The 1,153,433-nt window shown below is 35.7% G+C and overlaps 5 protein-coding genes and 1 non-coding gene across 11 annotated transcripts; 4 read left to right on the top strand and 2 right to left on the bottom strand.

Annotated features, from left to right (window-relative positions):
• Positions 1–105,830: 105,830 nt before the first annotated feature.
• Positions 105,831–105,903, top strand: TRNAT-CGU (transfer RNA threonine (anticodon CGU)). Its single transcript has one exon. It is a non-coding gene; the product is annotated as a tRNA-Thr (tRNA).
• Positions 105,904–216,294: 110,391 nt separating this feature from the next.
• Positions 216,295–833,498, top strand: LOC138705861 (adhesion G protein-coupled receptor L4-like). The gene is made up of 5 exons (XM_069834548.1): positions 216,295–216,372; positions 348,279–348,477; positions 787,738–787,843; positions 819,102–819,205; positions 828,249–833,498. The coding sequence occupies exons 2-5, from the start codon at positions 348,299–348,301 to the stop codon at positions 828,886–828,888; spliced, it is 1,029 nt and encodes a 342-aa protein (XP_069690649.1). The 5' UTR covers positions 216,295–216,372; positions 348,279–348,298; the 3' UTR covers positions 828,889–833,498.
• Positions 833,499–949,917: 116,419 nt separating this feature from the next.
• LOC138705858 (glycosyltransferase 8 domain-containing protein 1-like) lies at positions 949,918–1,004,273 on the top strand. 3 transcript variants are annotated; one of them, XM_069834541.1, is made up of 6 exons: positions 949,918–950,329; positions 962,647–962,838; positions 978,496–978,652; positions 994,450–994,881; positions 995,289–995,401; positions 995,530–1,004,273. In XM_069834541.1, the coding sequence occupies exons 1-6, from the start codon at positions 950,305–950,307 to the stop codon at positions 995,700–995,702; spliced, it is 1,092 nt and encodes a 363-aa protein (XP_069690642.1). In that variant the 5' UTR covers positions 949,918–950,304; the 3' UTR covers positions 995,703–1,004,273. The 3 variants fall into 3 exon arrangements, with proteins under 3 accessions (XP_069690642.1, XP_069690643.1, XP_069690644.1); XM_069834542.1 differs by having other exon boundaries at positions 995,289–995,405; positions 995,530–995,710; XM_069834543.1 differs by lacking the exon at positions 962,647–962,838.
• A 12,392-nt stretch (positions 1,004,274–1,016,665) lies between these two features.
• Positions 1,016,666–1,030,723, bottom strand: LOC138705860 (brain acid soluble protein 1). Of its 3 annotated transcripts, none has more exons than XM_069834545.1 (7): positions 1,030,562–1,030,723; positions 1,029,990–1,030,091; positions 1,029,751–1,029,889; positions 1,028,536–1,028,642; positions 1,025,919–1,026,131; positions 1,024,839–1,025,235; positions 1,016,666–1,017,971 (listed from the first exon to the last, which is right to left on the bottom strand). In XM_069834545.1, exons 1-6 carry the CDS (start codon positions 1,030,616–1,030,618, stop codon positions 1,024,879–1,024,881), a joined length of 975 nt encoding a protein of 324 aa, XP_069690646.1. In that variant the 5' UTR covers positions 1,030,619–1,030,723; the 3' UTR covers positions 1,016,666–1,017,971; positions 1,024,839–1,024,878. The 3 variants fall into 3 exon arrangements, with proteins under 3 accessions (XP_069690646.1, XP_069690645.1, XP_069690647.1); XM_069834544.1 differs by lacking the exon at positions 1,016,666–1,017,971 and adding an exon at positions 1,021,915–1,024,757; XM_069834546.1 differs by lacking the exon at positions 1,016,666–1,017,971 and adding an exon at positions 1,021,915–1,024,757 and having other exon boundaries at positions 1,029,757–1,029,889.
• Positions 1,030,724–1,058,009: 27,286 nt separating this feature from the next.
• Positions 1,058,010–1,091,409, bottom strand: CstF50 (cleavage stimulation factor subunit 1 Cst50). Its single transcript, XM_069834540.1, has 9 exons — positions 1,091,089–1,091,409; positions 1,074,095–1,074,294; positions 1,072,384–1,072,538; positions 1,069,410–1,069,640; positions 1,065,461–1,065,621; positions 1,064,065–1,064,215; positions 1,063,249–1,063,342; positions 1,062,576–1,062,707; positions 1,058,010–1,058,264 (listed from the first exon to the last, which is right to left on the bottom strand). The coding sequence occupies exons 1-9, from the start codon at positions 1,091,256–1,091,258 to the stop codon at positions 1,058,152–1,058,154; spliced, it is 1,407 nt and encodes a 468-aa protein (XP_069690641.1). The 5' UTR covers positions 1,091,259–1,091,409; the 3' UTR covers positions 1,058,010–1,058,151.
• Positions 1,091,410–1,100,382: 8,973 nt separating this feature from the next.
• LOC138705856 (uncharacterized) lies at positions 1,100,383–1,146,464 on the top strand. Of its 2 annotated transcripts, XM_069834538.1 has the most exons (13): positions 1,100,383–1,102,815; positions 1,105,875–1,106,151; positions 1,111,802–1,111,910; positions 1,118,333–1,118,434; positions 1,120,968–1,121,060; positions 1,125,493–1,125,609; positions 1,125,696–1,125,846; positions 1,126,332–1,126,517; positions 1,129,554–1,129,838; positions 1,131,100–1,131,342; positions 1,134,118–1,134,350; positions 1,135,727–1,135,957; positions 1,137,470–1,146,464. In XM_069834538.1, the coding sequence occupies exons 1-13, from the start codon at positions 1,102,764–1,102,766 to the stop codon at positions 1,137,680–1,137,682; spliced, it is 2,292 nt and encodes a 763-aa protein (XP_069690639.1). In that variant the 5' UTR covers positions 1,100,383–1,102,763; the 3' UTR covers positions 1,137,683–1,146,464. The 2 variants fall into 2 exon arrangements, with proteins under 2 accessions (XP_069690639.1, XP_069690640.1); XM_069834539.1 differs by lacking the exon at positions 1,120,968–1,121,060 and having other exon boundaries at positions 1,102,374–1,102,815.
• The last annotated feature ends 6,969 nt before the right edge of the window (positions 1,146,465–1,153,433 follow it).

Raw genomic sequence — 1,153,433 nt, 5'->3', positions numbered from 1 at the left:
TTGTTATTTGATACATTAAATTACGTTAAGAAAATGAGTAATCAATTATCTTGTTTCTCAGCGTTTAGAATATTTGTTATTGTATGATTATTAAGTCCTGAATACAGGTTTATTTATGTGAATGAAGAGGTGTGTAATGTTTGCTTTTAGTAGGTACTTTGCATTTAATTCGCCAAATTGTTTTTTTTTACTTAATTTCTTCTATTATTTTGCATAATTAATTATGTAAATTTACAAATCTTCAGTAATATATCACCATCAGCATAATCATAATTATCAGACCTCCTATTACACCGTCCTGATTCCAACAATCAAAATTTAGGATGATGAGTTTAATATCACTTCACATTCCTACATAAACAAAAGAAAATTATATTACTAAGAATATAAATCTTTTACACTTCACCTTTCTTTTCTTCATGCCTTCTTGAATTCTTATACTATGTTACATTCAATTTTTCTTAACTTTTTCTTCTATTATCTCCTGACTCCTTTCTCCTATCTCTTTGTCATACAGTCTTTTCTCTCTTTCTTATGAGAGACTAGTATATCTATTTCTTTTTCTTTCTTTTACTTTCTATTTTAAGCTTTTCAAGAGATTCAAACCTAATAATGGAGTGAAAAAGTTCTATCGTAAGCATTACATACACCACAATAAATAAAATGAGGGGTTCGGAAGTAAAACATGACAAGTGATGTTTTAGTGTTTTGAAGTTATTAGGTAGGTAAATATTAAATACATGCAACAGTTTGTATAGTTACCAAGAAAGTAAAACCTGTATACTTCTGCCATCTGTTGAGATGTTGGAAAACTAACTACTACATTAGACACAGAATGTAAGATACCATATCATACGCTACACATCTCATTTTTAACCAAACTATCAGTTACCATTTTTTACGCCCGAGCCCCTCAAATGTTATACTTTCCACAATATTATGAGAATGGAATGTTAATAAAGTGGCAATGTACCGTAATTTATTACAGAATTATTGTTATGGATTTTAATGTCATCCAGTGTTTGAAAATGCAGTCGATATCGAGTCAAACATATTTAATTATAAATAAGTTGAGATATATTTCTTCGTAAAATTCTGTATATCTAAGGAATACTTTAGTATGTTTCGTAACGCATCTGATGTTGCAATAACTCAATCGTTATTCATACGTCTCTAAGTTTCTCACTGAGCTTGGCACGACTAAGTACACAGTATTCTGCTCACCACATATAGGCAGACCATTTGCTATATAAAAAAGTATTTGTTGTGCCCAAGAGTTTTTTTACCTCACAGCTGGTGACCATAATTTGTTTTCTAGTAGGCCTATAATACATTATTGTAATATTGTGATTAATTGATTAATTTGATCCAGAAAATTCATTTTGCAAAGCTGCTTACTTATCCAATCTTTGTTCAGGTATGATGTTTTCTCCGTAATGGATGACTTTTTTTAAGTGTCAGAACATGATCTTGTGATATTTAAAAATTTCTTTTTATCACATCGTAATTTTTTTGTAAAAATGCTGTGTAGTATTTTCCTTGCACCTTTTTTCGTTAATCTGGTTTCATCCAAGATGCTTGTTTTCTGCATCGGTGTAAGATTTTTTCAAAGAAAAAAAAAACCTCAACAACACCGCTTCAACTATATCTACGACTGAGGTTCAACAAATTAAAATAGTTTAGTTTTTAGGAAAATGTCTTGGAATTATTTTCGGTACAAGCAAGAAACCTTTCTCTCTGAGCATATGTTCTTTGGGCAAAAGCAGCTTACCAATAATGGCCTGTGTCTTTCAATATAACCACTAAAACATCAAGCGCTATTTATTTTTCTTTCTCTGACTTTTCGATCTAGCTGTATTGCGTGTAAGTGGTAAGATTTTACAGTGATGTTGCCAGTGATATTACCAAACAGGTGTGTTTGAAGGTATAAGAACGCAAAAATAAACAACTTATTAATCGGCAAATATTTTTCTACTGGCTTTTTCACTTGAAAGGTAAACCCCAAATAAACTTGGAAACATCACCGTAATAATTATTCTAATTAATGGTAAAGAGTACAGGGTCGCCAAAGTTCATCCTAGTTGACGAATTCATCTTTTGTTGCGGTAGATTGCATATACTTTTAAACTTCATCGTTCTCACTTCTTATAAACACGACTTCTCTCCTGCCAGGAAATTTTAAGATAATATCATGAATAGGATATGAAGGCACAATATTTTGGGCTGTAAAAAGGTGATAATTTGAAGATAAAAACACAAGACCAACATTTATTTCTTCACGATAGCTTACAATACGAACCCGTTCAGAATAATTCAGGGACAAGCACTGCCAACATGAAAAACTTGAGCTCGTCTGTATGCAAGCAAGACTGATCTATAGAGAGAGACATATACACACAAAGGGGATCGAACTGGGGGCTTCATATCATTAGTGAGAGAGACTACAGATGTCCCGAGGGGAAACTGTTACAACAATGTTGTTGGCTGACCTGACCCCCAAGTGCCTGTGTGGACGTCTGTACGTCACGTGACTCCAGTTCGAAGTCCCTGGAGCCCGATGTTTCGGTTCATTTAGTACTTAAATAGAGGGAGGGTTAATTCCCCCCAGTTGCTGTTGATACTGATAAATCAGTTGATTCTGTCCCTTCCACATCTGTATGTATGTGTAGCGTTTACAATTCTTCAAATCAACTGACTATTATGATTCTATTGCTATGTGTTCATTTTTATTACGGATAATCTCTTTTCTCTCTGATGATGACGATGTTGTGACGTAATAGACTTTAGGTGACGTGTCTGTACATGTTGAACAGTTGAGATTCGAAACAAATAATATTGTTGAATGCTTTAAAATAATAACAATGGAGAATGTTTTTTTCTCTCAAAACGTTTAAAAACCAAAGTTACAAGAGTATATTGTTGAGTTTTTTTATTGTTGCATGACGATGGGTTCGTGGGAAGCTGCTGTATTATAATATATAGATGGAAATAAACTGAAACAAGCAAATGAAATGTTTTTTTCTCTCCTTCTAACCATCCTGATGAGCTACAAGACATCTCTTTGAAATGAAACTGAGGTAGTAATATTATATTATTTTGCAATAGAAAATTGTAAATAGAAAAATAAGCAATAAAACAAAACCTTAGATATTTTAAATGATAGTAAGGAACCTGAAGGTAATATGGCCACCTTAATTTGAATTAAATTTTTCATGACTGTGGTATTTTCTAAATAAAAAGTTCGTGTTTCTGCATGAATTTTGATTCTTTATGCATACATATAAAAATAAACCAAGACTTTTCTTTAAACCAGAGTGCTTTGTTCTTTTTAACATTATGAAAAATCTTACATTGTGCAGGTAATATGCCGATATGAAGGTAATACGGTCAGAAGAAAAAAAATTCATTATTTTGGAAAGAAAAAACGTTTATTGGTGATTAATGAAGTTTGGATTGAAAATAATGGTTCTTGGCTTCAAAAAATATTCCCACAAATAATTTGTGTCTAGGTCTATAAAACATTGTAATTAAAACAATAATGACAAAAGTTAACAAACACAAAAATGAAAAAAGTATCACTAACTAGTCGGTAATGTATGCAATGGAAGGGAAAAGGAACTTGCCACCCTACCTCATTATCTCCTGGCCTAGTTGCCTCGCACGTGGTGCCTCTTGGTATCACTTCTGAGGTTCAGACCTGTCTTCAGACAGTTGACTAAACAACAACAATGGGTACATGGGTGACAAATAAATAAGTCTTTTGTGAGTTCAACACATTCCTCATGCATGTATCACGTACACATCACAAATTACACACACTAGCATATTCATGTGGTCATATTACCTGCATCCAGCATTTTTCAGTTCAACTATGAATGCATTTTAAATAGACCTAATCATTGGATATCTGTAACGAGCACTGAACATGTTATAAAATGTTATATAGAAACTATAATTACCAATTGCTTGAAAGGAAATACAAGATAAATTTACCAACAGCAATATTATAACACCGTCTTAATCCGTTGCTACAAATAAAATAAAGAAGACTTGTGGAAGCAGTTTTGCTATTATTCACTAATGTCGCTAATTATGTACACTTCCTAACACGTGGTTCGACATACTAACTTTTGGTTATCACATATCAATTAGCTATATCTGCATTGGTCATATTTGCATCACATACTTTACTTCTTCAAATAATTGAGTGGAGATATTCCAAATCTAACATGTGTAATATTTTAATACAATCAAATTTGTTTTTACATTAAATGCTGTATAACATTCATTTTATATTGCAATATATCATGCCGGTTAATACTGGAATTGTATCCGAAATGTGAATTTTACTGTTAACTGCTATATAGGTTTTGCTGCAATGTGATTGCGGTGAAAATGGTAATTCAGTTCCTAGCTTAAATGAAATAGGTACATATCAGTGTTCAATTGAGTTTATAAAGTAAAAATACATATCAGATATAATTTACAATGAAAACTACGTGGAATTTACCATTTTAAGCTTTTTGTAATCTAAGAAAGCAGCCGTGTTCATTGGCATTGAAAATTCTAACAACAATGTACAGTCTGATCCGTTTGGGTATGGATAATATTAATAAAGCTATTATGATACTTACTTACTTACAAATGGCTTTTAAGGAGTCCGGAGATTCATTGCCGTCCTCACATAAGCCCGCCATTGGTCCCTATTCTGAGCAAGATAGTAGGAAAATTTTCTTGCTGGTTATATTATGATTAAAAGATGGGAGTTTCCGTATATGACAATCAACAATGCATAATCTGAAAGGAGAAATGAAAATCGTAGATGAATGAATTCAATGGCTACTACAAATGAACAGCGGGCACAATGTGTTCTTTGGTATGCTAAATTTGAGCGTGTCAAAAGAGTTAAAAGGGAATTTCGACGTGAGTATGGTATGCGTAATGTACCTAAATACGATTCCATAATGTTGTGGTATCGAACATTTGTAGAAACAGGTTCTGTGTTAAAAAACATGCAGGAGGCCGCAGGCGAAACTCAGTACGAGAAGCAGCTATCTCTTGGCTTGGTCCCCGAACTCTCTAGATCTAACCTCTTCTGATTTCTTGGTGTAGGATTTTGTTAAAGACATTGTCTATTGACAGAAACCCAGGAACATTAATGATCTGAGAGTAAAAATTACTCAAGTTTTCACCAAATCATCCCTCTTATGTTACAATGGACATGGGATGAATTGCATCACCGTTACGAGTTGTGTAGGATGCGCAATGAGGGTCATGTTGAGCTCTGAGGAATCTCCCATCTTTCAGTGTTGTATGCACAAAGTTTCAACGGATAAAATTCAGTAGTAAATGTTTTACGGTGTTTTTATTTTATCCATAACCAAACGGATCACCCTGTAGTTCCACTAAATGATAATGGTGTTTGCGAAGTGCTTTTCATTTGTGAAGTTTTCCCATATTCTCGGTGTAGAATTCCTGGAGATAAATTATGGAATGCTTGGGAAAAGTGGCATAAGTCAGTTTCCACCAAAAAAATTTATTAGTTTATTGATAACTTACAAAACATCTGTTCACTTGTGAAAAGATACATAAGTATTTCTCTCATTAGAATAATTCATACAGAAGAAAATCAAATCGACATAAACCAGTGTGAAGACAGTTTTTTCCTTCTCCTGTAAAATTAACATTTTTGACTTGTGCCACTTTTCCCCAGCACTACAGAATTATTCTTTCAGTTCTTCATTAACATAAATTAATATAACCATGATTTGGACATGCTATCATAATATGATACCTACGTAAGTTCAATGGAGCTACAAGGTACGATTCTATGGGCATTGGTCGTTATGGGGAGGTAAAAGCTTTTCTATAGGCTTCAAAGATTATGTATACTTATGGTTCACGAAATAATGCTAAGTGACATTTAATTTTTTTGCGAACATAACTTACTTCAACTTTATTATATAACAAACCTAAGTTTAATAAACCTTCAAATCCAATATTTTGGGGTATGGAAAGGCGCCTTATCCTTCACCAATAACAAATATAAAATATTAAATAATCTGGAGGCTTCCATTAATAAAATATGATTGAAGATTAAAATAGATTTATAATTTCAGATTTTAGAATACACATATATAAGCAACAATGAATAATTTTGCTATTGCTATTAGAATATTGCTAGATGTTACAGAAAGACAACCTGCAATCAAAGTGCAAACTTAATTTTGGAGGAGACATTTTATTTAAGTCATTCGTTATTGATCTTCTAACATCTATGCATATTATGGATTTTTATGTATTATAATTCCTGTAATGGAATTAAAAAAAAATACCACTATAATATTATAAACATAAATTATTACATATAAAACACAATTTGTTATATTACTATCACAATCTACAAACAACTATAAGTATTGCAAATTGTCAGCTAAGTGATAATGCAAAAATAATAAAATTCCGTGCTTAAATGAATGTTACCTTTGAAGAACTTACATGCACACCAAGGCTCACTATGAAGATCTAATGCTTCTATTTTATCCTCGCCTTTCCTCTCCATTTCGGCCGATGAAATGGAGAGTTAGAGAAATTTCGGAAATAGTGGATAAAAAGTTTTGAGATGACTTTTGCTCTTGTTGGGGCGACCGTACAAGTTCTTAACACAGCGCAGTGTGTCCTACTCACAGGGATTAGACAGACAATCCGAAGGGAACCATAAAATTGCATAACTTGGTTGGTTTAATCCCTTTGTAAATTCCTAGTAGCCACAGAGCAGTTCTCAACTGTGCTTGCACCTAGCTTAACTTAATGCAGAGTAATAAAGGGGTATGTACAAGAAAGTTTTTCCCTTTCATCGCCTAAATATAGGATCATTAGCGAAGTTCAGTATTGTCAGTAGTTTCTTCAAACGAAAGTGACATGTCAGTATTCCTGTGATCATGTTTGCATATACTGATATAAAAATAATTTTTGAAGCGATGAGTCGAGAATTAAATATTGAGTAGGCTACATTAATATTATTAATGTTATTAAAAAGTATAGGAAAAATTCATATCATCATATAATGAGAATGTCCAATGATAGGATACCTCGCAGAATAACGCTTCATAAACCTGCAGAAAAAGACCGAAGAAGTGATCGAAATTACCAGTTAAACATTTAACATTTTCTAAAGACGGCACAAGCTAATGGCATAATCTTTGCTGATATTTATGATGATAATGTTGGTGACAGTGATGATGACGATGAAATAGTTTACTAAAGCCAGGAGCTTGATTGTCAAAGTGACCCATAGCCCATTTACAGGATGATTCAAAAGTAAAGGGCCATACGTTGAAGGGTGATACCCTGGGCGTCTCTTACATACTTACTTACAAATGGCTTTTAAGGAACCCGTAGGTTCATTGCCGCCCTCACATAAGTCCGCCTTTGATTCCTATCCTGTGCAAGATTAATCCAGTCTCTATCATCATATCCCACCTCCATCAGATCCATTTTAATAACTTATTATCCTTCCATCTACGTCTCGGACTCCCCAAAGGTATTTTTCCTTCCGGTCTCCCAACTAACACTCTATATGCATTTCTGGATTCGCCCATATGTGCTACATGTCCTGCCCATCTCAAACGTCTGGATTTAATGTTCCTCATTATGTCAGGTGAAGAATACAATGCGTGCAGTTCTGTCTTGAGTAACTTTCTCCATTCTCCTGTACCTTCATCCCGCTTAGCCCCAAATATTTTCCTAAGCACCTTATTCTCAAACACCCTTAATCTCTGTTCCTCTCTCAAAGTGAGAGTCCAAGTTTCACAACCATATAGAACAACAAGTAATATAACTGTTTTATAAATTCTAACTCTCAGATATTTTGACAGCAGACTAGATGACAAAAGCTTGTCAACCGAATAATAACACGCATTTCCCATATTTATTCTGCGTTTAATTTCCTCCCGAGTGTCATTTATATTTGTTACCGTTGTTCCAAGATATTTGAATTTTTCCACCTCTTCGAAGGATAAATCTCCAATTTTTATGTTTCCATTTCGTACAATATTCTGGTCACGAGACATAATCATATGGTCGTTCTTGCAATAACTCCTATGTGCAAAATATAAAAGCTTTCAGTAGGAAGAAAAAAACAGTTATTCATCCTATGGCAGCAGTACATAGGAGACTCTGAATTTTTACATTTTCGGAACAAAGAAATATAATTACATATAGGATATTTTGTTATTTGCTGTATCACTATTTAAGTTATTTAATAGAGCAAAAAGCTGAAAATCGATAAGTATATCACATAGGAGTTATTGCAGGAACAACGACGATATACTTTGTCTCTTCGGGATTTACTTCCAAACCTATCGCTTTACTTGCTTCAAGTAAAATTTCCGTGTTTTCCCTAATCGTGTGTGGATTTTCTCCTAACATATTCACATCATCTGCATAGACAAGCAGCTGATGTAACTCGTTCAATTCCAAACCTTCTCTGTTATCCTGAACTTTTCTAATGGCATATTCTAGAGCGAAGTTAAAAAGTAAAGGTGATAGTGCATCTCCTTACTTTAGCCCGCAGCGAATTGGAAAATCGTCAGATATAAACTGACCTATACGGACTCTGCTGTAAGTTTCACTGAGACACATTTTAATTAATCGAACTAGTTTCTTGGGAATATCAAACTCAATAAGAATATAATATAAAATTTCTCTCTTAACCGAGTCATATGTCGTTTTGAAATCTATGAATAACTGATGTACTGTACCCTTATACTTACATTTTTCTCCAATATCTGTCGAATATAAAATATCTGATCAATATTCGATCTATTACGCCTAAAACCGTACTGATAATCGCCAATAATTGCACCTACGTACGGAGTTAATCTTCTAAAAAGAATATTGGACAAGATTTTGTACGAGGTCAAGAAAAGTAATATTCCTCGAAAGTTACCACAGTTAGTCTTGTCCCCCTTCTTAGAACTAGGTACAATTATGGAGTCCTCCCATTGTTCTGGTACAATTTCCTTTTCCCAAATAGCAAGTACAAATTTAGAAATTTCGCTAGATAATTCGCTTCCACCCTCTTATATTAATTCTGCTGGAATTTGATCGATATCTGAAGACTTGTACTTTTTCAGATTTTCTATCGAATTTTCGACTTCTGAAAGTGTGGGTTCGGGTATAAATGGCTCAGTAGTTTGTATTTCAATTCCGTCGAAATCATTTCTATTTGGCCTATGTACATTTAGTAGTTGCCCAAAATATTTTTTTCCATCTGTTCGGAATAGAATGAGAGTTTGCAAACAAGTCACCGTTCTCATCCTGGATCACGTTTACCCTTGCCTCATATTCGGTCTTAAATCCCTTTATACCCTTATATAAATCTCGAATGTTTTTATTCTTACTATTTGTTTCTACCTCATTCAATTTTTCCTTCAAGTAACCTCTCTTTTTATTCCTGAGTATACGACTTGCTTCCCGTCTTTTATTGAAATAATTATCTCTATTCTCCTCAACTGGATCCTGTAAGAATTTCAATTTCAATTTTGTCTGTTTCGTCAAACCACGATTTCTTTTTCTTAGTTTCATATTTGATTGCATATTACCGAATGCATTTTGAGAATGAATAGCCTGCCATGTAATTTTGGCTGCGGCATGTTGAAACGTAGTTTTATGTAGTCCGTGATCTTTTTGGCGTACATTTTATACCGTTTGAAGAAGATCACATCTAGGGGTTGAATATATTTTGTAGTTTTCGGTGAAATAAGCACTAAAGGAACTTGTTTTCCCCCGAAGACTCCTGAAGATAGCGTTCATCTTTGTGTCCAGCCCAGGAATCACACCTCTATATGACTTGTGACTTGTCTTTGTCAGACGATATCTATTTAAACGGACGCAAAAAAGTTCCACAGGTGTTTTGCGTCATCTTTCCGCTCACACTGGTGTCCACAACATCATCTGCAGGGAAATTTTCTTCAATTTCTCGTGCCACACGGGGTCCAAACTTTCCCATTCTGTTCCTTGAAGCATATATACGTAGTTTGCTTGCTAAACGACCATCTATTGATATTTCAACGTCTATCGTGTGTTGCGTTGTGAAGTGCTTCTCACCGTTTGTAGACAAAGTTCTTTCGCATGCAATCTCATAGTTGAATTCATTCTGGTCACAGTTCCAAACCTACTCCAGTTATATATGTTCACTTGCAAAAAGATGTCAGTAAGGAATGTTTTTGCATGTTGGATTATTTCTTCTGTGTTGTGATTCGCGTTTTCTGTTTGGAGCATAGATAAGTGGCGCGACGGTATTTCAAAATCAGTTTTCAAATTTTCAATGAAATGTACTGAAGCTTTGAAGTTCAAAAGTCCAATATTTTTGGCTGCTTCATTTACCGAATGTTGTAAGTTCCAATAATGTACAGTAGTGGCAAAAAAACCGGACCGACCCTTGTAGCTGATTTCAGAGCCTTGTTCACTCAGAGCACGATTGACTGGTACCCAAGACTTTCGTGGTTCGAATCCTGCCTTGGAAAAAAAACTTTTTTTTGTTTCTCATTCAAATTTATTCCCAATACTTTTCGATTGCAGCGATATTTTATTACTTAATTAACTTATTATTCCCAGAACATGAATTTTTACCAGCAATCGAAAAGTATTGGGAATAAATTTGAATAAGGAACAAAAAATGTTTCCTTCCCAGGCAGGATTCGAACCACGAAAGTCTTGGTTACCGTCTATCGTGCTCTGAGTGAACAAGGCTCTGAAATCAGCTACAAGGATCGGCAGTTTTTTTTTGCCACTACTGTACACTTCTTCTCTTCTGCTCCTGCCTCATCAAATTTGGCTATTGTTTCTTGTTAGATGACGTGTTAGTTGTCGTGTGCGGTTTCCCTTGACCAAGCTTACAGCTTTTCGTTTCCCTGCTACATATTCCAACACCACCTTAATATTATTTTCGTTCTGAGTTTGGAATACCCCTTCAGTAGCTTCTTATGTGTGTTGTATCCTCGGCTATGATAATCGTGAAACATTTTTTCTCATGTTTTCTCATCAAATATTGTGACAACACTAGACACTTTGCTCTTTTTGGGAGGTGAAGTTCATATTCACTCCGTCTGTCACCAATTTCCCCTCTGCATTCAATGCACTGCTTATTGTTATTATAACTGCGATCTAACGTTAACGATAGTTTCACTCTCTAAGAGGCTTTCATGTTTGTTCATAATCAAGGACGGAATAAAACATGCTAATGACTAATTTTCCACACCACCACCATTTTTATTGTGCACCTTACATCTCATTTTCAGTTCAACCAATCGCAAAACATTAAATGGATTGATTGCTACTCGCCGAACTATTGTGTTTCGTCTCACTGCACAGTGGGACGGATTGCGATTCTAGCCGGAACAAAATCTAATATTGATAAATTCCTTTGGAATCGTTGAAAATAGCAAAATGAAGGTAAATTATTATGACATTTGATGAAATATTTGTATGAGAATTATTATTTTAGTATAGAATGCCTATTTATTAAAAAAGAATCGTACAGTAATAGAAATTGCATACCGGTACAATTGATGCAAATAGAAAATTAAAGTAAACAGAAATTATTTTCCAGACTACTATGAAGAGAAAAGTAATATATGTAGGAAATTTTATGACTCATGTTTAGAAATCTGAAGCGTCTGTTGTATATCAGAAGTGTCGGATCCGCTAGCGCTACTGTCGTCCTCATCTTGGGGTTGCTGTTGTTTGCACTCGCAGCTGGTACTTGTAGCAGTTTAATTACCTCAACTTACAGTTTTGATTTTCTTGTACTTGGATGTCGATTGATCTGGGATATGATGGGATCAGAAGATACTAACAACATGTGTAGGACATCTAAGTTTCTCTCACGAGGACACTTCCTAGCGTGGTCTAACCTGTACTTTTGTAAATGTTTGTGTCTTGCCTCTTGAGCATCTTCAGATAACATCCCAATAGGAAGTATCGCAGTTTCTGCAATTTTCCCTACATGTATAATTATTTTATGCACGCTGGATGGCATGTAGTACCATGGATATATCTATTGTACATATAAATGGGCTGTATCATTGATGTACTTCTCAAACGCCTCAATATACTGTATATTGAATATCCACATGAAATGGTGCATAAAATTACAGAAAATCTGTGAATGAGATCTTACTAATGCCCATAATATTGGCTGTAATTTGTGGGTTTTCAAAAAAACCAACGTGCTATATTGCCATCATTTGATGTCCCAGGGCCACCAGATTTCGGTTTGTCAATAAGAAGACCTAATTGAGAGCGAAATCTAGAAATAATCCCCTGTTTTCTAGCTTCAGAAATATCTTTGTTGTTGCCTCTGACCTGCCAAGAATAATGTTTTTTTAGAAAATAATCCTTTTTACGGTGACACTGCATCCAACGTCTGTTAAAATTATTTCGAATATTTTTCAAAATATTATGAATGCACTTCTCACCATTAGAATCACATGTTTCAATACATAATTTGTTCAAAACATATCTATAGAGTTCATCCAAGCCGCCACTTTTATTGACAAGTATTGGAAATAGATCACGGCGCGAAATCACCGGTAGCGGTCCCGAGTCTGAAAAAAATTAACCACATGCAGAGCGGTCAGTAGGAGCAAATGAAACTAGGTTAGTCTTAAAGTGCATACTTAAACCTACATTCCGACATAAAAATAAATGTGACTCTGTGTGACTCTCCTATTATAAGTCAACTTTTACTTTGAGAAATAGTTTTAAAAAATCGCATTTCCCGCCGTTAAGTTAACATGCCGTTTCTAAAAATTCAAAGTTATTATGAACATAAAATTTATATAATAATTATCTACTAACCTTGTTCTTCATTTTCCATTTCAGAATCACAAAATGTTTCACTCCCAGATCACAGAAAACAAGCTTGCTTCTTACACTATTTCAGCGTGGCTGAGCAATAAAACTGGTTAAGGAGGAGAATCCTCGTCAACATCATTGTGTAACGTCCGTATGTTTAGTGTCAAAGCTTCTTTCTCATAGATAAGCATTCTGTGATTCATTAGCAACAACTTGAGATAGGACACGCATAAAAATGAGAACATGTGAAAATTGATTTTGTTCCGGCTAGAATCGCAATCCGTCCCAATGTGCACTGCACACACCGACAACAAGACGTGCGATAACACCACCGGCACAATCTGGTCTGCGCACAAAGCCTGATACAACGGAGCCATCTAGTCTGCAGTCGCGCTCAAACCTCCTGACGTTTCGCGAGCGCCAGTAACATGCGAGCGCGACGTTGTTACAACTACCCTCTCCGAGTGTCTCTCAGCGGCAGTAGTTTTAAAACTGTGGAGCGCGACCCTTTACCTGAGATTGGGTTGATAGGGAGATGCAGAAGACTTCTTAATAACAATAATAATAATAATAATAATAATAACAATAATAATAATAACAATAATAATAATGATTATATATATATATTATCATCAGATTGCATCGAATGAAAATAAAAGTCACAAAATGTAGAAAAATTAGTTGAGTCAGACGTAAATAATCATAATCGCTGAGTTCATATCAGTTTTTGCAATAGTTTTACTTTTACTACGGTTAATAGGTCTAAAGTTGTCGAATAACACAAAGGCGCAGTGTGATGAAATAAATTGAAAGAGAGGCTCAATTTGAAATAGCCCCACCGTATCATATTGAAAGAGATAGAGAATGTTCTCCACTCCGCCGTTTCTCTCTCTGCCCCTTAAGGTTTTTCTTGCTTCTTTCCCCGGCTGTTTTTACTCAAATACACGAGAGAGTTTTCTTCTGGCAGAAGCGAAGTGCGAATCATGTACTTCAATAAAGAAAAATGTTACTAGCTACTGTTTACAAGTCAAAATTAGTATCCCGCCTAATACGCGGTTTACACGCGGTCTCTTCAATAACGTCTTATCGGGGTTTTGCTGTATTAACCCATAAAATTGGAACCACTGGCGGTAAAAATATGATTTTTGTTCCTGTGTGTTCAGAAAACATTCCACATAATATATACATGCAGGGTCCCTACAACACACCACTTTTCCGAGCGCACTTGTTATTTGATTTTGAGAATTTCTAAGCTGCGAATATGCGGCGAGTCTGCTTGCCCATATGTTGCAACGCAGCACTGCCGCTAATACCTATCGCGGAGAAGCGGACACACCTGCAAACGTCAGGAGGTTTGAGCGCCAATCTAGTGCGTAATTGCGGAGTTTTACAGACAAATGACTGTCACCACTGAAAGCAGAGGCACTTACGTGATCTTCAACTGCATACTGATGCGATTCTGTTTGTTCGAACCAAGGATTGTTCGTTGTAAGAAGTTTAATACTACATTTCATCATTTGAAAGCTAGAAGCCACTTTTCCCTAAACTAGCAATTTTGTCTTGGTACACTGATGCAGTGAGGGTGCGATTTGTATCACACGGTCACAAAATAAGCTCGGGAAATATCTCCATCCTCCAAGTACATATAATTATATACTGCAAAGTATATCACAATAGTTTCTTCATACTTAATTAAACAGTTTGATAAGCCTTAAAACTTAGTTCTTTTTATGGTTGGATTATTTTACGCTTGTCATTGATCATCAAATCCGGGAACACGCCATGGTTTTTTTTTATATTTTAGTTGGTTATTTAACGACGCTGTATCAACTACTAGGTTATTTAGCGTCGATGAGATTGGTGATCGCGAGATGATATTTGGCGAGATGAGGTCGAGGATTCGCCATAGATTATCTTGCATTCACATTACGGTTGGGGAAAACCTCGGAAAAAACCCAACCAGATAATCAGCCCAAGCGGGGATCGAACCCGCGCCCGAACGCAACTTCAGACCGGTAGCCGACTGAGCCACGCCGGTGGCTAACACACCATGGTGATAGTATGAGCTTGTTCGTATGTTTGACCACTCCTTACGTGAGATACAGAAGCCAGCTATAGTCGCCATGTCTCAAGGTACACAGTTTTGTTCTATGCCCTCACTATCATGAACTTTTCCCGGTACCCTGCCTGATAACAGATATTTACCGGGAATTAACATTCTGACAGCTGAATACAGAACTTTTACGAGGTGTGCTCCTTTATTTCCTCTCTTTTCTAATAAGCTTGTAATCGTGTTTTGTGGGAATTCTCATCAGCTATTTCAATATTTTTCTACCACAACTATTTTTAACAAAATAATCTGCCCTCAGTGAGGGTGACCATAAAGATCCAGAATAAAGCACTACAGAATAATTTAGAAAGACAAAAAGTTTAAATACAGGAATTGTTTAGTAAAACATCCAGAGAAATGCAAACCAAGAGGACCAGTCCTCTTGATGCAAACCCAATAGAATCATCAATGGCCAAAATATAAATGGTAATGTACGAGTAATATTTGGATTGGGGAAACCAGATTATATTAATAAAATTTATCCCTTAGCTAGGCAAAGCTTCATATCTCACACTAGTGTCGGACCGTAAAGAAAACAACTATCGCAATGTCCATATTTTTATATGTTGTATAATATTATAGTACTGTGAAATTTTAATTTTCCTACCAATTTGTTTCTATTGTTCTATTAAAATTATGGCATATAGCCTATTAACCTGTTGTATCCTATAGGATACATTGTCAATTTAAGGGTTATATAGGAAGACGAAGCAAACAACCTAGAGTTTCAAAACAGAACATTTCGTTAATGGCAAAAAGCTTCCAACATTTTAAAAGCGGCACATTGAAGTGTTAATGCAACACATATCATACTGCATAAATAGATCAACAACGAACCATGTGACACCGTAAAAATTAAAGAAAGCATTCTTTAAATTAGAATTCAGGGACAAGCAATACATACACACATATGACTTATTCACTCATACAAATATAAATGATTATTGTAGAGCTTAGTCTCTTCCGGATATAGAAGATTAATATTTTTCTTCTCCAAATTGGCGCTTAAACGTTTTCGCATCGCAGAGCGCCGGGTTTAAGCAATATCGATCTGCTATCAGCTTCTCACTTCTCTCCATAGATGGAGATTAACGCAACAAATAGAAAGTTATTTGCGGAAGTCTGTGTATGTGTGAAATTTGTAATTGGAGGTAAAGGATGAAAACGTTACAGTGAAAGCTGATAAGCGCAATCCTTGTATACAAATATCCCATATGAGTTCATTTCGAGACACTATGCAAGTTTAACCTGTCTGTGCATTTCACTCATTTGAGACACAACAAGAATAAGCACGAGAAATGAATATAGTAAAAAAATCTGAATTACAAGTTAAAGAGGGTTCATTTAATGTACACCGAGTTACTGATTATACGGCATAAAACTATGTGGAGTTTGTTAATTTTTAATTTGAGAAAAGCTCATTCATTCCATATTGTTACGAATTACATAGATAAAATAGTGATGTTTCTAAATATTCCTGAAAGTAGATGATTTTCTGCAAGCCGTCCTGCAGTCGGTGTAAAGGCGCTACTGTTGGTTGAGCTATTTTGTTCATGTACAGCGTTAATGCATAATGTTATTTAAATAGCGTATATACGAAATTCGAATTCTTATTAGAAAGAAAGTTTGTGTTATGAAACAAACTTTCTTATTTTATACAGGGACATCATTTTATTTTTACTTAAATTTTTATTGTACCTGAGTTTTTTAATGTACTTCACTCCCACCCCTTCTACTAAGGAAGTTCCAACTCCACACAGAACCAAGACCGCAGATAGTAAGCAGTACTGAGTTACTGAGTATAGTACGTTCCAGAAATATGTTCGCGTTTTCCAGTGACGAAAGAGCTTTCAATATTGAATCATATTTTCGCACAGGTACTGTCCGTTTGCCTACGTCGCATCCCGATTTCCCCCACCTGCTTCTGCTCGCCCCTCTGTAATAGCTGGGCTGTCTTAACTCTTTTCTGAAAACATTAATTTCTCTTAGGAATTGGAAGTTTACGTAATATTATACAGCTGTTTAATTTAACTTAAATAAAAGGGCCTCGTTAAGTAATTAACTGTCACGTGATTTTCTCCCTTTCTACAATCCTGCGGCATAACCACTTGGACGGACAGTAGATAGAATGTCTGAGTAATTTTATATTTTGGGGTCGGGCAGAAGTGAAGATTGAATTCACAGTACGTAGAGTAGGTACAGAATTATTTCAACATGAGTTACTAGTACGAAGGACGAAACTGGCAATTGGAATTAGATGCAATAGTCTATAGTGCGATAATATGCACAAAAGAACTGAAGCCTGTATCGAAATGAACGGCCACCATTTTCAAAATTGTGTTTAAATATTCATATTATGATTATTTTTCAATTTAACTTCTTTCTCTATATTGTACGCTAATGTGCTGTAGACAGTATAATATACACTGCATAATGAATACGTTCGCATGGATAACTCACTTCGTGAGTAAAAACACTTATTCTTAATACAGTACTGTACTTTGATTAAAGAAAAGCCTAATGAAAATTATCAAACTCAAAATCGCGATATTTCCTACTTTACGTAAATGGATGAACTACTTTTCTTCCTTCCTATACCTAGTAGAGTGATTTGTTTTACGCCAGTATCATCGAACTCAAGTCTTGGAGGGGGGAGCAAGCGGTGTTTCCGGTTCTCTAAAGGTATAGACAGGTTAATATTAAAAATGTTAGTAAAAATAAAATGATGTCCCTGTATTTTGTTTCTTTACCAAAAATAGGTCTTTACTGTGTTACCATTAATAATAATAATAATAATAATAATAATAATAATAATAATAATAATAATAATCACCATCATCATCATCATCATCGTCCTTGCAGGTATTAGGCTTAGTGGCCTGTTACGGCCTCCGTCCATCTTTACAGGGGGCGTCCCAAAGATCGTCTTGCATGTGGTATATAGCGGAGAATTTGTCTTGGGAGTCTGGAACGGTCCATTCTATTGACATGGTTAAGGCATTTTTGTCTAGTGGTTGAGATGTTCATAAATAGGTGTAATTTTCAATCATTCTATGGTCAAGCAAGCTGTAGCCGGCAGTCCTCCTTAGAAATCTCATTTCCGCAGTAGTTAGGCGTTGAACATCTGAGTTTCGGACAGTCCAGGTCTCACTACCATACATGAGGACAGGTCTTGCTAGAACTTTATATGCTTTTAGCCTGGTATGTTTTTGGGTTTTCGTGGTTGTGAAAACCTGGTTGATGGTTCTTAAGGCTCCATTAAAATGTTGAATATTTTCAGATATATCAGTAACAGGTAAATATGTCAAATTATAACCTAAATATTTAAATGAGTTTACATGTTCTAATGTATGGGTTCCAATGCAAATTTTACTCCTAACTGGCTGCTTACCTTGGAACGCCATAATTTTTGTTTTGTTTGGGGAAATTTTCATATTGAAATTTTGTGCTATTATATTCAGGTACTGAGTATTGCAGCTCGTCTTCATTTGTAGCAAAAAGAATCTGATCGTCTGCATATAATTAATAATGTATCTAGAGTACAATTTCGGAAGAGCGGGATGTTTCCATGAATTGTTAGTCGCCAATGTCTGATGATGGAGTTGACTTATATATTGAATAAAAGTGATGAGAGGGGGCATCCTTGACGAACTCTACAGTTTATCGGTCTCCATTCGGTATGTAATAATAATAATAATAATAATAATAATAATAATAATAATAATAATAATAATAATAATAATAATAATAATAACAATAATAATAATAATAGAGAATTTACCTGTACACTTAAGCATTACATGCAATATCCCACCCTTTTATTCGACTCTTTACCTGCGCGCTTAAGCCTACATATTCTAAAAATTGTTTGTACTTAATTTGATTTCTTTGGTGTATTGAAGTATCAGTGACTGTGATTCTCAACACAATAACTATTAAACGGAAAGCTTTTCTTCTGATGATATGTCATTCAGTGTAAATCCATATTTAAATCGTCTTGGAAATGTGATTATTCGTTGTAATGGTTCACCCTACCAGGATAACAAATTATTATTATTATTATTATTATTATTATTATTATTATTATTATTATTATTATTTTACGACTGCAATCTTGACTGAAAAAGCATTAAGGCCCATTCACAATGAAAATTAAACATAACCGTAACATAAACACAGAAGTTTGCGCCCAGGCTACCAAATGAGATCATTCACAATGATTCACATAAGCATTGACATAAACATTACCGTAAGACGTTAACATGAACAGACAAAAATGCCTTAACCATGTCAATAGGATGGACCGTTCCAGACTCCCAAGACAAATTCTCCGCTATATACCACATGCAAGACGATCTTTGGGACGCCCCCTGAAAAGATGGACGGAGACCGTAACAGACCACTAGGCCTAATACCTGCAAGGACGATGTTGATGATGGTGATTATTATTATTATTATTATTATTATTATTATTATTATTATTATTATTATTATTTTAAGACTGCAATCTTGACTGAAAAAAGCATTAAGGCCCATTCACAATGAAAATTAAACATAACCGTAACATAAACACAGAAGTTTGCGCCCAGGCTACCAAATGAGATCATTCACAATGATTCACATAAGCATTGACATAAACATTACCGTAAGACGTTAACATGAAAGTTTGCAAGCTCCAAACTTTCATGCTTATGCTTAAGTGATTTGCAAACAGAACACAATCGTGGAGCGCTGGACAGAATATGAGGAAATGGCGTCGTTGTTATGTTTCCATGGTTACCAAGTATGTTTGCTGTTATGTTTATGTTCCCATCGTGAATGATGGTATGACTTCTTAATTTTACTGTAACGTTAAGTTAACGCTTACGTTATGTTTAATTTTCATTGTGAATTAGCCTTAAGAGTCCACTATTTTACACATGCACACAACACAACACAATACATCACCTAAAGGCGACTGCTGAAGTGCTGAGGGGTCATTATGAGTTTGTCTATTTATAGTAACACCGCACCACTGATAACGCGCCTTTCGTAGCCTCCTCATCACTCCCTTTTTTCTCCGGCAATAATTTTGATCATGGCGAGAACAATGATGGACCTGATATTTGAAAATGATGATTTCTCACCAAGACGGGTGAGGATAATTTCCGAGAGAGAAGATTATTTTAATACAATGAATGGAAAAGATTTGCAAATACAGTTTAGGCTAAGCAAAATATAAGCACTGTATATTTTGAATAGCACAGAATGTGATACAGACTTTCCAAATGATAGTTAAGTACTTCATAATACTATTCATTCATTCATTCATAGTGTTCTGCCCAAGGGAGGTCTTTCACTGAAAACACAGAATTTTCCAGTCTTTCCTATTTTCCGCCTTCCTCTTAGTATTCGCATATGATCCATATAACGTCTGTCATCTGATATCTTCTTCTGCCTCGAACTCACATTTCCTTCCAGTGCATCCTTCAGAAGACAGTTTCTTCTCAACCAGTGACCCAGTCAATTCCTTTTCCTCTTCCTGATCAGTTTCATCATCATTCTATCTTCACCCACTGTTTCCAACACAGCTTCGTTTCTTATTCTGTCTTCCACTTCATACGCTCCATCCTTCTAATGATACATTTATTGAAGAAACATTTAATTAATTTTCGGTTGCCTAAAATACGGCAACTAAAATAATATGAATATGAAATTTATTATGTAGGACTGTAGACCTAATGTTATATATTTTGAAGGTATTAGAATAGCGCAAATCCATGAAGTCTTTCCATTTTGCTTGTTGCATGATATTTTCTTGCATCTACTTTACTTTAATATTATCCCATTCTTCTTCAATATTGCTGAAGGCATTGGGATGAGGTTTTCTTGCATTGAAATTTCTTTTTATTTATTTCAAACCTTTCTTATTTTCTTTTAAAGGCTAATCGTCTGTCGTTTACGATGATTTTAATATATTTTGAAGTTACCTCTGTTTATGATGACGTAATATAACAAATGAACTCACCATGAAGATCGGTGCTTACATTAACAACGCACATGACCTTCATAATGACTATTTTACTATGATTCTGAAGGCAGTGACGACATAATTGAGAATTAAATTAATTTACTTTATTTTAAATAAGTATGAGTTTGCAAACGAGTTACATATGATTTAACTTCCGTATTTAAGTTAAATCACAATTAGTTAATTGTGGATTAGTAACATGTTGGTGAAATCGGCTCTTAAAACCATGAACGTAATTTTTATTCACACCCTTTCGTTTAATTTGTTTATAAAACATGCGCCTCGGGGGCTTATTGCTGCAGTGTCGACCGGTGTGACATTTATAGGAGTAGGTTGACAAGATCAGAGAAGGAGTATGTGCCTCAAGGTGCTCGCTTTGCCTTAATGTTACTACCTTCATTCCATCAAGAACACATCATATGGGAAAGAACACAGAGCATTCCTAAGCATTTCAGCCCAAATAGGATCTTTGTGAACCCATTGTGGAATGAATTGTGTCCCGATTGTGTTGCCCAGCAGTGGCGGACCCAGGATTCTCTATAAAAAAGAGACTAACTTTTTCCTATTATTGTCGCCACTTGCCAAACCCGGCCACTGCTAGGACGAGTCCACTAGTTACTATTCAAGGGATGTAAGCTCATTTCTTGCGACCACTTTGGTGGCATACGTTTGAAAGTCAGAAATAGGATAAAACTGTTGGTTTTAATTTCATATAAGTAAAATATCTCCGTAAAGTGAAATATAACTGTTGTCATATAGGCGCAGCCCCCCTTATCCCCTCCCTGGATCCGCCTATGTTACCCAGCACCATGCGCCATACCATACACCAGCCATCAAATCCATGTACCGATCGCTTCAATGTTATTGGCCCTTGTCCTTGGTTGTTTGGCTAGTGAGTGAGCTGTGTGTTGCGTCATAAGAAAGAAATTTAATTACAAATGTGCATAGGAGGGGAAGAGAAAGAATGAATATATATCTATGCTCGTAACTGAGGGACACTCATGCCAAGAAAATAAAGATCATCATGACATTGTTTAGTCAACAGACGTAGTGGTTAGTAATGGGACGTGTGGAAGAATATTGTGTTTTAAGACGGAGTGTACAGTGACATGAAAAGATAGAAGTGTTAAGTATGGATGGGCATCGTGCCTCACTTGAGAAATAATGCCTCACTGACCTTCACAGAGCTTATCGCTCTGAGTGACATCATCTTCACAGTCCCCGTCCCTCCCTCACGCAGCTCCTATACGTGGGCAGGTTCTATATCAGTTTCATAAGCAATATCAGTGGTGGCATAATGGCATTATCAAAGCAGTGTGTACGCGTTAGAAAACGATTATTTCATGAGAAATGGGAGGAAGAGTTGTTTTGCTGTTTAGAAGGGGAGAACATACGATGTATGTTATGCTCGAAAATCCTATTAGGCATTAATCAATTTAATATACAACGATATTACTCCTTATATCATAAAGAACATGATGAATTAGAAGGTAAGACAAATTAAATGTTATTTTTCGTACTATTCCGAAGAAAATTTATGATCTTACCATTTGCATAGTATACTAAATACGACATTATACCTTAAACACGCTGCATTAAAAGCCTAGATCATGTATGTAGCAGATATGTAGGGGTTATAGGCTTTGAGGTTAACAACTTTTGTCAGGTTTACTACGCTGCCATCTAGTTGTTACATAAGGAGTCACGTCATAATACCCATTTGAATTGCATTAGCGACTGTGCTGCCATCTCGTGTTCGTTTACGGCGGACGGGTGGCGATCCTGGCGGTTGTTCTCTTCAAAGTGCTGCCGATTTTAACGTAGCGAGGAGTTATCTGTTACATATATGATCTAGGATTAAAAGGTACGAGGAATTACATGTTGTTTGTACGTATTATTACCAAAAGAAATTTATAAAAAATATTAAATGTGCGTAGAAAACGAAATACGACTTTCTGAAATTACTTTAGGTCGAGAACGTGCAAATCTATTACGTAATCTTGATAAACGCCAGAATATTCAAGAAAATAAACGTAGACAACGTGATGAAATATTATTGGCTAGTTACGCAATTTCTCGCCTGTGATTTAAATCAATTCAATAATGGAGAAATAGTAAAAAGGTTTATGATTAAAGCTGTCTAATTAATTTGCCAAATTGAAAAAAAGTTTTCGAGTCTCTCACGTTAACCAAGCTCTTTCCTAATAATTCGCCACTGACCGCCTGAGCGATTACGATAAGGTGACGCAGGTCACAGCAGTTTATATTTCTCATCCTACTCTGCAGTCTCCTCTCCTACAAAACAAACTATTTCAAATCGAGTGCCTCACGTAAACGAAAATTGTGCCCATGTATAAGTTAGGTGGTATGACCTGACTTTTGTGACCCAGCCCGCCAGTAGTGATGACGTCATGAATAACTCGCTCTTAGTTTATCTACTTACTTTTTGCAGGGGTCAAAATCCCTGAATCAAGTGTACTGTACATCTGGTGGTGGTCCGCCGTATCTCATAAACTACTTTGAGTCGTCATATCCCCAGCAGGAGAAGGGACAGATGTGAAGGGCTTTAGCTTTTTTGGAGATCTATGAGTCATCTAAAATCCAACACCACTGCTAACTATCAAACTTCGGACGAACCTCAAAGAAGATGTACCATGGTAGAACAGGACGATTCGGCGTCTTACAAACACAAGTGGCGGTCTATTTTTCTAAACTGAGATAATGAGAGGAAAAATTTAATGTGAGGGAGAAATGAGGAGAGGGAAACGGGAGAATTCCGAAAAGCATCGAAACTTTAGTTTTGTCTACCACAAATAGGCTAATTCAACGCTGATAAGCCGGAATTTCAATTCGGTTTCACGGTTGTCGTAGGCCAGCGCTCTGTCAATGAATACCGAGGCGGTTTCGTTTCATATACTGTAATTTAATTTCACAAATAATATAAAACAGAATGGCTTGAGAGCTTAGGTAATACCAGGTGGAGAGACCCAATAACAGTATAACTTTATCTCTGTGCAACATTTAAGACATTGCATTGTACCGGTATGTGTTGCGGGACTTGCTAGCGTACGACGACGCTGTCTTTCAGTTTGATTAAAATTAGGGCCTGCCTCTCTCCGAGCTGTAATCCCAACTTTAAGATTCTCTCATAGCATCTCACTTTTCTATCCTTCCGGTCTGTCATTTCCGCAGTTTAATTTAAAAAATGCGTCAAGTTCTACAGTCGTAGTTCGATAACTAAAACACGATTCACATGTTTCAGTTACACGGCACTAGCAGATCAAGCAGACGAGATTCTGTAAGTTTCGTGGTGAAATAATGAGCGAACACATGTCAGTTCTACCTGTTTGGTGTGGGTACTCTGCCGAACTCATTTCAAAATGGCCTCTGCATCAAATTAAACTAAGATAAAACTGGAGCATTTAATCAGGTGGCTGTGCAGTACGAGGCAGATAATCACATTAAAAGCCAGCTGTGCAGTACACAAATCCCTGCACATTATCGTCCACATACATTTCGTGTGGAAACCGCAAGACGCGAGTCATGGAGGGGCCATATATCACCGCCATATTGCGAAGAAGCTCTCACGACTTCAAGAGTGGACTAACCACCAGACAAATTTCGAGATTCCAGAGATTCTCACGCTTTAGCTATACATCAATAACTACGTGCAATATTTAACATTGGCTAGTCGTGCAATGTGTGTCATATGTTGGCTCTTGTGGCAGAGAATGGCCCTTCATGTTTTTTATGATCCGTCAAGATAAGTGCTGTGAAAATATTTTGCATAAACAATTACGATTCATCGTCATACCACAGTCTAGTATATATAATCACTAAGCTCAATACATAGGAAATATGCATCCATAGATAGTTGCTAGCCACTAAGATCGCTATTATCGCCTCATCACAGACAATGCGAAATAGTACCGGCACATTCTATTGTTCCTAGTACCCTCAACAACTTAAGCTTCGTGACTGTATATAGGCTACTAGACTGTGATCATACGTAACTTCAAGCCTTACAACCGTTTCGAGTTTCCAGTTTGAAAATTTAAATTTAAATTTATATATCTTCTCACTATTCGTGAACTGCCACAAGGGACAAAGAGTACTTAACCATAGAAATTTTTACAAGTTCATGAAAAACCATTAATTTTGTTTTAACAATGAAATTCTTACAAGTACATAGCTGCAAATAATTTCTTTTTTGAGATTAGTGGAAATATACCTATTTTTAGAAAGATAAGTGTTACAAAAATGTAAAGAATGCTACTGAACTTAGTTTGATTTCTAATATAGGTGATTCTTCAGGAGAGCAATTGATCCTTTCAATGCAGCTAAAGTTACAATCGGAATAATGGATGTAGGTATTCCAAGCCTTTTAAACACATCTTTCATGAAGAGAGTAGCGGTACCTCTTGCTCCAACCAGAAGTCCGATTACTTCAAGCTCTTTTAGCTGGTATTTTTTGAGGTAATAGGGAATGGTAGGATTGTAGATATTCTTTTTTTCATTATCCACTTCTGCTGGCTGTTCCTCATCCGTTTCGAAACGCACAGTGGGATCAATTATGTATCCAGATCTTGTAGATTCCTTGAAAGCGATTATATCTATGCGCCGTGTACTGCCAGTGACGGAGAGACAATGTACTTCTTCAAAGATGTTGTAATCGGCATCTTTAAGGGCAGTGACTATAATTGATCGTACTTGGTGGTGTCTAGCGTTTCGCAGAGCTTCACCGTGCGGACAGGATCCCAGGACGTGTGCAAGAGTTTCAACCTCGTTGTGGCAATGCCTACAACGGTTGTCCTGAGATCTTCCCGGCACAGCACGTACTGCAGCAACATTTCCAACCATTTGAATGCCATCGCTCCATTCGCTGTTGGAGAGTCCTTCGTGTTTACAAATCCATTTGTTGGCACCAGGATATTGTTTAAATAAAACTACGCCTTTCCCTTTCTGTGGATGACGACACCAAATATCAAATTCTCTGTTCCTCAGAAGGTTACGAATCTTTGTAACATTTAAGAAATGTTCATCCTAATGAAATAAGGCATCTTCTGGAACAATGTTCAGAGATTGGGCACATCTAATGCTCTCCTCATGAACCTGACGTGTTTGTATGATGTATGGGTTTTGAGATTTGTGTAAACAACGAAGGGCATTAATTTATTGTAGTAGTGCTTCCCATTTTGTTCGACCCTTAAGGGGACACTCATCTATATTTTGGAACTTTTTTCCTATTTGACCAATCTTTTTCAAATTTGGAGAAAAGTTTAATATACACATGGAAAGTAACATGCAAAATCTCAGCTCATTAGATCCAATACTTTTCAAAATAAAAAATATTTCAATTTTTAATCAATCATTAATTGAAATAACACTTTTAATTATCATTTTTTTTATTTTTTGGCTTTGTGCATTTTATTGTGACTTCTCAATGAATAGAGGAATAATTCTGCGTATTGATTTAGTTCTATCACGTAAATTAGTGTAGAAATTTAATTTTTCATTTCTATGACACTTTTTCTGCAATTTTTAAGTTGAGTGTCCCCTTAATTGGCAAAACTTCATTTCTCACCCTAGTTTATTAAACCGTGTCGGACTGTAAAGAAAACTATCTCAATGTCCATATTTTGTATGTTGTAAAATATTATAGTATTGTAAAATATTTGTTAAGGGGACACTCAACTATATTTTGGAACTTTTTTCCTATTTGACCAATCTTTTTCAAATTTGGAGAAAAAGTTTAATATACACATGGAAAGCAACATGCAAAATCTCAGCTCATTAGATCCAATACTTTTCAAAATAAAAAATATTTCAATTTTCAATCAATCATTAATTGAAATAATACTTTTAATTATCATTTTTTATTTTTTGGCTTTGTGAATTTGACTGTGACTTCTCAATGAATAGGGGAAGAATTCTGCGTATTGATTTAGTTCTGTCACGTAAGTTAGTGTAGAAATTTAATTTTTCATTTCTGTGACACTTTTTCTCCAATTTTTAAGTTGAGTGTCTCCTTAAGTTTAATTTTCCTACCATTTTTTTTTCTATTGTTCTATTAAAATGATAGCATATAGCCTATTAATTTGTTGTATCCTATAGGATACATAATGAATTTAAGGGTTAAAACTTTTTTCACTATCATGCGGTGGGTCTGGTTTTCCACTCTTTCGTTTTCTGTTGGTATTATAATAGCAGGCTATCTGTGGTCATTTTGCTCAATGAATTGAAGGGTCCACAGAAAGAACAAGCTAACTTACTTTTTGTTTATTGTTTTTTCCTCCATCTTCTAGCTCATAAAGTGAACTATCTTTCTAGTAAATTAGAATGGCAAAAAGTCTGCATTATAACATGGTAACTTAAACTATATAAGATGTAAACTAACGATGTCATGCCAGTGTTTTAAAGTTAAGGAAAGTAACTTTAACTGGTATACTGTAAAATTTAAGAAAAATGTCTTAACATGTTTTTTCCGTGTACTCTATATATTAGAGAGTGTAGACCTATCATGACGAATGTGCAATATTTGAGCAAAATGTGTCGGTTAAACTACATCGACTTAACCTAGTGTGCCTATGCAAATGTATTATCAGAAGAAATATTTTGCTGGAGATCAACACGTATAGGCACCGTGCAAGCTCCTCTGGTGGCGACTGTTGTTACTAACTGCGGGACAGCAGCGAAAGAGTTGTGCTTGAAGCGTATGAATATATTTAACATCTCAGGTTAAATGATTAGAAATATGGATGATCCTAAAAAGCGGAAAGGTAATGCAAATTGTTGTGTTCTTGAGTGTAGTAATGCTTATAGGAACACCAACCGATATTGTTTTTATTCATTCCCAAAACAGAAAACTGAAGCGCAACGACGCTAATTGTGGATCCATGCAGTACGCAGACGAAAGTAAATAAGGCTACACTGCTTGTAATCATAGTATTATTATATACTAGGCCTGATATAAAAATAGAATGTATATAGTATTATGTTTATAAATAACCATTAAGTTAACAACGACAGGAATTTATCACTTAAATTTAAAAAAGTACATAATTACTGAGTTCTTTACATATATTATGTATAATATTAGCAACAATAAATAATAATATACTTATTTTTAAATGTATTCATATCTATATTTAATTCTTGATTTCAAGTGCTGATGGTTCACCTTTGAAACCAACACCCGCAGCAAGAATTTGCGGTATTCATTTAATTGGGAACGAGATCAGAACACCCCCAAAACTAGCATGCCGTTCCCAGTATTTTTTATAAAAGATTACAAGAAAAAGACTGCTCATCTCAACTAGCTCCAGAAATGTACGAAAGAGACGCATAAAAAAGAAGAAAAGATTAAAATTTAAAATTTAAGTTTTATGGAAGGCGAATGCTCAACAAGTGTTACTTCGAAAAATAAATAGCCATACAGGCAGAAGTAAATGAAACCATTCTTAGTGATTTTGTTTTTTCTTTCACAATTGAATTGTGTGAATTGTCTACTCAAGTTTCTATTCCATTACATGCCGAACTGAAGTCACATAAGAAATGTTACGACAAGCGTTCAGGAACAGATGATATGTTTAATGGAATGCAAGGTTTCCAAAATTATTCTACAATAAAATATGAGACCGAACTACCAGACTTAATGGGAGTGACATTTGTGGTTTCGAATATATTGTTAAAATTGCTGCCAATTGAAACACAATCATATCCGTAGAATCATAATAAGAAATAGTTCCAATTCTATCATTTAACCCAAAAATTGCTACCATAGATAGTCGAAATGCCCAAAGATGTAAACCATACATATTATTTTTGCCATTTTTAGTGAATTTCACATCGAAAGCTTTCGAAAAAAAATTCTGTCCAAGAGTAAGATTAGTAAAGAAAGTCGTCTGCTCATGTTTTCCAATTAAAATGAAAACTGGATTGTCGTATTCTGCTATGAGGGTGATGTTCGGAGTTAATCGTATAATTATAATTATAATGTATTTTTACCGCCACTTTAATGTTGTTGACATCCACAATGGTTACTGTAATTTTGGGTTTTGGCCTAACAGAGAAAATATTCAGGAAACAATGCCTACAATATTGAAAAATGTAGAGTGACAATTAATTGTTCAGAAGTGGAACAGCCACCCAATGTGAATCAGATGATGGCCTTCAAATCTAAATGCTACCGAGGCAGATCGAGTGACACATTCATAACAACTGATTGCGGATTATTGACTTTATTAGAAGGTGGTGATGAAGTCAGGTTTTCCGGAATAATAACAAACTTCTCCGATAAAGGGATCATTGTTGTTACTCCACCGTATCTGGATGATGGTAAATTAACAGCTGAAGAAGTCGAAACTACTTACAGCGTTGCCAGTCTTCGAATTCATGTTGAAAGGTGCATTCAGCGAATTAAAAATATACAGTATATCATTTTACACAAACTATCAATTGAACTGCTTCCGCATGTTGATCTTGTTGTTTATTCAACTGTCCAAAGAGAAGTCTGAACCTCACAAGTGATATCAACATGGCACCACTTATGAGGCAACTAGGCCAGAATATCATGGGGTAGAGTGGCCAGTTCTTTTTCCCTTCCATTGCATATATCGCCGACTAGCTACAAATTACACTAGTCAAACTTCATATGCATACAAACAATATTGTTCTTCCTCTGACACATACCGTCAAGTGAAATGTACAGCCTGATAACAGATGTACATATCAGCCAGAACCTCAATCTGAGGTAGTATGTTGATGATATTGTTCATTATGTGTTGTGTTTTAGAGAATTTGCAGTCGCCCATTATTCAGAAAGTGTAATTAAGACTACTTTTAAAATTAAATCACATTAAAATACGTAATTTATAAGAGACATTATACACACAAATATTACGCACGTCATGACATCAAATATAAGTATATCAATGTTTTCGTAATATGACTGTTCACCCTCATTCAATGGTCTGAAATCTGATTTAAATGCCAAACAATTTCACTGATCTTTCAGGAACTTTGTAGTTACATTTTTACACTCCTCTAGCAGTACTGAACTTTCCACTGAGTCTATAAAATAATTAAAGACTAGAGAATGCTGGGATTGCAGTGAAAGACCTGCCCTTGGACAGAACACTATGAATCAATGAACCCATTCTTACTAATATTACAACTTTTTATCGGCAGAAAGCCGCATGTAATTTCTATATCGCACATGACTAGTGAATGACTGCGAGCCTGTAGTTAATTAGGAATCGAGACACTGCGCGGCGCCACCAGTACGATTTTGAGACCCATACACGGTGCCTATACATATATATACTCTACTTATACAAGGTGGGTAAAATATTAACTATTTTTGAGCCACAGATAATTAACAATTAATTAGTATACTGTATATAAGCACACACGACTACGCTCTAAATATTATTACTGTTATTTATCCATCTGTATGTGAGTAATGCCAAGCTTGTATTAACTTCCTATAGTTAGGCATGTATTGTGCACGCGTCTGTTTCGCGTCCGTGCCAAAGCACAACTGAATAGCTTTATTTCCCACGGATTATAACAAACTCTTCCAAGCAGGTTATGTATCTGAGAATTCCACTTTGTGTATAGGAATAGAGACATTGTTGTTTATTGAATACTAGCTGTACCCGTGCGCTCCGCTGCACCCGTTAGAAATAAATATAAAGTAATTATATAATTAAAATAGGACATTTAATCCAGGGAACATTCGTGTTTGATAGAAGGATAAATCGTTTATTATGTTACTTGATTTAAATTGAATTAAAAAATTAAAATGCGATCATTTTGATCCAGAGACCACTCATTTGGTCATAAAAATTAGTTTAGGAAATACAGGAAACGAATATACAGAATAGCCTATCAAGTTTTCTGTGCATAAGAATCTATTTTAATCTTACCTGTCCTCGATTCACTCAGAAGTTACTGTGATAACATTATAGCATTATGTCCACCTAGAGAAACTACACTTTCCAATGGTGAATTAATAATTAATTATACAAATTGGTTAATTTAGCTTCCGATATTACTTCATAGAAACGCAGAAACATTATCTTTAAGCTATCTTTCATGGCTTTCGATTGTTGCTGTCCAAGGCCCCTCATAGACGAAGTCGTTTGTTTTTTAATTCATTACACGGCCTTAGATGGCAGTTATTTTAATTTTAAAACTCATTTATCTCATTAAATATCAGTCCTATCAAACTTTTTCAAGGAATAAAACTTATCGATAATTATTTGTAAAGAAACTTTTGTTATGTAACATTTTTCACAAAAATTAATAATAAGCGAGATATTTCGATTTATTTAATTCAGGCCCCCTTATAACTCCCCTTTTAAATAATGTATTTTGAATGCCATATAGCATAAAATCTAAGTTACAGCGAACTTAATTTATATTCTAATTTTCATCGAAATCCGGTCAGCCATTATCGCGTGAAAAGGTAACAAACATACAGACAGACAGACATACAAACAAAAATTTCAAAAAAGCTATTTTCGGTTTCAGGGTGGTTAATTATATATGTTAGGACCAATTATTTTTGGAAAATCGAAAATTACCAGAAAAATTTCGGCTACAGATTTATTATTAGTATAGATGACGGAAACATTTCCATGACATCTGTGTATTCCGTTCCATGCAATCCTTTCATTTTTTCTAGGCTTATTAATTTATGTCGAATATAGACGTTGTATGTAAAAAATTAATACTAATAATAATAATAATAATAATAATAATAATAATAATACAATATAATAATAATGATAATAATAATAATACAATATAATAATGACAATACAATATAATAATAATGATAATACAATATAATAATAATGATAATACAATATAATAATAATAATAATCATCATAATAATAATATACCTTCTACGAGTATACTTCAAGTCGTTGGATCTGTTATAATTTCAGTATCTTCCCTTTCCTTGCTGAAATGATATTTTTAGTGTTATAGACCAACAATCTATAGGTAGAAAACTAATAAAGGTATTCTTCTTATACACTACTTTCACTATAACTCACAAACTTTAACCTTCCGTCTTCATTCTTTGAACAGAATGTGGATCCTTCATTTCTTCATATTTATTTTTCATTCTGAGAGAATAATCTAGGTATTCATTTTTATTATCATAAAATTTTCACATGGTAGAAAGAATAGAGAGAAGAGTCTTAAGTGGTTTAACCGTGTCTTAGACATAAGCGAAGATCGCTGGCCGAGAGCAGAGGTCTCCAAAAAGCGTATCGTCATTCGTGCTCTCGATGCTGCCCGCCGAACACAGTGTGCTGTAGAACTAGAGAAGGGGAAGAGACATACCTCAACAGATGGGAGCGGTCAGTGGAGGATCGCGGCAACGGTCCGCTTATGTTTATAAATAATAGCATCAAAAGAATAAGAAATATCATACGTTTGTATGACATACTATGAAGCTGGAGCCTCTTCTGTTGCTATAGACACAAGCCATTGCAAATTCAACCTCTTCTGTTCTATGGTGCCTTTCAGTGCATGGAAAAGATCTTCTCCAATCGTATTTTGTAATTACATCTAGAAGACATTCAGACACAGTAAAATGTTCATTAACTCCTCGGATGAAAATGGCTAGGTGAGCTTTTGTGATTTCTATCTGTGCTTTCGTCCAATGCGAGTGAGTAAGCTACAAACTGATTAATTGTGGTTTCGACTTCAGATTCAATTACATTTACAATATTGAAATTCCTTCTCTGAACTGTAATTAGAAATAATTTAATTTTCTTAAACTTTGACTTTGTTCTGGACACAGTATTTTAGTAGCGTTCTGTATGCACGATTTTACAAATGATGCTTCTGTAAAGGGCTTCATTGATTTTACACTATTCCAAGCTAGAACATAGCTAGCAAGAAGCTTTTTTTGTTTAAGACTGAGAACGTGTGTATGATTTGTGTTTGTATTTCTTGTTTTATATTTATCAAAATATTTGTAGGCCTAAGCATTTCACCTAAAATTAAACAAAAAACTATAAGTATGGCATGCGGAACTGAGTGTAACGTAGTGTAATATACTGATTATTATATATAACCAACAGTTATACAGATAGCCCCGAAATAAATTATTTTCACATGTGCAACATGCCTGTAATTATATGGTAGGCCTATTCTTTGTGAAGAGTCGAGTATTGTCGTCGCATGTTGAATTTTAACACACCGTTAAGAATTTTCGAACAAATTAAGCATTTCACATTCTCCCCACTAACACAAAAAATTTCTCTTCCTCTTCATCCTTGAATGTACTACCCCCATGATTAGAAGATATTATGAAACGGTGGAACACGCCGACCAATACAGTGATAATGGAAGTCCGCCACTGCTCTTCGTTTGCGCATAAACATTGAATACAGTACAGGTGAGGATGGGTGAGGCGGAGCGCGCTCATTACGTACTGGCTTCGGTTCCGTTCAGGGGCTTACTCGCGAGTACGGTTTTGGAGACGTCTGGCCGAGAGCATACCTGCACAAACAGCGCTCAACAAGCGCGCGCGCTCCTTCGGAGCGGGAGAGCCATGTTTACCGCTCGCCGAAACGGAGAGAAAGATAGGACGTCAGAATGACATAGACTTGCTACAGGTACAGGAGAGGGAAACGACCACTCAGTTATCTAGTGGAGTGCAGTGTGTAGGCCTATTCTCAGTATATAACTGTTTCACGTTGCTTACCTACTGCTACAGTACAGTATGGAGGAATCATAGACATTTCGCTAGCCCGGGCTACGAGCGTGCTAAATAGGATTCATATCATATCATATCATATTGCTAACACTGGTTTATGAATACGAAAAACGTTAGTTCGCTGATCATCCACCGAAAGCCCGCGCTAAGCATGTCTATGAATACGGCCCTTAAAGACGGAACATAACATTTAACATTTAACTATTTACAGCTCGAACTTATTGATCTTCAATGTGACCTAAGGGCTAAAGATCGTTTGAATAATACTACTAGCTTGGTTGAGTTTTACAAGACTAAACATTAGCAATAATAACCACGACTACACAGGCTGGCTGTAAAAATGATTGCTAAGTTTGGCTCAACATTTATATTTGTGAGCAACTGTTTTCTATAATCAACTTTAAAAAAAGACAGACATCGAACATCTGTAACTGATGTTTCATTATGATTAGTAGGCTACTGTTCCTTTCAGCTGCCAACAGCATAAAACCTCGTTTTGATGTACTGATAAATAAAAATATGACAAAATGATATTGTACATTTAAGTAGCTATAGAATTTATATTTTTTTGTAAAATAAATATTTCTTTATTAATTAATAATAGTCCAAGGTAGTTTTGCAAACACTGAACGGGAATTCATTTCGTAAACACTCGTAATAGTACTTCTTTTTGTGTATATTTTGTACGAGATCACCCCTTCTTCCAGTCCACCCTTATACAGAGCGCAGCTAATATCTGCATTCCGCTCATGAGCTGTGAGCAGACTCGGAGAGCGCAAACCTTGTACAGGCCTGGCCTAGAGCCTAGAGTCATCTACGAATGGACACCTCCAGGGAAGGTGACGGAGGATGGAATATGTCCAAGACCGTAAAGTTTTGTGATTGGGAATATCGAGGTGACTTTGAGTCGTATGAGGCCTACAAGAAGAAGAGAATATTCCATTATTTAAGCTTTCAGAAACTTCATCCTTTGTTGGTCTGCTGGCGCTTATTATCGTAGCTATTCGGATCACCTCTTAACACTGGCGGAGTTCTACATACGCCATTAAGAGCATTTTAGATGGGTTAAATTTATTGTGAGAAGATGCTACACAGGGCTGGACTACTTCAGAACTACATTATTAATTAGCAATTATATTGCATGAAGTAACTCGCAGATTCTGGAGCATGCCTTAATATTTGATACCCATAAATAAGACTTGCAAGAGAACCGTCCCAGGTCGTGGAGCTTAAATTTAATGAAAATGCATATTTAAGCTAATTTTCGTTCGTTAAGAAACGTGGTGATAGTCGTTCATCAGGTAATCTACGGCGAATCCTCTGCCTCATCTCGTTAAATTCTCTGTTACTAGCACCAATCCCAACGACGCTAAATAACCTAATAGTTGATAATAGTAAGTAAATCCATGGCGCTACAGCCCTGAAGGGCCAAGTCCGACCAGCCGGCTGCTGGCCTCACGTTCACATGCCGAAGCAGAGGTGGACGATCATCCAACCAGAATGGAGGTATCGTGTGGTTAGCACGATGATCCCCCCAGCCGTTATAGCTGGTTTGCTAAACCGGATTTTCGCTACCTATCGTAGCTTCCCAAGTGCATCACGATGCTGGGTGGGCACCGGCCCCATACACTGGCCGAAATTTCATGAGAAAATTTCTTCCCCTATGAGGGCTCGAACCAGCGCGCATTCCGTAACGAGAGTCCTAGGCAGGATGCCTTAGACCGCGACGCCACGGCGCGGGACAATAGTTGATATAGCGTCATGAAATAATCAACTAAAAAAGGATATCACTAAGAGTTTTAGGTCTATAGATGGTTAGATAAGAAAAGACACAATTTCAAACATTAGTATAGTGAAGCGATTTGTGTTTAACAAATATTACTACTGTTCATTAGTGCAAAACTACTTCGCGATAGCCTACAGTTTGCGACGTGGTGCAGTTTTACTATTGAAACGAAGCAGCGATTTCTGTGACGGTGTAATCAATAAGAATTGATAGTGATAATATTTTTAGGCCTACAAATTATAAAATGGGAGAAGAGTATAGCTGAAGTACTGCAACCAGAGCACGTTGTTCCTATATATATATATATATATATATATATATATATTTTCAGAGCTTCTGAATCTCAAAACGCATCATGTTCCTTCCCAAACTGTTCCAAAATTTGTAAGTTGAAATATTCATAAATTTGGACGGTCGGAGATGCAAGACATTAGTAACATATCATTAAGTCCTAATGAAGAAAAGTCTTAGAAAGTTCAAAATTTATTACAGATTATAGGCCTCTACCTAGTGGAGAAACATAATAAAAAAAGAGCGCCACAAAAATTGCACTAGTTACTCTTGGCCACTATTATTTCGACGCTCTGCCTACAGTACTGAGTAAGATACTTTTGAAACCATCTAATTCAAGGGTTAGGCTACCCTTCCGATGCAATAATCTCAATTACAGGCTATTTCTTTCTCCAATGATAGTTTCTGAGGGACATAAATATTGTAATCTCTTCTTTCGAGACAAGGATAAAACCAGAAGTATCATGTAGAAGATTTACGAAGTAATATTGTCTTGTCCCTGTATGAAATAATATACACAACATCCTTTCTCTCTTAATTCAAGATTTGCACGTTTATTCATTTTCAATGTACGATCCAACATCGCAGAGTACCATGTTTCCGTCTAGCGTATTAATCGAATGAAATGTGAAAACTTTGACATTACATGGTAGAAGAGGACAGACAATAGGCTTTAGTAGAACCAATAATAAAATTAAAAAAGCGTAAACAATCCCAGAAACCACACTATGGTTTATGGTTTTGTAGAGTAGAGCACATTATAAATCATAGTGCTCGTCTGTGGTATTGGCAATGGGTAAAGATCAATTTTGACTATGTTTGGAAGCCACGATATAAAACGAATTTAGTGTGGAACATGGATGTTTGTCCTTTGTCAATGTGATGTCATGTGTCATCTTTCATGATTGGGGATTCAAACCGCGACTCTTCTGAACCTGGTCCAGCCACTATGATACATTTTTTTTCAATTGGCAATTTTACGACGCTTTATTAATTGCTCTGGTATCTAGCATCTGAGTGAGATGAAGGTGATAATTAGAGACCGGATTTTAAAGGGAATCCTTCTTTTTTTTTATTTCAACACGAAACATGAAATAATTAATTACGATGTTCAAAACTATCTTCCAACGACCAAATTATGTGGTTTTGACTTCCCTTTTTTATTTTATTTTTTTGTTCATATTCCCTTTTTCTCCCTTTTTAAAAACATCCCTTATTTTGGCCCTTTTTTGACAGAACATCGCAAACATTTAGATAATTTTCCTATATTTTTTCGATGGGCCTATAACTTCCTGAGCATGCGAAAATAAATATCTTTCTTCACCTGATTACAGACATTGAAAAACGAAAAAAATGTGCTGATTTAGAGTTCAGGATGAAAAGAAAATTTTCACCTCTGGTTCCAGTTGATGTTGAGCGGTCATTTTCTGTTTATAAAGACATTCTGCATTCAAAGAGGCAGAATCATACTGAAACAAATTGAAATGTTGAATGTGATCAAATACAACACTTTCCTTGTGTTATGAAGCGATAGATATAAGCTTGTGTGTGCTATGTGTATCCGTGAATGTGGTAAAGTGCGTTTTCAATTAAAATAGCACCCTTTTGAGCGAGTAATATAGTCCTTTTTTTAACATATCAAATACAACATTTTTCTTATGTTGTGAGAAAATAAATGTAAGACTGTGTATGCCATGTATTTCCATGAATGTGCTGAAGTGTGTTTTGGGGAGTAATATAGTCCTTTTTCAAGTCCTTTTTTTTGGCTATAACTTTCCCTTTTTGTCTTTTTTTAATGAAAAATTTTCCCTTTAAAATCCTGTTTCTAGTGATAATGCTAGCAAGATGAGTCCAGGATCCAGCGCCGAAAGTTACCCAGCTTTTACTCTCAAAAAACCTCAACCAGGTAACTTGTCCCAACCAGGATTTGAACCCGGGCTCGCTCGTTTCACAGTCAGGCAGACTAACCGTAACTCTACAGCAGTGGACCCGATAACTTAAATATCGTGTTCAAACGTTCGCTGCTATGTAGAAAGATTATACTGCGCAGCTACGCTTATCAATGGGCTTTTTCCTCTCTTTTCGAAGCTTTAGGCCTATCTCCAAAATAATCTAAATCCTTTTATTGTCATATCGCGGTCTGAGACAAGTGGTCAATAAGGTTGGAGCTCACATAGATATTTTGTTTTTAACTCTGTTATTTATTGACGCTGTATCAACTGTGAGGTTATCTAGCATCAGTAGAATTAGTGATAGTTTTGCTATCTATGCGCGCTCAAGAAACGTTTTTCACAGTCATCATCATTTCTAGCCTAATGCATATGTTAGATCTAAGTATGTCAGTTCAAAAATATTTATTGTGCTTTCTTTTGGTAGTAGTATTTTATTTTACGACGCTTTACCAACGTCTTAGGTTATTTAGCGTCTGAATGAGATGAAGGTGATAATGCCAGCGAAATGAGTCCGGGGTCCAGCACCGAAAGATGCCCAGCATTTGTCATATTGGGTTGAGGGAAGACCCCGGAAAAAACCTCAACCAGGTAACTTTCCCCGACCGGGATTCGAACCCGGGCCACCTGGTTTCGCGGCCAGAAGCGTTGACCGTTACTCCACAAGTGTGGACACTACTACAGTTTAAGTTAGACTGTTACTGGAATGGTTTCTGAGTTCTTTATTGCCTATAATAATCCACCTATTTTAATTAGATTCGAATTTTCATTAGTACCTTCAATAAAGCAAGTTAATTGTTATATAGTGACACGTAATTATGGTTTATAACACTAATTCCACTGTTCGTTCTTGATGGAGTATGTTGCAATCTGTCTTTCTCAGTATCAACTGTCTCATTACATGTTTTTTGTTGTCTCCCATATACATCACCGTCGTATTTCATTTACATATTTGTTTCAGCTTTTTGTCTTTAAACCATTCACTTCTTGTTTTAAAATTATCTACTGTTTACTTTATTTATTGATTAAATTTGTTGCATTCTGTAACATCTGGTTATTTTATCACACATATTTCGTTCATTCTTACACAGTTACTTCACTCCAAAGCTTCTATGGCTATTATTTTTATTAAAATTTCATTCTGTGTTATGATTTAGCCAACAGAGTTTTCACCTGTGCACTGGTAGTCTGGAGTGATGAATGGTATCTTTGCCATCGGCGTGACCTAGGAGTAGCAAGCGACACAGATGATCTGATGCTGCTCTAGGGCTTGAGTCCATTACTTAATGTAAGGCCAATGTCACGTAATCCCGTAGAAAACTCGGACTCATCTCTTAAAATATCTTGATATCGTTTCCATTCACGCTATATAAATACACAGTTGATTCAGCGTCGTTAAATAACCGACAAATGTGTCATCTTTCACATCATAACAGGTGGATTTTTTAAGTTACTATGGTACCATACTACGAGACGACTATTAGCCACCGACATAGCTCAGACGGTAGCAAGATTGCCTGCGATCAGGCGTGTGCTCAATTCCCGCTTAGATTGAAAACTTGGTTGATTTTTTTTCGAGGTTATTCGAATGTCAGGCAATTCATAGCGAATCCTCGGTACCATCTCGTGATCACCAATTAAATCGACGCAAAATACCTGGTAGTTGATACTGTTACGAAGTCGTTAAGAACCAACTTAACACACAAAAATAAAATAAATTAACTATTTTGATATAAACAAGAAACGAAAAGTCCCATTATCCGTTGCGAAAACAACTCTGACCATTTAGGCCAAGTTCATGATTATTCTCCACGTGCGATAATTTATAGATCGTTTGGTCACCATGTGAAGCGATTCAACTCATTTTATGGATGACAGTAAAGAGGTAACTTGAGATATCTCTGAAAGAGCGACCGTATCTTATAAACAAGCGTCAGAGCCATTTTGTTTACTGTCACTTTCACTTGACCTCGATCTGAAAACGTGTCACCAACGTGGCAAGATCGATACACTAACCATTTGGGAAACAGTGCATCTTAGAACAGAAGTTTATTTGCTACAACATATAACGAGAATTCGAAAATTAATTAAGGAGATAGGTAATAAAAATAAATCTTGGTGAGAAGACACGTAGCATCTCTCAAAAGAAGATTATCGGAAAACGAATTACTACTACCGGTATTGAATTGTGTACGGTTACAATGGAGATATATAAATTGGGCATCCCTGCGTCACTGTTCCCACCGGACATGAAATACAGACCCGGGGCTGAGTTACCTCTCTCTCTCTCTCTCTCTCTCGCCCCAGTTCACATTCACTCCACCTGGCGCGCTGCTAACGGCGTGTAAATAATTTGCATAAACTTGCGAAATACCTTAATACAGATATTAAGCCGATGCATGGGACACATCAGTGTCATCCCCGTGCCAGGTGATATAACATGTCGTTCATTTTCCTAATTGGACGTGTAATTAGAGGAGGGATATGGACGAGCAGGGAAACATTTATAACGACATCGCGACACATAAAATTCATAGGTTTCAGGTTCTTATAGAGTAAACGGTAGAGTTGGCAATGATCATGCAAATCATATAATCCAGATTTCAATTACACACCAGCACATCGAGGTCAGATCTTTAATAATGGAACAACACATTACAAAATACACCCTAAGCTACACTATACATCAAAAATCGAAAGCAACAAATCCATAAACTTCCTAGACATCACAATAACAAAAGTTGAAAACAAACACATTCAAAATCTGCAGAAAACCGACAACAAAACAACAACAACGTACATGCACAACACATCCAGTCATCCAACACAGCACAAACAAGTTGCATTTCAAGCAAAGGTACAGACTACTCAACATACCAATGAGCCAACAAGACTACAAAGAAGAGTTAAACACAAACAAATACATAGCACAAGAAAACGGATACAACCCTAACATAATAGATAACATAATAAAAAAGACTAAACAGAATTACAAAAAACAGGAATACAACACAAACACAAGAACACAAAAAACATCACACTAACATTCGAAAACAAAAACACATACAAGATTGCATCCTCATTCAAGAAATTAAAATTCAACGTCGCATACAGAACACAAAACATGTTACAAAAGCATCTCACCACACAAACAAATACAAGGACATAATTTTATTTTTACTAACATTTCTAATATAACCTGCTATGCCTTTGGATTAACGGTTGAGAACCGGAAACACCGTTTGCTACCCCTTCCACGACTGGAGTTCGATGATACTGACGTAAAATACAAACAAATCACTTTACTAGATATAGCGGGAAGAAAAGTAGTTCATCCATTTACGTAAACTAGGAAATATCGCGAATTTGAGTTTGATAATTTTCATTAGGTTTTTTTTTAATCAAAATACAGTACTGTATTAACAATACGTGTTTTATTCACGAACTGAGCTATCCATTCGGACGTATTCATTATGCAGTGTGTATTATACTGTTTACATCACATTAGCGTACAATATAGAGAATAAAGTTAAATTGAAAAATAATCATAATATGGATATTTAAACACATTTGTGAAAATGGTGGCCGCTCACTTCGATATAGTTCGTTTGTGCATATTATCGCACTATAGACTTTTGTTTCGTCCTTCGTACTAGTAAGTCATGTTGAAATAATTCTATACCTATTCTATAAAAGAATACCTTATGTATTGTAAATTAAATCTTCACTTTTGCCCGATCCGAAAAGATAAAATTACTCAGACATGCTATCTACTGTCCGTTCAAGTGGTTTTATCGCTGGGTCGTAGAAAGGGCGGAAATCACGTGGCAATTACTTAACGAGGCCCTTTTATTTAAGTTATTTTAAATAGTTGTATAATATTTCGTAGATGTCCACTTCCTAACAGAAATTAATGTTTTCAGAAAAGGGCTAAGACAGCCCAACCACTAGTCTTTACAGAGGGGCAAGCAGAAGCGAGTGGGGGAAACCGGGATGCGACGTAGGCAAACGGACGACAGTACCTATGCGAAAATATGATTCGATATTGAAAGCTCTTTCGTGACTGGAAAACGCCAACATATTTCTGGAACGTACTATACTCACTAACTCAATGTTTATTATGACCGTAAGGCGACTTTGACTGCATACGCGGCCTTGGTTTTGTGTGGTGGACGGTTGAAAGTTTACTAGTAGAGGGAGTGGGAGTGAAGTACATTCATAAACTCAGGTACAATAAAAATTGAAGTAAAAATAAAATTATGTCTCTCTACAACCAGACAGGTGTACACAAACTCAAGTGCAATAGCTGCAGCAACTTCTACATAGGGCAGACAGGCAGATCATTTCAAACACATTACAAAGAATACATCACAGTCATAATCAAATCACAAAACACTTCCACATACGCAGAACACATCACAAACGCCAACCACACCTACAGCAACATAAACACAGACATGGAATTCCTACATCTCCAACCGAAAAACCGAAAATAAAGACACTAGATAGAAGAATACGAAATATACATTCACACAAAAACACATCCGCATCAAATCCTCAACACACAACTCAGTTTCAGAACACACACACTTTTTGATTCCATATTATACTACACAAACACACCCCCACAGAAAACTCAATCAGAAAGCGCGAAGACCACCCAGTTCTGATGATGGCCCACCGGCCGAAACTAGTCAAAAAGGTAACTTAGTTAATTAACATGTGAAAGCATAATTCGAAAGTACAGAGTCGCACATTTCAGGACTCAGGAACAATGTTGTACTCAACCTTACTGTTCAATGTTCAAGAATAACACAGACCAGTGTCTTAATATTTAAGACTCAGAAAAAATATAGCACATTACCTCATTCATAATTTTTATAAACAATGTAAAACACTTTATAAGCACTATAAAATTAATGAACTATTGGTTTAATACAAATAAACTAGACTGATTGTTGATAAGACCAGCGTTATTTAATTTAGTACATATAATAGTGCTCAGTGTTTCTAAGATATCAGATTAAGTGGAACTGGTTCCGGCATTATATGAGCACAAAGTTTCTTGGTTTGAAATTGGATAATTACTTGGACTGGACACACACACACGGAATATATTACTCATAATTTGAGCTCTGCCTGTTATACATTAAGATCCTTATTCTCTATTGGCGATATAAGCACCCTTAGAATAGCATAAGTCTACTTACGTTCTATAATGAAATATGAGAGAATATTCTGTATTAATTCATCTAAACTAAACATATTTTTAATTTACTGAAGAAAGTTCTAAGTACAATGACAAGTGTGCATAGAAGGAAATCCTTTACAAACATTTTCCAAAAATTCAGAACTCCTTCACCTTATCTTGTAAGCATATTATTCTTTCCTTGATGATACTTTACGTTAAAAACTGAGACACATTCAGTACTATCAAATCGTTCATCGCCTTCATACAAGACACAAATCTGATTTCCACCTACTCTCTGTTAGTCTTGGTTGCTAAGAAGAAGTTCACTATTCATGTATTGTAGTTTTCAATGCACTGCCTAAATATCTTATCTTTGAATGGACAAGGAAAAGGATTAGTACAGAATCAATTAACAAACATACTCGTATCTTCTATTCAAATGGCGAACAATTAATGCTTCTAAATTAAATTGTCTACTTATATTAATACACGTATTATTTACTTCTGTACGAATTTTACTTCACATATTTCAGTTAAAATGCTGATATAAGATCTATGGAATGTAATAAGCTAAAGTGGCTCCATATAGCAGCACAAAACTTTATTTTTCCAGCACTCAAAAACTCATTTAATACTCATTTAATAATTAACAACGAAAAAACAGCGTCACTTTTAGTACAGCTTTGTCAGAGCATAGATTATATATATATCTTTTTTCAGTAGGAAACAATGCAGCACAGAACTCCATACCACAAAGTTTTTTCATAGTCTACTTAGCATAATATCTAATTTTCCAATATTTAGAAGCTAATTTTGACGTGTGACATCTATATTCGACCAGCAATAATATACAAGGTGGTTCAAAAGGTAAGGTCAACCGGTGAGGAGATAATTCAGGGCTTCATTTAGAGCAGGAAAGTCCTTTGTCAGTTTTATTTATTTGTAACCGTTGCAGAGTTACAACAGGTCAAACATTCACTCACAACTAAGGTGACTTACAATAATTACTAATTTACTATACTTTATTCAAGCAGCTGCTCAAAATGTCTCCGTTTGCACGCATACATGCTTAGGCGCGTTCTCTTACTCATACAAGATCTAATAGCCCGTTTCGTAGTCTGATGTCTGTTGCAGCTGCATTAATTCGCTGGAGCGGATGATCTCTGTCTGTAATCTCCATAGTGTACATTTTTTCTTTCATTAAACCGCATACAAAGAAGTTCAGAAGCATTAAGTCAGGGGACCGTGGTGGCAAATCACAATATTTCACAGCGTCTATTCCATTGGCATTCCATCAATGGTGGAAATCATGCTGACTGTAAATTAGTATTTATTATAAGTATAATGTAAATTGAGGGGTTGGGTGCAAGAAAGGCACTTCTCTGAAATGCAAGTTTTGAGAAAATTGATGTTGGAAATTCAAACCGTAATGACGTTACCTATGCACGCCTTTACATTTTGGTTACTCCTAACCTCTATGATCACAGTATTGAACTACAACTTGGTGATCGTATGCATAACAGATCAGAGAACACAATAAAGCGTTTTACTCAAAAAGGGCACATCCTCTAAAATGCCCTTCTTGCACCCGGCCCCTCAATTAACTGTTTGACCTGTTGTAACTCTGAAACGTTTGCAAATAAATGTGACTGACAAAGAAATTTGCTGCTCTAAATGTCGCAGTGAAACAACTCCTCACCAGTTGATCTTACACTTTCAATCACCTGTAGAAATAAAAGGATTTTGTGGAACAGAAATTATATTGGGGATGTCTTGGAAATGCTTACGTCATATCCGAATGCCAATGTGAACGAGTCCATTGTTATAGGTAGACAATGGGAGTCCGCATATACTGTATACTGTACATAACCTAGTTGGAAGAGTCTTTTTTTCTTGTTTTTTTTTTTTTGTAGTCCACGAGGACGTTGCTCGATTGTGCTTTAACATCGACGCGTAAAGAGACGCGTGCAATAGATGCGTATGACTGAAACGGTATTAAAGGCGACAGTTGTGATGAAAAGAAATTGCCAGCAACATACTATAATTAAACTTAGACCATTGGACAACAATGTTATTGGCGCGAAAGAACTTACGACCTCCCGATCTTCTTTGTGCTAACATGCAATATTTAAACTGGCAACCCTGGAAAAACAATGTGATTGAAGCGGGAAAAATTTAAATTAAAGGCCTGCCTGTCTTCTATACGCTGCTGTCGGCCTCCTTTGCACAACTCAAAGCTCGCCGTCTGTCGCCGATGATAGCAATGGGATAGTAAATACGGAAAATTAATAGTATACCCACAGTCTAGTATATATAGTCACGAAGCTCAATACTTACTAAATATGCAAACATAGACAGTTGAAATATGCATCCATGGATAGTTGCTAACCACCAGGATCGCTACTATTGTCTCATCACAGACCCTTTCCCCAGCAGACGATAAAATGTATTGTACTTTCGATATCGTATTCTTTTGAAAAAATTAACACATTCCTTCCATTATTGAAATGTGAAATATATAAGGTTTATATAGGCCTATTATTTTCATAAAGTATATATCATATTTTATAAACTCAACTTTCTGGATTTTTCGGAAGAAGGATAAATCTGACCTCTTTTTCTTATAATATTTATAGTACCACAAATGTCGCCTTGTCCCATATTATTATTATTCAAATTATTGTATTTTAGCCATTTACAGTTATTACAACCGATAACGAACATTTCACAGTTTATACAACTTTTCACAACAAAGCGAAATACGGCACAGTCAATGCCTTTTCGATCTAGACCAGGCCGTAATGTAGCCTATGTTCGGGTTTTCTATTTCAGTGTATGTAGCTCAGTGAAATATTATATTATAATTTTATTGCGTATCATTGCTAAGCTTTATTTAGTGTAATGTGTCCATAAGTTCCGTTTACTTCTTGTTGCATAATATGTTGCAGAAATAATTACAAAACTATGTTATTTTAATGTGAAGAGAATTTTACGTGTTAACATAATCTGTTCGCATCAACATTTTGAGTTTAGAATGAAAGCTATTTTGAGTTTCAATAAAAACGAACTTATATTGTGATTTTAATTTAGCACATCTACCTTCCTTAATTGTAGACAGAAAATTTACCACACCACTCCTACGAAATTAGTGTACGTACGATTGTGTTACTTCGTCTCTTAGGTAGCAGATAAATACAATAATTCAGTACTCAAATGTAGTATTAAAATACAGACAAATACAATGTGACGGGTGTCATACATAACATTATGCTTAATTATAATGTATAATTGCGAATATAGGAATATAAGTTAAATATAGTAAATATAACCTATACCTTCCATATTACATAACATATATATGTAGTGGCAGGGCACTGGAGACCATTAAAATTAGACAGAAATGGGCAACTGGTACAGTAAACATAACCTATAATTTCAACATATCTAAATATTCGTGCGGTGCAACTGAAAATTATTGAATCGTGCATAAATTAATGTACAAGAATTTCGCAATATTTAATCGAAATAAAGGCAGGCCATTACACATATGAACAACGTAATTTTCACACCAAAAACAATATTACAACTTAACTCGCAAGGAATTATGTCTGAAGTGTCTCCTAAACATTGTTTTAAATTTTATTAATGCAATTACACAACATTTTAGAGAACTATATGTTACTCTTTATGCATTCCAATTAATTTATATGGTTGAAACGGCGCCCTTCGTGATCGGGTTAAGCGAGTCACATGGTCTGCCTAACGGCCTGTATTAGATCACGATGGCAGTGACACAGTCTATTGTTCCTAGTACTCATAGCGCTCCAAGCGGCTAGCAACTATCGTGAGAAATGCAAAAAATCACGCCAAGTTTCGTGACTGTATATAGTAGACTGTGGTATACCCCTTTGTGTGTGGCTCAAAAACAGTTCTTTACTTGTCCTTCTAATAACAGACTTGCATCCTGTTTTAATGATTTATTACTATAACAATAATAATAATAATGATAATAATAACAATAATAATAATAATAATAATAATAATAATAATAATCCCTCCGTTCCAAAATATAGTATAATAACAAACGAAACAAGTTTGATTATTGCACATGTGCGCACGAAATGTTTCACGAAGGTATATTCTGTTCAATACTGAAGGGACTATCAGACAGTGCAGTTGTGAATGTTTCTAATCTTCTGTAGTGCATCAAACTATAATATTTAAATAGTTCATTATGAACAGAAATCAAATGGGTACCTGCTGTGCTGTTCCTGTTGCAGAAAATGTAATACCAACCCAGTCATTTTTGAATAGGACATTTAAGGCTCAACAGTCGTGCAAAAAAGGGCTATAATTTATTGCAGTTATTATGTTAATTTGCCTCTCAAAATAATGATTGTTTTTGTCTTTTATTAATTTGACATCGCACAGAATGAAATGTACCTAGTTTTTACGTTTTCCTTATGTTAATTTATTAAACAAATAACTGTCTAGAAAATGTATTAAAGTTACATTATATTACTGAGTACTTAAACAAGTCTATATCATATTTTGGAACAGAATTAATTACATCTTTCTATACCATATTTTCAAGCAGTGGAAGTAATTATTATTATTATTATTATTATTATTATTATTATTATTATTATTATTATTATTGAGAATATAGTGTTGTTTATAGCTCATTTCATTCCATTCATTAGATACATTTAAATCGTACAGAAAATTGTATTTATTCACCCTAATTCCATTACTACGAGTTTGGCTTCAGAAATGGAAAAGGTATGAGATGCAATTGGACTGCTACGAAGAATCGGTGAAAGATACCTAGAGGAGAAGAAAGATGTGTATGTAGCATTTGTGGATCCAGAAAAAAACTTTTGACATAGTGGATTGGAATAAATTTATGAGGATCCTAACGAAAATAAGTGTGGACTGGAAAGAGAGGAAGCTGTTATATGAAACGAGTCAAAGTTAGGACAGGAGAAGAAATGTCAGAAGGAAGTGAATTTGGAAGAGGAGTACGTCAAGGATATTATTCATTACCTATACTATTCAACATCTACTTGGAGAATTTAGCAAAGAACTGTTTTCAGAACATGAGAGAAGTGATAGTAGGAGGAAGAAGAATAAAATGCATAAGATTTGCTGATGATATGGCGTTGTTAGCAGAAAATGAGATTATACTAAAGGATATGCTACTGGAGCTAAATGAAAGTTGTGAGCAGTATAGGATGACGATAAATGCAAATAAGACGAACACAATGGTCATAGAAAGAAAAAAAAAAAGAACGTAAATTTCCGAATTCTAAATGAGGCAGTAGAGCAAGTGGACAGCTTAAGATACTTGGGGTGGACTATAAGCAGCAATATGAGCTGCTGCCAGGAAGTCGAAAGGAGAATAATGGCCAAGGAAGCTTTTAATAGAAGCTTCTATTCAAGAAAGAGAATCCTTACCAATATGAATGTAAGGAGTCATTCAGGATAGAACATTTTAGGCTTGTAGGAAAGCGGCCTTGCGCAGGCTTTCAGCGAATATCCTGCTACCGAGGTATCCAAAGGCCATTCAATTATGGACTGAAAAAAACAAAGACATCTGTTTGTTCTCCATAAGTTTTATGCTTTGTATGATAAATAAAATAAAAGCTCAACTAAAATGTTAACAGTCAAAATGTCGTTCTGTTGTCACATTCAACAAAAAACTGTCTCTTATTTTACTTTTACCTAGTGACATTACTGATTATTAAAGTTCGGATAAAGTAGCTGTATCATGATATGAATCCTTGATCCGTGCATTTTGTTTACAAACATTAACTAGTTGTCGCTTGTACCCCATTGTCCATTCACTGATGTTTTAGCTAGCGGGTGGGGAGAGCTCTTCCCAGCAGGTAGAGTTTTAGCTAATGTAAGGAGGTAGTGTTTTATCTAGTCTAAAGCAAGTCAAGGCCCTATCACAGTCTACTATATACAGTCGCGAAGCTCAATATGTAGTAAAATTGCAAACATGGGTAGTTGCCCACCACTAGGATCGCTACTATCGCCTCATCATCGCAGATCTCTCTCCTAGCAGATAAAATATGTTACACTTTCGTTGTCGTGTTCTTTTTAAAAAATTAACACCTTCCTTCCATTATTGAAATATTAAATGCATGAAGTTAATTTATTATTTTAATGAAGTGTATTAAATTCCACATAAACTCGAAGATACCTGCAAGAAATAAGTAATATAATTTTTGTTTGTGCAAAACGAACTGAAATTTACTATAATCGCTTCACTCATTCAAGATTATAGCGATAATTAACTATGAAACCAATAAATATTAATTTGCATTTCCCTTTATAACAATAATAATGGAAATATGAATTAATGGAGTAACTTAAGCGTACCGGTACTTGTAGTGTAGGCTTACGTAGTTAACAAAGTGGGATGAGGTTAAGCAATAATAATCACACCAGAATTGGAAATAAAATGTGATCAATAAATTTTATTGTAACAGACTTTTTCTACGTCTCTAGCAAAGCAACAAATAAAAATAACAACAAAATTAACAGCTATAATTAAAAACATATCCTTTGAAAAAAATAGGCCTAAGCAATAATAATCCCACCAGAATTGAAAATAAAACGTGATCAATAAATTTAATTAAAACAAACTTAAATTTTCTACGTCTTTAGTAAAATAACACATAAAAATAATAACAAAATTAATAGCTACAATTAAAAAATATCCTCTGAAAAAAAAAAAAGTAGACCTAACCTTTATTTCTCTGGAAATTTAGCAGCCTAAGTGACGGAACTTTAACCGGTATCTAATGTCCTTTCGGTTAGACTGAAACATTTCATTGTGAAATTTAAGGATATAATGTATTCTAACAGTCACAAAGAACTTCAAAATTAGGAGTTTTGTTTTTGCACAGCATTCCTGTGGAAACCCAGGAACCTTTCTGAATCTTTCGGAAATCGGACAAAGGATAACTCTGGCCTCTTTCTCTTACTGTTGCTACAATTTATAGCACTACAAACGTCTCCTCCTTGTCCCATATTATTATTCCAATTATTGTATTTTAGCCATTAACATTTTCATTACAACCAATAACGAACATTTCACAAGCATCAATGTGAAATATGCAACGAGCTAGCACTCGATAGAAATACGACACAGTCCAAAGTCGACCATGGACAGTCTATTGTTTCTAGTTGCTAACCGCTTGGAGCGCTTTATCACGAGATTTGCAAAAAAAACACCTCAAGCTTCGCGACTGTATATAATAGACTGTGGCCCTATCCTATACAGCTACTTTATCCGAACCTTAGTGATTATTGTTCCAAGAAATTTTTGAGAGCTCTATGTATGTAAAAGTCTCGTACATTATATTCTCTCAATTTAAATGCATTTTCACTTTCTTATTTTCTCTCGTAAAAGTTTGAACGCGTTATAGTCTTTCTTCTAATGATTCGATATTTGGGCCTTGATGAAACACTGCCCTGATGTCTACACGTAGGACGCTACGATCATAATTCAGAGACAGCACCGCCTGTTGTCAGGAATCCACGTGTGAAAGTTTTCTCTTTATTTTGGAACACAACAAAGAAGTATAAAGGAAAAAATAAAAGAAAATGACAGACGCTAAGGAATAACATGAATACAAAAGAATAAGGAAACAGAAAAAGAAAAACTGTAGAAACGAAACGTAAAATTATAGATGAAAGAAGTGAGGAAAAGGCGAGCACTCCAGAAATACTGATGAATAATGCATTACACGGAGAAAGATTAAAAACAAGAAAGAAAGGAGAAATGAGGGAGACGGAAGAAACACAACATAAGATAGTAGGTATATAAACAAAGGCATTATTCCAGTCTCACACTACCCTCATTGCATTTTATCACAGCAATAAGCACAAACGAAACTAGTGCCACTTTTCTCCACAGATGGCAGTCAACACGCGGACTCGGAAATATTTAATTATGAAATAGTCGGCGCATCAGACTCTTCAATAACCGAAGGAATTCCCATCGCGCGGGCCACCGCAGAAGCCACAGGGTGTACTGCAGCACAGTAACCTACTCGGAGTCAACTTTGTAACTTGGTATATTAAACATAATGCCCGCTACGTAAATAACAATTAATTAGAAGTTATTGGAAAAAGAAATATTATCTGAAATTCCTATAGGTTATCGGAAAATATTGATTTTCATATGCCATCTGAACTACTGGCATGATTTGCAGTAGAGTTAGAAAGCTGGAACTGTAGACCTACTCCGAGATTGCACACGATATGGGTTGGAATCCCGTCTGAGCTGATTACTAGATTCAGTTTTATCCCCAATTACATGACGGATAACAGGAAATCCCATGGTGATTTCTCGGACTCATCTCGCCAAAATATCTAGCCATCACCGTTTTCTTTGATGCTAGTCACAGCGTCGTTTAATAATCGATTAAAAAGTAATTCAGTCTGTACACCCGCATGCCTAAACATTTACTTCAATACAGTGATTTCTTATAAACTTTTGAACTTTCGTTCATATATAGTTAATTTACTCAACAGTTCACAAAATAAGCTCGATTTGTACAGCCTGCGACACACGGCATACATCAAAGCAGTAGTCGAATTCTTGCCAAACGTGTAGTAACATATGTACAGTAGAGGAGGCAAGACCTGTCCTGTGACCTTATCATGTGCCGTGGCTATATCACCAATGAGTATGGAGGGGAGAGATAGACTTTAGTTTGAGATGAACTTCCGTGTCGGTGATTCGTATAAAGGTACGGTCACACGACGCTACTTTTGCTGCGCAACCTTTGTACTGCAGCTGCAAAAGTTGCGTGTCGTGTTCACACGTAAGCCAAAAGTAGCGTGCTGCACGCTACTTTTCGCGCTGCGCAACCCGAGTGCAGCAAAAGTTGCAACTGGAGGTTGCGAGTCTGTTCACACACAAGGCGCTACTTTTGCAGCCGCAGTCATGCTGCAGATTTCCATCTCCGTGTTGACTTCTCAATATACATTTTGTGGTTATGTTCGCATTATTAAGAAACTCTTGCGAAAGTTACTTATCTATTATTTGCTTTTCTGTCCTAACTAGTATTCAGAAATTGGCATTATTTTTACTGTAAAGCTTTTAAAAACGCCTATATACTTAAGTGATAACTAACAGCATATTCATGTATTCAATGTTGGCAACCCTCCTGTTTGAAATTACGCTACGGAAAAAAAAATAATTATATCGTCAACAAATATGCTCAGACTGTGTTGTGCATTTAATAACTGTTACAAATAATTTATTTTCATCACATCTAACATTAAAGTATATCCAAACAATAAAAGTATCATTGGCACATTTGGATGGCAACACTGGTCACAACCGCAGTAAAAGTTTCAACAAAACCGATATCAAAAATGCTGCTGCTACAACCCTGAGAACCCTGTTCACATGTCGCTACTTTTAAGCTGCGCGCAGCATGAAAAAATAGCGGGCAGCAGGTTCGGCAGCCGCTACTTTTTGGGTTACACCGTTGTTCACACGTCGCAGTACGAGAGTTGCACAGTTTTTTGTATTGCAGCACTGCAAAAGTAGCGACGTGTGACCGTAGCTTAATATTAACCACCATGAAACAAACTCTCTTTCTAAATAGCTCGTTCTTTCCTTCTTCGCACAACTCGCATGTCAGAATTCGCCTCCTCACCTATATGGGTATATTGAATGAGTGCTCTGATACGGTTTTTCATGTTCTCTACATTAGTAGGAAAAGGAGTAGGCTGTTAGATAGGGGCTTCTTGGCTACCATAGGATGAGTGAATCACTTTCAACCGTTGCACGACCAATCCAGCGTTGTGGAAGAGTTCTATCGAGATGATTTCTATGGTAATGCCCTATCCTGTTGTAAAATGAAATTTTCACTCTTTTCATGCAACTGTAACATCAACTAATTAATGACCACGTCGATGTAAGAAGGTCTTGTAAGAGTCTTCTCTACGAAAAAAGCAGAGACTATACATCTTTCTTCAGAATTAGCACAAAACACATTAACTTTTGAGAGTCCTGTACATACACCACTGCTGCTATAGGTTTTCAGTCTCTCACATTCGAAAATTCTGTTTATTTACCTTCCTACTGATGTGGAATGTCAACAGAATTCGTTTTGGTTAAATAAAGCAAGCAGAATGCCTTTTCAATGGCAGTAACGGCAGCGGAGGATATCTTACACTTACAGGTTCTGTGACGTGACATAATCGGTATATTTCGATACAAACTTCCATTGTTGCTAGACGGATATCTACAAATAGGTTTTCTATATATTCAAAAGTAATTTTATAAAATGTTAAGTTGTCTATTTCTTTTGTAATCACGTATGCACACTGTATCTATGCATATAATAAAAACAAATAAATAAACAAACAATTAAAAAATAGGTAAATATTAAGTGATATGTAAATAAATAAATATATAATAAATTAATAACAAATAAGTAATGTATAAATAAACAAATAATATAAAGATGTATCACAATTCTAATTTAACAGCTAAGCTAGCCTACATGATGTGAGATCAATATAGAAAATATACATGGTGTTCCGTTTGGAAAAACATAAAATGAAAATGCTGTAACATGAGAACAGTTGGTATTTATTTTCAAGTAATCTGTATACATAGTGAACCGTAAGTAATGTCATTAGTTACAGGGGTTGCTCTTTGAGATATTTGAAACAAAAAAGTTTAAGACAATTTTGCTCGTGTTTGCTTCCTTTTCGAGATAAAAATTGTTTTATATGAACCATTTCATAGCGTGTTTTGGGAAAGCCATTGATTTTATTCCCAACTAACTGAAAGCACCCGGCGTTGCCCGAGTTGTTCTTTTTGCTTATTTTTTTTTTAATTAAACTGGTTGTTAGACTTTTCGGTCGTACCAAAGAATCAATATATACATATATCATTTAATTTATATTGGAAGATTTTTTACCCCTTCACTGCTGCATGCTTATTTTTTTAATATGACTTGAGAAACTATATCTCACAAATTCAGAACATATTAGGCCTACATTAATTCTTATTTCATATACAGAATACAGATATAATATAAACTCGCAATAAGTCATTTTTAACATAGAGACTAATATTCTGAGAGACGTATACCAGATTTTTTTTTAGAAATTAAGAGATTATTTCCACAACGCATAACATACTACATTGGCAAAGTGATTATACAGTTAAAATTTCGCAGTAACACATTTTCGGACATCAAGAACAATACTTTGAGAGACGTATGATATTATTTTTATTTTTACTATGTGACCTGACAGTGTTATTTTCAGACGGCTTACGTACATTCACATACTACATTAGCAATATGACAAAAGTGTCATTGGATTTCTTTTTGATGTGTGTAAAATATTTTTTTTTCCTACTTCTGTGTATAAAATATATTTGAGAATGTGAACAACACGGAGTTTTTAAATTAATGTCTGCAACTTTGAGCGACTGTCCTTGAGCTTAATTTTAATATGGCCATATCAAATGATGGTCGCAGTGAAATTGCTGTTACTTAAAATCGAAAGGCTTGTTAGTGAGTATCATAGGAATGCGTGGGGTAAAAACATCTTCTCCTTTCGTTTTGCCAGTTAATATTGCCACTTCTATTACTACGTTTTGGATGAGTTTTTTCACGCCAATTCTTGTTCCACTGCATAATTCTGGTGGGTCAATATTTCGCAATAGTACAAATTGGTGATTGAATATTAAGTATTAAATTATATGGTAGCAATCCTTGTCGTTTCAAAGAATTCAAGAATTAATTTGGATAAAACACAGTCTGGTCACTACAACTGCATCGAGAAATTCATAATATTATAATGGTCCTTGACTGCGCAAAGATACTTATTGCATGAATTATCTAGATTTTGGCCTTCATGATATGTATCAACAATGTTATTTAATTTCGTGTTATAATTTCCATGAATGTCGATATCGAATACAACAGACAATAATAAAAAACAATTGACTATAGAAGATTGCATTTGAATATTATACATGAATGTTTAATCGTATTTGTTTCTATTTTTTATTTTTAATTAATTTATGGTCCATATGCACAATTTTAATGTAGCCTATGTTCTTCTCCTGGTTATGAAGATTATATGTGCAAACTTTGGCACATATTGGTTAAAGCGTATGTATGTATACATATATACATACATACCCACATTCAATTTTATATATTAAGATATGTACAGTCAATTTAAGACAGCAGTGTATTATGATAGCGATTGAACGAATTTTAGGTTTTCCCTTTAAATATGCAGACAATTGATCCGAACAAATGTAACTTTTCGATCTGAAAAAATTTAGAATGTTACATTTTTTTGGATCAAATTTCTGCACATTTAAAGGACAAAACTCACCTCGGGCGTTAAACTTTCCATTGGTGGATAAAAATCTTATTTTACACCCGTATACTATAAATTACTATTATTTTTCAATTTCTTAGTAAATAATTTTTTTTATTATCTTAAGTCATAAATAGGTCAAGTTGCCCCACTTCACTATAACTTTCCAGTTTCCACACATAGGCGTAGTTTTAATTTATTATTCCACTTTTTCGATACGTAATTTGCATGCACTTGCAGTTAATATGACGTAGTTGAGAACAAATGAAAACAATGTTAATGATAAAGAAAAGAATAATGTACTTTTATTTACAATTAAGTGACAATTACAAATGTAGCAAAATGTAACACTTTGATTTCATTTGAGTAAAGTAATTACCAAGGTCGTCTGTTATTTCTTAAGCGTTTATGAAGGTGAAAAATGTTAATATTAAAAATACAGTTTGCACATTCTATTTTATTCTTTACCTATCATTATCACTACCAGCACTATACTACCACTACACTACTGCCACTATCACCACCACTACTTTAATATTACAATACTACTACCACAATACTAGCACTACAATAATACTACTACCACTACCACTACGACCACCACCACCACCACCACCACCACCGTTTACTACTCGATTATTAAAATTTATTTATCTGAAGCTTAGGGGAAATAATTGACCCTCTGCTCCTCTAATTGAGGCTCTGTGTTCATCTCATGACCGGATACTCTCTCTCCCTCTCTCTCGTTACATTAGTGTTGCTAGTATCTGGAAACTCACAATATTTGTAGAAGTTTTATTGCTAAGTATTTCAAGGATTATGTGTTTGTAGTCTGTTTTCGGTTACAATATTGTAGGCCTACTTAATTCGTTCCTCCAACGTTTAGTAGGTATTCCTTGCTGCTGTTTATTTTAAATGCCATATTCGCTTTGAGAATCTTGTTAGTAGCATTCTTTGTACCTGGTCAATCCATTTTTCTCTGTATCTTTGAATTAATTAGTTAATTTATTCCTGTTAGTTCTAATTATTTCCTAATATCGTTATCCAGGTTGCCGTTTGGTTATCTATATCCCGCTAGCTACATAAAAAATCGAATATTATTCACCTCCAATCCTCTCTCTTCTCCTTCAGTTAACAACCTCCAGCATACTGATCCATACAAAAGAATCGGTACGGCCATTGCTCACTGTTCCGTAAAACTTCAGCGTTGTTTCTCTCTAGCATTTCCCTTTGAATGCATATTTTATCGTTTCGCAGAACTGTTGAAATTTAATTTTTTTGGTTCACATCTGAATATATATATATATCTCTCTCTCCCTCTCTCTTTTCCGACATTACAGTTTAAGTAATTAAAGTTATTCGTCCGTTCTATAATTAAGAAGTTACCAAGCTATTTTCAGTCTGTTAAAAGTAATCAGAAATACAATAGAATAAACAGGGTGTCTATTAACTGCTTCCCCAAGCTTGGTAGAGCTGTAGAGAACTTGAAACTAAACAAGTTTTGAAAGTACTGTATAAGTGTGAAGAGCGTTCTTACGAAGTTACAGAATAAAAAGAAAGCACGTGTCGAAAATCATATTTATTACTTGCGTTTCAATTTACACAGTTACATTAAATGTTCAAAATTACGATCACCAATTTCAACGCAAAGACGAAGGCGTCGCAAGAGAGTTTGTCGTGTGTGCTCGAAGGCGCCGACATTGCACCTAATATACGGGGCTGCTGCAATCAATTTTGCAGATGAAAAACCTTTCAGTCTCAATAGATGTTTCAACAACGAGAGTTTTCATGCAGTCCCATAAGAAGAAGTCTACCAGTGTGAGATCCGACGATCTAGGAGACCATAGTACAGGACCACCTCGTCCAATCTAATAATAATAATAATAATAATAATAATAATAATAATAATAATAATAATAATACAGGTAATGTCAGATTATTTCCATCATGAAGAAACCATAACATTTCTGATTGCAAAGGGCATATCTTCCAGTAGTTCTGATAACAAGTCCCAAGATATGATTATAGCTCGACCAACTACAAAAAGACCTTCGACTTTTTCAATACTCACGTGGTCATGGAGAGGGAGACGTCATCACTATACGAGCAGCTCGCTAGGCCGGGTTACCCTAATCGGAATCCAACTATGGTAAACAATGACACTGCCCCTTCCTTCAAAATGTTTTTTATCAAGCTTGCCGAAACTCCCGTACCTTCATTGTTGATGTGACAACATTATATTACAACTTAAATTCATTTTTTTTTCATCTTAAGGGGTTAGGTACATCTTACAGCAGTAAAATTTTGGAAATATTCAACATTTTTTCCTCCATTACTGTATATTGTACAATAATGAAAATTGGTATGTTCTTCTGCTATATGAAAAAAAGTATTTTTACGATTTAAATAAATTATTTCTATTTTTTTTTTTTCAAAATTCATTTCACTGTGCAGTGATGAAGCATTTCCCAAAAATTATCCAACATTCTGTGATCAAATATTTTGTTTATTTATGTATGTTATATCTACAATATGATGCAAGATCACTTCTCTACCTTTGATAGATTGTCTGATAAAAAATAAATTTATTTTAAAAATGGTCAAGTATTAGTACTTTCTTCTAAAACAAAACAAAAATAAATATTATTTATTAAGGAATGTAGTTGAAAGAGCATGATATTGTAAACATGACTTTCAGTAATAAAATAAAAGAGAGACCACATAAAAAAGTTAACAAGTGTATGAATTATGAGGGAAACGCTTCATCACTGCACTGTGAACTCCCATCATTTTGAATTCGTAAAAAAATTATTTATAATTATTTTAAATCGTAAAAATATTTTTTAATATAGCAGAAGGACAGTGCTTTACATACCAATTTTCATTATTCTATAAGATACAGTAATGGAGGAAAAAAATGTTGAATATTTCTAAAAATTTTACTGCAGTAAGCTGTACCTAACCCCTTAAATACTTCCCAACGTTATAAATAATTTTACGAGCGTCACATTTCAAAATCCTGCCGTGCACATTTGTTTTTCCTTCCATTATTACAAATTACAATCTGTTTTAACTATACACAATACGTCGAAATGGAACATTATAAATTGATTGAAAAGTGAAAGATTGTACGAGGACACGAGTGCTGTTTCGAATAGTTTAGACCGTACTCGCTGAGAGAATTCGATCAGGGAGCGCATCTACAACACAACAGATCTCCCACTACGACAACATGCGTACGAACGAACACTGGTTTGTGGCGCAGGTTTTAATGTCAGTGGTCGGGCTATAGTACTCTGGTGCGTTGAGTCATGTCTTATGATCCGGACACGCACGGTCAGGATGAAGTTCACGATAAATCCTTCAAGCTTCCCTACTGTTCCCCAAGCAGTCAAGAGAATTTTCGTTATTCAGCTGTCATTCTACCGTCTGAACACAAATGACACACAAAGCTTGGTATGATACGCTAAACACTGTGACGTAGGAATCAGCAACGATTGTCACTGTTTTTCTAATGCAATACAATAAACCACATTAACAGCTGAGTGCGCTGCTTTATCTACTTTGAACTTAATTCTGTAACTTTGAAGTAAGCACTGTCGATTTATACAACATTTTCAAAACATGTTTAATTTGAAGTCTTCTTTAACTCCACAAAGTTTGGGGAGGTAGTTCACACACACTCTATATAGCTTTTATAACATCCAAAGACACAAAATATGAAGAAAATGAGTGGGGTTGGTGGCAGTCTAAGAAATTCAGGTCTCATAGTCGCCTCAGTCTCATGAAGTAAGCGCTTTTGATCTTACACAATGTTACAATCGATTATACTACGTTGAGTTAAAAGAAAAACACATTCAGTTAGACAATGCAACTATTGAATTACATATTACTCTTCGGCCAGGAACGATTTGTAAGACATTATGATGCCATCAAGTTTAAATTGAAGATAAAGAACACTGACAAAAATCGGCCTGCGTGACGCAGTCGGTAAAGTGCTGGCCTTCTATGTCCGAGAATGCGGGTTCGATCCCGGCACGGGTCTATGGTGATTAAATACGACAGGCTCATGTCAGTAGATTTATTGGCATGTAAAAGAACTTCTGCGGGACAAAATACTAGTACACCGGCGACGCTGATATAACCTTGACAGTTGCGAGCGTCATTCAATAAAACATCATTTACAAATTTTCACTGGCAAAAGTGAGTTTGCTAAAGAAAACAGTTGGCTATAGTCTATTACAGTGGTCGTCAGCACTCGCTGACATCTGCAAAGGGTAAGCGGTGCCGCCCCTTGTGCACTGTCCTGCAGCGCAGCAGGAAGAGGTAGAGAGCATACCCGCTAGCAGCTACGAGTGCACCAAGGTGCACTGTGTTCTCCGCGGGTAACAGATGCTAGCCCCAGGGTGCTGACGACCCCTGGTCTATTAGATCAGAGAGAGGACGTAATAACCAAATGACTGAAATTAAAACCGATGATAGCTACGTATATGCAGGGACGTAAAGAGAATGGAACGTTGCAGGCAGATTACGAAGACAAGTAATTCGCTATATACACTTGAGTAAGGAGATTTCCGAGTCGGTCATAAAAAGGATGGAGGACGTAACAAGTGTTTCCTAAGTCCCTCTAGGAGAACGCTGGGATAGTACCAATTTCAAGGGCCACGACCCGATTCCTTCCCAATCTTCATTTCCCCTTCAGTACCTATTACTTCTCAACTACCATCTTATCATCTCCCCGCTCGCTCTGTAGGCCTGCCAACTGTCCGACGGAGTAGTGCACTGGACAAAACTGTGCCCGGCGGGAACAACGGAAAATCACTGCAATGTGGAAAAGCACCGGCTAAAAGAAATAATGATAATAAAATATAGGCCTATTTCGGTTTACTAATGTCGATTACTACATGTAGCCACTTTTTCTATCGATCCCGTCTTCTTCTAGAAACTGTCTTTCCGCCCATGAGCACGAGTTCTACTCTTTCAGGGGCGAGCTAAAGTTTTTCTGTATATATTCTATTTTATGTTACAATTATTAGCAAAATAATAAATAAATAAATAAATAAATAAAAATCATGGGAGCTCACGTCCCTTGTCTCCAAAATATCGCAAGACTTCCTCTGAGCATCCGTTTCTCTGGTTTCCAATATCAATTTTCTGGATATGTTCGTATCATCTAAGTTATCTATTTGGTTTTAATATGCAATGGTATCATGCACTCTCATCTCTAATAATTAGATTTTTTTTAAATATTTTTGTCTTATTGAAACTCTTGTCGATCGTCATAAAAATATAGTATTTCTGTTGCCAGAAAGTAGGCGTACTGCTTAGTTTTAATTCTTAGAGGCCATGTTTATGTTCCATAATTTATGCAATGATATTTAACAATTGTGTAATATATTATATGAATCTTTGTCTTCCTTTTAGTTTTATTCCATAATAATCAATTAAAAAACAGTAATTATTGCATAATTTTCTTTATTATTTTCATTTTTAATTTCTCTCTCATAATTTCCAATGTTATGAATTTTAAGTCATATATGTTTTATATCAACACAATAATTCATTATATTTTCAAATATTAATCCTGTTCTGGTTCAACAATTAGTAAATACTTTATTTCTTGCAAATTAATTCGCACTTACTTTAATGATATCGATAATCCTTAACAATGTCCTTTTTCCAAGCTTAATAAAATTCTTTTACAAGCCTATTTAATCCATCTGGTTTACTTTGTCTACTGGGTTTTCTAGAATTTTTTTTCTTTTTCCCAGTGAGAGGGAGCTGGCCTACTCCATCAACCATCAACCATCAACTCTCCAGATTACTTTTATTCAAGGTTATCTTTCTCTAGCCTTTGGCGAGTCAACGTCATACTTCCAGGCAGGAGTGCCTGTTGGTCCTCGGGAGGTAATTCACTTTCCTCTTCTCCTTCTCCTTCTTCTTCTTCTTCTTTCTCTTTCTTGGCTTCGGGTTCAATTTACTGTTCTCAATTCTTTAACATAAAATTATTTTCTGTAGAATAACTGAATAAGTAGTACCGAAGTACCGCACTCACAGGCGACTAACTATTTAAAAAAACGTAAATTAATAATGAACGATAAGAGATGATAATGAACACGTCTGCACTTCGGCCGATGAATTCAATTCATTTATCTCCTACCACTCATATCTGCAAAACATTCCCCGAATCGCCAACTGTGACGCGCTGTATAATAATAATAATAATAATAATAATAATAATAATAATAATAATAATAATAATAATAATAATAAAATCAGAGGGAACATTGAAAATTTTCAACTTTAAAAGAACCATTACAGGCAGTCTGGGCTGATACTGCTCTTTATATACTGTATAATGTTGTATGTAATTAGCTCTCTTTGATATACAATTTCACAGCATTGTGCGGTAGCGGTGTGAGTTGAAAGGAAAACAAATAAACACAAATACAGGGTTACATTGCACATTTACTTTTCCAATAAACTCTACAAACAAAGAATTATGGTTAGTAGATCATTTATTTATCAGCATTACGTTATGTGTAAAATTCAGCGCAATTTTGTGGATACTTGTATGGATTTTGGAATAGTTAATATGGCAACATTGTTCACAACCCTCCCAAGCGTAATGACGGAATATTTTAAGGGGTCAAATCTTCGGAGTATAATAAGAATATGATCTCTACAATTCGTAAAACTAATTCACTGTTCCTTCTTGAAATAAACAATGAGCTGCTGATGATGGCGATGAAGGAAATTGCGGTGTTTATGACAATGCTATTTATGAATATGATCTCTAATCTCTATTCTCTGTTGTCTTCAACGATGCCTTTCGCACACTGGCCGCATGACCAGATAGATCATGGTGTAATAGGCTAGTAGTAGTAGTAGTAGTAGTAGTAGTAGTAGTAGTAGTAGTAGTAGTAGTAGTAGTAGTAGTAGTAGTAGCAGCAGCAGCAGTAGCAGTAGTAGTAATAGTAATAATAATAATAATAATAAATAACAATAATAATAATAATAATAATAATAATAATAATAATAATCTTCACGACTTGGTCATATGGCCGCGTACGGAAGCTATTTTTAAGGCAATAGAGCTCAAACAAAAGATAAGAATACATCTCTATTTTCTGCAGGAGGATGATAATTGTTGTTGTTTAGTCTTCTGTCCGAGGACAGGTCTGAAACTCACAAGTATCACCAATAAGGCATCACTCATGAAGCTACTAAGCTAGGAGATCATGGGGTAAAGTGACCAGTTTCTTTCCCCCTCCATTGCATACATATTACACTAATAAGATTTCAGATGGGTGATAATTATATTTCGTAATTCAGCTACCTATAAGCTGGAATGAAGTTGCTTGATTGGAAGTATATGTGACGTCATAGCGCAGATATAGGTACGTTTGTATACAAAATAGTTATGCATCCTATATCCTCTCGCTCTAGTAAGTCGAAGCAGAGACGCGGTAATAGTCAATACTGTTAGTAATCTGTGCTGTTGTGTTACTAGTCTTATTATTTAAATAACTACATCTTTGTGGCTGATTGTAGATTTATTGCATGTTTTAGGTAAGACCCTGAAGTCTATAATGTTGCAGGGCATAATTGAGGAATATGGAACTGATAACTTCACTGTTAATATAGACAACATTAGATTTGTGTAAAACGAACATAAAAGAGACAAAAACAGTGCATTGAAAGGCATTGGAATAACATCTGGTACTATTATAATTTTAATAGTTGTATCATACATAATAAGTGCAATAGTTTTTAATAAATACATTAATCGATTTTTATTGGATGGAAGAGAAGGCCTTATGGTCTTAATCCTGTCAGATTAAATAAATAAATAAAAAGTAAAAATGAAAATGTAATGCACAGAAAATGTGTTGAACCTAATCCAAAAGAACCAGTACCATCACAATCTGAAAAGTATGAAGACATTAACTCGACTTTTAGCACGGATTTATGTACCACAACGGTCAGTGCCAACATCTCAATCGCTAAATTAAATAATCGACATCTTAGGGAATTTCTAGAAGAGTACACAGAAAAATAATGGGTTTTCAGTGGCGACTGGCATACGTAATAGCCCGATGAAACACGAAGAAATGTCGGACAATAGGAATATCTTGTATTATTCTCTCGCACCAATAACGTCACGTGATACTGAAAGAAGATTCTCGCGATATAAAATCATATTAAGTGATACCGGTATCTGCAGAAAGTTGAAGTTCCGTAACTTGTGAATGCACATTATTATTCACTGCAACGATCATGACGGAAATGGAGATCACGGCTCTAGCATGCCTTTATATGTAATATACTTGTCAGGCCTATATAGCTCCATATTGGTCACGCCTCATTTCAGTAGTTTGTCAGAACTTGTTCAACAGTGCTCCACTATGTTGGGACTTGACTGCACTGCACGAATACGAATACGAAATGAAGACCTATTTGTTTACATCTTTATCTGTTGCTTTACCTATGTTCGGCGTACTCTATACCTAATGTGTCTTTAATTTCAGTCCCTACCTAGCTGGAATACTAAGCCTAGTGATAAACTCTACTTGGCAACTAGAAATAAATCACACATCCTTTTGATTGGTAATGAAAAAGGAATCTTAAAAATGCAACTGTGCAATTCTCATTGCTGTGTTAATTTTAGGACTGAACATGTCATGTTTCTGAATTAAGACGCTGAACAGCACGACTGATATTGATATTGAGGAACAAAATACGGCACGGAATGCTGTATAGGAACGAAAATAATTCCTTGTCAAATCACCACCACCACCACCATCGTTTAGAGCTTTAGTCTAAAGTCTGTTCCGGTCTCACATTTTCTTTCCATCATTTTCTCGGTCTTCCAACATTGCGGTATCCTCTAGGTCAGCGGTGACCAAAGCAGGTATCGTGATTCCATCGTGTAATCAGACAGGTAAGGGAGATTGCTGTACAACTCCCCCTGTCTCATTCACGTATTGCAGGCAAGCAGTGGTGGTATCATCACAGTCTAGTATATACAGTCGCGATGCTCAATACGTAGTAAATATGCAAACATTAGATAGCTGCTCACCACTAGGATCGCTAATATCGCCTCATTACAGGCAATGCAAAATAGTACCGTCACAGTCTACTGTTTCTATCACCCTCAAAACTCAAGCTTCGTAACTGTATATAGTAGACTGTGGTATCATGTTGCTCTCTAAACCCTCTGTGTCTGCAAGCAGGAAGAGAAGGTTTTGTACAGAACGGGAAGACGAATTTTTGTTGTTGTTCTGTCAGAGGAAATGTAACATTATGTTTGTTTTGCTCAACGGTTCAATTAGAAGTATACAGAAGCAACATCAAAAGGCATTACAATAATTATCACGCCGATTATACAGACGTAACAGATATAAGAAGACAAATAATATAATAATTTATCAGTAAGTGTTATTCTATTGTGCGTGCATCAATATTACTATTCTTTTAGGTCTATTCCCTTAAAGTGAAATCTGTGAGAATTGAATTACAAATTAAATAATTGATTTACAAACGGATATAAATTTCAAAACAACATGCAGAAACTTAGATTTAAAAGGGACTGAGATATTTAAAATAATGTGTAAAACAAAGTATCCCTTCCTTAAAACTTCTACAGCTAAGATATTAGCGTTTTTTTCTTCTACTTATGAATGTGAACAGTTCTTTTCACAAGTTACACTTATCAGACACAAAAACAGGTCTCGCCTTATAGACGAAAATCTTAAAACACAGTTGAGAATTGCCGTGTCTAACATTCAGCCAAACTTTGTTTCGTTTTCAGAAAGATGTACAGGAAATGACTGAGGGAAAAGGGTTTTGTGTTTGTTTAACTTATCTTACAAATGAGGTCTGCTAGTTTTCTTATTAAATTATTAATGATTTAATACGAAACTATTTGCTTCTTTGCAACAAAGCTATTGAGATTAATGAATATTGAGTATGAAAAAAAAGACACATTCTACCTAGATATACATAGATAGACAGACAGACTGACCAGTTCAGCATTTGCACGAACTACCACTGGTTGTAGTTTTCATGCCAACTACCTCTCCCCCATCTCCTTACTTCATATCCTGTGTCTCGCGTGTGATCACTGCTGTTCGAGTTTTGGTCACCGCTACCCTGGGTTGATAATCTAATATTAATTAGAATATCTTCCTTCATGGATTCTGTCAATATGATTTATCCAGTTGTCTGTGCAACATGTTAATTTATTATGCACCTCCTTCAATATTTAGTTCGTCTCTTATGTAATCGTTTGAGATCTTGTCTATTTTATTTTCGCAGCTCTTAGGAATCTCATTTAGCTGTTTCAATTCTCTTCAGATCTCTTCGATTAACTACACATGATTCACTTCCGTAGAGTAAAGTTGGTAAAGTCATAACATAACATTTCAGTTGGATTTGTTTTCTTTTTTGGTTTTTTAGACTTCTCCTCATACTCCTCGTAGTTCCGCATAAATTTCGATATTTACTTAACTTCATTTCTATACCCATCTCTTTATCATATTATATTAATGCACAAAAATAGTTGAAAGCCGAGACTTGATCTTCAATTATGGTTTTACTTTTAAAGGGATATTTGCCTCTAAAAAGCATCATTTTAATTTCCTTGCCTGAGATCTTTATATTACAATATAAATATAAAATTTAATGTAGAGGATAAATTTAACGAAATAAAATTGTCTGCATACCGTAAAGTGGGGTGACTTTGAACAGTAATGTAGCGCCTTTCTAAATTAAATGCTGTACCCAATTGCGAAAAGACTGAACCAATTTATTGACAACTTAAACAGTTTTTTCGCAATTGGGTACAGCATTTAATTTAGAAAGGCGCTACATTACTGTTCAAAGTCACCTCAGCGTTCAAAGTCACCCCACTTTACGGTACATAAAATCAGGTAATGGATATATCTATAAATAAAAATAGATACAGTATTTCGAGCAACTATCAGTGATTAATTATTGTGCATGGTGACCGACAACGCTTGAAAAGAAACAAGACAGACTGAGATGAAGATCATTCCATTTCAGTGTTTATAGCTCCTTCTCCTGCATTAATATCCAGTTCTGAAAGCTCTCGTTCGTCTTTCGATCGAGTTCGAACCATTCACACCGTGGTTTCTCCTAATATCACACACATTTTGACTACGACGTGAGAGTTCCTCGCTGTGACATTCGGAGCAAGGACTTAACTATGTAGGTCGTTTGAGACATGAGGTGACGTCATAAGTCGACGACTACAAAGGCAGAACGAAAACATTTAACGTGGGATTTACATAAGAAAGCATCTGCACAGAGCGTCGAAGACTCAGACTGCGCTCCTCTATATACGAGAGGTAGACCTAATAACACCCACAACGCATCGTCGAGTTCCATGGCAACCGCAATGACGTTCTAGATCACGACAATAATATCATGCCAATATCTATGTTGTAACGGAAGGCGCCTTTCTATTTCTTTCCAGCTCCCTTTTCAGTTTTCATTTCATTTATTTTATTCCGTAGATCTTGCATCAATACTGTAACTTTGAAATGCAGAGAAAGTAAAAAATTATACAAAAATATACACACTCACGCACAGTCAGAAGATTAATTTAAACAGTTCATCATTTCAGTAGAAGGTATGAATATGGAGTAAGCAGGTTAATTCTGTTCCATACGTTTCTTTTTATTCTTTGAAGCTTTAAGAAAATTGTGCAATGCAATGAAAACCGTAATATATTAATAGTGAATCTTCTTTTACAACACTGAGAAGCAAATATTCTGATGGGGGAGATAAAAAAAGTTACATTTTTTTCTTCCGCCATGTTAATAATGCCAAAAAAAAGTGCTTATACAAATTTTGGCTACTCGACCGCAATTACGAGGGCGTCTAGAAAGTGATTTTCCCTGGGGCCGTTTACAGAAAAAAAATTGCGTGGAAAGATTTATTTAAACATATACAGCAATTGTTGCGCTATTTTTCAACATATCCCCTACTGGAATTGAGACATTTGATATACAAAGGGATCAATTTTTGTATCCTTGTGACGTAGAAGTCAGCCGCCCAGCGTTTGACAGCCGTCTGCACCTCTCTGTCGATCCCATGAAATGACAAATGTCTCAGTTCTGGCAGAGAATTTGTTGAAAAATAGCTAGACAATTGCTGTGTTTGTTCCAATAAATTTTTCCAATGAAATTGTGTTTTCTTTCTGTTAACGGTCCCTGGCGAACTTATTTTTTTACGGTCCTCGTAATTGCGGTCGAGTGGGCAAAATTTGTATAAGCACTACTTTTGACATTATTAACATGGTGAAAGAAAAAATTATTTTTTTTTTATCTATCCCCATGTGAATGTTTGCTTGTAAGACTAACAGAGGGTAGCTGGAGATCTGATATATCTCTCGTATTCCTTACTATAGGACGTGCGGCGTTATTTCGACTGATCGGAGATGTTAAGTGGGAAGCAGGCAGACAGGTATGTAACTACTGCAATAAAACCCATTAAAAATGTTAATGTTAAATATTTTCTTTGCTTAGTGTATAAGTAACTTGCATTTAGTTTGAGTTCCCTTAAAGTACAGAGAGCAGGCAAAAAGAAAAACCTTTTGGACATATTCTTCGCAACCAAAGTTTTATAAAACTATGACGGTACCAATGCTGACACATGCATGTGGAAATTTCACTGTTCAGAGAGTCAATATAAGGATGCTCGAAACTGCAGAAATGAAATTCCTGCGTTCATTGGCGGACTACATTTTACTGGACAAGAAACATAAAGTGCAAATTAAAATTAAGGTGACATTTAACATTTAATTTTTAAAGGTGACATATATTTATCTAGCCTGACGAGTTACTTCCTTGATTTGAATTGTAAATTATTTAAAAATAGCGTGTAAGAGGGCCTTAGACTAGAAATGTTTAGTTTAAATGTAGTTCTGTTTATAAGTATGCATAAGGGTGTAATTATTTGACTTATTTGAACTGTTGTATCAGTGAAGCGAGGTGAGTCAGTGAAGTTATGGTTTTACAGTGCAGTGAACAGTTCCGATCAGTGATAATTTATAGCGTCAATGAAATGTGTCCTATAGTGTCAATGAAATGTGTTATAGAGTGTCAGTGAAATGTGTTACAGAGTGTCAGTGAAATGTGTGCTAAAGTGTCAGTGAAATGTGTCATAGTGCCACTACAGGGAGTGAGATGATAGTAAAGTGAAAGACTACTGAAACTTATATACGGCCTATACATAATTATGTAGGTTGTATTGTAAAATTAGGTATTTTATTTATGTTTTATTATTATTGTGTTAAATTGTATTGTGTATTCTTATTGTATTGTGTATAAAATTGTATATGTATTGTAAAATTGTATATGTATTGTAAAATTGTATTGTGTACTGTAAATTTTATTGTATATTGCTTATCATTTTATTGTGTATTGTTTATATTGTGTATACCACTGCCACCTGGTGCTTGCCCACTTGCAGTGTAAATACATACATACATACATACATACATACATACATACATAATCAGGACATAAGAGATGAATTGAAAATATTTAACCTAAAGGTTAAGATGCAGAAACTAAAAATGAATTGGTGTCAATATAATCATACAAATAATGTCACCTGATAGAATACCATACATTTTACTAAACTACATAACTGAACGCAGAAGGAGGGCATTAACAAGATAGAAGAAGTCAGTCTCTTGAAGTAGAAACAGGTTTATGATCTAATTCTAGGAAGCGAAAGAAGAACATAGGACATATGTAGTTCCTATGTACCAATGAAATGTGGAATTTCGGTATTCGGAGGAGAAATTGAACAATAATAATGCAGAAAATGCAACGCCTTGTTAGAAGTAATAGACTACACAAAGTCTGAATGTTGAACACTTGTCAATATGTCCGAGTATTACACTAAAAAATATAAAAATGAAGCTGAAGTCCTACACCAAAAATTTGTTCTAATATACAAGCTCGTTAATGAATAGGCCTACATACATTACTACGAGATCATCTTAAAGCTACTGGGAAACGAATAATATGAGATCTCGATGACATCAATGTTTTGACTGATGTTAAGTTATGGTAAGACAAAACAATTCAATATGTTCAGATAATAAATTGATGGTAAGACAAAACAAATATGTCAAAATATTAGATATGGTTATTAAACAGAACTATAAACGCCGCATACAGTATGCACGCATGTTAGTATAGAATTTACTCAAGACATAAAGATGTGAAAACTGCGACCTATATGATTCCTTATATCGTAACCTCTACAAAGCAGTCATTCCACACAGTATTACTGAACAGCTGTAATAGTTGTCAGTAGGCTACTTCACAAAAAATGTCAAGTCTCGGAATTTTTTTACACCTTTCGCATATTTCGGAGATATCTCTCTCTTCCCCCCCCCCTCTCTCTCTCTCTCTCTATGAGCAGAAAATTGAAATACTGTAACACACTTGATGGAGCCCCGTGCATATGCTACACTTCCAGATGTAATCAGAAAATAAATCAATAGGTCTATAACAAAAAAAATGTGGAAAGACAAAACAGTAGTGCATGATTCATATGGTACGATGTATGCAACACGACGAAGTGAGGAAGACTTCACTCAACTTGTCTGTTTCTTAGGCGATATCATCGACGAACAATGCTCATGGGACGCATCACGTACTTCAGTATGTTGTCTTACGTGTATTTATTTATTTATCACACCTTCCTCTTCCAGCTCGTGTCTGCGAGGTGTCCTAAATAATACCACGTGACGAGAACAATAGGCGCTGTGTAGCGTCCTCACTTGGGTCTTGGAGTTATTCCAAAAACACGACAAGACGGAAAGTACCGAAAGGAAAAATTCTGAAATATATGATTTTTTTGTTCTTGCAGTAGTCAATTGAAAAATCTATGTGAGCATTAAGCCTCTTGGCTACTTGATTAATTCCAAAGTTCGTCATCTCACTCAAGGAAACTGAGACAATTTTGGAGAATAAAAAATTGAGAAGAGGACATAACTTGTCAGAAAACGTGACAGGAAGTTTATTATTAAGCACTGATTCCCAAAACAAAATGACCGCATGTTATCTCAATCGTCTGTGAGAATCACGTATCTTAACTTACTGGGTTAGAACTAGAGATTTAGTTAATCCCACCCTTTACAAATCAAAATTTGAAATAGTCATTCGAATTCTACAGCTGAATTAAGTAAAGAGAGAGTTATGAATTTCTTTTTCGGTAGGTTATATAACGACGCTGTACCACATCATCACCACCACCACCACCACCACCACCACCAATACTACTACCAAGCAGCCTCAGTAGACTTGGCGATAACCAGATGGTATTTGGCGAGGTTTCACCATGTGATTACCTAGTTATAATATAGAGTTGGGGAAATCTTGGAAAAAAAATAAAACAACCAGGTAATCACCCCCAAGCGGCGCACGCACGCACACATAAAAACGCAGTTCCGGATAATTTGGAAAAGCAAAGTATTTTGGAAATGCAACTAGGCCCATGATACATTTTTTGTTGGGCTCATTCCAACATTGTCTTTACGCCTTTGTGAATGCAGAAAAATCATAGGCATCACGGGAGTGGATAATTAGTTATTTTTATGAATGCTAGAATAGTTAACTTTGAAACCCTGAGGACTATTGCTAACGCAAAATGGGAATTGAAGGGTTCAGAGCCAATGTGAGCTAAGCGCCATTTATTAAAAACAGAGAAAGCAAGGGTTAAAGTTAAGTGAATACCACAGTTTAATGAAGATTGACATATAATTTAGTTTTAATGTGTAATACTTTATATTACTTGCTATATGTTTCCATTGAATTATGGTAATAACTTCATTTTAACCCTTGTTTTTACGGTTTTAGTAAATAGCGCTTAGCCCAGTATGGTTCTGAACCCTTCAATTACTTGTCAGAGAGATGACAGTGGTTATATTTTAAGAAAGACTGAAAAAGAGTAACTTTCCTACCTAAGTACTTCTGAGATGGAATATGATTTATAATTTTGAACTATACAGAAATTTTCCTGAATAATTGGAAGTAAATTTCAGTAGTTCATAATCGACCATAAAACTTATTCCTATTCTCTGATACAGCATTAACTCATTATCAATATCGATGATAAATCAATTTAAAATGTCATTTTAAATGCCACATTTCATGTACTAGAATAATTAGGCTCTTTCATCGTCATTCCCAGTGGACATTGTACATTAACACCAATCAAAAACTGTGGGAAGGGTATCAGAATGGCCATTCCCATGTTATGAAATGGCAATATAAAATTAGAACAATCACCACAGCCTCTACAGCACTTTTTGGTAACGACCGCTAGATAGAAGTACAGTTGCTCCATGCAATTCCATAAAGGTTATAACGTGACTTCTTTTGCAGTCGCTAGATGGTAGCATAGTAGAACTGATAAAAGTAGTTGCCTTGAATTGAAAGCCCATTAGGCTGATCATTCTGTTATAGGCTATGTGATTAGGAATGATACTAACAATAAATCTGCCTTATAATTATTATTTATACAACTGCGCCAATTTTCTGCAGCTCATAGCATGATTTTAAAAGATCTGAAGGCTGTACAATACTTTGAAAGTGCTTACAGCAGAGGGACAACATATTCAGGGTGAGCGGAAACACTTTAGTTCCAGCGCTGTAGCGCTCTCGTGCAACTTCAAATACTTCTGAAGAATTTGTTTCTTTTCCTTGTCTCCTTACTATTATCCTCTTCTTGTTAATCTTTGTGTCGTCTTGGAAATTATGCTTTGTCCAGATATACTTCAAAGATGTTTAAAGTTTCATATTCTAAAAACCCATGATATAGTAACAGGATTCAAGGATTTTCTGTTGCTGAACGCAAATAACAGCACAGAATAGGCGAAAAATCCGTTTATTTTTTCTGCAAAACAAATCTGAGCATGAAACGTCATTTGTCGGTGATACTCGTATGATATTTGGTGGATGTATTTCGAGATGTAAATATGGCGGGAGACATTTAACGGACCTGAAGGATACTATAACGCATGGAAATTTCCCGCCATTAAAAGAGAGCAAGATATCGAGGCAAATACGAGAATTTTGAGTGTGAAGGAAAGATTTGTGGCTTCCGTGTGGGTCAAAGAGCGGCCACATAACCAAAAACTCATGAGTAAAATTATACATTCACATGTCACGCACCTATCCAAATTGATGTCTTTTAATTCATTGACAGTCACAAGGCAAAAAGATCTAATTTCCAAGATTTTCTTCATGTGATCGCGTATTGTTGATCCCGTTACTTGCAACTCGGCGGCATGTTTTCTTGTTGATTTCATCAGCGATTGATCTATTGAGGGATCCTCTCGCCGAGTGGAGAGTCTCCCACTTCGCTTCGCGTCTTTAACACACCCCGTGCTGAAAGCTTCCCTTTCCCACTTCAACAAGTTATTTCTGCTCGGTGGTGCCTTACCAAAACCAGACTTATGATGTTGCGGACTGAAAAAAAAATGTTTCAAAACCGTCTGCATCTAAAATTATTTCGAATTCTACACTGCAAGAATTTGTGAAAATTAACAATTAGTAATTTTAATAACGTTAAATTCTGCACTGCCAATTTTTGTGGAAAACCAACAAATTAGTAATTTTAATAACATTAATTTCGCCTCTTCCTATCGTCGAGAAATCATTAGAGTTAATCCTTTATTATGTATTCTTGTGTGTTTTACATGAAAGGTCTCTTAAAAATTGAATCTTCGTCAAACCTGACACGTTAGTAAAACATGGACAAATATACACAAACTTAAATTAAAATATCAGTTTGTTTCCAAATTAATTAATTGATTTCATTAATTAAATAATTAAGTATAATAGCAAATATATTACTTTAAACATATACGCAAATGACTGCAAATATATTACCTTGCTTCTCAATACTCTACAAAGATCAGATTCTACGGTACCATTTCGAGCGGGACAGAGTTGAAGATGTCTATTTCTTATTCCATAATAAAGAGCATGCAGACATGAGCTGTTGCCAAATTAGAGACTGTGGAATCTTCACAAGTGCACACCCTGTGAGGTCACGGCCTCCTGACACACTGCTGTGGTCAATGTGCGCGGGATGGCTGTTGGATAATTAAATTGCTATCGAGTTTGATGGAAACTGCCCGTGTGTCCGACAGATCTCACCACAGTCTTGCGGTCATCGTATTCTGGGTCAACTCCCTGTGGAGCAAACAGGTGTACCAACATGGGCACACAAATTCGGAAAGTATTCCCAAGAGAGAAAACCGTCTGTCAGCCCTTTAACCCACCAAGAAGAGAGGACTGAAGAAGCAGACAGGATGGCGGTCTCTCAGGAGAACAAACTTCACAGAGTTTCCTCACTGACGCTGTAGTGTCCTGCTGACCTGGACTATTTGCTTTCAATATTAGATCGCAATTCTTTACTTCTTTTTGGAATAAACTCTTGTTAGTTTCCCAAGAAAATTTACTCGTATAATACTTTACGTTCATTTTCTGCCAACTCAACAATATTGAAAATAGATTGTTCAATAAAGCTGTATTACAAACAAGTGGACGGTATGCTGAAAGCCACTATACCACAACTACCAACCACCACCGCCATCATAGTCATCATCGTCGTCGTCGTCAATATTGAGAACGTATACTTCCGTGAAAATGTCGAGCATACGAAGCATGCAATGATTTCTTAATTGGCACATTACATTCATAAGCCATGATCATGTTCAATAATTAGGTTGAATAGTCTGCTTCAACTCAAAAATGATCAATATCATATGATAAGAAGTCCAATATGATTTATATTCAAGTCCATTACAAGTTTGATAGTGAGGTTATGTCCATTATTTATTCGGTGAATTATAAGTACTTCGGATGTGCACGTCAACTATTTTCTTCTTATGCATAGCTTTTACCCACCTCGTCAGAGCTGTTATAAATGTATGTATGTATGTATGTATGTATGTATGTATGTATGTATGTATGTATGTATGTATATATGTATGTATGTATGTATGTATGTTGAATCTAATTCGCTCGCCCTCCAGCTAGGTGCATTGCCAACCTAATCCAGCTCGCTACAATAGGTTTTCTGAGTATTCAAATTTCGAGAAGCATTTCCACTACTCGTTCCTAGACCAGCGTTGCCAGCAGGCAATCGGGAATGCTATACTGCGTGTTCAGTTCAAAGTGTGTCATGGCTCGCTGCATGTCGTCATGTGGCTAGCCGATGAACCTAGAGAATTCAATCTTCCTACATTTCCGCAGAGGCGTATTACCTATGTGCCAGAGAAGTTGCCTGGCAAGTACGGTGTTCATTCTGAAGAGTACTTACCGATACGTACCGTAACGCCGGTAGTGGCAGGCATGTGAACTGTTTGGAAACACGTAGTGTCGGGATATGTGGAGAGGGTTAAGACGATTACTTACGTACAGTATTTGTTGACATTAACTTCGACGGTCAACATGGACACGGAGCATTTGATTTGTGTTGTGGAATGTTGCCGTATGCAACCGATGATAACAAATACCCTGCGTACGATTTGCCCGCACAAAATATAGTTCGAAAGAGGTTATGGTAGCATACAGACTGTACAGATCGCCATCTGTTGCTACGACGTTCAATCTGTTGCTACGACGTTCAAGTTATACCGTACATGTTCTCAAGTTCAGATTGAACGCCTTCATTAATAGGCAACTTCTCTGACATAAAAGCTGAAACTCGCTTCAAATCGCTGACTCACCAATAGTGACGTCATGACACACTTTGAAATAAACACCCAGTACAGTGATCGGACAGAATGATGCATAACTTAGGGAAAAGGGTGAACCCCAAGAAAAACCTCACATGCCATCTTACCTTCTAGAAGTGTTACCATGGATTTTTTTTTCAATGAAAAATTCCAGATATAACTGGGACTAGATCCTGTACTGCTTGCCTGACAGGCCGAAGTCTGACAGCTGCATACCAGTGCTGAATTTGTCATAATGTTATACTTCGTAATTCTTATGTCTCGTTCCGTTAGCAGGACTGGTGTTAACGTGACATAAAATGTATACATATAATTTATATATTTTGACGCAGACGCCCATTGTATCTGTTGTCCGTGGGATGTTGAGTCCAGTGTACAGTGCAATATCTAGAAACCATTCTAGAATTTATTTTCGATCCCTTATATCAACATTTTTTAACCTTCTTCAACGTGACACATTAAAGGTATAATTTAAAATCCTGGGTACACTCATACAATCAAAATCGTCTGCATCTAAAACTAGGGGAAATTTTTGAGGGTTTTACGAGGGAATGAGGACTATGAAATAAGAGAAATGCCTGTTTATATGTTGTATTTTGTTTGTAACATTTTCATATTAATGTAGGCCCTACTGAAGCATTAAAATTTCCCTTTGTTCAGCACACATACATTGTCATAAAAAGAGGTAATTTTTACAAAACAATAGTTTATAAATGACAAAAAATGATTTTGTACGCACTGAGACCTGAAAAATACAAAAATGGAGAAATAAGTAGGCCTACATGATGCTATTTAAAAAAACAAACTTATTGGCGCGCACCCTTTATAAATGAAAAGCATAGTATTTGAAAACATGTTCAAAATATTCCTTCTTTGATACCCTACAACTTTTATATGAATAGTTTCTTCATAAAATTAGAAATAAGAAAGTTAGAAGCATTGTTCCATACTTTTTACTCACCTTATATAACAGCTTTTTAATGTATCTTTGTTTCTGTTATATTTAATATGTATTTTTGTAGTTTCCTAATTGTAATAAATGTGTATTTAAATTTGAAAAAAAAAAAAAAAGAGAAAAAAACTGCGACTGATGAAACGGTATTTTGGTGAAATGACTCTAAGGACTGACCATGACCGTTGTGGAAAACTTCGTAAAATTTGCAATCAAGTAAACGTTTAGTCATGTCTGCAGCAGAATTTTCCCCTAACATAATGAAAATATCCTCTGACTGAGGTTCTGGCTGATATGTACCTCTATTATCAGGCAGTACATCTTTACTTGACGATATGTGTCAGAGGAAGAACAATTGTTTGTATACATCTGAAGTCTGATTAGTGTAATATATAGCTAGTCGGCGATGTATGTAATGGAGGAGGAAAGGAACTGGCAAGAGCACGCTCGTAAGGGCAAAGCATGTACAGGTCTGCCCTAGACCACGTCGATGGCTAGCAAGTACATGTCGAATTGGACATTATGTAACACTAGACACAATAGTTTTCCATCTTTTATTTACTTACTTACTCACTGGCTTTTAAGGAACCCGGAGGTTCATTGCCGCCCTCACATAAGCCCGCCATCGGTCCCTATCCTGAGCAAGATTAATCCAGTCTCTATCATCATATCCCACCTCCCTCAAATCCATTTTAATATTATCTTCGTCTCGGCCTCCCTAGAGATCTTTTTCCCTCCGGCCTCCCAATTAACACTCTATATGCATTTCTGGATTCGCCCATACGTGCTACATGCCCTGCCCATCTCAGACGTCTGGATTTAATGTTCCTAATTATGTCAGGTGAAGAATACAATGCGTGCAGTTCTGTGTTGTGTAACTTTCTCCATTCTCCTGTAACTTCATCCCTCTTAGCCCCAAATATTTTCCTAAGAATCTTATTCTCAAACACCCTTAACCTATGTTCCTCTCTCAAAGTGAGAGTCCAAGTTTCACAACCATAAAGAACAACCGGTAATATAACTGTTTTATAAATTCTAACTTTCACATTTTTTGACAGCAGACTGGATGATAAAAGCTTCTCAACCGAATAATAACAGGCATTTCCCATATTTATTCTGCATTTAATTTCCTCCCTAGTGTCATTTATATTTGTTACTGTTGCTCCAAGATATTTGAACTTCTCCACCTCTTCGAAAGATAAATTTCCAATTTTTATATATCCATTTCGTACAATATTCTCGTCACGAGACATAATCATATACTTTGTCTTTACCTTTTATTTATTACTTCAATTTATTAATTGTGTTTTGAGAAATGTTGAAATTTGAGAATTAAAATATCCAGATAATTCGGCGATGTATCAATATGTCAGCGCATTGGAATGTACCCATATATGCTTCAAATTCCAAAATATATATAGCCTAATCCTTTTTAACAATGATTTAATTAAAACAATGTGATCTCTGCCTCAACTTCATGCTCACTTTCTGAAAGCACAACGTTCGAGTGAGGATTAAACATACTCTACAGTCTTAGAAAAAGGTTTTTTTTTTTCGCACAGTATCTTTATAAGTTCCAGAAAGGAGGCAGTACGCATGATCAGAGAACGAGCGACCTGGTTCACAAGACAACGACTAGTTGATGTAATAAAATTAATTTTGTTTCGTTGTATGTCTGATCAAGCGCACTGCCTTCTTTCTGGGTCTTATAAAGGTATCTGTGGAACAAAACTTTTTTCCAAGACTGTGCACAATTTTCAATTCTATTGCAGTTACTGTTATTTTCTATTTAACTACCGCACTCAATACATGAAAGCCCAAGCTGTAGGTATTGGAGTTGCGATTGTCGCACTATTTCCTGACAATAAATTGGTTAACACGCGTGTCGCTGGAAGTAATTTTCATGTGTATCAACCGGTACAAGACAATAAACTAGTTATTACAGATTTCAGTAGGCCTATTCTGGTTGGCTGGCTTTTTCGAGGACCGGACCACAGAGGGATCCATGTATGTACTTAGACTGATATTGACCCATTGTTTGCTCTATGTACGACGAGTGTTCCAGTCCGGCAGATAGCCCGAGTGGCTTGGCTTGGCTTTTAGAGAGCGAGACGCACTTACATTGGCGCCGTATATATTCGATGATTGTTCAAGTCCAACAGCATTTGGCATTTGTGGCATTTGTGAATCCTGACAGGTAGGCCATCCCGCCTTAGCCCTGACGGAGCCAGGTTCCATTCTCAGACGAATACCTGGTAAGTCCCAAGACCCAAAGTCCTTCCTATGTCAGCATCGAAAACCCGTACACTCCCGAGACGTAATCTCCAGCCTATTTTTAACTTACTTACTGCCGTTTAAGGAACCCGGAAGTTCATTGCCGCCCTCACATAAGCCCGCCATTGGTCTCTATCCTGAGCAAGATTAATCCAGTCTCTATCATCATATCCCACCTCCCTCAAATCCATTTTAATATTATCTTCCCATCTACTTCTCGGCCTCCCCAAAGGTCTTTTTTCCTCCGGCCTCCCAACTAACACTCTATATGCATTTCTGGATTTGCCCATACGTGCTACATTCCCTGCCCATCTCAAACGTCTGGATATAAAGTTCCTAATTATGTCAGGTGAAGAAAACAATGCGTGGAGTTCTGTATTATATTCTCCCTGTAACATAGTCCTAGTAAGCTTATATTAAATTAATTTTCATCATTTTACTAGCTATCTCAAATATTAAATTAATTATAATTCATTGAATTAAATTAGCTCATAAATTAAGTTACTACTTTACCTTATAGATTTATCTAAATTTAAATAAATGTGTAGTGAAGATTATTGCTGGAGAACCTTTTAAGTGTAGTGAAAATATTTGTAATTTAAATTTATGTATTGTATTGATTAAGGCTGGTTGAGTGGAAGAGAAGGCCTTATGGCCTTAACTCTGCCAGCGAAAATAAAACATTATTATTATTATTATTATTATTATTATTATTATTATTATTATTATTGTGTAACTTTCTCCATTCTCTTGTAACTTCATACCTCTTAGCCCCAAATATTTTACTAAGCACCTTATTCTCAAACACCCTTAACCTATGTTCCTCTCTCAAAGTGAGAGTCCAAGTCTCAGAACCATAAAGAACAACCGGTAATATAACTGTTTTATAAATTATAACTTTCAGATTTTTTGACAAGACTACTGAGGATAATAGATAAAGTGAGGTGAAATTATAGAAAAAAAACAGAAGTATCCCTAGAAAAATCATCTGTAACGCCTAATTTATCCACTACTACTTCCACCACGACCATACTGGAGATCGAACCCGGGCCGCCTGGATGGAACCGCCAGTGCTGAGCCACAGACGGGCCATATCAGTACCATTACAAGAGTCGAAGCTCGCCCTAGCAGCCAAACATGTTAATAAAATTTCCGTAAATTAACAATGATTATACGTAGGTTCGAAATTTTCCAGTTCGTTGATAGCTTCAGCTTGATGAAAAGAAATCCTTCTTTTCTGTTATATCCTTGTTGGTTTTTTTGTCGTTAGAAAAAGGAGAAAGAACCTTCTCTCTTGATGAAGATAACTCCATTCTTCAGACGCCAAATTTTTCACACTACTTACAGCAATTGGTTGTAATACAAAGAAAAATCTTTCCAAAGGCGAAGTCTCCGTTGCTTCCTTCCTTACGCTATACGGTGTCTAGATTTCTGGTCATCGACAATGTCACAAGAAAACGAACAATAGAAAACAGAAGGGTAACGATTTGACGGCTCAACATAGAAACTACAAACGAAGGTACAGAACGTGAATTTTTAAATAAATGTTCAGAAGCACAGAAAGCCGTCTGACTAAGCTGTAACAAAATTTGAAAGAGAATACGATGATTAAAAAATTAAAGTCTTACAAGCAAAATTGACGTATCTCTGAAATGGATACTCAAAATATTCACATCTGTGTGACGTAATTGAGAGCCAGAGGGAAAATAAAATAATTACTGTATTTAAAAACAGATTATTTCGAATTACCACTTATCACTTACCATCAACGATTTTGGCGAAACGTTTATCATGGTTAAGAGTAGCCATTATAACTTAGAGAGAGAGAGAGAGTCACTCGACTGCGATAGTAATTACTCACACTACTCATATCACAGTCTCGATGTCTTTATGTTTCAGGATGTTATTAAAGTCTGGCAAGCAGTATTTCTATTTGCAGTTTCTGTGTTTCACATTTATTTAAATATAATTCACTTTTTGAGTTCGCTTCTTACTTCTTCACTTTCATTCATCACCAGAAAATATAGTACATACATAGCAACAGAACGTATCGTAAACTGGGGTAAAGAGGATCACATGTGGTAAAGTGGATCATATGTGTATTCTTAGATAAGTCAGCGCCACATGGATCACACATGCAAAGAAAACTATTTTTAGTGGCACTTATAGAAGAAAGGTTTTCTTTTCATGTGTGATCCATGTGGCGCTGCCTTATCTAGGCAATACACATATGATCCACTTTACCACATGTGATCCTCTTTACCCCAGTTTACGGTAGCAGCTGTATCGGTAGTAGAAGGACCTATATGGGTATATCAGCAATTAGCACCCTTCAAATAAAGTTGTTACAACAAATAGATATACTCTATCCGCAATATGCGGAACCCGAATCGCGTAAAGTGAAGTGGGTAGGCATTTGGATATATACATACAAATAGATGTATACAACTAGAAATGTAAAATATGAACACTGATTGTAGAGGCACAGTAAAATAAGGTGAATCATATTTAAAATCATTAAAAATTATAAAGTTAACAAAAATGATATACATACATACATACATACATGCATACATGCATACATGCGTACATACATACATACTGTACATGCATACATACATGCATACATACATACAGTACATACATACATACATACATGTGTTCTGCCTCAGGCAGGTCTTTCACTGCAAACCCATTCCGCCTTCCTCTTAGTCTCCGCATATGATCTATATATTATCTTAATGTCGTCTGTCATATGATATATTTTTCTGCCCTGAAATATTCTCCCGTTCACCAATCTTTCCAGTGCATTCTTCAGTAACCAATTTCTTCTCAGCCAGTGACCCAGCCAATTCCTTTTCCGCTTCCTGATCAGTTTCAGCATCATTCCTTCTTCACCCACTCCTTTCAACACAGCTTCATTTCTTATTCTTTCTGTCCATTTCACACGCTCCATTTTCTCCATATCCACATTTCAAATGCTTCTAGTCGTTTCTCTTCACTTCGTCGTAACGTCCATGTTTCTGCCCCATACAATGTCTCACTCCACAAAAATCACTTCACCTATGGATCGATCAATCGGCAGATGGACAGATCGATAAATCGATGAATCTATCGATGAAAGGATCAATTGGTGAGTGGCTCGATCAATCGATGTATTGATCGATCAATCAGCAAATGTATAGATCGATCAATCGGTAGATGGATGGATCGATCAATCGATAGATGAATGGATTGATCAATAGATAAACGGTTAGATCGATCACTCGATAATCGGATGGATTAATCAATATATAGACCGATGGTGTTTCACCTTGTTTTAAAATAGTCTGGTGTTTTTATAATTAAATTGAACTTAAACTAAATGAGATTAATTTTGTTACCTTTAACGATTAACAGGTTTCCTTTACGAGACAAGAAGTTGACGAAAAGATAAGTGTTAAGCATGAAAGTTCCAACTGCTGAAATTTATTTCTGCTCAACCCATTTTGAGGAGAAAGACTAATGATCAGAGACGACTTTTGTCGGAGACAATCCCAACTATATTTTCTTTTCCATCACAATTACGAAGGAATGATAGAGCCCCACGACAAGCATCGTGAAAACGTGTTTCGGAAAAAGGTTGTGTTACTTCTGATAACACATCTGTAGTACATGGTAAGTCCATAATATAAGTTCATAGACGCACTGCTTTGATATAAAATAACACCAACTTTCTAATTTAAAACATAATAATTGTGTAAGTTCGTGAAGTATTGAGTGTTTCCGTGATTGAGAAGAGATTAGCCTACTGGTCTTAAGATTTAAAAGTAACTTGTGATTAAATCATATGCGGAGACTAATGTAAGAAAAGGCGGCAAATAGGTGGAGAATCCTGGGTGTGCAGTGAAAGATCTGACCTTGGGTAGAACACTGAATGAATGAGTGAATGAATGAATGAATTAATTAATTAATGAAATTAAATTCATTATCTGTAACATGATTGATTATTTTCTGTGACAATATATACGTGTATAATTTAAATTTGTTAAATTTATACCATATAGTACATTATGCAACGAGCCTATAATGAAGGTAATTAAGAAGCGAGTATGGATATTTATGAAACGAGCGCAAGCGAGTTTCATAATTTTCATACGAGCTTCTTAATTACCATTATAGGCGAGTTTCATACGACTTTTTATGCTCGACCATATTTCTAACTTGATATTATTAATTTTCTTTGTATCTGACCTTGACCAATGTCCCATATGTTGTGAGATGTGCGCAGACGCGAAAGTATTGATTTTTTCCGAGGAACAGATGTTCACATTGACCTTGCTAGGCCATAAGAACCTACAGAGATAACATTGAAATTAAGTTAGACATTGAAAAATGAGATGACAAATTGATTTTATTTGAATATTATTTACAATTAACGCTAATTATTATAGTAACAGAACATAACCTTCTGCGACAGTATTGGATTTCCAGCCTCCGTGACTTTTCGCTAATTCTCTTTCGATTGCACATCCGAGAATAATCGATACTTGCGGTTTTATAACGGCAGAAAGCTGACCTTTCATTGGCTGAACAGTTGTAACCTGAGTCGTCATTGGCTGAAAGACCTGACCTTTAATGAGTAGGTTTACTTTAATGACATGCATTAAAGGTCTGCTACCAGATGTATAATTACTACATTTCGGCATGGTCGAGCATAAAAATAATAATCTTTCAGTTGCTTGTAATGACCATAATTTGAAAAGTCAAAGAAGCTTTAGTTATGCAAGATCGGGTACTTGCAGAGAACATAGAATTGAAGAATCAGCGCAGCGTATGAAACATAAAGAAAGTGTTAAACTTAGACAATTTAGTGACTGATTTGTACAGAAGATTGTGTCATTGTGTCATTATGTCATTCAGTCTCTGATCATTTTTGAAGAGTGATGTGCTGACAGAGCTTTTGAAAATGCAGATTTATGGTAAGGTTCCCAGTATTCACAGCAGATAAGGAAGTTTGCCCTAACTCTGCATTTTTATTCTGTTCAAGCGTAGGCCTACAGATACTTATGAAAATGTGTGAAGCTACTCCATGAAAGAACTCTTCGTCAGTGGGCAACGTTAGTGGGTAGCCAACCAGCTTTTATCGAGGAAAGTTTCATCAAAATTGCCAGTGAGATAAAGACTAACGCAAATCAATGCTAATAACAATAAGATCTATGAAATACAATAAAAAAAATAAAATAAAAGGAAGTGGAGAAACGAAAAAATCTGCTCCGAAAGAAATGAAAGGTACAGGGGGGAAATGATGACTGTCACATTTCTTTTAAGAGGAAGATAATGATCTATATATTACTGCAAAATTTATTGATGTTCCTGTTGAAAATGTAGACAGAGTAACTGTCTCCTTTTTATCAATTTTGATAACAAGAAGGCTAAAGTCTATAGCAATCTATTGAATTGGATAATGACATCACCCTTAACAAAATTTGTATGTCTATATTTATCGTTTTCCCCATGAATTCTTCAAATGTAAACGATTTATAATACATCATTATTAAACATAAATATGGTATGACTTAACAATTCCTTTATTTGATATGTGATGTACATATTAACAGATCTGCCACGCCCCTTCCATTCCCTTGAATATAAAAAACGTGACGGACGGATGTTCAAATGTCTTCAAAAATGGCGGCTGCAAAGCCACTCTATGAAACTCTAGCTCGTTGGGATAGCCAGACAAACAGACAGATCACGTAGCGTGCATGTAATGTACGGTGACGCCAAGCGCCGTCATATTTAAATCAGTCTAATTAAAGCAAGTGTACGGTACGAAAGAATCCGCATTTTTTACAGTCCTCATGTCGTCAACTTTATCATTATTTCATACCAAGAATGAAATCGTTAATTCATAATTATATTTCATTGTTTTATCTTTTCGACAAGTGAGCGTACAAAGTGAAGAGAAACTAAACACGTTCATTTGAAGTGACTACTGTTATCATTCCGAAGAGCAAAGTACCGATAATAACTTCATTAGCAATTCTACTTCCATTTAAATAACAGCTAATTGTTACAACTGCAGTGACGAAGCAGTTTAGTGGCTACTGTCGCAGTAAAAGCAATCCTTGAAAACGTAACTTCGCCTCTCGTCCTCCAGGAGATGCTACGGTATAACAGTTGATGTTTCAGGTCTGACAAAATTTGTCTGTGGTGGCAAGCACGCCGCTGCGCCGTTCATGTCTGTAGGGTAGGTTTGTACGTGATTTAATTATGCTCAAGTAGTTTAACTCATGCAAAGTGGTTAAGAGAATGACTTATTCAAGTTTTTCTACCATAATTGAATCCTATAATTATAATTTCTAAAATCTTATTCCTTTTGGAGCACCGTTCGTCGAATGATAAAATCCCTACAAGTATCTGCTATTTAACGACGTTCTATCAACTGCAAGGTTATCTAGAACAATGAATTTTGCTGATAGCTAATGACATTTGATGAGACGAGTCCGGGGATTAGCCGTGGCATTACGTGACATTCGTCTCACGATTTGGGAAACCTCAGCAAAAAAGCGCAATCTCGGGTCCTGAATCCAGCTCATTAATATTACTCCACTCCGATTGAACCAAACGATCCAGAGATTTATGTAAAAGGTTACGTACCTTAGTATTCGGGATGTCTGAGTTCGATTCTCGATAAGATTTATAAATTGTGAATACTCATTCTTAGTAAATAGTAAAATTCTACATTAAGAAAGCCCTCGATACATAACATCAAATACACTTTTATTAGTATTAGTTCGCATTCACTTTTTCCTTGAATCAATTCTAAATAATCTCAGCCTTGTAAGTGTAGTTATTTGTTCTTGACGTATAACTATATCATTGTCCTCACTAAGTAAGGGAAGTATCTTAGGAACTGACCGCCACGTAAAAATGCAAACCCCTCCCTTATTTTCCTCGTCTTATCCGCGTTCTCTTCGACTTCCTTTCGTTCTCCTTGTATTTCCCCTGTTCTCTTTGCATTCCCCCGTTTTTCTTGTATTGATCCATTTTCCTTGAATTTTCTTTGTTTTCCTTATATTCTCTTGTTTCCTTTCTATTCCCATTTTTCTCCCTGCATCCCCGCCTTCCCTTTTTTATTCCGCTTGTTCTCCTTCTCTTCCCATTATTAGTATTAGCATTTATTTAACATGGTAGAGACGAAGCCGTTAGGCCTTCTCTGCCCCTCTACCAGGGAATTACAACTGCAATATGAAGAATAAAATTACAATTAATATGAAATTTACAATTCCAATTACAATAAAATCAATGTACGAAACGATTACCTGATTAACGAAAGCTAGACAATTTATTATAGCAGTTATGAACAAAGAATATATAATATATATTATTATTATTATTATTATTATTATTATCCTCGTCTCCGCCTTGTTTTCATGTACTTCCCCTATTTTTCTTCTGTTCTTCTTGCCTTCCCCTTATTCTCCTTGTTTTCCCCTTATTCTCCTTGTCCTCACTTTATTCTCCTTCTCTTTCCTTTATTCTCCTTCTCTCCTCCTTATTCTCCTTATCTTTCCCTTATTCTCCTTATCTTCAGTTTGTTTTCATGTACTCCCCTTATTCTTCTTGTTTTCATCTTGCATTCTCCATCCTCTCCTTGCATTCCCCTTTTCTCCTTGCATTCCCTTTTCTCCTTGCATTCCCCTTTTCTCCTTGCATTTCCCTTTTTTCCTTGTATTCCCTTTGTTCACCTTGTATCCCTTGTCTTGTATACCCCTCATTGTCCTTATATGCCCCTTGTTCTCCGTATAATCCCCTTGGTTTTCTTCTGTCACCCTTGTTCTCTTTGTCTTACCTTTGTTATCTTTGTATTTTCCTTGTTCTCTTTGTCGTCCCTTTCTTTTCCTTATCATCCTCTTCTTCACCTTGTTTCTTTCCTGTTCAGCACCCACACTTAGTTCTAAGCAAAGATATGCAGAATAGACTACTATAGCTGTGCATATATCGATTTCTTTCTTTTTTTTTCCGTTTTCATGCAATTACTAATAGCTCTTACACATACAAGTCGCGAACTATCATAACGCAAGAGCTGTATGACTAAGACAACTGAGGATGTCACAATTAATTGGCATTTATGCTCGAGGCGGGATGAGCCTTCAGATAATGTTATATTTATGCATTAAGTGCCGCATATTATACTTTCATTTTCTAAATTCCTGTGCTCATCTACAGAAATACATTATGACATCAATGGTTGAGGTGAGTAGTACTGGACTGAATGAACGTACGTACACTTACCGGAAAAAAAGAATGGGCCGCCGACAATTTCTAAGTTCCAGAGACATAACATTGCAATATGCTCGTCTCGTCAAAGCCGTAGTTCACCAGGTAACACATAATTAAACCATTTAAATTTGCTGTATTTTGTTTAAGAATCTAAAATATGTTATAAAATCGAATGGAGAGTTAATTCTTGATACATCAGGGCCTCCGAAGAGTGAAATAATAATAAAATTTACACATGCAAAATCAACCGAAGCGAATATGAACAGGAAAACCATGTATTAAGTCGAAACAATATTAACAGTCTCAGTAGCGTAAGTCGTTGTGGCAATGGTCTATTGAACGAGTTAATAGTATTAGCTCAAGATTCGAATCTCCCACAATCTTCTTTTTTAATTACAAATTTGCCGTCATATATGTCTCGCAAAGCTATATTTAAGTGGCGACATCTCTTAGAATATGCCCAAACTCTAATAAATAATAAACCTCCCTCTCTCTTCCAAGCAATATTCCTGTCTGTTAATAAAACGTTCTGTTTCATCATTACGCTTGAAAGTAGCAGAGAGACAACAACTCCGTCAATAAGTCATTGCCCTGGTTCGCGTAGGTTATTCTGCGTCGATGGAGGCCAGAGATTTGGAGTCCCATTGTCAGCTGCTAAGCGGTGTGCTAAATTTTTTTTATCGAGAATGCTGAAGTTGTGAATCGTCCATTCCTGGTCGGCCGCGCATCTCTACAAGAGAAGAGGACGCCATGTTATTGAGAGAAGTTGAGAACTATCCCTTTAGAACTACCTCTCAACTCAAGATGGCGTCCAACTTTCCAGGTTCCCCACACACAGTAAGGAGACGTTTTAGAGAGCGTGGCATACGGTGTCGTCGAGTTGTGAGGATAGAACATTTGACGATGGAGCATGCCGTGGACGTCCAGTGTATGCTACTCTCCGACAGGACTTCGACTGGAGAAATGTAATTTTCTCCGACGAGGTAATTGTCTCCAGTAGCAACGATGGTCCTGCCCTAGTTTATTGTATGGATGGCCACCGATGAGATGAACGCTTCGTGAGACAACTTAACAGGTCGGATCGCATGAGTGTCACGTGTTGGGGGTGGATGTCATACGATGGGGCAGGACTTATGGAACGCATCCAAGGTCAGTTTACGGCAGAAGACTACAAACACATTTTGACAAATGTAATGATCCATTCCGCCCGAGAACGATATCCAGAAGGAATATTTTTCTTCCAGCAAGATAATCACCCGGTAAACACCGTCAACCGAATTAAATGGTTTACGAAGATGCCTGATGTTGACTTCGTCGACTTATCTCCAAAATCACCAGATATAAATCCGATTGAAAATTTGTGGGCTACAGTCAAACTGACCCTTCGCTCTATTTGAGCAGAACAACCACTCGTTCGGACAGCTGACGAATTGTGGGACAGATTTCTAGATGCGTGGGAGGAGGTGGCCGTAATCATGTGGATTCCATGCCGCACAGAATGAGGGCAGATGTTGATGCAGGTGGTTTGTGGACGAGATACTAGTCCCCACCACAGGCCTTTCCTTGTTAATATATTAACAAATTGTTTGTATTTTTGTTGCATATTTAATTACTGATTTATGTTTGATATGCGTCCGGTTTTTTAGAATGTGAAACAAGTACTTTTGTTTATAGAGGCCAGGTCTCCCCTATTAATAGCCCACAGGTGAGGGCAATAATATTTTTACAACGCAGGCATAACGAAGTTTATGAACAAATGCCATTTCACATTTTAACTAATAAATTAATTAAAAACTAAAATTAAAAAGAAATAATTTTACCGCACTGGGAGGAGAACTCACAACCTCTGGTACGGATGTTAGACATTTACCACTGGGCCATACACAGCTCGTAAGGTTGGCTACATTGTAGACGGACGACTTTCAATGGAGAAACACCACAGAAATGCCTTGAAGTACAGTGCGTTTACACGAGTGAACCGCGCGATAGAACTTAGCATTTCTATCGACCAAGAGTCGGCCGTCGACCTGGTTGGTGAGTTGGTATAGCGCTGGCCTTCTATGCCTAAGGTTGCGGGTTCGATCCCGGGCCAGGTCGATCGCATTTAAGTGTGCTTAAATGCGACAGGCTCATGTCAGTAGATTTACTGGCATGTAAAAGAACTCCTGCGGGACAAAATTCCGGCATATCCGGCGACGCTGATATAACCTCTGCAGTTGCGAGCGTCGTTAAATAAACAAAACATATAACATTTAAGAGTCGGCCCATTCTTTTTGCCGTTAAGTGTGCATATTTGATAGATAGATAAGTGCATTTATTGATGCATAATAAATTATACAAACTCATGTACACAAGATCCTTCGCACGAGCTCATACGGCCATTCGTGCTGTAACTATGCACAGTTTGAATCTTCAAAACGAAAATAATGCCTACTAATAATAAAATAGTGAAACAACAGTTATTATTATTACTACCGTTATCATTGATTACCACTATTATAACTAATCTAACTTTATACCAAACTTCACAAAAATAATACAAATAAAATAAAAGGGAGATATGAAAAACAGACACGCACAGTGTCACACACACACACACACACACAGACACACACACACACACACACACATATATATATACAGTATAAACAATTCAATTTCTAAAAAAAAAAAAAAAAAAAAAAAAAAACATTATCTCCTAATTCTATCATTCGCTCAATGTTAATATTACTCATTGCATCACTAATAAATCTTTCTCTTATCCATCGGCTCCCTCCCCCTCGGCCAATTCCACCCTCAACTGTCGAACTTTTGCCAAAAATTTTCCCACACTGTCATAGGATTTAACGTTATTTAATACAGCGTATGTCGCCAAGTGCCCCCTGCTAGATGTAATGAAGGACTCTGGCAGGAATCGTTTCCTCAGAGCTTCTGTGGCTTCACACTCCGACAAAATGTGGTGTGATGTCTCGCCTCTACCGCAAAGAGGACATATTCTCGCCCCCTCTTCGTTGACGATTTTAAGTGCCCTCCAGGCTCCTAGACGGAACCAGATTAAACCCAGTCTACCATCTTTACTACCTCCATAGAGATATAGTTCGGCCCCCCAATTTGTTTTGATCATCGATTGGATCTCCAGAGCAACCTTATCCCTACATTCCCCTTCTGTTATTTGCCTGTCTATATCCTTCAGGCGTTTCTTGACTTTCCGCCAGACATTTCGCTTGTTCCTGCAATCTTCCGCGATTATAAATCCCATGCCTATTTCTTCCAACCCTCTGCGTAATCTACCTGCCCAGGTTACTTGGTCTCAATTACGCTTCAATCACATGCTGATATATGTAAGAACAATAGAGCCAACAGTAACTTCCTTTTCTGAAACGGCATTCACATAGTAAGCATACAGATAAATAAACATTAGTTATATTTTAATACTGACCGACTACTAACCGGGCACTGAAATAAAATTCTATTAAAAGAATTGCATAAAATCCATTCATTTTCCTTTTTATCCTGTAAATCCAGGAGTTCAGTAGCCCAGAAATTATTTTTACGGGAAAAAGGAGAAAACCATGTTAGACCTCTTTTATATCAAAGTCCGCGGTTACAGAGCTTGACATGTACAAGTGAAGGCTGGGTTTCCATGGACACGACACTCGCTTCGGGACGGCTGTTTTCCAGTTCTTTCTGTGAATAAACCGACATGCACAGGTATAAAAATTTAACAACGCGGTTACGCTGCAATACGGTGGTGTAACGAGTTTAATAACGATCCAATGAATGGCTAAAACATTTGCGCATTAGAAGAGAATTGCTGCCAACGCAGGATGAAAACGGGACGCATTTCTGCAGCTGCTGTTCTAATGAATGGAAGGAATGCGTGTTTTCTGTTCAGTCCATGAGCAAGAATCTTCTCTGTACTCGAGAGTGATAAAAACGACATGTGAAATAACGACTTAGCAGTAACCGTGTCCTGCTCCTCATTAGAGAAACTGAATCAGTTGTGTGGTGGAAAAACTGCTGTAGGGTACCAGTACGTTCCTCTGACCGTTTTGGCTTCCTCACTGTTTGTATTCGCTCCATTGTCGCATTATCTTCATCTCGTTAACTCGTCGCTTGGTTCAGTTGGTAGAGACTGGCTTACGACGACCATGAACCCGAGTTGAAATCTCGGCAAAGACGAAGTTGTATGTGTATTAGATAAAGCCAAGATTGTGAATTTCCTTCCTGGAGTTCTCCTTTTTTTCTCCTCTTGTTATTCCATAAACACCCTCCACAATTCCCCTTTCATCACCTCCGTTAAAAAAAAAATAAAGTAAAAATAAAAGCGCATTCCTTGTATTTGCGTGACGCCGAGTCGATACTTGCCATGCTGGATGTCCCTGGATGTTTGTCCAAAGATTGATAGATGTCAGTTGTGGTGGATTCTAGACAACCACATAAGCATAAGAGGCACCGAAGCCTGCCAAGTTCTCGGTTGCCTAATGGGGACACGACGACAAATCACATAGACGTTTGAGGTATGTCAGACCACCATCACAGGCATGATATATTGATTTTATTGCTAAGGAGGAATGAATGGTGTGGCAGATGGCGTAACCGGCTTAGTCGGGCAGCACAGTAAGCATGGAAGTCATTCCATAATGGGTGCACATAAAGCTTACTTGGGTTTAAGTGCTTAGGGATGCTCCATGTATAGCTCGATAAGCGCGTCTATACCTCTATACTAGCCATTTCCAATTGCTCAACCTATGTCGAAGCGGATGTCCTCTCTCGGAGCAGAGCTGGAAGAGTCGTGAGGGAGGATAATGTAGTGTCTTAGCTGTTTAAACATCTCCATATCTTTCACTGTCACCTCCTCTACATCACCCTTTTACATATGCTTCCCCTCAAGGAGCTCGAGAGCAGAGACGTGACGTCACAGAGCCAGCAGTTAGAAATGCCTGATCTATACTCCTCTCTCGTCGATTCCTGAAATCTTTTGTAAAAAAGTACAGTATAGTATAGAGTGAACAAAAACTACATTGTTGCTTCTACCGTCTCCGGTTGTGTAGTGGTTAACGTACTGGCTTCTGTATTCTAGTATCTCTGGTTATATCCTGGGAAAAATTATGTTAAGTTTAGCAATTATTTCTCTGAAAGAGAAGTAAGAGTTGGGAGTATCTAACGTAAATTTGTGAGGGACAGAAATCTAATGAAGTTATGACATTCAACAGATTAACACTGAAAGAAAGATTCTCAAGACGAACTTCATTTTTATAGTCATATTTCTCTATACTGAGATCCAAATATGCTGTTGGATAACTTATTAGTCGTATCTTCTGACATTTGAAAAGTGAGTAGGATGGAAAAATCTCTCTTTTAATCATCTCCGGCTACCATCATAAAGAAAAGGGTTAAACTCTACGGGTGCTATGCATAGACATTTCACTAGCCCGCGCTACGAGCGTGTTAAACTAGCCCCGGCTATCGAGTGATTACTTGTACAGGATTCATATCATATACCATACCATATATCATATCATATATCATATATCATATCATACCATATATCATATATCATACCATATATCATATATCATATCATATACCATATCATATGTCATACCATATCATATGTCATACCATATCATATATCATATCATATCATATAATATATCATATATCATATCATATATCATGTCATATCATGTATCATATCATATCATATCATATCATATCATATCATATCATATCATATATCATATCATATATCATATCATATCATATATCATATCGCTAACACTGGTTTATGAATATGAAAAACGTTAATTCGATGATCATCCATCGGAAGCCCGCGCTAAGAAAGTCTATGAATTCAACAAAAGCCACATTTGGATGTAATTAAAATCAAACATTCTGTTTTTCTTTCTGTTTTTTTTTTCCTATTTATGTCGATTTTTTTTATCTAGATATTTAAGAAAGTACAGTTTGTTTCGTTACATCAGAAGAGTAGGCAGGCAATCTAAAATTCGTACTCAAAGGTAGAATATGAATTACTTTAAGAAAGTCTTGATCATTTGCTTATTTAACGACGCTACATGAGCTACTACGTTATTGATCATAGCGAGATGGTATTTTGCGAGATGAGGCCGAGGATTCACTATAGATTATCTTACCTGACTTTCGCCTTACGGTTGGGGAAAACCAACCCACGCCCGGGCGAGTAAAGTCGTGTCTTGTAATAAAAAGTAATTGAAAGAGAGCAAGGTGTTCAAATCGACAGCCTGCATTTAATGTGTAAAATATCATTATCATCGTCATCGTCTACCTTTAAGGACGAGGTTCTCTGAGCTTCCGAACTAATTTTTGTTGATATTAAAAACAAGTTGCAGAACTCAAAAATTTCTTTCCTTGTGGTCAGCGCAAAGCTAGAGCATGACATAGAACAGCAAAAGCAAGATATAAGACACATACCCAGACAAATGAAAGGAAACTAAATTTCCACCACTCTACAGAAAATCGGATCCAGGACCCCACAAGCTTGAGTCACATCATGTTGAAATATATTTTGTGATTTTCAGTGATATTGTACATTATCTTTGTAATAACTAGCATACCTGCTCAGCAGTAGCCTACACTCAAATGAAGTGAAGAAATTAGAAATGTTCAATGTTATGTGTTATTTAACGACGCTCGCAACTGCAGAGGTTATATCAGCATCGCCGGATGTGCCGGAATTTTGTCCCGTAGGAGATCTTTTACATGCCAGTAAATCTACTGACATGAGCCTAACTTGCCATCGATCGAACCCGCAACCTTGGGCATAGAAGGCCAGTCAGAAATTAGAATGATCAGTAGATTTTCGCGTTGCCACAGTCATTAACCTATACAGGACTCTTAAATTATATAATACTACTCCACTTCAGTCTCTCTTCAGTAGAGAGTATAGCATTGGACGCCATTTTTATGCATTCAGAAATATTTTTCATACACGAATGAACATAAAAATAGTATATAGGGTGGCCAATGTATCTTGTGCACCTATTATAACTTTCTTTTTTGTATGGATAGGTATTGGAATTTTCGTTTTTGAGAGTTATGTTGGAACGAGGGGTGTATTATGGTAAAAGATACACGTGACTCCATCAATTTTTCAAATAGCACTACATACTTTAATCGTGTTACATTGATTACACACATTAAGACGAGTTCAAAAATGTATCACAATGTCACTTTCCCAATCAATAACAACAACAAAATGCAAAATGAATGCCATCAGAATGTGCCGTTTATTGCGGTGCCCCATTCATCTTGTGCATTAACTTACACAAAACGAAAGACGACTGACGTCCGTACACGTCATGTGTTGTGTGTCTGCTGTCTTAACATGTAAACAAACCACAACAACAGTCGACGCCACAATCCACGTACAGTGGCCTGCACGTTCTCCGGACCTTTCGCCACTCGACTTCTTCGTGTGGGGAACTGTAAAGGACAGTGTATACCAGAACATTCCGACAACACCAGACGACATGCAGCAACGCATTCGACAGGCTTGTGTGTCCATTCAGCCAGTAACATGCCGGGCAGTCATATGGTCTTTCGGGGAACGCCTTCGAATGTGCTTTAATATGAATGGTTACCATTTGTAACATCTTCTGTGACTCTCAAAGCATAACATATCACATTGGAAGTATGTTTTTGTTTCGTGTTATTGTTGTTATTGATTGGGAAGGCGACATTTTGATATATTTTTGAACTCGTCTTAATGTGTGTAATCAATATAACATGATTAAAGTATGTAGTGCTATTTTAAAAATTGATGTCGTCACGTGTATCTTGTATCATAATGTAGTTACATGCACCACACTCATGTTAATCCCTCGTTCTAACATAACGCTCAAAAACAAAAATTCCAGTACCTATTCTAACAAAAAAGTTATAATAGGTACACAAGATAATTGGGACACCCTGTATAAATTAGAGTACAGACCTATGCAATTGGACTCGGAAAAGCAAAAGACAAGAGCTGGAAACTTTTTAAATAATACAAAGCAATATTTTGTCAAGAGGGATATTATCTTCTTTTTCGATTCTATAATAACACAGGCAACAGTTTCGAGACAGAAGCGCCATGAGAAACACTTCACCAAACAGAATGGCTGCAGCTGGTACACTACCCCGACTCAATCGAGCGGAAGAGCACAGGGATAGCGGGACGAAGTAATTTTAACATTACTGGCGAGGTCCTCGACGATACCCACTCAACTCATCTAGCCAGACGAACTAACAGTACCTAACTAGATAGAGCCGGGCTCCCATCATGATAATCAGAACCCACCAACAACTTTCTCCATAAATGCCCAAAGTTTGATGACTCCCTTAACTGGCTACTGGGCTATATAAATGCAATGAAAGTGGAATATGTTAACATCGATGTAGAATTTCTCGTATATTAATTTTAACACCCAAGTGAAAGTTCAAAACACTTTGATTTTACAATACAATGCGTTTCTTTGTAGGAAATATAATATTTAAGAGTCTTCGCCCCTGTTAGAGCATGTAAAAATTTTGATTTTTTTCAATCTACAGTACACAGAAGGGAAATATTTATTTATTCTGGTAGAGTTAAGGCCATGAGGCCTTCTCTTCCATACTACCAGAAGTAAAATATATAATAAAACAATGACAAAAATAGGAAAGTCATAATTAAATATAAACATAATTTCCATGCACATTAACAAGCTTACATGGGCTATAATGAAATATTAACTAAACATGATACATAGTTAAGTTATTTACAATTCATATCCTAATGCTACTGTATGATAGGCCTAAATGACAATTTATGTACACACAGAATAACCTATAAAAATCGGCTAACATTCACAATTCAATTTCATGTAAACTGTATGGACAGAATATGAGACTTCGTGATGTGAAATCAATACAACAGGCCTTCGCCCACAATACCAGAATCTCTCAATACGAAACATATCTGACATATATTTGAGATATTGACGGTACATACAATACACTGCACGCTTTCAGAATACAGTCAGAGAAAATGAAAGTTTTTACAGGTAGGCTATACACTATTTCATGAAATAATATGAAAACCATAGACATAGAAGAACAGAATGAAACCCTGCAGACATAAAAGAAATTAGAGACAAAACTCATACGTAGGAAAATTTCTAGGTGAAAAAATCGAATGCGCTCATCAATACTTAAGAAGAGGTCATAGATAATACGTCTTTGGCCAAGAAATTTTTGTTACAAATTTGTTCACACCTGTCATTATACTTCATTTCAAAATCAAATGTCGATTTTTATATATTGCCTTACTAACAGCGTAACTTGAGGTTAAACAAAAGAATATGGAACTAAATTCTCCCCTGAGCTAGCGGTCTTTATAGACGCCATGACAGGTAACTTGCGAGAACAGAGCACAGACGTGAGAATTCGCTCGTACGTCTTATTTTAACTCACACTTTCTAAATTCAGAACCCACGCTCTCACACACTTCTGTGACTCAAGGAATCAAATTGCCGAAATGGGACAGTCAATAGACAGAATCTATGCTAGACTCGTCACGCACACTTCCCTGCTTCACAAGTTGTGACATTTTCCCATTACACAATATTCGTAAAATGTATCTGTGAAGTAACAGGACACAAGGATTTAATGCATTGCACTTTACATACAGACATAGGCAACATGTATGTATGTACAGTGTATGTATGTATGTATGTATGTATGTACGTATGTATGTATGTATGCATGCATGTAGATAGATAGATAGATAGATTTATTGAGTAATATTATACATACAGATTTTCTATTATCATAATTTTCTCTAAAATCCAATGCACGGGTCATCTGACCGTACGTGCTTTGTACCCAAAACAAGTCTTCGTTTGTAGGTTCCCCCCTCCCCACATATGACTACATCCAATTACTCTCTAAAAGAACACACATATTAAAATGGAAATGGCACAATAAAATACATTATATAATATATCCTAACCTAAAAGACATAAAACTATCCAGTTGGGTGGATACTATTATCCCTTAATCATTTCGCGTCGCAAACTTCAACAGCTGAAGTTCTAATGTTTCTCGCCTTCAAGAGGAACAATCCAGTCTTTTGTTCGTATTCTCTATTCCCCATGAGGTCAAGACATGCAAGCGAACTCCTATTCTGACTTAGCATCGAGGGTGGTAGATATTTTCTCCGTACATGTTCCAATTCGACACACTGTAATAAAATATGTTTATAGGAGTCCTTTTCTTTGCAAAGCGGAATGTATGTATGTATGTATGTATGTATGTATGTATGTATGTATGTATGTATGTATGTATGTATGCGCCATGCATACATAATTGTGTGTATGTGTGAGCTATACATACATATTTGTGTGTATGTATGTCCTATGCACATGTATTTGTGTGTATAGCCTACATGTCCTATGCAGACGTATTTGTGTGTACTCAAATGTACTATGCGTATGTTTTTGTGTATAAGTGTGTGCTACACCTACATACCTGTGTTCTCGTGTATGCTATACTTACATACATGCTTGTGTGCATATCTGTGCTATGCATACATGTCTGTGTGTTCTATACATACATGCTTGTGTGCATATCTGTGCTATGCATACATGTCTGTGTGTTCTATACATACATGCTTGTGTGCATATCTGTGCTATGCATACATGTCTGTGTGTTCTATACATACATGCTTGTGTGCATATCTGTGCTATGCATACATGTCTGTGTGTTCTATACATACATGCTTGTGTGCCTGTAGGACCAAAACATTAATCTTTACGTAGATACACAGATAAGGTTGAGTTACATGCCACAAGTTTACATAAACGGAATCGGAGAACAACATTTCAAGAATTATCCTTTGATCCACAATACACATCGCATTTTCTGGCCGCAGGACATCCGGGACCACAGCACGACCGCTATCAATCTCATAACTGTAGCGATATGCATACGTATGAAATTTACACAGATGGATCAAGAATTAATGAATGCGTTGGCTGTGCATTTATCATCTATTGTGAAGGCATAGAGGTGCATACAAAACTCATCAGTCTATTTCCCCCAACAAAGTTTTTCAGGCAGAACTTTAAGCTGTCAGGGAAGCGGTGAAATGGTGCGCAGAACATGATCACAATGCTCGCATCTACAGTGACTCTCAGGTAGCAGTCCATGCAGTAGACAAATATATCTTGGATCCTCTCACAATTGAAATAAGAAATAACGTCAGAAATACAACGCATGTCTGCATATGTTGGATTCGTGGACAATCTGGAATAACTGGAAACGAGCGTGCTGATGTGTTGGCGAAACAGGCTGCAGCTTCGGATCTGGAATATATGTACACAAAATGCCCTGCTGTATGTCTTATGTGAAGAAGCGTTTAAAAGAACGGGTAATTAATGAATGGAACGGTTATTGGGTTCCCAGCACAAAAGGAGCTTTAACTAGGGAATTACCTGTATACTTCCCTACGATTTACGATAGAGTAAATTCTAAATTAATGTAACCAAACTTTGTTCTTACTCAGATCTTATCTGGACATGGCAAGTTTGGTAGCTATTTCCACAGGTTCAAGATAGAAACAGAAAGTGGAAATATTTGTGCATGTGATGACTCCCTGCAAACAGTCCAACATTTGTTATTTCAGTGTCACGAATTTGAACTACGTCGTCTTGAACTAGTTTGTCGGTTAGATAGGTGTGACACCAAGTACTTCCGAAATAAGTGCTGTTATCAAGATTTTATTTATTTTAGTTGGTTATTTAACGACACTGTATCAACTACGAGGTTATTTAGCGTCGGTGAGATTGATGATAGCGAGATGGTACTTGGCGAGATGAGGCCGAGGATTCGCCATAGATTACCTGGCATTCACCTTATGGTTGGGAAAAACCTCAGAAAAAACCAACCAGGTAATCAGCCCAAGCGGGGATCGAACCCGCGCCCGAACGAAACTTCAGACCGGCAGGCAAGCGCCTTAACCGACTGAGCCACGCCGGTGGCAATTTTATAAGATATATGAATTATGTTCACAGAAGTTGTAATCTGAACACATTATGTAATTTGTATATATTCACTGAATTTTTATTTTCTGTAGTTTTTTTACATTTGTTATAAATATTTAATTTAACAGTTGCTAGAAATTAATTAGGCCTACGATGATAATTTACAATAAATGTGTTGAATAGAATTTAGAAACTGCTTGTAATAACGCTGTTTTACGGAAAACTGTATAACAGCTTCAGAAATTTCAACCCACAGAAATGTAAATTACATTCTAGTGAGTATTTGGATTAGTTACTTGCTTAGTAATAATTTTGTACTGTTCTCCAACCAGGAGATAAACCGTGAAAGGAATGTGCTTATTATTGCGTCACCTATTGGAGCGAAGTAGATAGATAATACTAGACTTATAACGTCAGTTTAAAAATCATGCGCTCTCCTGCATATGTTATTTCCTGTATGGAGGGATTAAAAGACGAGGAGATTAACAGTGATATAATTTTGTATCTAGGGTAGTATAAAAATGTGTATATCAGTGTTATGGTTTGTGCTTTGAGAGATAGCCAATAGAGATACGAGTACCTACGTGTGTGATCTTATGACATCTTATGACATCAACATTCATTCACAGCATCACCCCGCTCCCTCTCATTCTCTGGAGACTTTCTCGTGGTTGGAGTACAGTATATATTTCATGAAACTTGTTAATTGAAATATAAGATTGTATTTTAGTCTTTAATTTCATCTCATTTCATTTCATTCATTCATGTATATAAATTATGTAATGCTTTATAGATTTGCTGAATCTAGGATATTTGTAAAATGTTATTAATGTCATAATTAAAACATAAGATTTTTTTTCTCATTTTATTTCACCTCATCCATCCATGTAATATAAATTATGTCAGATTGTACTTAAAATGCAATATGAGATTTAATTTATCACTATAATATAAATATTATTATGATGTACAGTATTTATAACCCTAACATACCTATCTCAGGTAAAATAGGGTTCTGTGTAAAATTGAAGTACAGTATAATAAATAGTGGAAAGAAGAATTCTTTTGCTGTTTAGAAGGGGAGAACATACTGTACTGTACATTTTATGTTATGCTCAAAAGTCCTATTACACACTAATAAATGTAATACACATTACTCCTTATGACATAAAGAACATTCTAAATTCAAATGTGCGAAAAATTTAAATGTTGTTTGTACGCAGCCTAATACTTTCGAAGGAAATTTATCAACATGAAATTTGTGCAGAATACTAAATATGATTATTTGAAATTATTTCTGTGTCCAGAACGTGCTAATATATAAAATTACCTGAAAAACGCAAGAATACTCAAGAGAACAAATGTAGACAATATGATGGAATATTATTATTAGCTAAGATGCTATTTCTTCTGAACACGCCCGAAATATAAAATAGTTCAGTGACGGAAAAACAATGAAAATGTGCATGATTAAAGCTGTCAAATTAATTTGTCGAAGTGACAGAAAACTTCGAGAGTAGGCCTATTACGTTATCCAGGCGCATTCATAACAATCCGTCACCGATCGCCTTAGCTATTACGATATGGTGACACAGGTCACGGTTCATATTTCCCATAATGCCCATGGTTGTTATGTATGTTCACAATAACTGGCTGTTCTCCTCCCTGAACTCTTTTCAACGAATCTCTCTCTATCTCTCTCTCTCTCTCTCTCTCTCTCTCTCTCTCTCTCTCTCTCTCCACTTGCCATATATATCGTCCTTGCTTCTTCAGACGAGTTTTATATTCACGTTGTCTTTCTGCCGCGGATTTCCTTATATTGCACCAATTAACACAGTTCACGTGAATGTTTACTAAGGCCTTCCAAGCAACTATGTACGCGGTGAGAATGAACAGCATAACCGAGAGCGCGACAAGTCAGTCAGTCACGAAGCTGGAGCGGAAAATGAAATCACGCTAGAAAAAAATTGTAATAATGTTTTGCTAGCGTGATAGTGATAACGTGGAATCTCAAAGGAAATTTTAATCTGTTAGTTATTGTGCTATATGGAAGAGTTTTTGTTTTTTATCATGATTGACTGACCGTAACTTACAGTACAAATAATAGGGTTTTTAATTAATTATTTAGACATTTAGGATACTCCAACTATTTTCGTATTTTCTTCAAGAAAACTCCAAAGTATACTATACAAAAAAAAAGGGCTTGAAATAATACAAATTTAAATGTCCAAATTTTGAAACGAAACATACGTTTCCTTACACTACTTTTTAAGTGTTTGGAATATGACAAGTTCTGCAGCAAGTTGCAGACTGCAACAAAGTTTGAAACATTATTTAGTGCATAGGCGGAGAGAGAACTGTTTCCTGGGGGGGGGCAAAGCAAAACCATTGAATCTGGATATAATGAGATTATGGGGGACATAATTTACCTCCTCCCCCGTTATAGCTTGACTGTGGTACAGTATATCGAAATATGATCATTTAATAAAGGTATTGTAAAATAAAGTAAACTTGTAACAAAACATACAGACAATTTCACTTTTTCTCCTCTTGTAGGGTCCCAAAGGCTTGCAAAACAGCCTGAGGCTTATTGTGCTTACCACTCCTATTCTGTGAATGATTGGGTAGCCGAACGGTCGCGCTCTTGTACAAGTATAGCACGCAGCACCGTGAACTTAACCCGGGCTATTGTATGGATGATGAAGGTCCAATCAGGATTTGAACCTGGGCCCGCTCGTTTCATAGCCCACAGCGGTGGAGCAATTTTACATTTACTTTATATGTTTATTTAAAAAGCAAGATATCGTATGAAATGTGAATTCTAATTATTTTATTTAATCTCGTCTTTAAGTTTACACATTATACCGGAATCACATTTCTTTTTTCTGCACTGTTGTGCAATATGTTATTCATATTTCTTCAAGTGGCTGATTGAACGCCTGCAGACTTGTAACACATCGGTACAGGCAAAAAAAACATGACAATGTTTCCGTTCCTCAAATGAGGTAGGCTATATAAATTCTTATAAGTTACATTCAGAAATTTAAAATAAATATTATAGTTCAGACACATGGTCTGAAGACATTAATTTGTCAATTCACGCATAGAAAATCATAAATAAAAGCAAGAAAAATCTTTAGAATTCAATGTTTCCTAACGTTAATAGAAAAAAAAGAGTTCAGCCAAGTTTGGGTGGGGCAGTCTATCATTTAGTGGAATAAGGAACATATTTCTTCAACAAAAACATTTCCACGTTAATAATTAAAAAAAAATATGACCTACGTATGACATTTTCATGGAATCGCGCTTCATATATATATATATATATATATATATATATATATATATATATATATATATATATATATATATATTAATTTACTCGCTCTTTTCATCCATCAGTTTATTAAATCACTCGTTCCATTTTTCCGTCCATTACTTTTTCGTTCGCCGAAACATTAATCACTCCGTTCATCCCATAATTCACTCCCTCTATCAATTCATCCATCCAAGCATCCATCCATCCACTCTGGTAGTCCAGTAATTCACTACATAATTCCATTTATTCACTGATTCATTTCGACCTCACACCATTGTGACACTGCAGCTGCTCGATGTAAATATCCCGCACCAAGTTCTACGTACTAAATCAAAGCACGCGGAAGAGATTTGCCCAAGCAATCCCAGCAGGCACTGCGTAACTGGCTGCATGCAATAAAACAAGTCGCATACAAAATTCTATCCATTCTGTAGTAGAACTGCAATCGTTCGCTCAGCGAAACTCGTGCAATTTCCGAGGGTTGCCATAGCGACAAAATCGGAGATGTTCTACGTTCATGAAGCACGGCTTGCTTGTCTGTCTGCCCCATTCAAGTTGAAGATAACGTCAGCCTCGTAACAGAACCCACGGACGCACCACCTCCAAGTTTCAATATGCAGCTGAAAATTAAATTACTGAAAACATATGGAACTGGAACTTTATATGAGTACATATGACTAGAAACACTGCAGGATGAAGATAATTTAACTGATTTAGTCGACTATTTCAGAAGAGTTATAAAGATCTCAATCATTTTGTCATTTCTATAATTTGTGCTTAAAACTCAATTAATGTATTAATTCAAAAGTTTTTCCAACTAGTACCGGTATTGGTTTCATGCTTTTCAAAAATTATCCGGTAGATATTGTCTTGTCGAAGAACATGCGAAAACGATGAGAGACTTATTCTGACGTGGTAAGAAAATGTTTCCTGGATTACTCTGATTTTCGGAGAGAATACTTTTATTTGCCCGTAAGTCTCTATTTCGCTTCTGAAGGTAGTATTGCAGTCTCACACGTTAGTATTAAGCACAACAATGGATTTTGTTATTATATGAGAATTCAGGTTTTTATGTCGATTATGTTCAAGAATACATTCTGTTCTTTTGTATTAAGCTTATTGTTGTATAAAGATTATCATCGTATTAAGATTATTATTGTATTAAAGTTATTATTGCGTTCATATTAACTTTATTTCAAGATTTATATTTACTTCATTTTGACATTGCTATATATATAATTTTTGTATTTAATAATTGATATCTTAGTTATAAGCGAACATTGTAATTGGTTAGCCTGTTATGTTCACATCTTAAAATAAAATAATTTCGGCTTTCCAATCTACCTTAAAATGTATTATATCCCAAGTTTCGGAAATATACTGTATATTCAAACTTCAGGGTCGTATTGCCTAAGATCTAGTAGTTGGGTCTATTATAGGCCTATTTAGCTAGTGCAAACTATTTAGAAAGAATACCAGGAACTTTTAAGAGTATATCAAATTGAAAAGAGATATATTTTAATAACTTAAACTGGCTCCAAAGAACACTAGGAACTCGTAATATTCTATCAAATTTAATTTGACTAATCCAAATTAGCTCTAAAGAAAACTAGAAACTAGTAATATTACGTTAAATTGAAAAAGGATATACTTGTCTAGCCCAAATTAGCTCAAAAAAACACTAAGTACACTAGGAACTCGTAAGATTATATGACAATGAAAAGGGATATACTTGTCTAACCCAAGCTATCCCTAAAGAACATTAGGCACTCAGAAGATTCCATAAAATTGAAAAGGAATATACTTGTCTAGTCCAAACTATTTCTAAAAGCAATAGTAACTCATAAATTTATATGAAATTGAAAAGCAATATAACTTGTCTAGTCCAAACAGCTCTAAAGAATACTAGAAACTCATAAGCAGGCTTAGGATCCGAGACAACTTAAGAATGAAGTGAAATTACATTGCAACAAAGTACAGATGGAGTGAGGTGGCGCAATGAGTTTTGTTTACCTGTGCGTCAGTGTACAATCCGGTTCATGATCAGAGATACAGTATTCTTCCATCTCTCCCTACGAAACGAACTCAGGCGATCACAGTGCATTTTCAATTCATAGTGAACAGTTTTCTTCGAAATAGTTGCAAGTATATACCAGGCTAACACTAACGCCTTCAACGTCGCCGAGGGACATGAAAACTTGAAGTATGTATCCTACTTCATTTTCCACCATCTCTAGATTGTACTATTAACAGCAGAAAATAACGAAACACATTGACGTCGTTTACATTCACAGCAAAGAGCAGAACAATCGGCGAGTTTGAGCATCCAACCGAATATCCGACCTTCAAACGGTTGCGCCCGATGTCTTGCTGGCTGGACAGAACCACAGCTATATAGGACAGAGCACCAAGCGCACTTAACGATATAGGAACTCTGATGACATTTTCTAACTACACAAATGGAGTAACAATTGAAGGAAATTTACTTTTCCTTTGAAAAAAGTGTTAGCCCGAAATAGGATTGTAATTGATTGGATATTTTGGTACATTTACCTCCATGACTAATATAAGTTATAAATCAACTAATGGACACCGGTAACAACAAGGGAAATAAGCGTAATACATAGATGAAATCTGAAATGTAAACAAATACAAGAATAAAATAAATTACAATTACTTACAAAATAGAAAAGCAAATAAGTACACACTACTACTGTAACGTTCATACTTTAAACTCAAAATGCACAGGCTAACCCTGAAAGAGTAATTTTTAATATTGCCTATGTCTTTTAATTATTCTAAGTGAATGTATTATTATTATTTCAGTAATAAATCATTTTTAAGAAGATAAAAAGTTATTAACAAAAATAAAAGCACTCTCAAGCACTAAAGATTGTAGTTTCATTATGCATACTGTTGCAATACATGAATGAATGAATGAATGAATGAATGAATGAATGAATGAATGAATGAATGAATATTCGTTAAACCGAACACTGGACCACTCCGCGACACGGAAGAGCTTCGCATACTGTCTATAGCGCCAGGCGTTCAGTAGCAATATATAATTTCTATTTTTCGTAACCGATTGTGCACGACTCTAATTCACAGTAGGCCTATGTCTGTTTACTATGTTCAAGGAACTCTACAGTCAAATTGTGCGTACATTGGTTGCTAAAGTGTTCCGGATCCTAACCCTGCTCATAAGGTTATATACAATTGAAAAGGGATAGCATTGTCTTGCCCAAACTAGCTAGAAAAAACACTAGGAACTTATAAGATCATATGAAAGTGAATCTGACGTACAGGTTTGTTACAGAGGAGATGTGAAGTAGTCAACGGCAGGTAAAGTTATTAAGTTTTTAATTAATATTTAATATTCGAGGAGAAAAATTCGCTACGGCGCCGGGGATCGAACCCGGGTCCTTGGTTCTACGTACCAAGCGCTCTGACCACTGAGCTACGCCGAATTCAATCCACAGCACCGGACCGAATCCTCCTCCTTCAATGTTTCCCTTTGTGGCCTGACTCCAAGTTAGGACCCGGGTTCGATCCCCGGCGCCGTAGCGAATTTTTCTTCTCAAATATGAATTGTCAATATTACAGATATTATTCTGTAGGACAAATTAATAAATCTATAATATTCTCATAGCTGCAGTGCATATGTCTGTACAGATTACTGTGCACTTAACTGCGGAATCCCGGCCAAACAAGTCGCTCAACTGAGTGCGCTCCTACTATAATGGCAGTTGACATTGGACATATACGTCAACATATATGCCTAACTTGGAGTCCGGCCACAAAGGGAAACATTGAAGGAGGGGGATTCGGTCCGGTTCTGTGGATTGAATTCGGCGTAGCTCAGTGGTCAGAGCGCTTGGTACGTAGAACCAAGAACCCGGGTTCGATCCCCGGCGCCGTAGCGAATTTTTCTCCTCAAATTTTAATTGTCAATATTACAGATATTATTCTGTAGGATTAATTTTTTCCTGAATTTTCAAGAAAAACGGATACTAACAGTCAGTTTAGTCGACATTCCGCATGATCTTGTTTGGACATCCTGTAGTGCTCTTCACTGTTGCGTGTTTCCAGACTCCGGTCGTCCATTTCCTGCCCTTTAAAACAACTTTAATCAAATTTCACTTGGTTGTGCATCTGAAATTCTTTCTCGGTAAAGTAAGGTTGACTTGCTCCTATAAATATGCAGCAAGAACATAAGTCTAGACTTTAATACAACGTTATTATTCCTGAATTTTCTAATTGAGGACCGTTTTTGCAAAACTTGCAAAATTGAGATTTTGTTGGATTCGATAACATAAGACAGGCCTCTACATGATGCTAAAAAGTAAAATTGAATTATTTCTCAAAGTGTGATCGTTTTTTCAAAACGAGTTACAGCAAAACTTGCTTACTATTTCAATTAATTTAATTTCTACATTTATTGGAATCATTTTGCGACTCAACAATTATTTGTAAAAAAAAAAATGAAAGTATGATACGTGTGTGTGTGTGTGTGTGTGTGGGTGTGGGTGTGTGTGTGTGTGTGTGTGTCTGTGTACGTGCCTGTGAGGAGAGAGAGAGAGAGAGAGATCTTCCTTGAAAATAACAAATGTGTCCCTATTAAATTTGCTCTTATTGCAATGCACTTTTTTAATACCGGTTCATCACTTAGAGAAAAGAAGGGAGAATCTCGACAAACCCTTGGATAAGAACAAGCCACAGATGATATTATGAAAACATATTCAGAAGTGCAAAATGTAGGGAAATGTATTACAATAAGAATAAATGCACACGATCATATTTGCAACCTGAACTGAGTATGAGTGTTATGCATCCTTGCTTCTATAGAGGGCAAGAGCAAGAATGAAGATATAAGTCCTCTCTTTCTAATTTCAAAACAATATTTTATAGTAAATTCAATTTAGGTTTCGGAAATCCTCATTCTGACACCTGCTCAACCTGTAAGTTACTTCAGTTGACATCAAAATATGCAAGTAATGTGGAAAAAAAAAAAAATATATATATTTTTTTTCCTTGAATACCGTTTGCACAAAGCAAGAGCTAACATTTTTTTTTTTTTTTTTTTTTTTTTCAGATTATGAAGGATAGTAATGAATCGTATATAGATGTAATGTTCGACATGCAAAAGAATCAGCCACTGCCGAAAGTTTTTATTGGTGAAGCTTTCTATTCCAGGCAAGCATGGCTCTACAATATTTGAAGCGTCGGCTGGAACAACGTTGTAAGTTACAAAATTTTCATTCGGCGTATTTACGTGTAATAATGTTGCATGTCATGTTACCTTGAATGGTTGGACGAGGAATATACTGTTTCTTATTATTTTTATTGAATTTAATTTTTAAGTTAAAAAGCTTAGGGGAACTAGGCCTAAAATGACATACCTTAAGGAAACCTTGAAAAAAATATGTATTCTTACCATATTTGTTTTGGTATAACTGATACTACAACATTAATACATATATTAAGATCAATATAAAGTGGAAAATACTGAAAATCTTTAACTGAAAGGTATGTTTGAAAACAGACAAACTATGTCATTTTACCCAAGTTACTAGGATAAAATGACACATTAAGTTAATTTTTACAAAGTTCACAAAAAAAATATTGATTCTCTTAGATACACCTGCACATTCATTATGTGCCCATGAGAAACATTTCTTGCACTGTAGCCATGTTACTCTTGGTTTATATCGGCTGTAAAGGTCATTGCAGTAGAGACAAGGTGCATCGTCCTCATCCTCACCATCGAAGTCACTCCCTTCATCTTGGTCCCCGTTGCTTAGATCAAACTGAAGCTGTGTTTTTCCTCTGTTTGCTGAACGCCTTTCTTCTACAGCTCTTCTTTCAGCTTCCTTTAATTTAAATTTGTTAATAAAAGAGTTGCTAGATTTGGGATCCTTCATGTGTTCTCTTTCTTCTCGCCACAGATCTAGTGTCAGAGGGAATCGAGGAGATCTCTTGCTGTGTCACATGAGGTGAAGTCCTCGTTTGTGACGCTTCCGCTGCTGGTGCATTTGATAGTGATGGCTCTATCATATGTTTTTGAATTTCTTGTTGTTGAGTTGCTCTTCTGTATTGCACCTTTTGGTCCGTCTGTAGGGACTGTATGCTTCAGAAGTCCATTTTAATTTCTCGTTGTTGAAGTATTATTGACTGTTCATCTTCTGGTCTGTCTGTGGGCGCTGTAGGATAAATAAGTGATCAGGAAATATGTCCGAATTGAGTGGACAAATTCCTCTTGAAGAAAATGCACTCAATGCATTGCTGATGGTTGCAGCTTTTCCATAGACTGCAGAAAATAAGTCCGCAATTTGAAATTGCGTGATCACCCTTCCAGGATGGTTCTTCAGCCACTTTGTAACGGCCTGATCAATGTTTTCAAAGGCCCGAAAAAAGAGACATTCAGTGGCTGGAGTCGGTGGGTGCAGTGAGGAGGGAAGGCTAACATGACATGTAATCACTGTTGCAAACTTCTGTGCACTTTAGAGGTGTAAATTCAAACTCATCTTACAGTGTTTTCACAAAAGCGCTTTTTGGTGAAGCAGGCGCAAGTAAACTTCAGACTCGCCAAGCCTAGCTCATTCATCACAGGATAAATCACAGTAACAAAATTCAATATATGTAAATATTGAAAATATATTTATTTTAGAAAATTTAGGGTTTTATTTATTTTAAAGAAATCCCCATCTCACCTATTCTAAAAAATAATCGATCAATGAGAGAGATGCCAGTATATATTACATAATTTCACAGAAGTAATCACTAATCAGCCATTGTAAACAAATTTGACACCAATTTTGCAATTCGCTAACGCCCATAACACATGGCTTCTCATTTCCAGTCAGAAACATATACTTGGGTACAATGACATAGTAGGCCTATGTCATTTTAGCCAAGTAGTTGGTATGTCATTTTACCCGGAATGAAGAAGAATAAAAAGTAGTGTTAGTATGACCTAATCTCTTTATGAATTTGGATGTTGTAATGCTTTTTATAGAGAGAAATATTTCTGTTTCCAGGCATGAAATTTATATCACTAATATCTGAAGATTAAAAGGCCAAAATATACATAACATACCTCAACAATATTATGTCATCTTGCACTCTTTTCCTTTAGTTGCACCTGCTTCACCAAAAAGCACCTTCGCTTGCTAAAACTTGGATGTAATCACTGTTTCCAGCTTCTGTGCATTATAGAGCTGTAAATTCAAACTCATCTTACAATGAATAATTTCGAGGGAAAAATTGTTCCGGAGCCGGGTATCGAACCCGGGACCTTTGGTTTAACGTACCAACGCTCTACCACTGAGCTACCCGGGAACTCTAACCGACACCGATCCAATTTTTCCCTCTATATCCACAGACCTCAAAGTGGGCTGACAACCGTCAAGCAACCAACTTCGAGTGCACACTAACTCCGTGTGACTTAAATTGTGGTTTTCTGTTAACGAACAGTGACATGTATTATGCAAATCAAGATTTCAGGTATAACTCTTACAATGTTTTCACAAAACGCATAGTATGTCATTTTACCCAAGTATGTCATTTTAGGCCTAACTCCCCTAAATTTACTTATGGGACGCGAAGACCCTATATAGTTTATATATAAACATATTATTTGCTTGCTTTGTTTGATTATTTCATTTAGTATTTAATGTATTTTGTATACTCTTTGGCTTGCAACTGTCCATCAATGCAGTACGTGAAATTTGTCCACTCAAAAGTTTGCTACCCTCATAAGAACAACGTTGTACGCGTACACATTTTTGCCGCTCCTGTAAATTTTACCAAATGTAACTTATAACGTTGTTCCAGCCGACGCTTCATTTGTATAATGATAAATAGAAAGCCGATGGTAAAGCTCATATAAACTTTTATGCCTCGTTAGAGATTCAGTCTGCAAGAGTAGCAAATGAAATGAGTCCTGCTGTAAAGAGACTATCTCCAACAACTTGAAACAAATTTAAAGAAGGAGGGGAAAAATCATTGACTCTTCGTTATAGTATAATGTTAGCAACTGTAACAAGATTTTTAGGGAAATCCAGTGTTCTTTCAGAAGTCCGTTTTCCCCATAGTTTTATGCCACCAGACAGGGTGTTGGGAAATGTTGAAAAGAAGTAGGCTACAGACAGAAAGAAGATATAATATCTCCAACAAACTATTATAACATTTTGAGGAATCATGGTGTTGTGAAATTATTAGAAGGAGAATGGTATGTGCAATATCTGAAAGAAAAATCACCTGCAATTTTTTAAATAAAATTCCCCTTCAAAAGTTCAAAGACACGAGTGATAAAGTATGCTAAAAACATGGCAGAGGGATTGTAACTATTTCAGTAAAGAATACTTTTACCAGACTGTCAACAGACATGGAAATTCTCAGACTTACAAAAAATTCTTCAGGGCTATAAGTGATGCGGTTATACTGAAACATCAAAATCATATCAGCAAAAAGAAGAGTGAAAATATTAAGAAAATTATGTCTTATTTGGAGTTTTTTGTGTCTCCTGTAAAATTTAGTTTTTTCAGTTACCAATTATATTCTGCTCAAAGGTTTAACAAAATAGAGCTGAGGACGTAAACGTACTGCAGGGAATACAGGCAGAACTCTGTAGCTTTCGAAATCTGAGAATAAACAGAAAGTAAATGATTATAGATACACTGTCTCCGACGCTATTTTAATATTTGCGATAGGCAACATCGGAGGAAGATAATTTTTTATCCCATTTCTCTCAACATGACATCAACATCATCATCATCATCATGAAGAGCAGGATGAACGTATAAAGCTTCATTCATCCCAGTGAATTATTACGCTAATTTCCGGGTAGGCATATTCTCATTCACACCAGTTCACTGTATTAAAATTAGTAGCAAATCAAAGTTTCATGCATATTCCTAGACGAGCTCTCTCCATATATCGCACAAATACTCTGAATGGAATAGAGATCGGCAGTTCATGTCTATCATGTGGAAACAGGAGAATCCTGAGAAAAACAAAACTACGACTTTGCCCGCCAGAAGTGTCATTATGTAATTTTTAATGAAAAAAACCAAACCTAACTGGGACTTGAACCCGAACCGCCTGTCTGACAGACCGACGGTCTAGACCAGGAATTCACCGCAGTGACTTTTTTCAACTCTCCAAATGCCATTCCATCAACGCTTTCCTTTTCATCTTACTCTGGTCTCCTTTTCATATCATGAAAGTCTGTAACTTCAAGAGCTTAGGTAATGACGAAGGGAAAATCGCCAGTCTGCTGTTTTTTCTTTGAAAACTTTATGATTGTGTCCTGGTACCAGACAACACACTCAATGGTTGGTGTTCGCTGTTATTTGAATGTAACATTACCAACGTTGGAAGGACTCCTTGCGGCGGACCTTGATGTTCGGGGTATTGATTATGTCACCTAGTGACCGTTAGGGACCTGTTTGAGTTATCTCTTCTGTATCTTCGGAACTGAAAAGTCATCCACATTGTTTTCAATTTCTGGGCATTGTGTGCACAATGCATTTACCTAATCGACCTACATTCAGAAGAAATGTTGTCCTCCCCTGTGTACAGATACTCTACTAGATCGAGTAGGCCTACACAAGAAATTGAACTTTGACGGTATATAGTCGTTCTGGAAGTTATGGAAATTAGACCAGCGCCAGCGCCTCGAATCCGATAGAGCCATATTACCTTCCCGAAACTGCTCGTTATGAAGCCATGTCAAACGATTATGTGCAAATATTAATTGAAATTCAAAATGAATTTAAATATACGTTCCAAGATCTTGTCTTAATTGGAAAGAAGTTTAAAGTTATCTTAATAAATTCCTTCAACACCAGTGTCATACGATTTACAGCTTGAATTCATTGATCTTCAATGTGACCTAAGGGCTAAAGACCGTTTGAATAATACTACTAGCCTGGTTGAGTTTTCCAAGACTAAACCTCAGCAATAATATCCACGACTACACAGGTTGGCTGTGAAAATGATTGCTATGTTTGGCTCAATATTTATAAGATTTGTGAGCTACTATTTTCTAAAATCAACTTTAATAAGGCAGGCATCGAACATCTGTAACGGATGTTCCATTTCAATCAGTACTGTTCCTTTCAGCTGCCAACAGCATAAAAACCAGTTTTGATGTACTGATAAATGAAAATACTGTATAATAAAATTATATTCATATTTAAGTAGTTATAGAATTTCTATTATTTCTGTAAAATAAATATTTCTTTATGCAAATCTAGTCTTTCAGGTAAAGCTCCCTGTAAAGTAGATTTGAATAATTTCAAGGGAAAAATTGTTCCGGTGGCCGGGTATCGATCCCGGGACCTCTGGTTGAACGTACCAGCGCTCTGCCAACTGAGCTACCCGGGAACTCCTCCCGACACCGTCTCAACTTTTCCCTTTATATCCATACAACTCGCGTGGGCTGACGAAACGCCAGAGACCCACATCGAGTGCACACAATCTCTGTGTGACTTGGAATTGTGGTTTTCTGTTAACGTACACAGTGACGTATATATTATGCAAATCTAGTCTTTCAGGTAAATCTCCCTGTAAAGCAGATTTGAATAATTTCAAGGGAAAAATTGTTCCGGGGCCGGGTATCGATCCCCGGACCTCTGGTTGAACGTACCAGCGGTCTACCAATGAGCTACCCGGGAACTCCACCCGACACCGTCTCAACTTTTCCCTTTATATCCACACAACTCGCATGGGCTGACGAAACGCCAGAGACTCACATCGAGTGCACACAATCCCTGTGTGACTTGGAATTGTGGTTTTCTGTTAACGTACACAGTGGCTATTATGCAAATCTAGTTTTTCAGATAAAGCTCCCTGTAAAGTAGATTTGAATAATTTCAAGGGAAAAATTGTTCCGGGGCCGGGTATCGATCCCGGGACCTCTGGTTGAACGTACCAGCGCTCTGCCAACTGAGCTACCCGGGAACTTCACCCGACACCGTCTCAACTTTTCCCTTTTAATCTGCTTTACAGGGAGCTTTACCTGAAAGACTAGATTTGCATAATATATACATACTAGGTTCAAAAAGTTCCCGGAATTTGCTAGTATCATAGAAACAACGTACCTTAAACACTATTCTACAGCATTCCCTTCAAAATAGTTGCCTTCCGCAACAACACACTTCTGCCAACGCGTGTAGAGTTCCTGGAAGCCATTTTGTGAAACCCGTCTTAGTGCTCTCGTCGCGTTTGCGATAACCTCTTCAGCATTGAATCTCCGTCCTTTCAGATGACTTTTCAGACGGGGAAACAGAAAGTAATCAGGTGGTGAGAGATCAGGAGAGTATGGTGGGTGATCCAAAGCAGTTATGTTGTGCCTGGCAAGAAAATTCTTTACAATAATTGCGCGATGAGCAGGTGCATTGTCATGCATAAGGAACCAGTTGTTTTCTACCCACTTTTCTGGACGTTTCCTTCTCACTGCGTCCCGGAGGCGACGGAGGATTTTTACTTACAATTCTTTCGTTACAGTACGACCTTCTGGAATGAACTCATGGTGGATGAGACCCTGAGAGTCGAAGAAAACTTCCAACATAACTTTGCCTTTGGAAGTGTCCATAGGAAATTTTTGCTTCCGAGGAGATGTTTTCGATTTCCACTCAGATGACTGTCGTTTAGGGACTGGGTCGTACAAGTAGCACCAAGTTTCATCACCAGCAATAATTTTGTTTAAGAAGTCACCATCTTCATCGGCCATACTGATCATGTCCCCAGCAAGAGTCATTCTTGTTTCTTTCTGTTCTGCCGACAACATTTTCGGAACTAACTTCTGAGACACGTAATGCATGTTGAGATGCTTGTGAAGAACATTGTGTACACTTCCGACTGATATTCCGACCTCTTCTGCTATCTCTTTTATGGTTTTACGTCGGTCGTCCCTCACAACATTACGCACACACTGAGCGATTGCTTCATTTGTTGCAGTTGTTGGTCGGCCGCTGCGTACGTCATCTTTGATGCTATCGCGGCCACCAGAAAAGCGTTTATGCCAGGCATACACTTGAGTTTTTTTCATTGCTGCTTCGTCATATGCTTCTTCCAACAATCTTAATGTCTCTGCAGGAGTTTTGTGTAACAAAACACAGAACTTGATGTTTGTACGTTGCTCTATGGACATCATTACAAAATACGACGAACAAACAAAACACTATGATAAACAATTGCCTACAACTCAAAACCAACAATCGCCATTATCGACAAACTTTAAGGAAATGACGTCATGAATGTTACCAACAAAACAAATATATAATATCCCTTGTTATATATTAATACGAAAAATGGTAGTAAAATTCCGGGAACTTTTTGAACCCAGTAGTATGTCACTGTGTACGTTAACAGAAAACCACAATTCCAAGACACAGAGATTGTGTGCACTCGATGTGGGTCTCTGGCGTTTCGTCAGCCCACGCGAGTTGTGTGGCTATAAAGGGAAAAGTTGAGACAGTGTCGGGTGGAGTTCCCGGGTAGCTCAGTTGGCAGAGCGCTGGTACGTTCAACCAGAGGTCCCGGGATCGATATCCGGCCCCGGAAAAATTTTTCCCTTGAAATTATTCAAATATTTCTTTATTAATTAATAATAGTCCAAGATAGTTTTGTAACAACTGAACGGGAATTCATTTCATGAACTCTCGTACAAGTACTTCCTTTTGTGTACATTTTGTATGAGATCACCCCTTCTTCCAGTCCACCCTTATACAGAACGCAGTCAATAACTGCATTCCGCTCGCGAGCTGTGAGCCGACTCGGAGAGCGCAAACCTTGTGCAGGCCTGATCTAACACATACTTTAAGTAAAGCACAAATATATCTGTTTTGTTCTGTATGATATGGTTTAATCGTTTATTTAATCTTTTTCTTGCCCATATTTGGTATCCTGAACGGAGATATCTTTCTTTATTTTTATACATTGCTCTTACATTCCTTTTTGAGTTTTAAAGTGCATTTACAAAAAGCTATTTTGAACAGATGGCAGTAAATCGCCTCGGATATAATTATTAATCTCATTTCAGTAATTATATCAACAAGAAAATCACTCGTATTAAAAACAATATGTGAGAACTGGTCTAATTCCTATAAGCTTGCATGCACTGTTAATGCAGTCTGCAGCCAAAGGTAGACCTATTCTTTTCTCAATTTGCAGACAAATGAACATCACTACACACGAACATTGTATGATAGATGGCTACTTAGACTATATTTGAAAACTACTATTCTCGCAATGATTTTTTCCAAGTTACATTTTTGAAACAGCCTGTGTTTACCGTCCACGACGCTTGAGTGGAGTTTTGCGGAAAGGTAAATTGGAAAAGTTTCCCCATATTCTATAAATTCGGGACAAGAGTGACCTATAGATAATTTTTAACGCATATACTTACATCCTCCTTTCATAAAGAATCCGATTCAAGAAGCAATACAACAATAAGATGAACATCTGCCTGTCAATAGTGGGGCAACATCTCTGCGAAGTTGGTACTTCTAAGCTCCATTCAATCCGAAGTCCATGACGAGTTGCGAATTAACAAACCATAATACCTTACATAGGAGACGAGAGCTAGAAAATCCCTCCACATCTAGTTTCTCACTGCGAGACGCTCCTGATAAAAGAATATAAGAACCTTCCACACCGCGCCAATCGGAAGCGCTGCTAAGTGGTTCAACACTTCGAAAGAATAGCGCTGTTCATCTGATTGACATTTCTCTTTCGAATGCTGTGACAAGGAAAGAGTGAATGAATATGCTAGTGCTTCTACAATAAATTTTCTTACATAAAAAATCGTAAGAATAAAAAAAATATATAACTTACTTGCTTTTATATGTACAAGAATGAATCCCGTTTCCAAATACAGTAAAAACTCTCCTTAGGGACACCCCCAAGATACGGATACTCCTCGTATACGGACAGATTTTTATGTCCCAACTGAAATAATATAGAAATAATGATAAATTTAATTCTGGTTTACGGACACTCTCAGACACGGACACGCACAGTTGTTTCACAGACCTAAAGCTTGCTTTACCTCCTGACTGCGGACATAACTTGGATTTCTAGACCTAATGTGTTACAAACATGGAAAATTAATTTTGGGAACTGTACAGAAATTTCTTAACATGAAAGAAAACAATAAGGGTCTTGTAGGCTACCACTAGACCAGCCGGCTACCCCTTCTTAGCTGGAAGCGGGTGGATAAACAAGTCATAAAATTTAACCTGTCTGATGAGTCCAATGTTTCCGCGATCGTGAACTTGTATTCAACACATGATAGAGTTAGTAGGATTATTCTCTTTACTTCAATCAGTTGTTCTGTTTCGAGATACATGACACCTGAACGTAAGCGTTAAGTTGAAAATTGTAAATTACAGTACTGCTTAACTGTAAACCTAGAATAAAATTGCATAGCAAAGTACTGTATTTTCCTTTTTCGGTCTTATCTACTGTAGTTCAAAGTTGCAAAGAATTTACTGTAGTATACTATATTTAGAATTAAACTACAGTAATACATTTCATTTAAAGCGTGAAGGGATACAAAACGCATATTACAAATTTACTGTGAGATTAGGGAGCCTCTCTCCCAATAAAGGACACCTCCCAGTTGCGGACAGATTGTTACGTCCCTTCGATGTCCGTAAATGAGAGGTTTCACTGTATACGTATACCCGTACATAATAGCATTAATAATGTATATACTTTAATAGAAAAGAGATACACTTAAATTTTTATTAAAGCATTAAAATTCATTTATTGATTTTCATCTGGCACATTGTTGTTTTTTAAGTTGCAAACCATGGCTCCTCACGACATAAATATGAAACGTTTATCAGAATATTGTTCACCCTCGTTATTCATAACGGGATGAAACTTCTCAACTTCTGAATTAAAATTTTCCATAACAATTTCCGCATTCTCTTTCTGCGAATAGAGAAGATGGCCTCCAGATATGGAGGGTTGATACGAATACATATATATTTAATAAGCAGTCACGGACAGCCGAAAAGGGGTGGTCCTCCAGCTTGGGGTATTGGGTGAAGAGCTAACAATCCATCACCGTAAAAAACAGTTTGTTACGAAACCCCAACATAAGCCTCGGAATGGGTGCATATAGAGTGTTAGTTGGGAGGCCGGGGGGAAAAAGACCTTAAAATGTTAAAACGGATTTGAGGGAGGCGGGATATGATGTTAGGGACTGGATTAATATTGCTCAGGATAGGGAACGATGGCGGGCTTATGTGAGGGCGGCAATGAACCTCCGGGTTCTCTAAAAGCCATTTGTAAGATGTTAAGTATTCTCTTTCTATACACTGCGACTACTGTTTATAAACTGCGTCAGAGTGAATACTACCACCAATACTGTAACATTTCCAAACAACTTGACAAAGGATTTTTTTTTTCTTTTTTACTTTCATCCTTCTCAGTGAGACCGAGAATAGATTAATTTACTGATTATTATTTCCCGCATAGAGAATTAACTATATTTCGCTTTATTTTTATTTTATTTTTTATTAATTTATTTATACTGGCGAAGTTAAGGACGTCCATCCACTCCACATCGACAATGAAAATATAACTTACTGAAAAATATACAGATAAATAAAGCATTTTCGACATCTGAGTGAAAATGAAAATCGTAGGTGTTCGGGTAAAGGAGGTTAATTCAATGTTTGTGTAAATGGAGTTTTGTTCCCCAGTGGAAAACGCAAGTTAAATTCTACAAATGGGTGTGCAGAAAACAAAAGAATACTAGCATTTGATGTGTTTTATTTGTGTAGAAAACTATTTGCAGTAAGGATCCTATGTTTAATTTTCATTTAACTCTATTTTTATGACTTATCTCTCTTTACTCAAACACTATCGAAATAAACATCCTTCACACAGCTCAGTAACCATGGTGTCTATTGTGACGAAAAGTTACAATACTGACAATGATAAAACATCTACAAAGTAAATAACAACTGAATTTCTTTGATGTCCACCGCTGTGGAGTAACGGTTATTATGCCTGACCGTACAACGAGATGGCGGGATTAAAATCCTAGTTGAGGTTTATTCCAGGGTATTCCCTTAAGCTATTAAATAGTAAATGCTGGATAACTATCGCCGCTAGACTCTGAACTCATTTCGTTGGTAGGCCTATTATCATCTTTATCTCATTCAGACGATAGATGACCATACCAGTTGATAAAGCAAATTTAAAAATGTTCTTTGATGGGATACTCGCAGAAATTTTCAGTCTCTTGGTTATGGTATTTTGAAGGTAATTGAATTGTAGTATAGAACATAGAGGTTTACTCTGCGTTCACCGATGCTTCAGCCAGTGTGAAGGGTAGTAAAATTTTAAAGGTAAGACACGAGTAGAGAACGGGTTTATACATGGTATAAAGTGGTGCTGCTACTTCGTATATATATACAGGGACGTCATTTTCTTTTTACTAACATTTCCGATATTAACCTGACTATACCTTTGGATTAAACATTGAGAACCGGAAACACTGTTTGCTACCCCCTTCCACAACCCAAATTTGACGACACTAGTGTAAAATACAATACAAATAACTTTACTTGGTATAGGAGGGCAGAAAAGTAGTGCATCCATTTGCATAAATTACGAAATCTTACGATTTTGAGTTTCATTATTTTCGTTGGGTTTTTATTTAATCAAAATACAGTACAGTATTAACAATAAGTGTTTACTAAATAACTGAACTATCCAATCGGACGAATGTATTATGCAATGTATAGTATACTGTCTACGCCACATTAGCATACAATATTTACTGTGAATTTGAATTTTAAATATAATCAAAATATGGATGTTTAAAGAAATTATTGAAAATGGTGGTCGTTAATTTAGATACAGGCTTCAGTTCTTTTGTGAATATTATCAAAAACGTTTTCAAGCATATCTTCTGAAATTGAATGCATGGTTTCTTGAATGTAATTATTTAACTCTTCTATTGTTGTAGGATGTTCAGCAGAGACAACTGTTTCACAGTAATCCCAAATAAATAATGATAAGCATTCAATCAGGCGACATGGGGGAGCCATAATCCTACGCGTGTTGAAATAATTCTGTACCTACTCTATAACAGTGTATCTTACGAACTGAAAATTCAATCTTCACTTCTGCCCGATCCATATAGATAAATTGACTGAGTATGCTATCTACTGCTCGTCCATGTGGTTATGTAGGAGGGTCTTAGAAAGGGGGGAAATCACGTGCTAAATTAGATCCTTTTATTTAAATTATTATAAATAGTTGTATAATATTACGTAGAAGTCGAATTCCTAAAAACAAATGTTTTCAGAAAAGAGCTAAGACAGCCCACCCATTAGCCTTTTACAGAGGAGCCAGCAGAAATGGGTGGGGGAAAACCGGGATGCAACGTAACTAAACGGACGCACAGTACCTGTGCGAAAATATTTATTTATTTTTATTATTTAATTAATTTATTTCATACTTTACACTTGAGCTACATTAGGCATTGCAGCCCGAAAGAGCAGAAGCTCGTGCTCGGGCGCAGTTCAGATCTGTTATACAAAATATATAACAAAATTAAGAGAGTTCACCGAGCACAATAACATTAATAAATGGTAAAATACATACAGCATGTAATAATAGGGTCTTTATACAAATAGAAAATACAAAAGTACATAAATATTAGAGTATAAATGTTTAACTCAATTAGCTTAAACAATTAAATAATTAATCTGATTTGTTTCTTAAATCTATGTGTGTTAAGTTTACTTAGCTCAGGGTAAGCTCTAATTAATGCATTATATATTTTGGGTCCAAAATTTCTGCTGATTCAATAGTGAATGAATACTCTTTCTTCACTGAAAAATAGCGATCATATTTCTGGAACATACTGTACTCACTCTGTGTTGTTTACCATTACCGTAAAACGACTTTAACTGCATTAAATACAGTATTGCGGCTTTGGTTGTGTGTGGAGGTTTGCTACTAGGAGGAGTGGAAGTGAAGTATATTCAAAAACTCAGTTACAATAAAAACTGAAGTACAAATAAAATGATGTCACGCCCCCATACACGTCTAAAATCAGATATTTTTCGATAGCCTACTTCGACTTGGTATGGAAAGCAATGGATTTTATGTCCAATCATAGAAGACGAAACAAATGTAAGCTCAGAGTCTCTTGATATCTGTTGTAATGATAACTTGCACGTGTAATATGCTCGGTGCGCTGTTCAAAAGATGATTACTGACCTTTTGATACTATTAGATAAAGACTGGAAGATTTAAACTTCGTAACGCTGTGAACCACGCTTTCTGAACTGTAATATACACTACGTCTACCTAAGTACAGAAGATGCCATTTTTAGCTTATAGCGCATATACTCGTAAATCCGCGTTCTTGACAAGTCAAACACTGGTATGCGACATAGACTACTGTATATCGTGCGCAGTAGACCATGATAACCATCTCCTCTGTACCGGCTGGCGGTAGGAAGAGACTTCATCTCTGCGCGTGTTTGGCTAATTTTTTATCTTCCCAGTAATACCTGCAAAGGTTGGAGTCAGGGAAGTGTATCATTGTAGGACAGAGATAAGGAAGCAGGCGCGGTTGCATAATGTTATCTGAAGAAGAGACTACTGTCCGTCCGAGTGGTTATGTCGCAGGGTCGTTGAAACGTAGGCAATCACGTGACAGGTACTTATTTAACGAAGTCCTTTCCTTTAAATCATTTTAAACAGTTTTATAATATTACGTAACGTCCAATTGCGCAGAGCAAATGTTTTCAGGAAATAGCTAAGACTTGCTAGTCACAAGCCTTTAAAGAGAGCGCAACAGAAACCAGTCGAGTGGGGCAAACAGGGATGAGACATAATCACTCGAACGGACAGTAGTTAGTATTCTTTGCTTACGAGCTAAAACTAATTTGTGTGTTGAGATTAGTAAAGTATAAACCATTAGTTCTCATGTGGCGTTCTTGGAAATCTACTAGTATTTCTCGGAATATTGATAGAATTGGATGAAATTGAAATTAATATACCTTTAATATCTGTTTCTGTTTTATATATACACTAGTTTCTTAACGTATTTTTAATGTAAATAAATTGTTCTTGTTTAATTAGCGTTATTAATAAAAGGACTTTTCTTGAAATGCTTTCTTCTAACTCGTGTGCCGATATGCTTCACAGGAGCCAATCTACTACGTGTCATTACTGACTAAAACTTCAGTGAACGTAATAACATGAAGTACGCTCCAACAGAAGAATAGGTCTCAGTACGTATCCAAAGGGCGAGTAAGTTACCCAAAGAGAATTATTTATTATTTATCATTTTATCTACCATCGATAAAATTGGTGTTAACGAGATGGCATTTTGGTGACATGAATCCAAAGGTTTGCCATGGACAATCGTTTCATAGCTTGGGAAAATCTCTTAATAATCAACTAATCAATCCAAGTAATATTCATATCCATGCCCTCCGAGAGAAATCTCAGACAACGATTCCCGTTCGCCTTCTCGAGACCAATGGAGCGTTTTAATAACGAGGTTAAAATCAAATGTTGTGCTTAGATATCACAGTAGACAACGCTCGAACAGAGACTGGAGTGAAGAGAGCCTTTCCGCGTAGAGATTCTTGCAGATCAGCTTCAAGCACTAGAATAGTAAATGGAATCTTTCTTTTAAATAAAATGCAATCACAGATTATAACTCAAAAACACATCATATATGGTTCAACTATTAATGATGGTCTATTAATTCTATGGTACTCCTAAGTCCTGAAGGATATTTCGTAATTTACGTAATACTTTGGTGTTGGTGGTTAACACGTTCACCTTATATTCGGGAGGTCAGGACTTCGATCCCAGGCCGGTCATGTTGACTTGGTTTTTCGTGGTCTTTCAATTCTCTTTAAACGAATATTGGAACAGTATTAATTATTACGGCCATGACCTGCTTCCTTCCCAAGCCTACAAACTTTCATAACATAATTTAATACGGTATGTAACCTCATCTTTCGCGACAGGTCGACCATCTGTTTGAAAAATATCGCAAAATGGCTGAGTGTGCTTCCATGTATCAAGAGGGGAGTGAATTAGGATCAAGAGCTGAAAAACTGAAATGCCGAACAAAGCAAATTTTTCGTAATTTACAAGAAGAATTTGACTTTATTTCGAATAGATATCTAAGTACATTTAACAGACAGACATTCAAATCGTACTTACTTCCTTTAATGGTAATTGTTCATAATTTATCATTGTCTCGGCTTGGCTTCTCGAGTGCCGAACCCTTAAGTTTACATTGGCCATAAAATGGTTGTCCAAGTCCGACAGATGGCAAATATAGAATTTATCTGTGATAAAAATAAGAATAATTTCCAAGAAATATAAAAATTATGTTGAAAATAAAACCAATAATATTCATGAGGTCATGTAATTGCTGCGACGACAATGGATATTTCTCCCTAGTATATAAGGTAGAGCGCATCATCAATGTCTACCACCAGCACATCCGAGATCAACCAGGAGTGTTTCAAAGAGTGCGTGATTCCCTTAGACGTAGGGCAGAAGGATGCATTACTATTAACGGACATTACATTGAGCACCTCCTATAGCGATGGTGAACAAGTGCTCATAGCTCTTAAGGTATGTATGAGTTTTAGGACCCATGTTTATTAGACTTTTTTATTGTTTCTACTATATTGTTTACTTATTGTTTTGTTACACAGTACCTTCGCTCAAAATATGGAATACTTTTTAACACCCTGTGTAAGCTCGATACTATTTAGGTTCAACTTCAGTAAAATAAAATCCAAGCTAGCTACTGTAATTAAGTTCCCGATATTTTTATAGAATGAGCCAAACTTTCTGAGTTTAATTACTTAAGAGTTTAGGTATACAAGATTGGAGTCGTCTTTCAAGGAAAAAGGTTAATTCATTATAATAAAAATACTTATACATCAATTTCGCATGTCTCGTTTCACAAATAGTTTTCGGTACTTCATTCCTTTTATGATCTATTTCGGACTCTGATGTAAATATAGCTCTTGTCCTTTAAAAAATCCGTACTGGCAGAGAGAAGGTAAAAAACTATGTAAATATAAGGTGTAAACGATATAGACTGACAAATGATATAGGCAGTACAGAACCAGAAACAAAATTTGGGCCACCTAATTTTACTAAGTTCCAGATAAAAAGCAATGCGCATGTGGAGTAAACAAAAGCGCCTAAATGTGTGCTACTTGTGAATAGTCTTGCGAAGTTTGTTGCCTATATAGAGGAGGACTGCTACCAAGACTCGGTCCATTTTGTAATTCCGTACCTGTACATATCGGTCTACTGAACAAAATATCTAGTAAAATTTAATATACTTTTTATAATTTTATTTTTAATTTGTAAAATATCATGTTTTTAAGATTGATAGTAATTGAATTATTTGTTTACGTTCGACTGAACATAGGCCTAAATGACCTTGCACCTAATTCATACCAAAACCAGAGTGACGAACGACTGCTTCAGCGTACATACCGGGCAAAGTAGCCTAAATAATGACTGTTTATTCCCTTTTCCGAGAAAAGTTAGACTCACAAAACACATTTTTTCTTGGAAAACCTTGACAGTTAACAGAAAAACAACATTAGACTTTTTTCTTCAGTTATTTATGCTCTACCACTAGTAGCCTATTCTTTTTTGGCAGTTTATATCATTTACACTCTGTATTTCCGTAGTTGCGCCGCTTCAAGTGTGCAAAATATAACTTTTGAATAAAAAACTGACTTAAAATAATATTAGTGGACATCATTGCTTTTAGTCTACATAGCAGAGCTCGAGGTGTGATTGTAAATTGAGGATATCTTTATTTTTAAGCGCTTTTGCACTTTATATTTACTTATTATTTCAGAGTGACTGGAAAATTCAGAAACACATTAAATTTGGTTATAGAAGCGTTATAAAATTATTCATACATTGTTATTGTCGTCACATTTTTTGTCTGCAAAAGCTTTTCATTGTTTCATTGCAAGTTTGGGACTTTTCAATGACTATTATAGTCCTGTCGCTCTAATTTCGGGCAGCCAATCACGTTACAGGTCGGCTAAATTTAAACATGTGCGTCTTCTGATTCGCTGATGAAGACGTCATGCATTTCCTAAGGCTCGATAAATACTTAATGTAATCTTTCGCTGGCGTTCGCAGAAAGCACACGAGGACGTTATTTGCCGCTCAATTATTTGCTTAATTACAGTGTGTATGATTTATTATCATAGGAGCTACGACATGATAATGTTTAACGGTGTGGCAAATAGATTCCTCGTCTGTTAGCTCGGCAACGAAAGAACAAAAATGGCGAACGATACTACCTACCTGGACTTTATAGAGCCTTCACTTCCTAAGATGTAAGCAAAAAGGAAGAGTCACGCCGGGAATAACAACGTCGCGTCTATACATATAAATATTTTACAATTATTTTAATGCAATAATGTAAAATGGCATGAAACTCAAGAGAGATGCCCAATATGCAACATCTTTTGTTACTCCTTTCACGTCCAACATTACACCGAATGAAGTGACGAGTTTATGGAAGTTGTGTGGGCCCTAAACGGGCTCCATTTGCATGGCAGGCGACTGTACGGCGCGCGCCCCTTGTAACAATGACAACAGAAACTCTGAATTGAGTTGTCGAGTTTATGAAGCGGTGATTAAAAGCACTGATTGCGCCTTCCTCTCCCGAGAGAACTGTGAGGTAATCTAATATCAAACCTGCCCTGTCGACATAATTGCGACGCCTCACAGCGCGGTCAGTTTCGCACAAACACTGTCCCTTCACCTTGTCACTACCGTGCCTCATCTTGATAGGTTATTCTGATTTGGGTAGGCACAACTTAAATAACGCTTGTGAATTTCGACAGCAAGCTACCTCCAGTCCCGCTTCTTCATATACTATAATACGTTTTTAAATAAATAACATGCCAAATAAATAAGTTACGAATATACTGACACAAAATATTTAATTAAAAATTAATTTAATTAATTATGCTATGACTTTTGGCTACCAATCTACTTAACACGGGTTCGATTTCCGTGAAGTAATAATAATAATAATAATAATAATAATAATAATGATAATAATAATGATTTATTTTAGCTGGCAGAATTAAGGCCGTAAGGCCTTCTCTTCCACTCAACCAGCAAAAAGTGTATATACATATGCATGAACTTACAAAGAATTCAACAATTTGATTTAGTTGAGAGTTATATGTATATAAGAGTTATTTGCGAATTAAACAACAAAATACTATGAACTATTAATTAAACACTGAAGTAGGTGCCTATTCCACACGGATTACAGTGTATAATGTTTGGTGACGGAATTGCACCAAATAAACATGACAAAAACATATTGCTACTCGTTTGGACTATTAATCCAAAATAACTAGGCCTAAATGGACGCTGGATAACCTCACCAGTTTATTATTATTATTATTATTATTATTATTATTATTATTATTATTATTATTATCCAAATATTGAAACCCTATTTTACCTTTGGTATATTAGGGTTGTAGTTTGTTACATATGAAATACATTATGTAGTGATAATACACAATTTTAAAGAATTAATAGTAGGTCTGAGTCATAGTTACAATATAAATACACTAATTAAGAGACAGTAAACAATACTAAATACGTTATGCGATAATTACTTTCAGTTAAAACAAAATGAAATAAAATTAGAAATTATAATCGAAGGTGTAGAGAAATTGCAAGATTATTACATTAATTTGTGATTTTATACATAATTTTAAGCAATAGTAATGAGATAATGCACAGAATTGGCTGTTACAAATAAAACACCTATTATATAGTTGGTTTACGATAGTAAAAAAAATAAAAACAAAATTACTTATGGTTACAAACTATATATCTGTCATCAAATACTGAACAATAGTAAAATCTATAATACAAACATAGTTATTGCTGTTATTACTATTATTATGTCCCAAAGATAGACACCTTGTTTTGCATAGTGCATTAGGATTTTATAACATCATTAATTTACATACAATTAATAGCTACAGTCTTGCGTGGATGTGGTGTATAAACTCTGTGAATTGTTTGTAACAACATTTTTTTCTAAGAAAATTGTAAAGGGGTGTGCAGTAATTTAAATTGCAGTCCGAGATATAATATCTTAAAAAGTGTCTTTTCCTTTCGAACACTGGACAGTGAAAAATCAAATGTTCAACAGTCTGATTCTCTTTGCATATGCACAGAGATTCTTCTGCACTTTTGATCCTAAATCTTTCAAAGTAGGAACCGAATTTTCCATGGCCGGTCATAAATTGAGTGTAAAAGAAGTCGGGAAAGAATAATTTCTTGATCACAGAGCCTTTAACACTAGAGTTCCAGTATGTATTCCACTCGAGTGTAGTTGTGTGCTTGATCTTCTGCTTAATGTACGAAATAGGACAGGTGGAATATTTATAGTCTGAGTTGGTTGAGGCTGCTTGCTTCGCTAATGTATCCGCTCTTTCGTTTCCTTCAGTACCTGTGTGGCCGCGCACCCACATTAAGCAAATACGACCTTCAAATTTAAGTATTAGGGATCTAATTTCGACGGCTATGGAATGCAAGTTGTATTTATCGTCAATGGTTTGTAAGGCAGATTGAGTGTCGCTGTGAATACATGAGTCAATCCCGTTGGTAATGCTCCATTTCACTGCTTGCAAGATGGCACCAGTTTAAACAGTTTTAAAACAACTGCCATCCCCACCGCTCCTTTGAACTGGATGTTCAGCAGCAAAAAGTATCGATGGTAAGTAGAAATACTCATTAACACCATTATTATCTTCTTCTTCTTTTTTCTTTCAAGTAATAGGCCTAGTTGTTTGTGAGGTCTTCCAACGGATGTTTTTCTTCGTGACATGCAGCAAAGAATCTGCAGAACGCTTAATAAAAAAATCAATAATAATAATAACTAATAATAACATCAATAAACAGACTTGTTTCAGTCAGTTTATTTGTAGACAGGACATTAGGTCTCCGTAGCCTATATATTCAAGTTTTGGTAAGTATTAGACGTACTTCATACACACATTTTATTCAGGTAAGGAGAGTTCATTATAAAATTTTGTATGCGTGTATAAGATTTAGAGAAAATGTCGTACTTGTATAGTTTTATGAATTTCATTTTTCATGATACGTAACTATTATTATTATTATTATTATTATTATTATTATTATGATTATTATGATTATGATTATGATTATTATTATTATTATTATTATTATTATTCCTATTCAACAAGTACTTGGAAAATTTGGTGAAGAACTGCTTTAAGGACTTAGGAGAGGCGATAGTAGGAGGAGGAAGATTAATAAAGAGCGTAATATTTGATGATCTGACATTGTTAGCAGAAGAGGAAATGATACTAAGGGCTATGCTACTGGAGCTAAATGACAGCTGTGAACAGTATGGGATGAAGAAAAATGCATACAAGACGAAGACCATGGTTTTCGGAAGAAAAAGAAGGTAAACGTGCGAATTACAAATGAAGTAGTAGAACAAGTGGACAGCTTCAAATACTTGGAGTGCACTCTACGTAATAACATGAGCTGTTGCCAGAAGTCAGAAGGAGGATACGAACAATGAGAAAGGAAGCTTTTACTAGCAAAAGGAACATCTTCTGCGGACTTATGGAAAAAGAACTAAGAAAGAGACTAGTGAAGTGCTTTGTGTGGAGTGTGGCATTGTATGGGCCAGAAATATGAATAATACAATGAAGAGGATCTAACGACTAGAAACATTTGAAATGTGGATATGGAACGTGTGAAAGGGACAGACAGAATAAAAAATGAAGCTGTGCTAGGAAGAGTGTGTGAAGAGAGAATAATCCTGAAATTAATCAGGGAGAGAAAAAAATTAACTGGGTCACTGGCTAAAAGGAGAGAATGCCTAACGAACGATGAAATGGAAGGAATGGTGAACGGGGCAAGAATTCCGGACAGAAGAAGATATCAAATCTATATGATGGTTTCCCAACCTATCCGATAGCCCGCGAAACCACCGTAGAGAACCAGTGTCGATAAAGCCTCAAATCATACAAAGATATAAAAAAATAAACAACATTAAGATATATGGATCGTATGCGGAGACTCAGAGAATGCAATGGGGACAAACAGGGAATATTGGAGAATGGTGGGTTTTGAAATGAAAAACCTGTCCTTTGGCAGAAAACTATAAATGTATTATTATTATTATTTTAATTATTATTACGATTAATAATACGATTATCATTATTATGATTAGTATGATTATTATTATCATTATGATTAGTATGATTATTATTATTATTATTATTATGATTAGCATGATTATGATGATGATGATGATTATTATTATTATTATTATTATTATTATTATTATTATTATTATTATTATTATTATTATTATTATAGTCCAGTAGTTGCCTTTAGTGCGTTTTCCTTTCAATAGAGAGAAGCAATATTTAACGGACAAGTGATCGGCGTGTCACAGAAAGTGAGGTGATATATGAATTTATGTTATGAAAGTGTTGTAGGATTGGGGAGGAAGTGGTTCTTATTCCTTGTAATTGATATTACTCCACAACTCGCCTTAAATATTTGAAAAACTACAAATAAATCCAAGTCAGGAAAGCCGCCACTTAGAATCTAATTCTGGTGGACTTCTCAAATGTTGTAAGTAGCAGAAGTGAGAATGTATGCATGGTCGTGAAAGGGAAACGCTTAACTCTTTCCTATGCTGTTACTGTTTTTAAGTTTTGGGACAAAATATGTACGCCTATATTCTAATGATCTATTACCAATGAAATTTCTTAATAAAATTATATATTACAACATTAAAACACTAGGTCTGTCATTTCAAAGGAAATAGTTAATGAATTTATGTAGAGTTTCGTACAAACAAAAATAATAATTAAAACATTTTGTAGATAATGTAAACTTTATCCACCTAGTCGGAGTCGACTGCACTTTTTTACAGAAGGATAGACGTGACAAAGAGATATTGCGAATGAAGTAGGAAAACAAAGAAACCAAACTTTGATCACTACAATCTAAATATATTAGGCCTGCTGATAAATGAAGCATAAATGCTTCACATGTGTTAATACATTTTAAGCCCGAAAATTTGTATGCTTAAAACCTCATAGATTCTTGAAAAAGACTCGATAAGTACACTTTAAAATAAAACCTCTTAAGTTTCAACCTTCCATTAAAGGGAACGATAGCATAAATTTAAGGCAATAAATTAAAGAAATGTTGATTTTGTTGGAACAATTGATTTAATACCTTTAATCACGGTGAACAAATGCTACCATTGAATTAAATGACAAAATCCACAACAGTTCTAGTTTACTTACGTACGAATAAGATACTGACAGCTCACTAACGTATTTTCCATTGTGGATTTTACTTCTTGTTTGTCCTAGATGAAGATCCAACGTCGTAAGGATTCTACTTCACGAAATCTCGAGAATTCATCACTTTGAGGAAAAAGCTCAGATATGGACTTAAAATATAGGTATTCAAATTCTGTTCATGCATAATTAATAAATAGTAGATCAATAGCAACAGTAATAGCAAACTAACAGCAATAGTGATAATGTTGATAATAGTATATCATCAGCAATACTAGTAGCATAAAACAGCAATAGTAGTAATGATGCTGGTTGTAACAGATTAACAGTAACAATAAAACTAATGACAGTAGATCAACAGACATAATAGTAGTGGTAGTAGTAGAACAACAGCAATAGTAGTAGTCTTGATAGTAGTAGAGCAATAAGCAACAGTAGCAGTAGTAGTAGTAGTAGTAGTAGTAGTAGTAGCAGTACATCAATAATAGTAGTGGTGGTAGTAGATCAACAGCAGCAGTAGTAGTAGTAGTAGTAGTATTAGCAGCAGCAGCAGTAGATCAACAGCAATAGTAGTAGTGATAGTGGTAGATCTACAGCACTGTAGTAATAGTAGTAGTAGTAGTAGTAGTAGATCAATAGCAACAATAGTAGTGGTAGTAATAGCAGATCAACAGCAACAGTAGTAGTGGATCAACGGCAACAGTAGTAGTAAATCAACAGCAACAGTAGTAGTGGTAGTAGATCAACATAAATTGTAGGAGTTGTAGTAGTAGTAGATCAACAGCAACAGTAGTAGTAATAGTAGTGGTGGTGGTGGTGGTATTGGATCAAAAGCAACAGTGGTAGTAGTAGTAGATTATCAGCAATAGTATTAGTGATAGTAGTAGATCTACAGCAACAGTAGTAGTAGTAGTAGTAGTAGCAGCAGCAGTAGATCAACAGCAATAGTAGTAGTAGTAGTAGTAGTAGTAGTAGTAGTAGTAGCAGTAGTAGTAGTAGATCAACAGCAATAGTAGTAGCGATAGTAATAGATCTGTAGCAACTGTAGTAGTACTAGTAGTAGTAGTAGTAGTAGTAGTAGCAGCAGCAGCAGTAGAAGTAGTAGTAGTAGTAGTAGTAGTAAATTATCAATAGCAACAATAGTAGTGGCGGTAGATAACCACCAATAGTAATGGTGGTAGTAACAGATTAACAGCAGCAGTAGTAGTGGATGAACAGCAACAGTAGTAGTAAATCAACAGCAATAGTAGTAGTGGTAGTAGATCAACATCAATTGTAGTAGTAGTAGTAGTAGTAGTAGTAGTAGTAGTAGTAGTAATACATATACAGCAACAGTAGTAGTAGTAGTATTAGCAGCAGCGGTAGTAGATCAACAGCAATAGTAGTAGCGATAGTAGTAGATCTCCAGCAACTCTAGTAGTAGTAGTAGTAGTAGTAGTAGTAGTAGTAGTAGTAGTAGTAGTAGTAGTAGTAGTAGTAATATATGATCAATAGCAACAATAGTAGTGACGGTAGATAACCACCAATAGTAATGGTGATAGTAGCAGATTAACAGCACAAGTAGTATTGAATCAACCGCAACAGTAGTAGTAGATCAACAGCAATAGTAGTAGTGGTAGTAGATCAACATCAATTGTAGTAGTAGTAGTAACAGATCTACAGCAACAGTAGTAGTAGTAGTATTAGCAGCAGCAGTAGATCAACAGCAATAGTAGTAGCGATAGTAGTAGATCTGCAGCAACTGTCGTAGTAATATATGATCAATAGCAACAATAGTAGTGCTGGTAGATCAACACCAATAGTAATGGTGGTATTAGCAGATCAACAGCAACAGTAATAGTGGATCAACCGCAACAGTAGTAGTAGATCAACAGCAATAATAGTAGTGGTAGTAGATCAACATCAATTGTAGTAGTAGATCAACAGCAACAGTAGTAGTAGTCGAGCAAGAGCAATAGTAGCGGTGGTAGTAGATCAACAGCAACAATAGTAGTAGTGGTCGAATTTGAACTCATGAATCTCGAATGCAGAGGCCAGAATTATTACAGAAACACCATCGTGGACGGCAACTACAAAAATAATGGAAGAAAATTAATTTTATTGAAGTAAGTCGTCAGCTTTTCAAAGTATCATTGAAGAATTAATGTCGAAATGGGAGAGCCAATTAAAATTCTATCCGAAATCGGAATATAATTTCAGAAGACTGAAATGCAAATTCAGTACTGTACCCCTGGATGACGGTATGATATGCTCATAAATTTACATTTCTAATATGAAACGTTTGACATTCGAGAAATCTTGTCACACTTTCTGTTCTGTTAATACGGTGACATCATCCAAGCGCAACGTCAAGCAAGTACTAAGAATCACCTTCCGCTCAGGCTGGGATATGTACACTGAATTAACGAAATATTCAACTGCAATTTAATTTCATAAAATATCATTATTCGTACAAAATGGAGTGATTATTATTAATTAACGCGGGAAGTATAATGAGATAAATAGTTAATAGGCTACTTAACTGCTGTGGTATGAATTTCCATATTGATCCAATTCCCTGTAATGACTTTTTAATTAATTTATTACAATTTCAAACAACTCATTGGCGTCGTATCGACATGTAAATCATTGCATTGTTGTTACGAGAGTATGTCTCATGGAATGAGGAACTAATTATGAAGTAATTAACGAGAAGGCTCCGACGAGGAGTACAAAGGCAGAAATCAAGAGAGATATCAAAATGTTATTTCAAATGACAAACATTCTTACAATTTCAACCATGCTTATAATAACAGTCACGAAGAGCATAAAACGTTTTACGCAATTAGAGAGATCCCATGAAAAATTTTATGTTTTATTTAACGACGTTCGCAACTGCCGAGGTTATATCAGTGTTGCCGGTGCGCCGGCCATGAGCCTGTCGCACTTAAGTACACTTAAATGCCATCGACCTGACCCGGGATCAAACCCGCAACTTCGGGAATAGAAAGCTAGCGCTATTCCAACTGCGCCAACTAGGCCGATGGTTTCCATGGATCATATGCAACTTTTAAGGGCGATTCCACTTATCAGTGGTTGCCGCCAAGACTCCCATGGCATTACGCCCTCTCTTATAATTGTGATAATTAACGATAACTGTAGTAATAATAACAATTTACCGTTTTTTTACTATTTTATTATTAGCAGTATTATTTTTGTTTTCTTTGAAGATTCAAACTATGCATAGTTATAGCACAAATGGTCGAATGGGCTTGTGCGAAGGATCTTGTGTACATACATGAATTTGAATAATTGTGTATCAATAAATGTACTTCATTCATTCATTCATTCATTCATTCATTCATTCATTCATTCATTCATTCATCCATTCATCCATTCATCCTTGCATCTCAAAAGAGGGAAGCAAACTCAGCTATTTGCGTTATTTTCCGGAGAAGTAGCTGATTGAAATATTCTGTAGCACATGATTTGTTAACGAATAAGTAAATTCAATAATTTTTCATTTCTTTTATTTTATGTACGTATGTGCTGAGTTAGTTAAACGTCTCTTCATCAACTGTCTCTCATTTACTGAAATGGTTTCAATTCTTTGCGTACCTAAGGGAAATGAATTTGAGTATTTGTCTTTGATGCAGATTTTTCCAAAGAAATTCAGTTTGGGCTGTCATCGCCATTCCGCCAATGCTACATTATCAGTAAACAACACCTCATAGAGGTTAAAATGAGATTTATAACTAATATTTAAAATATACCGTAGGCTAATTAAAGGAGACAATCTGTACTGGGTATTCTTAATGTAGCACTGCACAAGACTCTAGCATCCCTACCCCTTTAAATAACGAGCGTTGAATATGGGTAAAGTCGCGAAAAGCTACTGCATAAATAATGTTGTAGTCCTTGTGTAGTTAACAAATTGTACGCCATATATCTCTCGGATGATTAGCGGCCTGCGACGCCATTCATATAGAGTGTCATCATGATACGAGAGGTTATCGCTATCACAATCACACCATGGTGTACGTAATGGAATGAACGAATATGCAAGTGACGATGCTTTCCACTATTAACATGTACAAGCCCTTCTTACTGAAACTTTACCTCCTCAGTGAACTAAAATGAAAGTTCAAATTATATTCGAAAGTTAATTAAACTATCTGAATACTTTCCAAAGACAACAGAACCCTTCACTTACAAATATTTAGACTGTTATCTTATGTAAAACAATATTTAATGGGAAAAGCTGAATAAATTCATAATTTTGTTACAACAATTTATAAAATGAATGTAAAAACAATTTATTTTATGAACCTGTATGTTGTGGTGTAATTAAAGGCTAAAATTATAACATTAGAAGATTCTAAGAGAGAGAACTGAGATTTTTCTGTAGATATAAAAACTGTTATACGGAATTACATTACCGTCGGCGATATCAGCAAATTTTTTATATGTTAGAAATAACAGGAAAGATCGTATTCTGCTGAACGAAATATGAAATACGGCAACCCTCAGTAGTAGGATTTTTTTGTATGATTCGATATCGCTCTAGTAAATTATCTCGAAACAATACATGTAGTACATAACGATGGCCCAGAACCAGACTGTTCCAAGTCCATTTTAATGTATATATATATATATATATATATATATATATATATATATATATATATATATATATATTCCAGGAGATGTATTTTAAGCTCCTGACATTCAACACTTCATGAAATAATTTGGAATAGCTTCATAGCAACCTTATGGAGAGGAATATTTATAATATTGTTCGATTCATATATGCAGATAAGCACTGGAACACAATGAAATACAGATTTAATTCTTATAAAAAGTTGGACTTAGAACACTCTGGTTCTCAGCCATCGATAACTTATACACTTAAGTAAAGTTTAAGGGTGCTATTCATAGACATTTCGCACCACGCGCTACGAGCGTACTAAGCTAGCCCCGGCTATCCACTGGTTACTTGTACAGAATTCAAATCATATCCTATCGCTAACACTGGTTTATGAATACGAAAAACGCTGATCATCCACCGGAAACCCGCGCTAAAAATATCTATGAATATGGCCCTCAAATGACACAAAATAAAAGTAGGCTACTGAGGGTTTAAAGACTTAAAAAGGAAAGAAAAACTCATCGGTCATAGATGTTTCCGTCTCACTTTGATAGCAGCGAACTCAAATATCATATTTTGGTATCTGATACGGCCATCAGTCAAAATGATTGACTTCAATGTGAGGACTGGACAGTTTGCTCAATCTGTTGTTACGGCGAAGATGAGATTTCAGCCTTTTAAGAGCCGGAAACGAGCGTTGAGCTGAACAGTTCATCAGAGCGGTATCCAAAAATATTCTACAAGTAATGTTAAGATATCTTTGTTGATTATTTAAGAACGCTGTATTAACTATTAGGTTACTGAACGCCAATGGAATTGGTGACATCCAAATGGGATTTGTCGATTCGCCATGTGATTACTCGATATTTGGCTTACAGTCGGAGGAAACATCGGGATAAAAACCAATGAAGTAATCACTCGAAGCTGATATGGAACCCATACTCGAACTCAGACCCAATTCAGCAGGTAAACGCGACTACAGCCTGAGATAAGCCGGTGGAAAAACAGACTAACTGTTCCTTTCGTGGTCATTTTGATTGTTGAACCAATGATGCCGTTGGCCTTTAGAATGTCCGTAAAATTTACACATTCGCTTGGAAAGAATTATTCGAAATCAGTTTGATACGCGTGGAGTTTTGGTGTGTGTTCAAAAATAACCTCTGAATAACTTTCCACAAATTGATTGTAAGCCTTGAATTGTCTGACATTAATTTATAACTTCCTTCTCCACACACTAAATCAATGCATATCTTATCAAGAACAAAAAGCACTTCAATCTTAAAAGTTTCTTTCCTGTAACAATACGTTTCTTGCTCCTTTCTTTATCTGCCTGAAGTTTGCATATACTTGACCTGTTATAAGTACAATAAAATTATAGAAAATATCAGATTTATGTATGGTTTTCTGTTCGTAATAGGCGAATATGTCACGAATAGAACGTATCAACTGCAGAAGTGATTCATGAACTATTGCAATATCTATGGAAACATTTTGCAATTTCACATCTACACTATGAAATCCCTGCAGTATGTTCTTCCAAACTGTAATTAGTACACAGAGGAAAAAAGTCATTCGGATGTGAAGGTAACTACAACGCGAGTAGTTGGTCTCGTCAGAGGGTTGTTTACGTAAGGACAGTAGGCATACTAGAGGCGCGTCCAGGTAAGAACTGTTTTCGAATCGATGATTCAGAAGGTGCCTGATATTTTGTGTACTTTTCTATAAACCCTTTAAAGTGAGGATTGTCCAACGTTTTGAATGGAATATTGCAGCTTATCATCATTCGACACAAATCCTGGCAAAATCAAATTTCATATTTGAAGCGGAATTTGAACTTCAACCCTTACTTTCTTATAACATAAAGCAACATTTTTCATGTTTTTCTGTGTATTACATTGATGTTCTAACGATTGTTTTGTTATCTTTTTTAATGCAAACATACATAACCCACATTTAATTGTTTCACCAGTATCACTACTAAAAATGTGGACACCATATTCTTATATTAAAGAATACACCCTATGTTTTTAACATCTATCTTCGGCATTACGATCACTTCACCGAACACAAATGAATATGTTTACGTATCTCAATGTTCTCTGTTCACGTACGGACGAGGACTGACTGAGAACCCAGAGTGGCAGTTGTTCTCGGTGTTCGCGTGGTGCTCTCTGCGGACGGTACCGTGTTGTACTTACTTGGGATGTCTGCACACTTCATGCCATAGTCTATGCGTACAATACTTGTAAACCGTAAACATGACTTTTAATTCACTTTTTCCGCTGTCTAGTAATTAGGAAAGTCGTTATAAACTCACTAAGCTGATTCAACAAGCATTAGACCTCACTTCGTACTAGTGTTCTTTATAAAGGGGACATTGCTAAAATGGGTGAGAGTCTTCTTGACACAATCCCAATTTTCTCTGTTGCTGACCAACGTGTCTGTAGTAAGGATTTTAGTGTTCTGTTCCTTTGTTCCATGTTTGTTGTTTAGTTAACTATCCGAAAACAGGTTTGAACCTCATAAGTAACACCAATAAGGCATCACTCATGAGGCAACTAGGCCTTGAGAATTATAAAAGACTGAATTCGTCTTCCTTTAGAATGGAATTAAATTCAGAAAACCTGTGTTGTAGATTTACAGCACGTAAAGAGGGTGTCTGGATAAATTTACAGGCCCTTGCCAAATTTAACTGTAAAGTTATCATTTTTACCCATCATCCTATAACAGTGAGTAACTTCTGTAGTTTTAGCTTATAGAGCTTTTTACCTAAGTAATTAAATTTTTCCTATTGGTACTAGGCTAATAATACGGTATACCTTAATTAAGTAACGAATAAAATTGTGCAACAGTTTATACGAAACTCATAGCAAGGTTGGCTGGATCCTTCATGTTGGAATCTGGGTTGAAATTTCTGAAAAATAAAAATCGACATAATCATGAAAACTGCAGTTATGGAACTTCTTATCTCTAGGTTTTCGCGAATCTTCTGCTGACATTTACAAATTCTTCACAATCGCCTAATTATACAGTAGTTCCGAAACTACGTGTTAGGCGTCTACAGCCAGGAATAAAATATCCTAGTACATCTTTCGGCACAAAATGGGTTCACAATTAAAAAGTTACTTGACTTGAATTTAAAAACTCCACACATATATATAAGATAGAAACATAGAGTGAAATAAAATGCGAATGTATCAATAAGCATGAACAAAATGTAATGATGAGGACTGGTCCTTAATAAGAGACTTACAATTAGTGTAGTACCGCAAAGCGGTAGTGCTCCGAAGACAAAAAAGAAAAGAAAAATAAATAAGAAAAATAAAGAAAGATTTTAAATTTAAAGCAAGGAATACAACCCTTATTCTGATTTCAAACAAAGCTCAGAAGTTTACTACGACTAAACTCGAAATATTATAGCTCGTTTTCATTTTCAATTTGGCTCGAACTTCGAAGCTAGATTTTCTTGAAACAATATTCATTTTTTAATCATTTCAAGAGAAAAATTGTTCCGGGGCCGGGTATCGATCCCGAGACCTTTCGCTTAGCGCACAAATGGTCTATCGACTGAGTTACCCCAGGAACCACACACGACAATATCACAATTCTTCCATTTATATCCACACAATTCAAATGGGTTGACAATTTTTCCCTTGAAATTATTCAAGCCTGCTTCGCAGGGAGCTTCTACCTGAAAGCCAGATTTGCATAATATTCATTTTTGTCAATATTTATACAAGACGACGATGTTTTGAAGGTTTAACTCTCGTCATTTGTCAAGAAAATGATACTTCGTCGTTGGACATTCAGTTGTAATGGAGGTTCTCCCCTCTATCTTGCTAGATCAGGAAGAATCTTGTTTTCCACGAAAAATTATAGGAATGGATGTAGTCCACAGAAAATTGCAAGTAACATCTTAAGCGATAGCAGCATACCAGTTGAACAAATATCACGTTAAAACGCACATGCTTCTAAGCAGAGATTGTAGTGCAAGGGAAAGAACGATGTAAAGTTTAAGATAAAAGATAGAATTAGTAAATAGGCATTTACATTGTAAGTCAATTTTGTTTTAAGCAACCAAAATATTGTGTCTATTAATGAAAAAACAAAACTTAAGAATACAGATATTTTACAAAATCATTGCCTTCTACTTTATTTGACAAAACATACACAATTTTCGGGCAATGCATGAAACACACGTAACATGGAACTACAGAAAGGTGTCACTTTGGTTCTGTAAGCTTGTAACTTGTACTTTCATTAAACATGCCACAGATCGATGACATGTCAGTGTCACATATTGTTAAACACCGTATGGCGTGGCTGACTGACTGCACCCGAGGGGTGGCTTTTAGATTTCGAATATACGTGTAGTCGGCTTAGGGAGAAGAGATGTGCTGTCAGGGCTGCCAAAATGCGTACTGGCCGCATTTAGCACAACTTCTATCATTTCAACAGATCTTTCATACTTCATTTATAAAAATTGTAATCAAGGATTGAAGAAAAAGTGTAATTTCCTGATACTTGATACTTACGTAAACTTTTAGGGTGCAGTATTCGATATCAGGTACGTTTCACCTTCTCAGCTAGAGAAAGAAATTAATTTTATTATCCGGTAATACGAATTTACATCTTGTTTCATATCTTATTCTCGAAAACATCTTCGAAACAATAATTATGTAATTTTGACAATAGCTCAATACATAAGTTGTTCTTTTTCTAAATATCTCAATGATTATGTGTGTCAAAATAAAGAAAATAACACAATGTTCGACCCATTTTGAATCTTGCGTACACTACTTTTAACACTTGAATATAATTAATTGATTAACTAGCGGACTTACTCGTGTTAATTTTGTAAGATTTGTGTGGCTTACAGCTGTTTCAGTGCTTCACGCACCATCCTCAGAGCCTACTACTGTTCTCCAACCAGGAGATCAACAGTGAGCGAATGTGCTTACTATTGCGTCATATATTGGAGCGAAGTAGATATATAATATTATCGTTATAACGTCAGTTTAAAAACCATTCGCTCTCCTGCATTTGTTATTTCCTGTATGGAGAGATTAAAAGACCAGGAGATTAACAGTGATCTAATTTTGTAACTAGGGTAGTATAAACATGTGTGTATATAAATGTTATTGTTTGTGCTGTGACAGCGAGCCAATAGAGATCCGAGTACCCACGTATGTGATCTTATGACATCTTATGACATCAACATTCATTCACAGCATTACTCCCCTTCGTCTCATCCGGCAGACACTTTCTCGTGGTTGGAGCACAGTAGCATAGGCTCTGAGGATGGTGCGTGAAGCACTGAAACAGCTGTAAGCCACATAAATCTTACAAAATTAACACGAGTAAGTCCGCTAATTAATCAATTAATTACAGTGTTCGAGTTTTGATGAATGTTAAGTGAAAATAAACAGTTGACGTCTCTTGTCAACTACAATGACTAGTATTAAAGCATATGCTTTACATAATATCATGTCTATCAGAATTGGACATTGAGGAGATGAGGTGAAAAAAGGTTCGAGACTCCAGAAATGAATTCCTTGAGATTTGTGGCGAGATATACTTTGATATATACATAATATCATTTTACAAGTATAAAATAATCATTAAAGATTATATTTGTTTATCACTAATGCACATGTAATAATGCATACAAAAATAAAACTTAAATAATCTTACCATACAATCAGTTATTATTATTAAACACAGAAAGAAAACTTTTTTTTTTCCAGATATTGACTCGCAGTCTATTTTCTCTTGTGGAATAAATTGAGGAATAAATGATCATCTATTAAAATAGTTAAGTACAGTAATTTGTTCTATATATTTACCCATGGTTACAATTCATAATATTAACACAAATTATTCAATCATTTGCAATTTATCTTAAATTACGCATCAATTCGTTCACTATCTGCTCATTCTCCTATCGTTCCACTTGAATGATTAATCTACCATATTTAGTCACTCTGTCAGTATATTCAATAATTAATTAACTGATTACTTTGCCATTCACAAACAGATTCCCCACACTGTCACTCGCAGACAGGCTCTCCATACTCGTCACTTGCAAACAGAGAGGCTCCTAGCAGCAGGCACTCGCAAAGTGACTTCCCGAAAAATCGTTACTCGCAAACAGACTACCATCAGTAGACACCCACAAACAGACTCCCTGAAAACTTGTCGCTCGTAGACATAATCACCGCAGTAGTCGCTCGCAAACAGATTCCCCGAAAAGTCGTCACTCGCAAACAGACTCCCGGAAAAGTTGTCGCTCGCAAACAGAATCACCGCAGTAGTCGCTCGCAAACAGATTCCCCGAAAAGTCGTCATTTGCAAACAGACTTCCGGAAAAGGTGTCGCTCGCAAACAGATTCCCTCAAAAGTCGTCGCTCGCAAACAGACTCCCGGAAAAGTTTTCGCTCGCAAACAGAATCACCGCAGTAGTCGCTCGCAAACATATTCCCCGAAAAGTCGTCATTTGCAAACAGACTTCCGGAAAAGGTGTCGCTCGCAAACATATTCCCCGAAAAGTCGTCGCTCGCAAACAGACTCCCGGAAAAGTTTTCGCTCGCAAACAGAATCACCGCAGTAATCGCTCGCAAACAGATTTCCTCAAAAGTCGTCGCTCGCAGACAGACTCCCGGAAAAGTTGCCGCTCGCGAACAGAATCACCGCAGTAATCGCTAGCAAACAGATTCCCTGAAAAGTCGTTGCTCGTAAACAGACTCCCAGAAAAGTTGTCGCTCGCAAACAGAATTACCGCAGTAGATGCTCACAAAGACTTAGAGCAGTCTTCGTTCGCAGACTTACTTACCACACTCGTAGTATGAATTGTATGAATATGTTCCTAATCCTCAACCTGACTCACTATGTTCGCCTTCTTAAACTGACTCACTTCACTCATAATTCGCATACTGACTTGCTACAGCCCAAAATCGTTTACGGATTCGTTACATACATCACTGGAAAACTGACTCGATAGACTATATTAATCATTCTCAAGCTCATTCGCTACATTCGTCATTAGTAAAATAATGCTCTATATTTGGCATTCGCAAACCCACTCGTTGCTGCAGTGAGAATTCGCAAAATCTCTCTTCAAATCCATTATTCATAAGCTCACTATATTCATCATTAGAAAGCTCACTACATTTATCATTCTCTACATCTCTGTTTACATTTATCATTCGCAATAAGTAATTTAGAAACTCAAATAGTTTTGTCCATACATTATCTGTTGAGCATGTAAACTATGTTGGTTTTTCCACGACGTTGCTTGATATAGGCTATACTATGCAAAAATTATATTTATTAAATGAAAACTGTAGGATTTAGGAGAAGAAATATCTTATAGTGTATAATTTGTTTATTTTTCTGGATGTAGTTTGATTTATAATATTTAGGCCTAATATTATTGAGCAATTTGTGTGCATAAGAGCTGTAAAAATTTTATTGCATGAACTTGTGCACTCAACTAATGGACAATGAATAATGGAGATCTGCGAATGGAGTTACATCAAAATCCACTGAGCCTGTAGTATGTGAATGATTGAATTTGTCTCTCACAGACCTACATTGATCATAAGCAGCCTCGTTTATGTGGTGATCGTGGTTAAAGGTGACGATCGATCCTGCAGCACCTGAGCAATTAACCCGTTCTGAATTTGTTTTTAATTATTTTGTGAAGAGCGCGCAATTACAAGGGCGGACGATAAGATTAGCAATACGTCATGTGACGTCAATGCTGCTGCGTACTTTTCAATAACACCGCCGGGAGCGCCCTCATCCGAAAGCGAGTCTTTTCCGTTTGCAGCAAGAAGGATACAAGGGACTGCAAATTATATCCATTCATCCTTTCTAGAAAGGCAGGCAACATAATGGAGACAGGACAGCTATTTTCTAAGGCAACCTTTCGAATGTATCGGACGTTATTAATAACTAAATTACTTTGAAGTTAAAATACATAAATCGTAAGCATTAATTAAAACAAACAAGAATTATTGTACAAATCATGTTTAAATATTTGACAAGGTAACGAACATATTTGTTACACAAAATGTTATTCGATGTAAGTGCTATTGGTAGTTAAAAGTTGATACATTCTCTTTCCATATAAACTGATGTATCCTTTTGTTCTGTTTCACTCATACGAAAAGAAATAAATAAACTGAATGTTGAAGATAATTGTTATCAATTTTATTGTCATTATTATTACAGTTGTAATCCTAATTATAAGTTTATCGACTATGTTAGTAACATTACATTATTCACCGCCATCACTGTCAATAATAATAATAATAATAATAATAATAATAATAATAATAATAATAATAATAATAGAAGCTATTTGTTTTGAAAGGGCATCACTCACTAATTTACATCATTTGAAAATTAAGAAAAATTCCTGAAAAATAAATCATTAATACATAATAAGTTCTCAAAATATCACCAAATTAATAAGAAATAGAGAAAAATACATTTTTTAACCATAACATATAATTAAACCCCTTAAAAAAGGAGATTCAATTATTATTATTATTATTATTATTATCATTATTATTATTATTATTATTATTATTATTATTAGTCTTCCTCAGGATAGGGACCAATGGTGGGCTTATGTGAGAGCGACAATGAACCTCCGGGTTCCTTAAAAGCCAGTTAATATGTTAGTATTCTGTTCTGTAACTTTTTTGTTAAATTTTAACTACTTGAATACTTTGTGACCTGGTAGAGTGTAAGAGAAGGCCCTATGACCTTAACTCTGCCAGTATAAATAAAGAATTATTATTATTATTATTATTATTATTATTATTATTATTATTATTATTATTATTATTGTACATTTTTTTTAATGTAGCCGTATAGCTAAACATTTAGCAGGTTTGGATTCGATTATCTATATTGAAGTGAGAATTCATTTATCTGTTTTTCATACTGCACGTATCTTAATGTCTTCGTGCTACTTGACTTCAAGCGGTGGCTTTGCAGACAGCAAAATCCGGCATCTTGTAAATATCTAAATATGAATTCATAATAGGATACAGCAGACTGGTGGCCAAATAAGAAAGGTAAACAACAACAAAACAACAATAATAATAATAATAATAAATAATAATAATAATATGTTACTACGCCTATTGCTAAATTTATCAACTTCCCCACTATTACCATCAATTAAAGGCGGAACCTAGTAAGGAGTGGCATTCCTGTGGTAAACCAGGATAGAAACGTGATGCTGATCACTCTCCTCTTGTTATCCTAATTAGTTTCAATTCAACAAAATATTACAGTGTCCTGCTGGCATAATATATTTTTGAGAAATGGATCATTTTCACCACCACCACCACCACCACATTTAGTGTATCCTAATTATAAACTGTAATGTATAATTATAGGCCTATATTTGTCATATATAAACATACGTACATGAAGGTATGTATTACGTTCATATATTAATATTGCAGTTTTAAGAATGGTGTAAGGCAGCGGTTCCTAAACATTTTGAAGGCGCGATCCATTCTTTTGTAACAATTTTGTTTGCTACTCCCACTGCGGTACGTACTCCATTCGAAAAACAGAAATTTCTTTAAAATCGAAAACGATCATTTTACTCAAAAGCAGCGGATACCACCAACATTCTAATCTATCGGCACCTGCAAGACGAGAAATCGAAATATGCAAACTTTTTTTTTTTCAATTCCCTTTTGTTTCTTAAATTGGCCTTACTAGCTAATATATTTTTTCGGACACAAACACTCTGAATAGTAGTTTTCAAGACCAAAATATTATCATAATAGGCAGAAAATAAAATCCACAGATTTATAAGGAAACTTGGTTTCTGGTTGAAATTTCCCAGCGAGAAGAAATTTTATTCATTCCAGTGTATTAATGAGCTCATAGAAAGCTATAAATTTTGAGAATTTTTCGGAAGAAACTCAAAAGAATGATGACAGTAACAGTAGGATGCTAAATCCGTTTTTTAGACAGTTGTGTTCAACAGGCTGAAAACCCTCGTTATTTATTATTTTATAACTTCTGAAACAACTTTTATTTATATTCTTATGTTTAACGTTGTTGATGTTTATATTTCTAACTACAACATACTGTTTCCAAGGCGTTTCTTGTATTATTTTGTAAATCATCTCGCAACCCTCCTCAACTCCTTACAAGACCCCCACATTGGGAAACAGCAGTCTCAGGTACTTAGGTGATCACTATGGTGATGATGAAGAAATATCGCCTTACATCTCAAGAAGTTGCGTGTATATATGTACGTAAAATGTTAATACAATTTTGCTCATTTTTGCTTATTTTTCGAAACAAAAATTCTATTATATGAAACATTTCATAGCGTGTTCTGGAAAAACCATTCATGTAATTCTCATTATGCCCCGTCAATTTAAGAGAGCAGTGTATTATGACAAGTAATTGAAATAATTAGTTCTATTCTTTAAATAAGCAGAAATTTGATCCGAACAAATGTAACATCTTAAAATTCCTTTCCATAAGGAAAAGTTACATTTGCTCGCATCAAATTTCGACACATTTAAAGGCAAAAACTAAAATTCTTTCAATCATGCTTACAATAATACACTGCTTTCTTAAATTGACTGAGCATATTGGGAATTAAATCAATGGCTTTTCCAAAATAGGCTATGAAATATCTCATATAAATAAATTTTTATCTCCGAAAGGAAGCAAAAACTAACAAAATCGCATTAAACTTTTTTGTTTGAAATATCTCAAATAATAACCCTCTGAAATTTATGATATTATTACGGTTCACTCTATAAGCCTATATATGTGAAAGACTGCAAATACATTTAAATTGATGCACGCATATGTACGCATTTACTCCCATACATACATACATACATACATACATACATACATACATACATACATACATACATACATACATACATACATACATACCTACATACATACATACATACATTCATACATACGTACGTACGTACGTCGACCTGGTTGGCGAGTTGGTAGCGCTGGCCTTTAAGTGTGCTTAAATGCGACAGGCTCATGTCAGTAGATTTACTGGCATGTAAAAGAACTCCTGCGTGACAAAATTCCGGCACATTCGGCGAAGCTGATATAATCTCTGCAGTTGCGAGCGTCGTTAAATAAACCATAACATTAACATTACATACATACATACATACATATACATACATACATAATCTTGTGTTAAAATATTTTTTTCATACATTACACAAGTGCATAACGCACTTAATGTGCAATACATAATGTAAACAGATATTTCCTACAAATAAGCATGCATGCATATTCACTAGCAAAACATCTTAACAGACATTAATTATTTGTTAATTATTGTTATGTTTGAAATGAAAACTTTTTTCTCCCCTACATTGTGTATTTTGAAGGATAGCTTCCTCATTCAAATTTATTCCAGACCAATGGGGCAAACAGACAAGTGATCCACAGACTCTTCCTAGTGATGAATGTAGAGGAATGCAATATAGGCTTATGTCGCAAATTAGTTTTCTATATATACTGTATTTCAGTAATGAGGAAAGAGAAAGACGATCAGACACACTGGAAACACTTTCCTCTATGCAGGCTTCCATTAAGCCCTTCAAAACTACAACAAAAATAACATAAGCAAGAGAATGTAAAGTTATTTGTAAAAACGTTTCATGTTTTTAAGCACAACGAATGATAATGGCAAACTGATGGACGGTGTAAGAAACTAATTTCAGAATATTACTTTCTTGGGACGAATGATGTTTAACGTGAAGCATGTCAGACTGTGGTAAAGCAACAGATGCACAGATGAGATCTTTTCCTCTTGAAACCTTTCTGCGCTGCGATATAACAATGGTCATTCACGTAACAATGGCTTATTGTAAAAGCCGAAATGAAGCCAAGCAGTTCCATTTCCAGAACGTGAGATCGGATATGAACGGAGTCTGTGGTTCTGACAGGAATATGGCAGCCGCGTCCACCCTTCAGCGCTCACAGGTCAGTGTAAGATGTGATCGAGACGAAAAAGTCGACAATAGCTTTCGAGTCCCAGGTTAGAAGTTTCCTGGCGATTAGCCTTCTATATCGTGGCATAGTATGACTTCAAAGACATGATTTCATATAGATCTACTAGAAGAAAGACTAAATTTCAGACTCATTATAAACTTATATGTCTCATTGTATAATTGAATATACGTATTTTATAATATTATGTTATATATATATATACATATAATAATATTTATATTGCAAATTACAGCAATATCTATAAGAAATGTGAGGTTAAGTAGATAGAATTGAAAATCGAACAGGAATGTAGGTTAAGAAGTTAAATAGATGTTTTAAATCTGTAATTTAATAACGCTATAACAACTATTTGGTTATCAAGCATCAATAGAATTGGTTATGGCAAGATGGTATTTTAGCGAGACGAGTCCGAAAATTCATGATCGGATTATCTAACTTTTTTTTACAGCTTGTAAAAAAATATCCAAACAGGTAATCAGTCCAATCCACGCCCAAGAGCAGCCTCTGAGAACGAGACCGCTCACAGACTACCGACAGACCACAGCAGCGATCCTGGATAGATGTGGGTAGATTTGTAAAAACGGACATACATAAGTACAGTGGCTATATTATACAATACACATACAGTATTCATTCATCCACAGTTTTTCGCCCAAAAGCAGATCTTTCACTGCAAACCCCGAATATACTGTATGTACAGCTGTCAAAAGAAAAAGTGGCCACTCTCTAGAACAGGGCTGGACATCGAGAGCGGATCCAGACTCTAAACGGGGACGTTCGGCGGGGAAGAAAGGGGATGAAGAGAAATCATATGGCTCCCAGTGAGAGGGTAGAATCCGCTTTTGCTGCCCACCCCTGCTCTAGAAGCCAAGTTCCCTTCGGGTATCTTCGCTACAATTCGGAGACAGACCACATTGTCTGGCATCTACATTTATAATTAAAGTGTTCTGCATGTTACTGTTGTAGCGTATATGGTAGCGTTCCGGGCTGGTATTCGTGGTCGTGCTTTCGAACAAAACCTAGTGCTTTTTGTTTTTGTTTTTTTTTAAGAGAGAGAGAAAATTAATGGTTCCTATCTCTTTTATGACTGTTTAGAAATTGATATCAGGTTAATGAATGTATTATGCCATGACTTTATCGTTATTTATTATGACATTATGGCTGCAAATGAAAAGAAAGAAAAATTTTATTCTCAACAAAGATATCTTTCGTGGCATAAACAAAACAAACGTACTGGAGTCTGCCTTAGAAAATTCAAACATTTAAAAATTGGGAAAAGAAAAACAAAAAGCCATGATTAGGTATTTAGTCCATCTTCCTCTCATCCCGATCACATCTTGCAGTAGAGTCTTTTCAAATAGCACTGTTCTCAGCCACGGCATCCAAGGCATTCTGGACGGGCTTCCACAAATCATCAGGACGTCTTGGAGGCGGATTTGACCAATTTTCCCGCATAAGCTTCTTTACTTGTGCCCCCGTAGCTCAGTTGGAAGAACGTCTGTATTTAAATGTCGATGTCTCAAGTTCAAATACTCGTCACTCCTTTTCATTTTATTGTGTTTCAGGACAGTATAATGTAACAATATTATAAGAAGAAACAACTAATCAATTTTTCCGCATAAGCTTCTTTACTTGTGCCCTCGTAGCTCAGTTGGAAGAACGTCTGTATTTAAATGTCAATGTCTCAAGTTCAAATACTCGACACTCCTTTTCATTTTATTGTGTTTCAGGACAGTATAATGTAATAATATTATAAGAAGAAAGAACTAACCCTAGTATTATGCAACAGTATTGTTGCAAATCTAACATTAAATTTATATTATTTATATCGCTGAAGAACGATAACAGAATATAAATAACTTGAATATTATTTATATCGCTAAAGAACAACAACAGAATATAAATGATAACTTGAATACCGGTATTATTTATATCGCTAAAGAACGATAAGAGAATACTAATGATAATTTGAATATTATTTATATCGCTAAACAAAGATAACAAAATAAAATAACTAATATTATTTACAACGCTAAAGAACGATAACAGAATATAAACGATAACTTGAATATTATTTATATCGCTAAAGAACTGTACTTACTTACTTAGAGACTTTTAAGGAACCCGGAGGTTCATTGCCACCCTCACATAAGCCCGCCATTGGTCCCTATCCTGAGAAGATTAATCCAGTCTCTATCATCATATCCCACCTCCCTCAAATCCATTTTAATATTATCTTCCCATATACGTCTCGGCCTCCCCAAAGGTCTTATTCCCTCCGGCCTCCCAACTAACACTCTATATGCATTTCTGGATTCGCCCATACGTGCTACATGCCCTGCCCACCTCAAACGTCTGTATTTAATGTTTCTAATAAAGAACTATAACAAAATAAAATGATAACTTCAACAAAGCTCGAACTCATAACCTTCGAATCATTAAGCGAGCAGTCTACCGCTGCTCTACGAGACGCAGATATCGAATGACTCCATAGGTCTGAAACTGCTTCTACAAGCGCAAGCATGTGTAACATCATCGTGATCCGAAGAAGACGTAGAAAATGTTCGTTGTTCACGAGTGCGGCCACTTTTTTTGACAGCTGTATATACAGGTGTAGCCTATAAGTAACCACTGGAGTAGCTCAGAAAGCAGTCGTGTTTGTCTCCTCATTCGTAGTTGTGGTCAGGCGTAGGTTCCATCCTGTCGGTTTGAGCTAATTACCTGGTTGAGGTTTCCAGAGATTTTCCCCAACTGTAAGATGAAATTCAGATAATCACATGGCGAAAATTCTGCCTTATCTTGCCAAATATCTCGCTATCACCAATTCTATCGACGCTAAATAACCTAGTAGTTGATACAGCATCGTTAAAGTAACTAAAAGCAATAGATTAAATTAGTTTGTATTTACGTTAGACATTAGATTACATTATTACGTAGTTTATATTTAGACTAGATTAGATTAGATATTAGATTAGTTTATATTTAGGTTAGATTATACATTACAGACAGACAGAAAGGCGGGTAGATGTGAAACGTCCAAAAATTTCTGATCTTGAAGCTTCACACCCCTTGTTTAGGAGAATTTGGAGCATAAGTAATTTGCTCTTGTTAAGTTTCTGTTGCATTTCAATTAGATTAACTAACTCGTGGGAACCTACAGATCCGAATGTGTGCAAAGTAGCGGAACACAGTTGTCAGGTTAGCTGATGTCTTGTCGCGTCCCCGTTTGGACTGTGTTGCCAGGACATTAGCAGGATATCTATGCTCCGCTCACTCTTAGAATGGGCTCCAATGTAAACGAAACAAATTCTATCCATCCAACAAAAATCAGATCTGTACATACCAGAGCAAAAATAAGTTAATAATATATTATTTCACACATGGTTATGGTTATATTTCTCTGTGAGTAGAATATCTTGCGGTCACTGGCACGTGGTTAATGTTTTCTACTTTAGCACCAAAATTAAGAGCGGGCAGACTTGAGATATTTTTGTAACTGCGACTTCTAGTTATATCTAATGGGTGAACCGTAAAGTCACGGAAATTACCATAAAAGTAAGGGCCTACCAATGTCAAATACAGTAAATCCAGCTGTCAGTATCTCATCATTGGTATCAGAACTTTAATACCGGATGAATCTGTGGCAGTTCGGCCTATGTGGAATGAGGCAAAAATAGGACAGATCTTATTGAAAACTTTACTTTTCTCTGATGTTCTCGCTCAGCTGTTGCATAGACCTATCATCACTAAGTTACAGCAACCACCTGTCGTTTGAGTTATGTTATATGTTAAAACTTGTTTAATAGAAAGTATAATTAGGAATAAGGCGTTCAAGTATATCGCAATGTACAGTAGTGGCAAAAAAAAAAACCGGACCGACCCTTGTAGCTGATTTCAGAGCCTTGTTCACTCCAGAGCACGATAGACTGGTAACTAAGACTTTCGTGATTCGAATCCTGCCAGGGAAGGAAACTACTTTTTGTTCCTTATTCAAATTTATTCCCAATACTTTTCGATTGCAGCGATATTTTACTACTTAATTAACTTATTATTCCCAGAACATGTATTTTACCAGCAATCGAAAAGTATTGGGAATAAATTTGAGTAAGGAACAAAAAAAGAAAAAAGAAAAAAGCTTCCTTCCCAGGCAGGATTCGAACCACGAAAGTCTTAGTTACCAGTCTATCGTGCTCTGGAGTGAACAAGGCTCTGAAATCAGCTACAAGGGTCTGTTTTTTGCCACTACTGTACATGACTAACGTCTTCTTTTTCTTTAAGGATGAAGCTCAGCCAATTGCGGCTCCAAATATTGATCATGCAATATTTTGTATGAACGAACCACATTCCTACGTCCTTTGGTTTGTCAAACGGCATTTTTTTGGTATTCTATCATCTTCCAGACGATGTATGTCTACATGGTTCAGCCATCTTTGTCTATATTCTTCTTTTCTAGCACGTGCATTGTTAACGTGCAGATTTTTCTTATTATTTCATTTCTTATTCTATCTTTGCCCGTAATTCCCTCTACAGATCTCAAGAATCTCACCTCCGCTGCCTATAGTGTACTTTCATGCCTATTTTTCAATATCCAAGTTCCGCTACATATAGATATCGAAGAATATCCATTGCTTTGAATATCCATTGCTTTTATAAACTTTTATCATTGTGTCTTTTCTTATTTTATTCTTTTCTGGGTTATTTTTACAGCTCAACAAATTGATTAAATATATTTATTTTATATTCTATAGGCCAGTGGTCGTCAGCACTCGCTGAAATGTGCAATGGGTACGCGGTGCCGTCCCGTGCGCACCGTCGTGCAACAGGGAGAGATAGAGAGCATAACCGCCAGCAGCTACGACAGCACTATAGTGCACAGCGTTTTCCGCGGGTAAGAGAGGCTAGCCCCAGCGTGCTCTGTGCTGACGACCCCTGCTATAGGCTGTCTGTTTCTAGAGCTCTGATTGAAGTTCTGGTTGATGTGCACTCTTATCATCAGACAGGACATCTCACTTGACGGTATGTGTCAGAGGAAGAACAATTGTTTGTATACAACTGAAGTTTGATTGATAGATAGATGGATTTATTGAGTAATATTATACATACAAATTTTATTAGTGTAATATGTAACTAGTCAGCGATGTATGCAATATAGGGGAAAAAGAACTAGCCACCCTACCCCTTATCTCCTGGCCTAGTTGCCTCATGGGTGGTACCTTATTGTTGGCACTAGTAAGGTTAAGACCTGTCTTCAGATAGTTCACTAAACAACAATCTGTTTCTAATAAATGAGAGATTTTGCAACCTAAAATGTTAAATGTATTCACTTGTTCTACTGTTCTGTTTTCAAGTACTTATAATATTTGTTCTAATGGATTAATTCCGTTTAAAGGCCATTCATTTCATTTTTGTAAATTACATTTCTAAATTACGTAACTTTTAAATTTTCTGTAGTTCAGAAAAGCTCTTTGCAGAATATTTTCTTTGATATTACTCCTGATCATCAGCAAACATAAATGTTAAGATAAAATTACATTTATTAACATTTTCTATAAATAAAATTTGTAAATGTTTCTACCATTGGTTGTTAGCATTGTACAAGAATAAATATTTAACAACAGAGGTAATAATAATCCACATCTCTGTCTGGCACATATATTTTTAATTTCTGCAAGTACCTAATTCTGCTGAGGAAGTACGTACAATGCTAAATTATTTTTGTATCACTAGTTTATGATTTTATATTTTGAAGAAGTGACAGTAAAATGGCGTCCCAAAAGCAACCTTTTCAACATTACGGATATTGGGAATTGTAATAGAGTCAAAATTACGTAATGCAAATTTCAGAATTGAAACACTACTCTTATATTTCGAACACAAAGAAAGAAAAAAGTGAGTATTTCGGTAAGATTGTAATACTATCTGCTGTGTTACAGTAATAATGGCGCCTCCCACATTCTTCAGGCGAAGACTCATGTGACGATTTTTAATAAGAGAAGCCGGAAATCGATCTGAATAAATCATGTGATATTTGAAGCGGATAAAATAATTTTGGGAAAAATATTCAAATGGTATGTATGTTTTTACACCATCATTGACTTTTCTTTTCTTGTTATCAACTCATCGAATTTGAATGGTATTTTAGTTAATAACGTAATAAGATTTAACTACGTTAAATAGACCTATATCTATGCACACATGTAACAAATATTCATTGTCGCAGAACAAATTTGTTTTATTGCCATTTAATGCATACATGAGCAATCCACAATATAAAATTATTTCCACTACGTTTTGAAATGCTAATGGGAATGCTTTTTGCCCATTCCCATATAGATTTAATTAGAGCATGAGTTCGCTTCCATTAATATAAAAGATGCATTAGTAATTACATTTCATAAATAATATAAAATAATCTGAACAATTTAAATTATAGATATAATGAATTGAATAAAGTAATAATATTGTCAAGACTGCACAAATAAATAAAGAAAGTCTAAAATATACTCATATACTGTGTGATTTAGAAATCTGGAGCTACAGAAAAACTCCGTTATCAGTGCAGGTTGCGAAAAAATGGGAAGAGAGAAAGTTGTTGGAAATATGTAGTTTTAATTAGAAGTGTTGCAAATACAAATTCAACAAACAACGAGACTCCTCTCAGTTCCTATTCTATCACTGTAAATATGTTTCTTTGCTCTTGTGAGAAGTTAAAAGAAACCACTGAACCCTACAGTACCAACAGTATAAAATTCATCATTTTTCTCCGCTAAAGCATCTAAAATCCCCTAGATCTAACGGAAAAACCACTAAATTGCCAATACCAAATTACTTAGATCTCTGGGCATTTTCCGTTGTCATTGAGGTTCGTACCAGTGTACAGTCTCGACGGTGCATTCTACTTTGAAAATTCAAACACATAAGACTGAAAAACTTATGATTTGAACAAGTTTCCCCTCTCTTTCCATCCTTCGCTACCTGCATTAATAACGGAATTTATTTATGGCGTCGGATTTTGTAATCATTATACGCGTAAAAGAAAGAGACTAGTGAAATGCTTTGTCTGGAGTGTGGCATTGTATGGGACAGAAAAGTCGACATTATGACAAGTAAAGAAATACGATTAGAAGCATTTGAAATGTGGATATGGAGAGAATGGAAAGTGTGCAATGGACAGACAGAATAAAGAGAATGTTGAAACTGATCAGGAAGAGAAAAAGGAACTGAGTCCCTAGCTGAGAAGAAACTGCCTATTGAAGAATGCATTGGAAGGAATGGTGAACGAGAAAAAAGTTCGGGGCAGAAAAAGATATCAGATGATTGACGACATTAAGAAATACAGAGTGATTAAAAAAATGTTAACACTTATACTTTCTTTTTACTTGGTTATTTAACGACGCTGTATCAACTACAAGGTTATTTAGCGTCGATAGGATTGCTGATAGTGAGATGAGGCCGAGGATTCGCCATAGATTGCATGACATTTGCCTTACGGTTGAGGAAAACCTCGGAAAAAACCCAACAAGGTAATTGGCCCGAGCGGGAATCGAACCCGCGCCCGAACGCAACTCCGGATCGGTAGGCAAGCGCCTTAGCCGACAGAGCTACGCCGATGGCTTTAACGCTTATATGGAAAATGTAAATATCCAGTTACTTTGATTCGAACATGGCTATGTAATACATAATTGCCTTCAATGAGTCTCTACTTGTTTTCCATCGTAGTCAGCACATTTCTGGAATCTTTTCCATGTAGTCCGCAGAGCCCGGTTGCTCATTTCGGGAAGAATTGTTGCAATGCCCTCCATGTCATTCTCTCTTACAGATCTTGCACATTAAGTGGCTTAGTTGCATAGACTATCTTTCAGTATACCTCACAGCCAGAAGTCGCAGGGCATAAGATCTGGCGAACGTGCTGGTCATTGTAGGAGTCTCATTCTACCAATCCATTGTTGTTGAAATGTCGTGTGATGATACGTAAGGACAACCCGAGCAAAGTGCAGTGGATCACCATCCATCTGAATGTATCCATTCTGCAGAAATTGTAATGATAGGTGGTCCTCTAACCATAATGTCAGCACTAGTAATGGTGTCATTTGGGAAGAAGTATGCCCTATCACCTTTGCTGCTGTGATCACACACCAGACATTGATCTTACGACTGGCCCTTTCGTATTCACGCAAAACTCGGGGATTCTCCGTTCATCAGATGATACAATTATGTCTGTTCACGTGTCCACTGACATGGAAGCTTGCCTCGTCGCTGAATGCTACTTGTCAATAAAAGAAAATAAGTCATAATTATAAATTAATCACCCATATAAGTATTAACATTTATTTCAATAACCCTGCATGAATCGTACGCGGATATATAAGTAACTACGCTATTTATGTCTACGCTAATAAATACCATTGGAATTCCATAAAATAAAAATAAGATAAAACTTCAGTGAATTCAATACCGGTTATATAGAAAGGAAAGATGGGAACAAAGTAATACTTACCCTGGAAATGAGCAGACGAAAAAGCAAACAAATGTTTAGCGCCGTTCTTTGTACGACCAAGAAGGATAAAAGATTTATATAAAAGGGAAGGCGAATCACGTCAGGTGAAGAAATTTATGAATTCAGTGGGTAAGATTGCGTGAGCACGCAGAGAACATGATCTATAGTGTCTAAGTTATAGGTTTCCATATGTAAACCTGAGTTTCTTTGCTAGTTTTAAATATACAATGATGGTATTGACATGACCTGAGATCGCCAAGACAGAGGGCGCTTTCGTTTGAAATATATATCAGACAACTATTTCTTACCTATTATTATAACTATTTCTTACCAATGTTTATTATTGTCACACTAACATTACTCATCCAACTTTCATTATTTACTTTCACGTTGTTTTATGGTCTAGATATTAATGTAATAACTATGTAACCAATTGTATTCAATTAGAATTAGAGTCTGGCTGGGCGGAAGAGAAGGCCTACTGGCCTTAGCTCTGCCAGATTAAATAAATAAATTATTATTATTATTATTATTATTATCATATTGACAACAAAAACACCACACTCAGAAAAAAAATCATATTCCAGAATCCTGATTTTCGCATATCGTTAAATCTGAGTTCAGACCATTCCTCTAATCCGGCAGCAATGTTTTCCCTTGACGGAGTTTAAAATGCTGTTAGTTTAGTCGAAAATAATCTAGATTACTTACTTTCCTATGGCCGACAATTAATAGTTCAATTATGTTTGATCGTAATTAAATTCGTTCTAACTACGAATACTTGGTTTGCTTGTTTAAGGAACATTCAACAATCACGTGATGGTTACATGAGGGGGAAGTAGACTTTATACATACAAACAAGTGGCAGAAATTAGTTTCACATGCAATCGTCCCAAATTAACCTTACTACGGAGACTTCTAGAGAGAAATGATTCTGTAGCCTCATCGATCTCTAGCCGCTAGTGGCCTTGGTTTCAACGGTCAGGTACTGTCGTATAATGAATTGTTTTATAGTAGGCGTAATGCGAATGCGCTAGTTTGCGTAAATATTATTCGTTTCAAAATTATGGTTGAAAATAAGTATTTAGTATAAAATGAATGTGTTTGCCTGCTCGCAATAGCGTTATGAATGTTCTCCGGTAATTTCTGATTTGTGTGCGGGTCCGTCTCATAAACTTGAGTCCAAGTGTTCCGCAATCGGTGTGCCACCGAGTTAATGACTCGAAGACATTATGAAGAAGAACATAAAGAGCAGTCAGAAGTTTTATTTCATTTCTGATCGACGAGTCCACCAATATTAGCTGTCACGCACAACTTCTTTCCTACATCCGGTATATTGGTGTGGATGTAATTGCAAGCAATTTCTTTTCTTTCAAAGAACTGCCCGAGCGAGCAACCGGTGAAGAAATATTCCATACAACTAATGAATATGTGGTCCGTAATGAATTAACATGGAAGGATTGCGTTAAGGCCCATTCACAATGAAGATTAAACATAACCGTAACATAAACACAGAAGTTTGCGTCCAGGCTACCAAATGGGAACATTCACAATGATTCACATAAGCATTGACATAAACATTACCGTAAGGCGTTAACATGAAAGTTTGCAAACTCCAAACTTTCATGCTTATGCTTACGTGATTTGCAAACAGAACACAATCGTGGAGCGCTGAAGTATACGACAGAATATGAGGAAAAGGGCGTCGTTGTTATGTTTCCATGGTTACCAAGTATGTTTGCTGTTATGTTCATGTTCCCATCGTGAATGATGGTATGACTTCTTGATTTTACCGTAACGTTTATATGCTTAAGTTAACGCTTACGTTATGTTTAATTTTCATTGTGAATGCGCCTTTAGTGTTTGCACAGACGGAGCCGCTTCTATGGCAGGCCGAGTGAAAGGATTCGTGGCTAAAGTGTGTGTTGTAAAATCTAACATACGGAGCGACCACTGTCTCATTCACTGCAAAGCATTTTTGCTAAGTCTTGTCCATCTCATATGAAAAATTGTGATGGACAAAGTAGTAAAAGTCGTGAACTTCATCAGATCTCGACCCCTAAATACGCAGTTTTTTTTTTCTTTTTTGTGTCCGGATATGGGATCAGAGCACACTACACTCCTGCTACATACAGAAGTGCGATGGTTTTTTTAATAGGTTATTTTACGACGCTTTATGGACATCTTAGGTTATTTAGCGTCTGAATGAGATGAAGGTGATAATACCGGTAAAATGAGTCCGGGGTCCGACACCGAAAGTTACCCAGTATTTGTTCATATTGGGTTGAGAGAAAACACCGAAAAAAACCTCAACCAGGTAACTTTCCCCAACCGGAAATCGAACCCAGGCCATCTCGTTTCGCGGCCGACGCGCTAGCCGAGTGCGGTGTATTAGCGCGAATGCTTAAACTTAAAGTGAAAGTACTTGCACTTTTGACTGTTGAGCGGGATGCTTACGCTGATTTATTTGCAGATGATGAAGTTGGCATATCTTTCCGATTTTTTCGCACATTTGAATGAGCTTAACAGAAAAGTGCCATGTAGGAACGAAAATATTCTGGTTAGTATGGATAAGATTCAAGGATTTGTAAATATGCTGAATTAGTGGATATAGATTATTGAAAATGGGTCGTTTAGACGTTCCCAATTGTATGGTCCTTTGCTGATGGTGATAAAGTGTTAATGGACTTAATTTAAGAGCATTTAGTAATCTTGCAGCATACGTTCAAGAATTATTTTGAAGACAGTGTTCAAGATTTCAACTGGGTTCGTGATTAATTCATTGCGAATTCAAAACATCTTCCGAATAATATACTCACACAAAAGAAACTGGCAGATTTAAAAGCAAACAGAACATTTAAATTAAAACTTCTTGAAGTGCCTTTGGAAGAATTTTTGTTGTCAATAAGGAGTGAATAACCGGCTATCTCCGAGATGGCAGTTAATATGTTATTGCTACTCGTATTTTCATCTACATTTATGTGTGAACTGGGCTTCTCGAAGTAAGGCCTAACTAAAATTAAAACATCAAAGAGAAAGAGACTCAAATCCATCGATGAAGAAATGAGGCTTGCACTGTCAACGATTCCGCCACCTGTGTGCAGCTAAGTAGGCCCAAGTATTACATTGAAGGTACGTGTTAGAAATGTGTATTTTCTTTAATGAATTAAAGTTCATAAATTGTTAATAAATATGAAAGTCGATTTCTGTTTTATAATAACGATAATTACAATGATGGTGATAATAGTAGTAATAATAATAATAATAATAATAATAATAATAATAATAATAATAATAATAATAATAATAAATTCTTTATTAGATTTCCTATCGATATGGACAAAAATCACGATCCTACTCGCAACAATTACCGAATAAGAGTTTGTTAAACGAAAAAACATTTGTTACATACAACATGAGCTATTCGTTCTGGAAATCTACAACGCTATTTCACTTCCTTTCTGAATATAGAATATAAATTATTAAGAAATTATAACATGTATCAATTCAAATTAAAGAAATATTTAGAATACGTAATTAAAATTAATGTTAATATATATTTGACTCATATTTTAAATAAATATCTTGTCATTTGGCAATGCTTTATTATAATTTATTTGATTCTTATTTTACTCTATTTTATTATCAAGTTAACCTACAAAACTTTCACTTTGACTTTTTACTGAATACAATACAATTCTTACTAAATAAAATAATTGAGTCGTTTTCATTTTAAATATAATCACTGATTAACTTTACAATTTCTTTGCTGTATTAACTTTCTAGGAAATTACCTGCCTGACTAGTTTCGGAGTGGTATCCTTCATTGTCTAAATATATTAAATTATATTAACTATATTATTTTTCTCTCCTCGTAATAATTTACTAACCTATGTATACTGTATGTGCTCAATTTTCCCTCCGAACACGAGTTTCACTCCTACGGAAGTTAGATTCATAGCAAACAGAACATTGTTTTCTAAATGCGTATCAAAATTTTGAGTGTTTTATACTAATATTATTTCAAGATAAGTTTACTTCTGTGATTTATACTTTAGAATTTCTTTATTTACTTTGTTTCTTTTAATTACAAATGTTTATGTTCTGATGATGATGATGATAATAATAATAATAATAATAATAATAATAATAATAATAATAATAATAGTAATAATAATAATAATAATAATAATAATAATTGTTAAAATTACCTTTTAAACAGTATCGTTCTGTACAACTCTTTATAGGTGTAAGAAAATGTTATGTTTCTACACCTGAGAGACGATATACATTGCATTCTGACCAACTACTATTTACGTTTGTCCTTGAGATGAAAGTTTATTTATTAATGTATTTACTCGGCATATATTACGAAATCTCCAATTAATATAGTGTATGATGGGAGAGAACTAACTCACCAGCTATTTTATCTTGCGTGTACGTAACTTCAGAGTTTATGGGCCTCTACTTCGAAGTATATTAATAAGTAAACACGACAGACCCAGTGGCGGACTGTAGGAAAGGAACTAGTCTTTACGTATTCCCTCCTTTGTAAGATACTACAATTGAAACCACACAAAAAAAATTAATTAATTAAATTGAACGACGTGGAGTAATCAGTGCAGTGGCGGATACACATTTAGAGTCAACTCTTCAGCAATATTAAGTATGTTAATTTTAAAATGACTCCAAAATCTCTTATCAATTAACAGAGGACGCATTACGGATTGTTATTGTTGTTGTTTATCAACTGTCCGAAGACAGGTCTAAACTTAACAAGTGATACCAAGAAGGCACCACTTATGATGCAACTAAGCCAGGAGATAATGGAGTAGAGTGGTCAGTTCCTTTTTCCTTCCATTGCATACATCACCGACTAGCTACATATTACACTAGTCAGACTTCAGATAGATACAAACAATTGTTCTTCCTCTGACAAATATCGTCAAGTGAGATGTACTACCTCATAATAGATGTACATATCAGCCAGAACCTCAATTAGAGGATGACATTACGGATATTTGGGAGTTTTATATACTTCCTTAAAAAATAAATAGCTTTGCGCATACCCTGCGAGCTTGAAGCCAAATTTCGATGGATTAACGCATGACAAGAACAAGGCGAGGATTGACTGAAAGACTACAAGAAACAGAATATCAAACCAAAAATTACGACTCCTCAACAAGATACCATATTCTTGAAACTCTGACCAGCAATCCTTTCCGTGCTTTGAACAGTGTGGTTCCAAAACTAGAAGTAGGTATAAGCAGACAGACGGCACGGCTCAATGCAAACTTTATGCTGCCGGCATACATTATCGTCGGGCTGTAAGTAAAGATATAATATTATTGACAATTCATAGAAAGCTTAGAGTATTTGCACAGTAATGGAAATAAACCATTTTGTTAAATGAGAAGTGTTTGTCCTTCGATTGTGGGAGACGCACTCATCAAGGCGCTTTACTTGCAGTTTGCTTAGTTGTGTTTGTGGTTCTGGGCCGGGAGAATTGATTGAGACCATTTCAAAGATGAACCTTGTGAAGTACGAGGAAATTCTGCACGATATTGCTCTTCGAAGTGCAAGAATGATTGTTCCGAGAGAAGATGTGCCTTTGACCAGTGCATGACAATAGTCCTGTGCATACTTCAAGACGCATTCAGACGTTTCTAGATTCACAACCAGACCTCATTGTGCTTGACTGGTCGCCGATGTCACTTGACTTAAATATCACAGAGAATGTGTGGGCCCACATAGTGAATTAGTGGATTCCAGGATAAAGAGGAATAAGGGCTGCTCTCCAGCACCATTGTGAAAACTCATGGGAGAATGCTTCGACGTCATCTTAACTTCTTCTAACATGTAATTAACTCAGTGCCACTTGACATCTGTGATAGTCTGCAATGGTGACAGGATTAATAATTATTAAATAATATATGTATGGGGAGATTGAGGAATTTAATGGTTGTTTCGTATCAAGTTAAATTGAAATGTGAGGAATAAAATATCTACTGTGCTCACTTCATTCCTGATCTGTAACTTCACACAATATGCGTTTGTTCACATCTAACATGTTTATAACATTAATAGTACTTGCATAAATACAGTATGTCTATATATTTTGAAACTTAAATTTCATTAATTTGTTTTTTGTATGGCTATAGTTGTATGGTCTTACAGAAGGGATAGGTAATACGCAAAGACTTGCTCCTTTCCAATAGTTCGCCACTGGGTCTGTCGTGTTTACTATCATTTTATTGTGAGACCTATACGCTTTCACAACACAGGAAACTACCTGTGAGAGGTACAGACATCCTTGTTAGAACATATGAAAGCCTGTAACTTGGAAACCAAGCATTTCCGGATGTATGTACAGTACACATTATATACTATTTTCATTAGCCATTACCTTACGAGAAATACGAGTATTATTTTTCTGCAGTTATGCCTATTTTGTCACATCCTCTATAATAACAATGGAAATAACTCTCTCTCTCTCTCTCTCTCTCTCTATATATATATATATATATATATATATATATATATATATATAAACGGTACGTGTTCACTAAACAACTAGCCTATATTTATTATTCTATTACAAAGAGAGACAAAGAGTACCATTCTCTCATCACTTCGTTAATTATTAGATATGAATTCAGATTTGCCTCATTCTAATAGGCAGTTGTGAATACAAGCACACATTAAGTTGGTATCCTGAATGTTCAGATATTAATATATATTTTTTAAATCGTGTCTTCTATTTACTGTAGGCCTATTATATTGTAGAATACCTTTACATTAGGATTTTGACATGTAACGTACATATTCGACCTACACTAAAAGAAAAAATGGAAAGATTTTTTCGAACAGAAATCCGACTTCATCTGTAATGGAAATGCTTATGTTATATCCGATAAACCCAACAATGTGAACGAGTCCATTCTTACACAAAAGGATGGTCCGCTTATATAGTATAAAATCCATTTGGAAGAGCTTAGTTTAATCCATAAGAAGGGGGTTTGTGATATATTTAAAAAAACAGTTTTGCCTTACCATGGACGCAAAACAGACGCATGCACAATACATTCGTCAATACATAAAGTTAATACAAGTTAGGAATTACTCACATATAGATGAATTATAACCAAAGCCATCGTTTCTGGCGTGTGAAATAAGTAATGGGAACGATTGAGAGCGAGTATCTTATCTCTGCTAGCGTCTGTGGGCTTGAAAGCTGACAACTACTGTGATTGGCGAATTTTTGACGTCATATGTGTGTAGGAGGTGGTACTACTCTCAGCCGAAGTAGCAACATGCCACTGACTGGACAGTGAACTCAAGGACACACCCCAGAAACGAAAGTGCGAGTGTCTTGCCTTTGACGCAGTCAGTGTTGGGTGGTACCGTTCTCAGCTGCACTAGAACAAGTGCTCACCAACTCGCTTTTTACTCAAGGACACGCGCCAGAAACGGTAGCACTGGCTGTAAGAACAATGATAACATTTACAGGACATTCCTATGTCCTTTGTGCAGTATACCAGTTAATTTTTACTTGTCCGTGGCTCAAAAACAGTTATTTACTTGTCCTCTTAATACTATATTGTGCTGCAATGCATTATTATTATTATTATTATTATTATTATTATTATTGACTTATTTTATTCCGTTCACTCGACATACAGTACTTGAACCTTACAGGAAATTATATATTTTATTTATTCCAATTCAATAACCCTAATTCCTATAGACGTTATACGCAATCATAGGGATTTCAACAGACCACACGCGCAAAATCTGTACATAAAATAATGAAAGGAAAAACAAAAAATATTTTTATATATTATTATTTATTATTCTTTATTATATTATTATAGTATTATTTATTTGTTATATTATTATATAGGCCTATTATTATATATTATTTATTATTACGATATACTGAAGTACATATGATATTTACGTACAGAGGATTCAATCTGACATCGGGATGGGAATCCGGTGTGGCTTAATGGATAGAGCATCAGCATGTAGAGCTGAAAACCCGGGTTCAAATCCCAGTGCCGGAGAGAATTTTTCTCTGTTCCACTCATCCATCATCAAAAAATATTTTGTTTAAACTGTCTAATAGGTATATTCCTGCTTTGGGTTTCTACTGAACATTTTAGTAGCTACAAGACTTGTGTCCTTTTTGCAGATGATCGAGGAATAGTCCCCTGGGTCTCTTATAAATTAAAATCTGGCTTTTTCAGCTTGTGTGTTTTTCCATGACTAAATTTTAGCGAAATACTTCCGGGATTGAGTGGTTAAATTCGACACAGAGATAGAAACTGTACCACAACATTTAAAAATCGTGCTCAATTGTTAAGCCGGGTTTCCATGCCAATGAGAAGGACAAAAAAGAGCACCGCGTGCAGTTATCTATCGAGCAGCGGCGAGGAACAACTAATTCATTGTCAGGACAAAATGAATTACACACTGTGCGATAGTGCCGCTCCTGCCACAGAGATGGCTCTCCTAATGCAATGTTCCGAGTGAGCGAGATCTCATCTCGTCATTACGCTCTTTTAGTCTGAATTCCGGCCCGCCGCGCCGGAGGGAGAATAAACGATACAGAGAGGCAAATAAAACCACGAAATAGAAGCTTCGATATAAATGTTGAATGCAAAACAGTTAAAAAAAGCTTTAGATAATTTATTTTTTTATAAACCGGGAACAAAAGTAGTTCAAAATAGCGAAAGTAAATGACAGAAACAGGCGGTGGCATTGTACACCGCCAGATGGCTACCCGGAGCTGCGAATTGCTTTTGTCCACGACTTAAAAGGGTGGCCATAACGGAAGAGTTAATTATGCGGGGCAAATATGCAGCGACTATACAAGTCCGCTGAATCCTACGATCACGACTGTATCTATACCCAAGCAGTATGAATGGAATTGTAACAATATAGTTGAAGTAAAATGCGCTGTTTCTTTTACATTTGCATTTATACTTCTCATGAGCACTATCAGAACAAACAAGCCCCGTTATTTAGTAATTTGAGATCTCTTTAATATAATTTCAGAGTTTCGCATATGTAGATCGTGTGTTTCATGCTATAGCAAAGTTGAAACGAAAAACAATTTAATATAAACTGATATCTACTCTTAAAAAAAAATTCAAAATGTCAGTTATTGTCTGGGAAAGTTATGGCGAATTCAAAATACACTGAGAGGCAAAAAGACCATTCATTACAAAAATATATAAAAATAATAGCAGTTAATATCTATGGTGGAAATCACATGGCGCATAACCCTCTTCAGATCGCCTCCAGACTCCCTTCCTGCCATCTGGTGATGTCTGGGAGAACCTGCACTCATCGGAGAACTGTACTTTGTTGCTTCACTCCTCCATTAGTCCATTCCGCATGTTCATGAGCAAATCGACGACGGACTGCTGGATGATCTGGCAGTCAATGCTGGAGCTGTTGCATGTCTGCATGATTTTAGGGCTACTTCTCCTAGACGTCTCCGAACTGTCCTCACGCTTATGTTGACGCTCAAGTCAACAGACTCACCACATTCTGCAGTCGATTTCGGGTTTCCATCGAAGTTTTTTGAAGATTTATTAAAATCTGCTGCACTAAAAATCGGTCATCACGAGCTGTAGTTTCCCGTTTTCGCCCAGATCCAGACTGCCAAGAGTAAATTTGCGTATCTCTGAACCTTTTACTGAACTTTAACTATTGAGTACGGTGCAGCTATGGCAGAAGCAGCATAGTGCAAACTGCGACGGTAGTTAATGGCTTCTGAAACTACTTCTGCTCTCAGTGGCATTCTTGAGAACGAATTTAATTTTGAAATAACAAAATTAACATTCATCAACGTTTCTCACAACAAAAACAGAAGAGAACAACACAACAATGAGAAACATGGAAAAGATTATGATCATAAAACTCAAGCGTTTTGAGCATAAATGGAAAAAAATTGATTTTGATCCATGATTTTGAAAGAAATACAGATAAGAAAGGAATTATCCAGCCACTAGTTATAACAGCGTTTTTTTTTTAATTTTTCAACATCTAGCACAATAACGATGTAATTTAGGAGGGAATGAGGACTATGAAATACAAATAAATGAAATAAATGTAGCTATACGGTATGCTTTAATGTATAAAATGAAATATTTTTAATTTTATATGCATTTTTTTAGTAAATATAGGGGAGAATGACAGTATGATGAAAGATGAAAGTGCGCAAAAAAGGTTGAGAAGCGTCGAAACAAAATACACATTATTCACAATTGGAACTAACACACTTTTTTATATTTTTATTTGAAGTTCATGACAGAAACGTAAATTTAATTACAGAAAATTATTACAATACAATACAATTGCTGCCGATTCGGAGCTGCGTTCGGGCTTGGGTTGGATCCCCCTTTGGTCTTTGGTTTCTTCCGAGGTTTTCCACAGCAGTGGGACTGAAGCCGGATGGTCTATGGCGAGTCTACGGCGAGTCCTTGGCATCACCCCCTTTGATTTGATTACCTGGTTGGGTTTTTCCGAGGTTTTCCCCAACCAAAAGGCAAATGCCGGGTAATATTTTGGCGAATCCTCGGACCTCACCTCATCACACTACATCTCGCCAAAATATTGTAAAAAATTGCACAAAATTGTAAAAATTGTAGAAAATTACTAAATTGTAAAACTATAAAAAATTGTAAAAATTGTAATTGTAATATTGTAAAATTCCGACTTATTCCACATCTTAAAGCTTCATTGCTCATGCAAGATCTATGGAATAAAATATATGAATGAAATGAATAAATGAATTAGTGTAATAATTATAGTATTATGCATGTCTTATTAATTTTTATTCGGGAAACATGAAAATATTAATACTGTTACATGTTTTACCGAGGTAATTAATGTACGATATATTTTTTCCTCTAAAACAAGTTAAATATGGTATTTTTAAGGTTGGTACGATAGTCTAACTTTACTGACTTGGTAACCTTCGCTACGCGTCAGTCATTCTCTTCTATGCCGCTCGCACACCTGCACTGTGTTTACTGAATGTTGACTTTGCCGCGTTCGTTGAAAGCCAACTCTTGTGAACTCACTTTCTTTACTACTTTTTCAATTTTTATTTTTCCAATTTTTGCTATGACAACCTTTACTATCTTAATTTTCTCACGGCACACCAGCGGAACATTCGCGCCATACTGATTGAAAATGGCTGAGTTAGAAAAAAAAAAACACTTCATCACTCATAACTGTGCCTACAAAATTCCAAGGATAGTGTATTTACATAGAAAATCTATCAATTTTGAAGTAAGTTTCTTTTGCCCCTCAGTCTAGGATATTTGATTCCCTATTGGCAACATTTCTTCAACCCTCTCCCCCTTTCTCTATGGATTGGATGTATGTGTCTGTATTGTGTGTGTCTTGTGTTGTTTCAATAGAGAGCTTCCGTCAGACTGACCACATTATCATACAATATCGATTAGTGAGAATATTAGTGCACAAACCCTAAAGAAGCGGAGTAAACCAAGTGGTGAAATCCTTGAAGAAAGAGAGGAGGGATGTCGAAAAGAAAAATTGTGAATATTATAACTATAATCCAGTTTTGTACGTAAAATATACCTACCTGTAGACTACCTATATGCTAGATATGATGTCTGATAACACGCAAGAGTGTTTGTTTAGTGATGCAGAGTTGCGCTCGGGCATGAGTTCAGTTCCCGATTGGGTTGGTATTTTTTGATGTTTTCCCCCCAACTGTAGGGCGAATACCAGGTAATCACAAGGTGAATCCTTATCTCGCCAAACACTTTTTATTATTATTAGGTTATTTTACGACGCTTTATCAACATCTTAGTTTATTTAGCGTCTGAATGAGATGGTGATAATGACGGTGAAATAAGTCCGGGGTTCAGCACCGAAAGTTACCCAGCATTTGCTCATATTGGATTGAGAGAAAACTTCAAAAAAACCTGAACCAGGTAACTTGTCCCGACCGGGAATTGAACCCGGGCCACCTGGTTTCACGGCCAGACATGCTAACCGTTACTCCACAGGTGTGGACTCTCGCCAAATACAGTCTCACAATCACCAACCTCATCGACGCTAATTAACCTAGTAGTTGAAATTACTTTAAATAACCTACTAAAACATCCAAAAGTAGTAGCAATAATTTAATATTACTCTAAGACTTCGCTGAATATTCCACATGCATTTGATTGTATACAATGCATATTTTACATGCATGTTTTTCATTTATGCAAGGATATGGCTAAAATTCACAAAAGCGGACAAAAGGAGGTACGTTTCACAGATATTTTTATTTAGTTTATTTTTTTATGTACATTATTATTAATGTGTACATCAGTGTTATGTAACTGGCCACCATTATTTAAAAGTAAATTTTATTTTATTCTACAATTTATATAATAATGTCCACAAAAATATCAGTTCTGTAAAGTCTCAGAACTAACAGTCACAGAACTGACAAAAACCAATTTTCAATTTGTTATTCCTTAAATCTCATGTTGATTATTCGGTTCAAGATTGTGTTGAACATGCACATCCTCATATCTCGCTGTTAACATAAACCTACATTACAAATGGTACATATTTTATCAATTTAACTCTCAGAACTAACTGGTAATAATTTTTTCGTTTTATTTTAGTAGGTTATTTTACGACGCTGTATCAACATCTCAGGTTATTTAGCCCTGAATGAAATGAAGGTGATAATGCCGGTGAAATGAGTTCGGAGTCCAGCACCGAAAGTTACCCAGCATTTGCTCATGTTGGGTTGAGGGAAAACCCCGGAAAAAAACCTCGACTAGGTAACTTGTCCCGACCGGGATTCGAACCCGGGTCACCTGGTTTCACGGCCAGACGCGCTAACCGTTACTCCACAGGTGTGGACAACTGATAATAAAGGAACTCACCGGAAAACAGTTACATAATTATGTTTTTCTTTCTCTAATATAAAAACTACAAATCACCCTTTCACTGCATACTCCTGCACTGTGGCACATACCAAACAACTGAAGAGCTGTTCTGAACTCTTGCAGTCATCCAGTGGATACTTATATCGCTTGTAGTATGTGTCACAGAACTGATGTTAACTATTAGGGACTGATTTAAATTATATTTTGAGCATTAAAGAAACAATTCAATGACTATCTTCTTAATAAACTAATAAATGACAGGGGTGTGCTAACATTTAATCCTGTCAAATATTGTTTCACTCTTTTAATTGCTGCAAGACAATAAAAATGCTTTTGAAGATGTAGTCAGCGACACGTCACAGAACTGAATTTAAACACTTAGAGTTGCTGCTCAGGCACAATATGGTTTAATTACAATTGTCAAAATAATAATTAAATTACAAGATGATGGTTGTTTTAGTAGGTAAAATTCTATAATTTCCAATCACTTGGACAATAAATTTCAAGAACATGTTTTCGCCAATTTCGTAATTTCTAGTCATATGCATTGCATTTTTCTACCGATGTCTGTCCTTTCCAAGATGAGATTAGTTAACAAATCATGACATCTTATTTATGTTAGGCCTATTATGCTTAATGCAAAAATGCTCAATCTTTTCTACCACGTAAGATTTCCATAAAATCTACAGCAGTGGTTTCAAGATTGATTAGTAAATCGTCGTTCCTGCAATAACTCCTATGTGCAAAATATAAAATTGTTCAGTAGGAAGGAAAACACACTTATTCATTCTATGATAGCGGTACCTAAGAGATTGTGAATTCTTACATTTTCGGAAGAAAGAAATATAATTACATATAGAAGATTTTATTATTTGCTCTATCGCTATTTAAGTTATTTAACAGAGCAAAAATCTGAAAATCGATAAATATGTCTCATAGGCGTTATTGCAGGAACAACAGTGAAATAATGTGTAGAATACTCCATTGTGAAGAATGTGGCGTTAAATGTGTCCTTAAAGTAGGTATAAAAACAGACTTGGTTACAAAAAAATTCTGAGTCGTATAATGAATCTTCACTAGCCCCGCCACTCGAGTTAACCATCCTTCCGCTGCGGAAAAAGCAAGGGAGTTTAGCCACAAAAGAAAAAGCAGAGCTCTTCTAAAGTGCTGTTAGTAAGGAAGACACTGACAGACCCTTTTAGGGTAGGAAAAGAGAGTTTCAGAATTTTACCTACCTATCCCTTACTAAGTTCTGTTTATGTTGCTATAGTTACTCCCCAGAATTTGTCTCATTCCTACAGAACAGAAGCCCGTGCGCTTATGGTTAAGTCTGAGCTGGAAGAGAATACACAAAGGACTCCTGCGTGTCGTCTGCGTCTCTTGAATATTTTAATTGTGTAGTGTAGACCAGTTGCTACAAGTGAACCTTGGAGTTAACAGTGGAACGGTAGGCCTACAGCATAGCAGAACTATATAAAAATCTTAAGTTGTAATATTAACATAGCGTAACTGGTGTGTGGTGCGAAGATGTGAAAAATGACCACGTGTTTTTCAGAGAACGGTGCCACTCTTAAAGACAAGCTTGCGAACTCGTGCAGGAAGAAGCAAGAAAGAACGGAGTACAAATTATTCCAATTTCCGAAGTAGTGGAGAGGGTTACAGCCGCTCTTAAGTTTGGACAGACTACTTTTAAAATAAACTAGAAAAAGGCTTGTTTGCTCTCAAGTTAAAGGCCACGTACCTGAAAAATATTTACATCAAAGAATATATAAATGTTACTGCGCAAGGCTGTAGAAAAAGTAGACTTAACACCTTTTGAACGAAACGAGGAAATACGAAGGTAGACGAGCTGAAAATTTCATTGCGAAATGGAGACACTAGTAACGGTGACGAGAAAGAGAGAGGTTCGTCTGTGATGAAGGAGTAGCTCATCTAGCTCATCCCCTCCAGCGAAGCAATGCAGATTGTTGTCCATAGAGCTGCTTATCGGGCAGGATATGGAACATCCCTAAACAGCTCAAGGAGCCATTTTGTGCTCAAGAACCGTGATAGTTACTTGTCGATTATGCTGCCTGTTAAGCCGGCTCCACCATCCGCCACACAACATGTCAGCCATCAAATCCACAAATAATTCCTCTGGTAGTAGTCTGTCGTACCTCAAGATTAATATAAGCCGTCGTGTCTCCTTAAGACAAGCAAAACCTGGAGAGGAGCCACATGTGTGGCCCTTAGAACTCATCAGAACGTCCATCTACCACATCTACCAATCTTTTGACAAACCGCGAGAACAGAATTTACGGCAGACGATTGATTCGGCGTCACACAAACAAAAGTGGTGCCTTATTTTTCTAGAAGGAGACGATAACGGCAACAAATGACTTAGAAATTTGTTTTACTGAAATTTATTGAAGTTAAATGACATTTCTATAAAAATTAACAACATAGAATCGGTTAAACTTTTATCTCCATACATGCAGTAACTATTATTTTATTGTCAAAGAACATAAACCTACTCTTCTATGTGATACTTGACAATTTTTGCTTTTGAAAGGCTAATTATACGCATAATGTTCTATATATCATACTTCTTAGCATTATATAGGATTTAAACAGCAAACAATAATGGTAATATTGATTGGATCATTAATTGATCATTGGATCAGCAAATAAGTTGTATTTCTTCAGCATCCCAAGACTGGTTGGAACCTCGTGACACCAATAACACATCACTCATGAGGCAACTCAGCCAGTATATAATGCTGTAGGTTGGCCAGTTCCTTTCCCGCTCTATTGCATATATCGCTGATAAGCAACATAGTTTACTAATCAGACTCCTAGATCATATATGTAACAGATAGCTCATTCCTATGTTAAAATCGGCAGCACTTTGAAGAGAACAACCGCCAGGATCGCCACCCGTCCGCGTAAACGAACACGAGATGGCAGTACAGTCCCTAATGCAATTCAAATGGGAATTATGACGTGACTCCTTATGTAACAACTAGATGGTAGCATAGTAAACATGACAAAAGTTGCTACCGTCAAAACCTATAAGGCCGAGCTATCTGGGTATATATGATCTAGGCGAGACTTCAAATGTTCTTCCTCTGACACACATTGTTAAGTGAGATGTAGATCCTACTGTATGAAAATAGATATATCGACCAGAACCTCAATCAGAAATGAGTAGCTATATCTGAAGAATTAATTTATATTTCTTCCTCGACCTATCTGCGTATATATGATCTAGGACAGTGGTCGTCAGCACTCGCTGAAATGTGCAACGGGTAAGCAGTGCTGTCCCACGTGCACCGTCGTGCAGCAGCAAGAGATAGAGAGCATACCCGCTAGCAGCTACGAGCGCACCGTGGTACATTGCGTTTTCCGCGGGTAAGGGAGGCTAGCCCCAGGGTGCTCTGCGCTGATGACCCCTGATCTAGGATATCAGTTACGTTAGAAATTTCAATTGCATTTTATGTTACTGGTAAAATTGAAGTAAATGTAAAGAAATCATCGTCTTTGATCAAAACGCAATATGGAAATAAAGTATCCTTGCTAAATTCTTTCCCACGATTTTGTTCCCTATAATGTCCGTACATTAACACAATATGGTCAACATACTGGTCTAATTGAGGCTCTTTGCTGTGAAGTTCTTAAGATGTCACTCAGCAGTATTGCCACAGTATGAAATTTATGAAAAAAGTTGTCAATAGTCCTAATAGATGGGAAAAGGGAAAAGTTACTTAACCTATCCACTTAAAAAACTAAACTATCTTACTGGTGCGAGTGGATACAGTAAGTTATTTTCCACTCTGTAATAAGTTAATATTCAATGGAGTTTATTTTCACGAGACTTGTTTTAATTGCTTCACTATTGTTGCTATGGCAAATGAAGTGAATGAACAGCAATTCAAGCTATTTTGGGATGAATTGGTCACATTCCGTGTTACTATGAACGTAATAGAGACTGTTTCAGTGCACTGAGAAGATTCAAAACTCTAATTGGGTAGAGGTATGGATCCTGCAGTTTGTCGTCATAATGGAAGCTTGTAAAACAAAAGTCAAGAGACCGGTTGCATGGCGGATGATAAACGTTGTGGTACACCGAAGTTCGTAGTGAAAGATCTGAATTCTGCGATATGGTGCAAAAGAAGTCCAGGAAATAACACGAAATTCACAATATGGAGCAAGCAGTTTTGAATCAATTGCAAGATAACAGGAGATGAGCTACTTAACAGTGTGGCGTACTCTCAGACACTGGTTTACATGATCCAATCTTTTATGAGCAAAACTGTTATTTTTTATAAACTTGCTTCTTAATTAAAAAAAATTCTAATCTTTCGTGACTTTGGAATAACTATATATTTCGATTTTTTCTAGTTTTCTCTTTTTTACAATTGCTCCGTTACCATTATGTCACCATTTCAACAACTGTAAATAGCCTCCAGAGTGTATTATAGCCCTTAATGTGCGGGTAAAACTGGAAACCCCCCCCCCCACCAGAAAAACAATACCTAAGAGCTTCAAAATTCAAACAATGAAAGCTACAGTCACGTGTCAAACATAAGACGACATAATACACCGTGAAAAACGAAGGAATAGAGGAAAATGGTGTCACTGGTCCGGAACGTTGCGCCATCCAGAAACTTAGCGCTTCGTATAAATTCATCAAACGCATTACATTCCCCGCAGTCACCTAACATATGTAAATCGAATTATAGAAATACTTTCAGCCTTTGCATATTCATGTAGTGACGTACACAGCGGTTAAAGTGCAGATTTAACTCCGTGTGAAACCCAGTCTTATGTTCGAATCCCATCTACGCAACAGCTGTCGCTCTACGTCTGATCAAATTTTATAATGAAATAAATCATCTCGAAATGTTCGGAAATTTAAACAAAATTGTTTACATTCTTTCTTTAAAATTTCCGGGATATAGCCTATATATATATATATATTAGCATAGTTAGGGAGGAAATTCATAAATCAGTGAACCAATTTAAAATTCCAAATAAATTAATATGCATATGTAGATTATTGCAAGATAAAAATTGATACTGATTTTAGTTATAGCTTCAATAACGATATCGAAGTGAGAGAGGGGGAATCTAGGCTTATCTCCAGTCTTTTAATATGGTACTGGAAAAATCTCTGCGAAAAGTTAAATGTTTCGATGTTAGCATCAAATTAGGTGTCAAATTTAACATCACTACTTACGAGTGTTCTGGTGACATAGCATTAATGGCTGATAGCAAAGATGATCTTATAACACTAGCTGACAAATTTCTTAAAGAATTAAAACATAAAACTTATGCGCATTACCTAGAATTGCACAACACAATATAACACACTTGAAATAAAATACTTGTCACTTTAAAAAAATCATACTTCAAATATTTAGGAGTTAAAATTATTGAATTAAAATTAGAATAAGATAGAGAAATAAAATTAGAATTACAAATGCAAACATGTTACTTTATGATTAATAAATAGGTTATTACACTGCTTCATCGATTTAGCAGGAGCTACTTCCCAGGAGTACGCGAAGGTGTCTCAAGGGATACGAATCCCACTGATTACGTATGTAAAAATGTTGACACATTTATTTTATTATACTTGTTGATAATTATTGCATTGTATTATAGTTTCTTTTGCAATGTCAACTCTTGTTTTTCCTTGTTTGAATACTATTTTACGTAAATCATTACTATTATTGTTGCATTAATAACTATTGTATAACAATAATAATAATAATAATAATAATAATAATAATAACAATAATAATGTATTTTTAGTACAGCATCAATCATAGTCTTTTGTTAATTAATTAATTGGGGGTATGCTAGCAAAAAAAGATTAAGTACCACTGAGGTAGAACGAGAAATTCAAGAAATATTATGGACAGTAAAAAATGGATTATACGGAAATGGGTATTTAAGAGTTATGTTAATTCGTTATAAAAAGCGTATCTGATTAAACGTTATTACAAATTAATTTAGTTCCTATATATATACATATATATCAGGAAACGCCAATAATAAATGAGTGAATGAATGAATAAATAAATAAATAAATAAATAAATACATAAATAAATAAATAATACTACATTACTCTCTCCACAATACCCTTAACATTTGTACCATTTTCAAGGCGTTGAATAATATTTACTTTTGTCAGAACAACTCAGACTTGAAAGTATTTGTGACACGATCCCTTACCGGTATGCGAAGACTTGAATTCTCGTCACAACAGACCACGTTGTACAGTTTTCTGCTTTCTTTAGACTCAGACGCATTCTACTATATCGACGGAGCAGTGTAAGTTACAAAATGCTACCTAGAAACACAGCATTCAGAATTCACAGAAATGCCTACGTTTATCCGTAGTGCAGAGAATTGGGTACTAAGTAAGAAGAGCTGCAGTATACTCCTACTAATCACATTTGGAAATAAAAAGCTGCGAACATTTTTAGATTCAATTAATGAAAATAATACATGGAAAATCCGAAGCAATAAAGATATCAGAAAAATTGTAATAACGCTGATTAATGGTAATAATCCGAAGTAGACACTTAAGAAAGTTGGGAGAAATTCTTCGTAAGAAATGCATACCACAGTACTACTTGGATTTGCGCGACACACACGCACACACACACACGCACACACACACACACACAACGTTGAATAGACCAGCCTTGTTACAGACCAAGTACTAAGGGACTCTCAGTAAGTCAGAAGAAGAGAAGATATAACACTAGATAGACAAGCACGGGAAACACTTGTTTATTGTGACGTTTGCTAGATCTAACACATTTTTATGTCCAGAATTTCACATTCACGTGCCATGACATCAGCACAACCCCAAGATTCTAGCTAAGGCAACACATTATACAAATATTACATACAAAGAACATTCCTGTCACAGGAGGGATTTGAGTCTGCGATTGTGGTTTGCGTCTAGGCCATTGTGTACACGCTCTGATGACTGAACACCACTTTAAAGAGAGCGTTCGGCAAAAGTTCAATGTGAGTGAAAAAGGGAAATCCATTTCTTGTATTGACACTGACCCACACAGATTAAAAGGAACATTGGAGCTAAATTCGGAAGAAGTAGGAGTAAAAAAAAAAATGTGGTAGTATTAGCTGAAGTAGCAGTAGCAGTTGTGTTATCGGAAGTAGTAGGTCCTAATGTTAACGAAGTAGTCGTGGAAATATGAAAGGTATGTTGTGCAGTGTCCGTTCGGTCTCTTGAATTCTACAACAAAGGATAGCACACACCAAGAGAAACATTTTCCACCTGAGATGAGATGCCGTACATCCCGTGATTGCGATTAAGGCTGCTTCAAGTCTACGTGCGTCTATTTGCTCGTATACATTTTGTGTTTAATCAGATAAAACACCGTAATGACGATGATGAAATTCAACGTGTAGGCTACACGACTTGAAGGCGTGCAGTAGCAGAGAAGTACAGCTCCGTGATTTCATAACCTCAGTATGAGGTAATCATAAGTTGCTCGAAGTCATAATCTGGTGGACGGAGAAAACAACGACGCTCATACAATAAAATAATAGGTACAATATAATTTTTGTATTCATGGAGAAAAGAATAATCTGTTTATAACTAATTGAATGCTATATGCGGCAGTTTCTTACTGATAGTGAAGATGAAAAGGGATAAGAAGGTTAAGACCAAATACCTTACTATAAGGTGGCCCGGGTTCGATTCCCAGTCGGGGCAAGTTACCTGGTTGAAGTTTTTTCCGGAGTTTTCCCTCAAGCCAATATGAGCAAATGCTGGGTAACTTTCGGTGTTGGACCCCGGACTCATTTCACCGGAATTATCACCTTAATCTCATTCAGATGTTAAATAACCTGAGCTGTTGATAAAGCGTCGTAAAATAACATACTAAAATAAAAAAAATAAACCTTACTATAATAATACCCGACAGCTAGCAGTTCTGCGCGCGAACGACGCTGGTGCTGCTACCTAGGCGGCCGGTGTGGTGATACTCGCGAAACAAGCTGTAATCAACTGCAATGTAAATTGTTGCTGGGTTAGTTAATAGTTTTATTAATTATTGCTGTGTTAAAATGTCAGGGTGTATATGTGCTGTTTATAATTGCTACAATTACAGCAATACAAATTGCTCCAAATCGTACTTTCGATTTCAAAGGGATCATAAAACGTGAGTCGACAACATTCTTTAGTAGGCCTAATTCCTTCATCTTTGTGTTGATAGAAAAATACAAATTAGCTTTTTTTATTTAGACCTAATAAATGAATAGAATTTAATATGTATTGGAAATTTTAGAGTTTTATCAAATTAAGTTTTATTGTTGTCCACATGCCTTTACTAATATGGTAAACTAGGGTCTGTTGGACAGTCGGGCATGTTGGACACTCTGTACTTTAACGTGTTACCACGCCACTTGTGGGCACCACATTCAGCTAGAAGTCAATGAAGGAAGTAGCCACGAGTGGGCACCACATTCTGCTAGAAGTCAATGACGGAAGTAGCCCCACTCGTGGCTACTTCCTTCATTGACTTCTAGCTGAATGTGGTGCCCACAAGTGGCGTGGTAACACGTTAAAGTACGGAGTGTTCAACATGCCCAACTGTCCAACAGGCCCTACTTTACCTTATTATTACAAGCATCAGATTACTATCAATTTTATCTTTGCAGTATTGTAAATTCATTCTTAATGTCAGAATTGATTTTGTCTCACTAAACCAAAGAAAATATATGTAACAATTAATTACGGAAAGTAATATCAAGTATGCAATATTTCTTATAATATGCAGCTTTGATATAAGATAATAATTTTTACATTAAATATTAATCAACATTTCTTAAGTGTTTTATAGTAACTCACGTTTTAAACAATAGTCCGAATCTCGCTATGTTAATATTTGTATTTGTGGACGTAATTCCACGCCGCTCCACTAGATGTCAGGTCCGCGATATTTCGCACTCACGTCAATGCTGCTAGCATAGAGCTGTCCGGTATTATTATAATAAGGTATTTGTTAAGACCTAGAGATTTATTTGCTCCGATTTTGTTTTTCTTTTTTCTTGGTGAATAATATTCTGTTGTTAATGAGTATTAAAGGTATAGGACAGTGGTTTGATTAGATATTATTTGAAAGAATGTGTTACGTTTCAAAAGTTTTCTTAGTGGATTAGTTTTATTGATATTAATATGAGTTTTTCTTTCTACTAAGACTAGTTGTAAAGGAGCACGTCACAGAGGCACAGATGGAGTGCCTGAACAGTCAGGCGCGACGGAAGTAGCCGAGAGACGTACGACTTGGCAGAGGAACCTAAAATTGAGGTGTGCACTAGAACTTAACTGCAACATCTTGAATTTGAAATACAGAGCACCAAACATTTTACATCTCATGTAACAGCATTGCTCAGAATGACATTAAGATTTTTCTAGAGGGGACTGTGTAGGTTGAAGGAAATTAATGTTTTATCACAAGGAAGATTTGTTATGAAGGATTCAATGTATGATGTCGGAAACGGAAAAATGACATTATATTTATGTTAAATTGTTACTTTAAAGAACCCCTCAATTGTATAGTAAGGCAGATCAGGGGAAATATAATTGCAACAGGTCTGTCTTAAAGAAATAAAGTTGATTAAATAAAAATTCCATTCTCTTCTATAAATAGCAATTAAATTGAGTCAATCATTACCTACAAAATTAGCTCAGCTAAAATTTGTTGTAATACGTTCTTCGTCATTACATTTTCATATACGATGATTCAGGCAGCGGCTGTAAGAAATCTATTGACATTTTCCACCTAGTTAGATCTCTCTGAAATGTCTGGTGGTAGTGGTGGTGGTGGTGGTGGTGGTGGTGGTGGTGGTGGTGGTGGTGGTGGTGGTGGTAGCAGTAATATTGAACTATATGAAACAATGAAACATATAGGTTCACAAATATCTCCGCAATTATTTGAAAATTATTGGCCCAGATGTTTCTGTATGGTTGTGAAACTTGGACTCTCACTTTGAGAGAGGAGCAGAGATTAAGGGTGTTTGAGAATAAAGTTCTTAGGAAAATATTTAAGGCTAAGAGGGATGAAGTTACAGGAGAATAGAGAAAGTTACACAACGCAGAACTGCACACATTGTTTTCTTCACCTGACATAATTAGGAATATTAAATCCAGACGTTTGAGATGTGGAGGGCATGTAGCACGTATGGGCGAATCCAGAAATGCATATAGAGTGTTAATTGGGAGACCGGAGGGAAAAAGACCTTTGGGGAGGCCCAGACGTAGATGGGAGGATAATATTAAAAAGGATTTGAGGGAGGTGGGATATGATGATAAACTGGATTAATCTTGCACTGGATAGGACCGATGGCGGGCTTATGTGAGGGCGGCAATGAACCTGCGGGTTCCTTAAAAGCCATTTGTAAGTTAATAAGTAAGGCCCAGATGTAGCCTAATGTCTTTCCCCAACTCATTTTGGGATCTCATCTGAGGACGCCCTAGCGGTTTCCCCCCCCCCTTACCATTTCTTCAAAACATTGTCTAATTTTCCTTCCTTCGGGTGCTCTGATGACGTGTCAATCCATCGGAGTCTTCTTTGTTTGTTTTCTGTTTTGCTACAAAGGCTGATTCTTCATACAGCTGAAAAATTGAATCATTTCTTAATATTCTCCATTCTTCCGTTACGAGGGTCTATTATTCCTCCAAAAAATCTTTCTTAATATCTGTATTTCTAATATTCTAAGCCTTTGTTCTTCCTTTCTGATTGGAGTTCACATCTCATAAGCATAATTTAGGGTTAGAATGTTTACTAGATATATAGATGGATTTATTGAGTAATATTATACATACAGATGTTATATTATAATTTTTTCTAAAAATCCAATGCACGAGTCTTCTGACCGTACGTGCTTTGTACCTAAAACAAATCCTACTTTGTAGGTTTCACACCTTTCACCTATGATTATAACCAACCACTCTCTAAAAGAACACGCATATTAAAATGAAAATGACAAAACAAAACACATATAATATATCCTAACCTAAAACAGACATAAAATTGTATAATTAGGTAGATACCATTATCCCTTCGTCATTTCGTATCACAAACTTCAACAGCTGAAGTTCAAATCTGTCTCGCCTTCAAGAGGAACAATCCCAGTCTTTTGTTCGTATTCTCTGTTCCCCATGAGGTTAAGACATGCAAGCGAACTCCTATTCTGACTGAGCCACAGTCATAATGTCCAAATAAAAATGCCGAAGCAAAAAAGTCCGAAAACAAAAATGTCCAATATAAATATGTCCAAACCAAAAATGTCCAAACACAAAAATGTCCGAAGCTAAAATGTCCAAACACAAAAATGTCCAAACACAAAAATGTCCAAAATTAATATGTCCAAATACAAAAATGTCCTAATCAAAAATGTCCAAACACAAAAATGCCCAAATGAAAGTGTCCGAAGCAAAAATGTCCAGTACAAATATGTCCAAACTGAAAAATGTCCAAACACAAATATGTCCAAACCAAAAATGTCCAATTGAAAATGTTCGAAGCAAAAATGTCCAAAGGGTATAATGTCCAAACACAAAAAGGTCCAATACAAATATATCCAAACCAAAAATGTTCCAAAGCATAAACGTCCAAAGTGTAAAATGTCAAAATCAAAAACGTCCAAACGAAAATGGTCAAAATAAACAAACTTGAGAAGTAACTCATGTTTCATACTCGGGTGAGCCATTCACGAATGATTAAGTAGCCTATCATTAAATGGGGTCATAATAATAAGTACAAAACAAAAATGTCCAAATATAATAAATCTATTTCCAAAGCAAAAATGTTCGAAACGAAAATTTACGGTATACTACCTAAATACCACCAACAAAAATTTAACACAGGCTGTGAATGAAATTTCTGAGGCAATTGTTCAACAGTAGAACAAATTAATTTTTAATTCTCGGAAAACAGTTGCAGTTACACATTTTAAATTTTTAACAGTATTTGTTGACTCTTGACTCTTAACAGAGTATGGTTAGCAGTGTTGGTTCAAATAATTGTCTCAAAAAGTTCAATCATTACCGTAGATATTTATATCACAAGTATTCTCATTATAACAACAATATTTACTGGTGTAGTAAACAAGGGAATGAATACAATGCGCGCTACACAATTGATAATTTTGAGCTAATAACTATTTTATACGATGGGACTGAGGCATATTTGCATGAAGGGAATACTGTAGATGCAGCTAGAACAGAAACCCCTCGCAGCTTTTTACACATTGGACATTTTAAACTTTGGACGTTTTTGTATTGGACATTATTGCTTTGGACATTTTACTCATTGGACATTTTGCTTAAAGAATAATATATTTTTCTTCGGAGAGTATTGTGATTAACACCATGAACACTATTGCTTTGGACAGTTTGCACTTTGGACATTTTTGTATTGGACATTTTACACATTGGACATTTTGCACTTTGGACATTTTTAAATTGGACATTATTGTTTTGGACATTTTACACATTACATATTTCGCTTAAAGAATAATACATTTTTCTTCAGAGAGTTTTGTGTTGGACACTACTGCTTTGGACATTTTGCACTTTGGACATTTTGCACTTTGGACATTTTAAACTTTGGATATTATTGTTTTGGACATTTTACACATTGGACATTTTGCACTTTGAACATTTTTGTATTGAACGTTATTACTTTTGACATTTTACACATTGGACATTTTGCTTAAGAATAATATATTCTTCTTCGGAGAGTTTTGTGGTCAACACTATTGCTTTGGATATTTTGCACTTTTTTTGTATTGGACATTATTGCTTTTGACATTTTACACATTGGACATCTTGCTTAAAGAATAATATATTTTTCTTCGGAGAGTTTTGTGGTCAACACTATTGCTTTCGACATTTTGCACTTTGGACATTATTGTATTGGACATTTTACACTTTGGACATTTTTGTATTGGACATTATTGCTTTTGACATTTTACACATTGCGCATTTTGCTTAAAGAATAACATATTTTTCTTCGGAGAGTTTTGTGGTGAACACTATTGCTTTGGACATTTTTTGTATTCAACATTTTACACATTGGGCATTTGAACTTTGGACATTTTACATATTGGACATTTTGCACTTTAGACGTTTTAAACTTTGAACATTATTGTTTTTGGACATTTTATATTGGACATTTTGCACTTTGGACATTTTTGTATTGGACATTTTACACTTTGGACATTTTTGTATTGGTCATTATTGCTTTGGACATTTTACACATTGGACATTTTGCTTAAAGAATAATATAATTTTCTTCGGAGAGTTTTGTGATGAACACTATTCCTTTGGACATTTTGCACTTTGGACATTTTTGTATTGAACATTTTGTACTTTGGACATTTTACACATTGGACATTTTGCACTTTGGACATTATTGTTTTGGACATTTTTTATTGGACATTTTGCACTTTCGACATTTTCGTATTGGACATTTTGCACTTTGGAAATTTTTGTGTTGGACATTTTGCACTTTGGACTTTTTGTACTTTGGACATTTTTGTATTGGACATTTTGTACTTTGGACATTTTGCACTTTGGACATTTTTGTATTGGACATTTTTGTTTTGGAAATTTTGCTTCGGACATAATGACCTGGAACGTTCTGACTTAGCATCGAGGATGTTTACTAATTTATGTGCAAGTTGTATTTTCTAGATAATAGGCTTCCTTACATTTTAGAAGATTCATAGGAGCACAGTAACATTTATTGACATTTTCGATTCTTGCAATAATCTCACCCTTGACTTCTTATTGCCAGTAAGCAATGTACCCAAATATTTTAAATACCATACTTCATCAAAGATATGTGACTCAACTTGTAGATGATGAAGTGGGATAATTTGTGGAGCTACTTTTAAATATTTAGTTTTATCAATGTTTAGATGCAGACCAATGCGTTTCACGGATTTGCATACAATACGGGTATAATAATAATAATGATAATAATAATAATATTATTATTATTACTATTATTATTATTATTATTACTATTATTTAACTATGCTTTCAACTAGAGACCTTACTGAGCGTCAAATTTAATGAAATAAATGACAGTTTCTCTCTATTATAAATTAATATTATTATTATTATTATTATTATTATTATTATTATTATTATTATTATTATTATTTAACTATGCTTTCAATTAGAGACCTTACTGAGCGTCAAATTCAATGAAATAAATGAGTTTCTTTCCATTACAATTATTATTATTATTATTATTATTATTATTATTATGATTACCATCATGAATAACATTAATTTATGGGCCGCAAATCTACAACACACAAGATGCTTTACTGTCCTCCCGCAGAGAGCCATTCTAAGAATTCTATCTCACCTTAAAATATATCATCCTTGGCCGGGTTTGAATCCGCGGACCTCATATCCAAAAGCCACCTTGACAACCACGATACCACCGCGAACGACATCTAAATAACCAGAAGCATTCTGATATTGAAATATATATGAAATTAAGTAACATTAACGACAGAATGGCCTTGGAGTTTCAAATCAGAACTCAATAGCTAGAATATCATGAATTTTTAATGTTTATAGAGCAGAACCAGAAACAATGTAATCAGGAATAATTTTAAAAGGCAAAAAATGGATATTCAAAGTTCCCTTGATTTTAAAATACAAACATTAAAAATAGTATGGTCAAATAGAAGGAACGACATATGACAGCCTTCCTAAGGAGGTAATTAAATGGATTCCGCCTGGAAGGAAAGATTTAAAATCATTGGATGCGGGATTAGTAGGCGCGATGAGAAAGACAGGGATTACGAAGAGATAGAAAAGCTGAGGAAAGCAATAAAAGTATGATTTGAACGCAGAAAAATGTGTAAGTCATTATAAATCTGCCAAGTAGCTAAAATGAGAAATGCTGGGTCTTGTAGAGAGAGCGATGCCAGACATCCAGAGCGAATAACATCTGGGTAATTAAATCGTACTGCATGTTGAAAAAGTACTCCCATTAAAATAGAAGTTATCATTTCGAAAGGCATAATTGACATATTTTGACACTGAAACATACATAACCCACATACACACTAAAAGCAAGACCTGATACAATAACATAAAACAAAACTCTCCAGCTCCACCACCTTCTTCATTTGAAATTTTGGGCTTTAACTGTAACTGTATTCAGAATAAGAATCTAACTTAACTTCACCGAACTTTTAAAACTATTTGTCCATCCAATTCTTTGAACCAGCCAGGCGGACACAAAATAACAGGAAAATTTCCTACTTTGGGGCGTTAAGAAACTGAAAATGCTTCATAGATTAAAGCAGGGATGTTAAATAGCCTGTATTACGTGTTCATACTACAAGAAATACAAATCCAACAAGGTTCACTTTTCAGCAAGATAAAGTGCAGTAATCGCTCTTAAGGAAATGTGCGGGTTCTTGACAGCACGAAGTGCAGGCGCTTTGACATGCCTGGATTAAAGTAATGAATTCTTACTAAATTTGGGTCGCTGATCACGATTATGACATCAGTTTTTGTCAACTGATTCTGGTTTTGGTTCTAGGCCTATACGATATGATCGAATGTGCTCCGTCCTTTATAAAATTACTCGAAATCAAGGTTTGTAATAGTTTTACCACTCCTAAATGAGAAGGGGTTCGTTTCGAGACTTTCAGCTTGACTTACCACTGACAAAGTGAGATTCACAACAATACTAGGCAGTTGCTATTGAAGATCTTGCTAGTGAAAATGTGTTTTCTTTATAGTGTTCCCTTATGTTTTGTTCAATTTTGTACACTCGGTCGTGGTGAGTTCGTAAGTGATTTTCTGTGAGCGATATTTGTCTGCTGTTCTTAAATATGATGTGTAAATGTGTAAACAGTGCGGTCGATTTTTATTACGTTAATGAAGAAATCCCTTAAAGGTATGAACCACGTCCTATAGATTTCTAACGTAACACTAACATTTAATTATTTAAATCTGATACATTTATATGTTTTCTATGTAATCAAGTTTCACTCCTTGTTGAGTGTAAGAGAAGGCCATATGGTCTTAACTCTGCCAGATTAAATAAACCCTCATCATTGTTACATTATTATTATTATTATTACTATTACTATTACTATTACTATTATTATTATTATTATTATTATTATTATTATTATTATTATTATTATTCTACACGTTATTAAATCACACAAATTCCACTGATATAGCTTTGCGTATATTGTAATCACTTCCAACATTACTTTTATATTTACGAAAAATTTTAACTCATGGTTAATTTAATGACGCTCGCAATTGCCGAGGTTATATTACGTCGCCTGTGTGCCGGAATTTTGTCCCGCAGGAGTTCTTTTACATGCCAGTAAATCTACTGACACGAGCCTTTCGTATTTAAACACACTTAAATGCCATCGACCTAGGCCGGGATCGAACCCGCAACCTCGAGTATAGAAGGCCAGCGCTATATCAACTACGCTACTGAGACCGACTATTTACGAAAATAAATTAAATTTGACAGGAATGTGGAAATATAATAGTTTAATAACATTATTCCTAATGAAATTCTATATAGTCATTTCTAGCAACAGTCATAAGGAAAGTCAATCAAATAAAAACAATTTATGAACAGTCAATCAGTCAGTAATGCAAAAGTAATATTTACTAATTATTGTGAATAGGAGGAAAATACTTCACTGTTTTAAATCTGGCAGTGTAAATAAAACATCACCATCAATATCACCATGACCATCATCATCACCACTACCTTTTTCATCATTATTGTCATTATTATTATTATTATTACTATTATTATTATTATTATTATTATTATTATTAATATTATACAATATTGTACATATTCCACTTATATGGTTTTAGATTGTAATCACTTTCAACATTACTTTTCTATCTACGAGAAGAAGTAATTAAATTTGATAGCAACGTGAAAATATATTATTGCAAAGCGTGTCTTTTATTACTTAGCAGACCACTTTTCTATTTCTTGCACAGTAAATTATTTGTGACCAAGACCGAGAAATCAGCTTCCTGTTGTTAAAAAGAGGGAATCTGAACTTAAGTAATATCTTAATGAAAAGTAGAAACAATCATTCTTGAGATATGAAAATCTCTTAAGAGAGCATCTTTTAACCGACATGAACTTCGTTTCATATGTCAGTTTATTGTATAAAATAAAATGTATCGTGAATTAATTTACTTTGTTGTGGACTGAATCGGAATTATGTGATTTTTATATCAAATAAATATCCACTCATGTTTTACTAAAATTATTATAAATAATGCGCAATACTACCCGTTAAATTAACTTTCAGACATTCAATATGTATCATATCCTACAATCAGATTAAGATAAATCGCTATACATAGATCAATTGAAATAAGACATGTCCAAAACCACTTTTACAGTAGCAAGATTATTGGTAATGTGGATTTCCACAAAATCTTCAAATCTATATTTTGTAATATCCCAAGCTAATAATTTTTATTTGAACGCTGTGCAATGATCAAGTAAAAATTAATATTTTACATATTTTAAGGTTTAGAGAGCAAGATTTTGATAATTGGAGATTGACTTATTAACGGAAAAATAGAGATCACAAAATTATAAAATAACTCTTTCTTTGCAGTGCGACATAGTTTGAAGAATTTAAAAAAAAATGATAAAGTTTAATATGTAGACGTAGTAGAAGCGAAATAATAATTACAAGAGCAAAAGTACTTGTTACCTGAAATGTTCCCCGAGCGAATATCAGGAGTTAGTGTGAGTAGAAAAGTCCCCGGCATTCCAATAGAGGAAAATTCACTTTGTGGTTTGAAGTACTTTGACGATAGAGTCGCTATTATCGGTAGCAACACCCGGTGTAGTTAAAAGACATAGGGTCACTGGTGCTGCAGCGCACTGATGGCTGTTGGTCGCACAGCTGTGACTGTAGGTGGGATGGCTAACAACGTGGCTGTGGCCATTGAAATATTCGGTTTAACAGCCCACTATCAGTGCGTCTTCAAAAGCTGATATTTTGTGTTATGAAAAGAGAACTATGCGCATTGACATAGGCCTAACAATATGCTTTGATCTACAAACTAATGTGGAATTTGTGTATAACTTATTGTTCTTCTATCATAATTTTCTTTCGTTACTGTATTGAGCTTAGTCAGTGTAACCAAGATAGAAGCTTGTAAGTTGGATAACAACTTGAGCCCTTGTTGCTCGCAAGGGAATTTCATGAGTACAGTGCTTATGGGTATGATACACGTAATGAAAATGCTGGTCAACAGACGATTTTGTACGCAAACCATCATTGTCTTTCTTCTCCCTTTGTCCCATCCTCTCTCTCTCTCTCTTTCTCTCTGTCTTTTTTTAACTGCAATTCTGTCACCGTCACATTGTTGACATTTATAACATTAGTAAAAATATAACGTATATTTTTTTTAAAGAATAAGAAAAGAAATAGTTCTAAAATTTTATGAAGCAATCATCATCCAGATATACTTCTTAGAAAAAACAATTGGAAATGTAGAATATAAACTGCCGAAATGAAAATGTTAAACTAACATCATAACAGAAATACAGATATTCGATTACAACTGAAAATGCAGACTTTACTAGATGTTTATTAAATTTGTACACAAAACAATGGTATTGAATTTTTTGTTGAGAATAAATCTAATCGTATATTTCTACAAATGCACAATTGATTATAATCCTGCGGATTGAAGAAATTTTGATTGACCCAAAAAGCGATGGTAGGACGAGACGAAGATCTAACAAGCCGAATGCCCTAATTCGAATATGATGATGATGATGATGATGATGATGACGACGACGATGACGAAGACGATATATTAGTAACTTGTAGGTTAGGCTACTTACTGTAGAAGCGGCTGGATTTAAACCTGAGACAGTATGTTTGCTGCAAATGAGTTGCAGCAATCTTGCATTTAGACCATTAGGCTTCAAACGTAGTTACAGGAATGTGATGTATATATAGGCTAGGCCTTACAATATGTACTTAATGACGTCATATAGCATAAGGAGAAATATGTAATATGTGTGAAGTTGTGATTTGGTAATATATGGAAGGAAGGCAAATTAAACAGGACAGTTTGAGTCGCAGAATTGAAACTGAAACCAATCTGAAATAAGTAAATCCAGAGAATTAAATTCATTGAAACTAGTTGAAACTAACTTTAGACATCAAGAATTAACCAAAAAAAAAAATAAAATTAGCCTGAGAAAACTAAACAAATCATAATTGCCTAAATTATAGTCCAGCTCTGGTCATAAGAGGGGAAGTGAGAGGGACGGAGAAGCCCCCCCCCCATGTCCTTTTCGCTTACACAGCCATATAAACAAGCGTACAGTAAGGCTCTGTGCATCAGTGGCGGATTTTAGGCGACCAGTGAGAGCCGAAAATTCGTAAAAGCCTGATACAATCCGTCACTGACCTTCCTGTCCGCTAGTACCGCAACAAAACATAACTGTCTCAGCCTGGGAAGGTGAAGTGAGGAGTTAAGGGGTGGGCTGCAATGACTCAATCGAGTTAATATCGCCCAGGCCTACCTAGTCTACCTAGCTTAGGGTAATCAAACCTAACCTAGAATAACCTAAAGAAACTGAAATTAACGCAACAAAATTAAAAATATCCAAAATAAACTTAAACTAACCTAAACGAACTATCAATATATATGTTGGCACCTCTGCGGAGGATACGTGTGCACGCATGCGTAACTGCAGGTGAGTACGAGAAACTGCGTAAATCGTTATCCGGATTTTAGACTTTACCTTATAATCAATGTAACTGTTTGATGAAAGGAAAGTGAGATAATATATATATATTAGATTCATAGATTACTGCATAGAATTGAGGTTATTTTTGTCTTATTAGACATATTTTGGAAGTGAATGACAGCTGCTTAACGTCATGAGGTACTTCTTCTCGAAGTATGCACCCCGGCTGCTGTATCATAATAAAATATGTCTATCTTACTTTTCTATAATATTATAACATAGCTCTAAGGCGCATAAAGATTAGATTAGGGGAAATAACATATGAAAATTTAGAATCATATGAAGTCACGAACTGGTTACATAAATCACAATCGTTATGTAGGCCTACTCAATTACCATGACAGCCTGTAGGGATTCTGGTGAAGTGTGCTCGAGTCCGACCGCCGAAATGTCTATCTTGATTAGTTGGTGCATTTTCACTCGAGATTCATTCTCACTGGATATAAAGCAACAACATTGGCGCAGAATTTTTCTGCACTGGTGATAAGAAAGATTGAAAATGGAGAAAGAGTGAATTGATGGAGCGAAATTGGGAAGACCCAGAGAAAACCTTCCGAATACCAAGTTTATCTACCACAACTTAAATTGTTCTCCGCGATTTGGACTTCATTCTGAGGTCTGGAAAAACTGATGTAACATTATAATTTAATATTAAGAAAGAGCCGATACTGTCAATGACGGCGGTCATTATTAAGTAAGATGAACGCAATATTGTGTAAATCTGACTTTGTTATGTTAATTATGACAACACCCAACTAGCGACTTACATGCCTCGGGCGGTAAATTTATGGACTACTTTAAAACACTTTGAGAACATCACACAAGTTCTTGGAAGTTAGACAACACAACGCCGTATGGGAGGAGAATCACCGCGAAACACGGCGACAAAGAAATAAACAGGACAGAGAGAGAGAGAGAGCTATGAAGGCACAAGGTAAATGAAATGGGATCGATAAGTAAATATGCATGAAGGAGGATGTTACAGCAGGAACTTAGTGGATGTCTGTCATGATTCCCCATGAACTAGGAATGTACTTATCTGCCTCTAGGTATAAAGCTGGATTCAATGAAGTATAAATACTAGAGCAAAAATAGTAGTGTCGTGAAGGTGACGTGTACTTTATGCGTTTTTTATTTTCTTAGCTACTGGAATTATTCAAAAGGCACACCTAAAGAGAATAATTAGTAGTCTATAAACCCAAATAAGATGTAGGCCTACTTTCGTTTTCTGAAATAAAAAAGCGTTACCTGTAATCCCAAAATTAAGATATAATGACATAATTAGATATATGTATAGTATGTAATTTTTCATCAATTCACGTAAAGTAACTGTATGTATGATTACATTGTAATAATCAGGGAAAGGATTTATATGTAAATACATATTTACTTATAAAGCTAATATAATTTATATTTTGCATTATCTTTATGTTTCACAATGTGTAGGGTTGAAAAATCCTACTTTTATTTTCCATATTTTTCCATATTTTAGAGTTTAGTACATATTTTCGTTAATTTCCATATATTTTCCATATTTCATATAAAACAGTCCATATTATATTAGGTTTAACAATAAAACAAAACAAAATTCCATTAACTTTTAAAAATACATTTCAACAATAGAGATTTAAACACATGTTCAGTAATCCCTTTAACATCAGAGTTATTTGAAAATTAGCAGTCCTATCAACAATGGGAAAGTAAGTTACAAAACTGTATTAATTTAATTTAAAATTTTTAACAGACTTCAGTTGTGCAGCTCAACAGTTAAATGCCAGTCAGAGTACACATAGGTTCAGTTTTGTAAATCATACTATAAAGACGGTAAATATGCCAAAAGTACGTCATTCAGTCAATTTAAAATCAAAACTAACAAGTTACATTTCAGAATTTAAAGAAGATGGTTTATCAACTGACAATAAAATATTATTTTGTAATTTGTGTCAGTGTGCAGTATCATCTACACAAAAGTTCCTGGTGCAACAACACATTACAACTAGTAAACATCAGGCCAACAAACAACTAAATTCCAAGCAGAGACAATTGTTTTTAACACAACCAACAACATCGAATGTAAGATCTGAGTTTAACATCGACCTGTGCCGTTCTCTCATCTCTGCTGATATTCCTCTCTACAAACTAAAGAATAAGGTCTTCAGGGAATTCCTTGAAAAATATACTCAACATACAATCCCGGATGAGTCAACACTTAGGAAGACGTATGCTCCATCCATCTACGATGAGACAATACAGAAGATAAGAGATGAAATTAAAGATAGTTCAATTTGGGTTTCCATTGATGAGACTCCCGACAAAGAAGGTAGACTTGTTGGTAATGTAGTTATCGGTTTGTTAAGTGAACAATATTCTGAACGAATTCTTTTACATTGTGATGTTCTAGAAAAGTGCAATAACAAAACTATAGTTAAACTGTTCAACGAAGCTATGGGTATCCTGTGGCCAAAGGGTATTATGTACGATAATGTGTTATTCTTTATTAGCGATGCTGCCCCTTATATGGTCAAAGCTGGACAAGCATTATCTGTTGTATATCCTAAATTGACTCATTTTACTTGTGTGGCGCATGCATTTCATCGTGTGGCAGAAGTGGTCAGAGACAATTTCCCTAAAGTAGATTTGTTGATTTCATCAGTGAAAAAAGTATTTCTCAAAGCTCCCAGTAGAGTTAACGTGTTGAAAGAAATGTACCCTGAAATTCCATTGCCACCAAAGCCAATTTTAACTAGATGGGGTACATGGCTAGAAGCAGTTGAATATTATGCCGAACATATAGACTCTATTAACAATGTTCTCCTTGCATTGGACTCTGAAGATGCAGTCTCAATTGATACTGCGAAAACAGTTACCTGTGACATAAGTGTGAAGAATGACTTAGCTCACATTCAGCATACATTTTCATGCATCATAAAAACGCTCAAAAGTCTCCAAAATAGGCACCTTTCACTATCTGAAAGTTTTGAAATTATAAATAGTACTGTGGAACAACTGAATCGTGGTAGAGGTAAAGTTGCAGATGCAGTAAGAGCTAAGGTGGACACTGTACTTTCAAAAAACCCTGGATATGAAGAACTACAAAAGGTTGTTGCTGTGATGAAGATTAACTTGGACTTATCCCCAGCAGACATTGTGAAATTGAATTATGTACCAGTTACTTCTTGTGACGTCGAACGCTCTTTTAGTCAGTATAAATCTATCCTCAGAGACAATAGAAGAAGATTCACTTTTCAGCACTTGAAAGAAATGTTTGTAACCTATTGTTATGGTAACAGACAATAAAAATTGTGTTTTGTTGAAACTACATTGGAAGATAAGGTACGTCCATTATATTTTTTGTTTAGTTTGATTAAAATGTACCAATATTTAACGTACATAGTCATTTTTTTATAATTTTAAGTCCATATTTAATTCCATATTTTGGTAAAAATCCATATTTAATTCCATATTTTGGTAAAAATAACTACATATATATTTACATATTTCATATATTTTTAGTCCATATAAATCCGTTCCCTGGTAATAATATTTTATATTATTTTCTTTCTACTTACAATAACACTGGTCAACAATGATTTTGTTTGCTATTTCTTATATAATTTCATCTGCTGATTCCGAAAATAAAGTCAGAATTTTACTACCACCCACCATTATTTTTTGTAATTTTAGAAAAACTGATTTATTTTTATTGACATGCTAATGGAAAGAAAGTATTTCAAATATATCATTTTATCGCTCTAACAATTGATCTGTAACATTGAATTATTGTTGCCTGTGAAGTCAGAATCCATAACAATGAATTTTATTCCTCATAAGACTGCGAGTAATATTCTCAGTTGAGTTGGAACTTACATTCATGAAACAAGTTTCATAACCTGTTTTCTTTGTCCTAATTTTAAATGTGATAAAAGTATCTTATAAAGTGAAACATACCTCGAAATATTGTGTAAATCACATAAACAACTTTTGTTACGTTTGTGGTTAACTTTGAAAGCACACAGGCGAATTTTACTACACTAGTTAAAAAGAGCTTACGAGTGTTGGGCTGTACTTTAATTACAAAATAGATGAGAAGAAGAAAGAACTGGGTCCCTGAAATCTGTTATGCTCGATGTAATTCTATTAACTGATTGGCTAAAAGGATCCCGTCATATGCCTTTTCCAGTTCCAGTGATATGCCTGGAACTTAAGAATCATTCATCAGACTTACTTTCTAAGAACCACAAATCAGAAGATTATGGGGAACTTCTCAGCGAGCTGATTCAGAACTATAGCGTGATGGGGTGTAACATGTCTGTCAAAATAACTTCTTTCCTCAAAACCTTCTGGTAGTGAACGACGAACGTGGGAAGCGTTTTCATCAGCATTTTTCTGAAATGGAAAGGCGATACCAGAAATAATGACTACTGCTGAACAGTCAAAAAAGATGTTTCTCAAGACAATTATAGCCTAAAATCTATTTCACACATATTTTATGTAAAAAATATGATTTTAGGCAAAATGTTACAAGGTATCAATACTAGAAAAGTTTGAAATATATTTCATATAATTACTCAAACACCATGGGTGATAGAAACATTTTGAAAACAGATTTGAAATCGGCACGGAAAATACTATAAGAATCACCCATTACTTATATTTTAACAAAATATGTTTAATTTTGTTGACAAGTGTAATCGGCATTTAAAAGCAAAATGAATCTTAAAATATTACTCATAATTTTTTTCAATTTCAAATCTTACTCAGAGCGTTGCTTCAGTGATTCACTTATAAGTAACGAACATATTTACAAGGCGCTGAAAGTCCTAGCACAATTAACTCGCATTATCTATTCTCTGCCGTACCTGAACAGTTGTGCAGCCTCAGGCTTTCAAAAGTCTGAATATGACGATTAACTTCTCTTAGCTAAACGTTTTTCCTCCAGTAATAAGTGCTGAGCCTCATTTGTGAATTTGTTCCCCGCAATAATATAATGTAGATACACATATATAACGAAGAAAATAACCTGAATATGGTATTCTTGAAGTGGAACACCATTGTGCCGCTCTAATTTCATACAAATATTTATTAATCTTCTTATAACAAATTATTATATTTCATAAGCATCAGTCCATAAAATTGCTTGGTACATAGGTACTGAATATAAATAAAATCCACCTAATACTTCATGAGAACTCGCTGTAAAAATCTCGAAATCGATTTTTGCAGCACATGAATTATTAGTGTACCGGTAATGACAATTGCGTATCAATGGTTTTTGCTTCAATGTAAGAAAACGCAAAATATTTACTTTTTAAGTAAACCTGACAAAGAATGTTTTGATTCTTAGGTGAAACTTTTAGGAATAATTTTGGATTCTAAAATGATATGACCTCCACATAATTATTACTTCTGTGTGTATAAAACTGCCAAGAGTAATATATATATTTTAAAGCGAAAATCTAGCTTTCAGGTAAAGCTCCCTGCGAAGCAGACTTGAATAATTTGGCTGAGCGCGCCAACGCTCTACCGACTGAGCTACCCATAAACTTCACCCGACATCGTCTCATATTTTAAAGTGTTAGAAAAATTTCATACCAAATCTGTATCTGAAAAATGTCAATAATTTTACTCTTTTCCATAGTATATTGTCTCATGGTATATGTATGTGGGGTAATAGTAGTGCTCGCCCAAGAATTTTGATTTTACAAGAAAAAAATGCTTTACAAATTTTGACCAATTATCCTTGTAATGCTCATTGCAGAACATTATTTAACAGTGAAAAAAATCAATATGTTTACAATAATACTCTTAACATTAAAAAAAAGAGTTAGAGGTTTCAAGACTACTTCGATGTTCATAAATATTGCATTAGACTAAATTATCATTTGGTTGAACCTTAAGTTAGACTAATCAAGTCAAAAAGTTGTCTAAATTCTATGGCTATTTTACTATTTAATAAATTGCCTTAGATATCCACACTTTAAATTTTAATGTATTTCAGAATTTGTTGTATAAATGGCTTGTTGATAATCCCATTTATAATACTGGGTCATCCAATTTATCTTCTGACCAGAATTGCGGCGGGAACTGCCTCAGTCGACATGGCAACGCCTACGGCCGGACGAGGAAGTGAGCGGGCGGGTTTAACTGTTTTTGACCTGACTCCCATGCGACACAGCTAGTGTTGTTTGAACAGTGCAAGCAACTACACGTGTACAGTCTGTTAAGAATAAATTAAATATAATAGACCTAATTTTTTTATTCCAAATTAGGTATTTATTTGAGATTCGTATGTTCGTACAGACTACGCTCTTGCTGTCAGGAGATTATTTCAAGAGAAACTCCCAGGCGATCGAGTTCCAAATCGTGATACGATTCATAAATCAGTTAATAAATCTCGGGAAACGGGAAGTGTTCAAGATAAGAAGCGAAGAAGACGACGTACAGGGCTCACAGAAGAAATTCTTGACGACATTGAAGAACGTCTGAAAAATTCCCAAGAATTATCCTAAGTAGATACCAGAACTATGTGGAAAATGTAGGTAGACAGTTCCAGCATTTCCTTGCGTGATATGGGCGAGTACATAACTTTTATAGTCCATTAGAATTTATTAGACAGTGACTCTAGCATTAAAAGTAATTCCTGAATCACGGACTCGTGTATTGCCCGACCGGCGGGAAGCGATAGTTTAACCGGCACAATCCCAGCCGCAACTCTGGTCAGACAATAACTGGATGACCCGGTATTAGGGAATGTATCGATAGTAGTGTAAATATTATTTTGAATTAAGTGTATTTCATATAATTATGGTTACGTTATCAGGTTTCTTCATCTACGAATATTTTATTTGTTATTTTATTATCCAAATCTGGCTTTTAAGTAGAAGCTCCCTGTGAAGCAGGCTTGAATAATTTCAAGGGAAAAAATTGTTCCGAGGCCGGTTATCGATGCCGGGACCCTTCGCTTAGCGCACGAATGCTCTACCGATTGAGTTACCTCAGGAACCATACACGACACCGTCACAATTCTTCCCTTTATATCCACACAACTCAAATGGGCTGACAAGACGCCAGAAACCCAACTTTGAGTGCACACAATTCTGCTTGATTTAAATTGTGACTTTCTGTTAACGTACCTACAGTAACGAATATTATTATGCAAATCTGGCTTTCAGGTAGAAGCTCCCTGTGAAGCAGGCTTCAATAATTTCAAGGGAAAAATTATTCCGGGGCCAATTATCGATGCCGGGATCCTTCGCTTAGCGTACGAATGCTCTACTGACTGAGCTACCCCAGAAACCATACATGACAATTCTTCCCTTTATATCCTTGACTTTTTGGCAGTAGCTCATGTTAATGCTTATAGTACACCCCAAGTATCTGAAGCTGTCCACTTACTCTACTGCCTCATTTAGAATTCGCAAGTTTACCTTCAACAGGCAGAAATTTGGACAGGTGCATGACATATGAGATATGACTGTATAGGCTATTGTTACTCAGTTTTTTTCGATACATGGCCGCTCGTCAAACCACACGGAAGCCAAAAGTTTCTCGTCCACACTAAAAACTCTCGTATTCACAGCGCCATCTTGCACACGGAATGGCTCGGAATTTCCGTGTGTTATGGTTTCTCTCAGGTCCGCCAGCTGTCTCCTACAACGATGACACCTCGAAATACGTCCGCCAACGTCATACGAGTATCACCGACATAATGTTCATGCACAGATTTGTTAGAATAAACAAATTTACTGGGACTCTCCGCCCTCTCTGTATAATTATTAATTATATTCTCAGAATAAACTATTTATATTTGAACATAATTTTGTAATTGAGTACGAGTTGTAAATTTCTCTTCTCTCTTTTCTACTAACAATTTATTTTAATTTTGTGATAAAGTTGATCGTTTATTGAAAAGAATTGGATTCAAAATGCTACTGGAGGACAAACATTATCTAAAAATGTTAGTTTATTTTGATATCATAATCCTTTCACAGCTCTACTGTCAGATGAAGAATGCTGGAATCTTCAACACTTAAAAGGATCGTATAATTATTATCCTAATTACTTCCTTTCATGGCGCGTCTAAATCTCGTATAGCCATGTATTGAGTGTATACTACGTCGACTTTTGCTACATCTGACACGTCTAAATGCACAAATTCCACGAATTACGTAGCATGCCATTAGTACAACCACAGGCTTCCACTTAAAACAACACATTATATCACATCAAAAACGGGCTGACACTCATGTCGCAGGAGGGAATTGAAACTGCGACCGTGACATCCATAAAGCGATCAGACTGCTTGTCTTAGCCATTGCGTACACACCATCATAAAATTCACTTTACCAGAGTAGAGCACAATATTCAATTGAAAGAAACTAATATAACACAGTATTTAAGTCTAAATCACTTATATCATGTCATAGGATTTTTAATTCTTAAACATTTATTTAAGACATTTGATGAAGCTTATAACAGGTTATAGGCCTATGTACTACAATGGAATCAAAGTCCATGTCTTGTTAAGAGTGTCATGGAGCTTGTGTATGGTGCTTTCAGATCTCGAAATTAGGAAGTGCGTTACGCTACAGGCATTGTTTATTGTCAAGAACAAAATTGTATAGCAATTTCTGTATGTAGAAATAACCTGGGTAGTCTGTTTCCCCTGAGACATTCCAAAAATTCATCATCATCATCATCATCATCATCATCATCATCATCTTTCACTAGTGTCTGTGGTGCACTTATAGTCTGACGAATTAAGTGGCCTACGCTTCTCGGCAATAGCGACATCTGTGAATCACGCTTAGGGGACACCCGGCCAAAACGAATAACCCGGGCAAAGAGAATAATGCCTATTTCTTAGAAACACCAACAGGTAGCACTTTCTGCTATGTTGGGGAAGAATCCCTACCATATTTTGCTGCTGGAACTGACTTGTCGTCACTCTAGCTAGTTTAGTAGGTTATTTTACGACGCTTTATCAACAGCTTAGGTTATTCAGCGTCTGAATGAGATGAAGGTGATATTGCCGGTGAAATGAGTCCGGGGGCCAGCACCGAAAGTTACCCAGCATTTGCTCATATTGGGTTGAGGGAAAACCCCGGAAAAAACCTCAACCAAGTAACTTGCCCCGACCGGGAATCGAACCCGGGCCACCTGGTTTCGCAGCCAGACGCGCTGATCGTTACTCCACAGGTGTGGACCTCTAGCTAGTAAGAGAAGAAGTCAACGTGTGTGTTTGAAGAAAATTGACTGTTTTCTTAAAATATTTCAAGACAAGAGAAACATATGTACAACATACAGTACTGCAGAAACTCTTTGTTGTGTGATAGTAATATATAGGCGATAGAATTAGTTCTAAAATGCCGTACTTACGAAGAAGATTATTGACGTTTATGTTTGTATAACCTTAAATGAAAAAGGAAGTGGCGTCTGCGGGGAAAGTGAATAGGGCAAAGTGGATAACTTATTCACTATATAAGTGTCAGCTGTATTTTTGTATATATTTGTCTATTGTAATAAAGCGTGTTAGATCATTTTACGGTAATTTCCTAGAAGACGGGCAAAATCCAACATGGCTGACGAAAACTACCAAAAACGTTCTGCCAACTATGAAGTCCAAATGTCACCAAACATCGCAAAATCAAAGATGAAAAATCAAGTATATATTCATATTTTTAAAAAAGAACAAACCCTCCAAAAAAATGAAAATATATTTAATTTTTCGCCTTCGATTTTTTTTGGCGTTTCGTGGCATTCGAACTTCATAGTTGGTAGTACTTTTCTGGCAGTTTTCGTACGCACTTTACCCCCAAAAATCACTCAAACACAAAACAAAACATAATAATTTATCATCTTATCAAATCAAATTCAATTCTCATCGACGTCTTCAACGACAACCTCTTCACTTCCAGTATAAATGACACAGGCTTTAAGGCAATCTAAACTTAAACCATGCAGGCAACAAAGAACTAAACCAACACTTTGTCGTACAGTCAACTTTGCATAAATAAACCACGTGTTTACACTAAATGAAATTCTCTTCGAACACTTATTACATCTTAACTTCTACAGAAAATTCAGTAAATAATTTCTTTAAACCACAGAAAAACAGTTTTCTTCTCAACATTCAACACAATCCTTCTTCACCAGCGAAAGAACTAAACCAAAATCGACACAAAATTTAATAGATAAATTTCAGAACACGGTTTCCTTCCTTTCCCTCTTACTTCAAAATTCCAACCTTGTGCACACAAAATAAATTACTTGCACTGAAAAGTGGCTTTTCGTAAGCATGATGATGCGCATTCGACAAATGCAGACAAATCTACAATGTAACATCACTCACGTCAAACAACCAAGAACAACAGGACAACGTCATTATCTATGAAAAATTAATGAAAATTCTAGAATAAATGATAACTATAACCAATCAAATCGAAAGAAAATCACAAAAATCATAAACTGAGAAACTTTCAATAGCTTTAGCCATCAGACACAACATAACACCACTCACGTCAAACAACCTAGAACTGATAACGTCATTATCCATTCAAAATTAACGAAAATTCTAGAACAAATGACAACTATAACCAATAAAATTAAAAGAAAATCACGGCGACACCTACTACAAAAACCTAGAACTAACACGTAAAAGTCACTAAAAGATCACTAACATTTAACTCTGAAATAAAGAAGTTGGTAATACTTACTACATTCAACCAAGTGCCCGTCTTCTATGAAATTTCCCATTTTACATAGTGGAGGCATTAAGTCACAGTAATTAAATTATAAATCAGTAACACTGATCTTAATTTTTACTTAACAATGACGTAATGTGTTTTCATATGGTTTAATTTTTCAAGAGGAAGAACAATTCATATTACAAAAAATATAAGAAAGAACTTTAAATTATTATATTGCCATCACTGATTAATTTTACCCATATATATATAAATAGTAAATATATACCCTGACCTCCAAAATATTCTCTCCGGAGGAAGCCAAATGGTCGGAAGAAGACATGAAGAAAGCACTTGAAGAAATAAAATCTTCCAATCATTGGTTCTGATATCTGGCCATACAACCATAATGTGTTTGTTGACGAAGAGTTTGCTCCAGATGAACTTACAGATCGCCCACTTGAGACAGAAATCAGCGGAACGACAGTTGGCTCAGATTTAACAAATTCTGCGGTGCCAGCTTCTTCAGCGGCTGAAGAAACAGTTAATGCTCACTCAGAATCAACCACATCCTTGATGTCGGCATCTTCAGAGATTTACGAAATATGTTGTTGTTGTTTTCTAATGCCAGGCGTTTGACAATAAAGTCATTTGACCTCTTGCACTCGAATATTTTTCAAAGATATTATCATGACCCGCCACTGAAGCACAGATTTTGAGGTGTTCCGAATCCATTTCTTGGTTTGAGTTGCACAATGGGCAGTTAGGGGACTGATATATTCCAATTCTATGCAGGTGTTGGCCAAACAATCATGGGCTGTTGCCAATCTAAATGCAGCTACAGACGATTTTCGTGGTAAATCGGGAATTAACTGTGTATTTTGATGCAGAGAGTTCCATTTTTTCCCTTGGGATTGAGTTATCAAATTTTGTTTGTTGAAGTCTAAGTATGTAGATTTAATAAATCTCTTCACAGAGTAATACGTAGATTTAGTAACAGGTCTGTAAGTAGCAGTGCTGCCCTTCTTTGCTAAAGCATCCGCATTCTCGTTTCCCAGGATTCCACAATGGGATGGTATCCATTGGAATACAATTCTTTTATTGAGTGATATTAATTGAGAGAGCATTTTAGTTATTTCTGCTGTTTGAGATGAAGGTGTGTGTCTAGAGACGATTGATAGAATAGCTGCTTTGGAGTCTGACAATATAACTGCATTCCTAAATTTATTGATATGGCATAGAAGATTCCTGAGACATTCACTTATTGCAATGATTTCATCATCAAAACTTGTTGTTCCATATTCCAAGAGATCTATAAAGTGAGAAGAGACAGCACGTAACACCTGCACCGGCACCTTGTTCTCTGGAGATCAAGGATCCGTCGGTGTATAAATGAAGCCAGTTTTGTGGAGGATATCTAATATTAATTGTCTCTAAAGACAATTGTTTCAGTATTTCAGTGTTTACTTCTGATTTCAGTATTTCTTCTGTTAAATTTAGATTATATTCTATATTTAATAGAGCTAAGGGGTTTGGTTTAATTTGTAAGTTTTCTTTTAAATTCGGCATATTGATTTTCTGTTTTAATTCTTGAACAATAGATATGAAACTTTTTTGAGTTTTCAATCTACAGAGAGGACTGTATGAATGCCAATTGTTTCCTGGTAATCTGATAAGTTTTTCACATTGAATCAGTGCTTTTTCTTCTATTGTCATTTTGATGCTGTTAATATTAGTGAGGAATCTCATAGAATCTATTGGCGTTGTTTTGATTCCACCGGTAATGAGTCTGAGAGCTTGGTTTTGAACACATTCTATGTCGTTTATGAAAGGTGAAGTAATTAAAATTTCTCCGCAGTATGTCAGCACTGGCTGTATAAACATTTTGTATGTAGTGTTCAAAGTATTCCTAGAGCATCCCCATTTCTTTCTTGCTAGTCTTTTTAGAAGGGAGAATCTTTTATGAGCTTTTTCAGAAATGTATTTCAAATTGTTGCTCCATGTTAACTTACTATCGAAAATAACTCCAAGATATTTGGATTCATAAGTCCTAGGAAGGTGTTGGCCATTGTATTGGATATTGAATTCTCTTTCTTTTTTACCGAGTGAAAATATTTGGTAGTTACTTTTGCTTAAATTGGGTGTCATCAAATTTGATGTATTCCATTCATGTAGTTGATTTAGAGCTTTAAGAGCAGAATTTTGTATTTTGTCTCTATGTCTGTAAAATCCGGAAGTCCACAAAACTATATCATTTGCAAATAGTGCTGTTTTCATTTTTGATTCCTCTAATAGGGAGGGTAAGTCATTTATATAAATATTGAATAAAGTTGTGCTGAGGACAGCGCCCTGAGGTAGACCTCGATATGTTTGTCTGTAACTAGAAAGTGAGTTTTTGAATTTAGTGACAATGAATTTTTGACTAAGGAATTCTGATATCCATCTGAACATATTGCTGGAGATACCTAATTTCTGGAGTTTTAGTAATAATTTATTTCTCCAAACAGAGTCATATGCTAACTGAAAGTCAATAAATATTGCCAAGGTATCTTCTTTCTTGTTAAAACTGTCTTTTATTTCTTGGCTGAGGCGTATGACTTGTTCATTGGTAGAGTGTAGTTGTCGAAAACCGGCTTGTCTTGACGATAAAAGATTTTGGGATTCTAAATACCAAGTTAATCCGTTTGAGATCATGGACTCCATGGTTTTTGCTATCATGCTTAATAGTGCTATTGGTCGATAACTATTAACATCATGAGCAGGTTTCCCTTTTTTGTGAATTGGTACAATGATTGCTTTTTTCCAAGCTGCAGGAATTGAGGTGTTCCATGATAAATTGAAAATGGATAAAAGTACAGACTTGGCTTTTTCCCCCAGATGTTAAAAAAATTCGGAATGAATGTTGTCGGGGCCAGGAGATTTCTTGGTTTTTAAATTTTGTATAGCTAGAGTTAATTCTTTGGAAGTAAAATTTTGATGAAATATTTCAGGTTTTATACTAGTAATATTGTTTTTATTATTTTTATGTAATTCTCTTTTGATAAATTTGTCAGTTTTTTTGATATTGGGATGTAATCTGTGAGAGTTTGAGTAGTGTTTATTAAATGCGTTTGCTATATCTCTGCTATCTGTTAGTGTTTTGCTAGTATTTTCCTGTGTATTGGAAATATTCTTCAGAAATTTATGTGTTTTAGCGCTATCGGTTCTGTAATTAATATTTTCAATAAATTTATTGAAACTGTTCTTTTTTGCTGTTATGATTGCTTTTTTAAGAATGGCAGTCTTCTTCCTCCAATCTTGAGTATCTTCTGGTGTTTTGCTATGTTCTGCTTTGGTTCTTGCTTTATCTCTATCTTGTTTCAATAAATTCAGGTTTTCTGTCCAGAATGGGGTGTATTTCTTTTTATTTTTACACTCATTAACATCGTGTTTATGTGTTGATTTATTTTTATTATCAGTGAATAGAAATTAAATAGAAAGGTGAAACTGTTATAGAGATATTCACTTTGCCCGGGTTAATTATTCGCTTTGCCCGTGTACCCGGGCAAAGCGAATAATTAACTATATTTTCTTTCTCAAATCATATCATTCTCCGTAGGTACGAGAAACGAATTGCTGTTTTGTAGATATGTGGACAACATGTGTCACAACCAAAGTCTTTAAGTTTTTATTTCGGGAGCACCAAAATATAGCCTGTGGCATTGTTTATTCTTAGCTTATCCGCTTTGCCCGGGTTTCCACTATAGAGTTTGAGCGAATAATGCCAAGTTAAAGGCCTTGCTATTCCATAAAATATGTAGAAATCATTGTAAATATTTTTGGAAATTTAATGAAGCAAAGAGAGAGATTTTTATTACATGTTTCCTGCTAGATAAGGACTACCGGTTTCCGATAAAACAGAACAGCATATTTAACTTAACTGATCATGTATAAAAACATGAAAAGATAGTATGTAAGATTAAAGACTAAAATATAGGATAACTTTACTTAAAATGTAGAACTAAAAAATAAAATTTTACAAGAATACAAGTCACCAAGTAGAAGAAATACAAGAAAGGTATCTTATTATGATAGGGAAGGTTATTTTCTTGATCACATGAGAACTTATTACAGGTCAACCAGGTTTTTAACGATAGTGAGGGTCGTTTTGATTACTCATGAGGAAACGTATTATGAAAATAAAAAATGAGAAAGAACTTCTGTATATAGACCTACTCAAGTTTTGGGTGGAAATTGTAAGTTTGGGTAAGATTACCTTCCGTTCTGACTTACTTCGTATTAAAATTAGGATGCCAAAAGATTATACCCAAACTTCTTGAGGGCGCTGTTTCTATTTTCACTTAGTCTTTAATAACTGTCTTCTGTGACAGTTCGAGTCATGTTTTTACAGAGGATACATTAATTTCCTGCAATGTCTACTTTACACTACCAAGCGTTAATTTTAATTATACGACTTTGCATGAGAACCTCGTTGTATAGTAAAATAAAATCAGGCCTAAATGTTTCAATTTTTGGTCAGAATGAGGGCGGAATTTGAAGTCTAAAAGGTGTATCTGAAAACGAGAACAAGTCAACGTTTTCAGGGGAAATCTGAAAGCTTTTTTTGTTTTACTACAAAAGTCTTACAGTAAGTAGGCCCTATACGTACAAGTATCTATAGATTGTAATTTTTCCACTGCTGGTGATCAAAAAGAAAATCACAATGTTGGAAGAGTGGTTATATCTTTGTCTTCAGGAGAATAAAAATTGAGATCAGAAGGCATTTTTACTCGTAGGGGTAATTACAAACAGCTGACTATCAGTCAAGCAGATTTACGGTAGCCGTTTATAAGGACCACAACGAGTATGAAGCCTTTATCATCTCAATTTTTGTTTTCTTTAAGACGAAAATACAGCCAATCTCCACAAAGTTGTTACTTAGTTTTCCATTAAAAGTACAATCTACATTTCTTGTAAACAGATACGTGATTACTCTAAAATATCGTTCAAAATACGATTTCTTTTGGATCCGCAGAAACTATTACTTGTAACATCGATCAATAAATCAACTGGGTTCCTGCCCCTTTTGTTATCACTCTATTGTGATGATTTTGAACTGAAAACGAATAGTGACAAATAGCAGAACTATCTAGACATTGTTTGTATGGTGAAGGACTAGTGCTTAAAAACATACGAGAAATACAAAACAAAGGACACAGACGCAGTTCCAATGGAACAGAGATAAATTTCCACTTCCGTGCTAGGAATCGATCTGCCTGTCCAAAATTTATAGCTAGTAACTCTACTAACTGCACCGCTTGACCTTATTTCCTATATTCCTTTCTTCTGTTAAACATTTCGGTACAGTACGTGTATTATTTCACTTTTACATTTAAACAGCAACATTCAATGCAGTAAAATCAAATATCATTTATGAAATGAAATCCTGTCCACAACACATTTTATTCAGATTTCAACATTTTAGCAGATTCAAAAACACCTTCAAAGTCGGCAAATAGGCTATACATCATGACAAACAAAATGAAAGAAATTCATAGAGGAAAAGTTAATTTCATTTAATTTTGTTTCCATTCGGTGATCTTCGTTCGTAATGCCTATTAGGGAATGTTTAACGATACCTATGTAAGATGCAAAACGATGCAGTGAAATATACCATATTTATTATAGAATAAGCAACAATAGTAAACAAAATTTAACTTAGAACTACAATAGCGTGGTGGTGGTGGTGGTGGTGGTGGTGGTGGTGGTGGTGGTGGTGGTGATGGTGGCTGTAGTAAAAGCAACAGCAGAAGTAGCAGAGCACTTTATTTAAGAATGTTTTCACTTGCAGTAATTACTGAGTGTCTAAATTAAAGGCGTGCGAGAAATAGCAAACAAATTTATTTTGGACACCTCTATCAGGGAAAGGTTGTGCCGTTAATCTACGACAAATTTACTCTCCTCAAACGAAATCGGGATTATGTCGTTCTATATAATTCATCACCCTCGACGGAGTTTGAATCCGTGAACCTCAAATCAAACGGTGATCACTAACAGTCGAGGACTACAGATCCTTCACAAATGTTCGAATTTACACACAGTTGTTCTCAGGGTCTTATGAGAGAAATTTCTCTTCTAATATTATTTACAGTTCTTATGAGGTACTCAGGTATAAATCACACGACGTGAGATCGGGAGAAGGATTTCCAATTTCAGCTAACTTGTTTTTTGTCAGCACCCGACGTCTAAGTTTCCGTTTTCTTGTCTGAAACAGACTTGCTACTTCCCGTTTTAATTAGAACATTGTTTATCGCTATCCTGTTCGAAATGGCAATATCATGGAATTTTGTGAAATATTATTCTACGGAACCTTAATGGGTCAATTTTTACATAATTATTGTACATAAATAATTGTTACTTTAAACCGTACTCTGTGCATGACCATTGATTTTCAGCAAATCCTTAACTTGTTTTTAAGCACCGAATATAGCCTACTCAAATCATCTCGAAGCGCTTGCGACTACATTTTTTTTATTTTATTTTTTTATTTATTTATTTTTTTTTTTTTTTTTAGAAATACGATTCAAATAAGTTTATTTACAGAAAGGTGTGCCGCATATTTCCTGGACAGAGAGAGAATTTCCATTACCGTTTATAGGCTACTTCCTTACAAATGGCTTTTAAGGGACCCGGAGGTTCATTGCCGCCTCCACACATGCCCGCTATCGGTCCCTGTCTTCAGCAAGATTAATCCAGTCCCTAGCATCATATCCCACATCCCTCAAATCCATTTTAATATTGTCTTCCCATCTAAGTCTCGGTCTCCCAAAAGGTCTTTTTCCCCTCAGGTCTTCCAACTAACACTATATGCCAGGGATCGTCAGCGTAGAGCACCCTGGGGCTAGCCTCTCTTACCCGCCGAAAACGCAGTGCAACATGGTGCGCTCGTAGCTGCTAGCAGGTATGCTCTCTATCTCTTGCTGCTGCACGACGGTGCAAGCGGGACAGCACCGCTTACCCGTTGCACATTTCAGCGAGTGCTGACGACCACTGCTATATGCATTTCTGGATTCACCCATATGTGCTACATGCCCTGCCCAGTTTATAGGCTACTCACTACTGCGTAGCTTAAAAGTAATACTGTATATTTCCATAAGAGAAATCTGTATTTGAAGGGTTTAGAACCGTAGTAGGCCAAGCGCCATTTATTAAAAACGGAGAAAGTAAGGCTTAAAGTTAAGTGAATACCATAGTTTAATGAAGATTGACATATCATTTAGTTTGAATGTGTATACTTTACTTTACTTGCTATATGTTTACAATGAATTATGGTAATAACTTCATTTTAACCCTTGTTTTCTACGGTTTTAGTAAATGGCGCTTGGCCCACTATGGTTCTGAACCCTTCATTTAAATGTATACAAAATAAACGCTAAAACACAAGGTGTGTATACAGGCCTATGTTGAAAACACAAATTCGAACACTAGTACTCTGTAGGTGGAGTTTGAAATGGTCTTATTAACTCAGTTTCTTACAACTATGCCATACCAAGTTTTCCATATTGACAGGATCAAAATGATATAAATGATAAAGGGGTTCAATATGAGCTTTCTTAGATAGAGAACCAATGGTCGAAGATGACATCTTAAGAGGGAGACGGATGAAATTTTAGTTACTTTCTATCAAAAATCGCATTTCCGTGTTTTTGTGAAAAATGAATCAGTTTACCATTTCTTCCAGTGGATGCTTCCAAAGGCAGTTTCTTCTCAGTCAGTGACTCAACCAATTCCTTTTCCTCTTCCTGATGAGCTTCAGCATCATTCTTCCTTCACCCGCTCTTTGCAACATTACTTCATTTCTTATTCTGTCTGTCCATTTTAGACGCTCCATTCTTCTCCATTTCCACATTTCAAATGCTTCCAGTAGTTTCTTTTCACTTAGTCGTTATGTCCACATTTCTCCTCAAACAATTCACATTCCACACAAAGCACTTAACTAGCCTTGCAGATATAAATTTTAAATTCTGGATATTTTTTCTCTTCTAGTCATATCAGGATATCATAAAAAGAGTCATACATAAAATTTAAATTTTGTAAGAAGGGTGAATTTTGAAAATATGCTATTTTCTTCTTAAATCTGAATAACTCAAAAACCATTCATCTCATGGCAATGAATATTATATTATACAAAAATACTTATAGAAAGAGAATGAAGTGTACAAAATGTGAAGCCCCTATCTTAAAAATTGTAAAAAATAGAAATTTTACCCATCCTCCCTCTTAAGATATTAAATGAACACTAAACGTGTGGGATAGCTCCCGAAAAATCTGGAAGCTTGCTGCCAACTATGCAGTGTTGAAGTTTGAATACAGACTTTTGGTGGCACTAGCTTCTTTTTTTACTTTGGTATTTAACGACGCTGTATCAACTACGAAGTTATTTAGCGTCGATGGGATTGGTGATCGTGAGATGGTATTTGGCAAATGAGAAGAGGATTCGCCATATATTACGTGACATTTGCCTTACGGTTGGAGAATACCTCGGAAAAAACTCAACTAGGTAATCAGCCCAAGCTGGAATCGAACCCGCACGCGAACGCAACTCCGAATCGGCAGACAAGCGCCTTTGCCGACAGAGCTACGCCGCCGGTGGCTGATACCAGCTTTCAAAACAACACAAAATCGCCTATTATGTTTCCTCGGTAATACATAGTCTACTAAATTTTCAATAAATTACGAAATCCCAGTGGAAACTGACGAGGAATGGTACGACAGTATTTCTTGCGCCTTGCCGCGCCGTTGTACTGCATGTGTCGAGGTCGATGGGCATCACTTCGAACAGTTTCTGTGTGTTGTGTAATATTTTGAAAATAAAGCAGCTTAAGTAAATCTTCTGTACACTTCTTACAATATTCACCTGAGAGTTAAAGGACTCGTGGAGCATCAATATGGCATCTCCGACCATTCATTCCCTATTTAAAAATACTCATGTTGGAGCCTTTAATATCTGTTTCATTTTCACCCTCTTAATCTGGAACATCTGTTATATAATACTTCATACTACATACAAAATAATTGTATCCAAGGAACAACTAAAAAAAAATAGAAATATTAAGAAAACCGACCAAGTTACAAAACTGAACGCAACTGAATATTAAAGTACTAGTCATTTGTCATTCTGCTAGGTTGCCATAGTAACCAACGTTATTTTGTATTGCTACATTATAAAGAATTAAATTAATGTGTTTTAACAGGGGACATAGGGTAAAATCGTAATACAGTTAAGAATAGTTTTAATGATGGAAGAATGTCGTCATTTAAACCATGTTGAAATGTTTAAGGCAATTGGCATAATTGAAAGTGGCGGAACACAAGCTGATGCTGCAAGGGCTCTAAATACGGGAAAAGCAGTGGCGATTTCTCGGGGGAGGGAAGGGAGGAATGTTCTCCTAACATTTTTCTTCTTTTGAAAGTAAATACCAAATGAAATATATGTCTTGAAATTCGAGGAAGATTCGATAATTTTTAAGTTCACAGCTATAAGAAAACCTTGGTCGATCGAGTTTTAAATTATGCATACTCATGTGCTGCTAGAAAACTGTGAGAAAGATGCGAGATTGTTTGTGTGGAGGAAAGCCAATCCATTCCTCCTTTACTGCAGTTAACACACATAGACAACAGCGCTCTAGCGGCGTGAGACAGAAGCAGAGTTTTAAAGCAAGTAAACGAACGGAGAGGGAGGAGATCCTCCTCTGAATCAGTGCATGAGCGGGAAATATAGAAACCGACTGGTCTTGCAGCAAGCTCGCTACCGCTGCCATCTAACGATGCTGCATTCAACCAGACTATAACACATCTAGGAGGAGGCACAATAAGAACAGTTTTAATGCAAAGCTATGAAAGACACCATATAAACTTTTTTTTTAAATTATAAAACAAAATATATTATTCATTGCACTTTATATAAACTACTACTCATGGTTTGAAAATTTCGAGGATATCTAAAAGTTGAAGTTAGATTTATATAAAACAAAGAGGAAGTAGTTCTGCGTTAGTATCGCAGATCGTTTTGGGTCCTGAAATTCACTTCGATTCATTGTCTACTAGACAGGACAACAGCCAATTTGTCAGTTTTGTACAAATATATTTGAAATTGAAACTACTCCAAACTACATTATTTTAACATAAAAAAATTAATCGGCCACCGGCAGCTTTGAACAATAATGGTAATATGACTTTACAAGAACTGACATTCTTCAAAAGCATGTGATACTGAACTTGTAAAATGTACATGTGGCAACACAGACCACGTGGGTGGGTGCAGTGTTCTTGCTTTCCTAACAGATTATTTCCCATTCCCACTTCCGTAAAACGGTTCTGGTTATGTGTTAGTAAGTAGTCTCTTCCAACACGTGTGATGCCGTAGTGTGCGCGAAAAATGCTGCGAGTTTGTGAATTTCCTTGTAATTGTTAATTTGTGCAATTATCCAACAATGAATGGAAGTAAAAACACATTTTGGACAATTTAGGAAACTCAGTTTACAAGAACAGATTATTTCCATACAAAGAGAAGGCCAACCCTAACACTATCTGGTCTTACATGTAGGCTAATTTGTAGCATGTTTCTCTCAAGAATGTGTCATTTTGCTCTGTTAACTTCTTTCCTCCTCTTAAGAAATATGCAGGAGCCGCCACTGGAGAAAAGGTGTAATTTCAAGAATGTGGAGTCGTTATGAACAATATGGCAGTCCAGAAGGAAGGCACCAAGGAAAACCAAGGGTTACCACTGCAGGACAAGACAGATTTCTGTACCTTAGAGCCCTGAGAGAAAGAACTTCAACTGCCACAATGTTAAGAAGTGCCCTGCAAAATGTAAGTAAAGTAATTGTTTCAACTCAAACTATCAGAAATAGACTGCATCAAAGAGGCCTTCATGCCCGTCGACCTTCAAGGTGTCCATGGAAATCGAGCACGTCGTGTTTTGTGGTGTCAACAACATCAAGATTGGACAGTGGATTATTGGGGACAGGTCCTCTTTACAGATGAATCACGCTTCGGTTTGCACCAGACTCAAGAAGAGTGCTCATATGGAGGCCACCATGTGACGCAGAAAGTTTTAGGAACGTACAGGAGATTCACAAATTTCATGGACCTTCTATCATGGTCTGGGGAGGAATAATGACCAATAGAAAGACTTACCTGGTTCTTTTAAGAGCACACAGCGAAAAAAATGTTTATATTTAAAACATTTTGCAATATTTGGTGCTTCCGATCGCTGAAGAGCATGGATCTGATGTCCTCTACATGCATGATAATGCCAGAGCACATGTTGCCGAAGTCGTGTGTCAATGGTTTCAAACACACAATATTCAAGTGCTACAGTGGTCTGCACAATCTTGATTTAAACTCCATAGAGCACCTTTGGGTTAAGCTTCAAAGAAAAGTTTCGGAGGATCTAGACAACATTCAGTGTCTGGATCAACTGTACGCTCGGCTTAGACATCACTGGGAGAACATTCCTCAAGATGAGATTTCCCATCTTATTTCGTCAATGCCAAGGCGATGCCGAGCTGTACTTAACACAAGAGGAGGTGCTACCACTTACTGATGCCAGAAAAGTATTGACAATTGAAAGTGATAAGGTTTTATGAACTTCAAAATTCTATGACTGTTTCTTTACAATTCCTCATTCTGCGTTATTTATTCTGAAAAAATGTTCAATATTGTTACTGAGTTATGTAATGATACGTGGATGGTTAGTTACATGTATAGTTACATATATACCAAATAGACCTCCTATGATTTTTAATTGAGAGAAAAATACTATGTTCCTTAGACAATTTTAATGTGTGTATTAAAATGCAAAAAGGGGAGGTTGGAAGAAAGAAAAATTTAAAGTGAAAGCGCGATATCGAGTCCTTGTAAATCTATTGGGACAGAAGGAAAATACTTCTTGTCATTCGAAAACTATTGGCAACAATACTGTAAATCAGTGTTATTCGTCAGAAGCTTGTAGTTGGTGGTGGAACAATCGCTGTTGTACACTAAACCCACATTTAAAATGTCACAAATTGTTGAAAGTGATTTCGTCGCCTTTCCTTTCAGCATGCTGTTTTAAAAGGATACATTAAGTAATGCTGTTTTAAAAGGATACATTGAGTTTGAACAACGTTGCTTCATGGAAATGCAAGCTGCTCGGGAAAAAAACTTAGTGCACTAGGGAATTACAAGAAGCTCGCGGGAGGAAGTTCGTGCCATATTAAACCGTTGTCAGTTGAATGGAAGCCTTTTGGAAAGAAAGTGGATCTAGATAACACAAACAGCTCTGCAAGTAACGACGTTCAGGTACCATTGGGATGGCATAATTGAAAATCGTCCAACATCCACCAAATTCAACAAGTAAATGCCAATTCGTGATTATAACCAGTTTTCGAAAAATCTTCATGGCATCCGCTTTCAAAGAAGAGAATCCATAAAGCTTTGAGAGCTGTCTATGAGAGAACTGTGCAAAAAGATGGGGACAGAAGAAGTAAGCTGTATTCCACGTGTTTAAAAACGTGTTTCATATGACAGGGAACAACATTTAAAACCGGGAACGTTAAAATGTTTCTGAATTAATCTAATATATACTGTACGTATGTTCATTCGAAAACTAATGGCTACACGGACCTATTTGTCGATAAAAAGATTCTACATTCGTTTAAAATTTCATTCTAGCTGGCCTTTCGAACACCGGGCCCGAGATGAATTCATGCACATAGGCTCACATAGGCACATTTTTTGCCCTATATAGATGAAATATGGAATGCTTGGCATTCGAGAATTAGATGCTGAGTGGCGAACGATAGTTCCCCAGTCCTGATAGAGCCAAGTCCCATCCTATTGAGAAGACCCAAGTCCCTAAATCTTACATTAACATCGGAGGTCCTTTTACCACCACAACCTATTTTGAACTGTTAGAGATGATAGATGAAATGAAGGGTACACGGATAATATTAGTGGAATGAAAGACGGGAAAGGGCGTACCCGAAAGAAGCATTCTGTATTACCTACTCTGTTCACTAAAAATTCCATCACGACTAGATCTGGGATCTAACTCGGCTTGCCGGAATGAAAAACCAACGCCATCAGCAAACGAGGGTAAAATTAGATTCAGAAAGTGTTCACTTTTCCAATCTATAATGTCTTTGGCCTTGTTGGCATAATGTACTCGAGAGACTCAAGAATCGTATTCCAACTTGTTAAAAATGGAATTCACTCTTCTTGGGTACCAGTATCAATTAATGTAAGAGATGGTGCTACCCTCTCACGGACGAGTATGTAACTCCTCGTCCTTGTGGCTAGTCGCTTTAATGTAAGAGATGGTGCTACCCTCTCACGGACGAGTACGTAACTCCTCGTCCTTGTGGCTAGTCGCAAGCGAGTATTTAGCAGAAAAAACTCTAACATTTTGTTCCAGTAAGTTACGTCATATTTTCATCACTTTTACTTTCAAATTATTTAAGTTTCTTTTTTTTAGTGGGTTTTTACGACGCTTTATCAACTGCTGTGTAGCGTCTGAATAAAATGGTGATAATGCTGGCGAAATGAGTTCAGGGTCCAGCGCTTAAAGTTACCCAGCATTCGCTCTTAATTGGTTGAGGGAAAACCTCAACCAGGTAACTTGTCCAAACCAGGATTTGAACACGAGCCCGCTCGTTTCACGGTCAGGCATACTAACTGTTACTCCACAGCGGTGGACTTTCAAGTTTCTTCAGTGACACGCCTTACCTCGGAGTAAGCCAAGTGGTCCAAGGATTTGAAGAACACATAGAGTAGGTTTAATTTTTACTTAATCAATAAGAGAAATCCTTCTCTCTTCTTAACTTTTACAATAAGCTGTCTAGCTTTTATTAATCAGTTAATCTTTTAGTACTTTGATTATTATTGTATTTGTAAATTTAATATTAATTGCAATTATAATTGTAATTATAATAATAATGATAATAATAATAATAATAATAATAATAATAATAGTTTTATTTTCCCTGGCAGAGTTAAGGCCATCAGGCCTTCTCTTCCACTCAACCAGGATCAAATCACATACAAAAAAATACATACCGGTATACAAATATTAACTTAAAAATAATAATAAACATAATTAAGTAAAAAAAGAGAGATTGAATACATATACACAATCAGTATTAACTTTAAAATAACAATAATAAAAAAATATATATATAATAAAAAAGGAGACTGAATACATAATCACAAACAGAAAAATACATTCTAATATACAGTATTAACTTAAAAAAATTAATACATATGAATATAATCTCACAACTGAAGGAATAGTAGAATTAGTATGATCAGCACACTAATTCTACTATTCTTAATATTGTAGTTGTAATCCCCTGGTAGAGGGGAAGAGAAGGCCTGATGGTCTTATCTCTACCAGGTTAAATAAATAAATAAATAAATAAATAAATAAATAAATAAATAAATAAATAAATAAATAAATAAATAGTTAATCAGTTCCGAAATAAATGGCGTAGGATCAAAATCATGCGCAACTTTTTCAATTATTTTCTTCTCAAATTTCTCTTTTATTTAGGGTCTAGTTTGTGCCACGGTATACCTAGGCGCAACCCTGGTAGTTTTTCTTACCGCTTGGGAACGCCCTGACTCTCTGTTTTCATTTTTTTAAATAATAGTTTTACCGAGGACTTCTTGAACTTACTAGTGATGCATAAATGAATCCGCGGTCTCATTTCGTCAAATACCATCTCGTTATTACCAATTCCATCGGCGCTAAATAACCTAATAGTTGATACAGGGTCATTAAATAATCAACTAAAAATAAAATAATTACTACATATTCAATTATTAATATTTGTAAAGTGTGCTACCCAACAGCGACTTATTAATAAGGCGGCACAAGAGTTAAAAATTTAAATTATGTTTTATTTAACGACGTTCGCAACTGTCGGGGTTATATTATATTATATTATATTATATTATATTATATTATATTATATTATATTATACTATACTATATTATATTATAAGCGTCATTGGTGTACTGGAATTTTGTCCCGCAGGAGTTCTTTTACATGCCGGTCAATCTACTGACATGAGCCTCTCGCATTACACACAAATGCCATCGACCTGGGCCCGGATCGAACCCGCAACCTCGGGCAAACAATGCCAGCACTGTACCGACTGCGCCACCCAGGTTGACAACTGTCTTACAGTAATAATTAAATAATATTAATGAAAATGACAAATAATAATTATTACAGTAATATCAATGGTTAAGAAGAGATACCTCGTATCTGTAAATCTGTAGGTGAATCAGAAAACTGTTTTGAAAATTAATTTCTCTCAAAATAGACAACCTTTATATAAAGTTTCTCCTTTTCAAGATCTTCCACTCGAGGATAACGTATTAGTTAATTGCTCAATTTTGCAAATATAATAATGTAGTTAAACTAAATTACCATTTTTGTAGATACGAGGAATCACTTCTTAGTCATATTAAATTTTACAATTATGTAAATTCTGAGTTTATAAATTAAGCGGATCAAATTCAATGCTGTACAAGGTAGCATTTTTAATGCATCTAGAGACAGAGGAAAGATTTAGAGATCTTGTAGGTTGTAGTAGAAAAGATTGCGAATTCTCTCTCTTACCTTTCAAAGGAACACGATAGTTAACGTTGTTTATGAAAGATTCGAAGGTTATATGATCTTTAAGGACCTTGAATAAGAATAGGGAATCAGATTTTGGCGTCTGGATTATAAAACATGACATCCGAAATAATTACAATTTTTGTCATAAATTTTCTTGGAATCAATGATCTTACATCTACTGTATACATACATAATATCTATTTTTGTTGGATACTTTCTAATATAGCCTTGTCATAAATTTTCTTGGAATCAATGATCTTAAATGTTATGTTTTATTTAACGACGCTCGCAACTGCAGAGGTTATATCAGCCTCGCCGGATGTGCCGGAATTTTGTGCCGCAGGAGTTCTTTTACATGCCAGTAAATCTACTGACATGAGCCTGTCGCATTTAAGCACACTTAAATGCCATCGACCTGGCCCGGGATCGAACCCGCAACCTTGGGCATAGAAGGCCAGCGCTATACCAACGTGCCAACCAGGTCGACCCAATGATCTTACATCTACTGTATACATACATAATATCTATTTTTGTTGGATACTTTCTAATATAGCTTTGTCATAAATTTTCTTGGAATCAATGATCTTACATCTACTGTATACATACATAATATCTATTATTGTTGGATACTTTCTAATATGGCCTTGTCATAAATTTTCTTGGAATCAATGATCTTACATCTACTGTATACATACATAATATCTAATTTTGTTGGATACTTTCTAATATAGCCTTGTTACGGTGATAATAATAATAATAATAATAATAATAATAATAATAATAATAATAATAATAATCGTCCATGTATTGTGGGTCCCTATCACCACGACATGGCGCGTCGTCAGGTTGCGGATCGAGGAGACGGCCTCCAGATGTGGAGGGTAGCTGTGAATACATTGAATAAGCAGTCTCGGACAGCCGATGAGGGGTGGTCCTCCAGCTTGGGGATTGGGCGAATGGCTAACAACCCTTCACCGTAAAAAAAACAGCTTGTTACGAATCCTTCAAATAAGCCTCGGAATGGGACTGATTCTCTGGCACGACCACAGTATAAAACAGTTATATTACCGGTTGTTCTGTATGGTTGTGAAACTTGGACTCTCACTTTGAGAGAGGGACAGAGACTACGGATGTTTGAGAATAAGATTCTTAGGAAAATATTTGGGGCTAAGAGGGATGAAGTTACAGGAGAATGGAGAAAGTTACACAACACAGAACTGCACGCATTGTATTCTTCACCTGACATAATTAGGAACATTAAATCCAGACGTTTGAGATGGGCAGGGCATGTAGCACGTATGGGCGAATCCAGAAATGCATATAGAGTTAGTTGGGAGGCCGGAGGGAAAAAGATCTTTAGGGAGGCCGAGACGTAGATGGGAAGATAATAATAAAATGGATTTGAGGGAGGTGGGATATGATGATAGAGAATGGATTGATTTTGCTCAGGATAGGGACCAATGGCGGGCTTATGTGAGGGCGGCAATGAACCTCCGGGTTCCTTAAAAGCCAGTAAGTAAGTAATAATAATCGTAGGTATAATAATAATAATAATAATAATAATAATAATAATAGAAATAATAATAACAATAATAATAATAAATTCACAAAAAGCACGCTGGCACTATATTTGCGAAAACACCACTGCTAAGTCTATCGCAAAGTCCACGACACACAGCGTCCTTATGTATAATGACCCTGCAGCATCCTAATCGAGACTCGAACCTGATACGCTAAATTAGACTTACTGGTCAAAATAGAAATCACAAACTTTTGGAGTCATTGTTCCTATAAGCGTGCTCAAAAGATACCATATTAAGCAAAAGAAGTGAACTCTGAATTAGGAAAAGTACCTCTGCCACGAAAAACTTTGGCAGTATAGCATAGCCGCTTTCGATTATAAAGGGTTTACATGGTGTATGGAATGGAATGGAATTTACGGAAGGGTGGGAACTATGACCCAGCACTATGACAGGTTACGATCTATTGCGCTAACCCTCAAAGCTACGCGCGCATTCACAAACCCATACCAGTTGACTACACTAAGGCGCTGCGTACCCAGGTTTCGAGCAGGCAACCCCACTCGTTCGTAGGCCAGCCCCCTCCGGGCGTCGCCATCCGACGATCAGGGAATGCTATGGAATGATGACGAAATGGAGAAATGGTGACGGAATGATGTAGATGCCTAATATGGGGAAAAACAGGAGAACTCCGAGAAAAAAACCCCAACTACGACCTTGTCCGTCACAAGTGTCACTATGGATGACGGAGACTCAAGCCGGAAATCTGACCACTCAGCCACCACAGGGGTTTTATATGGTGTTACTATTATATGGATTATCGAACAACCTTTTTTGTATGTTATGTATTCCGTAGAACGGAGCTGAACATTCTGAAGACGAGGCTGCTATTAGTAACAAAGCAAACAAAAGTCGACTTATTCCTCCAGTGTTAACTATTGACACTAACGAATAAGCTTGGTCATTATTGCCGACACCAACAAAGGACCGCGTCACAATGAAACAGCGAACTAATGTTGCGATGTCGATACGGCGCATCCCGCGCAAGCGTCGCGACGCTTATATATCGCCGTCCGCGGTCGACTCGCGTCCAGTCCACGCGTCGCAGCCGTCGCTCTTCCACGCCGTTCCGGGCCTCGCACCATGGCAACGCAACAATACAACCTCCTGTGAGTACGCCTTCCATTATTCCTGCTTTCCGATCGCTTACCGCGAGTGTATCTGCTACGAAGGCCATGCAGTATGACAGAAGACGTTTCGACACTTTCCATTGTCTTTAATTGAACTTTCGAAACATTCAAAACAACTTCCGGGGGGTCGATGTAGGGACCTCCGAAATAGCCTACAATGATCCAGAAAATCTCCAATTCTACCGATAGCACAAATTCAGTTGCTACACTAACCTTATACGTACCTAGATATTTTGTTTTCAAGTTATTTATCGACTCTACATCAAATCCTGAAATCCTTCGACGTTTTCATTTTTCAATATAATCGGTATTAGCGATACGAAATAACTTAATATTATCAATTGGCGTCCTCCTATGTGACTCAAGTGGTAGCACTTCCGGCTACAAATCAAATGGAATTGGGTTCGATTCCATGTGGATGTGCAGATTTATCTCTTCTCACAAGAATTCAATTTATATTCCTTGTTTCGTATTTTTCCTGTGTTGTCTTAAGCAATAGTTTTGTGTCATGCTAATATCTTGACTAGAAAGTGTAAGCACTTGCGTATATCTAATTTTGTCAATGATAAGCTAGTCAGACCGAAGCTGGTCAAATAGTGTATACTAGATGATGATAATGATCATGATGAATTGGTAAAAAGAAAGATATCTGAAAAAAAAAGACAGAAAAGAAAAAGATATTTCAAGTATTGCACCGGAATTCTTACAGAGATTACAGAAAAGTATGATAAAACTGTGGCAGAAAAATTTATTTACAAATTCAGAAACTTTTAAACTCTCCATGTAGGAATACAGCGCATGAACATATATTGAGACACTTCATTGAATAATGACTCACAAATCACTCAAAATGAAAACTAGCGCCTTTCAGCAGACTCTTTGAAATTACACATGTCGAAAAGTAGTAGAAGTTATGTAGCCTACAATACATCAATTATCACTAATTCAAGTTATTGCGTATGATACTCAATATATATATATATATATATATATATATATATATATATATATATATATATATATATACTTTTTCAGATAACTATTAAGAATTGCTGCCTGAAAAAGTGATAATAATAATAATGTGAAGGGTTGACCAGGGTAGTCATGTGGTGGCTCAAACTTTACTGATACTCATTCGATAACGGTTTGAATTTCTTTTAGTGGCTTTCCTCATCTCTACCGAAGGCTCAGATATATTACTTCACAACAAACCAAGACTAGCTCCATCCAAAGTGAATTATTTTCAGATATAAATAAATAACGACGAACAATATCTTTCATAACTCAAAGCGACAATAAACAAGAAAGTAACAACACATTTTCGAAAGAAACTATCAGATACAGTTCGAATATTTTAATAGCTTGTCGAATATTTCCGAAGTTGCATTCACTATGTTACAATAGCATATTCAAGTCTATAAAAGTAGACTTATTGTTGGGCCTCCATCAATCTATGATCCGAAAAAAACACACATTACATACATACATATCGTATTACTCGACCAAGGCCAGTGGAGTCCTGCAGCCCGGAGCCTGGCGCTACTGCTCCTGCGTTCATAATACCGCATCGCGATAGTTCACATTACTCCCGCGGCTCCACTCGCCTCGGTCGAGTAATACATAGACTACATAACATACAAAGTGGAAGTGATATAACTCTGCGGATTGAAAGGGACACTAGAATACATTAAAATGAATTACTAGTCTGCGTTTTGTAATTAACTGCATGGTTATTTACAAAATTAGGCTGCAAGTCTACATAGTTTGGCAACAGCGCGTCGCCGGCTCACGTACAAAAACACACACGCATTCGATTAGAACGGCTGAGTTCCGTCCCTTATTCACTGCGGTAGAGTTGCCAGATTTACTAATGGCAGGAAATAACGATTCGTGTTAATCATTTCATTTCATTTACAAGAAAACCGTCCATTTTATTTAAAAACTGCAAAGGGATAAATCATTCCTTACCAGTTTATATAATGGTAGGAGTAAAAATCAAAATAGTACGAATAGTACTTATCGAGTAAAACAGTGTTAACAGTTAGAGGAAAATTATTTTTTTTCTGAGACAAGTATTAATTTGGAGCTAATGTGGTATTAGAATTGTGTTGTATTCTATCCAAGGAAAGAGCTGTTAAAATCTGAACAGTTACATTACTTCCACTCTGTATATGACAGTAAATAGTAGAACATTTTGTGAAATTACGGGAGGAGAAAATAATATCACGAGAAAAGCTAATATTGTCACAAACTTTGTCCACCTTAAATTCCATTCGTCGGGATTTGAACCCCGCTTTCGTCGCTCAAATAGCGGTGCGCTACGCAATGAATATTCATCAGGTGATTTAACTTCTTCGAAGAACAGAGATTTTGGAATTTTGAGTAGAGGGAAGACTATGGCATCTTCGGAAACTTTCAGGTTCGAACTTGGACACAGAGAAAACTATCGACAAAATGCAAGTCAGTATCTCCCTTGGGGTGGAAGTAAGAAGCCGTACGGAAAGCGCAAGTTAGGCAACACACATACAGTGAGAACATCACAATTTACGACATGAAACTCATTCTCCAGTGTATTGTACACTGGTTGTAAACTATAACAATGAAGGGTGCTTTTATCCTTTCTGCAGGTCATAGAACTTCAGGCAGTATGGTCGTAATATTTTATAAGAGTCTGACGATTATAGCGTCAGCCTTTCGTGATACAAAAATTTCCTTGAACGAAGACTGAGAAAGTATTCAATGGAAACGCATAATCTGGCGAAAAAAGTAACTTAAAACATCAAAATGAATTGCTCGAAACTAGCTTATACAGGAGAGACAAAGTGAAAGCGCATATGCACGCTAACACACAGGAACATATACACGGCTTCTGCAAGATAGATGAAGGCATAACGTTGTTCTTCCTCTATTTAAGGTAACGTATGGCTTTAAACTGGAGGCATTATTACCATGTGGCGAGCGAATACAGAAGGAAACCAACAGTTTACATCTTTCTCTACAGCATGTAGTCTTATAAAATTATGCTATAAAATTCAATATGCTATTTGATCTACATTTTGCGATGGATGTTTGTTCGTTGCATATCAAACCCGACAAAGAAGGTTCAGTTGTAGCTAACAAAGTTATCAGACAAGTTTCTGAACAAACAAGACCCATATTCCATTTCGAAGAGATTATCTCGAATTTTCGGTGAATAAAAATGCTATCAGACACGTTTTGAGAGCGTTTTGTTTTCCCTGCAGTTCCAGTTCACCACTATGGCCTCGTCACTTAATTCTCATCCCTTCTCTTCTAATTCATTCATTCATTCATTCATTCATTCATTCATTCATTTATTCATTTATTCATTCATTCATAATGTTATGTCCAAGGGTACTCCAATCTTTCCTATTTTTCGCCTTCATCTTAGTCCTGCATATGATCCGTGTATCCTAATGTTTTCTGTCATCTGGAATCTTCTGTCCCGAACCATTCTTCCGTTCACCTTTCATTCCAGTGCTTCCTTCGGTAAGCAGTTTCTTCTTAGCTAGTGGCCCAGACAATTTCTTTTTCTCTTCCTGATCAGTTACAGCATTATTCTTCCGTCACCCACTCTTTCCAACACAGCTTCATTTCTTATTCTGTTTGTCCACTTCACACGCTCCGTTCTCCTCCATATCTACATTTCAAATACTTCTAGTCGTTTATCTTCACTTCGAATGGGGATGGTTTACGTCCAGAATCTTTTATCGTGGAATGACTCATCATACCATGTTTGGGGTTTTTCTTGGGAGAGATAACTGCGGTGGCTTCCCGTTGCTTTCACACCACTCTCTCTTTCGCGTATAAAAAATTCCAGTGTGTCCTAACGTGGAAAAGAAGAGAGTGGATTTGACTGATTAGACCCTCCGGACTTCATCGAAATTCACCATACTGGTTAATAAATGTCAGTTGTCAGAATTTTTGACCCGATGAGAGAACGGGAAATCCCAATTAGCTACATAATTAATAACTAATGTTAAACGGAAATTTAGCATTTATCCGGCATTTTCTCGTTTGAAAAATCAACGTAACTACTCTTAGTTACATTCTGTATAATTTCAGATATTCACGATGATCAATATGGTGCGAGATTTTTTTAATACTTGCACGTTGTCCAAGATGTAGAGGCATCCAGCGTTTTGAAGCTATATTCCGGTTAGATTGGACAATACGTCTTGGTAACGGATCCAACAGAAAGGCTTCTCCGTTCCTCTTCCTCTACTTCCCTTATGATTGAACAGACATGTAGCTCCGAAACCTTAGATTGTGTACATCTAAAACACGGTGTAAATACGCAAAAAAATTCTGGCACTAGTATCAGTATGCACTGCTTCAGGATGTGGGTTATATATCACTCTATCAAGTCATTTCACAGATATTGTTTGTGCGAGATCGTGCGTATTTGCTTGTTTTCCGCACATACCACATTCAGTATTCCCAACGTAACGCACATAACAATTTCCCTCTTCTTACCGCTTAAGCGCGACATTCATTTTACTGCTTTAGGCTTTTAACATATTATTTTTAGAGACGTTTAACATAGTAATAATTATAAATTGGAAACTTACCACTGCAATTTCACCTAAATTGCAATGTTAATTATTGTTTTTAAATATTTACAAAAATTAAGTAAAGTCTACTACTCCACGAAACTTATTGCATTCCTGATACAAGTAACATTAAGGAAGCCATGAAAAAATCAACGAGATTCCAGATGCCAATGTTATTACTGCAATATGTTATATACATAATATTGTTAAAATATTAAAATGAAAAATAATTCATTACATAACCTTACCGTTTGTTTTAAGTTCGCATTTATAGACTGGGGGAAAAAAAAGACAGACGTATATCACGGCCTGCTGGAGTATAGTAAACACAGAAAACATTTTACAGCAACAATGTTGAAGAAAGATATTTTGGTGTTCCGAAGTTGGCGTCATTAAACAGAAACCAACATGGAGATTTCATTGCAACTAATTAGAAATTCGTCTTTCAGGTATGTAATAAACGATATTCGCACAAAATAATGTACGATACACGAGCGGTATGTTTGTTTTCATGTTCTCGGAAATTAAAAAAGCTCAGCTACGTTTCGCTTTTTCAATCTTTTCCTCGACCATGAAAACGTCAACATACCGCTGTTGTAACGTATATTACTATTACTTAATCTATCAGAGAGTTGTGCCTCTATCGGATACCAATTTAGGATTTTCTAGACCATTTGAACTGAAGACTAGGCGGATATACGTCTGGATTATCACGGCGCAGGGTATGCATAAGATGACACAGAAAATCTTATTGATAAGATTATTCAAGCTCTAGGCGAGACTCAATTCATGTCCGTGACTCCCACGTAGTGTCGAGCGTGCCACTTGACCGTCATTTACAACAGGGACGGTAGTCTTGCTCTATTTGTTAGTTATTGTCTTGAATTTACCAGTATTTTGTGAAGCGGTATGCATCCTGCCATTCACACCACATGGCCGGCAAATTCTATTCCCCGGAACTGCCCAGTGTTAGTGCAATATCCGACAACAATGAGGTCAACCCTTGAATAGAGAATATGATGCTTTCAAGGCGGAAATTTGTACTCAGTTTCCATTAACCTAGACCATAAAGACACACGAAAATAGGAAGGCAGAGTATTCATATTTTCTTAACTGTGATGCTAGGAGATAAGTTGTTAATATCGCGCTGTGATCGCCTGTGCACACGGTCGATGAGCATGCCCGTCTCGTCCCATAATCGACCGACTCGTCCCGACGTAATTTTCTGTACATTAATGCAATAGTCCAACTCGTCCCCATCTAATTCTCTGCGCGTATATCATATAACCCAACTCGTTTCGGGTGTGTAAGAAGAGGTGAAATCAGGTAAAGACAAAATATTCGCTCTCGCTTCGTGCAGACTTGGAACTGTGCAACAATGTTGCAGGTTGATGTGGTTAAAAATTCTGTCTTTCGTGAGTATAATAGTGTCTATTTGATAAAAAATGCCATGAAATGAATGGCTGCCTAGAATAACGTTGTAAGTCCGTTTTTGGCCAAACTGTGTTTTAGGCTGAAAAATGTTGTATCGCACATCTTGCATCATGTGCTGTCATCGTCTTGCTGATACTTACATTACTTCGAGAACTGTAGTGTTTTGATTGTGTTGCTGAGCTGAATAATGTTGTAACGCAAATAAAATGGCGGGCAATCATACTTATAGCGTGTCACATGGTCTCATAAAAAACGTAAATAGAAAAAGAAAGCGTAAGATTAATATCATGCAATGGAAGGATAATGTACGTAAGACACTAAAGGATCAGAGGAAAAAATATACTTCGAAGAAAGGGGACATTAAACCAGATGTGAAACTACGTGGTCCGGTGAGTAGAATAAGGTTGTAAGTTAATGTATGCCTATAGAGTGCTAAAGGAGAATAGTTAAAGGTAATAAGGTCATGGTTACTCTGAATTCTACCATGGCCTAATAACAGAATAAAGAAAAAAAAAGATTCTTGTCTGTGTAATATTGATATTGTATGCCTAAACATATGATCTAAGTTGTGTAATTTGTTTCAAGTTCTTATGATATAAATTTGTCTATTATTATTATTATCATTATCATTATTATCATTATCATTATCATTATCATTATCATTATCATTATCATTATCATTATCATTATCATTATCATTATCATTATTATTATTATTATTATCATTATTATTATTATTATTATTATTATTATTATTATTATTATTTAATGTACTCAAATGTAACAACCATAAAGAATCTACCAGGAAATATGGACAGTATTTAAGTTTCTTTGCTTTAAAACGTTGTTCTTCTGGATTGACATACAACGTTTTTCTACTGTAAATGTTCAAAAAGTTGTGTTAATTGAAAGATGAAGACAATACCTATATATATATATATATATATATATATATATATATATATATATATATATATATATTTATTTATTTAGTAGGTTATTTTAAGACGCTTTATCAACAGCTTAGGTTATTTAGCGTCTGAATGAGATGAAGGTGATAATGCCGGTGAAATGAATCCGGGGTCCAACACCGAAAGTTACCCAGCATTTGCTCATATTGGGCTGAGGGAAAACCCCGGAAAAAACCTCAACCAGGTAACTTGCCCCGACCGGGAATCGAACCCGGGCCACCTGGTTTCGCGGCTAGACGCGCTAACCGTTACTCCACAGGTGTGGACGACAATACCTATATATACTTACTGAAGTATTAACACAGACCTAATACAGTCATATTTTATAATATTTAACAATATTAGAAGGAATAAACATATTTTTAATTTCCTGACAAACTTTAAAAACTGACTTACAACGTTATTCTAGGTAGCCATTCAAATAATGAAATTACTTAAAAATAAATGAAAATCACAATCTTAAAAGTAAAAAATTCTCATTTTAATTGTAATTATGCGACATTATCCGTACAAATTGTAAGCGTGAGTATTCCCTATTCTTATACTTAAACAGGTACTTTTCTGATAAATTCAACTTTTCGTGGATATCAAGCGGATGTTTAAAAGGATCAATTCTGCTGTTACACTTAACATAGGTATCTGATTGAAAGTCAAGTAGGCCTAGAGTTTTTATTAAAAGTGGCTATGGAAGGATGCGGAGAGTAGAAAGCATTGGCAAGATGAGAGTAAAAGGATTCACAAGCATTTGTAGTTTTCGTCAGTGCAGCAGAAAAATCAGCCCATATTGTCGCTGGGAATGGAGAAAACGAAAACAAGCAAGTGTTCGTCAAATACTCTTCAAATTTCGCCAATCGTTGATCATTCGGCGCGATTGGCAGCATATCGATGAAAACATTCTTCGATCTTAGATGGATCTAAGTACGCAAGGTCAAAACACCACATCAGCCATGCCCCAATTTCGTTCTTTTCTTTAGGCCTGTAGTCATTTGTCATACCAAGATTCTGAATTTTGCCCACCAAACTTTCATCAAATGAAACCTACAGTCACTTATTTTTGCATAAGGCCATACTTTGTTGATAGCATTGTGAATAGCCTTTTAAAAATCTACTACCACTGTGGCAGGCTCTAAAGACAAAAATTATGTTTACTACAAAGATCTCTGATTGCCAGAGAGCATTTCCGTGTTTATTTTTTGTAACGAGAATTGTTTTACCCTGCTGACCCAAGATTTCACGCAGTTGCGACATGTTATGTTGAGTAGGTACTGATACAAAAAATACAGAAACGCAGATATCGGTGTGTACTGTGTGATTGACGAGTAGGTACTGATACAGGCAATATAGAAACGCTGAATTACCGTAACACCACAGTCTACTATATACAGTCGCGAAGCTCAATATGTAGTAAAAATGCAAACTTGGGTAGTTGCCCACCACTAGGATCGCTACTATCGCCTCATCATCGCAGATCTCTCTCCTAGTAGACGACAAAATATGTTACACTTTCGTTGTGTTCTTTTGGAAAAATTAACACCTTCCTTCCATTATTGAAATATTAAATGCATAAAGTTAATTTATTATTTTAATGAAGTATATTAAATTCCACCATAAACTCGAAGATGCCTGCAAGAAATAGGTTAATATTATTTTTGTTTGTGCAAAACGAACTGAAATTTACTATAATCGCTTCAATCATTCAAGATTATAGCGACAATTAACTATGAAACCAATAAATATTAATTTGCATTTCCCTTTACAACAATAATAATGGAAATATGAATTAATGGAGTAACTTACGTGTACCGGTACTTGTAGTGTATGCTTACGTAGTTAACAAAGTGGATGAGGTTAAGCAATAATAATCACACCAGAATTGGAAATAAAACGTGATCAATAAATTTTATTGTAACAGACTTTTTCTACGTCTCTAGTAAAGTAACAAATAAAAATAACAACAAAATTAACAGCTATAATTAAAAACATATCCTTTGGGAAAAAAAAGTAGGCCTAAGCAATAATAATCCCACCAGAACTGAAAATAAAACGTGATCAATAAATTTCATTAAGTCAAACTTCATTTTTCTACGTCTTTAGTAAAATATTATTATTCCAATTATTGTATTTTAGCCATTAACATTTTCATTACAACCAATAACGAACATTTCACAAGCATCAATGTGAAATACGCAACGAGCTAGCACTCGATGGAAATACGACACAGTCCAAAGTCGACCGTGGACAGTCTATTGTTTCTAGTTGCTAACCGCTTGGAGCGCTTTATCACGAGATTTGCAAAAATTCACCTCAAGCTTCGCGACTGTATATAGTAGACTGTGGTAACACTAACAACCACACACCGCCAACTTTCGCAGGGTTGCCAATAGCCGATGCATGAGAATTAGTTTACCCCGTGAACATTTCACTCAGTCATGTATACAAATAGTCGATGCATGAAAATTAAAATTGGAAATATATCTAAGTCGGGAACGATACGGGTTCCTGGATTAACGAAACATATTTCAGCCGGAGACGAGACGGGTTGTTTATTTACAGATCGGGGAAGAGAGGCGCTTCGCCGCGGTCGACAAGGTGGTGGTGGTGGTGGTGGTGGTGGTGGTGGTGGTGGTGGTGGTGGTGGCAGATTCAATTTAACGACGCTTTCTACTGCATAAATTATTCAGAGTGAAAATTCAAAATGGGTGGAAAACAGAATAATTTTGCCTGAAGTCCTCTCTCTGGGGTAGGGTGCCGTATATAGTATAGGGCAGGGCCTTCCAGCTTTAATTCCCTCCCGCAGGAAGTCATGCTAAGGATTTTATCGTGTTTGAAGCCGCGAATCTCGGATCCAACAGCAAGACTACCGAGAACGAAGGACGTTAAGGTCTCCAAGTCATTTTGGAAATTATATTCTTTGCACACACTCAGGGATTGAAATCGTACCTTTCCGGCATCTCTAACAACTAGGTTTATACGGCTCTCCTGAAGTTTTAGCATAATAGACTAATATAACATAGGGTTATTTTATTACGAAGTTACTAACATAGTTGAAATTAATATAACAGCCGCAAAACAAATTGAACAATCAAGATAAACTAAGCGGCTATGGAATGTGCTAAGCAGCGTTGTCAGATTACGATGAATACTAATCCCTGATCTGCGTGTTGCATGTAGCCTTAAGTCTCCTTAATTGTAATCAGAGGGGTTCTTTTATGTTGAAAGATATGTCCAGTATTTAGGAATAAGCTACATCGTCTATAATTTTTCGGATTTGAAATTGAATGCAATGTAATTGATGATAATTATAAAACTGTCGTCATTAGTTATTAAGACTTTTAACTTATTTTTAAATTCAAGAAAATTCTTCCATGCTCTGCGATATTATTTCTCATATTTGCCGTTTTTTTCCATTATCCCATTAATATTATTATCAGTTAGCACTAGCAGTGTAATAATAATAATAATAATAATAATAATAATAATAATAATAATAATAATAATAGATTACGGCAATGACATACAACCGCAAACTATAATAAGCCTAATGTATTTTTCGGCTTTATATCACATCACAATATAATATAGGCTATTGTTGTAGTATGATGGGTGGATCGGAGAAAAATTCTCTCCGACACCGGGACTGGAACCCGGGTTTTCATCTCTAAGTGCTGACGTTTTATCCACTAAGCCACGCCGGATTCCAATTCTGATGCCGGATTGAATCCTCTCAGTTTAAGTTCCACCTCTTAGTTTCCCTGCGTCAGCACGTAGAGCTGAAAACCCAGGTTCGAGTCCCGGTGCCGGAAATAATTTTTCTCCGTTCTACCCATCCTTTATCATGTGATAACGCAGAATTCCTGCACGGAAATTACTTCGGTACATCACAATGATATTGGTTGTAGATTACAGAGATGAAAAGATTTCGAAGAATATTGCAGTAATGCTGTCAAAAATGAATAATGACTTTCGGTTTTAAAAATCACCTGAAAACCTATGAATGACACATTCCAAACATATAAAATAAAATAAATTGTAGCCTAATTTCGCCCTTTCGATTTTTGAGATAGCCTAAAGAGATACTCGGCGACTTAACTCGCCGATTGTTCCTCTTATGTAACCTACATTACAATAAGTTGCCCAATCTGACAAACATGGTGCTGAGAATGTGATTTAGTCTGTACATTTGTGAATTTGTCTGTTGTCCATAGTCCACAATTGCGAGTACTAGCTCAGCCATTCACAGAAAAGTGCGCCCCATCCGTCCGCAGTATTCGAGATAACAATTTCGGGTCAATTTTCATCTGATCTAACAGACGTAATGGAAAGTTGTATCTCTTTCCATATCAGCTCTTTCAATTCAAACATCATTTGCAGTTTATAAAGATACATTGTCAGAAGTTTGCGTACAATTTTTCAAAGAGTTTTGTATAGCACTGGCAACAGTTTGCTTCTGATAACGAGTTTCTCTAGTTAGGTGTCGGTTTTCATAAAGAACCTCTGCAACCAGAATATCACAAATTATTATTCTTGGTTTTCTAGATTTCATTTTATTATAAGCTGAACCAGTCTTTTCGAACTTACTAATTAATAAACGATAAGAAAGCATGATTCAAGCTCCGTCTCCGAGATGTATTTTGTCCGAAATCTTCTTAATTCGACAGTAAAGCCTCTATTACAGTCATAATTCAGCATTATACCAAAAAATCTCTTTGAATATTTAAAATCACTTTCTCAAACTTGGAAAATATGTGTAATAAACAAGCTAAATGCCTAAATTGCTGATCATAACAATGGAAACATTTGGTTTAGCTTGGAGTAACTTAATTAAATCCCGTTCTTTGCACATTCTCTTGTTCATGTTCGCTCAACTTGTTCAGAAATTGTATCATTTCAAGTATGTTACTTACTGTGTAATAACCCTGCATTTCCTTAGCATTTATTCATATAGGCCTATGTTCATTTTGAGTCGTATTTTTAACTTTCATAGGATATTGTTTTTAATGTCCATATTTGCATTCCAATTAATTCTAAGACAAGACGTGTTACCCCCTTCCACTTGTTTCCCCGATCATAGACCCTCCAAATTTATGTGTTGTGGAAACAGAATAATCTAGCGTGGGTTTCATAATGGTGAAGGGGTCCTTATTGTTATAAATGTTATATTTTATTTAACGACGCTCGCAACTGCATAGGTTATATCAGCGTCGCCGGATGTGCCGGAATTTTTGTCCCGCAGGAGTTCTTTTACATGCCAGTAAATCTACTGACATGAGTCTGTCGCATTTAAGCACACTTAAATGCCATCGACCTGGCCCGGGATCGAACCCGCAACATTGGGCATAGAAGGCCAGCGCTATACCAACTCGCCAACCAGGTCGACTTATTATTATATCCTTACACGCTTGAGTATAGAGTTATTTTAAAATATTCATAAATCATAATTTATACAACAGCGGTCAGACGTTGTACTTTACAATGTTGAAACATTCTTCGATCAGCGGCACGTTATAGTTAGTTCAACATCAAAAAACGCGAATCGCTTAATAGGCAGTAAAAAAAAACTAAAAGAAAAAATAGCAACTTCCTACATACGCCTATCAGCTGTTTCTGTGTCCAGGACCACAAGACGGAAATAAATTCTAATATACTGGCCGTCTACCATCAAGAAAACGTATCTTACCTCCTCAGGTCGAATTCGAGGACGTTCCGAAAATGCGTTGTTGCCTTGCAGACAGGTATTCCGCAGAGAGCACCACGTCCATACCCAGGAATGCGTCAGATGCATAAAAAATTCAGAAATGCCAAGAGCAACGTTGTGCTCTCCAGTCTTATTACATTCTCGCATTCTATTGCTTTCTTATAGTACGACCAAGTCAGTCGTATAAGCGAAATATTGAACTAAACGTCTTACGTAATTCCTGATAATCGCATAGCGCATGTAACTTCAGATCTGCCAACCAACGAGACATGAAATGCGGAAAGTAAGAATGTAGTAGTAGTTAGATGATGATGATGATGATGATGATGATGATGATGATGATGATAATAATAATAATAATAATAATAATAATAATAATAATAATAATCGGGCGGAAAACGTAACTTAATATTAAACACGAATTAAGCAATCACCTCTAAATCTCGAAGATTATCGTGTTGAGAGCGGAAGTCGAAGTTAAATGCGGGTGACTCGCGCATTATGATTGAAAGTTTGCATGTCTGTAATGTAGCTACAAACTAACGACAACAAACCTACAGTAGTGACCTCTTCCGATACGGCTCGTCTCTTGGCCGTACAGTATGCATAAATTTGTGTTATTCTCTTAATGCAAGTAGGTAGTTCACAAACTTCATTGTACAAAATTACAGAAAGTAATATATTTTTATGTCGAAATCGATGGCTTTAATAGCATAGGCCTCACAAGCAGGGAATATTGACGGAAGGAATGCGAATGAAACAGTGCGATAAGAAAGAGCGGACGACAGGAAAGGTCACGAGATAGCTTGAATGATAATCAAGAGTACAGTCGGAAGAGAAATGATATCGATAGAATCAGTCTTCATTGTGATAGATTACGATTTTAGTTTGTTCCATTGCATGTGAATACGTGTCTCGTATCGCAATATATTATAATTTTATTCGTAAACATATGTTGCGCGTTTAATTAGCTTCGAATTTTTCTCTTGTTACGTTCTTTATTTCCACAGCGATTTCCTCATTTGTTCATCTTCTTGAAAGAGACAGTACTGTCTGCGCGCCAGCTCTTAAACTGTGGCAGGAATGCAGCGTGGAAGCGATAAGCGGGTGATGACGTAAGACTGTACTATACTAGGCTAAATATATATAACGCGGCAGGAATGCGGCGTGGAGTGAAACCGATAAGCGAGAAAGTTAATGTTTGTACTACGGAGGGAACATTCATGCACACTCCTTAGCTGGCCTGGCTGAGTCATATGCCCCCTTTCCCCACTTCCTCATACCTCACGGTTTAAGAGCTGGCGCGCACACAGTACTTCCATCGGCCCGTATCTCTCGACCCCTCGGCGTGCCTACATACACACGTCAAAACAGACAGCAACGACACCATTGCTTTTCGGTAATCGTTCCTTGCGCGAGCTATATTATAGGCCTGCGGTGTAGCATAGACCTAGAAAGCTTGATCTCCTGGCCGAAAGGGATAGGGACCAATGGCGGGTTTATGTGAGGGCGGCAATGAACCTCCGGGTTCCTTAAAAGCCAGTAAGTAAGTAATAATATCAAAGAAGTGCTTATACGAATTTTGGCCACTCGACCGCAATTACGAGGGTCGTAAAAATAAGTTCGCCAGGGGCCGTTAACAGAAAGAAAATACAATTCAATTAGAAAAATTTATTTGAACAGACACAGCAATTGTTTAGCTATTTTTTAACATATTCCCCACCGGAATTGAAACATTTGTCATATTATCATGAAATCGAGAGAGAGGTGCATACGGCTGTCATACGGTGGTTCCGATCCCAGGCGGCTGAATTCTACGACATAAGGATACAAAAATTGGTTCCATGGTATTACAAATGTCTCAATTCCAGTGGGGGAAATGTTGACAAATAGCGCAAATCTTTCCATGCAATTGTGCTTTCTTTCTGTAAACGGCGCCAGGGAAAATCACTTTCTGGACGGCCTCGTAATTGCGGTCGAGTGGCCAAAATTTGTATAAGCACTTGTTTTGACATTATTAACATGGTGGAAGAAAACAAAATAACTTATCTGCCCCATCAGAATGTTTGTTTTATTTTATTGGGTTATTTTACGACGCTGTATCAACATCTAGGTTATTTGGCGTCTGAATGATATGAAGGTGAAATGAGTCCGGGGTCCAACACCGAAAGTTACGCAGCATTTGCTCGTATTGGGTTGAGGGAAAACCGCGGAAAAAACCTCAACCAGATAACTTGTCCCGACCGGGATTCGAACCCGGGCCACCTGGTTTCGCAGCCAGACGCGCTGACCGTTACTCCACAGGTGTTGACCAGAATGTTTATAAGATGTTTAGAGATGCTCCATGAACCGCCCAATAAACACTTCTACCTAGACCTATCGTTGGAGTAAACTTTAAATATCTGAGACAATCACTCTAATTTTATGTTCTGTAAACGTAGTTTACAGTAAATTTTAAGTAGGGTTATATGTCAAGAATGAGTTTAAATTGCTTCTGAAAATAGTAATTAGAGTAAATACATTTTGTTAACTTGGGATCATGATTTGATTCAGATTCCTTTATGCTTCATTAATAATCCATTGAAATTTTGCAGCTTAATGTTCTAACATAGCCTTTGTTTGTATTACAAAAGCTTTCCATATCACTGAACACAGCATTGGAATTTGAGAAGAGCATGTTTCATGCGGGCTGTTACTACAGAATACCCTGATGGAATTTCAGAAAAGTTCCCCCACATTGTATCCACTATATAAATTACAATTACCTAGAGATCCAAGTTCGATTTTAGCTCATAAGTTTACGGTAAAAATCTAGTCAACACTGTAAGAGCACCTTGTTGGGTATTGTATTGCAACCACGTGTTTTCTTTTTCTTTTCTTTTCTTTTTTTTTTTTTTCGAAGAAAATTATTGAAACTATATAATATCAGTGAAACTAGAAATATATTGTTTCTTAGAAGAGAGGAAAGAGCAAAATCCAGACATGCATAATCATATAGTTTTGTGCTTACATAGGTCTATATTGCAAAACAAGATAGAAATAAACTATTAAGTCTGAAGTCTGCCGACAGCTATATTTGAGAGAGACTAGATATGAGGTTTTATATTGAATTTGCAATCCATTTGCATAACATACATTGATAATGAATAATAATGCCGTAGAATAAAAACGGGTGTCCACCAATCACGTTGACTCGGCAGTATTTTACCGTCGGAAATGCGCTACTATGTCGGATGTTACTGTTCATTAATTGACGTACGTACTTCTTTCGATTACCTTTTAGAAGTAAGTTAATCAAAATGGTACTCAGCATTATATCAGACGATAGAAATATTCACTCTCTGCTCTTAAACTTGCGTAAATCCCGTTGAAAAGATTGCAGAAATCTGCATGAAGTTCATTTTGCTACATTGCAAAAATCGCTTGACGAATATTTTCAAGGAGAATTTTCTTAACCTGTACTTTATATTGTCACGTTTTTCCTCTGTTAGAACAGGATTGGGCCTATGTCTTGTATACTTTTCGTCTATAAGAATACCATTTCTTTCACTAACTTAAAAATTTGATTTTTTGGGATGACGTTACATATATCCCTACATAATTACGACGAAATTTTCTTTTTACAAGATTTGTAAGAATGTAAAAAATGTGTATTATTTAGTCTATTCTAAATTATAGTGAATTCTTACCATATTACACTACTACTTCATACAGAACTCCTTCTTAAATGTTTCTTAGTTATTTACAAATGGCTTTAAGGAACCCGAAGGTTCATTGCTGCCCTCACATAAGCCCACCATCGGTCCCTATCCTGTGCAAGATTAATCCACTCTCTATCATCATATCCCACCATCCTCAAATCCATTTTAATGTTATCTTCCCATCTACGTCTCGGCCTCCCCAATGGTCTTTTTCCTTCTGGCCTCCCAACTAACACTCTATATGCATTTCTGGATTCTCCCATATGTGCTACATATCCTGCCCATCTCAAACGTCTGGATTTAATATTCCTAATTATGTGAGGTGAAGAATACAATGCGTGCAGTTCTGTGTTGTGTAACTTTCTCCATACTCCTGTAACTTTATCCCTCTAAGATCCAAATATTTTCCTAAGCATCTTATTCTCAAACACCCTTAACCTATATTCCTCTCTCAAAGTGAGAGTCCAAGTTTCACAACCATAAAGAACAACCGGTAATATAACTGTTTTATAAATTCTAACTTTCAGATTTTTTGACAACAGACTGGATGATAAAAGCTTCTCAACCGAATAGTAACAGGCATCTCCCATATTTATTCTGTGTTTAATTTCCTCCGGAGTATTATTTATATTTGTTACTGTTGCTCCCAAGTATTTGAATTTTTCCACCTCTTCAAAGGATAAATTTCCAATTTTTTTATATTATTAACATGGTGAAATAAAAATATTTAAATTTTTTATCTGCCCCCATCAGAATGTTTGCTTGTTAGCCCAAGTAAGCTTTATGTGTACGGTACCAGTGATAGAATGAGCTGCCTGCCGATTATGCTGTAAAACTAAGCCAACTCCTCCATACGCCGAATCATGCGTTCCTCTCCAGCCATCAAATCTATATACTATGTTTCTAGTGATGGTCTACTGTTAACTCATAAATCTACCTTCAGTTGATACATCACAGTCAGGAGGTTAGGTGAGATCCTGGTGTTATTCGATTCCTCTTTTGTAGGTCGATGTGTCGTCTAGAATCCAACATCACTGCCAACTACCAATATTTGGACAAATCAGGAGGAACACCCACCAAGAAAGACGATGGATTCGGCGCCGTAGAAACACAAATGGTGCTCTATTATTGTTCATATGAAAATCTAACAATTTGGTGGAATGACGAGGAGAATGAGAGAACAAAAAAGGAAGAATAAAAACCTTACAGCCTTGGCTTTGTTCACTGCAAGAACATCTGCGAAATCACCGAGATTTGAATTCGGATTCATAACCGTCACCAACTGAGCTCTCGAGCTAGAATTAAAAACATAGAGAATGCGAATGTTTATAAAACACTTAGATCATTGATAGGCCTAAATTCTTACTTCTTCCGCGTTCTCATTTTTCCCTTTTTATTATGAAAATTTTACAAATTATAGTTTATTTAACGACGCTCGCAACTGCAGATGTTATAACAGTGTCGCCGGTGTGCCGGAGTTTTGTCCCGCAGGAGTTCTTTTACATGCCAGTAAATCTACTGACATGAGCCCGTCTACCTGGGCCGGCATCGAATCCGCAACCTCGAGTACAGAAAGCCAGCGCTATACCAACTACGCTACCGAGGCCGACCCTTTTGCCTATGATGTTTGTATCTCTTAATTTTTTTTTCCAGTCTTTATGTGAATAGTTTCAAGATTAGATAAATTTGTTTCTCCATAAAAATGTAGCGAGATCTGTGTAACATTGGAGGTAATATGGTGACAGGAATTACTGCAAAATACAGATGCAGCAACTGCGCTCACATTGAGGATTAAATTTTTCTTCATATAAGTAATAACGTTTTAGAAAATTAGGGTTATACATTTACGAGTACCTAATACTGAATCAAGGCCATAATAATTAAATCCAACAGTGGATGACAAGAAGAGTACGGTCGCAATTTCCTTCAGTACCTGCACTAAGAACATGCATTACAACAATATTAAGTACCTATGGAAAATCATGTGTAATCTAATACAAATTATATATATATATAGTTAATTGTTAAAGGCAAATATATAAGTGGATTAATTGAAATAGAGATGATAATGATGATTATGTAATATATATATATATATATATATATATATATATATATATATATAATAGAAACTCTAACAGAAATAAAGTAGATTCAATCAAAACTATAGATACTGAACGAAACTACCTACTAAGAGACAGGCATCAGCAAACATTAAATTTTCCTAAAATCAGAAAAACTTATTATTAATTAAATAAGGTAAGAAGACAGGTTTTGAAAATAAGATAGAATTACGTCAAGGTTAAAAAAAATTGAAAATAGAGAACTAAGGTAGTTATTAAGGTATTCCGATAGTTATATTAATTAGTAAAAGTTCAGAAGAAAATTTGAATTTATAAATTGGTTAACTAATATATTTTAATTTCAATAAGAATGCAATTATAATAAATTTATTAGATCATAATAGAAATCATAATAGAAATGAATCGATAATGAGTACATGCGACATAATGATGAAACTAAATTGAGGTTGATTATGTAAGCAATTTGTCAAGCTTGTTTTTAAGCAGGCATGCGGTAGTCTTCGTAGAAGTTACGCAAACGTTTCTGCTGACATGAAAATATTGTAAGAAAGAAAGATTAACCTACATATGGAATGTACCGATTCAGCTATTTCAGGTTCATGACTTACAGTATGTCGACATCTGATCATCTAATTGGAATAATAAATTACTATGTAAAATAAGACCTAAATGTTACAATTAGATTTTTGAAAAGGAGCAAATAATTAAGGTTTAAAGTCTTAAGGGTTATCACGATTGGTTTAAACATGCACTAAAACAAGACGTAAGTGCAAGTTTGAACCAATAAATTATTGAGATTTGCGATAGATTAATTAGTTTAGGAAATTGTATATTTATTATGTAGAACTACATTTGTATATAGATCTTTTGTTAAATTATTAAGTTTTGTACTTTTGTGAACAATATCAATAAAGCTAAAGCTATATATATATATATATATATATATATATATATATATATATATATAACATCATCTCTATTTCAATTAATCCACTTATATATTTGCCTTTAACAATTCACTTTTTTTTTCTTTAATGTTTCAAATCACATATTGTACATGTTTATTGTATTCAAAGCCCTTGTGGTCACTCAAATTCTTTGAGCTGATGTCTTTAATGAATAAATATATACGTATATACAGTATATTTATTTATTATAATGACTATTACACTTTTACTACGTCACACTACTTTCGACCAATAAAACGGCAAGAAAGGACGTCTTTCAACCAATCATGGCTGCTTATCGCACAATTTTATCGCGTCCCTAGCATTTGTTTAATTTTATCGCGTCCCTAGCATTTGTTTATTTTTATCACTACCCTGGCATTTGTTTCTTTGTTTGCCAACATTTCAAACTGCACTGGTCTGGCCGTCAAAAAAACAGAAAATTACAAACCACTCCATTCGATGCACATCACTTACAAATATGACTCGCATTTTGGCATTCAAGAACAAGAATTAATAAAGATCACTGGTCATATATGAAGAGCACCATTCGGAAATCCTGAATGAGTTGAGGGATACACCATGTACACCAACGGGTTCACTTCTTTTACGCACACGTCCAATATAACATCAACTGAACCACCAACCACCAAAACATTCAAATTTGAAAATAGTACTTTCAATAATTGTTTCTTTTAAAATTATCCATGTTTATTTTTTATTTCATCATCGTTAATTAAAACGTTTCTTGTTTATTTCATCATCCCTAATTAAAACTTTTCTAACACTTGTTTATATTATTTAGGTTATGTTTGTTATAGCTTCTGCTATATATTATGGATAGTCACGTATCAGAGATTGTTTAATACTAAGATTTATTGAAAATCATCTGTCAAGTGACGTTGATTACTGGGATCCGGATGATTGAAATGGTATGCAAATGTTTTAATAAAAATGAAACTGAATCAACAAAGCCTTCTTGACTAGTAACAGTCCACAGAATTCAATGATGATTCCATAGTTGGCACAACTGATACCAGTAACAAGAAAACATAATCATAAAACACTACTGCCATCTAGCGTAATGTTGAGATGGTACAATAATACATTTGAAGACAGTTGTATTTTCGTAAGCCAATTAATATTTTATTGTACACTTTGTTACTTCTAATCTTTATATAGCCTACTTTCTTCTAATCGTGTAATAGTCAATTAAATCCCACTCGAGTTTTGATTTTCTCTAGATAAATAAAAACCTCTAGTGAGATTACTGTTGATAAATCCCTTCCATTGCCAATGAATTTAAAATCCGAAACATTCAAAATTTTAGTAGGCGTACAGAATCATTGAGCTAGAATTCTATCAGCTAAGTCGTGTAACATTATTTCAATGTCGCCGCATTTTTGTATACCAATATCGTCATCATCATCGTGATCATCCACTCGGGTTAGACCCACTGATTTATTTGTGCTTCACAAGTTTAGATTAGTTTAAGGCTGCTCGCTCCAGCATCTTCTTGTCCCACTAATATTCCGATTTCCTCTTGATGGGATCCCATGTGATTCCATTTCCAATAGATTGTCATTTCTATTTTAATCTATATTGTGAAATTATATCTACAATGTCTGTAATGTTTAATTTATTTCCCGATTGATTGTAATATAACCAACCAATGGTCGAAGTAATTCCATTTCTGTTCCAACTGTTTGTTGTAAATATTGATAGTTGAAGTCGAAGTTTCTGAGCCGTAGGCAGGCAGTATAATATCTAAACCTTTATAGACCGTAATATTGTATATCAACGTATTTATTAATTTACTCTCAGTATCATCAATTTTCGTTTTCAAATAGCCTAATGTAGTCAGGATAAATGAAACTCGAACCTCACTTTATTATCTTTCTTTCACAATTAACAAAGTTTTCAAATATAATGAAAATTTGAAATTGAAGACCTGAAGTAAATAAGGGTCTAAGTGACATTTCCGTGAAATTTGTATTTTATGCATACTGGAATAACAATTTATGTACCTAGCACTGACTTCATATTCTTCTTCTACTTCACGGTTTGGACTATTTAATCCGTTCTGGCTTCATATTGTTCTATTCATCTCTTCCTCGGTCTTCCAGGATTTCTTCTACTTTTAGGTTGATATTTAAGAGCCATTTTAGATATTCTATTATTTTCCATTTTGTATGTTTATCGCCAGTTTTTCCTGTACTTATTATTTCATTCAATTCTTCTGTTTCTATTGTCGGATTACGGTATTCCTTTTCATTTCAGATTTTGTCATCAACAGCGCAATCTAATATTCATAGTAAATTGTTTATGATAGCTTCCTTAGTGAAGGATAATGACGGTTTTATTCGGCTAAAAATTTTATTCGTAGCACTAAAATCGCAAGATAAACCCCGGTGCAGACTCTCTCTATTATTAGAATGTGAGACTATATGAAACTTGCTTTCCCCTAATTTCATAACCATTTTAGTAAAGAAAATTATGAGAACAACGCTGTAGAACTGTAGGCTAGCCTAATATGTTCCAGCCAATCGCGAAAGTCCAAATTACATTCTGAAGTGTAAAATGTATTCTAAGAGCAAGTAGCGAGAATTATACTTTTTTTTTCACATTCCCACGAATACGCCAGGAAAAATACGGAGCGTTCAATTTGGCCCACGGCCGAGAAAACGCGCTACAAATGTGTGTGTAGGGTCGGCGTAGACTAGCTATTACCGATCCGTAACCTCCCGTATATTTTTACTCGTATAAATTTCATTAATAACAGAATGCACACAATCATATTTTTGTTTCATAATAAATATTGATTTACGTTATAGGACTTGTTCAAAGTATGTCCATCTACATTCACACATTCCGTCTATATTCACACATGAAATTGTTATTCACACCAAATGTTCAGTAATGCTTGCAATCTCGTCATACATTGTTTGTAAGTTCGTCTATAGTGTGGTGATTATTCATGTATATTATATTTTTACGGTTTTTAGGGTGTGGATAACAATTTCATCAAAAGAGGTCGGAAACATGTGACTGGAGACAGAGAGAACTTTGAACAACTCCTATTACACAGGCTAGTAGTCATTATGAAATAAAACTATAGTTGTGTGCATGCTATTATTAATCAACATTATATGAGTAAAAATATGTGGATCACGAATCGATAATAATGCAGTCTACGCAGGACATGCAAACATATCTAATGCGCGTCTTCTCAGCTGGGAGCATATTCATACGAGTATGCTCTATAGATGCCAGTAAATTTCTAGAACTGATGAGCAAACAGCTTACAAAAAGAACGGGTAAATAGAAAGAACAGAAGAGTTTCCCATATTTTCTTACTTGGTTATTTAAATACACTGTATCAACTACGAAGTTATTTACCTTCGATAGGATTGGTGATAGCGAAATTATATTTGGAAAATGAGGCCGAAGATTTTCCATAGATTACCTAACATTTGCCTTACAGTTGGGGAAAACCTCGGAAAAACTCAACCAGGTAATCAGCCCAAGCGGGAATCGAACCCGCGCCCGAACGCAACTCCGGATCGGCAGGCTAACGTCTTAGGGTGCATACACGTTGGAGCGACGATAAACGATAAAAGAAGCAGCGATGCTATATCGGAGAGAATTGAAGCATGCATTGTCATTGAGGTGTGCATATTGGAGTAACGATAAAAGCGAAGAGACACGATAAAAGCGACGAAAAAAATCCATTTTCTTCGCTCTTGTGTTTATATGATCTCTGATTAAGATAATATTAATCTGTATAATGACCGGTGGTTATCAGTATATCCGAGTATTAATCGATTTAGGATTATTTCGGCATATTAAATTAATTGTCATGGATATTGACAAATTGGTCAGTTGTAATTTATTCGTGACACGTTATGTGATCACAAGAACCAGTCACATCGCAATGAATTTATACTAGCTTTGGGATGAGAAACTAGTTCAATTTTGTACGTATTTAATTTGTATTAATCTTGAACCTAGCAGCTGATATTTTCTATCTAGGTCTATCTTCTTTCATTAAGTGGATGTATAGAATATCTTCTACTGATAAATCAAAATGTTTGCTTCCCGCGTTCTCGTTGCTACGTTATGAACACCAAAGCGTCGCTAGGACGTTTCTTTTATCGTTTATCGTTGCTCCAACCCTTAGTCAACTGAGCTACGCCGGTGGCTTCCCATCTTCTGAATGGGATACACGGTACTGGCGTTCCATGTCTCTCTTCCTGAACTGTTTCTTTACGGGGCAAGAAGCAGAGAGGGAGAGTGGAAGGTCCTACAAGTACTAACCTGCGTTCAACACACCTGCTTTTCAATATTATTTCGTTAACTATGGAGAAAGGTCAACCATCGACAAGCGAATGTATAGGCTATTCCCTCACAAAATACATTCTGTCCTTCTCATCAATTTTAAACAATAATACCAGTCAGTGATAGATTACAGTCTCTACCGACCTAATCGCGATCACGGTTATCGTGTGTACACATCCGTAAACTCTTTCCTCTTTGCTATGGCAGTGTTTCTCAAACTTTTTCCACCGCGAAATCCCTTTCAACCTTGAGTGTAAGCGCGGAACCCTTGTAATACTTTATTAGTATTTAATAATTAACAGACAAGTGAAAGCTAGTATCTCAATAATTCTGTTCAGTGGGAAGAATCTGTTTGCTTTTTAAGCCTACAATCTAGTTTTATGGCGGAAAGTTGTAGTCTCATTTCTACTTCTGCATTTTGTCTGTTTCGGTATTTTGTTTTAATGGACACATACCAGAGAATCCAGTGAAGGAAGTGGTATGTTATCCGTTTTAGATATTTAATAATAATAATAATAATAATAATAATAATAATATGCGTATTATTATTATTATTATTATTATTATTATCATCGGTGATGTTTCATGTTATTATTGATTCATATTTTCGTAACTTTTATATGTGTTTATAGTCTCCGCTAAGTATAAAATATACTCGTAATTTAGGACTCAAGGAACACCGGTAATAAACTTTAAGAAACGCTGCTCTATGGTAATTCAGCAGTTCTTCAGACAGAACAAAGAGTGACCCAGTGTATACACACATTTTTCGAAATCGCCATCAGAGATAATATCGATACCGGTAATCGCGATTAGTCTCGAGTATTATAAACAGTAAAGACGCGACGATCCGAGCAGACCTAAGAGGCGTGGCTATAAGCACTACGGAGTTCTCGGGTCAGGAAGTGAGACACACACAGTAGGCATATTCTGTGACATTACAGAAATTAAATGGTATTCTCTAACAAAGTGATTTTCTTTATTCAATTTCAGTTAAGTTTTAATTTGGAAATGCAAAATGAAGTTTGAAGCTGTCATAAAGATCTATACCGTATTTTTCTGGTTTTTCTGAGAATGGGATACAGGGTTTTAACATTACCACAAGACACCTATGTATAAAAATAATGATGAAATAATTTAATCAGTGGTCCACGCATAAAAATTAGCTGGTTTTGATCATTTATAAAAGAAGAGAACATCATTTATGGTTAATAAGTCAAAGTCTGATGTTATCTTGTTTTATAAATTGTTAAAGACTGCTAATTTCTAAACATGGGCCACTGATTAACTTATTTCTTCATTGTATTATACATGGGTTTCTAATGGCAATGTTAAATCTCTATGTCCAATATCCAGACAAACATATGGCATATACTTTTAATATATCTCCAAATAAAGGACCTACCTTCAGCGGAAAATAAAATTCATGCGTGTTCTTTGTTATGTAATAAGATTTCCAATGAAGATCCCGTGTTCTCTTGGTGTATTTACTTAATCATTACTGTCTTATCACCACACAGTCGTTATCAATGACTCTGTATAGCGTTTGTAGTTTCAAATGTCGCTAATTAAAATACGACCTACTTTAAAATACACACTAATTTGACTGTCAGCATCGTCGACGAATAAATTCTACGTGTGTCCTTTCGCAATCTTTCGCAATAATTCACTTTAAAAATTATAGACACAAAATTAACGCCTTTAATCATACAATATTTTGTAGTTTGTGGGCCTTTCCTCCACTACCTTTTGTCCACAATTTGTTTCGTCCATTACCTTTAGTCCACACTCTCTTGATTGGTCCATTCAATTTAAGTCCATCCACACATTTTGTCCACACCTTTTATGTCCAAAATCTTTCGTCCACCTTAGAATACATAATTCCTATTTACAATTACCACAGAAAGTATATCATCATTGTCGTCTGTTTCTTAGATACGTTTCATTTTCCTTTGAATATTAAAACGTATGAATATACTGTATATGTTTTCCATTTGGGATATTAAAAATTATGGCAGAGGCAACCAATGTTACATTATAAATTTATAATGGGTACTACTACCACTTACACTCAGTCAGCAAATATGGAAGAAGAAGTTATTGGACATGTGAGGACTGACAGAATTGTAATGCAAGCTGCATTTGGAAGTTTTTGGAATTCTTGCTGGATGAACAGGAATCAAATGAGCAGGTGATTACTCAATACAATTTTTGGGAGGACACACACGAGTCCGTACACATTGTCAATAATTATGAACATGAGGAAAATGGTTACACGGTATGAAGATAAGAACGACGGCCGGCTGCAAACATATCTGAGAGGAATTTCGTGTAGATTAAAAATTAACCTTGCTGAAGTTCTTCAGGAAGAAGAAAATAATGACTAATCGTAATGTAGGTAGTATGTAGGCTACATTCAGCAATACATATAAATTTAAATAAATTACATTTACACCAAATGAAATATGTTTCATGTCATCTATTTTTTTTTGCCGTAGTGGACGAAAATATGATGGACGAAGCATGAAATGAAAAATGTGTCAGTGGACAAAAAAGTGGACGAAACATAGTGGACCAAAGGCGCTATAACGTATTTTCTGTATGTTGGAGGAGCCGTGAAATGAGTTGTAAGATCACGGATTTATCAGTAGGTCGTACATTAGAATTCGTTCATAGCACGTCGCCGCCTTTTTGGACAAGATGCAAGTTGATAAAGCTTCACGATTTCTATTGTTAATTTAACTTTAGCTTCTTCAGGGAGAATTTCACCATGACGGGAAATTACTGTCCGTGCTGTAGACTGTGGGATACGTGAGCATAATATAGTAGCGGGAGAACAACCCTGCTAATCTATCTCGCTTTATGGACGATTGTGTTGAAGAAATTATGATTTAATGGCGGAGGAACTGTAGATATTACGAATACCATGACCCATCACGGTTTGTCTCTCCCACAAGTTGTACTTACTCCTAGTTCAGATTACTATATGGCAGCTTCCCGCCAAAAGGAAGGCCAATAATGAATACTTTCATTTTAAACACGGATTATTTAAAAACTTTTCCGATATTTCTTTCAATAATAATTTTTTCCCCGAGATTTTGCAAGATTTTTGTTAAAAAATTGTAACTTATTTAGCTTGTCAGAGTAGTTCCGTTTTTTCGTATCACTGGCACTCCAATAAACATCAGATTTATTGTCAAATCACACCATCATTACAATCATCGTCATAATCTAAAGAAAAATTTGATGAACTCTGTAGGTGAACGTTCATTAAATAACGAACTAATATTACTGTGTCACAAATTTCAATTAAGATTCTACTGAAATGTAACTCATACCTTCAGTCTGAGAGTCGAATCTCAATCCAAATGGCAAACGGATGTCCTAAAATTTGTATCCTCGAGAAGAGCAGGAGATCGTTTCAATTCAAGTGAAAGTGCCCTGGTTACTTATATTTCTTTGGCAGTAAGTGGTCCTACGAGGTCATGAGAAAGAAAAGAATCCTCTTGCCTCTTACTGAAATGTTAGAGAACATCAATAGAAAAACTATAAACTTTCATATGTTGTCTTCTACGAAAACTTACTTTGTGATACCTGCCCAGACTTAAAGCTATCGCTTTCGCTGAAGTCAATATAAAAGAAAGCAGAGCACACTTGCATCGTCTACTATATAAAGAAGATGTTAAAACGCTTTCAGAATCATGGCGTGTACTTAGACATGTAAGAGAGAGTGCACCTTAATGCGAAACATAAATCCTATAATATATCTTCTTTATTTGCTCTCAGCATGCGTCCTAATAATTTATGACCATGCTTGGAAAGGATTTAAGTATGCAGCGTGTATTTAGGGAAGACGAATCAACGTCAAAACAACCCAGCACAGGTGTACAAATTTCCACTGTAATTATACACGTTGAATGGATTATTTTGGAATATTAAATAGAAAACTCATTTTGAGAACTATACATAGAGAAATAATAAAAAATTACAAGTAAAGGAAATGAATAGCGTCCATCAAATAAATGCCACTATAATGGGATGATATTTTGAAACTACCGGTAACTAGTGAGCCTATTAATAAAGAAGTGTCACAAAGATGACACGTCTCTCTCGTTATAGATTTTATGCGTTTAGAAACAGTTAAATGTCTTTATCGTTTTGCGAAATAATAATATTGTTTCTCTTCTTGAACTTCAGAACATCTCAGCGAAAGTTGACATAATGGGGTTTGCATTAAAAATGTAAAGATGAAAGAAAATATCTAATAGAACGCTCTGATATAGTAGCCCGTTATTTACCTGGACGAAACATGGTTCCATGCCCATTACACTGTCCACAAACGTTGGCAAGAGGTAAACGTGTCAGGAGTTTATACAAATAGCAGTGCAGGTCAACGACTTATAGTAGCCCATGCTGGTGGTAGTGATGGTTTTATACCGGGTGCTTTCCTCATACATGACATCCGGAGTCCGGCCACTTTAAAATGCTAAGGTAACAAATGTATGTCAAATGAAATATTGCATAAAATACAGTACCTACTTCAGTTTACGTTACTTAAGATTCATGTTCCCTTCTTTAACAAAACCGATGTTGTGGTGTGTTTCCTGAATAGATTCCTATTTGTGTAAGCATATGATAAAATAAAACCAAACAATAAAGTTAACTATATATACGAATATACAACATATAAAGCGTGTTAATAATGAAACAAGAGCGCAGTTCAGCATGTGCTTCATTTTGCATCTGATGCGGACTTTACAACACGGCCTGTGTTGTGAAGCGAATCGCAGCGCCACAAAAAAAAAAAAAAAAAAAAAAAAAAAAAAAAAAACTGTTCCCGCCTTGGTCGCGTAGTAATGTTAGTGAAAATATATATCTGTGTAAACTTAGACAATAATAAACACTGATAATTCATTCATTTATTTTATTCCATTGATCTTACATGAGCAATGAAGCTTTAAGATGTGGAACATGTCAACATTTTACAATATTACAATTACAATTTTTACAAATTTTTATAGTTCTACAGTTTAGTAATTTTCTACAATTTTTACAATTTTGTACAATTTTTTTACATTTTTTTTTTACATTTTTTTTTACATTTTGGCGAGATGTAGTGAGATGAGATGAGGTCCGAGGATTCGCCAAAATATTACCCGGCATTTGCCTTTTCGGTGGGGGAAACCTCGGAAAAACCCAACCAGGTAATCAGATCAAAAGGGGTAATCAAATCAAAGGGGTTGATGCCAAGGACTCGCCATAGACCATCCGGCTTCAGTCCCACGGCTGGGGAAAACCTCCGAAGAAACCAAAGTCCAAAGGGGGATCCAACCCAAGCCCGAACGCAGCTCCGGATCAGCAGCCCAGCGAGTCTGCCGACTGAGCTACATCGATGGCTCTACTAAAAGTATACAATATATAGCCAATCAGATTATTAAATTTACAAACGCAAACGATCATTCATAAGTTGAGCTATATTATAATACAAAACTATTTAATTAAATTTAAGGCATAAACAATTCAACCAGTTGTGATATACAGAAATTGATAATACATATCATGCAAACTACTTCAAATTACAAACACAAACAATTTATCAGTAGAGCTATATAGATTACTATTCAATTTAAAGCATATACAATTCATCGGCCAAAACTATACAAATATATACAATACAAAGTAGCATACTTTCATTAAGCTATACAAATTTGTGCAATTAATATCAAGTAGATTAATTCAATTTATAATCATAAACAATTCATCAGTTCAGCTATACATATTACCATTCAATTTACAGTAGGTCTATATACAATTCATCAGTAGAGCTACACAGACTAGTAATCATTTTAAGAACATATACAATTCATCAGCCAAACTATACAAACATAAACAATCAAATTAGTTCAATTTACAAACTTATTTTCGTTAAGCTATACAATTCATATGAAGTAGATTAATTCAATTTATAAGCTTAAACAATTCATCAGTTGACCTATACAGTATACTATTCAATTTACAGTACATACAATTCATCAGTTATGCTAAACAAAAAATACAATACATAGTAAACAGATTAAGTCAATATAAAAACATATTTTAGTTGAGCTATATAAAATTGTACATGTCATTTAAGTAGAATAATTCAATTCACAAGCATAAACAATTCATCAATTGTGTAGAAGGTATGAGTATGTAGAAATTTGGTTAATTCTTTTCTGAACCTTTTCTCGTTGTTCTTCAAATCTTTAAGATTATTAGGCAGTGCATTGAAGACTGTTATACATGAATAGCGAACTCCTTTTTTAAAACAGCTTAGACTAACAGAGGGTAGATGAAGATCTGATTTATGTCTTGTATTAAAATGATGAATGTCTTGATTAGTACTGAATTTATCTTGGTTCTTAATATACAGCATCATTAGGGAAAGAATGTATTCACAAGGTAAAGTCAAGATTTCTAAGTTTCGGAAAACATTTTTACATGAGGTCCTTTTATGCACACCGGCCATTATTCTTATAGCTTTCTTTTGTAAAACAAAAACGTGTTTAGCTTCAGACGAGTTACCCCAGAATATTAATCCATATTTCATTACAGAGTGAAAATATGCAAAGTATGACATTTTAAGTAAGTTTATATCACCAATAGTAGATAAGGATCTTAATGCATAACAGGCAGAGCTCAATTTACGAGTAATACATTCTATATGCGTTTTCCAGTTCAAGTGATTATCCAATTATAAACCAAGAAACTTTGTGCTTATAGATCCTCTGAGATGAGTTCCATTTAATCGAATACTGTGGGAAACCTGAGCACTATTGTGTGTACTAAATTTGACTGCACTGGTTTTATCAACATTAAGTGCTAGTTTATTTGCATGGAACCATTCATTCATTAGATTCAGCACTGTATTAGAAGTGTTTATAAAATGATCGTATTGTTTGCTTGAAATAATTACACTTGTATCATCTGCAAATAAAATTACATGGGATGAATTGTTTATGGTCAAGGCTAAATCATTAATATAAACTAGAAACAACAATGGACCTAAAATTGACCCCTGCGGAACACCATGTTTAATATTTCTAAATTCTGAATAAGTAACTTTATGACTATTTGGTACATTTACTTCTACTTTTTCTTTTCTATTTGATAAGTGCGATGTAAACCAACCCAACATCTCATCTTTAATACCATAAAACTTCAATTTTTTACTAATATACTATGGTCTACACAATCAAATGCTTTAGCCAAGTCACAAAAAATCCCACCTACATGTAGTTTCGAATTTAATGAATTTAGTATTTCATCCACCAAACTAAAAGCAGCATTCTCTGTCGATTTCTGTTTCTAAATCCAAACTGTTCTAAAACTAGTATATTGTTGGACTCCAGGTAATGATATAATCTATTATACATAACTTTCTCAAACACTTTTGAAAATGTTGTTAATAATGATATGGGTCTGTAATTAGCAATAGTACATTTATCTCCCTTTTTGTATATTGGTTTTACTATTGAATATTTGAGTCTTTCTGGAAAAATACCACATTGCATTGACAAATTGCATAGATAGCTTAACGGAGGGGATAATATTTCAGAACAAGCTTTCAGAGCTTTACTTGGAATTTCATCATATCCAGAGGAATATTTTGTTTTTAGTTAGAAATAATAATAATAGTAATAATAATAATGAGATAATTTAAATATTTATCATGTAATGTGTATAAACATTAAACATTGAGAAACTTGAAACAATTATTATTGTTAACAATTCCTTGAAAAATATTTTCTTAGTCTATTCTTAAATTACTCGGTAGGGAATTCCATAGTCAAGGAAGAGCCACAGTGAAAGAAGAGAATAGGAGGATATTCGGTGGGAGGGAATGGATAATATTGAGGAGTGTTGTGATCGTATCTAGATTATGGTGGACGGATAAATTTTTAAAACGAGACGCGAGATACACAGGAGTGGAGAAATACAATATATGAAAAAGAAGGGAAAGATTGTGATTTTCCTACGATCTTCTAGATGGAGCCAGGACATTTCGAGGGATGGTGTTACGTGATCAACCCGGCGAATATTGCAAACGAAACGAACGCACATATTATGAACATGTTGCAGTCTCTGCGCCAAAGTAAAGCTTAGGTCAGTATTACAGTAATCTAAATGGGACATCACGAACTTTTGCACTAAAATATTTTTCAAGGAAACTAGTAGAAAGTTCTTCAATCGCCTAAACGTGTGGATTAGTGAGAATACATTTTTGCAAGTTTCTGCAGCTTGATCGTTCCAATTTAAACTTTTATCCACACACAGATATATATATATATATATATATATATATATATATATATATATGCTACCTAAGTTCTTTACTGATTCACTGGACATAATTTTGGTGTCGTTTATTTTAAGCAGAGACAGACTTGGCATAATAATCGTGCTTAACAAACGTTAATGACCAACAGTTGTTAACTATGATTTTTCTGTATTTATTTAAAGTTGGAATTTCCTTGTCAATCTCCAAATTGAGTCCAAATTGTCGTTATTGCCTCATTTATTCTGTCTGTCTGAAAATGTATGTATACTTGAAGGTCGTCTGCTTAGAGATTACGTTGGCAGTATTTTAAAGATTCTGATATGTCGTTTATACAGATTGAAATTAATAGAATGCCGAGAATTGATCCCTGTGGGACTCCTGACCTCACGGTCCGGCAAGAGTAAGAATGATTTGCAGCAAACACATTATGTTGGCGCCCGTTAAGGTAAGACGCCAACCACAGGACAACGTGTTCTTCTAGGTGTAGGCTTCTGAGTTTACAGAATAACAGGTCAATGTCTACAGAATTGAAGGCTTTGCTCAAGTCAAGTAAAGTCATTATTGTCAATTTACGTTTGTCTTGGGCCTCGCGCAGGTCTTCCGTGACTTTAAGTAATGCTGTACTTGTGTTATGTCCGGGCCTGGAACCTGATTGATAAGAGTCGAGAAGTTTGTATTTGTTTAAGTATTCTGTCAGTTGCTTGTGTACAATATGTTCCAACGCTTTGGATAGGGCAGGTAGGATGCTCATAGGTCTATAGTCATTATGAGGTGTCGGTGTTTCAGTCTTGGGAAGTTGAACAAAAGCGAGTTTCCATTGCTGCGGGTAAGTCGAAGTGATAATTGAGGCATTGAAAATGTGAGTCACAGTCGGTAGTATTACGTCCATTATTTTCTTTAATAACGAAATGTTGACGTGATAGGTGATTTAGTGGATAGGTTTAGCATAACAGATTCTGTGAATAACCGGAAAATCCAACGTATACTTCATGTGTGTACTGAAGATAAATTTGATGAAATAGAAGCAGCCTTGGGACTTGGTTCTCAAAGTCTCTGAGACGTCATGCACAAGAGGCAGAATTTCTAAAGCATCTGCAGAACTATCAACAAAATTACTCAAAATAAAGCCTATGTAATTACAGAGAAGATGGGCAATATTCTAGCATTTACTGCAAGGAGTCTGATTACTGAATTCTGTTACGGTTTAAGTTCTAATTCAGTGAAGTCGAACATTCGCGGAGGCAAACAACGGCTGTAACGTGGGATCACCGCTGCTTCGCAGACGTACATTACGTCAACGTACGCTGAGACACTATTAATTTAATGTGCACCAAAATTAGAGAAAAATTTCAGTTTTCTAGACTATACAACAAAGACATTTTCCATAATCCCAAGAATAAGGCATTTGAATATTATATATTTTACGGTTTAACTAGATTATGCGAACAGTTAGACCTGCTGTAATAGGCCTACTAATAGTTTTTCTGAAATGTATCCAAACAAAACAAAAGGAGTTAACAACTAGAAATCCTTAACCCTTCAAAAGACATGGTCCTTGTATCTACACAGTCGCCTAATGGAAGAGGGTAGAATTTAAAGTGAAACTACAAATAAAATTGGAAATAATTCAGTATCTTGTTGTTTAGTAAACTGTTCTAAGACGAGTTGAAATTTCGTAACACCAATAAGGCATCACTTATGAGGCAATTAAGCCAGGAGAAAATGAGGTAGGATGGCCAATACCTTTGTCCCTCCATTGCATATATTGCTAAGTAGTAACATATCTCACTAATCAGACTTCAGATGTATATAAGCAATTGTTCTTCCTCCGACACAAGTGCCTCATAATAGATGTACATATCAGCCAGAACCGCAATCAAAGGACATAATTCAGTATGTAATAATTAATGACTCATGAAATATTTTTTTCCGTCTATACGAACTGTATTTTTTCATTTGTCAGTTAATTCGACGTAATAAAAATTTTCTAATTTTATTTGCAATAAACATAGTTGAGCTAGCCTATCAAATAAAGATCCATTAATTTCTGATAAACATTATTACATTTCACGTACAGTATTTCGGGTTAAATAGACTCACAGATACTAAGAGTCTACGTCAATTATTGTTCCTCACATAGAAAATAGAATTATTTCTCAATATAAACACTTTCGACTCTGAAACAATTCTCCAAACTATATTCGAGTAGCCTTACACTTTTCTTTACAAAATTCTGTGCTTTGGTCTGCAAAGAAATCTCCCTCATCCATCATGACACAGTCATCATTCTCAGACTGTTCTTCTCTAAGATGTTCTCTGCGTTTTCAAAACAAATAAATGTCACTAGAATTGAGGTTACAGGAGTAGGGCGTATGTTCAATAACATCAAATACAATATTTTAGGTTCCATTCATAGCAATGAGACTTATAAGCTGGAATTTTGTCTTGAGGAAAAGAAAAACAACAAATTCCACAAGACATCTCTCCTCTTCTTTTTTGTTTGATGCAGTTGTGTAGGCGAGTGATTCATGTCGCACAGTGTTGCCCAGTAATCGCCTAAATTCTGTTCAAATAGTGTACCATTAAAATTCCTTTAGCATTCCTTTGCTTTCCTCTGCACTCGAAACTTATGAAATGGAGAAGAATCTCGATGCCGTCGCCCTAGATCAAAGTTGTGCACATATGTTTAATCTACTGTCACAACTCGGTGAAGAAAATTTTCTGGATACCGTCTGAATGAAACAAACTGCGTTCAGAGTAAAGTACTCTTGCACGTTTTTTTCCCCCGAGTTAACATTCTTGGCACCAACCTGACAGACACTATGGAGACAAAAAATTTATTATAGATCCAACTGTGCCATTTTAGAAGCCTGCTATTTCAGCTATACGTCTAGTTGTGAACCAAGATCTCCCTGATTAAGTCATTTACACAGTCAACATTTTCTTGAGTACACACTCTGTGATCGACCTGCATCCTTTACGTGTTTGCATGTTGTCCTCCCCATCTAAAATCGCGGCTCTAATTACACACAACTTGAGATGAAACGCCATCATTTGCCGCGCACCTATTATATCTTCATATCAATATGAATACATCACTACAAAGACAAACGTTACAACCAAAAGTATGTTCTAGCATCAGGAATACTGAAAGGTGATTTTTTGGCAGCATTTTCAAATCGACTTTTGCCACATCATAATATTTTGACTTTAAATATCGTATAACAATAACACTTACTCATGACTTTTAAGGAACCCAGAGGTTCACTGCCGCCCTCACGTAAGCCCGCCATCGGTCCCCATCCTGAGCAAGATTAATCCAGTCTCTACAATCATATCCCACCTCCCTCAAATCCATTTTTATATTATCCTCCTATCTACGTCTCGGCCTCCCCAAAAGTATTTTTCCTTCCGACCTCCCAACTAACACTCTATAGGCATTTCTGGATTCCCTAATACTTGCTACATGCCCTGCCCATCTCAAACGTGTGGATTTAACGTTTCTAATTATGTCAGGTGAAGAATACAATCCGTGCAGTTATGCGTTGTGTAACTTTCTTCATTCTCTTGTAACTTTATCCCTCTCAGCCCCAAATATTTTCCTAAGCACCTTATTCTCCAACACCATTAACCCTTGGTTTTTCTGAACCGACGATGCGACGTGCGAGGTGCGAGGTGCGAGGCGGGCCTCGCACGTCGCACGCGCCGGTTCAGAAAAACCAAGGTTTTAACCTCTGTTCCCTCTCAAAGTGAGAGTCCAAGTTTCACAACCATACAGAACAACCGGTAATATAACTGTTCTATAAATTCTAACTAAGATTTTTTGACAGCAGACTAGATGACAAAAGCTTCTCAATCGAATAATAAAAGGCATGTCTCATATTTCCTTTCGTTTAATTTCCTCCCGAGTTCATTTATACTTGTTACTGTTTCTCCAAGATAATTGAATTTTTCCACCTTTTCAAAGGATAAATTTATAATAATAATAATAAAAATAATAATAATAATAATAATAATAAATTATTATTATCATTATTTATATTTCAGGTATTATTAATCTTAAAAAATTAATATTTTTGGTCGGTTATTTAATGGCGTTGTATTGACTACTAGATTATTTGGTATTGATAACATTGGTGATAGCGAGATGAAGCCGAGAATTCGTTATCCGACATCAGCTTTACAGCTGGGTAAAACCTCGGGAAAAAAAAACCAACCAGGTAATCAGCCCGAACTCATGCCCGAGCGCAGTCCGGGATATTATTACATAGTAAATATAAAAAATGTAGAACTTTTCTACTGTACTACCACCAGGTGCGTCCTAGACAATATTAGCAATGCGATATGAATTGCTGGTTTGGTGTTCGGGAGAGTTTGGCTTAGGTGGCCGACGTTGCTATGTCAAGCCTGCAGGAAAATGCTGAGACAACATTTTTAAAACAGACCTCAATTGTTTTCTTTCTCCTTAATTAACATTGTGCCTCAGTGAATAAGTTACAATGTGTGTCATAAAACTATGACAGTCTCTCGCTAAAAATGCTCAAAGTGTAATTTTCTCTCAAAGAGCTCCCTTTGACCTACTGCTTTCAGGATGTATTTAAACATTAATGCTTTGAAATTACATTAAAGTGTTACGCTAGCTAACAAGTTAATATCCAAGAATTTTCCCACACACTCCTACGTACGTTGTTTCAGTGAACTCTCTCGAACATGAACTGCAAGGTTAAACTGACTGGGCATATACTCGTCATCAGAATGAAATCAACTTTCTAGAAATGAGTAGGCCTATTCTTAGGCAAAGAATCACTTAATCTGAAATAATTCAAAACAAAACTATACAATTAACATTTTGTTCATGGCGTGTACTTCACTTTAATTCACCCAAGAGTCTAATCTATGAGCGATACGCCTAATCTGTAGTTCCTTTTGTCATCATAGATATTGACCTAAGTGCAACATGGGATGCGATCTACACACCATCGTATGGTGATTAAATTAATGAAGCAACGATGGAATGCCCCGAGAAAACCTATTACCGAAACGTGTCTTCGTCTTCCACAAATTTCATTTAGATCCGCCAGGATTTGAATCCAGGTTATCAGCGTGAAAAGCTAACACTGTAGCCATTCGGCTAACGGTGTGCCTAATTTTAAAGACGTTTGATGCTCCGTTAGTCACACTACACACACCTCGAACTTTTTAAATACTTGATAAAACTTTAAAATTAAGATATCTCAAACCTTTAAACAAAATATTAATGGCGAAGAGCCACCAAGGTTTTGGCAAAAAAAAATATATATATATATATATATTGTCATACCAATTTTTAAAAAAGGAAAATCTTAAGGGCTGCTAAAATTACAGAGGGATCAGTCTTCTCAACAGCGGATATAAAATTGTTGCAAAAATTATAGCCAACAAAAGCACAAAGTCACTATAGAGATTTACTTGGTGAAGAGCAAAATGGCTTTTCAAAGGGACGATTCTACGCAGACGATATTTTACATTAAAGCTTTTGATTGGAAAATGTAAGAAATTTAACAAAGCATTACACATAGCTTTCGATTTGAAAAAGAAAAGATATTCTTATAAATTTTAGCTGATGATGATACTTCAAATCAAATTATGATGTCAAAATAATATAATATCAATAAACATTTAATCTAAATTTTCTTTCTCGAAACCAATAAATTATGGTATCAGACAAGATTGACCTCTGTCACCTCTCTCTCTCTCTCTCTCTCTCTCTATATATATATATATATATATATATATATAGATACACACACACACACCATTCAATCATTCGACGTTGGCGTTTGACTGACAATACATGAATCCATCACACTCCAAGGAAATACCGGCCTCCATACTCTGTTATATGCAGATGATCAAGTCCTTTTCGGCAATACCAAAGATGAATTGCAATACTCTATTCACCAACTGAATCCCATATATATATATATATATATATATATATATATATATAAGAAGTCTCAACAAGAGAAACAAAAATAATGGCTTTTAAGGGTAAACAGCCTGTGGGAAGTAACATTTCAATCGATAATTTCACACTGGAGTAGATAAGCCTCTTCAAATATTTAGGTTACACCCTAACACCCTTGAAGAGTAAGATATTTTTTAATAAAATCCAAAATTATAACAAAATCTGTGAGACTCATTAATCAAGTCTTTCCAGTCACAAAAGTCCAAAACCATAACAAGATTTAAATTATATAAAATTTTGGAACGACCAGTTCTCAGCTATAGCAGTGAAGTTTGGACTATTCGAATGACCCAAGATTGACAACTGCAGAAATGAGATTTTCAGGAAGAACTGCTGGCTGAAATCTTCTGGATCAAAAGAGGAACACGAATTAGGAATAACACCTATTGTTAAATGCCTACAACAATATAGACAAGACTGGCTTCAGCATGTGCAAACAATGGAGCGTACTAGACTACCTAGACAGATGCTTCGCTACACACAATGAGGGAAAAGACTTATTGCAAGACCTCACAAGAGATGATTGGAGTTTGAAACAGGTCATTAGGTCTACGACGTGAACGGATGATGATGATGATTTTATAGAAATAGATTTTTGTAAAGTTTATTAGAACAAGGCTACTGGTAATAATCTAGTTACAATGTAAGTACAGTACCTCCGTTCCCTGTATATATAGTAGGCCTATCTTAAAGTATGTAAAAATGGTACTTTACCCTAGCAGTAGGTCTTACAATACATATTTTGTACTTCTAAGTGACGATTTTACGTTGATTTGAAGTTATTTTATAAATGTTTTTGATTTATATAATTATAGCTTTAATAATCGCTTTATTTGCTACTATTGCTTGTAATCGTTATTTTCTGTACATCTCTCAAACTGTAATGTAAACAAAGTGGTTTTTCAAGCATGTGCTTTTAAACTGGACAGCGATTGTTATGTGGTAAGAGACTAGTCGAAATACCATGACGAAGTTTGCTACTACAGTCTCTGCCTGTGAAGAATTGTAACGAGGTGTCGCTTGTAGAGAATAATTATTGTAACAGGATTTGAATCGTAAAATAAATAATTGTTATAAATGCTCGCAGTAAATTTCCATATTGTACTGTTTTATATTCGCTTCACGAATAAAAATTCTGGCGCATTATTTCATGTTTTATGGGACATTTAACTTGTAAATAGTGAACAAATTCAGCGTACGAAATTTTTATATGGTTAATGAAAAAAATCTGCACGCGCACACATACGCGGGCGCATAAACAAAGAGACGAGCGATACTAACTGCGGCTATACTGCCAAAATCATACGCTGATTGGTTAGTCTCTTTCCTCTTAGTGTCTGGTTTTCAGTTGTTTTATATAATATTGGATGTCTAATCAGTGCATATTCAGTTCCTCTTTCTGGTCGTAAAAGTAGGATGCATTATATTCGATGTAAATGTTTCGTTGGAAGTCATGTTCTGTACATGTCCTTCGTTATCTAGTGAAACTATAAGCATGCTTGCGCCGTATCTCATAGTCAGAAACCTTATGGTTGGGGTTAGTTTGGTAGCTAGTTGAAAGTGGAAGAGTAGAGTGGGAGGAAAACTTCCCAGCACACTCTCTTCTTTCCCTCACGCGCCTTTAAAACTGCAGTGCAGTGGTCAATATACAGCCTAACTGTTTTGAGAATCTACCTGTAGGCCTAATACAGGGACATCATTTTATTTTAACTTTAATTTTTATTGTACCTGAGTTTTTTAATGTAGTTCACTCCCACCCCTTCTATTAATGAAGTTCAACCGCCCTCCACACACAATCAAGACCGCATATGCAATCAAAGTCGCCTTATGATCATAGTAAATAGTATTGAGTTAGTGAGTATAGTACGTTCCAGAAATATGGTTGCGTTTTCCAGTGAAGAAAGAGCATTCAATAATGAATCACATTTTCGCACAGATACTGTGCGTCCGTTTGCTTACGTCACACCCCGGTTCCCCCCCCCCAACTGCTTCTGCCCCTCTGTAAAGACTAGTGGTTGGACTGTCTTAGCTCTTTTCTGAAAACATTTTATGTTAACAATTGGACTTCTACGTAATATTGTACAACTGTTTAAAATAACTTAAATAAAAAGGCCTCGTTAATTAATTGTCACGTGATTTCCTCCCTTTCTACGATCCTGCGACATAACCACTTGGACAGACAGTAAATAGCAATCTGAGTAATTTTATCTTTTCGGATCGGGCAGATGTGAAGATTTAATTTACAGTACCTAAGGTACTCTTTTATAGAGAGGTCCAGAATTATTTCAACATGAGTTACTATTACGAAGGACGAAACTGGAAATTGGAATTAGGTACAATAATCTAAAATGAGATAATGTACACAAAAGAACTGAAGCCTGTATCGAAATGAACGGCCACAATTTTCAAAACTGTGTTTAATTATCCCTATTATTATTATTTTTCAATTTAAATTCACGCTCTATATTGTACGCTAATGTGCTGTAGACATAATATATACTGCATAATTAATACGTACGCATGGAAAGCTCGGTTCGTGAGTAAAAACACTTAATGTTAATACTGTACTGTATTTTGATTGAAGAAAAATCTAATAAAATTATCAAACTCGTGATATTTCCTAGTTTACGTAAATGGATTAACTACTTTTCTTCCCTCCTATACCTAGTAAAGAGATCTGTTTCTAATTTACGCCAGTATCGTCAAACTCCGGTCGTGGAAGGGGGTAGAAAGCAGCGTTTCCGGTTCTCAACCATTAATACAAAGGTATAGCCAGGTTAATATTAGAAGTGTTAGTAAAAATAAAATGATGTCCCGGTATTTGTCTCAGGCTTAAGGCAATGTTATTTATGTATTATGTATTACTAGCTGTACCCGTGCGCTCCGCTGCACTTGTTAGAAATAAATATAAAGTAATTACATAATTAAAATAGAACATCTGGTCCAGGGAACATTCGTGTTTGATAGAAGGATAAATCGTTTAATATGTCACTTAATTTAAATTGTATTTAAATATTTAAAATTCGATCATTTTGGTCCAGAGACCACTCATTTAGTGCAATGATAATTCCTTTAACATGTTTCTTAATTGTTATTACATGCAAATAATTAAAATATGATCATTTGGTTCAGAGAACATCCGTTTTTGGTGCAGAGAACATCCGTTTTTGGTGCAATTTGGTTCCATCAAAATTTTGCTTGGAATGAAACGTAACGGAAATCATTTTTAAAGAAACTTTTGTTATGTAACATTTTTCACAAAAATCAATAATAAGCGATATATTTCGGTTTATTTAATTCAGGCCCCCTTATAACCCCCCTTTTAAATAAAGTATTTTGAATGCCATATAGCCTAAAATCTAACTTACAACGAACTTAATTTATATTCCAATTTTCATCGAAATCCGTTCAGCCATTATCGCGTGAAAAGGTAACAAACATCCAGACATACATACATACATACATACATACATACATACATACATACATACATACATACATACATACATACATACATACATACATACAAACAAAAATTAAAAAAAAAAGCGATTTTCGGTCTCAGGATGAATAATTATACATGTTAACACCAATTGTTTTTGGGAAATCGAAAATTACCAGAAAAATTTCGGTTACAGATTTATTATTAATATATATTATATTATGCAGTGCGATCCAAAAGTCCCTCCGCAACTCCATTAGTTATAGTAATTCCGTAGAAAGCTGGAGAGTAATCCTGTAGAAAGTTGACACTTCCCCATTCATTCCGGTTTGACAACCTCACATCCTCAGTCCATCATATGCTTAGCGGCCAGTGCTGCCACTTAAATTCTCTTCCCAGTGGATTCTCGGCTACACCATGGCTAAACAAGCACTGCGGAGAAACTTTTCGCTCGCACTGTATTATATTATATTATATTATATTATATCATATTATATCATATTATATCATATATTATATTATATTATATTATATATTATATTATATATTATATTATATATTATATTATATTATATTATATTATATTATATTATATTGCATAAAAATGTGTTGATAACTGATGTACTCCGATAAGTAAGTTTTTAATTTGTTGTGGGGGCTTTGAATCTCAGGAGGAACAACTTTTACAACGTAATCTGCTTGGCTCATTATCCAATTTTTTTACATTGCATTTATTGCATATTTTATTTATTTTAACACGATTCAATTGAGCATAGTTAAAATTTGAATTATAAAATAATGGTTCGCTAAGCTAACGTACTACTACTGCATACTAAAACAATACATTCTCGTTGTTCCTTAATTCTCAGAGATGAAAATTAATGTGTTCATAAACATTATTTTAAGAAATACAGGAAACAAATATACAGAATAGCCTATCAGGTTTTCTGTGCATAAGAAGGTATTTTAATCTTACCTGTCCTCGATTCAATGAGAAGTTACTGTAATAACATTATAGCATTATGTCCATCTAGAGAAACTACACTTTCCAATGGTGAAATAATAATTAATTATACAAATCGGTTAATTTAGCTTCCGATATTACTTCATACAAACACAGAATCATTCTCTGTAGCTATGTTTAATAGCTTTCGATTGTTGTTGTCCAAAGCCCCTTATAGACGAAGTCATTTGTTTTTATTTAATTGCAGCGCCATAGATGGCGTTATTTTAATTTTAAAACTCATTTATCTCATTAAATATTAGTCCTATCAAAATTTTGCACAGAATAAAATTTATCGGAAGTCGTTTTTAAAAAAAACTTTTGTTATGTAACATTTTTCACTAAAATTAATAATAAGGGAGATATTTCGATTTATTTAATTCAATCCCCCTTATATCACCCCTTGTAAATAAAGTATTTTGAATGCCATATAGTCTAAAATCTAAGTTACAACGAACTTAATTTATATTCCAATTTTCATATAAATCGGTTCAGGCATTATCGCGTGAAAAGGTAACAAACATCCAGATAGACAGACGTACAAACAAAAATTTCAAAAAAGCGATTATCAGTTTCAGGATGATTAATTATACATGTTAACACCAATTATTTTTGGAAAATCGAAAATTACCAGAAAAATTTTGGCTACAGATTTATTATTAGTATAAATGAGCTTGGCGTATTCTGGAAAATGCGATTCTATTACAAATCCATCTATAATTTAAGTTCATGATATAAAAAGCAGAAAACAGAGCTCTTTATCAAGGAAGGCGAACATATGTATACAATTTTCCAAATCCATCATATTTGCAGTTTCACAATACTTTCTATGTACTTCGTATAAGGAAAAATACAAACAAGAATAATGGGATATTTCTGTCGCTTTGACAGCATAGCGGCAATCAGTGGACGCGTTCGATGCGTTAAAGAGTCTTCACCAGTGTGCTGGGACTCAATTTATAATTACAGTGAGATTAGTGACTGAGCCGTTTCATATTACGGCGAGCCGTGTGTTTGAGGCCACTCACTGTTTGCAGTAAGCTGCTGGAGAATGTTGAGTGCGGTGGAACCGCTATGTGATGAAATTAATTATTGCATTACCTAACAACGATTTTCCGTGTAACCTAATTCAAACAATCAACTATCAAATTTTCGCCAAAGGAATCAGTGTTTGCTTCTGGACAGATCAAAATCGAGTGCATTTTCTGAGGCAGATTTTATCGGTTCATTCCGTTTCCTGAAAATTGCTCTATTGAAATTGAATGCTACGTGTTTCATATCGGGTATGTTTTTAGTCGGTTATAGGCTATAACGAAGCTGTATTAACTACTAGGTTATTTAGCACAGATGGAATTTGCAATAACGAGGTGGTATTTAGCGAGATAAGACCGAGGATCCGTCATCAATTACCTAACATTCGCTTTATAGTTGGAAAACTCATAAAAACCTAACCAGGTAATCAGGCCAAGTGGGAATTGAACCCATGCTAGAGCGCAACTCTGAAACAACAGGCAAACGATCTACCACCTGAGTTACTCCGGTAGCCGGATGGATTAAAAGAATCTCTCCCGGATAGTTTCCAAGAAGCCACCTATAATTTCTAAGAAGCTGAAGGCGTCAAACGTAATCATGGTGATTGATCTTTCAGTGTCAAGTTTATAAAAACACGAGCGCTCTCTCTTATTATCCCCCTTGGATCTTATTAACCCTTGATTGTCACTAACAACTTATTAACCCTATTTCAAATCCAAAACAAACTTATAATCCCAACCACGCTCACAATAACAATCACGAATAGCATAAACGTATAGTGATATGATACCCTGTCATTTTTTTCGTATTCAGTAGAAATGAGTCAATTAAACCAGGAATAAAGCACATGAAACATAATTTTACACGAACATTAATGGGTTTCACTTCAATAAATAACAAAAAGTACGACTTATTAAAAACTGTAGGCCTACTATTTCTTAAATTTTTATCCTTATGTAAAATAAAGCGATTAATGTTGTGTATGAACTGTGTATAAATTACCAGAAAAATTAATTACTTACAAAATTATCAAACAACAATAATTTAAAGCTTCTATACGAGTTCCTCTTCAAAATTAACGCAACTGTAGTTGTTACAGGAGTGGAGCAAAAGACGTACTTTAATTTCCTCTAAGAAACTAATATCGACAAAACTTCACTTTGAAACTTCAGATAGTACTGTACATTTTAAAGCTCTTTGCAGGAATGGATTTCCAAAACTAACGGAACTGTAGCAGTTAGAGAAGTAGAGCAACGAGAAAGGAACTTAAATGACAAAAAATATATACTTAACATTTAAGCGAACGTAGTAACCAGGTATAGTCAGAATTTCTTCCTCGCCGTAAATATAAAAAAAAAAAAAACAGACAAGACGAACGTGAGCCATTCTTCGTAATACATAATTGTATGTTTTTTTCGCAGTAAATTATAAAAAACATCTTCATATTCGAGAGAAGAAGTTCGTAGATTATTTCCATTTTAAATTGTTTTTAACGACTAGTTGGTTTCGATATAACATAGTAGAATCTCATTATAAACGACTAATACTTTTCATGTGCGTATTATTTTTAAGTACTGATTTTCTTAAGTATGAAAATAATATCACCAGCAAAAACGATTTAAGGAGAAAAATTAATTATACATGCGTCTGCAGGCACTTAAACCGTAAGTTAATAAATTAAATCAAATCTGTTACTTTTGAAATAATGTAAAGAATGTATTTTGTTTGCATTTAAAAAGGACGAAAATGTATCTTTTTGTCCCAAAGCACAGAATACAGAATGTTTAGGTGAGTTTTATACTATACTCCAAGTATATAAACAATGGACTTTAGTATCATTCGAATTTTTTTTAACACGTAAAATAGTTTGATGTTCCAGAACCGGTGTGCTGGTGATTCACGTCCATATTGAGTTCTAAAACAGCGCTCAACAGCTACAAGAGACTAATTCGGCTCGCCACAACATAATTATATATTTAATTGTAGAAAAAGTATTAGAAGAAACTGAATTAACAGGAATAGTTTACACGACAGAAATCTGCCACCGGTATTTCATAAGCGTCAGTAATAATATGTATTCAACAGAGTACGCGAGCTCAAAAGAGCACGAATTCTCTACATTAATTCGACCGTGCAATCGACTCACGGCCAGAGGAAACAGTCTGTCGCCTTTTCTTGCAATACTGTTGGGATATCTAAATCACGTAGTCTCCAGTTCAATGACGTGTTTCTGATGTTGAAACTCCGAGATATTGCCTCATCTCCATGACAACGAGAGCGAGAGAATGCAATTTGAAACAAAAGCACAGCGACCCTACAGGTTGGAACTGTTTATAGGCCGCATAACGTCTGACGGCCGACACTTGAGATTCTAGGCAGCAACTTCGAAACAACTCTTCAACAAGTTCATACACAAGAAACGAGCGGCTCGTATTGCAGGAAACACGTCCATAAACTTGCTCTTGCTAGCAAACATGAGGCTAGGCCTTCGAAGCGTCGCGTAGATGACGCATCTTGAACTAATCATCAACATCCAATACTTATCCGTTCCGAGTTTTGTTTGTGGTGCAGTGGCAGACGTCATCTTTTTCTTATGTCTCATAGCGATGGCTTACCAGCAGTAACTGAGCGGAGTAATTTACATATGGATTGCACTATATCCTCTTCCAAATAGGTGTAATCGTACGCTACTGAAAAATATACTGGGCGAATACAATGTAGAGAAACCGCAACGAGGCAAGCTGGCTCTCTGCCGAGTCCTTTGAAGGCTTTGATTACGCAGACAGCTTGTTATCGGTGATGGACAGCGCAGTATCGGTAATTCGACACACCACAAACTATAAATGTAAAATATTACTAAATATAAACAGTTAAACAGTGTTTACTCACGCAAATTAAGGAAAGAGATGCTAAAACTTTTTTTTTTCTTGTTTAAAATATTTGTTGCGTCTCTTTAAGAAAATATGCATCACTTGCTGCAGTTACCGCTGAGAAATGGAGTTTTTTACGGATGCTACGAGTAATTTTCAGTTCTCTCAGATTATTTGGATTTCATTGTGTAGGCCTACTTTCTCTTTTACAACATCACAGATGTAAAATTCACAAGAAGTTGGATTTGATGATTAAGTTGGGGAGTCAACCCACACAATAGTATATCTATCCTTGAATATTCTGAAAGTTCCTTTAAATAATTTGCTGTCTCAGAATCCTGTTGGTAAGATTCTGGATGACCCGTTACTTTTGTTTCAAACAAAGAATTCAGAAGAGAAGTCAAAGAATTTCCTCGATTCTAAGAAAAGAAGAGTGTCTAAGCTGAGGTTAAAATGAAGCCGAAGATCATATCATCTCTTACGGTGCCGACGCGACATCCAGAAAGAATAGGAGAGAGTACTCATAACAATGTACAAAATACACTTTACTTTTATTAATAAAATATTAACATCATTAGCAGCTTTGTATTCGGCCGATTCTCTGTTGGATTCATATGACCAGCTATCCTGAATAAAGTTGTATTTAATTTTATTATAGAAAATCTCAGAGTATTTTAAAACAGGCGATGACGGTATCCCAAGAAATCTTGTATCATTTAGCATTTTCTCCGCCAAAATATCTATAGTGGATAAGATTTACATAGTTGAGCTGGTAGAAAAACGCAATCATTGATGATAATCATGATGAAGCTTATACGCCAGAGTGATTGCCTGTAATTAGCACGCTAACTAATTGAGTAGGACAGTGCACCACCCGGATGTCGAGTCTACTTCCTACTTCACCTTTCCTTCACCTGCCCCGCCCAAATTTCTGATCCAGAAATACAATTTACGTCAGCTTATAATTGCCTGTTGACTCCATTCGCGTAATTATGCACAGCGCGACAGTCTCCATAGCAACGCATCGACGATATTGAATTAAAAGTTTCATCATTACGACGAATATTGTTGTAGAAACAGAACGCAAAAACAGCGTCGTTTTCTTCAGAATACATTTCCATGGCAATTCCCTCTAATGCCGCTGCAGTCTTCTGTTTTTCTTTCCACTTTTAGAGCAATCTCCTGGCTTAGCTGAGCACCACTTTCAAATAGCCATCGCCTGGTATGCAGGAACGGCTCTACACAGAATCAGGATATTGACGTCAGTCGGAGAACTAAGCATTTAGCACATGAACCTAACAGCGTACACTGCTAATATCGACATATACCATGCAGCAGTGATAGTAACAATAATAACAACAATAATCATCATTATTTGTTAGAAGAAACATAAGAACTGACAGAATAGTCATGTCTGACACACCGGACATTTACCATAAGAGAAACAGAGCAATCAAACAACCCAAATCATAGACACAGGTGTAAGCCCGAACCATAGCTGAATCTGTTATTTGAGAAACTATAAATATCCTTAAGTATTAAGTTTTGAGAAAATTGCAAAAATGGAAAGTCTGCAGCTTATAAATAGGCCTATTAGATGTACAGGTCATTCGTTATCTCGTGAAACAAAATGAATGCGTGCCTTGTATAATGCAGGTACGTGAGCTAACTAGCTAACTAGTGGAAGCGTAGTGAGGGAGGGACGACGGACGAATCACCATCAACAATGACATAAAGCCTTCTCTTTATATGCACTGCAGACACATTTGGGATTTAACGCAGGCATATTGGTGCACAATCTAGTGATTGGGAGTTGTGCACCGCCACCTCTCCTAGTCCTGATGTAGAAATTTTAGACGAAAATCTCTGATACCGCCGGGAATCGAACCCAGGTCGGCTAGTCCGGAGGCAGACGCGCTACCACAGAGCTAACTCGGCGGACCGAAAAACGTTTAAAGACCGAGAAGTAATTCAAGTGAGTTTTCAAATGCAATAACTTAGTCAAAACCCTGTAAGCAAGATGATTATTAAGAATACATTAGTCAAGTACTAACATCTGCGTTACAGCAGTCTAGTATATACAGTCACAAAGCTCAATACGTAGTAAATATGCATCCATAGTTGCTAACCACTAGGATCGCTAATATCGCCTCATTACAAATAAAGCGAAATAGTACAGGCACAGTCTATTGTTCCTAGCACCCTCACAACTCAAGCTTCGTGACTGTGGTTACAGTTTCTAGGATCGACAGATTCGGAAATGTAATGAGGAAAAGGATGAAGGAAACTCTTGTAGACGAGTTGAAATTATATCTTTAGTGTTGAATAACTCTTCTCTGGTTCTCAGCCAGGTGAGTTGGAGATTTAATTCCAAGCTTTCGATGGCTAGCTCTGCCATCTTCTTCAGGGAATGAAGTGATGTGGGACGAAAAAATCGAAAAATCGAAAGAGAATTGGGAGGACAAATTTAAAAGGTTCGCAAAACTCGTCCTTGCAAGGGGTTGGGGCTGTACAAAACTAGATGTGGGACCATGTCTAGCCGGTATATATGCAAAAATAGGGCGCATTCTGGTTGGTGGAAGCGGTGGCCAATCAGGAGCTAGTTGCTGGTCCCGACTGCCTACCGTGTGCTGGTGGTCGAAGCCTATTGATGGCAGGTTTCCATGCTGTACTCAGCTGTAGACTACCGTCTCTATTGAAATTATTGCAATCTAGCTGGATTTCGATGGCTCCCTTGATAACCAAGTCCCAGTAACCTGATGTCTTGTCCAAGATGGTAGTGGCGCCGAAATTATCTTGTGGCCCGTTTCTAGGCTGTGTTGGGCTACTGCAGACTTATCGGGGTAATATAGTCTTATGATGCGTTGATGTTCCTTGCAGCGTTCCATAATGGTGCGTTCCGTCTGCCCGATGTAGCATTTCCCACACTCACAAGGTATTTTGTAGACACCAGGTGTCCTAAGAATGCGCCTGGCTCCTGTTTGGCCCGCAGCGGGAAGTCCTACTATTGTATATATACCGGCTAGACATAGTCCCACATCACTTCATTCCCTGAAGAAGATGCAGATCTAGCCCTCGAAAGCTTTGAAGCAAATCTCCAACTCACCTGGCTGAGAACCCGAGAAGAGCTATTCTACATCAAACACCGGGAAAGCCTCAAGTCATACATCTTTAGTGTTGATTGTCTATTTATTTTGCATAATCGAATGATAATTCCAAATGATATGTACGTACCACTGAACGGTGGGGTATACCACGATATGGAAGATTATGGAGAACTCGAACCTGGCCATAAATGACGCTCAGTATCATCTGGCTTGACAATTGAAAACCAGACCTGTGTTCAAACTTGTAAAGTTGCACATCGCTCAAATCTGTAGTTGTAAAAGTTTATTGGATGTAATCGAAGGAATTTAAAATTAAATAGTAGTACCTAGTTTATAACAAAATATTAATTAATTCTGCAGATGTTGAAAATAACAGGGGGAAACTGAATGTAGGCTGTCTTTCCCCTCTCACTCAAATCTTCGTTGCTTGTGGGTTTCAACTTACGTTATTAAGGTCAGACTACCTGCGAATAGCTAACTGTAAGAAGTGTCTCGTAAATGTTACTTTCAGCTGTAAACAGTAAAACAAAGAAGGAAAATAGCAGATGCGAGTATTCAGTTAAGATATTCATAGCAAAGAAAGTTATTTTATTACTTCCTCAAACAGATAGCGGCCAAAATGGCATACGTGACCTTTTCTTTTTCTCTTGCACTACTTCGTAGGTAACGTCCAAGCACTGCGTCACAGAGGAAAGTCAGCGTATGTGAGACAAACAAACCCATAACTCATCAAGACACTACAGACGTAGCCACGATCCCTTGGGATTGACAGAGCAGATCCACGTTACAGGGCGTAGTCCACAAAGAGTCGTTCTTTCAGCGTTATGTTCCATATTGCTCTCCCTTGAGTTTTGAATTTTTTATGCTCAAGTGTTTTCATACACACTGTAAGATTCATTCGATTACTATTATCATAATATAACCCTTTATTTCCCCAGCTTAGGAAATTAGAATAAGATATGATAGAGTCTACGAATTATATCCGAAAGTGATGCCTGCTGTTTTCTTTGCGATGTTACTATAGATTAGGATATAAAATTCACATACTGTACATCATAGTAAAGGATTTACCGACATAGGCCTACTATTATTTCTTTACACAGTCATCTCCAATTTCTTCAATGCTATAAAAAAGAACTCTATCCCTGCATGTTAGCATCTCTCTGATTGATGACAGCATCAGTGCAAACACTACTGTCGACGAATGACGACAGAGATTGTCAAGTAGATGGAAGTGAAAAGACAAATTATTTTGTTTCCTATTGTCAAGTCGATGTGTGCCAGTTTTCGTTATCATGGTAGGAAATGTCATGTTCTTTCTTCTCTTGTCGATTTCCACAATTAGAGACTCCTTCTTCAATGTATCGACGTAATGAGTTGCATTTATCGTACGGTCCTGAAACCAAACAATCGTAAGAACACTTCTTTTGATCACAGAGGGAAAGAACCATCCGATCTTGAATGTTTTTAAACTACTTCCTCTACCTTTCATAAGCCAAAACTAAAAAAAACAGTACCAATATCCATGTCTGGTTACTAAATAATTATATTATTGAAACGCTTATTAATTTCATTAGGTTCAATGTTTTCTTTATTCTGGGCCCCTGTTTTTAAGACTTCTTTACAAATCACTGTTTCCAAAAGCTTTTGAGAGAACGTCAAGTTCTGCTGCAATTATTATTCCAAGCAAAAATAAAATTTTCTGTTTTATTTATTAATACTTGTAGTTTACATACCTGCATGAGAATTTTATAGTCGTTCCTCACTTTTAGCTATATCAGACTTCCTTTTGAAAACTTATTGTGCTGTTCTTGAATGTACTGGGTTTCAAAAAGAAAGCCCACAAATATGCTGCAGAGAAGTGAAAGTTACAAAATATGGATAGAAATACGCAAATAACTACTTAGACTACATAAGCAGCCCTCTTCCACTGCCATACTTGTAAGCGAAGGAAAGGAGTCATTGCTTTCGAATAATCATCGTAACGCAAATGTGTGTCAAATGTACGAGGTCGATTCCTGTGCAATACACTATATGTTAAACATATTTTCTAGAACATGGCGCAAGAATTTCGTTTGTGTTGCCTAAAATGACGTCCTTCGTTCTATTTTAACACGTCATAAATTCTCATACTAGAAAGGGATAGAATCAAAGGAGAAATTCTCGAAAGAATAAAAGAAAACAAATAGTCTCTAGGATACCAAAGTTTAAAACGAGTTAATAATATTTTTATTTGTACTGTTCTTTTATAGCAATCAGTCATTTAGAATTTTTCTGTCTCATGCGTCACTTTATTCATTTAACATTCACTGTCATATACAGAAGATTAAAACGTGTATGCCAACTGTGAGGAATTTGTAATTATTTGTTAACAATGCTGTATCATTTACTAGGTTATTTAGCTTCGACGGAATTGATGATAGCGAAATATTGTTTTGGTGAGATAAGGGAGGATTCGCCATGGATTGCCTGACATTCGCCTTACAGTTGGGGAAAACCTTGGAAAACCAAACCAGGTAATCAGATCAAAAGGGAATCAAACTCACGCCCGAGCGCAGCCCCAGATGAGTAGGCTATGCAAATACTCTACCGTCTGAGCTGAGCTATGTCGTGGCTACGATTTGCTTACTCCGTAGAATTCTCTCAGCATAAATGTTATAATTTCATCTAGTGTGAAGATAGTATCAGCGATTTCAAAATATTTTCTGCACAAGTATGAAATATATATTTTCTTTGAAATACTATTTCACAGCAAAGAAATGAGATAGAAATACGATTTTACGGTTTATAATTCAGAATATAGTGAAAGCATGGAAACATGTTCATCTGTTTATAAGCAAACATGACGGTGCAATTATCGTTCGATTTTTTATTTCAGTAGGTAATTTTACGACGTTTTATCAACATCTTAAGTTATTTAGCGTCTGAATGAGATTAAGGTGATAATGCCGGTGAAATGAGTCCGGGGTCCAGCACCGAAAGTTATCCAGCATTTTCTCATATTGGGTTGAGGAAAAACCCCGGAAAAATCCTCAACCAGGTAACTTACCCCAACCGGGAATCGAACCCGGGCAACCTGGTTTTGCGGCCAGACGAGCTAACCGTTACTTCACAGGTGTGGGCCAATTATCATTCGATGAACGTAAGTGGATACTGAAATGTTATTGGAAAGTGGAGAATCTTGTTGAGGTTCTGGAGAATGTTACTGAGTTTCAACGACGTTGGAGGGTTGAATTTGGAACACAACCACCAACAAGGTTAACTATCACAAGAATCAGAGACAAGTTTGGAGTCGAGGGAACGGTGCAAGATGCGTTGAAAGGGCGGTGCGAAAGAAAGAGAAGTTCCGCCGATAACGAGAGTGCTGATACAGTCATGCAGGCTTTTGCACAATCCCCAAAGACGTCAATGAGGCAATGTTCTCGTGAGATTGGTATCAGTAAATCCAGTGTTCATTTTGCGAGCTCAAAATTGGAAGCCTACTTTCCAAGACTTGTCCACGCACTAAATGAGGGCAACCCAGAGATTAATAGGACGAAGAGGAAGTACTGCGGATTTCCCTCCTCGATCTCTGAATTTAATCTCTACAGACTTCTATCTATGAGTAGCTCTAAAGGACACAGTGCACGCCACAAAACCACAAACGCTGGAGTAACTGAGAGTTCAGATTGAACATGCCTGTAATTATATTCCATTAGCAACAATCCAGTTGATATTTCGCTCTGTTGTACGTCGTTGTTCGGAGTTTACTATGGCGGAAAGGGCCATTGTGAACATGTACGGGCTTAAGGAATACAAAACCGCAAAAATCGTATTTCTGTCTCATCTCGTTGCTGAGAAATAGTGTTTCAAAATGTGTATACATCAATTTGGGACACTCTGTATATAAAGTGGCATTACAGCAGCTGAAACATGAATATTCCGAGAAAATATTTTCCAACAGAGTCTTTCTTTTTGCCATAAATTGCATTTACACTTGCCAGGTTTTGGATCCATTCTCAAACTTGAAGACCATTCATTCATTAATTTATTCATAGTGTTCTGCCTATGGGCAAGTCTTTCGCCATAATCTTAGCATTCTTCAATCATTCCTCATTTCCGCCTTCACTTTAATATCTGCATATTATTCATGTAACTTAATGTAGTCTATCATCTGATATCTTCTTCTGAACCGAACTTTTCTTCCATTCACCACTTTTTCCAGTGCATCCTTCAATAGACAATAGGAACATAGTAATTTGAATTTCTATTTAGTTTTGCAATTGAAAAAAAACGACGGGATTTGTAAGGAGAATTGGAGGGATATAAAATATTTTGTCATGTATACTGATATCGTGTATTTTATTATGTATTAATTTATATAAAAAGAGAAAAGCACTGAAATTTTTTCTACGTAATAAAGCATAAAGTTTGAAAAATTTAATTGTAAATATATAGACTATGTTTCATTTCTTGGATAATAACTGAAACATTTAAATAAGCCTATATATATATATATATATATATATATATATATATATATATATATATATATATATATACCGGTATTTTAGAAATTTATTTTGAACTTATCCAAAGAAATTTATAAATTATATTAAATTGCCACTGGATTCCAAATCATCGAACAATTTTAACGTAACTAATATGTAATTTTTTGTAAGGTAAATATATTGAAATATTTATAGTTAATAAAGATAAAACCTAGCATTTTATATGCATTGCAAAGGATAGGATAAGGTGCACATATCTCGAAACACGTAAAAGTTTTAAATAACAATATACCAGTAATTAATTTATTTACTGGTAAGCTTATGCGACCTAGGTGGTCAAGTAGTTTCCTGACTAAAAGACTAGAAAAGTTCCGGGTTCAATCCCGTATGATAGATTTTTCCAGCTCCCAAAATGACACTCATATCCACTTAGCCTTCTATCAAATTTAGTATCAAATACCTAAGCTAGTGCACTTCATAACCTAGTGAACATTAGTTACTTTCGTAAATTCCGTGAAGTTCCAATTGTAAATTTTAATATGTAATGTCGTTAAAAGATGTATCAGCTTTCCACTCAATGTTTTATGTTTTAGCTTAAGCTGGATGCATTTAACTCATTTTTTGTTTACAAATGTCACTTGCACCCCTTTGCTTCTGATCCCCTGAATTAAGAGTGAATTTGTGTTTACATGCAAAACATAACAATCCGACACTGCACACAGAAGCCACGCTTTTCCCCTCCTCTCTTCTTTCTGTAATACGGATCTTGTATGTTTAGAGTGGGTTGCATCAGAACTGGTTAGGGACTCCTGACGTTTTACCCACCTCTCTCTCCTCTATTCGTTCGTCCAACGCTGTGTCTGCGTACGTATTATCTTGCAGTAATTTTGTGAATTTTGAGTCATATTTCCCGGTATCGTGCTTATTGTTTCTTGTATCAATGTTCCTTTAATTACATCCTATTACTGTAGACATTCTAAATTATTAATTCCACATCTCGTATTTCGTATGTCTCTCTCTTATAATTTTCCTTTCCTATCCTGTTTTCTGATATACAGTAGATCTGGCAGCGTAAGCTCTGAGTTTGAAGATTAATGCCTTACTCACAGCTGACATGTTTATTGTGCCAAATAACAATCCAGACATTGCTGCCTTTAAATTTCTTAGGCTGGATGTGTTTACGCTACGATAATTGGAAGTCAAGTGAACCACAAACTGATGCTCCTAACGCGTTGCAGTTGGAGTCAATAGTTTATGACTGCAGACCTAGCGCACAGATTGATAGAAGTGAATCATATTCAAGTTGTAGCTTTGATGATAAGTGGAAACCAAGGTCGCGAATTCAAACCCCGCCCACAGCATGATTATTGCTATACCTTGACTTGACAGCTTACAGAGAAGGGAAAGCAGAGTTGTCATGTTGCCCATCTTTCGTGTAAGCCGATAGAGTATAGTAATGAACGGCTGACAAACACATACATTTCTAACCAATTTGTTGAAAATTGGCATTAAAATTTGTGTACATTATTATTTTATTAATCTATAATAATAATAATAATAATAATAATAATAATAATAATAATAATAATAATAATAATAATATACTATGAACTTAAACGATGTTTTGCTTATTTACTACATCTCATCTTTATGTAGGAAGTTTTTTTCTAAATGGTTCAATAATTTGTGAAAGAGTAGGCCTATATTTTCCACGTGGACCTCTCGCACATTATGTTGGAAATTAGTAGATTAATATGATGTAATATTAAAATGTATTTTGTCTGACAACATGAAATTCATTGCTTTGACTAAACAGTTTACGATTCACGAGACCTAACCTAAAAATTTATTTTGTTTCAGCACGTGAAATGATTAGTGATGACTCCGAAAACAGAATGCCACATTAAAATGTATGCTTAAGAATACTTACTTACTCCTAATAATTTTGCTATTTTAGTTATAATTGCTGTCTCCATGCGTATTTTCTATCGATCACCCAATTGCTTGTATCACACCATATGTTATATTTATTTACATTTACCTGACTATAATCTTGAATTGTAACCACATCACATAAAATAACTATTATTATTATTATTATATTAATTAATTATTAGTATGTTCGAATTTCACTAGCTTCCAGTAATCGGCTCAGAAATCTAGAACAATTTGAATTTTCGTAATTTCCACTGCTGGCAACAGCTGTTTCTGCTGCAAACATAACAGTTAGAAAATCACTACCAGTTGTAGTATTTCTCAGTACGAAATTCGAAACGAAGTTGGCAAAAGAAAATTCAACCTTCAGACTAGAAAATCACCATAACCCACTAGCATTAGTAGTAATGAGGTAAAAATGGTTAGGTTTCACTTTTAGGGTATTAAGTAAGCTGATCCGGACTTTACATCAGAACAAGACCGAAATATGGGAAATGATGATGATGATGATGATGAAAGAGGGGAAGTGTAATTATGATAATGAAATGATTCCGAGCTCCAACGCCGAAAGTTACTCAACAATTCTGCTTCAATTAGTTGAGGGAAATCCCCGGAAAAACCTAAACCAGGTGACTTGTTCCAACAGGATTTGAACCCGAGCCAGCTCGTTGCACGGTCAGGCATGAAAACCGTTACTCCACAGCGGTGGACCAGAGTATGACTGTTCTTACAATTTTATTATATCATGCATAGGTGGTAATAAAAAAAAACAAATTTGCAAGGAGAAATGTTAGTAGGAGTAGAATGACTTGCTTATCGACTTTCTACGCCAGAAAAATCTCGAGGAAAGTAGGTGATAAACAAAGAGGAAGATTATGTGATGTCAAAAAGATTAGTATTTTTCTTTTCACTGTTTCACAATTTCTTCGCTGCTCTTCTTCATCTAAAGATTTATGCCAACTAGCTTTTTACATTTCGTGAACCTCGCCCACCTAGCATGTTACTGATTTATTAATGCTATCACTTTTAAATTAGAAAAGTCCACACCTGTGGAGTAACGGGATTAGCGCGTCTAGCCGCGAAACCAGGTGGGCCGGGTTCGATTCCCGGTCGGGGCAAGTTACCTGGTTGAGGTTTTTTCCGGGGTTTTTCCTCAACCCAATATGAGCAAATGCTGGGTAACTTTCGGTGTTGGACCCCGGACTCATTTCACTGGCATTATCACCTTCATCTCATTCAGACGCTAAATAACCTCAGCCGTTGATAAAGCGTCGTAAAATAACTTACTTAAAAAAATCTAATTTAAAAATAAGCAAGTCGGTATGAAAGGTAACATCATTCTGTCAATTTAATAAAATTGAGAAACAGGATTTATTAAATCCACTACTATTTAAAAATCTTCATCCCTTCCCCTGCCACTCCCCGTTTTGCTCCTTTACCTAAGTTTCCTCTCTCAAGGAGCTCCAGAATGTGTGACATCACAGAGCCAGCAGTTGGAAATACCTGTTCAAAGATATCAGAGTTACCTCGCCTCGGCAGAGTGATTAACCTTAGGTTCGATCTTCGTCTGGGTCATGAAGGAATTTGTGGTGGACAAAGCGGGCTAGAAGAGCTTTTCTCGGCGTTCTCCTCTTTTCCCTCACCATTATCACAATTCCACCAATACTCCACAATCATCTCTCTCTGCAAGGTCCCATGCCAGACCTCCAGAACAAATAAAAATGCCTCTAAGTTGTAGACACTGTGTTTAATAAAGGCTATTATTATCAAGATATCTGAGTGGAGGAACCTTTAAAATTGCACCACGGCTACCTATTAGCCTACGGATATGTAGCAAAGAAAACAATACTCAAAATGTCATATAGTAAACAGGAATTCAGAAGATCGAGCAAAAAGGAATGGTTTAGAACAAACACCACCGCTACCTATTAGCCTACGGATATATAGCAAAGAAAACAATACTCAAAATGTCATATAGTAAACAAGAATTCAGAAGATCGAGCAAAAAGGAATGGTTTAGAACAAACACCACCGCTACCTATTAGCCTACGGATATATAGCAAAGAAAACAATACTCAAAATGTCATATAGTAAACAAGAATTCAGAAGATCGAGCAAAAAGGAATGGTTTAGAACAAACTCCACCGCTTTAGTAACAACTAATTTAAAAGCCAGGCAAGGCACTTGTCTTAACCTAATCCTCCTTTATCCGACTTATACTCGTCTTCTGTATGGAACTTAACAATGTAAACCAAATAAAGAACGGCCAAACATGATTTTCAACAATTATCGCGAGGAGAATTATGGATTTTTAGAAATTCGTAGCAATTATTCAAATTTTTTGTTTCTTTAACAGTAGCAGAAATAGTGTGCAGTGGTACTTTAGAATACAGAGGATATCACAAAAGGTTGAAGCGGTTTCAGGTTGGGAATACCGTTTCCAGCCAAAAATAAATTTATTATTATCATTATTATCATTATTATTATTATTATTATTATTATTATATATTACTATATAATTTAACTATCATAGAGCAAGGTCACTTGTTGGGCCTGTCCCGGTCCCACATCAGGCTTTATTCCAGTATTACTATTAAAGTAAAGAATTTATCATTCTGGCTTACTTGTGAATTTTTAAAGAAAAAGTCATCTGTTACGTTGGCATTGGATACATTTTTTTGTTATTCAGTGTGTTAAATTAAATTCATGGTGAGGAAATATTACGAGGCGCATCCAGAAAGTAAGCTTCCCGATTTTTTCCCCTTGAAAGTAAACGTAATTAGCCGTGTCAATTGCGCATGCGTAACAGATCTATGACGTATCAATCATATGCCAGCCGGACAGGTCCCGCCTGGTGCCAGTAGCGTGGCAGCAGTGGTCCGAAATGGAAGCTCTTATTCCTTCTCCCGCCGCTGCATTGCGCCAATTGAAATTCATCGGCAGCTCTGTCAGGTCTATGGGCCGAACATCATGAATAAGCAGATGGCGCGTTGCTGGTGTAGGCAGTTTTCCGAAGATCGTCAAAGTGTCCATGATGAAGAGCGCAGTGAGCGACCGTCCCTCATCAATGATGATCGTGTTGAGCTGGTGCGGCAGTGCATCATGGAGAACCGTCGCTTCACGATTACGGAGCTGAGCAGCCATTTTCCGCAGATATCGCGATCCTTGTTGCATGAGATTGTCACTAAGCACCTGCTGTTCAAAAAAATGTGTGGCAGGTGGGTGCCGAAAAACCTAACACCCAAACACAAATTGCAACGTTTAGGAGCAGCACTGACATTTCTGCAACGGTATCACGATGACGGCGACGAGTTCCTCGACAGGATCGTCACGGGCGATGAGACTTGGATTTCGTACTTCACTCCGGAAACCAAGCAGCAGTCAATGCATTGGCGGCATAGTGGATCTCCGGTCAGGACGAAATTCAAACAGACGCTGTCGGTACGGAAAGTGATGTGCACGGTGTTCTGGGACAGGAAGGGCATTCTGCTCATTGACTTCCTTCCAAGAGCTGAAACAGTAAACGCTGACCGTTACTCTGAAACACTGCGAAAATTGCGACGTGCCATTCAACATAAGAGACGTGGAATGCTTACTGCAGGTGTTGTGCTCCTCCATGACAATGCTCGTCCACATACGGCTCGGCGCACAGCAGCTGTTTTGACGGAATTTGGCTGGGAGTTGTTTGATCATCCACCCTACAGTCTTGATCTTGCTCCCAGCGATTTTCACGTTTTCTTGCACCTCAAGAAATTCCTGTCCTCCGGTGAGCGTTTTGGCAACGACGAAGAGTTGAAGACGTCTGTCACACGGTGGTTCCATTCACAGGCGGCAGAGTTCTACGACAGAGGGATACAAAAGTTGATCCCACGATACGACAAGTGTCTCAATTCTGATGGTGGCTATGTTGAAAAATAGCTGAAACATTGCTGTACCTGTTGCCAATATATGTTTTGCTGAAAGTGTGTGTTCTTTTTTTTTAAATAGGAAAACTTACTTTCTGGATGCGCCTCGTATTTATATCATATAATTTATTTTATCTGCGTCCCAGAAAAGTTCAAAATTTGTAGTTATTCACAAATATTCTCATTCATCTGGTGATTTGAATAGATTTAAACCAGAAACAATTATATGAATTGCATTATTTCTCTAGATCCTACTTTTTGTTTAGCAGTTATATAAAGATAAAAACCATATTCATTGACACCTGTATCATTTCTGCATTATCAGTGATATCGTAGTCACCAAGATTATTACTGTTCGTTCACCGATGTTTTAGCCAGTGGAAAGGGGTAGTATCTGCACAGGTTGCAGCCAGTGAACCGTGTCGGCACACGGCACATAACGAGTAGCCAAACGCTTTGCAACACGTTATTTTTGTAGAACAGGCTAGCTCCTCAGAGCGACTGGCTTACTACCCCTTCTTTCCCCACCCACTTTTTCTACCAGTGCGGTCATGGCGTTCTAGTTACGCTCGGCTGGATCAACATTCATTCTCGCGGCAGCAGGTATACAATACGCTATTAAGAATTACAAATGAACAGACAATAAAACCCTTAGGCGCATACCTTTAGAAAGTAAGAGAAAAATGAATGAGGGAAATAAATAAGTTAAACGATATGTAAAATAAATTTTAAAATGTATGTGTGCATATAATGTAAGAAGGTCTACCTATGTACTCGTATATATCGTCCTATTACTAGTAAAGCCGATTAAGTCCACTTTTTGTGTAAAATAAGTTAAGTACAGTCACCGACTTGTCTTTCCTGCTCTGTATTCTACTAAAATGAAGTAAGTACGAAATATTGCATGCAGGCAACAAACCAATTACTTTATTTGAAGAATTGATTATGATTTTTCGTGCATTAATAAAGTTTTAATTCCTGTTTTTACAAAACTTGCATTACTAGTCTTAACTGGCTTTATTAATAATGGACGATAAATAAATTGTACATTGACAAGTGAATGATAGCTATATGACCAGATGTCAGTGCTGTCATTCAACATTGTAACACACTCCGGCCAAATAAATATTATATAGCCTATAAATAAATACACTATACGCGTGCTGCAGTTTAAAGAGAACTGGAGCATGGCAAAATCTAAATCTGTGAAGAAATAGTACTTCCAAAGAAAATGGGAATATGATTATTTTGTTGTTGAAGACGAAAGAATTGCTTGTTTACTGTGTCCCATCCAATTTATTTATACTCGTCATTTCGATATTAAACCACATTTCAACGAAGCCCATATTAAAATTATGGAATGCACAAACTTTCGGGTAAGTTCATTATTACGAACTGTGTAACTTACTGATTATTTATTTATATACTGTTAAATTAAGGACGTCACTCATTGTGTTCATTTTGAATTGAAATTAATAGTGACTTTCAAGGTTCATTACTTAAATGCCATAAATTTATGTTTCCGCAGGTGATGATAGGAGGAAAGTTTTCGAAAATCTAAAGTAGGTTAGGTGCAAAGAAATCTCAAAGGAACTACCGACAGGAAATCTAGCATAATTGTAAACCTTGAAACGAGATAAATCATTATAAATGCAATGAATTTATTACAATCCTTTTTGAAAATTACATGCCGACACTGATGAACCTTTGCACGGGCAGAGAATGTAAACTCTACGCGGAAGTCGATCATCCCCAATAGAAGTGGAGTTAGGCTGACGTCATATTTCCCCTACTTACGGGTTCTGCAGGCCTGGGCTAGTTAGTTCTTACGAGTTGAAACTAAGTTTCGTGTTGAGATCAATAATCAAAGTGGAAACCAGTTATCATGTGGCCATCTGTCTCTTGAAATATGAAAATGAACGTTGTGTGTCACCAATTGGAGGCGGTAAACTCGTAAATATACAGTCTGCTAAAATCACTAAAAATGTATATAAGAAATATTTCAAGGAGGAAGGAGGACAATGCTTTGTTATACTTGCAAAAACCATAGCTGCGACAGGATCAACGTAGTTCAGTGATTCTGTAGTATGTGAACTCGTAAGTACTTATTGTTCTACTGAGAACAGCGACGAAAATTTTGTGAAGAGTCAGGAAGATTTCATACACTTTCCTTCAAATTAAGACACGACTAATTTAATCGATTCTATGCTCCAACAGCGCTTGGTTTCTTGTAACTGTCGCGTACCGATACGCTTCACTGGCTGGAACCTGTACAGATACTACTCCTCCCCAATTGCAGTAATGTATCTGTTCAGCCATCTGTGTTTTTGCTGCAAAAATGGCTTTCGGGTAGAGATTATTCAGAGTTTTAAATTTCACCACCTCACAGCTATTCCATTACCATCACATCTTCTTACAGGCTCTGAATAGCCTAAATAGTCTGACAGTAACTAAATAACTATCTAACTAAATAACTAACTAAATAAATAACTAACTAAATAACTAATTAATAAATAACCAACTAAATAAATAATCAGCTAACTAAATAACAAATAAATAACTAAATAAGTAAATAAATAACTAAATAAATAACGAAATAATTAAATAACTAAATAAATAACTAAATAAACAAATAACTAAGTAAATAAGTAAATAAATAAATAGTAAATAACTAAATAAGTAATTCTAATGCTATTTATCTTCCCATTGATTACATAAGCGATTCTCCTACTTACAACGAATTGGTATGTCAGAAATGCGTTAAAGCAATAGCCACCAACTACGAAACAGATTAATACACTGATGACCCAAGTTAATGAAAATAGCTATTATGGCAGAGAAATTTGAAGGAACTTGAGAAAATCTAACTTATCATAAAATTGTTGCTATTAGTCATAATTTCCGCTTGAATGTTCTAGATCTGAGTCTCCACCGACGCACCAGTTGCTGCTAGTGAAAGGTTATAAAAGTAAATATCATAAATATACATTAGAATCCTGCAGCACAGATATGGTAATGGGCTTTGTAGTTGATTGGCTGGAGTAATACTTGTAAATATTTATGGAGTTGTAGATGATTTGTGCCCTCGCGAACACCCGGTGCAGAGTCGAGTGGGAAGCGACAGCTGCATGCGACAAGTCGTCGCGGGGTAGCAACTGAACAGCGGATTCGAAATGAAGGAATATATTTATTACAAGAACTCGGAGACATCGGCAGTGATTAATGCGACCTCCGAACTCTATCAGCGCAAGCTAACGATTTCCCTTCTTCGCAGACATTCCGTCTGCCAGTTCCACATATTGTGCGGTCAGATTAGATAGGTGCCAAGCTAGGCTGCTCTACTTTCACAGTGTCCTTGTACTCGATATACTCAAGCATTGTGCGAATATATTGATATCGATATTTACCGACATGGACAAATACTTCATGTAAATGTGGTCCTCACGTTCATCGTATAGCCTACATTCCACCAACATTGATTGCATTTTCTTGGTCACATTTCAACTCATTCTTTTTGTAAATTCCCATATTTCCTTCATACCCCCTTCTCTTATAGGAAATAAAATTGCCCCTGGTCCATCCAACATATTTCGTCATCTACCTACCCTTTTTCATCTCCCTTCATCTTATTATCCCATTCATCAGTTATTCTACTGTTCACTTATCCCCTTATTCCACTTTCTCACTTACTATTCATTTATATCCGCTACTAGAGTTGGGTCGATTCGTGAACGAATCGTTCATTTGAACGACTAATAATAAAGAATCGTAAGAATCGATTCGTGGTATCAACGAATCATCGTTCAAAAGAATCGTAACGAATCGTCGTGAATAGTAACGAATCGGCATGGTATCGTAACCCACGATTCTATTATTTCTTTGACGTAACCTGTCAGTGGACATATCCAAACTGTGCCGAATGTTACCGAGCGAGAGTGAAATCAAATACTGCAATCGTTCATTCGAACGTCGTGAATAGTAACGAATCGGTATGTTATCGTAACCCACGATTCTATTTACTTGTTTGATGTAACCTGTCAGCGGACATCCGAACCGTGCCGAATGCTGCTGAGCGAGAGTGAAATCAAATAATGCAATCGTTCATTCGAACGACTAATAATAAAGAATCGTAAGACTCGATTCGTGGTATCAACGAATCGTCGTTCAAAAGAATAGTAACGAATCGGCATGGTATCGTAACCCACGATTCTATTTACTTGTTTGATGTAACCTGTCAGCGGACATACTCGAACCTTGCCGAATGCTCCCGAGCGAGAATGAAATCAAATTACTTCATTTGTTAAGTGTGACAAATAATGAACACGAACCTGAAATGTGCATAGTTAAATAGAAGATGTAATGTAAAAAATGTACTTGATAATAATGTTCAGTTGATAAATTATACTTAAGAAACACTAACTTGAATAATTTTATAGACTAATGGAGATCATGATGAATGGTTCCAGCCAATGAGAAAGAGACAATCCAATGTCTCGTTCGTTGACGATTCAAAAGAATCGTTGGAATCACAGGCTAGGAAGAATCGTGAACTCGTTGACGATTCAAAAGAATCGTTGGAATCGCAGACTGGGAAGAATCGTGAAGTCGTTGACGATTCAAAAGAATCGTTGGAATCGCAGACTGGGAAGAATCGTGAACGAATCGTTAGAATCGATTCGTAATGTATGAATGAATCGTTGGAATCTACTTCTGAAATAGAATCGTGTTGCCTAACTCTACTGCCTACCTTCTTCTCATACTGTTTACTTCTTTATATGCTATTCGCTAAACACTAATATTCTATCCCCAATAACATCCTTCTCTATAAGTCTATATCTTTAATTTAACTTATTCTGATTTTTTTTTTTTTTTTTTTTTACTAATTCATTTCTCCTTTATTCAACTTAGTTACCCTCTCCCATATTTTTATCCCTGTCTCCTAATAGTTCTTATCCATACTGCATTGTTTCACATCAGTACTAAATTCACTTTCGTTTCATTATTCTGACCGTTTCAAGATCCACTCTTTTACTAGATTATTGTTCGATGTTTCTAACTCGTCGCTATTTGCACTTCGTTATAAATATATAAATAATTTATTTAAAGTTATTGACGAAGATACACGTTTTCAGTGTTTTTATTATCGTAAGAAAATATTCTTCACACATATCATTTTACAAATTTCCTTATCACAATACAATGTCATTGCCCAACAGAATTTGTTCATACTGAACTTCTACAATCACAAATTCTATACATTTTGTAATTCATTTTCTTTATTCTTCATTCCAATAGTACAAATGTTCACTTCCGCTTCCCTCATTTAGCACTCCTGAATCGTCCCCTCTTTCTTCTCTTCGGACAACAATTCAACGTCCTTGAATATTCGTCTCTTTCCATCCTTATTAATATTAGACGATAGATTCAAGTTTCTCGGCAGTTTAATTTATCGGCAAGACTGATGAGTTGCTTATCGTTCATTTTCTAAAAGACTCAGGCGATCTATGGAAAGAAATTTAGACACCATTTGATAAGATGAGGTGGTTATGCACTGATGTCAGACGTTAAATAAGTATTTGCTTCTGATTCCCAGTTTCTTTCTATACCCATAACAAAAATGACGACAGAAAAATTGTTCTCTTACCTTAAAACAGCAATCGTATACTGAACCCATAGCAGTCTGATTTTTATATCTGCTTTGCACAAAATTATAATACCAATTGATGAGAAATTAACGCTATGGATTAATACCTAATTACGGTTAAAGTGAGGTTATGACCTTTCACCGACTTCGAGCTTACTTGGATTAAATTTTCAGAAATTATATAAATAAAACCATTCAGTTTTAATAAAGTTTAATGGGCTACAAATTAGCGTTCACAATCATTTGGAGTTAACGCAAACAGTTTGTGTTCATCGGATCCTGACGTACACAGAAGTTCTGAGCAATCGCACTATAGATGAATATTCCGCATTCGCAACACTGCCAAAATTCTCCAACATTTCGGAAGAATATGAACCGACGCAACGCTGTAAAGAACGTATTATTGTAAAAGGCGGTCACTTTCAACATTTCCGTGATATACGGATTTGGGAATTGAAGGGTTGTAACTCTAAGTGTTTCCGAAATTAGATTCTTATGAATTTATTTAATCCTCAAGAGTCATTAAAGCATTTTCCCGAAAACTGATGAGACATTCCAGGAACACTGCATACATGGGGACATTTTGAAGTACAAAATATAGGCTAACATTTAAGTGAAGAAAGATAAACAGGATGTACAGCTATACTCAAAATATGAGAGAGATAGAGAGAGAGAGAGGCAGGGAGGGAGGGAGAGGATGTGAATAGCAGAAATAAATGGAATAAAGCCTGAAAGAAGATGGACAGCTTTCGTTAGGTAAAACAGATATACAGTATTTATAAATAGAACACGGTTAAAGATCAAAATTAAAATAAGACGAAAAATAATTTTTAAATGGCATTTAAACAAACTTGTTGAACATTGGAGAGGGAAAATTAAACTTAAAACCTAGGAAGTTAAATGTTATTCGTAACTGTTAATCTTAGACCTATACAAACTAATTTTTATGGAAGTTAATATCACTCTTATAAACTTTGTTAGAGAACAGCTTTGAAATTATCTTTTAAACATAATTGTATTGCGTTTACTTGTATTTCCTGTACTTTCTACTGTAGGAATTCATGAAACATTCTGGAGAGAAGTAGTTCTACCAGTCTTAGACTTTTAGTTTCATTTCTTTTCCAGAGAGATGATTTTAAAACTGCGATGTGGTAGTTTATATGAGAAGTAGTCATCGCCTACACAGAGGTCTATATCTTGCAAAGTAATGTTGAATTTCCAGTGATGGTTCGTTACTGTAAATGAGGGTATGAAATAATTTAAATTCACACTTCACATAAGACTTAACCAAGGCATGCTTCATATTAGGGAACAGATGTCGGGATTATGATAGTACAAAGTACAAGCATGTGCGTATGGTAGGAAAAATACCTTTGTAGCTATATATCAATATTTATGAGGGATTGCAAGTTCTGTTGATGCTGCTGGACTCAGCTGGCACATGATAAATAAATTAGGATTCGTTTCATCACAGGAACAAAGGCGAATCGCATCCATAATGTATTTCCCGCGCAGGGACACACAGTATAAATAAGTAATGAGCCGGACTATGAAGAGAACACTTGCTTTGTCTCTGTTAAGCTAGGAACGTAAGCGTGTACCTCCGTGCGATAAGATGCATTGCAAGGCAGCGGCAATGAATGTTCTTATCTTGTCAGGCGACTCGGAAAAACGTCTAACGCAAGCTGGAGAACAAGTCAGAGCTGAATAATTATGAAACCGTGCAAAAGATCCTCACGTCAAGCTCGTCATTAGTAAAGTGGTATTTAAGCTTTGATAAACCGAAGAGCACAAGCACTCTATGTTAAATTTTAAACAACTGATTCTTTGACAAAAACGAACTATTTTCTATGTCATACAGAGTTTCGTTTTTGATTTTATATAAATACTTGTATATTATATCTGAGAATTACGGGTCGTCCTTTACAGAATTGTATTGATTACAACGATAACTACTTTTTGATTGCATATTATTCCGATATTAACAATACTGATTTATGTGCAGTGAAATCTAAGTGTAAAATTATTATACTTGTCCGAAAATTCACAAAAAATACACTAAAATTAACAGTAAAGAGAAAAGCAGATGTTTCACTTAGCTTGCCGTACAATAATACTACCTAAATTGAAATTATGCAGAAAAGAACCAATTCACGTACAAAAAATTGAAGCTGAATGTATTGTAATTAAATTTATATTTAAATAAAAGTAGTAATTATTTCTTCACAGCTTTACAGCAACCGTCCTTATACAATAAAATAAAATTTGCGCTAAGTCAGTTCAAAATATTGAATTAATTTATGAAACAAAATTACTCGTAACAGAGCGAGTTCTTGAAAATTTAAGTGTTAATGAATTTTTTCTTTTAGTTTTATATATAATTACAGTTAAAAGTTTAATCGCAGTTATTTGTGAATAGTTTTTCGACATATTTCATTATTTGTCACATCCGACCTCAAGTAGCCTATCTTGCTTTTTTCGGACGTGACCCAGTTATAATTTATTAATACAACAATAATTGTAATATATATTTTGTAATATATTGTGAATATAGTTCAAATATGATTAGGAACCTTAACGTAAAGGAATGTGTATTTTCGTTCCTCATTTTGTTATATATATAATTTGAATTTCAATAAATCTAAATCTAAAAAAATATAAATATATTTTTGCAGAATGCCATCTAATTATTATTATAGCCCCAATTTATTATTTTCTCAGACGTTCAACCGCATATCGTTAAATCTTAGTCTAATTTAACTTACTGTAGATCAATCTGACAGAACGCAAAAGGCTTTCACAGACAACGATCTTCACTTCTCAATCGCTGGCATATTATTGAGGTACAAACTATTTTTGCTGACGTTAAGTGTATCTTAATATGAGAATTATAAAATTATATTAGAACATAATTACCTGTGAGAGGAACAAAGTGATAGACAGTATACATATTATGCAACTATAACGTACTATACGTATGTGCAAGTAGAATGTAATATTTATATATTTCTAGGGAGAGAACGCAAAAGGCTTTCACAGACAACGATCTACACTTTTCAATCGCTGGCATATTATTGAGGTAAAAGCTATTTTTGCTAACCTTAAGTGTATTTTAATATGAGAATTATTAGAACATAATTACCTGTGAGAGGAACACAGTGATAGACAGTATATACAGAATGTTTCAAAAATACGGGGCATAATTTCAGGTATGTATATCCCACATGTAGACAATCAAAATAGTTCATTACAACATGTGTCCGGAAATGCTTCATTTCTGAGTTATGGCCTTCACAACATTGAAATTCACCGGAACGTTTTTCTTTCCGCAGGTCGTTGTCATTACAGAAGATGTTCATAAAACATGACATATGGTGTTTTCCAGGAAGTTTGTGTACGTCTGCCCCGTAAGTCTGTTTATAAGTAAATGGGGTCCAACTAATCGATCACCAATGATACCGGCCCACATGTTGAGGGAGAAACGCACCTGGTGATGAGATGGAACAGTTGCACGTGGGTTTTCATATGCCCATACATGCTGATTGTGGAAATTTGTTATGCCATCTCGTGTGAACTGTGCTTCATCTGTAAATAATACTAAGGCAGGAAAGTTCGGATTTACACCACACTGCTGCAAGAAACACTGACAGAACCTAATTCGTGCAGGGTAATCTGCTGGTGACAGGGCCTGTACACGTTGCAAATGATAAGGATACAATTGATACGTACTCTTTCAACAGTCTCCAGACAGTCGTATGAGGAACATTGACTTGCGACGCTACCCTTCGTGTGCTGATAGGAGGAGTCATGTTCACAGCCTCCAGAATCTCCTCCTGTACTTCTGGAGTTGTAGATCTTGGTCGTCCCCTTCCCAAACCAGGAGAGTTAAATTTTCCATACTCGCACAGACTGTAATGGAGACGTACAAATGTCTTCCGATCTGGACATTGTCGCTGTGGGTACCTCTCCTGGTACAAACGACGAGCCAGCGCAGCATTGCCGTCCGCCTTACCGTACATGAAGTGTATGTCTGCCAGCTTTTGATTTGAATACATGTCGCACAGTCTAACGCCTACACAACACTGAATGTAACCTTCGCCTCGGAATGAACTGTCAGAGTGCCCTCTTAATGTCTCCTCTGACGGCAACGACCTGCGGAAAGAAAAACGTTCCGGTGAATTTCAATGTCGTGAAGGCCATAACTCGGAAATAAAACATTTCCGGACATATGTTGTAATGAACTATTTTAATTGTGTACATGTGGGAAATACATACCTGAAATTATGCCCCCTATTTTTGAAACACTCTGTATATTATACAACTATAACGTACTCTGTATGTAAGTAGAAAGGAATATACAGTAGATTTCTTGGGACAGAACGCAAAAGGCTTTCACAGATAACGATCTTCACTTCTCAACCGCTGGCATATTATTGAGGTAAACACTACTTTTGCTGAGCTTAAGTGTTTCTTAATATGAGAATTATAAAATTATATTAGAACATAATTACTTGTGAGAGGAACAAAGTGATAGACATATAAATATATAAAATGCAACTATAACGTATTCGGTATGCAAGTAGAAAGGAATATAGATTTCTTGGATAATATATCACACCATTTCGACCTCTCACGTATTGCGATATTCCAACTGTAGGCCTAGCAAGCATAGTAGTAAATGTATTATTTCCTAGCGTAACCTAATTTAATATGAGATTTCCCTACAAGATCATAAATAATTTCACTAATAAATGTGTTCACTGAGTACCTCACTTTCTCTGTCCTTTTTATCTATTATCGTTACGGCTTTACCATCGACTCTGAATAAAGTTAGGTTTTGAAAGGTTTGATAAACATAGAACTACTAATTATATATTACCTAACTTAACCCTAGTCTGCTTTTACCGAGAGCTATATTCACCATTAAACACTGCATCAGAAGTAAAAAAATTAACTACATTGGTTTACTGGAAACTTACTTCCTACAAGTCAATTTAAAAGACTAGATTTGTAATAGTAGACACTTTGATTAATCCAAAAAGTCTAAGCACCTATGGTTGTTTTAAGAACGATTATAAGTCACTAAATGTATGTGATTGAATATGTATTACATGAAGCCATGATGGGATTTTAATGTAACAAAACAAGATAGAGATGTAAAACAACCACTACATGAAATAAAAATTCTCCAGAATTTTACTGCTTATTCATTAAGGTTCGATGTGGGCTCTTGTGGCAACTTACCAGATATCTATGCGGTACTCAAATTCCTACCACAAAAAAACAAAGAAAATCAGGAGTGATTGACAATGTCATAGATTTTTAATTTGCTCTTTCAAATGGTTAATGACGTTGATGGGTTTATTTTATATCATTTGCTTGACGTATTCCAATAAGTAAAAATTCAGAGGAGTAAGGTCCGGAGAGCATTGTGGCCAAAATCTCGTTCTTCATCACTGCGGAAATATTTAATTAAGAATTTCCTAATTACGTCAGAAAAGTGCGGAGGGGAACTGTCTTGCTGAAAATTACATTGATGTTAGGAATTTAGAACACTGCAAACAATTTCAATATATCGATTAATTCTGCGAAGTGGATTCCGCGAACAAGGGACCAAACACTTTACTTCTTGCAAGAGCACATCACACATCAACTTCAGACGTATTGCGCTCATGTTTAAAAATGGCATGTGGATTTTGATGAGCTCTTATCTGACAATGTATCGATGAGCATGCCTGAATTACGAAAATTTTACCTCATTACTAAACATGTACGATCTAAAAATTGTTCGTCATTGTCAATCTCAAGAAGAATAGCCGCAGCAAAATAATTTCTTTTGTGATAATCATCTGAAACAACTGAAGTTTAGAATTAGTAAAAACAAACTTTTTTCAAGGCAGTATGGACCATCGTTTTTTTAAATATCTACTTGTTGAGCATAATTACTCACCGATTTCTCTGGACTACGCACATTAACTTGTTCGTCGTTCACAGACGGTCTGCTCCAAAATATTTTATTCAACAAGCTCCTCGGTGTTTTCGCGTGCCAGATCCACGCTAAGCATACGACGATATTCACATCGGACAAGTGTAACTCATTCAAATTTTGCAAGCCATAAAATGCACTGCACTTTCTTTTTACGTTAATCTTGTTGACTTTTATAACAACAATCGATCGCTATGTAAAACCATGGCAACCATGATAGGACAAAACGAGGAGAGTTCTTCTTTCATTTAGTAACTATTATTTCACATCTTTATTATGTTTTATTACAACTATATGCTGTGTAAACATTAAGAACCCCATCATTGCACACTTTATAGTATAACATATTTTGATATAGGTTGGTGTGAAATTTTTTCACCGTGTCGGTAGGAACTTCAAAAGTTTTGTAGACAATATTTCTTATTAATGTATTCAACAGAGTTTCCACTTTCCTTGCCTTCTCTGAGGACGAAGCCGCTATTTAGCTCTGAAGCTCTGGATTTTTTTACATGTTTTCCACTATGTAGATGTCCAAAGACTTTGCATCATGTCCAACACCGTTTAAATGTTGAATCATACTAAAGATAATGTGTACCAAGTCTAGAATTAATACAGTTTTAAAATTTCTACTTTTCGTCTTGAACTCATAATTTGATCATATACTGTCGGAAACAAAGATAAAATGCGAAGTCATAATGTTTTTATTTGCTTTTATAGACAGGACATAAAAATAAAAGAAATCATATGAAAAGTACGTAGATCCAGGCACAACAGCAATACTCCTAAGAAGCGATTCTCAGATTTCAGTGTCATGAAAATAAATTGTCTCTAATGAAGTCATATGATACATCATAAAACGGTTCTTGAACTGAATATTACAAATATCACAATTATTTACATACAGTACTATTCCATCAGGACTTAAAAATATTTGTTAATAATTCATCAGTGAATGGTACTCACTCTTACACGCCACCAAAGATGAGACGTCTTCCAACTCCAAACTCTAAAATAAAAGGAAAAGAAATGTTTTACTACTTTTTTCTTGTTTGAATAAAAAATGAACAATATACGTCCGTTCCCATTTTTTGAGCATGAGGTTCCTTGCTGTACATATCGATCGTCTGGTTCAAAAGTGCGACAACTCAAAAAAACAAGTTTTGAGATATCTTCAATTGAAAGTTTCAAATAAATCACCTGGAAAGGAACAGATTTTTGGTTCATAACCACAATTAGAAATGAGTCAGTATTCAGGACGAGTATATCACAATCTTCCAGTTCATTAATAATAGATTTCGAATTGTACTAATAATGAATTAATGAAGTCCATAGTTATAATTACTTCTAAAGGAGTTTATTTCGTTTTTTTTCTTTTTTGTTGTAAATATGACATCTCAATATTTAATCGGAAAGAGCTCCGAAAGGGGCTTTCAGTAGTATAAATAACTAAAAAATGGCAATTTCTGAGGTGTCGCAATTTTGAACTGGACGATCAATATTTATATTGTGGATATGACATCGATCATTCGTGTCTGAATTCAATCCTGGACAATGTTCAATTCCGCATTACACTAAGCATAAAAGCAGTATTCCAATACTGAAAGGTAGGCCTATGTATTTCAACATTTTCACAGAACTATAACAGAATATAAATTATAACTTGAATATTATTTACATCGCTAAAGAACGATAACAATATAAATGATAACTTGAATATTATTTGTAACGCTAAAGAGCGATAACAATATAAATGATAACTTGAATATTATTTACATCTCTAAAGAATGTTTATTATTATTACTATTATTATTATTATTATTATTATTATTATTATTATTATTATTATTATTATTATTACTACTACTACTACTATTATTATATCTACAAGGCGAGGTAGCCCTATTTTACAAATGAATGCTAGGGCTATAGTTTTACACAAAATGGATACATTGACGTAACCATAAAAACAAATGGAAAAGAAAAATAAAGTAGCCAACACAGTGTAACCAAAATACAAGCAATCCGTAATTTATACAATGCAATAGCGAAGCAAACATGAGATATACAGAAAAGCAGTTTACAACACGCATACATTACGTTTATTAAAAGCCGTCCTCTATGACACAAATATGCGGCATTCCGTACTATACATAATAGATTAAGTACTCAATAGCCACAGAACACAATCAAACCATAATTAAGACATTGCGATAACTTCAAGCATCCCATAACTACGACTCACATACATAATAAATCAAGCATCTGCTACAACACACATACCTCAACATAATAGCCACACTTTTAAAAGTTATAAATTTGACTCCCAAAAGAATAAATAGGACACTGTTACTTACATTGAAGAATGTTATTTTCTACAAGGTCTTAAACACATCAGTGATAAATTTGTGAAACTCCATTAAGCAACAATGCTTCATAAGAACTTTTGTTATAGGTGGTGTGAAAGTTATATCGCACATGCTAAGATGGGTTCCTAGCCGGTATCTCTTGCGTTCTTGTAGCGGGCACTCAAATAATAGGTGGTCGACTGTTTGTGTGGGGTGTTCACAGGGACATGAAGAGCCGTTTGAACTGCCAATTTTGAAACGTTCAAATATGAATTGAATTTTCCGTGTCCAGTCATAAATTGTGTGGATATGTATGATGGTTCATAATTCTTCACGTTTAGTCTATCTTTAACTGTAGGAAAACATAGTAGTTTTGTGATTTGGTCATTTGTACTATTTAACCACATCGCACTCCAGTCATTTAACACGTCAACCTTCATTTCCATTTTAACATAAGAGAGGGGGTGTTTAGTGTACCTGGGTACTCTGTTTCCGAATTCGCAGCCATCTTGTCTAGATGATCTGCTCTTTCGTTCCCTGCGTTCCCTACATGACCACGTACCCAATCGAAACATACATGTTGCTTATTACATAGTAGTGGTATTAGTAGTATTTATTTAACCTGGTAGAGATAAGGCCATCGGGCCTTCTCTGCCCCTCTACCAGGAGATTACAACTACAATATGAAGAATAAAATTACAATTATAATCACAATAAAAATATTACCCGATTAATGAAAGCTAGACAACTTATCATAAAAGTTAAGAACAAAGAATATTTTTTTTTTTTGTTTTTACTGAATGACAAATTAAGCCTAAAATAACAAAATTGTATAGTGTTGAAATTACCGGATATTGAAATATTTTCTGATAGATTAGGAGAACTATTTACAAGAAACCATGTCTGAACGAGTCTCAATTACTGACCAAGTGCCTAGTAAGTTTGCGTTTGAATTCAATTTTATTTTGACAGTCCCTGATGCTAGCAGGTAGCGAATTCCAGGGTCTTGGCAGGGCTATTGTGAAAGAGGATGAATATGAGGAGGTGCGATGGGATGGTATTGTTTCATGGCGAGAGAGTTGAGATTATGATGGGAAGAAAGGTAAGTGAAGCGAGAGGACAGGTACGAAGGAATAGAAAAGTTCGAGATTTCGAAGATAAAGAGAAGTAATTGTAAATTTCTTTTCTTATCTAGTTTAAGCCAACCTATTGCTTCCAGGGATGGGGTAATATGATCATATTTACGAACATTGCTTACAAAACGCACACACATATTATGGTACTGTATATCCGCCATATCATGACTATCAGACTCAGGAGGTAGCAATAGCATGACGCTCCGTGCACTGCCCCGTCTCTCGCTGTATGCCCTGGGACATGGATGAAAATATAATAGGATGCGAAACTGCGGTCAGCACCATCTGACCGAAGAGGGTTCAAATCAGATGATCAGCACCCGACGTCGTGGGTAGAACTACGTGTTGGGTAGATTACCCTGAGTTCTCTATCCATTTTTCGGGAGGAACTGACGATGCTCGAGAAGACAAGATGGCAGCCAGAAACTTGCTAACGAGTGGGGCAGACAAAAAGTGATACTAAGTGTGTGTACAAGCAGTGTATGTTAAACAGTGATGTTTATGGACGTTGTAAAATAGTGTTGTTGAACGTATTGTAAAGTAACAGTAATATAATAAATTGAACTATCTACGTAGTTTTTGCAGACTTTTCCATTGCGCTATACACTAAATACCGAAAGAATACAATCCCAATTATCTAACCTTTTGCTTTATTTTCTGGTCTGTTTGTTTATATTTAATTGGGTAGTGTAAAATAGATCGTCTCTTTTATCTTCCTGTTGGCTCCGGTAAGAATTTTCAGTGGAAGATGATGTAAGAAATTAAAATGTAAATGTTTTATTTTAAATTAGGTTAGCGGAGAATATCGATGAGGGTGGGAGGGAAGGAACATTTTCGTCACCAGGTGCGCTGCTTAATGCATGGAGTAATTAGTTTTTGTTTTCGCTACTTGGTGCGCTGCTAGGTGTAATAAATTCTCCACCGTCCAACAGATGGCAGCAAGATCAGCTTTTACATTAGCGCCTTTAGCATGTGTTACGGGAAACTCAGTAAGTTTCGCATCCTATTATACATTCATCCACGCCTGGGAGCTGATCTAAGTCAACCCTGTGGTACCTCGTGGACTTATAGTCCACAGCTAAGGCCAATATTCACTTCACTCCTCCATCCTCTACTGGTTGTGGGCATAACTGATTAACTACGGTCTGAATTCCGAAGATGTTCCGTCTGGCTCCTTTGTTTACACACTTAAAAATGGATGGTTATGGATATGATTTACGAGAAACGGAAAGAATCGGGAAATAATAATTGGTTACGTTAGTAAGCCGTCATAATCATGACTAGAGAGCGGATTTTCGGTGACGATACTGAATGTTTGATTACGTCAGCTGCAGGAAGGTCATTGAACTCATTGCCACTCTCCCTCCGTAAGTTAAGCGACGTGACGTCTTGTCGCTGTGTAAGGACCGAAAATCTGCTGTCTGATCATGACTACCCCTTTCTATTTCCAAAGACTGTAACGTTTGTTCCGTATGTTCCTCAGTACTGTGAATAATAAACTTTAGACATTCACAAGCAACGGGTTTCCATGTTATGTGGTCTGCATGGCATAGCAGATAACAAAGAGTAAACACGGGATAAACGCAATAGGAAATACATATTCACAACCTCTGTAAGGGAAAGAAATTTCCTTTAACCGGTTTCTACCGAGATTATGACTAAAATTCATTATTTAAGAGTTAAGTTTTCTTTTCTCAATCGTACGATCAGGGACTGGAATGCTTTACCTGCAGACTTAGTAGTAGTAGTAGGGTTTAAGAAGGGCGCGTCAGCTACTATGGCTATTTGCGCCCTTATCTAAAATTCTTAATATAACAAAGACATAAATAATATAATAATCAGAGTGCTAAAAGAACTAAAAAGCGTTGTCACGATACCTGCAGACTTACTAAAGGCTTTACCAATAACCAAAAATGTATTTAAAAATAGGCTTAAGGACTTTACTAATAGACGGTAGTATATTATACACACTACTTAAAGGGTGTAATTGATATCTTGTTATTTGAAGTGTTCTATCAGTGAGGAAGTGTGTTGTGTCAGTGAAGTGTGTAGTGTCAGTGAAGTCTATTGTGTAAGTGAAGTGTGTTGGTGTCAGTGAAGTGGCTGTGCAAAGTATTTGAACAGTGAAATGGTTAGAAGTGTTAGTGAAATTAGGTAAAATCAGTGCAGTGAGTGAGTTGACAGCGAAATAAGTGTAGTGCCGAAAGGTACTTGTGCAGATATGAACCTGTCAGACTCGTGGATCTCAGTTCGAGCTTAGGGTTAAGAAACAAATTAGATTTACTTTAAATGTTATTTTAATTTAGGAGGCTCCTTATTATTATTTTATTATTATTATTATTATTATTATTATTATTATTATTATTATTATTATTAATTATTGTTTTTATTAGCTGTGTTCATTATTAATCGTCATTATTGAGTGCAATTAGTTACCGCTGCCACCGGGTATATACCCATTTGCAGTGTGAATAAATACAAATTAACACTGTTTAGGGCTGTCGGTAAAATGGTCTACACAATTGACTTCATATGAGTGAATGACGAACTGTCAAGTACCCGCCATTAGTATTATATTATATTATATTATATTATATTATATTATATTATATATAAATCGGCTATGAATTAATGCGATAGTGGTTAATACCAGGCACCGATCTGCTTACTTATCATACAATAAAATAATCGCTTTATTTTGGATGTAAATCGTAATTTTGTCAGACTATTCCTTGTCTCTCTAGATTATAATTTTTAGATCATTCGAAATGAAACGTTTACATTGAAGCAACTAAGTTATTTTTAATATATTGTTTTGTATTTCATGATAAATAATGTTATGACTTAGGTCTACTCAATCACTGAAATACGGATTATGACGAATTAATTCCTATCGAGCGAATTGCCAACAAGGATAAACTTTATTTTACTCCGTATATACATGGTATACAATATGTACAGTAGTGGCAAAAAAAAAACCGAACCGAACCGACCCTTGTAGCTGATTTCAGAGCCTTGTTCACTCCAGAGCACGATAGACTGGTAACTAAGACTTCCTGCCTGGGAAGGAAACTTTTTTTTGTTCCTTATTCAAATTTATTCCCAATACTTCTCGATTGCAACGATATTTTACTACTTAATTTATTTATTATTCCCAGAACATGAATTTTACCAGATTATTTTCTAATGGCTTTCGAAATAGGCTACGTCAGCAGTCGAAACTACAACAATTTCAACAGATTACTCGCTATCTTGTGAATGCGGGCGTGGCATGCGCAGTGGCTCATTTCGGGGACTTTGATTATTCCGTTGATCCGGTTTTTTTTGCTACTACTGTACAGTGCGTTCTGGAGAAAATTTGCAAAGACAGACAAACATAAAATAACAACAAATAGTTCTTAGTCCATTACCTTGTGTTTGTTGTGTTTGCAGAGTTCGGTACTCAAAATTGCGAGTTATGAAATGTTATTAATGGCCTTACAGTTGAAACGAATTAATGTTGATTGTGATGACGATGATAATGACGATATTAATAATAATATCTGTATAATTATATCAAATCAAGAGCCAATTAACTATATGTAATCAACGTTAAACTAGTGAATTTAATCAGAATAGCTACGATCCGAACAAGTAGTAATTAAAAATGCATTCACAACATCCCAATGCAATCCTTCCAAGCCGCTTATTCCTTTCTTGTATTCGGAATGAATTTCAAATCCTGATTAAGCGATCGTAGAAGACTTAACAGCTATAGGTCTACTGCACTTGCAGTAAAAACATAGAGAACATTTATAGGCGAGTCTCGGGACTGGAGAGCAAGACGGGGACAAGAGAAGTCACGCTCCTCATGGTAAGAATAACAAAAAATCATAACCATATAAGCTTCAGAATACGTGAACATCTCGCTCTAGGCACTACTCTTGGTCAGCTGTTTCTGAATGGGGTCGCTTTCAATCACTGTTACAGAGCTCGATGGACGCTACCTAATAATGCGCAAGAATATGAGCGAAATACTACAGAAAGCTCTGTCCATTCTCAATAAAGTCACTATTTTTGCAGAATCCTCAGAACTTACGTCACATTGATTAAAAAAAAACAATTCAGTTCAAATTGAATGTATGCCTATCTATTAGAGATCTACAAAACTGCGCACACAACCGGTTTAGATTCGACCGGTCAGAGCTTAACCGGCTACGATGAACATAGGGCCGAATAACTCGGTTGTCGAGCGATTACGCCTAATGTATTGCAGAGTAGACAGAACATCAGGCGCATAGACATAAAACTAACGTTTTTCGAGTACACAACCGGAGTAACAAGGAAATTTACGTTGACTTATTGAAAAAAAAAAACCTGTTTGCAAGTATTCTTACAGTTCATTCGACACTATAACATATATATTTTCTTTATTATTCTGAACTTGCAGTAAGTTTATATTTTAAATTTTTAGAGTTTTACTAATGAAAGTTGCTTATAGATATGTTAAACAATGTTATAGTTTTTCACAGAACAAGACGTGCACAAGCCATGTATATTTTTCTTACGAATAAACGCTGTATAGCTGACGTTTTTCTATACCAGTGTTAAACAGTATACGTCATAACTTCATCATTTGATTACGTCGTAACTCTTTCTCGTCACATATTGACTGAATCTTGTTCGATTTGTATAACCCAATGATCGATATTACATACAGTAAGTTCATGTAAGATCGCGAATTATTTAGAACACAAATCTCACACAGAAAGAAATGGTAAGGAGGAAGAAAATACGATCTCCAAATAACACCTGATACATTTCATCATACAATAACTCTTTAACATTTTCTCAGTAGGCTATACAAACAGAGTAATAATATTGAAGGGTATTTATTTTGTTTAATTACAAAAATATGTTTGCTTCAAATAGGAATACAAATAATTTGACACTTTAATACATTTATTTTTGTATTTCGAACTTGCAGTAATTTGACTAGTAACAAATAAATGAACAATGGACACAGTGACATCGAAGGAAATAGACGTAATGTATAATGTGAAATATCATAATGTAAACATATTCAAAAATATAATTACAATTCATTATAAAACAAAATAGGAAATACGTACGTAAGTCCATTATGACGTTTGTACTTTAAACTAAAAAAAAATGTATAGGCCTACCTCTAAAACAATAGTTGCATGCTTTTTAATTATTCTAATCAGTTGCAATATTATTTATTAAAAAATCAATTTAAAAAGACAAACAGTAATGTTATTTTCAACAATACGATTACTTTGGCTCCCAATGGTGGTTGTTCTGTACAAAATAAGTATAATTTACACATTTCTAACCTACGAATAACAAAAGAATAGCAAGGTTTAGAAACAAATCATTCTGTATAGAAAAGATCTACTTCAGAGAAAACAAGTGTCATTCAAAGAACTATTTTATTACACACGTGCTAATATCAACTATTTGATGTTCACAATTATTATTAGGGCCTATTATCATAGACTACATGATCAGAGTTGACTTCTTGTGTTTAAGTATTAATAAATCTGTTTTACTAGTCTAAAATTACGCTCGGTGGAAACACTTATTCATGGAATGGCCAATATTCGTTTCACAAGTGTTGCCAGAGAGGCTAGAGTTGTTTGGTGATCTTTCCATCAATTTAGTATGTAGAAAATGAAATGAACATAATGTATAATGTGAGATATAATAAGTAAATAAATCCAAAATATAATTACAATTAATCACAAATCATAAAATTAAATAACTATTAACTCTAAATGCATTCCTCCAAAACAGTAGCTATTCATATACAAAGTAGAAGTGAAATAACCTTGCAGATTGTACGGGGCGATAAGGTTCACTTAAATGAATGGAAAACCTATATTACTTTTAATTGTCTAGTCATAGTAAACATACGAAAAGCATTGGTTGTAGTAGGTTTCAGAAGATATAAAGTTATTTTTGTTTTAGTTTTACTATTGATCGAGTTTACTGTTTTTAAGTGTGTCATTATTGTAATATTATAATTCAGTTTTCTAGTGTAAGCAAAAATTACAAACTTGGTAATTTGTGGATACCGAAAGTTTTTTTTCTGCAATTTACGCTTTACAGCATCTGTAGTTTCACGCTGCATGCTGTTTGTTCCTCTTGATGATCCGCAGCTATAATATCTGGATGGTTCACTGTGATCTTCATTTTATACGCCAGAGCCGTCCACCCACAGAGAGATCGGATCAACTCGAATACCCGTTAAACCGAATACTGAGGCACTAAGCAAGCAAATGTACTTCGCATACTGCCTATAAAGCCAGGCGTTCAGTAGCGCTATGTAAGCTGGTTCGGTTTTCAACCGGTTTTGCAGGACTCTACTATCTATGTTATCTATGACCAAATGGCAGCAGACAAAGGATGATTACAACATTTGGGCCTCTAGGCTACCTTCGGTTTTAAGTCTTGCTATCATCATCATCATCATACTTTCTCAGCTACTGGTGTAGCTCACGTCGTATCTCTATTGACCTTGAACCGCAATCGACAGTAATTTCGATTCCCGGTTAGGCTGATTACCTGGTTGGACTTTCTCTAAGATTTCCAGCATCTGTAAATTACATATCTGATAATTGCATCGCGAATCCTCGGCCTCACCTCGCCAAACTCCATCTCGCTATCATCAATCTTATCAACGCTAAAAAAACTAGTAGTTGATATAGTGTCATTAGATAACCGATTACAAATAAACTTCCTGACTTCTCCCTTTTAGAGTTTCCTTTTTGTGTGGTCCTACTGGACTAGATTCTCCTAGACCAGGGATACAGAACTAGAGAGGGAGAGGTGGAAAGCATGGGGAAAGCGTTGGTTCCCCGTCCATAGTCCACCGGCGTTGAATGACGTCACTGTGTCCCGTACGCAATCACATAACACAGACACTGAATACAAATCCCCTCCCCTACAAAGTCAATGACGCGAGAGTGGAAGGAAGGGATGAGTGACATATTTCGTCAGTGACGCAATGCCACATTTGGTGCCCAGTTTTGCAAGCCTGTCCTAGACTACTTTAGTCTAGAACAGTTCGCTGGTAAATGCCCCCCTTGATAACAGATGTGGTGACAATCCTACATATGTGAGGCAGTTCATACGACAATGTAGGTTCTCCTGCCAGAATTGATTTTTTTAATCGTTTTGAGCGCTTCGCTTTTCTTTTTTTGTAGCGATAATAACTTCATGGCTTTAACAGCGTGAGTTCTAGATGTCGCTATTGCCGAGAAGGATAGAGCATTTAGTTCGTCAGAGACTATACAGAGTACACCACAGGCTGTGGATCTACATTGCACGCGTAATGAATGACAAAAATTATAATAGAGTTCTTCGGATGTAATGAGAAAATCGGAATACCCGGAGAAAACCTGTGTTGGCTGGACCACGGATTTACACAACACAAGTTATAAATTCGTGGTGAAACGGGAGAAAATAAATTACACAATTACAACAATTATAAATGTACAACATTAAAAATTGGTTCCTTATCCGGATAGTATTGGTAAACGTCAAAAAAATACAACATACACTTCAAGGTTCCGTTAGCGAGTCTAGTTGTCATTGACAAGAATTGTGATTTTTAGCGTTCCACTTTTAAGGGGACACTCAACTATATTTTGGAACTTTTTTTCCTATTTGACCAATCTTTTTCAAATTTGGAGAAAAAGCCTAATATACACATGGAAAGTAACATGCAAAATCTCAGCTCATTAGATCCAATACTTTTCAAAATAAAAAATTTTCAATTTTTAATCAATCATTAATTGAAATATCACTTAATTATCATTTTTTATTTTTTGGCTTTGTGCATTTGACTGTGACTTCTCAATGAATAGGGGAAGAATTCTGCGTATTGATTTAGATCTGTCACGTAAATTAGTGTAGAAATTTAATTTTTCATTTCTATGACACTTTTCTGCAATTTTTAAGTTGAGTGCCCCCTTAACGCTGATTAGTGTATGATAATACAAAATATACCGGCACAGAACCATTGAAACTGAGATAACATTAATTCTTTTAGCTGGACATCATCCAAAACAAGAGCTAGCGAAGAATTCATACCACAGACATAGTTATTTCTCTGAATCACATGGTTTAAAAGTTTATTTTCTACGGAAATTAATAGATCCGCAGAGATTGCTGAGGAAATCGAGAATATGTGGAAATCGAAGAAAGCTGGAATTTATCTTTTAGGATTTTGGCAACAGGAATCGTCCTAGAAGCTTCTTTACGCAGTTGAGCCAAACTGAAGCAGACTTATTTCATCTTATAGAATAAACAGAAAGTAATTATTCCAAATACACTTGTTACATATTATGAAGATGACTGCAATCTCAGGACTAAGCAGTAGAATGAATACATTTAACCCTGCAATGCCCCCCGGGATGACATGTCACAACAGATGACTCAATTTTATTCTGTACTTCAGTCTAATAATAGCTTGGGCTATTCAACGACAATAAAAGTTCAATTGCCTGTAGTGGAGGGAGGGAGGAGAGAAAAGTCATGGGGTGACAACATACCCCAGATAAGCAGTAATGATGCCCAAAACAGGGTGAGCAGTCCAGGGTTATTACTAAAGTAACCATCACCACCAACCTCCTCCTCTTCATGAAGATTTAATGTATCTGTCCGTTCCGAATTCAATTATAATTATTCAAACTGTCTCCATGTTATACAAGTTCGTCCTCTATTTCTTTTGCCTTATGAAGTGTAACTTATTAATTTCTTCGGTAAGTTATTTTCCATTCTATTAACATGTGGATTGTTAAGACAACTGTTACCGCGGTAGATCTTTTAGTTCCCGGTTTCTTTCTTATCTATTCTCTTATATCCTCGGATAAAAAAAATATCATTTCAGTCAACTTTATTATATTTTTATTCCTATTTGTTAACATGAAGCATTCAGATACATAGCACAAAGAACTGTTTAACTATATTAAAATTTCTTGGGAGTGTTCGTTCATCTTGTAGTATCACAAAGAAGTATGGATTTATTTTTTCATCAGAATTTCGTTTTTTACAACCATCACCAAGACATCTTTAGGCAGGGGCAAGTAGTACAGTCGGCCCTAGTCGGGCTGCATTATCTGGTAAACCTACTGCTGATTGACGTGCTTGGTTCCTTCGATCACGATACGTAGTTAAAATTCATACTTCAGTAACAAGGACAATTACCTATCCTTTCTCAAACAAGTAACTACACTCACCTGTTTTTACCCTCCTTTGAATACTTTTTCCGTAACTTACATTAATCGAATGATTGGAATTCCTACTTGAACAGTGAACATGTCAAAAAACACGGACTACAGAGCGTTCTATGCTTACAATACGATTATTTAGTCCTGCCAGTCGCCGGCGATGTGCGCCTAGGTCAGGCGAGTCCATTTAGTTACGCCAAGGGGTGTTGGGGTTATTCACTCGCTTGTCTTCGAAGCGATCGGATGTCGTGCGTGCGGTATAGCGTTGTTTTTCTAGTACAATTAAGCTGTACTGCATTCCTTCACCGACCACTCGCCCTTATCTCTACTCCGGAACTCTCCCCACTCCTCCTATTACTTCCCTTCTTTCGCGTCGCTGAGCTGTCAGGACTAAATAATCGGTCTGTACTATATTTTAGAGGAATTTCATAATAAATATTTTTCTATGAAACAGGGAAACACCATTTTTTGTCAAATATATGTCACATGGACATAAGAGAAAATGCGTTACATTCAGAAATTAAGCCCAATAAGGCTAATCAATACATGACCTCAACTACTGCATGACATCTCAATAATCAAACTGAATCTTTGCGACTTGTGTTTAATTGATGCTACATGCCAATATTCCCTAAAGTGTCAATTCTAAGGAAATATTACTTAAGACCTTCCACTGGAGATACTCTCAATAGGCTAAGAATGACATCACAAATTGCTAGTGTCTGACACTTGGCAAATATTATAGTGGACATATTGTTGTCTAATACTAGTAATACATTTTTGTTAACATGTGAAGTGCTAAAAAAGTAAACAACATAAGCTATTAGAACATCTCTAAATAATTCATCACCCTTATGCCAAACGTTCATATGTGCATTTTTAGCCGTTTTAACTGTACTTTTTAAATTGTTAGTTGATGTTTTTATTGTATAGCGAAAGTACGAACTATTTTTTCGATTCGTAAATGCTTACATTTTTATCTAAACTTAATTCTTCCCTTTGCAATCCATTAAAAATTGGAACACGTAAAATTTTCTCCGGTCATAAATTTTCATTGTGTGTCTTTTGGCGTAAGGGCGACAATATGCTATGCGTATTTTATGGCTATATACAATAGTATCACGAGAAAGAACATTTAATTGTAACAATGCTACATCGTAAATGATGAAGGCACCTAGCAAATTTAAAGTGCATTCATTCCAACATTCGATTACACTAGGCTGTATTTCGAAATTCAGAACAATGAACGTTAAGACGCTATGCATTTATAAAGTGACACATACTTAAATTCGTAAGTTTTGTATTCTAAGTTTCCTTTTTAAACGTACATTCAAAGATGTTGTAGAACGTCACAATAGGTGTATATGTTGATTAGTCAACAGTCCGCAGACAGGTCTGAACCTCACAAGTGATACCAACAATTCACCACTTATGAGGAAACTAGACCTGGAGATAAGCTTACTGGGGTAGGGTGGCCAGTTCCTTTCTCCCTCCATTGCATACATCGCCGATTAGCTACATATTACACTAATCAGACTTCAGATGCACACAAACAATTATTTTTATTCTGAGACACATCGTCAGTGAAATATACTGCCTGATAGACCTAATAGATGAACATCAGAACCTGTCAGAGGCAAAGTTTATATGTATACAATGTAAATATATGGAAATTATATTTAATGTTGTTTAATCAACTGTCCTAAGACTGGTATGAATCTCATAAGTGACACTAGTAAGGCATCACTCATGAGACAACTAAGCCAGGAGATAATTGGTTAGGGTGGCACCCCTCCGTTGCATACATCGCTGACTAGTAACATAATATTTTATGTAATAGAAGTATGTGTAAATTTAAACAGTACATTTTTCACCCGACTGTACTTACAACCAGCACGTTTGTAGGAGGAGTACAGATACCCGCCCTCTCTTGCGACGGAGCAGAATTTCCGTGTTCACATAACATAATGAAACGGGGTACACGTAGCCGAGCTCTAATAACAAATAGATAAACAAAGCGTACAGTCGTGATTGAAATCGCTCTACCGTTACCAAGCAACATACAAAAATAAATATTTGGCTAACATTAAAAAATAATAGTAAAAGGAGAATAAAATTAATACTACGACGATATGTGGTACGAAGGGGTCATTTTAATTGCATTGACAATTTGTGTTCTTGCGACAAATTCCTAATACCTCATCACTGTATTATACAGGTTGTATGGGGTATAAGTGCCATCCGTTTCACAGTCGTCGGGTCGGTCTACAGGATCAAAAAATGTCCATACAACATAGAGTCAAAACGTGATAGTTTTCCCAGAAAAAAAATACTTCTTCTCTTATTTTATTCGCGTTATACTGCTTGTATCGTTAGTAAAATTACGAAAACAATTAGGCTACATCAGTAGATATATCTAGCAAAGAGTTAACATTGTTTAAATACATATTTGTATGTTCTATTACGTTTTCGTGAAATTAAATAAAATTGCATGCTTAAATTTGTTAATATTCTGGCGTGAGAGACGTGGCAACGTGTTCAGCAGGCAGTACCCTGCGCAGACGTAAGTATGAGTCAGCTGAGTTCAAGCTCCCTGTCCATAGGTATACTTCCGAGTGGATGACAGTTCGGTACAGGTTATTCAATAAACAACTTACAATGTCATTCACAGTTTAGGAATATCATTTGTTATTAATTTATGGAGAAAGTCGTCGTAATTCAAGTGAGGCAAGAAGATGTACTGTCAATGTTTTCCGTAATGAAGGTTACCTAATCGGCGAACTTTTGTAGCGGTTTCTCAACGATTAATAGGAACTAGGGGTGCTATTCATAGACATTTCGCTAGCCCGCGCTACGAGCGTGCTAAACTAGCCCCGGCTATCGACTGATTACTTGTACAGGATTCATATCATATCATATCGCTAACACTGGTTTATGAATACGAAAAACGTTAGTTCGCTGATCATCCACCGGAAGCCCGCGCTAAGAATGTCTATGACTATGGCCCCAAGAGTCTCGTAACCTTGTTTCTAAAATCACACAAACAGAAATATCTTTAAAAATTGTACTGCTTTATGGAAGCGGGAGAGATTAAAATAATACATTTAAAAAAAAGTTCGTGTGATTTTGTGCAGAAAACCATTATTGTTTATTTTTTAGACGTACAATAAAAATGGTCCAATATTGCTACATAAAATAGAAATTTACCATAAAGCTCTATTAATGACATTGAAAGTTTGTATTTGCTGTTCGTTTTATGTAAACAACGGTCCGCCCCTGCATTAGAACAAAGCATCTGTTTTGTACCCGTGCGTCTGTATCCGCTTGTCCTGTACTGTGTACTTCTAAACTCCCTCCTCTCCATCCAGCAATGTTGCCAAACGCCTAATATTGTAAACTTTAATAATTAGTTAAATATTGCAATTAGACAAAAATTGTAAGGACATTTTTGCTTCCTTATGACATGAACAATCATCAGTTAAAATAATGGCACTTGTATCCCTTTACAACCTGTATATGGAGAATTGCGATACTACGACATAAATTCCGAATTGAACATCAAGATACAAAAGTTGTCACAACAAGAAAAGCGGTGTTGCTAGTATTATTTTTGTCTGTAAAAATCAATAAAATCTCTTCTTTTTAATCCTTTTCCATTTCTCGCCACGCAAATGCAGCATGTCTGAATTATTTAACTTTTTTAATTTATAAAAATCGTGTGCATTGGATTTATATGTGTCATTTTTTTAAAGTGATAAGTACTTTCAGTAGTAAGACAGCACACACACACAGATATATACACAAATACACAAATATAATATGCTACTGTATTTCAAATGAAATCTCAAAGTCAAAGACTGTACTTGCAATTTGTATCAAGCTTATATGATACCATGGAAACAGCCTGCAGTCACAGTAAACAAACATGGAGTCCATGTTGACAATTTGCATTTCCCACCCAACTGACTGACCTTCATAAAAGTTGCATATCCACAGAGAACCTTCATCAAACAAATTTCAAAGCCTGGTGTTGCTCTCGCTGTCGGAAAATGAAAGTAACCCCCATAACATGACCTGCATACAGAGTTTCATTAAAGTCGTCCAATTTGTTGCAAAGGTGACACTATAAACAAGCCCCTTCCAAAAACAGCGGGTTGCCGTGGAAACCAACCGCCACTGCAATGTCTAGCAAGTTTATGAAGGAACATATAAATTAACAATGGGTGGCGAGTTTTCCCCTGCATAGATATAGAGAAAGCATATTAACGAAGTAAAAATACTTTATTCCCTCTACACATGAAATTCTCTGGCGGTCGTTATTTACTCTTTATCTTAGTTCTCCAAAACTCGGTTAATAACATTAGCTCGGATAACACTCAACTCTGTGTTCACCACATCATTTATTATCTTATTTTTCTAAAACTTACTATTAGTTTTTTTTTTCAATTAACTTTGATCCTTAAAATTCTCATCTTGAAATCAACAGCATCTGTGTGGTACGGCTAGAAAGGGGGCAGTCTTGGAAAAAACACCGATTACCGCTATACAAGCTAGTGATAATACTTATTCAATACTTCGTTTTCTATAACTAATCTTCCAGAACTTCCAAGGACATATTTATTTTCTGTCATTACGCATTGACTTCTTATTCTGTAACTTACGTATTATAATGTAAAATTTGTAAAGTTCTATAGCAATAAAAATATTATCATTTTATGAGGCTCGTACCAACTTTGTAAGCAGTCACTTTAATGCTATTCCGTGTACCAGCAAAAAAAGAATTGAATCCATAATCTAATTGATAATTTAGACTTACCAAACCAAGTATTCGTACAAATCAAAGTATTTTCCTTACACTTGTTGCACATTCATTGAAATGAAATATCAACAAAATCTTTTGTTCCTAAGACACTCAATGCTGCGTTATTTCCACATTCAATTCCCTTTCTTCAGTTTAGCAGATGGTAATAAATTATAGTAAACACAAAACTGAACAGTTTTCTCAATATTTACTGTTTTCTTAGAGACATCGAATAATGTTGAACTCTCCATATAACTGCCCTACGCCGTTACCAGAACCGACTACACACAGCACTGTAAGCAGAATGACGGAACAAAATATTACTATGCACAACTAGAGGCCTCTGTAGGGGACATCATTAAATTATATTCCAGATCAATATTATTCAAAATAATATCACTAGATTTAAAAAGATAAAATGACGTTAGGAGCAGTGAGTACATCTCTGAGGAATTCTAAAAAGGGAATAGATTCTATTGTATGAAATTACGCTTAATTATAAACCCACTATTAATAGACATGAAAAACTGAAAAATACAAAACTTTAAAGCTTTAAACTTTTAAATGTGTTAACATTTATTTGCAAAAGTACTGTACATTACCTTTTTAAATATATCCAAATACTCTACAATGAATATTTGATATATCTCAACATTTTTAAAAGTTTTAAGTTTTGAAGTTTTATATTTTATAACAATGTTATGAAGTAAACTTGAAAAGAACAAAAAGTACGTTTATTAGAATTGTGTGATATTTTAACGTAAAATTATGTACAATTTAATCTCAAATAAAAGTTAAAAATTACTACTTATAATTTTCATGTATTTACTAGACTGTTTGTGACAATCCTCCAGAGATGCTAAGACCATGTCTCGAAGCTCAAGTCTATACTACATGCTAATAAGGCCGTGTCTCAAAGCTCAAGTCCATACTACACACTAGTGACTAGCAACTAGGTGACTTGTAAACTATACACTAGGGAGCTTTGGAAATGTATGCTTGAAACATGGCCTTCTTCATAGACTATTTTTCTAAAAACCATGACATCACGGTGCAGCACTGAATTAAGAAGGCAGTGTCCTAATGCAGTTTCATAACGAGTTATGTGGAAAAGATAATGAAGAGCTTAATGTTTTACAATAATGTTTAAACCATTGTACAGAAGGTACTAATAATGTCAGTGTTCAAAGTTAACTTATTATTCTACATTATATTTACATTATTTCACTTCCAAAGCATTTTCAGATTTAATAACCCTAATTGCTGATGAGGTATCCATGTTTGTTTAGTGAACAAGTCAGCAATCAAGCAAGCATTTTCGTTTACTAGCTACTACGGACTTGATTGCTATGCACTATGTAGCTTTGGATCATAACTTCTGACGTCACATCCGGCTATTTAGTCAACAATCTAGTTCACTTCAGCTAAAAATGTAGCTTTGAGAGACGGCCTAACTAGCAACTAGCTGACTTGTAAACTACACACTAGAGAGCTTTGAACATGTATGCTGGAATCATGGCCTTCTTAGACTATTTTTCTCAAAGCTATGAAATTACGGTATAGCACTAAATTAAGAAGGCAGTGTCCTAATGCAATTTAATTACGAGTTATAAGCTGTTATTTTTTTGGAAATTCGAATTCTTTGTTTCTAAACAGTTCAAGGAACTTAATTCTCAGGTTTATGAACTGAATGGTAATTTCCTGAGACACTAGAACAGGGCTGGGCAGCAAGAGCGGATTCTACTCTCTCACAGGGAGCCAGATGATTTCTCTTCATCCCCTTCCTTCCCCGCCGAACACCGCGCAGCGATGATTCAGTCACGGATGAATATTAATCGTCCCCGTTTAGAGTCTAGTTCCGCTCCCGATGCCCAGGCCTGCACTAGAAGAAACGTAGAAAGATGTTCAAAAGACATCTATGAAAATTACGTTTGGCTACCAACAATCGAAATAAATGTGGAAAAGGTAAGAGCCTGAAATATTAAAATAGTAAAAAAATGTAACGCAGATACCAACAATGTCAATGTTCCATGTTTTAAATTTTCTCTTTGTTGGTAACTCTATAGCATCTATTAGATGCTTTATGGTTGTGCTAATAGATGGAGTTACTTGTCAACAATGTGACGCTGAAACGTGTGTTCAGGTTACTGCCCAGCGACAGTCCTGATGTATTTTTATATTTGTGATGATTGGTTAATTAATATTAACCCAGCACACATTAATTTCCGGACTCTAGACACCCAGGGAATTCCTCTTCCTCAAGAAAAATTCACCGAGAGCCGAACCCGGGACCTCCTGATCTGGAAGCCAGCATGCTGACCAACAGACCACGGAGGCAGTCCATGTTCCAGCTTAACGAGTTATTCTACATTGAACTCACATTTTATTTCCAAAGCATCGTCAGATTTCATAACCCCCAATTGTTAATGAGGTGTCCATGTTTGTTTAGCATACAAGTCAATAATCAAGCAAGCATTTTCATTTACTAGCTACTACAGACTTACAAACTTGATTGCTATTCACTACGTAGCTTTAGATCGTAACTTCTGATGTCACATCCGGCTATTTAGTCAACAATCTAGTTCACTTCAGCTGAAAAATGTAGCTTTGAGACACGGCCTAAGGTTGGAATAAGATTACGTCATGATCTTCATATTATTGAAGTTTCAAGACAATTTTTCAGAAATGTATTTCATTGCTAACACTAGACAATCTGAACGTACTTAAATATGATGGTTTTGTCAATACAAGAGATGATTTATCTCGAAATATATGCAGCTATAAAGTATTCCACCTTAAGAGAAAAGCATTGCTCTTATGGGTCTTGGCTAGTACACTGTTGCCACAAGATGCATCCATTAGTAGAACGAGTGAGGTATGGTATCTCTATCTCTATCTCACGCTCTTCCTAATATGTACAGCGTTCTAGCAAGTTTATCGCACAAGATAGGTACGTTGAGTCCACTTATTAATGCCATAATGATGCCTGCAAAAACATACATTATATTTTATGTACATTATAACCAGACTTCGGATATTTAGGTCATTAACCAACTTTTAGACACCTCAACTAGGCTCCATAGTGATCGAAAGTAGTTATTAAAATGCAGTTTTAGAGACCTAAAACGTTACTGCAATTACAAATAAAAATAATAATAATAATAATAATAATAATAATAATAATAATAATAATAATTCATATTGTTCTGCTCTAGGGCAAGTATTTCATTGCAAACCCAGCATTCTCCAGTCTTTCCTATTTTTTTCCCCTTCCTTTTCATCTCCGCATATGATCCACATATCTTAATGTCGTCTATCATCTGATATCTTCTTCTACACCGAAGTCTTCTCCCGTTCACTATACCTTCCAGTACATCCTTCAGAAGGCAGTTTCTTCTCAACCAGTGACCCAGCCAATTCCTTTTCCTCTTTCTGATCAGTTTCAGCATCATTCTTTCTTCATCCATTTTTTCCAACACAACTTCGTTTCTTACTCTGTCCATTTCACACGCCTCATCCTTCTCCATATCCACATTTCAAATGCTTCTATTCGCTTCTCTTCACTTCGTCATAATGTCCTTGTTTCTGCCCCATACAATGATACACTCCACACAAAGCACTTCACTAGTCTCTTCCTTAGTCCTTTCTCCAGAATTCCTTTTTCTATTAAAAGCTTCCTTTGCCATTGCTATTCTTCTTTTGACTTCTTGACAGCAGCTCATGTTACTGCTTATAGTACACCCCAAGTATTTGAATAATAATAATAATAATAATAATAATAATAATAATAATAATAATAATAATAATAATAATAATAATAATAATAATAATACGTTATTTTATTGGGTTAAGAAGTGCTTAATACAGACTTAAGATTATGTGCAGCACACGTTTTCCGTTATTAAATGTTACGGAGCGCTTATAATATAAAATTAAGATTATGTGCAGCTCATTTTTTCCGTTATTAAAAATGTAAAGAAGCGCTTATAATACAAATAATGTAAGATTATTTGCAGCACACGTTTTCCGTTATTAAATGCTACGGAGCGCTTATAATACAAAATTAAGATTATGCGCAGCACACTTTTTCCGTTATTAAAAATGTTAAGAAGTGTTTATAATACGAATTTAGGATTATGTACAGCACACTTTTTCCGTTATTAACTTCATAATATAATCAAACAAGAACATGAGATACATACCTTATTTCTTTGTTGTTTTGCTGACAGTTAAATTTTGTGTACTTCTTCAAATATGCGCAGACAATGTACGTGTTTTAACAATGTGAAATCTTAGCCTTAACTGTACCACCCCTACTTGTCTCTTTAAGTTTTTCAGCGGAGATGTTCGGCAAGAGAGCGGAAGTCTATTCCATCAATTTAGCTGTTACCTCGTTATTTGCAAATTAAATATATGGTAATTTTAGAGGTGTAATACAATTTTAGCACACGAAATCGATCTAGTTTTCAATGAAATTATGTTCTATGAATTAAATGAAACTAATTAATTCCCAGTTCTCTAGAAAAATACTTAAAAATAGTTGATGGAACAGCTTCCATATGTTCAATGCTATTTTCTTACAGTGAAATCCTCTATAGAAGCGTAAGAAATAAGTTCAAGTAGTAAGGAGCAAATCAAGTGAATAGTTTATCCCCATAGTCACTAGTGTTGCAAACTATTGACATATGAACTTAAAAACCAAGTGTTTCCATTTTCTCCAATTTTTCATATAGACTCCTCTAGGATAGGTTGAGCACAGGTTACCTCAACTCGAATAATGTTTTACTTTCAAAATTATACATAGCTGTTAAACTCTGTTATACAGTATAAATAAGAAATACATGCCAGTTTTACATCCAGCATCTATTGAAAGCAGCACAAATAAAGTGGTGTTTTAAGATGTCCAGAATCAACAATTACACAGAGAATCATAAAACTCATTTATCATAAAACATGTTTTTCACTTATCCAGTTAGCATAGGCCTACATATCTACCTGTACTACTACCAAAAGTTTGTAAATTTGACTTTTGCTCTCTCATACTTTCACCTCTAACGTTCTAAATGTTGAATCATAATTTCTTCAGTACATTTATCATATAGTGATGATTTGCACTTCTGATTAGATATTTTGGCAAACCAGAAAATAATGCTCGAACTACTACTTAGTTTAAGTCCGAAGTAGAATCATAATTAAAATATGATTTCTTTATAGATATTCGCTACAACTGAGCAGTCTAAGTGTTAGTAAAAGGGATCTTTTGAAACATTGCAAATTTTCGATTTAGCTCATATTCAAAGTTATTTAGTAACTTTATTTTCCAAATTATAAATTCATTAATGTGAATTATGTTGACTAATATTCTTCATCTTCTTGAGTTAGATACGTATACTGACTATAATGAAAATTAATTTACCATAGATACGTGTTAGTTTAATTTAATTTACAATATCACTTTCAAGCTTTCGATGCAAATATCAATGTATAGAGTGACCGTGAAATGTCTCAGTATTGCTTTAGCTGCACACCTTTTCCTTTTTAATCCGACGGAATCACTTACTGTATATTTTTCTCCTGGTAATTGGATTTGCGTCCTCGTACGAAGCAACATTTTGGCATTTTGAATGCTACTTGCGAAACCTCTAGAACAGTGGTCGTCAGCACTCGCTGAAATGTGCAAAGGGTAAAGCGGAGCCGTCCCGTGTGCCCCGTCGTGCAGCAGGAAGAGGTAGAGAGCATACCCGCTAGCAGCTACGAGTGCACCATGGTGCACTGTGTTCTCCGCGGGTAAGAGACGCTAGCCCCAGGGTGCTCTGTGCTGACGACCGCAACTCTAGAAGGACAATCTTAAACAAAATTATGCTATTATAACTTCAAAATATAAGAAAGTAATTAATAGTTCAAACGTTGTATGAAAATTGTAGTTGTGTCTTCAGTGTTTAGTCGTAAAACTTGTACAACAGAAATTTTATGCAGCATTTATAACAATGTTTGAGAAATAACACATTTTCAAAAGGATATTTTATCAATAACCTCATTTAATGGGGAAATAAATGTTAATTGCTTAGTGTTGTTCAGAACGTAGTTCCAATACACAGGCTTGCCTGAAACAACGAGTCATTTGCTCATTCTCTAATGGAGGCTAAGCTCCAACCTGTATGTACCATCACAAAGCTAGTACTCCAGGGCAAGTTTCATTAGTCCTTAGAGACCACAGGGGAGTATGGTAGGAAACATAGTGGAAAAATGGGACACAATATGACATTAGAGGGCATAACGTTTAACGAACTTAAAAATAATGCCACTTTCTAGATTGTAGAACTGACCTATCGACTTATAGGTTATGGTCATGCACAAGGAGGTCAAATATTAGAAGTTCGATCGAAATTCGTGCAGCGAATAGAGTCATATAAATGAAAATAATGTCCCGCAATATTTCTGGATTTAAAAGAGAGAGAAAATCCCTTCCTTATTGAGCTCTACAGTGGTAGAAGAAAACGAGTTTTCATTCCGAGAATCGTTTTAGATTTTAAACTCAAAAGAAATACCTTACATCTTTTTCTAGTATCGAATACGCAGTCTCCCACATACTAAACAACCGCACCGCCAACTAAACTGAACTCTTTATAGTATAATGCATTAGGTTCTTAAAGCTGTTTCTTGGTAAGAGAATTTTCTAAACAGAAATAGCATCCTTGAAAGAATTCAGGTAATATATATGCAGAGCAAGTCGCGATCTTTTTCCATTCTAAAGTGTTCCTTGAAAGAAATTCAAGATTATGGAAGACATGCTGAGGCAGAAGTAAATATTCCGCCCTCTTGTGAGGTGCTTCCCAGGAACCACAAGCAGCCCAAGTTGAGTAGGGGAACTACATGACTTTATAAAACATGCAGCGGCAGTTAGGGGCGTAACGAGCGCGCGTAACGGCTTTTATGTTGCTGTAAAGTTTTATTAATTTGCTGGGGTTAACCAGGGGGCTCAGTGTCGCGGACGAACGGATATAAACAAGTTGTTGGTCCTTTCCGCGTCACGAACAAGTTACCTCCAATGTTGCGCATCACTGGCAGTGTAATAAAGAAGTTCACGATAAATTATCTTTTTAACGTTGGGAAGGAAGCGTGCAACTAACGTCGAACATCTTGTCATTACTATATTTAGAAAAGAATATGACAAAAAACACACATAACATTTATTGATTATGTTAAAACATTTGTTCAAGTAGACAGAGTAAAACTCTGGACAATCTTAGAAAGAAATGGAATCCCGAGACCTTAATGAAACCATAAAAAGCTTATATAATAACATAACATTTGTAATAAAAGTTGAAAATGAAACAAGTAAAAATGAAATTTACACTAACGAAGGAGTCAAACACGGTCGCAGTCATTCTCCAGTTTTGTTTAACATATGGGCCTACATAATGAAGTAATAAAAAAATTGAACGAAGAAACAAATAAAGGAAGAATTGGGTAATACAAATATTGCTTTATTTATTTTACGACGCTTTATCAACAGCTTAGGTTATTTAGCGTCTGAATGAGATGAAGGTGATAATGTCAGTGAAATGAGTCCGGGGTCCGAAAATTACCCAGCATTTGCTCATATTGGGTTGAGGGAAAACCCTGGAAAAATCCTCAACCAGGTAACTTGTCCCGACCGGGAATCGAACCCGGGCCACCTGGTTTCGCGGCTAGACTCGCTAACCGTTACTGCACAGGTTGGACGCAATACAAATAGATTGAAGACATTACTATTTGCTGATGAACAAGTAATAGTAGCAAGTACATAAGGCGAACTGCAAAAGAATATTTCTAAATGTCAGCAATACAATTATTTTAAAATATAGATTGAAAAAATCAAGAATATGGCATTCCAAGACAAACAACAATCTAGATCTAAAATAGCAACAGAAATAAAAATACTCGAAAAAAATTAAATTTAAAATTTAAATTAATTTATTTAACGACGCTCGCAACTGCCGAAATTATATCAACATCGTTGGTGTGCCGGAATATTGTCCCGCAGGAGTTCCTTTACATGCAGTAAATCTACTGACATGAACCTGTCGTATTTAAGCACACTTACATGCCATCGACCTCCGGGATCGAACCCGCAACCTCGGGCATAGAGGGCCGGCACTCTACGGACTGCGCCACCCAGGCCGATTCACCAAAAAAATAAACCACTTTAATTACTTAGAATGTGACATCTCATTTGATTATGACAGAAATATAATTAAATTTCAAGGAATAGCTATGTGAAAAAATAAAGCAATCACAAAATAACAAATGAAGAAAAGAGACACAATTAAAATACATAAAACATTAGTAATACCAGTTTTACGCTGTGGTTCTGAATCCTGGATACATAAATAATAAGATCTAAGTCAGGTAAATGCAGTAGAAATGAAATTTTTACGTTCTGTCAAAGGCTGAACAAGGGAAGATGGCACTGAAAACATAGAAATTACACAAGACCTTGAAATACAAAGTGTTCATAAAAGAACGGTGGGGTTCAAAAGTTGAACAGTTCTATTTATTTTTGGTAATAAAATTGCATGCATGCATGCATGGATTCATCAGTCGTCTGTCCAAGTTTATTTTTATATCCTAGTGTCAGTGATCATTGTTTTTTGTGACGTGGAATTCGAAAATGGCGACTAAGCAGGCACTATCTATTGCCGTTCTTAGATTTGAGGTTTCTAAATCCGACACCACAGTGCAACGTGAGTCCCATTTAAGTTTTAAGAATGACGCACCACATAAGAACAACATTTGGAGATGGTATAGGCAGTTTGTGGAAACGGGATTCCTGTGTAAAGGCTTGTCGAATGTAGATATTGATAGAAGGAGGAAGACTTTTCAGAGAAGTCCGAAGAAGTCACTGTCCAGAGATAGTAGAGAGTTGGATATACCAAAAACGACATTGCCCCCGGTATCTCCAGAGACACATCCACAGGGCTGGATTGGATGTGCTACAGATGCGGACAACCATCTTCTCCTGCAGCCGCCACGGTCCCCGGATCTAACATCATGTGATTTATTCTTGTGGGGTTATGTAAAAGACAGAATTTACGTACATCCAAATGCCTCGTTCTCTTCTGGATCTCCAGAGACAGATCACCCGAACTGTGGAGATTATTACACAAGACATGTTCGATTGGATATTGCAGGAATTTGAGTACCGCTTCGATGTATGCCATGTGACGAGAGATGTGCACATTGAGGGAATTTGGGTGATGTACATCAAATATGGTCAGATAATTTTTCGATTGAAGCAAGTTAATAATTTATAAAGTAAGAATTTTATAAAATACAATAGTTTGAAATCCCACCATTCCTTTGTGAACACGTGTATTTGCAATAACAGATAAAATAGAAACATATAGACGAAATTGAAAAGATCATAATGAATGGAGAAAAATATCCTAAGCAAATAATGCAATATAAACCAAAAGAAAGGCGAGATGTAAGTTGGCCTACGAAGCGATTAACTGAAGTCAGAACAGGTGTAAGAATCTAATCCATGAATGAAGTTAATGATAGCGTATTTAGTAATTTATTGTTCAATAATATTCCCGTTATTGGCCTTCGTAGCAATGTTTCTGATTACAGATATATAGTACACGAAAAGATAGACAAAAACAAATGAAAATACTTAAAGAAAGGAAAGAGAAAAAAATAATGAGAAAGAGCGAGAAGGAAAGTACGAAAAATATAAAACAAAATACACAAATACAAGAAAATAAAACGTTGTAGTGTTTGGGGCACAGCAAACACAGGGTTAGAAACAAATAAATAAGGAAAACATGGAAAAGAAAGAAAGAAAGAAAGAAAGAAAGAAAGAAAGAAAAAAACTACAAAATAAGAATATTTAAAAAATGCTGTGAAAGCTTAAAATAAGTAGTGAATAAGCTAAACAACGAAATGAATAAAGCTATAAATACACTGGTCAACAAAATTAAACTTTGTTTTGTTAAAAGATAACGAATGGACGATTCTTATAGAATTTTTCGTGCTGATTTAAAATCTGTTTTCAAAACTTTTCTATCAACCAAGGTTTTTGAGTAATTATAACATTGTAACATTATACCTAAAATCATGTTTACCTATCTAAAACGTGTGTGAATTACATTTTAGGCTATACTTGACTTGAGAAACATCTCTTTTGAGTGTCCAGCAGTAGTCTGTCAGAATATTTGAACTACATTTTTCCTGGTAGCATCTTTCCTTTTCAGAAAAATCCTGACGAAAACGCTCCCAACATTCGTCGCTCACTACTCGAAGGTTTTGAGGAAAAAAAACATAGACGAGAATCGAAAACGTTATTTAGAGTATGTATTATAGGGTGTAGTATGTCTCATACTACACTCCATCACATTATAGTTCTGAATCAGTTCGCTGACAAATTCTCTGTAATCTTCTGATCTATGGTTCCTAGAAAGTAACATTAGGTTCCCGGCATATCATTTGAACTATAAAATGCATATGACTGGATCATTTAGGCAACCAATTAATATAATTTCATGGAGCACAAAAGATTTTAGGGGACCAATTCCTGTCCTCTTCAATTTTTCTATCAAAATAACACTCGTAAAAATTCGCCTGTCTTCTTTCAAAGTTAACTAACCACAAACGTAACAAAAGTTGTTTATGTGACTTACATAATATTTCGCGGTATGTTTCACTTTATAAAATACTTAAACCACTCTCAAAATTAGGACAACGGAAACACAGGTTATGAAACTTGTTTTATGTAAGTTCCAACTCAACTGAGAATTAATTCTAACTTTTACAGTCTAATGAGGAATAAAATTCGTTTTTATGAATTCTGACTTCACAGGCAACAATTATCTAGATCAATTGTTAAGCAATAAAATAAAATATTTTAAATATTTTCTTTCCATTAGTCTGTTAAGAACTGTATACCCCTAGCAATGAAAATAAACCACTCTTTCTAAAATTACAAAAAAATTGTGGGTGGTAGAAAAATTCTCACTTCATTCTTGGAATCAGCAGATGAAATTATAGAAAATACAGCAAATTTTACATTTAACAAAATCACTGTGGATCAGTGATATTAAGCTAAAGAAAAGGAATAAAGGAAGATGCTAAATCTGGATTGCATCTAACTTGGCTACAAAATGGATTTATCTGGCTCAAGATAGAGCCGAGTGCTTGGCCTTAGCGCGTTATTACATTCGTTCCTCATTAAGAGCTAAGTGCACTGCCTGCTAAGTGCTTGTGACGTGTAATTTTGCACGTCGCGAGACATTGCGCGAGTCTCCGTGACAACGACGTGCAGCGCTGCACCGTGTCTATCACAAAACTCTTTTCAACCTTTCGGAGTATGGTAAAAAGTCTTGTTTTCCTAATTATTAAAACACGCAACTACTTTCAAATGAGTTTACTCTTCCTGATATATCCAGAGCGCTATGTGGAGAAAGCAAAGTAAGAATAGTACGAGAGAGAGTCAAAAAGTAACCTTAATAATTGTTTTATTAAATGAACATGTACAATAAGACTACAAACACTTCATCACTTTTAATATAGTCCCCACTACGTTCAATGCAAATGTTCCTGTTATGCTATGTTAAAAGTGATGAAGTGTTTGTAATGTTCTCCAACCAGGAGATCAACCGTGAAAGGAATGTGCTTACTTTGCGTCATCTATTGCAGCGAAGTAGATAGATAATATTACCGTTATAACATCAGTTTAAAAACCATGCGTTCTCCTGCATGTTATTTCCTGTATGGAGGGATTAAAAGACCAGGAGATTAACCGTGATCTAATTTTGTAACTAGGGTAGTATAAATATGTTTGTATCAGTGTTGTCGTTTGTGCTGTAAGAGCTAGGCAACAGAGATACGAGTACCCACGTGTGTGACCTTATGACATCTTATGACATCAACATTCATTCACAGCATTACCCCGCTTCGTCTCATTCCCCAGAGACTTTCTCGTGGTTGGAGTGCAGTAGTCTTATTGTACATATTCAATTAATAAAACAATTATTAAGGTAATTTTTTTTTTACTCTCCCTCTTATTAGGTTTCTAGATTTGTAACATTTGTCTTTCTCACATTTTAAGCTTCTCTGCGAACGTTTAATTTTCTCCTTTAAATATCTGACTAATCGATTGCAGTATGATATGATATGATATACGATATGATACGATACGATACGATATGATATGATATGATATGATATGATATGATATGATATGATATGATATGATATGATATGATATGATATGATATGATATGATATATGATATGATATGATATATGATATGATATGATATATGATATGATATGATATGATATGATATGATATGATATGATATGATATGATATGATATATGATATGATATGATATGATATGATATGATATGATATGATATGATATGATATGATATGATATGATATGATATATGATATGATATACATTTTTCTCAACATACTCCGGTCCTGCTGACCTTCGCATTTCTGTATTCGAGCGAGTATTTCCTTACACTTTTTACAAAACTTTACACACCGACGTAACGTGACCTTATGTCTGTTCTTAACTATGTCTTTCATGTCTCTTCACTTTCACTTAACCTTCCCTAATTTATAGCACTATTCTACTTCTCTTCTCTTATTCCTCGCTACACTTAGTAACTATTCATACTAATTATTCAGATTTAACTTCATTCCCACCTTTCTCATACTAACTAAATAATTCTTTCCTTTAAATAACATAATTACATTTTAAACTTATATAATATAGAAGACTTAACCCTTGTTGACTTATTTCAGGAAACATAACACCCATTAAATTCACTGTAGAAACACTTCTAACACATAATAATTTTAACACTCGTACTCAAAGAACAATGTTTCAACTTGATTTATAACTTTGGTCTTAGAATCCACTGTTTAAACAAAAATAAACCCATAACCTTGAGAAAGTGCATCCGTTCATTTTTCTATTATAAGTTAAAATATAATTTATAAACCTACAAAATCTGAAAAAAGCATATGGTGCATATGCATATGCTGCTGTAGGCATATGTGCTACTACATTATCTTGCTATAAATAACCGTGATGTTTTTCCTCCCGGGGGTAAAAGGCGGTCAGAGCGTGGTGCCGACCACACCACCTCATTCTAGTGCCGAGGTCATGGAAAGCATGGGGCTCTACTTCCATGCCCCCAAGTGCCTTCATGGCATGTTACGGGGACACCTTTTGTTAGTTATCCGAAGAATGTTGAAGAATATATCTTACGTAAAGGTAAGATTATGTCACTACTATCATAGGCCATGGATGCCCACGACATGGTGAGAGGTTAAGGTTGCCACCTGTACAGATAATAATCGGCACTAGTTGACAGTAGGGATGTTGGTCCTATGTGACCACCGCCTTTACCTCCAAGGAAATACTCCGGGTATCTATTTCTGTCAGAGACTGAGTAAATCCCAGGGCCATAATGGGATCGGAAGGATTAGATCAATGAAGAAAAGTCATGATCTCATCGGTAATCGAACCCACGACCTTTCGCCTTATAGCGTTGCAATATATCTTACGTGCCTTTCATAATTTGCAATATCACTGTACAAATCGGATCAATTATTCTGCAGGCACTCACATTAACGACACTCCCACTTTTACATCTGCATATGACTTTAAACACAAATATATGGATTTTATGGGAATCCGTCACACTTTTTCACGGGGTAATTTTGTTACCAAATTATAACTTCTCGATGTATTTCGTCACTAGTTCATTTTGCCACCATGTATTTTTGTCACCAGTTCATGTGTTTTCGTCACTTTGTACGCATTACAACCGGACAACATAAAACATGACATAATAATCCAATTATTCTCAAGTTTACACACTCTTTCTTACTTGGTTTATAAAATTTTTGTTTCATTTCATCATTATACACTGATGTTTGTGGAAATTGAAACACCAAGAAGGATACAGAAGCTGAAGTCTTTCGTTATCTTCATGCGGTGGGTTAGAACCTTGCTGAAAATTTTGGTTGAAGACGCTATTAAAATACTACATGCACTGCAATAGATAGTTGACAACATACATAATCAGCTCCGCAGTAACCTTTGTAGTGCAGATTTGAAATTCATATTAAAGTTGTCTAATGATGTATTTATTTAGCTAACGTGTATGTGGTGACAAACTCAGCAGGGCCAAAACAGATGAATGACGAAATATGATCATCGACAAATAAACGTTTGAAACACAGACGTTAGGTCCTTTTTATAATGTCCACAATTTTAATGTCCATTTTATTATGTCCATTACATAAAAGTCCATTACACTTTGTCCATAAATATATGTCCAATGAAGTATATGTCCACTTTATTTTAGTCCAATTGCACACATTTTATATCCACATTTTTACGTCCACTTCATGACTGTACAATACATTATGTCCATCTACAAATTTACTTCAATTCCCTACTCAATCTCTTCTGCCTGTTCATCTTCATACAGCTTCAGATGATAACTAATAGTTTTGAGGTAAGTTCTGACGTGTCCTTCTTCATTGTAATGGTTGTAATTCCGAACAATCTCTTCAACTCGACTTAAATTTTGTAGGTACGATCTTTTAATAGGGTGTCGCACATTCAAATGCCCGCCGAGCAATTGGATTATTATAATTTCATTATTCCTTTGGTTTTTCTTGATAAATTCCATGAATTTCCAGACCGACGCGTGATGTGTCACGATGTGTTTCTGAAAGCGATTGTGCCAGTCCTCGACTATGTTAGTTGTTCGATGTTGTCCTGCCAGAACCTGATTATAAGTGTTCCATGTTTCAGGTGCGAATCTAGGTGGCATTGCTCTTTTTCTCCCTCGAACAGATAGATGTTCCTAGGATATAAGTTCTTTCCATGTACAATGCTAAATCCAATATATATATATATATATATATATATATATATATAACAGCTTTGAGGTAAGTTCTGATGTGTACTTCTTCGTTGCAGTGGTCAGTGGTTGTAATTCCGAACAATCTCTTCTACTCGACTTAAATTTTGTAGGTACGATCTTTTAATAGGGTGTCGCACATTCAAATGCCCCCCAAGCACAGCTCTCTTTTCACATCTCCGGTATCTCTTTTGCCCATTACTGCTGTACGAATGATGATGATTACAAAAAACTTTACAATAGCAAAGGTTTTCCTTTTTTTAGACAGGATCAATTTTGCTTCATCCGTGGTTGTGGCTCAATGTACTCTATAGAGGAAATAAGGTAGTCGTTTGCATAGTTTCGATGAACAATGAAACAGGAAGCTAAAAATACTGCTGATCCAGTATTAAATAGAAGTGAACATTAAAAAAGTGGGCATAACAGTCATGGACGCAAAAAAATGGACGTACATAAAATGTGGACATAAATGAAAGTGGACAAAAAATATTAGAGGACGTAAGTCATATGGACATGGTTTCAAACGTCTTGGAAGCAAACGTTTACGAAATGTGGCTGGTAACAAAAACAAGTGGTGACATAAGTGTGATTGGTGACAAAATCTAGTGGTGACGATAAAATGGTGACCAAAAATAACGATGAAGAAATTTCCTGTTACGAAATCCCCTATACTCGATTTTCTGTAGCCCATACACGACTGTTCTGTAGATTAATACAGCTTAACAGTGTAAGTGAAAACATACTTCATCATTCATGAGAAACAAATCTGAATGAAGTATGCCGTCGTGAACTTGTTTAATTTCTAATCATAGAATTTAATACCCGTAGTGACATCGGTGGGCAGTAAGTTATGAATCACTCGAATGCGGAACGGCCGGAAATGTAAAAATTTTTATTGCTTTCCATGCTGAAGCATACGAGAAGCCAACTTCCTGATAAAAAATTCATATATGATCTTCGAGGACTTAACTGCAATCTTGCCCGAATATCGGCTAACTTTTCTTCTGTCAATGCACTTCTTTCTCTTACCTCCTTCATCTAACATAAAACCCTTATTACGTCACTTCTGAATGAGTCATGGACATAATACTCGTATTAATACATCTTGATTACACAACTTTTAACATAAGTTATATCACTTAGGAATAGAAACATAATATTAACTTGCTTGGTACGGGGGAATCTGGATTCAGTGACGAAATTTACGAATGCATTTCTTATTACATTTTACGGAATTTTTATTCTGTAAATAACTTTTCACTAAAAAATTCTCTGAACAATACTGTACCGAACAATTCCTTACAATGACTGCACGTTTACACGCTGCTGCTTCCCCGAAAGGATGACTCATCCTTTTAATATTATCTAATAATATCTGATATTAAAATTTATTTTGTCTGGCGACATGAAATTCATTGCTTTTACTAAACAGTTTACGATTCACGAACCCTAACCTAAAAATGTAGTTTGATCACGTGAAATGATTAGTACGAATTCCGAAAACAGAACACCATTTTAAACTGTATACCTTACTTAAAATACTTTCAAGCACTTTCTTTCTTGGAGAAATCGCTACCATGCTATTTATTCTCTTGGACATTTTAATAAAAATTTAAACATAGAATTTCATTAAAATGTCAATATATTTGCATGCATGTTTCATACGAAGTAGATCTATATGTTATTTCTTATATAATTACACTTACTTGAATATAGAGTTGAACTGGAATCACAACGAAACAATTGAATTGTGTATTGATATTAATATTAATACCGGTATTACTAATTAATTATTCATTCACAAGCCTAGGTACTATCATTTTAATCAGTTTACTTTACTGCAAGCCGAAGTTATTGATGCTAACATAACAGTTAGAAAATAACTGCCAGTTGTAGTATTTGTCAGTACCCGAAATTCGAAACCAAGTTGGTAAAAGAAAATTCAACCTCAAAGCTAGAAAATCACTATAATCCACTAGCATATATAGTAATAGGGGGAAAATGGTTAGGTTTCATCCTTAGGATATTAAGTAAGCTGACCCGGACTATACCAGGAAGCCTAAAAATTAATAAAATCTAATTAAAGCGAGTTCACTATGAAACTCTGGCAAGGTGAAAACAAATTCGTACCAATAAAATACACCAGTGATAATTTGAATAAAATTAAAAGTAGAATAAACGTGGAAATCATGCATAACCATCGCGTATACAGAAGACATATCTGTTGTTTCTATGAGAAAATGAATAAAGTTTAGAATGCGTCTTTTCAATAATTTTGTATGCATGAAACTTTATCCCGCACTTCAATGAGACAAAAAGTGGTTGAGAGTATTAAAACGTGCTATAAGAAATGTGTACTTAATCTAATTGAAAGAGAGAGGAAACTACTAGAGAATCTAGGAATGTCTAAACATATTTAAAACTTTGGCATTCTGGAGATTCAGATGAGTGAACGATGTAGCTCTACTGCCTGAACTCAGCCTTCTTCCAATAATTTGCTAGGAACGCGGCAAAGGGCACTGCTGGAGGAATATTGAGCTGGGAAGTTACTTGTGAACGGGATAGACAATGAGACTGAGAATTAGATCGATTTTCTCTGAATAAGGTCCGGTGACGACAATCAATGATTGACTGTAAAAACAATACCGGAACTTCTTTGACGATTCAAAATCCCAGGGGTAATTTTAGAAAATAGGCATCGTATTTTATTTGGTTAAGTAGTTAGCTGATTAATTAGCTACGTACTTAGGCTTTAATTTTTAGTACGTTATTTTACGACGCTTTGTCAACATCTTAGGTTATTTAGCGTCTGAATGAGATGAAGGTGATAATGCCGGTGAGATGAGTCCGGATCCAGCACCGAAAGTTACCCAGCATTTGCTCATATTGGGTTGAGGGAAACCCCGGGAAAAACCTCAACCAGGTAATTTGCTCCGACCGGGAATCGAACCCAGGCCACCTGGTTTCGCGGCCGGACGCGCTAACCGTTACCCCACAGGTGCGGACGGCGTTAAATTTATCGCTCACAAGTTTAAACCTTTTGGGGCGTATTCATAGACATTCTTAGCGCGGGCTTCCAGTGGATGATCAGCGTTTTTCGTATTCATAAACCAGTGTTAGCGATAGGATATGATTTGAATTCTGTACAAGTAACCAGTGGATAGCTGGGGCTAGTTTAGCACGCTCGCAGCGCGTGCTGCGAAATGTCTATGAATATCACCCTTTAAGTATAGGTCTACCTGTTTCTCATAGACGAACGAAAGGACTTCCGAAGTAAATTCTGAATATTCACAGCAATTTCTTCATGCTTGCATTAATAGTGATCACTTATCCATAATTATATATCTTCTTTTAATTCATAATTATTAGTAACAACATCAGTCTTATAACATAGAACTTGAGCGGGCCGTCTCTAAACTTTTCTGAATTGTGCATTTTACTTGTTTGTTATGGTTCGAAACTCTTCAATTAGTAGGCCTAAAGAGGAAAAAGTTTTAATGAGCAAATCTACAAGCGAAATCTTTATTTACATCACTGATTTTAATACCGTTTTTCACGTATCGAACTGGATACTATTGTGCAGCATGAAGTATATTAAAACATTCTTTCTTATTTTCCTGACAATTTCTAGCAGGGAAAGACTAAGATAATTTTAACTGAATGCTCGGAATAACAAATTAATTTCACAATGTCATACCACTAACCAATACTCCATGTTATTACCTTGTCTCAAAATATTTCCGTATTATGTTCCATTTCAAAGTTGGAGTTTTCAATTTCCAATCTTGAACAAAGAAACGGGCTGAAAAATATTATGTTCCTGGAGCAGGTAACTTTTCGGTGCGGTCGACCTATCGCAGAAACGACGGCGTCTCTTTGTCCTGTCTTTTGGTTGCCAAGCAACGACACTGTGGTGAGGATTCAGAAGGAGCCTGACTGTCTACATCTAGCTCGACGTGTCCCTGGAGTAGTTGTTACTCTCCCAGGGCCTGGAACTTCGTCATCCCGGAAATGGTGTCTGGGATTCCAATATCTTTCCGTTTGTTTACGACTCCAACGCAATATAAAAAATATTGTTCCGCAAGCCTCCCTATTCCCCGAGATTGATGTGGCAAACTTCAGAACTAAGTCACCATAGCAACCCGATTTGCAAACTTGCCTGAAACTTTCTGACAATGCGGTCATACGAGAGCAGTAGCACAGACCATCTGCGCCGCAGCACGGGCCTCAACATTAACAATCAGTAAGTTTGCATTGCACAGCGTATTCAGATTTTATTCTAATCCAAAAGTGTGACTATACTTGGAACAAAAATTGATGAATATCTTATTTTTAAAATGATATAATACTGAAATAATCATGAACTTAAAGATAACAACGTCGGGAAGACCATGAGGATGCTGCTGAAAATTCATTCTACCGCAGACAGGGCCAAAACATCAATCTTGGAACTGACGATATTGAAGTCTATAACTACGATGATGATGATGATGATGATGATGATGATGATGATGACTACTACACTTTAAGAAAGTTTCTCTTTCCTTTAACTATTGGTATTGGTATTGTCTAAATAACCATTTGCTCAGTAACAAATACTAAACAGTCTACAAATTTTTCAGATATTTAGTATCGCAATACTTTTAATGGACTCTATAGTAACTCATTTGCTTTCTTGTACAACATTATTTGGACCAATTTCTTAAATAAGTGACAAATTCAGGCTTGAAAAGGAAGATAGTGATAAAAATGTCATTAATTAAGAACTTTCAATATAAAACTGTTAACTCAAATATTCAATATCCTTTGTAACTGATAGATATTAATCGTATATATCAAGAGAGTATAAAAAGATTCTCGATATATATTTTTTCAATAATAATAATAATAATAATAATATCATCATCATCATCATCAACAGGGCTTAAACTAAATAGGTTTCTCCCGACTTCATAGATTTTGGTCTTTCTACAGTTCTTTTTTTTCGTGGTCTCGCGTTTCTTCTTCTATACAGGGTTGTTTCCGAACTCTGATAACGAATTTAAATGTCATCATGTGCGTCAGGAGTCACACGACAGTTGAATTGCGGCGCGAGGTGACAGACCAGTAGTGAGTGATCTCATGGTCAGAGTGTACGGCGACTCACAGCAGAAATTCCTAAGAAAATCGAGCCTTTTTGGGAGGGGTACATAACAACCCTTTCCGATACCAAGTACAGTTACGTGAAAATAAAAGAAGCCTGCAATAAACGAGGTTTCGTTATTTCCAAGAAAGGCATCTTCTGAGTACTTAATAAGATTGATAAAGATCGAATGGAATTAATTTGTATCATCTCGTGGGGTGCGGCGATTTGTGACGGTGGGTGTATTTGCTTACTTTTCCACTCTCGAATTAATCCCATCTGAGCTTTGCCAGTCTTATTAGGTACACACAAGATCCCTTTCTTGGAAATAATGAAACCACGTTCTTTGCGACTTCTATGATTTTCACGTAACTGTACTTGGCATCGGAAAGAGTTGTTATGTACCCCTCCCAAAAAGGCTCGATTTTCTTGGGCATTGCTACTGTGATACACCGTGCACTCTGATTATGAAATCACTCACTACTGTTCTGTCACCTCTCGCCGCAATTCAGCTGTCGGTGTGATTCCTGACGCACATAACGTCATTCAAATTCGTTATCAGAGATCGGAAAAAACCCTGTATAAGTGTGCTACGGGATTTTAAATCACAATTAGTGCGCAACATGTTGAGAAGCTTGAAAAACGCTGCTATAAATAATAACAATATGATTCAGATAATAAATAATTAATAATATGCCTATGAAATAATGTTACACATGAAGTGGAATACATTGGTTGGTTTAATTGAAAATACCATATAACTTTCCGATTAGTATTTGTCGGTGAAAAAATAAATAAAATTCTGTGGAAGATAATTTCACTTCATATTACAATTTGTTTGCAGAAGGAAAAGAGTTATTTGCTCGTCACTTTTCTGCGTGACATGCACCACTATATCAAACGAGAAAGGTCACCAATGTATCTCGTGTAAGAAGAACATGCCATGATAAATTATTCTGTCATTTATGACTAGAGTTCCGTATTTCTTAGAGTTCTGTTTAGACACAGTAGCGCCTTCTTTTCAGACCGCTTTCCGAGAATGTAGCACCCTCTTTGGTTCGCGTCACCTCTGCTTCCACGTTGATTCCAATACTCGAAGACAGTTGTATAGGGAAAGATAGAACGACCATAAAAATTTATTGTCTGACAAGTTTGAAGACAAAAAAGGTCATTATACTGTACACATAGAAAATAAACAACGCAGAGAAAAAAAAATCATTTTTTTTAATATCTCGAAGTGAATGTGACAAGAAGAGAAGATGAGTTTATTCACTAATGTCATTTGACTTGTGTGTTGCATTAATTTTATTAATATTGATTTAATAAAATGTAGAAAGAAATTTAAATTACTGTATGGAATAGACTACTTGTCAACATTTTCTCTATATTTTCTATCACAGGTTTAACAAATAATACTTAAAGTAGGCGTCCCCGATTTCCCGGGACAGTCTCCAGTTTTAAGTTACTGACCTCGGGGAGCAAATGTCCATGTTTTTGTCCCCGAAAATAAATTTTATCCTCAAAACCTTTGATTTTGTTTCAATAACATTTTACTGGAACTGCTGTGATTCATGCACATTTCCGAACGGCTCTCAGTATGAGACAGAAGAACCAGCGACCATAGTATGAGATATTCTGCACCCTTTGATAAGAATATATATCGTAGTATCTTTGTCTTTTGTCGTCTTAGCATTCGCGTTGCGCGGAAGCGTTAGAACTGCCACAGCGATCATTTTTAAGTAATTAAAAAATTAGGAATTTTGTGAGAAACCAACATATGAAAAGAGGTATGATGTTTTTCAACATTAAAAAAAATAATTCATTACATTTGAAAATCTTCTCAAAATAGTGTCATTAATCACGTGTCTTTCATTCAGTAATTCATCAGTTGATGAAAAGGCAAGAATGAAGATTGAAACAGTTAAAGCTTTGTTACAAGTGGAAACAAACTTTCATTCCTCATTTGAAACTTAGTGTGAAGCTGTATGGCAATGAACAGATCCTTAAAAAGATTCATTGTTCAGACAAGTACTTGCAAAATGTGTGTTATAGTTCAGTGTGTACAATATTATGTGAAAGACTTCCATTCATGCGTCAGTACTGAAATTGAATTCTTAGTGGCTGTAGCTATGTAAAGGAGTTACGTGTATTTCTGCATTTAATTAACAAAAAGTTAAGATACTCTACATTCCCAAGAAACTAGTTCCATTAATTAAAATGTGTCTCAGTGAAACGTACAGCACAGTCCGTATAGGCCAGTTTCTATCAGATGCGTTTCCAATTCACTGCGGGCTAAAGCAAGGAGATGCACTATCATCTTCACTTTTTAACTTTGCTCTAGAGCAGCCGTGGTGAAAAGGCCATGGTGCGCCGAGCCACTGTGTAAGCTGCAACGTGCATAGCACCTATGCAGGGAGGCAGACAACCGAAGGGGAAGTTAATGTTTAGTACGTGTAACGAAAAAAGAAGTGAACAAGAAAACATAGGACACATTATCACAGCCTAAAATTAACTGTCTTCAAAATGTCTCTGCGACAAAGTTTAAAAATCAGGAATTATGTCACTTACTGCCAATCGTAGTTGATCACGAAGGTATTTGTCTGTCAGTCGTGATCTAAATTTGATTTTTACTATTTTCATTGCTGAAAATAATTTTTCACAAACGTAAGTTACAGCGAACATGGCTTCAACAGAGCAAGCGAAAGAACGAAGCTTCAAATATTTATTTTTTTCCAAAGATTTGAAAAGTTCAATATCTGTCAAGTCCTTACATCTAGCTTCCATTTAACGTCACATTGTAAATCTGTGAGTTTAAATTGAAAATCTAACCGCATTATTTGTACATCTGCTGTAAAAGAATCGACGTACAGAGATGATAATGATAATGATAATAATAATAATAATAATAATAATAATAATACTTAACCTTTTAATGTTTCATCAGTAACATGTAGTAACTTATAATGCCGTTTTATGTTATACAACCGTTTTCCTAGTAATATTTGTGAACAAATCATACATTTAATATTTTCATCATATTGTAAGCAAAAGAATGCATCCTCCCATCCTATTTGAAACTTTCGTTTTTTATAGAGGTACATGGTTTCGAGAGAGATATTGCGACGATACGCCACTCGCAGGTCCGAGACAAATACAAATAGAACGGAGTTTGACTCCAGTGAGTAAGAGGGTGGGGGTTGTAGGTAGGAAGCGAGAGAAAAGCACTGCGAGCCACAATGTGCTCGTGAGTCGCATTTTCGCCGCGGCTGCTCTAGAGTAAGCTATTAGGAAAGTCCAGGATAACACAGAGGGTTTGGAATTGAACGGGTTACATCAACTACTTGTCTATGCGGATGACGTGAATATGTAAGGAAAAAATCCTCAAACGATTAGGGAAAATACGAGAATTTTACTTGCAGCAAGTAAAGAGATAGATTTGGAAGTAAATCCCGAAAACACAAAGTATATGATTATATCTCGTGACGAGAATATTGTACGAAATGGAAATATAAAAATTGGAAATTTATCCTTTGAAGAGGTGGCAAAATTCAAATACCTGGGAGCAACAGTAACAGATATAAATGATACTCGGGAGGAAATTAAACAGAATAAATATGGGAAATAACCTGTTATTATTCGGTTGAGAATCTTTTATCATCCAGTCTGCTGTCAAAAAATTTGAAAGTTAGAATTTATAAAACAGTTATAGGCCTATTACCGGTTGTACTTTATGGTTGTGAAACTTGGACTCTCACTTTGAGAGAAGAACATAGGTTAGGCCTAAGGGTGTTTGAGAATAAAGTTCTTAGAGAAATATTTGGGGCTAAGAGGGATGAAGTTACAGGAGAATGGAGAAAGTTACACAACACAGAACTGCACCCATTGTATCCATCACCTGACATAATTAGGAACATTAAATCCAGACGTTTGAGATGGGCACGGCATGTAGCACGTATGGGCGAATCCGGAAATGCATATAGAGTGTTAGTTGGGAGGCCGGAGAGAGAAATACCTTTGGAGAGGCCGAGACGTAGATGCAAAGATAATATTAAAATGGATTTGAGGGAGGTGGAATATGAAGATAGAGACTGGATTAATCTTCCACAGGATGGGACAAATGGCGGGCTTATGTGAGGGCGGCAATGAACCTCCATGTTCCTTAAAAGCGAGTAAGTAAGTAGTAAGATACTCTACAAATTAATGTGCAAAGTTCTATCGTTGTTTCTATTGCTGTATGTATTTCTTGCAACATTTCAACGGAGAGTGACTAGGTAAGCATTTGTGGTTTTTCTTGAAATTGCCCATGCCCCCTGCTGGACCATAAAAAAATCTGGTCAGCCTAATTTAAAGGGATCATAAAAACGTTGTAAAGCATCTATATTACATACTTACTATTCACCATGAAAGCTTCAAATCATGGAACTCACTGTTAACATTTCTTTGAAAAATATCTAAAATTTATGTAACATTGATAGGTGAATGAACAATCATGGACAAATACTGCGAGTGGAAACTCGATATATCTTGTCTCATAAAATTTAACATGTAGTCTACTTAGACAAATTATTGAATCATGAACAGGGTAATCACAAATAATTTTGTGAGAGGAGACTTCAGAGAGCGATACATAAAGTAATAGTAGTAATTATTTTAAAATATGAAACCAATTCTAAAAATTAATTTTGAAAATACTGTGTTCTCGTAAAGCCCAGAAACGTACTTTTTTTCAACATGATACAGAGTGTCCAAAGAAAACCTCCATGATTATACACGAGTATATTGCCTATGTCGGTAGTCGGTATGAAACGGTGACACAAGAACGAGCAATTAAAAATTGTATAGTGCATAGCTCACAAACACTCAATGTGCACTCCGTGTGTCACATAGCAGACATCACGGCTATAGGCCTATTCACTCACGCCATACGCGCTCACGAATGGACTCAGTGACATCGCAGATATGATATCGCAGTTTTTGCAGTTTCTGAGGCTATGGAGGGTCACCCTTTGACACGGAAAAATTGGTCGCTGCTCAGAGACCAAGTCCCACTTCGGAATAGTTCGGGAATCATCGTGTGCGTTGTGTTTACACGCGTGCGTTTTACATTTCGGAATCCCGATATTTGTAACTAGAAGAAAGAGCTCTATAGCTAAGCCATGAAGACTTCGTAGGGAATATGTCGTTTTGTGATATAGAAATATGTCGCTGCTACGACTTCATGTCATCCTCGGACCTCGATGCTTAATATTTCCCCGTGTGAATCTCGCGTTAACCCTAACGACACTCAGAAAAATTCACATTATGGAAAAGCGACCATTTTCCGTGTCATAGTTGATATCTTTTATGTACCCGTATAAAAAGAAGTTACGGACATCCAAGTAGGGGGACTTCGTTGGCCACTTGCACAAGACGCTGTCTTGGTCTCCAGCACGCCAAATCTACCTTCCTGTCAGTTGTTTGTTAAGATGGTTACGATTCGATTCCCGCTTGGGCTAATTACTTGGCTGAATTTTTTCCGAGGTTTTCTCCAACCTTAAGGCGAATGTCAGGTAATCTATGCCGAATCCTCGACCTCATCTCGCCAAATACCATCCCGCTATCAGCAATCCCATTGACGCTAAATAACCAAGTAGTTGATACAGCGTCGTTAAATAACAACTAAAAATGGTAACGAAAATTTGCTACAATGCAATAATACAAAAATAATACAGAAGACTGGCAAATCCGAACGAACGAAATCCATAGGCTATTAACAGCTTCTGTCAGCTTCTTCAGCGATTTATAGTTTTTTCAGGCAATTAGGCTATAATACCGCAATATTCATAACAGGAATTCGTCCTTTCTTATGATGCTATAGTCGTGTCGCTGTTATTTCCGGTGTGACTCCTCCCCTTTGCTTATGTCTTAGGATGTGAAGGCTCTATAAAGTCTAGGTAGGTAGTATCGTTCGCCATTTTTGTTCTTTCGTGCCCGAGCTACCAGATGAGGACTCTATTTGCTTCACCGTTAAACATTATCATGTCGTAGCTCCTATGATAATAAATCAAACGCATTGTAATTGAGCAAATAATTGAGCGGCAAATAACGTCCTCGTATGATTTCTGCGAACGCCAACAAAGAGCCAAAATGGCGGGCGATTATATTAAGTATTTATCGAGCCACAGGAAATTCATTACATCATCAATAGCGAATGACAAGACGCACACGTTTAAATGTAGCCGACCTGCAACGTGATTGGCTGCCGGAAATAAGAGCGACGGGACTATAGTATGAAGTTCGTAATGTACACCGTTATGAAATTATACCCGTTTGTAAGCACGGAAGGTTTCTGTGGACATGCTGTATATTAGACAGTCCGAACTCCAAGCCGCATCGGAAACCTCTACTAACTCCAAGATTCCACCCTAACCGGATTTTTTAACTATTTCAGATGGAAGATGAAATCAGAGAAGAGTTAACTGAATGAAAGAGGAAAACAGGAGTACCCCGAGAAAAAAAAACATCTGCAGCGTTTAGTTTGTCCACCACAAATTCCATCATGATCTGGCCGGGGAACGAACCAGGCGCCTAAATGTAAGACCAACGAGCTAGTAATGTGACACAGACGCGGCGCCATACACAGCAATGCTAAGAAACAGAGCAGGTGGACCATCATGGTCACCTATGCGTGACATGTTATACGGAACTAACATCTTGAATAGCAATTCCTCCATGTGGAATGGATGAATGAACCCAGAAACTCACTTTAACAACCGATGTGATTCTTAAGCCTTCAATTAATGATACCGAGACCCGACGACGCGCACACGCTTCTGCCGATCTCATCCTTGTTTCGTGTGCTCACTTCGCGAAGCCTTGGCAAGTACTCAGAGACCTGTGCATAATATTCTACTTGTACTTCCGTCAGTGACGTCTGTTGATGGCATGAAAGGAGCGCTGCTCGGTGGAAGTGATCAACATGGCGACGGGGCATACATAAAAACCACAGACTCATCATATTTTTAATTTCTAAGTCGTGCTGTTCCCCTCGAATCTTTAGACGTTTAAAAAGAAAGTGCACAGGGAACCGTAAAGCGTTGTCATAGCAACGAGTAAGGCAAGAGCGACATAAGTTTCACTAAAAACACGTTATTCTTTTTTCGTGGGAATAACTTCATTTTGTTATGCTTTGTAAGGGAACGGTATAACTCAGAAAAGCAGAATCAGTCGAGTGTGAATGTGGGAGCGAACAGTTGTAGCGCTTGGTTCGAGCCTCATACGAATCTTATAGCGAAGGGCTTCATGGAAAGCTCTTTAATAAGATGGGTATACTGTAAATACATTTGTGCGAGATCGTGCGTATTTGTTTGTTTTCCGCACAGAACCAACACGCGGTAAGTGTGAAATACCACATTCAGTATTCCCAACGTAACACACATAACAATTTCCCTCTTCTTACCGCTTAAGCGCGACATTCATTTTACTGCTTTAGGATTTTTAACATATTATTTTTAGAGACGTTTAACATAGTAATAATTATAAATTGGAAACTTACCACTGCAATTTCACCTAAATTGCAATGTTAATTATTGTTTTTAAATATTTGCAAAAATTAAGTAAAGTCTACTACTCCACGAAACTTATTGCATTCCTGATACAAGTAACATTAAGGAAGCCGTGAAAAAATCAACAAGATCCGAGATGCCGATGTTATTACTGCAATATGTTATATAAATAATATATTGTTAAAATATTAAAATGAAAAATAAATCATTACATAACCTTACCGTTTGTTTTAAGTTCGCATTTATAGACTGGGGAAAAAAAAGACAGACGTATATCACGGCCTGCTGGAGTATAGTAAACACAGAAAACATTTTATAGCAACAATGTTGAAGAAAGATATTTTGGTTTTCCGAAGTTGCCGCCATTAAGCAGAAACCAACATGGAGATTTCATTGCAAATAATTAGAAATTCGTCTTTCAGGTATGTAATAAACGATCTTCGCACAAAATAATGTACGATGCACGAGCGGTATGTTTGTTTCCATGTTCTCGGAAAATAAAAAAGCTCAACTACGTTTCGCTTTTTCAATCTTTCCATCGAACATGAAAACGTCAACATACCGCTCTTGTAACGTATATTACTATTCTGAGGAAAAGATATTCTCGAAATCATGGAATAATATTTACAATTTACAAAAGAAGTTGTTTAGTCATTTTGTTTACTTTCTATAATATGAAAATATGGAAGATATGTAATAATAATAATAACAATAATAATAATAATAATAATAATAATAATAATAATAATGATAATAATCTAATATTTTTATTTTTTATTTTTTATTTAAGTAGGTTATTTTACGACGCTTTATCAACATCTTAGGTTATTTAGCGTCTGAATGAGATGAAGATGATAATGCCGGTGAAATGAGTCCGGGATCCAGTACCGAAAGTTACCCAGCATTTGCTCATATTGGGTTGAGGGAAAACCCCGGAAAATCCTGAACCATGTAACTTGCCCCGACGGGGAATCGAACCCGGACCACCTGGTTTCACGGCTAGACGCGCTAACTGTTACTCCACAGGTGTGGACCTAGCCTAATAATAATAATAATAATAATAATAATAATAATAATAATAATAATAACCTTAACTCGATAATAACTTACATCTGATATCACTGACTATACATACATTATTATTATTATTATTATTATTATTATTATTATTATTATTATGATCATCATCATAGTTCTATCACAGGAACTTACAGTCCTTGTACAGCTTTGCGTTCCTACAAGATGTGCTGCGAAGGATGAGAGTTCAACTGAATTGCCAGTGTACCGTTAAGGTGCATCTTTCAACTTCACACATTCAAGCAATGCATGCTAGATTGATATTTAATATTAATTATTAATATATAAGTATATGTAGTGAAGCTGACGTTCAAAACGGCGCACCATGCAGACACAAAATCTTCATTCTTCCTAACTGAACGCGGGTTTGAACTTGATTCTTTCAATATTTTTCCCAGATTGCATGCGTACGCGCGTGGAAAACTGAACCGTATAGTTGCAGCTTAACTGAACTGATACAGGCCTATAAAAACTAAATTAAAAACGTTGACTCATTACCCAGTATATTACAGTTGTTGTTGTAAGATAAAGAATATTATGAATTAGTCAACTTTTCGTCTATGCTTACTTAAGCTTGTCGTTATTGATCAGGGCTGTGCATTTACGTGAAAACAGAGCTTCTTGCATGTGTAATTTACGCTTAAAATACGAAATAAATACAAATCACGCAAAAAAAATTCAAAACAAAACGATAAAACACATGCATGGCTCTTGTAATTGTTATTGTGTGAAGAAAAATCAAAGAGTTTGCAGTAACCTAACAACTCCTTCAGTGCTTTCTATGATCTTCCTATAACATTGAAAACGCCACGTATTAGTAACATATATGCTATATAACATTTATGGTTTCTTTCTTTGTTTTTTATTCAATATCACACTAGAAATTATTATTATTATTATTATTATTATTATTATTATTATTATTACATAATTATTTTATTGGTATTGTGAAGACGAAAAGAATTGTCATTGTATTATATTAATTATGTATTATTTTGTCTTGTATTTGTAGTATTGTATTGCTTTGAATTGTATTGTATTGTATTGTATTGATTATGTTATATTCATAGCATTGTAGTAATTTTTTATCATACTGGTTGAGTGGTAGAGAAGGCCGAATGGCCTTAACTCTGCCAGTTAAAATAAAGCATTATTATTATTATTATTATTATTATTATTATTATTATTATTATTATTATTATTATTATTATTATAAAGACCTTATATTTACGATATTATGAGCATTACATTAAAAATATTATTTTCGGCAAAAAAAAGTCTGAAACCACTGTGAAGCTTAAAGATAAACGAGACGACGGGAACATTCAAATAAGACGTTGCCTCCCTTTAATGTTCACGTTTGGATGAAAGCTCCATACTCATAGGAACACAACACGAGATTCATTACGTTTCAACTTCCAATCAAGAGTGAAGAACTGATTCCGACGTTTTATTCTGAAAACGAACAGTGTCACTGAACACAAACTTCAACGGTTTTCCGGCGATAAAGGTAATAAATACTTTCAAATAATGCGAGTGAGGAACTAGATCCAACATTTTTCCTGGAAATGACTAATATCACTGAGCAGAAAATTGAATATTTTGTTGGAGATAAAACAGTAAAAGCAAATACATCCAATGTTGTTCTTTATGATTTCCAGGAAACAGATGAAGCATTTCTTTTGTGGTCAGTCAATAAAAATCTACCAAAAGAACAATACAATGTGAATATTCATTTTACAATAACATAAAAAGCTAGTAACGTGATTATAGGCAAAAATCATGCCTGTGTTATTTTACCTACAATTTCTCTTTCGGAAATAATCTAAATAATTAACTTCTTCAGAGAGAGACATTGTTTTCTAGTGTGAACATCGTGTTGAGGACATTCTAGAACCCTGATTGAGAAAATGAACTGACATCTAATGATAGCTCTTAGTCTTACGTTAGTAACAGTACACATTTAAGAAAAATTGATAATGATTTTAGTATCACTCGAAATATTAATATCGGTGTCCCACAGAAAACTATCCTCGGTCCAATTTTGTTTTTAATATATATTAATGATTTAGTGGAAATTAATTTAAAAAAATCAATTGTGAGATGTATTCGTATACAGATCACACAGTTGTTATTTTTGCACGTAATACTTGGTAAACCTTAACGCAAATAATGGCATCACATTAATTAAAAATTGATTTAATTCCAACCTACTTGTCTTAAATCATTCTCAAATTATGGTTGTACCATTTTTTTAATATTTGTTGGTATGAAATCTCCTAATTCGCTCTTGTATTTAAAAATTCATACATCCAATTGTTCTTCTGATAATTGTAACTGTTCTATTCTAAATGAATCTCCTCACATTTGAAAACCATGTTTGGGTCCAATAAGCTGTGTAAATTCTCAAAGTTTTATTATAAGACAGTCAGACTTATCAATTCACAAATGAGATGAACACAAAGATGCTGTTTTTTTACATAAAAGATGAACGTTTTCGGTTCAACTGGACCATCATCATATCACTATATAGAGCTACAGAGTACATTTATGTTACAAACAAACAGTGAAGATATATATAAAATGGAACGCGATACTAATGAAAAACAAGGATACATATAAAATCATAAGTTAAAAGGGGATTAAAATAGATTGAACATTAACATAAAATCTATGTATAAGAGGATAAAATTACTTATTAAAATGATTAATCATTGTAATCAATGTAAGAAAGAAATTGTGAGTAGAGCAAAGGTAGCATTTAGCAGTGTCTTGAGACATTTAGTATTAAAATACCAAATGCAATATGATTGCAAATTATGTAATAAAAGTGGCATGAAGACTGCATTTACAAAACTATCAGGTTGACATTAAACGAACGCAAGTGGATAACAGTTTATATGTTGAATAAATTGTCATCAGTTGCACAGAATGTAGATTAAAAGAGGCAAAGCCAGAATAGAAGAAGAAACTAAATAGAGAATGCCCATTATCACCTACCCTGTTCAACATCTAATTTGAGGATTTAGTGAAGAACTTTTTTCAAAATATGGGGGGAGTGATAGTAGGAGGAAGAAGAATAAAGCGCATAAGACTTGCTGATGATATGGCGTTAGGAAAAAAGCAGGGGACAATACTAAGAAATACACTGCTGGAGCTAAATGGTAGCTGTGAGCAGTAATGGATGAAGATAAATGCAAACTAAACGAAGACCATAGTTATAAGAAAAATAAAGAATGTAAACTTGCGAATTCTAAATGAGACAGTAGAACAAGTGGACAGCTTCAAATACTTTGGAGCTACTACAAGCAGTAATATGAGCTGCTGTCAGGAAGTCAAAAGAAAATAGCAATGGCTTTTACGAGTAACAGAAAAAGGAGCATCTTTTACGGATCTCTGAAAAAAGAACTAAGGAAGAGACCAGTAAAGTGCTTCATGTGGAGTGTGAAATGTTATGGGGCAGAACATGACATTACGGCAAAGTGAAGAGAAACGACTAGAAGCATTTGAAATGTAGATATGCAGAAGAATGAAGCGTGTAAAATGGGCAGACAGGATAAGAAAGAAGCTGTGCTAGCAATTGTGGGTGAAGAAAGAATAATGCTGAAACTGATCAGGAAGAGAACTACATCATTGACTATGTAGAAACTGCCTACTGAATGATGCACTGAAAGGAATTATGAACGAGAGAAAAGTTCGTGGCAGAAAAGGATCAGATGACAGATAACATTAAGATGTAGGTAATCATATGTGGATACTAAGAGGAAGGTGAAAAATAGGGAAGGTTGAAGAATGCTGGGTATGCAGGGAAAGATCTGTACTTGAACATAAAACTGTGAATGAATGTGTTATTAACACGTTAATGAAAATCAGTTGTTTTTCGTCTGCGTAAGAAATCTAGTTTTCAACGATAAGTAACTTACTAGAGAATTACGCGTACTTTATGCAAATACGTAACGAGTAAATTAGCTTCCTAACCATGTTACCGGCTAACTAACTACGTGACCCGCATTCCCGCCAGAATTTCAGACCTGGACCGGAGCCAGTGTCTACTTTCGACCATCAAGTAATCTGTTAGGTAGTTCCTATACTTTTGAATATCAAGTGATCGTATGGAACAGACTCAATTCTTGAAGCGAAATTTTATTATTTCATCCACTTTGATTATGTAATGCGAACTTTATACCACTAATAGAAATGTTGTGAACATATTCATTACGCAACTAGTTAGGTAATGACACTTCTATTACGCAACTAGTTACGTAATGATTCTGCTATTACCTAACCGATTGCGTAATATGAATTACACTTTAAATTAAATTAAATGGAAATGACTTCATATATTATAAACATTAACAAGAATATGTTCGGCATACTTTATATATTTTTCTAGGAACACCAATCTACAAGTTTTTTATATTCCACTTCATATCTTACGCGGGGTTTCGATGGTACTAAATATTCACTTGCAGAATTTGCAGAATTTTTCAATATCTGAACCCTCGTCTGAACACATTTTAATAAGGTTTGTTTATTTCTCCTAGAACTGCTGTTCTTCTGTTATTAATATAAAATTATCGCTTTCAAAATTAATAAAACAAACAAAAACGAACCGTCTCTCGCAGGAAGAAACTAATAATAATACAATCGCCTCTCCACAAAAGACATATCCAAAACTAATAAAGATAATACAATTACTTTCATTGAAGCATTATTATTTTATCCAAGTGGATAAAACGTTGTACCATTGAGAGAGTTAATTTTAAAAGGTAATAAAATAAAACCCTTGGCTTGACTTCCTTCGGGATGGAAGCCAAGCTGTCGTTGATTTAAGACATATACAAGAACTCCATTCCTCATAGAGCGTTCCATGTAAAATTGATCAACTATTTCCCGCACACTTTTAATTTCAACGCTGATTAACTTCGACAGTTGAAAGCGTCGAAAATAATTAACTACTATCGTAAGCATTATCAATAGTTCAGATATAATCAACCATAGCTTAAAGAAGAAATAACTCTATTGTGAGCCTGAAATTTGCTACACCAGATGGTGAATCACAGAACAAGTGAGGGCAGAGTGTTCTGCAAACTGCTGAAACGAGCGTAGGTCGCCTTAAGCACATTTTGCAAACAAAAGCAGCAAACAACTTTTACATATGTAATAGCTCTGAAAATTTATTTTGCGTTCTCTTACAAAAGAAAACAAAATCACCGCATCATGCCTCGAGATTATTCAACTGATGGACTGTGGGGAGAATATGGTTTGTGATGTCTGTATACACGGCCTGCCAGGAGACATGTTTGTTTACATAATGGATTTCTCTCATTTTTACTGGTTATAAATAATAAATCCTCCAGAGACGAACATAAAACCTGGCACTAGAGAAAATTTGATCATCATTAATGTAAAATATTATATGCTAGGAGGCATGCTTCATTGCGTATTAACTTAAACCATTTTTACTGGTTAAAAATAAACGGTAGATGTGGTCCTTGTCTTAAACGTAGACACATGCAACGTTTCCGAGCTGTGTGTCAACTCCATTATCTGGAAAAGTGGAGAAAGAGGAATAAAGAAACCTATCTCTTGGATCCGTTACCAAGATCTTTTTCCAGACCTGGGTCTATTTTCACAACGTTAAGAAATTACAAATTAAATCGCAAGTAAAAGTTTACAAATCTTTGTAAATTCTGCCTTACACAATTAAATCTTGTCAATTTGTGAAGTTTGACAAGATTTATAAAATGGATTAAAGAAATTTGCAAACGCTATAATGAATTAGGGATTAGGCAATGTTATTAGCAAAAGTTTACGAAAAGAACTCGAAGAGACAGAACTAAATTTGCTATGTTTTTACCACTGTCACTGAATATTTTCATTTTCATTTCATTTTATTCATTACAATCCATAGAGCTTACATTGGCATTGAAGCTTTAAGAAGTGGAACAAATCGAAAGTTGGCCTATACATTTTTTTTTTTTTGCGAGATAAGGTTATATGATTCTAAGCTCGCTAAACTATATTTGAACAATAAATAACGTAAAAAGAATCCCAATGAAACGTTTCAATTCTTTAGACTTCATTATATTAGCGATCCTACCGTTTCGTGATGTGATTCGTGGATTATATCAATGTGTTGATTGGTCATTTAGAAAACAGGAGTGGAGTAACGGTTAGAGCGTCTAGCCACGAAACCAGGTGGCCCGGGTTCGATTCCCGGTCGGGGCAAGTTACCTGGTTGAGGTTTTTTCCGGGGTTTTCCCTCAATCCAATATGAGCAAATGCTGGGTAACTTTCGGTGTTGGACCCCGGACCCATTTCACCAGCATTATCACCTTCATCTCATTCAGACGCTAAATAACCTAAGTTGTTGATAAAGCGTCGTAAAATAACCTAATAAAATAAAAATAAAAACAGGATCCGCCAAATTTAACAGATTCGGAATCATTTAGCATGACTCCATTACAAGTCGCCACGTTGACCACCGTGAAAGTTTTAAATCACAATAAACGGCAGAACCTCGAGAAATCAATATATTATAATTTGACCTTCGAGTTGGGTTGGTATACCAAGGATTTGAGTATTTTAAAAGATCGTTTATAGACAATCTATAGCTATCTTGATTGGGCAACTTATTATAAAGTTAATATTACTGATGTCAAAGCTTTATATGCTGCAGCTAAAAAGGAGTATGCATTGGCCATAAAAGAGGCGAAACGCAAATTTAATTAATCTTTTATTGATTCATCTTCGAAAAGCGTCTTGGCATGTTATAAATACTGAATGTAATAATTCTAACCGCATTTGCGACTATGCATTTAATATTGATGACTTCAATAATTTTTTCATAAATTCTTCTGAACATATTTCAGAAACGGTTAATCGCTGTAATGCCACTTCTATGAACTATCTTTATAATACTGGATTCATAATTGAAATAGATTTTAAATGGAAATTTGTTACTCAAGAAGAAGTTATAAACATAGTTTTTATCTAAAAATTCTAAATGTAACGATTTGTATGATATTAGTAGTGATTTTATTAAGTCTATTATTTACTCCATCATTGAACCATTAAATTGTTGTATTAATGGGTATTTATCAAGTGGTGTTTTCTCTGAATCCTCAAAGGTAACTAAAACCATTCCTTTTTTTTAAAAGGTGATTCCTCTAAAATGGAAAATTATAGAACCTATATCAATAGTTCCTGTTTTTCTAAGATAATTTAAATTATCATAAATAAGCAGTTGACTCGGCATTTTGAATCTAATAGTCTATTTTGCAATCCACAATATTGTTTTCGATCAGGATTATCCACCTTTGATGCACTTAATTATTTAGTGGAGTCTGTTGTTACTGGTTTTGAGAAGCATGAGAGTACTATGTCTACACTTTGTGACCTGTCCAAGGCTTTTGATTGTGTTTCTCATGAAACCATTTTTCCAAACTTTACTTTTATGGAGTCAGAGGCAAAGAATTGGACCTCATTAGATCTTATTTAAATAATCGTACTCAAATTACATGCATTAATGGTGGATTTTCTAATACTGTTAATGTTAATATTGGAGTTCCTCAAGGATCTGTTGTGGGTCCTCTACTGTTCCTTATTATGATTAACGATCTATCTTTTAATATAGAGTGTGACACAGTCCTTTTTGCTGATGACACTTCCTTTTTGAATACTACGTATGACATACAACATTTGTCTTTATTAATGGATTCCTACTTATGTGATGCTGCTGGTTGGTTTGAAGTCAATGGATTGAAACTTAATAGATCTAAAACTCAACGGAAACTATTTTCGTTAAATCATGTTCGTGATGAAATGATTTCAGAAGTTAAACTTCTTGGTATTACATTACATGCAAAACTTACTTGGACGGGTCACATTGCGATTGTGTGCAAAAGGTTATCTCGTGTACTTTATCTTTTGTGTAAATTAAAAGCTCTTGTATCTATCAGATATTTGAAACAAGCCTATTATGCATTTTTCCATAGTGTATTTCATTATGGTATTCGTTTGTGGGGTAACGGTGCTAATGTCAACTCTGCACCAACTCGCTCTGTCTCTTATGTTACATCCGATAATATGAAGAAATGAACAAGTTCATTCCTATACACAAGAGGAGTCCGCATATATAACCTTCTTAAGAGTCTACTATAATCCATGTGGAGGTTACAATATATTTAAAAAGTAATATTATTCAGTTGTGCCTTGACATAGTTGCGAAACAGACGCGTTCACACTACATGCGTAACTACAGAAAGTTAATACAAGCTGGTCATTACTCACATATATATATATATATATGGATAATAACAATAATATTTAAATATTATATATATATATATATATATATATATATTCATATATGCTGTTTAAAGTATACCAGAATTGCGACGTCATGAATCGAAGCGAATAGCAACATTTGAAATGTAGATATGGAGAAGAACGGAACTTGTGAAGTGGACAGATAGAATAAGAAATGAAGCTGTGTTAGAAAGAGGGAGTGAAGAAAGAATGATGCTGAAACTGATCACAAAGAGAAGAAGAATTGGTTGGGTCACTGGCTGAGAAGAAACTGTCTACTAAAGCATGCACTGGAAGGAATGGTGAAAGGTAGAAGAGTTCGGGGCAGAAGAAGATATCAGATGATAGACGACATTAAGATATACAGATCATATGAAGAGACAAAGAGGAAGGGGGAAAATAGGAAAGATTGGAGAAAGCAGGGTTTGCAGGGAAAGACCTGCCCTTGGGCAGAACACTATGAATGATATGACAGTATCAAAGTTAATTAGTTATTGTCTGTGGCTGAAAACAGTTCTAAACATCGCATTTTAATGCATTATTATTACTACTATTGTAATCATTCCTCCTATCATTGCTATCATCGTTACTGCCATCGCCGCTACCATCATTGCTGACATCGCCTCTATTAACATTGCTATCATCACCGTTATAATCACTGCTGTCATAGCCTCTATAATCATTGCTGCCATCATCGCCATCACCACTATCATCATTGCCGCCATCACTGCTGTCGTCATTGGTACCAACACCGCTATCATCATTACTGCCATCGCTTCTACAGGGACATCATTTTATTTTTACTTCAATTTTTATTGTACCTGAGTTTTTAATGTACTTCACTCCCACCCCTTCTACTAAGGAAGTTCCAACTCCACACAGAACCAAGACCGCAGATAGTAAGCAGTACTGAGTTACTGAGTATAGTACGTTCCAGAAATATGTTCGCGTTTTCCAGTGACGAAAGAGCTTTCAATATTGAATCATATTTTCGCACAGATACTGTCCGTTTGTCTACGTCGCATCCCGATTTCCCCCACCTGCTTCTGCTCGCCCCTCTGTAATAGCTGGACTGTCTTAGCTCTTTTCTGAAAAATTAATTTCTCTTAGGAATTGGAAGTTTACGTAATATTATACAGCTGTTTAATTTAACTTAAATAAAAGGACCTCGTTAAGTAATTAACTGTCACGTGATTTCCTCCCTTTCTACAATCCTGCGGCATAACCACTTGGACGGACAGTAGATAGCATGTCTGAGTAATTTTATCTGTGCGGGTCGGGCAGAAGTGAAGATTGAATTTACAGTGCGTAGAGTAGGTACAGAATTATTTCAACATGAGTTACTAGTGCGAAGAACGAAACTGGCAATTGGAATTAGATGCAATAGTCTATAGTGCGAAAATGTGCACAAAAGAACTGAAGCCTGTATCGAAATGAACGGCCACCATTTTCAAAATTGTGTTTAAATATTCATTATGATTATTTTTCAATTTAACTTCTTTCTCTATACTGTACGCTAATGTGCTGTAGACAGTATAATATACACTGCATAATGAATACGTTCGCATGGATAACTCACTTCGTGAGTAAAAACACTTATTCTTAATACAGTACTGTACTTTGATTAAAGAAAAAACCTAATGAAAATTATCAAACTCAAAATCGCGATATTTCCTAGTTTACGTAAATGGATGAACTACTTTTCTTCCTTCCTATACCTAGTAGAGTGATTTGTGTTTTACGCCAGTATCATCGAACTCCAGTCTTGGAGGGGGGAGCAAGCGGTGTTTCCGGTTCTCTAAAGGTATAGACAGGTTAATATTAAAAATGTTAGTAAAAATAAAATGATGTCCCTGTATTATCGTTGCACTATCGTCGCTACCGCCGCCGCTAACATCATCGCTACATCATTTGTACCATTACAGCTATCATCATTACATTATTACTATCACTATCATCATTATTATTACTGCTACAGCTACTGATATTACAATATTATTATTAGTATTATTATTATTATTATCATTATCATTATTATTATTATTATTATTATTATTATTATTATTATTAGAGTGTTATTCACAGCATATTAATTTTCATTCCCTTTATGAGACATAATGGTAATGGCCTTAATTCCAGTGTACATATTACGCGTAATCATAGAGATTTCCCGAAATTCCTTGTCACTTTTTTTTTTTTTTTTAGATGTTATTAGTTCTCTAATGAGATAAGGTAATAGCATTTTATTTTCAATTTTATTTGATTATTTTACGACGCTGCATCAAAATCTCAGGTTATTTAGCGTCTGAATGAAATTAAGGTGATATTGCCGGTAAAATGAGTCCGGGGTCCAGCACTGATAGTTACCCAGCATTTGCTCGTATTTTGTTGAGAGGAAACCCCGGTAAAACCTCAGGTAACTTGCCCCGATCGGGATTCGAATCCAGACTACCTGGTTTCGCGGTCAGAAGCGCTAACCGTTACTTCACAGGTGTAGACCCGCGTTTTAATAAAACTAAAGGAATTAAGCTACTTTCTTCTTTAGTTTTAACGAAGACAGATTTATTGACATACGAAACTGTATACATGAATATAAAAATGACTTCTTGAGATATTAGTAGACTATTATGCGCTCAGAAGATGAAGTAAGCAATGGTAAACAAGTTTAAGATGGTTGAAATATTTTCTTGGGTGAAGACGACCTATTTTATCGTCAATGTTGCAGGTTGCGCAAAGAGATTTTTGTCAGCAGTAAACAAATAAAGTTTCCCTCTCGTTTTGACAGGTGACAAATACTACGCTTGAAGGCAAGAAAAAAATTTACTTCGAAAATGATAAAGCAGCAGAATTCAGCATATCCTACTATCGAATTATTAATCTTGTACAAACTTTCTGCTCATATTTTAAAACACTCTTTTGGGAGCTAGTTTTCGTTCAGACTAGTGTTTTAACCTGCCATTAGTCATATACACAATTGAAAACATCGCTGATATTATAATCGGTGTTTAATTTTTCCAAACAATTTGGTCAATGGATCTTCTCCTACATCTTTTTTCTTATGTAACTGTCAAAAGAGAGATTTCAATCTCTTAAGTAGCACAAATTAAGCATCACTCATGAGACAACTAAGCCAGGAGATAATGGTCAATTTCATTCCCACTCCATTGCTTACATAGCTTACATTAATCAGACTTCGGATATATACAAAAAATTGTTATTCCGCTGACACATATCAAGTGAGATGTACTGCCTAATAATAGATGTACATACGGTGTGACACAGAAGTCAGTTGAGAAATGGGAAACATACTCTAATTGAAAATGCAATTATTGTATACAGTATGTTCAAAATGGGCTCCATTTACTTGAAGACAGTGCCTCATTCGATCCTGACATTCTTCTTTCACGCTTAAAAATGTTGCAGGTGGGATGTGCTGGATAACGTGGGTGATCCCTTGTTTCAAGTCATCTATATATGTAGGCTCTGTCTGAAAAACGTGCTGTTTCACAAATACCCATAGAAATAAATCAAGGTGTGTGAGGTCTGGTGACCATGGAGGTCACAACTGAGGTCCACCTCGTCCAATCCAATACACACCAAACATATCATTTAATTTCTGGAGAACTGTTAGAACATAATATGCAGTGGTCCCATAATGTTGAAACCACATTCTTATCTGTTTGTCCAGTGGCTAATCATACAGGAACTCTATTACAGTGCTGTCCATCAATTTCCCATATGTGTATTGGTTTACATTTCCATCAAAGAAATATGGTCCCACAACCATATCACCTAGTATTCCACGCCACACCATAACTTTTGGAGCACCAGGGTTGTTAGCTTGACGCATCCATCTTGGGTTTTCTTTGGACCAGTATCGTGCATTTTGTGTATATTCGTGTCCATCCAGAAAGAATAAGCAGAACAGAACATCGATCAGTAATATACAAACGCTATGTGATCCAATTGCAATATGTTACAAACCCAGTATTCTCCAATGTTTCCTATTTTTCGCCTTCTTCTTAGTATTCGTACACATATAATATCTTAATGTTGTATATCATTCCTTCCAGTGCGTTCTCCAGTAGGCAGATTTTTCTTAGCCAGTGACACAGCCAATTCCTTTTTCTCTTCGTGGTCAATTACAGCATTATTTTTTTCACCCTCTCTTTACAGCACAGCTTCATTGCTTATTCTTTCTGTGCAATTCACACGGTCCATTCTTCTCCATAAGCACATTTAAAATGTTCCTAGTCGTTGCTCCTCACATCGCCGTAATGTCCATGTTTCTATCCCATACAATGTCACATTACAAGCAAAGCACTTCACTAATCTTTTTCTTAGTTCTTTTTCCAGAGGTCCGCAGAAAATGCTCCTTTTTATATTAAAAGCTTCTTTTATCATTGCTGTCCTCCTTTTGACTTCCTGGCAGTAACTTAAGTTACTGCTTGTAATATACATCAAGTATTTGAAGCTGTTCACTTGTCTCTTCATTTACCTATTGCATAATAAAATATCACTCCAGTTACAATAGCAGATGTATTGTTTGTATTTTATTCAGATTTTGTTAGATAGCTGACATTTATTTATGAAATTTTAATTCGGTTTCATTATTAATATTCTTTATAAAATGTTGTAATTCAATACAAATTATCCTATCAAGGCGTTCTTTCTGATCTTGGTTATAAGTCTTCGTCCGAGATTGCATTCGTGATCTTCTACAGGGACATCATTTTATTTTTACTAACATTGTTAATATTAACTTGCCTATACCTCTGGATCAACGCCGTTTGCTACCCCGTTCCACGACTGGAGTTCGATGATAATGGCGTAATATATAAACAAATCGCTTTACTAGGTATAGGAGGGAAGAAAAGTAGTTCATCCATTTACGTAAACTAGGAAATATTGCGCTTTTGAGTTTGATCATTTTCATTAGGTTTTTGTTTAATCAAAATACAGTACAATATTAACATGCGTGTTTTTACTCACGAACTGAGCTGTCCATGTGGACGTATTCATTATGCAGTGTATACTATACTGTCTACAGCACATTAGCGTACAATATAGAGAATGAAGTTAAACTGAAAAATGATCATAATGTGGATATTTAAACATATTTTTGAAAATGGTGGCCATTAATTTCGAATCAGGCTTCAGTTCTAATGTGCATTTATCGCACTATAGACTATTGTACCTAATCCCAATTACTAGTTTCGTTCTTCGCACTAGTAACTCATGTTGAAATAATTCCGTACCTACTCTATAAAAGGGTACCTTAGGTACTGTAAATTCAATCTTCACTTCTGCCCGATCCGAAAAGATAAAATTATTCAGACATACTATCTACTGTCCGTCCAAGTGGTTATGTCGTAGGGTCGTAGAAAGGGAGGAAATGACGTGACAGTTAATTACTTAACAAGGCCCTTTTATTTAAGTTATTTTAAACAGTTGTATAATATTACGTAGACATCTAATTCCTAACAGAAATTAATGTTCTGAGAAAGGAGCTAAGAGAGCCCAGCCACTAACTGGCGAATAAAAGCTGTTGGGGAAACCGGAATACGACGTAGGCAAATGGACGACAGCACCTGTGCGAAAATGATTCAATATTGAAAGCTCTTTCGTCACTGGAAAACGCAAACATATTTTTGGAACGTACTGTTTACAATGACCGTAAGGCTACTATGACTGTATAGGCAGTCTTGGATCTGTGTGGAGGACGGTTGAACTTCATTAGTAGAAGGGGTGGGTGTGAAGTACATTAAAAAACTCACGTACAATAAAAATTGAAGTAAAAATAAAATGATGTCCCTGTACATTAGATCTAGACCATATGTAGTCGCCAATTCGGTCATTATTTTTCTTATGTAAACTGAATGTTATTGCAGGACGTGAGCGACACAGCCACATGATGGAGAACTTCTACACAGCGCGGGTGCACGGGTTTCCAAACCTGACTGCCCGCGGGTTGCTGACAGGCGTCGGATCCTCCGAGCAGATGACGCAGGAGGGGGTGCTGTCCCTCGTGGTGGTGCTGGGCAGCAGTGTGTCCCTCGTGGGACTTGTCTTCGCCTTCATCACGTACAGGTAAGACTATCACTGCCACAATTCACAGTGAATTCTTTTGTATCCTAATTACTGAAATTGCTGGGACAATCAGACACGAATTAGGCGTAGATATATATCAATTTACAGTTTTAAACCGGATATTGTTTATTAAATGAAGAGTGTCTTGTTGTATGAATAATGCCCTTAATCTTTAAAACTTATGAAACTTGAAATTTATAAATAATATAATAAATTATTACAAAACACATATAGTTATAATTAATTTATGAAAAAATAATTACGTCTATGCATTTAAATTGTACAATTCTGTGGTGTTTGGGTAAAGGGAGATAAATCATAAAAATGAGTTCGGAGATAAATGAAAATTAAACTTGGAACCATTATCACAAATAATTTTCTACACAAATAAAACACATCAACTGCTAGTATTCTTTGATTTTTGCACACTCACTTGTATAATTTAACTTGTATGTTCATCTGGGGAACAAAATTCCACCTGGACAAAAAAAATGACTTATATCCCTTTACCCGAACACCACAGAATTTATAATGCACTGCTTCATGCTGGCCACAAGATCACGGACGGCCGCAATTTGAGAATCTATCATTGGTCCTAAGACACCCTCTCCTACACCGCATAATACAAAGAAGACGTATGTTTCTATATTATGTTCCATTCGCGATTATTTCACACGTACACAAATGCAGATATTTAATTAATGTAAATATTGTAAAATAAAAAACACTTTTGAGAATATATAACTGAAATTGTCTAATATATTCCCAAATAATATTAGATAAATTCCTTGTAATTTATTTAAAGGACCAGTCAGGTTAAGATTGTTTTAAAGGCCTCTTTATAATGTTGCTTTTTTTATAATGCGAAGTGAACTTTTCTCAGCCAATGCTCGAGCTCTTTGACACTAGATTGACCAACGACAATCGAATTACACTGATAGTATGCTCACAGTCTAGTATATACAGTCACGAAGCTTAATACTAGGGAATATGCATTCATAGATAGTTGCTAATCGCTACTATCGCTTCTTCACAGACAATGCGAAATAGTACCGGCATAGTCTATTGTTCCTAGTACTCTCATCACCTCAAGCTTCGTGACTGTGTACAAACTTTGTAAGTGTAACGTAGAAGTAAAAATAAAACTAAAATGTTCTATACAACTTTTCCCGCAAATCCTTACTTTCAGAGTTATGATGTAAAATGTCCTACCTTCTTAGGTATCAAAAACATGAACGTGTCATACTCGCCTACATAGCGAGTGTGTTAGATGTCTGTTATTCGTGTACCCAACTACAGTTGATTCCGACCTGATAGGACTTTGTTTACTGTACGTAGGTATGAACTGATCTTGAAATTTTACAGATCCTGTCCAACTCATTCCGAACAGTTTCATAGCCATTTTTATTTCACTGCTGTAATTCTGCTACGTTCGGAATTTGAGCGCCTTCAGACGACCCCAAAAGTAAAAGTTCGGTGATCTGGCTGGCCAGGAAACTGATGTGGCATGACCTATCGTATCGAACATAACTGAAACTACTGAACTGAACACAAAATGAATGTGTACTTACGAGACGTGATGCGATAGGAACTGCAACAGCGCCATACAACCAAACATACCTACGAACAGTAAACAAAGTCCTATCAGGTCGGAATCAACTGTAGTGGAGTGTACGAATAACAAACATCTACCGCAGTCGCTATGTAGGCGAACGTGACACAGCCGAAGGCTTTACTGGCATATGTTTTTGATGCCTAGCAAGGTAGGACATTATGCATCATAACTCTGAACGTAAGGATTTGCGGGAAAAATTGTAAAGAACATTTTAGTCTCAGTTTTACCTCTACATTACACCCATAAAGTTTGTACAGGTACTTATAAATCACTCTGTAATACGTCGGATTAAAGTATGAGCCATTATAGCGTAGAGGCTTAAGCATGGTCTAAACCAGATAGCATAGGTTGTAATATGCTCGAAACTCCGTTTAAGTTTTTACATTACAATTTTTTTCCGAAGGCTTAAACTGCAGCCTGAGGCTTATTGTGCTCACCACTCCTATTCTGTGAATGATTGGGTAGCCTAACGGCCGCGCTCTTGTACAAGTACAGCACACTGCACCGTGAACTTAACCCGGGCTATTGTATGGATGATGGTATGTGAATTAATGATGGCGAAATAAGTCAGAGGTCCAACGCCTAAAGTTATCCAGCAATTCTGCTTCAGTTGGTTGAGGGAAAACCCCGAAAGAAACCCCAACCAGGTAATTTGTCCTAACCAGGATTTGAACCCGGGCCCGCTACTATAATAAGTTTTTATATACATCATTTACCCAAGTACCAAGAGGCGACATCGCCTGGAAGTCGATTGACTGTTCAGTAAATAGCACAACCCGTTCCACGGGCAACAGTACTGTCTGTTAATAAAACCGTCTGCATTTATATCTGATTTATAGCTTTTAAAAATATGTTTAACTACAACATTAAAACATGTTACCAGTATAAATATTAATTAACTTCTATTTGTTTTCACAATGACAATACTGAAGTGATACTGTTTACCATTCTTCAGTTCATATTGGAGTTTAGCTTTCTATATATTTTGTTTACCTATATTCTTGGCAACGTTTGAAATCCAATTTTCATAAATAATAAAACAATATTAGAAATAATAAAAAGTACAGCGATATGTTATAATAACATTATATTGATATTTCATATTATTCGTCAGTCATATTACCGATAGTTGCAGCCGTTTAGGTTCTTGAAGCCCCTTTTTGGACCAGTCATGATATTGCCCAAATTAATTAGGGCCTACATATCGAATTAAACCGTAACCTTTTGCGTGGGATCAAGAGAAGGATAGTTTATCTTTTTATTTCGCTACATATAAAAATTATTTCACTTTCATATGTGTTTTGAATATTAACTCCAGAAATAAATTGTATTTTCGTCCAAAAACACCAGTCACCTACGAAAGTTTCACAACTCTCATAATGTAGGATCACTTACGACTTACAAATATTTTATTAAAGGAAAGAGAATCCTATTACTATGAGACAGTCTTCACTCAGCGCAGCGATTATGTGCCTTGGTCTGGGACATTTGTCAACAAACAAGTAGAAATAATATCATCATTAATGTCATATTGTACGACACGGATTGTGCCGGTTTCAAAGCGGTTTAATATTTGTCTGGTCAGCGTTTTCTTGAGCGTCCTATGTTTCTCCTTTCAACTGGTTTTTGATGAAGCAGTTTATATGGTATTCCAGGAAGTTCTATTCATTTCACGTGTTCTCTCCATTTATTATTGCAGTCTTCTGTTTATTGAGATATTTAATTGTAATTTCCCTCGCGTAGCATGGCTATACTTATATAAATACAAACAGCAAACAATTATTAATTTCTCCCAACTATAAGGATCAGGGAAATAATAATAATAACAATAATAATAATATAATAATATTATTATTACTATTATTATTATTAAAGTGCTATGGTGAATACATAAAACTGACTATAAATTTTGTTTACTTATTTTGATGTGCTTCTAATTTTCAGGAAAGCAAATAAATTACATAATAATGTTGTATACAGGCCAGATCGTGCCTAATAATAGCCCATGAATGATGGGCTGTAATATGTTTGCAAGCTTTCATAATCAAGTTTATTAACAAATTCTACTAAAACTTGTCATTAAAAATATAAAATAACACAAGAAAAAATCAACCCTGTCGGGAAGCGAACTTTCAATCTCTGGCTCCCTAATCACAAACCTTATCCCCTACTCTTCAGCACCGCTTTGCCTTTGTTGCATTGTAGACGGATTACTATCAAAGAATCAACTGAAACAAACATCACAGCATTGCCTTCGAACGCAATGTGTTTACTCGTGTGAACCTGACTTAAAAGACTTTACATTTGAACTACCAAGAGTAGGCCCATTTTTTTTTTAACCCAATTGTACATATCAGCCAGAACCTCAATGAGAGGAAACATGGCCTACAGTATTATGTCTATAGTAAATAAAGATCCATCCCTCCATCCATCCATGTAGTAAATGATAATTATTATACTAACATGATCATTTTTGTGGATATGTTGGTTACATAATTTAATTTAGCAGCTTATCTAAGGAACAGATTACGATTAAAATTGTAAGAGTAAATTTTGACTGAATATCTATTTTCAAATATGTTTTAATTTTAAATTTCTACAGGAAGAAATCATACATTATTTTATATGCATCATTTCGAGTAGAATTGATATATTTTAGATACTAAATAAGAACACAATCCACCCAACAATTAAAAAAATTCACAAATAGAAAGAGAGAGAGAGAGAGAGACGACATATCGAAAACTATTTTTAGCCTATATATAAAAAATGACGGAACATTTTAATTCCGTGAAAACTTATAAATACAATAATTGCAAAAATATTTGCACTACGGTAATAATTTTCCTGTAATTTTCGTATAACGAGGAAGTGAAGCAGGGTAATATTTAACGTGTCTCCATATTGGCTGTAATGCGGAATATAACTATTTTTTCCACATTTTTATTCTAGGCAGCATAAACATGATAAGAAAAAATACAAAGTGTTTCGGTAAAAATGGACACTTTAAAATGCAACAATATAGGTATCTGTTTTAATTAGACAAAAGTTACAAGAGCAGGAATTGCAAGCTGAGGCTACACACTGCCATAAATGAAATGAAAATGTGCACTTTCATGTTTTCAGAATTATGTTCTACGGCGGACTACTTTGATGACGTTGGCACTCAAGACAGCCTGCGACAGAGATCAACCATTGCGCATTCCAAAATCTCAATAGCAATGGTGCTGATTTTCATATGGATGGTGTTTTGTTTTGAGCTCCTCAATGGTCTCTGGCCGACTTGCATACACATTTCTTTTCAAGTGTTTCTACAGGAAGTAATCAGAAACAGTTAAATAAGATGATCTGGGGCCAAAGCAATGCAATTATTCCTGGAGATGACGATGTTGTCGAAAATTTGGCGTAAACTTTGCACGGAAACTCTCGCAGTATGCTGAAACAAAATGACTGTAGCGAATTCGCACGCTCTGGTGCGGGAAATGTGTCCATGTCTATCATATTGGCATACATGACAGATGTTACCGTGATTCTTCGTACTTGCTCATCCTGGAAGAAGTAAGAACTGCTGTGTAGCGACCATTGATGCAGTTGAGGGAGATTTTCCTCAGACCAGTAATGACAGTTTTTTCCCTATTTTATTTTTTATTGTGTTATTTTACGACGCTGTATCAACATCTAGGTTATTTAGCGTCTGGATGATATGAAGGTGATAATGCCGGTGAAATGAGTCCGGGGTCCACCACAGAAAGTTACCCAGCATTTGCTCGTATTGGGTTGAGGGAAAACCCCGGAAAAAACCTCAACCAGGCGACTTGCCTCGACCGAAATTCGAACCCGGGCCACCTGGTTTCTTTTTCCTTGTTAATAAAACCGTTAACATGGAAGTATGCCTCCCCTGGTAGAGGGGCAGAGAAGGCCTGACGGCCTTATCTCTACCAGGTTAAATAAATAAATCTAATCTAATCTAAATCTAAGACGTTCTATTAATATAAGAAACTTAGTCTGCGTTAATTTTAGCCGAACCGTAACACTGAAATATATTCTCTGTTCAAAGTGACCCTTATTTAATTGCTGGATAATCTGCATTCTCTACAGTTGCGACTTCAAATCGTCACGTAAAATTCTATGCACACTAGCGTTTACTATCAGCACTGCTGGCAAAATTCATCTCAAAAAGTCTTTTGAACTTTGCGTAACAACATTTTTCACTTATGTACTGTGTCTTCTGGTCGAATACTCTGAGGCTTGCATGTAAGTGTTTCCTTCAAAGCACTTTCCGTAGTTTAAAAATATTTCATCTATAACCTGATTGCTTATTCGGATGGGATGCCTTTCAAGTTTAAAATTACGTCGATAATTTCTTCTAGCAGTGACCACACAATCGCCATCACCTCAACACCAATTGTACGTTGCGATCAAATTCACCGATTCAGGTTTCTGTGAATGGTCCAATTCTGTTTAAATAATGACGGTAAAATGTCAATGACAGAAAATTCTGCACAGTAAACAAAAACACTCGTTTTATTGAAGCGCCTAGTATTATGAACCCGTATGCTAGGGGAATCGGTCAAACAAAGTCGAGTGTCAACATTAATTAAAGGCATTATAGTTTATTTAACTTTCAACTACCCTACCGGTTTCATTAACTTCTTTCAAAGTCAACCAAATACATACAATAAAAGCACTAATTTCATTATACATAACAGACACAGTAAAACGTTTAGCTTGTAAGTGAAACAATGAAAAATTAAAAATAATAAACATTTAGATTAACAAATCTAGTGAAATGTAGCTGACAGAACTATGTACTTCGTAGATTTATGGTATATACAGTAATTCTGTCTATAAATTTGAGGACTCCAGACAAAATTTACTAGTTATTTGCCGCTCATGTCAAAATAATTATTAAACTCTGCAACTCCGTCCCTATATTATAAATGTAGGTTTTCATACAGCCAAAGTCTAATATTATCATCTTCGGCTATATCTGGAAGACTTAGCAGTGACCTTTAACTTATACTCTGTCAAAGTTTGAATTTCCTCCTCGTGTGTCATTGAGTATTGAAAGAAGAATGTATTTCAAGCAGTACGACATTGAGCTGCAGGTTTCAGCATTTACCATTCTTTAATTAATCGTAATTATTATAATCTCACGTATATGGTCACAAAATGCGACATGAAATCCACAGTTCAGTGAAATAGACAGGACTCAATTCGTGGAAATGTTCTATCGCTGTAATGTGATGTCACAGCTCACCGCCTGAAGCATTGCGAATACAATTAACAAATGTATATTTTCCCTGGAGCATACTTTTAAAACGGACAAACCACAAAAACAAACAAGAGATCTTTTTCATGACTGTGGTTGTCAATATGATCCTCTCCATCCTTTTGTTTGCTTAATAACATTTTCAATTCATGAGAAATCAAACACTTTTTCTGCCATTTCATGAAAATAGTAAATTTCAACGTTTGCTGCACGCAACAAAAAATGGATGCGTCACATACAGTGTAAAATATACAGAATTACTTAACTAACAAGTGGAAATACACAGTCCAATTAACAACAGCCTAGTAGCATCGGTTATGAAGGTTTTTGCAGCACAGTAATTAATCAGAAGCGTTTAGGTAAATTCTTGTTTGCTGAAAGCGAATATGAAATTGAAAACGTATTATTAATTAGGTAAATTATACAGAAAGTTTGAAAAAATTGAATAAATTTACATGAAAGTAATTATCGAAAAAATGGATTAAAATACTTCCATGCCCTGTTGACAACATTTTCCAAACTCCACATTCCTATTCTTTTACAATATATGAGAAAACAGTAAGTAAAGTGGTTCGATACGATTCAGTTTACATTAATCACTTTTAGGTACAGTAGATGCGCGTTCTCTATCTCACGTCAGATTGGCACCAGGCGATCAGAAATTACTGAAAGGGTTAAGACCGGCAGCATACTGCATCGGACGAATGTTCGATTGAGGTGGTGGTGGTGGTGGTGGTGGTGGTGGTGGTGGTGGTGGTGGTGGTGGTGGTGGTGGGCTATTTGCAGAACACGTTAGGAACTTATTTGCAACCTATATTAAAATTGTTTCACATTACAAAAAAATAATAAAATCTTTAAATATAAAGACGAAATATAATTTGGAAAGTAAAACATGCGCTGTTTCAACAAGGCCGTTGTGGGCATAAATTAAAATGACTAGGTCCATGATATAAAGTAAAACACACAAAATTAAATAAATTAAAATGCTCGCAAAAGATTAGCAGTTCAATACAGATAACAGACAAACTTAAATGATCGAAGAGAAAACATATTATGTCATGCTAAAATTGTATGTATGTATGTATGTATGTATGTATGTATGTATGTATGTATGTATGTATGTGTATGTATGTATTTTATTTAAATATGTTATTTTACGACGCTGTATCAACATCTTCGGTTATTTAGCGTCTGAATGAGGTGAAGGTGATAATGTCATGAAATGAGTCCGGGGTCCAGCACAGAAAGTTACCCAGCATTTGCTCAAGTTGGGTTGAGAGAAAACCCCGGAAAAAACCTCTACCAGGTAACTTGTCCCTACTGGGATTCGAATCCGGGTCATCTAGTTTCGCGGCCAGACGCGCTAATCGTTACTCCACTGGTGTGGACTGTATGTATGTATGTATGTATGTATGTATGTATGTATGTATGTATGTATGTATGTATGTATACGCGGTGATTCACGAAGTTTTACCGCCATTTAGGGAGGTCTTTCTGAGATCATATGGAGCGAAAAATGTAAATGGAAAAATATGGTCCGACTTATAGTTAAATCGCTATAGGTTTTCATCTACCCCCTTAAACAATGATCCAGGGGTGTCATATCTGAGGACCTGGCTGCTCAGAGATGAGGATCTCCGCGACCAATCCAACTCAGCAGTGTGGGAAATACTGTTAGATGATCTCTTACGGTGAGAATGAAATGAGCAGGCGCCCCATCAAGTTGAAAGTGCATTCTGGTAACTGTGGCAATTCGTTTTATAGAAAGTGTAGCTACATGTTGTTTTCGGGCAAAATGAATGGTCCTATCAGTTGATCATACAGGACTCCACACCATACAGTACATTAATTTACACTAAATCGATAATGAATATTGATTTTCTCCGTGGCTTTAGGGTTAATATCTCTCCAGTCATGAAAGTTATTAGATGCCATCCAGTGTGAATTGTGACTCATCAGGGAACATAATGCAGAGATAAAACTCTTTACCATTTTCGTTTAACCGGATGCAAAACTCGATACGATGGACATGATCTTGTCGCTCTAAATGTTATACTTTCTTTAAGATAATACGTATACAGTTCATATACATGGAGTTTCCTCCGTACCTTTGACTGAGTAACACTGAGTCGCCGAGCTACACTTCCTATTGAAGTTCGAGGACTGCGTGGTACACGTTAAGAATGTTTTCCTCTTCTGCTACATCATTTTGTTGACGTCTTTTCACACTAGATACGAATACTGGGCAGTAAACCAGTTTGCCTTAGTGTGTAAAATGTTCCGCTAATAGTCTTAGGATTCGGAATCCTACGATTAGGATAACGGCGGTAATATTCGATCGCAGCAGCTGTTGCATTTCCCTCACACACACCACAAATAAATACCATATCGGCATATTCCTCAGTTGTAAATTTACACGGCATCTTGAGACAATTAACAAGCTGTTAGCTCCACGATGTATGGCCGTCAACTGAACATGCGACAAATGAATCTCGATGCATTGCAAAGTAAGCGCATGCGTTGACATTTGAGAGCTCTATTCACACTCACAAGTTCAGAAAATCAATTATTGAAAATATTTTCAAAATAGTGGCGGTAAAACTTCGTGAATCACTCTGTATATTCACACTGCAAATGAGTAAACGGCCCGTGGTAGTGGTAACAAACTACTCTCATGGTGTAATTACAATTAACAATAATAATAATAATAATAATAATAATAATAATAATAATAATCGCACTGTATTCTTCATCTGACATAATTAGGAACATTAAATCCAGACGTTTCAGATGGGCAGGGCATGTAGCGAATCCAGAAATGCATATAGAGTGTTAGTTGGGGGGCCGGAGGGAAAAAGACCTTTAGGGAGGCCGAGACGTAGATGGGAAGATAATATTAAAATGGATTTGAGGGAGGTGGGATATGAGGATAGAAAATGGATTAATCTTGCTCAGGATAGGGACCAATGGCGGGCTTATGTGAGGGCGGCAATGAACCTCCGGATTCCTTCAAAGCCAGTAAGTAAGTAAGTAATAATAATAATATTCATCACCATAGCAATAATAATAATCAAATATGAAAACCTAAATTGAAAGAAGCATCCCAAATCAATGGAACATTCTAAGTAAAGAAAGCTTGATTATAATAAACATAACTAATTAACAAAATAATAAACGATGATAAAAAGAACCTTTAGTTGCTACTAACTCATGTACATTCATTATGCTTCATATGAGTCACTGTTCACGTCCTAATATTTAATGGTTTTGTATTCCTAATTAATTTTAACTTATCTCACCTGATATATCACGTTATAAGTACACAATTTTATATATTTCATCATTTTTATACAGATTTCTTAACTCAGTGTTGTTTATGCTCTTTTAATACGTTTTTATGATATTTTATGCTCGACCATGCCGAAATGTAGTAATTATACACCTGGTAGCAGTCCTTTAATGCATGTCATTAAAGTACACTTACTCATTAAAGTACAGGTGTTCAGCCAATGACAAGTCAGCTTTGTACCGTTATAAACCCTCAGCCAATGACAAGTCAGCTTTGTACCGTTATAAAACCGCAAGTATCGATTATTCTCGGATATGCAATCGAAAGAGAATTAGCGAAAAGTCACGGAGGCTGGAAATCCAATACTATCGCAGAAGGTTATGTCCTGTTACTATAATAATTAGCGTTAATTGTAAATAATATTCAAATAAATTCAATTTGTCATCTCGTTTTTCAATGTCTAATTTAATTTCAATGTTATATCAAAGTTAATATTTAGTTTACTCTGTAGGTTATTATAGGCTATCAAGGTCAATGTGGACATCTGTTCCTCGGAAAAAATCAATACTTTCGCGTCTGCGCACATCTCACAATTTACGAGGTATTGCTCAAGGTCAGTTAGATACAAATAAAATGAATAATTTCAAGTTAGAAATATGGTCGAGCATAAAAAGTCGTATGAAACTCGCGTATAATGGTAATTAAGAAGCTCATATGAAAATTATGAAACTCGCTTGCGCTCGTTTCATAAACATCCATACTCGCTTCTTAATTACTATCATTATAGGCTCGTTGCATAATGTACTATTAAGATTCCTATTTGGTGCACTTGCTATTTTATGTTCATATATATTTAATTTCTTATGTTACCTGATGATGACTGATAAGGCGAAAGTACTTGTAGCCACTACTTGTTTTACATGCTATTCCCTTATTGAATGATTCATAATAAATAGACAGTCGAATGAAGGTTCTTTTTTTTTTCATCATTTATTTGTTAGTATTGATTTGTAGATTCATTATGTTTTGTAAAATAACTAATTAAAGTAAATCTAATTTGTCGACCTAATTAAGTATACGTCCACTTGATTGCTTGCATGTGAATGGGCCCTATATGAAAGTTAAAATTTAGGGTGATTCACGAGGATTTACCATCCTTTACGGAGCTTATTTCTGAAGACATTTTGAGCAAAAAAGTCTTATAAACATAGTTAATATTCTCAATATTTTCAGAGTTACACTAATTTAAAGTTGTTTGTAAAATACGTCTTTTCTTTAGTTTGGAGGTAAAAGAATAATACAAATAGAGAATGAACCATTCAGAAGTATAATTTCTTTAATTGGGAAGTATTATGAAGCTAAAAATATGCTGTGAACTCCTTAGTTGCTCCGTACAGACATCCTACTATTTTTAACTAGAAAATTACATTATTCTTACGCACTTATCACAAAAATTATTACAAATCACACCACTTCCACCGACTTAATTACTGTATTTGCAGTTCAATTTTGCATCCTAATTTACAGTCTTGGAGAGTTTACAACACATTTTAAAAAATGTCGCCGTCCGCTTGAGTACACTTGGCCGCACGCTTGTGAACGCCACTCGTCGCTCTACGTAACTGCATACGGCTATCTTTGATTTCCGTAGCGCTCGCGCTGGCTACTGACTGCACGCTGACCAAGATCACGCGTTCACAGCAATGCGTTCCAATAACGAAATGTAACTCTGTAAATATTGAGAATAGGACCCATGTTTATATTACATTTTTTGCTCAGAATATCTTCGGAAATAAGCTCCGTAAAGGACGGTAAATCCTCGTGAATCATCCTGTATAGTGAATTTTTTCCACATTTTAAATTTACTTCTTTAAAATTTCATAATCAACTTCAAAATTTACCTATTTTTTCCAATTCTAAACCAAAATATCTTTAACCCTTTTACTCCCACTGTTCCCAAATGGGAACATGCATTATTTACGGCGTAAATGATTTGAGAGGACCAATAATAATCTTATTTTGTTTCTTATGTGTCAATAAGTAGTAATATAAGAAACACCAACATTTTTAATAAAAAATAATTAGAGCATAAATGGGTTGATATCAATTCTGAAATATTTATATTCCAATCATTGAAAGTGTCTTGGGATCAAATGGGTTAAGCAGATAGGGCTTGTTCACTATGAGAAACGCTGTGTCCCTTCGTTAATCACTTAACTGCTTGGAAAACGGAGGTTTTTCAAGTTCATCTTAAATACAAGAAAGATATGGAAGCGGCTCAGGGCCAAATTGGAGCTGTACGATAGTTAGTAAATAATAATACTGCTGATGCTTCCAGCCGCGGTCTGAGTGTCACATTGGAAGTCGCCCGGCTTTGTACAGCAGTATAGATACGTAAATTCACCGTACGCGGAAAACTGACTGAAATCTAGCATGCCAGTAAAATTTATGAAGTTGGAGGGAAGTGTTTTGTTTATTCCTTTATTGATTTTTTTATTTTAGTTGGTTATTTTACAACGCTTTATCAACATCTTAGGTTATTTAGCGTCTGAATGAGATGAAGGCGATAATGCCGATGAAATGAGTCCGGGGTCTAGCACCGAAAGTTACCCAGCATTTGCTCATATTAGGTTGAGGGAAAACCCTGGAAAAAACCGACCGGGAATCGAAACCTGGTTTCGCAGCCAGACGCGCTAACCGTTACTCCACAGGTGTGGACTCTTTATTGGACGAGGTTATAGAATGTAAATTGATGGTACTGTAAAAATTACAAATCTGAAGAAAATAGCCTTCTGCAGGATCTTTCAATGAGGTACAGTATTTCGAGAGGTCGTTCTTCTCCCTGGAAAGAGTTATTACTCGATGCGTACATAATATTTGTTGACAGTTCGAAGTTTACAGACTAATAACGTAGCTACAGGGCAAGTACTTCCCAGAAGCACAGTTTTGTTGATCGTAACTTGAACTGTTACACTGTCCCATACTTCAAGATCTAGTTATTCCAGTTCATTTAGAATTACCAGGAAGATGAACAGTTTAGAGCCCAGAAATTTTAAGCGATATCCCATTGTTGTGCCATGCTCATTAAAACGCTACAATAACTCGTGTCTCGTGCCGACTAAAATGTTGCAATTTCTCATGATGGAATGCCATACGCTTTTTTTTTTTTTTTTTTACAAACTGAAACCTGAAAATCTTGTGTTCTTTATACATCTTAATGTTTTTCTCAATGAAAGCAATCCCCTTTTGTACAACAGACCGAGCTTTATGTACCATCTTCTCAGAGATATTTATAGCTATACTTGTGTCCGTCTGAGACTCTTTAAGTACATTGAAGAAGGTAAAAGTGATGCGGAGAGTAGAATAACTGGTTGAATTGTGAATGAAAGCTTTCATGGGAGTACGTAGTAGACATAATCTTCGGTCAAGCTGTACATAAATCTCTGTAGCGCTTGCTTGCTTAAATCTACATGCTGAATTCGACGCTACCACTTTTTTTTTGCAAATAAAATCTGTACATTTTAACTGTAGCGTTAGGTTATTTAATTAATGATCACAAAGATGAATAGATTTTTCAAAATTCAGAAAAATTGTAATGGAACTGCAGCCTAGCTTTCTATTTTACACTCGTTATTTATTTTTTATTAGGTTATTTTACGACGCTGTATCAATATCTCTGGTTATTTAGCGTCTGAATGAGATGGAGGTGATAATGCCGGTGAAATGAGTCCGGGGTCCAGCACCGAAAGTTACCCAGCAATTTTACACTCGTGATTAAGGGAAAAAAATACTAACAAGTTCATATCATAATGTGTACTTCTGAATATATACTAACTCGTATATACTCGTACTAACAGAATAACATGCCCATTTGTAACTCAGTAGATCGTAACAAATTTTAAAACTTTTTTTAGGCTGCACTTCAGTAGTCCGTCTACCAACCATGTATCAAGCTCGCTTAATATTTTTAAGTTTCTCTCACATGCAAGTGTAGTATTACATTCTTATTTTTATTATTAGCCAGCATCAATAGTTTTTCATCGTGTGTCCTTGCGTCCATAAAATCGAAAACATCGTGCATCTATTATATACAATTAGGGTTTGGTGGCAGACAAGATTATCGTAGATATTAACTAGGTTTTCCGAAAAGATAAAATTTTACTTTAGTAAGATGATATCCTTACTTTCTATTTCCTTGTGAATTAACTTTCTTGGCCGTTCAGAAATATCTCCTATTATTTTCCTCTTCACGTAGTTATAAATTATTTGAATTACATTAAGAATCTTTATCTCTTTGGTGACTGAGTTCCACATTTTCTTCAACTGCAACTAATCTATTACAATCTTGTTTTGTTGTAACACCCACAATTCTTTTCAGAACACTTTCTCCCTTTTATATTGTCCTTTGTATTTCTGTGAAAAGAAAAGTTAAAACCATCTAATACAAACATTTCCTTTTCATTCCTTTTAGCTTCACTTTTAATGTACAGAAAGCGAGAAAGAGATAGACACGCAAGCACAACACATCCAACTTGACGCTCGGCTTGCCCTGATTTAATGATGGCTGACCTATTTATGGACTAACAAAAAATAATGTTTCATGTTGCCAAACAGCACAATGATACATATTACTATATGCGATTCGGTTATACTTTGCACGCAATCAAGATATACCCTAAGAGTAAGCAACTGGGCTATAAACAAGGGAAGAAACTGACCCTTATATGCAATTGGTGACCCCTGGGCATATATTATTATGTTGGTGAGTGCTTTGAGCCTGCCAGGAAGTCAAAAGGAGAATAGGAATGGCAAAGGAAGCTTTTCTTTTTTTTAAAAAAAAGGAGCATATTCTGCGGATTTTTATTTTATTTTAGTAGGTTATTTCACGACGCTTTATCAACATCTGAGGTTATTTAGCGTCTGAATGAGATGGTGATAATGCCAGTGAAATGAGTCCGGGGTCCAGCACCTAAAGTTACCCAGCATTTGCTCATTTTTGTGCGGATCTCTGGAAAAAGAAATAAGATAGACACTAGTGAAGTGCTTTATATGGAGTGTGGAAATGCTTGGGGCAGAAACATGAACATTAAAACGAAATGAAGAGAAATGACCGGGAGCATTTTAAATGTGGATGTAGAAAAAAGAGAGAGTGTGAAATGGACAATCAAAATAAGAAATGAAGCTGTGCTATAAGGAGTGGGCGAAGAAAGGATACTTACTCTGAAACTGATCAGGAAGAGAAAAATAAATTGGCTGAATCATTAGCTAAGAAGAAACTGCTTACTAGAGGACGCACTGGAATGAATGGTGAATGCAAAAAAAGTTCGGGGCAAAAGAAAATATCAAATGTTAGACAACATTAAAACTTTATGGATTTATGCGGAGACGAAGAGGAAAGCGGAAAAGATTAAACATTGGAGTATACCGGGTTTGCAGTGAAGTACTTACTCTTGGGAAAAAAACTATGAATGAATGAATGAATGAAGTTGTCTGAGGAGTGCATTAACCTCAAGAACAATGTTGTGTGTTCCGAGCTAGGGAATTTCTATTCCACGTATGTCACCTTCAATTAATTTAGAAGTCTATGCACACGCGCATACACACATATACACGTAAATAACATACATAACATAACATTTTTTGGGTTATTTGACGACGCTCTATCAACATATAGGTTATTTAGCGTCTGAATGATATGAAGGTGTTAATGCCGATGAAATGAGTCCGGGGTCCAGCACCGAAAGTTACCCAACATTTGCTCGTATTGGGTTGAGGGAAAACCCCGGAAAAAACCTCAACCAGGTAACTTGCCCCGACCAGGATTCGAACCCGGGCCACCTGGTTTCGCGGCCAGACGCGCTGACCGTTACTCCACAGGTGTGGACTAACATAACATAACATATAACATAACATAACATTACATACATACATACAATACATAACATACATACAGTACATAATATACATCATATACATAACATACATACTACATACACATAACATAACATAACATACATATACATACATACATACATACATACATACATACATACATACATACATACATACATACATACATACATACATAACATAACATAACATAAATACATACACTTACATACATACACTTACATGCATACATACATACATACATACATACATACATACATACATACATACATACATACATACATACATACATACATACATACATACATACATACATACATACATACATACATACATACATACATGACAATACGTAACGTTCTATGAATAGTAAGCAGTATAACCAAACATATCTTCTGATTGTCAAGTGAGATGTACTGCCTGATATGTGTCAGAGGAAAAACAATTTACTGTTTGAATATATCTTAGTTTGATTAGCGTAATATGTTGTCTGGGATGTATGCAATGGAGGGAGGAAAGTAATTGTCCAATCTACCCGTACCACATTATCTTTCCATTTAGTTGTCTCCTGAGTGCTGCCTTATTGGTGACACTTATAAAGTCCCAATCTGTCCTCGGACAGTTGACTAAACAACAACAACAACCACTACCATCACCAATAAATCTATGAATTATTCCACAGGAGAGGAAACGAGCCAAACTTTCATTCCTTGAAGGAAAACTTTTAGAAATATTCAGAATGAAACATTGTGTCGTTGTGACCTATTATTCAGAGAATTATTAAATTCATGATTATTTTACCCCTAAATTCCGATATTTGCAGTAAGTTTCGTTCGAACTAAGAAGATTCTGACGCGAAAAGACCAGCAGATTGTGATAAATAGAAGTACACTAGTAACAATGTCAGTTCACATTGCAAAATGATAAAGGACTAAAATCTTTCTCGAATGCATACTGCGTAATATTTCGGTAACAGAGAAACTAGCATTCTTGCTGTCGACATGAATCTCTTTATCGCACCTTATACGACATAGCGCATTACAATCTTCTTACTTCAGGGTGTAATTCCGATTCTATGAAAGTAAGCATCATAAAGAATGCACAAGACTGGAGGGGAGAGCCTGATCCAATAGAAAGGAACCTAATATGATATTCCTCGAGAGACTCTATTCTGTACGATTTCTTAACTACAGTGCTTCATCCAATCCAACTTTATCCGGATAAAAAGCGACGACTATCACCTGTCTGGTTACCATGACCACGCAGAATTCCAACTGCGTCACAACGGCGCCACTACCAAAAAGTTTCCAAGTCGAACAGACTTGTCAACAAAAACAGTTCACTTCCACGGCAGCTGTAACGTTGTTTAGAGTTCATAGTGTAACCTCGTTATTTAGTTAGCTCATTTCCTGACGTGTACCAAATACGACAACTCAAAATCAGTGAGAAAGGTGCTACGAAATAACCCCAACAACGGACAAACTAAATTATAAATAATTCTAATGATCGAATAGCATAAGTAATCAGCACTCCTCTGGTTGCCCTAGGTGAGCTAGTTGCTATGCACATAAAAGAATATACTGTATCTGTAATTAAGACAGCTCATCATATGAAGTTTTCGGCTGAAGTATCTCTGTTTTGAAAACGATGTCTCATAATAACACTAACATCTCCAACAAAATAAGAAGTTAGACAAGAGTGTCCATTATCACCCATATTATTTAATACAATATTTCGACAAAAATGATCAGTCGATCACTAAATCGAGTAAGAAAATAAAATATTTTAAAGAACTTTCTTTTCGTACATACGTTTTTTTTTTTTTTTACTGATGACCAGTTTATTCCATCAGATTCAGAAGATAATCTGCAAAGGGCTGTCTACAAATTACACAATGTTGCAAAAGAATATATTTTAGAAATAGCGTATGTACAAGTGAAAGAAAATGTTTTGGGATTTTGGGAATAGAACATTTAAAAACAAAAATGTATTAACAAAAGACTGGATTGTTCCTCTTGGAGGCGAGACTGTTTAGAACATCAGCTGTTGAAGTTCAAGATACAAACTGACGAAGAGATAATGCTAACTATTCAATTATACACTTTTATGTTGCGCCTGTTTGTGTGTTAGATTAGGATATTATGATATAATATGTTTTGTTTATACCATTTTCATATTAATCTTTGTGTTTTATGGAGATTGGTTGGATTTAATCATAGGTGAGAGGGGAGAAACCTAAAAAACACATAGGATCAAAAGACCCGTGGATTGGATTTAAGGGCAAACTCTGATAGTGTAGTGTAAGCCTATCTGTATGTATAATATTGATGAATAAATTAATCTATCTATCTAGAAAAATAAACAAGTGCTAAAACAAGTTCATAATTTTAATTATTTTGGATGCAATCTTCGACACAAAAAATCCAAATTATGAGGAAATGTTTTTTTACTTTGTTATTTAACGACGCTGTATCAACTACAAGGTTATTTAGCGTCGATGAGATTGGTGATAGTGAGATGATATTTGGCGAGATGAGGCCGAGGATTCGCCATAGATTACCTGACATTTGCCTTACGGTTGGGAAAAATCTCGGAAAAAAACCCAATCAGGTAATCAGCCCAAGCGGGAATCGAACCCGCGCCCGAGTGCAACTCCGGATCGGCAGGCAAGCGCCTTAGCCGACAGAGCTATGCCGGTGGCTGTGGAAATTAAAATAAATAAATTTCTGTACTATAGTTTATTGGTACAATTAAAAAAGTGAGAAAAGAAGCTATTCCAAATCCCTGTAAAGCATTAATCGTTTCGACATTTCTCCATGGAACAGAAAACTTCGTAATTTCAAAGGAATGTTGGGTCCGATAAGTATAATATAAAATTACAAATATGTATGGATTTATTACCGTCAGAATTACTTATCAATAATAAAAATTAAACCATTAGATTATTACATGAAATGGTACATAATGACCGACGAACGTTTTCGCCATGAATATGGCATCCTCAGGTCTCATCGAAGCAATGACACATAATGAACACTTATAATTTCTGGTTTAAATACAATCGTTAAAAATGTTTGAAAAGGTTAATATGATAGGCGGTGTAAGCATATGCAATTAAGAAATACGTAAAACATAAAATTTAAAACCATACAAAGTATAGAAAAAACAAACAATGTGCTGATGGTTAAATGCACAACGAGATAAAATAATTTGGCACTCTTCAATTGCAGGTGGTCATAAATCACAAAATAGTAGAACATGCTATGGTATATAGCTCGCTCGTGCTGCTGTTTGAGCGGTGTATGAAACCCAAGTCCTGTAAAATATAATGGGGAAGTGTAAAAATTTTGAAATTGAAAGTTAAAAAGTGGATGTAGAATTTAGAAACGTGATGAGACCTGAGGATGCCATATTCATAGCGAAAACGTTCGTCGGTCATTATGTACCATTTCATGTAATAATCTAATGGTTTAATTTTGATTATTGATAAGTAATTCTGACGGTAACAAACCCATACATATTTGTAATTTTAGAAAACTTGGTGTTAAGAACTCAATAAGACGACAAATTGACACGACAAAAGTCACGCTACTGAGACTCTTGGCAGATTACACTATATGGCCATATAGAAAGTTAAAATATTCTAATAGAATTACGAACTAGTAACATTCTGAAACCATTGATAAATTATGGAGCAAAATCGGATACTCATTTACGGAGAATGGATTAAAGCCGTAGGACTTCAAAGCTGCTTCAGTATCCACTCATAGGAACTAGGGGAGTGGGAAGACCAAAGAAACGCTGGATAAAATAACTTTATAAACCTTTGAAGACGTAAGGGACTGTAGAGTCCAATCCTTGATGTTCATGATGATGACTTTTGACAAAGCAGAAAACATGAGGGCGGATATAAAAAGAGGCTACAAGCTGTAGTGTATTCGTAGTTGACTAGTGGACCGACTACAGGAACAAAAAACAAGCACTTCACCGTATATCACCACCCACCATTGTTGCAATAATAATAATAATAATAATAATAATAATAATAATAAAATTAATATTCTACTTCTGAAATTCTCCTTCTTTTCCTATGCATTATATATATATATACACACACACACACACACACACACACACACACACACACACACACACACACACACACACACACACACACACAGGGACATCATTTTATTTTTACTTCAATTTTTATTGTACCTGAGTTTTTGAATGTACTTCACTCCCACCCCTCCTACTAATGAAGTTTCAACTATCTTCCAGACAGAATCAAGGCCGCTTATAGTAAACAGCACTGAGTTACTGAGTACGAGTATAGTACGTTCCAGAAATATGTTCGCGTTTTCCAGTGACGAAAGAACTTTTAATATTGAATCATATTTTCGCACAGGTACTGTCCGTTTGCCTACGTCGCATCCCGATTTCCCCCACCTGCTTCTGCACGGCCCTCTGTAAAAGCTGGGCTGTCTTAGCTCTTTTCTGAGAACATTAATTTCTGTTAGGAATTGGACGTTCACGTAATATTATACAACTCTTTAAAATAACTTACATAAAAGGTCCTCGTTAAGTAATTAACTGTCACGTGATTTCCCTCCTTTCTACGATCCTGCGGCATAACCACTTGGACGGACAGTAGATAACATGTCTGAGTAATTTTATCTATGCGGGTCGGGTAGAAGTGAAGATTGAATTTATATTACATAAGGTACTCTTTTATAGAGTAGGTACAGAATTATTTCAACATGAGTTACTAGTACGAAGGACGAAACTGGTAATTGGAATTAGATGCAATAGTCTATAGTGCGATAATATGCACAAAAGAACTGAAGCGTGTAGGCTATCGAAATGAAAGGCTACCATCTTCAAAAATGTGTTTAAATATCCATATTATGATTATTTTTCAATTTAACTTCATTCTCTATATTGTACGCTAATGTGCTGTAGACAGCATAATATACAGTGCATAATGAATACGTTCGCATGGATAGCTCAGTTCGTGAGTAAAAACACTTATTCTTAATACAGTACTGCATTTTGATTAAATAAAAATCCTAATGAAAATTATCGAACTCAAAATCGCGATATTTGCTAGTTTACGTAAATGGATGAAGTACTTTTCTTCCCTCCTATACCTAGTAAAGTGATTTGTTTGTGTTTTACGCCAGTATCATCGAACTCCAGTTGTGGAAGGGGGTAGCGAACGGGTTTTCCGGTTCTCTAAAGGTATGGCCAGGTTAATATTAAAAATGTGAGTAAAAATAAAATGATGTCCCTGTGTGTGTGTATATATATATATATATATATATATATATATCCCGTCCCCTTTCCTTTGCCTTCCACCTTATTTCACTCGTCCTATTCTTATCAAGCACTGGATCTTCTAGCCAGCTAGTTTTTCAACTCCCGGATATTTTCGTAGAAATATAAAACAATAATATATTTTGTACGATTTATTCGTAGTATACGCATCATAAATGAAAATTCGTCGTTCTAATATGTAGTACTGCATTGCCACGAACTAAACTAATCTGCACTGAATGGAAGTTAGCTTTATACTAATGCTTTGTGCCATCTGTCCATACTATGCAACAGAAAACCTTCCCGCACTTGATCCACGGAAATGTAAGCGCCACACTATTCTTTCGGTAGTCGTGTTCTACTATAACAGTAAAAATCCGACGACAGTTACCTCAGTGAATCCTGTTTCCTGGTGAACACTATGTATGAAGAACCCTAGAAAACAAATTTTATTATGTTATTCGAAGTAATAAACACAAAAACATTATGCGAAATCCTTTTCGATTCGTACCTTATATCCCTTTCACATTATGAACTACGCTACTCACAATATATGGCTACGTGTCTAATCCATAAACTATCGCCAAATATTACGTTTTGGGTAAATGTTATGAAGAAACACATCAATTATACGACTAACGTAATCGCTCAATATTTAAGCAAAATTTTTCATGCAAGTGCATATTAAATCATAAGTTGCATAAATTCGCCACATAAATACTTCACACACTACATTATGGTAATAACTAGGCCTGAGAATTATATGCCGTTATACTACTGGTGCGCTTCGTGCGCCTTTAACTTTGAGTACTCTCAAAATTGAGGTGAGTTGACGCAGTGTCTTTCATTCGTTTAAACTCGTGCTTATCATCACTGCAAGTTATTCTCAGCATTTGGGTGATTGAAAGCCACTCCTTTAACGTCGAAACACAACTATCTGCTAAAGAAAAATTTAAAGGCAAAACTTTCTTTGTTAAAGAAAAATTTTACTATTTTAAAGACTTTTATTTTTTCTCTGTAGAAAATACTGTACACATAATATAACATTGATAAGTATCAGTCTTTTTACTGTATGATGGTGTATTACGTTTTTGTTTTAGGTAATTTTTCATTTCACATATTGTTGCAGTGAATAACAAACCACATTTTCAAATTTTCAAAGGAGAATGATTACCTGTTGCTAGAAAACACAGCTTTACATCTAGAAGAACTTTGTTCCACTTCTGCAGAAACAATGAGGACATATTTGAAATATTTTACACAAGCATTATCTATCTCAAAATCAATATCACTATTAATAAATTTTCTCATTTCAAATTGTCACAAACTTTACATAGATCTAAATATCCATAATGTTTATCCAGTATTTTTTTCATCTTGTTTGCTACATTTTTTTTTCCAATTTCGTGTTCCAACTATTCAGTTTCGTCACAATATCATTATTGACTACATGTTATTTTCTGTCTATAGAAAATACACCTAATATAACATTGACAAGTATCAGCCTTATTATTTCACTATGTTAATTTGATGATATATTGCGTTTTGTTTTACATAATTTTTCATTTCATATACAGGGACATCACTTTATTTTTACCAACATTTTTAACATTAACCTGGCTATACTCGGAAACACTGTTGTCCCCTTCCATTACAGGAGTTTGATGTTGCTAGTGCAATATGTAAACAAATCATTTTACTAGGTATATGAGAGAAAAGTAGTGTATCCATTATGTTGTAGGGAAATACGATATTACGATTTTCAGTTTGATGATCACTTTTATGGAATTTATCAAAATACGGTAGAGTAGTAACATTTTTTTTTTCAAAAACTCAACTTTTCAGGCGGCTATGTTCGTTATGTAATGTCCACTTTATTTAGCATATTAATTATTGGTGTTAACGTACAATATAGAGAGTGCATTTAAATTGAGGGGGTCGTAAGTAAAGGGCTGTAAGTGCACTTAAGTTACTTTTGAGAAAATGGAGTTTACATATTTAAGCTTTTGTAAAATCGGTGAAATTTTTATTTAAATTTTAATGTGTGATGCGATTAAAATATCCCTTTGCCACTAAAATTTTAGATACTTTTGCTTACACTGGATGCACTTAACTCATGTTATTACAAATGTCACTAGCATTCCTTTGCTTCTAGCCACCTCAATTCAAAATAAGCTAATCTGAATTTTTAAACAATTTGCTGAAAATGGTTGCCGTTCATTACAATGCAGGCTTCAATTCTTTACGCATATTATTAAAACATTTTGAAGCATATCCTCTGAAATTGAATTTATCGTTTCTTTAATATAATTTTTAGTACGATATTATTAATATAGGTTCCTTCTTCTATAGAAAACGCAACCATATTTATGAAACACACTATACACTGCAGTGTTTACTTCACATGCAACAGCGGCCGTAAGTTTGTGTGTCTGACGGGAGCAAGGACATTAGTGAAGGGGTGGGAGTGAAGAACATTCAGAAATGCAGGTACAATAAAAATGCAAGTAAAAATAAAATGATGTCTCTGTATATTGCAGTGAATAACAAACTACATTTTCAAATTTTCAAAGGAGAATGATTGTCTGTTGCTAGAAAATACAACCTGTAGCCTATATATAGAAACTTCGTTCCATTTCTGCACGAACAATGGAAGCATATTTTAAATATTTTATACAGACATTATTTATTTCAAAATCTATACCATTATTACATTACATTATCCTAATTTTAAATTAAGTCACAAATTTCGTTCTCGGCATCTTGCTATTATTCTTCTTTACAAGACGTTGAATGTTGCCTGTTACGAATAACAGTATTCAGTCGTAATGTAACAGATCAACTAAAGTTCACTGCTGAACGAAACACACTGAAATTCCCCACCCCCACCCAATTACGTATTGGTACCTGAAATCAGAGGCGCATGAAGCGCAATGTAACGGCATACAATTCTTAGCCCTAGTAATAACACACACATAGACTGCATTATATTATACGACCTATGAAATAATATATAATTCAGATGAGCCGCTACTGTACGAGCCTCTGAGTGTCTACGTCATTTGAGTTTATCGCACCTTCCCTCTCCTCTAACCCCACCCTCAGTTTGGTTCCGCTGAATCCCGTCAGTGATGATAGTGGTTGCCTCTGAATGTCTTCCTGTCACACATACAGGTATCTGGGATATAGTGATAACATTTCGTTTATTTATTGTATTTATCCTGGGGATATTTAACTTTATTTATCACACAAAAGCGTGTAAGAAATAAACCGTACTGCTATTATACCGTATCATTTGAATAAACGTTTAAAGGCTATTTAAAGTTCAGGAATAAAAATAAAAACAGTTCAAGCAAACTAGCTGCATTCAACCGATCACTGCGACGAACGTTAAATTGTGCTACATAAATTGTACACACTTTCTCGTTAATTTTAATTGTACGGAAAGCTGAGTAGAAAAATATATTGGAAACGAACTTCAAACAGATTAACCTCTAGATGTATTTCGATTCTATAGACTCAACTGGAAAAAAATGATCGACCATAAGGTTTGAGATTGATCAATAACACACTCATTCTTACAAGCTCAAGAACCTTACAGAGACAGAACAGGTTATGAAGGCCTAATCCTAGAAACTAATAATAATGACGACAATGATAATCAACGAATTAACCTCTGAACATCTTACTTACAGATTCCTTATAATGGTCAAACACACGAAGATTCTATAATAACTGAAGGTAGGAATTTATACCACAACATGAGGATATTTGGTTAGTTGTGCTTAGACCAGTAGTGTCAGAGTTGTAAGCTCCGAAACCGGTTATGGTGCTAGAGATGTCCAGTCGGAGCGAGAACTTGCTTATGTCTGTGGAAGCACCGGAGCACGCAGCGAGTTATAGTGGAGCGCTCCGCTCCGTTTAGGCTGTGCCTGACAACGCTGGCTTAGACTATCGTTACGTCATGAACGACGTGTAGTCTGAGGTATGGCCAGGTTACAACTGAAATGTGTTTTGTAACGCATCAATTGAATGGAGATATGTTTCTCGTGGGTACAACGAACATTCTATGCATACATAACCTTGTTGTCTCTGTGGGTAAATTCCTGTCTTTAATAATAACTAGGCTTCGTATTCCAGCTACCTAAAGACTGAAGTTAAAGACACATTGGGTATATAGTACGCCGAACACAGGTAATACAACGGATAAGGATATAAACAAACACGTCGTCATTGCGTGTTCGCGGAGTACAGTCAACTCCAGACATTCTGAAGCTATACTAGTAAACACATGCTTGAGCCATGGTGTTCATTTTCGTCGTGATCTTTGCAGTGAATAATAACGTGCATTCGTAAGTTACGGAACTTGAACATATGCGGAGATCACTTGAAATGATTTACATTGCAAGAAATTCTTTCAATAGCACATGACGTTATTGGTGCATGATGTAGTTTAAGATATTACTATTGTCTGATATTTTTTCGTATTTCATTAGGATATTGCATATGTCACTCATCATTGAAAATCCACTAATTTTCTATAGCCTATACTTTTCTAGAAATTCCCTAAAATGTAGATTATTTAATTTATTAATTGGGCTGTTGGCACTGAACATCATGGTAGGCTACACAAATGCATGCTAACCGTTGAGTTATATCTTCATAATTTTCTGCTTTTGATAGTGAATTACGCTCAGTACACTTTCTGAACCTTTTGGTATTGCCGTGTCTTTCAGTGCACTATTTCTGTCAATTTACGTTTATTTTACACAATTTATATGTAATTTTGCCTATATTGACAGTGAAAATATTGGTTAAAATATCCTCAACTATGCTCTGCAATATTACACGCTCCAGCGTCTTACCTAAGGTATTTTACTTCTGCAATGAACCTTCAATCAGCCACAAAGATGTAATGAAGGATGGATAGAACAGAGAAAAATTCTCTCCGGTACCGGAATTCGAACCCGGGTTTTCAGCTCTACGTGCTGACGCTTTATCCACTAAGCCATACCGATTCCAGTTCCGATTCCGGATCGAATCCTCTCAGTTCTATCATCCTCCATCATATTGTAACGCAGAATTCCTGCACGGAAATATATGTACTTTGGTACACCACAATAATATAATAACAACACAAAGATGTAGTTATTTAAATAATACGACTTGTAAGAGCAGTGATCGATAAGACTACTCACTATGACTGCGTTTCGGTTTTGACTTTCTAGAGGAAGAGGGCAGAGGGTGCGTAACTATTTTGTATACGAACGTACCTGTACCTGCGCTATGACGTCACATATACGTCAAATCAGGCAACCTCATTCCAGTTTATAGGCAGATGAATTACGAGGCCTAATAATAACTATACGGTCCCTTCAGATGGAACAAATTAATACATTATATACAAACCTCTATATCCGTAATCATCTTTGCTACGTCATCAAGCAATATACTGTATAGGCCTATGGTGTTTGAGATTCATTCTCTAACATCTCTGTATTTTTATAATAATTTGTATCTATTTAACATAGGCCTATACGAGGACATGCTATATATTCGGAATGTTTCTCCTTTTAGAAAAAAAAACTGTAGGCATATGGCTTAATGGATAGCGAGTGAGCTTCCCAACCGAGAGGTACGGGCTTCAATTCTCTGAGTGACGGAGATTTGTCTCAATCCACGCGACTGGGTATTTGACCACTGTCTCGTATTTGTCCTGTGACATCGCGTTGGCCCTGCATTGTGCTGATCACATGGTCAGGAATGCCAGTATTGTGAGAGATTTTATTGTTGGTTCAAAAACACCCTTCACCAATACCGCATTGGATTTTAAGTAAGTAAAAAGGAAATTAGTGATATGAAAATAATAATGTTTTGTGTGTTTTACAACAGTTCGATCCCTTTAGGGCCTAATATACATTCAAATGAGAAGATTAACTTTCATTTTCTGAATATCTCACATAAGATAGTCTCCATTCATATTCATTCATTCATAACTTTCTAAGATCAGATCCTTCATTGCAAGTGCAGTATTCCCCAATGATCCGTCTTTTCCACCTTCCTCTAAGTCTTCGCATACGACACATATATCTTAATACTGTCTTTCATTTGATATCTTTTTCTGCTCCGACCTTTCTTTCCGTTCACAATAATTCTTCCAATTGCCTCCTACAGCACAATTTCATTTCTTATTTTGTCTGTCCTTTTCACATTTTCCATTTTTTACATATCCACATTTCAAATGCTTCTAGTCTTTTCTCTTCACTTCATCGTAATGCCCATGTTTCCGTCCCATACAATGCCACACTTCACATAAAGTATTTCAATAGTCTCTTCCTTAGTTCTTTTTCCGGAGTTCCGCAGAAGATAGCTACTCCTTTTTCTATTAAAAGCTTTTAAGTGTAAATTTCGTCATTTTTATTTATGGCACTGTGATCTAGTCCCATCTACTCATGCGAATTAAATTTTCAACCACAAAAAAATGTTTCTGTCACATCATTGTATACTTAAACTCAGATCATTTAAGTGGGAAAATATACCAGCTAAGTAAGCCAACAGCAACACAGAGTCATTATCTTACAAAATATTTTTCAATTAAGTTTGTTGGTTCTGGAAAAATATGATTAATTTATCTCGAAATTAAAAAAAAAAAATAACTTTTAACCCCGCGGTAACCACGTGACCTTAGCGTGGAAAAGCAACGTTTTGTTGTTGTGCTCATTTCATCCTACAGTCTAGGCAAACAGCCTCCTCTATAACGGTCGGCTTTTAATAAAATTAACTATTCTTAGCTTCATAGAGAATAATATTCTTCAGTATAATTTTTGTTATAAATGTATGTTTTTGAACGAAGCAGTGTGTCCATTCCGCACTTTGCATAAGATATTATAATTTTACTATTAATCCACTGTTCTTTACTGTTATCGCTTTTGTGCCATCGCTACACATTTCTGTACATTTTGTTGTTTTATATAGACTCATAAAAATCTAAAAAAAAAAAAAAAAATTCTGTTGCATTACAAGTTATTTATTTGTGAAACAATATTTTCTTCAATTAATCCATCACTTTGATACCTAACGAAAAATACAAACTGAGACATGTTCAACACATCCGTCTATTCATCAAACCGAATAGCAAAAAAAACTTCAATTTATTTTACTTTCTGAATTATCTGATTGCGAACATTGGCAGTCATCTCTCTGATTCGCCTTGACACTGTCTTGAAAAGCAGAATAGCTTTCAGTTTCTTTACCTCTTCCGCGCCTATTAAAAGACTGACCATAACAATAGCAACAGACAGTATGTGATTTTCCGCAATCGTATGGGGCCTACACATCTTACATAGCTACTCTTAATACTGTGCGATAGGATGCTTCAAATATTGCGTTACATGGTTATCAGATTTATCACTCTGGCTCAGATAAAGAGTTACAAAAATTGTTTCAGAATTTTCTACACATATACATAAATATACTTGGACTTCTCCAGATGGATTGACACACAACCAAATTGATCACATCTTGATAGATAAACGGAGACATACTAGTATAGTAGATATTCGAACTTTCAGGGGTGCAGACTGTAATTCTGACCATTATTTGGTGATTGGAGAATTAAGAGAAAGATTATCAGTAGCCAAGCGAGTAGAGCAACAAGTTAATATTACTAAATTCAATATTTTGAAATTAAAGGACGAGGAAGCTAAGCAAAATTATCAGGTCGAAATTTCGAATAGGTTTGCCACTTTAGAAAGTTCCGACGAAGTTGAGAAAGAATTAGATGTTAATAGCGTGTGGGAAAATATCAGAGATAGTATCAAAATTGCAGCTGAGCAGAGCATAGGTTATTATGAAACTAAGAAAAAGAAACCGTGGTTTGATGAAGATTGTTGCATGGTAGTAGAAAGAAGGAAACAGGCAAAATTGAAATTCTTACAGGATCCAGTTGAGGAGAAGAGAGATAATTATTTCAATGAAAGACGGGAAGCAAGTCGTACACTTAGGAATAAAAAGAGAGGTTACTTGAAGGAAAAACTGAATGAGGTAGAAACAAATAGTAAGAATAAAAACATTCGAGATTTATATAAGGGTATAAAGGAATTTAAGAACGGATATCAGCCAAGGGTAAACGTGATCAAGGATGAGAATGGTGACTTGCTTGCAGACTCTCCATCAATCCTAAACAGATGGAAAAACTATTTTGCGCAACTACTAAATGTACATAGGCCAAATAGAAATGATCGGGACGAAATTGAAATACAAACTGCTGAGCCATTTATACCCGAACCCACGCTTTCAGAAGTCGAAATTGCGATAGAAAATCTGAAAAAGTACAAGTCTCCAGGTATCGATCAGATTCCAGCAGAATTAATACAAGAGGGTGGAAGTGCATTATATAGCGAAATTTATAAACTTGTACTTGCTATTTGGGAAAAGGAAATTGTACCAGATCAATGGAAGGAGTCCATAATTGTACCTATTTTTAAAAAGGGGGACAAAACCAACTGTGGTAACTTTCGAGGAATATCACTTCTGTTGACGTCGTACAAAATTTTGTCCAATATTCTTTTGAGGAGATTAACTCCGTACGTAGATGAAATTATTGGGGATCATCAGTGCGGTTTTCGGCGTAATAGATCGACTATTGATCAGATTTTTTGTATTCGGCAGATAATGGAGAAAAAATGGGAGTATAAGGGTACAGTACATCAGTTATTCATAGATTTCAAAAAGGCATATGACTCGGTTAAGAGGGAAGTATTATATGATATTCTTATTGAATTTGGTATTCCCAAGAAACTAGTTCGATTAATTAAAATGTGTCTCAGTGAAACATACAGCAGAGTCCGTATAGGTCAGTTTCTATCTGATCCTTTTCCAATTCACTGCGGGCTAAAGCAGGGAGATGCACTATCACCTTTACTTTTTAACTTCGCTATAGAATATGCCATTAGGAAAGTTCAGGATAACAGGCAGGGTTTGGAATTGAACGGGCTACATCAGCTTCTTGTCTATGCGGATGACGTGAATATGTTAGGAGAAAATACACAGACGGTTAGGGAAAACACGGAAATTTTACTTGAAGCAAGTAAAGCGATCGGTTTGGAAGTAAATCCCGAAAAGACAAAGTATATGATTATGTCTCGTGACGGGAATATTGTACGAAATGGAAATATAAATATTGGAGATTTATCCTTCGAAGAGGTGGAAAAATTCAAATATCTTGGAGCAACAGTAACAAATATAAATGACACTCGGGAGGAAATTAAACGCAGAATAAATATGGGAAATGCGTGTTATTATTCGGTTGAGAAGCTCTTATCATCCAGTCTGCTCTCCAAAAATCTGAAAGTTAGAATTTATAAAACAGTTATATTACCGGTTCTTCTATATGGCTGTGAAACTTGGACTCTCACTCTGAGAGAGGAACATAGGTTAAGGGTGGTTGAGAATAAGGTGCTTAGGAAAATATTTGGGGCTAAGCGGGATGAAGTTACAGGAGAATGGAGAAAGTTACACAACACAGAACTGCACACATTGTATTCTTCACCTGACATAATTAGGAACTTGAAATCCAGACGTTTGAGATGGGCAGGGCATGTAGCACGTATGGGCGAATCCAGAAATGCATATAGAGTGTTAGTTGGGAGACCGGAGGGAAAAAGACCTTTAGGGAGGCCGAGACGTAGATGGGAGGATAATATTAAAATGGATTTGAGGGAGGTGGGATATGATGATAGAGACTGGCTTAATCTTGCACAGGATAGGGACCGATGGCGGGCTTATGTGAGGGCGGCAATGAACCTTCGGGTTCCTTAAAAGCCATTTGTAAGTAAGTAAGTAATGAGTCTTGTATCCAGAAAGCTTGACATAATTTTCAACATAAGCTTTGACAAAGGGTAAGATCAACTCAAAGTTTCAGTATTACCTCTTACCGGCGCACTATTTGTACGGGACTATAGGCCTAAATCACCGCCATTCGCCGCCGATTCGTTTTCCTCCTAAGCGAGAGAGCGATGAGGTCTCTCCACTGGACGCGCGCTACTACCGGTCACAATGCCGTCAAGTTGTACTCAGTACTGTAAATGCAGCGCACTGTACGTAACGTGTAATTACAATACAGGGTGTTAAAAAGTATCTAATATTTTAGGAGGTGATAGCATGCATCAAAATAAGAAAAAATGCCTAATAAACATGGGTCCTACTATAACACATACTTTCTGAGATCTGAACACTTGTTCATAGGAGGTGCTCAATGTGACGTCCATTTATGACAGTGCATTTTTCTGCCCTACAATACAGCAGACTACCAGATAATCATACCGTAGTTGACACCCCTGGCAAGGAATAGGCCTCCTGATAAGTAGCAAAGCATACTGAAAATAAAAGTTTGGTTGCGGAATTGAGCGGGGTTCAGCAGAGATTGTGTTGTGAATTTTCGTAATCAGCATGTGTGGGCTGATGAAAATTCCCATGCAGTTGCAGAAATAAGGCATTAACACCGATTCTCAATCAACGTATTGGCAGGCGTTCTTGGCGATAGATTAAGGGCCATACGTACTACCACAGAGATTAATTGGGGCTCGTTATCAGGAATTTCTTATTAACATATTGCCTGCCTTGCTGGAGTATGTGCCATGTCAGCAAAGACTATAGATGTGATTCATGCATGATGGCACATCAGCACAGTTTTCCGCAATGAGCATGAACACCTGACGCTGATATTTCAGGACCGCTGGATTGACTGGGGAGGCCTCACACCTTGGCCTGCTCTTTCTCAAAACCTAAATCTCCTAGACTTATGGTTATGAAGAACAACCAGGTCAATTTGAAAGAGTGTGTGATCCCTTACGCCTAAGAGTAGAGGAATGCATTGCCATTAACGGACGTCACATTGAGCACCTCCTATGAACAAGTGTACAAAGCTCAGAAAGTATGTGTTGTAGGACCCATGTTTATTATACATTATTTTCTTGTTTTGATGCATACTAGCACTTCCTAAAATATTGGATAGTTTTTTAACACCCTGTATACAGGGCTTTCATTTCAAAAATGTCTATTCTAAATAACTGAAGGGTACATGGGAAAAATGATTAATGTCACAATTTTATTAAGGGTGATGTCATTATTTAATTCCATAGATTACTGCAAACTTCAGTGTTGTTCTGGTCAAAATTGGTAATAAGAGAATTAGCACCACGGATATAATAATTCTTTCCTTCATTTTCAATAGGAACAGCAATAAATTTTGCACTTACAGTATATAGGTACTGAATTAGACCATTATCTCACTCTTAACAGGAAAAATGTGAACTTCATCGTTGTTTTTCCTTATATCCTATTTTTTTTAATTAAATTTAATTTAAACAAAAACACACTTCAACTTACATATTTAGGGATAAGTTTAAAACCGGTGTTCATTACATTTTAGGTTTAACCCCCTTATTCCCATTCCCTCTGAAATTTCAAATAGCACCATATTATAATTAAATTAGAAAGAATATTCAATTGTTTATACAGCTCGTTCATTTCTTACAACAGCTTTTGTTTTCTATCATCGTCTAGCAACCTGAATTGCTATTATTATTGATTAGAGCTGAAGGGATAAAGCCACGAAGACTATTGTTGAATACAGGTTATTTCAGGAAGTAACACAAACTAATATTAAGGAATATTATGGTTGGGTGTTATAAACCTATTCTTTAAAAAATTTAAAACAGGATATAGGATGATAAAAGCCGAAGTTTAGATTTAGTCTACGTTATTTATGAACGGTTTTGATATTATGGCAATGCTATGTAGGCAGCTCCGAAATAGGCTGTATTACTGTCTAGCCAACAGTGTAGCACATTTTGAACACTTAATGGATTACCTAAAATAAACTGTGTTTTCATCCTACAACCAACTGATATAAACGACAATACAGGTTGCCAGGCGACGATAGGAAACAAAAAATGTAAGAACAAATGAATGAGAGGTATAAAATTTTAATACTCTTTCAAATTTAAGTGTCATAATATAGAGTTGCCGTTTAAAATTTCAAAACGGAGTAGGAGAGTGAGCGGGTCAAACCTAAAATGTGGTTAACACTCGTTTGAAACTTGCTCCTCAATATTTAAATTGGCGTTTTTTTTTTTGTTTGTTTAAATTTAATTTAATTGAAATAAATAGTTATTTAGACTGGGGAGTTTTGAAATGAATGTTCGGTATAATTATTATTCATGCATCAAAGTAAATTGGTTTTGACTACAATGTATTTCTATGTTTTAAATAAGGGATATAATGCATAACACAATATTATTCGTTTATACACTAACGTTCGTAAATTACTTTTATCCATAACTGATATGTAAACTTGTCTTTATTTCATCGTCTTTAGCAACCTAAACAATAGCTTTATTCACAACACTGAATTAAAAATTTGTAATTCACAGCAGTGTAATAATAATGTTTTTCACGTCAACGAACACATTAGTAACCATAAAATCCATACATTAATTCATTTATAATTTCTTCACAAACAACACATTACAAAGAAATGGCCTACACATTAAAATTAAATGTAGATAAAAATAATGAAATTTAGATACCAATAATAGGTAAAATATTGTATAGCACACGAAAGTGAAAATTATCTACTTCCTACTCGCGCCTAAGATCTAATTTTACTCTCTTATACTATAAATTACTATTAAGAAACGATTAAACCGTGATTAAACCATATCACTTCAGAACAGCACACCATTTATTTTAATTTACCAAACGCCACTGCATAAAACATGCCGGAACTCTTCAGGGATGCTTAAAGCTGTATTTATATGAAAATCTATAAATCAACTTCTCAGTACCCCAGTACTTTCTCTATACGTCGTATAATAAGAAAGCTAAAGTAAAGATACCCTTGCGCCGTGACACGCGATACATGCAGAAGTCTCAATAATAATGAATGTCTCGTGTAGATTCATAATCCCAACAAAAATGAGCACGGAGAGATGCTGAGGACTGGATCCTTGAAAGCAGATTACAGTGAAGCCAGACGTATTTACACAGAAGAGAAGCCGAGTACAAACCTTAAGGCCGCACGTTAGAACCTCGCCTTAAACAGGAAAGTTGGTCGCTTTGTATACATTTCCTTTTGATACCCCACAATTCCTTGTTTCTGGAAATATGAGACATGGCTAGCGATACATTCTCGACTAAAACTTTATCGAAATTTGCAATATAGTAAAACTCGGTAGGTTGGAAAATGAAATGAAAAGATCAATTTTTGAAAACCATAATTTATATTTTAAATCGTGTATGAAAGTCTCTCACATTGAGACGAGCATCATTTTACGTCATAAGAATTTTACGTGCAAAAAAAAATTAAGAAAGAAAAGAAGAAAGTGGCTTAAAATTGGATATTACAGAGAAGAAACCTTAAAAAAATATATTTAACACTCAAGGTAAACAAATAAAAATCAATAATTTTTTACTCAAGATCATGCATTTCATACTCTGCTGAAAACATGAGGGGCCGTATTCATAGCGGTCTTTCGGTGTATGATCAGCGTTTTTCGTATTCATAAACCAGTGTTAGCGATAGGATATGATTTGAATTCTGTACAAGTAACCAGTGGATAGCCGGGGCTAGCTTAGTAGCGCGTGCTGCGAAATGTCTATGGATAGCACCCGAGTAGGTTTATACGTTTCTATGTAGCCTACTAAACGTAATGAACGATGCGAAGTGGTCTGGTCCAACAGTTGATTAAAGTCGAATTCACACGCGTCTTTCATCTCCATGTACTCTGATTGAAACGATAGTGGAAGAGAGTAGTGTGCAAGTCGAAGTAATTAAAAGAATTACTAAAACATAATTTAATTGATTCGGCAGATTTGTAAACATCTCTTCTACAGTGGGCGTTATTTTTACCCATGTTGTTACATTTTACAACTAAAGTTGGTTATTTTTCTGTTACTATATATATTTAATAAAGCCAGTGGGAGCAAGTGTGTAACTTGTGTTAAGTAAGCCTTTGGTCCAGGCAACACAGGGTTTTCTCCGGGTACTTCGATTAAATTGTGATTTTCAAACAGTTTTCCATTACCACTATTCATTGCGAGTATGATGTGAACCCACAGCGTGTGGTGAATTCTGGATGGTGATATGATAGGTAGTGAAATCCGATTCATAAACCAGCTATAACGGCTGGGGAAATTATCATACTGATCACATGTTACCCCCGTTCTGTCTGATAATATAGTTCTCCTCTGCTGAGGCATGTGGACATGAGACCTTGGTCCTTCATGGATAGTCGCGCCATGGATTATTATTATTATTATTATTATTATTATTATTATTATTATTATTATTATTATTATTATTATTATTAGAGGTACACAAACTTCGGGAGAATTGGATTGCCGCGTGCGATGTACAGTATGTAAAAACATCAAACAGAACTGAGCACTCGCCTATTAAAACACTGGGCATATCAATAGCATAAGGCAGTAGGCTATAAGGTTTTATACAATCGTATGAGACTTACACATCTACGCATCTTACCTGCTCTTAATGCTATGCGATAGGATGGTTTAAATATTGCGTTATCAGATTTATCACTCTGGCTTTTTCAGACATTATAGAAGTACTGAGTGAAATTATAAATAGAAGTTGCAGCAGGTGTTTCAGGTGATGTGATTCTTTCATTCAGAAAGATGGACATCACTTTTAACTTAATATGATTTGATGAAAGGTAAGCTCAACATAACGTTTTCCAGGCCTAAACCACCGCTATTCACCGCCGATTCGTCTTCCTTCCTTGAGAGAGTGCGATAGGATCTCCCCATTAAATATGCACATCTTTCTTCCTTTCTTTCTTCCTTTCTTTGTTTCTTTCCTTCTCCAGTTCTTCAAAAGTGTGTGGATTGTTCACAATCACTTTCTACTTTAAAATCTTCCAAAGATAAAAATCACAAATATTTAAATCCGGGTAAGAAAGCTGACGAATATCCGCGACTAATTACGCCATCATTCAACACTTTTTCTAATGCTTGTAACTATATAGCGGCTGTACGAGTATCTGCAGTGGCGTTATCCTGCTGGAGGTAAGCATATTGTTTTTCATCTTCAGTCAGTATTGAAAAAAAAAAGCCGCATTATTTCTTGCACATAGTGTTGTGAGTTTACCACATCGTGAAAGAAAATAGGGCTAATTACTCTGCGTACAATAATGTCATACCACACACACACCTGTCGGTCTGGGTGGCGCAGTCGGTACAGTGTTGGCCTTCAGCGTCCGAGGTTGCGGGTTTGAAAGCCCGACCCGGGTCGATGGCATTTAAGTGTGTGAAACATCCGTTCAAAAAAATTCACGCGAGTGACTGGAACCCCTTGCTGTCATCGAACCACTGTAACTCTATAAGAATGTTTGTAAGAATGAAAGTTTAGCATTTTTAATCATTTAATGCTGATCTTTGTGACGTGTCGCATTCTTTCGTAAATCGGCGTGAAAATGTTCTAGGACTTTGTTCTTACCTGAATCTCTGCAAGTTTTTTCAATGTGATCCTTGCATACAGAAAGGTGGACATAATTTTCAACAAATGCTTTGATGAAAAGTAAAATCAGCATAATGTTTTGTTATTACTTCCTTCCGGCGCATTATTTGTACGGACATATAGGTCTAAACCACCGCCATTCACTGCCGTCTCGTTTTCCTTCAGTTCGATAGAACGGTAGGATCTCCCCACTAAACACGCGCGCTACGACCGGTTTATAATGCCGGTTAAACTATATATGCCGCACACTGTAGAATAGTTTATTTCTGCAGTAATTTTGTTGGAACCAATCTTGAGATACTGCAGAATATGTCACAAGAGTTATATTGGATGGAGTAGTTTCTCCTGGTACATTAATGACGTCAGTCAAAGGCACAAGTAGGTTACAAGACCTCTATGAGTTCTGACTTATGTCAATGTAAGAATGCATGTTGTATGTCGATGAGTTCATTGTGATCCCGTTCAGTCATAGAGCAAGTGCATCAGCGGACAAATTCCGCCACCAATATCTACACTGCAGTTTGTTTATTTCAGAATTTGGAAATGATTATTTTTGTGTAAGGAATGACAGCATATTTTGTAAAGTGTGCAAAGTGGAACTGTAGGTAGAAAGACGACGAGGTATTCAAATTCATCATTGTGTTAGTAAAAATCATACAGAAAATTTGCAATTATTGTTTCCTGCTGCAAGAAATGCAGATTCTAAATTATTACTGTGACCATTCGCAGTTTTTTAGCGATTTGTGCTAAATAATGATAATTGATAATGGAAGAAGTTTCAGTTACATAATCTCAGAGTGTATATTTTTTGTCATTGTAATAGTTATTTCAATAAATAGGTGTAAACTATTTTTGTGTATATATATATATATATATATATATATATATATATATATATATATATATATATACTTACTGGCTTTTAAGGAACCCGGAGGTTCATTGCCGCCCTCACATAAGCCCGCCATTGGTCCCTATCCTGCGCAAAATTAATCCAATCTCTATCATCATATCCCACCTCCCTCAAATCCATTTTAATATTATCTTCCCATCTACGTCTCGGCCTCCCTAAAGGTCTTTTTCCCTCCGGCCTCCCAACTAACACTCTATATGCATTTCTGGATTCGCCCATACGTGCTACATGCCCTGCCCATCTCAAACGTCTGGATTTAATGTTCCTAATTATGTCAGGTGAAGAATACAATCCGTGCAGTTCTGTGGTGTGTAACTTTCTCCATTCTCCTGTAACTTCATCCCTCTTAGCCCCAAATATTTTCCTAAGCACCTTATTCTCAAACACCCTTAATCTCTGTCCCTCTCTCAAAGTGAGAGTCCAAGTTTCACAACCATAAAGAACAACCGGTAATATAACTATATATATATATATATATATATATATATATATATATATATATATATGAAACTTGTGTTGTATATTTATTATCAGATTATTAATTTTGAAATTCAATTGTAATCAATGGCGTGGCAAACATATTTATTCAAAAATTTCGATTGTGGAAACCATTACAATTAAGTTGCAGTGTTGTCATGATATGCTCCATTATATTTTACATTCACCGTAGGCCTACTGTACCGCCACTTATGCAGTGAGCGCCAGACATTTGAACTCCTTCCGTACAAGGCTACATTTCTCGATAAATTCAGTGACAAAAATGCGAAGCCTGGTGATAAGGCTCATTTCCGTTTGAATGAGTACGTCAACAAGCAGAATACGCGTAACTGGGCCGTTGAATAGTCACATACTGTATCATAACAGAGACACCATTAACATATCCTAAAATGCTCAGTATGATATGCAGTATCTTCATTGACATGTTGGATTCGATAAGTTACTAGTTACTGATAAACTTTGTAATATTAGACCGTCTATATCTTTATCATATGTGGATACATCTAATTATGTTATGAGACATATTTTGGTTCATAATGACGAATGTTTTCGAATTTAATAAGTTATCAAATGAATATACCTGAATAATAAGAATTTTTGGACTACTAGTTTTATTAGATACAGTGAATACCACTCTTTTACTACAACAAGACTATCTTCCTTTCAAAGGAATGTGTGTTAATTTTGAACTGATATATCAATCTTTTATCGAAGTGTACAAATTCAAGGGAATATAAACTACGTTATTTCCGAGAAAAATCAGGTAATTTTTCGTATCTGAAACACAATTTTGTACACGGAGCCAAGGACCGATTATTGTGTAAAACAAATAAAGAGAAAGTACATTTTCAAGCCATTTTGGATGACAGCGTTTACTTTTATATTTCATTCAAAGAACGGAGAAACATTTCTGTACAACAACGTATAAATTTTTAGATTAAAAGGAACACAGGTCCGAGCATCTCTGACACAAAAAAGAAGCACCTTGCACATTTAATGTTTGAATTTATGGCATTTTTATTCTGAGAGCAGCGAACGTGTACTCTGTAAATCTCTTTAGTATTTATGAATAAACTAGCCAAAATATACTTGAAAAATAACGGCTTTATTGAAAATCACTCCGCAAACATTCTATAAAATATCGCTCTATTATAAGTTGGCTGTATTTCCCTTTTTAGTTTCTATAATTGATGTAGCAGGATACTCCCAATGCTCTAGAAACATTTCTTTACAGCAATACGTTTCGCTTACGTAGTCTTAGTACATTTTTGCACAACTGTCTCAAAACCACAGCAGCATATCAAACTCCTGAACTGGAACTACTCGACGATTGCTTTCAATTACAGCGATCGATAGTTCCAGTGCGACTATGACTGTGAAGATGGAAGCAAAAAGTTAATTTAAAAATGATTGTGGTACAAATTTGTTTACGTAAAATAATGGCTACATCAGTCATTTATTTTGCTCTATGTATACAAGTATGATAGCAAGCTAAGTGTAATCACACATTGCTCTTTTTTATTATTGTTTATATTCTGAACTTGTTTCCAAGAATGAATGCAAATGGAAATTAAATACTTTTCAATTATGCAGGTTGTGTTAAAACAGTGGAGCAAGTACAGTGTGTTTTATATAGAACTAACACATTTCTTTCTTTCCTTGTTTCAAAACGAATGTTGCTAGCCACAATTTGTTATACCTCAAATGTACAGTATCTTCGGGAGATTACAAACCTCTATAGTAAATGTTGAAAATTCTTTATTTATTTGGATGGAAATTCACTTAATGGCCAGATTTTAACGTCAAATTAAGCAGGAGTTCTGATTCCCTGTCACGAGATCGGCAGATGTTTATTCTTTATTCCTTATTGTTGGCAGTTGTTTTCGACATTTTTTTTTTTAGTCACTGAAAATGCAGTACACATTAAATCAACGGCTCTTCCTTGTGAAGCAATACTGGATTATGAATTCAATTACAGTTACTCAAAAGGCATACCAAAGAGAATTTGGTTTTCGTAATCCTACCCAAAGAAACGCAATACTGGAACTGGTAAATAAATTGGAAACAACTGGATCTCTGGTGAGTGAAAAAGGCAAACATCGTTCATCTAGGCCATGCTGCCCACGGTTGTTGTGGCCAGTAACATGGAACGACGTGTTGAGTTATGTCTTATGCAGGATGGAGGGCATTTTCAACATTTTCTATAGAGGTTAGTAATCCCCCATAGATACACTACATTTGAGGTATAACAAATTGTGGCTAGCATCATTCGTTTTGAAATAAAGAAAGAAAGAAATGTTTTAGTTCTATACAGGATGTAGAGGGGTGAGTTGCATACAGGGTGATTTAAAATAACAGTAAAATGCTATTTTCACAACACAGGTGACATTGTCTTATACAGATATTTTTAGCCGCACTCGTAGCTGTCGGCTATCGCGTGGGACTGCCGCATCCAAGAGAGTCCGGATCCATTCCCTGGCTTTGACGAACATAATATTTCTTGTTTTAACCCATTTTAATGCATAATTCTTGCTGGAAGTGAAGGAATTTCTAAAAGAATTTCGATGGCAAAAACTTACTCTTCTAAACACAAACATTGCACACTGCACTGGCTTGCGTCCTGTCGATGTCAATATGTTTGGATATAGCCTAATCGTTATCTTCATGACAATTGCATATATATATATATATATATATATATATATATATATATATATATTATATTTACGCGTTTCGTAGCAGTTGAGTTGTATTATCGTGTTACCCATTATACCACCGTTTGTAATTTATTTTCTTGAAATAATTCAAAATACATTGGCTACATAAATGAAATAATTTACTATGACTCCCTAATCATAAGATAAAACTTTACTTTCTTCCATTGTGCACGAAAGATATTCCTTAGGCTTAAGATCCAAAAAATAATGTAGCCTAAGTCACTTCTTTTATAACCATTAGGTTAGTCATATATAATTAATTTTCCAGAGAATTTGTTATTCTTATAATTCAACCGCTTATAACGTGCTCAGGTTTAGATACAAACTCCCACAGACAGGGCAATATTTGTGAATTGAACTGGATGCCAGAAATTGGATTGTGTAGCACTTATCACCCTCTTATCACCTTCATATTTTTTTTAGATTTAAATTACAATTAATTTGTTCTGAGCTGTTTATTTTTTTAAGTAAATCAATTTTTGCATTTTCTGTAGTTTATATATTGTGCATGCATTTTCTCCATTCTATATGTAATGAGATGTTAGAAATGTAATGGATTAAATTCCAATAAAGCCATATGTAGCAACGACAACAACAACCATTTCTAACAATATTCTTTCATTTACGAAAATAGTTACCGGTATTTAAAAGTTAATTGTTCATAATGAGATTTACAGTATACAATTTATTTGAATATTCAAAAGTAATGTGAAAGCAAAGTGTTCGAAGAAGAAGTTATAATGATCACTCACTCGTCCTCGCGCAACTACGGAAATTTACAGTTTGTCAAACGGAGCTAATCCTTCCACAAAAGACTGAGCTCTCATGATCCTTCCTGGCTTTGAAATTATTTGTGACGAGACGGAAACAGACTGAGAGAGTACATTCATGACTAATCTACAAAAAAAACTATCTTCACAGAAGTAAATTATTTCTATATTACTCAGTTTCCATAACGACTGGAATAAAGTTATTTTAGAAAGAAATTCATACGGATATCCTTAAATCTAAATTTTTTGTCGCAGTAAGTTCTACAGTGGATGTATGATTTGTAAATACGAGGCGCATCCAGAAAGTAAGTTTCCCTATTTAAAAAAAAAGAACACACACTTTCAGGAAAACATTTATTGGCAACAGGTACAGCAATGTTTCAGCTATTTTTCAACATAGCCACCATCAGAATTGAGACACTTGTCGTATCGTGGGATCAACTTTTGTATCGCTCTGTCGTAGAACTCTGCCGCCTGTGAATGGAACCAGCGTGTGACAGACGTCTTCAGCTCTTCGTCGTTGCCAAAACGCTCACCGGAGGACAGGAATTTCTTAAGATGCAAGAAAACGTGAAAATCGCTGGGAGCAAGATCAGGACTGTAGGGTGGCTGATCAAACAACTCCCAGCCAAATTCCGTCAAAACAGCTGCTGTGCGCCGAGCCGTATGTGGACGAGCATTGTCTTGGAGAAGCACAACACCTGCAGTAAGCATTCCACGCCTCTTGTTTTGAATGGCACGTCGCAATTTTCGCAGTGTTTCACAGTAACGGTCAGCGTTCACTGTTTCACCTCTTGGAAGGAAGTCAATGAGCAGAATGCTCTTCCTGTCCCAGAACACTGTGCACATCACTTTCCGTACCGACAGCGTCTGTTTAAATTTCGTCCTGACCGGAGATCCACTATGCCGCCAATGCATTGACTGCTGCTTGGTTTCCGGGGTGAAGTGCGAAATACAAGTCTCATCGCCCGTGACAATCCTGTCGAGGAACTCGTCGCGACATCGTGATACCGTTGCAGAAATGTCAGTGCTGCTCCTAAACGTTGCATTTTGTGTTCGGTTGTCAGGTTTTTCGGCACCCACCTGGCACACACTTTTTTGAACAGCAGGTGCTTAGTGACAATCTCATGCAACAAGGATCGCGATGTCTGCGGAAAATGGCTGCTCAGCTCCGTAATCGTGAAGCGACGGTTCTCCATGATGCACTGCCGCACCAGCTCAACACGATCATCATTGATGAGGGACGGTCGCCCACAGCGCTTTTCATCATGGACACTTTGACGACCTTCGGAAAACTGCCTACACCAGCGACGCACCATCTGCTTACTCATGAAGTTCGGCCCATAGACCTAACAGAGCTGCCGATGAATTTCAATTGGCGCAATGCTTTGTGCATTAAAGAACTTTATCACCGACCGAACCCCGCAGGCGGCGGGAGAAGGAATAAGAGCTTCCATTTCGGACCACTGCTGCCACGCTATTGGCACCAGGCGGGACCTGTGCGGCTGGCATATGATTGATACGTCATAGACCTGTTACGCATGCGCAATTGAAACGGCTAATTACGTTTACTTTCAAGGGGAAACAATCGGAAAACTTACTTTCTGGATGCGCCTCGTAATACAGAGGGTCGTACTGAAAGTCATGAGCGACACATTGATATAATATAAATTTCAACAATGTAACAAAAACGATTATATGATCATAATCTACAGACGTTACACTATTTATTGACATAAAGTGACGTCATTAACCCTATCTTTCCACACCTGTGAAGTAACGGTTAGCGCGTCTGGCCACAAAACCAGGTGGCCCGGGTTCGATTCCCGGTCGAGGCAAGTTACCTGGTTGAGGTTTTTTTCGGAGTTTTCCCTCAATCCAATATGAGCAAATGCTGGGTAACTTTTGGTGCTAGACCCCGAACTCATTTCACCGGCATTATCACCTTCATCTCATTCAGACGCTAAATAACCTAAGATGTTGATAAAGCGTCGTAAAATAACCTACTAAAAAATTAACTTCTATCATGTGACCACAGGCAATGTTTGCAAAATGGTCGACAACGATGGTTCGTTTCGACAGCGTATTGTCATTAAATTCCTTGTTAAAGAAGAAAAATCTGCTGCTGAAATTCACCTCAGACTTCAGCGTGCATACGGAGATGTGTGCATGGGCGCTAGCAGTGTTAGGAGATGGGTGAAACATTTCGAAGATGGGAACACGAGCATCCAGGATGAACCTCGTAGCTGTCGTCCTCGAACTGCCTCCACGAAACGCAACAAAGAAAGAATTGATGAGTTCTAAGATGCATTTTGGTTGAATTTCTTGAACCTGGACAGACTATAAATGCTGTCCGCTATATTCAGACAGTTTTGAAGCTCAGTTGTGCATTGCACGAGAAACGCCTTGGAAAGAAGATCATCCTGCAGCACGATAACGCGTGTCCTCATACTGATCGTGTCACCGTGGAGAAAATCAGAATATTTGGTTGGGGAACTCTTCCACAATCTCCTTACAGTCCCGACTTGGCACCCTCCGACTACCACCTTTTCGGTTCTGTAAAGAAACAGCTGCGAGGCCAACACTACGAGAAGGTGGAGGAAAGCAGTGCGTCAGTGTCTTCGGAAAGATGAAACGGACTTCTACAGTAAGGGAATTTTCAAACTTACAGAACGGCGGGAAAAATGTGTGCAAAGAAATGTAAACTATGTTGAAAAGTGACAGAAAAGTCTGTAGATTAAGATGATGTACCTGGTTTTTCTAAAAAAAATAAAAATTAAGATTTATAATTTGGGTTGCTCATGACTTTCAGTATGAACCTCGTAGATAACATTCTCTGACTGTTTTTGAAGACGTACTATCTGTAATATTTAATTTATGATATAATCTTAAGTAGGAAAGAGGAAATATCATTGGATCAGATTTTGAATAAATAACAATTTTATAATTTCTTTATTTAACGCATTAATTGTTAATAAAATTATTAAATTTTATGTGTATTATTTCCGAATGACATACCTCTACATCATGAACGTGAATAACATCCAACCAATGGTCAAAGAAAAATCATTGCAGACACTCACCGACAGACGTCAAAAATATCTTTTTGTATTAGCCAAGCTGAAACATGTATTTTTCGTGAAAGTCTCGAAATAGATTTTTTATAGCATTACGACACTTTTTCTTCAAACTTCTACAGTAAGAAAACAATTTTAGAATATGACATTAAAAATCGTATATTTTAATATTTTGTAATATGGCGAAGAGAGACCCTATGTTGACTAGTAGACCTATAGCAATACATTTTTAGGAGAATTTTTCTTATCCGTTTTCTTCCGTTTTGTGACAAATAGATATAGTATTGTACTTGTTCTTAACAATGGAAATGGACTGGTATAAATGTAACAACCTACAATTATCTGAATAATGTCCGAATAGCTGTGTTCAAGGTTAATTTAGTTAATATTCATAAGAACAAATTTACAATATTCGTCTTAAGAAACAAGAAGATGTAGATTCATCTTCCTTGAAAGTGAAATAAATACAATATGTTCAATTGTTATGTTATCACATGTTTAGGGTCTATCCTCATGACCAGGTCTACGAGAGTTGTCACGTTTCTCGTTTTACGTAAACTATTTTTGCTTGTTTCCGTCATTCTGTACCTAATTTCTATGAACATTTTATTTTCTTCAAGAAACTATAATCTCCGCTGACTTTCTTTTCTTTCACTTCTTTATGCCTTATAAAATACTTTCCCAAAGTACTTTTATCCTGTAGAAGTAACCCATACTGTATAATCCATACTAGGCTATAGCAATATTTTCACATTGTAAACTACGAGCTGAGATGTAAGATACTGTTCTGTCAAATAACACTCCGATCCAAAAGTTGGCGGTAAATTACGACATTCTGAACGATTAGGCCTACGTCAATAATAATTGTATTTCAACAAAGGTGCTCTGCAGTGCAGTAATGGACATATTTACTCACACATTAAACCCTCTTTTCCCTCTTTTAATGCAGAAAAGTGTGGTTAGACCTTATGTGCGCAATTGTCAAAAAGCTATAAAAATATTTTGAAGTTAGGTATAACAGTAGGCCTAAATATAGAAATTAGTTTAAAATTGCTAATGTATTTTCTCTGTCAATTCAAATTAAATGACAAAGAATAATTCAATCGTTTGTTGCTAATTTTTTACATTCACACCTGACACTGATCTCGTTCTCTAAATGACAGGCTTCGGAAGTAAGGTACGCGAAAACTGATACCATCAGTAAAAGAAGAAAGGAATGTGTCTCTCTTAGACAGGAATACAGAACTTAGAGCCTTGTACTGTACATATGTCGGAAGGATCTATATGAGGGTAATTTTTTTTTTTGCTCTTAAAGTAATGGGTTCTTATCTGCCAGGGATCTATTAAGCGAGTAATATGGTAAACGAAATCTTTGCCTAAATTATTCATGTTTATCACATAAAGAGTTTTAACTATACTTCATGCAATAAATAGTTCGATCAACTTGATCAAATTAACAGTGAATGAGCCATCTCAGTAGATATTTTATTTATAGAAAACTGGTACACGAAGACTATTTGAAGTTTAGTTCCATGTATTTAACCGACTCAAGAAATAGGTGTAAAATTTAAAGCGCTAAAACAAATACACTAGTTATAAAAAAGAATTTTAATGGGAGCAGGTGATAGTGGCTTGTCGTTTCAAAGAGGCTTTATTTAGACTCTAAGCTGTAAACATGTCTCTAAAACGCTACGTTTAGGAGTCTGGATCGATCAGCGTTGTCAGAAGGAAGAGCAAAATGATGAAGAGAAGAGACAGTACCTCGTTACGGATATTAAAACAGAAAAAATTATTGATAGAATGGGCTATAGAATTATGTTTGAAGCATTATTTTTTACGTATAATTACACCAATGAAAATAGTAGAAATTTACTTCCTAACTATAAGACGATATGTGTATAATCACAATTCAGAAATCTCGGAATAAATAAATATTCACCTTCCTTCCTCTAGGCATTTAACATTTGAATGTTACGAGGGTAAGCTGAAAAGTAATGCCTCCTATTTTTTCGCTGTGAATATAGTTAAAAATATTAGTGATAGTACATTGTATCCAGTGAACTTTCTGCTTTCAGTGACGCAAGTTTCGTTTCTCTGCCAGTAGACAGCTCTGAGTTATAGCCTGAAAGATGGCGGCGTGTACCAGCACTATGTCAGTGCGTCTGGAGCAGCGTGTTGTGATCGAGTTTTTAAAAGCAGAAAATGTGCCCCCGACAGACATTCATCGGAGATTGAAGGCTGTTTATCGTGGTCAATGTGTCGACATCAGTACTGTGCGACGTTGGTCTGCTCGTGTTCGTAATGAACCTGGTGCAACTCTCGACTTGTGTGACAAAGGACGCAGTGGAAGACCACGTACTGCAACTGATGACGCTCATCGGAATCGTGTCAACGAACTCATTACAGCGAATCGTCGCATAACGCAGGAACACCTGTCAATCCAGTGTGGCATATCAAGGGAGCGTGTGCAGGCGATAATTGCAGAACTGAGATTCCGGCAAATTTGCGCACGATGAATGCCTCCAATGCTCCTTCCTCACATGTCCGGCATTAAAAAACATTTAAGAAGTTTTGTCATATCATTCCTATGGTGGAGAAGACCATGTTCTGTACATTACACACAAGCGCATATATGCACACATCATTATAGACTACATATCGACACATATGCGTTACATCTCATAGAGCGCGCGCGCGCGCACGCACACACACACACACACACACACACACACATAATACTCACAGGACGGAAGTGAAATAGCGTTGGAGATTTTCAGAGCGTACACAAAACATTTGCAACTAATAATCCGGTGAGGAAGTTAAGTGCGGAAAAGACAAATGACTGCAGACGTAACCAAAAAGATTCTTTCAATAATAATAATAATAATAATAATAATAATAATAATAATAATAATAATAATAATAATAACAACATTTTCTGGCCGCTGGTACAGTGGATCGATAATATGGGAGCCATTTAGAAAAGCAATTATGGTTTTAATTCTTGTGTATTATGTAATGTCTGAAAATTAATTACAGATCAAATTTGAACTCTACGTACACATAGCCACAGATGCACAAACATATTGACAAATATCGGATTTGAAATGCCTCTATTCTGACACGTAGTTTTCAAGTGTTCGTTTGCTTTGATAAGGAGCAAATAATATCGCTATTCTAGCATATCGGAAACTTTTTTTTTCCATTTTCTCTTTGTATTCTTGATGGATAGGATATATATTGTTAATGCTTTTCAACAGTTAATATTAATCAATTTTAATATTTCTAGTTTTTGTTCAGGTTTTTCTTTGCTCATGTATAGATCTACATTTATCATGACCTTGAACACTTTTAGTCGGTTATTTAACGACGTTGTGTCAAATAGTTGGTCCTTTAGCGTCGTTGGAATCGTTAGAGAGATCGCCATCGACTATATGACATTCGCCTTATAATTGAAGAAAACCTCGAAAAAAATCCAACCACATAATCAGCCCAAACGGGAATCGAACCCACTCCCGAATGCAGCCCGACTTTGAACATCAGCTAGCCAGAATAACATATGAATAACAGTTTTCATAAATTAAGTAGTTGCAATAATGATGTGAATGATAAAATAATACAGATGAATTTGTGTGGCAATGAAGCGCACACTAGTTAAGATATCGCAAATATGAAGAGCAACTTTAACATGATAACCATTCTAACTTCACTTCATAGTTGTGAGAACTCAGTGGCTTTTGAGGGCAGAAGCAGAATAAAAATTAACATGCAGAAGACAAAACAAGGAATGAAAGGAATAATTGCAACAATGGGAACAAGTTATAGAAACTTCGTCTTAATACTAACCCTCAACCAAAAGGACAAAGAAAACTAGTATGTCAAAACTGCAATTATTATGGAAAACTTCAACTGAAAATGAAAGATAAGAATAATTATTGTATCTGACCCCTGATTCTGATGCTAATCAATTACAATAGGAGAGCTGAATAATTGATAAACAAGGCCACTGAAGTAAATTGTTTAGGAGAACAAAACGACTACGTAAAGCGTGGGCCATAAGTCACGTTACCCCTCTAATATGTTTATTTCACACCTAACAACTAACGACTCATATACTGTACATGCACATACCTTATTTATTCAGGAAATCTGTGTGTGCACCGTCGTTATCATGACAAAACACCATGTTCGACAAGAGTTGTTGCAAAGAAAATCATCTGTTATATTCCTGAATGCTTCTACAACAGCAACCAGTAGTTCATTAATTGCATAGCTAATATTAAAATATTAAAAATATTAAAATATTACAAGGGTAACATGACTTATGGTCCTACCTGCCAGAATTTTTAACTAATTCAGGAGCATCTATATCAGCGATGTCAGACAGGGACTAAACGGAGCGGAGCGCTCCACTAGACTGGTTGCGTGCTCCGGTGTTTCCACAGACATAAGCAAGTTCAAGCCCCGATCTAGCTCCACAACCGATATTGGAGCTTACAACTCTGACACTACTGATCTATATTCATACAAAGGAATATTTATCTACATAAGAATCCGCTCCCTGGTATGTTGTATGTTGTAGATACGAAATGTAGTTGTTAGACCAGGATGAGAATTTCCTGAATGCAAATATTTTAATTTAGAAAATAAAGTAATGTACATACATAGGCATGCCATATAAAAGCATTGAAATAAATATTTGTAAGATTTAAAAACACAGGCGTAGAGTTGGAATTGGAATATTCTTTTTTGTAGGATGGTAGCCTATGAGAAACAATTTATGTCAATAAAATGTCAAATACGGTAAATTTTCGATGTTTGTCAGTTCAGGCCTTCACTGTTCTGATGATAATGTTTCATACCTCATACAGAGTTCGAGTGTCTTACTGCACAAAAGCAGAAAACTGGACTGCGTTACAAACATTGTAATGGATACGACAAAGTGTGTGCCAGGGATCAATCAAGTCCGTCACGGCCTCCTAGATACGAAGGCTGTTAGCATGCATGGCCTCCCTTGTTTGTGACGCGTGATGTTAAGTGGCTCCATTTGGAACAAAGCCCCCTGCTAACTAACCGCAGCCACTGACATGCAGCACCGCACCCGGAATGCGCACGACTACCTACAAAGAGCTCACAACGCCGTGCCTGGAGATGGGCTTTGCACGTAGATAGCAACAATAACAGTACATTCAGGGCATACTTCGTCTGCTAATCCGTATTCAGCTCAAGCCCGTGGCCAGGTAGGCTATGTCGTCATAATTATATCTGTCCGAAATATATTGCTGTATAGTGCTGTACAATATATTTAAATAATTAATACAAATTTGAGATGCAGAACTATATAAAACATTACTAAAGCCAATCAACGAAAGCAGTAACGCAGATATTTAAAAAAGAAACGGTTATTATAAGGAAACAAGTTTAGACATGATTAAAAGTCAGAATATGAATAAGGAATTCTCTACTTAAGACGAAACGAGTGAACTTTTAAGGTCCATTCCGCATCTGGAAATTTAGGTCATCTGTCCATATTCTTGAGGACAACTGACATCTCTTATCGATCGGTCTGTAGCTTATGACATTTTGAGTAGCTCTAATGTGGTCCATCCGTGAAATATGATCGTTCCATTTTGTTTTGTCATCTATCATATCGTTCACTCGAAAATGTAATCTTTTTCTGCCGAATTGTAGGTTTACTGAATTCATATTGCTCTCTATATGTATCGGAACAAATGAAATTCCACCCACTCACAAGTCTACTCACTAACTCCAGGAGTGCGTCTGAGGCCCAGAAGGAAGTTTAAGAAGTTCATATTGGTTCCATATGGTTTAGTGAAGAAGTGTCGAATGCATATGAGCATAATTGAGACAAACGTAATTCCTGAATTTTAAATGATACACCACGATCTTGCTGCGAAATTGATCGTGAGTAATTACCACCTGAATGTTTAAAAATGTGAAAACATTCAAAATAATGAGAACACAACAATTCTGTCCACATGTACAACTCAACTATCAAATTATACCCGAAACTGAATATGCGAAATATTAAATTTAGTAATGCACCTAGATCGCCGGCTAACTTGGAAGAAACATCTGGAATAAATGAAAGCGACTAAATCTTAAATTCAGCAAATTACACTGGTTAATCGGACGAAATTCACAACCATCAGTAGCAAGTATAAAGGCATTCTAAAATCTGTTTGGACATAAGCAATTCAACTTTATGAGACTGCAAGCAACTCTCAACATCGAGATACTGAAGCGATTCCAATCAAAGACAATGTGAAAAATTAGCAACATCATTTGGCACATCAACAACAGATATGTCTTTCATGATATTGGCATCCCAACAATCAAACAAGATATAACAAATTACAGTATCTTCCATTACAAGTGTTGTTTAAATAACCATCCAAATTCATTAATAGTGAATTTCCTGAACAACAGTACTCTTCGCCTGCATTCTGTTTTAGATTTAATGTACACGTTCAAACATTTTTTTTTCGTTGTTGGTAACTCTATACCATCTATTAGATGATTTATGGTTACTTGTCAACAATGTGACGCTGAAACGTGTGTTCAGGTTACTGCCCAGCGACAGTCCTGATGTATTTTATATTTTGATGATTGGTTAATTAATATTATTAACCCGGCACACTCACATTCATACAAATTTCCAGACTCTAGACACCCAGGTAATTTTTCTTCTTCAAGAAAAATTCACCGGGAGCCAAGCGCGGGACCTCCGGATCTGCAAGCCAGCATACTGACCAACAGACCACGGATTGATTTTAATATTAGAAACGATTTATACTCCCACGGGCTATATTTTGTAACGCTGTTAAGATTATATTTTTATCATTATTACTTATTGTTCACAGTGATGAACACGTTTAATTTTGCTGATAAGCTACAAACGAAACTGACAACAATAAGAAGCAGTCAGTAACTTCCATTATCAGCATCATCGCAAAACTGAAGACAATATTTAATATTCGCTATTCACAAGTTTAATCTGATAATAAGCATGACAGAAAACATATTATAAGCCATTTTGGCGTTAAATTTTCCTTTTCCTCGTCTTTAATCGTTCTTTAATTCAGTTGGTGAATATATAAACCATTAATGATCCATGTGTAAACCGAACTGAAAAAGTATCCTTTGCTTTGGATTGAAGTGCTCCTCAGAAGGACAGTTAATGTATTAATAATTACAATATACCCATCCATCAACATCGATATGAACCAACCGAATTCATTTGGCATGGGGAACAGTATTCGAGAGAATTGAGAACAAATGGAATGATGTTCGAGTGATGTTGAAGCAGTGCGCCGCATCCGAGATAAGCATGCGTTACCCAGTTTTATGCATTCGAGTTGAGCACAAACAAGTTAAATTCGCGTATTCGAATTGATCAAACAAGTTTACATAATATATTACAGTTCAGCATACACAGAGACTTATAATGAGTAATTTCCCTTCACATTTGCACAATTAAACTGATTTAAATTTAATAAAATGTAGTTTACTTGGGAAAATTAAGAAATTTGCAGTGATAGCAGCTCGTTTTACGTATTCAAATAGTGAAATAATCACTGTCTTTTATTTAGAAAATTCATCTGTCAATAGATCGAACTTTATTATCTTTCTTCCCTCTGTTTTCTTTGCGCGATGCCAGCTTCAATTGTCTTATTAACCTCTGACTGTAGTAATTTTAAAATAGGTACATAAAAAATCATTTAGCCTATATACAGAGACATCATTTTATTTTTACTAACATTTTTAATATTAACCTTGCTATACCTTTAGATAACCGGAAACATAGTTTGCTATCCCCTTCCACGACTGTAGTTCGATGATACTGGCATAAAACACAAACAAATCACCCTATTAGGTATAGGAAGGCAGAAAAGTAGTTCATCCATTTACGTAAACTAGGAAATATCGCGATTTTAAGTTCGATAATTTTCATTAGGTTTTTGTTTAATCAAAATACAGTACTGTATTAAGAATAAGTGTTTTTACTCATGAACTGAGATATCATGCGAACGTATTCATTATGCAGTGTATATTATACTGTCTACAGCACATTAGCGTACAATGTAGAGAAAGAAGTTAAATTGAAAAATAATCATAATATGAATATTTAAACACATTTTTGAAAATGGTGGCCGTTCATTTCGATATAGGCTTGTTCTTTTGTGCATATTATCGCACTATAGACTATTGAATCTAATTCCAATTGACATTTTCGTCCTCCGTACTAGTAACTCATGTTGAAATAGTTCTGTACCTACTCTATTAAAGAGTACCTTACGTACTGTAAATTGAATCTTCACTTCTGCCCGACCCGCACAGATAAAATTACTCAGACATGCTATCTACTGTCCGTCCAAGTGGTTATGTCGCAGGATCGTAGAAAGGGGGGAAATCACGTGACAGTTAATTACTTAACGAGGCCCTTTTATTTAAGTTATTTTAAACAGTTGTATAATATTACTTAAACGTCCAATTCCTAACAGAAATTAATGTTTTCAGAAAAGAGCTAAGACAGCCCAGCTTTTACAGAGGGGCGAGCAGAAGCAGGTGGGGAAAATCGGGATGCGACGTAGGCAAACGGACACTACCTATGCGAAAATATGATTCAATATTGAAAGCTCTTTCGTCACTTGAAAACGCGAACATATTTCTGGAACGTACTATACTCACTATCTCAGTGCTGTTTACCATATGCGGCCTTGGTTCTGCGTGGAGGACAGTTGGAACTTCATTAGTAGAAGGGGTGGGAGTGAAGTACATTCAAAAACTCAGATGCAATAAAAATTGAAGTAAATATAAAATGATGTCCCTGTATTAGTGTGTGCTGATAAAGTTATTAATGAATTTCGAGTCAAATGCTTTCCAAGTACTTTTTATACTCCTCGTTGTTTCCGTTACTCGCACGCATATTCCTGTGGAGAAAGGAGTGCGATGTTATTTACGTATGTACGTAGGCGTATATAGGCTACTAAATAATTACTGAATTTCCTACTAACTTTGGTAGACTAACAAGGCGTTAAATATTTACAAATAAGTATCAACCTCGATTGTACTAAGGCAATTAAGCCCGAAAAGTGTACAAAACCTAATTTCGCATTCGGATTGGCTGTCCTTGAGTGACAGCTCTAGTTCTTTTGAACTTTTCGGAAGCTGATTTAACAAGGATAAAATCGGCACCCATTAATGGCTACCAACGGCTATACAAATCACAGAACTATGAATGCTACGATTGACGTCAACGACTACAATTTTTAGAATGAAGCTGATCTTTTAGTTCAGAGCCTTATTTATAACATCTATTTACAGACTGACATACGTGTGTAATGTGATTTAATTGGCAAAGCACTAAACACTAGTGGGATGCAATGCTCGTTGTCAAAGGCACATATTGTAAAAGAAATTCTGAAGAATATGAAATCGTTCCATTCATTAAAATAGTTTATATTTCAGAGAGAAAGCACAAATTTGATTTCGTGGAAGACATTACAGTGCAGTTAACGTCATAAATTAACTGCAAATTTCACCTGAACAGCTGTCTATTTTCATGTTCATTAATATTTCATGTTCATTAATATTTCATGGGCTTTGTCTACAGTTGCGAACTTACCAACAGAGCTAGGAAGTTCGTACCAAAACTGTTAAGTTGTGTGAGCTTGGACTGTATTTCTACCGAATGAAAAGTAGTAGTGCATCTCTCAATGTCAGTGAACCAGAACGACAAACATGTACAACCTGGTGGTAACCAAACATGTGCTTCAATCGTCCACTGCCTTAGAACAATAAAATAATAAACGAATAATATAAAGAAACAATAATTTGTAATTGTAAACTTCGTAACTCCCAAACTAAAATAATTTACCCATACATATAAAAATAAGTCCGGCTTTGTTTCTCCTGAGAATGACGAGTAAGTAAAATCTCCTCAGAATGGGTTACCAACCCATCGCTGAGAAAGTTCAGTGGTGGGAATGCCACCTTAAGGCCTCTGAACCTGCCTGTTTTCTGTTTGGGTATGCTCCCATAGCCAGGGGGATCCAGTTTGTGAGCGCTGGATACTCGCTCTCACCCTCTCCCGTTTGCTATAACCTTGAGGTTACATTGCCCAGGGATCACGACAAGGACGTGGGAGTAGGATTTGCTGGTAGAGCTGTCTGATGGTTTGACAGATGGTTTAACACAGTATTTATAGAGCACACCTACCTGGCATCAGTAGCTCCCGCCCGAAGAAGCGATGGAGAGACCAGCTTTTCACCTGAGACGGAACAGGCCAAATGGCCTAACCCTGATAGCTATTGATGATGATGATGATGATGATGATGATGATGATGATGATGATATAAAAATAACATACAAGGTATACAATTATGATTCTAGCTTCATTGTAATAAATAACAATGAACATTTTCAATTTATCAAAAGAAATACTCCTTTCACACTCAGAAAAAAAAAAAAAAAAGAATTTGTACTCTGAAAATATTCGTTCTACGTCACACGACGTTACTGCAGCAAATCTGAAATATGATACAGCAAATCTTACTATCATCAGGTGAACAACTTTTTTGTGAATCTAATAGTGTATCTCATATGTGGCACATAACATTAAATCCATAATTGTTTTCATGAAAGTTTTTGATTTCCATTTTAATGGCAGCTAGGAAGTTCGCATCTTAATCCCGATGTTGAACTTGGACTGTAACGCAACCGAATACATAGCAGCACGAGGTGTCAACATTTAACGAAAAAAATAAACGTCTTACACACTCCTGTTTGCACAATTAAAATTATTTAATAACAGGTGAGTTTACTTTTTTTGGAATCATGCATAATATTAACATTACATCAATAATACAATAATAACGGAATAGCTCACTTTGTTCAGAACCTAAAATATTAATATAAATTAACAATATTCTTCAAACTATTCACGACTCTACACAGCTCCACAGAATGACAATATGCGTCGTTTATGTGAACATACAGCGTATTCTCTGCAGCAAGCGGTAGCAGGGCGAGGCGCGGGTGACATGTATACTCCTCGCTGTATTCAACTGAAAACGACTGTTTTGGTACGAACTTCCTATGCTTACCACATCTAGCGGCGTATTATTTAATCCGGAGCAAATTTTCCATGTTCAGGTCCCAGCTAACTCTTCCCGAACTACTTTATTCGGCACTTCACTTATTTCTTCACTCGTCTTTCAGTTTGCATTGCTTCAAACTATTTTCCTACTACAGGTTTCACATGCCGTATGATTATGATGATCCCCACTGTCTAATAATGTATTACTACGTTTGTTAACACATAAATATGCATTGGCCTAACAGTTTGTACCTGCACATCGCTACCTCACTTTCATGGACAATATGTTGCTTTTTATGAATTTATGTTGTCTATACACCATTTTCATCCAACATTGAAAATATGCTGACTAAAGTGACACAACAGAGGTTACAAAACATCTAAATAAGGATAATCGTGGTATACCAGTTTTTATGTTCTGAGCATTACGTCATTAAAGGACCTATTACATGCCTTGAATGCAATCAGTGGGATCCTGTACTCTACCTTCTGCAGTATTTGTGCTCAACTCGTAGGGTTATTTATGGAGGATGGAACCGGGATACTTTAGCAATCAATGTACGCAAGCATTGACTATAGCTTTTACACACTCGGTACTGGGCACACACTGCGGACATAAACAAAGGTAGTACAGTCTCGTTATGACTGAAAATAAAGTACATGAATACATACCTTATACAGGGACATCATTTTATTTTTACTTCAATTTTTATTGTACCTCAGTTTTTGAATGTACTTCACTCCCACCCCTTCTACTAAGGAAGTTCCAACTCCACACAGAACCAAGACAGCAGATAGTAAGCAGTACTGAGTTACTGAGTATAATACGTTCCAGAAATATGTTCGCGTTTTCCAGTGACGAAAGAGCTTTCAATATTGAATCATATTTTCGCACAGGTACTGTCCGTTTGCCTACGTCGCATCCCGATTTCCCCCAACTGCTTCTGCTCGCCCCTCTGTAATAGCTGGGCTGTCTTAGCTCTTTTCTGAAAACATTAATTTCTCTTAGGAATTGGAAGTTTACGTAATATTATACAGCTGTTTAATTTAACTTAAATAAAAGGGCCTCGTTAAGTAATTAACTGTCACGTGATTTCCTCCCTTTCTACAATCCTGCGACATAACCACTTGGATGGACAGTAGATAGCATGTCTGAGTAATTTTATATTTTCGGGTCGGGCAGAAGTGAAGATTGAATTTACAGTACGTAGAGTAGGTACATAATTATTTCAACATGAGTTACTAGTACGAAGGACGAAACTGGCAATTGGAATTAGATGCAGTAGTCTATAGTGCGATAACGTGCACAAAAGAACTGAAGCCTGTATCGAAATGAACGGCCACCATTTTCAAAATTGTGTTTAAATATTCATATTATGATTATTTTTCAATTTAACTTCTTTCTCTATATTGTACGCTAATGTGCTGTAGACAGTATAATATACACTGCATAATGAATACGTTTGCATGGATAACTCACTTCGTGAGTAAAAACACTTATTCTTAATACAGTACTGTATTTTGATTAAAGAAAAACCTAATGAAAATTATCAAACTCAAAATCGCGATATTTCCTAGTTTACGTAAATGGATGAACTACTTTTCTTCCTTCCTATACCTAGTAGGGTGATTTGTTTGTGTTTTACGCCAGTATCATCGAACTCCAGTCTTGGAGGGGGGAGCAAGCGGTGTTTCCGGTTCTCTAAAGGTATAGACAGGTTAATATTAAATTTGTTAGTAAAAATAAAATGATGTCCCTGTACATGCAAGGTTCCGTTTTCTTCGGTTTCGTTGCCGGCATTACAATGAACAACAAAATACATCCGAAGATTTACGAACTGAAACGTCCTGCGGCGATCACTCTATCAGTTTTTATATTTTGAGAACGACCGTTCAGCATCACAGGATGTCAATGATGAATGCAAATAATACGACTGGTGTTTCGATATTGCACTTGTACACGTTACCAAATACAGTAGAGCGTCTCGTTTAGGCACAGTGAAAACATAAAGAAAGTGCAGGTAACGTGTGGAAGAGGACGAGCCGTACGGTAAACACAAGGGATGCACAAGGTTTTAGTTACAACATTTATGACGGATCATTAATTGAAATTATATTTTCCAAAAACACACAAAACAAAAGAACAAAAATTGCATAACTTTATCGTACACACATTTTAACAAACAAGCAATTGTAATGTTGAAATAATTCAATATAACAAATCAAATTTTGCTACGTACGGCTCGACCTCCCCCACACGTTACCTGCACTTTGTTTAAGTTTTCACTGTGCCTAAACGAGACGCTCTACTGTACACGTAAACACTGTGACAAACAACCTCGACACTAACGTCAGATAACTGTTCACTATGACTGCGCACAGTACTCTGTTGGCTTAGGTTCGGTTCCTGCAGCGCACAACGGGATGGCTGACATTTTGCGTTCTTAACAAAATGTACCTACGAGAGTAACGTCACATGTATAAGCTCCGTTGTGCATCAACCTATTGCCCCCGTAAAGGTATCCCAAGCCCGTCGTCTAGTTATTTATATTTTTTATGCTCAGTTCGAATTAGGGCCTACAACCATGCGGGCGAAGAGATTGATTTCTAAACACTGTGATCAACGTGTACAGTATCTACCCAGATGTGGAATAAAATCTGTCAGTTTATTTGCATAACAATCTCAAAAAGTCAGATGGGATCAAACCCCTAAACGTTTGATAAACTGATTGATACAATTCGTGACGAAGGTGCTGAAAATTTGAGCATTCTATCTAGAAATACCCTGCAATAGGAGCGGAATTACAATACATACGGTAGGTTAAACCGCTTTTAGTGAGAGACAATTACGCACATCTGCCGTCTATTGTTTCGCGTGCATCCCTATTGTTGAGACAATGCCTTCTTAATTTACTTGTGCTTGGTGACAGCAGCTTGATTTCACACCTGCCAGTCCTTTACTATTGCAGGCATAAATTCAATTGTGCAAAGCTGTGTTACCAACAACAGCCATGGAACCATTCACGCAAATACAATAGGATGTTCTTTATGAACTTGTTTGATGTCCACTAACAGAAATTGAGAATAAAAAGACTTTACGTAGAACGGGAAGTAAAAATTTGAAATTTCAAGTTAAATGTAAATTTAGTAAGCAAAGGATCAGAAGTCTAGAAAACTTAGAGAATCTTCACAGTTAAATGATAACGTCACTGAAGACGTTTTAATCATCATTATGTATTATAATTATTCTTGATATACTTTATCGAAGTAATTGTTTTCTATTGTCATCATTAGACAGTAGAAGTCCATTCACTAAAAATCAGAAAATATGAATGCATTTATGTACTTTAAATTGACAGAATATGTACAAAAATAATATGCAGTAAAATTTACAACTTAGTCGTAGTTTTCCTTGGGTTGTTGCTTTATTTTGACCAAATATAAAATACTGCTATGGTGTAAATAACGTAATAATAACAATAGTGAAATATTAATAATATAAAGCAATCAATATTAATGGTACTAATTTACACATGGGACATGCAAAAGTACGAAAAACAATATAATAAAACACAGGGCTATGAATACATTCAAAAACGGATATAAGAAAACATGACATGGTCCTGTGACTGGAAAAAAATCAGATTATAAGTCAATTGAAGATGAAGAAGAAGAAGAAGAATAAGATGATGATGATGATGATGGTGAAGAATTACAAGGAACTAAGTCTTCAGTTTAAAAACTCAATTTTATTGTTTTCCGACACCACAACAGAAATATTTTCCTATCCAGTTTTCAATTTCAATTGTAAATAATTCTTCCTACTTCTATTTTCTTTTGGTATTTTAAAACATTCTTCACCGAAAACATTAATATCTCACTTAAAAGGTTATAATAACAAAATATGAAATAGACATCACATTTGTATCTAAGCATATCAATTCCCTCTTTATTATTATTAACTCTACGGTCAACATAAAATGAATAAAGGATTCTGGAAGCGATAATCAGGATAACTCCTTTTATAATTATATTCCGACTTATGCACATGTTACTTAAAGCGACCAGAAAATTCAACGTTTAAAATTACATTCTTCTTGACAGGAAGCTAGCAAACAAGTAGGTTAAATCGGTAATTTCTTTAAGTTTAAAACCCATTCAGCTTCCACTTAGCACTCTGTTAAATGCTAATTTTAACGAAATAACTGTTTTCTTTTTAAGTTGGTTATTTAACGACGCTGTATCAACTACTAAGTAATTTAGTTTCGATAGGATTAGTGATAGCAAGATGAGGCCGAAAATTCGCCATAGATTACCTGACACTCGCCTTAAGGTTGGGGAAACCCTCAGAAAAAACCCAACCAGATAATCAGTCCAAGCGGGAATCGAACCCGCACCCGAACGCAACCCCTGATCGGCAGACAAGTACCTTACCCGACTGAGCTAAGCCGGTGGTTGAAATAACTTTTCCTTACTAGGATTTGAAGAAGGCAGAACATTGACGTGAATGTGTGTACAGTAGTGGCAAAAAAAACCGGACAGACTCTTGTAGCTGATTTCAAAGCCTTGTTCACTCCAGAGCACGATAGATTGGTAACTAAGACTTTCGTGGTTCGAATCCTGCCTCGGAAGGAAACTTTTTTTTGTTCCTTATTCAAATTTATTCCCAATACTTTTCGATTGCTGATAAAATTCATGTTCTGGGAATAATAAGTTAATTAATTAGTAAAATATCGCTGCAATCGAAAAGTATTGGGAATAAATTTGAATAAGGAACAAAAAAAAAGTTTCCTTCCCAGGCAGGATTCAAACCACGAAAGTCTTAGTTACCAGTCTATCGTGCTCTGGAGTGAACAAGGCTCTGAAATCAGCTACAAGAGTCGGTTCGGTTTTTTTGCCACTACTGTACAGTTTACAGTAAAGAGTTTTTCTTGCGAAGAAGTATTATAGATACCGTTCCATACTAGGGTTGCCAACTCTCCCGTATTTCCCGGGATCTCTCGTATTTACCCCTAATTTTTAACAGTCTTCTGACTCCCTTATTTTTGCAATGTAAAAATCATTATTCTAAACATTTGATTTTGCCGTGAATGTTGACTGTTTATATGATCAATTTTGTTGTTCAAGAGATATATTGAAATGTGCAGTCTTTTCGGAAGGTAATGCATGCTGGAAATAGATTTCAGTGCTCTCCTGTTTAAAATTAGACAATATTAATATTACAATGTTGAAAAAACTGGCTAATTTTGATCTATGCATACCGATAGTGATGCTTATACAAAGAGGATGTTTTATGTCATGAACAGTAATTGAACAGATGTTCGCAACAGGAGTAGGACACGTCTAATGAAATTAGAGCTCCAAACTGAATCGACTTCAACTATTACGCGAGTCTGTCTCAAAATACTCTTAATTTAAGCCTAGCTGTGGAAGTGTAGAATAAAGCTGATTTTTAGTACCTGAACTGAATAATTTGCCAATTTTCTATGTGAAATTTTGTCAGTTTCTTAATCTCCCATATTTTCTTAAAAAAAAAAAAGTCGGCAACCCTATTCCATACGCAAGTATCGTCTTTTGTTTCGACATTAGTTTCCAGATGAAAACGTTCCCAACAGAACCACAATTCGTAGATTAGTGGAAAAGTGTGAAGAAACAGGCTCTCTTGTGAATAAAAGAAAATTTTGTAGGCTCGTGTTCTCACTGAAGAGAATTTAGATGGAATAGGTGCCATGTTCGAACAATCACCGCAAAAATCTTCAAAACTCTTAGCTCAGGAAACCAAATCATCTGAATCGTCAGCAGTGAGAACAACCAAGAAACTTTACTTAAATCAAATAAAACACAAGTGACCAGTAAGTGAATATGATCCAGCCTCAAGAGTAAATTGTTATAATTGGTTTCTTCAGTCTGTGTATGATGGCGAAAGGAATAAATAAGGTACAGATGAGAAGGAGAGACCTGGCATGTGAACTGTACGAGAGGGGAAAGAGAGATAGTTTTTTCATGATGGTTAATATTATACCGACACGGAAGTGCATCTCAGATTAAAACCTATCTTCCCCACCTTACACATTGGCGATATAGACACGGCACATGGTCCCAAGATAGATCTTTGCTCCTCTACTGTAATTTTGTTTCTTTCTTGTTGTGGTTACGGGACGATTTAACAGGGATGAGTGCCCGCTTCGGCCGAGACAGCGTGCGTTCTTTAGTCCTGAGCGCCCGTAGAAACTCACATTTGCATAAAATTCTGCAGTCTAGTCATCATTAATCAATTATCGACTAACTAGCATTACTTACTTACTTACTTACTGGCTTTTAAGGAACCCGGAGGTTCATTGCCGCCCTCACATAACCTGCCATTGGTCCCTATCCTGAGCAAAATTAATCCATTCTCTATCATCATATCCCACCTCCATCAAATCCATCTTAATATTATCTTCCCATCTACGTCTCGGCCTCCCCAAAGGTCTTTTTCCCTCCGGCCTCCCAACTAGCATTAAAGAACTGAATTTAATTAAAAAGAGTAATGGAGATAAAATTTCATTCTATCTCCATCAATGATAGTGAAGACAGTAATATTGAGAATTCATCTTCCTTTTATTTTTATACGTAATTCCACTGAACCAAGTTAGAAAAGAAAAATAAATGCGCTGGTTGGCGAGTTGGTATAGCGCTGGCCTTCTATGCCCAAGGTTGCGGGTTCGATCCCGGGCCAGGTCGGTGGCATTTAAGTGTGCTTAAATGCGACAGCATTTAAGGCTGGTATTCATAGTCGACACTTTATATCACCACTTTGCAAAGTGACACTTTTGACGAAAGTGGCTCTTTCATATTAGTGGTATTCATAGACGATTGAAGAAGTGCACTTCACAAAGTGTAGAGTTACAATTTGGTTGGTAATAGAAGTTCCACAATGCCTTTCAAAACAAGTGAACAAACAATAACAAATTAATGACGTATAACCTACAAATTACAATGCTTGTGATTTGAATTGGGAGCCTGTTGATTGCGCGAGGAAGAAAATATATATTTAAAGTTGTTTTATTTCAGTTTCTAGTTTTTGTTGCCGATAGTTTAGATTATTTTAGTCAGTTCAGATTTATAACATTTTATTAAATAGTTAGTGATACTGCTGGTGAAATTAGGTTAGGTTTTGTACAGTACATAACTGATCCATTAATTTATATAATTAGATTAGGTTCTGTACATATCTTTTTCATTGATTTATGTCGCTAAGTTAGATTTTGTATGTATCCGTTCCACTGATTTATACAGTTCGGTTAGATTTTGTAGCCTACATATCTTCTATCAATATATATATATATATATATATATATATATATATATATATATATATAACCTAACGATACGTATCTGCTTCATTGATATATCGTGTTATTTCCGTTATTTTCATTTTTGTCTTTTTCGTGAATAGTGAATAGAAGTAAAAAAGGAATGAGATAAACGCATTACTACTGCTATTATTATTATTATTATTATTATTATTATTATTATTATTACTACTATTTTCTCTCTCTCGTTTCCATTATTGCCTGCTCTTCAGGAATATTTAAAATGCCAAATGTTTCTACAACGCAAAACAAAATAGGTCTAATAGTATGAGATCTCTTTTCATGGTGAGGTTATGACTGCACATGAACTAGAGACAGTAGATGTATTGCTTACCGGCGTGAAAATATATATTACCGGTATCAAAACAGTAATGATTATATCAACATCAAGATAAATCTTATCTCAAAATACAGGTAGTCAACAAAAATCAAAATCATTTTAAACCCAATATAATTATGGAATCTGTTTAGAAGGAAGGCACGTGAGGTCTCTCAATGCTAATTTAAAATAATTATGCCTACATTAGATTGAAAGTAACAGATTAAGAGAAGCTATTATCTTTTAAAGTTGTATTACATATGTCGAATGTCTACATCTATAAACATGAAATAATGTTTATAAAGCTTTAAGAATAATCAGATATTCACATAACGTTACATATAGAAATAAAAACTTTAATGTCTGAAGGAAAGAGTTTATAGAAAAATCGTTCACTGACATATACAAAAGACACAATGCCATTTGATAAACCAGCCAAACAAGTGCTAAAACAAAAGAAATTAGTACTTCGAGTAACAGAGTAGCAAAGAAAGTGAAAAGCGAATATACATTAGAATATTATGAATAAGTGTTAAATCAAAGCGGTAGGACATTCGGTTTTGAAAGTCAAGATGTGAATAGAACGACATCGTCTAATGTATAATTCAAGAGACTTGTCATGAATCTAAAAATAATAAACCAAATGAAAAATTAAGTCCTGGAAAACTATAAAAACGAAGGAAGATGTCTCTATTTGCACACAGGGAGATGAAGGAGAATACATTACAGATTAGACCTATGAGGAAGAATTAGTTCTTGCCAGCCAGTACAAAACTGTACACACCTTTTGACACAAGACTTTCGTATCTGATTTCAACTTGAAACGAATATGTGGTAATGCGATAGATAAAAAGAAAAGAAATATATAAATAAAGGGGAAGGAAGAAACATGAAGAAATCTATTGAATGTATGAGTGTTTTTGCATTGTTGTTAGGCTTAATTACATGCAAGAACAAGGAACAAAAAATTGATATTGGAGTGTTTAATAGAGCGTTCATCTCTGCTGAGGCATGTAGACGTGAGGCCAGCAGCCGGCTGGTGGGCCTTGGCTATTGACGGGCTATTCACGCCATGGATTTGAGTACTGTGTTTAAGAGACGCAATGAAGAGCATAATTTTTATATTATTGCTAATAATAAGACAGAATTTGCCATAAATGTAATTAAATACAACAAAATTAATAAAATAAATCGGGTAGAGAGACGTGAAGCAAAAACCAATTCACAAAATTATGAAAGCGATCATGATGATGACAGTGGTGCTGAAAGGGAAAGGGAAAAAGAAGTACGCCTAAACGTTAAGCGAGTGCGCGTCTTTGGAATAGTATTTGAAAATTATGCGAGCTCCAAACCGGCAGGCCACTTGTCTCACTCAGTACATCGCCGTCTGACTGAAAATAAAAAACTATAAATGTCACTTTAAAATTGGAAGAAAAAAGCAAAGACTTGCAGTAATAGGGCAGGATCGCGTAAGATGTTAATAGGGTCGTAGAAAAAGATGAACATTTTAATCTCGCTATTGAAGGAAAGCGAGTCCTTAGATAAACCGTGAAGGCAGTATTTAGCTCGTTCAGAAGTCCTCGAAGGCGGCACGTTAAAGCCAAAGCTTCGATTAATAAACGCATAAATTAGTAAAATATTGAGCTATATCATGGAGGAATTACGTAGGTGTGTGGCTCATTTGCTTTGGAGCGTAGTCTTAGTGCCTTAATAAAACCAAGAAAAATCAGACAGGATGAAATAAAAGTCATATTCAGAAGGTGACTTTTGGGCATTCAAATAAGGTTTTAGACTTTTACGACGAATAAATTTAAAAGAATATTTTTGGATATTCACTAGGCTGGACATACGAGTACCATCTCCAACATTTGAGAACTAGATACAGGTTTCATCTTTAGGGCACTTTAAATAGACCTAAAGGGTCACTTACTCTCTTAAACCTGGTCCAGTTGTTTGGAGCAGCCAAGCATAAAACGTCCCACGGAATAGATGATCCTAGAAATCTACCTACATTATTCTGAATATAGAAACTTTACCTAGTTCAGAAACGTTTGAGATGTCATGTTGCAGTATTCTGAAGTCTAAAATAGCGTCAAATCAAAATCTAGAGTGGTACTTGTTAGGACTAGCTCAGGAATAGAATGATAAGTAGATAATAAAAAGATAACAGTAACGCAGATTATTAAATAAGATATTTAATTTACTAACTTAGTATTAGGGTTATATTAAAACGGTTGGTATGATCTACTACGCAGACGGTATATTCTTAATATTGCTTCCACATAGTTGCTCCGCTGTTTTTGTGTTAATCGGTATTGTCAAGTCTTTCCTCGGAAGGTTCACTGAATATTTTACAAGTTTCCGCCACTGTAAAGATACTATACTTCGTTCCATAATATCTGGCAGGCGATGTAAACATTGCCGGCAGGGGAAGAGAGAAAGATAATTGCTATTCAACCAATGACAGAAGTCATATTCCAGGCTTACCTTGAATTTGAGCGGAGGTAGATTGCTTCAGACCGTCCTGGAATGTGACCTACCCTATACCATTCGTTGATTAGCAAGTATCCCTCTCCCTTCCTCTTCCGGCAATGTTTACGTCGCCGGTCAGGCATTATAGAACGCGGAACAAATTTACGTACTGCACCCATGGTTTCTAAATTATATGCTTTGGATAAAATAATTTCCAAGCAGTAGTGATAAAACAAAATCGATAATTAAAAATAATAATATTGCAGGAATACATGGCTCTGATTACCTTCAATTTAATTGATTCTTACAAATTATTGGTGAATAGATACATATTCTTACAATTTATTGGTGAATAGATACATAAGTGACGTATTAGTTAGTTGTATGAAATGTATAATTTTATAAGCGAAAGAATTAGCCAAAATAATAACATTCTATATAATCGATAGCTACTGTCAATTTATTTTAAAATTTACAGCACACATAGATAAGAGAATGCGGCTACTTTGTCACTTGCTGTCAACACTAATCATAAACCTTCTGCTAACCAACAGAGACATTCATGCTGTACAAGTCCAAATCCCAAATGTTATATCCAGTTTGGCGCGGAGAACAAAATGTCAAGAAGGCTTAGGCCGCCGTATGGCGAAATAAAGGAAAGACATATATGTGAGACTGAAACACGTTAAGATGGCATCAAATAAAAAGAAACATGATTATAAATCCATCTCCTGAACTAATGTCAAGTACGAAGCACATAGTTGTAATATGAAGAATATCACATGTTCCATATAGGCCTACATATTATCATAGTGAACATCATTCACTCATAACGAATAGGCTTATTTCTGTTTCACAGAATTTTAAGAATTAAAATTGTTGAAGTCATACTTACGTTGCTGTTTCAATATATATATATATATATATATATATATATATATATATATATTTTTTTTTTTTTCGGAAAGGCAATATAATTGTGCAGATTTTAACTGCTGATTCTTTTAATAGAGTACAAACAGCGCAGTGGATATCTCGAGAATGTAAACAAACCGCAGTCTGTGACATTCCCCACCGGGCCAACACTCGGAGAAACAAAGAGAATGTGACCTTGCATGACTACATTCTCCGACAATCCACTGCGCCGAGTGTACAATGAAAATTCTAATACCATATTAGTCCCAAATGAATCATTTTTCCCCAAAAGAAAAAAATAATTTGTCTCTAAACATTAACATTGTTTTACTCGATAAGTACTATCCATAGGATTCTGATTTTTACTGTTATCATTAGAGGAACTGATAAGGGATGATTTATCCTTTTGCAGTTTTTCAATAAAATGGACGGTTTTCTTGCAAGTGAATAAAAAGATCACGTATCGTTACTTTCTGCCATTAGGAAGTCTGGCAAACTTGCTGGAGTGACTAAGGGAGGAGGAAACTCAGCTGTTCAGACGGAATGCGTGTGTTCATCCGTACGTGAGTCGGCGATGCGTTGGTGCCGAACTATGCAGACTTTTTGCCTAATTTTATATAATTCACCATGCATTTAATTACAAAACACATGACAGATATTTTAATTATTTTATTGTATTCTATTGCCCCTTATCCTATATCTGCACAGCAGAGAGAGTGAACATCCGACCCTCCTCAATAGTAGACTTGCTCAAGTGACGTGAGGTTGTATCAGAATGCCGAAACAAAAATCCAAAGAAGAACAGATAATAGGAGGACTGAATTCAGAACAAGGGGAAATTGTGTTTGACTTAATTGATAATGATATTTTTTGTAAATGTCATATTTGTTCCTAGCTAATTAATTTGAAACACAAGTAATCCTGTAAATGTAAATTCAATTATGAATTCATTCATACTGAGCGGACTGTACAAGTAGCCGCTACCGTAACACAGAGCTCTATGTAGGACGCAGCGTAGCTTATAACCAATACTTTTTTCAGCCCTAGTTGCATCACTTCCACCCTGTATAATTGATTACTATTTGGAATATTACACTTCAGTCATTCTTTCAGTGTAAAACCTACTCTTCCCTTTTGAAACTGAATGCCGTTATTTTGTTTATAAGTGTAAGAAATTATCAGTTGTTTACGAATGTCTTCTTCCCCTTTCTTATCTAAGAGTACGATACGTATCCTGCAATGGGTTATAATTTTAGCGTAAGTTTGTTCCTTGATATCGTTTGCAGTTATTCACTTAATGCAACTGTGCAAGTCTGGATCCAAATAATGCTATAACAACTTGCTAATTTCTTATATGAAAAGAGATATTTCATACATCATTCAGTCGACCTGGGTGGCGCAGTCGGTAGAGTGCTGACCTTGTGTGCCCGAGATTGCGGGTACGATCCCGATCCAGGTCGGTGGCATTTAAGTTTGCTTAAGTTTGAAAGGAGTACTGACATTAACAGTGAAAACTCGACTAAATTGACTTAGAATATAGCAGTTAATGGGGGCTCGATGTTAATGGATAGTAAAATATTAATTAATTTTATCGATATCACTATCGCCACCAGGGCAGTCATAAAACTATGTATTACGGGTAAGTTACTTATGTATAAAGTTGTAAGCTTATATGTTTAAGATCAGTTCTGATGGTCACAGTTCCATTTTTACACAATGTGAGGTTTATCCTGAAAAACATTTTGTAACTGTGACAACACTGCAATTTCGTTGCCTCTTTAAGCCCACATTTTCCGCTCCGCAGATCTGCATTGTGCTTTAAATTATCTTAAAATGGATTCCTTGGCTCGCCTGCTCGAAGTACATTCAGTGCCTCCTCGTAATCGCCGCTTGGAAAGTTTCGAGGATTCGTCTCGTCCTACTTTACATACTGTATGCACGTATACCGTTAACAGCTGAAAAGAGAGTAATGTGTGTATTTGGGCGTAATTTTTCCAACCTTCTCTACAACTCCCTAACCCGACTATTCAAATATTATACAAACACGGCTTACATTTTGGTTAACTTCATAAGGAAGATTTAATTATACAAAACGATATTAAAAATATATATAATAATATAATTTTCCACATCTGTCGAGTAACGGTTAGAGCGTCTGACCGCGAAACCAGGTGGCCCGGGTTCGAGTCCCGATCGGAGCAAGTTACCTGGTTGAGGTTTTTTTCGGGGTTTTCGCTCAACTCAATACGAGCAAATGCTGGGTAACTTTCACTGCTGAACCCCGGACTCATTTCACCGGCATTATCACCTTCATCTCATTCACACGATAAATAACCTAAGCCGTTGATACAGTATCGTAAAATAACCCAACAAAAAATAATAATTATGTTTGTTTTCCAGCAAACATTGTGGGATAGTGGCACTAAGATTGCTATCATTATTACCAAGTTAAGATTCACTAGTTCAAATCTATCAACCGATATTAAAACTACAGCACTGCAGTCTTGGATAGGGGCAGTAAAGCAGGAAATTTCGTGTTATAAATTAAAACAATTGTGTGAGCCCTCTCCGCGAATCACATATTTACAAGCAAACATCAATGATTCTTCGCTCATATGAAATGCATCTTCGCTCTAATATTGTAACACATGTAGTAATTGTTACATATATCAATATATTATTTTTTAAAAATCTGGGTTTTATTATTAGAAATTCAAAAACTTTACAAAACACTACGACTTTGATACTCCTTTTTTAATTGTCATGTTCGCGCTAAATTGCAATATACCTCAGTAATTTGGTTACCCACTTGCAAATCATATAGTAATCAAATTGAAAAAAAATTAAAAACGAACACTCTGTAGTAGGTATGTAGAACCTACAAAATGGGACACAGTTGTTATTGTCCAACCTACATTATAAAATAAGATGAAACGTTGATATTTTCCCACACCACACACGGGAGTAAAGACGTAGCCTACTTAAATCAATGTAAATAACCTCAAAATTATAACACACCACTCTAAAGTAAGCCCCACTTTCAGTAATTTAGAGCGCATTGCCTGGCGGATAATTTATGTTCAATCAGGTAACATTATTATGCAAGAATAATTCATCCGATTATGTCTTGTTTTCATTACAATTTCCCTGATTGGGCACAGACGGCGCTGTCAACAATCCAAAGATAAAGAACAACGGTATCGCTTCGTCTGTGAATTTCAAATAATTTCAATTTAAATGTTATAACTAGACATCGGATTTTTAGGCACTAAAAATTGCAGTTTTAGGCGCCTAAAATAAGCTCAACATTTGTAAAATTAGGCTCTATTTTAATGAAAATAGGCATTTTAGGCACATCAAGGTATCATACTTATTTCTTTCACTGAAATTTTTAGTTATACACTAAAATACGCACAAAAAAGTATGTTTAAACATTAAAAATGAATACTATATTATATTTATAAACAGAGCTGCACAAATTTAATATATTGAAACTAATGAAATAATGATTATTGATATCAAGATTACTCATTTTAAGTTATTGAAATTCAGTTCCATGCTCAGACTTTATTATAATTATCTGCACAGTACACCACCAGAATTTTTTCTAAATTCTCCACAGTTAACCTTTGCCTTTTGTCACTGAGAATCATTTTGAAAGCAGAAAAACTTCTTTCAACCGAAACTGATGTGAAAGGCGCAAATTTTAAATTAGGTACAATAGAAACATCAATACTTACTGGAACATTTACACTTTCCCCCGATATCACTCTTGATACTTTTTCCAACAATGAAAATCCTACATTCTTATTTAATACGTTGTCCCACTTATTTTTAACTTTTTTCCCAGTTTCGCCCAAAGCAGAATGTATGTTTACTTGAGCTTCCTTTACTATTGCTATTTGGCTACAAAGAGATTGTTTTTCACGTTCTAATTGTTCAATGCTTGCAGGTATGAAAGAAAAGTTTGATGTTATGTAGGCAATATCGTTTTTCACTCGTGAGTCATTCAGACAATCTTTCACTGCTTTCACATACGCTGCACTCTCAGTTTCAGGTAATTTATCAATAACTGTGACCACTTCTTTAAAATACTTAGAATAATACACCACTGACTGAATCCAGGTTCCCCATCGTGTAACAACCGGCTGAGGTGGGAGTGGGATATCTAGAAAGTTCTCTCTGAATATTGAAATCCTGGATGGGGCTTTACAAAAACATTTTTTTGTGTTAGAAATAAACGAATTGACAAGAGGAAATTCATTCCGGATTGTTTCAGAAACCCTGTGAAGGCTATGTGCTAGACAAGTTACATGCGTGAGGTTAGGATAAAATGTTTTAAGAAGTGGAGCTGCAGCAACCATGTATGAGGCAGCATCAGTACAAAACAGAACTTTAGAATCGTCTATATTACCTGAGTATAAAGACTGTAGGCCTTTATTTACAAAATAAGCAATGGCTTGGCTATTCACTTTCGAAAGTTCCTTAACACATACGAGGTGTGGAATCGAAGGTCCATCAGGACTAAGTTTTCCTACTACCATATTTGCTATATACCTATTCATAGGATCTGAGGTTTCATCCACAGAGACCCATATGTAAGAATCACCTATATCCTCCCGAATGGAAGCTAAAGTTTCATTGTATATTCTGTCTAAGTAATTTTTTCTTAGGGTCGACTCAGATGGAATATTTTGTTTGCAGTATTTTTGTAAAAACTGTTTTAAAACCGGATTTTCAATTGCATTCCAGGGAATGTTAGCAGCAACAAACGCTCTGGTTAAATCAGCATAGAAATTGCTGCTGAGATTGGATGAAGTAGGCTGTGTTAGTAAAGTTTGTTGCAGTTGATTTTTCTGCTGAGCTTTAGCCTTATGAGCCGCTCCTTGCACATGCTGCTTTAGGTGGCACTTCTTTTCTTGCGAAATCTAAAAATGTAAAGTAAACTGAATTAAAATAAAATCCTAATTGTTGTATTGCCGTATTTCTATCACAAAGTTAGTGGGTTCGAACAATCAAAATTTTAATGACCTGCAAATACTTTAACTATCGGAATTTAAAAGGTTAAAGTGTAGTGGTCTTAAAAATAATTATACCTCAGGATAACTCAGTCAGTGTATAAATATTATAGGTCTACTCATTAAAATTAATAGAATTTATATATTTCAACTATTGTTACATACCTGTTTACTACAAATCTGCAGAATATTATTTTTCCATCATAAGTGACTTCTGAATATTCTGTTAGCCAATGCCGGATCAATGTAGATTTTGCACTTATATTTTTCGGCATTATCGCGTTAAACTTCACAGGAAAACGTCCTACCGCTCAAAACTTCTCAACACAAATAAGGTGAGGGAAAGAGCAACTGTTAACGAGCATTCAAATTAACCATTGTTATAGAGATTCAATTGGACAAAAATACAAAGTTCCACTTATTGTTGCATTTCCTGGTAGTGTTAACACTAGGAGGGCCATTCTTTTAAATATTTTGTAACGGTTTACCCTACTAATTCGCAGTTTTACGACTTTTCATAAATATTTCAAAAACACTCTTTCTCCAAAAATTGTTATTTTATGACACTCTGAAGGGCAGTACAGCTAATCGGTTTCAGACCGAAAACAGTCATTTTTATAGTATAGTATATCTCTGAATCGGTAGCAGCACATGTTGTGATTGTTGCCTGCTTCAAAACTAAGGTTGGTTCTTTGTCGGCATTTATGCCTCCAAACATGTTAAATTCGGTGAAATCTATTGCGAGAGTCGTGAGATTCAAAACATTTTGTTTCCTTTATCAATGGTTTCATGGCCGGTGTGAAGCAAACTTTCCACTTTTTAAATGCCTTAAATTTCGCAGTGAATGCATGTATAAATTATAAAAAGTAAGAGTAAAATGCGAAACTTTACAGTGAGTTAGGCATTTTTAGGCGAATATTAACAAATTAGGCTCTAATAACCGTTTTAGGGCATTTTAGGGCACTATAAAACTCTTTGAATACCTTTCAATTTCCATGAAACACAAATATTAATAATTATTTTTACTTTTCTCCTAAAGAAACAAAATAGGCATTTGCCCTAAAATCCAATGTCTGGTTATAACCAATACTTACTTACAAATGGTTGTAATGAAACAAAAACTTGGGAACCTTGTGCAACATATGAGCCATCAATCATTGCCTAAGATTAAGTAGTGTTTGAATAAACAATATTAACGTAGGACTTACTTTAGAGACACGGTGTATTTAATAGGTAACAGTTACTTACAGTGCACAACACTTGATATTGAATAATTAACAAAGGAATAGCTTTAGCCACCCCAAACCCCGAACTCCAACCCTCTGAGTGCGAGATATTATATACTCGGCCAGTTATGACCTACTGTTATAAATAAAAACAATTAACAATAGGTATCTCAGTCGTAACATCATATAATACCAGATGAAATTATGAAGTAATTACACAATTAAAATACGACTATTTCGTCCAGGGAGCATTCGTTTCTGATGCAAGGATAATTCGTTTAACATGTTTCTAAATTAGTCTTGAATACATTCTTTAATAAATTACTCCAAACCAATATGAATATAGCGTGGATTGTGTAGAAAAATAATTTTTTGTGTCGGCCTCATTGTGCATCATTGTTTGCTTAAATAATATTAAATGAAAATTAACATGGTACATAAATATTAGCTTAAGAAACACAGGAAACAAATGTGGGTAAATGATAACACAAGAACCTCAATTCATGGCACTTTGTAAAATGACTCGGTTAATCTATGAAATGAACAGTTCCGGTGAACTCCTTTCTAATATTCAATTTTTACTTCATTTTTATTTTATTTTTTGGCCAGAGAAAATACTCGTCTTTTATGACAACATTCGTAAAAATTCGATTATGTAACATGGACAAAAAATAAAATGTAGTAAAAATTAATATTTTCTGTGGACCAAATAAAGTTTAAGTATACATTACTGTAGGTCACCCAAATATGTTATTAAGTAATAAAAATGTGTACCGGTATCATATTGAATATAATTAGTACTAATATGTGCCGCGCGTATATTTGTAAAATTATTCCATCTCTGACTTCCATTTGTTTATAAATAAACGCAACGCAAATCAGGCATCAAGTCTTATTACGATCAATTAGCATTAAATTTAACTACAAACTGCTCATTCATCTTTATTTTCGACAGTATTATTAAGTATTCTGTGGGTTAGGATCTGTTTTAGTCCTATCTCGTGATGCATTTGTGTCCAGTCCTCGATCCAGTCAGGAGCTTCTGTAATTACATGAAGTTTATGTCCATCTCGAGGAACTACATTTTCCAATGGTGAAAGAACTATTCAAATTGGTTACATATTTTCCTTGAGATTTCCTCATACAAAGACAACTAATCTCTCTTTATATATTAGTATATATAAACAAGTAGGCCTATAGAATACAATGATATTCGCATAAGAAAAACTTGTTCAATGAATATCTCCCGATTGTTGTGCCTTAAATAAATGCAGATCATTTGTTTTTTCTTTATTACTCTATATCTGATTAAGACGACACTAACATAAAAAGCATTGTTATTTTAAAACTCATATATCTCGTTAAATATCAGTCCTATCAAAATTTTGCACAGAACAAAACTTGTCGGAAACATTTATGAAACAACGATTGTTATGTAACATTCTCCTAGAAAATCAGTAATAAGCGAGATAGGCTATTTCGATTTATTTACTTCAGATCCCCTTATAACCTTCTTTTAAAGAAAGTATTTTGAATGCTACACAGCCTAGAATATAAATGGTAACTAACTTATTTTACATATCAATTTTTGCAGAATTCGGTCAAGTCATTGTCGAGTGAAAAGGTAACAAACATACAGACAGAGATACAAACAAAAAATTCAAAAATGAGATTTTCGGTCTCAGGATAATTAATTTGTACGTTTACGCCAATTATTTTTGTAAAAATGAAAATGACCAGAAAAATTTGGGTTACAGTTTTATTATTAATATAGATAGATGTAGAAGTTGTTATTGTTCTAAATAATTAATATATTTATTCTGTTAGATATCTTATATATTTTAACACATAGCTGCCATCTGTATAAAGCGCAATAGAGATATCGAAATTCAATCTCATGCTGTCAGCAGGTATAGATATATAGATAGATACGTACTCGTATTCCGATTGAAGCACAATATCAGAATAACAACTTTGTAAAGCCGTGAACTGACAGACATATCGACGCGCTTTTGTTTACTGGTGCTCGTCGCTTAGCAACTCGATGAAAACGGCGATGTAACGGGAAGGGGGAAGAAATTAACAACTGCTAACACACACAGGCAACCTGACTTGAATGCGGAGATAAGTTGAGGCTTATGTCTGCGTATTCAGGCAACGAGACGGAAGAGTTTTGTTGTGCTCAAAATTCGACTGCATTTCCTATCTGCGGGCTACTGAAAGGAATCGCAATGGTTGCCACAAGATCGTTAGGTGCACAATAGCCATTAAGTGTTGCTTCTTGAACATCAACTCAGCTAAGCTATTACCAGTTTAGAAATACATTTGAGACGTTCCGAGCAGTGAGGACGTTCTCAACAAAGGCATGTTTCGAGGAAAAAGGATGTTAATATCTTCGGAAATGGGCGAACTCAGGGTCTATTATTATTATTATTATTATTATTATTATTATTATTATTATTATTATTAGGAGAAAATCCACAAACGATTAGGGAAAACACGGGAATTTTACTGGAAGCAAGTAAAGAGATAGGTTTGGAAGTAAATCCCGAAAAGACAAAGTATATGATTATATCTCGTGACGAGAGTATTCTACGAAATATAAATATAAAAATTGGAAATTTATCTTTTGAAGAGGTGGAGAAGTTCAAATATCTTGGAGCAACACTAACAAATATTAATGATACTCGGGAGGAAATTAAACACAGAATAAATATGGGAAATGCCTGTTATTATTCGGTTGAGAAGCTTTTGTCATCAAGTCTGCTGTCGAAAAATCTGAAAGTGAGAATTTATAAAACTGTTATATTACCGGTTGCTCTTTATGGTTGTGAAACTTGGACTCTCACTTTGAGAGAGAAACATAAGTTAAGGGTGTTTGAGAATAAGGTGCTTAGGAAAATATTTGGCGCTAAGAGGGATGAAGTTACAGGAGAATGGAGAAAGTTACACAACACAGAACTGCACGCATTGTATTCTTCAACTGACATAATTAGGAACATTAAATCCAGACGTTTGAGATGGGCAGGGCATGTAGCACGTATGGGCGAATCCATAAATGCATATAGAGTGTTAGTTGGGAGGCCGGAGGAAAAAGACCTTTAGGGAGGCCGAGACGTACATGGGAAGATAATATTAAAATGGATTTGAGGGAGGTGGGATATGATAGAGAATGGATTAATCTTGTTCAGGAGAGGGACCAATGGCGGACTTATGTGAGGGCGGCAATGAACCTCCGGGTTCCTTAAGAGCCAGTAAGTAAGTATTATTATTATTATTATTATTATTATTATTATTATTATTATTAGTATTATTATTATTATTATTATTATTATTATTCCTTCTAAAATAATTTTATTTTGGTTTATCGACACTAGAATAGTACTGTATATGTATGAGATAGGTCTAGGGTTAAACCATTTTATCCAACTGTCGGCCTGGGCGGTACAGTCGGTAGAGTATTGGCCTTCTGTGCCCTAGATTGCGGGTTCGATCTCGGTCCAGATCGGTGAGGCTCATGTCAGTAGATTTACTGGCATGTAAAATAACTCCTAAAGTGACAAAATTTCGGTATACTGGCGACGCTGATATAACCTCAGCAATTGAGAGCGTTGTTGCCACATATTTCAAGAATATGATGTTACACCCTTCTTCTGGGGAGGTCTTCAATTGCTGATAAAATAAACAAACTCATAACATTTCGAAGATTGACTATCTCTGTCTTCAGATAAACAAAAGAGAAAGATATCCCATTCGTTGGGGACGTTGCAAATATCTGAATATATCTAACCGGTCGACAAGCGATAAAAGAAAACTATATATTACAAATAAAAATAATAACATAATATATAATGATGTACAGGCATACTATCTGATGTTGTACTGTACTTATGTAGGCCTACAATTTGATTTCCTAACCTTCGTGACCACTTCCACACGGGCTGTTATAAAATTCAAATACACTCTCACTATATGAAATTAAGATGGTATATCTGTATAAGTCCACACCTGTGGAGTAACGGTTAGCGCGTCTAGCCGCGAAACCAGATGGCCCGGGTTCGATTCCCGGTCGGGGCAAGTTACCTGGTTGAGGTTTTTTCCGGGGTTTTCCCTCAACCCAATATGAGCAAATGCTGGGTAACTTTCGGTGTTGGACCTTGGACTCACTTCACCGGCATTATCACCTTCATCTCATTCAGACGCTAAATAGCCTAAGATGTTGATAAAGCGTCGTAAAATAACCTACTAAAGTAAAAGTATCTGTATAAGTGTCCTGAAAAAACTTGCCACTGCTGCTTTTATTTACATATTTGTCGATTAATTTGTTAGGAAAATGGTTCATTATGAGGCTGTCAATGAGGAATAGAATTTAACATCCATTGCTCATTGTTACAGAGTATAATCTCTCTGTTATGACAGATGAATATGTGAGGTGGTTAAAGTCGAAGTGACGTTCCCACTTACGAGTATATAGGCTACTCATTCCTCTTTTACTTTACGGTTTGGACAATTTAATCAGTTTCGGCTCCATATTGTTCGATCCATCTCTTTCTTGTTCTGTTAGGATTTCTTCTGCCTTTAGGTTGATATTTAAGGGTCATTTTAGGGATTATATTACTCTTATTTTCCATTTTATGTGTTGTCGCCAGTTTTCTCTGTACTTATTCATTATTTCATTAAATTCTTCTGTTTTTAATATTCTTGGCGGATTGCGGTATTCCTTTTCTTATCAGATTTAGTATAACCAGCTACAGATCTAATGAATCTCATTTCTGCAGTTTGTATTATGGAAGAATGTCTTGCGGTCATTGTCCAAGTATCTGACCAATATGTAAGGCTCGGTATTGCCATGGACTTGTAAAGTGTACTACTTTAGAAGAACACACGTATACGCAACCGAAAATATTCTTCTATTTAGTGGCCTGCTGATGGCAAGATTAAATTTGAAGGTCATGGTGTTTTCTTTGATTACATATATGATTTACCATGTTAAGGTTCCGTTATGAATCGGTCCGGGAGTTGTACGTCACGATCGGTATTTTCTATGTGGTGCTCTACAACAACTTTTTTTTCTTTGCGATCTCTCCTTCATTCATCTTTCTCCTCCAATCAGAGTTGGAGGAGAGTATTATGTATTCAGTTTTATTTCGGGTTGATTTGAGGACATGGGAGGCATTGTCGAGGTTAGCGAAGCCCCTCTTACTCATGGGTTGGCGAAGCAGACCCGGCCCGGCGGAAGATCTACATTCCATAACGGGCAATCCACTTTAATGTAGATAGATTAGGTTATTTTTCCTTATTGTTTATTGCAATTTTGGTGCACATACAGATGAGTCACGAGTAAAGACAGAAAATATAATTGTCTCTGCCTCTTTTATGACTGTTTAAGTAATTATCAGGTTCATGAATGTATTGTGCAATGACTTTATCAATATTTATTATGATATTATGGCTGCAAATGGAAAGAAAGAAAGATTAAATTCTCAACAAAAATATCTTTCGTGGCATAAACGCAATAGACTTACTGTGTCTGCCTTAGAAAATTCAAACAATTGAAAGTTTAAAAATAAATAAATAAATAAATAAATAAAAAGCTACATTCAATATTTAGTCCATCTTTCTCCCATCTCGATCACATCTTGCAGTCGAGTGGGCATGGAATCGACTAATCTTTTCAGTTCTCATCCCGGCATCCCAGGAGAGTTTCCACAAATTGTCAGGACGTCTTGGAGAGGGATTGGGCCAATTTTTTTGCATATGCTTCTTTACTTGTGTCTCCGTAGCTCAGTCGGAAGAACGTTTGAATTTCGATGTCAAAGTCTCAGGTTCAAATCTTCATTACTTCTTTTCATTCTATTGTGTTACAGGATAGTAGGGCTATAATGTAATAATATATAAGAAGAAAAAACTAACACTAATATTATGTAACTATATTGTTTCAAATCTAACATTAAATTTATATTACATACATCGCTAAAGAACGATAACAGAATACAAATGATAACTTTAATATTATTTATATCATTAAAGAGCGATAACAGAATATAAAGGATAACTGGAATATTATTTATATCGCTAAAGAACGATGACAGAATGCAAATGATAACTTGAATATTATTTATATCGCTAAAGAATGATAACATAATATAAATGACAACTCGAGAATATTATTTATATCGCTAAAGAACGATAACAAAATAAAATGATTACTTCAACAAGACTCAAACTCACAACCTTCAAATCATTTAGCGAACACACTACCGCTCCTCTACGATACGCAGATGTGAAAGACTCCTGATTAAACATCTAAACATCTTAGTTCCCAAACTGCTTCTATAAGCGTATGCATCATGTAACATCACCGTTATCTGAAGTGGACTTAGAAAATATTCGTTGTTCGCAAGTGCGGCCACTTTTTTTTTTTTTTTTTTTTTGGTAGCTGTACATATGCGCGGTGAAAATAGCGTGAACCTGAAAATGTATTTGTTGTTAAATTCGTGTATTTGAAAGTATCGTGAGTTACATCATTATCTGAATTAGAAACAGATTACGGCAGAACAGGGTTAGGTTCGTTTTAAACGTAGGACGAGAATAATGAATGGAATCGTAAAGATAGTCCGGCCGGTTTTCCTTTCCATGATTGTCCTTCACTAGATCTAGCAATGGACATTGTATAATCCACTATTGTCCTCTCTTACTTAGAACGGTTCAACTGCTGTCATTCGGTTACCTACAACTAGAGGCGTGAATTTCTCGTTCTTCTATTAAGGAGTAAATTACACTGGGAACAAATGCTATACGTGAAAAGTTGCTACAAGAATGTACGATACATGTTTTCACCCGCGGATTCCTAGTTGCGTACCCGTTGCTTACTGAGGTGAAACATTACGGCGCATCGATTTCAAACTTGTTTTAGTTATTTCGCCTGGAGGCAGCGCCATGGTACGGCAAAGATGCAAACTGGATTTAATTAACGTTTTTTACAATATGAAAATGTCAGCGAAACATCTCACACGAGGTTCTGCGTTGCAATTAATAACATCCCAAACAGCGCACTACTGACAGGCAGCGGGACGCGATTCGAACCAAGAAAGAATGATTTTTTTGTTGCTATTTCAAGCATTCCTGTTGCTCTCCGCTTTAATAAATGGGTGTAAAGTATCGTTTAAGCAAAACGGTCAACTATCCTCCAATGAAAATACAACTATCGAGATAAAGTGGTTCCCTCCCTCCGAAAAGCTTGAGTTTCAATTCCTAATAAAAGGAACATTGCAAAAATCACTTATACATTTACTGTAACTATTGTCCACAGAAACTCCTTCACAGAAAGACACTATTACGAAGACTTAGGCTTAATTAATTGGACAATCTCAAGGAATAATAAATTAATTTAAATGCTCAATCATGTGATTTATCAATTTGCAAATTTTATTATTTGCTATTAATACATCTTGAAAAAGATATTCATGAACGTTTTCGCCTGTACGGCATCATCAGATATTCAAAAGGTTGACGAAATCTAAACATAAGTCCATTAAGTTGTACACAGTAATATGCATAACAGTGGTTGAATGGTTGATCATGAGTTTTATGTAATGAAGAATTTATAATGGAAAAGGGTTCAATTTTCAATAATTTGTCTAATTTGTTGATTTGCCGAAAAATGAAATGTAATTTATGATTATAAAATGTGAATATTAATACATATATAACATCAGTAATAGTTTGCATAACACCATGTGATTTGTCTTAAATAGACATAAAGTACATATTTTATATTTTATATCTCATCAATTTTAACAATTATTTTATTTTATGCTCGACCATGCCGAAATGTAGTAATTATACACCTGGTAGCAGTCCTTTAATGCATGTCATTAAAGTACACCTACTCATTAAAGTACAGGTGTTTTCAGCCAATGACAACTCAGCTTACAGGTGTTCAGCCAATGACAAGTCAGCTTTGTACCATTATAAAACCGCAAGTATCGATTATTTCGGATATGCAATCGAAAGAGAATTAGCGAAAAGTCACGGAGGTTGGAAATCCAATACTGTCGCAGAAGGTTATGTTCTGTTACTATAATAATTAGCGTTAAATTGTAAATAATATTCAAATAAATTCAATTTGTCATCTCGTTTTTCAATGTCGAATTCAATAATTAAGGTTATACCAAGTTTAACGGGATTACATCAAGGTCAATGACATTATTGTTCCTCGGAAAAAATCAATACTTTCGCGTCTGCGCAAATCTCACAATTCACGACCTAGAACAAGGTCACTTCCGATCTTGTCGGATACAAATAAAATGTATACATCTGAATAATTTCAAGTTAGAAATATGGTCGAGCATAAAAAGTCGTATGAAACTCGCCTATAACGGTAATTAAGAAACTCGTATGAAAATTATGAAACTCGCTTGCGGTCGTTTCATAAACATCCAAACTCGCTTCTTAATTAGTATCATTATAGGCTCGTTGCATAATGTACTATATACAATAAGTGACACCTAACAAGAATGTAACACAAAGCACTTCACTAATATCTTCCTTAGTTCTTTTTCTAGAGATCCGCAGAAGATGCTCCTTTTTCTATTAAAAGATTCCTTTATTATTATTATTATTATTATTATTATTATTATTATCATTATCATTAAACAAATTTTTGTACTTTGTCAAGAGAAATTAAGTATTTAAATGAAATTATCTTATAATTAGAAAAACATAATCTCAATTAATTAAATAAACTGTAAATAATTCATATCTATCAGCTAAAATTTCTCTTCAAGGATACAAAACTCTGTTTCGACACAGAAGTACTACTTTAAAATTTTAACTCTAATTCTATATTATTTCAGTGGGTTGTTCGAAGAACTAACTGCTGAATAAAAGAAAAACTGCGTTAATTTAGATAATAAATTCTGAACACCTTCAGTTCTTGTTTGAAAATTATATTTTAGGCATATTTTAACATAAAATAAGTAGACTTTAGAAATATTGAAGACAAAAGTAGGGTCTATATCTTCCTACTGCTTAAGTAGAGACAATCTTCAGGCCGGTGGTCAGTCTTCTTCAGGCCGGTGGAGAGGAAGGACGTATTTTTCGCAGCGGAGAAAAGGTTTGAGCAATGGGCTGTGAGTTGGAGCTGTACCGGGCAAGGATAGGCGGCTGGGCGGCCAGGTCAAGGATGCAGCGGAGCGTGAAAGGGACAGCTTTGGCAGGTCTGGCTGAGTCTCTCTTCTTTCACATAGTGATCGCGATACTACTAATTATTGGTGGTATCGAACTGAATCCAGGACCTGCAAGCGACAACGGAGTGTTCAGTGTCAAGTGTGGCAGCTGTAGAAAGAACCTAAGAGTAGGCGTGCTGTGCAACCAGTGCGAGAAGTGGTTCCATCTGACTTGTCAGAAGATCAAGAGGGAACAGATAGTAGAAGAAACGTGGCTGTGCAAGGACTGCGGGAACGAGGCAGGCAACAGGGAGCTCATCGGTCTACGGAACGAGGTGAAGAAGCTACGGGAGAATCTAGAGACGGCGGAGCAACGGATCAAGTTTCTGGAGGACGAAAATAAGTTGTTGCGACGGGAAAAGGAAAATGGCGAAGAGAGGGAGGAGAAGAAGAAGCATGGTGCGGCAAGTGTTATCATCGGAGACTCCATCATTCGACACGTAGGGAATCTACAACCGGAGCTGGCGACAGAGTGTTACCCTGGGATTAGAGTGAATGAAATGAAAAGCGTGATCGAAAATCAGGAACGAGGGGACCCGAAAAACATCGTCCTTCACGTAGGAACAAACGATTTGCGAAGAGGTGTTGATTATATCATGGCAGATGTATATGACTTGGTGATGGAAACGAAGAAGAAATATCCGGCAGCTGGGATTGTCATCAGTGGAATCGTCAGACGGAGGGATGTGAACTGGAGAAAAGTGGGTCGTGTGAATAAAGCTTTCGAGTGGGTAGCGGAGTGTCTTGGTGCGCGTTTCGTCGATCCAAATTCCTGGATAGACGACAGATGCTTCGGAAGAGACGGAATCCACCTAAATCGGAGGGGGGCTGCAGACATGGGATCCCTCTTCGCGCGGGTAGTTACTACAACATGGCGCGGCGGGATCGAGGATCCATCAGCTGGCAGCGGCACCGAAGGACCATCAGCCGACGGCGGGGGCGTGGGACTACCGGCGGTCAGCGGGGGTGCGGTCGAAGACCTATCCGCGGGCGGCGTAGACCTGCAGTGACGGCGAGGTGCCACGGGGATTCAGAATGTTCAAGTAAGGACAGGCCTACTAAGACTACTGCAGGTTAATTGCCGAAGTATTAGAAATAAACTTATTCCGTTTTGGAACTTGGTCGATGTTTATAATCCAGATGTAATAATTGGGACGGAATCATGGCTTAGGGAAGACATAAATGACTCTGAAATTTTTAGATCGGATTATAGAGTCTTCAGAAAGGATAGAAGTGAAAAGGGAGGGGGAGTTTTCGTTTGTACTAAGATAGAAATAAGTAGCAATCTTCTGTGGATACATGAGGAAGTTGAAATATTGAATGTTCAGATAAGAAATGGGCTGGAAACCTTAGATGTAATAGCATGTTACAGACCACCCAGTGAATTAAACAATTTAACTTTGCACAAACTAAATGAATATCTTAATACAGTATCAGAAGACCGAAACGTAGTAATTGCTGGGGATCTAAACCTCCCGAAAATTAACTGGAACGGGATTTCAGGTACAAATTCAGATGCACAGACCCTTGTTAATGAATTGATCTGGCGTAAAGATTTCACGCAGGTAGTAAATGGTCCGACGCGTGACAATGCCCTCTTAGATGTTTACCTACTAAGACCTGTCTCTCTCTTTGTCAACTCTGAAAGTCTTCATAAAATAAGTGATCACAATAGCGTCTTATTAGAAATCTTATGGGAAAACACAGTAAATCCGAGGTCAAGTCCAGTGTCTGTCTGGAATTTTAACAAAACCGATGTCCATGAATTACAAACGTTTCTACGACAAAAGCATGATGACTTTCTAAGGACTGAAGGAAATATGGAAAATGTATGGCATAAATTTAAGTGTATAATTTTCGAGGCATTAGTAAAATGTGTACCTTCTAAAATAATTAAGAAAAATCCGGACCCAGAATATTACACTAATTATATTCGCTACTTAAAGAAAAAGACAAGGCGCGCATTTAGCAAACGTAAACAGAGCCATGAGCATTGGGAAAAATATGTTGAATTAATTAAGAAACTTGAGTGTGAAAAAAGGTTAGCTCAGGAAAATTTTCTAAAAACTATTTTAAAAGAAGATGAAAGTAACAATTGGAGACAGTTTTATAATTATGTACGCAGGAGAAAAGGGAAAAATGAAGGAGTAGTGCTTTTACGAAATCAGAACGGAAAAAGTATAACTGATGACAAAGAAAAGGCCGACTTATTAAATTCCTATTTCATTTCGGTTTTCAATAATAATAATAATAATAATAATAATAATAATAATAATAATAATAATAATAATCCCGCTGATAGGAGTGGTTGTGTCACAGACCGTGAATGTGAACCAAATTCGACTTTCAAAATAACTTCCAAAGGGGTTAGAGAGAGAATAACGAAATTAAAAAATCGGAAGTCTCGAGGACCAGATAGTATTGCTACAGAGATTCTTAAATTAGGTTCCGAGGCCATAATTCCATACTTAATGCGTATATTTCATGTTTCCATAAACAATGCAGCTATTCCATGTGACTGGAAATCAGCTATAGTGGTACCCATACATAAAGGTGGAAATAAATTAGATGTCGGAAACTACAGACCGATTAGCCTTACATCTGTCGTATGTAAAGTCATGGAGCATTTGATATCGGATTATATTCGTCATGTTCTAAATGCGAAAGACTGGTTTTACAACCGCCAGCATGGTTTTAGGGAAGGCTTCTCATGTGATAGTCAAATTACGTCGCTGGTTCAGGATCTAGCTGAAGAGGTAGATAGAGGCGGAAGAATCGATGCAGTTGTGATTGACTTTTCGAAAGCATTTGATTTGGTGCCACATGACATATTAATAGATAAGTTAAGTAGGCTAGGAATAGATAAAAGAGTGGTGCTATGGATCCAAGAATTCTTAAAAGGTAGAACCCAGAGAGTTAGAGTAGGTCATGAAATATCGGAAATTGGAAATATAAGTTCAGGGGTGCCACAGGGCAGCGTTCTGGGTCCATTACTCTTTATAATATACGTAAATGACCTATGCCAGGATATTACATCAAATGTGAGGCTATTTGCAGACGACTGCATTATCTATAGAAAGATTAGAAATAATTCAGATGTAGATGCTATTCAAACAGACTTGAATAAAATTTACAACTGGGCGTTAAAGCATAGGATGAAAATAAATGGTTCTAAAAGTAAATCTATAACATTTTGTAAAACCCGAGAGGAAACTACTCTTAATTACGAATTCAGTGGTGTTGTAATTCCGCAAGAACAATGTTGTAAATACCTAGGAGTGTATTTAAACTCCAAACTTTCTTGGGGAGAGCATGTTGATAATGTTACAGGCAAAGCATGGAGGGCACTTCACTTTATTATGAGAATCTTGAGAAAGGCTAGCCCCAAATCGAGGGAAATAGCATATCTAACATTAGTGCGACCGTTAATGGAATACGGAACTACATGTTGGGATCCCTATAGAATATATCAGATAAATTCCTTAGAAAGAATCCAGTATAGGGCAGCTAAATTTGTTAAAGGTAAAAGAGAAGATGGGAACGATACGATAAAAGAACTTAAATGGGAAACTTTGGAAAACAGACGTAGGAAAACTAGAATAACATCATTGTATAGAGCACATCTAGGTCAGAAAGCATGGGTAGACATAACGGCTCGGTTAGAAAAGCCAACGTACTATGGTAGGAACGATCATGATTTTAAAATCAAATGTAGGAAACAGAAAACGGATGTAGGTAAATTCTCATTTTTAAATAGAACTATAAATGATTGGAATGACCTACCTGCAGCGGTCTTTGAGGGCTGTCCTTCCTTAAGGAGATTCAAGAATAATTTAAAGAGTTGTGTATAAAGTGAAAATTAAAATTAAGGTGACATTCAACATTTAATTTTTTTAAGGTGGCATGTATTTATCTAGCCTGACGAGTTTACTTCCTTGGTTTGAATTGTAAATTATTTAAAAATAGCGTGTAAGGGGGCCTTAGACTAGAAATGTTTAGTTTAAATGTAGTTCTGTTTATAAGTACAGTATGCATAAGAATGCAATTATTTGACTTATTTGAACTGTTGTATCAGTGAAGCGAGGTGAGTCAGTGAAGTTATGGTTTTACAGTGCAGTGAACAGTTCCGATCAGTGATAATTTATAGCGTCAATGAAATGTGTTCTATAGTGTCAGTGAAATGTGTTACAGAGTGTCAGTGAAATGTGTGCTAAAGTGTCAGTGAAATGCGTCATAGTGCCACTACAGGGAATGAGATGAGAGTAAAGTGAAAGACTATTGAAAATTATGTAGGACCTATACATAATCATGTAGGTTGTGTTGTAAAATTAGGTGTTTTATTTTATGTTTTATTATTATTGTGTTAAATTGTATTGTGTATTCTTATTGTATTGTGTATAAAATTGTATATGTGTTGTAAATTTTATTATGTATTGTAAATTTTATTGTGTATTGCTTATCATTTTAACTGTGTATTGTTAATATTGTATATACCACTGCCACCGGGTGCTTGCCCACTTGCAGTGTAAATAAATACATACATACATACATACATACATACATACATACATACATACAATCTAGAAGATAACTTCGTGAGCTGCATTAGAAAATCGTTATCGATATTCATTTTTAAGGAGTTTATGTAACGTCGATTTAACCAATTTAAAAAATAAAATATAATGAACATTTATAAATTAAATCTCTTTCTTCAATAAATTATTCCTTAATACTAAATATGAAAATATCTCGTCCGTATAAATGAAATCTTCACCATTTTGCGCAACATCATAAATATAACATTATTTTCCCCCAACGTAGTCGCATAAGGAAAAAAATAAGTGACATAACCTAACCTAACCTAACCTAACCTACCTAAGTATATTATTAAAATGCTTTAATCAATATAGGGGCTTTAAAAAACTTTTTAAATAGCAGAAAATTTGTTCAAAATTTGCATAAAATTTAAAAAAAAATATCATTCACAATGGACTTCATTGCCGCCATGCCAATTTCAATTTTTTATTTCAGTTTATTTGACGTTTGTTCGGAAGTGTATTGTCGATTATTGCGTATTTTTAATGATTTTGTATCTATAGAAGAAAGATCACTTTATTTAATATTATTGTGAATGTAAGAGAGAATTTGTGACGTTTTGAAAAAAAAAAAATAAATAATTATTTGAAATGTGAGCTCTTTAATATTTCCTCATTTCGGAAGTTTTTCTGTAAAATTGATAGATAGCACTTTCTCCTTGTAGGCTTCCTACGAATTAACCTCTCTTTCCCGTTCCCAATCGTCAAGTTTTACTGTTCTGGGAATTTTCCAGGACATCATCTCTGTCCTCCGTCGCCTCCTGTATTTCTTCTTTCAAGTCTTGAGTGGTCTACCTTTTCTGTGCTTTTCCGAAGATATCCATTGTTAGTAGGAAGCTCTAGGCCAACAATTTTCGCTCATGCTGTTCTCTCTCTATTCGTTCCACGACATCTTTCTCCACTTCCATTTTCCTCCTAACCTCTTTGTTCCTAACATGTTCTGTTCTTGATGAAAGGGCAGTGCGTCGAAGGTAATCCACTTCTACTGCCTTAAGTCAACTTAACCCTTTTTCCAGTATAAAAATGGACACTAGTTTTGTGGCAGATACGAGTAAAACAAATAATTGTATACAAAAATCTTAGAAACGAAATAAACTCATGATGGTTCTACATTATATACAGGAAATTAGTGAAAATTCCGAATTTTAAACATTCAGTAAACATCGCATTATAAATCGGCATTTCTTTAATATCTAGCTCTAACAATTGTAAATATAGACCAACCATACTGATTTACGTACATAGAAGTGCGTAAGAAAAAGTTCTTCGCCAGTTTCTTGATAGTGGAGAAATGAAGATTGATTGAAGAGTGTTTTTCCAAATCACGACATACACGAGTACAAAAACAAAATTTCTCACAAAATGCATTATATTGTTTTCACCTTTGTTATAAATATTTCATAAAAATACATATACGTATTTATTATACTCCAAGTTGTAATACGATACTTATATTTAGAATTAATTTAATATCGTTAAAGCAGTGCGTTTCTAACAAAACCAATCGTCCACAATGTAAAATAATGATGATTAATAGGTGTTAGATTTTAATAGAAAAAGAAGCATCTTCTGCGGACCTCTGGAAAAAGAACTAAGGAAGAGACTACTTAAGTGCTTTGTATGGAGTGTGGCATTGTATGGAGCAAAAATGTGGGCATTACGACGAAGTAAATAGAAGCGAATAGAAGCATTTGAAATGTGGATTTGGGGAAGAATGGAACGCGTGTAGTGGACAGACAGAATAAGAAATGTGCTGGAAAGAGTGGGTGAAGAAAGGATGATGCTGGAACTGATCAGGAAAAGAAAAAGAAATTGGTTGGATCAGTGGCTAAGAAGAACTGCCTACTAATAAATAATTTTTAAGGAGATAAAAACTTATTAACAAAAATAAAAGTACTCTCAAGCTCTAATGATTGTAGCTTCATGATACGTACTGCTGCAATACTTGGAATAAATGAATGAATGAAATGTTATGTTATATTTTATTTAACGACGCTCGCAACTGCAGAGGTTATATCAGCGACGCCTTTGTGCCGGAATTTTATCCCGCAGTCCTGAGTTCCTTTACTTTCCAGTAAATCTACTGACATGAGCATTTAAACACACTTAAATGCCATCGACCTGGGCCGGGAACGAACCCGCAACCTCGAGCATAGAAGGCCAGCACTATACCGACTATGCTACCGAGGCCGACCTGATTGGTAAAACATATGGGGTATACAAATATACAAAATCTGTTTTACTAGATGTCAATTGAATAATATTCAGTTAAAAGTTACGTAAAGTATGAGTATATAGTTACCATTAAACTGATAAGAGAACCCTGAAACATATCATGTAATTGATGTTCTGTTATCAGTTCATAAATTCGTGTGTGTGAGGTTGCCATACAAGACTCTGTTTAACCATGCTAATAGATTGATAACAGATATTAATATGCTGTTGGAACAATTTTACAATAAAAGGTTTTATGACGTGTGAGAAACATAATAATTATAGTAGATGACGAACATGTTCACACAGAGAAACAAGTGAACTCTGAGTTACATATAGCCTACATTCCTTGAAATTACAGAATCTTCGCGAAGCGAAGCAAAGTCGTAGGCGCTCGTAACTAATATGTCTTGAATAGAGAAGATGTTGAGAAGATGGATCAAACTTCTTCAGAAGACAGGCAACAAGTATAATGTTACAACTAAATGTAAGTGGCAGCACAGTTCGTAATTATTTGAAAAACAATGAATATCATAGCAGTCAGAAGGAAATATTTTGTGAATGAAATTAATAGTAAGAAAAGATTAGAATTCGCGGAAAAAAGTATATATACTGTATATGGAAAACACCCCTAATGCCTTTTGGAACAAACCGTAACATATTTCTCAGGTATGTAATGTGTAATTATGTTAAAATAATGCATTTTGTACATTGATAATGCTAGCGAGGTGAGTCCAGGGTCCAGAGCCGAAAGTTCTCTTACTGAGTTGAGGAAAAACTACGGAAAAAACCTCAACCAGGTAACTTGTCCCAACCAAGATTTGAACCCGGCCTCGCTTGTTCCACGGTCAGGCAGGCTAACCGTTACTCTAGAGCGGTGGACTAGAAGTTAGTTTGATCCTATACTATAGATCCCTAATAAAAGCACATTTTCTAAATCATAATAAATGGAGCAAGACTTAGAACTGCTTTGAAGTGCCACATTCAACAATAATTGTAATGAAAGAGGCAGTAGTAATAAAGAAAACAGATATTACATCTTTATCAAGATATTACAGCTAATGAAAGAGGCAGTAGTAATAAAGAAAACAGATATTACATCTTTATCAAGATATTACAGCTAATGAAAGAGGCAGTAGTAATAAAGAAAACAGATATTACATCTTTATCAAGATATTACAGCTAATGAAAGAGGCAGTAGTAATAAAGAAAACAGATATTACATCTTTATCAAGATATTACAGCTAATGAAAGAGGCAGTAGTAATAAAGAAAACAGATATTACATCTTTATCAAGATATTACAGCTAATGAAAGAGGCAGTAGTAATAAAGAAAACAGATATTACATCTTTATCAAGATATTACAGCTAAAATTTGAATAAAAAAGTGCAAATAAAACTGGAATAGTAAAACTATTATGACTGATCTATTCATCTACAATCAGTGGACGCTCTATAGAAGAATATAGATGGGTATGACAGAACTTTGAATTGGAGGATGAATTTTACAGAAACTCTCAATATTAGTCTACGTACCTTCTCAGTGTATGATATATTGACACTAGATAAATTCTATATAGTATAATAGGTTCATCTCCATTTGAACTATATGAAGCTATGTACATCCTATTTTTCAAAATTCTGTAGATGTTGAGTTTTGGACAAGCTCTCCTCAATTGCTCTGTAATTCAAGAAAATTTACCAGAATTTTCTTCTGTTATTCTGAGACCAAAAGGAAGGCTATGGATAAGGAATAAAATGGCTATTATATTTTAATTTTATATTAATCGCTTTTCACACAGAAAAATGCATCTGTTCGTGAATGAAATAGTGTTTTCATTCTTGTGCATTACCTCTAATAAAATGTCAGAGATTTCGAACGTGTCCTGATTCTTAACAGACACACAGACAAAAGAGTACACAAAATAAATTAAGAATTTGTAATAAATAGCAATAAATGCAGAAGTTCAGAGATTATATTGCAATATATAAAATTTGTCACAATATCACAAAAATAAAACTTCACTGAATTAAGTTAATGTAAACACACAATATTGGGACAAATCTCAAATACAATATCAGTAGTATACACCTAATAATAATGTAACATTGATACAGAGTGTTAAAAAGTGTAGAATATTACTCATAACTTCTTAAATTTTAATTTTTCAAAAACGTTTTATACAAAAGCTGTTTGAGATACAAAATGATACCAGTGTTCGAAAAAAGTTAGTTATTCAGACATACAGGGCGTGGCAGTAAACTGTATTTCTTTAAATATAAGTTTAAAATTTAAAATTATATGTATATCCTGAATCTTCATTAAATTTTACGTATTAGAAATGTTACCCGTTCACCCGTTTTGTGTCTTATTTAACTTGTTTCGTGGACTTCAAACTTCAGACAAATAAATATGTAAAATCATGTTGAGTAGGCCATAAAACTAAACAAAACATTATTACTAGCAAAACTTTACAAAAGATGCTCACAATGAGAACCATTCACAGCTAAACAATTTTCCAGTCTATCACAAAAACTGTTCATTGTCTTCCTGACAATTACATGACTGATCTGTTCCACCTCATATCACAATGGACAGTTTTCGTTATAGACTGGAACATTGTTTGGCTGTGAGTGATTCTCATTTTGAGCATCTGTGGTAAAGTTTTGTTACTTAGTATTTTGTTTAGTTTTATGGCCTCTCAAAATAATTTTACATACTCATTTGTCTCAAGTATGAAATTAACGAAATAAGTTTAATAAATAGTTAAAAGACATGAAACGGGTGAATGGGTAAAATTTCTATACATTCATACACAAAATTCAATGGAGATTCGGAATATGTAAAATTTTAATATAGGGTGCCATTTCAAAAAATTAAGTTCGATGCCACACCCTTTATGTCTGAATAACTTTCTTCGAACACTGATACCATATTGTGTGGTTTATCTCCAACAGCTTTTGTATGAAACTTGTTTTTGTAAAATTAAAATTTAAGAAGTTATAAGTAACATTCCATACATTTTAACACTCTGTATATTATTCACAATAGCATAAAACTTGACTCATAAGAAACAAAATAATGTCTCATATCATATGATTGTAATTCTGTAAGCACAAATCAAACATGTAGTATTACTTATGTAATGGTACATGTAAAAGGTAAAGGTAAAGGTATCCCCGTAACATGCCATGAAGGCACTTGGGGGGCATGGAGGTAGAGCCCCATGCTTTCCATGACCTAGGCACTAGAATGAGGTGGTGTGATCGGCACCACGCTCTGACCGCCTTTTACCCCCGGGAAAGACCCCGTACTCAATTTTATAGGAAGCTGAGTGAACCTCGGGGCCGTTCTGAAAGTTTGGCAACGAGAAAAAATCCTGTCACCACCTGGGATCGAACCCCGGACCTTTCAGTCCGTAGCCAGCTGCTCTACCAACTGAGCTACCCGGCCGCACGTAATGGTACATGTAGTTCAAATAAAGATAAAAAAACACACACACACGCAAATGGCTTTTAAAGAACATGGAGGTTCATTACCGTTCTCACATAAGTTTGCCATCAGTCCCTATCCTGAGCAAGCTTAATAACTCCACACTAAAATGTATTTATTACAGTTGCCAAATTATAAATGAACAATATAAAAAACGAACCAAAATAAATTCGTAACAAATTAGCTGTAGATTAATTGAGAAATAGAAAGGTCGTTATAGAAAATAAATTCTATCACTATAATCAGAAGGTAGATAACAGACATACATGTAAGATAATATACTGTGAGATGAAAGAAGATTTCTTGGGTACTGAAGATTCTAGTAGCAAATACCGGCCAAGAAACTACTAGAAAAGATTGAAACATAATACGTTAATAACTGATAAAAGCACACCGAAAGAAAATAAAATTCGCGAAACGACTTCACATACGACGACGAATTAATGAAAGACGGAAGAGGATTTAGCCAGTCACAGCATTTAACTCAATAGCCGCAACAATGCATGACGCAAGATGCTCGTGCTTCATGCGACCTCAGACGTCGCGACGTAAAGTAAAGAAACCCGGGGGAATTCTGTGCTTGAGTCTCAAAGACAAACAAAGAGGAAATTAATGGAAGTCTGCCGATACCACTGGGTCGTCATCGCCAGCATAGAACCCTCCATAACTTGTCCAACTCACGTTCATACAGGGTGCATCTTAAGGACCTTTGCAGAATATTTTCAGCTCGGGAGTTTACAGGACACTTAGGAGATCATGGAACATTTTACTGCTTTATTTATTAATCGGACCTTCATTAATAGTTTTCAAATATTTAAATATGGACAAATACGATACCAGCTAACACTTTTCAGAGTTCTTTTTAAGCTTGTAATTGTCCTCGATAGTGTCGAAGTTATGTTGCCAGATAGCTCCGAGATTCGGGCAAAGGGTGATGGTTTCTAAAGAGACAGAATCCCTAACATGGCTTTCTCTGTGAGGAGATTTATGGCACGTAAGTGAACACTGTTCATGATACGAGACAAAATTCCTCGGTCGTTTCTTGTTCACGTTGAATTTCAACACTGAATAACTTCTACTACTGTACGTAAGCAATTTGCTACTTTATTCTTGCCTCATTGTCCAAATTTAATTTAATATTATTTTTTACTGCAAAAACATCAGACCAATAACAATGACAGACCACAATGATCCTGAATTCTAAACACAGAAATTTCTGAGTGTTTGAAGAATAGTAAATTATATATAAATTTTGAAAAAATGATAGCAAACTTCTACCAAAACTGAACATTTTGAATCATGTCCATAAAACATTAATCAGATACACTACATATAGCCTATTACAATAATGATGCATATATATATATATATATATATATATATATATAACAAATGAAATGTATATCAAATTAAAGTATTAGAACTTAAAATAAAGGTGATAATTCAAAATGCTCAAGTAATTTTTGATGTCTATGATAATTTTTTCACGGAGTTGAACACCAAAAGGGTTTTAATATGCCCCATGTAAATTTGCATATACTACTCCAACTACCGAAAGGTAGTTCCATGACTGACCATCAGTAAAGAAACAAGTGAGGAGACAAGAAAGTTATTATTAAACTGCATAACCAGTGCAAATCGTCACGTAAAATATCAGAACTTGTTGGGAGACTTCGGTCTACCATCTAGTCAATTTATGATAGGTTCTTCGCATCGAAGACAGTGAAAAACAAGCCAAGAACTGGACGATCTAAAGTTCTAACCGAACATGATGATAAATTAAAAAATATTCAAAGATTAGTGCAGTAAAGGTTGTCGCAGATCTAGAAAGACGAGGTGTGAAAGTTTCAGCCAGCACAGCTATAGTTAACATGGTCGTATAGCCCGAAAAAAGTGTTGAATGAGTAAGAAAAATCGCATAAATGTTTAAATTTCGTGAAAGAATACGGAGATAAAAGAATGGACTATTGGAAAAAAGTAATTATTTCGGACGAAAGCAAATTTAATGTTTTTGGTTCGGATGGGAGAAGTATGGTGTGGCGACAAAAGAAAACAAAGCTGGATCCTCAACACCTTGTGCCCAAAGCAAAACATGAAGACGGGTCAATGCTAGTTCGGGCGTGGGTAGACTGCATTTTATCGATAGTGTGATGGCCCGCAAATGTATGTGAACATTTTAAAGCAGAATCTCCATGCTAGTGCTGAAAAGTTGGGTCTTCAAAGTACTTTCGTTTTTCCAGCAAAATAATGACTCAAAATATACTGCGGGAAGCACTCGATTGTGGCTGCTCTACAATACTCCAAAACAACTTCACACACCCTCTCAGCCACCTGACAGTAAAGTCATCGAGCGTCTTTGGGCTATTCTAGAGAAAAACATAAGAAAGCACCATTTCTCAAATAAAGAAGGTGTTAAGCAAACTCTTCGAAATGGACTTAATTTATTCCACAATTACAGAAAAATTAGTAGAATCAATGCCAAAAAGAATGGAGGCAATAATCGCGGCAAAGTGCAATCCTACAAGGTACTGAAATGCGGTATAGGTTTATAAAGAATTCCTGATAGCAGGTGTACGATAACTTCTTGTGTGTATGAAAATAGAAGTGATTTAATTTTGTTAAACATATTACAGAAATTATTAGATTTTTTTTTAGCTACACTCAATAAAATATTCAAAGTTTTCACTCATAATATTGTTATTTGTAAACATTTCAGACGTCTCATTTGTTCTCTGAAACTATTTTTGTGCGAGATCGTGCGTATTTGCTTGTTTTCCGCACAGAACCAATACGCGGTAAATGTGAAATATCACATTCAGTATTCCCAACGTAACACACATAACAATTTCCCTCTTCTTACCGCTTAACCGCGACATTCATTTTACTGCTTTAGGCTTTTAACATATTATTTGTAGAGACGTTTAACATACTAATAATTATAAATTGGAAACTTACCACTGCAATTTCACCTAAATTGCAATGTTAATTATTGTTTTTAAATATTTGCAAAAATTAAGTAAAGTCTACTACTCCACGAAACTTATTGCATTCCTGATACAAGTAACATTAAGGAAGCCGTGAAAAAATCAACAAGATCCCAGATGCCGATGTTATTACTGCAATATGTTATATAAATAATATTGTTAAAATATTAAAATGAAAAATAAATCATTACATAACCTTACCGTTTGTTTTAAGTTCGCATTTATAGACTGGGGGAAAAAAAAAGACAGACGTATATCACGGCCTGCTGGAGTATAGTAAACACAGAAAACATTTTATAGCAACAATGTTGAAGAAAGATATTTTGGTGTTCCGAAGTTGGCGTCATTAAACAGAAACCAAAATGGAGATTTCACTGCAACTAATTAGAAATTCGTCTTTCAGGTATGTAATAAACGATCTTCGCACAAAATAATGTACGATACACGAGCGGTATGTTTGTTTTCATGTTCTCGGAAATTAAAAAAGCTCAACTACGTTTCGCTTTTTCAATCTTTTCCTCGACCATGAAAACGTCAACATACCGCTCTTCTAGCGTATATTACTATTACTTACGTTTTGTAGATGTACGAACTTTTGTGCAGCCACCGTATAAAATTCATTATCACGAAGATGATAAAGGCTCAAGTGATAGCGCATTTTCCTGCTGATCTGAAGCTCTGTTGAGCATAACATTGATTCCTGCTTGGGCTGATTACCTGGTTGAGTTTTATTCCGAGGTTTTCCCTAATTTTAAGGCAAATATCAGATAATTCCGTAGCAAATTCTCGGCCTCATCTCGAAAAATATCATTTCACTATCAACTCCATTAATGCTAAACAACCTACTAGTTGACAAAGTGTCGTTAAATAACTGACCAAGGATGTGATAAATATGTTTTTTTTTTTTTTTTTGGTTAGATCTTATGCGTTCCATAACAATTCAGTTCTTTTATTGTGCTATGATTGATATTACTGCTCATGGTTTATTTTTTGAATTATTATTAAAAATAAATATATGTAAATGAAGTAATTTAATATAAATCCAAGTAAGAAATTGAAGTTTTCTTTTCTGAATTTCACGTGAAAAGTGTTCTTTATGACTCGGAAAGTAAAGTGTTTGTTTTATTGTATAGGTGTACGATTTAAGTAGATTACATGCAAATAATTCCGCACAACTTTACATAAAACAGCCATGCGATATGGTCATGTAAACCATTTTTATGCAAATCAGTATGTGAAAGTGATATAAATGTTGAAATATATTATATATGGCATCAGTGGTTCACTCTGAAACTATTAAGTTTATGGCTGGGACAGTAATCTTTCTTATGCTACCCGCCCTACTGTAACCTGGTAGTTCTTAAAGTTTAGAAACTTTACAACAAAAGGTAGAAAAAACTATGTAATAACTTAGTAATAACAATTCAATCGTCCTCCCGAACAAAATTGTAACTGACAAACAACTAAATTTTGCAGCAGACTAAAATATCAACCATGTTGTTTATAGCAAAAATGTTGTTTTTACAAACCGGTACTCTAGATCATAGAGAAATTATATCAACTACTGAGTGGCCAGAAAGAGAGAAGTTATTACCTTATCCTACGGTATTTGCTGAGTGTAACTTCCTTCCAGGTTTAACTCACTTCGGTTCACGAAGTGGTTGGGGTCAACAATTCAATTGGTCTCTCTGGAAGAGTTCTTTCCTCTATATTAAGCAAATCGCTCAAAATGCCTTAAATTCTATTCATACAATATTTGGAAAGAAAATTGCCTGACTAATCTCAATGTGAATCGCCGTTGCATGCTTTTTTATTTAAAATAGAGAGCCATTAGTATTTACTAAAATATATTTATTTTTTATATCGTTCCTGGATAAATTAAATTACAGACTAAACATAGGATATACAAATTCAGTCGAATAATTTAGAATAAATCGCTATGTATATAGAGAGTCGAAGAGTCGGATGGCATGTTGAAAATCAATTTTTTTCGGTGTCATTGATGATAAAAATATGTATTGCAGCGAAAATCTTGGAACACATGTTTTATCATCACAATAAAATTTCTTTAAAGTTTCTATAATGAAGAAATAATAACTTGCTGGCAGAAAAAATAAGGGAAAATTACAGAATTACATGCGCAGACTACAGAAGCCCAAGCAGACCAATAACAATAAAAAGGGAACATTATAACGAAACTAATCGCCGGGGCGATCCATGTCTAATATTTAAGTTAATTAAAAACAATAAGAGCAGAAATTATGTCTTCCTGTTACAGACATTGTAATATCTGGGGATCTACTGGTGTGGAGTAACGGTTAGCACGTCTGACCGTGAAACGAGCGGACCTGGGTTCAAATCCTGATTGGGACAAGTTACTTTATTGAGATTTTTCCGGGGTTTTCTCTCAACCCATTATGAGCAAATGCTGAATAACTTTCGGCGGCGAATCCTGGACTCATTTCGCCGGCAATATCATCTTCATCTCACTCAGTCGCTAGATAACCATAGCAGTTGATAAAAAATATCTGAGAGACTCCTCAGTTAATACTTCAAACACTAAATCATTATTTTCTTCATGTCGTATTTCTCTTCGTTTTCAAGAGTAGAAACACATAGTATGTGCAGCGAAGAAACTAAATTAACCATGATGCAATATTAATTTTATTGTTTCTTATGAAACCTGCAGGATAAAAGTAATGTATGCAGATGATAAGAAGCGAGTCATATTGCATGAACGAATCAATAAGAACGCCAACGTGTTGGCAAAATATAACATCTATGTAAATAACAGCAGAGCCATATTCTGACGTTTGTGTAGCGTTGCTAGGTTACTACATTGCGTGTTAGTTGCATATTTTCCGCCCAAAGCGCACGCAACAATCAGGAAATGCTTTGAATTTCATCAGACGTAATGGCATGGACTGCCGCTACAGTGCCGGTAGCTACGGTGTGTTTACTGGGAAGATCAAATGGAAAGAGGAGAAAGCACGAAACAGAGAGGAATTAAGGTTAAACAAAGGAAAAAAGGTAGAGCATTAAAAATAGAGGAGAAAAGAAATAATCTAGAAATGAAAGATTAAAGTAAGAGAAAATTGGCAAAAAAGGCAAATAACTATATTATTTTAACTTTAATACATTTTAATGAACTTTTTCACGATCGTGTTTCTTTTTAATATTTACAGCTATTGTTGTTAGGTCTTGAAAGTTAGTATTTCCACACAAATTTGTTACTAGTGAAACCATTCTTCATAATACAAGACTATACTGAAAAAGATCCATTACAGTGCACTTCTTGTTACTTAGTTACCATTACAGTGCAGTTTTGCGAGGGCTTTGGAATAATATTGCTTTAAATTTTCAATGCATAATATATTGTATTTGCAATTTTAAAAATATGGTCGTGCAAAAAATGTGTACAATACACATTTGTGAAGTGCATTACAATTCTCGGAAACTGAAAAACTTGCTTTATTCGATTTTGTAAAAAGCACTTCCCAACATTGTATTTTAATATACTATTTTGTAACATCTCATTACTGCTTCTGTAGAATTTATATGCTACTTCTTAAATGACCTATATAGCTCTTAAGGATACTGATACATCTTTACTTAAAACTATGCTATTGCCACTTAACTAATCTTGTTTTTGTTTAACGAATTTCTGGTCCACTGATACGAAGTAACGGTTAGCACGTCTGACCGTGAAACGAGCGGATCCGAGTTCAAATCCTGGTTGGGATAAGTTACCTGTTTTGGGTTCTTTTCGGGATTTTCTCTCAAGCAATTGAAGCAAATTGCTGGGTAACTTTCGACGTTGGACCTCGGACTCATTTCGCCATTATTAATTCACATATCATCATCATCATCATCATCATCCATACCATAGTCCGGGTTAAGGTCACGGTGCAGCGTGCTGTACTTGTACAAGAACGTGGCCGTTCGGCTACCCAATCATTCACAGAATAAGAATAGTAAGCACAATAAGCCTCAGGCTGCAATGCAAGCCTTCGGGTCCCTCTTCCGTAAAAGACAAAAAAAATCGAATTTCTGATTATGGGTTGTATGCATAGGCTACTCTTAACTAAAGAATAACTCGTATGTGCTTGAGAAGGCGATAAATGTGTAACAGTAGGGCAGTATTCAGATTTTCAAACTTCTTTTATTTCTCAAACTATGACCATTGAAAGCAGAATCGTTCAATGTTCTGATAGTTTGCAGTATCATCTGCCATTTCTCATAGATACAGTATTTCCTGCAATTTATTCTATATATATATATATATATATATATATATATATATATATATATATATATCCTATGTAGTCCATCTCGTCCAATTTTCTTGAATATATTCTCCTCGCGATTATAAATTACCCCACAAAATTTTAAAAACTATCTGGTAGTTTCAAACGATGATACATTCCTTCTCCAACAGCGTATATTGTAGAAAGAAACTAGAGCAAGAGCTCGCCCAACTTAAAAATATTTTCTTCTAATGCTCAGAATAAAGTAACAACATTAGAGCATCAGAAATATGTAAACATACTGTATATAATATAATTACAGCCATACATGCGATGATACAACCTAACGACCTTCCCTCATATCGCTCCTTTACACCCTCATCGATGATTTCACTCGCGATTTAATCGAGGTACAAAGTATAAGTGCTATAATTAGGGGATTTCGACCACAGTGCAAACGCTTACAAACATAATTCAGGGGTGAGTATTTATTACCTTCTTTCCAAGAGAGAAAGCCGTTATATTTTGCCACGAAGGTTATATGTAATTTGAATAAATAAATGAATAAAATTAGTAAGGCTATTATTTAAAGACAATTTTTCTATCACTATTACAATCAGTTTTGTCACACACCTTCTTTTACTCGAGATTTAAACGCCATTTGATATTACGAATAAATTGTAGCGCAATATTTGGTAAAATATTGTGAAAACATTCAGAAAGAAAATTTGTGCAGATCCTACTCTTACCATACTTCGCCTTAAGCATAAATAAATAAAATAAATAGATAATTAATACATTAAATGAATAAGGCGAATGACACTAGTATGATCAAATTATACTCCGATGAAGCTGTGAATAGAATGCAGTACATCGATATTATCATATTTATACAGGAATGTAAAATGTTTTGAGCGTCTGAAACGAACATGTTTGTCATATCTGCCAGATTAAATAAATAAATTATTATTATTATTATTATTATTATTATTATTATTATTATTATTATTATTATTATTATTATTATTATTTCCACCTATACTAACAAAATAATTTTAGTTTACTGCCAACCATGAAACGTTTGATTGGTGTGTGTGTGTGTGTGTGTGCGTGTACGTGTGTGTGTGTGTGTAAAACATGGATTATACTACTTTTAAAGGAATTAGGATAATCAGAATTTAAAACTTAATTAACATTTTCTTGATTTATATGATTGATATGATTTATATATTATATAGCAAAAATAACGCTTCTTTTATTGGGACTAGCCTGCAGTTTATTATTTCGATAATACGCCTTACAATGGTGTCGAAGAAGTTGCCTAGAAGCTGGCGCTTTTACATGCGTGTAGATCTCTGATTTTAGATTGTTATTCAGTCAACTGTCCAAAGACATGTCTGAACCTCACAAGTGATACCAACAAGATACCACTTATGAGGCAACTAGGCCAGGAGATAATGAGGCAGGGTGACCAGTTCTTTTCCCCCTCCATTGCATACATCGCTGACTAGCTACATATTACCCTAATCAGTCTTCAGATACATGCAAACAATTTGGTCTTTCTCCGAAACATATCGTCAAGTGAGATGTAATTACTGCCTGATAATAGATGTACATATCAGCCAGAACCTCAATCAGAAGTAGATTTCAGATTAATTGTCCAAATGTTTTCCAAAAGTAAATAAAAGTTCTCAAATTTCACTCTCATTGTATTTACTAAAATTTCTTTTTCTTATTCCGATGAAATAACGTACTATTTATCGAACTGTTAGCCACTGAGAGAAAGAAACTGAGAATCGTCGATCATCAAACAGGAGTGGGAGGTAGCCTATTTCTGCATTCCACATAGCGGAAACGCAAAATACCTTCTATGTGACGTTCTGCTTTTAAAGTTAAGAAACATTCCTTGGAACGCCACTATAATCGAAAACACAACGATACTTACGGCGCTGGTAGGCATCGATCGTGAAATTAAGCTGAGCGAACTTAAGCAGGCGTTACATTTGACAACATACATAGAGGTAGGTGGTTTTAAACTGTGTTCAATTCGAGTGTGCTGCTTGATATGCTCGTAGTGCGTTTGCTTTTGCAGGAACCTAAATGATGAGTCTTCCCGTGCGAGCCACAAAATATCCTTAAAAATCGCAAAATCAGCCAAGCCATTTTCGGAGGTGAGTTTGTGGTTGTCCCCACTACTACTCTGATAGTCGCGTGGTGGGCCTCGGCGCACTGGCGCAGCTGAGTAGAGAGCTTGGGGCTCCAAGTCTGGACAGGCCTGTTGTAGATAATGATAAGAAAAACTGAGCTTACACAAAAAATTGCATATTAGAAAATAACTCCTTAAGGATTTCTATATACTGAAAAATTGAATGGAGAAGCTGCAGGTATTCCTGAAGACATAAAGTAATCTGATGCGTCCAGTTTCAAATATGCCCACTGGTGTCAGTTTGTGTGGAAATAACGTTTTATTTGGTTATTTAACGACGCTGTATCAACTACTTGGTTATTTAACGTCGATGGAATTGGTGATAGTGAGAAGGTATTTGGTGAGATGAGACCAAAGATTCGCCATAGATTACCTGACATTCACCTTACGGTTGGGGAAAACCTCGGAAAAATCCAACCAGGTAATCAGACTAAGCGGGAATTGAACCCGTGCCCAAAAGCAACTCCGGTAGGCAAGCGTCTTAGCCGACTGAGTTACGCCGGTGGCTGAAAAGAACTTATCTGTATATAATACGAGTAAAAGTGTAACAGACAAAAGACAAATCTTTACAGTATAAAACTTAGAACAATCAATAAATCTGTAAAATTGCAAAAAAAATATACCCATATAGGCTATGAAACGAATGACTCAGTCGTAATGCCAATGAAGATAGATTAATTTTACACAAACCGTATTTTTCCTGTTCTAGTGATATGTTTTCATTTGTTAATTTCAAATACATGATCTGTTATAAATGAATGAAATGCTATTTTTAAGCAATCAGCACATCTTAATCTCAAAAACCTGGAATAATTTTTCATATTGTAGTCTCTTACTATAGATCTATTTTAAATATCTAAATTTACCTTTTTTTTAGGACCTAAAAACCTGACTTCTATTAATAACATACAAAGTCGACGCAAGACGTACGAAATTGCTCCAGTGTTCGTAAAATTCTTTAAATATCTTAAGTAGTTCTCGAACCAACAAAAGCGGTTTACAGGATATTTAACAACGTTATCAACTACTACAGTTGAATAAGCTCAAACTTGCAACATGGAAAGAAGAGATTTCAATCTATTGAAGAGAGGAAAGAGAAATTAGTAATATAAATGTAGCGGAAATACATAATGAAACCAAGACTACAAACTGAACGACAGGAAAACCGAAGAACGACTCAAGACGCAAGAAAAATAGTGATTACGAAAGAGGGAGAAGTGAAGACTTCCATTTTCTCGGCATTGATTTTAGTGACAGAGTTCCCATCCACTGAGAGAGAACAAGTGACACATGAAACATCCGAGTAGCACGATAAAAAAGGACATGACACTTTCTTTCCGGAAGTGGGGCTCTTAGGCCAATGCCAACGAAGGAGGCATTCCCGTTCGTTTTAAAGCACTTTCCTTCCTAAAAATGCTTATAACATCGCCTTCGTGTCTATTAGGCTTACTTGCGCTGTCAGCCTTTCAATCAATTGGCCTCATTTCTGGAAACATGATAGATGTACAGTCTTGGAGACAATTCTTTGCAATCATCATTAGAAATGGAAAACATGGACACTGAAATGAGTAAACACTCTTTAGGGTAATTCGCAATGAAAAGTAAACGCAAATGCGACGTGAAAGCGAAAGTTTGCGGTCAGGTTATTTAATGTAACCATTCACAATGATTTTTTATAAACGTGAAGTGAATGAAAATGTGAACACAGAAGCTTGTAAATGCCAAGCTTTTCGTTTGCGATAACGTCAGTGACTACTGATTGTTTGCAGTCATCTGCTTACGGATATACCGCATTTCATGGTCTTATGGTAACGTCGAGAAACGTTAACGTTAATTGATGATTATGATGATGATAATGATAATGATAATAATAATAATAATAATAATAATAATAATAATAATAATAATGATTTACTTTGGCTGGCAAAGTTAAGGCCGTAAAGCCTTCTCTTCCACTCAACCAGCAAAAAGTACACATGTGTACATATGTATGAACTTACAAGCTACAAAGAATACAACAATTTGATTTAGATAAAAGTTACGTGTGTACAAGAGTTAGTTATGAATTAAACCGTAAAATATTATGAATTATCAATTAAACCATGAAATACAAACTTTAACCAGAATTTAACCAAAATATATAGAATGTTAATATATTTCAAATAATGTTAGATAATAGGAAGAGATTATCGAGAGGCAATTTTGAAAATACAGCGCTATCAGGATGCAAGTTTAAAGAAAGAAGTTACCATATAGGCCTAGTCAGTGACCGTTAGGTCAGTATAATTAGAGTGAATTGCTAAGAATGTATCTCTTAAACTATTTTTTAAAATGTTTATTGTCTTGCAGCCACTAATACTTTGTGACAAGGAATTCCATTGTCGCGAGGAGGATACTGTAAAAGATGATAAATAACAAGATGTTCTATGAAGAGGTATACTTAGCGTGCCACAGATAAGTGATCTGGTATTTACATCGTGGTTAGAAAGTAGATAAGAGAAAAGAGAAAAAAGGTAATTTGGTGTTGAGGTGTGCAGAATTCGAAAGAGTAAACACTCTTACAGAGTGCAGATAACCATAAATAAATCAACACACCGTATACCTATCTAAATTAAATACCTGGATACAAATTTGACAAGAAACATGAAGTTCCATAAATTGATGGTTCCTTCATTAATACTGCTGGAGATTAGTGACGTTTCTAACCAAACATGTTGATTAAACGTGGCTCATTTTCAATTAGGCATAGATATACAGTATACAATAAAGTTCAAATGCAATGCTATGTTTATAATGATCATATATATGTGTCCGAAACTGTTTTATGATATTAACATTGGAATGAAAATACACATTATCAATGTATGTGTATATATATATATTTGTATGTTACGGCATTATATATATAATTATTATAATATAATAAACCTAACACAGTCTCAATTAATATAGGCTATGTGGATAACTGCGAAATAAATTGAACAGAGAACGAAACTACAGTTCTGTTGGTTTTAATGTTTTATTTTTGTTTCTGTTTACAAATGGAGAGTATAGGTCTATGATAAAAGAAGTAATTAATGAAGAGCGTGCAATGTATTTTCCATTCATTAAGCGATATTAGTCCCAGCCATAATAAATTCTTCATTATGGTTCACTCAGAGTCTATCTTCTTTTTTTCTTTACTTGGTTACTTAACGACGCTGTATCAACTACTGGATTATTTAGAGTCTATGGAATTGATGATAGTGAAATGGTATTCGGCAAGATGAGCCCGAGGATTCGCCATAAATTAACTAACAATCCCCTTATGATTGGGAGAAAATACGAAAAAAAAAACAAAAAAAGACAAAAAAAAAAAACAACCAGGTAATCAGCCTAAGCGAGAATCGAACCCACGCCCGAGCGCAAATCAGGATCGGCAACAAATGCGCTACCTCCTGAGCTACACCGGTGAGATATTACTGAGAGATACCTTGCGGCACAACTAATTTCATACACAACTTCGGCGCCCTCGTGCCCGTAGCGAGGGGAAGTGATGTCATTGGGCGTGACCACACAAGTTACCTAACTACTAATAAATACGTCTGACAGACGACTCTTGCACTAAATTTTCTTAATGCGCATTAATTAAGAAGTTTGAAGAAACTGCTACAGTTCGTGATAACATGAAATCGCGTGACTAAGAATTAATGATATTCGGGTTACAAATGTTCTTCATGAAAGCCTAAACGTAGCAAGAGGAAACCCGTTGTAAATCACCAGTGCTAATGTGTTACGCAAGTACTTGAAAATGCCATGACTTAATGCACACTTCTGAATACGTATTGTTATAAATTGCAAATAATTTTTTTGTTAAAAGAACTCATTATGAAAAGAGATATAAATTTTCATTGCGCATATTTTCTCAAATGGTAATTCAACTGGAATGGTTATTTCGAATACTGTGGACAGACGAGACCTCTTCACTCTCAATGGTGGAGTCAATACTCCAATCATCGAATATGGATAAAAGGCAATCCACGTGTATAGACTATCCACGTGTATAGCATATTCCATAGCGGATTATTTCATCTTGAGTGCTCAATTTATTTCACAGTTATATTAATTTAAACCACGTTAATGATTTTATAATAATAACCATGTTCACAAAAATTAATGATTTTCAGTTTAAAAATGTGTTTTGCTTGAATGTCGCTTTGGCCAAATATCTTTCGTTTCTCTCGAAGAAATTCTCCAACTTTAAAGAACCGGAAAAAAGTTGCTGTGGTTTTCGTTGTTAAAATAATACAAGTTATGAAATTTTTCATATAAAACAGCAACAAGGAAGCAAAAACGAGCAAAATTGTATTATTTTTATTGTTTGAAATATCTCAAAGAAACCTGAAAGTACGATTTACAAAACAGTTTATTACCGGTTGTTCTGTATGGCTGTAAAACTTGGACTCTCACTTTGAGAAAGGAACAGAGGTTAAGGGTGTTTGAGAATAAAGTGCTTAGAAAAATATTTGGAGCTAAGAGGAATGAAGTTACAGGAGAATGGACAAAGTTACACAACGCAGAACTGCACGCATTGTATTCTTCACCTGACATAATTAGGAGATGGGCAGGGCATGTAGCACGTATGGCCGAATCCAGAAATGCGTATAGAGTGTTAGTTAGGAGGCCGGAGAGAAAAAGGTCTTTGGGGAGGCCGAGACGTAGATGAGAGAATAAAATTAAAATAGATTTGAGAGAGATGGGATATAATGGTAGAGACTAGATTAATCTTGCACAAGATAGGGACCGATGGTGGTCTTATGTGAGGGGGGCAGTGAACCTCGGGGTTCCTTAAAAGCCATAAGTAAGTAAATAAGTTAAGTAAATATCTCAAAGAATAACACCCTGAAATTAATGACATTACTTACGGTTCATTCTGTATATTTCAACAGTTTTTTTTTCCAAATTGTGACAGACCTCGAGAATGCAGCGCATGAAAGTGAAAGGAGGCGCTAACCGCGAAGTGTACAACGAAACATTCTGGTTACGCTCATAGTTCCATGAAGCTGTGACCGCACGCTTTGTTTATAAATATCTTCCTTTTTCGATTGAAATAGAGCCGTCGCGAGATCTTCTGAGGCACGACAAAGTAGAAGTTGGTGGCTGTCTGACGTCCGTGACGAGCAAGGCTGACCTTTCTGGATTCACATAGGAATGATACAGCAGAGACATAGTAAATAGACTCAAACGCTGAAATTTTTAACTAATTACTCCCAGAATGGTTACTAAAACTGAAAGTGGGTTTTTGCGCAGCATTTACATTGAAATAAAGCGTATGGTAAACAAATGAGTGTCATGGGAATTACACGTATTCTGTCATTATAAGTTCCACGCGTTTCGTAACAAATCGATTCCTACGTCATGCTGTCAATGGAATTGCCTTTCATAGTTTATTTTCTTGAACTGTTATTCAAAAGACATATAAATGGAATCATTTAATAAGCACCAGAATAAGATGATTTTCGATTCTGGACTGCACGCAAAAGGCATTCTTTGTAATCCTTTATTACTTAAATTGTAACGAAATATGAATGTTATTTTGTGATTATAATATAGAATTTCTCTACATTACGACAGACTTTGGAATCGGCTAGATAACCTTTTCAAAACATTTTTGGTTAAGAAACAAATGGGCTGTAATATATTAGGCTCAGACTGCTATTTTGACACTTCAATTTTCCTCGTTTTATTTTTATCTGTTTTTTTTTTTTTTTTTTTGTATTTTTGAGTTAAATGAAAAATGTGAACATTAACTATTTGTTTATTAAATTCACTAGCCGTACCCGTGCGCTCCGCTGCACCCATTAGAAATAAATATAAAGTAATTACATAATTAAAATAGGACATTTGATCCAGGGAACATTCGTGTTTGATAGAAGGATAAATCGTTTATTATGTTACTTAATTTAAATTATATTTAAAAAAATTAAAATGCGATCATTTTGATCTAGAAACCACTCATTTGGTCATAAAAATTATTTTAGGAAATACTGGAAACGAATGCCTATGAAGCTTTCTGTGCATAAGAAGCTACAGTATTTTAATCTTACCTGTCCTCGATTTACTCAGAAGTTACTGTAATAACATTATAGCATTATGTCCATCTAGAGAAACTACACTTTCCATTGGTGAATTAATAATTAATTATACAAATCGGTTAATTTAGCTTCCGATATTACTTCATACAAACACAGAAACATTCTCTTGTAGGCTATGTTTCATAGCTTTCGATTGTTGTTGTCCAAGGCCCCTTACAGACGAAGTCATTTGTTTTTTAATTCATTACACGGCCTTAGATAGCAGTTATTTTAATTTTAAAACTCATTTATCTCATTAAATATCAGTTCTATCAAAATTTTTCAAGGAATAAAACGTATCGAAAATTAGTTTTAAAGAAACTTTTGTTATGTAACATTTGTCACAAAAATCAATAATAAGCGAGATATTGCGATTTATTTAATTCAGACCTCCTTATAACCCCCCTTTTAAATAATGTATTTTGAATACCATATAGCCTAAAATCTAAGTTACAACGAACTTAATTTATATTCCAATTTTCATCGAAATTCGTTCAGCCATTATCGCGTGAAAAGGTAACAAACATACAGACAGACAGACAGACATACAAACAAAATTTTCAAAAAAGCGATTTTCGGTTGCAGGATGATTAATTATACATGTTAACACCAATTATTTTTGGAAAAGCGAAAATTACCAGAAAAATTTCGCTTACAGATTTATTATTAGTATAGATTAATTAATTTTCAAATAACTAATTACCTAAATATCGTCCTGTAAGATCACCAAATTAATGACAAAGTTTTATTGCACTGAAGCGAAACGTCGCAGCCAATTTCTTTCTTAACAAAAAGTGTTTTGGAAAAGGTTATCTGTCCGATTCCAAAGTTTGTCGGCCTAATTTAGAGATACCTTATAATTAATTCCATGGCGCTAAAGACTTTGAGGACCCTTGATTTGTCAATTTTGAGTTTTCCCAACCTGGTATTAGTGAGGTAGGCGGTGGGTTCTTGTAGTCGATTCAGCAAGTTACCGGGTCCACAGACAAGATAGAACATTACACTGACAATGGGGAAACAGCCATGCTCGAGATGCGATTCAAAGCCATAGTCCCAGCTTACACGCAACGCTAAAGCGAAGCACGTGTAGGCTTATACCGCGACTAGCGTGGTTGTAGGATGCACATTTAAACAGTAACTACATGCAATTAAAACGCCTACTTTTGATGAACTCGTATCAAGTAAACAGAAGCTAAATAATACAGTACTTGTTAATTACACTACGCGTTGTACTTCATTAAACAGTCTATTTTCTTGATAATTGCTTGTTGTCCTTTAGGACAGATAATTCAAGGTTCTGAAGTAAAATATCTGAAATTTCCTTCTCCTTTCTTACAACAGTATTCACATAAGTTTCATCTCTTTTGCGCGCCTCTTGCTGCAGTTCGTATCAATTTTTAATGGACATGAACCTCAAAGTCTAGTTTCCAAAAGATTCAGAGAATTATGGAGCAATCACCGTCATACAATTAACCTTTTCTGAATTAAAACAGTTGAAAATTTCGAAATTTAGATTTTCTGTCTTTCTCATGTCGTAATCATCATTATTAACCTTATATTTTATAGTTGTAAATAGTAATATACGTTACAAGAGCGGTATGTTGACGTTTTCATGGTCGAGGAAAAGATTGAAAAACCGAAACGTAGTTGAGCTTTTTTAATTTCCGAGAACATGAAAACAAACATACCGCTCGTGTATCGTACATTATTTTGTGCGAAGATCGTTAATTACATACCTGAAAGACGAATTTCTAATTAGTTGCAATGAAATCTCCATGTTGGTTTCTGTTTAATGACGGCAACTTCGGAAAACCAAAATATCTTTCTTCAACATTATTGCTATAAAATGTTTTCTGTGTTTACTATACTCCAGCAGGCCATGATATACATCTGTCTTTTTTTTCCCCCAGTCTATAAATGCGAACTTAAAACAAACGGTAAGGCTACGTAATGAATCTTGTTGATTTTTTCACGGCTTCCTTAATGTTACTTGTATCAGGAATGCAATAAGTTTCGTGGAGTAGTAGACTTTACTTAATTTTTGCAAATATTTAAAAACAATAATTAACATTGCAATTTAGGTGAAATTGCAGTGGTAAGTTTCCAATTTATAATTATTACTATGTTAAACGTCTCTAAAAATAATATGTTAAAAGCCTTACTTACAAATGGCTTTTAAGGAACCCGAAGGTTCATTGCCGCCCTCACATAAGCCCGCCATCGGTCCCTATCCTGTGCAAGATTAAGCCAGTCTCTATCATCATACCCCACCTCCCTCAAATCCATTTTAATATTATCCTCCCATCTACGTCTCGGCCTCCCTAAAGGTCTTTTTCCCTCCGGTCTCCCAACTAACACTCTATATGCATTTCTGGATTCGCCCATACGTGCTACATGCCCTGCCCATCTCAAACGTCTGGATTTCAAGTTCCTAATTATGTCAGGTGAAGAATACAATGCGTGCAGTTCTGTGTTGTGTAACTTTCTCCATTCTCCTGTAACTTCATCCCGCTTAGCCCCAAATATTTTCCTAAGCACCTTAAAGCAGTAAAATGAATTTCGCGCTTAAGCGGTAAGAAGAGGGAAATTGTTATGTGTGTTACGTTGGGAATACTGAATGTGGTATTTCACACTTACCGCGTATTGGTTCTGTGCGGAAAACAAGCAAATACGTACGATCTCGCACAAAAGCTGTTACGGTATACAAAAGTTCCTTGCCATCTCTTCACGGGAAATGAAACTGTTCTTCATCCTCTTGGTTTGCAATTCAAGACTGCCCTAAGAATTTTTGCTCTAAATATACGGTTATCATATTGAAGCCAGTTATTTTGATGCTTCTGTATGTATTCCATTATTGGTTCTATGTCAAGTTCATGTAAAATTTCTTAATTATTTTGTGATTTCGCTTTATATACTCAGCTGTAACGCACATTAAATTTATCTCACTAGCAACAATAATACTGCTTCCATCACTTTTCCGTAAAGATTAGGTTTTTCTCACATAACAAGGGACAATTATCCCTTGTTAAGGTCTTGTAAAACGAATGAGAGTATGTTTCCGGATGAGAAAAGGTTTTTTTATAGTCAAACATTCAAAAATAATTTTGTTCTAAATGTATACTTCTGTCAAGAATGATAGTTTGAGTTTGTTAAATGTATTCTTTAAACTTTCAATGTATCGACACCAACTGACTTCGCTTAAATAAATTCTAACTTCCCTACTACTTTCATGAACAAAAGGCTCAACTAACAATGGAACCACCCATGCTTAACTGTGTTCCTTATCAATGCTGTATTCGTTTTCCGTAATAAAATTTTACGACTCCAAATCAGATTGGATTCGTCACTGAAGAGGAACGAGTTCCAAATGTCTTCAGTAGAGTTACGATGCTGTAAAGTGAATTGCACTTATTATCTTCACTGATCAAGGTTCATCCTGAAAGCTCGCCCTCTGTGAAATTTACTATGCTGTTTCATATAATACATGTCTGTCTCAGATTGAAGGAACATCTAGACGCGAAACTGGTATACAAAATCTTAGCTACAAAGAAACTCCATTCATCTCGCTCATTTACTGCTACAAGTACATTCTGCAGTACATTTCATATGATTTTTTGTTTGTAATGCCCAGGAAGATACTCTTAAATGTATTCTTATTTCAGTTTTCTTGCCTCTAAAACAACTATTATTTTAAGGTTTGTTTAAAGTTTATTTTATACAAATTTTAATTTATCCTGAAGTTGTTTAAAAGTGTTATCGGTTTCGACCCTTACTTACAGTCTTTGAGACTTGCGTGCTTACATCAATACAGACACAAATAATAGAATATTATAATTGAGATTCCTCAGATATATAACGGAATGTAGATTAAAGGACCATAGACTCAGCCAAGAAATTCAAAAACCTTTACGTTTGAATAGTATTAATTCCATTATTGAAGAACATAAAAATTGCTAAAAAGAACACTTCTTACGTATGGTATGTCCAAGATTACCACAGAGACTGTATTATTGTATAAGCCAGATGGAAAAAGTGTTGGATGTTAAAAAAACTGAATCAATTTTATAAATTAATTTTATTTTAACAAACTCTCATAGACTTAAAATTGACAACATTAAACAAGAAACAAATCTGAGCAGTAACAGGTCTCAAGCTCTAAATTGTGTTGCTGATGATGATAATGATTCTGTGATTAATTATAATTTTCATTTTATTTAATTATCCTTAATTTGGTAATTATTTTTAAATAAGAGAAATAAATGAGACAAGTATAAAAGTAATATTCAGTAAAATACACGAAAATCCAAGAAGATTAATGTTATCTTCTCTCCCTATGTCAGAACTTCACCCTAGCCTTTGATTCAAAATATCAGAGACACCACTCAAATATAATGGATGTACCCTGTCTTCGGAAGGAAGTAGACTCTACGTCTTCTAAAATCAATCTCACTATGTAATTATGGTCTATTGAGGAAGTATTAAGTCTTTCTACTCAATTTTCTATAGAATTCAACCTTTCTCATCCTTGTAAGAAATAAATTGATGGAAGATAGCAATAGAACTGTCTCTAAATATAAGTTGGACTTCATGACAGAAGAATCGAACAGTAAGTTCTGTTTCGTACCATGACATTCTATACAAATTTATAATCTAATTTTCCATACTAATTGAATTACTACTCGTAAACGAAACAACATTTCCCAGCGCCTTTTGTATGTTACAAGGATTAAATAAGCTTCAGCGAAGTTATACTGACACCAGCTAAAAGCAGCTCACCTCTTGAAATTAATCTTTAAAGGAAATTATTCCTTATTTTAATCAATTCATTATAGGTACTTATAATAGCGATGGTTTTCTTTAACTTCATCCTTCGAATCAGTACTAACATATTATAGACCTACTGCATCTTCTACAGGGACATCATTTTATTTTTACTTCAATTTTTATTGTACCTGAGTTTTGGAATGTACTTCACTCCCACCCCTTCTACTAGTAAACTTCCAACCGTTCACGACACAGAGCCGAGGGCGCGTAAGCAGTACTGAGTTACTGAGTATAGTACGTTTCAGAAATATGTTCGCGTTTTCCAGTGACGAAAGAGCTTTCAATATTGAATCATATTTTCGTACGGGTACTGTCGTCCGTTTCCCTATGTCGCATCCCGGTTTCCCCCACCTGCTTCTGTTCGCCCCTTTGTAAAGTCTAGTAGCTGGGCTATCTTAGCTCTTTTCTGAAAACATTAATTTCTGTTAGGAATTGGACGTCTACGTAATATTATTCAAGTGTTTAAAATAACTTAAATAAAAGGGCCTCGTTAAGTAATTAACTGTCACGTGATTTCCCCCCCCCTTTCTACAACCCTGCGACAAAACAACTTGAACGGACAGTAGATAGCATTTCTGAGTGATTTTATCTTTTCGGATCGGGCAGAAGTGAAGATTGAATTTACAGTACGTAAGGTACTCTTTTATAGAGTAGGTACAGAATTATTTCAACATGAGTTACTCGTACGAAGGACGAAACTGGTAATTGGAATTGGGTACAATAGTCTATAGTGCGATAATATGCACAAAAGAACTGAAGCCTGTATAGAAATGAACGGCCTCCATTTTCTAAAATGTGTTTAAATATCCACATTATAATTATTTTTCAATTTAACTTCATTCTCTATATTGTACGCTAATGTGCTGTAACAGTACAATATACACTGCATAATTAATACTTCCGAATGGATAGTTCAATTCGTGTGTAAAACAATAAGTGTTAATACAGTACTGTATTTTGATTAAACAAAAACCTAATGAAAATTATCAAACTCAAAATTGCGATATTTCCTAGTTTACATAAATGGATTAACTACTTTTCTTCCCTCCTATACCTAGTAAAGTGATTTGTATTTTACGCCAGTATCATCGAACTCCGTCGTGGAAAGGGTAGCAAACGGTGTTTCCTGTTTCAATCGTTAATAGAAAGGTATAGCCAGGTTAATATTAAAAATGTTAGTAAAAATAAAATGATGTCCCTGTACTAATAACATATCATGTAATTAATTTTATTACTTGCATAAATCTGTTTAATAAACTGTGTTACTAGTCAGAGATGTATGCAATGGAGGGGGAAAAGGAACTGGCTACCCTACCACATTATCTCCTGGCTTGTTTGCCTCACGAGTGGTGTCTTATTTGTGTTACCTTCGAGGTTCCAACCAGTCTTTCGACTGCTGGCTAAACATACAAATGCCATTATTTACCATATCTCACCTTTATGTTAAGAGATGTTTTCTAAATAGTTCAATAATTTGTGAAATAGGATATTCTCGTCCTGAGTCTCTCGCATATTATGTCGGTTATAAGTAGATTAGTATGATCTAATATTAAAACGTATTTTGTCTGGCAACATCAAATTCATTGCTTTGACTAACAATTTACGATTCATGAGATCTAACCTAAAAAGAATTTTGTTTGACCACGTGAAATGATTAATACGAACTCAAGAACCTGAATACCACTTTGAAATGCATAGCCTACTTAAAAATAATTAATTCTAATAATATTGCTACTCTCGTTATAATATTACCGTTTCTGTGCGCATCATTCCTACTTCAGTACCCTTTTTCTTGAGTAAATCATACTGAAACTCGTTCAATAATTTAATATCTTCACCACGGCATGGCGCGTCCTCAGGTTGCGGATAGAGGAGACGGCCTCCAGATATGGAGGGTAGCTGCGAATATATTGAATAAGCAGTCGTGGACAGCCGATAAGGGGTGGTCCTCCAGCTTGGGGGTTGGGCGAAGGGCTAACAACCCATCACCGTAAAAAACAGCTTGTTACGAATTCCTACAGTAAGCCTCGGAATAGGACTGATTCTCTGGCACGACCACAGCAAAGGAATAAGGTTTTGAGATTTGGCACTTGGAACGTAACTAGTCTTTATAGAACAGGAGGGGTAACATTAGTAGCAAAAGAACTAGCTAGATATAGAATAGACTTCGTAGGAGTACAAGAGGTTAGGTTAGATGGGAATGGCATATCACAAATAGAAGATTACTTGTTGTATTATGGGGAAGGAAACAATAATCACCAATTAGGAACAGGATTCTTTGTACATAAAAGAATAAAATCAGCAGTAAAAAAGGTCGAATTTATCAGTGACAGGTTATCATATTTAGTACTTAAGGGTAGATGGTGCGACATCATAGTTATAAATGCTCACGCCCCTACAGAAGAGAAAGACGACTATATAAAGGATAGCTTCTATGAGGAATTGGAACATACTTTTGATCAGTTCCCTAGATATCATATGAAAATTTTATTGGGGGATTTCAACGCTAAAGTAGGACGGGAGGATATTTTTAGACCAACTATTGGAAAAGAGAGCCTACACGCAATTAGTAGTGACAATGGAGTTAGATTAGTCAACTTTGCCACATCGAAAAATTTAATTGTCAAAAGTACAACATTCCCCCATAAGGATATACATAAATATACTTGGACTTCTCCAGATGGATTGACACACAACCAAATAGATCACATCTTGATAGATAAACGGAGACATACTAGTATAGTAGATATTCGAACTTTCAGGGGTGCAGACTGTAATTCTGACCATTATTTGGTGATTGGAGAATTAAGAGAAAGATTATCAGTAGCCAAGCGAGTAGAGCAACAAGTTAATATTACTAAATTCAATATTTTGAAATTAAAGGACGAGGAAGCTAAGCAAAATTATCAAGTCGAAATTTCGAATAGGTTTGCCACTTTAGAAAGTTCCGACGAAGTTGAGAAAGAATTAGATGTTAATAGCGTGTGGGAAAATATCAGAGATAGTATCAAAATTGCAGCTGAGCAGAGCATAGGTTATTATGAAACTAAGAAAAAGAAACCGTGGTTTGATGAAGATTGTTGCATGGTAGTAGAAAGAAGGAAACAGGCAAAATTGAAATTCTTACAGGATCCAGTTGAGGAGAAGAGAGATAATTATTTCAATGAAAGACGGGAAGCAAGTCGTACACTTAGGAATAAAAAGAGAGGTTACTTGAAGGAAAAACTGAATGAGGTAGAAACAAATAGTAAGAATAAAAACATTCGAGATTTATATAAGGGTATAAAGGAATTTAAGAACGGATATCAGCCAAGGGTAAACGTGATCAAGGATGAGAATGGTGACTTGCTTGCAGACTCTCCATCAATCCTAAACAGATGGAAAAACTATTTTGCGCAACTACTAAATGTACATAGGTCAAATAGAAATGATCGGGACGAAATTGAAATACAAACTGCTGAGCCATTTATACCCGAACCCACGCTTTCAGAAGTCGAAATTGCGATAGAAAATCTGAAAAAGTACAAGTCTCCAGGTATCGATCAAATTCCAGCAGAATTAATACAAGAGGGTGGAAGTGCATTATATAGCGAAATTTATAAACTTGTACTTGCTATTTGGGAAAAGGAAATTGTACCAGAACAATGGAAGGAGTCCATAATTGTACCTATTTTTAAAAAGGGGGACAAAACCAACTGTGGTAACTTTCGAGGAATATCACTTTTGTTGACGTCGTACAAAATTTTGTCCAATATTCTTTTGAGGAGATTAACTCCGTACGTAGATGAAATTATTGGGGATCATCAGTGCGGTTTTCGGCGTAATAGATCGACTATTGATCAGATTTTTTGTATTCGGCAGATAATGGAGAAAAAATGGGAGTATAAGGGTACAGTACATCAGTTATTCATAGATTTCAAAAAGGCTTATGACTCGGTTAAGAGGGAAGTATTATATGATATTCTTATTGAATTTGGTATTCCCAAGAAACTAGTTCGATTAATTAAAATGTGTCTCAGTGAAACATACAGCAGAGTCCGTATAGGTCAGTTTCTATCTGATGCTTTTCCAATTCACTGCGGGCTAAAGCAGGGAGATGCACTATCACCTTTACTTTTTAACTTCGCCTTAGAATATGCCATTAGGAAAGTTCAGGATAACAGGCAGGGTTTGGAATTGAACGGGCTACATCAGCTTCTTGTCTATGCAGATGACGTGAATATGTTAGGAGAAAATACATAAACGGTTAGGGAAAACACGGAAATTTTACTTGAAGCAAGTAAAGCGATCGGTTTGGAAGTAAATCCCGAAAAGACAAAGTATATGATTATGTCTCGTGACGGGAATATTGTACGAAATGGAAATATAAATATTGGAGATTTATCTTCGAAGAGGTGGAAAAATTCAAATATCTTGGAGCAACAGTAACAAATATAAATGACACTCGGGAGGAAATTAAACGCAGAATAAATATGGGAAATGCGTGTTATTATTCGGTTGAGAAGCTCTTATCATCCAGTCTGCTGTCCAAAAATCTGAAAGTTAGAATTTATAAAACAGTTATATTACCGGTTCTTCTATATGGCTGTGAAACTTGGACTCTCACTCTGAGAGAGGAACATAGGTTAAGGGTTTTTGAGAATAAGGTGCTTAGGAAAATATTTGGGGCTAAGCGGGATGAAGTTACAGGAGAATGGAGAAAGTTACACAACACAGAACTGCACGCATTGTATTCTTCACCTGACATAATTAGGAACTTGAAATCCAGACGTTTGAGATGGGCAGGGCATGTAGCACGTATGGGCGAATCCAGAAATGCATATAGAGTGTTAGTTGGGAGACCGGAGGGAAAAAGACCTTTAGGGAGGCCGAGACGTAGATGGGAGGATAATATTAAAATGGATTTGAGGGAGGTGGGGTATGATGATAGAGACTGGCTTAATCTTGCACAGGATAGGGACCGATGGCGGGCTTATGTGAGGGCGGCAATGAACCTTCGGGTTCCTTAAAAGCCATTTGTAAGTAAGTAAGTAATACAGTGCTCTCTTAGATTGACTGAGCATACTGGGAATTAAATCAATGGCTTTCCCAAAACACGCTATGAAATGTTTCATATAAAATAATTTTTATCTCGAAAAGGAAGCACAGATGAACAAAATTGTATTAAACTTTTTTGTCTTAAATATCTCAAAAAATAACTCCCTTAAAGCAGGAGTTCCCAACCGGTGTGTCGCGCAGCCCCATGGAGTGTGTCGCGAAATTTTGCATTTGAAAAATAAATTTTATGCCATCCAGAAAGTCTCTTTACAACGCATTTTTTATTTCCAACGGAGTCTTTGATATGGTACATTTTATTTTGAGACAGACTTAACCAATGAAATGTGAACACCTGCAACAATGCTCAGCTCAGGTTTTTAACCACAAGGCCACGTATACAGAAACTCTGTGCAACCCACCAAGCGCAGATTTCACATTAATTTAAATACGCGAGTTTTCAAAAACGATAATCTTTGATCGGACATCCTTTTCGACATCCAGCATAGATAGGTTGGGATTTTTGACAAATACCTTTGTATTTTTTCTAATGCCATTTGTGCTGCCTTTTTTTTTTTTTTTTTTGATTGCGTGTTAACATCGAACATCGACCTATCTACAACATTACATAGAAGTTATTAGTGCTTTTTTTTCTGGCGGAACGCCGTTCCGGCACCTTTTTCTTGCATTTTTCATCATGGAACCGAAATTTGTGTGAATAACTATGTTTTTAATATAATTTTTCTATGAATTCCGCTTAGACCTTGAAAGTCTTAGCTCGACGAAAAGAAGGTTAAAAACGACGCAGTGAACATTAATCATCTTCCCGTCCGCTTTTACAAAGAGTGTCACTACCTTTTTCTCCAGAAGAAATGTACTAGTTATTACATCATCATTATTATCATTATTATTATTATTATTATTATTATTATTATTATTATTATTATTATTAATGAAATCAAATAAGTGTGTCGCGATATCGTGGACGTTCAATAAAGTGTGTCGTCAGTCATAAAAGGTTGGGAAACACTGTCTTAAAGTAATGACATTACTTACGGTTCGTTCTGTATATTTTTCGCAGTAACAGGACTTAACTTGCCGTTATCCCAAACTCTGGTTGAGTGGAAGAGAAGGCCTTATGGCCTTAACTCTGCCAGCGAAAATAAAACATTATTATTATTATTATTATTATTATTATTATGAGCGGACCCATAGATGTTGCTAGTGCAGAGAAGCGTAGACCAATTAGTTCGTGAGAAACTATCCAGAGCGCACCACAGAAAGTAGATCTACATTACTCTCGTAATGAATAACGAAGATAATGGTGGTGGTGGTGGTGGTGGTGGTGGTGGTGGTGGTGGTGGTGAAATTCTTGACACGTGACAGGGGAACGGGATTATACGGAGAAAACTCCTGTGTTGCCTGGGCCACAGGCTTATCCAACACAAGTTATAAATATAGGGTGGAGCGGGATTTGAACCTGGAACCCCTCGCTTACATGAGTAACTCTCTATCACTGATGTATAATGTAAATTATTTAAATGGAATCATTTTAGGCATAAAATACCTACATTACATAGACAAGAAACTTCTTTATTCCGATATTAGTCCATGTCAAAATTCAGAGTAACTACCGTACCGTATGTGCAGAAGGAAGAAAATCTGACAATGAAATCAGATCAGGTTGTATCTCTTATAATTTGAATAGGGTCATGATTAAAACGAGTTAGGTGATGAAGGAAAAATTTGACTTTTTCTTCCTCCTTTCGTACATTTACTTTATTTTAGAGAATGCAGCCTACTGTTTATGGTAACATTATATCACGCCATTTCAGAATTTTGAAGGACGATCGTCAGAAGTGAACTGAAACCTAGCAGTTGTTATTTTAAGATCTGGATCTTTCCTGGTAGTTTGTTTTGACATCCCTAGATATCGAATGTATTCTTGTGTCACATGAACAACTTCAACGGTTTCCTATGCCTTGCATTAGTATTAACTAAATACCTCTACCAATGAAATTGTAGGCAAACTTTTCCTGCAGTTTTCCTTTTCTCCTACAGCGGTCTATACATGCATCATATTCTACTCATCAGTTCATGACGTTTCTCAGCTGTTTTAATGTCATCTTTCTTTGAAATACGCCATTCATTTCATCCTTTAGTGCCTTGCGTACAAAACCAGGAAGAGCATTTGGGCCACCTGAATTTTCCAAGTTCCAGTTAGGCCTATAACATACTATTCATGCTCAGTAAGGTTATGTAAGTATGCTATAAATGTAACTTGGAAAGTTCAGGTGGCCCAAATTAAGTTTCTGGGTCTGCACATTGTCCTTGCAATCAATCATATTAATTTTTCGTGATCTCTTACTATTTGCGTTACTTATAAGATCCTGTGGCACATTCAAAGTATACTTGCTCACCATTACGTTTTTAACTCAACAATAAAATAAAGGCACTACAGCTGTCAAAGCAGTGTGCATATTAACAAGAAAATAATAGTATATGATAGAAGACATGCGATAAGGTAATTTTAGCTAAAGCTCACCTTGCTCGCAAAGTGACTTACAACGTTATTCTAGGCAGGCCTCAAATTAATTGAATAATAAACTGAAACCATTATACTTCGAGCGTTGTTGTTGTTGCCACTTCATGGAGTAGGTAATGATGTCTGTACAAACATCACTCCATCTTTTTCTTGTCCCGTCTTGGTCAATTCTATTACGTAGTTTGTTTTGTGGTGCAATTTTCGTTAGTCCAGTCTCTTCCGTTACTCCTCTGAAATGAGAAGTTTCTCAATTTCTTTCTAAAACAAACCGATCGAGAGCAACCAGACTCTGCGACTTAGAGACTAAAGTAATTGTTTCATTTGCTGAAGTATGTGATCTTTCTAATTCTGTGAAATTTTAGAAAATGTGATATTTGAACATCCCTATGTGTACGAACAGCGATCTGAATATCATACATTTTCCATCCCGTTATTCTATTGCTCACATAGAATCCTGTCACTCGCAGGTTTCTACTAAATCTGAAGAGTTGATATCTCTTTTAAAATGTTAATCCAAAAAAATATTCAATCTACGAATAACATAAATTTATTTCTTTTTTCCTTCAACTATTTACTTGTAAAAAGTAAATGCCATGTGAAACTGGCATGTCGGTTGAAGTTAGATCATTTCTGAACTTCAGAGTTTGACCCATTTCCATTTCAAAAACTAGAAACTGTACACAAGGATTGCGGAAATCGAATCTGGTTCATGGGCACAAGCTTATCATTCTCAACTGGTACCTCACACGAAAACAAGCGCGATAACGTAACTCCATTGTCTCACTCTCTCGCATGACGAAAGCTAATTAACATGAAGTTCCCGGTGGCAACACTAGAATGCGCTGACGTTGGGATAACAGCTGTCGATTTGCATGACCTTTGAGAACTCTGCCACGACAACATTTCATAATAAATTTACTTCGAGTCTTTACGTCCAATTACCCCAAGGCGTGTTGAAAAAGGAAATACAAAATTCTGTGAGAATTATTATAACTTATATTAAGAGATGAATACGTGTTCAAGGGTGTTTTAATTGTTCTTCACTGTATTTATAATTATAGATCATTCGATTGAAAGGATTCGAGCCGTGGCAGAAAAGTCGAGATTTTATTATCTCATATGGGAACTGGGTGTCTGCATCTTGTCCTACGTTTGTCGTTTGCAGGCTTGAATAATGGCCCAGCGGATTAATCGGGGAATCCCGGTACTTGTCAAGGTCTAGTGATGGTTCAAGATCCTCACGCGATGATGAATGATGATGCTTCCGGTGTTGATGGTGCTTTTAATGTTGTATCCCTCAGAATTATGAATACAATTCAAATAAGAACAATTAAAATAAAGCTCTTCTGGTCAATTTCAAGACAATGGACAGGAAATATACATAGTGTCCCATTTATCTTGCTCAACCAAAATATTTTTTTCTTAAGTGCAAACTTAAAAATTGTTTCAAACAAAAGTTGTTGAAGTACAATGGGGAATTAATACTATGGGCATATATTTTTTTGTAATCTTGTTCATAAATGAGATCCGAGTAATAACTTCATTTCTTTAAATGGCAACGTGTGATTACTCAACGAATCATTTAACCTCTTGAAAGCCTGTTCAAAAATGTAGCACAGTGTACCATTGTAACACACAAAACATTGAGGGGCACAAAAGAATATGAATATGGAATTCATAGTGTACATACTTACTGCAAGTTCGAAGTAAAATAACAGTTTTCAGCACCTACTAGTAAAACAGTACATTTACATGTCCTGCTCCAAGTAGTAACTATTGAAATTAATGTATTAATACAATATTCGAATGAATGACTTCATAGATCGTTCTAGTGCTGCCTACCTAAAGGAAATTTAAAATTTAAATCGTGTTTTATTTAACGACGCTCGCAACTGCAGAGTTCTTTTACATGACAGTAAATCTACTGACATGAGCCTGTCGCATTTAAACACACTTAAATGCCATCGACCTGGGTTGGGATCGAACCCGCAACTTCGAGCATGAAATTTAACTTGTGTAATATAAGTCATTTGATGGAAACTGTTGTACCAATATGTATATTGTACAAAATAAAGACTATGTAACGCTCTAGCTGTTAGCCTATCGTTACTTCTATTCTCAATCTAGTTATATAAAGGAGTGAAACGATAAACTCATTGATATACTATTCTTCATATCCTATTTAACATACCCGTATATTAGAGATACAGGGACATCAGTTTATTTTTACTAACATTTTTAATATTAAGCTGACTATACCTTTGGATCAACGCCGTTTGCCATCCCCTTCCACGACTGGAGTTTATACAAACAAATCACTTTACTAGGTATAGGAGGGAAGAAAAGTATTTCATCCATTTACGTAAACTAGGATATATCGCGATTTTGAGTTTGATAATTTTCATTAGGTTTTTGTTTAATCAAAATACAGTACAGTATTAACAATGAGTGTTTTTACTCACGAACTGAGCTGTCCATGTGGACGTAGTCATTGTGCAGTGTATATTATACTGTCTACAGCACATTAGTAACAATATAGAGAATGAAGTTAAATTGAAAAATAATCATAATATGGATATTTAAACACATTTTTGAAAATGGTGGCCGTTCATTTCGATACAGGCTTCAGTTCTAATGTGCATATTATCGCACTATAGACTATTGTACCTAATTCCAATTACCAGTTTCGTCCTTCGTACTAGTCACTCGTGTTCAAATAATTCTCTACCTACTCTATAAAAGAATACCTTACGTACTGTAAATTCAGTATTCACTTCTGCCCGACCCGCACAGATAAAATTACTCAGACATGCTATCTACTATCGTTCCAACTGGTTATGTCGTAAGGTCGTAGAAAGGGAGGAAATCACGTGGCAGTTAATTACTTAACGAGGCCCTTTTATTTAAGTTATTTTAAACAGTTGTATAATATTACGTAGACGTCCAATTTCTAACAGAAATTAATGTTCTCAGAAAAGAACTTAAACCGGTCATCCACTAGCTGGCGAATAAAAGCTGATGGGGTAAACCGGGATACGACGTAGGCAAATGGACGACAGTACCTGTGCGAAAACGATTCAATATTGAAAGCTCTTTCGTCACGGAAAACGCGAACATATTTTTGGAACGTACTGTTTACTATGACTGTATATGGGGGTCTTGGATCTGTGTGGAGGAAGGTTGAACTTCATTAGTAGAAGGGGTGGGAGTGAAGTACATTCAAAAACTCAGGTACAATAAAAATTGAGTAAAAATAAAATGATGTCCCTGTACAAAGAAGTATGGCAGCATACAAATTGCAAGTCATATTTCCCTGCTGGAAGCAAATAAAATGTGTATACTAGGATTATCAAAACGTAGTAACTTACACTTACTGCCAGCAGGCCACGTTGTACCACTCTGATTAATGGTTGCTTTGTCTAGTAGCAACACTGTGTCAATAAGGGCAACACAAGAAACAAGCTGGCATCACTTTGATCTCGATGGAGGGCTGAGGGATGGAACGCACGAGAGAGCAGTCAACTGTTCCATCCTCGCAGCCATTCGACCGATGTAGTCTAAATTTGGTTCATATATGTACCAACGTGTTCACCTTAAAGTGCTGACTAGATAGTCGCAGATTTCTGCCAGTTCAACGCTATCCTTTTATAGTGCATTGAATAACACACCACAGAGACGTGGCACACAACTATATATTGACTTAGCGAAAACCGAAGTTCGATTCCCGAGGTCGATCATCCAAATAATTCACTTTTACCAAAAAGTTATTAAAACTTCTAAACTCAAGGTGGCGCTACAGGCAACGTAAAACTTGTTACCAACCGAGGGCAGACTTTATAAAATAAAATAGCAAGCCAATTCGAGGACAGCTAACTACTTCTTAAAATACAGGACTATTCAAAAGAATGCACTCAATAAACGAAAATAATATGATAAGTATTATAATCATGAGCCATTCAAAAATTAGTGGTAACACTTTAATTAATAACAAAAACCTATTTTTTCATAACTGAAATAGGCTACTTACATTTCTTAAAAGTAATAGGCCTATCTCTCAGTTATAATGATGACGGCATCAGGTAGACAGGGGAGAACAGCAAAAAGAGTTCAGTGAATCCAGCTGGAATAACAAATATGGGTCAGCAGTTACAAAAGCGATCGAGAGATGATGAAGAAGATACTAAGATAAGAAGTCAAGATTCTGCAAGAACTGGAAGGGATGAAGTAACATTAGTAACACCGAATAGAGGTATGTCAGTGGGAAGAAGTAAGGGACAGAAAAGTTATAACTTAAGAGGTTGGTGCATGAGTGACAAAACTTAGGAAAGTGATAAAGTGAAAATAGTGATAGTAACAGAAAAGACGGTAAGGCAAGGGAATAATAGTGAAAGAGGATAAGATACAAGTAATAACCAGAGAGTGATAATAAGTATGTACTGTAGTGATACAAATATAATAAAGTGGGAATGGAAATGTAATAAAACTGTAGTAACTTCTTCGTCTGAAAATATAAAGATTAGATTAATGGGAATAAGTGGTCAGTGAACATTAGTGACTCAAGTGAATAAATAAGTTAACAACTATGGAAGAGTTCAACAAATGTAAACAATGTTGGGAACAATTAATAAGAGATTGAGAGAAATGATTGTTTAGTTAAATAAGATTAGTGTAGATAACTAGGAAAGTGAAGAATAAATAGAAAAAAAAAAGGGAGGGAAACAGAGGTGAGTGACGTGATAGAGCAGTGATCAGGATCATTTATATGAAATAGCCAGATGTTCAAAAAATCGTAAGCGGAATATTATGTATCCAGTGTATGATGACACTGTATGCAGAAATGTGAAGTCATCGCGACCGATGTAAGCTGGTGGAATAATAGTACATTATGCAACGAGCCTATAATGAAGGTAATTTTCATACGAGCTTCTTAATTACCATTATGGACGAGTTTCATACGACTTTTTATGCTCGACCATATTTCTAACTTTATATTATTAATTTTTGAGCAATGTCCCGTATGTTGTGAGATGTGCGCAGACGCGAAAGTATTGATTTTTTCCGAGGAACAGATGTCCACATTGACCTTGCTAGGCCATAAGAACCTACAGAGATAAAATTGAAATTAAATTAGACATTGAAAAACGAGATGACAAATTGAATTTATTTGAATATTATTTACAATTAACGCTAATTATTATAGTAACAGAACATAACCTTCTGCGACAGTATTGTATTTCCAGCCTCCGTGACTTTTCGCTAATTCTCTTTGGATTGCATATCCGAGAATAATCGATACTTGCGGTTTTATAACGGTAGAAAGCTGACCTGTCATTGGCTGAACAGTTGTAACCTGAGTCGTCAGCAGACCTTTAATGCATGTCATTAAAGTACACCTACTCATTAAAGGTCTGCTACTACATTTCGGCATGGTCGAGCATAAATATATCATATCGTGTCTCTCAGTTATCACTTACCCGTCGCCACAGCTCTGAAAGACGACGAATGTCCTCCACAGCGTCACTTCGCTTTAAAAAGCAAACATTCTCATGAGGACAGATAAAAAAGTCTTTTTTTTTTCATCCACCATGTTAATAATATCAAAACAGATGCTTATACAAATGTTGGCCACTCGAACGCAATTACGAGGGCCCCCAAGAAAGTAAGTTCCTCTGGCGCCGTTTACAGAAAGGAAACATAATTTCATGGAAAAACTTATTGGAACGGATACAGATATTGTTGAACTATTTTTCAACATATTCTTCGCCGGAAATGAGACATTTGTCATACCGTGAGATCAACATTTAGTATCCCTGTGTCGTAGAAGTCTGCCACCTGGAATCGGAACCAGTGTGTGACAGTCGTCTGCACCTATCTGTGGATCCCACGGTATGGGAAATATCTCAATTCGGGTAAGGAATATGTTGAAAATTAGCTCAACAAAAAAGCTATCTGTTCGAATAAATCTTTCCATGAAATTATATTGTCTTCCTGTAATCGCCGCCAGGTAAACTTACTTTCTGGGGTGCTCTCGTAATTGCATTCGAGTGACCAAAATTTGTAAAAGCACTTGTTTTGCCACTATTAACATGGTGGAAGGAAAAAATACCCTTTTTTATTTGCCTTCATTGGAATGTTTGCTTGTAAGCTTCTAACTGAATGCTTTAAAACTGTTACAATAATCTGTCAACTTTTAAAGTGTATCTCTCTTAGCGGCTCTTTCATCTCGGGGAAAAGATCGTAATCGCAGGGACTTCTATCTGGAGAATAAGGAGGACTCTCTTAACATTGTTTAGCGTTTTTTCCTCTTGCGACCTTACATCTTTGCTAGTGCTTGCTAAATATTTCCTTAGGGCGTTGTAGATAATAGTCTTATTATTGCAATCATTACTCTATACAGTAAGCAACATTACTGTCTTTAAACTTACAGATAACGCATACAGTATCAGGCACAATCCAATCTATACTGCAAGCTTACATTAGCTACACTAGAGAGCTGAATACTAGCAGTGTTGCCACTAATTTTAGAATTATGTAGATTATATGGATTATAGGATTATATGGTTTTCAACAGATGATACAAATTCTCCAAGTTTCGCATGTTATGTAATTTGTTTTCAAACGTTGTAATAACTTAGTAACGCAACATAAATGGAAAATAATTTTTTTGCTTCTCGTCTACATCTCTCAGATGAAGCAAAATATCACTTAGCGGAAAAGTGAGTCGTCATAAAGTGCGTATTTGGCCACAAAAAAAATGACCAAAACCAATCGTAGATCACGAACGGGATTAGTCAAAGATTCCAGTCTTCTGTGACATTTCTCGTCGAAAGTTGTAAATATGTTTTTTTTTTTTTTCTTTTTTTGCAGAGGCGAGAGGAACTGGGTTCCCTATTGTTATATATTAGAATACTCTTCATTCCCACAATTAGACGATGATTCCATTTTCCACCAAGATGGTACCTCGTCCCAATTTCATTGGAAGTCAGCAGATTCTTAATGAAGTTCACTCACATCGCTAGATCGAATGCGCCCGTACTCATGAATTTGGCCCACACCGCTAGCCACTTTGTTTTACGTGCCTAACACTGTGAGATTTCTTTGTTTGGCACGTGAAAGATATAGTCTACATGCCAGTGCTAGCCACAGATTTCCAAGAACTGAAGAATACGTTAATAGTTACGGAAAGAATAACAGGGGATACAACGGATATCATGTGAGACGAATTTTCCTATCCCCTGGATGTCTACAATATGACCGGAGATAAGCGTTCTGTGAGTTGAAATTTGGAGAGTTTCTTTGTAACTAATGTAAATAGCATACTTATAATTACGAAAATTTTCTTATTATGTACGATTCAAATGAGTACATTCTTTCAACAGCTGTGTATATTCAAAGACATATTATCATAAAGTATCTATTTCAAATGTAAAATTCGACAAAGTTGAACTAGAACAAAATAAACGTAAGTTAAATGGGCCTATTTTCCTTCCTCAAAAACTGTCATCTAATTCAATTCTTTATATTATACAAAGTGAGGCACAAATATCTCCCCATTTTCAACTAGATATAAAATTGAAAATATTGAAGCCAAATATCAAATAGTAATATAAATTTATTCCTTATGATGTCATTTCATCCTTCAGTTTAGTTTCGTACACACTTTCAGATTCCTCGTCAAGGATGTGTTCCTAGCCGCAAGACCATAAAATTGTGGATTATGTCATTTCGGAAATTAGAGAATACAAATATACAGGGTGTTTAAAAAATACGGGGCATAATTTCAGGTATGTATTTCCCACATGTAGACAATCAAAATAGTTCATTACAACATGTCTCCGGAAAGGCTTTATTTCCGAGTTATGGCCTTCACAACTTTGAAATTCACCGGAACGTTTTTCTTTCCGCAGATCGTTGCCGTCAAAGGAGACATTAAGAGGGCACTCTGAAAGTTCATCCCGAGGCGGAGGTTACATTCAGTGTTGTGTAGGCGTTAGATTGTGCGACATGTATTCAAATCAAGAGCTGGCAGAGATACACTTCATGTACGGTAAGGCGGACGGCAATGCTGCGCTGGCTCGTCGTTTGTACCAGGAGAGGTACCCACAGCGACAATGTCCAGGTCGGAAGACATTTGTACGTCTCCATTACCGTCTGTGCGAGTATGGAAAATTTAACTCTCCTGGTTTGGGAAGGGGACGACCAAGATCTACAACTCCAGAAGTACAGGAGGAGATTCTGGAGGCTGTGAATATGACTCCTATCAGCACACGAAGGGTAGCGTTGCAAGTCAATGTTCCTCATACGACTGTCTGGAGACTGTTGAAAGAGTATCAATTGTATCCTTATCATTTGCAACGTGTACAGGCCCTGTCACCAGCAGATTAACCTGCACGAGTTAGGTTCTGTCAGTGGTTCTTGCAGCAGTGTGGTGTAAATCCGAACTTTCCTGCCTTAGTATTATTTACAGATGAAGCACAGTTCACACGAGATGGCATAACAAATTTCCACAATCAGCATGTATGGGCGTATGAAAACCCACGTGCAACTGTTCCATCTCATCACCAGGTGCGGTTCTCCCTCAACATGTGGGCCGGTATCATTGGTGATCGATTAGTTGGACCCCATGTACTTGTAAACAGACTTACGGGGCAGGCGTACACAAACTTCCTGGAAAACACCATACCTCATGTTTTAGAAGACACTCCACTGATCAATCGTCAACACATTCACTACTTGCATGATGGCGCTCCTGCACACTTCAGTCGTACGGCTCGCCGGTACTTGGATCGAAGGTTTCCTGATCGATGGATAGGTAGAGTTGGCCCAATTGCTTGGCCTCCACGCCCACCTGATCTGAACCCTCTCGATTTCTACTTGTGGGGCCATTTAAAATCATTGGTTTATTCGTCTCCGGTGCCTGATTTGGAATCCCTTCGGAATCGAATTGTAGCATGTTCTGAGGACATACGCAATACTCGTGGAGTTTGGGATTGTGTTCGCAGGTCAATGAGACATCGATGTGAGGTCTGTATTCAAGCAGGAGGTAGACATTTTGAACATCTTCTGTAATGACAACGACCTGCGGAAAGAAAAACGTTCCGGTGAATTTCGATGTTGTGAAGGCCATAACTCGGAAATGAAGCATTTCTGGACACATGTTGTAATGAACTATTTTGATTGTCTACATGTGGGAAATACATACCTGAAATTATGCCCCGTATTTTTGAAACACCCAATATAATACAGGCTAATTGATTTATAAGCATATAAATTTGTTTAATAAAATTGAAGTCATTCACACATTTTTAATCTTCTCGTATTTCAAAGGGTTACATATTAAAGCTTTGTTGTTTAGCTAAAGAATTATACAACTGGGACCCAAAATAATGAATGCTGTGCTTTATACCTGCAAATGTGAAATATTATTTAAGTTCTATTAATGTTCAATTATTATTATTATTATTATTATTATTATTATTATTATTATTATTATTGTCACTTTCATCATCCTCCGCAATATGATTAAAGAATCCTTTCTTCGAGATCAATCATTCTGATGCCGATTAATGTTGTAACAATCTGAAATTATTTATTTTCTCATAATCTTGCTTCCATACAACATTCTCTTTACGTTGAGTGAATGTTGATTAGACTTTTTTATGTTTATAAACGCAATGCTTTAAATGATTCTCATAACGGTTAGCAAGTTTATACACGATGTGCATATCTGGTATTTCTCAATTACATTAGCATTCCACGATCACAGAAAATCCAACAGAAATGCTTTATGATGTATTTACTAGTATGTATACACGTCTGGATAATAATCTATCCTTCAGCTCGAGATCAACAAAATTACACACAGAATAACACGTACGATACGAACAGTCACCACGGCTTTCTACGTGATACTAATGCAATTTATCTATCAATACGGTATTTGGTAGACACGTAGGCACGTATCGGAGTTGACCGCAGTTGCACGGAACCGTTCTCTGAATAGCGTGCCCATGTGGTTTTAGTTCATAGTTCACAGTTTTCAAATTATGTCATGTTTTCATTGTATTATTTCAATTTTACTGTTTCTTTTATTAGTGTTTTTTTAAATGTATTTATATGTTTTTCAATGTATTCTGACGAAGCCTAAAACTGTATGTCTAATGGCCAAATAAATTGAATTGAATTGAATTGAATTGGTTTTAATATGCACTGTTGTTCTGCAGGACCAAAAATTAACCTTTACGTAGATTCTTCGCCCAACAGTGCAGGACCCGGGTTCGATCCCGGCGCCGGAGCGAATTTTTCTCCTCTAATAATCATTGTTACCATAACAGATATATTCTGTAGGATCAAAAATTAATTTTCACGTAGATTCTTCTCCCAACAGTGCATATTACTGTCGGATCCCTGCCACCAAGTCACTCAGTTGAGTGCGCTACTTGTATAATGGCAGTTGCCTTAATATAATTTATGTCAACATACATGTCGAACTTGGAGTCAGGCCACAAAGGGAAAACACTAGAGGAGAGGGATACGACCCGGTGCTGTGGATTGTTCTTCGGCGTAGCTTAGTGGTTAGAGCACTTGGTACGTAGAACCAAGGACCCGGGCTCGATCCCAGGCGCCGGAGCGAATTTTTCTCCTCTAATAATCAGTTTCAATAGAGTTTAGTCAACCATAGGCCCGCGCGCACGCACACACACAATACGTCAGCCAAAAATGCATTAACCTTATTCACGCAATGTCCAAATCTGCTAAAATAAACTGGGGCCTAAATAGTAATGAGATGAGTATAATATATAAAGGAGCCATACTGCCGATTTTGACATAAGGGGCACCAATATAGGTTGAAGCCATCAACAAAAGACATAACAAACTCAAACTACAAAGAGCCCAGAGACTCATAAATATAAAAGTAGTGAAGGTCTTTCGAACCACGTCATCCGAAGCACTGTGCTTCCTGACAAAAAACACACCCATAGGTATAGAGATTTAGAAACTGACGATAGCACATGAAAGCACAAAAAGGATCCAGGAGGGAATTAAGATTGACTCTGCAGAGCATTACGCAAGATGGTCGCATCCAGCATATAGAATTCAGAACAACACAAAACCTAAACATCAAACCTACAAACTAGACATCTACACCGATGGTAGCAACAGAGATTCTGGAGTTGGATCAGGTATCGCCATATTCATAGACCAAGAATTTGAAGATTTAGTCCACCAGCTACAATATAAATTACACAGAAGATGTTCGAATAACCAAGCGGAACAGTACTCAATTCTCAAAGCTCTAGAACAGCTGAATTACTCCAACAACTGCAGGATATTCTAAAACCAGCAGCCGTCCATACAGACAGCAAAATCACACTAGATTCCTTACGAAACTTCAACAACCATCACCACTTGATAGAACAAATTAAAAAAGAGATAAGAAAAATGGAAACATTAAACTGGACTATTCACTTCGTTTGGGTTAAGGCACACGTTGGACTTGCGGGTTACGAGGTGGTCGACTACTTAACAAAACAGGCAGCGAGTAAAAACGAATTACCAGTGAGCTTCGACAGGATACCAGTCAGCGACATCATGCGGGAACTTCAAGAAGAAAGTTGGTTAAGTGGAAAAGTGAGTGGCAAAACACGACAGAATGATGCAGTGACAAAATCGATTTTCCCCAGTGTAAAATAGAGGTTACTTACGTCTTAACATTCCACTTAACGTGAAGGTCACAACTTTCCTAACCGGACATGGAAAAGCCGGTGCTTACTTCTACAGGTTAAAACAGAGGGACAACCCCTCGTGCACGTGTGGAGCAGAGGAACAGACCGTCGACCATCTCCTTTTCGAGAGTACGAAAATGGACAAAGAAAGACTAGTATTACAGCGGGAAACGTTAAGGAAAACTGGTATATGGACGTTCACAAAGCATAAACTAATGCAAGAACATGCACGTACATTCATAAACTATGTCAATGCGATAAATTTAGAAGAGTTAACTTAGAATAATTTAACCTAGAATGGGTAAGAATAGGCACTAGATATAGTGAAAAACTCATATTCATATCAAACTTAAATTATAAGGTAATAGTCTAAGAGAGTGGCAGAAATGATAAATAATGTATTATATTGTAAACATACAACTAGCAATGCGTGTAGTATTACTTCTATTGTAATAGGACATGTGTCAACTAATAATAACATACTGTACATACATACATACATACATACATACATACATACATACATACATACATAACTATGGAGTAACGGTTAGCGCGTTTGGTAACGAAACCAGGTGGCTCGGGTTCGATTCCCGGTAGGGACAAGTTACCTGGTTACAATTTTTCCTGAGTTTTCCCTCAACCCAATATGAGCAAATGCTAGGTAACTTTCGGTGTTGGACCCCGGACTCATTTCACCGGCATTATCACTTTCATCTCATTCAGACGCTAAATAACCTAAGATGTTGATAAAGTGCAGTAAAATAACCTACTAAAAAATCTATACATATATAACAACATAACATAGGCCTACATGTTATTCATTTTTAAATGTGTAGTTTACTGGATATAAAAAACTGAAAGTTACAATTTATAAAACAGTTATATTACCCTATAGTTGTGAAATTTGGACTCTCACTTTGAGAGAGGAACAAAGGTTAATGGTGTTCGAGAAAAGGTGCCTAGGAAAATATTTGGGGCTTAGAGGGATGAAGTTACAGAAGAATGAAGAAAGTTACACAAAGCAGAACTGCACGCATTGTTTGAGATGGGCAGAGCATGTAGCACGTATGGGCGAATCGAGAAATGCATATAGTGTGTCAGGAGGAAGATCTGAGATGAAAAAGGCCTTTTGGAGGGCCGAGACGTAGATGACAGGATAATATTAAAATTTATTTGAGGGAGGTGGGATATGATGATGGAGACTAGACTAATCTTGCTCAAGATAGAGACCGATGGCGGGCTTATGTGAAAGCGGCAATGAACCTCCGGGTTTTCAAAAGCCATTGTAAGTGTAAGTAGTTCATTGGATATAAAGTGAGATTATTGTATATCGAGTACATCATTTCTGCACTCTTCCTCTCAACTTCAGTTTTCTGTACTCTATTCTAGAAGTAATTGGGTTATAGTGTCGCAATTACTTTCCAGAACTTTAGCTCACTGTCCGTTATAAGCAGACAGCGGATTTTAAGTCCCGACACTGAACTAGGTGTACATCAGCTGCAGAGAGGTCATTGAACTCATTGCTACGCTTCATCCGTACCTATTCCAAGAGACATGGAATGTTGAAGTCTGTGTAAGGACCGAAAATCGCTGTCTGGTTATAAGTTTGTTTCCGAAAACTGGTAAAGGCACGCTTAATGGTTTCACAAATGTATAGAATACTGCTTACCTAAACTGAGCTATGTAATAGCTGTGTAAATTTGATTCTTTTAATTTTGAAGTCGTTTTTTTCCACTGGCATGGATGTTCTTCTATTTTATATACAGATAGGGCCCAAATTTCTTTTTAAAGTAGGTGACATAGGTACCCTTGTCTTTGGTCCTGATTGTTAGTCACATACACCAACTGTCTGTGGCATCTGCTAGTTGACAGTATTTATACCAAAAACTAAGCATGTGACTCCAAGCCGTCTTGTGGGGGCCATATAAAAGAAGGCTCCGCGATGACCCCGTTGCCCGGTGACAGTGTATCAACACCACATCGATTCGTTTCCTGCGAGTCCGACCCCATTTAGAGAGTGGTGGCCTCGAGATCACATCGCGTGATCATACGACGTATCGATCACGTCTCCACGGCAACGCCGTGCCTTCTCGTGATTTACACGCATGCAATACAATCTATCTCTTCTCTCCCTAGAATTATATTATATCACTGGAACAAACTCTTCAATTTAAAAGCCACAGAATTCGTTTTCTGGTTTCGGATTTAGCTCGTAATTGTTTGCGCAGCATATTAGAGATCCGAATTCAATCCCTAACAAATTCACAGACGACTTACACGCTTCAAATCAAAGTCCTGAAATATTCGCAAAAGGTAAATAAATACCTTTAAAGAAAATTTAAATACAAAACTCTACCTGGCAGTACAAACAGTAAGACACGACACTTGCTTTTAAAAATATAGTAGTATAGGAGTCAGGGGTATTGCGCATAAGATATTTCAATCATACTTAAACAAAAGAACTCAGGTAACCAAAATTGATGATAATATCAGTGAAAATGTAAATATTGATATAGGTGTCCCTCAGGGAACAATTTTAGGTCCTATTCTATTTTTAATATATATTAATGATTTATTAAACATTGATTTGAAAGTACATAATGGCTCCTGTTATTCTTACGCTGATGATACGGTGGTGATTTTCAGTGGTTTAACTTGGGAGGACACTTATAAACATGCCAATGTAGGTATGAATTTGATCAAAAACTGGCTTGATGCAAATTTGCTATCTCTAAATATAACTAAAACTACTTTGGTGCCATTTTCTTTAACAGTCTCTGGAATGAACAAATTGAAATCACTTTCTCATTTAAAATTAATAATCCACAACTCATTTTGTAAACTCTCTACAACCTGTAAATGCCCTTGCCTGAAAGAATCTGTAGATGTGAAATACCTGGGAATTATTGTTGATCAGCACTTGAAATGGGATAGACAAATCACCTTTTTATGTAACAGGATACGTAAAACAATTTACAAATTTGAAAACCTTCGTCATTACTTGCCTACTCATGTATTACGTTTGGTTTATTTGGCTATAGTTTAATCTGTTATCCAATATGGTATAACTGGATGGGGAGGCATTACAAAAACTGCTCTTTTTCCTCTAATTATGTTGCAAAAACATATAATCAAAATTTGTTTGAAAAGGCGACTGGATTATCCAACAAATTTGATCCATTCCGAATTGAATGTTTTTAGAATTGACCAAATTTATAAATACTCTTTAATGAAATTCTATCATAAAAATAGAATGAAATTTGTAGCTCAGCCACATGCTCATAATACAAGACGAAATGAAATTCTTAAATTAGTTGAACCTAAATATTTCACATCTGCTGCTTTACTACACAGTACAAATTATGATCCACGGCTATATAATTCGATAATAAAATTTCATCCAGAATTGACTACTTTAAGCAATGAAATTTTCAGATCCAGAATTAAAAAACTTATATGACAGACTTCCCTGTATATATATTATGTACCATGTATTGTAAAACAAAATTATTTCTATCCTAAGTGTATTTTTATATTTTATCTTGGTTACTATATCAACATGACCTGCACTAATTATACTACTAATAATAATTTAATATTAATCCATCAATCTCAACATCGTCTCTTTTTTCACTCAGTTATTACTAGTATTATTATTTACTAATTTTATTATCATCTTTATGTGAGCTTTTTTATTACGTATTTTGTCTACAAAGTATGTATATCTATGTAACGGAACTGTCCCCAAACACGAGCTTTGCTCTTTCGGGGTACTGTAATGTAATGTTTTTATGTATATGTTATTATTAAATAAAATCTAAATCTAATTGAATAACGTCTCTTCTTGTCATAAGCGAAGGCACCTCTTACGCTACAGTTGAAACATAATGGTATACCTTAATGACAGTAATTACCATAATGTTCTTCCATTTTGTTTCGACACTTCAAGCAGTCCAGATATGAAGTCCCTTCTATGGACAAAATGAGGATACTGTGTGCGCTGATAGGCTGTCGCACACTATAAACCAGGCCTGGGAGCTATTAACTCGATTGAGTTATGCAGACCACCTCTTAACTCCCCATTCCAGCTTCCCCGGCAGAGACAGTAATGTTTTGGTGTGATACGAGCAGACAGGAGGGTCAATGACGCATTGTACCAGGTGGACATCATAGCTTTCACAAACTTTCGGCTCTCTCTGGTCGTCTAAAGTCCACTACTGATGCACAGAGCCTTACTCTGCGTTTGTTTATAATGCCGTGTAAGCGAAAAGAACACGGGCGGGAGTTTCTACGTTTCTTTCACTTCCCCGCTTATGCCTAGGGCTGCTCTAGACCCCAGAGGACAGTGGCACATACATTGTGGTGGAATAATGGTGAAATCGATATATTGCCATAGGAAACCGAAGTACTCGAAGAAATCCTGCCTGAGAATCCCTTTGTCCTCCATACTGGCATTAGCGGGGATCGAACGCCAGTCGCCTCGGTGAAAAGCCGTTGTCTAATCGACTAGGCCATGGCTCGACTGATTTAACATACAGGACAGATGTAATTTATCTTACTAAATTAGCGTTTAAAATGAACTGTGTATTAATTTGTTTTTCCTCAAAACTGTGAGGAATTCCTTACTCTCTCTGTCGATAACAATCCAGCAATCCGGTTTCTTATGTATCAGAAGTATAATGTTCAGATGACGAGCATTATCAGGCACATTTTTCAACATAGTCTGGAAATAAGTCTATACAAATTCAAAAACTCTTTTATTTCTAATGGTATTGATATACGTATAGCAATCTTTTACCTTCATTATTAACAAAAGCGGTTACCATGGAAAACAGTAAGTATATATATATATATATATATATATATATATATATATATATATATATATATATATTAATATTTACTCCAAGTTGTGATAAGTTTAGCCGATTCTATAATCTGAACTTTTAAAGAAATTATGTCATTCTTTGATAAAACTGGGTACGGTAGCCTATCGTTCGCTGGTAAAGTACCTATTTTTTTGAAAAATATTATGCGCAAAGGAAATTATGTGGACATTTACGAATCATTATCCTTCGTACGCTACAATAAAAACTGTGTTGTGAAATTTCGGGAAGAACGGAGATATAAGATGAATACCATGTTGGAACAGATGTTTCTTGGTCACTCTAGAAAATATCAAGGTAGGCTGGGCTCAAATGTATTTCAGAAACTTTGAAAATTTCCCATGAACATGTTTATTACGATACACTGTACATCGTGTTTTGCATATGAAAAAATGATCTGCTAAATGGGTCCCTAAATGCTGAAGCAGTAATTAGGAGAGGGAGAGACCGATTTATTAGCGAAGTGATATCTCCATATTTTTATTACATGTATTCGCGGGGATGTTCTGGCGACTTCGTTAGAATTAGCTTCCTCACACAGGTGTTTCGTCACTTGTCAGCATCGGACAGATTTAGGGCCACCTTGAGCGGGGTTTCGTATAGACTCAATGAAGCATAAAAGCCGGAGTCGGACTGGACCCGTGGGAAAGATACTGCCAAGCTTGGGTTTTCCAAAGAACGGGTATTCTTGTGAGATATACAAACTAATTAGATGTTATGGGAAATCCAAAGTTTAAATTTAGAGATGACATATTTCGCGCCCAATAAGAAGAGATCTTGGTCCAGCTTATGAGGTCACTTTGGACCAATAGGGAATAGATTTTAGGCCAGTTAGTGACGTAGTTTTTAACCAATAGGATAGTTAGTTTTAGCGTAGGATAGGTTTTTATAAATAAGGGTGACGGGGAGCGGGGATCATCAAAACGACTACTATTCCGCCGCGGAGCGGAGATCATAAAAACGAGTTCGCATCGTGTCGGCGGCCCTACATACAGGGCACAATAACTACTTCGTTTGGTGTCGACGACTACTATTCCGCTTCGGAGCGGAGATCATCAAAACAACTTTACTTCGTGTCGGCGGCCCTACATACAGGGCAGAATAACTACTTCGTTTGGTGTCGACAGGACTACTATTTCGCTTCGTGTCATAGTGTACTGGACAGAGTATTGAATTTGTAGTATCGGATAGAGCTTATTCAGAGCCGCCATAGAGTCAATACAGAAGTGCGACCAACGATTGAATTATAAGTCAGCCGGAAATACATACTCTAGGGTTTACCAAGTGGATACGACAATAAACTTATCGTTTTGAAGTTTACGCTGCCTTTTATTTAAGTAGCCGGCTTGGTATTATTCCCGACATCACCCTATACCACAACAGTACCTCGGCTACCCTGAGTGAATCTCACGCAACATCGAGACGCACCCACCCTCAAATGGCGCCCAACGAGTGGTCACAATAACCACTCACCCACAAATGGCGTCCAACGTGGGAACTCAACAACGATACCACCCACAAATGGCGCCCAACGTGGGGCCTCAACAACGATACCACCCACAAATGGCGCTTTCCAACGTGGGGCTCGAAGGAAGACAGCTGTTCCAGTGACCGGCTCCGGGTGCGAACACAGCACCAAACAACGAGGAGGACCGGACGGAGCAGTTCAGCCCTGCATAGCCGAGGAACGACGCTGGAAGGCGGGAACAGAACCAAGCCATCGCGACATCACGACAACACTAGAGAAGACAACACGGGGACCACCAGAGAAGGCGACTCGGAGAGGCTGTGGCAAGTATGAATAGAAGACGTATAAATGTGTATATATGTATATGATATTTTGGGGGAATAATTATAAAGTGTATATGTTTCAATTTCTGGTGTGATATTTCGGGTGTATATATATATATATATATATGTATTTTTTTTTGTGTGTGATATTTTGGGGGAAAGAGTGAAATAAATGTATTGCGTAATTTGTTGGAAGTGAGTCGAGTGCAAATACAGGCCTAGTTAGATTATTATTGGGAAAGCAAGCGTCGGATAGATGACAGAGTAGCGTATAGATGATACTACGTAGCCATAGGAGTAAAGTAGTTAGGAAAATACGAGAAAGACGAGGAAATAGAAACAAGGGAACCATGGAGCAAAGGAAGGACGAGGAAATTATGGAAATTAGGGAGGAGGTCGAGAATAACGCAGGACAAGAAATAGAGGGAGAGCGAACGGTGGAAAAGCAACAGAGTAGAGACAGTGGCAAAGGGGAAATGACGCTAGAACAGTTATGGGAGCAGATGAGACAATTCATGGAAAATAAATTAGACAACAATTCAAGGGAAAGTAGAGAACAAATGAAACAAATGGAAACTAAATTAGAGAATAACTCAAGGGAAAGTAGAGAGCAGATTCTGAGGGAAAGTAAAGAACAAATAAAACAAATGGAAACTAAATTAGAGAATAACTCAAGGGAAAGTAGAGAGCAGATTCTGAGGGAAGGTAGAGAACAAATAAAACAAATGGAAACTAAATTAGAAAATAACTCGAGGGAAATTAGAGAACAAATAAAGCAAATGGAAAATAAATTAGACAACAATTCAAGGGAAAGTAGAGAACAAATAAAACAAATGGAAAATAGATTGGGGGAGAGTTCGAGAGAGATTAGAGATCATATTGCAAAATTAGCGGAAAGAGGAAACAAGATGGAGGACAAAATAGAGAAGCTAGAGGGGAAATTAACCGAGAATGGGATCGGAATGGAGAACCAATTGAAGATAGCTATGGATAGGATGTCGGAAAGTATGAAGGATTTAGAAGTTAGAGTTAGAGATAGCGCTACCAGAGAGAATAGCGATCTAAAATCAGCTGTGGAGGAAACGATAGTGGAAAAGGTTCGGGAAATTCAGAATTCGGTGGAAGAGAAAATAGGTGAGATGGATCAGGAAGTGGACGGTCTCAAGCGAGCCATAAAGAATAAAGAAAGGGCGGATAACGAATGTTTGGAAGAATTAAGAAGTAAACTAAACTCAATAAACGACGTACTAAATGGGGGTAGTCCCGCAAATTTAAGCGGACATAGCAGCTCGGACCGTGCAGTTTCTAGACAAGAGGGCACAAGTGAGAGCCCGGCATCAGGTAGCAACATAAATGTAAGACATGTTAACAATAGTGTTGGTGAGGAATGTCAGACCTCACGGGATGATGTGCGTAGTGAGTTGATAAATGTAAACGACAAGGCATATTTAGGCCGTCCCCAGTACCCCACTCACATTTTGAATGAGATTGGTTACCCTATTTTTGATGAGGTTGAATTTTCAAACCCGCATAACTACATAAGTGAGCTAGAAACGTACTTTAGAGTAAGAGGGGTGCCGGATGACTTAAAAATGACTGTCGTACGAAAGAGCCTAAAGAGCCGACCACTCAACTGGGCGCTAGTGGCCCTAGGGGATAATGTCACTTATGAGGAATTCAGAGAAAAATTTTCGGAGAGATACTGGGGACAAAGACAACAACAAAGAATTAGGAAGGAAATTAATCAGAGCAGGTTTGACGCGGGAAGAGGCGTCTCTATGATAGACTATTTTCTTGAAATTGTTAAGAAAGGGAAAAGCCTCAATCCGCCAATACCGGATTCAGAGCTGATCCAAACTGTGATTTCGCAGTATCCCGAGAACATAAGGTATAATCTGATCGTAGCAGGGCCCCGAGACTTCGGGGAAACAATAGATTTATTGACGGCGCTGGATGGTTCGGACGCCACGCACTATGAATGTGGTGGACAGGCAGATTATGAACATGGCAAAGGAAAGGGTTCAAGCCCCACCGACCAGAAAGCGGGGAAGGGGGCAAGTACGGCCTTTTCATCCCCAAGGACAGGAGCCCAAAATCAGAGTAACTGGGGTGGTGACAGGAGCCCCAACAATGCACATAGTCGGTACCATAATGGCCATAACGGAGGGAAAAGTCCCAACAGGGAGAGAAGGATTGACCCGCCCTTTGGGGGTCCTTACAATAATAGTAGGAATAACCAGAGTAGTCATAACAGGATGAGGAACGATCGAGGAGGTGTTGGTCCCGTGCGTAGGGTTAACCACATACGATGGTACACGGGAAGACAAGAAAATGGAAATAGTAGGCTTAGAACCCAACCACATTGGCTTCGAAACAGAAATTACCGACAGGGATTCTGGCAGCCTAATTTTAGCAGGGGACCGCAAAATCGAGGTGATTGGAGGAGACAAGAGCAAGAGAGAGGTAGGCGAGACGTCCTACAAGAAATGGCCTCACAAGGGTGCAATAGGCCCCCTACACCGTGTAACGTGGGACAAAGTAGGAATAGAGACATGAACGGGCGTCAGCAAAGTCCGGTCAGGATGAATATGGGCCGGGAGCCTACAAATAGTAGAAATAGAGACGAGATAGCAGTGGAACCGACTGCATCATACTCGGGAAACTGCTAGACAGAAGTCTCAAGGGTTCGGAGATTTCTGTAGCTAAGTGCAGCAAGCCACTATCAAAAGAATCCACCAACGCGGTAAGCGTAAAGAGACAGAGCGAGATTACTAACCCAGAGTTAGAAAATAATGGGACTTATGTATTGCCTTATATAGATGCTAAAATATTTGGGATAAAGTGTTGTGTGTTGTTGGACTCGGGCTCCACAAATAATGTATGCAGCTTGGAATTTTTTCAAAAGGTTAGGGATTCAGGAATAAAACTGCAAACGTTACCCATATGTTCACTGTACTGTGCGGGCGCCCTAAGCAAGAAGAAGGAAAAGGTAAAATATCAAGTGTGGTTCGAGTTAGAGTGCGGAGACGTGAAATTAAATGCTATTTTTCTTGTGATACAAAGGTTGACTACCGACATCATTATTGGAGTAGAAAGCTTCTATGAATGGCACGCGCTATTAGATTTCAGGGAAAACAGACTAGGGGTTACGGCAGGTAACGGCAGTGTAGGCCATGTCCCATTCAGTAGCAATAGCGCTAGATCGGAGTTAGATGAGAGAACCGCGGGAGAGATAGAATTACAGGAAGAGTTATTTTTTGTAGAGCACCTCAAAATTTGTAAGAATGTAATTATAGAGGTTAATCCGTGGGAAGGTAACGGGGTAACTAGGGGAGTGTGTCAAGTAGGCTGCGGAGAATGCGAGTTATGTATCGGCGAATTAGTCCAGGCGAGACAAATAGGACGTAATCTCATTAGCGGTAGGGCCAGCTATTGTAATGAGAGTTCGCCGGGCGATCTTAGGCAGGTAGTCGCGTCTAACAATAGGAAGACAGATACTTTCGAAATAGTAAGAGATAAAGTTAACCAGGCACACGGCCTGAGTGAGAGTGAAAGAAAACGCTTAATGGATGTTGTAGGTAGCCATTTAAATGTCTTTTCAGACGCGCCGGGTCTGTGTAGAGTGTACACACACAAAATTAAGGTGGTAGGAATGGAGGAATTTCGGCATAAATGTAGACCCATCCCCCTATCTTTAAGGGATCAGGCAGACGAAGTCATAAATGATATGTTAAAAGACGGAGTTATAGAAGTATCGGACTCGCCTTACGTAAATGCATTGTGCTGGGTTAGGAAGCCCAATGGAAGCTTAAGAGTAACGATAGATGCCCGACACGTTAACTCGTTTACAGTGAAAGATAATTTCAGGACGGAGTCAGTGGACACTTTGTTAGGCCGTATCAGTGACTGTTCTATATTCACTAGTTTGGACTTGACCAGTTCGTATTGGCAGATTCCGCTGGACGAGGACTCGAGAAAATTCACCGCGTTCCTACATAACGGGAAAGTTTATCAGTATACCCGATGCCCATTCGGCATCGCGAGTTCTGGATCTGCGCTACTAAGGGCACTTGACATAATTTTTGGTGATTCGACGAAAGGTTTTCTGGCACAGTACATTGACGATTTTCTTATATATGGCAATAATGTGGATAGGCATATTAGGGATATTGATTTTGTACTTACTAAATTGAGAGAGGCTGGTATGACAGTCAAGCTGGGGAAAACAGCATTTTTTAAAGTTGAGACAGTTTTCCTGGGTTACGTAATTTCGTCTGACGGAATTAGACCGGACCAAGAGAGAATTCAGAGCATTTCGAGGATCCCGCCGCCGCGGAACCGGAAACAGGTTCGTAGGTATCTAGGTATCCTACAATACCAGAATCGGTTTCTCGTCAATTATGCTAAGCATGTAGCCCCACTCAGAGCATTGTTGAAGAAGGATACACCCTTCAGGTGGGGGTCGGCAGAGCAGGAAGCATTCGATCGAACGAAACTGCTTTTCGCCGACTCAATTCTGTTGGAAAGGCCTAACGACAGCCTACCTTTTCAGATTTATACTGATGCGTCTTCATATGGATATGGAGCAATTCTATGTCAGACAGATGAAGATAATAAGCGACATGTGATTGCCACAGCTTCTAGGGGACTGTCGCGTACCGAAAGCAACGCATCAATTACGGAACTAGAGATTTCTGCTGTGTACTTCGCACTACAGAAGTTCCGTCAGTATATCTTTAATAGGCAGATCATCATATTTACTGACCATGTAAGCCTAGCTTTTCTGAGTAGATGCAAATTGACGAACTCTAGAATATCTAGATATGTGCACGAGATTTTGGCTCATGATGTGACGATCAGACATATTCCGGGGGCAGACAATATCTTTGGTGATTGTCTCTCTCGTTTGAATTCCAAATCGGGGCTACCGGAAACTATCACCGCCCCCGCGTACGAAATTGCCGTGATGAAAATTGATTCCACGAGGAATGGAGCTCTGACGGGAAAATTTCGGAAAATTGCAGATTTGCAGCAGGAGGATTCCACGATAAGGGCCTTAATGGACAAAGCTAGAGAAATCTCACAGGTGAAAGACGAAGTGTATGGATTGCGCTCTGGTATCTTGTATAAATTGCATGGTAGGGATATCCAGAAGTGGAAGATATACATACCTGCGAGTATGGAGAATGAACTTATAAATAACTTTCACCTATCTATGTGTCACTCTGGGAGTGATAGGATCATTTTAACTATGTCAGAATCATTTTATATTAAGCAATTGTCAAAGAAGGTTAGAAGGGTAATATCTCGTTGCGAGGTCTGCCAGAGGGCGAAACCTCTAAATGTAAGGTATGACAATGTACCACAGGTCATTATTAGGGGTAAAAAGAATGAACTTGTAGCAGTGGACGAACACGGTCCAATGCCCACATCGTCCTTCGGACACAGGTACATATTTGTTACGTACGATGTATTCACAAAATTTGTAAAGATTTACCCTTTAAGAAATATCTCTAGCAAGTTGTGTGCTGATAAGCTGGTTAGAGACTACATACCGACTTACGGCCCGGTAACAGCGGTGCTCAGTGACAATGTGTCGGTACATAAATCGAAAGTGTTTTGCAAAAGGCTGGAAGATGCGGGCGTGAAACTATACAATTGCTCCGCATACTTTCCCAGCGGTAATCCCTGCGAAAGAGCGCTTAGGGATATATCATTGTACCTCCGTATTCTGTGTCACCGAAACCATAAGGACTGGTTTAGGCAATGTGAGGTGATTGAGAGAGTCATGAACCACTCTATCAATCCAACGACCGGAATAGCTCCGATCAAACTTATGTCAGGGATCGATCCCGATCCTATGATAAAGAGTTTGCCGCAGGCAATACAGGAGGGTGAGCCTCCTAGTGCGGAACTACTGTGTAAACTAGCTTTCGACCGAATCAGGAAAAAGGCTGAGTATAGACTCGGTAAAGTTAAAAGATATCGCCACAAATGGGAGCCCTCACCCGGCGATTTGGTATTGCTAAGGGACGTGAAGTTATCTTCCGCCCTTAGAGGACGTTACTCACGCATGGAGCTACTGTACAAAGGGCCCTACGAAATTAAAAGTAAATACGGAGACCATACTTTCGAATTGGTAGAAAGGGGAAAAAGTAAACCTGTTGGAAGGTACCACAAGCAACTCTTGCGGCCTTTCAAACAGGAGAGGCTAGGAGGCAGGAATGAGAAAGAGTAGGATGGTTAGTCTCACGCGTACAGCTAGGTGAACCTGTACAGGGCGGCTGGTACAACCAAGCACGCAGAGTGTGTAATTGATCAATTAATAAATAAATGTAAATATGTGAATGAATGGTATTGTACATATGTAAATGTGAATATAAATTGTACATTGTTGTGCTTATTGTGTGAGAGTTGTGTACATAGAAAGGCTTGTGAAGATATATGTATTATTTATTGTAATTGCTTGTAGTGATATTATAATCAGATTGTATTGTAAATAATGTGTTACCGGCTGATAGCGTAGGGGAACTGTGAGGCTAGTTATAGGCAGAAAGCGGGGACATCTCATAACATTGGAAACTCTTTCGGGAATTTCCAATGGTTATGTAGATGGGCATTTGAAGCAGTAATTAGGAGAGGGAGAGACCGATTTATTAGCGAAGTGATATCTCCATATTTTTATTACATGTATTCGCGGGGATGTTCTGGCGACTTCGTTAGAATTAGCTTCCTCACACAGGTGTTTCGTCACTTGTCAGCATCGGACAGATTTAGGGCCACCTTGAGCGGGGTTTCGTATAGACTCAATGAAGCATAAAAGCCGGAGTCGGACTGGACCCGTGGGAAAGATACTGCCAAGCTTGGGTTTTCCAAAGAACGGGTATTCTTGTGAGATATACAAACTAATTAGATGTTATGGGAAATCCAAAGTTTAAATTTAGAGATGACATATTTCGCGCCCAATAAGAAGAGATCTTGGTCCAGCTTATGAGGTCACTTTGGACCAATAGGGAATAGATTTTAGGCCAGTTAGTGACGTAGTTTTTAACCAATAGGATAGTTAGTTTTAGCGTAGGATAGGTTTTTATAAATAAGGGTGACGGGGAGCGGGGATCATCAAAACGACTACTATTCCGCCGCGGAGCGGAGATCATAAAAACGAGTTCGCATCGTGTCGGCGGCCCTACATACAGGGCACAATAACTACTTCGTTTGGTGTCGACGACTACTATTCCGCTTCGGAGCGGAGATCATCAAAACAACTTTACTTCGTGTCGGCGGCCCTACATACAGGGCAGAATAACTACTTCGTTTGGTGTCGACAGGACTACTATTTCGCTTCGTGTCATAGTGTACTGGACAGAGTATTGAATTTGTAGTATCGGATAGAGCTTATTCAGAGCCGCCATAGAGTCAATACAGAAGTGCGACCAACGATTGAATTATAAGTCAGCCGGAAATACATACTCTAGGGTTTACCAAGTGGATACGACAATAAACTTATCGTTTTGAAGTTTACGCTGCCTTTTATTTAAGTAGCCGGCTTGGTATTATTCCCGACATCACCCTATACCACAACAGTACCTCGGCTACCCTGAGTGAATCTCACGCAACATCGAGACGCACCCACCCTCAAATGGCGCCCAACGAGTGGTCACAATAACCACTCACCCACAAATGGCGTCCAACGTGGGAACTCAACAACGATACCACCCACAATGCCTGAACGCTGATCACAAATAACTCAGAGTGGCAATTAACAAGTAGCTTTGCCACCGTTTAGAAGAGAATTCTTCTAACTTTTTGGATCTTATTGTAATATGGACAAAACATAAATCCAATATTACGATAAAGAAACAAACTAACAATAAAAAAAATTGAAATACTTCAGTCCCCTCCGCACAAAGATATATCGCGTTTAATCGGCAGGAAAGGTCTTCGCAATTGTATTTTGGGACAAAGATGAAAAAATTATGGCAGGATACTTGGAACAAGATAAAACTCTATTATTGTTTATTATCAACCATGTTTCGGGAAAAAATGGTGAAGAAACGTCGTAGTAATATTTCTGAAGATAATGTCAATGCACGTGTTCGCAAGCCCGATTGCAATGCAGAAAATCGATTAAGTTGGTTTACTATCGATTGACCGTCTCCAATATTCGCCAGATTTAGTCCCCTCAGACTACTGCCAATTTTGCGAAACTAAGTAAAAACACTTAAAGACGTTTTCTTCCCATGGAGCAGTAATAGGCCTAAGTACTGGAAGAGCTGTTTGCGGACCAAGACAAATACAATAATTTTTCTTGAACTTATGATTGTTTTGTCACATTTGTATTCAGTAGAGCTAAAAGGATGAATAAAAGACATATTTTGAGATACAGTAACTTTTCCATATTAGATTAAGAACTTAGCAATGCCGCCTCGTATAGTACTCACCAGTAACCAAATTTTATTTAATCTTTTCTTTAAAATACCTTCCTGTGGACGACTTCTTCGAATGGGGTTCGCCTACTGATATTGAAGGCTTCCTGGTATACATAAGCTGTGCTGATAACATTATGTGAAGATACTTCAATTTACTCTATTGTTCCAACGATGTATCAGCATCCATAAAACGAAGAGTCTCTACAGTTAGGAATTAAATTATTTTAGTTCAGTAAAGATAAATTTTCTTGTAGGACTTTTTCTCACTTATTTGACTTAGCATTGTGTGATCATGTGACCATAAACGAGCAAGTGAACTTAGTCTTCCATTAGTTACATCTCAATCTTACACTAACTTCACTAGTCTGGATACACTCTCAACGTGTCAGAGCCAATCATTTCGTGAACTACGGCTTCGTGAACACCAATGACGTAGTTGTGGTACTTAACGCACATCCATCCACCTTCCGCGTAATCTCTCACAACCGCGATGAACAAAATTGTTGTCAATGTTAGTACAATTTCCTTAACAGTCTCAAACACGATTTTCAATATCAACGGGAGAGCTTTCGTTACAGTTGGGCGTTAGGTAAAAGCAATATAACCAAACTTCCATTATCTTTCGTTAAAATAAATATTCTTGTCGCTTTACACTAAAATACAGACTATTATTCCAGTATTTTTAGTTTCTATATCCGTTCTTCAAGAAATTAAGCTATGCTAGAAAGAGCGGGTGAAGAAAGAATAATTCTCAAATTGATCAGGGGGGGAGAAAGAAACTGCCTACCGAAGGATGCACTGCAAGGAATAGTGAATGAGAGAAAAGCTTGGGACAGAAGAATATATCAGATGATAGGCAACATTAAGACTGCGAGTAAGAGGAAAGTGGGTAACAGGAAAGATTGGAGAATGCTGGGTTTGAAGTGATAGAGCTACCCTTTGGCAGAAAACTATGAATAAATGAGTGAATTCGTTCTTCTTACATGAAGATAACATCTTTTGTTCATGATATTGAAAAGCTGGTATGATGGACTTAACCGCTACAACAGTAACTCTGCTTACTAAGCTAACTTTCACACAAAGTGCGTTATCTTACTTACATGATTCAGGTTCCGCATATTGCGTATAGATAGCAGGACTGTGACCCAATTTCAAGTTGCACACCTCTTAGGCGGTCTACGCTGTACATGATGTATATCTGTGGAGAGTTATTACTTTATCGAGGCGAGTGGAGTCGCGGGCGTAATGTGAACTATCGCGATGCGGTATTACGAACGCAGGAGCAGCAGCGCCATGGCTCCGGGTTGCAGGACTCCACTGGCCTTGGTCGAATAATACTGCATATCGTGTACTAGGGTCATGTAAGTGTATTGTAGAGAATGGGTTAGAACGGTAATACTGGTGAAGATGAAGAAGGGAGAAGGGGAACCCGCCACGCAGCCTACTCGAATAGCACCAAGATAGCCACCAGGTTTAACGTTCCCTTCCGACGGACGAATCACTATAAACAGTGACATAGCCTATGCCTTCTCTTCATATGCACTGCGGAAAGATTTGCGACTTAATCCAAGCATATTATGTGCATAATCTAGACGTTCACACAATCTGCGTGGATAATAATAGCTTCTTTGGAATATCGCCAGCAAAGTATCGAGTATCGTTATCGAAAAAAACAGTGTCAATAACCATTATAGAAAGTGATTATTGAGGTGTTCTTATAGATGTACCGATATCATAAGAGCATAATATCGATGTTATCGATTTCGGCTTATGAATAAAGAAGATACACATTGATATATTATATCCGTCCATAATATTTGTAAGATACATTATGGATTTAAGAGAGACACATTGATTAAAATTTATCAAAAAGTTAGCAAAACTAAACTTTTATCAGAAAATATTTCCATCAGCTCCATAATATCAATACTGCTTATTAAATGTCTCCATTCATGTTTATTCTTATGAATGTATTGATATGTTTCGGTTTAGCTGGGAACGCTGTACAAACTGAAGTTCGCCTGCTTCAGTGAACACCATTTCGCAAGGCACCGTAGCTGTTCGAACTACAAGATGCCTACTTTAGGGCATAGTAGAATGCGGAAACGTCCACCCTATGTTTTTCACTATTTCACGGAATTATTCTTCCTTGGAATTACTGGCTAATTTAAATAGCTCTGAAATTGTGTTTTCAAACTATTACTGATAGCACTCACCGCAGTATGTTTTTAAAGCCGCAATCACTTTCTAGCTGAGATTATAAGAGGATAGTGGACAAACAAAATGTCAAATCGCATGTCGATAATATTATATAGGCATTATACTCATTATGAAAATAACGATAATTATCAATATTATATCGGCGTCCATATCGACAAGCACATATTTGTTGTAAAGTTTTAATAACATTTGATGCAAAATAATAAAATTCTGAATAATATATGGCTAAAATAATTTATTTTTATTAAAAAAAAATATGTGTTAAAATACACTGCTTATAATAAGAAGGAAAACAATACCGATATAACGATTCCCCTGGAAACGTTCACTGCTTGATAAATTTATTATGTCTATAAATGAACAAGAAGTTGAGGATATCACTATATCATTTGGAACTGTTCAGTCTGAAGTGAGCGCACAAAAAAATTCAAAGCGTGTGTATTATCAATTCGTCACTTCAAACGTCAAAAAAAGTGTCTGTATCTGACAAAGAACATCTCAGCGTGGTGTGTCTGGAGTATGACCGATGCATGTATTATATCGTAAATAAGCTTCCCGTCAGTTCCTCCGCCATCTGCACGTTCTGAAAGACAATGTCAGAGACAGGTTGATATTCCTGAAGACACGGAGAGGATCGAAAATACATTATACCTCGTCGACAAACGCAGTATGTGGTCACATTTCCCCTATAACTACGCACTGTCACTACCAGAGACCTTCAAAATGATCTGGTATGGAAATTCCTGAATAAATTTAGAAGAGAGAGCATAATATGTGATCATGCCCTACTTCCGAGTTATGCTTTTAAATCAACAAAAAGTAATTAGCCTCTGGTTCGCCCGAGACCATTTCCATTGATAGCTTCGATATTGGAACCCCGTACCCTTTTTACAGACCCGTCCCGATTTCATCTCTCATTGTGAAGGACGTCTACGTATACCGAGATGCACGAAAGGTAGCCGAGGTTAAATTATCACTTTTTTAACATTTGCTACAAATTCACAATTTAAACTCTTTTAAAGCTGAAGTTATCACTATGATAGGCTCTAGATAAATAATGTGTTAACAGCATTAGAGATAGATTCATTCATTCATTCATAATGTTCTGCCGAATGGCAGGTCTTTCACTGCAAACCCAGCATTCTTCAATCTTTCCTATTTTCTACCTTTCTCTTAGTCTCCCCATATGATCCATATATCTTAATGTCGTCTATCATCTGATTTCTTCTGTCTCGAAATTTACTCCCATTCACCATTTCTTTCAGTGCATCCTTTAGTGTGCAGTTTCTTGTCAGCCAGTGACCCAGTTAATTCCATTTTATCTTTCTGATCAGTTTCAGTATCATTCTTTCTTCACCCACTCTTTCCAACACAGCTTCATTTCTTATTCTCTCTGCCAGTTTCATTCTTTTCCATATTCTCATTTCAAATGTTTGTAGTCGCTTCACTTCACTTCGTCGTAATGTCAAAGTTTCTGCCCTATACAATTCAACACTCTTCACAAAGCACTTTACTAGTCTCTTTCTTTCTTGGTTCTTTTTCCGGAGATCCGCAGAAGATGCTTATTTTTCTATTAAAAACTTCCTTTGCCAATACTATCCTCCTTTCGACTTCCTGGTAGCAGTTCATGTTAATGCTTATAGGCCTAGTACGTCCCAGGTATATGAAGTTGTCCACTTGCTCTACTACCTCATTTAGAATTCGACGTTTGCCTTCTTTATATTTCTTGAGATAACCATGGTTTTCGTCTTGTGCATTAGAGATATCAGTCCTAAATGTTTACCGCCTTTATTTTCAAGAAAAACTCCTTGGTACTCCTTTATGTCAGAGGGTGAGTGAACCCGAGGATCATGGGGCAGAACCATGGGGCGGCAGGAAGAATTAAGTCAATGGAGAAAATCCATGAAACCACTTGGATATTCCTTCTTGCAGCGCAACGCTTTAACCGAGAATTGAGATTCTGAAGGCAATTATATAAATATTTAAAACTTTATTTTCTTCTTTTAAATAAAAGAATGTAAGTAATTTAATTTAATAATAGTCAAAAGTTAACTTAAATATAGTATACTGCTGTTCTCTAAGATGTCACACCTATACTCGCGTTACGGAATGAGCCCAGGTTCGAGTCCTCACAGGGAAAGTTTTTCTCATTAAATTTCGGTCAATTTATGGGACAGGTGCCCACTCAGCTTCGTGATGAATTTGGAAGCTACGCAAGGTAACGAAATCCGATTTCGCGAAGCAGCTATAACGGCTGGGAGATCATCATGCTAACCACACGATACACTCATACTGGCTTGATCATTCACCTCTGCTGAAGCATGTAGACATGACGTCAGCAATCAGCTGGTCGTTCTTGACCCTCTATGGGCTGTCGCGACCAGGATTATTATCTGACCTACTTAAAAGGTGATACACACCCACAAAAAAGTTCAATGAATTCTTTTAAGCAGTGTATTATTTACCCCACCTTATTAAAATTCACCTAAAATATTTGATTTCCAACCATATTATCAGAAAGCGATTCTGCTTGTCAAACATTGTTACCACCTTAGAAATCAAATGTTCCGCAGACACGAAGTTGTCATAATAGTGAGGTATTTTTGTGTTCCAAATACCATTCACGACTCCCTTGATAATGGCGGAAAACGTAAGTTGCGGCCCGTGGTAAAAAATCCCGTATGTTGCGTCCCGTGGTTGCTTTTAAGTCACGTAAGTTGCGCCCTATTGTTCACATAAAGGTTATAACCTAAAAAGATCATTACTGTCGAACATTAAAGAGAATACCAACATTTCCTTCCCATTTACAGGCTTAGGACTTGATAACACAATCAATGTTGGTGGAATGGTTATAATGTGGCTTTTTTCGCATAAAATCACTTAATAATATCATTTTGTACTAAAATGTGTTTTAAAACAATCCATCAAGTAGGCAGAAATTTATAAGCAGCAGCCTTTAAACATCGGAGCCTTATAATATCCTTGTTCTGGAAGCTAAGCATTTGTTCTTCCAGAAAATTTTATTTTTCCAATGTCGATTTCTTTCGTTTGCCTTTGCTTCTTAATGCTATGTATGCCTATGTTTTGGATTTTATGCCCAATAAAATTTGAAGTGAAATATATTGAGATGACTGTTATTGAATAGGCTGTTCAGCTTCCTGTGAAACGATTCGAAACTGTTCGTCGTTCATTTTGTTGAGTAAGGAAACTTAGCCCATCAGGTGGAAAAACAGCATTGTCACTAATGTAGTTATCGAGAATATAGACCACAAAGACATTTATTTTCTTATCATTAAATAGTAAAGGCATTAAATCGTCTGTAAAGGAGTCTCTTAATTCATCAAGATCTATAAATGGAAGTCCTAAAAACAATTTTAAAAAAAGCCCAAGTTGCTGAATAGACTTCTTAGGGTACCAACAATGAAATTTTCAAATGAATAATCAGCTGCTGCCAACACTGTAAATGTACACTACGCAACACTAATTATCTCTTGAATGCATATATAGACAATGATGGAGTAGGTCTGACTGCACAAGAGAAAAGGCTGCAAAAACTAACACAATCGGTACTGAGATTAGTGAAGCCTATTTGTTGAAATAACATAAATATTACAGTTGACAATTACTTCACTTCCAAGGAGTTAGTTTCCGAACTGAAAGAACGTAAACTAACTTATTTAGGGACGATGCGAAAAACAAGAAAAACATTCCACTGGAATTTCAGGCGAACAGGAAACGTAAAGTAGGCTCAACTGAATAAGATTTCCAAAATGACCGCACATTAATTTTTCACGTGTCTAAGAAAGGAGAGTCTGTTATTTTGCTCTCTAGCATGCATTATTCGGTAGACGCAGATCCTGAGACAGGCAAGTCCGAAATTATTTCCTTCTATAATAGTACAAAAGGGGGAGTAGATAGCCTTGACCAAAAGTGTATTACATATAGTAACAGCAGACGAACCCGAGATGGCCTATGGCTATTTTCTATGCAATTCTGAATATTACTGGTGTCAATTATTATATATTACAGACATAATTCAAGGACTATAAACCCATTTCCAGCTTTGAATTCCTGAAAACGCTAGGAAGACAAGTTACAGAGCCATACCTACATGAAAGGCTTGTAAATGACCAACTCCCAAAGGAACTCAGAATAATTATTTCCAGGATTTTCAAGGCACGTCTGCCAAAGAAAGAAGGAACACACGACAAATCGAAAAGAAAACGCTGCGTACTATGTCCTCGTTCAAAAGAGAAGAAGCCAAACCAGTACTGTGTTAGTTGTGACCGTCCAGTTTTCCAGGCCTGCCGATCAGTTACATGTAGAGAATGAAGAGAATAAAGGAAATCCAGCTTGACAGATACGTATGCAAACAGACTGACAATTTTAGTGTGATTACTACATTTTAATGTAATGGTTATATAGAATATATGATAAAATAGAACTTTCTCTTTTACAATAATTTTAAATTAGCTCAAAAAATGTCATACAGTCTTTCGAAGTTACATTATGTTATGATCTATCGGTTTTTCAATGTCTTGCACAAATTACTAATAATTATATTGTTCTCATATTAGTTATATGTCCTTAATTTATGTAAACAAACTTAATAATAATTACATTCCTATTAGACCATCATAAAATGTAAACAAAATTAATATTTTACCTCCTTTTGTAGTGGTATCGTTTTCGACACCACAACTCCATTAATGCCAAAAAACAGTCACAACTCCGTTTGAGGGTTAAGGAGATCTCGGCAACTCAACTATAGAAAACCAAAACGAATTACTGTCTTTACTAAGCTTTCCTCGTCCCTAAAGATGAATCTTTACACAGCGTCGCTTACATGAATTAATGATCTTTTAGCCAAAATGCCTGCCAAGATTAACACAATTTAAAACAGCTGAAGATCAGGCACCAAAAACAAAAGATGTCATCACGTACCTTGCTCTTTTTGTTTTAATTTTAATTTGTTGCAGTAGGCTTAACATACATACTATTGTACATTCACGATATGATAATACAGATATAATAATTTAGTAATAACATGTATTCAGACATAAACAACAACATTTTGAAAGACAGTTTAGAAATGCGAGTAATACACTGTTATTTTCAGTGAGCTTACATACTTACATTCACATAATTGTATGGTAACTTTGTTTGAGACAGCATAAATAAAATACTACGGCTGTATTATTTATGTAGCAAAACCCTCTTTATGTCGGGTTGAAATAAAATAACGTACTTAAAATAATGTAAATAAATTATCGAACTTGAATTCCCTACACCAAGGCCTTCCACCTTACCACTATGCTACTGAGAGCTATGTAGTAAAGTGGTTGAATTTACGTATTATTAAAGATTTCATGTTTGCTGCCTATTATGTTTGATTTTGAATTCTTAAATATTAAAAAAAATGTGTTTTATGCCATATTATATTGTATATTCATTCCACATGACACATTGAATCAAGAGATCGTCCCTCATTTAAGTAATTTCAATTTAATGTTGTTATATTTAATATTTCAGTAACAATATGATCGCATTTTCAAAGGAAGAAAAGATGATTGGATGACATCGATAAAAGACAATTAACTGTAAAATAGGCCATTTTAATATCATTCGGGTAAGACTAATTTTAAGTTAATGTCAATTTAAACTCTTTTTTATCATAACATTTCATATAGATAAATTTCAATTCAGAAAATTTAGAATACAAAATAATGTTCATAACGTAACTAGTCTTGTTAGTTATGGTTTTGTGCCATAAATACGAATGTACCCAACTACAGTAAGAGTAATTTTATTACTAACAAACGCACCAAAACTGAGCATGGATTCCTGTATCAATGCAAGTCGATACTATTACAATAAGGAAAAAATAGATTATTTGGAATTAATCACATTTTGAGTGCGAACTGTAAACCTAAGTGAAACAGATGAAATTATCAGACATAGCAACAATGAACAATTCAAAACAGTGAAAATTAAAATGACTATTTCGTTTATATGACGTCATTCCATTTTCGACCAATGAAGTGTAATAAAATTTTGAATTTGAACGAATCATAGTCAGACATCACGGTAATTTTTGCAGTCATGATTTATCGCTATCTATTTATCGCATGGTCATTCTTTTGTTTAGTCAGTGTCGCCAACTGTTTCCCCGTAAATCGATGAGCATGAATCCATTAATATGCATCTACACGGTTAAACTTTTCTTTCAACTTTACGGATTGGAGCAATGCATGCAATATTGATATTTAATATTAATTAATATATTTACTCGGTGAAGATGTTCAAAACGGCACACCAAGTAGACAAAATCTTCTTGATTCTTTCAATATTCTTCCCAGATTGCATGCATATGCACATGGAAAATTGAACTATGTAAATGCAGCTTTAGTTCCTTTACATACTACAGCGAGAATGCGTTTGTCGACCTATGGAAAATGCTTTCCTGTAGCACGAAGTAACGATCGAAATAAGGCATAGTTGATATTGGTCGCACTCCCACATGCAAACTAACCTAATTTTAGCCCATCAAATTTGTATTATGTGAATGAAATTAAATAATTAATAGAAAATCAGATGTTCAAATTTATGTAAGATCAGCGCATATCAAACCCAAAGACCTTGTATAGCATTATATACAAGGTCTTTGAACAAACTGCCTTCCGTATGGCGTAATAAAATTTGCGTTTTAATTATCTGTACAGAGATGGTGTAGCAACATAAGTATGTCTCGCTGTAGTGTGAATGCATAAGCATTGCTAGCTGTCTCCACACATATTGGGCTACAAATAGTAGTTCATAATTCTCGGTGTAGTGTATACTGTAACGATGAAGTACTAAATAAAGTGCGAAATCCAACTTCCACATCTACATCTTCATCTTCTAATTCCATGTCCATTGTAAGCTATCTAAAAAGATAACACTTCTTCATTCAGATTTGATAACTGCGTTTTCAACAATTCTTCATTTAATTAATGTATTAATCAGGTTACTTGTAATCATATTATAACATTTTTGAATTAAATTATGATTTCAGCAAATTATGATTATAATACGAGAAGAGCGCAGTATATTTATTAACATTGTTAAACCTGTATTTCGCTTTTCGCAATGGCATTACTCAATAACATCCAATTTCTTTATTGCAGTAATCGATATTCATCTATTTCAACTAATAACATCTGAACAGGTTAAGTGTTCATAAATATGCAATTATTAATATTTTGTGAGCGAATTTTAGGGATATATTATTTGCATTTTTATTTTATTCACGAAATAGTCCTAATAAATGTCACTCGAAGTCTGAGATTACTACAGATAAATTTTAAGAGAGACAGTAGGGTTAGAATTTTATATCAGTATTGTCCCAGTCAAAGTGAGACTTGCGGCAAGCCTAGCCAATATTCCCTGGTGGGAAATCCATTCGGCGTCTCGTAAACATAAGTGGTTCCTTATTTTTCGAGACGATGATAATGATAGAACTATATATATATATATGACAGCAAACAATGATAAATTAGAGGTTTTATAAGACAATGGCGGTTCTTACTTTATTTTGTGGATCGGAATATTGGACTCTAACAAAGATATAACGACGACATGTAGAAGTGACAGATATGCGATTTGTACGGGGAGTCACAGGACTATTAGAAACGATGCTATTAGAGAATAACTGAATATTTAGTGTTTTACATCAACATTTATGGATACTGATCAAAATGGAACGACCACATAAAAGGATGAAATAAAATAGATAGCCTAAGATATTGTACCAGTCCAGGGCCGAACGACTGAGAACAAGGGGACGAAGAGTCATGTGATGAAAGGATCAATTTGTGGACGTCTCCAAGACGAAATGGGTTTACGAAGACAAATTCTGATGATGATGTGTAAGTATGTATATATGTATGTATGTATGTATGTATGTATGTATTTACACTGCAAGTGGGCAAGCACCCGGTGGTAGTGGTATACACAATATAAACAATACACAATAAAATTACAATACACAATACAATTATACAATATACAATACAATGAGAATACACAATACAATTCAACACAATAATTACAATTAATAATAATATATAACATACCCGGTAACCTAATTAATAAGTGAACCTAATTTTACAATGCAACCTGCATATGTATAGGCCCTACGTAAGTTTCACATTGGTACTGATAATAATCGTTCACTTTACTGTTGTATCAGCGTGCCTGAGTAAAACCCAGGAAAGAGGAAAGGATCGTAACTTCAGGTATTTTTGGTTGCCTTTCACAAATAATATAAGTACCATAATAATTATAACAATTTAATATTAACAAACTGAGAGAGATAAATTAAAGTAAAAATACAAAAACCAAGAATTATAGATCTAATAACAATATAAAATAGTGAGATAATGAAAGAGAGAAAATTAATGTCTCCATCAAAATGAATGTAAGAAAGGCGATGTATAACAGAGTAAACTGAACACTCATTGAAAATACAGTCTGAATAGACTCGGCTCAAATAAGACATATAAAGTTGTAGTCTCCAACCTTTAGCTGAATCAAAGTTCAAATCCATGGAAAGCACACGGTAACCAAGTAAGCCGTTATATACGTTAATGGCGTAACGGCCCCAGAGAACTTCCCTGTGGGCTTATGGACGTCGATGATCCCTCGTAGTATAGAATATGAAAATCAGGAATGCTGAGAATGAAACAGACCATCCCTTAGTCTGTAAAGCGATGATATCCAAACGATGTTCCACCGATGAATTATACCACACAGACGATAGTCGCAGCTATCCAAATCAGCGGGGTCACCTTGACCACCGGAACCACGTAATACGATGAGTTGACTATCTCAGCAGAGACGGGAGACTACCCGTTTCTCTCTTGAAGTTTTAAGTGCGTCCAATTCTCTCACCAACTAAACATTCGCTCGGTCTCCAAGCCCAGGCCGGCGGTGCGTGTCGTTCCTCCAATCAGCGGAGGAGAAGATCAGGGTACGTTCAGGAAAATAAAGTAAACAGTACAGCCACCATAAACCACAAAATTGCCCACAGCATAAACTACATCACATTACTCTCATCTCACTCACTGTAGTGGCACTATGACGCATTTCACTGACACTTTAGGACACATTTCCCTGACACTCTATAACACATTTCACCGACACTATAGAACACATTTCATTTACATTATAAGTTATCACTGATCGGAACTATTCACTGCACTGTAAAACCATAACTTCACTGACTCACCATGCTTCACTGATGCAACAGCTCAAATAAGACACATAATAACACATTACTGTTATATTGTTAGAAATCAAACAGATCAATCTTGCAGCTACGAAGAGCCGTAGGCTTTCAGGTACCATGGCATTCTATTCCATGCACATATAGCAAGCTTATACGAATTTTTGTAGTCCTATTCCTTTTAAAACCAAAGTATCGTGCTCGTAATCTTTAAGAATTAGTCAATATTTCAGCGAGAGACTGCCTATGCGTAAACAGCATATTATTTTTATGTCATTTTCTCCCACTTTTTAGCTTCATAAACTTCAAAGACATCGTATAATTAAAGTTATAACACGCTACACTGGCTGAGTTCAACCTACTTCAAGTTACACTACAAAATAGTTTGTTAAAATAGTTTGTTAAATTATTCGAGATATTTCCTCCACAATAACTTCCAGTTTCAACACTTTAGCTTCCATAAACACAGAGGGAAACTCACCTATTACAAAATGTGACTTATGTTTATGACTCTACAAGCCTACATAATGGATTAATATAATTCCATTTCCTTTCATGTTACACACGTATATAAACAACTCATAAATTTCACTCAATATACAACCAACCTGGAAATGGGATCATGTTTTACAATAAAACAATCCATAACGACATAAGTATACTTCAAAATAAAGTGAAATGGATTACCTATATCAAATCGTAAATACACCAAGGATAATCTCACAATAATTAAAACTTACCGACTCATTTCCATACTGAAGTGTGTTGAGATAATTAAACTGACAACTAAAAGGATTTAAGTTACACACACAGGCGTACATATAAAGTACATAGTACATATTGTGAAATCATTAATAAATGTAACCGCACTGTTCATTACAACGTACAGGATTTAAGTTGCATGTATATGAAATGAACTCTTAACACTGTTTGTAATTATGTAAAATATAATTATGACAAAAGTACGCTCTACCCATATAAAAGATGAGATTGCACAACATTCTAAACTACTCTCGCTCCGTGAAGAAACTTATACCCATATAGCCTACTGTTCACAAACACAGGCCATGATCTGATTGACGATGACCGGACTGACTAGACGGTCAAAACAACTAGAATTACGAACCGAACCAACCGAACCGACCCTACAGACTTGACGGACCGAACCGACCGACAGACTTGACGGACCGAACCAACCGACCGACATGAAGGACCGAACCGACCGACCGACTTGACGGACCGAACCGACCGACCGAATTGACGGACAGAACCGACCGACCGACTTGACGGACCGAACCAACCGACCGACATGAAGGACCGAACCAACCGACTTGACGGACCGAACCGTCCGACCGACTTGACGGACCGAACCGACCGACCGACCGACATGAAGGACCGAACCAACCGACCGACTTGACGGACCGAATTAACCGACCGACTTGACGGACCGAACCAACCGACCGACATGCAGACCGAACCGACCGACCGACATGACGGACAGAACCAACCGACCGACATGCAGACCGAACCGACCGACCGACCGACTTGACGGACCGAACCAACCGACCGACATGCAGACCGAACCGACCGACTTGACGGACCGAATCAACCGACCGACATGCAGACCGAACCGACCGACCGACATGACGGACAGAACCAACCGACCGACATGCAGACCGAACCGACCGACCGACTTGACGGACCGAACCAACCGACCGACATGCAGACCGAACCGACCGACCGACTTGACGGACCGAATCAACCGACCGACATGCAGACCGAACCGACCGACCGACTTGACGGACCGAACCAACCGACCGACATGCAGACCGAACCGACCGACCGACTTGACGGACCGAACCAACCGACCGACATGCAGACCGAACCGACCGACTTGACGGACCGAATCAACCGACCGACATGCAGACCGAACCGACCGACCGACTTGACGGACCGAACCAACCGACCGACATGCAGACCGAACCGACCGACCGACTTGACGGACCGAACCAACCGACCGACATGCAGACCGAACCGACCGACCGACTTGACGGACCGAATCAACCGACCGACATGCAGACCGAACCGACCGACCGACTTGACGGACCGAACCAACCGACCGACATGCAGACCGAACCGACCGACCGACTTGACGGACCGAACCAACCGACCGACATGCAGACCGAACCGACCGACTTGACGGACCGAATCAACCGACCGACATGCAGACCGAACCGACCGACCGACTTGACGGACCGAACCAACCGACCGACATGCAGACCGAACCGACCGACCGACTTGACGGACCGAACCAACCGACCGACATGCAAACCGAACCGACCGACTTGACGGACCGAACAAACCGACCGACATGCAGACCGAACCGACCGACCGACATACAAATCGAACCAACCGACCGACCGACTTGACGGACCGAACCGACCGACATGCAAACCGAACCGACCGACCGACTTGACGGACCGAACCGACCGACTGACTTGACGGACCGAACCAACCGACCGACATGCAGACCGAACCGACCGATCGACTTGACGGACCGAACGAACCGACCGACATGCAGACCGAACCGACCGACCGACTTGACGGACCGAACCAATCGACCGACATGCAGACCGAACCGACCGATCGACTTGACGGACCGAACCAACCGACCGACATGCAGACCGAACCGACCGACCGACTTGACGGACCAAACTGACCGACCGACTTGACGGACCGAACCGACCGACCGACTTGACGTACCGAAGCGACCGACCGACTTGACGGAACGAACCGACCGACCGACCGACTTGACAGACCGAACCAACCGACCAACTTGACGGACCGAACCGATCGACCAACTTGACGGACCGAACCGACCGACCGACTTGACGGACCGAACCGACCGACTTGATGGACCAAAGCAACGGACCGACATACAGACCGAACCGACCGATCGACATGACGGACCGAACCGACTGACCGATAGACTTGACGGACCGAACCGTTCGACTTGACCGACTGGGCTGACTTTCCGGTAATTGTGCTCTATGAGTGACTGACTGATTGAATTGAATGATTGAACCGGCTAGCTAGTGGGTTAGGGACTGAATAATTTAAAATGATTGGACTGATTAGCTGACTGGCTTAATGACTGATCTGAAATGACTGGATTAACTGGTTGACTAGCTGATTGGCTAGTGGACTGACTAGCTGACCTGAAATGACTGATTGTCTAGTTGATTGACTAGCTGGGTAATGGGCTGATTGAAGGACTGAAATGGTTGGACTGATTGGTTAGCTAGTTAGCTAGTGTTCTAACTGAATGATTACCTGGCTGGACAATGGCTAGTAGACTGACTGGATTGAATGATTTGATGTACTGGTTGGCTGAATGACCGTATGACTGTCAGATCGACCGCATTCAGGTGTCAAAGCAATATTTTTTGTGGTTATTGCTCCAATGGAATAATTTGATGTATGAGTGTCATCAATTTGGATTATAATGAGATTCTGTCTTTTCCATTTCCTTTCTGTACTTGTAATAGAGACTGTACTTAATTGAATGCACCAGAGGATACGGGAGTATCACAAGAAAACATATCCTAAAGCCATCTCTATACACCACTAATTCACTTGGTCTCCTGGGTTCGAAATCGATGAAAACCAATTATACAGCCGCCCGGCTAATAGAGTAAGCAAGGCACAAACGCTCAATCGTAAATGGAGGCCAATAAATATTCACAGCTCTGCCCGATAATCGAACATAGATCCACTGGGTATGCAGCCACAAACGTCACCACTGAACCATAGCGGATGCTTCAAATACCATTTATCTATGGACTACATATATTTTTCCTCCTCTGCGGAAAGAGGATCATGAAATATGTGAAATTTAAGTAAATTATATTTTTTCAGTTCCAATGCTGACATGCTTTTATTGATGCTATGTTTCATTTTCATAATTTTCTGAAACAATTCTTAAAAATAGAAGGTGTTTTCAATAAATTTACTGAAAAGGTCGGAGTCACAGTCACTGCAAAACTTTTACTGTACTATCTAACCATTGCATACACAAAGTTTAGGTGTTCCTTCGAAGTTTTAAGTATACTTTAGAATAGACCTATTTTTTTTCTTCCTCTGTATTTTGAAAAACGGTAATGTTACTTCATTTGAAATTTAGAATTCGAATCTGTCTTACCACGTAATATTACTCAGAGTAATGAGGAATAAAAAAGAGTTGGGGCACTTTTTCTCCAAGTGTAGGGCATACAGTATCTGTTTCTCGTAAGATTCTGACCTTAGTCCATTATCGCGCGTGTTATTCCTCCCATCCAAAATCTTCTGGATCAGATTATCTACTTTGATCTCTAGATCAGAGGCTGTGTTACTCCACGAGCGCTTCTCTATTATTTATAACAGCTTCGTGTGCTAAATTACCGTGTAGAGCTCACGAGGTTGGGCACGACATGCTAAGCGCTGGGTATCGTGTCGTTCCAGGTGGTGTACTGATTACCTTGCGTGCCATTGGTTTCTAAATTCGCGGTCGTTAACATTGCATTTTTAAGGACGATAAGAATATTAACTTGGATTCCCTTCAAGAGAAGCACAGTAGAATCCTGCAGGACCGAGTACGTAAGTATATATGCGTAACAAGAGATAAACCGAGTCCAGCCTGGCTGGCTAGGCTGCATGCATCTCTTTCCAAGACTGATCGAGTCATGCTCGAATCCATAGTATGTTATGTTGATCTTTTTTTTAGTAGGTTATTTTACGACGCTGTATCAACATCTGAGGTTATTTAGCGTCTGAATGAGATGAAGGTGATAATGCCGGTGAAATGAGTCCGGGGTCCAGCACCGATGTTGATCTTTTTTTTTTAGTAGGTTATTTTACGACGCTGTATCAACATCTGAGGTTATTTAGCGTCTGAATGAGATGAAGGTGATAATGCCGGTGAAATGAGTCCGGGGTCCAGCACCGATGTTGATCTTTTTTTTAGTAGATTATTTTACGACGCTGTATCAACATCTGAGGTTATTTAGCGTCTGAATGAGATGAAGGTGATAATGCCGGTGAAATGAGTCCGGGGTCCAGCACCGATAGTTACCCAACATTTACTCATATTGGGTTGAGGGAAAACCCCAGAAAAAACCTCAACCATGTAACTTGTCCCGACCGGGATGTTGATCTTCATCAAGACCAGTTTGATGCCAATGAACAGTTCTCATATTTCAAGAGAACGCTAGCAGTATTTCCATCTTTGAGTGTTTTGTTTCATTCGATTGGCTTTAAGTTATTAGAACATTAACATTACCACTTATTCAATTGATTATTTTTTCATTCCTTTAGATTTATGAAAAAGTAGCAAATTATCTTACTTGTTTAGTAATAAGCAGACTGCGGCGCAGGGTACCGAAACCCATTAAGTTACGAACGCACTGACCTCTGTGTTGTGTAGATCGAGGAGAATGGCAGATTGAAAGTGCAGTTACTCCTTGCCTCAACATGTAAACATTAAGTCACAGTAGGACACAAAATAAATGCTCACGTTTACAAATATAATATGTAAAGCGCATTTTTAGTACAAAAAATAATTGCCTAACTTTATATATTTCAATTTACATTATACTGTAAAAATTTTAACAATATAAAATAATCATTTTTGTGTAAGCAGAAAAGGAAAAATATATAGTAGGCCCTACTTACATACAATACAGTTCTTCACAATTCAATGCACCGAAATACAAGGTACATTCGCAACGTTTCAAAAGAAAAATATCTCCTACTTTATCCTACATTCTAACTTTTTTCAAGAAACGCTTTGAAATGTTGTTGAAAGGGATGTTGGCATGTACCAACATTATACACAAATCTCGATTACATTTTTTTCATGTTTTATGTCTGATTTTGATGTTGAAGCCCAGTTTTGATTGTATGATTAAATATTTTCCATGTACCTTTTACTATTACACTGCTTTTGAAAAAATCGAGTTCTCTCTGTCTTTATACTTTTTTAACAATTCGGAAAATTCAGCGTTTTTTTTTTCCTATAATAAGAAAATATTTCTTTCCGAACTTCTCTATAAGTTCGTTCTGAAGGGAACGTTTATTGCTCTTAATTTTTGACATGTTCCTTAGTAGTGTGAATTATAAAAAAGCAAAATTAACATTAACATAAAAATGCATGTATAATTAATCAAATAAATAAATGAAAAGAAATAAAATATACATGTTTACTCACAGTACTCCAACTGTACTCTCACAGTGCCATTCCACCAATGACTCATGACGTCATGTATACTCCGTGCGTTCCAAACTTCAATCTCACGAATCGGTGACTCTAGGCCGCAGTCTGGGAATAAGTAAAAATACTGTTATTTTAGCTTCCTAACTAAGGTTGTAAAGGATGTAAACTTTTAAATACTTTTAATCAATCTGCTACATCCACTGCTTTGGAGTAGTGATCAACGTGTCTGACTGCGAAACTAGCGGGTACAGGATCCAGTCCTGGTTGGGGCAAGTTGTCTGGTTAAATTTTTTCGGGGTTTTCCCTCAACTCGTTAAGATCAAATGCTGGGAAACTTTCGGTGACCGACCCTGGTTTATTTCGCAGTCATTTTTATTACCTTCATGTTCATCCGTCCTATCTACTTCCATACTCTATCATACGGGGCTAACAGAATCAGAACTAATGGGGCCCTGACCTCAGAATAGGATTCATCATAATCGCCAAAAAGTAGGCAGAGGTGCAAATGGCTACATGTCATTATGCGGGGCGTTAGTAAAAACAAAAATGAATCTCTTACTAAATCACAAAAAAAAGGAATGTGTATCTAATTCTTCGAAAATATTTGTGAACATTGAAGTGGCGAAATAAATATTTAGGCCTAATTAAATACTTAGAAGGTCGAAATACAACAGTGTTCATAAGTTAAGATTTAAAATAATGAAGATAAATATTACAGTTGTCTGAACACTATTTATTGATAAAATAATAAAATAAATAAAATTGGTTAGAAACCATACATGTTTCGGGGGCTGTGCTCTCCCATCATCAGTGGTTGTACCACGACTACGGTGTAGATGTTCTACCGCGTGTCGTCCTCTTTAAGATACGACAAGATTTATTTATCAATAAATAGTGTTCAGACAACTGTAATAATTATCTTCATTATTTTAAATTAAAAAAAAGTTAGGCCTAATTTTTGCAAAATCACTTTCTCTTCGGTTTAGTTAATTATCTGACACAATACAGACTAGAGAGTTTGGCATAGGAGAAATGACTTAACGGTAGAAGCTGTTTGAGCAGGGTAAGCCTACATGAGCCTGCGGTAGGTAAGAGACCTAGCAGGAGAAAACGGACCCGGGTAGAGGGCTCGAATATATTCAAGAGTAAGCTAATCTTGACAGGACACAACCATCGTCTTGCACGGCTTTAATTTATGGAATGTAGAGAAACACTACTGCATAATGAGAAGGTTTCAGGAAAAAATTTACTCTTTTCTTCTCGCCTGAGATTTTTGTCCCTTCAGGCACTGAGGACTGTGACTGTGTCTGGTCGTGGAAGGAATACAGCTGGTCAGATTTTAGGTATTCTGTAAGCACATCGGCCATGAACAGCTTGGAGCTAATTTAACCCGCCAATCTACCAGCACACTGGTTATTGAAGGACCTGTTGACATAACACCCCGCAGTAAACGAAGCCACTAACACTGAGCTTCATGTGGTATAACAATGTTTCAATGGAAACTCTATGGACAAGCTCACCAACTCAACGCTTCCGGCGCTAAAGCTACGACACAAACAGTCAAACCTTCATCGAGTCCTTACAGGCAAGCAGGCAGGCTGACGGGTGGATGGGTGGGTGGAATGACGGACGGACAGACAAACACACGGTACGTGTATCGGGAAATTATCGATCTCCCGTTGTTCCTCGTTTTGTAATTTTTTCTTTGTTTGATCCTCGCTTTGTTCTCGTCCGCGTTTGTGGTCTCGCTCTTTGCTTTCATTTCAATTCCAATTTATTAAACCAGCGAGAGCAAAAATGAACCAAGTCTGCCAAGAAGGGTCTTCCCTTGAGCCTTTTTCTCACTAGATCTCACCTCAATTTAACGAATCATATCGCGTCTAATCCTTTGAGTGCTCTCTATCGGTAATTTCCGCAACTTCCGAACTCGCTGACCGCTATAGGCGGATATTCCCGTACCGTATCCCTAGACCCATTTCAAAGAACGAGTTGCTTGTGCACGGGCATATTAGTAGGGCTGAAAACTGGTCAGTTTGTCCAGCAGAGTTATAACAGAGAAAGCATTACTGCTTGTTAAATCACTCTAATCTGCTAACGTTATCAGTTTTCACGTCTAAATGAAATAATCAAGCCAGCTGAACACTAATGATACACATATTTCACTATTTCGTAGGCCTCGAGATATAGATTAATTTAAATATAAATATGTCATGTTTTAATATTTTGGTTATTTTGCTGGTAAATAGAGTATCTAAAAAGGTAACAGTTACTCTCTTATAAAAAGCGTTCTGTTCATCTGCAAGATTTGTGCTGGAAAAAATTGCAATGATCTAGGCTTATATTTTCTTCAATCATTGTGGAACCCTCATCACTCTGCATAATAGATATACATAATTTATCTATAATTCCCGTATCAAATCCTCATCGACCTAAATAATTTCTGCACTTTTTGTAAGTCGTTAACATAGAGTTACCAAACTGATAAGTGACCCTACTTAGATTATTTTCAACAACTAATATACACATCAAAACTTATTGTCTAAGGAACAGATTAAATTTTACAGAAAATTATTTTTATACCCAAAAAAAAATCATAAACTTTAGGTATACATAATTGAGTTATTCATTTATCTGCTCACTAAAAATCATGGTTTTTAAATAGGTTATTTTATGATGCTGTATCAACAACTCAGGTTATTTAGCGTCTGAATGAGATGCCGGTGAAATGAGTCCGGGATCCAGCACCAATAGTTATACAGCATTTGCTCATATTGGGTTCAGGGAAAACCCCGGAAAAAACCTCAACCAGGTAACTTGTCCCGGCCGGGATTCGAACCCGGGCCCCTGGTTTCACGGCCAAACGCTCTAACCGTTACTCCACAGGTGTGGACGAAACCATGGCAACGAGTGTTTTAATTTATTGACATTAATACATTGACATTTCTTATTTTTAGTGTTTCAGAGAGGATAATCAGTTTATTGGCAAAGTTGAAATGAATCTCAATGTCGTCATGGTTACCATGACGCTCTAGTGGAGAGACAAAGGAATAACTCAATTATGTATACACAATGTTCATGATTTTTTTGCGTATAGTCTACAAAGAATTTTCTGTAAAATGTCATCTGTTCCTTAGACAATTTTGATGTGTAGCTATTTCAGTATTTCTATAAATTGAAAACATGGATTATTGTAAACAGAAAACTTATATTTAAAGCAAAAAAGAATCATTACTTCATATGAGTTTGCAAAATTAGTTATTTTATGATACAAGTTCGTAAAGATTCTCTTTTGGCATGAGTGTAAAGTTTATGAAACGTGGCAAAGCGGAGTTTCACAAACACAAGAGGACCAAAAAGATAACTTTACGAATGTGTATCATACAATGTTTTTCTGCGATATCACAAGTCTACATTAAATAAATATTTCAAGTTGGAGAGGTTATATTATCACAATTTCATGGCCGTCTAAACTCAGAACCAGAAGTAAGTATCCATGAAATGGCAGCCCACGAGTATTTTATTCATATTCACAATTTCATGGCCGTCTTAACCGGCCATATAATCAAGAAAGCTGTTAGGAACAGCCGAATGGTAAATCTTCTTACAATGAGTACTACATGTAGCTTTAGAATAATAAGAGCTAAAATGTAGATATAAGTGTTACATTTGTTATTTATTTGTGTTACGTGCAATAAGTGATGAAAGATTGAGGTAATGTATTAATTTGTTACTGAATGAAGTTTGTACATTAAATATTACATTTCCTTTCAGTTCGTAAAATGAATAGTAGTGCCTAAAGTGATTATTTTTTACGCACGATTGCTTTAAAGGCTCACTTTACACAGTGATAACAGTGGGTAAAATGCACTTTACTCACGATCGTAGAAAAATGTCTTGTGTTAACTGTAGTAAACATAAATTTATTTTCTTACTAGAGTGCAAAGTAAATCATCAGAATCATTATCACCACCATGTAGCTTTCATGAAGTTAACTCATTTGTCCTCTTTTTTTAATTGGTTATTTTACGACGTTTTATCAACTGTTATGGTTATCTAGCGTCTGAGTGGGATGAAGGTGATAATGCCAGCGAAATGAGCCAAGGATCCAGCACCGACAGTTACCCAGCACTTGGTGTCAATGGGTTGGGGGAAAACTCAGGAAAAAACCTCAACCAGGTAACTTGTACCTTATTGCAACCAGAATTTGAACCCGGGCCCGCTCGTTCACGATCAGACATGCTAAACGTTCCTCCACTTGTCCACTTCCGGTCCCAATTTATATTAATCCAAAACAAGCGATCATTGATCATGGTTAAAATTATTAACTAAGTGAAGGAAAACAATGAATGTTAAGTGTTCAGAGACAAGCTAGTGAGCATACAGCTTCCAGGAAGGACATAATCTATACCGCTACTACATTCTACAAATCATTGTACACAAGCAAGCACCATTTGGAGCGCCTCATTAAGGAGCGAGTATGAATCATGCGAAGAAGACTTTAAACCTGTCAACATTATACTCAGCGAAATAAGAGTCGCCTTAATGAGAATAAAAACCGGAAAAGCACCTGGAGATGATCGTATAATCAACGAATGTCTAAAATGGGAAGCAGAAGATCTGATTTCACCCTTTATAATATTATTAAATGAAATACTAGAGAGCGAAGAGATACCGCACCAGTGGACAACAAGCACAATTATACTGTTCCACAAAAAGTGCCCAAAAGAAGATTTCAGCAATTACAGACCTGTAAATTTTATGCAAGTCTATACAAACTGTTCCTGAAAATAATTACAGACTAACAAAATGCTAGACGAAAATCAACTTACCGGAGCAGGCAGGATTCCGATCAGGATACAGCACAAATCATCACCTTCAAACTGTGAATCAGATTATGGGAAAAGTACGCTATTACATCCTTACAATAGACTATATACTGCTTTCGTAGACAACAAGGCATTCGACTCAGTGGAACATGGGAAGGTACTGCACAAACTGAAGAACCAAGGCATTGAAAACTAATACATTAGGATCCTCGGCAAAATTTACGAGCAAAGCTGGTCCAAAATCAGAACAGAAAAAGAAGACGACAAATTCAGACTAGAAAAAGGAGTCATGCAAGGGGATCCAATCTAGCCAAAATTATTTCCAAATCCTCTCGAAGATAATTATAATCCGTAAACTGGATTGGAACAGAGAAAATGGAATAATCATAAACGGAAAAAAGTTAACAAACCTAAGATTCGTGGACTATATCGTACTGTTTACAAAAACAGCTAAGGAGTTAGAGAAAATGCTACATGGTCTTTGCAATCTTAGTAAAGACATCGTCTGATTATGAACCCCAGTGAAACTAAGATTATATCTAACGGACTATAGTCGCGACGCTGTTATTCCCGGCGTGACTCCTCCTCTTTGCTTACGTCTTAGGAAATGATGGCTCTATAAAGTCTAGGTAGGTAGTATTGTTCGCCATTTTTGTTCTTTCGTTGCCGAGCTACCATACGAGGAATCTATTTGCCACACCGTTAAACATTATCATGTCGTAGCTCCTATGATAATAAATCAAACGCACTGTAATTCAGCAAATAACTGAGCGGCAAATAACGTCTTCGTCTGCGAATGCCAACGAAAGAGCCAAAATGGCGGGCGATTATATTAAGTAGACTTATCGAGCCTTAAGAAATAAATAACTTCTTCATCAGCGAATCACAAGACGCACACGTTTAAATGTAGCCGACCTGCAACGCGATTGGCTGCCGGAAATTAGAGCGACGGGGATATAGTAATCCCCATCATTGTCAACAACACAGTTATCGACTACAGGCAAGAAAATAAATACTTGGGTCAACTCATAACCAAGCAAGAAAGTTCAGACGAGGAGATTAAGAGAAGAATAAGAATGGGGTGGAACAAATTCTGGCCCCTAAAATTCATCCTCCTTGACAAATTCTTAAGTCGCCGGCTAAAAATCGATGTTTAGGAGAGCTGCGTCTTGCCAATCTTGCTATATAGAAGTCGACCAGATGTCTGTATACGTTACAATAAAATGACGTCACAGCGTTGTTGTTGCACATATTTTCCATGTTGGAAGTTTGCTTTTAATTAATTCGGCTTATTCGTCTTACAGTATTAATCTTGATTATTTTGACTGAATATACAATCTTTGAAAATAATACAATAAAATATAAATTTTTATTTTCTTCCAGACACTGAAGTATATCCGTGGACTTGGTGCAGTAGATATGAAGATTTCCATTTCATTTACTAGCATCGTTGTACTAGCATTTATTCTAACCGAAACTGTTCAAAAGGAATTGTTGTGCACCTGACAATGAAAAATAAGCTTTAGAATCCCGTCACATATACTTCACATGCAGTCCTAGAACATTCTTATTTTTCTTACAACTGCGCCTTACCATCTACAATGGGCCCATTCATATTCTTCCAAGTTTCTTGTTCCTCTGTACCGTCTTCCTCACCCAGGAGAATGAGAATATAAACTGCTATGCATGTTTTTAGCATTCTCTAACACCTGCTACTTCATACAATTTTAACTCAGGTTCTTCTTTAGTGCTATGAGTTATTCTCTATTTTCATAACTAGAAACCAAGTTTCACAGTAAGACACAAATATGAATGCACTATTTATACTGTACTTTTATCCTTCATGGAATAATGATTTCAATATTACATTGTGTATTTAATTATTCTTTAGACGCGAACATGCCATTTTTGTATCAATGCATCATTTTATGACCTCCCTTCCCGCTTGCGACATAGCACTTCCGCTATGTACTATCTCACATAATAACAGACAATTGTCAATAAATAAAATTTAAACATTCAGCATTTATTACTTCTGGCTGTAGTATCACCGTCAACGTGACTTCATGTTTTTCGAATGGAAGAATAAAACCCTCCACAAAGTTACAGAAATCGGGCAGAGAGGAATTAGTTGGCCGTAGCGAAGGAAACCTCTCTGCGGGAAGAGAAACATGAAATTACGATTTCTTTTTCTCTCATTTGGAGTTTGTGGCATCTTCACGTTAATTCCTATGCCAAGAATATATCTCGAATTATTCTTTGATGACTTTGACGAAGCCGGTGTAATCATTTTGTCAAAGACTGTGTATATGATGACTAGAACTCGGATTTTAGACTAAATGCCTATTTTTCTTCTATAGGGATAAACTAAAACTAGTTAAGTATCTTTACGTTTTTTCTTATAAAATATGAACGTTTGGAAGGGGTTTAATGGTGTTCAATGCGACTTTTTTAAGGTTTTAGAACCTAAAAATGTCTATTTCTATTTTGTTAATATGCGTTTTTAATTTTTTCCTGTAGCAATGAAAGAAAAATCTTTGAATATCATGGAGTGGATTTGATTCAAAGACCTTGTAATAATTTGGTTGTAGGAATGAAGAAATTCCTAGAAAGTCACTGGTTTTGTTGAGAACTTGATCAGGCAGTAGAAATGGCAGGAATGTACTTCTCCCTAAAGAAATCAGCATGACAAATGTTGCTAGATTTAAATATGCACCCATTACTTACGAATCTCTGAGAAGATCTTTTTCCGCTTATAAAAATGGTCGCCTAAGAAAAGAGAAAGTTTCACAACAGAAAATTAGAGAAAGCCCTAATTATGTGTTGCAATGTCTATTAAAAATCCGAGATATAATGATGACCTTATTGACGTTGTCAGTAACATGATGAATTCGTCGACTGTAACAATTTTATTAGCGTGATGACTTTGTCAGCATTATCGATGAGAATGATGATTGAATACGATAAAAATGAGCGTGACTACTGTCAACAGTAACAATTGGTTGTGATGAATTATAGATGTGTGATAACATCGGGAATGATTTTGATAACATCAATAACTAAGATGACTGACAATAGTATATTATTAATACTAGCCGTACCCGTGCGTCCGCTGCACCCGTTAGAAATAAATATAAAGTAATTACATAATTAAAATAGGACATTTTATCCAGGGAACATTCGTGTTTGCTAGAAGAATAAATCGTTTAATATATTACTTAATTTAAATTGCATCCAAATAATTAAAATTCGATCGTTTTGGTCCAGAGACACTCATTTGGTGCAATGACAATTCCTTTAACATGTTTCTTAATTTTTATTACATGCAATCATAGTTTAATGAAGATTCACATCATTTAGATTTAATGTGTACATTTTATTTTACTTGTTATAGGTTTCCATTGAATTATGGTAATAACTTAATTTTAACCCTTGTTTTCTACATATTCAGTAAATGGCGCTTGGCCCACTATGGTTGTGAACCCTTCAAATAACTTATATTATATTATATTATATTATATTATATATTATATTATATTATATTATATTATATTATATTATATTATATTATATTATATTATATTATATTATATTATATTATATTATATTATATTACATTACAGTATATCAGAAATTACTGTAATAACATTATAGCATTATGTCCATCTAGAGAAACGACACTTTCCAATGGTGAAATAATAATTAATTATACAAATCGGTTAATTTAGCTTCCGATATTACTTCATACAAACACAGAAACATTCTCTGTAGGCTATCTTTCATAGATTTCGATTGTTGGTGTCCAAGGCCGCTTATAGACGAAGTCGTTTGTTATTTCATTGCACCGTCTTAGATGGCGTTATTTTAATTTTAAAACTCATTTATCTCATTAAATATCAGTCCTATCAAAATTTTGTAAAGAATAAAACTTATCGGAAATCATTTTCAAAGAAACGTTTGTTATGCAACATCTTTCACAAAAATCAATAATAAGCGAGATATTTCGATTTATTTAATTCAGGTCCCCTTATAACCCCACTTTTAAATAAAGTATTTTGAATGCCATATAGCCTAAAATCTAAGATACAACGAACTTAATTTATATTTCAATTTTCATATAAATCTGTTCAGCCATTATCGCGGGAAAGGTAACAAACATAGAGACAGACAGACATACAAACAAAAATTTCAAAAAAGTTATTTTCGGGTTCAGGGTAGTTAATTAAATGTGTTAGGACCAATTATTTTTGGAAAATCGAAAATTACCAGAAAAATTTCGGCTACAGATTTATTATTAGTATAGATGATTATATTGACAATGACAATATGATTATGAGGGTTGGTAACATCATTTGCACTACGACAGAGCATAATGACATCTTAAATTAAATCAAGAACTCACATTTTCTTTTGCATACTGTTTAATGTCACAAAGATGAAAATAAAATGTTTCAATCCTTAAGGAGGCGATATTTTTACTTCTGCCATTCATTTCATAATTCTGTTTTACTTTTTTAGTAATTCCTGCATGTATCGTGTATATCAAAATGTTCATTGCTTAGTGCAATTTTTTCTAATGAAATTCAAAGAAAAATTCTACAAGCTGTAACATTTACGAAAATTATACAGGGACATCATTTTATTTTTACTTCAATTTTTATTGTACCTCAGTTTTTGAATGTACTTCACTCCCACCCCTTCTACTAAGGAAGTTCCAACTCCACACAGAACCAAGACCGCAGATAGTAAGCAGTACTCAGTTACTGAGTATAGTACATTCCAGAAATATGTTCGCGTTTTCCAGTGACGAAAGAGCTTTCAATATTGAATCATATTTTCGCACAGGTACTGTCCGTTTGCCTACGTCGCATCCCGATTTCCCCCACCTGCTTCTGCTCGCCCCTCTGTAATAGCTGGGCTGTCTTAGCTCTTTTCTGAAAACATTAATTTCTGTTAGGAATTGGAAGTTTACGTAATATTATACAGCTGTTTAATTTAACTTAAATAAAAGGGCCTCGTTAAGTAATTAACTGTCACCTGATTTCCTCCCTTTCTACAATCCTGCGGGATAACCACTTAGACGGACAGTAGATAGCATGTCTGAGTAATTTTATATTTTCGGGTCGGGCAGAAGTGAAGATTGAATTTACAGTACGTAGAGTAGGTACAGAATTATTTCAACATGAGTTACTAGTACGAAGGACGAAACTGGTAATTGGAATTAGATGCAATAGTCTATAGTGCGATAATATGAACAAAAAAACTGAAGCCTGTATTGAAATGAACGGCCACCATTTTCAAAATTGTGTTTAAATATCCATATTATGATTATTTTTCAATTTAACTTCTTTCTCTATAATGTACGCTAATGTGCTGTAGACAGTATAATATACACTGCATAATGAATACGTTCGCATGGATAACTCACTTCGTGAGTAAAAACACTTATTCTTAATACAGTACTGTACTTTGATTAAAGAAAAACCTAATGAAAATTATCAAACTCAAAATCGCGATATTTCCTAGTTTACGTAAATGGATAAACTACTTTTTTTCCTTCCTATACCCAGTAGAGTGATTTGTGTTTTACGCCAGTATCATCGAACTCCAGACTTGGAGGGGGGAGCAAGCGGTGTTTCCGGTTCTCTAAAGGTATAAACAGGTTAATATTAAAAATGTTAGTAAAAATAAAATGATGTCCCAGTACAAACTACTTCATTTTTCGTGAATGAATAAATTAATTTGTAAACATTTCTAAGCTGGACATATTGTAGAATTTCGAAGGCCATCAAAAGTTGCATTGTATGTGTATCTAATGCCTACCCACTTCACTTGCGTGATTCGAGATCCCCATATTGCGGACAGATGGCAGGACAGTGACCCATTTTCAAGTTGCACACCACTTCGGCGGACCACGTTATGCATAATGTGTATCTATGGAGAGTTATGTCGTGTGTTATATATATATATATATATATATATATATATATATATACAGTATGTTTAATTTGAACTTGGCATCAACATTTTGAGAAAACTATAAGCTAAAACCTATGAGGTTGTGTGATGTTTGAATGGAAGGCTATTAACATCGTGATTGCGAAAAAAAATATAACTTTGTTAAAATTTGGATGTTAAAAGACTGGAAATAAAGTAACTCGGTAACAATCGCTATCAGTTTACAATACATCCAACCGCTTTGCTGCTTTCATTTGTTTCGCGGGATATACATATACAGTAAGTTTGAGATTGTTTCATTTTCTTTTTTTTAGGGATAAAGGTTTGATACTGTTGTCTTCGTTTGACAGAAAATTGTAGCCTAAATGAAGTGCGATGTGAGAATATTAATGGTGGAAGAAAAAGTTTAGTGATTGTTATTGCCTTGCAAAGTGATTCTTTCATAATGAGTGCACATAAAGACAGGAAATTGTAAATGAACACGGTGTATTAAGATGTATACTAGGTCCAATAAATTATATATTTAGGCATTGTTAAATATTTCATTTTAATGGCGTGGTCGGGAATGAGCATTTTCATTCATGCTGCCACAACGGTTAAGTGTCTTTTCTTCGGTCGCGTCTATACTCCAGGTACAGAATTATCAGTATCATTATGATTCATGGTAGGTTAGTTTAGGTAACGGTGGCTGGGAGGGGTTAGGGAAGACCCTTTGCACTTGGGCCATATTGAGATCTATTGTGTACCCCGAATTTATAGGATGAATGAGGATAAGGTGTACTAGCTCACCGGCCACATATAACCCTTCAACCGTTCGCCCAATGGGGGTCCCTTACTTCCCCCTCCCTAAGTTTATACCTCCAAGGTGAACAAGCAGCACAGGATTCATTCCTTACCTTGGAAGAGTCGTTAGAATGAATCCTGTGCTTCTAACGACTCTTCCAAGGTAAGGAATGAATCCTGGTAGAGATATTGCGGAAGGCGGGAACTCAGGGACGGTTGCGGAGAGGATGTCGCCCCCACCTCCGTAAGCGGACGAAGACATGTGTCATGACCTGAATATGTCTACAGAATGAGATGAAGAAGAATGATATGACATCTAAATTCTTTTTCTGCACTGGAGGGGAAGGGAAATGGATCACGGCAATGAAAATTTCAATCTGGAATTTGCCTAAGTAACTGTGGAAAAACCACAGTCAGGTTGGTCGGTCCGGGAATCGAACCACGGACTTCCTGAATGCGAGTCCCATACGGAACGCATGAGCCACCTCACTCCGTACGATTCATGGGAAGTGAAAGCATCAACGGATGTAAAAATGAAAACTGTTCTTACATATTATCAGGGACGGTTTCACAGTTATGATGGCTATTATACTAACATGTTTTATACTGAAATATTAATGTTAATTAGAATCAGCTGGAAACTTTCCCACTGCAAAACACATCTGTTTCGTAAGAAAAACCCGCAGAAACTAAGTTATTGTGGCAAAATATTCGGTGTACATTATCGTTATTTTCTCTTTATCCTTTCGCCATCATCATCATTATCAGTATCATTATTACTGTTAAATATTGTTTATTATTATTATTATTATTATTATTATTATTATTATTATTTAGTCGATATTTCACAAGGAGCATTTGCAGCTACAGGTAACTATTATGTAATAACAAGACAGTTTAATAAATTCCCAAAATTATTGTGTAAATGACTAGTTAACTGAACAACTTACGATTTAGACACCGCTACCCTATATTGAAACAAGCCAACATAGAATAAACCATGGAATACGTTCTTAATTCCTACACAATAAAGCTCTTTGAACACTACTTATTATTAATTTATTATACACAATTACGTAATGGTAATATTACAACTGTTTTAATGTAATAATTATGACTTTGTGAATAACAAATTATATGATAATATACGTAGATTTACTTAAAGCTAATATTACGGGAATACTACATGTCATAACTTATGATATCTCGTCAAAAAATCGAACTACAGAGTTCCAGAATATTCGTTGTCATTCAATTCGGTGACACCGGCTGTTAAAGTTAGGTGTATGGACGACGTGGATTTTTTTAATAGCTGGCATTTCACGCGCGGTGCACTTTCTGCTCAAATTACGCAGCTGGTGATTTTTTTTTTTTCATAATCAGGTTCCCAGATCAAACGGTTCAAAAACATTCCTTTGGCTTTGATGAAATTTAACTCCAGTCATGCTATTTTTATATTGTAGAGAAAACTTCCTTCTGTAAAGGGAAAAACACAGAACGCTTTAAATGTTAAGCAAATGAAGATATATAGAAGAAAGTAAGTAGGAATATTTATTTCAATAAATAAACTATTTAAAATGAAGTACGAGGAGATAAGTCTACCCGTAGTTAATAAGGAAGCAAATTTAGTGTTTCATAACAAGTTGTGTTTAGTTGCATATTTAAATTTGCAATTCAAGACCTCAATTGACAAACATCCCAAGTCCAGTTAAGTAAAGTTTTCGGGAGAGCAATGGAACTGTATAGGCTTGCCATATAAGAGTACTGAAATAAATATTGGTATGACTAATAAATACGAGCTTAGAGTCGGACTCGGGATATTCGTTTTTACAGGTGGCCTATGCAAAACGCAACGTATGTCGAATAAAAAGGCAAAATTCAGTAAATATTGGACTTGGGATGTTTGTCAATTCAGGTCTTCAATTGCTTCTTCTTATAAAGGTAAAGGTATCCCCGTAACATGCCATGAAGGCACTTGGGGGGCATGGAGGTAGGGCCCCATGCTTTCCATGACCTCGGCACTAGAATGAGGTGGTGTGGTCGGCACCACGCTCTGACCGCCTTTTACCCCCGGGAAAGACCCGGTACTCAATTTTATAGGACGCTGAGTGAACCTCGGGGCCGTTCTGAAAGTTTGGCAACGAGAAAAAATCCTGTCACCACCTGGGATCGAACCCCGGACCTGCTTCTTCTTATAACAGACATAAATTCTCCATTTACAAGTATTAATGAAACTATCGTTTCTTTGCTCATTCTGGACCACTTTTTCCTCAAAGAACTATCTCATGTAAAAATTACTATTCTAGTTGATGCCATGTAGGCATTATTAGTGAGCATTACTGAACAGGGAATTGTAGACTCTAAGGAAGACAATTTATGAACCTAAATAAATTTTATATTCAATTAAGTAAAATTTAGAATATAGTCTAAGACCTTTATAGTAACTAATTTTATCTACTAAGACAATAAATTATAAGAAGAAATGATTATTTTAATCAATTAACGATTTTTCCATTGCAATGTAAAATTATGTAAATTTTATAAAACCTTTATTTAGCCAATTTAATAGCATTAGCAATGTGACTGAGTCCAAGAATTAACCATTCATTTTCTTTTTCTTCTTTTACTTCAAGCTATAGGCTCTTAAGCCTGTTGAGGCTCCTTTATTTGTTGTCGCCATCTTTTTGTTGGTCGGCCAATACTTCTATTTGCTTATTCAGCAACTATTTTGAGTAGTCTACATTGGTCCATTCGTTGTATGAGATCCCACCAATTGGACTGACATTGAACAACAGTATCTATAAGACTGCGTACCCCCAAATTTTGTCTAATAATGTATCATTTCTTATTTGATCTAATCGTATCACTCCTGAGGTACTTCGGAGAAATCTGTCTTTTCTTGTTTTATTGCGAAGTGTTCTTCTAATAGTGCTGCATATATTATTAAACATAAATATTTTATGGTTAATATCAATTTCACGTATGTATGATATTAATAATAATAATAATTTATTTAATCTGACAGGATTAAGGCCATAAGGCCTTCTCTTCCACCCTACCAGATAGCACATATAAATACAAAAAAGAAATACAAACACTGATGAAAATGATACAAATTAAGTTAAAGCCCTATAGAGGGTCAACAGGGTCAAAAGTACATTATAGTGCTCTCATCGAGGTAATACAACAAAAAGAAAGAAAACAGAGGTAGCAATGATGATATTGATAACCGACAATAATAATAATAATAATAATAATAATAATAATAATAATAATAATAATAATAGCAGTAGCAGTAGCAGTAGCAGCAGCAGCAGCAGTAGTAAATACATTACATATTAATTTTCAATTTCACAACAGCATAGTTACAATATTTACTATATGTCATGGGTTAAGGTGAAGTTGCGCAACCTGACGTGTTCAACAAGCAATTCCACGAACTAGAATGTGATTTTTTAATTTAAATTTGAATTTTGATATTGTCAGACAGTCTCTGACGTGGTCAGGGAGAGAATTCAGCATTTCAAGAAATTAAATTTATTTACTTGTGCAATAATATAATCTTCCCTTACGATCTTAGATCTTACAGGTCTTTTATCTATAATGGCCATCACTTTAGTTATTTTCTTTTGAAATTGTGACATTCGTTTCTTTCATAGTTTAATTTAATTCAATGCAATGCGTCTTTGTTGCCTGATGGATTTACATGATCACTCGCAAACATAAATTTTGTTCAAAATTGTTTTTCTCCAAAATGTTCTGATATAGAAAACTTATTCAGCTGTATTTTCATATTCTTAACAGCTTCGTTAGGGTATAAATTAAATAATTTCGGCGACAAGCTGCAGCCCTGTCTTACTCCTAAATTTATTATCTCCGTATATATTTTCCCTTTTTTGATTTATAACAAATTTTGGAGTTTTCATACTTGTCTCTCATAACTTCATTCAGGTGTTTAGGGATAATTCTTTTTGTAATTATTCCTCAAATTTTCTTTTTCCTAAGATTATCAAATGCTTTTTAATAATCGATAAAAAGTAAGTTCTTTATTAACTCCTATACATTTTCCTAATATTTGTTTTAGTACGAATATATTGTCAGTACAGGATCTTCAGGATATTCAATTTGAAAATTAAAACTGGTACTTTTTTCCTGCAATTTATACTTATAAATTCTGTGTTCTGTCCATTACCTTTCTTGCCGAAAACACATTTCCACAGGAATTGATACTAATAAGACGTAGTAAAACTTTATACTATTAGATTATTTTCCGTGTTCAGGAAGATCTGTAGCTTTTCCGTTCATAACATTGGACGAAACTATCAATGTGTAAAACCCTCAGTTCTCTTCTAATAGATACGTGCAATTGGCCTTAAAATCTTTCCTAATCCTTACTAAAGAAATATAACACTCAAATTTTGTTGTTTGTAACCACAAACTGGTCATTAATATTCATAGAGTTGTAATGTAAGAGGATAAAAATAAGAAAAATATCCACAATATTTTGTATCATCTATTCTTTCACTTTCATCACTTTCTAGCGACAACCACTATCCAGCTACGTGTATCTAGTGTAGCAAACAATATTTGCTTTAAAATAACGTGTTGTTATTGATTATGGTAGAAAAAAGCTGTATTGAAAACATGGGAGGGATAATAGTAGGAGAAAGAAGAATAAAGTGCATAAGATTTGCTGATGATATGACAGCAGAAGAGATGATACTAAGGGATATGCTACTGGAGCTAAGCGATAGCTGTTGGAAATATGAGATGAAGATAAATGCAAATAAGACGAAGACCATGGTTATCGGAAGAAAAATAAAAAAGACATACTTGCAAATTCTAAATGAGGCAGTAGAGCAAGTGGACAGTGTCAAATACTTGGGGTGTACTATAAGCAGTAACATGAGCTGCTGCCAGAAAGTCAAAAGGAGGATAACAATGGCAATGACAATTTTTAATAGAAAAAGAAGCATCTTCTGGGGACCTCTTGAAAAAGAACAAAGGCAGAGATTATTGAAGTGCTTTGTGTAAAGTGTGGCATTGTAAGAGGCAGAACGTGGACATTATGGCGAAGTGAAGAGTAGAGATTAAAAGCATTTTCAATGTGGATATACAGTAGAGAAGAATGGAGGCTGTGAAATGGACAGACAGAAGAAGAATGATGCTGAAACACATCAGGAAGAGGAAAAAGAATTGGTTGGGTCACTGGCTGAGAAGAAATTGCCTACTGAAGTATTCACTGGAAGAAATGGTGAATGTGAGAAGAGGTCGGAGCAGAAGAAGATATCAGATGGTAGACAACATTAAGATATATGGATCATAAGCGAACACAAAGAGGAAGGCAGAAAATAGTAAAGATTGAAGAATGCTGGGTTTGCAATGAAAAACCTGCCGTTGGGCATAACACTATGAATGAATGAAATGTTAAATGTTATGTTTTATTTAACGACGCTCGCAACTGCAGAGGTTATATCAGCGTCACCGGATGTGCCGGAATTTTGTCCCGCAGGAGTTATTTTACATGCCAGTAAATCTACTGACGTGAGCCTGTCGCATTTAAGCATACTTAAATGCCATCGACCTGCCCCCGGGATCGAACCCGCAACCTTGGGCATAGAAGGCCAGCGCTATACCAACTCGCCAACCAGGTCGAATGAATGAATGAATGAATGAATGAATGAATGAATGAATGAATGAATGAATGAATGAATGAATGAATGAATGTGAAGCATATACTAGGTAGGTGAAGTCACAAACATGTTAGAAAGAAGTAGGATTTTGAAATACTCTATCCTGCTGAAATGCAATGACTGCAGAACTTTGTTTAATATTTTGGTTGTAGATTATATCCAGGTATTTGTAGCACACGAAATGCGGGAAGAAGGTTGACTGGGATAAACGTTACACGCAATAAGGTTAATTAATGAGCGAATAAAAGATAACACGAAGCGGCAGATTGACTAAGAAGCTCAGGTTACGCAGCGATTGGTTCGAAAATCCTCAAACTATTAAAGTAAAATAATATAATTATAAACAAAACTTCATTTACTCAATTTTAGAAATGAGACGTGAAACTGTCTACCTTTTTTTTCAATCCCCTGTTTGAGAATTAACATATCACGTGATGCATTTCCCTTTGATAAATGAAGGCGATGTTTCCCCAGATGTTATTTTCAATTTTTACAGGTTGTGTAGATTATTATGGGTACAAAGATTTCATTTTTTAAAGTCCCCAGTGATAAAAGTCACAGGTGCGGGGATCGAAAGGGTAATAACACTGTATGGATTTTGTCCATAGAATAGTCTGTTGTAGGCATATGTATTGTCGCAAAATCCTGTTGCTGTTACTGACAAGAGCATACTCCCTCTCCAACAGGATTCCGCGACAGCACATACAGCTGACGAACTTCACGCAGCATTCGAGGAAATTATTATTATCAGTAAGAAATATGTGGCCATATCGACCCCAAGACTTAAATTTTTACTTTTATCTCTTGGGACTCTTAAAAATACGAAGTATACAACAATGATCAAGATAATCTGGAAGAAATGAAAAATAACTTTCAGGAAATCGTGTCCATTTTTAATAGGAGACTGTAGCGAGTGCTGCGTTATTTTTTAAACACATGAGATAAATATTTGGAACAAGAAAGCAGATTTATTTTTTTAATTTACGTCACTACAGATATGTCTTAATTATTTATAATTTGTAACAGTTTATATTAATGGTATGTGGTGTGTTGAATTAACGACACTGTGCCGCGTTTCGCCGACAGTAAACTGCCTGCGTAGGTCTAACCGGTGGTGTGGGAGTGGCATAGGATTCCGTATAGTGTAAAAGTAATGAACTGTTTATATTATATGAACATTAATAATAAATGAAATAAGAAAATTGTACGATTGCTTCTTAAGTTTTTGTTTTAATTTACTTACATCTCACTAGTAGCATTTCAGACCTTCAAATGGAATTTCTGTATCTACGTTACTTTCTTAGTGTATCATATGACGGTACTCTATTTATGATTTTCTTACTTGGTGTACTCTATAAAAATTTTAAAATTTATGACAACATATTATTTATAAGACTTGCTAAAATTATTATGTCAATATTTTGCCGTCTACTCTTAGTGTATCTTGTGACGGCACTCTCCTTCTTATGATTTTCTTGCTTGGTGAACTCTATAAATAATTAAAAATTTATCGCAACATATTATTTATAACACTTCCTAAATTATCATGTCAATATTTTACAGTCTACTCTTAGTGTATCTTGTGACGGTACTCTCCTTCTTATGATTTTCTTGCTTGGTGAACTCTATAAATAATTAAAAATTTATGGCAACATATTATTTATAAGACTTGCTGAAATTAGTATGTCAATATTTTGCTCTTTAAAAATTACTTTTAATAATTTCATACAAACGTACATATCGCAAGGACAAAACACAGTTAATTCTAAAAATGATTTCTTTTGTAAGTCTTTATAAAGTCTTTAGAATTCTGATAGATTTGCACGAACCTACGACTCCGAACATTGTAAAATATGTTCCGTGATTCCTTCACTCTCAAACGTCGACGACCACTCTTAACTGAGCAATGATTTATTTCCTGAAATGAATCCTTAACCACTTTAATCACAAGCAATGGAATCTTTTTGTAGTTGAGGTTTCAATAAATACAACCATAATGTATTTATCATTAATTATGTTAAGAAAAGAGAGTGGATCGAATAGACTGAATATACCTGAGACATATTAGTACATAGGAATGCGATATTATCAACGCAAATATTGATAGGCCTATAGCTGTGTAAGAACAGTTTCTTCATGACGATAGTTCGTTTTTCTGTATTATCATATAAACGAGTGACTTGACATAGGTCAATTAATCACATCTTTCTCCGTCGCTTCGTTATCCTGTACGTAGCAAGATAAATTCTTTTCATTTCAATCTTGGCTACATCTCCACAACCTGACAACTACGCTTAATCTTTCTTTTTTTTTTTTTTACTTCAGTTTTTAATTAGATATGGAACGGTAGCCTACCATAATTTGTAGAAAATCCAGTGCAAGAAATTACTTTCTCATTCACAAGCAGTAGTCATCTGTTGTATACCATGTTCACCACTGAATCCAAGGTTTCTGAGTTCAGACTCGGTAAGGGCAGTGGATTTGTAGGAGTGTTAATTCTTAACATAACTGCTTTAGGAAAGGAAACAAATTTTCTCTTATTAATGACATATAGAGATCTTGCCGCTCAATAAAGAGGACTCCATGTGTAATTGCTAATGATAATTTCTTCGCTCAAATGATGTGCTTTGTGAAAATTGATATCACCGAGAGTCGGCAGGACTACAGCGATCTCTGCTTTTTGGATCAGGAAAGTAGAAATCACAACGTATCATTGCTGTGAGAATTATATAAAACTTCTGTAACATTGGTAACATTTTCGGAAGGCACTGAAGAATGTTAGAGAAATAAAAAGAGTGCAAAAAATCTTAATAGTTGATTGTCCATACAAAATGCGTTCTAAATAAAAATTCTACCAATACATTAAAAAAAATTCTTATCATATGTGCAAAAAGGCTATTATTAAATTAATACTGAATTACGATTTTTTTTATTACTACTTACATACCTTGATGCACCAAAATTCACTTTTAAAGGGGAAAGATACACCCCACCAAATGTGTAATTTAATATTTTACAACTATTTCAATCCTAATGAAATGAAATTTAGCATACTTATAACACAGTCTAGTAAGCTTATATACAGTCACGAAGCTCAATACATAGTAAATATGCATCCACAGATATATGCATAAATATGCATCAAGCTTCGTGACTGTATATATTAGACTGTGCTTATAGTCCATTCCTTCTGTTAATTAAATTACTTTACATCTCCAATATTTGCCATAAATTATTTCTAATTAATAGTAGTTAATTTCCAAAATTTTGGATGAAAATTGTGAAATCGTGAATTTTCCTGACATGTTTTACAAATATATGATTACTGAAATGATTCTTACTTTAAATTATTTATAATAAAAACATGAACTAGATAAAATAAAATCTTAATTCCATGAAAACATATACATATACGTATATATATTTTTATTTTTATACAATGCATTATCATTTTAGCATTTTCATGATACATGATATTCTGAAAAGTAGATAACAAATGTTACAAAACATACAGGCCTGCAAAGTTTCATTAAAATACCTCAAAATGCTTGAATTGTCAAGGAAAGCAATGTAAAATTTAAAGTTTCGAAAAATTATCCACGAATAACAAATTTAAAGGGATAGCTGAACTGACAAACTCGTATGTTGAAGGGCATATCTAGGACACTATTAGAGATATCGGAGAAATACTTTCGCCACAAGAAATAAGTAAGTGTATTTTACAAACAAAAAATTAATCGAGGAATATAATTTTTATCTCCCTACTTAAATATGTCAAAATACCAACTCTAACCCTTCAAGAATCTAAACAGTTTCATGTCTTGTTGCAGGTAATACCAGAAGCGCTACAAATTCATCCTTTAAAGAATGCCGCCAATTCGCAAAGCACAAAAGCGACGCTAAAGATAAGAGGGAAACTGCCTTGAAGAATGAGGACAAAGGCTTCATCGGAAACGACAATTATCGAAAATATATCTAGAAAATGTTCGATATCCTTTCTACTCAACACCGGTAAGTATCCTTGGTGTAAAAGTAACGGAAATAACATTGTTTCATCTACAATATCAACACTGCTACACTTGTGATTGCCATTCATACACGTAATTTCACCTAAAAGAAATCAAGCGTTACATATTGATTGTATGTACAAAGAGAGACAACAACTCGATTTATTGGCTTTGCTTACGAAAGCCGTCCATCCTCTGTGCGGATCCATGAACTCTGTCAGGCTCACAGCGGTCCGTCTAGCACCCTATATGCGACCTTTTTCCAAGATCTACGGGAGGTCAATAGATGGCATTCATGCCGACGCGACGTTGACAGGCAGAACATGCTGCCTTATCCCTGAAGAGCAAGGATCCGTTCCCAGACGAAATCTTTAACCCCAGGCCCAGGAGCTCAAAACACTTACGATATCAGTACCAGAAATCCGTCTATTACTCCCACAAAATTGACCCCTGCCCACGTTTAACTATTTCAGACGATAAAGTAAGAGTGAGAAGGAAAGTTTCGGTGAAATAATTAAAGAAGTGGGTAGGAGTACAAGACAAATTCTCTATAACGTCTACTTCATCTACGACAAATTCTATCACTACCAGACCGAGGTTTGAAGCTGGACCATCTGGATGAAAGATTAGCGTTCTAGTGGTGATTTATTAGGTTAGTTCTCCAAATAAGCGAAAGATATGACAATAGTCAAATCTGACTTTTGTAATATAAGAATATGAACTATTGTAAACAAGAAGTATCACTACCACTTCGGCTTAGTTTTATAACTTAACGTTCCTAATGTACTTATGGCTTAAGTCAAAAGCTTTTAAGGGAGCGGATTCACGTAATTCAATTAATTCGGAGTTACGTAGTGAATTCCAGTTCATCAATAAAAATTCAGTTATTTTTGAAGTGCAAATTAAGATATCTATAGTGAAAGATGAAGGGTTAGCTAACCATTAATTTGATGAGAAACTAATTTGATAAAATTATTCCTTCATAAGAAATTGAGAAATAAGTGAGCGACTAAAATGTAAGTTTCATCGATGCACTAGCTTTTTCTTTATTCTTTTTCTTCTTGTATCCTCTCAGAATTAGACTATGGCGGACTGTTTCAGCTTTACTCTCTTGTCACTACAATGGAGAGGGAAGGAACTAATCACCACACCCTACTGTTCCCTGACTTCGGTACCTCATGAGTGATGCCTTTCTGGCGTCACTTATGAAATTCCAACATGTCTTCGAACAGTTGACCAAACAACAGCATTTTCTGTAGCACAGTACTTCAATACTTGTTCAAGAATTCCTTGTCGTATGCATGTCGTATTCGTTACATTTCATTTTGCGTTGTTTTATTTTCTCTGTGAGAAGTTAGATCCTTAATACTAGTTTCTTCTTTTGTGTGTTTCTTCCCTAACCTAACTGCTTTTGAACATACTTTCATAGTTCTTAGAAATGTATGTCTTGTATCTTTTTATTGCTAGCCCATACATATAAACATTTTATAAAACTTCCGAACTTCTTGCAAAACTTCTATAGTTGACTAGATTGGTTTAAAACAAATATGCAGTCCAATAATTGCATTCACACTGGGAGGCGAATTGCTTTATGAGGTCATGGTCGAAAAAAAAAAAACTCCACAACATATGGCGTTGTTCGCATTCATGTATGTAATACGCATGAACAAATCTGAAAATTAAACAGAAACAATGTTGGGCGTATATTTTATTCCCTTATTTATGTTTGAAGTTCTAACTACAACAAACGTAACAGTACACCACTACATTTATTTCCAAAAACGGCATTACTGACTAGCGGAAAATGTAGTTTGCGCAATCCCGGTTATAGAATTTTATTTATATCCATGTGGATAACTACAGACACACGACTACTCTAAACTTACAATGCTCAAGAAAAATTGATATGATACCAGTTAGTGCAGCAGAACAGAAACCAGGATATACGATATTTACCGTAATTATGGCCAACGTTCACCCCCTGCTGGATTGGGAATAGTAATTAAAAGCAGAATTTACCGCTCAGTTTCGGTCACTCCAACACTGCAACGTACACAAGACTGGTTTATACAGATGCGGGTACACGAACAGAATTTAATAATAGCAGGAGTCTCCGTCAAGCCGCTCATAACGAATTTGAATGTCATTACACAAATAGTCGAAAAAAGAACTGTTGTTATAAGCCAGATCTCTCTGACCCGAATATTCGGAAGAAGTGTGTTGGGATACTGGCAATTCCGATAGAGATTTTACTAGACAGACGCAGTGTTTGCCTGGATTTCATGGGTATACTCTCGTTTCCTCAGCCATAGTTCAGCCAATTTACGTATACATTTAATTTAATATGCATTACTTTTATGTATAGGTCGTTAAATACCGATGTTCTGACTACAAAAACGATACATAACTGAAATTATTTTATTTATTCCAATAGCGTAAGTAGTGTCCAAATCACAAGTTCAATAGCATCAACTCTCTCCTTCCAGCATATCTGGCACTCATCCACTTCACAGAGGCTGAGATCTATCCAGACGGTTTCTACTAAATTTCTCTTTTATTTGCATAGGTTCAAACCAGAGCCTTCTTCAATTACAAGTCGGAGCCATACGTCGGTAACACTGTAATTTACTGTCAAGCGGAGGCCTACGATGCAGAACATGTGTTTGTGCTAATGCACATTTTCAATGTACCTAATTTAATGTTACGTCTTATTGTATTATTGATTTTATTATATTCGGTGCAAGGAATATCTTTTATTTATTTATTTATTTATCTTTGTACTATCAACAAAAAAACATGTTTTTTTGTAATTATGTCAAGTGTAAGTCTTTGTATGTAAGTAGCCTACTTATGCCGTATTCTGAAGTATAGCTACGTAATTGATTGCAATAAAACACTATTTTCGAATCCGTAATAATTTACATCACTACTCTGAATCTTGATCTTACGTTTGTGTGTAAAGTAATATTGAAAAAATACACGTTACGTACAACAAAAGCAATGACCAAGCACAATTACATCAATATCACTTTAGAATCTCCACCTCTACTCAGCGTTGCCAAACTTACCCATGCTCCGGCTTGTAACTGAAGAAGGCTCTGGTACAAACCATAGAGTGAAAAATGGACGAGGATACTCTTTCAATATGTAAATATGTCGTTAGGTAGCCCTATACATACTTAGATATCTACAATTGCCTCCTCACTGCTTTGCCTACCAAGTATGAAAGTGTTCCGTTCTTTTTCTAATTCTGCATTGTTCGTATTTTAAAGAACTTTATCTTTAGCGGTTCTGAAAGTTCTCTGAATTGTGTTTTCCTATCTCTACAAGGATACTGGTTGCAGAATCTTTGTACTCTTCTCTGCTGAGACATCGGCATTGGCGTTTTTTTAAATACTGTAACGGACATAAATTCGTTGTAGAGTACCGTTTTGTTTTTTGCCTTTAAATGTCGGTATTCTGTTGTTTTTTTTTTTTTTTGTGAATTCTACGTTTAAGCTTACATTAGCCTATTGTGTGCCTTAATACAGAGTAATTCAAAATCTCTTACTATGTTATGCAGAACAGCAAACTGATCATTTTAATACATAGTTTGTACGGAAATACAAAGTTTTGGTGCTCTGAGACGTCGAAGTATGACAACGCTTCGGATTTGGTGATAGGCGTGTGTTCCAAATTGTTAAAAACGTTCTCCAACCCAACAAGAGCATCTCATGTATTAAATTACAAAATGTTTCGAATTTTCGACTTTCAACTCGATTGCAAATCGCACAACGGCAGTGCAGAGATTGGCACATATCGTCAAAGACGTGTGGTTGTGTGCTAAGTATTTCAGTCGCTGTTTTGATTCGTGCGATAAGTTCATCTGAGTCTCGTACACTATACCCTTTATAGTAAGCTTACTCTCCTAAAGACAGTCGAGAGGTGTAAGAACTGGTGACAGTGGTGGCCATGAAACAGTCCCCTCTCTACCATTACCATCCATTCTGATGTACGCGAACAGCATATCGGTCATTTCTGTAGTTATATATTGATAGCTATGTATTTCTACTGTCAACAACGTTTATGGAACACACTACAAACGACCCAATTAGGATGTGGAGCATGGACTGTGGAGTGATGTCGCTCATGTGCAGGAAAGCTGTCTGGCGCAATTAGTCCATCCACCTTGTGTTGATGACTAATGGGTTGTATAACTACAAGGACGCCAAAAACAATCGGATTAGATTTGACGCTTCACTGCAGTCAAACCACGCATTTCAGAACATGGGTCCCCTCTTAAAAATAATCAGTTTGTTGTCCTGTACAACATACTAAGAGTTGTCGGCGTTATTTTGAATCACCTTATATATGCAATGGTTAAGTTTTGAAAGGTAGCATTTGCGAATCTGATGCTGATAAGTGAGCCATCTTGCATCAGCCCTGAAAGAACGAAGTCTCATCCCCAGACAAACATGTAGGCCTAGTATATTGAAGATTTTAATGTAGATATTATGATGATATTCATAAACTTATTATAACAGTATTTCATATAACGTAGAACTACTGTTGACTGAATTAAAATTTAAAAAATCATTCATTCAGACAAGGATGATACTCATCATATTATCTTACTATTATTGTGATCGCGCATTGTTGGTAAAGGCGAAGTCATTCCTGTTGTAATTATTTAACGATGTCTTCAACTGCTGAGCTTGATTTCGAAATTCAACTTGAATGAGAATGACAGATAATTTTTCCATCCAGCTCTCTACAAGAATAAGGTTTGTTTCACGTGCCATAAATCTACAAAATGAAGCCGACACTTTTACTGTCCTATCGAGAAAGCAATGCTAAGTATTTTGAAAACCTATCGCAAGTATGAATAGACGAATCTCGACTTCAACAAATACACTAGATTATCAGTGATGAGTTGTAATGGTTATGATTTTCAATGGTACTGGCGGTGATTATTGGCGATGAAAATAGGGATGAATATGATAACAAAGATACACTCATTAAACAATTATAAATTTCAACATTAGCAATTGTAACCAATGTAGGTTAATAGATCTCCAGTAGTTTAATCTCTCTCTGGTTTTGGGATTGACTGTATTGCATATTTCCTTTCTCTGAAGTAGTTGTCGTACGAAATGCTGCTCACGTGGCCACAATTCCTTCAATTCGAGACAGTCCAGAGAAACAGAATTCCCAGTCAACTAGCCACAAGAGCACGATCCTTCAAAGCTAATTATGATTGTACCGAAGGTTGAACGTTTGAAACAAGCACTTATTTAGTCTTATTCTTCAGACAAACTATCAAATGATAGGTTCGGAAGTAAAAGATTGTAAGGACCATTTCGATAATTTCGAATTATGCCTACTAAGTGTTCCCACTATCACTAAAGCTTTCATTGATATGCTAAAGAATTAAGTTTAAAAGTGACGCCTACAAATGTTGTTGTCAGCCTCAAATATTGGGATTACCGCTAGTCATTTCATATATAATAGGATGGGTGCATCTATACATGAAATTGTTTATAAATTTTCTAAATGTAATAGTTGCAAAAATCTATCTTTTCATTTAACCTAGGAATGTGAAAAATATGGAGTTTCTATATTTAATTTTTGAGGTACCCCAAGGGCTTTGAAGTTTCTTAAAATTATATATATTTTTTGTCTTTTTGTATATTTGTTCTATTATTTTTCTTTTCGTTATATCGCTATGAATTTCTGTAAAATCACATATTTAAACTTTATTTGGAGGACTTTAAATTGGGGTTGCAGTAAACAGTATTGTTCTGTATTGATCATGGGAAGCACGAGTAATGTTCTTGTATGACTGACTGTCGGAATAGATGCCTTTACCCAGATTTCCTTACTTTTGATAGCAACTCTTTCTGAAATCTCTCCAACAGTAGGTTCTTTTGATTTGAAGTCAGATTTTAATTCAATTTTGATCCATAGATAATATTTAATTACGTCATGATAGTAGGTAATTGTGATGGGTTCAGCCCCTCCAGCATTCCCAATACAGGGCAGAAGGTCAGGTTTCTTGTCTTAGGCTAATTAGAGCCATTGTTCTGATTTAAACACCCTGCAATATCATAAGAATGAATTTCCATTAATTATATCATATCTAAGAGATTTGTGATTATGCCCATCTTTTTATTAATTGAGTTTTCTGTGACATTTCAACCTCAACATTTTGTGAAAATGTCAAAATATGGTGCTCTTGGGTCACGTCTAAATATTAAGTAGAGAAAAAAAAATTGCATTGTTCTTTATGATATCACCCCACAACTTTTCTCTGGTATTACATTTTGATTCCATAAACTTACCATTTTCACTCCATCCTAATATATAACTTTTGTAAGCGACAGAATCATATTACGAAATTCTGTGCGAAGAAATGTATCCGCAATGAAGAAAGAATTTACTGATGAGAATTTTGCTTATGAGTTTTTTATTAAGTCTATTAATAATGCATTTCTGCCAAGTCAAAATGAGGTGTAAATAGTCATTATTACTCCCAACGTGTGCGCAATAAATTAACAAGAGAAGGTGAATACCACGACCTGATGTAAACATGGTAATCACTTACTTTCCATTATAAAATCATGAATTTTCTAACATAGGAATTCCTAAGTGTCATGAATATTTCATATATTTTTTAAAATCTTCTACACAAGCTGGAGTCCATCTCTATTGGTAGAACTGAAATCTAGAAAGATGTCCGTTACATTCAATTATTAACTGTTGTCTTATAGAGCCTCAGTTTTAACAATTTTGTCGCTTTCCAAGCGAATGTCTTGGATACACTTGCCTGTTGAGCTAACTTCCTCAGGCGTTTCGTGGGCGAATGTTATGTCCTATAGCCTGTATCGTCGAGTTTATTTTTTCCTTTAGAATTTTATTTATGAACTCTCTTTGTATTAAAAAATAAGTCCGTTTCTCTCACTGTTTTCACTAAATTCAGGGTTGTTGTTTGAGATGATTATTGAATGCCGGTATATTTCCTGAAATATTTTTGTGGAAATATAGTACAATACTTTTTACACAATTTGTTTGTAATATATGAAGATTCATTGTTCTAATATGTAGGCCTACCGCTTTACCACGAACTAAACTGAACTGCACAGAATGGGGTCAGCTGTATACTAATGCTATTTCCACCTCGGAATAACTCGGGAATCATCGTGTGCTGTATGTTTAAACTGTGCGTTTTACATAGAGAGATTTAAAGCCTGGTCTTTGTAATGAGAAGAAAGAGCTCTATCGCTAAGTTCTAAAGGCTTCGTAGGGAATATGTCGTTTCGTGACATACAGATATGTCGCTGTTACGACTTGATTTCTTTCACGGACCTCGATGCTTAATATTTCCCCGTGTGATTCCTGCGTTAATCCGAACGACACTTAGACAAATTCACACCACAGGAGACCGACCATTTTCCGTGTCAAAGGATGTACACACTATTTCCTTTCAGTCGCGTTCGATCTGTAACAGGTAAATTTCAATTATCTGAGAGAAATCTGTTTCCTGCAGGACGCTCTGTATAATAAACATGCAGTATATTCCAGTAAAATATCTTGTGTATCTTTTATGCTACAAATACAAAGGTTTCATGGTCGATTTTCTGCAAGGAAATATCTATTTATCTGCTTCACCAAGTATCACAATGCATTCCCTTTGATGCGTATTTCTTTTGTACTGCCTTAAGCGGTAACTTTGACACATGCTGAACATATGAGAACGAAGTCGCAGTAGTTGTGGATGTAAATTAAATCGTTGGTTAAATAAGTTTATGAAAATAGGTTGTTATCTCAATCTACTACCACCACTACCACAACCACCAACACCATTATTATTATTATTATTATTATTATTATTATTATTATTATTATTATTATTATTATTATTATTAGTATGTAATGTCGAGTATAATTTAGTACTTGTTCATGAAGACTATGGTGGTAAACATTAGCATTACTGTAATTTGGGGTCAGAATAGACAAACAGACATAAAACATAATCCTTCTTAATCAAGGCTCAAAAGTTCCCTCTTGTATGACAGGTCGCAACATTATCGATTTCTATATTTCTGCCATGATGTAACTCTGAAGTGGAAGTTTCTTCATGTCTGTGTGAAGTTTTCTTGGAACAATTCCAGAAACAGAGGATATTAATGGGACCATGAATACTCCTTGATTCCAGATTCCCTTGATGTCTACTTCACATTTCGGCACTTTGTGAGAGTCTCATCTACTGTTCTTGATATGCTAGTGTTGAAAACTCCCGTATGATAAATGTTTTCTTAACTTTCGAATTGAATAGTAACTTACTATGTCATTATGTCATTTTAAACTAATATTTCTAAGAAGTAACACAGTCTATTAATATATATATATATATATATATATATACACATGTATAGGCCTACATATGCACAATGGGCCAAAAAAAAGCGGCACAAAATTAGAAATACTTTATTTTCGGAAATACACAACATTAATTTATAATGAATACGCTGTTGGAAAGAGTAGACTTTAAAGATAAGCAGGACTTTTTATTATGTTTTTTAAGACTCAATTAAACTTTTATGGAAGTCAATACACAATGATGCGAAAAATGTGGTTTTTGAAGGCAATTTATTACTTCTAAATGCAGAAACTGAATGTTGGTAAAATTAATAATAATTAATGATCTTTCAAATAATCAAAATTAAAAATGATGTTCTATGTGACTGCTATTTGCCCACAAAACCATTTGTAGGCGTCGTCTTCTCCATTGCCCAATACCACTGGATATCTTCTGTCTTTGATCAGTCCCAACATTCAAGAAAACGTTGTCTTAAATGTTAAATATTACGAATTCTTTGTTTGTAGTAAACTGCTGTTTGTAGTTGACTCCATACAAAATAGTCCATAGGATTAAGATCCCCTTTGAAACTCCAGCGGAAACCATCAGAGAATCTGAGAAATGCGATCTTTCACGAAATAATTTCTCAGGAGGGATATCATGTCCATATCTTGCTAATTAATCGTTGTACACTTGAAACAGATCATTCTCGCTGAGCGTAGTTCTTTGCAATTTGACGGGCAGATAAATTATCATATTGGTGCAAATGTTTAACGAAAATCTTGTCTTCGTTCGTTAAGCGACCCATTATTCACAAAATGAGAACTCAGAATGGAAGAAAACAAATTATGTTAGCACAACAAACGGCTTGGCCTGCTGAACTCCAAATGGAAGAAAACAAATTATGTTAGCACAACAAACGGCTTGGCCTGCTGAACTCCAAATGGAAGAAAACAAATTATGTTAGCACAACAAACGGCTTGGCCTGCTGAACTCCAAATGGAAGAAAACAAATTATGTTAGCACAACAAACGGCTTGGCCTGCTGAACTCCAAATGGAAGAAAACAAATTATGTTAGCACAACAAACGGCTTGGCCTGCTGAACTCCAAATGGAATAAAACAAATTATGTTAGCACAACAAACGGCTTGGCCTGCTGAACTCCAAATGGAAGAAAACAAATTATGTTAGCACAACAAACGGCTTGGCCTGCTGAACTCCAAATGGAAGAAAACAAATTATGTTAGCACAACAAACGGCTTGGCCTGCTGAACTCCAAATGGAAGAAAACAAATTATGTTAGCACAACAAACGGCTTGGCCTGCTGAACTCCAAATGGAAGAAAACAAATTATGTTAGCGCAACAAACGGCTTGGCCTGCTGAACTCGTAAGACCATAATGCTTAGTTCGGCATAAACGATCGATTATGCACTGCCTTACAAAAAATAAAAAATAATGTTTAATAAATGGTAAAAAATTAAATATTACAGTACTTTCCCGGTCTACAAGACTGTTAAATTTGCCTGTGAAATAAACATTCAAGTGAAATCATTAGCTACTGGAATATAACCATTTAAATTTTGTGCCTTTTTTTACCCACTGTGTATATATCACATTCATGTTTTGTAACATAGGCCTATATTTTCAAATAATAAATTGCGATACAACAGGAACATGACGAATTACTGGACTACTAGTACCATTTCCCTACTGTTTAGAGGCTAGTTATCTGATAAGAACAGGTTGTCTGAAATATTTCTGCTGTTTAAAAGAGTGATCTCTTAAGCCAAAGTGAAGGCAACTCTCTAAAGGAAGGGAACCTCAACAAAAAAATTTCCGGCCTTTCAGTTTAAATATTGCTAGGTAAATTTGTGAGACCATCAGATAGAAACATTTTATTAGCCATATTCCTCACAGATTCTCAGAAACTCTCTCAGGCGAACCGGACCATTGGGCTCATAGTGATGTTGATGATAATGATGACGATGACGATGATAATAATAATAATAATAATAATAATACTTACTTACAAATGGCTTTTAAGGAACCCGAAGGTTCATTGCCGCCCTCACATAAGCCCGCCAGCGGTCCCTATCCTGTGCAAGATTAATCCAGTCTCTATCATCATATCCCACCTCCCTCAAATCCATTTTAATATTATCCTCCCATCTACGTCTCGGCCTCCCTAAAGGTCTTTTTCCCTCCGGTCTCCCAACTAACACTCTATATGCATTTCTGGATTCGCCCATACGTGCCACATGCCCTGCCCATCTCAAACGTCTCGATTTTATGTTCCTAATTATGTCAGGTGAAGAATACAATGCGTGCAGTTCTGTGTTGTGTAACTTTCTCCATTCTCCTGTAACTTCATCCCGCTTAGCCCCAAATATTTTCCTTAGCACCTTATTCTCAAACACCCTGAACCTATGTTCCTCTCTCAGAGTGAGAGTCCAAGTTTCACAACCATACAGAACAACCGGTAATATAACTGTTTTATAAATTCTAACTTTCAGATTTTTGGACAGCAGACTGGATGATAAGAGCTTCTCAACCGAATGATAACACGCACTTCCCATATTTATTCTGCGTTTAATTTCCTCCCGAGTGTCATTTATATTTGTTACTGTTGCTCCAAGATATTTGAATTTTTCCACCTCTTCGAAGGATAAATCTCCAATTTTTATATTTCCATTTCGTACAATATTCCCGTCACGAGACATAATCATATACTTTGTCTTTTCGGGATTTACTTCCAAACCGATCGCTCTACTTGCTTCAAGTAAAATTTCCGTGTTTTCCCTAATCGTTTGTGTATTTTCTCCTAACATATTCACGTCATCCGCATAGACAAGAAGCTGATGTAACCCGTTCAATTCCAAACCCTGCCTGTTATCCTGAACTTTCCTAATGGCATATTCTAGAGCGAAGTTAAAAAGTAAAGGTGATAGTGCATCTCCCTGCTTTAGCCCGCAGTGAATTGGAAAAGCATCAGATAGAAACTGACCTATACGGACTCTGCTGTATGTTTCACTGAGACACATTTTAATTAATCGAACTAGTTTCTTGGGAATACCAAATTCAATAAGAATATCATATAATACTTCCCTCTTAACCGAGTCATAAGCCTTTTTGAAATCTATGAATAACTGATGTACTGTACCCTTATACTCCCATTTTTTCTCCATTATCTGTCGAATACAAAAATCTGATCAGTAGTCGATCTATTACGCCGAAAACCGCACTGATGATCCCCAATAATTTCATCTACGTACGGAGTTAATCTTCTCAAAAGAATATTGGACAAAATTTTGTACGACGTCAACAAAAGTGATATTCCTCGAAAGTTACCACAGTTGGTTTTGTCCCCCTTTTTAAAAATAGGTACAATTATGGACTCCTTCCATTGTTCTGGTACAATTTCCTTTTCCCAAATAGCAAGTACAAGTTTATAAATTTCGCTATATAATGCACTCCCACCCTCTTGTATTAATTCTGCTGGAATTTGATCGATACCTGGAGACTTGTACTTTTTCAGATTTTCTATCGCAATTTCGACTTCTGAAAGCGTGGGTTCGGGTATAAATGGCTCAGCAGTTTGTATTTCAATTTCGACCCGATCATTTCTATTTGGCCTATGTACATTTAGTAGTTGCGCAAAATAGTTTTTCCATCTGTTTAGGATTGATGGAGAGTCTGCAAGCAAGTCACCATTCTCATCCTTGATCACGTTTACCCTTGGCTGATATCCGTTCTTAAATTCCTTTATACCCTTATATAAATCTCGAATGTTTTTATTCTTACTATTTGTTTCTACCTCATTCAGTTTTTCCTTCAAGTAACCTCTCTTTTTATTCCTAAGTGTACGACTTGCTTCCCGTCTTTCATTGAAATAATTATCTCTCTTCTCCTCAACTGGATCCTGTAAGAATTTCAATTTTGCCTGTTTCCTTCTTTCTACTACCATGCAACAATCTTCATCAAACCACGGTTTCTTTTCCTTAGTTTCATAATAACCTATGCTCTGCTCAGCTGCAATTTTGATACTATCTCTGATATTTTCCCACACGCTATTAACATCTAATTCTTTCTCAACTTCGTCGGAACTTTCTAAAGTGGCAAACCTATTCGAAATTTCGACCTGATAATTTTGCTTAGCTTCCTCGTCCTTTAATTTCAAAATATTGAATTTAGTAATATTAACTTGTTGCTCTACTCGCTTGGCTACTGATAATCTTTCTCTTAATTCTCCAATCACCAAATAATGGTCAGAATTACAGTCTGCACCCCTGAAAGTTCGAATATCTACTATACTAGTATGTCTCCGTTTATCTATCAAGATGTGATCTATTTGGTTGTGTGTCAATCCATCTGGAGAAGTCCAAGTATATTTATGTATATCCTTATGGGGGAATGTTGTACTTTTGACAATTAAATTTTTCGATGTGGCAAAGTTGACTAATCTAACTCCATTGTCACTACTAATTGCGTGTAGGCTCTCTTTTCCAATAGTTGGTCTAAAAATATCCTCCTGTCCTACTTTAGCATTGAAATCCCCCAATAAAATTTTCATGTGATATCTAGGGAACTGATCAAAAGTATGTTCCAATTCCTCATAGAAGTTATTCTTTATATGGTCGTCTTTCTCTTCTGTAGGGGCGTGAGCATTTATAACTATGATGTCGCACCATCTACCCTTAAGTACTAAATATGATAACCTGTCACTGATAAATTCGACCTTTTTTACTGCTGATTTTATTCTTTTATGAACAAAGAATCCTGTTCCTAATTGGTGATTATTGTTTCCTTCCCCATAATAAAACAAGTAATCTCCTATTTGTGATATGCCATTCCCATCTAACCTAACCTCTTGTACTCCTACGAAGTCTATTCTATATCTAGCTAGTTCTTTTGCTACTAATGTTACCCCTCCTGTTCTATAAAGACTAGTTACGTTCCAAGTGCCAAATCTCAAATCCTTATTCCTTTGCTGTGGTCGTGCCAGAGAATCAGTCCTATTCCGAGGCTTATTATAGGGATACGTAACAAGCTGTTTTTTACGGTGATGGGTTGTTAGCCCTTGGCCCAACCCCCAAGCTGGAGGACCACCCCTTATCGGCTGTCCACGACTGCTTATTCAATATATTCGCAGCTACCCTCCATATCTGGAGGCCGTCTCCTCTATCCGCAACCTGAGGACGCGCCATGCCGTGGTGATAGGGACCCACAATACATGGAATAATAATAATAATAATAATAATAATAATAATAATAATAATAATAATAATAAAGGTAATGATGGTAAAGTTTTCATTGTCATTATAAATATTAATCTGTGTGTGCTCTCTCTCTCTCTGTCTTTTACTGTAATGTCACGTTGCGGCAATAACATCCGCTTGCAAAGATTACTGCATTCAAAAATGTTAATATGTTCATTCATTTCTTGCTCTTTACTGTAAGGATTAGGCAAATATTCTATTCTGTCTTTACAACAAATTTAATCATCTCTTTTACAGTATATACTCATCTCTGCGTACAGAAGTCGTTGATAGAATATTGTCATATACAGGATGATTCATAAATACCTGTAAAAACTTTGTGAGTGTAATGTAGAGGTAAAACTAAAACTAAAGTGTTCTATACAACTTTTCCCGCAAATCCTTACTTTCAGAGTTATGATACAAAATGTCCTATCTTGCTAGGTTTGAAAAACATGGACCAGTAAAGCCTTCGGATGTGTAATGCTCGCCTACATAGCGACTGCGTTAGATGTTTGTTATTCGTACACCCCTATTACGCACAGCTGATTTCGACCTGATAAGACTTCGTTTACTGTACGTAGGTATATACTAATCTTAGAATTTTACAGACCCCGTTCAACTCATTCCGAACTGTTTCACAACTATTTTTATGTCACTGCTGTAGTTATGCCACGTTCAGAATTTGAGTGCCATAAACGAGCGCCTTCAGACGACCCCTAAGGTAGAAATCTGGTGATCTGGCTGGCCAAGCAATTGGTGTTACACGATCTATCTTACCGTACACAACTGAAGCCTACTTAACTAACGACAAAATGAATGTGTACCTACGGGACATGGTGACTGTAGGAACTGCAACAGTGCCATACAACTAAACATACCTGCATACAGTAAACAAAGTCCTATCAGGTCGGAATCAACTGTAGTGGGGTGTACGAATAAGAAACATCTACCGCAGTCGCTATGTATGCGAACGTGACACAGCCGAAGGCTTTACTGGCCCAAGTTTTTTTTATGCCTAGCAAGATATGGCACTATGCAGCATTCATAACTCTGGAAGTAAGGATTTGCGGGGAAAGTTGCATAGAACTTTTCAATTTTATTTTTACCTCTACATTACACCCATAAAGTTTTTACAGGTATTTATGAATCTCTCTGTATAATATTTTTTTTATATTGAAAGGAGTTGCATCGAACACCCTACTCTTATAGCCTGCTCCTTTATTTATAATTACAGTTACCGTTGCAATTCCTCCACTTTTCATTATTATGGACTTGCGATACAAGTTTTTTATTCAACCAGATGACGTGGGTATCCTTCCTCATAGCTAATCTCTGTCAACGCTGTCAAAAGTATTTTCAAAATCTAAGTAAGCAGCACGTGCCTTCAGATTTAATTATTTCATTCTTCGAATACATGTTGCAATCCGAAAGCGTCATCAGTAGTTGATAAAATAAAACGGGACCCATTTTGTTTCTCTTCTAGCAGAATTTCAGAAACTGTACTTAATATTGTATCAATTATTCCGACGTATTATATTATATAGCAAACTATCCCCGTATAGTTTCTACAATCTTTTGATCACTTTTTTTTCGGAAATGAATACAACTTCTGGCATTTTCAGTTGTCTATTTATTTATTTTATTACTACTACCACAGTCTAGTGTATATATAGTCACGAAGGAACAATAAGGTGTGGCGTACTATTTCGCATTGTCTGTAATGAGGCGATAGTAGCGATCCTAGTGATTAGCAACTATCTATGGATGCTTATTCCCTACGTATTGAGCTTCGTGACTGTATATTCTAGACTGTGCTACTACTATCAATACGGCTGTATTTTTATTAATTCACGTCGTTGCTATTTTGTGTTGCTCTCCATTGACAATGGTTTCGATAAATTTAAAACTAAATTGAAAACAAACATGAAAGCAGAAACGATTTAAACAATAAATATTGTTTTAAGCAAATTTCATTTCCTATCCATTGAACAGAGATAAGCTGTATGAAACTTTCGACACAAATATTGTAGAGCAGTCCACTACAGTATTTCAGTCAAAATATATTTACTCGCAGGCGTAATACGCATGTATATTTTAAAACACTTTATAATAAAGTGAAGTCGGCATGACAATGAACATCACCTGAATGTACTTACCGAGGTAAGATGATGATAAGGGATGGAAATGTGATTCAGTTGCGAAGGTATAGAAAGCTGTAAAGTCATTGTAATAGTGAACAATATTGCAGTATCTATCAGGAATCGATACTCGGTTCGTTTGGACAGGGAAGCGAGCTAAGTAGGGAGACAAACAGAATTATATATGAACAAAACTTCACACAGATCGCTTGCTTGTATAATATCACGTCCAAATACACATACGTCGACGCCATCTTCTTAATTAGTGTGATAGCTTGCTCCGTAGAACTGTCGCAATATGAGTTAGTTAGTGAGGTTTAAAAAGGGCGCGTCAGCTACCATGAATATTTGCGCCCTTATCTAAAATCATTCACTAAACACGAACACAATACGATAACCAGAATGCTTAAAAGAACTAAAAAGCGTTGTCACGGTTAAAACGAGGCAACGCAATATGAGTCTTAATGTTTTACTGTTATGTGCAGATATAGAAAGCCCGAAATTAAGGCCCTCTACATTTAGATTTATAAAAGTAAGTGCATTAAATGAATACAAGCAAACGTAACTGTCGTTTATTATATTCGTTGTATAGTTATTATTTGACAAAATTTTCTACACAGTCATGTTCTCTCATATCTTGAGTTTATGAAACTTTTTAGATTCTCGATTCGTTCCAATCAATACTCAAATACTCATTAAACTTTGTGTCGATTGGGTTAGGCTTAAATTTCTTGTTTCTGTTGCATTGTTCGTCTACAAAATAATAGTGTATCTATGGACCTTGGGCATATTTATATTAATAAAGTCTTGAAGAACGATTTTTCTTTCCTTTGACACGGAAGAGGAGCCCAAAAGTTATAAATGCGATTTCTAGTGTGCATATTATGCCTCAAGACTCATACACTTGGAACGATTTTTCAAAACCGAACAGTCGCAATCTTGTAGATATCGTAACTCAGCTATGTGGTGTCGTATGTGGGTTCAGTCTGCAGAGTTTAAGGTTCCGATGTAGCCCCATTACAATAACCTTCCACCCTCCCAAAAGCGTACTACATCTCCTTAGACTAATGACATCACAGTATTACAGCAGGTGGCGACATAACGAATATTGAAGTAGAGAGTGGCGTGGGAATTATGGATGGAAACGGGAGAACTCTAAGAAAAACCCTCAGGAACCTTGGCTTAGTTCACTACAAATACGATCCTGCAAATCCCAGGATTTGAACCCAGGTCCGCAGCCACAGTAAGCCAGTGTTCTGACAACTGAGGTACCAGGGCTGAAGAACGCCTTAGTATCATTCTACTCGCAGGGTGAAGAGAGCCAACTGATGTTTCTATTACAAAAGAAACTATATGAGAGATTTTGAAGAGATGCGGTTTCAGGGGCAGTGACCGCCACGAGCTATCGAAAGGTCACATCTTTTCCATTATTTTAAGGAATTCTTCGCGATGAAGATAAAGAAATAGGTCGGCCGCGGCAAATGGGGGAAAAAACTGAAATTCTCCTGTACTGGGAGCCATCAGCATAGCTCAAGCGGTACCGCGTTTTCTGTGCTCGGGCGTGGATTCGACTCCCACTTGGACAGATTATATAGATGAATTTGTCTTTTCGAAGTTTTCTCTAACTGTAAGGCAAATGTCGGCCTCGTCTCACCAAATACCATCTCGCTATCACCAAATTCATCAGCGCTAAATAGTCTAGTGGTTGATACAGTAACGTTAAATAACCGACTAAAAATTCTTTGTTCTCGCCCAAAGTACGTTATAGCGTCAAGTGAAGGAGAAAGACGATATTTTTCTCTCTGCTGTAACGAGATCTCTCCACCACCTATACACGCCTACACACCTACCCTATAAAACAAAGAGATATGACTCGAGAGACTGTCCTGTTTACAATGAGCATTGTTGAAAAACTTTAACGTGGAGATAAATACTCTGTTGGTGATAATAAATCTGAATCTTGCAATGCACCGTTTTGGATTTTAGAATTTGGATCGACGAACGAGCATCCACAGGCGACTAATCGGTTCAGAAGATCTCAAAAAGCTCTCCAACTTCCTGAGTTCAACTCAACTAACTTTGGCTCTTAGTTTACCTTGACCAACTCTACGGCGTGCCTATCGCAGGCGAAGTCTCTGCTCGAAAATCGATAACAGAAATGCCCCTTAAACTTTCATCCATTCCCTCGACAGTTATCTTATACCCTTTATATTGAACCCCAAAAGAAAACAACAGGACACCTCTGCTTCCCCTATAACGTGAGCCAATATAAAATAAATAAATTGACTCAATAAATCCACATTCAAGCAACGAGATTCCCGGTTTCTTTCTTCAACCTCTCATCACCCTGAAACCTCGGTCTCCTCTGTGATCCCGTTTCCTTTTCTCCATCTCCACGTCTATATAAAAACTTTCCATTTCTCTCACAGAATAAGATGGGTTGTCTAGACTTGTGGCTTTACATCTCACCGATCACACGGTAAAATACCAGCAATTAAATTAACATTTCTTAGCTCATGATTCTTGATCCATACATCATCAAGGATTCAACTTTTAGAAGTTATGTTAGGGAATAACACAGTATAATTGCTTAGTGTGAGAATTCTTCGTAATTATTATTTACTTGCATATTTCACTTCACGTGTTGAATTATACCAGCACAGCTCATATATTTTTACGTCTGCCATTTTGAATACCTAACGACATAGAAATATAAAATATCTCATCGACCAATCTTCGTTGGCACATCTCTATATAAGATGTAAAAATGACTTCCCAAGGGACACATCCAACAAGTTTTAAAAAATAGCACATAAAAAGCTTTCACTATTGAGATGTTAAAACAGTGCCTTTCAGCCTTCAATTAGAATTAAGAAATAAATGTTATAAACTTCAAGATTAATTGTACATTTAGAAAGAAGAGTATTTAATAAAAACCTCACATAGATTAGTACGAATTACAATGTTTCTTTATTCAATGTACAGTAAGGTCCAAAAGTCTTGTCCCCCCCCCCATTTGTATGTTGATGTGCATCCATTTTGAACATGCCATGGCAGATGTGTGAAATGGTTGATACTTTACGTTCAGCTTGTTTAGTGATCCAGAACATCAGAATGGCACCATCATTGTCGCGACACAAAATGATGCGGCGCCATGACCTGTGTGAAATTTTCCGCAGCAAAGACGGTGTGATTTCCCTGAATCCCTCCCTAACAGCTTGCTTCAAATCTTCAATTGTCTGGTATCGTGTTTCGAGACATGCTGCTTAATTATTCCCCAAAAGGGAATCACACCACCTTTGCTGCGGAAAATTTCACACAGGACATGGCGCCGTATCATTTTGTGCCACGACAATGATGGTGTGTATACTGATGTTCTGGATCACTAAACAAGCTGAAACGTGAAGTATCAACCGTTGTCACACATCTGGTATGACATGTTCAAAATGGATGCGCATCAACATACAAACAAGAGGGAGTGACAAGAGTTTTGGACCTTACTGTACTTGACCTAGCGCCATTTACACAAACGTCTGATAATTCAAGAAATTTTGCTATAAACATAATGAAATTGTGAATTGTAAAAATATAAAAAAATAGATTAAAAGGAATTGTTAGATATTCCGTCATGAATACTTAATAAGATAAGAAAATGAATAACTTTCAATGTAAATTTGGCAAGTAAAAACAAGTGTGACTGGAGTAAGCTTTACTACGCAAGATAGACGCAAGAATCACTAGACTAGACGGCATTTCGGAAGGCGGTCAGCTAGTACACGCACTGTAGCATTTCTGGTATGTGACGTCACAAACTTGTACAGTAGAACCAATCAAAATCAGTTTATAACAAGTACTTCCAGAGTTAATTTGTTCACGTGTGAGTGTTTCAATACATTGAATAAGTAAAACTAACATTTACTGTATATATGTAAGCTAAATAAATGGAGAAAAATGACTGTAAAAAGACAAGTATTGCACAGGCAGGCGCGGAAAATAGTGTTTAAGGAGTATAATTATTTTTAAAACGTTGACGAGCAGAACGCTGCCGGCCATCTTGATGCTGACTGCACCGTTGCCGACGCGCAAGAACGACTGTAGAAGCATGTGGTGTGGAATTGAGAAACGTGCAAAGAATATTGTTAGTGAAGGCAAGAGGGTTTGTTTGGTGTCATGCTTACAGTAATCAACGGCTAAGGTCATTATTGTCTTTTGATAATTTAAATTCTTTCCTGCGCTATTTGTATTGCACGTGCGCGTGAAGTACGATGTGGTAATGTTGTACGCTGCCTTGCTCTCTATATCTGTCTCTCTCGACGCAAACGCTAGCAGACTACCGTCTTCCGAATTGCCGTCGACTCTAAGCAGATGTGAAAACCAGCAGGAGAATCCAGAACACAGAGACTAAAAAACCACTCTAAGGATGATATCTTGGGAGAGGGGGGTAAATGGTACTTTTGGCCCATGGTGTTGAAGAAACTTACGGAGTACAAAGAAATAAATCTGTCGCTTTATTTTTGCTTTTCAAGACAATTTTCTCATCTCTTCTGGAATGAGACCCTCGCCTTCCAGCTAAAAGCTGTTAGTAAACTGAACTGAGTCTGGGCACAATAATGTTAAAATTGAAAGCCTACATATTGAACAATTTTGCCTGTTGGAAATGATGCTGAACACGTAGAAAATTTGCTAAAAAACGTTTTAGACGAACGCTTTACGCTCTAACGAGATTATTACCTGCTCCGTATCGCTCAGCCTCGTTTATGAGGAATTGAGAAGGCTGTGGAATGGCGCGTGGCGATGGCAGTGTCATTTGGCTGTCACATTAAAAGCTTGTACAACTAATCTGTTGTCATGGTAACGCTTCGCGTGCCTTGTTTCCTGTTCAGCTTCAGATGTTCTTTTGCTTTCAGTAGACTACGTGTCTGTCTGCACATATAATTCATCACTCACAGAACTCAATGGATCAGGTACTAGTACGAGACAGTCATCGCCCTTTCATTCAAACTGTTGTCACCTCTCACCACTAGAATTAATTCTAAGTTTACGGTGACTTCGTAAAGGAAAAATCGTTCATACAAACATTAGAAGTCACTGTACATTATAACGAACTGTCGTTCTCAATTAGCTTAGGTCTTTCTATCCTCGGAACTGAAGTTCATCAATATAATATGAATGTACCCAAACGTGTCAATTTTAGGTGACAGAACAGGATTAAAATAAAAAATAAAGTTAATGAAAGAAGTTTCTGATATTATTACATGATAAATTCAGCATCATTTGGCAGAAATGACACGTGTTAAGTTGCGAAAGTACAAGAAACTCAAAAGAATTTCAAATTTAATTCTGAAAAAAAAAACATGAAAACCAATACAAAGTTTTAAGACTAGACGACCATCACTGTAAATCAGAAGTTAACGACCTGCACCCGTGCTCTGAAGCTACGATCGGGTGTAGGTTTAACTCCCACTTGAATTAGGTCCGCGACTTGCAGATCAATGCACGGTTTACTTGATGCATTCCCCAGTTCATGTAAGTCGATTCTTTCGTGTTGAATTTCGGAGTCTTGTGAACCAGGCATAAAATTCTCTCAACGGGATACCACATCTACTCTAGTATACTCGGCAACAATATTATATTTTAATACATGCAAATACGATATCTAATATTAGTGTTGGTGATGCATTAAAAATTATATTAAATTATTAGCCCTTTTAAATATTTCTCGTCCTGGAATGAAGTTACATTTGTTAAATAATAATCTAATCGTTTAAATAAATTAGAAACTTTTTCCTGTCATGTAATGTGTGTTTACGGATGTAAATACACATTCAGAAACAGAGACATCACTGCGAAAATAGCTCTACTTTACATATTTCAGCAATTGTCTTCCAACCTTAAGGAATAGATCTTCCCCGGTACAGACCGATTATTTAGTCCTGACACCTCAGCGACGCGAAAGAGGGGAAGTAATAGGAATAGTGGGGAGAGCTCCGGAGTAGAGATAAGGGCGAGCGGTCGGTAAAGCAATGCAGTACAGCTTAACTGTACTAGAAACATACCACTCTACCGCACGCATGACATCCGATCGCTCCGAAGACAAGCGAGTGACTAACCCAAACACCCTTGGAGTAACTAAATGGACTCGCCCTGGTCAAGGCGCACATTGCCGGCGACTGTCAGGACTAAATAATCGTACTGTACTTCAACTTCCCTCTACTTCACTACTACAAATTCTACGCCTGACTGACTCTGAATAGCCTCTGTGGTTTCGATTAGCCGTTAAATTAAGAGATATGCCATTATAAATAACCTTTCGCAAGTCATTAATTTAGAATATCTTCCATTTGATAGTGTTACTCCTCTTATGCCAATCTATTTCGAGCTCCATGATGGATTGCAACTGGGATGCGAATCCTTGTAGTTCTAGTGAACCTATATATGACCTGAGGGGCCGCCTATTTCATTGATTGTCAACTCTTTTAACAGAGCGCTGTTTTAAAACAAAGCATCATCATCACGCGAAAGGCTGACAGATGGCAGCAAGCTAAAGCTAATTATTGATAATTACTCTTCTCGTCCGAGAGGAGATAATACCATGTTTATGCAATAAAGCTCATCCGGATGGCAAAACGTTAATGAACTATCGACCATATCGACAATAAAAAATAAGGAATTACCTCGTCACCTTTCTGGCAGTTGTCATGATACAGTGACACGTGAAAAGCGAATCCAACATGGCAGCACGGAAGCCCGCTGCCATATTCCCAGTCAGATTAAACCAATTCCCTCCCTGGGACTCACTGGTGCCACATACAACTCTATATGTCAGATTGGAATGTAGCCTTAATCCCCACGTAGCGCTGTGGTATCGTTTAAGAAAGGAAACAGGTCTTGCTAGATAGTCAGTCCTTGGTGTATGTAAGCTCTACTTATGTCTTTAAATACCTTTTTCCAATTTCAATGTTCCATTTTCTGTAAAATTTGGTACACATAAATATGTATATTTGTTCCAGGCTATCTTCATGATATGAGCCGCGTTGGTGTACTGAATACTAATGTTCTAAACTATCAAAAAAGCAAGTCACAAACCGCATTTATCCAAATTATATTAAACATCATTCTTTAACTTGTGGTATGTCAAGCCGACAAAGCGATATGCTTGAAAGATCTGTCCTATTTGGATTTTTTATTTTTAATGACTGACTTTTCAATGTTTTCTAGCCTTACGAAGTCATGCAAGCACAATGATTAAATTCTATAACAAATTAGCTGAATTATATACTGGCTATGAATGAGTGTACACAAATGGATAAAAATAAAATAACTAATTTTGAAAATTCAGTAAGTTGTTCGTATTTTCTGTAAATAAATGGGATCAAGATAAAATCGGAAAGATAATTTGGAGACAATTTAAATGAGAATCGCTGAATTAGTGCATCGAAAACATGAGGACTTAGATTGACCAAGTAAATTATGGACTTAACATCAAAAGGATTCAAAGGGCCAAAACTCTGAAAAATCATAAAATCTGTTTGAAAGTTCAGAAAATTACTTTTGAGTATCCATTGATACCAATATCGTCAGCTATTAAATATGTTTCTTATTTATTTGATATAATAACAATCTTAATAATAAAAACTCTTTTTGTTTAGTCAACTATACGAAGACAGGTATGACCTCAGAAGTAATACCAACAAGGAATCACTTATGAGGCAACTAAGCCAGGAGGTAATGGAGTAGGATGGCCTGTTCCTTCCCTCCTCCATCGCATACATCGCCAATTAACTACATAATACACTAATCAGAATTCAGATGCATACAAACAACATATTGTTCTTCCTCTAAGCAAGGTTCAACGCGGACTATCGATTAAGGGACGGATTCCTCTAAAAAGACTAAAATACCGCCAAATTCTTTAAGTTTCAAGACCTTAACTAATACTACCTAGGTTAAAAATAACTTATATCTAAAAATAGTAGGTTATCTAATCCCGGTTTAAAATTATACATATCGTCAAGTGAGATGTACTGTCTGATAATAGATGTACAGTTTCCCCCCCAAAAAAAGAATGAGACGACTCTTGGTTGTCGAAAGTTAAAGTTCTACAGCCAGGTTCACGCGATATCGACGTAGCCAGGAAGACATCTGGTCGTGCATCCCACTCAAAAGTACACACCAGTGCAAAATATTATCAGTTGTTTATTTCTGGTGTAGGTCCCTTTTTATGTCCTTGATCATTTACCTTTTATGAAAGTTTGAAATAGCCTATAGCGACCGTGTAACACAAAAGTCATTCGCGAAAGAGGGAGAACAATATTAATTTCGAAATGACGAATGTAGACCCACGGAAAAGACAGCAAGAACCACTGTAACGACCACGACAAAGATAACAAAGGACCACTACAAGGTCAAAGATCAGGAACACGATAACATATTACAAGAAACACGACAAACACCATACAAGGATTATGATAAATACCACGACATGGACCACGATAAGGGTTACGACAAGGACCAGGACCAGGACCAGGACCACGAAAAGGATTATTAGAAAGACAGCAAGGACAACGATAAGGACTACGACAAAGATATCAACGACCATCATAAGGACAACGAAAAGGACAAAGATATGAACGACAAGGACCACAATAAGGATCACGTGAACCACGATAAGGAAAACGATAAGGATCACAACATGAGCCACGACAAGAAGCACGATAAGGACTACGACAGAGACCACGGTAAGGATAGCGACATGAAACACGACATGCTTCAAAATAAGAATCACAATAAGGATCTCAATATGGACCAGGATAAGGATTACGGCAAGAACGATGATAAGGATCACAATATGAACCACGAAAAGGATCACGACAAGGACCAGGATAAGGATCACGGCGTGAACCGCGACAAGCACCATGACAAGGATCATGATAAGGACTACGACATGGGCTACGATAAGGATCACAGATATGAATCACAATTAACATCACGACAAAGATCACGTAAGGATCGCGACATGGACAACACAAACAAAACAAGGATCACGGTAGGAACCACGACATAGACCACGACAAGGACTTCGAAATTTAACAAAATGAGGACCATGACAAAACAAGAAATACCAGTATAAAGACCATGACAAGGACAACAAGTGGAACTATAAAGAACAATACAATGGCAACAAGCATTATGATAACGACCATGGAGAAAACAACATGGATCGCTATAACGGCTGCGATAAAGACAACGATCACAGTAAGGATCATGACATGGAGGATGATAAGTATCACGATAAAGATCACGTCAAGGACCACGAAATGACTATGATAAGAGCCAAGAAAAAACCATAAAAAGGCCACGAAATAATCACAAAAGGATCGTGATAAGGACTATGTCAAAGATAACAAGGACTACGATAAGGATGGCAATATGGGCCACGAAAACCACTTTTATAGAGATCACTATAAAGCCCACAACAATTATCACAAGGAGGACTATGATAGAAATCACAAGGACCACGATTGGGATAAGAAATATGTGAATGAGTGAATGACAAGGGCCATAACAAGGACAAACACAAAGAAAACGATAAGGACAAAGACAAGAATCACGATGAGGATCATGACATTGGCCACGACGAGCGCTACGAGAATGATCATCACGACATTGGGCCACGATAAGAATCACAAGGAAAAGTATTGCGATAAGAACTATGAGATTCACAAGGAGCACTATAGGACCACGACAATAACAAAGACAGGGACCAAAATACAGATTCCAACATGGAACACGACAAGCACCACGAGAATGACCACGATAGGGGCCACGATAAGGATCACAACAAAAACCATGATAGGGACCATGACTACGATAAGGATAAAGACAAATACCTAATAAGGACTATGACAAAAGCAGCAAGGAAGAAGATAAGGACTAATACAGTGTCAACGAGACGACGATAAAGATAACAAAGATCACGATAAGAACTGTGGCAAGAAAAACAATGACCAATATCAGAAACGCGACATGGACAAAGACAAGGGCCAAGATAATAATTACGAAATGGATCATGATGAGGACAAATTTCACGATAAGGGTCACGACTTGAACCGCGATAAGGACCAAAACCACGATAAGGACCAAGACCACTATAAGAACCATAACAAAAACAATAAATACCACGATAAAGATAATGATAAAGACAACAAGAACGATAAGGGCCATTGCAGTGACAAGGATCATAAGGACAACAAAGACAACAAGGACTACGATAGGAAACATGACAAAAACAACGGTGACCACGATAAGGATCGAGACAAAGACAAGGATCATTATAAGATCTACGGCAACGATGGAGTTACACAGTGAATAACTCGTTTATAAGTCGTGTGTAAATTACTGACTTATAGCAATACAACTCTTATAGAACTACATCATAGTTATGTCATTATTTTATTACGAAAGGAACAGAATAACTGAGATTGTTTATTACGTCCGATAGTATGCACTAGTGTGCCGCACTAAGTGTCGATAGTGTAACTGGACCTGATCGATTGCCACGCAATACTCGTATTTTCATCAAAGAGTACAGCAATAGTAGTATCTTATTATTCTATGCTCTTTGATATGTTCTGTGGTTACAAGGCAACCATCATGATAAAATGGCAATCGTTACAAACAGCTGTTAGAGAGACGGCCATTTTTTCTCTGTATGCAACGCTTAAATAGGAAGTTTCGTTTGTATAACTTCAGCAAAACAAGTTACATCGCTTATGCATGGTTTATTAGTAACGTTTCGTCCCAAAACTGGAAAGGCCTAAGTCTCATACAAAAATTTATACACCGTTTATCAGTAATACCGTAAATGTTAGGGCACGAGTTAGCGTCGCGGTTGAGGTGTTGCGCTGCAAGCGGAAGGTAGAGGACCCGATGGAATCATGGATTTTCTTCATTGATCTGTAGCCCTAATGTTTACTCAATTTCCAATAGAATTGCGTACCAGGAATTGGAAGTAAACGTCCCTACTGCTACTAATGTCGATTCTTTGTAAAGGTGGAAATCTTAGCCTCCCGCTACTCTGTAGGTCTCTATGATTTGTAATAGGAATAATTTTACCTTTACCAAATGTTCTTATTTCAATCTTTTATCTTAAATATTTCAAGGCGTATCAGAATTACTTCAATTTAGAAAAGTTACGGAAGAAAATCTGAAATCCGGACTGAACATACAGTTAGCGTATTCTATGTCTCACTCGAATTTTCATCTTGGATAACAACAATTTGTTTGGTATAAAATTCAACTCTCTTGTAATATATTCGTATAATATACTTGTACTTGAAGGTAGGCTTTTTAAAGAAAATATTCAAGCAGTGAATAAGTAAATACATAAGTAAGTAAATAATTAAACAAACAAGAATTGAGCGGATTATTTTCACTATCTGTAAACTCAAGTTCAATCATATTACAGTATGTGACATGAGAATTTTCAAAGATTATTGAATTAGGTATTATCTGACTGCTTCTACGTCATCACTTTACCATTGCTTAATAAATATTTATGAATTAATAGGAAAGTAGTGCCATCATTTTACAATCCTACGAACCTGTTTCAGACTTCGGTGTAGAATCAGATAAGTATTTCACTATAGAATATCCACGTGTATCCTAGGGAAATGATAGTGATTTTGGTTATGAATTTTGGACAAATTAGAATTATGAAATAAGAAACGGTGTGAAAAAATTTTCTCTAATATCTCTTTCGTTGAACATACATTTCTATCAGTCTCAATAGCATTCAAACCTGGATTGCAAGTCGAAAATCTAAGTTTACCTAAGAGTATAGACCACGGACTCGTAATAGGGGACTACAAGCAGAAATATATTACGGCATGAAAGAGCAACGAAAGTCCTGAACTTCAGCTAGTAGATATGGAGGTACTTGAAAGAAGAGAAGCCTTTGTAATATATGTAGACATTCCGGTGGCAACTACAGCTTCTGGGTGGAGATCTGAACTATTCTCATTACGAAAGCCTCTTATCTCATGAAATTTACCCAGCCGTATTTCATAATATGTGTATTATATACTGTGGGCAGACGCTTCTATTGTTCCTCGACCATATAGAGTGATAATCTTTAGATATTTGTAGGGTGCTTTGCCAGTGAAGACCATGATTTCAAAGTCAGAATTATCCCGTCGTTTCTTGGATTTCAACAGACGGTGGAAAGGCAGGTTTCCCATATTTCTACAGTAGACAATCTTCCTATTGTTTCCAGATAAATGTTCGGTCCTTGGACGGAATTATGAAAGTAATTCATTTTTTCTTATTTTTTACTTTATATTCTATTTCTAATCTGCTTCGTATTTTTATTACAGCTTCATCCTTATTCAGTTATTTGCTTTTAAATTCTTATTCTTCTAATGCCATATTCATGAATAAATATTGGCCATCACGTCCGTTAAACATCACTCAGTTATCTGGAATAGCGTCTCTGTATGTATACCTATCCATTACCATATATTGCACAGCAGGACACTGAGTGTCCAAAGGGCCAATTTGTTAGTCTCCTACATTGAGACAATACTTCCGAACTCAAGTCATAATTCAATAGACATCTCTCTTAAAATGAGGCACCTCATCCTTCCTAAGGTATTTCGTCGTTGTTCCTGCAATAACTCCTATGTGCAAAATATGAAATTTTTCAATAGGAAGAAAAAACACATTTATTCTTCTATGGCAGTAGTACATAGGAGATTGTGAATTTTTACATTTTCGAAAGAAAGAAATATAATTACATATAGGAGATTTTATTATTTTGTGTAGGTCTATCACTATTTAAGTTTTTTTTAATAGAGGAAAAATCTGAAAATCGATAAATATGTCACATAGGAGTTATTGCCGGAACAGCGACGATTTCCTAAGACGCTGAGACAAATGTCGGGATGAGTCCTAAGAGAAATGGGACGCGGACCTGCATTCCCATCCCATGAAGTTCCCGAAATTTTTCCCAACATAAATATCCTACATAGATGCCTTGGCTCAGTTTCATACATTACCCACTTACACGAGCGAGATTACTCGACCCTATATAACCTCATAATGATCACCATTGTAATTATCATCATTACCATTAGAACCATCATAATCATCACAATTATTATTGTTTATTATCATCATTATCATTATAATTACCACAAACATCAGCATTATTATTATTATTATTATTATTATTATTATTATTATTATTAGTATTATCAATACTTTTATTATCATTATTATCAGAAGGTTTTAAAAATATTGTGCTCTTATTGTAACATGTGAAATTAGTAGTCTTTCTCGAAAGGAAACTGTTCCAATTATACAGAGTGTTTCCGAGGTGGTGCTACAAACTTTCAGGGATGATGGGGAAGGGCACCAGGAACCCTGATCCGGAAATGACCGAGTCGAAAGCTACAAGCAAAAATAATTCCTTATCTCAAATTGATACATGTGCCCTTCGCCATCATCCCTGAAAGTTTGTAACACCTCCTCAGAAACAACCTGTACATTCATTAATATTATTCAGTTTTGTTATAGTTTATTTAAAAAAAAAAGAACCGCATTTTATGTAAACATTAACGGTAGTACTCAGGGCGGAAGGGAAAACGAGTTCTTTACTTTCCACTTATTCCTCGGTATATGAATTCTAGTTTCACAATTTATATTATTACGATGTACCGAAGTACACATGATATTTCCATGCAGAAATTTACAATTTATAGCAAAGACGTGGCGTACTCTTATTCTTTCTTAATAATAATACACAATAATATCTCTGAAATTGTCTAAAGTAATCTGCATTGTTGATAAACGAAAGTCTTTTATGGGAACACGCAACAAATATTGTGACGAATAATATTCTTTTGTGCGAGATCGTGCGTATTTGCTTGTTTTCCGCACAAAACCAATACGCGGTAAGTGTGAAATACCACATTCAGTATTTCCAACGTAACACACATAACAATTTCCCTCTTCTTACCGCTTAAGCGCCATATTCATTTTAATGCTTTAGGCTTTTAACATATTATTTTTTGAGACGTTTAACATAGTAATAATTATAAATTGGAAACTTACCACTGCAATTTCACCTAAATTGCACAGTTAATTATTGTTTTTAAATATTTGCAAAAGTTAAGTAAAGTCTACTACTCCACGAAACTTATTGCATTCCTGATGCAAGTAACATTAAGGAAGCCGTGAAAAAATCAACAAGATTCCAAATGCCGATGTTATTACTGCAATATGTTATATAAATAATATTGTTAAAATATTAAAATGAAAAATAAATCATTACATAACCTTACCGTTTGTTTTAAGTTCGCATTTATAGACTGGGGGGAAAAAAGACAGACGTATATCACGGCCTGCTGGAATATAGTAAACACAGCAAACATTTTGTAGCAAAAATTTGAAGATAGATATTTTTGTTTTTAAAAGTTGCCGTCATTGAACAGAAACCAAGATGGAGATTTCATTGCAACTAATTAGAAATTCGTCTTTCAAGTATGTAATAAACGATCTTCGCACAAAATTATGTACGATACACGAGTGGTATGTTTGTTTTCATGTTCTCAGAAATTAAAAAAGCTCAACTATGTTTCGCTTTTTCAATCTTTTCCTCGAACATGAAAACATCAACATACCGCTCTTGTAACGCATATTACTATTGTATGTGTTATTCCATTTCGCGTACAAATGCATTTGAAATGAATAAGTGTAATATAACATCAGAATGGAGTAGGGTTAGCGGAACAGATGTACGGAGTAATATTTATGTTTGTTCATTTTAAGAGTGGGTCTCACGATGGACTACAGTTCTCTTTATAGTCCACCATCATATCATTAGATTTAAAGAATTCCACCGAAGATTTACACTATCTTAGAAGAAGTGTGTATGTATATACACACAATGCATAGATACGAGTACATACATGTACAAAAATAGAACAAAACACATTACAATATACAGCACAGCACAATACTATTAAACAGAGTAGAAGGGAACTGAACGTTAAAAGGAGTTTGTTACTCTTCGTGAGAGATGAAATAAGCATTTCTAACTTCATTTTTGCCTTTGAAGTACTACTTAATCCCCTAACGTGTATTTGTATCTGTAGTTCCGCTCTCTCAGACAAAATATACAGTGCGATCGGAAAGTCCTTCCGCAGCTCTATTAATTCTTGTAACCGTAGACTACAACCCTGTAGAAAGTTGGCACTCTCCCATTCATTCCGGTTTGACAACCTCACACCTCCATCCATCATATGCTAAGCGGCCAGTGCTGCCACTTGAATTCTCTACCAATACAATTGAATTCTTGCCTAGTGGATTCCCGGCCATACAAGCACTGCGGAGGGACTTCTCGATCACACTGTATTATGAATTTTTAGCTGTTTACTGAAAGATGGTCAGTAAAACAAGTATCCTCTCACCGCGTTACAAGAATTGTGCACTGCAATGTGTAAGTTTAAGTTTGTAAATGCTGTAGAAATACAGGCATACCTGGAACCAGATGGCAAGACGTATTTACACGAGAGCTGCACAGGCCAACGGCCCTACTCCTTCTGAAAAAAGTAAAAAAGTGAAAATGTTAATGCAAATTCATTATTTTCTCATGAGATTTAGCCAGATACTCGTAGTCTAATACACACAGGTAGCTTACTCAGCTCATGCTCTTGCTTAGCCATGTGAACTGGAGACTATTTACATTTTAATCAAGCATAAATAACTCCACACGAACAACGATCAACATACCTCTATTTCATTACCACAGAGATCAAGAGCTCCAACTGAAAACACCTGAGGGTGAATAATCTATTTACCAGTGGAGAGGCCTAACGAAAGAGATTTTCTGGGAGAAGAAAATTTCGTTGGCGCACTAATGTCTATGCAGTCTATAAAATATTAAGGATATAATCAAAAGAGAGAGAACATGGACAATGTCTTAATAAAAAATGTCCATACACAAAACAAAACTGTGCAGTTTGTAGACTTATATTGTATTATCCTTTTTGACCATATACCTAACCAATTACAATATTATCAAAACATAATATAAAATACTTTAGTTTAGGAATTTGTATATAACAATCGGAAAAGTAAAATATTCATTTATTCATTATGAAGTGTCCGTTGACTACTGGTCCTTCATAGAGGTAGAAAAAACGAGGGGTACGCTAAGAAAGAAAGAGCAGGATTTGACGAGATGTTTAGGATTTTCAACTAGTACTACGTAATTAATTTAACGGATATGATGAAACATGTTTTGTTCCTCTTTCTGACACTACACACAAGTTTTTCTGACGATCAAGTTATAGTAAGTAAAACAAAGGTCATTCACAAAATGATTTCTTTAAATTAAACATAATGGAAAAGTTTTTAATATTAAATTTATCGAAGATAAACAAAAACTATAATCTCTAATAATTATTTTATCTAAAATTAATTAAAATAATGTCATCACAAAACAAGTTGATTTTAAGTTTCGTGGATGCAATACTCTTATTTACAAGAAATTCAAATGTGGAATAAATCACAAAAAGTTGAGCCACGTTAACGTGCTCTCAACAGGAATTACAAAGAGTGAAAAAAAAAATAAAAATAAAGTCATTGAAATCTATAAAACAATGTTCCTCTATGCTATTTACGTAACAAAAAACACAACCCATTAAAAATAAACAAAATCATATTTGTTAGGTTTATAAAAAGAATATCGATTTAACAAACTGAATAATATTATAAGGAACAATGCATTTAACCTTACTGAATATAGGGTGGAGGGAAAATAGGAAGTTTACTTACTTACTTATGGCTTTTAAGGAACCCAGAGGTTCATTCACGCCCTCACACAAGCCCGCCATAGGTCCCTATCCTGAGCAAGATTAATCCAGTCCCTACGATCATATCCCACCTCCCTCTAATCCATTTTTATATTATCCTCCCATCTACGTCTCGGCCTTATCAAAAGGTCTTATTCCCTCCGCCCGGCCTCCCAACTAACACTCTATATGCATTTCTGGATTCTCCCATACGTGCTATATGCCCTGCCCATCTCAAACGTCTGGATTTAATGTTCCTAATAATGTCAGGTGAAGAATACAATGCGTGTAAAAATATTAAGTTTATGGAATGAAAATGTAATACCAGGGAAAGTTTGTGGGGTGATACCATAAAGAACAACGCAAAAATGTATTTTCTCTAGATTAATATAGAGGTGGCCCAAGAGCATCATATTTTGAAATTTTCACAAATTTTCACAAATTTTGAAGTTCAGACTTTTAGCGAGAGAATATTCTCCAGTGATTTAATCTGTTAAAAGAATACAATACATGTTAAAAGACTCGGCATATTTTTGGTTCCCTGTTGTTTCATCTTGAAGTGTCACAAAAACTCAATTTATAAGAAAATTGGGAATAATCACAAAGCTCTTAGGTATTGTAGTTAATATAATACAATGAATGGAAATTCATTCTTCTTATGTTGCAGGGTATTTAAATCAGAATATCTCTAATTAATACAAGAAACCTGACCTCTACCCTGTATTCGCAATGCCAGAGAGGCTGAACCCATCAAAATTATCTACCTATCATGACGTAATGAAATATTACCTATGGGTAAAAAATTAATTAAACCCCGACTTCAAATCAAAATAATCTACAGTTGAAGAGATTTCAGAAAGAGTTACTATCAAAACTAAGGAAATCCAGGTAAAGGCATAAATTCCGAAAGTCAGTCATACAAGAATATTACAACTGATTCGTGCTTACCATGATCAATACACAAACTTAATGAAGCCTTGTAAGAAACGATATAGTGACGACAACTATAATGACAGCATTGCAAAAATTCAAAGAAGAAGCAAACAAACTATCTGATATATGCAGCTGCAAAAGCAAAAAAAAAATTAATACTGTAGGCCGTGTTCCAAAACAAGAAAGAATGTTTTACTAGAGCAAAGAACTTTTATGTAAAATACTATATATTTTGTCCCTTCGGATCCCCTCATAAATACTGTATATTGCAACTCCAATTTAGAGTCTTTCAAATAAAGTTTAAAATATGTTATTTTACTGAGGTATTACTGTATTTATGTCTTATTACTTTTCATTTCAGATAGTGCTTTATACTAGTAGAAACTTGAGGTTCATTTATGTTAAGTTCTCAATAATCTATAAAACTAATTTGCATCAACTACCTTTGATAATTGTACAGTCTCTCTTCAACATCCAATTCTATCTTCATTCTTCATTAAAGTTTAAAATAAGTATTTCTATATCTTCAATATTTTACTTATTTTCTTTTATATCCTTCCGGAAGAATTTCACGTGTTTTCCTCTCCAATCGTATCTTTTAAACTTTTCAAGTGATTTAGACGTTCATAATCTACTCTCTGTATGTTGTACTTTGAATCTTCCTTCCGACATTGTATGAATGTGTTTATTTATTAACTCATCTTTCTTCAACGGTTATTCAATGGTGCTGAAGCAACTGCACGGTCATTCAGCGAAGAAAGCCCGAAGATTTGCAATGAATTACTTGACACTTACAGTTAGGGAAAACTTGGTATAAAAGCAACCAAGGTGGATTCGAACCCACGCCTCAACGCACCTGCGAAGTTAAGAGTCCCGCTCCGTAACCTTCTTAGACCACGCCGGTGGTTTTAACACATTTATAACCTTATTTTAGTTACATAAAGTGATCTGATAACATATCAAAGCGTCTGTAAAGTCTGGTGTCCAGGTTTTGTGGGAAGAGCTTTTTTATTTATTAATATGTAACTAATACATTATGGAGTTATAATTTCTGTTAGTAAAAGCCAATTTATAAATTTACACACGTATACCTCAAGTGTGTATTTATTACTTTATGATTACTGAACCATTTTAATTTTTAAAAACTTCTCCATTTATATCGATAATTCAGAAGATGTTGCATTAAATTAACATCTAAAATTGTTAATTTTTGTATGTCTAATCTTAAAACAGACAAAATTCTGAACCTAAATTCACTATCATATCTGAAGTCATAAACTTACGGGCAAAATATGAATGTCGTTTAAACAAGTTGTGTCGTACTATGTCATTAGACTTAATGAGATATTTACGCAAAATAATGTATACGAGGCGCTGGTAAAGTTAACTTTAAAACTTTCCAAACATTGCATCGACGAGACATTTTCAAGCTATCTTTGGCATACATCCAGGAAAAGTATTTTCTTCTTTCTTACAATATGAAGATGAGTTATTAAATGTTATTTCTGCAATTATATCAGAGAAAGATAATGTAATTACATGAAGTACATGGATTATTCAAATGTAATTACATGAAGTATATGTATTATTCATATTAATTTTGTTCCTCGCTTTGAAGTTAATTTCAATTTTTATTTCACTGAAACTAGATTCCTTCTACTTAATATCCTAAACACAAGTTTTAACTTCACTTTACAAATTAATTTTCCTTTATCAGACACAGTACTACAAAAGCAAATCAACAACACACTAGTTTTTGATGTTACATAATGCCGTCAGTGGTATGTGGCGTCAAAATTGTTTAGTTCGCAATTTTACCACGCCATCGCTAGCGTTTACGAATGCCGAAAGTGTACGTAGGCGTAGATAGAGTGCAGCGATGTGCTAACTTCGTTCAAAGCCATAGATAAAGTGTAGGGTCTCTGCAATTAGTCGTGATTTTTTCTGTTTACGACGGAGCCAGTTAGCGTTACTAACGCGACGTTTTAATGCTGTATAGAATGGTCCTGAAAATAATGACTGAAGCAGTGGTGGCTCGTGATGATTTTTGTTGTTGGGGTCAGGCATTTCACAAATGTTGCGGTATACATTAAATAATGCACCAAGACTTTTTATTTCATTTTAGTTAATTGTTTCTGCTTAAAAATTAGTTCAGCACAATACAATTAAAACTACCAACTACATAATAATAATTAAACTCACCAATTTGCACAATTATTTATAAAGAAGATGTGCTCATTTGCCCTTCTAGCTGGCAAACTTTTCGATGACTCTGTTCTTGAAGTTCGGAATTTGATGGAGATACTCCTTATGAATAGAACAGAAAGCCAACGAATTCAGCCTATCTTGACCCATGGTGTTTCTGAGAAATGTTTTTATCCTGTTTAATGTGCTGAAACTCCGTTCTGACTCAGCTGTTGAAACAGGTGTTGTTAGTGCGATTCGATGGGCTCTGTCCACTTCAGAGAATGAATCTTCCAAGGAGTAATCCATAAAAAACTGAACAAATCACATACAGAGGAAATGTTTTTAAATGTATCATTTCGATAGATTACTGATAATTCATTAATACATTACTCTTTTCATTAATACATTACACTTTCGAAATTAAAGGACTGTAATTTTTTACGAAAATATTAGCCAGGTCGGTGGGGAACTTATCCTTGTATGAAGCAAATTTCTTTGGATCAAGTATATTAAAGCTGCCAAATATATGTGACTGCGGGAAACATCCATTGAATTGGTTGATAATATCGCATACTTCTTTGGTATCTGCCGACAGGTTTACTTGTCTACCGAGTTTCAGCCTTTTTCTTGGAGGAAACTAACATTCTTCTTCATCATCGACATTTATTTCATACTGTATCTGTTAGTATTCTCTCTCATTTCCATTACAGCTGACTCAAAATGTTGTAATGCGTCAGATATGCTCATGCTATTTGCAGTTTGCATCTGTATTATATTGTATAATATATCAACATGTTTCATCAAATCGTAAAATAAATTCAGAAAAAACGAAAATTCATTATTATTTAACAAGTTTTTTTTAGGCAGAAAGCTTCTCTCACTGCTATATCATCCCATTTATTTGAGTCATATCCCTCTTCAATCTTTTCAATAGATCCGCTTTATTTTCCTTAATGGAGGATACATCTCGGGACTGAAAGTTCCATCGTGTTGATAAAACGGTTGGTATGCGCTTATTGTACATAGATCGCAGTAGGTCACTGCGTTTAGATGAAGTGGAGAAGATTGTTGTGAACCCAGTAACATCTGCAAAAAACAACTTCACTGATTTAATTAGTTTTGAACATGCACTTTTTGTAACTAAATTAATTTGGTGGACGTAACAGTGAACAAATTTCGCATAAGGAAATATTTTCTGCATCAAAGTCTGGAACCCAACCTGGTTTCCACTCATTACTGCAGCACCATCATATTATGCTTGATATGAGTTTATTTTCTAAATTGAAAGCTTGTTGACTGTTTTAGAACCTCGCTCAGGCTGTTAGCCGTGCAATTGTTTACCTCTTTGTATGAAAGAAATCTTTCCACGGGTTTACAAACTTTTATATACTTCAATGTAATAACAAATTGACTTTTGCAGGTTATGTCTGTTGTTTCGTGAGCCTGCACAGCAACAAAATCTGTAGAATTAATATCTTGCTTCAGATCTTCGATGTAAACCTCATACGTACTGTCAAATAATTCATTTTGTATAGTGTGTGAAGTATATTTAAAAACTGTTCAAGTATCATCCAATACAGTATCAAGACTGGCAAGTAAAGATAACAAGTCTAACAAATTTTCCGATTTGTCGATACCTGATTTTGGTTATGATCCTTCCGTGTGTTCTGTAAAATACTAAAGAATCATTTACTCTCCCTAGTATAGCCTATGCCTGTTTTTTGTGACCTGTTCGTTGTGTTTCTGGATTGAAAATTTGACCGCGAAATCAATTTGTGCTGCGATATTTACTGTTCCAAATATTTTAAACTTACAAGCATTTTCTAAGTGTACTACACTTTCTTCATGTTTCTTGATGCGCTTTACATATTTTTACATCTTTGCAATCTGTCGACGTCCATAGCCCTTCGCTACCAAACAACAAGATACATACACAAAGAAAGTATGTAAACGCAGTTAACCTGTCCGCTGGCTGGCAGCGCCGATTGCCTACGCTTGCCTGTCGACGCTGAGTAGTGGACACAGAGAACGCGTGTTAAAGCGGTAAAACCTGCCACTTGCTTCCACGTTGACTAGCTCGTCTGAAAAAGACTTTATTCTACATTTTGATAGTCTTGTGTTGTTGTATAGTCAACTGTCCAAAGACAGGTCTGAACCTCTCAAGTGATACCAAGAAGATACTACTTGAGGCAAGTAGGCCAGGAGATAATGAGGTAGAGTAGCCAGTTTCTTTCCCCCTATTGATAGTCTTATATTTATTTATTTGTCTAATGGCTAGTACATGATATTTACTATCATTGACCGAGGGAAAAACAAGAAAGTGGTGAACAAAACTACGGATTAAGTGATTAGAAACATTCGGGCTCTGGCTTCCCAGTAGCGGTCGACTTCCGTGGAGGATTTCAGAGCAGGGCATTTTGCAAGAAAATGAGAAAGCCAACAAATTGATAGTCTTATATAGTTGTATTAAAAGAGACAAGAAAAACCATTCACGTTCATCCAATAAACCGTTGTAGCTTAATGAGCTGAATACAGACGAAACTAGTATTTTCAGTATACCAGAATGGATTTGGAAACATTTTATTACATTTTAAAGTAGAACATCTTTTAACCAAAATCTGGTGTAACTGACATCTATGGTAGTAGACTTGAAAAAGTGTATGTTCGTCTCCTCATTTTCTTGACGAAGTTTTCTACTTCTTTCTTTTGTAAATATTGAAGCTTCTGCATTTTAATATGCAGCAGAGAATCATTTAATACATCTGTTGCCTACATTTTTTTTTCTGTAACAGATACACAAAAACGTTGTAATAGTATCAGGAACTCTGACGCAGTAGGCCGTGGGTCAACATTCTCTGGAAAAAAAAAATAGGACCTAAAATCACTAATATCCTCTCTATCCGGTGAAGGTGAGGATGACGTTGCACTACGAGGATCGTCGAATTCTGTCGTTGCCGAGATTGTCCCTCGTCAGATGTACCAGCTACAGACACTTTGCTCAAATTCCCTGCGCCTCACTACACGTTAAAGAACTTCATAGCTTCAAAATGTGACCACTTTACTGTGTGATCGCTGCAGTTTCCAGGATGTACACATCGAGAAGATGGAATTTCTCCAAGTTCGACGGCAAATTGTTCGTTGTTTAGTCATCTGTCCGAAGACAGTTATGAACCTCATTAAGTGACACCAATAAGGTATCACTCAAGAGACAACCAAGCCATAAGATAAGGGAGTAGAGTTCACAGTTCCTTTCCCTATCCTTCGCATATATCGCTAGCTAGAAACATATTACACTAGTCCATGGCAAACTATTCTCTTATAGTATACTTCCACCTCAATCTCAGCTTTGCTTCTAAAAAGAGTATAAGTGAGAAATTAGCTCTAATGTGGGATTTTCGTAAGCCACCAAGTCAACGACTGAAGTGTTGAAAGAAAAAAACTTAACAAATCAAACGATAAGTTTTTCGGAAAACATCGAAAAAACGTAATCCCATCTTACCCATAGAGGAAAATGTTCGTAAAATATGTTTAAAAATTCCTAATTTAGTCTGCTTAGTCTAATTTCCCCCACTTTTTAAAAATATATTTTTGTGACTTGTGATGTTTAATCTGGAAACCCCTCAATTATTTTAAAATATTTTCTATTCTTATCTTTAGATATTTTATTTACCGCCCTGCTTCATTTCTGCAGTTATTCCTTTCCAACAATTCTATTCTCCACTACATTCCTTTGGCTATATTTGTCTTTTTTTATCCTATACCGCAGATTTGTTATAAACAGCAGCACTTAATGCACCACTACCCATTTTACTTCCTCCTGTGTACCGAAATATAGATTACAGGCGTCAACAACCAGCGAGCAGGAATTAACGATTCATTCCGGTAAACTTGTAAGCGCTTGTTACACGCGTTGACGAGTACGAATCTTGATGCGTGACCGAAGGTCACAATATTTAGTGTCACACAATCTTTGATGTTTTACTGACACACATCGCGTCAAGTGCTGAAATTTACTGAAACAATTATGAATCCAGTACACTGAACTGAACAAAATTTACGCATTTTAAATGCCGAAAGAAAATCTCTGGGGGACGAAATATTGGTGGCCCCTAAGGACAGGCCGCCCTTGAACTGAGTACAGCCAAACAGGAAAGATAAAGATATACAGTAGATGTACCAAAAGCGATAGTAAAAATGGTAACACACAGTCACGCTGTCTAGGTCTGAATGAAGAATGTGAATATACCCCCCCCCCCCCCACATTAATGATGTAACACAGCTTTGTTTTGATATATTTAATTGTAATTTACCATTTGATTCTCTTTCGATAATGTGTTTGATTTTTCTCACTATTTAAGTATCATAACATGGCAAATAGGATATTTGTAGTGCCCCTTTAATCTTCACTACGTCAAATGAAGTATATTATATTTTTCACGTTTAATATTGTACATTTATTACTAATTGATCACATGTTATTAATCAATTATTTTACACCTGTATAATGGAGTGGTTCCCAACCGGTGTGTCGTGCAGCCTCATGGAATGTGTCGCGAAATTTTGGAATTGAAAAATAAATTTTATGCCATCCAGAAAGTCTCTTTTTATTTACAACGAAGTCTTTGATATGGTACGTTTTATTTTGAGGCAGACTTTACCAATGAAACGTAAACACCTGTAACAATGCTCAGTTTAATTTATCTGCCTGGCGATAATTCGAATGAAAGTGAACACCTGCAACAATGCTTAGTAATTCGTTTATTCTTCCCACTTAGTAATAAATAGAGTTTAGAATCGTCAGAACATATTGGTCAGTTTCAGTAAATACGTGTAAGCGGGTGATAGTGCTTTTAATTTCCGGATTCTTGTGGTCAACCTTCATTAAGGCCGGACGATATATTTCTCTCTCTCTTAAAAGTACTTCATTTATATTTTATCATGGACAAATTTTTAATTCCAAAAAGACAATCTGAATCAAGTTTTGGGTATAGGTGACAGCAGTGCTAATTCAAATAATGTGAGCGAAAATTCCCTTCAAGGTTCACAAAAACGCATTGCGTTTCGTAAATATAGTGATGAATACTTGCAATATGGTTTTACGTGGCGTGGAGACGAATATAAACAAAATCTCAAGTATTTTATATGCGGAAATGTTTTTTTTCAAATAATCGATGGTTCCAAATAAACTAAAAATAAATTTAGAACTGCCGTCTTCAACGTCATACTTGTGTGAATCAGCTTTTTCTACCGTAAAAATACTGTTGTGTTGGCCTCTCAACCATAAGGCCACGTATAGAGAAACTCTGTGCAATCCACAAAGCGCAGACTTCACATTAATTCAAATACGTGCGTTTCCAAAAACGATAATAAAAATCTTTTATCGCACATCCAGCATAGATGGATTGGGATTTTTGATACATACCTTTGTTTTTTTTTCTAACGCCACTCAAGTTGCTGTTTTTTTTTTTTTTTTTTTTGATTGCATGTTAACATAGAACTATCTGCAATACTGGATGTCCGACACTACATACAATCAGTGCTTTTTTCTGGCGAAAGGCGCTAGAACTATGTTTTTAATATCTTTTTTCTTTGAATTTCGATTACACTTTAAAGACTTAGTTGGACGAAAAGGAGGTTAAAAACGACCAAATTCCCGTGCAGTGAACAGTAATGATCTCCCTCTCAGCTATAAAATATTCTACACAGAGTTCCACCACGTTTTTCGCCAGAAGAAAAACACTGGTTATTATTATTATTATTAATTTATTTATTATTATTATATTATTATTATTGTAAGTGTCGCGATATCGTGGGCGTTCAGTAAAGTGTGTCGTCAGTCAAAAAAGGTTGGGAACCAATGCCCTACTGCATATACGCCTGTGTATATTATATCAGATCTTAATATTCAGAGTAGATGATAACAATGCCTTATTTATAATAATAGCAGTGTAGCTATGTATAGAGCATAGCTCGGCAACATCCAATCCTACCTACATAGTAAAGGTTCGCGCTGTTTAGTGAATATGCGAAAACAAAACAAAGCTAGGCGCTTGGAGATCATTGCTCTAATACAGCGTTTCTCAAACTTTTTTGAAGTGGGGACCACTTTTTAAAGCCAGAATAGTTCCGCGGACTACCTTACTCTTGTTCTCTTCGAAAGCAAACTTATCATTTAATGCCAGTATAATTATATTTTAAAATTTAATTAAGGTTCGGTACTTTGGTTCTCAGTTATGGATTCGGGTGGTCCCTGGCTGGGTCACAGGCGCGGCGCCAGATATGCAGGGAAAAGATGTCGAGAAACATATGTATATATATATATGGTGTATATAGTGCTTTAAATCCCTCTTTTGCTGCTGAGAGTAAAATGAGAAGTCGATAGACGGGTAGGGTAATAAATTTCATAAAATGCAGTACTGGGAGAAAAAGTGAAATTCGATTGCCATGTGTCATTTCCAAACTCTGAGATTTTAAGCTATAATGTGATACTAAATTCGTTTGAATTTTTTTTTCTTCTGTCTTTTTTGAAGGACCACAAAGGCAGACCTCGAGGACCACAGGTGGTCCGCGGACCATAGTTTGAGAAACGCCGCTCTAATAAAACAGTTTGATAGCGAGCACATCATTAGGAAAGAATAAAATTCATTTTGTCAAGAAGGAGAAATTTTCCATTTAAAACACTTAAAATGTTTACAGTCATTCATTATAATGTGTACAGACTCGTAAAACACTTAGTCAATATAATTTGTTTCATTTTAAGTCTGTACTGGCCATAGTGGCTAAAATTTGTATATGGCAACAGAATTATTTTGGAGTTCAACATGTTTAATACTTCAATTTCCTTTATGTCGCTACGACTAATACAAATTAATAAACGCAGTTACAAGAAGGAATTCGAATGTGCTTTTTAGATTAACATTGTAACCTGTCTTTAAATAAATAATTTGTTATTAATGTTACTAAATCCAAGTGATATTTTATACATTAGTATTATTTCTGTTGTTAACCGACTTTAATAGAAAGGTACACGAATGTACAGATGTAAACACACAGTACCGGAGCGTCTGGGGAATTTGAACTGCTTTGACTTGCAGTGCTCTCGTACCAAGCAAAGCTATGTAGTTTTGATCACCGTATATCTAACTTGTATTCAAAGTGACCAGACGCAGGACTTTAATAATAGCAACCGATGCTCGGAATAAAATTCTCCCTGTTAAAACTATGTGTGATGTTGTTATGGTAGCAAAATTCTTGTATCATCCACAGTTTTTGAAGGATGAATGTACTGTACACTACTTCTTATGCAACTTTAATGGAACACCATACTTAAATTATAAGTCTGAATTTACTGAAAAAGGATGCGAAAGTATATTTTATAGGTAGATACATCGCTAACTATTTTTCAGTGGATAAAAATCTAGTTTACTGCAATGGTGTCTATCGTCTGATGAGGATTTTCAAGTTGGAATATATATTCCTGAAACGTGGAGGCTCTTTATCGACTCATCTATAGTTAATCTCAGGACAATTTTACTGTATAATGGAAACAACTTTCAGTGCCCCTTGCTCTTCATACAGTTCACATTAATAACTGTATTAAAAGACTGCTGAATGAAAAGGATTCGACGAACACCAATAGAACTTACGTGCCGACCTGAAAGTTGTGGCAGTGGAGGTTACAGAAATTGTTTTCTCTGTGAATGGAAAAACTGCGAGAGGCACAAACATTATCATGTAAAGGAATTACTATTTCGAAGAGAAAATGTGGCACATCAACTTTTACTGCTTTTAATCATCACACATATGCCTTCCCTTCTCACTGAACATAAAATTAAAATTAATTAAATTGTTTTTGAGAGTAATTAATCATAAAACAAGAAAGCGAAGGATTTGCAGAAATTCCCAAACATCAATGGGACAAAAATAAAAGAAGGGGCATTTGTTGGGCCTATGATAAACCAACTTTTTTAAGATCATGATTTCAGATCCAAATTTAACGCAGTTGAAAGAAAAGCTTGGAATACCAACCAACAACATAACGCAGCAACTTCCTTAAAAATAAAAAATCACAACTATTCTTACAAGGATATCCTATCATGCGATGGGCTGCAATATCTATTTGAAGTTGCATTTTCTGCATAGCCATTTGGACTTCCTTCCTAAAAATGACAGCTGTTTCTGACGAACATGGAGAAAGATTCTATCGGAACATTTCGCGAATGGAGAAGAGATAAAGTGGCAAATATAATCAAATTTCTTGGCTCATTTCTCCTGGACGTTCATGCGAGAAATATCATACAATCAATACAAGAACAAAGAATTACAAAGTGTTTCATAATAATTTGATGGGACTCATTTTCACGCGCGTGGTAGCGTCGCGGTTAAGACGTAACGTTGTAAAGCTGTAAGGTCGCGGGTTCGATTCCCGATGTAGTCATGGATTTTCTCCATTGCTCCCATCCTTTCCACCGCACGATAGCTCTGGAGTTCACTCAGTCTGACAGAAATGAGTACCAGGGACTTTATTTGGGGATGAAGCAGCTGGTACTTAGGACTGACATTCTTACTGCAATTAATGCCGACTGTCTCTAGGGTGGGAGAGCCTTAACCTCCCGCTAACCTCTCGGCCGATTTGGCTTGTAATGGAATTAGCCTGGGCAGATATAAGTTCCTACACGGTTAAGGGATAAACCAACTTGGATTTGTAAGTTCCTACAAGGTCAAAGTTCCTATGAAAGGTACACAGCCAGAATAAAGTAGAACCTGCACGGTAAATTTTCGCTGAACAAGTTGGTAACATGGTTCCCCATTGGTCTGAGACAGGGCCGGGAAACTGCTTCTCTCAGAGAGCTTAGCCTCTCTCCTTATTTTAGTTGCAGTTATGTAGACTGCTCTATTTACAATACGAGTTTCCCGCCCCTGGTCTGAGAGAACAGATTTTAACAACAAACAATAATGAACAACAAGAAACAGTTGGTAACTCGGTTAAATAACCGTTAGTCTGAGACAACTGTTTTCCGCAACAACAAACAGTGATCTGATCATCAGAGTGTAACAAGGCAACTCAGCGGGCAGGATGGATATACGATTCATAAGTGAAAAAATATATATATAAACAATTACTTTTAGTGAACAATTTTCAATTATTTCGACATCATATATCCAAGCCTAATATATATATATATATATATATACACGTGACGCTGTGAATATAAAACATATCGAGCTAAAGTTTATACAGAAAGTGAAACACTAAAAATACGTGATTTGAAAAAGTGTGAGTTTAACCATAACCACAATGAAGAAAGCGCAATCAACCTACAAATATCTAGTAATTAAAGTAAGTAATGCATGCAAACGAAAATCTGTGGGAAATTTATGTGAACGACCTTAAAATATCTTATGTTTAGAGGTTAGGAAATACGAAAATGAAAATTAAATTACAAGGGTGGGCATTGCACGCGTTAGACGTAGTGTACAAATTGGAATTCAGCCCAGAAGAGACAAACACTCGCAAAATAAACTGAAATACATTAAAAAAAAATGTATAAGGACTACTCAGAGGGTTGAATATCCCGATTTTGTTATATAAAAGCATTTCCATATAAAACATAATTTCTCATTGAAAGGCGACGTTGACAGAAGTGAACGAATGTAAATGCATGAAATCACCTCATGACAAAATTTGTAACTACACCAAACAGATTATTTTGTTGGCAGTTCCCATTCTGCATGAAGTGGCAGAGAAAAAATTTTGTCTGCTGATTTTGTTTTTGTCGTGAAGGAACTTACACATCGCCTTTTAGGTCAATCCTGTCTTCTGTAGGAATTTACATATCCAAGAAGGGTCATACACTGACCGTGCAGGAACTTACAAACTCCTGTTAGCCTTACATTTTACCTAGGTTTTCACATTTGTACTAAAGCCATAATATGTAATTCCGAAAATATAATTCATGCAAATCCAGTCTTTCAGGTAAAGCTCCCTCTGAAGCAGATTTGAATAATTTCAAGAGAAAAATTGTTCCGGGGCCGGGTATCGATCCCGGGACCTCTGGTTGAACGTACCAGCGCTCTACCAACTGAGCTACCCGGGAACTCCACCCGACACCGTCTCAACTCTTCCCTTTATATCCACACAACTCGCGTGGGTTGACGAAACGCCAGAGACTCACATCGAGTGCACACAATCTCTGTGTGACTTGGAATTGTGGTTTTCTGTTAACGTACACAGTGACGTATATATTATGCAAATCTAGTCTTTCAGGTAAAGCTCCCTGTGAAGCAGATTTGAATAATTTCAAGGGAAAAATTGTCCCGGATCGATACCCGGCCCCGGAACAATTTTTCTCTTGAAATTATTCAATATAATTCATCTTTCTACTAAAGAAAACACTCGCAATACTTTAAATATTTTCCCCCAATAAATTGTGGGTGAATTAAGAATTTCGCTATCATATTCCAATTTAGCATATCTGAAATTATATCAATTACTGTAGCTACATTCTAACGGGGACGACATTTTTTTTTCCGGCTAGTGCATTATGTAACATAAATATGTAGGAACGGCATTCAACAGAATTATCAGTATTTCGGCAGAAAACTACAGTTACAAAATTGTACTGTGCTACTCCAATACTACGTCCACGATGCCTCAACCCTTCTTATATTAGAAAGCAAAAATATCATCAGTGACGGGTTCTGAAAATTGTGAAATATAATATAATCGAAAAATTTTCTGTCCACTTATATAGTCATATATGTTATTTTACTACATAATCGCGGGTTCTAACTCGTCAAATGGAGAAAAATTACTGTGATTATATGAGCAATATTTAAAATAAAATAGAATACGTGTTGACTTACAAAATCCCTTTGAGCGAGATGGTGAAAGGAAAGATTTTTAGTCATGTCTCCCTCTTAAAAATAACTGTTATTAACTGATCATGAAACATCGCAGTTATTATCAAGGGTAATAATGTATTCCGATTTTAGGAGTTTCTCAGTCCGGAAAATGAGAATTCATAACAGGTAAGTAAACGCAATAACAACCACGGGCTCTTTTAACAGCGAAACTTCTCTGAGATGCACATTTCGAAACCATGCTTCACAACTCAGATTGTACAAGTGTTTTCCATCTCTTCTGATCGTTGAAGAAGCACCTGGGTGGTAAGAATTCAACACCGATACGACCGTTCAGCAAGTCGTCATGACATGGCTTAAGGGACTTGACGCAGATTTTTTCCAAACCGACATCGATGCCTTGGTCTACCGTTGGATCAAGTGTTTGGACAAACATGGTGAATTTGTTGAAAAGTAATGCGTACCAGTACCCTACTACTGTTTATCAGTTTATCTGCCTGTGAAATAAATATTGTCCATGAGAGATCTTGTTATCTTGCTTCTGGAAACGCCCTTGTAAATATAATTTATGCAAAAAATAAATCTATCGCCCTAATAAACACCACATAATTGCAATTGCCTGATCCGTTGCTAAGCAAGTGACGTTAGGATAGTGTGACACAACTCAATGCCATTGCTAAGCAAGTGACATCAGATGTTTAAATTTTCGCAGCGTTATATTCATTTGACCTTCAAACAAAGTGTGTAATCTAGACCTATAATGTATTGGAATCTACAAACCTTCAAACGTGTACCAGCGACACATAGATTCTCAATGACTTAGAATACTATTTGCTTCTAAATTTTATTCTTTGCTTGTATGTATAGACGTACTTATACAGAGAATACATGTATTTCAGATTTGTTGCTGTATATTACATGTTTTATTTAGTTTTTTAGACAGTTTGTCTGCAATTTAGTCCAGAACGCAATGCCACGTATTAACTTAATGCGCCCTCCCGCGTATTTCCCACTTTGCTTCCTTCTCTACCCATTACAGATCTTCATTATTTCAAGAAACTTTATCCTACACAGTTGTCTGCAGACTCAACCCGAACGTTGGCTCTCTAAAATAATACGTCTGCGTTAACAGGGTAAGGAATAGCTAGTCTGTAAATTGTTTTACCTGGATCTCTCTCAGACACAATGTTCTTTCACATGCCACGAATCAACGACATGGATCGCCGGCTTCACTTCCATTCCGAAGGCAGCAATATTAAACTACTTAAAGTTATCGCTCTTGATCGGATTTGAACCTGCGAACGAGGCATCTGATGCTAAATATGATAACCACCAAACCACCACAACATCACAACTATATAACTTAAGATGTCGGTTATTACTACAAAATTTTTATTTTAAGTAAATATGAAAGGACACGATAAAATCTTAAATACTCTTACGTAATCATTTAGAAGTTAAACAATTTTCATAGTAGCTCTATATTCTATATATAGGCCTATATTATATTACAAAACTTTAGGCACCCTTGTTTCGGTTAGAAAGTTTAAAGAGGGCATATACATGCTACCAACTCTGTAGCCCAGATAAGCCTTGCAAATCGCACAACCATGTGACGTCAGAGCTATTTTAATTCGTTATGTTCATAGGTCACTGCCCCTATAAATTCAATCGAAATTGCCTCGTTTCTGCAGAATTTCATAGCGGAGGACATCTGCTTGTTTCTCAGATTATTTACCAACGCTTTCTGAATTTACATTACGTTTAGCATTAGCTGATGCCATTTTGTTTTGTTGTGTTCACGGACAAATTTGATTTACTATACTTGCTAGTACGACATTCATTCATCATAAATAATACTCATGGTCTTTTATTAGCTTCGCTGCCATAAATAAAATAAATGCTACTATGTAACTGGTGCAGATTTTTCAATTAAATAGTTACCGGTACTTCGTAAAATAACACAATTTTTTTATGTAAAATGGTGTGATACAGATTTGTCGCAATTACATTTTTTAGATCCCGGGTCTTTTTTTTTTCTTGCTCAACAATCTCATAATGTTAATACACAGTAGAAAAAGTTGTTCTCATTAGACTGCATTCCTTTTAATCTCTTACAGTGTACGAATTCTCTAATGATACATTAAAGACAACTTGTGTACTTCGTTACTTTTCGCTCTCTCTTAAATTGTGAAATTACACTCGTTTGTGCCAACTATTTTACATAGAAATTTTTACGTCATAAAACTTCTTTATCAAGAACATTCCTATTTGAGGCATATTTATGACTAATTACTGTTCTCATATAAAAAAATTGAGACAATGCACTTTATCTCAGATGTTTGAGTAAATTCACTGTATCATTCATTCCAGTAGACACAGTCCTAATAGCGTAAAAACACAATAAGCTGAACAGGTAATTAATTTCCAGACACTATCATTTTTTCATTAACAGTTGAAATTTAACTCCGTTATTTTCGAACAAGGATTGCATTATCTTGAGAACAAGACATTCTTTACAGACGAATGGTCAGGATACTCATTAGGGAGGCTCGCGAATTCAGACCCGGTCGAATGTGGTGCATTTTTATGGTTCATGAAAATACTTCTTATTTTCTTCGAATGAGAAGGAAAATACGAGGCCTACCAATAATTTTTTTCCTCTCATTATAGCGAACTTGAGGTATTTTTCAACGAGGCGATAGCTACTTTAAAATGATCCCATTTTTCAACCTTTCAGCACAAACTTTTAGCGAAAGAGTTCAAGTGTGAATGATGGAAATTAATTTTGAGAGACATATTGTTTTAACACAGTAATAAAGCTTAGACTCGTATGTTAAATTATTTCTATTCATCCTGTAGTAAAATCATTCTAACTCATAGTTAGACATTAAGTAGCTTAAGTTCAGACACATTTCTATAAGCTGCCTTAACTGAGGTTCGATTAAGGTATCATACACGTAAAAAAAAAGACTTCGAACGGAAAAATTTCTCATGATTACCAATTTTGTATGGAAAAGAGATAATAATATTCCTACGATCCACTAATGGAATATACCTCACTACTTACTGGGAATTGGCCGAGGGGGAGGGAGCCGATGGATAAGGGAAAGATTTATTAGTGTTGCAATGAGTAATATTAACATTGAGCGAATGATATAATTAGGGGATAATGTTCTTTTTTTTTGTATTTACTGTGTCTTTTGTATTTTACTGCGTGTGTATATTTTTATTTATATACTGTATTACCTTTATATTTATTATTTGGATTATTTGGTGCAGCTTCAACAAGAAATTGAATTGTTTATACTGTATATATGTGTGTGTGTGTGTGTGTGTGTGTGTGTGTGTGTGTGTGTGTGTGTGTGTCACTATGCGTGTGTGTTTTTCATATCTCCCTTTTATTTTATTTGTATTATTTTTGTGAAATTTGGTATAAAGTTAGATTAGTTATAATAGTGGTAATCAATGATAACGGTAGTAATAATAATAACTGTTGTTTCACTATTTTATTATTAGTAGGTATTATTTTCGTTTTGAAGACTCAAACTGTGCATACCTATAGCACGAATGGCCGTACGAGCTCGTGCGAAGGATATTGTATACAATGAGTTTGTATAATTTATTATGCATCAATAAATGCACTTATCTATCTATCTATCTATCTATCTATCTATCTATCTATCTATCTATCTATCTATCTATCTATCTATCTATCTATCTATCTATCTATCTATCTATCTATCTATCTATCTATCTATCTATCTATCTATCTATCTATCTATCTATCTACTGGCTTTTAAGGAACCCGGAGGTTCATTGCCGCCCTCACATAAGACCGCCATCGGTCCCTATCCTGAGCAAGATTAATCCAGTCTCTACCATCATATCACACCTCCCTCAAATTCATTTTAATATTATCTTTCCACCTACGTCTCGGCCTCCCCAAAGGTCTTTTTCCCTCCGGCCTCCCAACTAACACTCTATATGCATTTCTGGATTCGCCCATACGTGCTACATGTCCTGCCCATCTCAAAGTCTGGATTTTACGTTCCTAATTATGTCAGGTGAAGAATACAATGCGTGGAGTATACCTCACTACTCTTCTATTTATTGAAATTTCTCCATAATGGTTGAAGTAATTCATTTATTTAATTAAGATTATAACATATACGCTAAAATTATTTTCGAGATTATGGAATAAGGCCATCGCGTCCACAAAGTAGTGTGGCTGAAATTGACGTGTTTTCGCTGTGAAACAAAACTGTTATTAAACTAATTTTTATGCATTACAGAATAATCGCCACTTGGTATGACAGTAACATATTCCTAAATATTTCGTAAGGACATCAATATCGCTACAAAGTAGGCCTATACAATTTTCATAATAAAAACTTACATTTACAAACATACAAATGCTTTAAATTTAATTAATTTTGCATTAAATTTAATAAAAATATCACATAATTACATTTAAAACTGCATTTCCACTTTGTTAGGCAGCAGTAATTCTTAATCTGCAGTCAAGAATTAAATATTATAAAAAGGTGAAACTCATGAATAATTTTAATTATTATAGTTGCAATCTGAAAATAAAACGAAACAAAATATGTCACTATGGAATATAAAAATCTTCTTCTCTAGTGTTATCAATAGATACATGTATTCATAAAGTAGAAAATGTATTGCATTTTATCTGTCACATTGCTTTATAAACTATTCTGATTCCTTAACACAAGCAGCTTTCTCTCATATCACAGATAAGACCTGCAGTCTGACATGCATTATTTAAAGGTGTGTCATTGATTGAAACTTAATCCACATTATATTAATAACATCGTAGATACGCTTCATAAATTTTATATTTTAATTTTGAAAGAATGAGGAGAAGATTGAAGAAAAGGAATCTGACTTATTCACGTTAGAATTAAATAATGGTACATTTGCGTTTGAATAGTAGCCTATTTCAGTCAATTTCCCGATGAAAAATTCTTCTAATCCTTGGTTTAAGTCAACTATATTATTAACTCCCCAAATTTATCCTTATCTATGAACAGTATAGTATATACGAGTATAAAATCCTAGAATCATTTGTTTTATGAGGCGTTCAGAGCAGAAGTGGTGTAAGTCAAAATTGGGTAATGAGGTTTAAAGTAAAAATTCTGTAAAATACAGCGTAAAGTAGCAATAATTATGGCCTTCTTGCTATCCATTGACTACTAATAGTTTAAATAAATTGAATATTAATTGCTACTACTTTGCGCTGTATTTTACAGAATGTTTAGTTTAAACCTCATTACTCATTTTTGACTTACACCACTTCTGCTCTGAACGGCTTATATTATTAATGATGTGCTAAAGAAACCTCAATCTCAGTGTTTATATTCTCCGTTATTAGAGAAATAGTAATAATAATAATAATAATAATAATAATAATAATAACAACAACAAAATTAAAATTAATAACAATAGTAATGATAATAACAATAATAATAATAATAATAATAACAGTAGTTACAATAATAATAATAATAATAATAATAATAATAATAATAATAATAATAATAATAATAGGCTAATAATAATAAATGGGCAGTTTGGATATTGTGTTCACCCTCCAATAACAATTTTAGAACTAGGTCAATATAAGTTCATGATGAAAGCTAATTCTTACATAATCATGGTGCGAAGGTTCTTACTGATCGTTCTTCAATAAAATTATCATTATCATCATATTTTAACTTAGTAGTCTGCTTCGATTATAATAAAAATTTGATTACACTACTTTTTCCCAAATTTTCTTCATATTCAACTATTGCTATTCTGGTACCTAGTTTTGTCCATTCTAATCCTGCCACATGTTCAGTATTTTTACTTTTTTTTTCATTGCTCGTTTAACCTCCCATGTTTACACACCAATGCCTGTAGGGGAGGGGACGATTTCATGAATACATACATTACACATCGACAAATTTGTGGGCCTCCCCTAGCCTGGGGGCCTCGACTGAGAGACACACAGCACCGAATATTAACAAGGTACAGCCATCCATGCTGGAAGGGGGATTCGAACCCACGAATCTTCTGATGGCGCTGCCAAAGAATGTATTTTAAATTAAATGCATAATAATTAAGTCACATATTTTAATGTTCAGTTCATTCTTACGCAACGGTGTCGGATCTCTTTGAGACCACATTTCAATTCTATAACATTATGTTCATTTTCTAACAACGACACTTCGTAACTGTAATAACAATGACGGTATTACGATTGCCTTGTAAAACATAAAAATTGTTTTATTTTAAACTAACATAAATGAAAAATACATAATTTAAGAAAAAAGAAAAAATTCAAACAAAATGAACGAAGAGGCTATGGTATTTGAAAAGAATGGAATTTAGTTAGTCCGTGCTAAAACAAATGTAATGATTAATTATCTTTCAAAAACAAATGAAGTTAATAATAATAATAATAATAATAATAATAATAATAATGTATATTTTTGTTTACTCTGCCGAAGTTGAGGCCATCAGGCCTTCTCTTCCACTTAGCCAGGAACAAAAGAAGCTGATACAATTTGCAACCATTTGGCTTCCATATTACAATGGGAAAAAGGATTGGTTTATAAACTGCAGGAAGGGTTGCATCATATAGAAACTGGTTGGATGTGGCAAAAGGAGCAAATAATAGACGAAATGTATGGCATAATGTGAAGAACGTCTATTTGAGGCAAGAGATTTAGCTCCAATGTTCGAAAAAATTCTCACTGCTTTTACAATCAGACCTCATGTTTAATTGGGGAAGGGGCGACTATATAAATTATTATAGTAAAGACAGTAGAGCGGGTTTGGCGTGGCTAATATAGGGCGCATGGAAGGGTCATAGAATTATCACCGAAGAAGGAGACCGCATCTGTCCATTGTGTCGAAAAGAAGTAGTCACGCGAGCACACTAAAGCACATTCTGGCGGACAGAACATCTTTGAAGAAAATATCTACCACTCTCGATGCTAGCTCGGAATAGGTTCGCTTGTACGTCTTGACCTCATGGGGAATAGAGAATACGAACTAGGCTAAATATTGGATTGCTCCTCTTCAAGGCGAGACAACTTAGAAGATCAGCTATTGCAGTTTATGATATGAACTGACGAAGGTATTACACGGATGATAACTACTGAATTATACACTTTTATATATGTTAATAAGTTAGATTAGAGTATACGATATAATGTGTTTTGTATGTAGGCTACCACTTTTATGGAGAGTGGTTGGATTTTAATTTTAGGTGAGGGGGGCGCAGCCTACAAAGTAGGACCCGTTTTTGCAAAGCACGTACGGTGAAAAGACGCGTGCACCGGATTTAACTATAAAATCTGTTAGTGTAATACACTGAATAAATTCACATCTAAACTTTTCTAGTTTGAGGAAAATTTCCAATGGTTTTAAATCTTCAAACAAGAATTGGTTTGATGCAATGTTATTACGAATACGGTAAAAACTTCACTGTAGGAATAAGATTTCGGAAGAAAATCTATCGGAAAGACCAAGAATTGATGATTAATTCAGGTTACAGAAGTATTTTCTATGAGAGCAAAACTAGAAAGAGAAACCCGTTATCAGTCAGCAGTGCTAATATGTGAAGCAAACGGTTACAAATGTCATACAACACTACTCGGAAAATTTTAAGTAAACTTCTGAAAATAGGGCCTACAGTATATCCTTATAAACTGCAATAATGTTTGAATTGAAGGAAGGTGATTATGAAAAGAAATATAACTTGTCATTGCGTTTATTAGCTCAAATGGAAATTGAACCGGAATTGTTATCTTCAATATTGGGGACAGATGAGGCCCACTTTAGTCTCAATGGTGGAGACAATACTTACAATAAATTGTGGGACATGGATAACAGACAATCCCATTCTTAGCACATTTCATAATCACCTGATGTACCTTGTTTGCCCAGTTTGTTTAGTAGTTTTATTACTTTCAACTATGTTAATTAGCTTATAATAGGCTAAGTCAAGCGTAAAATGCACATTACATGAAAACTTATTTAACATATGGAAAGATGGTTTTCTTTAATTATCATGAAAATAGTAATCACTTAACACATATGTGTCAGTGCATATGATTGCATATTTTAAAATTTACGTGAGTACGTATCGACAGATCTAGGTGAGATCTTCCTTTTGGCATCCAAATCAGTGCGTTAGCCCAACGGAGTTGCGAGATCTAGGCCTACTGCCCGGAAATTTTCGCGCATGCACAATGTGAATTTAAAAAAATGTTTCCAAAATCTTCAATTAGGGCTCGCAAAAAATTCTGAGTACCATTCTGTTTGTAAGATAGTAAAATTTTTACGTGGTGAAACAGCATAATTATTAGGGGAATTGACACAAGAAGAAATATGGAGTTCATCCTATATACTTTTGACTTCTTTTGATGTGAAGAGGTCATTCTCAATCTACAAAAATCTGTTTTCTGACAAACTTCGCCATGAAAAAGATGATCATTCATCGTTCCCTGGAATTCCCAGCTCTAATTTAGGCAAAAGATAGAAATTCTATATTAAGTAATACAATGAAACTCAAGTTAGTTCTTTAACTGCACTTTATAGCAAAGTACTACAAGGTTTTTCACAACTATTCACAAATTGTGCATGCGTTGAGGTTTAAAAACTGTCATCTTTTGACTCCATTTAAAAGTAAAAACATTTACAAAGTGTTATTTTTCGAAATGTATATTACATATTAATGGTTAAAAAATGATACCTCATATCTGTGAATGTGCAGGTGAAAGTATTTTAAAAATTAATTTCTCTTAAAATAGACAACATTTTTATGCACGCTTCTGTTTTGAAAGGTCTTCTACTCGAGGACAAAAATTGATCAACTGTGCAATTTTTTAAACATAATAAAAATATACAGTAGTTGTTCTAAATAATTATGTAGTTAGACTAAATTACTATTTTTGTAGATACATCGATACAGTGCATGTTTTAAGATTTTATAGAGCATATTTTCATGCATTTTTCAAGCTTCATAAATGCGTATATATCCGGGCTCTAAAAATAAAGTACCGGTAATAATCCACTTTGAGAGAGGAACAGAGATTAAGGGTGCTTGGGAATAAGGTGCTTAGGAAAATATTTGGCGTTAAGAGGAATGACGTTACAGGAGAATGGAGAACGTTGCACAACACAGAACTGCACGCATTGTATTCTTCGCCTGACATAATTAGGAACATTAAATCCAGACGTTTGAAATTGGCAGGGTATATAGCACGTATGGGCGAATCCAGAAATGCATACAGAGTTGGGAGGCCGGAGGGAAAAAGACCTTTCGGGAAGCCGAGACGTAGATGGGAGGATAATATTAAAATGGATTTGATGGAGGTGGGATATGATGATAGAGATTGGATTAATCTTGCACAGGATAGGGACCGATGGCGGGCTTATGTGAAGGCGGCAATGAACTTGCGGGGTACTTATCCATTTGTAAGTAAGTAAGTAAGTAAGTAAGTAATAATCCTAATGTCCTAATATATCGCAGAAACACTTAAATGTATAAATTCTTTTATCTAATTATTTCTTTTGTTAATAGCCGATTTTGCATGCTAAACAGTATGTTGTATCAATCTCTAGAATTTTATATTATACTTATCGATTTGGCTTTAATATAGTATATGAATAAAATTCGCATCTTAGACAGTATGTTGCATAAAATATAGAATTTTATATTACACCACATCAATTTGGCTTTAATATAATACAAAATTTGCACCATAAAGAATTGGCTGTATCAAATAGTTAGAAGTTTTTATCGTGCCACACTGATTTAGTACAATATTAAAATGACACTTCCAACTAGCAGCAGTTTTATTGCTTTTTAAGTTCCCAAACCTTTGAATAAATGCTGTATTAAAATGTATTTATATATTTTCTATATTAGGCTACTATCGATTTACGACAGTGAGACAAATAGTTCCATGGATGACTCATCCGATGTTTGAGGAGTATGAGAATGAGAAAAATAAGATACAGTATCTCGTTGAATGTTATTGTCACTCTTGTTGTAGATTCATTTTTATGAAACTTGTGACAGAATTACTGCATACTGTGGCCGTAAAGTTACATGCATGTGTCACATGAATGCAACAGACATATTTTGTACTCTTCACATGCTCATTCACTCATTTGTGCTTACTTGCATGACACCTCGTTTGCAAATAAATTAGCCACACTGAATAGTGCTCAGCTATGTCAGCAGATTTTAACTCCGTGCCACCAGGCAACCAAATCAAATTATTGTGACAATAGAAACCACGAGCATCAACAGCATGAGAAGTTGTTATAGATTTGACTTAATGTAGTACAGCGTAGTCCCTTTGCGCTCGTGGACCTATGTTTACCCAATGTCGAGACTACAACTAACAAGAAAGTTCACCAAGTGTTAATGAATTTTTACACCGATTTTTCCCCCATACGTTCCATTTGAAATAAGAAACCTCCCAATAAATTTCTACATCCACAGAAGGCTTGGTCTTCTAGATATGTTTTAACATAATCGCTTGACACTGACATAAATCTCATATCTCCATTGCCATCGTTAAGAAGAAAATGCTTAAGGCCTCAAATAGTTTATGTATTGCCCTCAAAATCATCTTATGAAAACTCACCTCTTAAAGTTGTTTCAAGAAGAATACTTTCCATCTGTCAGTGATCATAGCATTCTCTTGGCAGACTAGTGGATCAGTTACCGAGTTAGACAGGCAATAGAAAGAATAACTCCAGAAGGTAAAACGGTGCAAGTGCTAACAATTCTAAAGCACATAGATTCGATTTTTCAGCCTCTTGAAGTTTCATTCGGAAGTTCTCTGATAGTGTGTTGTTACTTGGCACTAATATTATATTGTATCAGAGATAATGTGATCAAATTGCAGCCGTTTTCATTTTATAGATATGTAAATGTTTTTAAACATGGCTGGCACATGGGTACCTTGACAACAAACATAATAAATTCGTCATTCCTGTAGAATTTTGCTTTTACCTTGATGTACAGAACTGCTCTAAAGATGACTGTGGGAAACTTATTTTTCTGAAATGTTAGCGGTGCAAAGTTCCACTGTGTTTTGAGCATTTTTACAACTATTTCTACCACTATGATCAGTACAGCGAGTAATTTCAGGTATGCTTGCATTTTCTTATAATTTCTTCATAGACTATAGTTTACTATAGTCAATTTTATGAATATTATATATCTGATAATGTCATTTTCATAACTTATATTATTTAAGGAGATTTTGACAGTACGGTATGCAGCTAGATGAGATCTATTGCCTGATACGTCTAGCACAAAGCACCTTCTGGATTAGCTGTTATAGGTCTGGAATGAAAAATTTAACAAAATGATATCTCTAAAACTAGCCGTTTCCGAATGTAGAACTTTTTGCGAGGTTTCTTATTTCAAATGGAACGTATGGGAGAACACTCGTTGTGAAAATTCATTATCACTTGGTGAGCCTTCCTTGTAAGTAAGAATGCGGTTATAACTGTCGGAGAACCGGATATTTTATGTATGCGGATTTTTAATAAGCAAAGATCAAGAAGAAGATTCCTCCTTATTAAGTCCGCTCGTCCAAGTGACGTGCTGATGTTATGAGAGGGAAGAAAATGGTAGGACAAAGTAGGTATTAAATTATGACTAAATATAAGTCTGGTAGTCATTTAGTAGTCATTTACTTAAGCCCTTTGTCACTAAATTAGCACAAATAAAGCCAGATTACGTGCAAAAACAGCAAGAATGTTTACTGACACTGGTAATGTAGCACTTTCTTCTCTGTTCTTTTATTAAAATATACAGTCCCGTTCAGTTAATATCATGTTTCCTGCATATACTTGTATACATATATATATATATATATACTGCACAATGTATATTCTATATGCACAGTATATATTATATTTTCATGTGTTGAAATATAGCTCATTCAGTCACATACTACAGCTAAAATTGATATGCTACTTTGTTTAATGCGAAAAAAAAAATGAAACTGTTTTAATACTTTTAGGTGCTTTAAACATTTCTAGTATCTCTATGTAAATGGAATTTACCATCTAGATACAGAATAACCATCGAAGCATCAAAGACTTAATTTGTAAGCGTCTTACGTTACATTTGCAAGAAATGATCATATTAAAATTTTAAACTACAGAAAACAGCTAAACGTTTCAAATTCTTCATCTTTCTTTTGCAGCTATGGGAATCAAATGCCCGTTCTTAGCCTATAAAAATTGACGAATATATATGTGATATGGTCACCCTAAATCACTTGTTTCTTGTGGTTTATAATGTAGTAAGTAATTCTGAAGTAAACGGTTATATGGTACTCTAATAACATGTTAATACCATTTGTATTGTTAATTTCTAATGTCTTCTATCACTTCTTCTGTATTCTCTTATTCTCACTTGTAATTCTGTTTATCTACGTTACTGCAATTAAAGAATGAAAGAACCTCTTATTTGTGAACAGTTTATTTTTTTATCATTTTGGCGAAGAGTCAAACATTAATTTCCATAAAGAAGAGCTGGTTTTAAAAAAAAACGTTGTTACGACATCAAAATTGGATTTCTCTTCTCATCTGTTTACTAAATTTTCTTTCCATAATTCTATTTAATCTATTTTTACTAAATTTCTCTGAACTTTCTTTTTGTTGTTCAAACTGTGAAATATGGCTTTCCAAGTACACAAAATCTGGCACCTATTCTATAATTTTTGTTTATTAATATTTTTAATCTAAAAAGTTTTTTAACATTCTCTGCCACTGACTTAGTTTTATCTTCTACAACTTTCATATCATATTTCGTTACAATAGATTGAAGTATGAAAACGAACCGTTATAGATCCTCGGCATTTTTTGGGGCTTTATTTTTCATTATGATAGATTTATTCCATTTTAATGATATATGGGCATATGGGACAATAGAAAATGATTGGAAAACATAACTAGTGAACCTTACTCAAATTTCAACTTAGTCGTCGGGTTCAATACCTATATATAATCCTGTGAAACTTGTCAAATACCGTATAAAGCGACAGTGTTGCATAATTCTCTTAATATCCATTTCTAAAACGTATTTTTATTAGTAGTGCTTAGATTTTTATCACTGCCCTACAAGTTAATACCCGATTTTATGTGTATTCTTATAAGCATCGTCTAAAAAACTCATTATAAAATTATTTTGATGAAATTAATAATTCCTGTGCACAATAAAAGAAATTGTAAATAAATTGCTACAGCTGATATTATAGGTTTTAAATACAGTTCTTGCTATAACATTCCTATGCTATGGATAAACAAAATCATTTTATGAATGCAAGCTAACAGCGTGCATTGCTGCTTCTGAAGATTTAATAACAAAATACCTTTCACTCTTCCCTTCTCTCGCTGCACTATCAGCAACTTCGGGGTGACTGGACGCCTCTAGTGCAGACCACATGAGAGTTGTGCTGCTTTTTTCTTCTTATTTTTTTTTTTTACATCGCCGTATCGCATTACTTTTTTTGAATTGCTGATCCGACAAGGGGATCATCTGGGAGGCCGCGCCCAGATATTGGCGAGGGACGACGTGACGTGACGTGCCGGAAATGATGTCCCTAGGAGAGACAGAGCAGTACTGTCTTATGAGACGATCCAGCGAGATTTTAATCACTGACCAGTCACGTACCAGCAAAATGGAGTTGCGGAAACATCGCCACTAGAATTCAAGACGACATGACATACAGGGCGTTACTGAGTAGAATGTATGTGATTCCGCCACAAGTAGGAAATTGCTTCGATTTATACTATGCATTCAAATTAATAATATTAGATGTGCTGCAACGATAGTGCATAATAAATCTCTTTACAAGTTACACAGAGAACTTAAGGTGCATGTATAAAACTTAATGTTCCTTGAGAGAATTTGTGAGCGTTCACATTTTGTTTACAGAATTAATAAAACTGTACTTAAACGGAATCATTAATTTACGGTTATGGAAATCATTTTATTATTCGCTGTATCCGAGAAAAGCGCACTAAGTTTGGATCCATTTGTACAGTTTAAAACATCTTCAAGCAACTTCCGTAACATTTATGTTATTGCTCGAGTTTGCCTGCCGATCCGCAGCTACGCTCAGCCGTGAGTTCGATTCCCATTTGGAGTGATTTACCTGGAAATTGTTTTCAAAGGTGTTTCTGAATTACAAGTACAAGCCGAATGTAATCACCTGTGGAATCCTCGGCTTCATCTCGCTATCATCAATTCTACTGACGCTGATTAACCTAGTATTTGATACAGTGTCGTTAGGTAACTACTGAAATTTTCATTACCTTGAATTATTACTAACTGACCGATAGGATGCATTTCATTATACGAAACACATTTTTTTACAAAATACTTATTTACAAGGTAACAACCATAACTATTGTATTTGTAGTAACGAAAAATGTATTAACTGATTGTAATTTAATTATTTCTCACAGAGATACAGTAATCTACTTTAAAATATAACTCATGTTACACTTAAATATTTTCCTATGTTTAATACATATAACAGAGCGGGGTAGCGGAGTGGTAGAGGGCTGGCCTTGCATTCAGGAGGTCCGGGGTTCGATCTCAGAGGCCGGCAATCCTAACTGAAGTTTTTCATGGTTTCCTCAATTATTTCCAAGCAAATACCGGGATTGTACCTCTTGAAACTCCGGCCGTGGACTGCGATCCTTCCCTTAATCATTTCATATGTATGAGTGAATGCTGTGTAATGTCTTAAATGTTTGTGTTGTACCGGAGGTGGCCCTGGCACTGAGCTGATCCCTCATTCGGGGAGGAACTCCATGTCCTTGTGTGGCCAAAAAGGTATGTATGTGATCCAATAGAGTAATTCCTCTCCTGACAGGTACCGGCCCTGTAAGGCCCGTGTGGTGTGGTTCGTATAAATGTACCTAAAAAGGGAAAGGTTAAACTAAAGAAAGAAAGAAAGAAAGAAAGAAAGAAATACACAGATATGATGGATTACAGTAGCCTATTATGTTTCTATGTCAAAACAATTTATAGTTAGTAAGGATAAATTGTACAATTAAAGATGATGTTAAATAACAGAACATAGTCTCTGCTAAAAAATAAATTTGTTCTTCCCAGAACGTAATCCTGATATCAAGGTAAGACTCCAGTAATGACGCCCGCATGATATTTAATGATCAGAATTTATAATTGAAACAAAAGTGAAGTTCGCTAAAGTCTCAAAAACATATCTACACTTCATTTTAATAATAACAGTTTATGTGCAGTACAGTTTTTCATATGGACGGAATTCTATACGTAACATATTATTCGTAGTCAACTTATCTAGGAAAAAAACTTATATTGTTGTGAATTCAAAACTCTGTACGATAGTACGAGAATTTAAACGAACTGCGTTAGCATAAAATTCAAAGTATTCAAACCAAATACAAATAGTTGATAAATAATAGATTTATATTAATAAACATCATATATATACCTCTATCTTTCAACAATAATGCTGTATTATTTACAGATAATCTGTATTTTATATAAATTAATTATTATAATATAAATAACCCCAATTAAATTTTTAATGATACGTGTTATGAGATATGAAAACTCACCAACAAAATTACAACTATAAACTTTGTAAGTTTGCCCTGTGGTGTTCTACACCACTATTATATTTTTTCCTTCGACATCCTATCCGACATGTTAATATACACTCTTACTAGTGGACCTCTTAGTTTCTCCTTAGTTTCACTAGAGAGCGTATTTTCTGTATCCTTTGCTTTTTGTTTTTTTTTTTTTTTCTTATTTAATTATAGAGGGCAATATGTATAATCTTTTCTCCAATTAAAAATTCTCTTCCTTCTTTTCTGTTGGGTGTTTTGAATTGTAACCGATTTACCCCCGCTATCGACCCTACCCTGTGCTCGAAACTTCAGGGACTGGGAATCGTGACTGGATACGGACCTCTGCTGTGGATTTCGTACCCCGCATCATTATGTACGGCGGACGTATTGGCATCACGGAGCGGCCCGTGCTATGTGTTGGGTTTTTGGAGACGGAGCTAAACATTACATGGAAATTCTGTCCCAATGTAGGCGTGCGGCATTTTGGAGTTGGGAGTATTCAAGACGCGCCATTATTAAACAAGAAGTTATTTCGTCGAGTCATCAGTGTCTCCACTGGGGTTATTTAAAGTGGCTTATGTGCTACACTGATTAGTTCTACACATTGGTGCGTAGTCTTGGTATCATCCCTGTTAACCAAGAAGCTGTTCTCCGAGTTATCTGTGTCTACGCCTCTGTTATGCTATTGTTATTCTTGAAATCATCTGTGCCTGCGACGAGGTTATTACAGCGGCTTATGTCGCTGTATCCATTCGTCGTCCTACACATTGGGGCGTAGTTTTGGGTTTCATCTCTGAGAGCCTTGCGCCTGTTTGCCTGCTTGTCGACGTGGCATACAAGCAGTCGGCGGATGTGTCTTATTACTTTATGAAATACCAACTGGTGGAGCCGCTCCATTATTCCATCTTGTATTGCGTAAGTCCGTTCTGAAATCAACTAGGCTTACTATTATTTTTCATCATTATTCTGGTAAACTTAGTCTGAGTTGTGGAGATGTTACTTATTGGTTATATGGGGAAGGTTTCCCTTTCAGGAGTTCCAGGTTTGTCATCCCATTCAGCCGACTACTTTAGGCATTCATCATCATCATTAGTCATTATTGTATTTATTATCATGCATGATTATTAGTATCATCTAGTCCTGTGTCATCCGAGGAATTTTAGGTTGGGTTCTCTCATGTGTAAGAGTCTATATATTAGTAATATATATTATTTAATGTACCGAAGTACATATGATGTTTCCATGCAGATATTCTGCGTCATCGTACGATGAAAGAGTAGTGGAGCGGAGAGAAAATCTCTCCGGCACCGGGATTTGAACCCGGATTTTCAGCTCTACATGCTGATGCTTTATCCACTAAGCCACACCGGATTCCCATCCTGATGTCGGATCGAATCGTCTCAGTTTAAGTTTCACCTCTTGAGTTCCATCTAGTGGCCTGCCAGTCACTCATACGAGTGCACCTCCGCACATATGTGGACATTGTCCTACGTTCATAGATATCTATGACGTAACGCAGAAGGCAGGCAGAATTTTTCTCCGTTCCACTACTCTTTCATCGTACTATATTAGTAAACTGTTAATATCTTGTATTTCTACTTTGTAATACCTATGTTTAAATGCCATGTACATTAATGTTATAAGCTCCTGAAGATATTATTAAATAAATAAGTAACAGATTTGGTGTACGAGGCAATCACGATTAGGTTGAAAGGAATATAATATGTAATTACATAAAAATCCTGTCCCTACTCATGAACATTTCAGATTATGGACTTTTATGTGGACATTTTAGTTGTGGACTTTTATTTATGCACATTTGAGTTATGGAAATTCCTGTTGTGGACTTTCATTTATGGACATTTAAGTTGTGGACTTTTATTTACGTGGGCTTTTTGAAATGGACATTTTAACCATTTATGTTTCGTCTGTTACCACGTGGTGGTGGTGGTGGGGGTGGTGGTGGTGGTGGTGGTAAAACAGTTGAAGTAGTGGTAACAGCAGTAGAAGTAGTAGCAGTTGTACTGGTAGTGTTGTAGTGTTGGTAGTAGTATAGTTTTCTTTAACCACGCTTTCAACTGCAGAGGATGTTTACAATCTAAATTCACTTTGGGCCAGAAATGGCGTACAAATTTTCCATTGGAACCCTCTATTAGAAATATTAACATGTCTTCATCTAGGAAATGGGACCCACAGCTTACTTTTCGTCTTAAGGAAGCCATGCTAAGTACTTTATTACCCTTTAAAATCCATAGTCTTCAGCAGAGTATGAATCCACGAACTTCGGATCCAAAGGCCAGCATGGTGCATGAGAGACTACTGAGTATGACAACATATTTTGCTCTCACTGTCAGATTCTTACTCTTTTGCTTATAACGAGCATGTCTATGAATTGAGAGCTGGAGTACTAGAATACCGGATGAACGGATAGATTTCAAAATTCAAATTTAAGAGTGAGTGTATTTGTGTAATAAAATAAAATACTTGAAATAAAATTACAAAATACACCCGGTATTTTATACGAGTGGATAGCAATATGTTGTTTGATTTTGTTATTTTTTTATTATTTATTTATTTAACCTGGTAGAGATAAGGCCATCAGGCCTTCTCTTCCCCTCTACCAGGGGATTACAACTACAATATTAAGAATACAATTACAATTATAATTACAATTAATATTAATATTGTTTAGTCAACGATCCGAAGACAGGTCTGAACCTCACAAGTGATACCAATAAGGCACCACTTATGAAGCAACTAGGCGAGGAGATAATGGGGTAGGATGGCCAGTTCCTTTCCCTCTCCATTTTATTCATGTAAATGCACAAAACAGAATTCGTTTTCTACTGCAGTATCGATTATACTATGTTTGTTCACCGTTTGTGTCATGTTAAGTTTTTTTAATCTGGATTTCCTATTGCCTTCATATTATGATAACCTCACCATACATTATAAGTAGCATGAAATTTGGTTATGTGGTTTTTGAAAGGCCAAAGAATAAGAAGTTACTGCATTTGTAATTTGTAACTCCGATCCCATCCTATTTCAACAGAGAAAAATGTTTCCTAGACGATACGAATTGTAAAGTGCGATTTGATTTTGGATCTAGCCAAGGAATTGTACGGGTCGTGTTTAGGGGTTCGCACAGAGTCCTATTAAACGATAGCTTGTAGTCCTTTCAAACATCAATTACATACAATATCCTGAATGTTAAAATTGCCATGTGTCAAGTCAGGATCATACGCAAGAATTACATATTTTGAGCTCTTTTTATTAATAGGGTAAGAGCGCCAATTTTCATTCAACGACTCTCATATATGAGTACTAGCATATGAGTAAATAGCATTACTAACATTGGACAATAAATTATCCTATCGTCACTACAGACATCGCAAAAGTAACGAGCCTCAGATGTGACTTTAACACACATCTATCTTGTCACAAATCACAGTTGCAATCTTACGTCAATACAACATACAGAACGTAATGCTTTTAGGCACCCAGTAAAATTTATGTACGCTGTAATAATTGTGTTCTTACTAATACATTTTCAACTCAACTAAGCGTATTAAAACCTTATTTCCTTCAAGCATAACGCAAATACCTGCAATATAATCAGAACAATGCGTTGCCATAGGGACATGAGAAAACCCTCCCAACGCTCCACATTTAATTTAAGAAGCTATCTCGAGTCCTCTGCAAGAAGGCTTTAAAGACGCGATCCGGCTCTTGGGAATTTGCTTGCTTATTCATGAAGCATAATTGCTTCACTAAAGCGCAAACCGCATAATATGAGAAGGCGCGGTGCATTTCAAATCTACTTTGGTTGGACCAAGATTGCCTTTCTACTTTCTGGTGACCCATTTCTATTATCAGATGCATCTCATGTTTGTTTGGAGGTGCTGTATCAACTGAGCAGACAGACAGGAATTAGGGACGTAAAGCCACTTTCCTGGGCGAGCAGTCATGACCCATTTCAAGAAGCCTTGCAGCCACCCTCTTAGAGATAATCCCGAACACTCCGTGAGCAACACCGGCACAAGAGCAGATAGGCTACATTCTCACGTACTTAGAGGGGAAGAAAGAGGTGCATAAACAAGCCGGACGAAGTGAAAGACTAATAAAGAAGGTTTTTGGGCAGCATATACACGTACTACACATAATCGCATACAAACACAACACTGCACATAACATTAAAATACGTACACACATGCACGAATTCACGCGTAGATGCATTCTAACAATACTAATGTCTTTAAATAGAAAGGCAAGCAAATTAATAAAGGAGTAGGAAAAATAATTCAACTAAGGAAACTACCCCCTATAATAGCCATAACTAATAAACCTAATATTCCTTTAATTATATTAAATCTATATTTACCCATATTAAATACTGTATACTCATGCAAAGCCATGTCTGTAGCTCATGCTAGCGCATTGGTTTTCCATCCAGGCGATAAGGTTCGAAATCCGTCCAAGTCGTGATGGAATTTGTGGTGGACAAAGCAAGAAGAGAGTTTTCTCGGGATACTCCCGTTTCGCTCTACCATTTCACCAAAATTCTCCACTTCCCCCTCATTTCATTTACCATTTAAAATGATTTTACACGGTGTCAGTTACTGGCTAGTCAGTTTGACAGTAGCTGGATTCCCAACTGGCCAGCAACTACTGAATAGACAGTTGGACTGACCATTGCCAGCTATTGGATATACAGCAGCCAAATTGGCCTTGATATTTGTCCACTGTTTGTTACATACATTCTATAATTTTCAGAGCCTTTATATACATTAACAAACTTCATTGTTTCTTCCTCACTCCACCTGCCCAACATTTTGTTTGATAGTTACAACACTTATCAAAACACACCTAAATAAAATAATACAAAAAATGGGAACAAGAAATCCAAGGTATTAAGATAAGCCATAAATAAAAATTCAAAATACTCCTATTTGCAAATAACCAAATGATGATATCGGATAACGAATACAAATTACAAATAGCAGCACATAAACTGAATAAAGTCATTCAAGATTATGGGATGACAATTTCAACCGAAAAAAAGAAGAAGATGACATTTATAGGCCAAGAGCCAGTAAAAAGTAAAATAGTTATCAATACTAAAATCATTGAGCAAATCAACCCATTTAACTATTTAGGATGTTTACTATCTTAAGAGAATGAAAAAGATATTCAAATAAAGTCCTAAAAAATAACGGGACTCATAAATAATATTTTTAAACCTACAACATTTTCAAGGAGTACTAGAGTAAAAATTTGTAACGCTTTGGCACTTCCAATTTTAATGGATGGTAGTCATATATGGACTCTAAAAATATCTGATAAATCAAGAATTAAAGCAGCTGAAATTAAGTTCATGAGAAAACTGCACAATATATTTTGTTAGATCACAAGACTAATGAAGAAATTTTGAATTAATTAAAGTTACATTAGTACTGGATAAAATACAAAAGTAACTGGTTTGAACACGTCCAACGGATGCCAAGAGATCGTCTTCCAAGAACAATGAAAAATTACCAACCTTGGGGAACAAGACGTCATGGACGACCATTGAAACTACTACTCGGAACGGATCGACCATTTGGTACAAATACATGATAACCATTATTATTATTATTATTATTATTATTAAACATGGAAACTAGTCACTATCTCTCGAGTAGTCCGGATTTGTCGGTTCAGAAAAACCAATACTTTTCTCTGTAAAGAAATATGTATAAAATTGTCACGTATGTTGTAGGCTATAAGTAGGCCTAATATAAGTATGATTTTATTCATATTCCATACAGTATGTCCAATGCCATTTTGTGGAAAATATTCTAAACACTTATCATACACCATAGGCGCTGATAAGAAGATAGGTCGATATAGTCCTCTAATATTGTTACTTCAAGCGTGTTGTAATTATGTTAGGAATGTTGAACGTCAAACAGCCAAACGCTTTCAATGAACACTCGCAGTTCTTGTTTCCAAGACAATACCTCTTCGTATAGGAGAAACGGAAAAGTAGTGTCTTCCTTTCTGTTTCGTTTTAATCTTTCCCATTGCTTCTTCCAGCGCTCGCCTGTCTTCAATTGTGATATCGTCGATACATTGGAGATTTATTAGGTGTTTTCAGTTAGTTACACATCTCGCTGCAATCGGGCGGATAAATTAAGTCTCCGCTCACTGAACACAACAAGAACGACTGGAAGAAATAAGTCCACTGACTATGCTGTCCTGACTATAGGTTCCTGACCATTTCACAGAACATGTATTATTCCTAAATTGATTCCTAAATAAAATTTAATATTATTCACGTATTAACTAGGTTACTTTGTTGACTAGTTTCGGCCAGTGGGCCATCATCAGAACTGGGTGATCTTCGCGCTCTTCTCATTACGTTTCCTGTGGGGGTGTGTTTGTGTAGTGTAATGTGAAGTCAAAATGTGTGTGTGTTCTGAAATTGAGTTGTGTGTTGAGGATTTGATGCGGGTGTGTTTTTATGTGCCTGTATATTTCGTATTGTTCCAGTGTGTTTAGTTTCTGGTTTTTCGGTTGGAGATGTAGAATTTCCATGTCTGTGTTTATGTTGCTGTAGGTGTGGTTGGCGTTTGTGATGTGTTCTGCATATGTGGAAGAGTTTTGGTTATGGCTGTGATGTGTTCTTTGTAACGTGTATGAAATGATCTGCCTGTCTGTCCTATGTAGAAATTGATGCAGGTATTGCATTTGACTTTGCATACACCTGTGTGGCTGTATTTGTTTTTCTTTCTTTTTTTTTTTTGTTTGTGTGTTGAGATGCTTTTATAGAGTGTTCTGTATGCGATGTTGTAATGTAATTTCTTGAGTGAGGCTGCAATCCTGAGTGTTTTTGTTTTCGTATGTTAGTGTGATGCATTTTTTGTGTTCTTGTGTTTGTCTTGTATTCGTATGTTTTTTGTAATTATGTTTTGTCTTTTTTATCATGTTGTCTATTATGTTAGGGTTGTTGTTTGCAAAGAAATATTATTGTAATATGTCTCATTCTAATTGTATGAAGTTATGTTTTTCAACCAGTGTTGTGTTTGACTCAATTGTTCGCATAATATTATGCAGTATGTAAAGTTAGATTTATACAAAAAAAATTGTTTGGATCTAATTGCTGCCTTCAATGACACTGTACAAAGGTATTGTGTTCCTTATTGCTTTATTTTTTAGTCTAATTGTATTTATTTATTTATTTTTAAATAGTCATCGAATATACAAGCAGCTATTGTTGCTTCAGGCATCCTCAGTGTTTTTGTTTTCGTATGTTAGTGTGATGCATTTTTTGTGTTCTTGTGTTTGTCTTGTATTCGTATGTTTTTTGTAATTATGTTTTGTCTTTTTTATCATGTTGTCTATTATGTTAGGGTTGTTGTTTGCAAAGAAATATTATTGTAATATGTCTCATTCTAATTGTATGAAGTTATGTTTTTCAACCAGTGTTGTGTTTGACTCAATTGTTCGCATAATATTATGCAGTATGTAAAGTTAGATTTATACAAAAAAAATTGTTTGGATCTAATTGCTGCCTTCAATGACACTGTACAAAGGTATTGTGTTCCTTATTGCTTTATTTTTTAGTCTAATTGTATTTATTTATTTATTTTTAAATAGTCATCGAATATACAAGCAGCTATTGTTGCTTCAGGCATCCTCATTCAAGAAATTAAATTACAACATCGCAGAACACAAAATACCCTACGAAAGCATCTCAACACACAAACAAGACAAAGAAATAAAACCACACAAGAGTTTACAAACTTAAATGAAATACCCGCAACAACTTCTACATAGGACAGACAGGCAGATCATTTCAAACACGTTACAAAGAACACATCACAGTCATAACCAAATCACAAAACACTTCCACATACGCAGAACACATCACAAACGCCAACCACACCTACAGCAAGATAAGCACAGACATGGAAATTCCACATCTCCAACCGAAAAACCAGAAACTGTACACACTAGAACAATACGAAATATACAGGCACACAAAAACACACCCGCATCAAATCCTCAACACAGAACTCAATTTCAAGAAACACACACTTTTTGAGTCCATATTTCACTACACAAACACACTCCACAGGAAACGCAATCAGAAGGCGCGAAGACCACTCAGTTCTGATGATGGCCACCGGCCGAAAATAATCAACAAGGTAACTTAATTAACACGTGAACGCATATACATATGTTCACGTGTTAATTAAGACATATATATATGCTTCATATTCGAAATTATATTGAAATACCCGAAAAATGAAGTAGAAGCGGCGTGTAAGTTCGGTTATGGCTTATTAATGCCCCTTCATTTCTTTCATTTTACCTTTCCTGTAGTATCAATTTATATCGCGTCTGTGACTAAAGTGATAGCGCGCCGATCCCCGGCCAAGTTGTGATGGAATTTGTGTATAAAGCAGACGTTGCAGAGAGTTTTTCTCGGTTTACTCTCATTTCCCTCTGTCATTCCACCAAAACTCTGCACCTACCCTCATTTCATCTATCATCTGCTATAGTAAAAATAGGCTGGAGTGAAATCTTGATTGTAGTATGGCTTTCCGATGCCGATATAGGAAGGGCTAGGGGCTCCGGACCCCTCGGGCTTATCAGGCTACTCGTGTGCGGACGGAGCCTGGTTCCATTAGGAACTGAGGCAGGATGGCCCACCTGTCAATCGACGATGACAGGAAGGACTTGGGATTCAGGGTCCCTGGGAATTATCAGGCTATTCGTCCGCGAAACGGGACCTGGCTCTATTAGGGACTGAGACAGGATGGCGCATCTGCCAGCATCGGATTCCCTAATGAACCCGAGACGTCTGTAGGACTTGGACGATCATCACATATATAGGGCGCACAAAGGGCCAAAGGGTACCTAAGTACACGGACCTGACCCGGATCCAGCCCTCGTAAAATCACGCCACTGCGGCGTACGGGAGGGAGGGTCTTGCCTCTGAATCAAAATTAGAAAAAATTGCGGGCCTCGCTGGATGTGGGAGTGGAACATCTTGTAATCATTCAATTGAATTTCTTGTCTATGTTGGGAGTAGAATTTGTCGATTAGTTCCTATTCTTTCTCATATAATGAAAATGAATAATAAAACACTTACAAATGAAACTATGTAGATCCAACAGATCATACTACATTTGAAGCCGCGTAAGCATCAATATAATCAGAGTAACGTCGAGGTGTACCGACTAGTCCAAGAATTAAATATCTTGAAGCAACAGTAACAAATATAAATGACACGCGGGAGAAAATTGAACGCAGAATAAACATGGGAAATGCGTGTTATTATTCGACTGAGAAGCTTTTGTCTTCTAGTCTGTTGTCAAAAATGCTGAAAGTTAGAATTTATAAAACAGTTATATTACCAGTTGTTCTATATGGTTGTGAAACTTGGACTCTCACTTTGAGAGAGGAACAGAGATCAAGGGTGTTTGAGAATAAGGTTCTTAGGAAAATAGTTGGCGTTAAGAGGGATGAAGTTATAGGAGAATGGAGAAAGTTACACAAAGCAGAACTGCACGCATTGTATTCTTCACCTGACACAATTAGGAACATTAAATCCAGACGTTTGAGATGGGCAGGGCATGTGGCACGTATGGGCGAATCCAGAAATGCATATAGAGTGTTAGTTGGAAGGCCGGAGGGAATAAGACCTTTGAGGAGGCCGAGACGTAGATGGGAGGATAATATTAAAATGGATTTAAGGGAGGTGGGATAAGATGGTAGGGACTGGATTAGGCCTAATCTTGCTCAGGATAGGGACATATGGCGGGCTTATGTAAGGGCGGCAATGAACCTCCGGGTTCCTTAAAAGCCATAAGTAAGTAAATTATTATTATTATTATTATTATTATTATTATTATTATTATTATTCTCCTGTAAATTCATCCCTCTTAGCCCCAAATATTTTCCTAAGCACCTTATTCTCAAACACCCTTAACCTCTGTTCCTCTCTCGAAGTGAGAGTCAAAGTTTCACAACCACACAGAACAAGCGGTAATATAAATGTTTTATAAATTCAAACTTACAGATTTCTTGACAGCAGATTGGATGAAAAAATCTTCTCAACCGAATAATAACAGGTTTTTCTCATATTTAATCTGTGTTTGATTTCCTCTCGAGTGTCATTTGTTACTAAAGTTACACAACGCAGACTTGCACGCATTCTATTCTTCACCTGATATAATTAGGAACATTAAATCAAGACGTTTGAGATGGGCAGGATGTGGCACGCATGGGCGAATCGAAAAATGCATATAGAGTGTTAGTTGGGAGAGCGGAGGGAAAAATATCTTTGGGGAGGCCGAAACGTAGATGGGAGGATAATATTAAAATGGATTTGAGGGAGGTGGGATATGATTGTAGAGACGGATTAATCTTTCTCAGGATAGGGACCGATGGCGCGGGCTTATATGAGGGCGGAAATGAACCTCCGGGTTCCTTAAAAGCCATTATTATTATTATTATTATTATTATTATTATTATTAACAATAATATTTATTAACCAATTTAATATTAAACAATACAATAGGTTTCGTCAAAATAATAATGGATTAAAAATCGTCTTAGGATCATCACAAAACAACGGGCAACCATTCAGTCCCCGAAGACTGAAGATGCATTTTTCCACTGCTTACGCCAATAATCGAACAAGGTACCGTTTCGATGGGCAGCGCAAACTCTACCTCAGGGTCACAGCAGCGGCTCTAAAGTGCCTCAAAATTCGAAAATAATGAATAAAAAGATATTCAGTACGTTTTGGTTCACTCAGTTTTTATAAACTAGTTATATATTCATTTTTCCTGTAAATAAGTAAAGTTTGGCTTCAATTTTCATGTGGTTGCTGTGAGTTAGTTGAGAATTGGCTTTTTGTAAGCCAATTTACTTACGCACTCATAACAACAATGTTATTTCTAGAGTTTCTGCAGAGTAACCAGTCATCGTGAGATATAATCAACTTACACGACATGTCAACAACAGTAAATAAATAAAGTAACAACGTGCAAAAATAAAATTTAAGCTTCGAATTTGAGTTATTTCTCTAAAATCACATCTCTTATAAAATCTGTTGTTTTAGATTAAACCGGTCCAGCGGAATAAATTTAATACATCGTCAGAAATAACTGGGCGCCGCAAGCAGTTCAAGTGTGGAGTCAGATGCTGGTTCTCATCTGTATTCAGCTCAAATAACTAGCAGAGGAGATAATTGCATACATAGCATTAATATATTATTATTCAGTTCTCGAGGCTGATTAATGCGCGTAACGGAATGTATGATTCAACCAAGATAATTATACGCAATTATACTGATTACCCATTCACCAACTTTAAATTAAGATCAACAAAGCATTCACAAATAATTTTCATATAAAATATAAACAATAGTTATAAATTACGGTACTTATTTTATTATGGGTTGGGCTATTGAATAAAATACAAATTGCTGAGCTCAACTAAAACAATTTTCTGAAAACTGATTTTATAGGGGTACATTTTATATGTATTATTTCTTCATCATCATCATCATCATCATCATCATCATCATTATAGTCAGTCATAATCACAGCATAGTCAAGATTTTGGTCTTTTCACCCTCTCCGTTCTCATTCTCTTAGGAGTTACGGATGAACTAGGTGAAGCGCAAGACCACTATTTAAGGCAACAGAAGAAAGCAAACACCCACCCATTCCCGTAATCATATCTGGATCCACTTGAGTTGAAGACAGAAACGCTACGCTATGTCTGAGCCATAGAGAAAGGCGTTATGGCATTAGATACACGAAATATGTCACTAATTTCAGTTAAGTGAGAAGAAGAACAGCCTTCCCCATTTCTGAAAAAATTTTATTCCTGAAGTTCAAATCTCCAAAATTATTATAAGTTGCGTGACACGTTTCGCCTTCGCCTGTTTTCATATTGCTGGTTCAGGATTAGGCCTGTATGGCATTATCTCGCTTTGCACAAGTTTTAATTAGGCAGGTGAATTTTTCTCCACCTTCTAAACATAAAATGTGTTCAAATTTTTTTTTAGCTATCACTTGAAGACAGAGCTGAAACATAATGATATTTAAATATACAGACGTAGGTCTGTCCCTAAGCCACAGGCCTGTCACCTTTCCGAAGTGTAGCGCACTTGGCAAAGCTATGCCAGGTATGTAGCCTATGACGGTAAACCACTTCCGGCAAAAAATTTAAATATGGTGATTGGAATACTAATAGATTGAGGTAGCTTAGACTGCAGCGCTTTTTCCTACTAATCCGAAGTTGCGTTCGATTCCCGCTTGGGCTTTTACCTGGTTAGGTTTTTCCCTAGGTTTTCCTCAATCGTAAGGCGAATGTCAGGTAATCTATGGCCAATCCTCGGCCTCATCTCGCCAAATACAATCTCCTTAACACAAATTCCAGTGACGATAAATAACCCAGTAGTTAATACAGCGTCGTTAAATAATGAAGTAAAAAAATGCTAAGAGATCACTATCGCAGAACATCCTTCTACTCTTCATCTTTCACCGTCTCTGCAGCTCATCTCTGGAACTCTCTACCACAACATGTCAGAGACTGTAGGACATTGTCTAGTTTCAAAAATAAATTAAAATTGCACTTTTTCAATTCAGATTCCTTTCAGTTACAAGCTCTTTTCTCTGCCCTATTCATCTGGTAGATAGCAAAACTAGAAATTATTACCTACAGCCTTATTTAGGCGCTATTCATCTGGTAGACAGCAAGACTATAAATTATTACCTACAGCGTTATGTAGGCCCTATTCATCTGGTAGACAGCAAGACTATAAATTATTGCCTACAGTCTTATGTAGGCCCTATTCATCTGGTAGACAGCAAGACTATAAATTATTGCCTACAGTCTTATGTAGGCCCTGTTCATCTGGTAGATAGTAAAACTAAAAATTATTACCTACGGTATTATGTAGGCTCCATTCATCTGGTAGATAGCAAGACTAGAAATTATTGCCTACAGTACTATGTAGGCCCTATTCATCTGGTAGATAACAAGACTAGAAATTATTATCTACAGTATTATGTATTCATCTGGTAGGTCGCAAGACTAGGTACAGGGATAATGTATGTTCGATCTTCGTTTAAATAAATTTATTTGCTTTTGTCTGAAGTTCAGAACGGTTCTGAGATCAGAAGCTGCTTCTAATCACATATTTTCTAGTGTAGAGAATATGGAAGCATGGAATCGCTTGTGCAACGTGTTTTCATAACACACAAATGATAATTCACTACATTCACTTCTCAACTTCTTTTTTTGGTTTATATTTAGCTTTTATAAACGTTTGATTTTATTGGACTTAAAATCCCATAACCCTTGAAGTCCCATTACAAATTCGTCATTCCTTGAAAGATACAAGCTGAGCGGCTGAGCTTGAAGCTCATCATTCATTATGGACTAGATATCTACAGACTAAAAATTAAATACTTACCAATGTATGAGTCATGTGCCGCTTTCGTCCTGAAGATTTGCTCCTTGTCTCAAGGCTTCGAATCGGAGGGTGACAGAAAAGCTCAACTCGTACGAGACGATACTGCTTTTCTCACGCACGTCGAACGTCAGACGAGAAATTTAAACGATATTTCAGGCATATAGGCTTGATGTTTAACCACATGCCCGATTGTGCTAGCAAATTAAATAGAGTTCCACACCATCGACCCGGGTTCAAGTCTTGGTAAGTCCAATGCAAAATTTATGTTAAGAAAGAATGATGTTGAGATAAATTTTATCCTATCGCTCCTACTTTACTAGCATCTCCCAATAGACCTTCCTTAACCACCGTACTATATCGTGCTATGAGTAATAAAGAAACCAAGTGAATATCTTTAAATAAGATATAAACAGTAGAAAAGGTAAAAGAAAATACTATAGTAACGATGGTAATTGTATAAATATAATCTTTTTATGAAGATGAACCTATAAAGTGATTTCAAAACACTTTTCCTTTAAATATTCTACTCATGTCTATGAGTTCGTAGGCAGCGGACGATTTCTTTATATTTGTTGTTGGTATTGTTTTGAAACAAATTTAAAAAAAGTATTTAACTTCATATTTATTTGCGGTGTATAGTGTCTATTAGCTTCAGTTCATTATCAGAGATGTGCTATGACATAATGACAATTTCTGTGCTTTTGTTTTATTTTATTTTGGAAGAAAGTGAGTGCAAATACAACACTGATTAACTTTACAACTTCTTTACTGTGTTACTTTTTAGGAAATTACTGGCTGACTAGTTTTGAAGTGTTATCCTTCATTGTCCAAAGTCTAAAAAGCAAAATTTTTAAACCCTAAAAAGATTTCGGTATCATCATCATCATCATCATCATCATCATCATCATCATCATCAGCGCTACAGCCCTAAGTGGGCCTTGGCTTCTTCAATAATCTTCCTCCATTCATCTCTCTCCTGTACTTTTCTTCTCCAATTTCTTATACCCATTCTTGCCAAATCGTCTGCCACACCATCCGACCATCTCAATTTTGGCCGTCCAGTCGTTTATGTCCCCACGTTTCATTGAATAATATATTTTTGGGCTGTTATTCTCCGTATTCCTCATTACATGCCCCAACCATTTTATTCTCGATGATTTTATGGCGGCGATATATCGGCGGTATACATACAATAAATCTAGGCTTTCGACAACGAAGGATAACACTTACAAACTAGTCAGCCAGGTAATTTCCTAAAAAGTTAAGACAATAAAGATGTTAATTAATGATTATATAAGTGTTAAAAGTGTATGTAAAACAATGAAGACAAATATAACCGTACGCAATCACTGACACTGAATACAAGTCTCCTCCCCTACCAAGTCAATGACGCGGTGGTGGAAGGAAGGGGTGAGTGACATATTCCGATGAGTGACGTAACGCTACAATTGGTGCCCAGTTCTGCAAGCCTATATTACACAGTTGCACGGCGGGACTTCCGTAACGTAGTGAATTCAATATGATCCTACCTATATCAATATCAATGTCAATGGGAAATGGGAGTAGAAATATTTTTAAAAGTACGCGAAAACACGTCGTTGCAAGAAGGAAATTTGAAGCTGATAAAAACTGAATATGTGAGTTCTAAGCTTGTTGGTCACTTGTCTCAATCAGAGTTTCGTCGTTCCACTGAAAGAGTGGTAGAGAATTTTGAAGGGGAGAGCAGAAAACGGACGTAACCTAACAGCTACCACATGAGGAGGGGGGGAGAAGCATGACAATAGCAACAGGTCAGGATTGCCGAAGATGTTAACAGCTTCCACATCAAGTAAAGAGAAGGGTTCCGAGTCCTTGCACTGTGCGAGTGACACTCGAGTAAACTCACCCCAAGTACCGAAGGCAACAAGGATCCTAATCGAAGGCTTTAATTTGGAAAAATGCCGAAACTTGCATGGAAAGGGAGATATAAGTCCATGGCCCATTTCTTTTAAGGTTGATCCCGAAATTTGTCTTAGCGCCTTAGGAAAACCGCAAACAGGATGAGTTGTCTCAATTTAGGAGACTAGGCAACAGCACTGACAACAGACAAACATCTACATTCTAAAAGGTATTTGAATCCAAAACTGTGAAGAGGAGCATCCTAGTCCCTAAATAAAACGACAGATGAAACATTTCACTTGTATACCTGAAACTCGTTTATAAATTTTGGCTGCACCCCCTCATTCAGGGACAGTCTTTTTATGTCCTGTAAATTTACGAAACATATTTCTCAATTTTGTTTGCTTTCCGAATAAAGTCACGCCAACTGTATGATCGCCCTTAAAGACTATCGCTATGGCCGGGTTTAAATCCAGAGTTCATTGAGAATTATGGTAAGTCATTAGACTACTAAGGATGACGCTGGCTCGTAGAAAGCAGGGAACGTACGCAACGAGTCAGAAAACAGTTGTGAGCCGGTATTTCTTTTGTGGTGCTTGGCTATGCATTGCGAAACTAAATAATGCCTCCTTTCTCTTTTAAGAGATGCGCCACGATCAACAACAAAGGAAGAAGAGTAAAGTACACTATTTACGGGATATTCAAATTTAAAATATTCCGGACCGTGACGTCTCGGCGTCGCCATGGCAGCAAGACGCCCGCCGTGGTCCTAACTGCATTACAGGTTGGAACCTGCTTGTTCGCGGCGCAAGCACGCTCCCAGCTCTGGAAGCGTGTCCGTCTGTGTGCCTCTTTAATATGACAACAAAAGCACTTGCCGAGTCGTCTCGACGCTAACTTGTTGAAACATTCATAAGCCAGCTAGGGGTGTCCACGGAAATGCAAAATTCCTACACCTCAAGAACAAAACAAACTGAACATTCACATTCTTACATGGTGGTAAGTAAGAAAAATCGGCAGAATCAATAACAACCACATAATCTTATCTATGCAAAGTTTTTCATTCTCCTTTCCTACATCTGTTTCATGAAAGTCTTACTTTAATATTAAACAGACACATGGTGGTATTTCCGTGACTTTGGGTAATTAAAGAACTAGGCCTTATGTATTAAACCCAGATGCCACACAGTCAGTGAACAAATGTTCAGTCCACACCTGTGGAGTAACGGTTAGCGCGTCAGACTGCGAAACCAGGTGGTCCAGGTTCGAATCCCGGTCGGAGCAAGTTATCTAGTTGAGATTTTTCCGGGGTTTTCTCTCAACCCAATATGAGTAAATGCTGGGTAACTATCGGTGCTGTTCCCCGGACTCATTTCACCGACATTATCACCTACATTTCATTCAGACGCTAAATAACCTCGATGTTGATACAGCGTCGTAAAATAACCCACGTGCTGTAGAAGGATTTACAACCCAGGATTGCAACTTCCTATGCTTTAAATTAAGCGCATTAAACAATAATGTAGATTAGACCTATATCATGGCTGTCAATAGAGATATTGTCGATAATGATTGCAATGTGAATAACCATAATTTATCTCCAAGAATGAGCTATTTGATCCCTTCTATCCTTACTTTTATGAGAATTATAAGTAGAGACTGGAATCATAGTCACTACTCTTTGAAGTTAAGTGAGTACGGAGTTTGTGCAATGAGCCAAGTGTATTGACGAAGAGCAGTGGCTCGAGGTGTTGTACAATGAAAACAGACGATTCCCGAATCAAGTACAACAAACTCACACATAAAAGAATGATTTCAAGAATAGGGCTATATTGTGTACTACAAAATAATAAACACAATCTTTGCTGTAGAGCATTCCACGTTAAGAAAAAAGCTCTGGTTTTATGGGCCTTTCCTAATACATTGTACAAGCTATGTGGTGGGTAGGCGTTTATATGGCAACTGGTCATTCGATGGAACAGCTCCATAATGTTCAATGCTTTTTTCTCAACGTGAATTCTCTATACAAACTTTTAACTTAAAATGTTACATACTGCTTTACAGGCACTACTATTAATGAAATGTTTAAGCCTATATTACAACAATCTTCGACGTAAAATTTTAACTTAAAGTGTTATTGTATCAGAGTCATTACTCTTAACGTGTTTAATCCTATATTATAAAAATCTTTGAGGTAAAATTTTTAACCTAAAATGTTACTGTTCATAGCTACCGCTCTTACTGCAACGTTTAAGTCTATATTACAATAATTTTTACTGCAAAATTTAACTTAAAATACCGGTATTACTACAACACAGTTACTACCCTTGTGTACAAGTGTACTTTCCAACAAAAATTTTTAAAGTACTTGTCCTCAACTTTGTTGACAGAAATGTTAGCATGCACCATCATTTCATACAGATTAGTGCTAAATTCGTCCGCTGGTACTGAATTACTACTTAAAGGTAGATCGTCAAACTCACTTCTTCTTATCAATTTCAAAGGGTTTATATGTTTTTTAATTACAGTGTTGCTGTAAATACTATCTTTTAGAAGAGATTATATCAGTCGTACGTAGATTACATACAATTATATCGCCATTTACACAGACATACTGTCTTCCGATATACTCCACCCACTTCTGCACTTTCGTACACTTGTTTTAAGCATCTTTATTTCAACTAGTACTGACACATTTCTATTTATTATTACTTATTATAAATAATCAAATGGTACTCACCATCACATCAGACGATCTAAGTGTTCATCCTCTGATCTTAACATGCGTCAATCCTGTTGAAAAGATAAAGTTGTATGAAAGAAAAAATCAAATGTCAAATTATATATATATTAGTAAGGCAAATGTGGCTGCTATTGAACAAGTGAGAGTTTTGGGAGTTTAATTTTTATGCGGCAAACTCATTTAAAGGCTTCATTCCATAATGGGTATTGCAATTAGAGGATTGATAAGGCTAGAGAGTCAGTCAGTTTACCGTGTGATTTTCATTATGTTTATATTTTTTGCGTTTAATTAATTCATTTAAGATGAAATAATTTATTTCCTTTTTATTACTGGTAGTTTCTTGTAACATAAAGATCCACCTTCCATAAGCTTTCATAGCATTACACACATACATTATACTATACACACATTTTAGTCTACGCAAAAACACTGTATATTTCCTTAGAGTTGAAAACGATTGGCCAGCAGGACTGACATTCTCTAGTGCCGGCTGTCTGTACAGATAGGACCCTTAACCTCCCACCATCCTGTGGGCCTTTATGACCTGTGATGAGGATGCCTTTGAGCGTATTTCGAATCTCAGCGCTGAGCAATATGATGGCATCACGGTGTTCTGAATTTCAACGATGACGTCACTGATGCTCCACCGGTGTCGCATCGGTTCATCAGCTTGCAGAGGTGGTGGCAGTCTCCATTAACCTCCATCAGTGAATCTGATTGGTTCTTGTATAGGACGGGAATTAGCAGATGAATGGCATCGAATGTATTCCGAATCTCACCGGTGAGCAATCTGATGGCATCACGATGTTCCGAATTTCACCGATGACGTCACTGATGCTCCACCGGTGTCGCACCGGTGCCATCAGCTTGCAGAGTTGGTGGCAGTCTCCATCAACCGCCATCAGTGAATCTGATTGGTTCTTGTGTGGGACGGGAATTAGCAGACGAATGACATCGTGCACTGTTGTGTCATGGCGATGTGTTCTGCTTTGGTTCTGCTGTATTGTTTGTAATGAGCACAACGTAAAAACAGTATGTTAATGGCTTATGAGCGAACATGTCAACGGACCAGTTATTACTACTGGTTCAAGAAATAAATTGTTTGCGGTCTCTTTTCTTTGAACGAGATGACAGTAAGGAAATTTCGCAAAATCTTGCTAGCGTAGCACAGACAACAACTTTTACAGCCGCCATGATAGCCATCGAACCTTCCAGCAGTTTTGTTCCTATTTCGCTGCAGAGTGATGTCATTGTTGTCCACCGGTCCGGTGAGATTCGGAATACACTGTTTATATTTATTTTTTCCGCAAAAGTTATCTTGGCACTTGCCTCTCCTCCAGTTGTGTTGTACCTGGAGCCTATTAAGCAGTTGTACCGTACTGATTGTTACAAAGACATTATTAGGCATTTGTTACAGGCACGTTCGCACTTCATTCGGTGCTAAAAACTTCCATTACCAACGGTCTGTCATTCAGTTTGTCTATCGGCCTTTTCCAGAGTATGGCTCATTGATTACGTTGCGTTGACGGATTGTGACGTAGCGGCTATCAGAAGCTCTATCATACGAATTTTTTTACACTAATTTCTGTTACAGTGTGAGTAAACCTGGGGCTATAGTGCTGCTGGAAAGAATGGATCAATGGAGAAAATTTGTGATCCTATCAGGAATCGAATCCTCGACCTTCCGGCTTCAAGTGTTATGCGTTAACCGCGACGTTACCGCGCGCTCCTGAGCGGATAATAGAAGTACATTTTTATTCAACAACGCTTTGAATTAAAGAGGTTATTCAGCGTCAAAATTCAACGTGGGCGACAAATTTTTCCTGTCATACTCTGCTAAAGACGGATTTTTTTTTCTAATATACTGACTTCTTAACTTTACTAACCTCCCGGAAGAAATGGGCTAATTCTAAGAATTTTACCGCTCTTTCAAATTTTTCGACCTTGGCCGCATTTAAACACGTGAAATTCGAATCCAACGACCAACATGTTAACAGCACGACCACCGAAAACACCCCATTGGCTGTAGAACAGTTGTGTAACTTCTCTTTGTCGCTGAAAATGTAATCCAAAACATCTGAGTTTGAAAGCACTGATCCACAACGACAGGCCAAGAAGTAATACAGTAGAATATTATTAGGTAGAGTTGTCATACAAGAGTCGTATTGCACAAGGACTTCAAGATACAGTCTTTGTAGTCACGGTCATGGATTCGAATGCCACATTAAGACGTATTCTGTGATATCTGAGGCGGAAGTCTCTCATGCTGTAAAGCAATTTCATCGAGTAGTCTGTTGTCTTCTATGTTACACTAAAAGTCCTTCCACTTCTCTATTTAAAAAAAGGAACAGAGAGGTTAGAGTAGACTTAAGAAGAACATGCAACAGTAATTAAAGTTACCTTAGCTTTTTCGAATAGAAATTAGGTACATAATCTAACAGTTATAAAATTTAAACGTTCTTAAAATAGACCTATAGTGTAATTAATGATAATGTAATAATTTCGTTAAAGCTAAAATATCTTAATAAAATATATGCCAAATGCTATTAGAATCCAATCATTATAAATCAGTAGAAACCAAGAGTAAATAGTGCAACTAGGTCTCTGGAGACAAATCAAGATATAACACGGTGTAAACTCAAGGTGATAATAATAATTGCGATGAGAATGATTATGGTAATAATAATAATAATAATAATAATAATAATAATAATAATAGTAATAATAACAATTTTAACAAAATAAATATCTGAATAAGAAGACACTTTGGGAAACATTTCTAAACTGAGACTTGAAAAAATGAACTTCTGTAAACTAAGCCCTCAGGAATAAGGTAACATTTTTGTAACTCGAGCATCAAATTTCATTTCATCTGAAGTAGCTATAAACACAGAGTCCAACTTCACATGAAATTATAAAAAAAATAGTGTAATGAGAGAACAGAAATAAGGAGAGATAAATAGATTAATCCAGCTGTAAAGATAATTGTATCATATAATTCACTTAAAACAAAATATGTCGTAATATGATAAAATATAGGCCTACAACTTTAAATTAACACGATTTAAGACATGAAATTAAATTAGATAGGTTAAAAATTAAAGTATTAGGGCCGTATTCATAGACATTTTTAGCGCGGGCTTCCGGTGGATGATCAGCGTTTTTCGTATTCATAAACCAGTGTTAGCGATAGGATATGATTTTAATTCTGTACTAGTAACCAGTGGATAGCCGGGGCTAGCTTAGTACGCTCGTAGCGCGTGCTGCGAAATGTCTATGAATAGCACCCTTAAGTTTTAGTAACGTACATTTTGAAAAAATAATAAAAATAATATGTCTACTATGCTAAGATAGACTAAGACGACGGATTCGTAACGACAAAATATTATGCTGTACCTGTGCAAGTGAAAAATAAGTCGGTTGCCGGGATTCGTACTTTTTAGCTAGTGCCGTGCAAAATTCTGGTTCATATGATGTTTCGATCGATTATGTATTTCCGTTTTAAAATAGTTTTGACCAGAATCTTCTAGAATCACCTGGAATCGGAGTTCGAAATTGAAAAGTACGAAAGGAAGAACCACTAATCGAACTTTCTGAGGCAGTCGAAACATTCATAAGAGCCCAGCACTCTAGCTAAGAGCATGAACTACATCGAGAAATCTGCATATTGGTATGTATGGTTTCTTTACTCAAACACATATGAATCAATATACAGGATGAGTTTTAAGTTCATCGACAAACTTCAGGGAGTCATTCCTGACTGAAAATGGAGCACAGAAGTTCATATCACCTTGTGTCCGGAAATGCATAGAGCGTACCTATTCCGAATCTCAGCGCTGAGCAATCTGATGGCATCACGATGTTCCGAATTTCAACGATAACGTCACTGATGCTCCACCGGTGTCGATCGGTTCCATCAGCATGCAGAGGTGATGGCAGTCTCCATCAACCGCCATCAGTGAATCTGATTGGTTCTTGTATAGGGCGGGAATTAGCAGACGAATGACATCGTGCACTGTTGTGTCATGGCGGTGTGTTCTGCTTTGGTTCTGTTGTATTGTTTATAATGAGCACAACGTAAAAACAGTATGTTAATGGATTATGAGCGAATATGTCAACGGACCAGTTATTACTACTGCTTCAAGAAATAAATTGTTTACGGTCTCTTTTCTTTGAACGAGATGGCAGTAAGGAAATTTCGCAAAATCTTGCTAGCGTAGCACAGACAACAACTTGTACAGCCGCCATGACAGCCATTGAAACCTTCCACCATTTTTATTCCTATTTCGCTGCAGCGTGACGTCATTGTTGTCCACCGGTCTGGTGAGATTCGGAATACGCTGATCGTTTCCACGGTAGACGGCACTATGAAATTCTCTCATAACTTGTAGTGTACGATTTGTGTGTTGCAGATAGTCTGATTTAAGCAACATAGAAGCACAACGGTCTGGTATTCATTCCAGGAACAAGCCGAGATGGTGTTCGTGTATGGCCAAGCAGGTGGAAACGGTCGAAGACAGCACGGCTATACTGAGCCACGTACCCTGCGACAGCCCTGCACCTTCGTCTGTCTCAAAGGACCCATGCTCACACAAACGCAGAAAAGTGGCTCCAAATGTTGTGTGATATGGGTGGTGCTGTCTGTCAGGGTACGTGGCTCGGTACATCCCTGCTGCCTCTCGACCGTTTCCACCTGCTTGACCATACACGAACACCATCTCGCCTTGTTCCTGGAATTAATACCGGACCATTGCATTGTGCTTCTACGTTGCTTAAATCACACATCTGCAACACACAAAACGCACACTGCAAGTTATGAGAGAATGTCGTCAGTGTCATCTACCGTGGAAACTATACATTTCCGGACACAAGGTGATATGAACTTTTGTGCTCCATTTTCAGTCAGGAATCACCCCCTGAAGTTTGTCGATAGACTTTAAACTCACACTGTATAAATCAGTCCTCCCGTCTACGAGATGTCTATTTAGTATTTGAATTGTTTTCAATTGTTACTGAAACTGAAATACAAGCGCTGCGGTTTAGTAAATTTCAATGAAGAAAAGTATTCTCCCTCCACCCCTAGTCGTGTTATGCGTGATGCCTAAAACAATTTATGAACAGCTTAAGTCAAACATCCATTAGTTATTACTGGATAAGATATTACTGAAAGTTCAAATAAAAGTGATCTGTAATAGTATATTACGATACAAGGTTGGAAGTGTTTTCTATAAAATTGAGGAAAAGTTTGAAAAACGACAGAGCGAGTTTCTCAATTTCCGAGATTTTGTAATGCACTTCACAAACGTGTATTGTACACTAATTTTTGCACGATCATATTTCTAAATTGAAAATACAATATATTTTGCATTGAAAATTTAGAGCAATATTATTCCAAAGCCTTCGAAAACTATACCGTAATAGTAACTAAGTAACAAGAGGTGTACAAGTTTCTGTGCGGGAATTCTAACTTTCAAGACCTAACAACAATTGCTGTAAATACAACAAAAAAACACGATCGCGCAAAAACATGTTTTACAAAACAGGCCTTGCAAAGTATATCCTGGAAAATGAGAAACATTTCTGCATGATTTGATGCTAAGGAAAGATTTGAAATGACCGTTAAACAGCATCAAAGGTTTTCCTCTCCGTGCTGTGTGTTACGGAAATATTGAACGTTGCCCACGCAAGACACGACTTTCAGGAGCAATAAAACTTTCCAGCTCCGTTTCTTCGTAACCAGATGCCATAAAATATGCAAGACTTTTCTTTTAAATGAAACATACTTTGTTGAGTTGCAGCTATGTAACGAGACTTCAAACGACCCGTTTTAGAGAAGAATGCCATACCGATTACTTTCCTTCCCCTGTTTTTCTTTCCTTATTTTTCATGCCGAACATATAAAGATTCTCATGTAAGATTCAGTACCTCAGGAAAGCAAGTTTGTTTGCTGTCCACTAGCAATCAGAAATGAAGCATATGTCGATATGTAAGAAACAACAAAACGTACGCCTACTCATAGTGTCAAGGAAATCACATAGATAGGAAGACGTTAATATAGTTGCTGTGTATCTAATCTCTTGTTGAAGTTCTCAAATTTATCGGCCTACGTAAACTCTCTTCTGCTATTAAAAAAAAAACAGCGTATTTAGCTTAGTTTTCTAATATTTTTATTTTTCTTATTTTCTTGGGTTATTTTACGACGCTGTATCAACATCTAGGTTATTTACCGTCTGAATGATATGAAGGTGATAATGCCGGTGAAATGAGTCCGGGGTCCAGCACCAAACGTTACCCAGCATTTGCTCGTATTGGGTTGAGGGAAAACCCCGGAAAAAACCTCAACCAGATAACTTGCCCCGACCGGGATTCGAACCCGGGCCACCTGGTTTCGCGGCCAGACGCGCTGACCGTTACTCCACAGGTGTGGACTTTTTCTAATATAATGTTTGGTTTGTGATACATTTTGGAGTATGGTGCACGAAAATTATTTATGTCAAAATAATAATATAGAAGAAAAGTAGTGGTATATGCAGACAGTAACTCTACAATGGCTATTTTTAATTAAATGTATTATTAAATTAAAAAAAGCAACAACAATCGTTTTAGAGTGAACATTTTCATTACAAGTGAAATAAAGACATTAAGACATTCTAAATTTGAATATATCTTCGGTATCTCATTTTGAAGGGAAGTAGGCCAGACTCTCGCTAATCCGGTCCTCAGTAATTCGGCCTCCTCCTAGTGTACCTCCTATCACTTCTATTGTAATAATGTTCTGCGAAATTTGCACCGGTGCCATGTGTTATGCTCTATTACTTTATACAGGTATACAGGGCGATAAAAAATATCCAATATTTTAGGAGGTGATACTATGCATCAAAACAAAAAAAAGTCGAATAAACATGGTTCCTACAACACATACTTTCTGAGATCTGAGCACTTATTCATAGGAGGTGCTCAATGTGATGTTCATTTATGGCAATAGGCCTATATTTTTCTGCCCTGCAATACAGCTGGCTACCAGATAATCATACCGTAGTTGACACTCCTGGCATTGAATACTGATACGTCGCAAGGAATACTGAAAAGAAAAGTTTGGTTGCAGATATGAGCGGGGTTCAGCAGAGATGGTGGGCTGATGAAAATTCCCATGCACTTGAAGAAACAAGGCATCAGTACCGATTCTCAATCAACGTACTGCATGGGTAGGCGTTCTTGACGATAGATTAAGGGCCATACGTGCTACCACAGAGATTAACTAGGGCTCGTTATCAGGATTTTCTAATGAATATATTGCCTACCTTGCTGGAGTATGTGCCATGTCAGCAAAGACTACAGATGTGATTCATGCATGATGGCACACCAGCACATTTTTTTCGCAATGAGCGTGAACTCCTGACGCTGACATTTCAGAACTGCTGGATTGACTGGGGAGGCCCCACACTTTGGGCTGCTCGTTCCTCAAATCTAAATCCCCTAGACCTTTGGTTATCAAGAATAACCAGGTCAATTTTAAAGAGTGCGTGATTCCTTACGCCGAAGGGCAGAGGAATGCATTGCCATGAATGGACGTCACATTGAGCACCTCCTATGAACAAGTGTTCATATCTCAGAAAGTATGTGTTGTAGGACCCATGTTTATTAGACATGTTTTCTTGTTTTGATGCATACTAGCACCTCCTAAAATACTGGATATTTTTTCTTAACGCCCTGTATATTTATATGCTGTACGTATACACGCACCGGCACGTGTGTGCCGTTCTAGTTTCGATTTAGAAGTGCAAGTGGAATGCTTGGCACAGCTTATAACATTAAATTTAATGGCATTTTAAGCACTTTCAGTAATCCAGCTCTCTTATTAATCCGGCATACCTTTGTGCAGGGAATGGCAGCATTAGCAATAGTCTACTGCATTCGTCTTAAAGGCTATTGTAAGTGGTTATATTAATTTAACTGACATGTTAGTAATTTTTCACGTTCCCACAATCTCCTCCTTCCCCTTTATATCTGAATACGGAGCTAGCTTCAACCACCAAATATCTAACTTCTAAGTATAGTTCACTGGCAATAGAAATGGTCAAATCTAAGCCCCTCCTCAACATTTCTCAACTTATTTTTTCCCATTTAAAATAAGTCAAGAGATTCTGAACAGTGAAAATAGCACAGGTGCTGTAATTGAAGCAAATATTCACACTTTACTCCGTACACATATTTGCGGTACTCAAATGTGGTCAGCCGATAGAGTTCAATTACTGACAGTTACTATATCTCTTCAATACAAAATTCCTCGTAATTAATAAACTCGTATATAATGTCATAAACGGCCATTTCTTATGCCTTATACGAAACATAATTTCTTGATTCAATGTGATGTATTCTTTAGATGCAGAGATACAAAGGTATGGAGATTTCATCGGTAGGGACATTGATCATGGCTAAGCACTCCAGCGCAATTAGACAATGTGCACACGTCATGGAATGAGTTGCGTGTCAACTGTGCTCCCTGGATAAGTCGGCTCTACCATCCGCCACACTATGCATTGCTCTCCAAAGATCTCCGTATAAGATCTCCCATACCTCACGGACCTACATGAGTCGTCATGTCCCCGTTAGGAAAGAAAAAATCTGGTGGCTCCGGTGCCGTTTATGCAGATCTATAAATCGTCCATAATCCACCACCACTGCCACTTAACAGTCTATCGCGCAAATCGCGAGAAATAACCATCAAGGTGGACGGCGTTACGCAAACAAAAGTGGTGCTATATTTTTCCAGACAGAGATAATGATGAAAGGAGAATTTTGGAGAGTGCTGGTAGAATGACAAAAGAAGAACGGAAGAATCCCGATAAAAATCCTCATAGTCATGGATTTGTCTACTACAAATACAACTTCGCCATGACCAAGATCTGAACTCTGGTCCGCGTTCATCGTAGACCAGCGATCTCCCAAATGAGTTAACAAAGAGGCTACTTGTCTACAGAATACTGAAGAAATTTTCAGTACGGTATATTCTTCTATTACATTAAACTAGCTGGTAACAAAAGCAACCTGAAGATCTTACAGATAAATAAAAAAAATGGTCTTAGATTAAACAACATTAATTTATACAAAAACTGGAGACCATGCATATTCTAACATGTAACGTTATCTGATTTTTTTAGTTCTACAATAATTTAGATGGGCATATTTGTATTGAATCATCATTACATTATGTGATAAGAGGAAACTTTACATGTTCAGGTATGGAAGAATCGACCTATTGTGAAGTATTAAATTCTATTTGTACACGATTTTCTCAATCCTTTTACTTTTTAAAATAACACAGCACTCCAATAAATTCAATTCCACGCTTATGCCTGCATGATGCGTTCTGTTTACAACGCAACCTGTACAAACAGGCAACAAGGAAGAAATAAGTGACAAGCGTAGGAGAATAGAATATGTATGAAGGTAGGGAGTAAATAAATCGATAAGAAACGAATGTAACGCCATGCAAATAGCGAACTATTGGCGCTATGTAGGATCGGAGGGGTCACTAGATATGATAAATATACATTAGTTTCTTCTGCTCTTCTTCGCGATAACACGGGGAAGCTTTTAACAGAAACAGAATATTTCATGACCCACCCCGTTCTCTGCTATGCTCATACATCACAGGTCCCGCGCGGTGCTATCCTGCCTGCCGCTTTAAGAAGCAAATACGTACACTTCTGGTAACTTCTTGTATGTCGTTTCTTTCCGTACGCTGAGTAGGTAAAGACACGAAGTGTGTTCGTCAGGCGGTAGAAACCGGAATAAGCAATATGGATCACCCATAATGATATCACAACCTATAAACAGGACCTGTATAGTAATTTAATTCGAATAATTAAGAAAAACACATGCGTTTTTAGGGTTTCACATGAATGTGATCAGGAATAGACTTTTGAGTATTCTATAGTGTTCTGGAACTTAACATTTATTTTTTAACAGTTCGGATATACATACAGGTTATTGATTGTAACTTAACATTTCCTTTTTAACAGTTGGGATACACATACATGTTACTGATTTATTTTCTAATACAGAAAAATTATTCAGAAGCCAAATTTATATAAAAATGTAACCAAATCATTCATGACATAGCATATTGTTTCATTTTTTCCTGGACTAGCTCAATATTTTCTTGTTTTGGTCTTACAAATTATTATCGATTATTAAATCTCCGATGTTATATGAATACTGATTCATTGTAAGCCACATCTCTATTTCATGTTTTGATTTATTTTATTTCTATATTCCTATTTCATAACTGTCATTCATGTAAATCGTACTAATTATCCTACAAGTTAAATTGTTCATTTATATTTATGTGAAGAAGGTACTTTGATCGACATCTAGTCTGTGTAGTTTCATATAAGGTTTAATAAAATAATTTACAATTCATGTTGAGAAATAGTCAGCTAAGCCTCTTGTTAATAGCATATATCAAAATATAATTAATTATTTATTCCGTCTTATGGGTTAAGCATTGATTACATATAAAAGAAAACACTGATGTGTTACATCTTATTTAGTCTTAATACTAACGTTTTCGCCCTTTGTAGGGCATCTTCAGGTACGAGATATAACAAATATAATCTAAAATCAATTATATAAACTTTGCTTTACATTTGGAAATGACAAAACTAGAATAAAAATATGACATAGTGACAATATTAATCATCCAAAATAACATTAAAAGATCATGTCAAATATTAAAAACAAATTAAAACGACGTAAGTTTGCATAGCTATGAAATAATACTGAATATGTGATGTTGGCATACAAAGTAGATCTCAATACATTGGTGTCCTAAATATATTGTACTGTTGCCAATAACTTGTTGAAAGTGAATAGAGAAGCATACAGAGAGTAGAAATCAATGTGCTGATCATAGTAAAATCAATAAATTACTAGAAATATAAAAAACTGATAATACTAAATGTAGAGTCGTAAAAGCAAATATGAACTGGCTAATTTCGATGGAGCGAGTAAAATTCTTGTTAAGTATTCTGTGCTCTCCTATAAAATCATGCGAAAAATCTAATTCATCACCGTACACAGGATGTTGAAATGAAGGGATGTATTTGTTGTACATGTAATCAGTTTAATTGAATAAACTGCATCTCGGTGATTTTATAGGAGAGCACAGAACACTTAACAAGAATAAAATAAGTAAATAAATAAATAAATAAATCATCGGGGTAAATAGCTGAGACCGGGGAGGTCGTCTACTGTGTTGGACTCATGTTTGGCTACTTCAGGCAACTGAGCATCGATAATTCTTCGCCTTTGTTCATATAAAGAAACTAATGACTGGAGTGAAAACAAGACACTCGAATAACATGAACATATAATATTTCATAATCTATGTAAAATGGAACTACAATTTATTCGGAATTAATACAACTATCAACAGTTAATGATACTATTGTTAGCACAGAAATATAAGTCCAATCGTTTGGTCTCAAAATTATGCAGTAATATGAGCTGCGTATTGTAACCCATGATGTAATAAATAATCTTCAGCCTTCGTGCAAAACCAATATTGCGTTTGTTGAGAGGAGAATGTAAGGACTCTTCTGCAAGCAGGTAAGTTGGAAAACTTGAAAGAAGAAATGAGAAGAAACAGAGTGGATGTGATGGGAATATCAGAAGTGAGGTGGGAAAATAATGCAAATTTCACAGGCATATAACATAACTTATGCCTATGTGAGCGGATCGGAAATATGTACAATAAAACTTTGATTTTAAAAGAGATATGAGTTTGAAAAGAATAAAAATGAATACTTCATTTGTAGTACAGATTCTTAACACTAGAAGGCAAGTAAATTTATATATAAATTTATATAATAATAATAATAATAATAATAATAATAATAATAATAATACAGAACAGAACATATAATACATAATAATACATCAGACTACAGAATATAATTACAACAATAGAAATAGAAATAAAATAATACAATCAATATAAAAAGAGGATACAATAATATTAACAAAATTTCAGGACAGTATGAGCAGCGCTCGTGTTCGGTCTCAGTTCAGATATATTATTAACCTAAGCGGAATGTAGAAAATAAAATAAAATAGGAACTAAAATTAAAATTACAGCTACAGTGAAATTATATAATATAATATATTAATATAAGAGGAATATAGAAAATAAAATAAAATAAAATAGGAACTAAAATTAAAATTACAGCTACAATAAAATTATATAATATAATATTAGCATAGAGAAGAATAATATCGTATGTGAATAAAGTAGGACAATTTATGAAAAAAAAATATATATATATATATATATATATTCCTAAATTATAGAATACAAATATAATATAGGGTGATCAATTCATATATATAGACTATAAATTTATTTAATCAAATTGAAGACATTAACAAGTTTCTAAATTTTTGTTATATATTAGTGGGTTACATATTAGAAGTTCTGGGTGTAATTTAGCTAAAGAATTATACAACCGAGGGCCAAAATTAATCCTATGCTTTAGACCAGCAGATGTGAAACATTTAGGTTCTACTACTGTTGAATTATTATTTCGTCATGTGTCATGATTATGTGTCTATAATAAACTTATTACGATTTTTATGATAAAATTTTAACAGAGTATATTTATAAATTTGTTCAATATTAAATACATTAAATTCAGAATAAATTAATTTAGTTGGATAATCAAAACGTTTCTTCAATCAAATTTTAATTATTCGTTTTTGTAGTAAATTTAATGGACTAAGATCAATTTTGTACTTCCACCCCAAACAATAATGCCATATTCAATGATAGACTAAATAATGACCAAATAAACATTTCGTAGAACTCTAATGAGTAAGTAGCATCGAAGATTAACGAATTTATAAATTGTTTTATGAAGCCTCTTACAAAGATAAGTAATGTGATGAGACCATTTTTATGTGGCTTCTTTTAATGATGGGCATTTACAACTTTTGAGATCTAAACAATTTTCACTGTGTATTATTAGTCTATATTCATCGCTAATTTTTAAATGTTGAACACTGGCAGTTGTTAACGAAAAAGGAACAAGGTTGATTTAGATATATTTAAAGAAAGGAAGTTGGAATCAAGCCTTTTTAACAATATTAGCACCTACATTAGCATTTCTAAAATATTCTCCTTGTCAAGAAAAACCACTGAAAATAACTACCGTATCATCAGCATATGAATATATAGATCCATTAAATTTTTTCTAAATGTATATTTAGCAAATCATTAACATATATTATAAATAAAATAGACCCCAAAATTGTTCATTGTGGTCCACCTATATCAATATATTTATATTCACTAAATTGATATTCAATTTTGATCATTTGTCTTCTGTTACTAGAATATGATTGGAATAATTTTAAAACTATACCTCTAATTCCAATAGTATGTAGTTTGTCCAAAAATAAATTACGGTTGATAGTGTCAAAAGTTTTCCGTAGATCAATCAAAATACCCAAACATTTATTTCCGATATCTAGTTCATTGATAATTTTTCCAGTAACGTTAATAAGAGCATCATAAGTAGAACTATTATTGCTGAAACCAAAGTGATAAAGCTTAAAAAAGGCCATTTCAACGTACGAAGTTCGAAATGCAAGCTGAATAAAAAATTCTATTATTTTTATTTTATTAATACTGTTTACTGAATATTCTACTCATGAAATTGTATTAGCAAATATCATTCGTGGATTCATCTTTCATCTTTTTAGATAATACACAAGAAAGAAGATGCGGAAATTTGAAGTGAAAAAAGAACAGATGGTCCACGACATATTACAAAAGAAAAAAATAGACTAGTTTTTCGTTGAGGAAACCTACCTGTTTGGCTTAACATTTGAAAATGAAATAAAGAATTATAAGACTTTGAACCGTCATGTGAGCAAAAAAAACTTTTGTTACTTCATCAATAAGAATTAAGGTATATACTTCAAAAATTAAATTTTGTAATTTCGGCAGAGGTATCGCATTTGAGGAAGCGGGGATCTTTGGGTAATTCTGTGTGTACTGAGGTTAATTAAAACTTATTCATGCAAATATACACTGCAAGAGATTACACGTGTAGCTGTGTACAAACAAAGATAAATGTCTTATTAGCCTAAAAACATCCCCTCCATTCTGTACGTGAAATTGTCTGGTTATAATATGAAAGAACATCTGCCTCCTTCAGTCTACATCTTGTACTAACCTCATGCAATATCAAGGATGTGTAATCTGAGGAAGACACCGGAGTAGCTCAAGCGGTAGCGCGTTTGCCTATTGATCCGGAATTGCGCTTGGGTGTGGATTCGATTCCTGCTTGGGCTGATTACCTAATTGGATTTTTTCCGAGGTTTTCCCCAACCGAAAAGCGAATGTCAGGTAATTTATGGAAAATCCTCGACCTCATCTCACCGAACACAGTTTCGTTATCACCAGTATAACCCAGTAGTTCATAATCTAGTAAAAAGAAGTTATCTGAGGAACACGTTCCACAAAGTTGATCACCCCTGAACGTTACGAGGCGAAAGAGGATCTGGACGCGTGCAAATATTTAATTGTGTAATACAATTGTTCACTGGAAATCGAACTCGCACACAACCACTCTCTTTTGTTTACAGGAGATTTGACCGCAGAGTTCGTTACAAAAACAACATGGTGTCGCTCACATTGGTGTTATTCTTATGAGGAGTGCTTCTCACTGGAGGAATAATACGCATCGGGGATACAAAACCTAAACATGGAGACCTAGAGTTATCAACATTGCACTAGAAAAAACAGCATCTATCTCACTCATAAATATTTATATGACTTTTCTTTTCTTACAGGTAAAAGAAGTTGAGATGCTTCAAACTGTCACAGTGGCACAAAGGAATATTTCTCAAGAGTACTCAAAGTCTCCGTGATGCTTTAACATTCGGAAAAAAAAGTGAGTTTCGTTATTTTTAATACCTACATATACCGCCCGAAAGTAATGATTTAGTTTGTAGTCACTTATTAAAATGCATTTCACACTCCTTAAGTCAATGTCGTTTAGTCAACTGTCAGAAGACAGGTTGGAACCTCATAAATAGTCTCCAGCGTTTGGTTACGGACTCACTGGAAATAGATTAGCTATGTATAGAGTATAGCGTACAGCACGCTGCAGAGTAAGTACAGTAGTGGCAAATAAACCCGTTCACTCCAGAGCACGATAGACTGGTAACTAAGACTTTCGTGGTTCGAATCCTGCCTGGGAAGGAAACTTTTTTTTTTGTTCCTTATTCATATTTATTGCCAATACTTTTCGAACCACGAAAGTCTTAGTTACCAGTCTATCGTGCTCTGGAGTGAACAAAGCTCTGAAATCAGCTACAAGGGTCGGTCTGGTTTATTTTGCCACTACTGTACATTCATTTTCAGTTCAGTGGAATGAGAGTACCTTGATACATAAATACACCTGTTAGCGAGTCTGCATGCAAAATCAGGTGGCCCGGGTTCGAATCCGGTCGGGGCAAGTTACCTGGTTTTTTCCGAGATTTTTCCTCAACTCAATTTGAGCAAATGCTGGGTAACTTTCGATGCTAGACCCCGGACTCATTTCACCGGCATTATCACCTTCATCTCATTCAGACGCTAAATAATCTGAGATGTTGATACAGCGTCTTAAAATAACCTACATACACACACACACACACACACACACACACACACACAACGTTATTCAACTGTAACTTGGGAACCGAGATTCCTCTGCTTATTACTTGCTTTCTCTCTCTCTCTCCTTTTTCTCTGTCTTACTCTTCACATAAGTATATCTTAATCCAGCGTTTCTCAAACTTTTTTGAAGTGAGGACCACTTTTTTAAGTCAAAACAGTTCCGCGGACCACCTTACTCTTGTTCCCTTCGAAAGTAAATTAATTTTTGTAGCATATTTTAATACCAGTATACTTATATTTTAAAATAGAATTAATTAAAATTAATTTCAATTAATTTTATATTAGTATTAACTAAATAAGTTAATGTTAATAGAAGAAAATTCATTTTTTTATATAATTCAAGTCTATTAGAGTTTTTATAATCTTTAACTTATAAATTTAAAAAATTAATAAATGTTGGTACTCACATTAATACTGTAATTCGACAGGTTTACTTTTTACGCGTGTGTTTTATCTCTAAGTGCCGTTTCAATTTCACGAGTGTCATACACTCGTTTGAAAGAACTTCGTAACAAACAACGTACCTAGGTTTTGGTTCACTCTCACTGCCACACCAAGTAAATCCACCTTCAAAATAACTCTTGTCTTATTTACAAAAGTATTTTTTCTTTGAATAGCTACCACTAGGACTAGATATGTCTTTAATGGCACTAGAATCACTGAATACCTTCACACACAGCTTCTGAAGTATTAGCACTCCCTACATGAAGCGTTCCTTTCTTTACGAAGATGTATAATGGACACTATGTAACAGAGACATAGACAACGACTAGCGTGTAGCACTTAAGAAGGATTACAAAAAAGTAACTGCTAACAGGTAAGCGAGGAATCAACAATGCACAGAATTTGTTATAAGTTACTTGTGATTGACTGCAGAAAATATAATTAGAAAAGTATTGTAATTTGAATTTCTGGATCTGATTCGCCCGGATTTTAAAACAGACGGAGTCTAAAATTTCTTATATCGTTATCTGGAAAAACAGAAAAAAAATAATGGAGAAAAATACCCGATTTTCAACAAGTAAAGATGCAATTTGGCATGTTCTATTATTGGTGTACGACGTACAGTATTTGACCATTTCAATGTGCAGACTGGGTGTCGGAAAAACTATTAAGGAAAACATAAATGCATGAAAAGGTTCGGTACTTTGGCCCTCTGTTGTGAATTCGGTGGTCCCTGGCTGGGTTACAGATGCGGCACCAGACGTGCAGGGAAAAGATGGCGAGAAACACCACCCTCTTTTGTTGCTGAGAGTAGAGTGAGAATTCGGTAAACGAGTAGGGTAATAAAATTCATAAAATGTCAGTACTGGGAGAAAAAGTGAAAGGCGATTGTCATGTGGCATTTCCAAACTCTAAGATTTTCAGCTATAGTATGGTACGCAATTCGTTTGAATTTTATTTTTTCTTCTATCTTTTTTGAATGTCCACAAGGGCAGACCTCGAGGACCACAGATGGTCTGCGGACCATATTGTGAGAAACACTGGACTCTTAATCCGTTCAGGCCTTTAATAAGCATTCCATACGAAGAGACTACCAATCGTAATGTCCAACATGGAGAATCGTCGATCCAATTAACTAAATTCTATAGATCGGACTACCAAGTCTTCGAAAAACGAATAATGAATTTGTCAAATCAAAATAAATGCTTATGATATTATGAACTGACAATGTTCTTCATCATCATCATCTGTGGTCATACAGCCCTTTTAGTTTAGCCTTGACCTCCTTAAGAATTGCCGCCCAATCTTCCCTCTCTAGGGCTCTCCGTCTCCATCTCTTAATTCCTGCTTTAACTAGATCATCCTTAACGACAATGTTCTTAGTTAACATTTTATTTACGTATATTACGTTCATATTTATAATAAATCAAGCATCGTCTTGCTCTGTTAAATAAACACATGAAAACTGAAACAAAATAATGAATGAATAACAAGCATCGATGAAGTTTTCGCAGTAGCAAGACCATAAATAAATAAACTGAAATATATGCAATGTCGAAACAGCACACGTTCGCTGCAAAACGTGAACAGCACAGAGAGTTCAATTTACCCTCTCCAATTGAAAATATGAAACCGGCTCTCTTTAACATAGGCTGAAATATTAGTAGAATGTTCTTGAAAACCTCTCAAATATCACGTAAATAAAATATTGCTCAGAAACGTGGAAATGCGGCTACAACTGCAGTTCCATCTAACATGTACATGTAAAATCTTTCCAAGCAGAAAAAAAAATAAACTCTGCCATACAGCGTGCATTTTTCTTCCAATTTTATTACCTGATATTTCATATTTCATACGAGTGTAATGCACTTTCCGTAGATCCTACTTCAAATCTGAACAGAATTAAGGTATCTGATTGGGAAGATGAATGAAAAGGAATTACTTACCGAGATGTGATATAGATCGATGGTAAAAAATATCGCCAGACGCAAATACTATGTTTTACTCGGAACTGTTCTATTATAATTTCATATATCTTACGCTGTACTGTTTCTAAACTATTTTAAATAAATCTAATAAGGTAAGATAAAATGCTCGTCCTTGTCTCCATGAATAGGCAGGAAATTATTCTTGCGACATATTATATAGACTATTCGTAGTTAATTAAATAACGACAAAAAGCTTTCGGCGCAACCTCGGGGTTTTGTGATCCCTGGCTAAACTGGAGTGTTTGTAATAATTAGGGTTACCATCCGTCCGGAAAAAGGAGGACATGTCCTCTTTTTTAATCATTTTATCCTGTCCGGCAAGCATTTAAAAAAATTGAAATGTCCGGCATTTCGCATTTCAACTAGAATGAATATAAATATTGAATAATGTGCGATATTATGCATAGAATATCTAAACAAATGGTGAAAACCTATGAAAGAATTTAACTGCTTTCAATGGTTGAAGCTGGAGCACATAAAAAACATAAAATATAATGATCTATTGACATGCATTGAATTCTTGCACTCTAAAAACGTCACTATTCATGCTTCTAAGCTATTTTATCAATTTTATTCTGCAATGTACAAAGATATGCCAATCAAGTTAATTTGGACAAAGATTTAAGTTTAGATAAACAATGGTGCAAATTCTTCAATTCCAACAGTTCTGCGAGCACTGAAACTTTCTCAGAACTCTTAAAAATATGTCAATTCTATTTATTTATCCCAAGTCACAATGGAAGTGCTGAAAGAGTATTTTCCCTCATATCTGCTCAAAGGACAAAAGAACGAAATCGCATTCTAACGGAGACAATCAGAGGTATCATCATGGTGAAATATAATTTCAAGGACATATTCTGTGAACAGTTCCATAGTTATTTGTTACAAGATATAAGTTTGTCTCTTCAGGCTCTTGTGCACAAAGTGGGCTCCACCGATAAGAAGGGTACAGATGTAATACTGATCCGGCAACTAGTGAGAAAACTAAAGTGAGCCATTGTTTTTATCTTTACTTAATGGTGTTCATAGCAATTTTTAAAAAGTCCTCCTTTTTCAGCAATGTCCTCTTATTTTATTATTCCATGTTCTCCTATAGAATTTCTTCTCATGGTAACACTAGTAATAATCCCGTCTGAGATGGTTCGGTTTCTCCTCACCCCGAGATATTCCCTTACTGTAAAGCGAATGCCAGGTTATGTCATGATGAATCCTTGGACTCGTCTCGTCAAGTATAATCTCGATATCCTAATTTTCACCTGCGCTATATAACCTTCCATTGCATCGTTAAATTACTGATTAATAAAAATAAGGAAAAAGTACTAACAGAGGAAACAAGTATTCCACTTAACTTAATGATAGTACTGTATACTTTTAGTACAAAATCTGCTGGGAAACAAATTCTAAGTCTAGACCAGTGAGAAATGTTACGACTTCCAACAAAATTATGCACATATAACAAATGCATGAAAGCAACTACATTTAATTAATTCTATATTATGATAGGAATAAACTGTTCATTCATACGCGCTCTGGTAATGAAATACCGAACACTAAAACGGAATTCAAAATAGTATTGCCTGTCATCACATTCACACCTGTTCAGCTCCTCTTTCTGAATATTTAATCGAATCTATGGCCCACCTGTCAGACAAGCAAAGTCTAAGCCTATATGGTCGACCAACTCGCACGTCTTACTCAACGGAGAGAGATACGAGAAACAGATTCATTCATTCTAGTGTTCTGCCCAAGAAGTGGTATTTCACTGCAAACTCAGCAGCATTCTCCAATCTTTTCTATTTTCTGTCTTCCTCTTAGTCTCCGAATATGATCCACGTACCTTAATGTTGTCTATCATCTTATTTCTTCTACCGCGAACTTTAATTCCGTTCACCATTCCTTCCGGTGCATCCTTCAATAGGCACTTTCTTCTTAGTCATTGTCCTAGCAAATTTAGTTTTCTCTTCCTGATCAATTTCAACATTATTCTTTATTCACCCACTCTTTCTAGCACAGCTTCATTTCAAATTCTGTCTGTTCATTTCACACGCTTCATTCTTTTCCATATCCACATTTCAATGCTTCTAGTCGTTTCTCTTTACTTACTCAGAATGTCCTTGTTTCAGCCCCATACAATGCCGCACTCCACACAAAGCAATTCACTTAGTTTTTTTTTTTCCAGAGGTCCGCAGAAAATGTTCCTTTTTCTATTAAACGGTTCCTTTACCATTGCTATCCTCCTTTTAACTTCTTAGCAACAGCTCATGTTACTACTTATAGCACATCCCAATTATTTGTATCTGTTCACTTGTTCTACTGCCTCATTTAGAATTCGCATATTTACCTTTTTTATTTTCTTCAGAGAACCATGATCTTCGTCTTATTTGCATTTATCTTCATCCCATACTGCTCACAGCTGTCATTTAGCTCCAGTACCATATTCCTTAGTATCACCCCCCCTTTTTTTTTTTTTTGCTAACAATGTCACATCTTCAGCAAATTTTATGCAAATATTTTCTTCTTCCTTCTATTACCGCCCTTCCCATTTGTGAGAATAGTTCTTCGAGAGAATAATTCTTCGAAACTGCCGTAAAATTATAATATCAAAAGAAGATAAGTAACTTACAGATCTCGCAAATATTTTACAGTTTTCTTAATATCCCGCATTAATGCTAAAAAGATATCGATTTAATTTACAAAGCAACATCTCAAGTACATTCTTTTGTCCCGCCTAACACGGTGGAGTGTGTTGGCGGAATGATGAAGGAAAACTAGTTTCCCGAGAAAAACCCTAAGCAACATCTACTTTGTACACCACAAATCCCATCATGACCCGGTCGGAGGTCGAATCTGGCAGCCTGGATGGAAGACCAGCACGCTAGCACTTTAGCCATAGTCGCGGATAGGCCTTACTAATGTAGATCATTGACATATACGGAAGAATTTTTAAGGAAAGAGAGAAAAAATGTGTTATCTTCAGACATGGGGAAATGTTTCGTTTGAAAAGCTTTAACGAGTACTAAATTTAACTGCACAATTGCCAAATTGAGTATGTTTGATATATTGGGAAAAACAGTAGATAATATCTTCGATTGAGCGATTAAACCTTCAGTTCTAATTCTTTATGGTCAGTTTCTTGAAAAAAGGAACATTTATTTTTTAACCAACTGTTCCAGCAAATACTTCTGCCATCTAGAGACAAAATAAATCATATCACCTAAGTCAGTTGCAACAGGAATCCACTGATAATATAAGGTTATGAGATACATGTAATACTTTGTTATTCTTACATATTAGCTATTTTAACAGAACTTTCACTTCATTAATAAAACGATCGTCGTCATTTCGTGTGACTTCTTCACCGGCTGTCTTATGAATTATAACTCCTCGTCTTTAATTCGATGACGTCATCCTCAAGATAGGGGGTCCCACCTTTCCAAGGAGATGGACCGTTAATCCGTGGACCGAGCTGAATGATAGCATGCATTTCCGCTCGATACAGCTAATCCCACCCTTTCAGGTCGCTGTTGGCCGGACAGTTTAGTTGATGGAACGTCTCATGAGCCGGATGATTGCTACGAGCTGCCTTTCCCATTACGGAGTAATAGCGATCCCACCCACCCCCAGTGACGGGGGGGTGCAACACATCTAAAGTTTGTAGGAAAAGAAACAATCAGAGAAGAGCAGTTTGCGTGACATGAACAACTTTCAGTATAGGATGTACAGAAAGAAACATTTCAGATTTTCTTCCTGCCATCACTCTAATTAAGGTGAAATATTTAACAACACTAAAGTATTGAGGGAATCAAATGACATGTAAAAAGAAAATTGTTGGAAAGATGAATCGAAAGAATTGATATTTATTGTACCGATAAAACTTCGAATTATAGACACAGAGTAAGATCTCCTATGAATTATTACTGTCAAAATTTAATGTAATATGCATAATTTATGGTTAATAAATTGACAGTTACCTTGTTATTCAGCTGTTTAAATGTATTTAAAGATACTACTTCGTAACAGCGGCAGCGGCTCTAGAAGTTAACTCACAATCTATTGACCCTTTCGTCAAGATCACAGGACAACAACAAAGCCAACAACTCTTTATATTAAGGTACAGGAATTAGCACTCCTGCCTATGAGCAGTGAAGCGAAAAGAAGGTTGACCGAGCCGATGCTACTGTCCTACTGTTCTAGCCGCCTCAGAATACAAAAAGAGTTCAAAACAAGCTGTCACACAAGGTTTTATAACCCATATAGACTACCGAAGAACAATGCATATGGTTTGATTTGTTACTACCAGGTTTAGGATCTGGGACACTTTAGCAACAGTTGCTAATGTACACAAAACTTGACTAAAGAGTTCCTTGAACATAGTAGGCAGACATGATGTGAATGTAAACAACTACGTCAAAATTACTGCGTTATATTCTACAGTTAATAGTAGGCCTACGATCTAGTGAAGGTGGAAAATGAAGTACTAGGAAACATGTCTCACAAGTTTTCATGTCCCTCGGCGACGCTGAAGGCGTTTGCGTTACAACTAACCATGTAGGCCTACATACTTGCAACTAGTTCGAAAAAACTGTTCACTATGAATTGAAAATGAACTGTGGTAGCCTGATTCGTTTCGCAGGGAGAGATGGAAGAATACTGTACTTACCCCTGATCACGAACCGTATTGATATTAACGCACAGATAAACAAAACTCAACGCGTCACCTCACTCCATCTGTACTCCACTGCACTATAACTTCATTTCATTCTTAGCTGTCTCGGATTCTAAGCCTGGTTATTACTAGTTCCATGAAATAATGGGACATGAATCAATACATTATTTGCAGAGAGTTGGCCCATCAAACGGCACCGACGTTGAACCGAAGAAGAAAGAATATTTGATTGGAAATACTATAAGTGTGTGTGTATAAGTGTGTGTGTATAAGTGTGTGTGTATAAGTGTGTGTGTGCGTGCGTGTGTATATAAAATAATGGCAATTATCAAGAATGACCCATGACAGGTACTGACGCATAGTTCTCCAATATCATAAAAAAAAAAGACTTGCCGGACCTCTGAAACGACTGACAGACTACATCCAAGTGGAATCCGAAACATATTGTTTATATTGTTGTATTGTTTATATTGTGTGTATTGTTTATATCATTTATACCACTGCCACCGGGTGCTTGCCAACTTGCAGTGTAAATAAATACATACAACAGTAGGTCTATACTCGTGATCAATGATGATGATGATGATGATGCTGCAGTTTTGTTCATCTTGCTCAAATTTGGATCAATTTACTCTCGAATTAGACTGATTCAGACACTGAAAATAATACACAGCGAGTCAAACCCAAGAGACGGGCACTACTGCCGTCTCTCGACACTACCGTCTGATAATAAGCAGATAGCCAGGTTTCAAGGATAACATTCTTACCGTTGCACGGCACCACAGTCTGGCAAGTGACCTTTCGGGTAACTAGTGAATTATTTAAGGAAATGGAGAGAATCTTTCCGAACTTCAAACCATTTGCTCAAAAAGTTCTCTGTTCGGGAAAACCAACAGTTTACCGCGCGAGCGTCAGCCAAAACTCATATGCATGAATGCGAATGTAGATTCCTTACAATACGATGACGTAAGGTTCGAATAAATTTAAATATCTCAGAAAATTAAAATTGCGGATAGGTTATCAAGGCCAGTTGAACTAACAATTCTCTTTTGTGTTTCTAACTAACAGGTTTGGTGGCCAAGTCGTCAATAAACAAGTTTAAAATTCACTAAAAGATGAATGAATCTAGTTATTCGGATGGTTTACCAGATGAAATTCGTGACGCAACAAACTCTGCAACTCCATGTCTATTATCTGAATAGTCACAGGTTTCACGTGACAGAATATCAATGTTTCATGAATTGGGTTGAAGAAAAACAACACAAAAATATCAGAAGTAATATGTATCGCTTATTTTGTTGAGAAGTGAAAGATAATGAAGTCGTCAAGGCTTCAGTCAAGGTATTCTATGGTTAAAATCAACGTTAGCTATTACACAAATCCGTGAACTTGAAGAAGTTTACTAAACTAAAAGCTATTCTCTAAGAAAGTTGGGCAGATATAGATCTAAAAAGGTAAAGACATTTGTGCGAGATCATGCGTATTTGCATGGTTTCCGCACAAAATCAACCCGCGGTAAGTCTAAAATTCCACATTCAGTATTCCCAACCGAACACACATAACAATTTCCCTCTTCTTACCGCTTAAGTGACATATTGATTTTACTGCTTTAGGCTTTTAACATATTATTTTTAGAGACGTTCAATATAGTAATAATTACAAATTGGAAACTTACCACTGCAATTTCACCTAAATTGCACTGTTAATTATTGTTTTTAAATATTTGCAAAAATTAAGTAAACTCTACAACTCCACTAAAGTTACTGCATTTCGTGATGCATGTAACATTAAGGAAGCCGTTTGTTTTAAGTTCGCATTTATAGACTGGGGGAAAAAAGACAGACGTATATCACGGCCTGCTGGAGTATAGTAAACACAGAAAACATTTTAAAGCAACAATGTTGAAGATAGATATTTTTGTTTTCCAAAATTGCTATATGGACTTCTCCAAGATGGAGATTTCATTGCAACTAATTAGAAATTCCTTTTTCAGATATGTAAAAAACGATATTCGCACAAAATAATGTACGATACACGAGCGGTATGTTTTCTTTCAATTCTCGGAAATTAAAAAAGCTCAAGTACGTTTCGCTTTTTCAAACTTTTCCTCAAACATGAAAACTTCAACATACCGCTCTTGTAATGCATATTAGTATTACGAGGCAGGAGGTAAGCAGTTGTCGAAATCAACCAGTTTTCTGAAACTCCGAGTCTAATTTCAAAGTGTTTGGAAATACTTCATCCAGAAAATGATACAATCTATAGCTTTAAAAGATCTGCAACTTCTCTGTTGGTTGGTTTTGGGGCAGATATATCAAGACTGAAACGGCAAGGAAGCTACAAGTCGTAATGCGTGGCTGAAGATTACGTTGAAGAATGGAGTCGAAGCAGAATTTGGTAATGTTAATCAAATTCTGGTGGGGAAAAAATTAATGTCAGACTCACATTAATTATGTATTGAATGTGTCAGATTCGAATTTGTTATCGTCAATTTATTCAGGTAACAGTCACTATTACTACCATAAATATTACAGTAGGGTGTAAAATCAATAATATATGAATTTTGTGCATTTTTTTGTTGTTTCATAAAATTTTACAACAAATTCTGTAGTGATATTTGACATGAATTTTACTTCAACACAAATACTTACCGTAAGGGGTTTTGAACTGTTTTATCTACTCGTATTTAATATTGTTGAGACAAGGTATGCTTTACTCATTCTGAACGGTTTGGAAAGTCTCAATTTACGTTATTTAATGTTTAAATTATTATAATAATTTTTAATATCGCATAAAGTATACCGTCAAACTGAGTTGGTTATTATGGTTGCTTTCAGGTACGCCTAATACGTTTCCCCTGCTTTTCCACCCCTCGTTGCAGTAGTAACATGTGACTTTTGTAAGCTTTCAGCTACTCGTTTTTCCCAGCAACAGTATCATTATATAATATAAAGGATAACTCCTATGAAGTAGGAACATAACACTATTTCACTAAGTTGTGTTGGATAAATTATTTTATATTCACACTTTCACTTCAAATTAAACAAATCACTTAAACGGAAAACTCATATCAGGTTCTTTCTTAATTTTCAAGCTTTAATTAACATAGAAAAATCACAGGTATGTGCTCGCCTATTTTATTTATTCGTTTAGTTAAATTAAAGCCAATTCACTGTCAACAATATGGGAATAGCGAAGAAGTAGTGGAAGAAACCGAGATACCCTATTAGGAGAAAATCTGTTCAATCGATTTTTGGACGCGAAAAATGTCACAAGATCACAACGAATACCGCCTTCGGTGGAGAGAAGTCCGTAACTAAGATACGGCAGGGGCGTGTAATGCGATTTCAAACAAAAATATGATGAAAGGTTTTAAAGAGAGTAAACTTGAATGCTGAGGGAAGTGAAGGCATGCATTTAAGAAGACGACCAACGTTTTCAACACTTGATAATATCAAGTTATATCTATATTATAGAAAGTAATGTTAACGATATGATTCTGAAACAAATAAATACGTGTACTAGGACATACTTATAACCTAGTTCATCTTTCAATTCTTCTCTCTCACAGTTCTGCAAACATTTTGTCTTCCGTGACATTTATTGAGCGGCTTCTTTGATGAAACCACTGGCAATATTAAAGAGAAGCAAACAACATGAAAATTGCGAGAACGACAGAGCTGACAAAATGTCATTTCATGTAAACTGACTATAATAAAAATGGCCTTTTGGGACGAGCGTGTGCTGAGAATTGTCTATTAGTTTAAAACGTTCTACTCTCATTTAAATTACGTAGTTTCAATTTCAAAGACTCTGAAAATGCTGCCGACGTCGATCCAAAAGCTTTCGCGAACTGAGCATGATAAAGTAACATATTTATCCTGCCTTCATTCTAGTCCTTCTATGTAGTCTATAGGCTACGCTGAATCCGAGGAACGCAGGTTCAAAACCGGCCAAAGACGATAGATTTTAGGCCTGAAGGACAAATCCTTCGTTTTGTCCTAGAGGGAAGTACAGTACAGCTGCAGATCCCAAGTCGTAGGTTTACTGCATTTAAACGAATATATAGAAAATTCTAGGCGAAATATGTCGACAAATCCTAACACGCGTTAAATTGACTCTGAATAATTCTGTAGTCGAAACCGTCTTTAAATCAAATACTATAATTCTTCATTTTGATACCGTATGTTCCATCAACATAGTATGTTGTCATGTTTAGACAACAGTCCGAATACAGGTTTGAACCTCATAAGTGACACCAATAAAGCATCACTCACGAGGTAATTAAGCCAGAAGATAATGGGGTAGGGTGACCAGTTCCTTTCCCCCCTCAATTGCCTACATCGTTTATTATTAACTTCAAAATGTAAACGTTACAGTAAAATGAAGAATATTGACGATGGAAACATAAACATAACCGCAAAGATACAAAATTTTTTCAGAAATTTTTTAATATTTTAAATTTTGAGAGGAACAATATAAAATCAAAATAATACTCTAGAAACGGGAAAATCCATTCGAATACTTAGGATTTGGCAAACAATGTACAGTAGTTGCAAAAAAAACCGGACCGACCCTTGTAGCGGATTTCAGCGCCTTGTTCACTCCAGAGCACGATAGACTGGTAACTAAGACTTTCGTGGTTAGAAACCTGCCTGGGAAGGATATTATTTTATCCAAATTTATTCCCAATTCTTTTCGATTACTGGTAAAATTCATCGTCTGGAAATAATAAGTTAATTAAGTAGTAAAATATCGCTGCAATCGAAAAGTATTGTGAATAAATTTTAATAAGGAACAAAGAAAAAGTTTCAACGAATAGAACTTTCTACAACATGCAAAGAAAATACTAAGCATGTAGTATCGCAAATCACCAATGGAGCATGTTGTGGATAAAGAAACTTGAAAAACAAACAAACAAACCATACATACATACATACATACATACATACATACATACATACATACATACATACATACATACATACATACATACGAGTAAGTTACATACACACAGACAGACGTACATGCATACATACAGTACGTGCTTGTATGCAAGTATAGAATTGCATTCTATTATCATACAAAATATGAATATAGGACCATAATAATTTAGTAAAAGAGAAAATTTTTCCTTAATAGATTTACAATCTATCATCTATTCAATCTCAGCCATTTTACTAACCTTACAACGATAAATATTTTCAACAAATCATAATGATATTGGAACTTTATAATATGCATGCAGCTCAGTGGGCATACGTACATACGTACATACATACATACACACACACATACACACACACATACACACACATACATACATACATACATACATACATACATACATACATACATACATACATACATACATACATAGGCCTAAGCATATTACATTTAATAACTTACGTATTATATGTATTACATATGTAACTTAAAAATGTAAACGTTACGGTAAAATGAAGAATATTGACGATGGAAACATAAACATAACCGCAAAGATACTTGGTTACCATGGAAACATAACAACGACGTCATTTCCTCATATTCTATCAAAAACACTCCCAAAAATAATATACACTTCAGGGCTCCAAGATTGTGTACTGTTTGAAAATCACGTAAACGTAAGCACGAAAGTTTGGAGTTTGCAACCTTTCCTGTTAACGTCTAACGGCAATGTTAATGTCAGTATTTATGTGAATCATTGTGAATGATTCCATTTGGTAACCTGGGCGCAAACTTCTGTGTTTATGTTACGGTTATGTTTAATCTTCATTGTAAATGGGCCTTTATAGTCAATAGGCACAACGTCCGTATCTGGGGAACAGAGCTTCCACAAGAAGCAGTAGAGTACAAGCGTGACTCCCAGAAGTTTGTCTACTGTACTGTCTATGGGAAAGTATATGGATATTTAATTTTCGTTGAAGGAAGAGTCACTGCTACCATAAGAACGGTTACTCCCACAATTGAATAGTGATAATAACGACATTTTCCAACAGGATGGAGTTCTTGCCAATTTCTGAATACAACACTTTGAGGTACACGTCCCACACCAAATTTAATCTGAAATGTCCTTTGACATGCTTTAAATGAACTCTTAAAAATTCAATAATCAAATGTGAAACGACGAATCTAAGAGGAGCCAACATGGAACCAAGTGACAATTGCCTCACAAATTTGAAAAGAACACTAATAAAGAAAACAGTTCCCCGGTTATAAAACCGCGTAATTTCTGACTTTGGGGGTGAATGGAAGACAGAGTTCATGTATCCCCAGTGTCTCGTTCCCTCCTGGATCACCAGGAACGAATCACTCGTGCTGTCTGGACATGCTCGATCTGGAATGGTAGGAATTTCACTGCCGTGTTGTTGTGTGTCGGGTGACCATGTTTACCATCTTGTTAGGATTGGTTGTGGAGTTAGGGCAAGATCAGTTGCGATTTATTTGAATATCTGGCCTTTAAAGAAAATCTTCTTGGTATCGGAGATCAAACGATCAATACTGGGAAAGAAACTGCACAACTCCTCAGTAAGTCGATGAAAACAATGTGCAAGACAAATGGAACATTGTTGGAAAAAGGTTTTCAGCTTTCTAGCAGATTTTTTCATGTATAATGCGACGTCTGTGAGAAATAGAACATCATGATACCGAATTCTCTCCGGCCAAAGCATATTCAAGGCTGTAGTCAATAACTGAGAAATTGTTACGTTATTGGCGTTTTTCAGTTCCTCTGAAGTTAGGAGGAATGGGGTGCATCCCTTTTCATTGTTTTTACAGTCCTAGATTCCGATGATTACGTTGGCTATATGCCTACCAACTACACCCGTTATCTCATCGATCGAGATCCATATTTCTTTCCTCTAACCCGATATCTAATGTTTTTCATCACGTCTCCATAACAATCATGCACATAACTTTTTCTAAGTATGGATAAACCTGGTATGTCTCCAAAAATGTCTTCAGAGATTTGTTTTCTAATTTCCATAAAGAGATCCCGCCTTCATAAATACTTCATACAAATCCACTGCAAAAAACTGAAGCAAGCTAACTATAGAGTTCACACTTTCTTCTGGTTGGCCATCTTTGTTACAGCACTAACATGTTAAATGTTGCAATATGTTGTGTCACAAAATAATTCTTCTCGTAGTTTACAGACTTTACACAGAAAAATTGTGTGTGTGTGCCTATCCAATGTCTACCCACTTTCACTTGCGTAATTCGGGTTCCACAAATTGCGGATAGATGGCAGAACTGTGGCTCATTTTCAAGTTGCACATCACTTCGGCGGGTCACGCTGTGCATGCAGTGAAATTGTTCCAACGGTTGAAAAAATGTGAATTCCAAACTCTTTAACAAATGTGTTCAGTTTGGTACTTGTATATTTCTTGTACATACATATATGTTTTCAAATGTGACGTTTTGTATATTTCTAACTCATTGTAATTAATGTAAATGTCGAAGTTTTAAATGTTTGGAACTTTATTAAAGTTAACTAGATCTATTTTTCTTTGAAGATCATGTTCTGTGTCTTCGGACAATATCGTACTTAGTTATGAACTGGAATATAGTTTATGCTCGACCATGCCGAAATGTAGTAATTATACACCTGGTAGCAGTCCTTTAATGCATGTCATTAAAGTACACCTATTCATTAAAGTTCAGGTTTTCGATTATTCTCGGATATGCAATCGAAAGACAACGAGGGAAACGTCACGGAGGCTGGAAATCCAATACTGTCGCAGAAGGTTATGTTCTGTCACTATAATAATTAGCGTTAATTGTAAATAATATTCAAATAAATTCAATTTGTCATCTCGTTTTTCAATGTCTAATTTAATTTCAAGGTTATATCAAGGTTAATATTTAGTTTACTCTGTAGGTTATAGGCTATCAAGGTCAATGTGGAGATTGTTCCTCGGAAAAAATTTACTTTCGCGTCTGCGCACATCTCACAATTTATGAGGTATTGCACAAGGTCAGTTCCGCTCTTCAGTTAGATACAAATAAAATGAATAATTCTGAATAATTTCAAGTTAGAAATATGGTCGAGCATAAAAAGTCGTATGAAACTCGCCTATAATGGTAATTAAGACGCTCGTATGAAAATTATGAAACTCGCTTGCGCTCGTTTCATAAACTAACATACTTGCGCCTTAATTACTATTATTATAGACTCGTTGCATAATGTACTATATATAATCTTGCTAACAATTTTTATGATATTTATATAAAAGTTGAACAGTTCGGGTGATTTAGTATACGTCTGTCACCCTTGCTTTCTCCTCAAACTTACTGTAGTTCCTTAAGTCTGTATTGTTGGAACTCATTTCAGCCATACTTCTACGTGAAAACTTGGAATAGCTCTGGTTGTATATAGATGCTCAGACATCTGTGTTAATAATAGTACAGTCTCCTATGTTCTGTATTTTATTTCAGTCGGTACAGGGCAGTACGTAGTTTGTAAGAACCTTGTTATGTGGAAGTAACGCTGCGGCGTGCGTGTGTGAAGATAAGTGCTGTGAACATCGTGTAACAAAGGAAATTGGCGAAGATGAGTGGTCAAAATCACGCTCCGCTCGGTTCTTTTCCCAGCGGAAACGTCCTCTGTCCCACTTTAAATGGATGCTATAAGGACTTCGGAGCCGCTTGGAATCGCAGACAAGATTGTGTGCGGTACAGCCGCAGTGCGCAGATAGGAATTAACTTCAGACAGCTTCAACGTCTTCAGTACAGTTCAGTGTTTGCGTTTCTAGACAACTCGTGTGATACTGAGGAACTGTATCTTATTAGTACATTATGCAATGAGCCTATAAAGATAGTAATTAAGACGCAAGTATGGATGTTTATGAAACGAGCGCAAGCGAGTTTCATAATATTCATACGAGCGTCTTAATTACCATTATAGGCAAGTTTCATACGACTTTTTATGCTCCACCATATTTCTAACTTGAAATTATTCAGATGTATACATTTTATTTGTATCTGACAAGATCGGTAGTGACCTTGTTCTAGGTCGTGAATTGTGAGATGTGCGCAGACGCGAAAGTATTGATTTTTTCCGAGGAACAATAATGTCATTGACCTTGATGTAATCCCGTTAAACTTGATATAACCTTGATTATTGAATTCGACATTGAAAAACGAGATGACAAATTGAATTTATTTGAATATTATTTACAATTAACGCTAATTATTATAGTAACAGAACATAACCTTCTGCGATAGTATTGGATTTCCAGCCTCCGTGACTTTTCGCTAATTCTCTTTCGATTGAATATCCGAGAATAATCGATACTTGCGGTTTTATAACGGTACAAAGCTGACTTGTCATTGGCTGAATACCTGTAAGCTGAGTTGTCATTGGCTGAACACCTGTACTTTAATGAGTAGGTGTACTTTAATGACATGCATTAAAGGACTGCTACCAGGTGTATAATTACTACATTTCGGCATGGTCGAGCATAAAATATTGTAACTGACACAAAGTTGGGATTGTATCGCTTGTAAGATATTCTTCATAAGTTAATTAGAAGTACGTGTGAAATGAAACGTAAACTTTTAAGTTGATTTAAACTGGATAAAATTATTCAACTCATGGGCTTCAAAGATTACACTTATATTTTGTCTGTAATTATTGAAAATAAGTTACTTAGATGTATACGTGTGAAATGAAACTTAACTTTTAAGTTAATTTAAAGTGGACAACGTTATGTAACTCATATGTGTTTCAAAGGTTACACTTATTTTTTTTGTTTGTTATCATTGAAAATAAGTTACTTAGAAGTACGTGTGAAATGAAAAGTACTCGTATCTTTCAACTTGATTGAATCTGGATAACGTTATGTAACTCATGGGCTTCAAAGTTAATCGTTATTTTTTGTCTGTCATGATTGAAAATAAGTTACTTAGAAGTACGAGTGAAATGAAACCTAACCTTTAAGTTGATTTAAATTGGATAACGTTATGTAACCATGTGCTTCAAAGCTTATACTTATTTTTGTCCGTAATTATTGAAAATACTTGTAAGTTACTTAGATGTATACGTGTGAAATGAAACGTAACTTTTAAGTTAATTTAAACTGAACAATGTTATTGTTTTTATGGGTTCTGGCCTTCGTGTAGTTAATATTTGAAAAATGCATATAAATGAAAGACACAACTATCTTAATTATTAGTAAAGTGCATTTACCCTGCAGTAATCATTCTTCAGTGTCAGTATTGGTAGCCTATGGATTAAAATTTTTGGCCAAATTATTATTATTATTATTATTATTATTATTATTATTATTATTATTATTATTATTATTTAAGTATAAAGTAATAAATATAGGTAGCCACCGGCGTGGCTCAGTCGGTTAAGGCGCTTGCCTGCCGGTCTGAAGTTGCTCTCGGGCGCGGGTTCGATCCCCGCTTGGGCTGATCACCTGGTTGGGTTTTTTCCGAGGTTTTCCCCAACCGTAAGGTGAATCCCAGGTAATCTATGGCGAATCCTCGGCCTCATCTCGCCAAATACCATCTCGCTGTCACCAATCTCATCGACGCTAAATAACCTAGTAATTGATACTGCGTCGTTAAATAACCAACTAAAAAAAATAAATATAGGCATAACATCGGATAATATTTGGAACAGTTATGACTTGTTACAAATTACTGACCAGAGGCATTTGTCTTCTGAGCAGCAGCTGCCTCGGACATGGGTTCGATTCCAATTTGGGCTGATTACCTGTTGAGTTTTTCTAAGGTTTTTTCCAACCGTGGGACGAATGTCAAGAAATCTATGGCAAATTCTCGGTTTCATCTCGTGAAATATGATCTCGCTATCACAATTCCAGTCCTCCGCTGTGAAGTAACGGTTAGCATTGCTGACCGTCAAATGAACGGGCCCAGGTTCAAATCCTGGTTGAGGTTTTTCCCGGGCTTTTACCTCAGCCCATTGAGAGCAAATGCTGGATAACTTCCGGCGCTAGACCGTGGGTTCATTTCGCTGGCATTATCACCTTCATCTCATTCAGACGTCAGATAACCACAGCAGTTCATAAAAAGTCGTAAAATGAACAAAAAAAATCGCCAATTCCATCGACCCTAGGTAACCTAGTTGTTGATACAACGTCATTAAATAATCACCTAAAAATTACAAATCACTTTCTTTATTAATGGGAATACTGAACAAATATTTGCAATATTCTATGACAAAGTAAGAAGCGGAATCCATTTTCACTTTATTTAGCATAACTTACACTAAATTGATTTGAATTCGGTTCAGCACTCAACATTACTTTCATTTACTTTTTCATAGATATTTTCAGGGCATGTAGGCATAACTATTAGAAAACTTTCGATACAATGAATAACGTACTACTTGTTGCATATCTTTTTATTCCATAGTGACTTCTTGACTTTGCGTCATTTGCTTAAGCGTCCTCAACTAGAAGTGACGGGCCGAAATCACAGTGTTTCCTTGTTTGTTTGTTTGTTTGTTTGTTTGTTTTTTCGTTATGGGTGTTATCCCCGGTTTGCTTTGGGAGGCGAACTACTACTACACCATGTGATGATGATTAATGGAATGCCGTTATAACAGGGCTATCCCGCGAAAACCTACCAGCAAGTTCCGTCTTTGTCTACCACAAATTGCACTTGCATCTACCGGGATTTGAACCTGGATTACCAGCGTGGAAAGTTGGTGCTCTAGTTGTTCTGCTAACGATGCGCCATTTGTTAGATAAACACAAATGCTATACATTAGAGAACAATAATTTGTTCCAGCCTTTTCTGTATAGTTTCTGAAATTACAGAAATGTATAGTCTTAGACAAAAAGAGTGACCGGACGCCATATGCTAAGTCCCCTTCGAAAGACTTCAATTGATTATTTCATTACACCTGGCTGGTTTTCTTTAATTCTAAGAGCTATTAATTTTATTTCAACAACTAAAATGAAACCATCGTCATTATCATCATCATTATCATTATTATTATTATTATTATTATTATTATTATTATTATTATTATTATTATTATTATTATTATTATTATTTGAGAGCTTAGGTTTAGGGCCTACATGTTAACGAATTTCTTATAGAAGACTCCGCTCCGTTTTTCTTTTGTTTTGTTTCTTTCCTTCTCTGTCTGTTTATAGGTCAAATGTTATAAATAATCCATAACAAAAGGCTATATAGGGTGCAAAATAAATATCTTTTTCCTAGTCGTGTGAACCAGGCGCTGCCCGACAATTTCACGCTTGCAGGAGATGTCATTCTTTGTGTCTAAGGCACTTCGACATTATTGATTCCTTTTTGATCCAGGTACGTGGATGACAACATTGTGTTCTATAGATCTTCCATTGTATGCATCTGTTTTTTTTTTTCGCAATTTCTTTTGTTGCCCTTTGCCATATATTAACCATGACACCACTCAATTTCACATTTTCTGGAGTCTTCACAATTCCGACTTCGATCAAACCACAACCACCACCACGCTACAGCCTGATATCGGACCTTAGACTCCTGAATCGAGCCTCTCGAAATCTGCCTATCCAATGTCTCCCTTTTCCAATTTAAAACTTTTAGAATTTTCTTCGCATCCTCTTCCACAGCATCAATCTGTTCCTTGGTCTACTAATCGTCGGTAGAGAGGAAAATGTGTAAGCCTAAAGGCTGTCCACAAGGCTCATGCAGTGGGCCCGGTTTTTGGAACCTTCAGTATAATCCACTTTCAAATCTGAAATATACGAACACTAAAGTGACAGCGTTCGCCGATGACTTGATGGCTCTAATCAATCAAAAGGAAAACTGAAGTAGAAGTTGAAAAGTACACAAATATAGAAATACAAAAGATTGCGACGTGTGCCAGAAATAATAAAATAACATTCAATGACCAGAAATACAAAGTAATGGTAGTAACAAAGAGAAAACCGAAGGTCAAGCGCGACATCAGCATCTATCTAAACAACAGAAAATTACAACATGAAGATAAAAAAAGTATTTAGGTCTCCTCATTGACAGAATTTTCACTTTTAATGAGCACATAAAACATGTTACAGGAAAATTAACCAAGATCATTCATTCCCTATCAAAATCAGGGACTAAGGCAGGATATTCTGAGAATTATATATAAAGCCTAATAGTGCCTATTTTGGCATACGGAGCTCCAATATGGATTGAGAGCATAAACTGGAATAATAATGCAGCCAAACTTATAAGAGTACAGCGGCTAATCAACATCAAGATAGCCAAGTCCTTCCGCACCACCTCTTATGACTCCCTCAGCCTACTAACGGAAATAACGTCGATATTAATAGAATTAGAAAACCTAATTAAGTGTTATCACATCGTTCGAGGAAAGGAATAGTAAAAAATATATGACACCCCAATTAGCTGCAAAGAATGAACATATCCTGCCGAAATCATTCAAATGAATGTAAAGTGCAAAGGCAAGGATTATAACATTGAGATGTAGACCTACACAGAAGGCAGCAAAAGTGAAAACAGAGTGGGCTCCGGATTTGCAATCTACATTGACAAACGGCTAATACATCAATTGAAATACAAGTTGGCGAACAGTTGCTCCAACAACCAGGCGGAGCAGCTGGCAGTACATAAAGCCTCATAAAAGACAAAGGATCTGCGAGGCATCGAAGGGAATCAACAGGCCTTAGCAGTTCACACCGATAGCAGAGTAACGTTGAATTCAATAGCGAACCCTAATAATCACCAAAACCTGGCAGAAATGATTAGGACGGAGATCGGAAAATTAAAAGAGAACCGTCTACTTCACCAGCTCACGCTGGTAACGACGGAAACGAGCTGGCTGATCATCTAACAAAGGAAGCGGCCTGCAGCAACACAGTGTACATTTGCTACAAAAAACTTCCAAAAAGTGCAGTGATTAGTGAGTTAAATGAACGAGGTGTACGAAAGTGGCAAAGTGTGTGAGCTGCATCAACGAAAGAAGGAGTAACAAAAACAATTTTTCCTTGTATAAAATATAGAGTTAGTAGAAAAACTTAAGAGTTCAAATTTATTAACCATTGCAACAGGTCGTGGTAAATTGAAAACATATTTTCACAAGTTTAAGATCATAGACCAGACGTCTCCGACAGCTTACTCGCGAGTAAGCCCCTGAACGGAACCGAAGCCAGTACGTAATGAGCGCGCTCCGCCTCACCCTCTTCACCTGTACTGTACTCAATGTTTCTGCGCAAACGAAGAGCAGTGGCGGACTGCCATTATCATTGTGTTGGTCGACGTGTTCCACCGTTTCACAATGTCTTCTAAACATGGACGTAGTATATTCAAGGATGAATAGAAAGAGAATTTTTTTTGTGTTAGTGGGGAGAATGTGAAATGCTTAATTTGTTCGAAAATTCTTAAGGGTGTGTTAAAATTCAACATGCGCCGACAATACTAGACTCTTCACAAAGAATATCATACAATTACAGGCATGTTGGACATGTGAAAATAATTTATTTTGGGGCTATCTGTATGACTGTTGGTTATACATAATAATCAATATATTACAATACGTTTACACTCAGTGCCGCATGACAAACATATATTTTTACGTTTAATTTTAGGTGAAATGCGTAGGCCTACAAATATTTTGATAAATATAAAACAAGAAAATACAAATACAAATCACACAAGTGTCCTCAGTCTTAAACAAAAAAAGCTTCTTGCTAGCTATGTTCTAGCTTGGAATAGTGTAAAATCAATGAAGCCCTTTACAGAAGCATCATTTGTAAAATCGTGCATACAGGACGTTACTAAAATACTGTGTCCAGAACAAAGTCAAAGTTTAAGAAATTTAAATTGTTTCCAATTACAGTTCAGAGAAGATTGTAAATGTAATTGAATCTGAAGTCGAAACCACAATTAACGAACCACAATTGGACGAAAGCACAGATAGAAATGACAAAGCTCACCTAGCCATTTTCATCCGAGGAGTTAATGAACATTTTACTGTGTCTGAATGTCTTCTAGATGTAATTACAAAATACAACTGGAGAAGATCTTTTCCAGGCACTGAAAGGCACCATAGAACATAAGAGGTTGAATTTGCAATGGCTTGTGTCAACAGCAGGGCTCCAGCGTCATAGTATATCAAAATAATATACAAACGTACATTTCTTATTCTTTTGATGTTATTATTTGTAATCATAAGCAGACCGTTGCCGCGATCCTCCACTGATCGCTCCCATCTGTTGAGGTACGAGTCTCTCCCTCTTCTCTAGCCTTACAGCACACTGTGTTCGGCGGGCAGAATCGAGAGCACGAATGACGATACGCTTTTTGGAGACCTCTGTCATAGACGATCCAACATGACCCCTGTCAAATTAGTGCGCAAACAGTCAATCATATACTTTGGGAATCCGAACTATTTAGAAAACAAAGATTAGGGATGACATAAGGATAGCAGGCGGAAACTGGCCTGTAACTAATTCTGACCTGGCAAATAAGTAAACAAAACTTTTTCAGAAGTTTTTTAATATTTTAAATTTTGAGAGGAACAATATAAAATCAAAATAATACTCTAGAAACGGGAAAATCCATTCGAATACTTAGGATTTGGCAAACAATGTACAGTAGTTGCAAAAAAACCGGACCGACCCTTGTAGCTGATTTCAGCGCCTTGTTCACTCCAGAGCACGACAGACTGGTAACTAAGACTTTCGTGGTTGGAATCCTGCCTGGCAAGGATATTATTTTATCCAAATTTATTCCCAATTCTTTTCGATTACTGGTAAAATTCATTGTCTGGAAATAATAAGTTAATTAAGTAGTAAAATATCGCTGCAATCGAAAAGTATTGGGAATAAATTTGAATAAGGAACAAAAAAAAAGTTTCAACGAATAAAACTTTCTACAACATGCAAAGAAAATACTAAGCATGTAGTATCGCAAATCACCAATGGAGCATGTTGTGGATAAAGAAACTTGAAAAACAAACAAACAAACAAACCATACATACATACATACATACATACATACATACATACATACATACATACATACATACATACATACATACATACATACATACATACCTACCTACCTACCTACCTACCTACCTACCTACATACATACATACATACATACATACATACATACATACATACATATATACATACATATATACATACATACGAGTAAGTTACATGCACTCAGACAGACGTACATGCATGCATACATTACATATGTACATGCATACATACAGTACGAGCTTGCATGCATGCATAGAATTGCATTCTATTATCATACAAAATATGAATATAGGACCATAATAATTTAGTAAAAGAGAAAATTCTTCCTTAATAGATTTACAATCTATCATCTATTCAATCTCAGCCATTTTACTAACCTTACAACGATAAATATTTTCAACAAATCATAATGATATTGGAACTTTATAATATGCATGCAGCTCAGTAGACATACATACATACATACATACATACATACATACATACATGCATGCATACATGCATGCATACATGCATACATACATATATACATTACATACATACATATATACATTACATACATACATTCATACATACATACACCTCAAGGCACATGCCCATTGTGTGGAAGGAGAGAGGATGACATTCACATTGTTCTTGAGTGTCAAAATACTGAAGATATACGTAAGAAATTTATAAAAGAAAAATTCCTTCAAATAAATAAAGAAATAGCTATAAAAAAAGCTCATGAACATTAATAACATAAAATTGCAAAAGCAATTAGGTTTATATCTTTTTTTGGTTAAAAAAATTAGAATGGATAGAATAAAGGAAATAGATGTGAACGAAAGTAATTAAGAAATATATAAATAAATAGTGAAACAATTGTAGTGTATGTGTATGTGTATGTGTATATATGGTTCTTTCTTTTTCTTGTTATAGATGTAAAATTATTCATGGAAGAAAGTAACAAGTGTAGATGTATGGAGAAATACGAGGAAAGTCAACATCCCTAAATAATAAACAAATACACGGAAAATAAAATACCGGAGAAGATTGCAAAATTAAAAAATAGAAGGAAGGAAGCATTAAGGGAAAGTACAGTTACTGAGCTGACTAATAAATTCAAGTTTGGAAGGTACGCTTTGTCTAGACTCACAGATAATAACATATTTGACTTAGTTAGAAATTATTTGGCTATCTTTTTTATTTCTAAATTTAATAGTTTTGAAGGTACGTCAAAAGAATATTATGAAATAAAATTAAGGAATGAAGGCTTACCTACGAGAGAGAGCTTGTATGAACTGTATAAATACTTTTGTAAGGAAAGAGGTATGGAAGAAACTAGAATTAGAGATGATTTAGATACGCTAGCTGCACATTGCAGAGTGAAGAGGGAAGTACATCTTAGGAAGGTAAACCAATACTGATGGTACCAATATTCTAGAATGAGTTGAGTCTTGCACAATAACTGAAAGCTAGTGCAAGACAAAACAAATATGTTAATAGGTAAAACGTAGAAATTGTATTTAAATAATAATATATCTTTGTGTAAAATTGTTGTATGTAATGTGTCTGTGATCTATTATATATAATAAACCAAACCAACCATACATACATACATACATACATACATACATACATACATACATACATACATACATACATACATACATACATACATACACACACACACACACACACTTAGGCCTAAGCATATTACATTTAAGAACTTACGTATGTATTACATACACATATAGCCTATTTACGTATACCATATGAGTACTTTTACATTCATACGAAAACTACAACTTAAGATTATGTTATTATTAATCTCCTAACAACATTGCAATAAATTACAACACCCGCACACAATCAAATGTGCGTAGATGTGTTTGTCATTGCGAGGAAGGAACTATCATGGGTTGAAGCCCTTCCTATAGAGCGGATATCTTCTAAATGTTAATTCGATGTCATAATATCAAGTTGAACACAACTTGGCCAAGTGAAGTTAATTGTTTCAAGCAGACCGACAGAACTAGCGCACAACGAAAGGTGCTTTACGCATGCGCTCGAACGTTCGCAAGTAGACATTCCTAGAATATGGTTCAAAATAATGAACCTAAGTGATATGCTTTGAAATTCTGTGAAGGGAGAGAGATAGAGAGAGAGAGAGGGAGAGGGAGAGAAGAAGAGAGAGAGAGAACGGCAAGGAGACAGAGAACTTTATGACTAGGCGGCAATAAAACACATGGAGCAAGTTGTTACTTGTTTTAAACTAAATTAAGTGGTTTAGTGAGACATTAAGCTACACACGTAAATAATTTCTACTATGGCATTACGTTTAGCACAGTCGTAAGACAATAAAGCACTCTTCTTCTTTGTTTAAAAGGTAAGTTAATGTTTCTATTGTGTGTCCTGTTCTATCTCTCTCTTTGGCTTAACAGCAGTGAATTAAACATTGGTCTGTTACTCCTTCTAGCTCACTTTCCATATTATGCAATTCCGGATCGTTTATTCTTTATAAAATTTCGTTTGTTTTTGGATCCTTCCTCCAACATAGACTACTTTTATTGTAACTCCGCTCGTCTCCCTCGCAAAACACAGATTAGACATGAGATGTGACATCGTTTTGCCGTCTCAGCTCCGGGAAAAATCACTGTGACAGATAGTAGTGATTTTATCACAGTATGATTTTGGTATTCGGATGATTCTTGGCGATTATCACAGTGCGATTTTGTTTTTCGGATGATTCTTGGCGATTGTGGGGCTCCGTTTCCTGTCTGTAGATTTCCAAGTCGTCTAGAACTCAATTTCACTGCCATCTACTTATCTCTGAACAAACCACGATAGGCTCTTCTGCAAATTGAACTGATGTACCTCTGCCATGTCTTACATCTACAATAATGAATATACTGAAAACAAAACACGCTCTGACCTCTGAGCTGTGTTATCGCTATGTGTGGGCGCGTATATTCGCCTAAGAATGATTAAGTGAATCATTTGTGGAAGAATACAGCAAGTGGATAGCTTCAGTATCAAAGAGCTGCCGACATTAACCTTTTGATTGTGACGAAAATTAATTAGATCCCAGTTATGTTATCCTTCAACTTAATCTTCTGACTTGCAATTGTAGCCCTTTACCATTTCACAGAGGATCTGAGGTAAATTTTAAATCGTCATACACGATAGACAATTTTACAGGGGTTAAACTTTGCTACTTTGAAGCTACGCTATTGCCCCATTTATTCGAGTGTTTCAACATTTGTCAGATTTTCTTCACTGATGTAGTAGCCCTCGGTAGCGCAGTTGGTATAGCGCTGGCCTTCTATGCTCGAGGTTGCACGTTCAATCCCGACCGAAGTCGATGGCATTTAAGTGTGTTTAAATACGTCAGATTCATGTCAGTAGATTTACTGGCATGTAAAAGAAGTCCTGCGGGACAAAATTCCGGCACACCGGCGACGCTGATTAACTTTTGCAGTTGCGAGCGTCGTTAAATAAACCATAATTTATTTTTTTTCACTGATGTATAGCCTATATTTTTTCATTTTTAGAATTCTTTTAGATTTTTGTTGTTTAGTCAACTCTCCGAAGACAGGTCTGAACCTCACAAGTGATATCAACAAGACACCACTTATGAGGCAACTAGACCAGGAGATAATGGGGTAGGGCGGCCAGTTCCTATCCCCTCCATTTCATACATCACCTATGAGCTACATATTACACCAATCAGACTTCAGATGCATGCATACAAATGTTCTTCCTCTAACATATCGTCAAGTGAGATGTAGGCCTACTGCCTGATAATAGATACACGTATTATCAGCCAGAACCTCTCGTCAAGACTCACAGGACGTAAAAAAGGCACAGAAAAACTGGACAAATAAATTTCATTCCAAAAATACTAAAATTTAAGTCACTGAGTTCAAGTAGGTTAGAAGGCGTAATTCACGAGTGACAATAAATGGTAGCTAACTAATATGGTGGTTATCAATCAAATTTAAATAGTCATATGATCCTGAATCTAGGGTAAAAGACAAGTTCTATAACTAAGAATATTTTCATGCTTTATGTTTGAAAACAAGTAACTCTCTCAAATACATGTATATTTTGATTGTTTTCAGTAATCTTATGTTAATTATACTTGTTCGGTATTTTTTGTTTTATGTGTGAAAGAGAAAATCTGTCTTTTCTTCGACTGAAATTAAAATTTTTTCCGCTTACTTACTAACAAAGTGATGTTAGTTTGCTTCGAACAATACAACTTTTGATAGATATGTGTGTGTAGAAACATGAATTTAACATTTATTTAAGGAATTAGCAGAATCGTTTCGAATTTATAACTTTTATTAACGTTTTGATGATTCCGAATCTTGCATATTAGATAAATGCTATAACTAACAATCACAACTTCGTGAATTCCTTGTCATGGAACCAGGCAGTATGACGTGAAGCACTGCTATACACAATATAGTAAGAAGATAAAATAAGAGACATCCTTTCATAAGGAAACTGTGTGTGTATCTAATGCTCTGGATTTAACAATGAAGTCATCATCCTTCTTGCTTCCCAATATTTTGATGGAAGGTCCACAAATGTCCTAAGAGTTTCACAATTAGCCAGGTGCTCCATCTCCATGTCCTCTTCTCTGGTGCACAGTAAGCATTTAGGTGAGGTGTTTACCGAGGCAATCATGACCAATAATCAATCTAAACATGGCCACGGCAGATTTTCAAGGTAGATCAGGAATTAGTTTTGTATCTTTGAATGATTCTTTCCATTTTGAATTTTGATGTTTTGCCTGTTCGCTGTAACTTATTCTTTTTATGACTCTCTTTATTGATTCATATGGGAACTTGAAATTTGTTTTTAAGTTGATATAAGTTCGTTTCTTTGCTAACATATCTGCTTTCTCGTTACCGTTCAGTCCGCAGTGGGCCGGGATCCATTGGAAGACCACTTTTTTATTTAGCATTTGAATTTGTTTTACCATGCAAGGAAAATTATTATTATTATTACTATTACTATTACTATTACTATTACTATTATTATTATTATTATTATTATTATTATTATTATTATTATTATTATTATTATTATTATTATTATTATTGCAATAATCAGTCAAAAAGTATTCACTACTACGTCTCGAATATTCCTATGAAAATATAAATTGGTGTGAGTGCCTTAATTAGATTACACAGGACCTTGAAATGACATCATACGTCAAAAACATTAACGCTTACAATTCAATGTCAAGGTGATACGGTGGGGTGGCTACAAAGGTAACATACTAATATAATATATCGTAACAGTTGTGCTACTTGAAAACTGAAAATAAAATATTGTGAAAGTGACCAAACTTTTACGTAACTTCTTCTAAGCTTTAATCCATGTTACAACTACCGGTACTACGTATAAAGTCAGCACTGCACTGAGGAATCATCCTGTCGCTGGTCCATTGAAGACGCGAGATAAGACAATCCGCTCTACATGGCCAGTCTATCGTAGTGTTGTGGACGGTGAGCGCGGGGCTCCACACTGACAAACAATCGATCGCCCGGGCGACCACCGAGACGCTGTGGCGCCGGTACGACCCCTCCCTCGCGGCCCCCGAGGAATGCTGCCGCTTGCTTCAGTAGGCCGTGAATTAGAGCAGTAACAATAATAACAAGACCGCAAGAAACTGCGAGAACGATGCTATGCTCGGCCCGCGGGACCCAGATCGCCTGCGACGTCCATTTAATTCCGACATTCACGGCCAGCTGAGTGCCATTAGCCAGCTCTACGATTAACCACCTCTTTAAACAAGAGAGACAATGTGAGGTTTATAGGACCACGTAACGGTAATGGAACGATAGTTGTAAATGAAATACTCGAAGAAAATCTTACCAGCAGATGTTTCGTTAACCATAAATCTCGAAGATGTAATGGTGATGAATTAATGACGATGAAAACAATGTGAAGAAGGAAAAATTAACAAAATTTAAGCCAGCTTGCGTCCTTGCAAGAACATCTTGAGCTGTGGAGAAAAACTATGCGAGATCAAAGCCGGTAGGTCATTTATCTCACCTCTGAGTTGCAAGAACCTAGAAACATTTTGAAAATGAAAAGCCGAAACCTGGACGTCATTCATTTGGTACTAATTTAAGGGAACACTTAGGTGAGTTTTAAATCTTTTACAATTTTCATCCAAAATTTATGAATTTTAAACTACATAGACATGCTTACAATACTATCATCTGTACAAAATTTGGTGCCATTAGGGCTAATAGTTTTGAAATGATAATTTTAATATATATTCTATATTGACATCACTAAAAAGGCTCCTTCGTCAGAATTTTCACAATTTGTAGTTTATATTAGCTCAAAAGCTTCAAAATAGTCATGGGAACATAAATTAATTAGCTTTTTGAGCTCGGTCTAAATAGAGAATCACAATAACTTTTTAAGTGGATTTTCTTAATTTTTTACCATTATTCCACCATAGTGTCCCATTAGGGAGAAAGAAATATCCCACATCGCCAACAAAAAACAGGGCATAGTCGCATAAGGCATAGGGAAGGGTCAGCATCGCAATCCTCATTAGTCAAAAGAAGCGAATTCTTAGACCTAGTGAAGGCCGAAATAACTCTACCCTTCTCGACAGCGTGCGAAAGCCAAGGCTCCGATTCGTGAACGCTTAAATTTGGTAGAATGCAATAGTTTTGATTGGGAAATTATGTACAAACTTAGAAACAAACGATACCACTGTGGAAAAAGGTTAGATGTAACATGTTGCTCAAGTGTTACATCCAACCTTATTCCATGGAGGTACTCAATTGATGGCACGACTCTTGGTGGTGAAAAAGTTTTTATTGCAATACTTACGCTAAATTCTTTTCTCTGGTACTTGTTCTAGCTACTTAGGGACGACACACAACGAAACAGAACTAATGTTTTACATCAACTAGTGGTTCGCTTGTGAACCTGGTCGCTCGTCCTTTGATCATGCGCAGTGCCTCCTTTCTGGAACTCCGAAAATATTTGTGCGCTATCAATTATTTCTAAGACCGTAGATCCCTGGCCTATTCCTCTTAGAACTCATCCAGACATTTGTCTCAGCGTCATAGGAAAATCACAGAACTGAGATCCTTTCAGTAAGAAGTAATTTATTATTATTATTATTATTATTATTATTATTATTATTATTATTATTATTATTATTATTATTAGCCTATAGTAACAGGCAAATCGAAAGTAAAAACTCACTTTTTTGTTTTTTCTTAGTAGGTTATTTTACGACGCTTTATCAACATCTTAGGTTATTTAGCGTCTAAATGAGATGGTGATAATGCCGGTGAAATGAGTCCGAGGTCCAGCACCGATAGTTACCCAGCATTTGCTCTTATTGTGTTGAGGAAAAACCCCGAAAAAAAAAACAGGTAACTTGCCCCGACCGGGAATCGAACCCGGGTCACCTGGTTTCGCGGCCAGGCGCGCTAACCGTTACTCCACAGGTGTGGACCTCTTTTTGTTGAAAATTGCTTTGAAAACATTGGTTAATGACCATGCTGTCTACAGTACATAATAAGTATGTTGCGACAAGCTTCAGTGTCGCAAATTTAATACGCAAAATCCTACAGGGAAAGATATTCAATGGCAATTGCAACAGTATGCAACTTTTATTTTGTTTAGTTATATTGGAATTAATAAAGTTTTATTTTCGTAATTAATTTGAGAATGTATTTTAAATTTCGAAGTATTTTTTTTTAATCTTAAGCTGCAGCATTTCCATGTATAAATACGCCGAGATCTGATTCAATTTTCGGCAGGATGTTGAAATTCAACTCACTCCATTGGGACTGGGTGTGTGATCTTCGCACCGTGCTGTTCATAGGTATGACTGGCATTTTCGATCTCTCCGAATGCCTAATGTCGGTTCTTAATTCTCATAAGGTGAGGACAGAATGGTCAAATATACAATCCTTGAAGAGAAATTATGAAGCTAATGATTTGATCACCATACTCCAAATATTGGAGGTGGGCGCAGTATCGCGGCACTGTAAGCCGAAGCCGCGGATTCGATTCCTAGTGGGTCGTGGATTCTTTCCATTGACCTAATATTATAGGCTACGTAACGATCCTAGGATTCAATCATCTTCTAACAAGAATGAGTACCAGGAGTATTTCCTTGATAATCCTGCTGCTACTAATGGCGATCTTTACTTAGAGGTGTGAGCCTTAACTTTCCGTTACCCTTTGAACTTCCAAATTCTGCAATAGTTTCACGGTCGCATGCAGAGAAACAAATTTGTTAGTGTATGACTTCCAAGTGGGAAAATCGTTGTATCTCCGGCTAAAAACGAGATTTGTATAAACATTAATAAAATCTATAAATTTCAACCGCTTGTGCTAATTCTTTCAGAAAGTGTTTAATACGCGTGTCTACACAGTATTCTATCACTCGTTTCGATTTTCGACTCAAACAAAAATTACTTGTTAACTCTGCATATTATCTTCCTTTAAAGACGTGGTTCTGTGGATTATACTATCCGCGTTTGGATTATGCACCAACTTCAATTTTGTAGAACTCTTGCCAAGGCCGCTGCTAAAGATTGAACAGGCCAAATACAAACAACATACAGTACTCCCACTATCTTCCTTGAAAGAAGATAGCTTCATAATATACATGTTACATAAACTGATTCTAGTCTGTTCTCTTAACCTTTCGGATATGAAACTCTTGTAATTTCACAAATTATATGTTCTCAAAAATGTCACCTTAATGTATATCAAAATTAATAATGATGTTTTTTTTTTCATTTCCATGCTCGCCGTAATAGGCATATTCCGTGGAAATATGAATTTGTGCAGTAGTTTGCCGTTCTTTTTTCAATAATTAACAATAATTATTATGGATTGTTAAAAAATAGAGAAATTACAGCAAAAGAAATAGGAGTACACAAGAAATTCTGACGTACTGCTGTCTTTGTATGCCTCAGAACCAGGGCTCCTGAGTTAGAAACTCGAAGCTGTACACGCCTGCACTTTAACTTAAGACTTAAGATTTTACGATATTTAGTATGGTGTGAAAATGTTGTGCTTCTTTTACCGTGTCTAAGATGTAGAAATATTCTACATTTGTGAGCTACGTGAAGGCTACATCATTAGAGAAGACAAGGCGAAAAGGATCTATATGTTAGTTTAGTTGCTAGTCCTGGCTAACACCTCTAGTCTGTGGATTCAATAAACTATATCCTGTGCATTTCGAACTGGCGGCTCAAGGTCAAGCAATGGACTGCATTTGCCACGTGTTCTTATCCCAATCCTGGACTATTCTTCTCAACTAAATTCAGCTGGGACAGCCGGAATTAGCAGTGCTTCAGTTCACAGTTTTCAGTTGAGCGACTCGTGCGTGGTTTGTACTTTTGTACATTTGTACGAGTTTCCTACCAAATGAGCAGTTTCATGCATTTTTCTAATTTATCCAGCGATAGATAATCAATTTCATTAATTTCTTATATTGTTCTTGTCTTCAATTTAAACTTACTCCTTAAAATTTAACTTTGTGGATATTGGGCGTATCGGAGTCTCTCTGGCAGAGAAGCAATAATAAACAGCGATATCTTCTCTGCGAAGTAAAATTGATTTCTGCAGTTCACGGTCCAGGCGATTCAGAGCGTAAGAACGTCATTCCCCTGACAGTACACTCAAGTGGATAACCAACACGGATCGTGCTATTCGTGCTTGTGTTCAACAGCGATTTCTGTGCACTGACATGTCGTAGTGAAACCGGAGAAAGAGTGAAAATGTCCTGATTGTCGTGTTTCCAGCCGACGCGTTGTGAATGCTGTTACAAAAAATCATTATTGCTATCTCTCATTCCTCTTCACAAAATTCAAAGAAATTCTTACGAGTCGATTACAGAGAATGAAATAGGAAAGAGATGTCAGCGAAAGCCTCCTTATTCAAAAACGGTCTCCAAAATTTTTATTATAAAAATCGACAATTCAACTATTAGATCTTCTTTATACAGTACAATGACATTTAAAGCTACCTATAAAGTAACTTAAAATCAACTGCAATTCAAACTGTTTTAACTTTGGAATTATGAATTTGGTATTTTAAGCAGTTCTATGTCCATCAGATCCTAATATAGTCTAAATAATAAGTTAATATAATAATTCCCCAACGTGTTAGAAATATACGTGGTAGAAACATTCAAGTCTTGTAAAGTAACTCCCCTTTTCTTCTCTTCCCTGATAATGCAGCGATTTGTAGCTTCGAAACGTTGCGATATGGTGAAAAAAGAAAAAAAGACATTTTCGCACCTTATAAAGCATAATGAAAATCTTAAATCAGGATCTACGTAATGATTTTGATGAGAAAAATGAAAAGAAAATTTTTCCACCATATCAAATAACGTGAAAATCTTAAATCATACGGATCTATATAATGATTCTGGTAAAAGAAATTCGCGTCATATCAAACTCCGCGAAAATCTTAAATCATACGGATCTATGGTGATTCTGGTAAAAAAAAAATTGGGACATATGAAACATCGTGAAAATATCAAATAATACGGATCTATAATATAAATTTGAAGAAAAAGAGTCAAAGAAACGTTTATACGAATCTCAGATATCATGAAGAAAATCTTGAATCATACAGCCTACAATCGTCCTCGTGAAAAAAAGAGAAACGTTAAGAGGAATATCACACATCATGTAAAAAATATTAAATCATACATAATGATTCTTGTGAGACAAGAAAAGGGAAAAGAAAAATTTCGCGGCATATCAAACTTAGGAAATCTTAAAACATACGGGTCTGTATAATGATCCTGGTGAAAGAAGGAAAGGAAACATTTCGCAACATATCAAACAATTCGAAAATCTAAAATGTTACGGACATATAATATGTCACAATATGTACGATTTGGTGTTCAGGAAGAAGGATGGTTTCGCGCTATTTCGGGGAAAGGAACTACAAACATACATACGGTACATCAAACATCGTGGAAAGCTTAAACCATACGGGTCTATATAATGATTTAGTGAAAAAAAGAAAGATTTCGAGCCATATCAAACATCGTGAAAACCTTAAATCATACGGGACTATGCAATCATACTTTTAACTTATAGAATTAAATATTTCATTTCACAAAATTTTAAGCTTGTAACTTAATTTATAGTGTAAATAAACTTACTGTTCATTAATGAAATAAGTATTTCTTGGAATAATATTTTTGAAATTTTACTCGTACATATGAAATTCCTGCGTCTACGTCTGTCAGGTTCCATGAAAAAGACTGAGATAAACTTAACAAGATCCAAACAAAATAAAAGACATCAATATTAAAATCAGAGTGCGTTTTAGTTCTTAAAATACATTCATGGTGATAGAAAATCAACAGAATTGCAGTTTAACGGAAAGCAAAACATTTATCATCATCATCATCATCATCATCCATCAACACTTCAAGCTATAGGTATGTCGGCCATTTCGGTTCACAGTATTTCTAGGACGTCCCAGTGGGTAACTCTCATCATTCATTCTGTTCATATGATCAACCCATTGTTGTCTATATTATCATCTTATTGTATACAGCACTCGCTGAAATGGGTAACGGGTACGGGGTGTATCGGAATATGCACCGTCGTGCAGAAGGAAGGGGAAGAAAGCATACCGCCAGCAGCCACGCGTGCATCTCTTACTCGCGGTTAAGGGACGCTGCCCGAAGTTGCACTGTGCTGATGACCGCTTGTATAGAAGTTAATTTTTAATTTTATCCATTCGGTTAAAACCTTTTACTTATCTGAGGAACCTTCACAGTATACATAATATTTCTATTAAGAAAAAAACTTTGATTATTATCTTGGGATCATCCTGGTCTAGACCTTCTTCCAGTAGTAATAGTAGTAGCAGTAGTAGTAGTAGTAGTAGTAGTAGTAGTAGTAGTAATGGTAGTAGTAGTAGTGGTAGTAGTAGTTGTAGTAGTAGTAGTAGTAGTAGTAGTAGTAGCGGTAGTGGTAGTAGTAGTAGCAGTAGTGGTAGTAGTAGTGGTGGTAGTAGTAGTAGTAGTAGAAGTAGTAGTAGTAGCAGTAGCAGTAGTAGTAGTAGCAGTAGTAATAGTGGTAGTAGTAGTAATAGTAGTAGTAGTAGCAATACCAGTAGCTGGAGTAACCCAATACGAGCAAATGCTGGGTAACTTTCGGTGTTGGACCCCGAACTCATTTCACCGGCATTATCACCTTCATATCATTCAGACGCTAAATAACCTGAGATGTTGATACAGCGTCGTAAAATAACCCAATAAAATAAATAATAAAGTAGCTGTAGTGGTAGTAGTAGCAGCAGCAGTGGCAGTAGCTAATGGCAGCAGTAGATTTTCATTTGCAGAAGTTATTCAGCGCCGAAATTTAACGTGGTCGATAAATGATACAGCTCTTTCAAGGGCAGGATTCTTTTCAATTCCGTATATCAGCGGTCATCAGCACAGTGCATCCTCGGGCTTCTTACCCGCGGATAACACATTGCACTAGTGTGCATCCGTGGCTGCTGCCGATTATGCTTCCTCCCTCTCCTTTCTGCACGACGGTGTGTATTGCGATACACTTCTTACTCGTTACCCATTTCAGCGAGTGCTGACGATCACTGCCGTATATCTACGACATAGAGCTTTATTTATTTCACTCTCAGAGGAAACCCTGCTAAGGACTTTGTCGCCCTTCACAATTCCTTTGAACCTTCTGACTACGGATCCAGCAACCAGCATGGCAACACTAATCGCCGGAAATGACTAGTACAGTACTGCACATTAATAGAATCTGAACTAATGAACATTCATTTATAAATTCCTTGATGCAGTATAGGATTTAAGCCATTTATTGTGGGTTCCTATCACCACGGCATGGCGCGTCCTCAGGTTGCGATCGAGGAGACGGCCTCCAAATATGGAGGGTAGCTGTGAATATATTGAATAAGCAGTCGCGGACAGAATAAATATGGGAAATACCTGTTATTATTCGGTTGAAAAGCTTTTATCATCCAGCCTGCTGTCAAAAAATCTGAAAGTTAGAATTTATAGAACAATTATATTACCGGTTGTTCTGTATGGTTGTGAAACTTGGACTCTCACTTTGAGAGAGGAATAGAGGTTAAGGGTGTTTGAGAATAAGGTGCTTAGGAAAATATTTGGGGCCAAGAGGGATGAAGTTACAGGAGAATGGAGAAAGTTACACAACACAGAACTGCACGCATTGTATTCTTCACCTGACGTAATTAGGAACATTAAGTCCAGACGTTTGAGATGGGCAGGGCATGTAGCACGTATGGACGAATCCAGAAATGCATATAGAGTGTTAGTTGGGAGGCCGGAGGGAAAAAGACCTTTAGGAAGGCCGAGACGTAGATGGGAAGATAATATTAAAATGGATTTGAGGGAGGTGGGATATGATAATAGAGAATGGTTTAATCTTGCTCAGGATAGGGACCAATGGCGGGCTTATATGAGGGCGGCAATGAACCTCCGGGTTCCTTAAAAGCCAGTAAGTAAGTAAGTAAATAAGTAAGTAAGTATAGGATTTAAGACTAAGTGACAACAAATTCTTTCTTGCAACTGTGTAGGCCTATAGAGACTCAGAATCTCCGAAGTTTAGGAATTAGTTACAAATATCAACATCGGGGTCAAGTAGGCCAATGGAGCTTGTGTTCAAAAGCGCATATACATCCATGCCATAATTTTTCCAGGAAACAAGAAAAACTGAAATTGGCACTCGCATTAAGAGAAAAAATCGGGGAAAAAATATGGAACATCTAATTCATTCTTACTAATCAAATATGTTAATATTACATTTGTGAAGACAGTATTTTAGTAACAAAAAATAGGCCTATATTAATTTGGATTTGTCCACTTTTTATTTATTTTTATTAAGTTAGAATATATTTTCATTTATATTTTAATGAAATGTTCCAAAATATAACATTTATGATTTGACAAAATTATTTTTGACTTCATCAAGACTCTTTACATTTATTCGTATTAACTACCGGCACTGAAAGGAACTAGAGACTATTTTTTTTTATAAAGGCTCCTAAAGACAATCCCATGACAGGCCAAATCGGACCAGATGGTGACGAGCCTTTACAGACAGTCGGTAATTAATGCCAGTCCTACGTGTCCGCCACCTTTACCCCCAAGAAAATTCCCCTGGTACTCATTTCTGTTGTAAGTTTGTAACTTAAAAATTTTAATTCAGATGGTCCAGATTTTGTTTCTGGGTCTGTACAATTAGGTCCAAGTAAACATAAAACGATTTTTAGTTTGTCTTAAGGTACTAAGTCAGGTTATAGTCCCCCGCATAACTACAGAAGTCACAAAAATTATTGTTTCTTTCAAAACGTCAACAGAGAGGATGGCTTAATTTCAAGCTATAGATGGAAACAGATTTTGTAAGCTCTTACACAGGAAGGAGCAGACAAATATTAAGAAACGTCATGTGTTTCACTCACAATCATATTATATAATTTTTTTACTACTCGCAACACTTAGAACCACACATTCGGTTAACATTAAACTCTCTTGGCGTCTCTACAAGAATATTTTGGTGTAATTATCGCCATGTTGTTATCACTATGACGTAAATACTCATTGTGTCATGAGCATGTTTATAGTAGGTTACTCAAATGATAAGGTATTATCTCTCTACTTGAACTTCTTTCGTTTCACAACAATTGAATATGTAAATGTCAAAAATAGTTATATTACAGACCAATTGAAATACATCAGACTATTTCTAATACACCGTGTCCCACTTAAAACACCAATAAATTTAATGGCTATAATTGAAAATATATACGTCAATGAGAAATAAATTTACATAGGTTTCTTAGTGCAGATGTTGCAATTTACGTAACAAAGATTGTTATGAGGATTGAGAAATGAAATAATGAACTGTAAAATCAAAGTTCATAGCTCTAATGAAAAATTATTTCATTGAAACTTAACATTTTCTGATACATTAGATTTGAAATTTTAATCTACAATGGATTTCAACATGACTACCATTTGCAGCACGGCAGATGTCAAGTCTGTTGTCAACCTCTGTCAGGTATTCCTCAGCATATCAACAGTGATATTTTAAATCGGAAGGTGGATTCTGCGTTTCAAATCATCGAGGTCATCCACTGATATTTATATAGGCCTACATACGAATCCCCAAAAGAAAAAGTCCAAGGTTGTTTGATCTGATGACCTTGGCGGCCAAGCTATAGAGCGTATTCCAAATCTCACCGGTGAGCAATCCGATGGCATCACGGTGTTCCGAATTCCATCGATGACGTCATTGATGCTCCACCGGTGTCGCACCGGTGCCATCAACTTGCAGAGGTGGTGGCAATCTCCATCAGCCGCCATCAGTGAATCTGATTGGTTCTTGGATAGGGCGGGAATTAGCAGACGAATGACATCGTGCACTGTTGTGTCATGGCGGTTTGTTCTGCTTTAGTTCTGCTGTATTGTTTGTAATGAGCACAACGTAAAAACAATATGTTAATGGCGTATGAGCGAAATGTCAACGGACCCGTTATTACTACCGGTTCAAGAAGTAAATTGTTTATACTATCTTTTCTTTGAACGAGATGGGAGTACGAAAATTTCGCAAAATTTTGCTAGCGTAGCACAGACAACAACTTGTACAGTCGCTATGACAGCCATCGATCCTTCCAGCAGTTTTGTTCCTTATTTCGCTGCAACGTGACGTCATTGATGCCACCGGACCGGTGAGATTCGGAATACGCTGATAGTCTCGGATCCTCTACCAATACATTGCCTCGGAAAGTTGTCGTTAAGAAAACTACCTACCTGGTATGCGAAGTGTGGAGGAGCGCGGTCTTGCCGATGAATGGTTCCGGCAGGAAGTTAACAACTCAAGCATGTCTCGATAGGTTGTGGCAGTCATTGCAGTTTCAGCAAAAGGAAGGGATCTGTCACACGATATTTCATTAAGCCGCACCACGAATCACGTTCGTGTTCAAACACCACACACAGATTCCCGCTTCCCCAGGTTTTGCAGGTGTATCTGTTGACTTTTCCTGAAATGTGGAAAGTTGACTCGTAAGAGAAACAGATACTATATTAATTTTACCCAAGACACTCGCAACATAAACCAGCATTTTGTCTTTATCGTCGGGCTTGATCCGTTGTGTTATTTGAATATCGTATGCTTCACAGAATTAATAGTTTGCTATTAATTATTCGTCTCTCAATCTCCATGGCAACCATTGTTACATAAATTGCAAGATCTGCACTACCAAACCAAGGTCGTGTATTTCTCTTTGACGTATATATTTTAAGTTATAGCCATTTTTTTAATTGGTGTTTTAAGTGGGGCACGATGGCAGTCACTGCAGGTTCAGCTTAAATTAGGCGCTCCTATGATTCTTTAGGTAATTCACTTGATTTCGGTTGTATCTAGTAGCCAGGTTAATAGCTGACAGTAAGTGATATGACTTTGATAATAAGCCTAAAAATATTTCCGAAAATCGTAGGCCTACATATTGTCTGAACGCACGCTTGGAAACTCCAAATGTTCCTCCTGAATAGAGATGAACAACGGTCGAGAAAGTAAGACTAACAGCGCCCGCAAAACCGAAAACCCACACGACAATGTTGTATACGTCGCATCGTTGACGTAAAGACTGCTTGTGAGTGTTTCGAGACGTCGAGATTGATCACCGAATGTCAAGCAGCCTTGAATCGCCACAGTTGTTTATACCTGACTGAATTTTTACCTACTTTGGCAACTGTTATATATGTATAAACAATCAAGTAGCCTATTTGAAACATCATCTCTACCTTTCAGCGTATAATAATCCGTTCCCCAGTCTTTATTTAATTACTAGGTCCTTATTAAAAGACTAGGAATTTTCTTTTCATATGTTTAAATCAAGTGTGCAATCTCAAGTAAAAAGATATTAACGTTATGTTTCTTAGAAATTTTGATAACTAAGATACTGTTCTGTTTTGTCTTTTTGTCTCATTTAAACATTTATAATGTTATTTATTTCAATGATGTATATTATTCAAAGTTACGAAATCTTTCCACGCCGACAAAATTCTGTTTCGAGAATGATGGACGAGACTCATGAGAATGACGAGACGAGAATCGAAAAATAAATACAACGAATACAGCGAGCGACAGCGGCTGTTAGTTTCGTTTATCTCTACTTCTGAAGCATTTCATACCGATTTCTTAACTATTGTTCGTGATATAAATGAGATCTGCATGTAGACTGTCATGAAGGTGTAATTACTGGAATTCCAAATATGTATATACGCTTGTGAATTTTTATCTAAGCAAATTTAACAAATTGCCTTCAACTTTAAGAAATACGAAATAGAGTACTAACACTACGTGACTACTTTCTTCCCTAACCGTGTGATGTATTCTTACTCAGGAGACGCAGTCTTGAAAGAAAGTGAAAGTAATGTTCATTATGTCATAGTCTCTGAAAATGTACCAAAATATATGTAGGTGAAATAATGTTTCCCGTGCATAGGCTAACATTGAGGGAGGCACTCTGTGCTTTAACCTCGATGTGAGGTGCTGAGTGGTTCGTCCTTTATCTGCGTCTATTCATTTGAGGCGCCTGAGTGAGCATTAAAGTCATCCTGGTAGTCATTGCGAAAAAAATCGGTTTCCATTGTTCGCCATTGAACTCGAATCTTTCATTGATCCAGATGTAGGCTAGCTAAAATAGTTTACTTCTTTCACAAAGAGGTCCAGGCTCGATACCTAGAATTTCTAACAGAAAAGAATCTGTGGTATAAATTTTCCCCAAACATTGTTTTTCTTACCGTAATTTCACTGCAGAAGCTTCAAAATACTGTATAGAGAGTCCCAGGCTAAGAAAAAAAAACATTGGTTTTATGGCTCTTGCAGAAACTCTGTGTTTGGTAGGCGTTTCTATGGCAATTGGTCATTTCATGGAATAGCCCCATAAGGTCAAAGCTTTTTTATTAACCTGAAATCCTCAAATGGGTGGGTATCTGAGATGCATCAATAGTAGGCCTATAGCATAGGCATATGCATATGTATTTCGAAATTCCCCGTCGCATCACACTTGAAGGACCTCTCCACACTACGATACAATCCTAATATGTTAATTAGTCAGCTCCAGAAAAGGAGAATCGTCACAAGTGACCACGCGAGGAGCAAAGGACGAAATATGTAAATAGTGCATACAAGGTTTCCGAGAACGACTTCCAATAAAAGAAAAATAAATATCAAGTAAACTATTCATTGTAGCGAAGAACTGAATTCACAGATTAGTAAAAATAGTACCTCACTACAATAAATATTTTTCCTTTATTGCACACCATTCTCGGATATCTTGTATATTAAATAATGCTTAGAGCTCTGTAAGAAAGGCAAATTAAGAACATTAATCTCATAATGAGAGTATAAACATAATATAGCATACCGAATTAAGTGCATGACGTGTAGAGGTACGCAACAGCTACGGTCGACCATCTCTGCCCGCCTGCCTTCTCATTCCTATGTTCCTCCTATCTCCAGGAGTTCACGTGAAACTGGTTCCTAAAAAGCTAATATGGCCGTCTTTCCAGTTTTTCCAACTGTTACCAAGTATCACCAAAGCAGGTAAAACCTCGATGGTATGTACTGAAATAATAATAATAATAATAATAATAATAATAATAATAATAATAATAATAATAATAATAATCATCATCATCATCATCATCAACATCCATTGCTTATTTACTTATTTAGCATACCATACCTTTACGATGAGAGAAGTTTCCTAAATAGTTCAATAATTTGTGAGAAATAATATATTCCCCAGTAGGCCTGCTATAGGCCTACCAAAGGGAAACAGGAAGAAAGGAAATCAATCAAATGAAGTGTATTGCTGTTTTCTGTAATATTCCTTTAAGTTACGTTAGCTTTAATGGGTTGGCATTTGTCATAAATTTGAAGTAAGACTCGTTACTAACTTTCACTTCATGAACGTGGTACCTTCCTAAAGACAAGCAATTCTGTTAACATAACAATAAGTAACTGCTAGTTGTATTATTTGTCAGTACCGAAATTGGAAACAAAATTGGCAAAAGAAAATTCAACTACAAAATTTCTACAATCCATTACCATGCATGGTAAAGGTAAAAGGTAAAGGTAAAGGTATCCCCGTAACATGCCATGAAGGCACTTGGGGGGCATGGAGGTAGAGCCCCATGCTTTCCATGACCTCGGCACTAGAATGAGGTAAAGGTAAAGAAAATAAACCCCATGACAGGCCACATCCGCCCAGAGGGTGGTGGGAGATTAAGGCTCTCTTCTTTAGAGACAGTTGGCATTTAATAGTAGTAGGGGTGTCAGTCCTACATGGCCGCCGTCTTTACCCCCAACGAAATGCCCCTGGTACTCATTTCTGTTGGAGGCTGAGTAGACCCTAGTGACATAGTGTGTCTGAAAGGATTAAATCAATGAAAAATCCAGGGCCGTATCGGGAATCGAACCCGCGACCTTCCGGCTTGAATCATTACGTATCAACTGTAAAGCTACCGCGTGTCCCCACCTATAAATAGGATAAAATGGTTACGTCTCTCTCTTAGGGTATAAAGCAGCTTTTTCAATCTTTTTCAACACGTAGCATACTAAATTTGTAATTTAAAATCCTGCGGCACACACATATAATCTAAACCAATGGTTTCCAACCGGGGAGAAGGGAGGAATTTTTTCATAAAAACAAGTAAAAACGATGTTTTGTAAGGTTGGTCCATAATTAAACTTGTGGCGGAAGAGATCGCTGTTGAGGTTTTCCTCGGGGTTCTCCCGTTTCCCCATTTAGGCATTTACATCATTCCGTCAACATTTCTCCCTTCCGTCATCATTCCATAGAATTTGCCTGGATACCCAGCGAACCATAGTGTAGTCAGCCGGTGTGGGTTTGTGAATGCGCCTAGCTCGAGAGTTAGTGCAATAGATCTGATAAGGTTACAGTGGTGGGTCATAGTGCCCCCGGCCTAAATTCAAATTCAATTAAATTCAAGATTAGTACGATATTATAACATTATTGACCTGGGAACCCTGACTGCGCGTTAGTCATTCTCTTCTCTGCCGCTCGCGATCTTCACTTGTTCCGCGTTCGCTGAAAGTTGATTCTTGTTGACACTCTTTTTTACTACTCTTTTCACTTTCATTTGTACAACTATTGCTATTATCGTCGCGCTCTCATGCTTAACATTCGGTAGGTCTTTGAAATTTAATTGCATTATTGTTTTCAGTTTCTTATGTCGCCGCTCCAATCACTCGCCTCAATTTCAATATTGCAACCAATAAGCTGCTTCCATTATTAAATGACACCTACTTGTCTAATCCACGTGGACTAAAACTGAGGTTACAATGTCTTGTGCTGAGGACGAACATTAAGGTATGTGATTAAAAATTATTATTAAGAGTTAAGAATGTCAACGTACTCGTATATGAAATAATAATAATAATAATAATAATAATAATAATAATAATAATAATAATACAGACGTGGACAGATTATTAGCAAAATTGAAGATTTTTATTATATATTTTTACAAAATATGATTCTTCAATTCAGACTGCAGTTGACATTTTTGCGTATTTCCAAATTATTAGCAAAATTGAAGACTTGTATTGTATATTTTTAGAAAATTTGACTCTTCAATTTGGACTACATTTGATATTTTTGCACATTTACAAATTATTAGCAAAACTGAAGATTTTTACTATATATATTTACCAAATTCGACTCTTCAATTTGGACTACAGTTCACATTTTGGATATTTCCAAATAATTAGCAAAACTGAAGATTTTTTTCTTATATTTTGACAAAATTTGACTCTTCAATTTAGACTGCAGTTGACATTTTTGTATATTTACAAATTTTTAGCAAAATTAAAGATTCTTATTATATATTCTTACAAAATTGGCTCTTCAATTTACACTACAGTTGACATTTTTGCATTTTTCTGTCTACTATAATTATAGAAATATGAAAAATTGTCAACTGTAGTGTAAATTGAAAAGTCAAATTTTGTAAACAGAATTATCATAAAAATCGTCAATTTTGTTAATAATTTGTCCACGTCTGTAATAATAATAATAATAATAGTCATTTAACAATATAACAAACTAGTGCTTATTCTTATCGAGGAAGTAGACGTGACAACGTGACGCTTAGAGTGAAACCTACAGAGCGACAATCGGTCGGCAGAATTATGTTTTAAAAGCACACTGCACGTTATTGTATGATGCCGACATGTTAACCATGAGAGCGCGGCGATAATACCACAACGTATTTTTTCTCGCCGCACAGGTTGAAAATGGCTGGTATAAAGTAAGAAGATCCGGACTATAAATATTTTGCAGACTGCAACTACTTCAAATATACTGAATTTTGATTCTGCAGTCTGATGTAAGACACAGATAGGTAATATTGTATTTGATAGTTGATTTACTGATACACTATCGTTTCCTGCTTTATTCGTGTACAGCGGTAAGGTAAGAGTATAATCATGGCTGATAAATGGAAAAGAGTAGTAGTCTATTAGGCTATAATGTGCCACTTTGCTGGAGAGAGGGAAAAGCTACTGAACACGTAGGCCATAACAGCCGACCCTTGTATTCGATTTCCCACTCTCGAGTCGCAAGATTAGTTTCCCACTGCGAAGCGAAGTTCGACACAGAAACTAAAACACATGGCCTACTTCTTTCTGGCTTTGAATTCCCATGGAAAAATATCCTGAGAAACAAGGCATAACCCCGGCTGTTCATATAGAAAATTGAAAAATCCGTTCTCAAGAAAGCAATTCATTAGTGTAAAAAAGAGCTTAGCACGTTTGTACTCCAATACCAACACGTTGATATCAAAAGCTAAACTTGGGCTACTGTTGCTCTCTAGCTCGCTCTTTGTCATTACAAACCACAATATGACGTCAGCGGCTGAATAAATATCTTCCGAATAGATAGTGTTTCTAATGAACAGTTTAACAACAAACAAGCGTGCCGTCAGAATGCAGTTACTGAATTCGGTCAAGAAATTGTGATACTGTAACTAAGATTTCAAAGCCATGAACTATCATAACATCAATGGTTGATTAATTTTATTTACAAATTTAATTTACATTCAAACAAGGTGGTTTCCCAAAGCGCTGTAGTAAGTAAGGATTGAATCATCGTTATTGTTATTATTATTATTATTATTATTATTATTATTATTATTATTATTATTATTATTGTCCCGCCGCTACTCTGTACGTGAGGCTCTACTTCAGCGCCAAATGAGCGAAGTCATGTTAAGAATTGTGTTTTTCACTCGATTCAGCGCTCATTTCCACCCCGTATTTCTTTTGACAGACAGATTACAAACACTCGATTATTCTTAACATACCGGTATCCATCATTATTAGAAGATGCCTCAGTTTTGTATGTCACTATATTTTCGTACTATTTCTAGTTAAAACTGATCTGAAACCAAACTGGTTAAAAGAATTACAATCAGAAGTAAAAATATTAGGTCTAAATTGGTTATGGAAAGAAATAGGGACTCTAAATGTTAAGATTATAAAAGACTATAAAAAGCTACAGAAATCTCAAGATAGGAGACTTTTAGTAATATAACGAACTTGTATTCATTAAGGTATTATAGAGTAATGAAAACTTTTTGGGAACAGGAAGAGTACGTCAGATTAAACACAAGAGGAGTGATAGTAGGAATAGCCTGGTGGAGATTGGTATTTGGAGATTCAAAAATAGAGAAGCTAATGTGGGCAAGGATATTTGTCCCCTATGCGGGTGTTTGGAAGACGCAATACATTTACTATTAAAATGCATAGCGACAATATTGACCTCAGAATTAGCGGAACAGATAATAATTTTTTTAAGATAAACGTTAAACATTAACTTAGGTAAATTTCTGTTCAGAGTAAAAATTATATGGGAAAAAAAGATAAAATAACTAGTTGAAGAGAGATCATAATGTGAGAAAATCCTTCACTCTACAAAAGATATTAGTTAAGTAGTAACCAAATTAGTAACCTGCTCAACAGTTTAATAAACAAATTAAAAGATGAAATAGAATAATAATAATAGTAAAACATTTAGGAATGATAAATATAGTGAAGTGAGTTTATTATATTATTATTATTATTATTATTATTATTATTATTATTGCATTCGTGTTGTGTTGTGTTGTATAGTATAGTATAGTAGATATGAAATATTAAATAGTACTATACTGTTATTAGCAGAGTTGGAAAATTAAAAAGTAGTTCATAGACTAGTACTGGTGAAACTATTATGTTATATTTACTTTGTATTTGCCATGGGAATGACGTATTTGAACTGAAATGCATCAAATTTGCCATGTCCAGACAAGATTGATGAGAAATAAATAAATAAATAAATAAATTTTCATACTAACATCAGCCACAAATTATGATCCGTTACACTTTTAAACAGTAAAATGTTTATAAAATCCTACTAATGAAATGAATAATGTAAGGACAAATAAAATGACTAAAACTTAGAATACACAAATGTAGCATAGTGTATACATACGATAAATGAACATACATATAAACATTTAATACATCCCATATTATAAATACAAATCCACAAGAGTAACATAATTCACGAATTAAAAATTGTAATATGGCAGAGGAAAAATTAAATACACGTATTTAGACAAACTATATATTTCCGTATGATGACAGGAAAACAGATAACTGATAAGGCAGTTTTTTCTTTTACGGAGGAGGAGCTCGAAGGCTGAGGCGCATTGTGTTTACCACTCCTGTTTTGTGAATGATCCTATTTGTCTCCGAATGGCCCGCTCTTGTACGAATACAGCACGGTGCACCATGAACTTAACCCAGACTATGGTAATGATAATATGTGAATAAATTATGACCAAATTAGTCCTAGGTCCAACGCCTAAAGTTACCTAGCAATTCTGCTTCAACTGGTTGAGGGTAAACCTCGGAAAAAAACTCCAACCAGGTAACTTGTCCCAACTAGGATTTCGATCCGGTACCGCTCATTCACGGTCAGACATGCTAAACGTTACTTCACAGCTTTGGACTGATACGGCAGTTACAGTTAATAGGAATTTAAAGCCATTTTATGCTCATAAAATTAAGATATACTGTACAAGAGATGACTGAACGAAGTGAAATAGGAGTAGAGTACGAAAAGGATGCCCTTTATCACCTACTCCGTTCAACATCTACTTAGAGTAATTTGGTGAAGAACTGTTTTAAGAATATGGGAGAAGTGATAGTAGCAGGAAGAAGAATAAAGTGCATAAGATTTGCTGATGATATGGCGTTGTTAGCAGAAGAGGAGACGATACTAAGGGATATGCTAGTGGAGTTAAAAGACAGCTGTCAGAAGTATGGGATGAAGATAAATGCCAACAAGACGAAGACCATGGTTTTTGGAAGAAAAATAAGGAAGATAAACTTGCAAATATTAAATGAAGCAATAGAGCAAGTGAACAGCTTCAAATTCTTGGAGTGTACTATAAGCAGTAACACGAACTGCAGCCAGGAAGTCAAAAACAAGATACGAATGGTAAAGGAAGCTCTTAATAGAAAAAGGAGCATCTTCTGAGGACCTCTGAAAAAAGAACTAAGGAAGAGTCTAGTGAAGTGCTTTATATGAAGTGTAGCATTGTATGAGGCAGAAACATGGACATTACGGCGAAGCAAGAGAAGTGACTAGAAGCATTTGAAATGTCGATATGGAGAATGGAGCGTGTGAAATGGACAGAAAGAATAAGAAATGAAGCTATGTTGGAAAGAGTGGGTGAAGAAAGGATGATGCTGAAACTGATTCTTACTGTATATATCAGTAGCAATTTTTAATTTACAAATATTGCAATATTATAATATTAGTAATGGCAATAATAATAGTAGTAGCCATAGTTGTAGGCTCGAATGCCATGTAGAGGCTACATGTTTCGTTTCCATTATCTTATGTCAGAGGAAGTCCAAGTCCTGGTTCCCCATATCACAGGAGTCACGAAATATGAGTCTAGTAAAAATCGTTAAAAAATGAATAACAATAGCGAATAACAATAGCAATTGTCTTCTGTTTCTTCCTCAACGCTCGACAGCTGATATAGCTTATTACGTGTCCATTCGCTTCACTTCCGGGGTTTGATGACATTCTTCCATCGTAGCTGCGGTCTTCGGAACTTAGTATTTTTGCTGAAGTATCCAGCTACGTATTCTTTTCACTAAACTCTTGTTATTTTATTCATGTATTCGTTTCAATTCACCCTTCTGTTACTATTCGAAGGTTTATCTGTTCCATTTTGCATTCCTAATAATAGAACTACAAATATTATCTCGTAATGGATTCCGCATGATTGTTTCTACAACAATCATTTCTGTAGTTTCCTTATTTAAGTTTCTTTACGGAATTCACAACCATACGTTAAAGGCTCCCCCAAACAGACGCGATACGGAATGCGTTACGATAGCGTTACGATTTTGCGATAAATGTTTTCATTGCGTTTAATGATTGTGTTCACACACACGCGATTATCGCAATATGCGTTATTATCGCAGCAAGTAGAACGCGACGATTCTGCGTTCTATTCTCCCGGAGATGTAGATCGCGAGAACGCCACGCGTTTATTTTGATGCTGGGTTGAAGTGTGTCATTTATGGATCCATCTTCAAAGGAAGAGGAACTTCTCTTTCTTGGATGAGAATCGTCGCAGGCAAAGCAGGTGCAGGTAAGTCCATGGTAGTCATGTATGGTTAAGATAAACAAATATAAAAATGCATAAAGTGATGATTTAGCTTTTCTTTGCCAAGAACGTGAAATAAATAACAAGTACGCCTACCCGATTATAAACTTTATTTTTTTTTAATTTGCTCTTTTTGTTGCAGGAGGTTGTGGATTCACGAGTTAAATGCCACAAGGGAAGAAAAAGATTAATTTTATACCTTAGTTCAACAACTAACCTTAGCACTCTGTTAACCTTGAAGAGCATACTAGTAAAGAATTTCAATGTTTAGAGTGCCCATAAAATAACGAATTTTAATGTGAAGTAAATTCAGTAGTAATTTATTCTAAACATACCTACGTCTAATGATTTACTTACATAAGTGTATCTAGAGTGTGGTAAGATATTGAAAGTAATAAAACTCCGAGAAACAAATTACATAACTTTTTGTTTCCACATACTTTATTAATTTTATATTTCTGCACAATTATTTATACTATTGTACAAGCATTTTGCAATTTGCACAAATAAATGTTTTTTCATTTGTGAATTTTTGCGACAATTATTTATTTTCTAGCGTAAACCCCGCGTAAGTCTACAAGCCAGTATGACATCAAATTATAAATAAATAATTGCACTTATTGTTTACATCTAACTTTGTAGCTATCTCCTTACATTTCTTCTCCTTTTCCATGCCAAGGATTTTCCTTTACGAACTCGATAAAAAATTCCACGTTCGTTCACAAGTAATCCGAAATCGCAATCTGTGAGCACAAGTGATATACACCTGCTGAAGGTAACTGGTCTTTGCGCTGTGGCTGGAAAACTAAAATCCGCATATGTGGTCACCCATTACGATACTCTGATTGGCTGGGGACGTTAGAATATCGTATATCGCGGACGCGCCAGTTTGGGCACCTCTTCGCGATAGTGCGATATTGCGTTATCGCGAAATCGTAACGCTATCGTAACGCATTCCGTATCGCGTCTGTTTGGGGAGGCCTTAATACTGGTCTTATGAGAGATGTATATACTGTCACTGGGAATAACATTAGCCTATTAAGGGTAACTTTGGCCCAGCAGAGAATATATTTGAATTTTTATATCTACCACAAAATATGGTATATCTGTTTAGTTTCAATTGTACTGTGTTAATGGAATCTTCAGCCAGTAAAGCAGAAGAAGCCAGTAAAGAAATGGAAATATAAAAGTGAGAAATTTATCCTTTGAAGATGTGAAAAAATTCAAATATCTCGGAGCAACAGTACCAAAAATATAAATGCCACTCGGGAGGAAATTAAACGCAGAACAAATATGGGAAATACCTGCTATTCGGTTGAGAAGCTTTTGTCATCTAATCTGCTTTCAAAAAAACTGAAAGTTATAATTTATAAAACAGTTACATAACCGGTTGTTCTGTATGCGTGTGAAACTTGAACTCTCACTTTGGGAGAGGAATAGAGACAAGAGTGTTTGAGAATAAGGTGCTTAGGAAAATATTTGGAGCCAAGAGGGATGAAGTTACAGGAAAATGGAGAAAGTTACACAATGCAGAACTGCACGCATTGTACTCTTCACCTAACATAATTACGTACATTAAATCCAGACGTTTGAGGCGAGTTCTCTAAAAGTCATTTCTAAGTAAGTATCAACTGCTATGGTTATCTAGAGTCTGAATGAAATGAAAGTGATAATTCCAGCGAAATAAGACCGGAGTCCAGCGCCTAAAGTTACCTAGAATTTTTTCTTAATGGGTTGAGGGAAGATCCCGGAAAAAACCACAGCCAGGTAACTTTTCCCAACCAGAATTTGAACCCGGGCCCGCTATCACAATTTAATCAATTACTATTAATAGGAACAGCATGCGACTTAAAGAATCATACTGCCTTATTCTTTTTTTGCATAGCTATTTCTTTAAAAATAATTAATACCATTTCTGACTATCCCTTGAATAACTTTTTAAAGAATTGCAATGGTATATTTTTCTTTCCTGGTATGTTAAGTATGTCATTCAATCTAACACGGTCGAATGCCATCCCTGTATCTACAAAACAAAGGAAAAAACGGGATATCAAAAATTCTATAAATATTTTGTGTCATTGGTTTCAACATCAAAATTACTTCTGTGCAAGATCTTTCTTTCCGAAATCCTTGTTGTTCCTGTGACTCCGATACCGGTAATTTTAGTATAAATTTTAATATTGTACATAATAAATTAATAGATCTACTCCTATAATTTTCGGGTTTCTTTGCTTTTTTAGTATTAAAATTGTGATATTTTCTTCAGTCGTTTGATATTCTTCCATTACTACAAATTATATAAAAATACGAGTATATTTCTCCAAATAATTTTCACTATTATTATTCATTATATATTTTATCTATGACAGCTGATTTTCTCTTTCTCGGATTTCTTACTTGTCTTTGAATTCCAACTCTTATTTCAAATACAGTATGTCGTTACTCCTGATCTAGCCTAGATGTTGATTCTAAGTGTTTTTCTGTTGTGAATAAAGGTGTCTAAATAATTTTCACACTCTTCTGCTGATATAGGCTAGTGCATAGGTTAAGTATTCATTGTCTCTTTTCTCAGATTCCTTATGAATCTCCGTTCTTGTTTTGGTATGCCGTAGAAATCGTATTCTAATTCATGAGAATAATAGCCCAAGGATTATTTTGATTTTATAATAATTATTGATGATACTTGATTTTGGCAAGAAAAACAACAATAAAACAATAAAAATAATATAAGAAGAAGAAGAAGAAGAAGAGGAATTATGTGTCCAAAAAGTTGCAGATATTAATCTGCTCAACTGCAGAATTCAAAGTAGCCTATGTTTAGTTTTGTTACTGTTGAAACATTTAGGATAATTGCCTCATAATAAACTGCGCCAAGTGTAGCTACGCCAAGGGAGCAATTCAAACTAAATATAATTGGTTAATTTTCGTTAAACAGCCCAGTAAACAAATATAATGTAGCCGCTAATAGAAGTGAGCAGCCATGAACAGTTCTAAACAACTGTGTCTTGTTTGCATATCGCACCGCATTTAAAGCGAGTTCTAACATTCTTGAACTCGTCCTGTAGCTGTGGAGTACTAATTACATAGCCGCGAGACCGCAATCAGAGCTCCAGTGTTAATATCCTGCTGCTGGCAACAGGAAGTTCGGGCAAAGAAAAACAAACCAAGAGACCGCACAATGAGAACGAAGGAAAGAAATGAAAAAGAAAGAACGGCAACGAAGAAGATAAATTAGAAAGAAAAGAGATAAAAAGGTGAGAAAAGAGAACGAAATAAGGGTGGGCCAACCGAAATACCAACCAACCAACTGTTGAAATTTGTAGCATACACTATAGCCTATATCGGTGTTTGAAGTTGTATATATTGCCTTCCTATCGACCGAGTCCGGAAGCTTGAGGGAGAGACACGGCATTCGCACACTACGAAGTTGATCTCTAGAAAAAGATAAATATGTAACTGTATACATAACATCCGTAATATAAATTATATTCAGACTGTACTTCGATTGAACTTTAAACCATTCGTATTCCGATATCCCTATAATTAATTCGCATCTCCATCCATCATAAGAAAAAAGCAAAGTAAACAAACCTATAGGTATCCTACAAACAAAACTCAGCTCGGACTCCTCGCGGCGCGTATGCTATACCCCTCTTAATCCCCTGCAGTAGACTTGAGAGCATGCTGGAAACGGGAGCATACGTCATCTGCGCGAGACAGTCACGCCCGCTGGTTTCTGCGCACCGAGTTTTCCTTGTTGGATGCCTATAGTAAGTATCGTTCCTCGATGGTCTGTTCTGATTGGTAGATTGCTGCAGTGGTACTATTTGCGGTACAGTCAAATACAACGCCAATCTAATTATTACTTTGTACTGGACATTATGCATTCCGCTTCCGTTTGAAAAATATTACAGTACATTAAATTATAGAAAATTCAATTTGATATTTAATACCGTAACAAGAAATATTTTATTCCTATATAACAATATCTTCGCCTCACGCACTCCTGCAACCATACGTCATTGCCTGTTTTTTAATTCTTCTACTAATCAATAGAGGCCTGTAATGAAAGCTTGCCACAAAATGCATAACTTACCAATGTTCTAGACGCTACTACTTTCACGAAGAAGGATTACTCCCAAATCAGAATCACTATCGGAATCACTGAAAGAAGAGTCGTTTCCAGTGTTAATAATTAAACTATCTACCACATGGTCCACTTTTCCATCGAGTTCCCACATCCGCTACTCTTCAGAATTCACAAGTCTGATATCATGTTGCCACACCTCGGCCGTGGTAAGGCAGCGTGGACAAGCTCCCGCACCTCGCGTAATTTGAACATCCAACAACTCTTTTCCCCACTTTTTAACGATTTACCTTAAGAATGTTTGATAATATCACTCGGTCCTGCCATTGTCACTGCGAATGGATCAGCCATATTCACACAGTATTCTGGGCAAGCGACACAAGACGTGCACTACCGGTACTATTGCAAACTGTCGTGCGAACTGACTATCCGTTATAAATGCGGGAAGATGCAAATACTCAGAATTCATATTATTGGTTACAACTATATCAGTGAATCAACCATTGTGTAAAATATTTATTTCCATGTCACATACGTTTTAAATGTGTACGTGTGCGTGCGTGCGTGTGTGTGTGTCCAATGCCCACCCACTTCACTTGCATGATTCGGGTTCCGCATACTGCGAATAGATGGCAGAACTGTGACCCATTTTTTTCTAGTTGTACACCACTTCGGCGCAGGTCACATTGTACATGATGTATATCTGTGGAGAGAGTTATGTCGTGTGCTAGGGTGAATGTATGTTTTTAGTAGGTTATTTTACGACGCTTTATCAACAGTTTAGGTTATTAGGTTATTTAGCGTCTGAATGAGATGAAGGTGATAATTCCGGTGAAATGAGTCCGGGGTCCAGCACCGAAAGTTACCCAGCATTTGCTCATATTGGGTTGAGAAAAAACCCCGGAAGAAACCTCAACCAGGTAACTTGCCCCGACCGGGAATCGAACCCGGGCCACCTGGTGTGAATGTATGTGTAAGTGTAGTGTCTGGAATGAGTGCTGATGATGAAGATGAGGAAGGGAGAAGGGAAAACCCGATGCCGGCACGTTGCCTACTCCTGTAGAATAGCACCAAGGGGGCCGCCAGGCTTAACGTCCCCATTCGACGGACGAATCACTATCAACAGTAACATATTTATCTGTATGAGAACAGAGAAGACGCTAAACAAAAGGGAATTATTTTCTTCGAGAGCATTGTAGGTGATGCGGTCAAGCAGAAATCACAGTACTTCTAATCATGTGCTTCTATTTACGTTGCTTTTTTCTTATGATGAACGGAGATTAGTACTTGGCTTAGAGACGACATAAGCAAATTTAAACTTACGAACAGAGCAAATCCCTTTCACTTATCTCTCTACTTAAACAGTGTAACCACCTATGATTGTATTGCGGTGTGACAGAGATTTCTCCTTTAAGGAAGATTACCATAATAACAAGTGCCTCAAGGGGAACATTTTTTCCATTCCTCTGTCAAAATTTATGAGATAAATTCTTTCGCTGTCATTTTATAAATATTACACAACAATGTATTGTGTTACGTAATGTACAAGAAGAACTTCATAGCATTTCCAGACAGTTATGTTATATTCTGTGCTTATTTGAAAAATGTCACCTTTCTGTTTCCAATATGTCCACTAGACAAAGTGATTCACTTGACCCTTCCTTTCAGTTTTATACAAATCTGTATCTTACAGTATGCCTTTCAAATCGTTGTACATGTTTCCAAGACAATCCAACGCCGGTTTTAGTGTAAAAGTCTTATATTTCTAAGGTTAGTCTTCTGCGTCTTTCTTATTGAAAATAGGTAGTATCTCTGTAATTTATTGAGAGACGAAGGAACGTTACCACTAGTTGATGTTAGACATACCGTTTGATCTACACTGATGACCAGGGAGCGAAACTTGTTGCCCGATGAAACAGGTTAGCTATTTCTTGAGTATAGGTACAGATTTGTTTACATGTCCGTGAGTAGTAATGTTCAGCGGTATAGAGGGATAGGCAGAGACCACAGATTTCTGTATAATGACATGAAGCGTTGAATGAATATAGTGATTTTAATAATGTAAGCAAATTGATTAACCAGATCAGTTCGACTTAAAGACTGAAATATAAAAATTATTTAGGTATGTCGGTAAACTAGTGATTCAGAAAATTGAAAAATATGAATTACATTATTAATATTCTTTGTTTGTAAATTTAAATTACTTATTCGACCCAGCAAATATTGTACAGTAGTGGCAAAAAAACCGGACCGACCCTTGTAGCTGATTTCAGAGTCTTGTTTACTCCAGAGCACGATAGACTGGTAACTAAGACTTTCGTGGTTCGAATCCTGCCTGGGTATGAAACTTTTTTTTTTTTTGTTCTTTATTCAAATTTATTCCCAATACTTTTCGATTGCAGCGATATTTTACTTACTTAATTAACTTATTATTCCCAGAACATGAATTTTACCAGTAATCGAAAAGTATTGGGTGTATAATTTATGACGAAGAAATATGTTAAATATTCTGTGGATTCGACATGAAAGCAACATGCATCGTGTGAAATTCGAACCCGCAAGCTTATTTTTATTGGCTGCATATCTCAACTAATTGAGCTAGTGTGTCAGGCACAATATTGCATTTTGCATTTCAGATATGATCAGTATTGCTTTCACAGGATTGACAATGAACTTGCAGCATTGTATATTCCCTTGTAAAGAAGATGCATGTCATTCGACAGTGAATGTTGGTGACAGGCGAACGAATTACTTTTGTAGCTAAGGCAATAGAATTTCGTGATAAGTAGGTAGAGGCAATATAAATCAGATACACTGATTAGAGTCAATATTTCAGCAGCTGTCAAGCTAACCCTCTCTGTAAGTCACTTGTCGAGATGTTTCTATGTGAAACTGTACCATAAGACTTTCTCACGTCTCATTTCGTACAGTGAAAACAAACACATCACCATTACTGTCAGAGTTAAATGATGGACAAGCATCGTTTTTATGCGAGGAAGCCACTATTTGTCGTCATTCTAGTTGCATGCAGCGCCAGCGGCGAGTAACTGAAGAACATCAGAGGTAGAATCTCGTAACCTATAGTCACTTCATAACCAATTCAGTTTGTGTGATGATGACGTAGTTTATTTCGACAGATCGACGCAGAAGCTCATAAAGTGAATGGGGAAATATATTGGCATATTTAATACACCATATAATTCCGAAATCTTAGCAATAATAGGCCTAAAATGCTCAAAATAATTTATATTTATTTTAAATCAGACTTGTACGCATTTTGAGTATGAGTATATTTTCCGTTTCCATTGTACAAGTGTACAGAATTAACAGAGGAGTTTCAGTGTTCCTTACATTGAGTGTACTTACGTAGGCTATATTAACATCGAAACTTGTAAGTACTTTTGAGGTTTTCAACTATTCTTTGTTTCAGGCTGAGCTTTCTAAGCTACTTTTAAGTTTCATAAACTTTACGCGTATTTTAAACTTTTAATAACGTCGTACAGTAGTGGCAAAAAAAACCGGACCGACCCTTGTAGCTGATTTCAGAGTCACGGATTCAAATTTTGCTAGTCAAAAAACACATCCATCTTGTATAATTAATTGTAACAATGAAATTTATTGCATTTGTTCGATTCTTACCGTCTTTTGTTTCCTTCAGTGCCTCAAACTTACAGACGAGTTTTATTTTCATCGGGCGTCAATATTACATTTCTACCTCTATTCGGCAAAGATAACTGCGTATTTTTACATTAAATAGCAGTACATACCTCTGGCTTCACTATCCATATTGAAATTACCACAGTTTGACACAATATACAGCACAGGATTCTTTTGTATCAGCTACAAGGGTCGGTCCGGTTTTTTTGCCACTACTGTACATTCTTCTAAATAAACAATGACACAAAATCATATGCAAATAATATTTTATGCAGGTCTACTCTTGTATCTTATAACAAAGTTATCTATGAAAAAATAGGCTACATTTGAAGATAAGTATATGAAAAGACTGTAGTTCAAGCCTTTCTTCATCAAGTGTTTAAAACGTTAAAAAAAGGTAGAATAATACAATAACAAAAATATACATAAAACACTGAATTAATTTGGTTTTATATTTTATGTTAAGCCATACGATTGAAAGATTTAATATATTGATATATAGGAACATTAGTATTGGGCTTAGCTGACTATATCAAAATGATTGTAAATTATATTCTTCATCAGTTTTTTAATCATTTTATACTAAGTGTCTCAAATAAACGGAATTTTATAAATACAACAAAATAAATACATTGCATAATGAGACAGGAAATAAATATACAATTGCAATGTTGAACGTGTCATGATTTATCTCCATCGCAATAGGGATGGATTCGATTTCAACACGGATGTTATTCTTGAGCTCTTCAATGGTGTGTTGTCGACTAGCATACACTTTGCTTTTCAGGTGATCGCACAGGAAATAATCACATGTAGTTAAGTCGGGGGACCCGAGGGGTCAATCAATGACACCATTCCTGGAGATGACGCGGTTGTGGAAATTTGGCGCACTTCTTGCAAAGAAAGTTTTGCTGAATTCGACGTAACCCGTCTCGCTGGAACCAATATGGCCTCTGTGTAGCAAATCTAGCAAGTACTCGTACGAGGAATGTGTTTATCATGTTGGCATATCTGACAGATGTTACAGTGGTTGTTGTTCCGATATTAAAATAACGCCAATATTCCCTTTGAGCAGCTGTTGCACTATCATCATTTTCATAAAAAAAAAAAAAAACTTTAACAGTTATTGCTCGTTGAGATCCATTGCAACGATCCATGTTTCTAGTGTAGTATTGTTAAACAGATGACGATCAAACATTGTTTCTGCAAATGTCGTAGTATTGTTGAACAAATGACTGTCAAAAGTTGTTGGCAACATCTAAAGGAAAAATTTTATCAACAAATTAAAACAGCCCTTTTATTTGAAACACCTTGTATCTACGAGTGACAGCAAATATACTTGCCTACTGTAAATCTGTTAACTTTCTAGACGAAAGCGTCTTGGAGAAAACTTTAAAGTGATATAGAATCATCATGACAGACAAGACAAGACAACTAGACTAGATTTAGATAGATAAGATTAGATAGATAAGATAGATAAGATAGATAAGATAGATAAGATAGATAAGATAGATAAGATAGATAAGATAGATAGGATAGGATAGGATAGGATAGGATAGGATAGGATAGGATAGGATAAGATAAGATAAGATAAGATAAGATAAGATAAGATAAGATAAGATTAGGATAGATAGATAGATAGATAGATAGATAGATAGATAGATAGATAGATAGATAGATAGATAGATAGATAGATAGATAGATAGATAGATAGATAGATAGATAGATAGATAGATAGATAGATAGATAGATAGATAGATAGATAGATAGATAGATAGATAGATAGATAGATAGATAGATAGATAGATAGATAGATAGATAGATAGATAGATAGATAGATAGATAGATAGATAGATAGATAGATAGATAGATAGATAGATAGATAGATAGATAGATAGATAGATAGATAGATAGATAGATAGATAGATAGATAGATAGATAGATAGATAGATAGATAGATAGATAGATAGATAGATAGATAGATAGACAGACAGATACCTTTTAATATGTCTATCAATTTTAAAGTGTCGTTTTCGTAAACAGAGCAAATACAGTATTAAAACGATAGCAATATTCAGATAGTTTCCATTGTGAGGACTTGTGTAAAATTAATTACATCTATACAAATAATAAATAGCCTAGCTCTTACTTTTTGTATTAACAAGAAATTCTTCTTGCATGCAATAATTTTTGTGGCAACATCGTAAAAAATTCAGTAGTTTTTATCAACGCATGGAAACACCCTAATCCGTAGCACCTCCACTTAAGCGTAACCATGGCATCATACTCCCACCCTCTGTTTACAGCCTTCACTTCGATATGAGTAAAGACATTTATCAGCAGCGGACGTACACATGTAATGTTAGAAGCGTGTAGGGTAATAAGTTTCGACGTCTTTTCCAAAACAGAAAACATAATTTGTAAAAACTTAATTTTAAGGAGCATGTGCAGATGGCAAAAATACGAGATACTTAATTTGTTGTGAAATTTTAAATGAAATATAAAAGAACAATGTACGTTGTCATTATTCTTCTTGTCATAAAGACTACCACGCCCTTAACTATAATTTGAATATTTCATTACTAAACGAACAATAAAAGTATTGGCCAAATTTGAATATTTCATTAATAAACAAAGGATAAAAATTATCGGCTTATATGTCTTAATCGGAGTAAAATACTTAGACTTTTTTTTAAGTATGTAGTGTAATTTAGAACTTCGTAACCAGCCTGGTACGTTTTTCTAATTTCAAATATCTGCTGATGTAAAGTACACGTTCTTTTTATGGTAAATAAGAAAATTTATTTTATTTTATTAATAATACAAAAATAATGAATCGGAGGATAAAAAGTTAACACTGAAAAAAGTGTGTATAGTTAATAAGTAGAAGAATATTATATTGTTTTTTGGTCACAGTCCGCTTCTGCACTGTTATTCCCTACATTACCTGAGGGGAACCCACTCCACCTCTCTCCCTGTGATAGTGGTGTGCGGGTTGCATTTCTATTAGTTCACAATTTCGTGGTGTTTGGCAACCACTGAAGTAGGCCATTGAATAACGTAAGTATTGTATTAATTTGATAATTTTAAAAATGTTTTAAGGAATGTATTTTAATTTGTCCATAATGTTAAAGCAGATTCCCTTGGAAATAAGCCTGTCCACGGAGATTACTGTAGCCTCTGAGTTCGATTCTCATCTGTGTTCACGTGATCCTTGAGCAAACAAGCTCAATGTACCTACCAAGACAAACAGAGAGCAGGTGGCAGACACAATGATGTAGACAGAGCTGTGACGTGTCCTCTGTTTCCTTGCACTGCAAACAGTGGGTTCTCGGTTCAGTGCACGATACACAAACTGTATCTGTTTTGGTGATACTATGTTACCCAGTCCTTGAGTAAATCTTCTGGTATTCCCACTCACTGTATACAATCGATATTCAGTAATATTTTATTTACAATATTCAGCAAAAAGTTTTATCATAGAACAGTGGAAATCTATTTATTAAGTATTTATAATTTATATCAATAGTAATTGCAGCATCTCAAGAGTGTAACTTACGTTAATATTCTTCAAATAACTAAAATATCTGGCAATATAAATAATGTCATAATTAATTCTTAATATAAAGCAAATCGTTTCTATCATATTGGTGTACTCTGTCTCGTAAAATACTTGAAATAAGATGTAGTATGACAAGAAACCTAACAACTAATTACATAAAGAACTGCATTTTTCTAGCCATAATTATGTTTAAAAAAATAACAGTATCTATAAAATCCATTAATTTTAAGATACTCTTTCCAAATATAATAATAATAAACTTAAGCTTTTACACAGGGAAAAGGAGCAATACTTTGTCTACTTTACCTTAGAACGTGAACAGTTTTAACTGATTGAAAGTAAATTGTTTGCTGAGACCGAAAAGACAATAAAGGTCTAATGAAATTTTGTAAAATAAAGCATTATTACACAAAAGAGAAACTTGTCATAGCACCGACTATTTACACTAAAAATCATGACAATTTTTATCCAAATCAACTGTGTGAAATGCCAATATATTACACAATCCGATAAAGTGAGCTAATTTTCTTTCTTTTACTATTACTCTTAGCAAAGCTTCAGCCTGTCATGGGGTTGCCTTTACTTTAATTTTACTTTACCTTGGCAAAGTTATATTTGTACATACAGAATGTCTAAAAAAATACTGAACAAAATTTTAGGAATGTGTTTCGCTTACACGAAGCATGAAAAAAATTCTGTAAACTTCGGTCCGAAAATACTTGTTTTTTTATTTAAGACTTGATGCAAAACCCACAAATCTCTCACAAACTGGACATTGTTATGACTAACAAGGAAGGCTCACCAAGTGATAATGGATTTTCACAACGATTTCAATTTGAAGTAAGAAACCTCCTTATAAATTTCTACATCCGGAGAAAGCTTAGTTTTTGAGATATTACTTTTTCAAATTCTTCAATCCAGAGCTATAACAGCTAATGCAAACAGTGCTATGTGCTAGACATATCAGGTAATAAATCTCATCTAGCTGCATACCGCACTGTCAAAATGTCCTTAAATAATATAAGTTATGAAAATAACATCAGATACGGTAATATTCTTGAAAAGACTATGGGATAGTCTATGAAGAAATAAGAAAATGCAAGCATACCTGAAATTACTCACTGTACTGATCACAGTGGTGGAAATCGTTGTAAAAATGCTCAAAACAGAGTGTAACTTTGCACCACCAACATTTCAGAAAAATAAGTTTCTCATAGTCGGCTTTAGAGCAGTTTTGCACATCAGGGGGAAAACAGAATTCTACATAGGTGACGAATTTATCAGGTTTGTTGCCAAAGTACCCGGCCAGCAATTGTTAACACTTCCACTGTTTTACCTTCTGGGGCTATTCTTTCTATAGCCTATTTACCTCTGTAAATGGTCCGCAAGCCTACAAAAAGAATGCTATCATCACTAACAGATGGAAAGTATACCTCTTGCAACCACAAAGAGTTGAATTTTCATAAGCTTCCCCGATTTTGAGGGCAATCCATACACATTTGGGAACTTAAACATTTTCTTCTTCACGATAGCAATAGAGATATGAGACTTATACGAGTTTCAAGCGATTATTTTGAAAATGCATATCTCCGGATGTAGAAATTTATAGGGAGATTTCTTATTTAAAACGGAACGTGTGGGAGAACAATCGTTGTGAAAATCCATTATCACTTGGTGAACTTTTCTTGCAAGTTCATATTTTTTATGTTTAAATTTATTACTTTTCGATATTTCCCATTTTGAAATGTCATTCTCTACCAAAGATTCAAATTACGATGAAAACATACCGAGAATATGTCAAGATGTAAACGACCTACTTCTGGTGTTACAAGCCAAAAAATTCCATTACAGTATTTGAAATCTATAAGAATTTAACTGTCCACAGATGCGGAGTAACGGTTAGTATGCCTGACAGTGAAACGAACGGTCCCGGGTTCAAATCCTGGTTGGTACAACTTACCTGGTTGAGGTCTTTTCTGGGGTTTCTCCTCAACCCATTAAGAGCAAAAGGCTGGGTAACTTTCGGCGCTGGACCTCGGACTCATTTCACTGGCATTATCACTTTCATATCATTCTGATGCTAGATAACCATAGATGTTGATGAAGCGTCGTAAAATAAACTGTCCGCTTTAGTATTTCTATTTCTTATTTGTATGTATTTATACACCATAGAAGTTTTGATTGTAAGAATCAAACTTTATTTTTTAGTTCTGAAACATACTCTAACCCAAGAGGATTTAATTCTCAGAATTTCTGCAATTATTCCATTGTGCTTGCTATTGATTTGGGTGATATACTTTTTTAGTTATTTATTTAAAGACATTGTATCAACTATCAGGTTATTTAACTTCGATGAAATTGGCGATAACGAGGTAGTATTCGGCGATATGAGTCCGAGAATTGGTCATGTGACTGTCTGATATTTGAGTTACAATTGGGGAAAACCTCGGAAAAATTTCAGCCAGGTAACAGTCCTAACGGAAATCGAATCTACACCCGAGAGCAGCTCCGGATCAGTAGGCAACGCGCCAACCAACAGCCTGAATTATACCGATAATTATGACGGTCATAATTAGTAGCAAATTGTTTTCACTGCCATACAAACGTATTAAATCGTAGAATTACACGTTTTAATACACTCAGAGTGTGATGCAGTGAGAGTGAATCTAACAATCAATATCAAAGCATTTTCGTTGTTTTATAATATACGTAAAACGACCCGCCACGGTGCTCTCGCGGCTAGAGCGCTGGACGTATAATCCTGTACACCCGGGTTCGATCACTTGTGTTGTCCAGGTAACACGGGAGTTTTCTCCGGGAAGCTCTGGTTCCCTTGTGGCATCCCAATAAATCTCCATAATCATCTCATCGCGGCTGTAGTGTAGACCAGCCTCCTATGGCGCACCACGCTGCATTATACACAAGATTTCCTTTTTACATTAAATATTTGACAAGATACTAACTGGGATTCTAAAATAGTAAATTCTAAAAGAAACCATTTCGAAAAAGTATAATAATGTTGAATATTTCATACCCTAAAATCCAGCGATATAACTTCAAGGAACATAATTAATTTTAAAATTGACTAGGCCTAGTACTCGTATTTAGAATAGAGGACAAGCGGAGATAGTCTGTTCGGAAGTGAGTAGGCCTATGTATTCCTCAATTTGAATATTCGGCGTCTACTGCCGACAGCATCATCCTTAACTACTGTATGCTCTATCGGTCTACTCCAGCAAGGAAAGGAAAGGGGGAAGACTTCACACGGAGAAATGGACAGAAATATAAAACACGCTACATGGCTATAAGATCATCCAGTAAATGCGATCGATACTGGGAAGCAAGAGATCGAATGGATTAATGGCGACTACGCCAAAATCCTGCCAATGGAGAGAAAAAAAAAATATCGCTATTGTTGGATCGCAGTAGTTTATATATTTAAATTGGACTGAAAAAACGTGGATCATAAACAAAGAAGTGGATTCACCGTTGCATTACATGTGGGAATACACCGATCTCAAATGCAGGAAGAATGACAGGGAGTGCGTCGCTAACATGTTCATTATAACAGCTGATTTGAAATAACCATTCTTGGCTTATGTCGCAGTTCATTTTTCAGACAAATTAATTAATTTTATAACATGGGGAATCTCTCTTCGATTATTTGAAGGAGCGTAACCTCTCTATTAATTTTATTGGATAGACGACGCTCCTGGTTTTATATAAGTTGAAGAGGCAGAAAGTGCCTTGTTCCCTCAAAGTCAGCGCCTATGAGCTCGAGGTTATCTAGCATAGGTGGAATTGGTCCGAGAATTCGCCATGAGATTACCTGGCACCCTGATGATACCCCGATGACCAAGATGGAATTAAACGAATTTTTGTATTCTACTTCGTGAAGAAGTGGCTGTGACGATTGTGATAGAATGATGACAGTGATTGTGGTGGTGTTGGTAGTGACAGTATAGTAGTAGTAGTAGTAGTAGTAGTAGAAATAGCAGCAGTAATACAGTAGTTGTAGCAATAGTGGCAATAATAGTAGCAACAGTAATAGCATTAGTAGCAGCAGTAGTAGTACTTAGTAATGTCAATAATGATGGTGGTATTGTTGATGACAGTAGTGGTGGTGATGGTGACTACGACGATGATAATGATGACAGACAAAAAATAAGTCTAAGCTTTGAAGCACATAAGTTACATAACGTTATCCAGTTTAAATCAACTTAAAAGTTACGTTTCATTTCACACTTACTTCTAAGTAACTTATTTTCAATGATGACAGACAAAAAATAAGTATAAGTCTTGAAGCACTTGAATTACATAACGTTATCCAGTTTAAATCAACTTGAAAGTTACGTTTCATTTCACACGTACTTCTAAGTAACTTTTCTCCAATGATGACAGACAAAAAATAAGTGTAAGCTTTGAAACACATGCGTTACATAACGTTGTCCAGTTTAAATTAACTTAAAAGTTACGTTCCATTTCACACGTATACATCTAAGTAACTTATATTCAATAATGGAAGACAAAAAATAATGATAAGCTTTGAAGCACATGAGTTGCATAATGTTATCCATATTCAATAAAGTTTAAAGTTACGTTTCATTTCACACATATTTCTAAGCAACTTATTTTCAATGATGACAAACAAAAAATAAGTGTAAGCTTTGAAGCACATGACTTAGATAACGTTAGCCAGTTTCAATCAAGTTAAAAGTTACCTTTCATTTCACACATATTTCTAAGTAACTTACTTTCATTGTTCTTTCGCATAATTCTATGAAAGCAAAAAGGCCCGTCTATCAACATCGGATTCACGAATGCCAGCAACATTATCTATCGGACTGCAAAAATCCTCATATAGGACGCGCAACTAGCCATTAGATGCGTATGTGCATGGATTCATTCCGATTCCGGCCCTTGAAAAACCAGCCAGTCATACATTAATTTTAATAACATATTAACCTTAACGTCTACTTGTTTCAGGAACGAGCAACGGAACTATAAATATTGATCATGATCTACATTGATGTCAGAGTTTCTCGCGGTGACAGATTAAAATTGAAACAAGTAACAGAGAGCGCGCGTATCGATTTGAAACAAATGAAGCGCGCTGATCACGTGCTAATTAACAAATGCAGTTTGTTCTGTGGCTGACACACAGATATTCCATTAGGAACTGTTTGCAAACAACACATGCGCCTGGCGTTCGGTGCTACCTCTCAATAATTGTCCTGTTTAGGCCACTTTTACTGGATAAATAAGACAGGAAATATGCTACACTGCAACAATGCAACGGCAATGGTTGTGGTTTGTTATAAAATGAGTTAATGTCGCCTGTTTCGATGAAGTCCGCACAAGGCATCACTTGGGAATTGTCAGAATAATTATTCGAAATAGAGGAAACATTCATAGAGCAGAAAATAAGTGTTGACGTGAGCTTCCGAGGCCGGTGTACATGGTCTGTGGAGAAACTTCCGGGCTTATACCGCGTTGTCTTGGTGCTAGTGGCTGACGTTTCGACCGCTGTGTTGTGGTCATCCTCAGAGCAGTGGTCCACTGCTCTGAGGATGACCACAACACAGCGGTCGAATCCACTGCTCTGAGGATGACCACAACACACCGGTCGAAACGTCAGCCACTAGGACCACTGCTCTGAGGATGACCACAACACAGCGGTCGACACGTCAGCCACTATGACCACTGCTCTGAGGATGACCACAACACACCGGTCGACACGTCAGCCACTATGACCACTGCTCTGAGGATGACCACAACACACCGGTCGAAACGTCAGCCACTAGCACCAAGACAACGCGGTATAAGACCGAAAGTTTCTCCACAGACCAATAAAAAATAAATTTTTCCTTTGTTCCGTCCAGTTTTCCCTTTCGTTCAAACCGTTCCATATAATCACTTCAGATTCGTTGTGGGTAGTCGTTTGTGTATGTATAGGCATGTATTTGTATAAATGTATGCGCATATTGACAGTGGGGTCGCCACTGTCGATGTTTACATGAGAAATTCGATGACTGCGGGACGTGAGATGAGTTGCGTGGTCGTAAGAAATATATCGTTCGTGTTGCATGTTACAGAGTGTATGGACCAAAGATTATTAGGGCTGTTTTAGACGAAGGCGATATTATTTGTAGCAAGAATGGAACTGGTTTTATTAACTCGAACAGGATTCTTTGAAGTCCTTCGCATCCTGCAATAATATATAGTTTATTCAATTATAATGCTAATAATAATTATTATTGCTATATACTGGTAGTGCATTATGAATTACAATAACTGATTTTTCTGCTCTTCCTACACCTTTTTGTAATGGAAGAAAAAAACCTCTTCTTTCTTTATCTTTACAGAATTACATCCTGCTTTGAGAAATATAGAGTGCTATGCATAGACATTTCGCTAGCTACAAGCATGCTAAACTAGCTCCGGCTATTTATTTGTACAGGATTCATATCATATCGCTAACACTGGTTTATGAATACGAAAAACGTTAGTTCGCTGATCATCCACCGGAAGCCCTTGCTAAGAATGTCTATGAATATGGCCCATAAACTTTAGGAGATGATTCCTTCTTTGCAGCAGTTTCCATATGTTCTCACAATTCCACTCTCAGTGCCACATTATATTCTGTGTGACAATTTGACACTCATTGTAACTTATTACAAATTTGGTTGTATTAAATTAAATTAAACTTAATTGAATGCACAGTATATTTTCTGTTATAATTAAATTAATCAGTAATGAAATATAAAATGCCTGAACAAATTATAAACATCCAACACAACTGCAACCAAGGCCTTTTGATCATAGCCAGACTGACCCACAGATGACAGATCATATGTAGACTGAAAGACTGTTCTTCTACAGCGACTGTACAATGTATGACTAACAGTTCATGAAGACGTCACCGGCAACGTGAGCTGAAACGGGTAGTACGTATGTACTGTACATTATAATTATGGAATTATGTGACTCGAAAGCATGAGGTATAGGTGTGTCCTGCACGATGAAATTTTCAACTATCGCTGAACTACAGGGACATCATTTTATTTTTACTTCAATTTTTATTGTACCTGAGTTTTTGAATGTACTTCACTCCCACCCCTTCTACTAATGAAGTTCCAACTGTCCTCCAGACAGAATCAAAGCTGCATATAGTAAACAGCACTGAGTTAGTGAGTATAGTACGTTCCAGAAATATGTTCGCGTTTTCCAGTGACGAAAGAGCTTTCAATATTGAACCATATTTTTGCACAGGTACTGTTCGTTTGCCTACGTCGCATCCCGATTTCCCCCTGCTTCCGCACGCCCCTCTGTAAAAGCTGGACTGTGTTAACTCTTTTCTGAAAAGATTAATTTCTGTTAGGAATTGGACGTTTACGTAATATTATACAACTGTTTAAAATAACTTAAATAAAAGGGCCTCGTTAAGTAATTAACTGTCAGGTGTTTTCCCCCCTTTCCTCGATCCTGCGGCATAACCATTTGGACGGACAGTAGATAGCATGTCTGAGTAATTTTATCTGTGCGGGTCTGGCAGAAGTGAAGATTGAATTTACAGTACGTAAGGTACTCTTTTATAGAGAATATATAGAATTATTTCAACATGAGTTACTAGTACGAAGGACGAAACTGGCAATTAGAATTAGATGCAATAGTCTATAGTGCGATAATATGCACAAAAGAACTGAAGCCTGTATCTAAATGAACGGCCACCATTTTCAAAAATGTGTTTATCCATATTACGATTATTTTTCAATTGAACTTCATTCTCTATATTGTACGCTAATGTGCTGTAGACAGTATAATATACACTGCATAATGAATACGTTCGCATGGATAACTCAGGTCGTGAGTAAAAACACTTATTCTTAATACAGTACTGCATTTTGATTAAACAAAAACCTAATGAAAATTATCGAACTCAAAATTGCGATATTTCCTAGTTTACGTAAATGGATTGCGATATTTCCTAGTTTACGTAAATGGATTGCGATATTTCCTAGTTTACGTAAATGGACGAACTACTTTTCTTCCCTCCTATACCTAGTAAAGTGATGTGTTTGTGTTTTACGTCAGTATCATCGAACTCCAGTCGTGGAAGGGGATAGCGAACGGTGTTTCCGGTTCTCTTACGGTATAGACAGGTTAATATTAAAAATGTTAGTAAAAATAAAATGATGTCCCTGTACAACTAATGTAAATAGTACGGCATGTATAGTACAACCTAATCTAGACCACTTAGATGTGTTTTTTTTTCAATTGTGTGGCCCATAAAGGCCTATTTTATCCCAAATTTTATTTTTTCTGTTTTCTGTTTCCCTATCCATCAGCTGTGTCTCAGCAGAGAGACTCTCAATATCCATTAAGAATACAGGAGGAACCTTGGTGAGGTTCAAAACACTTGGATAGCAATTTCAACCGGATTAGGATTGTTTGCCGTTTTGCAAACAACAGAATGTGACCTTCGGCTTCATTTCTCTTCACTTACGAAGAAAGTCATGTAAATAATTTTTATCGCACCATAAATACAAATTTTCCTCGGCAGAATTTAAAAGATGTACTTTCTGATTCTTTTGAAAGACCAATAACCACCGCCTCACAGAATATGGCAGCAGTAGAATTTATGCAAATTCTAGGATTAGATACGCAAGCAAGACATTTTATTCATCTTATAAGTAGCAGAAATTAAGGGTTCAGAGCCACAATGGGCCAAGTGTCATTTATTAAAAACGGAGAAAGCAAGGTTTAAAGTTAACTGAATGCTATAGTTTAATGAAGATTGACGTATCATTTAGTTTTAATGTGCATACTTTATATTACTTGCTATACGTTTCACTGAATTATGGTAATCACTTAATTTTAACCCTTGTTTTCTTCGTTTTTAATATATGGCGCGTGGCCCACTATGGCTCTGAATCCTTCAAATTCACCTGAAACGAGTCTTAAATCGATTAATACAATTAATAATTAAGGTTTTATGCTTACGTTATTTTATCTTAACTGAATTTCTCGGTACGTCGTTTCTTCCGTGACTTAGTACTGGCATCGACCTACGCGGTTCATCTTTCCTTTTTGGTATAAACTTACTAAATTTGCCCTCGTCCCTTCCCAACATTCAACATGGGCCAAGCAATGACATACGGCATATTGTTTGGATTGAAGAAAACGGATTATGAAAAGAGATACAACTTTACATTACGTGTATTAGTTCAGACGGAAATTGAACAGGAATTATTATTTCGAATGCTGTGCACAGATGAGGCCCACTTCACTCTTAGTATTGAAGTCAATGCTGGCAATAATTGTCGCATATAGACAACAAACAATCCACGTGCTCAGATTAAATCCCATTCTTCACACCTCCATAGAGGTTTATGTAGTTCATTTTTATTGCCTAATTCGTTTGTAGTTATATTAATTAGAACCATGCGTACAATATATTACAATGCAATGCAATACAATGAAATAAAAGTCAAAACAATACAATTCAATACATAGCGTAAATGTCAAGGTATGCGCGTCCAAAAACTTTCCATTGTTTCACTGAAAACAGCGAAACTGCATTCATTACACAAAATTCTATGAACCATTATTTAAACAAGCTTCTTCGAACTAGTATCACTCGGCAGTTTAAAAACGAACTAATATTACTTGACGTTAACCACGCACACAAAGGGCGCATTACTTTCATGATCCTTCCGTAATCAGACACTTCAATATTTTAATTTTTAGTTACAAACACTTGTTCTGTGTTTCCGTAATTCAATTACATCAAATCAGTTTCATCTCCCCTCTTCAGTTTTTCACTCTACAAAGTGAACAGTGCAGGTCGAATGGAGACATTAAACCCAAGAAATAAAATCAACAAAACTGTTCGGAATAACGTTAATAACAACATAATAAATTCCTGAGTTCCAAGCTCTGATTTCCATAATGCCAGTGAAGTAGTACACTCAACACTACTCATTAGCATTTCTCTGCACCTCGGCGATTTAAATCGAGAAAGACTTTTTTAAAATTCCCTTTGGAAAGACGGTTTGCGCCAGTATTCAAGCAAAGTGTCGACCTGCCTGCTGAAACAAATGAAGAGCGAGATCCGCCATCTTTAATAATGAGACGACTCTTAATGAGTCGGGGTGAGGGAAAGGAAGGAATCGGAAAAAGAAGAAGAAGCGGTGCGAGATTTATGGCGGAAACAAGTGCAAAGCGGGCGGCAGGCTGATTCAATGCGGCCGACAAAGTTAAATTATCATAAATTAACTCTATCTAGCGACACAAGGTGGAGACGACGCTACAGGGATACCCAGAGTGCTGGAATCCCTCTCTTTGCAAACTAAATCCGGTGAGTGAGTTCTCTTCACAATCGTGAGGGACATGTTCCACGCTTACCAAATAACGTGTGTACAATACGTGAATATTACATTTACACGATAGTGGGTATTGGAACATGCCAAGAACAAGATGAAAGGAACTATTTTAGTAGCCGAAGTACATGTATACAATGTGATTATTCTATTTGGAGGATCATTTCCGTGTGAGAGAGAGTGTGTGCGTGCTCGCGTACGAGTATACATTTCTGTAAATGTGCGTATCCACCATCTGATTCAACATACGTAAGTGCGTATGAATACACTCGTGCAAGCATGTAAATTCTTGTATACTCTATCATGTGTATGCTTACGTAGTACCAATTTCGCATAAATTACTTTACTTGCATAGATATGTAATTATTTGCCTACATGTATGTAGGAGTGTATGCTCATTTAAGTACTGGTAGGCCTACTAGTGTGTGTGTGTATGTATGTATGTATGTATGTATGTATGTTTGTACGTACGTATGTATTCGTATGTACGCATCTACTCATGTAGCCTACTCACGTACAGACCGATTATTTAGTCCTGACAGCTCAGCGACGCGAAAGAGGGTAAGTAATAGGAATAGTGGAGAGAGCTCCGGAGTAGAGATAAGGGCGAGCGGTCGGTAAAGGAATGCAATACAGCTTAATTGTACTAGAAACATATTGCTCTACCGCACGCATGACATCCGATCGCTCCGACGGCAAGCGAGAGACTAAACCAAGCACCCCTTGGCGAAACTAAATGGACTCGCCTGACCCAGGCGCACATCGCCGGGGACTGTCAGGACTAAATAATCGTACTGTACTTTGTGAAACCTTCTCAAGTGCCTTTCCTGTTCTTGCTGATATTAATAATTCGTACCCCCAGAAGAAAATTCTTGTAACTAAAAATTCCAACTTTTCAGGAGAGCACTTTAAAGGTTTAAAGACAGTTTATTAAAACAGAGAATGTGACTTTACGAGATATTCTTTTTTGTTTGAAAGAATGTGAATTTCTTCATGTCATTTATAAAGAATTTTACTTGAAATTATGTTTTAAAAGTATTTAAAAACACATTTTTTGAGCTTACGACATTTTTCTACTGGAACGGAAAGCTGTAATTACCTAAATATTTCTTGGAAATATAACCCTTCTATGTTTACGACAGTTTTCTACTGAGTCTCAGTGAATTATTTTCCCTATATTACAGAGTTTTTTTTGTTAAAAAAAATTATGGTTTATTTAACGACGCTTGCAACTGCCGAGATTATATTAGCGTCGCCTGTGTGTCAGAATTTTGTCATACATGCCAGTAAATCTACTGACATGAGCCTGTCGCATTTGAGCACACTTAAATGCCATCAACCTAGGCCGGGATCGAACCCGCAACCGCGAGCAGAGAAAGTCAACGCTATATCGACTGCGCTACCCAGGCCGACTTTTTTTTTAATTTATTGAAAAAACACTCAATGCTAACAACTGAAAATGACTATAAAAACGATAATTTATACAAATTCAAGAGTTTATTAGCCTAATACAAGAACATTTGTCGTCAGTGGAAACAAAGTATAGTTAACAAATTACTCTTTTGGCTAAATTACATATACTGAAGAGTCTATAAAATAAAAAATTCCAACAGACTTAACATAAAGCAAAAACAAAGTATCCTACTTCGAATCACTACCAGTTATGTGTGCAAATGTGCTTCTGGCAATTCTTGTAATCATGGCACTGAGAAGGTATCACATTTGAAACACAAAGCTGTACCAGATCCTTTTGCCTCTCGGTGTATGCTTGTTGGAGATTTATGGAATTATCGTGTCTTGCACGATATGGACTTCTTTTTACGTATCATCATCATAACCTGTCTTGCAGAAAAAAACTCAGGGAAGTCTTTGTTCATTTTCAACATTCACTTACCTTATCTCCGTCTGAATTCACTGCAAAGTTTTTACCCAATTCTCCAGATAGCTTTTTCAGATTACAAAAATCGTTAACCACCATTTTATTTTCACTATAATGTTTTCCTGTTTTCGTACAGTGTTTCATTACTGGCACCCATTGAATAGGCGCATAAAATATTGACCCACTTTAAGGACATCCTATAAATTGTTAAACAATAATTCCCTATCCTGTTGTGTGCATAGATCAAAATACGTTGGTAGACACTTGACACCACACGAAATTTTGACCGCTATCTTTCCAGCTTTGTCGATAGCTTAACCTACGAACTTCAGTTTAATTCAGCGTGGCTGATGACGAGTCAACGTTCTCCGAATTTAGTGTTGGGGCATTCGGTATTAATTCTCTGTCATTATAATGAATAAACACTGAGAATCTACTTCAGTACTCGCTTCGAAATGTAAATAAGATTACTTGTAATTTTTCGTAAGTAAATCTTCCATTATTTATCTTATTTTTACTATACAAATGAATTTATAGAAAGATATCATAATGTAGTCTACTTTCCTACAAGAAAGCACAACGAAAGTACTAATTTCGTAACAAAAATTAGTAAGATTAAAACCGGTAGCAACAAATACGATTCCAGTGCTTCCCCGATTGAATATACAAACTCAAGTCAGAGATAATTAAAGTGAAAATGTAAAATTTAAAAGTTGAAGGAGAAATAAGAGAAAGGGGGAACTGAAGTAGGTGGTAGTAAATATAAAAGTTGTTTCTTACATTCTGGATGTTCACACTGATTTCCTCTCTGTTGAAAAAGAGATTTAAAGTGTAATTCTTTCAGCTACTAATATTGAAACTGAACGGAACTGCGCTGCTTATCAAACATTGGTGCCAGATAGTTTGTTTCTAAATTTAATAAGCGAAGAACCAGTACTCCATTAATAAACGTGCTTTTAAAGAAAAGGCCTATACACATACTGAACAACAGTTTATACCGAACACTAGCCTGAAAATGACAAGTTTCTTTCCAGTTTAATCAGCATAGATGTTATTTATGCAATAGAAATATTTTAATTAAATTTTAAAACTCACGATTAACTCGAAAATCTTAAGCAATGAAAACATTTTGAAAACAAATTTGAAATCAGAGTGATGATTTCTATGAGAATCCGCATATGGAGCACGTTGCTGATGTAACGACACTGCTCTACTGGTCGTCTTAACACGGAAACTAAGGGCCGTATTCAGAGACATTCTTAGCGCGGGCTTCCGGTGGATGATCAGCGAACTAACGTTTTTCGTATTCATAAACTAGTGTTAGCGATATGATATGATATGAATCCTGTACAAGTAATCAGTCGATAGTTTAGCACGCTCGTAGCGGGGACTAGCGAAATGTCTATGCATAGCACCCTAGATGTCTGAGATCTAGTGTCGGACATTTTACTCTTCCGTTAAGACCCAGCCAGTGCAGTGATGTGTGTCTAGACCTCTTACGCGTACAGTTCGATAGTCTATGTCTACACGTAAAAAACACGTAGACAATGTAGACTATGTAATCTATGGGCTTCTTAATTCAGTTACCTATAAGCTAAAATGAAGTTGCATAATTCGAAGTATATGTGACGTGACAGCGCATGTATAGACGTACGTTCATATACAAAACAGTTACGCATTCTTTACCATCTTGCTCTACCTAGTACTGTGGTGACCAAAACTCGAGCTGCAATGATTATATGCGACAGACAGCCTATGAGGTAAGGAGATGGAGAAAAGATACTTGGCATAAAACCTACAAACAGTGGTGGTTCCTGTACTAACATCTTGATCAATCCCCCGGATAAAAATCTCAAGCTTTGCTGTATCAGTAATGTCACTGTTATCATCAAGAGCCAGTGAATAATATACGATTTTTCTTGCTTCTTTTTTTTTTAAATCTTCCTCTTGAATATAATCAGGAATTTTCTAAATTCTTCTCTCAATACTTGATCGAGAAATTCGTAGTTTTTTCAAAATTAAAAACTTCTTATGGACAAGTTACTTAAGCTATTTTAATCATTACTCTTTTGAGAAATTCTGTTCTATTAAAAGGCTTTAGAGCACGAGATATTTCAAACCCCATTAGGTAGCTGACTTCCTTACATTTATTTATTTCACCTTTCTCTTCCTGGCTATGATTGAAGACATGTCAATTCCTGGCGTTTAACAGTTCTTTGGCACATAATATTGAATCAGATTTTCTACAATATTATTATTAAATGAATAACTAATAAATAGTTACCCTCATCTTAAGATTAAGAAGATTAAAATTGAGATAAAACATAATAATTTTATTCTTCAAGGGAGAAGATCTAAAAATATCAATATTCATGCGCATACAGAAGAATTGTTGAAACACATACTTAGTGGTCAGTAATAATGATAATAATAATAATAATAATAATAATAATAATAATAATACATTATTCAGCGTGGCAATTAATGTTTCTATATACTGCTAATTGAACCGTTGAGCAAAGTAAACATATTACATTTTGTCCGACAGAACAACAAAAACGTTTTCCTTCTCATTCTTTACGAAACCACCTCTTACTGCTTGTAGAGACAGAGTTTGTAGAGAGACATGATACCGCCACTGCTTGCCATCAATACGTAATGAAACGCACAGCAATGTACAGTAAACTCCTCGTACCCGTTTGGATGTCTGTGATTACATGATGTAATCACGACACCCGCTTTGATCACCGCTGATCTAGTAAGTCGAAGTCGGGACGCAGTCATAATGAGTACTTTTATAAATCATTGCTGTTCCACTACTTAAATAGCTACAGCTTTGTGGCCGATTGTAGGTTCATTAATGACTAAGTCGTTGTGCCCCCTCCTGAAATTCCATTACTCCATTCCATTCTAATACACAATGTTCAATGCAGAGTGTAATTCTTCATTATGAATTAGACACAATGTTTGACAACTTGTGAGATCGGATATTCGTTGAATTGGGTTAGTGATGATGACAATGTTTGGAAAGACATTCAAAGTCCTCCGTATACCTATATGAAAACAGTGTATTATAAATCCTTTGAGACTTCCAAGCTGTTCAAATTGGTGCGAGGTATTTTATATAGGCCTATTTGCATTGTGTCATAGACGCGTGACATCCACATCCAACGTGTTAGAGTTACATATTAGTTTCATCACTATGGACAAGAATTTTTTTTTTAATTTTAATAGGTTATTTTACGATGTTTTATCAACATCTTAGCTTATTTAGCGTCTGAATGAGATGAAGGTGATAATGCCGGTGAAATGAGTCCGGGGTCCAGCACCGAAAGTTACCCAGAATTTTCTCATATTGGGTTAAAGGGAAACCCCGGATAAAACCTCAACCGGTAACTTGCCCCGACCGGAAATCGAACCCGGTCCACCTGGTTTCGCGGCCAGACGCGCTAACAGTTACTCCACAAATGTGGACTATGGAGAAGAAATTGGCAAACTTATCAATAATGACTTCGTTACAAAAACTTATTTAGGTCCAGTCCTGGAAAATAACACTTGATAACAGATCCCTCTTTACAAATCAAGATTTCAGGTAAAACTCCCTGTAAAGTTGATTTGAATAATTTCGAGGGAAAAATTGTTCCGGAGCCGGGTATCGAACCCGGGACCTTTGGTTTAACGTACCAACGCTCTACCACTGAGCTACTCGGAAACTCTAACCGACACCGATCCAATTCTTCCCTCTATATCCACAGACCTCAAAGTGGGCTGACAACCGTCAAGCAACCAACTTCGAGTGCACACTAACTCCGTGTGACTTAAATTGTGGTTTTCTGTTAACGAACAGTAACGTGTATTATACAAATCAAGATTTCAGGTAAAATAGACATGACATATGCCTATTTTTTACCTGAAATCTTGATTTGTATAATACACGTTACTGTTCGTTAACAGAAAACCACAATTTAAGTCACACGGAGTTAGTGTGCACTCGAAGTTGGTTGCTTGACGGTTGTCAGCCCACTTTGAGGTCTGTGGATATAGAGGGAAGAATTGGATCGGTGTCGGTTAGAGTTCCCGAGTAGCTCAGTGGTAGAGCGTTGGTACGTTAAACCAAAGGTCCCGGGTTCGATACCCGGCTCCGGAACAATTTTTCCCTCGAAATTATTCAGATCCCTCTTTCCCTGTAGCTCCGAAACCTCTATCTGTCTACTCTATGCAAATTTAAAAAAAAATAGGATTGTGGTATATTAGAGTTCAATATGACTGGATTTATAGTGCAGAATCGATTCTCTCCTTGAGTATCTAACAAAAATGTATTTAATTTTGTCAAATCATGCGAGAACTTGCAATATCATAATATTTTTAAACTAAAATAAATATTCATTACTATCTGAAAAGATCTATTCATGCAGTAAATTTCATGTCTATACTTCCATCCCATCAATAATGAATCTGTACAAAAATATCCTTTATATAGTCCATGTGGTGTTGCTTCGCCCTCTCGTTGTCCTGTTCTATTCTCCTCTTTTCTGCCAGCAGGAAGCAATGAACGGATTTATGTGAGAGGAGATATTCATCCACATCGCGGAAATTTATCAATCAGCAGGACATATGCCTATTTAAAATCTGTTAATTACTTTCCATTTCTATAGAATATTTCACAGTGGTTAGTAAACTAGTGGATCCGATTTCGTTTTTTACTAGGAGACAGACCGTTCTTCTCCCAAAGGAAAATATGTGTATACTTTTCCTTCTTTTATTATAAGCGATGATGATCTTGCATCATGCTCATCATATGATAAGGGAATTCTCATGGTATGAAAGCTAAGGTTCGAATCTCGGTCGGGACAAGTTACCTGGTTGAGGTTTTTCCCGGGGTTTTCCTTCAACCCAATATGAGCAAATGCTGGGTAACTATCGGTGCTGGACCCCGGACTCAATTCACCGGCATTATCACCATTTCATTCAGACTCTAAATAACGTGAGATGTTGATACAGTGTCGTAAAATAACCCACTAAAATAAAAAAATGAAATGAAAGATAAATATTATTTTTCGTTTCTTCGCAAGTGTGGCATACAGTTAGTCGGATTTCTAGTGTGTCAGCTTTTCATGCTGAAAACCTGACTTAAATTCCAAACGACTTCAAGTGCAGATCTTAGCGGTAAAAGAAGCAGATTTTCTTACAATACTCCTATTTTCCCCTCTCATAATTCCTTCATTTACAATCATCCGTAACATAAAAGAGGACGGAAAGGTAGTATTATTATCTGGTGTGCCCAAGATCTCTAAATCGACGGTAGAAGTTTCTCAGTCATTAAAGATATTTATTGATCTGTTCAAATATGCCTAATTATTCATATTACACACATACACACAAAATGGGGATGAAACCAAATTAGGCTATAGTATCCTATTATTATTATTATCATTATCATCAATATTATTATTATTATTATTATTATTATTATTATTATTATTATTATTATTCCCCTTTCTGTAACTATGTCCACTGAAATTTAACGAGGTACACCGTCCTCAACTGCCAATCAGTAGTCAAGAATTTGACGATTCAGGTACACTTGGTTAAAATGAAAGTGGCCGGTCTCTTGAACAGCGAAAATGTATGAAGTCCCTTCGGCTGAGCGCGCAGTTCACTACCGTAAACCTCCGTGCGCCGCTTTAGTTAACTCCAAAATACAAGGCGCTGATTTGAGCTACCTCCACTGCATGCTTCGAATCTCCGTAGTTAATTTTTTGTTTTGTCCTTTCTTTTTTTTTTTACAACTTCACTTAGTGTAATATAATCAAACAATTTTGCTTATGTTAATTCATGTTATTTACAGATAATTACAAAATTGGTGAAAATTTGTGGTTATAATTCCAGGAAATCAGGATATATTTTGTTATCAGAATTATGGTTTTTCCTCTTGTTTACAATTACTACGTTTAGGCCCTGATGATCACGGATTTAAATTAATATAATAATCATATTTCCTGTAGTACAACTTGCAAATTAATTATTGCCAATTATTTAACCATCAACATATTTACTGAATGTTACTTAGGCAATAAAGTGCAAAGCAGCAGGGATTAATAAAATAATTAACACAGCATTTTAATATGAAAGCCCCTAATTGTCGTCTTTAGTGTTACTTCCATCTAGCTTCAAAAGTTTATATCAACACGAAAAAAATAATAAAGCGAAAAGTATTCTAAGGGTAAAAAAAATGACAAAAACCTGTTACATTTTAACTGATGCATTTAAAAGGTAACAAAAAAAAAGTTTAGTAACTCCACGAATATTTGAACTAGCAACCTCACGAACTCTTACCTATCGCTCTACATAATACGCTAAGAGTTTTACTCAAGCCAGAATGACATTGTAACAATCAATGGCCATATTCCACTCGAGAACCTGTTATACAGTATTAGTGTTTGTGCTACAATATTCACTGTTTAAACATTCTGAACGACCTGTCTGTTTTAAATCTCGTATATGAATTATTTTCTCGGAAGATTTTAGATGTGATTAATAGTTGTGTTCCCCATTATAACTACTAGAAGAATATATCCAATCTTTTAAATAAAGCTTGCCTGTCCCGAGCACTCACGGAAATACCCGATTCGAACTTAGTCTCTCAGACGCCGGTCACTTTCATTTTGACCTAGTGTACAGCTCTAACAGCGGGAAACTGCAAGACTAGTGGTTAAAATTAATTAAACATATTGTACAGCATATAACTAGAAAATAAGACATCCCAAAAATTCTGTGAAGATCATAAGTCGTAAGAAACCAAAGCAGCAATGTGAATGATGGTAGTAGTTTGGTCAACTGTCTGAAGACAGGTTTGAACCTCATAAGTGACACCAATAAAGCATCACTCATGAGGAAATTAAGCCAGGAGTTGGTGGGGTAGGATGGCTAGTTTCTTTCCCCAAAGATGATCGATCAAGGAGAAAAGTGTTGTTTATACGTTATTCAGTCAGAAAAATCATTAAAGAAGAAATTGCAATTAACCCTTTTGGATGCTAAATAATTAAAAAAAATGCGTGAAACTAATTTTACATTTCATATTTTGATTCGAGAGAGTGATTTTTTTTATTCAATATTACTGATGTCTGTTTAATTTGGTGTCCTACAACAGTTTCCAAACCTGGGTGCTAGCGCCTAGCAGATGGGGGGGGGGGATGATGTTTTTAAGGTGGGGTAAAGGAAGCGCTACAGAAGCTTTTAGGTTTTATGACTATTGCTTAATAATGTTATGATATTAGATGATAGACGACATTAAGATATATGGATCATATGAGGAGACAAAGAGGAAGGCAGAAAATAGGAGAGACTGGAAAATGCTGGGTTTGCAGTGAAAGAACTGCCTTGGGCAGGACACTATGAATAATAATAATAATAATAATAATAATAATAATAATAATAATAATAATATCCAAAAGTCTGCACTGATCTTAAGACATCCTGGGAGAGGTATTGGAAACTCAGAGACCACTACGATCGCGTCATCATAATTAAATCTTTTTACATCATATATGCATACATTGTTATATCATCTTCATTTCATTCAGACGCTAAATAACCTAGATGTTGATACAGCGTCGTAAAATAATCCAATAAAATAATCCATTGTTATATCAATTTTCTTTGCTTTCTTTGAAACGAATGATGTAAATAAAATATCCTTGCTTCAATTAATAAATAGATAAATAACATTTATTTTAATACTTGCAGTCTAAAACAGGGGTCGTCAGCACAGAGCACGCTGGGGCTAGCCTCTCTTACCACCGGATAAACCCAGTGCACTATAGTGCTCTCGTAGCTGCTAGCGGGTATGCTCTCTCTCTCTCTCTCTCTCTCCCTCTCTCTCTCTCTCTCTCTCTCTCTCTCCCTGTTGCACGACGGTGCGCACGGGACGGCACTGCGTACCCATTGCACATTTCAGCGAGTGCTGACGACCACTGGTCTAAAACTTTGACAGTACATTAATTACTTTCTATTACAACATTTATTATAAGTTATATTAATTATTAACATAACTAATGCCAAGAAAAAAGTGAAATTATATTGTTATATTTTGTTTTTAACGAGGATATATTATCCATCTGACAGCATAGCATTGTATGTCTATTTATACGCACGTTTCTGTTTTCATGAAGTAAATTTAGCACTGAACTCTGTTAAATCGGATGTATAAAACATATTTTCTAATATCCTCATTTGTTTCACCAATTTACAGACTTATGTAGACCTATACACTATTACAAAACACTTAAGTTTCAGTGTTGTAAAAAATTCTACTAATTCTACACACATAAGTCTAATACTAATTCAAGTTATTCAGATTATTTAAAATGTATTTCCACATATATATATATATATACACACACACATACACACGTATAGACACACAATACGTCCACCCTACTCCCCTTGCTTTTCTTCGTCTACATAAACCAATTTCCAAGTTGATACTTGTAGCCTATTGTTATTTGTCTCGTGGTATAGTAGAACTCTAATTATCCGGACTAATAGGGGATAGTATGATCCGGATAATTGGGTCGGAAATGAAAAGAGTCTATAAACAACAATAGTAAGCTACTGCATACATTAAAAGTGTAAAATAAGTGTAATGAGTTTATAATAAACAAAGTTACACATATTCAAACAAAATAGAATTTTAAATGGATTAAAATTGTAAGAACTCTTCATATATCATAAAGAACACAACTTTACTTATTTTTTATCTATTTTATTGGGTTATTTTACGACGCTGTATCAACATCTAGGTTATTTAGCGTCTGAATGAAATGAAGGCGATAATGCCGGTTAAATGAGTCCGGGGTCCAGCACCTAAAGTTACCCAGCATTTGCTCGTAGTGGGTTGAGGGAAAACCCCGGAAAAAACCTCAACCAGGTAACCGGGATTCGAACCCGGGCCACCTGGTTTCGCGGCCAGACGCGCTGACCGTTACTCCACCTTTACTTATGTATGGTAGTATGCAACTTTCTTTGAATAAACAGTTTCAAACTGTCCTGAAACGTGATCCGGATATTTGGAGTTCGGGTAGGCCTAATTGAAGTTTTACTGAATAATTTCGAGGGAAAAATTGTTCTGGGGCCGGGCATCGAACCCGGGATCTTTGGTTTAACGTACCAACGCTCTACCAACTGAGCTACCCAGGAACTCTACCCGACACCGATCCAATTTTTCCCTCTATATCCACAAACCTCAAAGTGGACTGACAACCGTCAAACAACCAACTTCGAGTGCACACTAACTCCGTGTGACAAAGTTTTACTGTATTTACAGTATCCTAAGAATCTCATATCGTTGGTGACTCAAGTAGGCTGCATATTCTCGGCGACAAGGAAGCAGAGAGTTATGGAGAAACGGAATTATTGTAATACAGAACGAGAAACGTTGAGCAAAACTGCTTTTAACACTGTCGTTTACTGCAAACAAATTCTAACTTCATGAACGATTTGAACCCAGGTTACTGACAAGAAAAACGCATTGTCTGTGCAGTTCCTATGTTCGAGTTTATCACGCCAATATTATCTTTAGCGTCACACATTTTTACATATGAAATTATAGGCCTAGTCTAAACATTTGAAGAAATGAATTTGCCTAATTTTAAAAAAATAAAATCTCAACGACAGTAAGATAATTTTAATCATCTTTGAATTAATTACATTTCGCATAATTCTTGGTCATCTTCTGAATACATTCATTGCAATTGATCGTCAGATCAGGTAACATAATTTAGACCGTCGTTTTTGATGACGCATGCTGAAAAGAATAATTGCAGTCATGCCCAGAAATGGCGGCTGGAAAGAGGAGATGCTGAAAATCTTCGCTTTAGAATCGTAACTGCTTTCAATTTTCACATCAGATCTCCAGTGTTTCAACCAATTCTGTCAACGTCTGAACGTAATATTATGATAAATATAGGCCTATCTAAAAATATTTAATTAAGTTTGCAACTCACTAGGACTTGGAAACGTACTATCATATGAATGCATATAAATTTATGTATCAATTCCATGTGTTCTTTGTGTTTCTGCATATCGCAAATGAAATATTTCAACTTGTCTTCCGTAGTAAGGAATACGCTCCTAACGTAATAGCTGTTTTATTGAGCCAGTTAATTCATTCGAGTGTGGGTGGTGGGGGGGTTAGCCAAGTTCTCAGTCAGTCGTCATATTAATATAACAAAACGTAAAATTCTGCAACTTTGCACGATAACAGGTCGACTTCTTTCAAAGTTATTTCTGTGAGATCAAACCGAAGTGACACAGTAGGGTCCTATGAAAACTTTTTGTGTTTGAATAAGACAGCTCTTTAACCGTGCTGAAAAGGTAATTACAGACATTTCTATAGTTCTTTCATGACGTCTTGCTTCGAGTAATTTAAATGTTTCTAAAATACAGAGGGAAAATCGACAATGCAATCATTGCTGAATTTCTCTTTTGTAAAGTAGCTCTTAAAACTGAACTCGATTCACTAAGATCTAAATAGATCTAAAGAGAGTCATATAATTTATCAAAGAAACTCCAAGTTTATTTGCTGCATTAGCCATCAATGTAAAGTGTATGTTTAAACTACTGGTGAACAGATTGTTGTGGAATAGCAACGCGTCAACCATGCTCTCGGCCGAGCCAAACATAGACTCCGGTTACGTACAGTTTGTTATTGGTGATAAACAGCGCTGTATCGATAATTTGACCCATAAAAAATATTATTGTCAAATATTAATAAAGGCAAACAGTTAAAAGTTGTTATTTTACTCTCCCTATTTAATAAAACGAGATATTGAAACTGTTTGCTTTCTTGTTCCAAACATTTGCTGCGCTTGTTTAAGAATTTGACAAAAAGAGAGCATGTTTTCCCAGATACTGTTTCTTAGCTCTTTCAGGGTATGTGGATTATTTTTGTTACTTAGAGTACCCCTGATATAATAGTCACGAATTTGGTCAGGGGATCGAGGGGGCCACACATTCCTACTGATATTTCTATCCTCTGAATACTTTATGAAGTTCGTGCATGAAATAGTTGGCTGTACGTGCTGTCGCAAAATCCTGTTTGACTGGGAGCTTGTTTTTGCCTTTTCCTTTGACTTTTATTTCTGGGGAACTTTAAAAAGTCCTTGGAAGATTAAACTTGCAGTTGAGGACTCCGTTCTCACGAAATAATGTATTTGCGTATAAAAGACTATTATGTACGTACAAAAATAATCCACATACCGTAAAGGAATTGAGGAGCAACATCTAGGAAAACATCGTTTCCATTTCTTAAAAAAGAAGTGCAGCAAATTTATGCATCTCTTCTTAAACAGATGAACAAATGTTTCGAAGAAGACAGTTTCAGCGTCTTCTTTCTTAATTTGGTGAATAAGTGACAAGTTAACTGATTATATTTAGTAATGATTTACATTAATAGTTTGTGAGTGTCGAATTACTGATACTGTCCTCCGTATCACCCTTAGCAAATTGTCTACGTAAGCGGAGTCTAGGAGCGGCTCGACCGAAAGCCGGGAAGCCAAGTTGCGGTTTCTCTATAATATTTATATTTCTATGAATAGCTATAGCTGTGTTTTGATGACGTCGCACCACGTACTCTGCATAGGGCGATAGCGATCGGTACGAAGTTCCTAGCTCTGGTCATAACTAATACCCGTTATCTCATTTTACTAAATGTACCTCACTCTTTAAGTACACGCCACTTCCTACAATATTCACTAATATTCCTTCAATTTTTATGTTATTTAGTAGTGTATACTGTAAATTCTAAAGCCATATTTAGTTAAATATTTCAACCTTAGCCAAACAGAGAAAGAAGTTATAGGGTAAGGTTGCGTATATCGCACCACTTTAGCATTTTTAATTTTTATTGAACAATGCAATTTTTATTTTCTGCATTCCTTTACAGAAATACATTCCCAGAACATTTACCTTTCATGTAAAAGAAGAATCCTTGAATTTGATTTAATATTTTTGAAGTAGAATGACATTTTCGAAACACTTGTCAATGGTGCCATTTAGGCAACTATTTTCCTAAATAGCACCTGCGGTTTCTTAAATCGCACCTCTTTAAATGCAGGGAACAGGATGAAGGAAAGCTTTTAATATTGAACATATTGAACAGTATTTAATATGAATAATGTAATAAATGCAAATTACAAGTTTATTGAAATTAATGAAAGGGAGTAACGCATCTTCAAATGAAATTGAAAAAATAGAGCATAAATTACCTAACATTTAAACTTCCTGAATGCGTTTTTTATTGTTACACATTTGCCATGTGCTTCACCAGGCAGTTCAAACTGTAAACTGGGTCACCTTTTCTCCACGATTATCTCGAAGCCACCTAAGAACTGTTTCATGATACAGCTGTCTGAAATGGTTTGAAGATAGAAACATCTAAAGGCTGGGCCTCTGAGTATTATGACGAGGAAACTGAAATAGGAGCACATCATTTTCCCGAGATAATCTAGCTTCTAAATTTTTGGAATGGGTCGTATAGATGGACATACAGAAGCAGCACTTTTTTCTATGGCAGGTTTGAGTGGCAAATAAAATGTTTGAGCTATTCGACAAATAGTTCACTGTTGATGTAACCTGAATCAGAGCAAACAAATAACGATCCTGGAAGAACACCAGCTGATAATGTAGGATGCACTGTTTGACGTTTAAAAGTTTTCATAGGTGGCACAACATATCTGGTGCGCTTGTACAACACACACTTGTTGTATTAACGCCCTTTTCACCACTTGATATTGCACTCACCTGATGCATTCCTCGTTCAGTTAAAAATTTTTGGCCTTCTTTTGTACGGCTAGAATTGCTACAGTTGCTCATATCGCACCGGTACGAATTAGGCATCTACAAAGTGGTGCGAATTAAGAAACTACGTCATAAGTTATTATTTCCTTCATTCTACCTTATAATCACCAGATGTTCGAAAATCGTACTAAGTTAAATGTTCTTTAATATTTCTTTTAACCAATAACATCTTAAGATTATGGATTCCTTTGCATACAAATTCGTTATTTAGTTACGAAATGTTAGCTAAATATACATCCACCTGAGCGATTATATTAAATACTCTATCACCACGTTGCTAGCACAAAGAAGTGGCAGAAGTCAAGTGACATGGTGGAAGTTCATATGGTAGATTGTAATAATACCACTAGATGCTACACTACTGCAGTAACTTGTTTTAAACTAGCAGTGGTGCCATTTAGGAAGCGGTGCGATTTATGCTACTCTACCCTACTTTGATAAAAAAAATTGCAATTCTTTCAATGCATACATATTTTTTCTTATGTTATGTTTGTATGATATTCATAAACCTGTAGGTCTGCTTTTAGAATATAGGCTATAGAAAACTCTGTAAAAGTTTAATGTAAATATATTCAGAGTTTCGGAGAAGCACTTAAGTTTGAAAAAATATGAAGCAACGTTTTAGACGAGACTATCTGGAAACACGAGTCTCTGCACCATCTTATAATTATAAACTTCTTCACAAGTGTATCTAAGGGTACGTACACGTTGGAGCGACGATAAACGATAAAAGAAGCAGCGATGCTATATCAGAGAGAATTGAAGCATGCATTGTTATTGAGGTGTGCCTATTGGAGTAACGATAAAAGCGAAGATACACGATAAAAGCGACGAAAAAGCAAAGTTCCATTTTCTTCGCTCTTGTCGTTCATATGATCTCTGATTAAGATAATATAAATCTGTATAAATACCGGTGATTATCAATATATCCGAATATTAACCGATTTATTATTATTTCGGCTTATTAAATTAATTATTGTAGATATTGACAAATTGATCAGTTGTGTATTTATTCGTCCTATGTTATGTGATCACAAGACCCAATCACAACACAACGAATTTATACTATCTTTGGGATGAGAAACGGGTTTAATTTTGTACGTATTTAAGTTATATTAACCTTGAATTTGGCAGCTGATACTTTCTATATATCTTCTCTCATTAAGTGGATGCATAGAATATCTTCTACTGATAAATCAGAATGTTCGCTTCCCGCGTTCTCGTTGCTCCGATATGGACACTTCATTTTTTGATAATACCGCAGCGTCGCTAGATCATTTCTCTTATCGTTTATCGTTGCTCCAACGTGCACGTACCCTTACGGATGAAAGAGTTAATGACATTAGTGTGCAGTCCTTTATCCAAAGATGCAAGAAAATGTTTGGACACTGTGGTTATTTTGAACGACACATTTAAATTTGGTAAGTAGGGTGTGATGTCATGATTAATTAATTTTTTATTAATTTCGTATATTCCTTTATTATTCATTAATTTAATTTATTATGCATTATTTTATTTATTAATTTAATGGAATATTCTATACATTATATTGGAGGAGCAGTGACAAAAAAACCGCAAGGTAGACGGCACATTCTACTTTATGTTGTTTCTTCTGTCTTTACCTTTTGTCCTGAAACTTAATTTTTGTTGATAATTGTTGATGGTTCTCTACTTGACATCCTACATATGTACTCTACATTACTGTGCACTCTGGGCTATATTCATACAATTTTCTCTTCCTGTAAAAATCTTGTTTAAAATCTTGCCTTTGAAATTCACCACACTTACACGCATTATTCATGAAAAAAAAACTTTTCAGGATAACTAACATGGTAGAGGTGTAACAAGCGGGACTCATCCTCCAAGACTGAGCTCGAGAGTGAGCTCGAATCCCACTTGGACTTATTATCTGACTGTGTATTCTTTCTGAGATTTCCCCTAACTTTAAGGGGATTACCATCAGTGGCGGCTCCTGGGTATTGAATTCAGGGGGGCTGCATACAAAAATAAACCAAGCAACTTACTTTATTTAAAGATTAGTTCCATGCGCCTCGTCTTGTAAGTTGCAAACTTTTGAATCATCCTCTTATTAAAACCCGATATGTCGTTTAACATAGTCTTTACAATGGAAAACATAGCTAATGCGATCAGTCTCTCTTCTCTCATCGTATTTCTAAGATAGGATTTTACTCTCATCAAACACGAAAACCAACGTTCTGATTCGGAAGTAGCCATTGGTATGGTGATAGCTATGCGTAGTAGTTTCAAAATTTCTGAAAATGAGACCTGCAAGTTCTCAGATAGAAGAAACTGCAAGAGCTTGACTGTGTCACTGATATTTCTGAATTCTTTTTTCTGATACAACACAGTGATTTTCGTTTTTAGTTTGTCTTTATCGAGCATTGGAAAAAGCTTCACACATACATTTAGGTCATTTTCAGGAAATGAACTTTTGTAGGATTCAAATTTTTCTTGACACAGAAGAGAAGATAATATCAGATAATCTATGAACTGGAATTGGGTGTTAGCTTGTGCGATAATGAGGTCACACACTTCCTTGGCTGCCACAACCCTTGTCTGAATCCCTTCGACCTTACGACGCTTTTTAGGGTTTTCATTTTCACAGATCTCGTTGCTCAACAGTGCATTGTTCCGTATTGTCTGTATGGCATTAACAAAGCTTGATATGCAGAGTCGGCCTCGGTAGCATAGATGGTTGCGGGTTCGATCCCGGCCCAGGTTGATGGCATTTAAGTGTGTTTAAATGAGATAGGCTCATGTCAGTAGATTTACTGGCATTTAAAAGAATCCTGCGGGACAAAATTCCGCCACACCGGCGACGCTGATATAACCTCTGCAGTTGCGAGTGTCGTTAAATAAACCATAATTTAATTTTTTATATGCAGATTTGAACCTTAGAAATATCTAACTGGCGATGTTGTAGTTTGTTATATAATATATCTACATGATACATCAATAAATGAAAAAAAACTGACCCAGAAATTGAATTCAGGATCTTCAAGAGTACGCACCAGGGCGCTTGCCTCATTTATTGTGATGTTGTTAGATGTTTCAGATTCCATTATGGTTTGAAAACATTCTAGCAATGGCTCCTTCTTCTCATGAACGACATTTACTGTTCTTATTTAAAACTCCATCTTGCTGCCCAGCTGATGGAATTGTCTTTCAAACACATTAATTTAATATAGACTGTGTGGAGATCGAGAGAAGAAAGCAGGAATACAGGATACATTAGCAAAAAATATGCGAGCTTTGTAGGCTATTTTGTTTAGCGGCTCTTTCCATTATGAGATTCAACTGATGGGCACTTAATTTCACATTTCTCCTGAATTGTTAAGGTACTGAACTGAATAGACTGTAAATATTGTACAGAATTAAACATTGTCGCACTTGTTATACTCACAACGTTAAAGAAAATGCATTTAAAACTGCACGCTACTGACAAACTGCTGCAAATTTTGCAGCGCCTGGAAACTCTGGATTCATGGCAAGGGGCTAGCAGGGCGAGGGGTAAAACTAAGGCGCAAAGCTTCCGAGACGAGACTGGCAGCTCCAGGGGAGGAAGTGGCTTCACCCTATAGTCCTTGTCTCTGGTTTCACTCTGGCAGCATTAGGGGAGGAAGTGACTTCACTAACGATTGCGTGCATGTCAATGAGAGCGAAATTTTTTTTTTTAATTCGAGCCGCTAAATAGAGACTGTATAATAAATGTATTTTACAACATAAAACGAGACAAGAACCACAAATTTCTGGGGGTGCTGCAGCTCCGCAGCCCCCCTTCGAAAGCCGCCCCTGATTGCCATGCAATTCAATGGCGAATTCTCGACCTTATCTCGCAAAAATACCATTGTGCTATTATGATTTCTACCGGAGCTAGATAAATGCATACTTTATGCAGATTCGTTATGTAAAAATAAAGAATTTGTGTAAAGATCGTAGAAGACAAGTACCGTCTCTTAAAACATAGATTGAATAACTACATTCCGAAATCCTTAATTCGGAAACTAATCAGAATTTTAAGTCTAACCGTTAAACACTAAATATGATTGTCAATACGACGATGAAATTATCCACACTTTCACCTTCTTACCACTCGGCAAACATGTTAAAACTAGGAATTACTTACCAATAATTAATCTGTGTAGAAACAAACTATTGACGCAATAATTTCTGTATTCATGTTCTGAAATTCTTCGACCTTCAAACAAACTCGTCGTCAAGGCAATATTCCCGTTTCCCAAAAAGAAAAAGCTATGGGGCATTCGTAAATGCACAGCTAGTAACGTAACTATATTTATGTACAAATATACAAATTGTACATACATATATATATATGTATATATATATACATATATGTATTGACATTGATACAATTGCTCTTTGCATATTTATATCATTTACACCAATAAAATTTAACACAGGGTGTAATATTTACAGAAATGATGCAAAACAATAGGTTTCGTAAATATCTTGAAAAGTTTACTAAGTAAAAACCAAAGAGGGAAAGAAACTGAATATCCATGCATACATAATAGTAATATGCGTTACAAGAGCGGTATGTTGACGTTTTCATGTTCGAGGAAAAGATTGAAAAAGCGAAACGTAGTTGAGCTTTTTTAATTTCCGAGAACATGAAAACAAACATACCCCTCGTGTATCGTACATTATTTTGTGCGAAGATCGTTTATTACATACCTGAAAGAGGAATTTCTAATTAGTTGCAATGAAATCTCATCTTGGTTTCTGTTTAATGACGGCAACTTTGGAATACAAAAATATCTATCTTCAACATTGTTGCTATAAAATGTTTTCTGTGTTTACTATAATCCAGCAGGCCGTGATATACGTCTGTCTTTTTTTTCCCCCAGTCTATAAATGCGAACTTAAAACAAACTGTAAGGTTATGTAATGATTTATTTTTCATTTTAATATTTTAACAATATTATTCATATAACATATTGCAGTAATAACATCGGCATCTGGAATCTTGTTGATTTTTTCACGACTTCCTTAATGTTACTTGCATCAGGAATGCAATAACTTTTGTGGAGTAGTAGACTTTACTTACTTTTTTCAAATATTTAAAAACAATAATTAACTGTGCAATTTAGGTGAAATTTCAGTGGTAAGTTTCCAATTTATAATTATTACTATGTTACACGTCTCTAAAAATAATATGTTAAAAGCCTAAAGCAGTAAAATGAATGTCGCGCTTAAGCGGTAAGAAGAGGGAAATTGTTATGTATGTTACATTGGGAATACTGAATGTGGTATTTCACACTTACCGCGTATTGGTTTTGTGCGGAAAGCAAGCAAATACGCACGATCTCGCACAAAATACATTACACAAACACACACATAAAGTGCTAGGAAACTTACTGTGTTTATACAGGGAATGAATCTCGCTCACATTTGCAGTAGAACAATACGTTGTTACTCAAACGTCTTCCATACTGCCGATGTGACCCTGTTGCATGCAGTAAGGGTTCTTAACATGAATAATATGATGCACTCCAAGGAGGCCGTTGGTCGCGCAGGTCGCTTATTTCCTGGCTGTTCGCACCCTGAATAACGAAATCAGTACGAAGTTCCTAGCTCTGATCATGACCTTCTTTTACACTTGGATAACAAATTAATTAGTTGTCCTTTATATCACTGAATTCAGAACGCTGTATCATATTGTATAAGCATGGCAATCGTTATTTCACTCTGAGCACTAAAAACCTAGAAATATTGAACTAAACTTCTGTACTGAAATTCTTTAATCTTATAGGAAGCACTATCCAGTTCCCCTAAGAAAATCACAGAGCGTGTACTTCAAACAGAGAAAAATATACGCCCTAAATAGATGAAGGGATGAGGTTGACGAAACATACAGAAATGGAATTTTGGAAGAAACTACCCGGACAACGAAATGAAGTCTGGGGCTGTCAAAGAGCTAAAACATCCGAAGTTATATATACAGAATGTCTCGTAATCGTGTACCTCAACCATGTGCTTCTCATTCTACATTTAAAAACTAACAAAAAATGCCATACAAATAGTCTGCACTACTTTGTACAGAGATATGACAGAGAGAAAATATCAGTGAAGTATGTTCATTATCATTAAATGTTTATAGTTACTGTTTACATGCCACCTTCGCACCAGGTATTCAAAATGCCCGACATTACAATCGCAATACACGCGTGTTCGTCTGTGCTGTGAATTATATTTGAGAACAAGTGGGGAGATTTTCTAATAGCCTACAGTTAAATTCGTAATTATTTCTAAACCGTTACATGTCAAACTGAACATACACAGACAAAAGATATAACTAGTACATACTAAAAATAATTTTGAAATATAAAAATAGAGATGAGGTTCCTTCGTAGAGTGAAAGGATGTACGAGAAGAGATTTAATACGTAATGATGACATCCGTGAATAATTAAATATCTACAATTTAAATGATAAAAAGTATAAGATTATAGAAAAAATGGAAGAAACCTGTCTCGAATCACTAATGAACGAATTCCAGCATAGATACAACAGTATCAACCTAAAGGCAAAGGAGATGTGGGACTCCTAGGAAGAGGTGGAGTTGAATTCAATGTGAAGACAGAACAACAGGCTTTATCCATGAAGTGGAGAAGAAGAAGATATATTTAGTCAACACTCCGAAGACTGGCTGGAACTTCGTAAGTGCCAGCAATAAGGTAGCCAGGAGATTTATTTATTTTATTTTCTTGGGTTATTTTACAACGCTGTATCAACATCTAGGTTATTTAGCGTCTGAATGATGTGAAGGTGATAATGCCGGCGAAATGAGTCCGGGGTCCAACACCGAAAGTTACCCAGCATTTTCTCGCATTGGGTTGAGGGAAAACCCCGGAAAAAACCTCAACCAGGTAACTTGCCCCGACCGGTATTCGAACCCGGGCCACCTGGTTTCGCGGCCAGACGCGCTGATCGTTACTCCACAGGTGTGAACTGCCAGGAGATAATGAGATAGGGTAACAGTTTATTTTCCTTTTCATTGAATACATCGCTGTCCATTAACATATTTCAGTTGTCAAGTGCGGGGAATAGAAGGGGAAGTAGTGAGTGTGTAAAGCGTGCCAGGAGTGAGAAAAGAGGGGGCAATAGTGGGGAAAAACCTGTCTATAATCTGAGGAAATGGTGCATCAGTGGGCTGAAATAATAGTAAGTTAGCTAGGTAATGGATAAATGGAAGTGAGCTGTTGTACTTTTTTCAGTGTTAAATAGTGTTATATTATAAATAAAGTGAAAGCAATGTTGCTAGGATACGAGCGCTAATATGTTGTGTGAGAAGAGTTTAGACAGTGAATATAATAATAGTTCAAGTTTTTAGTGAAATAGTCAACAAGGGTTAGGTCTTATATATTAAATAAGTTATATGTATTGTTATTTAAGTATTAAGTTAGTTATGAAGGTAGGAATTATTTTTAAGGGAACTGAGAATAAGGGAAGTAGAATAGTAGTGCATGAAGTAAAATGATGGTCAAGTGAAAGTGAAGGGACATGAAAGACATAGCAAGAACAGGCTTCAAGTGTCAAAATTCGTCTTGTTTAAAGTTGTAAATAGTGCAAGTAAGGGAATGCTGGCCCAAATACAGAAATGTGAAGGGCCAGCAGGACCGCAGATTTTGAGAAATATATATCATATCATATCATATCATATCATATCATATCATATCATATCATATCATATCATATATCATATCATATCATATCATATTATATCATATCATATCATATCATATTATATCATATCATATCATAAAGTATCATATCATCATGTCATATCATATATCATATCATATTTCAGTTGTCAAACTACTTCAATGAAAACAGTTTTAGGCCTATTAATTAAGGTATTTTTAGACCCAATTAAATTATTTAGAAGTACAAAGTTCAATGTCTTTCTGGAAAACAAAAACTTTTACAAAATTGTTAAAGATCAACCACCGTAAGCGTAACATAACACAATTAAAATTAAAACTAACAAAGAGATAAACTAAGCGCTGAACTTCAGGCAAATAGCAATCCATGTTATACGTTATGCCACTTTGATCCAATGCGATGTTGTCCGTTTTCCTTTCTGGATTACTATGATTTAGGTATGTACTTGAATGTAATCACTCTAAAATTATTTCCACTTTCAATAGAAAAATTACTATCATACGTTATAAATTAAATTATTCTACGACAGTTAGACGAAACTCACTAACAATTCAATTACTATGCCTGAAAATGCAATATAATAATTTACAAAATGTATTATTTTTTAAGAAGGAATAAAATGTTATTAGACTCTTCTATTCCTTAAACTTTAAGAATTCATAACTGGAAAATAAAATAATAAGTCCTGTTCCATTCAGCATAACACATTTGCATCACTGAATATGTTTTCGCCCACACATTTTTGTTTTAAGCTTTTGTCAAGTAAAGTTGATAAAGTTGTATCTGAAAACCGTAATACATAACTAAGGAAATGGAATGAAAGTAATTTAGACGAAATATATTTCAATCTGAATTAGTACTATTACACAAAAATAGAAGATGTGTAAGAATCCTTTCTGTAAATTATCATCTAAGTCTAAATAAATACAACATAATGGTCGAAGCTTGTTATTTCTGTATATCTAAGCCGTGGGTTGAATACGTAATGTAATTTCCAAGGAACAACACAGATAACATCTTAGAGATACTGAGCAAATGATTCAATTTTTTGTTCCAGGAAACGAAGTTAATTTAGGTGGGATATCTGTGAGAACGACAGAAAATAATTTAACAAAGGAAACTGGTAAACAGAATAATGACGTATTTAACGAGAGAGTAAGATGTCGTATTTTAAGAAACTCAATGTCTTACAAAGAGACAAATTACTAGTGAATGTGACTTATAGTGTGTGTGTGTGTGTGTGTGTGTGTGTGTGTGTGTGTGTGTGTGTGTGTGTGTGTGTGTGTGTGTGTGTGAAGAAGTGAATTAATCATGTGATGCGCTTACTCTGTCATCGGATCCAAACTGAAGTTTTTATCCCACAGTATGCAGGTCTTACATTTATCATCATTCGCATACATTCTTATGAATTCATGACATTTTCTGTAGTTTTTATGTAAATAAATTATATTTATGACCTCATCTCTCATTTCGAGAGAAATGCATACCGTTAAAAACAATTAACAATATGAAATTAACAGTGAATAATAAAATTATTATTTTTAAATGCAGTAAGGAAAAAAAATACATGTTATGTTGAATATCCTTTGTACTCGAGCAAATTTAATTACTATACAAGTGTGGTGAGGAGATGTGAGAAAGACTAGCAAATATCACTTTCTATTCAAGTTACTTTATTACTTTTGTTGTTTGCACGTGCCATTTAGATTAAATTCAGAGAGCTGGAAAGGATGTAGGTTTATAACCGCCTTCAAGCATCGAACTTTACTAACTGTTGTGGTAGTCTTCTCTTTCACGCTGTCAGCATTATCTTCATTTACAACAAATCTTCTGAACGAGTAGCCCTACTATCAAGTAAACAACTGATCAGAACAAATATTTACATGGGATAAAACGAAATAAATTTCAACACACCTTGTTTTTTTTATAATTTTAATTAACAATTACCCACATATTATAACTACACCAATTAAACAGTCGATTTTAATGCTGTACTACTTCTCCATAGTGTGCAAGTTTCGATGTTGAAAAGGCTAATAGTCTGTATACTTTTTAAAGATATTCATGTTTTCCCAATTTATTTATGAAGCACAAAACTGTTTTAAAATAAGGTGCCGTATGTGTATGAGAAGATTAATTGTATGGGGTAAATCTGTAATGTATTCATCACTGCAGAAAGAATTAAAAGAACTAAACGCTGAAGTGACGTGAGGATGTTGCAACAAATTATGCTCACATAATATATTAGGATTAGCCCGAAAAAATACTACCCTCATTTAATAATAGATATTAATTGCCTAAATATTTCGAAGATCGACTATTTCATATGATTATGTAAATATTAAATTATCTTTAAAATCAGTCAAAATAATTTGCCAAATTACTTACATCAGTTAACAGGAAATAAATACTTTATTTGTATTATGATCAATATTTCCTACTATATGTAATTTGGAATTTATATATCAATTTATAACATGTAACTGTCAAGATTTTCTTTACAATTCTCAGAGATTTCCTTTAATAAGTATTCTGTTTGTAGCTCAAATAACTTAGTTTCTTTCGAAAAGAGACAATTCATCATTTCTTGTACAAACAGTCCGTAGGACCTAATGTGGCTGAAATTATCTGGTACATACAGATATTAAAAGTATAAACAAACTTTTTTTGCTACTTCTATAACACTTTTCTTTCTCTCTCTGCCCAATTTATTACTTGAATGAAGTTACGTTTCCAGATGAGTGAGTTTATTAATGACTGGGCCTGCCCATTCCCCCCTCTATTGTAGCCTGCCAGTTTACCTGGAGCAAACTTAGGTCTCCCGCGTCGATAACATATTGACAGCGAATGTGTTTATTTTCCAATATATTCCTTATTTTACACAGTACGTTCAAGCCTTCTTTCGGAGCCTTGTATAAACCAATGATGTGTAACATATTTCGCGAATAATCATTCAGTATGTCTACACCCAATATTTCGAACTCCGAGTCTTTGAAATTCTCAGCGCTCTGCAAGCTCGATTTTACACATATAAAAACCCCTCCCCCTCTTCGTACACGGTCGCGTCTGTATGTTACATAATCGTTTTTAAATACTTCTGAGTCTGTTACTTCGCTGGAAAGCCATGATTCCGTTCCTATTATGAAGTCAGAATTATGCGAATCTACAAGGTTCCAGAATTCAACTAATTTATTATAAATGCTTCTACAATTGACCTGCAGAACTACTAAAGACTTACCATTACACAACATAATATTGCTGATCCCTGTTCTTTCCGCTGTGGTCGCCGCTACAGCCTCCGTCTCTCCCGTTACCGCCGCCGCCGCTTCCCTCGCCGTTATTATAGTACATAGGCTACTATTTGCCGTCGTCATTCCCGGTCGTTGCTCCTCTCCGTTGACGCCGCTCTCGAGAACAGCGCTCCTAGTTCCGTCGCTTTCTTCGATTTAGATGGACTTCGTCACGTGCCAGGTCCTCGTCACCGATCCACGGATGTTGGTCCTGTTCTATCTGCCCCCCCACCAGTCGAATGCCTTATTGAATCGCCCAATTCAAGTCCAGTGAAAATCTCTTCGCCGCTGATAATTATCTTTGCCTGGGGGTACAGCTCCATTGTCCTTACTGCCAAGTCGTACGTATCTCCCATAACATACTCACATCGTCGCCTCAGGTCATTGGTCCTCAAATATAATAATATAGTTTTTTGTCCCTTTTCTCCTGATGTTCCAATTTATGTCTCACTTCGATTCGTATCCCCGCGTAGCACACCACTTCGAGGTCCTTATTTTCCTGTCCCAGATGTCGCACCATTGAATCTCCTATCATTAATATCTGCTTCTCCTCGCCCGCCTCCTCGTGTCGTTCCTCGCGTAATCGCCTGTTCTCTGCTTCCATCTCTCTGTCATTCTTCCGTCTGCTGCAGCTTCCCTTTTAGTTCAGCCACCTCTTTCTTTAGCGATTCAGTTTCTGTATCCGTGGTCACAACTTGTCTCTCATACATTCCTTACACCTCCAGTTCTCCTCGATATGCTGGTCCCTCTTGACTTTTTGGCAGCTGAAATGAAGCCACGTCGAACAGGTGCTGCATAGAAGACCAGTTCTCAGATTGTTCCTGAATACTCCGCACTTCACAGGTCCTGAGTTCATTTCCACTCCTCCAATCACCAACAGCATGGGTAATGTCAGAACCACAAAACTGCTTTGTGTCTGTTCCGCACTCCCCTGGTTCAAAGCTGCCGGGATCCACTTCACTGCGGTCAGCGCGTCTGGCCGCGAAACCAGGTGGTCCGGGTTCGAATCCCGGTCCGGACAAGTTACCTGGTTGAGGTTTTTTCCGGGATTTTCCCTCAACCCAATGCGAGCAAATACTGGGTAACTTTCGGTGCTGGACCCCGGATTCATTTCACCGGCATTATCACCTTCATATTATTCAGACGCTAAATAACCTAGATGTTGATGCAGCGTCGTAAAATAACCCAACGAAAAAAATAAAATTCACTTCACTGACCGTGCCGCTCAGGTACCGATCCTCGACCGGTACAGCTGTCAAAAGAAAAAGTGGCCGCTCTCCTGGAACAAAGTTCCCTTCGGGTATCTTCGCTACAATTCGGAGACAGGCGATGTTACATGTTGTTGGACCACGTTGCCTGTTATCTACACTTATAATTGAAGTATTCTGTGTGTTATTGATAGCATAATGGTAGCGTTCAGGCCTCTTATTCATGAGGTCCTGCGTTCGACGTGCTTTTTATGTTCTTTTTTGTTCTGTATTTGAGAGAGACAAACTATACAAAATGGCTCCTTTCTCTTTTATGATTATTTTAGTAATTAACATCAGGTTCATTAATATATTATGCCATGACTTTATCATTATCATTATGATATTGTGGCTGCAAATGGAAACAAAAAAGATTTTATTCTCAATAAAATATCTTTCGTGGCATAAACAAAACAAATTTACTGGCGTCGGCCTTAAAACATTCGAACAATTAAGCGTTCAAAAAACAAAACAAAAAGCCACAATTCAATATTTAGTCTATATTCCTCTTATCTCGATCATCTTGCAGTCGAGTGGGCATGGAATTGACTAGTCTTTGCAAATAGCGACTGTTTTTAGACACGATATTCCAGGCATTCTGAACATACATACATAAGTGTTCTGTCCATGGGCAGGTCTTTCATTGCAAACCCAGCAATCTCCAATCTTTCCTATTTTCTGCCTTCCTCTTAGTCTCCGCATATGATCCACATATCCTAATGTCGTCTATTATTCTTTTCAACCAGAGACCCAACCAATTCCTTTTTCTCTTTCTAATCAGTTTCAGCATCATTCTTTCTTCACTCACTTTTTCAAACACAATTTTCTTTCTTATTTTGTCTGTCCACTTCACACGCACCGTTCTTCTCCACATCCACATTTCAAATGCTTCAATTCGTTTCTCATCATTTCGTCGTAATGTCCATGTTCCTTCCCCATACAATGCCACACTCCACACAAAGCACTTCACTAGTCTCTTCCTTAGTTCTTTTTCCAGAGGTCCGCAGAAGATCCTTCTTCTTCTATTTAAAGCTTCCTTTGTTCATGTTTGCAGTTTTTCTTGGGAAGGATAGGCCTAAATGCGGTAACATCCCGTTGCTTTCCGCACACCACTATCTCTTTCGCATCTTATTAAATTCCAGGGGGCCCAAGCGTGGAGATGAGGAGAGTGGATTTGACTAATTGGGCCCTCCGGACTTCACCGAAAGTCAAGGCAAGGGCTAAATATTAATTATATCAGGATGTTTGACCCTATCAGAGATCGGGAAATCTCAATTAGCCTTTGCCCCCCGCATCCTGGACTAGCTTCTACGAATCATCAGAAAATCTTAGAGTGTGATTGGGCCAATTTTTCCGAAAATGTTTCCACACTTTTGCCCTCGTAGCTCAGCGGACGAACGTCGGAATTTAGATGTCAACGTCTCAGGTTCAATTCCTCGTTACTCCTTTTCATTTTATTGTGGTTCAAGGTAGTATAATGTAATAATACAAAAAGGAAAATTAATAGCAGTATTATGCAACTGGATTTTTCCAAACCTAATATTAAATTTATGTTATTTATATCGCTAAAGAACGATTACAATATAAATAACTTGAATATTATTTATACAGTATCACTAAAGAACGATAACACAATATAAATGATAAATATCGGTTTGTTTAATTAATATAAGATATTATATAATACGTATTTAATTATCTAAATAAAATAACCTATTTTACAAAGAAAGATGGTTATTTGTGTTATAATAATTACCTACATAAAATACAGATTATTTATATTGCGAAAGAACAATAACAATATAAATAACTTGAATATTATTTTATAATGCTAATGAAGGAAAACAATATAAATGATAACTTGAATATTATGTATATCGCTAAAGAACGATAACAATATAAAAAACGTGAATATTATTCCTATCGGAATTTCACAGATTTATTACAGATGTATTTAAGAAATTGTAGAAGAATAGTAATTAGTAACAGTGTCCTATTTATTCTTCTTGGAGCCAAATTTGTAACTTTTAAAAGTGAGGTTACTATGTTGAAGTGTATGTGTTGCAACGGATGCTTGATTTGTTATGTATGTGAGTCAGTTATGGGATGCTTGATGTCGCAATGTCGTAATTATAGTTTGATTGTGTTTGTGTGACTATTGTGTATTAATTTATGATGTATGGTACGGGAAGCTGCATATTTGTGTTACAGAAGTGTTACGTATGTGTGTTGTTAATGTTTTTGTATGTTTCAAATTGATAACTGATATTTGTTTTGCAATCGCAATGCCTAATTTACAGATTGTTTATGTTTTGAGTTTATTTCCGGGGCTTTCCCTCAACCCAATACCCAATATGAGCAAATGCTGGGTAACTTTCGGTGTTGGACCCCGGACTCATTTCACCGGCATTATCACGCTAAATAACCTAAGATGTTGATAAAGCGTCGTAAAATAACCTACTAAAATAAAAAAATACATACATACATACATACACACTTAGCGGCAAAAGGAATGGGCCGGCCGACAATTTCTAAGTTCCAGAGACATACATTGCGCATGCTCGTCTCGTCAACGCTGTAGTTCACTAGGTAACACACTATAATTAAACCATTTAAATTTGCTGTATTTTGTTTAAGAGGCTACAATATGTAATAAAATCGAATGGCGGGTTGATTCTAGATACATCAGGGCCCTTGAAGAGTGAAATAATAATAAAATTGATAAATACAAAATCGAACAGGAAAACCATGTATTATGCCGAACCGATATAAGCAGTTACAGTAGCGTAAGTTGTTACGGCATTGGTATATTGAACAAGTTAGTAGTAGTAGCTCAAGGTTCGAATCTCCCCCAATCTTCATTTTTTATTACAAAATTGCCATTATATGTGTCTCGCAAAGCTATAATTATGTGGCAATATCTCTTAGAATATGCCCAAACTCTAATAAATAATAAAACCCCCTCTCTCTTCCAAGCAATACTGCTATCTGTTAATACAACGTTCTGTCTCGTCATTACGCTTGAAGATGGCACAGAAACAATAACTCATTGCCCTGGTTCGCATAGGTTATTCTGCGTATGCTACTCTCCGACAGGACTTCGATTGGAGAAATGTCATTTTTTCCGACGAGGTAATTGTCTCCAATAGCAATAATAGTACTGCCCTAGTTTATTGTATGAATCACCACCGATACGCTTCGCGTGAGGGTCGCGTGTTGGATGTGGATGTCATACGATGGGGCAGACTTCTGGAACGCATCCACGGTCTGTTAACGGCAGAAGTCTACGAACACATTTTGGCAAATGTAATGATCCCTTCCGTCCGAAAACGATATCCAGAAGGAACACTTTTCTTCCAGCAGGATAATCATCCGATACACACCGCCAACCGGATTCAAAGATGGTTTACGAGGAGGCGTGATGTCGACCCAGTCGACTGACCTCCAAATTCACCAGATATGAATCCGTTTCAAAATTTGTGGGCTGCAGTCAAAAGGATCCTGCAGAACAACCACCCGTGGAATTGTGGGACAGAGTTCTAGATGCGTGAGAGAATATGGCCAAGAATTTAGACCTGTTCCATAATCTTGTGGACTCCATTCCGCGCAGAATGAGGGCAGATGTTGACGCAGGTGGTTTGTGGACGAGATACTAGTCCCCACCACAGCCTTGTTTTGTTAATATATTAACAAATTGTTTGTTTTTGTTAATTTAATTATTTATTTGTGTTTGATATGCGTCCGTTTTTTAGGATGTGAAACAAATATTTTTGTTTACACAGACCAGGTCTCACCTATTAATAGTCCACAGGTGATGGGCAATAATATTTTTAAAAGGCAGGCATAACGAAGTTTATTAACAAATGCCATTTCACATTTAAACTAATAAATTAAGTAAAAGTTAAAATAAAAAAAAATAATTTTACCGCACCAGGAGACGAACTCACAACCTGTTGTGGCACGGATGTCAGACTTCTTACCACTTGGCCACACACTGCTCGTAAGGTTTATTACATTACAGACGGACGACTTTCAATGAAGAGACACCACAGCAATGCCTTGCAGTGGGTTACGTTTACACGAGTGAACCGCGCGATAGAACTTAGCATTTCTATCGACCAAGAGTCGGCCCATTCTTTTTGCCGCTAAGTGTACATACGTACATACATACATACATACATACATACACACATACATACACACACACATACACACACACACACACATACATACATACATACATACATACATACATACATACATACATACCTGTTCTGCTCAAGGTCAGTTCTTTCACTCCAAACTCAGCTTTCTCCAATCTTTTCTATTTTCTGTCTTCTTCTTAGTCTCTGCATATGATCCATATATCTTAATGTCGTTTATCATCTAATATATTTTTCTTCCCCGAACTTATCTCCCGTTCACCATTCCTTCAGTAGGCAGTTTCTTCTCAGCCAATTCATTTTTCTCTTTCTGATCAATTTCACCATAATTCTTTCTTCACCCACTCTTTTCAACACAGCTTCATTTCTTATTCTGTCTGTCTACTTCACACTCTCCATATAGGACTTATTACCTAAATTGTTAGCGCTCTTCCTTTATACTGGTATATTTACCACTACTTTTACCATCACAGGCATGTTTACCAAATCTTTACGGTTACCATATCTGTATTGCCATTTTAAAATCTCCTGAAAATCGCTGCAGTCGTTATTTTTTTATTTGATTAGCCTACTTAACAAAGTTGTATCAACTACCAGCTTATTTAGCGTCGATGTGATTGGTGATAACGAGATGGTATATGGCGAAATGTGGCCGAAGATTCGTCATAGATTACCTAACATTTGCCACACCACAAGTGTCACTGCGAACTTTTCATGATAGGCGGAATGTCGGATCACTCAGTAATGATATTGTTATATGACCTTTATTTTATATTGCGTCGGCCACAATGGCCTATTGGTGACCGTGCTTGTCTCTGGATCACGGTAAATCTGGCGATCATAAAAGCCAATTTTTGGGGGGAGGATAGATGACATAAGCGCCAATGAAAGGAACCGCAGACGTATTATATATGCGCCAATTACTGTATAACAAAAGCGCCAGAAATTTAACTTGCCAAAATGCCCATGACTTGGTTTTGTCTGATTTCACGTTACAAGAATATATTTGATCTGGCACTCGTCATCTTTGTCATCGTTCATGACTTGGTTTTGTCCGATTTCACGTTACAGGAATATATTCCATCTGGCACTCGTCATCTTTGTCATCGTTCATGACTTGGTTTTGTCTGATTTCACGTTACAGGAATATATTTCATCTGGCACTAGTCATCTTTGTCATCGTCCATGACTTGGTTTCGCCTGATTTCACGTTACAGGAATATATTTCATCTGGCACTCGTCATCTTCGTCATCGTCCATGACTTGGTTTCGCCTGATTTCACGTTACAGGAATATATTTCATCTGGCACTAGTCATCTTTGTCATCGTCCATGACTTGGTTTCGTCTGATTTCACGTTACAGGAATATATTTCATCTGGCACTAGTCATCTTTGTCATCGTCCATGACTTGGTTTCGTCCGATTTCACGTTACAGAAATATATTTCATTTGGCACTAGTCATCTTTGCCATCGTCCATGACTTGGTTTCGTCCGATTTCACGTTACAGGAATATATTTCATCTGGCACTAGTCATCTTTGTCATCGTCCATGACTTGGTTTCGTCCGATTTCACGTTACAGGAATATATTTCATTTGGCACTCGTCATCTTCGTCATCGCATGGTTTTCAATTGTAATAAAGTGTGTTTCTAATCTTTAGGAGTAACAGATAGTGATTTCCTCCTTTTTCTATACGTAGCCATTCGAACATTCAAAATGGCTGTCGAGTTCAATTAAGCATTTCCTATTGCACGTGACTCCCGTCGCATTATTTTGATGGGTTTCTCATGTAACTTCTCCTCTGCTGTATGCTTAGGCTTATAACTACTTCGTAAAACATAGCTGTCCAATACATACGCGGTAGATGTTTCATGTGAATAGTTTCCAGATTCACTTAAAATACAGGTACTTGTATCGTTGGTTACAATTCTACTTGAACAAGTTTTAAAAGTACACCTCCACGATATTTCTCCACAGCTCGTCACTCGTATTTTTTTATACTTAAAACCATCACATACTATACAAGGCTTACCTTAATTAGTGGTAGTCACAGTGAAGTTCATTTCCGCACAAGACTGATACACTGAGATACAACTGAGCACATTCAATAAACTGTTAATCAGTGTTACCAAAGTATGAAGGTGCACCGATGGTGGCGCGTTTGTAGCGTTGCCAATGGTGCTTTCGTTATGTGGTTATTTGGCACTTTTGTAACCAATATAAGACAATGTTTGGCGCAAATGTAATCCACCGCACGATAGTTGAGTCCGACCAGGTCGAGGACGGTGGATGTTTATGTTAAATACTCTTATCTGGCTACTATTAAAAGAGAACCCTCATAGTAGATTTTCTGCATATAAAATGACTCTTTGTTCATGAATAAAGATAAATAAAATATGCAACATTATAGTGTATTGACCATATATTACTCAGTCCTGAACTCTTTGTAACATGCCACTGTGATAATAGCTGAGGAGATCTCTGGTGGAAAGGTGGGAACACGTCACCACAGTCTAGTATATGATCCGTTCAGAGTAAAAGTGGTGTAAGTCAAAATTGGATAATGAGGTTAAAAGTAAAAATTCTGTAAAATACAGCGCAAAGTAGCAATTATTATGTAGTTCTTGCTATCCACTGACTAATAATAGTTTAAATAAATTGAATATTAATTGCTACTTTGCGCTGTATTTTACAGAATGTTTACTTCAACCCTCAGTATCCAGTCTTGTCTTACACCACTTCTGCTCTGAACGGCTCATATACAGTCACGAAGCTGAATACGTAGTAAATATGCATCCATAGATAGTTGCTAACCACTAGGATCGCTAATATCGCCTCATTACAGACAATGCGAAATAGTATCGACATAGTCTATTGTTCCTAGCACCCTCACAAATTAAGCTTCGTGACTGTATATACTAGACTGTGACGTCACTATTATATCACTTATCAGTAACCATCTAATCAGTGTGGAGCGAATTCGACTGCGTAATAGCACGAATGTAAATAATTTTATATAATTAATTCGAAGCCAATAAAGAAGTGGCAAAGATTAAGCTACGACATTAGAAAAAAACATATTTTTATTATATTATCAACTGCTGTGTTTACTCGGCGCCGACTGTAAAACATTATCATATGACTACTGGGTGTTCAGTTCAAAGTGTGTCATAGCTCGCTGTATGCCGTCATATGGCTAGCCGATGAGCCTAGAGAATTCAATCTTCCTACACTTCCGCAGAGGTGTATAACCTATGAGACAGAGAAGTTGCTTAGCAAGTACGGCGTTCATTCTGAAGAGTACGTACCGATACGTACGGTAACGCCGGTAGTGGCAGGAATGTGAACTGTTTGGAAATACGTTCTGTCGAGATATGGGGAGAGGTTAAGACGATTACTTACGTATTTGTTGACATTAACTTCGACGGTCAACATGGACACGGAGCATTTGATTTGTGTTGTGGAATGTTACCGTACGCAACCGATGATAACAAATACCCTGCGTACGACTTGCCGGCGCAAAACACAGTTCGAAAGAGGTTATGGTAGCACACAGACCGTACAGACCGCCATCTGTTGCTACGACGTTCAAGTTATTCCGTACACGTTCTCAAGTTCAGATTGAAGAAGGCCTTAAATAATAGGCAACTTCTCTAACATATAAGCTGAAACTCGCTTCAAATCGGTGACCCAACAACAGTGACGTCATAACATACTTTGAAATGAACACCCAGTATTTGAGGAAGACAAAGCGACATAATTTTGACTTGTTCCAAGATAAAAACCTACAGAGCGCTCTCCAAGAAGCAGATTTCAATCAGGTAATTGTTGTTCATGTTTTACTGTTATAGATCGAACACGACAGGAGAGAAAATAATATATTTTACCCTGAATATAGCGTGGAAGGGTTTTGTGTTACGTAGAACGGACAGATAACACAAGCTGAAGGGACATCAAGTTCAGAGCGTAAGTAAACATCTGATTTCCATTCAGTGCAGCAGTTTAATTCGCGGCAATGCAGACTACATTGGAACAGCGGATTTTTATTTATGATACCTAGTACAGAGGTATAATATGAAGAATTACTCGAAAAGCATCGTGGCATATTTCCACCAGGTGACAATTCCAGTATTTAATCTAAGCTAAGCCGATAAATTGCACTGCAATGTAATGTACCAAGTCGCAAGATTTTATTTCCGAAAGCTGACGCCTTAATCACCACTAAGCGGATTGTTACTTGCCCACGTCACTTTCCGAACGAAGTCGTACTTAGCGATACTCATTTCCAGGCGTACTGCCGTCGGCACCAACAGCTTCAGTTACGAAAACGACCGGCTTTCAGAATTCTGCGCTAATACGCCCCTTAACTTGTAACTTGTTCACTGCGGTAATTAAATGCAGCGAAAAATTATACACGAAAAATTCAGATTTCTCCGTACAATATGCTGCCTGACCAATCTGGTGGTGGTGAGGTAACGGTGTTGAAATCCAGTAACTTGCTGTTCTACAATCCACAGTACTAAATGATTGCGCTTCCAACCAAATTCACGTTTGCTTTTCTTGGCAACAGCTGAAAGGGTTTAGAATAGGAAACGTGTGTGTGAGAGAGAAAAATGCTTTCCGCTTCAGGAACATCTGTGGAATTACATGCATTATTCAATATGTGATTTTGAAAGAAAAAAAAATGAGTTTTTAAACAAGGTTTGTTATATTAAACTTAAATATGTTCAAATTGTTAATTAAAAGCTTTTTGTAAATTAAAAAAACTGACAACAACAGAATGCGAAGAGAAAACTATTATTGTTACGTATTTTTTATTTTTGTTATTTACAGCACTGAAATCCTGAATATAACGGATTATATTACAGTAAAATACCATCACAGCCACATAGAAAAGAACGAATACACATCAGCAGTCCACAAATGACGGCAGTAATCTTGGATTTACTGTCATCTTCGAGAGTTCCTTCAAGCTGGAAAATCTATTCAGAGTAATTACAATAATCATATTGAAATGAGGAATAATATGGGAAATGATAATTTCAGAGTAAATCTAAATACTGTACTTGACAGCGACTTCGGTTATCAGAAGCTCTGTTCAGGATAGAATTCCGGGAAAAGCTAATATCGGTGAGAAGCTATCAGCTAAATATCGGATCCTGTCGTTTTATATTTGATATTCATATTGTTCTAGCTTGCTTGTATAAACTTTCAAATCAATAATGAGTGTATTCTTGATCTTAATTAGTGATTTAACTTAAAGTGTGGAAATATTAAATGTATGTAATTATTTCAATTCATTCATTCATTCATTCATTCTTTCATTTAGTGTTCTGCCCAAGGACAGATCTTTCACTGCAAACCCAGCTTTCTCCAATTTTTCCTATTTTCTGTGCAATATGGCATAATATTACTACTACTACTACTAATAATAATAATAATAATAATAATAATAATAATAATAATAATAGGTAATAATAATAATACGTTCCACAAACTATTAGGGAAAACACACAAATTTTACTTGAAGCAAGTAAAGATGTAAGTTTGGAAGTAAACCCCGAAAAGAAAAAGTATATGATTATGTCTCGTAACCAGAATATTGTACGAAATGGAAACATAAAAATTGGAAACTTATCCTTTGAAGAGGTGGGAAAATGCAAATATCTCGGAGCAACAGTAAAAAATGTAAATTATACTCGGGAGGAAATTAAACGCAGAATAAATATGGGAAATGCCTCTTATTATTCGGTTGAGAAGCTTTATCATCCAGTCTGCTTTCAAAAAAGCCGAAAGTTAGAATTTATAAAACAAATTATATTACCGGTTCTTCTGTATGGTTGTGAAACTTGGACTCTCACTTTGAGAGAGAAACAGAGGCTAAGGGTGTTTAAGAATAAGATACTTAGGAAAATATGGGGGCTAAGAGGGATGAAGTTACAGGAGAATGGAGAAAGTTACACAACGCAGAACTGCATGCATTGTATTCTTCACCTGACATAATTAGGAACAATAAATCCAGACGTTTCAGATGGGCAGGGCATGTAGCATATATGGGCGAATCCATAAATCCATATAGAGTGTTAGTTGGGAGGCCAGAGGGGTATAAGAGTGGGATATAATAGTAGAAAATGGATTAATCTTGCTCAGGATAGGGACCGATGGCGGGCTTATGTGAGGGCGGCAATGAATCTGCGGGTTCCTTAAAAGCCATAATTAATGATAATACGTAACACGGTTAATAGAACATTTAAGTAGTGTTTAAGCATTCTTATTATAAATTACATAATCACGACAACTAGGTAACTGTGTTGTAGAAATTAGCATAAGATTTTCACAATGTTGTAGCATTGTGAGGATTTGGCTTCGATTCCCCCACAGGGAAGTATCTCCTTTCCATTGATATTACGTATATATTTTGTATTTTTGAATATGTAGAGTTGAAAAATTCTTCACTACCGTGAGGATGGAAGAAGATACAAAGTTCAGTCCCTGAAAGTTACCACTGCTACAATTATCATTATCATCATTGTCATCATTATTATTATTATCATCATCATCATCATTATCGTCACCATTATCATTATCTTCATTACACATTATCAGTATAATAAAAATAAACAATAGTTATTTATGCAACAAGTGGATAATCTTGATGATTATGTTATGAGTGAATGTTTGTCACAAATTTTCACGAGTGTCATAATAACATTATTCACGAGATGGATAAAACACTTTATATAAATTATAAATCATGCATAGCTGACAATGTCTTCATCTGTTCGTATCGATTAGTTGCGCCTGGCATTGGCATTGAATAAAGAGAAATTGATGATCTTGCAGGTATTACAAACTCTAGTTATAGGTTAGCTATCAAATTTTATGTTACAAACGTTCCTTTATTTTGTCAACATAGTTTCTCTGAACCACAGAACTGTTTTATGTGATATTACAAAAGTGATACAAAATTGTTCAAGGTTGGAAACAAATGATACGTTATCTTGAGCGCTGCATTTCATTTCTCGTTACACGGCGCGTAGAAGCGATAAGCAAGATAGACGAGTTGCATCCTAGATCATATATGTAACAGATAACTCCTCGCTACGCTAAAATCGGCAGCACTTTGAAGAGAACAACCGCCAGGATCGCCACCCGTCCGCCGTAAACGAACACGAGATGGCAGCACAGTCGCTAATGCAATTCAAATGAGTATTATGACGTGACTCCTTATGTAACAACTAGATGGCAGCGTAGTAAACCTGACAAAAGTTGTTAACCTCAAAGCCTATAAGCCCGACATATCTGTTACATATATGATCTAGGCACGCGTGCCATAATAAGCCGATTATGAACGATATTGGATGTAGTAGCAACCTGTTTATAATGCTAGGATGACATAAATAAAATCATCATTATTTATTGTTATTATTATTATTATTATTATTATTATTATTATTATTATTATTATTATTATTTCTAGTGATGAGACTTCCTGAAGCCCTAAAGGTCCATGTTAACAAACGCTCCATTCTGCAATAATTATATTTAATGAAAATGTGTGTAATGTATTACATACAGTAGCTAAACATCCGCTTCCGAGAGATGAATTTTTTCGCATTACAAGTTCCTATTTTTCACGCAAACTTTTACCTGGACTAACTGGCATTTTTGCAACAGCAGAACGACTAATTAATGTGTGCTTGAGAAGTGACTACACACAAAAGTTTGAAGGAAAAGTTGTGCTCATAATTTCGCTTGTTATCTCATAATTGTGGCTTCTGGTAAGAACGTCAATTTCAGCATTTCCTGATATATATAAGAGGGCAATATTTATGAAAGCGGAACTACTAAGTCAGAAGCAATTAAATTATTATAAAATGAATGCTATATTATAAATTCTTTTATAACATAAAGGTGTAGGCCTACGATGTTATCGACGTTGAAATGTATGCTTTTGTAAGCTGAAAACTTCATTAATTTTTCATTCGAGTGATCTCTTACAAAAGCCACGAAACCTCGATTGCGAACCGGATATCGATTGAACAATACCAGCTGAAGTAAACAAACGAGATAGCAAATGCAAACGGTTGCCATAACAACACTCCATGTGATGATCTTTCGTGCAACTTCGCACAGCACACTCCTGGCTATGTTTGGCAGGTGAAACACGAAGCCGGTCACCTCGTCTTTCTGCGCGTCTTGTAAATTCGTTACCTGAGAGCTACAGTTTTAATTACCGAACCGTCCAGCAGAGATAGCAGCAACAGCGTCCTTTTAATTATTCCCTGCCTCTGTATCAAACAAAGTTAATAATGTTTGGACAGTCTAAATGGCTCTGTATATAGCCTATCGACTTATGCAGCAGGGGGCCTGCGACCTCATCCTTCATTACATCGACTTTCTTCTTCGCTCTCTACACTAATGTGTGTGTCTGTCTGAGAAACATGATTAAATTTTTAACTAAACATGTATGTTCCTATCTAAAAATTCAAGCTTTGATAAATCACTGGCTTACGATGACCGCGGACCATGGTTCGAATCCTGGTAATGGCGGAATCCTATTGTGGATAAAATTAATTTTCTCGGAATTCTTCCGTTTTCTTCCATCATTTCCCCGTCACTCTCCATTTAATTATTAAAATACGATTATCATCATCATTTCAATAGTATTCACCCAAAACAGTGCGGCGCGGGCATAATGTACGAATAGTATTAAAACTAGGGACCGTATTCTGTCCCAGGACGTACGGAGATAAGGTTAGTTGTTCACAAACTATACTGGCATGACGTCATGTTTGGCGCGTGGCACAGATACTATCAGGGAACACTTGCATCGTGTTTGTGCTCCAGTTGACATTAAAATCATGATTCAAAACTAGACCTCGGAGACTAGTGAAACTGCATTCTAGTGACAAAGATTCATAATACAATTACCTTTCTTACAATTTAAATTATTCGTTCAATTACTTACTGTATGTATTTGATTTATTTTTACTGGTACTGACAGATTTAATGCCATATGGCCTTCTCTTCCATTCAATCAGTATAAAAAATATAATAGCAAATATAAATAACATCAATACAGAAAACAGTGGAATAATAATAATAATAATAATAATAATAATAATAATACCAAACTGTAGATGTGGTTAGTTACATGTATTTCCAAGTGTTAAACATTTACCGTTAGTGTTAAGTAAAACAATTTAGATCGAAAGAATGATTAACATAATGAAGGAAAATTTATATATTAAAAATAATTATTATACAAAAATAAATATTTGAAGAAAGATCATATTCTAGGGACGAAAAGCAGTCTTTATGACAATCGGCTTTTAAAGTAGTCAATGTCTGACAGCCCTTTACACTATGTACACTAAAATACGCTATTCTTACTATTACACTATCATAAAGAATGAAGGCTTACACTGATCGAATAATTTACACTGTTGTACACAATTTACAAAACACGTAAGCTATAGTATTACGTAATAAAATACCTTTCATTATAGTACACAACACTGTACATAAGCTTAATAGTGTAAATAATGTTAGATCAGTGTAGGCCTACATTCTTTATTATAGTATAAATAGTAAAAATAGCGTATTCTAGTGTACATAACGTAAATTTAATTTTAGTGTAATTGTTAAAGTGGTTCACATTTTGTTCTGCCTACTTAACGAAACAAGAGTCTCGTGAGCCGTCAATCGAGTACTTCGCTTGCTTGATGGACGTGTGTCATCTACTTGAAAACTCCAGTAATACCACAGTCTAGTATATACTGTACAGTCACGAAGCTTGAGTTGTTGAGGGTACTAGGAACAATGGACTGTGCCGATATTATTTCGCATTGTCTGTAATGGGGCGATAGTAGCGATCCTAGTGGTTAGCAACTATCTATGGATGCATATTTCCTACATATTGAGCTTCGTTACTGTATATTCTAGACTGTGGTACTACTTTAATCTTGTAGCCACCTGGGAAAAAGTACGGTTCCTAATTATGACTGGCGTAGAGATGGTATCACTCTGAGGAAGCGTAGTACAATTTCAAGGGGCGTGGGCATTCTCAGGATATGTACAAGACGGAGCCTGGCTGGTTACCGAGCTCGTCACTCGTAACCTAGCTGGTCGCTAGACAGAAAGTCGGGGTTATCAAAACGAAGCTTGTTTGCACTTGCCAGTCAGTGTAGCTGAATTTATTCTGCTTTTACAAAGTTATCTTTAAAAACAATAACAATTTGTAAAAGTGCCCATATGGACTGTATTGGTCTTAACGATCTCCTAAATGTGCCTTAGATATTTGGGCACTTTTAGTGCGGAAATTACCACGTAATTTCATTTTTCTGGAAAGTGCCTTCTGTCATAATAAAAGCCCTTTCATTAAACTCCATATAATTAATTCTGATGCAAATAGAACATTGATAAAATAATATGTAATAATTGCCAAAGGGTCAGTACCGATAATTATCTAAAGTTTATAAAATTGTCACTTACTGTAAAACATCAATTTTTAATTTAGAAATTTACTTATTATTGGTATCCATTTCACACCACCTCATTCTAGTGCCGAACTTAAGAAACCATGGGGCTCTACCTCCATGGCCCCAAGTGCCTTTATGGTATGTGAATGGACTATCTATACCTTTATTGGTATCCATTTCAACTCCTACTTCATCTCACAATTTCACAATAAGATATCGGCTTTCCTGGTCGGGTTGAGTTTGATTCCAAATATTATAAACATTGATTATTCTACTGAAAAATTGTTTTTAGAATTTAAAGTCTTGAAAATACATCAAATTTATATCAATATATTATTAAATTTTATACATAACATCGCACATATTACAGACTATATACTCACAAATACAAAACCGAAGGAATGGATGCAATACGTTTGCTTGAACCCAAATGTTTAACGACCACTGCTTTCAACTATAGTACTACTATCGGCCCTAGAATTTATAATAAATAAATAAATACGCACACCTATTTACCTGCAACACTATGAAATTTAAAAATGTATATAAGGAATTTGTTACGAGTAATTATTAATATTTAGATGTTGCTTTATTGTAATTTATGCATGTAAATTTATTATGTATCGAATCCTTCCTTGAGCACGAGAACACTCTCTTTTAGGGAGTCCTAGAATTTTTTAAATTACTATTTCTTTGTGTTGTATTTCTCTGGCAATAAACACTATTATTATTATTATTATTATTATTATTATTATTATTATTTGAAACGAATCTTTCACAATCCATTATACGCGTCGAAATGAATAGCAGTAGGCGTTTAGCACATGGGGAAGTTGTACGGACTCGCAGGACGCATGCGTAGTAAAGGCATTTAGTCGCTGGTAGCTGGAAAATTGAGGGGATCCATTCTACCAGCTGCCAACGAGCTAACAGGCTAGGTAGCAATCGACCGAACAGTGTTCGTCTTGCACGTCTCCATTGCGTAACGTTTAGGCATTCCTTCCAGCAAGGTAACCAGCCAGCTAGGCTTCGTCTTGTACGTACCCTAATGAGACTCATTGGAGCCTTAAGATGTGCAAAAATCGTGAGAGTTTGCTCTTCAGAAATTATTCTTAGTATGCGAGTGATAAAACACTAGATGCTATAGTACCAGACTTCGGGCCTCTTCTCTGTACCAATAAATAACTAAATAAATAACCAAGTAAGTAACTAAGTAAATAACTAAATAAGTAACTAAGTAAATAACAAAATAAGTAACTAAGTAAATAACAAAATAAGTAACTAAGTAAATAACTAAATATGTAAATAACTAAATAACAAAATAACTAAGTAAATAAAGAAATAAAAAATAAATAATTAAATAAATTAAATAATTAATTAATTTAATTAATTAAATAGATTAATTAATTAATTAAATAGATAGATAAATAAATAAATAAATATTCTTCTTTTTCCCTAACGAGTTTATTCCGAGTCCACATTCTGGCATGTATGACTGATGAATAATAATAATAGGCAAGTAGGATCCGTCGGGAATTCAATCCCCCATAATTCCATATCCTTGGAGAGAAACCGTCAATTGTTTGAGCTGTGGCCAGGACGCTAAATAAAAAAATACCATTAGTCTCGGGATCACACATCCTCTCAGAATCAAGGGTCTGCAGACACTGAAGGCGAAGTTCAGGTATTTATATCCCAACCAACACGCAGTTGAACTACGCAGGTATCTCACAATTGCAGTCTGCCCGGTAATGACTAATGTTCATAGGCGAAGTGAACTGGCACAGTGCCCGTCCCTCCTCTTCCCGTGCAGTAATAACTCTGGCTCCTCTGTCCTGATTCCTCTATCAGGAACCCAATTTAACCGGCACTACTTTACAGGAGGCACAAACACGTTACACAAACTTGATCATCGGCTTGTGGAATATTCCCATGAAACCCGTACCGTTAATCATCTTCCTCACAGAAACCATCCACTGTCACCTATAATATTCCAATTCCGATTCACACTTTCAAAATAAAGCTAACTCGGTAACTCTAACATACAAGGGTGGAGACCCGTAAATATGAGATTGTAATAATTCTTCTCCGAGAGCAAAATGCAACATTACAACACAGGTTTGATTTCAATGCAGCGAAATAAGACCTACAAAAGTATTCGCCAATTCAGTGTGGATTCTAAAAAATATAGCCTATAATAAAAATATCTTGCCGTTCAATTAAGTAAAATCTACTAATTTCCATAATTCATTGCTTAAATAATGACAGTCTCATATTTTCTGTCTTCAAAAATTAGATTCTTTGAAAGGTTCGTTTGTGGCGATAATGAAGAAACGTTAGGCATTCATAATCAGCGTAATTCCTTGCATATGTTGTCAGCGTGGCACAACGATATTATTTAAGATGATACAGGACAAATACGAGACTAGAAAGACATGCATATCCACTATGGGAGGGAAGATATCTGTCCATTTGTATCGTAAAGTTTTTTCTTACAATAATAAATCAACTTTTGGGTTTTTTACCAATTCCGAGATAAAACAATGTATTTTAATTATTTTCGCCTTATTTTTAAAGACCATCCTACAATCCAGTTCCTGCAGTGAAATTCTTGGACTATTATTTTGAGATTTTACGATTTCTTCCACTACATTATTCTAAATTCTCCTCTCATATCAGTATTTCTAATAAATCTCGAAATTAATCTATTATAGACACCCAAAGAGTCTAATTCCGATTGTTTCAATGTTCGTCACTTCTGGTGGCATACAGTACTTGTGTCATAGTCAAAAAATAAATCAGATTTTATATTAAATTATATACCATTAGGATGTATCAAAAATACAAATTTCCATTATCCTTGATATCGATGTAGTCGTTTCCTGCATGCCTTTTTTGTCATATGTTTGTGTACTACAATTTCTCTTAAATTTGATTGATGCGTCTTAATATTCAGTCTAGCCATATAATTTGAGAATGATGCATAGGAAATATAATTTTATGCAAAAAATACTAACAGAACTTTATTTGAAAAAAGTAACAAATTGCGATTTATTATAAAATGATTCTGAAATTTTCAAATTTTTCTTTTAAATAAATTAGTCTGTTAAATTACACAGGGTTGCGAAATTAAATTTTGGTTCAAGGCTTTTAATATCGAATGTTTATTTTGATTAATTGTTGCTTTTTGTTGAAGGATCTGAAGTCAGATTTTGAAACAAATTGTTATAATGATTTAAAGAATTCCCGTATTTATAGCTGCAGTCATGCAATATTAACAGATTTACATATATAAATCAAGTAATCTTTGAAAATGTCTATACAGTACAAACAAAATCAAACAGCACTATTTTGTTCATATGTAAAACTTGGATTCAACTCATTCTAAGTCTCATGCAGACATTTCATTTTCCAATACCGCTTTCTCTTCATCTTGAAGATTGTCTTCTATGTTGCAGCTTCACATTGCCTCTTTTTATAGATCAACAGTAGTCAGCCATCATCACTTCATCCCACCTGCCTTGATAACGCTTTTCTATTTCTCCATGTCTTCATCAACCCTTTCTCGTGTTTTTCGCTGTAACCTCCAAGACAATCAGGGAAGAAGTCAAGATGACTATGAAGGAAATGGATTTTAATACTCATATTGCATCCTAAGTTTTTCATAGCTACCAATATACTTTTTACAATTTTTTTTAATCTCGATGTTTCCTATTCCCCAAGAAATTGTCAACCACGTTCTTAAATCCTGTCCACGTCACTCGTTCTTCAAAGGTCACTGAATTGTCAAAGAATCCATCTTTCATCAAACTTATGTTGGCTCCCACAAATATTCCTTCTTTAGGTTTAGCCTCAGGGAGAAAGAAAAATTTATAATTTGTGTATTTAAAACAATCACCATCTTTGTGCAATGCTTTCACAAACTGTTTCATTATTCCCAGTTTAATGTGAATAGGCAACAAGATGATGTTCTCTCGTTTCACCAGACAATCTCTAATGACATTTCTCTCTCCAGGATTCATTGTTGTTCTCTTGTTCTCTTCTAGCTCAACACGTTACAGTCACTTGCACATGATCTTCGTGATGAAGTCACCATTATACCGATTTTAAATAACTTGATAACGTTTACACATATAAATTTCACTTCAACGTTATTATCACATGACTGTAACGCTTCTGTGTATTTTTAGAAAACTCGAAAAGTAGCAATTGTTTCACTGTACGATAGATTATATCGATTGCAATATAACATTACACGCGAAATTTAAATATAGTGCACTTAAGGAATTACATAAAAACTATGGGTGTTTGACGAAAACGGATTTCATTTTTGCAGAGAGCATGAAAAGTCATTCAAAATTACCTTCGTCATGTAAAGCGTCAAAACATGGCAACTCTATGTTAACCATGAAATTGTGCAGGCAATGTACCTCCAAAATGCTTTTTGTCTTTGAAATTAATTATCGGTACTACTTAAATAATTAGACTTCCAATCAAAAACACGTTTAAATAAAATAATAGATCTTTTAAAAATCTACATAATTTGCTCTGTAAACTTAACACAACTCTAACCTTATTTAAATAAGCAACAACAGAATACAGTTTCCTCCAAAATAATATCTACTAATATATCTTCAACTTGTTCGGACAAAAATGTTCGTAAATTCGTAAATAACTTGAGCCGTTATGAAAATATAGCGAATAGGAAAGGCTTGAAACTCACAAATAGAAATTTACATAATTTAAAAGATCGGGAATATGTAGTACTAACATTAAGTCTCAAAGTGTACACCGAGTTCAAAGATATCTGATCCTACTAATTGATAGTGATCGATAATGATTTGTTCGTTTAAGTGTGTCTTCTTTAGTTAGTACTTATCAATAGATGGCGAAGATAACCTTCCCCGATCCTACTAATAAGGACAGATGAACAGTCTCGATATCAGTTGCCATAGGTAGACCAATAAGAACACCTCGACCAAGAATACTTTGCCACTGACGATGTCTGCCACAGAAGCAGACGAAACTTTTGGTAGAAACAACACTAGAAGAATACAGCATCTCAGTCCTGAAAACCTTAATCACATAGACTTCGGTCGTGACAGCTTACATACTAAAATTAATTTGTTGTATCTTTGGTTCTGACTTATCCCCTAGTCGGAAAGATCTCTTACATGATCAGAAAATTGGAAGTCAGATATCTTTAAACGCCAATGTACAGTCTGATTCTTCCTTCGTGACAGCTCACACGCATGCTGCACAAGACATGCAAATCATCACAAAGAAAAAAACAGTACTAGGCCTATAGAGTCATAATCTGTTCCTTGCCATGTATAATATTTAAAAAATCGGAACAGATCGATGAACTAAAACGAACGCTCTTTCTACTAAAGCATTACCAATTCTGATCATCACTCTTGTATTCGAGAGTGGTTGTCCACATTTTCTTTAACACTTGCTCACTTAAAATTTGACTTATAATTTCAGTAAAAATACCACGAATTATTTCATGACATTTTACGCTAAATTAATTACAGACATAGTATGTGTAAAATAACTATATGATTATAAATTGTAACTTACGGTTGAAAAATATTTCAATCGTGAAGTTGGAGTTTATAATTGAAGTCACATAAGCAAATTTATTCATAATAATGTTCTTTTGTAATCTTACGTATTTTAATTTCTTAGGCTACTTAATTTCTTCATATATTTTAAACGATAGTGCCGTCATTGTTAGTTTCGTGTTTACAACGCTTGCCATTAGATTCGAAGGCGATGGGTTCAAACACGGCCGAGGGCGATAAATTTTTAAGGGCAATAAAATCCTTCGGAAGGGAAACTGGGGATTGTAGATTTACGACACTTAAAGAAACCTCCTGATAGAGGGTTCCACCCAAAATTTTCCGGTCATTTCTCGCTCAGATCAGTAGTCTTAAGTTACCAAGATTCTGTCCGATACTCTACTCGCAATCCATCCCTCCAAATGATATTCCAAGCAGCCAGCCTAGTCAGTGAGCGTACCTGTGAAGTGTGTGCAATGAGAGCAAGGCTTTCTTAGGTTATGATTCCCATTAAGGCAGTAGTAGCAGATTGCTTTTGCGCATTATAACACAGCCCTTGAAATAAGAACTAAGCCTATTAAAGCGGAGCACTCCGATCCAAAGTTCATTTCCCACCCTCCGTGGCCTTACTCATAGCGTTTAGTAAACATTAATTCATCAGTGGCGTACTGGTACTAACTACTGCTCAGGAACTTGTCATCAAAACTTAGTATTAAAAACCAGCGCAAACGTTCTTTTAAGTAAGAATTGGAAGAATAGTTGCCCTACTTTGTAAACACAGAATAAGTGAATGTTAAATATCTCCTAATTAGAGGTTCTAAGGTTCTAATTAGAGTTCACCTTACGAACATAAAGCGTCATTGTAGTATTTACCACTAGATCTCCAATTTTTAAGTTCGAACAGCAAAAATCATATGTAAAAATCCCTAAATATATGCAACATGAGAAACTCTTGAGCGATGAAACTAGGTGCATTAAAGAACGTATGTTTCAGCCTGCACTAAACGGGCCTAAAAATCCGAGATCTACTTACCACAAAGAACATGATCAGATCACTGGTAAGGTATTGTCCTCTGAAATAAGCAATATCTACAATTTCAGATACAGAAGAATCAGAAATTTTGCGATACTAGTAAAATATCTTGCCCTTTTCCCCCCTCTCTCCTCTCTCACGATAACTGTAGTTCAGAGTAAACCGATTAAAGAAGTCATAGAATTCATGTTTCAGTTTACAGAAACGTTTCATTCTCGTAGTTGTGTACAGTAGTGGCAAAAAAAACCGGACCGACCCTTGTAGCTGATTTCAGAGCCTTGTTCACTTCAGAGCACGATAGACTGGTAACTAAGACTTTCGTGGTTCGAATCCTGCCTGGGAAGGAAACTTCTTTTTGTTCCTTATTCAAATTTATTCCCAAGGGTCGGTCCAGTTTTTTTTGCCAGTACTGTACCTGAATCTTAATGAATAAACACAAATTTCTTTCTCTCTCTCTCTCTCTCTCTCTTTTCTTGCCTCTTTCAACGATACCTAGCTTTCAATCCAATGCAGGTAGATATATCTTTGGACCAACACTAGACAGGCACACATTGCGAGTCTCCTTAGTCGTATGTTCAGCAAGGCACAGAACTACCGCTGAGACATAACAGGACAGCACATGACGAGGGACAAATACCCATTCCCCTGAATGGGAGATAAATCTCTTAATTGTCCAAGCCGGAAATCGAACTACGGATCGCTTGGATGGGGAATCCCATAGAAGCAAGGCGACGTACAGCTACACGAAGAAAAATATACAGGGTGAACAGTAAGTAATGTCATTAATTTCAGGGGTTATTCTTTGAGATATATTTAAAACAAAAAAGTTTAATACAATTTTGCTTCCTTTTTGAGATAAAAATTTAAATATTTTATAGCGTCTTTTGGGAAAGTCATTTATTTAATTTCCAGTATGCTCAGTCAATTTAATAGAGCAGTGCATTATGATAATAAATTGAAAGGGTGAGAATGAGATAGTCCAAAGCCACACTTTTAACAAAAATTGTTTTTTGTGAGAATTATCTTCTTACACATATGATGAAGCTACTAGTAAAATATTATAAAAGTTATTCAACATATGACGTAAGTATACGCCGAAGAAATTATACCTCACCTAATAGTATTGCACTCTAAACTTTCAATAAGCTCTCTTGTAAAGTCTTGTCTGTGTGGCTTATGACTGTATCATTCTCACCACTTCAATTACTTTATTGACAAAACTAAAATTCTTTCAATTTCATAAATTTTACCCGAACAAATGTGATATTTTAAAATTTCTTTTCAGAAAAAAAAACGGAAGCGTCTAATTCTGTTCAAATAAAAACGTTTCTAACAATAAGCAGAGTGGACTTAAAGACTTCTAGACTCCGACTACTGATTTCCTGCGACAAGGAATTCCAGGAATCGGTTGTGTATATTGTAAAGGAAGCAGAGTAAAGAGATATTTGACGATATGGCAATGTTAGTACAAGGTTATGTTGCGAACTTGTAATACGATTGCAAACATGTATCACGGTATGTATATACGTATATGGAAACAAATATAACAGAGGCATATCATATTATTTTTCATCTTCAATTTGTAAACCTTCAGCCAGTTCCCATCGTTACAATAATCCTAAGCTTAACATAACATAAGCAGTCTGAGTCATAGTACGTCTCCCCTAGCACTGCAACCCACAAGATATGAACTTTCCTCGTCAACAAATACTCCATATTTGACGATTCGTAACGAATCTTAAATGGTTGATGACATGTCATTTTTCTTTCAAACTTAAAATGATGCCCTTTAATACAATAATTCATTATATGTACTTATAACAAGGCAAAATATGTCATTTATTGATTCTAGTTCACGTTAACACTTTGTTTAAAAACTAAAATTGTTTAGTCGACACGTTAAAAAGTGTTAAAATGCATTAAAAAAGTTATATACCTTGGACAGACAGCACGTTTCGACGCGGTGTTGCATCTTCCTGTGTCCCACGAACTACTGTTGATCTTGAATTCTGCCATTTGCATTCGTCAGTTGTAGGGGTGGGAGTGTGTTGCTCTTATGGTGGGGGTGGTTGTTTGTGTGTTATGTATCATGATATCGAACAATGTGTGGGTATTGAACTGTAATTGTGTATTAGATATATGTTGTGGGTATGTTATTGTATGTTTATATATTTCGTATTGTTTAACTGTGAACTTTTTGGTGTGAGCTGTAGAATTTCCATATTTGTTTCTATATTATATAGTCATGATTATTGTTGATAATATGTTCTGCGTAATTTGATGTGATGTAGTATTTGGTTATAGCTTTAATATGTTCATTATATATTGTTGAAAGAATCTTCCTGTCTGTCCTATGTAAAAATGTGGGCAACAATTGCATTTTAGTTTGTAAATGCAGTTGAATTATATTTATTTGAATGTTTGATGTGATTATTTAGATATTTCTGTGTTGTGTTATTTGTTTTATATGCTATCTTTTATTTTATTTTTCTGAATGAAGTTGCGATTTTATATATATTAGTATTGTGATATGTTAATGTTATGTTTTTATTCTCACGTGGTGTTTGTGTTGATTTGTTCTGTTTTTGTTTTGCCTTTTTTGTTAGTGTGTCTATTATGTTAGGGATATATCCGTTGTCTTGTGCTTTATATTTTATTGTATTTAGTTCTTCAGTGTAATTGTCATTGTTCATTGGTATATTAATTAATCTATGTGTCATGATACGGAAAGCTGCATGTTTATGTTATATGGGATGGTTTGATGAATTGTGTAGGCCTATGTGTCTTGTGGTTGTAGTGGGCTTCCTGTATATCTTGAATTCGTGTCTGTTATTTGTTTTGGTTATAGTGATGTCTAAGAAGTTTATAGCTTGGTTATGTTCTGTTTCTATTGTATACTTTAATTTGGGATGTATTTTGTTGAGTTGTTGATGTATATTTTCGATTTGTCTTCTGTTTCCATATAAGAAATAAAAACTGTTGTAGTTTTGTTACTTTCGTTGCTAGGTAATAAAACCTAGTTTTACTTTAGTTTAAAAATCACACCTTAAAAAGGAATTGGTTGGGTCACTGGCTGAGAAGAAACTGCTTACTGAAAGATGCACAGGAAGGAATGGTAACATGAGAAGAGTTCTGGGCAGAAGAAGATATCAAATGATTTATTTTGTTATTTTATTGGCTTATTCTACGACGCTGTATTAATATCTCAAGTTATTTAGCGTCTGAATGAAATGAAGGTGATAATGCCGGTGAAATGAGTCCAGGGTCCAGCACCGAAAGTTACTCAGCATTGCTCGTATTGGGTTGAGGGAAAACCCCGGAAAAAAACCTCAATCATCCTCGACCGGGATTCGAACCCGGGACACCTGGTTTCGCGGAAAGACGCGCTGACTGTTACTCCACAGGTGTGGACGATATCAAATGATAGATGACATGAAGATATATGGATCATATGAGGAGACGAAGAGAAAGACAGAAAATAGCAAAGATTGGAGAAAGCTGGGTTTGCAGTGAAAGATCTGTCCTTGGGCAGAACACTGAATGAATGAATCCTGAGTTGAAGTATACAACCATGGTCATCTGTGAATTTGTATTAATTAAATATTAATTTTTTAATACAAGACTGATTTTGATTTCTTTTAAAAACTATTCTCAGTTTTGTGTTTATCAGGTCATACATAGTTTCCTGCCTTTAATTTAACAATGTTGAATGTTATTTTTTAAACACTTAGGACATTTTTATGCAAATTTAAGGGCATTTTATTGGTTATTGTCCAGCTATTTTTAGATCATCAATATCCGCCTCCTAGTTATGATACAGGCGTATGACCGGTTTGGCCCACTACTAACGTGAAGACGCGCTCTTATTGTCCCCAACAAACGCTTTATCCTGCCCAGCGCGTTGTCATGACGACATCGTATTGAAATCGCGTTTCATTTTTCTCCCGTCCGTAATTATTTACGCTCGGGTAGCGGGACTTTTCGTTCCTCTCAGTTTGCAGGATGTGGAGAGGGGATTTCCTCTGAACAATCGCGTCCGTCCGTCCTTTACTCTGTGAACTTGAGAGGAGTCATTACTAGTTCGTTCATCTGGTGGCTGAAGTGTTATAAAAGTCTGTACACAAGGATGTAAAATTAGCACTGCCGCTTAGACTGGAGGCATGGAGATGAATATGTTGACAGTGGAGGAAATACATAGGATAATTAATCGGAAGCATTTAAGGCGCAAACGTGCTTTGTCTTTAACTAATAACGATATTCTCCCATTATCTATGTGATGGTCTATTTCTCTATGTGGAGGACTGGGGTCGTGCTGACTCCAAGTCACAGGATGTCTATCCTGCATTTTTATGTAGATCAGAAATTGCCCAGATTATGAGCACGAAGTCATTCTAGCTAGGTACATACAGTCCGGCAATTAAATAATGAGACAGGCGCTATGGAATGAAATATAGTGGACCTAAAAACAATTGAACTCTATATTTTATTCAAAATACACTCACCGACATCGGTACATCGAGAGGCACGATCCAACAATAAATTGGAACAATCTCTGCAAGTGTTCTTTAGGAATTTCCTTAAGAGTGGATGTTACATTCTGTTGAATACCGGCAAAAACACACCCTTTCAATGGTAACTTAGTTTTGAAAGTTCATTTGGCAAGTGTATGGGATATAAATGTTTATCATGTGCACAGATATTCAGATGGTTTTCTAAGTTCAAAAGTGGTCAGGAAATCCTTGAAAATAAGAAAAAGTCTGGTTGTCTAGTTCCTGTTCGTACCGAAGAACTCTACGACAGCAAAGGAATTATTCATCATGAATTTCCCGCTGAGGGACACACTACCACTGGAGAATATTAATTATATGAGTATTCTAGAACGCTTATAGAAAACTATTCATCACGTACGGCCTTAATACTTTACACCAGACAATTCGTTCCTTCTGCACGACAAAGCATTAGGCAGAGGGCAGTAACTGTCTATAAATGTTTCGCCTGGAAACAAATGTGTGCACTCAACAACCCACCCTACTCTCCAGATTTGTCGCCTTGCGATTATTTCTTGTTTCCAAACCTGAAGCTACCGGAAAGAGCGTATTTCTTCCGACGTTAAAGACATCCAAAGGAAAGTAAAATCCACTCTTAAGGAAATCCCTACAGAAGACTTACAGATGTCGTTTCGTTCACTGTTGGATCGTGCCACTCGTTGTATCGATGCCAGAGGATGTACTCTTAACTCCTTACCGCATTCTGGGACAGATATGCCGCATACCGGTTTTCTATTCATATAATTTATAATATAAGCATATAATATTTCAAACTGCATACTGGGACAGATATGGCACACGGTCAAGAACTGGATTTGACCATATGTCACATCAATTGAGAAAGAAAGAACTACTTAAGCTATTTGAATATTAAACCAGTGCGTGCAAGACAGTCCCATGCGGTAAGGTAAAATATTAAGTGCTGTTCAATTGTTTTTATTATATTCATTCCATGAAGTCTATCTTATTATTTCATTGTTGGGCTGTGTATAAGAAATCTTTTATGGATGTTGGCAACATCTGCTTGACTTGTACATTGCAGAATATACTGTAATAGGTCGCTCAAAGCTATTGACAATAATTTATTTACAAATTTTGTAGATTAAAGTAAGACGTTTCAATTTAAATCTAGCAAGTTCAAGGAACAGACAACTCCACTTACATACCGTACTATTGGGGTGGAAGTTACTTTGATCAAGCACTGCGACTTAGTACGGAGTATATTTAACTTCCAGTTAGACATATTCCCAAATCATACCAGCTGACTACACTAATGTTAACAGAGTATACAAATTTAGAGCAATCAACCCCACTTGGTCCTAGACCTGCCTCCTCCGTGCGTCGCCAGCCGGCGATCGGGAATGTCATAGAATGATAATAGAACGGAGGCCGGGTTTAATGATATTTTAACGGGTTTTTTACGACGCTTTATCAACTGTGATGGTTATTTAGCGTTTGAGTGAAATGAAGGTGATAATGCCAGCGAAATGAGTCCAGGATCTAGCGCGGAAAGTTACCCAGTATTTTCTCTTAATGGGTTGAGGGAAAACCAAGTAAAAATCTTCAACCACGTAACTTGTCCCAACAAGGGTTTGAACCCGATCCCGTCGCTTCACAGTCATACATGCTAACCGTTACTCCACAGCGGTAGACCGGAAAGATGTTGATGTCTAACGCGGGTAAACATGAGAATCCAGAGAAGAATCTTATGGCCACCTTTCGCTTCTCAAGATTCACTGCAGGTTTTTAAACTAAAAATCTCAGGTCTCACCGAGACTCGAACCCACCACCTCCATCACAGGCTAAAGGTCTAGACCACTTAGCCACAGCAGGAAAAGTTGACTATATTGCTTCGAAATGCAATAAAACTGAGCTTTGAAATAGATACTATTTCTACTTTCTCAATATATTGTGTACAGTGCACTCCAGTGGGATAGAGTTGTGATATTGAAAACGAGAGATTCCAAGATGTCAAACGCATCACTCAGCACCTCGATACCGAAAAAGGTGATTTTTGGCATGCTGTCTGTGTCGACCAATCCCAATATATATTTTTTTTTACAAACTACGAAAAGAATATGTTCAGATCCAATACCGATAAATTAATTCAACCATAAATAATAACTTATATAAGAAAAGGTATTTTATTTCATTTCACAACTTATTTCCATTTTATTTTATTTTTATAAAATTTTTACTAAAAATGCACAAGTACTTACTTGAAGAAATAACGCCTCACTTCTTTCTTTTTCTTCCATCCAAGGTCCATCCTCGATATTTTGACCATTCGACGCTTTTCAATCCAATATACTGATATGATGTTTTTGGTGGGCGTAAACTGTACTTGTGGACTGTGCGGATTTGGTAACACAATATTTATTTTAGTGGCCGTTTTGTACACTCTAGAAAGAGCCTTGTCCAGGGACTGGTGAGAAATTTAAATCTCGGACGCGATCATTACCATCACTTCACCACTTGAAGAAATAAAACAAATTTGATATCCACTCAAAACTGGCTCCAAGTAATTACTTTCAAAATTATTAATCAGGTTCAATAATTGAAGCAACATGCTCTCAATGATCCTTTATTGTGAAGATACATTATATTAGTAATTTTACCAGAGATTAGAATGTATAAGTTACGCGAGAAGCTACTTCCTGGGAATTTGTCTACAATAAATTACATGCAACTACTTACACCACAAAATGTAAATTTTAAGTCCGTTTTGAACTAATATTCGTCTTATGTGAAATTTAAAAAAAACGTAAATCTTATTTTATTCAAGAGCACAGCAAAAGTTTCATTTCATTATGTTTTGCAAGTAATGTCCAAAATATAAGAAATAGACGAGAACATCACTTTTAACATTATAAATATCATAATTTTTATGAAGCGGGCAAAATGTATAATAAAATATTTATAAATTTAATGACATAGATTTTTGCTTTTATTTTGGTCCGGTTCATTCGAACAAGACCATGAGTAGTTACTTTTCATAAATACATTCTGTTGGATCAGCAGTTGACTGAAATTGAGCCCGATCACAAACTCGTGGCACCAACATGCGCGAACTTGTTTCTGAGGCTTGGGAGTGGGGGGTACTGTGTGCGGGCGGCTGCTTACTCATAGAGCGTACTGTTCAAACATCCCTCCAGCAAGACTCTTGGGCGAGTCCATGTGGATGCCATGGATAAATATAATAGGATGCGAAACTTACTGAGTTTCTCGTAACACATACTAGAGGCGCTGTTGTAGAAATTGATCTTGCTGCCATCTATTTGTGGGAAGGGCGTTATTACATCTAGCAGCGCACCAAGTAGCCAAAATAGTAATTACTCCATGCATTTAGCAGCGCACCTGGTGACGAAAATGTTAAACTGTACAGAAAGTATTCCCTCCCACCCTCATCGATATTCAAAACTAACCCAATTTAAAATGAAACAGTTAGTTTTATTCTTCACAGCATATTCTACTGAAAATTCTTTCCGGAGCCAACAGGAAGATAATAGATAAAAGAGACGATGTGTTTTACACTACCCGATTAAAATATAACCAGACAGAGACAAAAAATAAAGCAAAATGTTAGATAATTGGTATTGTATTCTTTAGGTATTTATTGTACAGCACAATGGAAAAGTCTGCAAGAACTACTTAGATAGTTCAATTTATTATATTACTATTACTTTACAATACATTCAACAACACTATTTTTACAACGTCCATAAACATCACTGCTTAACATACACTGCTTATACACACACGTATCACTTTATGTTCACTTATTAGCAAGTTTCAGTCCGCCCTCTCGGGTTCTCGGCTCCTCGACTCTCCCGTGCAGCAATATCTCGAACGGATAAATAGAGAACTCTGGGTAATGTACTCAACACGTAGTTCTAATGTTCACCACCTACGACGTTGGGCGCTGATCACCTTATTTCAGACCCCCAAATCCAGATGGTGCTGACCGCAGTTTCGCATCCTATTATATATTTATCAATGTGGATGCCAATTCGTCTTTCGCGCTGGTGCCACGAGTTTGCGATCGGGCTTCTACCGATGAACACGTTGCAAAAACAGTACGACTTGTAGGTTCACATTTTCATGAAAGATAGTGCATACCTAATTGATGTAATTATAGAACGAGAAATATCGCAAAAATACCCTTCAACATGACCATTAATGCTGAATGCATCTTTCTATGTGTCTGTTAAAAGACGTTAAACTAAAATTAAGTTTTTATATCACGGTTATTATAGCATTAATTCATTAGCAGAATGAACTTTCACGGACATTTATAAATTTACGGAATATTTTTTTAGAGTTTGGATTAAAAAAGGATAAGTGAAACAAATTTAACCACAGCCATTTCGAAATCAACAATAACAACAACAACAATAATAATAATAATTATTATTATTATTATTATTATTATTATTATTATTATTATTATTATTATTATAGTAATAATAATAGATTAATAATTAAGTTTATAACAAGTTCGCAGCTTTCTTGTCAGAAGTAAAATTTAGCTCTAAGAACCTATCAGAATTCACGAAAATTGTAGTTTCGTATATTCAATGCATTACTAATCAATCATTATTGTTTCGAATACGTATTTGGTGACAAGAGAAATATAAATTTAACTTCTGACCTGAATCGGTTGGCTGCGAAGGCAATGGTTCGCGATGGCGCTGACAGCGAGGCATATTGTCCGTGTAATGAATTTGAATACACGGGATTAAAAGAATATAACGATGTTCTGCAAATTTCAATTACTTCCTCATTTTACTGTAACAAACAAAATTGCTGTTTTACATAAACTTCATCAAACGAGTTATCCGTAATCACGTAATCACATCCCTTCCTCCCCTTTGATATTGGCAAATTCACAAACATGCTAGAATTTAAAAACTATTAATGACTACTGAAGTTGATATGTTATCCTACGCACCTACACATTTCGTGGTATATCTTAAGCACTGGTCACACCAGTGGACGTTAAAGTAAAAACGGGTACTCGTATACGATAAACTACAAACACTGATTATATACTTCATCTGGTATAAGTAATGTGTTGTAGATACAGTATAAAACGGTGTAATGCAGGTACAGAAAATACAAAACATTTTCAATCTAACGGTCGCAATCGCTCAAGATATATCATGCGATGTGTACTTATCTCCTACTCACAGAGAGATAAATGCATTATACAGAGTGATTCAAAAGTCAGTGTACAAATTTTAAGAGATGGCAGAGGGAAGCACAACGAATTTTTTTGTCAGACAAACTCGGATCGGCGTCGCGTGATTAGCCTAGTTGGCGAAGGGAAATTCAGGTAACTGCCCTGCACACAACACATCACCCTGTTGTCACCCAGTTGGTTATAGCAGTTGCCTACCCATTTGATGTACAGTTACAGAAAGTGCTCGAAGTGACTACTACTGACCTTTAAATAGAACCATTAACTATCAGTACTAAAGTAACCAGAATTATCATGAATCGTGTTCGCTGTCGACACAAACCTGTTCCCCTTATTGTTCCTCTTCATTCACCGGCGTGGAATAAAACATACTTAAGTAACTCACACGAAAAGTTTAGGCTTGTGAGGTCTGGCAATCTGGATGGGGCCACCATGGCCAATGCGCCTGTGTGGGGAAAATACTGTGCAAGAACTTATGAGCAATGCACGTGAAATGAGCTGGACAACCATTAAGCGCTCTCTGACATCCCTTAAAATTTGTCATGAACTTTTGAATTACCCAGTATGTGTGTATATATAATGTGTATCAAAAGGTAAGGTATATGACCTGTTTTGCTGCAAAATATGTTAGTACAAATTTTCCGAATTCGTCCTAGTTTTCGAGTTGGACGCCGATAAACTTTCCTATGAATGACGTACTCTATTGATCCATTTAGAGTTTTATTTCGATAATTACTCTGATATTTCATTACAGATTATTGAAACAGGTGTCCGAAATGTCTCCCTATCTCACATGCATATGATTCAGCACACAGTTTAAACTCACGTTGCAAGTTTCATAATCCCTGCTGTTTTATCTCCGCTGCAGTTCGTGAATCTTTGGGACTAGAGCTTCTTTACTTTCTATCTCAGTAAAATAAAAACGTTTCTTCATGAAGCTCTATATGGGTAGATATAACAGTGGTGTCAAGTCCGGAGACCGCGCCGGCCAAGAAATTGGACCATCCATAATCACTACAAGTTGAATACAAGTTGAGGCAGCCGAATATAGGCTTTAAAAATACAGAACACTTATCACAATAACAGTACATGCATTACTTAGCGAAATGAAACAAAAAATAGGTCCATCGAGTATGACAATGTGAGGAACGTATATCATCGTCCAACTTGAAAATGAGTATTAAGAGAGAAAGTTATGGAGAGAGAGCCAGATTTTTGTAACAAAGACTAGACTTTAAAACGAATATCCATTATTTTTAGTACACGTGCATGCACCATAACAATAACTTATCAATTACTGCTCTGAAGAAATTTGTTTAATTACACTATAAATTTTAATAAAAAATTATTTAAGAAGAGTCGCTTTTTGAAATAAACTTCGCCAATGAACTCAATGTAAGCTATATTGTATACTTTAAGTCAGCAATTATAAGCGTGTAATGAGGACCTCACAATTTTACATACGGTGCCACAATTACATTTGCATAACTTACACACTTTCTCGAGGAACGTTCTATATGTAAGCTATATGTTCCGGCAGGCTAGTAGGCCTACCATTGGTTTATTGATTTACCCCATTAATTGATAAAATATACAGAGGCAGAAGTTGATTGAAACCGTGAGTTTCCTGTCTGTCAGAGTTGTACTTCCACAATCAGATTTTAAAAAAATTGAGGTTTGGATGATGTTGACAAGTTGACATGAAAAAAAATGCGTGCTGTAGTTGCGAAGTGTAGTATTTTAGAGAATACGAGTCGTATATCAAACAAATAACAATCCAAAAACCATTGCAGGATATTCTGATAATATATAGCCTGCAGGCATGAATATGTTAGGAAAAAGGCATGAAAAAGTTACATTGTGGGCTTGAGCGCTTAAGTACACACATAAATATAGACACAGAACAATATACTGTAAATCTTTTTCTAATATTTATTTTATACTTCAAGAAAATCAGTTTGAAAAAAAGGTAGCACACTTCGCGAAGTCGCTCGTGAGCGCAAAAGTCTTCGCCGTTCCTGCTCTATACTGTTCTATGATATGTATTGTTCCTCTGATATCACAATTTATTAAAAAAATTGTAAATAAATTGTAATATCAGCCAATTTTGGCTGAAGTAATTGAGTTTCCATCAGTAACTCAATTAAAGGTCTTGGAAATATGAATATAATTACTATAATTATTTTAAACTCTAACGATTATTAGCCTATTATTTAATGGTCTGATATTTTCATCATCATAATTTCACGTAAAAAGCAATGTATCACCGGCGCTTCTACTAAGTTACACAGGATATTTTACTTTGAATGCTTGCTGTCGTTATCAAGCTTGCTTTTCAGACACCGATGCCATTGAACAGTGAATTTCAACTTCACACGAAATATGTCATTTCTGATGATTTTATTAATTCAGTTTCCGCAACAAATTCAGTATTGAAGTATTAATTAAGCTTACCCTATTTGGTGCAAAAATTCGTTGTTTTGTTTCACGCTTATAAATGAAGCACGGTCTCAAAAACAAAATATCATTTCTATTAAACACCAACAAGATGGAGTCTAGTTTTCAACAGTCGTGTGCATGTGTATGTATATATGTGTTTGTGTATGTATACATCACACAGTCATATATGCATACGTATAATATTGTACATCCATCTATTTACTTTAGAAAGTAAGGTTGAGTTAAGACATCTATGGGTGAAATATAATGATCTCACGTCTCTATAAGGAGTAATTGATTGAAATGTCTTTGATCGCTACAGAATTATGACAGCTAGTTTCACTTTGAAGTTCACAGTTCCTCTAAATCGACTTCGATAATTTTGAAATAAAACAGGACATGACCCCTTGGATACGTAATAGATACTTCTCAGATCAAGAACCCCGCAGCGGCATGATCGTCTGCCAGTATCACTGTTTTTCGTAGTCATTAGGGGTGCTATTCATAGACATTTCGCTAGCCCGCGCTACGAGCGTGCTAAACAGGATCCATATCATATCATATCATATCATATCATATCATATCATATCATATCGCTGACACTGGTTTATGAATACGAAAAACGTTAGTTCGCTGTTCATCCACCGAAAGCCCGCGCTAAGAATGTCTATGAATACGGCCCTAGAAGTTTAACCTAAGACTTTCTCGTTCTCTCCCAATCTTCCTTAAATGACATCCCCAACTCGATAAATCTTCCGGAATATAGGAGTGCTAACTGTAGAAGAAGTAGGTCCACTCAGTCATTATATAATGTACCACAGTATAATTATCATTAAAATTGCACGTTATTTCTCCTAACTATTGATCTTTTTAAAATTTCGTCTATTAGAGTTCTTTCTTACCTCTGCCAGCAACTCTTGGGTACGGACATTATGAAAGAGGAATTCATTAAGCCCGATGATACCATGCTATACAAGTAAGATGACACTGAAAAACAGCAAAATATTTTTAAGGAAGTAAGATTTTCTTAGTTTTATTCTTACTTTTTTCTGAAATTCGCTTCTTCCTAGCACTGTTAGTTTATAACACAGTTTCGGTTTAATATTTACAGACATTTTCTTCTATTACATTCATTACTTTGAAACTTATGATACTAAATAAAGTAAAAGCAATTTTAATACACTTAAATCTCCTTGTAACTTCTATGCTCTTCAGAGATTCTCTGGTGTCTGTATCCCCTTTTCCTTTAAATAAATCTTCAATATCGCTCAATTTCTATATGTAATATTTCATGTCAAATTCTATGTTATTGTTATCCTACGTTATGTTATTGTAATTATGGTTAGTATTGTTAATGTATCCTGTATAATTACTCGCTTTATTTTATGATTGATGTATTACTCTAATGTGTTTATAGCTTGTTGTAGCTGTCGTAAAATTAAATTTATATGTTATTCACATCGACAGAAGAAAAATGTAAAATTGTATTTGTGTTATATTATCTCTACTTGGTTGAAAACTTATGTAAAACAGGGTTTGTATGTGGAAAATAAAAAAATATATATACGTATATCGCTCAATTTTACATTTTCGTTGTTTTTCAACCAAATAAGAGTATTTTGTTGATGAGTTTTCTCTCAGCCTTTCTATCGTATTTGCTGTCAATAATCGACTAAATCAAACAGAATGTAACTTTTATAATAAATAAATTGCATGAACTGTATTTCGTTTGAAAACTGGTTGGTCAGAATGAAAGATGAACTCACGTGTGTTGTGTTAACTGCGCTAGTGTCTAAGAGGATGATTGAAAAGCAAATATAAGCCATCAGTGTCCTCGTGTGCAGTTCGGTGACGACTTTGAAGGCCCACTTAACAAATTTATTATTTTCTGTCAAAACAGCCCTGGCCACCCTATTAACATCCTGTACAGATGTCACATTCCTAGCGACCTTCGACTGCTCAGTAACTGCTACTTCAGGGGTTATTTTTAGATGTGGCAATTCCTCTTCACGTGGAGTTGAAATGAAGGTGTCAGTTTTTATAAACGATGGTTGGTTATTAAGAGGATAAGACAAGATTCTGTCGAAGTAAAGAAAGACATTTATGACAACGGATTAGTAGGGAGCGGTAGATGGTCAGTCGGCAAAATATTTTCCGGGAAACTGCACTCGAGGAAATTGAACAGACTCTATACGCCTCTCTCATTGTGAATTCGTATGGAATAGTGTGATATAAGGAACAAATTAACTATGTCGTTGATTGAGATATTTCATGACTAACACAAGAGGGATAAAGGGAAAAAACATGAAAAAACTGGATACCCAAATATCCAATTCAAATGTCAGTCGCAGTAATGAGTTACTCATACTCGTTCCCCTTCAAACGTGAACATTAGTAACAGTTCCGCCAAGTTCCAGATCTGAATTTGGAAGCCCAGATCAAAATGTGTCTCATCGAAGTAATTCAAATTGAGTCAAATTACATAATGCAATGTATATCTTTTAAATTGCTGAAAGTGTTTTTAGAAGTCACACAAAAGAAAAGAATTCCTTTCATAAAGCTACGAAGGAATATCTGTATGTCCTATATTTCCTAAATGAGAACAGCAGCTGATTAACACTTCAACAACGATGATTCCCTTCGCTACTGTTTATAGTGACGTATCAATGGATGCTCTTTGCCAAAAGAATGGAATCTGTTCATAAATTCGTCAAAATGAATCCTGGAATATGTAGTGTTTCTTTACAATGGAGAGAGAAAGTCGTTATAACATGGGAAACAAATACCTATTAAAAGAAGCATATTATGGCAAACACGGGCACAAATTATTCATCTGTAAATATTTTAAATTCATTATTGTTCTACGTTAATATAAAATAGTGATCATTGGAACAGAGTTTCGTACGGAGGATTCAGGCTTCATACCTTCCAGGAAGTGAACGGTTTAAAATGCATCGATAAGAAATCAGTAAGACAAAAGGATAACTTATTAAGCGTTTGGTTCGATTAAAAAACAACGTCCTGTCTTAGGTTTATTTATTTCTAATAGTCAACTCTATGTTTGTGTTTGTAGTTTGTGCATTTATCTCCTTTCCAGTATGAAGCGCAGAAGTTTACCACCGTAGCATAAATAACCATTATATAATATTATACAGAAAAAAATATTTCATGTTCGTCCACCAGTCACCAAATTAATTGAATTTACACGATGCAATGCTTAACAAGTTTATTAAAGAAGATACATCGTACGTTTCAAATCCGTATCATGTGTGCATATGACGCTCTATTTACTCCATTGATATTTTAAATTATTGTACTTATTAAAAATATTGATATTGTAATATCATAGTTACATTTGTGGTTTGCACTGCCGATCGTAGGAACATTTGTTCATATTATTTTGTTTCTTTAAGTTCCATTGTTCTCAGATAAATATTACAGTGTGTAAGTTATAATTATACCTACGAACAGAATATTAAATCGTCAACGTCAATTTATTCTCCCGATTCAGCATGCAAAGACTACAAAACAATAGCAATGACATGGCAATCAGCGATAACAGTTATTTACGATATAGGTTTAAAAATTACATTTTATTTTCTGAACAGAGTTGTTTTACGAAACGAGACGACAGGCCGAGTGTAGCAAACTTACAAACAAAATAACATCATTTTTAAGGTGTATGTCATGTACTGTTTAGACAGCTGTTTGTCCTTGTTGGTTTAGACACAATTCCCCGACTTCGCCAGTGCTGTAATCCTCATCATTGTAATAGTGAAACTTTATCATGTTAAAAACAACCGATGGTAAGCTACAGGAAGTGGTAGATCATTCGACTGCACGTCAATAGATTCCCGATTCAAACCCGGGTGCCCCTAAATTTTTATAATTACTTTCAATTCTTAATTGTTTCATATAGTTATCAATAAATAGTTCTTAAAGCAATTTATTTCATTTCTGTACTTTTCTTTAAAAAAACTAATTTTTTAAAGTATGGCTGTCATTGTTTGGACAGCTTTATCGATCGCTTGCAATTTCTGCCGTCTTCAGTCTGCTGGGAAACAACTGACAATCGGCGCAAACAGTTGAAAGTTAGTGTTAAATAGTAATATGCGTTACAAGAGCGGTATTTTGAAGTTTTCATGTTCGAGGAAAAGTTTGAAAAAGCGAACCGTAGTTGAGCTTTTTTAATTTCCGAGAATTGAAAGAAAACATACCGCTCGTATATCGTACATTATTTTGTGCGAAGATCGTTCATTACATACCTAAAAGAGGAATTTCTAATTAGTTGCAATGAAATCTCCATCTTGCTTTCTGTTCAATGACGGAAAATTTGCAAAACAAAAATATCTATCTTCAATATTGTTGCTTTAAAATGTTTTCTGAGTTTACTATACTCCAGCAGGCCGTGATATACGTCTGTCTTTTTTTCCCCAGTCTATAAATGCGAACTTAAAACAAACGGTAAGATTAGGTAATGATTTATTTTTCATTTTAATATTTTAACAATATTATTTATATAATATATTGCAGTAATAACATCGGCAAGTTTAATTTTGCCGGTCAAGGAGATGTTTAGATTTCCATAACTCCTTCGTTCAAAGTAGCCGCCATGATGAGTCTGGAATCTTGTTGGTTTTTTCACGGCTTCCTTAATGTTACTTTCATCACGAATGCAGTAACTTTAGTGGAGTTGTAGAGTTTACTTAATTTTTGCAAATATTTAAAAACAATAATTAACAGTACAATTTAGGTGAATTTGCAGTGGTAAGTTTCCAATTTATAATTATTACTATATTGAACGTCTCTAAAAATATTATGTTAAAAGCCTAAAGCAGTAAAATCAATATGTCACTTAAGCGGTAAGAAGAGGGAAATTGTTATGTGTGTTAGGTTGGGAATACTGAATGTGGAATTTTAGACTTTCCGCGGATTGGTTTTGTGCGGAAACCAAGCAAATACGCACGATCTCGCACAAAATACTTTTCGCACACTACCGTATAATAGTCAATTTTTAACATTCTTTCCTAGCGTTAAAAGGTTGACTTTTATAAATGCTGCTAAAAAGGAATAGCCTATATTTCCCTGTTATTATGTTGAAAATAATTTCTATGAGTAGATATTTCCGCAGAGAGTGACAATTTTCCAGCACCTGGGAATCTTTCAAAGCGCTAAGTGCTGAATTTCATTTGACTGACTTCAAATTATGTAGACTTGGTAAACCATTTCGAGCCATAAAAACTTAGGCCGTCGCATATCTCTGAATCATTTTCAACCATCACATCTCAACTTTTCCCCCACAAATCTTGATCCTGTCATCGACAAATAAGGAAAAACACTTCCAACAGAACATTACTACAAAAGAAAAACTTACCCATAACGTTGAAATCTAACCATGAGGAAGGCTGGTTTCTCTACCGGAAAAGCTTCAATTCAACCTATAAGAAAAAAAAACAAGACATAATTCTGACAAAAAGTACAAGCTTTATACTTCATTGGAATTCCTTGCATGTCTTATAAATGTAAAACCATATTTATTTAATGATTTTAAAGGTCATTCATTATCTCGTGAAACCAAATGCTTGTGTGTACCGTAGTTTATAGTAAGAACCTTATGGTGGGGGGGGTAAGCGAGCTAGCTAGACTGCAAGTGTAAGTGTGGCGAGAGAAAGAGGCTTCGTAGTCCAATTCTCCTTTCCCCTCAAGCGCAGGTAGGTTTCACGAAATACCGAATGGCCTATAATTAATATCTTCAATAATAACCAATTTTTGTAAACGAATTGCTTATCGACATCGGTGTTATATTTACACAAAATAAGGAATATTACAAAGACCTATTGGTAACTCAGACATGTGACTTGATCAGGATATTCGGAACTTTTTTCGAATTTAGGGGCTCAAATTATATCAATCACACATCAACCTTATGGAAAAAAGCAAACTTGTTCACAGTTTTATTTTATATCCTTCATAAAAACAGGAAGGTATTTTGCACCGTGTATGGCAAACCCATGGATTAAAACGGACAAAATTACAGTTGTTCTGAAGTCTTAAGGTGAGAGAATTTAAAGCGTCTGTCAATAACTTAGTATTTGCATATTATGTTGTCTAAGTAACGTGTCCATTTCCATGACTCTATAATGCAATAACTGAAGAATAAAATGTACAGGGATATTTTGTTTCAAAAATACGTTCATGCAGAAGAATTGGTTGGGTCATTGACTGAGAACAAACTGTCTGCTGAAGGTTGCACTGGAAGGAATGGTGAACGGGAGAGGAGTTCGAGGCAGAAGATATCAGATAACGGACAACGTTAAGATACTCGTACATGGATCACATGCGGAAACTAAGAGAAAGGCAGAAAATAGAAAAGACTGACGAATGCTGGGTTTGCACTTTGGCAGGATACTATAATTCGACAATCATTCTTTGTTTTTAGTAGGTTTTTTACGACGCTGTATCAGCATCATAGGTTATTTACCGTCTGAATAAGATGGTAATGCCGGTGAAATGAGTCCAGGATCCAGCACCGATCGTTACCCAGCATTTGCTCATATGGGTTGAGGGAACACCCCAGAAAAAACATCACCAGGTAATTTGCCCCGACCGGGATTCGAACCCGGGTCACTTGGTTTCGCGGTCAGACGCGCTAACCGTTACTCCACAGGTGTGGACTCATTCTTTGTTTAACATGACTATATATGATATAAATCTCTTGTGATCATGAAAAAATTGTAAATAGTCTATTCTATAAGCTATAAATGACCGTAAATTTTTGTTATAGTACTCTCATATGGGAATACATTTCTTTCACATATCCAAATCTATGATATATATAGTAGGTTTTTAGAAGCAAACCGAGGTAAAGACTCTTATTTTTAAAAATCCATCATCTCAAGACCGCAAATTTCGCTCACTACATGACGTCAAAGACGACTTCCGAACAAATCTACAAACTCATTTTCTGTGTAAAGTTCCACTCTACATAGTAATAACCACTTTCCCGAAAGCAAATGTGATCACGAACTGAACGCATCTGTTGTAGAACTTTGCACTCGCTGCGCTCGGTCTACACTTTGGCAAACTAACTTGTCATATATAAAAGTGACGAACGCTTGACTGTCTCATGTTTCCTCCGGCAGGGGGTGACACTGGAGTGCCCACAGCGTTCTCGATGAGCCACAATCGAGAGCGGTTCCAATTTGTTTGAATGTCATTTCCTGCGGTTTTATTACAGTCAACTGGCGAATGTTACAGAATTAAAAAAATGTTCAAATGTAATCAACTTGCAAAACAAATGGCAGGCATTGTGCTCGAACAAAGGATTCCACTTCATTGTTATTTCTCGGTTTCCTGCCAGTGCCGAATCAGTTTATCGGTTCTGTATTATACAAAACAAACGAATGGTATCTGAACGTTTCATTCTTTTACTGTGAGCTTATGAAGAACAACAATTTATCTCCTCGTCGCGAGCAGACCAGATTAATTTGCTTTTCCATCTACCAAATATATATTATAAAGCCGCAAAACATCATTAAAGCTGCTTTATAAATCCACTTAAATTTCAACATACACACTTCAGAAAAAGTCTACATAGCAATTATTTGAACAATTTTACCATACAATGCACGTATGTTTTTTGTTTAGTCAACTGTCCGAAGACAGGTCTGAACATCACAAGTGATACCAACATGACACCACTTATGAAGTAACTAGGCCAGGAGATAATGGGGTAGAGTGGTCAGTTCCTTTCTCCCTCCATTTCATACATCGTCGATTAGCTACCTACTCGTATTACACTAATCGGACTTCAGATGCATACAAACAATAATTGTTCTTCCTATGACACATATCATCAAGTGAGATGTACTGTCTGATAATATATATACATATCAGTTAGAATCTCAATCAGAGGTACCGGTAATGCAAGTATAGTTCTTAGAATATTCCACTGTAAACTGGAGATAAACAATAAAATAATTGAGGAAGTGATGAACTTTGAGCAGAAATTACAAGTGATGGAAAAATAAATAAAGAAGTTGAATACCAGACTGTTAAAACATATATCATATCAGGATACTTGAATGACACAGTTTAGAGTAGTGTGGTCGACATTTCTTCGCTTGCGAGTCAACTCTTAATACAAAAGCAGGGCGAAGGTGTAAGGCATGATCTCACTCTCCTTAGCCATCACTCGTCCATTTAACGTTAAACAGTTTGGATATCCTCCTCCTCCTACCTTTCCCTTCGCCGTGTATTGCGGGCTGAATTTTATATGACGTAATCATTGCCGACAACTGGTATAGGTAGAGGAAAACTGATTTCAAGTTTGAAATCAGCGATGCAAAAATACGTAGAAATAGTTGAAAAATCTCATGCAACACAAAATGAGAAAAAAATTGTTCCCCAATGTTACATATTAACTTTTCTTGCACGTTTTTCATTGAAGTTCGGTATCGGCCTTCCTTTTCCCATTTTTTTCCAAAGTTTAGCGAATCAACATTTCGTAACTATAAAACTACACACGTCGGAAACGTCACGTTTTTCATTTGCCACTGTACTGCAGCCGGAAGATATTTTCATCTTGTTCTTCACTCATTACAAGCAGTAGAGCAAGTTTGCGGACCACTTATTCTTTCGTCTTATTTCTATTCAGCATAGCTCATTATAAAAGAGCAGAAGAACTTTTCACAGTCACACTTTTAATGCATTGATGTCACTATTGAACATACCTTATTAAGCAACTCAAATATTCAAACTTTTGTTTGAAACATACCTATTAGGTTAGGTTTAAGTTAAGTTTGGTTAGATTAGTTTAGAAAGCCTTCCAATGCAGCAAAGTTTATCCAACCGAGTTCTGTAAGTGGAAGATCCGCGTATTTAGGAACCAAACCGAATCTTGTTCCACTTTCATGAATTTAAGCGATAGAGCTGCTGGGAATAGTGGCAAAAAAAGTATGCACACTTCGGACTTCACTACGGCACGCAGGAAAATGAAACAATTCTGGCCAACGAATAACGAATGTGTTACAAGTAGAAGGCCTACAGGGAAATCTGGAACACGTATTTTAAATTATCCTTCTACAGAAGTGGTAGTTATTCTTCTTAAGGTGCGTACACACTTAGATAACGAACAACGAACGAATGATGAAGCAAAACTTCGTTGTTCGTTCGTTGTTTGGAGCAACGTACAAATCATCAGCAAATTGTCAGAAAACATTCACATTCTCTGATTATCCGTAATAAAGGCAGACGAAAATATAATTATAGCAAGTGCAGCCGTTGTTATTATAGGCAGTTTAACAAAAAGAAAGTTAAAAAACAAAAGGCGATGGTGGCAGACACCACTCTACGAAAGTCTCAATCAATATAGAGGCACTGACTTGCTTCATGAGTTACGTCGAATGGAATCGGGGCAGTTTCACAACTTCTGTCGCATTTCAGAAACAGACTTCGAAATATGTATTACTGTGCAAAATAGGGCCAAAAATTTCCAAGAAAGACACAGGCTGCCGAGAAGCAATACCTATTTAGGAAAGACTAGCATTAACACTTCGATATCTCGCTACAAGAAATTCGTATACAAGTTTAATGTATTTATTCAAAGTGTCGAAACAGTTAATTACCAGGATTGTTCCAGAAGTATATACAGCTATAATTGAGGAACTGGACGATTTTATTAAGGTACGACTGCAAGACAGGGGAAAGTTTCAGTACACGGATACCTCACTGACAATAATTATCTTAAAATACTAAAAAGAGAGATTTGTCTGTGTTTGTCGAATGCGTATCATGCTGTTTTTTTCTGGGCGTGAATTTGTCCAAAAGGAACGACATATGTTTATACGCGAACCAAGTTGACTCGTACACTTCATCACTCCCCATTAAAGATCTTTTTGTGGACTTATGTCTTTCCCTCCGGAATGATGTCAGTAGGGATTCAATTTTCAATTTTCTTTTTGACTTCTGCTCCCTAAAATAAACAAAAAACATGTATCCACTGAAAATAAATAAACAAAAATAATTTTCAAATTTTGCACGTGTTTGACTCGCCTATCTTGCAGCTGAATATCTTTCCAATTGGTTCCCAAACATCATGTTTTCTTACTTTATTGTGGTAAGTAGAGTGCTTGGGATTCCATGAAGTTCCCTGCTCCCTACATGCATTAATAAGATATATAACAGCGTCTTCCGTCCACTCCAGTTTCGACATCCTGTTAGTGAAATTGAACTAAGCGCTGCGTTCTGCTTCGAATTACAAGCTAGTGGTAAATCCCGTCCACAACGAATACCAATTTCCTTTGATGTACCGACAAGCGACGGATCACTTCCGAAGGCAAATCAAACGATCGGTTTGCCTTTGCTGCGACGTACACACGTACCGATTTCAATCAACGAATGCAATCGTTTGTCATTCGTTCGCTGTTCGTTCGCTGTGTACGCACCTTTATAGGAAGCTCACGCGACTGCTACGAACATCTACCCGCCTACGAGTATCTGCTTCTATCTATCCATGAGTATCCGCTTAACTATGACTAACCTATCTATCCACGATTATCCATCTATCAATGTATATCTTTCTTACTTATCTACTTACATATCCATAAGTATTCATTTTTCTATTAGTTATATATGAGTATGTATGTCTCTTCATCCATCCATCTATCCATTCATCCATCCATTCACCCATCCAATTCATCCATCTATCCACTCATTAAAACCTTTCACAGCTCTAATAGTCTATGGATGTTTGGAGTAGGGCCTGTTCGCCAAAATATATTCAGCTAAATACTTCACTTCAAAAATCAGATGCTTTAGTACTGACATTACTGTGTCCGGAATATTGCCACGAAAAGATTAGTGTTTTGCACACGTCTTGAAAATACAATTCAGGAAGAGAACTGAAATGTTCAAATAATATTGACATTATAAATACTTGCACGTTTATCACATAATTCTCCGGTTCTTGTAACCCTGAGGTTTGTCTGGATCCTACTCGTACATCTGTATATTCTACGAGTAATTTACAGATCTTATGGAAAGATATTCCTTACCTGCGTCCAGAATGGAACTCATATTCTTTCAGTATTAAATTCAGACATATATCAGTGAAGTGGAACTCAAGATTAATTATGTGTATGCTTACTCAATCTAAATAAACCTCCATAACGTTAATGTATATTCAAAATTTAGATTTATAAAATGCCGTTACAGTAGAAGTCAATGAATTGACTTACACAACTTTACGCCCTTTGACAAATTATTACAAACCCTAGAATTCTTCCACAATCATAATCGGAATCAAAAGCAATATCATCATTATTTCAACGAAATGAGGTGGTCCGTTTTTGAAAAGCTTCCAAAGATGTTTGTTTTCCTTCTCGTCCGGTTGTCCGATACTCTTCTTCTTCCTGTTTAGATTTAGGTCTAAAAGACCTGTTCCAAGGTTAAAATTGGCCGCTCCATCTAAGTCGATGTCGCCCCACATCTCGTGTACCAATCGGTTTGTAACATAAAGCCTGTCTTGGATACCTTGAGAGTTCATTCGTGCTACATGGTCTTTCCACTGTTTCTGATATCTTATTATATGTTCAATTATATTGTCTTCACCTAGCTGTTTCCTTATATCTATACTTCTCATCTTATCTCTTCCTGTAACTCCTTACATGGATCTTAAGAATCTCATTTGTACGGCTTCTAATGTGTTATTGTCTGCCGTTCGTAGGAACTGTGTTTCACTGGAACACCTTAGAGCAGGTTTCGATATAATTGTATGTATACACAGTTTAACATCTTTTTGCATACTTTTGTTAAAATGTCATTTAATACATCCATTGAATCTGTTGTATTTTATAATGTTATTTTCAATATCTCCATTCATTTCTCTGATATTTTTGAACCTAAGTAATTGAATTCTGACACTTTTTCAATTATTTCGTCACCAACAATTTTAATCGTTGTTTTCTTTACCTAATAAAAAATCAGTATCGGTGAAAGATTACATCCTTCTTTCAAGCCTTGATTTGTAATAGTCAATCTGTTATTTTGATCTTGATCATGTATTATATTTATTAAGAATAATCTTTATTCGACTTCCACTAACTAGTGGCTGCCAAAAGACAAAGTGTACAATATGAGAGGGAAATGTATGAACAAGACATAGCAAATATAAAATATTATAATCAAGAGGCAAAAACATGGATTACCAAATAAATTGAATAATAATGATTAACTAGAATGAGATTAACAAAGATTTAATTCAAATAAAAGTGATTTTTCAAGATGGTTAGAGAACGTTTCAGGGCTGAAATTGCTATATAGAATTATAACAAAGGTACTAAGCATTGTTCCCTTAGCACCAATCATTAAACCTATAACTTCAATGGAAGACAGATGGTATTTCTCCTTGAAGTATGGTACAAATGGTTCATAGGTAGCGCATTTCTCATTATGAACTTCGAGTCGTTGATTGGCAGTAGTCTCTGTTGTTGTTGGGGATCAATTATATATCCTGTTGATGATTTGTCAGGTGAAATAACGATCATGTCTATTCTTCTACAAGACCCACCTTGTGAAATCCCATGTACCTCTTCATATACAAGGTATTGTTCTTCTCTTAAGGCATCAGCTATTGATGTTCTTATATTGTGATGGCGGGTATTCATTATAAATTGCTTTTATGGCACTTATTAAATTATCGTGGATGTTATTACTTTCTTTTTTTATTTTAGTAGGTTTTTACGAAGCTTTATCAACATCTTAGATTATTTAGCGTCTGAATGAGATGAATGTGATAATGCTGGTGAAATGAGTCCATGGTCCAACACCGAAAGTTACCCAGCATTTTCTCATATTGGGTTGAGGGAAAACCTCGGAAAAAAACATCAACTAGGCAACTTTCTCCGACCGGGAATCGAACCTGGGCCACCTGGTTTCGCAGCCAGACGCGCTAACAGTTACTTCACAGGTGTGGATCTATAACTTTCTAAAATTTCCCATAGTTTTTTCCTCATAACTCTATCACAGGCTTTAGTATAATCTAAAAATAATAGGTAAGTTGGTAAATTAAATTCCTATTTTTTCTAAAATTTGTTTCACTGTGAAACTAGCATCGATACAGTACTCTCCCTTCCAATACTCGTTCTGTTCTTCTCCTAGTATTTTTTCTGTTATAGGCTGTAATTTCTTCCTTAGGATTACCGATACGATACATTAAATTACGCTTGTATTTATTAATTCTACTGAATGTGGGTATGATTTGCGGTCCTCGTATAATTTCGTAATTTCTTCGCGAGTAAGTACGCATGTTCTTCCGTTTTTCTGAAGAACCACATCGCTTTTGCCTTTGATTTTTCGTTGCCATAAGGTAGTGTTTGAATTTCCAAAGAGCATACATTGTCTTAGGAGTCTTTTTTCAACACAGTTGTGCTTTAAATTAAACTGCGGAGTCTCTAATATTCTTGGAATGTTATCTTCCTTTAGGAACCGTTGTCATCTTGATGTGGCAACTAAAATCCCAGGTAATTGGACACTTTTAAATCTTCTAATATTTTATTTTATTACATTCTTGCTTCTTATGAGTTGTAACAATCATTTCATTGTTTGCATTCCGAAGAAGAAATGTAGAATTTACCTTTAGTCAAATTTAGACAGTTTAACGCAATAACTGAATTAGAAAAATCAATGTTAACTGCCATTTAAGTTACAGTAATCTCAAATAAAAGTTTTGTTAGACTTCTCCACTCTTAAGCTGTTTGTCTGTAATTATAATATATGAAAAGGAAAGAAGAGAATGAGAAATGAAAGAAAGGTACAGAGTTATAAATGCAAAAAAAAAATCTATGAAGAAAAGTGCTCAAGACGCTTAAAAAAACTACTTTTCATTAAGATCTGCAAATATATTAAGTTTTTCATTACTGTATGTCTATGACTTATTACGCTGAGTTCCAGGTAGGCGCATTTCAACATCAGTTGCCTACACTAATGTTCCAGGTTTCGAGAAGGCAATCCCTATTTGTCCCTAGACCAGCCTCCTCCATGCGTAGCCAGTGGCGATAGGGGATCGCTATGGAGTGATAATGGAATGGATATCGAACGGAATTATGTCGCTGCCTAATCTAGGAAAATATGAGAACATGGACACCTTGTACGCCACAAGTACCATCATGGAATTTTTCAATTAAATGTCCTAAACTGGCCGGGACTTGAACCCGGACCGCCTACGTAACAGACTGAGGCTCTAGACCGCGCAGCTATCACAGGGACCACTATGACTGCAATTTTTGCATTTATTGATTTAGTAAAAGTAATTAATTTAAAAGAAATTATCTTCTCTTGCATAAGTACAAAATAATACTCTTTATTTGGTCAGTTAGTATCACTAAAAGAAAATTAGAAAAAATATAAATAGACCTACAATTATAGTTATTCTCCAAAGTTCTCAAACTAGCCTGCGAATCCCGATTTTTTTAATATAGGGTAAAGTTGCCTAATTCCGAGATACGTTTTTTCCACTGAATGTCACGGGATTGGATATTTTGCTAGGAAGTTAACAGATGTTTCAAAAGTAAGTGAAAAATGCACTCTTTCGTGAAAGATCTGGCGCTATGGTCAAAAGGTAATGCTTTGACTGACATTCAATTTTTAAAAAGTATCACGGGATTAAGGATATCACGGAATGAGACAACTTTACCCTACGTAGTAGTTATATTGTCAATTAAAATATTTTATTAAATCTTTTCAAGTTCTGCGATAAAGTTATTCTACATTTGAGGCATCGTACAAATAAATCAATGCATAGCCCTATAATGCTTTAAAATTCAAATATGACACACATTTATAAATCATAAGTCTCTATGGAAACATGAAGCTGGCCTCTGTGTAAATATAAAACATCAGAAGATATACCTTAACCAAAATTCAGATTTAAATGCTATATGTAGAAGGGGTTTTTAAACATTAGTCGCTGAAATTTTGACATCGGAATATAAAGAAAGAATGTTAACGTTTATTTAAAAATAACTATAACTTTAATGAGGTATTAAGTCTGTCACAGTGCTGAAATTGCAAGTTATATATATATATATATATATATATATATATATATATATATATATATAGGGGCTGCTAATGTTTTCTCTGAAATGTTACATATTATTTAGTTAACTGTTAATTACACAACCATCATAATGTATAGCAGGCATTTTCAACCGGTATGCCGCGAATGACCCGCTGGTATGCCGCGAGAAAATTAAAATAGTAAAGGTTATCGCAGCAAAAACTGAAAAAAAACAAGTGAGGCCACAAAAGAGAACATTCAGCGAACATGGAAAAAGTCGACATTCAGTAAACACATTTCTCCTAAAAACCCTCAAATTTTCTCCTGGTTGGCAACCATTAGTTTAGATCGCGGGATTTTAATTTGCGTGTGCCATATGTTGAAAAAGGTTGAAAACAACGCTGATGTAGAGAGCAATGATGTAATACAAAAAGTTTGAAAATACGCAACAGAGTTCACTATAAATTGTTCAATATTTATTTCGTTCTCTCTCAATTCACCAAGTAGGATCTGGCACATTCGACAATTTTATTGACGGAAACGAGGCAGACAATGCACTGCAGGAAAAGAGGCAGCACTCCATTTGTCGTACCAGAAGCTATCCTAGGCATATCCCAACAGACAGTGAAGTGAAATACCAACCAGTTCATTGAAAAGTGTTATTGTAACATGTCAAGCAGACGAATTAATAGAAACCTAATTTTATATCCAGAAATTGAAAATGGGTTCAATCTTTGAACTAAAAGCAAGAGAGAACTCCATTTTCTGTACAACGTATGATAAAACCTAACACAGCCATTAATGACCACTGGCATTATATTCATTCATATTGCTTTCTACTAATGGACGTAATTTAAATCACTCTTATCCTAGGATTAGATTGTTTCTTTTTTTCACAACGATATGTTCGCCTCTGGCATTAAGCTTCTTTCCTGTATATTTTATTTTTAGCAGAGTTCTTGTTGATCCCTCACATTTAAGTTTATTCACTGTAGGTCTATGCTGAACTGTAGAGTGCGCTTTGTCCATTAACTGATATACTTTTCACTAAGAATAACCTTAAAAAACAGCTAAGTTAAAAATTATCTCGTTAACAGCGGAACTCAGCTGCTTATCCTTGCCCATTTCAGACAGCTCTGACTGGACACGTGCATATTAGAGTCCTGCAAAACCGGTTGTGAATAATTTAAATTATACAACGATACTGAGCGCCTAGCAGTGTAGACAGTATGCAAAACTGTTCCACCACGCGGACTGCCTTATTATTCGGTTTACCTAAGGCTCGATTTGCTTCACTCTCTTTGTGGGAGGACGATTGCGGCTTTTGGATATAAAAGGCAAATCACGTCATTGAGCCATCCAGATATTACAATTACCTAACTTCAAGAACAATATGCAGCGTAAACCTACATCCATCAGGAACCTGAAAGTACATTTTTTGTTAAAAATTATATTCTTTCTTAAAAGTGACATTCTATCTCCTTAGAAATGACTTCTTAATGAAATAATAATGCATGTGTACTTATAGTAGTTAAAAATCATTATACAGTATATGATTAACAACTTCTTTTTAGGTATACATTTTCATTTTACTAATAAACTATGTACAGTATAAAGCAGGGATGCAAAACTGTGCTACAATTGTAACACACGTCATAAGCCGGAATACGTAACTCATCCCTTCTCTTCAATCCTCGCGTCATTGTAGGACATCACAGAAACGTAACTGAAGTCTCCGACCTTGTCGACGGGGGAACAAACTCTTTCCCCATGCTTCCACCCCTCTCTTCACCAGTTCTGCAACCCTGGTATAAAGGTTACACAGGACTTGTACACCGTTGGAACCTAAAACATAACTAATGAACAGTGTATAAGCTATTCTACATATTACAAGAGGTGTACAATTACACATGATAATCGTTACACAACCTATTACTCTATAAGCCTTGCACAGAAGGACAAGAGGCCGACTTCGTAAACAGCTGATCGTTTGTTTCCTGACTTTGTTCGAAAACTGAGCTAAATATCTCCTGTAAAGAAAGTTACACAATCGAAATGGTAGATTTAAACGATTATTTAATAAGTACAGAGGACATTGAAGACATTGCTGGTATAAATGATTGTGGCAATAGAAAAATAAAGTAGTACAAAACTCGTCTTTATCTATTTAAATTTAACTATGAGAATTTTAAAGGAAAATGTAGATTCTCCAAGCAATATTATACGAATTGTTGCTTATATAGAAAAAGAAGATTTGAAGCAAGTGGATCTGTAAATTCTGAACTTCAAATTTTAATATCATGTCGAAGTCGTCGCATATGGGGAAGAAAATGTGAAGTATTGACTAAATTTTAAGTAGGCCTAGATCTGAGAATACGTTTACTATATTATATATTCTGTGTCCGAATTCTGGAAAATAAATCAGCCATGCCTTTTTTTAAATATATCCTTCACTGTCCTGTTGGGGTAGAGAATGGATTAAAGCACGCTTGACTTTCGTTACTAAATGCACTTGCCTCTAAATTGAATAATTACAAATATTGATCATAGATACTTTGAATCAAAATTGTTAATAATTCTCTAGAAAAAGCTACACCAAAGAAGTCATAAAATGGTGTCAAGTTTTCATAAATATAAGAAAGCAGGGCTCTGGCGCGAGTGTAAATCTAAGACTTATAACTGTAAATTTAGGAGTTGAATATTATAGTGGTTAAATGGTGATGTTTTCATATAAAGGAAACAAACTTTCTATTTCCAATAAATTAATGAGAGAAAACTTGTCCCTTTCAGTAATCATTATTTAGACATCTATAACTAAAGTTTGACTAGTGTAACATTTAGCTAGTCGGCGATGTATACAATGGAGGGTAAAAAGAATTGGCCACCTTATTATCTCCTAACCTAGTTGCCTTATCTTAAGTGGTCCCCTCTTGGTATCACTTGTGAGGTTGAGACCTGTCTTCGAACAGTTGACTAAACAATAATTTACAATATCTCCTTTTTGTGCTTATATCCAGAATAAGTACCGCATATATCTCGTCCTACTTATGATCAAAACATACGTTCATGGTATTGTAAAATATTAGCTGAGTATTCTAATGGCTTATTAATATAATGCTTACCTATTATGAAAGACGTTTATTAATATACACAATGACGTATTAAATTACTCTATATGGTACTTAATTTTTCTGCATTGACCCAATGTGGAGATAGTATTTTCTTCCCCTTTCCATTTCTTTCTGTGTGAGATGGTAAGAAAAATATACATGGCTTATGCACGTATTGTTCTGTGTAAAACTATACAATTGTTTAACAAATCTATAAGCAACTTTTATTAGTAAGACTCTTAGAGGTGCTATTCATAGACATTTCGCAGCATGCGCTACGAGCGTACTACGCTAGCCCCGGCTATCCACTAGTTACTTGTACAGAATTCAAATCATATCCTATCGCTAACACTGGTTTATGAATACGAAAACGCTGATCATCCACCGGAAACCCGCGCTAAAAATGTCTATGAATACGGCCCTAGAAGTTCAAAATATAAACGATACTTATGAAGGTACTGCAAGTTCAAAATAATAAAGAAAATATATAATGTGTTATAGTGTCGAGTCAACTGTAGGAGTATACTAGCAAACACTTTTTTTTAAATAAGACAAAGTAAATTTTCTTCAATTGTTACTCCGGTTGTGTACTCGAAAAATGTCAGTTTGTGTATGATGAAGTGCGCCTAATGTTCTGTATAGTCTGCAATACATCAGGCGTAATCGGTTGAAAATCGAATATTCGGCCGGATGCTCAAACTAGCCGGTTGTATCTCAGACAGGTCGAATCTAAACCGATTCTAAACCCCAATCTGCAGCTCTCTGGTACATATACACATAGGGCGGCATTATACCTTTATTTGCGTGCAGCTATTGTTCGATTTAGTACGTACAGAGGGTCAACATCATCTGAATATACGAATATCAAAGGCTTATTAATTCCGTTGTTAAAATATTTATGAACAAAAAACGAGGATTGTTTGAAAAGTTCATAGCCTGAGATGAAAATTAAACAGGGATTATTCTGAAATAATCTTTATCTCTAAACGTAATCTTCCCTAAGATTCACACACTTGGTTCAACGTTGCTGCAATGCTGCTATACCCTCCTCCTACACAGATTCATAGGGATCTGCAAAAAAGCATTCTGCTGCTGCGATAACCTCTTCATTTTACGATCATTTCTTCACAGTCAAGTGGCTTTTGAGTTTTGAGAAAATAAAGAAGTATGGGGGTGCGAGATCTGGTGAGTACGGGGGGGGGTGGGATGCAGTTACAATTCCAACCATAGTTCGTATAGTTAGCAACCGCGACTGCAGACGTGTGAGCAGGTACATTGTCGTGATGAAGCAACACCTTCTTCTTGGCCATACCGGGCTCTTTCTCGCGAATTATCCTTTTCACTTGCTGCAAGAGATTACAATAATATTCCCCGGTTATTGTTCTTCCCTTTGCTAGATAGTCAATCATGATTATCTCCTTAGAATCTCAGAACACAGACGCCATGACTTTCCTAGCCGATTGGACAGCTTTGCTTTCTTTGGAGGTGGAAAATCACTATGCTTCCATTGTTTGACTGCGGTTTGATCTCTGGTATGTAGTAGAGCAAGGATGTCAAAGCGCCTGCACTGCGTGCTCTCAAGAACCCGCACAACATTTCCTTGATAACGATCACTATACTTTATCTTGATAAAAAAATGAACCTTGTTGGATTTGTATTACTTGCAGTATGAGCACGTAATACAGGCGCTTTGACATCCCTGTAATAGTGGATCCAGATGTCATCAGTAGCCACAAACCGCCTCAAAAAAATCGGACGTATTTTACTCAAATCTAGCCAGACAATCCTTCGAAATTTAACATCAGACGTACTTTTGTTGCGATGTTAATAAACGCGGAACACACCTTGCGGAGACCTTGGATATGCCCAAGACACTGACCAAGATGTAGCGCACTCGTTCAGTTGAGATACTCATAACCTCGCTAATTTCCCTCACTTTCAGTCGACTGTCATTCAACACCATACCGTGACTTCACGTGTTGTTGTTACAGGACGTCCACTGGGAAGGTCTCTTTCCATTCTCTCTTCATCATGTTTAAACAGTGCCGCCCAATTTTTCACAGTCGAAAACGCTGCAGCGGATTTCCTCTGTGTAGCATTCATGACTGCTTTAATTTCTGTTGGACTCATTCCCATTTTTACGAAATAATTAAATACAGCACGAAGCTCGGAATTTTCCATTTTTGTCAATCTGTTCGGCGCACTAAATTCGAAACTAAAGTACGAAATGTAGTAAACAGAAAATTATGATTTTTCGTGTTAAACTAATGTAAAATGGCCGCTAACAATGGCGGCATTGTTGACACGTTTAAATGTCATCCATGTGTCAGGCCACGAACTTTTCAAACGCATCTAGTAGAGATGTTTCAATTAAATTTGTAAATTATTTTTCTAACAAGAACCTCTGCAACATGCATATAGGTATTACCGTTATACAGACACTTCAAATGCCATACATAAAAAGTATAAACATTTCATAAAAAAATTGGGATATATGAAAAACATTTATACGTAATATTGGTACGGTCGTTAAAGAGGAACAGTGCAAGTATGCAGTGTTTACCATGATTCAGCATACAGTAGCTACAATCGTTATGAAAGAAATTTATTCTTTCTCGCAAAGAGGAAAAAAAATTATACCACGTACTTTTCTTTATACAAAAAACCGATAAAAAAGTTCTTCTAATGTATATATTAAGTCACTCCCTCAAATTAGGAGACAAAAGACAGCGGAATCTCGTTGCACCGCTAGATGCTATTTTCTCATCTAGTGCAAACGTGCGTGCTGCACGATCGGTCCTGTTGGCGCAGGGCTCGAGAGATTTACATTGAACCAAGATAAATGTAAAATAGCATTCGGAGGTGCGCAGAGCGGTGCCAGACAAAGAGAATTGCAAATTCGGTGTCATTTCCCTCAAAGCGGCTTATCGAATCGAACAAATGCGGAGCGCTCATATTAAAAACATCCCGTCGCCGTGGCAGTGGCGTGTCGCTATTCTCTTCAAGCTCCTAATATGTTGACTTAGAATTAGCATAGTTTTCCATTCTCTGAGCTGAACTCAACACAATTGCTTCTTCAATGAATATTATTACATTTAAGATGTTCTTTCATAATCTCAGACGCAATAAAAATTATTACGGTACTAATACAATGCATTGCTATTCATCACTCAAAACAAACTTTCTTTCCACATTTCTCTGTTAACAGCATCTCACAGAACAGACAGAGGTAATTCATATTTCCTCCCTATCTTCTTTACATTTGTATTTTTCAATATTATTTTTTTTTATTCTCCGATTTTACATTCTTTTAATGTGTCAGTACCATTTAAGGCTCATTCACAACGAAAATTAAACATAACGTAAACATTAACATAAGCACATAAAGATATGCCACAAAATTATGTAGCCAAGGCCCATTCACAATGAAAATTAAACATAACGTAAACATAACACGTGTGTGGAAACAAACATACCGAATCAACAAAACTACAGAATCTATTACATAAAAATGGAGAATTGCACAATGACTGACGATGTAGCTATTCAATTTATGTTTCTAATAACTACAATGGCATCAGTATATGGCTTTCAATACTTGAAATCAAAGAAACGGATATGTAAAATAATCAACTTTTCGTCATATGATTCCATGTTACGCGCCTAGCTATCATCACGGCCAATAGATCAAAATATTGCCTGTAGGCAAAGCCCATGAGATGTTAAACAAAAAGTGAAAACACGCTTTCCGCTTGTGTACTGTTTGCAAATCGCATAAACATAAGCATGAAAGTTTGGAGTTTGCAAACTTTCATGTTAACGTCTTATGATTAAGATTAAGTTTATGGTTATGTAATTCATTGTGAATGCTTTCATTAAATAACATGGACACAAGGTTTTATGCTTACGTTATGTTTATGTTTAATTTTCATTGTGAATGGGCCTTTAGTCTTTTCTTTCCATTACATCAAGAACTGTATTTTACATTTAAGTATAATAATAATAATAATAATAATAATAATAATAATATTATAATAGTTATAATAGTTCTGAGTATAATAGTAATTATAATAATGGCCATAGTAACAACAATAATAATCTGATAAATCAAGAATTAGAGCGACCGAAATGAAATTCATCAGAAAAACTGTGCAAAATATTTTCTTACATCTCTACATCAGTGAGAATTATGGAACTGTTTCTTTTTCGTGCTTAAATGTATTTAAAATTATTTAGGTTCAATGTTAGTTACTTTTAATCTCATGTCTGCCCCCATATTTACTCGGTTTTATATCAGTTTTGAAACAGTAAAGAGCAGAAAATGCCTTCTCACAAAAGAAATTCGTGAAAACTGCATTAAATGCTTCAATACTCGTTCTGAGAGCTCTCTATATTCCGCATGAACTTTCAGCTAAAAATAAAAAACTGACACTCAAACGTTTTTCCAAGTAGTGTCACACTATAACTCAATAAACTGATCTTCCTTTTTTTCTGTGAAATTACGAGTCTCTAAGTTGATAAAGGGAATTTGAACCCATATAGACCATATTGTTAGAATTAGGAACCGAAAAAGAATCAGTGAGTTCATCTTCATCCAAATTGTGATAATTGTGTTTAAGCCAAAGATCCATTACAGATTAAACTTGAAATGTTTGTAGTTATTGTGCTTAAACTTACAGTGTTACACTGTTTAATAACTTTAATAACACTTCCGACAAAAATTTAACGAATCTATTAGTTGTACCAACAATAACAAAGGCCAATGCGCTTCTAACATTATTGCCACAAAAAAAAATTAAATTCCTTCTAAAAGGAGAAAATATATATCCAGAATATTTGAGGACCTCTAGAATGAGTTTCACGGATCCCACTTTGAGAACCACTGCTGTATGGTATCTGCAAGAGTCTGCTTAATATATAAGCACTACCGATAGATTTTTTTTCTAATAGGTTCTCTTTCATGAGAAACTCTCCAACTTTTACATCACTAATTCTTGGTCTTCCCGATTTCATTTTGTGATGAATTGAACTAGTTTCTTCAAATTTCTTAGGCTAATTAATGTAGGATAAGGAATATAGCATTTAATAGGGCAGAAGCATGGATATTTCGACTACGCTAAGAGTCGCGAATAAAAGCGTTTCAAATGTGGATATGGAGAAGACTGGAACGTGTGGAGTGGACAGAGAGAATAAGAAATGAAATTGTGTTGGAAAGAGTGGGTGAAGAAAGAATGATGCTGAAACTGATCAGCAAGAGGGAAAGGAATTGGTTGGCTCACTGACTGATAAGAAACTGCCTACTGAAGGATGCAGTAGAAGGAATGGTGAATGGGAGAAGAGTTCGGAGCAGAAGAAGATCAGATCATAGACGACATTTATATGGAACATATCCGGAGACAAAGGGGAAGGCAGAAAAAATGAAAGATAGGAGAAAGCAAGACCTGCCCTTGGGCAGAATGAATGAATGAATGAATGAATGAAGCATGGTAAAGGGCTGTACATTTTTATCCAAAACCATTCTTAAACCATCAGTGAAGCATTTACCATGTTCATAACAACATTTCACAAAACCAATCCTTGTTTGAAGATTTAAAACTATATTTTTTAATTTGGAAAACGTATGTAATAAACAAGCCAATATGGCTAATAAACGTTTGCTTATTTTTCAAAGTTTAACTTTTATATGATAATAATCAAAGCAATTGTTTCTGCATGGAATAACTAAATCCTGTTCTTCACATATTCCATAGGCGCTATGTTCATCTTAATCGCTTAATTTCTTTACAAACTATAGTATATATTAATTCAAACTCTATTTAGTTATTTGATAATAACCCTATACGAATGAACTACAATTATTATTAATTTATGCTAATCGAGCAATTACGCCTACATTATTCTATTTATTTTAATCGCACAAATCATAACAGCTAACCTTAAAATTCACAATTATTGATTCTTAAGCAAAAACCTCAATAATAGACTTATACAATTAAACATTAACGAAAGAATTGTGTTAATATTGGGTAATAGGGAAAATATTGTAGAAAAAATAAACTATTTGGTAACTATAGAATTTCAAAATAATTGTATTGTAGTAAATCTTGAATTCTCTGCTATACTTTTACTTTTCGTTAGCACTCCAGTGTTCAGGCTACAAGAAAGTGATACTGAAATAGTTCTGATCAGAAACGAATATGGAAAAGCGCTTTCATTTCTATTTAATATCGTCATGGCTGACGGAACTGCTACCCAGCATCTATCGCGACAATATGTGACTCCCGTCTTTACAGAGAAATCATATTAACATCGTGATATTTCTGTCGGGGAGAATGTTGCGCCAATCTCAGAGAGTCAATTTTTCTACTTTTTATTGTGCTTCTAACAGTTCATACAGCTAAAGGTTACCACCTCATTTTACAATATCGATCCCATACACATTCTTCAGTTGAATTATACTCGTACATACTACAAAGAAGAATTACACAATATCTGTCATTAAACTTGCATAGGCATAACAAGTACAAATAACAGAGCGCTAAAAATTTATATTTTTAAACTTCAGACACTCATATTATGTAATTCATGAATATTAATTAGTACAAGAGTTTTCAATTTCTTTTAAAAAAAAGTTGCTCTCGAATTCTCTTTGTGCATTTCACAAAACTGCATTCAACTTCTTGTGAATGGAAGATTTAACTTCTATCATGTTGAAAACGGCTCATTAAACTGCACAACTCCACAGTGAACGTTAGCACGTAACGAAACTGCTTCTCTACTGAGCATATTACTGTAATATAACGACTAAAGTCATCACCTATAGTTGCGGATATACTGTGAGTTGTTTATATGAACAATATAGTATGCTAGTGCAATAGATCTATATGCCTGACTGCACTCAATCTGAAAACAATGTCTTGATACGAACTTCGTAAGACTGATGATCATACTTCAAGGACAGTAGATCACGTGAGGCCGGACATACAGGATTAATTTGATCATACTTCTTGTTATTAAGAATGTATATCGAAATTTTATGAGAGAAGCGGAGCTGAAGCAGAACCAGAAATTGTGTGTCCGAATCATAAAGTCCTGCCGATAAGTAATATATTTTTTCCTAAAGCGTTTGAAATCAATTTGTAAAAAATAACTTCATATTTTATTTTAATTATAACTTACATTAGCAGAGCATCTTATAGATGATATCAGTTATAACATACTATGAGCATTATTTAAGTTCTTGTAAAATGTAGTGCATTTGTGCATTAATGCACTAACCATAACCATCGTCTGAAATCAATCTACATAAAATTATAATGCATAACTATAGAAGCGTCCTTGCTTTCAAAGCACGATAAACTTCCACAGTGTGTCTTTTGTTACAGTCTGTTCTCGGATCTGCGAAACCTGTCGGGTACGACCCTCATGAACCTGTTGGCCGCACTTTTCATGGCGCAACTACTCTACGTCATCGGAGTGGGAGGCGTACAGGTAAAACCCATCCTATTATCTGCAAACACTTACTTAACAAAGGGCTTTGAAGTAGAGAAGATGACTCGCATGGTGACATATTTCCAGTGGGCCTATATTATTGAACAAATGCTGGATCAAGCATTTGTGAAAACTGACATCATCGTCAATATCGACCACACGTACTCCCTTCGTTATCACTCTCCATTATCCACTGTCTTCACCTATCGACAATATCAATTGTAATCGTCTATCGCCTTCCTAATAGATATGCGCGCCGAACTCCGTACCGCAACCACATCGCGAGCCAAGGCTAAACGGGGCAAGATTGCGTGGTAAACTTTTCCAATCCGCGCCGGAGTCCGTAACACGTAACCTACCAATGTTCCACTAGTTCAGGTATTGCTATTTTCAATCATGTACGTACGTAGCTGCAGTAGCCTATATTTATTTGCATTATGCGTGCAAAAAGAAACGGAAACAGAGGCGATGGCGGTAAACACAGTCATACGCGTAGAAATAGACTATAAATAGTGCAGTGGTTCAAATTTACTGGCTGGCATGAAGTTTCAAGCCGTCAGCGGACATTGTACAAACTATAACAGAATGTCACCTACAGACTTTGAATATTTAATTAATTTGGTAAGGTCTAAGGGTGGAAAGAAGGATACGGGTACCACAACCAGAGAGGCTACCTCGGTCCAAAAGGGCCTAGCAATGACGGTGAAATTTTTGGAAACCGGTGTTCTCATACTTTACTTTTCCTTTCTCCCTTCTGAGCAAAGAACACAAGAAGATCACATTTTTTTCGGCATTCCTCGGCTGCTGTACACAACACGTCCGTCAGCTCCTCCCAAGCATCGTTCCTTAAAAATTAAACATCCTTAGGATGTTTTGCATTCCACAAAATTTCTTTACCTATGTATAATTCCATAAAGTGCAACGTGTTTTGCTCAGTCCATTTCATGTTCACTGCCCACACAGACAGACGGATGGGTGTTAAATGATCGATCGATTGATTGATTGATTGATTGAGAATCCGACGCCAACACGCGGGCTATCCTTCCTTGGCCCTGCAGGTAAGGTCTCATCATCTACTGAGAAGCCCGAATAGAACCCGGAGCCCGAAGCCCTTACGGCTTACAACCTACATCAACATCAGAAACCCGTACTTCCCATAGGTATAGTGGTTGTATCATTTTGCAACGCACCATTTTTTCCCGTAAATATTGCGAGTTAAAGGGTTACACGGTTTAGATGAGGGGATAACTAAGTGACATAAGGTGGAGGAATCAAAGTTAAAGTGGGTTATATGAGGGAATAGATAATGTGACAGGAGACATATTGCATACGAACTAAAACCTCGGTCGCATTTTCTTTTGTTTTAACACGATCGAATGTCTTTATCGCTTCGCTAGTTATATTTCTAGTCGTCCATGGCCCTTATGATACTTTGTTCGTAAAATTGATAAACAATGTTATCAAAGCAGTAAATAATTTTATGCCCGCTGAGAGTTCTTTCGTAAAAGAATAGCTTTTTCTCTGAACCAAAATTACAACGCCAACGCGGTAATAACTACGTAGTTAGCGCTTTGAAGAAGATTGCCCCGAAATTTGATTTCGTCGATTTCAATTCTATTCCCTGAATCACATCATATTTCTCTTTATTTTGCTGTAATAACCTGATATAATATCTTATTAAACCTGTATTTTCTTTTAGTGCATTCAAAAGATCGTTATTCTCCGTAAATCTAGCACTTTAAACAATGCTTAAAGAATACAGTAGCGAATTTTACTAGCGAAATTTCGAGTGTTTTTTGTTTCACTTATTTCGGTACTAGTGGCGAGCATAGTCGGCGCTGCTGTGCGGTCCATCTTAACCAGTTGTTTCGAGAGATGAAATGAAAGGGAAGTGAATTGATGAAATGAAAGAGGGAAACGGGAGTATCCTAAGAAAACCCTCTCTGCAACGTATGCCTCTTCCATCACAAATTCCACACAGACCTAATCGGGGATCGAACCTGGACTGTCTGAATAGAAGACTAGTGCACTAGCACTGTAGCCACACACGCGGCACGAATGGGTGTTATGCGTCCAGGTTCTATGCATGTCCACACTCATTGCAACTTGAGCGTGCTGGATCCTTTGATGTTACGCAGAAAACCCGACAAGCGATGGAACGCAGCGCGCCACGCTTCGTAACGCTCAGGTTGCGGGCTCAGGTTAACGTCCGAAGTTAAAAGTACCGTCCAGATAGGAACTCAGCGCGGTTGCGTTTTCGGTTGCAAGTCTGAACGCGGCTTAAGCTAACCACTTTTGTATTCATGCATCTCAATCTTTTGCTACCGTTTACATACTATGTATAACTGCCAACATAGCCATCGATCAAAATAATACAACAAAGTAACGTATTATCTGAAATAAATAAGTAAAAATTTGTATATTAACTGAACATATCCATGTAACTGACAATTTGGTGCAACATACAACCCAATCTCTAGACATAATTCTATGCTAGAGACGGTTCTCATAGCGTATGGGCGTCAGTCTCTCGATGGCATCACGCGCAAGCGCTTTGTGTATATTACTATACCCTGAGGTTCATTAGTATCGCAAGTTTAATCTAGTGACGATTAATCAAATAATCGAGGATACACAATACCTTATTGATCCAAGTGCATATTACAGTAATAACAATCATCTGCCTTCAAGAACACGGACGCTAGCCATTTGTGATTCCACTGCGATGGAAATTGTACACCAACACCGTAAATTAAATGTGGTCAACATGAAGCAAGACCAACTCCGAGACTTCTCAGAGCATGACAAGACTATGTACCGACAATCGAGTTCTGGTGTGAGAACAACCCGGAGTCGCAGAATACATAAGTGGATCAGTGCTGCCACTTTTGGTATAGTTGTACCGATTTGGTACAAATTTAAATGGTCTGTACGCTGGAATATAAGTTGATTTTTTTGGTATAACCTGTACGTTTTTATCATGTGAAAGCTTGAAATGTTACTAATGTTTTATGAGCTACCAACAGCTACTTGTAGCAATAGCATGATTATTGTCAATGATCAACACTGATATTGTGCAGACTTGAAATTAAATCTAATAATTGGATGCACCCATAAAATATGGTTTGGGGAGTGACTATTTCTAATCAGTGCCACAGAGCAACATTGAGACTGTATAGCTGTATCCTTACGTGAAATGTGGACGGTTGCAATGGTTGGAGCTACCAAACAAGCTCCGAATAAAAGTTACAAAACAAAGCTTCGAACGTCATCGAAAGTTCGAGAGTTTAAAAAAAAGGATGTTCTGAAAAGTCCATTCACATACAGACCTGTCCAAAAACAAAGCTTTCAAAATCACACACTTTCCACAATAATAGATACAGATGCGTGAAGACATTAAAAAGCTTTTTTCTTTCTCTCTTCTTTTCCCCTATTTTTTGGCGGGGGGAGGAAGCTTGAGCTTTCTTAGCCCCCCGTGGGTGCGCCACTGTAATTAAAAATATAAATTAATTGTTTTTAAAATTAACTTTTTCATTTCTTTTAATGCTCTCATTTCTCGGTATCCTGAAAATAGATTTCTATTGTTGACGCAATGATATAATTAATTGAAGTCACCATGAGACAACATTAGGTATATTTAAAAATATATAAGTCGTATTGCTGTAAATATAGTAAAGGAACAACAATAAATGTTAGCTTCCTGTCATGTATTAATGCCTTTTGTCAGAATTTGTAATTTGTTAGGCCAGTGCAAGAGATTGGTAAATTTGGTACATTAAGTAAATAATAAAGGTACAGTTCGGTAATTTTCTGTAATTTCTGGTTCATTTTACTTTTGGTCAATAAAACAATAAAATTTCAGTTTGTTACAATTTTCTGTGAGATCTGGTACATTTTATTTTTGGTCAATGACAACACTGAGATGGATGCGTTATTAAATTTAAAATTAACAATAGCATTAACTGAATTAATAAATACAAATTATGGTCTTACTAGTCTAATATATAACTGTGAGGAAAATATGGTTTCCTGGAAATTGCGAACCATTTCATTTTTAACTCCCCTCATCCAGATGAAGTAAAGAACTGCATTTAAAATAATTATCAATGTAGCCATTTGAAGAGCCAGTTTATGAAAAAAATACTTTCTCCAAAACGTCTGGCCTTTCGGAGCAGATATTAAAACTAATCCTACTTGATATGAGATACTTTAGTGCACTCCTTTGTTCAGAAACAGAAAACAGATGCAAATAATTTTATTTTTATACATCTTGATTACACAACTTTTGACAGTGTATCACTTCGGAATATATAAAGTCATATAATACATATTCCGAAGTGATACACTGTTAAAAGTTGTGTAATCAAGATGTATAATCAAGACAATATGAGTCATTTAATACACAAATACAGGTCAGAGCGGATAAAAGCCATAAAAACATCACACCACATACACTTTAACCACGAACAATATTAAATACACAGACACACAAAAACACACCCTAATGAAATTCTCAACACACAACTCAATTTCAGAACCCACACACTCTGACTCCACATTACACTACACAAACACACCTCCACAGGAAACAAAACAAGAGGCGCCAAGACCAGAAACGATCAGTTCTGAAGAAGACCAATAACAGGTCGAAATATATAAACCAGGTACGATAGAATTTAACACAAGAAAGTCATAATACATATTCCGAAATTTTATTTTGTTTTTAAACATGGAATATAAAATTGGAATCGCCCTGGCCACTTAATGTATAAACGCAGTAAAAAACACCACGATTGGAAATTTATCTATGTTGACCAAAATATAATCAGACCTACAGTCCATTAATTTTTAAATATTTAGACATAATAGTTTTGTGCTCGTAATTTATAGTCACGACAACAGTGAGCAAAATTAGTAATCAAATTATTTTAATTCAGAATTCGTGACTTAGGCTACAAGGAACTGTTCGTATTCTTTATTTAATTTAGCGCCTACGTTTCAGAAGATAAGAACTTGAATATCATTTGGAAGGAAATTCCTTATATTCAGTACATGAGAGTAAAGGATTGAGAAAGTAAACACGTCTAGGCGGCTGTGTGTGTGCGTGCATGCGTGTGCACATTAACAACTTCAACATGTCATACCCTATTTTGACTATATTTGGTTCATATGTATTACGACTAGAGATCTAATCCAGAAAATATTATAGAATGGTTGTAAGATTTCTCATAAGAGGAAAATTTTAGAAGGCAGTTTATCTGCTTTAATTTAACGATTTTTGTGAATGTCTCGCCATACCAAGGGAGTAATATATACGAGTACAATTTCCATCCGATTAAATATACGTCTGTGGGACTATGCTTGAAATGAACTAATTCACTATTGTCAAACTATTAACAAATCGGGAACTTCCAGTTTCTTTAAAATAATTTCGACACCGCAGCCTGACGCTTATCGTACCTAGACTCACAACTCTACTGAACACACGCACACTGCAGGACTCCCCCGTTTACTGGGTCAGGGTACCCGGGGACCACTGCGACACACCACACACACTTGGACAATGGACAGACAACCAGTCCCCGTGAAGAGGTCTGAATTAAATCCCCCTGTCTTCACGACCGGGAATCTAACCCGGAGGAGTTTAGAATCAGGAATCCAGCAAGCTACCTCAAACTTCCAGTTACTATCAACTATTAAATTAAATAGTTTTCATTCTTTCAATAGAGTTTACCCTAAAATCACATTCTATACTGTAATACTAACGACGGAATGCGCAAATAACCAATCTCTCGGGGCAGGATTTAAATCCTGCGACATGTTAAATTTATACCGTGTGTTTTCTGAGTGTAGAATATAGAGATTTAACATTATCATAAGAAACTTATGTATGAAAACAACACAGAAATAACATCAGTGGGTCATGTTTAGAAATTATCAGGCTTTGGCATTTTGTAAAACAAGAGAATATCGGGCTTTGACTTAGGAATCATAAATAATATTCTTTTGTTTTATATTGTCACATCCTGCTAATGTCTAAACATGGCCCACAGATTAAGTTATTTATTCATTGTTTTATACATAATGTTTGTTATGTAATGTTAAATTCCTATGTCCAATACTTAAAAAAGAGTCACCACGGTGGTCCGGTGGTCTAGTGGCTAGAGCGCTGAACTTTCGATATATAACTTGTATTGGGCAAGCTCGTGGTTCAGGTAACAGAGGTTTTCTCCGGGAGATCCGGTTCCCCTGTGACATCACAACAAATATTCATCACCTTCATTATCATCATCATCATCATCTTAATTCATCTCGGGTGTAGCGTAGACCAGCCTCTTATGGCGCACCCCGGGCAACGATCATGTCAGTAATTGGTTTACATAACTGGCTTCATATGGGTGAATGATGAACAATCAAGTAGCCTACCCGCCATGAGTAAAAAAAAAGTAAAAAGCTCACGGTATATGCCTAAATTAATAATGAATTTATGCCTAATATTTGTTTAATTTTAAATAATTATGCTGAATACAAGACGAGAATAAAAAAATTGAGAGATTTATATAAAGACATAAAGGAATTTAAGAATCATTTAAGGATATCAGGCAAGGGTAACTGTCATCAAGGATAAGAATGGTTACTTGCTTGCAGACTCTCATCCCATCCTGAACAGATGGAAAACCTGTTTTGGGCAACAATTAAATGTACATAGGCCAAATGCAAATGACGTAACTCAGCCCGACCGGGATTCGAACCCGGGGCACCTGGTTTTGCGGTCAGATGCGCTAACCGTTACTCAACATGTGTGGACCCGTTCAATTAATAATTTGTTAAAATAATAGTGATAACCAAAGTTGTCTAGTCAGAAAAAATGTTAAAAATTTTCGCTAAAAGCAGAGTTAACCCATTTGTGTTATGCATGTCCACATTTGAGAACCTGAATCCAAATCGCTGCAAATCTAACTGGATTTTGTGAACAAAACCAAAGTTGGAGCAAGTTCTCTCAAATATTCCTATCTCCCATAATATCACTTCATTAGCTATTCATAATTCATTATCACTATTCTCACCGGTATAGCAGCAACGAGAAATAAGTTTTCTTCTGAGTACTTTGCTGGAGAATAAAAAGGCGCTAATCACCACGTTATGCATTGCCGATTTTTATTTGCAAACTACGAGTATTATATCAGGTCTTCTAATAAGACTGTCCTACTTTTAACATAATAATAGCTGCCGCGTTTATGAAGCTATAGCAGTCATATTTTTCTCCAGTGTTACAGTTGTTGTTGACAAATAATCATCTAACGTTACACCATTCCAAAACCCGTAGAAATCGTTAAAATTTATTACTAAGAGTTATCCGTTCGCCAAGCATTCCGTGAAGTATATGGTGTGCGTAATCGTCCCTGCCAGAGAACAGTTTGATCGAAGAATGAGGAAACTTGGTTCTAGCGCAAATCAAACAACGCTTGTATGTAAACGATGCAAACGCTCCAATGAAAGCATTGTCGCCGTTCGTGAGAGTGTAGGCGGGAATCAACGGAAATCAATTCTACAGCGAGCACATGAATTGGATCTTTTATCGACCACAACATGGGGGATTTTTAATCTAGACTTGAAGTTACACCCTCACAAAATTGTCTTAACTCAAGAAATGAAGCCAAATGGCCAAAGATTGTGCGGTATATTCTCTGACTGGACTATGGAGCAATTGGAAGTCGATCCTGCTTTTAGCAAAAATATTATCTTAAGCGACGAGGCCCATTTTTGGATGTTTAGCTTCGTTAAGAAGCAAAATTGCCGCTTTTGGATTAATGGGAATCCATTGGGGATTCAAAAGCGACCACTTCATCCCCAAAAGGTTACCGTCTAGTGTGGAGTTTGGTACGGCGGAATTATTGGTCCATATCTGTTCCAAGATGAACGAGGAGAGGCTCTGTCAATGGAGAAACATGCCGGGTTATGATAAGGGATTATTTTTGGCCTCAAATTCGAAGGAGTGTATCTCAGAAACGTCTAGTTTCAACAAGATGGCACCACGTGTCATACTGCTTACGAAACAGTTGACCTTTTGAGGGAGGAGTTCAGAGGTTTCATAATTTCGCGTGGTGGTAATGTTAACTGGCCCCCAAGATGATGTTTGTGATTTAACGCCGCTGGATTAATTCTTATGGAGTTATGTTAAATCACGGGTTTATGCCAACAAGTCAGTAACAGTTAATGATCTAAGGAACAATATCACGCGCGTTATTCGTGAAATTGATCTAGTTTATATTTGTCTGTCATTGAAAATTGGAAGACCCGTATACGAGCAACAACAACGAAGCCGCGGCGGCTATTTATTTATTTATTTAAATTCAAATATACAGAATAAAGAAATATAATTACAAAACAAACAAACAAAGAGAAATACAAATAAAATAATACAAGCAATATAAAAAGAAGATACAGTAGTATTAACAAAATTTGAGACCGAATGAGCAGCGCTCGTGCTCGGTCGCAGTTCAGATATAATATTAAAATAAAAAATAATAATAATAATAATATAAATAAATAAGTAAAATAAAATAGGAACTAAAATATAATTACAGCGGCAATGGAATTATATAATATAATATTAACACTAGAGAAGAATAATATCGCACGTGAAAAGTAGGACTGACGTTCTCTTCCACACGTAATGACATTAAGTGTGCTGCAAAATAATAATAATAATAATAATAATAATAATAATAATAATAATAATAATAATAATAATTAAACAAATAAACTTCTTTCGTTTATACAAGTTGTTTCATATTAAAAGTGGGACACTCTTATTGGACGACTCAGGTCTTAATTTCTGTATTGTCTTACACTTTCTTCTCATTTATACAATTTTCATTTAATTTACAACAAATTTTGCGAATGCCTTATACATATGCTACACTAGACTCCAGAAGATATTCAAAATTGATTTAAAGGTAACAATAATTTTAATGCATTATAATATATACCCTTAGAACTTCAGACTTAGTGTACGGTTTGCATCTCCTGCAGTCAAGTGACACTACAAAACGAAGCATACACATCTGAGGCTGTCATAAAGTGACTTGACTGTTGAACTTACTCTGAATCGGCTGGGAGTGTTTGAGTTCACGGCAGTAAAGGAAGATGAGGATCTTCGTCACATCAGATATCACTTTTAGTAGAGTTCTCTATCGTTCGTTAAGAGGAGCAAGGTATTTCTTATAAACTTGCAACTTACAAAATTCACATGAATGCCCTACGGAAGGAACTCAACATGTGGTCCGGAAGCAACGATCATGATAATGTTCTTCTCAAGAAAAAATGCAAAATTGAAATTATTTATTTAGTAAAGTTAATATTTATGAAGTGGAGTAAAAAAAATTGGAGGTATTGAAACAGAAAGTGGTAATTTGAGCAACAATAGAAATTCAAAGTTAGATATATTACTGTTTGCAGATGATGCAAAATTAGACTATTAGCAGATTTGAAGATGGTCTCCGATGTTCTGTTTTCCAACTACAATTCATTTCTGAGGAATGCGGGATGGAAATTTCAGTTAATAAAACTAATGTAATGGGTTTCATTGGAAAAAATCGTCTCCGCAGTAAAATTTGCCTTTATAATAAACCTGTAGAACAGGTATAATGTTTGAAATATTTGGGTTATCATTTCAGCTATGAACAAAAAAATATATTTCTACAAAACTGAATTACTTTAACCATGTAACTTTTCAAACCTTCTCTTGCCCTATAAAACATTGGTGAAATGTCTTCTCATGTATGGAAGTGAAGCTTGGACCATATGTAAATGTGATGAACACCGAATCACTACCAATTACATGTAGTTTTTAAGAAGAACTGCTCGCTGTACTAGGTTAGACAATAGGAAAAATTAGAATATTTTGAAAAAATTAAATATTGACCCAGTTTTAAAGAAAATTCAATTGACGCCAAGCATTAAATTACCGCCCTTTAGAAACAAAATCTTTGGGCCGTCCGCTGAAACGATGGAGTGAGACCGTAACAGGCCATCAGGCTTAATACGTGATAGGAAGAAGAGGAATAAAAAGAAGAAGAAATGAGGACAAGAAATAGAAGAGAAAAGAGCACATAGACAAAAGAGTACATACAGAATATACATAGATCATTCGAAACTTAGTGGTAACACTGCTAGTAACTCAGTTCCCCTAACGGTGACTAATGTAAGTTGATAGTATGAAATGGAGCGGTGCCTGATGTGTGTTTTTAATTGGTTTATTTTGCAACGCTTTATCAACTGCGGTGGTTATCTAGCGTCTGAGTGAAATGAAGGTAATAATGCCAGCGAAATGAGTCCAGAGTCGAATGCCGAAATTTACCCGGCATTTGCTCTTAATGGGTTGCGGGAAAACTCCGGAAAAACCCCAACCAGGTAACTTGTCCCAACAGGATTTGAACCCGGGTCCACTCGTTTCACGCTAACAAACATGCTAGCCGTTACTCCACAGTGGTGAACTCCTGATAAGTTATAAAGTATATTCTATAAGCAGTGATTGTAATAATGACTTCTCTACAACGCCCTAAGGCAACGGTCATCAGCACAGTGCACCCTCGAGCTAGCGCTTCTTACCTGTGGATAAGAGATGCACTAGCGTGCATCAGTGGCTGCTGGCGGGTGTGCTTTCTCCCTGTCCCTTCGCATGATGGTGCATATTTCTATACACTCCTTACCCGTTACCCATTTCAGCGAGAGCTGATGACCACTGCCCTAAGGAAATTTGTAGCTAATACGAGCAAATATGCTTAATTAAAGTACAGGTTTCAAGAGACAAAAATGCTAAATAATGTCATGAAGCATTACAGGAATCATTGTCCTCCGTATTCTCTGCACATGAGTCTCTGCGACAACGAAATTTCCTTAAGATGAAAGAACCACTGAGAAGGATACCTTTAGAAATAGACAGACCATTACAGCAGCCAATTAGAAGCTTACAGAAAAGTGACGCTGTGAATGGCTTCCGTCGTCTTCAGAGGTGCAGCGATGGGTACGCGATACACGATGAGATTAATTTAAGAATTGTATGTCAATTGTGAATAAATAAGTTTTGTTCTTTATTAAAGTGTTGTCACTAATTTTCGAATAACTCGTGTAGAACAGGGCAAGATCGAAGAGAAGACAGGAAATCGGTAAAAGCAGGAGAGAAGAAGAAAGAAAGAATTAAAAGAAAGACGAGGATGGGCGTAACACTAAAGTAAAGCAGAGAACAGGAAAAATATAAGACCAATTGAATATATGAGAGCAAAGGATAGAATAGAAGAAACTAGACTAAAAAGAGGTTGTGTGGGGTGGGACGGAATAATGGTTAGCAAAGTGAGGAGACAACTGTATAGAGATATAGCTGTGGTTATCGAGCGGGGTGTGGAGTATCCCTGAGCACTTCAACTCTAATAGGCTTTTTCTACACCCGTCATGGAACGAGTTACGTGCAGACTTCTCTGCTCGGCTAAATCGGCCTCGCTATCCACCATACTACGCATTCCTCTCCAGGTTCTTCGATGCCTCTTGTACAGATATACGAGTCGTCTAGAATACATCACCATTGTAATCTGTTAATCTGGTCAAACCACGAGTAACATCCCCCATAGTGGACGGCTGATTCGGCGTTACGCTAACACAGAAATTTCCTTTTTTTATGAGGCGGAAATGATAATTAAAGGGGAGTTGTGGAGTATGTTGGTGAAATAACGAGGGGAAAAAACGGAAGAATACCGTGAAAAACACTACATTTGGTTTGTTCAGTTCAAATAAAACTCAACCATCGTCGAATTTTGAACAAAAGTCCGCTGTCGTAAGCTAGTGTTCTGTCAACTAAGCTACCGAGATGGTAAAAACGTTATGTCAGTTTCTTTATTTACAAAAGCAAAATGTTTTCTACACATGTTCGCTCCAACATCAATATCAATAAGAGTAAAATTTTACGAAAAAGAAACGAATTTCTCGTAATTATGTTTTATTTTCTAACTTTTTTTCCCACCTGATGGAATTTTCCTTCTTTAATAGTTACAGTTCACGCTCGTGCAATCGAAAATAGCGCTGCATTCCTCCAGGTGGCATGAAAAAATACACAGCTGTTGCGGCAACAAGTTCACATACGGAGCCGAACGAATGTCTCGCAATCCAGTAACCATGGCAGCCGCAAGACAGAAGCTTGTCCCGACACTGCAATCTCATAATGAACGGCTGCGTGCAAGAAGGGCCCAGATCCACGCGAACCGCACAGCTGCTGACCACCGTCATTACCGCCCTCTATTGATCACGCGGATTAAATCTATTCCGTTTTTATGTCACTCGTTACATGCATGATTGGACAGGACGAATCACGTGACACAATCTCGTCACTACCGCACTTCGGTGTTCCTCAAACAACCCCCAACCAGTCGGGTTTCCCCATCGCTGATATTCCATAGGTCCCTGCTTCATTTCCCTGATTGGGACTGCAGCTTTGATTTCATTTGTACAACTGTGTCATATTTGCCTATTTCCTATTTCACGTTACATAGTTATAATCAGTGACGATTCCAAGTATTAAATTGTTGGTGCCCTATAGTATATTCCAATACAATTCTATTCCACATGATGACCAAGCACCAAAAGTAAAACATAATATTTAAAAATAATTAGTTGAAAATATTCACTGCTGCAAAGCTAGTAGAATAGCAGAGGAAAATAGGTGACACATTGTAAATCTACTAAGGAGGAGTATTTTCTTCATTTTGTGCTTAAATATTAGTCCATATTTGAAATCAGAGTCTATATTTTACAACGAATATATTGTGTAAAAGATCTCAGTGTAACTATTAATCATAATTTGACTTTTCATAATCACATATTTAATATAACAAATAATGCTTTTAAAAATCTGGGTTTTATTATTAGAAATTCAAAAACTTTACAAAACACTTCAACTTTGACACTCCTTTTTAATTGTCATGTTCGCGCTAAATTGGAATATGCCTCTATAATTTGGTCACCCACTTGCAAATCATATAGTAATCAAATTGAAAAAATTAAAAAACGATTCTCAGGATGTATGACTTGAGGCTTTCCCGGCGTTTGATATGGAATAACTCTTCTCGGGTTCTCAGCCAGGTGAGTTGGAGATTAGCTTCCAAGCTTTCGACGGCTAGCTCTGCCATCTTCTTCAGGGATGAAGAAGATGGCAGAGCTAGCCGTCGAAAGCTTGGAAGCTAATCTCCAACTCACCTGGCTGAGAACCCGAGAAGAGTTATTCGATTCTCAAGATATCTGTATTTTATAAAATATCATTATTCGGCCCTCCATAACAAAATTTCGTATAACAATCTTACTTACTTACTTTTAAGGAACCCGGAGGTTCATTGCGGCCCTCACATAAGCCCGCCATTGGTCCCTATCCTGAGCAAGATTAATCCAGTCTCTACCATCCTATCCCACCTCCCTCAGATCCATTTTAATATTATCTTCCCATCTACGTCTCGGCCTCCCCAAAGGTCTTTTTCCCTCCGGCCTCCCAACTAACACTCTATATACATTTCTGGATTCGCCAACAATCTGCAACAGTCTACTTACTGAATTTAATTTAATGTTTCTTGAAGTCGTACATTACTTGCTGAGAAACTTTTATTGTATAAAATATTTAACGGTCTACTGGATAATAGCGAAATATTATCACAAATCCAGATTAACGCTAGAACATCACATTTAAGAAATCGTCAATTGTTACATTAAAAAAAAACACTTCAGCACATAAAAATTCACCAGTGTTCAAAATGAGTTCAAATTCCAATGAAATATGTAAAACATGGGATCTCGATTTCAGCATTTCTTACATGAAATATAAACATTTTCTTATCAATACACTGAAGGTAGTTGATTTTAAATAATATTTCTATTTTGTTATACTCTGTAATTTGCCAATTATAGCTACATTTTACATTTTTGGCTATGATATCTATACTTATCTATTTTTCATTTATTTTTATTTTGTATTTTTCATTTATATCTGTATCTGTGTCTTTTATTTAGGTAGTATCTATTTGTCTGGTTTTTTTTTTCATTTTCAATTTGTATTTACACTTGTATTTTGCATTTGTATCTGTTTTATCTTTTTTTTCATGTTATCTGCAATTCTATGTTTTAAACAAATATCTGTACTTTCTATTGTAATTGGGACTTTGCCCTGTTATGGAATAAATAAATAAATTCAAATAAAAAATAAATAAATATTTTCAAATTTTATTGATAAACTTAACTAAATTTCTCGTCCACCGCTGTGGAGTAACGGTTACTCTTCCTAACCGTGGAACGACCGGACCCAGGTTCAAATCCTGATTGGGACAAGTTACCTGTTGGGATTTTTCCTCAATCACTTGAAGCAGAATTGGTGGGTAAATTTTGGCGTTTGGTCTCGGACTCATTTCGTCTTCATTAACAATTTAATTAATCATCTTAATAGCTACAGTTTGACCAAAACATCATGGAGGATGTGGTTCCAGGATCCAGATGACATCTGTCTGAGGGAGTTGCACGTATCGAGGGGTTTTAATAAACGGACTGCGGGTGACCGGGTGAGTGTAGCTTCCTCAGATAGATGGCTTCTTGTTGAATCGTGAAATCGACGGCGGCATGAATTTCTGGTTGAGGATGCAGCAGATTTAGGCACATGAATTGCGAACAGATGCCATCGATCTGAGGAGGCTGCAGAAAAACATCACAGGCAGGCGAAGCAATGGTCTCCAGTCAGAACTGGATGCTGTAGCTGAATCGATACGATGGCACCATGAAGTGAAACATGCGCTTGAAGAGCGATCCTAAATGGACTTCAACAATCATTTCAACATAAGAAGGTTGCACAATAAGCCTAAGGCTGCGGCGGAAGGAACTGACCTCCCTACTCCATTATCTAATGGCTTAGTTGTGTCTTGAGTGATGTCTTATTAGTGTGACTTATAAGGTTCCACTCTGTCTTCGGACAGTTGACTAAACAACAAAACAATAGAGCTATTATCTTCTTCACTATCTTCATTCTTTTATCAAGACACCTTTAATGATCATCACCCATCGTTTTAATTAATTCAAACATCATTGTCCACTTCACTTTTTTTTGCATCTGAATTCAGTTTATGGTTCAGATTCCAAATAACATACGGTTCTTTTTATAGCTCATCTCTGTTGCAGAGATTATTCATAAAAAGGAGTGTTTTACATGGCAGTAAACATTTTTAATAGCCTCCCTATGGATATGAAGACTGAAATTCAAAACAAAAGATTATTTAGGGCCAAATTAAAGAATAACCTAATTTCTCAGCCTTCTATTCTGCAGGTGAATTTTTGACATTCAATAACGCTGCACGAATATGTCGTCTTGCATTAAATATCGATAATAAAACTTTATGTTGTACTAGTATATTGTAAAATTCTTCTGTATATGTATATTTTAACTAAACTATGACTATAATTTGACGGAGTTACGCAATAATAGACCAACCGACAATATGAAAAAATGAGATATTTGCACAAATCTGTTGATGACAGGCTAATTTAACTCGGAAAAAATCAAGAATGCATATCTGAATTTCGCTTCTATTTATAAGCAAAAATTCGTTTATTGCATAAAATTCATTTTATTTACTTTGCTTTGAAATATTAATTCAACCGCTGGTCTCTTATTAAAAATCGGTTAGCCTTTTTTGGTATTATTTGTGCTATTTTTTTTTTTCGTAATAGTATGAATGTTATAATACTTCTTGCATAAAATGTTTTATAAAAACTAGATTTATTTCAATATCTCGAAACAGGTTCTTGGAGCTTGGATCACTATTGCTAATCACCGTCCAATTAAGGCTTTGTAGTTCTATTAAGATTTTTTTGACATGTTTCATATTCTCGCTGTGAAACGATGTAAGAATACCACGGAATATGAAAAAATTAATACAATACAATAATTGTCCATGTCTTGCTACCATTTACCAAGAGTAACTACTTTACAGATCTTGTTTTCTTTTTGTGTTAGTTATTTAACGACGCTGTATTAACTACTAGATTATTTAGCGCCAATGGAATCAGTGACAACATGTTATTTGGCAATATGAATTTAAAAATATTAAACTGCTGGCTTCATTTTCATATTAATTTTCGTGTGGCGAGAAAATATAAATGCAATATAAATTTTAGTCCCCTTTTGCAATTTACGTACGTAAATTAAATTCTAAGAAGAATGAACTCATTGTTGTTAATTTAGAACATCAAATAATAGCTTTGTATAACTGAAATAAGATAGCAAAATTTTATTTCAAAAACATAATCCTGCTTTAGTGCAATGTGAATTACATTAGAGTCAATGTAAATCGTTTCTAAGTAACAGACGAATAACAGTGGCTTGAAACTCAACTCTTCATCAGGTGTAAATGACACATCGGTTAGAAAGGAGTCTGTGACAAAATTTTGTCGTTGAGGTCTTCATGGTGACGTGTTGTCAGAATGCACATTCACGTTTGTACGAAAAATCAGATTTACTCTGCGGCAAGATAACGAAAGGATTAGCGCGATTTTTCTCGTTTGTCTCCCATCTATTTCTAATTAATATTATCTCTTTCAAGATCCTTCTGTCCCTCATAACACAAGCCTTCTTCGTTCATTGTTTCTTTAATCCTTTATTTAAGCATAAGTTAATTTTCCTTTATTAATAGCATCGGTACTTCTCTTTCGTATCTTACCTTCAATCTTCTCTTTCTTTGTAGATCAATGAACACAGTCTCAGTAAACAATGCTCTCTACCATCTGTCGTATTGTCTGAGTTTTTGAAGAGTTAATGTAGATGAAGGATTTTCGTAATTATATACAAACGAGGTCAAGCTTCCTCTGAATAGCTCTAGGCTCACTCTATGAAATGAAATTTTAATTAATGCCGACGAAGTGGCAATGCCATCATTGTTCTGTACTGAGTGCTGCAGCTAAGAAAGTGCAATTTAATTTAGCATGTTATTAATTTTCGTTAAGAATTAAGAAACAATGACTCATGTGCGTTTCACGTAGCTACAAGGAAGATTCTCACATTATTTATTTTACTTAATTTAAAGAAAAATGGAGTCTTTCATTGAGAAGTGTCGAAATCTGATTCGTCGCACTTCTAAGTCTATTTCTGCAAAGTCGACTCCTTTATCTGCGATCCATTAATTTAAAACTAGAACGCGGGTCGGCGGAAGAAACGTCCTCGAGAATGGCTCGTTGTGTACTTAACCCAACTCAGTTCGTAACAATGGCAGCTGTCAAGCAGTGACGTCACCTCGAGACGACTGAGTAACTTGAATTCGTAGAAGTTGTGCTATTATTGTGTTGTAGAGTTCCAAACTAACTGTTTTCATTTAAATTATCAAAATAATATAAGTGAAAGTGAAATAACCTTGTAGCTTGAAAGGGACGATAGAGTACACGTAAATGAATAGAAAATCTGTACGTTTATGATTAAATGCACGGTTGATTAGAAAATTAAGTTTAAAGTTTCAGCAGTCCGGCATCATCGCCGTTAACACACTCTTCTCGTGATACAAACGTAAGAGGTCAATGAACTCGGTGGTCTCGCTAGATGAGCTGTTCTCTGGTGCTGTGTTGCAACCAACTCGCACCGTGCAATGGCTCGAATTTAGAGGTTTTTTAAAATTAGATTTATATGAAAACCGTCAACACTATTGAAATACGCCAGAGAAATAAATTATTTTTTATTACTTTTCCTATCGATATGGACAAAAATCACGATCCTACATGCAATGTTTATCGAATAAGAAGAAGTTAAACATTTGAAAGAAATTTTTTTTTTCTGAAAAACTATTAACTTTCCACCAATGTGATATTATAGTTTTTATTACATACAACATTAACTATTCGCTCTGAAAATCTGCAAGGCTGTTTCACTTCCACCCTGTATAAGTTCAATAAAACTTCATACTGATACTTATTACTGCTGGCTACATAAGAAACTAAGAAAGGAAATACCTACAAACCAAAGAGACACAAGGAACAAAAGACAGAAATTTAATACATGAGGAAAAAAACAGCTAAATAAATAGAGACCAAGACAGAAAGACAGCAAGGTATTTAAAAATTTAGAAACTGACAGAAAAGAAAGAAAGAAAAATGGGAATGTACAGGGACAAAAATAAATCGGCACCGAAGACAAAACAATAGAAAAGATAGTAATGTCAAAAGAAATACACAAAAACTGGACAAAATTAAAACATTAATAGATGAATTGGAAATAGCAGCATATTAATTAATTAATTAATTAATAATAATAATAATAACAATAATGAAATGGTAGGATGGGAAGAAATGAGATATGAAAGAACGCAAACAAAAAATGATTAGAGATCTATGGTGAAAGAATTCTGCAATACGCCTTCAGATGAGTGTTCCTCTATCCGCATAACAGTGAAGTCGGAAAAGTTGCGGTACAACCTGGCGTCTCTTAACAGTATCAGCGTTTTATATTCTCTGTGACCACGTATGTTCCGCCAATAATGTACTGTAAGTCCAACAACTGAACACATGGCTGCCGTCATCGGTAATACAAGGAAAGTAAATATCACTTTCCGGGTTCAAATCCAGGTTAGGAAAATTACCTGCTTCGGATTTTTTCCCCTCAACGAATAGCTTTTGGCGTTGTGCTTCAGACTAATTTCGCCACCATTGATTCACATCATCATCATCATCATCATCATCATCATCATCTTCATCAAGTTTCTTTCATTATCTCCGAAAATTTATGGTGTATGAATTGAACAACAGGAAGGTAGTTCCTTAGTTTATAATATGCAATATATTTTAATATAAAAAATTAGTCACTTATTTTAATATAATTGAGACTTAGTTTTCAAATTACATCTATTGACTATAAAATATTGTACGAAGCATTTAGTAAGCAACGGTGAGTTCTTTAATGTCATTTAAGTGTTCTGCTACGAATTTCTAGAACCGAACAGCGCTCCGAGCGGCGGAATTGGCGTTACGCGATTACCACTTCAGACCTGTATTTCAAGCGCTATTCGTCATCTTGTATAATCTCTTAAGCAACGGTACAAACATAGGCTAGCGCTTCTACATCGTTGTTTACATCCGAAGTTTGTTGGTATGACTAGTTTAAGGAATAAAATTGTACAATACATGCGTGAATACATTGGTTGCTGAAGTGTATGGATCATAGGGGTAGTTACCCAAAGAGCACGCAGTCCTATAAGAGTACGCAACTTTAATTTTCTATGTTGGCTGCATTGCAACGAGCTTAAGTGTAACTTGTAAGAAGGTATCTTCATAAGCGATGTTCTGATAGGCCAATATAAGTCACTTTTTATTGCTGAGGACTGTATTAGTTATTGGTAAGTTACAATTTTTTATACTAATCTTGTAATTTTGAGTATTTTGAAATTAGTTTCTTTCTCAGGAAATAATTTTGAAATAGGTTTTACAATGTGCGCATGGAAAACGTTCTTCCATAACCTGTAAGTTCGCACAAAGTGGGAAATCAGTTATTGCATGCTACTTCCATCTATTGTAATTTTTGTCAGTATAACCAGACCTCAAAGAGGGCGCACAGATGGATTCCTCAAGAGTGCGTGCGTACTCTTGGAGGACACTAACATTTCTAACATTGTCGGATAAAATAAAGGAGTTTAAACTTCTTCTAGAGATGTTAGTGTTTCTTGTTGATGTTTATAAAGGTTAATTTTTATATAAAATTTTCTACTAAGCAGGTATATTTACAATTTTATAGAATAAACATCGTGTAATTCTTCATTTCAGGAAACGTCGTGTAGTGAAAGTTGCATCAGCTGAGAGTGGACAGATAGTTTCAATTGTGTGTTTTCTGTCTCCAACAGGCATCTACATTCCTCCAGATATTATTTTTCCGAGAAAGAGACTCAATCCTGAATTATACTGAGATGCTCCTGAAGGCAATTTGTACCACCTAATTTCGGATTCTGGATTCATGAACACGGAGCTTTTCGTGGAATGGCTGCAACATTTCACAAAATTTGTAAAACCAATCAAGATTGATGTGGCTCTTCTAATCCTGGATAACCACACTTCGCATTGCAGCTTGGAAGCAACATTATACTGCAGAGAACACTTCATCACACTTCTTACTCTGCCCCAAATGCGAGCCACATGATCCAGCCCCTTGATAAAAGCTTCTTTGTGCCCCTTAAATCTGCCTATCTACAGAATGTGATAAATTTGTGGTTCGCAATCCAGGACGTGTCATAAGTCACAGGGAAGTGTCTTCTCTGTTCTGTAGAGCATATTCATTCATTCATTCATTTATTTTATTCCATAGATCTTACATGAGCAATGAAGCTTTAAGATGTGGAACATGTCAACATTTTACAATATTACAATTACAATTTTTACAAATTTTTATAGTTTTACAATTTAGTAATTTTCTACAATTTTTACAATGTTGTACAATTTTTTTACATTTTGGCGAGATGTAGTGAGATGAAATGAGGTCCGAGGATTCGCCAAAATATTACCCGGCATTTGCCTTTTCGGTGGGGGAAACCTCGGAAAAACCCAACCAGGTAATCAAATCAAAGGGGGTAATCAAATCAAAGGTGTTGATGCCAAGGACTCGCCATAGACCATCCGGTTTCAGTCCCATGGCTGTGGAAAACCTCGGAAGAAACCAAAGTCCAAAGGGGGATCCAACCGAAGCCCGAACGCAGCTCCGGAACAGCAGCCCAGCGAGTCTGCCGACTGAGCTACATCGATGGCTCTACTAAAAGTATACAATACATAGCCAATCAGATTATTAAATTTACAAACGCAAACGATCATTCATAAGTTGAGCTATACTACAATACAAAACAATTTAATTAAATTTAAGGTATAAACAATTCAACCAGTTGTGATATACAGAAATTGATAATACATATCATGCAAACTACTTCAAATTACAAACACAAACAATTTATCAGTAGAGCTATATAGATTACTATTCAATTTAAAGCATATACAATTCATCGGCCAAAACTATACAAATATATACAATACAAAGTAGCATACTTTCATTAAGCTATACAAATTTGTGCAATTAATATCAAGTAGATTAATTCAATTTATAATCATAAACAATTCATCAGTTGAGCTATACATATTACCATTCAATTTACAGTAGGTCTATATATAATTCATCAGTAGAGCTACACAGACTAGTAATCATTTTAAGAACATATACAATTCATCAGCCAAACTATACAAACATATACAATCAAATTAGTTCAATTTACAAACTTATTTTCGTTAAGCTATACAATTCATATGAAGTAGATTAATTCAATTTATAAGCTTAAACAATTCATCAGTTGACGTATACAGTACATACAATTCATCAGTTATGCTAAACAAAAAATACAATACATAGTAAACAGATTAAGTCAATATAAAAACATATTTTAGTTGAGCTATATAAAATTGTACATGTCATTTAAGTAGAATAATTCAATTCACAAGCATAAACAATTCATCAATTGCGTAGAAGGTATGAGTATGTAGAAATTTGGTTAATTCTTTTCTGAACCTTTTCTCGTTGTTCTTCAAATCTTTAAGATTATTAGGCAGTGCATTGAAGACTCTTATACATGAATAGCGAACTCCTTTTTTAAAACAGCTTAGACTAACAGAGGGTAGATGAAGATCTGATTTATGTCTTGTATTAAAATGATGAATGTCTTGATTAGTACTGAATTTATCTTGGTTCTTAATATACAGCATCATTAGGGAAAGAATGTATTCACAAGGTAAAGTCAAGATTTCTAAGTTTCGGAAAATATTTTTACATGAGGTCCTTTTATGCACACCGGCCATTATTCTTATAGCTTTCTTTTGTAAAACAAAAACGTGTTTAGCTTCAGACGAGTTACCCCAGAATATTAATCCATATTTCATTACAGAGTGAAAATATGCAAAGTATGACATTTTAAGTAAGTTTATATCACCAATAGTAGATAAGGATCTTAATGCATAACAGGCAGAGCTCAATTTACGAGTAATACATTCTATATGCGTTTTCCAGTTCAAGTGATTATCCAATTCTAAACCAAGAAACTTTGTGCTTATAGATTCTTTGAGATGAGTTCCATTTAATCGAATACTGTAGGAAACCTGAGCACTATTGTGTGTACTAAATTTGACTGCACTGGTTTTATCAACATTAAGTGCTAGTTTATTTGCATGGAACCATTCATTCATTAGATTCAGCACTGTATTAGAAGTGTTTATAAAATGATCGTATTGTTTGCTTGAAATAATTACACTTGTATCATCTGCAAATAAAATTACATGGGATGAATTTTTAATGGTCAAGGCTAAATCATTAATATAAACTAGAAACAACAATGGACCTAAAATTGACCCCTGCGGAACACCATGTTTAATATTTCTAAATTCTGAATAAGTAACTTTATGACTATTTGGTACATTTATTTCTACTTTTTGTTTTCTATTTGATAAGTACGATGTAAACCAACCCAACATCTCATCTTTAATACCATAAAACTTCAATTTTTTTACTAATATACTATGGTCTACACAATCAAATGCTTTAGCCAAGTCACAAAAAATCCCACCTACATGTAGTTTCGAATTTAATGAATTTAGTATTTCATCCACCAAACTAAAAGCAGCATTCTCTGTCGATTTTTGTTTTCTAAATCCAAACTGTTCTAAAACTAATATATTGTTGGACTCCAGGTAATGATATAATCTATTATACATAACTTTCTCAAACACTTTTGAAAATGTTGTTAATAATGATATGGGTCTGTAATTAGCAATAGTACATTTATCTCCCTTTTTGTATATTGGTTTTACTATTGAATATTTGAGTCTTTCTGGAAAAATACCACATTGCATTGACAAATTGCATAGATAGCTTAACGGATGGGATAATATTTCAGAACAAGCTTTCAGAACTTTACTTGGAATTTCATCATATCCAGAGGAATATTTTGTTTTTAGTTGTTTTATCACATGCATGATTTCTGCTGCGGTAGTGGGAATAAATTTGAGACCTAAAAACTCAGTGTTAAATGCATCAGTTAGGTAACCAAGTGCAGCATCTTCTGGACAATCTTGAATGTTTAAGTTCTGAATAATATTTATATAGAAGTCATTAAAATGATTTGCAATTGATTTTGGGTTATCTATTTTACTATCATTGATTTTAATGCAAGTAATATTTTCACTCTTTGAATATCGATTAGTTTCATTTTTAATGATATCCCAAATAGTTTTAATCTTATTATCTGAATTTTGTATTTTTTCATTCATATACATTTTCTTTGCATCTTTTATAACTTTTGTCAAAGTTTTACAGTAATTCTTGTAGTAATTAAGAACATGAGGATCATCACTATTCCTACTCATTAAATATAGATTCCTTTTTCTAGCACATGATATTTTAATTCCTTGAGTTATCCACATGTTTTTACTTTTACATTTTTTCACCACCTTGACTGGAAAACATTCATTGAAATAATTCGTAAATGTAGTGAAAAATGCATTAAATTTAGTATTAATATCAATGGTATCGGTACTATATACATTTTCCCAAGATTCATTTTGTAGACATGTATTTAAATGATGAAGAGATTCAGCATTTATAATCCTTTTTTTTTATTTTTAGATTAACACTTTGGAATTTTTCACTCATATTGAAAACAGTTAGAATTTGTGCATCGTGATCAGACAGGCCATTGACTAATGGTACTGTTGAATAGGAATTCAATCTACTTTTATCTATAAATATATTATCAATGGCAGTACTACTTCCAGCTTGTGTTCTGGTTGGAAAACTTACTGTGTGACTAAGATTATAAGTTTCAAGAAGTGAGTTTAATTTTCTTTTACGTGAGCTTCCTGATAGATAATCTATGTTTATGTCACCAGAGATTACAAATTCGGTATGTGGTTTATAAAGTCTTTTCAATAATGAATCTAAGTTAGTTGTAAATTTCTTATAATCTCCCATTGGCGCCCTATAAACACATAAGATAATTAAATTTGATATCTCATAACCAATTTGTATTCCACAGATTTCAATATCTTGTTCAAGGCAAAAATCAGATATATCAATTTTACTAAATAATAGATCCTCTCTGATAAAAATACAGGCACCCCCTTTTTGGAAGACATCTCTACAGAAATGAGAACCTAATACATATCCATGTAAAGACAGTTGTAGTATTTCCTGTTGCTTCATATGATGTTCAGTTATACATAATATCTTAGGTTTATGCTTTTGAGTTGCTAAAGAAGTGATCAATTCATCAGTTTTTTGTTTTAATCCCCTAATATTTTGATGAAAAATAGTGAAGTTACTGTGTTCATTACTAGAAACATCAGAGCATTTACAATTTAGTTGAACTTGTTTCAAACACCTTACTGGTGGGAGGTTTAACCTAAAAAAGGAGAAGCCCTAGCATTAACTAACACAGGAATATTACAACTCTGCTTTTTAACATGGCTGCCTCTGATGCTATTAGCAATAAGAACCGAAAGGTGCTCCTTGCCTCTACCATTCAGATGCAGGCCATGTGACGTATATTCATACCTTCTTATAGGGCTTACATCTATTAAACCAATGTGTGATGCCCCAGGTCTCATCAGAGCCCGCTCAAGCCGCACATTCACACTCCGCACCCTCCTGTGAAGATACGACTTGTCGTACCTGCTGAAAAGACTGAGAAATCCCACATTGGTATGGCTGCTCATCTCAATTATGTTGTTGACATCTTTCTCAATAGAATAGTTACAATCGTTATCAATACTATTACCTGGCCCACCCACTATAACTACATGATCCCTCTTAGAAAAATCTGAACTCAATTTCATCATATCCTCAACAACATTCTTGAGAGGAGCATTAGGCTTACATACACTAGATACTTTAAACTCATCGCCCAGTTTCGACTTCAAAAGTGAGGAAATACCTCTTGCATGGCTGCTTCCTAAAATCAATACTTTACTCCTACAATCATTAACCTTATCTGTTTTCTGACTTACCTTTACTAGTGTCGATACTGGGTCTGAGTTCTCCTGATCAACATTCATTGCTTGAAGAGCACTGAATTTGTTGGTCAGTTTGATTGATGCAGCATCATCCGCAGAGAAACGTCTACTCCTAGATTTGGAATTCTTCGGTTTCATCCAAGTGTGAGATCTCCCTTTATTCGAAACACTAATGCTATCCTTCAAAGCTCTCAATTTATTAATTTCACACTTTGCCTCATCTAATTCCAATTCTAGGGCTCTGATTCTCTCCAGTTGATCGCGCATCTTTCTATCATATATACAATCACTACATTCCCAACTACCTTTGTCAACAAAATTATCAGGATCTATATCTATACATTTCCAATGAAAACAGAAATTACAATTATTACATACCAATCCTTTCACTACAATCCTTCTACAACTACGACAGTTTCCAGACAGAGCAGCCATAGCACACATTATGTATATACTGTACCTTATTTACAAATTCAATTTCACTCACTTTTCAATTTAATGTACTTACGTATATTAGTTTTAGGTTATTTCCACCCTTTAGTATCACCACACTATAATATTTCAATAGGCCAACACTACACTTTATCACTTCACTATACCACACTTTTCGACGTTGAAACTACACGACACGTCACTGCACTTATATTTCGGTCTAGATGAAACTTCACTATTTATGTTTTAAATTATTTCTACTTTGAAGTAACACCACACTACAATATTTCAATGGACCAACACTACACTTTATCACTTCACTATACCAGTACAACACATGTCGACGTTAATCTACACGATACGTCACTTCACTGCACTTATATTTCAGTCTTGATGCAACTTCACTATTTATGTTATTTAACACACGCAATTTCTTAACCAACAATAGTATTTATATTGAAATGTGCTATTAATAATTTAGCCTAGTCCTTGTTAAAATATGTAAACACGTTCTATATTAGGTGTTACAATTAAGCCTACTTATGTATCAATTAAATATTTCAACTTTACAAATAACAAAGAGCCTTAAAATTAGTCAACTTATGGGTTAAGAATTACTCAAGTTAAAAGAAGAAAAGGTCGGGAATAGTGACCAAAGTGTTGATTTGAGGTTAACTGTTTACAATATGGCGATTTATGTTGTGTATGAAATGCGAAGTATATTATTACAAAATTGCGTGGAAAATGGATGTTATGAATTTATGATTTATATGTCAAATGATTAGTGAGTATTTTAAGTATCTTTAAATATGATGCTATGAATATATATATGAGAATTATGTTAAATATGAGTATGAAAACACAGAGCTGCTTTATGGCAATCTTATCTCCTCAGTCACTACTACCAACTCTGGAAAAGGCGAAGAATTCATTCCGTGCCACAGGAATCTTCCCTTTTAACCCAGAAATATTCACGGAGGATGATTTCCTATCGCCTGCCGTGACATCTAGACCAGAACCCAATCAAGAGACTGAAGAGAGGAAGCCTCAACAGAAAATTCAGTTAAATCCTGATGTAGAGGAATCTCAAGAAGTCCGTCAAGATATATTTCAAACAAATTCTATCTCTCGTCCTAACGGTGAAAATAATCTGAATGAACAAGTTTGCTCGCCGTTCACTCTGCTTCGTCTACCTTCAGCAAACCTCCAATCAAAAAGGAAGAGGACGGGGAAGAAATCAGAAATTATTACTTCATTTCGATACAAGAATGCTCTGGAGACATCAGGGAGGAAACAAACCGAAGGAACTGATCAGAAGTCCATTTGGTCAAAGGAGAAAAAGCGACTGAGGATTGATCCTGAAACTCCCACAACATCCGAAGAAAATTGCAGGAACCGTTGACAGAAGACCGGGTGCAATGTGAAAACTGCAAAGAATGGTGGCATGAAACCTGCTCATGCTATGAGGGAACTGGTGTATTTATTTGTGACATATGTTAGCGCGTACTCTTGAAGGACTGTATTCGCACTCTTAGATGCTTGTTCCTACAAGAGTGCGCAATGCCCAGATTTTGATTAAAGAGCCAATACTCATCTATAATTTCTTGTGTAACTGATTTGTGTTTTATGTGTAAATAAACAATGTTCAATAACTTCAATGACATAAAAAGTTTTTACTTTATCACTCAAATTTAATGTTGATAAGAAAATTAATTTATGTGCGTACTCTCTTAGAGTCCTTTTAAGCCTGGTTATAACATTTGATCTATAAAGAGACAGAAAAAGTAACAAACAAAACAAAGGAAAAACAGAGATGAGTAATGCATAAGAAATTCAGTCACGTGTAAACCAATGCTCTCATGGAATCAACTGAAGTCTTCTGATGGGTTCTTGACTTTTGGCAGCCGGTCTTCTTTTTTTGTCTAAGATTATACGTGTCAGACTCTCACCATCGACTCTCCGAGGATTTTAATTGCAATTCAGCCCAATCTCGTCGCGCCATATGAGGACGGCCTAACTGTAACTGATAAACGTCAAGAGCAACTGATACATACCCTTCACAACACTAGCACTTTATATACTGCTAGCAGCTGTGTATTGCAACTAGAGATGAGCACAGGCAGACCGTGGTCCTCCAGCCGACTAACTACACAGCAGTAAGACCGCCAAGCCTACTCCTGTTCCCCGTGAACTCCTGCTTCAGTGTTCGTGCACGATGCAAAGAACCCTAGCCCGACTGAGCCCGAGACCGCTGACCCGCAGGCCTGCATGGAGACCTTAGTGATTCCTTCACAGTTCGTGTGAACTCCGAGCCCGCCCGTTTAAAAATCGACATAGTCTTCCTCTTTCTGTCCTCTTACATCGATTGATCTATTACTATTCCCTTATATAATATTAACCATTCTTTCTGCAAATAATGCATTACAACACAACATTCCTTTACAATATTCATGTAAATAACCTTATCCTTTACTCTTCTTATTTTTTTAATAACAGTGTTACTACCACACTTTATTCGAATGAAAAGTGAAATATAGAAAAAAAACTCTTATTTTACACAACAATACATCAGTCCTTGAATACAGAGTTAACGAATAAATAAAATGACAATTTTCTGGCAATACCCCATTCATTCTCATTATTAATTGGATAATAACATACATGTATATTTATGGTTCCCAGATGTATCGTCCACATGAGTTTCGTCAATTGTCTTTTTGTCTACTCTTATTTTTCGTCTACACTAATCTTTCCTCGATTGTAAGTAATTCTTTCTCCACTTCCCTTTCATTCACCTACGTATATTGTTCGTCCACAAGGATGTTTCGTCCATATGATATCACGGTCATAGAAAATAGTAATAATAATAATAATAATAATAATAATAATAATAATAATAATAAATATACTCGTCTCTTCATCAAAAGATTTGCCTATAGTTATTAATGTTTTCTTTCTCCTTGTGGTTCTACCGAATACAATTTAGTTTTGTAATTTATGATTCTCAAATACAGATTAATGTTGGTATGTTTATAATATGTTTGATATCTACCCATAATATGTTCTAGTTACCGTTGCTTCAGGATGTATACTACCTTTTTAACAAGGTATCTGGTGTTTACTTGTCCCACGAATAACTGTAGAATCGCCGTGTGTATTTCCGAACGATCTTTTTTAATGTGTTTCAAAACGTCCCAATGTTTGAATGATGTGTTGTAATGATTTTTTAAAACGGAAGTGTCATCCTACCACATAATTTATTAGTACTCTGCATTCTATTTGTCTCTTGGTCATAGAAATTCCAAAGTGCGAGTGAAAATATTGGAGGTAGCCCTCTTCTGCCTCTTGCTAGTCGGTCTCTTGCAATATTTTGTCTCAATGAATGCAAAAAGATCTTGGACATGATCTTCAAACTATCTGCTAAATTGTCTAAATTATCTTCTACATCTTCCAATGAAACAAGAGGAAGGATCAGAAGGCGACGAAAATCAAAGCGAATGACATAATTTAGGAAATGTTCTCGAAGTCCAACATTTACCACGTGACGCCAAATGTTTTAACGAAAAAGAAATAGACATCCCTTCACCATACTATTTTGGAACGAAACTTGAGCGGCATTTATTGCGCTAATTTTGAACTCCACTAAGATTAATTGTAGCTTTAAATCAGAGTTTTTTTCTTGTGCTGTAGTTTTCAAATGCTGGAATATACTTCTTTACATAGATCTACTGCAGCCGTGGCGAAAATGTCATCGTGCGCCGAGCCACTGTGTAAGCTGCAACGTGCATAGCACCTATGGAGGGAGGCGGACACCCGAAGGGGAAGTGAAGCAACTGTCTGACTTATTAACGGTTTTTCATTTTTCCTTACGTCGAGCACTTAAATAAAATTATATACAGTACAAGGCTACAAACTAATGTTTAGTACGGGTAACGAAGAAAGAAATGAATAAGAAAACATAGGACACATTATCACAACCTAAAATTAATTGTCTTCAGAATGTCTCTGCGACAGAGTTTCAAAATCAGGAATTATGTCACTTACTACCAGTCGTAGTTGATCACGAAGGTATTTGTCTGTCAGTCGTGATCTAAACTTGATTTTTACTATTTTCATTGTTGAAAATAATTTTTCACAAATGTAAGTTGTAGCGGACATGGCTTCAACAGAGCAAGCGAAAGAACGAAGCTTCAAATATTTATTTTTTGCCAAAGATTTGAAAAGTTCAACATTTGTCAAGTCCTTACATCTAGCTTTCATTTAGCATCACATTGTAAATCTGTGAGTTTAAATTGAAGATCTAACTGCATTATTCGTACATCTGCTGAAAAAGGATCGAAGTACAGAGATGATGATGATGATGATGATGATAATAATAATAATAATAATAATAATAATAATAACAACAACAACAACACTTAACCTTTTAATGTTTCATCAGTAATATGTAGTAACTTATAATGCCGTTTTATGTTGTACAACCGTTTTCCTAGTAATACTTGTGAACAAATCATACATTTAATATTCTCATCATATTGTCAACAAAAAAAATGTATCCTCCCATCCTACTTGAAACTTTCGTTTTTATAGAGGTACATGGTTTCGAGAGAGACATTGTGACGATACGCCACTCGCAGGTCAGAGACAAATACAAATGGAACGGAGTTTGACTCCAGTAAGTGAGAGGTGGGGGTTGTATGTAGGAAGCAAGGGAAATGCACTGCGAGCCACAATGTGCTCGTGAGTCGCATTTTCGCCGCGGCTGATCTACTGTAATCTTTTCTAACAAAAAGTGCATATAGGTGTACTGTATAAACGGACAAACTTTATCAGATACAATTCCATTGACTATATTTCTTTAGCTGTAAAAATTGAGGAGGAAATATTTTATTATTTACAGACAATAGACAGCTAATAAAATAGACGTAGGCCCTAATGTGCAGAGGACGTTGTATCTGTGAACGAAAAATTGTGGTTAAGTAAGTTGTTACTCGTGGTAGTGAATATTTCTCCTCATCGTTATAGTCATCTTTTATTCTTATTGTCCTCCACATCAGTATCACTCCAGCTCTGTCTTCTATTCCTTTACAAACGCTCAGTAAAGACATATTTTATATGCAATAATTAATGTTGCTTTTAACTTATAACTGCATATTTTACATTGCTTGAAAAGGAAATACAGAAAATTAACATTTATTATAGTTAACATAACTTGAAACTGAATTTTTATATAGACGGTTATTTTTGAGTACAGTATTTCGTTCTAATAATGTTTTAGCATGTTTAATGTAAGTACCCTTCGTTCACTTTAAGTTACCCACTGTGAATAATCTGTTTACGTGTTACTGTCCATAGTACTGAATTTACAGCTACCCCTTTTAGATATGTAGTGTGCTTTACTTAGTCCGCGAAGTAAGAACAACGAACGATGCATGGTATGATGACCTAACTTACACTAGCCGCATAACGCAAGGCCAAGAGGAACTTGGGCCTTTGAACGGCCCGCTGCTCATCTCTTGCAACCCACGCTCACATAGATGCTTAGCTAACATTTCTTTGCATGAATCATTGCCTACACTGGATTCGCTACCAAACACGGTTGCCGGGAATGTGAAACGCATTGTAGATGATTAGATTGTTAAAGATTATCCGACTATTCGGCTACCGGAGTGCTATTAATTAACACTTAACATTGTCCAAGAAAGAAAGTAGCATTAAAAATATTTCATTTCTGTTGCAGGATTCTGAGCTGTGTGTGGCTCTTGCCTTCTCGCTGCAATACATTCGCCTCACAGTCTTCTGCTGGCTCACAGCCATGACTCACGATATGTACACAACATTCAGGTGAGTCTATTCTGTCATAGTTAGCTTCAGAATTGGATGTTAAGTGCGAAATACTAATAGTTACATTTAATTCTATCATGGTTTATTAAACAAGAAAATCATATAACCCCTGAATTCTTCATACTTTTCTGGAAGATTGAAGACACTGTCATTATCATACTAGATGTAAAGAAATTCTGCAACTTAGATTTCCGGATGACTATGTATTCATATCGACGTGTGAGGAGAAATTAACGTCACAAATAAAGGGAGTAGATAAATGAGCATGAGAGATATAACGTACGTATGTATTCCCCAGTTCTTTTCTGCTACACACGGATATGGATTGTAACAAGGAGAGACAGAGAAGCAATAATGGTTTATTAACGAAAAATGGAAAGAAAAATTGTAGACGTCAGCTTGAAAGACCGAGAACGGAACGAAGAAGTGTAAAAAAAAACTGGCATCCAAGACCTAGAAAAATTAAAGGATGGTGGACAGCACGATATGTGGTACGACGAGTCTTCAACAGATGAAAATTAAAAAATATAAATATATATAACTTTTATTTAATGAGTTTCGCAACTGTCAAAGTTATATCAGTGTCGTCAACAGATGAATCCAAGGATAGAATATACGAGGGTAGTAAGACATAACTAAACGTACAGACGATTTGAAGAGTTCTGAAAACATCAGAAGAGGGAAGATCGATTAGAAAAGCAGCGAAGATTTTAGTCTGAATTTTCCACAAGTAGCTGAAAGAATGAGCTTAACTTAGCCTTCTCTACATAAAAGGCCCAGACACACAGTTAACCGAACGGCTAGAGCGTCGGCTTCCACGCTCGTAACTGGAGTTCGAATCCATGTGGAATTTTTAGTGAACAAAGACCTATTAAGTGGTAGGTTTTCGAGAGTGTACTCCCATTTTCCTACCGGCATTCCACTATTCCGCCATTAATTATCACAATCATCATACTGGTGCGCTGCAGGCCATGATACACAAAGAGCAATGCTCTGTAGCAAAAAGTGTACAAGTACATGCTCCTCCTTGATGGGGACATTGTGGTACTCGCCATTAGAGAAATAAACATTTAAGTCCTTATCTCTGAATTCCATCGGCTAATCTTAACCTCACTCTTATTATACAAGAAATGATATTTATTATCTCTTTAATCCCACGGAAAACTAAAATACTATTCAGATTGTATAGAGTTTTTATACAAAACATGTATGTATGTATTAACACTACAATTGGGTATACACCCGGTGGCAGTGATATACAATATACAATAATTACATGAAATAAAATAAAATAAACCTAAATGAAATAAAATAAAATAAACGTAAATCTATAAATAGTCGATAAACCTAGGACTATAATTAAAAACTCCTAGGACTATAATTAAAAACTACTATACTACTACTATAATTAAAAACATTGCTATATTTCTGTATTCAAATAATAATTATGTTTAGACAATTGCTATAAGTATTTCTATATTAAAATAATAATTCGATAGTGAATAATTTCAAGGGAAAAATTGTTCCGGGGCCGGGTATCGATCCCGGGACCTCTGGTACGTTCAACCAGAGGTCCCGGGATCGATACCCGGCCCCGGAACAATTTTTCCCTTGAAATTATTCGAATCTGCTTTACAGGAACCTTACCTGAAAGATTAGATTTGCATAATTCGATAGTGTTTGGGTAAAGTCATACAAATGAGTTTTGAATTTAACGAAAATCAACGCAGCCTTACTGCAAATCAGGAAATATATTTTACAAAAATTAAAGCACATCAAATGGTAGTATTATTTTGGTTTTTACACAATAATCATTAATTTAAAAAGTAATTTGAGATTGGACAATTTTTTAAGTCAAACCCATAAGAACTACCGACTTAATTCCCCCAATAAAACTGGTGACATATATCCATTTTCACCTTTAAATAATTATTTATTGGAAAATAATACACCGTGTCCCGTTTGGAGGAATCGAGTAATAAGTGATAATTTCAAGTGTAAATAATGGTTTATTAACACATCTTTTTACATAACGTAATGTGAGAACTCTGAGTTTTGGAGAATACTCAATGCAACTCGATGTGTGCGCCTTGAGTTGCTCTGCAGACATATAAACGCCAAGTGTTCTGTAGCACTAGTGGAGTCACTAGCGCAGCTGCATTTGTGATGCGTTGTCTCAGTTCCTCCAAAGTGTTAGCTCTGTCTCTTTGGTACACAGCATCCTTCACAAAGCCCCAGAAAAAAAAGTCCAAGGGAGTGACCTGGGTGGCCAGGCAAGGGGTCTTCGTCTTCCGATCTGCCTGTCGGGGAATTTTTCTTCGAAGAACTCACGCACCCGTTGATGATGATGGAGTGGAGCTCCATCCTGTTGAAAAACTGATCCTAGAGGTACATGGTTAACAAAGTTCTGCAACATATCCAGATACACATTTCCTGTGACTGTAATCTCTACGATGAAGCATGGTCCAGTGACAGAGTTCCTCGTCAATCCACACCAAACATTCACTGAACTTTCTGTTGTGGTGTCCACATGTTTATTATATTCTCCTACAAATTGGCGCCAGGCTTGTTTTAGTGCCCTAGCATCAAACAAACGAAAGTTACGCATGCAGTTGTTTTCAGACTTTGATGCATAAACTTGGACAGTTTCTCTATCTTGTCTTTATCTGATTTTAAATGGTGAGCATTTATTTCTCGATCCCTCTAAGTGGAACACGGTGTATAAGTGTAGGAGAATGAAATAACCAAATATTGTGTCATATACTGATGACCTCTAATTTATTTATTTTAAAAGTAACAGGAATAATGGACTTCTCATTGCACAAAGCAGTCTGAATAAGTGACAGAAATAAAAGCCATTTTCAAACTTCTCTTGAGATTTTACGCTTTTTCCCGAATTCTTCTTTCTTGGTGCCTTAGTGAGGAAGTGTGTCGGTAGAAGTGGGGATGTGTTTGCGATACTTTTATGTTACATTGAGTTAAGAAAATTTCATATACAAGGTCATTTTTATAATTTTCTGAGTCCTGCAAACACATTTTTCTCCTTTTAATTTTGATAATTTTCTTCCTAGCCACTATCTCGAATAGTTTCTGAAAGAATATCCAGGGTTACGTTCGTTAGAAGTCTCCGATAAAAATTGTGAAGTAGATGGCAAGGAAAGAAGATCTTTTTTATGCACTGGAATCAGAATTGGTCCATTGTAAGACGATGAGATAATAGTCGATTATGATCTTGGCCTCGTCTGCAGACTCATTCAAGATGTCTTTGCAGAGTAGAACAGTTGACTCCTTCACAAATATAAGCCATATCACACAGTTCTCTATGATCATTGTTTTTCTTCAATTTCAATGCATTTTTATACACATTACAATTCTCCATAAGTGCTCCTGAGTCACTGGGTATACTTTAAGTGAATGGTCTTTTCCACAAGACCAAACAAGATGCATCCAGTCGTGTGGATGGTAAACTGGAATGCAGTGTCCCCTAAATTAAAGCATGGTTAGTATCACATTATAAACGTGTATAACCTGAGATCAAGAACTTTCTTCACGTGTTGTAACATTTACGAGTACGTACATTAATAAATGTAGCCATCTCATTTTACATTCAGCAATAAACTGGATTTCTAGTGGAGTCAGAACACTTGAAAAATTAGAAGCTAAAGCTAGTTTTTATTCACAGAATTTAAAGTAAACACTGGAAAATTTAGCCTTTGACAAGGGCAAACAGCTAAAGCTTTCCAGTGAAAGCTTAAGCTTAATTTTTATTCACAAAACTACTATTGTTAGCTCGAAAACTGTTAGCAAAAGCAAAAGCTAGTTTTTATTCGCATGGCCAATTTATTGTCTACAATGTCAATAGTACAATCATTGTCATCATGTTCGTATTTTTTATTTCCTTTTGCCCTCAACATGTATCCGAGTACCTTTACCACCACTGTGGAGTAATAGCATGTCTGATCGTGAAACGAGTGGACCCAGGTTCAAATCCTGGTTGGGACAAGTTACCTGGTTGAGATTTTCCGGAGTTTCTCCTAAACCTATTAAGAACAAATACTGGTAGTTCTCGGCACTGGACTCTGCACTCATTTTGCTAGCATTATCACCTTCATCCCATTCAGAAGCTAGATAATCATAGAAGTTGATAAAGTGTCGTAAAATAAGTCAGTAAGAAAAATCCGAGTATATTAACTGGCTATTGTGAACATTCCCAGGACGAGCATTGAAATTTCCCGTTTTTCAGTTGAAATTCCAACACTCTAAAAAAAAGTTTCCTTTATATTTGGAAGTCTTTTACAAGAAATATAATATGATTATAAAAAAATCTAAAAATCTTATTTGACTATAATGTTACTATGTGCAATAAGAGTTAAGTTAGTTTAAATATAATGGGTAAAAGGAGATAATATGATTTACTTCCCTTTATTCCCTGAAAGTATAACGTGTGAAAGGAAAAAAATGACATAGATCCCTTTACCCAAACCAGTACTGCAATTTTCGGTTTCAGCTCCTTTTACACCCTTACGAAGCGACCATACGGAAAGAGCTAAGACTTAACTATTTTTTAAAACTTGTAGGATTTATCTTGTATATTCGTCCAGGGGATAAAACTCCTTTTGCACAAAAAATGACTTAATCCCCTTTATCCGAATACCATCGAATTATCTTTAGCTATAAAAGCAAACTACAGTCCGTCCTGATGCACTTAATCAATTGGGCGTCGAAATTACATAGAAAGTACTGTCTTGAGATTAAATCCCACTTCAGGCAAGATGTTTGTCAGTTGTAAGTGTGATTTATTGTATTATTTTAGAAGTACAGTGCCGGGTGACTTTACGTTATCGACTCTTGTATGTATGGTTAAAATTGCCTGGAAAGGCAAATAGTATTGCACCTTGTAAAAGTATATATATATATATATATATATATATATATATATATATATATATATATATATATATATATATATATATATATATATATATATATATATGCATGTACAGGGTTATTAAAAAGCCAAGAAAGAGCATTTTCACAAACTTCTTTTTCAGTTACTTCAATAATGTTGCTATGAAAAATGAAAAAAAAAATAAGCCGCAATCCAAGCTATTCTTGATTCAATGTGTGAGTGAGTGTGTGTGTCCCCCCCCGTACAAATGCGAACTGTTCTTATTCAGTATTTCTATGAACGTTATACAGAATGTTTCAACGCATTAAGAAGATTAAGGACTCTAGATGGATTGAGGTACTGAACTTAAGAATGTTAATATATTCCTCAAGATTTTATTCGGAATGCCTATGATGCCCTAGAAGAGAGACTACTAATGAGAGAGAAAAATAAAAGATTCTGCGCCGTATCAGGAATGTCTCCGTAAGTAAAATACGTCACCCACATTTGGGAATGAAACTATAGTTACGTTGGTTTCAACGTTTTATTTTTGTTTCGTTATATATGGAGAGTATTGACATATGTTAAGAGAAGTAATTAATGAAGGGTATGCAATATATTTTCTCTTCATATGAAACGACATTCCGAAATTAGTCCTGATACACAACAAATTTTTCACTTAGGTTCACTCAAAGTGTACCACACTTGTCAACTATCACATTAATATTATATAATTCGAAATTACAAATCAAAAGAGTGGTAGCATTGGTCTGTAGCTGCTCTCGATGCCGAGACATTACTGAGAGAGGGCGCGTGGCACGGATAATTTTATACGCAATTTCGGCACCCGACGACGACTGTGTGACAATATATTCTCGCGATATCAAGCTTTAATACCAGCGGAAGGACGATACTTCGAATATCTACTGCAAGGTAGGTTTTATAATCCATTTCTGCTTCCGCCATTGTAGTTAGTGAGGTTTAAAAAGGGCGCGTCAATTACTATGGCTATTTGCGCCCTTATTCGCCACTGTAGACAGCATTTTACCGGATGATGCTCGACCTGTCGCCCGGGAGCCAGATCGCGTGCTACGGCAGCTATATGCATTAAGGACCCTGTAGTAGTATTTTATTCAACGACGCTTTCAATTTTAAAGATTATTCAGCATTGAATTTCAAATGAGCGAAAAAGATAGATAAATATTATCTGGAGCCCTGTACCTCTATCAGAGACAGAGTCATCTTGCGTGTCATAAAACTTTGACACGGACCTATAGTTATTTCACCCTCGGAGAAAGTAATGTAAAGAACTTAGTCGTCCTTTAAAATCGATCGCCCTTGCTGCATTTGAACCTGCGAATCTCAGATCCAATCACTAGACCACCGAAGACGAACATCAACCTTTCTTTCTGGCTCCGAAAGTAGGGTCATGAACTAAAAGGAAAAAGAACGGAAATGTAGAAAATATCAAGATAAAATTTCAAAGATGAACTCCAAGACAAATTCCCAGTAGTAAAGCAAAGAGTGAGTCAATACGAAATCAATTACACACGAAAATCATGAATGCATTACTTATCAGAAAGAATAATGGGTTGCGATAAAAGAAATATAGGAACAGAACGTTCCTAAGTAAAACCTCTATCAACTAGGTAATAGGTTGCCCAAGCCCACCTTGGCGATAATGGCAATGATGATGATGATGATGATGATTATTATTATTATTATTATTATTATTATTATGAGAACGACAACGGCGATGACGGAGCTATTCATTCATATTAAAACAAACTATGTTTAATATTCATCTTTGTGATATACATGCAATAATTTGTGTAATGTCATAATGGTATATTATGCAACGAGCATATTTTGGTAGTAATTAAGACGCGAGTACGAGTATGTTTATGAAACAAACGTAAGCGAGTTTCATAATTTTCATACAAGCGTCTTAATCAGGCAAGATGCATACGATTGTTCTTGTTCGATCATAATTTAATGTATAAGTTTCGAGTTTTTACTAATATCTTACCTTTTTACTTTGCTGATAAAGAAATGGTAACCATGAGTGTCTTTTCAGCGTGTTCCCGAGTAGTGGAACAGATGGCAGGTACGGAGCACTTTTTTGATTGTACGCCGCATTTATTTATTTTTTGCAGGGCTTTGGTTTGATGATTTTAACGTCAAAGCAACACACATTAAAACACAGGATATGAACTCAGTTTTATTAGAATATTAAAATTAACATGAACAGAATTTATTTTATTTTAAATACATGTTGATTTTGTAGTTTGTGCCTGGCATTTTGGATTGCTCTTTTCAAGGCTTGCGGGTTGTTGCGCGTACGATATTGATATCGCATATGCTTAGTTGGGAATCGATTGTTGGAATAATATAATGAATAGCAGTACTTTAATGTAGGCCCTTGTCATTAAGGTAAAGTTTACGTCACTTAATAAGCATATTATAGTTTGGTCGAGCAAAAATAAACCATTATTTCATCTTTCTACATTTCCATGTCAATGTGAAAACAATCTGTATCTGTTATGTCCCTTTACAAAATAAAACGATATTTATAATAGCTTATTTTATTATTCGAAAAAGCATAATCTATCTTACTTGTAATTGATATTTTATCGTCACAAAAATAAATATTCAGTTACATATTTACGTAGCAGAGCAATCTATGTTTATAATTGATCCGACGGTCTGGAAGAAAAACAGAGAACATTATATTACTGCGATGTACCAAAGTACATATGGAGTTTCAGTGCAGTAATTCTGCGTTTTCATTTGGTGAAGAATTGGCAGAACAGACAAATTCTCTCCGGCACCGGGACCCGAACCCGGGTTTCTAGCTTTACGTGCTGGCGCTTTATCCACTAAGCCATACCGGATTCAAGTTCCGATGTCGGATTGAATCCCTCTCATTTTTAAGTTCTACCTACTGTGTTACCCTTTGTTGGCCTACCCTCGTGTACCGTGTCACAGTATGTGTGACAGTAGACACTGTCCAGTCACAAGTACATATGTGCTCTCATTATGAGTGACTAAATGGCCGGGATCCGACGGAACATGGCGCTGTCTTGAATCACAAAGTGATTACTTACGCTTTATCATAATACTATGATGTACCGAAGTACATATGGATGTAAAGAATCTCCTGTTGTACAGTACAGTATCTGTAGTATTAAAAATACTGTGCATATAGTATTACGTTAGCTTATTCCTACCTTACTCAATCTAACAATTTCTCCACTTTCATTATCATTTTATCTCTCGTCGATGCTGAACATATGGGCAGTTAAATGTCACCTTTCAAGTAAATATATAGACATCCATTTATAACATGAGAGTGAGAGATTCCGGATATTTGCGACAAAACTTATAAAATAATGCACTTCTTAAAAAAGTTGTACAGCTTCCTTTTCAGCAAATAATTTCCCGCTAGAAAATTCAAAATAGCCACTATGTTAGAATGACAGATACTACCGTGCACTCATCGTTGTTTGCCAAAGGGCAAATCAGCTTTTGTGGGAGAAAGTGACGTAAGCGTCGATAATCTACCGCATCGATGTGCGATGTAATCGCTCTCAAATTATGAATGGATCTCTGTATACAAGACATAGTGAAAATAATCGTTTCGCCGAAAACATAAGTCACAAGGCTTATTATAATTCAGATTTCAGTCAGTTGAAGTTCCTCAGCTTCTTAGATGAATATAAAATTAGTTGTCTTAAAATTGCCTAGATGATTCTCTTTCAAGATTTTCACTTTTCACCAATTCATAATAACGTTATCTTATGGAAGTTAAATAATCTTCGCATTTTCTTGTTATGGTCTTGTTGGAAACTGAGGTCCCCTACAATTTATTATAGACTGATTAAATTCCTGATTTTTTCTTAATACTGATTCATTAGCCCTATAAGCTATCTCTTTTACTTCTATTGGTATTGAGTTAGATATTCCTATTTTATAACTGTCGCTCATGTAAATCATTATAATAATTATAAGTTAAATTTTTCATTTACTTTATGTGAAAAAGATTATGCTTTTATGGACATCTATCCTGTGTACTTTCCTACAAGTAACTAATTAATTAATTCGAGTATCATAAAATGAAATGTTTTATTTTGCACTGTTCTGTGTTCATCGCAGGGAGAATGTGAACTTGGTGCCGGTCGCAGACCCGCGCATGCGCACCAACTTTTGGCGCTACAGTCTTCTGGCATGGGGAGCGCCACTGCTACTGCTAGGCGAGGCCGTGGCCCTGCAGCTGCGCCAGAAGGGAGGCAATCTTCTCGACACCGCGTCGCTTCGTAGCACCAACTGCTGGTTTCTAGACCGCGACGCCTTCGTGGCGGGCTTCGTGGCTCCGGTGGGAGTGCTGCTGGTGGTGGTAGCGCTACTGCTGGCGCGGGGCGCCGCGATGGCGCGCCTGACGGCGGGCCTGCAGGTGGAGAGGCGGGCCCGCGAGCGCATGCGCAGACGACGCCGCCTACAGCTCTGTCTCTTCATTAAGGTGACCCTGCTGCTCTCCACCGTCGCGACGCTGGGTGCGCTGTCCAAACTAACGGGCATCAACGCCTTCTGGGTGGCGTTCAACGTGGCGCACGGCCTGCAGGGCATCGCCGTGGCGCTTTGCGTTACCTGTAACTGTCGCGTTCTGAAGATCTACACGCGCACACTGCGCAGGCGAGGCAGCAACGGCAAAACCAGGCTTCGCCCTCCAGGGGGTCCCTCCAAGTCCACCAGCCTACAGCTACTCACATGGGAGCCCAGCCCCGACTCCGTGTAGCAAGACAATCAGGACAATGAGTGACGGAAGGCTCGCTCGCATAAGTGTTGCCATTTAGTCGCTGCCAGCCACTTGCATTCACGAAGGACACATTTCCCAATGTGTTTAGCAGAATTCAGAATGGCTGGTTTCCATGGCAAATATTGTTTTCACTTTGATAGGACCAACCATTTCCCATATGACAGCGTTAACTATTGTCTTGTATGGAAAGGATATTCACTTTCAAGTGTAAAAGATACTGTTCTAGACGGTTGCGTTCTTCAATGAGAGCTAACCAACAGTCGAAAAAAGAAACGTTGCCTTTCTGTCACATTCCAACTACTGAAATATATCTAAATATTTCCTCTTCAGTTCATTTGTGTACCTGTTAAAATATTCTACAATATATAAGCCATTATGTAACCCTATCGTTTTCGGATGTGGCAAGTTCAATAATAGCGAAGAAATAGACATACGGACCAAACTATTTTCCTACTCAATCAGTTGTGTAACATCGACTCATTCACTGTCTTGAAATTCGACCTCTTTTCTATATTTAAATTTTGAAACTTAGCCATAAGCATCATGAGATCTGCAACAGATTGCCAATTAACGAAATCGACAGAGACTTCAAATGGAAAATAATATATGTATAAAATAGCTTTCGTTCCAAAACGTTTTATCTCATGTTTTATCAATTAACCACCAAATAACCCGATGTATTATGGGATGTAGCTTGTCCATTATTCGTTAATAACTGCCGTCTTATATTAAATTATCTTCAAAAGATAATGGTCAGAAATATAATTTTCATTGTTATCGTGATTCTGTACTCTAGATAAGTTTTATTGTTTCAAGGTGTTAAACTGGCAGCATTTCCACAACATTCCACAAGAAATAAGAATTAACAAACAAAATTCACTTCGAAGTAACATGACATACCTTGATTCCTACAATGCAGTGGTCAACATGACGCAAGAACATCGCTTTAGAAAATAAAGTGAACAAAGAAGATACATAGTCAGTGTCTACAGGGAAGAGAGAATCTCCCTTCCTTTCTCAATAAATGAAATTTGTGCTATTTTATCCGTAGCCACGGAGGTTGACAATAACTTCTATAATGTAGCACAAAAACTTCACTTGGACCGTAGCTGTTCTCGGGGAAGTATTTCTAAAGGGTATAGCATCCACTACTTCCCACTTCACTAACGTCCTGCCAGATTGTAACAGTACACAACTGTAACGGGACACTATTTCTTTCCTTTTTAACTGTGTTTCTACGCCTCAAGCGCGATTCTGGCTAATAGAGTACACCCTGATACTTTTTTATGCCGTAATGTAACCGAAATTACAAAACAACTTTCTTTACTCTACTTTCCGCGACTTCGGTTGCAAGTTATATGTTGACGTATTATATTTTACTTTAATATAAAATTGTAGAAATTGCTGTGTAATGGAAGAATTTTTTTCTTTTGACCTTTCAGATCACAAAATATAAGATTATTAATAAAATTGGCTGCGGTTCAAGCTACAATATTTTTATCTATGTATCCTGTAGACCCAAGTTAAATTATCTGAATAGAAATGCAATTTCATTTCCCTCTTCTTGGAACTCAGTATATCTCCGTTATCTCTTATTTCGCGTCTTTTTTAACTTATGGCCTTGCGAAGTACACACGATCATGAAAACTTATTCCTTAAAGTTAGATGGTGATGGTAATTGTGATGATGATAATAAAAACAAGAATAATTAGTAACAATGCTTATTTGGAAATATGCAGCCTAAACAATAAATAAAAGGATGATTTTGTGTTAATCTCAATAAAATAGTATCTCGAGAACTTTATACAGTATTAAATGTTCACTGTATTCTTCTGTGAGATCTCTGTTTATAAAATTGTAATGATGTATCACAAGAGCACCCGCAGATTTCCATCCCAGTAGGGGTAAAACTGTTTCTCGATATTTGTGGTGCTAATTTTTAAGAATCTGTCTCACAGAAAATATACAAAGTGAGAACACATGTTTTTAAAAATCTATATAATATATGAAAATAAGAAAGTCTGACATTTCAGTGTAGACGGTTGGACCTATTGCCCTCCGCACCTTGTGGGCGCATCACATTCCGAATATATTTAGAAGACTTCATGTTCCCATTTCCTTCTTTGCCACATGTTTACATTGTAGGTGACAAAAAAACTTTCATTTACCATTTACTGTTGCTAAAGTTTGGCCAGGAAATGTTTCGGAACACGTTATCGATCTTCAAAGTAAGAATGGAAAATATAATAGAAGTGAAACTGAAAAAGCTTTGAAAACATTTTAATATAATCTTGACAATGAAATAGTCATTTCTTACGCACTGAGATTGAATAAATCCCTTTTGAATGAGATTTGTACGAGTTAAAAAACAAGCAAGCTTTCCTAACGTGCCGAGAAAGTGCAGCTAAGTGCTACTTTAAATACAGACGGCACAGAAACTAAATTACATAAAATATAGCCATACTCTCAGACATGAATACATATTTCTGAAACACACTGTGTCACATGTCAAGATTTTAACACAGAGACTCATATCCTCTATGGATCTCTGGTGTGCTATATTGAAAAGCCTCGTCTTACAAAAATGTGCGCGTGGCATTGATCCTCTGTCACCGAATTTAATTTCCCTGGATACAACCTTCATGGGTAATCTCCCGCAAAACGAGTAAAATTCTCGGAACTTTCATCTTCGTATCTGTCATTTTTCGTAAAATTAAATTCATATTATTCTCTGCTAGCCTTATCGCAGTACAGGAGCACTTCGCAGCTGTAATACTGTGGTAAAATTATTCAAGAAAGATAGTTGTAAGGTCGTAAAGTCGCTAAAAATTTACAAAAACATGTGTAATTAATGGAAAATTAATCGAGGAACATTTGATGAAGAGAAGAAGGACTATAAATGGTATAAATTCTTCCTAGTAGGCGGCCTGAGTACTAAAATTTACACCTCAGTATGAATGAAAAGAAAATGTATGTCTATAATATTTCACACAACTGCTTTGTACATGTACGAGTAAAGAAACTATGTCGTTCCTAACCCAGAATTATATCTCTTTACTTAATTATTTTATTCAATTTACTCTAAAGTATTCAAAATTTTCCACTTGATACCTAAGGGCAAAAAGTTATGTAGAATGAAAAGTTCACAGCCCTAACCACTGAAATCATAATGTGCATAATGAATTGAATCTTATTTACTTTAGAATTTCACCTTAAATCTTTAAGGCAGAGTTCGGCAAAAACATCTGACTTTTTTTCAAATAAGACAACACATTTGTATTTTAATGTACGTTGTTTTTTTTTTATCGGAAAGAGGCATTGTCATTTATTGATGCAAAAGAACAAAATTAGGTTTTGAAAATTACACCCTCCAAATGACGTCCAGGCCATCGGCGTGGCTCAGTCGGTTAAGGTGCTTGCCTTCCGGTCTGAAGTTGCGCTCGGGCGCGGGTTCGATCCTCGCTTGAGCTGATTACCTGGTTGGGGTTTTTTCCGAGGTTTTCCCCAACCATAAGGTGAATGCCAGGTAATCTATGGCGAATCCTTGGCCTCATCTCGCCAAGTACCATCTCGCTATCACCAATCTCATCGACGCTAAATAACCTCGTAGTTGATACAACGCCGTTAAATAACCAACTAAAAAAATGACGTCCATTTTTTCTAACGCACTCCTGGAGCCTGACTCTGAGGTACAGCACTGCTCTGTCTATCACATTTCAGGCCGCAATCCTTGGCTTCCTGTTGACTTACGTTTTATGTTGAAGACGTTCTAATATTCTTTACCCACAATAAAATTGTGTTACGGCTGGGAACTCGCCCATGTCGATCCACATTGAAAAGTTGTCGGAACCTACGCTGCGTAAGAACTACTGAATCATTTGTTTTGAGAAACATTTCCACGGCAAACGCCCTATACGATGCGTTCCACGGATCCAGTGCAACTGAAATGACATCAATAATGGCGTTCATTTCCTATCCTCCCACCGCTGCACAACTATCTTAGCCACAGTACTGCCAACCTAAAAATGTCAGACCTTTTGCCGGATCCTGTATAATATCGCTGATCACATATATATAACAGATTGCTCATTCCTATGTTAAAATCGGTAGCACTTTCAAGAGAACAACCGCCAGGATCGCCAACGTCCGCCGTAAACGAACACGAGATGGCGGTACAATCGCTAATGAAATTCAAATGGGAGTTATGACGTGACTCCTTATGCAACAACTAGATGGCAGCAAAGTAAACCTGATAAACCTTGTTACCGTCAAAGTCTACGAGGCTGAGAAATCTGTTATATATGTGATCTGGGATAATATGCAAGCATGTTAAATACATTTTTATACATATAGTCGCACACTTGCAGTCATTCCGTTTATCTTCGGCAAATGCTTGTTTATGTTCTCGATCAGTTCATGGGTGACAGCGAAAGCAAAACCAGAAATTTAGTTGAAGCTCTGATCACATATATAACAGATTGGCCATTCCCATGTTAAAAACAGTAATACGTGGAAGAAAACAACCACTAGAATCCCACCGTCGATTGAGAACGACCACTAGATGGACGTACAGTTGCTCCATGCAATTAACGTGACTTCTTAAGCAGTAGCTAGATGACAGCATAGTGAAATTGATTAAAGTGGTTGCCGTCAAAGCCTATAAGGCTGAGCAATCTGTTGTATATTATGTGATATGGGGTTGAAGACATACGTTTTCTGTTTGTTCATTACGGTTCGATACAATTTGGTAATTATAAAAAATATCAAAGAAAACTCGAAAGAAAATTTACTGGATGTCCAGTATCACGTAAGTACAATTCAAGGTCTTGTTGCGGAAGTTACGACGAACAGGACCACCATGTAGGCCGATGGCAACAGAGTAATGCGAACCAATTACAAATTAAGGATTACATTATATTATCCAGACAAAATATCACAGTTTTTGTACAGAGAATACATTTTATGCGACACTTGAAATGCAGTTCAATTCTAGTAAGCTGCAATTTATGTACCGAGAGTCACACTCTCTACCACGTACTTCGAATCCACCATATTACAAATGCATTGTTATGTGACAAAGAATCGTGTGATGGAAGCACAGAATGCTAATGTATAAAACAATGTATAAATGAACTAAAATTTCAAAGGTCCAAACTAATCCAGAAACATAGAAACTGAAGCCCTTAATTCATTTCCTGGAAATCAGCCAAAAATGGACGAGTATAGTAGAACTTGAATCGTCCTTTTTCAATATAAATGGCTGGTGTAGGTTATATATAGATACAAACACTACTACTAAACGTAGAATGAAGTGAGAGTGTTTTGTTTAGAGTTAATCAGAAATAGCGACGCCCAGCGTTAGCATGTGTAATTACGAGATTACGAATGTTGGGGCCATGCGGATCGGATTTTAATCTTTTGATCAATACAGAGCGGCAAATGATCTGCTCACTCAGGCGTTGGTTCATACGGCGTGATTAGGTCCTCCCACCCTCCAGATCTTGTATCAGACATATCACTGTTTGTGTATCAAATAGTCATAATAAACTGTTTCTATAGTAACGAACGTTTGGTGCACTTGATACCCCTATTCCTACCTTTGTGTCGGTAAGTACATTCTGGTCACTGTTACACACTTAGTTCTCATCATCAGTTAAACCAAGCCTGCATTCCTCCATCGTACTAACGTAGTCACACAACTATGTCAATTTACTACAGAAACCTGTGTGTATCGAAAGAGATTTACTTTTAAACACGACACGTGAGAATAGATGTCAAATATATATAATGTTAGATTTAAAATAGTACCGCACATTGAAGAGACATGACATAATTATGTGTACCGGTATATTTTGTTTACGTCATATGTATACGTCATAATTACAGTAATAGGGCACCCACCTATATGCTTTATTTTACGAAAAATTATGCTTTTAAGTTTTAATGAGTATGCTGTTAATTATTTTATACAAATATAAAATATATTTTAAATGCAAAAACAACAAATTATATTTTTGCTTCTAGTTTGCGATTACTATTTGGTAGCCGAGGAGGTATAACTAAGTATACCTGGAATATTTTAAAGGGGTTAGGTATAGCTTACAGCCGTAAAAATGTTTGGAAATATTCAACATTTTTTCCCCATTACTATATCTTGTAAAATTATTAAAATTGGTATGTGTAAAACACTATCCTTCTGCTATATGAAAAAAAAATATATTTTTACGATTAAAAAAAGAGAAAGCATACATAGACAGGAAATTACTTTAAATTTATGTCAGCACTACATCAGATCAATGCAGAACATTGAGTCAATGCTAAACGGATTTAAAGGGACCGAGGATGTTTTTTTTTTTAGCTGAACTAAAAGACAAAGCTAATTAAAAACAAATACAGTAAGGCACATAATAACATCTTTTCTTTTGGGTGCCTCTTAAATTGTGTTAATCTTGGCTAAGAAGGTCATTAATTCATGTAAGTGATGGTATGTAAAGATTCATCTTTAGGGACGAGGGAAGCTTAGTAAAGATAATAATTCGTTTTGGTTTCCTATAGTTGAGTTGCAGATATCTCTTTAAGTCAAAAAGCAAAAAAGAAAACCTGGGCAACGCAGGGTGCTTTTAGCTAGTTCCAAATAAATTTGAGACCTAATGCCAAAAAGGTAAGTCGTAGTGTATTTCATTATGTCACAGCTGATGATTTCAGTACCGCCTGATTGACAAAACTGATGTAATTAAAACAATGATCATAAGTAACTTATAGAAAGAGCTCTCAATGTACCCGAAAATATTTTCTAGACTGTCATTCCTAAAAGTAGATCATTTAACGCAAGGCAAGTGTGTTAAAAATTGACCATTATACAGTAGCGTGCGGAAAGTACTTTTAACACAATTTCAACTCTTTGTGCTAATTTCTATTTTTCACAGTGATGTCAGCTACAGTATGCGCTCTCGGATGTTACCCGGCAACAATCGCAACCAATCAATAAACCTGTTCAAACAATGGCAAGCATATTTTAAAAAATTAAATTAATTACTTCAACAATAATCTAGACTACTGATAACTATATTATGCACTTAAAAACTAAATTCAGTTATAAAAAATTATGGGACAGAGTTTGAATCGGGAGTCTCTCGTTTTAAAACACTGCATTCCAATTGAGGACCGTTTTAACAGAACTCAACAATCGCCATTTTTTTTTTCGAATTGCGGGTTTTGACGGATTCTGGTCAATTGTAATGAGAGGAAAATGACGTAGTGATCATAATACCCCAAAACTCAACATTTTCCGTTGAAAAGAGTACCTCAATGTAGAGAGTTTTCACAAAACTCAACATCTCCAGTTAAATTTTCACAAAACTCTAACTAAACATTTCACACTTTTATCCTGTTTCACAAGCTACAATATTTTACAACAATGTAATACATTTGCATTTTGACAACAGTGACACATCTCGGATCTCAAATATTATATAATATTTTGTTGTTTCCTGCGTTAATTCAGTATAAATCTGGCTGCTGTTGTAAGTGCATGAATTGAGATTAGAGATGCAAATTGGACAAGAACCCTGAGTATTCAAAATCTGTTCAAGCCATTGAAAGGGGCAGGAAGAGTAAAAAGCAGAGTACGTTAATCTAAGAGTAAGAAATATACAGTTGCGCCTAAAAATAATGACATTCATCCAAACTAGACTGTAATCATTGAGTACAGGAAAAAAAGAAAACGTGCTGCAGGTTCTTTCTGCTTAAATGATCTAATTAATTTTCGAGACAATTTATACAGAAATAACACAAAAGTTGAACAGGATAATTTTTTGCTAAGACATAAGTATGAAAGTTGATCTATCTACCTAAACTGAGTATAAGGATTTGAAAAAGCTAGAAAGATTTGTGTCTATTTCATATTTCGTAAGAGGTGAAAATGGAGAAGATTTCCCAGTAGGCGTATGTGCTGCTACGTTTAGAAAAGTGGCAGGTGTGTTATTACGACATTGAAGGTAATTTAGAAAAAATGTTTACTCGCAGAAAAATCATGAAATTTAACTCTTAGACTGTTTACAGATTCTTGTGGGTCTCAGAATAAAAATTGCATAATGATTGCTATGCGTGTTGATTATCTGGAAAGCTCTGAAGTTTTCAAAGAAATTAAACATTTCTTTCCTATCCTTGGAAAGGTATATGCCTCCGGACCATGTGTTTCGATTGTTAGAGAAAGGGCTGAGAATGCATGAATACATCACATTGCCATCAGATTATAATGAAATTATGGCAATGTTTGGGGATGTAAACGTTTTGGGGAAAGACTGGCATACTTATGATTTAAAATCGATGACAAAAAATATTGTAAATTACCATTTAAAATGTCAGAAATGAGAGTACTTACGTACCAAAAAACTTTTAAGAATCACTTAAAGTGTTATGTACAAAACATATTTTTCTACATCAATATAAGTTCAAGTGTTTAAACTAAGGATGACAAGTGTTTCTGCAATGTCTAAAGCACTGATCTTTCACTGTTGAACCATATCAGCAAAAACAAAGCTAATGATGTGAGGAAGTTAATGAGTTACTTCCATAACGATAATTCGGAAGAGAGCAAGGCATTTTATGACATAGTTTTAAACGGATATGTTAAATATTCTGACAATAGAATGGATTATGATGAATCATTGCACTGAGATTATTCTGCACGATTTTGATTTTCAGTCATTTGTGTAATATATTGCACAAATAAAAATATTTAATTCATGCAAATAAAGAGTTCCTGTAAGTCAATAAGAAATTTTGAGGAAATCAAAGAGGAACAATATATGAAAATAACTGGGGTGAATATGCGTAATGTAGGATACTAACAATAACTGTATTACAAAAAATGCATACAATTATAATCCGCAAAAAATAAATCCCTTTGAAGGACCCAAGAAGAGAAGTTTGTATCAGTTCTGCTTGGAGTTTAAATAAACCAAAAGGCTTAAACTTAAGCAATAATGATGATGATTATGACGATGGTGGTGGTGGTGGTGGTTGTGGTTGTGGTGGTATTTACTCGTAGGAGTGTGAAGTTGTTTAGCACTAATTTTAAATTTACTGGCTTACTGCTATATTAAGTTCAATGCCAGAGTGACGGAACAAACAGATATGAATTCATGACTCTCTTCGGTCTCCCTGCAGTGGAATGTAAGATAGTGGAACAGGTCGAAATGAGAATACAAACATTACACAACCCATCGCCTGACTAGACCTCAACACGAATAGGCTATAACTTGTCGTTTTGGAGGTTTTCCTTTGTTTCTACACAATAATCCGATAACTTCACCATAGCGTGAGCAAATTCATATTGTCTTCGAAGACCACAAAGTTCGTAATTATCTCTTTTACAACAAAAACTAAATGCCAGACAATAGGATGGCGTGTCACAAAATGTTATTATGTAATATTTTCGATATCACGTTGTTCGTTGTGTTTGCATTTTTCGTTTTCGGATTTTACATTTATGTGTCGCATGACACAAATTATTTCCTCTAAAAAAAAAAAAGCCTGAACTTAAGAAATCTCATAAATAATTCCAATGTTCATATGAGAACATTATTCCAATTTAGATCGTAGAAAACACCACCCAACTCTCTATATTTCAACTTGTCACTCAATAGTCTAAATGAACATTTCGTCACTGCTCCACCTGAACCATTACATAAACAAGAGACTCTTGAATTTCTCAGATCTTACCCCCAACCTGTGTGGGATAAATTCTTCTTTAAATACATTAACTCGACTGACGTAATGAAGACGCTGCGACGTATGAAATCTAAAGCCCAAGGTAGAGACAATATAAATATCACTGTCCTGTATAAAATAATAGATGTGATCCTGCCGACCGTCACCCATAAATTCAATGCATCTATTATGACTGGGTCCTACCCCTCACTCTGGAAAATGGCATTAGTGAAACCTTTACCTAAATCTAACACACCTTCTACAGTAAACCAATACAGACCGATATCAATTCTTCCCACTCTTTCAAAAGCATTAGAACATATTGTACACGGACAACTTACGAACTATCTCGACGAACACAAACTCCTTGATGACTATCAATCGGGTTTTAGGCATGGACACAGCACTACTACAGCCCTACTTAAAGTGACTGAAGACATCCGTAAAGCTATGGATAGGGGTGAAGTAACGGCACTAACTCTTCTCGATTTCAGCAATGCCTTTAGTTCTATTGATATCGACTTGCTTCTTGCAAAGATGAAGACTTTGCACCTGTCAGAAAATACCTTGAGCTGGATGGACTCCTACCTACGGGACCGCCAACAGTGTGTTTCACTTGATAATCAATTCTCCCAATGGCGATGCACAAAGGCGGGAGTGCCGCAGGGCTCCGTATTAGGACCACTACTCTTCTCTATCTACATTAATGACGTATCAAAGAACTTACAGTATTGCCGATATCACCTCTATGCCGACGACCTACAACTTTACATACATTCCAGACCCAATACGATCAATGAATCGATTGACAAGTTAAATTGTGACCTAGCCACTGTCTCCACTTGGGCGGCCAATTTCGGACTCGCACTTAACCCAAGTAAGACTCAAGCTATAATTATTGGACATAAGCGTTTAGTTAACTCCCTTAATGACAGTAATCTTTCAGTTGTTACCCTTAACAACACGCTAATCCCTTATTCATCTGTCGTAAAAAATCTTGGCTTCTTTTTTGATAATAATCTAAATTGGAATTTTCAAGTTAAAGAAACGAAAAAAAAAATCTGTTCCTCCATTCACTGTTTGAGTCGCTTGAGAAACGTCTTGCCCCAGCAACTAAAACTTACCCTAGCACAAACCCTAGTAATGCCGCACTTCGATTATTGTGACGTTTTGTTAAGTGACCTAAGTTCTGAACTGTCAGTCAGGTTACAGTGAGCTCAGAATATGTGCGTCAGATACGTGTGCAACATCCGACGATTTGATCACATATCACCGTCCTTCGCAAGTCTTTCGTGGCTCCGACTTAAAGAACGCAGAACTTTACACTCTTTGTCTTTACTCTATCGAATTCTGCACACCTCAACACCAAATTACCTTTCGTCTCGTTTCTCTTATCTATACTCTAACCACGACGTAAATACCAGATCACTTATCTGTGGCACGCTAAGTATACCTCTTCATAGAACATCTTGTTATTCATCATCTTTTACAGTATCCACCTCGCGTCAATGGAATTCCTTGTCACAAAGTATTAGGGGCTGCAAGACAATAAACACCTTTAAAAACAGCTTAAAAGATAACCTTATTAGCATTTCACTCCAATCTTACTGATTTAAACTATCACTGATTACATTGTTACTTCATTCTTTAGACATCATCCTGATAGTGCTGTATTTTCAAAATCGTCTCATAATAATCTCTTTCTATTATCTAATATTATTTGAAATATATTAACATTCTATGTATTTTAGCATAATTCTGCTACACAGTTTATTTCAGAGTCTAATTAATAGTTCATAGTATTTTGTTGTTTAATTCGTATATAACTCTTGTATTCATGTAATTCTCACTTAATCAAATTGTTGAATTCTTTGTAAGTTCATGCATATGTGTATACACTTTTTGCTGGTTGAGTGGAAGAGAAGGCCTTACGGCCTTAACTCTGCCAGCTAAAATAAATCATCATCATCATTATTATTATTATTATTATTATTATTATTATTATTATTATTATTATATATTATCCACCCACATAAAACTGGAGCGAAATTAGTTACTTGTCTGTAAGATTCGAAATTTCCTGTGCGAAATTATTCCGTCCCTACATCTTTGTGCAAATTACTCTTCATATTTTCTGGAAATTAAAATTAGTGATAAAAACTGTACAGAACAGTGATTATTTTATTAATTGGTTTATTTTATGACGCTTTATCAACTGCTATGGTTACGTAGCATCTGAATGAAATGAAGGTGATAATCCCAACGAAATGAATCCAGAGTCCAGCGCAGAAAGTTGTCCACCATTTGCTCTTAATGAAAACTCCGGAATACTCCTCAACCAGGTTACTTGTCTCAACCAGGATTGAACCCGGACCTGATCGTTTCAATGTCAGACATTCTAACCGTTACTTCACAGAGGTGAACCATTGATTCTCAATCTGGGAGTCGGGTGCTTTGGGCTTCGAAGAGCAATTAATGGGGGCCGCGAACATAACAGTAACAATAATAATAATAATAATAATAATAATAATAATAATAATAATAATAATAATAATAATAAACAGAATAAAGATGATAATAAGAAAGACAATATAATAATAATAATAATAATAATAATAATAATAATAATAATAATAAACATAATAAAGATAATAATAATAATAATAATAATAATAATAATAATAATAATAATAAAGACAATAATAATAATGATATTATTATTATTATTATTATTATTATTATTATTATCATTGTGCATACTTTACAGGAGATTAATTTCTTAGAATTAAGAGTATCATTTAATGGAACAAATAATAAAAAGCCAATATAAGTACACGTTATACATAAAAATTGATTCTAATAATATTTTTCTTTGAGAATCTTTCATTCAGAAAAGATTCATATAAAAAAGTACCGATATCTCACCAATTGACATAGTAATGTTTCAGAAAACATTTGAAATGAATTTACATGTTATTTTAATTTAATTCGGACAAAGAAATCTTATATATTCTATACAAGTCTCACTGCGAAAACAGTATTACATATCTACTCGCAATTAGCAACGTTCATGCTACTGTAAAATTATGTTTACTTCTATGATGCAACATACGTGTCTATTATTTTGTAATAATTATAAATATATTAATTCTTCGCAATTCTGAATGAAAATACAGCCAAAAATTCCACGTAACTAGGTTCGAATTTCGACAGAGGATAGGAATTACGTTCACTTTCCTTAGGGATTGAATGGCTATCCCTCGTCTTGAATTCGTTCTCTATTATCATAAGCGGTGAATTTATACCATATTAATCACATGACCAGAAAATATCCCAACTTGTGAAACTCAGAATCTTCACACAAGTGAAAACAGAAGGGAAATAGCTATTTATGTAATAAGTTGCGTAATACACACTTTCCGCACGTGTTACATACACGATTTTTTAGACAGTCCTCTTGAAATAGTTATTTTAGTAAAGAAATAGGTATCAAATTATTTCTGTAAACCTATCAAAATATAATAGTGATCCTTGAACTGTTATACTGTTTACTAAGGACTATCGACCCTAGAATTTATAACAAATTAATAAAGAAATACCTACATTTATTTACCTCCAACAGTTTGAAATTTAAAAATGTGTGCGAACAATGTTATGAGTAATTATTAATTTTTAGATGCTATTTTATTGCAATTTAGGCATGTAAATTTATTATTTATCGAATCCTCCCCTGAGCATTATTAGGAAGTCATTAGTATAAAACACATTAATGAAAGTGAAGCTTGTAAAAAGCGGCTGAGATTATTCTTTTGAAAAATGGGTGATTTAGAAAATTCTGATAAAAAATGCTGCAGAAGCTGCCTTATCTATGCTGATCCCATCAAAGTCCAAGAAGTTATACGAAAGAGCTTAAGAAAAGCCTGTAAGTTGGCATAAAGAGAAAAAAGTGTCTACTATAAAAGAAAACATTTTGCCGTATTTTTCGGAGGAATGTTCCATATATAAGGCTTCTAATTTACGGAGTATTTATTCGATACTTCGAACCTCAATTTATTTAAAAAGAAGTGTTGATATTAGTAAACATACCAATTCCACTGCATTCTTCAAAATAAATCGCATGATTATAAATCAAAATTGTCTAGAATATTTTCTAAGAGAGAAGTTGAAAGATTAATGACGGAGATAGATGATGCAAGTAGTGCCGATTGCTGGTATATCTGGAGCCTGCAGGAGGACGGACCCAATCTATTTGCGTATGACGGTGAAGTAGTTTCTTTTTTCATCAAAATTACTTCTCCAATAAAAAAATCAATATGTCAAATGATTTACAATAACGGAGAGAAATATAGTTTGAGTATTTTTTTTAATTATCCGCTGATATGTAAATTATGTCCTTCCAACATTTATCATCGTCGATTTTTTCTATATGTACAAAAATGTTGTAAGTTTTGAGTTCAAACTGTAAGGATAAATACTATTGGTTGTGCACCTAAAAATCACCAATTTAGTATCGGATTTTTCCAACGATGGTGAGTTTACAGGTCATTGTTTTCGACGGTGCTGTGCTACCTGCTTAGCTGATGCAGGAACTTAATATATACATATATCAAGAGACATCGAGGATTGCGTTCAACTCCTGTTGTTGAAGGATACATAGAGAATTTCATCGAAGCAAGAAGAAAATTGCAAACAACATTCTAGAGAAAAAGAAAATCGAAATTAAAACTTTCTACGTCAACAATAGGATGCAATATTTATTTTCAGGTGCAAATCATATTCAAGTCCACCAAGAGAAAAGAAATTGCATGTTACATCTCTCCAAATATTAAATTCGAAAACTGTATTTTAAACATTTGTAATAAATGAAAAGAATTAAAAAGTCAGTTTCTTAAACATTTCTACTTTTACACACGTATGCCTAAAACGGCGCTTATAAAGACGTCTCCATAAAAGAATGTAATTTCGAAAATCATAATGAGATGACGATGACAATAATTATTATAATCATGATCATGATTATGAGAATGCTGATGATGAATTAATAAACGACACTGATACTTCAACATATGTTACTGTATAACCGATTCTTTTAGATCAGTGGTTCCCAAACCGGGGGTCGTGTAATGACCTGAAGAGGTCGCGAGATGATTAAAAAGAAAAAAATAATAAAAAATAAAAACGTCTTATCAACATATAGGCCTACTTACTGTGTGTTCAGAAACATAAACAACATTCAATATAATATAAAAAATAATTTTATTAATGCTACAAATATGCCTGTTATTTAGAAAGTATCTCTCAAATCTGGACTCTGTATTCGATACACACGTTGTGATATCACTTTCAAGTTCAATAAGACTTCTCTTATTTGTTTTGATGGCAATCATAGACGAGAAGCTTAAGTTGTAAAATTTATATGAGGTTCCAAATGTTATCAAAAATGTAAGAGCTTCTTTTGCAAGCTCGAGGTATTCATGCATTCTTTTGATTCACAACTGGTCTACAATCAGCGAAAAGCCTAGTTTCAACATTACATCATATATAAGGAAAATTCTTCATTTAAATACCAGCTAATTGAATGCAATTGTATAAAAATGGATTTAATATCCACCTGTGATTGTCGTATTGTTTTGAGCGTCTTCTGGAAAATTCTCAAAAAGCGGCCTTTAGAATTGTGCAGACTTAATTTAACAAACTCAGTATTTGCCGTATCACACGTACCTACATTTTCTACCAGTTCTATAATGCACTAGAATATATCACATTCCTTCCTGTCAAGTGATGTAGACAAGAAACCAAGTTTCTTTATAAATCCATTTATTTTATTCCTGGCTGTTATTATGTTAACATCTTGGCCTTGCAAACTTGCACTATTCAGATTGTTTAAGTGTTCGAAAATATCGACAAAATAAGCTACCAGAAATGAACTTCATGTAATATTTCATACTGTTGTACTTACTTACAAATTACTTTGAGAACTCGGACGTTCATTGCCGCACTCACATAAGCCCGCCATTGGTCCCTATTCTAAGCAAGATTAATCCAGTCCCTACCATCATAATCCACCTTCCTCAAATCCATTTTAATATAATCCTCCAATCTACGTTTCGACCTCCCCAAAGGTCTCATATTGTTGAACTAAATTTTCCTGTTTCGGTCGTTCTTTGGATGATTTCCACCAATTTCGAGCAAATTTGTTGTTTTCGATTTTACAGGATTTTTAATGGAGTTAAGTAACCTACCAGTTCGGTAGAGGGGGATCGCATACAGAAGTCTCGTCCAAAAGTTGGTCGCGCCTTCAAAAAGTTAGGGAACCACTGTTTTAGATGATGAAATGGAATGTGCAAATTCCATAGGTAAGAAACGTATATGAAACTTAAATAATGTATGTATGGCTCCATTTTACTTAATTTAGACATAGCAAAGTAAGTTCGAAATTAACAACTATGAGTTTATAAAATGTTTATATGAAATTTTTTGTTACTAAGAAATAATACCTATGACGTATATAGTCGCTTAGCCATGAACAATCGTCAGGAATTCCCTATCTGTTTATCCACACAGTCTTGCATAAGCTGTCTTATCGGCTGTACGGGGGAGAAGAGGTCACGCAACAAACACGTATCACACTTTGACATGAAAAGTTTTCTTTAAATACCTAGAATTCACATCCAACCTTACACAACAACTAGGTAAGTACACATTGATATTTGGCAGCTTTTAATATGTTGAACTTGGTGCAAACCATAGAATGTGTCAAAGAGAGTGTGATTGTGAGTGTCTGTACGAACTTTAATGGTTTTAAGAGCCGAACCGTAGCTTAGGTGAAGCCCTTGCACGGAGACGATCGGGATCTGATCTCCTACAATGATAGCGGATTGTTTTGTGAACAAAGTGGCTCTGAGGCAGATGTTCTCAGAGCAATTCGATTTCGTCTACAAATTATTTCCACCGCTGTTTATTCATTATTCACAAGCATCTCCAGCTGGAGAGTGCGACAGTCTGATCAGCCCGCACAGATTATCCCCATTAGTCCATAGAAGAGAATTTATATTTTATCGGCTCACGGAAAGAATTATTGTTAGCAGTAGTCTGAGCACAGTAGAGTTTCACACTGCTTTCATGAAATTAGATGGAAAAAATGTTGAACCATAGGTTCCCTATAAACCAGCTGAGGTTCAAAACTTATGCACTATACATCTAAATTCTTGAAGAAGTGAAAAAGTGCTCTGATGTGAAAAATACTCCATCCTTGAATATCTTGTATTTATTACTTCTGTATTTTTAGTGTGTTGTGAAAAATGAAAAACACCGTAACCTTGTCCCAACATTTCACTGACGAGTTAACTAATAAACCTGAATTCAATCACCTGCATTTTCTATATTTGCAAAAGAATAAGTTTCTATGAAGCAGGGTTTCTTCGAGTACTTAGATTCCTCTTTTATTTAAATCCCACCATTTCCATATTGACTTATCATGTTATCATAATGAACATCATTTTCTCACCTCTGAATAACTTCTCCAGATTAAAGACTAATTTAAGTTTGTCGTCAGGGAAAGTTGACACCCAAAGCACATCGCATATAGCACCATCTTCTTTTAGATGCTTTACGAGAACCAAAATAAAAAAAACTCTCTCTTTGACATCACTACATATGAGAGGTTTCCAATCATTCGTGTTTCACACTAAAGTCTAAGATATAATTTTATTTTTCCACCAATACTGCCGCCCATAGTATGAAATAGTTACGGTAAAATTTTGCTGCATACGTCAGTACCTTTTGACACTTAAAATGTGGCTCCTGTATTTTCTTGTATTAGGCTTAATGTTTGCCAACTTAAGATTACGGCAAAAATTTAGCCGTACTCAGTCTTGAAGTTGGGTTGTAAGATAGCACATTTTTATTAATATTATAAATAGGAAAGATTGGAGAAAGCTGGGTTTGCAGTTAAAGATCTGCCCTTGGGCAGAACAGTAAATGCATAAATTACTATTATTATTATTATTATTATTATTATTATTATCAATATTATTATATTAGGATTTTTTACAATGCAGTAGTTATTCTTCACCCAAAGAAATTTTGTTCCTCCACGAATTTGTATTCTCAGCATCTTCTTCATTAAGATCTCTTCTAGTCATGCTCCTTCTGACGCCATCTATCCATTGTTTTCTTGGATTTCCTCTTCTTATTATTCTTTCAATAATTTCTTTTCTATATCATCACCATTATTTCATGATTACAGAAGATATTTCATTATTCCAGCCATTCAAGTCCAACCCATAATTTCCGCATCACGCAAGCTTATGCCATTATAATATTTATTTCTACATCCAGCATTCCAGTAACATTGTCACAGAGTTTTTGTACGAAGTACCACCACAGTCTGGTATATAGTCACGAAGTTCAATACGTAGAAAATATGCATCCATAGATAGTTGCTAACCACTAGGATCGCTACTATCGCCTCATCATAGAAAATGCGAAATAGTACCTGCACAGTCTATTGTTTCTAGTACCCTCATTAACTCAAGCTTCGTGACTGCATATACTAGACTGTGGTACCATTTTGTCCGATGGAAAAAATTATATTTGACTTAGTGCAAAATAAAGCAATCTTGGAAATATAACAAGTTTTCCTAAAAATAAATTACACAATATGCAACCTCTAGCTCCCTATTTTACGTTTGTATTTGTAATTATTGTGAGAGGTTTCTTATATCCATTACTTCACAATTTCTCATTTGTAAGCAAATAAACGCCACTGTGGCCCAGTGCTAGCGCGCTGGGATTATGAGATCGATCCACTCTGAATTTATAACTTGCATTGGGCAAGCCAGGGCTTTTGCCCTGTAACATCAACAATCTATCATCATCATCATCATCATCATCATTAATAACAACACCATTTTTCATTAAAAGTACTGCACTCTGGATAGTTTCTGACGAACTAAATGGTCTACGCTTCTCGGCGTTAACGACATCTATGAGTCATGCTCTTGGAGTCGGGGCGAATAACAGCAAGTCAAGGACCTTTCCAATACACAAAAAAATTATACGCAAATTATTTGTCTAATTCGCACGTGTACCGGTTACTCAAATAATTTTTTTTATTTTATGTTCTCTGACATTGTTACAAAAATGCTGAATTTTACCACTAACACAAAATGCAATTATATTTAATAATTTAGTATGTTGCGAAGTCATAAAAATAAGATATTGTTGTTGTTTAGTCAACTGTCCGAAGACAGGTCTGGACCCCCAAGTGACACCAACAAGGCATCATTCATGAGGCAACTAGGCCAGAAGATAATGGGATAGGGTGGCCAGTTCATTTCCGTCCTCCATTGCTTACATCACTGACTAGCTGTCGTACATATTCCACTAATCAGACTTGAGATGTATACAAACAACTGTTCTTCCTCTGACATATCGTCAAGTTAGATGTACTGCCTGAATAATAGATGTAGGACAGATATGGAATTAAAATTTGGAGTGAGTCTTTATGGGAGTCCACCTGTATGTAGGCAACAATTTCACAAGTTGCACATATACAGAGCTCTTGTTTACTGCATATGCGCAGTGTGTTGCAAACCAAACAAAATAAGAGAGCCCCAAATTTTATTTCCGTATCTGTGAAGTACATATCAGCCAAAACCTTAAGAATTGCATTCTATTATCATACAAAATATGAATATAAGACCTCCAATAAATTTATTCATTCAGCTAGTAGAAGAGAAGCAATTCTCCTTAATAGATTTACAATCTATCACCTATTTAATCTCAGCCATTCTACTAACTTTGCAACGATGAATATTCTCAACAAATCATAAGGATATTGGAACTTTATATTTCATTTTTGGTGCCTGTCAGAGGAAAAATAAGGGATTAATACCAGCTTATTTGCAGCAGATATTAGTTGGATACTATCATTTGACATTTCCAAGGTAAAGTCGCGGCGCACACTTAGTTTTCTACGTTTAGGTCGCATACATGGAAGCTTGGGAAATATAAGATTAGATGAAGAACGCGTTGTTCAGTGATCACCCTACATCGCAGGATTCCCGCCATGAGCCTGTCTGGAAAATAAGGTGGATATTACCTAAATGGACAGAGAAACCAAATTCTAAAGGATGATAATATTTCTAAAGAAAATAACAGTCGTTTATGTCTTAATGATAATTACAGTATAATACACGTACATTTTACTTCCTATTATTACAATTACTAGGCTTGAATCTTACATGAAAAGTTGCAACGTCATGTATCGACTAAATTTCCCCACACCGTTAAAATTACGTAAATTGAATATAGCTAATAATATTGCCTTTGTTCCTTCTCTTTTACAGTTATTTCTGCAAAAGACTTACAAAACACGTGGCGTACACACGATGTCGGCATTAAAACTCGCATTTCTATTGGGAATATTCTGTGTCATTGCTGTAGAGGTGCAAGGTAAGTTTTTTGAGCAGGAAACTCGGTTGCTTTGGATAAAAATTAGATAGCTACAGTTTTCTAAACATGTGAATGCCATACGTACAGAATGAAATTATCGTTCTGGAAATCGCATTCATACCCTGCACTCTCATTAAAACTTTAGCACTTTAAATGTTTGCAGATATATTTTCCCTTCTGTCTGATTGTTAAGCTCTCCCTTCTTCAATTACTTATGAAAAATCAATAGCGTCCAATTTTTATACATAAACTTCCCGAAAGTCTCTCTTTTAAGACAACTTCAACATTCCCAATTCGCAAGCAGGTATATCAAACAATAGAAACATTAAATCTTCAGAATTCTAAAGTTTACAATTGGGTGACTGAATGAATGAACTAAGGGTCCAACCCAATCTCTGCTCAAACTGACAGGCTTCAGTGAAACATGCAACATTTTTGCAATTATTTAACCTGGGGCCTTATACATTTTCAGGTAAAAAGATTGATGCGTACTGTAATATCATGCCAAGAAAGAATGTATGATTTATATACTTATAAAGACAAATTAGTACGTAATGTTAAAGTTTTAAAAATTTCTGCAATTGGGAGGGGTCTTTATTCCATTCAGCCACTCGGTTTTAAAATTTACATTAGACTTGCACATGAAAGTAGCACTTAAGAACTGACATTTATATGATAATTCTATCTTTAAATATTGTTCATTTAATCCACCATCGAAGTTGCATGTAACTTTCCATTCTAAGTGTTTACCAAGTTGTTGTCTTGAAAAAAGTATGAAGATAGCTGTGGAGGTGACAGACGAATTTATGAGATGACTGTATACGAGTAATGCATAATCTGCATACATTGCAATTGTTTATCATAAATTTAAATGCATTTGCCGGAATCGAAGCTAAGTTTCAACCGTGGAAAGCCAACATGTCATTCAGTAAACATTATGTCCTTAAACGTAGAATACAGAGTCTTTCATAAGTAACGTGTGTATCGAAAAATCAACTATTTTGGATAATTTTTTGAAATCATGTTCACCCTCACGAGAAAGAACCCTTCCCGGTGCAGTACAGTCGATTTGGAAACAAACTCCCCCTCCCCCCGCCGCCAGAGGAAGCTACTTATCCATGTGTAATGTGCATTTGATGCTAACTTAAAATGACATGGAGCATGGCCTTCTATAGGCCTACGCCAAGGATAATAGCACACGGCCATGTCTATACACATTGTTGTGATAGACTGGAATGATAAAATGCCACGCAGCCGCTTAACGTTATTTCAGAAGAGAAAAATTGCTACTTGGTTTGAACTTGGAAACAGTGTTGTTCAAATTAAGCGTTTATTCCGTAAACGAAGTGTTTCCAGGCAGGTGGATCGGTCGCACAGGTCCAATCCGTTGGCTTCCGCGATCACCTGGTTTGACTCCCCTGGACTTCTTTTTCTGGGGATTCATCGAGGATAGTGTCTATGCATCAAGCCAGGCACCATTCCTGAATTATTAGAACGAATTGAACACACGATACAAATGGTTACGCCTGACATGCTCACCAGAGTCCATGAAGAGTTGATACGTCGCTTATATTTGTGTATTCAGCAAAACGGAAGACTTTTGAAAATTGTACTTCATAATTTGTCAATAGTTGAAACTGTTTTTACATTTATGTGTTTTAATAAAGGTTTAAAACACTAACCATTCCTTCGTTCAATAGCTCTGGTGCCGAGGGGAGGGGATGTTTGTTTCCAAATCGACTGTACGGCACCGGGAAGGGTTCTTTCTCGTGAGAATGAACATGATTTCAAAAAAGTATCCAAAATAATTAATTTTTCGATAAACTTGTTACTTATAAAAGACCCTGTAACTTAGTAGGATTAGATAATCTGCTGCCCTGATAAGAGAATGAATAAGGAAAGAAATTGTCTCAAAATTCTAATTCTATAATTGCAACTACAGTTAGGGTTATTGCGCATCCAAAATCCGCTGTGTGTTTTTAAGAAGATTTCCTAGGACAAAGGAAAAAGCATTATCAACTTTAATTGTCTTGATTTTCAAGGGAATTTTGGGAGTAATTTCATCATATTTCTTGTAATTATAGAAATTATACCGAAAGTGACTTTGCAAATCAATGAAATTAAAAGTAGCAATACTTTTGCTTTTTCCTGCAAAATCTTAAAAACAGACAGCGGATTTTGGAGGCGCAGCTACGATATACAACTCAAAAGTGGGATAAAACGTATTTAAAGAAAAGCGAAAAAAAATTCGCAGAATATCGTTATTCGAATGACTAGTGAATCGAGCAAACATGAACATAATTATTCTGGACCAAGCATTAGATTTATATTGCATTATTTGACAGTATTTTTATGTAAAAGGGAAGTAAACTGAAATCGTTAGAGTTGGTTTTCAACAAGTCACATTTTTCGTATTTTGAAGTAAACACGTCCATTAATGTAATGATTTTGGAGTAAATTATTACTTTTCATTTGCATTTTCCTGAATTGAATGATTCGTACATATTAAACATAAAAAGACCAAAAAATATTATATTCTAAAAAGTGAATACTATGATGGTTGTAAAAGTACACAATCTACAGTACGGGGCACAAGTATATTGATCTGAAGGTCACGAATGGCTGATGCTCTGTCCGTTTCCTCTACTATAACAGGCGCATGTTGTCTTAAGGTATACATCGACTCTAGAAACGTCAGATTTCTTCAAGATTTTGGTAAATATTTTTGCCTCATCTAGAAGCTCATTTCTTCTATTTTTTCAAAAATTTATAACTTGTATCCATTATCTCAATAACCTCATCATTTGGGCATTTATAATATAAGCGCAATATACTTTCTATATCTTACGCCAACTTCAGTGTCTGTTTTCTCCTATTTCACATTTTCCGACATTTATTATCTTTCCGACAAACAAATAGTAGACTTCTATTTTACAAAAGACTTCACTGAGGTACCAAATTAAAGCTTAAACATGTGGCTATGTTGTAAACTAACATTATTATTTTCAATCGGTTACAACTATTTTATCCCAAAAATGTACAGAAGTGACAAAAAAAAACCAACAGACCCTTGTAGCTGATTTCAGAGCCTTGTTCACTCCAGAGCCACGATAGACTGGTAACTAAGACTTTCGTGGTTCGAATCCTGTCTGGGAAGGAAACTTTTTTTTTGTTCCTTATTCAAATTTATTCCCAATACTTTTCGATTGCAGCGATACTTTACTACTTAATTAACTTTTTATTCCCAGAACATGAATTTTACCAGTTTATTTTCTAATGGCTTTCGAAATGGGCTATGTCAGCAGTCGAAACTACAACAATTTCAATAGATTACTCGCTATCTTGTGAATGCGGGCGTGGCATGCGCAGTGGCTCATTTCGGAGCCTTCGATTATTCCGTCGGTCCGGGTTTTTTTGCCATTACTGTGTGTATATATTTCTAAATTGCTTATATAATGTGGTATATCTTTTGAATGGTTCAAGATAAATACTTTTAGTTTGTAACATTCGCCATATGTAGGGGATCATTTTGGCGAAAGAAGTTTTATTCTAGGCCAGTTTCTAATGGAGTTAGGTCGGCCCAAAATTGTATCAATTAAAAAAAAATGTTGGGCCCCCAAATTCGATTTCCAAGTTTGAATTACATAAATTGCTTAGTTTACTCCCACGAATGATGTCAACAAAGTTTGAAAGACACTAAGGAAAAACTGTAGATTTTTACCATAAGAGTCAATGTAAGTATACCTTAAAAGTAAAACAGCGCTTAAGTGGGAAAATGCCGATATATGTGCACTTTATTCTTTAAAAGTGTACTTTTCTTCTCGCTTCTGTTATGAAGGTTACGAAAGTAGACAGCTTAGTTTTAATCATTATACAGCACTGTTCCTAAATTGGTCTTCAATTTTATGTTTAAATAAATCAATTTAAAATATTTAAGGAAAGTCACATTTGGAATTTTATTCTCTATTATTTTATAGCATATACAAGTTCAATAATCTGAAATTAATATTTTGTAATGCAAACAATTAAAAAAGAATACGCGCAACACAGAGCATGAGCATTTTACTCGTCACAGGAATTAAGATGCATAATCGGAAGAGTAGGCCTAATCTGATATATCTTCTGACACTCATAGTAACAGATTAAAAAAACGATTACAAAGAACAGCATCTTCTCGTGTTGAGACGAGGCAGGCAACTAAAGGTATGACGCACAAATCATACAAAAATAATTAAAATGAAGTGTTGAAATCAAGAAATACAAAAATTAAGGTGTAGAGCCAAGAGGGAACGGCAGAAATTCAGGCCCGCATTCTTGTGTCCCTTGCAATAGTAATGTACTTTAAAACTCCACAATCAGCATCTGCACTTCGAATTTAAGTACATAATTTTAAAATATATCTAACTAAAAAGTACACATTCACATTAGGGCCTATATGAAATTACTGAAGTGTGTTAAGCTCGAACATGTTTAAATTCACATAATCATATAATATAGAATTATGTGAGAGACGTCATACACAAGCAACATGTTTAAAAATCGCCCACAAAACACTCCCTTCTACTAGGCGAAGTGCACTATAAATATGGGTGACGAGAAGACAGGAATTAAGATGTCCTCGATTATTTGGATCCAAATACTCATAATTTCGTAACTAAAAACAACTGTTAGCACGTGTAAAAAAGTAATAAGTTTTGATTCAGTAACCAAAGTAAGAGTACGTCGTCTAAATAGATGTAAAAAGTAGCTGAAACAGTAATACATTGTTCTTGAGGATAAGTTACACTCTCTCTTTCTTGTAAGATTTTCGCCAAACGTCACCTTATACGTTGTTTAAATCGTGTCTTTCATTGCTTCACTCTGAATTACTGAATCTTCTGAATTAGTTTAATATCTTCCCCCCCCCATAAGAGTTTTCATTCAGCCCAAGAGTGTTGTTTAGTTTCGTAGAATAATTATCAGAATAAATTTATTTACGAAATTTCAACACATTACTCGTATTTATATCAATTTAATTTTATTGTATCTTATATTTTCCTTCTGAGAATTGCCACAAACTTTTGTTCGTCTTTGTTTAATGTGTCTTTAAAATGTGCAAAAAAAAAGTAAGAACATTTTTATAATATGAAAATATGTACATGACTCAGTTCTTAACAAAAACAAAAACTCTCCAATATGTAGTCTTAATAACTGTAACATATTTCCACAGGAATCATGGAATAAGAGGTATTAGCACATTATTTCGTTTCCATGCAATATTGGAATATTATTCTATTTTAAGAATGAACACACACCAGCAGTGTCCACTTCAGCATTACAACACGAGTATCCACCCCTCTCCTCAATAAAGGCAGCTCGTTTTCCTTTCTTGTCAAGTCGCCCTTGCTTTAGTGGAATCCGTTCGCGAACGGCTGCAGACCGGCAAGAGCGAAAGTTATGTATTACTACCTCATGGGCATGTTTCATAAATAGTCATGAAAATAATTTTATTAGCTGACTAAATTCTGTTCCATAAACGTTTTGCACAACTCATAAAATACGTACAGTGATATTATTAATTTCTTAATGACAGCATTCTATATGACATTTAGTCGTGGATGGTCTTGCGTGATAAACAATGGATATAGTGTGTTTATATCGTTTGCAGCCATCATAAATAAATGATTTGAGGTTAAGGCTGACAAACATAACCAATTATTGGTCTACAGCTTTTTATATTATCTCCCTGTTAATAGTTGCAAATATTGAATAAAATAGGTGTGTTTAACAGCAACAACAGAGTAAATTGTAATATGTATAAATGTTTGAGAGACAATTTATTTCAGATAGGTTTGTAAATCATTGCAATCGAAGTTATTGTTTCTGCTATTTGTTGCAGTTGATCTATTTAAAAGAAACAATTTGATAAATCTAAAATATTGTGAACAGACATTTATCATTCTCTGCTGACGCGAAGTTCGAAATCCTAAAAACAGTGTAGGCCTATCAGTCACAGAAGTGTATGCGTGTGTATAAAAGTTGCACCTTTGTTAATTAAAGAAGTGTCATATCAAAAAGTTAAGCAGTGAAAGGTTTTGTTGACAGCTAAACGACAGGTTTAGTAGTCCTTGCAAAGCGTCTTATAATGCAATTTCAACTTCCGTTGTACTTATATAAAAATACTTTAAATTAAAAAAAAGTTATTGGTACAAGAGTAAATAAATAAACGCACAAAAATTATCCAGGCACCAAAAATAAATAATTCAGTAATGCAATGACGACATAAGTACTTATGCGGTGAAGTCTTTCTTAGAAAATATTGAAAAGTTTGAAGGTGTTATAGAAGATTAATGTTATTGTAGTGAAATGAATAAAAAAACTCAAATTGTCTTAATTTTTATTGCTGATTATATTGTAGGTAGTGCTCTCAAGAAGTTGCCTGACTACAAAATGCAAATATGTTCTAGTTAAAGATTGCGATGTGGAATTGAAGGTACCTAAAGATCTCACAAGTTACTTTTAGGTGATCAATAGGGGTGGTTTAAAGTAGCCGATATATTTTGTAACAGATATACCTGTTGATGCAGGCCTATACAAGAACTTGGCCCACCAAGATCTTAACAATGTTAATTAGTGTGGAGTATGTACAATTTTATAGATTCAGGTTGTCGTATACCACATTGAAAAAACATTTCGATACAGAAAATGTTAATATTATTTTATGATGTAGATATCCTATGTTCTTTTAAAACTACTCTTAAAACAATTGGAGAAACTTGTGACTAATAGGCTTAGGCATATATTTCTGAACAATTATAATTTTAAAAATTATGGCATGAAACGTTAAGTTCAATCATTCAAATGACATAATTGCTTTATAACAGTTCTATACTGTAATTTAATTTAGGTTTCACTCTTCACAGTTGTTCCTTTTTCCGAATTAGATAAAAAAAGATTGTCTTTTTTTTCTAATTTTAAGCATAACGGGTACTGTAGTAGATTTGATGGCTTTCAATTTAAACCTGGTCCGGCGCCTGTGACAAGTCATTTGTAAATATGGACAGATGATCATTAATTTTGTCTCTGATACTTTTTAAAATGGGGGAAAAGAAGTGAAAATAGCTTGAAGAAACATCACTATTTGAGTCAGAATTATGGATTTCAAATGTTTCCACTGTTTTATTTTCAAAATCTAATCCTAAACTGGATTTACTTTTTACCAGTAATGAAATTAATGATTAAAATACATTCATGGAACTAACGGTAATAATAATAATAAATATTAATACCTTTGCTACTCTATGAAATACTTTACTAATATTATTATTTTAGTAATACGAGTGTTTACAATAATAAATAATATTATAAACTAACACTTTTATGAAACATAATAATATTACTTAATGTTATTACCTTTTTACTAATAGAGTTAATTTATTATTTTTATGAAGCAGGCCCCCGGGGGGGGGGGCTATAAAAGAACACAAACTTTGGAATAGATTATTCACCTCCACAGCACGCTGCCGTAGTTTTCAATCTAGCACGCAAGAATAAACCTGACGTAACATTTTCGCAGGATGCACGAAGAACGAAGAATGCGAAGAGCTGATGAATTGCATTGAGCAAAAGTGCCAGGACCCGTGTGAGGGAGCATGTGGAGAAAACAACCTGTGTCGCGTGATTCACCACGAAGCTATGTGCGAATGCTTCCCGGGGTACTCGAAAGAGAAAGGTAGCAAGGATTGCAAGTGAGTAACCCATCACATTATCTTAATCTCCAATCAAACTAGACAAAACGAGTTCTATTTGTCTAATGGGCAAGTGCCAAAAACAAATACATGACCTTGGCAATAATTCACTTTTGCATTCTGTTTCTTATCCCACACCACTTTTATTACCACAAATACTTCTAGCACCACACTTACGCTGAAAAATCAAGGTTCCTGCAAGCCCTGTGGAAGTGGGGAAGATAACGAGCTTAACTTCCTGTCCTTCCACAAGTTTTTTTTTTGTTACCATGGCAATTTTATGGCGCTGTTGTATTCTACAGAAAAGCATATGCCTCGGACAACTTACTGAGAATATAACGCAAGTACATGTTCTTCTTATGTCTTAGTCCCTTAAAATTTTCCATTTGTTACTATTAATTTCAAATATGGTACCCATATGTGGAAAACACTGCAGAAAGAAACAAGTCTAAAAAAACTTGAGGAACCAAGTCAGCTATACAGTCCTCTTCCTCTATACTAATCCCGTAATTCGAATTATTAAGTTAATGATTTTGTACATGTGTTCCATATCAAAACTAAATGCGGTAGTTTGAAGTTCAATTAAAGTGTATCATCCTTCTCAGTTTCAGTACGATAGTAATTGCCTCCCTTTTTCAGAATGATGCCTTTGAACAGTATGGCTTTGTTTATATGTAGAGACGTGCAAAATATGAATAACATTTTACCAAAATATGAAACTTATTTTGGAAAAATACGGAAATATAAGATAAATATTTCAATACTAAAATGTGAATTATGTTACTAGTCAGCAACATATGCCATGGAGGGAGAAAGTAACCTCGATATTCTACCTTATTATCTCCTGACTTTGTTGTCTCAAGAGTGATGCCTTATTTGGTGTTTCTGAGGTTCCAACCAGTCTTCGGATTACTGACTAAACAAATATATACATATGATACTAAAATATCTTAGCTCCTAAACCATTTGGAGCAGGTGTACATAATTATTTAAACAATAAGCCTTTAGAGATTGATTATTTTGTCTATACTTAATATGTTACTAAATAATACACAATAAACAGTTTTTCATTATCATCGCCAAATCCTTATCTGATTACAATTTTTTACACTGAAGAGAACAGAAACAGTTCATACATTGGCTGGACTCAACATTGGTTACAATACAACACAAGTAACCTTTACATACTCGTATCATCTGGAAAATTTAATTTATGTTGTACGATGAAAAACTGATGAAGTTACAAAGAGAGGAGAAATGCATAATCCAGTAGACAGAAAAATTGATCGTTAAAGCCTGTTTAAAACATTAATTTACACGTATATGATCAGACACGACAACAGTGAAAAAACTTTCATTTCATCCGCAAGAAAATAGCAAAATTGTCGAATTTATTGACATTACCTGTTCAGTAATTCAAAGGGGGGACACTTGCCCTTGAGAATTCCGGGACGTTCGTGAAATGGGTGGCTCAGATTTTGTGGTAGTTATAGAAATATTAACGGAAAAAGGAGAAACTGCGCAAAATGTGAAGAAAATAATATGACAATTTTTATAAACATGAAAATTTTACTAAAACATTAGGAAATATGTATTTCTCGCATTAATTCAATTCTAAATATTGTGAATCGGGAATATCCCTGTTCCTATAGCACAAGCAGGAATGATTTAGAAAATTAAATTTCATATTTTGCCTGTCACTATAATTCATCTCAAATATGAGGCTAAATATTCGTAAAGGCCATCTGGTACCTCGTAAAACCACCTGCGCGTAAGGGTAAGTAAGAAGTGGACTGGGAAGCTTTTCTCCTTCGCTACACTTCCACTTGCAGGTACTTAGCTCGCCTACCCCCACCATGAGGTTTTTACTATGAGCTACGGAGCACCCAAGCATGAAACAATACCATCCCATCGCACCACCTCATACTCATCCTCTTTCACAATAACCCTACCAAGACTCTGAAATTCGCTACCGTCGAAATAAAATTGAATTCAAACGCAAACTTACTAGACACTTGGTCAGTAATTGAGACTCGTTCAGACATGGTTTTCTGTAAATAGTTCTCTTAATCTATCACAAAATATTTCAATATCCGGTAATTTCATCACTATACAATTTTGTTATTCTAAGTTTAATTTGTAATTCAGTAAATACAAATTGAAATAATTTTAATTTTGTCATTTAAATGTGCATAAATCTAACTTTTCGTTGTGAAAAAAAGATATGTTCAAACATTACATTTCTTTGAACCAAATGTCTGCATATTTGAAGGGTAAAACTAAAATCATTTCAAGAATTTATCATAATACACTACTCTCTTAAACTGACTAAGCATATTGTGAATTCAACCAATAACTTTCCCAAAACACGCTATGAAACGTTCCATATAAAACAATTTTTATCTTGAAAACGAATAATAACGAGCAAAATTGCATTAAACATTTTTGTTTGAAATATCTCAAAGAATATTCCCCTGACATTAATTACTTACAGTTCACTCTGTATACCTTAATGTCGTCTATCATCTGATATCTTCTTCTGTCTCGAACTCTTCTCCCGTTGACCATTCCTTCCACTGCATCCTTCAGTAGGCAGTTTCTTCTCAGCCAGTGACCAAACCAATTAATTTTTCTCTTCCTGATCAGTTTCAGCATCATTCTTTCTTCACCCACTCTTTCCAACACAGCTTCATTTCTTATTCTGTCTGTCCATTTCACACGCTCCATTCTTCTCCATATTCACATTTCAAATGCTTCTATTCGCTTTCTTCACTTCGTCGTACTGTCCATGTTTCTGCCCCATATAATGCCACACTCCATACAAAGCACTTCACTAGTCTCTTCCTTAGTTATCTTTCCAGAGGCCCGCAGGAGATGTTCCTTTTTCTATTAAAAGCTTCCTTGGCCATTGTTATTCTTCTTTTGACATCCTGGTAGCAGCTCATGTTATTGCTTATAGTACACCCCAAGTACCTGAAGATGTCCACTTGCTCTACTGCCTCCTTTAGAATCCACAATTTTTACCTTCTTTATATATATTTCTATGACCATGGTCTTCGCCTTGTTTGCATTTATCTTCATTCCATACTGCTCACAGCTGTCATTTACCTCCAGTAGCATATCCTTTAGTATCATTTTCTCTTCTGCTAACACCACCATATCGTCAGGAAATCTTATACACTTTATTCTTCCTCCTACTATCACTCTTTCCACGTTCTGAAAACAGTTCTTCACTAAATCCTCCAAGTAGATGTTCAACAGGTTAAGTGATAAACTACATCCTTGACGTACTCCTCCCCCCATTTCACTTCCTTCTGACATTTCTTCTCCTATTCTGACTTTGACTTGTTGTTTCATATAAAGATTAACTGAACAGCTTCTTTTCTTTCCAATCTACACCAATTTTCTTCAGGATTCCCATCAATTTATTCCAATCCACAATGGCAAATATATTTTCTAAGTCCACAAATACTACATATTGTACACTTCTTTATTCTTTTCTAGGTATCTTTCGCTGATGAACACACAATCGTTTGCTATAAAATATTTCTCCTATATATTGCACATAACTTTCAATATTTGGTTTTATTAACCATTTATTTAAATATTATTTACATCGGATTACTTAATTCTCATTACCATGTAATTATCAGTTACCGCAAAGCATTCTTCGTTATAAATATGAGGTTGTCAGATCCTTCTCCCCAAAAATTCTAGTCGTCCGTGCTCGTCTCCAAGAGTTCAATATATCTTTCGTATAAAAACTTTAATTACCATTTCCTACGGGAGGAGAATAGTCACTAAATTGATGGCATTTAAAAAATCTTCTAACATTAGACCGGATAATAAGGTAAGAAATTTCAACAGCCTTATCATCATCAGCCTGCAGTTCCTAATTTCAGGTGCAGATGATTCTAAAGACCAAGTTCGAAGACACATTATATTCAGCATTCGTCTCTTCAGTCATCTTTGCATATCATCCTATAATCGGGGATAACAACTCCTTCTTCACAGATTCCTTCATCATCTCAAAAACATAACTATCGCCATACAGGTTCCATTAATGTTTTAATTCACCTATCAGAAATAATGGAAATATACTTTTTAGAGCATAATTACTCGTTGACCTGCAACTTAAATCACGATTTCCAAATATATTAAGTTAATGCAATTGGGCTGAGAAAGTTCATAAATCTGTTACGCACACAAAATGTTTCAGACAAAACAGTGAATAATAATAAATGTCTCATAATTATTTTTTCTTTCGTTTTACAGGGAAGACTAAATACGTCGTCGGCGACAATGACATCATTGTACAACATTAATACAGCAATAAAGACTACTGTCTGTGACACCATCTGTATACATCTTTCTGAAGCTAATTCTATGTTACCGGTATAATTTTATCCGTACATAGCACTGTAGAACCACAAAATTGTACAGTAGTCCAGAATAAATGATAAATAAATAATATAATGAAAATTCCTCATTCCTCCTGTATTTGGTCAGAACTTCACTATCTACGCTGTTCGTTTCCCACCACAGTCATTATATCTGTATTCAGTTTTTTATGAACCCTACTTCGCTAAGTTTGTTCTAAGTTAAGGTATTTAAATAAGCATAACAAGTTTTAAACTGCAAGCACTATTAAAAACGATAGTATGATATGATAATTAAGCAGCGAATGAACTGTTTACGATAGTAAATTACTCGGAGAAAATGCGTTAACCGTTGCATCGTTCGCCATAAATCTCACACAATGTAACGGGGATCCAACCCCAAACCTTCATAAGCAGTTATTAGAAGTGATTTTCACAGCTATCACAGGACACTTCCGATTTTATTAGACTATTCTTAAGAAGGAACCACGAATAATAAAGTCACGGAGCAAATTCTGTGTTTGAGATTATAAAAGGTATAATACGAAGAACACATATTGTGCTCTTGTGAGTGGAGAATAAATCGATTACCTTGCCGCAAATTTAACGAAAGTAGTGTATCAGTATAAGGAAAGACAGAATGACCTATTCCATTCTATTCTTTCGATGTTCGAGACCCAGTTTGATGAACTGGGAGAGGTGAATTGCAGCGTTCTCTTAACCTTATTTCTTCCGACTTTTCTCTTAGAAAGAATCAAAATCGTTGCTACAGATCCCAGTGCATACTGTAAACCTTGTGTCAGAACTTTCTCCGTAACGAATACTTACTATTTTTACTCCTTGGTACAGTTCTTGCAGAACTCCGACTGCCTCACATACTACCTACACATGAGTCATCTAGGATCGAACTGTACTTTCTCCAAATGATTAAATATGGAATTAAGATATGTTTTAGTGCAGAATGTTGTAGGGAATGTGATAAACTGCCCTTTAGGAGTCAAACTGGAATTTATCTGCCTTAACTTCAATAGTAAAATCACTGTTTGGAGTCTAACTGCACTACTTTTTTTTTTTTTTTTGACAAATCAGATTTTTTGATAAAGTGTAGTTTGATTCTAGGAGACTTACATGTGCTGTCAAACAAAGTATGACAGTGAAAATCTCTACTAATTCTCTGTCTTTCTTTGTCGCTCTTATTCTCGATAATAAACAAAGTTCATTTCTCCTATTTTGCGAAGTGATGGAAAGAATTTTCATCCATACATTTCATATCAACACTCACCGTTTTGTCTCTTCTAATGTGATTCATGAGTTCAATGTAGTTTCAAGATGTCTAAAGTGTTTAATGGTATTGAGATTGCAGAATTTATTTTTTATATTTTAGCAGGTTATTTTACGACGCTTTATCAACATCTTAGGTTATTTAGCGTCTGAATGAGATGAAGGTGATAATGCCAGCGAAATGAGTCCGGGGTCCAACACCGAAAGTTACCCAGCATCTGCTCATATTAGGTTGAGGGAAAACCCCGGAAAAAACCTCAACCAGGTAACTTTCCCCGACCAGGAATCGAACCCGGGCCACCTGGTTTCACGGCCAGACGCGCTAACCGTTACTCCAAACGTGTGGACGAGATTACTGAATTCGTTAAAGTGTTTGGTAAAGTATATTTTAGTACTGATGATAAAATTTTATTTTGTAACATATGTGCATTTAAAGTTTGGCGTGAAACTCCTTCTACAGTGCAGAAACATTGCAATACTTCTGAATAGGTAACTTATATAAAGAGACAATCCGCCGTGGAAAGCATACAGCTTTTTTTAGAAACAAGACAAGAATTTATCTTCATCGGATAATTCATATTAGATTTCCAAATATCTTTGTAAAATGATGATTTCGTTAAACATTGCTTTACATAAAGTAGAGTCCCCTACTTACCGGAATTTCTTTGGAAAATAGACCTACAATACTTAAACCGTTCTTAAAGAATCCACGTTACGAAAAATATCTCACTTTCTGAGGAAACCATACAATAAAAAAACACTAGAAATAGCGTAGGCAACAACAAATACAATACAAATCTCCATAGGTGATACCACAGAAAAATGCTGTAGATATGTGGTAAATGTTGTTATAGGCACTTTTAAACATGACCAGATTGGATAAATACTCCTGATGGCTTGTGAAATGTTGGAAAGAGCGAATAACTCCTGCATCGCTGTTGTCTTCTACATTCCAATGATTTTTCTATGGCCAGATAAAGTAGAACGAGAGAATTGCTTATCTTCGTAACGAATGTTGCTTTATATATAATGACAGCAATTAAAGGCCTTCAGATGCTGCATCCTTAAAAGATTTATTTAACATTTTTCTCACACATGAATTGCCCGGAGCGACTTAAGGTAGCATGCACACGACAAACAGTCGTTCGCCTACTATTCTGTCGGCGCAATGCACATCATATTTTGTAATGATGCGAACACATGACCTCAAAATTGTCAGATCGACAAAAAAGATGGGCCACGTTCCATTTACTGACCGATTCGACAATAGGCGCAAATAATGGAACATACACATTTTTATAGCCTTGAGCAGACGGCCGACAGTTTGGTACAGTTTAGTGAGGGTCACGTAAGAACAGTTCCTAAACAGCAAATATTGCCGTCTTGTCAGTGTTGCCAACTGTTACAAGATCCTATGTACTGAATGACTTATTTACTTACCGTACTTTACCTTTATGTTGGAAGTTTATTCTAAATAATTCAATAATTTGTAACATATTTTCGTAGGGAAACTATGCGAGAAGGGGATCAACATGTTACGTATTTTGTCCGGCAATATGAAATTCATTGGTTTGACTACACAATTGGTTTACGAGACCTAACCTAAAAAAGTATTTTGTTTGAAAATATAAAATTATTAGTATTTACTTACTTACTGGCTTTTAAGGAACCCGGAGGTTCATTGCCGCCCTCACATAAGCCCGCCATTGGTCCCTATCCTGAGCAAGAATTAGTACTAACTCCGAAAACTCAATATCACCATGAAATATACGCTTAAGAATATTTATTGCTAATAATTTTGATATTCTAGTTATAATTGGCGTCTCCGTGAGCGTAATTCCTCTCATCTTCTGTCGGTTAAATATGAAAGAACAGAAGGCTAGTAGGGGAAGTTATCCCCACTCCCGCAGCAAGCTTTACGCATTCTTGTTGGAGTCGCTGCCATGCTTTTTCCTCTTTTTGACATTATTGTAATAAAAATCTAAACACGAAAGAAATTCATTAAAATGTGAAATGGTATTTCTATTAATTACCCACCTGCATTATCACACCCAAGTATGTTATATTTATTTACACTTAACTCTCCATCCATCCACCCACCTACATATCAATGATAAATCTTGCTTCACTTTTCAAGAGGAAGAGCTTATCATCGAAATAGGTCTCAAAAATAATTGTATTCATGTCAGTTACATTCAATTTAACTTGTATAATTTTCTCCAAACTTTTCCTTACATGTTTTTCAAAACTGTATATTGCATTGCTTCATTCTCAACTATTCAGTTTTCTAAATTAATTGAATAGGTTTCCTCTTTAATGCGAGTTTTTGTAGGCCATTTTCATAGAAAAATTGCTTGATTATTTTTATGGATTTTTAATATTTTAAGTTTTATTCTAATTTTATTATTATATTTTATTTTTGGGCATTACTTGGAAGATTTGATTCAGTTTTGTTTAATGGGTATTTAAATTAGATTATACATTGTTCAGTTCTTAAAATAATAATCCCTATGAGTAGTCGTCGTAATTTTGCAACACATTCCCTCGAAGGAGATGGAGTAACATACTATTTCGGTATCTGCTAAGTATCTTCAGTATCAGTTTCATTACTTCTTTTCCATCCACTCCTTGAACATTCTTCTATTTCTAAGCAAGAACACAAGCAACCAATGTCTATATCAATATTAATTTTTTCATGATACCACTCTACCATACGCAATATGCCCCCCCTCCCCCCACTAAAGGTACAGCTCATGTATTATGTCCAGACATTCCCCCCCACTCTTCCTACATAGCTCCGCACGAGATCGGATGAGTCTACTTACGAATTATAGGGGAATGAGTTAGCTTTTGCCTTGAACTTTGTAGACACACGTCCGACCTTCCCTTCTACTCCTACCGCCTCCAAGAAACATTGTTTCCCTACTGCGCATCGCGAATGTCTTGACAAAATGCATGAGCTGTACTATACACTCATTTCCTTTTCTTATCAAGTCGCTCTTGCCATAGCGGAATCCGTTCGCGGATAGCTGCCGACTGGCAAGAACGAAAGTTACGTACATCCCTTTCTCAAGGGAGCTGTAAAAGATCACAGTCTTGGGAATAGGATAGCCTACTGACATCCACAGCACGCTGCCGTACTTTTTATAGCCCGTAGGAACCAACTTGACGTAAGATCAAATGACTACGTAACATAATCGCAGAACGCAAGAAGGCCGATAAATGTGAGGAGATGATGAATTGCACTGAGGGTAAGTGTCAGGACCCGTGCGAGAGAGCATGTGGCGACTACAACATATGACGCGCGATTCACCACAAAGTTGAATGTGACTGCTTGCCGGGGTACTCGAAAAAGGAAAGCAGCAAAGACTGCAAGTCAGTACACATCACATTATCTTAGCCTACAGTCATACTCGTGAAAACCGATACTATTTGGCGAATGGACAAGGGCCTAAGACAAACACATGGCTTTGCCAATAATTCACTTTTGCAATGTTTCAAATCTCATGCCACTTTTATTACCACCAATGCTTCTATTACTATACTTATGGTGAAAAAGCATTGCTGTAGCAAGTCCTGTGGGAGTGGGGAAGACAAAGAGCTTTTCTGTCTCTTTACAAGTTTTCTTTTGTTAGAATGACAATTTTATGGCGCTTTTATATTCTACAGAAAAAGCATATGCTTCGTACCCCTCATTGAGAGCACGATATATAACTCAGGCCCATATTCTTCTAGTGGATTATTCTCTTACAATTCCCAATTTTTATTACTAATTTCAAGTATGTCAATGGCATTCGTGTATGGACAAAATTTTTCAAAATAAAACACACCTAGGGAACTTAAGAAGGCCTTACTCTACATATTAATCTCACATTTTTAATCCCCTGTACTGGTTTTGTACAAGTGTTCGAAATTAATACTAACTGCAGTAAATAATTTATTTTTATTATAAGTGAAGTTAATTGTTCTTTTTCAGTTTCGCTATAGTAATAATTCCTCCCTTTTTACAGAATGCTACCTTTAACAGTATAGCTTAGTTAATATAAGTTCATCTTAAGTATGTGGCTATAGGCTATAGTACGAAGTTTCTTAAAGTCGCACATGGCGTTAGGTAGTGCATTTAGCTACAAAGACGAGAATTCAAAAACGTTCTCCCCACGATTCCACTGATTTCAGTTAACAGTAGGAATGAAAGTATTTTTAAACAAATACACATGGTATAGATTTTCACTGATTAACTTTACAACTTCTTTACTGTGTCAACATTTTAGAAAATTACCTGACTAGTTTCGAAGTATTATACTTCATTATCCAAAGTCAAGTCATGTTGATTGTCTGCCACAGTGTTCCTGAGACCATTCAGCAATGAAACAGAGTGCGATATACATAATACTATGATTATCTATCACCCAATCTAAAAAGAGAAACGAACACGTCTTTCTTATGAATAGAAAAGAGATAGATAACAAAAATAATTTCTTGTCTTGAGGAATACTTAACAGTTTACCACAAAGAATGTCTCTTAAAGGTTCCAGAAAGTTATGACATTTGATTTCATTTACAATTTCTTTAATTACATGAATCCAATCACTTAATTTCTAGTTCATTAACTATATAATCCCCGGACAACTCAAGTACTTTTCCACTGTAAATATGCAGTATCCAGATTATTCCCTATTTCACATTAAAGCTACGCTAAGAGATCTAGAATTGCAGATATTGGAGCGCACTTTCTCAAAAAGGGAAAGGAGTTTCCCTTTTCGTGGAACATCTTGCCATAAACCGGGTGGATCACTCATCATGAAGGACTGAGCTGCAGTGAATGGAGGGATGCTTAAAAATGGTCGGTAATGTTGCGGCTGTATGCGCTATTCCGGGCAGGTCCATGGACAGTAACCGTTGTCGCCACTGCTTCAACGAGATAGAAACTCTCGCCCACGTTCTTGGATCTTGCCCACATGGTGAGACATTACGCAATGCCAGGCATCACAAAATCAGGTCCGCAATCACTCAAGCTCTTCGCGACAAGGAATATACCACCTATGAAGAAATCTATGGTCTATCGGAAAAAGGAAGCTGTCGGCGGGTTGATATATTAGCCTTTAACAACACAACAGGCTATATAATAGATCCTACTATTCGCTTCGAATTGAATAGGCCTACAATTCAACTGGAAGATATCAACAATGAGAAGAATCAAATTTATGGTCCAACTGTTCCTTATTATTTACATATTCATAAGTTGCAAACCATTGAAATTATTGGGTTATTAGTGGGTGCTAAATGTACGATTACAAAAAAAAATATTAATTTCTGCAGAGAGTTCAATTTTGAATCCTCTTTGGCCAAGACTGTTTCTTTGATAGCTCTAAAATATTCAATCTATCTTCTGAGAAAACACATATATGAAGTAAATTAATAACACTATTATCATTATTATTATCATTATTATTATTATTATCATTATCATTATCATCATTATTACATTTCTCACGAAAACATTTTCATAAAATTGAACGTATTTACTAATACTTGTATATTTGGTATACTTTGTCCTTTAGGGCAACCCCTATTTTAGAGAAAGTTTGTCAGTCAAGTAGAATCCAAATGGTACTCGTACCGTGGTGGATGAGTTTAATGTTGGAGCAAGTTCTCTAAATAGTTATTTACAGCGAAAAAAAGATCTTTACAGTCGAAAATATATTAATACTCTTATTCACATTTCATACATTGTTATTTAGTTGGAAAATACTGATATCACCGCCACCATGTACGCAACTGCTATTACTGCTACTCACATTGCAAGAGAAGCCGTTGTTGTGGATTCTAATTCCGCTGAGGACGTCCATGCTTGTCTATGGTGAATGTGATGTCATATGTTGTTGCGAGAAATGACCAGCTCCACGATGACAGAACGTACGCTATAGAGAATCCCTCCACTAACTGTCTAGTGTGAATTGTTGAAAAGTCCTGAAAGGAATAAAATTCGTATGAATTACTCAAAAATGAACCTAAAAATTCTAGTAGTCTATAGTGATGTAATGATTATCGCACTTGCGCCTGGTCGCAAGAGGAATCAATACACATTTCTAATAATAATAATAATAATAATAATAATAATAATAATAATAATAATAATAATAATAATAATAATAATAATAATAAAAATAACAACAACAACAATCCGTAACACGTCCAAGGCCTAGACCGACCAGCCGGCTACTGACCTCACCGTCACATGCCGAAGCAGAGGTGGACGATCATCCAACTAGAGTGGAGATATACTGTGTGGCTAGCACGATGATCTCCCCAGCCGTTATAGCTGCCTATCGTTACCGGGTTTCGCTACCTATCGTAGGTCCCTAAGTGCATCACGATGCTGGGTGGGCAGCGGTCCAATACACTGGCCAAAATTTCGTGAGAAAATTGCTTCCCTCATGAGGACTCAAATCAGCGCGCATTCCGTAATGCAAGTCCTAGGCAGGATACCTTAGATCACGACGCCACAGCTCGGGACACACATTTCGTTTGAAAATCTTGAATACGACTTCCTATGGAGGAAGTAAAGCTAAGAGTCCTATATCACACTAAATGTATGATATTTCAGAAGTCTCTGGACATTTGATCGGTTAATACACAAGCAAAATTCAGCAGCCCGTACTTCAACTTCGCCTCCCCTCCCCATTCTCCGACAATTCATGTCTGAACCTGGTTAGACAGTTTACTCTAGACAACGCATTTTTCTGTGTAAAAGTTTCTTTAAATACCTACAAAACAGCTCGTCGTGAACGTAAAGAATTTATTCAGATTTTTCTTGATCAATATCCTCCTTCCAAAACTGCAATGCATGATACTGTGCAACAATTTTAATTTACTGGTTTAACGGAAAACAAAACACATGAGTGAAGACGTACAGTTTTAACGGAGGAAAAACGAAACGAAATCGGCGAAAAACTTAAACATGCACAAACAAAATGACAAAGTTTGTCTAACAAAATCTCACAACTAAAAAAAAAAAAACTAAAGTAAAATGTTATAAATGGAATAGAAATATTACATTGGCGGAACTTAATCGTGTCAATCAAAATGTGTTTTCCCGATAGAATCTTCTTTAAAGTAAGATTTTATACACGTTTTAGGAAGCTGAGTTGAAGTACGAGCTCCGCCGAATTCCCGAGATGTAAAACACTGCGCGAGCGAGCAAGATTATAAATAAAGGCCTAAACTTTCAGGTGTAAATGGTTCTAATGGCGAAGCCACACGATTTTCTCTGACTCATAAAACCAGGGATTAGAATCTGTATCGTAACTTAGATTTTAGGCTGTGTGGCTTTCAAAATACTTTATTTAAAGGGGCCTGAATTAAATAAATCGAATATCTCGCTTATTATTGCTTTTTGCGAAAAATGTTACATAACAAAAGTTTCTTTAAAAATGATTTCCGATAAGTTTTATTCTATGCAAAATTTTTATAGGACTGATATTTAAGGATATACAAGACTTTTAAAATAACAATACAATACATTTTCACCGCCGCCTCAGATTATAGCGTTGTTGTTCCTGCAATAACTCCTATGTGCAAAATATAAAATTTTTGGTAGGAAGAAAAAACACATTTCTTCATTCCATGGCAATGGTACATAGGAGATCGTGAATTCTTACATTTTCGAAAGAAAGAAATATAATTACATATCACTATATATGCTGTATCACTATTTAAGTTATTTGAAGGGTTCAGAACTATAGTGGGCCAAGCGCCATTTTACTGAAGACGTAGAAAACAAGGGTTAAAATTAAGTTATTACCATAATTCAATGGAAACATATAGCAAGTAATATAAAGTATACACACTGAAACTAAATGATATGTCAATCTTCATTAAACTATGGTTGCATGTAATAACAATTAAGAAGCATGTTAAAGGAATTGTCATTGCACCAAATCAGTGGTCTCTGGATCAAAATGATCGCATTTTAATTTTTTTAAATACAATTTAAATTAAGTAACATATTAAACGATTTATCCTTCTATCAAACACGAATGTTCCCTGGCTCAAATGTCCTATTTTAATTATGTAATTACTTTATATTTATTTCTAACGGGTGCAGCGGAGCGCACGGGTACGGCTATTCTAAATAAATGCTTCCAGCCGCCATCATCATCATAATATCATGAACAACAATATTATGGCAACTGATCCTACCACATCATTCTCTGTTTACTGTCGTTCCTTCTTCCAGTATGCCAGAGTTTATTACTATTTCTGCTACAAGGTCTTCGTCCATTCCGTCTATATGATTCTCCATTGTTGTCTGAAACTTAGTACGGTTTCCTTTATAATCTCAATCCCCAGATCTTGTCTCATATTTTCATTTTTTTTTATCCATGAGTCTATATCCAGCTACATGTCGTAAAAACTTCATTTCAGAGATTTATATTTCTTTTCTTTTGTAACTCAGAGAAAAACTCTCGTATCCATAAAGCAATGACATAATCGCTAATCTATACTAATAATAAATCTGTAGCCGAAATTTTTCTCGTAATTTTAGATTTTCCAAAAATAATTGGTCCTAACATATATAATTAACCACCCTGAAACCGAAAATCGCTTTTTTTGAAATTTTTGTCTATCTGTCTGTCTGTCTGTATGTCTGTCTGTCTGTTACCTTTCCACGCGATAATGGCTGAACGGATTTCGATGAAAATTGGAATATAAATTAAGTTCGTTGTAACTTAGATTATAGGCTATATGGCATTCAAAATACATTATTTAAAAGGGGGTTATAAGGGAGCCTGAATTAAATAAATCGAAATATCTCGCTTATTATTGATTTTTATGAAAAATGTTACATAACACAAATTTCTTTAAAAATGATTTCCGATAAGTTTTAGTCTACGAAAAATTTTGATAGGACTCATATTTAATGAGATAAATGAGTTTTAAAATTAAAATAACTGCCATCTAAGGCCGTGTAATGAAATAAACAAATGACTTCGTCTATAAGGGGCCTTGATCAACAACAATCAAAAGCTATGAATCATAGCCTACAGAAAATGTTTCTGTGTTCGTATGAAGCAATATCGGAAGCTACATTAACCGATTTGTATAATTAATTATTATTTCATCATTGGAAAGTGTAGTTTCTCTGTATGGACATAATGCTATAATGTTATTACAGTAACTTCTGAGTGAATTGAGGACAGGTAAGATTAAAATAGCTTCTTATGCACAGAAAACTTGATAGGCTATTCTGTGTATTCGTTTCCTGTATTTCTTAAAATAATGTTTATCTCAGAGAATTAACGACCAATGAGAGAGTATTGATTTAGTATGCAGTAATAATACGTTAGCTTAGCATTTCATTATTTTATAATCCAAATTTTAACTATGCTCAATTGAATCGAGCTAAAATACATAAAATACATATGCATTAAATGCAATGGAAAAATATTGGGTAATGAGCCAAGCAGATTATGTTGCCCTGTTGTAAAATAAAATTTGTTCCTCCTGAGATTCAAGAGCCCCCATAACAAATTGAAAACTTACTTATCGGGGTATATCCGTTATCAACACACTTTAATATAATATAATATAATATAATATAATTTAAGTTATTTAAGTTATTTGAAGGGTTCAGAACCATAGTGGGCCAAGCGCCATTTACTGAATACGTAGAAAACAAGAGTTAAAATTAAGTTATTGCCATAATTCAATGGAAACATATAACAAGTAAAATAAAGTATACACATTAAATGTAAATGATGTCAATGTTCATTGAACTAAGATGCATGTAATAAAAATTAAGAAACATGTTAAAAGAATTTAGAATAGACTTCGTAGGAGTACAAGAGGTTAGGTTAGATGGGAATGGCATATCACAAATAGGAGATTACTTGTTGTATTATGGGGAAGGAAACAATAATCACCAATTAGGAACAGGATTCTTTGTTCATAAAAGAATAAAATCAGCAGTAAAAAAGGTCGAATTTATCAGTGACAGGTTATCATATTTAGTACTTAAGGGTAGATGGTGCGACATCATAGTTATAAATGCTCACGCCCCTACCGAAGAGAAAGACGACCATGTAAAGAATAGCTTCTATGAGGAATTGGAACATACTTTTGATCAGTTCCCTAGATATCACATGAAAATTTTATTGGGGGATTTCAATGCTAAAGTAGGACGGGAGGATATTTTTAGACCAACTATTGGAAAAGAGAGCCTACACGCAATTAGTAGTGACAATGGAGTTAGATTAGTCAACTTTGCCACATCGAAAAATTTAATTGTCAAAAGTACAACATTCCCCCATAAGGATATACATAAATATACTTGGACTTCTCCAGATGGATTGACACACAACCAAATAGATCACATCTTGATAGATAAACGGAGACATACTAGTATAGTAGATATTCGAACTTTCAGGGGTGCAGACTGTAATTCTGACCATTATTTGGTGATTGGAGAATTAAGAGAAAGATTATCAGTAGCCAAGCGAGTAGAGCAACAAGTTAATATTACTAAATTCAATATTTTGAAATTAAAGGACGAGGAAGCTAAGCAAAATTATCAAGTCGAAATTTCGAATAGGTTTGCCACTTTAGAAAGTTCCGACGAAGTTGAGAAAGAATTAGATGTTAATAGCGTGTGGGAAAATATCAGAGATAGTATCAAAATTGCAGCTGAGCAAAGCATAGGTTATTATGAAACTAAGAAAAAGAAACCGTGGTTTCATGAAGATTGTTGCATGGTAGTAGAAAGAAGGAAACAGGCAAAATTGAAATTCTTACAGGATCCAGTTGAGGAGAAGAGAGATAATTATTTCAATGAAAGACGGGAAGCATGTCGTACACTTAGGAATAAAAAGAGAGGTTACTTCAAGGAAAAACTGAATGAGGTAGAAACAAATAGAATAAAGCATTCGAGATTTATATAAGGGTATAAAGGAATTTAAGAACGGATATCAGCCAAGGGTAAACGTGATCAAGGATGAGAATGGTGACTTGCTTGCAGACTCTCCATCAATCCTAAACAGATTGAAAAACTATTTTGCGCAATTACTAAATGTACATAGGCCAAATAGAAATGATCGGGACGAATTTGAAATACAAATTGCTGAGCCATTTATACCCGAACCCACGCTTTCAGAAGTCGAAATTTCGATAGAAAATCTGAAAAAGTACAAGTCTCCAGGTATCGATCAAATTCCAGCAGAATTAATACAAGACGGTGGAAGTGCATTATATAGCGAAATTTATAAACTTGTACTTGCTATTTGAGAAAAAGAAATTGTACCAGAACAATGGAAGGAGTCTATAATTGTACCTATTTTTAAAAAGGGGGACAAAACCAACTGTGGTAACTTTCGAGGAATATCACTTCTGTTGACGTCGTACAAAATTTTGTCCAATATTCTTTTGAGAAGATTAACTCCGTACGTAGATGAAATTATTGGGGATCATCAGTGCGGTTTTCGGCGTAATAGATCGACTATTGATCAGATTTTTTGTATTCGACAGATAATGGAGAAAAAATGGGAGTATAAGGGTACAGTACATCAGTTATTCATAGATTTCAAAAAGACATATGACTCGGTTAAGAGGGAAGTATTATATGATATTCTCATTGAATTTGGTATTCCCAAGAAACTAGTTCGATTAATTAAAATGTGTCTCAGTAAAACATACAGCAGAGTCCGTGTAGGTCAGTTTCTATCTGATGCTTTTCCAATTCACTGCGGGCTAAAGCAGGGGGATGCACTATCACCTTTACTTTCTAACTTCGTGCTAGAATATGCCATTAGGAAAGTTCAGGATAACAGGCAGGCTTTGGAATTGAACGGGTTACAGCAGCTTCTTGTCTATGCGGATGACGTGAATATGTTAGGAGAAAATACACAAACGATTAGGGAAAACACGGAAATTTTCCTTGAAGCAAGTAGAGCGATCGGTTTGGAAGTAAATCCCGAAAAGACAAAGTATATGATTATGTCTCGTGACCAGAATATTGTACGAAATGGAAATATAAAAATTGGAGATTTATCCTTCGAAGAGGTGGAAAAATTCAAATATCTTGGAGCAACAGTAACAAATATAAATGACACTCGGGAGGAAATTAAACGCAGAATAAATATGGGAAATGCGTGTTATTATTCGGTTGAGAAGCTCTTATCATCCAGTCTGCTGTCCAAAAATCTGAAAGTTAGAATTTATAAAACAGTTATATTACCGGTTCTTCTGTATGGTTGTGAAACTTGGACTCTCACTCTGAGAGAGGAACATAGGTTCAGGGTGTTTGAGAATAAGGTGCTTAGGAAAATATTTGGGGCTAAGCGGGATGAAGTTACAGGAGAATGGAGAAAGTTACACAACACAGAACTGCACGCATTGTATTCTTCACCTGACATAATTAGGAACATTAAATCCAGACGTTTGAGATGGGCAGGGCATGTAGCACGTATGGGCGAATCCAGAAATGCATATAGAGTGTTAGTTGGGCGACCGGAGGGAAAAAGACCTTTAGGGAGGCAGAGACGTAGATGGGAGGATAATATTAAAATGGATTTGAGGGAGGTGGGGTATGATGATAGAGACTGGATTAATCTTGCACAGGATAGGGACCGCTGGCGGGCTTATGTGAGGGCGGCAATGAACCTTCGGGTTCCTTAAAAGCCATTTGTAAGTAAGTAAGTTAAAAGAATTGTCATTGCACCAAATGAGTGCTCTGTGGACCAAAATGATTCCATTTTAATTATTTAAATATAATTTAAATTAAGTAACATATTAAACGATTTATCCTTCTATCAAACACGAATATTCCCTGGATCAAATGTCCTATTTTAATTATGTAATTACTTTATATTTATTTCTAACGAGAGCGGAGCGCACGGGTACGGCTAGTATTTCATAAAATGTTAGCAGCAATCTCTTGTTACAATTTCTTTAATTATTTTACTGCTCCGAACATTATTTTGAATGTATGTAACTTATTTTCTATATCTTTATCATCAATATATGAAGAGTCCACTGCAAAAATGATGGATGCCATTTGGAATACATTTTGCAGGAGAAGCGATTGAAAGTTTGAAATGCTTAGCGATCAAAGCTTAACTGTAATTTTCCGATCATTACTGGACAATGACTATCAGTGTTAATGCCATAACTCTCTATGTACATACATTCTATATGTGTTAAGCTATGCATTGACAGTCTTGGTTCATTTTCGACAAGAAAGTGACATCCATCATTCTTGCAGTGGACTCTTCATATGATATAACACATCCAAGACAATTGAAACCACTTTCCTGTTGGATAGGTTTTTACTCTTAAATGTTTTGATTCTCTGGAAACCATTATCTTCGTTTTTCACATGAAATTTTAATGTTATACTCGTTTTATACATAATTTCTTCTTATAACAATCGTCCAATGTTATAGTCTCTCGAGTTACCGTCAGCTGGGGTGATTTTGTCTACCCTGAGGTGACTTTGTTTCATATCAGAGAAAAAATAGAAGTGGCGCCATCTCACATTTGTTTCAATGGAACAGGTTACTAATGCCTGATTTCCGATATATGACAGAACTAGTTTCAGTATGTAAATTTCAGATTGGACTTTGTGGTCCTACAGTTGGTTATGCTGGAGCTGTTGTGTTGTTTACATTTTACAGCGAATTTCTTGTGCAGCAAACTTTCTATTGCAACAGCTGTCTGAACTTACTTCAGTTAGCTGATAAGTAGTTATTTTTATTCCTTAATATGTCTATTTGAAACATCAATGAAAGTTACTATTATTAAGCCAACATTTTAGGTTATTTTGTTGGTTTTAGGGAAATGTGACCTTTGGGATGACTTTGTATCATCAAAGTTTGCTCATGTTTTGCATTTAAAGCGAATGTAGGTATTTTTATTTACATTTATATCCATACATGAATACTAACAAATATTGGTACTTGCTTTTGTTTTCACATAGGTAGGCCTAAGTACGTACTAATCCATCATGCCACTCACGTGCATGTGTCCCCAGCAAATAGCCGGCCCTATAAAAAACTACAATGAAGAAACTTTAAAGGAAATTGTAGATTATGTCTTAATGAATCGATTAAGCCAAAGAAAAGCGGCCATAAATTATGGAATTCCTATTACAACTTTGAAGATTAAATTGAAAAACAGGCACACAAAAACATCGGGGGGGGGGACAAAAGACTTTCAACGATAGGGAGGAGTAATCATTTGTTGATCATCTTATCAAGTTATCAGAGTTTGGGTTTCCTGTGGATGAAACTGATTTTAGAACGACTGTGTGATATTAGCTACAACGCAAAGGTATAAGTGTGCCTAAATTCAAGGACAATTTCCCAGACTCTGATTGGATCAAAAGTTTTCTCCGTGACCACCCTGAATTAACGGTGAGGTTTGCGCAAAGTATTAATAAATTAAGAGCTGGCATCTCAGCAATGCGAATAGGAGAGCATTTTGAGGAAAACTGATCCTCCGAGACCTGTATCGGTGAAGAGGAACAACTATTTTTCAGTCTTAGAGTTGAGTGATTACCACTGCAAATAATTCCTTTATTATTGTTTATTTTCCAGTTTTTTGTGTCTGCTTCTGTACTCAAATTACTTTAAGAATACGAAAATAAATTGAAATTTTCATAAAATTGTATTATTCGACTAGTTTATATCTTTAACGTAATGAAAATGATGACTTTTTATACATAGAAATTATCTCTGTTTATTTAGATTCATTTTTTATTTAGATAATGTGAGGGTGGCACTGTCTCACTATTTCCTGTAAGCGCTTATTCAATAGTTTTTGAGATTCGAGACAAAGTCACCTCAGGTCGAGGTGAGATTGTTCTTTTTTTTTGGGGGGGGGGATATATGGACTTAGGAAATATCAATAACTTTGAAAAATGGCTTTAAATTATTCATTAGACATTAAACAGTTTAAGAACAATATTATAGAAATTTACAGGAATACTTTTCACACAAAAATGTTGAAAGTGCTGAAAATGTGAGAAAGTCATTACGGTTGACGATAGTGCTTAAAAATATTTATTAAAATTACTTATGCCAGTATCAGATTTCACGTAATTTACAATATACAATAGACAAGCGTCAAAATTATCAATTTTAGTACTATGGAAGAGAACTAGGAATGCTTTGTATACCAGAGCAGTGTTTTCCAATCTTTTTTCTCTCTGATGAAGCCTACAGTCTTCTCATAATTTACTTACAATCTTAAGTACCATTAATATCTAAAATTCTGAAGATTATCAGAAGAAAATTATCTTTAGGTGTTGAATCGTATTGTGAAAAACAATTTAGTCGTGTTTAATTACTAAATTATACTTTTTTACTTGTAAAATTTAAGTAGAATAGAAGTAACAATTGTTATAAATGATGAACATAAGCTTGCTTAATTAAAAGTAATTTATTTAAATTGAGGAACTCGGCTGTGCCAATGAGGAAATCAAATTCATGCAATCTGAAATACGTAGGCTGAAAGACGAAAACGAATACTTGAAATCTGATATTACAGAACTAGAACAATACTCCCGTAGGGATAATGTCATTATTTTTGGAATCCCATAAAGTAAAAATTAATGTGTGTATGATATTAGTAAGGTGTCTGAGATTACCGGTCAGATCTTCTAAAAAATTAAACCAATAAATTGTGATGCGCTTTTCAAAGAGGATTAGCCGAAATTCTTGGTTGAAGTGTTTTAAACAAGAAAGCAAGAAAGAAGATAAGAAACCTGGTCTGTCACTACAACGAATTTCACTGCAGTTCCCTGTTAAGTGAATGACCATTTAACAGTAGTTACCACGAACTTACTCCAGGAAACAAGAAAAGCTGCGAAAGTGAAAAACTTCAAGTATGTCTGGACAAAAGATTGTAAGGTATTTGTAAAAAAAAAATATGATTCTAGTCGAGCTTTGAAAATTGTTGACCACTTGGATATAGATAAACTGTAAACTTTGTAGTATTTCAATATACTATGTTTTATTGAGACTTTATTTAGCCTAAATTTAATATTACATAATTTTCAATATCAATCCTAATAATTACTGTAGTATTTATAACTTGCTTGATTGTTATTACAGTAACAATGATACAACAGCAATTTTTAAATGATTTAATTCATTGTTAAAAAGTCATTAATTTTCCACACTTTTCATTAAAGTTACTACATTTAAATATTCGTAGTATTAGTAAAAATTTCTCAGACCTGTGTATATTGACAGAGTTTCTTTTAGTTTTGACATTACTGTATTCACCGAATCTTGGCTCAACAACGATATTGGTTATGATCTACATGATTATAAAAAATACGCGAGACCGTGTTATTATAATAAATATGCTGGCATAGTGTGTATTTCAGAAATGATATTGGTGTTACTATCACTGATGTTGAAATAACTCATTCTGATTGCATCCATTTCAAATGTAATTACAATACAATAATACTAATCTTGATTTAACTGTCATATACAGATCCCCTAATCTAAACAAAAATTAATTCTTAAATAATCTGGAACGTTTCCTGCTAAAATGAAAAATGTTAGAACTCACGTTGTTGTTGGAGATATAAATATTCAAATTATAGAGAATACATTAGATACTTTTGGACACACATACACACATATATATGCACGAGAATGGTTCTTATAAATTTTGGAATGTCATAACTAAACCATTATCAAAAACGTGTCTGGACCATATATTTCTTAAAAGTAATAATAAGTGGCTATCATCCACCTCTACTTCGGCATGTAAAAGTGAGGCCAGCAGCCGGCTGGTCGGTCTGGGCCCTTCAAGGGGCTGTGGCGCCACGGATCATCATCATCATCATCATCATCATCATCATCATCATTATTATTATTATTATTATTATTATTATTATTATAAATGGATGAAATTCAAATCTGGAGTTTATACTAGTTCAATCACTGATCATTACGCTACTTTTGCTTTGTCAACATTCGTAATAATAATATTATTATTGAGGACTACGAAACACATAAATGTTACAATAATATTAATTATGAAAGCTTGTTTTTAGATATAAGAGGTGAAAACTGGGATAATATTATAAATTGTAAAAATCCAGTCACTAATCTTGATTATTTTTATCATACCTTAAAATACTGCAATTAAAAACATAGGCTACAATATTACAATCCGAAAAGTTTCTAAGTTTCTGGTACATTCAAGAAGATTAACCATGGATTATAATTGGTATTGTGAAATCTATCCATTCGAGAGATAAAATTGCATTTAATTTTAAAAAAAGAACTTTTCAATATCAATTTGCGAAATAGATATAAAATGTCGGAATATATTAACAAGTGTAATTAAAATTCTAAAAAACTTGTAACTTATAGAAATAATCCTAAAATATTTTAGCAATGCGTTAAAGAAGCGGCAAATATTGAATTGAACAAAAACAAATGTACTGGCATCGATACGTAGATGACATAATAGTCTTATATAACGGAAACAGAAGACAAATAGAAAATCTACATCAACAACTCAACAAAACACATTCCAAATTAAAGTATACAATAGAAACAGAACATAACCAAACTATAAACTTCTTAGACATCACTATAACCAAAACAAATAACAGACACGAATTCAAGATATACAGGAAACCCACTTCAACTACAAGACACGTACACAATTCATTAAACCATCCCATACAACATAAATATGCAGCTTTTCGTACCATGATATACAGATTAATTAATATACCAATGAACAACGACAATTACATTGAAGAACTAAATAAAACAGCGATGTCAAGGTCAAGAGCACGTAGACGGCACTGCGTGCGATCAAGCGCTCACTGGTTGCAATGAATCTATTCTGCAGACAGCAGCAGAGAATAAGAAGGGGTGAGCAAAGTGAACTCTATTGGCCTGTCACTGCAAGATGAATTAAACTGTTTTTTAAATAATAGATAACGTATTACATTCATACAAGACAACAAAAAATCAGAACATGTTTTGTACAGTGTACCTCTCTAATAAATGCAATGCATATTATAAAATAGTAGACTACAATAAATAATAAACATAGCTTCTCCTTAACTTGTATAGTTTCAGATAATAGCTAGAATATAATTAATTTTATGTAATTATCCAATAATCCAACTAGTATAAAAACACTTTTCCTGTCTTAAACTTACCAACACAGAAGTGAAAGAAATTACAGGACATTGTGCACACGGAAAAATGAAATAATAGAATTGCAATAAATAATAAATATAGTTTATTTTTTATCTTAGAGGTTTTAGTAATGACGCCTATCTAATCAAATGCTACGTAACTGTTACACACTTAATAATGTACTTATTATACGAACAGCACATTTCTAGAAACAAATTTAAATTCCTGATTTCTCGTCTAATACAGAAGTGTTTTTTCTTGTTTTTGCCGACACCAACCTTCTTATGTCCGGCGAAATTGTTTCCTGCAGCATGACGTAGCATAGCACGCTTATTATCTTCTGATAATCTTGGTATTAGTCTTGGTTTTGTGAGGTTCACAAGTGAGGAAAATTGCTCACATACAGAAATAATTTGCACCTCAAATATTCGTACCCTGGATATATTATCCGGCAAAGCGAACTTCCAACTTGGCCCTGTTCACGCAGCTCAAAGAGAACTTTTCTTCGGCTTAACCAAAGGACATCACAATGGTAAGGACCATTGTCAAACTGAAAATCTATGGACAACATACGTTCACGATTTTTTTAGACAGAATTCATAAAGAGTCTACGCTATTAGCATCCATACTTTTGTACTTTATTCTGTAAACTTAAATGCAATACAGCGAGAAACTACCTCTGCAGTATGTACATCTAACCATATATTTATTAGTATTTAATGTATAAAACAACAAAATTTCAATACATCACTATGTACATCAATTAGTAATTTCAGGCGTTTCACATTGCTCCTATTCGTAAGTAAATGCTTTCAATATATCAGACAAAGAACAGTCTCGCCTCTTTTACTCATAAAAAGTCAGTAGTCTAGTTAGTCTAAAACTTACTGTACAACTTCTTCCTCAATGTGTAATGTATAACCCTTGAGTTCATCAGTGGCTTGTACCTGCTTGCTCTGAACAGCGCATAAGAGCAATGAGGCACGCTTGCGCTCTCGTTGACATCACTGAAATGAAATATATAGCATAAGACAACGGATATTATCCCTAACATAATAGACACACTAACAAAAAAAGACAAAACAAAAACAGAACAAATCAACACAAACACCACGCGAGAATAAATACATAACATTAACATATCACAATACCAATACATACAAAATCGCAACTTTATTCAGAAAACTAAAATACAGATAGCATATAAAACAAATAACACAACACAGAAATATCTCAATAATCACATCAAACATATAAATAAACATAATTCAACTGGTGTTTACAAACTAAAATGCAATAACTGCCCAGATTTTTACATAGGACAGACAGGAAGATACTTTCAAACAAGATACAATAAACACATTAAAGCTATAACTAAGCCCTACATCACATCAAATTACGCAGAACATATTAACAATAATCACGACTACAATAACATAGAAACAGATAAGGAAATACTACACATCACACCAAAAAGTCTACAGTTAAACATGTTAGAACAATACGAAATATACAAGCACACAATAACACATCCACAACATATACTTAATACACAATTACAGTTCAATATCCATACATTATTGGACATCATAATACACAACACACAAACAACCACCCCCACCATAAGAGCAACACATAGAAGCTAATTATGTCACGATATGTCAATACAAGTGTAAAGTCTGTAAATTACAATCATGCAGTTCTTTTTATTACATTGTGGAACTTGTATTATAGCAATGGGCTGCTCATGAGTTTCAGTACGACCCTCGTAGTTTCAGCTGCATTAATATGTGAAGAAGAGAGGTTTCCAGTAGTATTTTAATTGAACAGTTCACAATATCTCTCCCCTTGCCTGACAGTTCAATAAAACTAATTAAATATAATTCCTTATGCCTTCAGGAGCAGCAGTTCTGTCCGGACGGACATGATCGCGCATATAAAAGCACAATGAAAAAACTTTAAACTCGAATTCCAGTTCACCTTCTAGAAACGATTGTTTTGTCTGCGTCTTGAACGGGGACCAGAGTTTGAGTCTTTCATCTAAAAACAAAAGCGAATTGGATCCATTCAGAGTGCTAATCCAACTTTCAGATTTAAGGTATCTTCTACAATCCTGCCATCTAAGGAAAAAAGAAAAAAAAACATATAAAACTTCTCCTTTTCAATGAATGAATGAATTAGTTTGCTAAAGAAGTAAAATACTTTATGTGTAAAAGTGGAACATATCAAAGAATTTTTCCATACAAACGAAGCTAGAGAGAAATTATGAATTACTTTTCCTGAAGACTTAAATACTAGTACTAATACAATTACGATTATAATGATCACGCAAGCACTGTCTTTAAACACTATATTTACTTACTTACAAATGGCTTTTAAGGAACCCGCAAGTTCATTGCCGCCCTTACATAAGCACGCCATCGGTCCCTATCCTGAGCAAGATTAATCCAGTCCCTACCATCACATCCCACCTCCCTCAAATCCATTTAAATATTATCCTCCCATCTACGTCTCGGCCTCCCCAAAGGTCTTTTTCTCTCCAGTCTCCCAACTAACACTCTATATGCATTTCTGGATTCGTCCATACGTGCTACATGCTCTCCCCATCTCAAACGTCTGGATTTAGGCCTAATGTTTCTAATTATGTCAGGTGAAGAATATAATGCGTGCAGTTCTGCGTTGTGTAACTTTCTCCATTCTCCTGGAAATTCATCCCTCTTAGCCCCAAATATTTTTCTAAGAACCTTATTCTCTGTTCCTCTCTCAAAGTGAGAGTCCAAATTCCACAACCATACAGAACAACCTGTAATATAACTGTTTTATAAATTCTGACTTTCAGATTTTTGACAGCAGACTAGATGGCTAAAGCTTCTCAACCGAATGATAATAGACATTTTCCATATTTATTCTTCATTTAATTTCCTCCCGAGTGTCATTTATATTTGTTACTGTTGAGATGGGCAGGACATGTAACACGTATGGGCGAATCCAGAAATGCATATAGAGTGTTAGTTGGGAGACCGGAGGGAAAAAGACCTTTGGGGAGGCCGAGACGTAGGTGGGAAGATAATATTAAAATGGATTTGAGGGAGGTGGGATATGATGGTAGAGACTGGATTAATCTTGCTCAGGATAGGGACCAATGGCGGGCTTTTGTGAGGGCGGCAATGAACCCCCGGGTTCCTTAAAAGCAAGTAAGTAAGTAAGTAAGTATTGTTGCTCCAAGATATTTGAATTTTTCCACCTCTTCGAAGGATAAATCTCCAGTTTTTATATTTCCATTTCGTACAATATTCTGATCACGAGACATAATCATATACTTTGTATTTTCGGGATTTATTTCCAAACCTATCGCTTTACGTGCTTCAAGTAAAATTTCTTTGTTTTCCCTAATAATTTGTGGATTTTCTCCTAACATATTCACGGAATCCGCATAGACAAGAAGCTAATGTAACCCGTTCAATTCCAAACCCTCTCTGTTATCCTGAACTTTCCTAATGGCATATTCTAGAGCGAAGTTAAAAAGTAAAGGTGATAGTGCATCTCCTTGCTTTAGCCCACAGTGAATTGGAAAAGCATCAGACAGAATACTATGTTAGTAAATTAAAATATAATTTCTCGACATACTCCACCAATTTTTGTTCATTATTCATAAATATTGTCAATGACTTAAGGTATATGTATACATTAGGGGGTGAAAATTTAAATTAGGCAATATTTAGGGCTCTCAATATTTTTAGCTACAAGAATACATTGTTATTAAGAGATTTAACTATTTTTAAACAATTGTTCTTTGAAATTGTTTATAATAATATTTTTTTTGTTTAAAAAATTTAATAAAACGGTAAACATGATATCCTCTTTCCTAATGAAGCTATTTTCAAAATTCCTTCACTGTTTTATAGGAAAAATGTTTGTCTAGTGCCTGAATAAACTTTGAATAACATTTTGCTGTAATTTACCATAAATATCTTAAATTTTGTAAAATATTAGACAAAAAAGTATGCAACCTTGAAGAAAAAAATTTTTAATGGGACTGTGAACATGTAGATCAAATTTTTATTTGATTCATGCACTAGATTACATTCCAAGCTTCAAAATGATACCAGAATCATATCTCTATCTTTTTTCTTGGATGAGATATGATGTTTTCCTTAAGCCAATATGTCAAGAAACTGTACTTACGGGAAACGGCAGTTGAAAGTTAGGCTGTCAAAATCCTCCTGCTTCATACGTTATACCCTCAGCAGTAGTCTCGCGATCCACCTTCATTTTTTTTCTTCCTCTCAGGTATCTTCTTCTGCTTCTTGCTTCTGGTGTAGCCTGATTTCTCTTCATTATATCCTTTACAACCTTCGAAGAAGATACGCCCATAGTTGTGTTCAGCCCAGGTTCAATTCCCATCTTCCTTAGGATGTCCAGCTCCACTTCAGGACCACGGTTGTAGTGGCACACTGCATCCATTACACACAAATTCAGTGTTGCATGTCCCACATAGGTTTCTTTTGGACACCTTTTCCAGATCATCCCATTGAAGGACTCGTTAATGTTCTGGGTCTTCCCATGCAGGCACTTCTGCAACATTTTATCGTCCGTCAGTCTTTCGTAGACCGGTTTCATTTGTCTAATCACTGCAATGGGAATACCAGGACCTTCATGCTTGTAAGGGATGCCTTTTGCTTTGGCCACTTGATAAGTGCACCAACTGTCTTCACCTAGTGGACACTTTGCATGAAGTGGCTGGCTGTCATTTGCTGCGACATGGAACATAGAGGCCCAGATAGCTCTTTTCATTTTTTCTACACTTTCTGTGTTAGACCTGAGGGCAATACCAAAGTAATTTTGAAGTTTGTCTATGAGGGCTTGAGTCAGTTTCCCCTTTCCACCGATCTTTTTGGTCTTAACATATTGCCTAGGACCTTTGCCTAAACGCTTTTGGTAATGCCCCACACATTCTAATTTCACAATCTCTTTCCCATCATATGGGTCAAGTTCAGATACAGTTTTGAAACTTTTTGAGTCGCCATCTCCTAAATATTGAGTATAAAGTAATCCTCTATTTTGGACTGACCTCAAAAAGAGCCTACCTGCCCCAACAGGTTCCATGTTAGGTGAAGATCCCTTGTAGTTACAGGAGCATACTGGTACATGGTCTGCTAGCCAAGTCTGATATGAAGGTGATTTTTTGTCTTCTTAGCATGCATTCTGCAAGACATGCAGCTTTTGGACATTACCTCCACATCGAGAACTTTACCAGTTTTTACTGACATGGCTGTCACAACACCCGACAAAGAAGAAAATCCCCTCCGTTGCCACGTTCCATCAACTGACACTGCACATTCATTGCTACCAGTATTTTCACGTACTTCATTAGCAGCATCATTCATTGTATCATAAGCAAGCTGTGTTACCACTTTGTTTACATGCTTGATATGACCCTGATAAGAATTTTTACTGAGGCCACATGGCAAGCCCAGAAGGTAACATAACCTGTTCAGTTCACTATAGCCACAACCAATTTCTCGGCTCGCATAGACAATTCTCCTGCTTATTTCAAAATATTTCGAAACTTTGTGGCTTGAGAATAATTCATCAGAATTATACCCACAGGCTGAACAAGCTAGTTTCACACATACTGCCAAACCATTTCTCTTGCCACTATTCAAACATAATGAAACTGAACCCACCATAAGACATTCTGGACAAGCCAGTAGTAAAATTAATTTTGTTAAATATCTAACATCAAAAAGAATAAAGCCATAATGTTCTGTGTGTTCACTTGATGGTGGACAATGTCTATCTGTAGTTACATTTGTTTCCTTCTTCTTCCCATAAAATTTCCTTTGCTTCTTCCTGCTTGTATTACGTTTGTTAGCCATCACTGCCACACAGCACTATAAAATAACACTAAACTAAACGCACTATAATAACTAACACTAAAATAAATATGCAAAGAGAACACTAAACTGAAACTAAAGGCACAAACAGCTGGAAATAATACTCATAACCTCTGTAACCACGTGTATGAAACTTGTACATAAACAACTTTTCTTTCTGCTGTTTTATTTATAATTTCTGTTCATAGATGGCAGGAAGGGCTAGAACTGTGCACTATCGCTATCTATGAGTTATTTGTGAACTATTAGAAATTCCAGAGTACTTTGAAATGAGTAAAAGTGGCTTAGTATTTCAGGAAAAAAATATGACATTTTGACAGATAAAAGGGGGTGTAACCATTTGTTACTATCATAGAAAAGTGCCATTATCTACAAAACTACCAGTCAGAATTAAATAAGCAAACCAGCAAATGAAAGAAGAAGAAATGCTGCATCCAAAACATACTGTTTCAAAAAATGTCATTTTTCATAATTTTTTGTGTTTCTAACGTATACATATACCTTAATAATAACATAAAATAGCGAAACAGGGATGAACAATACACTACAAATTGAAAAAAATATATTCAGCATGTTTTAAAAAAATAGTGGTTCTTCCAAATTAGTAACACAAGTCAGCAATTCTTTGGCTAGACAAGACAGCCATGCCCTTCATATAGGCCGTTTTTTTTCTAGTTCTCCATTCGAATAAAATATTTAACTCGTTAGTATCAAGAATAATAAACACGGTCCATCATCACACTTCATAACAGATCTTGAATATGGAAATATTTACCAGAACCGTAGAAGACATTGATCAGAAGATCCAATCCTTATTTATAACGAAATCGTGAAGTTGGGAGAAGAGAGGATAAGCTAGTTACCGTAGGTACATCTCATACCGTCGCGGCGTTCACAGCACTGATAGCCAAAGGCACAATATCGGGAGAAAGCAAAATCTGCAGGTAAGTATATGGCTGGAATAATAATGGAAATATGGCACTATTGAGTCCCCTCTACGAAACTATTACTATTAGAGAGAAGGAATAATTTTATTATACACTGGAGTCAATATTTCAGTTTTTTTATTGCATTTATCCTTTTCACCCCTTACAAATTCCATTATTAAACACAGCCATTTTATTTTCATCAGGAGTTACTACTCTATGCAAATACATCAGCACTTAAAACATTTGTAGGGTTCTTTAAGTTAAAATATGAATATCAAAAAGATAAGACAGTTGTTTCAGCTATTTCGTTAAATCCTAAAGAAGTCTAGACATAGGTTAAGTGTCAGTCAATCGCTACTTCAACCATCAAAATTTGGCGTATTCTTTGAATCTATATTCAATATTTCTTTAGTTGATTATTTAACGACGCTCTATCAACTACTAGGTTATTTAGCGTCGATGAGTTTGGTGATAGAGAGATGGTTTTTGGCGAGATGAGGCCGAGGATTCGCCATAGATTACCTGGTATTCACCTTACGGTTGGGGAAAACCTCGGAAAAATCCAACCAGGTAATCAGCCCAATCGGGGATCGAACCCGCGCCCGAGAGCAACTTCAGACGGGCAGGCAAGCGCCTTAACCGACTGAGCCACGCTGGTGGCTTCTATATTCTATATTGAGAATATTCTTCCTTTGAATATTTATTTTCTCTGCCAGTTTCTCTCAATTATTGCACTACATTCGTTGCTCATAACGCAATTTAATAGTTTTTTTTTACTTCAAGGACTGTGTTACATACGCAAACGTTTTAAGGCACAGAGGTAATTTATTTCCTGTCAACTGCATGATACAGGATAATGTGACGACAGAAAATTTATAATGGTGAAAGAGTCAAGAGCACAATATCGAGGAAAAACAAAATCTCCAGGTAAACACATGACTGGATTAAACGTCGAAATAAACACAGCAACACGGACTCTTCTTCGCAAAACTAATCTTCACACACACTTCAAGTACATCAGCGCTCATTAAACTTGTAGGATTTTTTAATCTCAAAACAATATCAAAGTTTATTTCAGACGGAGAATTTGGGGAAAATCATTCTACTTGAAAATTATATATGAAATATATCGTATAAAAATTTCATATAGTTTATCGGGAGTCGAACTACAGTCGTTTACATGGGAAGGTATTACGTGATATAATAATAATAATAATAATAATAATAATAATAATAATAATAATACTATAACGGCGCCTTCTGCAGTTGGAGATATGACATTTTTGTGATTTGGCAATATAACGAAAATTCATCTAACTCAGATTTATCTCAGAAGTCACAACCAGGCTGCCAAAGATTATTATAGTGAGCGGACGGACATCCCAAAATAAGCAATAGTGTAATTGAAGGCAATCATAAAGATATCCTTTAATTGCTGGAAAACGACATAGTATTCATCAACAGTAATAGCTATGTGATAAGTTATCAACAACAAAATCGAGATTCATAAACAAAGGCGAAACAACATTGAATAGATTATTTGACGAACTACACGTCCTCAATTTATTGTAAGTTTTGAGAAACTGAAAAAAACAAATTTTATACTGTAAATATTGGATGTATGTTCTCATCTTTTTAGGATGAATTTTTAATGTGAATTGCAATATTTCTATGTATTTTAAAGTATCGTTTAATTATATTTGAGAGCGCCAAGGCGCCCTAAAGCTCGTGTACATGTGCTGGTTTCTCAAATATCCTAAATATTTGCAGCTGAAATTACATTGGTTTGTATTTATTTTGCATGTAAATTAGTGATAACAAAAGCTATTTAAGTACAAATTTAGTACATAATGTGTTACGATCCTTCATATTACAAAATGGAAAGCAATATTCTAGAACATTATCTTATTGACGTTCCACACTACAACTCCTCAGGTACGTCAACTGTTACGACTAGGCTAGAAATATCTATCTTCATAAAATCTATTGATTTCATCCTCTTCAGGGAAATATTATCATGACGTCAACACTTAAAATAAGGCAGACATGTAGACTGTACTTTCTCTTACAGACGTGCGAATGCATTTATTATTGTCAGAAACACAATAAACTCGTTTTAAATAAAAATAAACTTGTGTGGTTTCTCAAATAACCGATACAATTATTCCTACAATACGACTTCATTCTATGGCGAGGAGAGTATAAGCGAGCCCCTACCACGCCGTAGCGGAGAAGTGAGAAAAATGTTCCCAAATTGAAACAGAGGAAAGCCGCCATTTGTGTGGAAGAAAACGCGAGGGATTTCGAAACCGCAATTGTGTTCGTGAGATAACGAAGGGCACACAGTACAGTGAACACTACAATCGTTTTTTCCTTTTATTAACCATAAATATGTTTTAACCATTCACTACTAAATTAACTTTGTAACTTTTCTTTTTCGAAACCGGTACTGCAAAACTTTCGCTGAATCCACGTTTAAACATAGTTCACTAAACTATACAACATAGTAATTGCATGTGTCTGTTATTAGTGTAAAATACGATCTATCTCTTTGCCACTCAACACACTTAAAATACACATTGTTTACAAATTGCGAGAGCAGCGACTAGGTACCGAAACAGATTAATGAGCAATGCGGTAGAACTAAGGGAAATATCATTTTGCGGGTAGAGTTGCTTTACGGCAATCAGCTAGGCTACCTCATAAACTTATTAAATATCCGCGGGTTCCCTATATGTTTACAATGTCACCATTTGAGTCAATATATAAATAAAAATATCGGATAATAGGAAATAGACTAATTTGTTTAAATATGTTCTAGGTTAATATCTCTAAAATTGGGATTTTTACTCGCTTTAATAGGGATTCAACCAGGAAATTTGGAGAATCCCGCCTAAATTGGGATACCCGGCAAGCTGGCTATCAAGCTTGCATGATTTTCATAGGAACACTGGATATGAATATTCATAGCCACGGTTAATAAAAGAATGAATATGTCAACTTATTAATTTAATCTGTAGGTTAAACTGCTGTATGAAGTCAAAAAGCATTATTATTTTTATTAACAGCAGCAGTAGTAGGCTAGTATAAGAAAATGTTTCATTATTCCATAACGAAAACAAGAGTTACTTTCAATCAGTCATATTAAAGCATTAAATGTACAAATAATTTAAAGCAGTCCTATCACCAAAAGCATAAAATATATTACACTTAAACTGTTTTTAATGAAACACTGCCAACTACAGTGAAACCTCTCATTTACGGACATCGAAGGGACGTAATAATCTGTCCGCATCTGGGAGGTGTCCTTTATTGGGAGGGAGGACCCCAATCTAACAGTAAATTTATAATATGCATTATGTATCCCTTCACGCTTTAAATGAAATGTATTACAGTAGTTTAATTCTAAATACAGTTCTATGTACTGCATTAAATTCCTTGCAATTTTGAATTACAAAGACCAAAAAAGGAAAATACAGTACTGTACCATGCAATTTTATTCTAGGTCTACAGTTATGCAGTGCTGTAATTTACATTTTTCAAATTAACCTTTACATTCAGGTGCCATGTCTCTCGAAACAGTACAACTGATTGAAGTGAAGAGAATAATCCTACCAACCCTATCATGTGTTGAATACAATTTCACGATCGCGGAAACCTTGGACCCAACAGACGGGTTAAATTTTATGACTGTTTATCCACCCGCTTCCAGCCAACAAGGGGTAAGAGACCCTTATTGTCTTCTTTCATGTTAAGGAATTTCTGTACAGTTCTCAAAACTAAATTTTCCATTTTTGTAACACGCTTTAGAACTGTGAAACAGCTGTCCGTGTCCGTGTCTGAGAGTGTTCGTAAACGAGATTTAAATTTATCATTATTTCTATATTATTTCAGTTGGGACATAAAATCTGTCTGTATATGAGGAGTGTCCGTATCTTGAGGGTGTCCGTAAGGAGAGGTTTCACTGTATTCATAATTTATACGGTTTCTGTATCTTTTAATTCGGTGAATAATTATTCATGTATGCACTGAAACAACAGCTGTTTGAAGAAAATGAAGAATATGCAATGGATGAAGGACAACAACGATGTATAGTTCTACAGAGTTGAAATATTTGTATTTTCAATTTAATTTTATTTATTGTATTGCATATTCTTAAACTAGCTTTGAAACTTTAAAAAGTGAAATTAAAAGCAGCACACGAACGAACCATACTTACTCAGCTCTCCCACACAAATGGTCGCCCGGCGACTGTTCAATTTGAGAGCGTAATACTAGCGCCGCCAGTCAGCGGTCTAGCAGTTATTTAGTAAGTCTATGAGTATAAGCAGTTTTATTATACCGGATCCCCTTCGCTGGACCTTCAACAGGGAAAACAAATTTCAATGTGTCTGAACAATTCTCGGAGAAGCTACTTTTTATCTTCGATCACAATGTGCACGTGTGCCACTTTCCATGAGAATTGGTTCACAATATTAATTCGAGCGGGGACGAAAAGAAACACGTCGGTCCAATTAAATACTGTACAGAGTAGTTCTGTGGTTCTGTGGCAGCAATGGTGATGGTGATGATAATAGCGATACTGATTTTTCTTTTGATGATCCAAGTTACTACGATCTGTTAAACTTCAAAAGGTCAGATTCCTATTGCTGTGAATTCATTTCATTTCAATTCCATATCTGGGTGTACTTCCCTACATTACAAATCGCACACGGCCCTCTAGTACCGTTGAGTACTACAAGCTCAGACAATTTTAACCGTCTGAAGTAATACTCCTACCGGTGCTGTTCCAGAACAGAAACCATCAAACTTACCGTCATTAACTTCATCTCCTTGTCAATGCGTTCCTCTTTGATGTAAATCTCTGCCTAAGCTTCTTGCTTTCAAACTCCCTAACTTCAGCTTCTCTCTCGGAGTCACAAACCAAGTTACTCACTAATATGAAATAAATGTCAAAATTAGAGCGTTGAAAGCTCTGCACTATTTGTTACAGAACTAAAATGAGATTGAGAAAGAGAACAAGTTTTTACAATATGGGTGAAAGAATAATTACAATCAGTGTCGTGAAACAAAGTATTCTGCGAACTTGGGCCACATACTACTTGAAAATGCATACACAGCAGCAAAAAAAGATTGTTCCACCACGAAACTCCGTCACGTTTCAGAGGCAATATTCTCCCCCTGGCGGGCGTGACGAGAATTAAAAAGATGCAGGAAATTAGCTAGCGATAATTTCCGGAAATTATTATCGCAAGTTGCAAGTGCAACGACCAGATATCGATCCAGCACTCGATCACAGTATGTACGAAAACCTCACTTAGAAATAGCGTCGAACAATTCTGAAAACGAATGTTATTGGCTTCATTTTAATGTCTTTCACGGTCACGGCTAGGCAAAGTGTGACTTTCAATCATTTTTTTTTTCTTTTTAACACATTTATCAACCAATTATACTATGTTTGTGTCCCTAACGTTTGCTTTTATGTTCAGTTCCTTCGCCATCGTACCATTAGGTTATAGCTTTTTTTAGCCATAATTAAAAATACAATAAAAAAGTGAGTCACTTACAGTGCATTCAAATAAAAACTTGCGTTTTATGACTGTACAGTACACAAAAAAGTACAATCATAAAAATCAAAATATTACTTCATTTAAGAAGGCTACGATTTCAGTATATACGTATAATTTTTCACAAATTCATATTATATAGCCCTAATCGCGTCCGTTTTTACGAACACTAATGAAAGTATTATAAAACCAAAGATTCTATTAAATTGTAATTATAGGCATTACTTGTCATACAACTAACAAATATGAAAGCAAAAAGTTCCAAGGAATAACAATATTAATAATAATAATAATAATAATAATAATAATATTAATAATAATAATAATAATAATAATAATAAAAACATTAATAACATCAATAATAGTAATTATTATTATTATTATTATTATTATTATTATTATTATTATTACGTGTCTGTAAGTTGAGATATACTTTCTCATAAATTTAAGTTTAAATAATTCAGCTCCTTACATTAATATTTATCTATATATTTTCTGGAAATATTACCTATTCTAAAGATATATCGAAATTAAATGGTTTGATATGCACCTAAATACGGTGAACTTTGATTTTTTTAATTGTACACAGAAAGATTGATTTATAAACTCATAGCTAAAATAATTGACTTTATTTATATATTCTACTGTTTATATAGATATAATATGTATTGTGTATTTAGTTCTTGTATAAATTTACATAAAATAGCTGTACATATATTGTAATATTTCTAACATTAGTCTGCTTATGAATCTTGGCATTTAAAAGTGGTTCACTCAGCGCAATATAGAGCTATTTTATGTTTATGATATATGATCTAATTCTGTAAAAATTACGCTCTCTTCAAGGGTACTGACTATAAACGACAGTCTAGTAATGAGTGCGAAGTTTTACGTGTTGTGGCAAAATTCATAACAAAAATAGAAATAATTCTGCACACAATTTCCCAAAACTTACATGTCTGGTGATAGAAATGCTCAGCTCGTTTCATCTTATGCAAGAAATAAAACCGTTAGGATAGATTTCCATTTCATCGCCATTTTTTTGTTTTTGATTTCAAATAAAGACCTATCACTTTTAAATAAAAAAATTAATGTAGCGTATTTGATGTGCATCATTAACGGATAAACTGATTTCTCTGTAGTGAATATTAATAATTTTCACGGATAAGTGCTTTTCGGCGAAAATTTCGCAATATATTTTGCAGGGTAATAATATTTTATCTTTATATATGTATAATGAGAAATTGAAATTCAGAACTCAATCGTTTGCAGGAAAAGTAGTGTTGACAAATTGTTTTCTTCAAAGGGCCAATAGTGGGACGTTAACAGGATAGGGGCTCAACAGTGAATATTGAATGTTCAGTAAGATACTGCACGACAAAATTAATCATGTAATTGGAAGAAAACTGTGACGTATATTGTTAAGAAGTATTTTGTTGTTGCAATAGGCGCAAACATGTTCAAACGCTTCATAAAATTGGATGAGAAGTACTGGAGCATTCTCCATATAGTACTGATATCTTTCCTCAGTGAAAGAAACCTTACTATGCGTCAATTTTTGGTAAGGAACAAACGTGAAAGAAGCCTATACACATGGCTGGAGAGACCAACTGAAAACCTTTTTCTGCCACCTTGTATCAACTTTTGGAACGCATTGAAAAGGAGGAGACTTTATTGAAATATGTGCTTTTATGATTTCTATCATTACTGTTTTAAATTACAAAAAAAGAGTGCGGATAATCACTCTCGTATAGAACATAAAACACCAGAAATACTTAAGATTGTAGACCTCATTTTTTTAATGAAATTGTAAGAAACATACATTTAAGGAATGATTTTTTTAATACTTTCCTAATCTATTTCAAATAATTTCAGACAAGATTCCCGTCGTTCTAATACAGTCATGGGAATAATAGAGGGGAGTTGTAGATGATCGAATCTACTCCTTCCATAATATTTCGGACGTAGCTGTTTGTATTTATATCAACGGGCTTCCCTTCCGCTTAGAATGTACAAAATTAAAGCGCTATGCTATTACATTAAACATTTCAAATCAAGTCAAATAAGTAATATAGGCATTCATATGTTGACTGTGGCTTTGCACTCACTATAAATAATCATTTATAAACTCTAGATCGTCTAAACTGTTTGGTCAGGACGAGTGTCTATATTAGGATGAATGCTGCTACTACATAAACGTAAAACAGATACGAGATGATAGATTGTTAGACGTGTAGTCTACGCACAATATTTTTCATCAGCTACATTTTTTTAATTTGTTCGAAAACATGTGTATACTCAAAAATTGCATCTTAGCTACGAAATTACTTACTGCGACTTGTCATTAGATAACAATAAGACATAATTCCTTGCGGTTTTGCTTGGCATTTTAAAAAAGGGATTGCTCAGTATGACTCGCCTATGTGTTTGAAATGCGATAAACTGATAGCACTGAATTTCAACTAGTCGTGATTGTAAGTTGACTTTTTAGTTAGGTTAAATTATTCTTGCATATTCTTAAAAACTTTCTCACTATTTCAACCGGCACAATAAATTAAATTAAACTAACATTACTTTATCGCATGTAACAACTATTTTAGTAATATAAATCATATTTAACAATCCCATTTTAAACTCTTACCTACCTATAAGTTTATGTTTGCCAAAGTCCTTCTTATGTTCAAGATCGAAGTGCCATCTTATATTATAATGTTTTGTGTAAATCTCAACTGAACAGTTGAGCCATTGAGCTCATTTATCCATAACAAAATAGTCTTTTCCCCATGTGCCTTGGAAATTTAAAGGAAATCTATAATTTATTCACCACATTTCCCCACTTTACCCACCCCCGATTAGAATGCTATGGTACCGAGCTCAACCTTTGCTTACTGCACGTACAGGCAGACAGATAGAATATTTGTGAGTGGTGTATACACTGGCCGCGCGGGAACATATTGTCCATGCCTACTCTAGTATGTCCTTAAGTAATGGGACAACAAAACGTATTGAATGTCCTTTTTAGTTTTATGTATAAATCTAATTAACAGTGTAGATTCGTTAACTAGAAAATGGAATTAAAAAAAGTAAAATATTTAACTGTCCTTTGTCAGATACTCCATTATAATAAACGAGCATGTAAAATTAAAACAAAATAGTGAATGTAGCCTACAATTTCACAACACAAAATACACATACTTTTTTTTTCATTTTCCACTCTTCGTCGTTTCTTCATTTATTCATTTATTTATTCATTGATTTATTCACTCATTCATTCATTTATCCATTCGATTCATTAATTTATTTTATTCCTGTACAGTATCCATTTATAAATTCATTCATGTTTCCATTCGTCGCCGTTGGTAAACTGAAATAAGTAAACAAATCAATACTGAAACTTTCTTCAACAAAATTACCACGGAAAATATATAGCGAATAGTGAGAAGCGAGCAATGTATTTTAATCTCAAACTTACAAAAAAAAATGTTTACCTGCATGCAATTATATAAGAAACTTTACGAAAGTAATTATATGTAGAAGTTAAACATTGACAAGAGAAAGTGTGTACAGTACCTCGCTTCCGGCAATTTTATATGAATTTCAGTACAAAATTTTCTGAGCTCGAACTAAAGTTGCATGTTAGAAAATTAATTTTCCATCTCTCACACCAATAAGTCACTTCACGATTAAAATTTCTGTGAAGCAAAACGTACGTTTATGATCATCAAGTGGTTAAACCAGGGATGTCAAAGCCCCTGCGTTGTGTGCTCCCAAGAACATTTCCTTAAAAGCGATGACTGTACTTTATCTTGCTAAAAAAAGTGAACCTTCTTGGATATTATTGCTTGTAGTATGAGTACATAAAATACAGGCGCTTTGACATCCCCGAGTTAAACTATTTTTGAAAATTAAACGATATCTACCTATATCTATTTTCGTTGTAATTCTATCCTAGAAATTTAAAGAACTGGTCTACAAAATTGTCTACTATAAATTGAGCAAGATTGTCTCCATATGATGCGAAACAAAATTAACTTCCGTAAGTAGTGTTTTAAAGTCTGGATTTAATTTTAAACTGCTTTGTATAACAAACTTATTAGCAGAATACATAAATACAAATATTATTATTATTATCATCATCAACATTATTATTATTATCATTATCATCGTTATAATAATAATAATAATAATAATAATTATTATTATTATTATTATTATTATTATTATTATTATTATTATTATTATTATTATTATTATTATTATTATTATTATTATTATTATAAAAAAGATAGACAAGAAGCTGATATTAGGAACAGACTTACTAAAGACAGAACAGTAACAGCAATGTTGAATGGTATTCTATGGGACAGACATATAACAAGGGAAAATAAATTGCAAATATATAATTCAATAGTCAAAACTATTGTTACATATGGTGCTGAAACATGGAAATTTAATAAAAAGTTAACACCAAAAACTCATGACAATGGAAATGGATTTTTTAAGATCAGCGAGACATTCGAAATTAGAAAAAAATTAGAAATAGCCTACAGTTATACCAGATGAAATGAACATTCAACATTCTGTTTTGGATTATGTAAGATGTAAGTAGTTGACCTGGTACAGACATGTGAGAAGAATGCCAGAAGAAAGGTTACCTAAAATGGTACTGGAATGGTGACAGCCTGGAGAAGGAAAAGGAGTCTTGAAATTCCTGGTTACAAGAGATCAGAACAGGGATGAGAGACTGGAGACTGAACGACATGGATTGGATGGATAGAGAAGAGTGGAGAACAAGAATAAGACTAAGACTTTAGGCACAGAAAGATGTGTAAACATTAGAAATCTGTATATAAAGATATTATTATTATTATTATTATTATTATTATTATTTATATATTATTTTAATGTACCTAAGTACATATGACATTTCCATGCAGATATTCTGCGTCATCATACGATGAAAGATGTACTTCGGTACATTAAAATAATATATATGATATGCGTAAATCACTTCGTGATTTAAGACGGTGCTTATTCCGTCGGATCCCGGCCAACTAGTCACTCATAACGAGTGCACCTCAGCACATGTGTGGACTTCGGTCCTACGTTCATAGACATCTATGACGTAGTGCAGAGGGCGGCCACTAGAGGGAACCCAAGAGTTGGAGCTCAATCTGAGACAATTCTGTCCGACGCCGGGGTGGTATCCGGTGTGGCTTAGTGGATAAAGCATCAGCACGTAGAGCTGAAAACCCGGGTTCAAATCCCGGCGCCGGAGAGAATTTTTCTCCGTTCCATTACTCTTTCATCGTATTATTATTATTATTATTATTATTATTATTATTATTATTATTATTAACAGACAGAATTATTATACTACCGGTATTTGTTTAAATAAATGAGTGCAAGTTTTTTTGTATGTATGTATTTATTTACACTGCAAGTGGGAAAGCACCCGGTGGCAATGGTATACACAATATAAACAATACACAATAAAATTACAATACACAACACAATTATACAATACACAATACAGTTATATACACAATACAATTTAACACAATAATTACGTATGTATAGGCCCTACATAAGTTTCAATAGTCTTTCACTTTACTCTCATCTCACTCACTGTAGTGGCACTATGACGCAAAGTGGCACTATGACTTGGCCTACATAATTCCTGAAGTTTAATTTAAGTAAGATTTTATGAACGAACAACATGCAAATATAATTTGTCTGAAAGATTTATACAGAACAACGTAAATAATAGGTTTATTAAAACTTAGCCAATTCGCACTATATCATCTTAATGAGAAATGAGTTTAATTGAAAACAGAATAGAAGAGAAATATGCAAATAAGAGACAAAATGAAAGAATTACATTTGGCAGCAAGGTAGATTAACTTTTTTTTTACTTGATTATTTAACAGCGCTGTATCAACTAAGATGTTATTTAATGTAGATGGAATTGGCGATAGTGAAATTATATTTGGCGAGATGAGGCCGATTACCTGACATTTGCCTTACGCTCGGGGAAAACCTCGGAAAAAACCAACCAGGTAATCAGACCATGTGGGAATTGAACCCGCGACCGAGCTTAACTCCTGAACGGCAGGCAAGAGTCTTAGCCTATTGAGCTACGCCGGTGGCTGGTAGATTAACTAAGAGAATAGAAGGAGATTATCAGTTATCATCTGCGTATGTTTCATATTCAGGAATGATAAATATCAACCCTAGCTGACACCACTTCTTTCTCTAAGTCAATCACAACAGCTTCCTTTCGAGTATATTTCCGTTCGTAGGAGGATTCACAGAACGGAATGGGGAACGGGAGAAAAGTTCGGGATAAAGGAAGATATCAGATGATAGACAACATTAAGATACAGGGATTATATGCGGAGACTAAGAAGAAGTCGGAAAATAGGAAAGATTGGAGAATGTTGGGTTTGCAGTGAAAGACCTGTCTTTGGGCAGAACTCTATGAATGAATGAAATGAATCATAAACATCTTATCTTTATGGATGTTGCATAATGGCTGCAGTCGAAAGTTAAATTAAATATAAAATAGGCTTCAACTAATATTACAACAAGAGTCATAACACGAATCTTAACACACGTGGTCTTCTAATTCACCATCATTTCATTGTATTTACTTACAGTATATAAAATTCTCTACCATGTATATATTCGGTTATTAATTTAGTTATACTTATTTATATATGTAGTATACAGAACAAGGCTGGCACACATGTGATAATGAGCTGAATGTCGACAAACCAGAACTGGCAAATGCCTGACCATAGTAATACGGTTAGAATATAGCAGTTGGGCAATGTGCATTACAGCAATATGTCCGACATGACATGACCCATTAGTGTTTCCTTTGTCACAATGTATGTAACATCCTTCCTACGTCAAACTTGCTTTGGAAGTTTAAATGCCTACGTCAGCAAATAGCAGCGTTTCAGACGAAAAGACCATTTATTAAACAGTTGAAACTTATATTTTTCCCCCATTTTAATTCTTGTATCTTATATATAAACAAATCTTAAAGGATTTTACGTGTTAGGCAACTTATAATGGTTGTAATCAGTGGCAGTAGTACTCTGAACTTATGCAGCCTCCGTTATTTTTATTCTTAATAGCAATAATTAAATTCCATCTGTAAAAACTTAACATACCGGTACAATAAATTACTATATTAAGCAACATAAAAATACTATAAATTATAATCTTCTTCTTTGTTAGGGCCGCTTGGATATTAATATTCAAAATACCACTCGTTTCTTAGAAATTTGTCCTCATGACTTGTAATGTAACAAATTCATCTTATCCTTGTTGTACCTTCACAACACGTAATAAACGGGTGTTGAGTTTTGGAGGATCACAGCGTGTAATTTAGAGAGCCTAGCCGCCCAAAAATCATTTCTCGAAAATTAATCGCTCAATTCTCATAAAATTTGGTATGTACCTTCAATTATTGAAGTGAGTGTTTTCAATAACGAAAATAAAAATAGCAAACTAATTTTACAAATAAAATTGTGAATATTATAAAAAAATCGATTTGAATGAAAAAACAAATTAAAGTTTATAATGCGCTTAAAATTAAAAGAGTAAGAAGTCAGATGCACCCCATCAGAATCTGTATCCTCGCTGCTAGTCTCTCCTTCGGCAGTACCGAGTAATGCAGGCTCGGAGAGTACGAGTAATTGCAAATCGATCGCGATTTTCTCTCCTTAATTTCCTTAAGTTGATGACATAAGGGTCGAAAGAAATAAGTAGCCCGAGCAAGAGATAGATATTTGTTTCTTTTATTGATGTTCTTCTTGTGAAAACTCTATTATCTTTGTTACTCGTTTCCTGGGCTTCCTCAGTAGGTATAATAGTGTCCTGTGACCTTTTGTTCATGAATCAAGAATTTGTTAAGGGCTGTAGGCATATAATACTACAGGGACATCATTTTATTTTTACTAACATTTCTAATATTAACCTGGCTATAGGCTACCTTTCAATCAACAGTCAAGAACCTGAAACACCGTTTGCTACCCCCTTCCACGACTGGAGTTCGATCATACTGGCGTAAAACATAAACAAATCACTTTACTAGGTATAGGAGGAGAGGAAAGTAGTTCATCCATTTATGTAAACTAGGAAATATCGCGATTTTGAGTTTGATAACTTTCATTAGGAGTTTGTTTAATCAAAATACAATACAGTATTAACAATGAATGTTTTTACTCACGAACTGAGCTGCCCATGCGGACGTATTCATTATGCAGTGTATATTATGAGTATACTGTCTACAGCACATTAGCGTGCAATATAGAGAATGAAGTTAAATTGAAAAATAAGCATAATATGGATAATGAAATACAATTTTGAAAATAGTTTCCATTGATTTCGATACAGGTTTCAGTTCTAATGTGGATATTATCGGACTATAGACGATTGTACCTCATTCCAATTACCAGTTTCGTCCTTCATGTTGAAATAATTCTGTACCTACTCTATAAAAAAGTACCTTACGTACTGTAAATTCAATCTTCACTTCTACCCGATCCGAAAAGATAAAATTACTCAGACATGCTATCTACTTCCGTCCAAGTTGTTATGTCGCAGGGTCGTAGAAACGGGGGAAATCACGTGATAGTTAATTACTTAACGAGGCCCTTTTATTTAAATTATTTTAAACAGTTGTATAATATTACGTAGACGTCCAATTCCTAACAGAAATTAATGTTCTCAGAAAAACGCTAAAGGTACGTTTTCCTCGGTGCGACTATTGCGATGATCGTTCAACGATGATCGTTGAGCACTATTTCTTTGTATTTTCTATGGAGCTGTTTTCCTCCGAGCGACTGCCGCGAACGATCATCGCAATAGTCGCACCGAGGAAAACGTACCTTTAGACAGCCAGCCACTAGCCATTATAGAGAGGCGAATAAAAGCTGGTGGGGGAAACCGGGATGCGACGTAGGCAAATGGACGACAGTACCTGTGAGAAAATGATTCACTATTGGAAGCTCTTTCGTCACTGGAAAAGGTAAACATATTTTTGGAACGTACTGTTTATTATGACCGTAAGGCTACTATGACTGTATATGCGGTCTTGGATCTATGTGGAGGACGGTTAAACTTCATTAGTAGAATGGATGGGAGTGAAATACATTCAAAAACTCTGGTACAATAAAAATTGAAGTAAAAATAAAATGATGTCCCTTGTTTCCCTTGCATGCATGCCAAATGTCTATTTATCAATGTTGCAAACCTGCAAGAAAAGGTTTCTAATATTATATATTATGTAGACGAGTTATTATATTTCTATTTATTCCCATAATATAGGCGAAAGTGGAAACCTCCCTGAAAAATCTTCTTCATTTTTAATGTGATTGCTTTGCTTTGTCATGTCAACAAGTAGTCCTCTTTCCTGCATGAACCTAATATATCTTTAATGTTTCGTACGACATAATATGTACGGTGAATATAAATTAACTGATAAAAGATGTTGCATTTTCCCTTAATTGTTTATATTGATTAGAGGTCAACTGTAAATCAGTAATCAAAACGAGATCCTTATTAGGTGACATTGTTGGTCGTTCCTGCAAAACCGATTTTCATTTTTTTTTTGTCGCACGTTGAAATGATGCAAGTGAAAGCTCTCCTGCAATATTGGCCTATCTCCTTTCATAGAAGCTCTGAAACTTATCTGTGCAGCAGAAAGCTTTTCTTCTAGCGACCTTTCTTTAAAAAGTGGACTATTTTTTTCCTCCGGAAAGTTTACGTGGACGTCCTCGAATGCTTGTATTGGCAGACTCAAATTCGAATTATTTTGCAGTGGATAGCAAAGCATTATATATTTTATTCTCAGACTTTGCCTCATGGTTCAAACATAGCGCATTCTATTTTAAGAAATTTTTCTCGTTTCTGCTGTACTTTGTCCGCCGTTGTCGATTTTTCGAGTATAGATATCTTAAAAAATGGTTTATTTAACGACGCTCGCAACTGCAGAGGTTATATCATCGTCGCCGGTGTGCCGGAATTTTGTCCCACAGGAGTTCTTTTACATGCCAGTAAATCTACTGACATGAGCCTGTCGCATTTAAACACAAATACCATCGACCTCGGCCGGGATCGAACCCGCAACCTCGAGCATAGAAGGCAAGCGCTATACCAACCACGCTACCGAGGACGACGAGTATAGATATCTAATTCATTTCTTTGTTGACTGTAAAATGTTTTCATAGGAATCTTTGAGACAAAAATGTTCAATTATATATATATATATATATATATATATATATATATATATATATATGAGAATTTCACTTCGCTCTTGCTCCACACCTCGAAAATATCCCCCCGGGTTACGGAGCGCATGGTGTCTGAAAATAATTAATAGTTATTCTGTATGTGTCTGGTTGCAGAAAAAAATCACGACGTCTTGCTCAGAAAAGCATAATGAATATCCGCACAAAATTTTATCGAGATGACACCTTTTAAAATTAAACTTAAAATAATGTAATAAAGTTGAACTTCTACTCTCTGCATATGTTTATTCAGACACTTATTCTGGGCAACAGGATAATAATTTTTAGCAAAAGAATTAATTTATTTGTAAGTATATATTTTCTTATAATATATCCACATTGTATATTAGAGAATAATATTATATTAACTTCCTCATTTTGCATCATCCAAACACAAACTGCGCGCCTGCCTCTGCAGCATAAATGATCTTATCGGAGGCATGCAACTTTCGCTCTGTTGTGAGGGTCCCCTATCACATATAAGCATCTGTATACACTTGAATATTATATTTTCGAGTGTTGTAAACACGTCTACATAAGAATTTAGCATTAAAGACAGGGGTGTAAAAAATTATTTTTTGCCGGCTAGCTACGTGAAATTACACACTGTGGATATTACAGTCCTCAGAGACGTCACAAATATGTCTGTACAGACGTGATCAAAAAGTCGATCACAAATGACTCGTGAATTACAGAAACCCCACCCTAGTTTCGATGTTGTTTGCATCATCCTTTGAATCCTAGTCAGATTTGCATTATTTTTATTTTTTTTTTTTAAGTTTCAAATATTTTAAAAGTAAATTATTTAATTACATATATTGGACTACATGTCCAAGTGAGTAACTTTTTCAGGAGAGACAAAATTCGTTTGGTGTTTTGAAGTAACTGTTCTTTTATTAAAGCACAATAATGTATATTGTTTGACATACGTGAACTTGAATGTTTTTATTTAGTATTTTCTGGAAAAAATACTAAATTTCCTGCACATGTGAGGTTTCTGTAATTCATGACTGGTAACTATTTCTTCAAAACAATTTTTAAGTGAATAATACAGAAAGGCACAATTTATTTATATTCTAAATAATTTCAATGTATATTTAAGCTAAGAAACTGAAAAAAGCACACAGACATACAAAAAAAATAGTGTGAATAGTATATGAAGAGTCCACTGCAAGAATGATGGATGTCATTTGGAACACATTTTGCAGGAGACGCAATAGGAAGTTTGAAATGCTTAGCGCTCAAAGCTTAACTGAGATTTTCCGATCATTACTGGACAATGACTATCAGTGTTAATGCCATATAACTCTCTATGTACATTCTATATATGCATTGACAGTCTGTTTCATTTTCTACAAGAAAGTTACATCTATCATTCTTGCAGTGGACTCTTCATATTTAATTCCCCAAATTCCTTTAAACCTATGCGAAATAAAGGCAAGCAAACTGCAATATTTTTTGGTATTTAAAAAATTCCACCTGTGGTGTTTTTGCAATTCACTATAACTTATTTTCGGAGTAAAATGTACATCGAGAACTAGACATGTGGGGTTTCCGTGCCATTTGAAGAGCCAATGTATTAACATTATAACCATATGAAAAACTGAATTTGAGAAAAATTGTGGCTTGTAGGGTTTCTGCAATTCACGATTCAAATAGATCTAGGTACTAAAGTAAGGAAAATCAGGAGAAGAAAAATATAGAATTATGCACGTTCCTATGTCCCTTCGAGAGGTCTCGAGGTTGAGTGAATATTATGCAAGATCAAGTCTGCAGGCCAAGTCTCTTATTTCTATGTTCACAATAATACTTAATATATTTTGCACAACAGAAAAACTGAAAAGATCGTACGACTAATACAGAAAAAGGGACGCCAGGATTGAATAAAAGCGAAATGCATTCCAGTTTCTTAAAAGCAATCTCATAAAACCTTAACTTGCAACCCCAGAAAAATTTAACTTCTTGTAACTTTCGCTAAACTCAGTTCCATAATAATAAAACTACTTTATTATTAGCAGATTCAATTCGGTCGACTATCGAGAAAATCACCTTCCACAGTCACCGCGAGTCAAAACCGAGACTTGGCGTATTTTATCCTCCTGTATCACCAAGGCTAAGGCATAGTCACAAAAAGAAGATTGAAGACGTTGCTACGGTGCAGAGAGAGAGAGATGCTGTAGAAAAATGACAACTGTTACTGAGCTCGAAGCTTGAGCCAAAATATGCACTTCTAGTCGACGGAAACGCAGCAATCTTCTGAGGGCACGATGAGTTCCAGCGATTTTGAAATGTAAGAGGAAGATCTTATACTTTGTAATCACCACCCTATTCGTCTTTGAAACAAAACTGTAACTGGTATTTGCGATTTAAAATTACAATTTCTTATTTTTACAATTTCTTACTTTTTATCAGAACACTTAACTTGCAATGTATTCTTTGATAAAGAAATAGTTTAGAGAAGTTTTCTGAAAAGATTTTCATATCTGATATGGCGTTGTTAGCAGAAGAGAAGATGATACTAAGGGATATGTTACTGGAACTAAATGACTGTCAGCAATATGAAATGAAAATAAATGCAAACAAGACGAAGACCATGACTGTCGGAAGAAAAATGAAGGTAAACGTGGGAATACTAAATGATGCAGGAGAGCAAGTGGACAGCTTCTTATACTTGGGGTGCAACATGAACTGCTGCCAGGAAGTCAAAATAAGGACACCAATGGCAAAGGAATATTTGAATAGAAAAAGGGGCTTCTTCTGCGAGCCTCTGGAAAAAGAACTAAGGAAGAGACTCACGCAATGCCTTGTGTGGAGTGTGTCATTTTATGGAGCAGAAACATGGACATTACGACGACGTGAAGAGAAGCATTTGAAATGTGGATATGGAGAAGGCTGGAGTGTGTGAAATGGACAGACAGAATAAGAAATGAAGCTGTGTTGGAAAGAATGGATGAAGAAAAAATGATGAAACTGATCAGGAAGAGAAAAAGGAATTGGTTGGATCACTGGCTGAGAAGAAACTGCCTTCTGATGGATGCACTGGAAAGAATGGTGAACTGGAGAAGATTTCGAGACAGAAGAAGATATCAGATGATAAACGATATTAAGATATGTGGATCACATACGGAGATAAAGAGGGAGGCAGAAAATAGGAAACATAATTATTTCCGCATAGTTATTCGTTCACATACTGCACTCATGATGTTTAAGGTGCAAACTTTAATCCTTCCTGAACTCATGGATTAGATTTTTTGTTTATCTCGGGGGAACATGAGCAGTCTTCCTTCCACATAATAGGAATATCGATGTGCTTCCGTCTAATGCAAAAGAATCTTTCAGCCATCGGCGTAGCACAATAGGCTGAGGCTCTTGCCTGCCGATCCGTAGTTGTGGTCGGTTCGATTCCTGCGTGGGATAATTATTTTGTTTGGGTTTTTTCCGAGGTTTTCCCCAACCGTAAGGCAAATTTCAGGTAACCATGGCAAATCCTCGGCCTTGTCTCGTCAAATACCATCTCGCTATCACGAATCACATCGACGCTAAATAACCTAGTATTTGATACAACGTCGTTAGATAACCAATAAAAACTAATCTTTCCTCTTTTGAGGCAAACATTTATTTTATAAAAGTGTAGCACATGAACCAGAAGAAAAAAAAAATATATATATATATATATATATATATATATTTAAATTCAAATTCAAATATACAGAATAAAGAAATATAATTACAAAACAAACAAAGAGAAATACAAATAAAATACAAGCAATATAAAAGGAAGATACAGTAGTATTAACAAAATTTGAGACCGAATGAGCAGCGCTCGTGCTCGGTCGCAGTTCAGATATAATATTAAAATAAAAAATAATAATATAAATAAATAAGTAAAATAAAATAGGAACTAAAATATAATTACAGCGGCAATGGAATTATATAATATAATATTAACACTAGAGAAGAATAATATCGCACGTGAAAAGTAGGACTAATATATATTTCAAAATTATAGAATACAAATATAATATAGGTTGATTAATTCATACACATAGGCTATAAATTTATTTAATCAAATTGAAGATATTAACACGTTTCTAATTTTCTTGTTATATGTTAGTGGGTTACATGTTAGAAGTTCTGGGTGTAATTTAGTTAAAGCATTGTACAACCGAGGGCCAAAATTTATGCTATGCTTTAGACTAGCAGATGTGGGACATTTAGGTTCTACTAATGTTGAATTAATATTTCGTCTTGTGTCATAATTGTATGTCTGTAATACAAACTTATTACGATTTTTATGATAAAATTTTAACAGCGTATACTTATAAATTTGTTCAATATTAAATACATTAAATTCAGAATAAATTAATTTAGTTGGATAATCGAAACGTTTCTTCAAACAAATTTTAATTATTCGTTTTTGTAGTAAATTTAACGGACTAAGATTAATTTTTGTACTTCCACCCCAAACAATTATACCATATTGAGTGATAGACTGAATAATGGCCAAATAAACATTTCGTAGAACTCTAATAGGTAAGTAGCATCGAAGATTAACGAATTTATAAATTGTTTTACGAAGCCTCTTACAAAGATAAGTAATGTGATGAGGCCATTTTAAATGATACCCAGATATTTGACATACGTGGCTTCTTTCAAAGGTGGACATTTACAACTTTTGGGATCTAAACAATTTTCACTGTGTATTATTAGTCTATATTTATCGCTAAATTTTAAATTTTGAACACTGGCAGCTGTTAACGAAAAAGGTACTAAAGTTGATTTAGATATATTTAAAGAAAGGAAGTTTGAATTAAGCCATTTTTTAACAATGTTAGCACCTATATTAGCATTTCTATATGCTTCTTGCCAAGAAAAACCACTGAAAATAACTACTGTATCATCCGCATATGAATACATAGATCCATTAAATTTTTCTAAATTTATATTTAGCAGATCATTAACATATATTAGAAATAAAATAGGTCCCAAAATTGTTCCTTGCGGTATCCCTATATCAATATATTTGTATTCACTAAATTGATCTTCAATTTTGGTCATTTGCTTTCTGTTAATAAAATATGATTGGAATAATTTTAAAACTATACCTCTAACTCCAATAGTATGTAGTTTGTCCAAAAGTAAATTATGATTGATAGTGTCAAAAGCTTTCCGTAGATCCAAGAAAATACCCAAACATTTGTTTCCGATATCTAGTTCATTGATAATTTTTCCAGTAACATTAATAAAAGCATCATCAGTAGAAATATTATTGCGGAAACCAAACTGATTTTTAGAGAGGATTTCATTTTTCTAAATAATTTATTAATCTATTCTTTAAACATTTTTCAAGCAATTTGGAAAATGTTGGAAGTAAAGATATAGGTCTATAGTTGTTTAAATTATTTTTATCTCCAGATTTGTATATTGGAATTACTATGGCACATTTCAAAACATCTGGGAATATACCTTGCACAGAACATAAGTTAAAAGTATGAACCATGGGTCTTAATATATATTTGATAATAATTTTGAAAGTATTATTCTTAATTCCATCTATACCAGGAGCAACATTATTTTTTAACTTCTTACCCAAAATAATAATTTCATCTTCAGTTACAGGGAAAAGAAACATGGAGGAAGCTAAATGTTCATCTTGTGTCTCATTTTGTAGAGAAGAGTTAAAATTTGACTTATTAATGTTAGAAGTAACTTTGTGTCCTATCTCTGAAAAATGATTATTAAATTCGTTTGCAATCTCTTTTCTGCAATTTAATATTTCACCCTTATCGTTTTTTAACTCCTTGATTGGCTGTTTATTTTGTACATTTACATCTGTAGCTTCATTTATAACTTGCCAGAATTTTTTAGGTTCATTTTTGTATCTATCAAATTTGGATTCATAATATTTAATTTTCGTTTTTCGAATGATAAGAGTTAACATATTTCTATATGCTCTGTAGTAATTTTTTAGTTGTACGTTACTTGGATTCTTTTTAACTTTTAAAGCAAGTTTGTCTCTTGTACGAATAGAATTAATAATGCCGGCCGTGATCCAGGGTATATATATATATATATATATATATATATATATATATATATATATATATACAGGCTGTTTCCGAGGTGGTGTTACAAACTTTCAGGGGTGATGGCGAAGGACACATGTATCAATTTGAGATAAGGAACCATGGTCCGGAAATGATTGAGTCGAAAGTTATAAGCAAAAATAGTTGTGTGGAAATGGAATTGTAATTTGGCACCACGTGCCCTCCTTCCCTTAACCTTTGGAACAGTCGTGGAAAAATGATATGGGCCGGGTGTCTCCTACGTGGGTACTTAGCCCGATACAATCTGTGAGCTTGTCTACTGTTCCCATTGGCTTACCCGTATTCGAAAATCAGGTCTGCTTATTCCGCTCTCGTGTACTCCTCCATTTCACTAGACTGGACACTGCAACTTGTACACATACCCTGCTGTCTACAGACGTGCGTATCAGGACCGACCATGTCCGTTACACATTACGCTATCTGCATTGCTTTAGTGTAGTTTCCTGTCCCCATCCCTCAGACAGCGCATTGAATGGAATACTGTAAGTAGACAACGTAAATAACGTCAGATGAATACAGTATGTGTAAGATGTACAGATAAATACACATAAATAAGGTGTACAGAGAAATAAAATTATTTCATTTCCACAGAATTATTTTTGCTTGTAACTTTCGACTCGGTCATTTCCGGACCAGGGTTCCTTATCTCAAATTGATACATGTGCCTTTCGCCATAATCCCTGAAAGTTTGTAAGACCACCTCGGAAACACCCTGTGTGTTGGGAATTTAATTTACCAAGAATAATGTGAAGAAATTGCACTTATGGTCCTTAAGTAATCTATTCAGATTTTGCAGTAACTTTATATAACAGCATAATTTAATTTATCTTATAATATTATGTACCCTAAATTGATGTTCATGTTCTCGTTTTATTATTTAAAATTATCACATTTTGTTAATAATTAATAATTTAATTATTTATTTATTTAATCTGGTAGTAGGTATACTTCGTCATTTAAGGTGGTAAGTTTGATAAATTAACATTAAATAGACAGTAATACTGATCACAGTCTTTATCACTACAGTCGATCACGATATGCGAATCACGTCTCACAAGCTGCAAACGCTAGTAATTAGCGAGCCATATCGAACGGCCCCGATTTCTTCTTCCACAGTTGTTTTAACAAGTGTCATCTTCTTCCTTAATGACGTCCCATTACCACCACTCGAGACGTGAAGCATGAAAACTAACCCCTTGTAAGAGCGAGGTCACAGCGTCACGCTCCGGCCACCTTGCATGAGATGGCTTCACCACTACCAGGTATAAGTAATTAACCAAACACAGAGTGTTCAAGACAAATCTAACAACTTCTAACATGTTTCTCACTGTAAAATTTGGTTTGATACAAGAAGGCTGATGACGAGAAAATGTAAAACAATTTATAACTTGCCCTGCTCTTCAATAAATAATAAAATGAGAAATAGTAGTAAACAAATATTCGGCGTTCCATACTACACGAATCTTCCAACACATTCCACGGAGTTACATAGTCATTACTAAAGCTGAGACATGTAGGACTGCAGGACAATATCAAGTTAACTGTATTGCGATGTTTGTCGAAGGTAAATAGTATGAAGAGGTGAGGGAGTGGTTGCGTACAGGCATGCGACTCAGGCAACAGAACACATTTACGATGTGTAGTGAAGAGTCCTCAGATTGCATTACCTATCTTACCTACCGTATAATATTTATAATGGCAAAATCATCAAGTATATAAACAGTAAACAAGTTGATGGAGGAATAAGGCACAAAATATTTCGCAATTTATGTAGCACAGACATTACGTTAATTCGTAACACAACATTCTAATATGAAAAACATAAAGCAAAATTTCAACTGAGGAAGAAGGACAAGAATCGCAAGTTAGAATTCAATGTGCACCACACAAAAAAGATTTTTTCACGATTTATGTACAATGATGGTATGTGTCAATATACCAAAAAATAACGTTGAAGATACAAAAGCTTTATGCGGAAATACGTGAAAAGGGACCTCCCTAGTTAATCAACTTTACGGAAATACTATATACCGAAATGCTATTATGATGTTATATCTCGCAAATGAGTAACTATAGAAGATAGTAATAGTAATATGCGTTACAAGAGCGGTATGTTGAAGTTTTCATATTCGAGGAAAAGTTTGAAAAAGCGAAACGTAGTTGAGCTTTTTTAATTTCCGAGAATTGAAAGAAAACATACCGCTCGTGTATCTTACATTATTTTGTGCGAAGATCGTTTATTACATACCTGAAAGAGGAATTTTTAAATTAGTTGCAATGAAATATCCATCTTGGTTTCTGTTCAATGACGGCAAATTTGCAAAACAAAAATATCTATCTTCAACATTGTTGCTTTAAAATGTTTTCTGTGTTTACTATACTCCAGCAGGCCGTGATATACGTCTGTCTTTTTCCCCCTCCCCCCAGTCTATGATGAGTCTGGAATCTTGTTGATTTTTTCACGGCTTCCTTAATGTTACTGGCATCACGAATGCAGTAACTTTAGTGGAGTTGTAGAGTTACTTAATTTTTGCAAATATTTAAAAACAATAATTAACAGTGCAATTTAGGTGAAATTGCAGTGGTAAGTTTCCAATTTATAATTATTACTATATTGAACGTCTCTAAAAATAATATATTAAAAGCCTAAAGCAGTAAAATCAATATGTCACGTAAGCGGTAAGAAGAGGAAAATTGTTGTGTGTGTTAGGTTGGGAATACTGGATGTGGAATTTTAGACTTTCAGCGGATTGGTTTTGTGCGGAAACCAAGCAAATACGCACGATCTCGCACAAAATATGTATTTCATCTATGATAAACACAGACTCTGCTGGACGATTTGTTGCAAACGTATTTACGGACATTCTTCCACCAGACAAACACAAATAAAACTATTTTATTAACCTCTGAAATTCTTGAGAAAGTGGCTCATTTAAATATAATCGAAGTTTTTTAAACGCCTATTACCCTCTTATGGCCAGACAAAATAAAAAATGATAATGTTATTTTCATCACGGATGCTATATGTTAAAAGCAGGAACTTCAACTACTTTAGCCGAAAGTTATCCCAGCCCATGGACTACATCGAATAGTCGAAGAAGTTCGCTTCTGCTACAGTGATGTGAACAGTTTCATATCGAATGTCAAAGAAATATTTTTAAGGCACCAAGTCGGGTTACTACATTCAGTGAAATAGCTCCTGGAGCCCCTCTATCGCTGCAACCCTTGTAACGAGATGGTGGACATGGCTGGATGCTGCAGTCTATTTTGCTACACATTATAAAAGGGTTGAAGACGTAATCAAAACTAGAGATAGTGTTTACTGCAACAGACTCGACAATCCGGTAATGATGACGTGACCTGAGCTCCAGTTTATTTGCCATGAGAGTATACACTTTATTCTCTGTTGTTTACTCTGTAGGACAGCGTACAGAGTCTGTGCACTGACCTCCCCCGCTCTTTCTACTTGCTATGCTATAGTTTGGGTGCACGTAACTTAACGACAAACGTCTTAGATGTCTCAGCTTTAGTCATTACATACATGCTAATTATAAAGTTCTTCGCATTGAAAGGTGAGCAGATAGAGGAGATACTTGAAAGAATATTTTTTTTCGGTTCAAAATAAATATTTAAATTATTTTGTTCTTCAATTCATTGTTAACTCTCTTAACGCCTCTTAGTGTTTTATGGTTGTGTTCAAAGATGACGTTACATGTTACTCATCATCGTACAAAACTTGTATTAGACCAGTTGGTCTGTTAAGATCTTACATCAGTCCATTTCTTAGCCGAGCGACCAACAGACTTTCTTCCACTGAGAGAATACTGCAGGATTTGTTTCGGCATGGGTGTTCTATCCATCCTTCTGACATGATTTTCCCAGTTTTTCCTTTGATCGTTTACATATTGTAGTATTGGTTCGCTTTATAGTTCTTTCAATACATAATTTCTTTTGTGGTCCCATTTTGTGACTCCTGCAGTGCGTGTCATGAACTTATCTCAGCAGCGGTTAATCTCGAGGAGTCAGATGATCTTATGGTCCAAGCCTTGCATCTGTAAGATAAAACTGGTCGGACAAGAATTTCATAAATTTTGATTCGTGCATGTCTCTGTACTAATGATGGTTACTTGGTAACAAAGTGACGTTGAAACATGTGTTAAGGTTTCTGCCCAGCGACAACCCTTATACAGGCCTATTATATTTTATTTGAAGACTTGTTAATTAATAATCCGGCACACTCGCATTCATACAAATTTCCAGATTCTTAGACAACCAGAGAGCTTTTCTACTTAAAAGAAAATTCACCGAGAGTCGACCCCGGAAACCGAACCCAGGGCCTCCACATTTGAAAGCCATATGCTGACTATGTAGGCAGCCATTTAAAATCTTAAAAAAATGTTAAGCTGCAGTAATAGTATTTATAAATATTAAATAACAAAGATAAATCTGTAAAACAAACTTTTTTTGTTCGTCTCTTTGTCTATTCTCAGAAATGACACGTCGCAAGACACTAAGAGAACGAAGTTGCAAATTGAGACAATCCAAGAAAAAGTCTGTTAGTCCATTCATTCTATAAACATTTTCTGCATCGCAGATATTTTTAAAGAAATAGGATCTCAAGAATTTGACTTTATATTAGCAGCTTCGCGGAAATATATCAGAAAACGTCAAATTCGGTTAAAATCTAACAATAAATTTCAATATTTCTCACACAATACTAAATTCAAATATTTCAACGCCATTCAATGCACCGTCTACCTATAGTTAACATAAATATTCTTCCTTCACTCTTTCGAAAACATGCGCAATCCAAAGGCGGGTTGCGATTCGATTTTTAGTTGCTCTGAAAATGTTATGAAAATTTCGTAATTTTATTATTTCAGGAAAATATAAAAAAAAGTCTGAAGGCGAAAAACAAAAAAACAAAAGTAGAAATAATATGTCGTGTAGATAAAGAAAACGAACTTCATGTTTGTGCCAATGATACATTCCGAATATGCTCCACAGACCATTGCTACTGTTATCTCAAACCCCTAACTCAACGTTCCATTTCATTGTAGATGTTTATATTGCTAGAAGTTCCTATAACTTTCAACCATCACATTTAAGAAAGGCCAGCTTCTCTTGAGTACAGCCCAAATTTAAGAGTGTGTGCGTTAACTGCGAAGTAATTTATACCAATGGTTCGTAAATTCTGTCTGTGAAATTCAACGAATGTAATTCGAAACGATTTTATTGTTTACTAGCCATACCCGTGCGCTCCGCTGCGCTTGTTAGAAATAAATATTGACTTAAATCTAAATACAGTTTTGTAATTATTTAGTGAATAATAGTTTTTTATATGTTATATGTCGTTTGCTCCTGAATCATTTTGAAAGTTGTATTTAAACTATGAATTTTACAGTTATTATCATGCAATATTTCCTGAAGTTGTTCAGTCAATTCTCCTTTTAAGACTGATACCACATTAGACCTAATAGACAAATGGTCAGCGTCTGAAATGAAATATACTTGTAAGAACTGAAGGCTCTTACTCTTAGCTGGAAGAAGATTTCCAATTAAATGATAAGCCTATGCTTGAACTTTAAATGATGGTGTAGAATTGACTTTATGTATTTCTTTTGCACCAAACGATGTCACTTGAAATAAGGTGTTGTACTGTCTTATATTATTTAAAAAGTGTGTTCATAACGGATGTACTACGATAAGTAGGTTTTGAATGGTTCTGGGAGCTCTTGAATCTCAGGAGGAACAACTTTTACAACAGCGCAAATAATCCGTTTGGCTCATTACCCCATTTTTGCATTGCATTTATTGCATAGTTTATTCATTTTATCTATTGTAACACAATTCAAATGAGCATAGTTAATATTTGGATATAAAGTAATGGAATGCTAAGCTAACGTACTATTACTGCATACTAAATCAATACACTCTCGTTGTTAGTTAATTCTCCGAGATGAAAATGAATGTGGTACATAAATATTATTTTAAGAAACACAGAAAACGTATATGGGTAAATTATGAGCGCAGGAACACTATTTCGTGACACTTTGTAAAATAACTCAGCTCCAGCGAGCACAACGGTAAAATACTAATTTTTACTCCATAAGTGCTGTAAACATTTGTATGATTAAGTACTCTTTGCTCCTTGTGACAGTTCACGAATGGTGAGAAGATTTGTAAATTTCTTGGTCCCAGGAAAATACTCATATTTACGAAAAAACTCAAAAATACTATTATGTTCTGTGGATAAAAAGAAACTGAAGTGTATAAAATTAGAGTATTTTATGTGGACCAAATAAAGTTTAAATAATCAAGTAATATAAAATTGCGACAGGATATCAAGTTTTCTGTGCGTAAGAATCTATTTTAATCTTACCTGTCCTCGATTCACTCAGGAATTACCGTAATAGCATATAGCATTATGTTCATCTAGAGACCACACTTTCAAATGGTGAAATAATAATTATATAAATCGGTTAAGTAGCTTCTGGGATTATTTCATACAAACACACAAACATTCTCTGTATGTTACTATTGATAAAAAAATTATATATACCCATCACACAATTATAGGCCCATTTCTATAAAATAGTGTTTAATGAATATCTTCCCTTTGCTGTTGTGCAAGGCTCCTTACAGACGAAGTCACTTATTTTCATTTCATTAAAGCCTGAGGCAATTCTAAGGAAAATCTATGGTCCTAAATATGAGAATGGGCACTGGAGAATTAGATATAATACAGAACTGAAAACTCAATATAAATCTCCAGATATTGTTGCTGAAATCAAAGCCCGTAGGTTGGAATGGTTAGGACATGTAATCAGGATGAATGATCAGAGAATACCAAAAAAGATTCTAAACACAAAACCAGAAGGCAGGCGCAATATTGGCAGACAGAAACTAAGATGGTTGGATGGCGTGGAGGAAGATTTAAGGACTCTAGGCGTGAGAAGATGGAGGCAGAAGGCTCTGGTTGGACAGGAATGGACCAAGATCCTAAGGGAGGCCAAGGCTAGACTACAAGGGCCGTAGTACCAAAGAAGAAGAAGAAAGCCTGAGGTGGCGATGATAAAACGCATTGCTATTTTAAAACTCGTGCATCTCGTTAAATATCAGTCCTATCAAAATTTTGCATAGAATATAACTTATTGGAAATCATTTTTAAAGAGACTTTTGTTATGTAACACTTTTTCATAAAAATCAATAATAAGAGATATTTCGTTTTATTTCAGGCGCCCATATAACCCCTCTTTTAAATCAAGTATTCTGATTCGGTTAAGGCGTTTGCCTGTCGGTCTGAAGTTGCGCTCGGGCGCGGGTTCGAACCCCGCTTGGGCTGATTACCTGGTTGGATTTTTTCCGTGGGTTTTTCCCAACGTAAGGGAATGCCAGGTAATCTATGGAGAATCCTCGGCCTGATATCGCCAAATACCATCTCGCTATCACCAATCTCATCGACACTAAATAACCTCGTAGTTGATATAGCGTCGTTAAATAACCAACTAAAAAAAAATGCCACATAGCCTAAAATCTAAGTTAGAACAAACTTAATTTATATTCCAATTTTAATATACATCGGTTCAGCCATTATCGCGTGAAAAGGTAACAAACATTCAGACAGACAAAAAAAAAAAAAAAAATTGGTCTCAGGATGGTTAAATATACATGTTGACACCAATTATTTTTGAAAAATCGAAAATTACCAGAAAAATTTTGGTTATAGATTTATTATTTGTATCTATAGATTCTCTTGCATACACGTAGAACACAAGATAACTGGTTAACAAAGAAGCTTCGATGTGACGGTAACACCACATAATGCTGAAATCTATACTAATAATAAATCTGTAACCGAAATTTTTCTGGTAATTTTCGCTTTTCCAAAAATAGTGTTACCATACAGTATATAATTAACAATCCTGAGGACAAAAATAGCATTTTTTACATTTTTATTTGTCTGTCTGTACGTCTGTCTCTCTAGATGTTTGTTACCTTTTCACGCGATAATGGCTGAACCGATTTCTAAGAAAATTGGAATATAAATTAAGTTTGTTCTAACTTACATTTTAGACTATATAGTATTTAAAATTCTTCATTTAAAAGGGGGATTATAAGAGATCCTGAATTAAATAAATCGAAATAGCTATCTCGCTTATTATTGATTTTTTGTGAAAAATGTTACATACAAAAGTTTCTTTTAAAACAGTTTCCAATAAGTTTTATTTTATGCAAAATGTTGATATGACTAATATTTAACGAAATACACGAGTTCTGTAATAATGTGTTTTATCAGCGTCGCCTCAGACTAACAGGTGTAATGAAATGAAAACAAATGACTACATCTATTTAAGACGGTCTTGCATAATAATAAGATATTCATTTAACACTATTTTCATTCGGATATAATTGTTTTCTATGTTAGGAATAATAAATGTTTTTTGTCCACAGCACATAACAATATTTTTAAGAGTTTTGTCATAAAGATGAGTATTTTTACTGGACCAAAAATACAGCACATATCGACTAAAACTTAGCATTTTACTATTGAGCTCACAAAGTGTCACGAAATGACGTTCCTCTGCTCATTATTTACCCATATTCGTTTCCTGCGTTTCTTAAAATAATATTTATGTGCCACATTCATTTTCATTTTTTATTTACATAAACAGTGATGCACAACCGAGCAAGTTGACTCAGACGATAGAGTTTGAGACTCGCATTCGGGAGGTCACGAGTTCAAACTCAGTGGCCGACCAATATGACTGGGATTTTTCATGTTTCCCTCAGTCATAAAGGCAATTGCCAGATTTAAAATTTACATGCCATTTATTCATTACCGCCTCAATTACCAATACGATAAACATTAATCCAAATCTATAATCAGTTACATGAATACAAGCCATCTACAACACATTATAGAAACAGGAACTCAACAGGAGTAAAAACGGCCTACTGGTGCATAAACACATTCTAGCATGCGACATGACCACATATGTTAAAGTGTGTATAAATAAACTTCAAGTAAAAAAGATACACAGTGCAGTCAACATAAAAAATTATCTGCGTACACAATCCACTCTATATTGACATTAATTTGGTGTGATTTATTAAAGGATGCATTGAAACTAATTTAGAAACATGTTAAACGAATTATCCTTGCACCAAAAACGGATATTCTCTGAACCAAATGATTCTATTTTAATTATTTGCATATAATAACAACTAAGAAACATGTTAAAGGAATTATTCTTGCACCAAATGAGTGTTCTCTGAACAAAAACGATCCTATTTTAATAATTTAAATAGAATTTCAATTAAGTAACATTTAAACGATTTATCTTTCTATCAAATACGTTTGTTCCTTGGACCAAATGTCCTATTTTAATTATGTAATTACTTTATATTTATTTCTAACAAGTGCAGCGAAGCGCACGCTTATGGCTAGTATTTAATAAATAATCAAAGTAATTCATAGGTGACTTTTCAAACTAATTAGTACTTCGCTTTCACTGCAAAACAAAAGAATAACACAATATTATGCCCTATGAAACGAAAAGTCATCGGTGAATTAAAATGAAGTTTAAATACGGTATGGTTAAAGAAAGCAATTACTTTTTCTTTCTTTCTTTTTAACCAATCAGAAATGATAAGCCCAATGGCATCGTTTACTTGATTATAAAGTAAAATATTGTAGGGCGTCATGTTTACGTTGTTCATTAGCAGCGAGAGACATCTACTGGCGTCAGGAGTATACAGTAGATTCTAATAGCGCTTCACAGATGTCGTGAGCATATGGTTCATGTCAGAGTCCGTGGATATACAGAGTAGCGCAATCACCGAGTCGGCCGCCATTGTTAGTCCTTTTCAACAAGCTAGGGATAGGAATATTTGAAGTAAAACTCAGATATTTTTAATTTGAAGGGCAAAAACGTCTAAAGGATCTTCTCACATTATAGAACATTATTATCAGTCAACATACTAATGTATAAAAACTTCATTTAATAATTATTACAGCATAAATACGCATTTAAGTGTTCAATATACTCCTTCATAAACATCACAGCAGCATGAACTTAATAAATTACAAGTAACAAATGAAAACAACAATTTTGCAAATAAAATAACAATAAATCTAAACATTTCCAACTGCATTCCTCGTGCAAACTCTCCGGCTTCCGCATATAAGGGCACACTATACTGAAATTTCTCGAAGTTTATTAGTTTTAAGAGTTCACAACAGTGAAACCAATAGCTACCATACTTACGAAGCTAGATTCACCAAATTTTGATCACTGGTATATCTACTTATTAGTGACAAGTGTACAAAATTGCATCCGACTATGATACGTGGTTTGCATTTTATTAATTATTTTATTAAAATATTCAACCGCTTTATATAAAAAGTCGCACTACAATTGACATTATTCTTAAGTGATTTTCACTTACATGGCTCCTTATATACATGGAATCAAAGCTTACTATAAGGTTTTGTTGTAAAATTAATAAGTAAATTGCTAGAATTTTTAGTAAATAAAAAAAATTAATAGTCATAAAAATTCCTTGTAATTTACCCATTCGCTGTACAGAAAATTCCAATAGTAATGTTTGTTCCAAGGTATATAAAGAATCTTATAAGTGAATATCAATGAAAAATAATGTAAATTGTGACGCAAGGGACTTTTTGCATTAAGCAATACACTATATAATTAAGTTATTAATAAAGTACAAACCACTTATCATAGAGAGAGACGAAAGTTTGTACATGTGTTATTATCAACCAGATATACTAGTGATAAACATTTTGTGAGTTTAGCTTTAAAAGTATGGAAGTTAGTAATTCCATTATAATGTCCCCAAGGATACACTGATGTGAGATTTTGTCATTTTTGGTAAAAAAAAATCGTTTCTTTATTTTTATCTTTAAAAATTCATTTATGGTCTAAAGATGCTCTCTGCCAATTTTCATGACCATACGACCGGTCTATCAGCTGTTTAGGGTCACATTTTTAAAAGGCTGCGAGCTATGACTGTTAATTTAAATTCTCCGTCCATGACCCCCACTCTGAATTCTGCGACCATTTTGGAAATTACGCTATATTTCATACATTATTTATTATATTAGATTTCCGATTGAGCCAGTGTAGCTTCTTGACTTCTCGAAATATTTCTTCATAGAATCCAACAGGTGTTAGACCTAATTCAAAGGCTGCTTTCCTTTAAAAGATATTCAGTTACAAAGAGAGCACAACTCTTATCTAAAGGAAAATTCCACTTGTTGCTAGTAGCCATAACAACGTGTTTTCCATGCTTGGTTTTTGTTTGTGATACAAGAAATATTTGCAAGTTTCTAACAGTTTTATTGTTAGTGTTATAATAGTGTCTATAGTCCATAGTGATTTGTAAGTAATATTTATCTATTATAGTGTTTTCATAAGATTACATAATTTTTAGTCATCTTTATTTACTAGTGTAGATTAGGTGTGCACAGCGTGGTAGTGTATATAAGGATAAGTTCTGTATATAATATGATAGTTCTACATGTTCCAAAATGCCTAGAAAATAAAAAAAAAACAGAGACCTGGTTACTTATTATTATCCCAAACTTTTGAAGTCAATTTTCTCCACTTTAATTTTCTGTAAATTTTGCATTGCTAAAAATGCTACTCTTTCTACAGATTCTGTACTACATGCATGATTTTTTGTAGAGGTTTTTGAGTATGTTCTTAACAAAACTTACTATCAGTATTATACCTAACACTCATTTTTTTTTTTTTTTTTGTTCTTGTTGTTTAGTCAATTGTCCGAAGACAGATTTGAACCTCATAAGTACCACCAATAAGGCATCACTCATGAGAAAACTAGGCCAGGAGATAATGGGGTAGGGTGGCAAGTTTTTCTTTCCCCCTCCAATGCATACTTCGCCGATTAGCTACATATTCCACTAATCACACTTCAGATACTTACAAACAATTGTCTTCCTCTGACACATATCGTCAAGTGAGATGTACTGCCTGATTATATCTATATGCATATCAGCCAGAAGGGGTATTTTTTTAATATTAAGTTTTTTACGCTCGGGTTGAATTTTTCTGTTTTTACACTTTCAGTGCATTAAATATGTTTAATTATTTTTTAGTAAAATAAAGAGGAAAATTGTATAGTAAGTTTCGTTTCTGAAGGTCTGACACGTATGTAGACAAAAATTCTGGCCAAAATAGTAGCAATTTTTGAAAACCTAAATTTGCACAATTTAAAATTAAAAATTAAAAGTACAAAATTTCATAGATCTACTTAGAATAGTTTAGAAAATTGAAATTTCACATCAGTCTAACCTTAATAGGGTTTCTAGTTTCTACGGTCTTTGTATTTTCTAATCGAGCCAAACAATACAATCTTGTCTCAAGAATAAATTCAGAACTTCACAAATATATTTTGTCATTCTTGCAAATAGCAAATAGGATCAAATTCAGAAATGCTTGATTTGAAAGGAAGAAGATGGTAAAAATTTGACACTGATACTAATTGGTACGTGACTTTCATTTGTTTTATGTAGAAATATCATTGCTGAATCAACTTAAATTCTAGATTAGTTTTATAAAAATATTTCGGGGCCCAAATTTTGAAAAAAATAAATAAATATCAAAATACAGTCATTCATTAATCTCACAATGTATGCTCGCTTAGGTAGCGGATCGTTCCTTTTTATATTTATAGTCACTTCTTTCCTTTTTCCTTATTTCTTTCACCTTGCCACAGAGAAAACAAATGTGCGCTTTTTTCAGTTCTCTGTGAACAGTTCTGAACACAGTAGCACTGCATTTTTTCGCATTTAAATTACATTCTTTCCCTATGCAACTGTATACTGCATAGCGCGCGCTGGACAAACAATGGCGGATTTGTCGGCATTTGCCGGCTCAAACGATTGCGGTACTCTGGATATCCACGGACTCTGATTCATGTCAAAGTCCGCGGATATCCATGCCGACAAATCCGTCATTATTCCAGCGCGCGCTATGCAGTATAATAGTCGTATAGTGAACGAATGTAAGTAATGTTAAGTGCGAAAAATTGCAGTGCTACTGTGTTCAGAACTGTTCACAGAGAACTGAAAAAGGCGCACGTCTATTTTCTCTACCACAAGGTAAAGAAATAAGGAAAATGGAAAGAAATGATTATAAATATGAGAAGGAACGAACCACTACTTAAGGGAACATACTGTACATTAATACTTACTTATGCCTTTCAAGGAATCCACATGTTCATTGCCGTCCTCACATAACCCCGCCATCGATCCCTATCCTGTGCAAGATTAATCCAGTCTCTATCATCATAACCCACCTCCCTCAAATCTATTTATATATTATCCTCCCATCTACGTCTCTACCTCCTCAATAGTAATATGCGTTACAAGAGCGGTATGTTGAAGTTTTCATGTTCGAGGAAAAGTTTGAAAAAGTGAAACGTAGTTTTTTAAATGTATCGTGCATTATTTTGTGCGAAGATCGTTTATTACATATCTGAAAGAGGAATTTCTAATTAGTTGCAATGAAATCTCCATCTTGGTTTCTGTTCAATGACGGCAAATTTGCAAAACAAAAATATCTCTCTTCAACATTGTTGCTTTAAAATGTTTTCTGTGTTTACTATACTCCAGCAAGCCGTGATATACGTCTGTCTTCCCCCCCCCCAGTCTGTGATGAGTCTGGAATATTGTTGATTTTTTCACGGCTTCCTTAACCCTAGGATGCATGGCCTCTTGGACTTACATCAATGCATAATGGGGGCCTCAAAGGCCTCCCATTATAAATTCAATGGATATTCTTATCTTTTAAGTTCAATTTCAATGTTGTGGTATTTTTAATCAGTTAGTTATTCAATATAGTGCTATAATAGAATAATTATACACCATGTATATGTTTGAGTAGCTATATATGATAAAAATTTCTCTATATGCACAAGTTCTGAAATTATAGTTCCATTATATAAAGTGGTCCTGCGCTGTGTCGTCGTGGTCTAAGGCATCCTGCTTAGGACTCGCGGTACGAAATGCGCGCTGGTTCGATTCCTCATGAGGGAAGAAATTTTCTCTTGAAATTTCGGCTAGTGTACGGGATGGGACCGATGCCCACCCAGAATTGTGATGCACTTGGGAGGCTATGATAGGTAGCGAAATCCTGTTATGAAAGCCAGCTGTAACGGCTGGGGGAATCATCGTGCTAACCCCAAGATACCGCCATTCTGGTTGGATGATCTTCCACCTCTTCTTCGGTATATGGACGTGAGTTCAGAAGCCTGCTTGTCTGTCATGTTCCTTCATGGACTGTCGTGCCTCGGATTATTATTATATAAAGTGAAGTCCAATACCCTTTTACTGAAAACAGTCTTCCCAAACAAGAACACTTTGCTCATTGCACACATTCTTAGAACATTTTGAACAACACTGAGAAAATTTTCTTTCTAAGTCACGTAGGCACAAAAATCATCTTCTTTTTGGCATTATTCTTGGATGAAATCCATATCCACCTCCTGGGGCCGTTTGACTCCACACCGGGCAAATGCTTGAAGGACATTCATGTTCAAGTTTGGATTGTTGACTCTGTGCTTCATATGTGGTTTTATAAGTTCAAGGTTGTAACATCGCGCCAAGTTTGCTTCTTATGGCTGCTAAACGTCGTCCTTCCAGATTTGTACAGTATGCAATAGGCTACAATATTAGTTGTGATGAAGTAACTCCATCCATGCTTCGGTATTGACGAATATTCCTCCTACGACACCTGGAGAAATTTTTGTAATATTATGGGTATCACCCGGTTAGAAGGTGGTAGTGTTTTACTCCACTGAGTTCCATCACTTCTGATCACAATGTTCGCAGGTAGGGAGTATTTTCTGTATGATTGATACCAGATGCTTCATCACTACTTATGTACTATGTATTCTGAACTATCTGATATAGACCTGTATTCAGGTTCATTCTCTGAAGCTTTGCTAGATTCATCCAACCATTCAGAAATTGCGGTTGAAGAATTAGAATTATCTGTGTTTATTGTAGTACTTGAAGTAGGCCTTTCTTTAGAAACACTATTTGATGCCATACTCTATACAAAAGAATAAAACTTTCTAAGTTTAGAAATAAGTGTGTAAATAGAAGTAAGAATAAACATTTTCATGATTTCTATTTTATTTCTCTCTATGAAGCGGGAGGGGAACATCCCTATACACCGCGCGAACTGAGGCCTATTGTGCGCCCCTGGAATGAGTTGCAGCCCAACGACCGCACCCACGCCGGACCGACCTACGCTCTAACACCCTAACGACCAGTCCCGTCATCCCTCTAAGTCCGTGTACCATTCCATCACAACAGCCTCCACCACCCTCAAACGGTCTGAAGTGTACGCCACCCGTCCCGTCTGGCCAACGGTCTGAGGTTTAGGCCACCCTTCCCATCGAGAGGGGAGTGGGTTCCTTTGCTGGGTCACCAAATACCGTTCTTTGATATATCCATGGAGGCCGGCCGAGAGCGTCAGGAGTATCGAAGGGCCGCCGCAGGCGTGATCTGAAGCCCAAGAAAGACAACCGGAATGATAAGGAAAGGATGATGAGGAGGGGGAAATGAAGTGGCGAGAATGAGTGGAGTTCCATACGCCTGATAAAGTTACCTGATATTCATCCATAGGAGTGAGTGAAAACCCCCGAAAAACCTACACAGGCAACTCGTCAAGGGGGGAATCGAATCCCGGCCCGATGGGTTCGGAAGCGAACACATTACCACGAGACTACAGCTGTGGATATTATTTCTATTAGTAAGACACAAAAAACAAAATTAGAATAATAAAAATACTTGCATTTCACAGCACTGAGAACAGCAGCTTACTCTGCCAATGTTAAATCCAAAAATGGTTATAAAATTAAAATGTTACAACAATGCCACTAGGATACAAATGTCAGAAGTGTCAACATTCACATATTAGCAGTAAAACATAAAATTGTATGGCTGTATAATTAATAAAGCAGGACAGACCTGAGAGGCCCCCGCTGTGCATTATACGTACAGCATTAACAAAAATTAATTTTAAACAGTTTATTTTAATGTATCTCCTTAAATGATCATACAACATGTTCTTAGATATATTTTAGAAGATTACATGAAGTTTGGTGCAATTTCATAATATATTAACACTTTTAAGAGAGTAATAAAATAGATGAAAGGCCTCAAAGACCACCGCCATGCATCCTAGGGTTAATGTTACTAGCATCACGAATGCAGTAACTTTAGTGGAGTTGTAGAGTTTACTTAATTTTTGCAAATATTTAAAAACAATAATTAACAGTGCAATTTAGGTGAAATTGCAGTGGCAAGTTTCCAATTTATAATTAAGCTTATTACTATATTGAACGTCTCTAAAAATAATACGTTAAAAGCCTAAAACAGTAAAATCAATATGTCACTTAAGCGGTAAGAAGAGGGAAATTGTTGTGTATGTTAGGTTGGGACTATTGAATGTGGAATTTTATACTTTCCGCGGATTGGTTTTGTGAGGAAACCAAGCAAATAAGCACGATCTCGCACAAAGGTATTTTTCCCTCCGGCCTCCAAACTAACACTCTACATGCATTTCTGGATTCGCCCATACGTGCTACATGCCCTGCCCATCTCAAATGTCTGGATTTAATATTCCTAATTATGTAATGTGAAGAATACAATGCGTGCAGTTCTAAGTTTGTGGAACTTTCTCCTTTCTCCTGTAACTTCATCCCTCTTAGCCCCAAATATTTACCTAAGCACCTTATTCTCAAATAAGGAAATTTCGAATGCTTTTTAGTGTGTGAATTTTCATAAAAATTATTTTACAAGTGTGTGTGATTTGAGTATTCCAACTTAAGTTTTTGTCCATGTAAATTCCTAGATTTTTTACTCTATCACTGTAAGGGATAATAGTTTAATTTATTTTAACAGGAGATAAGTCACCTATGTTTCATTTACTTAAAAGTCGTTGATGTTTATACCCATTTTGCTCGTACGAAGAACAAACAAATTCCGACAAATGTAGAAATCTTTCGCTCGGTGAATGTTACAACCTTTGCATTCTTATGAATTTACCCATATTATATGGCATAGTTTTAGGGAAAAGAAGAGCATGTAACCGAAGGTGATAGTGAGAAACAAAAGGGTAAGCAAAATAAAACTATAAAATTAGATCTTGCGTCAGAGTTAGAATTAAAATGTATAATACTACTCATGGTTACAATAAAGAGTGAGGATGGAAAGGTTAAAAACTTATAATCTAGAATAAATCTGAATTTGAAAAATGGCCTTAGTAAGAGTTCTTTTATGCATGCGTTTTGTGTCGCGCAACATATGACGGCAGATTGCCGAGCGTTTTGCAAGTTTATTTTAAGTACGCGGCATTTGCTGTTCGTCAGAAAAAATTACTAATAGGGTGTTCAAATAATATCGGTGCTGCCAGTCTCTTTTCCATTGAACAGTCGAAGATGGGTCCGTGCGTGACTTACTTTCTGTATCGGCGAGTTGCAGTGAAAAGACGGAAAGTAAGGTTAGCTGTAGGTTTACGAGTATTAACTCTGCTAGATTTGTAGATGCGGCATTTCGTAACTTTTACTGAAAATTAAGGGACAAGTTTATTAATTAATTTATGTCAACAGCATTCTTTCATGAGCTGGTAGTCAAATTCTAAGGAATAGTTCAAGCTTGACAATATCTGTTGCAGAGCTTGTCATTTTCTCCACAGGAAATGTTGATATTAATTCTCAGATGTCTAAAAAATATATTCAACGGTTGATATGTGCAAAATCTGATACAGAAGAGAAAGGCAATGCAAACTGTGTCTATGAGCCAGGCGGAGCCAAGACAATTCATTGAAAGATGGTGAGATACGATCATAGAGACGGATATTACATCTAAACCGAACACAGACATTATGGACACGCTGTAATTTTTGAGTCAGATCATGGCCGAGATCACTTAATAGAACGTCGCAATAGTCGAACTGCAGCGTAAGTGTCTGGACTAAGATTTGTTTTAAGATATGTTTTTCTTCCTCTTCACATCAAGCTAGGTTTTATTAAGCAATTTGTAAAGGCCAGCTGGACGAGGGTCATATATCTTTCAAAAAACGCCCTCGTCTTTTAGCAGCAAACGTAAAGGAATAAGTATCTGTTGCCATCAAATTAAAGAACTCTATCAAGACAAAAATTTCGAAGTATGCCTAACAATTAAAGAAAAACGAGCATGAACATGTTTTAAGATTGTAACTGGAAACTTTCTCAGAAGAAGAAGAAGAAGAAGAAGAAGAAGAAGAAGAAGAAGAAGAAGAAGAAGAAGAAGAAGAAGAAGAAAGAAGAGCTCACAACTATAAGGAACTGGCGGATCTGAATACATCTAAGGATTTAAGAAGCTTCATGTCCCTGAAAGCGTTTCTTGGAATCTCATCTAGATTACTTTCCAGAAGCTGCAGTGATGAATGCGATGAACTTGGTGAAAGGTTCCAAAAAGGCATACTAGTTTTACTTAGAAAAGCAGTACGAGGGAAGGTAGATACATAGCCTACTATGCTTCCTGTTTACTGCTGAAATATTGTTCGAAACAAGAAGAAAAAACAAGACCCTAAATTTTTTTTGGGGGGGGGGGACGTAATTTTGTTCAAATTTCCCCATTTTTATTAAGCTTTTTATACGGTATATATATATATATATATATATATATATATATATATATATAGTAGTTTTTCTGTTGAATGACATATTAAATGTTATTTGACATAGGCTACTTTTAAGCATGACTAGAATAGTAATAGTTATAATTTTTGTTACATCAATGTACAGCTGTCAAAAAAAAAAGTGGCCGCACTCGTGAACAGCGAATATTTTCAAAGTCCACTTCGGGTCGCGGCGATGTTACACGATGCATGTGCTTGTACAAGCAGTTCCGGAACTATGAAAGTGTTCCACATCGGCTCCTCGCAGACCACCGGTAGAGTGCTTGTTTAATGATTCAAAGGTCGTGGGTTCGGGCCTTCTTCAAGTTTTCATTTTATTTTTTAATCGTTCTTTAGCGATGTAAATGATATTCAAATTATCATTTATATCCAGTTATCGTTCTTTATGGACATCACGTTATTTATATTTTGTTATCGTTCTTTAGAGATATGAATAAAATTCAGGTCATCATTTGTATTCTGTTATCGTATTATAACGATATGAATAATAATTATTATTGTATCTCCAATGGGGGTTAGCCCTATTTTACATATGTATCTTAGGGCTATAGTTTTATACACAAAAAAGATAAGCATAAAGAGAAATGGAAAAGAAAATTAAATTAGCTTACGCGATGTAAACAAAACATAAACAATCCGTAAATTAGGCATTGCGATTGCAAAACAAATATCAGGTATCAATTTGAAACATACAAAAACATTAACAACACACATACGTAACACTTCTATAACACAAATATGCAGCTTTCCGTACCATACATCATAAATTAATACACAATAGTCACACAAACACAATCAAACTATAATTACGACATTGCGACGACATCAAGCATCCCATAACTGACTCACATACATAACAAATCAAGCATCCGTTACAACACATACACTTCAACATAGTAACCACACTTTTAAAAGTTACAAATTTGGCTCCAAGAAGAATAAATAGGACACTGTTACTAATGACTATTCTTCTACAATTTCTTAAATACATCTGTAATAAATCTGTGAAATTCCGATATGAATAATATTCACGTTTTTTATATTGTTATCGTTCTTTAGCAATTTAAATAATATTCAAGTTATCATTTATATTCTGTTTTCCTTCATTAGCATTATAAAACAATATTCAAGTTATTTATATTGTTATTGTTCTTTCGCAATATATTAATTAAACAAACCGATATTTATCATTTATATTCCGTTATCGTTCTTTAGTGATACTGTATAAATAATATTCAAGTTATTTATATTGTAATCGTTTTTAGCGATATAAATAACATAAATTTAATATTAGGTTTGGAAAAATCCAGTTGCATAATACTGGTATTAGTTTTTTCTTTTTGTATTATTACATTATACTATCTTGAACCACAATAAAATGAAAAGGAGTAACGAGGAATTGAACCTGAGACGTTGACATCTAAATTCCGACGTTAGTCCGCTGAGCTACGAGAGCAAAAGTGTGGAAACGTTTTCGGAAAAATTGGCCCAATCACACTCTAAGATTTTCTGATGATTCGTAGAAGCTAGTCCAGGATGCGAGGGGCTAAGGCAAATTGAGATTTCCCGGTCTCTGATAGGGTCAAACATCCTGATAGAATTAATATTTAACCCTTGCCGTGACTTTCGGTGAAGTCCGGAGGACCCAATTAGTCAAATCCACTCTCCTCATCTCCACGCTTGGGCCCCCTGGAATTTAATAAGATGCGAAAGAGATAGTGCTGTGCGGAAAGCAACGGGATGTTACCGAATTTAGGCCTATCCTTTCCAAGAAAACTGCAAACATGAACAAAGGAAGCTTTTAATAGAAGAAGAAGGATCTTCTGCGGACCTCTGGAAAAAGAACTAAGGAAGAGACTAGTGAAGTGCTTTGTGTGGAGTGTGGCATTGTATGAGGAAGGAACATGGACAATACGACGAAATGAAGAGAAACGAATTGAAGCATTTGAAATGTGGATGTGGAGAAGAACGGTGCGTGTGAAGTGGACAGATAGAATAAGAAATAAAATTGTGTTTGAAAAAGTGAGTGAAGAAAGAATGATGCTGAAACTGATTAGAACGATAAAAAGGAATTGGTTGGGTCTCTGGTTGAAAAGAATAATAGACGACATTAGGATATGTGGATCATATGTGGAGACTAAGAGGAAGGCAGAAAATAGGAAAGATTGGAGATTGCTGGGTTTGCAATGTAAAACCTGCCCATGGACAGAACATTTATGTGTGTATGTTCAGAATGCCTGGAATATCGTGTCTAAGAACAGTCGCTATTTGCAAAGACTAGTCAATTCCATGCCCACTCGACTGCAAGATGATCGAGATAAGAGGAAGATAGACTAAATATTGAATTGTGGCTTTTTGTTTTGTTTTTTGAACGCTTAATTGTTTGAATGTTTTAAGGCCGACGCCAGTAAATTTGTTATGTTTATGCCACGAAAGATATTTTATTGAGAATAAAATCTTTTTTCTTTCCATTTGCAGCCACAATATCATAATGATAATGATAAAGTCATGGCATAATATATTAATGAACCTGATGTTAATTACTAAAATAATCATAAAAGAGAAAGGAGCCATTATGTCTAGTTTGTCTCTCTCAAAAACAGAACAAAAAAGGGCATAAAAAGCACGAGGTTGTAGTCGAACGCAGGACCTCATGAATAAGAGGCCTCAACGCTACCATTATGCTATCGAATAACACACAGTATACTTCAATTATAACTGCAGATATCAGGCAACGTGGTCCAACAACATGTAACATCGCCTGTCTCCGAATTGTAGCGAAGATACCCGAAGGGAACTTTGTTTCAGGAGAGCGGCCACTTTTTCTTTTGATAGTTGTACAATGTGGAAATGTTAGAAAAAAAATAATAAAATTCCAATAACTAGGAAACAATTCCTGACAGAGAAAATCTGAATACAGATTCGAATTCAGCACGCACATTTTTATACGGATCAGAACTATTAAATCCAGAAAAAAAGAATTTCCCTTTTTTATATAGAACTTATCAGGCAGTACGTTTCACTTGACGATGTGTCAGAAGAATAAATTGTTTATATAGGCCTACAAATGAAGTCTGATTAGTGTAATATGAAGCTAGTCTGCAATGCATGCAATGAAGGGGGAAAGGAACTGAGTATCCTACCCATTATCTCCTAGCTTAGTTGCCTCATGATTGATGCCTTACTGGTGTCGTGAGGTTCAAATCTGTCTTCGGACAGCTGACTAAAGAATAACAATATTATACAGAAATGCAGTGGGATATAGGCTAATCTTAAAACAAGAAACACAACTTTTACAATAGTTATTTATGATACAAGTTCGTAAAGGTTCTCTTTTTGGCTTCCCCTCGTTTCACAAACTTTACACTCGTGCCAAAAATATAGTTTTACGAATGTGTATCATACAGTGTTTTTCTATGATAGCATAAATTTACATTTAATAAATATTTCAAGTTGGAAAGATTATAAGATCACGATTTCACGGCTGTCTAAACTTAGAACCATTAAGAAATAAGTATCCATGAAACTACAGCTTCTTTATTCATGATCACGATTTCATGTCCATTTAAACCAGCCATAACCAACCAAGTGGTTAGAAAAAGTTGAATGCCCTATCTTGTTGCAATGAGTACTACAGGTGTAACTTCAGAATAATACGTTTTAGTAAACATGAATGTTAAATTTGTTACTTCACGTGTAACATTTACGTAATGAAATACAAGTGTAATGCATTAATTTCTTATTGAATGAAATTTGTACATTGAATATTACATTTTCTATGGCAGTGCGTAAAGTAACTACTTTTTTACGCACCAGTGTTTTAATGGCTCACTTTACGCACTTATAATAGTGGGTAAAATGCAACTTTACGTACTATCCTAAACAAAAATATCGTACGACACTTTAGTTTAACAAAAATAATCAGTCTTTTATTTTTTTACTGACAGCCTTTTATATTTAATTTTACGACCATTCATTTTTGAAAGCCTATTACCACAAACACTACTTGAAATTCGAACGACACACAAACTTTTCAAACGACATAGGAACAGATTTTATTGTCACGCTTCTCAGCTAAGCTTCTGGCTCAGGCCCACGCAGCGTGGATCGAAAGATGATGGAATGGGGAGGGAGCGGAGAGAATTTTGAGAGAGTGGAGAGACCATAAATCGAGTAAAAGCGGAAATGACAACCTTACTTCGCCCTCTCCCCAAAAGAGATCGGGAATTATCCGCAAAGCGATTGGACCGCACGCGAATTAACGCGAGTGGACTGTAACTGTTTTATCAAACAACGATTAATATAATCTATACGCAATGTCGAGTCACTGGAATTGATATCTTAGTATATAGTACCAGTATTTTTCCAGGAAATCACGAAATCTGTCGTTCTATAGTTTTCTGAAAGGAATAACTGTTGCAATGAAAGCTTCACAGTTTTCTTTATGTAACGTTTTATATGCTGTAAGAAACTAGACCGCATACCATGCAGAGCCAGCTGAGGTCTGCGCAGCACGTCTAGCAAATGAAAAGAAGGCGTTGTCCAGCTCGCGCGACGAGTTGCCTGGCTAGAAGGTCTCCATTTCATTGTTTGAAGAGCTCCCATGAACATTTTATCAAGAGGGGATTGTTAGTTCCATTTTATTAAAGAGAGCAACACTTTTAAACTATCAACTAGCAATGGTTCCTATGAATTAAACAAAGATGTTATGTCCACATGAACTTTTAAATAATATACACGCAAGGGCATAAATTCTTGTTACGAAACACTAGTCTCTGTCGAGGTTTAACAGTGACTACTTGTATGAGTGTATATTACTGAAATTTTCTTTTATTATTATTATTATTATTATTATTATTATTATTATTATTATTATATAATTTAGTCGCCTTACAATTAAATAGTAATTTAAATTATTGGTGTAAAGTAGTAATGTAAATTAGTAGTGAAATTTAGAAAACTAATAGTGTGATTAATAGTTAATATTCGTGTTTGTAAATGGTAGCAGTGTACACAGAGTTCCTCAGTAAACCCAGGGTGAATAGAACACAAGACACGGAGGGAGGGAGAGATGGAGGGATTCATAAACCAGCGAGAATCATAATCTATGATAATAAACAAATACACACAGTAGAGCAAGTGGACAGCTTCAAATACTTGGCATGTTTTATAAGCCGTAACATGAATTGCTGCCAGGAAGTCAAAAGGCAAACGAAGCTTTTAATACAGGGCTGGGCATCGGGAGCGGATCCAGACTCTAAACGGGGACGCTTAATATTCATCCGTCATTGAATCAACACTGCGCGGTGTTCGGCGGGAAAGAAAGGGGTTTAAGAGAAATCATATGGCTCCTCATGAGAGAATAGAATTCACTCATACTGCCCAGCCCTGTTTTAATAGAAAAAGCAGCATCTTCTGCGGACCCTTGGAAAAAGAATTAAGGAAGAGACTAGTGAAGTGCTTTATGTGAAGTGTTGCACGGAATGGAATGGAATTTAACTGAGGGGGGGCACAGATGGCCCAGCACTGCGATCTATTGAGATCTATTGCGCTAACCCTCGATATGGAATGAGTTGCATGCCACAGATCCCCTACGCGCACCGCCCTAACCACATGACTCCCTTAACGACCGGTCCCTACAGCCGACAGAATCCATATACCATTCCTGCTTCGGCAACTTCCCCAAGGCCCCCCGAGGCGAAACTCCTCCCCCGAGTAGACCCGCCTCGGGTGCCATTGCAGAAGCCATCCAACATTGCACTGTATGGAGCAGAAACATTGACATCACGACGAAGTGAAGGGAAGCGAAGCGAATAGGAACATTTTAAATGTGGATAATGAGAAGAACAGAGTGTGTGAAATGGACCGACAGAATAAGAAATGAAGCAATGTTGGAAAGAGTGGGGTGAAGAAAGAATGATACTGAAACTTATCAGGAAGAGAAAAAGGAATTGATTGAGAAGAAACTGCCTACTGAAGAATCCACTGGAAAGAATGGTGAACGGGAAATAAGTTTGGGGCAGAAGGCTATACCGAATGATAAGCGACATTGAGATATATAGCCTAGATCGTATGGGGAAACTAAGAGGAAGGTAGAAAAAAGGAAAGATTAGAAAATGTTGGGTTTGCAGTTACAGACCTGCCCTTGGGCAGAACACTATGAATAAATGAATATATACATACACAAAGATAAGTATATCCGTACAGTTTCGAAAATACTGAAACAAAGCAGATTAGACAGTCACAGATAACATAACGAATACATTATCCAATATATGGAAATCTCCAGTCAGACTAGTTCCAGTGAAAATGAATACAATATATGAAGGGTACACGGGAAAAACAATGAATGTCAAAATTCCGTAAGGATGATGTCATTATATAATTCAAAGATTACAACAAAATTTAGTGTTGTTCTCTTTAAAACTGATAAAAGGAGAATTATTACCATGGGTACAGTCATCCTTTCCTTGATTTTCAATAGGAAGAGTAATAAATTTTGCAGTTATACAGTATAATGAATTAGTCATTATCTCATCCTTACGAAAATGTGACATTCATTGTTTTTCCCCTGTAACCTTCATTTGGAGAAGAAAGAAGGGAAGGAGGAAGTACTGACAGTTTTCCTATAAGTTTGTTATTTCTCATACTAAACCCAAGTAGGAGAAATTACAGGATTGATTTTATTACATTATTTAATTTGATGATGAAGATGATGATGACGATGACGATGAAATAATAATATTAATACAGTAATAATAATATACATTTTTATTTTTAATATTTACCACCACCATCAGCACTGTAGTCCTCGTTTTTTTCTCAATAATGGGTTCACTTTTCTACCAGAAAACAAGTCTTAAATAGTTTTTAGGCTTTCACGGTGACTGACCAGAATTAGGCTTTTGGATATTTCATCGTGTCCTGGAACTTGACATATCAAGCGTTTCGGAACTACATACTCGTACAGAGATTCTGATGATTCAGAACAAAAGGCGACCTCTCTGGTCTTACCTTTTTCCCTGATGATAAAACCTGTATGTAGTTCAGAAACGCTGGAAATTTCAAGTTCCAGGACGCATTAAATTGCCCAAAAACCTAATTCTGAGGTATTAAATAAGATTGTCACATTACCTTCAGTTTGAGAACATTCCGTGGGAATTATCGAAGTTTGAATTCGAGATTACAGTTTAAGAAGCAAACTAAACTTTCCTTTGCTGAAACAATATGTTTACATTTAAATTCTTCAGATAATTATTGCTAGTTAAGCTTGCAACACTTTTATTTATTTTAATATCTATATGCACCCCTGCAGCTCCAGGAATCTGTCCTCACTATTATAAAACACGTACTGTATGTATTTGCGCTCTGTTTCTAGCGGGAACGCTGCGCTGGCTGTGGCAACACAGATCACTACATTCACTACTGCACGTTCATTGGTCTGCGTTCTAGTTTCGTACAAAGTTTTTTATAGTAGCGTCATTATTAGCAGCTCGTTGCAGTTCTGATTCCATTTCAGCCTTTTCAGAATAAAATAAAGCTTTTTTATTTTCATATATTGAATATTAAACGATTTTCTTTTACTTCAGTTTTGTACAGCTTACGGTATAGTGATACAGGCTAGTATCTACTGTTACAATAAATACCTTTCACCATACATCGACAAATACACTACTTAATCTTTCACGTGTTTACCTCAGGCATTTTTTCACGATCTTCCTAGCTATGTATATTCACACATTATTATCTTTTAGTTACTCCAGGCCATCTTCCCGCAATACAGGTCTAAGGCAAATACCAAATATTTTAATTGAATTTTCAACGTTTACTCATTACTGACATATTGTCAATCTTTTTGTACTAACGGGAAAGTTCGATTGCGGTAAGATGGCGGCTTGGCAAAGATGCTTACTGTAACTGCCAAAATGGACGATTTTCAAGGGACTTTGCACGTCATTGCGATAGAATCTGTTAAGGATGTAAATATATATTTATTCTATGCCATACTTTATATGCATAATTATTCACTCATTTATAAATTAAACGAATTAACTTAACTCATCACATCTAAACGTCTGATTCACAGTACACTTTAATTATACCCGAAACATTTATTTAACAAGATTATTCTTCTCAATGTATACAACAAAATTAAGGCCAGCTTCAATAAGACGTTTAGACTACGAAATCGAAGTTCACAGCAAACATAACGCTCAGTTCCAAATTTCTCTTTGAGAAAACAACACACGTAAAAGAAAAGTAAAATGTTACCCTTCCTAAAGAAGAAAAGTCTCGCAGTCATGTTGCAATTTCATTAATAAAAATTAGCAATATACTAATGGCGGTCAATTATTTCAGAAAATTTGTCAGTTCATTTTCCTTCATTACAGACAAAAAAAAATAAGATTTTCACTACTATGCAACGTAAGTTTTTTTCTTAATTCAATATTATTATTATTATTATTATTATTATTATTATTATTATTATTATTATTATTATTATTATTATTATAGGAGTTTACTTACTTAAGTTTCATGTTGACTCTGGCACAGATGTCAAACACGAAAACAAAACAAATATGCCTAAATTAAGAAATGCCACTCAAAAATAGAAAGGAAACTCGACCGAAAATTCGGCAGAACTATACACCATTATACCGGCACTCCTAACCGCATGAGAAAGCATTCAGTGCTTCACAAAGTTACAGAGGGCAGCACAAAGTCAGAGAGTAGAACAAAACAAATGAAGCATTCAAACCGCACGTAATTCATTGAGTCTGCAAAGAAGACTGCTTACCGCCACTTGACAGTACTATAAAACACACCCTTCGTCAACGCCAATTTCGTTGTTTAGAAATATATAATACTTTAAGCATCGTGTTTCCTTTTAGAACAAAAATTACATTCTCGCAGTTTATATAGTTATCTAATACTATCTGCTACTTTCAAAATAATGCAATAATTCACGAGTTATATGGTGATTACTTTTATTGAAAGCTTTCGACAGTTTCCGTATTCTGAAAACTGTCGTCAGGTTAACAAAACACGTGATTGAATGCATAAATAAACTCGGAAAGTTTCTTTGAGAGTCCACCAAGTTAGCTATGTGGTAGTGCGTCTCCAGAGTTCGATCCCCGGCAAGGTCAGAAATTTTCATGTAAAATGTCTACCCCGGGACTAGGAGAGGTGGCGGTGCAAAACTTCTAATCACTAGATTGTACACCAATATGCTTCGGTTAAATCCCAAATCTCTCCGCAGTGCATATAAAGAGAAGGCACATGTCACTGTTGATAGAGATTCGTCCGTCGGACGGGAACATTAAGCTTGGCAGCCACCTTGGTGCTGTTCGACAGGAAATGCTAAGTACCAGCACACTTACACATACACTCACCCTAGTACACGAATTAACTCTCCACAGATACACATCATGTACAGCGTGGCCAGCCGAAGTGGTGTGCAACTAGAAAAATGACAGAGTCCGTGGATATACCAGAGTAGCGCAATCACCGAGTCGGCTGCCATTGTTATTCCATTTCAACAGGCGTGGGATAGGAATATTTAAAGTAAAATTCAGATATTTTTAATTTGAAGGACAAAAACTTCTAAAGGATCTTCTTACATTTTAGAACATTATTGTCAGTCAACATACAAATGTATAAAAACTTCATTTAATAATGATTACAGCATAAATATACATTTAAGTGTTCAATACACTCGTTCATAAACATCACAGTTATAGGTATTACAGCAACATGAACTTAATAATTTACAAGTAGGCTAACAAATGAAAACAACAATGTTGCAAATAAAGAAGACAATACCTCTAAATATTTCCAACTGCATTCCTTGTGCAAACTCTTCGACTTCCGCATATAAGGGGACACTATACTGAAATTAGTTTTAAGAGTTTACAATAGCGAAATCAATAACTACCACACTTACGAAGCTAGATTCAACAAATTTTGATCACTGGTATATCTGCTTAATAGTGACAAATGTATCAAATTTCATCCGCCTATGATAAGTGATTTGCATTTTATTAATATTTTATTAAAATATTGAACCACTTTATATAAAAAGTCGCTTGCACAACAATTGACATTATTCTTAAGTGATATTCACTTATATGAATCCTTACATACATGAAATCAAAGCTTACTATATGGTTTTGCTGTAAAATTAATCAGTAAATTACTAGAATTTTTTATCTATACTAATAATAAATTTGTAGCCGAAATTTTTCTGGTAATTTTCGATTTTCCGAAAATAATTGGTCCTAACATATATAATTAACCACCCTGAAACAGAAAATCGCTTTTTTGAAATTTTTGTTTTTATGTCTGTCTGTCTGTATGTTTGTTACCTTTTCACGCAATAATGGCTGAACGGATTTCGATGAAAATCGGAATATAAATTATGTTCGTTGTAACTTAGATTTTAGGCCATATGGCATTCAAAATACATTATTTGAAAGGGGGCTTATAAGGGGGCCTGAATTAAATAAATCGAAATATCTCGCTTATTATTGATTTCTGTGAAAACTGTTACATAACAAAAGTTTCTTTAAAAATGATTTGCGATAAGTTTTATTCCATGAAAAATTTTGATAAGACTGATATTTAATGAGATAAATGAGTTTCAAAATTAAAATAACTGCCATCTAAGGCCATGTAATGAATTAAAAAACAAATGACTTCGTCTATAAGGGGCCTTGGACAGCAACAATCGAAAGCTATTAAGCATAGCCTACAGACAATGTTTCTGTGTTTGTATGAAGTAATATCAGAAGCTAAATTAACCGATTTGTATAATTAATTATTATTTCACCATTGGAAAGTGTAGTTTCTCTAGATGGACATAATGCTATATTGTTATTACAGTAACGTCTGAGTAAATCGAGGACAGGTAAGATTAAAATAGTTTCTTATGCACAGAAAATTTGATAGGCTATTTTGTACATTCGTTTTCTGTATTTCTTAAAATAATATTTATGTACACTCATTTTAATCTCAGAGAATTAAGGAACAACGAGAGTGTATTGATTTAGTATGCAGTAATAGTACGTTAGCTTAGCAATCCATTATTTTATAATTCAAATTTTAACTATGCTCAATTGAATCGTGTTAAAATACATAAAATATATATGCAACAAATGCAATGCAAAAAAAATTGGGTAATGAGCGAAGCAGATTATCTTGCGCTGTTGTAAAAGTTGTTCCCTGGATCAAACGTCCTATTTTAATTATGTAATTACTTTATATTTATTTCTAACAGGTGCAGCGCAGCGCACGTGTACGGCTAGTTATAAAATCAAAAATAAAAAATTAATAGCCATAAAAATTCCTAGTAATTTACCCATTCACTGTACAGAGAATTCCAATAGTAATGTTTGTTCCAATGTATATAAAGAATCATATAAGTGAATATCAATTAAAAATAATGTAAATTGTGGCGCAAGGGACTTTTTGTATAAAGCAATACAATATTTTATTAAGTTATTAATAAAATGCAAACCACTTATCATAGAGGGACAAAATTTTGTACATATGTTATTATTAACCAGATATACTAGTGATAAACATTTTGTGAATTTTGCTTTAAAAATATGAAAGTTAGTAATTTCAGTATAATGTCCCCAAGGATACACTGATGTGAGATTTTGTCATTTTTGGTCAAAAAAAAAAAAGTTTCTTTGCTTTTATCCTTAAAAATTTATGTATGGTCTAAAGATGCCCTCTGCCAATTTTCATAGCCATACGACTGGTCTATCAGCTGTTTAGGGTCACATTTTTAAAAGGATGCGCGCTCTGACTGTTAATTTAAATGCTCCGTCCACTCCCTCCACTCTGAATTCTGCGACCATTTTGGAAATTACGCTGTATTTCATACATTATTTATTATATTAAATTTTCGATTGAGCCAGTGTAGCTTCTCGACTTCTCGAAATATTTCTTCATAGAATCCAACAGATGTTAGGCCTACTTCAAAGGCTGCTTTCCTTTGAAATATATTCAGTTACAAAGGAGAGCACAACTCTTGTCTAAAGGAAAATTCCACTTGTTTCTTGTAGCCATAACAACGTGTTTTCCATTCTTGGTTTTTGTTTGTGATACAAGAAATATATGCAAGTTTCTAACAGTTTTATTGTTAGTGTTATAATACTGTCTACAGTTTACAGCGATTTGTAAATAATATTTATCTGGTATAGTGTTTCCATAAGTTTACATAGTTTTTTTTTCAGTCATCATCTTTATTTACTAGTGTAGGTTAGGTGTGCACAGCGTGGTAGTGTATATAAGGGTAAGTTCTGCATATAATATGCTAGGTCTGTATGTTTCAAAATGCCTAGAAAATAAAAAAAGACACAGACCTGGTTCATTATTATCATCCCAAACTCTGAAGTCAATTTTCTCAACTTTCATTTTCTGTAAATTTGTATTGCTAAAAATGCTACTCTTTCTACAGATTTTGTACTACATGCATGATATTTTGTAGAGGTTTTTGAATATCTTCTTAACAAAATTTACTATCAGGATTATACCTAACACTCATATTTTTTGTTGTTGTTCAGTCAACTGTCCGAAAACAGGTTTGAACCTCATAAGTAACACCAATAAGGCATCACTCATGAGACAATTAGGCCAGGAGATAATGGGGTAGGGTGGCCAGTTCCTTTCCCCCTCAAATGCATACATCGCCGATTAGCTACATATTCCACTAATCAGACTTCAGATGCATACAAACAATTGTTCTTCCTCTGACACATATCATCAAGTGAGATGTACTGCCTGATTATATAAAATAACAGCCAGAATATGAATAAGAGGTGTTTTTTAATATTAATTTTTTTACGCTTGAGTTGATTTTTTTTTTTTTTACACTTTTAGTGCATCAAATATTTTAATTTTTTTTTAGTAAAATAAAAAGGAAAATTGAATATTAAGATTTGTTTCTGACGGTCTGACACGTATGTAGACAAAAATTCTGGACAAAATAGTGGCAATTTTTGAAAACCTAAATTTACACCATTTAAAATTACAAATTAAAAGTACAAAATTTCAGAGATCTACCTAGAATAGTTTACAAAATTGAAATTTCACATTAGTCTAACCTTAATACGATTTCTAGTTTCTACGGTCTCTGTATTTTCCAATCGAGCCATACAATACAATCTTGTCTCAAGAATGAATTCAGAACTTTCACAAATATATGTCATTCTTGCAAATAGCAATTAGGATTAAATTCATAAATGCTTGGTTTGAAAAGGAGAAGCTGGTAAAAATTTGACACTAATCCTAATTGGTACCTGATTTTCATTTGTTTTATGTAGAAATATCATTGCTGAAACAACTTAAATTCTCGATTGGTTTTAGAAAAATATTTTGGGGCCCAAATTTTGAAAAAAATAAATAAATATCAAAATACAGTCATTCATTAATCTCACAATGTATGCTCGCTTAGGTAGCGGATCGTTCATTCTTATATTTATAGTCATTTCTTTCCTTTTCCCTTATTTCTTTCACCTGTCACAGAGAAAACAAATGTGCGCTTATTTCAGTTCTCTGTGAACAGTTCTGAACACAGCAGCACTGCATTTTTTCGCACTTACATTACATTCTTTCCACATACAACTATATACTGCATAGCGCGCGCTGGAATAACAATGGCGGATTTGTCGGCATTTTCCGGCGCAAAGGATTGCGGTACTCTGGAATCCACGGACTCTGAAAAGTGGGTCACATTCCTGCCATCTACCGGCAGTATGCGTAACCCGAATTACATAAAGTGAAGTGGGTAGGCATTAGATACATACATACTTTGAGAATACAGGTCAATTTAACCATTGATGTATTCAATATTTTTGGTGATTTCTTAATTTTTGTTTTCAGTTACAAAGTTATCAATATTCGTGAAAAGTATGTTTGACAAAAAATCATATTATAACCCAACAATTATCGTGTTTCCTTACAAATGCACAGCAATAAATCCAAATACAATTAATATGATTAATTTAATACTTATGTATACAAGTAAAATGAAAAAATACATAACCACAATAGTAAAATTTGAAAATAAGTACCAAATATTTATTATTAAAAATGATTACATTGGAACCAATTAAAAATATTCTAACTTCAACAAAAAAAAAGACATTACACTACCAGCATGTAAAAAATCCGACTCCAAAAAATCATATCGTTACAACGTACAAAAATCCATCTCAAAGAAATTGCATTGAAACTACATCCGTGAAAATATTCACCTCCAAAATATCATATCGCTAGCAAGTGAAAAATGTCCACTTCCAAACAAGAACAATATTAATAATTGATTAAATGGCGATCTTACTCGTGTTAATTGTGTAAGCATGTGCGGCTTACAGCTGTTTCGGTGCTTCTTCACACCATCCTCAGAGCCTACTAGATCTCGGCGTCATCTCGAACTTCGCTGCCTGTTGTGTGGGTGCGTTCGATTGTTGAAAAGTATTGAAATGTGGTGTCAAATAGTGTGTGTGTGTTCTGAAATTGATCTGTATGTTGAGAATTTGATCAGGGTGTGTTTTAATGTGTCTGTATATTTCATATTGTTCTAGTGTGTTGAGTGTTTGGTTTTTGGGTTGTTTGTGTAATATTTCCATGTCTGTATTTATGTTATTGTATGTGTGGTTAGCATTAGTTATGTGATCGGCATATGTAGATGTAATGTGTCCTCCGGTTATTGCTTTAATGTGTTCTTTGTATCGAGTTTGGAATGATCTGCCCGTCTGTCCAATGTAGAAACTGTCGCAACTATTGCATTTGAGTTTGTATACGCCTGTGTAATTGTATTTATTTGTTTGTGTGTTGAGATGTCTTTGTAGTGTGTATTCTGTTCTATATGCTATGTTGTATTTCTGTTTTCTGAATGAGGATGCGATCTTGTGTGTGTTTTTGTTTTCGTATGTTAGTGTGATGTATTTCCTGTGTTCTTGTGTTTGTGTTGTGTTTTGTGTGTTTGTTGAGTTTTTGTTTTGTCTTCCTTATGATGTTGTCTATTATGTTTGTATTAAAGCCATAATCTGAAAATAAATAAATTTAATTTCAAATCTGTCATCGTAACGAAACGAAAAATAATTATATACAAATCTGAATTTTCAGGAATAGCTCCCTGTAAAGCCGACTTGAATAATTTCAAGGAAAAAAACTGTTTCGGGAACGGGTATCGAACCTTTGGCTGAGTGCGCTAACGCTCTACTGACTGAGCTACCCAGAAACTTTACCAGACCTCGGCTCAATTATTCCCTTTTTATGCACATATGTCAAAGTGGGTTGACAAGACGTCAAAGACCCAACATTGAGTGCACACTTTTTCTGTGTCATTTAAATATAAGTATCTGTTACAATATTTGTATTCACATTTTGCAAAACAGAATTTATATTCACATTTTGCAAAACAAAAATTTCTATTCACATTTTGCAAAACAAAAATTTCTATTCACATTTTTCAAAACAAAAATTTATACTGTCAAACTAAAAATGTTTTCTTTATTGAAATACTCAAATTCACATCTAAAATCTTAGTATTTTCTAACTGTATGAAATTCAAATTAAATCACCACATCATCTCCAATGAAAATAAATCTAACTTTTCAAAAATCACTATACCTTTTTCATTCATTAGTAATTACAAAGCAAATAAACCATCACTTCTCCCTCATGAAAAAAAAAACAAATCCAATACTCTACAAACAAAAATATAATCATTCCTTCAATCATAAGGAAATATGAATAACAATCTTACGATAGTCACTTCTCCAATGAAGGAGTAATTCATTGAAGATCATATAACTACTTGTTTTCGAGACACGATAATTGAATTTTTCTTTTTTGTACTAATAACAATCTTTGAGAGAGGAACAGAGGTTAAGTGTGTTCGAGAATAAGGTACTTACAAGAGAACCTTCCAAAAATGAAACTCGCAGTGAAGAATGTGACTTATTGCAGTTTAAAGATCTACTAAAGACAATTCATTCCCAAAAATCTAGCTGCCCATGTCAAGGAGTTGAAGAAATATAAGGCTATAAGCATTCCATGGAGTATATTAGAGAAAAGTACTTTTCACTAATATTCCCATATACTGAAGGAAAATTAGAAATATTAAGACATTTACTATAATTTTATTACTTATGCTTTTCAACTTGCCTCAGGCAATTCTTTGACGAGAGAGTGCTGCAAACAAAACGTAGAAGTGCAGTGAGTACATCTAAATACTCTCAATCCGTTACACATCGAACAATGATTGCCTGTGAATGCTTCAAAACAATACTCCAGCGGAGTCAGATACTTTTCCGGTCTTTCATGCAGATCACCGCATCTAAAGAAAGCAAACCTGAGTAATGGTTTGAAGATCTCTGCCATAAACTGGTATTGTGTCAAGATTGTAAGTTTCAGAAAATTCACTCGGAACCAGATATTGAATTCATCGTGTCCGATATGACAAGATCTGTTACATACTTTACGAAGTTTTTATGAGGCATGAAGGAATAAACATAGATATTTTATTTTATTTTCTTGTCGAGAAGTTAATAATGTATATTTAAAAATTTGTCCCAATTGCATTTCGCTTTCGACATCGAAATGACTTCACGTTGTCCCAAATATCCCAGCTTCAGTGATAGCGCTTAACGAAATCTTCGTCAACCATATATATATACCTAGGCCCCTGCGGTGGCTGAGTGGTCACACCTACAGGCGGTCCGGGGTTCGAGTCCCTGTCAGGTGAGGGATTTTTCATTGAAAAAATAATTGTGAAGGACAAGGTCACACTTGGGATTTTAGGTCGTAGTGCTGGGTCATAGTGCTCCCTCTCGTAAATTCCATTTCATACATACCGAGACAGATAGAGTGGATAGAAGATGGACAAAGTAAAGAAGGTCTAACTTGTTCCTCCATATCCACCCAATACTCTGCGTACGTGATCGTGCGTGAAAATTTTCATGCAGTAGGCCTATATGTCGCGACTCCGATGTGATAGTAGTACATTTATTTTGGTGCCAAACGAAAGAACTCGTCTAGAGCTGTCGATACGTACAAGGTGCGTTTGAAAAGTTTGTGGCCTGACACATAGATGGCATTGAAAACGTATCAACAATACTGCCATTGTTACCGGCTATTTTACATTAATTCAAACACGAAAAATAATAACTTTCTGTTTACTACATTTTGTGTACTTTAATTTTGAAGTTAGTACGCTGGACATATTGGCAAAAAAGGAAAATATCGAGCTTCGTGCTATCATTAAATATTTAGTAAAAAAGGGAATGATTTCAACAGAAATTAAAGCAGACGTGGATCCTGTAGTGGAGGAGGGCGGCGGTACGATCATCCACTCCTCCTCTTTATCTTTCTTATATTGGCTGCCTTCGCCAGGTGGACGGCACATTGGAAGGATTGGGTGTGCGCAGTGGAAGACTTTTAGAAATGAATAGTGTGAATTTGTAAAACAAATATAATTAACAATAATAAATAACAATATACATAAATGGAAAATGAAATAACAATAAATATGAAATAGATGAATGAAAATAGGACAAACTAATCTGAAATGATATCGCCAGGATATGTAAATCATGAAAGTATCACAAGGCTGGGGGCAAACACACTTATAAGTGATAAAACAGTCCAATATGGCCGTCTCTCGATAATCAGTGACTAACCTATTAACCATGCGTTGATGAACCACTCTCTAAATACATATATATATATATATATATATATATATATATATATATAAACTATCTGAGTATAAATCTGAACACAACACCCAGCCAGCACATTAACTTAATACATGACCCATTCGACCATAGATACCACTCAGTCTGACTAACGAAACTAAAGATAGATGTAGACTCAATAACAGAGAAACTGTACCCAGCATAAGGCATCACATGACTGATCACTATACCTTACCCATTGCACATATTGCGCACATAAACTGTGCAAATTGCATTAACACAAATCTCTGCACTTTACAAATGAATACCCAACGGAGAGAGAGAGGGATGGAGACAGATACACGTAATAAGTAACGGACGATAATTGCAATCTCAAAGATCATTTAAATAGCAACAAAACTCGACGCACATGACAACAAAATAGCGGCGAAGGAAACCAACAATCAAAATGGAGCAGGGAAAACACTAAAACAATATGTGAGACCGTAATCGCTGCTCTATCACTCTAACCGTCTCGGAACATGAACTCACGTTTAAAATCAAATCTCATTACATAATCCCCAATACAATTTACCTCAAACACATATCTCACAAATATATTATACAAATGCAAATACTAAAACTTGCCCCCAAGACGTATCACTAGCAAGCGATGTTTCAAACTACGATCCACTACAATCCCAAACACACACAACGCAATTTAACTACTCCACTGATCTATCTCAAGCACACACAAACCCGAGTCACGTTGTCTATATCTGCCGCGTACAAAAATCCTAAGTCTTGTTAAATGTATCTGGCGCGTACGAGAGCTTGAATCTAAGCCAAGTTTTTCCGTGTATCTCCCGCGTACGAGAGCCTAAGTCTTGTTAAGTGTATCTGCCACGTACCGGAACCCGAGTAACGTTCCGTGTATCTCCGTTAAAACAGGTAAACTCTCTCCCCCTCTATCCTCGTGAGACGTAATGAACCGGCCAATAGAATTATTTGGAAAGAACAAATGAAAGGATTGATAGCGTTATCTATACTGTGACATCTGAGAGCGCTCTGACGGATGAAGTGACGTACTAGGTGAAGGGCCGTGGTAGTGGGCACGGCTCAATCCTATGTTGGAGGAATCCGCTCCAGCATTTTCGAATGTGAAAAAATGGGTGGCACTATTTAAACATGGTCGAGAGAGAGTGACAAACGACCCCCGAAGTAACAGCGACAATTGAAGAAATCTTAGAAAAAATCCACGGTATAGTGTTGAATGAACATCGATTGAAAGTGCGGAAAATTAGCGAGGTTATGCGTATCTCAACTGAACGGATGCGCCACATCTTAGTCAATGTCTTGGCCATGTTCAAGAGCTCCACAAGTTGGGTTCCGAGTTTGTTAACACAGAAACAAAAGCACACCAGATGTCAAATTACGAGGGATTGTCTGGTCTGGCTCTATTCGAGAAAAATATGCAGAATTTTCTGAGCCGGTTTCTGATCAATGATTAAACCTGTTTCTACTACTACATACCAGAAACAAAGCAGCAGTCGAAACAATGAACGCACAGCGATTCTCCGTCTCCAAAGAATGCAAAAGCTGTTCAATCGGTTGCGAAAGTCATGACGTCCGTATTCTGGGCTCCTAAGGAAATAATCATGATTACTATCTAGCAAAGAACAATAATCGGAGAATATCATTCAAATTTTTTGCAGCAACTGAAAATGAAAATTCTCGAGAAGAGGCAGAGTATGTCCAAGAAGAAAGTATTCTTTCGTCACTACAATGCACCTGCTCACACGTCTGCAATCACGGTTGCTAAACTACACGAACTACGGTTCGAATTGTTGCCGCACCCCTATTCATTAGATCTCGCATCCTCAAACTCCTCCCCCCTCCCAAATCTCAAAACTCACTTGACTGGGAAGAAATTTTCTTCAAATGGAGAGGTTATTGCAGCAGCAGATAGTTATGTTACAGATCTCGAAACCAAGGCGTTGCAGCATTGCACCAGTGGATCAAGTGTGTGAATCTGAGGGGGGATTATGTTGAGAAATAAAGATTGTTTCAGAATAATTGTTGTTTAATTTCTATGTCAAGCTATGAACTTTTCAAACAATCCTCGTATTCTCGTAAAACCGATGGCTTTCTCCCTGACACAGTTTCATCCATTTTTTTTCAAGGTTGTTGTAAATATAGCCACTTTATTTAGAGAGAAAATGCAGCTAACATGCATAAAGAATTTATTTCGCTCTTGGACAACGAATGCAGAATATTAAGATATCGTTCTATATTTTGAAATCAGTTGGCTGAGTACAGGTAATTGTCTGCAACATTTTCTCTATCTGAGAAAAGAAATTCTTTGTATTTCTTAAGAATGGAAATCTGGAAAAATCACAGAGAGAACTGCAAGATATGGAATTCATAAGTTTTGTTGCATTTCTCACTGATATGACATGTCAACTGAACATACTGAACCTGAAACTGCAAGAAAAAACATAACTTTTAGGAAGATTCCGCAAGAGATTTTAAGTTTGAAGGCGATGTGTATAAAAATATTACTACAAATCTTCCATCGTGTCAAAAACAAAGGAAAGTTGAATATGAAGTATATTTCAAGGAAATGAATAAGATTATGTTCCTGAAGAACTCCAATGAAGATTCTCGATTTTTACATATTCGTTCTAAGCTTAACCTTGTACTGTATTTAAAATGAAATTGGAGCTTGCTTAAACGGGTGTGCGCTGCGTCAATAATATATATTTATTTTGTATTTTATGTAGCAATAAATACTAAATACCAATCGATAATGAAAATATAAATCCAGATTAAATTATAAACTTTAAGGGCCATATTCATAGACATTCTTAGCGCGGGCTTCCGTTGGATGATCAGCGAACTAACGTTTTTCGTATTCATAAACCAGTGTTAGCGATATAATATGATATGAATCCTGTACAAGTAATCACTCGATAGCCGGGACTAGTTTAGCACGCTCGTAGCGCGGGCTAGCGAAATGTCTATGCATAGCACCCTAAATCTATAGGCATGGAAATGAACTAGAATTCCCCAGACCTTTAGATGAAATTGCGTGAACTTCAATTAAATTCATTCTTGGTAAAAAAAAAAAAAAAAAAAAAAAAAATAGAGAGAGAGAGACGAACCTTCATAAGAATTCTGAAGTTCTTACCAGAAGAAGAATAGCCTAAAGTGCAATATTACCGAATAATTTGTTTTGTAGGTTACTGAATGTGAACATAATTATTTCAATAGTCTAGATGAAATCGCATATAGTCGTTGATTTTATGAAACCCCCTACGCAGGGGCGTATTTTGCGGGCTACCGGGGCTACCGGCGGTAGCTCAAGGAAATTACAAAAGAAAAAGTTTATAATATAACATAATGTAATAATTTTGTATTATTAGTTTTACCATAGTAATTTAAATTAAAGTAATTATTAGATATATTTTGTGTAATAATAGGATCAGCGGTAGCCCAAACCCTTTAACCAGTATACGCCACTGCCCCTACGTGGCAGTGCACAACATAATTTTTCAGGAGAAAGATAAAATTAATTAAATTCAAGGGCCTACATAAGAATATGAAGTAATTCTGTAGAAAACGTTGGTGAATATGATGAATATAAATAACATCATTGAGGATCAGTGTAGGCCTATTGATATTTAATTTATTTTTCCTCCTGAAAAATTATTTTCTGTAGGCCTACTATCACATAGAATGTTTCACGATGGTATGAAATTCAAGACGAAAACGACTTTTCTTATACCAGAAATGCTAAAGAGCTGTATTTATTTGAAAATGTCGAAATTGACTTTTAATGTTTTTCTACATTTGGTATAATAAGTAAATAAGAACGTTCAAAATACGACCTAATTACCTTCACAGCGATATGTAAAACCTTCGGTGCCTCTGTCACATTACATTAAACATTTATACAATATTTCAGGATCATGCGCGGAATGACGCTAGTACCTTCCATAGCTCAAAGTTTTAACGGCAGTTTTACTGAAACGTTTCGAGGAAGAGGTTTGCGTATAGCTGCGACCTACCCTTCTCCAAAGTGGTGCATTTCTCGCCTGATTTCGCACAAATCGGTCAGTTGTTTCGTTAGGAACAAAAGACATTTTGAACTGCATTAAGAGTGAGCGCGAGCGGTATTCATTCGCGGACCACCATGCCGACATTGTAGCAGTAGTTATTGACAGACAAAGAGGTCGCGCGAGTGGAATGGCGGAGGCCATGTTGCTGGAGGAATCAATAACAAGCGACGACGACCGAGCACTGCGGCAGAAGATGTCGACGTGTGTTTAGGGTTGCAAATGTGTGTTTGCGCTGCTAGTACGGGGCGCAATATGACCACACGGCGGCAGAGGAATGAAAGGCAGGATCTGAAATTGAAATGAGCAGTCTGAGGTTGAAGTTCGGTGAGTGATGCAGTGTACCACGTGGACCGGCTCTCCCCCACCCACACGTGTGATTAAGCTTTGTACCACTCCCTACGACACGATTGTGCAGGGAAATGACGTGAATATATTCAAATATTTCTACAGCAGCAGTTTGTCAGTTATTGTAGTGGTATTGTTCTTCCTCCAATTAAACGAAAATGTGTCCTAGCTGCAATCATATTCACTGAGTTCTAAGATAAGATTAACATTTTCCTTTTGACATTTGTTCCAGTGTTGTTTTAACATGCATGTGACAGCTTCTTTCTCCCGTCAAACTTTGTACATAAGTGTACGAATCTGTTATTTTATTTCATCACTGTACAAATACAGTGAAGAGTATTGTGGCTTTGGAAAAAACTAAACTTAGACATTTTTGTGGACACAAGTTTTTGCCATTTCTAGTTTTTTGATACACATTCTGTTCGTTTGTCCTTATGTCAGTTTATATAGGCCTACTATTTTTCTCTAGACAATATTGTTTATTTATTCAGTCCATGTGAATCAATTCATAGAGTACTTATGCTCACTTGATATTAAAAATCTTACTTAATCTATATTATGAATGTGCATTAATACTTTCAAAAGTGTAGCACAAAGTAACGATTCTCTCGAAATTAGCAATACTATTTGTTGTTTTTTTTTTCCTTACGAAATGTTTAGTTAAAAGTAATTTTTGTTAAGTAGAAGAGTAGACATCAATTTTAATATAAAATACCTGCAGAAATTGCTTGATACAAATTAATGGTACCCTAATATTGTTAGTTTATTAAATTTATTTATAGTGGCGTAATATTGTCATTGTTTAATTAACTGTGCGAAGACAGGTTTCAACCTCATAAGCGACACCGATAAAGCATAACTCATGGGTAACCTATTATAGGTTATATTAAAAAACTGCACTTAATCTACTAATAACTATTTTGTTCAATTTATTAAATAGTGGCATAGTATTATAGGATATAATATACTTTTTTAATCTGTACCTAATCACCAGATTGCTCATCAGACGTTCCTTCATACAATTACTTTGATATAAATTTCCTTAAAATGATTCATTGCACATATATATATATATATATATATATATATATATATATATATACGCAAATCTGGCTTTCAGGTATAGCTCCCTGTAAAGCTGACTTGAATAATTTCAAGGAAAAAATTGTTTTTACCTGAAAAGCCAGATTTGTAGGCTATAATACGCGTTACTGTTTCGATAACAGAAAACCACAAATTTAAGTCACACAGCAATGCTGCGCTCTAACGTTCTGTCAACCCGCTTGAGGTATGTGAATATACGGTAAGAGAAAATTGAGCCAGGTTCTGATATAATTCCTGGGTAACTCAGTCGGTAGAACATTGGCGCGCTCAGCCTAAAGTCCCGGGTTCGATACCCTGCATTGGAACAGTTTTCCCCTTGAAAGTATTAGAATATATATGTCAGTTGATAGGTAGCGAAATCCCATTGCGAATGCCAGCTATAACGGGATCATCGTGCTATCCACACGATACCTCAATTCTGATTGGATGATCGTCCACCTCTGTTTCCGCATGTGGGCATGAGGCCAGCAGCCGACTGGTCGGTCTAGTTCCTTCACGGGCTGTAGCGCCATGGATTATTATTATTATTATTATTATTATTATTATTATTATTATTATTATTATTATTATTATTATTATATGTCAGTTGACATCGCAGCAAACAATAATGTAACACTGAAATCTATCGAAATGAAACAAACTTTTTTTTACAATGTTATGTGGCTCTTATAAATGCAGTTATTTAGCCTATTGTTAATATCGACTGTAGACTATCAATAGCTGGTTGTTAATTTTTAAACAGGTATGGATGTAAAAAATGTCTTTGGGTCAAATTTTCGCTGCAAAACGTTTCATTTGTCGAGTTTCATTTATTCATTCATTCCCACATATATTTATGTATTTATTTTATTCTGGCATCATCAACGAGCATACTATACTCTATATTTTTGGCTTGGCTTCTCGAGAGCCGCGCCCCTGGGACTTATCCTTGCACTTAAGCTTACATTAATCCCTTCTGCGCCCTATACAGAGTGATTCAAAACCTCTGCGACAAACATTGAGGGGTGATAGATCTAACAATAAGGAACCTTTTTTGTTAAACAACCTATGTATTTTGACGCGTCGTTTCGAAGTTACCTTTGAAAATGTTTTTGCGCGGACGTATGTCAATGTATGCGAATGTGTGCACCCCTGTTTGTTTGTTTGTTTGTTTGTTTGTTTGTTTGTTTGTTTGTTTGTTTGTTTGTAAGAGACGAGAAGGTTGTTGTTTGTTTACGTTTAATGTTCAATACGTTTTCCTTTCAGTTCAGTCTAATCATCAATTGAGAATGGATGTCTACAGAGATAGCCGACATGGTAATGTGTTATGGGGAGACTAGAGGAAACGGAAGAAGAACTCTCCACTTGTACCAACAACAGTTTCAAAACAGAAATCATCCTCACCGCACAATGTTTGCTCTACTTTATCAGCGCCTTCGAGACATGTGTCTCTTCGTCCCCGACGCATTGGTGGAAGACATCCATTCTCAATTGATGATTACACTGAACTGAAAGTAAAAGGTACTGAACATTAAATGTAAACAAACAACAATAACAACCCTTCTCTTCTCTTACAAACATCTCAACAAACAAATAGGGATGCACACATTCGCATACATTGATGTACGCCCGCGCAAAAATATTTTCAACGGTAACTTCGAAACGACGCGTCAAAAGACATAGGTTGTTTAACAAAAAAAGTTCCTTATTGTTAGATCTATCACTCCTCAAAGTTTGTCTGAGAGATTTTGAATCACCTTGTATATGCAATGACTGTTCCAGTCTGACAGGTGGCCTAAGTGGCATTTATGAACTCGACACTGACAGATGGGCCATCCTGCTTAAGCCCTGACAGAACCAACTCCCTTTCCACCGCTGTGGAGTAACGGACTGACCGTGAAAGGTGCGAGCCAGGGTTCAAATCCTGGTTGAGACAAGTTACCTGGTTGAGGTTTTTCAGGGGCTTTCTCTCAAACCACTAACAGCAAATGCTGTCCACACATGTGGAAAATCGGCTAGCGCGTCTGGCCGCGAAACCGGTTGGGGCAAGTTATCCTTCAACCCAATATCAGAAAATGCTGGGTAACTATCGATGTTGGACCCCGAACTCATTTCACCGACATTATCACTTTCACTTCATTCAGACGCTAAATAACCTGAGATGTTGATACAGCGTCGTGAAATAACCTACTAAACAGCAAATGCTGGGTAACTTTCGGCTCTGTACTCTGGACTCATCATTATCACCTTCATCTCATTCAGACGGTAGATAACCATAACTGTTGATAAAGCGTCGTAAAATATCCAATGAAAAAAAAAGAACCAACTCCCATCGTCAGACGAGTACCTGATGAGCTTCAGGGTTCTGAGTCCCAACCTCTTCCTATATCAGCGTCGGAAACCTATACAACACCTCCCTCCAAGACCTCATCTCACTGTCAGCTTATTTTTAATTACTGCAGATGATAGATGAAATGAAGGGAAGATGAGAGCGATAGTGGAATAATAGAGGGAAAGAAAATTAGGCCTAGTCTGAAACGTCTTCGTCAGTCATAAATACCATCAGGATGTGATCGAGGATCGAACCTAGTCCGCCTGAATGAAGAATAGCGCGTGAGCGCATGAGCCACAGACGCGACCAGTACGTATCAATATAAATACATTTATCGGCCAAACCAAATCTGAATGGTTGATGTTAAAGGCTGCATTATAGTGCATTGTTCTTCAATTTTATTGGAAATTTTGTCTAAAATTAACACTTATAGTGCAAAATATACGGAGTGAACGATAAGTATGGATTGTTGTTAACTTCTTAAATTTTAATTTTACAAACAAAAGTTTTATACAAAAACTGTTGGAGATAAACTATACAATATTATGTTAGTGTTCGAAAACAATTATTCAAACATACAAGGTTGTTGTTTTTTAGTCAACTGTCCGAAGACAAGTCTGAACCTCATAAGCAGGGAACGGATTTATATGGACTAAAAATATATGAAATATGTAAATATATATGTAGTTATTTTTACCAAAATATGGAATTAAATATGGATTTTTACCAAAATATGGAATTAAATATGGACTTAAAATTATAAAAAAATGACTATGTACGTTAAATATTGGTACATTTTAATCAAACTAAACAAAAAATATAATGGACGTACCTTATCTTCCAATGTAGTTTCAACAAAACACAATTTTTATTGTCTGTTACCATAACAATAGGTTACAAACATTTCTTTCAAGTGCTGAAAAGTGAATCTTCTTCTATTGTCTCTGAGGATAGATTTATACTGACTAAAAGAGCGTTCGACGTCACAAGAAGTAACTGGTACATAATTCAATTTCACAATGTCTGCTGGGGATAAGTCCAAGTTAATCTTCACTGTTGATTCACCACTCATCACAGCAACAACCTTTTGTAGTTCTTCATATCCAGGGTTTTTTGAAAGTACAGTGTCCACCTTAGCTCTTACTGCATCTGCAACTTTACCTCTACCACGATTCAGTTGTTCCACAGTACTATTTATAATTTCAAAACTTTCAGATAGTGAAAGGTGCCTATTTTGGAGACTTTTGAGCGTTTTTATGATGCATGAAAATGTATGCTGAATGTGAGCTAAGTCATTCTTCACACTTATGTCACAGGTAACTGTTTTCGCAGTATCAATTGAGACTGCATCTTCAGAGTCCAATGCAAGGAGAACATTGTTAATAGAGTCTATATGTTCGGCATAATATTCAACTGCTTCTAGCCATGTACCCCATCTAGTTAAAATTGGCTTTGGTGGCAATGGAATTTCAGGGTACATTTCTTTCAACACGTTAACTCTACTGGGAGCTTTGAGAAATACTTTTTTCACTGATGAAATCAACAAATCTACTTTAGGGAAATTGTCTCTGACCACTTCTGCCACACGATGAAATGCATGCGCCACACAAGTAAAATGAGTCAATTTAGGATATACAACAGATAATGCTTGTCCAGCTTTGACCATATAAGGGGCAGCATCGCTAATAAAGAATAACACATTATTGTACATAATACCCTTTGGCCACAGGATACCCATAGCTTCGTTGAACAGTTTAACTATAGTTTTGTTATTGCACTTTTCTAGAACATCACAATGTAAAAGAATTCGTTCAGAATATTGTTCACTTAACAAACCGATAACTACATTACCAACAAGTCTACCTTCTTTGTCGGGAGTCTCATCAATGGAAACCCAAATTGAACTATCTTTAATTTCATCTCTTATCTTCTGTATTGTCTCATCGTAGATGGATGGAGCATACGTCTTCCTAAGTGTTGACTCATCCGGGATTGTATGTTGAGTATATTTTTCAAGGAATTCCCTGAAGACCTTATTCTTTAGTTTGTAGAGAGGAATATCAGCAGAGATGAGAGAACGGCACAGGTCGATGTTGAACTCAGATCTTACATTCGATGTTGTTGGTTGTGTTAAAAACAATTGTCTCTGCTTGGAATTTAGTTGTTTGTTGGCCTGATGTTTACTAGTTGTAATGTGTTGTTGCACCAGGAACTTTTGTGTAGATGATACTGCACACTGACACAAATTACAAAATAATATTTTATTGTCAGTTGATAAACCATCTTCTTTAAATTCTGAAATGTAACTTGTTAGTTTTGATTTTAAATTGACTGAATGACGTACTTTTGGCATATTTACCGTCTTTATAGTATGATTTACAAAACTGAACCTATGTGTACTCTGACTGGCATTTAACTGTTGAGCTGCACAACTGAAGTCTGTTAAAAATTTTAAATTAAATTAATACAGTTTTGTAACTTACTTTCCCATTGTTGATAGGACTGCTAATTTTCAAATAACTCTGATGTTAAAGGGATTACTGAACATGTGTTTAAATCTCTATTGTTGAAATGTATTTTTAAAAGTTAATGGAATTTTGTTTTGTTTTATTGTTAAACCTAATATAATATGGACTGTTTTATATGAAATATGGAAAATATATGGAAATTAACGAAAATATGTACTAAACTCTAAAATATGGAAAAATATGGAAAATAAAAGTAGGATTTTTCAACCCTACACATTGTGAAACATAAAGATAATGCAAAATATAAATTATATTAGCTTTATAAGTAAATATGTATTTACATATAAATCCTTTCCCTGCTCATAAGTAATACCAAGAAGGCACCACTTATGAGGCAACTAGGCCAGGAAATAATGGGATAGGATGACCAGTTCTCTTCCCGCTACAGTGCATACATCGCCAACTAGCATATTACACTAGTCAGACTTCAGATGCAAACAATTGTTCTTCCTTTGACACATACGAGTATTGTCAAGTGAAATGTACTGCCTGATAATAGATGTAGCCTACATATCAGTCAGAATCTCAATCAGAGGATACATTCAGAATGTAACAAACTATTTATTTTAATGGTATCCTATATTAAAATTTACACAAGTCCGAATCTTCATTAAATTTTACCTATGAATGCGTAGAAGCTTTACCCATTTATCCGTTTCATTCTTAACAATTTATTAAACTTCTTTCGTGGACTTCAAATTTGACACAAATAAGTATGTAAAATCATGCTGAATAGGGCATAAAACTAAACAAAACACTATAACTAACCAAACTTTATCACAGATGCTCAAAATGAGAACAATTCACAGCCATACAGTATCCCAGTCTATCACGAAAAGAGTCCATTGGTTTATACACAATAGTTTTTATATAAAACTTTTTTAATAAAGGCTGGTTCACAATAAACCGGGAACGGAAACGACAACGAAAACAATTAACTATTGTGAATGCTCACATTTAAATACATTTATTTTCTCGTTCTCGTTTCCGTTCCCGGTTTATTGTGAACCAGCCTTAACATTTAAGAAGTTATTACCAATATTCCATACTTATTGTTCACCTTGTATAATTCCAACTTTTGCTGTGTAGATCTATCTTTTGGTTGATATTAAGGAAATAGATTAAAACAAATTAAGTTGTATTCCTATTAATGTTTTTATTTAATTAATTGTAGTATTTATCTTACTATCTGACTTAATATTTTATTGATTATACAATTGGCCACACAATTAAAACTGAAGAAGTAAAATTTTTGGTGATTCTATTATTGTATTTTAATTCCAAGAAAGTTCGTTTATCGTGTCATTGAACAATTTCGTAACTAAAATCGTTTAACTACCTTACCTTTGCGCATATATATCAACTGCATTTTCAATTAATTTAATTGAACCCGTACTACAACAAACGGGGTTGTGCTAATAGTTTTTGGAGACAGTGTAGATACGCATTTGATTAAATGCGATCATTAAGAATATGTTAACCTTAGTCGCAACCGTAACGACGTAGAATGAAAATATTGCTACTTGGAAGTTTATATTTTAAAGTTTGCGACAAAGCAACTAATTCAGTCACAAGACGGAAGTGGAGCTTTAATGGAAGGTCGAGAAAGGAACCAAAGTATAGGAAAATCTATCTTGGCATTTATGCAGTGTTATCCATCTTTTATGGTGCAAGGAAGTGAGCAGTAGGCTTGGCGTCCAAGTTCCGTGATGCGTCAACAAAAGTGTTGCTTCCGTAACAACACTCCGTCGACTCTGCCCACAATTGATTCCATAAATCAATAACAGCAATCGAGAACTAGGCCTAATAAATTTGTTATTCCTCACACAAGTTCCTCATGCTGAATGTTCGAATCGTCTTTATTGTATATCTGTTCACGTCAGACTATAATGTTTAGGAGCTTTAGTACGTTTTGTAAATTTAGCCCTATGTCACAGAATTCGAACTCGTGTTGAAGATTGAACGCTCAGTGACGAAACACCGCGCAAACCACTCGACTATAACTCAAACCCTAGATCATACATACCCAGATTGCTCTGCTTTATAGGCTTTGACGGTAACAACTTTTGTCAGGTTTACTATGCTGCCATCTAGTTGTTACATAAGGAGTCACGTCATAACTCCCATTTGAATTGCATTAGCGACTGTACTGCCATCTCGTGTTCGTTTACGGCGGACGGGTGGCGATCCTGGCGGTTGTTCTCTTCAAAGTGCAACCGATTTTAACATAGGAATGAGCAATCTATATGTGATCTGGGCTCAAACATATTTAACACAGAAGGTAACACTTTCCAAACTATGCGTACCATGAAAGTGAATAGTTAGTTACTTTCTGCTGCTTTATTCACGGTATTTTTCACTTGATATTGTACAGTGTAGAAACCAACATCATTCTGAAAGTTCTGTGAATCATTTATGTCATGAAATCAAATTAGAAATTTTCATATACATATACCAAAGAATTTATAAATATAGCGATACAGCGATATGAATTAAAACAATTATGATTTATTTAACGACGCTCGCAACTGCAGATGTTACATCAGCGTCGCCAGTGTGCCGGAATTTTGTCCCGCAGAAGTTCTTTTACATGCCCGTAAATCTACTGACAAGAGCCTGTCGCATTTAAACACACTGAAATGCCATCGATCTGGACCGGGATCGAACCCACAACCTTCAGAATAGAAGGCCAGCGCTATATCAACTACGCTACCGAGGCCGACCCACAAAATTAATTACAGAGTGAAAGGGGTATAACTGCATAGTTTGAACTAGTAATAGATATTAATAAAACTAGCAGGTAAGTTCGAATAACCGTTTCTCTACCTATAAAGGTTATGGAAAAAATCGAGTTTCTATTGCGAGATTGGAAGTGGATACGTTGCAACGGCGTAAATGCTTTGCTTACAGCTGCGGAAGTATGAAGCCTAATGCAGTAGTAATAAGCAAAGGATTCGTTTCTGCTTGCATCGAAAGCCCTTTGAGGCCTTTCAGTGGGGAAGCGATCGATGTAACAGCTGATATGTAGATCATCGTCCTTTCTAAAGACGAAAATTGAATCCTATAGATTCAAATTCCCTTATATCCACTTTCACAAATTAAAGGATTTTGATAATAAATGGTGGAAAATAGAGGGAATTTTCAACCTAAAAGTAACTTTTAACAAACCCTTTACTTTAAATTTAGTGGCTTTTTGAATTCAAACTAAAGAAATCATTAGAATTCATTCTTAGCAAGCAGTATGTGGGCGTAACTCAATTCTGACCAAAATGGTCTTTAGGAGGCTTTGAATCTAGAGCATTCAATTCATACATGCGCTGTTATTTTTACGAATAAAGTAAACAGAATGGAATATTTAAAGATAGCTTTGCAATCCATAATGAACAAACATAGGCTAACATCACTAGGCCTATTTCATTAAGATTTTATGCATAACAAAAAACAATTTAATTTATTAACATATTCATACTTTCAGCTGAATTATACTGCTCTCGATTTCTACAGGCTGGAATCACATATCCAGTCTCTAACACTCGTATTACAGCAACAAACGTTCTCGGATTTAGCATTCTTCTGTTATGTAATCTCATCCGATACAGACTTGCTGAATGACAGGTATTCTGTCTTGATTCCCCATAAATTAAAAGCATATCTAGTTACTCACGATTAGTAAATTTTGGCATTGTCCTTAATTGACTTCACCTTTAGAAATCTACGAAAAGGCATACCTAATTTTTGCTACTGCTGAGGTACAACGTGAGAACGCAGCAAGTCTTAAATGCAGCGATGCCAGATTTCCCTGAAGGTTCCATCACACTGTAAATGCGTTTTTAATCAATTAATTTTGTACGTTATTACACAAATGAAGCGTTTCTCGAAGAAATTACAAAGGAATATTTTTTTCAACTTGCTCTTCGTGTTGATATCTTACCATTCATACGTCTCAATACCCAATAGTTTTACCATAAATGGGATTCTGACTTCACTTTTTTTTTTTTTTTTTTTGGCTAAACCGTTATTCAAATACCAAAATGACATTCGATATTTTAGTTACTTACAACCCAAAGATTCCATTCGTAAAATTAATGAAGGTATATCCCTTTCATCCTGAATATTATTAATTTGGAAGTACGAAGTGTTCTATTGCAGTATTGTCCCGAATCGCCGAACAATAACCATGCTTGCCACTAAAAATATGATTTTTTGCAACCTGTAGAGCACAATGGTTTTCTTAAGTGCGATAAAAATCTTTACAATAGTTTCTTTTTTAATAGAAGGTATGGGTCGAAGGTTTCCCTAAATGAAAGTATTTCAGACAAAATTTATCGACCAATTGCCTCCCACACAAAAAAATCAAATTTTCTAACTAAAATGTTTTCTTAATATATTACCATTAGAGTCAAGGAATTTTTCCCTACAAGTATCTCCATATCAGAAATGGAATTATTGACTCCGATAGACTAGTAGAATCCAAAAATGACTTCGTTGATCATATCTGGAGACATTAATAAGCTAAACAATTAGGAAATAAATTTACTTTAATTTATATACAGTAGGTATATACATAGTGTTCTGCCAAATGGCAGGTCTTTCACTTCAAACCCAGCATTCTCCAGTTTTTTCTATTACCTGTCTTCCTCTTTGTCTCCTCATATGATCCATTTATCTTAATGTTGTCTATCATCTGCTATCTTCTTCTGCCTCGAACTCTTCTCCCATTCACCATTCCTTCCAATGCATCCTTCAGTATGCAATTTCTTTTTAGCCAGTGACTCAACCAATTCCTTTTCCTCTTCCTGATCAGTTTCAGCATCATTCTTTTTCCTTCCACTCATTACAACACAGTTTCATTTCTTATTAGGTCTGTCCATTTCACACGCTCCATCCTTCTCCATTTCAAATGTTTCTACAGTAGTCGCTTCTCTTCACTTAGTCATAATGTCCATGTTTCTGCTCCACACGATTCCACACTCCACACAAAGCACTTCACTAGTCTCTTTCTTAGTTATTTTTCCAGAGATCAGCAGAACATGCTCCTTTTTTCTATTAAAAGCTTCCTTTGCCATTGCTATTCTGCTTTCGACTTCCTGGTAGCAGCTTTTTATTTATATAGGCCTAGTAATCCTTCGCAAAAAAATATGCCTTTATATCACATCACGTGTTTCTCCGTGTCTATAATTCTGAAAACGCAAACATAGGTAAGCATGTGCCCAGTTAACGTTAAAGATCAATTCGATCTTGTTTCACCTTAGCAGTACTACAAAAACATGATTCTATGCCGTCGGCCTGGGTGGCGCAGTCGGTAGAGTGCTGATCTTCTGTGCCCGATGTTGCATGTTCGATCCCGGCTCAGGTCGATGGCATTTAAGTGTGCTTAAATGCGACAGGCACAATAGATTTACTGGCATGTAATAGTAATATACGTTACAAGAGCGGTATGTTGACGTTTTCATGGTCGAGGAAAAGATTGAAGAAGCGAAACGTAGTTGAGCTTTTTTAATTTCCGAGAACATGAAAACAAACATACCGCTCGTGTATCGTACATTATTTTGCGAAGATCGTTTATTACATACTTGAAAGACGAATTTCTAATTAGTTGCAATGAAATCTCCATGTTGGTGTCTGTTTAATGACGGCAACTTCGGAAAACCAAAATATCTTTCTTCAACATTGTTGCTATAAAATGTTTTCTGTGTTTGCTATACTCCATCAGGCCGTGATATACGTCTGTCTTCTTTTCCCCCAGTCTATAAATGCGAACTTAAAACAAACGGTAAGGTTATGTAATGATTTATTTTTCATTTTAATATTTTAACAGTATTATTTATATAACATATTGCAGTAATAACATCGGCATCTGGAATCTTGTTGATTTTTTCATGGCTTCCTTAATGTTACTTGTATCAGGAATGCAATAAGTTTCGTGGAGTAGTAGACTTTACTTAATTTTTGCAAATATTTAAAAACGATAATTAACATTGCAATTTAGGTGAAATTGCAATGGTAAGTTTCCAATTTATAATTATTACTATGCTAAACGTCTCTAAAAATAATATGTTAAAAGCCTAAAGCAGTAAAATGAATGTCGCGCTTAAGCGGTAAGAAGAGGGAAATTGTTATATGTGTTACGTTGGGAATACTGAATGTGGTATTTCACACTTACCGCGTATTGGTTCTGTGCGGAAAACAAGCAAATACGCACGATCTCGCACAAAAGAATTTCTGCGGGACGAAATTCCGGCACACTGACAACGCTGATATAGGCCTAACATCGGCATTGCGAGCGTCGTTAAATAAAACACAATTTACAATGACCCCATGCCTCCATCATGCCAAGTTGTTGTTGTCCGCAGGGGGCCTGCTGGCCTTGGTGCTATGCTGGTCGCTGCTCGTGGTGTACCTGGTCACTCTGCTGGAGTGGGTGCCGGCTCCCTTCGCCATTCTGCAGAACGAGCCCGCGGTCACCACGCCCACCATCATCACTACCACCACCACCCTGCGGCCCAAAGCCGTCCCGTCACCCACTAGCAGAGCACCTCCCACCGGTATAGCCTCTATTTCTCCTGAGGTCTGCATTCTACACACTTCTGTCTGTGTTGTGTGTGTTCGAGCCCCTGTGTGTGCACGTGCATGTCTTTCTGTTCGTGTTTGTTTACACCTAAGCATGTGTTTATGAATGGTGGGGTTAGAAAGTTCGTGAACTTGTGCTCGGAGTGATTTCTTATGACTGTCCTTTCTTTTGTCTATGGCGCTAAATGGTTCCTCCCTTACGCCGACGCATGTGCAGACTAAGGGTACAAGCAGGCTGTAAGATTCTTTTTCAGTTCTTATTATACCTTGTGGTACGTTAAGCTCACTGTGTACGTAATTCAGATCGCATTAATTCAACCTAAAGGTGTTCTAAATAGACTTCTTAGTAAATCAATTAAATAGTCCTGTCTGTACGTACGTATGTTCTTTCATTCAACAATCTCTTTTTCTTCACCAGCCTGTACCGGGTGAGTCAAAAGGTTGTGCTCAAACTGAAGGAGTTTATAGAGAGATCGAAACATAAACGGCCTTACTAATAAAAACTCTATATGCAGACGTTTAACTGTCTTACAATGAGTACCTCTTCTATAAGTGGTGTGTAAATTCCTTACTAATAATCACTACATACGTCGTGTATAACAGTATAACTGTTACACAGCTACGTCATTGTTTCGTCATTACGAAAGGTAATAAAATATCTGAGTTCTATTGCATCCGGTAGAGCGCTCTATGTGCCGTGTTAAGTATCGATAGTACAACTGGGTCTGATCGATTACCACACTATATTTTGGACCACAGTCTAATAGATACAGTCACGCAACTCATACGTATAAAATATGCCAACATTTGACAGCTGGCGCGACATTAGCCCTCTAGCGGCAGGCAAGTTAAAAGTGTGCACACGACATATGGCAACACATTAGAAAACGGGTTTTGCGTAATTTATTTTATATTTTTATGCTATACAATAAGTGTATATGGTTCTTACTAATTCTACTTTAGAATTCTGGAAGAATTTCACACTCAGTTAATCTACAAGTTTCAGAAGCTGATAATAAACGTAATTCTTTCTGCTCCTTACACCTGAATCATGACCCTGATCACGTACCATGGTTTGAAATAATATAATTGTTTGTACGTGGACGATTAATTCAATTCATTCCTAAATATATTTATAAACCATTGTAACTCTATATTTCCTGTGAGAAGAGTCAAAATTGTAGGGCATATTTCGTAGGGTACATCGCGTGGTGAATTCCTCTCCCTATTTCCTGAGAAATTAACTATTTTCCATACCGCAAATTGGGGTAAACTCGGCAGCTGAGGTAAACTTAAAAATAAAAAAGGGGAAGATTTAAACCTTAATTTGACAGACATTGATTTATGAAGTTCATTATTTTTCAATTTTTTTTTATTATTATTTTGAGTCGCTAATAGTGCTGATATGGTTTAAAATTTTATGGAAATTTTACCGCATTTTACATTACATTTCCAGTTTTCACACATAAGCTTAATTTTAACTTACCCTACCTATATAATACGTAATTTACATGCACGTACTGTTATTATGACGTAGGTGAGAACAAATGAATACACAACTTTGTTGAAAAAATTGTAACTTCAATTAACTCAGGCCTAGTTTTATTTTCAGAGCAGAAGTGGTGTAAGTCAAAAATGGGTAATGAGGGTTAAAGTAAACATTCTGTAAAATACAGCGCAAAGTAGCAGTTAATATTCAATTTATTTAAACTATTAGTAGTCAGTGAATAGCACGAAGGATATATTAATTGCTACTTTGCGCTGTATTTTACAGAATTTTTACTTGAAACCTCATTACCTAATTTTGACTTATACCACTTCTGCTCTGAACGGCTCAAATAATCACTGGTAATGTAAAATCAACACCAATAACAGTCATGCAAATTATTACAGAAAAGATTGCTTTTTATATTAAATTTAAAAAGGCTCTTTTATTTCTTGAGAACTTAATACGTCTGCCGCATGAATCTACACCAACACATCAGAAATTTATCCGCACAGTCTAGATTTATTCAAGAAGTGAATATTTTGCAAAAGGATTATAATACGCCATGAATTCTTGAAAAAATTAACACCATAATCCCTACTTGAATTCAATATAACATTCAACTTTTGAAAAATGTAAAGAAAAAAACACGAATACAAAAATTATGGAATTACTTGCATTAAAAACTGTAGATACATTATCCAAAATCGGAATGGTTACACATTTATACATGATCTCTGCAAAACAATAATATACTGTAACAGGTATTTACTTTGTTTTTATTTAAACTCTCCTTCCTGATATACAAATAGGTAACTGATAACTAATACCGGTATATGTTTTATAGAACACAATACGTAGGTTACCTACAGCGTGGATTATAGGTTATGACTGATTTATGATTTTCTCTTGGTCTTTAGGGAATCTGAACAACGACAAATTCGGAGATTTAAACTTGTTGTTACTGCAATTTTCGTCATTGCACACATTGTCTTTATTCCGACGCATGATTAAAACGTTATACATCTCGCATAACTTTAAAGCACGTGCTGGCTGTATCAACCCTATGACCAGTGCCTTGCCTGCCGCTTGAGCGCTAGTGTCGTGAATGTTGGCAAAAAAAGTGTTGACGTTGCGCGACTGTATATATTAGACTGTGTTTTGGACTATAGCAATGTCATTCTAATTATTCTGTGCTCTTTGGTTTGTTCCTCTGTGGTTAGAAGGCAACCATCATCATAAAATGACATCGATACGAACAGCAGTTAGAGGGGCGGCCATTTTTTCTCTATATGCAACGCTTAAACAAGGGGTTTCGTGTGTATAACTACAGCAAAGCAATTCCCATTTTATAGTTACAGACTGTTTATACATCCATCGCTTATGCACGGTTTATTAGTAACGTTTTCTGTCTCATCTCTGCATAAGTATCGTATAAAAACTATACACGGTTTATTAGTAAAACCAAAAATGTTTTAAATAGAAACCTGTGGTCTCCTCAGTCAGTGGTAATCCTCAGTCAGTACAAGCCCGTAATATTACGACCTACAATGTAGATGTACTCATACCTTGTACCTTACCTCGTGCCATCATGTTCGAATGGGATATATTTAGCTACAATTTCTTGCAACAAGTTGTTTCAGACCTGCCACTTATCGTGCGTTAACAGCTGTGGCTGCAACAGGACGGAACACCATTTAAACCTCGCATATCTGGGCATTAGATCGAAATTAGCCAACCTGTTCCCTCATTTCATGCCTACAATTACACGTACTTCTTCTGGGGGAAAACCAAAAACGTCTTTTACGAGACACCTGTAACTATCAGCCAGGATACTTGTAGCATCTGATGTGGCTCGGCAGGTGCCTGGAGTATTACGGAGAGTGCGTCAGTATTTCCTCGACGATGCAATGTCTGCAATGAATATGGTGGTCGCCAACTCGAGCAACTCTTGATATAATCATTACTATTACTTCATTGGCATGTTGTCTATTATGTACAGGGACATCATTTTATTTTTACTTCAATTTTTATTGTACCTGAGTTTTTGAATGTACTTCACTCCCACTCCTTCTACTAATGAAGTTCAACCGTCCTCCATACAGATCCAAAACCGTATATACAGTCAAAGTAGCCTTACGGTCATAGTAAACAGTGCGTTCCAAAAATATGTTCACGTTTTCCAGTGACGAAAGAGCTTTCAATATTGCATCATTTTCCATTTGCCTACGTCGCATCCCGGTTTCCCCCACCTGCTTCTATTCGCCTCTCTGTAAATGCTAGTGGCTGGGCTGTCTTAGCTTTTTTCTGAGAACATTAATTTCTGTTAGGAATTGGACGTCTACGGAATATTATACCCATACAATTGTTTAAAATAACTTAAATAAAAGGGCCTCGTTAAGTAATTAACTGTCATGTGATTTCCTCCCTTTCTACGACGCTGCGAAGTAATCACTTGGACGGACAGTAGATAGCATGTCTGAGTAATTTTATCTTTTCGGATCGGGCAGAAGTGAAGATTGAATTTACAGTACGTAAGGTACTCTTTTATAGAGTAGGTACAGAATTATTTCAACATGAAGGACGAACCTGGTAATTGGAATTACGTACAATAGTCTATAGTGCGATAATATGCACATTAGAACTGAAGCCTGTATCGAAATGAACGGCCACTATTTTCAAAAATGTGTTTAAATATCCATATTATGATTATTTTTCAATTTAACTTCATTATCTATAGTGTAGGCTGATGTGCTGTAGACAATATAATATACGCTGCATAATGAATACGTCCGCATGGAAAGTCAGTTCGTGAGTAATAACACTCATTGTTAATACTGTACTGTATTTTGATTAAACAAAAACCTAATGAAAATCATCAAACTTAAAATCGCGATATTTCCTAGTTTAAGTAAATGGATGAACTACTTTTCTTCCCTCCTATACCTAGTAAACTGATTGTTTTTATATTACGCCAGTATCATCGAACTCCAGTCGGGGAAGGGGGTAGCAAACGTTGTTTCCGGTTCTTAATCGTTGAACCAAAGGTATAGCCAGGTTAATACTGTATTAAAAATATTAGTAAAAATAAAATGATGTCCCTGTAGTTGCTCACATTCACAGACTTATACCGACTCAGAATCACATTCTAGACTACCAGTTCCTGTTCTAAAATTGTTATATTCTAATCCTTCTGTAAGCTCCTTCAGTTTGAGCACTACATTTTGAATCACTCTATATCAATCCGTCTGTCCATCCATGTCCACTTATTCCTTGCAGTGGCTGAGTGGTCAGACTTCCGGTCTGTCACGCAGGCGGCCCGGGTTCGAATCCCGGTCAGGTCTGAAATGTTTCATTGAAAAATCCATAGTGACTGTGGCGGACAAAGTCACAGAGTTTTTCTCGAGGTTCTCCCGTTTTTCTCCATATTAGGCATCTACAGCATTCCGTCACCATTTCATAGCATTCCCCGATCGACGATTGGCGACGCACGGAGGAGGCTGGCCTAGGGACGAAATGGGTTGTCTGTTCGAAACCTGAGTACGCAGTCAACCTTAGTGTAGTCAGCTGATGTGGATTTGGGAATGCGCCTAGCTTGAAGATTAGCGCAATAGATCGTAACAGGTCGTAGTGCTGGGTCCTAGTGCCCACTCCTGTTAATTCCATTCCATGTCCATTTATTCACCTGTCCATCTATTTACTCACCTAATTGCCTATTTATCTTGCTTAAGTATAGTTGTACTTATCCTTAGGCCGTACTTGAGACATTTTTCGACATAACTAGATTGACAAACTGCGGGACAATAAAGAACATCACAGTTACAAGTGACAATATCCATATTGCAGACGGAATTGAAATCCACGCAACATTAATGCCTTTGCGTATAATATGGCTGTGTGATTGAGATAATTATAATCGTAGATAATATTGCAAGACGTTGTCATGTGAATTTATTCGAAAGTAATGAAAATCTCGCGTAATATTTACTACTTTGCTAACAGAATAATAAATAAAATAAAAATAATAATCGTATACTATTGTTAATTAATATATTTGATCCACTTTCATAGTGTTTTATAAAAACATTAATTATATACAAATATGGCTGGAGCCCTCTAGTGATAATTATTGTAAATGCACATGAATGACAGAAATAGAATAATATAAGTAGGTCTATTCATTTTCTCATGAAAACAATGATGTTAAATGTAAATGTAAATTTAATTAAATGTACAAATGGAAATGGCATTCCGTGAAAGTAAAATAATTGATGCTGAGAAAATTGATGTTTATTATTCTGAGTTTATTCATAATTAGGTTATGGCGTTCCTCGTTGGTTTGTGGAAGCAACTGTGTGACTCATCAAACAACGACGCTCTCTACCTTGTCATATGACATTATTGTTCCGGCTTTTATTCAACCATAAGAATTCCTTTTCCTACGTTCATTATTTTCTACTGTAGTCAAAATGTGATATCTCAAGTCATAAGTAAAAGATCTCTATTATTTCATTAGAATATTTTTGGTGTTCCGTGACGATTAGAGACCTATAATGTTGAATTGTAATTCTCAAGGACAGATACTAAACCGATCTAACTATCCTTTAACGCTACGCAAAATTTCCGAGTTCGATTTTGGATACACTGGGAGACTTTTGGTATTTCAAAATAAGACAAGAAAAAAGTGGTAGCATGAAATAGACAATATTGAAATGATATGTGGCTTTGATTGGTTCAAATTCAGCGAATTCTTACATCTCATGTAGTGTATATGAGCGAAATAGTAATCACTAAAGTTCGAATAAAGTAGCTGTATCAGTTAACATTTCAGGAGAACAATTCGCTCCGGCGCCGGGGATCGAACCCGGGTCCTTGGCTCCACGTACCAAGCGCTCTGACCACTGAGCTACGCAGAATTCAATCCACAGCACCGGATCGAACTTTCCTCCTTCGATGTTTCCCTTTGTGGCCTGACTCTAATTTAGGCATGTATATGTTGACGTGTATCCAATGTCAACTGCCATTATACTAGGAGCGCACTCAGCTGAGTGACTTGTTGGCCGGGAATCCACAGTTATTATGCACTGCTAGCTGAGAGAATATTATAGATATACAGGGAAATCATTTTATTTTTACTAACATTTTTAATATTCACCTGGCTATACCTTTAGAGAACCGGAAACACAGATTGCTCCCCCTTCCACGACTGTAGTTCGACGATACTGGCGTAACACACAAACAAATCACTTTACTAGGTATAGGAGGGAAGAAAAGCAGTTCATCCATTTACGTAAACTAGGAAATATCGCGATTTGAGTTCGATAATTTTCATTAGGTTTTTGTTTAATCTTAATACAGTACTGTATTAAGAATAAGTGTTTTTACTCTCGAACTGAGTTATCCATGCGAACGTATTCATTATGCAGTGTATATTATACTGTCTACAGCACATTAGCGTACAATATAGAGAATGAAGTTAAATTGAAAAATGATCATAATATGGATATTTAAAAACATTTCTGAAAATGGTGGCCGTTCATTTCGATACAGGCTTCAGTTCTTTCGTGCATATTATCGCACTATAGACCATTTCATCTAATTCCAATTGCCAGTTTCGTCCTTCGTACCAGTAACTCATGTTGAAATAATTCTGTACATCCTCTATAAAAGAGTACCTTACGTACTGTAAATTCAATCTTCACTTCTGCCCGACTGCACAGATAAAATTACTCAGACATGCTATCTACTGTCCGTCCAAGTGGTTATGTCGCAGGATCGTAGAAAGAGTTCCCTCACGTGACAGTTAATTACTTAACGAGGCCCTTTTATTTAAGTTATTTTAAACAGTTGTATAATATTACGTAAACGTCCAATTCCTAACAGAAATTAATGTTTTCAGAAAAGAGCTAAGTCAGCCCTGCTTTTACAGAGGGGCGAACAGAAGCAGGTGGAGGAAATAGGGATGCGACGTAGGCAAACGGACCGCACCTGTGCGAAAATATGATTCAATATTGAAAGCTCTTTCGTCACTGGAAAACGTGAACATATTTCTGGAACGTACTATACTTACTAACTCGGTGCTTTTTACTATATGCGGTCTTGGATCTGTGTGTAGATGATAGTTGGAACTTCATTAGTAGAAGGGGTGGGAGTGAAGTACATTCAAAAACTCAGGTACAATAAAAATTGAAGTAAAAATAAAATGATGCCCCTGTATTAATTTGTCCTACAGAATTTATCTGTAATATTGACACTTAATTTTTCTCCTAAAATATTAAGCGTCAATATTACAGATAAATTCTGTAGGACAAATTAAAATATCTATAATATATCTGTATCAGGTTAGGCATCCTTGGTCCGTAAACATTAACTACTGTAGTTGTCGCGAATCCCCCAGGCCGACAGTAGACTAGTGACGACGGATATTCAGTTCCTATCGGCTGTACTGTTCATTCGTTAATGTTTTAGCTAAGGGGTGGGGAGCACTCTTCCCAGAAGGTAGAGTTTTAACTAGTGGAATGGGGTAGTGTTTACTTAGTCTGAAGCAAGTCAAGGCCCCATTCTGCACAGCTATACAGCCTATCCTGATACAGCTACTTTATCCCAATCTTAGTAATCACAAACAAATTCGAGGATGGGGTCTCTTGAACAGTTCCGTCTCCAGTATTGTGAGGATTTTAAACTAATCCTAGACTGCGCAGGTAGAGGAACTCTCCGTCCAAGAAGACAACACAAACAAGGGAAAAACACCCAGGCATATAAATCCCCATTCCTACACTGGAAATTGAGTCTACTGAATTAAAAGCAAAATATGATAATATAGTGGTATTTGAGCCTCAGAGGAGGATCTAAATTAAAATCAGTAAGGAAAAATATTTGATTTTATATGAAATTAACCTTTATTCTAAATTTAAAACCGGCACAGAGTCTTATTTTACGATCGCACTCTGGTACTGATGCAATGTTACAAATTAATTAAATAAAAATACAACGAAAGGATAGATACAAGGAAAGGAAGAAAAGAAAAATAAGAAAAAATAAAGTGGAGTAGAAACATAACGCCACAAGTTTCTCCTGTAAGAATCCATTGGTCATCAGAAAGAATTTACTCCACATCCCGTTAATATGATTTGTGTCCAATAAAATAGTATAGCAGCAAAAACGTCAAGTTAAATTTATTTCTTGAACTCTACTTAGTAAAAGCAAGGAAAGAATCCCAACACGGCGGGAAATAAAACTTTTAACACTAGTGATGTGACAATTACATTCTCAATATCTCTTATCACCATTAGGCATCGTCGATATTATTGGAAATACAAAGGCTAATAGGGATTTTTCCTGGTCTCTGATTGGGTCAAAAACTCTGATAGAATTGATATTTAACCCTTGTGGAGAATTTCGGTGAAGTCTAGAGGGCCTAATCATCAAATCAACTTTCCTCACCTCTACGTTGGGGACCCCTGGGATCTTTTAAGATGCGAAAGAGAGAGTGGTGTGCGGAAAGCAACGGGAAGTTGCCGCATTCACCTTTCCCAAGACAAACTGCAAACATGGCTAATCAGGAAGAGGAAAAGAAATTGCCTGGGTCACTGGTTGAAAAGAAACTGTCTTGTGAAGGATTCCCTGAAAGAAATTATGAATGGCAGAAGAGTTCGGGGCAGAAGAAGATACAAGATTATAAACAACATTAAGATATACCGTATGGATCATATGCGGAGACTAAGAGGAAGGCAGAAAATAGGAAAGACTGAAGAATGCTGGTTTGCAGTGAAAGACTTGCCCTTGGGCAGAACCGTATTAATGAATAACTTTGTATACTTTTTTCTTTATTAAATCCTTATTTTCTGACCAGTGATATTACTTTGGAATAATCTTTCTACGCAACGACGTTTCATTTGTGAATAAAATCAGTAACATTTGAAGAGTCCACTGCAAGAATGATGGATGTCACTTTCTTGTTGAAAATGAACCAAGACTGCCAATTCATAGCTTAAGACATATAGAATGTACATAGAGAGTTATATGACATTAACATTGATAGTCATTGTCCAGTAATGATCGGAAAATCACAGTTAAGCCACAGTCTACTATATACAGTCACGAAGCTTGAGTTTTGAGGGTGCTAGAAACAATAGACTGTGACGGTACTATTTTGCATTGCCTGTAATGAGGCGATATTAGCGATCCTAGTGGTGAGCAACTACCTAATGTTTGCATATTTACTACGTATTGAGCTTCGCGACTGTATATACTAGACTGTGGTTAAGCTTTGAGCGCTAAGCATTTCAAACTTTCAATTGCTTCTCCTGCAAAATGTATTCCAAATGACATCCATCATTCTTGCAGTGGACTCTTCATTTACTTCAGACTACTTACTATTGCAAATCTCATCTATCTACAACATGAAAGTAGCCACCGGCGTGGCATAGCTCGGACTGTAGCACGTTTGCCTGCTGATCCGTATTGCGCTCGGGCGTGGGTTCGACTCCCGCTTGGGCTGATTACCTGGTTCAGTTTTTCCCGAAGTTTTCCTTAACAGTAAGGCGAATATCAGGTAATATACGAACCATTTAGAGCAGAAGTGATGCAAGTCAAAAATGGGTAATGAGGGTTAAAGTAAACATTCTGTAAAATACAGCGCAAAGTAGCAATTAATATTCAATTTATTTAAACTATTAGTAGTCAGTGGATAGCACGAGGACATATTAATTGCTACTTTGCGCTGAATTTTACAGAATTTTTACTTTAAACCTCATTACCCAATTTTGACTTACACCACTTCTGCTCTGAATGGCTCATATGGCGAATCCTCTCTCTCTCTCTCTCTCTCTCTCTCTCTCTCTCTCTCTCTCTCTCTCTCTCTCTCTCATTTCGCCAAATACAATCTTGCTATCACCAACTTCATCGACGCTAAGTAACCCAGTAGTTAATACAGCGTCATAAAATAACCAAGCAAAAAAAATGAAAGTGACTCAGAAAGAGTGTTTTTGAAAAATGGAATCGTAGGCACTGTGCTCCTAAGTGCGTGCGTTATGTCGCTTGGTTTCAGTCGCCAAGCTAGTCGACTCTGAGCATCGTGCATCAAGACAGCTGTCCTACATAGTTTTGTACACTTATTTCGTCTTTCCATAATTGTCGTATTTCTTCAGTGGTATCTCCGAGTAACGCTCGGCCATTTTTCTTGATCCATGCAAAGCACATGGCGGAACTGTTTTTAGACATCTACCTACCCTCTTCCACACCTACTGCTCTCTTTATATCCTGATTTCAAATTTTATCAATCTTAGAAACTCAAACTATTCACTGAGAGTAGTACGTTCCTGTTCCCTGCAGTTCTCTACTTTTTTGCTTAGAAATCTCAGTTTACCTCCATAGTCGAGATCATGTTCCACAAGTGACATTGTTACACGACTTTATAAGCATTCTGTATAACAATTCTACAGAGCATCCCATTCGGCTTCCAGCCAGGAACAAGCGCAACAGCCACGCCTGCATGGCTGCCTAGAGTGTGTCACTAGCAAACCATAACCTCTCGCATATTTGTAGTGATGTAGCTTTAGTAATAGCATTAAGACAGTTGTATTTTTATTTCATAATGAGGCACTGTCTGTCTCCCCTTCTTTTTATAATATATATGAATTATCTCTTTAAGAAATGGAAACAAGACTCATGTTTGCATTCAGCAAATAACGTACATTTAGACACAATTCTTTATGCCGATGATGATGACGATGATGATGATGATGATGATGATGATGATGATGATGATGATCAGGTATTACTGGCAAAGTCTGAGGATGGATTACAACTGTCTCTACACAATCTTAAAAAAGTAGCAAAAAATTACGACATGGAATTTTCTACTGAGAAATCTAAAGTTCTATCCTTCAAAAGAAAAGATCCAGTCCCAAGCAAGATATGCCTTGACAATAAAAAGAGTAAATTTATTTAATTATCTCGATTACTCCCTCAATTACATAAATGACACAGACATTCCAAACAAAATTACCAAATTTGTAAAAGCGTCAGGCACAATAAACTCAGTCAGAGACCATCTCTAATCCAAAAACATACAAGAATCAACAATTACAAAACCCTAGCCCGACATATCTTGGCTTATGGTAGAGAAGTTTGACTATCAGAATATGTGACGACTTTAGAATTGCAGCAGCAGAAATGAGATTTATGAGACGCATTGCTGACTACACAAAATGGGATTATTAAAAAAAACAAAGATATTATAGAAGCGTTAAGAATATAATCGGTACTGGAATACATTACAAAATTAAAGAACAACTGGAAAGATCATGTAAACAGAACACCTAGGTGAAGAATCCCTAAGGAGATTTTGCGGTATCGCCCTATAGCAGTGATGTAAAGGCAAGCGCATTTTTCTGACCTTGACGTCGTGCGCGGGCATTAAGCGCTAGGTATGCTAGGAGAAATAAGCAGCCTGTTGGATTAAGGAAACAGTGGTGCACAAACTTCAAAAGGAACGAGAAATTTTGTGTCGTTATTTTGTATGGCTTCTTTCTGTTTGTTATTTTCTATATTGTCTGTAAAACAAAAGTACTAACACCTATTTCTTAGCCTAATATTGCAGTTGTGTTTTAAACGTTAATAACATAATAAAGAGTAAATAAGGAATATTCACACAAATTCCATAATAACTACAACTATACTGTACTAAATGAATTAAACACATCATTCATAAAGAAAGTGTTACCCAAAGAAAGACATGGAATATGACATGATAAGTTGAAATTGATATTTATGGTATCTTTAGCCTTATAAAAGTAATAAAAAAAATATTATAGTACAAAGCAAAGTTGTCTAGGTGTATGTTTTAACTGTAACTAATATTACATAACAAAACTCTTATCGCATCATGCTTTTAGGTCATATTGGTGCGCAACTTTCTGTTATCAGAATATTAAATTGCCCCGAAATCTGCTGAAGCTATAGAGCTGACGTTTTACCAACGCATAGGCACATATTTTTTGTTTGTGGTGTAACATTATTTGCTTTGTTAATTCATTTCCTTACAAACATTTTCCATGCGAATATTTTCAAACATTTTAATACACTATCTTCAGTAATACGTATTTACGATATATTAGATTTACGAAAACATTGTTTTAGTACTTATAAGGCTACTAAACAAACATATCTGAAAATTTCACTTTTTCTGTAAAAAAAAAAAGTGAAAAATAAACATTAAAATTAAAACTTACATTTTTATAATGCACTTTTATAAATCTAAAAATTAACATGGATACAGTTTTAATAAGTTCTCTTCCCTTTATCCATTGAATCAGTGCTGGCCATCCCTGTATATAGCTCCACCAAGCGGCATATACTACCCCTTTCGTCTGTCTCTTTCCTTTCCGCTGTTAAGCACTCAGGCTCTCCTGGGCTCTAAAGCGCGCGCTTGCTCCTATGGGCATCAGTTGACATCACTGCCCTATAGGAAGAAGACCTATTGGACGCCCGGCTAAGAGATGGTACGAGACCATAACGGACCACGTGGTCTAACACTTGGATGGAAGATTATGATGAATGAGGGAATAAATTCTATGAATTACGGCTGCATGACGATTAAGCCGAGACAATTCTGTGATTGAGTTTTATAAAATATTACTGACGGTATTACTGATCCACATGTAATAATTGTCTAAAATGAGGCATGGTTTTATTTACGTGATCATGTTGCTATACAAGAAACAGATACAGCAGCATAGAAAATCCCAGACTGATACAAAAAGATCAGGTACATGATGAAAAGTTTATGGTACGCTGTAAATGTAAACAGAATAACAGGTTCTATATTTTTTAATGTACAGTAAATTCAGAGAAATACTGCACACAAATTCTTCCACAGTCAATTTTTTATTGTCGTTACATACGCTAATAAATGACAAAAATGAATATTTTCAACACAGCATAGGCCTACATTGGGATTAATAAGGGAAGTTTTAATAACATGATCATTTCTATAGGATTATGGCCCACATTGATTCCCCAAACCTTACCGTGTGCGATTATTATTTATGGAAAACACTAGAAACTGTCTACAGAAATAACCTAACATTATAGACGAGCTTAAAGACACTATAAAGAAGTCACTGTTGTGGAGTTCGGTTAGCATGTTTAACCGTGGAACGAGCGGGCCCGGGTTCAAATCCAGGTTGGGATAAGTTATCTGGTCGAGCTTATCCGTGTTTTTTCGTCAAGTCATTAACAGCAAATACTATGTAATTTTCGGCGCTGGATCTCAGATTGATTTCTGGAATTATAACCTTCATTTCAATTAAATGCTAGATAACCATTGCAGTTGGTAAAGCGTCGTAAAAAACCATTATAAGAACAAAAATTAAGAGAATTACGCAAGGAATAAAAGTTCTATGAAAAGATGTCGAGAATGAGTGAATGCAGATGAACACCACTTTGAACAACTTCAGTAGCATAACTTTGTACTCATTATGAATTAAAATACAATTGTGTGAAATCTGTTATTAATCAAAGTTATACAGAATGTCTACAAAATGAATGCAGATTTTCCGTGTGGAGAACCTTGGATCGGAAATGCATTGATATGGGTATAAACGCAATATTACACATTACAAGCCACTTGAGTCTGCAGTGCACTTGTTTCTGTGATAAGCTGGACAGGGCTTTCCTCGACAGAAGATTTCCAGGTCGGTGGATTGGTCAAGATGGATCTGTTCCATGACCACCGAGGTCCCCAGATCTTACGCCGTTGGATTTCCTTCTGTGGGGACACATGAAGTCACTTGTCTACGAGACAGAGCTTGTAGCGAGGATCGTGGCAGCGGGCGCGGAAATTAGGGAGCAGCCAGATATGCTACGTAGATTTCATCAGTCCGTGTAAAGACGCGCGGAGCTGTGCAACAGGTCTATGGCCGACATTTGCAACAATTGATGTAAAACAACATGTAATAGCTTTGATTTCTTACAATTAACATAATAAACAACAATTTGTGTTCAACAATTTGCAATGTATTTTCACAGTTTACACCCACAACAATGGATTTCCGACTCAAAGTTCATGGTATTCAAATACTCCCTACCACCATACGAAAAAATTTGTACTCATTTTGTGGACACCCTGTATAACCAGAAATATCTGGGATTGATAACGATCTACCTAGATCAGACATTTCTAGCTCGTGAAGAGCTGAATGGAATGATCTTACATATGGGTGCCCGGGAAACTACCAGTAAGAAAGTTAAATAACTTCCTGAATAATTGATGGATAATAATGTTGTTTGCAACAAATGACATAGTAACTTCCAAAGTTTGGGATGGCTATCAACAAAACCTCTGTGTGTGCAGAACTCCACTGTCATTGCTATCTTCGACAGCATGTCAATAGCAAACTGATGTCGTGAAGGCATGTCGTTTGGGTTCAATTTTTGCACCAACTGAATCTTGTATGCATGAAGACGTAACCTCTTATGCACTACTTCGGGGCAGTTGACTTTGGAATCCCTAGTTCCCTGCTGGCATGAAGAACAGACTTAGTGGAAAGCCTCCTGAATTGCGTTAATTTACTGCTCCGAGACTTTCTTCCCACGCGGTCGTTATTCTACAAGAGAGTCGGTTTCAAGAAGGTTTTTATGCCAACCAGTTATTGTGTGTCTCTCTGGCTGTTGCTGTCGAGGCCAATTTTGTCTAAATTTCCTCTCCACTGTTACCAGAAACTTGAATTCGGCAAGTCAATAACAGCATTGAACTTTTTGTTGCGCTGTCTACACAAACAATAAACAACACTGCAGTCTTCAATGATGCCAACATAAAGCTTTAAAAATTCCTTTTTCATTTTTTGTAAATGTCATTTTCATACTCTTATTATTCAGCGAGTTGTTAAATTTTCTCATTGGTAGTTTTTGTTTCGGACACCGTGTACTTTGGATTGTATAATGTCAGTAACTGCATTTAATTTTATGGTGGGAAAAAAGTATCGAGTAGTGAACTTTCAATTTGGGTATCGATGTAGAACAAGTTCGCGAACTATTTTACTCCGCCAAATAAGAAAAAAGAGTGTAGAGAGAAGAGATTTGTTGTGCTGAAGTGTTTGGTCAGTGAGGACTAACAACGGCTTGTGCTGTGGCTGTGTTACAGAGGCGGGTCCGCGTGGCGAGATGGCCCGCGTGCTCATCGCGAGCGACGGGACGTGCCTGGGCGGGCTGGTGAGCGCCGTCAACAGCGTGCTGCTGCACACTCGACGCTCGGTCAAGTTCTACATCATCACTACGGCCGAGGAACTACCCCACCTCAAGTGCGTACCTCACACTAGACACGCATGGTATATAGCGACAGCTCTTGATTACGAAGTGGAATTATCAGCGCACTTCGAACTCGCGAATTAAGTCAAGCAATGGACTGCATTTGCCACGCGTGCTTACCTCATTCCCGGGGCCTGTTTCACAATGTTTACAATCTTTGTAAGTTGTAAGCTTTGCTTGTAAATTGTAAACACCTGTTTCACAATCTTAATTTGTAATGTTGAACTTTACAAAGGAAATCAAATCTTTACAAATTAAATTTTGCTCACTTTACAAGTATTCTGTTTCACAATGAAGGGTAGCCTAATTTTACAAACGTGTAAACTTTACTTGTAAAATTAGCACATTTTCTACAATACCTCTGAGATGTGTAAAGTTTGATATTACAACATAAATACAATAAAGAAATACTTATTAAATTAATTTTTTAGTAACTGGATAATAAAGGGTGCGTCAGAAAGAACGGATGGATTTCAAACTATCGATACGCAACGAGGAGAGAGATATAGTGAGGGGGACCACGACTGTTGGGTCAGCCATAGAATGCAGTTTCAGTTGAGAACATGGTGTTGGTCTGGTGTACAACGTGCTTTCATCGTAGAGACATTTTTGAAAAATGAAGAGTCTGTGATCGCCACTCAGGACTCATTTCGACATCGGATGTCACGCTAGGATTTCAACTCGGAATACAATTTTGCGGTGGGTGGCTTCATTTCATATCACAGGTTCAACATTAAAGAAGAAATCACCTGGATGAAATTCTATTGCACTGAGATTGTCCGAGGCTACGGTAAGATCTCGCGCCTTGCGACTTCTTTCTTTGGGACCATTTGAAGGTGTAAGTTTGTAAACATCGATCACATACACTGGACGAACTGAAGACAGCGATTCGCGAAGAAATCGTGGCAATTGCACCAGCTATGACTGTGAAAGTGATGGCGAACATCAGAAAACGCCTCGATGCCTGTATTGAAAGCCAAGGACATCATATGGATAATGTTGTTTTCCATAAATAAACTACATGTATTGGTGAATATGTTGATAACAATAAATTTTTGATTTGATGGATCTTTACAATTTTCTTGCCATGTGAAATCCATCCGTTCTTTCTGACGCACCCTGTATTAAGAATTAAACTAACGCAGTTTTGATGTTATTAAGAAATACTAAAAACTCAGACGAAGATATTGAATTTAGGCCTAATCAAACTAAGATTTATACGTAAAATTCTCCGACTAAGAATTAATAGCACGTTCGTATCATTGTATGAATTTAATGAAAGGTTTCGAATGAGTCCCGCGCTATACTTCAGAATACCGCGTAAATATTTATATACGAAGACTGTATTTAATAAATACTCGCACTTAAAAAAGAAGTTCCCTGCACCAAAAACAGATAATTCAATAATGCAATAACGACACTATGTACGAGGTATTCCGAAGTCTTTTCGAGTCCCGTTTCGCTGGAATCTCTCCTACAAGATATGGGACATCATATCCAACATCCAAAAGGGAAAAGTGATGCCCTAACCTCAAAGAGAGAACTGTATTGTTTTGCATTGGTTGCATACTAGCTGTCAGTTCCGTGCGTTAGCAGAAAAGCACGGAATTTCTAAAATATCAATGTGCAAAAGTACCCACAGGGTTGTTGATGTTGTTAAAAAAGTTAAATTCGGGGCAGGTTTTTGATCACCAAAATGTTATTTACTATAGCACAGGATTTTTATGCTGCTGCTGGGATCACTAATGTTTGTGAGGTTATGGATGCAACATTAATAAATACTGATGCATCAACACAAAAAAATGAACCTGATTTTGTAGTTAGACATCGTAATTATTTTATCAGTTGCACATTTGTACGTGGACCAAATCTGTTATTTACTTATTTGACTGAATTTGGTGCTAACTTTGTTCATTTAAGTAATAGACGTATTGGTATTGAAACTCCATTGTCGCCAATATACAAAAATCTAAATACTTTTAATTTTCTTTAACAATACTTTATATTTTCTGATGATGAAATATGAATCAGCAAGCTTAAAGTAATCTATTTTAGTACAAAATATAAACATATGTATCGATAGTAGTAAAAATACAGCGACTTTATGTCTACTCCTTAGCGATTTTTGTAAACTGTCGTTGGCGATATTGTGTAACCAATAATGCGTATTTGTAAATTTCTTTGGCTGATTTTGTAAAGTTCGTCAAACTTTACAAACTAATAAGATAGCATTGTGAAACACAATTTACAAGCATTTGTAATCTTTTACTTGTTATTTGTAAATTGTTAATTTGTAATTTGTAAGGATTGTGTAACGGGCCCCTGCACCACTCTCCTCGACTAAAGTCAGCTGGAACAGCCGGGATTACCAGTGCTTCAGTTCACAGTTTCCAATTCAGTGACTCATGCGTGGTTTGTACGTGATTATGATTCGGCTGTTCGAAATGTGCTGAGTAGTACAGAGTGACATACGAAATATCATTCCAATTGTTTTAAGTTTAATACATTTAGTCACCAAATATTATTGTATAATTTGTATAATACGAGTTCGGGGCAGAAGAAGATATCAGATAATAGATGACATTAATATTATATGGATTATATGCTGGGTTTGCAGTGAAAGACCTGCCCATGGGCAGAACACGTATGTATGTATGTATGTATCTATCTATCTATCACTTAAGTGTGAAAAACCATCTCTACTGGAAAGCAGTTTTGCCTCACAACTTTCTGGAAACGCACCCTTGCGTTGGTGACAACTTTCCTACACAACTGTGGGCTCTCAGTTGCAATACATTTACATTTCCTGATTTCCTTTGGTACATCTTCCCTTTGAGGAAACACTACAGAAAAAATCGGGGTAGGCTGTTCCAAGCATGAATACGTCGCTGATAGAATTACTATTAAGGTAAACGTCAGCAGAGGCAATTTATATGTATGTATATATATATATATATATATATATATATATATATATATACACACACACACAACTATAGCAACCATCGTACTCTATCGTTTGTTGCCTGTTGCTTATAGGCCCGCTACCATTTGCAAATTTCTCGACATAATGAATTTTCTCTCTTCACTCAATTTCACTCGCTGATTTTTCAAATTTAATTTGTCGACTGCTGATTGTTGCTCAATTAAGAATGTAGCCTTATTCGTTACGAATCGTTTGACACTACTGCGAACGTTCTATCGTTCCCAATTCTCGAGTTATACTGTCTCGGATACTGTGCGACTTCCTCTTACCCGCTTCAACCCAAGGTCACGTTAGATACATTTATCCTTTGTCTATTGATGGCCGTTTACTTTATGGGAATATCGTCGGTGTCCACTGCTGTGGAGTAATTGTTAGCATGCCTGACTGTAGAAAGACTGGGCCCAGGTTTAAATCCTGGTTGGGACAAGTTACCTGGTTGAGATTTTTCAGAGGTATTTTCTAAACCCATTAAGAGCAAATTCTGGGTAACTTTCGGCGCTGAACCCTCGACTCATTTCGCTGGCATTATCACCTTCATCTCATTCAAACGCTAGATAAACATATCAATCATATAAAAATAACCAATTTATAAAAAAATATATATCGTCTGCTTACTATTAAAACCCCGTAAGCCTAATTTTTTTAGTTATTTAGCGACGCTGTATCAGCTGCTAGGTTATTTAGCGTCGTTGGAATTGGTGATAGCGAGATATTTTGACGAGATGAGGTTGAGGATTCGCCATAGAGTACCTACCTGACATTCGCCTTACGGTTGGGCAAAACCTCGGAAATAAAACCTAACCAGGTAATCATCACAAATAGGAATCGAACCCACGCCCGAGCGCAATTTAGAATCGGCAGGCAAGCGCCTCAGCCGGTGGCTTATAATTTTTCCGGAATGTCGAAATCTGTACCTATATGTTTTTGAAATGCGTCTGTCGATAATACCTCGTGAGTATGCGAATGTTTCAATATTTTATATAGTTATAACAAATGCAAACAGTCGTTATACTGGGGTATAAAAAGAATGAGTTATTTTGCTATTTTATGCAATATCCTCAAATGCAGTTACGGGATTTTAAAAGTAAGTCAACGATATGTCGTTTAGTCTAGAAATTACAGAGTAACAAAATTAACCTGAAAATATGTCTGTCGCTTTCTGGGATGGCACCTTTATACTGGACCAAACTTATAGACTTACTCACGTCAAAAAGTCTCACATACAGTATTAATGTCTTGGCTGTGGGAGACCACACATTCTACCTCTATCATGACATTCTGGAAACGGATTTCACAAAATGTGTATTGCATCATATGTTCCGTGAGATAAGAACATTCGCAGTACATCGACCATCCTGTCTGCATTGGGAGATATCTACTGCCAAGAATTTGAGGATGAAATCGTTTCGCAATATGGCCATATAATGTTTACTGTCCATTATGTGGCTTTTTATCAAACACAAAACTATTAACTTCGAATTGCTGAGGTAGTTTATATACCAGCCCTGGGCACAACGGGGAAGTGAAACAGAACTCAGAAACCCCCGCCCATGTTCTTTTCGCTTACATTGCCTTATAAACAAACGTCCAGTGGACACTGTGCATCAGTGATGGATTTCAGGCGACAAGCAAGAGTCGAAAGTTTGTAAAATCTACAATCCGCCACTGAGCAATGCTCACGTTCCTGTGTGCTCGTCTCAGCTGGGGAAGGTAAAGTGGAGAGTTAAGGGGAAATCTGCAGTGACTCAATCGAGTTAATAGTGCCCAGGCCTGTTGTGGACTAATGCATGCGAGCGTTAGCGAGTATCTTGTACAGCGTGTTTCGGTGAAAATCAACACAATATTCACCCTCTGCTAAACAGTCAATCGTCCGTTCTGCTCCATCTTGCATAATAATGTATACGCCGTCACTTCCGCCGAATTCAGACGCCTGTTGTTTTCTAGCGTAATTTCCATGAAGTACTGCATATACTCGCACAATTCCAACGCTGCACAGTGTGTAAAACCGCTATTCTAGCTAGAAAAAATTAATAATTTAAATTTGAAAAAAAAAATATTTTATTGTATGACTATAATTCCTGATCTCCTCCTCCGTAATATCAATATCAACATTTTAATAATGCCTTTAGAATGAATGTGGGAGAATGGTATGAATGCTTCAAACTTGTACGTATTCAGAAATCAGACTTTAGACATTCGTTAGCAGTTATATGGGAATTAAATGTCACTTCGTATCTATGTTTTCTGGCTCGTTTTAGATTAGTTATACTAGTGTCTTGGTAATATTCACAAAGTAGGCCTATTTTACCTAATTTGAGGGGATGCATTGGTTGTGATAATCGGTCTCTAGCTTGTAGGATTACTATATACGGCCCTGAATCCAAAATGTTATATAGGTAGGTAGATGTACAGGGACATCATTTTATTTTTACTTCAATTTTTATTGTACCTGCGTTTCTAAATGTACTTGACTCACACCCCTTTCACTAATGTCCTTGCTAACGTCAGCCACACAAACTTACAGTCGCTGTTGCTAGCAGTGAAGTAAACAGTACAGAGTACAGTGTGTTTCAGAAATATGTTGTATTTTCTATAGAAGAAAAAGCTTATATTATTGAAGTTTATTTTCACACAAGTATGGTGTGTAGCATAACTGAATTTATCTATGTGGACTGAGCACAAGTGAAGATTAGAGTTATCGAAAGTACGGTACCCTATAATACGGCACGGTATTTAACAGCATTATTTAAACAAAAAGTTTTGTTTTACTGTTTGTAGGTATGAAGAACGATGCTGGAAACTGGAATTACAATATAACCGAATGTGAACAACAGTTTTTTTTTTTTTTTTTTTTTTCGCGCTTTCCTGATTATATCATTACGGAATATTTTCGTAGAAATGTCATTAATCTGGTAGATAAATTTAAAGCAACAGAGTGTACAGAAAGGAAGAAAAGTGTAAGATGGCCAACAAAGGTGACAGAAGATGCTGTAGAAGATGCTAGAGAAAGGATGCAGCGATGTCCTAATAAGTCAGTCAAGAAGTTAGCTGTAGAAATTAGGGTTTCTTATGGAATTGCTCACAAAATTCTCAGGAATAAATTAGGTTAGTAATATGCGGAATAAAGTAGACATTACATAATATATATAACCGCCTGAAGACTTGAGTTTGTGAAAAAAAAAATTGTTACTATTCTACTGTTTTTTGATAAAATACTGTAAAGTAATGACCAAACTGAAAATCGTAATACTATATTTCCTTGTAACATAAATAGATACACAACTTTTCTCTCCTCCTATAGCTAGTAAAATGATTTGTTTACATATTGCACTAGCAACTCCAAACTCCTTAATGGAAGGGGGGTAACAGTATTCCCGAGTATAGCCAGGTTAATGTTAAAAATGTTAGTAAAAATAAAGTGATGTCCCTGTATTTGCTGTTTCCGAAGTATTATTCCTGTTCGTGTTATCTCCCCTACTAGGATAAGAATCATCCGCTCATTAGTGGGTAGTGAAGATCTGACTGATAGCTAGCGTTTGGTTAGTGTGTCATATTCATTTCCGTAACTGTATTAACATCAATGGTCTGTGCTACTGGGATGTTAATAGTGTCACTAATAGAATGTAATTCATTCATAGAAAACTCATCATCTACTTGAAATACTTGTATTTCACTTTGCTGCGATATACCATCATCAGTAACCATGCTTTCACTTTCATTTTGTGCACTTTTTGCCTGCGCCGCCATTTTTATATATTCAAAAATACACGAGAACTGAAAATCTGTTACTCACCAGAGAGACTTCACGGGGGAGTAAAAACAAGATAGTCTATATATTATTTCACTCCTTATTTGATATATACAAAAAAAAATGAAAAAAAAAAACCATTAAGTTTCACTAAATAAGTCACAAATGAAAACACTAAAGAAAAACTTGAATCGCACTCTATAAACAAATTCGACCTTTCTGGTTAACACACACTTCCCTGATGTTCTATTCGGCGTACCGGTACACGAGGAACACTGACCATGTTCTGTGAATTGTGCTTACGTCATACTGAGATGAGTTTAAGAGGGCAACACATAATAAAAACTTTCACAAAGTCCTCGGGGGGACGTGTTTGATAACATTGAAGATTGCAGCACAGTCTAGTGTATAGTCACGAAACTCAATACTTAATAAATATGCATCCATAGACAGTGCTAACGACCAGGATCGCTACTATCGCCTCACGACAGACCTTTCCCTAGCAGATGATAAAATGTATTGTACTTTTGATATCGTGTTCTTTTGAAAAAATTAACACCTTCCTTCCACTATTGAAATATGAAATACCTAAGGTTTATGTATTATTTTCATAAAATATATATTATATTTTATAAACTCACCTTCTTGCATCTTTCGGAAAAAGGATAACTCTGACCTCTTTTTCGTACAATTTATAGTACTGCAAACGTCTCTTTGTCCCATATTATTATTATTGAAATTATTGTATTTTAGTCAATTACAGTTATTACAACCGATAACAAACATTTCACAGTTTACAAAACTTTTCACAACAGTGCGAAATACGGCAGAGTCAATGACTTTTCGATCCAGACCAGGCCGTAATGCATGTTCGGGTTTTCTATTTCACTGTATGGAGCTCAGTTTAATATTATATTATAACTTCATTACGTATCATTGCTAAGTTTTATTTAGTGTAATGTGTCCATAAGTTCCGTCTACTTCTTGTTGCATAATATGTTGCAGAAATAATTACAAAATTGTGTTATTTTAATGTGAAGAGAATTTTACATGTTAACATAATCTGTTCGCATCAATATTTTAAGTATAGAATGGAAACTATTTTGAGATTTAATAAAAAAAGAATATAAGTTAAATATAGTAAACATAACCTATAATTTCCATATGACATAACATATGTAATGGCAGGGCATTGGAGACCAATAAAATTAGACAGAAAGGGACAACTGGTACAGTAAACATAACCTATAACTTCAACATATCTAAATATCCATGCGGTGCAATTGAAAATTATTGAATTGTGCATAAATGAATGTACAAGAATTTCGCAATATTTAATCGAAATAAAGCAGGTATTACACATTCGAACAACGTAATTTTCACACCAAAACTAATATTATGCCTTAACTCGCAAGTGAATTATGTCTTATAATCATTGTTTTAAATTGTATTAGAGGAATATACGTTACTCTTTATGCATTCCAACTAATTTATATGGTCGAAATGCCGCCTTTCGTGATCGGATTAAGCGAGTCACATGGTCTGTCTTACGGCCTGTATTAGTAGATCACGATGGCAGTGGCACAGTCTATTGTTCCTAGTACTCACAGCGCTCGCGAGAAATGCAAAAAATCATCCCAAGCTTAGTGACTGTATATACTAGACTGTGATTGTAGTACATACTTACAACAAAATCGATAAAGTATGATTACCAGGCTTGGGACATGACTTTAGGTTACCTTAACTTCTACTATACTGGTGCTTTGTTTACAAAGCGAGCGGAGAAGAGAGAGGCAGCAATCTCTTGCGCTATGCTGAGTACTGTGTAGGCCACATGTAGGTCTATAGGTGAGCACAGAAATAAGTGTAGGCTACAGTTGTGTAATAAATATGTTTTAACTACAAATAAGAAATAAGTAGACTCACAAGGAATTTTCACATCTTTATATTTCTCAAAAAACGTTGATTCCGCAGCTTATTAAAAGAGATGTTTGCGCGTACCATAATTTCACACAAATTCCTGTAAAATTCGGTCTGGCTACACGAGTGGTTTCTGATGTGAATAATATGTCCTCATCTCCCTCATTTCTAGGAAGCAACGAAATATTTTGTGAGTGTGTTTTAGATTTACATTGTCTTTCAATAAAAGTCCTTCTCCCTCCCTTGATTTCAATGTGGCATACATTACAAAATATATGTTCGCCTTTTACATCAAAATACTCACGTCCGTATTCATTTACAAGTAAGACATTCTTCTTGGTATTTGTTTTCGGCATGTTTCGTCAGCTGAAAGGCTGGACTGCGTAACTTCAGAACAGGCTGTCATGCTGCACCAACTGTCCACCTGCATACGTATATAGACTGAATGACTGGCATTGCTTTGGGGAGGGGAGGTCTCAGCGAAACTGTGTGTGCACGTAACTCGTTTTCAGTCAGAGTGCAACGAAACCGCAACCGTGTCCGAAGCCTGATGATTACCCATCAGACTTTAAGAATGATCTTCACATACCTGAAATAAAACCAACTTTTCCCTTCGTTTCGAATTTCTTTAGTTTCACGTAACATTTCTTAAAAAATCTATTTCACTTTTTTAATAAAGGGTAATTAACCATAATACACCGTTGTGTGACATGCCGGTTTTGCTATACGTGTTCACTGTCTTGATTTTACAGACGAGCTTTTGTAAGAGTGTGCGGTGTATTTCTTCGCTTTTAACGTCATTCCGTACACTGGATATACACGGCTTAACATACTTCACAAATTCCCTAAATAGTTCACCTCATGTTATAATGTTCATGGACTGCATTTACAGGGAATATTTAATTGAAAGCTTTCATCAGTGGATTGAGTAATGTAAAATGTGACAGTAGTAATTTTATTATTTTACAACATGTTTATTTATTAAATTAATAAATTAATTTGATTTGCAAATTTAAGTTTTACCACAGTCTGTGCCGGTACTATTTCGAATTGTCTGTAATGAGGCGATATTAGCGACTCTAGTGATTAGCAAAGACCTTTAGGGAGGCCGAGACGTAGATGGGAAGATAATATTAAAATGGATTTGAGGGAGGTGGGATATGATGATAGAGAATGAATTAATCTTGCTCAGGATAGGGACCAATGGCGGGCTTATGTGAGGGCGGCAATGAACCTCCGGGTTCCTTAGAAGCCAGTAAGTAAGTAAGTGATTAGCAACTATCTATGAATGTATATTTACTACGTATTGATCTTCGTGACTGTATGTACTAGACAGTGGTTTTACCGCAGTCTAGTATATGCAGTCGCGAAGCTCAATACGTAGTAAATATGCAAACATTAGATAGTTGCTGACCACTAGGATCGCTAATATCGCCTCATTACAGGCAATGCAAAATAGAACAGTCACAGTCTATTGTTTCTAGCACCCTCAAAACTCAAGCTTCGTGACTTTATAGACTGTGGTTTTACCTCTTGCAGATTCATTCTGCTCCACTAATTTAACCTCACTGGAAATACCACTTGTTTCCCCTGGTTATTTCATTGGTTTTAATGCTGTTTTTATTTGGGGGTTTGGGGGCGACAACCCCAAGCGGGAGTCAATCCCCTCCCAACAAAAACAAAATTATTCTGAATTGGACTGAGACGTAACTAATACGAAGCAATTTCTACTCACCTTACTTTCAGGAAGTGGCCTTTAACCGGGAGTCGTCTATTGATGTGTTATAAACAACAAATGATATTAAGTGAAACATTCTAAGAAGAGTCCTCCAACTCGCTTCACACCATAGTCGCGTAGTGGTAAAGCGTCTAACTATAAATCGAAAAGTTCTTGGATAATCCCGGCGACTGTCATAAGGTAAATTAACATCAAGTATATGTAATATTTTCTCATGAAATTTCGGCCAGTGTATGGGACCAGTGCCTACCCAGCATCGTGATGCACTTGGGGAGCTACGATAGGTAGCGAAATCCGGTTGCGAATACCAGCTATAACGGCTGGGGGGATCATCGTGCTAACCACACAATACCTCCATTCTGCTTCGGCATGTGGGCGTGAGGCCAGCAGCCGGCTGGTCGGTCTAGGCCCTTCACGGGCTGTAGCGCCACGGATTATATATTTTTTTATATGTAATATATGTCCCGCGCCGTGGTGTCGTGATCTAAGGCATCCTGCCTAGGACTCGCGTTACGGAATGCGCGCTGGTTCGAGTCCTCACGGGGGAAGAAATTTTCTCATGAAATTTCGGCCAGTGTATGAGACCGGTGCCCACCCAGCATCGTGATGCACTTGAGAAGCTACGATAGGTAGCGAAATCCGGTTGCGAATGCCAGCTATAACGGCTGGGGGGATCATCGTCCATCTCTGCTTCAGCATGTGGACGTGAGGCCAGCAGCCGGCTGGTCGGTCTAGCCCTTCACGGGCTGAAGCGCCACGGATTATTATTATTATTATTATTATTATTATTATTATTATTATTATTATTATTATTATTATTATATGTAATATATATGAAGAACGTGAGCAAGAGAAAAGGTAAAGGAGAATGAGATGAAAGAAGATAAAAGGTAAAAACGATGAAAAAATTATATTGTAATTTCTTAGTTGTTGTTTAGACAACTGTCCAAAGACATGTCTGAACCTCAAAAGTGACATCAACAAGGCACCACTTATGAGGCAACTAGGCCAGAAGATAATGGGGTTGGGTGGCAGGTTCCCTTCCCCCTCCATTGCATACATCGCCGACTACCTACATATTACATTATCTGACTTCAGATGCATACAAATAATTGTTCTTTCTCTGATACGTCATATAAACTCACATTTTCACGCATATCACATTGTCAGTACAAAAGTGGCATATGTGAAGCAACAGCATATTATGGTTAATTAACAAACAAAGAAACAACTTTTTGGAAATTTCTTCATAATATTGCTCGTGATTTTCGCGTGATTCTTTCTGTTTCCATTATCTTCCCATATTAAAAATTCAGATATAAAAATGTTAATTTCACTTAAATATTTTATTTTATTTCAGTAAGTTGCTTTACGACGCTGTATCAACATCTTAGGTTATTTAGCGTCTGAATGAGGTGAAGGTGATAATGCTAGTGAAATGAGTCCGGAGTCCAGCACCGAAAGTTACCCAACATTTGCTCAAATTGGGTTCAGGGAAAACCCCGGAAAAAACCTCAACCAGGTAACTTGTCCCGACGGAGATTCGAACCCGGGCCACCTGTTTCGCGGCCAGACGCGCTAACCGGTACTCCACAAGTGTGGACTCACTTAAATAAAATGCATGCTGCGACATTCCGTAGCACGAGAAGACGCAATTACTTCCAGCCATCCACATTCCTACAGGCTTTTTAATACAACATTACAACAGTAAATCGGTAAATTCGGATAAATTACTGTATGTCCAAAATCAGAGATCAAAAGTAATTGGCAAGTACTGTTACAAGTCTCTTATTGTTTAATAAGAAAGTTGGATCCATAGGGTCAGTGTAATGAGCTGACCAGCCAAATTCCCAAATAATTGAGTCAGAGAAAAGTTAAAAAATCACACATAAGACTTAATGACTCAACATCCATCCCACAGTTCCTACAAGTACGATCATTAGTGAGTTCTAATATATTCAGATGGCAGTGTCCAGTCGGAAGTCTGGTTGCTCATCTTCTTTTCAAAGCCAGTTGTCCAGTTATTTTCAGTTTTGCTTCTCCAATAAGGTAGTTTGACCTGTCTCATGGATGGTGTAGATTCCCAGGCTCCTAGTAAAGCCATCATCAGGTTTGATTATACACTTAAGATATGCTTCGCTTTTATCACATAAATGATAATAATTCATGGACATGTAGCTGAAACTTAAAAAAATTCGCCTTAAATATCATAAACGTGCGTAATTTACAAATAACTGTACACATTTACTGCTAACAACTATAAAAACACTCCGCTCTGGACTGAGCATGACTAAATCTTGACGTACATGGCACAGGAGTTCGCGAAACGCTCTGTTCTGAGAATCAGAATTTCCAATATCAAACACATTAATCCACAAAACAAAGATTATTAGAAGTTCAGAAATAGACTTTTGGGTATTCCATTCTGTCCTGGAAGTTAACATGCCCAACGTTTCAAAACTATATACAGGTTCCATCGTGAGAACAAATAGGATGGCCAGAAATGGCTGTCTACTGTGGTCATACCTTTTCCCTGATGATTGAACCTGTAGCCCAGGTCGATGACATTTAAGTGTGCTTAAATGCGTCAGGCTCATGTCAGTCGATTTACTGGCATGTAAAAGAACTCCTGCGGGACAAAATTCCGGCACACCAGCGATGCTGATATAACCTCGGCAGTTGCGAGCATCGTTAAATAAACCTTTTAACTTGTATGTATACAGGGTGTTTAAAAAATACGGGGCATAATTTCAGGTATGTATTTCCCACATGTAGACAATCAAAATAGTTCATTACAACATGTGTCCGGAAATGCTTCATTTCCGAGTTATGGCCTTCACAACATTGAAATTCACCGGAACGTTTTTCTTTCCGCAGGTCGTTGTCATTACAGAAGATGTTCAAAATGTCCACCTCCTGCTTGAATACAGACCTCACATCGATGTCTCATTAACCTGCGAACACGATCCCAAAGTCCAGGAGTATTGTGTATGTCCTCAGAACATGCCACAATTCGATTCCGAAGGGATTCCAAATCAGGCACCGGAGACGAATAAACCAATGATTTTAAATGGCCCCACAAGTAGAAATCGAGAGGGTTCAGATCAGGTGAGCGTAGAGGCCAAGCAATTGGGCCACCTCTACCTATCCATCGATCAGGAAACCTTCGATCCAAGTACCGGCGAGCCGTACGACTGAAGTGTGCAGGAGCGCCATCATGCAAGAAGTGAATGTGTTGACGATTGATCAGTGGAGTGTCTTCTAAAACATGAGGTATGGTGTTTTCCAGGAAGTTTGTGTACGCCTGCCCCGTAAGTCTGTTTACAAGTACGAGTACATGGGGTCCAACTAATCGATCACCAATGATACCGGCCCACATGTTGAGGGAGAACCGCACCTGGTGATGAAATGGAACAGTTGCACGTGGGTTTTCATACGCCCATACATGCTGATTGTGGAAATTTGTTATGCCATCTCGTGTGAACTGTGCTTCATCTGTAAATAATACTAAGGCAGGAAAGTTCGGATTTACACCACACTGCTGCAAGAACCATTGACAGAACCTAACTCGTGCAGGGTAATCTGCTGGTGACAGGGCCTGTACACGTTGCAAATGATAAGGATACAATTGATACTCTTTCAACAGTCTCCAGACAGTCGTATGAGGAACATTGACTTGCAACGCTACCCTTCGTGTGCTGATAGAAGGAGTCATGTTCACAGCCTCCAGAATCTCCTCCTGTACTTCTGGAGTTGTAGGTCTTGGTCGTCCCCTTCCCAAACCAGGACAGTTAAATTTTCCATACTCGCACAGACGGTAATGGAGACGTACAAATGTCTTCTGATCTGGACATTGTCGCTGTGGGCACCTCTCCTGGTACAAACGACGAGCCAGCGCAGCATTGCCGTCCGCCTTACCGTATATGAAGTATATCTCTGCCAGCTCTTGATTTGAATACATGTCGCACAGTCTAACGCCTACACAACACTGAATGTAACCTTCGCCTCGGAATGAACTGTCAGAGTGCCCTCTTAATGTCTCCTTTGACGGCAACGACCTGCGGAAAGAAAAACGTTCTGGTGAATTTCAATGTTGTGAAGGCCATAACTCGGAAATGAAGCATTTCCGGACACATGTTGTAATGAACTATTTTGATTGTCTACATGTGGGAAATACATACCTGAAATTATGCCCCGTATTTTTGAAACACCCTGTATAGTTTCGAAATGTTGGAAATTTTAAGTTCCAGGACAAGATAGAATACTCAAATGTCTATTTCTGAACGTCTAATAAACTATCTGACGATGACAAAATGAAGAGAGAGGCCTTCACTTAAAACTTCATTGAGGCTTTGCAAGGGACGAGACCTTAGAATTGTTCCTTATGTTTAGAGACAAGACAACTTTTCACCTTCGTGTAAAAGTAAACAAACATAATTTGAGGAGCTAAGAATGCGAGAATTAACATGCTAAATTGGAATTTGACAGCGATTCACCTAAAGTGAACGTGTTATGTGCCTCTTTTTCTTTTTGGAGAGAAACATTACTGAAAAGGTTTATCAGGACATGTTGAATTGGTTGTGGTCTCAGTTCAAGGAAAACTTTCCTGAACGTTTAGGTGTCCAGAAGAATAGAGCATCTCCACACTTAAAAGTGATTAACTTTGTCCTTTATTATATACCCGGAAATTAGACAAAGTGGTGCTCGCTTTTCAAATACAAGCTCAAATGAATGGTCTTAACAGTTACCGATAATTAGAAATTAGCAAGTCAGCTTCACTAGATGTATTTGTCTTTGTGGTCCATTCTTTCCTTTTTTTATATTTCGAAGTGTTGCGCACATCCACTCATATTATACTCGATGTCATTTTAACTTTTTAGTGCATAAAATCCTGGTCCCTAACGATAATAGCTGTAGTAATTTAACGACACGTTAAATGATCGCCGGTACACAATGTGACTGAGAACTCATGATGTCTGGAAAGGTAAGTTTCACCACACACTATCTTTGAGATCATGTCACCAAGTAAATTTATCGTTAACAAACATTTTGCATCAGTAATGTGAGTTAAGGCTGGTTCACAATAAACCGGGAATGGAAACAACAACGAGAACGAAAATATGTTAAAATAAATGTATTTAAATGTGAGCATTCATAATTAACTATTAAATACATTTAACTATTGTGAATACTCACATTTGAATACATTTATTTTAACATTATTTCCGTTCTCGTTCTCGGTTTATCGTGAACCAACCTTTACTTGCTTCATCCTTTCCGTTCCCTGCTAGCCCGCACTCTCACTTCGCCATAAAACTACCTTCTCTTCAAAAACTGAAAACCAGTATGAATGTTTACACATGGAATCACAATGTAACTGGACTTATTACTTTTGTAGGGTGTGGATAGAAGCAACCAAGCTGCACAAGATGACGTACGAGCTGCACACATTGGCTGCTCTGACGCGCAACATAACGGGTGGACTGCAGCACATCAAGGCGCACGTCCCCGATCTCTTCCCCGAGCTGTGGGGACGACTCGTGTACCTCGACTGTGACGTAATCGTGCAGGGTGATATCTGGGAGCTCTTTACGGCCGACATCCGACCCGGCCACTATGGGGCCTTCTCGCAGAACTGTATAGGACCCCCCGTAGGGGGTCGAGCCCATTATGGAGCTTTTGTTAATCTGCGACACAGCGCCCTCAACGGTTCGCAAATGAACCAAGAGGCGTGCCCCTTCGCAACAGGCGTGTTCGTTGCCAACCTTACGCTGTGGAGGTGGCACGACGTACCCCAGCGAGTGCAGCATTGGCTCAAGCTTCACAAAAGGTAACTCAGCTTTCGCACAATGCAACTTCATACGTTTGCAACATAATTTTGTGCCCGTATGTATTTATTATTATTACATATTATTGAAAAGCACAGATAATTTAACTTGTCAGTTTGTATAACATTTATACTTGAGAAACAATGCTCACTTTTCTTGTCATCATCTACCACCAGAATAACAAATTCTGTCTTATATGTGCTCCTAGCCTCAGAAAGGAAATTCACCACACTGCCAAAATGGTAGGTCGGGAAGTTCTTCATTAAACATATCCAGAGGTTTTAGTAATCAACCAGTTGTAACTCTTTTCAAGTTCAATCTTGAACAACATTATCTCTTAATTGTATTCGTGTATATGATTTAATCTTTCAATATTACTACCGAAAAGTGTCACCTCTTGCTCTTATAGGGAGAAAATTGTAGGATCACACCCTTCAGCCGATGCAGTGGAGGCCGCCATGCTAATTGTGCTCTATGGGAAGGTGACTGTACTAGATCCCTTGTGGCATGTGCAGCATCTTGGTACGTAAGTATTTTAAGACCCGAAACATTTAACAACTTCCCTTCCAAAACCCCATTTCATTAGCAATAGTTCACAACATGTAAAATAAATTTAGATAATGAATAGTGTTGAACATTCTCTCTGATAGGAGCGAGCTACAGCAGTCGGTACTCCAAGCAGTTCATTGAAAAAGCCAAACTGCTGCACTGGAATGGGAGGTTCAAACCATGGAGTCACCGAGCGGCACACGCTGAAGTGTGGGATCGCTACTACATCCCTGATCCAACTGCTCAGTTCCGGCCTGCTCGCAAAAGAGGATAATTAAATGCCAGACTCTACACAAGTCCCCCTCAATAATCTCTATTCTCGTGGGAACACATTCAAAATTTGTTTCTATATTCCTACAGTAAGTTTCCAAATGATTTGAATCCACTGTCTGTGCTTTCTAAATCCATTATAATATTATTTTTAATGCCCCTCAGTTTTTCACAAAAGATAGTTTGTAGAAAAAATATTGATGATGCTGTAGAAGAAGAGTACAGACGATAAAAATTAGGCATATTTCAAGCAACAATAATATGCTGAAAGCTAAGAGTACAGACGATGAAAATGAGGCATATTTCAAGCAACATTAATATCCTGAAAGATAAGAGTACAGACGATGAAAATGAGGTATATATCAAGCGACAATAGTATGCTAAAAGATAAGAGTACAGGCGAGGAAAATGAGGCATATTTCAAGCAACAATAATATGCTGAAAGATAAGAGTACAGACGATGAAAATGAGGTATATATCAAGCAACAATAATATGCTGAAAGATAAGAGTACAGACGATGAAAATGAGGCATATTTCAAGCAACAATAATATGCTGAAAGGTAAGAGTACAGACGATGAAAATGAGGTATATATCAAGCAACAATAGTATGCTAAAAGATAAGAGTACAGACGATAAAAATGAGGCATATTTCAAGCAACAATAATATGCTGAAAGCTAAGAGTACAGACGATGAAAATTAGGCATATTTCAAGCAACAATAATATGCTGAAAGATAAGAGTACAGACGATGAAAATGAGGTATATATCAAGCGACAATAGTATGCTAAAAGATAAGAGTACAGGCGAGGAAAATGAGGCATATTTCAAGCAACAATAATATGCTGAAAGATAAGAGTACAGACGATGAAAATGAGGTATATATCAAGCAACAATAGTATGCTAAAAGATAACAGTAGAGACGATGAAAATTAGGCATATTTCAAGCAACAATATGTACAAAAAAATAAATAAACATTTAATTAAATAATTAAAAGCATCCCGTCTGTTTCTAAAAATGAATGAGACCTAGATTAAGTTCATTTAATTCACTGTATTACGTGACTCCTTTTCCCAACTTTAAAAGGAAGTTGACATACTAGCTTAGAAAATATGGTACTGTTACTGGTACATTTAAACTATGAACAACGATATATTATTTACAAAAATTCCAACAAAACTATATTTAAAAGGAATTAAACATATAAAAAAGGCGAATAAAAGAAAAATAAACATAAAGAATTCAGAAAGAAAACGGGAATACAAAAAAATAAGAAAAAAATATAAAGGAAATAAAAAAGAACAAAACGATTACAGAAATAAATAATAAACAAAAAGGAAGAAACAAGACAAAGGACTGGATGATGATAATAATAATAATAATAATAATAATAATAATAATAATAATAATAATAATAATAATAATAATAAACAATAGGGAAACAAACAAATACAAATAAAAAGGTGAAAATGGAAATGATGGCACATGTAAAAAATAAACAAAAAATAAGGAGAAACCGAAAGAAAGAGAAAAGAAAGGCAATGAAAGAGATGAAAGGAAAAAAAGGAGTCAGATGTAGAAGGTATGTTAAGTAATAATGAAAGAAGGGAAAATAAAACGAAACCAAGTAACGAAAAAGAAGAAATATTTAAATTTTGTGGATATTTATTTATAGTTCAGTTCACTTTTGCACTTCTACCAAAGGAATGAGATGGGGGAGCATTATGGCGTAAGTTTTTAATCATTAACAGCAAAGAACTAGTTCGTCATATGCTCTGAAAATACATCTCACAGGTAAAATACACAGAACTGTAGTAGCCTACAGAAAAATGTCTGCTTCCTGTTATTCCTCATAAATGTGATATGACTTATTATTATCGTATGATTAGAGTTCAAGATAAGGGTTGCTAAATACATTTGAAAGCACAATTTATTTACATCATCAATGTAGAAGGAGTGAGAATTAGTGCTCTATAATGGATTACTTAGAAATTTTGAGGAATTCTGCTGAAGAAATTTTCTTGAATTTTTAAGAGAAGGTTTGTCCGATTTAGATGCAAAGTTCATTTGCAACACGTATACAGTATGTGATAATAGTTCATTTTCATTTGTGAAAGCACAACTTGCTTTAAAAGATTCCTTCATTTATTAATACTGGTCTTTGTCTTCCATATATACAAATTAAGGATGAAATATAGGCTACTTACTATACTATCTGCAATTATATGTACATATAAAAATCAATGATTACAAAGGGAATGAGGCCATATGGTTGTAAATATAAGACACAATATAATATTGTCTTCAATTTACTACTTTCGTTCGCAGCACCAAAGAATATTTCATAGGTTACGCTCATGGCATCCCAGTATTACAGGGGGACTTGAGAGAATCTGGCCACAAAACTCTGGAGCAATTGGACTTCCTCAAAACTCGTTTCATTTCAGATACAGATTTCAGTTCAAGAGTCGAACAGTTTTCTTCTAAAGATTAAATAATTTTAAAAAGGAAATCATCCCTCTACGATGAAACAACTAATTAAGCACAAATAACCTTGCCTACGTTCACAAATTTCTTCTTCTTCCCACTATAACTTGTCTTCCTTACTAGCTGACATTTATCTCTCGCTTGTACCCAATTAGCAACTAATAATGACTATGAGGGTGCATATCCTGACTGGGACTGTTCTGTTTCTTCTGGCAAAAGTGCACGTAACACTGGAAAATAACCACAAAAATTGACCGCAACTCCATTTTTGTCCTCAAATAATCTTGGCAGATGCCTACCCAGTCCTAAGGTTATGACAGTTCTTCAGTCTGACTTATCAATGTTACATCCTAAAGCTAAGGCTGGATTTATCACTTTGGTGTTTCGTAGCCCTCCGAAATATGCTATTCCAATGAAGTAGGATTTAATTAATATTAAGAAATACTAGGTTTACACCTCAAATGACTCCACTCCAAATTCGATTCCCTGTGTATGACAACATTTCCCTCAATGATTCTGCAATATTCAAATAATACCCCGTAATATATCAATTTAAGCATCCTATATGCAATTTCAAAACACACATTACCTATTTTTTTGTCTTTAAAAATAATACAGTAAAAGCAATCTTTTTCAAAATGCGTTTCTATGCCCAAGTGTACTAAGCCCAATGGAAATCCAGTCCTATATATAGTCAGGATTATATGTATTTGTTTATGAGCTTCTGAAGGGCCTAGATGTTTGTCTAATAGAATTACTTCTTGTATCCTCAAAGCCTTCATCTTGCAATATCCTCATGCCAGTATCAGAAGCTTCTCTAATGGCCCTATATGGATTTAATATTTTTTCATGTGTGTTACGGGAAAAATAGCTGGCCATTCTATTTCCTGGCTTAGTTGCTCATGAGTGATGCCTTATTGGTGTCACTTATGAGGTTTCAATGTCTTCGGACAGTTGACTAAGCAATGACATGACTGTGTGTTCTATATGTTTCACTCATCCAAAATTTCTATTCATAAGAACAATGAATTTATGAGTTGAACTTTCTCACAATCAGAAACAAAACGAAGAAAGGAACCCCAGACAGGATGTTCTTACCTCAACTATTTGTTGCACTATCTGTCTGTTTGTAAAAAAAAGAAAGGAAAGGTACTCATGAAGCCAATCAAATATTATAGTAAAACATATTAATCTCTCTTGCTTCGTGTTGCTGAATGAAAGAAACAGACAGATGGCTGTTCCTGAGTGATTACAGAATAGCCTTGGTGCTAGAGCAGTGAAGCACTCAAAATATGTTACAAATCATTCATTTGCTTAACCCTCTACATGTTGGCAGCACTGCTCTAGGCAAGGTTATATTGTAATTACATATTTACAATGAAGGAACCAATGTAGTTTACAATCATGGGACCTTTATCTTGAGCATTTCTAGAATTTTTAATGACTGTAGATCTCCCGAACTAATATCACGACCAACTCTTTTATATAAGAATCTTGTTATATAAGGGATTTACTTCACTGAATATGTACAGAGTGATTCTGCAGGAGAGATATAAAAAGTGTCTGCTTAAAATGCTGCTCAAGTATCATCAGAGCTGTTGTTTTGTTTCCAATGATTCCAAATATATTTATTAAGACCTACGTGATCTCTAAGGATATGGCACCGGTAATATAAAGTAAAAATCACTTTTGAGCTAGTGGCACTTATGAGGTGGAACTCATTAATTTCTAAAAGTATGTAGGTACTTCCCTCCAGAAATGTACATGAATTCAGTACGAACAAATTATTGGCAAAAGAATTTTTAGTTCCTCTTCCCAACCCTTCATGATTTAGTCCAGTGGTCGTCAGCACTCGCTGAAATGTGCAAAGGGTACGCGGTGCTGTCCCGTGTGCACTGTCGTGCAAAAGGAAGAGATAGAGAGCATACCCACTAGCAGCTACAGAGTGCACTCTAGTGGACTGCATTTTCCACGGTTAAGAGTGACTAGCTCCAGCGTGCTCTGTGCTGACGATCCCTTGTTTAGTCTATGTAACCTGTTTTACACCAAAAATTCTGTTATGTTTTTCTTACAACTCCTAAGACTTCTTTTATTTGGCTAGCATAAAGGCACTGCTATTAGAAGTCTTTCGACATTTAACAGTATAGTCAATTATTGATTCTTTATTCTTGCATTTTTAAGTGTTTTATGTTTAACTCTTTTTCAGTGGATATACAAGAGTTTGGGTTATTTAATTTGTTTTAGACATATTATTATTATTATTATTATTATTATTATTAGTATTATTATTAGTATTATTATTATTATTATTATTATTATTATTATTATTATTATTATTATTATTTTTGGTCAAGATCTTGTTGTTCTCAGTGAATACACATATGAATGTTTTAAAAAATAGATCGCATTTGATAAGATTAATTAAATAAGATATCCCATTAACTTAAAAAAAATGGTTGCATGTTTGATGTTTACTAACATTGGTCCTCAAAATTTTACTACACATTTTGTACTGATACGAATATATGAACAGTGAAATAATGCAGCTAAGTTATGCAACTGACATGGCAAACATTATCTTTCCAACGTATAGAGATGTCCAGTCAGTATTAAAATTTCAGGTAATTTATATTCACCCCACCACTACATCTCTCTCTATACTGGAAACAAGAACATCTTTCGCTAAAACATCAGTACATTATTTTTACGTTTTAAAGTTGTGGTATACGTTCAATTGCGATTTCAAATTATGATGATGAAATTATGATTTGCAACACGTCTCAATATTTATGTTTTCTGGATTTGTTCCAAATATGTGCAATATTTTTTCCTACCTGAGAGAGGAAATACTGTAAAATGATCTTGTTGCAATGTTCACCAACAATAATTGTGTAAGTTTAGGTATAGGGACAATAGGTCAACAAAATTTTTATAACAATTCAAGAATGTTGCTCTTACTACCCATATGTAGTATTGCAAGAGTAAGCAGATAGTTTTTCGTCTTTGTATAGCAGTGAAGTAATGGTCTGATCATGCTCATATAATGAACTATAAATCGTATGTACAAACCAGTGAAGTGAGTCCCTTTTGCATGCCTCCTATAGTTATATGCTTCCTCACACTTCGCTCATAGATATGGGCATAGTACTTACAATAACTGACTGAGCAAACATCGCATTGAGCTCCATACCATCACTTATAATATCAATTATAAAAAACTGTATATTCGGTCTGTTGTACAGTTTTTGTTTTCTTAAAATTGTTATACTGTAGTGCATATTACAATACACTATATTACCAAAAACTAATATTAATATATGTAGAAAATTTTTCAGAGTCTAAATCTGCGGTTTCAGAAAAATGGACACTAGACGCACTACAAGACTTTCATTCTGAAACATCAACTGCACTGTTACTAATATCTGCAGTCTCACTATCAGTTTTTCTTTTTTTTAATTACAAACCTGTCTAATGTGTTCATTTTTGCAGTTACATTTTCACTATGTACTATCGTGTTTCTTCAAAATCTGGCATCCAGAATTTACAATAATGAAAACAAGAAATTACTTTTAAAATAATACAAACTCCTTTAAGGATAAAGGTCGGGTGGCTAAAGCACACAACTTTCTTACTTAGTGACTTGCTATCTCAGCAGTTCGCAAGCAACAATGGGAATCAAAACTAACCTACCTACCGTCGTAACTACAGTAGAAAAAAAGTTGTATAAATTATGTTTTGAATAAAGAAAATATTACTTTAATAAGTTACTTTTAAATACCATATCGGTATAAAATTTCTTAAAGAAAAAGTGCCAGCAAGAAATTTGCTGTAGAGAAATGCCGGTATGGTATACCAGCATATACTGGCCCATTTTGAGCACTGTGCGTACATGAATATAGGTAACCACTGCACAACACAACACAACGTAATCAACTGCACTTATTTTTAGCTGACACACTACGGTTGGCCGACAGAAACATCAGGAAACTTTAATAAAACTTACTCGTATAAATCAATACCTGCTGCTTGGAAGAAATCCATAATAATTCCAATATTGAAACCTGGAAAGTACGAAGATAACCTACATAATTATAGATCCATATCACTGAAGAGTATTTTAACTAAAACTATGGAATGGATGGTTAACCCTTTCATTCACTGGGTCCTTTACAGAGGACAGCAACTTCAATGCCGTTTCATGGACAATGAGTTGTTGAGTGGACAGGTCATATCTGGAAATCCAGGCATCATGCTGTAAAAATGAGACTTTGGGCAATTCACCAAAACTTAAAATGAGTCAAGAACAAAGAATTAGACTTTTGCAAACAAAAACATAATTCGTGACTGAAAGGGTTAATACTCGTTTGACTTGGTTCTTGGAAACAGCAAACCTTTTGATACCAAACCAGACAGGATACTGAAAATTTCGTTTAATAACTTACCAGATATTAAATTTATCACAGGACGTGAAAGATGCAATGGCTAACAGAAAAGTTACTCTGGTTCTATTTGTGGACTTGAAAGTGCTTACGATAACATATGGGAAGCCAAATTATTAGATAAGTTAAAAGTGTTAAGAATTTCTGGAAGAATGCTGCACTGGATGTATGATTTAACAAACCAAAGGTTTTGTGTAACAAAAATACACAGTACATTAAATAAATACAGACAAACAAAGAAAGGAGTTCCACAAGGTGCTTTGACAAGTCCACTCTTATTTAAAGTTATGATCAATGACCTCCCCACCTACCTGTCTACAACAGATGAAGTAAAAACTGTACTACATACAGATAAACTTGTTATATGGATCTCTGCACCAAATAACAAGAAAGGAGAATTATTTAATATAATGAATCGAGTAATTAAATGTCTTGAAGAATGGTCAGATCAGATGATGATGGTAATAAATCCACAAAAAATCTGTTACTAAGTATTTTCTCTGTATCATTCTCAACCTGAGTTCAATATAAAAATTAAGGATGAATGTATTCAATGTAATGATCAGCCCAGTTTCCTAGGCGTCTGTAAGCACGGGAAATTAAACTGGAAGATTCACATAAACAAACAACTGAGAAAGCAGAGAACAGAATTAATATATTGAAACGGCTTGTGGTAGTAAATGGAGTTGTTCAAGATCCGCATACAAAACATACATAAAGCCCATTTTAACATACAGTTGTGAGTCACTTGTCACAGCTGTACTCATAATATCAATAAATTGGAAGTCGTCCAGAACCAAGCATTAAGAATATAACTTGTGCAGTTAAGTCAATATCTGCTGCTGATTCTATACAATTCTTGAAAATTTACATCTGTAAATTATTTCTATTTAGAAGTGATTTTTTCGCTCAAACACAATAAATCTTGGCTGTCATTTCAACATCGTCACATTTCACTTGAAAAATGTTACTTGTTATCCCTGTGATGCAAGAAAAATGTTAATTATCCCTGTAGATGCGAGCTTCATTTCAGAGTGCCTCTTGCTATTATATCATTTTATTACAGAAACAGATTCACTGAAAAAGTAAATCTTAATACCCTGATAAATTTGAAATGTTCCATATTTTTCACTTTTCCTTGTCTTAAATTGCGTCAAGAAATTCTAACGAAAAAGGGAAGCCCCACCTCTGTTGCCAATTAATAAATTATATTTTATAAATATTGGCGCTGTTACATACAAAATCATTTGGTGTACCGCATAAAGCCAGCAGGTTGTAAATCACTAGCGCAGGATAAATTAATCTCATTCAATTACTAAGAACTTCAGCATAATGTGACATGTTTGGAAGAATGTAACTCTTTGAATCAGTTGTTCCTCTAGAGTACAATTTCTTGCATTGTTCAGTGAAGGCATGAGAGATTACTCCTTTCACTGGTAACATTTTCACTGATGTCATCGTCCTCATCATCATATTATAAATTTAAAGTCTACTTTATTTATTTTATTCCCTTGTTTGTCCAGTTTGATCATTTTTGTATCACACAAGCAAAATAATGTCTAAATTTGACGATATGCAATGGTATTCAAGCAGTCTTTTAAAGCGAATTTTAATTAGAGAATTATATTGTATTACTTTTTTTTTTTTTTGGATATATTCCTACATGGATTGTATATTGTTTATGTTTGAGATAAGCAAATACATTTAGGGCAAATATAATATACGTTCCTCTTTGGCATTTATTTTATAGCATGATCGACGTTCTTACCAACAATGAAGTCAGAAAACACGTTTCGTGAGTCAATGGCACATTCATGTTATGCTCTGTCAGTTGTTTGTTTGAACAGTAAAGTCCATTTCGAATTAGCTTTAACACAGGCAATAACCATATATAACACAGATCATATTTTTTAATAAATAACAGCAAATATTTATAAACATAAAGTATACTAACACCATACTATAGGCTTCATTTAGCCCCTCCTGTAGTTGCCGGCTTGTCCTATAAGATTGTGTGGGGCAAACCAGCCAGATAGTTGTTTGTTTCTTCTACTGTTATGTGTTGCTGTACCGTATTTTTGATAAATTGTTTTTACACCACTTTATTGTTGCACCCCATTGTTATATTATTATATTATTGTTTTTTCTAAGCTTAAAAATAAAGTTTATTACAATTATATGTGTCAATCAATCAGAACCAAACCTTTTCCTCTCTTGATAAGTATGAAGCTTTCTGACAGGTAGCCTAAATTTGACTGTACAATGTTTAAATGATTTCTGACCAGATCATCAGAAAACCTTTTGCCGCAATTTCACATCCTTTATAATATAATATTACCCTTCCATTTTTCAGCTACCAGAATAGAAAACAGTAAAAAGAACTACTCACTCTCATTTTATCCAGACAAAATGAAGTACTTATTAACAACACTTTTTCTACTATATAGCCTAGTGGTAACCATTTGCAGATTCTTCATTCTTTCTCCAACATGCTCGAATTAACTGTTTTAACAGGAATAAAATATTACTGGTACTAGTTCATCATGATTCGAAGCTAGATAAACTTGATCCTCGATTGATTCTACGTGGTTTATGTTAAGCAAATCTCTCAGTAGCCTACTCAAGTTTTCTAATATATATTCCTGTCATCCGACTGTTTATAGCTCAACAAATCTGAACAAACTCATGATTTACAAGAAATAAATAACAAACATTACAATATAATTAAAGCTGCACAAATGTTTTTTTTAATTGGAAAAAGTACCCTTTCAGAAATAAAATCTGAAAGGAAATAATGTTATGCTTGCACAGGCACAAAAGGGTATCTAAAAACACAAATATCAGTCCACCATTTGCAGTAACGGTTAGAATGCTTGACTGTTAAATGAGAGACCCTGGTTCAAATCCTGGTTGGGACAAGTTAGCCTACCTCATTGAGAGTTTTTCTGGGGTTTCCCCTCAACCCATTAAGAGCAAATGCTGGGTAACTTTCGGCACTGGACCCTGGATTCATTTCGCTGGCATTATCACCTTCATCTCATTCAGATGCTATATAACCATAACAGTTGAAAAAGCATCGTAAAATAACCAATTAAAAAATACAAATATTAACAAGCATGGAGGGAACACATGCAGCAAATGTTAAGTGCAAGCCAGTTATAAAAAGTTATAATATTATCATTCAAAAGCACATCTAAGTATGGGACGCTCCAAAACAAAGACTACACAAATTGCAGTTCCGGAAAACTAGCAGTATACGCTAACCTCGATCAAATAACCACAATTGCTTTCTTCTTAATTCAATTCGGCTCTTTGCTATTTATTATTATCTTGTGGCAGCTTGTGATCATTTTTGTTGGTGGGACCTAATATTGCGGTATACGTTAAATAATACACCAAGACTTTTTATTTCATTTTAGTTAATTGTTTCTGCTTAAAAATTAATTCGGCACAAAACAACTAAACTACCAACTATATAATAATGAAAACTCAACATTAAACCAATCTGCAAAATTATTTATAAAGAAGATGTGCTCATTTGTCCTTCTAGCTGGCAAACTTTTCGATGACCCTGTTCTTGAAGTTGGGAATTTGATGGAGATGCTCCTTATGAATAGAACAGAAAGCCAACGAATTCAGCCTATCTTGACCCATGGTGTTTCTGAGAAATGTTTTTATCCTGTTTAATGTGCTGAAACTCCGTTCTGACTCAACTGTTGAAACAGGTGTTGTTAGTGCGATTCGAAGGGCTTTGCCCACTTCAGAGAATGAATCTTCGAAGGAGTAATCCATAAAAAACTGAACAAATCACACACAGGGGAAATGTTTTTAAATGTATCATTTCGTTAGATAACTGATAATTCATTAATAAATTTTTCTTTCGAAATTAAAGAACTGTGACTTTTTACGAAAATATTAGCCAGGTCAGTGTGAAACTTATCTCTGTATGAAGCAAACTTCTTTGGATCAAGTATATTAAAACTTCCAAATATATGTGACTGCAGGAAATGTCCATTGAATTGGTTGATAATGATATCACATACTTCTTTGGCATCTGCCGACAGGTTTACTTGCCTACTGAGTTTCAGCCTTTTTCTTGGAGGAAACGAACGTTCTTCTTCATCATCGACAGTTATTTCGTATCTTTTAGTGTTCTCTCTTATTTCCATTACAGCTGACTCAAAATGTCGTAATGCATCAGATATGCTCAATCAAGTTGCAGTTTGCATCTATATTATATTGTATAATATATCGTCATAAAATAAATTTTGAAGAAACAAAAATTCATTATTATTTAAAAGTTTTTTTGGCCAAAAGCTTCTCTCACTGTTATATCATTTCATTCATTTGAGTCATCTCCCTCTTCAATCCTTTCGAAGCATTTCAATAGCTCCGCTTTATTTTCCTTAATGGAGCATACAACTCGGGACTGAAAGTTCCATCATGTTGCTGAAACGGTTGTATACGTTTCCTCCGCCAGGCTGGTTGGGCTCCAAGTGAAGCATATACTCGTAATGGTAACTTCATAACACTTTGTGAATCTCCATTGGTAGTGAACATGGCATTGCATGCTGTGCATCATGGAAGTTGAGTGCTAAAGTGATTCAAGTTGTGGGGCACTTTGACACATGCCCCAAACTCACAATATTTAGTGTCACACAATCTTTGACGTTTTACTGACGCACATTACGTCATCTGATGAAATTTACTGAAACAATATTATGAATCCAGTAACACTGTCCTGAACAAAATTTACGCATTTTAAATGCGAAAAGAAAATTTCTGGGGGACGAAATATTGCGGCATGGCCTCGATGGCCCCTAAGGACCAACCGCCCCTTATTATTATTATTATTATACTCACATCTCGAGTTTTGTGCTTTCAAATGCGTTTATATGGGGACTATTAATTTTGTCCTCTTTTCTGAACTAAAAAGTTACACCAATACTAATATTGTGGTACAGGTACCTAAATGAATAAAATTGAAACTGGTATAGGCTAACAAAAGTCTTATATTTTTTGCAATGACATGTACACCCATAATCACATTCATGTCCATATTATATTATGACTATTATCCGGTATCTGACACTGCACTCCCGCATCTAAAATTCTTGTAATGACACTATATCATGTTCTTGTCCATAAAATTCGCTCATTTGAGAAGCATTTTTTTTTTCAAAAGTCGCTGAACACCAAAATTTTCAAAATTGAGCTTTTGGTGATTATATGTCAACATTCAAGTTACGCTTATCCTATAAAATCAGTTTTAGCAAAAGTCAATTATTGTTGTAGTTAAAAGGCAATTAAAACTGATATTTTCCAAACTCTAAATTTGCTCTCAATCATTTAAAATTTAAGTCGATAAAACCAACTACTTTATAAGCAGAACAAGATAGATATAAATGCAGAGAGAACCAATGTGCAAGAAAGAAGCCTAGAAGAGGGTTCTTACCATCCACACTAAATATGAAGAAAATGTGAAATAAGGAAAACACGAGGTCTATCTACCTGCTAATTATCTAAATACAAACATGTACTCCATCATTGTTTTAATCTGTCATTTAAGAATCCTCATACAGGTCGCCCTGGGTGGCAGAGTTGGTATAGTGCTGGTCTTCTGTGCCCGAGGTTGAGGGTTCGATCCCGGCCCAGGTCGATGGCATTTAAGTGTTCTTAAATGCGACAGGCTCATGTCACTAGTGGCATGTAAAAGAACTCCTGCGGGACAAAAATTCTGGCACAGTGGCAACGCTGATATAACCTCTGCAGTTGCGTCATTAAATAAACCCATAATTTTTTTTCCTCATACAGACATATGTTCAACACACAAAACTGGTAAAAAAAGGTAAAAGGTAAAGGTATCCCCGTAACATGCCATGAAGGCACTTGGGGGGCATGGAGGTAGAGCCCCATGCTTTCCATGACCTCGGCACTAGAATGAGGTGGTGTGGTCGGCACCACGCTCTGACCGCCTTTTACCCCCGGGAAAGACCTGGTACTCAATTTTATAGAAGGCTGAGTGAACCTTGGGGCCGTTCAAAACTGGTTCTTCTAAAAATTGAAAGAGAGCAGGATTTAAGGGGGAGAGGAGGAAACGAACTGAGAACAATGTATAGACTACAAAGACATTTTGTGCTAAAAGATTCTGTACCATAATTAAGGAAAAAATCCCAATGTGCTAAAGGCATGCTTTGACATACAACAGAATCAACTAATACCAAAGCTATCGAGGAGTTAAATATTTTATTCAAGACAAGCGTGGCTATATAACTTATGTATTATGATTCACTCACGAATTCAGACAAGGAAGAATACAACTTTTTACACTTGGCTAGAAACGGAAGGATATAAAGGATACAATAAAATTGCTTCTGGACTTCTAAATTTCCTTAAAACCCTCGAGGAGTCCCAGTCAGCCAATGATCCAACTGAAGTTCATATATTTTCAGGCACCTTTGCTGCCTAGAACAAGAACTGTGTCTTGATGAGTACATTAATGGCTTTTTTTAAGAAGCAAAACATTTAATAAGATAGTTCACTACTATCCAGTTCGCGACCACAGTTACATGGCCCTTGACAGAGTATTTGGTAATATAGGAAAATCCTGCCGAAAAAGGAAGAAATTCTGTCTTTTGCAGAATAGATCTACTGTAAAGTTCTGGATCAACATGGTACCAATAAAATACTGTATGCAATAAAGACGGTGAAATAAAGTATTTAAAATCCAATATATAAAATGTCTGGAGACCTAAGATACCCTTCAAAATGACAGCCCAATAAAATCAAACAACAAAGTATTATTGTCAGTGGTGGGCTGAAATCCCATTGAATTTGAAGTACTAAAATCAAAGACCTGTATCCAAGAAATAATGAAAGCAGCTGCTTTATCAAAGAAGAGAAAAAGAAAGAAGTCTAGAGAGTCATTATTTCGAAATATCATAATCAACTAAAGAATTTTATAGATATTACTGGAGATTCATGTTAAACAGAACAGCTGATTGGAAAAGGAAGAATGTCCAGGCAGCTGTTTTTGAGAAAAAACTGAAGAGTCTTTCTTAATTTGCATAACTAGCTCTCATTATTACTTAGAGATTCTTAATACTTTATTTACAAATTTACGTGTAGGTAGAAGAGAAGAGAAAGGAAAATTCTTCAGATTACTTTAACAAATATAGATTTTATTCCTTTTTCATATCAGCGATTCAATTATTAATATGGTCGTATTTTACTAATGGCAGGTAAGCTTACTTGACTGTTTGTCATTCACTCTCATTATGGCTGCATGAACATAGTTTGATTTTCCAATATATTATACAGTAATACCGTAATACCATGTAATTATATATTTTACTTTTTTGTTCAAACTATCTACAACGATAAAAAATTAATAAAATATAAATCAGAATATGATATGAATTAAATATTATAAATTAAAAATAAAATATGAACAAAAGGTGTCATTTATAAAGAGAAAAAAAAATCAAATTTAAATATTAACAAACGTGTTATGTTTTAATGTCTTCACTGTAGCGACTTTTCAAGACTAAAATAAAAAATAGAAGATTCACACTCTCACATTATCATTTATAAATCTAAATTTTAAACTATTAACTGGATAACCACATTAGTATCTCAAAAACAATATGATAGTAAAAAAATCAATTAAATATTTTGGGTTAACATTTTTCGATCATGTAAAAAAATATATTAACTGAAAAATTTACTTTGAGGCATTTGCGACTTCTGAGGGGGGGGGGGGGGGAGAAGCTTTTCATTTTATATGTATTTCTAAAACATTGTGCTGCAAGGTTTGTCAATCCTTTGAGATAATGTAATGTCACGTTTACAGAGCCTCAAGCACCAAGAAATTTAATCTACTCCGTAATATGTCTACTCATTATGTAATAGTAGCTCTGTTATCTTTCTCTTCGCATAATGCGTCATTAGCAGGTAGTGGCTCGTCTGCTCAAGTGTCCCGTCATGAACCCACAGTTCCATATCAACATATTGCAAACATTCTGGAACTTTCATTTGCTTACGATCAATAATCTTGAATTACTGGCGTCGCAGAAAAGAACCAGTCCATGGTCCTGATCACAGGTGCATGGTTATCTTTTGAAAGTAGCATGTCACGTAAGCTGCCGCATCACAGACAAATTGCATCAAAGTAAATTAAATCTCTACAATACATATCTAAAATGAGACCCTATGTGATCATGTTGATCAGTACAACCAATTCACACACAAAGCGTCCCTTCGCTGGCACCCACTGACGCAACGAGTGTAACATGCATTCGTACTTCCGCCCACGTTATACTACATTCATGAGTCATGACCTTGAGAACGTCTAAAGGTGTAGACTGTAGACTTATTCACTGCTAAACTATGAATCTTTGTAAATTAACATAACTGAAATGCAAATATACTTACAAGATCTCTATATGTATCCTAGAGGTAAGAAAATAGTGCACAATCGAAGCTTCAAATTGAGGTTATGTTCTCACAAAACTTGGTGGGCAACTGTTGCTCTACTCTCTACAGTTAAAAAGTGATGAACAGCAGGAATATAAAATTTTATAAGATAAAGGAAATGAGAACCCTTAAAATTATATGATGCTGATCAAAACTTACACAGCACAATTTACTATACTCAGATTGTGGGCCGGCAATAGATATTACGCAAATTTGAAATTAAATTGTTATATTTGGTAATCTGTTGTTATTCATCAAATAGTATTGCATAAACACCGAAATAGCAGAGAGAGAGATCACTCGTGACTGTCAATAACTTTCTTCTGTATAAGAATTCTCATGGAATTTGAAGTTACGTACGTAAGTCCTAATGTGCTCGATATTGGATAGGTACTGGTACTTCAATTTTATGTAGTACCGGTAGTTTAAATCGTACAATGGCCCACGTCACATCAGTGTCAGTATATCGAAATAACCATTGTTCAAAGCAATGTTTTGCTTAAGAATTGGCATGCATATAAAACAGGTTTGATACTAATAAGTAACAGTAACATGCTGGAGCGTTAGGCAATAATGTATTATGTAGTTATTTGACGAAATTACTGCTATTTTCTTTTAGGCTTGTTTCCAAATATCTTCATAACAAAAGAAAGTCATCCAACAAAGATTTTGTATGCTCTCTTTTCATAATTATATGGGGTAAATAATCTGTTAGATCTTATTAAACAAATCTTCTTCTTGTACATCAACCTTGCACAGCACCAAAAGCATCGTGGACATATAACCTTTATAGTCTGGGAGATATAGTCACTGCTTTCTGTTATAGCTGAACCTCACCGATTTGCCAATTTCAAGATTGCTAAGCGGCAAAAGCAATATCCTCTGATTCTATACTGAATTTTCCTAGTTATAAGGAATAAATATAAAATTTTCTCTACCTGGTGAAAGTGTATCTAAACTATTGTCACATCTTTATTCAAAGTTCCAAGCACAGGCGCCAATTTTGGGGGTGCAAAACATTTTCTGCCCCCTCAACTTATAAAGCCAGGGGCGTCACTTCTCCCACATAAAATTAATAGAGGGACCTCACCCTTCCAAATAATTCGAAGAAGGATTCGTGTTTAAAAAAAATCGTTTGAAATACGAATTACGGCATAAACCAAAAATGGTTATTTCAAATCCATAAAGAGGGTCAGCTATCGCTATGACCGTGTTAGTGACGCAACCCACAATGTCCCCTCCATTTCTTTCCTCCTGCATTTGAGAGCTGTGAATCCCTTGCACGTAATAATACAACAGTGATTCCACTCCATCTATGAACCACATTCTTAAGTTTTCTTCATTTCAAATCTATAAACTTGTGTGATTGTACAGTAAAGGTCATAAGTATTACCAAGCAGAAATAATACAGAATTAACAGTTCAATTAACATTGTATTTTTTGCCTAATATCAGTTACCAAATTATTAATGTTCAACAATTAAATTTGTTACGAAACTTAAAAGTAACCATTATAAACATTGTTTCAGTGAACGTTTCTTGTGATGATTGTTGTCGCAAGTGTGTGCTTGTGATCATTTACTGTCATGTAACTATCAATAATAATGAATAAATTAAAAAAAAACTGTTAAAAATAAAATGGCAATGAACGGAAACGATGATAAATTGGTTGGTAAATATAGTAGTGACAGTGAAACTAATAGCTCATGTTCATCATTGCAAGGATCAACAAAGGTGGTGTGTAAGGCATAAGGGCTATAGGTTTCAACCATCTTGGGTTAACCCTTTCTAACCCAAATTAAATTTACAAGCAACCCATGTTGAAACAAATAGCTGTATTAGGACCAATTCAGTGACCAAGTTACGGGAGTGGCAACATTTGAAACAAAACTATATTGATGTAAATGTATTGAAATAGAAGTTATCCAGCAAAATTTACCTTCATATGTAGCACACAAGTATATAAATGCTATAAAGTTAATTATTGCCATATGGTATCTACTGGGTGTTCATTTCAAAGTGTGTCATGACGTCACTGCTGTTGGGTCACCGATTTGAAGAGAGTTTCAGCTTATATGTTAGAGAAGTTGCCTATTATTTAAGGCATTCTTCAATCTGAACTTGAGAACGTGTACGGTATAACTTGAACGTCGTAGCAACAGATGGTGGTCTGTACAGTCTGTGTGCTACCATAACCTCTTTCGAACTGTGTTTTGCGCCGGCAAGTCGTACACAGGGTATTTGTTATCATCGGTTGCGTACGGTAACATTCCACAACACAAATCAAATGCTCCGTGTCCATGTTGACCGTCGAAGTTAATGTCAACAAATACGTAAGTAATCGTCTTAACCCTCTCCCCATATCCCGACAGTACGTATTTCCAAACAGTTCACATTCCTCCCACTACCGGCGTTACCGTACGTATCGGTACGTACTCTTCAGAATGAACACCGTACTTGCTAGGCAACTTCTCTGCCTCATAGATTACACACCTCTGCGGAAGTGTAGGAAGATTGAATTCTCTAGGCTCATCGGCTAACCACACGACGGCATACAGCGAGCCATGACACATTTTGAACTGAACACCCAGTATAGGTAAGAAAGGGTTAAGCAATTTCGATGGGTATTATATTATGAAAAATCAGACGATGTTATTTTCTGTAAAATATATAAGCTTAAAGACATTTCTGAAAAATGGCAATTGAAAGTTTTCTCGGACAGTCCATTTCCTCAATATTTCACCTATGGTTCAAGTACAATAATGAATAGTTCCTGAATAGAAGCACAACCTTAGGACCTCATAATCTTCAATCTCCCATGGATGTAGTAACAGTTTCAAATCGTCGGTTTAGAGTGTAAACCTGCTAACCGCCAAAAAGAAAATTTTACGAGGGAACCAAAAACTAAGCTTACATTAAACTCTGAAACTTTAGGACCAAATCCAACGTACAAGTGGCATTTGTACCTGTACTTTAAATTTGGTCCTAAAGTTTCAGAGTTAATTTAAACCCAATTTTTTGCCTCATTTGTAAAATTTTCTTTTTGGCGGTTAGCAGGTTTACACTCTAAGCCGACAAAATACCACAGCTTATCTATTATATGAAAATGTCATGTTTATCTACAAAATTATCTAGATAAATGCAAAAAATTTTCATCCATCACTCTCCACGATCCTGAATTATGTTTTCAGCCATAACTAAAGCGATTTCTATAGAGAATGCTGCAAAAGAATGTTATCTACATAGTTAATTGCCTACATGTATATTCCAAAAGTTTTATTCAAATAACTGACATAATTTGCACGATTTTATCACTTGTTAAAAATGTTTTTGTTTACTAATACTTCACCACTTTCGTATACCTATAAACATAAAGCTGGAATTTTCTGCACTTTCATTAATTTTTCTAGTCAATCATTATATGTATAGGACACCAGCCCATATACTTGCAACCAACTTCAAAACTGAGGCAGCAATGATTAACGTCAAAAACAAAAAACTCTCATTTAAGATCAAAAACCTTCACTTTCATTTCATGCAGCTTGATGACTACACACTAAATTATGTGCGCATGAAAGCAACATTATTTCAAGCTGCACATATTGTTATAGCAAATATTTTAAAAACTAATGAACAGGTCTCCTTTTTTATAATATTTCTTAAATACTGCACTAACACACTTTCGCATAAAATTCTGTAATCAAATATTGATGTACAACTTATCTGTATTATTCTTCAAGATTTCCAGTATCAAATCTCAATTCATTACGACCAAACCAGACTCCATCCTTACAAACTTAACACCGTTCTATTTCGATCTAGATCTTCACCTCTTTATGAAATTTTAAAACTTTCTTGTATATTACAATGTACATAAAAGGATATCCCTCATTTTATGAATGTCTCTAAAATAAAATTTAATCATACCTTAACTAGAAGAACTACTTACTCTTAAATCTTTGGCAATTACAGCCCTAAATACAAACACACAGCACGAAATCATGTTAATTTTTAAAATTATAACACCAAAAAGGTATTGGACAGCAATATATATCGCTACAAGAAACTAAAGTATCAAAAGACCGAAATAAAAACATTATATTCATTTACATCTATATTAAAGAAAGAAAAAGTGAACTTATGCGAAATAATTTGTTTATTTATAACATATTACTGTACAGTAATTCTTATTCACTATTGAAATAGCTAACTGCTCAATCAGTACAGCAGTTCATTAAGGACCGAAGAGATGTAGTTACAAAATAAAAAGGGTCTTTTACCACACTATTATCATAAGGAATGGATCTTTACGGCATTATGCCAAGGTCATATTAAAAAAAACCTTCCACATGAGTAGGATGCTTGAAGAAAAACTGAAGTCAATGTTAAGACGAAATACAAATTAGTAACATGTTTCACATTATGGAAGCAATTCAGGAACAGACCATAAATAAAGGGATAGTTGTTTAACGACGAATTGTAACTAGTAATATTAAATCCAGCATGCATTGTCTAATGAATATGTTTGCTGTAATTCCTGAAGTTTGTGGGTTTATTCCCAGCTAAGGGCAATAAAAATCTTTAGCATGGCTTCCTTCAGAAGGGAAGGTAGGAGGTATGTCAAATTTATGATGCTCGTACATGAAAGAAACTTGTCCTTGAATTATGGAGACTCAGGCTAAAAATTACTATTTTTCGCCCAGATTAAAAATTTGAGGGTAACTTATCGAGCCCAAATGAATACTACAAGTGCACGTGTTTATCTTGCACAGAGGGGGCTGACCTAGGGATGAGCAGGGCTACCTGCTTGTTACTTGGATACTTAGTGTAGTCAAGTGGTGTGGGTTGCGAATGCATCTAACTGGAGAGTAAGCACAATAGATCTAGTACATTGCACTGTTCGGTCAGTGTCCCCTCTCCCATAAATATGTGGGTATAGCTCACTCTCATATTGCCGTATCTTTTTATAGTCAAACATACTTCTTGGCTTAAATTTCTCTTTAATCCAAACCCCTACAATGTGTAGACAATTTGCACTGTTACAGGTTTGTCAACAGAAACATCAAATAGCTCAGAACTCTGTTCATTGACAAATCTTTGCTAACTTCAATGTACGTCACTTTCATGTAATACAGCTTCCCAAAATATACCATCATTCTACCAAGTGTTCACCTCACATTAAGCATTTCATTTTCAGTTTATAGATCACTTGTTTTCTTTTATTCAAATGCAACTAACTACATCATTTACGCAAGTGTGTCTATCTATGAGCAACATGCCAAAGCTATAGTTATTTTTGCCACTGTAGGCATTGTTCTCAGTGCACCATTGGAGGCTAACTATGTAGTAATGCATGATGATAATCAATGAAGCAATGAAATGTCAGAAGGGAAAACAGGAATACCCCGCAAATATCTACCACCAAGTAACATCTTTGTCCACCACAAATTTCCATTTGGACCAGCTATGATTGGAACCTGGATTACCGTTACCAGCATGGAAAGCCAATCCTCAGTGGTTCCCAAAGTGGGGGTTGCGAGATGATTTACAAAATGAAACAAGAAACGTCTTATTAACATATATTTATGTCGTGTTTAGGAACATAAACAACAATGAACATAAAAAAAAATGTTGCAGAAGATACAAAGTAAACAATAATGATGCGAATAATGTGCCTGTTTTAAGAAAGCAGTTTTTAAGATCTGAACCCTGTATTCAATACACATACTGATATTTTCAATTTCAAGAAGATTTCTCACTTTTTTTTTTATTGTTGTCATCGACGAGAAACTTATTTTTCATAAATACAAGGTTGCAAATACTATAAACAATTTCAGAGCTTCTTTTGCTAGCTAGAGGTATTCTTGAATTGATTCACAACTGGTCAAAATACTGTGGGAGAGTATAAATCCAACATTCCATCAGTAGATATATATTTCAATGGTTCTTTCCTTAATATTCTTTGGAATTTCAGCCAGTTGCACGCAACTATCTAAAAACGGATTCAGTATTCTTCTGTTAGTTATAAAATTGTTTTGAGTTTCTTTCAGAAAAGCAAAAAATTGTTTAAAAATGTGCAAGCTTAATTACAGGTATTTGTCTGCAAAAACAAACAGTACTTATTGTAGCATAAAGTACATAGTTAAATTTTCCACGAGTTCTTTAATACACTGGAACGAATTAAATTGCTTTTGTCAAGATATGTGACGACAAATCAAGTTTCCTTAAAATCTCTGGCTACTTTATAATATCTTGGCCTTACAAACTACTATTCAAATATGTTTAGTCTAAAAAACAAAAGAGAATTTGAAAATAGGTGAGAATAATTAGATTTCTCGTCTTGCATTAGAAGTTTCGTGGTCTCCACTGGTTCTGAGTAAAATTATCCCTGTTTTCGATTTTACAGTGAATTGTCTTTTCCGAATGAGGTTAAGTATTGGTACAGAAGTTAGGGGTTACAAACAAAATTCTCTACCAAAAGTGGGTTACATCTTCAGAATGCTTGGGAACCACTATTCTAACCATTCTGCTAATGGTAAGTTTTGAAAGTCCATCCACTCCAGCCTGCTATATAACCCAGTTCTTTAATTAACTCCTTTTTAAAACTATGACTGCAATTTAATTCCATTAGCGAATTTCCGAAGTGTATTGCAAATCTCATTTCAGAAAGATACACATCCAGATAATGTAAACACTTCTATATTGTGTTATTTTCTAGATTATATAGAAGTATTTCAGTGACAGTGTTCAGCTAAGAGTACCACTATTCATCACTGCTGATTTCTGTTTACTTGCCAGAATGTTTCACAAATACTTTATCCAGTGCTGGAGATCAAGGTGCTTTCTGCTCGTACAGTACCAGATGGCTGATGTCTAAAATGAGTAACCATAAAACAGTTTAGATTATACGGTATAAGCAAAAATTCTCTCCACCTTCTGTCAATAAATTTATATTTCCTTACATTTATATCTTAGCACTGTATTTGCCAGGTTCAGTAGTAACTGCATTAAGTTCCAGATACAACTATGAGTTGATCAGGCAGGAATATAGTGCCTTAAGAATATGACAGAATATTTATACCTTAATTTTCCAAAGAACATGTTATAATTTCCTCATGGAAAACTGTGATGTGAACATGCTTACTAAAGAAAAGTACGGTAATATTGTTCTCTCAACAATGTCAATATAAAAAGACCTAATGAGTTTAATTTATTACAGATACATTTCAATTACGCGTACTTTGCCTTCATATCCTCTAATAAATGACAGAATTTAAATTTCTGTGTAGACCTGAGTGTAAGGTTCTCAATGCAAATATTAATGTTGTATTTTTTATTGTCATACACTCGTGCCTGTGTAATTAGCAAAGATTCAACTAGCTCCAATAATCAACGAAAATAAATACGAAAGTTGGGGCACAAATCATGGCAACTATTTTTCTTCCCTTAAAAGTTAACCAGTGGTATCACGAGATGTTATATGTCATCCACAGTATGTGGTCGCATCACTACATAGCAGTGTGATGTATGGTTATCGCCAGAATTGGCAGATGTCCTGGATTGAATTACATATTTGTCCCAGAATGTCAAAAAGACTGGAAGAAAACAATTTTTTTTTGTTCATTTCTATAAAATTATTTTCAAAATCCTGTCCAACTCATGTTCAATGTCGTCAATGCTACCTGGCATCTCCTATCAGGTTGTATTGAAATAAAATCAATAATAGTACTGTAGTATATATTAAGTATTATACAGTACCTTTATTCTTTATTCTCTGTGGAAATTGATTTATAATTTATAGGATTTAAACACTATCATGCATTTTTTTCTGTATAGGTCAGGCTCTAATATGAGATTATTTTTCTAGACTTTATCGATAATCCCCAGGAAATTTCATAATCTAGCAAAAATGTAATCTATACTAATAATAAATCTGTAGCCGAAATTTTTCTGGTAATTTTCGATTTTCCAAAAATAATTGATCCTAACATATATAATTAACCACCCTGAAACCGAAAATAGCTTTTTTGAAATTTTTGTTTGTATGTCTGTCTGTATGTTTGTTACCTTTTCAAGCGATAATGGCTGAACAAATTTCGATGAAAATTGGAATATAAATTAAGTTTGTTGTAACTTAGATTTTAGGCTATATGGCATTCAAAATACATTATTTAAAAGGGGGGTTATAAGGGGGCCTGAATTAAATCGAAATATCTCGCTTATTATTGGTTTGTGTGAAAAATGTTACAACAAAAGTTTCTTTAAAAATAATTTGCGATAAGTTTTATTCCTTGAAAAATTTTGATAGGACTGATATTTAAGGAGATAAACGAGTTTTAAAATTAAAATAATTGCCATCCAAGGTCGTGTAATGAATTAAAAAACAAATGACTTCGTCTATAAGGGGCCTTGGACAGCAACAATCGAAAGCTATGAAAGATAACCTACAGAGAATGTTTCTGTGTTTGTATGAAGTAATATCGGAAGCTAAATTAACCGATTTGTATAATTAATTATTATTTCACCATTGGAAAGTGTAGTTTCTCTAGATGGACATAATGCTATAATGTTATTACAGTAACTTCTGATATAATATAATATGTAATATTATATAATATAATTTAAGTTATTTGAAGGGTTCAGAACCATAGTGGGCCAAGCGCCATTTACTGAATACGTAGAAAACAAGGGTTAAAATTAAGTTATTACCATAATTCAATGGAAACCTATAACAAGTAAAATAAAATATACACATTAAATCTAAATGATGTCAATCTTCATTAACTATGGTTGCATGTAATAAAAATTAAGAAACATGTTAAAGGAATTGTCATTGCACCAAATGAGTGTCTATGGACCAAAATGATCGCATTTTAATTATTTGGATGCAATTTAAATTAAGTAACATATTAAACGATTTATCCTTCTATCAAACACGAATGTTCCCTGGATCAAATGTCCTATTTTAATTATGTAATTACTTTATATTTATTTCTAATGGGTGCAGCGGAGCGCACGGGTATGGCTAGTAAAAACTAAAGTTTAAGCCCTATATAAGTACATGAAATACATAAAACGAATAGGCTAAAATCAGTTGTATTATAAATTGAATTAATTCAAAATATGTGTGGTCACATTAACGTATGAAATCCAGGATTCCTGATGAATCTGGCAACCCTGATTATAACAAATTTTTTTACATGTAATACATAATGCAGTTGAGTCAATCGCCATCCAGAATGGATGTGATCCTATGGGTTTTTAGGGTGGGTATGTGTGATGTAATACTACTCCAACTACCGTAATAAAAACGAGTAGCACAATGCTGTGTCGTTTGTGGGTGTTTGATCCCAAACCTACCCTACTAGTAACTATTACACATCCTGATCTTTCATTTTCATATTTCTAAATTTTGAACCACATCAGCATTAAAAAAAAAAATTCCTGTGACTTATGCCTCAATCTTCAAAATGTACTAAAACAAAATGTGTCCAAAGTTTGGGATTGTAAATACGTATAACTATCACTGGCATCCACTAATCTCGATTTATAGTATTAAATAACCTTTCAGCATCACAGTAACTCTTCATATTCTTGTACGACTTTGAGAAAAAAAGGAAATATTAAAATTCGGAAGTACTTACGCAAAACATGGCTAGCATAGATGTAATGTATTAGGAGAAGGAGAAAGGAGGGTCTTGAGGATAGAGTTAATGCTATGAATCCTAGCATACAGCCAAGAGATATGACACTAAAAGGATTATATGTATTTACAAGCCAATCTGGTCTGGCCTTACAATGATGTCATATGAAGAAAATGTGATGTCTGTAAATACAGTGTAATTCTAATTTCAGGTTTTTCCAACATTTTAAAGCTAATTTTTAGCTATCCAGCAAAAGTTTCACATACTGAATACTCCATTACCCAATTTAAAGTGTAGTCACTGCACAAACATTTAGTATGGCAATAAATGCAAGAACATACTTCAGTGCTTATGCTAAACCTGAGAGCCATAGTCTTCCTGACCTGGTACCATTTACCTACTCCATATCTGTTTCATTCTTTTTAAGTTCCGTCTTTTCAGACTATTAAAAAAAAAAAAAAAAGACTGCACTTGCTCATAAGATTAAATTCTTTAGTGATTATTCTAAATACGTTTCAGTCAATCTTCACAAGCTCAAAGAATACAGAACATTTACTTTACCTCCCGAGGAACGTTATTTTACTTATATTAAAATACTAATTTTATGCTCTTCACATACAGATTCTCTTTTCTTGTCATAAAGCTCAGTAGTTAAGACAGCATTAAATAACATATTTTTATAATTATACTCGTAACTAGCATTTTCCTATCAGTCATTTCAAGATTTCTCATTTAGACTGACAAAAATCCTCTTCTTTAGCAGACATACGTATTTTAGAAACATATGGATGTTTGTTTCAATGGAATTATATTTTTATTTTAATATAATACCATGATAAGTGTATATCATTAGAAGTTACAGTAAGATCTAGACTTGAAATTTGATTCCCTAACTTATATATATAATAAAACACTATTTTTGCTGAAAATTTGTGTGCATAAATCTTGATCATAGTATTTACACATGTCACAACTGGAGGGACGGAAGTTAGTTACTTCACCCATGTAGTACCACTTCACTGTTTCCTTATAAAACTGGATACCGCAATGCAAGAAGCAGGGTCCAAGTGAGATATTTCTCTTGAGATCTAACATCTGAGTCATCTTTGGCTAAATTTATTATTGCAGTTAGCAACATTCAGTCATAAAAAGATAGCAATGAGACACAGAGGTTACTCATCGTAAAATCTGTAGTTTAATATAATGCCTACAATGTACAAAAAATCTTCTACAAATTTACACACGACAGTAATTACCGCATTATGCTTAAATCGAGAATACACATTACTGAAAAGACAAGCCAGTAAGGCCTCTCTCACACCAGCTCAACAGACTTCAATAAGGGCTGCCACCTTTATATTTTAAACATCCTTTCTTTCCTAATGCACACATGTGTATACACTGTGAAGGCTAATTTACAAGCAACAGTAAGAGGTGTGGTCTTTATTGCAACATGACAATCAAGCACTACTGTCATAACTCAACAATCTTACAAAATTCATGAAAAAAGAGATTAGCACTTGCATAAATTACCAGAATTAACATAAAGCAGACTTGTATGTCTTTATATATTCTTCATGCAAGGTGACAACCCTCTTCTCCATCAGCTGACACTGAAAAGCCTAACCTTTGGACCACAAGACATGCGTGCATTTCTGGGTAGGGGGAGGTGTCTTATGATCCAGTCACGATATTCAAATGAGCAAGTGCAAGTCCGCCAGCTGCAGAACACAAACCAACACCTGTTGCCAGTAATACCAACATCGTCAGTAGGTACGTATTTTATTTCAATAATTATAACAAGTGCATAATTATCTGACAGGCAATTGTTGTAAAGAAAACATTGTGCAAACTTTTTTCTTGTGTATTTATTCTTTGTTTTACGAGGCAGCAGTAAGTCCTTCCCGCTCGCCCCCTCTCAGAAAGAAAAAAATTTTGATTACCTTCAGTAATATTTTGTCCGGTTCTCTGCTTTCACATGGAATTTTACAACTTTTCTACAGCAAGTCCCTAGAAAGAGATGATACTACCCACATACTAACCTAACAGACATCTACACTACACACTCATCAGCTAACACTCAAACTAGTGGGACCTAACTAAAAATAATTATAATGATAATAGCATTTTACAGGAAGCAGGAATTAATAAACGCCAATAATTACAAACATCAAGTTCAAAAAATGATTTGTGATCTAAAATTCAAAAAATGAGAATGACAATGATACAGATGGATGGTTGTGGTGAAACATTTTGCCCTTTCTGCAGCAGCATCCCAACTTCTCAGTGCAGGGGAGGGGGAATAAGCAGAAATGGCACATTCGTGAAAATAAAAGCAACAATCATTGCACTTCCACAATCTCATTTGATGTTAATTGACTCTATACAATGCACTACAAGTGGCCAGGCACCACAGTCAGTTCGTACATTTCATATTTTCTCGATGTATGCTGCACTCGCAAACAAATACATACCAACCATGTATGGATGCACACAACCTACTTCGTTGTAACTCCAGTTAATCTCCATAACATACAGAGACATAGTCACAGTAAAACAAGCCTTTATTTCTTTTAGGCTCTTCTCATGTTACAAATCTCTTAGTGGAAGATCAAGTGATAAAAGTGCATCATAATTTCCAGAAAATATGACATATTACATATCAGCAATGTGTCTCAATAAGTCCTTTCCTTAGGCAAGGTATTCAATGCCCACCAACTTAGTAACTATGTAGACAGTGCAAAGGAATGCTTCTGGGTAACTGCCAGAGTTTTTAACCCTATTAAATTCATTGTAAAAAGTAACATAAATTACTATGATAAAAATAAATTAGCAACACATTCTATGAACAATTTTCCACAGGAATTGTGATACTACTGCCTGTAAAGTGATAACCAATCCAATCTTTTAAGGGTAAAAACACAGCAGCTTTTAGCTTTCAGTTCAGAAAGATTATGGTTATGAATATGATATTAGTAATTTAAACTAAAATTAATCAGTAACTTTTTAAAACCCACATCTTATAAAAGTTCTCTATAAATTAATGCAGGTTTATACTAAATTATGTTAAAAACTTAGATAAACATGTAGGAATCCTCCCTCCCCTTAAACTTTAACATTTTATTTAACTTTGCACTGTTATGTGATGCAAAAAAAAAACACATTCAATTCTACACATTATTATTTACTTTAAATATGTATAGATTGTCTATGTACTCGTACAAACCTAACATATATACCCCCTTCCCCAAATCATTGTCTTTCCAAATGAACAGCGACAAGGCGCTCAAAACACATTGCACAGAGTGGAAGGAGTACAGAAGGAGACGAGACAAAAACAATGAAAAAGGAGGAGAGACTGCCGGAGATCTGCTCGCTCGGGAAGGGCGAGCTGCCTCGCACTTGTGCCCTGTAGGGCGGCCACAAGCAGGAGGCTGTATGGTATACTTCTGCAGAGATAATCTGAAAGAATATATATGTACTAGGAAAAATAGTAGTTCATTTGTTTATAATTTGAATACTGCGGCACACGGCCAACAACATTCTCTGCAAAAATATGCCAATGACAACAGACCTCAGTGAGAGATATTTCGCTCTGAAGTGACATAAACGCATTTCCAAATTCATCACTAAGAAGAGGCAGGCTAATTAAAACATACCAACATATGCATCTCCCACCAATAAAACTGCATGAAACAATTCTGTGAAGATAAAACACTGAAGAAATGAGACACGCTGAGATGCAAATGGATGCTGATTATATCACACCAGTGCGATGGAAGGGACGGGTGTCACTTACCAAAGCTATCAATTCACTGTGTTAAGATAAGATGAAACACACACATATTGTAGCACTATTGAAGACTCCCATTTTTATATTATATCTTTTAGATCATTTTCTTGTATTTTTTACAGGGCAAATGTTCTATCCCCTCTCGCTCGCTCTCTCACTCATCTTCTGTACAACTTGTTCTAAATTGTATTTAAAATATGACGACTCAACGTCAAAAGGGATCTGCAAAGGAAACCATAATGATTAACGATCATTTTAACTACAGACTGAACAATATGAATAATTCCACGTATGTATACTTACATCATATAAAAATCAGGTACACAACGCCCAGAGGGGACTGTTACTCTGCTGCCGTCTGCTTCCCTTCTTCCGTCACCGTTGTGGGCGCAGTAACCTTGTTGTTTTCGACGGTGGGGGGTACAACAGTGATGGCAGGGGCAGGTTTCCTGGGTTCTTCTGTGCCGCTGACTCCATCTGTTGTGGGTGTGACTACTGGTGCTGCTGGTGTAACAACAGGTGCTGCTGGTATTGTTGGAACTGGTGAAGACTTTTCTTCACTGCTTGGGGCTTTCTCATCGTTCACTTGATTTTCATTCACAGTTACTGGCTTATCCGTAACATCCACTGTCTCCTTGGTCGGAGAAGGATGCTTGTTTTCCACATCCCCATCTTTATGGTTTCCATCTGCTGTTTTGACCTGGAGGGGAAAAAAGTTAACTTTATGAAAGTATTGTAATTACTAGGAAATACCTCTGTGAAGCAACTTTAAAGGAAACAATTTCAGATAGTGTCCGAATTTATAAACTCTGTGAATGGAAATCTTGTTCTGAATTCGTACAATTTTGTAAGATATTCAAAGTTTTCACCTGTACTTTGGGTTTCAAAATTGTCACTACTTTCAAGAAAAAAGCAACAACATAAAGAAACGCAAATTGCCTTCAGCTACTATTACCGGTAATTTTCTTTCGAATTTATGACATACTTTTAATTGTAACCAATAAAAAGTCTACTAAATGAATATTATAAAATAATAGTCCATTTAACCGAAAATGTAGGATGTAACAGAGAAACTGAAAAAGATTATGTATATAGTAAAACTTTAATTTTAAGCAATCACTATTTAACATTTTCCCCGCATTTAATGTTAATAAATTCACAGTCCGTAAATTCTGATATAAGCAATTCTATTTATAGTCAAACCCCCATTTATGGCAAAATATTCGTCCATAGAAGTGAGGTTCTAACATACCAGTACACATATTAAACAAAAACTCCCAATCCAACCTTGAAACATGACAATTACATATCTAACACTGAAGATTATAAAACAGTGACCATTTGACACAAACAATGAATTTTCATAACTTGTACAGTGCTGACCTCCGTGTTCTCAGCATTTTCATTTGATGGCGCTGTGCTTCCTGCTCCATCAGAAGCATCTTCAGATTTCTGTGTCTGATTGTTGCTAGAGTCAGGATCTGTTGGTGTTGGAGTGACAGCAGGAGCTGCAGGCTTCTCCTCATCTACTTCCATTTTCAACTCTTCGTCACCACCTTCTTCTGTCCCCTTTTTCTTTTCTTCTGTTTCTTCAGCCTAAAACAAATCGTCATTATGAAATAGTGTACATGTTAAGAGATCATATATAGTTAAACAAAAACCTCCCAAAATAGTAATATGTAATGGTACTACATAAAGTGAAAATACTTATTTATAAAATTGTTAATTTCTGCAATCACAGATGTCTCAATGCTGATGTGAGATCTCAGAAAATAGTATACTTTAAGCCACTATATACATCTCACTAGCAAGTACAATATACTTAGGCAACAGAAAGCTTTAGGAAACATTACTTTCAATTATGTAAGGTCACATGAAAACTACATATCAAGCTATTTCTCTAGTTCAAAGTGTAAATAATTTATTTCAAAGATTGTATCTATGAAATTGCTCTGTTCATTTCCCTGCATACAACTTACTCACAATATATTTATTTCTGGAAGAAAAGAATATCTAACAGAATTAATATACATGTATACGATGTATCATAATTGAATGCAAAATACAGTGTAGACAATGATGCCATTCATATTCTAGATAGTGTAAAACTATTATAGAAATACATAATTGAATTAGCAAGTACATAACATGTTGAGACTTCAAGAATCAAATGTATTACTGTAAAACTTCATTTATGCGTTTTAATGGCGATATGAAGAAACGTGTTACTGAAATGATATTGAGTAACATCTTAAATAGCATTTGAAGACTATATAGGGAGAAAGAGTTAAGTCAATCTGAGTAATATATTCACAAGACAAAATTAGAACTTCACAGTTAAGCCATCTTTGAGTCTGTAATACTATAATTTATAACAAATATTCTTAAAAAAAAAATAGAGATTTGTAGGAAATCTTAACTGATTAGCGCCAAAGATGGATATATTAAATTTCAAACTCCAATCCAGAAAATTTTACAAAGACTTACATTGTTCTTCTAGTATGATCTTCATTTAATAATGTGATTATGTTACAAAAAGGTATTTATTTTGGACTGCTTGCTCCTAAGGAATACATCATGCCCTCAAATTGTGATAACTGTTCAGTTACATCATGGTGTGTTGCAAAATGTTTCACTGTTTCTACAGCAATAACAGCGTCATTGAAGGACACAAGAATGGTGAAAGAAACCATGGGCAGCTTCCAATTTCACGAATTTCAAAGTGGGCCGCATCTTAAACAATGAACACGTGCTCTATTTTCGAATTTTTACATTTCTACAAAAACCTAATTTCGAGCAAAATGGATTTAGAACGTATAAATGACATTAAATATCTCCTGGGATGTAAAATACGATCGTGAAAGTTACGTTTATAACCGAAATACGTAAATTAATATTTAAGTATAGAAATTTTGCCTGAACTTCAGAAAAAAAAAACGAGTAAGTGAGAAATATATAAAAGTTTTACTGTACTAGCATAACATAGTTTGATAACCTTAATTATCTTTAGTTTTAATACACTATTTGTACATATACTAGCCGTTAGTTCAAGAACACTTTGTAGCAATAAACTCATACAAATAAAGTGTTCGCATAGGCTTGCACCACGTTGTCTTGGTGTTATTGACTGACGTTTCGACCGCTGTGTTGTGGCCATCTTCAGAGCAGTTGTTGGATAAGGACCACGTAGGACCAATCAGATGCCAGAAGGAAAACCTACGACCTATCACAGCAAGTACTCCCCCCCCATCGAGACTACTATATGTATAAGTACTGGCACACTATTTCCTTATCCAACAACTGCTCTGAAGATGGCCACAACACAGCGGTCGAAACGTCAGCCAATAACACCAAGACAACACGGTAGAAGCCCTGAAGCTTATCCACACATCATACAAATAAAGCTTGAAACACAGTAATAGCTTTTGAAGTCAATAGAAATGTACATTTGAACCCTTACAATGATAGTGAAAAACTAATACATACTAATATAATTATCTCTATCAATTACAGTAAGTGGTTAAGGCTCATTCATCTCAAACATACATATCTTATACTCGTCCTAAGTACAATAAAAATTACTATGTTTACTCTTACTACTGCGGAGGAGATAAAACGACCCAGCACTGCAACCTAGTAGATCTATTGTGCTACTCCAATTCCCAACTCACAAAAGCTGACTGCAGTAAGGTTCAGTGGGTAACCAGGTTTCAAGCATGCAACCTCATGCATTCCTAGACCAGCCCCCCCCCCAAGTATTCTGTCAGCCAGTGATTATGAAATGCAAGTGAATCGAGATAGGTTGGAATGATGATGCTGTCTAATGTGAGGAAATGGGAGAACCCAGAGAAAAACTGACTGAAACCTTATCTGCCACGAGTGTCGTTACATTTTTTTCAATTAAAAAAATTCCAGGTCTGACCACACCATCTGCGTGACAGGCCATAGATCCAGAACATTCATCCACAACAGGAACAAAAATACTATGTTGGATTTGTACCTCTGCTTTCTCGTCAGTATTATCATTACTGACTTCTTGCTCATTTCCATCTTCTTTTGGTTTCTCCTCTTGGTTTTCCTCACGCTTAGGCCTGCCACGTCGCGAACCTGTTTAATAAAAATTACCTGCATTACTACAAATTATAATGTACGGCCCTCTGTCACTGGAAATATATGGATCATTTTTATCGCAGTGGTAACATCTCTGTAAATTTTATATAAATGAAACATCTTTTCTCAAACAAATCGAAAACCCTATAAGAACAGAACTTCTACTGTTATGTTTGTTATTATACTCCTGCCAATTACTGAATCACATAAGTTAGATAAATCTCAACTATGCATAATTACTTTAAATCTGACTCAAGAATATGACCAGCTGGAACACCAAATCTAGAGGGAATTATTGTTTGGGGATCTGCAGTATATTCTGTAGAAAAAATAGGCGTAGAAAATATACAATCTTATAAAGAAAAACTTTTAAATTATGCTATACAGCGTTTAAGTACTATTGATGGACTCCAATTATATGGAGGAATAGATTCTAAAAAAAAAAAGATTGAATATTATATCTTTTAATTTGAGTAAATTGCATTGTTTTGATGTTTTCAGCCTATTAAAATTTCTAAGAACAGTGCACATTTCATATCTTCAACTAAAAGATAAATCAACCACTATGACATTAACTAAATTTAACAAATAAGTTTCATCACACCACACCAGCGACGATAGCATTTTAAAAAAAATCAGTATATTTAAAATTTGTATCATTTCAAAACCACAATAAACTTAACAGTCGTCCATATCTGCTAGTTTTCATGCAACAACAGTAAAATCTGTCCATCCTATTACATACAGCTACGGATACTGTGCTTAATACCTTTAAATAGAATAAAAGTTTGGTAATATATGGTAAACAGCATCGGCCAGACTGCCATCTTTCCGCAATAGAGTTCAGAGCACATACCATTAAGAGTGTGAAGAGGCTCAAATATGTAAATCATAAATGAATTATAGGTCTCTGTTTATATTTAGTAATGAATATTTCCTGAACCTCTACTGCGGGAAGATGGAGGCCTGGTCGATGTTTACTATGGTAACTTAATTACCAAACTTATTGCTAAAACCAAAGCACTGAATACATACCCTATTATAAATTTTCTGAATAATTATCTACATACATTCAAAAATTAAACAACGGGGGGGAAAGACCAACCTCTACCTCCAGAAGGCGGCGTTTTCTTCTCTCTCTTTGCTGGAGGAGGTGGAGTGGGTGGGACACCTCTGGTGGAAGACCTAGTGCGTCGCCTGTTCTCCACCTCTGCCGTTCCACTTTCTTCTTTATGCCCTAAACCCTGTATGAGAAATCATTAAGTCAGCAATATCAATAAAAGTGTTTACAATATTTGAAGACATAAATGTTTGTAACATTATATTGTTGAAACTAATTATCACCTTTAAAAGGGCTTCTCCTTCCTGAGTCGTTCTAGTAAGTGTAGACACTCTCTTTCCTCCGCTTCTACGATTACGACCTTGTGGAGCCTCGTCTTCAGATTCCTGCTCACAACCATAAATAAAATTATTTAATTAAAAACTTATTTATGTAGCGAAAGTCTTCTTCGTTAGCTATTAATGATAAACATCAATATTTCGGCAAAGGTGATGAATACATAACCAAACATGTCCAATATTTCCAAATTCGCGCCTAATTTCGAAGTTCACTCCTTTCCCGCCAGATGGATATCGATGACCGAAGTTTACTTCACCCCGCCATTGAAGGACAAATACCCTGACTTCAAAATTCAATTGGACTACATTTCTCAAGTAATTAAGATTCTATTCATGCATTATAGTAAACATTGAAACCTATATTTTCATCACAATCAGTAATTACGCTTAGCTCAAAGCCACCCGAGTAGTGCAATTTTCCACAGTTTCTGTTGGCCTCCCGTATTTCTTCTTCATCACGTTGGGCCAGCATGGGATCAAAAGTTCTGCACCATATATCACAATAAATATAACATTACCCTATTTGAAACATCAACTGCGTTTTCTTTCTTGACGTCCACTTTCTCTCCAGACATTTTTCGATGCACTTAAGCACTTATAAACACTTAAAAACTGGAAGAAATCTTGAAATCGTCAGTATCCCGGTTCGAGTGTTTATACAGCACACAAAGATGGCGGTTAGCGTGGGTCACGTGACTGCACTTGAACTTCAAAAATACGGCATGGTGGCGACGTCTACCGGCAAAATGGAAAAATCACGTCTTAGCGCGTACTTTGACACGAATGTGAGATATAAAAAAAAGAAATCAGTGCAAATGAATTATTATCGCCGCGCTCTCATGGTTAACATGTCGGCATCATACAATAACGTACGGTGTGCTTTTAAAACATATTTTTTCCAACCGATTGTTGCTCTGTAGGTTTCACTCTAAGCGTCACGTTGTCACGTCTACTTCCTCGATAAGAATAAGCACTAGTTTGTTATATTGTTAAATGGCTATTATTATTATTATTATTATTATTATTATTATTATTATTATTATTATTTCATATACGAGTACGTTGACATTCTTAACTCTTAATAATAATTTTTAATCACATACCTTAATGTTCGTCCTCAGCACAAGACATTGCAACCTCGGTTTTAGTCCACGTGGATTAGACAAGTACTGTTCTCCAATCAGGAGATCAACCATGAAAGGAATGTGCTTACTATTGCGTCATCTATTGGAGCGAAGTAGATAAATAATATTATCTTCATAACGTCTGTTTAAAAACCATGCGCTCTCCTGCATTTGTTATTTCCTGTATGGAGAGATTAAAAGACCAGGAGATTAACAGTGATCTAATTTTGTAACTAGGATAGTATAAACATGTGTGTATCAATGTTATTGTTTGTGCTGTGAGAGCGAGCCAATAGAGAGAGGAGTACCCACGTGTGTGACCTTATGACATCTTATGACATCAACATTCATTCACAGCATTACCCCGCTTCGTCTCATCCGGCAGAGACTTTCTCGTGGTTGGAGCACAGTAGGTGTCATTTAATAATGGAAGCAGCTTATTGGTTGCAATGTTGAAATTGAGGCGAGTGATTGGAGCGGCGACATAAGAAATTGAAAACATTAATACAACTAAATTTCAAAGACCTGCCGAATGTTATGCACGAGGCCGCTCAAAGACATGCCGAATGTTAATTATGAGAGCCCGGCGATAATACGTACATGTACTTATGTTTCAGTAATTCTATTCAATTTATTTTACAGTATATTATTCTGTTCATCCATTAGAAAACGGGGGCATACATTTGCTTCCTCTTTAAAGAGAATATTGAGAAATGTTAACGAGTTCCGTAAATGATACTGCGTAACAGATGTTCATAAAAATGTGCATCTTACGACAGTATGATGTACAGGGAATTACTCATCCTTTTAATTTACTTGTTAGCAATACCATAATTGTAACAATAAACTGTCACGAACGCCATGAAGATGATACAATTTGTTTCAATTCCAAGAGTTTCCTAACATTATTATTATTATTATTATTATTATTATTATTATTATTATTATTATTACCATCATTAAACTTTCACTTAATTCAAAAGATATGCATAAAAAATGTAATTTAGAACGTATGCAAATAGGAAGTTAAAGGTTAGCTCTAAGATGCCACAGTGGTCTAGTGGCTAGAGAACTGGAGAACGTTATAATCCTATCCTACGGACTCGGGTTCAACCCCCAGTATAACCCCCGATTTATAACTTGTGTAGGGAAAGCCCGTGGTCCAAATAGCACAGAGGGTTTACTTCGGGAACTCTGGTTACCTTGTTGCATTTCAACAAATCTTCATCAATATCTAATCTCATTGTGGGTGTGTAGCGTAGACCAGACTCCTATGGCGCATCTTGGGCAACCGACTCTGTCGGGTAAATTGGTCTACACACCTTCAGGACTACATATATTTTTTTAACTTGTCAGCAAAATTACGATCTGTTCAACAATGTGAACACTAAGTAACAATGATAAAAGAATCGTATCAGCGCACAGTGGGGCACAGATTTAGGCGGCCAAAATTATTTGTGTACTTTAATTGAGTCTAAACGTGCTGTCTTACTAATTTATTGTATTTTAAGCGATATTAAATACTTTTTATGAATATAAATATTATTTCTAACATTTCAGGTCATTTAATTTTTCGTTAAAATCAAAACATAAGTTTAACCTAAATATTCATGCTTATTATTACTTAAAATCTGACTCACATTGATCAGCATGATAATGGATGATGATGATGATGATGATGATGATGAGAGCCATGGTTCATCAGAAAATTTCATTTGTTATGTCAGTAGATTCTTTGACAAATCTTATTCTATTAGCGCAACAATAACATGGCGAAGAAGGAGTAGGGTTCTACCAGAGCAATTTTTCATTTTTCTACAAATTAGTTGGTAGAGTGGTAAAGTTCTACCAGATCAGCTTTTCGTTTTTCTGCAAATTAGTTGAAGTGGTGCAAAAGAACTCTGAGAAATATTTGTGTCGGGATCATATAATTCTGAAATTTCTGTTAATATTAAGCTTGCTGTAATCCGTCACATCCTCTTTTGCAAATAAACATCAATGAGTTACTTCCGTCTTCACTTAGGCTGGTATTCATAGTCGACACTTTCGATTAAAGTGTCCTTTAGAAGACGCAAAGTATCACTTTTCCGTTGCATAGTCGACACTTTGGTGCAAAGGAACACTTTGGATGAAAGTGTACTTCCGACCACACTTTGAGCCGAAAGTGTCACTTTGTAGCAAAATGGCAGACGTCTTGGAGGTTGTCGAATTATTTATTAGAACGTGCTGAAGAGGTGGCACAATTAGTGGACAATGTACGAAAGCGCTACATTAGGGATAGGCCTAAAGACAATCCCGTGGAATTTTATAATGATACAGAATTTAAAAAAATGGTTTCGATTTGATAAAAAAAACTGTTATTGAGATTGCTAATCTTTTCGATGACCTGTTGACAAAAACGAATAACAGAAGTTTGCCAGTGCCTCCAATAATACAGTTATTGATTGCATTAAAATTCTATGCTATAGATATGTACCATACATTAATATCTGTAATATTATAGTTCAAATATTTTTTTACAACTTCTTCCAAATGCGTGTAATCTTATAGTCCAATAAAATCTGTAACTTTATCTTAGCAGAAGTATCGGTAGTAGGCTATTATATGACTCGTACAGATAACAATCTAAATTTGCCTTCTGTAACACGCTGTAGCAAGAATATTAGCTCAACTTTTTATTAGTTCCTATTATTTCATATTGTATTCCTGAAAAACCAGTTTCAACAAACATGCCAACTTCCTAATTTCACCTGGGTAGCATATTTAAGTCAATATTTCCGTATCTGTATTTCTAGGTAAATCTTCTTTCTTCTTTATTCAACTCCTGAAATTTCTTCGTTAGCGTCCGGGTCGATTCATTGCTTCAGGGACCGCGAATATTTCTTTGAGTCAATCGCTGTTTTTCTTAATGAATGTATTCTATTTCTTGTGTGCTGCGATCCATCTTCATTTCAATTCAGATTTAAAATTTGAACATTACTGCACGCTTTATTTCTTTTACGAAAGAACGTGGGAATCACAAAGGATCTCACGGCCGTCTGTGAAGAATGCGCACCACCTGGAGATGTTGCTATGGTCTATATAGTCTTCCCCGTAAACGCCACTCATGTCCCTGTGGATTTCAGTCGAACTATATCCTTTAGCTCACAAAACTCGCACAACATTTCGCTGCTCTTCACAAGTTGACGACAGTAACATGCGCGCCATCTTTGTTGCGTAGTTCACGCTTCTCTCATATCTCGCTAGAGCTGCACAGGCAAAACAAATTGTTGTCTGTAGTGAAAACTTCAAACTATATCTCGGTGAAATGTCAACATCCCAGCTGCAATACTAACGCAGAAAAAAATTATTGTGCGTTACTTTCCGATCCACCATCGTATTTGTTCATCTCTGTAATTTTCATAGGCTAGTAGGTGATTTTTTAAAAAATTATCTAATTTTTCGTTAATGTTTGGTGAACTTTGCCGCAGCATCATGTTACACAACTTCCTTCCAGCCATTGTACTGACGTCCGATTGCCCTAAAACTTGGAATAATATAAAAGAGAAATAAACATAGGCCGAAAAATCTACATTTCTACCAACAGGTCTAATTTATTTTCACCAATACCCTACTACATCCCTTAAAATTTGAATTTTCATTGTTATGTAATATTTTTTCCTCCCCCTTCATATTTTGATATGTGGAGCCCTAAAGGTTATTTTTTGCAAAATTTAAATTTTCAAAATTTGAAAAATTATTTTAGCTTCCCCTCCGTTTTTTCTTCAACACGTGTATATATTTTTACAAAGTAATTTATAAATTAATATTTCAGCATCCTAAAATAAAGACAATTTTATAAAATCTGTGCACTTATTGCAGAAAAACCGACATTTTGGTGATGTGCATAATTATGCACACTGGGTTGGAAAGGGTTAATGAACCTATATCTTGAAAAACTGCGCGATTCTGCGGCTGATTTTTACGAAATCGTGAAGCAGAAGCCTTAACCTTTCTAATACAGTAAAAAAAACAGTACCGGGAAATACCCGAAAGTGAACTAATATACTCGAGTTTGCTAAAATTGGCCTATGAAAATAATGAAAAAAAAATAGCATTTATCCAGAGAGCTTTGTCTTCGTCAAATAATTACAATAACGATGAAAATATTTAAAATGTATTCACACTTGCCGACTTCATCAGAATCAGTAACTATTCACTTCAAACCTTACACCGAATAAATAATATTAATTGTAGAATGTAAGCTTACACAAACAATCCCGAGAAAAGATATGTGCACTAAAAGAAATGATGAAGTTTCGACTGCCATACAGCTTCAAGGTTTCGGTAAAGCAGTGAGAGCAGGGTAGTTTATTGTTCCCAGACTATTTAGCTTTGCCATGTGGCATTTTTTTCTTACCTAGAATGAGTTAAAAAAAATCGACTTTTGGTCGCCTAAATCGGCCAAATACCCCACTGTGCAGTGTTACCAAATATACCCCATTGGAGTAAAATTAAAATTAGTTTTTGAACCTATAGATTAAAATCTAAAACAGCATGTCTGTTAGGTCTGTTTAGGTGAAAGGTACTGTTGTTCAATAAATTCCTGCTAATTTATTTGGATGGTTATTTAAACATTTCTGATAGGCTAGACTGTAATTTGCTATGTCTTGTTTGATTGTTAGGATGCAAAAATCACGGTACATGTGTCTGTTGTTGATGTGCCAAAGTCGAGATGTCAATTGTTCGCAGGTTTTTGATTGGAATTGCTCCAGTATTAGAGTTGCTTGAGGTGAATTCTTTATATCCAAACAGATTTTGGAATAGTTTTGTAGAGGGTTAATTTACTTTGTGCTGATAGTTGTGATTTGGGAGACAAACTATCTGACTTTATTTATACATTTTCCCGCTAAAATTTATACACCTATATGAAATTAATTCTACATAAATTTACATTGCAGTTCTTCTAACATTGCTTTAATAGTTACGAAAGTTGGTATTTAAAAATAACTTTAGTGTTAAAAGATACTCGTTGGTGATTCACAATGAGATCATAAAACTTATTTCCAAGTATCCAATAGCACTGCGGAAGAGTTTTCAGGTTTTCAGAATGCCAATACAAGGTGGGATGAGATCGAGCCTTGAGGTATGATGTTTATCGCATGGAAAATGCACACAATTTGAGAGAACCCCACATGCACACCATTCCGTATTGTTGTCATAGTTTTGTACGCAATTATCGGTACACTGAATTAATAATAGGAGCTTATTTATTGTAATTTGATTACTTGGGATTTATATTTTTAAAAACTGAAATGGTTTGGTGGTATTTAAATTATCCAATAAAATTACTGATTTTTAGTAAAAAGTATATATTTTCAAAATCTAAATATAGGCTCATCATATTACTTACTATACAGTATAAAGTATAATATATTATAATTATTAAAATTTTATTTATTTTTTAGCATTAACAAACAAAGTTGAATATATCTTAATTGCTTCAAAAAATGAATGACAACTATTAAGTAAACTTGGACCTCAACTTTCGTGAGATCTGTGGAATATCTATTCCTTTTTTTCCCTATACTTATTTTTCATAACTAATGTAAAATAGAAGCATCCAGAAAAAATTTCGTGTGCATTACTTGTCATTTGACATTCTTTTATTTTATTTCTATTGCAATATGCGATGATTGTATGATACCGGTATGATATCTGTACAATAAAAAAAAATGAAATATCAAAACAAAACTATGAAGAAAATTATCACTCTTTTACTATCATAAATACGGAATTTTTTGACGTCTCATATGGGGTCAGTAAGGGACAAACTTTTAGTCTCAAATACGGAATGTCATATACAATATGGACACCTGTCAATCCTACCGTGGTAGAAACTGCCTACAACTTCTATTCTTTCAAACTCCCAATTAGATAATACGCCTACTTACCGAAGTGTGCAAGTGGCCACAAAGAAAGAATTATAGTTATTATAGAGAGGCATTGTTTGAACATCTACCCAATCTGGCCCCTCTTATGTAGGCTTGTTTATTTAATAGGTATGTGGCATCACGCAAATACAATTCCGAAAGTAGACTACATATTATGCATCTTCCTTAATTATAAGAACAAAACTTTTTCAGAATTCGACTTCTGGATATTCAATCGTGTCCTGGTACTTGTCATTTTCAAAGTTTCGAAACTACATATACGTGCCCTTATCAGGACAGATAGGTAAGACCAGAAGGGTCGCATACTCTGTTGGGTTCATTGTGCATGGTTAATCCAGACGACTGAACATTAGCCAGGTGTAACAAGCCTATTAGGCTAGTAGATAGAACCTGTATGTAATTCCAAAACGTTGGAAATGTCAAATTCTAGAACATGGTGAAGTATTCAAAACCCTAATTGTGATGATCACAGTCACCGTGAATGCTTAAAAATGCATACAAACAAAGTTTTTGAAAGAGATAAATACCACTTTTTAATTATTTTTGTAGTGACTAGAGTTATATTAATTTTGCAAAGAATTCGTATGCGCTTACCTACTTTCGAATTTCGATAACATACAGTATATGGATTCATGAAAACATTAATATCACCATGAATTTTCAAAATGTATATAAAAACAATATTTATTTCTACAATGCATTTATTGCAGTTTTAGCTGTATTTATTTACAGTCACTTTAACTCCTAGTTCATAATATCGTGACTGTCTGTAGTTTACTGCTGTGTGTGTGTGTGTGTGTCTAATGCCTAACCACTTCATTTGCATGATTTGGGTTCCGCATATTGCGGATAGATGGCAGGACTGTACAACAATTTGTACACTTAGGCAGGCCACGCTGTACATGATGTATATCTGTGAAGAGTTATGTCGTGTAGTAGGGTGAGTGTATGTGTAAGTGTTCGTGTAGGTGTAGTATAGGGGATGGGTGAAGATGATGGTGAGGAAGGGAGAAGGGGAAACCCGGTTGTAGTGTCTATTATTCCATGGTAATTGAGGGTCCATTCTGGCATTCGTCTTTATGTAAGTTAACTGAAAATTAGTTATATTAAATACAGGAAAATTACGGAAATATCTCGACCAGCACTGGGAATCGAACCCAGGACATCCCGAATGCGAGTCCAGTCTGTTACCACTTGCGCCATATCGCTCGGTTTCACTATTTTGAAATCACGATCGTGTCCCAAAGCTTAAGTCTATATAATGTTAGTGACTAGCAACTACACAGTACACACAAGGGAGTGTTGGACATGTATGATTCAATCATGGTCTTCTTCGCAGATTATTTTTATAAAAACCATGACATTACAGTGCAGCACTGAATTAAGAAGGCAGTGTTCAAATGCAGTTTCATTATGCGTTATGTGAATAAGATAAGGGTGTAAAATATTACAATAATTGAAAATGTTAAAAAGGTACTAACAATGTCAATGTTCAAAACTATTTTACATTATACTTACATTTCACTTCCAAAGCATCTTCTGATGAGGTATCCATGTTTGTTTAGTCTACAAGTCATCAATCAAGTAAGCATTTTCGTTTACTAGCTACTATAGACTTGATTGCTAAGCACTATGCAGCTTTGGATCATGATTTTTAGTCAACAATCTAGTTCATTTCAGCTATGGGATAACGCCGAAATCTTGAAGTAATTTTTAAATAAACTGTATCTAATGTTATATTATTGTATGTATCTCGAGAAGTTGATTAGCTCACCCAAATACGTAATTAAGCAATAAAAATATGTACTGTTATGTTACTGAATAATTAATAGGTACTTAATATGTGCTGTGTGTATATTTGTAAAATTATTCCATCTCTGACTTTCATTCTTTCATAAAAACGCAACGCAAATCAGACATCAAATTTCATACAGTACCTTCAGATAGCATTAAATCTAACTACAATGCATATTGCTAAATATTAGTTTCGACAGAACATAAAGTTTTCTGTGCATAAGGATCTGTTTAGCCCTACCTTATACCGGTATGCATTTGTGCCCCGTTCTTGATTCACTCATGAGCTTCTGTCAGGGTGCGAATTAAGATTTCTGATGAGGGGGGGAGGGGATAGAATCCTAGATGGAGAATACCATACATAAAATTATTATTATCCTCATTCGATATGGGTCAATGCTTGGTCGCACTGGGTTGCTTGTCTAGCATCATAATTATAATAATAATTATATCCCTGAGAAGACTTAAGATAAGATGTATAATTCCCAAGTTATTGATTGTTGTCAGCTTGCCGGTGATGATAATACATCAATATTATTTTCTTTGCTTACTTTATACTTAATAAAGTATACTCGAATTAAAACAAAATTATATTCTGTGAGGGGGGATAGAAGTTATCCCTGGCAGAGATGTTAATATGAAGTTATGAGAGGAGGATAACTTTCCACAAGGGGGGGGAAGTCCCCCCATTAATTTTCACCCTGACTTCTGTAATCACAAAGCCTACGTCCATCTAAAGGAACTACACTTTCCAATGATGAAAGAATTATTCAAATCTATTAGTTTCCTGAGAATGTCTCCTACAAACACTCTCTCTTTATAATAATATTTAGTAGACCTATATTATAAACACATATGAATATCATCTGTACAAAAAAAGTTGTTAAATAAATATTAATCTGATTGTTGTCCAAGACTGCCTTAAATAAATGCAGAGTCATTTGTTTTATCTTTATTACTCGTATATTAATCTGAGGTGGCAATGACATTACTTACTTACTTACAAATGGCTTTTAAGGAACCCGAAGGTTCATTGCCGCCTTCACATAAGCCCGCCATCGGTCCCTATCCTGTGCAAGATTAATCCAGTCTCTATCATCATATCCCACCTCCCTCAAATCCATTTTAATATTATCCTCCCATCTACGTCTCGGCCTCCCTAAAGGTCTTTTTCCCTCCGGTCTCGCAACTAACATTCTATATGCATTTCTGGATTCGCCCATACGTGCTACATGCCCTGCCCATCTCAAACGTCTGGATTTAATGTTCCTAATTATGTCAAGTGAAGAATACAATGCGTGCAGTTCTGCGTTGTGTAACTTTCTCCATTCTCCTGTAACTTCATCCCGCTTAGCCCCAAATATTTTCCTAAGCACTTATTCTCAAACACCCTTAACTTATGTTCCTCTCTCAGAGTGAGAGTCCAAGTTTCACAACCATACAGAACAACCGGTAATATAACTGTTTTATAAATTCTAACTTTCAGATTTTTTGACAGCAGACTGGATGATAAAAGCTTCTCAACCGAATAATAACACGCATTTCCCATATTTATTCTGCGTTTAATTTCCTCCCGAGTGTCATTTATATTTGTTACTGTTGCTCCAAGATATTTGAATTTTTCCACCTCTTCGAAGGATAAATCTCCAATTTTTATATTTCCATTTCGTACAATATTCTGGTCACAAGACATAATCATATACTTTGTCTTTTCGGGATTTACTTCCAAACCGATCTCTTTACTTGCTTCAAGTAGAATTTCCGTGTTTTCCCTAATCGTTTGTGTATTTTCTCCTAACATATTCACGTCATCCGCATACACAAGAAGCTGATGTAACTCTATAGCATCTATTAGATGCTTTACGGTTGTGTTATAAAAAGCATTGTTATTTTAAAATAGATATATCTCGCCATATGGTAATGCAGAATTCTTGCACGGAAATATTATGTACTTCGATACATCATAATAATATCAGTCCTATCAAAATTTTGCATAGAATAAAACTTATTAGAAATCGTTTTTAAAGAAACTTTTATTATGCAATATTTTTCATAAAAATCAATAATAAGCTAGATATTTCGATTTAAGTCAGGTCCACTTACAACCCCTCTTTTAAATAAAGTAGTTTGAATGACATGTAGCCTAAAATCTAAATTAGGACGAACATCATTTATATTCCAATTTTCATATAAATCAGTTCAGCCATTATCGCGTGAAAAGGTAGTAAACATCCAGAAATACAGACAGACTTATAACAAAAATTTCAAAATCACTATTAAAAATGTTAAATAATCTAACGAAAACTAAAAATCACTAAAAAACGATTTCATTTTGCTGTGACTACAAATTTGTCACCCTGGCCTTGAGCTTCTGCGGCCCATGCTTACATACGAGCCTGAATATTAATGTTTACTGTTCAAGCTGAATGAATATATAATGGTTCTTTCATAACACATTAGCTGATGATTCATTATTATTCATAAATTAATTTTCATCATTTTCTGGTGTATGGTTCTTAATATGCACGCTAAATTGAGAGGCAATATCCGAACATTTCTGTAATCTCTTCCATATGCCTTAGGTGTTCCATTAACTTCTCGGCATCTCTCCTATCAATAAAATTTGCAGTGGTATATATTTTAAATTATCCTCAGCCCATTCCTGAAAAAAAGCATACACACAATAAATAATGCATACATTACATACATGCATGTGTGCGAACACACACAAACACACAAACTTACCTGGAAATATAAAAGTCCTTTCACTTAAAAAATTACACTATTTTAACTGTCAATTTGGATGAATACATATATGCTTCGCAAAGTATGGAGAAGTGCTATTAAATGCAGCAACATATTACTGAACGTGCTCTTTCCCCCCTCAATCAATCAATCAATCAATCAATCAATCAATCAATCAATCAATCAATCAATCAAGCAAGCAATCAATCAATCAATCTCCTGTATCTCCTCATGAGGAGCATAGGGCATTCACAAAGTGCCTCCATCAGACCCTATTTGTAGCCAACTTCTTCACTTCGCTCCATGTTTTCCCCTCCCTAGCAATTTCCTCCAAAACTGTTCTCTTCCATGTATTTTTTGGCCTTCCTCTACTACCCTGGGGGTTCCACTCCAAAGCCATTCTTTCTACTGCTCCATCTTCTTTTTTGAGTTTGTGCCCTATCCAATTCCACTTTCGTCTTTTGATTTCTATTGTGATTTCTTTCTGATTTGTTATTTTCCATAGTTCTGAGTCTGTGATTATATCTGGCCATCTAATTTTTAAAATTCTTCGTAAACATCTATTAACAAATGTTTGCAGTTTATTTTGTATAATTTTACTTGTTTTCCATGTCTCACAGCCATATAATAAGACTAATTTCACGTTACTGTTAAATATATTAATTTTTGTAGATCTAGATATAATATAAGATTTCCATATTGGGTACAACTGGACAAATGCACTATTTGCATTTTTTATTCGGTTCTTTACATCCTCAAAGGCTCCACCATCCTTGTCAATTATACTACCCAAATATTTAAATTCTTGAACAGTATCAATGTTATTATTATTTATTATAACTTTATCTGTCTCTTTACTATTTAATCTCATTTCTTTAGTTTTCTTTACGTTTATTTTCATATGAGCCCCTTTTATTACTTCTAATAAAGTATTAACTTTATTCTGCATATCACCAAAACTATGGGAGAGCAAACAGATATCAGCGAAATCCACATCTTCCAATTTCCCCCTCAACACTGGATCTATTTACAAATAGGCACTATTTTGCAGTTTCTGCCATTGCATATAAGCATAATTGATCAGAAATAGATTCAGTTGTTTTATTGCTTTACTTCCTTCTGAAATCTGAACAGCATACTTCACAACAGTTAAATTATCATTTCATCAATGTACTGTTTATAATTAGCCTTTAATTTCCGAAGACATTGCAGGGGTTTTCACCCTGGTTGATGAAGCCAAGCCACAGCCCCCATTATGCTGCTTCTGACAAGTGTGTCATTCATCACAGTTCAAGATATCATTAAATATTAAAAAAAAACTCAGAAGTTACTGAAGAATCCCTGAATAAATTAAAAAAATCGCAAAATTTCGGTCTGTGACCAGTGAAATCTCATTAGTCACGTCTTAACAAAATAATGAATATGAAAAATTGATTGGGAACCATCTGTATATGTGCAGTGGTGAGAGGGCAGTTCCGAGATGACATGGAGAAGGGAACTGAAAATAACATTCACTTGTTTTGGATTCAGAACTGATCTCACAGCATGAAGATGAAAATCTTTATTTTGCACATTAGGACATACAATGAACTCTGCAGCTATGTTCTGATTCATGAGACTAGTGTCTCTTGAAATCTAGATTGTTTACAGACACACTCTATTCCATCTAAAGACCATCTCCAGATACACTAACATCTGAAGATTTCACAGTGAAGTTGGATTTAGCAGAGAATAATGCATTCTTCTAATGCTGGACGTTATTGGGGCTTAAAAGCATACATTCTTCTAAATTGAATTCAGTAATGAAATAATACAATCGTTGTGAAGGATGTTATTATTCAATAGCCAAAAGAAACGAATGCAATAAAGCAACTCAAAATGTGCGAGAACTGGTGCACATAGAAACTGCAAACTATAAGCCTATTTGTAAATAAATCCTTTGTCGGAAAAGAGAGTGGATGGAAGGAGAGAACTACTTACTGCATTAAATAAAACATTTCTTCGTATTTCACCATGTCAGAATTTATATTTAAAAATTGCAAATTTTTTATCTGGTCAGCTTTTTGCAGCTCAGTGACTAAATTTTTCTCTTCTGCGACTTTCTTCCCTTTATGTTAGCCATGTTCAGCCACCAATATATCTGTATTTTCAAAACAACCTTCGTCCATTCCCATAACTTTGTGGGAAATCACGAAAAACGTTTTTAGGTCTAAAATTTCTTACCAACTAGGCAAGAGACATTATGAAACCAAAGAGGTTGGGTGCATTTAGAATCTAATGGGAGCATGGAAATCTTTGAAAGATTCCAAAGCTGGAACTAATATTTTTCTCAATTTTGCTGTGGAAAAGACTCAGTTTGATTTCAATAGTCACTTTTAACGCAAGATTTAGTCGGTTTAGAGGGCGTTATGAAGCCAAATCATGACTGTTGTATGTAGAGTTATATTTGAAGAATGCATGGTTACAGGAAGCTCATTTTTGTTATCAGTGGACAAGAGGCATTTTGAAAATGAGCTCTTCAATTAGTGTGTGTCTTCTAATTAAAAACTGGTTTACTACGTTTTCTTTTCATTGTTGAAGACTAGTGTGTAATCTGTGTAGGCCATCCATTTCCATCCATGCATTCTATATGGTCTTATCATTTAAAGACATTCTACTACTGCATAACTTTTTAATAACTGAGGATGTAACACCCACAACTTCCTAAATCTTCTCAGTAGCAGTGTTGCTCTTAATGACGGAAGGGGTTCACTAATAATGCATGGAATCACAGACCAGAGCTGACACAGAGTACATTTTAAGATAGTGTAAATTAATTTAAAATTTAAATTGTGGTTTCTTAAATGACACTTGCAACTGCAGAGGTTAAATCAGCGTCACTAGTGTGCCAGAATTTTTGTCCTGCAGTAAATCTACTGACATAAGCCTGTCGCATTTAAACACACTTAAATGCCATCAACCTGGGCCGGGTTCGAACCCACAACCTCGAGCATAGAAGACCAGCGCTATACCAGTACGCTACCAAGGCAGACAGTGTAAATTAATAATTATGCAGATTAATTACGAATTATTTTATATATACCGTATATCTGTACAAGTATTTACAATGGAATTACTATGATTCACTGGGGTTGGCTTGTTGGAAAGACGTTTTATATGGGTCTATGATAAGAGAGATAGATCACGCAAGAAATTACTGTGATTCACTGGGTTGGTTTGTTGGAAAGATGTTAATATGGGTCTATGATAAGATAAATAGATCACGCAAGAAAGTAAGTCTATCCCCCTGGCAAACACCAAATCAATGTAAGTCTGATCAGTTGCTAAGCAATTAAGGGAACGAACAGGTGAAATTACTAAATCTTACAGTTTTAATTTTTTTTCTCAAAGACCAAGGACACCAAAATAAAATTATGTGACACGTTTCCTTATTAAGATGAAATAAAAGGCAGGAATTTTTTTCAACGTGATTTTCTTTAATTTTCGACGTGTGGAACCATTTATATATTAATTAATTAATGTGGTTCCACACGTCGAAAATTAAAGAACATCACGATGAAAAAAATTCCTGCCATTTATTTTATCTTAATAAGGAAACGTGTCACATAATTTTATTCTAGTGTCCTTGGTCTTTGAGAAAAAAAATGAAAACTGCAAGATTTAGTAATTTCACCTGTTCGTTCCCTTAACATCAGAATACTGGGATGTAAACTATTACCGTTGCTATGCAAATGATGTCAAATGTTGACATTTTCGAAAGATTTTATTGACACTCTAACACAAATGTTTCATCATGCTGATCTGCTGCTAGGCAAGTGACGTCACTCATTGCTGTTGCAGGCACTGAAATTTTCGTAATGTTTTATTCATTTGATACTTAAGCATAACATTTCACTTTAAAAGCTATTGTATATGTTTCCATAGAAATAATTTATTTTTCGTTCTTTTATAGAAACTAAAAAACATAAATGAGGATTCAGATCTTAATGAAGCCCTTACATGGTCAGTAATACTGAACAATAATAATGAATAACACTGACAGAACACATCAATATTTTGGCAACCCTACATGCTCAGTATTACTGTCAATATTTCTGGTCAGTATTAAAGTGCTTCTTGTTCAGTACAGACGCACAAGCACAGTGGATCCTTATAAAAAGAAGACATGTTTAGCTATAATATTGTAACTTTTATTCAATTATAATGTGACTTTTATATCAACTTTAAACACATACCCGTCAACAATGGGTATTCCACTCAACACTGCAACACAGTAGTCGTTATTGAACTCCACAGAACTACAATGACTATTCATGTGGATTATTGAGAAGAACAACAATGTACTCTTAATCTCAACTAATGTTCACAAGCACTATGTACAAAACAAAACTGTCAGTTCTCAGTTCACAGTTCGTTTGCCTTGGCTAGTTCTTCTAGCTCACTCACTTAATTTCACGATAGATCGGACCCAAAGCCTTCCAGATATAGTTCACTGCACTTCGAACCCAAGACTTCCAGATAAGATTCACTGCACTTCGAACCCAAGACTTCGGATACACTGCACTCGCCTGGACGCTGCCACAGTTGCGGACCTACTCAAGTTCACTGCACGTCGAACTCAGGTTCACTTCACTGCAAGGCTTGAAGACTAGCTAGCTCTCTCACAGCTGACAAACTAAACTTTCTGCGGTTCACTTCCCCCTTTCTATTTATTAAATCATACGTTCTCGATCATTCTGTGTTGCGAAGCCTCTGGTTTCCACAACATTCTGACTCCAGACGTTTTCCTTATGTTCATCCCCTTCATTCCGCGCCAGGCCCACAGCTCTCTCCTTTGCCCTGCCGCGCTTCAACATCCGCCAAAGCCCGAGCCCCCGCATCCCACATTTCCACCGGATGCGCGCGTAGACTCCCGATGCAACGAAAATCCCTCCTTAGGACTGTTCATCCTGGACAGTCCCTTGGTAGGCCACTAGAAGGTCCAAGTGCACCACCATCATCTTCCCTCTGGGCTGTCACTGGATGCAGTACACCACGTCATTGATCCGGGTTACCATGCGGTAAGGTCCATCCCAGGCACGCTGCAGCTTCGGTGATTTTCCTTTAGTTCTGGTTGGTTGATACAACCACACCAGGTCGCCCTCCTGGAATCCCGCAGAGTTGGCTAATCTGTCGTAACGCACTTTCATCCTGTTGCTAGCCATCTTGAGGTGCTCTCTAGCCAGTTGATGTACTCCATTCAACTTCTCGGTCAATTCTGCCACGTAGTCAGTCGCTGGCTGGTCGGGGCGCTGGGTGGCGTGCCAAACAGCAGATCACAGGGCAGGCACAGTTCTCGTCCAAAGACAAGGTTTGCCGATGTCATCCCTGTTGTATCATGGACCGAAGCTCTGTAGGCCAAGAGGAACAGTGGGACTCTGACATCCCAGTCTTGCTGATGGTTGGACACTACCTTCTGCAAGTGCTCTTCCACGGTTTTGATGTAGCGTTCCACCATGCCGTCAGACTGTGGGTGGAGGGGTGTGGTCCTGGTTTTATGCACCCCCAGACGCTCGAAAAATTCTCTCATCAGGTTGGATTCGAAGTTGCGCCCCTGATCACTATGCAGTTCCCGGGGCACACCAAATCAGCAGATGAAGTTGTCAAGTAGTGCGTCTGCCACCGTCGAAGCCTCTTGGTTGGGAATTGCATACACCTCAGGCCATTTTGTGTAATCCATGGTGAGTAGCAGGAAGCGGTTCCCTCGATCCATGGCTAGGAATGGTCCAGCAACGTCGATGGCGATTCTCTCAAAAGGAGCTCCCACGTTGTACTGCTGCATGGCTTCCCTGCTGAGTGTCCTTGGTCCGCAACTGGCTGCACATATTGTGTCGCACCTTCGGCACCATTGTTCCATGTCGGTTCTCTGATGCAGCCAGTAGAACCTCTGCCTTAACTTGTCCAGCGTCTTGTTTGCTCTGAGGTGGCCTCCAGTCACGCCAGCATGAGTCTCCTCCAGCACTTCCTTCACCTTGCTCCTGGGCAGGACACGTTATTCTATTCGGGTCCTACCATTGGCCAACTCCCAAATCCTCTTCAGGATACCGTCCTTGACCGACAAGGATTCCCACTGGGCTCAGTAACTCTTATAAGTGGTGCTACGGTCTCTGACCAGACTCCACATCATGCTGTAGATGTCCAATGTTTGGGTCCTCCAACTGCTCCCTCCTTATGGCGACGTTATCCCATCCTGGGCTCGGTTGGGCGGCGATTGCTCGGACTGCATGGGCGCCATCTCGCTCTTCTACTTTCAGACAGTGTCTGCAGCCATCCGGGCACAGGCGTCATGATAGGGCATCAGCGTTGGAATGTTTCTTTCCCTGGCGGTGTTTGGCGGTGAAGTTGTACTCCTGCAAATGTTGAACCCAATGGGCAGTTTGCCCCTCCAGATTCTTGAAGCCCAATAGCGGGGTGAGTGCAGAATGGTCTGTCCTCAGATGGAATTCCTGGCCATACAAATATTTGTAGAAATGCTACAGGGCTTCCACAATGGCAAGAAGTTCTCTACGTGTCATGCAGTAGTTTCTTTCAGCCTTGGAGAGTGTTCGGCTGAAGTAGGCAATCACCTTCTCTTGCCTATCCTGTTCCTAAGAGAGTACTCCGCCGATGCCTACGTTGCTAGCATTCGTGTCGAGCGTGAACTTCCTTCCAGGGACAGGGTATCCGAGTACAGGAGCAGTGCAGAGCGCCTCTTTCAGCAATTGGAAGGATGACTCCGCCTCGTCTGTCCATTGGAATTGTCGTTTCTTCTCGGTCAGCTGGGTTAGAGGCTTAGCGATGTTGTTGTACCCAGCTACGAACCTTCTGTAATAAGTGCAGAGGCCGAGAAAACGGCGCAACTCCTACTTGTCCCTCAGTCTCGGCCATCCTCTCACGGCTTGCGGCTTGTCCGGGCCCATGGCCCATGGTCCCTACTACTTGCCCCAGGTAGCTGACCTTCTTCTGGAACAAATGATATTTCTTCAGGTTCAACTTCAACCTGGCTTATCGGTCTCTCGAACACTTTCCTCAGGTTCGACAGTTGTTCGCCAAAGGTCTTGCCGACCACGATGACGTCATCAAAGTACAGCAAACAGATGTCGTATGTCAGGCTCTCATTACGGATTTCATTAGTCTCTGAAATGTAGCCAGGGCGTTGCAGAGGCCGAACAGCATAACGGTGAACTGCCATAGTCCCTGGCCTGTAGATAATGCTGTTTTCTCCTTGTCCTCAGGATATAACACCACCTGCCAGTATCCTGACTTGAGATCCAATGTTGAGAACCACTCTGCTCCTGCCAGGGTGTCCAAGGTGTTGTCAATTCGTGGAAGGAGAAAGCAGTCCTTCTTGGTGACGTCATTCAGTCTTCTGTAGTCCACGCAGAAACACAGGTCTCCATTCTTCTTCTTCACCAGCACCACAGGTGATGACCAAGGGCTGTCAGATTCTTCGATGACCCCTCTTGCTTTCATGCCATCCAGTTGGTTGTCAATCTCCTTCTGTTTAGCTAGAGGGACACGTCGAGGAGGTTATCTGATTGGGCGAGCATTTCCAGTGTCGATGCGGTGCTGAACTGTCTCCGTTCTCCTGTAGTCATTTTCAGACAGACTGAACACGTCCTGAAACTCTGTCAATAGATCGTGGACTTGTCTTCTTTCTCCTTTGCTTAAATTCTCCCTCAGTTCTCGAGCAAGCTCTTTCAGTGATGGGTCTAGTTCTCCACGTGGTCGCTGACGCTCCTCTTTACCCCCCAGAGACGTCACAGACACTACCGGCTTGATGCTACCTAGTACAGTTCCACTAGGCACCTCCTTGTCCCTATTGGTGGCATTCAGGACCCTCACCAGTACCACCATCTGGTTTGGGAGTAGGGATCTGGCCACATAAACCCCATCAGAGTTATTTGTGACTCGAGGAGCAGGTTTCTCTTAGGCTGTCCATCCACTCGTGCTGTCACCACCATCTCGCCTGCTGGGATTATCACTTGATTCTCCAAGGTGAGTCTGCTGGCCATGGGTTGGTCTTCAACGTCCCTCAGGAACATTTCATCCTGACCAAAATGGAGGATATGGCGCCGGACGTGCACTGTCGCATCGAAGATCTGCATGGCGTCGAGTCCCAGGATGACGTCTTCTGTGATGTTGGCGACGAACACCCACATCTCCAGTCTCCTCTTCCCCAAGGTCAAATCCAGGAAAACCTCTTTCTGGAAGGGCAGGCTCTCGCCTGAAGCAGTATGAAGCTCGTATCGGCGTCCTCTCAGGTAGGCCACGCACGACTTCTGGCCTGGCAATAATGAGCAACCAGTGTCTACCAGTACTCTGTATGGATGGCCTCTTATCCATCTGTCAGCAATCAGCCCAGCGTCGCATCTTCTGTTAATCGTCTTCAAGATCAACGGCGCCAATGTGCCCCTCCTCGCATCGGCCCCTTATAGTTTTCCTGTCTATGGCCAGATCGGTCACGTTCGGTTGGCGTTCCTCGACGTCTGCCGCTGCGACGCTCCTAATCTGGTGCGATGCCGAGACGTTAACTGTCAACTTGGCCGCCTCCATCCTGAGGGCAGCCACCAGAGCTTCGTTGATGGCGTGATGCTCAGCCAAGAATAGTTGTTGTCTTATCTCAGGGTTGCAGACTCCGCAGCCGAAGGTGTAGGCCGCCTCTCTAGCGACGAAGTTAGGAGGTAGGCTCCTGAGGGCCCTATGGGCCAGTTGTCCACCGCCATCGCAAATTCTTGTAGGGACTCACCTGACTGTTGGACCCTCGTTTTCAGTTGGGTCCTAAATGCTGCCGCAAGTTGATGGTCACCATAACGTCCCTCCAAGGCCTCCATTATCTCACCAGCTGTCCCCTTTTCTGGGATGCTGTGAAGAATCTCTGACGCCTGTCCCTGAAGCGCGGCCAGCAGCTGAGTAGTTTTCTCTGCCAGCGTCCACCCATTATGCTCTGTGATAGCCTCGAACTGGCTTCGGAATATTTCCCAGGATGTCATTCCGTCGAACTTTGGCGTCTTGACGTTCGAATGTCTGGCTGGAGGCGTCGATTCCACACAGCCACTATATGGAGTCCTTAATATTGTGGTCGATTTTTCCATGGCACGTCGAACCTCTTCAGCAATTATCTGTTTCTGTTCTCCATCCTGACGATCCACTAACGCGATTATGTGCTTGTTTTCTTTAGCATGTCGATCCATTAACGTGAGTATATGGTTGTATTCCTCAGCATTTTCATTCAGCAACTCACTCGTCTGCTCTTGACGATGCCCAAGAGCGCGAATTTTGCCGTCGAAATGGTCTACGTCCTGTCTTAGTTCGGTCACTGCTTTATTTACAGTTGCGAAATTATCGTTTAATTTATCGAAATCGGCTTTAAGTTCATCCTTGACGATGGTAACAATTCCAACCACTTGCGTCGAAATGCTACCAATTTGCGTAATGACGTCATTAATGTGCTTGTTCATGTTGTTCATGTCGCTTTTCATGCCTGCTTTTACTTCACTTATGTCGTTTTTCAGTTCCACGATGGTTTGCAGGATCTGATTTAGGTTCTCCATTATGTAAACAATGTCGCACTTCTGACACCAAATGTAACTTATATTCAATTATAATGTGACTTTTATTTCAACTTCAAATACACACCCGGCAACAATGGGTATTCCACTCAACACTGCAACACAGTAGTCGTTATTACACTCTACAGTACGACAATGATTATTCACGTGGATTATTGAGAACAATGTACTCTAAATCTCAACTAATGTTCACAAAGCACTGTACAAAACAAAACTGTCAGTTCACAGTTCATTCGCCTTGGCTAGTTCTTCTAGCTCACTCACTAAAGTTCACGGTACATCGAACCCCAAGTCTTCCGGATACAGTTCACTGCACTTCGAACCCAAGACTTCCAGATAAGGTTCACTGCACTTCGAACCCAAGACTTCCGGATATGCCGCACTCGCCTGGACGCTGCCACAGTTGCGGACCTACTCAAGTTCACTGCACATCGTTCAGGTTCACCTCACTCCAAGGCTTGAAGACTAGCTAGCTCTCTCACAGCTGACAAACTAAATTTTTTGTGGCTCACTTGCCCCTCTTCATTTATTAAATCACACGTTCTCGATCGTTCTGTGTCGCGAAGCCTCTGAGTTTCCACAACATTTGACTCCAGACGTTTCCCTTACGTCCATCCCCTTCACTCCACGCCGGGCCTGCAGCTCTCTCCTTTGCCCCACTGCGCTTCAACGTCCGCCGAAGCCCAAGTCCCCACGTCCCCCCCTCTCCACCAGACGCGCGCGTAGACTACCGAGGCAACGAGAATCTTCCAGCACAGTTGCCACAATATTAACATTTGTCACAGAACACAGAGTTAAACAGAAACAATAAGTTAAATATTAGCTACAAAAGTGAAAGCTGTATTCTCACATGAATTTGTTGCGTGAAATACAGCTTAATGATGCAAAAGATTACCAAAACTATTTCCGAATTAGTGGCAGTCTACCTTAGGCAAATTACGAGGGTGGACCCAAAAGTAACCGGAACCAAACTGTTGTGCGCGCATGCTTTGTAGTTACGAGTTGTGCTGTTAGTTTGGGGTCTCCCGCGACCTTCAGTGAGCTGGCGTCAGTCTGAGTTAAGTGGTGCTGTGTTGCATTCTTGTTTCAACCATTTGGCGATTAGTGAGATGGCCAACCACAAGGAACAATGAGTGTGTGTGAATTTTTGTTTTCTGTTAGGGAAAACTGCAGCCGAGACTATTGGGGTGCTTCGGCAAGCCTTTAATGATGATGCTTTGGGGAAATCACAGGTCTATGAGTGGTTTTCCCGTTTCAAATCTGGCAACATGTCAACTGAAGACATGCCATGCTCCAGGCGTCCTTCGACAGGAAGAAATGACGAAAACATTGCCAAAATCAAACGTGCAATTGATGAAGATCGTCGAAAGACCATGACGAAGTTTCTGAGCAAATGAACCTGTCAAGGAACACAGTCCAGCGAATTTTAACTGAAGATTTGCACATGAGATAGGTGTCTGCAAAATTTGTTCCACGCTTGCTCACAGATGACCAAAGAGAAAACCGTGTGAGAATTTGCCATGACTTGAAGAGTGAAATGCAGAACGATCCAAATTTTCTTAAAAAAAAAATTGTGACTGGGGATGAGTCTTGGTGCTATGGGTATGATCCAGAAACAAAGCAAGCATCGGGCCAGTGGAAAACTTCAAATTCACCACGACCCAAGAAAGCATGTCAAATGCGATCCAATGTGAAAACAATGTTGATTTGTTTTTTTTTTATGTGATGGCATTGTCCAGAAAGAGTTCGTTTTGCCAGGACAAACAGTGAACCAACATTTCTATTTGGATGTGTTACAAAGATTACGAGAGTGTGCGACAAAAACAGCCCAAAATGTGGAGAAATGGGAACTGGTTGCTTCACCACGACAATGCTCCAGCCCATACAGCTCTGACAATCCAACAGTTTTTGACAAACAACAATGTGGTGCTTGTGCCTCATCCACCCTACTCACCTGATCTGGCTCTGTTGAACTTTTTTTTGTTTCCACGGATGAAGAAATGTCTGTGCATTAATGCAAATGGACAATACTTTGAAGGGGACTAAAGTACTGTGAATGTAGAGTTCAATAAAAATGCAAAAAAAAATAATAATAATAATTCCTGTTATTTTTGGGTCCCCCCCCCCCTCGTACTTTGAATGTTACTGTACATCCCCTTTCAGTGAGGCAGAATACAAACATGAGGACATGTTTATCAGTTGAAGTGAGGCTGGTTGTAACACTGCAATATCTTGCAACTGAAATGAGTTTTGAAGATTTAAAGTTTTCTGCTATAATGGCACCATCGTCTATCAATTCAACTAAAAAATGTTGTGCCTCATTTGATGTAGCTCAACAGGAGAAATGCAGAATGACAAATAATTTTATTAATAATGCAATAACTGTTTATTAAATACAAACAGAAATTTCAGATTCAGGTTCATTCCTCCATTTATGGGGAGAAAATTGTCAGTAGATTGCCATTATGTGCAGATAACTCAGTTGAATAACCTATAGTGTTAAGTCAGTTTGTGGACTAGTACTGGTATATGCATAGAGAGAGGAATTGAAAATGGTGTTGTTGAGAGAAAAAGGGACTTCTGATTTCTTTAGAAATATAAGTTCATGAAGCACTCATGATGGTTCATATCCATCATCTGTACCAGTTCCTTAGCATCTCGATGCTATTATCTTCTTTAATTCCTTCCGATAATACTATTTATCTTTATCTTCACACCTACATGATTTGCATCAGATTTAATTTTCTTAAACACACTCAATAATCCGTCAAGTGCTGTATTGGTTTTTTTATTCACATATGACACGCTGGATGAGTCCCATAACACAGATAACATCTTGTTTAATTCTTTGAAATGTTGCAATATTTTCAGGTTTTCTGACTATACTCCACCTAGAAGATGTTAGCACATGCATCATCATCCATGGCTGCTCCTTAGAAATACTGACGGAAATACTGATAAGCACCTCTACATGGTCAGTATAACTGTCAGGATCTCTATCACTCTCTGCAACATGCCCGAAAATCAGGAAATTCGGGTCTCCTTCAGTACTGGCTGTCATTCTATCATTCTAGCCCACACATGATCAGTACTACTGTCAGTATTTGTATGGTCTGCATTAAAATACCTAAGTGGCTTTAAATATATGTATTTTTTAACTGTCTACAAAAATATGAATTTATCTGTGCTGTTGACACATTAAAACAGCGAATTTAATGTTATCCACTTGAAACTCCTGTATTTACAGCACTTCTGCAATATTTGTAGGTACCGGTACCATTATGAAGAAATTACGATTTACGATGTATTTTCAACTGTTATACTGTTATTCTCCATTACATTATATGAATTCGAATGTTTTTCTTATTTATTGTTGTACAATTTCTGATGACTCCATTTTAAATGATTGGTTTGGTGACAGTCTGTTAGAAGTGTTGTTATTGTGTTTATTTTCGAGATGCTTTCCTACTAATATTGAATAATTTAAGATGTCTAAAGAGAAATGTGTGGCGAAGTTATTTAATTCAGCAGCGAATAGGAACATCACAACAAAGTGGTATAGTGCCAAGCATGCCAAAAGCAAGTAGTGTTACAGTATTTTATATATTAAGGAAACATATTTTCCTAGAAACAGTAGAATGAAATGTGTTCTTAGGCTTTCACAATGGATATAATCAGAAACAGACTTTTGGGTATCCCACCATGCACTGGAATTCAACATTTGCAACATTTTGAAACTAGATACAGGTTGCATCAACAGGATAGATAGGTATGATCAGAAGGGTTGCCGATTGCTGCCTGCTGAGTTCACTACATCTAACTCAGTCAGAATATTTTAGTAATTTATTGTAACCAAGACAGGAGCAAGTAATTTGTCTTGTATTTGGTTTTTTCCTTCTAATTCAGGATCAAATACAATTTGTGGTAGTTCCGTAGGCATGGAGTATACACGAGAATAAATTGCATTTTACTCACATTAAAGTTATTTTTCTAATCCTTTAAATTCCTTAAAGGATAAAACAAACAAATCTGTAATTTGGTATACCTAAATGAATTTTGCATTTAGTCTTCCTATTGTACTAACATAATACATAAATTTCAATTCTGAATTTGAGATAATTAGACTACATGAAAGTATTTTAAGAATGTGGCCATTAAAATGAAGAAAAAGCTTCCCAAATATAACTTTACACATAGAAACCTAAAAAATAATAATAATACATTTATAGTTTTATGGTAACTTCCTAGGTACTGTTGCAGTTCATATTCAATAACTCAAACTTCATTTCGATAATGTCAATCCTCATTTGTGACATGCAATTAATTACAGCTTTAAAGTCATGCATATTGCTGTAGAAACACAAATCATTTCATCATTCAGAGAAGATGCCTTCAAAAGTCTGCAGAAGCATCTGAATTTCTTTCTTTTTCAAAATCGTAGTAATTCATACAGCAACTTAAATAATGAAATAAATACAAAATTTAAGTACCCGCCATTAGTTAAAATATACTGTATACGGGGTGGACAATTTATGTGGATACTGTACAGTATCTCCAAAATTAAACGTTGTAGAAATAAATGTCTTGAATAAAAGTTGCTTGATATTGTGGGGGAAAGTAAATGCCATTTGTCGTGTTTTATTTGGAGGACGTTGTGATGGTTATTTTAGAGTCAATTTCATTTTTTTAAATAGGAACCTACATTTTTATGTTGTTTTCTCATTCCTCATAAAAAACTAAACAACTTTTGTATGAAGCACTTTGCAATATTTGTTCTTACACCAATGTAAATAACAACAAAAATTATGAATGGCTGTGTACGAAGTGCGCAATGAATGGTTGGAACCATTCGAAACAGTCCAGCATCACAATAGGCGAGGAGGCAATGAGACATTGTGTCCGTTGTTTTGTTTAGGTACTTTCCACGGTAGGACGGTTTCCTTGTATCTGTCGTTAGTGTACTTGCAGTCACCTTCGAGTCCAGGTGGATCCACTGGTGGTACGTACCTACAATTAGTGATTACCGAGTAACAACCATCAGTTCCATGCAAGTCGTTTAAAGGCCCATTCACAATGAAAATTAAACATAACCGTAACATGAACACAGAAGTTTGCGCCCAGGCTACCAAATGGGATCATTCACAATGATTCACATAAGCACTGACATAAACATTACCGTAAGACATTAACATGAAAGTTTGCAAACTCCTAACTTTCATGCTTATGCTTACGTGATTTGCAAACAGAACACAATCGTGGAGCGCTGAAGTATACAACAGAATATGCGGAAATGGCGTCGTTGTTATGTTTCCATGGTTACCAAGTATGAAGGCGCACATACGAAATGCTTGTGTCCGTATTCGAAGAGACATGCTTTTACGTACACATCAGTTGTTCATTCACAGAGTTGGAAAATGCGTTGCAGTAGAAGGGCATCATTTTGAACATTTATTACGCTAAGGTACGATGCTTATGAAATAATACTGTACAATACCCATACAATGGTGATACTCTGTGTACCTACCTTTCATCAATGTTTAATTATCTACACCAGTGAAAGAACCATGTACTACAAAAGAATGGTTTTACAAAATCTGTTTATTTTGTGATGAGGAATAAGAAAACAAAATAAAAAATACTGGTTCCCATTTAAAAAACATGCCTTGACCCTCAAATGACCATCCAAACGTTCTCCAAATAAAACACGACAAATGGTATTTACTTTCCTCCATAATACCAAGCAACTTTTTTTATTCAAGACATTTCTTTCTACAATGCTTAGTTTTGGAGATATTGGACAGTATCAACTTAAATGGTCCACAAATGGTTACAAAACAATGGACACAATGTCTCATTGCATCCTCGCCTACTGTGATGCTGGACTGTTTCGAATGGGTCCAACCATTCATTGCGCTCTTCGTACACAGCTATTCATAATTTTTGTTGTTATTTACGTTGGTGTAAAAACAATTATTGTAAAGTGCTTCATACAAAAGTCCTTCAAATAAAACACGACAAATGGCATTTACTTTTCCCCATAATATCAAGCAACTTTTATTCAAGACATTTATTTCTACAACGCTTAGTTTTGGAGATATTGTACAGTATCAACTTAAATGATCCACCCTGTATATTATTACATTTTTTTTTTTTTCCCAAGGAACTGTTATTAATTCAACCCTGTACTATCATAAAATAGAGAAATGGTATGGGAGGAGACTGTCTACAGAAGATATTACATTATGCTGTCAAATGACTGAAAACTGTCAAGAAGAGCAGAAGTTACACACCTAAAAGATGTTTTTCAAGCTTCTCTCATGTTAAATTTGTTTCTCTTACAATTAACACTTACCTGTACAGTAGTTTATCTTATTTGCAGATTTAGTATTTGAGTAATTATAAAATCCAGTCTTCTTTGACAGTCATGCAATATAAATTCCTTTAATAACAGCTTAATAAACAAAATTCTCAAAAATCAAAATAGTAACTAATATTATTACATCTGAATTGCATTTCTAACATATAATACTACTTACAATAACACTAATGCATGGTTCACTTGTCTAGTTTTATAGAACAAATATTGACATACTTATGACATCACGACCGACTCATTCAATATTAAATAATGCATATAGAAAAACATTTCAAATGGGACAATCTTATATTAAAATTTACTGCATATGCAGGGTACTTTGCAATTACTATGCTCTTCATAAAAATGAAGCTCCGCAACCGCAGGATGAAGTTCTGAATTGATTAGCAGACAAAAGAAGGTAGGAAGTTCAATTTATGGTTTATTAACTATCAAACCATCTATTTGTACAAAATATTGACATTTGAGAATACATCATCAGAACTCACCTGCACAACAAAACACAGTAACAAACACAAACATACTACATAGTACAAGGCATAGGAGTTAATGCAGTGGCATCCTGCGGAACCAAAAGCGTGCCCTGAAGTCATCTGAGCATGTGAGGAATGCAGGAGCAGTAGGGGAATGTACGATCAGTCTCACTGGGCCATTGTGTCCTGCAAAAGCACAAACTCTTATAATACTCTTTCAACAGTATCATATCCATTAGAAGCTGAAACAACTGTGGTTACTTCTGTAAAAATGATATGATCTACACTTTTATTAACAATGTAAAGTACCAAAGAAACTTAAGTCATCTATTTGCACATGAAATGTATAAACAAATTTTTACCAAACGTGGTACAAATAGATACAGTAACGTGCAAATTATCCGAACACGACATATTTTTACATTTTCTGTCATTGTTGGTCTCACAGCTGCTCATACCGCTTTAATTGACATCTGTAGTACGTGTAATTCCATTGTTGAAGGTCTGTCGTTATTATTTTTTTATAATATGTGACATTTTGCCTGTCGTTTTGTACTTATAAGCATTTCAGTTGTGTTGAAGACTTAATAATGCAATCCTGTGTACATTCTGTCGTCTTCACAAATGGATACAACTCCACGAAAACGGTCTAAAATTATAACATTAGCAGAGCATTCTTCTATGACACAGAGGCAAATTGCTGCAGAATGTCACATCGGTTTGGCTACTGTTAATTCAATCATAAAACGATACAGGGAGACTGGATCCATCACACCTCAGGAAAAAGGAAACTGTGACCGGAAAAGGAAGACTTCACCTGCAGATGATCGTTTAATTGTCAGGAAAAGTAAATTAAATCCTAGACTAACTGCTGTCGACTTAACCCGCGAGTTAATGGCTACCACTGGGGCGAATATTCACGTCACAACAGTGCGGCGTAGGTTTTGGAAGCTGGACGAATGGCTCGTAAGCCTATTAAGAAGCAACTGCTAACCCCTGTTATGTGCAAAAAACGCTTAATGTGGGCAAAATTACATCAACACTGGACAGTGAGTGACTGGAAGAATGTACTTTTTTCCGATGAGTCTCATTTCGAGGTCCACGGCCACCGTGTTTCTTCGTACGGAAAGGATCCGAAGCACCCAATTACCCCTCTAAAGTAATGTTTTGGGGTTGTTTTACACATGAAGGGCCTGGAGCATTAATACCTATCAAAGGAATGATGAATTCTGACAAATATATTCACTTATTGGAAACCAGAATCGTATCCCAGCTGCAAAAATCATTTCCGGATGGCAGAGGTGTGTTCCAACAAGACCTGGCACCATGCCATACGTCTCGAAAAACTACAGAATTCTTCAAAAAGAAGAATATTCAGGTACTCCCCTGGCCAGGCAACTCACCCGACATCAACCCCATTGAGAACTTGTGGTCAATTTGCAAAAGAAGAATGCAAAAAATGGATTGTTCTACAAAGGAGAAGATGATTTCTGTCCTCATTGGTGTATGGTTTCGCGATGAAGAAATGAAGAATATTTGTGGGAAATTAGTGGAATCCATGCCAAATCGTCTCGGAGCTGTTATTAGGAACAAGGGAGGCCACATAGATTACTGAGGTATGTCTTAGATCCTTTTTTTATCCCGTTTGAGTGTTTTTGCATAAGTAATTACATTGTTCGGATTAATTTGCACGCTACTGTACACTGTTTCCTTGAATCTGAAATAAATAAATGCAAATAAATACTAAAGTCTGAATTAATTATCTGTGATTTGCATATTTACATACAAGTGAATCTGTCTACAACACAATCGTTCTTACTTTACAAATCATGAGTAAGGACCGTATTTTTTGTTGAGATAAAATGGGTGATTTTGGTATTGTGTTAAATCTGCGGCTATTTCTGCAGGTATTTCGTGAAATAAGTTGCCAATAATTAAATGTATCATGTTATGTTTAATATAAAACTTTTTTTGTATGCATATCACATAATATTAGCATTGCCAACATATAAACGTGATTTATACATTGTCCGCATGAAGATTTGTTTGATAGTCAGTGAATATTTTCGTGTATGCAGAAAAACCCTTCTCACTGTTCACATTAAATGTAGAGAACCACACTTCCTGCAAATAATTCGCATCAAATGCATTGTGGTTCTCTACTAGTCCCCACAAAAACCTCTTCACATCACAATATAGCCTCCGGTGCATAACATGCTGCAGATGACTACAGAAATAGATCTTTTTTCGATAACCATAGAGATAGTAAAAGTGGGTGTACACAATATCCATAGAGAAAATAGAGAAATTTTTGGCATTGCCAAGCAATTGACAAATTGACAGAAACAAAAGTCAGAAAATGTTTTTTAACAATATTGAATCAAATTTTTGTGCATAGTTCGTAACTTTAGCAATAGAATGAGTATATTTCGTTGTTATTGACATATTTCGCACAATGGTTCAAATTTATGTTATTTCGCGAGTTTGTTTTGCTTAAATATGTATTTTAAGTATCCAGAAGGGTAAATATAACAATGAAGTAATTTTGGAAAATTTTGCGCATATTGCTATTACCAAAAAATATGGTCTCTAATCATGAGGTATTAGATTAGCAACTTTAAAGGTAGTTCCAACACAACATTGTGAGTTGAAGATGGCTGAAAGCGTCTTGGTACATTAAAAATTCGTAACTGTAATGTATTCAGTTTAAATCACGACAATTATTTTGTTTCTAAGTTTCAATCTATATGTGAGCCAGTGCTTGAAGTGAGCTGGTATGAACCGGGTACACAACTGAAACCTGGGAAATGAGCCGGTATGGCATACCTTTAATAAAAGTGATAAAATGTGAATTTAATATACCTAATAAGTAATGTAAATCAAAATCATCTACATAGGTCTGTATATTATAACCACAGACCGACACAAAGACCATGCAACATGCGGCAAACCATCTCCTGCACACTGGGCAGTCAAGTTCAGTCACTCTGTAGGAATGGTTGTGTTGATGTTAGATTGCGTGTTATTCTTCTGATTGTGTTAGTGAAGTGTTTAGATTTAGGAGTGGTTATGTTGACATTAGAATGCGTGTTATTCTTCTGATTGTGTTAGTGAAGTTCTTTAGACTTAAAGAGTGGCTGTGTTGACGTTAGATTGCGTATTGTTCTTCTGATTGTGTTGGTGAAGTGTGTTTAGATTTAGGAATGGTTGTGTTGATATTAGATTGCGTGTTATTCTTCAGACTGTGTTACTGAAGTATTTAAGTTTAGGAATGGTTGTACTGATGTCATATTGCGTTATTTTTCTGAAAGATTTGTTGCTCACATGGCACCACAGAAATTTACATTAAAGCTAGGGATTTTTACAGTAGAGTGACTGCATTGCAAGAAAATTTCCTAATGATACCGTTTCACATAGGAACAGCAGCAAAATACCACTCCTAAATCTATATCTAAACACTTCACTAACACAATCAAAAGCGTAACACGTAATCTAATATCAACACAACCACTCCTACAGAGGGACTGAACTGGTCTGCCAAGTGTGTGGGAGATGGTTTGCTGCATATTGCATGACCTTGGTGCCAGTAGCATGCTACTCAGTCAACCTACATTATGTCAGTGAACATTCTGTAGTATACAGGCCCATATGATATGTTTTGATTTAAGTTACTTTTTAGGTCTGAAATCTTCAATTTTATATATACAAACTGAGAAGCAACCAGTAAGTTAAAAATTTCAGATAATTAGAAATGAGGACAAAACAAAGAAGACCTAAATCAGAAGTGCCAGCCAAAGCAATTTGTAAAACAAACTGCAGAAATGAACTGAAATACAAATTTATGATTCTTCTTTTCAATGGTACTGATGTGCGTAGTAAATAGACTAAAAGAACTTTTGGTGACCCCATTTCTTTATTATATTTTTCTCTCTTCAAACTTAGCTATAATAAGATCTGTAAATTAAATTACACAATAAACATTAATTACGTGTTTAGACAATTTTGTAAGGCTAAGGGCAGTATTCAGGAACATCACTTCAACTTAACTTTCACTTACATCTGACTTTAGTAGGTAGAAAACAAAAAATTTGTATGCACAAAGACAACTTTCTCACTACTCAACTTCCATCTCCTCGCCTGTGTCCTGTTTTTCTCGTTTCCATTTCATTTCAAAAAGAAATATTGGTGAAGTCACAACAAATATTTCGTAAATTTCAGTTAATGGAATCCAAATAAATTATGCTTACCTATTTCCATTATTAGTTTTGAGCGAATTTTATCATTTATCCATGGTCCAATTTTCTTTAATATTATTTGCTAAAAACTGATTGACACACATAAATATGAGTTGGTGGATTCAAAGACAAACACACGTATATAGCCTAATAATTTCATAATACCTGTTCCTTTTCAGAAACCAGTCCAAAAAATCTAAATCAGAATCAGAGACTGGCCTAATGTTATCCCGAATTTGTGATGTGCAACACATATACTCACCAAGAGATAGAAGCTGCTTGCGGGAAGCATTGCGCGAATTCCACGCACAGAGTGAAGTTGTTGCTTCATCTGGGAAGAGTACATAGTCCTCAGTGTGATTGAAGACTGCCTGCGCCTTGTGTTCCTGCTTACCTGCAAGGAGTTCAGCTCCAATTACAGTATAGAGAAAATCTACTTCCTTATTTATTTAACATATCAGCTACAAGCTAACATGGAAACTGTCAATGAGCTCATGATGAAACCTGCCCTCAAATTGCGCACATTATTAGATCTCATAGAGAGACACAAAAAATTTGCTGCTCATACTAACTGTAAGGTTGCGAAGTTGAAACCTGAATAAAAGACTGTCGAAAAATTTCGTTGCTCCCAGTCTTAAGCAGATAGTGCTCATGCAACTAGCATAGAATGTTCAGTACACAAGCTTATCTTGCATGTCATGTGACCAAGTGGACTTTCATGACAATGGAAAAGTTCTCTTAATGTAACATTTAAAATAAATTTTTCACACCCTTACAGTTAGTATGAGCATTTTTTTTATATTTATCTGCTGTAGAGATCTAACTTCGAGCAGCTTCACAGGAAGTCTCGGCATGAGCTTATTAAATTTCCTTGTAAGATCTAAAGAAAATTACAGCAAAAAAAAGTTTCTCTTCACAAAAAAGCATTTCCTTACCAGTGGTGCCAGCTCCAGTATAGGCGATCAGACACCGACTAGTTGAGAGTTCCCACAGCTTAATGAGGGAGTCTTTGCCTGATGAGAGGAGGTACTGCAAAATGAACAATGAACACATTATGAGGTAAGATATCTTCACAGGCCACTTCTGTTGCTCATGTGCTAGCATGCTGATCTTTCATTCAAGCAGCCGGGCTCGACCTCTGGCCAGGTCTTCATGGAATTTGTGATGGATAAAGCAGACACTGCAAAGGGTTTTTCCTGGGTACTCCCATTTCCCTCTACCATCTGCCAATACACTCCATCTTCCCCTTACTTCACCTATCATCTGCAGTAGTTAAAAGTAAGCTGACATTAAGTCTTGAGGATAGTATGGGTTTCTGATGCTGATATAGGAATGACTTGGGGCTCCAGGCCCTGGTACTGATCTGAGGATGAAACCTGGCTCTGTCATGGCAGAGGCAGAATGGTTAATCTGTCAACATCAGATTCACGAATACCACCCGGACCACCTGTCAGACTTGGACAATCATTGCATATACATGTATAGGATGCATAATGGACCAATGCAATCTAAGTCCAACCCTCGAAAAGTCAAGCCAGTCAAAGGTATCCTCACAACACTGTACTATGTTTATATTAACTTTTAACATGGAAGAGAGATGAAAATGACGTGAACGGGTTTGTAAGTCACTTCATATACGCAAAAAATTACCTAAAATAAATGTAAAAATTTCCTAATTTCAATATATAAAACGCACGTAATACATCTTAGTACTAACATGAATTAACAAGTTCCCTTAGTCTCTGCCATACCTTTCCATTTTTGGAAAACCTAACAGAACACACTTCAGCACCATCATGAGCCTTCAGGAATGTGTTAACACAACGATTTGAGACTCCATCCCAAATCTTGATGCTTCCATCTCGTCCAGCTGATGCATAGATTTTTGCATCTGGAGAATATCTAAAAGAAAAAAGATCAACTATTACTAATTACACTGAAATCAACAACAACAAAAAACTATATTCCCAATGTTTCTTCCTATGTATATTGAAAGCATATACACGGCTAATTATAGGCATAAACGTGAAACAAGATTATTAAAACTTATCTGAAGTGTGTCTGTGTATATCTAATGTCTATCCACTTCACTTGCGTGATTCAGGTTCCGCATATTGCGGACAGATGGCAGGACTGTGACCCATTTTCAATTTGTACACCACTTCAGCAGGTCACGCTATACATGATGTGTATCTGTGAAGAGTTATGTTGTGTACTAGGGTTAATGTATGTGTAAGTATTCGCGTAAGTGCAGTGTAAGGAATGGATAAGGATGATGATGAAAGTGACAAAGGGAGAAGGGGAAATGTTTAAAGTTATAAAAAAATGTCTCTATTGATGTAGTTTTCCATCATGAATATGCTGGTGGGCACATTTTTCCATGGTGCTACTCTCACCGGATAAGTGACTTATCACAAAAGAGAGGTAGAATGGTGCTGAAGGTTTATGATAACTGGGGAGGAAATAAGATATGGCTCTTTGAAACTGGTACTATTGCAGCATTTGCCAGGAGGGACTTCGGAAACAACAAATACCTTACTTACTTACAACTTACAAATGGCTTTCAAGGAACCTGCAGGTTCATTGCCACCCTCACATAAGCCTGCCATCAGTCCCTATCCTGTGCAAGATTAACCCCTCTCTATCATTATATCCCACCTCCCTCAAATCCATTTTAATATTATCCTCCCATCCACGTCTCGGCCTCCTCAAAGGTCTTTTTCCCTCCGGCCTCCCAAATAACACTCTATATGCATTTCTGGACTCGCCCATACATGCCACGTGCCCTGCCCATTTCAAACGTCTGAATTTAATGCACGTCACTGTTCGTTAACAGAAAACCACAATTTAAGTCACACAGAGTTAGTGTGCACTCAATGTTGGTTGGTTGACAGTTGTCAGCCCACTTTGAGGTCTGTGGATATAGAAGGAAAAATTGGATCGGTGTCTGGTGTGTCTGGTAGAGTTCCCGGGTAGCTCAGTTGGGAGAGCGTTGGTACATTTAACCAAAGGTCCCGGGTTCGATACCTGGCCCCGGAACAATTTTTCCCTCGAAATTATTTGTCTGAATTTAATGTTTCTAATAATGTCACGTGAAAAACAACAAATACCATTATATCTAATGCAGAGTTTTAAACTTGTACTAACTTGATGGAGGTGATTCCAGCTGTGTGTTGGTGACTAGGAATGCTACATACAAAGCACTGTGCTGTCATCACATCATATAGTCTGATGACTGGTTGTGAGGTTCCCACTACCAGATAATCACCCGTGGGATGAAATGACATGCAACGTATCTGGTCTGCATCCTGCAGGATATAAAATATTTCACGTTAACAATGGTAGTAATTCAGCTAATCTCGCAGAACTTAACTTATCTTTACTAAACATCATATGCAGGTTCTCAAAAGGCCAACAATATTCATAACATCCAACCATGTGTAGTAACCATATAAAGTTTATTTCTTTTGATTATGATTAACAATACAGACACTAACAATAATTTATATATCTAATGGACATTCTACAATTTATAATTTACATTTATGCAAAGAATAGCTCCAAAAATAGTTGTACATAACATCCTGGAAAGTTTGAGTTTCCTAGCACTGATATTTCCTGACATCATTTGTTATTCGAGTTAAATGTTAGGATATTATATTTTCTAGCTTCATTTAATACTTCAGTAATTTTCAAGAGAGTTTTCTATGTATATTCACAAAATTATATCATAGCAGAGATTAAAAACAAATATCCTGATGAAAAGATGCTCATATGTGCAGAAATTGTGGACTAAAAAATCTACTACACTCATAATGCAACCAACAGTACCAACAATCTAATCTATTACTAACTGTATAAAATCTATCCAAATTACAAGAAATTTTATGAATCTGTACATACAGTGCGTTTGTAGCTCGGCCAGACCGTTCTGCGGCATCCTTGGACTGGGTGAAGATTGGCACACCTGCCGCCAGAGTTACACGTAAACGACTGGCAAGTCATGGGTACGGAACACTAACTACTCTACTAACATTAGACTACCTGCATCACAACAGATGTTGAAAGTGATGACCTTCAACTCGAACATATTCCCTATATCACCGAAAACAATTCTGCTTCACTCGCAAAAGTTCATGTTGAATGATTGCCTGTATTTCTCGCGTGATGTCCTTCAATTCTTGTAACGTGTGCAGATTTCATACGTACACTTTATTCTTTAACGTTCCCCATAAATAAAAATCGCATGGAGATAGGTCAGGGGATCGAGGTGGCTACAATCTTCGACTAATTATTCTGTCTCCAAACACACTTCGCAATTCATGCATAGAATTCGCAGCAGTATGCGCTGTAGCTGAATCCTGCTGAAACCAGCCACTCAATCGTTCATTTCTTGTTAGTTGCGGAAAAAAATTATTTAAAATTGAAGTTACATCAACGTGTGAATCAACTGTTGTGCCGAAAATATGGGACCGATAATTCTACTCGCACACACTGCACACCAAATCCCAACCTTTGCAGCGCGGTGAGGAACTTCATGAATAATATGGGGATTTTTGGTAGCCCAGTATCTATTGTTCTGAGTAGAAACGTGACCGTAAATATGAAACCACGCTTCATCAGTGAAGAACATTAAAAATGTCACCATTATGAACGGACTGCACAAACCAATTGCAATAATTAACCTTACTTACAGGATCTTGTGGTTGTAAAGCATGAACTACACTTACCCTGTACGGCTTAAGTTTCAGAAGTTTCGTTGCCATAAAAGCTGACATCTTGAAAATATTAATCTCTTGTGCTAAACATCGCAGTGATTTGCGGGGTGAGTGCTCTAACCAGGTCCCTACTTCATCAAGCTTCTCTTCTGTCAGTACACGGCGTTGTTGAACACTTTTCTTGTTCAAAAAAGATCCTGTACATCTGACTTTATTGACAAGGTCATGAATAGTTGACCTGCTAGGAATTCGAACACTTGCAAACCTATGTTCAAATTCTCTTCGACACCTTCTTGCAGAAGAGTATTTCACATACACATCGTAGAGAAAAATACGTTATTCTAAAGTGTACTCAACCATTATTAACAGACACTCTATCACCACGAGACAACACAATTTTACTCACAACACACGCACAGACATCTTTTCCCTCATGACAGATCCAACTCGACTGACTGGCACATCAGCGGTAGCTACAGCGCTACTCTGGCGGCAGGCGTGCCAATCTTCACCCAGTCCAAGGCCGCCGCGGAACGGTCTGGCCGAGCTACAAACGCACTGTATAAAGTAACCTGCATGAGAGAAATGGTAGTTCTCATGATGATTGGTTTACAATACAAGAACTTGAAATAATTTGAGTCTCATTTCAAATGTTTTAGCTGTGAGGTCAGTGACTGTTACCAGTACATATACACCATCTCACCATACCACTTAACTATCTTAGCTCAACTCAGCATATCAGTAAGAGAGCATTATTACTAAAAAGACTGCCACTCTTGCTGCAAAATGACCCTAAAGCACGTACAGGCATAATCTACTCAGATGAGAAAGCTAAACTCACGTCCTTGGGATGGATGAATATTGAGTATGACGTCAACATACCCCCTACTTACCTTCAAACCCCATTTGTTCCCTTAAAATACATCGTCTGACAGCACCAGTGGTGAAACATCTTTATCAAAGCCAAGTGAAAACTCAGGAAAGTGTAATTTAATTATGATGAATTATGGGAATAATATTTTGCTTAGAAGGAGAAAATATAAAATGTCTATTATGATCAAAGATTTTATTAGGTGTTAAAAATACAACATGCAACAGCATCATGCAATATGCCACAAAGAACATGCCACCATAATAGATAAGCAGAACCTGAAATCTTTACACTGTGACTTCCCGAACAATGACAATAACTAAGTTAAAACAACATTGTTTATGTTTTCTTTTACACATAGAATGTTTACAACAACTTGTGGCATTACAACAGGGCCGCAAAAAGCCGCGCAATTCTAAAGCCATAGTAATAGTCGGCTATGTAGTTTCATGGGAAATTGCTCGTCATCTTAAACATGGAGAATTTATTAAACAGTGTTTGGTGGAGGTTGCTAAATAATATGTCTAGACAACGTAAAATATTTTGAGAATATTAAGTTGTCTAGGCATACTGTAGCTTTGACGAAAACCACTGGCATAATGGATATGTCCTCATTAGCAATATGCATTCGAAGTGTGAATAGTAATTTGTCACCTCAGGAATATTTTGTTGGACATTCGATTTGAATTACATTTGTGAGCAGTTTTTTTACGATTAAATCATGTAAAGTCATTAAGACTTACTGATGAAAACCTCCTAACTCAACTTACAATAAAATTGCTGTTTCAGATAAAAGAAAACATATTTTGAAATGACAATTAATTCAGAAACTTAATTGTACACATCATATTTGTCTTTAGACATGTTTGTTGAGTAATTACACGAGTGTGGACCACGAAAATCGTCTGTAGCTGCATTTAGATTGGCAACAGGCCATGACTGTTTGGTCAAACACCTGCATAGAATTGGAATATATCCGTCCCCTAACTGTCCATTGTGCAACTCAAACCAAGAAATGGATTCGGAACACCTCAAAATCTGTGCTTCAGTGGCTGACCATGATAATATCTTTGAAAAATATTGGAGAGCAAGAGGTCAAATGACTTTACTGTCAAATGCCTGGCATTAGAAAACAACAACAACATAAGAAATTATTGCACACAGTTAGCATACCAAAATTTCAGTACGTCGGTGAATATTTTTATTCTCCGTCTCTCCCATAAAAAAACATAATACTTCCTTCTATATTTCGTACAATCAGAAAGAAAGATGAAAGAACATATTCTGGTATGCTAGTAACTTATTTGAATTATTTTAGTATTTGTAAGAAATACATTAATCATTTACGTTTATATTCATCTTTAGATCAATATAATTCACCAATCACCGAAAATCATTCTTTTCTCACCGTGGTCTAGTAGCAAAGTTATTAGTGTTCACTGAATAGACAAAGTTAATTATGGATTTTCTTTGTTAGTTCTCAATTCCTGCATGCAGGTTTACTCACAGTGATGGTCCTGAATGCCTTCTTGACTGATGTTTTGCTGTAGTCAAATAATTTGATGGTGAAATCCCGGCTTCCTGATACAAGTATTGGTTCACGTGGATGGAACTCAAGGCATGTCACTTCCTCTAGATGGTCATATAATGTCCGTATCACAGGATGACCTTGAGAATCTCCAGATGGATCCAAGCCATCAGGTGCAGATTTTGCCAACATTCTGTCCACATCCAAAATCTGTCAACACATTTAAATATCAATTATTTCCTAATTTTAAACACATAATTTATGTCAATTTAAACAATTATATTCATTATAAGGAGTGGTGAAGAGCAGTTCATAATCTCTTCTACTCTAAAACCATTCTCATCTTTCCATTGTGCAACCTGTTTTTACTGATGTGTCTTGTGAGATGAAACGTTGATGGGATAACCTTACTTACTTACTTATGGCTTTTAAGGAACCTGGAGATTCATTCCCGCCCTCACATAAGCCTGCCATCAGTCCTAATCCTAAGCAAGATTAATCCAGTCTCTACAATCATATACCACCTCCCTCAAATTCATTTTTATATTATCTTCCCATCTATTTTTTGTCCATTTCCATTAATAATAAATACCTACTTCAAGTTTTAATGTTTTTAGGGTATTTTTAGCATGCTGAAATCAAATTCAAAGCCAAAAAGTTCCTATCACGTACCATTTTTTTGTTATTTTAATTTTCTTATAATATATTACGACAATTTATAGCATACTTATTTAAACTATAATACTTTAACATATGTAGGTTTAGTATGTTAGGATATGAAAACCAAATGTATTCAGCATATTTTTAAGGTGTTTATATTGAAAACCAAGGACTCTGGATGTTTCATGGCAGATAGGGGGTCCAAGCACATAAGGAAGTTAGGGCGAAATAACGTGCAGCCTTGTCATTATTTTTATTTGTTAAAGATAGAAATGTCAGCCACTCCTTGGTGAGAGACTGAACTCAACTCGTCTAGTTTCTCTCACATTTCATTAGTCTGCATTTCATCTGGAAACGAAACGAAATCAGTTTGAAGCTTTATTGTGAGTAGAATGTTGAAAGTTTTTAGTTCAGTAAGAAAGTATTTACCATGTTGCATCGAGGATGTCTAAATAATCCAGACCACTTTTGTTATATAACTCATGTAGGATATACACATTGCCTAAGCAGAGGTATAATATTACAGATTTTGTGAAAAAGTCAAAAAACCATCCCTATTTTGGAATCAAACTTGGAGACCAACGTAAAGCTTGGGCACCACACAAAGTATGTAGAGTATGCACTGAAGAACTTCATCATTTGATCAATCGGAGAAGATTGTTGCTAACTTTTGGAGTACCTATGGTTTGGAGAGAGCAGTCGAACCATAGTAATTACTGCTACTTCTGTTCGTGTGAAGTGGTATGATTCTAAACATAAAAATCAAATCGTGTATTCCATTGTTCGGTCAGCCATTTTACCTGCGCCTAATGTACCAATCCCTATGCGACCAGAAAATCTTAAACAAACATCATTCTATTGGTACTGACAACGTGAAATAGATTTTAAATACTTTTTCTCCGAAGATGATAATTTTGTATATTGCAGTAATGTGAAAGAATTTATGCTAAAACTTGGACTTCCAAACTATGACCTAAGTGAATGGAGACTGTTCATTGATGCTTCCAAGCGAAGTTTAAAGGATTTCCTCCTTCATAACGGAAACATTTTTGGTTCAGTGCCCGTTGCCTATTCAGTGATCCTCAAAAAATCATACAACAATCTAGTTTTACTAAATTTCCATGCATTCTTTGCCTGTGGGATAGTAGGGCACGAGTTGATCACTGGACTATGAAAGATTGACCACCTCGACAAAATTTGGAAGTTGGTTGTAAGAATGTTGTGCGCCAAAGCCTTGTGAGTTCTTCTAAAGTTGTGCTGCCATCTCTCCACATCAAGCTTGGCTTAATGAAACAACTTGTGAAAGCTTTAAATAAATAAGGAAAGAGGCTGTTTTAAGTACATATGTGAGACATTTCCACTACTATCTGAAGCAAATTGAAAGAAGATACATATTTAATGTTCCTGACATAAGAAAACATGTCTGGTGCAGCATTTAAAAACAGTATGGATGAAAAGGAGAAATCAGCATGGATGTTGTTTTGTGAAGTTGTTTTAAAATTTCTTGGCAACAACGATCCTAATTACCGAAACATTGTGGCTAACATGCTTGAAGCATATCAGGAATTTGGTTGTAACATGAGTATCAAAATTTTCTGTTTTCTCAGCTAGATTATTTCGCCGAAAATCTAGGATTTTTCAGCTAAGAGTAATATGAACGATTTCACAAGAATCTGCAGGAGTTCAAAAGAAGGTACTAGGGATGCTGGAGCATCAGTATCCTTGGTGATTATTGTTGGATGTTAAAGTGTGAAATACCTGAAGAGAAACATAAAAGAAAGAGGAACAGGAGGACTTTATCAACTAAGAAGCAAGTGGTGTAATTTTTGTGTGATACATTGTGCTAATTTATACATCCAAAAGTGAAGTAAACAAGGCAAAACACTCTAGTGACATGTATGAACAACCATACACATAATTTCAGCAAGTTGTGTCTTTTAAATATTGTTTTTGAATTTGAAATAAAAAAGTGAAATGAAAAAGTTTGTGATGAAATTCACGTAATTATAAAATACTTTTAAAGTGGTTTTGCAAACAAACCTGACGTGATAGAAGCAAACGGATTAAAAATTCGGATTCAGCACATCGACATTATATAAAATCACATTACTTAGTTTAGGCAACAAACACAAAGTTGAAATTCGCAGGCTAGTGTAATTAATTGTTTCACATTGCACTTGTTCATTAGCTTCTCATACACAGATTGTTTCATATTTTATAACAAGCCCCTAGATACAGTAATACATAGTGTATTAATACAATGGCATAATGGAAAGAGAGGTAGTTATCTCACCTTAATAGATGCATCAACACTTCCAGTAGCAATTAGTTGCCCATCAACACTGAAAGCTCCTGCACGGCAGTTACCCTTATGTGATGTGACATAAGCTGTTTCATAAAGGGCTGGTTCTGGTGCTGTTGTCTGAACATCAGTTTCAAACTCCAGGTCTGAAATTGAATTTCATGAGCCGTCCATATATATATAATTTATTTATTTTCCAATGACAGGTACTGAGATTTACATCTTTGACCTAAACACAACTTTAATATAAAAAAATAAAATAAAATAAAAAGACACAGAATGCAAAAGGAGAAGAAAATGTCCTTCATTGTCTCATTAACTTCCTCGCCTCTCAGTATCGGTCACACTCTTTCACTTTGGTTAAGGTTGGACAGCGAAGTAAATGGTCCCTGTTCATATCTTCTTGTAGATCACACAAGCCAAAACGATGGAGGTTTTGAGCTAGGCAGTCATGCCCAGCGCATAAGCGGAACTTTGCGACTACTTCATTTCTTGGTCTATTTGGTATTTATAATATATTTTAATGCTCATTTTTCGCAAGTTTACTTTTTTACATAAAAGGAATCTCTTCTCAGCTTCTATTTAATCTAAAAAGCTGAAATTTTCAGAATTATTTGGATGTTTTACATGTACTGAAATAGTGTTTTTTAAATTTGTTACATTTTGGAGATTTTACAGGTGTAATGTACTGAAAATCGACAGAAAAAATATACGAATGGTGAAAAAATTATTTCTCAGTAAAGAAATGAATTAAAGAAAAGCTACTTTTTCAGCAATCAGCATAATGTCAAGTTATGTGTACATGAGCTGTAAAAAATCATATGTCTAGCTTCAAAAGTTTTCGAGAAAAAGTTTCTTATGTAAGATATAATTTAATATTGTCGAGATAGGCAATTTCATACCCCTTTAATATATTATCGATTTCCTGAACACATGAGGTAAAACACTAGACGTCACAATCTCCATGGTAATAACAGAAGTTTTTGCATTTCAAATTTGTGAAAATAGAAATAAAGGTGCAATGAAAGGAAATAGAAAGATATTTTTGAAGAGGTGGAGAAATTCAAATATCTGGGAGCAACAGTAACAAATATAAATGATAGTCGGGAAGAAATTAAACACAGAATAAATATGGGAAATGCCTGTTATTATTCGGTTGAGAAACTTTTATCATCCAGTCTGCTGTCAAAAAATCTGAAAGTTAGAATTTATAAAACAGTTATATTACCGGTTGTTCTTTATGGTTGTGAAACTTGGACTCTCACTTTGAGAGAGGAACATAGGTTAAGGGTATTTGAGAATAAGGTGCTTAGGAAAATATTTGGGGCTAAGAGGGATGAAGTTACAGGAGAATGGAGAAAGTTACACAACACAGAACTGCACGCATTGTATTCTTCACCTGACATAATTAGGAACATTAAATCCAGACGTTTGAGATGGGCAGGGCATGTAGCACGTATGGGCGAATCCAGAAATGCATATAGTGTGTTAGTTGGGAGGCCGGAGGGAAAAAGACCTTTAGGGAGACCGAGACGTAGATGGGAAGATAATATTAAAATGGATTTGAGGGAGGTGAGATATGATGATAGAGACTGGATTAATCTTGCTCAGGATAGGGACCAATGGCCGGCTTATGTGAGGGCGGCAATGAACCTCCGGGTTCCTTAAAAGCCAGTAAGTAAGTAAGTAAGTATGCACCTACCTAGGCCAGATGAAGTCAAGGCATCTTGTCCTGGAAGACTTAAAGCAGAAGCACCTGTCTTCTGTGGACGCTCTGGTTCATGCTGCAGACCTGCCATCACCACATGCAACAGTCTGTCTGATGGAGGACATGGTGGGTCAGCTTGGGCTACTGCTGATAGTCCCACAGCAAGACTTTGGTGTCCATCATAAAACAATTGACTGAAAATAAAAATTGCTAGAATAATTATTGTCCTGAGCTTCAGTGTCTTTAGTGTTTCTCACACTATGTCCTATGCAGTGACTCGTAATTATCACGACGATGTAGTCCAATATAACCAACATCTTTAGATTAGAGAATAAATTCTGAGGGCTTTGTACAGTAAAACCTTGCTAAAACGTACACTCTATAGAAAGGAAACCTGCACAAACGAAAAATAAATTTGGGAATGGAATGATTTCCTATGTAAAATAATACTTTAAAACAGAACGCGAAAACAGAATCATTTTTGGGCACCATTGAAGTAAAAACCTGACTAAAATGGATAATTTTAGGTGTAACTGTTACTAAATTCTTTCAAACCATTTTTAATTTTGCGATAATACTGTATGAAGCATGACATAATTTTTTGTGTGACTGTACATGCAATGATCTGGAAGACTTTCGCTATTCCTTGTCAGACATTGGGGGTGAAGCTTCTCTAACCATATCACTATTCTGTGCTTATTGTCAAGGACCCGGGCAGGTTACTGACCTCCTGTGCCCTTACCTCTTCCATCCCTCTTGCATTTTCTTTAATTTATTCTCACTTTTGTGCTAACAAGCCAATACAGTGATAAAGAACAGTGCGAGTAGAATAAAGCTGCGAATAATTGTAGTGCAGTGTCAATTTAGTTTCACATTTCTGTTTATTTATTCTGAGTTTTGTGTTAATATGCCAATATAGCGTTAAATAACAGTGCCAATAAAGTAAAACTGTGTGAGTTAATAAAAAAAGTCTAGATGACCAGTTCTATCATGGAAGAGTGGCTTCATTCTTTTAATGGAGCAATGAAACGTCAAGGTCGTAAGGTCATACTGTTTTTAGACAATGCTGCCTGCCATCCAAGGATTAATTTATGAAGTTAATCTATTTTCCATCAAACACAACTTCAGTTACTCAACCAATGGATCAGGGCTCAATTTACATTCTGAATTGATGCAGGACATGAAGGAAATCCTACAACGTTTCCTTCAAAAAAAGTCGCGGCAATGCACTTTAAAAGAAATGTGGGGACAAGAAACTAGGGCACAGAGAGAGGGGGAGAGAGAGAGAGAGGCTGCAATTACGTAAGTTAATAATAGAAAATAAAATTCACTTTGCATGTACTGTAGTAACTTTTATTTCAAATTATTTCTTCATTGTGTTCTTCCTACAGTGAGCATATTGCAGTAGTCTATTCTTAGTTTTGCCAAAACTCAACCCTTTGTAAAACGAAAATCTGTGAAAACAGAAAAAAAATTCTGGAACGATTGTGTTTCATTTGCGGGAGGTTTTACTGTATTTGGTCGGGTTTAGTTTCCTCGGACTAGTTTCAGTTTCAGGATAGTAGACAAAATTACAGACAGAGAATCAAGGAGAAGAGAGAAAAATGTAATTAAAAAGAAATAATAAAAACAATATAGCTTTAGGGAAAGTGAATCACAATAATCCACTCTCCTCCCTTACCAGGTCACTTACGTCCCAAGGAGTCACATATACAATTTTATTCGAGGGTCACGAATACTTCTCCAGAAAATTGACATAGAAACTTACCTTCGTTCGCCATGTTTCAAGCCATTGTCCCTCCATAGAACTGTATGTTCCTGCACACCTCTATCTACACATCTTTTATTACAGAAATATAATTTTCTACCATATTGCAATTCCTTTTATCGCCAATGTTATCCCCTTCCTCTTAAACCATACATCTCCTTATCATTCACATTAATTATGCCATTGACAATGCTACTGTTTCCATTTCAAACATTATTTTCCCTGGACCTCTCGATCCTACGTACATAAAATATCAGGAACATCTGAAACATAGGCGGAGATACGGAGGGGTACCCAAGTCAAAGTGATATCTAGACAACTGTCTCTCTCTAGCATTAGGTATAAAAATGAGGTGTTATAATAGGTTTATTTGAAAATTAATAAACAAATAAATGTTTACGTACTGTAAACATTATGTTTATAAATACAGACATTCATTATGTGATTTTTCTTTTTATAACATGGGTAAGAAAGAATTGGGACAAGCCTAGAACATTTTCTATAAACAGTTCATTCAGTTGACTTCATGTGACAATGAGTTCACGAGATATTCGTTCCTTTTTAAAAATATCTAAAATAAAGTGGAAGTAAACATACTAGTAATAATGAAGAATCTGCTAGTACCATGGATAATAGTGTGCTAGTGCATCTGCCATTATTGTGGGTGATGACATTCATGCTACAATTTGTGATCATCAGAGACCGGAATTTGGAGACTTAAAGCTAAGACTGCAATATACACAGTTCAATGTTTGCTAGTTTTGTATGCTATGTACAGTCTTAGAAAAAAGTTTTGTCACACAGATACTTTATAAGTCCCAGAAAGGAAGCAGTGCGCATGATCAGAGAACGAGCAACCTGGTTCACAAGAGAAGGGCTAGTTGAGGTAATAAAATTAGTTTTGATTCGTTGTATGTCTGATCATGTGCACTGTCTCTTTTCTGGAACTTATAAAATATCTGTGCGACAAAAACTTTTCTTCAAGACTGTACATCCTCGATGCATACAAAGAATCTGACCCATACTGTGCTTCCACCCTCAGTACATAAACATTAGCTGGACGATACAGTTGTCTCAAGAAAACATCACTGTGTGCTCTGCTGCCACTGGACGAGTTGGCTTACTTCACGTACATTATACAGTGCCGAAGGTTAAACCAAGTGGTAGTGCTAAGTGTGAGAATGGAAGAGGAGAAAGTTCCCAAGAAGACCCTTGATCAACACCCAGAAGGTAGGAGGAAACAAGGGCGACCCAGGAAGAGGTGGATGGATGATGTCAGAGAAGATGTGCAGGTGCTGGGAATAAGGAATTGGAGGAGGTTGCTGTGGACAAGAAAGATTGGGCGAGAACTGTAGGAGAAGCCAGGGGTCCTTAATGGACTGTAGCAGCAGGAGAGAGAATGAATGAATGGATGAATGAATGAATGAATGAATGAATGAATGGTAGTGCTAAGTTTGAGACAGTTATTTCAGAGTATGGTTGACAATGTATTTACAATTTAAGATGGCATGCTATTCTATAAACTTTTTCATTGTCAAATACCAGGTGATAAAGCTTGCTTTCAAAGTTAAGCGTCATGTTAACACAAAGAAACATCGAAAGACTATGTGTGGCACTATAAGAAGGATCTCAGGTCCACACAACTTAAATTTTATAAAGTTATGTCAGTCCCTATGCTCACATACGGCACGAGAACTGGACTTTGAATAAATCAGACAGAAGGAAGATAGAGGCTACAGAGATGAGATTTTTGAGATCGGTTGCAGGGTTTAATCTCTTAGATCATAAAAGATCTGAAGACATACGTGCTGAACTTAAGATTTTTAACCTCAATGATAAATTATTGCAATATAAAGAAGACTGGAAAGAACATATTGAACGTATGCATGAAGACAGATTCCCAAAATTTCTTTTGAACTATACCCCAGTTGGATGACGTAGTATAGGTAGACCTTATAACAGATGGGAAGATTAGTTTCTCTGAGAAGAAACGGACCAAATGGCCCAAACCTTGATGATGATGATGATGATGATGATGATGATGATGATGATGACTACTTTATAAAAAATAATACATTAGAAATGAATTAAAAAATGAGATAATCTGGGTTTCCATAGACGAAACCACAGATTCCACTGATTGCCACATAGCCACTGTGTTGGTTGGTGAGATGAAAATAGAAAGTTCTAGCACGTGAGGTTCTGATACAATATTCTTAGTCTGGTTGCAGTTACACTGACAGTTAAATACGCAGATGGTATCATAAATGGTGAAATTCAAGTGATATTCCTTATTATAAATATTCTCCAACCGTTTCTGCAGATATGGAACAGAGTTTTTCAGTGTATAAATATTGTTTTGTTCTAACCAGACAAATTTCACATTTTGCAATTTGGAAATTATATACATAATATACTACATTGTATTATAATACATCATAGAATAGGTAAACTGTTAAGTTTCTTAAATGTAGAGCATTTCTTTTAATTGATATGTAAATAACACATAGTTTTTTTTTAAATAAATCATACATGTTGAATTGCTTCTATATATATTACGTTAATAGAATAGAAAATCTGTAATTTTTTATGTGTGCACTGTACTATTAGTTACGTAACAATGTTACTACTCCACTGCTCAGGCACACGGCTCTGGATCCCTTACGTGCTGCCCTATCAAAATTACTGTTCGTATTGTCACCACAGAATGCAATTATCTGCTACTTTACTGTTTTTTGCAAACACATCAGTCAGATAATCAATACCAATATCTGCTGTTTCACTGGGACGTTCATCACACATTTTCGTTTCGGCATCTTTAATCTTGCATCACAGTACATTCCAACTGTTGTTGCTGAGAGAATGAACCGAAGTGAACTAGTGAAGAGAAGTGACTCACTTCAAGTGATGGAATCAAATGCAGGCAGGGTAATGGCGTTGCCATATTGGTTGTTGCTCATAATGAATACTGTCACAGCCTCCTATATTCCTCTTTACTCTTAGCTTAGCTGTTATGGGCATAAAAATAGTTACCTTGCCATAAACAGATTTCAGTATGTATAATAATTTAAAATATTATGTTAACGAAATAGAGACTAAAATTAAATTTCATTTTCTACCAAAACAGGTCAAAGAGGCATACCAACAAAATTTATCGGGACACTGGGACAACAGGTTGAAAAACAGTACTGTCCCATTCAAAACAGGATGTCTGGTCATTTTACATTAGATAGGGATAGCTAGGTATATGTTGTGTCTTTTTATTCTACAAATCACACAATGTTAGTGAAATTATACAAAAGTTGGCTATCCTTCTATCCTAAACTCTAAATTTCTATCACCAGGTGGCACCATAGCAGTAACAGCAGCATAACAGCACACTGGATTCTTAAGCTAGTGGAGTTTGTATTATCTACAAAGTGGGTGTTATTTACATTTTGTGTATGTGAAGCTAGTAAAAAACATCAGTTATTATAATGTCTAGTATGAGAGAAAGACTATTTTGCTGCAATCCTTTCATATGTTTCATAGAACCTAAGCCCAGTTCAACATTGGATGACATAATTAGTAGAAAGTACTTTGAACATTAACTGTAAAGTTTGTGCCAAGTCCAGAGTAAAACTTTACAAGCTTAAGAAAGCCACCAATGTTACAAGAGATGTGGGAGAAGGAACGAGTGGGTTTCAAACTACAGTATGCAACAAGAGAGTTCAGTTGATTGTAATGAAGTAGAGGATGTTACTGGTGCCAACATTGCTATTGAATTGTCGAATAGCAGTCTGCAAGAGTATCATCCATTAAGGAAAAAAGTCTGAATGAGAAGAAATATCCTAAGAAAAAATTAGAAAAACAGAAAAAATTTAATTAATCTTTGCTTTCACGAAGTAGATCTTTCAGTGTCTGCTGAATGGCATTTCTATGCTATATCGCATGGAAAAGGTCCGAGTGATGGTGTAGGTGGAACAGTGAAACATCTAGCAGTGCATGCAAGTTTACAAAGGCCATACAGTAACCAGATAATGACTCCTCATCAGCTTTATAATTGGTGTACTAGTGTCCTGCAATGTTCGAACACAAGAGATGCAACCAATACATTAAAAACTTCGTCTTATTTCATATGAAAAACTAATCCCAAGATTTGTGCTAAAATTCTGAAGTGATTAAAACATGAGCAGAGAACAGCGAATATTTTTGTAATAGGTTGGAACAAACATGACAGGCCACCTTCTGCAGAGTGAGCATCAGCGAATATCGAACTTCACCATACACGACAAACTTGAACCAAACATAGTGCCTGTAATGCACAACATTAATATGTACACAATATTAAAACTTGTAACTTTGAATACATAATCATTTCTCAACACTCTGAAGAAGAGCAACTTCTGCAAGAGCAATTAAAAAATGCACGCATAATTTCTGAAACACAAAAACCACATGCTTTCATTCCCATAAACACCCAAAAATTGATAACAAAGGTATATTCTAACTACGAAATATATCAAGAGAAAAACTTTTCGTTAAATGATGAACTCGACTATACTAATATTGCAGGATTTGTCGATTGTAATGATAACAATAAACGGTGGATTGGGTGTGAGATAAGTGCAGAAGAAACAGATAGAGGGAAGATAATGTTTCTGCCTCCCAGTGGACCATCTCCATCATATGCCTATCCTACAAGACCAGATATAAGAATCATATCTACTCAATCAATTCTGGTAATATCACTTGATCTGCGAACTTCAACAAGAAGTACTTACTCTCTTCCATAGGAGGAGAGCATCAAAATCAATAAAAAGCATATATCAACATGTAAATAGTCTTTCCAGGTACAGTGAGATTAAAATTGAGTACAATTAAAACAAAAATTATTCCTGATGAACATTTATGAACCTTAGCAATATAGTAGACCTTCTCTGTATATGAAAACATCTCAGTCAGTAACTCCATAAGTTTCTGCACTTCCAAAATGAAACTTACAGGATATTTAAAGGTTATATATAGACCAACAACTTTTTTTTTTCAAAAATTGTTAATTGTTTATTTTTTAATATTTCAATGTTACATTTTATATGCTGTGACATTGAACAGATGGTCTTATACAAAATCAAAGGTCATTTCTTAAGCTTTAAGGTAAGACAAAGTAGTTCAGCCAAAATAACTAAAATGCTCTCTCTATTAATAAAACTCAATAAAAGAATTGTATTCCAATGGATAACATCCCATTGTAGAATCCTGGGAAACGAGAATGCGGATGCTTTAGCAAAGAAGGGCAGCACTGCTACTTACAGATCTCTTACTAAATTTTTCGTATTACTCTGTGAAAAGATTTATTAAATCTACATACTTAGACTTCAACAAACAAAATTTGATAACTCAATCCCAAGGGAAAAAATGGAACTCTCTGCATCAAAATCCACAGTTAATTCCCGATTTACCACGAAAATCGTCTGTAGCTGCATTTAGATTGGCAACAGGCATGACTGTTTGGCCAAACACCTGCATAGAATTGGAATATATCAGTCCCCTAACTCCCCACTGTGCAACTGAAACCAAGAAATGGATGCGGAACACCTCAAAATCTGTGCTTCAGTGGTTAACATGATAATATCTTTGAAAAATATTGGAGTGCAAGAGGTAAAATGACTTTATTGTCAAATGCCTGGCATGAGGGGGAAAAAAAGAAAAAAAAAACACAGAGAGAGAGGGAGGGAGGGAGAGGGAGGGAGAGAGGGAGAGGGAGAGAGAGAGCTGTAGTTGGACAAATTTTAGGGGGGGTACTGTTTAAATCTCCTTGATCAGATAAGATTATATGGACTCAAACTGCACTTCTACTTCTTAGTCATGCAGTCTTCTCTGCAGACCTCTTTCCAGATCACAGCCACTAAGGTAAGAAATTAAATGCTGATACTGATGGCTCAACACTTTTTAGGAACAAGAGTACTAGACGAGTATTCCTTTTCTTAGAACAGATATCGTTCATTACAGTAATGCTAATTCACATTCTTTAGTTGAAACTGGAACAGACTCTATAAATGTAACTGGACTCTGATTGAGATTCTGGCTGATTTGTACAGTTGTCAAAAGAAAAAGTGGACGCTCTCTAGACACAAAGTTCCCTTCGGGTATCTCCGCTACAATTCGGAGACAGATGATGTTACATGTTGTTGGACCACGTGGCCTGATATCTACAGTCATAATGAAAGTTTTTGCGTGTTAATCTGTAGTGTAATGGTAGTGTTTCGGGCAAGTGTTCGTAAGGTGGTGCATTCGAACACAACCTAATGCTTTTTATGTTTTTTTAGGAGAGAGATAAAATATAATTGTTTCTGTTTCTTTTATGAGTTTTTTAGTAGTAATTAACATCAGGTTCATGAATGTATTATGCCATGACTGTGTCATTATTTATTATGACATTATGGCTGCAAATGGAAAGAAAGATTATATTCTCAACAAAAATATCTTTCGTGGCATACACAAAACAAACTTACAGGCGTCTGCCTTAAAAATTAATACAATTAAAAAAAAAAAAAAAAGCCACGATTCAATATTTAGTCCATCTTCCTCCCATCTCAATCACATCTTGCAGTCGAGTGGGCATGGAATCGACTAGTGTTTTCAAATACCGACTGTTCTCAGTCACGACATCCCAGGGACCATGGACGAGCTTCTACAAATCATCAGGGCATCTTGGAGGGGGATTGGGCCAATTTTTCCGCATATGCTTCTTTACTTGTTCCCACATATTCTCTAAAGGGTTCAAGTCCGGAGAGTGATGAGGCCAGTCTCCTCGCAAACCAGTCCCGAATCAATTGAGATGTGTGGACTGGATGATTATCCTGCTGAAACTGAAGAATTCCAACAAGACACAGATACTCTACCACTGCGGGCACGCATGGCAGCGTATCTGTGGTCGAATCGGGTACCAGGAGGACGGTATACAAGAGTGGGTCCTTCCTTTGTAGTAGAAAAGGTGACTTCATCAGAAAAGATTACTCTTTTCCAACCCCAATCACCATTTCCCACTGCAAAGACTAAACGCTCCTCTATATGGTCTTCCTTATGAACTTCCCTAGGAATGACACGTCGAAATCACAAATTGGCGGCCCTTAAACGATTTCTCACGGTTTTGTCGTGGCTAGGGAAATTAACAACTGCCTTCAAGGGATTCCTTTCAACCTCTGCCACTAATCTGGCGTCCTGTTGTGTTGAAATTTTCCTTCCTCCACTCCCAGCTTTTCGGCCAAAAATTGCCGAGCGTTGATAATTTTGCACCCATCTCCAGGCTGTCCTTTCTGAAACATTGAAACGCCTACCTGCCTCGGATGCCGAAAAACCAAGATGAATCACAGCCCGTATTATACTTTCATTCGTTCCTGCACCTCTTTGTGGAGCCATGTCAGTCAAAGTCACAGGCAGAAATGGCATCGTGATTTCCTCAGAGAATTAGCCTCTACCTAGGTCTTAAAATAACAACAAAACATTCATTATACTAAAAATATATATTCTTCAATTAGGAAATAATAATATAAATACTTGTTAGAGTCTTATTAATAACTATATCATTTTCAAACATAAAGCCCACAGAGGTAAGAAGAATATTGATATGATATTGATATATATTTCTTCACAGCACTTCTTTACATGTAATGGTATACCTCACATTTCTGTATCCAGTGCCACCATTAACATATTATTACAATAACACATTATTTGCAGTACACGTCTACACACATACTCCCAATTCCGCTATGTACCTTTTTTTATTACTTGGTCCATCTCCCCTTCAGTATTTCCCTACATTTCATTTGCTATTCTCTATTTGTTCATTAATCCTAATATATCTAATATTATATACTCCTTTCACACCCCCCTTTTCCTCTAACTACTATTCACTAAAATCTCAATTTCAATTTTTCTCTATAAATTATCATATTGAATTATTTGCCTATTTATTCTTTGACCTTTTATTCAATTACTGTTCCAACCTTCAAATGTTAGCACTAATTTTGTGCTGACACTTGTTCATTTCTCTAAACCCTTTCTCACTATTTTCACTCATTTCTATTTGCGCTCACTTTCACTTTCACACTATTCTGCTTACACCTAATCCATTGTCACTATTCTCACTTCCTATAAATACTTATATTTTATTTTACACATCTGCTTATACACTTTCTCTCTCCCCTATACTTCTCGATCTTTTCCAGTTTCACTATACTTGCACTTTTTGATCACAACCCCACTTTTTTTTTTACACATATCAAATATCTCTGCTAAATCCTCAACTGTCGCAAATTCTGACCTTTCTTTACTGTTCGTCTCTGCCTTATTTCTGACTTTGTCTTTCTTTCTATTTATTTCTTCTTCTATTCCTCTTTTATTTCCCCCCCCCCCCACGCTTTCACTTTCACATACTAGATTTCCACTTACACTTGCAACCTTATTCTTTACACTACTTTCCTCCCTATCACTTCCTGACTCTTGGTTTCTCTTTTTATCACCCCTCACCTTTTTTCTAGCACCCGTGTTGTTTGTTCCGTTATTGTCAGCATTCCTTCTGGAGTGCGCTAACCTTACCGCCATCGTATGGATACTAGGAATCTGCTTACGTTGCACGCTCACATTACTGTTTTCTTCTCCTTGCTGCGCCAACATCTTTACACTTCCTCGTACGCCAGTATGTGGGTTCTTGAACTCATTACTATTCACTCCTGTTACCATGTGTTGATCTGCGACAATCACTTGTTCCGTCCTTGAAGTTGGGATAATTTTCTTCCACCCTTCATGCTCCTTCCCTCCGCTTATGTGGCTAACATCGACCCTCTGTTGCCTTCTCGTTGTTTCCCTCAGCAGAGTTGAAATATATCTACTGTCCTCTTTCGTTCTTCTCATTAGTCCAAATTCTGGATGATCTTCATTCCTCAGGCAAAACTCCAGATCATACCATTTTCCGTTCACTTTCAGTTTATCCTCGTACATTTTAGCAAAGTGACCCTTCGCCCTCGCTGCTTTCATATAAGGTAGTAGCTTAAGAAGAATATAATTATTTTATAATCTCGACCTCAGTGTCGTAATTTGTTTTCGAAAAATCTGTATTGAACTGTATCCACACAATACGTCCTTAATCATTGCTGCTGTTAACAGTGCTGCTGTTGCAGTTGGTATTACAACTACAAATATTATTGTCATAAACGTAATCTTTTTATATCATTATTAAATATTCAGAATATAATTGAAATGAATGTTCAGTTGTAGTGTTTCTGACAATGCGCTGAATTACGTTAATACCAGGTAAATGACATAGCTCAGTCCGAAGAACGTAGGAACGTCTGACGTCGCGAAATTAGGAATTGAAATATCAACGTATCAGGCTCAAATCCTCGTGACACCTTTCCAATTTATTATGTATATAATAATATAACAGTATAAGAAGAAAAAACTAACACTCATATTAGGCAGCTGTATTGTTCTAAACCTAACATTAAATTTATATTACTTATATCGCTAACGAACGATAACAGAATACAAATGATAATTTGAATATTATTTATACCGCTAATGAACGATAACAGAATGCAAATGATAATTTGAATGTTATTTACATCGCCAATGAATGATAACAGAATACAAATGATAATTTGAATATTATTCACGTCGCTAAAGAACGATAACAGACTATAACAAATTATAACTTGAATATTATATATATCGCTAAAGGAACGATAAAATATAAATAACTTGACTATTATTCATATCGATAAAGAACGATAACAGAATATAAATGATAATTTGAATAATACAGTATTTATATCGCTAAAGAACGATTAAAAAATAAAATGAAAACTTGAACAAGGCCCGAACTCACAACCTTCAAATCATTAAGTGAGCTCTCTACTGCTGGTCTACAAGGCACAGATATGGAATGATTCCATAGTTCCGGAACTGCTTCTAAAAGCACATGCATCGTGTAACATCGCCATGACCCGAAGTGAACTTAGAAAATATTCGCTGTTCACGAGTGCGGCCACTTTTTTTTGACAACTGTACATCTATTATCAGGCAAGGCATCTCACTTGGCGATGTGTGTCAGAGGAAGAACAAATGTTTATATGCATCTGAAGTCTGATAATATGTTACTGATCAGCGATGTATGCAATGAAGGAGGAAAGGATCTGGCCACCCTACCTCATGAGTGATGCCTTATTGGTGTCATGAGGTTCAAATCTGTCTCCGGACAGTTGATAAAGCAACAACAACAATGGGTAACAAACAACAAAGCTCTGGTGGTTTCACGTTGGTGTCAGTATATTTCCTGATGGCCTGAATGTACTTTCGCTTGTCTTCAAGATGGAAATGTTCACACAAGTTTGAGATGCTTGTATCACTACAAGTTATATCTGTTTGTATTTACAACAGCCAAATATTTCAACAGTGTCGTTTTTCTGCCTGTCTTACATTTCTGTATCACTAATCTTAGATTGTAAATGTAAGGATGCTTGTGTGGGATTGATAACTTGTCTACTCCAGTTTCTAAAGACTTCTTATTAGCATCACTCTTCATCTGTTCTGATACTGTATGAGTAGTAGTGTTTTTATGTTCATGTATCTTTAGCCACAGATCATTTTGCTGTTTTTCCTAAGTGTTTCCGAAACCTCTAACATCACAATCGACTCACTTTTTGGCAGATTTTAAGCAAGTGCCTTAGGATGGACTTAAGCCAAGCTTACAAACTTGAACACACATAGAACAACGAAGGTTTTTAATTTTGTACAACCAACCAGTTATTTTCTTTCTTAAAATAGGCTAATTGTACATTCTGGAAAATCTTCACTTACTTCGTATGACTCCAATATAGCTTCTAAACAATCAGCCATCCTCCAAATCTAAGTCTCGTTGTGTTCTATAAAATTTTGTACATCTGACATCTATCAAGATCACTTTTTTCATCGTAAACATTACATTGTTTTTTTTTTTTCTTTTTGAACTTCTCAACCAGTTAAGTAAACTGACTATAACGCACAAATAAAGACTTTAGGTAGATGTTCTCACTTACCAGAATGGATTCGATTGGTGTGTTCGAATTTTTATTCTTTGCATTATTTTAAATGGATCATCGCTCACTTGACCATATCACCTCTGTCTGCATGACCAGGTTCTGTCCAGAATTCTGGCCAGAGATTCTAAACGGATTTCCGTGCGATCCAAGATTGAAATAAAGAATGTCATGGCAAGTATATTGATTACAAGGCCTCCAATCACGGTAATATTGAAGGTATAATGAAATGGGTAACACAAAGATTTTTCTTAGTTCAACAGTATAAAGAGCTTTACAATTTATAAAATTAGAATTATAGCAATGTAATATGCAAAAAAAAAGAAAAAAAAAAAAATATGGGATGAGATTGAGAAAATACTGAATCAACCAGGTATGTTCTCGTAGTTTATATAAGTTACAGAGCTAATCATTTTATTTCCAGGTTCAGTTCAGAACACTACAATGAAATAATGCACTCTAGTGGCAAATTACAACACTATTTGATGATTAATTCGGAAATGTGGACAAGTAAGCGATGCTATAATAAAAATCCGAACGCATCGAACGAATTTTTTCTGGTAAGTCAGTGTCTACATTTTATGTCCACTATCAGACTAGTTGAACACTTTCGACATTCAACCACTACTTCAAAACTCAAGATTCATAAAAGCACGAAAAGTAACAATATTTCCCCCATCTAGCAAATTGCTAGCATTAAGCCTGGGAGAGTTTGAAAATTAGTGAATCACTGCAGCAGAATTCTTGAGACGCCACATCATAAGATTAGTGTTATGCGAAGGCATCTAAGCAAGTTTTGAAATTAGGGAATCAGTGTAGCAGATTTCTTGAAACGCCATGCCATAAAGTTACGTAGTGTTAAATATTTTTAGAAATACCATGGCGGTATGCAAGCTTGAAATTAACAAATCACAACTACTCCCGAAGTGCCAGACCATGGTTTTCGAGAATGGACAGCCGCTACTTTTATGCCAGATATCAAAATCAAAATGTTTTTCAAATAGCCAATTTTCTCCATTTCAAAGTATATTAAAGACTCGTTAAACATAATTAGTATAGGCTATTTTCGAGTCTATGTTTTTTGCTGGTATGGTAACAGCAAGTTTTTATTTTAGACGGTATGGCATACCAGCCCAACTACAGTATTGTGTGTGTATGTATGTATGTATGTATGTATGTATGTGTGTATGTATGTATGAATGTATGTATATTCATATATAAGGCCTCGCCATCCTCATTGAATAATCATGACTGTATGTACTAGTTAACATGTAGGTACCTATTATTGGAGAAAAATTCGTTCCGGTATCGGGATACAAAGGAGGAGAGTTTGGCCGCCATTGTAAAGCAGGTCTCGACATAGCTCAGATGAAAAGAGCGCTCAGCGCGCAAAGCTGAGAGGTCCTGAGTTCAATACATAGTGCCGGAAGGAATTTTTCTCCAATAACAGGTATTCATTTCTTTAACTTCAGTTGTGGAATAGCTATATCATTTTTTTTTAACGACTGATAACTCCAAAAATATTAGGCATTACACTTTAGATATTTTTGCATTTTTACTTTCCTTTCCATGGACAACATCTGACAAAAATTTCATTGAAATCTAAGAAAATCAGGTTGAAAATGATTCAGAAATGTGTTGAGTTGACATGGACTGACCCTTCCCTAGTATTGCATCCTGGACCTCTCAAGTGTTATATCTGTAACAAGTAGCAGAAGGGAAGAGGGGGGGGGGGGGGCTGCAACAGTGCATTTGCAGATTTGCGCTGCAACTGCTGTAGCTTAGCTTACTCAGCTAAGCAAAGTAGTTTCCGAGGGCATAATGAATGTTTAGTTTTTTATTGTACGCATGTATTTGTCTCTTTAAGCGTGTGGGCACATTCGTATGCTCATGATAAGAGTAAATATTTGTGAATTAGGATATTTTATCATCCTATTGTGCCCCCCCCCCCCCCACAAACAAATCGTTCTTTCTCCACCTATGATTTTAAATCTTACAACCAACTCCCATGGTAGCTCAGCAGTAGCATCTGAAAGTCTGGATCTAAGGGAGAATCATTCAAGTCTACCTCAGGTAAGAAATTCATAATTGAAAAGTTGTGTGGGCTATATAATAGTACCTTCTGATCACACTGAACAAACACAGGCAATAAAAGGAACATAAGAGAAGAGAGAGAGAAAGTTAATTGAAAAGCATTGGAACTCTACTCCTTGCCTTTTTCAAAATCACTCAGATAACCTATAAAATATGAAGGAGCACACTTAAAAACACGATGTGAACGCATTTCCTATAATCCTACCCACCCACCCCAAATAAATATTTTCTTTTATAGCATAATTTTGCAAAAGGAGACAGCCTCCAATGCCATCTTGCATGTGTGATGTCAATTTTTCAGAGCTGCCAATGTACACAGGGGATATGCTGCAAGTACAACAATGCAAATAAGTATTGTGCATCCGTAATGGATATTGTAATTGATTTGTATTTTTGGTGGAAGGGTAATACTCTTTTACGAAAGCACTTTCGTATTTTGATCTAAGGGAAATATTTTTTTTTTTTTTTACAAATGTACTTTCGTATTTTTATCTGATCGGAAGTGTATAATCGTAATGTTAAATCTTGGAGCATTCTCAAAGCCATTTGAAATGGCGTTGTAAAGCTTCACAGTTAATCAAATTTTTAATTTTACCTCTAGTTCTTCCATTTCCTCACAGATGGCTCCCTTATTCTTACAATACCTTTCCCATTCGGCCCACTAGTGAGTTCAGGGAGTGGGACTTAAATGGATCACTTTCTCTGAAGTTTTACTGAGTAATTATGTAGTGTAGATGATGTCTGTCTTTCATACACATCACAATTCTATTTACTCAAATTTTAGAGGACAAGGAAAGAGTTACGGGTGGAAAACACAGTACAATATTTTGGGGTAGTCTAATTTGCTAAGAGACGCCATTGCACATAGACTCGTTTTAGGTTAAACGAGCGCTGAGGTAGTTCCCTTCCCACATCGCTTCCATACACTCTTCTATGTAATACCAACATAACTTTGATGAGAACACGAAAGTTTCACGCCTTGCCTTGCATATACGAATCCGTGACAGGTTGGGTTAGTTTAGACTTTTGTTATGGCTTGTGTGTATACTAATCTGCGACATGTTAGGTTACGTTAGTTTTTTGTTATCGGTATGTCTTGTATAACTTATACGAATCTCTGCAGAATTTTCAGTCTGGTGATATTTGTGTAGTGATTTGTCAATACAGGCTACCGGGGTATTCTTTAGACCATTTCACACTACTGCAGTTACGCAGTTTTTTTGCACATAATTGTATATAACTTAATCAATGTCGCCAACATAAAAAAACAACTCGTCAAAAGTAATGCTACAAGTAATAATACTCTAATACTAAATTCGGTAGGAAACCTTGACGAAGGTTAGGTATGGTTTGTTACGGTTTTTAGAGCTTGTTCTCATTCGAATAATCTGATAGCAAATAATAACAGATGAATTATAGAATTTTTTCCACGGCCTACATTAATTTGAAACTGACATGGTATAATTGCTTCTGTTGGTAACGCAAGAAAAGGCAACTTGGCGGATATCAGTGGGAAATGATCTAAAGTTTCTCCCTAATCTAACCTAGGCCTATCACAGACTCAGGTTAGGTTAGGGTTTTAGTATTGACTACCTTGCATATACAAAGCTTAGGTTTAGTGTAAAAGTAGTCTATGTGCAACATCCCCTAGCAAATTACTCATATAATTGAAGAGTCCACTGCAAGAATGATGAATGTCATTTGGAATACATTTTGCAGGAGAAGCAATTGAAAGTTTGAAATGCTTAGCGCTCAAAGCTTAACTGTGATTTTCCGGTCATTATTGGACAATGACTATCAGTGTTAATGCAATATAACTCTCTATGTACATTCTATATATGTCTTAAGCTATGCATTGACAGTCTTGGTTCATTTTCGACAAGAAAGTGACATCCATCATTCTTGCAGTGGACTCTTCAATTGTCAGTGAGGAATCCGTATACTGAAATTTTCCCCCAATATTTACCTAACCGTCTATTTTTTTTTTCGGACTTAATCAGGCTTTATAGTGTGATCTTATTCTCTAATATGTACCTCTAACTTAAAAAAAAATAAACGTTACTTACCTTATCATCAACCGGTATAATAAATCTCTGGCTTTTATTATATTTTTGGGGTCCACGGTTTCATTATTATTGTTATTGGTAGTGGTGGTGGTAGTTGTGGAGGTGGTGGTGGTAGTAGTATTAGTAGTAGTAGCAGCAGCATTATTTGTTGCTGGTGTCGTCGCCGCCATAAATGTAAATTCAGAAAACAATTATATATTATGAATAGAAAATCTCTCTTTTATACTTTTCCCACTGTAACAAACTCTGTCAAACCTCATAAATCCACCGTATATAAATAACACACTATATTCCACAGTGGAACCTAGACCGGCGAATTTCGTCAACAAAGCTTCTTCTTGTCGATCAGTTCCCTATCGCATAATCGCTTCTAATCGCCTGCTCTACATGGAAAATCGACAATCGAACGTTCACAAATGGCTGAATCGGAAGCACGGAGCAACCATAATAAAGGAGATAATCTGCAGAGGAAACGCCATAGATATAAATCTGATTCTGAGCATGTTTTAAAAAAACGATTACCTCCTCGATTGCCGCGTAGGAACAACGATGTTTATATTACAAATAAATCAAATTACCAGGTATGCTTAAATAATATAAGATCTCATATGTATCCATAGTACGTTTGATCAAACCTAACCTTACTTTATTTTGTCACAGGGACAACTTTCTCGATGCGAAAAGTTGCTAAATGATGGAGAATCAGAAATTGTCATTCACGGACTTGGTGCAGCAGTTCCACGAGCCGTGAATTTGGCCCTTCACCTTAAGTCTAAGCATCTAGGAACTATTGAAGTAGCTGTGAACACTTCGACAGTCGATATTGTGGGTGGGTATATTCCCTATACACTAGTACAAATTATGGTATATCTTTATGTGGAACCTAATATAACCTATATTTTGTATATGCATAATTTTCAGATGATTTGGAGCCCGTCGATGATCAGGGAGAATATGAAACCCACACTCGACAGAATTCATCGGTTCATATACGCGTATTTCGAACAGCTTTGCATGGCACACAGAAGTGAAACTCCTAGTTAATATGAACCATGTTTTTCACACTTAACGAGCTCGTACAGTGGCTAGGACTGACTGTGTTTGAGATTTGGATAAATTTAGTGGCCTTTACATTATTTACCATTCTCCTTGCGCTACGACTGGAGGATATCATTACAGGTAATAGTGCATGGTGGATTGTATTCGCACCTTTGTTTGCTGGAGATGGACTTAATGCATATTTCTGCACAATTGTATTCATTCGTATGCAGTTGGAAGGATTATACAAGGTAGCATTGTTCCGTGCATCATGGAGCTTTCTGTTCCTTGTGCTTCTCTTTGTATTCAAATTTTTGTTATGTCAGAAACTGTCAGGACAAGGAAATCACGAATATTCAGAGGTCCTGGCGCCTATCTTCATCCTGCTGCAACTTATCATGGTTCGTGCTTGCCAAATGCATTGACAAACTCCAGCTCTGGGTGTTTAGAGCATCATTGTACACAACCCAGTTGTATGTCTAAGTAATAATGTTTCTGTAATTTAATTTCTTTGTTCTGTTTGATATTTGTGATTGCAATTTAATTTATACAGTATAATAAATAATGCCTCGTATGTCAGAAAACGTAAACAACTTTAATTGACAATCTTGTTCAAAATTATAAAATTCTGACCGTCACTGAAGAGAATGAGAGTAACTATGTATTAAGTATCGTCCAGGCCGTCATCTTCTTGCAAGAGAGGTCCAGGGCACATACTTTTCCGTTTGAGTGTAGATAGGTTGACAATAGCCTAGGTCAATTATAAGAAAACGATGAAAATTTAATTGAAGCATACTGTGTATTTGAAATGTGGATATGGAAGAGAATGGAGCATGTGAAGTGAACAGACAGAATGAGAAATGAAGTTGAGTTAGAAAGAGTGGGTGAAGAAAGATGCTGAAACTGGTCAGAAAGAGAAAGAGGAATTGGTTGGGTCACTGGCTGAGAAGAAACTGCCTACTGAAGGATGTACTGGATGAAATGGGAGAAGAATTCGGGGCAGAAGAACATATCAGATGATAGATGACATTAAGATATGTGGATCATATCCAGAGACTAAGAGGAAGGCAGAAAATAGGAAAGATTGGAAAAAGCTGGGTTTGCAGTGAAAGACCTGCCCATGGGCAGAACACTTATGTATGTATACCGTGTATTTTTCTGGGTATAGGACTTGGGGATTTAACATTTTCATAAGAAACCTGTGTATAAAAACAGTGAAGAAATAATTTAATCAGTGGACCCTGTTTAGAAATTAGCAGGCTTTGACAATTTGTAGAACAAGAGAACATCGGACTTTGACTTAGTAACAATAAATAATGTTCTTTTGTTTTTACAGATTGTCAAAGTCTACTAATTTCTAATCGTGGCCCACTGAGTAAGTTATTTGTTCGTTGTTAGCGGAATTGAATCGAACAAAACAGAATTCATGAGCTAGAATATTTATTCCACTGCCGGAATAGAATTTCTTGTTTTGGGTATGATCGTAAGTTCTCGTGAAGCCTTTGTGAAAAAACAAATGGACCACATCCATTCTTGACGGCTTAATTTGTTTACTATTGAGAGTTATTGCTGAAATAGTATGTGTACAAAAATCACAATGTAATATGAACGAAGAAAAATTAATAAATCTTGTGTAGAATTATCCTCTTTTGTATGACAAAACACAAAAGTACTGTTCAGTTTGATTCCATTAGATGTGAGAGGCAGTAGATCTTTCATTTCGATTCGGTTCGATTCCGCTAAGTGGGAGTGGGCCTTAAGTTATTTCTTCTAGTAACAATAAATAATGTTCTGTTGTTTTTACAGATTGTCAAAGCTTAGGGGCCTACTAATTTCTAATCGTGGCTCACTGAGTAAGTTATTTCTTCATTGTTTTTATACATGAATTTTTTATAACAATGTTAAATCACAGTCTAGTATATACAGTCACGAAGCTTGAGTTGATGAGGATACTAGGAACAATTGACTGTCCTGGGTACTGTTTCACATTGTATGTGATGAGGCAATAGTAGCGATCCTAGTGGTTAGCAACTATCTATGGATGCATATTCCCTACGTATTGAGCTTCATGACTGTATATACTAGACTGTGGTTAACTTCCTATGTCTTGTACCCAGAAAAACACATGGTATGTATATATTTCGTAATGTATTTGTCCTGCAGGAAAATATACTGGCTGATGTTTACTACACAATTACCAAGAAGAGAATAAAATACTCCACAAATAGTACAGTTTATACACCCTCGGGAGAAAGAAATGTGATGAATAATTATGTAAGCCTGTTTTTATCTTTAAAAGAAGCAGATGCTAACTTGCGGTAATTCTGTACAAGAGCACTACCCCCCCCCCCCCCAAAAAAAAAGGGCAAATTATTAGTAGAAAATACTTTAATTTTATTGTGAATGCACTGTTGTTCGTATAAGTGTATTTAAAGTCCATAAGAATTCATATGGTAGCAGTGCTCCAATGTACTTGCAGAGAAATTTCAAGAATCATTCAGTTGCAAACATGATATGCTCTGGATGCCATATTATGAGGTTGTGTGAATGTGCAGGCAAGAAGATTGAAGAGATTCTCGGTCACAAATTGGCATTGCCTCTTTTTTTTTTTTTTTTTTTTTTTTATATAACTCAACTAGAAGCCAAGTAGGTAAACAAATCACACCTACCTTTGATAGCACTCTTGTACAGAAATATCGACATTACATAAATTACAATAATCACTACATACTACCACTAGAGAAAAATGAGAAGTAGGCCCTAATAATAATTAGTCAAAAGTCAGTGTTATATTTCAAAACAAGAGAATATTCTACAACAGTTATGTGAACACGAAACATTTCTATTATGTGAAAATTAAATGACATGTAGAATATGAATAAGTAGGCCTATAAATTCAGGAACCTAAAATTAATTTAGGAAAAAAATTTGTAACCTGTATAAATATCTATTATAACACACTAAAACAATGTGGAGACAATATGTTTAATGGGACATAATTTCGTTAATAGACTATAGAAATCAAACTTTGTTTTACAAACCAATTATTATCCAATGAAGTTCTCTATGGATTTGGAATAATTGTAATTTCATAAAAGAAAATTCTTCATGTAAATAATTTACTGGGGTAACTGCAAATATTTCAGTGATACAGGTAAGTAATTATCGAAAATATTGTATAATTGTGTATCTCCTATTTTGTAAATATTTATCATAATCTAATAAATATAAATAAAGTATTTTATAAAATCTTGCACAGGTTTTCTTCACCCTTCCTCTGGAACATACAGAATGAACCGTAAATGATGTCATTAATTTCAAGGAGTTATTCTTTGAGATATTTTGAACAAAAAAAAAAAGGTTTAATAAATTTTGCTCGTTTTTGCTTCCTTTTCGAGAAAAAAAAAATTATTTTACATGAAACATTTCATAGCATATTTTGGGATCTATTGAATTAATTCCCAATATGCTCGGTCAGTTTGAGAGAGTAGTGTATTATGATAATGAATAATTGAAAGAATTTTAGTTTCATCCTTCAGATGTGCAGAAATTTGAAATGTAGCCTAAGTTTTCGTTCTGCAAAGGAATTTTAAAATGTGATGCACCCTGACGATGCTGTAAAGGTTATTGCTGAAGAGATGCAGCTCGCTTATGCGAGGAATAGGTGAGATGAGAAATGTAAACATAACTCAATTGCTTTCAAGAACAGCCAGGAAAATTTTATTTCTTTTATGTAAGTTTACCGGTTACTACTTAAAAAATTAAAGGGAGGGAACTATTTCTAATTGGCTGAAGAAAACGCTCGTAGTACAACAAACGGAGATTTTTTTAATCATTAATTAGATTTGTATAATGTAAAATAAGCTTTTCTTATTACCTGTGTTCACCTAATATTTAATTAAAATTAAATCAAAGATATATGTATAATTTTAATGTACCGAAGCACATATGATATTTCTATGCAGATATTCTGCATCATCATACGATGAAAGAGTTTAAGAATAATATTTTAAATTTTTCCTTTAGAGTTTTCAATGTATTAAAATTTGGCTTTATAACGTGAAGTAAGCATAATTATTGTTTATGATCTCTAGAATATTCAATTGAAATGTGAGTACAGAAATATTTCTTAATCTTTTCAATTTAGTTTGAAATAAGTGTATTAGGTTGTAGAGTTATTTTAAATTTTCCAAGATTTTGTCTAACATGAAATGAGCATTGTTCATTCTCCATTCTCTATCCCAGTTTAAACACAAAAATGAAATGATATATCATCAATTTTTTTCTTACAAGTTTAAAAACAATGTACATGTCTATGACTGTCTACTTCCCTATTCAGAACAAGCCAGATGAAGACGTTGTTCAGAGTAACACAACTTAGTGTGCACTCCCTGCTGATTGCAGTGTCACACGATCTCATAATTCATTTATCTTAAAATGCACATTTTTCTGGAAAACTATTCAAAACAGCAAAATGATATTTGACTCTTTTGTTGCTCTTTACTGAAGCAATTGTTCACCAAAATTAATGGCATTACTTACTGTTCATGCAATATGCATCTATTCAAGAAATCATAAATGTTTTTACATCAGATATAACTTTACAGGTAAAACGTGGACTATCAGCAGCTTGTCAGGTTAAGAACAATGTTTTTTTTTTTTTTTTTTTTTTTCATTATGAAACAGGCAGAAAATTTACAAAAGATAAGACTGATAATAATTCATTATTTCTATTTCATAGTATACTTATAGAAAAAAAAAATGTAAAAATCACTTTCGAAGTTTTGATGGAGAATAAACATTTTCATCGTCCTCCAGTTCGAAAGTATTTGGCAGATCAGTTCTTATGGAACACTGACAAAATGTTTCAGAAAGTATGCCCAACTAATATTTGTTTCTTACAAAATAAGCTTAAATTGAAAAAACTGAATCTAAATATTCTCAGTCTGTAATGTACCCCACTAAATAATTTTGCATAACCGTTTTGTTTCGGAAAATTCTCATTTTCTGTTGCACTTTAAAAACGAAAATATATTCTCTCTCAAAAAGCAATTTGTATGCACTTGTTACCTTACAGGAATTTACATGTATATTGTGATTGTTGTAACTGTGGCACAACTTTTCACCCCTAACAAAAACATAATAGTTACACAACTGCTAGACAAAGGTAAACAAAGTAAATATCCAAATGAACACGAAAAAAAATATGCAAATCACAAAGAATTAACTTTTCAAATGAAACAGATAAAACAAAGAAATTGAATGTAGATCCACTCAAGTGCCAGACATAATTGTTACAACTATTCTCATAGATAAATGTCTTATAAAGAAGACTATTGTTAAAATAAATTTTCTACAAATGATCTGTGAAAGAAGAGTGATTGTATAAAAATAGAGCATTCCTATGCAGACTGGTCCCGCTCCAGCATCTACTTAACAAAATCTGTTGGCAGGCGGCAAGTGGTCATATGCACTTCCCTATGCAGACTGGTCCCACGCCCTCTTCTACAGTTTAGTTTCCTCAGGATGGAGGCTCCACACTACCATCATATAAGTTGACAGAAGATGATTACCTGGGACCAGTCTGCATACAAACGCTCTGTACATTGATGAATCTCTCAGTAGGAAACAGACAGGAGCTGCAATACACTGTGAACTTTACAACATACGAGGGTATGCTGAAAAGTAATGCTTTCTATTTTTTTTTTTTTTGTCGTTGTGATTACAGTTAAAAATATTAGTGATAGTACATTGTATTCATGAACTTTCTGTTTTCAATGACACAAGTTTCGTATCTCTGCCAGTAGAGAGCTCTGAGTTATAGCCTGAAACATGGTGGCATGTATGTTGGTGCGTCTGAAGCAGCTTGCTGCGATCAAGCTTCTAACAGTAGAAAATGTGCACCTGATAGACATTCATCGGAGATTGAAGGCTGTTTATCGTGATCAATATGTCAACATCGGTACTGTGCAACATTGGTCTGCTCATGCTCATAATGAACCTCGTGCAACTCTCAGCATGCGTGACAAAGGACGCAGTGGAAGACCACGTATTGCAACTGTTGACACTCATTGGAATCATGTCTATGAACTCATTACAGCAAATCATCGCATAACGCAGGGACACCTGTCAATCCAATGTGGAATATCAAGGAAGCATGTGAAGGTGATAATTGCAGAACTGGGATTCTGGAAAATCTGGGTACCTCGAATGCTCCTTCCTCACATGAAACAGAAGAGAATGGGCATTTGCCAATTGGTTCTGCACTACGAACAGGAAGGCGATGAATTCTTGAAGAACATTGTCACAGGTGACGGAAACTGGGTACACCACTTCAATCCCGAAAACAAGAGGTCATCACTGCAGTTCCGCCACAAAGGATCACATGCACCCAAAAAGTTCAAGGCTGTGCCATCAGCAGGCAAACTCATGCTTACAGTCTTTTGGAATATTCAAGGTGTGGTGCATATGGAATTCATGCCTGAAAGCACTACCATCAATTCTGTAAGGTATTGTGAAACTCTAAAAAAGCTGAAAGCACGAATTCGAAGAATTCGTCCAGATATGGAGCAGCCCTTCCTACAGCATAACAATGCTCGTCCGCATACATACCAGTGCAATGACAACAGAACACATTCTGCATCTTGGTTTTGCGTTGTTGACCATCCTCCATATAGTCCCAACATGGCGCCATCAGATTTTCATCTGTTCCCAAAACTTAAAGAATATCTGAGAGAACATCTCTTTGATTCTGACGATGCAGTGCAGACAGAAGTGAGGCTGTGGTTTCGTCATCAGAATGAAACATTCTACAGTGACAGTATCAAGAAACTGGTCACCCATTGGGAGAAGTGTATTCATCACCAGGGCGATTATGTGAAAAAATAAAACTACAGGTATGAACAGTAAGGTTGTAGCAAGTTACCAGTTTTGTTTCACTCAAATAACTATAAAACTTTTCACATAAAGAATTAGGAGGCATTACTTTTCAGCACGCTCTCGTATATTCTGTTGTTATCAAATGCTTCAGGCTTTGAAAGCGAAATAAAAACAATCAAGACTACCTTATACCATCTGTAAAGAATAATAGGTTAGTCAGTGATTTTGTCAGACTTCAAGACAACTTTTATTCGATCATTTTCTTTCACTCTACAAAAGAAGGCATTTTTTACCTGAAAAGCTGTAGCATTAGTTTTCTTTATTGCAGATGCAGCTTAAAATTCCAGTAAGTCGAAGTGTGGTAAACAAAGACCATATTGTGGCAGGCTTTCTCGGAAGTACTCCCCTTTTCTTTGTAATTTAATTCTCTATCATACATTAAATGAAATAGATGATCAATCTTACTGCTCCTGTGTTGTGTTTATGATCAACAACAGACAACAAATCACCCATCCATGAGAGATACTCATGGACCTACACATCAGTCGTACACAATTCTACAAAATCAGCAGATCTAACAGAAATAGTAAAAATGCCAGGTATTGTCTAGTCCAGGCCTGCAGAACTCGCAAAGTAGGAGAACTATGACGTCAGCGTCACTCCACTTCTATTGGGGATGATCGACTTCCACCCCAAGAATGAATGTTGGTGCAGCCGAGCATAACTAGAATGCCATGACCGCACAGGTAGAAAAGGTGGGTGGGGTAAAAGAGGGGAGGAAAGCAGTCGCTCTCAAGAGCTACAGTTCTGCAGGCCTGGTCTAGTCTGACACAAAAATGGAAATTAAATTCAAAAAAGAGCATCATCACAGTTTGAAAGGATATAAAATGAAGTCTACTTGCCAAGAAGAGCCACTACTATTTGAGCTAGACCTTCACATTGGCACCATTGAATGACAAACTTAACTACGGTACAATATATAACCTTCTGTAATCACAAAAAAAAAATACAGTACAAGACATTCAAGTAAAAATACGTTGATCAGAAAGAATTCAATATATGTAGGGTGCTAAACCAAAACGTTGTAAGTGCCTAAAAATATATTTTACAGGAGGCAAGAAAAACGTAACACAAAAATGCATAATGTTTTCACAAACTTTTATTGATAAATGGAAGCAATAAGTACAAATACACAAAATTGTAAATTTTAAACAAAAATTAGCCTAAGCTATGTATGTACAATTTTGAATTTGTTCAAATTAATAAAACTTTTTAAGTGCCATAAAAGTTGCACTTCAAAAAACCAAAGTTTATAGTTTCAAAATAAGCTAATGAAACAGGCAAGTTCATTGCAACACCAGCAAACGTCATAAAATAACTTCTCATCATTTGGCAGATTATGGTAGCATGGTTCTGATGTCCTCCATCTTTTATTTTGATATGAGTGTAACGTTTTCCTTCATTTCCACGTTCAGGTTACGAAAACGTTCGTCTGACATTTTTCTTGAGTACAGGAACCTGAGACCACACACCTAAAGACGAATAGCATTTCTTTACCTGAACAATACCAAAGTTTTGAGTAACTTTTATCATGGTCGCTTTGCAAATATTCATTTTCTTGGTATTCAAAAGTTTGTTTGCTACTTTCATCCAGTCAAAGAACTCTGTGTTGTTAACTACTAAAAATGGATGTTTTTAGTTTGCATGAGCTATTATTTCAACAAGGTCTAGGGAAACCAATTGTTTTTTACCTCGTTTAGATTTTTCGGTCAATGAGAAATCCCGATCACAAGACAGGAATGTGTGTCCACGTACTGGGAACTTGTGGGTAATTTCCGTGAAGTACCCCTTTGGCAAAAGTGTCAGCATCATAGCGAGCATTCCTCTGTTCTTCTTCTGCCTGCAGCAGTTATCGGACCACAACACTAATTTTTGTTTTGGACTGAGCCCCAAAGCCTTTGTTACCAAAAATATATACAAACAAAATGTGATTTCAGCTGCTCCTCGTCAACTGCAGTTTCGTCCCAGAAGAACATGATACCTTTCTCTTCTTCTTCAAAATGGATTCCCAGGTTAACAAACGCTAACTGACGGTTGTAGTACATTTCCAAATGCGTCAAATAACGCAGATACATTTGCTGCTGCAAAGCAAATGATACTACCTGCATTTCTGACATGGGGAACTTGGACATGGCTACATCTTCTCTCGATTGTTTTGGAGATGAGACGAGTTTATTTTTCTGTGATGTGTACGCCATTCCACTATTTTTCTGCAATTTACGCACGTTCTTCTTCCACGAATGAGGCTTTAAACTACGTTTTTTCATCCTATGGAGAGACACAAACCTTTCTTGGTCGGCCATAGCTGCAAGCTTAAGAATGCAATGTGGGAGCTACTTTCATTGGCTTTTGAAATGTTCTGGTTGACACATCATATTTTCCCCCTGAAGAAGCACTACAACCGTGTCACCTTTGCTAGTGCAAGTGGAGGACAGTACTTACAAAGTTAAGAACGAATAAAACGCATTTCGGGAAGTTTGGCACTTACAACATTTTAGTTCAGCGCCCTTTATATAAATTTCACTTGTTTGCTGCAATGTCTCTTTAGCATAGCATCAAGTTAAGATAAAGGGATAATAATATATAGGCACCATCTTTTGTACTGTAAAGGATTAATAGAAACATTTAAAGAAGAGAAAAACTCTGAATGCAAGGTAAAAAAATAGGAGACGGTCACATAATCGCCATTAGAAAACAATGACAGTTAATGGGATCCAAAGTTATTGTGGAAGTGACAGCTAATAAGCATGACATATGCATGATTACATCCATAAAACTTCGAACTCGGCCAATTATTCTACCAACAGTGGCCTTAAATAATACTGGTAATTTTATTAATAGCAGCAGCAGGGAACATAATATTTTGGTTGAAAATTTGGTGAAGTCCATATCAGAAAAAATATTTTATACATCATCATATAGTACTGTCCAGAATTTATTTTAAACACTGTCACAGTATAAGATCTCAATAGCCCAATATTCTTGTAAGAACTTCTACTTGGTTCCTTCTGGACTCCAAAAGTATTCCCAAAACTAAGCATTTTTATGTCTGCATATACTATCAGGGATCTTGTCTTTGCTCTCAAAAATGTCAACCCTTTCCCTACCACCTTTCCCATGCATGCACCTATATACCTACAGACAACTATAATATTAAAATGAGGACGTTGTCTCAGAAATATGAGCCATTCAGAGCAGAAGTGGTGTAAGTCAAGAATGGGTAATGAGGGTTAAAGTAAACATTCTATAAAATACAGCGCAAAGTAGCAGTTAATATTCAATTTATTTAAACTATTAGTAGTCAGAGGATAGCAAGAAGGACATATTAATTGCTACTTTGCACTGTATTTTACAGAATTTTTACTTTAAACCTCATTACCCAAATTTGACTTACACCACTTTTGCTCTGAACGGCTCATATGCCTCCAACCTAATTACCTCCATGGCTCTACACACCCTCATGGACAATATTTGGTGTCTTTTTGTTGGTCTCATTTATCTTGTAGTGGCTCCCCTACACAGTCCTGACTGTGATTCAAATTTTCCCACCCTGGTCAACAGACACAAGCAGGGAGTGGATCAATACATTGGCAAGGTGACAGGAAGGGGAAAGAGGGGTGACATGTAGGGGTTCATCTGGGAGATGCCTGAAGCAAGAAAAGTGCACAACATGTAGGCAACCTGCAGCACCAGCCAGCATGTCCAGCAACAACTCCAGCATCCCTCTGCTAGACTACATTGCTGATAATGGTGAGTCATCCCAAAGCAGTAAGAGAATAGCTCTAACCTCATCAACACATGCTCAGGGCTAGAATTTTATGTTGATATAGCCAACATGTTTCTTCTTATGACATTGTGAGAGAATTCGAAAGTTACTCTCGAAAACTCATCCTAAAAATACATAATTGATTTTGGTTATAAATTTATAACAAAGTACTTATAAAATAAATTCTACTTTTTATTTTTATAATTTTTTTTCATATTCTGTGTATTACCTTCATGTATGAAAATATATAGGTCTATTACACATTCAGTGATTTTAATACTAATACTAATAGATGTAGAATTTTTCAGTTAAAAATCTAAATCAGAAGTAAATTCAAAGAAATCTTTGCAAATGGAAAAGATACCTGATCATTGGAATGAATTTTACTTACACAAGGAAGCAATCAGCAGGCCTTATTTCATGCAATTTTCCTTACAAATCTATGGGACAGAATGATTCAATTGACGACAAAAAATATTGTTTCTTATTTGCTTGTGATCATTTTAAATTATCATCATTGAGCATACAGAGCAGATTCCACATATTCAAAGAATAATAATTTAAAATATATTTTCTTCGAATGTTAACATATTCAAATATGCTGGTAATAAGGAACTATGTACGCCTAATATTAGACTTGTTACATAACGTTATGCTTTATTACATTTCATTAAATGCTATAATTAATTTCTAGATAGTTACAGAACATTTTAATGACTTGTTCAACAAGCAGAATCAACAAAAATATTGTTACCTTGGAGGTAATGGAAATGACGCATTAGAATAGCTCATGTGATTTATTATTAAAAAGTGAGGGAATGACTGGACGTTATTTGTTATGTTTATAACGGTCATGTCTGTGAATTAAAACTAAGTCCTATCATATCATTATTAGCTTTCATTCATTAGATCTTAAGCCTGTGCATCTTTCAAGCCTTTTTGAGATGATGTGAAGAGAAATACCCTTCACTTACTTACTTACAAATGGCTTTTAAGGAACCCGAAGGTTCATTGCCGCCCTCACATAAGCCCACCATCGGTCCCTATCCTGTGCAAGATTAATCCAGTCTCTATCATCATATCCCACCTCCCTCAAATCCATTTTAATATTATCCTCCCATCTAGGTCTCGGCCTCCCCAAAGGTCTTTTTCCCTCCGGTCTCCCAACTAACACTCTATAGGCATTTCTGGATTCACCCATACGTTCTACATGCCCTGCCCATCTCAAACGGAAATACCCTTCACAAAAAATTTAAAATAAAATTAATGAAGAGGAATTATAAGGAAGTCATAATGGCCAGTTTCAAGCTATTATTTCTGATTTTCCTAGAGATAGTCATGCAAATAATTAAAAATAAATAAGTCATGATAGCTTATTACAGGAGCATAGGCCTACATTAACTTTCCAAATCTGAGCCCTGAGAGTATAGTATACTATACCGTATTTCATACATGATTATGATATAAGATGTATGTGCAGAGACCCACAGTATAGTATAATATACCTGCATTTGTGCTCTAGCTGTAACCTGCAGAATTTTTTCAGTATTTTTCTTCATGTCAGTGGCTTTTTTTTGAAGTGTAGAATTATATTGAACTTTAAATATAAAATACCAAATGTGTCAGGTGGATAAAGAAAAATGAATACAAGATGATGCTTATGACGATGACAAAAATCTAAATATTAATGATGGGGATGTCACTACAATTTTATTGTAACTATTGTTATGAGTGATTGTGGTGATAAGGAGACTGAAGATGAGTAGAAATAGGATATGATGAGGATGATGTTACAAAGCATGGTTCCATACTGGTGCTAATTTCTTTAAAAAAAGCACCAGTACAATAAGTGAAATGTCCGCCATCATACAACATGAACAATTTTAATACAGTGACGTAGTTATTACTTGTTCAATAATGTTCATCAGTGAATGTCTCAGTTCTGCACCCCAGAAGTTTGATATCTGTCGTACCGATACTGGATTGGAATAAAAACATGAAAGTGTAATACAATGTGATATAGCCTTAAAACTCGAAGTGTAAAAAAATGTTTCAAAAGTAATATAGACCTATCTTTCATCGCACAGCTGTTTCAGGGCAATATGTTTTGTCGACCACTGACCACTGATAATGAAGCATACTAATTACTTCGAAACGACTATACAGCGTATTTAAAGTATAGAAGTATTGTCTTTTTCAACATATTTAACACTTTTTAGTTTTAAAGTTTTGTCATAATTTATTTTGATAGTGTTATAAAGTGAATCATAAACAAGAAATTAAACAAAATTGTAAGATACGAATTTAGGTGTCCTCCAATGACTATGATTCTACTGCATTCCATTAAAGTGGGTCCTTTATTCAAAACATTATCGGAAGCATAAATATTCGTATAAACAAATATGGAGACAAAGAAGCAAGCTGATAAACTAACGTTTTTTGTGATCTCTTGTTACTGTTTTCCAGTCTCACACCCTTTTGGAAGGTACAGAGGCAATCACGGAGAAATTCTTTGTTTTTAATCTATTCAAAGTTACTATATAAACTTAAAATATAAAGGTACGATATGCATGAGGAACAAAGGAGAAAAGCATGAGATTTTACCCTACCAGCATTTCACCATTGCTCCATTAATCATTATGATGTGGTACCAGTATGGTACTTATGTAATTCGCATCCCATGGTATACCAGGGGCAATGCCTATGGTGACAAAAAGAACTACAACTCATAAATGGGAATGCTTGAATGAATGATATAAAGTTAAATACCCTCCATTGGATTAAATTATCCATAAGAATGACAATATGAATAAGAAGAAGAAATTGAATTACATACACGTGAATTATACTTTAATCTACTCTCAATTTTTAATGAACTGCAGAAATCATAAGGTACTGGTATATTAAAAATATGTATTTCATTGCAGTTTTCATAAAAAGTGAAATTGTTAACATAGTTGTCAGTAAGTTATATGAGTTACTAGTAAAAGGGAAGATTAATACGAAAAGCATGAACCTATACCAAAATGAAATTTATTTACAGACATTGGGAGCAGCAGCACAGTGGCAGCTTCTAGCACCATTTCCTTCTACAGTCTTGACAAGGAAGATGATGCTGCCAACTGTTCGACTATAATCCCAATACTCACCATTACAAGTGCACCTGGCAACCATCTAAAGGGCCATCATGGACTTCTAACACCTTCTCCAGAGGCCCTAAAGGCTCAGCTCAAGTGGGGCTTCCTTCTTCACACGTATGGCTTCGCTTGTCTCTTCTTCGTTCTGGCCTTCTACGCATTCTTCTCCATTCTCAATCTCAGGTGCAACTTCCTTTCTTTAAATCTGAAACTACTAACTATATTCTAAATATAACATTTTCATCCGGACATTTTAATATAGTGTGTCACAATATAATAAATATTTACTTTTCACAACTAACTTATACATTTTTAATGAATCCTTCCCTGAAAAATATTTTCCACAAGAATTACAAAAAGAGAGAGAGAGAGAGAGAGAGAGAGAGAGAAAAAGGAAACGGATTCAAGAGTTAAACACTTGGAAATATTGTAACAAATAAATTAATTTTAGTAATTTTTTTATTAGTCGTTTAATCTCCCCAGTGATATTATATGTTAATGCCTTTAGGAAAAGGGATGATTTTATAAACACACACACTAAACATAGACACATTTGTGAGCCTCCTCTAGCCTGGAATCAGTAGAGCATATGAGCCTTCACTGAGACACACACAGAACAGAATATTAACAAGGATATCCATCCATGTCCGAGGTAGGATTTGAACCCACGAACCTTCGGACTGCGCCATCTAAAAGAAGCAGGCATTAAACCTCGTAGCTACCTAAATCCGGAATATTAATAAATATAACAGTACAAAATGTAGCAAATCATTTATGAAACTATAAAGAGAAGCAAACAACAAGACACACTAAAGAACTGTCTTACATACATAAATTACTATTTTCTCTCAGTCATGGTATAGAAAATAATTGAAAATACCTTTCTAAAAGACAATAATTATATTAATTTATTATTAAAAACTTCTTACCACAGGGAGTTCCCAAACACTAGAAACAGTTCCTTCCAACACATGGTTCCTAAACATTCTGAAACTACATTATGAAGCATCCAATCCTAGAGCCTTAAATTCTATAAAATAATAATAATAATAATAATAATAATAATAATAATAATAATAATAATAATAATAATAATGCCGGTAATAATAATAATAATAATAATAGTAATAATAATAATAATAATAACAGTAATAACAACAATAATAACAAAACAGCAATGTTGTTATCATCATCATCATTATTATTATTATTATTATTATTATTATTACTATTATTATTATTATTATTATTATTATTATTATTATTATTATATTATTTCGTCCAATGGCAGGGCACTTAACTTGATATTCACCCCAACTCTATAAGCGAGCTCATAGATGTGACTATTGGCAAGCAGCGTAGACCAGTGTTCTTTTGACTCTGTTGACCCTCTAAAGGGCTTTAACTTAATTTGTATTATTTTCATCAGTGTTTGTATTTCTTTTTTGTATTTATATGTGCTATCTGGTAGGATGGAAAAGAAGGCCTTATGACCTTAATCCTGTCAGATTAAATAAATAAATTATTATTATTATTATTATTATTATTATTATTATTATTATTATTATTATTACCACTTGGTTCGTCAGAGACTATCCAGAGTGTACCAAAGGTGATGCATTCACATTACACTATGATGATGATGATGATGATGATGATGATGATGATGATGATGATGATGATGATGATGATGATGATGATGATAGAGAATGGTTGGGATATCATAGGGTAATTGGAGTACCCAGAAGAAAATCCTGTGTTGTGTGCACACCCATGGGCTCTCCCAACAGAAGTCATAAAGTCAGAGTAGAGTGGGATTTGAACCCAGGTCCCTTGGCTTATAAGTCTAGTGCTTTAGCACTTAAATTCCGTGTTATTCATATTTATAAAAAATTAACTGTAACTTAAATACATTTTAATAATAATGACGAAGAAAATGTTTGTTACTTAGTTTTTCTTGTGATGCCAACTACACTAGAGTATTAAGTCACATGCTGTGAGTATGAATCAATTTCAGTTCGAAGAACTCATTTGAACTTCATGTCATAAACCACTGATATTAATTTGAACGTGAAACTTTTATGTCTGAATGCCAAATGAATAAAATGTTACGAAAATTTCAACATCAAATCTGACGTCACTCAATTGGCAACGTGGCTAATGAGAAAGGCAGGATAAGGCACGAATAGGAATCACAATATTCTGAAATAACTTGCTTAACAACAGATCAGACTTTTACATTGTTATGGTGTTTGATAAAAGGATAGACTTTTCTTGCGTGGGTATATTTCTTATTTCTCTTATCATTGACCAATACTAACAGCTCTCCAACAAACTAATTCAGATGAAACACAATATTTCCAGTGTAAATGCATGTACAGAGATATAGTATATATTCAATAAAGAAATTCATGAAAAATAATCATTAATACAACACATGAATTCTATTAAATTTATTTCACTCTCAATCATATTCACAATCCTTACAAATAAGAACCAAAACCAATTCCTTAAATACCAGTACCGGTATCTAAACATCGCAATAGAGAACATAAACGTTGAGCACAATTACAGGGATACTAGTAATTCCCTGTCACTATTTAGGCCTACTGTAACTCTCAGTGTGTCTGCACAGATGATTGCTCTGTAATAGACATCATGAAATAAAATCCTGGAAAATACAAAAAAAAAAAAAAAAAAAAAAAAAAAAAAATGACACACTGAAAACTCCCTTTTCCCGTGCAATTTAAATTTCTAGCATTATGAATCGCTTAAATCCCGCATTATTTCAAAGTCTTATTTTGCAAAGATTAACTACTATTTCATCATACCTAATTTATCTTCCTCTCTTACTTTAGAATTTGATCCAACCTGATGCATTGTTATTACTTATAACACTTATAAGACATTACTGTTATTACTAATATTAAACAATTTTAGTGATCATTGTCTTCTCTTGCTGCAACTTTTAAACAATTTATCTTGAAATAAAATAAACATTCTGAAAATATATTACTATTGTATTGTATTGTATTTATTAACATTCCATGGTATTCGTACATTGCTTCACAGCTAGAATATGGAACAAGTCAAAAAACTTAATACCGGTACTACTACTGTATAAAGTCTTAATTTATAGTCCCAGTCTAGTTGAAATATATACAGAAGAGGTTTACAATATAGTCTACTAGTACAACACAAAGTTTTAGTATCAATTTCATGAAGCGTTGTTGAATGTCATGAATTCAATTATAATATATACTGATACTGTCAACTGGGGTAACATTAGTTCAATTTTTTACCATTCTAAAAGTAAACTTTTGTAATAAATTGATGTGTTAGTTAATTTATTTTAACGAATCATGTTAGAAAGAGTTCTGTATGAAGTAATAATGGCTCCTAAAGCATTGCAAACACGTTACTTTATGTTTATCTGAGTTTATAAATTATTTTTTTTAATATTGGGCCAATGTTATCTTGACATGGGATACTTTGCCCCAACTTTCCAACTTGCATAGTACACTATATTTAGGATCATCTTGGGACACTGTAACCCCAAAATGAGTGCTGGTTTACCCAACTGATACGACAAAATGCACTGAAATGATACTAACGTGACAATTTAATTAAGAGCAGTACAGATTTTATTAGGAAAACACGCAAATTGAAGCTCATACTGGAAATTATGTATTTTATATTGTTGTTGTTTAGTCAACTGTCCGAAAACAGGTCTCAACCTCACAAGTAATACCAAGAAGACACTACTTATGAGGCAACTAGACCAGAAGATATTGGGGTAGGGTGGCCAGTTCTTTCGCACTTATTTTATATTGTTGTTATATTCATTGATAATCTCTTCGTCAATGGTTGCACGATCTTTTTTAATATACCGTGTTCCGATTAGAGGGATCGAGAAATAAATGTTCACCATTTAAAATCAGATGAAGACATTGTTTTGATTTACATCTGACAAGATGCAGAAACTGTCCAAGCCTGGCACCATTCAGTAGAACATTCTGTCATTGGACCATTCTCCTTCATCGAGGCGACAATCAAAGGGAATGTGTATTTGGACATGTGTAGAACTTTTGTTGTTGATCAACTCCCCCACGATCAGTTTTTCAGCAACAAGGAGAACCTTTGCCTGGTCATCTAAGTCACCCGACTTGATGCCCATTGATTTTTTTTGAGGCTTTATGACGCATGTTGTGTACCAACATGGTACAGTTGACACTTTGGAAAAACTGAGACAATACATTATAAATGCAGCTGCGCTAATCACTCCACAAATATTATGGAACACTTGGCAGAAGGTTGAGTACCTTTTGGATGTCTTCAGGGTAGCTCGAGGTGCACACATCGAGTTGCACTGACCATTCTCCGAAACGTGGAGGGTTTTTACATCAAGTTATACAAAAAGTTAGGTTATAAAACCGTCATTTATACTTTAAATTAGCACTTATTTCTCGATCCCTCTAAGCAGGACACAGAGTATTGCTCCATAATCTGACTGTCAAGTAGGATGATGTTTTAGAAAAAGTTTTGCCCATTCATAACAGGTAGGCTATATTGTTTTTTTTTTTAAATTAGTAACTGTGCATCCTGTTTTGTCAGGATGGATCTTTATTGTCATTTGTAGACCTTGTTCGCCCATTGGAAATCCAAATTCTGCCATCTTTTCGAGATGTTTTGCAAATACATTGTCTTCTTCATTTGTAAATATTGTTGGCCGGCCTGGTTTTGCATTAAGGTTACTTTTGAGTTTATTTTTTATGGTGCTACGTGAATATCATAATCTGCAGTTGCTGTCCTCCATGTTTTCACACCATTCCTGATGTCATCTAAGCATTGGTTTAGTTTTTCCTCTGAATAATTTGTATATGGCCTAGTTCCTGGCACATCTATGTGTTCAGTCTTTCTTATTTTTCAAAATATAATCAATACAGCAAATAATATATTAAATTTCAAATTTAAATTACTTTGTCAATCATATTTACCAACTTTCTTGGAACATGCCAAACTTTTACTGCTGACAATACCGTTTTACCATGTAAAAGTTTTCACAATATTTTTCACACTACCAAACAGTTGATTCACTTAAAAAAAGTGCTGTTGCCTAAAGGTAAGTTCTCAAAGTACTTGGTTAAAACTGTTTTACTGGCTGAAGCTGCCATTTACACAGTACAATTAAAACACCTCCACATACCGGTATGCAGAACACATCACAAATGCTAACCACACCTACAGAGATATCAACACAGACATGGAAATACTACACATCCAACCAAAAAGCCAGAAACTAAACATACTAGAGCAATATGAAATACACAGACACACAAAAACACATCCTAATGAAATTCTCAACACACAACTCAATTTCAGAACACACACACTCTTTGACTCTACATTACACCACACGAACACACCCTCACAGGAAACAAAACAAGAGGCGCCAAGACCAATAACGACCAGTTCTGAGGATGACCCATAAAAGATCGAAACATGTAAACCAGGTACGATAGAATTTAACACAAGAAAGTCATATAATACATATTCCGAAGTGATACAGTGTTAAAAGTTGTGTAATCAAGATGTGTATACCACATTTTTTGGGAGAATATACAGTACCGGTATATTCTCTGTTGGATCAAAGTTATCCTTAATGGGCTAATTTTACTCTGTTGACGGTACTTATTTCTTGTGCATCTTGAACATATTATATGATAAAATAAAGTTTCATCTTACAATATTTATGATCACAATATCATATGAATCACTGGTATTAATTTAAAGGCTTAAATATATGCTAAGAAGTTAATTTGTCTTCTAACAGGTCCTTAATTTCAAGTAGGCCATTCATGTCAACAATTAACGGATTTCTGTGCCTGCTGGGAGCCTCCAGAGCCGGCTGTCTATTTATAGACCCATACAACCTACGTGAGGTGAGTCTTTCACACTCACGGCAGAGTATTCAGGCTGGATTTTCAATATTAGGTTAGAAATTAAACTTACTGTGTTCATAGACTCTAGAACCTTAATTCCAAACGAGGTTATTGTTAATTTTATTTAACTATCAGAAAACATTACCGTACATTACTTGCATGTAATTATATTCTTATCGAAGGAAAACTGAGCATTTAAACACACTGATTGAATTATATTGCCCACAAAATCTTAGACCTTTCAGTAAGCATGAACTGAACATGACTTTATTGTGTATTTACCAAATTCTAAACTGATCTAGAAACTGTAATTTTATTCTTAAATATTGACACAGATTAACTTCATAACTTCTTTACTGTGTTAATATTAGAAAAATCACCTGGCTGACTAGGCTTCGGACAATGACGAATATCACGTTGAAACTATTCAGCCTGGTAATTTTTCTAATATTAATACAGTAAAGAAGTTATACAAGTGTTAAAAGAGTGTATCCAACAATGAAGAATTAAATATTGAATTTTAAAATCACAGATGCCAGTATATTTAGAAAGACACTTTTTCAACTTTCCCAATAATGGGACTGTCTCATTGGACAAAGCGTAACTAACACACAGTGAAAACAAAATTGAAATTAGACAGGAAAGATGACAAAATAGAAACATAGGGAACGAACAAAAAATAAAATTAAGAACGGTAAAGATAATAGAATATAACAAACATAGTAAACAAACAGATTAGACATTCAGAAAAGAGTTCTTCCTTGTAAAAAGTACAGATGGTATTTTAAAATAGCAAATGATCCTCTGATAGAAGCAAGGGAAACATCATGAATGAAGTCGTTGTTCAGCTGGAACTTCTTGCAGAAACTGACAAAGAGGCGAGATATTGTGCCCCTAGCTCTAACCATTAACCCTACAAGTTCAATGGAGATGAGGTGATATTTCTCAAAATAGTATAGAAATGTGGGCTCATAAATTCTGCATTTTTCTGCGTGGACTTCAGCCTCGAACCTGACCGTTGGGTCGATAATGTAGGCAGATGTGGAGCCTGGTGGAATGGCAAGCATGTCAACTCACCGAAAATATCCCTCTCAAGAGGCGCCATGGACTTCTTCGTGTACAGTGAGACCTTTCTTCCTCAAGGCTTCAGCAATCATGGACCTGTTTTTGTGATGTTTAGAGTTCTGCAATGTCTCGCTGAAAGGACAGGCACCCAAAACGTGGCCAAGAGTTTCAATCTCACTAATGCAACGACGACAGTGGTTTCCATCTTGGGATCTTTCTGGTATAGCATGTAGCAGACAAACATTAGCTGCCATTTTAATAGCTAGACTCCATTCACTGCTAGTGAAGTTGTCGAATCCATTTATTGGCAGAAGTGAACTCCTTAAAGAGGATGATGCCTTTCCCTTTCTGATTTAAAAAACACCAAGCTTGAAATGCTCGCTCCCTGAGACCTTGTCTCAATTTTATTTTTCCACTTGAATCAAAGGAGATGTTCTGAAATCCAAGTTTATTTAAACAAACCCCAATTTCATTAGATAAGTTGCGACAAGTGTTTACATGGATATTTTGGGATTGTTGTAAACTCTGACACGCACTGATATGCTGCAAAAAAGCTTCCCAGCTAGAGTTAAATAGTCCCAATCCCTTGTATTTTCTGTCAGCATAAAGCATGCTGTCTGACATATCGGTGGGAAGCTGGAGTATGTCCTTCAACGTGGTTTTAATGAGAACATCGTCATCAGAAAGAAATTTGGCTGGTATTTTATTCAGTAGTGTTGTCTGAAATTAATAAATCAGAGTAGGGCAGATGTAACTGCATAACACACAATATTTCTGATGGTGTTGTAATAGAGGAGTTGATGAAGGGATATCTAATTTGTTCTTCAACTCTTCTATACACTTGGCTACATCAAATACAGTAGAAGTGTGGTAACTAACACCAAGATAAATTATATTTTCTCCTGAGGCAATTGACGGAATTGTTTGGCCAGAAATTAAGTCAAGGGATTTATAATTTAAAAATTCTTTGGTTACAGAAATGCATTTACATTGATCTGTGTTTATGTGGAGACAATTTCGTTAAATCTAGTTATGGCAACCTTAACCAGTACGTACTTTTACTGAGTCTTCATTTCTAGCAGCAACTATCGTGTCTATAAAATTTAGATGCCAGAGCATAGTATGTAATATTACTTTAGTACAAAAGGCCGAAGAAACATGTTGAGCTACGAGTCAGCTGGCTTAATCTTGCTATAGGCCTACATGCTCAGAGAAAATTAAAAACTCAATCTTGCAGGAAAAACTGAATATGTCACAATGATCCTTTCCTGATCACTTGTTTGTTATTGACTGTTTTCAATCACTGCTTATGTACCGTAATACATTATACAAGCTAGCATATATGCAGAGCATGACTGGGTCACAGAGCATCATTACAATTTCTGATGCTAGGTTCACTCCAACATACCAGAAAATAAGATTAGTTCTATTACTAAGCAATGTATATCGCGAAAATTACTTGATTAATTTTCATTACCGAGTGAGATTAAAAATATGCTTAGCATATTACAGTGTTATCTGAGATTTTTATGACATGTTAAGTAACTGTATGCAGATTTTCAGTGTACCAGTATTTTAATCGAATTTACATCCCTCCTCCCCTTCCAAAAGCCTAGATTTGCTCAATTAAAAAGTTTGCTTTCAAACTATCTTCTTCGGCTGTCTATTTCACCTGGTTGTTGGCAAGTTGGTTGCTTTCAATTCTCTGTTTTTCCTTCCGGTGTTGTTTCTGAAAACTGCAAAGCTTACTTTTTTAATTACCCAATAAGATGATATTGTTTTTTTAATATTCCCAGTCATTTTTTGTAATTTATTATGTGTTTCATAGACTTCTGCAATTGAAACATGTGTTTTATAAAGACTTGATGTACTTGGATCAACATCAGGATGGATGTCAATTCCGACTTCTGTTAGCATTTTTCGTGCCTCTTACTTAAGTTAAAGAAATTTGTTTATGTTTTGGGAAATCTTCAAACACAGATGATATCACGATAGGAACAGTGGTAATGCTAAAATCAACATCTTTGATATATCTGTTGCAGATACGAGAGATGACTAAACAGCACTTCTTCCTTAGTTCATCATCTTGTGGAAAATGATGAACAACAAGTCATATTCTTCACTGTGCTTCGATTTGCAAAATGGCACAGAGCAATAAATCATTTCTAATCACATAAGAATTAGCAAACTAACTTCCTAATTTAATTTCATTCTATCGTCTAATTAAAAATATATTTATACACACCAAAATATATGAGTCTTCCATTAGGAATGCAATTGGATCCCATAGATCTGCAAGGTCTTCGCATGTTGCAGTGCAGCTCCTTTTAACTGTTACCGTAATTCGAGTTCAGTTGCTTTATTAACGGAAGATTCTATATTACTATTGCTATACACTAAAGACTAATCAGTATCACTGCAAGAAAAAATCGCGTAATTGTAATTTTGAATGCATTGCAACTGTAGTTTTCTGTCAGTTAATAAAAATAATAACACTTCTATGTGTGTATCATATTTGAAAAAGAGGGAGAGAAATTTAGGCCTGCTTGAACTCTCTGCATCAAAATCCACAGTTAATTCCCGATTTACCACGAAAATCGTCTGTAGCTGCATTTACATTGGCAACAGGCCATGATTGTTTGGCCAAACACCTGCATAGAATTGGAATATATCAGTCCCCTAACTGCCTATTGTGCAACTCAAACCAAGAAATGGATTCGGAACACCTCAAAATCTGTGCTTCAGTGGCTGGTCATGATAATATCTTTGAAAAATATTGGAGTGCAAGAGGTCAAATGACTTTATTGTCAAACGCCTGGTATTAGAAAACAACAACAACAACAACATTCAGAAAAATGGAATAAAATAGGATACCGGTACCTTAATTCATTAAAATGTCTTATTATAGCATGTAAAATTAACTAAGTTTTTTTTATTTATTTTCGAAAATATTTGCTGCATGAATTCAAGTGCAAAGAAGACAATGCCTCGGTTTATATGTAATATCTTTCAGCACCAAGAATAACCATTTGTTTTAATATATTTTAAATATAGAAGCTGAGTAATGACATCCTTTATCCATAAATACTGTGCGAAGCATTTAAAAAGTAACAGAAAGTCCTTTAAATGTCCCAAAATGTCAATCTCATTCAAGTTTTCTAATACGATTCTCTGATACTTAAAACACTGCCTCTAGCAGCGGAATTGGTATTATGCAGAAACCAGTTTAGAACTGTATTTTTCATGCTATATGCCAGCTTGTATAATATATTACATAAACAGTGAGTGGTTTTCAATACATGAACCAAGCTACAGGAAACTCTGCCCCCCACCATTGAACTATGTCAACCAAAAATGAACCAGATCTAGGTACTGCTATTAAACATTAAAATAACGAGTTTTAAGAATTTTGTTGCACGAACTGAAGCTACTGCGACCAAAAACAGTTATTAAAGAATTAACTTTTGTCCATCAGAACTGATGGTCCTGAAAAGTATTAATATAGTACAGAATTTAATAAATTTTGGTGCATTTTTACGAGTTATTGTGATTACAAGACTTTTATTACAATACACTCGCATTGGTGCATAAAAATAAATGTGAAAATAGTTAAGAAAAAAAAAACAAGAAGACTAAGGATGACTCGACGCAAGAATCTGTGTGTGTTTGCGGGCATGTATTTTACTTTTCTTTTTTACACACACTCTGTACAAAATCGTCAGTAGTAACAATAGAATGATATACATTTCAAAACAATGATTTTATCCACAGCAGTGAATTGAAAGGTTTCAAGTCACTCTCTCCTTGACAATCAACATATTACCAATAGTAAAATTCACAAATTAATTAATTTACCACTTCTTCACAATCAACACATTATCAAGAATAAGCCTACAATTTAAAATTAAATTTTCTTATATATTTTAGTTTAGATACCAGTAATGTATAGACTATTCTATAGCATACGAGAGTAAACAGATGTTATATGCTTGTGGAAACTGTCACTCCTGGTTTTGCTTTAGGCGCTGAATTTTTCATTCGCAGATAAAATCTAATTTTACTCTCTTATACTTTAAATTACTATTTATGTTGTAGCTGTTGCCTTTCAAAAATTGTTTATTTATTGACAATGCTTAATCACGTTGAAAGAAATTAAATTGTCTTTTAAACAAATTAAAATTAAGTACCGGGTCTTTCCCGAGTGTAAAAGGTGGTCAGAGCGTGGTGCCGACCACACCATCTCATTCTAGTGCCGAGGTCATGGAAAGCATGGGGCTCTACCTCCATGCCCCCCAAATGCCTTCATGGCATGTTACGGGGATACCTTTACCTTTTTTTAAACAAATTAATAAAGAAAAGTTTCACATTTCATATAGTAATTCCCATAGACAAATAAATGGGATAATTCCTCAGTTATGATACTTGGATCGTTTACAGTCTCACAATACGAGTAAAAAGTGCAAGGTTTGCAGAACGTGATTTCACAGGAGGCCAAGAGTTTACACATCAATACTGTATTATGTTTTATATGGATTAAATAATAAATAACACAACCTAGCTTCATTTTGAATTTTGACATTTTATTCCATGTCTACACAATATTTAGAGCATGTAAAAATAAAGATGTTTCCCATAATGGACTAACAATGAAATGCAGAAAGTCAAGAGCTCTTGTATCAGTACTGAAAGAAAATAAATACCGGTACTCTAGCTGCTTTATCACTGGAGGAAAGGGATCAGTTGATAAAAGATTAAATGATTCTCAAAGCCATGGGCGTAGCCAATGGGAGTAGAGGGGGACAGTTGCCTGTCTTAACTAAATGCATACCGGTAACTGAAAGTATAAATAAGATATATGCTGCGCGGGAAAGTTAAGTGTGGACACAATTGGTTTTGGAATCTCTTAAATTTGACAGCATATACCACAACAGTATGCCTTTATTAAGATAGAGGCTAACAGGTGGGTGTCCTGCCAACCCTCCTCTCGTAACATAAATCCTGGCTATGCCCATGCTCACAGTCATACTGTAAGTTATAGTAAAGAAAAGAATCTCATGTTTCTTCCTGGGATCGAACTTACTTCTTTTCAGATCACTGCCTACAGCCTAAGTGCCTAAATCAACTCGGTTCCTATATTTAGTTAAAGACTCTGGAATGTCGTGCAGCTAAACTTGCAAAGAATTATATGCGAAAATTTACATGAGTACATAAGCGTGGTAGTGTGCAATGAAAATTGACTCTGAATCACATGATTCACGGACCTGGTTAGTCTTAGAAATCACTGATGTGTTTAACCAGCTAATCCAACAGATTCCACATTATCATCTTCATACTCAACCTTACCTATTCTGTCGCAGGCAATGCCAAAGGTATTGGGGTCTGTACTGTGGGATGTTGGCTTCCCATGTATTACGTCAGCATTCTGCCTCATCCAGCTAGCTTTTCTGCAGCTTACTCAGGTAATAATAGCCGATATGCATTTATCTGCATGTTACATGACAAGCAAAGGGGAACAAGAGGCTGCTTTTCAGAAACATAACCATGTTATAGGTTGCCATATTATTACTAATTCTAAATTATGTTTTTTATTACGATATTTTTTTATCAATCACTTGACTTACTGGCTCAGTTTGCTTCACTACGTTTTATGCGATTACTACAAATTATAAACATAGTGATAAAATAAAATGTTTTCCAAAATTACAAAATTCAATCATTTTCCAAGAGTTATGTAAGGGACAAGCAGAATTTGTTACCCTATTGCCTCACTTTTTGTTCAGTATCACTGACAGTAAGTAGACTTAGTGAGGTGGCTCAGACAGCAACTCTCTGATTCTCAGCATGGCAGACGATCACTGTCAAATCGATGTACCCACATTGGCAATTATATATGTAATGATTTTATACAAAATTATGTTGTACCGGTACCTATACAATGACTCTGGAGATTGAAATTTATCTTGACATACCTAAACAATATACCATTTGAAAGCTATGCTTATGACAATATACATTGTTGTCATAATTATACAGTAGGTTATATCAGAAAAAAAACTAACAGACATTCTTTTCTTATATGTCATTATTGTTAAAATTCATTTAAATTATGATGAATTTCTTACAGATATGAATAATATGGAATTTACGGTGACTCAGTGCTAGAATGATGGGCTTATAAGTCAGGGAGTCTGGGTTCAAATCCCGCTCTATCTTGAATTTATAACTTGTATTTGGCGAGCCCATGAGTCCAGGCAACACAAGGGTTTTCGCCGGGAGCAAAATATATGATTTATATAACAAAAAAATAATATAACATAGTAGGCCTACATAATCTTAATAATACAGATAAAATTTATTCATTACTCAGGTGGTCATTCTCTCATTCTCTATCCTGTCTATCTTACACACAGCTGTTCTGCAAAAAAAGAAAAACTCCTGCTGAGAATCAAGTCTGTCTCTCCAGTTCAAAGATGTCACTGCACTCATATGTGCACTGCATAGCCCCTCCTCGCATGTTGCTGCATGTGTGTTTTCTATGTGGCAGTGCTAATGCACTCATCACGTGCAGGACTGTGGTCCAGAGAGTGGTCTACTGGAAGCCTTCCCTATTCTTTAATCACAGAAATATTGACAATGTAATACACTAATCTCATTATATATGAGTTCTTTTTCTCTATTAAAATAAAAAAAAAAACTTGAATACATTAGAGCTGGGCCATTAATTTCGTTCTGTTAGTGCTCTCAAGCAAAATTAATTGTATATGCAATTATTACTGATGACATGTAGTCAAAAGTTTTATTCAGGGATGCTGAAACACTGCTACATTCCATGTACGCTATAGTAAGATAACTATATTATTAGATCTGTTCCAAAGGCTGGCTTACATTTGATTTTGAAGTTAAAGAAAAAAGTAGTTGATTTAGAAATACAGAATTTAAAGAAACTGACTGAATTTCACAATTAAAACTTCAAAGTATACTTAATTTGCACAATATATAAAATGTTACAATATTTGTATGACTGAAAACATGAAGTAGAGTGGCCTACTAAAAAATAAGCACAGCTTATTTTATGCAAAATCTACTCTATACATAAATGAGAGATTTTCAGCAACATTTAAATCCAAAGCCAGTATTCCATGACCTTCAATGTACATAAATGTGTCCTTATGAAAATCTAAAGAGCCATTTCTTTTTCCAAGAATGTATACAATCTGGTTTAGTTTCCATCCCTATACCATATATATGGTGAAAAATATAAAGGAGTAAGAAATAACATTACTTTAATAAATATGAAATTTGGAAACCTTTTAAAAGAATTTCAGTCACTTTTCTTATTTACAGTTCGTAGCCTGCAGCTTTGGACTGATTTTAAATATATGGAAAATTTTTAAACATCCATAGTTAACAATGTAAGGCACTCTTACACTAGAAATATTCATTAATATTCTTATAAATTACTTGAACAAATTTATTCAGTACGGTACCCATATTAGGCTACTTTTTCAACAGAAAATTATTCCAAACTGTTACCGGTATATGTTTATTTATAATGTTTTACATTTAAATATTTTGACGAGAAGTAATATTAGTAACACATACTCATATTGAAGGCAACAGAACTGAGTAGGGCCTACTGGTGTTGCAAAATTAATTTATTATTTTATGAAAACTATCGGTACAAATATTGCATATTCACAATCCATCACATTCTAGTATTGATTATGTTCAAATGTGTCACAAAAGTATTACAAGTTATACCTACTTAACAACTATTGAATCTCACTTTATTAAGCTTAGGTAATGGAGCAGGCAGTAAAAAGTGTAATTGAAAGTCGTAAACAAGTATTTCACAACTAACCAGAGATGCAGGGAAGGAGTACCACATCCTAGTGAAGTGATGAGTGCTCACTGTTCTCACCTCTCTTTCTCTTTTCATGTGGTGGTGTCGTAATGATGTTGTGTCCATGTCGCTTGGTGTTCTGTCTCCAGTCCCGCCAACTCGGCCGCCGCAAACTTTGTGATCTCTCGCATGGAGCCACCATCTACATAGTGTCCCCTTGGTCTCGCGTTGGCAAGTACATGGTGCGTACCAATCTCCGTTTTAGAGATAACTTAATTTTTCTTGACGGCAAGTGACTACTGAAGCCTCCTTTCGGGTTAAGGCATAGAATGGCCATGTTATTCAGCATTTTATCTCCTGACTAGTAAATGTGTCATTCATTAATTATTCATGGCCATGCATGGTGCGAATAATTGGCATCTGGTTTTCGATCAATTAATGTGGACTACACAGCAGTTGAACGAACAGTTGGTTCACAGTCTGGCTACTTCAGCCCCTGATAAATTACTTTTCTTATAATCTTAAGGGAAACCCTGAGCCATTCTGTAAATGTTGCAAAGAAAAACCCTTTCTGCCCAGAGGAATTAGATTCATCACACTTCAAGCTCTCAGTCAGTCACTCTATAGATTGAACTAACATGACTACTGGATTGCAAAAGTTTACATTTCCTTCTATGTGCCTCCATATTATTTTGGTGTGCCTATTTAATTACCTCTGTTTGTACAAGGAACAGCTAAAAATATTAAACCACTTTCATAACCATCCGATGTTACATAACTGCTGTCATTTACTTTGTAACTATTGTTGAATTATACGTAATTTAAGCTTATTTGTAAATGATAATAGCTATTTAATGTTAACTCAACTATATATGAAAATCTAACACATTTTAAACAATATATATTTTATGTACAGTACCGTTTAAAAAACTTAATATTCTTACAATATTCAAGTAACTAAGTCTGGATTACTGGAAAAATAATTATCACATGATATTAAGAAACCAAATAATACCTATATAAAAATGAGATAAGGTTTAGTAAAATAAAATAACTATCTACTAGCAATGTTAATGTGTGTAATGAGATAAAAATCAAAATTTCATGTATTTTAATTTAGCAGCTTTTTCTTCTTTTCAGTACAACTGTAACAGTCACTAAAATGAAGAGCATTGGCATTTCACCAGCAGCTTGGTGGAGAAGTGCTCTATAAAGCCAACCTCAACACCCACTCTGGCAAACAGTTTAAGCACCCTTTGTAAGGATGCTCTTTGAATTTGTTTTCATCTCGGATATCAGGGGGCACAAACATCCACTGTGTATGGTTGAGCACAGATTTGCTACTGCATGGCACTTGGCACATATACTGTAAATGTCTCTGATTTCTGCACCAGACATTCCCTCTCCCTTTAACTCAACCTTTGCTACAAGTACCTTCCATAGTAGGCGTGTACTAATTCTTTCAGTCATAATAGTTAAATCACGATACCACATTTTTCCAAGCATTCTCCAAAGTGTGATCTTCATTCAACCATTTTCTTCTACCAGTACCATATTATCTTGGGTTACAGCTAGAAGAATGGTTTTTAAAAAAAGTGATGTCACAAAATTCCTGTAAAGTTCGTAACTCTTTCATCATAATGAATTGTTTGGCAAAATTGTAATTGTTTTATTAATTACCGTATTTACTCGCAAATAAGACCTTACTCTCCTAACCTTCATTTTTCCTTGCATATTTGACCAAATATTACAGTTAGTACGTAGGCAGTAATTTAAACAATTTTTTGCTGTAAAAACTACATTTCTTATATCTGCTGAAAGACTGGATGCTGGTAAAGGTAACTCACTATTCCCCATTCTTAAACCTCACTTCTAGCCAGTGACTCTCACTCTCCCCTTCGCTGCTAGTATATGTTATTTAAATTAACTTGCAATATATCACCAGATATAAGAAATGTAGCTTTTTATAGCAAAAAATTGTTTAACTTACTGCCTATGTAGTAACGGTAATATTTTGTAAATACTGGTATACAAAAAAAAAAATAGAGGTCAGGAGAGTAGGTCTTATTTGCGAGTAAATATGGTAATTAATAAAATAATTGGATTTTTGACAACAATTCATTATGATGAAAGAGTTACAAACTTTAGAGCCATGTTGTGACATCACTTTTTTAAAAACCTATCTTCTAGCTGTAACCCAAATAAAATACACGAATTGTGAAATCATGCAACACAGCAACCAGCAGGCAGTACACATTAAGTTGTGTTGCTCTGAACAACCTCTTCACCTGGCTTGTTGAATGCCATTGCCATGTACATTGTTTTTAAACTCGTAAGAAATAATACAGACGATATGCCATTTAATTTCTGTGTTTAAACTGTATTAGAGAGCAGAGAATGAACATGCTCATTTCACATTATATAAAATCTTGGAAAATTTAAAATAAACTCTCTAAATTTAATTAAATGTTCAGAGAACACAGACAATAAGACACGCTTATTTCAAACTAAAGTGAAAAGATTAAGAAATATTTCTACACACCCATTTCAATTGAATATTCTAGAGATCGTAAACAATAATGATGCATATTTCCCGTTATAAACACAACATTTTCAAACATTGAAAACTCTAAAGGAAATATTAAAAATATAATATGCCTATTTTACGTTAAAGTAACAAAGAAATAAAAAAAAATATTATTTTTAAACTCTTAGATTTAATTTAATTAAATATTTGGTGAACACAGGCAATAAGAAAGGCTTATTTTACATTATACAAATATAATTAATTTTTAAAAAATCTCCGTTTGTTGCACTACGAGCATTTCTTCAGCCAGTTAGACATATTTTCCTCCCATTTGAATTTTTATAGTAGTAACCGATAACTTACATACAAGAAATAAAATTTCCTGAGCTGTCTTTAAAAGCAATTGTGTTATGTTCACATTTCTCGCTGTCTTACCCATTTCTTGCATAGGCCTATGTGAGCTGCATCTCTCCAGACAATAACCTTTACAGCATTGTCACAATGCATCTGGTTTTAAAATTCCTTTGCAGAACGAAAATTTACATTTGTTTGGATCAAATTTCTACACATTTAAAGGACGAAACTAAAATTCTTTCAATCATTTATTATCATAATACACTGCTCTCTTAAACTGATTAAGCATATTGGTAATTAATTCAATAGCTTCCCCAAAATGCGCTATGAAGCATTTCATATGAAATAATTGTTTCCTCGAAAAGGATACACAAACGAACAAAACTATATTAAACTTTTTTGTTTGAAATATCTCAAAGAATAACCCCTTGAAATTAATGACATTACTTACAGTTCACTCTATATATTTCCTTTCGTTTTTAGAATAACAAAATATGTTGGTTAGTTTTAAATATGTTATGTTATGTATCTAATGCTCTTTATTTAACAATGAAGTCATTCTCCTTCCCAATATTTCAATGCGATGTCTTGAGCTATTTGAAGGGCTGTGCAGCTTGCCAGATTTTTAAATATAAAAGGTATAAAATATATGAAAAGTAGCTGTGTTAATATATTTGAAACCTAGAAGAATGTGACTGACTTAATAATGACTGTAACAAGGATATTTGTTGAGCATAAGGTGAGTCACAAATAAGCTTTCAGAATGATCCATGTATTTAGTGCATAAATCTTTTGAGAAATATTTTTGTATACTGAACAAATACTGGGCAGAACTTTGGAATACTACACATAGTTAACTGAAAATAACTCTGCACTTTTAACATTATTATTATTATTATTATTATTATTATTATTATTATTATTATTATTATTATTGGTTGAGTGGAAGAAGGCTGGTTGAGTGGAAGAGAAGGCCTTATGGCCTTAACTCTGCCAGCGAAAATAAAACATTATTATTATTATTATTATTATTATTATTATTATTATTATTATAACTTCATGACAAGACCCATTATAAAATATGCTGGTATGCTATGTCTTATATCACTGCAATTTAACTTATTCGATGAATGTTATGCATAATATATGTAGGTTACTGGTATAATTAACTTACGTGCTACTCTAACTTATACTATGTACCTATCATTAACGTATACAGTAATCTGCTAAATATATATTTATTTTCGTCGTAATCATCATCCTCCATTATATTACTGGTAGTAGTAGTAGTGGTGGTAGTAGTAGTAGTAGTAGTAGTAGTAGTAGTAGTAGTAGTAGTAGTAGTAGTAGTAGTAGTAGTAGTAATAGTAGTAGTAGTAGTAATGCAATAGCAATAGTACTGGTAATAATTGTAAATTGTAACAGGATTGAAATAAATTGCAGTAATAATAATAGCTTATATTACTGTATCTCGGCCTATATTGATTTTATTCTTGAAAGAAAAGGGATATGTATCTGAACTCTGTGAGTATTCCAAACTTCGGTCTTCTATTGTTGTAAAGTTATTCCGCTAATCTTATTTGACATATCTTCAATGGAAGCTTATATTACTGTATCAAGGCCTATACTGATTTTATTCTTGAAATAGAAGAGTTATGTATCTGAACTCTGTGGGTATTCCAAACTTCGGTCTTCTATTTTGTAAAGTTATTCTGTTAATCTTATATCTTTGACATATCTTCAATGGAATCTCACTGCTCACTGGTGTACTGTTTACCTTTGACATCCTGTAGTTGAACTTGGGTCCAGAAAAGCTGAGGCGCAAGTCCTGTCTGTCGCTCATCATTACTGCACACTTCAGTTTCATTATTGGAGCTGACATTGCCGTTGGCTTCCAGGATCAGCTTATGGTAAGTATCCTCTTTATGGTTTGGATACAATCTCTCATTCTTTGTTGAAAAACACTTTCGAAACAGTAACGAAATTTTTGTCACAGCTCGTCAAGTACGTTGTGCAGCTCATGTTTCTTTGCTGGGGCATATTCTTGTGCTGTACGTTCCTTTATGGAGGCTATCGGGTGATGGGCTTGCTTCGCAACATGCCTGGTGGATTGCTCCAAAGGGAACCTCCTGACCATCAACGCAAAGGTCAGTCATAAGACACTGTCAGATTATTTTAGGTATAATATTTACACTCAAATTTAAAAATCCATGTTTTCTCTAAATTAGAACACAATGTTTTGTAGTGAATGAATAATTAATTAACTTGGAATATGTATAGTAAGACTTTCCTGTGTTCATTTGAATTTTAACACGGGAAAGTCTTACTATACATATTGCGAAGTGATACAGTGTTAAAAGTTGCGTAATCAAGATGTATAATTAACTTTATTTGGGCGTACTTTCAATATACAAGTAAGTTTATAAAGTTGTTAATTTATAAAAATGCAAATCACGTACACGTAAAATTCTGAGCTGGTATATAATTCCTGAGCAAATGATTATTACATCAAGCATAATTATGATGGTTGTGTTCACTGTTCACTGACACAGTCCATCTTCACTTGAAATTAGTGCAGAGAGGAATATTCAACTGAAATATTACCTTAGTAGTTGGAATCTATTCTGTGCAGGCATCATGCAGCTTGCTCTTCTGGCTCCGTACAACAATCTGGCAAGCTCTGTGGCAGCAGCTCTTGTTCCTACACTTCTCACACCGAAGATTCGCATCACTGATGAGAATGACCGTACATTCAGCTATGGTAGCGACTCCAACAGCCAACCAACAGACACAAACCAGCAACACAACACAGAACCAGGTGAATACATAACCTTGGAGACAAAGAATCGAGCATGCAAAAGAAGCTGACAATGACATAGTGATAATGTCAGTAAAAAAGAAGCTGACAATGACATAGTGATAGTGTCAGTATAAGGGTTAATTCTCGTTCAAGATATATAGGCCTATTCTGAATGTGTTTAGTACGCTTCCATTATGAAAAAATTAACATTTTAATATACAGAACTAATGCCAATTATTTCTGAGTTAAAACTTTATAATTTATTCCTTAGTCATATTATCTATTTCAAGACAATACCAAAGTAAAAACAGGCTGCAATAATAGCATAAACCTACTTACCTCATATTCTAATCATTTAAATCAGTATACCTGAAACAATGTTAAAATTGACTTATGGAAATATTACACACTTTTCTTTGTACCTTAACTTATCATTGGCAGTATTTTCTGCTATCCAACATTACTTCACGTTCTATTCTGTGCATAACAGAGATATGTAGCAGTCTTCGTAGTTCTAAGCTAATTTCAATCTCTAACATTGGCATTGACATTGTCTTTAGAGACAATTAATATTAGGTACCCTCAACAAAACTGGCTTAATTTATACACAGACAGAGAACAAGGTGCTGGTGCAGGTGTTACGTGCTGTCTCTTCTCACTTTATAGATCTCTTGGATATGGAACAACAAGTTTTGATGGAGAAATCATTGCAATAAGTGAAAGTCTCAGGAATCTTCCATGCCACATCAATAAATTTAAGAATGCAGTTATATTGTCAGACTCCAAAGCAGCTATTCTATCAATAGTCTTTAAACACACACCTTCATCTCAAACAGCAGAAATAACTAAAATGCTTTCTCAATTAATATCACTCAATAAAAGAATTGTATTCCAATGGATACCATCTCATTGTGGAATCCTGGGAAACGAGAATGCAGATGCTTTAGCAAAGAAGGGCAGCACTGCTACTTACTAAATGTACGTATTACTCCGTGAAAAGATTTATTAAATCTACATACTTAGACTTCAACAAACAAAATTTGATAACACAATCCCAAGGGAAAAAATGGAATTCTCTGCATCATAATCCACAGTTAATTCCCGATTTACCACGAAAATCGTCTGTAGCTGCATTTAGATTGGCATCAGGCATTTAGATTGATTGTGTGGCCAAACACCTGGACAGAATTGGAATATATTAGTCCCCTAAACTGCCCATTGTGCAACTCAAACCAAGAAATGGATTCGGAACACCTCAAAATCTGTGCTTCAGTGGCTGGTCATGATAATATCTTTGAAAAATATTGGAGTGCAAGAGGTCAAATGACTTTATTGTCAAACGCCTGGCATTAGAAGAAAACAACAACAACAACATTTTGTGCTATATTTATTATTTATATCCATCCCACCATTTTCTGCTTAAATCGTTTATTAAAATTGAGTGTTAAATTTGTAAAATGGTTCTGAGAAAAAAAGATTAATGAATTTGTTGCATTTTCCAGAACGAGTCAATATTTCCTAAATATTCTTGTCTCAAGACGAAATGATAGAACAACAGCAAAGAATAGCTGAAGTGAGTGAGGTATTCTTTGTAAATAAAGTGCATGCATGTGGCATACATTGGTCGTTCTCAGTGGATGGGTTGGTTATGTAATCACCATGTTTACCACTACATCTGAAGTTCGAGGGTTCAAAGGTACTTTTAATGATGATAAAAAAAAACCTTAGCATGGATTCCTTCAGAAGAAAAGTAGAGCTGAGAGACCGTGCTCTGTATAAGAGAGTTCCAGGAAAAATTTAAAAAAAATCTGAAGTTCGCGGGTTCAAAGGTACTTTTAATGATGATAAAAAAAACCTTAGCATGGATTCCTTCAGAAGAAAAGTAGAGCTGAGAGACCATGCTCTGTATAAGAGAGTTCCAGGAAAAATTTACCGGCAATTTCTTGCCCACGTGAAAAATTCAACTCTGAAAGTAGTACAATCAATTTGAGTTGGCGGTCTAAATGCATGTGGTCTGCCTTGTCAACTACCTGTAACCTACCCATATGGTTAAGGTTGCCACCTGTTCCACTTTCGATGGGACTGTCCTGGAATTTGAAACACTGTCCTTGATCCCGGGAAAACACAATTTTGTTCCACCTATACCCAGGAGTGTAGTCGTGCCAAGGTCCCGCCCCAGTACTCTTTTTTGAAACCTTGGAATGTCCTGCTTCCTTATTTCTATTTTTTTAAGTAATAATTGTCCTACTTGCGACTTACTCAACATTGTATTTTATTAGTATGGATTAGTAGTATGTATAGTAGTACCAGTAGTGGCATTATTAAAAATAATACTTACTTACAAATGGCTTTTAAGGAACCCGAAGGTTCATTTCCCCTCTCACATAAGCCTGCCATCGGTCCCTATCCTGAGTAAGATTAATGCAGTCTCTATCATCATATCCCACCTCCCTCAAATCCATTTTTATATTATCTTCCCATCTACGTCTTGGCTTCCCTGAAGGTCTTTTTCCCTTTGGCCTCCCAACTAACGCTCTATATGCATTTCTGGATTCGCCTATACGTGCTACATGCCCTGCCCATCTCAAACGTCTGGATTTAATATTTCTAATTATGTCAGACAAGGAACACAATGCATGCAGTTCTATGTTGCGCAACTTTCTCCAGTCTCCTGTAACGTCATCCCTCTTAGCCCCAAATATTTTCCTAAGCACCTTATTCTCGAACACCTTTAACCTCTGTTCCTTTCTCAAAGTGAGAGTCCAAGTTTCACAATCATACAGAACAAACAGTAATATAACTGTTTTATAAATTCTAACTTTCAGGTTTTTTGAGAGAAGACTGGATGATAATAATAATAATAATAATAATAATAATAATAATTCCTATATATTATTATATATTCATAATACAATTTTTGCGAAGCACCATGGTACTATTTTATTTATGACGACACCTCTGCCTATGCCCATTTTGAGAGCAGCAAAAAACAATATTCTAGATATACATGGAAATACAAATACTGTAATATGAGTGATCTTGTTTGGTCCTTAGAAAACAATAACCCAGAGCCAATGACTCGCAGCACAGTCCGGCCTGGAAGCCCAGACCCTCGCAGGAGAATGCTACCCAGTGTACAGGTGCGCCCTCCTACACCTGTGCCGAGCATAGTGGTGTCTCCTGGCAGCCGGCGATCCAGTCTTGCAAGTCGTCGGGGTAGTGAGATTGCAAGTCTGGCAGGGAGTCGACGGGGCAGCGAAATTAGTCGCCGAGGCAGTGAGATAAGCCGGCGAGGCAGTGAAGTAAGCAGACGTGGCAGTGAGGTCGAGCATGGCCCAGGTGATTCTTTAACAAAATAATTGTAAATATAGTTTTCTTTGTCTTACCAGGCGATATTACTGGTATTTCCTAATTCTTGTTCTTCTTATATCATACATGATTGTTCCTCAGAGCAAGTGAGAGCAACCTTTCTCTCTTGATCTGCTTTGTTATGATCAAGGATGGATGAATGCCTATTATGTACGCTGCAAAGTCTTGGCTTGGTATTTTTGTTATGTCGACCTCATGATAGTCAACTAGTGTCATAAACAGCACTTACAAGGGGTAATTGGAAAATTGTGTTCAGAATAATACAGTATTTACAATTTATGAAATTTCATTATTAACAACTGGACCTGAAAACTTTCTTATTATGGACATTATCAAGATGTTTATTTACTTCTTTTTCCTTTTACAACTTATACATATGTTATTTTACGAAATACTGTGGCGTGCCATTTATTTTGTTGTGTTCTTATTTACTTCATTCAATTAATATGATCACTTACAAATATACTTTTTAACAATCTATTCTCTGGTACTTTTGTAGTTTTCTTATGGGTATATTCAGTTGCACAGTGTGAGGAAAGACAGGTTAGCCAGTGTCTACCGAAAATATAATACAGAAAAATCACGCTGTGAATGTTAGTGTTGGAGAAGTTCTTAAATTTTCATATTTTGGACTACATGAAACATGAATAATACATAATTTCAAAACCTGAAATTCCGGTTAGAAATTTTATAGGCTACAAGTTTCCTGCTTTTTTTTTTTCTCATATCATATAGTAATAATGACCTACATGATGAGCTGCTGTTACTTACTTACTTACTTTCAAATGGCTTTTAAGGAACCCGGAGGTTCACTGCTGCCCTCACATAAGCCCACCATTGGTCCCTATTCTGAGCAAGATTAATCCAGTTTCTACCATCATATTCCACTACATCATGAGCTATAGTTTTCCAAATTTCGTAACGACGTATATAAACTTATTTTTACAAAATTTCCATGCAGTAGTACGTTGGTTTCGTATTATGAATATTCTGAATTTGGATCTCAGAAATCAGTTATTCCGAGAGGTTTAGCATGATCTTCTTTTTTATTCAGGCGAATTTCATGGTAGAGTCTTAAAATGCACCATTACCAGTACCAATCCTTTTAAAATCCCTTCCTGTTCGTATTTCATAATTACCATGTCAAATTACCAATACACATGTTACCTACAGTAAATAGATAATCATTTATATGCTGATAGTTTGTTCAATAATCTCAAAACTACTGCAGGTCTATTTTTGGGAAGTGACATTGGAAGAAGAATAGGTGTTGAATCACTCAGTCGGCGTGGGAGTGAATCCAGCAGCAGGCGAGGAAGTGAGTGCAGTCGCTCAGGGGATAGTATATGCTCGAATCTGAGCCGTCAGCTAGGCAGTGACCTCGTGCGAAGAGGTAGCAACTGCAGCCGCATGGGCAGTGAGTGCAGCAGCTTGGGAGATATTGCTGAAGACGAGATTCGCGTTCTACAGCAAGGTATCGTTTCAACTATTGCCATTCATTTCTCTGTTGTGGAAATGTTCTATGCATCTTAAGATCATTATTTTGTACGTTTAAACTTTTAACTATCTTAAGATAAATGATAAAGTTACTTCACAAACTATACTATTACTTAAGATCATCTTAAGATCATTATTTTGTACGTTTAAACTTTTAACTATCTTAAGATAAATGATAAAGTTACTTCACAAACTATACTATTACTCAGACTCTGGACTCTCCTGGCAATGGCTTATTTGTAACCCACTTCTGAAGTTGGGGTGCCTGGAAGGCGGAGTTACACTGCCCCGATGAATTATGATAGGATGATTATGAAGTGCCAAGAGAGGTATTAAACCTAAGCCTAACCTAATTTCCAGACCATGGACGAACACAGGAACATTCCCCTTTAAGGAAAAAATCCTGTGTTTTAACCAGGAATCGAACCCAGGACCTCATGAACATTAATCAGAGGCTTCGACCACTAGCCTATGAGGCTGGTCAGGCATCTACATCATTCCGTTATTCCCCTAACACTAGCTGGTGATGCACAGAGGGGGCTGGCCTAGGACAAGTGGAGTTGTCTGCTTAGATCCTGAATACGCAGCATATTCAGCTAGTGTGGATTGGGAAGGCGCCTAGCTTGGGGGGTTAGTGCAATAAATCTAATAAAAGCGCAGTGATGGGTCATAATGCCCTGTCCTAAATTTAAATTCAATCAAATTCAAGGTTGGTATGATATTCTAACTTTACTGACCTGGCAACTCAAACTGCGCATGAGTCATTCTCTTCTCTGCCAATCACACACCTACACTATGTTTACTGAATGTTTATTTCTGCCATGTTCGCTGAAAATTGACTCTTGTGGACACAGTTTCTTTTTACTACTCACCTCCCTTTTATTTTATAAACTATTACTAAGAGAACCTTTACTATTTTAATTTTCTCGCAGCACACCAGCAAATCATTCTCAGCACACTACTGCTGAAAATGGCTGGACTAGACAGTGATAGATAGATTTATGAATAAATGTGTAATATTTAAATTTCTGATTGGAATGGAGAATGGTACATACAGAAAATACAGGGTGATGTGTGGGAATGGGAGATTTTGAATTAATTAGCGCAAAGTCATACTTGAATTTGGTAAGACTGTGATACCGCCATACTGTTTCTTAGGCAATGGCTGCGTTCAGCCGGGACAGCACTGAGGTAGCGCTGAAATAGCGACAGCATTGAACGCCTTGCTGATCGACAGTGCTGAAATAGCGGCCGCCATTTTTCGTAGCAAAATTTTTTCACTGCAAGTCTGCTGCAAGCCAGCGAAAGTGGAGGGGGTAGGCAACAACCAATGGTGTCTTATATTCCGGAGTAGACGGAACAATGGCGTCTTTCTTTGTAAACACAGCAGACATTTTGCAATCTGGTCGTTCAGCAACTCACAGCTGCTGTAACTCAGCAAAAATGAATAGCTGAATTAGTGCTGTCTCGGCTGAATGCAGCCCATGCTATTTCAGTTGCCATGAGGCAGTGGATGGGACAGCATCGTGCATTCGCAGTAAATAAATTATTGTTGGTGAAGCTGCACGTCATTTTCAACTTCAGCATTATGATCCGGTTCTGTCAGGCCATGATGTGAAGACGTGGGTTGAAAGATTTGAATCAACAGGTACTACCCTGAGCAAGAAGCGTTCAGGACCAAGAAAAAGTGTTGAATGCCAGAGACAGTTCAACCCTTACCAACTTCAAGTATGACTTTGCGTTAATTGATTCAAAATCTCTTGTTCCCGCGCACCACCCTATACAATAGCATAAATTATGGGACAGAGGAAATTATCAAATGATTGATGATAGATTGATGGAATGGATAAAAAAGATTGACAAATAGGATAAATGTAACGAAGATAGAAATACCCTCATGACACTGGCAAACACTAACTCGGTTCATCTGAGGTGAGTACCAGGACATGCAGGGATTCACGGAAACGAGAGGGCGGATGAGGCTGCTAAAGATGGAGCTGAGACCCCATTTATAGGACCAGAACCTGTGTTGGGACTATCTTCAAGACCAATTAAGCAGGTCATCAGGGATTGGGCTCACAGACGACATATTAGTTACTGGAACTCAATTAAGGGCTGTAATCACAGCAAGGCCCTTATCAAAGGTCTTGCAAGGACAAAATCGAATGACCTGCTGAGACTTAGCAAAAAGCAGCTCTCTTGGGCAACAGGATTTCTTACAGGACACTGTGCCCTGAAGAAAAACTTATACAGGATGGGACTTATTACTGACCCACTGTGTATAAGATGTTCACAAGGAGATGAGTCAGTAACTCATCTGCTGTGCATTTGTAATGCGCTTGCGCAACAAAGATCTCTCTTCTTTGGGAATCACTTTCCAAAACTTGAAGAGATCTCAAAGGTCCCAGTCCAAAGTTTGATACAGTTCATCAAGAACTTGAAACTTTTGGACTGAAAGGGATAAAAGACAGGGATGCGCAATAGATCTTATAGGTCGCAGTGCTTGGGCCGGAAGGAACACCCCTGTTAAATATAATCTAATCTAATCTAACGAAGATAGAATGAATTAAATTGATATAATACAGATAGGTGTTCTAATGTATATATAGAGAGAATAAATAAATGAACAGACAGAGCAAGTAGATGGATTTGATAAAGGAAAATAATGGGCGAGAAGAATGATTGGTTGGATGGACTGGTGAAGAACTGTCCATTCTATTCTAAATATCTACATATTCCTCTTTATTCACAGAAGAAACACCACCATCACCAGTGAGCCCAACAGCAGGAGGAAACAATAGTGTGTCCCGCAAGAAGAGTCTGAGTTGGCAGCAGCCTAGCTCATCAGAGCCCACTGCATCTTGCAGTAAGGACCAACGTCGCTTCAAACAGCAGGCAGTGAGCTGCAATGAGCACTCAGAAGACGAGGTCACTGCAGAGACAAGTCTGCTGCCCCGGCAAGATGAGCAGCCAACTGAGGAGAAGGTGGGTTTCCATCACAGTCAGTAAATGTCACAACTTCAATTGAACCTTTCTAAATAACCAACGATTATATCATGCAACAGTGACCACTTGAACAGAGGGCTACTGAATTTTTAAAGAATTATTACTGATATAAAGCACTGATGATTAAATAAAATGTCATCTACAACTGGATAGTTTAAGAAACTTACATGCTTCATGCTGGCACATTTTTCTTGCGTGAAATATTCTTATATCCTCATAGAATTCATAAACAAGGTCATTAAATAACACACACACGCACGCAAACACACACACACACACAAACGCATACATATACAGTGCTGCTGTTTTATTTCCTTACTGCTAAGTTGTTAAATGGCTCTTTCACTGTCTGCAGCTGTATTACCAGCTTCTGTCACGTGGACTGCAAAATAGTCGCAAAAGTTCTCTTACCACTAATCATTATGTTAAAAATGAAATGCATACTCTATTGCTTTATTTAAAAACGTTCTACTCAAAACATAAATTTGTTTAGGATTTCCTGGGTCAAAGCATGTCGCCTTCTTCTACACTTTTTGTCTTGTGCAGTTCCAGTTTCTCTAAATTTTCTAACAAGAATATGCACTGTAAAGATTGTTTGTTGAAAGATGAGTTTATAATTATGAAGATTTACAAAGGAAAGAAATTGAAAGTTGTTCGTGGTTCATTTCTTAAAGACAGTTCCAGAAAAAAAAATGATCCACCTGAATTTTCGAAGTTCCAGATTCAATGCATTGCGCATGCTCAGTGCTCCAAAGCAGTAGTACACACGATATCGCTTTGGCAGTTATTGAAATTCATTTTACGTCTATTGTTGTTGTAACCCAAACGGCTTTTGTAAAGATGCGATGAAAATTGGTCTTTTCTTAATAGTAGATGTAGGCTATATTTATAAATCGTGCAGTAAAATAGAATGATGATAAACAAAATTAACTTGCATAATTAATTTAAAAACTCTTTCCTCAACAGTATCCGAACCCTGAACTTTGTAGTCTACAATTAAGCACTCATGCATAAAATTATCAGAATGCTTGCTATATATTGTCATAATCATAATCACGGTTCTTGTACTGTATCATGTTTATTTAATAATTACTCTTGGACATTAATTTGATCTTATTTTCAGATTAATCTCGTGCTTTTTGCATTAGTTGTGAAATACCTTCCTGTAATACTGTATTCAAATAATACTGGGTTGAAGACTGTTGTTAAATCGTTGTGGTGTGAATCATGTTCTATAATGAGCTTCACGAGTCTGGCCATTTTTTGTTTCTGGGACTGTATTACTTGACTGACAACTATATCTTACTGATGACCCATTTGGTATAATGAAACTAATATTTGTGTTTGTATTACAGGGTGGTGACCTCACACTGCATTCTATATTGAACCACATCGCTTATGTCAACCGTGCAGCTCTTCCGCATCAGTCTAACATGACTGCCTCCGCCCCCACCAGCAGAAAAAGTCAGGTGCAAAGGGTTCTTAATGCCACCTACCTCACTGCTTTGCTGGGTTTAGTGCTGTGTCTGGCTGATATGGGACGGTTGTGTGGTCCATATGGACTTATGGCTCCTACCAATTCTACTGTAAGTAGAAAACATATGCAAGGTAATAATAAGTGCACGTAAATATTCAACTGAGAAGCTTCCATCTTATCATTTGTTCTACAAAAATTACAGTAGTACAAGAAAGTGCAAATTACGATGTAGAAGTAACACCAAAGAATGAACTACCTAAGCACTTCCTTTTTTTTAACTAGACGAACTAGGACGACAATGTAATCTCAAAATATAGACTAGGAAAAAATCGTGATCCATTAACAAAATTTCGCTTCCACTAAAAAAATAATATTTGAAGATAAACTCATAGAACAAATTTAGTTTGGTCGTTTAGATTCAAATGTAAGTTTTTACGACGTTGATAAGGATGCAGAAGACAACATAAATGTCAATCAATGTGTGAGAGAATAGAAGTAAAAGAACAGACGAAGTAATATAAAAATACAGTCCTGCAACAAATGGTCATTCTTATCCTTATAAAGGAGTCAATCAAGGATAATTAAAAAAAAAACAATCAGGAAAAGGTCAAACAAGGTATGAGAACAAACGAGAAGAAAATGCTACATTTATCATGAATGACAAGATAGATAAATACAGAAATGCCCGGAGACAAAGCACAAACAGAATGAGATGTGAAAGAATAATAACAATCAAGAGAAAACCGAAAGACGGAAAGAACATCCAGATGTTGAACATCCAAGAGAAAGTTGGAGCTGAATAGGCATTTTTTCCTAATCTTAGAGATATATGATGAGCTACTCAATGAAATTATAGATGAAATGATACATTTAATTGTTCCATTTGGAATCGAAAATCGTCAACATTGATGAAAACAGAAAATTCATCTTCTGATTGTTGTATTGACAATTGTATTATGTTGCTTCTTCTTATTGGATATCATAAAGTACACATTTCAGTAGTAAAATATATCACTTTGAACAATTGGAAACAAGCTGTCATGGTGATCTAATGGCTAGAGTGCTGAACTTACAATCCTGTGGACCCGAGTTCGATACCCAGTTTACTCCTGATTTATAACTTGTGTTGGGCAATCTCGTGGTCAGGTAACACAAGATTTTCTCTGGGAGCTCTGATTCTCAACAAATCTCCATTATCATCTCATCTCATCGTGGATGTAGCATAGATCACCCTCCTATGGCGCACCCTGGGTAACGACTCTGTCCATAAATTGGTTTGCACCTACACAAGGAGCTTCATATGGTGAATGACAGACAATCAAGTATCCGCCATTAGTTAAAAAAAGAAACAACTGGAGACAACCGAGTCTATTCTTTGAAGTTCCATTGAAAATCCTACTTTTATCAAGTGGCCTTAATAATATGATCATCCACTGTAATCTGTACAAAGCTATGAAGTATATATACACTTTCATTTAAAAAGTAGATAAAATTGCTGACAAGAATGAAATGGATTTTCAGTCTGGAGAGATTATGACACAATTAAGAACCCAATGATTCCAACACAAAAACAGATTTTCGAACAGACAATATGAGTAAAGCTGGTATCTTCTGTTCACAGCGCAGCAACAGTTCATCAAAAGAAGATGTGATGGGGTTACGTCCCTGGCCATGGTTCTGCTTCCAGACTCTATGTCGAGCACTGGAATTTGCAATGGGCTGTGCAATGGCGAACATCACCAAGCAGCCTGTCAACAGCAGACACCAGTACCTGCAGCAGCAGTATGCCTACTCTTTGCGTCTCAAGCAGCATCGCGAGTCACTCTACATCTGAACTCAAGGCCTGCAAAGCAGCGTCTCTCATTCCAAGTACGGACACTTCCATTTCCAGAAAGTCTCCAATTAAATACCTTTCTGGTGAAGTGACTCTCCTCCACTTGTGCCAGGGATAAAAAAGCAAGCAGCTCTGTATATCTTCAACATATACAGTAATCGGAGGAAAATAATCTCGAAATTCTTTACTCTAACTTTCCTCTACGAACTCGTCTTCGTTTTCATTGCGTCCTCCAGCAAACGCAGATTTCCTCATTAACTCCATCACGAAAAAGTTAATTTGTGTACCAGGAAGTTCTTTACAAATACCTCTGGCAGCTGTCTCTTCTCCTACAGCCATGAGCTTCTGTCAAATTAGATCATGATCGAAAGAGTTAAATGTATGTACGTACCTGTTTTTGAAGTAACGCTCAAAATGGTGGCTTGTGTTTTCTAATTGAAGTAGCACTCGCCTGTTGAGCTAAATAGCACAATGACTTTCGAAGACTAGTCTTTAATTGAGCACAAATTTCGTCGAACTTTTCTTCTTTTTTCGTATTTTTTATGATATACAGTATATCCAGTTTCATGAAATTTTGCCACTAATCAGTATACTGGCTGCTTACAATTGATTTTCAAAATATGACTGCATGACTTTGGTCGGATTGTATTTGTTTGGTCTTCCGAAGAGTATTATTATCTGCCCAACATATGTTGATGCTACATCCAATGAGCAGGATAAGAGAAAAAGAGGTCTCAGCCGAGGATACAGTACATATTACTAAACTCTGTGACATTTGTAAAGAATTTCCACGTATTATTTAATTCTTTGACACAGCATAATATCATTAAGTTCAAATTTCTTTTTGTAAGTCATAAAGAAAGAGATTAAGGGTACTATGGATTTTATCTTCTATAAGGCCTTATATCAAAATGGCCTGCAGATTAATTGAAAGCAATGCCGCCAGTGCATTTAGCCAACAATCCAATCTTGAATGAGAATGCGTACAGTTCTAACTTCCTCCTTTTAAGCCCTTCTAAATAACTTGGTGCAAAGAGAATATTCTCTTGCATTTAGGTGATAATTTATAATTTCCTTTTTAATTTTTACATTATAAGGTGCATTGAAAATAATATGATGTTATAGCCTAAAAACTCTATTCTTGTAATTATTATGAAAATGTTTTATACACTTCTGAGTTTTATCCAGCATATCCAAAATGAGGTTCTTAACATGATTTTCAATCTAAATAAATATGATTGATTTTTTATATCGAAAATTAGTTGATATTTTAAAGGTGTCCTTTTAAAAATAAACATACTAGCATAAATATATACATATCTCACAGTTACTTCACAAAAAAATAATTAAATAAAAGTTATTTTTATCATATCTCTAAATTTTACAAATTGAAACATTGGTTAATAATAATAATAATAATAATAATAATAATAATAATAATAATAATAATAATAATAATAATAATAATACTCGTACTTACTTATTCCATGGCACTACAATTCTCGTAGAAACTTGGCCTCCCACATAAATTATTCCTAACTCCTCCATCTTGCTCTTTTATTCACCATCGTTTAACTCTGAGCTTTTTAAAGTCACATTCATCCCCATTCATCCATCTTGCACATGACTTTCCTCTACTTCTTCTTCCTCCTGGTTTTTCTTCTAACGCCTTTTTCAACACTCGAGTATCTGGCCTTTGTAGACATGATCCAGCCATTTCAGTCGTCTAATTTTTATAATAGTAACCAGATTGGTTTCTTTATAAAGAAATAATAATAGTAGCAATAATAATACTGATAATAATAATAATAATACTTTTTTCGAATAATATAAAATTAAGAACAAAACATAGATAAGTTTCTATTAAAGTTTAGAATGCAAATTCTTATAAACAAGTAAGCCAAAAATTATGGTTCAAGGACATGAAAACAAGTTTTTACTTTTATCACGCGTGTAATTATATTTGTTATATTAAAAAATGCTATTGAATTTGTTGTTTCTTGAGGAAAGAGCTTTATTGCTTATGATTTTGGATAGCTATGTCTGTAAAAATTTAGAATCCACTACCATAACATCTATTATTATTTTTTAAATATAACTCTGAATGCCTACAAATCCAGCTCAATTCCCCTAAGGAAGTGGAGAGTAAAGCAGAGAATGAATTACTTGTTTTGTGTTTGCTTCGCATGGTATTGTGCCATGAAGAAGACATGATTAGGATATGTGTAGTGTCTTAAGAACAAATCAAGTTCACAATTATCATAATCATCTTTATATAGTTAGAAATATTTTTAATCAATTAATCAATCAATCAATCAATGAATACAGCAGGATATGCCTTCAAAAATAGTTAATACTATACCGATACGCATATACCGCATAATCTTGAATTTTGCAACAGAATTTTAAAAAGTTAAAGACATTGATTGGCACATCAATATTTTATGTAAAATTGAATATACACAAAGAATTCAAGATCCATTTCTTTCGGAAACTACAATTTCCTTTAACAGTACTCAGAAATTTGAATATTTGGCATAGGTTTTAAATGTATGTAGATGACTGCACTGTGAAAGATGGTTTTGGGTTCCCTATTATTTCTAATATTATTACACGCACATACAATAATATTATAAAATATTGTAAAACACACACGTTTGCAATGAGTTTAATGGGTAAGGTCTGATGAAATTTATTTTGAAAATGTGTAACTTTCCATATATTTTCGCAGATAAGACGATAGTTGAATCATTAAAAAATACCGTATCCACAAAACCGGAAGTCATTTTATATGGCAGGTGCAAAAAAAGAAACCTTAAAATTCTACAAAAAAACGATTATAAAATATAACAAATCACAATTGTTGTCCAAGGCAAAGATCTCATCAAGTACGTCCTGACTTCACTGTTGACAGCATCATCATATGGGTTTCATTCTGAATGTGGCAAGTCGGTTTCTCGTCAGTATTCCACAACACATCGTCCTCTGTGCCATCCATAGTATTAGAAATTCCTCACTTCTGAAGGAGTTTCTCACGGTTTCAACTTCCACTTTATTCCATGACGATTGATAGTCTGAGGGTCGTCTTAAAGGATAGATATAAGCTTAAACCATAATATTGTACTCGAAATTTATACCTCGTCTTATCTGAAGATCACCTTATCTGCGGAAATATAAGTAAATCATAATTATTACACTAGTGATACTATTAACTATTTTTTTTTGTAATCTCAGTCAATTCTATATTTTAACTGAAAACTGTTTATTACGCATTCAGTCTCAGATTCGAAGATTTTTAAAACGAGTTTTATGATTAAATTTGTTATGAGAAACTGAAAGTTAAAAATTATTTCACAATTCTTCTAAAGGCTTGCTTTCAATTACATTACGATAACGTTCATAATATACATGTGGGAAAGTATATACAATCTGAACAGATTTTTTATGGGTCTCGATGCATAATTTTGTGTGTATACAAGAAAATAGGCTTTGCTGTACACATGCTTGTAGTTTTCAGATTTTTCTCTGAATTTTTTTATTCAAAATAGTACAACAATGGAGATATGTGTTCACATGCTGACTGAAACATATCACTTGCCTAGGAAACTGGACACTCCAAACAAAATCAAATGTATCATATTTCGTAGTTTTTTCCCTAAACATTTATAATTTGGTGTTCACATGCACTGTGAAATGAATCTTCATATTTCAAACGTCATATAAAGCAGACTGGGCTATATGTTGAGAGACGCTGCTCTCGGCATTAACTTTCCTGGAAAAAGGGAGTCAATTTTTTAAGGCCTCAAACTTTTCAACATGTCTGTTTCCTCTTTCAAACTTTGAGCTCTTGGGCTTCGACTTCTCAATCTTCAGGCATAGGAAGAAGCAATCTTTTCCATGTAAAAGAAAGCACCAATATCAGTAATATGGGAAAATCATATATTACTATGTGCAGGAAAGACTGATGGCTTAGTACTTACCACTACTTTTCAGGCTCTCGGTTCGTTTCATGCTCTCTAGTTTCTTCCATATTCCAGGCAATAATTCTAATCTGAAAATTTTGAACAAAATATCAGTAGGGTTTAAAATATGCTTAATTACTGAGATAATATGAAGCATTCTGGATAGTAACAGTTACCTTGCGACTGACTCACTTATTGAGTTCAGCAGTGATATCTGGTATGTTACACAAGTGTGCAAGTTCACATCAGAAAGTTTTTAAAGGAGAATTGTTTTAAGAAAGACTGTGTGTAGTACTAAGTCTAGAAACTCTTAACAATTGTAACAAATTCAGGCAAATTTTCAGGCATAGATACAGTACTGATGATTAAGAAATTGGCAACATGTTTCGTTTTCAAAAATTTTGAGACCATGTTAAGTTTAAAATGATAAGGTGATTAGGAACTAAGCAAATTGAAGAAATCCCATGTATACGAAGAGTCATAAAGAATAACTAGATTCAAGGTCCCAACCTATTTCTCTCAATACTAAATTACACAAAATATCAGCAAATGAGTATCATTTAAATTGCAAGTTACGGCTTCTAGGAGAAACAGCTTGGCATAGTTACCTACATTACAGATTGTTCGTGAATATCAGCATACACAATTCATTTTACGCAACCAAGGCAACCAAGCCTCAGGGCAGCAAATGTTGTTTCCATGCCTGAATGAAATTCAGACACCAAAGCGACACCAGACATGAAAGAGGGAACACCAACAGTTTAATAAACCTTTCCAAACATATCTGTGGGACGGCAACCACCCATTACAAAATTTTTATCAGCATGGTAGGAAGGTGATCACAGTTGAAGCCTACCATTCAATTTGCCTTACAAATGTCTATCTACAGAAATGAAAACAATAATCGTACAAGACTAAAATAATTAAACAAGTAGCTTTGTTCTCTAGTGCGTTGTGTATTTTTAGAAAAATTACTCAAGGACTTGGAAGGCTGATTTTTTAAAGCCTGCCAACATTTTTAACAAAAAAATCCAATATGGCCTCAAATGTTTTAATGTTAATTGTGCGTGCATGTACCTGTCCATCATCATTATGGGTGTCAAGTTGTAGGGTTTGATACTCTTATGTAGCTACTTGTGTAATTCTTTTACAGAAAGAATTTGTTTACATGAAATTAGTGCATTGCCTTCTCAAGAAACCACTCTCTCCATTAGAAAGCTGAATGATAGCCGAGGGACAGATACATTAAGAGGAAGATATATTTTTCTATGTAAATTTTATGGTCATCCAGATTTAGTTACATAGAAGGTGTTTAGTAAACCAATTGGTATGAGAGTCTAAATACAGTATACTCTATTTTTCACTCATAAGAAGAATTACTAACAACTATCAGTCTGAAAACATTACACGAGACTAAAAAACCTCATGAAGCTTCTAGATCCCTCCACAACTTGACACCCACATGTAGGCCTTGGATGATGGTGTCCAGGGAATATAAATTCATGTTTTTAACCGGACCTGGTACAGGATGCCGCCACTAGCTCCAACATGCGTGTTCACATGTAGCTGGTACAATCAATGGCTGTGTTTGATAAACTGCTGACAAGGACACTGCTGTCAAGGTGATGTCCTCCCGACATGCAGGAGTCCTTTTAGCTTAGCTGTTAGTGACCCTCACAGAGTATAGGGTGCGAGGCACCCCATCAAAGTGCCCCTTACTGTTGTTATAGCTTTATGGGTACTGTTGCTTTAGTTGTGCCAAATTTGTGACAACCCCGTCCCAACAAGTGAGATGTTTGTTTTGTACATAGCAACACATATTAATTGTGCACTGTGACCAATATATTTTTAAGATTGTCACTCACTTGTAGCTCGGGAGCCACATTCCATCAGCTGTGGTTTCAATGCATTTCATTATATAAACTTAGTGCCAACTTTAGAGGTGCCTATTTAACATGTTTTGTTAGTCATACAAACACAAAGAATTACAACACACATAAATATAATCCAGTAAAAAGAGCTGCGTCTGCATGGGCATCATATCAACTCTTTAATTTCACTTTCACAAGCTATCTCTGGCTGAGATTTTTTATTTTTATTTCAAAGCCAAATGAACTTGAACTTTTAATAGCAGATAAATGTTGAATTACAGGTCAGGCAGAGGCAATGGATATTTCTCTGTCCTCCAGAACTGCTTTGGGCCACATTGTTTCTTATCTACTGAGTACCTAAGTGTTTTCCTGGAAAATTTTGTCAGAATATGATGGTAAATCTAATATCCTTATTGGGTCAATGCTAATAAAATATGAAAATTTTACTTTTCTGTTCCCCATGCATTTTCACAACGTGTACTTATCTGTATCTCTTTGAAAGTACCTATTTGAAATAAAACATGTCACCCAAAACTTTTATACAATCATTTTAAGGAGTAGAGTACATCTTTAAGAGTAAAAAAAATAACATTTTTCAATTTATTTTTTCTTTGTAGAATATAATATTCTCCTTTTGTGGTTAAAGAAATTCTTAAATATCTCTAAGAGTCCGAGATATGCCCTTCAACTTCAGCACATATCACTTCATTTGTCCCTTTAAATTTACTATTTGTTGCTGTTTTTCGGAATTGTACATTTGTTTTTCCTGATAACTCCAACTGTTGCTTGTGTATTCTTTATATTTTCACAACATAAAAATACAGAGTGTCTCAAATTGAAACACTACCTCAACAATGAAATCAGACAGATAAAAGTTTTTGCGATTTTGTATTTCTTAAGCCCGTACATGTTCAAAATGGCACCCTTCTGCCACAGTGCAATCTCAACAATGATGTGGAACAGAGCAACACACCAACTGGATTGTTGCTAATGGAATAGCATGTTCAATCTGCTCTCTCAGTTCCTCCACTGTTTGTGGTTTTCTGGTCCTTTAAAGCTCCCCAAAGGCAGAAGTCTGAAGGGGTTAAATCCGGAGAGTGAGGCAGAAACTCCGTAGCACTCCCTCTCCGTCCTATCCATCTCTGATTGAATGTGTAATTGAGAAAATTCCTCACATTGACATGAAAGTTAGCTGGAGCCAAGTCCTGTTGAAAGTAATACTCATCTTCATGGTTTCCAACATTTGTAGGTAAGATGCACCTGAGAAGAAGTAAGGCCCAATCATCCTTCTGGAAGACAGATTACGTCATATTGCTACTCCTGGTAGATTTGCAGCCTTCTCTTCAAAGATGTTTGGATTTTCGTTAGTCCAGTATACATAATTATGTCGGTTAATTGTGCCATCAAGTTTAATTGTGGCTTCATCTAAACAAACAATTAAACTTGAAAATTTTCCCTTTCGTCACACATATCAACGAACCACTCACAAAACTGCAGTCTCCTAACTGGGTCATTGTCCTCATTTAGTGCATGGAGAAGTCTTTGAATGTAAGGCTTCCATTTTTGGGCCCCAAAAATTCTATGAACACTGGATTTTTCGATACAAATCTCACGAGAACATTGCCTTACAAACTTCTTTGGGGACTGTGCAAAAGCCTGCATCACTGCATCAACACTTGTGTTGTCGGTGGAAGTTCTCTTTCTTCCGATCTTACACTGTTCCATCAACTTCAATCTTGTCTCGAATTCTTGTGATTTGTGAACCTTGTTGATGGTGGTGTTCCAAATTCAACTCTCCTACATCGTTGAACCTTAGCGACATTCTCCTCTTTGCAATAACATTTCAGTACCTATTTACGTTGATGATTGAACAATAACCGCACTACTGCCATGTTTGTTTATGATACCTTGAACAGACAAACGCATTTCTATGTTTTCCACCGTCTTCTGAATCATAAACCGCAAAAACTGTTTACCTTTCTGATTTCATTGTTGAGATATAGTGTTTCAAAGAGTGTATACATTAATTTGAGACACTCTGTATAATCTTAGCTCTAGCATCTGTGTGTGTGCGTGCACAAAATGGACCATGTAAATGTTAAAGTAATAAATAAATAATAACTAACAATGCATTCTATAAAAACTGAAGATAAGTAAAAGATTTTATTTTGTTGTTCATGCAGTTATTTCAAACATTTTAAAGTAAAATTCATTTAAAAATACACAGATTTGTTCAAAATATCAGGGAAATGCATAACAATTGCAGAATTTTCTTCCTGCATTTTGGAAATGAATTACAATTATTTCAAAATAATAAAAATGCACAGTACAGCAGAAAGAATTTATTACAAGTGTACCAAATTTTATTTCACTAAGACTGAAAGATGCTGAGATACAAATGTTTTAATTATATTTAATTTATATATTGGAAAACTGTACTTTCCCCCTTAAGTCTGTCAAAAAAGTCTTGAACTAATTTAAAGTTTCTAAATTTTATGATTGTTAAAACAACTATTTTGAAGAACTAAGTATCTCTTTTCTTTTTCATCCAAATTCATTACATAAGATAGCACAAATATATTGTGATTCTGAAAATTTGGGCTGTGTTCAATATGAATGTTTCACTTTTACTTTTTACGTAGTGATAATTTTATTATTCAAATTAATGTAACAGAATCTGATTCATGTTCAAACACACCTAATTCAACAATTAACTTAAAAATTCAATAGTTGTGTGGAACATATCAAGTAAGCTTACAAATCAATAAAGTAATAGTAAATTAAGTTATGTGAAACAGTTGAATTGTATCACTAACAAAACTCAAAGGCTGCTCAAAGTAGCAATTCCATGAGACCACAGATGCATGTTTTTCCCGAGATTATGTTTCTGTTCTATATGCAAGATGTACATCAGCTCTTGTAACTGAAAATACAATGTGTTAACTGTAACTTTCTTGTTTAATTGGTTCTTAATTTTTAAGCAACAGACCTTTTCACCACATAGTCCATAATATGAAGCCCATCTTATTTCCTCTACAATCAACTTTTCCCTTTCAGCTTATAATTAATACGTGAAGAATAAGAAAAGAAATGAAAAGTGTAAAGACAATGGCACTGATACATCCGAAATCTTGAATGTATATCTGACATATTTTAAACTTCATGTACCAGTACACACAAAGATAAAGGTTAAAATGCGTCATTATATAATCTACACAAATAGTTTCTCAACTTACGAGGTTACTCCTGCTAGAATGTCTTGTAGTCTTTTACAGAAACATTTTCCCTACTCGCCGAAAATAATTTTTTCCACTTCAGTAACAGTAATTCTTCTAACCACCGCTATTTGAACTGGTACAGTAGTGGCAAAAAAAACTGGACTGACCCTTGTAGCTGATTTCAGAGCCTTGTTCACTCCAGAGCCATGATAGACTGGTAAGTAAGACTTTCGTGGTTCGAATCCTGCCTGGGAAGGAAACTTTCTTTTGTTCCTTATTCAAATTTTTTCCCATTACTTCTCGATTCCAGTGATATTGTACTACTTAATTAACTTATTATTCCCAGAACATGAATTTTACCAACTTATTTTCTAATGGCTTTCGAAATGGGCTCCGTCAGCAGTCGAAACTACAACAATTTCAATAGATTACTTGTTATCTCGTGAATGTGGGCGTGCATGCAGTGACTCATTTCGGGAACTTTGGTCCGGTTTTTTTTTTGCCACTACTGTACATGCAGAAAATTCTTATTATTTTCTTATTTGTTACTTAAGTATTGTTCCAGATTGTCAATATAAACTTCTCAAGTGCAATTGCAATTCAATACTCGAATACACCATATTTCAAACTTGTGGTAACATTTTCATATGATTATTTTAAGTAAGCATTAATGATACAATAACTTGGTTTATATAATTTAAGAAACTCTCAAAGTTTTTATTAGCACGATATAAACACTCAATGTAAGAATCCCTTGTTACATGGCATACATCACCACGATAACTAAATTCTTGCCACTCTCCAACAATCTCTGTTTATGGATGCAATCACAGCAATGATACACTGAAAAGTCCATCTTGTTTTCAATGTCCATTCCCATCTCAAAGGTCATCCTGTTCCCAACACACGGTGCAATGACAGTCCGACTTCTTCAAGGTCTTGGGATATAGTGGCACATAAACTGGATCCTTCACATACCTCCAAAAAAAGAAGTCATATGGTATCAAGTCTGGTCTCCAGGAAGACCAAGAACAGGTCAAATCAGCAGTGGTAGCACATCCCATCCCATTATGAGGTCATTGTTATTAAACTTATTTTGCTGCAAAACGCCAAATTATTTAGGTTTCAGATTTGCCATTTTTCAACACTGTCTCTCATGGCAACAGAAATATGAAACACGTTTTCTGAAACTTAGAACTTGAAACTTTGAAAGGTTGACTATTAAAGATGTATATTATCATCCCACTAAAATGGTTAACGTCGGCAAGTCTGAAAGTTACTGTTGACTGTATCTCAAACAAACAGTTGCGGATTTCCTTCGCAACAATCGCTGATTGTTTTATTATTGTTTAGTCATCCAATATGAGACACACTTCTAACGTGAAGATAAGACTTGATTGTTACCTCAACCTCTCTCTTCACTGATCCAAAAGACAATGTCTGTATAATGACAAAAGATCTCGAATTGAACTAGAAATACAGCAATTCCGGTAATAGATATTGCAACCTTACACTAATTGGAGCAGTGAGTAAGAAACGCAGGAGTAAAATAACAAACATGCAGTGAGCGGTGTAAGCTTAAGTATCAAAGGGTTGCCAACCTTAACAGTTTGAGTGGGATAACACCAATAATTTCTCATTAACACTTAACAATAACGATATAAAAGTGTCACTATAATTTTGAAACACAGTGTATTTTCTCTGAAGTGGAATTCATGGTAGATAAAGACGAGCTTGCTGATAGGTTTACACAGGGAACTCTCGTTTCCCCTACTGACACTCCACCTCTCTATTAATCATCATGTGGTATGATGTAGTTTGCCTCCCATGGTGCACCGAGGGCAACACTTACAGAGGCAAAAAGTAGATTTTCAGCATGTCACTTATAGATGGGGATTCTTGAATGAATAATAGGAAGACAAATACCCATAATTAGAAAGAAACATAATTATATATTTTCTCTTTCTTTCTCTGCACCATTATTTGAAGAGTGCAGGAGAAGAAAGATCAGTTCACATATAGTAGTTGCAACAAAAATGAATTTTTTCTTTTCGAGAACTATTAACTAAAAGTATAAAATCCTAACTTAAATTTTACATAGGATACATGTAGGGAATTTTAAATACAATTTATTTTAATATATGTTATTTATTTATACATAACAGTTTAAAAATAATTAGTATGCATAATGTCAAAATAGCACTGCAAATATAATAAAGTTCTTAAAAAAAACTACTGAAAGAAAGGATGAGTGTCCTTAGATTTATGCATTTTGCAACAGTTCAGTTCCTTTATCATGTAGTCAATAATATTTCTCTTCATAGCTCTTTTTTTTTTAACCATCATTCAAAAGAGTCAGTGAACTCAATTAGATAAATTCTCATTTTACTTAACACACATTCTTTATAATCTGCAAAAGCATTATATTTAGCCTTTTATGAATTGTGCAGTTAAAAATAATTAATTTTGAACAAATTTACATGAAATAGCTATTTGTATATTCTGATTATTTCTAATATTATTTTAACGTGAAATGTTTAAGATATCTTGTATGTATGTATATGCGAGTATTCTTTTTTACAATTGACACTGTCTCTCGCTTTCTAGTCTTCAGCCTCTTCTATCCAAGCAATCTTTATATGTTAGCCCTCTGGATGTCATCACATCTTCAATATCTCTTTTCCATGAGTGTCTAGGTCTTCCTTGTTTTCTTCTGTTGGATGGTGTCCACTCCCATACTATCCTTGGCCATCTCTCATTCTTCATCCTTTTACAGATGGCCAAACCAATTTAACCTTTTAACCTCGATTGTTTGAATTAATGTGGACATCTATTCGTGAAAAATGCGTTACCAATTCTGTAATACTCTATCCGTAACAGAAGCATGCCAATGCAACCCATAACACACCATTGCTTATTAAAAGCAGTGGGCTGATACAGCCCACAGCATATCACTACTGGATAAATAAATGAAGTCTGAATATCATCATGTATGTTTTACATTCTAGATATTACTAATAGTTTGAACAGTGAATGCTGCATTTATTTTCTTGTACTGATTATGATATTCATTTGAAGTTCAAGTTAATTTTTTTATGATTATGCAAAGATCATTCTTATCAAGCAATGACACAATTATTTGAGAAATCACACAACCACCATCTTAAATATTCCATGCAATTATTCTACGAATCTCTTGCCATCTTTTTCTACTCAAGAAAATCGGCATTTAAACGTGATGTAAACTGGATAAACGACTTATCTCCTATCCAGATGTCAACAACTTTGGCTATGGATGGGTACATCTCACACGCTTGTTACACACACAGTGCAGTATCAGTGACTCAACAAACCACAAACTCTTTTTGTAAAATATTAAATATAAGCAGTTAAACATCATTTACTCACCAAAATGAGATTCTGAAACTGTCTGCCATCTTGTTCCAACAATTTTTGGCACCTGATCAAGAAACAATGTATCACTCACTCATTCCTTTGAGGAATGGAAGTGATATTTACCAGTGCATTGTTCTACGCCATCTTTATGTTTCTTATTTATAAAACTAGCACTGCACTAATCGCAAGTTGCTTCACAGTGTAATTAGAGTTCATGAAACTAGTACTATCTGCTTCTTTACTATAGTCACCAATATTGATGGCAGTAAAACAAGAATTTGAATTTATAATCGCTAAAAGCACCATGGAGAAGAATACCATTAGTTTACGAAAATAATTTTGTCCATTATGTCCAGGATTTCGTATTCGAACATGTTTTCTGTCTACACCAATATAGGTTTGAAAATTCGTTCTCTTGTAAAACAGTTCTCCATTTTTCACCGAAATTCATTAGATTGAGGTATTTTTATTGGCTGCAGTATTTTTCACAAATATGTGCAGGTTTCTCTAATAATTATTTATGCTGCTGTAGTATATCCCACCAAAAATTCTTGAGAAAGTGTATTGAAATACATTATTTAAAAATAATGTTACGTATTTGATTTTTGTAATACATTCATTTTCTGAGCTCGTTTTTCAGTGTGACCCCACATATTGCACTTAGGCCCACACATCATGCAACTTCAATGAAGCCACCACTTCTTGCAGGAAAGCCACTGAATCCAATCAACCACTTCATTTGATATAATTTTCAAGACACTCAATGCAGTAGTCACTATATAATTTTGTTTCATGTGCTGACACACCATATTTTCTTTGAAACAGTCTCGAGTTGAAGAATTTGACACTGAGTTTCCTGGAACTGGGAGTCTTTCAGCGATGGTGTTTCCATTTTTACCTTCACCTGTAATGAGGCCTGCCAATTGTTTTCTTTTATTCATGGCAACAGATATTGGTGAGAGGACTTATTTCATGGATGTATTTGGAAGGAGTTGCTGAACTTGCCATTTTGGCACTTGAGGAGAGATTACAAAATATTATCCTGTTATCATTAGTACTTGTAGATGGTCAAGTTTCCTTTTCCTTTAGATTTTCTGGAGAGGCACATAAAGGAAGTCTTATAGCTGTGTTGTTGATTGATGCATAATAAATACTGAAGAAATGCTCTGGAACTGTCTGGATTGAATGGATACACAGCTGTAACCCGAAATCCAAACATACCTATCTGTTGCTACCAACAGAACATTTGACCATGCTTTCCCAATGAACAGTCTGGCTTGCAGGCATGTTACTTTCCGATCTTTGTTATAAACCATACAAAGTTGAGCTTCTCTCTTCCAGTAATCTTTGAGGAGTTTGAAAAATGAGTGATCAAGAGATTGAAGTATGTCTTGGGAGGCAAAGGATTGTGGTTACATTGTCCTCAGCATATTCTAGCATTTTATATTATCTAAATGTGCTGAATTTCCATTCAAAATTAACACAGTTTTGCCAGGATTCTTCCTTGGAATAAAATGTTCCTTCAGCACTTCATAAACAATTCTTATGAAACATAGGACGGCTTTGGATTCCTAAAAACCCTTGTTCCTGTTGGGAAACCATTGGAAGTCCCTCCTCATTGCAAAATGCTATGACCATGTCACTTCCATACTTCTCGCTTTTTTTTTTTTTTTTTTTTTTTTTGGAATCACTCTTTCTGGTACATTAATTTATTGGACACCATTCTCGTCCACTTTATAGATGTTCCATGGCTTTCCTACAAATTGCTTTCACACTGCTTGTCTTCTTGTCTCAGCATACCTCTTCCGAGAGATGACCCTTCTGACTGCCTGACAGGTAACAGGGTTTCGTTCTAGGAAGGGTTTCAGCCATTGGATGTTTCTTGAAGACTGTCGGATTTTCGCTATGGGTTGTTCTCGAAGGAATTCCATAACGCATGATGCTTCAATAATTTCAATTTCCTCAAAAAGCAGCAGTGGGATTGAAGGAGTCTCTAAGATCATGTTGACTAATATCTGTTCGTGAATTGTTCCCTTTAAACATAATTTTAGACACACCTTAATATTCTGACAGACCTCAACTTTGGACACACCATGAAAATGTCCCTGCAGCAAATTTTAAACACTCCTTAAATTGTTTGTATGCATCTGAAGTCAGATTAGTGGAATATGTAGCTAATCGGCGATGCATGCATTGGAGGGGGAAAGGAACTGGCCACCCTACCCCATTATCTTCTGGCCTAGTTGCCTCATGAGTGATGCCTTATTGGTGTTACTTATGAGGTTCAAACCTGTCTTCGGACAGTTGACTAGACAACCTTAAAATTTTGATGGACCTCAACTTTGGATACTTCTTGAAAATACATGATCCTCTATTATATAATAATTATACTTTAATATACTTATTCAATTAAAATTCCAATAAATGCAGCAAGAACACTAATAATAATTACTTGTGTTCGGTAATATCACTCTTAAATACTCTCCCACAAACAGGTGGGGCATCTCTCCTAAACACCTTATGTATTTAAGGGTAACTGCAATGGACAATTACTTTATTTTTTATTCTTAAGATAAGAGTACAATGCATGTACTTACAAAATATATTCGATGAAGTGAGATATAAATAGCCATTTTTCAAATTATGAATAATGAAAAGTGCTCAATATTAGAACAATGGCTGCGAAGAACTGCACTTATATTTTCTGTTCACTTTTCACACACAAAAAGACAGCCACAAAGAATTCACTGCCTGTTCTTCGAGGGTCATACACGACTCAAGGTCTAGTCCTTGGTGTTGTAATAAGAAGAAAAGGAGAGTCGGGCGACATCCGAGAATTACCTTACTGTGGTTGTTATTGGGTTCCTTGGTTTGATGCAGGTGTTTTGGTGCATAGACTGCAGTGGAAAATGTTTGATCTTCTGCAAATGCCAAATGCAAAATTCTGTGACTGTCTGTTACTAAAGGTTCTGTAGGAATTAACACTTTGATCTCTCGGCCATTTACTCACAGTGTGCATGGTCCCAGGAAAACTAACCAGTTGGATGTTTTGTTCATCTGTAGAAACAAGCATAACTCTGGAGCTTCTTCATATTTACTTACATACCTTGCCACAGCAGTCTTTGAAACATTAACACTATCCTGTCTGAGTTAAATTCAATAGACTCTCAATAACTGACTGCAGCATGGCAAATATTTTTTCTCTATGCTGTCAGGTCTGGAAGGATAATGGTAATATTAGTTGTCATGATCTCAACAGATCCATCCGTTACCTGGAGTATTGTTCATTGAAAACCAGGGCATT

Source organism: Periplaneta americana, chromosome 9 (genome assembly GCF_040183065.1).
Source record: "Periplaneta americana isolate PAMFEO1 chromosome 9, P.americana_PAMFEO1_priV1, whole genome shotgun sequence".
Taxonomy (NCBI): Eukaryota; Metazoa; Arthropoda; class Insecta; order Blattodea; family Blattidae; genus Periplaneta; species Periplaneta americana.
Note: the sequence above shows the minus strand (reverse complement) of the source record. Positions and strands in the feature narration are given on the sequence as shown.

Bases quoted from the DNA above. Each gene is read 5' to 3' on its own strand.
- CstF50 (XM_069834540.1), bottom strand. From the start codon at position 1,091,258: ATGGCGGCGACGACACCAGCAACAAATAATGCTGCTGCTACTACTACT. The intron at 1,074,295-1,091,088 runs GTAAGTAACGTT...TTTTATTTTCAG, and splicing joins TTATACCGGTTGATGATAAG to TCAATTGTTTTATGATGGAC. The intron at 1,072,539-1,074,094 runs GTAGGTGCATAC...ATTCAATTTCAG, and splicing joins CTTGACTTCATCTGGCCTAG to ACCTGGAGTTTGAAACTGAT.
- LOC138705856 (XM_069834538.1), top strand. From the start codon at position 1,102,764: ATGTCCAGCAACAACTCCAGCATCCCTCTGCTAGACTACATTGCTGAT. The intron at 1,118,435-1,120,967 runs GTAATAATAGCC...TTCTGTCTCCAG, and splicing joins CTTTTCTGCAGCTTACTCAG to TCCCGCCAACTCGGCCGCCG. The intron at 1,131,343-1,134,117 runs GTATCGTTTCAA...CTTTATTCACAG, and splicing joins GATTCGCGTTCTACAGCAAG to AAGAAACACCACCATCACCA.
- LOC138705860 (XM_069834545.1), bottom strand. From the start codon at position 1,030,618: ATGTCTGGAGAGAAAGTGGACGTCAAGAAAGAAAACGCAGTTGATGTT. The intron at 1,026,132-1,028,535 runs GTACAAATCCAA...GATTTGTTTTAG, and splicing joins ATACTGACGAGAAAGCAGAG to GCTGAAGAAACAGAAGAAAA. The intron at 1,025,236-1,025,918 runs GTCAGCACTGTA...TTTCCCCTCCAG, and splicing joins AAAATGCTGAGAACACGGAG to GTCAAAACAGCAGATGGAAA.
- LOC138705861 (XM_069834548.1), top strand. From the start codon at position 348,299: ATGATGGAGAACTTCTACACAGCGCGGGTGCACGGGTTTCCAAACCTG. The intron at 348,478-787,737 runs GTAAGACTATCA...CTTTTGTTACAG, and splicing joins TTCGCCTTCATCACGTACAG to TCTGTTCTCGGATCTGCGAA. The intron at 787,844-819,101 runs GTAAAACCCATC...TTTCTGTTGCAG, and splicing joins TCGGAGTGGGAGGCGTACAG to GATTCTGAGCTGTGTGTGGC.
- LOC138705858 (XM_069834541.1), top strand. From the start codon at position 950,305: ATGAGCAGTCTGAGGTTGAAGTTCG. The intron at 950,330-962,646 runs GTGAGTGATGCA...TGTTGTCCGCAG, and splicing joins CAGTCTGAGGTTGAAGTTCG to GGGGCCTGCTGGCCTTGGTG. The intron at 995,402-995,529 runs GTACGTAAGTAT...TCTCTCTGATAG, and splicing joins GTGGCATGTGCAGCATCTTG to GAGCGAGCTACAGCAGTCGG.